Source organism: Cnephaeus nilssonii (assembly GCF_951640355.1).
Source record: "Cnephaeus nilssonii genome assembly, chromosome: 5".
Classification (NCBI taxonomy): domain Eukaryota; kingdom Metazoa; phylum Chordata; class Mammalia; order Chiroptera; family Vespertilionidae; genus Cnephaeus; species Cnephaeus nilssonii.
In genome coordinates this window covers 54,824,710-55,978,142 of record NC_137076.1, presented here as the reverse complement: position 1 = coordinate 55,978,142, position 1,153,433 = coordinate 54,824,710, and the positions used below count along the sequence as shown (strand labels likewise).

The following is a 1,153,433-nucleotide window of genomic DNA, read 5'->3' as shown; positions in this document are numbered from 1 at the left end:
TGTCTATATTATGGGATGCTTATTGTGTCACTTTTAAAGTGACCCCTGCATCATAATATTTCACAAAAGCAAATCTTCTTCCAGCTTTTCTTTGATTAAATGTTAAGGGAGTGGTCTTAGCAAACTCTAGTTTGTTCTAAACAATAGTGACTCTGGATTAAAATCAAATATTTAAACCTCTAAGAACAAACAACTTACACCATGATGGTTGTTAATCCTTGGCTCCATCATTCAAATGGTTTTGCTGCCCTGAGAATTTCACTCCATTTTAAGAGTGTGTTATATTGACTCTGATAGTTTTACTTAATCATTGTCATTTTGGAAAATTTTCTCCATCTGCTAGCCCAGATTCATTTAGAGGAACCCTGCTACTTCCATTCTAAAAGTCATCTTTCACCAAATTAAGGGGAAATATATTCAGTTTCCTGAAGCTTGCATTCTAAATATTCCACATTTTCTAGTGAAAGATGTCTTTAAATAAATGAAGTACTTAGTATTTTTAAAAATGACTTATGCCTATTTCCACATATAAAAATGGTATCAATATACTATGTTATTAAACAAAACTAGAAAAGAGGAAATCATGAAAACAGAAAGAGAGAAGTGTCTCATTACATACAAGTAATCCCAGTAAGAGTAATAGCCAATTTCTCATAAGAAACCATGGATTAGACAAGATCGGTCACGTTCAGGGTGGTATGGACACAGACACTGGGGTATGGGGGCTTTCCCGGAGTGGGAATGACTGGGGGGGGTGTCAATCAGGGGAAAAGGAGACATATGTAAAATTTTAGACAATAAATAAATTTTTTAAAAATCAATGGAAAAAATATCCTCGGTTGAGGTTTAATAAAAAATAAATAAAAAATAGAGTTCTCCAAGAAAGAAAGAAAGAAAGAAAGAAAGAAAGAAAGAAAGAAAGAAAGAAAGAGAAAGAAAGAGAGAAAGAAAGAAACCATGGAAATCAGAAGGCAGTTGGTATGACATAATAAAAGTGCTAAAAGAATGACTCAACCAAAATTCTTTACCCAGCAAAACTATCCTTCAAAAAATGAAGGAGAAATTAAGACATTTCTAGATTAACAAAACCTAAAAGAATTCATCACTTGCAAGCCTATTCTATAAGAAATACTTAAGAGAGTCCTTCAGGCTGAAATGAAAAGCCACTAGAGAGTAACTCAAATCCACATTAAGGAAAAAAGAACACTGGCAAAGGTAGTCACATAGTTAAATATAAAAGGCAGTATAAATCTGTGGTTTGTTTGTAACTATGTTTTTCTATGTGATTTAAAAGAAAACTGCATAAAACAATAATTATAAATCTGTGTTACAGGATACACAGTGTATAAAGATATAATTTGTGTAACAATAGCAGCACAAGTGAGGGGGAGGTATCATAACTGAAATAAAGTTGTTATATACTTTTATAATTTGGTTGGTATTAAACTAAACTCTATTGTTATAAGCTAAGATGTTAAATGCAATTCCCAGGACAATAGCTAAGGAACTAACTCAAAAAAATAGTAAAATAAATGACAACAAAATTTTAATGATACACCAGAATATATCTCTTTAACACAAAAGATAGTAATGGAGAAATAGAGGAACAAAGAAGGCATAATATATGTATAAAACACATAACAAAATAGCAAATGTAGACCCTACCTCATTAATCTATACAAGGGAATATTATTTTGCTACAAAAAGGACTAAAGTACTGATACTGATTACATGAATGAATCTTGAAAACATTATGCTAAGTAAAAGAAGCCAGACTCAAAAGGTCATATTTTTTTAAATTTCATTTATATGAAATGTCAAAAATAATCAAGTCCATAAGGACAAAAAGTTGAAGTGGTGCTATGGTCTAAATGTTTGTTCCACCCGCCACCCTCCAAATTCATATGTTGAAAGCCTAACCTCCAAGGTGATGGTATTAAAGTGGGACCTTGCCCTAGCCGGCTTGGCCTAGTGGATAGAGCATCAGCCTATGGGCTGAAGGGTCTGGGGTTCGATTCCAGTCAAGGGCACATGCCTGCGTTGTAGACTCGATCCCCAGTAGAGGGCAGGCAGAAGGCAGCCGATCAATGATTCCTTCTCATCATTGATGTTCCCCTCTCTCTCCCTCTCCCTTCCTCTCTGAAATCAATAAAAATACATTTAAAAAAATAATAAAATAAAGTGGCAACCTTTATAAAAACAAACAAACAAATAAATAAATAAATAAAGTGGGGCCTTTAAGGGGTGATTAAGTCATATGTTCAGGTCAGAGCCCTTCTGAATGGGATTAGTGCTCTAAATAAAAGACACTCCATAGAGCTCCCTAACTCCATTTGCCAGTGAAGATACAACGAGAAGTTTGAGAAGTCTGTGAACAAGAGGCCCTCATGCAACCATGCTGGCAACCTCATCTAGGGCTTCCAGCCTCCAAAACTATGAGAAATAAATGTTTGTTGTTTACAAGCCACCCAAGTCTATGATATTTTGCTATCTAATATTTAATACTCCTATCCAAGGGGGAAGACTGGTGCCATAAAAGAGACCTGGGATCAGAAAATATAAAGGGAGTCCCAAAAACATATATATTACACACTTTGAATAATTATAAAGGCAATGTTTATTAAATTACATTTTATTTTCAAAATTGAGCTATTACCTTGTTATACATTTTTTGGAATACCCTGTATATTTCTTTTTTTTTAAATTTCTTTATTGATTAAGGTATCACATATTTGTCCTCATCCCCCCATTCCCATCCCACACCCCTCCCCACACATGCCCCCACCCCCCTGTTGTCCTTAACCGCTGGTTAGGCTCATATGCTTGCACACAAGTCCTTTGGTTGATCTCCCCCTTTACCCCCACCCTTCCCTACCCTCCCCCTGAGGCTCGACAGTCTGATCCATGCCTCCTTGTTTCTGGGTCTGTTCTTGTTCATCAGTCTATGTTGTTCATTATTTCCCCTAGATGAGTGAGATCATGTGCTATTACAAATACAACAGAACTTCAAGGCAGAGGCAAGGACAAACTTTATAACCAAGAGTAGCAGATAGCACCAAGTGACCCAGCAACACGCTCGTGAGAAAGAGGCCAATGTCAAAGACAAGTGGGATACTATCTCTCAACAATAGGGGGAAAGTAACTTAGAGGACCACCCAAGGACCTGCAATATACCTAAGCCTTTTCTCTCTAGCCAACCTAACGTCTTATCTGTTCAGATAAACCTAGAGGCCATATCCAGGAAAAGGCAGATAGGTAAGAACTGTGAGAGGTTGAAGATTTGCCCAAGACTTTTAAAACAAAAGAGCCTCTTTTCACTAGAAGAGAATATATTATATTTAATTGGCCAACATAAATAAGATACGAACACACCCTACATTGAGCCCAGCTAACTGGGCTCAGGAGCAATATGAGAGTAGTTAGAGACCACGAAGAAGCTCTATTTTCTTTGTAAATTTCAGAAATGACACTAAATTATCAACTCTTCCACATAATATTGTTAAATTTAGGATCATAGTTACATATAATGTGTTAGACATATGTCAGAAATAATTTATGGACTGCCATGCTTAATATTTCTTCTAAAGAATGCTGTTTATCTCTGCCTTTTTATTTCTTGATAGCAAACAAAGACTTTATGGGAAGGAGGAACCCCTCAAACACACATGATTTAATTTCTTATTGAAGCTTATGAATATTTTTGAAGGATTAGATAAATTATACTTCCTGGAATCTCTTTATTCTCATGCTTATTTAGCCTCCTCAAAGAATTCTAATAGAAATTACTCTGCAGAAAAGTCTTAGTTTTTGTTTTAATCTCAGTTATAATGTGAAATGTTTTCATATGTATATGCTAATCAAATCTCTTGGGAGATTTTGATATGGGGTTGGTCATCTTAAATGTTCTTGAATTCATTATATGAAATGAAACCATCTGTAACCTTTTCAAAGAAAAAACTCAAGGTAACATAGTCATCTGGTAATAAAAGCAATAAAACTGGACATGAAAATATTGATGGTCAACATTCCCTAAGAGAATCCTAATCCAGGGAGATTCATTCATAAACCCAGTTAGTCTCTCTCCACTCCCACAAATCAAATTTGTCAAGTAAATACAATCAGATTTAAGTAGCACTAATAAAAAAAACCATAGGAAACTGGACCAGCTTCCCAAAAGCTTTCAACATTATTCACCAAATAGAAATGAAAAACACTAGATGTGATCAATCTAGGACAAGAAAGAAAAAACTAAGAAGTTATCATCAGTTACTTGAGCCATCTGACCAGGCTCTCCCTCCTGATCACAGTTTGACATCATTATTAGCATTAAACTTTGAATTATCTTTTTTTTAAAATTGATTTCAGAGAGGAAGGGAGAAGGAAAGATAGAAACATCAATAATAAGTGAGAATCATAGATTGGCTGCCTCCTGCATGCCCCCTACTGGGGATCGAGCCCACAACCAGGCATGTGCCCTGACGGGGAATCCAACTGTTACCTCCTGGTTCATAGGTCGACGCTCAACCACTGAGCCACACTGGTCAGGCTTGAGTTATCATTTTAAATGATGTGGAATATAGTATTTCTATCATAAACAAAATAAAATAAATAATAGCTAGAGATATAGACACCACTCTTATTACATGCTGTTACATGTTGGGATTAAGACATGATCAGGCATACATAAACTTTGTAACTAATCCCATTTTCAGATCTGCCAGCTGAAGAAGAGTTTCCTTCCTCACCCCAAAAAGTGCTACTTTCTGAAAATTTCTGCAATAATATTATAATACGGCAGCAATAACAATAAGTTTTCACACAGGTTTTCTGGTTTTCATAACTCTTTTGTTTACCAAACTTTAGCAGTTTGCAGCAATGATATAAAAGTTTTCTCCTTCAATATCTCTAGAGTCTTAATACTCAAAAGTTTGGTTCTTGCACCAGCAGTAATATGATCACCTGGAAGCTTGTTAGAAATGTAGAATCTCAGACTTACCCCACAACTGCCAAATAAGAATATGCATTTTCACATCCCTTGATGATTCCCATGCATATTAATTTTTTTTATATAACAGAATCATCTAGAGTATTTATTAAATCACAATTCTTGGATCTGACCCTGAGTTTTTTACTCACTAGGTCTAAAGTGGTAGTAGTGGCGTGGGGGGGGCGGGCACCCTGTATTTCTAACAAGTTCTCAATTATATTCATGCTGATGGTCTGGAAACCACACTTTAAGAGCCACTGCACTAGACTATAGGATACTATGTGTTGCCCCTAGTTTGTTAACAGACTTTTCATATTTCAAGCAAGCTAATGAGTGGCTAAAATCTAAGTTTAGGCACGTTCTGTTGAATAGCTCCTTAACATAATAAAAAAATATATTTGACCTTATGTCCACTGAAAAATCTACACATGGATGTGTATAGCAGCTTTATTTATAATTACCAAACCTTGGAAGTTACCAAAGTAGTTAGCTAACTATAGAGCTATATATCTAGGTTTTCTAACCACAAAATATATATTTGACCAATATATGTGCATATACCAGGGTGGGAGTAGGGCTGCCCAGCTCTTACAGGAATTCTCCCAATCAAAGCAGCTGTGCTCCCTGTCCTATCTCCTGGCAATATAGATGACTAGAACCAAGATAGAGATAGCAAACTGTCTGGCCCAGTCAAATTAAAAATAATAATTCTCTCATCCAACATTTAGAAAAACTCAATAAATATAAGGCCTCTATTTTCTTTCTTTCCCCAGGCTCAGTTATTTAGTTCTTCTATTGATCCTGTGAACTGCCAGTATTCTTCTAATAATTTATTTTTTTCCCAAGTTTACAGAACTATCAGAAATGGTTTTATTCATGAGCTTTTTAAAAGAACCATTTCCTTTGTGAATCCTTTTTTTGTTTTGCTCTATCAATGTCTGAATAAAGGATCCATAAGTGAGTGCCAAAAAGTATAAGTTATGAAAACAGGCACCTCCTGTGCAACGCCAGTGGCCATCCTCCTTGTTCCCTATTGTTTATTGTCTGTTGAATGAAGATTGCATACCCTCTGGGAAGAGCCCAGATAAAGACTCTGTTGGTGTTGGTACAATGCCTAGAACTGACAGTCACTGTGGAACCTAGCTTTCAAACACCTTTCCTTTTGTGGTAGAAAATGGTCATAAACATACTGATTTCCAGCTGTGAGGAAATCAGTAGTAAAGGGGAAGGGTAGGATCTGCCAGGAGCAGGAAAATAATGCCTTGCTCTAGCAGCTCAAATGAGGCCCTCTCCACTTTGTGGAATATGCCAACACCCCATGTTTGACATAAGTTTTGGTGCTTAAAAATGACTTTTCACCCTGAGCAGGAACTCAGTGAATGAAATGACATCAATAATTGAACTAAAAAAAGTGGTAACTATGTGAGGTGACAGATATATTAATTATCTAGGTTGCAGCAATCATTTCACAATGTATATGTTCATCAAAACATCAAGTTGTATACCTTAAATAAGTACAATTTTTATCAAATATACCTCAATAAAGTAAAAAAAGAAAAATAATAATTGAACTATTCCATGGGGGATCACTAACTAGATTGTACATATGCAGATTCTTGAAGGCAAGAATGGGCTGACTCACCATTACTATCACCATCACCACCATGATAGTTTTCAATGTTTAATCTCTTCCATTGTCACAACTTAGTGTTACCTGGATGAACAAGATGTTGAGAAACACTTTCTATATTTTAACTAGTACCACACTAAGGTCTACCATTAACTTCAAATGGAATCCTCTAACTGGCTGTTTCTTCTTCTGAACTAGGGCTGAACCAACAAATAAATTCCTAGAACAATGCATGTGCATGGAAACCTCACGAGTAACTGAGGAAGAGGGGGCAGGAAGCAGAGCTATTTGCCTCAAATCCCAAGGTAGTTGTTTCTTCCATTCCTTCCCTCATACACTCAGAGTTTTATGAATGAATAAGATATGAAGATGAATTATAGCATGGAGTGTGCCAAGCCCTACATCTCTGAACTTCCTCAGAACAGAAATACTGACAGAAAGTTGTAGGCATGATAGTCATAGGGCCCCACAACATCTCTCTTACTCCTCTCACCTGGGAGGAACTGTAAAAGTCCTGTCCTCTTGATGTTCCCTCCAACACAGCTCCCTTCCCTGAAGCTTGAGAATATCCAACGTTCATCTGGAGATGAGCTGTTATCTCCCTATGATACCCAATGAATTCAGGAGGAGAACATAAACAGAAGCCTCTTGGGGCTATGATTTGAAAAAGTTATTGCACTCTGCTTACCTGAAGGAAAGATTTCAGAATAAACACAAAGTAGATGAGAACCATAAGAGAAAAGTAACCTAGATATTGATGAGGCCCACTGGCCCCTGGAGAACTAGGTATGATTGATTCAAGGTCTCCATTTTCATGTCCCATGCAAGCCCAAACCCTTCTGCTCCGAGATGACTATAAATTCCAGCGAGGGGAAGGGTATGGTGTAGGGAACTAACGTGTTATGCATCAAACCTGAGTTTAGTTTGATGATCAGTTCAGCAGAGACACAGCACATATGAGATGGCAAAGTGACCAGGTAGAGAGGTCCTTGGAAATATTTAAAAATGCATCTACCAGGTATACTCTATAGCTGCCTTGAACTTTCTCTGACCCCTCAGCCTCAGGCTATTTTGCTCAGGCCACCTCTCTTCCTACTCCTCATTTCCTCTTACTCAAGAGCAAAAACATTATTTTTATTGTCTCATCAAAGCAGTTTGGCAATCTCCTTCACTGCCTTGGTTCCTATCTTCACATGTCCTCGTGATCTCCACCACTACCCCAGCATAGAACTTTAAGACACTGCTTCTTAACTGTGGTCCCCAGAACCCCGGGATCAGCATCATCTGAGAACTTGTTGGGAATGAAAACTCTCAGACCCCACTCCAGACTGACTGCATCAGAAATTCTGGAGGTGGGCCCAGAAATCTGTTTAACATATATCTGTGAGGTAATTCTGATGCATACTAAAGTTTGAGAACCGTCACTTAGGGGATCACACTTACAGGACTGGTGGAGAAAGAGCTGCCAACAAAAGAGATGGGGAAAGGTTACAAAAAAGTCATAGGGATGTAAAGTATAACAGGGAATTAGAGTCAATAATATTGTAATAACTACATATGGTGCCAGGTGGGTACTAGGCTGACTGGGGGATCACCTCATAAATTATATAAATGTGTAACCACCATGCTGTACACCTGACACTAATATAATACTGAATGTCAACTGAAATTGAAAAAAAATTAAAACTGATTTTTAAAAAAAGAGAGATGGAAAAAGAAAGTTTGCATATTGCTTTTAATGACAGTGCCAACAAGTGGCTTGAAGGGAGGAAAGTTTAGCCATCAACACCATACCCATAATCTCTTGTCACTTTACCAAGGTAGCTTTGAGACAAATGCCCCATCTCCATTCCCCCTAGATTGCCACACTCCTCTGACAAACACCTTTATTAAAAAAGTCTGAAGCCTCCTGTGATTGTTCTAGTGTTGCTTTGGCTATTACATAGGTTGATGATATTAGATGCAAAGATATCATATTTATAATCAGAAAATAATTGTTATAGATACAAAATAAGGATAGGGTAGTTGAGCACAAATACTTTAGAAACCAAACAGGATAGTCGACAATGAGTGATTAGACTCTCTTCTCTGCTGCTGTTGTTTTTTTCTAAAACTAAATTGGAGCACTGAGCAAATAATATAATCAAAAGACATGCCGATTTTGGCTTCAAATTCTAACAATAAATAATTAAAGACACTGATATTGAATGCTTATGGAATGCCTCCATACATGATCAAGGTCAATCATTGCAAACAAACCTCACAAATGGTATCATATAGCCAACAGCCTCAGGGAGAAAAAAAAAAGGCAAGGAAGTGTGTTCAAGGGGGACATGGAGAAACTTAAAAGATCCCATGACCTAGGTTTCTCCTCTTCCCCAATTAGAAACAGTAAAAACAAACCTCCTTCATAGTTTAGGCAATTCAGTGATCTGTCTCTTGGCCTGATGATAATTATTTTTGCCCATACCACTGTCATAATTATAAAGGCAAAGGTTATCTGTAGGATTTTTCGGTGATGTTAAAAATATTCTCAGGATTTTCTAATGCATTTTATATACCTTCCTACATATTGATATTTGGATTCGTTACATATTGACGCATAAAAATTTACTGCAAAACTTAGTGGGTTCAGGAGCCTGGGAGTAACTAAGTTGTGCAATTGTAGTTCAACTTGTCTCAGAGGGTACAGTCTAGATGTGAGCCAAAGCCATGTTAGAAAGCTTTACTGAGCCTGGAGGATTCAATTCTAAGATGGCTTACTCACATGGCTGTTTACAGGAAGCCTCAGTTCCTCATCATGTGGGCATCTCCATATGGCTGCTCACCAGACTGGGCTTAGGGCAGCCAACTTCCACCAGAATGAGTATTCCAAGACAGAGAGTGGAGCCCTATATGACCTAGTCTGTGAAGTTATAGCTCATCACTCCCACTTTATTCTTTTTGATAGAAGTGAGTCACTAAGTACAGTCCACACTGAATAGGATGGGAATTACAGCATTAAGTACAGCCCACACTGAATAGGACGGGAATTACAGTTACTAAGTACAGCCCACACTGAATAGGATGGGAATTAGACTTCACCTCTTGAAGGGAAGAGTATCAAAGAATTTGTGGACATATTAAAAGCCATCAAAATATTGATTGGGTTTTTCTCCATAGATATCTCATATTCTAAAATTTTTGAGAAAACTCAATAATCCATACTGAGTGGCGAAAGAAAACCAGCCGTAATGGTTGTACAACTCTACACATGTAATAAAATAGTATAGAAGTATGCATTTTGTATTGTAAAATGTGAATTTTGTAGTTTATGTTTAAGGAAAATGTGTATGTGACAATTCTGTACTATCTTTGTAACTTCTTGCAAAATTTATAACTACTATGCATAACATGCTTGATATAATAAAATTTTAGAAATAAAGAACTGATTAGTGGTTGCCAGGGATTAAATGTGGGACTGCGGGTGGGAGGGAGATGTGCGTGGTTAGAAAAAAGCAACATGAGGGATCCTTGTGGTAGTCTGTTTTTCATCCTCACTGTTGTATAGCAGTCGATACACAAACTTACATATATGATAATATTGCACAGAACTAAATATGCACACACACATACAAATGAGTACAAATAAAACTAAGGAAATATGAATAAAATTGGTGCATTTTATCAATGTCAATATCTTACTTGTAAAATTGCAAGATGTGAACATTGGGGGGATCTAGATAGAGTGTATTAGGTAATAGGATCTCTTTATATTGTATCTCATTCTGTGTAAATCTATAATTATCTTAACATTGAAAATTTTAATTTAAAAAATATCTTCATAAACCTGTCTTTATCACCAAATCTGAAGTCTGCAAGGACATTCCTACTGAACATTTAGCTAATATTACCATCCCTGCAGCATGTTTTGTTCTCACAATCATGTTAGTTGGAAGGTTTTAACAAAGATGCAAAGGTGGAACATTAGACTCCCTTTTTGTGAAAAGTGTGATTACAAATGCCTAAAGGAACAATATGATTACTAAAGATTTAGAACTTCCCAATTAATGAAAAGGGTTGCTCTAGCCTGGATCCCTGCCAGGAAATGCAAGATAAGCAAAAAATGGCATACTAGAAGATAGTCAAATTTATTGTCTTTTAAAGTGATATATTTTCTTAATCACTTTAAGCTAGTTTTGTCTTCAGTAGGTATAGGCATGTACTGTATATGTGGTTCTGCCTGTCATAAAGTCTGTCTGTTTGTCTGTCCTATGGTATAGCTGTGTTCCTATTTCTAGGTTTTACATCAACCAGCTGGACCACATTATTAATTCAGCTTTCATTCATTTGGTGTCCAACACTGACTCGTCAAGTTTCCTTTGGGAACTTTAAAATAATATATTTTCTTTCTGGTAAATGCCAGGTATTTGATCTCCTACTTGATAATGCCAATGTTAAGGAGTTATCAGACATAAGTTTTTCCCCCAAAATATGAGTATAATTATAATTATTTACTCTTACAACTTAATCTTTGTAAGTAAGGATAAAACAAATTAAATTTACTTTGCTAAATTATGGATAATTCCGATTTAATAAAAGCTATCTTGTAAAATTGTTGACATTTCCTATCCAGAGGATTATTAAAACTTTCAAGAAATGCTTATTTTTGAATAACATTTTGCATGTGAAAAACATGATAAAGAAATAAGCTAAATACTGAAAGTGACTATTTCAGATGACAGGATTCACAATAATTTTAATTTTCTTTTTTATTAAAAATGTCTTATTTTCCACATTTGCTATATAAAGCATGAATAACTTTTTAAATAAGAAAACATATTCTTAAAAACACTGATATATTTAATTTTGTGTGATAATAGGCATATAAAAATAATATGCTCAGCAAAATGATTAAAGGAAATAGGTCCAAAAACCAACAGCAAAGTGGTGATATTATCTTCTATTGGTGATATTATCTTCTACTATACCAATTTTTACATTTTGCATAATGAGCATTCATTAGCTCTGCAATGAGGAGATAATATAAAACATTTATACCACCCACCCCAAATATTTATTCTTCTCAAATATCAGACTAGCAGTGGCTGTACTTTATGAAATCTTGGCTCTAGCTGTGAACAGAAAAGCTGCCAGTAGACAGAGGTGTATACCAATATTAGTCATTAAGCAGAGAAAGAAGCAAGTAACTAAACTCAAATAAACTTTAGCAACCACAAAAGGAATCAAGTCAAACATACTCTAGTTTACAAGTGACAACATATGATTTTTCACCAAAATTATTCATAACATAAATATTTTTATGTAGCCTATACACCATTTATACACCATTTAGAGCATAAGATTTAGAAAGTAAAGCTTGATAAGAATTTCATATCTAATTTTATTCAAAAATAAGTTCTTATTTTTTACTAACTGAAACAACATCCACTATAAAATGTGAGAGTGCAAACAAACAAACAAAAATCTAGCAGCTACCTGGCTTTCATTCATTTCCATTCTCTGTACACATGTGAATATTTAAGAACACTTTCTTGAATTTCTCTTGCCATATATCTTGAATTTTAATCCAGAAGACTGTCTTGGATTTTTCTTTATATCTAGTTAATATCTGTTACATATTAAAGAGAAAACTGAGGTAGAGAGTTTTAGGATAAACCAACAGCAAAGTTTAGATCTCTGAGGACTACAAAATAAAAAAGTGACAACCAAGCCTAAAGCAGACGACCTCACTCTACTAATAGAAATATTTGTAGCTGCAGAAAAAAAATTAATGTACATTGCTTAGATAGTTGTGGTTTGACCCTGTTTTATTCGTTGATTCACCAGTCTGATTTTTAATATTTATGTTTGCTGAGGTGTATTTTTTTAAATCTGCTAAATAGACTTTTTTTTATCACTCAAAGAAGGTGAGAGCCAGCTCCTTCTATAAATATTTTCATTCTTTGGAATAGATTACATTAATTGTGCTTGAAAAGGTATGCATTTAGTACACACAGCTTTATTGCTGTGATTACATTTTGATAGGATAGACAGGAAAAAACACACAGAAAGATATAGAAAAACAATATTACCCAGAGCATAAAAGAGTTCTGCTTCATGTTCACTATTCTACCCAGAATGTTTATAGAATATGTGAAGCACACAGAATTAGATTTAATCATTATAAATAAAACATTTTATATTTCATGTCATTTTTACATATGACAATACTCCAAACAAAGAAATTTCTGACATCCAAAATCAAAATATATGTAGAACAAATGCTTCACAATTCTTTGTTTTTCAAAATCACTTAAAATTGCTTATGAATTTGCTTGTCAGATGATTCATAAATGTGGATTACCAAATAGGCCAAAAGCATAGAAGGCACCCAAGTAATTAGAACCATGGTGAATATTAAAATAAGGTTCTACATCTTTTATTTTTTCCAGAAAGGAAAGTGAAATTACAGGTGTGGGCAAAAGTTGGTTTACAGCTGTTCATATGGAAAATAATACAATAATCTATTATATATAAAAGTCTAAGCAACCGTTAGGACCAGAACGACCAGTCGATGAGTCGCTATGACGCGCACTGATCACCAGGGGGCAGACGCTCAACGCAGAAACTGCCCCCTGATGGTCAGTGTGCTTCCACAGCCAACTTCCCATGGCCAGCCAACCTCCCCCGGTCCCTCCCCCTGACCAACAAACCTCCTGTGGTCCCTCCCTCCACCACTCCCCCCATCCGTCAGCCTGCAGGCCGCCAGGCCCCCAGGCCCCGGCCCCAATCAGGACTAGGCAAGACGGCCCCAATAGCCCCTGATTGCCAGTCAGGCCTAGGGACCCCACCTGTGCATGAATTTCGTGCATCGGGCCTCTAGTTAATAAATAATAATATGAGAATATTACTCACAACTGTAAACCTACTTTTGCCCCACCCCATATTCATGTTCTCTCAAAGGAGAATACACAACTTCAACCATTTTCAAGTTGTGGAATTTAAGTTGTCATAAATAACTTTGAAATGAAAGGGAGTGTTCTCTCCTCGAGTATGTCTCTATATTGTCTGCATGAGCTGAGACAAAACAGGAGTTATTCATTGTGAATTTCCAACCCACCAGGGTATGGAAACTTGCCTTCCAACCATCCACAAATGAGAATCAATCAGGTAGCTGAGATGACTCCTCAGTTAATCATCATCTTTCAAGGATACAATGGGACCATATATAGCCAGCCTTCTCTCCACTCTTTGTGAGAAAATGGCTGCTATTAATAGCCCACCCTTTTTGAAGCATTAGGCAGTGAAGGACCCACAGTGGGATGATTTGAAGAGGGCAACTTTCATGGCCATCCTATATAATAAAGAGCTAATATGCTAATTAGACCAGAAGGCAGAACAACCTTCCAGAACAACTGCCAGAATGACCAGTGGACGGGGTTGGGGGGGGGGGTAGTTGCAAAGCAGCAGGGACCGTGAGGGCCACCTCTTGCACGAATTTCATGCATCGGGCCTCTAGTTAAGATATAAAAACACTTCCAAAGATATTCACTCCAGGCTAGAACATGAGTTTTTACCATTAGCATGAGGATTCATACTGCACACAAATAAATCTCTCTACGTGTTCATCATGACAATCTGCTCAGAAAAAAAATTCTAAGTTCTGATGAGAATCCTGCAGTGGTTTGAACAAGTCATGGATGAAAAACATGTCTCCTTTAAAAATAAGCTACTGAAAAATATCCAGTTCACAAGTATGAGATAGAAATGTTTAGAGGAGCAAAGAGAAAAGAACTAAGACCTGATGCAGTTCATCTTTGAGGTCCTTTCAGTGCTTCCCATGAAACTGAGATATTTATACACGGATATTTGTAATCAATGTTCATTGCAAGGTTTAGGTCTTCCAAGGATCACACTCTGTAATTACCTAGAGCAGTGGTCAGCAAACTCATTAGTCAACAGAGCCAAATATCAACAGTACAATGATTGAAATTTCTTTTGACAACCAAATTTTTTAAACTTAAACTTCTTCTAACGCCACTTCTTCAAAATAGACTCGCCCAGGCCGTGGTATTTTGTGGAAGAGCCACACTCAAGGGGCCAAAGAGCCGCATGTGGCTCGCGAGCCGCAGTTTGCTGACCACGGACCTAGAGGAACTTTCTGCATGACAGTGTCTTTTGTCAACAATTGCCCTGATTCCTAGATATTTTTATAAATAAGATGGTAAGACAGTGGCAGGTGTAGACTACAGGAAATTGGGAGGCAGAGTATATAAGTGCTATAGCTAGGACTTCCAGTACTATGCTAATATATAAAAAGCCAGGGGCCATCACAACCAAAACAACCAGACAGACAACTGAACAGCAGGCTGCCTGGGGTGACAAGGCTGGCAGGGGGGTTAGTGAGGGATGACCAAACGACTGAACAGCAGGCTATGTGGGGCGACCAGGGCGGCAGAGGGGGGCAGTTGGGGGCAACCAGGCCAGCAGAGGGGGGCAGTTAGTTGCGACCAGGCCAGCGGGGGCGGGGGGACAGTTGGGGGTGACCAGGCCGGCAGGGGGCGCAGTTAGGGGCAATCCGGCTGGCAGGTGGTTAGGGATGATCAGGCTGGTGGGGGGGGCAGTTAGGGGTGATCAGGCAGGCAGGTAGGTGAGCAGTTAGAAACAAGCTGTCCCGGATTGTGAGAGGGATGTCCAACTGCCAGTTTACATCCCCCGAGAGGTCCCGAATTGGAGAGGGTGCAAGCTGGGCTGAGGGAAAACCACCCCCCTGCCCTGCCCCATGCACGAATTTCATGCACCGTGCCTCTAGTATTGAATAAGACTGGTAAAAGCAGACAACCCTGTCTTGTTCCTGAGCTTAAGGGAAATGCTTTTAGTTTTGTCCATTGAGTATAATGTTGGCCGTAGATTTGTCATATATGATGTTTATTATCTTGAGGTATGAATTCTCTATTATGACTTTGCTGGGAGTTTTTATCATAAATGGTTGCTGGATATTATTTTTAAAAATTTCTGCATCTATTATTGTGGTCATGTGATTTTCATCTTTCATTTCATTTATGTGATATATCATATTTATTGATTTCTGAATATTGTATCAACCTTGCATACTGAAATAAATCCCAGTTAGTCATTGTGTATGATCTTTTTCATGTATTCTTGGGTCCCATTTGCTAATATTTTGTTGAGGATTATAGCATCTGTATTCATCAGGGATATTTACCCCTAATTTTTTTTCTTTGTAATTTCTTTATCTGGCTTTAGAATGAGGACAATGCTGGCCTCATAAAAGAGGATGGAAGTTTTCCCTCCACTTAAATTTTTTGAATACTCTGAGGAGGATAGAAGTAAGGTCTTTTTCAAATGTCTGGTAAAATTCACCTGTGAAGCCATCTGGTACAGGAATTTTGTTTGCTGGGAGTTTTTTTTTATTACTGCTTCGATTTCATTAGTTGTTATCAGTCTATTCAGGTATTCTGATTCTTCCTGATTCAGTTTTGGCAGATTGTATGTTTCTAGGAATTTGTCCATTTCACCCAGGTTGTCCAATTTGTTGACATATAGTTGGTCACAGTATTTTCTTACAGTCCTTTGTATTTCTGTGATGTCAGCTGTTACTTTGCCTCTTTCATTTTGATTTTATTTATTTGGGCCCTCTTTCTTTATTTCCTGATGAGTCTGGCTAAATTTTCATCAATTTTGTTTATCTTTTCAAAGAACCAGCTCTTATTTAATTGATCCTTTGTCTTATTTGTTTGTTTGTTTGGTAGGTTGGTTTGATTTGGGTTGTTTGTTTGTTTAGTCTTTATGTCACTCGTTTCTATTCTGATCTTTATTATTTCCTTCCTTCAACTTTGGGCTTTTCTTGTTCTTTTTATAGTTCTTTTGGGTGCAGGGTTAAGTTGTTTATTTGAGGTTTTTCTTTCTTCTTGAGATAGGCCTGTAATGCTATGAACTTCCCTCTCAGGACTGCTTTTCCTGTGTCCCATAGATTTTTGGGTTGTTGTGCATTCATTTTCATTTGTTTCCAGGTAATTTTTTACTTCTACCTTGATCTCATTGGTAACCCATTCATTGTTTAATAACATGCTATTTAACCTCCGGAAAAAAACACCTATTTTTTAGTCACATAGACATATTTTCTCACCTGTAAATAGAGATAATGATGCTTTTCTCATGAGATTGATGTGTGTGTTCAATGTAGGAAATACATTGAAGTACCCAGAACAAAGTAAGAAGCAATAAAATAATACAAACGTTTCTTGAACATCAGTGCATACATTTCAGAAGGAAAAGCTTGGGTCATTTCCCAAATTTCCTTTCATTTTTCCCCTCATACATAGTATGCATGAGCTTCTCAAGCAAGGAAAGGGAAGTCAGCATGTTCTGACCAGATTTTCAGTGACACACAGTTCTCAAGTACATTAAGCCATATTTCATTTTCTGGATTTCATTTTTATTCCCACATGTATGTGATTATGAAGTAATTTCATCTATTATAAGCAACAGCTTTTCATTTCACATGAATGATGATCAACTACAGTTTAAAACAGTTTCAATGTTTTTAAAAAGACACCAGAGGATAAACAGTTACATTTTTATTTTGAGAGACTAGAATCAAAGAAAGTCCCAAGTTGCTTTTGATACAAGCATGTTCTTTCATCTAGGCAAAAGTCTGTGTGTGTTTTTAGTACACGTTTTTCTCTCCTAGACCCAAAACTGTTGAGATGAATATTTTCTATGTTCCAATTTCATTTCTAACTGTGATAATTTTACCCTCATGTAATACTACTCAATTCTTAAATGTATTAATATTTTCCCACATTTTTAATAAACCCAATAATACTTTAAATATAGGTATATGCTGCTACTGAAATTATCATGACAGCCAATAGCCATTGGTTGAACATCTCTATGTGCCAGACATTATGCATGTGCCTTATATTCATTCTTTCATTTCTTTAAAAAAAAATTGAGAACATCTTTCCACAGTCATTAAGATTCAAAGGAATCAAACTAAAAGTCACCTCCTCACCAAAGCTGACTTGCACTAATTCTTTCTCACAGACAGATTATGTTCACAGGCCATAAATCACATTAGTTAAACCTACAGTTGTTATCAGCACCTGAGTCCACACCCAGAAGGTAATTATTGATAAACCTGGGCCTGCAGGCTCCCAGTTGCCCCTGTCACTCCACTCTACATCTATTCATGGCTACCTCAGAGCATGAGGCACAAAGGCAGCTTCATAAGAAAGTGATGACAGCAGTCTCCTATGGGCAGCCTTCCCTGCAGGAATGCATGAAAGTGAAAGGGCAAGGGCCTTTGGGCTTTTTGAATCTTCACTGGCTTCTCGCCTTTAGCCTATGAATATGCTCCTCTCTCTGTTTTCCTAAAAGAAACCCCTTTACTCCGTTTCCTTGTCTTTCTTCACTGAACTTCTTTCACTGTTTCTGCCTTAAGGTTTATAAGGGCACTCAGACAATGTATTGGCCTCCAAATACAAATGAGGTGTTTGCCATATATTTAACACTGACAATGAGGAAACTGAGGTTTGGAAAATGTCATTACTAGAGTTCAAACTTCACATCTGTCTGATGCCAAGGCTTATGTATTGCTCCCCATACCATAACCATGGCACTTCCCAATGAAGTCCACACCAGCTTAATCTCTTTTATCTCTCAACCAGAACACAAGCCAATCTTCCATTGCAAATTGACATTTGTAATTTTCACTATAAAATTGGGTTATCAAATGCAGTTCTCTTTTGTATATGGTTCTCATGTGGCTATAAGTGTCTTCATAAAAAGTTATAAGGTGTCAGACGCCTTTTGGAATGTTCCCTTGGGGGACAAGGCCATGGCTATTTAATTCTTAATCTTTATTCTCCTTGATGGGAGAGCTCTAAGAAAAAAACTTTAAACACGGGATAGTTCCACAAACAAGTCAGGGAGAGAGAAAGAAGGAAGAGTAGAGGGGGAGCAGGGGAAGATATGGAGAATTTTGAAGTTAGGAAGGGCCTCCATTTCCAAGCCTAGTAAATAAGCATTTTAAGGTTAATTAGGTTCACTTGGTTAATTCCAACCAGTGATAGATTCCACCTCACCCTAAAAATCCTAGTTCTTTATCTATGACTGGCTAGGCACTCTCTACCTCAGGACCATTGTACATACTCCTCTCTGCCTGGACTGCTCTTTCCAAATACCCACATAACTCTTGTCTCCTCTCTCACGACCTTACTCAATTGTCACTTTCTTAGTGAGGCCTTCTTGGATTTCTATTAATAAAATTTCAGTAACACTCTACCCCCAACATCTTCCCTTTCTCTTTTGCTGTTTATTTTTCTCTAATACACTTACCAACATCTTACATACTATTTAATTTACTTTCTTATTTTCTTTTTTGTCACCTTCTCGCACTACAATGTAATCTCTATGAGGACAGGAATTTTTGCTCACTGCTATATCCCCAAATACTCAAGCAGTACCTGGCATATAGTAAGTGACCTAAAATGTCTGTTGAATGAATGGATTAATGGATGCTTTGGAAGATAAGAGTCCCTCCACCTAAGTCCTCTCAGTGTAGAGCTATTTGGTAATTCAGTACATTCTGGACAAAGTTGGGTTTTTCTTATAGTGACTAATGTCCATCTCAGTTCAGTGAAGCAACTTTCCCTTGATCCTTGGCCCATGGGTCACCAGAAAGATTTTTATGAAGGTGGTTCTTACCAGGACATCTCTGCAGTGGCATTGAAAGTAATGTCCAAAACAAGAGTAACATTCACAACTCTCATATGATGAACAGTAAAGATGAGCACAGCTGCTTAAGTTACCAGTTCTCAGAATTAAGGATAAGGAGCTGGAATGGCTATTCTCAATCTGCCATCTCATTAACAGATTATAAAATCTTAGTTCCACAGGCCATAAATTATAAGGTTGGCTTCTGAAAAGGGGCCCATGATATCATCATATTGCCATGCTAATTAGCACACATCCTAACTCTTTAAAAAGCCAAATTATATTACCATATACTTGGTGCTGTTTAGTGAACATTTTACTCATTTTTCCCTAAAATCTAAGGCTTCTAATAATGTTTGTTTTCTTTATCTTTTCTTTTTTTATTTTGCTTTTTTGGATACTTAATAAACTTGGCTTGAAACGCAATAAAAAATGTTTTTAAAAGTCATACCCTGTTGGCCTTTCCCAAGAACAATTTATACTGGAGTCGACTGCAGGGGTTAAACAGAGTATGCTTACAGCTCAGATTTCACAAGAAGGGAAATGCATGGTGTGTCTCCAAGGAATGTCAAGCCCAAGAAGCTGAAAGGGGACTTGAGAAAAATAAAGCATGTGCAAATTTTAGTTGTATTTTATTACAAAGCAAACAGGAAGTCCAACATTAAATGTAAGAGTGTTACATGAGGCTCATCAGAAAAGCTTTCATTTAATGAAACCATAATAAAGTTAGAGAAATCTCAGTAGATGATTGAAGACCTAAATGATAATTATTGTGAAAGCTTATTTTTAAAATTTAATAGAATTATCTAAAACAATGGGCTGAACCCTGGGGGCAAATCTGTGATGTGAGCAGACCAGGTCTCTTGAAAACTTCCCAGGTGCATCTCCATGAGTCAACCTCTCACCTGGTAAATTAAAGCAGCTTTGCAGTTGTTCTCAAAAAGCCAACCCCAAAACTGTGAGGTGCTAATTTAACTTTTTGCCACACATCTAAAAGCAAACGGAAGTTCCTTATATGGTGACTTGGAAGAGACAGAATAATGTGTATTGTTGATGAGGTCTTTACTCTGGTTTAGAACCTTATAAATTCAAAATGGGATCACTAAATAGATTACTAGTCAACACTAATATTTCTGTATGTGTGGTCCTAAGACTACTCAGCTAGAATCACCAAGAGGAGGGGAATTTTAGGGGGTTCTTGTTAAAAATGAAAATCCCCAGGCTTTAACCTAGATGTACTGAATGTAGAATCTCTGAGGGTGGGACCCTGGAATCACCCTGGTGCTTGCTAAAGTGCAGGGCTAACGCTAGAACTACATATGGAAACCCTTGTGGAGTTCTAAAAGTAAAGCCTGATCCCACACCCTGAAATTCTGTTGAATTGTTTGCAGTGCAGCCTGGACATTGGGATTTTAAGGATCATCCCTGGATGATTTTAATGTGCTGGCAAAGTTACGAATTACTGTAGCTGAGTCTCTTCCCAATAATAGCCTCCTCCTAATCATGTAGAAGTAAGATATGATAATAAAATAGCTATGATCAAATGGGCAAATTTCTATAACTTAGTTTCAAACATTGCTAAGAAACCTTCTTGTTTTCTTCAATGTTGACAAAGGAATTGGGTAAAACAGCGAAATTTATGGCCACCAACAAGCATTATACAATACATTTTAAAACCTTAATTATTTTTATAAGTCAAGATTACCAGTGGTTAATAATAATTTCCAATATTAATTGACTTCTTACTATGTTATAGGCACTGCATGAAGCACTTTAAATGCATTCTCTCATCTATTGCTATATAGTAAGTAGAATTATTTGCCTATTTTACAGAAGAGAAAATTGAGACTTAGGTTAAATGTCCAAGGTTACACAACATTTTAAGAGCTTCAAAGCCCATTTTCCCAATCCTTTCTGATAATACCATAGGCTTAAATGAAAACCTAGTAGTCACCCTACAGAGGTAACACACGTAGAAAAATATATTTCTGTCCCAAAAATGATTATTCTACTATATCAGATTACACAAGCTCTGATAAATGAGTCCTTATTCCCTAAAGCCACAATGCTTTTGTAAGTACAGGAAACCTAAAATTGTCAGTGAATCCCACTTCCCTTGGGAGTCTGCCAAAGACCAATTTGTCATGGAAGCACAGTGTTCTATTTTTAAACTACAAATCATCTCTCAGACAAATCTCATAATTTGAAAGAATGAAAACTTTGATAAGAAATTAGAGAGGAAAACTAGAAAATCTATAGGAAAAATAAGGCAAAAAAGGGCATGGGTTAGAGGTCATTTGACTACTCAATGGAAGTTCCAGGTTCTTGAGTGCTCACATGTCTATATGTTCAATGATCTTCATATCAGATGCTCACATTGCTGAAATGGACCCTTATCCTCTTAAGTGCTTAAGAGATAGATTTCTTTTTTTAAAAAAATATATATTTTATTGATTTCAGAGAGGGAGAGAGATAGAAACATCAATGATGAGAGAGAATCATTGATCTGCTGCCTCCTGCATGCCCCACACAGGGGATCAAGCCTGCAACCCAGGCATATGCCCTGACAGGGAATCAAACCGTGACCTCCTGGTTTATAGGTCAACACTCAACCACTGAGGCACCACGGCCAGGCAATAGATTCATTTTTAATGTTAAATTTCACAAATGGATTTTCCTGTAGAATGTATTATCAGATCATTTTTTAAAGTTTTTAAATGTCATGAGAAGACTAGGCTTGCGATATATATTTAAATTTCTTTAAATGCTGGTAGCCAGTGAACCAATGACCCTCTTCAATCATCTTGGGGGAAGGAGAAATGTCCCATGGCTCTTTTATCAAATGAAAGTACTGCAGGTAAGAAGGAGATGGGTGGGAAAAAGTATTTGCTGATTTCTAGATTCAGTTCCTGACATCTTTTCATTAGCCCAAGAAGGAAAGCCAGGAATCCTGATTTTTTGTCCCCTTTCCACTTCTAACTCACCAGGGCCTGAGCAAGTTTGCTGCTTCTCTGGGCTAGTTCCTTTCTCTCAAAAATAGAGATAATGATACAGTGATTTAGCTACTTAATCCCAGTGATGGTACTAGGATTAATGAGAGTGTTTTGGAAAGAAAAAAAAAGTATTTGATCAAAGGTGTGGGGTAAGTACATTATTATACTATAAACAGTAATAATGGGCCTATGTTCCTGATGCCTGGGGAGTGAACCATTCCCCGCTTGGCCTGCATTAATACTTGGACCCCAGAGTGTTAATTAGTGAAAAAATGTATGAACTGAATGGCACCCTAAGGGCCTAAAGGAGTTACTCCATTGCCAAAAAGTGACTAATTTATCCTCCACCCCCCACCCTTCCCACACTAGGCTTCTGTCTATTGTTAATAGTGTAGAATAACTGCACCCTTTTTGCAGGTCTATTGATAGATAGATGTGCTTCCTCCAATTTACTTAATAGAATATAAAGGGTCTGAAAGTACTGTTGAAATAATTACCTTCTATTTGAATACTTGGTCTTAACTCATTGATGGAAGCAGCTTCAAAGTAATAATGATTAGCTGTGACAGTTTATAATTGGTGCTATTTTCTATCTCATAGTCAAGATGATTTTTTTCATAATGTATAGAATGTCTGTTCTCTAGACTTTTCAGTATCTTCCTCTTCCTCCCCAAACCCTTTCCAATACCTTTTGCATTTTGGTTGAGATGGCATACTTCCTGCTCCCTACACTGAGCCAAACCTTCTCACAGTTTAGCACAGAAGCCATCAATATCCTGGCTAAGTCAACTAGATCCTGGCCTCAACTTACCCATCTTTTTTTAACCAGGACAAGTCCAGAATCAAATAGGCATTTACTGCATGATGATGACATCATAAAAATCATTACAATTTTAACACGACATCACTCCAGTTGGAACAATTGTCCCCTTGACAGCCCTCCTGCTCCCTCTCTTTCATCATAAATGCCAATATCAATGTTACACATATGGTAGAGAATACCGAGGAACTTGAGCACAGTTAGTAAACCATTTGACCTTTACCCAACACTTATGTCTCAGAAATAATCCTCATTTATTTTAACATGTCACAGCTGATATATGGGATAAAGGGCAAAATCAACATACACATCGTGATGAAAAACCTAATAATGAATGGAAGTGTGGTGCTTACAGCGCACCTTATGATGACTTATGAAGCCCAGACAGCTGGCATCCCCTTGGCAATCATCTCATCCAAATTTGTACCTTACAGATAGAGTAACCATAACTCAGAAAGGTGAGGGGGCTTCTGCAAAGATCTATCTACCAGTGCTCTCTCCCCTGGTAAAGGTGAGGTGAGGGCGAGAAAAATATTATTTTAAGACAACTCCAGTCAATTAGGAAGATTTCTAGAGATTTAATAGAAAAATCACCTTAGGGTAACACCAATTTTATCCAAATCAAGTTGAAACATTACTCCAAACTATAATATCAGCCCTACTCCAACATTCAGTTGTGTTATTTTTCTTTAACACAAACCTATCTCATACAGAGACAATTAACCATTTGGATAATTAATATAGAAAAGAGAAAGGCTAGAGAGAATGAATTTAAGATGTGTATCCATGTATATGTCTATGTTAGCTTGACTTCCTCTATGACAACCGTACAAGCCTGACACCAGTAGAAAAAAAAAATTCTCATAGATCAATTTGATAACAAGGAATTCCCAAAGTCTCCCTAAAGTATTAATCTTGAGTTCCTGAGAAGCAGAGCTTGTCACAGAGGCTTGCAGGGGATCTTAATGACCTGGCAAGAAAGGAGCTGTTATAGGATGATAACTAGACAGAGAAATGCCTCCAGGTCATTGATAGCCGGATGTGCAATGGAGACTGGTTTCTTCTACCTTATACATAGCAAGGTTAAGCTGAGATTCATCCAACACTTGATCTCTATTTTCTCCTTGAGCACCTCTCCTTACCTTAAGTAAATGCAAAAGGAAAGAAATGTGAACAACTCTAAAGAAACACTCTTCAGGAAAGTTTCCCAAAATAATTTTACCTTTGCAAAAAGCAATGAATCAGATGCTTTTTTGACTAAAGCATAAGGCTTCAGAGAATACTTATGAGAGTTGACAAATAATCCTTTTAATATGCATGACTGAACAGTTAAATAAACTTTTTAGTTCCTTTTGTCTTTATTTCTTCTATTTTATTTATCCTTAACCTCCAAAGACTGTCTTTTTGTGTTAATAGTCTTTCAGTGAATTTTTTTGGAGGGAATAATTTTTCAGGAAATCTGAAATAAGCATTGAGGTATTGCCATCAACTGTGACTGACTGCAACTTTAATGAAGAATTTAAAACTAGAAGTGAACACATAAGCCTAATGACTTATATTTAAGGGAAAATAAACTTTAAAAAGTTTAAAATAAACTTTTTTAGAGTATTTTTCATTCATTTTATGCACAAAATTTTGGGGTGTTTCTATACCATTTGACATTATGTCTGCACTATTTTTCTATGAAATCAAATGTATTACCAGTTTTATCCCTAAGTGTATTACAGGTAAATTAAGATAAGTAAAGCATAACTTCAGGAAAAAAAAAAAGCTATATGAATTCAAGATGAAGCACTAAATTGGGCTACATATTTTAAAGCAATAGCTTAGAATATGGTCCCTAGCCCAGATACTAAAACAGTGTTTAAATTTTACCCCATGGAATTATTAATGATGTAATAAAAATAATAATAATTGTTATTATTATTGATGTTGGGTTGTAGTTGGTTACTTGATGTACCCTTCACAAATATTAACTAGAGGCCCAGTGCACAAAATTCACACACTGGTAGTGTCCCTAGCAGCTGGCGACGGGTACTCCCTCCCTTCCCCCGGCTGCAGCTGCCAGCTGGGGCCTCCCTCCCTTCCCCCAGTCGCCTGCCAGAGCCACTAGTTGGGGCCTCCCTCCCTTCCCCGACCCGGCCCCACCCCCTGGTTGAACTCCCAGAAGAATTCTCGGTTGAGGGGACAATTTGCATACTATGCTTTTATTATATAGGATTGATTTATAAAACATTTCTATTTGAAGGTCCAAGAGCTTTCACTGATGCTTTTCCATAGAAATTCTCTCTGAGAAGGATAATTATTTTGTCAACTCTGTACTTTTAAGAATGAGTTTTATTTTATGGTCAAATTCAAAACTGGTTGCATTTCTATACACTAATAATTAACTATCTGAAAAAGACTTAAGGAAAACAATTTCATTTACAATAGCATAAAAAATACTTAGTAGTAAATTTAACCAAGAAGTGCACTGAAAACTATAAGATATTGATTAAAGAAATTGAAGAAGACACAACTAAATGGAAAGATATCCTGTGTTTGTAGACAGAGTTAATATTGCTAAAATGTCCCATCTATAATTCAAATAAGTAGAAAGGAGGAAGTATTCCTCCTCAATATTCACAGATGACATAATATTGTACATAGAAAACATTAGAGACTCCATCAAAAAACTACTAAATTTAATAAATGACTTTGGATACGTAGCAGGAAATTCTAAAATTCACATGGAACCATAGAGCACCCTTAATAGCTAAAGTAATCTTGATAAATAACAAAGCTAGAGGAATCATGTGTCCTGATTTCAAACTGTATCACAAAGCTATAGTAATTAGAAGAGCATGGTACTGGAATAGAAACAAACACATAGACCAGAAATAAACTTACAATATAAGACCAATTGATATTTGACAAGAAATCTAAGAATACTCGGTAAGGAAAGAAAATTCTCTTCGATAAATGGTGCTGGGAAAACCAGATATCCCCATGTAAGAGAATGAAATTGGACCCTTATCTTAAACTAATCTCAAAATTAAAAGGACTTAAACTGTAGAATGAGAAGAAAACATTGGGGGAAATTGCTTTGACACTAGTCTTGGAAATGATTTTTTAGATATGAAACCAAAAGCACAAGTAACAAAAGCAAAAATCAGTAAGTGGGACGTATAAAAATAAAAAGCTTATACAAAGCAAAAGAAAACATCAGTAAAAAAGGCAACCTACATAACAGGAGAAGATATTTGCAAATTATACGTCTCATAAGGGATTAACATAAAAAATATATAAGGAACTCAAACAACTCAATAGCAAAAAAAAAAAAAAAAAAAAAAAAAAAAAAGATTTTAAAATGCAAAGAACAGACTTTTTTTTTTCAAAGAAGACATACAAATAGCCAACAAGTACATGAAAAGATGTTCAACATCACTAATCATCAGGAAAATGAAAATCAAAACCACATGCAATATCACCCCACATCTGTTAAAATGCCCATTATCAGAGACAAAGAGAGATACTGACAAGGATGTGGAGAAAAGGGGATTCAGAACACTGTTGGTAGGAATGTAAATTGTTATAGCTACTATGGAAAATAATATGAAAGTTCTTCAAAAAATTAAAAAATGGAACTGCCATATGATCCAGCAATCCTACTTCCGGGTAGATAGCAAAAGGAAATAAAATCAGGATCTCAAAGAGACATCTGTTCATTGTAGCATTATTCACAATAGCCAAACTATGAAAATAACCTAAATTTCCATCAACATATAAATGAATAAAGAAGACATGAGATATACATATATGGAATGATGGAATATTATTTAGCCAGTTGATAGAAGGAAATTTGCAAACCTTGCCATTTGCAACAACATGGTTGAACTATTAGGGCACTGTGCATGAAATAAATCATACAGAAAAAGACAAATATGGCATGATCTCACTTATTTGTGGAATCTAAACTTATAGAAATAGTAGAATGGTGGCTGTCAGGGGCTGAGGGGTGGGAGAAAGGGGAGATATTGGGCAAAGGATGCAACTTTCTCTTACAAGAAGCATAAGTCCTAGATATCTAACATACAGCATGGTGACTAGTTAACAATGCTGTATTGTGAACATGAAAATTGTAAGAGAGTACAGCTTTACTGTTCTCATCATAACAACAACATGGTAATTATGTGAAGTGAACTTTAATTGGGTTATTGTTAACTTTCCTTATCATATAGTAAACATTTCACAATATTTTTGTGTTTTGAATCATCATATTGTACATCTTAAACTTACACAATATTATATGTCAGTTATCCTATCTCAGTGATGGCGAACCTATGACACATGTGTCAGCACTGACACGCGTAGCCATTTCTGATGACACGTGGCCGCATGCCGAGGATGAAACATTTGCTGCTCCTGAGGATGAAACATTTTTGACTAGAGTCTTGGAGTTAGTTTTTTCTTCAAAGTGACACACTACCCAAGTTATGCTCAAATTTTTGGTGAAGTTTGACACACCAAGCTCAAAAGGTTGCCCATCACTGTCCTATCTAATAAAAGAGTAATATGCAAATTGACTGTCACTCCAACACACAAGATGGCTGCCCCCATGTGATCCAAAGATGGCTGCCCCCATGTGGACACAAGATGGCCACCACAAGATGGCCAGCAGGGGAGGGCAGTTGGGAGGGACCAGGCCTGCAAGGGAAGGCAGTTGGGGGTGATCAAGCCTGCAGGGGAGGGCAATTAGGGGTGACCAGGCTGGCAGAGGAAGGAAGTTGGGGGCAACCGGGCCTGCAGGGAAGAGCAGTTGGGGGTGACCAGGCCTGCAGGGGAGGGCAGTTAGGGACAATCAGGCTGGCAGGGGAGCATTTAGGCATCAATCAGGCTGGCAGGGGAGTAGTTAGGGGGTGATCAGGCTGGCAGGCAGAAGCAGTTAAGGGCAATCAGGAAGGCAGGCAGGCGAGCAGTTGGGAGCCAGCAGTCCTGGATTGTGAGAGAAATGTCCGACTGCCCGTTTAGGCCCGATCCCGGTAGGATCGGGCCTAAACGGGCAGTCGGACATCTCTCAAGGGGTCCCAGATTGGAGAGGGTGCAGGCTGGGCTGAGGGATAAACACACAACCTTCCCATGCACGAATTTCATGCACCGGGCCTCTAGTATCTCAATAAACCTGGAAAAATAAATTTTAAAAATTTACAAGCTTATCTTCATCAAAACCACAAGATGACTGCAGTACCAATTCATATGGAACTCTAAAAATAATAAAAATCGTAATAGTCACATGGCTCTTATTCAGTTTTCATATTAGCCATGAAATAGTCATGTAATCAAAAAGCTGAAATAAACTGGAAAACACCTCCAAAAGTCAAACTGTATATAAGTAACTCCTTGTACTGATTTGTGTGCACTTCATTTGTAAAAATGCACTTTTAAAGTGAGCCACTTTTCCTTATTTAGGGCACAGTTTAATTTGGCTCAGTAATCTATTTCTCTAAGACATAACATAAATAAAAGTAAAAAACTAGAAAGAAGGAGTGGACTTAAGAAGAGTCATTGAAAGCAATAAATATATTAGCTGATATAGCTTAACAGGGAGTAGTCGATTTTTTAAATGGAACTGTAAAAATCAGATCTTAGAACCCAAAATGCAGCATGGGGTAATCCAGCGAAAGGGCAGAGATCCTCCGCAGTCTCAGAGAACATTCTCATATTAGGCCACAATAACAGGATGCGGATATTAATGATCCTGTGTCATCAAGAGATGGTTCATTTATTATTATAAATTCTATTTTGTAAGGTGTAAAAGTACATAGTATATTATTTTAAGCATATATACTTATCAAGAGGAATGAAAACGTTAATGTTTTAGGACATTTTATGACTCCTTGAAAATGCTAAACATTGTTGTAAAGTGGATCACTGTGTCCACACAACAAAAAATTAGATGATTGTACCACTTAGTTTGTATTAAATGAGGTATTGTCTAAAATCTAGCAATCTGAGAATTGAACAAGTATTTTGGGTGAAGACCTGGAAAGGAGCATTCCAGACAGGGGAAAGCAAATGCAATGACCCACGACAGGAGCAAGCCCAGGTCAGCTGTCCGGTACCTTAAGGTGACAAATGGGAGAGTGGTATGAGGAAGTTCGTAGAATTAATCAGGGGTCACATCGCATATGGGGTGTGGATTTTGTTCTAATTACAAAAGGAAAATATTATGAAGTTCTAAGACAAGCAATAATGGGCTCTGGGGTATATTTTTTTGTTTTTTAAAGTTCTATGGCTGTATGAAGACTGGATTGCTAAAGAGTAAGAATAGAAAGTGGGAAATGAATTATTGGGTTTTTCCAAGGACAAGATAATGATGTCCAATGAAGACAGCAAGCTATGCTTTAAATAACAAAGCATTTGTTTAGTATCAATATTAACACAATTGCACACTCTTCACATAGTAACACTGGTGATCAAAAGAATATCTTTCATTTCCCTTAAAACTTGTTTATTGCATTAAACATTTCTAAATGCCGAAGCTGCCATTCATGAAGAAAACCTACAGAGGTGCTTGATATACTTACTGTTCCATGCAGAAAGTGACCAAGTTGGGTGCAGGGGGTATTTTCCAAAAGAGAAATGTCTACTTAATTTTTATCCTTCACTCCACTTACTCTTTCCAGAGTTTGATTTTAGAAATGTGATTGATCTAAAACATAATACTGACACCAACAACTTTATTATTTAGCAATTCTTGGGCCACTATGTTTTCAACCTGTGAACTATTTTCTAGCAGGTACCTGAGACCAGATTATTTAATAATGAAATATGAGCTTTGAAACCTCTTCAAGTCCTTTACCTTTAGGTGGAAGAACAACAATAAAAAAAAAATTCTAGCTAAATATTGCATGACTTAAAGCATGGTCTTTTTCACTGTACAGAGTTTTAATTCCCATTTGAATTTCCTGCCTTAGGCAATACTACCTTTCTAGAAGAGTGATTGTCTTGAGAAGGAGAAAATACTCAATTTTTTTTTTTCATGAAAGATAAAGAATCTTTCTACTCATTACTCTCTTTGTAGATTCCCTCAGGAAGAAATCTAGTGAAAGCTGAGCTGGAAAGAATGTGATCAGTTTGCCAAAAGAATATGACTAGCTTGCCAACTTGATGTAGATGGATATGTTCTGTTCCAGCTGTCATAAGTATGATTTTCACTTCAAGAGTCCTTTGAGTGCCTCCAAGCTCTTCAAGAAGGCTATGGAAGATTTTACAACTATCAAGTGTTCACCCACAAATGGGCACTAAGAATGGCCAAATAAGTGATAAGAATATTTATCCAAGTGTAATATGGTGGGGCACAGGAGAACTGGGGTGTTTTCCCATGCTGCTTCTAACACAGGAGGAAGATCTGGGGGAATCAATAATCTAATGACTGCATGTAGCTAGTACATGAATAGTTTATAGCTATTAATTTAAATTTAGAACTATGTTCATGTCTATGAAAATATAAGTAAACAAAAAGTGGGTGAAATCACTGCAAATCCCACCTAACAGATGATCCCTATCCATACCAGGGATTTTTATAACAATGAAATATTGTTTTTCTTTATTCAAATATTTCTGAAGTGCCTAACAGGAGACATAAGACCTCTGGCCACTAGTCCTAATACTCATTCTCCTCATACAGACTTTTTTTTCAATTACAGTTGACTTTCAATATTATTTTGAATTAGTTTCAGGTGTACAGCATAGTGGTTAGACAATCATATACTTTATAGTGTTCCCCCAACATATAGACTCTTAAAACGAAATTTTCACACTTCTCATAAATAGCTAATCATAACAGCTCTGGTCAACATCATCTGGTTCAAATCCTAGCTCTATCTTTACCAGCTATAAATCTTTGAGCAAGTTTACTCATCTGTAAAAGAGAGTAATAATAGTATCTGCTTCAAAGAGTTGTTAGGAAGATTATATGAGTTTACATTAGTAATGCATATAAAGAGTCTCTGGCATATAATAAGTCTAATAAGTGTTAATTAATATTATCTCTGCTTTCATCAGTCAACACCAAATGTGTATCCCCTTCTCCTTCCCCCAAATAAAAAATTGTGTTCTTTAATCCTTTGAGAAAGTAGTTGTCTGGGACCAAATCCATTGGCATCACCTAAAGCAAGCATGTCAAATTCAAAGGTTAGCACGGTCCAAATAAACAAGGCAAACAACTACTTTCCCATGGGCCACAAGTTTGACATGCTTGACTTAAAGTTTTTTTTAAAAAATGCAGAATCTCACCACTATGCTGTTCACCTGAAATTAATACAAAATAATATTGAATGTAAACGGTAATTGAAAAAATAAAATTTTAGAAAAGCAATGCAGAATTTCAATCCTCACCCCAGATTTACTGAATAACAATCTGCATTTGAGCAAGGCCATTTGGATACATATTATAGTTTGAGAAACACTGATCTCCCCCAGACTTTCATACAAAAATCTCACACATTTTTCTCATCTCACCAAAGGTAGTCTCATGTAAATAGAGTCAGAAGTCTCCACTACCTATTTAGAGGACACTCCTCAAATCCCTCCCACCCCAACCCCTCCACCTCCTTACCCACCTGGTTCCCAGATCCCCAAGCCCTCTTCTCATGAGTTTGTGGGTTGAGTTTCATCTCAGGCTCTGAGACCCATCCCATCAGTCCTTAAAACCCATATTTTAGTTCACTTTCACTACCACTTCCTAAAGCCAAGTCCTCATTTACCACAACCTCACTGATGCTTAATTATCTGCCTTGATCCTTTCCACCTATGGCTCAGTAGATGCTCCAGAGTCAGATCTTCTAGAACTAGAAATCTATCTTGCCTTTGCCAATCCTGCCCCCAGGCTGCGGGCCCTGTTCCAGTATGGCCTATCCTATTCCTCTGCTGCTAACCTTCCTAGGCTCATCATGTCACAGGAAGCTACACCTCCAAGCTAACTCATCTATTTTCATTAGGCACGAATTAAACCACTGCCAGAATACATACCAATCTTTTAGACAAAATGAAATTTCCTCCTACATCTACTTTGTCAATGGCAAAATTTTGTCCTACTATCTACTAAGTATGTGTTCAATGCAATACATTGGTGGTTGAGATAATGGCATAGAATATTTTGATTCTGGTTGCCTTTGTTAGGAGGAATAAAGACCAAGGGAGGGTTGACTTAATCTCTCCACATAGCTGGATATGAGCCATGGAGAAGCCATAAACCGCATGCCACATTCATGCAGTACAGAGAAAGTGAATCTACAAATACAAACAAGGAGCAGAGACAAGTCCCAAACTGTAGACCAAACCCTGCTTCCTTTGTCTTCTTATGTTTGTTTGCCTCCCCCTTCAGTTAACTGGTGAGCCCCGGATCTCTATAATAAATTTCCTTGAGTTGCTTTTTGTTCTAAAGTGCCATAAACAATTCATGTTACTTGTGACATACCTAAGGAGGGATGGGCATGTGAGTCTGGAGAGAGGTAGAGATGGGAGCACAGGGGCTCTTTCATTTTAAAAGTAAGTGAGGACACAGAAGATGGCGGCATAGGTAAATGCCTGTACTCACCGCCTCCCACAACCACATCAAAATTACAACTAAAATACAGAACAACCATCATCCAGAGCTGCCGGAAAGCTGGCTGAATGGAAGTCCTGCAACTAGAGAAGTAAAGAAGAAAGCACACTGAGACTGATAGAAGACGCAGAAAGGTCTGGTCTGGCACCCACGTGTGCCGCTTTTTTAATTGGGAGGGAGATTGTCTCTGCAGAGGTCACCTGGAGGAGCAAGGGGTCCAGCCCCACACCAGATCCTCAGCCCAAGGTCCCAGAGCTGGGAAAAGAAGTCCCTGTGGGCAGTAAGTTTTAAAAACCAGTGCAGATTGGGGCTCAGTGACACAGAGGCTGCTAGAGACCCAGCTGTTCCTCTTAAAAGGCTGGCACCACAAACTGAACTTACAAGGTCCTACTTTCTCTGAGCTCCAGCACCAGGGCGAGGCTCTGGGGAACACTGACACATAGCAGGAGGAACTAGATTGTCTGGCCTCAGGGCAGGAACTAGGGGGCATCTTTCTCCCAGATGAGGTGCTCTCAGGGATCATTGTTGCTATGCTGAGACCTCCCTGGTTGCAGGGCTAACTGGCAGCCATTTCTGTTTGCTCCGCCCTGGTGATTCCCTAAGACCCTGCCTCATCCAATTTAGAACTCCACCCAAGCTGTGTGCACCAGCTTTTGCTTATGAATAGCCTATCATTGCTTAGGCTAAAATCTCCCAAACATGCTACAGCTGGGTCAGAGAGCTCCAAACCTACCAATAAAAGGCCCAACACCTGGCACCAGTACAAGCCTGCCTTGCTTCATAGCTGGGTCTCATCTGAGCATTTCCAAACCTGATACAAAGAGGAGGAATCTGCAGATCTCTCTGTAGCTCCTGCTGGGTAGACCCAGGCAGTGGCTGACTTTGTACCTCCTTGAGACTCAAGAGCCAGTGCAGACAGTGGTCAGTGTCAGACCATACCAGATTAAAACTCTACACATCCATAAGTGACACACTCAAGGGGCACACTCAGTGACCACCAAAGCCCCACTGAAGCAAGGCCTGCTCCATAGGGGTGTCTCCTGCACAGCAACTCTCTCACTATAGTTGCAGCTGGTCCTCACAGCCAATTGGCCTACAATAAGACTGTGCACACAGTCCACACAGGGGTACACCTAGAGCTCCAAGCTCAGGAGATTCGGGAGGCTGAGCCACTGGGCCTTATAGGACACCTACTACAGAATGCCATTCTATCAACTCAAGGAGACATAGCAGCTCTACCCAATAAATGAAACAAACACAGGGAAATAGCCAAAATGCAGAGGCAAAGAAACATGTTACAAGTGAAAGAAATGAAAGAAAGCAAACTACTGGATATAGAGTTCAAAATCACAGTTATAAGGTTATTCAAGAATCTTCTAAAAACCTCCCAAAAAATGGAAAAGGACCAGTCAGAAATTAAGCATACACTGACTGAAATAAAGAATAATATATAGGGATTCAACAGTAGAGTAGAGGATTCTGAGAATCAAATCAATGATTTGAAATATGAGGAAGCAAAAAACACCCAACCAGAAGAGCAAAAAGAAATAAGAATCCAAAAATATGAGGATAGTGTAAGGAGCCTCTGTGACAGCTTCAAGTATACCAACATTCACATTATGGGGGTGCCAGAAGAATAGAGAGAGCAAGATACTGAAAACCTATTTAAAGAAATAATGACAGAAAACTTCCCCTACCTAGTGAAAGAAATAGTCTTATAAGTCCAGGAAGCACAGAGAACCCCAAACAAGAGGAAACCAAAGAGGACCACACCAAAACACATTATAATTAAAATACCAAGGGCTAAAGATAAAGAGAGAATCTTAAAAGCAGCAAGAGAAAAGCAGTTAGTTACCTACAAGGGAATGCCCATACATCTGTCAGCTGATTTCTCAACAAAAAAAAATGCTTTTGGCCAGAAGGGAGTGGCAAGAAATATTCAAAGTGATGAATAGCAAGGACCTACAACCAAGATTACTCTACCCAGGAAAGCTGTCATTTAGAATTGAAGGTCAGATAAAGAGCTTCACAGATAAGAAAAAGCTAAAGGAGTTCATCACCACCAAACCAGTATTATATGAAATGTTGAAGGGTATTCTTTAAGAAGAGGAAGAAGAAGAAAGAGAAAAAGATAAAAATATGAACAACAAAATGGCAACAAATACATACCTTACAATAATTGAATCTAAAAATGAAAATAAATGAATAAGAAATCGAATGAACAGAATAAACTGGTGAATAAAATAGATTCAGATTCATGGAAATGGAACAGACTTAGGATTCTCAGAGGGAATGGGGGTGGGGGTGGGAAGAGATTAAACAAAGATCTTATATGCCTATATTCATTACCTGTGGACTCAGACAATAGGGTGGCAAAGGCCTGGGGCAGGGCGGGAACTGGGTAGAAGGGTTAATGGGGGGGAGAGGGGGAAAGGACATCTGTAATAATCTCAACAATAAAGATAAAAAAATAATAACAAATAAAAATAAGTGACTGTTGAGCATGATGACCTTTTCATATTGTGTCAAATATCGCCAGATAGAGTTAGCCTCTCCCTTATTTAAATTCCAGTGTAATCTCTTCAAAAAGGTAGAGTATATTCTTTACTCCTTTTTTCTAAAACAATATGGGGTAGAGGTGGCTAATTTAAGTGCATATGTCTGTGACATTTTTTTCTCACTCATATAGGATTGCTGAGCCATCTTCCACAGTTGGCTTAGTTCCTGGTAGGCCTGCTATTCATAAAACTGCTACGCAGCTTCCCTCTTTGGAAATCCCAGGATTGTTCTCCCACCTGTAGATCATAAACATAGATCCATACCTGATTTCCATAAGCCTTTCTGAGAATCCTGTGTCAAGAAGTACATAGCTTCATAAAAGCAGATGGTTTCACTATGTGAGTGGCCAGCACCTGAAAAAAACAACATGGTTATAAAAATCCTAACATTGGGGCATCCACATTTCCCATAACATAAGATAGTATTATTTTACATGTAAATCACTTTGCTTCCATCTGCTTTTCATAAATGGCAATGACTAAGAAATGGGAAGAAGGGAAAAGCATTGAGATGGGAAATTGTATGGACAGTCTATCCCACTTACTCTCCAGAGGAATGTGCTTTTATTCCATTTTCTTTCCCATAACAAAGGAAACACCTCTCAATCCCTATGGCTCTGAGAAGCAATAAATGACAGTTGACTCTTGAACAACACAGGTTTGGACTACACAGATCCACTTATAATAGGATTATTTTCAATAAATACAGGTCAGTCCTTCCCTATCTGCAGTTTCGCATCCATGGATTCAAGCAACTGCAATGGAAAACAGTATTTTAGCATTCCCAACTACAGATTCCTAACTGCATATTCCCAATCTGAGATGGAAAATACTGTTTTAGATCTGAGCTGCATCTGAGATCCTCAGATGCAAAAGGCCAACTGTAGAGTCAAAATTATAGGCAGATTTTGACCAAACTCCTGCTTTGTTCAAGGGTCAATTGTACAGAACTACCAAAAATTGGAAATTTTTGCTATTTTTTATATTAATGTAAAAATAGTGAATACCATATGAAAATAATAATTTTAATACTTCATTTCTGAGTTATACAAAGTCAAAAAATTGTCACTTTATGTGGACTTAATGAAAGATTCCAGGTGTCTGGATAAACCTGGATGAAAGTTTTCTATTTTATAAAGTTGTTTCAATTTTTTTCCATATATAATTAGCATTATTTTCTTTTTTAAATCTGTGAAACCAATAAAAACATATCTATTTTGGAAAAAAAAAAGGCCTGAAAGTATCCTTTATAAAGCCAGTGATAAGATACAGAATAATATAAGTTATGGCAGGTAAAATTTCTTATTAAACATTTAATGTGAATAGTTATGCATCAAGAAATTACAGAGGACTTCTACCATATTGAATTGTTAGAATTTAATGTTATTTTTGCTATTGAGCAAAGATAAATGCAGTACTAAAAATGTCTCCAATGTAAAAATATACTTCATTAAGAAGATAAACAAAAGTTTATATAATAAAGAATTGCAAGGTCTTTAATGTTTAAATGTCCTTTGAAAACACTTCAAAGTTAACCTAATGATTCTTAAGAATGGCCAAATGGATGGTTGATGTTTTGAGCATCAAGTTTTAGAGTCCACACCAACAGCAAGAGAAATATTATAAATCTCAGAGAACCTCATTCCCAGATCTAATGGACATTAATCTAACATGCTGCCAAGAAAAACATTTCTCATTCACTGCCCTGAATAAGTGTCTTTCCTACATGGGAGGAAGTCATTTGCCAGATGTTGCTGCTTATTTTACAAGTCTCCCTTTGACTTGTGCTTATTTTCTCTTGACCTCCCCAACTTCTCCTATACACACCATGTGGATAGAACGCAGGAGAGAATGCAAGACTCGGTAAACTTTGCTAAAGAAGTCCCTTGCTCTTCTAGTCAATACATCAGTCTCAACATGTGTTCTTGTTTATGAATCCAGACTAATTGCTGATGGAAGTTGAATGATTAGGCCTCCCCTATTCAGTGCTATCTGGACATCTATCAGCAAAACAGACCATTTTGCAACTTGGCATCACGAATGACATTTCTGATTGCAACTTTCTCATTTATGATAACAAAAAACCTATCAATGATAAATCAAGATAAATAAAATTTTAAAAAGTAAAAATGAAAAGATGAGACTGTGCTATGTGCTGTTTTCTAAAGGCATCCTATGTCTTTGGAACTCCCAAAAGATCCTGCAGTGGGATGTCAGAGGTTACATCCCAAATGGGATTCTAGCAGGAATTTCACTATAGTCTTGCTTTCCCACTCCAGACAGAGAAATAAACAGGCTGATTCAGGATTAATGTCTGTCTGGAGTATTTGATTTCTATCTTACACATATATTGCTAAATTTATGCCAAAATGGTATTGGTATTTGTATAGTTCACTGTGTCCTCAGGGGTCTTGTACCTCCCATACCTGCTTGCCTACCTGCCAAAGCCAATTACTTTTGTGATGGAGGCTGCCTCTACAGCTGTCTCAGCTTTAACTTTTTCACTCTTTTTTTATCCCATTGCCTTGTTCCACTTGCTATCTTCTGGATCCATTCCAAAAGTAGGAGCTAAGAAAACTGGAGTGACAGATAAGGGGGTCAGAAAAAAATAGATAAAGCAGGATTAAAGTCCAGTCAGCTAAGAACATTCTGTAACTGCTCAGTGAGCCTGAGTTCTTCAAGTGTTATTCAAAGAACTCAAAGGGTTTAGATTTAAATCATCTCTAAGAATGTTTATATGTGTACACACAACCTCTTATATTATTCCTGAAGCATATCCTAATACACAGAGAACAGCCAAGCTCAATAGTTACTGAATGAATGAGTGAATGAATGAATGGTTATGCAGTAATTCTTTGTGTGAAAGACTGAGGAAAGATAACTGGGTGAAGATAATCAAATATTAGGCTAGTTAGTAGAGCTTGCCCTCTCTCAAATTTTTGACAAACTTTCTCACTTGGAATTAAGCAAAAATTATCTCCATGTGATTACAAATCTCCAGAATCTTTTGGATTCTATTCACCTAGTAGAGCAAGGATTGAAAAATATCTAATGCTGTAATTTACATATTTTAATCTTGTATTTTATACTCAATGTGTTTTAAAAGTACACTTTTTTCAATTCAATAACAAATTGGACTTAATTGTGGTTTAGCATAGTGTTCTCAAACTATCTGTAGTGAAAGACCCATTTGTTTTTTGTGGGTTTTTAAATTTTTCAATCCAAAAAAGACAAATATTTTTGTAAAATGAAATAAAGATAAATTACCAGAAAAAGAAAATTAAAACAACCATATTTATTATCCACAACAACCAAGATATGGAAACAACCTATGTTTCCAATTGATGAATAAATGGATTAAAAAATGTGGTAGATGATAGATAGATAGATAGATAGATAGATAGATAGATAGATAGATAGATAGATATGTGATGGGTAGATAGACAAATAGATGTTAGCCATGACAAAAAAGGAAATCCTGCCATTTGCAACAACATAGATTAAGCTAGAAGACATTATGCTAAGTGAAAGATCACTGTGAGAGAGAAACATCGATCAGTTGCCTCCCATAAACGAGGCTACTAGGGATCGAACTGCATCCTTTTGGTGTATAGGACAATGCTCCAACCAACTGAGCCACCTGTCCAGGGCTAATTGTCATTGTTTTATCATTATACTAGAGGCCTGATGCACGAAATTCGTGCACGGGGGGGAGGGGGGGGGAGAATCTCAGCCTGGCCAGCGCCTTCTTGCAATCAGGACCCCTTGCTCCTAACCGCCGGCCTGCTCACTCCTAACCGCCCACCTGCTTGCTCTTTGCTACTTGACTCGCTGCTCCTTAGCACTGCCGCGGAGGTGGGAGAGGCTCCTGCCACCACTGCTGCGCTCGCCAGCCATGAGCCCGGCTTATGGCTGAGTGGCACTCCCGCTGTGAGAGTGCACTGACCACCGGGGGCAGCTCCTGCATTAAGTGTCTGCCCCCTGGTGGTCAGTGCCCATCATAGCAACCGGTCATTCTGGTCATTCTGCCATAATGGTCATTGGATTTTTATATATATAGATTCAACAGACCTAAAATTACACTGTCAAGTTTCTTTCAGTTACACAAAAAGTTTTAAAACACTCAATCTTTGCATATAGCTGGGCACAATTGTTTACAATCAGTCTGGTTAGTACCAATCTGTGGATCCCACTAAGAGTCACACTAGTTTAGGTCCAATCTTCTTTCTTTTGTCCTGAATTGACCAGATTTAGGGCAAAAACTCAGAGTATGTTCACATTTCATATCACCTCATTTCCATAATGCTTAACACTAGGATCTTTACAGAAGGGAAAGATCACCTGTATTGTTGAAATTAGTTTCCCATATTTTTCAAGCAAAAATGAAATATTTTTCTTTGTATTATTTGATGTTTTTAAATACTAAAGAATAAAATATTTGTCCAAAGTCAGAAAATAAAGGTCACTAAGAAAATGTCTCTTTTTCAGGAAGAGTGATTATTCTCACTCTGGTCCTTAATGAAATGCTACCAAGCTATATTTTCTTAGCATTAGGGAATAATGAAGATATATGTCTAGTCATCACTGAGCTTATACAAAAGACTACATTACTCCCAATGTGTTGTCCTTTGAAAGGATGGCTGGCAGGGGGAACCATGTTTTATGTGTTCTTTTAATTCTCTCTCTCTCTCTGTCTCTCTGTCTCTCTGTCTCTCTCTCTCTCTCTCTCTCTCTCTCTCTCTCTCTCTCTCTCTCCTACACACACACACAGCATATATTATAGTGATTTAACAGTTAACTGTGGGGCTTTGTAACCAGTCTATATTCAGGTTTTATAATAGGTTCTCCATAAATATTTTTTAATGAGAAAATGCATTCAAAAATGGTGTTGAAGAGTGGGATAGTAGAAGGTGAATAAAACAGCATAATATTTTTCCATTTGTGACAGTTATAGAGCTGGGGTAAATGATATATATATATATATATATATATATATATATATATATATATATATATATCAAAACAGCCATTGATTACTAACTCATATCACAGCCTAAAGTACATTATCAAGAACAGAAACTATGGAATGCACTATGAAAACTACTCATGAAAGAGCACAGACCTTTCTTTCACTGCTAATGTTCTCCTTTCTGATGGCCAAAAAATTACCTAAACAGGCAAATTGAATACCTAAGTTAAAAATACTAATATTCTGTGTTAAGTCTGTGCTCACACATGCACTTTTTTTAAAAAATGAATCAAATAATAAATATTTCTAATAAAAATCATTATTTGAATCCAACTACCCCATATAATTTTTTCCAGCAAAATGAGCTGAATCTTTAAAAAAAATAAAATAAACACCACAGGAGAAATTTCTGAAGTTATTATTGCTCCATTCCTCCTGAGAAAGATGCAGATCATGAGAAAGATGCAGATCATGGGAACTCCCACAAGCAATAAAGTACAAATCCAGAAGAGCTTTGTTAAAGTACAAAAGTTTCAGTGAATTTTTATTCTGTAAATGGAATGGGGTCCCTGTAGCAGAGGGGCCATAAATCATAGGTGACAGGGGGGAAGGGCAGGAATTTGAGACCAGAGGCCACGGCAAAACCATGCTGCACTGCCAAATTTTAGTTGCAATTTAATTTTCCTTCATCTTTAAAATACAAATAACAGTCCATACTCCCAAAGGGATGTTATAAGAAATATTATGATACAACATAAATGGAAAGCATTTTTATAAGTTTGTGAGATTTCAAATGTACTTTAAAGATTATTTTAAAGATTATTTAAAAAAATACTTTATTTTCATTTTCAAAACTTCCGTGAGCATTGTTTAAGATGGTAACATAGAAATATACCCCTTTAGAGCCACTGACAGAGTCTTGACATCAGTTATACAAATCCCAGGCTGAATAGTCCACCAAGAAACTGCTAAACACAGAGCAATGTGAGGCATGTCACATCTCCCTCAATAAATACCCTTCTTATTCTCTATCTTCTAAAGAGACAAAATGCAAACTTCTTCCCAATTAGTCAAAATAATTGTTCTGTGGTGTGGAATTTTTTTGAAGCAGTAATAAACAGAGCAGCTCCCAAAGGAGTGTTGCAACACAAACAAAAATCAAAGCATTAATGCAAGCCCATCCCTCCTTAGCTCCAAGGAGGAGAAGCACTAAGGCTAGATGGAGAGTTATTCCCCACAAGGTCTTTTTATTAGCCCTGTGTGGATATTTTAGTTTTGGAAAAGCCCTTTCCCAAGTTCACTTCCCATTCCCTGATGCAAAAAGCGTGTGGTCATGCACTTTGTTCAAGTGATTCATATTGGAAAGAGGGTCTTGCCTAGCACTGAAGACTTCTTAATTGCTTTTGTGGTTCAGTTGCCAATGCATGTTAGTTTTGGCAGAGCAGACATAAAGAAAACTGTTCTCATATTCTTTGGCTCTTACACTTTACATGTCAGATGAAACAGCAATGCAAACTCAAGCTGTTCCAGACCAAAGAAAACTTTAAACTTAATTTAGCTCTTAGGAGAAAAAGTGACATGGCGGGAAGGGTACCCTAAGGACAGCCTGGAGTTGTGCATTCTAGACTCAGTGCTGTCACTCACTATGGCAAATCACGCTGCCCTCTGAGTCTCAATTTCTACATCTCTGAACTGAATAATTTTTCCTAGATTAAGTTTTAATGATCACCAGTAAAACAGAGCACCAACCAGGAGCCTTCTAACCACTAGGCAATTCTGCGGAATAAATGCAAAAGGGAAAGGTCTTGCATTCTGTCTCAAGAAGGACATGACAGTTAAGGAAAATGGGCCTCCTGGCAAGTAAATTATAAAAAAACCCACTTTTTCCCAGAAGTCCCACCCATTCTACAGCCAAGCAAATATGCTCATCAAGGAAAATCTAATTCTCTACGACAGCAGAAAATGACTTCCAAAGTACATGGCAAGTGGCAGGTGACAATTCTGCTGTAGAAAGTGCTGAAATGCAGTAAGGTGAGTGAGCCATCCCCTGCAGCATAGGAGCTGTAAGGAAAAGGAGATGTACAGTAGTTGGTTTTGGAACGCAATCTATCAACAAAGACATTTCTGTAATTGCTCGCCAGGGTCTGTAATATTCATTGATATTATTTAGAGGGGATGCATAAGCAAATCTCTTTTTAAAAGTGATCTTCTTTCCTTTAGGTGTCACTGGAATTGGGGAATCCACAGAGGATTCATCCTTTGTTTATAGGGCCATCTTAGCTGAGTTCCATGTTTAAACTTTTCATAACTACCCTAAAGATATATGAAAGACATCAAACAATTTTACTAGAAATTTATTTCTAATATTACTTTAAAATGTATCAATAATAATAGAAAAAGATATCTCTGTTAATGAGTTAGAGAACTACCATGGCTAAATTAACACACTACATGAAGTTTTAAGACAAAAGGCAGTGATTTTGCGGAGTTTTAGAATTAAAGATAACTTTGACCAATTTTTTTAAACACAGAAAAACAAACTATATAAATCCAAGATATAAAATGACTGAGTCTCTAAGTCCTAAGAAAATACAAATTGCAATCAGAGAAGTTAAAAATATATTTCAAAGACAATTATAATGATGATAAAGTTCACTAGACACTGGACTGATTAGTCAGAGAGTTTCTTAATTCCCTTTTTTAGTGTTTAAAAATATGGCAGAGAGTTTTGTCTCTGAAAATTTCAGGAGGAGTTCCATGAAAGAGAAATATTGCCTACAGTCTAGACGGTCTCTTAAGAGCCCTTCCTGTATACTAATCCTGAATTGTATTCATTACTCATCTCCTCAGAGGTAATCCAAAGAGATTAAGAAATAAAATGCTCTTTTCTTCCCTCTTCATTTTGGCTTTGGAAACTATTTTTAAATGAATACTTCCTGCTCCCTCCCCAAAATTTTGGAACCTTTGCAAGCAGTTATTAAATAGCTATAATTCCCTCTCATGTTCATTCAGCATCACTTCCAAGATAGAGCAGCACCCACTAAAAGCTTCATAGTGTTGAACACTGTAATAAAAGAAAAAAGTGAATTATAGCAACTTGTAAACATAGGCTTCTAATTCCAGAAATCTGCAAAAGAAAGAAAAGATATTTGCCTTAGACCAGGATTATGAGAACTCTAAATTCTGTTAGTACTTTAGAGTCTCATCCTGTTATATCATATACAACTCAACTCTTATAACTTCTTTTTCATTTTTCCTTGGGCTGTACTATACTTTAAACAATCATTAGACCTGCCACTTTTTAAATTGTATGCTCATTTTGTTGTGCAATTCCAGTTTGTTGGAGTCAAGCGTGGCAATGATTTATGGTTTACTCTGGTAAATTTCCACTGCTTTTTGTAAAGAAAAACTCGAAGAATTTTAGCAAAAGAGTAATGTGCTGCATACACTTTAAACATACACTTTAAACATACACTTTATACATAGAGTTCAGAATGTTGGGAGAAAACATCAAAGGAAAAATTGTTCCTACCATCATTCATAAAGAAATCTGCAAATGTGGCTAATCAAGGATTTATATAATCTAGTATTTTTTAAGGAATTTGTTTTTTAGTTTAAAAAATATATTAAATTGAGTAACACTCAAAGAAAACAAAACCCACAGGACTCTCTTTGTACTTAAGTCATAAAAGCCATTGGTTTCACCAAATGGCAGTAACAATCCCATTAACATAGTTCACATCTCCCAACTATTGATTTACTTGATTTCATATATTATGATATACATTTTAAATAAAAACTATTTTAAAGTTTAAAAATCCCTAGTTTAATAGTCAATTGTGCAAGGATCCAAACTCAGACCTTAATTGTGGTATTTGGATAAAAACAAATGAATATATTTTACAGTATTTCCCAATTAATCAAAGGAATGCTTAATCTAAGATTTGAACCACAATACCTATAGTCATATACAACCTTCTTAGTTAATATAATCTGCTAACAAGCAAATTTTTACAATGTTGTAAATATTGTGATTATTTTTATTTTTGTTGGTTATACAGGTTTTTAAAAATAAAAAGGTGTCCACTTCATGCACCACAGAAAGTTATTCCATCCAGTGACTGCAGAAATCTTTAAGAAACTACGTGTTGAGTTCATCACCAAGTGAATTTTAACATCTCCGTGAATGGTCCTCAAACTTCAGTATTGCCGTGTCAGACTTGCTCCAGTTAACATCTAACTTTAGTTTCACATGCGATTCAGGTGCTCACCCAAGCTTTAGAATCAATGATCTAGATTTCACATTCAATTGCTTCTATTTTGTCCCAGGAATTAATTTTTAATGTATCTTGCCTGATCAAATCTGGACTAAAATGTGGTTTGTTCTAAATTTCTAAGATTTTCTACAATCTTTGGCTTCTCTATATATGATTATTGTCTAGTCTTCAGCAACAGCTCAGTGTCTGGTAGAGTCTCCCCTATCCTAGAGAGAGGAAAGAGGGGTTGTCTCCACCATAGGGAACTCCTGTGGCTGAGACATGAGTTCAATTAGCTTAGCTCATTGCTATCTCAATTTCCTTAGAGAAAAAGAACATTTCTAGCCTTCGAATAAACTGCTGTGACAGCTGGGTCTGGATGAAATACATGACACTGCTTCCCCTTTGGAAGATCCTAGTGCTTCAGAAAACACCGTGGGAAATCTGTTGGCAATTTCCTGTAGCAGGCCCAACACTAATTCCCAATGATGTCAGCCATTTCCTTTCCAGGAGGTTTTGCAAAGCCCTTTACCATGGCAAAATCTGTTCTTGAAAAGAACATGCTAAGATATATTTTGTTCTTGCTGTATCTCATATGTCTAGAGAAGTGCCTGAAACATAGTAGGCATTCAATAAATATCTGAGGAATAAATGTTTTTTTGCCACATAAAGTATGTGATCTTGATCATTATGAAGCACATAATAAACTTAGTACAAGGTCCTTTATAAAATGTCCAGGGAATTATTGTTGCACTTTATTGATCTACCACAGAGTTGACTTCTATTTTGTAAATATATTCATCAATGATATGTGTTTCAAATATATCATTGTTCAGAGGTTTCTTACCTATACCATCATACAATTCTGATACAATTTCAGATTTTCAGTATTAGTTTATAAATTTAAACTATGTGATGTTACCAAATACAAGATCTAGACCTTACCTTAATATATTCCTAAGAACGATCTCATTCATAAAATACTCTCTTTTTTAAAATATACAAGCAGCATCCTGATGTAACCCTCAGTCATCTAAATGGTATTCAAAATGACTAGAAGATTTCCTAGGATGGGTACCTCCTGTTTCCTACTGACTCATCAGTACAGTGCTCCTTCAACATATATGGAATGGAAAAAGTCTTTTCCATTTAAGTAGAGCTTAGATTACATGAACTGAAACTATAAGTTTTACTTAAACAGGCAGGAGTAGAGTCTATCCAATATATGATCTCTAAAAGTTGTCTGTCAATCAAATTTTGTAAACTGACTTATAATCTAAACTAGAAGCCTGGTGCACGATATTTGTACTGGGGGGTGGGAGGCATCCCCTCAGCCCAGCCTGCACCCTTTAGCAGTCCAGGAGCCCTCAGGGGATGTCTGACTGATGGGGAGCAGGCCTAAACCACGGTTGGACATCCTTAGCGCTGTCGTGGAGGCAGGAGAGGCTCCTGCCACCACTGCTGCGCTCACCAGCCATCAGCCTGGCTTGTGGTTGAGCAGCGCTCCCCCTGTGGGAATGCACTGACCACCAGGGGGCAGCTCCTGTGTTGATCATCTGCCCCCTGGTGGTCAGTGCTCGTCATAGCAACTGGTCATTCTGCTGTTCGGTCAATTTGCATATTACCCTTTTATTATATAGGATAGGATTACTAGGGGAGCTTGTCAGTTGAGATGAGCCTATAATATTTCTTTTATAAAGTGGTGAAAAAGTAATTGTAAAAATAAATCCTTTTACTACCAACAAATTTGTTATTTGTGTTGTTAAAGTGATATGTTCCTTGTCTCAGCAGCTTGAAGAGGAAGGTCCTTTTGGATATGATTCACGGTTTAAAGAAACAGATTAAAGCATTAAAAAAAAAATAACACAGAAAATTGTCAGCCAAGTAGATTTTGTCAAGGTAAATTCTTTCTTTCATTCATTAAAATGTTCTCTAAGCCAAACATTAATCAATAGAGAACAAGATAATCACAGTTCCTACCCTCATAATTTACACTTGAGAAGAAAACGAGAACATTAAGAAAATACTTACTTTGGGCAATGAGTGCAGATGATGTTTTATTGAGTTGTATACTTGAAACTAGTATGGATTTATGAACTAATGTCAACCCAATAAATTCAATTTAAAAAAAGAAAATACTTTTAAGTAAAATAGGTGTTAAGAAAACATCGAAGCATGCAACAGACTGGTGTATTTCAGAGGGAGGGGGTAGGAAGAGATTAACTAAAAAACTTATATGCATATACAGATAACCAATGGACAGACAATAGTGTGGTAAAGGCCTGGGGAGGGAGCGAGAGTGGTGTGGAGAGGGTCAGTGGGGGGAGGGGGGGACATCTGTAATACTTTCAACAATAAAGATAAATCTTAAAAAGCAAGATAGCATATAAGGTAAAAATAATAATAATAATTGTGGCAAACAATTATGCTTTGCTTTTTTAAAATTAAGTAAATGTATAGCCAGGATATATTTTTTTTAAATCTATGTATGGAAATAAAACTGCAACTTGTGAAGTCTCGAAAGAGAGAAAGAAAGAGAGAGAGAGAGAGAGGAAGGAAGGAAGAAAGAAAAAGAAGGAAGGAAGGAAGGAAGGAAGGAAGGAAGGAAGGAAGGAAGGAAGGAAGGAAGGGAGGGAGGGAGGGAGGGAGGGAGGGAGGGAGGGAGGGAGGGAGGGAGGAAGAAATGGAAGAAAGAAAACAGACATTCAGGTTGATATAGGGATAAAGTGACATCTTCAAGGCCTTCTTGGGAATTTGTATTTAGGCTAGGACCTGAACAGTAACGATTGGTAAGAAGAAACAATATTCTCCTGGTTCAGAGGCAACAAAGAGGCTGTCATATAAAAGGAATTAAAGCCCAGTAAGGTCAAGGTAGGGAAGAATGGGCCAGCAAGTTGGGAGAAGATGCTAAAAGTGTAGGCAGGACTCAGTTTTTGGAGGCCCCTGCCACCACATGAGATGTTTGAGACTGTCTTCAGAATAGTGGGAAACTATTGAAGAGATTAAAGCAAGTATCGGTAATAGTTTCATGAACACACATCAAGGAAACAGTACTCAGCCAACACCTTATTAGAGCCATGTGTCTCAGCCTAAGGTTACTTCCAAGGAGCAGAGCCAGAGACATGCAGGGCTGGCAAGCCGGTGGTTTATTTTAGGTAGTGAGCCCAAGGAACAGGAGTGGGGAAATGGGAGGAGTGAGACAAAGGAGAGAGAGCCATGCCACAGGCGCACCGTTTAGCAGATCTCCATGTGAGCATCAGGCCTCCACCCCAGGACAACTCCTTAGAATCATTCAGTCAAATGATAGAAAAAGAGAGGATTTATGAACCATCTCCTGTTCCTAAAGGGTCCAAGTTTGCACAAGCATCCAGAAGGTTGAAAGGGTCCATGCGTGGGTGCCATGAGGCAGTTGCAGGGTGGAGCAGAAGGCACCTATGCAGCTGAGGCAGGTGTCACTGGTATACTGCTCTGCAGCTGGTTTCTACAGTGAGGCTGGAATTATAAAGTGGGGTAAGAGCTATGAGGCAGGACACAAGAAGTATCAGGTAGGTCACCCCATTAGCCATTCACTGAGGAGCCTGCTATAAAACTGGAGTTATTCATCAACTAAACGCGGAGCCCAGGTAAAGCATTTGGAGTACAGGTACTAGAGAAAATTGTCTTCTAGTATCAAGTTGCTCCCATAACTAATGATTTTATCTTTTGGAATTACGCTTACTACCTGACAGACTCTGTGGAAAGCCCTTCTATTGTCACATTTAATCCTCCCAACAATCCTATGAGGGAGTACTATCAACATAATGGTATCAGTTACCTATTGCTACATAGCAAAGTATCCCCAACTCAGGGCCTCGAAACAACAGTAAACATTTGTTATCTCCCTCAGTTCCTAGAGGTCAGGAATTTGTGAACAGCATGACTGGGTGTTTCTAGCTCAGGAGCTCTCATGAGGTTGCAGTCAAGACACCAGCCAGGGTTGAAGACATCTGAAGGCTTCCCTGAGGCTGGGAAATGGGCTTGCAGATAAGCCAGTCAGAGAAAGATAAATATCACATGATCTCACTCATGTGTGGAATATAATGAACAACATAAACTGATGAACAAAAATAGAGCCAGAGTCATAGAAGCATGGGACAGACTGTCCAACCTATGAGGGAAGGCGGGAGGGTGAGGGGGTAAGAGATCAACCAAAGGACTTGTATGCATGCATATGAGCAAAACCAATGGACACCAACAGTAGGGGAGGGGGGAGGGCTGGTGCTTTGGGGAGGGGGTGGCGGAGGAGAGATCAATGAGAGAGAAAAAGGAGACTCGTGTAATACTTTAAACAATAAAGATTTTTTTTTAAAATGGGCTTGCAGGATGGCTCACTCATATGGTGCTGGCTACTGGCAGGAAACCACAGTTCCTGCCATATGGGCTATTCTCGGGCAGCTTGACTATCCATACAACATGGCCCCTAGCTTCCACCAGACTGGGGAATCCAAGAGAGAGGGCAAGGCAGAAGTCATGATGTCTTTCTTTACCTAGACTTAGAAGCCATACACCACCATCTCCACAATATCATATTGGCTACAAAAGTCAAGCCTTTTCAACAGAGGAGGAGACCAGGGAATAAAAGCCAGGAGGCAGGGATCACTGGGGCCCTCTTGGAAGCTGGGTTCCACAATCACTGTTTTACAGCGAGGGCCAGAGAGGTGAAGAGACTTTCCTAAAGGCAGACAGGAAGTTGTGGACCTAATATTTGAACCTGGTTCTCTCTGAATCTAAATCCCATATTTTTTTTTTATCATGATACTATACTGTCTCTTTAAATAACCTGATACTTAAAGCCAAAGATATTTATTCACATAGGGAAACGTTTAATCCAAAATCATTTCAAGAAGAAGTAAAAAACCTGGGGCCTACCAATAGACATAATTTGGCACGAATTTCTGACTCCAGCTTCCTTCATCTACAGACCAAATTGTCAGATTTATAAACACAGGTGTTCTTGTGCCAAAATTAATCAAATATTGTGTAGCATGGTGTAAAGAAGAAGGACACAGTCTGAGAAAGCTTAATTTAGTAAAATAAACTGACTTCAAAGCAGCCCAGATGGTTTCAATACTACCTTTAAAAAAAAAGAAGGAAGATTAAGGGCATGATAATGAGACATGAATAACCATGCTGTCCTCTTATGGGACGGGAGGGAGGCAGGACGGTTTTCTTCTACTTTGTATTTATAAGACGTGAAAATCAAAGGCCTGGTGATTAAATCTTGCTATAAATCATCCAGGATGCCCAATTCCAGTACTTTGGCGGGAGGCTGGAGTTGCAGTTCTCAGCAGTGCAGTACTGTGCAATTAAAGCTAAATGTGGAAACTGAGGAGCAAAGAGTAGGTTACTGAAGGGTTTCCTTCCCTTGTGTTATTGAATGAACCATCGGCCTTGGGACAGAAAGATAAAAGAATGACCAACATTTACCATCCTTTAGTCCAGTCAGTATCAAACACATTGTTATTTAAATCACATACTGAGAATCCAGGGACAATATTCTAGGTGTAGAGTGAAACTGTATTCTCATGACTGGCTTATTCATCACACCAAGCTTTACTTGTCCCAGGGCATCTCCAGGCCGTCCTGCCAAGGGAGGAAGCCACTGACAGGGGTAATCCATCTGCATTCTCACTAATGAGCATGTCTTCTAACTCTCCATCCTCTCCGCAGTTCTGTCCCCCTCCTCTTCCACTCCGTCTGAACAATACCCTGTTTTTTAATGTAAATAACAATCTGAGAGCTTCAAGTACTGGTTCTTTTAAACTCCAGCCATCCTGAAAGCTTTTGCTCTCTGTATTTCATTTTCTTTTATATAAGTTAACAAAAAGCAGGCAGATCATGGGCTGACATCCACATAGTAAATTAAAGCCATTCCACATTCAACGGTTTCCAGCAGTTTTTCATATCTGCAGACCAGGCCTATAAACGCAATCATTTTCATTCATTTCAACTGTTGTTGCAAAGCATTAAGAATGGAATAAATTAGCCAGCTCATCTTTCCCTCTATTTCATAAAGAATAGAGTACTATTTCTGTAGAGAGAGCAGTTCATGGAATAGACACCATTTCTTATAGTAAAACAGTCTGACAAATAGGTAGGAGATAGACAACAGTGTTGAATAAGATTTCAAAGGAGATGGTAGGACCAAGGCAAGGGCTTCGCCGCAATAAAGCACCTGAACTTTCCAGCTCTTTGGTCTTTTGAAGCTTTGAAACAACAGTGCACTAGGCTCCTGGAAGATCGCCAGTATTTTTCTTCTAAGAAAATGGAATCTCTAAAATGTGATTATTAACATACATGAATCTCATTATTGTTTTTCCATTTCTCCTCCTGGGCTCCACGCCATTTCAGATACACCCAGGCTAACTTTCAGTTGTATGTTGTTACAAAGGATGTATGTACACTTATGTGGGAGAATGAAATAGTTCAACAGAAAAACTTCAAAACAGTTATAAGATCATCACAAAAACTAGAGTTTTTAACCTGAGCTGTTTGAGTCAGGGAGCATTGCACAGTGGGATACAAGAAGGGAAAAGAAAAAGGAGGAGGAGGAGGTAGGGGCAGGAGGAGGAGGACAGTGCTTCTGAAGAGTGTGGAAAGAGTGCTCCAAGCACTTTTCAAACCTGAAAATCAACTTTGGTTCCCATCTAAAGCCAGGAGTATCTATAAAGCCCTTTCCACAATACCAGGAGTAGATATATAGTGATTCAACGAAGCTTAAGCTTAGTGCCCCTCACTTGCATGGGGCTCTTCGAAGGGCAATTCTGTTCTGAATTTTTTATTTGTAATTTTGAGTCCTTTTCCTTAAGGAGGCCCTCCCAAATATGAAGGCCCTTAATATTTGGATTCATTTATGTACCCACATTTGCAGAAGTATCCCTTCATCATTTCTACAAATATAAGCAAAACAAAGAGATACAAACAACAAAATATATAATAATAAAGCATTTAGAAACACTTAGCGCTGGTTAACCAGGTACTTTCAAAGGTTTCCCATGGTACTTTGAAATCCAAACTCCTCATATGGTTTGCAAAACCCCCCATGATCTGGCTCCTTCATCTTCAGTTCTATTCCCCCCAACCCCACGCCCAACCTTTTGCATGACCTTCTCCAGTCTCTCTAGCTTCCTTATAGCTCCTGTGTGTTGCCAACTTCTTTCCTATCCAAAGTCCTTTTCCCATTGTTTCTGCTATTGAACCTCTCTTCCTCCCTCTACATGCACTACATAACAAGTTGTGGTCAACAACAGACCTCACATACTTCAGTGGTTCCATAAGATTATAATGGAGCTGCCTAGTGATATGATAGCCATCTTAACACCATTACGTGGAAACATCTGAACATCATTTCTCACGTGTTTGTGGTGATGCTGGTGTAAACAAACCCACTGCACTGTGGTCATTTACAATCGTGTACATCCCATAATACTTAATAATGATAATAAATAACTATATTACTGCTTTATGCATTTACTATGACATACTTTTGGTTGTTGTTTTAGAGTATACTCTTTCTACTTATAAAAAATTAAAAAGTTTGCATAAAGCAGTATGCCATGCCATGTTACACCAGCAGCAGCCTCATGATCTCATGTTGACTGCATCTCTTGGTTACATAATTTTATCTTATTCTTGATTTAGTTTTGTGTTATTTTATACAGTAACATGCTAAACAGGCTTGTAGCCTAGCGGCAATAGGCTAGACCAGTGGTCGGCAAACTCATTAGTCTTTTGAGAGCCAAATTTTTTAAACTTAAACTTCTTCTAACGCCACTTCTTCAAAATAGACTCACCCAAGCCGTGGTATTTTGTGGAAGCGCCACACTCAAGGGGCCAAAGAGCTGCATGTGGCTCACGAGCCGCAGTTTGCCGACCACGGGGCTAGACCATATACCTAGGTGTATAGCAGGCTATGCCATCTAGGTCTGTGGACCTGTGCTCTATGATGTTCGCATAGAAATACATTTCTCAGACAGTTCCCCATCATTCAGCAGTGCATCACTGTCACCATATTTTAAACCTCCTCACTCCCACCCTTGGGGGTCTTTATCACACTCCACATTCTGTTCTCTTGTAGGCTTTCACATAGTTGAATTATGTATTTCCTTATTTTTGCCTGTTTGGTAACTACCTATCTCCAGTGCAATCCTACAGTCTCCACCAGGACAGCAACAGTGTTTTTGTCCACCACTATGGGTCTAGCTCCTAGTTCAGTGCCTGGCTTGTAGTAGATGCTACATAAAAATGTGTGAGAAAGGATGGTGAATGAGTCATGCAACAAACTAATCTTCCCATTAACTGAACTTGGCCCCTTGAAGTACAAAAACCAATAATAATAATAATAATAATAATAATAATAATAATAGTAATAATCATGTCTCTTTAAATTGACTACTTGAATCTATATATATATAAAAGCCTAAGTGACTGGCCGACTAGCAGACCAGCCAGTAGCTCTGATGCACAATGAACACCAGGGGCAGACACTCAACGCAGGAGCTGCTGAATGACATCAACTTTGCAGAGTGCCCTCTTGCACTCCGGGACCCCTCAGGGGATGTTGGACTGCTGGTTTTGGCCTGATCCCCGCAGGCCAGGCCAAGGGACCCACCTGCTGGAGGGACCCTGCTCACTCCAGAGACACCCTTCAAGCCCCGGTGCTGCCCCAGGTGCGCCAGCCAGGGAGGGACTGCGGGAGGTTGGCTCCAGGGCGTATCCGGCCCCTCTTGCCCAGTCTCACCCCACCAGCCACCTTCTAATTAATTTACTTTCAGTGTGCATGAGTCCGTTCACCAGGCCTCTTGTGTAATATATTTCCCTGGCAACTCAGGACTATAATAAAGACTAGTAAATATTGTGCCTTATAGCAATGGAATGCTGTTCTCAGAGGTTAATACTGATAGGGTTATTTGTGATTATGCACAAGTGCCTGAGATTGCTATGCTTTTTGAATTTTTATGCCTCCTTTCCTTGATTTTTCTGCTTTTATAATTATCAGAATGTCCAAACAGTTTCTGAAATTTCTTGAACTCAATGAACCTTCCTTAAGCAACTCACAATCTCATTCTACTTTGCTTATTTAATCTGCTTATGGGCTTGGAAATTAGGTAATAACCATAGAGAGATGTTTTCAAAATAACAGTAGACAGGTTTCTCAAATGCATATTGGATAATCCAGTGAGTAGAATGGCACCTATTTTAGCCACTAGAGACCATCTTTGCTTACTGTACTATACTTTGCTTACTATACTATAATTTGGTAACCATACCAGTACTCTGGATAAAGTTTGCCAGGTTAACCATCCCTGAATAAGAGAAGTGTTCTTGAATTATTAAATAGCTAAAAGGTTGTAGTGCCCTGAAAAAAACCTCTTTTCAAACCCACTCTACTCTGGCCACCAAATGTGTGAAGGTTTTCCCCAGCAAGCAATTCTCTAATTCTCTGGGGACACCAACTGGGTATCCTAAAATTTAATTCAATGATAACACCATGTACCAGAAAATAGTGTCAGATCCCACAGTTTAAGGGCTCTTTCCAACAAGACTGCCCTCCACTTTAGATGCCAATTGCAAGTCCAGGTTGTCACCTGTGCTTCTGTCCAACCACTTATAAATCGGAGGTTCCCACAACCCTCTCTTCAAGTTCAATAATTTTCTAGAGTAGCTCACAGAACTCAGGAAAACAATTTACCTACTAGATTATATTAATGCTTTATTGTAAAAGGATACACCTCAGGAACAACCAAATGGAAGAGACACATAGGACAAGATTTGTGGGAAGAGGGCAACACTTCTATGTTCTCTCCACTCTCCCCAATCTCCACAGATTCACCAACCTGGAAGTTCTCCAACTCTAGTATTTTAGGGATTTTTATGGAAGCTTTATTACTTAAGCAATGTGAGTTTGTCATTTGCTTATCAAAAAGTGTAATATATTTATCCATCTCTTGAATCTGGGCTCGTTCTGAGACCAGCTTGACCAATAGAAGTGATGTTGTGTGACTTCCTAGCCTAGGATTCAAGAGACCTTGCCTCCGTCTGCTCTCATACTCTAGTAACAAGGCTGCTGCCACATGCAGAAACACAGGCTGGCCTTCTTGAGGATCAGAAATCAATCTGATGGACAGCACCAGATATGTGAGTGAGGCCCATTTAGACTATCCTACTCTAGTCAAGATGTCAGATAACTACGACTGCGTGAGTCATCCAAGAAGAGGCCAGAAGAATGGTTCAGCTGTGAGCAACCAAAATTTATCACTACCAGAATTGTGAGCTTAAAAAAATGGTGGTGTTAAGCCACTGAGCTTTGGGATAACAAAGGCTGATATAAGATTCAAGGTATATAATTTTCTCATTTAACACCAGGACAAAATGAAGAACTCAAGGGTACTATGATTGTTCACACTGAATTTCCCTAAGTCTTCCAGGTGTTCTGAGGAAAGGGAGATGAAGCCTTAACTTAGAACAGTTCTATTTTTACCTCTTTGGCAGAATAGGGCTTAAACATTCTTTCTCTAAAAGAAGTGCTCTTAGTCTGACTTTTAAAGGGAACGAGATTATAGTTCAAGGAGAGAGTTCCTGGCAACATCTCGGTGCACATGAATTTCCTGCTTATGATTGCAGGAAACATATTGGCCTAGATTGCCTAGAATTGTCCTGAATTCAAATTTTCTTATCAAACTACACACTACTAGGACAAGTATTCTGGGATTGGAACAATATGGATGCCATGTTTATATATTTTGGATACCATAATTGGCAAGTTAGACGTTTTGTTAAGACGTTTCCAAAGCCTGACCTATATTCTCACCAGATGGACAAACTTCTGACTTCATAAGGCATATTATTATTTTAATGCACATATAACTAAAAAGCATGCACATTAAAGTACATGGCTATCACTTTACAGAAGATAAGACACTTCTGGAGTATGCTAAGAGAAGAAATGGGGAGATTATAAACTAGGTCTATTCTAATAGTCCAAGTCAGACATGATGTGACTTGGACTAGATTGTTGGCCATAGAGTTGGGGAAAATTATTAATTTGAGATTTATTTTGGAAGTGGAAGTAAAAGGACTCACTCATATAATTTTTAAGGAAGAAAGAGGAAACAAGGGCAGCACAATATATCTGCTTTGAGCAATTAAGGGGGTAGAAAAGGGACAAGTTTAGAATGTGTATGTAGGGGTGAGCAAGTTAAGTTTGAGATGCTTATGAGACATCCAAATACACATGTCAAGTATATAGTTGATATATGGGTCTGAAATAGAGATGAAAAGTTTAAGACAGAAATATAAGTTAGAAAGTTGTCGGCAAATGGGCAGTTTTTAAACCCATGGGAAGGATGAGACTTTCTAAGTAGAGAACACAAATGAGGAAGAAAACAGGACCAAGACCTGAGCCCTAGGGAGTCCCTACATTTAAAGGTGTCAGGAAGAGAGAGAAGAACCTGTGAAGGAAATTAAGAAAAAGGTAGAGGAAAACCCAGAGTCACAGTAAAGTCACAGGCACCAAAGGATGAGAGTGCTCTAGGAAAACAAAAGTAGACAACTGGCTTATACACAGCTGAAGAATAGAATAAAATGAGGATATGCCAATTTCATTGGATTTGACAATATAGAGGTTACTGGTGATTTTGACCAAAGCAGTTCCAGTGGAGTTTTCTGAATTGGAACCAAATTGGAAAGGATTATGGTCCAAACAGAAGGTAAGAAGGTAGAGGCACCATGTATAAGTAACTCTTTATAAAAGGCTTGTTATAATAGGGGACAGAGAAATGAGATAATAACCAGAAGACAGAGGTATCAAAAGAGGACTTTGGGTTTGTTTGTTTTGCATGTTAGGTTGAGATATACCAAAGCTTATTTGTATGCTCCTGGGAGTGATGCAGTAGAGATGGGAATATTGACAATGCAGGAGAGAGAGAAAAATAAACAAAGGAGAAAAGTCCTTGATAGGAGATAGGGTCCAAAGCTCTTGGGCAAGTTTGGCCACTGATAGGACATCTAATCAGTTTCATTAGGAGGGATTAGAGAGGATATGGGTATTCATGGTGGTGGGTCTATAGATTTGTTGGTGAGAAGATTAGGATTTTCCTGGTTAATTGTTTTTCTTAAACAATATAAGTCTTGATCATCAGCTGAAAGTGTCATGTGGAGCTAAAAATAATATCATAGGTCTAAACAAGAAGAAGCAGTCTGAAATAGTCTTGTCTAAAGAATACAGTCTGCACCTAGTAGACAAAAGTGGTGAGATAATTTTGTAATTTAGCTGGTCTAAAACCATGACTTTGGCAGAGAATAAATCAGCCCAGTTGGGAATTTGTTAGCAGCAGACTCACTACAAAAAATGCTAAAATTGAATGTAAAAGTTTCTGGTCCAGCAGCTTTTCTCCAAAGAGTAACTCAAGGATCCAGACTCCTTCAATCTTGTGATGACACTATCATCAATATATGAGCTCCAAGGTTACTGAGAAAGAGGGAGAGAGTGAGCAGTTGGCATCCCTGATGTTTTACCACCTCTGCCTGGAAAGGACATATATCACTTGTGCTCACATTTCATTAGTCAGAACTAGTCAGGTGATCCCACCTGGATATAAGGGGGCTGAGAAATATGACCCTGGGCCAGTGGTGGGCAAACTCATTAGTCAACAGAGCCAAATATCAACAGTACAACGATTGAAATTTCTTTTGAGAGACAAATTTTTTAAACTTAAACTTCTTCTAACGCCACTTCTTCAAAATAGACTCGCCCAGGCCATGGTATTTTGTGGAAGAGCCACACTCAAGGGGCCAAAGAGCCGCATATGGCTCGCGAGCCACGGTTTGCCAACCACTGCCCTGGGCTAAGCAACTACTTCCAGAAACAATGCTACACTATGCAAAGAAGCATAAATCTTTGGTGGTTCACTAGCAGTCTTTTATCACATCTATGAACAAAGAGATACAAAATGTCAGGTGAATTTAAAGTAAGTCGGCATTAAAAAATAGACAGAGATAGGGACTGCTTTCTATATAGGATAATCAGTGATAGACTTTGTAGAGATGAAATTTAAATAGAGGCATAAAGTGAAAAGAGGGAGATATTTGAGTTTTCTGGGGAAATTGTTTTTGAATAGAGGAAACAGCAACTGCAAAGGTCCTGAGGCAGGCATGTGTGTATGTGTCCAAGGCAGGGATTGGTAAACTTTTTGTGTAAAGAGTCATATTTAGGCTTTCAAAACCATTATATCTTTGTTACAACTACTCAGCTCTACCATTGTATCACAAAAGTAGCCTTAAACAAAATATAAATGAATGTATGTGGCTATTACCCAATAAAGCTTTATTTATAGAACAGGCAGCAGACTGGATTTGGCTATGGGTTACTATTTGTCATCCTCTGGTTTAATGAAAAGCAAGGAGGGCAAATTTATTCTCATAAATTTGAATAGTGGGCAAGGGGGCTAGGGGAAAATAGTGAAGTCAGAGAGGAAACCCAGTGTTTGATCAGATAGAGCTTTGTAGGCTATATTGAAGGATTTTGGATTAATTCCAATGGCTGGGGAAAACTGTGGGAATATTTTTAAAGAGGGATGTAAAATGGTCTGATTTACATTGTAATAGGATGACTTGGACTATTGTAAGAAACAAACTCTAGGGAGGTGAGAGCAGAGGTAGGGTGACCAGTTGGTATAAACTCATGACGATGGTGGCTTCTACCCTTCAACCTATGTGTTAGCAGTAAAGACAGTGAGGAGCTGCCAGGTTGGAGACTTGGCTTGAAAGAAGAACCAACAAGATTTGCTGACAGATGTTCTATAGAGGGAGGTTTGAGCAAATGACCTTGGTAGATAAAAACAGGCAAATCTAAGAATTCCATGGTAATACAATTTCTAGGGTTGACAAGATCAGAGGAATCTTACACAGAAGTGGTAGCAGCACAAACCAAAAAAAAGAAAAAAGAAAGAAAAAGAAAATGAGGAGGGAGCCTGAGAAACCATGCTCAATGAGAAATGAAAAATAACATGATAATTGTGACCTCTGAGTCAGCAGTGACCATGATGATACAAAAGCCAGCTGTGTCCTGTACTGTCATTTGACATGATACTTTAATCAAAAAGCTTTCTCTCCACAGATCTGACTGGTAACCTCCACTAGTGCAACAACAAAAGCAAGCAAACCAAAAGAACCATAATTATGTAATGCGAAACAGGCAAATCTTGGTGTCTGGTTCCCCACAGTTCCCACAAAGCTCTCTTGCTTGGAAGCTGTCTTGATATGATCTCACAGTGAAATGCATATCCATCCACCACCCAAAAAGTAGAATTAAAAAACAATTGAAATCTTTATGGTGTACATTCACAAAAAGCCACAGGGATAGTTCATTCTTAATCTTCAAAACCCTTCCTGCTCTCAGTAATCCACAAAACCTACAACTATCCCACAGTCTTCCTTTTGTCTCCAAAACTTCCCAGAACTTCCTCTGAAACCTGGCCTAGGCTAGTTTCTTTCTATCTTGTCCCTAATTCTCTTAATCTTTTCCATTCTGAGTAATTCTTCTTCCCAACCTTGACCAATCAAAGGTCTCAGTTCTTTTCATTAACCCAGTTCATAGCAAAGTCCCAGAAAACTAGCAGTGTCAGCATTCTCCCAAGCAGGCAAGAAAGGGGAAGGTGGTGTGATAATTGAGTAGTGCTTCTCAAATTTCAGCATGCATCAGCCCACCTAAAGAGTACATTAAAATGCAGAATCCTGGGCCCCACCCCCAGATACTTTGATTTGATAGGTCTGGATGGGGCCTGATCATTTGCATGTCTATGGTGGATGCTGATACTGCTGGTCTACCAACTACTCTCAAAGAACAGAATTTAAGAGTTACTTGGGCAAGACCTACTGGAATTCACTTTGGGGTTTAATATTTAGTAACACACACACACACACACACACACACACACACACACACACACACACATTCTTTTCTTTCAGAATAGGTAAATAGATGAGAGAGAGAAAGAGAGTGCTTGATTTTATGACTGGGATAAGGGATGCCCAGAGAGCTGGTACAACATTATTTTGTGTGTGTCTGTGAAGGTGTTTCTGAAAGAAATTAGAATTTAAATCAGTAGACTGAGTAAAGATCACCCTCACCAATTCCGGTGGACATCATCTATTTGATTAAAGACCTGAATAGGACAGAAAGGTGAAGGAAGAGCTAATTTGCTCTTTTTGCTTAAAATGGGATATCCATTTCCTCCTGCCCTCAGACATCAATGCTTTTGGTTCTTGGACATGCGGACACAGGCTTATTTATATCATCAACACTGGATTGGCCATTGCAGGTTAGAAATCATTCTCCTGCCCTAGCCGGTTTGACTAAGTGGATAGAGTGTTGGCCTGCAGACTGTAGGGTCCTGGGTTTGATTCTGGTCACGGGCACATACCTGGGTTGCAGGCTCAATCCCTAGCCCTTGTTTGAGTGTCTCTCTCTCACATCCATGTTTCTCTCTCTCTCTCTGTTTCTCTCCCCTCCCTTCCACTCTCTATAGAAATAAATGGGAAAATATCCTTGGGTGAGGATTAAAACAAAACAGAAATCATTCTGAAAAATTTGAAGCACTTACCAGTGTCTTCTAGTTTCCCATCTTGCAGTTGAGGGGCTGGATGCCATTCTTAGTTCACATCCTTATATGTGATTTGTTTCTGGATTTGTTTTGTGTGGTGTTTTTTTGTTATTTGTTATTTTTCTCTCTGGAAATTTTTAGGTTGTCTATATTTCTGAAATTTGATAACCATATGCCCTTGAGTAGGTCTTTTTTTCTTAGAATCATCATATTAGTTACATAGTTGCCTTTTGCATCTAAAAACTCATGCCCTTCAATTTTGAAATTTTTTGTATAAATCTTTGATAATATTTCCCCTCCATTTCCTTGTTCTCTCTTTCTGGAATGCTTATTATTTAAATGTTAGATTTTCATTACTTTTGAATTTCTTTATTTTTCTCTTTTCATTCCTGACTTTTCTCCTACCTTTCAGAAGTCGTCAAACTTTTCCTCTAAATCTTCTCTTGAATTATTTTTATCTGCTATATTTTTATTTTTATGACCCTTAAGGTCTCTTAATAAATGTTTTTTAAAAGACTCAATTCTGTTCTATGTATATAAATTGTCTTACCTTTCTAAGGATCTCTCTCTCTCTCTCTCTCTCTCTCTCTCTCTCTCTCTCTCTTTCTCAACATTACTTTTATGATCCCTGTATTTAATTTTTTTCCTCTGACTTTTTGTTTTGTTTATTTGTTTTGGTTCCTGTCTTCAAATTAGAATCTCTCCTCTTGGTTAATCCTTTCTGGAAGCTCTAGGGTGCGGTCTGTCCAATTATGGGCTCTACTGTAGGATGCCTGGCACATGCCTCAGCCATTTAGTGCCCACGGCACTTCCCCCCACTCTCTGCCAGTGTGTGGGGGCAGACCAGGGAATGAAGTCAGGGGAGTCTCACTGTCAAAATTTAGATTATTTAATCCTCTTTCTGTCATGTCCTCAAGCCCATCTTTGGCTGCTAACAAGCACATTTTTATCTGTTATAATTTGTGTCCTGATTTTTCCTTAGAAAAACTTGGTCACCATCAATATGAGTCCTGTGGCATTAGAGTAGACCTGGAAGCCTTATCATGGGATGAAAGGGAAAACATGCCAGAGGGAAATCTGAGTTCATTACAACCCTATTGAGGGAAGCAGAAGAGGTGCCAAAACGAAGGGATAGCAGGAGATAAGGGTGGCTAGCAGATGAGAATGCGCCACTTTGCAACCTTCAGGCTTGTCCTCATTCACTCACTTCCAATAGGCAAAACAATTAACTGAATTCTCTCTACCCACTGCTCTCTTGCTCTGTCTTGGACTGTGAAGTGGCAGGAAAGGTAAGCCTAACTTTATGGCACAGGAATATGCCTGTCTGGTGGCCTACTATGACCAGACCATTTGCGGGATGCACTAACACATACATGCCCAGTTTAGCAGTCATTCTCCTTGTGATCGTCATGTTTCATTTACCCAGATAAGGTCATCAGAAAATATAATAGCTATCACTATTGTGCAAAGGGACTGCAATTTTAAAAAGCATAATAAACCTTCTGTATTGCAACCACAAAAAGAATTTTCCCACCCCTCCTCCTATTTCTCTTGGAACATCAGCAAATTCAATTGCAAGGGAAATATAATGAAAAGATTTTAAGTTATCCTGCAGACATTAAGACATGGGAAATTGGCTATAAAATTACATTTGGGTATTTTTGCTTATTCCCTATTCAAACTCTGTCCAAATTTTCTTTATTAAATAGAAAACTTTCTTTCCCTTTCTTGCCTCTGTACTGTGCAAGGCTATAGCTAGTTGGCCTTTTACTAACTCTCCTCTTCACTCCCCACCCCACCCTCCAAAATACTAGTAGCATTAGAGACTCATTCTTCATTGCCTGAATTTTTTAAAAAAACAACAACATTGAATCCATAACAAAGAACTCCCTACCATTGCCAAGATGCACTGTGAATAACCACAAAAAGTAGTATCTATTCCAAGAGAATAAGTATCAGCTATTTTTAAGAAAACTGAGATGTATGACCAAATATGAAAAGTGTATACCTGGGTCAGATGTGCTATATAGTAGAATGTGTGTTAGAAGCTACAGATTATACAAGAATTCATACAGTGCTTCAGTAGGAAACACCAGGAACTGTTTCCCTTGCTCTTCCTTTTATTTCACTTTTTTCTTTCCTCCTATTCTAAAGAGTGGGAAGCGGGAGAATGGTAATAATGATGTGGGTTATAATCAAAATCACATTCACTGTGAACATTGGGGTACAGTCCTTACCTAGAACATGTGGTATTTTTCCTCTTAGATTTTGAACATAGAAAATGTGGCATTTATGTCAATCTCTTTGTTCTTCATTTTGAGCGTAATTCATGGTCCTACAATCTGAAGGGTATGTTACATGTTCAATACTAAAGCACTCAAAGCAATTCTTATTTAAAAGATATGTGAGAGGGTCAAACTCCAAATTATCCAAAAGGGCTTGAGTACATGAACTAAGTTCATAAATAGTTTGAGTTTTCCCATAGGACAAGGGAAAGGGAAGGAGAAATCAAATAAATTCTAGCTAGATAAGCAGTCTGGGTGAAGGACAAGAGTAGTGGGAGAGGGAGGAGGTAGAGGAAAGGAGATCATAAAGCTAGGAAAGAAAAAAGTTCATTAAACTCGAGTTTGAAAGGAAACTGTACAAACAGTTAATAAAGGAAAATCAAAACAAGGGGGATATGTTCCCAGGACCCTGGGCGAGCCAGCATCTGGCAGCTGATTTGTATGTATGGTAATGTGAACCAAGTAGATACAGGAAACACAGCGGACTGAGCATTCGAGAGGGCTCAGGGCAGGCTCTGCTTTAGATCACTGAAATTGCAAGAGAGGTTACCTAGTAAGTCTTCCATTTAAAAGCAAAAGATTCTATCCTGGACAATGGTGGTCGGATTATAAACGTTGCTCATAAAAGAACTAAAACCTCTTTTAGGGAACTTAGTAATAAGATTAAAGAGCAATATATTCCAGATGGTGCTGTTTCTTGACCCATTCTGAACTTGTTCTTATTTTTTCTCTGCATTAAGCAGCACACTTGGCATTTATCAGTAAGATATGATCACGTGCAAACGTTCATGGCCAGAATCTGCAGAAAAACCCAAATGCCACATTAAAAAAAAAAATACTCCTTTGCAAAATTTATGAACAGGGAGCATTTTTGCAAATGTATGTAGGAAAGACGATTCACCACATAAACTGCTCTTGTCTCTGCAGGAAATGATAGTCCAGTATCAACAATGTTTTCTTAGTCACAGGAGTCCAGCTGCTCTTGTTAACAACAAAGGCATGATTTATCTCTCAAGGATGTAAAGTAATGAAAGCCATAAATGAGAAAGCTATGGCTTATACAGATGGGATTGATCCCATGGGACAATGACTTTCCTTCCACTTATATCTTCTCCTTTACTGGTACCAAGCCATATCTCAGGATCATTCTGGTGTTAAATGCCCCATCCCTATCCTGATAGTTTACTTTATTCAAGATTAGCTTCCTGTAGCTAGAAATTCATTCATTAAATTAATTTACAAAGTAGACATTTTTCACTCCAGCAAGATTCATTTTGTTTGATTGTGTAATCGTTTTCTGGATATATATTCATTTGCATGGGTTAAGCCATTATTTCTAAACACAGGAAATAATTTTTCTGAAGCACAATTCCCAGTCTGGCCTTCCCTTTCAAAAGAAAGAAGATATTCAAATTATATTGAGATATAATCTCCGCTTGAGGAGGCAGATGAATGCAGGAAACAGGAAATAGGACGCATCCAACTAAAAATCCACACCCAAGGATTCAGCTGATAGAAAGGTCAATATTCTTATCTCTTCTTTTACAAATCGTTGCCAGATGTCTTTTCCCTAACTTACTATAATGCTTCTTTCTAGAATTTAAACAACCAAAAAGTTCAGAGAACTATAATTTTTTTCTGTTTCACCTCAGACAAAACAACTAAATGGATATTAGACACTTGGTGGTTTTCTGTTGTTGTGTTGCCGTTTCTCCACCTTTCTGAGTAAGTAATGGGTACACCGTAAACTAATCACCTACCTCTTATATGCCTATGATACTCAACAATGGTATTCATGTTGAAGCATAATTATATTGAGGCTCTTCATAACATGAATCATCAAAGGAAAATCAGATCCATTTTAATGGTATGTACTATACTTGATTTGAATTTTTTGAAATTGGGATCAAAGTAACCGTAATCTTTTCTTAATCAGGACACTTCCATGTATATACATACTTTATAAGTGGCCAAAGTAGTCTAAATTCAATAATAAACACACACATGCAAAATAGTTTTAAGAGAAAAGTAAATTCTGTAGAGAAAATAGAATTTCAATGAACCTATCAGTGAAAGAATCCAGTCACAACATACCACATATTATACATTTCCATTTATATTAAATGTCCAGACTAGGCAAATCTACAGGAACAAAAAGTAGATTAGTGGTTGCCATGGGCTGAGGACTGGGGTTAGGAAAAGTGGGGGCAAGTGACTGCTTATGTGAGGCATGGTGTATAAGATTTCTTTTACAAGTAATGAGAATAGTCTAAACTTAGATTGTTGTGATGGTTGTACAACTCTGTGAAAATAATTTCAAAAGTCATTGAATTGTACACTTGAAATGGCTGAAATGTATAGCATGTGAATTATACATCATAAAACTTTTCTTTAAATACCCTCTCAGAGGCAGTTTCCCTGAGCTGCCCAACACCTAGGTAGGTTAATAAAATCCACCTGAGAGTGCAACCAAACCTTTGGATGAATCGCATTACTTTCCCTCTCCTCCTTGCTTTGTCAGTGTTATTTGACTAATCTCTGCTTTCATCCTGTTGCTTTGGAGTGGTACTTCCCCATCTGTTCACAAACTTGGCTTTGAATTTCTGGCCCTCTTTAAAATAACATAAAGTGCTCTTTTAGAGTGTCCACTGATCAAAAATTCTGCCTCCTGGGTCTCATGCAAAGTCTGACACCTGAGCATATTTTGCCATTCTGGACCACACACTCCCGGGCTCTGCCAAATTTCCATTGTTTTCTCATCCAAACCTCAGTCTTCTCCCAGAGATGTTAAGTTAGAACCAAGGCTGGGGTTCTGATTGATGCCAGGCCAGGCTCCTCAAGGAGACTGTGTTTAGTCTTGTGGCAGTCACCTATAGCTAAATGAGATGTCATGAAATATATGAAGACTCACACTAATGAGCACCCAACCTTTTCTTAGCCATGAAAGTGACCTAGAAACTAATGGGTTTTCCATTTGGACGAAGCCATCCACTCTATCCCCCATCAGGACGCAGGTTACAGAACAAAATGCCAGGGAGTTCACAGCAATACTATCTGGTCTCCAGCATCAAAGATGCCCCCATCTACCTATCCTATTCAAGTAGACCCTAGAAGCACCTCTCCAAAGAATAGTCATTTACTTAATGCCCATGTTTGGAATGGCTTAACAAAAGGAAAAGCCATAACAGTTTATCTGATCTCATGGAAAGTTATGAATCAGAGATGTGGTTTTCTTGGGTTGTTCAGCTTTTCCTAATTTTCTCCACCCCACATTCACAACTCTTTCCCCCTTCATCTGTAGATTCTCTTCAGAAAATGGTGCCTAAGTGCACAGTTGAATCACTGAGTTGTCCTGTGGTCTGACTCCCTGAAGCTTTAGGTTTTGTTCTGAAGAAATTACTTGAAAGCACTTTTTCTGATCACTGGCAAATAGCAAAGTTTTCACATCCTGAAAGCAATGCTTTTAAGTGAGAAATACAAGAACCAATTTATTCATCAAACCATTATTCTGCCCAAACCCTAAATAATTAAGGGACAGGCCAGAATACCTCAATTAAGTACCTGAAAGGTTTTTTGGTGTGTGATTTTTAAATTGATTTTGAAGTTGATGAGCTGTCAACAGTCTAAGAAAAATTATTTAGGCATTTACCTGTAAATTGTTGCAATTTGAATGAATGGCATATTCAAAATGAAATTGAAATTTCTTTACAGCAATTTTAGTTTCATGTAACTTTAAATCTTGGAAATACTTAATACAACTTCCTTACCTTACAGATAACAAAAATAAGACCCAGTGAAGACAAGTGACTTGCCCAAGTTCCTTAAGCCAGTGGTCGGCAAACTCATTAGTCAACAGAGCCAAATATCAACAGTACAACGATTGAAATTTCTTTTGAGAGCCAAATTTTTTAAACTTAAACTTCTTCTAATGCCACTTCTTCAAAATAGACTCGCCCAAGCCGTGGTATTTTGTGGAAGAGCCACACTCAAGGGGCCAAATAGCTGCACGTGGCTCGCGAGCCGCAATTTGCCAACCACGGCCTTAAGCTAAACATATGACAAAACTAGAACTGTAAAAAACAAATCCTCAGACTTCTGAAACAGGCCCTTCCATGATATGGCCATAAGTCATGATGCTGTGAGCCTTATAAAATTTACACTTGACTTAAAAACTTGGAGGAGGGTGGGGAAAGGCTTTGGAAGGGATAGGAAAGAAGAAGAGATCAAATAGCATCTTTTCTCAGGCTCCCTGCAATGACTGAAAGAAAGAATGTTTTGAGAACTATTGCCTATCTCTATAAAGCAAAAACAGCAAAACCTGGCAGCTAAAGAAGCTGGGAAACAGAAGGCCACCGCACTGCCCCACACGCAATTCCTGGACACTGAGAGCCCACAGCTCACTGTGTCAGGACACAGACAAGCTCAAAATGGATCATGACTCATGCCAGCCTTAAACAATTGCAATAAGCTCTTATAATTGTTTGACTATTACTCTCTTATGCCAAAATGATAATAGCAATTATGTGGACTTATGTTTTCTAAATAAATGCAAATTCATCCTTGGAGAGTCATGTAATATCAAGGAAATAAAGAACTACAAGGAAAAAATTAAAAACACTACATTTCATTAGCCCTACCTCTTGATTTTCCTTAGATTTACCCTAATTTCTCCTGAAGGCCTATTAGAAAATCACTTTCTTCCGTAGGTGGAAATTGTCTATAACTGTTTTTGTTTTTTTGTTTTTTTTGTAATGAGCTATTTCTGGCATTGGTGAGCTGTAATTCTGCAGAGCACTTTCATGGGGGCAACTGAGTAAGTCTCAGAGACTCTTAGGGGGAAGGTAGAGCTCTTTATCTGAACTTTGGGTTCAGGGCATAAAAGTTATTCTTCTTGGAGATGTTTTTATTGTTGTTGTTTTTAGTTAAACAAGAACCTTTTAGTGGAAGTTCATCCCAAGGTAGTGGGTTTGGACAGGAGACCAGCACCTTGCGGTGATAAGTATAGAGCCTGGCTTACATTTCAGTCTGCTGATTATTAACTTGATAATTATCAGGTGAGTTATTGAACTTCTCTAGGAAACTGGACCAGCTGTACTAATGCCATTGGGTTGTTGTGAACATTGAATGAAGTAAATACATGATTGTGCCTTCCTCAGAGCCTGTATGGATTATATCCTTCATAACAATTAGTTCCCTTCCCTTCACTAAGGGAATTAGAGTCTGACTACACTGTTATAGAGAAAAGATGTACTACAAACCAGGTCCATTGGGGCCATGGGGACTTTGGGAAGATTATGTCCAAACAGTAGCTTAAAAATCTGGTGAGGAAGCCCACACTAACATTAGAACCACAATTCTTAGTGTTCCAGACCAGTGCCATTCAGAGCATGGTCCTTGGTCCAATTGCATGAATATCATCCTAGACCTTTATTGCAAGTTGTCCCAAGACAAGAAGGGATAAGCAGTAAAATCCTTCAATAAAGAGAGCCTGAGTGCTTATTTGTGGTGACAACAAGAAAAGAAGGAGATGGGAAGATAGCATCTTACTCAGCAGCCAGTCCTTGGGAATAAACGAGCCAAGAAATAAAAGCAATCAAAATCTCTAGGGTTTTCAGAAAAAAAAGAAAGAAAAAAAAACATATAAGGCAGGGGACTGAAATCCAGGGGCTGAGGCAGAACTCGTAGAACTCATCAGCCACAACTGGCAGGAGGCCCGGCAGTGACACGCCTTAGGAGCTAAACATCTGCCTGCTTTTCCTTCTCCACAATATGCTAAACTGTAAGCAAAATGTTGTAGCGTTCCACAAAGATCAAGGACATACAACACTTAGAAAATTGAATTGCACATGTAAATATTTACCTAACTACTTCCTTGGGGTCTACAGACCTGTTTCATTTTATTGGCAGCTGAACTCCATCATTTTAGTAAGCATGATATTTTGCTATAAATATGTGGGAGGAAGACATAACTTAAAGTAACTGGGGAAAATATATCCCAGATATTAGTAGTAATCGCACCAATGCTTCTGAAACTGCAGGAGGGGAGGGCATTCTGAAGTGGCATGTCCATGTCAGAAAATTAACACTCTGAAGATCCACCAGGTTCCCATCTCCTGCAACTTCCTCTACTCAAAGTGAAGGCCACTTGAGCCCATTTCCAGGTTGAAACCTTCCCCAGAACCAGGGTCCCATATAATTATTCATCAGAAGACACTGAAGGAGCTCCAGTTGGGTATTTCAAGCTGACGTGCCTTCTATGTAATATTATTCCTAGGCCTGATCAAGCCTGTGGTTCCAGTTGTATTTACTTTGCCTTGGCCTTCCTCTTGTGGGCAACTCTCTCCCTGTGCTTTATCATGTACCTACTATGTGCCCACCTTAGAGCTAGATGCTGAAATCCAATACTTTGCCTCATCTCCTGCATCCCTCCTTTCCCAGTTTTAGGGAATAAAAACACCACCAGCCATCAGGAGATCTAATTACCACCTTTGGGCTTTGTGTTCATTTTTATTGCAAGTCAGTGTGGTCAGAACCAAGATCAAACCAGGACCCTCATAAACCACACCAAAGAAACTTTTCAGATGCTACACACAGTAAAATAAACCTGTAGCCATCCTTTGCATCTCAATGAACATGACTTCTGCAATTTGGCTAAATGGTTTTGTTATGTTCCACAAATCTTCTACATAACCTAATAAGTAGAAACATAGCTCCCACTCAGTAGGCTCTGTAATCCGGATTATCTGGAGAGCTCTCAATTGTATGATGGAATTTTCCAGTCTTCAGCAAAGTCCGGCAATCCTCATTTCTGCCAATAATAACAATAGCTAACATTTGTTGAGAACACCCTCTATATCTGGCATGTGCAATCACATTGAGTCCTCATAACAATTCTGTGAGGTAGGTGCCATCATTTTGTCCATCTATTAATGAAGTATCCAAGCCACAGAGAAGTAATTCACCAAGGATCATAGAACTAGAAAGTAAATGAATGAATGAACATCATTTCTTTCTTTCTTCTCACCCTGAGTTCATGGCCTCTGTCAGCAGCCCTCACCTGATTTTCCCCGCCTGCATAGAGTGCTGTCCTGGATCTGGGGGTGAAGTCCTCAGGTTATACCTCAGTTTCTTTCTCTGCAGGAACTAGATCTGTCTTCTGACTGGGGCACTTGCCAGATCATCTTGTCCTCTGCCGTGTTTAGAATCTTTCAGTTTAAAAAAAGGCCCAGACTTAACCTTACCCTTTATTCTGTTATCTTATCAGAACTTGTACTATTTTATCTTGAGGGTGCTTGTTTTCCACTGCATTTCATCATTTTCAAATGTCAGATTAATTTGTCACCATGAGTATCCCTCTAGAGACCTTAAAATCATGGTTCATCAAGACTATGCTGGAACCCGACAACCCAATCCAGACAAAAACTGAGAAGGAAAATGTATTACCAGAATGGGGGTGAGGGGCGGATCAGACTGTTCTCCAGCTGTATATACATCTGTGTATTTCTTTGGATGTTGACTTTGAAATGCTAAAACACTCCCACATGGAAAAGATCCATCATTTTGTTGTTTATGCATCTGAGTACACAAACATATGTTTGCAAATGTACAGAGAGCCTGGTGCACAATGCCAAGCTCATTCAAACAACGTGCTCAGAGGCCTTTGATTGATTTTATAGAAATATACAAAAACAAGTATATTGCCCTTGTACATAAATAAATTATAGCTGTAATTGGATCACTCATCTAAGAAAGGTTTGTCCAAATAACGTATATATGTAAAGAGTATTTTTTAATTGTACTCAATATTTTTTATAAAAAAAGAAACTAACAAACATCTTCCAATTTTTTTCACTGTACATACATAGTACATTTTTATGTCATTGTAACATACATGCATCCTGTTTTGTATTCTGCTTTTCCGTCACTTTTCTTAATAGTCCTCTGTACCTGAGCCAACCCCATATTGGCCTTTTCTGTGTCACAGAAGAGTTATGCGGTGCAACTTTGCGAGGCTATTGCTGTTGGCCATTTGGGGGGCTTTTGGAGTCGTGTTCTATTTTCTCCTATTTTCAACTGAGTTCTTTTTATATAATTGATACTTTTTATCGTTAGGGATACTTCATAGAGCACCTGCTTCAACTAAATTTTAGTTTCTTCTAAACCCTTTGTTTACCCAAATTTTAACTGAGAATCCAATTTAAAACACACACTCACACACAAAAGAAACAGAAACATCTGAGCAGTGGCAAAGGAAGACCTTAAACCCTAACCTACCCACCCTCTTTTCATCTAGGACTCTTCAGAGCTTGGTCTGAACATCACTGGCGTGGGTGAGGTCGCAGAATGAGCTACCACATCAAAATGGAGAAACATTATTAAAGTTTTGGGGTGTGTTTTTTTTATTCTTTTCAATGTTGTCTGACTACTCTCAAAAGGACTAAAGCAATTTACATGCCTTTATAATTGTGCCTTCCTCAAAGCCCACCAACCACCATTGTGTTTTGCTATATTATTGATTGATGATATTTAAATAGGTATAAAATAGCACTTTAATACTGCTTTGGAATTTATACCCTCACTTTAGCCATGTGCTGATTTTTTCTTACATTTTTTTGTGAGGGTATATACTGTTTTCTCATCTCCATATAGAATTGGCTTTTAGTACTTGTATGACACATTTATATAAATTTAAGTAGCATGTGTATTAATTCCTGTATTATTTTGTGTTACTTATTTTCTTATACATAGCATATATGTTTGAAATTGTATCTCTTATGTTGTCATTATGTTGTTTTCTTTGAAATTTTTTCCTATTATGAATTGCTTTACAGTTTTTTTAGTTTTATGTATTTAAATCCCCTTGTCTGAGGCCCAGACCCAGGGATGCAGGCAGAGGCTGGGAGAGGCCATCCCGCCCACAGAGCTGTCCCTGGAGCAGTTCACAGGCAGGCTTCCTGGGCAAGACAAAAGAGAGCTGGCAGGAAGCCACACAGAGCCCATGACAGAGAGTCGGAGAGAAGCTCTGCTCCCAGTGAGAAAGACTGAACTACTAAAGCCGGCCAATCAGGGTACACACTGGAAGGTCTGGGTCAACTGAGGTCAGAGAGGCATTGAGGATCAGAGGTGATCAAATTGAGAGCAGTCTGGGCTGGTCTCAGGTAAATTTCACTGTCACTAATTCCCACCTCTGTTGTGTGGTTTGTCAGGGGAAAAAAAAAAGGGTCAGAAAAAAAGGATCATATGAGAACCCCCCATCTTATCTATAATAATAAAAGCGTAATATGCTTATTAGACCGGAGGACCTTCCTGACGAAGCCGGGGCTGAGAGGGAAGCCCGGGTCCCAGGTGCCAGAGGAAAGCCGGTGCCGGCAGCCGGGGGAAGGAAGGCCTACTCTTGCATGAATTTCATGCATTGGGCCTCTAGTCTATAATAATATCTTTGGTTTCTTCAATAGCTAGGATTTTATTTTCCTATCTTGTTCCAAAAGATGCCAGAAAAGACTTGCAGAGGAATACACACAATATAGTATGTCAAAATAGAAATAGAATTAGAAAATTAGGCCACAAGAAAATATAAACAAGTTGAATGACAAGATCAGGTAAAAGAAGAACATCTAAAAGGATATAGGAAAAGTATCTGGTGTCCTTTCTGCTTTTTAGAGCTTTAGTTTTTGATAAATCTGGAGTTCCTTATTGTAATATGTGGTACATTTGTCAAAGATTCACTTCTTTATACCAATTGCCAGTTGACCCTGCTAGAGTTAGTGATTAGTAATGCCATTCTCTATTGTTCTAGTGTTTCTGAACTGTCATCCTTCATCCTTTTAAAATAGTTCATAAATTCTAAAATTTCAGTATAATTATGTTTTCTCTGTTTAATCCAATGACACTGTGTTTTTATAATAAGATTTATTTTTCAGAATAGTTTTAGATGCACTGAAAGTTATGCACATACACCTACTCATTTTCCCCTTTTATTAAAATATGACATGCATAGGGTATATTTGTTACAATTAATGAACCAATATTAATCCATTATTTAACTTTATAAAATCCATCATTTATTTAGATTTCGGTAATTTTTGCTAATGTCCTTTTTCCTTATCCAGAATCCCACTCAGGATACCAGATTACATTTAGTCATCATGTCTCCTTAGGCTCCTCTTTGATTGTAGCAGTTTCTCAGAACTAACCTTTTTGATAACTTTGATACTTTTTAGAAGCAATGGCTGGGTATTTTGTAGATTTTCCTTGTTATGCACTGGATTATACCCAAAATTCTTCTGTTGGAGCCCTAAACCTCAATGCTACTGTATCTGGAGATAGGGCCTTTGAGGAGGTTAGATTAAATGAGGTCATAGGGTAGAGTTCTAATCTAATAGGGCTGGCACCCTGTTAAGAAGAGGAGATAGCAGAGCTCTCTGTCCACTGTATGAGGACAGAGCAAGAAGGTATCATCTGCAAGCCAGGCAGAGAGCCCTTCCAGAACTCAACCATGCTGGCACCCTCATCTCAGAAAGCCTCCAGAACTGTGAGAAAATATTTCTGTTGTTTAAGCCACTCAGTCGATAGTATTTTGTTATGGCAACCCAAGCTGACTAATACATCCTCAATTGGGATGTGTCTAATGTTTCTTTTCGTGATTATACTAGTGTTTGGTGTTTGGGAGAGGAAGACCACAAAGGTAAATGTCATTTTCATAGCATCATATCAGGAGTACATATTATCAAGAGGACATACACTCTTGATATTAACCTTGATCACCTGGATGAGGTAGTGTTTGTCAGCTTTCTCCACAGTATAGCTATCTTTTTAACCTGTTTCCATACTTTACTTTTGGGAGGAAGTAACCACCATGCACAGCCCAGTGTGAAGTTATATTCCACCTTTTAGCAGACTATCTAGGTAAATTATTTGGAATTCTTGTACTTGGGAAATTTGTCTCTTCTCTCTTATTTATGTACTTAATCTCTTATCAATTACAACAAGTTTTTTAAAATAAATCCTGTCAACAGTTCACTTAGTTTACTCATTATTTTGAAGAACCAATTTCTCTCTTGAATGTTACTTTAGTCATCTGTCATTTTATTTATTTCTGCCCTTAGTTTTATTTCAGTATCTTCTTATGTAGTTACATGGAGTTTTTATAGATGGCCATATTTTAAGGATAGCTTATGCCATTTCCATAGTAAGAAAGCCAAATAACATCTAATTTGCTTAATACAGCTTGGTCTATATTCCTATAAGTCTTAGCAAATCCATCATATTATATGAAAATAAATTTACATAAGGTGGAGCTCAGACATGCACAAATCAATAAACAATTATTAAACTGGATATTTTATCAATAATCTTATTGTTCAAATTCTGGGACAGAAAAAAATGAAAAGTTTCAAATATACTGGGAAATGCCAAGGACATGTAAGAGATTTAAAAGGAATGGTTACATTGGGCCTCTACCTTTAACATAGTTATATTTTCAAGAGGTTTATAGTAAGAACCAGTAACTAGACTGCCTGTTGGTACTGACTCCTCTCTGTCTACACACCACCACCAGGGCAAGAACTTCCCTCAGATCCTTGCTTCCAGGTGTGACTCACTTCATTCAGGCTCAGCTAAATTGTCTTACTTTATAGAACTTCTTTTCCTCACAGTGGTTTCAAATTCTAATGAGATCAAATTCTAATGAGATGTCTCTTGCAAAATAACTGTTGCTCTTCACACACTTTCATCATTGGCTCATAAACAACTCTTCTTTTATCTTCAAACAGTTTCCATGAGTCTCAAAGTTCATTTCTAAAAAACAATTTCATTTGAGTACATAATTTTAAAGGATTTTGTGTTTTTGTGTAAAAACAAATGAACATCGGCTTTGAGAAATTTCTTTTTCTACCTGAAGACATCTTCAGTTTACATGTTTGGTGATCATAGAGCTGACAGGTCCTATCAAAAATAACAAATTGCCAACCTGACTAATCTTTGTCCTGAAAACACGAGACTAATCTCCACAGGGTCTATGAAGTCTCTCAACTTTACTAGTACCTGTTCAAGATCAGAAGTAGAATAAACAAAAACTCACACAAAATAACTTTTACAGGTAACTGCATACCGGCTGACTGGCTTCCATTTTTTTGTTCTCTCACCCCATTGCTTCAAGGTAGGTTTTACATAGCTTTTTTTGTTTGTTTTAAAGTAAAATCCTTGGAATTAAGCCACTGACACATAACAGAAAAAAACAAAGACAGGGAGTAGTGCTTTAGAATAAATCTTAGAACTGCAAAACAGCCAGCTCCAGACTGGGCTGGATGCACCAGAAGGGCAGAAGTCAAGCCTTGGTCATCTCTGTGATCTCTCTCCCTTAGGACTGTCTTCACCCTAATCAACAAGGGCTGCCTTCTACTCTTCCTCACAGGACCTCCGCACAAATCAGAAAAAGACACCTCTTCCTCATGTTAAAAGTTTTTAAGTCAGTAGAGAACACCTATTCTAGTAGGAGAAATAAGCAATATACAATTGACTGTATACTGCTAGAATATGACACATACTATGATATAGATATAGAGGAAGTGCTGTGGGAAAATAAAGGAGAAAGAGATCATTTTGACTATGAAGGATGGTAATAATGTCATTACTTGATTGACCAAATATTGAATGAGGGCCTACATACAATGTGCAGGAACTATTATTAGTACTAAAGCAAACAAAACAGCAAAAACCATGTGGAACTTACATTCTACTGAAAGAAGTAGACCATAACAAACAAAACCTAAAACATCTCTCATATAGTGCACTGCTATAGAGAATCAAAGTGGCAGAAGAGAGAAGTTGTACTGGAGAAGTACAATTTTATATAGGGGATTTAGGAGGGTCTCCTAGGAAGGCAATGTTTCAGCAAAGCCCTGAAGGAGGCAAGGGAATAGGCCATGTAAATATAGGACATGCCCATACTCGAATTTTCTTGGGCTCTTGTCCATGTCTTACTAGCCTCAAAGTTTAATGGCAGCACCATCGTGAGAATGTGAGTTGCACATAATGAAGTTACAGGCTCTCTAATATTCTTGAGCAAGACGTGCTAAGCCTCTGTTGCATTTGGCTCACGTAGACTTGGTTAAAGGGCACACCTAAAGTAGTGGAGCTAAAGAAGAGCTGCCTTCTAGCCTTATAGTTTCCTCATGGTGATACATTAGATTTTAAAGAACTTGTATTCTTTACTTTTTTTCTATGCTCTTCAGCATATGACAAACCCAAAGACTCTGCCTACCTGAAGCATAAATTATTGTTCTTTAAAAAGCAATTCAATCAGAGAAAAATAAATCCAACTGATTATTTCACATTTAATTGAATAAACCATCACGGGAGCAGATGTTTCTCTCAAAACTGTTTATATTGATGCTATATTGACAAAGCACAAAATGGACAATGTATCCTAAATAAAATAAAGTATGGCCTCCAACAGCTTATGTGATAAGGCCATGCCTTCCTTTTCTCCTTCCCTCCTAATACTCCTTTATATGATCACTTTTCTCCAACCACCCCAGCCTTTCTTCTGTTCCTCGAATAAACTGAGCTTGTTCCCATTGTGGCTACCACACTTTGTGCTCCCTCTGCCTAGAACACTGTGCTTCCAGACTAGACATGGTTTGCTCTACTTGTCATCTATGACTCAGCTTATCTGTCACCCCAGAGAAACTTCCCCAGGTCACTCTAAGTGCACTCTCCCTCCACAACTAGTCAATCCCTAGCTCTTTGCAGCCATATTTTCTTCATAGCACTTTTCACTAACTGAAATAGCTCATTCATTTCTTTGTTTAGTTGTCTTCTGTAATATAAGCACCCAAGAGCAGAGACCTATCTGTCTTGTTCACCAACACGTCTCCAGAGAATCAAACAGATGCCTAACAAAGACTTTTTAAAAATCTTCACCTTCATCAAGGACTGCCTTCCACTAAGTAATAAATATTGACCATATGTATGAACTAATAAATAAATATATATATAAATGAATGAATGGTTTCTATAAAAGTTGTAGCAAAGCTATTCACACTAAATATATCCAGGAGTTATGGCAAATTAGCAGTCTTCTACAGCAGAGGTGAACAACATTGGGAACAAAGTTCTAGTCTTAATATTCATCCTTATGTTTAGCCAAACTCCAACCAAAAATATTTGTTTTATTTTATACTACATATAGGTGGTTAATAATAAAAAATGCCATTCCATTTAAAGCTGATTGTCATTTTTGTTGAAAATCAGTGCCATTCAAATGAACATACTCATATATAATACATTTTACTACTTTATCAAGAGCAATATGTAAATATTTACCATTTATCTAAAATACCTGTTAACATGTATTAAAAATAAATAAAAATAATCATCTAAAACTTAAAATTTATCTTTATTTAGAATTTAAATTTAGGATTTAGTGACCAACATTTAGCAAATAGTAATAACAGTGATAAATAAAAGAGAGATAACTTCTAACAATGTAAATGTCTTCACATTTAGGGAACTCTGACAAAGGCTTCACAGAAAAAAAGTTTGGACAGTTCATGGATTAACAAAACATTACGGGCAAGGAGTCAACATTTTCCTTACCTAGCGTTTTGCTCTACAGAACAGATTTCTCCAGCTTCAACATGCCTTGTGCCTCCATTTATAAGCTAATGCCACAACCTGCCCCTAAGCTAACCTTCAGATAAATGAGGTAATTTGGTGACTCAAATTGATCTTCCTTTACCCTTAGCCTTTAGCAGGCAAAAGCCTAAGTGTGCTGACTGACCCCACTCAACCTTAATCTCGAGTGCACATGTCTGGGGTTTTGTTGCTTAAAAAGAATTATATTGCAAAATGATACAGTGGCCCTCCCCTCACCACGAAGAGCCTCTATGCCTATTTTCCCTCAAAGATTGAACCAACACAAACACACACACACACACACACACACACACACACACACTTTAAAATTGGGTCAGTCATTGTCATATTAATCTATCAATTATTTTTGCCAATAATGAGATTCCTACCCTATGTAAGACCATAATGTGTCTTTTCTTTTATGTAGACTAAAAAAGGATTCAGTTGATACATGCTTGTCTGGAAATTTATATAAAGTAAGAAATTAGAAAGGAAAACCAAGGAGTCAAACCTTTAGAACTGCTTTTGGCTCTAGTCTAGGGAGAATATCTAAGGTATTAACTCCTATTGTTACTAGCCTATAAAGAGAGAACAAAACACATTTCTGAAAGTAGAATCAACATTCTTGGAGAGTTTCAATTTCACCGAGGTTAACAAAAATGTGGAAGTTTCTGGTTATCACTTTAATAGAAACACATTAATAGAACATATTTCAAGTGTGTGATTTTTTTTTTTGGCCAATTAAGCAGTCCTTTTATTAATGTCAGAATTCAGTGTTTACTACAGGTTTACATTTACCCAGGCAAAAAGTTTTAATATTATATTTTTAAATTATTTTTTAAAGAGTGAGCTCAGGGTCTAAAGTTAAAACACATATAGCTTACAGGGTTGATGTACAACATGTTTTCAGTACTTCATAAAAGTTTGGTTTGGGGAATTTAATCCAAGTTCACTTAATTTAGTGCTAAGAAATGAAAAGAGTAACTGACAGCTGTTCTTCCTCACCCTCACTAACAGGCCAACTTCGCAACCAGTCAGCATGAAAATGCCCATTGATTTACATCACTACACATTGTGTTATGGTTTTAAATGGCACATTGGCATGAAAGGGATACATATGAATGAGTGTGTGTGTGTGTGTGTGTGTGTGTGTGTGTGTGTGTGTGGTGTTGTTGTTGGGGATTTGCTCTGTCTTGAATTCAGTTTGACTGAATTCAAGCAAGGTAAACGAGATAGAAATGTCTCATATTGTATTAGCTAAAGTTAAAACACGTATAGCTTACAGGGTTGATGTACAAAATGATAATGTTTTCAAAGTTCATCCATGTTGTAGCTCAGATAAGTGCCAAATTCCTTTCTGTGGCTGAATAATATTCCATAGTATGAATATACCACAATTTGTTTACCTATTCATCAATTGACAGACATTTGGATTATTTCCATCTTTTGGCTATTGTAAATAGTATTGCTATAAACACATATACAAGCATTTGTTTGAGTAGCTGTTTTCAATTCTTTTGATATAAAATTCATTTGGGAGTGGATTGCTGGGTTATATGGCAATTCTATGTTTAACTTATTGAGAAACTGCCAAACTATTTTCCACAACATTTGAACCATTTAACATTCCCACCAGCAATGTAAGAGGGTTCCAATTTCTTCAGATCCTTGGCAACACTTGTTAATTTCCATTTTGTTTTTTGTTTTTAATTAGAGCTATATGAGTGGATGTGAAGCGGTATTGGTATCTCACTGTGGACTTTCCATTCTTTTTACATAAAGCTGTACACAGAGAAAGGCATCAACTAATTTCCTTAACAATTTTTGTTGACATCTTGGTAAGGAGTCTCCCCCTCCCACCCACCCCCATCCCCCCCAAGCATATGCCATTTTGTAACATTTTAACAGCACAATAAAAATGATAATAGCTAACACTTACATGGCACTTATTGCTTTATATGTATTATTATCATTACTCATTTAACCCTCACAACAATTCTATGAGGTAGGTATTATTGCTAGCCCCGCTTTAAGATGAGGAACTGGGGCACTAATCTCAGGTGACTTGTCCAAGGTCTAAAATCAGTAAACACTGGAGATGTGATTCACACCCAGCCAGTCTGGCTGCAGAGTTCATTTCTTTTCTTTGGTTGCCAGACTGTACCCCAAAGTGATTGAAACCTCTGGGCCTTATAGTTATAAAGCTAGTTAGTGTAACTAAATTATAATGCAGAAGTTTGAATTTAGGTGCCCATGTTTCATTTAAAATATAAATGTGTGATTAGGCTTTTAGCCCTTTGTTTTAAAAGGACTGTTGCTAAGAACCTCCCTGAATGCACTCCCTTTCTCAGGAAGGTCAAGCACCCTTCATCCCTGCAGGGCACCTAAGAGGAGAGCCCAGGGGTCAGGCATCTGCTGCCTGGTCTACTGTTCCCTGGGAGACCTGTAGAAGGTGTCATTCTGCCCCAGCATCCAACAATGGTTTGGATCTGACACATATTTTAGGGTTTCAGATAAAAAGAACATTCCTTTCAAATACCTTCCCATTCCCCAAACCACAGCAATCTGTCTTCAACTGGTAAAGAAACACCAGTTTAAAAAAAAATTTTAAGAATTAGTTAATAACTAAAATCATGAACCATTGCTAAGGATGTGGGCAAGAAATAGCACAAAATGACACAGAATGACTCAGAAGGTTATATAATGTTCTCAAATCCCTGGGAGGGTCCAGAGAGCCCTGCAACCTTTGCCCTCCTCGTGCTTGTCATTCCAGCCCAGACTGACCAGGATCAGGGTGGTGTTCTTGGTCTGCGGCCATCCTATCGGACAAGAGACTACAGAGCTACCGTCACAGCCCACCATTACCCAGAAAACGTGAAAGAAAACATCTGGTGAGCCCCTACTACGTGCCAGACGATGAGAGAAGGGCCTTGGGGTCGGAGAGAAAAGGTGTGATGCTCAACTCCAACCCTCACCAGCTGAGTAATTCAGGCAAGTTATTTCAGCCTCTGCACCTCACTTCGCTCAATTGTAAAATCTAATGGTTTGTTATCTCCTCAAGATTGTGGTGAGGATTGCATTACATAACATTTGTCAAGTGTCTGATCCATAGCCTAAAACAGAGTAGCTGCTCAGTGACTATTAGCTATTAATAGCAGCCCTATTATTGTTGTTGTTCCATTATGTCACACGCTCTTAGGCAAAGTCTGAAGAAGCTCAGAATGTGAAGAACTCCCCTGTTCCTCTCAGATATAAGTCAGCCCTTCCCAGGTTAGTCCCAAGAGACACTGAAGAGTATAAGCCTTCCCTTCACTTAAAGGTGCCTCTGTCATTAGGGAGCATCTGAAAAGACACCAGGATCCAGTGCATCATCTTAACCTTGCTGATGTCTGCTTGGTGATGTTTGCTCCACCCTGATGATTCCCTAAGACCCCGCCTCATCCAATTTACAGCCCACCCAAGCTGTGTGCAGCAGCTTTTGCACAGGTCTCTGCAGTTCTTGCTAAATGGGCCTTTGAGAATAGGACTCAATGCCACAGGTAAACTTGGGCCCCTCCCTGAAACAAAAGTGTCATTTCAGTTGGGGTCACGGGTCAGGGTGGTACTAAAAGGAAGCACCACCAACTCATTACTGGAACACAGTAACTGATTACCTCCTGATAAGAGTTTACATTGCTACTTGAAGAGATGAAAATTCATCTTCAAAATGTTTCACCAATGATGGGTCAGTTTAAAACTTTTGCCCATTTTTAGAACAAAATTGGAATTGGCCTTTTATGGTGATCCAAAGCAGACAGATAGTATCTGCAATTATCTGCTACTTTGCGTTTATGGAATTGCTGCTCCCCCAAAGCAGGTGGCCTGAAGCAAACTATGCCAGCTGTTTCCAGAATAATCCATGTTTGTACATTCACTCCCCACACACACTCCAAAAAAAAAAAGAAGAAGAAAGAAAGAAAGAAAGAAAGAAAAAGCCAATAGGAACTAAACAGAAACAGGCAATGCAAAAACAGGTTTCTGACGCATGTACCTCAGCCCATAATAATCCAGATTGCTGTCCTCCCCTTCTGCACAATTAAATGGACAGTTTTTAGCCCTTGTCTTACTTGACTGTTTGACTACTTTCTGAAGCATTTCTACTGTTGTGCAATTGAAACTTTACAGCTTTATGAAAATTGCCTCATCCTAGCCCTGCTTCCTAGGATCTCCTGACTTCTTTCTGGCTTTTCTTGCTCCTTCATTTTTCCTTATGCTACATACTTACAGCATGGCAGTGCCTGGGATGCCCATCTCCATGCCCTTACCCTCTCACTATATGGCACATACAACCACCTGGCACACATAGCCTACCTACTCCTGGAGGAAATGAAAACTGAATTATGTATTTCAGTTAAAGAGCATTCTAAAAAGTTAAGTCTTACTTTTTAAACAATGTATAATCTCATATCATTACAAAGGTATTTAAATGCCTAAAATAAGACAACTTAAGGGAATGCCTCGAGATAATGTCCTATTCACAAGAAGGGAGAAAAACAGGCATGTTGGACACTTCTAGTGGGAAAAGTGCATTGATATAACTTTCCTGAGAGCAATTTAGCAGTAATTGTCAAAAAGTCTACACATTGTCCATACACTTTAGTGCAACAATTCTATTTCCTCATAATAATTAGGGATATATGCTAATATTCATCTTAAACAATGCTCAATTCAAATGTATTTAAAATAGCTAAAAATTGAAAGCAATCTCAATACTTCAATGACATTTTAAAAATCTCTAACATACATACTTACATATAACACATAAGAAAACAAGAGAGGGGAAAATGGAAAAAAAGTCACACCCAGTGTTGAAAATTATTATATCTTAGTGTAAGATATATAGAAAACTAGGAATTTTATTCTTTGGGCTTTTCTGTGTTTTCAAAATTTACTAAAATAGCATAGATTACTTTTATAATGAGGGAAAGTTAACTTTTTGAGGAGAAGCCTAGAAGAGGGGATCATATTAATAAAGATGCTACAGGAGGGACCAAAATGGCAGCGTAGGTAAACACCTGTGCTCGCTGCCTCCCACAACCACATCAAAATTACAACTAAAATACAGAACAGCCATCATCCAGAATCTCCAGAAAGCTGGCTGAATGAAGTCCTACAACTAGAAAAGTAAAGAAGAAAGTGCACTGAGACTGGTAGGAGGTGTGGAGGCGCCGAATGGGCTGGTCCATCACACACGTGTGCTGTTTTTTTTAATCAGGAGGGATATTCTGCGGGGGCCACCCAGAAGAGCAAGGGGTCCCAGCCCCACACCAGACCCCCAGCCCAGGGTCCCAGAGCTTAGAAAAGAAGTCCTCATAACTACAGGCTGTAAAAACCAGTGTGGATTGGGGCTCACTGACAAAGAGGCTGCTGAAGACCAAGCTGTTACTCTTAAAAGGCCAGCATCACAAACTGAACTTACAAGGCCCTGCTTCGTCTGAGCTCCAACACCAGGGTGAGGCTGGAACTGGATTGTCTGGCATCAGGGCAGGAACTCAGGGGCGGCTTTATCCTAGATGGAGGTGCTTACAGGAATCATTGTTCCTATGCTGAGACCTCCCTGGACGCAGGGCTGACTGCCTGCCATTTCTATTTGCTCCACCTGATGATTCCCTAAGACCCCGCCTTATCCAATTTACAATCCCACCCAAGCTGTGTGCAACAGCTTTTGCATATGAATGGCCTATCATTGCTTAGGCTAAAACCTCTCAAACAAGCTGCAGCTGGGTCAGGGAGCCCCAAACCTATCAATAAAAGGCCCAAGACCCAGCACCAGCACCAGCCTCAGCCTGCCTTGCTTCACAGCTGAGCCTCGTCTGGGTACTTCTAAACCCGATACAAAGGGGAGGAATCTGCAGATCTCTCTGTAGCTTCTGCTGGGTGGACCAGGCAGTGGCTGACTTTGTACCTCCCTGGAGACCCAAGAGCCAGTGCACCCAGTGGTCAGTATCAGATCATACCAAATTAAAACTCTACACATCCATAAGCAACACACTCAAGAGGCAGACTCAGACAGTACCAAAGCCCCAGTGAAGCAAGTCCTGCTCCATAGGGGTGTCTCCTGCAGAGCAGCTCTCCCACTATAGTTGCAACTGGTCCTCACAGCCAATTGTCCTGGGGGTCAATTTCTCCCAGTGACACCAGCAGCAATCAAGTCTCAGCTACAACAAGAATGTGCTCAAAGCCCACTAAGGGGGGTACCTACAGTTCCCAGCTCAGGTAGCTGGGGAGGATGAGCCACAGGGCCCTAGAGGACATTTACTACACAAGGTCACTCTAGCAACTCAAGGAGACATAGCAGCTCTACTTGATACTTAGAAACAAACACAGGGAAGCAGTAAAATGTGGAGACAAAGAAACATGTCACAAATGAAAGAAATGGAAGAAAGCAAACTACTGGATATAGAATTCAAAACCATGGTTATAAGATCAAAAGACACAGGTTAGCTGAATGGATAAGAAAACATGACTCATATATTTGCTGACTATAAGAGACACACCTCAGAACAAAGGACTCACACAGACTGACAGTGAAGTGATAGAAAAACCATGGTAATAAAGTTACTCAAGAATCTTCTAGAAACCTCCAAGAGATTTAGTGAGACTTTCAAGGATCTTAGTGAGAATGCCAAACACATGGAAATAGACCAGTCAGAAATTAAGCATACACTGACTGAAATAAAGAATAATATACAGAGATTCAACAGTAGAGTAGAGGATTCTGAGAATCAAATCAACAATTTGAAATATGAGGAAGCAAAAACCACCCAACCAGAAGAGCAAAAAGAATAAAAAATATGAAGATAGTGTAAGAAGCCTCTGGGACAACTTCAAGCATACCAACTTTCGCATTATGGGGGTGCCAGAAGAAGAGAGAGAGCAAGATATTGAAAATTATTTGAAGAAATAATGACAGAAAACTTCCCCCACCTGGTGAAAGAAATAGACTTACAAGTCCAGGAAGCACAGAGAACACCAAACAAAAGGAATCCAAAGAGGACCACAACAAGACAAATCATAATTAAAATGCCAAGGGCTAAAAACAGAGAGAATCTTAAAAACAGCAAAAGAAAAGCAGTTAGTTACCTACAAGGAAATACCCATATGACTGTCAGCTGATTTCTCAACAGAAACTATGCAGGCCAGAAGGGAGTGGCAAGAAATACTCAGTGATGAATAGCAAGGACCTACAACCAAGATTACTCTACCCAGCAAAACTATCATTTAGAATTGAAGGTCAGATAAACAGCTTCACAGACAAGAAAAGTTAAAGGAGTTCATCACCACCAAACTAGTATTATATGAAATGTTGAAGGGTATTCTTTGAGAAGAGGAAGAAGAAGAAAGAGAAAAAGATAAAAAAATATGAACAACAAAATGGCAACAAATACATAGCTATCAACAATGGAATCTAAAAATCAAAATAAATGAATAAGAAATTGAATGAACAGAATAAACTGGTGAATAAAATAGAATCAGAGGCATGGGAATGGAACAGACAATTCTCAGAGGGAAGGGTGGTGGAAGGGTGGGAAGAGATATTATACGCATATATACATTACCTATGGACACAAACAATAGGGTGGCTAAGGTCTGGTGTGGGGAGGGAACCGGGTGGAGGAGGGCAATGAGGGAAAAAAGAGGGACATCTGTGGTAATCTCAACAATAAGGATTAAATAATAAGAATAAGAATAACAACAACAACAACAATAATAAAAGAAAGAATAAAGAAAGAAAATAAAAATAAAGAGAGGGAGAACTATTCATAACTTTAATCTAACCAGGAGGAAACATCAGACAAATTTAAATTGATGAGCATTCTACAAAATACCAGTATTCTGGAAAAATTTCAAGGTCACAAAAGACAAGGAAAGACAGAGGAACTGTCACAGATTTGAGGGAACTAAGTATGAATGACAACCTAATATAATGTGCAGTCCGGGATGGATCCTAAAACAGAAAAAGGATACTGGTGGAAAGCTGAAGTAAATCAAATAAAGTCTGCAGTTTAGTTAAGCATATTATACCAACGCAATTTCTTAGTTTTGCAAATTGTATCTTGGTTATGTCTTGTGTTAAACATTACGGGAAAGCTGGCCAAAGACTATGGGAACTCTCTGTACTATCTTTGAAGCCTCTTCTCTGAGTTTAAAATTAAATTTTGAAAAGGACAGAGGGAGGGAAGGAGACAAAGAGGAAAGAGATAGCTTATCCTACATTCGAAGTATAAATATTGAATTGAAGCTAGGTTGTGGGGAGAGTTAGACAAATAGCTACTTTGGGTAGTTGGGCAAATTCTTTACAGCTCATAAGAGCCTATTATTTTCTTTGAAAATTGGCATGAAGTTGGTCTTTAACAGTATTCTATGGGAGGGCAACTCTCCTCAGAACCCTTAAATTTTTGTCTCCCAGAGGATTTCTCCAGTCAGCCTGAGTACTGAGCACACTTTCTAGAGTGAAATGGTCCACAGAAAAGAAGGACCTAGAGGGCCAGAGTTCTGCAAACACAGAGCCCATTTGGAAAACTGTATTTCACCTGAAAACTGAACCTGGCAGTGTCTTCTCTGGGCATGAACTCTACATCTATCTTCATTTTCCTTATGGGAAAACTTAGACCCTACAGCCCCAGTATTGCATCGTTACATGACCTTGACAATATTAGCTCATAATTATTACAGGCTACCATTTACCTCCAAGTTCCTCTGAAAGCCTGTTGCTGTTTAAAATCTTGTTTTTTCATAATTACTAGAAATTGCAATGGGCAGGATCCAACAGAGGGCTGGGAGCTATGTATTCCCTTCCTAAAAATACATCAAAACTGGGGTCTATTAATCTAAAGTATTAAGAAATTTATTTTAGTCTGCATAAGATTCTTGAGCCAGTCCTTCCGTGAGCCAGCTGGTGAGTGAGAGGCATTGAGACCTGACTAGAGAGATCTGACTGTCCTTTATAGCTTTATGACTTTGGAAAAGTCCACATGATCATAATCTACATCTACCCAGGAAATATGAGGACTCAGAGCTATCTAATAAGATCAGTCTATCAAATGCCAAAAGTACTAGCTTCAGAGTGTCACTGGGTCACACTTTCTAATACCACAAAAAGTCAAAGGCCCTAAATCTTGAGTTCTGCTTGGAAAAAGTACTCTAATCCTGGGACAGACAGAGACCGAGGTGACCCAAGTGTGCTGGCAATGATGATGGTACAGAGCAGTAACATAGTAGCAGTAACAATAGTAATGATAATAAGACACTAACATTTATTGAGCACTTATTATGTTCCAGGCACTGTATGAAGCACTTGCTGTGTGTTATCTTTTGTAATTCTCTCCACAACCTTCTGAGGTACATTATCCACCATAAAAGAACTAGGGCTTTGTGAGGTTAAGTAACCTGCCAGAGCTTACAGGGCTAGTAAATGCAGGAAATGAACAAAATTGCTCTGACTCCAGAGTGTACAAGCTTAACCACAACATTGTGTTCACTGAACACTGTATAACTTGACAAACATTAGGGTTCCCTGTTGCCCCAATTTCTGTAGCAACATGGCCTGTATGAGATGCTTTCTGGCAGACTAAAGTGCTCAGAAACCACTCGGGTCCTCTCCCACTCCCTCCTGCTTCCTTAAATATACAGCTTGTTCAGATCCCTAACACCAAAACATACAGGACACAGAAAGACGACCACAGGACACAGCCATCTGCTTGCCAAGGAAAGAGGCCTGAGGGGAGAACCAAATCTGCTAACACCTTGGTCTCAGACTTTTAGCCTCTGTATCTGTGAGAAATAAATGTCTGTAGTTTAAACCACCCAGTGTCTGATAGTTACTTATGGAAGCCCTAACAAACTAATACACCTCCCTTTCCAGAGGTGGCATTTAACCCCCATCCCTCACCTTGAATGTGGGTTGAACTTAATGATTTGCTTCCAAAGAAAAGGGTATGGAAAGTGAATAAATGACGACTTCACAGGAGAAACCTGGTAAATTCCAACAGAACAAAGTAATCAAGGTTAAGCTCACAGTGTTAAGTCATGTTGACAGCATGTACCACCTCTGTGGAAAGGCATTTCACCTCTGTGGTATGTGTCCCAAATACCATCATCCCAGTTGAATCATGAAAAAAAAATCAGACAAACCCAAAGTGAGAGATATCCCACAAAGTATCTGACCAGTACTCCTCAAAACTGTCAAGGTCATGATAAACAAAGATGGAAACCTGTCACATACCCCAGAGACTAAGGAAACATGAAGAGTATATGCAATGTAGTACCTTGGACTAGATCCTAGAACAGGAAAAGCACATGAGTGGAAAAACCAGTAAAATCTAAGTAAAGGCTGAACTTGTTAACAGTAATATCTGAATATGGGTTTCTTAGTACGGACAAATATCCCATGGTAATCCAAACACCTGAAATGTATAGGAACTTTCTATACTCTCTCTGCACCTTTTCTGTAAATCTAAACTTATTCCAAAATAAAAAAATATATATTTTCTCTTAAATGGACAAGGAAAATGAATGGGTCAATCACTAAAGAAATGCATGTGGTAAAAAATCTATGGAAATGATATACAAAGAAACACAAGTAATCAAAGAAACATAAATGATAACAATAAGTTATTTTATGCCCATCAGAGCAATGATGATTTTTCAAAAGTGGTAATACCCAATGTTTTTATAAAGGTATGTGAAAATACGTAATTTGCCAATGATATCTAAGTCTTTAGCAAGTACATACCTCAATTCATTTCCTAAATAAACAAGCAAGCAAGTCCTCAATATAATAACTAACACTTATTGAACACTTATAATGTTCCAGCCACTGTGAAAAATTGTACACATGCATTGGATCATATGATCTTGATGATAATTCTATGAGGTAGATATAATTATTATCATCTACATTTTAAGAACTAAAAACCTATTTTAACCATTATAATACAACAAGTGGCATAGTATTTATTGCAGTAATGACCTCCTCCAATGACTCATGCCTCCCTGTATCTATGGCCTTGTATAGTCCTCTCCTACAGTGACTCTGAGCTTAGCCATATCACTTGTTTTGCCCTATGAGATATAACAAATGTCACAAGTAGAGGATTTTCCTCTTTCTGCATCTGAAATCTTTGCCACAGTTTAAGAAACCCTAGCCTGCTAAGGACTCAAGGTCAGTCTATAGTCAGCACCAAGCACCAGACATGGGACAGGATAGCTCTGCTCTAAGTTGCTTTACATTACAGCACATAATCTATCGTAGTGTCAGAAAAGCTTAGTGGTTCATAATTGTTTTTAGAACCTAATGAATATGTGACCATGGATTGTGGGCTAAAAGATCTTGAGGGACACATCACAGTTGCTATCTGCCATTTCTATCATACTGGTTGTGGTTACTAATTACTACAGGGGCTAAATATTTGATTTAATATCAAGTAAATGTTAAATTTACCACCTCCCATCTCTATTATATGCTGCAATTTTTACTTCCAAAAATAATGATAGCACAGTGCTTGGTATGTGGTAGTCATAAACATATATAGTATTTAACATTCATTGTGTTTCTTGCTATTAATGACATTTATTTTATAATAAACAGAAAACTAATGCAGATGTCAATTTGTACATTGGAGAGTTATTTTATTAGTGAACTACATGGGATAAGGTATCACACAACACAACTAGATCCTTAGTCAAGAACAATACTTTTTCACTTTAAGAAAGCTCCCACTCCACGCCGAAACCGGTTTGGCTCAATGGATAGAGCGTCGGCCTGCGGACTGAAAGGTCCTAGGTTTGATTCCGGTCAAGGGCATGTACCTTGGTTGCGGGCACGTCCCCAGTGGGGGGTGTGCAGGAGGCAGCTGATCGATGTTTCTCTCTCATCGATGTTTCTAGCTCTCTATCACTCTAACTTCCTCTCTGTTAAAAAATCAATAAAATATATTTTTTTAAAAAATTTAAAAAATAAAAAGAAAGCTCCCACTCCAAGAGAGCAAGAAAAAAATCAGAAGTTTGTGAGCAGGTGTAGCATCTTAAAAAATCAAAAGCATGCATAGAGAGATTCTAATACTTTCCCTAAAAGGTCATGCAAGAACCAGGGTTGGAGGTTCTGAGCCCCAGAACTGAGACTAGAGGCATGTAGGGAAGGTACTCAGAAGTCACACAAGCATTTTGGATAAACTCCTCACTGCTTTCCCCCACCTCCAACTGTGAACTAAGACTCTATGGTTTATATCAGTAATTCTCGAACTTTAATGAGCACATAAACTGAGGATCTTGTTGAAATGATTCTGATTCAGCAATTCTAGGATGAGGCCTAAGATTCTACACATGTACAAAGCTCATAGATGACGCTGGTGCTGCTGGGTCAGGGACCTCAGTTACAAGTAGTAGGATTTTTATTATATTTGTTATCATTAAGTTGATTTATGAAGAGATCTGCTTTTACTTGTTATGATGGCTAATTTTGGTGTTAATTTGACTGGACTAAGGAATGTCCAGATTATTTCTGGGTGGGTCTGTGGAGATTTTTCTAGAAGACATTTTCATTTTGATTTATAGATTGAGTAAAGAAGACCACCCGCACCACTACAAGGTGGGCATCCAATTCATTAGAGGCCTGAATAGAACAAAAAGGTGGAAAGGGGGCAAATTTTCATTCTCTGCTTAAGTTGGGATATCCGTCTTCTGCTGCCCACAGACATCAGTTCTCCTGTTCTCAGGCTTTCAGCCTCAGACAGGGCCACACTGTCAGTCTCCCGATTCTCAAGCCACGCGACCCGGAATGAGTTACACCAGCTTTCCTGGTTCTCCAGCTTGCAGACACCAGCTCAGGAGACTTCTCAGCCTCCATAACCACATGAGCCAATTGCTGCAATAACTTTCATACACACACACACACACACACACACACACACACACACACACACACACATATCCTATTGGGTCTGTTTCTCTGGAGAACCCTAATTCATACACTTGAGTGAAAACAAACTGAACATTGATATTTGGAGACGCATTTGCATTTGTGCTATGCAATACAGTAACTTATAGCATCGCATGGCTATTTAGATTTAAATGACTTCAAATTAAATTAAAATTTCATTTTAATTCTTCAGCCACATTAGCCACACTTGGAGCGTTCAATAGCCACATGTGGAAGTACATTTCCATTATCATAGAAAGTTCTATTGAACAATGCTGAATGAACTGAAGAAGGCTCAGTTACCAAACAAAAATTAAAAGAATATAAGTTTTACTCTACTTTAAACAAATCAAAAAGTAAAATCTTGAACTGTCATCTATAAAATTCCAGTCATCTTTACTCAGAAAAAAACAAAGATAGGTCAAGACAACATGATACCCATTAATAAAGAAGCTTACATTCCTTCTTCTCAGCAAAGTTCAGTACAGCCCAGCCTCAAATGGAACATAACATTAATGGACTAAGAGGGAATGATGGGTAACACTGAACAGCTGAAGCTAAACAGAACAGACCCTCATGCTCTTCATGCTTCATTCCAGAGCTATGTTCATTACCCTTTACTTTGTTAGTCAATCTCTTGACCTGAAGAGGAAACTAATACCAGTGAGAAAAAGTATAGATAATATGGAGTATAAGTTATGTTCAGCTCTATCTGGAATACTCAACTCTGAGTATTCAATAAAAGTAACAACAAGCAAAAAAGGGGATGTATCAGGAAGTTAGGGTTCTCCAGAGAAAACAAATAGGACAGATGGATAGATAAATGATAGATAGATAGATAGATAGATAGATAGATAGATAGATAGATAGATAGAATTTAAGTGATCCTATATAATAAAGAGGTAATATGCAAATTGACCGCCATGCCCTAACAAGATGGCTGCCTATGACCAGCCCAGCAGGGGGGTTAGTGAAGGATGACCAAACAACTGAACAGCAGGCTGTGTGGGGTGACCAAGCTGGCAGGGGGGTTAGTGAGAGACGACCAAGTGACTGAACAGTAGGCTGCATGGGGTGACCAGGCCGGCAGGGAGGTTAGTGAGGGACAACCAAATGACTGAACAGCAGGCTGTGTGGAGCAACCAGGCCGGCGGGGGGGCCGTGAGGGGAGACCAGGCCAGTGGGGGGGTGGGTAATTGGGGGCAACCAGGCCAGCAGGGGGGGCAGTTAGGGGTGACCAGGCCAGCAGAGGGGGGTAGTTGGGGGCAGCCAGGCTGGCTGGGGGGGGCAATAAAAGGCAACCAGGCTGGCAGGGGGGGGGGGAGTTAGGGGCGACCAGGCCAGCAGGGGGGTGCAGTTGGAGGTGACCAGGCCAGCAGTGGAGGCAGTGGGGGGGACGATTAGGCTGGCAGGGGAGGCAGTGAGGGGCGACTAGGCAGTGGGGGGGGGGGGCAGTTGGGGTGATCAGGCCGGCAGGGAGAGGGCAGTAGGGGGCGACCTGGCCAGCAGCGGGGGGCAGTTAGCAACTGGGCTGGCGGGGGGGGGGGCAGTAAGGGGTGATCAGGCCGGCAGGGAGAGGGCAGTTGGGGGCGACCTGGCCAGCAGTGGGGGGCAGTTAGGGGTGATCAGGCCAGCACACAGAGGCAGTGAGGGGTGATCAGGCTGTTGGGGGGGAGGGAGGCTGTTAGGGGTGACCAGGCAGGCAGGCAGGTGAGCGATTAGGAGGCAGCAGTCCAGGATTGTGAGAGGGATGACCGACTTTCCCCAAGGGGTCCCAGATTGGAGAGGGTGCAGGCTGGGCTGAGATGACACCCCCCACCCCCGTGCACGAATTTTGTGCACCAGGCCTCTAATATATATATATATATATCTATACTAATAAAAGGGTAATATGCTAATTAGACTGGGAGACCTTCCGGACATCCTTCCAGACAAAGCCATGGTGATAGGGCTGAGGCAGAGGCGGTTAGGGGCGATCAGGCCAGGAGAGGAGGGCAGTTGGGGGTGATCAGGCCAGCAGGGGAGGCAGCTGGGGGCTATCAGGCAGGCAGGCAGAGAGGTTAGAGCCAATCAGGCCGGCAGGGGGGCAAAGTAGGGGCGATCAGGCCGGAAGGCAGAGGGGTTAAGGCTGATCAGGCAGGCAGGCAGGTGAGTGGTTAGGAGCCAGTCGTCTCAGATTGCGAGAGCAATGTCTGACTGCCGGTTTAAGCTCGATCCCTATGGGATCAGGCCTAAAACAGAAGTCGGAGATCCCCCGAGGGGTCCCAGATTGGAGGGTGCAGGCCTGGCTGAGGAACCCCCCTCCATGCACGAATTTCATGCACCAGGCCTCTAAGATAGATAGATAGATAGATAGATAGATAGATAGATAGATAGATAGATAAAAGAATTGGTTCATGTGATAGTGAGGGCTGGCAGGTTTGAATATGCAAGGCATGCCAGCAGGAAAACATATAAAGAGTTACATAAAAATGTATACACACACTTTGAATAATTATAAAGGCAGTGTTTATTAAAACACATTTCATTTTCAAAATTGAGCCATCAGCTATTAAAGTGTCTATACATTTTGGGGGAGACACCCTCTATATGTGTTTTTGTGTGTAATACATATACTATATATACTTTAGATATTATATATAATAAACAAAATAAAATTATATATGTATATGCATAATATGCATATTACATAATATGCATATTATGCATATACATATACTTTTCTTTAAGAACTGGAAAAGACCTAGAGATCTTAAGCAGGTGTGAACTTTGGGTTCACCAGGCTAAATAGAATAATAATTTAGCTAAAGAACCAAGTTGTTGAGAAGAATAAATAACTAGGCTGCTATGAGAATTTTCTCCTGGCTGGTCCCAAAACAACAGATATAAGAAAATATTAAAAGTGAGCTTGTCCTCACTCACTCTCACCCCCACCATCCCCAGATGTCAGCCACTAGGAAGTTAAGCAGGAAAGGCCGAGACCTTCAATTGAGAAGAGGGGCTGCGGAAAGCTGTAGGCCATAGCTAATCAAAAGAGCCAAACAGAAAATGTCAAACCACCTCCTTTCTGATAAAGAGGAAGAAATTAAAGACTTAGTTACAGCATTGCTGTATATAATGTATTTGTGTGTGTGTGTGTGTGCGTGCGTGCGTGTTAATGCAAAGGTAATCAGGTTCTAAATTACTGTCAGACATGTAGAATCTAGAAGCAAATTTTGACTCTGAAAAAGAAATTGTATTTTATCCAAAGAAGTAAATCCATTATTATTTATTTATTATTACTTCTTGCCTATTTAAGAGAGCGGGGTGTGGGAAATTTGATATAGCTTTTGGTTGAAGTAGAGCATAAATGCTGTTGAAATAGAAATTAAAACCAGAAAAGGGGAAACAAATATCCTAAGCACAAAGGATAATACAGTTACTATGATTGAGGTCTATGCTTGGCCCCAAGCTTCTTGGCAGTCAGACCAAAAGGAAAACACAGTGAGTTATATAATGCCAATGAAAGAAAGCATACAAATGCATCAAGGGTGAAAAGCTTTGTTTCTGGTAATACATTTTCCAAAAAAGCATTCATCAGTACTAGATTAAACAATAATTGATAACAGTTGAGGTCTTATGGAAGGATCTTGGAATTGTATTTCTTTAAAAGTACTATTTTTTATCTTGGCATAAATTAATTACATGCTCTTAATTATGACAGGTTAATTTGTATGCTAGTAATGCTGAAATTGTATTATTGTAGGAAAATGTGTAAGACCATGGACAATATGTTCAAGTATTACTTTCAGTTATTCATAAGGAAGCTTTACCATTTTAATCAAAGCCAGATGCCAAAAGGCTATAACTAGAACTCCAGGAAGATGGCGGCATAGGTAAACAACTGTACTAACTGCCTCCCACCACCACATCAAATTTACAACTAAAATACAGAATCACCATCATCCAGAACTGCCGGAAAGCTGGCTGAATGGAAGTCCTCAACTACAGAAGTAAAGAAGAAAGCACACTGAGACTGGTAGGAGGTGCAGAGGCTCAGAACGGGCTGGTCCGCAACCGCGTGTGCTGCTTTTTTAATTGGGAGGGAGATTGTCTCTGTGGAGGCCACCTGGAGAAGCAAGGGGTCCCAGCCCCACACAAGACCCCCAGCCCAGGGTCCCAGAGCTGGGAAAAAAAAGTTCCTACAGACAATAAAAACTACAGGCTGTAAAAACCAGTGAGAATTGGAGCCCAGTGACAAAAGAGACTGCTGGAGACGCACCTGCTTCTCTTAAAAGGCCAGCACCATGAACTGAACTTACAAGGTCCTGCTTCCTCTGAGCTCCAGCACAAGGGTGAGGCTCTGGGAGACACATTTGTCAGGCTTCAGGGCAGGAACTTGGGGGCAGCTTTTTCCCAGACAGAGGTAGTCGCAGGGATCATTGTTCCTGTGCTGGGACCTCCCTGATTGCAGGGCTGGTGGCAGCTATTTCTGTTTGCTCCACCCTGGTGATTCTCTAAGACCCTGCCTCATCCAATTTACAAACCCATCCAAGCTGCCTGCAGCAGCTTTTGCATATGAATGACCTGTCCTGGAAAATCTCAAACAAGCTGCAGCTTGATCAGGAAGGCCCAAACCTATCAATAAAAGACATAAGACCTAGCACCAGCACCAGCCTGCCTTGCTTCAGGCTGGGCCTCATCTGGGCACTTTGAAACCCAATACAAATAGGAGGAATCTGTAGATCTCTCTGTAGTTCCTGCTGGGTGGACCCAGGCAGTGGCTGACTTTGTACCTCCCTGGAGACCCAAGAGCCAGTGCACCCAGTGGTCAGTATCAGACCATACCAGATTATAACTCTTCACATCCATAAGCGACTCACTCAAGGGGCAGTCTCAGAGAGCACCAAAGCCCCACTGAAGCAAGTCCTGATCCATAAGGGTTTCTCCTGCAGAGCAGCTCTCCCACTATAGTTGCAGCTGGTCCTCACAGCCAATTGGCCTGGAGATCAATTCCTCCCAATGACACCAACAGCAATCAAGTCTCAACTACAACAAGACTGTGCACACAGCCCACAAAGGGGTGCACCTATAGCTCCCAGCTCAGATGATCCAGGAGGCTGAGCCACTGGGCCCTACAGGGCACCTACTACACAAGGCCATTCTATCAACTCAAAGAGACATACCAGCTCTACCCAATACATAGAAACAAATACAGGGAAGCAGCCAAAATGCAGAGACAAAGAAACATGTCACAAATGAAAGAAATGGAAGAAAGCAAACTACTAGATATTGAGTTCAAAACCACAGTTATAAGGTTACTCAAGAATCTTATAGAAACCTCCAAGGGACTTAGTAAGACTTTCAAGGATCTTAGTGAGAATGCCAAGCACATGGAAATGGACCAGTTAGAAACTAAGCATACACTGACTGAAATAAAGAATAACATACAGGGATTCAACAGTACATTAGAGGATTCTGAGAATCAAATCAATTTGAAATATGAGGAAGCAAAAACACCGAACCAGAAGAGCAAAAAGAATTTAAAAAATGAAGATAGTGTAAGGAGCCTCTGGGACAGCTTCAAGCATACCAACTTTTGCATTATGGGGGTGCCAGAAGAAGAGAGAGAGCAAGATATTGAAAACCTATTTGAAGAAATAATGAGAGAAAACTTCCCCTACCTAGTGAAAGAAATAGACTTACAAGTCCAGGAAGTACAAAGAGTCCAGAACAAGAGGAAATCAAACAGGACCACACCAAGACACATCATAATTAAAATGCCAAGGCTAAAGACAAAGAGAGAATCTTAAAAACAGCAAGAGAAAAGCAGTTAGTTACCTACAAGGGAATGCCCATACGACTGTCAACTGATTTCTCAACAGAAACTATGCAGGCCAGCCGAAACCGGTTTGGCTCAGTGGATAGAGCATCAGCCTTCGGACTGAAAGGTTCCAGGTTCAATTCCAGTCAAGGGCATGTGCCTTGGTTGCGGGAGCATCCCCAGACGGGGGTGTACAGGAGGCAGTTGATCGATGTTTCTCTCTCATCGGTGTTTCTAACTCTCTATCTCTCTCCCTTCCTCTCTGTAAAAAATCAATAAAATATATTTTTTTTAAAAAAAGAAGAAGAAGAAACTATGCAGGCCAGAAGGGTGTGGCAAGAAATACTCAGTGATGAATAGCAAGGACCTACAACCAAGATTACTCTACCCAGCAAAACTATCATTTAGAATTGAAGGTCAGATAAAGAGCTTCACAGACAAGAAAAGTTAAAGGAGTTCATCACCACCAAACCAGTATTATATGAAATGTTGAAGGGTATTCTTTGAGAAGAGGAAGAAAAAAAAGGAAAAGATAAAAAATATGAGCAACAAAATGGCAACAAATACATAGCTATCAACAATTGAATCTAAAAATCAAAATAAATGAATAAGAAAACTAATGAACAGAATAAACTGGTGAATAAAATAGAATCAGAGGCATGGGAATGGAATAGACTGCTGATTCTCAGAGAGAAGCGGGGGAGGGGCTGGAGTTGGGAAGAGATTAAACAAAGATCTTATATGCATATATGCATTACCTATGGACTCAGACAATAGGGTGTTCAAGGCCTGGGGCAGGCCAGGAACTGGATAGAGGGAGGCAATGGGGGGAAAAAAGAGGGACATCTGTAATAATATCAACAATAAAGATTTTAAAAACAAATAAACAAATAAAGGCTATAACTAGCAACCTCTCTTAAGGGCCCATTCAAAAAAAAAAAAAAAAGCCAGAAACCAGTCCATGGTGGCATCCAGTAGAATTGGTTTTCATCTTCTAATCTACTAAGGGATTTAATGAACTATCTCTATCTTCATAATTAAGTGAGCATTCTCCAAAGAGTTATAATGCCCATAGGAATTTAAGATAGCTTGGACATTTATATGAAGACTAGAGGCCTGCTGCACGAAATTTGTGCATGGATGCAGTCGCTAGGCCTGGCCAGCAATTGAAGCACAAGCAGCTGGCATGGAAGGACAGGTCCCAGCTGACCTCTAGGCCCTGGGCAGCACCTGGGCCCTCTGGCCCCCGCACCCACCCTTCGCCTGAGACATTGCGCCCCCCGCCCAGCTGTCTTAGTGCCTAGGAGTGGGTGGCAGCCCCACCCCCTGCTGCTGCCACCACTGGTCGCTGTCTGTGGGGCAATCAGTGGGGCAATCAGGCCCCACTCACACCCACCTTGGCCTGGTGCTGCCCACTCACCTGCTCCATCATCCTGCCATGGTCCCCCTTTTGTCAAGGCCCTTCAGGGCCAGCAGTGCCTCTACTGCTGCCCACTGCTAGCTCCACATCGCTGATGCCCTCCATGTTCTGCGTCGCCCCCTGGTGGTCAGCACACATCATAGCGAGCAGTCAAACTCCCAATCGAACTTCTGGTCAAGGGGACAATTTGCATATTAGGCTTTTATTATATAGGATATCTATCCTATATAATAAAGATGTAATATCCAAATGGTTGTTATGCTATGAAGCATAACAACCGACTGTGTAATGACCGGATCACGGATCAGCAGGAAGGTGGGGAAGCGAGCTATAAGTGGATGGTGGAGAGCTACAGGAGGGAGCAGGGCAGCAAGCTATAAGGGGGGGCCGGGGGGGCGGAGGGAGCTACAGGAGGGCGGGGCAGCGGACGGAGAGCTACAGGAGGGCGCCAGCAAGCTACTGGCTACAAGCGGGTGGCAGAGAGCTACAAAGGGGGCAGGACAGCAAGCTATGGGGGGGTGGGGAGGAGGGGGACACGGGGAGCTACAGGAGGGCAGAGCAGTGGGCGGAGAGCTACTGGAGAGCAGCAGCAAGCTACTGGCGAGCTACTGGTGCACGGATTCATGTGCAGGGCTACTAGTGTATATATAAAAGCCTAAGCAACTGAACAACCGAATGACCAAACAACCAGTTGCTATGATGCACACTGACCACCAGGGGACAGATGCTCAATGCAGGAGCTTCCCTCTGGTGGTCAGTGCACTCCCTCAGCAGGAGCGCTGCTCAGCTGACCAACCATCCTGGAGGCCCACCAGCCTGGCTGCAGCCACTCACTCCCTCAATAATCCTGCAGGTCCAATCTCCAGAGAACAGGCCAGGCATCGACGGGATGGCACCACTGGCATGATCCCGACAGCACTGCAGGCCTCCTGGAAGTCGGCCTTGGACACCATGGCCGCTTTCCCTCCCTAGACGTTCCACAAGGAAGAAACGATATAAAAGCTGCTGCCAGGTGGCTCCCGATAACTGGTGCGAATGTCAGCAGGATGGATCTGGATCCCAGGCCTGCAAGGACGTCCCACCACCCTCCTGGAGGGCTGATTGCATACCACCCCCTACCCCCCTCAGGATGGGCACCAGATGCAGAGCTCACAGCTTGCGAGCACTGCTGTGGCAGCGCCAGCCTCTCCTGATCGGGACTGACTGGGCGCAAGCCCGAGGCAGGCGCAGTGGGGCTGGGATGAGCGGGAGCAGCAGGCAGCGTTGGACTGCCATTTTCAGCCCGATCCCCACAGGTCACCCCAAGGGACCCTACCCATGCACAAATTCATGCACCAGGCCTCTAGTTTTACTATATAGTTCAAAGTGTTTTGTAGTGCAGTAAGTTTGTTTTCATTTGAATGTCAGAAGTAAGGGAACAGGTTATTCTTTTTCCTTGGAATGATGCAGAGAAGTAACTCTGTAAAAGTGCAATCCTGGAACATGGGAAAAGGTTACAAAAGATTAAGAAGTGAAGATAAAGGATTTTACCAAGAGACAAAAATATGGAATGCAGGACCAAGTGAAAGGGAGCTAATAGATACTTATGAAGAACATAAGAGATTCAAGTGGATATTCAAGGAAAAGGTGAATAAAGAAATTATCAAAAAATGCTAAAAATCATATTTTGAAAGCAGAACTCAAGAACAAATAAGAAAAACAACTACAGAGACTACAGAAATTATAGAGATCCAAGGGGTTACTCAGAGTCTAGGGTGCACAAATCTAGAATGTATAAGATATCATTTACTGTATGTTATATAAAAGCAGTAATAATTACATCCACATGAGGATTTAAAGCCTGTGATGATTGCTGCCATAGCCAAATAAGTGGATAGAAAAGGGATTGATACTATTGGTGGAGAAATGAGGGAGGGGGGAGAGAGATGATGAAAAGCAGCATCAATAGATAAAGCATGGATTTGGCATTGGACTTACTTGGATGTGGATCCCTTTTTACCACTAATTGGTTGTGTGGTATGGGATCAGTTACAAAACTTCTCTAAGCTTCAGTTTCTTTATTTGTAAAATAAAGATGATAACAGAATTATGAGGAAAGGTAAATGGAATAATATGGAAAACACCTAGCACAGTGCCTTCAACAAAGATTATTGATGCATTTATAGGGATGGGGTAGGGAAGATAAATAATGAAGAGGGGAAAAAGAAAGGAAGGATAGAAGGGAGGGAGGAGGGGTGGAGATAAAAAGAAGGAAGGAAGGGAGAACAAGGAAGAAAAGGAGGGAGAAATGGAGGGAGGGAAAAGGAGGGAAGGAAGGAAGGAAGGAAGGAAGGAAGGAAGGAAGGAAGGAAGGAAGGAAGGAAGGAAGGAAGGAAGGAATAAAGGAAAGGGAAGGGAAGGGAAGGAAGAAATCATACTTAGGGAACCTGTAAGAAATATAGATAGCCAAATAGAATAGTGGAGAAAGCCCATGCCCTTATATACTTCTAGAGGCCCGATGCACGAAATTCATGCAAGGGGCTCGGCCCTCACAGCAGCAGCAGCTGCCTCGGCCCTCACAGCCCCAGCTTCATCCAGAAGGTTGTCCGGAAGGACATCCGGAAGGTCGTTCAGCTGTCTGGTCTAATTAGCATATTACGCTTTTATTATTATAGACTAGAGGCCCAATGCACGAAATTCTTGCAAGAGTAAGCCTTCCTTCCCCCGGCTGCCGGCACCGGCTTCCCTCTGGCACCCAGGACCAGGCTTCTCTCCAGCACCTGGGGTCCCGGGCTTCCCTCGCAGCCCCAGCTTCATCCAGAAGGTCGTCCAGTCTAATTAGCATATTATGCTTTTATTATTATAGATTGGATGTCTTAGAGCAGAAATGCCCTTTAGAGATTATTGAACTCAACTTCAATTTTATAGATAAACTGAGGCCAGAAGTGTTACTAACTCAAGGTCACATTGCAAGTTTGCAATGGATCTCTTTCCTGAGGAAAAAATCTATTATGATTATTTTAGAAAAGAAAATTAATGTCAAGCAAGGTTGGATGTTTTATTTATGGGCATAACAAAGGGATGAGCATTAGATCTGGCTGGCTTAAATTTCGAAAATTTAATACCTGAACGTTTTACTTGCTTTTGGCCTAGTCAAATACTTTTTTCTAAATTTAATGAATAGTGTTTCATATTCTATTTAAATGTAAACCTAAAGAAGCCATTGAGCATTATAGTCATTATAAGACTGCCAAGACTGAGCATGTACCTTTTTGGAGTAAATAATTATTACCTCTTTGTTACTTTAACCACTGTCTCTGAAGACACTTTAGCCCAGACATGTCAATTAATGACAGAATCATTAGTTCTTGGCAGCCAGTGCTTCTTGATACCTTTTCCCTTATTCTAGCCAAATGCTAGCAGCTGCAATCACAGAGATCCTTTTTTATTCCCTATAACCTCATTGTTATTTTAAAATTGTAGCCAGAAAGAGTATTTCTCAAAGAATAAAAAGTTTTTCTCTGAGGAAAATAAATTATGTTTCAGCCAGTGAGGCCTATTGTTGAATATTTATAGAGAGTATAAGAATATATTTCAGCTCTTTCTTTCACTGTTTCAAAGTCCAAATCACTAAAAAATAGTTGGAATGAAATTTTTGTTTATTTTTTACATCAGCATATGCCACAAGATCTACTCAGGTTGAATTCATCTTAGGAAATGACAGAGGAACTTTTTAATCGGATACCTTGACTTCTGTTTTTCAAAGTATAAACCCAAAGGAGGCCCAAGGGAAGTAAGATTGGATCTGAGTCTTGAAGGATGAGTAAGAGTTCACTGAACGCACTGGTGGGGAAAAGTATGAGCAAGAGCAAAAAGATGAGAAAAGTCAGTTTGCCTAGCATGGTGAAAAGATTGCAAAGATTGGCTATTGGTAACAACAAAACCACTGAAACTTTTGAAGCAAGAAATAGACAAATCAAAATGACATTTTAGGAAGATGAATCTGACAATAATGAGCAAGATGGATTCAAATAGCTAGAGGACTAGTTAGTAGACCTTCATAAGTCAGATTTGCAGAAATAAAGACTTGAACAAGCAATAGTGGGAAGAGATGAATAAGAAACATTTCAAAAAGAAGTATCAGAACTCAGCCACTGAAGGAGCCTGAGGAGTCAGAAAAAATGAAGAGTCAAAGGTAGTGCTGAACTAAACCTGGACAAATAATAAAATGATATTGTTAGTGACAGAAATTGGAAAGTTGATTTTACAAAGACAATGATGAATTAAATTGATAATTTTCTTGAAGTCACTGGCTCTCCTATACGAATTATTCTTCACTGCATTACATCTATCTCTGACAATCCATGTTTGTATTTCCCATCCTTTACCCTACAAACAGTGCATCCATTGTCATAGTTTAAACAAATCTTCCAGGTGATTCTGGTACAGCTAACACAATAAAGCCCACACTACAATGGAAGCTCCAAAAATCATAGCAGTTATTTTTATCTCTGATTAACACAAGAGATCTTACTTATAATCATTATGATGGTTTATATGGGATTCCATAGGTGAAATTAATAACATATTAATATGGATTGCCTAAAATATTTTACTTCCACTTGCATTAAGATGATATGAAAGTCTGGTATGCCCTGTACCTGTATACTTCAGGATGGCACCCTAGCTAAAATTGCTCATTGGTCCCGTGGCTAGCTTTGAATACAGGGAATTTTAGTTGTCTGAATGGTGCCTCTAAAATATTATCATGTTCACTTTAATGACATTTTCAAACAAGCTGTGGTCAGAATACCTAAAAGGACAAAGATTTGAGTTTTCATTCCCTTTTTTGTGCCTGCTTGCTAATAAACATTGTACATGTGTCAGAATTTTCTTTGAAACTTGCTTATATTATAACTAGGTAGTGAGGTGATAGAAGAAGGGAAAACCCCTACTTGCCTCTCTTGGTGGCTACTACCATCACCAGCCAAAAAGAATCTAATTGTCATACATGACCAGTTAGTCTGGGCTAGTTCACATTCAGTGGATTTAAGAGAGAATTGGAAAAGGAAAATTAGAGAAAATGAATATAGACAATTCTTTTAAGACGTCTTATAAATCAGAACAGAGATTTAGGGGCATGACTGGTTTGGGAAGGAGTTGGGGTGGGCGGGGAATGAGGTCAAGAAGGATTATTGCATTCTTTCCAAGTAGCCAATAAAGAAATCCTCCCTATTTTTTTTTTAATTTTATCCAATATATCGAGAATATCACAAAGGGCAATATTGAGCACTTGTGATGCTCAAAAGTCATATTAAGGTGTTTTCAATAATTCACATTCTTAATCTGTCATAGTCTACATTTGAATGTGCACATATGCAAGCTATTTATCATTCCAAACAGTTTTGCAAATTAGGAAGTATATTTAGACCAATAAAGTCAGTTTTTAAACTCTTAACATTTAAAACAGGACAGTCTTGGACTTTCCATTTGGCACTTATTCTTCTCTTCCAGCTCTGTGGGATGCCATTCCCCTTCAACCACCACAAACTTTCAACAGCATTTGTTCTTTGGAGTATTTTGTTTCCATAACCAGAAGGTTGGGTAGGAGAAAGGGACTATTTGTTAATGAATCCTTCTCTTTTTCCAAATCTTAATCCTGACCCATTAGAATGCTAAATTTTCTTCTGTAATAAAGATGCCCCAAGGTTCTTTTCCCTGGTTAATTAGCTGGGCACAAATTAATCCTGAGTTTTTATGGCCTGACTTCAAAATTTTTTCTTTTACAATTCCCTACCTGTTAGAATTCTCAGATTGAAGACTGACTCACACAGACTTCCGGATTGGACATTCTGATTAAAAGAATGAGTCTCTTCAGCTGACACTAGTTAATGTACAGAACTAATCAAGGAAAGGTGAGTCCTAACATATGGTGACTGAAGATGATTTGACTTTGGGTGGTGGGCATACAATGAAATATACAGACTTTGTATCATAGCAATGTTTACTTGAAACCTACATGATGCCATTAATCAATGTCACCCCAATAAACTTAATAAAAAATAAAACAATAAATTTGGTTCTACATGAAAGATATATATATTTATATTTATATTTTCTAGTAAAAAGCTTTAGTCAGCCAAAATTAAGTAAGTATACTTAGACCAGGCACATTCTAAACATTTCTAATCCACTATCCAGATGTTTCTATAAAAACATCTCTAAGTTTATTCCTTTTGGGAAGCATAATTTTGAAACTGATGAAACAAACCTCTATTTTCTACCAGATCTAATGAACTGCTTTACTTTATTAAATAAATAACTTATTATTCTGCATTTGTCTTTTCCTCATACAAAATGTCTCATTTTAATAATAAATATTTAAATTCAAGTTGTCTTTGTTCTAAGGAAGTCACAAATTCTATTCATGTTTTAAATCTAATCTTTCTTTAAAGACAGTTATTGGTAAAGTATGAGAATTCTTAATATTAACGTACATTTCCCCAACTTTGGTTTCTTAAAGGACCTTCACATTCATTCTCTCAAAACTTGTAGGATAGGAGTGGGCAAGTGTTATCGCCATCTTGCAGATGGAGCAATTAAGGTTCTGAAATTTCAGTGACTTGCTCAAGGTCCCACAGCTAGTAAATGCTATAGGCAAAACCTAATTATATGACTCCAAACCCAACATTCTTTTCTCACATATGTCCCATTTGAGGAAGCAGAAAACAGTAGATCCACCAGCACTGTCCGTTTCCAAGGGGTTACATATCAATCCTTTCTTAGTTGATTTAGTGATTGAGGTCCAGACTGGTCTAACTGAATGGACTACCAAAAACACCACAGAATTTTTTTTCACTTTCAGCCCTTAAGTAAGTTCATGGTTCAAACATAATAAAGAGTCTAAAGTTTAGAAGTAATTAAAAGAAATATTTCTAGCCAAGACTGTATTCATACCATAATATTAAGCAATTAAAAAAAACTCTAATATAAACTCCTCAACAGTTAGAAAGGGAAAATATTGTACATTTGTTAGGAAAGAGACTGAGCAAGAGTCCAATAAAGTCATGCAATTGCTATACTAAGCCCATCAAGCTTTCAGTTCAAGGTCACAGACTAAACACACATGTTTAGTTTTGATTCCTTCCTAAACCCCATTTGAAAGAATTAAAAACATATGGATTTAAAGAATAAATCCCTCACAGCACTGGAAACAAGAGAAAGTATAATCAATAGACCAAAATTTTTGAAGAAATAAAAAGCCAATGCGATCAGACTGATGAAAAATCCAAAGCAGAGAAAACTGCAAACACACACTAGATACGGGAAGGGCCACCGTGAGAGAGGTTTGTCTCTAACAACTCTGTCCAGGAGAAACTGGAAGCCCTGAATTTACTTACAATTGTGGGGCAAAGTGGATGACAAGATTATCAAAATAATAAATTTAAAAAATACCTACAGAACAGCTGAGCTAGCTGTGCCCCACGTCCATGCAAACGTGGCCAGGGTTTTTGCTTTCAGAGGATCTAATTGGGCAGGGCTCCTAGCACAGGGCAAGAAATGGAAGCACAGCCAAGTCCTAGGTAACTCCAGACATTTACAATGCACACACACACACACGCACACACACACACACACACACACACATGCACACACGCACACACAGGAAAGGGAGCAACTTCCACATTCAAACAAATCTTGCATTTACAATCCTGGGGTTTCTCAGCCTGCACAGCTCCTCCCGGCTAATATACTCTAAAAGGAAGCATGTAGACTTGCTTGCTTATAATTCTAGAAGAAATGCTATGTTCTTAGAAAAGAAATATCCATATTTACAGAACAAGTTGTAAACCCAGATTAGAAAAATTGAACGATAGGATAAATTAAATATATGGGGGAAATGTATGTCCACAAAAAGGCACTGGGCCTAGACTGTTTTATGGGTGAATTTGTCTCAATAAAAGCAATGATATCTGTTTTATTTGCATTGTTCCTAGACATTAAAAAAAAGAAAAGCTTCCTTACTCATTCTGTGAGGCTAGCATAAACACCCACACACATACCAAATGCTACTCACTGGATTCTCAGGGCCACATCTGTCTTGTCAATGATTACATTCAGATAGCATTTTTTTAAGGCTGAATATAAATGTTATGAGACACAACATACATTATCCTAGTATCCCAGTCTCCACTTCTCTGTGAGCCTCATCTAACTCTACTAAATTTTAAAACAAATTTGGCTCCTCTAGGTATTTGAGTTTATAATTCTTACCACAGACCAACTTTACTTGTGAGTGTGAATTTTAATTAAATTCTTACTAAAATATTAGCAAATCAAATCTAACAGAGTAAAAGAATAAAGTCTTATAACTAAATAGAGTTTATACAAAGACAGGTTTATTATTAGAAAATTAATTCACAGAATTCACTATGCTATATCACTATATCATCATTTGATAGATGGATATGAATACACACACACACACACACACACACACACACACACACACACACGAAAATTTTATAGCCATTCCTGATATTTTTGCAACTATTACTAAGTTAAGAATAGAAGAAAACTTCCCTAATTTGATGAAGAGAATGTATCTGAAACATAAAGCCAATGACATTCTTGAGGGTAAAAGGTGAGAAAGAATTAAGACAAATTATAACTATTATTCAAAATTATTCTAGAGTTCCTAGATAATGCAATAAAAGAAGAAAGAAAATCAACCATAAATATTAGAAAGAAAACAGACAAAGCTTTGAATTAATATCTGTCAACAAAGTGTTTGGAGGTCCAATATCTTTGAAGGGTTGAAGAGTTCATCTATTTGGTATCAAGCATCCACATTTATAACTAATAAATTGAGGTTGTTGGAGAAAGTAAAACTGAAATTCACTGCGTTTTGTTTTTAAGAACAATGCCAGTAAAAAATAAAGTAAAAGCATTTTGTAAGATTTTTTTTTATCAAACACCTACTATACTGTTGTTTTGTTTGTTGGTTGGTTTTGTTTCTTGTGGGGGGTTTGGTTAATTGCGATGTTAGGAAGACACATCGATTGATTGCCTCCCGCATATGCCTCGACCGGGGCATGGGATCAACCTGCCTCCCAGGTATGCCCCTTGCCTGGGAATCGAACCAAACCTGACAATCTTCGAACCACTGAACCAGGCCAGCCAGGGAAACTACTATACTGTTTTTAGAACAACTGTAAGATAAATGGGAGTCTTTAGTAAGGTATTTAACCTCCAAAATGCCAGTGAGAGAAAAAAAAAAGTGAAAGCATTTTGTCAGGTTTTTTATTGAACACCTACTATACTGTTCTTAGAACAGCTCAAAGGAACGTGAGAGTCTTTAGTAAGGTTATGCAACCTCCAAATTTAACATTTTCCTCTTGGGGTAAATAGGATTTCCTTACAATGCAGTTTCCTTACAGGATATAGTTTCCAGAGAAAATTATATTTGCCTATACCTGCCCTACCTTTTTCATAATAACACTACGAGGTTTTTTTAATGTTCCCTCCTAAGGTGGGCAGTATGATTGCTATACATGCTCATCCTTTTAGCTTCTAAAATTTATGCAACCAAGGACTATATCTGTTATATGCTTTTCCATTATAAAGACCAAATAAGGAACACTTTTAAAAGGAATATAATTAAGTAAGCATTTAAGTAATTGAGAAGTCAGGAAATAAACGGATACATTCTAGCCCCTGGAGTGATAATGTAAGTGAGATCAGTTGGCCAGGTCTGGAAATATCTCACTGGTGAGGTGAGTCTGATAGTGTGATGAAAATATAAAGGTGCTTCTCAAAGGAAATTGGGAGGGCATTCTGGTTAGGGTGTCATATGTGAAGGCTTTGATGGCAGGCACTTGCTTGAAAGTTGTCAAATATATTTGACTAAACTCAAAGAGCACTAGGCTAAAAAATAGAGCCTTATGTATAAAAACTGACAAATACAGACCAGTAGGATTTTAATTTGTAATGCTGATAAAGAGATATGATAATGGGGAGTTTTAGGTTCATGCAGTTTGAGGAAGACAGGGAATATCCTTGCAGGTTTCTGGGCTGGGAGTGTATGTGCAAGCTAACTACACAATGGTTCTATTATGTAGAACTGGCTCTGCATAAAGATAGAAAGAGTGGGAAAATAAATTTTCTGGGGGAAACATGACCATAGCCCCCCAAAAAAGGGGAGAGGGGTACCTCCAAGGAATAAAGTAGGGAAGGGCTCAAACCAAAAGAGCTAAAAAATGTTGTTAAAAATAATATCTAAAACTTACTATCATTGAGGCATGATTTTTTTTGGTCTCACATGGACAGAAATCACAAAACTACAGCATCAACAAACTTTACCTGGGTGACTAACATCAACGTAGTATTACTAAAATGATGAATAATGATGCATAACCACATCCTTGAGACTAACCTAATCAGCATTTCCTAATGTTACTTAACCACAAAATGCTTTATTATAAAATGTTGATGAAATACCAACCTAGAGGATATCATTACGCACACTTGATTAAAAGGAGAGAGCAAAAATAAGTGCTTAAGGAAAATAATAAAATTGAATTCATGTTTGAGAATAAATATTTCATAAAATCACAAATAAATTCGGTAGGAAAATATTTATATTTTAGAGATAATCAAATATTTAGAAGTGAATGTTATAATGTTTATAACTTAGTTTAAAATACCTCCACAGAAATATATACATTTATGAAGCACATAAATCAAACTGTGAAACATGTTTGTTGAATCATTCAAATCCAAAAGGTAGTAAATGAAGCAGCAAGGTGGAGCAGAGCTATGGAGCCCACAGTGTAGCGGTGTGAGCTAAATCTGCCTGCAAAATTAGCTGCCATTTCAAGCCATAAAGTGCAATATTATGGACTGAATTGTGTCCCCTCCTAAAATTCATATGTACACCTCAGAATGTAACTGTATTTGGAGACAGGGCCTTTGCAGAGGTAATTAAGGCAAAATGTCCTATTTTGAGCCTTAATCCAATATGATCATAATCCAATATGCGCTCATAATCCAACATGCGAAGGGAAGATTAGGACATACACATACACAAGTGCACACTCACACAGAGGAAAGACAATGTGAAGACACAGCAAGAAGGCTGCCATCTACAAGGAAGGCTGGAGGCCTCTGAAGAAACAGAACCTGCCGACACCTTCATCTTGGACTTCTGGCTTCCAGATTATGAGAAATAAATTTCTGCTGTTTAAGCCACCCAGCCTGTGGTATTTTGTTATGGCAGCCCTAGCAAACAAATACAGATGTCTTCCCAAATATAATCAAATCAGAAAGCTATAAGCAAAGGTCCTTGAGATGCTGTCTAATTTATCCATCATCCTTTAGGCAAATCCACCTAAAAACCTTCCAGTATAAGGATAAAGAGAGTGCCTGGGAAGAATGTCTGCTATCCATGGGAGATGACAGTTGTTAGGGAGGGCACACTGAAAATAGAATTCTGAAATCTAAATTCTAAGTTCTTTACCATCAGCCAGTTTTGGACATCTATTTCAGAACAGTAGTCTTCAGTCCTTGGTTGACAAATGAAAAGGGGAAAAAAATGTAAGGCTTGGCTACAGAACACACTCTGTATTAATATTAGTTAACTTTAATCAGTAAATACACATGAAAAGCTAGAAGTCTCTATCATTGTCTCTTTAACTCAGAATTCAGATAAGGTAATGAAAAACATTTTTATATTTTAAAAAAAAGGCTTTCCTTCACACTTTACCTTACTTGCAAGCTTCCTTGTTCACCTCTATATAAAAATATAGGTAGAACTGTTTCCCAATAAAATTCCTTTTCCAAAGTTACCAAGAAGTCTTGAAAAAAAAAAAGCTTAATGTAGCACATGCTAACTGTAGGTGGTGTTGATTTCTCTTCCACAAATTACAAAAATAAATTTAGCAAAGGATTTATACTTACTACATAGCAATGTTTCTGCAGATCTTTTGGCACTGTTTCTAATTTCTTAGTTATTTTTCATGTAAAGCGGAAGAGTTTGCCTAAAGGCTCAGCTTGACATCCTTAGAACAATATCCCCCTTATGGGCCATCTCCATGGCTGTCCCCAATCTGCATTTCCTTTGACCTCTCTTGACCGCCCATTCATTCTTGAAACTCTCTTCTTTCTTCACATCACAGACACTGCCCTTCCCTGGTTCTTTCTTATAGATGCTTTACTCTGGCAAGCTTCTAGTGCAGCGATTTTCAACTGGTCAACTAGATTTTCAACTGCTGTGCCACGGGAGGCACATTTGTGTGCCGCAGAATGTGTAAAACATGCAATACCCGACTATTTAGTCAGGAGCACTGACCTCTTTTCCCTTAGATTATCAAATTTAAAAAAAAAAAAACAGCCAACATAACAATAGCTGTCCATTGTGAATGAATCAAAATTATACCTATCTTTTGTCAGGTGAGCAAAAAATATTTTTTTTGGTGTGCCAGAGTTTTGGTAATTAATTTATGTGTGCCATGAGATGGAAAAGGTTAAAAATTGCTGTTCTAGTTGATTATCCTAACTGAATGCTCAGTACAAGGATTATCCTGGTTTCTTTGACCTTTTCTTTTGCACATTTGGTCTCCCAATGAAATGTATCCAACTCATGGCTTCAGTACATATTTATATTTCAACCCCGAAGCCCTGACCCAAACCCAGGCTTACAGTTCCATATGCACATGGATTACAGTTACATCCAATTTGAATGTTTTCAAACTGTTTAACAATTGAATTCTTCTTCCCATATAAGCCTCTCTTGCCCCTCAAATCTGGCTTCCCTTTCCAGGTACTCTGATGGATTCACTGTCAATCTTCCTCACCTGGCCACTTTGCTTGCATATAGTGTATGGCTCTTTTGGTGCAATAACACTGGAGTTCAGTAGTTTTGACAGGGACTGTAGGATCCACAAAGTCAAAATATTTACTAGATAGCTCTGCACACACACACACAAAAATGTTTCCCAGCCCCCTATCTAGAAGATAGCTTTATCCTCACACTTAGTGGGTTGTTTTTAAGCTTTTTGCGCGCGCACACACACACACACACACACACACACACACACACACACACCATTAGACTCTAGGCTTCATTACAATACTAGTAGAGTCATGTCTTATTCCTTGTTGGTTTTTTTAATCTCTATTTCTAACACAGAACCTAGTACACAGTATTTACTCAATATATATTGGTGAACTATTTTGAACTCCCTCTAGGAAATTTTAGAGTCATTTTTTACCCTTCTTGCTTTATCCCCTAGATCAAATCTGCACATCCCACCCCCAAGGAAAAAACACAATGTTTGGTTGCATTGGATTGTTTGCAATAATTCCCTCTTTTTCTTTCCGTGCCCTTGGTTAGTCTCCTCCAATACTGACTCTGGGCTTGCTTTGGTCAATGGGATAATAGCAAATATAATGCAAGTGGACACACGAACAGTATTTGGTCGCTGAGGCTTGCCCCTCCTTGCTGCACGTGTAACCCTGATACCACCAGATGAATGAGCCAGGCTGGCCTGCTGGATGATGAAAGACACATGGCCCTGATAACCCCTTACTCCAGATATGTAAGTGAGGCCATCGAATACTAACTGACCACAGATACATGAGAAAAATTCTACTGCATGAATGAGCCCAGCCAAGACCAGCAAAAGAACCACCCAGATGAGCCTAGCCAAAATTTCTGACCCACAAAATCATGAGCTAATAAACCATCTTCTTTAAGCCAATATGTGTGTGTTGTTGTTTTTCCAGGGAGAGAGTAGCTGTATGCAGGATAAACTAGTTGTTACATTGGTCTTCTTCATTTTAAATGTTTCTGAGATTTGTGCCTTAAATTTTACCCCCAAAGTATCGAAGGAGTATCTGTCCCCACTTTATTCTCTACCCTCATGCTATATACTAAGATAACATACCAACCTGTCTTCTTTTCTTAGTTTCTATTCAAATATGTAAAACAATTCTGCCAAACTAATCTTCCTAAAACTTTTCTTTTCACCATATCCTGATAAATGATAGATAAGCACACCTTATTTCCTAAATATGAAGTCTACTTGATATCTTAAATATCTATTTTTATATCCAACATATCCATTTTTAGCCTAAAACCATTATAAGATAAGCTCCATGAGAAATGAACTGTAGAATCATAGGTAGTATAATCTTACAACTTTCCCTTACAGATGAAATCATCTATCCTGTGCCTATCCCACCATCGTATTTGGAAGCAGGGATTTCACCAGTTCACAGCTGGAGAGGATATTTGCCTCTGGATGAATCCTACCTCAAATTTCACCCATATCTGATTTAGATAATATTTAAGTGAGACTTTGGACTTCAGACTTTAGAGATGATGCTGGAATGAATTTAAGACTTTTGGGGCTGTTGGGAGGGCATGAATGCATTTTGCATGTGAGAAAGACATGAATTTAGGAGAGCCAGGGATGGAATGTTATAAACTAAATGTCTGTGTTCTCTCAGATTCAAGTGTTGAAGCCTTGTGATTTTGTGACTTATAATATATATATATATATATATATATATATATATATATATATATATGTCATTCAGATGACCAAAATAATATATCTCACATCACTCTCTCTCGCCCTCTGTCACTCTTTCCCTGTGCTTTATGAGGAAACAGCAAGAAGGCAGCCCTCTGAAGCCAGAAGAGAGCTCTCCCCAGCACCTGAGCATGCTGGTGCCCTAATCTGGGACTGCCAGCCTCCAGAACTGTGAGAAGATAAATTTCTATCTAAACCACCCAGTCTGTGGTATTTTATTATAGCAGCCTGATCTAAGACAACTTGTCAATACCCATAAGGCAAGAATCACTTCCATCTCTACCAATCAAAGTTGATCTTTAAGTCTATAGACAAGAGTGACTTGGCATTACTATCAGTTTTCTACAACTTACAGAGTTGCAAAATAGCCCAAAGATGATGAAAGAACATAGAAAATTGCACTAGACAGGATACCTAGTAATCCTTCCTGGCAATTTCAAGTTCTCTCATAAGTTTCCCTGACATATCTAAACAACCAACGATACGCTAATTGCCTTGAAGTTACTCCAGAGGAGACCTGCTGTCACCTCTTTTGATTAAATCTTTTTTATTCAAGCATAGGCAACTTTTGTTTGTCTTTATTACAAGTGCAATCCACAGTTCCCAAGTCCATACCAGCCAAAAGGAATACTTGGGAGTCAGAGCCACAAAGATGTCATCTTAGCACCCAACTTTGTCCTCACTAGCAAACTCTGGAACCCTCATGCCCTTCCTATTTTGTTAAGGGATCCAGGCTGCAGTGTTGTATAAGCTCTGCTATTAATGGTTGTTCTCATCATGGCTAATTCAAGGCATCAGATCCCCTTAAGCTTTTACCTTGTAGCTCCCTGGACACCACTGATCTCCTTGGCCTTAGCCACTACTATGTGACACCTTCCTGAGGTCACCCAGAATGTCATGGGAAGCTGCTTATTCTACTCTCCCAGTCACTCACTGACAAACAAAAAGGAACAAATGAAAGTGAAAAGAGCTGTCATTTATTGAGCTCCTATTATGTGCCAAGCCTTTAGGTACTATTCATTCTTTAAACTGATGACATTTTTGTTTCTGCTTGGGCAGTTAAAGTAAATGTACCTCCCCTAAAAGAATGTGCCCCAAATAAAATTAATTTCACATTTTTTTAAATTTCTTAGTATCTCATACCTCATCCAGATCTAAATTTCCCCAGTTGTCCCAAAAATGTCCTTTGCAGTTGGTCTATACAAACCAGGACAGTGCAACTAGTGGTCATCCTCCTTTAAGTCTTAATCTAGAAAAATATCCCTCTTCATTGACTTCTTGTTGAAGAGGCAGGACTAGTTCTCCTATAAAATGTCGTTCTTTCTGGATCTGTCTATTGCTTCTTCATGGTATTTATTTAACTTGTGTATCTGTCTCCTATCTTCCCTCAAAATGAGGATAGCTACAGATTTGATTCACATTCAATATTTTTGTCCAGATGAAATATATAATCAGAGGACACATAATATCTGCTTGCCCAATCATTAGTGATGCTTAGATTGACTGATTTTTCGGCCCTCCAATGAGGCCACCAGCAGTTTACAAAACTTGGAGCTACATTAAGCCTTAAGTTTATTTTGATGAAATAACCACCAACTAAATTCAGAATCCTCAACAACCCATCTACAAATTAATATTTTGGAATACTTCCTTTTGAAAACAAACTGCCTATAGTAAATTTTAATTAAAAAAATGGACCTTCAACTAACGGGCTTACTTTTTTCCCTCCAGGCCAGTGTTGGTTGCTGCCAACAGCGAGTGGGCCACGGCACAGCCCAATGTGAAGGCTGCAGTGACAGGGTCAGGCCTCTGATGTACATTTACCCAGTTTCTCCACTTTTCCTCTCACAGCCTTTCCTTATCTTTGTGGTTCTCCTCTGAACCCTTCGTGTTTCATTTCCCCCAGGGCTCCCTAAAGTGAACACAACATTCCTAGCACATACTCTGAGACTCAGATCCTTTACTGCATTTCAAGTTTAAGGATCTGTGGAATTAGCAATTGTGAAATGGACTTGAAAATTTGAATCAAGAAACTTAAATTCATAAGGAAATTCACTCCAAGGTTGGTTTTTAAGTGCCATCTTGAGTACTTTATTTTCAGTCATTATCATTCAGGAAATCAATAATAATAATATGATGCTGAGAAAAGTGATTCTAACTACCATTACAGTATGTTTAATGAGCTGCTTGAACCAGAAGTCAAAGAAAGTATCCCTGAAACCCAGAAGACCTGCAAATCTGTATCCAACCCACCTTCTAAGGAAGTCAAATTGAGAAATGTAGTCAAATTAATTCCTTATATGTTCATTAACTGTACAAAGCAGGGACCAGAGGTGGGGCAAGCACTGTGGGTGGAGAGAGGGCTTACAGGAAGTAGTTCATTTGCATGAAAACTGGTTTAAGTCCACTGAAGTCATTTTCCTAAAGTAAAGCAGAGAAGATGAGAATACAAATCTCCAACAACTAAGGAAAGTTTGTGTTGTTCTCACCTAAAATAAGGCAACCCTAACCCCTTACAAAGGCAGATATATACTGTTGACCCACATAAACATATTTATACTAAAAGATCTCTCTTAGAAGAGGCAATAAATTCATTTTATGAACTTATAGGCCAGATCAACAGGTAATATTATAGGAAGGCAGACTTAATCTTAATGTCAGGAAGAATTATCTTTATTGTGGCAAAATACCTATAATATAAATTTATCATTTTAATCATTTTCAAGTGTACAGTTGTGGTATTAGGTACATTCACAATGTTGTGCAACGATCACCACAATCCATCTCCAAAACTGTTTCATCATCCCAAACTGAAACTCGAACACATTAAACAATAAATCCTCATTCCTCCCTCTCCCTAGCCCCTGGTAACCACCATGCCCCTTTCTGTCTGCATGATTTTGACTACTACTCAAAGTATTGCTTATAAGCAGGATCATAAATATCTGTCCTTTTGCATCTGACTTATTTCACTTAATATAATGCAGGCGTCCTCAAACTACGGCCCGCGGGCCACATGCGGGTGTTTTTGCCGTTTTGTTTTTTTACTTCAAAATAAGATATGTGCAGTGTGCATAGGAATTTGTTCATAGTTTTTTTTAAACTATAGTCCGGCCCTCCAACGGTCTGAGGGACAGTGAACTGGCCCCCTGTTTAAAAAGTTTGAGGACCCCTGAGTTTCATCTATGTTGTAGCTTATGTCAGAATTTCATTCCTTTTTAGGGATAAATAAACATTTTGTTTATCGATTCATCCATACATGGACATTTGGGTTGTTTTCACCTTTTGGCTCTTGTGAACAATGCTGTGATGAACATGGGTGTACAAATATCTGTTTAAGCCCCTACTTTCAGTTATTTTGGTTATATATCCAGAAGTGGAATTGCTGGATCATAGAGTAATTTTTATGTTTAAATTTTGAACAATTGTTATACTGTTTTCCATGACTACTGCACTATCTTACATTTCCATCAGCAATGCACAAGGGTTCCAGTTTCTCCACATCCTTGTCAACACCTGTTCAGCTTTTTAATAATAGCCACCCTAATGGGTATGAAGGAAGAATTTTTAATAACTAGATCTGCACTACAGTGGACCGAGCTGTTCAGGAGACAGGGACTGATGGATATGCTCTACCAAAGCCTGGATAGACTGACATGTTCACTAGTGCAAGCTGTGCACTGTCCAAGTATATCTGATCACAAGGTGAGTAGGGGCTGAAATCCAGCACACGTTTCACATGCCAAGATGCAAACCCAGGTGTTGAGCTGCCCCTTCTTGGAGGAAGCAATAACTTGTCAGATTCAGAGAAGCATCAATCAGACCGTCAAACCTCAGAGGGAAGGTAGGGGAGGGTGGGGGTAAGAGGGAGAGATCAACCAAAGGACTTGTATGCATGCATATGAACCTAACCAATGGACACAGACATCAGGAGGGGTGAGGGCATGAGCAGGGGTGGGAGTGGGGGGGGGAGCAATGGGAGGATAAGGACACATATGTAATACCTTAATCAATAAAGAATAAATAAATAAATAAATAAATATTGTCAGCTGACCAGGTCATGTGCTCCAAAGGGCACCATTTTCATTTTTTAATGCAAATTAAGGCACTTATAAAAGCTACTGATTATCCTGGCTGACTGACTGACTCCTCATCATGGGGATGCTGTAATAGAACAGATTAGTAATAATGTGTCCAATTCGTAGATGACTATTAAGGCCCCTTTCAATGGTGACACTGTGGATCTCTTTGATGGTTGTACAAAATGCCCCCAAATTATTTGACACTGTGCACTGACAGTGGAATCGATAACCTCTCACCTTACACCTGGGATCTGTGGCTGTGGAATTCTGCAGAAGCGACCCTGTACCCGTTTCCAGGCCCAGACCTTAAGAAACTAGGAGCTCCCACTTCCTTCTCTTGGAACACTCCTTCCTGGAACCTAGCCACCATGCTCTGAGGAAGCCTAAACCACTTTGGAGAGAGACGCCCATCACCAAGTAAGTGAACTCTCTTGGAAGTGAAGCCTCCAGCCCCAGCAAAGATGAGCTGTCCTGGCCAAGACCCACCCAAATTGCAGACTGATGAGTAAAGTGGCCACTACCGGTTTAGGGTGATTTTCTTTAGCTACAGTAGATAACTAGAACAGTCTACATAATGTGACCATCCAGTCCTCCACATACACATTTCCACAATAAGCCTCACACCAACAGTGAACGAAAGAACTCCGAGGCAAGGCCTTCTCTAAGGAGCCCTCAATTTCTTCTCACATGTCACAGGCAATGGCCTTTGTCTCTCCTGTCCTCTCCTCTCCCACTGCCTAATTTAGGAGAAACGCACTATCATATAAAGATGCTGAGATCCATCTTCTGCAGCATCTGCACCCTCACTGTTTGGATTTCCAGAGGAATCATAGGTTTCTCTGAGCCACACACCGGACCCCTCCATAAACTTTCCAGGGCTCCTGTTTTGTTCTGGGCTAGTAGCCTTTGGGTGCTGGCTTCAAGGGACAAGACAGAAGCAAAAGGTACTTGATCCAGTAAAGTGCAGTCCACGTGGGACTCTTCAACCTGCTCTGAATTTTAAGAGGGAGCATATAAGCCAAGCAAAGGGGCAGGGAACGCAAAGGAGCAGCCGAGCTTGGACCCTAGCTGCCTCTGTCTGCCATGGCTCCATCACAGATAAAATCTGCCAGCATTTCCCAGGAAGGGACTGGGTTTCTCTGCATGCCTTCCTGGGTTCTCCGGCTTGTCTGATGAACTAACTATCCTCCTTCCTGGATTCTCTCCTCTTCTCTCTCTCTCTCTCTCTCTCTCTCTCTCTCTCTCTCTCTCTCTCTCACACACACACACACACACACACACACACACACACACGAACACACACACACACACACACACACACACACACACACACACACACACCCCTTCATTTCAGGAAAGAAATAGTTAAAACAAGACTCCTGCCCTGCAGGGCCTGGGAGGGGGCGGCTCTGTGCTTTACAGTGGCTGCCTCTAAGGAGGGCTGGAAGCTTAGGACACGTTCTTTCTATCCTAGAGCAGAGCAGAAGGTCGGGGAGATTTTGGAGAAGGCAAGGACAGACAGAAGGGGGGCGTGTGTTCCCCTGGAGTTTCCTTTTTCTTGCTAGTCCTTGCGCGCGCAGACATCCCTGCGGTCTGGCGATTGTGGACAGAGGAGGCGAGGCTCCATCCCAGCCGGTGGCCGGAGGCTGGGGGCTGGGGAGACCTCCGCACCGGAGCGGTGCCCAGGAAGTTCTCCGACGCAGAGGCAGCAGTGCAGCCCGATCGCTGCCGCGCGGGAGCCCAGGACCCACGCCACCCAATCTCTCCGGCTCTGCTTCCTCTCGCCCAGCCGCCCAGCCGCCCAGGTGCCGGGCGCGGACCGGGCAGCCGTCTGCCCCGCCTAGCTCCACGGTCGGTGCAACTCTTTCCTCTCGGGGACCCGGCCAGGGGTGGGGGAGATGCCGCCTGAGCCCCTCGGTCGGGAAGAGAGGGAGCAGGCATCAGTTTCGCCCGGCGCCCTGCACCTTGGGCCACCCTCCGTCTAGGGGTGCGTGGTGGGCGCCGGCGCCTTCCTAGGAGGGGCTCTCTGCGGGCACGTCTGGGGTTTGAGGAACTGATCGAAAGCCCGCTGCCTACCCAGGTGGGATTCGGATTTTTAGTGAAAGGAAAATATACAGTTCTCCCTGGGTCTCCCTTTTCCCCCCCGGGCACGCAAGAACTTTACGGAACATCACGCCCCTGTGGCAAGCTCCAAAGCCTACTTGTGAAAGGTGTCCCGCAGCCTTTTCTAACTCGCCTGCGTCTCCTCCCTGCACCCCCGGGGTTGTCAAGGGTAGCCAAGGGCGCTCGGTGTGCGGGACAGATGTTTTGGAAAACCCCCAGGGCAGCTGGTTTGGAAAGTTGCCTGTGGATGTCTGGGTGTTTGGTTCTATGCTGTCCTTTAAAGGGCACTTGTTGCCTTTCACGTGCAGAAAAGTAGGGCTGTTTCTAGATAATCAGCTCTGTTTACACCATCCTAATGGCGTTCCGGAGAGAGCTGGCGGCGGAGGGGGTTGGGTGGGAGGCAAATTAAAGTCAGACATTGTCAGTAAGGACAGTTGCTGAGATCTAACCCAGCGAGCAAAACCCACAGCAAACTTGTAAAAAGTACCTAGTTTTTTGTTTTTCTTCTTGTAGATACCCATGGCTTCCTCCGCTCCCCGCCTCCCCCTCCCCAATTACTTCTGTTTTAAGTGGTAACTAATTGGGAAACATCTTGACAATCATTTCATGTAACTACCTGCTCTGAACTCAGACCATTTAGGTAAGGTTGGAATTTCTAAATTACTAATTACAGTACAGGTCTACTTTGATCCTGAGAATCAGAGCTGTTAAATGGTTAAAGTGTAAGCATAAAGATCCAGTCCTCTTCCTTAATAATAACTTTTGAACTTCAGCGAATTCTTAGACCCCCAAACAGAAGAATGCTGAATGTATAAACCACGTCCCTGAGGTCTGAACTTCAGATGCTTCACTAGAGCTATGACTAGTTATGACTGACTATTTCAAGCACAGCATGACTTAGATCAATGGAAGTGAGCTACAGACTCATCCTTGGAAGAACATGTATTTGAAGGAGCTTCTTTTGTGTGGTTTTGTATTTTTCATGCAATATGTGGTATTCACATGCCTTTGCCAAGTATCCGGTAGCTCTGCAGCTTAACATGTAGAGAGCTGACGGAGACACCATCACAAATGATTTCTGTGGGGGTGTCATTGTTGCAGGGAGAAGGAAAGTGGTTTTAATAGTAGCTAGCTCACACTTTGATAAGAACCCACAGCCTTGGCCTCTTTAGCTCCTGCTATAATCAGCTGACCAAGCAGACCAGCAAGCTAGTGTTCAAACACTAGTGGCACCTTTTGTGGGTGGCAGAATACGATAGCCAGTTCAGTTTACTAAATATCCTCTAACAGACTCTAATGGGCAGGGAGTCATTCCATTACTGAGAAAAGCCTTCTCTCTCTTGGTTTTAATAAAACTATTACTGAAGGTTCCATTCTGATTGGGAAACTGGGAGGAGGCTTTAGTCATTAAACAGCACAAGATATTGAAGGATTTTTTTCCCCTCCCTTCTCTGATCTGAAGAGGATGACAGTATGCTTTGTTCTCAGAGTCCTGGTCCCCAATGCTGAATGGAAACAGGGTCTGTCAATATTCGATTAGATACTCACTCCACCATGTAAGAAGCAAGAAAAAAACTACTTGCTTTCCTGGAGAAGGTTAACATATGCAGTATTTGCACCTTATATTTACATTAGATCTTCTATATAACATGAATAAATCTCATTTCCTCCATATATTGACTAAGCTTTATTGATAACTGTCAAAGATAACTCAAAATCCCTAAAAGTGGTTAATTACAACCACAAATAAACTCAGAAAAAGGACACAATTTTTAAAAATTAAATTTTATGTCATAGACACACCCACCATTGCATAAATGAACTTAGGGCCGTGGTCAGCAAACTGCGGCTCGCGAGCCACATGCGGCTCTTTGGCCCCTTGAGTGTGGCTCTTCCACAAAATACCACGGCCTGGGCGAGTCTATTTTGAAGAAGTGGCGTTAGAAGAAATTTAAGTTTAAAAAAATTTGGCTCTCAAAAGAAATTTCAATCGTTGTACTGTTGATATTTGGCTCTGTTGACTAATGAGTTTGCTGACCACTGACTTAGGGCGTTCATTTAAAAAGATTGATAAAAAACTCACAAGAAAGAAAATATAAAACTATTTAAATGTGAGGAGCCATTTTTATTTACCTTTGCTTATTGTGTTACCACCAACCCCCTCAATTTCCCATCTTTTCTTTAAGGATTAAAGTAGAAAAACGTAGACTTCCTGGGCAAGAAAGACCACTTGCTCTACAAAAGTGACTGAAACAAGCAAGCAAACAAACAAATGGTCTTTTGAAAACATCTCACAAACCTCTAAGTCTACTGCTTCGCTGAAACTCTGGAGAATTCATTCAAACATTTCAGGTGCTAAGAAGGCATGAGAATGAGAGGCAGTGCAGGCTAGAGGTTAAGAGCTCAAAGTTGGATTAACTTCCCTTAGAATCACGGCATTGCCGTCCACCACCTGTGCTTTTGACAAGCATCTTGATGTTCCTGAGCCTCTGGTTACCTATTTTTAGAATGGAAGGTGTATCTGCTTCACAGGGTCAGGGAGGGTATAGATCAGATGGCATCATGCCTATGGAGTGCCCAGCACCGTGACTAGGCATGAGACAGAAATCCCTCGGAAAACCAATGGTGTGCCTGCCTGGGAAAGTCCATTACTCCCAGTTTCACTTGTTGGCAAATATCATGCCGATAATTTCTGAGGAATGGAAAAGCCAAAACTCCTGTCAGAAGATGTAGATTGTACACATTCATCATCAGGATTTTCAATAAAAATAAATATTTTGTCTTTATCAGTTATACCATATTTATTTCAAACTAAAATTGTTATATGTAGTGATGGTGTTAACCAGAGTTCTGATTTTAAATTAACATTGCATAATGCTTTAAATGGCTACCTATGCTGCATTTTATTACCATGTTCATTATTTACCACATGCAAACCAGCACACATATTGGAATATTGGATTCTTAATTATAGAATTGGTAATTTTATGCCTTAGCACTATGTAACTTTTACTCAGCATTTAATGCCTTTTCTTTTCCACTAGTAAAATGTATCTCACCTCTCCAAGATTTTTGTAATTCAGGTTCTTAGCAGAGGTGCAGTGAATGGAAAACAGCAACTTTTATGCTACTTCTTAAAGAAAAAACTGACATATCCTCATGCGTATTATAATCTAGATATAAGTATAGCTGTGGTCAGAGATGAGAGAGAGAGAGAGAGAGAGAGAGAGAAAAGTTGCCCTAATAGAGCTTTGCTCTTTTCTGATTTTGTTCTGCTTTGGGGTAAGCTGACATAGATATATCTTATCTAATTACCAAATATATCCTGCTTTTTAACTGAAGCAGTAAATAATCATTTACTGCAGTCTTACTGGCAGCTGGATTTTGTAACCAAAATTATTTTTCTTTTTTTTCTAGGTGAAAAAAAAAAAGTGAGGTTGTAAAAGCAACAGAATAAGAGACATTTCCTCAAATTTGCATCAAGATGGAAACATTTTGCTTCAGGGTGTCCTTTTGGGTGGCGTTGGTTGGATGTGTAATTAGTGATAATCCTGAGAGCTACAGCACAAATCTAAGCATTCATATGGACGATTTTACCACTTTTCGTGGGACAGAGCTCAGCTTCCTGGTTACCACTCATCGACCCACTAATTTGGCCCTACCCAGCAATGGCTCAATGCACAACTATTGTCCACAGCAGACTAAGATTACTTCAGCTTTCAAGTACATTAACACTGTGATATCTTGTACTATTTTCATCGTGGGAATGGTGGGGAACGCAACTCTGCTCAGAATCATTTACCAGAACAAGTGTATGAGGAATGGACCCAACGCGCTGATAGCCAGCCTTGCCCTTGGAGACCTTATCTATGTGATCATTGATCTCCCTATCAATGTATTTAAGGTAGGAAGTAACCACAAATGTATTTGCAAGTTTGAACATATGCTCTGATTCTGCAGTAAGAGAATTGCTGCAGATTTTTCTGACCTGGATTTTAGTCTGTTTTTACTGAGAGCAGTTTCTGCTATCTTACAACTAGTGGCATTTTAAATGTTTATTATTTGTTAAATGTTACACTTAATTTTCTAACTTAATTGTTAACCAAATAGTATTTCAGAAGTGACTCCTCAAAGTGAAGGTCTTTCATGCAGCATTGGAATCTTATTGCTGAGTGGATAGGCAATTTTGAGAGATCACTTAATTTTTCTGAGATTGAATTTTCAGGGTGAGACCTACTGAGCCCAAAAAGTGCTCTATATAAATATATTCAGTTGCAGTTACCCTTTTAATGTAATGCTGTGCAGAAGCCCGATGTCCACAGTATAGCTTAGAAGGAAAAGCACCTGTTTTATTTTGACTAGATTGATGGGTGGAGCCCAAGCACATGCTAGCTTCCTTGGTTATCTGAGTGACTTAGAGATAATAGGATTCACACGATAGCAGGCCCCTGGCGACCTCAGTGAGCAGTATTACTAAACTGTTTAAAATAGGCATCAGTTTACCATTGCCTCTTTCATTTCTTCAGTTTACATTTAAGGAGTGCCTACTGTGTGCCCGCCCCTGAGCTGGGCAATAGGCTCCAAAGACAAATTAGACAAAGTTAGTGGGAGAGGAGGATAACTCACCCACTGCTACCATGGTCACCTTGCTTTCAGGATGAGTTAGTACCAAAACCAACTAAAGCCAAAAGGAATTAGATATTCCATATTTGGTTTCTGGATGTAAGGGGGAAATTGCTGCAAGAATTCAAATGAACTAAAATTCAAATGAAATCACGATCTATGCCAGATATTCTGGAATGTCTTTATTCTAAGCCCAGGAAAAAACACTTTCTTCAGCCTTTATTTTTTCTTCTCTGTATTGGCCATAGAAATGAAACAATTCTGAGCAATCATATTCTGAAATAGGACTTTAAGTGGCAAGTTTTATCAATTGAAGACATAGCTTTTAAATAGACCGGTAGCTTTCGTTTTCCAATAGATACACTTAAACTGTGACAAAATTTTATTAGTGTACCAGGAAAATCATGGTCTAACAATAAAATTGTAAGCAATGATTACAATTTTCAACACTACAAATAAAAAACATTTCAAAATTCCTCCAATACACTGCAAAATTGGGGAAATTAGGCAACAAATAATATTTTTTTAAAAACCACATATCATCTCTTTCCACAGAATAGCATGAATACATGTGTTTTCTATTTGAAATTAAAATGGAATTTTAGAACCGAACAATGATGCAAATGAAAATGTGTAATTAACTTAAAAGATTTAACATACGTTACAGAACTTTAATCTTTTTCTTGACAAGGTGACAAGGTTACTTTCTCTTTATGAAGTATTATGTGTACTCAACACCCACTTTCTTGTGACATATTTATTTAATCATAGATTTGAAAATGTTGATATGGTTCATTCAAAATTTGACTCTTCAGCAGTCATGGTGTGGAGTAATAAACATTGATTACTCATATTTATATACCAGTTAACCAATCCACATGGCTCAGGAGAATAATTAACCATCTCTGAATTAGTCATTCCCATTTGGCCATGCACAAAGCAGCTTCTTGACAAGTCAATATCTGCAAGTGCTGGGAAGGGGACTTGCTTGTCGATTTAAGGTACTTCCTGCCAATCAACAGACAAAACTTCATTTCTATTCCATAGTAATATTTTAAGTCAGACCATCTGGACTATCTTCAAATTTGTTGAAAATCCAAAAATAAAAAGCCTTTGTTTTACATTCATATAATAATGGATAAAAATTAATACATTCTTATTTGACTATATGGTTCTTACCTCTTGGGAATCCAATATGGTCAGCCCTCTGTATCCATAGTTTCTGCTTAGGCAGACTCAACTGACTACAAATTGAAAATATTCAAAAGAAAAGGCTATACTGTTGCAGATATGACTGTGTAGTTAGGCGTACAATGGTTGCGTCAATGCTAAGCATATACAGACTTTTCTTCTTGTCATTATTCCCTATATAATCTATATAATAAAAGCCTAAGCGACTGTTACGGCGGAACAACCAGAACAACCGGTCGCTATGATGCGCACTGACCACCAGGGGGCAGACACTCAACACAGAAGCTGCCCCCTGGTGGTCAGTGTGCTCCCATGGGGGAGCACCGCTCAACCAGAAGCCAGCACAGCGGTGGTGGCGGGAGCCTCTCCCACCTCCATGGCAGGACTAAGGAGCAGCGAGCAGAGTGGTAAGGAGCAACGAGCAGGTGGGCGGTAAGGAGCAGAAGGGTCCGGACTGCAAGAGGGATGTCCGACTGCCGGCTGAGGCCTGCAGCAGGTGGACATCCCCCGAGGGCTCCCACACTGCAAGAGGGTGCAGGCCGGGCTGAGGGACCCCCCTTCCAGTGCACAAATTTTGTGTACCAGGCCTCTAGTACAGTATAACAGCTATTTACAAGGCACTTACATTGTATTAGGTATCATAAGTAACCTAGATATGATTTAAAATGTACAGGAGGATGTATGTAGATTATATGCAAATACTATGCCATTTTATATAAGGGACTTGAGCATCCAAGGATTTGGTTATTGGTGGTGTCCTAGAACCAAACGCTGCAGATACTGAGGGATGACTGTACAGTAATACCTACTGTAGTTTTAAATAATATGGATGGCGTGAATGTGGTACTTTTACATCACAGGAGTACATTTGTGTAATTCCTATTTTTCTAAAACTCATATAATGAGTTATTTAACCAACATTACTTTTAGAAAGTAAACCTTTTGGTTTCAACAAAAATACTCTTTAGTCATCTCAATCTTTTTTAGAGGAAAAGAGACAAACATTGGAGTGAGCTTAAAATATTGGTGGGGGGAGCTATTTCTACTTCCTTCTCTCACTCTTCTTCTCTAGGTTAGGAGGCCATAAGATATTGCTGCTTCTCTGACTTCTGTCCACAATAGTCAAGAGAAATCCTTCCAAGCAATGTGAGTGCCAGGTCCTCACGCCTTTGCTCCACAGCTGTCTCCTGTTGTAAGATTCTGATGATTTGGTATCTCACATAATGGGCCTGTGACTTCTCTTCAACTATGTTAAACTATCTCTTTACTTCAGGGCAAAGTAGCAGCTGTCCATCTCACTTTACTATTATGCTTAGGTATCCATGAGATAAAAATAATGTGTAGTCTTAGAGAACATTCTATTAAAAGGATGAATGAAGTTTTCCCCCTGCCCCCATTAGAAGAATTAGGTTGAAAGAAGAATGTGAAAGGATTTGTTATGCTCTTTAAAGAATGATGAGTTTTCAAATCGCACAGGTCATTGTGTGTAACAATTCTATCAGTTGCTTTTACTTAACCACTTCCCAACGTGCATGCTCAGCTCTGTCGGAATGTCTTCACTATCCCTAAGTAGCATGCTGTGCCCTAAATAACATTCGCAGAGAGGTGGGATAGAGTCACCAAATTGCTGCTGCAGAGACCTTTACAGATCCTAAATTGAAAAATGAGTTAGGTCTAGAGTTATGTTGCATTGAGAAAAAAATAAACCAAAAGCTGGAAAGAAACTCCTCTGACCCTTACACTCACACACATAGACACATTATATTAACTGGTGACAAAATCTGACATTCTGAGATAGTAAAATGTAAAGCAGAAGGAACCTAAAAAAGCAAATTAATGCCAGTTACTTTCTTAGATTTCAAGCATAAAAGGACCTTGCAAATGGCAATACTGAAGAAAACCTATTACTAAGTTAATCAAAGAATCATTCTATCTAGTTTTTAATTGTTCAAAAAACATAGTATCTCTAATTTCAAGAAAAGACTGAAAAGAACAGGAGGGAGGAAGGGAAATGAGTTAGCAGAACCTTTCAAATACCCACACTTACAACCTAAACTGATAATGGATTCAATTTGTCAATAAATCACATTATTTGATACACTGAATTTTCAAGAAATGCAAAAACTTAATCATGTAAATTAATCTATATATAAAATATATGCATTCATTACAAAACAATTAAAATACTGTATCTGGTTTTAGGGACCAAAAAAACCCCAATTACTTAATGGCAATATAGATAGAAGTATAGAAGTTAATCATTATATTCTTTAATGATTCATAAGATTTTGTATATGGAGTGTTGTCTATAGCAAGTTGGATTGTAATCCTATATAATAAAAGGGTAATATGCAAATTGACCCTAACGGCAGAACAACCAGAACGACCGGTCGCTATGACGTGCACTGACCCCCCCCAGGGGGCAGACGCTCAACACAGGAGCTGCCCCCTGGTGGTCAGTGTGCTCCCACAGGGGGAGCTCTCTGCTCAGCCCCAAGCCGGGCTGATGGCTGCCAGCTGCAAGCACAGCAGTGGTGGCAGGAGCCTCTCCTGCCTCTGTGGCAGTGCTAAGGATGTCCGACTGTGGCTTAGGATGTCTGACTGCGGGCTGCCAGAGGGATGTCTGACTGCCAGATTAGGCCCTATCCCCAGGGGAGCAAGCCTACGCTGGCAGGTGGACATCCCCTGAAGGGTCCTGGACTGTGAGAGGGTGCAGGCCAGGCTGAGGGACGCCCCCCCCCCCGCCCCCGCAAGTGCACAAATTTTCAGGCACTGGGTCTCTAGTTTTGAATAAAGTAGAAACCCTAAAAGTGATGGTTGTGCATGGGTGAGCCAGCGCTTATTGTGCCAAGCTCATCTATATGTGCACGCAGACACTCCCATAAACTACCTTGGCCTATTACATAAAAACAGGAATGTGGGGAAATACAAGTGAGAAAAGTAGAGTGAAGAAGATTAAAATGGTGGTCATGGGAAGAAGGAAGAACTTGAGTCTGATGACTCGGCATAGGAATCTCTGACATGCATAGTGGGGAGTTGGAACCAGAGATAATACTATAGGTGATTACTGTCTTCATTGAAACAGAGTACAGCAGATCTGGGAAAACAGGTTAAAGAGCCAGTGAGAACATCCAGTAACTGACTGTTGATTACTAATTGGGTCTAATCTAAGCAACCACCTCTTGCTGAGGGCAACAATGGAAAACAAACAAATATAACTTCTGTATGAAATGATCAGGAATGTTCTGCAATGGAAAGTCAAGGTTCCCAATATGTCACTCTGGCAGAGGATCTGAGAAATGTGGAAACCAGAGACGTTCACACCAAGCCAGTTATCTCCATATTCACACAGCCTTTGACATCTTGTACAACTGAGATCCATCCTGTCAGGGCATCCATACAAAAGTTGTTTCTCAACACATCAAATCATCAAGACCATTTCTATCTCAAAAGCAAATTGCCACAAGTTATAGATTTCATGCTTCAAACACAATAGCTATTCGATATATGCTTAGAATTTGATTTGATTAGAGCCTTTGCTGTTAAAATCAACTTCTAATCAGATTCCTCCGAGACCTTCAAACTAAAATAATGATAATGTTGATAATTTCTCAGGGGAATTCTTCATTTATGGACAAGGCACAGGATATTACCTGTGGTCTGCACATTGCTAGTCTCCCAAGTTGATCAAATTACCAGTGAACTGCATACGGGATAAGGGTATATTGTCTAACCCTTTTACTCATCATCAAGCAAATAAAAACAAACCTTTCTCTTATACTCCAGTAATAGTAATAGTGCTGTAATCATAAAATTAGGTATAGAAACTCTATCCCTGAATTTTAAGACAGAAAATGTGTCCCTTTACCAAGATTTCTGCCCCTTGATGCAATGCCTCCCAGCTAGTTTTCCTTGTACGTAGCTCTGGCTCTGACTCTGCCTCCTTCCAGTGCCTCTCTCTTCATGTTTTTCTTCTGCCTCTATCTACTCCTGCTAATCTGCTCCATGTGAGAATACCATGAACCTTCTACCTAAAATATTTCTCCCTTATGCCCCCTCTGGCTTACCCCACTTTGTTCTTCAGATCTCAGCTTAAACATGTCTTTGTCTGGCAAGTATCCATGATCAGCCTAGGTTAGTGCCTTTCTCCTGTGCTCCCAGGACACCCTCTGTTAACCCTGTAATAGCATTTAACACACACTCTATTGTTTTTGCCAATTCACTTGCCTGTCTGACCCACTAGACCGCAAGTTCCTTGAGGCAAGCTGCCATCATTCTCATTTATCACTGTGTCTCCTGCACCTAACACTGAGCCCAGCTTTAAAAATATTTGATGAATGAGTAAAATAAGAAAATGTACTATCATTGCCTCTATAAGAATGGTTTTCTCGCATGCAATTCCAGATCTAAAGGCAGACCTGCTGTTCGAATTTACTGAATTTCTACTTTTTTCCTTCAAACCAGGAATGTCTCAGGTTCCATAAATGCACCAGCAAAGCAGAGCAGCACATAACAACAGGATCGCTTTCCCCTCTTCCCTTTGTCTCTGGAGGTCAAGAGTTCTTTTCCTATGGTGCAGGCATTGTGTCGTATAATTTCCTCTCTCTGTGTAAAGATAACCAAGCCAAAGGTTCTTCCCAGGATTTCTGTGCAATATACATTCTTTGAGTGTAGTTGCAATTGTGGTTTGATTGAAATATTAAACCTGCAAGTGATGTGGAATATGAAAATGAATATTCATATCACAAAAGATTTTATTTGTTCTTTAGAGAATAGGAACGCAGTTGATTTTCTGCCATTGCTAAGACGTGCATTGCAAAACATTATGCTAACCAGGTGATTTAAGAATATATGTACATATCAAATACCAGAGTGATAAATTTATTACCCAATTTGCTGTTAGAAGGAAGTTGCTGTCTGGAAAGGCTTCAGAACCCTCTCCAACTCTACCTCCCCTTCTGACTTTTCGTTTCCTGTGTCTGGGAACCTCATTGCTTGCTCTCATGGTTATGTGAAGTAATTATTCTCATGTGAGGTTACTCTGCTAACCCTCAGCATTTGGCTCACAGCGCAGTTATACCATTTCTGGTGGGGGATGGAAACGGTCCATAACTGCAAGCTTGTTTCCCATGGCTGAGGAGGGAGAGATGGTTTTAGTCCTGTTCTCGTTGAGATGTACAAAAAAAAGCATCATTCCTGATGATATCCCTCCATCAAACAGTTCAGCTCATGAAAGAGTTTGTTGTACTCTACATTTAACATAAAACAGTGATGGGTAAAGCTTTACTGGGAGACAGGAATTTTTGCATGGTACACAGTGCGTGTGGGAGTGCTGCACTGATTCCAGCATTCTGATCAATTAAAGCAGATGTTCTGGCTCTTCTGTGCTGAAATATTTCTATAGTGTCTTCATCTTATGAGTTGCCAGGATGTGAGTGTTATTTGTTTATTATCATACAAAGTTTACACAGTTAGTCTGAAGAGTGTGTGAACTAAAATGAAAGAGGATGGGGAATCAAGTTTACGGTCTCTGGAAATGATTCTAAGACTATAAAGCAGTTAAATAAGGAATGTTCTAAGAAATTCTGTCAAAATAAATTGGATAAACTTCCAGAAATTCTACAACTGTCTTCTAGATCATATACTCCTGGGAGTTTTCTATAGCTACAATTTTATTTTTAACGAGATCTAGTTTTTCTTGGGAAAACTTTCCTATGTTATAAAATTAATAGTTGAAGTTAAATTCAATAATAGAACTGAACATAAGTATCATTCAGTGTTAATTTTTGGTATCCTTATTTTTTTAATTTAAACATTAAAATGTTATAACACCACGTACTATAAAATGCTTATTTAAATTTGGAAACTTTGAAGTCCCCAGTGTTCCTGGACTCTGGAAGGAAAAATCAAGAGTGCCCTCAGAAAGACTTAATATTATTTTTAATGTGTAATTTGGAGGTCACCTTTTAGAATTTAAACATCTTTAGGAGTTATACTGAAAATTTTTGCCATCACAACTTTGAAAACAACTTACTTGGAGACTAGTATCAATAATGAGAGCTAGTCAAATTACGCTTCTCATAACACTTCTTCTAAACATGCAAGTTCTATTGTTTTAGATCAAATTTTATACTGAAAGGTAATGGGGATGGCAACTAGTTGGCTATTTGGTTTCTCAGTCACATCAGGTCTTTCCTGTCTAAATGTTCTTCATTTATTCATTCAAAAAATATATACCAGTCATTGGAGAAATAGCAGTAAACAGAAACCAGACAAGTATCCTTGCCCTCACAGAAGAAAAAGATAATAAGCCAGTTAAATAAATATATATATATATAGTGCCCCAAAAAGTGTATATATACTTTGAATGATTATAAAGTCAGGGTTTATTAACATACAGTTCGTTTTCAAAACTTAAAAGAATCTACATAAATGAATAATTTTTTGGTCAAACCTATATTCAAACTAATGACCATTCTGGTCCAGGCATTACTGATAATGTGAAGCAATGGAATCACAAACATCAAGAATCATTTTGTTCGGTATTTGTGTGCCCTCAATTCGTTAACTGTTGCCAGTTTTGTACCATAAACTTTACCTTTTATGTATCCCCATTAAAAAAGTCTAATGGATAAATTTTCTTTGTTCAAAGCTTAGCCTGGCTTCACCCATTATTTCAAATCAGCTAAACCTGAAAAGAAGTGAAAATTAAGTGAGTTCTCAGCTATTAAAGGGTGCATACATTTTGGGAGGATACCCTGTGTCCCAAAAAATTGTATATACACTTTAAATAATTATAAAGGCAGTGTTTGTACCTCAATTGAGTTTTCAAACTTCCAGTAGCATTTTAGGATGAATTTTCTTTGTTCAAAGCTTAGTCTGCCTGAAAATTAAGAAACATCCTTTGTGTTATCAGCTGTTAAAGTGTGTATACATGTTTTTGGTACACCCTGCAGCATATGAGATAAGCGCTAAGGATAAAAGTAAATTGGAGGAGGGAGAGGATATTAATCTAAGAGTGAATGGCTGAAAAAGTGGCAATACAAAGTGGCAGTTGAATAAAAACAAAAGAGATGAAGGGCAAACCACATACCACTGTCTAAGTAAGAGCCCTCCAGCAGAGCAAACTGGGAAGGATCTGGGGCAGGGCTTGCCTGGAGGCTACAGGAACAGCAAAGAGGCCATGGCAACTGAATGGAAGGAGAGAGCAGAGGTCACAGGAATATGGGGTTGGGCAGGAGATGGGGAGAAGCAGATTACATAGGGCCCAATAATAGAGTGACTATGTAAGTTATTGTCCAATCCAGGATATTTATGAAAGTAAAAGGAGACACTATCAATAATTACATCTGGACAGTATGCATAAACAAAGACTGTCCTGAATAAACTAGGAAATACGATCAGCCTACCAATACATCTTCATAAAGCCTTTATCTATTTTCTCTGGAAGCTTTTATTTATTGTTTGATTGATTGATTGATTGATTGATTGATTGATTTGAGAAAGAGAGGAAGGGGGAGAAAGAGAAACATCGATGTGAGAGAGAAACATAAATTGGTTGCCTCCCCTACGTGCCCTGACTGGGGATTGAACTCCCAACCTAGGTACATGCCCTGACCAGAAATCAAACTCTCAACCTTTTGGTGTACAGGAGGATGCTCCAAACAACTGAGCCACACAGCCAAGGAGAGATAGGAAGCTTTTAGATGTTCTCATTTAAATTTAACAAGAACATTATGGCTACTATGTTGAAAAAACATTTTTAAGTTAATAAGGGAAAATATGCAATATTAAAATGTTATTTATACCCTACCCAGTTCAGCTCAGTGGATAAAGCATCAGCCTGCAAAATGAAGGGTCCCAGGTTTGATTCCGGTCAAGGGCACATGCCCGGGTTGCGGACTCGATCCCCAGTAGGGGGCATGCAGGAGGCAGCTAATCAATGATTCTCTCTCATCATTGATGTTTCTATCTCTCTCTCCCTCTCCCTTCCTCTCTGAAATCAATGAAAATGTATTTTTAAAATGTGATTTATACCAATATATAACATAAGAATAATATTACTTAAAGCTTAATTAATGTTTACTCTGTGCCAGGCTAACTCATTTGATCCTCAGAACAAACCTATGATTCACTAGTATTGCCTGAATTCCAAAAATAAAGAAACTGAGGACGGTGTTTAAGGATTTATTTAAGGTTACACAGCCAGCAAGTGCCAGAGCCAGAATTTGAATCCATTCTGATTTCAGAGGCCATGCTGTTAGCTAAGCTGCCACTCTGCTTCTCTCCCATATACCTACCTCATAACGCAAACTTCATAGTTATCAAAACTTCATAGTTATCAAAAACTTCATAGTTATCAATAGATAGAAACCAAATAGCATCTTTAGTACAGAAGTATATTTTCAGAATGATCAATGATGAACGTCATCCCCTTTTCTCTCCTTCATTAAACCTAACAGCTTCTTTAGTCACTTATTTAAAACAGAAGTAAGCTATTATAAGGGAAAATGTGTATGAAACAAAGATTGTCTTCGAAAATAGCTTGTATGTTGTAAGTCTTGCAGATTTGCATTGGAACATCTGGTAAACAGATTTTTGTATTCTATACTCATTGTCATGTTGGTGAGGCCAACTGACAGAAGGGAGTCAGAAAATAAAAAAATAAATAAACTGAAAGGAAAGGGTGAGTTCTTTGACAAACTAATTGCCTAGCCATATTATCTCTCATCCGCTCAGAAGAACATTTTTTATCAAACTGGCGTCCTCCCCTAGTCACTGGAAAGGACAGCGTGGACATGATCCAGAAAATGAGTGTCTATGGCTAGTCCATATTTTCAGTTGGGGTTGAAACATCAGAGTTTACTGAAAAAACTAGAGGTTACATTGTTAGACCTGCCTCCCTAGGTTTATAAGATGCACAGGAGTTAAAACAGGAATGCGAAAGCATAAACAGATGACATTTGGGAATATATCTCAACTGATTTTTTTAAAATATATTTTTATTGATTTTAGAGAGGAAGGGAGAGAGAGAGAGAGATAGAAACATCAATGATGAGAGAGAATCATTGATTGGCTGCCTCGTGCATAACCCCCCACTGGGGATCAAGACCACAACCCAAGTATGTACCCTTGACCGGAATCGAACCCAGGACCCTTCAGGCTGATGCTCTGTCCACTGAGAAAAACCAGCTGGGGCTCAACTGATATTTTAAAAGAAACTAGAAATTCTCAAATTTTAAAAATTTACATATCAAACATACTTTTTTGTGAAATGGTTTCATAAAATCCAAAACAATTTGAATAAGGAACTTTATTAATAGATCTAATTTTGAAAGCAAACAATAAAACAATTCTGCAGACTGTCTGTACAAAAGAAAACAAACAAAAAACTCTGACCACTGTGAACTTTTAGCTTAGTTTCACAAAATAAATATGTCTTGGTGTCATTTATGTCATAAATGTTCTGTTTCTCTGCGTATTTCCATTATTTACACTAATTTTATTTTCTTATATTCTCAAATCAATAAACATGATACATCAAATAAACAAATTGAAAGGCAAAAATCACATACTCATCAATAGACACAAGAAAAGCATTCAACAAAATCCAACACTCATTTTTGATAAAAACTCTCAGCAAAGTGGGAAAAAAGGGATCATACCTCAACATAATAAAGGCCATATATGACAAACCTACAGCCAACAATATACTCAATGGGCAAAAACTAAAACCATTTCCCCTAAGAACAGGAACAAGACAGGGATGCCCACTTTCACCACTCTTATTCAACCTAGCACTGGAAGTCTTAGCCAAGCGATCAGACAAGAAGAAAACATAAAAGGCATCCAAGTTGGAAAGAAGGAAGTAAAATTGTCATCATTTGCAGATGACATGATATTGTACATAGAAAACACTAAAGACTCCACCAAAAAACTACTAGATTCAATAATTGAATTCAGCAATGTAGCAGGATACAAAATTAACACCCAGAAATTGATGACATTTTTATACACCAATAATGAATTCTCAGAAAGAGAAAATAAAAATAAAAAATGCAAAAATAAAAAAATCCCATCCTAGCTGTTTTGGCTCAGTAGATAGAGCATTGGCCTGTGGACCAAAGAGTCCTGGGTTTGATTCCAGTCAAGGGCACGAAACTTGGTTGCAGGCTCCTTCCCGGCCTGGGCCCTAGTCAGGACTCGTGCAAGAGGCAACCAATAGATGTGTGTCTCTCACATCAATGTTTCTCTCTCTGTCTTTCCCTCTCTCTTCCCCTCTCCCTAAAAATCAATGGAAAAATATCCTAGGGCAAAGATTAACAAAATAAATAAGTAAATAAACAACCCCATTTACCATTGCAACAACAACAACAACATTAAGATACTTGGGAATAAACTTATCCAAGACCTGTACTCGGAAAACTATAGGACGTTGAAAAGAGATACAGAAGAAGAATATGAACAGTGGAAGAATATACTGTGTTCATGGATTGGTAGAATTAACATCATTAAAATATCCATACTATCCAAAGCAATCTATAGATTCAATGCAATCCCTATTAAAATATCATTGCGGTTTTCATTTGCATTCCCTTAATGATATTCCCCTATGCATTTTTAATTTCCATGTTCTTAGCTATTTGTGTATCTACTTTGGTTAACTGTCTATTTAAATGTTTTAGCCTTTATATTTCTCAATTGTGGGGGTTCTTTTTTTAATATATTTTTATTGATTTCAGAGAAGAAGGGAGAGGGAGAGAGAGATAGAAACATCAATAATGAGGGAGGATCATTGATTGGCTGCCTCCTGCATGCCCCACACTGGGGATCAAGCCACAACCTGGGCACGTGCTCTCACTGGGAATCAAACTGTGACCTCCTGTTTCACAGGTCTATGCTCAACCACTGAGCCACGCCTGCTGGGCTGTGGGGGTTCTTTAGGTATTTTGGACAAAAATTCTTCATCATATATATAATTGGCAAATATTTTTTCCACTCTGGCTTTTCCTTTTCTTAATGGTGTGTTTTTAAAGAGCAAAAGTTCTTAATTTTGATTAAATCCAATTTATCAAACTTTCCTTTTATGGATCATGTTGCTGGTATCATATTTATGAAATCTTTGCCAAATCAAGATTACACAAAAATTCTCCCATCTTTTCTTTAACAGTTTTTATTTTAGCTCTTACTTTTAGATCTATAATCAGTTTCAATTTGTGTAGGATGTGAGGCAAGCATCTAAGTCATTTTTTTGCATAGACATATCCAATTATTCCAATGTCATTTGTTAAAATGGTCATTCTTTCCTCATTGAATTACCTTGGCACTTTTGTCAAAACTCAACTAACAATAAATGTTTAAGGGTTTATTTCTGAACTTTCTTTTCTGTTCCACTGATCTCTTTGTTGTTTTGCCAACACAATCCTGTCTTGATTACTGGGGTTTTAGTAAGTTTTTAAACAGGTACTTGAAGCCATACTTTGTTCTCTATTTTCAAAGTGGTTTGGGATATTTTAAGTCTTTACATTTCTATGTAAAATTTAAGATCAACTTGTTAATTTCCTTGACTATAATAGGGAATGTATTGACCCTTTAGATAAATCTGGAGAAAATTTCCATTTGACAATATTGATTCTTCCAATCCATAAACATTTGTTGAGATCTTTACTTTCTCCAATATTTTGTATATTTCAGTGTACCTGTCTTACACTTCTTTTGCTAAACTTTTTTAGGTATTCTCTTTTTTTTTTTTTTTTTTTTTTTTTGCTATTTTGAATGGAATTATCTCTTAATTTCATTTTTGGATTTTTCATTGCTTGTATATAGAAATGCAATGGATGTTTGCATATTGCTCTTCCATCCTGTGACCTTGCTGAACTCCTCACCCTTACTCATAATCCCTCAATTTTTATTCATTTTTTTTTTTTACTGAGTGTGTGTGATGGTGAAGAATACAGTGACTAGTAGACTAGTTTGGTGCCATTGTCTTGATTCATGCTAAGGCACCAGCAGTTTTAGCCACCATTGCTTTTGCACCAACAGTACACATGTCAACCAGTAAAAAAGGCAATAATCTCTTAATGATATCTTGATCTTGCAGACCCCATGAAAGGTTCTCAGAGATCCCAGGGAGTCTACAGACAACACTTAGAGAGCTAGATTATGTCTAAGCACCTATGCAAGTCTGAAATGCTATAATTTTAAAAATCTAAGATAAATATTGTTTACCAGACTGATGTTAACATTTGCTTAAATGGTTGATGGTCATGGCAGTCAATATTACTTAGGCCAGTGGTCAGCAAACTGCGGCTCTGTTGACCAATGAGTTTGCCGACCACTGACCTAGACTCTCGATTCCAATAATTACAGGCTGTAGTTGTTCCTTGTGATTAAGCCCCTATCCCAATGGTTGGCAAACTCATTAAGTCAACAGAGCGGCAAACCGTGGCTCGCGAGCCGCCGTTTGCCGACCACTGATTTAGGCAATTGCTGCATGTGGAACAACATACCAGGCCCTTAAGAAAAAATGAAAATAAGATAAAACATTGGCTCTAATCTCAAGGAAATGGTACAAGTCTCTCGGAGTATTCAAGTTTCTAAGAAAGGAATACCAGCTCACTGTAGGCTAATTACATTAGACCCCAAATTTGTACGGTTTTATTTTTGTTCTACTAGCACTAAAAATAAACAAAATTCTTACAGTGGAGGTGCAGCAGGTATCAAATATCAAGACTAGAAGGAAAACTAGGTTAAAATTTATTGTTCTTTACTAGTACCGTTCATGTTATATCATTTCCAAATGACCATAAATAAGATATAAGGCAATATCAAACTAATTTTCAAAACTATTTTAAAAGCCTTAATTTTACATTATTATTTATAATAGACCCTTGACTGGAAGATAAACTAGCCACTTAGCTACTATTTTTTCCTGCATTTTACATATCGTTAAGATCATATTTAAAATATGATGCTTATGGCACACAGGGCAAATTTACTATATATTTTAGCTTTTTCCCTGAAGAGTACTAAAATATTATCCATACATTGCAAAGTAAATAAATAGTCTTAAGGCTTCATTCTGTGGGATTCCTCAGGTTCTGACATCCTTAATCCTTTGGGGTAAAAGAAAAAGGCAAAAGGGACTAAAACACTTAATAATGGGAAGAATAACAAAAAAATGGGAAAAGTAAAATTAACCATAAAAAATGAAGGGAAGGATTGTGGTTAGGTTAGGTTAGGTTAGGTTAGGGATAAATGGAGTTAATAACAGTTTCAGAGAAACCAGTTACATACTGGAATTCTGATGTGAAAAAAATCAGGCAATGTAAAAGCTAGCACAGAATTTAAAAATAATCTAGTTCTAGCCCAACATTTCTTATTTGGCAAAGCCCAAAGATTTTCAATAGGGTTAGAGCTGGAAGCCAGAATTTCTAACTTTCCCTTCAGTATGTCCCATCCTTCCCCCTTCACATTAAATAAAACTTTTGTAGTTTTCATAACTCTCTAGACCACACATAACATTTTTCTAGAAAACAACCAAGGCTTCTAAAACTTTAATGGGTGCATTGTTGAAATGCACCTCGTTATTATGTGACGCATCATAACATGACTGGTAACTCAGACATCTTGAGTATGTCTTGCCATTTCACTTTATGCCTCAGCTATTGGGAATTGTTTATTTTCTAATGAGTTTCTGTTATTAAACATTCAAAATCACCTCAACCTTATTTACTGTAATACATCAGCTTCAGCATCAATTGCATTCTTTTCTCCCCCAAGAAAGTCACATATGGTATCATTTTCTCATGCTGCATACCATATTTTTGTTCGGTCATTGTTTCCATCTACACACAGGATAATCATGACCACATGACATACTTTATAATGAAGAATTAACTCCAGATCTTAAGATGGTATACATTAAATAAGCTGCCTGCTTTCAAATATGCCATTGGTTTTCCCTTTTCCCTACTTATCACCACCTTCCTGGTAAGTTTTTGGGGCTACTACCTAAATCTCTATGTAGGGATTACTGCTAGTTTGTTTTGTTTAATTCTACTTTGTTTTTGCCTGCATGGTTCTCTCAGATGAGTACTAGCATGTACTACCATGAGACTGCTAATTAAAATAAACAATAAAACTTTTTCATTAGATGGCGGGCCTTCTTGTGTGTCCAGGTCAGAGCACTTATTTTCCATAATTATGCTTGCACACTCTTTCAAGAAAATGTTAGGCTCCAATCATGACATATGTGTGAAATCTTTTCTCAATTCAGGAAAAGCCAGATTCATTCTTTCCAACATAAATCTTCTCTCTGTTATGAATGAAATTTTAAAGCATTGAGATGTATATTTGGAACTAACCTTTATAATTTTGATGTTGAGTATTTCTAGTTTTTCTACTTTAGCAAAGTTGAATTCTTCTCCATCCAATGATCCTTTGTTTTTATGCATGTAAAATAAGTAGAAGTCTCAAGCCCTTGCATCCAGATCGGCATCCTTACACAGAGTGATCAAAATGAGAAATGTCCTTGTCTTCCCAGCCTTCAGATGACTGAGGCTGTTGGGGATAATAATCCCATAACTTGGGTGAATCATCTTTCCTCTAAGGTATAAAACCTTCATGACTTTGGAACTCTGACTTTAAAAAGTATTTTTCCTCTTTTTTTTCCACTCCTCTCCTCCTGGTTATTATTAACATCTATGTGTTTCAGATTCAAAAGTTAAGGCTTCAGCAAAAACTGAAGCACTGAATATACAACAGTGAACAATATGGGTAGCAAATAATAGTTTCATGTTTTCCAAACAAAGTGCGGAGTAACAGGAACCATCTCTTATAGGAACTAACCTTTATGATCTGATCTGTGAGGGCCAGGAGTGCTTTGAATGAATTAGTTCATTTCATACTCACATCACCCACATGACGTGGGTTCTCTTTTTATCTCCAGTTTTCACTGAGGCACAGTTAACTAGCCTAAGTCATGCCAGGGCACAAAGCAGCAGGCTCCAGAGCCTGGGCTCTTTGTCATTGTGCCACACCACCTTCTCCTTCTGTTGTGCCCCCACAGAATACTGTTATACAGCTTCCTTAGGAACTGTCATTGATGTTTATCTTCTAGGTAGCCATTTCGTTGAGAATGGGGGCTTTGCCCTGGCCAGCCTGGCTCAGTGGATGGAGCGTCAGCCTGCGGACTAAGGGGTCCCAGATTCAATTCTGGTCAAGGGCGCATGCCTGGGTTGTGGGCTCGATCCCCAGTGGGGGGTGGGGGTGCAGGAGGCAGCCGATCAATGATTCTCTCTCATCATTGATGTTTCTATCTCTCTCTCCTTCTCCCTTCCTCTCTGAAATCAATAAAGAAATATATATTTTTAAAAAAAGAGAGAGAGAATGGGGGCTTTTATTCTTCTGTGGTCTGTTTTCACCCTGCCCGATGACCTGGATGATCCCCCTTCACAACCTCATTGGAAAACAGGAGAAAAAGTAAAGACTGATAGCCTGGCCAGCATGGCTCAGTGGTTGAGCATTGACCTATGAAGCAGGAGGTCACAATTCGATTCCTAGTCAGGGCACATGCCTGGTTACCGGCTCAATCCCCGGGGGGGGGGGGGGGGGGGGGGCAGCTGATCAATGATTCTCTCTCATTATTGATGTTTCTCTCTCTTCTTCTCCCTTCCTTTTTGAAATCAATAAAAATAATTTTAAAAAGTAGAGACTGATAACTATGGGCCATGCAAATAGCTCACATTTCCAGATACTTACTTCACCTAAGCCCTTTCTATGGATTGTCTCTTCTGTTGCCCACAGTAATCCTCTGAGGTAGCTACCATCTCTGTTTCATTTTCTAGAGGAGGAAGCTGAGAAGCAGTGAGGTTCATCAACATGCCAAGGTCACAGGGTCAGGACATAGTAGAGCCTTCTGTCTGACCCAGGGAGTCAAACTTCATGGCCCGCACGTAACTAGTAAGCCAGGCCACTCGCATCTATGACAACGGAGTGCTCCTCTACCTCCCCAGGTCCCTGGGCACCTTGTGCCAGAGCTGGGAACACTTGTGGAGCTCCTGCTCTGCTCTGCGTTTGTCACCCACTCTAACTGCTTGGGCTGGTCAGGAGGCAAGAGGAGTCTATCGCAGGAAAAAGTGTGTGGATAGGGTAGCAGCCACAGGTTTTATTTATTTCTATGAATGTTCTAGTCCTCAATCCTGAAGCAATTAAAGCATAATGAAAAATCAAAATCTATTCTCAGTAACACCCGGTGATTTATTTATTTTATTGTATTTGATTTTAAATTTGCAACATCCATCGAGCATATTCTCATTATTAAGGCCTGTCCTGGGTGTCACAGGCTTATAATGATCTCATTCTGTGCTGTTGGAAGATGTTTTTATTTTGACGATGTACCAACTTCTATATCCCAGCCCTGACCCCAGCAAAAAGAAAACCTCGAACCCCACTTCTTTTAAGACTGGCATCTGGTCCATCATGTCCAATTCTAAGTGACCCTACAATAATTCATCTTGAGGGGAAGAGAACCTTTTATTTACTTTCAGGTTTTCAGCTATTACAGACTGTACTCATAAATCCCTCATTCCTGTCTAGGATGGGTGGAGTGAGACGGTGGGGAGGAGGAGAATCCCTCAGCCTCACCAGACAGGGTGGAGGGAAAATAAACACAAAGAAAAATGTGCCACTGGTTTCATTTATCCCATTATTAGGATGTCATGCCAATCTGAAAAATAATGTCCAAGTAACAACATTAAATGGCAAGGAATATTAACATCTGGAATGAATAAAGAGGGGGAAATTCATTTATATTATCTTTTTATTCATTAAGTCATGTATAAATGGTACATTTCAGTTTATGATTATAAATCATAGCAGTGCAAAATAACTAACATTTGTGTGGTGTGCATTCAGTTTGCAGAATTCTTTTATGAGCATTTTGCCATTTGAGCCTCCCAAATGCTCATCAATCATGTGGCAGATATGAGAACCATCCCAATAACAAATACGGGAATGAGACTTACAGTGGGAAAATGGCTTGTCCAAGGTCACACAATTAGTAACAGGTAAATCTGGTACTTGAACCTAAATCTTATGAGTTTACAATTTAAGTTGAATTTGGGAAAGAACAGCCTTATTTTGTAGTGTCACACTGGTGAGGCCTGGGACATTAGACTGCAACATTAGGGTTAGGTCACCTGTACCTTTTTTTTTTCTTTTTTTTTTTTTGTGTGTGTGTGAGAGAGAAATGCAAATTCTCAGGCTCCACCTCAGAACTCTGGGGTTAGGGCCTAGCAATCTGGTTTAATGAGTCTTCTAGATGATTCTCATGCTGCTAAAGCTTGAGAACCCCTGAGCTAAAGCTTGAGAACCACTGTGCTAAAGCAATGATTCTCAGCCTTGGCCACACACTGGAGTCACCTGGGAACTTTAAAAACTACTGAGGCTTTTGTCCCAACCCCAAAGATTGTGATTTAATTGATCTACAATATGGTTTTCAACCACATCACTACTGACATTTTGGGCTGGATTATTATTTGTTGGCAGACCTGTCCTGGGCATTACAAGATGTTTAACAGCATCACTGACCTCTACCCAATAGATGTTAGTAGCCTCCCTCTCCCCCACCACCAGTTGTAATAAATGTCTCCAGACATTACCAAATGTCTCCTGGGGACCAAAGATGAGAAGCACTGATCTAGGGCCATGGCTCAAGCACTGGGATTTTTAAATGCTCCCTAAATCATTCTAATGCACAGCCATGGCCAGGGACTGTCACTCTGGAAGGTTCCTTTCAACGAGCAGCTTTGGATGTCAATGGCCTAAAGAACAAGAAAAGCTAAACTTTATAGCATTGGGTGTAAAGTTAGAATAAATCAACGTGCAGTGAAGACTCTGGCACTTCGCCCAGGAGTCAAGTATACAGGCTTTAGGGTGTAAATTTCACATCAACCATGGGCTCCTTACATTTTTGCTTACTTCCTGGCTGTTGGGTGTGTTCCAGAAAACTGACATAAACAGGTACTCTCCTCTTATCTAAAAATTCCCAACCAAGTAGATATTGCTTTGTGCTAAATATAATAGTGGACATCCTGCTTTCGGGCCTAGTCCTTCTAAAAACAGGATGCTTATCAGTGTATCATGTGGTACAAGTCCTCCTGTAAACCTGTTTTGACAGGCTTAAAAAAATTCAGCCTGTCAATTTTATGATGTTGATTTTGACACAATCCAAATCAGCCATTTCTACATTATTGTGTGCCAGTTAGTAGTATTTTAGTTTTCAGATGATGATCGGGGACTTTATATTTCAACTATAGGAAATTTCCCTGTGTAAGAACCAAGGCAAGTGTCCTTCGGTAAATCTGTTCTCCGCAGGCGGCCCTCTGCTGCCTAAGTGAGTGCTCTGTGGTATTCCTCTGTGATCCCAAGAAGGGGAGGGCACGGTGTGCATTTTAGACCATAGGATGTGCATCATCTCCAAGTGCCTGCTCTGCACCTCTTGTAGGCTGAGCAGTCCCAGCCCAGCCCAAAGTGATAGGTCTCTAAGAAAAGAGTTTATGACATGCCCTCTACAACCTGGGTCTTAAGTAGTACAGTTTTCTCCCATTTTCTCAAGTAACTGTTTGTAGGTGATTGTTTCTTTCAACAATAAGAGTGGAAATGCTACTTTGAGAGACTGAGAAATAAGTTTAAAATAGAAAATAAATTACAAGATGAATGTGTTTTCAGGGCAAAATTGGTAATACTAAGTACTTTGTTATATGCTTGGAAATTGTAGACCCTTTTATAGCAAAAATAAGAACTGACTGCTCTAAGGTGCCAGATTAACTCTGTGAACCAATTGGTAGTAGCTTGTTCACATTAATGAAACCAACTAATTCTTTTGCCATAATCTAATTTATCCCAAGCAGTTGCTTATCTTTTTCTATCCTAGCCTAAATTGTTTCATCATTGTGCTTTTTAAAATTAAAACTTTTCAATTAGGCTTCCCTAAAAGACCGTTAATAGGTGTTATTTTCCATATAGTTCCACTTCTTTTTATGAGAGGCATATACTTGTATGTACAGAGGAAGATTTCTGGAAGAAAACACAATTAACAGTGGCTGCCTTTGGCAGGAAGTTTAGGGGCCTTGATTGGAAGGTAGACATGCTTTTCGTTATACTTTTATACAGCTTATTTTTACCATTTAAAATTTTTAATTTTACATACTGTTATATAAAAGAAAGTATACGCTCCCTGTAATCTTTCAGAAGTTCCAAAATGCTTCTTCTAATAAGAGAAAAATGGGTGAGCTGCACTCCATGCCTTTTTGATGCCTCTTCCTTTTGTATATGTTCTATTGCTAAAACAGAGTGAACAGAACGGAGACTTTAACCCTTTGCACTCACTTGCTTTTTTCTCGATTTCTTTATTCTACTCAGGATTTAATTTTTTAAATACCCCAGATTTTACAAAGCGCGGCAGTAGAATAAAAAACTGGAGTTTCTTTTCATACAAACTTATTTATTTGGATTTTTTTATATTTCAAATTATTGATACATTCAAAGAGTAATTTTAATCTCGATGCTAACCATGTCGAGTCACACTCGACATCCGAGTGCAAAAGGTTAAATGTAAAATTACTCCAACGTTGGTTCCATGAATCAGAATACCAAGCAGGTCCTACGTGACTTGAGATTGGGTAGTTAAGGAGAGCCTCTTTGAAGAAGCCACATTTAACCAGAAAGGGAAGAAGTTGCCTCCAGGCAGGGGCTTAATTTCCCCTGGCTGCATTGGAACAGTTACTATCCATACATCTTTCAGAATGGGGCAGATTTAGGTTAGGGAAGTCTACACTGTGATTGTATCTAACCTTTTTCTCCAATGGGTTCTTTCATTTCCCTTTGTCCATACTTCCCCAAAAGAATCAATGCTCACTCCTGGACAAAAGAAAAATAACAACAAACATAACAAATACCTATATGTGTCAAAGAAATACAATTCTATAATATTTTGGGGCTCACCAAAACCATATCTTTCCCTCAGTCCTTCCTTTACACCTAGCCCTAGTTAAAATTTTAAGCAAGCACGAAAAAGGAAAAAATTCAACTGAGATTGGAAGGGCCCAAAACAATACATGCTCAGTCGTGGATTTTTCTGGATCATTTTTCTTAGCACATGTCACTTAGACCTTCACAGGATTTCAGAGTCTCCCTTGATAAGCAAGAAACATCCTTTTTTTCCCCCTCTTATCATTGGATGTTTTTATTGGGAAATCCATCCAAGTGGATTTCAGGATCCTCTGCCTCTGGGAATGAACCAATAATAACATAACAGTTCAACTATTCCAAAGCATATCCTATGACAACCCCTACACATTTAAATTATATCTCTGTAGTCTTTAATGGAGAATTACATTTCTGGGATAAAATACCAAAGTCTATAAAAAGGAGCTTCCAGGTGTTTGGTTTTTTTTTTTCTTTATAGGGGTGATTCATCCCAGAAATGGCGTTTTGCCTTTACTTGCATCAAGCATTAATAACCAGCAATCAGCAATGGTATAATTGTTAGCTTCATGAAAAATGTCAGAGTTTAGGGAAGTGTTTTTGTGAAGAGCCCACCAGTTATCCTTGGACAAAAGTTTATGTAGAAATTCTGAGAAGACACAAACAAAGACTAGTTAGAGTAAGAGGAAGAAGAGACTAGAGGCAGGACTGGATTGAAGACAAAGGTCCTTTTAGAAAACTATTCAGAAGAAAGGAAATATATTAAAAGACTAAAGATAACTTCTGAAATTAAGTCAATATAGGGTCTTAGCCATAAAGAATAGAATTTTAGAGAGCCTTTGTTACTAAATTCTCAAAATGCATAGGTTCTGATTTTGTATCTATGGGATACTGGTTTCCCACCCTCTTTCAATGGACTCCCATTAATGACCACATTGACCATTAAATTAAACCTCACATAATGTTTTAGAAATAGTAGAACAGAAATTCGAAGCTCAACTTAGAGTTACTATAGCAATAGGTACTTTGGAAAGAAAAAAAAACAAATGTATCTAGTTAGTAGGATAGTGTTTCCTACTGAGTAAAGAAAGTTTAAATTCTGAGTCACTAAGCAAAATTTGGAAAAGAAATCAATACCATTTTTACTCTTGAAAATACATCATATATTCAGCAAAGACTTCCTTCCCCCTCTTAGGTAGCTGAACTAGTCTCCTTGTGCAATACCCCAATTCGATGAATATCAGCAACTCCGGGGACTTCATGTTCTTACTACTTGGCACAGCCACTAGAGGGGGTGCATCCTTTCATACCAACGAAGATTTTAAATTGTCAACATGAAAAAATAATCTTCCACAAATGCTACAAACAGATCACAGGACCCACACTTTTCTCTGTATGATAAAGGCAAGTTTGAGCCTAAATAAAGAAAGGCTGCTTATGACACATGTACTGAAGCAGTCAGCTCCTTAAGCACAGAGGGAAAAATTGTTTCCAAAGGGCTTTGGTGTTAACCAGCTGACAAAGTCAGTACATCCTAAACCACTTCATTTTCCCAGTATTCTTCATAACCTCACATTCAAAACTTTGGCTGCTTGTCAGGAGACAATATAATCTTCCAATGCCACTAGGTGAAAACCATTTGCTTTACTTATGGTTTAGCAAGAATTGATAAGAGATGACTGCCTTGCTTCCCTGTTAAGCTATCATCCAAGCCCCACACTTTTGCTCCTCTTTGAAAAGTAGTTGTTATGACTATTACATATAAGATCAAAGGCTTATCTGTTCTGTTATTATATTTATCATTTTCCAAACCTTTCCAGATTGCTGAGTCTTTAAAACATGAAAATAAGGAGAAGAAGTATACTCTGTGACTACCATGCTAACTGGAAAGCATAATGAATAATAAAATGTAGAAGTTTGGAAGATAATTAGAAGTACGTGTCCATGTATTCCATGCCAGCTCTGCCATTTCTTACTACTTTGTCTCCTTTTTTCAGCTGTTGGCTGGGCGCTGGCCTTTTGATCACAATGACTTCGGCATATTTCTATGCAAGCTGTTCCCCTTTTTGCAGAAGTCTTCAGTGGGGATCACCGTCCTCAATCTCTGTGCTCTCAGTGTTGACAGGTAATGTGGTTCTTTCCCTTTACTCTTTTGTTGGATTTAGAAAAGCATTTTTGTTATAAGAAGGGAAGTCAAGAAGCATTGGAGTTGGTGCCTGAATAGTTGTTATTTCAAGTGAATTAAAATATTAACAGTCTTACTCTACCATTTAGAATTGCTTTTCACATTTACTGATTATTAGCCATCTTTGGCTTAGGCAATTTGCATCTAGAGCATTTTGTCAATTATATTGATTTGGCAGCCTCATGGCAACAAAAATTCTAATTAAAAAGCATATTAAAAGGAGTAGAGATTGAACAGCCCTTCTAGAAAACATAATCCTACTGAAGGTTTGCCTTCTGATTCAGTAATAAGGCATAGATTCCTATTTCTGGTATTGGTTTGCCTTACCCATACCATCCCCACCACGCATGGAAAAAAAATTAACTAAACATTCAATTACAAATTATCAGTTCTGTATCAAGTGAAATGTTCTTGGTTTTTGTTTTGTTTTTAAAGACAGAAAAATAATTCAGCATCTACAGGATGTCCCCCCCAAAAAATGTATACGCATTTAATAGTTGATAACTCAATTGATGTTTCTTTCTTTTCAGATTTAACACATTGGAATTAATAATTATTCAAAGTGTGTACACATTTTTGGCGGACACCCTATATTTTACTAAGACTTGGTCTCAGTTTTAGGTCAAGAAGTTAAGCCATTTTAAAATTCCACTCCCACAAAAATCTGCTTTAATCCAGGAATTCTTTCCTGGGTAATAAACTCATCATTCTTTGTTTCATGGGTCCTTTTTTATTATTTTTACATTTTATTTGGTATTGACTCTAAGCTTTGGGACCTGCATGTAGGGAATCTATTTTGACATTTCTGTTTCAAAATGTTTCACATGAGAATGAATCATTCACAGTTAGTTCCTGAAGATAAGCTACCTTTGCTTTGAGTCTTGATTTGGTTGCATTGCATTCTACTAAAAATATGAAAATCTTTCTTTTTATTTCTTTTACTAAACCAAGGAGTAAAAAAAAGGAAATTGGAACCTGTTACAAAACAATTTGCAACTTGGGAATCCATGCTATTAGTGTATGAGCTGAGAGAAATTATGGCTCAGAAAGATTTTCATGATTTTTTTATATATTTTTTAAAAATATCAGTTATTTCTCATTTCAGAGTTGTTTGGGGGGGAGGATAATGAGAGTAACTGTACATCCAAGTTCTGTACAGTTTCTTTATCATTTCATTGATTGCTCAATTAATACAGAATGCGGTAGGATAAAAGAAAAGTTCTGTCAGCTTTTAAATGAATAAGGTAAACAAGAGATGTTTTTGACTTGTACAAAAGTTGATGAGTTTTCATTGTTCATTTTCATTCTAGACTTGTCTCAGTTTAACCTTTTCACTAATTCCTCCTCAAATCTAACTCTTATTTATTTGTATTTTACATCCATAGTCACAAGAAAAAGATAAAGTGGGAATTTCAGAAAAAGACTGAGGAAATTTAGAAACCTATTTTGATCCCTAATTCAGCTTTATCCGTGAAATAATTTTTAAATGCTAAGGTAGTATAATTCTAAAAGTATATTCCTATAAGTATATTTCTAAAATGAATAAATTTTCCCCAGCAAAATCTGAATAATCAACCATTACCAATAATTAAAAAATTAAAATAGATATTCTTACATGCCATAAGTGATGGATTTTTTAAACCTACTTTAAGAAAAGTTTATTGATTTTTAGAGAGAGAGAGAGAGAGAGAGAGAGACCTCGATTTGTTATTCCACTTATTTGTTATTCCAACATATTCATTGGCTGATTCTGACAGAGTATTCAACTCTAAACCTTGCTTCCTGTATTGGGACAAAGCTCAAACCAACTGAGCTACCTGGCCAAGGCAGGTGGGAACTTTGAGTTTGGGGAGGAGAATTCAGTGCTGTTCTTTGCAGTTAGCAGTTGTATTTAAAGTGGAAGATGATGGAGGTTAGAACAGTAAAAGGGTCTGGGTACAGATTCAACTTCCAGTTAAAAGTTGCCTGGAGAAGGAGGCTGTAAAAAGATAAAACTCCTTTAACAACTACTCCAGAATGATATATAATTAGGCACCTGGAAAAGTTGCAAATGATTAATAAGGCAACTTTGATAGGTCTCAAACTCAAAAGTTGATGTCAATTCTTCATCCCATAATCCTCCTATATAATAAAGCGGTAATATGCAAATTGACCATCACTCCAACACAAGATGGCCACCCCATGTGGTCAAAGATGGTCACCACAAGATGGCCAGCAGGGGAAGGAAGTTGGGAGGGACCAGGCCTGCAAGGGAGGGCAGTGTGGGGGACCAGGCCTGAAGGGGAGGGCAGTTAGGTGTGACCAGGCTGGCAGAGGAGGGCACTTGGGGGTGACCAGGCCTGCAGGGGAGGACAGTTGGGAGGGACCCAGGCCTGCAGGGGAGGGCAGTTGGGAGGGACCAGGCCTGCCAGGGAGGGCAGTTGGGAGGGATCAGGCCTGCCAGGAAGGCAGTTGGGGGCAATCAGGCCTGCAGGGGAGGACAGTTAAGGGTGACCAGGCCGGCAGGGGAGGGCAGTTAGGCATCAATCAGGCTGGCAGGGGAGTGGTTAGGGAGTGATCAAGCTGACAGTCAGAAGCGGTTAGGGGCAATCAGGCAGGCAGGCAGGCGAGCGGTTGGGAGCCAGCAGTCCGAGATTGTGAGAAGGATGTCCCAGACTGGAGAGAGTGCAGGCTGGGCTGAGGGACAACCCCCCCCCCCCCCGCCCCCCTGCACTCCATGCACGAATTTTGTGCACCAGGCCTCTAGTTTCAAATAACTGCTCAGTAGTCTCTGTGATATTATCAAAGGTTCATACTAATTTAAGAAGCACGAAGGGGAGTTTCTGAAAACCTTCATTTGTATTTAGACATGAACTTAGTTTCTCCTTACTATCCTGGTGCTATGGTTTTCCTTTGCTGGATGACAATAGTGAAGATGTGGAAGAAATGGCTGAGCCAGAAGAGAGAACGTAGGGACTGAACAAAGTCCAATGCTGGCTGTAGGGCAACTGGGGATCTCATTTGGGGTTCTGTTCCCTATTTCACATAGTTATTCATTCTTCATCTTAATTCTAATGTCAAAATCAGGCAACTGGTTAATTTTGCTAGCTCATTTTTCTTTGATAACCAACTACCCCAAGACAGTGGTTTAAAGGATCCACCATTTTATTATTATCTTACCACAGACAAGTTTTCTGATCCTTGTTACTTTGACTGGGGTCTCTTGGTGGATTTCAGCTGGCAGCTGAGCATCTCTTGGGTGCAAGACTCACATGTCTGGCCTGTTGGCAAGAAAAGCTGGAAGTCTGAGCTCAGCGAAGCCCATCTCCCTCTCCATTTAATCTAGGGCCCCTCAACACATTCTGCCCAGCAAGCTCAGGGCTCCAAGGGGAACCTGTTGCTCTACTTAGAGGCCAGACCTAAAAGTGGCAAAGCATCATTTCAGCTGCATCCAACTTAAAGGGCTCAGTTGAAGAAGTGTCACAGTATTTGCTGCTATAATTTTGTTTTTATGTTTTCTAAAATCATTTTTAAGTTTGTTTTTACTGTTGATATTATGACAGATGTCCCCATCTTCCTCCCCTTTGCCCACCTCTACCCAGCCCCCAACCTCCCCCTTCCCTCTGGCCATCACCACACTGCTGTCTGTGTCTATGGGCAGCTATCTTTTAATCCACCACACTGTGTTTCTCTTTAAAATTCTCAATGCTAGTATTTTGCCTCCAAACCTCTCTATGGCAATTGGGTTGTCTATCACATGAGACATAAATCATAAACAAACATTACAAATATATTCAGGTTTGCTTGTTAATAAAAAATGTGCAGAGGTTAAGACAGAAGTGCCACTTTACCTCATGAAAGTGGTAAAATTGAAAGAAAAATAATAAATTCTAATGTAGGCAAATTTTGATAGGCATTTGGTAGGAAGGTTTTTTAACATACTTCAGTTACCTTTCTATTTCTTTAATTCAATAATCCTACCCACTCAAAATAATTAATCCTGGAAAATCATTCAAAGGGAGAAAGAAAATATTTGTAGGTGTGTTATTCACAATGTTCAAAGACTAGAAATATGAACATTAAAGAAAGGTTTAAGTAAATTGCATCAGTATCTTATTATACAGGGTAGCCATTAAATTAATAAATGATATGCCTCTGTAGAAACATGAGATTTTTTTATAATCTAATGTAAATAAAGCTAAAATAAAATTATAACTGATTTTATATTCAAACTATGCTTATTAGAATAGAAATGGACAAAAATAGAAGAAATAAAAGATTTTGTTGAAGTGCTATCTTTTGAATTTATTTTTTATACTGTTTAAAATAGTAAACTTTTAAAAATTTAATGACCATACTAGACCATACTGTAAAGATTCAAAACATGAATTAAACATCTCTGGCCTTGATAAAAATCTATTTATAAAAATACAGGGTGGGGCAAATGTTTAAGTGTACAGTTGTAAGTACTGTAAACACAGAGTTTATTCTTGTATCATTATTTATTGACTAGAGGCCTGGTGCACAAAATTTGTGCATGGGGCAGGTCCCCTCAGCCCAGCCTGCATCCTCTCCAATCCAGGACCCCCCCAGGATCGGGCCTAAACCAGCAGTTGGACATCCCTCTCACAATCCTAGACTGCTGGCTCCTAATCGCTCACCTGCCTGCCTTCCTGGTCGCCCCTTACTGCCAACCCCCTGCTGGCCTGATCACCCCTCACTGCCTCTGTGTGCCAGCCTGATTGCCCCTAACTGCCCCCACTGCTGGCTAGGTCACACTAACTGCCCCCTCTCTGTTGGCCTAGTCGCCCCCAACTGCCCCCCTCTGCTGGCCTGGTCACCCCTCATGCCCCCCCCCTCCAGCCTGGTCACCCCACACAGCCTGCTGTTTAATCGTTTGGTCATCCCTCACTAACCCCCATGCTGTCCTGGTTGCCCCCAACTACACTGCCCCCCGCCAGCCTGGTTGCTCCCAACTGCCCCCCCTGCCAGCCTGGTCACCCCTCACGGCCCCCCTGCCAGCCTTGTCACCCCACGCAGCCTGCTTGTTCAGTCATTTGGTCATCCCTCACTAACCCCCCTGCTGGCCTGGTCACCCCACGCAGCCTGCTTGTTCAGTCATTTGGTTGTCCCTCACTAACTCCCCTGCCAATCTGGTTGTAGACAGCCATCTTGTGATGGTGTGATGGTCAATTTGCATTTTACCTCTTTATTATATGGGATTGTATTATTTTCTGTACAAATAGCTGTACACCTACTTTTGCCCCACCCTGTATACAGTAACCAACAACTTTACATAAAGAAAATGTAATTTATACTTTCGTTTTGGCATATCACATGATAGGGTACAAAATTCCCTGGAAACCAGGCAGAGGACATGGTAACTTGCCAGTTCTCAGGCTCCTAACTGGGACATAAAGGGGAGAAAGATCAGCCCAAAGGTCCCTCCTGGTTTTTTAATTATTTGATTCTAAAATTCTAAACATATTAGCTCTTTACCTGTTGTTTAATTCAGGGCTGGTTTGAAAAATAAGAAAGTGTTCACAATATAGTGTTCTCTTGACTTTAGCCAATAAAGACAAGTGCATGGTAAGGAAACAAAGACATTTAATTTAATAAATATTTATTCAGCATCTATTGTTCTAAGTATTGTGACCAACACACAAAATGTCTACCCTCTGGCGCTTATATTCTAAAGAGAAGGATGGGCACAGACAATAAAAAAATAGATAAGTAAAATATTTATAAAATATTTTGCAAAACTTTTCTCCAGAAAATTGGGCTGTATATATCCCATGTGGCATCATTGTGCATACCATAATATCATGGTAGTAAGCGTTATGTAGAAAATATATTAGGGTTAGCAGGACAGGGTAAGTTTGGAGGGGAAGCTGGCAATTTTAATAGAATGTTTGGGGAAGGCCTCTGTAAAAAGGCACAATTGAGTAAAGACCTAAGGGAAGTTAAAAAGCAGCTCTGAGGATAGTAGGAGGTATTCCCATCATAGTGGGAAACCATTGTGTCATTTGAGCACAGGAGTGACATGTTTGACTGATGTTTTAACCTGGTTTCTGTGTTCAGGGTAGACTGTAGTAGGGCAAAGTGGATGCAGGGAAACCAGTTAGGAAGCTATTGTAATAATCCAGGCAAGATGGTAACAGGGGAAATGGTGAGAAGTGATTGCATTGGATATATTGTGAAGGAAGAGTTTGCAAGGTTGACTAAATACTTGGCTGTTTGGTGGAAGAGAAAAAGAGGAATGAAGGCTGACTTCAGAGTTTTGGCCTGAGATGGTAAAGATTGAAAAGAAGGTAGGCTTGGGGACAAGGAAGAAGACTGGAATCAGGTTTGGGTGAGTTTAAATGCCTACTGGATATCTGAGTAGATATCTCAAGTCTAGAGTTAGAGGTGAGGTTCTAGGCTGGAGTTATAAATTTGAGAATTATTTATCAGCATATAGTTTAAATGATATTAAAGCCATGAGACTGGAGGGATCACAAAGAGAAATATGCAGGATCCAGCTAAGGAAGTAAGGAGTAGCCTGTGAAGCAGGAGAAAAACCAGGAGAATGTGGGGGAAGCCAAGAATATAAAGCATTTCAAAAAGGAGGGATGTTTTTCTCAAATATCAATTATTGGTGGTTGGATCTACACTTGCAGATTTTCTATGATGATTAGATTGAAGGCTATTTATAATCACACATAGTAAGAACCTATTTGAGTAGATAAGTGCTGTGTTATTATATTCCAAAAGAAATCACTTTGGGAACATCCAGTTTTTTTATTTTATTTATTTTTATTGAATTTATTGGGGTGACCTAAAATTATATAGGTTTCAGATATACAATTTTATAATACATCAACTATATATTGTATTGTGGGATCCATTGGCACAGTCTCCTTGCTCACCTAAACTGGGTGCTCTAGCAATGTCCCTTGTGTGAGTTATGTGGGCTCTCCCGTTGTAATTGAATCTTGATTGCTATTGACCCCATTCATGCGTGGGGTGGACCCTCAGGCTCACTGAGTGGGAGGGTCAATTCCTACCATGATGTGCAAGCTGCTCTGCAGGTACTGACCACAAAAAAGCAGAATTCACTTCAGCAGGGTCTGGTACCTGCCAAGATCTCCCTTTGAATATGCTGCTTGTGATGCTACCTGGGTCCTTCTCTGGTGTTCTCTGAAGCTGGCCACTGGATGTGTGGGGGGCCTTTGAGAGTCTAGAAGATGGGGCTAGTGGATCTCCCATGAAAGAGAGGTGCAGGTCGGGCTTGAGGGAAGGTGGGGGTGTATCCCCCGCCCCAGAGCCACTCAACTCAGTTACTGACACCCCTTAGTCTGCCCAGACCTCTACAACCCAGCCCAGGCAGCTGACTCCTCAGCAGGGCACAAGCTCCCAGGGTGGTGCAACAGGGAGTCCAGAGTGTGAGGCAATCGCATTCCCCCAGGCTAATGTATATGGAGGGGAGTGCTCCACCCTGAGGTGTGGGGAGAGGGACTCAGTATAGAGACCCTGGCAGCTGTCCCTTCAGCTCTCTCACAGAGCCACAAAGCCCAGTCTCTTCTCACGTGATTCTAGTCCAATCTGCCCTCCCTCTGCTGGAGCCCAAGGTGAGTGGCTGTGAATGAGATTTTGTGCATTGGCCCTTTAAGAGGGTGACTGTGTCCCTAGCAGACTCTCCTGGCCCCCTGACAGACAGAATCCCCACTATTTTCACAGCCATGTCTTCCTAGCTCTGGTACTCTGGTCTGGGAAGCCTGGCTTGGGATTGAGATCCCACACTTCTCAGGAGGAACCTTTTCAGCTGAGATATACCTCCAAAATCTTAGCTGCCACATGGTGGAGTGGGGCTAGCCCTTTCCCCAGTTCCACCCTTCTTCTGCAAATCCTTGGTTATAAGACTTCTCTTAAGCTAGCCTCCAATTGGTTATTCAGGTTGATTGCTCTACATTTTAGTTGTAATTCCAGTCTGGTCCTGGGAGGAGGTGAGTGTAGCATCCACCTACTCTGCTGCTATCTTGGATCCAAGCATTTCTTATTTTCCACAACTTTCCCCACCTCCATCATCACAATTGTTTCTAATTGCTCTTATGGTTGTTTTCTCATTTCATAGAGATTTTATCAAGACAACTATGATGACAAATGGAAAATATTCTAGTTCTCAGTCATGTGTGTTAATGAAGGAGCAGACTGATTATGAATAATTTACTAAGCTAGACACTAAAAATTACTTCTATTTGTTTTTAAATATTTAATTTACATTGGATTATAGACATGTCATATTCTGGGAACTCATGTCACATTATAAAATGAAGCTGGTCTTTGAATATATTCATTATAAGAACATGTTGACTACATTTAAACCACCTTCTATCTCCAATCCTGCCTAAGACATCTGGTTTTCTTACTCCCTTAAGAGATAAAGTATTTTATTTAAATCACCTTTCCTGATAACTGATCTGAGAAGAGGGGAGAAGAAATAGATATAACTCATTGAGAGCCTCGGGATATAGACATTCAGTCTCCATTCCTTTTTTACTGAACTTTAGGCTACCAGTCTAATAAGGCAACAAAGAAAAGTAAACAGAAATGGGTAGCAAAATAAATAGCAGTCTTTATCTTACTGGAAATAACCATAAATTTAAAAATGCAATCTTGGCCATATCGTAAAAGGATTTTCTTGATCTCTTTGCATAGCTGTATTTTATTCCATTCTGAACTCATCTGGACTTTTTTAGAGATTGTACTGCACCCCAAACTATTTACCCTAAAAATTTTTTGCAAAACATTTCTCCAGAAAATTGTGCTGTATCTATCCCATGTGGCAACATTGTGCATACCAAAACTATAGACTCTAATATACAGTGAAGAACAAAATAGCATAATTCCAAGAAGCTGTGTTTTCACAGATGTGCCTTAAAGATATACTGAGACAGAACACTGAATATAAGTGATGGGACTCATTTTGGTAGATATGGGTAGCCTGTAAGTTGCCTGGCTTTACTGACTAATCTTCCACATTAAGTCGCATATCCTGCAAACACATGTGTACCTGTCTCCAATGCCTTGATCTGTTTTATAGCCTTCTGGCTCTATCTCATGAAGCTATAAAAAGGAGAATGTTTCCTTTCCATTACAACAGCAACAAAAATGTCAAGAATGAAGCCACAAAAATACCACACTACATCACAGGTCATTTCTTAGTACTAAGCCTGAAAGTAGTTAACATCAGACCATCACATCAGATCAAAGACCATAGAGTTTCTGAAACCAATCTTTCTTTAAACTTAACATTTAAATGTGATTATTATCACAAAAATATTAAAGTAAAAAAAGGCAAACACAATTTATTAATGCCAACTTGTTTTTTAATTGACATAATTGTTCAGTTACATTTATATTCTATGCTTCTATAAAAAAACACTCTTTTCTATTAGGCTATAAATCCTAAATATTAGAAATCAATGAATCTTTAAGTCATTTTTATATATTCTAGTTCAGGACCATAATGGAAGTGATATAGTCATTCTCTGACATTTACCAGAAATACTCTCTATTTACTTAAACTGCCACCCGGTAGAGGTCCACTGTAATCATATTTTGAGGGTAGAAGAAAAGAAAAAATGATGGACTATCTATGGCCACTATTCACTTAAGGATATCTAGCTCCACTTCATAGATAAGATTTCAAATGTTGTTGTTATTTTGTAATATATAAAGAGGAGTAAGATATTACCATTACAAGTACCAGCAGCTTTCACTACCTCTTCTATCATCCAATTTCCCCCCTCTATTCCTCCCCACTTAAGAAATATAGACACGCTGCCCTGGCTGGTGTGGCTCAGTTGGTTGGAGTGTTGTCGTGTGCACTGAAAGGTTGAGGGTTGGATTTCCAGTAAAGGCACATACCCAAGTTGTGGGTTCGATCCCAGGTCAGATGGTGCAAATGGGAAGTAAATGATCGATGATTCCCTTATACATTAATGTTTCTCTCTCTCTCTCCCTCTCCCTCTCCCTTTCTCTCTCTCTAAAATCAATAAAAATATCCTTGGATGAGGAATTAAAAAACAACAACCATAGACACTCCTATCTGATGCTGCCACATTCTATATTCTCACAAGGTTATGCTAGATGCCAAATGAAGAGCTCAGACTCAGACCTGCCAGGCAATTGATTTCCAAATGGGTGGAACTTTTCATGGTCCCACTTGTTTTTCACACAAGAACTCCAAAGCAAGTTCCTAAAAAGCCAATGGTTGGTCACTGGCCAAGGGAAGGAGCCTGCCAGCATTTATAATTTTTTTAAATTGAAATAATTCAAAATTTCCTAACACCTTGGTTCCATCACCCCATTTTTATTTTCAGGTACAGAGCTGTTGCTTCCTGGAGTCGTGTTCAGGGAATTGGGATTCCCTTGGTCACTGCCATTGAGATTGTCTCCATCTGGATCCTTTCTTTTATCCTGGCCATCCCTGAAGCAATTGGCTTCGTCATGGTGCCCTTTGAATACAAGGGTGAACAGCATAAAACCTGTATGCTCAATGCCACATCACAGTTCATGAAGGTACAAATAGTTTAAAGGGAATTAACGGGGGAGAGGAGGAGGTCTTCACTTTTACTTTACCATCACCACGACTTGTTGATACCTCTGCAGTGCCCAGTGTGGTTTACTCTATTAGTTCAGTCAAATATTCTTTAGTTGCATAAAAAGTAGATGTTAAACCAGGGCTTAGTTTCTTGAATAGAACAATTATTTTGTTTTCACTTTTATAGCACAACTTTTGTTCTGTACCAAAAAACTCAGGATTCTGAAATGCATTTATTAGGAAAGAGAGATCATATGTATAAAATGCTACTTGTTTTTATAATAAGGAATAAAATACAGCACAACTTCCATCTGACAGACATGCTGATACTTATTTTTGGTTACTCAGGGAAATATATGTTGCTCACACATTTTTTAAAGATAGATTTACTAACTCAAAGTAGGTAGGAAGTTATACTTACATGTACAAATAATATAAATTTGCAGGACTTTTAAAAAAGTGTTCCGTTTAACAAATTCAGTTGTTGTTGTTTAGTACACCTGGTCACATTAATATTTCTCTGAAAAGCTTAATCACATGCATGCATCAGGAAACATACTTACAATGCATATTACCTTTGCAAAACTAGTCAAAGGTGGACTGAGGAGGAAAACCAAAAGGATAACTATTTCACTGAAATCAGCATAATTTAGTGCTTTGATGTAAGTTTCATGCAGCTCAGATTCCACATTTAATCACTTTCAGACATCTCAAGGTATGTTTTCCTAACTTGGAAAATTCACAAAATTAGTGGTTTTACAGTTGACCAGTTTTCCTGCTTGGACATTCTTGTTTCAAAATTAAAAGTATTCATTAAAGCTGCCAAACTGGCAACCTTAAAATTAAGGTTTGTTTATCTACTGACTTTTTTATTAAGTCAAATCTCCACAGTGGAAAACAAAGCAGTCTGTAGGAGGTTATCAGAATTTGGGCAGTGTAAATAGGCAATCTAAATTTTTCTGAATAAAATGTTAGAGAAAAGAGGCTTAACATAAGGAACTTACTAATCACTAGAACTGGACAAAATGAAAAGGGATACTTTGTAATGACTGAGTCTCCTTTATACAATGGTCAAGCAAGGTTTTTCCTTCAGGCAGGAAAAACCTAGAGGGTTGCAGTAAAGGGTATGAGTATGAACTGATAATTTTTTTAAATTTGAGATTCTCTTTCTCCTCCTGTTTTTTGTTTGTTTGTTTTTTCTCTCGAATTTTATTCTTATTCTTTGTTCCACACTTTCTTCCTACACTTTGCTCTAACAGACTGGAGGGAGCCCCCGCCACGCCCCCCATGCCCTTGCTGATGACATCAGTTCAAAAGGAATTTGTGACCCCTTTCTCTAAAGGCCTCTGCCATGGAGGGGGCAGGGTACTCCGTCCAGGCCCTCAGGGGGGTCATCTTTCAGGCCCTCTGTAGCTGCATTTGGGCATTCACACCAGCCAGCAGTGCACCTGAAAGAAGGGGATACAAATTGAAGAGGGTACTTAAAGGAGTGTTTGTATTGTACTTAAAGGAGAGTCCTGATTTTTTTCTGTTTGCTTTTTAAGCTCACTACAGAAATCTTTCTACAGTGTGATGTGGATAGGGAAAGATCTGCATAAAATGGGAGTTTGACTTAACCTGAAGTTAAAATCCAGAGGTCTGTTCACTTGAGAATGAGAAAGAAATGACATGTTTATTTTCACTAATAACTAAAATTTATCACTTCTTTCTATTATGAATATAGGCAACAAACTACAATAGTATTTAACAGTACCACATTTTTTCCACTAATAGAAATAATACATTTTCATACCATATAACATTTGTGTAATCTTACAATATCATTTACAGTCATCATTGCTTCAACATTCTGATAGTTATTAGAACCACCATTGGATTTGTCATTTAATTTGTTAATAAACACCTATATTACTATATCAAATTCTTATTTTTAATGTTTTGATACTGTTTCTGTGTAACTAGTTTCCATTATAATTGTACATATTTTATCTTATGCATGTGAAGATATTATTCCCAGAAAGGATTACAGTCTTCCCCAGACTTCCAAGAAGGTCTATGGCATAAAAATAGCTAGGAACCTCTGCCCAGAACGTTTTTTCCTCAGGAACCATTTATAGATTATTTTAATAAACATGCTATAAATGTATCCCACTGTGACTCTTTCTATATTCAGAAATTGTCTAGTTTTTCACAGAGCAACATGATTAGTTTTTACTGTGGGAACTGAGATATTATAGAAGGCGGCATTATCCATAGTAAATAAACAATCTGAGGAAACAGAATAAGGAAAAGAAAAGCATTTCTTCCCAAGTTGATAATTAATTTAGTGGGAAGAAGAATGTAGATATAATTTTCCAATTTCCATTTTTATAGGGTATTAAATTTTCTTCTTTAAAAAGACATAAAAGAGAATAATCCTGGTATTTACAACTCCTGACCACAGGGAGATCATGCTAAATATGCCTTCAGATAAGGTACTCTGTCTTGATAGTTTCCAGGTGGTAAGTATTAAAAAGAGTGAGAAGGGTCGTGATTATTTATGGCTCAAACTGGCTAGCTAAGAGGTCACATAGCAGGCATACCAGGCAAAGGGTTAACTCCTGGTAACCAAAGCTACACAGATAAGCCATTCATAACCTTCCCTGTTTCCAAACAAGATATTCACATTAAGTACACTTGGACCATAATAGCCAAAAGTAAACCAGACATTAGCAAAATTTTGAGGCTCACTAATAAAGATAAATATATATTCGCGTATGTCTCAGAATCGTTTTGTGAGCTTTGGAAAGGAATTCTTCTTATTGATTAGGGCTCTTCCATTGTACAATTAAAACCAACTTCAGTTTATAAAAAGTATCTTTTTTTAATGCAGTTTATTCATGTGCTATTTTATAAAGCCAGGATCATTTCCAGAGTTGCCAATTTAATTGGGTTTTGAGCACCACCCCCAAGCTCATTGCCACAACAAGAGAGCATGAATATACAAATGTATCTGCTAACATGAAGATTTTTAAGGTTTTTAAATATCTGTGTTTTAAGGACCCAGAGGTACTACACAGTTAATTCACGTTATAAAGTGCCCTCCCTCTCTTTCCCTTTTCTTCATTTACAGTTCTACCAAGATGTGAAGGACTGGTGGCTGTTTGGCTTCTACTTCTGCATGCCCTTGGTGTGCACCGCAATCTTCTATACCCTCATGACTTGTGAGATGTTAAACAGAAGGAATGGAAGCTTGAGAATTGCCCTCAGTGAACATCTTAAACAGGTAAATGTAATTATGAAAATCTGGCCAAGACTATATTGTCCTTGACAACAAAAGGCCTACGAATACTATATTTCAAGATTTAGCCTGCTTTCCTGAAAATAAAAATACTGTCTTATTTGTTTGTATGTCTTATTTCCTTTGTAGTTATAGTATTAGGTATTTCTTTTGTGAAATAGGGAACCTACCTGGTTACTGGGCCCAAATGGAGGAACTATTTATTGGTTTTGCCAAGAGTGTATTGACCATGTGTATTTGTGTGTGTATCCATTGAATTTGGCTTGGAACTGTGCCAAGACAAAAAAGGTGCATATAACTTTCTCCCCTAGCAGGCTTTGCAGTATTATTGTGGAAATAAAATACAAACCTGGAAAATAGAATCACAAGGTATGACAAAAGTAGCCTATGCTATAGAAATCCAGGGAAGACTAAGACATGGAAAAACTGTTTGTGGATGAGGGGGGTTGAATTGTTCATGGAAGTTAAATGGGTTTGATGGGAAAGAAGAGGCCAGCGGGTATTTCAGGTGGGAAGATAGTGGTCTAGTTATAACATGACACAGAAACCACCCATTTGGGGAGTGAGAAAGAAGATGAACCTCATTAGAGCAACATCAACAACATCAAAGATGAGACTCTTGACAAGAAATGTGATCCTATATATTTGAAGAGGTCAAATTTTGGAGCGACCAAAGTTCTAGAATGAATTTGAAAATATCAATAGGAGGCTGCTGTTAGTCCCTCCAGGGCAACAAGTAGAACAGAGCTTTAGAGGGGGGAAACTTGGGTCTTACACTTGCTGGCTCTGTGGCATTGGGGAAATTGCTTAATCTCTCTGAGCTTCTAGTTCCTCTTAAAAATATATAATAATACATCATATATATTTATTCAAAGAGTAAAACTAAGACTGTAAGTTCTAAGTCTCAGCAGAGAAGGACACTCCACCACAGCAAAATTTAATGTGAGTTTCAGATGGAGCCTATAAATCCACCCTATATAATTACAATACACAAGCATCATTCTTCAGCAGCAGCTCTTTTCAACTACTTTAGTAATTTTTCTGAACTTCAGCTCCTTGTCTATAAATTGGGCATAATAGCATATAAATCAATGTTATTATAGGAATCAAAGGAAATAATATGCATACACATACTTTGTAAAAATCTAACATGCCATACAAATGGTAGCTGTTACCTCCTATTGACATTTAATAGGAAAATTATATTGAGAAACTTTAGTATGATTGTTCAAGCATGAAAATTTCAAGTACTCCCAATGTGAAACATATTAAGCAATTATTACCTCTCACTCCTGCAATGGGAATAATTAATTAGAGTAGATTTGTGAAAAACAGTGTTTTAAATGTTGATTTTTGTATCAGCACCATGATTGAGCCTGTTTAAGCTGTAAGTGGTATTTGCTCTGAAAATAATTCAATAGGGATTGGAAACAATAATAATATGATGATGCGTCACATTTACATAGCATTTTTAAAATTTTGTAGAGCATTTCCATGTTATCTTCTTATTTGATTCATCCAAGCATGCTGTGGGATAGGCAAGGCAGGCATTATTATACAGGTGATTAAGAGAGTGGCTCATCCAAATGGAAATTAGAATCCAAGACTTGGTCCTCATGCAGTAGACCAGTGGTTCTCAACCTTTCTAATGCCGCGACCCTTTAATACAGTTCCTCATGTTGTGGTGACCCCCAACCATAAAATTATTTTCATTGCTACTTCATAACTGTAATTTTGCTACTGTGATGAATCGTAATGTAAATATCTGTGTTTTCCGATGGTCTTAGGCTCTACAGCAGCGGTTCTCAACCTGTGGGTCGCAACCCACAGGTTGAGAACTGCTAGCAGGGTCGCCTAAGACCATCGGAAAACACAGATATTTACATTACAATTTATTAACAGTAGCAAAATTACAGTTATGAAGTAGCAACGAAAATAATTTTATGGTTGGGGGGTCACCACAACATGAGGAACTGTATTAAAGGGTCGCGGCATTAGAAAGGTTGAGAACCATTGCAGTAGACATTCCTTTGTGTCCCACTCAAAGCTGTAGCAGGTTCTAAGAGCAGAAGAGCAAGCCTGGCTGGAAGGCCTTCAAGTGTGACTATGGGGGAGCTAGCTCAGAGTGAAAAGCCCTGCCAGCCTTCAACTGCTAGCCTATTGGGCTCTTGGTCTTGCTTCTTGTATGTTTCTCAAGTTTCTCTTCATTATGCTAACAATAATTTTATCAGTTAGGGATTGTGTTTGGATGCTGGTAGCAAAAACAAAACAAAACAAAACAAAATAACATTGAGTAGACCAAGGAGGGGTTTATCTTTTTCCCACCACAAAAAGTTCAGATGTCATTGATTCAGTGGTAAAGGGACTCATAGGCAGGTGTCTGCTGTTTTGCTGACCTTTCATTATCACAAGACAGAAACTATAGCTCTACCCTTATATCTGATTTCCAGGCAGAAAGAAGGGGAAGAACATAGATTGCATGAGTGTATGAGCATCACAGGAGTATCCCCCACTTTTAAGCAGCTTTACAGAAACCTCACACAATTTCTACTTAATCTAATTGGTCAGAACTGTCAGGTAGCCATGCAGATGGTTAGGCCAGGCTCCCACGCTGCTATAACAAAACCAAGAATCTGATTGATAGCAGGGAAAATAGGAGGATAAATATTGGGTAAGCAAATAGCAGACTGTAATGGCAATGTATTAATATTACCTTTTAAAAGGATTATCCTCTTTGATGATATGCTCAGAGGAGATAACCTCTCCCCTAATACTCTACTTTTTAATTTTTTGGGCACATTGTCTTTCTGTGTACACAAAATGATCCTTTAAAATAATCTCCCATTCCTGCAGATTGGAATCCTTTATTTCTCTCAATCATTGCTCGGTTTATGTGTTCTCTGAAGTATATCCCAGCTAGCCCAATAGCTCCAAAAAGATGAAAGAACTCTCAGTTCTTTGAGTTAGAGTAGCAATTTGTGATAACTGCCCCCAAATCTTTTTAAACAACTCTATTAATCATGTGGGTTTGCTCTAGGCTTTCTATACTTAATGCTATATGCTCTTGGTTGAACCAGCATTACCCTCCCAAACCCTGTTTTCAATCAGTTTTATTTTGACATTAACTGATCCCAGTTACAGACAAGTTACACTTTATGTTCCTAGTTAGCCTTCTAAATGCATGCACTATAATACTCAAGCATAATGCACACAAAGGACTGGTTGCTGATAATCTCTAACCTATGATTTTTCTGATCCTGAGCAGACTAGAAAGTATATAAACCTTCAACTAAAGTCACTCCAGGGTCAGCATGTCCCAGGTTTTCTCATCATCATTGCTGATAATCCTTTACCCTCACCCCTATGTTTGCAAACAATTTATCTTTGGGAAACATGTCAATAAAATATTTTAAAAGCAAAATATCCCAATGCTAGCTTTCTTAAAGATCAAGAAATGGAGAAAACATATTGCTGTGTTGATGATTTTTGTTGTTTTTTAAATATATTTTTATTGATTTTAGAGAGGAAGGGAGAAGAAGAGAGGGATAGAAACATCAATGATGATAGAATCACTGATCATCTGCCTCTTACACAATCCCTACTGGGGACTGAGTCTGCAACCCAGGCATGTGTCCTGACCAGGAATCAAACCATGACTTCCTGGTTCATAGGTTGACACTCAACCACTGAGCAACACCAGCCAGGCTGCTGTTGCTTTTTCTTTTCTAATTCCTATTCCTATTTTGTTTTCCAAACATCTTTGCAGATTTGTCCATTCTTTAACATGGTGAGTTCAGTCACTTTGACTGTTATGCTATAATTAATGCTAGTTAGTTACCTGTTATTAATGCTTTTAGATAATGCTTCCCCCCATATATTTGCCACATGTGCGTGCGTGCCTGCGCGGACACACACACACACACACACACACACACACACGCACACACACACTTACCCAGGCACACCCACAGTGTTGGCTCTACTCCAGCCAGTTCCCACCTCTCCCTGCCATAGAACCTCTGCCCTGGTCCTAATAACCAACTGAAGCCACCGTCCTTCCTGGCAGTTGCCCAAAAGAATCAGTAGCAAATCCTTAATGAAGTTGGACTCTAAATCTTAAAGAGGTGGAGGTACTGTGAGGCAGACTGTCCTGGCTCCTCTTCGAGCTATTCTTTCTCTGCTCTCAACTACTTCCTTGTTATGTAGTTCTTTTATCTAGCCGAAAAACAATGAATTTACTGTACTTTTTTTTCTTACTTTCCTTTAGCGTCGAGAAGTGGCAAAAACAGTTTTCTGCTTGGTTGTAATTTTTGCTCTTTGCTGGTTCCCTCTTCATTTAAGCCGTATTTTGAAGAAAACCGTGTATAATGAGATGGACAAGAACCGATGTGAATTACTTAGGTATGATCCTATTAGGAAATTGGAGTTTCTCTGATTTTCACATTTATGATACTTTTACAAAACCATCTAGTCTACATTCTCATTAGCCCTGAAAAATTAAAACTGCAAAGTTGATTATTTCTTCTTTAGCTGACATAACTCATAACTGATCCCAAAATTTGTGCAAGCCATGTCTATAATCTTGCTGCTCCCCTCCTGAGGCTGTGCATAATAGTCTGAGCTAACCAAGTGGCAAGTAAATGTTCTGCAGAACTAAGAGTGCCATTTAAACAAGGACTTTAAAAAAATTCTGACTGCTACCTGTGAGAAATGGCTTCTGGGCAAGAAAAATGCTTATTCTAGGGATAAATGCTAGTTTGCAGTTTTGAAAACATTATGTGCTAATTATTCTACTATTTTCTTTTGCTCTAGTTTCTTGCTGCTCATGGATTACATCGGCATTAACTTGGCAACTATGAATTCATGTATAAACCCAATAGCTCTATATTTTGTGAGCAAGAAATTTAAAAATTGTTTTCAGGTAAGACTGTTTTGCAAGTATTTTTAAGGAAAACCAAATAAGTATATTAAGTAGCCAACAGGCATGGCTAATTCCAATTATAAATATTACTTTCATCAGCTATACTTTTGAGTAGATAAGTGAAAATCATATTTTTAACCAGAAAGATGGTTACATTGTCAGCATAAAAATCAGTATCTATTCAGACAACGACATATTCAGAGGTTAAAATTAAAAATAACTAACTTAATAACATGTCACTTTAGTACCCTCCTTTAAGAAGAAAGGCTCAAATGTGAGCTGCAGGCCATATAGAATACATAAATCCTATTCCTTCCTTATATTTTTTTAGATTTTAACAACAGTCTCAGCAAAACATAAACTCTATTGTTAAGAAAGCTCTTTCTAAATGCTACTTAATAGTATATTTAATAATAGCCACTTCAAGACAAGTAAATACTTATTGCTCAGGAAATCTGAACTAATGTAATCGCATTTGAAATCAGTTTTCTTCTCTTCTTCAAACCTTCTTGTAGCTAAACCAGCCCATGTCCTCCAGAAGCTCCAAGCACAGTTCCTGGAATGATTTTAGCATAGAATTAATCCAAACTGGATTCTGTTATCTCTAGCCAGGATGTTAGTTCATGGTACATATTAGGAAGAGTAGCATAGAGGTCAAGGGTGCAGGCTCAGGAAGCAAACAATCTTGATTTGCATCACAGCTCTGCACTTACTGACAAACGCAGGTCTGGGTGGTGCCCTTCCTGCTTCCTTCATTTGCTGGTCTGTAAAATCAGACAATCACAATATCTATCTCATAAGTAGGATTCAGTGGGTTAATATACGTTAAGTGCTTGAAATAATAATAAGTGCTAAGTATAAGTTTATTATTATTTGGGATAGAGTGGACAGGAAAAAAACACAGTGACTGCCCTCATGGAACTTACAATCTAAAAGGAGAATTATACAAATAGATGAAACTTGGTAGTTTCATACAACTTGGTAGGAAAATAGCAACTACCATCTAGGGCTGTGAGCATAAGATGAGGTGCACAATGCAGAGAGCCACACCAGTGGTGCACACTGAAGAAATGCTAGGCTCCGAGCCCCCACTCATGCCCACCCCAAGTCATAGAGCACTCTTACTCTGGCCAAATCTGCTTCCCTCTTTGACTTAGAATTTAAACGAGAAGCAAGGGATATATTTCTCTGCACTAGGATGGACAATTTAGCTTCTACCTAGAGGTTACAGACTCCATACCCTAGATTACTGTTAAGGTTCACATTATATCCTCAAATGTATGTGGACATTTACCCCTTGTTGGTAGGAACACAACACATGTCATGCCATTTAGCATCTGTTTCTTTTCCCAGTCTTGCCTCTGCTGCTGCTGTTACCAGTCAAAAAGTCTGATGACCTCAGTGCCCATGAATGGAACCAGCATCCAGTGGAAGAACCACGAACAAAACAACCACAACACAGAGAGGAGCAGCCACAAGGATAGTATAAACTAAACATCATAAGAAACATTAATCAGTATTCCTTCAAACCTTATTGGAGAAAAAAAAATCACACAGCAACTATGTCTCCAGAAGTCTCTTCTCCCATGACTCAGACCCACGCCCGGAAAATGCTTTCCAAAACATCAGAGAGTGGACTGGTTCATGCCCACAAATTCAATGCATCTTACTTCTTTAATTTATCTAATTTACATATTCTGTATGTTATATTCAGCACTAAAAAATGGTAAGAGTTGGCAGGGGAAAGGGAGACTGTTAAATGAAACCAGAAAGATATTTACTACTTTTGCATGAAAATCGTTTTCACGAACATGACTAGCTTTCACGGCTGTTCTGTCAAATGTTTAATGAGAACTGGTCACCATGAGAGTTTGGAGGTTATAAAATAGAGATATTTTTAAATGGGGTTTTTTGTTTGTTTTGCAAACACGGTATGGGCATAAGTCACCTTTATTTTGAAATGTCATTCAGTGCCAGTATTTTTAACTGCATAGTAGCCTAAAAATAATTATTTGAGTTAATTTTGTAAAAAAAAAAAAAAAAAGGTAAAACAATTTAGTGAACAATTAGGTTAATGTTTCTCATGCCACTGTGGGGTTTTTTTTAAACATAAATTTTCAAGCTGAAACAAATACAGGACTAAAGCACAAACTAATAACCACACATGGCAGTTTAATAGCTGCTATTCAAAGAATTTTTAAGAACCTATTTTTTATGGTGTTTCATTACAGGAGATCCTGAACATTTTTTCATGTTAAATTTTAATAAAATAATGCTTGAATCAAATAGTTCTATTTTTCATAAGCCCAATCTATTTTAATGTCTTTTATGTACAATCAATATCATATACCAAAATATAAAGGTACATGTCATTTAACAATCCCAAGACTTTCAGTTCAATTCATAGAAGTCTAAAGCATACCTAGAATAGAATTGAATATTTTTAGAAGATTTGGAAATTTTCATTGAGGTTTTTTAGTAATAGTAACATGTATATGTATGTATATGCATATATATGTACATATATACATGTATGTGTGTGAATATATATATAGAGAGAGAGAGCATACATATCACCTCATACTCTCTTTATTTGTTTTAAATGTTAACTGGCAGAAAGACTTTTTTGATCATTCCCTTTTTCATATAGGAAAGATAATTTCAAAGTGGCCGGCTGAGTGTATCATGTCAGTGAAATATAATCACCCCAAAGGCCACCATGAACTATGCTTCCTCAATTCTCTGGGTTTCCAGTGTGAACTTAAACACCTCCCCCACTCCCACATCTCACATAGTCACCATTTAAAATGGCCCACAGTGACTTTTGCTGAGTATTTTCCAAGATGTTTACAGACTGTGAGTAGAGCAGAAAATCTTTTACCATGTGTATATAAATATATATATATATATATACAACTGTACATATCTTGTAGCCAATTTTTCTGTTATTATCTCTATGGAATATATTTGTGTGTGTGATACATGCATGTGTATGATGTTATGTATGGACGTATGTAACCTAATAATGATGCCCTGTAGCTGTGCCAAAGCACACACTTGGACTGGAATCTAGGTGGTTGTTTATCATGACAGTCGGCCTCAGTCAGTTTTAATCTGTGTTCATAAAGCATATGACTATGTCACCATTACAAGTGGAATATGGGAGGCAGCATAAAAGGGGACAAGTCATGGGCTAACAATAGGGTTTTATTTGGTTGGTTGGCTGGTTAGCTGGTTTGGTTAAACAGTATTTGGGGTTGTTGGAGCAAAAGTCATTAAACAATGAGTAATTAAATTGTCTTAATCCTCAACTAACCTCAGTGATAAGGTTGACAAGTAATCTAATGTATATATCAGACTTCACCAAACATATTCCTGATGATAAATTAGCTAATAATTTGTTGGGCTGTGTTTTAGCACCGTCACATATAAAATGATATCAGGTTCCAATGACCCCATTGCAGGGCTTCTTGATGTGTAAGCAGTCGAATTCCATTATTTCACTGGTACATACCATGCACTGATATATACCCATAATGTAAGCCATAAACTCACACCATTTTGTTTAAACAACTGTCTTTTTGTTTAAGATGCTTTCTCTCTTACATATGAATAATGCATTTTATAAGTTCAGAAAGTCATAGCTTTCCTAATAACCACACAGGCTCCAATGGACATTTTGTTTATGGACTGGTAAGTAACTGTGGTTTACTAGTAGGAATATTTCCAGTTTCTACTTTTACCACATCTTTCCAAGTAAAACTGTAGAAATGAGCCAAAAGCCAAGGCCCTGCATTGGCAGTGGCCTGTAAGTATAAAATAAAGTTTACAGAAGCCTTGCAAGTGTCTCTTCATTTTTACATAGTTTTCAGAGAAAATGTTTGCTAGACAATGCCTATTGTAAACCTCTTCCTAGTAACAGCCAGTCAAGCAATTTCACTTTCAAACACATACTTCCTAACTGTGCTGCATTCTCAACCTATACTGTTGTGCTGAACACATAACTCCTTCATTCATTTCTTCATTCACTTTTCCAGTAAATTTTGCTGAGCATCTGCTATGCCCCAGGAATTTTTCTAGGTACTGAAATATAGCAGTGAACAAAACAGGCAAAGTTCCTGCTCTAATGGAGCTTGAATTCTAGAGGAAGGAGTTGAACAATAATTACAGTCCATAAACAATACGTCAAGCAATACCTAGAGGAATAGACTCATATGTATCCAACTGCTTATTTAACATCTCCAATTGGATGACTAACAGACCTACATATCTAAAACTAAGCTCCTGATATCCCTCTAACCTGCGCCACTATAATATCCCTCTGCTCATGTATTAGTCAGGATCCAACAGAGAAACAGAGCCAATATGTATAAGAGAAGATTTATTATGGGAATTGGCTCATGTAATTATGGAGGCTGCGATATGCTATCATCTGCCGTCTGCAAGTTGGAGAACAAGGAAAGCCAGTGATGTAATTCAGTCCTAGTCCAAAGGCCTGAAAAATAGAGAAGCCAATAGTGTAACTCCCAGTCTGAGGCCAAAAGCCTGAGAACATTTGTAGCAGCCAGCTGATGGAAGTCCCAGAGCCCAAAGGCCCAAGAACCAGGAGCGCTGATGTCCAAGGACGGGAAAAAGTGGATGTCCCAGCTCAAGAAGAGAGAGAGAGAGATTTCATCCTTCCTCTACTGTTTTTTCTCTTCAGGCCATCTACAGATGGATAATGCTAGCCCATGCTAGTGAGAATACATCTGATTTCCTCTGTCTTCTGATTCAAATGCTAATCTCTTCAGGAAATGCCCTCACAGACACCCCCAGAAATAATGTCTTACCAGTTCACAGGGCATCCCTTAGCCCAGTCACGTTGACACATAAAATTAACCATCACAGCTCAGTTAAAGACAGCTCCAACCTTTGAGTTGTCAGGATAAAAACCTTGAAGTCATTCCCATTCCCTTCTCTCACACCTTATACCCAATGCCTCAATAAATCCTGTTGGCCTATCTGCAGACTAGATCCAGAACCTAACCACTTCTGTCTACCTCCACCATCTTTTTCTGAGCCACCAACATCTCTGGTCAGGATAACAGCAATGGGCTCCTATCATGCCTACTTGTTTCCAGCCATATGAACACCATGTGCTAACTGGGGCCTATATCTCAAATGCCATAAAGCACCATCTTTATGGTCTGAAGATGTTCACATTTCCAAGGTAGGCTGACCTTGAGGATTTTTTAAAAAGAGCTAAAGTAAGAAGAAGAGGAGGAGGAGGAGGAGGAGGAGGAGGAAGATGAGGAGGAGGAGAAAAAGGAGGAAGAGGATGAAGAAAAGAACAAAAGTAAGAAAGTGCCCCTTCCCAATGTGGCAAGTCTGGAAGGTTGTGGACCTGGGAGCTACAGGCCACCGTTGTTTGGGCATTATGAAGAAAGTCTATCTAGATTGTTATAAAAATGAAAGAGGGCATTTAAGTTCCTGGTTCCAGTTTCCTCTCATGCTTTCCCTTGGCTTGAGTAAACAAACCAACACATTAACACTTTTACCTCTTTGCCTATGCTAGTTACATTTGGTTTTCTGTTTTCTTACAATATACAACATGCTAAGGCCATCTTACTTAAGTTATTTATATTTTCTTATTATTGTTGTTTAGATTAATAGGCTTTATGTTTCTTAGAGTAGTTTTAGGTTTACAGAAAAATTGATTGGGACGTACAGAGTTCCCACATGCTCTTATTCCTCCTTCCCTGCACAGTCCCCCCAATTATTTACCTCCTGTATTAGTGTAATAATTATGATGAACCAATATTGATTCACTATTATTAACTAGAGCTTATAATTTACAGTAGGATTCACTCTTTGTGTTGTACATTCTATGGGTTCTGATAAAAATACAGTGACAATTATCCACCATTATATATCATTCAGAATAGTTTCACTGCCCTAAGAATCGCTTGTGCTCCACCTTTTCTTCCCTTCTTCTCTCTCCCTCTTCATTTACCTTTTCACTCAACACAGATCTAGTGAACACCCACCATATTAAACTGTTTTAGTTGCTGGGAACACAGCTATCTATAATAATAAAAGGGCACTATGCTAATTAGACTGGACGTCCTTCCTTCCAGACAAAGCTGCAGTGGGTGGGGGCCACGGTAGAGGCTGCAGAAGCCCCGGCCGCAGTGACAGTGGCGGTGTGGGGGGGGGGAGGCCAGGGCCAAGGCCCTTGCACGAATTTCATGCATCGGTCTTCTACTAACTAAATAAATGCAAGGAAGTGCGAGGTGGTGACTCAGTAGGCATCAGCTTAGGAGACAGTAAAGGCAAGAGTAGTCCAAATTCTTTCAACTTCAGCTGGTGACCTCAGTGAACACAGTGTGAGGGCTCTTGCTTCTACAATTTTTATTATAGTGAGCACAAATATGTCACTCCTGGGAGAATGGGAGAATAATAAGCAACACGGTATTGCCTCTACAGTATGAGCTATTGAAGTCAGTAAATACATGTTAATCTCTATGCAAAAATAAACCTATGCAGTAAATTTAAAATTAAGGGAATGAAACAAACTGGAGATTAAGTCCAGGATATAACTGAGACAAATGTGAATCTTTCACTAGTCTATTACCTCTATTGTTATTTTTAGTAGCATCACTACTAGTCCATGGTAGAGTGTTAGCATTATATATATAGGGTGAACCCCAAAAATGTATACACATACATTTTTGATAACTTAATAGATGTTTATTTCTTTTCAGATGTAACCCAATGCAATTAATATTTATTCACAGTGTGTATACATTTTGGGGGGACACCCTATATGTGAGGAGTGAAGAAAATGCACTCCAGGCTTAAAAGTCTGAGTCTGCAATTCCTTTACTTGCAACATAATCTAGTGCAGCTCTCCATACTTCAAGCAAGCAAGGTTAAATCAGGGCACTAGTCCACCACATGCTGTTGATTATTTCTGAACTTCCAAGTGGGGTCTTTGCATTTAAAAACCCCAGTGGCTTTTAAATAATCCTACATTTGGAGAATCTTCTGTCACACTTTCCTCTAAGTAGCAACAAAGACAAACCAGTGTCTATATTTGGTCAAGCCAATACTCTCTCTGGTCTTTTTGTTTCTAAAACTGAAAAGAGACAAGCCACAGTTCTTAGAATCGGCAATAATAAAGAACTGAACATAACATTGTAGCTGCAAAGCGAGGCTTTCCCCAAGAAGCTTGCTAGTGTAGTTCACTTTCCATTTGATGAAGTCAAAGTCCTACTATCTCCTGGTTTCCCCAGGTTTTAGCATCAATGTTACTCAGTAGATTGTGTTTCTTCCTGGGAGGTAATAAATTAGGAACAGCAATGCCAAATCTAGATATCATCAGAAGAGTCATGGAATCTTCCTAAGGAAATATAGAGAATTCCACAAATTTTTCCTTTTTGGTCCCAAACCACTATCCTCTTATCTAACATATCTATGGGGGGGTTGATCATCTTTTATTTGAATTTGATTTTATGATGGTAGATACAATTATATATTGGGTGTTGTGACAGATGCGTCCCAGGTGGGAGGAGTCAGGGACCCTGCCCAGACTATGCAGTTTTGCATGGTCAGCCTAATCCCAGGCCCCAGGCACCTATAGGGCACAGCCCTGACTCGCTCCATGTATTCCCTTTTTACAGTATAAAGCCATTTCTCCATGATCTATAGCTGTTTTTCCTCAAACTGTGGTAATGGGATTAAATGCAGTTAAATTCTTGTGTTTTTTAAATATCCTAGAATGAGAAAATCTACTAAGTGTGACCAGGTGAAGGGAACATGGTGCCCTTTTAGGCTTTTCGGGCACACACTTGTGCATAATGAAAAACTGACCACCTCAGACCAGTCTTTTCTCTGTGTTCTGAAACCTAATGGGGTTAGGCCTGGATCACTGCTCCTCAGTCTTAATCAGGACCCTGTTGGAAGGCAGGGAACTCAACTGACCAGCTTAGGCCAAGCAGGGCCAACTCCTAGAACTGGAGCACTGGAGTGGGGGAGTGGGGCAGGGATGGGAAGGGATTGACTTCTCAAAGGAAACCAGTGTGGCCCTAGAAAGGGGAAGGGAGAACAACTGCACCATTCTTTCTTTCTTTTTTAATGATTTCAGAGAGAGAGAGAGAGAGAGAGAGAGAGATATTAATGATGAGAAGCATTGATCAGCTGCCTCCTGACTGCCCCGCACTGGGGATCGAGCCTACAACCCCAGGCATATGCCCTGACCGGGAATTGAAACATGACCTGATTAATAGGTCGACACTCAACCACTGAGCCACGCCGTCCGGGCTGCACCATCCTTTCTTCATCGTTGAGGATATTACCCATATATCCTGCTACTCATTTCTGCTGCTCTTTTTAGCTCAGTTAATTCCTCAATTTTTATTATTTTCTTTAAAAATGTTTGCTCTTCAAATTACAAAAATGATATATGAAATAGATCGGTAATATATTTAAAGCCTTTGCATAATGAAAAAAATTATTAATGATCTATGTACGCAGGGAGAGAAAAAAATCCCTACATATGAGACTATATCTACATCTTTATTTTACATTTAACTTATCCAGTTCTTTGCTACTGCAAACAAGGCTATACCACACATCTTTGTACAAGGCTCCATGGAGACTTGTATGCCTTCTCTGGGGCAATTAAAAAGGAGTAGGATCACTACAAGATCACAGGGTTTTTGCACAGTTAACATCTCTAAGTACTTCCCAGATTATCTCCAGAATGGCCCCATTAGTCCTGGATTGATCCATCAGTAAAGATTTCAGGGTTCGGGTGCCTTGCAAATGTTCCACTTTGTACTGGCACTGTCACGCTGGAGGAACATACACCTTCAGGCATATGTGACAGACTCTTTTTGAAACCTGACCAGTTCCTCTTGGATTTCTTGTACTAGTTCTGCTCACCTATCCCCAGCTTCAGTGTTTTTAATACTACCTGTGCCTTGGACTTTCAGGGGCCTTCCCTTGGTCAGGGGAATCCCCTCGCTGATCAGAAGAGGAAGTGCCTGGGACGTCCATCCCACCCCCACTGTGACCCATCGCCAATGAGTTACTGGTGTGGAAGTGCCAAAGCCCAGCTCTTGTGCCTCAGGTGGGTAAACACTAAGTGCCTAGGACAGCGGTCGGCAAACTCATTAGTCAACAGAGCCAAATATCAACAGTACAATGATTGAAATTTCTTTTGAGAGCCAAATTTTTTAAACTTAAACTTCTTCTAACGCCACTTCTTCAAAATAGACTCGCCCAGGCCGTGGTATTTTGTGGAAGAGCCACACTCAAGGGGCCAAAGAGCTGCATGTGGCTCGCGAGCCGCAGTTTGCCGACCACAGGCCTAGGAGATCAGGCTGAGTCTGGGACTCCACCTGAAATTTCACCTTTCTTAGCTCCTTCCCTATCCCAGGTTTCTGCTTCTATTCCTTCACTGGTTTCTTCTGGGGGCTTAACAAATCACTTACACCCAAATCCTTGGTTTAAAGTCCACTTTGGGAGAACATAACAAAGAGAGCAACACATTTCTATTTCATTGATGAACATAAATAGCAAATTCCAGGCATTGAACATGTTAGATTCCTTTAGCATACTATATTTGGGCTCATATTTGAAATCACTCTTGCAATTTCTCTATCTGGGGCATCACTTTACCAGGAAAGTCAACTATTTTTAAGGTCCATTATTTTTTTCAGCCAAAGGTTGTATTCCATCTTTTTACAGAATAAAGCCATTTCTCCATGAACTATAGCTCTCTGTTTTTCTCAAACTGTGGTAATTGGGATTAAATGCAGCCACTTGAGAAGGACATGTTCTCCCAATTACAGCTGATTTCTGATATGAGGAATATTTGAATACACAGAAAAGCTTAATAGCCCTGCTCTAAAGAATGGCCCCATAGAATTTCTAGAGTGGTATATGTGCAGGCCTGACAGAAAAACCAAGCCCCTTCACACAGAGGGTGATGAAGTTTGAATTGTCAATTAAGAGAGAGATCTCATAAATACTGAGACGTAACTATGCCATATTTTTTTCAAAAATAATACAAATAGGTACACTGTTTTCGATGGACAGAGAACCCTGAATGCAATTTATACCTTTTGATCCAACACTTTAAATTCTGTGAATCTACCAAAAAATAATCTGAAAAGCAAGTTGTATGCTAAAAATGTTAATTTCCTTTTTTTTTTCATAATAGCAACAAGTAGTATATCCTAAGAAGTGTCTGAGTATGGCTTCCCTATAACAGAGCCTAAGAAATAGACTTGGGAAGGTCGTTTATTTGAAAGGTGACTCTAGGAAACAAATTGAAGGAGATGAAAGATTGAGAGAGAGAAGAAAGAAAAGACAACAAATGGTCATTTTGAGCTGGTTACTGAGGTTTGTAGGTAACTGGGTTCTGATCCTGCTGGGAATCCTCTGAAGAACCTGGTATTATGCATCTCAGAATTGGGGGGCAGTGCCCAAGCCCACAGGGTGTTGTCTCCAATGGGCCATTCCAACATTTTACTAAGCCAATGCTTCAAGTGATGTGATATATCATAGTACTCAGAGATCTTGTGTTCATGAGCCCATAATCACACACCCTTTGCCCCCCAAATCAGTCACTTGGTCCAAGGCAATGTCACAAAGGATCCATGTCAGTAAATCAGGTACAGTCGTTCCTAAGACACTAGCAGAGGCACTAGTGCAGGGAATTTAAATCCATATTCTGGTGTACAAGCTTAGGCTCAATAAACGAATGATGGGTCTGAGTCTGAACTGAAATAAAGGCCACACAGAGAAGCACTGAATCACTGAGGTGCCAGACATGTAAATAAAGACTTCTTGGACCTACAAAACAAGACCAGCCCCTAGCTGGATGCAGCTAAGCTGACCCCATATAGAGCAGAAGGACCACCCATCCCAGCCTGACCGAAATTCCTATAAAATGATAATAATATATCATTTTTGTTTCGAGCCATTAAGTTTTGAGATGACTTACTAGCAGCAATAAGCTTCTGTTTTCATGCTCTTGGAATGCTTCCTCTTGGAAACCAGACACCATGGGAAAAGTCTGACTATTCTAAGACGGTACTGCTATGAGGAAGCCCAATCTAGCTAAGTACAAGGGCTTTGTAGACAAGCTCCAATGCTCCCTTAGTCAATAGCCCTGGCTCAACCAGAATCAAGTGATGCAGAATAACCACCTGTGCAATCTACAGAATCATGAGAAATTAAAAAACAATCATTGTTTTAAGCCCCCAAGTTTTGGTGTGGTTTGTTACATCACAATAGATCACTGAAACATAGGTACTCTATTCATGGGCCCATTGCACAAGAATTGACAGAGGCTGGCTAACATCCACTGGGTGCATCATTTTGTCCACCTTATTGCCAACCAAAACCTCTGACATGGATGCTTCCTAGTGGGCACTCTATGAGCATAAAGCTGTTTGTGCCCATACTCATAGGTCCATCTATCTTCCTCTTTTTTAAAATCTTTACTTCAGTCTTCCAGTCTTGCTCTTTTCACATCCCTAGCCAATCAGCCAATGCTTAGAACACTTCTGTCATACAAAACTTTACTACTAAAAGCTCTACCCACTGGGACGATTTCACCTCATTACTGCCTATGGGGTACACTCCAAGCGGGGCTAATGAGCAACAGCAGTCCACTTTCAGATATCACCAACATAGTAAACCAACCCATCCATGAACTAGGCTGGATATTTTTCTCCTGTCTTGGTTAATCATGGGGAAATCCTCAAGAAACTATGGGGGTTAGCTAAGAGAAAGTTATGAGTACAAGAGAAGTATGTGGCATGGGGGTCAGGGCTACCTATCTCTTAACTTTGTGCCCTGTGACCAGTTCCCAGATGTACTATTTTATCATACAATATTGCAACTTCACCTTTCCAACATCGTGATTTGGGGGTCCAACTAAGGACAAAGTTTATGATAGGCAGTTCCAATCACATAGATATCTGATACCCCCATTATTAGGCATTCAAGTTCAATTACAATAGCATTCTAGAAACTGGTCTATTCCTGTCCCTCATGGGACTCCTCTAGTTAGGGCTAGTTAGGTATCTCTGTCCTCTGGGGCTCCCCATTGACCTAGCAGAGACTTTTCTAGAAACTTTTAAATATTGTGATGTTACTACCACCACCAATAAGGTTTTTGTTGTAATCTGGCTTTTAAGTGATCCAGTCCTACTAAACAATCCCAGCTTGATTGTCTACTTTCTAGAACCACCTTTACTACCCCTGTCTTACACACAGACTTGAGTACACAGACTTGAGTGCAAGTATAGGTAGTTTATTTGAGAAATGCTCTCAGAAAGCAGAGCAAAGGACTGGGAGAGAGAAGGGAAAAGGGGGGGGGGAGTCTATTAAAGGTAAAAATTTAACTGGTGGGCTATAGGGCTCAGTCCCATTGTTGAGTCTCAGAGGAATCATGTAAAAGCACCTAAGAATTCTTCTCCCTAAGAACAGGAAGCTGGAAGTTATCTGCCAGCTCCCATTCCTTTATTATTTAAGGAATGTTCCCAGGGTTATTAATTTTTCTTGCTCTTAATACTTGCATTGAACCTAAGAAATAACTAAAAACACAAGTTTTTCAAACTCAGTTCTCTGACTCCTTATTCAGGGATCTTCACTACCAGAACCTGCCTAATAAAGGGGTAGAGTCTACTTCTGGCAGACAATATTATAAAGGCACCAGAAAGTCTCACAACAGACAATGGCCCGTTCCACAGCTTGAGGATGTCGACATGACCTTCACTCAAGGGAAATGAGACATCAAACGCAAGACCCCTTAGAGAAGAAACTGACATATCTAAGCCAAAGGCTAAACAACCTAGAAAATAGCCTAATGCAGGGCAGGGAAGAGACTGCATAATATATTGGACTTAAGGAGAAAGTGGAAGTGTATCAGGAAGAGGAACAAGGGAGTAGGAGGGAATTGTTAATGGTTCTGTATTTGGCTCCTATGGCTGCCATTACAAAATACTACAAACTGGGTGGCTTAAAATTACAAATACTTATCTAAATGCTATCAGTCCAAAATCAATGTGCTGGCAATGTTGTTTTCCTTCTGGAGGTTCTAAAAGAGAAAGCATCTCCAAATCAAAATGACAATGAGGTACCATCTCACACCTGTCAGAATGGCTATCATCAACAAATCAACAAATGACAAGTGCTGGCGAGGATGCAGAGAAAAAGGAACCCTCGTGCACTGCTGGTGGGAATGCAGACTGGTGCAGCCACTATGGAGAACAGTATGGAGTTTCCTCAAAAAAACTAAAAATGGAACTCCCATTTGACCCAGTGATCCCACTTCTAGGAATATATCCCAAGAAACTAGAAACACCAATCAGAAAGGATATATGCACTCCTATGTTCATAGCAGCACAATTTACAATAGCTAAGATTTGGAAACAGCCTAAGTGCCCACCAGCAGATGAGTGGATTAAAAACCTGTGGTACATCTACACAATAGAATACTATGCTGCTGTAAAAAGGAAGGAACTCCTACCACTTGCAACAGCATGGATGGACTTGGAGAGCATTATGCTAAGCCAAATAAGTCACTTGGAGAAAGATAAATATCACATGATCTCACTCATTTGTGGAATATAATGAACAACATAAACTGATGAACAAAAACAGATCCAGAGACAGAGAAGCATCAATCAGATTGTCAAAACTCAGTGGGAAGGCAGGGGAGGGTTGGGGGAAGGGGGAGAGATCAACCAAAGGACTTGCATGCATGCATATAAGCAATGGACACAGACACCAGGAGGGTAAGGGCATGGGGGCGGGGTAAGAGGGCAATGTGGGGAAAATGACACATATGTAATACCTTAATCAATGTAGAAAATTTAAAAAGAGAGAGAGAAAGCTCCCTCCTAGCTTCTGGTGGTCGCAGGCAATCCTTGACAACCCGTGGCTTATAGATCTATCACTTCAGTCTCTGCCTCTATCTTCACATGATGTTGTCCTCTTTGCGCGAGCGCGCGCGCGCGCATGTGTGTGTGTGTGTGTGTGTGTGTGTGTGTGTGTGTGTGTGTGTGTCGGGTCCAAATTACCCTCTTCTTCTAAGGACACCAGCTACTGAATTAGGGCCCAATCTAATTCAGTATGGCCTCATCTTCACTTAATTACATCTGAAAAAAATCTATTTCCAAATAAGTAAAACTCTAAGGCTCCAGGTGGACAGGGATTTGGTGGGGACACAATTCAACCCAGTCCAGTCTTCCAAGACAAGTAACTTATCACATAGCTTTGTCTTTTTGACCATAGCAGCGTGTGGCTTCAGAGTAGTTACTACTACACACTTATCATGGTTCTCGTCATCGAATAACTAGACAATCAAAGTCTTCCCCTAGCATGTACCACAGCCAAAGTATAATGTTAAACCATGCCAAGAAAATCCTCCAGTTCAATGGTTTCTAAACGCAGAATGCTATTATAGGGGCTGGCCTGAGACTCAAGTGAAATTTTACTGGGAGTAGTCAGACAACTATAATAGATAAAAGCTGTTGTGGTAGAAGGGCAGCTGACAGGATCAGGGAATATCTCCCCCTCATATATCAGACTGTTCAGCTTCACAGAATATTACTGGCAATCTAGTTATCCACTTTGCTACTTAGTTCAGGAAGTAACTGATACATACCACTAACATAGAGCGAAATAGGTGCATAGGGGCTAAGAGAAGATGTAAAGAGAAAGAAGAAGAAAATGAATTTAGGAAGGGCTAGAGAACAAATAGCTATGGCCACCTTAAGTATTTTGGGTGCAAAAGGAAAAAGGAGAGTCACAGAACACCAATCGGTGGCCTCCTGGTAATACCAGAGGAGAGGGTAAAAGGAGGAAGGGAAAAAGAAGAAAGGACCTCTTTATACAATGATTTAGAGTGATAGCTAGTGTTTTTATAGCCCTATGATGGATGCATGGATGAAGCCCAAGCTTCCTGGGTAAAGTTTGAGGCAATTAGCTACATAGTGCAGGCAAGTTTACACGGAATGATTTAGAGATCTTCTGTTTCCCAAATAAGTATATAAACAGAAGATGTTAGTCTCCAGACTCATTAACCTAATACTTTCTGTGAGCACTCAACATGAATACAAGGCAAAATAAAAGCACTCAATATAAATAAATCAATAATAATTTATATCTTTTGATCTCTCCAAATAAAAATGTTTATATGTGGAGAAAAAATAAATAAAATGACATTTAAAGGAAAAACCATCCCTCCCCACAAATACACTGCACATTTAAAAAAGTGAGACATTAAGCCATTTGACATGTCTTTAGAGTCTTTACCAAAGGGGGAAAATAGCTGTCAAGACGCCAAGGCCTGTGAGTCAATGAGTCAGTTAAGTTTTTCTAAAGTCATGCTCCCAAGAAAGCACTTGAATTTGTTGTCTTAAATAATTTAATAGTTTAACCTATTAATTCTCATATCTTATTACTAGCTGAGTCTGATATGAGACAAAGAGCTAGTTGGGAACAATTCTGACATCAGATTGTTAAGCATTACTACAATATCATGAAAATCCTGAATAAATGGTATTTTGTTCAGTGAATGCAGTGTCACCAATTCCACCTTTGTGACTAGTTCAAACCATAGCAGGCACTCTTAACTATTTTTGGATCATGGACACCTCTGAAAGTCTAGTGAGTAATATTCTTAAATGCATTTTTAATGTTAGAATTTTAAGAACACCAATTACATTAAAGTATCAGACCTTTTTTTAAAACAAATTTATGATAAGGCAATATATGTCTCCTGTATTAACACATGAAATAACAAAATCTAGTGGCGGGTCAAATAACTATCATAATTTCAAAGTAGTGATGAGTATAGGTGATATTTTGAGAGATCTGCCAATAACTGTAATATGATGTGAAATATCTGTGACTTTGTCAATAGGTACTGCTAACACTACTATGATGTGTTACCTATATTCATAATTGAAGGAAATACTAATTTTCCCTTGGGAGTGAGTGAAAATAAAAATGCAATTTTTTCCGCTCACATGCTCATCCCCCAAATTCAGAACTCCTTCATGAGGCTCTTTGATTTCAAAAGTTCTCCTTTTCAGAGAGGCCGCGAATTCCGTTTGGAAGTATCTTTGAGCTCGCTTGGATACCATAAGCAAAGCTCACCCTCCCGAGTTAAAAAAAAAATTATGGACAAGAAGTTATCATTGAAATTCAATGGTGGCAGACATGTCCAAGGAATATTACGGGGATTTGATCCCTTTATGAATCTTGTGATAGATGAATGTGTGGAGATGGCAACTGGTGGGCAACAGAACAATATTGGAATGGTGGTGATACGAGGAAATAGTATCATCATGTTAGAAGCCTTGGAACGAGTATAAAGAACGGCTGTAGTTATCAGAGAAATCAACTGCTTCCACATGTCCCCTCTCCACAGCACCTGTTTTACTACAATATAAAAATAGAGTCCTGTCCATTTTCACATTGAACTTTTGTTAAGTAAACTTTTGTATTGATCAAAAAAAAAAAAAAAGTTCTCCTTTCCTCAGTACTCACAAGGGGCAACAGGCCTGGATGAAGACACACACCCTTAGGAACCCCTATTCATATAGTCCACGCTCGTGCCTGTTCTAACGGAGGTTATTCATGTCCCCCCTCTGCCACCTTGGCTGGAGCTCTGCACATCAGGGGCTACCATCCCTGGGGCCTAGGGGAGAAGACTGTTGTCACCAGTATCAGAGATTCAAAATAATAGGGATGGAAGGGAGAGTAGAAATTATCTGATCTCTGCTGTGAAGGCACAGGGTGGGCTTCACAGGCCGCTATGTAACTAAGTCAACCAGATCAGACACCTAGGTGGGTCAGGCACCCTAGGGTGTTTCATGTGCTGTGTCCAGGAGCCAAACATGTGGATTCATTCAATAGCTCAATAAGTCACACAACAAATATGTATAGGTGGCCTACTTAGTGCTAGGCACTGTGCGAGGCGCTGAGAGTGGATTCTCAACTCTCGTGCATCTGCAGTCCAGCTCTACAAGAGCATGCAAATGCCCACATACAATAAATAAGAAAGCATAGAGGGGCCAGGCAGTCTATAACCATGGGGTCCATTTCCTAAATGATGCTCTGAACCCAGGATCAGTTTGTAAAAAAGGGAAGAGCACTAATATTTATTGACAACCTACTGTGTGCCAGGCACTTTAATTTCATCATTTCAAGACACTATTAGGAAGGAGGAAGAAAATGGATAAATGGTTTATCTGAGTGGATAAATGGCTTGTTTGCCAGTTAGTACATTATGGTGTTGGTTTTGAAACCAAATCTGTCTGTTTCTAAAGTACACAATCTTTTTCCAGTATGTCATGTGGTGCTAACACTTGGTCAGTCTCTTGACCATTCAGAATCAGTTTCCTTATCCTATGTAATAAAAGGCTAATATGCAAATCGACCGAATGGCGGAATGACTGGTCGCTGTGATGCACACTGACCACCAGGGGGCAGACGCTCAATGCAGGAGCTGCCCCCTGGTGGTCAGTGCGCTCCCACAGGGGGAGCACCGCTCAGCCAGAAGCCGGGCTCACGGCTGGTAGCGCAGCAGTGGTGGCGGGAACCTTTCCCGCCTTAGCAGCAGCACTAAGAATGTCCAACTGCTGGCTTAGGAGATTGGGCCTAACTGTCAGTCGGACATCCCCTGAGGGCTCCTGGACTGCGAGAGGGTGCAGGTCGGGCTGAGGGACCCCCACCCCCAGTGCACGAATTTCGTGCACCAGGCCTCTAGTCTGGATATAATGATATTGTAGATCATTCAAGAATATGTATACAAGTGTTCTGTAAATTATAAAACACTAAGCACATGTTATTGTTGCTGTAATTATTGTTGTTATTGTCATCAGAAATTTGGTATGCAATAAAATTAATGAAATTATCAGAAATCCCATGCACCTAGACAATTCTATAATAAATGAGTCAAAGCAAGGAGGAGGATTATGTCACAGTAATGTAAGGAATAATATATCCTGATTTTTTCCTGGTAATTGCTTTATTTTTTTTAAGGAAATTGGGTCCTTCCTAATAAGGAAAATAATCTCCAAACTAAGCCCCACTTACTTAATACAATATTTAGTTTCTAAGAAGTTATATAAAGAAATAAAGTAATACAGTGAATAATATTCTAAATGTGATAAGGAAGTATCTAACACTGAGGTAAGATATAACTTTAGTTTAGCAATATAAATTGTTCACCATTCTTGGGCAGCAGCTCTGTGAAAATGGATGTGGGATAGCTATCTTCTCAAATACAAACCTGTTCTTGATTGTTTTCCCCAAAGGTTTCATTGTGCTGCTGTTCACTAAAGTAGATTTGCTTAAAATAAAATGGTTTATTTTGTAAAATTTTTAATACTGTTTTTTTCCTGTTTACAAAAATAGCACTTGCTCCTTACTAGGGGTAAAAAAGAGAGAGAGAGAGAGAGAGAGAGAGAGAGAGAGAGAGAGAGAGAGAGAGAGATTTATATAAAAATTAAAATGCCAGAGACAACCACATACTATTTTTGTTTTTTACTCTGACATTTTTTAGCAGTCTGCCTTTGGTGGATTTAGCTACACTGACTTTCAGTATACAGAGCAAAATTATCTTTCCTGGTAAAAGAAATATGTTTCAATGATCTTTTTCACACACACAAACACAAAAACACATGAGTACAAACCTCTTTGTGGGAACCAAAAGACTATAAAAAACTTGTAGTTATTATAGGATTACATGGAAGAAACAAGTAATTTCCACTCTGCTTTGCCCTTAATTCTTCCAAAGAAACTTCCTCAAAACAAAACAAACAATTGCTTCACTAAAAAATAAACTAGTTGAACAAACAAACCACTTTGATTGATCTCACTATTCAGTGTAACTCAGAGGTAGATAATAATAGCACAAGTAATGGGCTTTCTTTTTTCTTCTCCACCATTTCCCCTACCAGGCCACACTGAGTCGGGAGAACTCAGTTGAGTCAGGAGAACATATGTTCTGAGGATCACTTTGTAGCTTACATAGATGACTGCTCAGGCCTGTGAGTGGGACTCAGGAGTTCCTGATTCTTTCCCTGGGCTTCATGCAACAGAGCAAGAGTCCTCCAAGTCCATCACCCTCAAAAAAAAGTTCTTACCCAATGCTTTTGTGTATATTTTTCTACTGAGTTCAGTTAAGAGTTCAGATGCAATTTTTTTTTTATCTAAAGAAAAGACACAATAAGAAAGCCAAATCACATAGGCAGTAAAATCTCAGACATCTCTCTCAGCAATATTGCTGATATGTCTCCAAAGGCAAGGGAAACTCAGGAAAAGATAAACAAATGAGACTACATCAAGCTAAACTGCTTCTGCACAGCAAAAGAAGCCATCAACAAAATAAAAATAGAACCCACTGTATGGGAGAACATATTCACTAATGATACATCTGATAAGGGGTTAATTTCCAAAATATATAAAGAACTTTTACAACTCAACACTAGGGAGACAAACAATCCAATTAAAAAATGGGCAAAGGATCTGAATAGACACTTCTCCAAAGAATACATACAGATGGTCAATAGACATATGAAAAAAATGCTCAAGGTCACTAATTATCAGAGAAATGCAAATAAAAACTACAATGAGTTACCACCTCAGACCTGCCAGAATGACTACCATCAATAAATCAACAAACAATAAGTGTTGGCAAGGATGTGGAGAAAAGGGAACCCTTGTGTACTGCTGGTGGGAATACAGACTGGTGTAGCCACTGTAGAAAACAGTATGAAGTTTCCTCAAAAAATTAAAAATGGAATCACCTTTTGAATCAGTGATCCCACTTCTGGGAATATATCCTAAGAATCCTGAAACACCAATCAGAAAGAATATATGCATCTCTATGCTCATAGCAGCATTATTTACAAGAGTCAAGATCTGGAAACAGCCCATGTGCCCATCAGCAGGTGAGTCGATAAAAAAGCTGTGGTACATTCACACAATGGAATACTACGTGGCTGTAAAAAAGAAGGAACTCTTACCATTTGTAACAGCATAGATGGACCTGCAGTGTATTATGCTAAGTGAAATAAGCTAGTTAGAAAAAGACAAATACCATATGATCTCACTAATATGTGGAATCTAATTAACAAAATAAACTGATGAACAAAATGGAACCAGAAGCATGAATACAGGGAACAAACTGGCTAATGCCCAAGGGGAGGAGAGTAGGGTAACTGGATAAAGAAGGTAAAGGAAATAGCTAAAGAACATATATGATACCCCCATGGACACAGACAATAATTTAGTAAAGACCAAGGAAGAAGGAGGTTGGGGAGGATGGAGGTGGGCAAAGGGGGGGAGGGAGAATGGAGACTCCTGCAATAATGTCAACATTAAAAAAAATTTTAATTAAAAAAAAAGGAAGCATTATTAGATTCTCCCAAGAGTTGTTTTGAACATTAATTTCTGATCAATGTGATGTAATTTCTAAGTTTTCATATAGTTCATAAATTGTCATGGTGTGTTTGGAGGTTCAGGGAATTGTGCTGAATGAAGAATGCAACAGGAATTTACAGGCCAAGGAATTCATGTGCAAAGCATGCACTCTTCAAAGGTTCCCAGTGTTCTGGGAATGGAGAGGAAGTAGTTCAATGTGGCTGCAACAAAGGGGTTGTGTAGAGTGGGGAAGGGAGAGGGGAGAGGGAGAAGCGGAGAGGATTAGGAGGAGGTAAGCCTAGAAAGAGAAGTGAGAGCTAGACTGCAAGGGCCAAACTGTCCCTTGCACTGCCAATGAGCTCACAAAAGGAAGCCTCTGTCAAATCTGCTTTTTCTTCTCTCTTATTAAGTACTAGAGGCCTGATGCACGAAATTCATGCAAGAGTAGGCCTTTGTAGCTGCAGCGGCTGCCTGGATCCCTTGCAGCCTCGGCTTCCTCAATCCCGAGGCTGCAGCCCCAGCTCATCCGGAAGGATGTCTGGTCTAATTAGCATATTATGCTTTTATTATTATAGATAGTTGGTACATAATATTATATTAGTTTCAGGTGTACAATATAGTGACTCAATGTTTATATGCCTTACAATGTGATCACCTCACTTAGTCTAGTAATCATCTGTCACCATACAAACTTTTCATAGTATTACTGACTATATTCCCCTCCACTTTTTCCACCCAATCCCCCTCCCCACCTCCCCTCTGGCAACCATCAGTTTGATCTCATAGAAACAGATATGCTTCTTTGTAATTCTACACAATGTGGAGAGTGACTTCTGAACTTCCTTCTTTGAGGTACTCATTCAAACTAATTGCATCTCCCCACAGACAAATAAATACCAAAAAGGCCCTAGTATTTGCTGCAAAGTACAACTAGAGAAAATGAATGTGTAGTTGGGAGTATTTGCTTTTCTCCGTGCAATCATATGGGGGTGATAATGTTTCCCTCCCCACTGCAAAGATATTGATGAGAGCAAATTACTTAACAATTATTCTCCTCAATGCATTTAACCAGAATTTTACTTAAGGAAGAAAAACGTTTTTGTTGTGGTAAAATACATATAGTCTGAAATTTATCATTTTAATCATTTTTAAATGTACAATTCAGTGAGATTAAGTACCTTGCACAACCAGCACCACTATCTAGTTCCAGAACTTTTTCAGCGCCCCAAAAGGAAACTCCATACCCTTAGTCACTCCCTACACCCCTCCTCCACACCCAATCCAACTGCTAATCTGCTTTCTGTCTCTATGGATTTGCCTATTCTGGATAGTTCTTATAAGTAGAATCATACACTATGGGGCCTTTTGTGTCTGGTTTCCTTCACTTAGCTAAGGAAGAATATTAGCCTTCTTAGTTAAGGGAAGGTAAAAAAACAAAAACAAAAAAAAACAAAAACAGAAAGTAGAATACCTTTTATGATATAAACATTTTAAGGTATCTCTAAAACCACACCAGCCTTCTACTTAGTTGCTTTACTGAGCTTTGGGGAACTCATCTGTGATTCATCTGCCCCAGACATTCTGCTGTAAGTTATTATTTCTTTCCAGGGAGGTTTGAGGCAGCCAAATACAGCTGGCATCAGGCCAGGGTGAGAATGTGAGGACACTTGGTGGGGGGAGGGAGGAGGAGGGGCATTTCCCTCATTGGAGAGGCCTTCCTTTCCTAATAGTGACCTGGCAAGACCATGAGGGTCATAAGGTCATGCAGCCCTGAGGGGCACAAGGATGTCTGTCCCCTGACACTTGAGGTCTTGATGAAAATAAAAGCAAGTACATCTCTGACAGCAAAGTAAATTATTCATGGGCTTTACTTAAAAAGAAAGACAGCATTTATAGGGAAAGGAAATGGATACCACTTCAAGTTTAAAAAGCATTCCCAGAAGAAGAATATTTCCAAACAAATGTGAGTCAGAAATACTGCCTCAGTTCATACAGCATGGCCACTGAGTTCTCAAAGAGTCTTAGGTTTGCTGAGATACTGGTTCCTACAATATGGGCAACGTGAAAGAATACACAGCTTTATTGGGAACGCACCTCGCAGCTGGCCAGCCCAGACTCTGAGGCTGCTGAAGTTTTGTGGGAAATGAGCAGTTTGGCAGCCCCCCAATCTAAAGGGTCTAAGAATGTCATGCCAGGAGGACTCCAGACCTCAGGAGTCCCTTTAAATGCTGCAGGACTGAGGCCCCACTGGAGGGTCACAGATGTTATGTGCTGCCAGCTCCCACAGCATTATTTAGTCTAACATAAGACCCTAAGCAGGGGCTTTACTTTTCTTTTTCTTCCTTTTTTTCCAATCTCCCATTTTTTATCAATAATTAAACACAAATACCCTGCAAATATTTGTAGTCTTTATTTCTATATTGTTACTATTTGTATTTATGCTAAGATGAAAGTCTGAATTCATCCTCAAATGAGTTCATGTTGTTTCCCTGCTTCTGTTTCAAAATATGTACCGCATAGTCATTATAATTTTATTCCATGATGACTAGCATAGTTTTAATCATTTAATCAAGCTTCAGCAACTCCCTAAACAAAACCATGTGAGGGTAAAAGGAAGATCACAGGCCTGGTCTAAACACAAAGAAAGGTTTTTATATGTTTCTCCTTCTTTTCAGAAGTTTTTGGAATCTAAACACAGCAAACTCTGGTTAAAAATTCACAATAATTCTTTTTGAAATAACAGCATTTATCTTTTCATTAGCCCAGAAGGATTCCTGTTTGACAGCATAGATACTTACAGTCAAAAGACATGACTACAAGGTAAAGTCACTGGATTTTAACAAATACACCAAACTTATCCATGCAAATGAATGCTATCTCCTCAAATAGGTAGCAACATTCCAAGATGTTGCTACTATTGGACACCATTTTGGAACTCCAATTAGGAACTGCCTTTCTTCACACACTGAGAGAATTGCTTTGACTGTTCCCAATGGATTAAAAAAAAAATCTTTTTCTCATCAGTATGAGTTTTATTTTTAGAAACGACCAAGTAATTCCTTAAGGCAGCTGGTAATCAACTGGACAGAACTGCTTTAACCTAAATTGGAGGTGACTAAAATATAATAAGACTAGTTTTTTCTTTCATATTCCTTAAGTAGTTCCAAAGGTAATTCTAAAAGAAGCTCTTAAAATATTTAGAACAATAGCAGTATGGTTGAAAGAAGAGTCTAAACCTCCAAAGCAACTCATGAAAAGGATGACTTTCATTGGAATATATGGAATTTTTTAAGAAAAAGAGGCCATCCTGCCCTTGTTTGATTTTCACTGACATCCCAGGTTATTGGGTATTAAATAAGGGGAGTTGGCTATTTTTCAGCTTGCTATCAGATAAAATTTAATTTAACAATTTAGTTTTAGGAGTGAACAGAAGTGTAAAACTTGAAATTCCTTCATAAACTATGCTTTAGTGGTTCTCTTCCAAAACAAACTGAAAACATTCACATTTACATGTGATCTGGAATTCAATGAATGTACTAGGCACAATAGATAAATGTATATTAGATGTACAAATGAATATTAACATTTATATGTTAATGTCAAAATACTAACTCTGCCCACTAGAATTTATACTTTTGGTTTCATAGTCTTATTTCCAAAGCTAATTTCATTAAGCATATCTATGAGTGGTTTGCAAGACTGGCATATACTGGAATGTTAGACACTATATTAGCTTCAACAAGTTTTGTATTTAGCCCATGTAGAGAAATTTAATATAGGTAAATGTGTTTTGTTTTTTATATTCCTGTCAGTGACAAAAGGAAGAAGAAAATCATCACACATTGGTCACGTATTGTACACAATACCTGAACATACTGCTAATTTAATTCTCTCAATGTCTCTCTCTGAGCTAAATATTTTTATTCTCTTTTATAGATGAAGAAACCAAGGCTCAGGAAGTTTAAACAGGAGAACATTGGCACACCACTGGCCAATGGGAGAAATGATTTCAGAATTAGCTGACAATAGGTGGAGGAAAAAAACAAGGCCATGGCCATGTGTTTGGAAAATAAAATAAAAGTATCTTCCCATAGAGAACCTTTTTTATTTTTTCAAAAAAATTAATGTTATCATACTCCCTAATTATTTTTTTCATTAATCTCACTAATTATTTTGTTATACTTTTACTCAAAATGAAAGAGTGCAGTTACCTCCTAATCTGGGCAAATAAAATGTTTTATGAATTTTTAAAAAACCATTTAAGTGCTTGAATCAGTTAAGTGTCTGAGTAGGACATATAAAAATAATAAAAGATAAATAAAGAATTGCTGAGGTAAATAGAACAAAAGTTTTTAAATCGTGAACCTTAAAGTCACTAGGAACCTTAACCATCTATGGGGGGCGGGGTAATAAAGTAAAGATTTAAACTAGTAAAAGAATAAAGAGGAGATCCTTCAAATAAAATGCAAGAAGAAATTGTGAATAAATGTCAGGGCATTTCATTTGACCTCAAGACATATTTTACTGGTGACTTTTGTTTTTAAGAGTACTTCTGTTTTGTGTGTGTGTGTTTTCATTTGTTAATGACCCCGAATTTTCAGCTCATCTCCCAGTTTATTCTGCCTAGTAAAACTTGATCATTTTCAGCTTTTATTTTCTTTTTCAGCTCCTAATGACTGACAGTTTGAGAGGAAACAAGTTAAAAATTGCCACCTGGATTAAATAATAAATTTTTTATCATCTTGATGGATAACAATTCATTTTCAAAATAAATATAAGCTCCATAATTTACTAATGTTTTGTGGGATTCATACCTTATTTCTGTGAGGGTTTCATTCTCATTGGCTCTGTCTTACCATTGCGAAGAACTAATAAATCCCAAAACAGGTTAAACCTGAAGTAACTAATGTTTTGACAGTGATATGGCCAAAAAAATGGTCTTATCTTGAAATTTAGACTTGAGAATATGTTGTCTCAAAAGTCTCAAACTTACTGGCATAATTCTGACTTTTTTGTTTTGTTTTGTTTTCTGTAAATCCATATCTGTTTTTATGACAAAAGGATATACAGAAATGTGTGTATGTTGACATCTTATAAAGCAGAGCAGAGCGGAGAATTTTCTTTCACTTCAAAGGGCATACCACAGGGTGCAAAGAAAGAGGGTTTGGGTCCTTCCAGCCAAACACTGCCCTCTGGCACTCACACTGGACTCCCCAGGGACATAAGAGGGCAAACTCTGGCCCCTTGTAACTCTAGGTAACAGTTCCCACAACCCCTGGCTCATAAATATTGACATTTGGGGAAAACAAGAGCAGAAAAGAAAAAGGGCTTTATTCACAAAAAGAAAAAGTTGTTTTCAAGTTGAAATGTTCTTATATTTTCTAAAGCCTGATTTACATCAAAGATCCTGCTATAATTTTAAATAAAATATACCTTATCTTTTTAAAAATAGTTATATCCATGAATAACTAGAGAATATAAGAAAAAACTTCCAACGGAGTTTTTTTTATTTTTTGTTTTCTTGTTTGTTTTTTTTGTTTGTTGCCATCAGGAAAGTAGTTTTATCTAAGAAGACTGAGTTAAATGCAATCTTTCTAAAAGGAAGTAAATGTTCTCAGAGAAAAATCATTATTTGCTGAATAATAATTTTAAATCATAGTCAATTTGGAAGTCTTTATTTTCAGAAAAATCTCTTCTTTTTCTTTTTAAATGTTTATCTCCACCCCCTATTTGCTTCAAGAACAGAAATAATATGGTTAACTGAGACCTCAGAGAATTCTCTGCAGATACTGGCACTTTTGCTTCCATTGTGGAACTACAGCGCAACCTGGTGGAACTTACTGTTATATTCTGTTTATGCCTGTGAATGGCCAACATTACAACCAAAGTAAAAGAATGCCTTATATTTTGGCTTTTAGAAAATAAACTATCAGGAAAAAGAACAGTGGAGGGGCGCTGTTAAATTATAATTACAAATAGAGCTTTTCATAGTTTTTAATATAATTTACCTTTTTAAGAATAGTTTTGTAAGGTTTCTGATGAGTCATTGACATAAACTGATATAATTTTTAACATTCATATATTTTCACAATAATCCCTTTTTTATAATTTTCCAATGATCTGAACAATATCTCAAAAGCAATTAAGGTTCAAAAGTATCTTTAATAAGTGATAAAGTAAATTAAATAGTTTTATTTTCCCCCTTTGGCTTTGAGTATAATAAGCACTATCAAAAGATGAAAACCAAAGAAAGAAAAAGAGAAGAAGAGAAAGAAAAGATGCATATGTCATATGATTTTTCCCTAGCCATCAAATTTGGCTAACAAGAAGTTAATTAATTAAGTTCATTCCCATTCTTTAAAAGAAAATGTATGGCCATGGGGGCGGGGACCAAAAAAAAAAAAAAAAGAAAAGAAAATGTATGTTTTATATGCTTTACTTTTACAGCTAGCAATATCAGTGACGCAAGACTTTATGGAAAAATGGTCATTCATAGTACAGTCAGTTCTTCATATCCGTGGGTTCTGCCTGTGTGGATTCAACCACAAATCAAAAATATTTGAAAGAAAAATGTCATGTTGCTGCTGATGTAGTTAGGTCTATGATAGCTGCATCTGTACTGAATAAGTACAGATGTTTTCCTTATCATTATTCCCTAAACAATATAGTATAAGGACTATTTACACCGCATTTACATTGTATTGGGTATTACAAGTAATGGGAGGTGGACTGGAAAAGAGCCTGGTTAAGATGAGAAAAACAGAGTCCTAGCAAAATCATTTGATCCTCTGGATGCAGCCATACCTGAAGTTAGCTGAACTTTGAACTTTCCAACTACATCAAGAAATTCTTTTTTTTTTCTTTAATAAAATAGAATTAGATTTCAATCACTTGCTATAAAAATGATACAGTTAATTTTACTAGCTATTTATTAAATGTCAATAACCCTCATAATCTTAGAAATCATTTCATTAAAATTCCTTCCTTGGCCACTCTTCTCATCTTTGCTTCCCACACTCAGTTCATTTGCATTTACTTTTAGGAACTTTTAGAAGTTTGCTCTAGCAGCACACCCTCCTGCATGTGGCCACTGACAATGGAGGGTCTCTAAAAGGCCTTCCAAAAAGAGAAGAGCAGCAAATAGCTAAGCCCAGATGACAACTGCAGCCCTAGCCAACACCTTGATCTCAGCCCAGTGAATACCTGAGCAGAGAATCCGGCCATCTGACCTATCAGAATTGTGAGAAAATCAATTTGGGTTGTTGTAAAACAGTTTCCGGTAATATGTTGACCATCAATAGAAAATGGATATAGGTCAGGTACAATAATTTGTCCCTCATTTGGGAAGGGATATCTTGGCATGCCCTAAATGACTAGGACCTTAAAAATTGAAATGGAGGTTTAGGACCAGATCCCAATGAAGGTGGGTACCTAGAATGCCTAAAGTCTATTGAGCCTTCTTTGTCAAGAGAAACAGCTCTTCTAACTGTGCTTAAAGCGGTTGGTCCCCTTTGTCTGAAGAATTTTCCTGGTATACGGTAGAAAAAGGTGTCCAAAGGCTTAGGGAGATTAGACTTTGAGCTCCAGCCTCAAACACAAAGACAACAAACAGTCTTATGGAGACTATTTAATCAGCTCCCACAATTGTATAACGTAAAATCTCTGTAACAAATGTGTGTGTGTGTGTGTGTGTGTGTGTGTGTGTGTGTGTGTGTGTGTTCCAGTGTGTCTGCTTTTCTGGTTCAATGCATGGTGACGAAGAAGAGGTTATAATCACTAATACCACGTTCCAGGTATATCTTCTCTGCTCCAGACCCCAGTGTCTTCCTAACGTACCTTTCTCAAAGTGTTATTACCAAAAGTCATACATATTTTCCTCACTTTGGCTCAAGAGGTTCACAACATATTAGACAATTTCATGAAATGTCCATAAGTTATAATCAACCCATTCTTTATTTAAAAAGAATTATGTGAAAAAATCATCATTTTCCTGTTCCAAAAACATTATACTTTTTTAAAAAGTGTTGCCTTGATATTTCCCTTTGTGTCTTCGTTTAACAAATGCAAAAGATGTAGAAGAAAGTATCATATCATGTTGGTTTGCATGCAAGTGAGAGAAACACAAACTAGCTGTAGCAGTGAGGCTTCAATCAGAGAAGCAGAGCCACTAGAGCATTGTGGGAATCAGAGGTTTATTATATGAATTAGACCTCACACAATGTGGGAGCAACTGAGGAAGCGAAGGTCAGAGGACATGAGAAAATCATTAACTATATCCCCTAAACGCACTGGCATGAGTGGGTAAGTTGGAGCTTGCAGGGAAGTCTGAGAGGCAACTATACCCAGCTGCTTCAGTGGGAGTGTGAAGCAGGAGCTCACAGAGAGATGTGTGGGAAGATGTTCCCTCTGTGTAGCTTACCACCTCTGTGGGCCTGCAGTCAAGTGTCCAGGCAGAGGGGAGGAAGGAGTGAGTCTGCTTTGGGTGAGCAGGGCCGGCAGTTCAGTTGGAACGAAGAACAGGATTGTATGGAGGAGAGCAAGAACAAAGTGGGACCCACAGGTATTTCTGTGTCTATCTGACCAAGATTGCCCTTCCAAGAAAAATGGTCTTTGCTTCCCTTTAATCTCTTGGTAGTTCCTCTTTGGTCAACTCTAACCCAGAACTGTGAATGGAAGGAGATTTTGGAAAGCATAATTTCCAGTTTCACCGAGACATCACAGCATAATCCAGCATCCTCGCTAAGGAAAAGAGAAATTTATTATAAGATCTTGGGGTTTCTCACTGAACTGAGGACAAGAATCAAATTAGGTCTCAGGCACAATCAGAAATAGGAACTCAAGCACCAACAGGCTCCTCGCTGTCTTGTCTCTCCTGTTGCTCTCCACTTATCTGCTTTTTTATCTGCCTCTCCATAGACTGGCCTATTTCACTGCAGGAAATCTGTGCTAACTGCTGACAACTCCCAAGCTTTGTTTCTTACAGCTTCTTCAGAAGAAAGTAGAGTTTTGAGCAAGTAGCTCTTAAGTATACACCACATGGGGAAGCACTTATATATAACAGGCTCTATGCTAAGAGCTTCAACTGTATTATCTCATTTAATGCTTATGCCAATCCTCTGAGGTTATTACTATTCTTATTCCCATTTTATAGATAAGGAAATTGAGACTCAGAGATATATCTTACTGAAAGCCTAGAGCTCCTAAGCAGTAATATTGGTCTGGCTCCAGAGTGCTCTTTGTTCTACACCAGAGGTTTTCAGTGTTTCAAGGAACCCCAGTAGCTCCATTTCACTGTCAATACGTGGTGGGCTTTCCCTCAACATAACATTTCAATATAATTTACCATGTTGTTTTTAAGTCCTTAAAAACCACTATGCCATACTGTACTACCTCCTTTCTTGTTTCACAGGTAGCAGAGACACAAATTAACTACGTAATGTACACATCAAGAGAACAAAGCTCTGACTCCGGGTAGATAGCTTCTTTCTCTATTTCACACTGCCCCTGGATGGCCTTGATCATCCACTACAGTAAATATGATCAAAGCTACTTTTAATTTCCTACTTATAGCAAGAGAAAAATCTGTGTTCACTCAAAGACATTTAGTTGACCTTAATCCAAACAAAAATCCACACTTAATATAATCATGTAAATTGCTGTTGATGCCACTGAAGACTCAAGAATCTTCTACCAGAAAGAAAGTGGAACAATAGCTTGGAAGTTCATTGCTTCTTTTCCTCCCAGGATTCCATTATCAACAACTAACATATATTGAACATTCTATTATAAAGCACTATACCAAGCCTAATAGAAATATATATACAAAATATACAATAAAAAAGAGATTGCAAAGTTCCAATAAATTCTTCAAATAAAATATGAGAGAAATTTCTCCCTTGCTGTACCTTCAGAAGCTATCTCAGACCCCTGGGAAGCAGCCTCCACCCTTCTCTGCCATTAGGAATACTGTGATGGAAAAGCTTGAGAAGCATGAGTAGTGGGCTCCTGTTGGGCAAAAGTAAAAGAAAGTGATGAAAAAGCAGCCAAGAGAGGCTGTAACAGTCCTAACCTTTTCTTAAAGAGTTGCCAATTGAGACTAAAATATTTTTCTTTCTTTCTTTTTATTAAGATATGGAAGAGAATTTATATAGCTTTGTGAGGCTTTACTTTCACATTGATAATATACCCTTGACACAGGAAGACCCTTTTAAAGTTTATAAATTATTTTAACAAAGTAAATATTTAAGTTGACTTTTATGAAGCTTTCAGACACTAAGTTTGAGAAGGTTAATGATTACCATAATTTGCAATGTTATCACAATCAAACAGTAAAGTAAACCAAAGAACAAGACTTCCTTAACACCCCTAAAAACATAAGAAATTGCAATTTCTACTCAAACATTATACTATGCTATATTCATTTTGATCTCTGATTTTGTACTGACTTTTTTCTGAAAATAGGTTACAATCTTTTGTGTTAATTCCCCAGTCTTAATACCACAAAGTCACTGGATTTACCTCGGCTATATTTTTATCATTTAGAGTAGGATGTGCTTATTAACTCCAGTAACTTTGTGAATGAAAAAAATGTTAAGAGAATTAGGAACAAATAATAGAGTCACTATTTCACTTATCCTCATCCAATTTCAGGAAAATCACTTCCAAAAAGCAGCAATTCTGCCTAATAATTTCATGTCTAAACAGGAACTGAAAAAAAGTGAAATTATAAGAATCTATGATGGCCTAACCCCGTGGTCAGCAAACTGCGGCTTGCGAGCCACATGCGGCTCTTTGGCCCCTTGAGTGTGGCTCTTCCACAAAATACCACGGCCTGGGTGAGTCTATTTTGAAGAAGTGGTATTAGAAGAAGTTTAAGTTTAAAAAATTTGGCTCTCAAAAGAAATTTCAATCATTGTACTGTTGATATTTGGCTCTGTTGACTAATGAGTTTGCCAACCACTGGCCTAACCAATGGACACAGACAACAGGGGGGTGACGGAATGAGTGGGGGGGATGGGTGCATAATGGGGGAATAAGGACACATATATAACACCTTAATCAATAAAGAAATTTAAAATAAATAAATAAATAATAAAATAAAATAAAAAATCAGAATAAAAAGAATCTATGATGGTTTACTAGACATTGTGTGCTTTAAAATATTTTTCTTTAAATCAGCAGGAAACTTGATTATGTGGCCTCACTATTATAATTATAAATATGTAATACATAAGTACATTAAAAATAAATAATACAAATGTTATAAGTAGAAAGATCAGTTTATATCAGTAGGCTTCCATAATAAGAAAGTGTCTCGCTTTATAAACAATTTTTTGGGGAAAATAAACCAAAACAAAACCCTGCTAGATCTTAAAAATTTATAACTGTGCACACATACATACACACAAAACCTCACAAATTTAAACTAATATAATTAAGAAACCACAGATCCTTCTTAAAACTGAAATTCCTCAAAGCCTTGAATGAAGATGACAATGAGATAGCTAATGCAATATATGATAACTAGAGGCCCAGTGCACAAAATTCGTGCATGGGGTGGGGGGGGCCTCAGCCCGGCCTGCGCCCTCTCACAATCTGGAACCCTTCTGGGGATGTCTGACTGTCAGTTTAGGCCCAATCTCCACAGGGATCAGGCCTAAACCAGCAGTTGGACATCCCTCTCGCAATCCAGGACGCTGCATGCACCAGTGACCATACTTTTCATACAGGTGAAAGGCATCTTGCTGTTGTATGGGCAGCTACATTTTTTTGTCCTGATTATAAAAAATAGTACATAACATGATCCTTCTGAGGCAGTAGTACCATTCTCCCCATCTTATGGGTGGAAAAACTGAAGCAGAGAGAAGTTAAGTAATTGGCTTTGTCACACTGTTATAAGTGTCAGAATCAGGGCTGACAACAAAATATGCAATCCAGAGTCCATGCATGTCATTGCTGCATGTCATCCTGTTTTTTCAGTGTTAGAGTAGCCTTGCCAGGTTTTAATTTTTAACCCTTTGTACTCACTTGCTTTTTTCTCGATTCCTTTATTCTACTCAGGATTTAATTTGTTAAATACCCCAGATTTTACAAAGCGCGGCAGTAGAATAAAAAACTGGAGTTTCTTTTCATACAAACTTATTTATTTGGATTTTTTTATATTTCAAATTATTGATACATTCAAAGAGTAATTTTAATCTCGACATCTGAGTGCAAAAGGTTAAATCTAAGAGACTGTTCCCAATACATAGGGTAGTGTCCCTAGGCCTGGCCAGCAATCAAGGCTGATCTGCGGGGCGACCAGTGGGCATGGTGATCAGGGATGTTGGGGGGGGGGGGGGGGCTCCCGCTGGCACCTGCCTTGGCTGGCGGCCTGGTGCCGCCCACTGGCCGGCCCGCCCCGAATCACCACCACCGATCACCTCCCTCTTGCAGGGGGGGGGGAGGGGGGAGGGGGTGTGTGCAGACACTCAACACAGGAGCTGAAGGGGCAGTTCCGCATTGAGCGTTTGCCCCCTGGTGGTCAGTGTGTGTCATAGCAACCAGTAGTTCCACCGATCATTCCACCATTAGGTTAATTCACATATTAGGGTTTTATTATTTAGGATAGCTCATTATTAGAAATTTTAACGATTAACTCTAACTAGAAAGAAAACTGGACTACCAAGTTTCATTTTGGTATTATATATTTTTGAATAAAATTTTGCTACTCTTCAGTTTTAAAATTTGCTCTCACTTTGTCTTGCTTTGCCTCTTTCAGAAACTACGTCATGCAGTTTGGGGCTCCCTGAGGATAACTAGGATGGTCAGTTCACTGTTGCTGTGAACTTCAGATCTGGATATTATCATCCACTTGCTCTTTCCGAAGATGCTGGGCACTTATTTCAGGACACCTGTCCTAGTATATTACTTTTGAAAAATTCTGGTGACAGTGTAGTTGAAAATTCAAAAGGAAAATAAGGGTCAGCTTCTTCTCTTCTGCTGATTTTGAAAAACTGATTTTGAGAATGTTTCTGTGCAAGGTGACCAGGCTATGGCACTGCTAATCCTATCACTGCAAGCCCCTTCATAATTAGTGTAGATGGCCACACAGTTCATTCGACCCATAGTGATAAGAATCAAACGTGAAGATGGCTGAAATAATTGGGGCAAATCTGTAGCAAGCCAGTTCAGTGGTCACATAAAAATGAGGATATATTCAAAAATCATAATGGATCATATTCTCTGTGGATAAAACAGGAGTGATGATGATGAAAGATCAGCCAATTTGAGAAGGACACTAGTAAGAAAAATAATGTAAATCATTAATATTTATATAGGTGTGGAATAAAAATACACAATACTCTTTATAATATAAATTTAAGCAGATTTATGTCTCAAAAATCTAATTTCCAGCTCATAATAAAAAAGTTAGGCAGAAATGAAAACATTGGGGAGTCAGATTATTTTTAGCTAAAGTATTATTTTTAATACTCTCTGTTTTCTCATGCTAGGTTGGATTTCTTCCATTTGTTACCCCAAATCTATCCTCTGGCCCTCTCTGCTGTGTTCTGTGCCCTGGGAGGCTAAACTGTTTGGACTATACCAATAGGCTCCCTTGTCCTCTGACTTCCAGTTGGATCCGGCCAAAGGTAGCATGAATGGGAGATCAGAGAAAAGGAAATAAATGAGATAGAGCAGAAACCATTAATGGTGTCATTTCTCCACACAAAGACATAGCTCTTTTTAAATGACCCACTCCACACAACTTCTCTATCTTCATATTCTAGTGACTAATTCCTCTCTTTGCCCTGCTACTGTACCATTTCAAGTGGTTTCCATACTCCTTATCCAAACCCTTGTGAACAGTCCCTCTATGAGATGCTCCTCAAATCACCCCATTTGACAATGTGTAACTTTGGTTGAATCATATGTCCAGCTAAAACCCAATCTGAATCATATGACCAATAATCACTAAGAATTATTTGGCAATTAATGTTAATTAAAAACAGTTGTTTGATAATAACAAAAGATGTGGCCATTTTCCTTCACCTTGTGCAGGCTTGATAAGCCTCAGGCAAGATTCAGATCTGCTACATCATAAGGCCCAAGTGGCATGTCAGCTTGCATCCCAGCCTGGACCTGCTGCGGAGCTCATTCTTCTTCCAGGACCCACTTAAAACTGGCAGCTTGGAATGGTACAGTATGCCCAAATGTCATATGTATCATCGCTAAAATCCAAAAGGTCTCATCATACACTGTGCCTCTTCCTTTGTGGTGGCTGGTGCAAGGTACTACCATTTGTTTCTCTGCAAAAGGGGTTTCCTGCTGTGCCCAAAATGAATGAAGCCTTGAACCATCACTAAAGTGGCAGGACCTTGAACTATCACAGACTTTGTTTCCCACCTTCTGGTATATGTATTTTCTACTTTCTGCTCACTGGGTCCAATTAACAATGCAATAAGCAATATAAAGGACCAATTGATGTTTTATAAAATATGATAAAGATGTACCTTTGTCTCTGCTATATAAATGCAAACTGTTTCTGATTGTGCCTACTGATTGGGATGGAAAAGAATGCATTTCCCACGTCAACAGTTGCATATCAGGTGGTGGGGTGTTGACTTGTAAATATACTATATCTAAAACTATAGCTGCAACTATCATCAAATCCTTTTAGGTTTGCAATAATCTGTCATTTTTTAAGGTACTTCAGGTTTTTGCCCTGGTCAAACAGAAACAGTTTATGTAGGAATCACTATCCCTGCTTCTCTCCAGGTTATTATGGCAGTGATCATTTCCACAATCTTTCCGAAAGTATTGTTTACCACTTACCATTGATGTTTTGTGTGGGAAGAGTTACAGAACTCTAGATGGTTCTTCCTTTCATAATTTCTCTCAATCCACAGGACAGGGAACCAGAATGGTTACTCTAATAGTTACCAAGTATATGTGTATGTATTCCCACCATATATTCTGAAACTGGGATAATAAACACAGGATGGGTCTGAAGTCCCACTAGACCCACTGTTAGATGAATTTGGGCCAAGACTTCATCTAACTCCTGACATCCATAAGCTCCTACTTTGTTGGACTGTTATAGTCTTTGGGGTCTCTGAGTTGCAGTGTAAAATTAGAGGCAGTATGTAGTAAGAGCTCCCAAAGTTCTAGGTATTTCCCTTTCCGCTGCGTAAATAGCTCCAGGTTACTTGGTGGAAGCTGTGAAGAATGTTCACTGCATAACCCTCTGGCTGTATTGTAGGGTTCCTTTTCAGAGGCACCCAGCCTTCACCTCCATTGAGGGGCTTTAGGTCTACACACTGGCTTAGTTCTGGGAACTTGGTAAGAAACCATTAATCCTAACAATAGTATCTAGTTAGTTTCTGCCCAGCCCTCTATTGTGTAAAGCAGAACCTCTCTAGGCTGCCTATTTCTATTCCTTCTCTGTGACTCATTCTACCAACTGTATCTAAAGTTGTCTTTGTCAGTTAGGCTTGCCTGCCTAGCCTCTACCCTTCTGGAATTCCATTTTCCTACTATAATCAGAAAATACCATTTTTGTAGCATTTCCCACTGTCTTCCCTGGATATCTGAAGAGAGCCACAGCAGAGATGCCTTCTTGCTCCATTACCCAGTGCTTGATGAAGAGAGTGGCCGCCAGGCTATCCTAGAGGGTATGGTTAGGTGGTAGCACAGCTGACTGCTAATACCAGGATTTAGAGAGTCAACTAAAGAGACTGCCACTGACATCAGTTTCTTAACATTGAACCCTGAATGCTGCTAGAAGACCACAGTTATGCTGGGCAACTCATTCTGCCTTCCAAGTATGAAGAGAATGCATTACTAAAGGAACCTAACACTATTTGGAAACTTAGAGACAAGGGGCTTTGAGAAATGTAATTTCTAGTTGGCTGGCCATGCGCCTACCTAAAACTCTCTCACTATGGCAGAAAGAAGAGCTTCGGGAAGATTACTTCCAGTCTGCCACACTCCCCTCTCCTTCTCTGTTGATTCCTTCCATCATCATTTAAACATGCTCACAGGCAGTTGTTGTTTTCTTATACTTTGGAGGGAAAAATAAAACTTTCCCTCATCTCAATATCCCCTTTTAACTACCTCTTCTTATTCTATGTAGTTATATATTATGAGAGAATTGTTCTCAAAAACTTATTTATCAGTGCATGTAGGAAAGTCTGAATTAGCATAGGAAAGGGAGCTCTAGATATCAATATTCAATGTGCAAAATTGTCAGCAATGGAATGGTTAAAAGTTGAGGACTGTTTGTTCCTGTGTCAGATCATTTTTTACTTCACCAGGTGTGGTAGGCAGAATAATGACCCCTTGTCCTAATTCCAGAACTTTTTGCCAATCTTGCATGCAAAAGGGATTTTGCAGATGTGATTATGGTTAAGAACCTTGAAATGAGATTATTTGGGATTATCTGAGTGGTCCCAATCTAATCACTTGGGTCCTTAAAAGTGTATCCTATGCCGAAACCGGTTTGGCTCAGTGGATAGAGCGTCGGCCTGCAGACTCAAGGGTCCCGGGTTCGATTCCGGTCAAGGGCATGTACCTTGGTTGCGGGCACATCCCCAGTAGGGGGTGTGCAAGAGGCAGCTGATCGATGTTTCTCTCTCATCGATGTTTCTAACTCTCTATCCCTCTCTCTTCCTCTCTGTAAAAAATCAATAAAATATATATTATATAAAAAAAAAGTGTATCCTATATAATAAAAGGCTAATATGCAAATCAACCAAACAGCAGAACGACTGGTTGCTATGATGCACGCTGACCACCAGGGGGCAGATGCTCAATGCAGATGCTCTCCCACTCAGCCAGAAGCCCTGAGCTGGGCTCACGGCTGGCAAGTGCAGCAGCGGTGGCAGGAGCCTCTCCTGCCTCCGCTGCAGCACTAAGGATGTCTGACTGCCAGCTTAGGCCCACTCCCCCTGGGGGCTCCCGGACTGTGAAAGGGTGCAGGCCAGGCTGAGGGACCCTCCCACCAACTGCATGAATTTTGTGCACCAGGCCTCTAGTGATGAAATAAAAAGGGTACTCTTTTTATTTTCTTTTTTCTTTTATTGATTTCAGAGATGAAGTGCGAGGGAGAGAGAGATAGAAACATCAATGATGAGAGAAACTCATTGATCGGTTGCCTTACACACGCCCCACACTGGAGATCGAGCCTGCAACCCAGGCCCAGCATATGCCCTGACCAGGAATTGAACCGTGACCTCCTGGTTCATGGGTCGATGCTCAATTACTGAGCCACACCGGCCAGGCAAACAGGTACTCCTGAACATAACTTAAATCACTGTTGCTGGCTTTGAAGGTGAAGAAGACAAGATCATGAAGCAAGGAATGTGGAGTCCTCTAGAAGCTGTTGGCAACCCTCAACCAACAGACAGCAGGGATAGGGACTACAGTCCTACAACTTCAAGGAAGTGAATACTGCCAATGACTCGAATGAGCAAGGAAAGAGATTCTCCCTGGAGCCTTCAGAAAGGAATGTTGCCCTGCCAACTCCTGGGTTTTAGCTCTTTGAGGTCCATGTCAGACTCCTGACCTTCAGAGCTATTAAGATCATTAATATACATTATTTAAGCCACTAAGTTTGTGGTCATTTGTTATGGCAGCAACAGAAAATGCATCAAGTAAGGTACTTTGTCCACTTAAGTCTTCCTTTTTAGGGACTGATTACAAAAGCTGGGGTTCCTGAGATCAGGGGAAGATGAAAAAAACTTAATTATAAGACAACTACTTGACTCTTATACTCTTAGAAAAGGTTCTAGGGTGAGTGCAAGCAGGAAAGGAAAAAACAGACACCGCTCTCCTGTTTTCTTCTCCTTTCCCAAATGAGAAAACTGGAAGACACAAATCATAGGATTTCCATTACAGGAGAAAAAATGACTAGTTCTACGCCTACATAGTAAAGAAGATCCTATATAATAAAAGACTAATATGCTAAGTGTCCAGTTGTCCAGTCATCCGTTCAACCAATCAAAGCGTAATATGCTAATGATATGCTAAGGCCGCTCAACCACTGGCTATGATGTGCACTGACCACCAGGGGGCAGATAGTCAACCAGTCACTATGACGTGAACTGATCACCAGGGGACAGACGCTCAACACAAGAGCTGCCCCCTGCTGGTCAGAGCACTCCCACAGGGGGAGCACAGCTCAGCCAGAAGCCAGGCTCATGGCTGGCGAGCACAGTGGCAGTGGTGGGAGCCTCTCCCACCTCCGAAGCAGCGCTAAGCCAGCAGTCAAGACATCCCTCAAGGGCTCCTGGATTGTGAGAGGGTGCAGGCTGGCCTGAGGGACCCTCCCCCCGCCCTCCCCCCCCCCCCCCCCCCCGGTGCATGAATTTTGTGTACCAGGCCTCTAGTACATAAATAGAAACACTGGTTACATTGGCCCAAGCCTGACGGGTTCCATTCAGAACTATGCATGCACAGTGTACTCATGCCACAGTGCCAGAGAGCAATGACTTGTCACCCCACCTTCATACCCTACCTATATACAGCCATGTAAAACATGTGCTCCTTGTTTACAAAGAACTACTAACAGCCTGAGAAAAGAAAGAGGTAAAACTCAAGTACCACAGAGAGCTCTCCACACATTTGAAGAAAACTATTCTTCCACACTAAAATAAAATCCTCCCATGAATTCTAATCTCATGTAAGTCAGGCCTTCTTACCATGGGAATCATTATAGTCTAACATCTAATGTACCAATGACATATTGACCTCTATTAAATCCTAAAAGAATTTGTCTCAGCAAAAAAATATATATATATTTTTCCTTTCTCAAATTTTTTCTAATGCAGATTGTTCTTCCTAACCAGAAACACTTTCTCTCCTAAATGTTCTGGATTATCTAGTTTTGAATCTGTTATTTAAAGTTATTAAAGTTTTTTACATTCCATTTAGCCTGTAATTTGATATTCCAGAAGTGTCACTTAAATCAGACTGAAAATAAAACATCAATGGAGATAAGAGGGGAAAAAAGTTCCCCAGTGGATAGAGCTACTGGAAAGTTCATCTAGTGAGAAATAATTTATAGAAAAGGTAATTTATTATTTACTATGCAAGTTGTTTATGCTATTCACAGTGTCTTCTTCACTTGAGTGAGGAAGGATAACATATACTACTAAGGATTATCAGGTGGTTTAAGATACTTTACACCTTTCTTGTGAGGAAACTAGAGAGCCTATAGTCATTAATCTAGTAATTCTAGTAACATACTTTTAAAGATGAGGGCAAATGTCCTATTCATTTAAATATTTATTTTAGCAGTTTAAGCAAAGAGGCTTCCTCTCTGAAATCAATAAAAATATATTTTTTTTACAAAGACAAGGTTGAATGTATATAAAGACATAAAGATATGATAGTACCTATAAATATCTACCCCTTTATCTGCTATAAATGTAGGGAGGTGTAAGGATGGTAGAGATAAATAAACCCTGGTGTCTTCAATGAAGCTTAAATGTAGTCTGAAAGATGTAGGTAAAGCTGAAACTTAATGGGCAAAAATACTAAGTGTCAAAGTTCAGATTTTAAAGTTTGATATTACAGTGTGTACCAGTTTTATTTTCTTCCCCACTCATTTAGTGTATAGTAAACCATTTTCCTTCCCATTTGGGGGAGGAAAGAAAATAACACATTATAAAATCAAGCATAAAGACCTCATATCTCTTCCCTGCATTTGTCACCATTAAATCTAAATTCACTTAATATTTCTTTTGATTGGTTAGCACAAACTCAGACTCCAAAGGCAACATATTCCTTTAAAAGAAAAACCTGGAGCATGTGAGATCTTGCTCTGCAGCATGTTATCAATTTGGTTCCAAAAATTCTTATTAAAATTCTAAGGAAAAAAAAAACAAAAAACTGAGGCACTGTATCTAAGCTTAAATTCAGCTTTAGGGGGGGAAAAATCACTCTAAACAAGAGCCTCTTTCAGATTAGGTAGAGAGTTTATAAATAGTCAAAAAACATTGTTTCAGTTATCTATTCACTGGAAAAGATGCATAACAACCTTAAACTCAGTGAAGTAAAAAAAAAATATTTCATTATGCTCATGGATTCTTTTTTTTTAAGACTTTATTTTTTAGAGCAGTTTTAGGTTTACAACAAAAATGAAAGGTGTAGAGAATTCTCATATACCTAGTACCCCCATACATAATTAGTCTTTTCCAGAATATAGTTGAAATTATACAGTATATAGCCTTTTCAGATTGGCTTCTTTCACTTCATAATAGGCATTTAAAGTCCCTTTTGGTCTCTTCATAGCTTGATAGCTCACTTCTTTTTTAGCACTGAATCATATTTTATTGTCTGAAATGTACCACTGTTTATTAATCCATTTATCTACAGAAGGACATCTTCGTTGCTTTCAAGTTTTGGCAATTACCAATGAAGTTGCTATACATATCTGGTTATAGCTTTTTGTGTGAACAAAAGATTTCAGTTCTTTTGGGTAAATAGTAAGGACTGCAACTGCTGGACAGCATGATAAGAATGTGTTTTATTTTGTAAGAAACCACCAAACTGTCTTCCAAAGGGTGTACCATTCATTTTGTATTCCCACCAGCCATGTATGAGATTTCCTTTTGCTCCACATCCTCACCAGCATTTGGTGTCAGTGTTTTGAATTTTGGCCATCCTAATAGATGTTTACTTGTTTCGATTTGCATATTCCTGATGTGGAACATCTTTTCATATGCTTATTTGACATTTGTAAGTCTTCTTGGTGAGGTCTATTAAGGTATTTGGCCCATTCTTTTTGCGTTTTTGTCTTCTTACTATTGTTGAGTTTTAAGAATTCTTGGTATATACATTTTCTTTCTTTTTTTAATCCTCACCCGAAGATATGTTTTTTCAATTGATTTTAGGGAGAGAGAAAAAAAATCCATGTGAAAGTGAAACATCAACAGGTTGCCTCGGGGATTAAATCCAAAAGTTTTTTGGTATACAGGGTGATGTTCCAACCCACTGAGCAACCCTGCCAGGGCAAGAGTTATTTGCATATTTTGAATAACAGTCTTTATCAGATTTGTCTTTTGCAAATATTCTCTTTCAGTTTGTGTCTTGTCTTCTAACTTTGTTGAGTTCATGGATTCTTCGGTTCATGAATCAGGACAAGGCAGAGCAGGAATGGCTCACCTCACAAATCTATGGCCTCAGCTGGGAAGACTCAAAAAGCTAAAAGGTAATTCAAATAGCTGAGAGCTGGAATCTGCTTCTCCACTCACATAACTGGCACCGGGGCTGAGCAAACTGGAGGTCAGCTTTGATTGTCAGAGTACCTTCAAGGGGCCTCTCTGTATGTTGTGGGCTTTTCACAGCACACCAGACTCAGATAGTCAGATCTCTTACATGATGGCTGAGAGTTCCAAAACAAGTTCCAACAGACAAGGTGAAATTTCATGGCCTTTTATGACCTAGCCTCTTAAGTCACATGTAGTGTATCAGATGACTTTCACTATATTCTCCTGGTCAAATCAGTCAGAAGCCCACACAGATTTAAGGAAAGAGTCTATCTTTTTGTGGGTATTTTAAAAGCACCACAAACATAATTATATAGAGACTAGGTCAGGTGCACAAAATTCATGCACGGGGGTGGGAGGGGGGTCCCTTCAGCCCAGCTGAACCCTCTCCAATCCAGGACCCCTTGGGGGATGTCCGACTGCCGGTTTAGGGATCGGGCCTAAACCGGCAGTCGGACATCACTCTCACAATCCTGGACTGCTGGCTCCTAATCGCTCACCTGCCTGTCTGCCTGGTCGCCCCTAACTGCCCCCCTTGCCGGCCTGACCACCCCCAACTGCCCTCTCCATGCCGACCTGGTCGCTCCTAACTACGCCCCCCCCCCCCCCCCCCGCCAGCCTGGTCACCCCTTACTGCCCCCCCTGCCGGTCTGGTTGCCACCAACTGCCCCCCCGCCAGCCTGGTCACCCCCAACTGCACCCCCTCTGCCAGCCTAGTCGCCCCTAACTGCCCCCCCGCTGGCCTGGTCGCCTCCTACTGCCCCTCCTGCGGGCCTGGTTGCCCCCAACTGTCTTCCTCTGCTGGCCTGGTTGCCCCTAACTGCCCCCCCCCCACCGACCTGATCGCCCCCAATTGCCCCCCTGCCAGCCTGGTCGCCCCATGCAGCCTGCTGTTCAATCATTCGGTCATCCCTCACTAACCCCCCTGCCGACCTGGACATAGGCAGCCATCTTGTGAGAGCGTAAGGGTCAATTTGCATATTACCTCTTTATTATATAGGAGGATATGGAGATACATGCCAAAAGGTTAACAATGCCCACCTCCCAGGCACCCTCAAAGTGAATTTCATTCACTTCTCATTTTAAGTCAGACTAATTGTAACCTATCTTCTATGGATGGCAAAATTCCATCTACCTATTTTTATGTGATACAATGACAAATCAATATAAACTTCATTTTATCTACATAAATTGCATCAGGAATGTCTAATAGCTTGCTTTTAACCCCAGTACCATCTGCCAGTTACAACTGTTTCTTATTTTTAAAACACTATCAAGCTCTGATCCACCCTCAGGCTTAGGCTGTCATATCCAGAAAGTACAGAGACCACCTATAACAAGTAAAGCAGACAGATCAGGATCACACAAGCACTGTGGTTGCTGAATTCAGTGGCTATTCCCTACCTCAGTGATCACTAGACTTTAGGATTTCATAGGCCAAGACAAATTTCAGGAATAATAAAACAAATATGATCAAATAAAGTTACCAACTTTTTATTCTCCAAAGAAAGGACATTTAGAAAATGACTACTCTATAATTTTCATCATAGAAAAGAAATGGAATGGACAATTTCAAATTAAGCACACTCCTTAAGAGTGAATAAGTTTAACTGAATAAAAAACTCACTGTATATATTTTTCTCATTTATCTGTTGATCTGCAGAAACTTAACCATAGATGAACCCCAGTTCACAAACTGGTATGGGAACAACTTGTGCATCTGACATTCTGACACTTTCCTCTCTTACTTTACTCTAACAGTTCTAGAACTGTAGCTTGCTCATAGGAACTCAGTCTAAAAAGACAGATAAATAAGTAAAAAATTATAACAATTGACTGGTCAGATAAGAGTGCTATAGCCCAGCCATGGTGGCTCAGTGGTTGAGCATCCACCTAGCAACCAGGAGGTCACCGTTGATTGCTGGTCAGGGCATATGCCCAGGTTTCGGGCTTGACCCCCAGTGGAGGGCATGTGGGGCATGCAGGAGGCAGCCAATCAATGATTCTCTCTCATCCTTAATGTTTTTATCTCTCCTCCCTCTCCCTTCCTCTCTGAAATCAATAATATATATATATGTATTATTATATATATATGTAACATACACATACACACACACACACACACGCACACACACACACATATATGTATGTATATTTTAAAGAGTGCTATAGGATACAGGGAGGGGGGAATCAAAGAAGGTTTCACAAATTTGACAAAAAAAGTTTACCTATGAGAAAGAATATAGGTGGCAATGACTGTGGCTGAAAGCACAGAGATAGTCCACATGTGCAGTATATCCAAGAAAGACTATATTGTGTATAAAAAAAAAAGTAAATAGTAGTCATACTTAGTTATAGAGTAAGGGTTACTTTTCTATTCTTTACTCTTATATTTTCTGCAATTTAACAGAGGAGTATACATTAATGTGATGATCAGGAAATTTTTAAAAAACAATTCCAATTTCATAGAGGTTAGCTTAGGAAGAACAAACAAAAGGCCTATTTCTTAAACAGTCTGTATTACAATACACCAGATTGTAACATGCAGATGTTAGATCTAGAAGAGGGATGCAGAAACCAAGCAACAAATGGTGGCTAGGACAAAATGACACCAGGGAAGTTAGCATTCCCGCACTGCCTGTGAGAATCCTAGGTTGGGTGAACTCAATACAGGAGAGCTTCTTGTTCATAAGGTCATTAGTCAGAGATTCTCAGGTGGCAGGTGCTCTCTGACCAGTCAAATGTGAAACTCCCAGCTCTAACACTAACTAGCTCAGAGAGCTCAGGCCAAGTATTCAACCACTCGAATCTGTATGCCCACCTGTGACACAGACAACGGCCTACCTTTTGGAATTTTTGTGCAGGTTAACTGATAGAAAATAGATAAAGAACTTAGCACAGTGCTTGCCCCTCCGACAATGACAATTATACCATGGGACACGTTTGTGAGCAAGCAAATGGTAAATGGGCTCTTAGAGGCCTTTCTAAACGAATCGAGAAAGCTTGAAGAACATAAAATGTGTCCGTTTGGAATGTCAACCTTTTGAAACTTAAACGGGCGTGAGCTTTTAACACATGTTCCAAGTGCAGAAAGGATATTCAGTATTTGCAGTGCTTCTAAAAGCAAGCTACCTTTAGAATGATCTTTCTGCGGGGTCCCCAAACACCTGAGTGGCCCAACCCCCTATGTTCTGGCCACTGACAGAAAACGAGGCAGAAGTTTCCCCTTCTTTGTCTCTGACTTTTGCAGGGGGCTCCCCCATCCTCTCCCACCGAGAATCCGACATCTTTTGTGCAGAAGAAGGTTCCGGTCTAAGGTAACAACTGCCTCTTACCCAGGCTTTCTGAAAGCCGGAAGACAGCCAGCGGACGAATGGAGTAGCTGTCCCTCAAGTGATCTCAGAGCATTCTGGCAACTTCCACCCCGCTTCCCTTCTTCCAAGCGTCTGACCTTGACACGCCTCCTCACGGCCCCGCCCCTCCCCAGCAAATGGCCAATCGGAGAGTGCACAGGGAACCGGATAGGGCGGACCCAGCTTGGCACTTTTGACCAATCACCGATCTCAGGCCCCGGGGGCTGAAGCCAAGGTTTGGCCCTGGGTTCCGCCTTGGGAGGGTGGCCCCAAGGAGCAGGTGAGGCAATCGTGGGTCAGGAGAGTTTGAGCCTCCCCTTCTATTTATCAGAAGAAAAGGGCGCAGAGACCCCCGCGAGCCCCGGAGGTAGGAGGCTTGGCCACCCGAGGAAAAAGCGAGTGGGCCGGCAGCTGCGAGGCAGAAGCAAGCTGTGTGCAGGAACCTTCGCAGCCGGTCCTGTTCGGCGCAGCCCTCCAGGCCATGGTGCAGGCGGAGCTCGGGGCGATGCCCAGGTGAGGGCAGCGGCTCCGCCCGGGGTCCCCGCCGCGGAGGAACTGGGTAGATGCGGCGTGGGGAAGGAAGGATGCAGCCCGGCCGGCTCCCCGGTAGCACCCAGAGCGGCCGCCGTGGCCGCAGCTGCAGCAGGAAACACAGCGCAGGCCGAGGAGGCGGCTCCAGCGGCTGGTAACGTCGCCCAACAGCAGTTTCTCCGTAGCATGCGAGTTGGTAAAACAGCCAAAGCACAGGGCTCCCCATCGAAACCTCCTTCGAGCCCCGTTTCCTTGCTACTCGGAGCTCATTTATGCGGAGACATGCCTTGCACTTGTACCTGGACGAACTGGAGACAATGGATTCGGCCTTTAGTGGCCGTCATCTACCTGGTGGTCATAATGGTCGCGGTTCCCCTTTGCGTGTGGGAATTGCAGAAACTGCAGGTAAGGGGCCTGCACCCTCGGCTCTACCCTTTCTTCTACCTTCCTGCCCGTCTTAGGTTGCCCATTTTCAGCCTGAATGCCCCAGACTTGATATCCTGAAAACCGTATCATGTAAATGAGCCCAGTGTTAGGATATAAGCCTGTCTGTTTCCTTGTGCATAGTTTTTCGAAGCATGACACAGGTGGAGGTAGGACCTGGTCGAGAACGTAGTTAGGATGTATTAAGGTAGCTGTGTAAGAGAGCACGCTTTTGTTCTGCAAGTATTCATCAGTTCCTTGAAAGTAAGGGAGATTTATTCCTTAAATCTGATCTGTTAAGAGGTTGGACTTGATCATATAAACTACCTTGAAAACCATGTATTGACTTTTATTAGCATTTAATTAGCTTCCTGAATTAAAAGATTCTAGTTGGTTTAACTTTGTTGTTTGTTTTTACTTTAGAAATTAACTCTTAACCAACAAAGGTTTTGCAAAAAGTCCCTTGTATATTTTTTGATGTCATATTCTTATTATGACATCAGTAAAGTACTACAAGCTGGAAGAACCCAAGGTAAATACTTAACTAAGATATGTACTTTATAGAAATTGTATAAGGAACTTTAAATTCTAAGTTTAAAATAACCAGGAAGTACTTTTAGTTAGAAACACCTATTTAACAAGACCTATGACAAGACCATGGCTGTTTGAGGTCTTTTATTTATATGTTTTGGGTTGGTTGTTTTTTTCAACCACAGTTGACATTCAATATTATATTAGTTTCAGGTGTACAGCATAGTGGTTAGATGTTTATATTACTTACAAAGTGATCATCTCAATAAGCTTGCACCCATCTGACACCATACATAATTATTACACTATTATTGACTATATTCCATATGCTGTGCCTTATATCCCCATGACTGTTTTGTAATTGCCAACTTATACTTTTGTTTGTTGTTATTATTGTTGTTTTAATCCTTACCCGAGGATATTTTTCCATTGATCTTGAGAGAGTGGAAGGGAAGGGGAGAGACAGAGAAAGAGACACATCGATGTAAGAGAGACACATCCATTGGTTGCCTCCTGCACACTGGACCAGGGCCAGGGAGCAAGCCTGCAACCCAACTTGTATTTCTTCATACCTTCAATTTGAGGCCTGTAATTGTGGAAATGATTTCTGCATAAGTAAACAAAATGTATTTAATATACATTTGTTTTCTGCATGTTCACTAAATTATTTTTTGTTTCTTTTCCCATACTGGCATAGTCCATATAGTTATTTTTATTTATTATTTTTTAAATATATTTTTATTGATTTCAGAGAGGAAGGGAGAGGGAGAGAGAGAAACATCAATGATGAGAGAAAATCATTGATCGGCTGCCTCCTGCATGCCCCCCACTGGGGATCGAGCCCGCAACTCTGGCATATGCCCTTGACTGGAATCGAACCCAGGACCCTTCAGTCCGCAGGCTGACGCTCTGTCCACTGAGCCAAATCAGCCAGGGCCATATAGTTATTTTTAATGTTAATATCCCATTCAACGACATTAAATATGTCCTATTTGTTGGATATTTTGGTTTTTCCATATTAGTTTACCAAAGACATCTTAATACCAATGGGGATTTTTTACTTTGAAGTATTTGTTTGGAGTATGGTATAGGAAATACTTTTATGGTTAATGATATGCATAGTAGCAACCTATTTTAAGACTTCTCAGTTGTTAGTTTCAACTAGTTTTTTAAGTGCTAGCTTTTTAAGGAAAATTTTAATCTGCAGTCTCCACTGCTAACACCCTGAGTGGAATTCTTATCATGTTTTGCCTGGACTATCCTCAACACACCAGCAAAAGTCTTTAATTAAAACATTAAAATTAGCCCTAACCGGTTTGGCTCAGTGGATAGAGCGTCAGCCTACGGGTCCCAGGTTCAATTCTGGTCAAGGGCATGTACCTTGGTTGGGGGTACATCCCGAGTATGTGCAGGAGGCAGCTGATCGATGTTTTTCATCGATGTTTCTGACTCTCTATCCCTCTCCCTTCCTCTCTGTAAAAAATCAATAAAATATATTTTTAAAAAAACACATTAAAATTACACTATGTGTGTCCTCTTTTCAAAGTTTTCCAGTCACTCCTAGTCCCAGATTAAAAGTCAGTATCCCTAACTATGGCCATTAAGGCCCAACGTGACCTGACACCAACTTCACTCCATCCCCCTGTGACTTTTCTCAATACATGAGTTTTCACCTAAGCCTTGCTCAGTCATGAGGATGGGCACGCACCCTCCTTAAGGCCATTGCACTAATGGGAGTTGTTGGAACGTAGATGGTGTTTAAAGCCATAAAGATGAATGTCATTGTAAGGAAGAAGAAAAGGCCAAGGACCTAGCACCAAGAGTTAGAGGTCAGAAGAGTTAGAGGTTAGAAGAACAGGAACTTAAAAAAAAACGAGTAGCAGCCAGAGGGGAAGTGCAGTGCTAGGAAAGGTGTGTTTCTGTTGTTGAGCCATCCATTGACTTTCACAAGATAGAAATGTCATTTTATAGTGACCCTAATAATGGTTCAATGGAAATGTGATGGCTGAAACTAGAGAGAGTTGTTTGAAAAATGAATGTGGTGGGGTAAAGAAGTGGAATCAAGATATGAAGACAAGTTTTGTTCATTTTTGTTTTGAGTATTTTGACTCCCAAGGGGACCTAAGAAATGAATGGCATAGTAGATAGGGGTGTGGGATTAGGAGAGCAGGTTTTTTTTCCCCCCTTGTTGTGTTTTGGTTTTTAAGGTTCTAAACACTTAGCTATAGCATGTTCCCAATATTTGGGTATAATTTTATTTAACATTCCTAGTAACCTGGAAGCATAGGTATTATCTTCATTCTATAGAAACGAAAACTGAGATAAGTGGCTAAAGCAACATTGTGGTAAAGTGCTCTCTACAAATATTAATTACCTTTATCATTCTCGTCATCATTATTCACTAAATGAGTTTGTGTATCCAAAACGCTTAACACACTGCTCAGCACATAGTAGGTGCTCAGTAAGTCCTAATTACCACAGTTGTTTTTAAAATGGCATCACTGTTCTTGCATTGGAGCAGCAATTCTTTTTCTTCTAGAGTAACATCTCAGTTGGGATTAGGTTCTCAATTGAACACCTAAGGCAAAGTTGTAGCATCTGCCTGAGCCCTAGATAAAGTACTTGATATTTAGAGACAGTTTTGTATAAAAATACATGTCTTTAAACACTAGAATCACAGTACTCACACTGAAATCGATGGGAACTGAGATTGTAGAAAACAGGAGGTTCCTAAAGCTGGTCACATGGCCATGGTAGGGCGCACACATTTTTTGGAATGGCAAGATGACCATCTGCACTATTTAAGCTACTTCTTTCACTCTCTTACTTGGCCAAGTATGTATACTTGAAGTCAAGTAAATTAAATGCACAAATGTCACGATGCTCTGCAGTCATTTTACTCTGCGCCCTGGTCTTCATGCCCCAAGTAGCTACCTTCTATGTTAGTGCTTCTCTCTTCCCCTCAGGAGGATTGGGGAAAACGCTCTCCTATTCCTCTGTACTCTGCTTTGAAAGCATTCCACTGAGGGACAATTATCTCACTCCTGGATGCTCATCTTTAATGGTCTTTTCTTTCCTCTCTACTTTCTTCAAGTTACCTTAGGGGGGGGGGGGGGAGGAATCTCCGCTGCTTATCTCTCCCTTGTTTTGTGAGCCAGGAAACCCTACTCATGGCTGAGAAATGTAATAATGTTAATGGTATCCTTATGTCAGTGTGTCTCAAGTGTGCATAATTCAGAGATAAATGTAAATTAAATTAAAGTCAATGTAATAATTATATTAATTTCTACAGATACCTAGAGTTGACTTATTTTATTATGTTGCTTAAATATGCATCAAAGAATTTAAATTTCTTATACATATGGCTTTTCATATAGTTCAAAAATTAAAACAACTGTAAAACCAGTGATTCAAATTAATGGCATTAATGTGTACAGATGAAACTCAACTACCACTGGCAATGTAAAAATGGTACTAACTCCATGATGCAAGATATTTTAAATCTGTCATCACTATACTGAAATGACTCAATTATCTAGTCACCACTTTTCTGATCGTTTGAAAAAGAACTTTTTCCCTTACAGCACACTGAGGTCACTTTGCCTTTATTAGTCACAGACACATGATTTTTCTCATATCTACTACCAAGTTCTACTTTTTGGCACTAAGGCAATCATAAAGACAACTGTGGGCATTAAAATTATGTGGCAATACTGTTCCTAGTGATCACCTTATAATAGAAAAGACCTAAAATGTGCTTTTATTTTTATTATTACTTTAGGTCATCACTAAAATGAATACTCACTTTTAAATAGCATTTAGTCAAGCAGAAATCCCTGGAATAGGATTGCTCAGACATTCCTTTCAGAATCTTCAACTCCACATGTTTGCCTCTCACTTACTGCTTTGAGTAATCTCCAGCATTCAGCAAGGCTTTCATATTTGCTTTTCAAGTTCTCCATACAGTTTAATGTAGGAATTTATTGTTATAAAAATATATTTGTCTGTATTCTTTTGTTTTCTGCTTCTTTAATCTTTGACCGCCTTTTTCTGTTCAAAACTGTAAAACTAGAAGTTGTGGACTTCAGTTCTCTTTTAATTAACTGCTCAAATCCCTCAAGTACCAAAAATAAATGCCCACATTTTTTCCTTTAAAAAGTTAGCATTTGCTTTTTTTTTTTAATTAAAAGAATTCACACTCTTTAAAGCAAGAGTCCAAGTTAGTATAAAATTCATTCTCAAGTGCACCTCAGATAGAACAGAGGTTCAAATAAATTTGTTTTTATCAAAAAGTATGTGCCTTACTGCAACTCTACCTAGGATGAGATAATTCAAAGTATATTTTTAGAAATTAAGCTTTTATAGAATAGAATATTGATCAGATATTGACCTAAAAGAGAAATTAGAGCTTTTTTGAGTGTAATATCCTGAGTTGATATTGTTATGTATAAAAGGGATAGCATAGATTAATACAGTTTACTTGAACAGTAGTTGTTGCATTATTTATCAAACAGGAGGGTTAAAAGACTTAATGCATGTTAAAGTATCTGATATAGTCAGCATTCAGTAAATGTTCTACTAACGTGTAACAGAATTTGCAGAAAATGTAGGTAGGTTTTGAACTTTCTAGATATAAAAGCAAAGGAGTAAACCATATAAAGATTTTTAGATTTGAGTTGTGTAGAAAATTTGAAAATGCTGTATATCTCCAAACACAATAATCAACTCTAAAGGCCAAATCAGCTGAGGGAAAATGAAATGATGTTAACATTGTTAATGTACACAACACTATTACAAAAGGCCCCATGAGGAAAAATGCTCAATCCTATGAGGAAAATTCTGCCCCCTCCCTCTACAAAAGTAAGAATAGGCTGCTTATTAAAGAATAAATAAGAAATGGCTACTAGTCATTTGGAAAATATTAAGCCCCATTAATAATTAAATAAATGGAAATTTAAAAAATAAAAATATTTAGCTCTTTACTTTTAATATCAGAGAATTGATACCAGCGTGTTCTTCTGCTTCTTAAGGTTGGAATACACACCAAGGCTTGGTTTATTGCTGGAATATTTTTGTTGTTGACTATACCTATATCACTATGGGGGATATTGCAACATTTAGTGCATTATACACAACCTGAACTACAGAAACCAATAATAAGGTAAATCTTAACATATTTTGAATCTACTGTATTAGTGTTGTTGTTGGCTTACTTCATAAATATAATGTAAAATGTTTTTAATTTATGTTTTGCTCTTCAAATAGGATTCTTTGGATGGTACCCATATACAGTTTAGATAGTGTAAGTATGTTTCATTTTATCTCATTAACTAAGGACTTTTTTGAAGATACTAATATACTTGGAGAATGCTTAAAGTAATGAAAGTATTTGACAGTAAGAATCAAATTAAGAAGAAAAGTGAAAAGGTTCACTTGTTTTCAATGTTGATAAAGAAGGTAAAGTACGACAGTAGAAAAGGCAGATATTTAACATTTTTAAAAATCTATAGCTGTTAGCGATCTCCCCTGAGCATGCCCTCACCTTTCCCCTTCCTCTCTTCTTCCTCCTGCCCCCAGGTCCATTCTCTCCTGAGCCCATTTCTTCTACCACTCACTCCTACCTCTGTGATGATTTTCTAAATAAACGTTCTCTTATTTAAAAAAAAAAACACAACACACAACAAAAACTATACCTGTTTTCTTTGCTTGATCTTTTAAAATTTCAGATTAGTAGCTCTTAGCCCTAAAAGAATGCAATGTTTAAATTGATATCATCATCCTTTTTACTTACTAAATATTTTATTTCAACAACAAAAAAACCTTCCCAATGGATCCTAGCACAGTTTTTACAGGTGGCTGCTTTAATTTGATTCAATATAAAGGAAATGTTTTTCACAGCATTTTCTATGATCATGTCAAGAAAAATTTCAGGTTTTATTTAAAAACCCAAGTGAATGTAATTTAGCTTCTTTCTTCATATTCATTATTTACCCCCAAACATGGACGTTTTCATTTACCAATATCCAAAATGTTTACTGCTTTTAGAAATTCATCTCACAGATTGTCTGGTAGCCCTTATAATAATAAATTTTCAAAAGTTTGATGTCAATATGTGGCAAGTTCAAAAATTAGTTTATTTTGGATATCATGAATTGGAGTGGTAATTCATTTTATCTTAGCTGCAACTGTTTTTAACATCTGTGCTTTTTTTATAGTGGGTAGCTTTGAAATATCCCAGCATTGCAATATATGTGGATACCTGCAGAGAATGTTATGAAGCTTATGTCATTTACAACTTTATGGGATTCCTTACCAATTATCTAACTAACCGGTATCCGAATCTGGTATTAATCCTTGAAGCCAAAGATCAACAGAAACATTTCCCTCCTTTATGTTGCTGTCCACCATGGACTATGGGAGAGTAAGTATGCTTTGTTTTAGTTCTTTTATGTTTTAGTTTTATTTAAGCTGTCATTTCTCTGCAAAGCTGTGTTAAGTACTATGAGCAGGACAAAGTAATCTGAGTCCCTAACCTTGAGTAGTTCATAGTCAAGTTTGAAGACTAAAACAACACATTTTTATAATCCACACATAGTTTCTTTTACATTATTCATTCTAAATAGAAAACTTAAAATATTGTGGGTATAAACCTTAGAAATCATTTCATTAACACCTTTTTACAATTGGAAACCAGGGTCTGCAGAAATTAATTTACTCAAGATGATAAAACTAGTTAATGACAAAATCAAATGCTTTTTTTATATCTAGTGAAATGATCATGGTTTTTCGCCTTTAACCTAATAATGTAGTGAATTAGATTCATGAATTTTCTAAAATTAAAAACTTGCTTTCAAGGATAAATTTAAAGTGGTTATGATGTATCCTCTGGTTTTCTACAAGATCTGGTTTGCTAATATTTTGTTTAGAATTTTTACATGAGTAAAATTGGACTACTAGTTTTCTTTCTTATACCTTCCCTGTTTGGTTTTGATATCCAGGCTGTACTGCTTGAATAGCAATTACTGCCTTTTATTTGTCTATTAGAGGCCCGGTGCACGAAATTTGTGCCCTGGGTGGAGGGGAGGGTCCTCAGCCCAGCCTGCGCCCTCTCGCAATCCGGGATCCCTTGGGAGATGTCTGACTGATGGGGAGTGGGCCTAAGCTGTCAGTTGGACATCCTTAGCGCTGCGGCGGAGGTGGGAGGGCTTCTGGCTGAGCAGCGTTCCCCCTGTGGGAGTGCACTGACCACCAGGGGACAGCTCCTGCATTGAGCGTCTGCCCCCTGGTGGTCAGTGCACGTCATAGGGACAGTCATAGGAACAGATAGTTCCTCTGGTTGGTTGATTTGCATATTAGCCTTTTATTACATAGTATTACAAGAAGAGATTGTGACCTATACCTTGAAAGATTAGGCCTGGACTTTTCATTGTGGGGTGACACTATAGAACTAGTCAGGCTTCCTGTTGTTTCTGGAATCGTGTGTGTGTTTTTAATTATAGTTTTTAGGAATTGGGCAGAATAAAGTTTAAAATATATGGGCATACATTAGTTTATAACTTCATCTCTTTTGGATCTATTGTGATGACTCCTTTTCCATTTCTAATATTACTAGTATCTTTATCTTTTTCTTGAGAAATCTTGCCAGAAGTTCCCCTAGTTTTCTCAAGGATTGATTTTTTGTTTTGTTGAGTCTCTCTAGAGTGTATTTGTTTTCTATTCCATTATTTTTGCTCTGTTTTTTTCTTTTTCATTTCTTTTGGTTTACTTTGTTCTTTTCCTAACATATTAGAGCCTTAGCTTTTTAATTTACAGCCTTTCTTCCTTTTTTTAACATACATTTGAAACTATACACTTCACTTTTAAGTTCTACATTCTCTCCTTGCATCTCAGTTCTTCATCTGTCTAGAATCACTTCCTTAAAAGTATTTTAAAAATTTCTTTAGTTTTATACTTATCCAAAGTATCTTTATTTTGCCCTCATTCTTGAAAGATAGTTTTTCTGGATGTAATTCTTGAAGGATAGTTTTGCTGGATGTAATTCTTGAAGGATAGTTTTGCTGGATGTAGTTCTTAGGTTGACAGGAATTTTCTCCGAGCATTTTGAAGAGTTTATTCCACCTAATTCTGGCTTCGGTTTTTACTGTTAACCCTCTACTGTCAATCTAATTGTCTTTCCATTATAGGTGACCTGTCTCCCAACTGTATTTAAGACCTTATCTGTCTGTGATGTTTTGCAGTTTATGAAGTATCTAGGTTTTTTTTGTTTTGTTTTTAGTCCTGCTTAATTTACAGTGTGCCTCAATCTTACAAATTCATGTTTTTCATCAGTTCTGAAAAGTTCTCAGCGATAATCTCTTCTGATGTTGCCTTTCCTCTACTCAGTCTTTTGTAACTCTGATTATATGTTAGAATTGATTCTATTTCATTCTTTGTAACTCTCATTCACATTGTCTCTTTGTCTCAGCAATTTTTTCAGATAAATCTTGTAGTCCATTAATTCTCCACAGTTTTTAATGGTATCTAATTGGCTATTCAATCCATCTGTGTAGTCACCCTTAATGGTCTCAGGTTTGGTGTGGCACTCAACTCATAGAATACTATAGGTTTAACCAGCTCCAACTTAAGCTTTGTAAAGCTTATGGGACAGGAAGCACACCACATACAGCCAAAGGATGCTCATCAAGAGATCTTGCAACAAGCCCAAGTACAACTCCTAGACACCACCACAGGGAGCATGCTTGCTTGTAAGTGGGAGTGAACCACCCTTGCACAGGGAAGGCTCTCAGCACACAAAACCCCAAGAGTTATTCAGACCTAGTAACACAGCATCTGAGTGTCTGCATACCAGACTCACAATATTCTCATTCTAGATGTAATATTTAAGTTAGGGGATTCATAATACATGACAGTGATAACCAGTTTTCCTGATAGGAGTGCTAAATAAGCATTTGTTCTCAAATCTCAAAGCATTTGTTCTCAAATCCGGTCTTTTAAGACTTACACAAGGCTCCCAGGTGGAAAGCCTTTTTTTGGTAGTTGTATTTTGGGACTTTTTTGTTTTTGTTTGTTACTGCTTGTGAAATTTCCTCTGTATTTGAGTGAGCCCAGCAATAGAATAAAAACTGTTTATATAGGATTTTTATTTTGTCCTTTCAGAGTATCTAGTCAGTGATAGTCTCTGGAGTGCCACTTAACTACCAAACTTGACAGGAAACTGAACCCTAAAATGTAAATGATACTTCCTAACTTGCGTGTGTGCATGCTTTCACATACGCATGCACACACGCAATTCATTTGTTAGTCAGTTTTCTTTCCAGAAACATATGGACCCATGTTTTTTCTTTTGATCTGTGCAGCACGAATTTGACACTATACACAGAAAGGGGGTCCTGCAGAAGATGTAGTTGTCAAATAATTTTAAAAATAGTATCTCAATAATTTGTTTGCTACCACCCACATTCTTCCCCAGTCGCCATTTAGAATGACTAAGTTAAAAGAATTAAATATAAATAGGGCATCATTTGTCAAAGTGATTATAATTTGGGAGCTTTGGAGAAAATCTGGTACTATTTAAATGAGTAGTTGAAAATACTAAGTTCTTTTTCTTTGGCAGAGTATTGCTGTTTAGGTGCAAACTGGGTGTATTGCAGTATACAGTTGTCAGACCATTCACCACTATCATTGCTTTGTAAGTACATAGAGCTTATATTATCGTTTATTTTTTTTCAAATCCTCATGCTCTTATGTGGTACAACTGAGTAGAAAAACATATAAAGAATGTTAATTTACTTGTTTATAACACAGGTGTAGTCTTATTGAAAAAACACAATATATAGAAACTCAACTATATGAAATCAGGTGACCATTTATAGGCAAAGATTTGCCACAGAGTTCTTCTAAATAACATTCTCTCTAGAGCTTTCCGGAAATCATTTAAAAAATACTTTCTTTTTTAAATACTAGTTCACATAGCTTTACAGAAACATCTATTACATGAAGTTAAAGTGTGCTACTTTAGATTCATTGCATGGTTTTATTTTCTCAATAGTTAAGTTAGAATATGAACACTATATTCCAAAGAAGAAATCATATTTTTATTTTTTAATATTTCTGTCAAGGCTTAGCACTTGAGGTAAAATTAAGCTACCTGGTAACAATTACTCCTTAAAAATTTAAAAACATCAAATAATGTAAAGCAGGTAGATTACATGTTTTATCTACTAGTCATTAACATTCTGCATGGTTACAGAGGAAGAAAGGGAAGACAAAGGAGAGAAATATTCAATTCTTTATTTTACCTTTGAGCTAGCAATTTTTAGTGATATTTACCTTAGAGTTAAGACTAATTCAGTTATTTATGAAGGTATGCTTTATTTTCTGCAGTTTAGAAACTAGGTAATCATATAAGTTAATACTTAGATGTGGGTCTTCATAAAATTTACCTCCAAACCCTGGCCTGTGTGGCTCGGTTGGGCATCATCCCGTGCACGAAAAAGGTTGCTGGTTTGATTCCCGAACAGGGCAGATGCCCAGGTTGTGGGCTCAATCACCGGTAGGGCATGCAGGAGACAGCTCATCCACGTTACACTCTCATATTAATATTTCTCTCTTTTCCCTTCTCTAAAAATCAATAAACTATATTTTTTTAAAAAATTTACTTCCAAGACAATTTGGGTGAAAACATTAGAGTTGTACTTACAGACCTGCATTTTATAACAATCAAGCTTTTAAAAATAAGGCAGCATAATTTTTTTGAATCTATATATAACTAACCTTTCCAGTTCAATGTTTGTGTCTTACTTTGGATTTACTTCAAGTTGGAGGTACAATCATGTAACATTTATAGAAAAAATATTTTTATTTTTTGAACCACCTCTATGACAAAATCAAGTAATTATCTATAGGGTCTTTTAAATAAACTGACTTCTAAATGTAAGTATTGCTGTCCATGATGTATTTTTTAGTTAATCATAAAGTCTCATTTTTATCATATTTAGAATCTGTGAGCTGCTTGGTGTATATGATGAAGGCAACTTCAGTTTTTCAAATGCTTGGACTTACTTGGTTATTATAAACAATATGTCACAATTGGTAAGTACACATTCTAACTGTACTAAATTAGTATTTATAACTCTAGATTCTTGGGGAAAGTTTTTTTGGGAATAAAGCTTACTTTTTTATCTTGAAATTAGATTTATAGGAAGAATTTCAAGAAACTAACATATCTTTATACATATATAAAGGTGTAATATCTTTGTTAATTATTTGGTGACTTATATCTTAACCTGCTTATCGTGTTTGTTCATTTGGTTCTGGGTACTTATTGCACAATTTGTGGATATGTCATAAATAAAAGCACAATTCCCTCCCTTTAAAAAAAAACACGTATCCTAGGCATATTCAGTAAGATTCTTTCATATATTTGGAATTAAAGACAAATTGAGAATGCTAAGTTTAAAAAAAATATGTTCTAGATACTGAAATGCTCAAATATATAATTATCTGATACTTTCAACTTAATGTACACTTTATTTAAAATCTTTTAATACTTTCAGCAAAATAGTAATTTAGATTATGTGGCATGCATGTGTGGTTTTAGCCTTGGCTGTGTAGCTCAATTGGTTAGAAAGTCATCCCAACACACCTAGGTTGCAGGTTCAATCCCAAGTCAGGGCACATATGAGCATCAACTAATGGGTGCATGGATAGATTTGAAACAAGTCAATGTTTCTCTCTCTAAAAATAAATAAAATTTAAAAAAAAATTTTTTTTAACCAAATGCCTGTGTATTCAAAGCTTTCTCACATGTTTATATTCTTTGGGACCAGTAATTCCATTTCTGGGAATGCATCCTCAAGTAATGGTCAGAAGTACTTATGCTTTGATTGTCATTGTATGTAGAGGCCCAGTGCATGAAATTTGTGCACAGGGGGGTTGGGTGTCCCTCAGCTTAGCCTGTGCCCTCTCGCAATCCGGGATCCTACTCTTGTTTGTAATAGCGAAAGGTTGAAAACAATCCTAAATCCAGTGTTGGGGACTGGTGAAATATACTATGGTCCTTCCACTGGCCAAAATATTTGGCAGTTATTAAAAATAATTTTTATTAAACTTATGGAAAGTAAGGTTAAGGGGGGGTGGAATAATCAGGCAACAAAATTTTGTTTTTAGTTGATGATGCCTGTTAAAAACCATTTTAGTTGGATGATGGGCCTATGAGCAACTTAATATGTTACTGTTTTGATATTCTAAATATCTTAAGTTAGCATTTTATTATTTTAATGGAAAAAGTAAACTTTTAGAAGAATGTTTACTGCTATGCAACACTACACTAGGTCATTACAACTAATTTTTTTCAATAGTTAAGTCTTGAGCATTTATTATATAAAAGTAAATTCAGCTGGATTAATATACTGCCCCGAGAAAAATTGTTTCCCTGATTCCTTACTTTCAGATATCATGGTTACAGTTTTATTGAAAAGTACTTTTTTAATATGACTTATAATGAATAGCTCAACCCTTATAAAATTAGTGATAATTTATAAGCAGATAATGTTTTAATTTCTTCTATGCATGGCTATCATTTGTTCATTGTTTCTGGACCCCAATAAGTGAATGCTTAAAACCATTTTCAGGGGAAATGTTATACATCTCTTCTGAGAAATTTCATATCATGTATATTCATCCACAGTAAACTATAAAAGCTTGTTGTTAATCTAAAAATACCATAATAAACTTTAGAAAAATTTGCATGAAACATTACTCTGTACCAGGTCTCTGCTTTATAACTTTAATATTTCTAACACCATATTTAGTTATTCTTAATGAAGAAGTTTAATTTTTAATCTTGATTGTTTCTAGTTTGCCATGTACTGTCTACTGCTATTTTATAAAGTACTGAAGGAAGAACTTAGTCCAATCCAGCCTGTTGGCAAGTTTCTTTGTGTAAAGCTGGTAGTTTTTGTTTCTTTTTGGTAAGTATTACTTTATCTTAAACTAGAGGCCTGGTGCACAAAAATTTGTACACTGGGTCGGGAGGGTCCCTCAGCTCGGCCTGTGCCCTCTGGCAGCCCAGGAGCCCTCAGGGGATGTCCACCTACTGGCTTAGGCCCATTTTCCAGGGGATCGGGGCCCTAAGCTGGCAGACATCCCTCTGGCAGCCCAGGAGCCCTCAGGAGATGTCTGACTGCGGCTTAGGCCCGCTTCTTAGGGAGCGGACCTAAGCCATAGTCGGACATCCATAGCGCTGCCGAGGAGGCGGGAGAGGCTCCTGCCACTGCCGCTGCGCTCGCAGCAGTCAGCCTGGCTTGTGGCTGAGCCGAGCTCCCCTGGTGGTCAGTGCACATCATAGCGACCGGTCGTTCCTAGTTCCTAGTCGTTCTGCCTTAGGGTCAATTTGCATATTACCCTTTTATTATATAAGATGTTTTCATTTCCTAAGGACAATAAAACTGTTGACTAGGGAGGATTTTTAAAATAGTTTTAATATAGAAGATGAATTAAAATGTCTCTAATTACCTTTTAAAAAATTCATTCTTTTAGCCCGTCTTGGTTTTTCATAAGGAAACAATCAGATGGCCACTGTAACATTTATAAGAAGAAAATAATTTGAGCCCAGCCAGTGTGGGTTCAGTGGTTGAGCATCAACCCAGGAACCAAGAAGTCACTAGTTCTATTACCAGTCAGGGCACATGCCCGGGTTGCGGGCTCCCTCCCCAGTAGGGGTGGAGGGGTTGTGCAGGAAGCATCTGATCCATGTGTCTCTCTCATTGAAGTTATCGATGTTTCTATCTATCCCTCTCCCTTCCTCTCTCTCCAAAAATTAATAAAAAACATTTTAAAAATTAAAAAAAAGAAAATACTTTGAAACAACCTAAATGTCTCAACACTAGAGAAATCATTAAAATAAATCATGGTGTTTTCACATAAGAAAATACTTTGCAGTTTGCAGTAAAATAGAATATTTAATAATGTGAGAAAATATTCATTAGTAGGTGAGGGCATGAGTGGGGGTGGGGGGCAATTGGGGGGTAAAGACACATATGTAATACCTTAATCAATTAAGAAAAAAATAAAGTAATTAAAAAAATTTTTAAAGGCAGCCCTGGCCAGTGGGTTCAGTGGTTAGAGCAGTGGTTCCCACCATGGGGCACATGCCCCACAGGGGGGGCAATTTGATTTTTAAGGGGGGCAATTCGAGGATGAGTTATTAACTGAATTTTTTGCAGTTCTTATGGTTTGAGGGGCTTCAAATACAGTATTTAAATATAGTGACATGCATTTCAGTTCTCTATTATGTTTTGAAACTTTGCTATTTTTTCATATCACTTCATATTATTATGATTTTTTTTTAACAATTTCTTAGTGATTTCTTCCTCAGTACTTCAACTGTCCTTTTGTTCTTTTATTTTTCTCTTTCATGGATGCCATGCTCTTTGGAAGATTGTTTAGACCAAGTTAATGGCCTTTTAGGCTTCCTCCACATGAATAGGGGTTCACTTTTTGAATAATAAGAATTATATATCACAAGGGGGCATCAGGATTTTGGAGATGCTTAGGTGGGGCATGGCCAAAAAAAGGTTGGGAACTACTGGTTTAGAGCATCAGCCAGAGCACCAAAGGGTCACGGGTTGATTCCAGTCAAGGGCACTTACCTAGGTTGCAGGTTTGATACTTAACCCTGGTCAGCGCTCATGTGGAGGCAACCAGTCAATGTGTCTCTCACATAGATTTTTCTCTCTGCTTCTCTTCTTCCTCTCCCCCTTTCCCCCTCCCTCCCTCTCTTCCACTCTAAAAATCAATGGAAAAAATATCCCCGGGTGAGAATTAACAATAACAAAAAAAGTTAAAATTGTACATGGTCCCAATTTAGTTATAGGGTGGATGATAAGAGGCCTAGAAACACATCAAATTTAACAACATACAAATAATATAAAAAGTGGGGGGAAATTCTTAATCCCACCACGCAGAATGATAACATTGTGTTATTAAAACTCCATAGAAACAGTTCCATACTACAAAAACTTAAAGAACTTAACGATATGTTCAGTATATTGTGGATATAATTCTTTGCCAGTAAAATATAATTTTGTTTAGGTTTTTGGTTTTGCTTAGTATTCTGTTGTATGGATGTAACTTTTTAACGAATCTCCTATTGGCATTTAGGTTGTTCCTAATTTTTTCACCATTACAAGCAACATTGAAGTGAATATTCTTATCTGTACAACTATGAAAGTGTGTCTGTCTCATTATTAGCTGATTAAATTTAGCCTAGGGTCACATCCTGAGATTTGCTTGAAATGCTCACTATGACTCCCTGTGTTACAGTTAGACCCCTTTTAAGTTTGTCTCTAATTCCAGTACTTCAAACAAGACTGGTTTCAAATGTTTTTTAAAATAATTTGAATAATCAGTTAACACATGTATAAATAACATTTAAGTATCTACCCTTTGTTTCATTGTCTTTTTATTTTTTGTTAATCCTCACGAGGATATTTTTCCATTGCTTTTTAGAGAGAGTGGAAGGGAGGGAGAGAGAAACATCAGTGTGAGAGAGACACATCAACTGCTTGCCTCCCGCATGCACCCCGATGACAACGACCAAAGCTGGGGAATGAACCTGTGACCCTTTTTGGTGCGCAGGCTGATACTCTAACCACTGAGCACACCAGCCAGGGCTACCTTTTATTTCATTTTAAGTGCCTATTGTACAGTGTGTTAGGCATTATCTGTGTATAGAAAGAACTTAAATCTAATTTAAGTTCACACACTTTCAAAACAAAAAGACATAAACTAAGCAGTGAAGTTCCAAGAATACATAATTCAAATTCATGTGATGAAACTCTACTAGAAGAGTAAATTTGTAAAGCAAATAAGTATATTTAATATGGACACACAGTGTCTTCGAGAAGGCAGGGTGTGGTGGTGGTGGTGGTTGTCCACAGGTTGTGCTGGGGTTTAACTTTAAAATGGCGTATTTTTAAAACAATTGCTATTTTATGCTTGATATAGATTTGGCATTTACCTTTTCCTAACATATAGGCAAGCTGTAGTTATTGCTTTGTTGGTAAAAGTTGGCGTTATTTCTGAAAAGCACACATGGGAATGGCGAACTGTAGAAGCTGTGGCTACAGGCCTCCAGGTAAGTAGTGCTTTCTCTGAATTCAATAGAACTTGACTATTTGTTAAGCATGCTTATATAAAATATTTTATCTTTTAAACCTGACAATGTGCAGGCTATGGGACTGCTGTTATCCTCACTTTACAGGTGAAATGGAGGAACCCTAGAGAAATTGGTCATTAATTACTAATTTTAGGGCCAAGAATACAACCTAGATTTTGTTATTCCTAGTCAATTTATCTTTCTGCACTTCTCTTAGTCCTTGAACAGTGGATTGAGCATTCTATGTACTTTGCTAAGAAATACTTGACTAAGTTAATGCAAAATAGATTTAAATTTTTGGCGTGTTTTTTTTTTTTGAGGTAAAAAATAATTATTTTGGAAAATGATTATACTTATGAGGAAAACCCCAGCTATAAATACTTAAGTAGTTTTGAAAAGGAAGAAGTGTTTTTTGAAAAGGTAGTGTTTTCCCTTTACCTACAAAACTAGATTTAAACTAAAGATGACTGATTTCTTGTTGTAGGACTTTATTATTTGTATTGAGATGTTCCTGGCTGCTATTGCTCATCACTACACTTTCTCATATAAACCATATGTCCAAGAAGCAGAAGAGGGCTCATGCTTTGATTCCTTTCTCGCTATGTGGGATGTTTCAGACATTAGGGATGATATTTCTGAACAAGTAAGGCATGTTGGTAAGTACCAGTCATTGAATTTATCCAAATAAGTAACTTTTGTAAGGGCAATTTAACCATAAGAGATGAAAAGACTTTGTTTAAAGCAGTACCACAATAAGGCTCTTCAAATAGGGAGGGGGAAGGGGAGCTTATTTTTAGCATATAAGTTTATAAAGGTAAAATACGAATACTTACTTTTTGGCTAATTTGGAAACCTTTATATTACCTTAAAGGAAGGACAGTCATGGGACATCCTAGAAAAAAATTTTTTCCCGAGGATCAAGATCAAAATGAACATACAAGCTTGTTATCATCATCATCACAAGATGCAATTTCTATTGCCTCTTCTGTGCCGCCTTCCCCCGTGGGTCACTATCAAGGGTTTGGACGTACTTTGACTCCCCAGACTACCCCTACTATAGCTGATGTATCTGATGAAATATATAATGATACTACAGAAGAGAAAAGAGAACCTTCAGATAAACCCGTGGTCTCCTGAACAGTGTGTGAACACAAACTGCACTACTGTTACCATGTTACTTCAATACCTGGTATCACATTGCTCAGGATTTTGTGCTTGGGACAAGCCATAAATGATGGAACATTGCAACACAAAGATAGGCGGAAGCCAGGTACTACTGGTTTTATATAACTAAATTTTGTATGTCACAAATAACCAGTCTAAATATCCTAGACTTAGACTCTAAGATTTCTTCACATTAGAGTATCGCATACTCAAATGGTAGAAAATGACTATACTAAAAGTTCTTGATGTTACATGCTTTATCAAGAGGATGGTCATAAAAAAAATAATAATCAATGCTTCCTACCACTGCTGCATGAAAATAATGCTTTGGAATTAGCAGAAAGTATAATTCAGAAATAGGAATTAGTGGAACATAATCATAATCATGTGCCATATATTTCTCAACTGGATGTCTTTCAATAAATAATAATTTATCATTTATTTTCTGCAACTTTATGTCTCTCATTCTTTAAACAGAAATCATTAATGTTTTAACAAAAAGGTTAGAGAGGCATAGCATAAAAAAAAAGTCCAGAAAAATTAAGGGTTAAAAATTATATGCCTACAATGAAAGATACCTAGTTCTTACATTCCTATTAGGATAAGTATCTCAGACCTAATCTTATTAATCTTAAAACAACTATCTAAAAATCATTTCCATTAATGCTAATAGATTGTTATCTCTGACTTTGAGATGAAAAAAATAAACTGATTGAAGACTGGAAGAATAAATAAGAAACTTGTAGTAGAAAAAGGAGTCCATTTTTCCTCAGTGATATTAAAGGTGTCAGCTAATGTAAACCTATAAACCACAGTCAGAAGATACGGGGGTGCTATTTGAGAATCTTATTACTTAGGATGGAGTTTCTGGGTCATATTTAACATTTTATACCACAAATGAAATATAGAAAGTGCCATAGTAGTATGTTGCAAATAGCAACGGTAAGTATTATTTGTCAAAACCCTTACTTCACATACTTATACACACACATATTCACACACACACACATATATATATATACTGGTTCACAGTAATTACATACAAAGTCTTTATTGTGTCCACTATTATAAACTAAACATTTCTATTGAAAGTAAAGCTGGGTAGTGTAATATTAGAGATAATGAGAATAGGCAATGTGGAAAGAAGGTACATCTTATTTTCTTTGAGGCTTAGTTACAAATAGCACATAGTATAATACACAGGATGATCACCTTATTAATCTACTTCAAGTCTTTAAAAATTGGGTAAATTATTATATATTTCTTACTATGCATCCAAATCAAAACTTTGAAAAATACTGGTTTAGGTTTAATTCTTTCTTGAATTTATGGTGGTTTTTTTTTTTCCAAAGCATACCAGGAAAATGCTGTCTCCTTAAAATTTTCTTTTCTTTCCTAACTCTTTTAATTACATTTAGCGTAGAGTTTAAATTCTTTCTGCATTCCCAAAACACAAAACCTAAGAAGTTATTTCAGAAGTACACCCAGTATTTAAAAGAAGCAAGCTTGTGATTTACAAGTAACCATAGCCTTCAGTCTTCAGTGGAAGCCAACTTTTTGATGTTTCCAATTATAAGTTTGGACTTAAGGAAAAAAGCCAAGATACCTAAATATTAAAAGTTTTGCTTTACTTTCTAAAACATGAAAATAAAGCCCTGGCCTGTTTGGCTCAGTGGATAGAGTGTCAGCCTGCAGACTGAAGGGTTCCAGGTTCGATTCTGGCCAAGGGCACATGCCTGGATTACAGGCTCAATCCCAGGGGTGTGCAGGAGGCAGCCGGTCAATGATTCTCTCTCATCATTGATGTTTCTCTCCCTCTACCTCTCCCTTCCTCTATGAAATCAATAAAAAATAAAACATGACAATGAAGATAATTCAAAATCCTTTATAGCTTTAGCACATAAGTAAAAGTGTTTAGTAAAATTTTATCTATAGTAAAACTAAGCAATAAAGACCAAGTTTCCTAATGTAAAAACTAATGACAGCCTTTTTCAGAAAGGAAGTCTGCAGCAAATATTTTTGTAATAATGCTACTACATAATGTAATGTCTTTTAAATACATTTTATTAAAGGTCAATTTTAAAAAATATTTGATCAATACAAGGAATTAAGTCTTTACATCCCCCACTTTATGATTACAGTCCCACTATTCAGACCAGCAAAGTTGTGTATTTGCTCTACGTGAACAGGTTTTCACCAGAAAACTGCTCTTCAGTGCTTCACTGTGATGCTGACGTTGCTTTTGTGGTGCTGGACATCGAGCACGAGTTCCTCCCCCATTTCCACCCGGATGGGACTATCTAAAACAACTGCAGCTTGTTTCCAGTGGGAGACTTCACTGGACGTATCTAACCTAATCTCATCATCAAGGTGCATATGATACCAAAATGGAATGGCGGTCACTTGTCCAGATTTACAAATGTGTACCTAGGAAAATTAAGAAATCGTGAGAATTTCATCAAAACAAATAGACTTGAATAAGTAAGTCTTTGCCTTGTTAGTAAATTTTAGATCCAAATTTCATAGATATATTTAATTAGTAACCTATTTTATTCACTAATATTTTTCCAAGCCCATTTTTGGATATTGTTCAGAAAAGAAATAAATATTTAAGTCTTCAAAAGAAGTGGCTAAAACAATTTTATGTACATAAAGTGTTACCTAGTTTAAGGTAATTATTCTGTGTATGTCAAAAGTAATTATTTTAAGTTACCTTTACTTCTCTGTTAGAGGTGTTCAAATATGGAGTCATTAAATCCAGTCTTAGGAGTTCCACTGGCTTGCTTAAAGGTATACAAGGCAGTGAGGACAGGTCCAAAAATGCACGAATAGGTACCTAAAGAAAGTACAAGTTTTTCACTTTTAATTCTTTTTGTGGCCAACTGATTACTTTGTACTTGGCTCCGTACAATACAATGCTTTTTTCATTTAGCTCAATTCTTACATCAATCTTAAGATATAAGGAATTTCATGATTCCAGTTTTACAGTTTAGGCAGGTTAAATCATTTGTTTAAACCATGGTTTCAATTATCTATGGATTCTTTGCTTCGATGAAAACAGATTAAATTTTTACTTAAGCTCAAAATTTTTAAACCAAGGATCTCTTTTGTGTGAAAGATGAACAAATAAGCTAATAGTATAACATGAACTATTGAATTTGAGAAAATGTCTAATTCAATCAAACAACTTAATAGTGGATTTTGTTTGAAAATAAAATATATTTCTATAAGGCATTGATTCTCAACTTGGCTGCAAATTAAAATCACCTAGAGAGGCTTTAAAATCTGACCACACATCAGATTGATCTGGAGTTGGGTTCTAATTACCAGTAGCTCTGAAAGTAGTCATGCACTGCTTAACCAGGCGATACGTTCTGAGAAATTCATCATTGGGCGAGCATCACAGAGTGCACTTAGACAAACCCAGATGGTACAGCCCACGACTGTAATTGTGCCATGCTTCCATGTGACTGGTAGCGCAGGTCTGTTTACACCAGCATGACCACAAATACATGAGTAATGCGTTGCTCTATGACATTACCATGGCTATGATGCACTAAGCAACAGGAATTTTTGAGCTCCATGACAATCCTATGGGACCACTGTTGGATATGTGATCCTTAGGTGACTGAAACATCATTATGGGGTACATGACTGTAGAGTCAATGTTGACAACTAACTGCTATAAAGTGTCGCACCCATCACTTTAGCCTCCTCATTTAAAATAAAAAGGAAACAATTTTTAAAAAGTGCCTTCCTGCCTGGCCGGTGTGGCTCTGTGATTGTCAACCTATGAACCAGGAGGCACTGGTTCAATTCCCGGTCAGGTCAGGGCACATACCAGGGTTGTAGGCTCAATCCCAGGTAGGGGGCGTGCAGAAGGCAGCCAGTCAATGATTCACTCTCATCTTTCATGTTTCTATCTCTCTTCCCCCGTTCGCCTCCTCTCTAAAATCATATATATTTCTTTCTTTTTTTTTTAAGTGCCTTCCTGTCTGAATAAAATATTAGAGGCACAGATGCATCAACCTCTCCCTGGACATCCTTGAAGGCATCCATCCTTCCTTAGGTTGATTTTTATCCATAATAAGTTCCTTTGCTCTAGAAAACTGATAACCATCCTAATCCAGCGAAACATAATGACTATATAAAATGAGAGAAAGAGAGAAGGTAGGCTGTGGATAACAGCCACATGGTTGAATTTCTCTTCTAGGCACTTACCTGAAACTGGTTAATGAAAGGTGCTATATTTAATCCAAGAGTTCGTGCTGTTCCTTGAACTGCATTCTCTTCTACCAGTGTCTGTGATTCCACGAGCAACCCAAACATCAGCACATACTGAGGAAAGATCTTGCCTCCAGATTGTAGCAAACATCTAGAGAAAGAGAAGTGTTTTAAAAAAGCATCTTGATGCCCCACATTTTATCAATAGCAACAACTAAATCATGATGAATTAGTGAGCTACAAATTATAAATAGTCTAATGGACTTTTCCAAATAAAAAGCTGATGGAAAAGTTTACAATAGGCAAGCAGGCTGCTCTGTAATAGCTCTCCCTAAAGGCCAAATCATATACAGGTAATCTGATGAGCACAGTATCAGCAAGGAAAGTTAGAGATGATTCCTTAACACAATGGCACCAGAATAATGGAAACAAACAATGCTCCTAAACCAGGATAATCTCAGTAAATATGAGCACATGATCATTTAAATTGTATTAAGTCCTATATACACATTACCCTAAAAATGGACTCTATCCTGACCCCAATGCTTTACTCATATTTGTTATTCCTTTCCTATTAACTTTTTAGCATTTTTAGTAGTCGGGTAGAAATTGGTAAAATTATAGACCTCGTAACAAAATTATACAGGTTAAAAAAAATTATACAGCTCTTAACAAAATTCCTATCTATGCCTTTACTAAACCTGATAAAATTTTAATACCAAATAGCCACGAGAGGGTACCATTCTATGAAATTAGCAAGCTGAAATTTGATTTTTTCTTAGTTACCCTGAATATCTGTTTTTATAGATCTCTACTTATTTCCCATATCATACTAGTATATAGGCAGCCCAATCCCAAAGCAGGTTCACTCTTCTTCACATCTACGATGGAGGGGTACTTTGAGGGGAAAAATCAGTAATTACATGCACACAAAGAGAAAGGTATGAAGTCACAGGTCAATGCTTGAGGAAGATACAAAATCATAAATCATTTGTACAGTTATACCTTTAAAGAACTAAAAGAATTCACATGAATTTTAAGTTCAAAAAAACCCAACAGTATATTTTGTGTTTTACCTGGATATTGCAGCTTTTTCCATTATTTCCTGCTGTATGAGCCCAGATGGCTCAATGACATCCAATATAATTATACTCCACAACTTGTCTGATTTGGGCCTTTGCAACACAGCAGATTCGTCTTCCACATGTCTCAACCAAAACTCAAGTGTTTCTTTAGGAAAGTGATTGGCTTCAGATATGAGGTCCAGAGTGATGCGATGCTGGTCTTTCTCCACAGAACTGTAAGGTTTAACCTGCCCCAGTGTGCCAGCGATTATAGGCAGAACGGAGAAGCCTTCAGACACATCTAGCACATAGAAAGGCTCCGAGGCACTCTGTTCAGAATCACTCTGTCCACTTCCACAGCTCATCTCACAGTCCTGGCAGTGGGCATCCACGGCCTGGCACAGCTTCTCAGGGGTCAGTGAAGACAGCACTTTCCTCATTGCCATTTTAAAGGCTTCGTGATATGGAATGTTATTAAGCAAAGCAATTTCTGTGGATTCCAGTACACATGTCTGCTCCACAGCATCTGGTTTACTGGTCTGAAGGTTAGCCAGGGCACTACAGAGCTCAGCCTCATTTCCTAAAGAAAGCAAGTCTTTGTTCTTGGTAGGACTTTTTCCAACATCCATTTCATGTTCCGAACTGAAGACACTGATACTCTGGATTCTTAAGTAGCAATCCTGACAGGACACTTCCATCATCACATGGTCCCCAGGCTTTATCCAGTAGTCTTCATAAGAAAGAAAGAAAATAATTATAATTGATGAGTATGAGTGTTTATTAGCCTTATGATCACAAACACATCTGTCCTCCATTTCACCAACCCTCCCCATTTTTTAAATCACTACAGGGAGGATTATATATATTAATTTATTAGAATTAAGTGAATCAATCTATTCATTTCCTACCAAAAAATAAAAATAAAACCTAGGAAAATCTCTTAGGCTTTACAAAGGGAAACACTGAAGTTAAAGATTCAATTAACTCAGTCTAATACAGAGATTCCAGAGTTACATTATTGGACCTTAACTATCAGTATTTAGTGCTTTCCCTACAATCATTAGATATCCTTTCGTGTCCCCAAATTGGAGGTGGGAAGGGCTACAGGGAACTCTCAATTTTCTTTGGCAATGAAGCTGACAATAACAAAGAGATGAAATTAAGGGATTAACACGAAACCTTACATTAGCTTAAAGGGCCATTATTCTTTTCTCTAAAAGTAATTTCTAAAAGAACAAAAGCATTATTCACTAGAACCATATCAGTAATATCTCTTAACTATCTTGCATATTTGAAAATATAAACTGTCATGCTCTTTCTTTTTCATTACCTTTCACACTTAATAAAACTTGAAAATGTGAATGTACAATTGCAATCTCTTATCAGTACTAAAGCCAGTTGAAAATACAAATTATTATTCTTGTGTTTAAACATTTAAAACGTCCTTTCCCAAGAAAACATTTAAAAACAAAAAGACCATCTGTCTAAGTTACTGTAAGAGGCTTAAAATAAATAAACACAAATAGACGATATCACTTATTAAGTGCCAATCACTATGGTAAGCATTTTACATCCATCATCTCTATTAATCCCTACTACAATCCTGCAAGGGAGGCAGCAGCATACCATTTTTACACAACTCATAACAGCAGCTCTGAAAAGTAACCAGCAAGGACAGCCAGGGAGTCAGAAAGTTAGGAGCTGAGACCTGAATCCAAATCTACACGACTGACTCTAAAAACACCATACTAGCCATAACACTGTGCCGACTTCATGAGTTAATGACTGTGCCAAGTCAGATCCTTGATTAGGAGAAACAAGTAGCCACTTTAAAAAGTAGAATTTTTTCTAAACAAGTAGCCACTTTAAAAAGTAAAATTTCAACTGCTGTGAAATATACTGAAACCCATCAAATTGCTGGTCAAAAAAATTTTCTATACAAAAAATACCTTTAATATAGAATTTCCTTAGAGAAGTCCATGGATTCATGAACTCTCTAAAACTGCAAACTTGTGTACTTATTTGAGTGTGTGCATTTCTAGGACCTGGGGCTCCACAGATGCCATCAGGTTCTGTAAACGGTAAGAACTCCTGCATTAAAAGTAATACTTTTCTGTTTTATTAAAAATGGGCTACACTGCTCTTATCTACTGCTGGAAAAATGATTTAATGATTTTTTAAAATACATATTTTGTTGACTTCAGAGAGGAAGGTGAAGGAGAGAGAGAGAAACATCATTCATGAGAAAGAATCCCACTGACAGGCTACCTCCTGCACACCCCCTACTGGGGATCGAGCAACCTGGGCATGTGCCCTTGACCGGAATCAAACCCAGGATCCTTCAGTCTGCAGAATGATGCTCTATCCATTGAGCTAAACCAGGTAGGGCAATGACAGATATTTTTGAGTGATATGCAGGAAAGTTGTGTTTTAGTTTCTCTTATCAACCTACATATATTATTTAAAGCCGCTTTTAAAATAGAAAAAGAAAATTCTCAAAGCTGTCATCAGTCTCCCTTGACTAGAAACTTCATATTCAAAGTGATTTTCTTTTTACAATGCCTCAAATGCTTAGAGGATTAAAACAACAAGTGTAAGAACAGAAAAACACGAACAGAAAAAAAATTAGACAAGGTAATACCTGCAAGGTCATGTACGGGGTAGACAGCCTGTTCCCAACATGATTCCTCACTAGGACTTGTGCACAAACTATGTTCATCATCAAGCTGGAGTACAAACCAAACCACAATGGCATCCAGTATGCCTTCTTTAATAACAGGAACACCAATCTTATCAGGTTTTCTAGTTGCAAGACTTCTTAATTCCTACAAAAATATAAAAGGATTTTATACATTTAATATGTGCATGTCCCAATATCGTATCACTTTCCATTTCTGCAAGTTCTCAATCCGGCCATAGGCCCTGGGGAATTGGTATCTTGGGACGCCTAGAACCACTTAGGGCACTCTGACGTATCACAGTGGAATAGATGCAGCTATTAAAACCAGGGAAGCAGATACATATTACTGACATAGAAAGAAGTCCGTGATAAACAGGGTAGGGCAAAGTAGGTTTACAGGTGTGAGTACGTGAAACACTGGGTTCATTCTGATATTATTACTTACTAGAGGCCCAATGCACGAAAATTCGTGCAAGAGTAGGCCTTCCTTCCCCTGGCTGCCGGCACCAGCTTCCCTCTGGCACCTGGGACCCAGTCTGCTTCACTCTGGCCCTGGCTTCGTCCAGAAGGACATCCAGAATGAAGCCCGGAAGGACGTTCAGTCTAATTAGCATATTACCCTTTTATTATTATAGATTATTATTATTTTCCATATGAAGAACTACAAACCTACTTTTGCCCCTCCCTTATTGCTGAATGAAGGCAGTGTGAGTGGCAAAGCAATATTGTTTTGTTTTAAAAAAGTGTGTGAGTGGGTGAGAGAGAATGTGTATAGAATAGAAAAGCAAGTCTGAAAAGATGCGCTTGAAACCAGTAACCTGGGGAAAGAAGGACCTATATATATATTTTTAAAGACACCTTTTCTTTTTCCTTTATATTCTTCTGTGTTATTTGAAAGTATTAAACAGGCAGATATTACTTTCAAAATTAAAGACTTAATAAGATGTATTTTTTACTGTGACAAAGAAAAATTAAAAGCTTGAACTAAGAAAAGGATAGCTTTGGGGTACTTAGCAGCTGTAATCACGTTGTTCTCTATGTGATATCAGGAAAAAAATGTTCTTGAAGCTCAGCCTTAGTAAGCAATGACAAAATGTTAATTTAGCTCTAGACCACCTCAAGAAAAAGCTGGTAACAATTAATAGAAAGCTTTTATTAAATTATAAAAATCTTAGGTTAAAATGACCCTCACAAAGTCTTCTGTCCCCAGACAGGTTTCATCTAAAGAAATGTATATACTTGAACATTTAACTTGAATTAAAGGGCTTCAGAGAAAGATTTTATGTAACTTTTCTCGATTCCTTTGGACACTTTCTTTGTATATTCACTTCCTTCCACCACTCAGCAACACACACATAGACACTGGGGTGATCAACTTATCCTGGTTTACACAAGACTGTCCCAGTTTTAAAAGTAAAAGTCCCACATCTCAGGGACCTCTTCTGGGCAAACCGAGATGGCTACTCACGCTAAAAATCATACAATCCGGAGATGTGGATTACTATTCATTTCAAGGAGTTAAATGTTAATCTGAAGTGGCAGCAAACACTAAGAAAAGTCAGAAACATCTAGGACAGAACTCCTGCCCCTACATTCACATGCTGCGTAATTTGGGGGAAATTAACGTAAGCAACAATTCCTTCATCTGTATAGCACATAGATAAGTACAACCATATTACGAGATTCTTGCCTAAGCGACCTAAGAACACATGTGAAAACACCTGGCACATTATACATTCCCAACAAATGTTAGGGATTTCTTTTCTTTCTTTTTTAAGTGAATAATTTCAGGAGGGAATTCTGGTTACCGTTTAATCATTTTCTTTAAATGGAATCCCATGCAAACTCATAAAATAAGACTGTCCTATATATTAATTATTTTAAACAACAGATACAGTTTAATGCTCAAAAACAGTAATTGAACTTTTTTTTTTACCTGAATATTGTTGAAATCTACTGTCATAATTTCAAAGCACTCTGTCAAAGCCAAATATCCTCCAGGAATTCTACTCATCTTTTCAGTTGTATAAGGTTCAACTGTTTCTTCGGTATCTACAGAAGAATAAGTTGGACTCTGAAATTTCACATTTGTTGGCAAACAGATCCCAGCAATGTCCTTAATGCCCACCCTGGTGATAGAGGAAATAAGAGAGAGAAGGGAGAAAGATGGGGTTCTTTTTTAGAATCAAGTAGCATCATCTAGTATCGAATCCATCAAAAATAAACATAAAAATGAAATAAAACTTCAGAGACAAAGTTTTCCTAAACGTAATTATATACATAATCCCTAACTTTAAAGGAAAACAGATAATAGGTCTACATTACAATTAAGAACTTCTGCTCATCAAAAGATACCCAACCCTAGCTTCTCAGTGGTTAGAGCGTCGGCCTCTGGACTGAAGGGTCATGGGTTCAATTCCAGGTCAAGGGCACATACCTTGTTGTAGGTTCAATCCCTGACCACCGTCAGGGGACCCATGCAGGAAGCAACCAATAGATGTGTCTCTCTCACATCAATGTTTCTCTCTCTCTCTCTCTTTCTCTCTCTCTTTCCCTCTCTCAAAAGATACCCTCCCCTTCCATTCTCTCTAAAAAAAAAAAAAAATCAATGAAAAAACTCTCCAGGGATTGAGCCCCAACCCAGGCATGTGCCCTGACCAGAAATTGAACTGGCAACCTTTAGGTGCACAGAATGACACTCAACCAACTGAGCCACATGGGCCAAAAGCAGGATGATTATTATTTTACTCATCAGTATTTCCTAAAACATTTGTATGTTACATTTACTACTAATAAGTAATTGGAAGGGGGTCCTCCTTAAAAAGTCCTCACAAAATATGGATCAATATTTTAGCAAAATAAAACATTCACGATGCTCAAGAACATGTAACCAAGAAACTTCTTTAACTAAAAAAACCTTTATATCATATTTGGTAAATAAATCTTAGCATCTCATGGGTAGAAAGATCCTTAAATTTGATTCCCCTCAATCACAAAACATTTACTATTAATAAAGTTATTAAGAACGAATGAGAGAAATTAAAAGTAAATTATTTTCATGTTGGAAATTTTTACTTCACTTTCATCTAAAATCAGTGAACTTAATATTTTCCTACATTAATCTACTGCACATCAAAAGGATACTAAGTTGTATAAAAATTAATTTTCCACTAGGAAATTGAAGCTGGTTTTAATCCTAGAATCCTAAAGTTTTAAAAAATTCAAAAAGAAAATTAAGACCTGAGTAAACATGAATTTAAAGGTCAGAAAACTACAAATTCTCTTCCAAATAAACATTCATTAAATAACCTTTAAAGTATAGTCTATCCTTTAAATTATGATTTTTTAAGTAATTGCTATTTCAATAATCACTTACCTATGATGTCTTCTTATCTCTGCACATTCTACTGCCATGCCATATAAAACAGCACTTGCTGGTATAACTTTCCCATACTTTTCACAGTTACCATTTTCACCTTTGGTCTAAAAATATAACAATAAAGATTAGATTCAGTTACATGTATGCAAAAATATGTAATGACAAACTCTAAAAATTAATAAGAAAACTAAAGAACAATAGGTAAGAATAAGCAGGTTATGGTTTTTTTTCTTCAAAAGTTTATTTTATTTTCATTGCTCTACGTATGTATATATATATATATATATATATATATATATATATATATATAATATACATTTTTTAACAGTACAAACAGGAAGGGAAGGAGGGAGGGGTAGTTATAAGAGTACAAGTGTGCATACGGCAAAAAACTACTGGATATTGACTTGAGAAGCCAAAATCACCATTACCTATTTAAAAAACAAAATGCTCTTCTTTTTAACCTGTAATTAGCTATTTTAAATCCAAACCACTTTCTGTAAGAAGTGAATTCTTATTACATGTTAAAATCATTTCGTTCATAATATGTATTACATAAAACAAATCTACAATTTGTAGGCCACTGTAAAGAATTTTAATGCAAAATATAATTTGGTAATTATAAGAGTTAATTAGTAGCCTGGGTCAAACTAATACCTTAAAACCATACCAAGACAGTATTTCTAAACTCTCTCGATAATTTGCCAAAATTTCAAGCAGTGAGGGCTGTGAGACTGAAAGTTCTTCCTTTCGCAATCTCACTCAAGAATCCAATAGTCAGTCCCTTCACAATACAATCTCAATTCCTATGAATTCCTTTTTGCCTGTATACCCCATTTGGGCACACAAGTATACACTGCATTATGTTATTAAATGTTTGTGGGGTGTATTTTTTATAGATTTCTTTGTGATAGGGGCTCAATAAATATCTATTAAAATAATAAATTCTATATCAAATTTACCTATTTTCATGCTGCTTACCTTTGGCTGCAAAAGTAAATGCTCCCAGGCATGAATCAAACTCTCCACAATTCCTTCTCCAAATAAACCTGCATCGACAGTTTCTGTTACAACTAGGGACACTCTACAGAATGATTTTTTAAAAATATATGTAAGTAAAATATCATGATTTTATATAAAGATGTCAAAGCTGAGAGAAAAAAGGAAGAGTATATTATAGAAACAGTCCACAAGTAAAATTTCCTAACACATTTCATTTTTAATATTTACTGTTGAAACTTGAAGAACTTGACTCTAATGTTCCTCAGGCTCCTCTGTATTCCACTAACTTCTTGGGGGCGGGGGCGGGTGGCACAACCTTCACTTGACTCTGCTGCCCCTCAGACTATTTTCATTGCCTAAATCCTTAAGAGCGGCTCACACCCATTAACATTACCAGTCCCTCTCCTTAATGCTGACTACTTGGACTTCTATACACAACGCTATATAAAAATACTCTGCATCATCAATGACTCCCCTACTTATCCAAATAAATAATCTTTCTCAGTTTCATTTTCCTTGATCTACAAATAATAGTCAATGCAGGTGAAAAGCCCTGCCTCTCAAAATCCTTCTCTATCTTCATTATCCATGTTTACCGCTTACATGTTGATTGTGCCTCTCCTGTTATTTCTCTTGCTTTTTACCCACTACCTGTGAGTTTTCACAAAAATCTAATCCACAGAGCTCTGACCTTCATTCATTTTTTCTTTCTAGAAAATTTAATTCAAAGACACACCAAAATGATTTTTTCTCCCTTCTCTAAACTTCTTTAGCATTTATTGTATCATTCAGTGTAATAAAAAGATTTTTTTAAAAACCACGTTTCATGACTATTCCTTATCTTCCTATCTAGATTATAGGTGCCTTGCAGAAAAAAAACAACTTTAGAATCACCCACGGTGCCTAGACCCAATATTTTATATATACACAAATTTTCAGTACTTACAATTACATACATTTACAAAGTAGAAGGTATTGCAAACATTTAATCCAACATCTTAAATCTCTAGATTCGTTCAAGATCAAAATAAATTAATAATGGAATCTGTATTGGAATCCTTCTACAACACTATCTGTGAGAAAAATTTATTTATTTATTATTATTGTTATTATTATTATTATTATTTAGAGAGAGAGGAAGGGAGAGAGAAACATCGACTGGTTGCTTCCAATACATGCCCCAACAGGGGATGGAATCCTAAACCTGGGTATGTGCCCTGATGGAATCAAACCCACCACCTTTTGGTGTACGGAACGATGCTACAAACAACTAAGCCACACAGGCCAGAGGAGTAAAATGTAAATAACTCTTGATTCATGCTATGGACTGAATTGTGTACCACCAAAATTCATACAAGTCCTAACCCACAATGTGACTGTATTTGGAGAGAAAGTCTTTAGAAGGGAATTAAGGATAAATGAGATCATAAAAGTGGACAGAACTGGTATCCTTATAAAAGTGAAAGAAACACCAATGATCTCTCCCTCTCCTCACATGCACAGAAACAGGCCATTTGGGAACACAGCAGGAAAGCAGCCATCAGCCATCTGCAAGCTAGAAAAAGAACTCTCACTAGAAACCAAATTTGCCAGCACCCTTTGATCATGACTTCTAGCCTCCAGAACTATGAGAAAATAAATGTTTGTTGTTTAAGCCATATAGTCTGCAGTATTTTGTTTCAGTGGCCTGAGCAGACTAAGACAATTCAGGACACTGTTTCTATAAAATGGGTATAATTATCTGTTTCAACGATCTAAGAGTACTTCTTTGTAAGTACTATGAAAATATAAACATTATTATACACATATGAAAGAAGACTTTTTAAAATCATAGTTCAAATGATAAGAATCCTATATAATAAAAGGCTAACATGCAAATAGAATGGTGGAACAACCAGAACAACCGGTCACTATGACATGCACTGACCACCAGGGGGCATATATGAAACATGGCGGGAGTTGGCCATGGCTGGATGGTGGAGCAAGTGAGCAGGGGTGCCAGACCAAGGTGGGGCACTGGTCGCTGTCATTGGGGCGAGCCTCTGGTGGTTACTGAAAATTCTTTGCTCCTGCGTGCCGCGTTCCTGCTCAGCGCTCGCACCTGCTGCCGGTGCCAGCTTGGCTCGCACCTGCAGCTGGTGCCAGGCACCAGTCCCGATCACTTGGCACCACCAGCGGGTGTGAGTGGCAGCTGCCATCCCTCATCGCCCCTGAGGGCTTCTCCACCTCCCCCTGCTCCTGAGGGGCAATCGGGGCAGCAGCTGCCGCTCGCACCCACGGGCAGGGCCAGCACCATCAGCGCATGGGAGCGGCAGCGGCAGGAGCAGGGCTGCCAGCAGATGGGACAGGGTGCCGCGGTGGGAGGGTCCGGGCGGGTGCACAAAGGATGGGCTGAGAACCACCCCTGTGCCTACTGCAGCCTTGTGGCCCACAGTTCCTTCCAAGGTGCACGAATTTGTGCACTGGGCCCCTAGTATAAATATGAGTTGAAATAAGATGAGAAGATAAACTACCCAAGAGAGATAGTAAAGCAAACACTACACAGAGAAAGCTCTTTATCTAAATGACAGTGTTGGACCAGTTGATTTTAAATCTCTTCTAGCTCCAAAACCCCATCACCCCTGCAATACAATTTAAAGTGAGATAACACACACTAAAAAGCCAAGACTTTTTAATGAGATAATATTCAAAGCATTTGAAAGGGCCTAAGCCATTGAAAGCTGAAATTCCCAAAATGTTCAATTTAGCCAAACATTTTAACATAAAATGTAATAAGTCCACCAAGGTTGATCAACTCATACATCATTTTAGAGTAGATTTTTTAAGTTATTGACTACATAGGAGGTATTAATCCACTTTTACAACTAGAACACTAAAACTAACAAAGGTAAAGTAACTTGCTAAAGGTCAAATTCATTTATTAAGTCGCTAGCCACAAATTTTTTTCAAGATCCTTAAATTTTTATTATCAAGAATATGACCTGCCCCAACTGGTTTGGCTTAGTGGATGGAGCATTAGCCTGCAGACTGAAGGGTCCCAGGTTCGAGTCCGGTCAAGGACACATGCCCAGGTTGCGAGCTCGATCTCCAGTAGGGGGCTTGCAGGAGGCAGCCGATCAATGATTTTCTTCTCATTGATGTTTCTATCTATCCCTCCCTCTCCCTTCCTCTCTGAAATCAATAAAAATATATTTAAATATATATATATGACCTTATGGCCCTGCCCTGTGTTTCTCAGTGGTTAGAGCATTAGATGGCACAATGAAGGGTCGCAGATTCGATTCCCGGTTAAGAGCATGTACCTGGGTTGCGGGTTGGCTCCCCACCCCAGGTCAGGGTGTGCAGGAGGCAACCAATTAATGTGCCTCTCTCACATTAATGTTTCTCTCCCCCGCCCTCCTTCCGCTCCACTCTCTGAAAAGCAATGGAAAAAATATCCTTAGGTGAGGATTACAACATGAACAACAAAAGACTATGACCTTACTATGAAAACCCATCTTATGCTAAACTATCCTATATCCATAACTTTATAGTATAAGGGTTTTAGCATTTTTGTTTGGACTAGAAACCAGAAATGCAAATATCTTACTTTTTAAAAAGTAAAATAATGGATTATGAATACTAAAATTAGTTCACATTATAATACCTTTCGGGAATGTGTTTTGGAACTTCTATGTCAAGCGACTTCATATGTAAGAGTTTGATTCCTCCTTCCATCTTGTTCGCTGCCACTACATCACAGGCAAGTTCATACATGGTCTGGGATAACTCACAGGCATACACCGAGTGCGCTCCAGCTCTTTTAGCAAACATACTGCAAGGGGAAAGTGCTCCATCAAAAAAATAATAATAATAATCCACTGTCTTTTTTCAAGTTTAGTGGAATTGTGATATTTAAACATGGGCTTTCTTTTTATTCTGTAACACAATCATTATTCACTCTACATTAAAAAATGAACTAATATTCTTGTCAAGAAACAAATCATACAATAAATCATTATGCCCAGCAGATTAAGAAGACACAATAGGCATGAAGAACGCTAATAGACTTAAATAACTAGATTCAACCAGAATATTAATATGAAAATACTACTAAAATTCATTATTCAAAATTCCAATAATAACCCCAAATTTTTCTTAGTAGTTAGGTCCAATTCTTGATAAAGCAAAAGTTACAGTGAAAAATGTAATAGTTATATGAATAGTCACAACAAGATTATGAGAAATAAATTAAACTCTATTTTTAAATTCCACAGGTAAATATTCCATATTTGGTAAAATCTTTAATTTACATTAGTATACATGCATATGTAATTAAAACACAAGTACAACAAACCTTAGTATTCCAGTTCCTGCTCCAATATCCAAAACACTTTTGGATCCCGAACAAACTGCCTTTTGGATTGCTGCGTTATAAATCGTATTCCTTTTGGTGTCATTAAGCATGATAAAGTGCCAACGTTCCACCAACCAATTTGCAACACGATAAAAGTTCTCCTTTGCATCACTGAAATCAGGGTTTAGCTTCACTGCTTTATGAAAATACCCAGCTGCTTCATCTCTAAAGCCCATTCTAGAGTAAAAAAATGACAAAAAATTTAACTAAAGGCTATCAGTTACAGGGCCTTCATTCATGTCACTCATCTGGCCTGAGAATCCCTCACCAGCACATCAAATCCTACTCAACCCAACTGTCATCTCCTTTGGGAAGTCTTCAGTGAGAATTGCAATCCTTCATCACTTCTTTCTTTTCTGAAGCCCTATTATATTTATGCATTCCAGGACCCCAACAAGTAATTTAAGTATAAATTACTATTGTACCATAGTATGGTAGAAGCTCTCAAAGTCGTCCTTCATTTAACCAACCTAATAGAACAGCAGTGCTTTCTAAAAGCCATTCTCTCTGTAAAAGGTACTAATGCCTATGGCTAGCAGGCTCCTCTCTGGGCTGCCTACGTACTATTTCTCACAGGAACTGAGTTGAATGGTCATCAAGAGTCAGTTGAATTTGCTGCCAGACCAGTTTATACCAGTTGTACTTGTTACACCATCATTACATATTTTACTTAAATATTACAGAAATGAAATAAAATGACTGCAATAAAAAGAGCCACTGTTTCTAAGAACACTAAGCTAAATGCTTTGGAAAAAAATCAAAGGTGAATCACCCAAAAAATTACAACTGAATTCAATGTGATAAAATAAAAAATAGAAAAGGAAAAAACTATCAAACCATCCAAAACTATTATAGTTTCTTAAACTATCTATAATGAAGATAGAGAGTTCCACCCCTTTTGAAGTACCTAATCTTTTATAGACCAACTAGAGGCCCAGTGCTCGAATTCGTGCACCAGTGGAGTCCCTAGGCCTGGCCTGTGGGATCGGGCCAAAACCAGCTCTCTGACTTCCGCCGAGGGGTCCCGGATTGCGAGAGGGTGCAGGCCAGGCCGAAGGACCCCACTGGTGCACAATCAGGGCCGGGGAGGGACATGGGAGGGCTCCAGGGCGTGTCTGGCCCATCTCACTCAGTCCCGATGGCCAGACCCCAGCAGCAAGCTCACCTACCAGTCAGAACGTCTGCCCCCTGGTGGTCAGTACACATGTGAATTACAACTGAATTCAGTGAGCGGTTGAGTGGCCTTAGCATATCATTAGCATATCACACTTTGAATGGCCGACTGGATGACTGGACATTTAGCATATTAGGCTTTTATTATATAGGACAGTTGTAATGCACATGACTAGTATGTAATTCAGATTTCAGCAGCACCCAAACTAGTCCAAACGCTTTTCAACAAGCAAGTTCCCTGATTAAATCCTTGGATTTAAATTCCTAAAGGCTTACTCTCAATTTTTGTATTTATCTGTCATTGATTGGTAATTTGTGGACCAGTACCAGTGTGTGGTCCACACATTGAAGAGAACTGAATTAGTAGAACCCTTTTACACTCAGATTTCTTCACAAGCACCTTGAAGCATTCTATCAACTTGAAAGAAACGGAATCAGCCCTAGCTGGTTTGGCTCAGTAGATAGAGCATTGACCTGCAGACTAAAAGGTTCCAGGTTCAATTCCGGTCAAAGGCACATGCCCAGGATGCGGGCTCCATCCCCAGTGGGGAGCATGCAGCCCATCAATGATTCTCTCTCATCATTGATGTTTCTATATTTCTCTCCCTCTTCCTTCATCTCTGAAATTAATAAAAATATATTTTAAAAAAAGAAACGGAATCAGACTATTCATTGTGAGTATGATTTAAGCAAGAAAAGGGAACTCCAAGCAGGAAACTGCACTCTAACAAAAGGCAATCGCCCTGTAAAATGAAGTCACTCATATTATCTCTAAGTATCATGAAGACAGAGCTGTCTTATTCTTATTCTGCAACTGCCAAAGCATACAGTACAATGCAAAACACATCGTAAGTAACCATTATTTGTCGAGAGACCAACTTAGCAATGGATATTTTAAAATTTCAAAATGTGAAAGATCTGTTAAATCAATGCCAAGCCTGCATCTAATAACTTCCTGGGTTTACATTTCCCTTAGGCTTGATCCTTAATGTATAATTCAGTTTTCTTAAACTGCAATGCTAATCTAAAAAACAGATGATCCACTCAAAGTATATCTTTTACGGAAACACTCAAGTGTCTCAATAACACCAAGGAACTATAAAAATACCTTTTTTATTTTAACTAGAAAAAAAAACATTATTTTCCTGACTAGCAATTTAATGTATTGTAAATCTGATTGTCTAACACAAGGAGACACTCCAGACACCAATTTTATCTCACAAATAAATGTCAGGAAAGGAAGCTATCATTTACTTTGGAAATCTTTTTCTCCTGGAAAAGTGACTCCTTTGGTGGGGCGTAAGTTATACACTGTTTTGATGAGAAAAGTAGAATGGAACAAAAGCTAAGAACCACTGTCCTAAAGAACAAAAGTAAACGGTACAGCCAAAGCCACATTCACACTATCACAAATTCTGAACTGCCACTGTCTGAATTTGAAATGCTGCATAGTTTGACATCTCCCTGAAGCAAATTAACACCAAGTATTTATTTTTAATTTCAAAAATAATTCACCAACAGTTACAATCTGCCAAAAGTGTAGCGCTCAAATTTTCTGTTAAATTGCGTTTATTCTAAAACATAGGTCTTATTATGTTATGATCATTATATGTGTGTAAAATTGAGTCCTATAAAGTAATTCTACTTGCATAAACTAAAGAACTACAGAAAACTTTGAACTTAAAGTGTAGATTTCTAACTAATTTGAAGAGTTACTTAAAAATCTTTTAAAACTAAATTTCATTTAAATGGAGAGTGGCTGCTAATTTGTAGAGATGGAGTCTGTGTATCAGAATCAGTGTAAACAAACAAGCCACAGATGACAATCTTATTTTCCTAGTTACTATCATACTCTACAACTAGAAACTATCAAATATTTGTCTCTTAAAGGAGTACTCATCTCACTCCACCAGCCATTTCGACTAAGACTATAGTTACATTACCGAGGCTGACTAATAAAGTTTGACACAGGTATTTCTTATACAGAATTTTTCATAGAAAAATAAAACTTAATGTGACCAGATGAGCAGAGCAAGAAGTGAAACCAGATTTATTAAAACAAATCCAAAACAAAAATGTTTGGTATTTTTATCAGTCTTAATTATAAAGTTTCTAAGAAGAGTAGACAGAAATTCGAATGGCAAATTTTGGCAAATTCCAGAGAACAGATTTACAAGTTTCCTGGCAAAGCACCACAGGACTTCTCTGCCATCTGGGAACCATGATTACATCCTCTTCAGCAAGGTCTGGATCTCAGCCTACAGGGGGGACTCTTCCTTGATATCACCTCAGCCTTAGGGACAATGGCTATTATACATTATGTGATATTGTATTAAAACTGCTGTTATTACATATTATATCTGCTATTCCTATATTCTTCTGAGTTCTCTTTATAGCTTATTAGCTAATCCCTCTTTATCCTGTTACAGTTAATAATTCTTTATATTAAACTTTCCCTGTTCAAATTACTTTACAATTTATCCCTGATCCAGGTGATACAGAGTAATTCTTAACAAGTAATCTGAAATCACTACACACCTGAAGAGATGCTCCCCCATACTATTGCAAATCACTTCATCATCAGGAAACAGCTCCAGGGCTTGCTCATAGCAACCAAGTAAGTCTTGTGTTCTACTGAGAGCATCAAGCTCTTCAGCCCACCTGAAGAGTGTATACTGAAAAGTTTCCTTTACAAAAGAGAAAATAGCAAATTAGTCAATAACAAAAATGAAGAACGACAATACAACACATATTGAAGATTCCCCAGAGAGTAAAACTTAACTATAATTGAACCATCACCTTAAATTTTATCTTTAAAAGGCACTGTTTGCTAAACAAATGCATAAATGAATAAATTTTACCACCTTTGTGGTAGTAAATTAGACAGTTTGACCTCTCTCTAAATTCTCTCTACTCTTAGCCGCCATTTCACATTCTCCACCTACCTCTTTTTTGTGGGCTTCTGTGTTTTGGGAGTTTGTGTTTGGCCTTCTTCTCTTTTCTCATCCATCCCCAGTGCATTCACTATCACCTGTGTGTTGATAGATGCTACATCTGCGTCTCCAATCCTGATGCTCTTCTGAACCTCAGACTCATAACTTCCTACCAGTCATCTCAACTAGGGATTGCACCCTTAGTCATCTCAAATTCAGCTCAACTCAAATATTTCCTGAACAATCAGTGTGCAAAGAATAGCATGAATAATATAAATCCTGTTCCAATCCTCACAGAGGCCTTGTAGAGAGCATTTTACCATACAATTTTGAAAACATTCAAAATATTCTAAACGAAGCCATCATATTCCTCTCACACAGAATATATTTTTGGTACCACCTGACCAAAAGCCATTTAATCACCTTATAATGCTACCTTAACTCCAATACAATTAGTTTCAAACCCAGCCTATTCTCTCTCATTTTCTTTACATCGGTCACCTCCTCTCCAATCCCAGTGTTACAACATAATCTGGCCCTTTTAACCACTTGCTGGACTGTCACCCTCCCTCCAAATACATTTCCCTCCAGTCTCCACACGGCAACACAGTGGAAAGAGAGGCGGCTTTGGTCATGCTAGTTTTAACATGAACACATTTTACATCATCCTCACCTATTTTATACAGGAGAGTTAATACCTGAAACTGAATTCTGACGAAGTTTACTAGAGAGCCAAGAATATAAGGAAGAAGATTCTAGGGTGTGAGGGGGGGGAAAAAAGCACAGATTATATGAAATGGATCAGGGAATCAACAGGTTAAGGTTGGTGTGGCTGAAATGTGGATATGGGGAGTAGACGGAATAACAGGAAATAAGACTAAAGGCACTGGTATTTTGCAAAAGCCCAAAGAAATACAATTTTGTTCTGCAGAAAACAGAGCTAGTTACTGAATGCCAGGCATTGAATTATTAATTTTAGATGTACTTTTAATACACATTAAATATCTATTAAACAGATATTGTCCCAGTTTTACAAGAGGAAACTAAGGAACAAAGAATAGAGGAAATGCACTCGAAATGACCCATTATTCTACTGCTACCTAGAAAAGCAAACTGTATCTAAACATATCATCTTCCCCTCCTTTAAGCCAGCTGGTCCTAAAACTCACACTAAATTTATGTGAACTACAAACTGATATCTATTGGATGGAGGGCAGCGTTGTTGTTAAACATACTGCAGTCCACAGGACTGGCCTCCACAACAAAGAATTATCCCACCCAAAATGTCAGTAGTGATGAAGTTGAGAAACCCTGAGTGAAATAAAGGAAAGTAGTTTGAGGCTGGAAATTGAAGCAAAATTAAATCACTTTTGCAAATTTAAATTCGAAAATAACTTGGAAAAATGCACCGCATTTCAATAGAATAACTGCCACAAATAACCTGATAACTGAATCTAAAAGTATGCATCATCAAATGAATACTTTAGGCTGATTCCAAAATGCATTCAACCACAGAAACCCGTTAACATTCCTTCTGTCATCAGCAGGGACCAGTGCAAAGGCCCTGAGGCAGGAACATGCTAGAATTCAATATAGGAAATGGGAGATGATCACCAGAGGCCTCATTTGCAATATAGCCTTTGGAATCTGAGTGAGAAGGAAATTTGGAATTAGAAAAGTGATGTCATCCGACTTGTTTTTGAAAAGCTCACGCCGGTCGCTGGCTTCATAGGGGTGACCTGCAGGAGAGAGCCTAGTTGCAAGCCTATTCCAACAGTCTGCAGGTGACTGAGGCTTCAACCGGGGTCGCAAAGGAGAGGTGGTGACAAGTGGTCAGATTCTGGATATATTTTTAAGGTGGAGCAGACAGGATTTCCTGATGGATGGGCTGGCTGTGGGTGTGAACAAAGGAAGTCAAGGCTGAACAGTAAATAATAATAGCAACCAACTTAGCCCCCTTCTCCCCGTGTATTTGTGTCTGTATTTACTCTTCGGACCTGCCCGCCAGTGAGAGAAAGAAGGGCTCTCCTCACCTTCACGGCGTCTTTCAGCTCCGGCGCCAGGCTGAGCACCAGGAGGTAGTGGGCGTACGCGGTGCCGAAGTCCTGGGCGCGCATGCAGTACTCGGCGCTCTGCAAGGACCGCGACACCAGCTCGTCCCGCCCGGCTGCCCGGGCGCCACTCCCGGCGCCGCGGCGGGGCCTGGGCCGCGAGTTCGACATGGCAGAGTCACCTCCCTAAGCCAGAGCAGGTGTAACCAAAGGGAAGATGCTTTGGTAAACGGAACGAAACTGCCTCGGTGGCTACACGTCCATGTGCCTAACTAGAGAACGAGCACCCGGGAAAGAGTTAGCCTCCGCGGCGGGTGAGCGCGCACAGCCCCGCCAGGCGGAAGCCCCGCCCCGCTGTCTGAAGGGCTCCGCAGAGCTTGACGCACGGCCAACCAACGACGGACCCCGGCGGGCAGCGCACGCTACGCGAACGTCAGCGCGCCTGACGTGTGCACGTCGCCGTCTGCCCCCTCCCGTAGGCGGGGGAGGCGCGGGGCGCCCACTACGCGTGCGCGAGGGGCATGGTAATGGTCTCTTCCTGGCTTGCTCCCCCCACACTTTTTTTTTTGTCCCCCCTGGCTGAAACCAGAGCTTTCGGTCCCCCTTCCCGGGCCTTCAGGACTGTGTGACTTCAGCTGCAAGACCTCACTCTACAGAAGCTGCACCCACCCGTGAGGGATGTGGATGGTGTGAGCAAAGACCGTCTGGTGATGCTTTAGGCCTTTGGATTGTGATGCACCAAATCTCAAAATGGCAAGACTGGGAAGAACCCCGGAAATAACGAAAGCACCTTAGATGTGGTAGAGGAAATGCTTTCACTGGCATTATTTTAAGTCACCCTCACAACACCCTGTGAGGTGGGCCTTTTGGGTCATATTTATCTTAAAGACAGAAAGGGCGGCATCCTGAGAAGTAATTGCCCAAGATCACACAGCCAGTTAGTGGCATTGGTTGGCATGGCTCAAACCCCGAATCCCCTGATTGCCTGTTCAGTTGTTTTCAAATGAGCTTAGGGTTTATTTCACTGTTCAATGTACCACGGCTGTATAGCGGTTACATTACTTTTTATTAGAAAAAGTTTTTCTACCTTATAGTGGGGCCCCTAAGGGAAAGATTCTAAACTTTAAAGGGGGGCAGGCATAGGAAAAACAGTTTTAAAAAAGTCAGTTTTGTTCCCGGTTTCAAACACGTTAATGGTGAATATTTTACTTAATAAATAAACAAAAAAGTATTTTGTATATCAAACTAAAACTTTGGCGGCTCAAAAGACCATCATTTGCCTGCCTTTTTGCCTCCTCTTTTGATCTTATTACCTGAATCACCCTTCCTCTGAATACCTACCTATGAAAATCCTAATCAATTCTTCAGAGGCCAGATCACTAGATTTGTGACCTGTCCCCTAGTTAGAAGGTCCCTCAAAGACAGGATCTAATCTTAAACATTTTTTTTACTTTGCACCTAGCAGAGTCCGGATCAAAGTAGGGAGTCCGATGTTTTTTAATTTTAATGGAAAGTACACCCCTCACTCCCAGGTTTTACATGCAGACTTTCCCAACTATTTAACATCTTTATTTCTCTCCCATCCTCAAGTGCTACTTTCTGTACTAAACAATTGAAGATTTAACTGTAGTATATCCCAAACACAACTGAAAAACTAAAACCTCTAGTACCAATAGGATATGTATAGTACAACATGAAAAGGCCACTGGACTAAAAAAAAAAAAAAATGTGTTCTGGTCTGTGTTTGGTCCTTTTTGGCCCACTCAATAACCTTTCCATAAGAGTCATTTGTAAAAAAAGGCATAACACAGTTACCTCTCCGACTTTGGACACAAGATTGCTATAACTACTAAATGAGATAATATATGCAAAAGTATTTTATATGTAACATATATTTAATGCTACGCATTGTTACTATTATTATCTAAAGTCATTTAAAATCTACCTGGATTATTAAAATAAAAGGTCACTAATACCTTTAAGCATTTGATCAAAAGCATTTAGACTTCATCGTTCTAGTTATCTCTGTGAGTGCCTGCATCAGCTGACTTACTTCACAAATTACTTTATATTTCAGGGCATATTTTATATTTATTTTATACTTTCCCATTCCATGGGGACAAGGTTTCTTTTGTTTTGTTTTTCAATTTTTTGTTTGTTTGGTTTGTTGAAATAGCCCAAATATCTAAAACATCTAGACTGCATGAAACTTAAAGTACAGATATTATTATCAAGTCTATGTAGGCTAAGATGGAGGAAGGAGTTGGCAGGAAGTAGAGAGAGGGTAGAGAAGTAATGAACAAAGACAACTTCAGTTGTTCCATCATTACCTACAATATCAACCTTCGGGCAGTGCCTACTGCTAAAAAAGAGCAAGGGATGCTGTGTGCTCCTTGTGAAATACTTCAGATAACTTTGTGAGCTACTAGGTCTCACTAGTTAAAATGTGATTAATCCAGATAGAGAAATCACAGGTGTTTTGCATTTCTTTGTAGTTTTTCTATAGCTTAGATACTCTTTGAATTCATACAAATAATATGGAACATCTGGTCACCTTAAGAAACTGAAATAGAAAGTATATTTTAAGTACTATTTTCCTTTATTACTTCATTCCTAATTAAGACTTTGAATTACTCAAGATTATATTTATTGAAGGTTAACTATTTGCCAGTATTGTATTACCTTTTCTTTTGAAAGAGCCCTATAGTCCATTACAAAGAAACCTGAGGTATATAATGCAAAATAGATGTAGAATATAGATTTTACTTCTTAATTGTTAGTCAAAGGTTTATTTAAAAACTAGAGGCCTGGTCCATGAAATTCGTGCACGGGCAGGGTCCCTAGGCCTGACCGGCGATCAGGGCCGATCTGTGGGGCGATCAGGGGCCCCCACTGGCACCCGCCTTGGCTGGCCTGGAGCCTGAGGGCTGGGGGCAGCTCCTGCATTGAGCGTCTGCTCCCTGGTGGTCAGTGCTCGTCATAGCTACCGGTTGTTCTGCCGTTTGGTTGATTTGCATATTAAGCTTTTATTATATAGGATATTGAAGCCCTAGCTGGTTTGGTTCAGTGGATAGAATGTTGGCATGTGGACTTTAAGGGTCCCGGGTTTGATTCCAGTCAAGGGTACATGCCTGGAGTAGGGACTCAATCCCCAGTGGGGGTAGGGGGTGTGCAGGAGGCAGCTGATCAATGATTTTCTCTCATCGTTGATGTTTCTATCTCTCCCTCTCCCTTCCGCTCTGAAATCAATGAAAATATATTTTTTAAAAATATTGAAGGCATCACTCCTTTGTTTACAATAGCTTTACCTCCCTCCCTCGCAACCCAAACTGTGATCTTTACCTTTGAGAGTGTATTTGATTCTTTCATTTATATATTCTTTTTCACCCTCTTTTAGGGTTCTAAGGAAAACCTCACTGATGTAGAAAACCACTGCTGACTTGAGTCGGGTTTAATTGTGGTTGTCTTTCACCATGTTCTGGGCAGCTTGTCCACAAACCACACATGCCAAACAAGGAAGCAAAACCAACTGAAGGGTTCTCAGTCACTTTCCAGTGTGCTAAAGTTGAAGATTAACGAGAGGGAAAAAACTCACAGGAGTTCATTAATAAGGGATAAACAGTTTGCTGGAGGTAAGATTTCTTGTGTTTATACCTTCTTTGGAGATTCATATCTTTTTGTGTGATCCTACTTGTTGTACCTTGTGGTTTGGAGCCTTGTTCTCAACTCTCTGCATTTCGGGATAATTTGGAGAGATTTAAAATATCAGTGCCTGGGCCTCATATCCAAAGATGCTGATTTAGTTGGCCTGGGGGTGGGGAGTCTGGGCATGAGTATTTCTCTGGGTCAGTGGTCGGCAAGCTCATGAGTCAACAGAGCCACATATCAACAGTACAACGATTGAAATTTCTTTTTGAGAGCCAAATTTTTTAAACTTAAAATTCTTCTAACGCCACTTCTTCAAAATAGACTCGCCCAGGCCGTGGTATTTTGTGGAAGAGCCACACTCAAGGGGCCAAAGAGCCGCATGTGGCTTGCGAGCCGCAGTTTGCCGACCACGGGGCGAGGCATGTTCAGGCACCGTGGCCGCTTCCCCTCTCCAGACTCTCCACAAGGAAGAAACAATATAAAAGCGGTGGCCAGGTGGCTCCTGACAATTGGCACTAACGTCTGTGGGACGGATCCGGATCCTGGGCCAGCAAGGGAGTCCCACGGCCCACCCAGAGGGCCAATCACGTCCCGCCCCCCTCGGGATGGGTGCCAGACTCAGGGCTCACGGCTGGCGAGTGCTGCTGCTGTGAGGCTCTCTTGATTGGGACTGACTGGGCATGAGCCTATGGCAGGTGCAGCATGGCCAGGATGAGCGGGAGCGGCAAGTGGGAGCCGCAGGCAGCGTTGGACTGCAGGTTTCGGCCCAATCCCCACAGGCCACCCAGAGGTATCCACCCATGCATGAATTTGTGCACCGGGCCTCTAGTAGATTTAATAAATGATTTTGGCAATATAGAAAATTCAAAATTAACACTCAGAAATCGGCATTTTTATACACCAATAATGAACTCTCAGAGAAATGAAAAAAAATTTTCATTTATGATTGCAACAAAAGAATTAAGATACTTAGGATAATCTTAACCAGGGTGGTGAAAGTCCTGTACTCGGAAAACTACAGAACGTTGAAAAAAGAGACAAAGAAGATATAAACAAGTGGAAGAATATACTGTGTTCATGGATTGGTAGACTCAACATCATTAAAATGTCCCTACTACCCAAAGCAATCTATAGATTCAATGCAATCCCTATTAAAATACTAACAGCATATTTTACAGATCTAGAATAAACACACCAAAAATTTATATGGAACCAAAAAAGACCCCAAATAGCCACAGCAATCTTGAGAAAGTTGAAGGGGTCACAATATCAGATATCAAGCTATACTACAAAGCCATTGTAATTAAAACAGCCTGGTACGGACACAAGAACAGGCATATATATCAATGGAAAAGAACAGAGAACTCAGAAATCAACCCACATTATTACTATGTTAACTAATACTTGATAAACAAAGCAAGAGCATATAATGGGAATAAAGACAGTCTCTTCAATAAATGATGTTGGGATAATTGAACAGGTACATGTAAAAAAATGAAATAGCCCTAGCTGGTTTGGCTCAATGGATAGAGCGTTGGCCTGTGGACTGAAGGGTCCCAGGTTCGATTCCAGCCAAGGGCACATGCCTAGGTTGTGGGCTCGATCCCCAGTAGGGGCATGCAGGAGGCAGCCAATCAATGGTTCTCTCTCATCATTGATGTTTCTATCTCTATATCCCTCTCCCTTCCTCTCTAAAATCAATAAAAAATATATTTAAAAAAATGAAATAGATCATCAACTTACACCATACACAAGAATAAACTCAAAATGGATAAAAGATTTAAATGTAAGTCATGAAATCCTAAAAACCCTTAAAGAAAAATAGGCTGCAAAATATCAGACATCTCATGTAGCAAAATTTTCACTGATACAATGCCTAGGGCAAGAGAAACAAAGGAAAAAATAAACAAATGGGACTACATAAAAATAAAAAGCTTCTGCAGCAAAAGAAACCAGCATCAAAATGAAAAGGGGACCCACTGTATGGGATAACATATTTGCCAATGATATATCTGATAAGGGGTTAATTTCCAAAGTATATAAAGTACTTTTACAACTTAACAAAAGGAAGGCAAACAATCCAATAAAAAATGGGCAGAGGACCTCAATAGACACTTCTCCAAAGAGGACATACAAATGGCAGATGTATGAAAAAATGCTTAAAGCCACTAATCATCAGAGAGATACAAGTTAAAACAACAATGAAGTACCACCTCACAGCTGCCAGAATGGCTACCATCAATAAATCAACAAACAAGAAGTGCTGGTGAGGATTTGGAGAAAAAAGAACCCTAATACACTGCTGGTGGGAATGCAGACTGGTACAGCCACTGTGGAAAACAGTGTGGAGTTTCCTCAAAAAATTAAAATGGAACTGACATTTGACCCAGTGATCCCACTTCTAGGAATATATCGTAAGAAACTTGAAATACCAGTCAGAAAGAATATATGCACCCCTATGTTCATAGCAGTGTTATTTACAATAGCTAAGATCTGGAAACAACCTTAGTGCCCATCAATAGATGAATGGATAAAAAAGCTGTGGTACATTTACACAATGGAATACTATGCAACTGTAAAAAAGAAGGATCCATTACCCTTTTGGACAGCATGGAGGGACCTAGAGAGTATTATGCTAAGTGAAATAAGCCAGTCAGAGAAAGACAAGTATCACATGATCTCACTTATATGTGAAATCTAGTGAACAAAATAAACTGACAAATGAAATAGATCCAGAGACATGGAAACATGCAACAGACTGAGGATTCTCAGAAGGAAGGAGGGGTGGGGGGGGGGGGGGTAGAGATCAACCAAAGAACTTGTGTGTATACTAGAGGCCCAGTGCACAAAATTCATACACTCGGGAGGGGGGGTTGTTCCTCAGCCTGGATTGCGAGAGGGCACAGGCCAGGCTGAGGGACCCCACTAGTGCATGATCCAGGCTGGGGAGGGATGCGGGAGGTTGTCCAGCCAGGGAGGGGCTGCGTGAAGGCTCCAGGGAGTGTTTGGCCTGTCTCACTCAGTCCTGATTGGCTGGACCCCAGCAGCAAGCTAACCTACCCATGGGAGCATCTGCCCCCTAATGGTCAGTGCACATCATAGCAACTGGTCAACTATCTGCCCCCTGGTGGTCAGTGCATGGCATAGTGAGTGGTTGAGTGGCCTTAGCATATCATTAGCATATTTCACTTTGATTGGTTGAATGGCCGACCAGACGACCAGACCCTTAGCATATTAGGCTTTTATTATATAGGATTATATAGGATATGCAAAACCCACAGGCACAGACAATAGTGTGGTGAAGGCCTGAAGAGGGGACGGAAGTGGGGAGGAGGGGGCATACTGGGGGAGAAAGGAGGACATCTGTAATACTTTCAACAATAAAGATAAATTTAAAAAAATAAAGTAACAGGAAAGGAAAAAAAAATAAGATTAAGTCTTAGCTCCTAATAAGGTCCAGCTACCTATTTGGCTTCTACTTAACCTGTCTATCCTCAGTCTTCACCATTTCCTACTTCACTACCTTCATGCACACTTTTGCTAAAGCAGTTCTTTCCCTCTATTATATTTTCCATCTTTGTTTTCTCTGCTCACTCTTTGACATCCTTAATTCAAGATCCTCCAGTTCCAGAGAAGCTTCTCTGCATTGCTACTTAAGGCAAAGTGCTCTTGAAATCTGATTTCTCCTATCCATAACTCCATCTTAGCGTTTACCCTATTATGTAAATGAAATGATCTGTTTGTCTTCTTTACTGGAAAGTGAGTTTCTGGGCCCCAGGAAGTACATCTTATTCATTTTTCATCTCCAGCATTCAGAATAGCGAGTAGAATGAAAGAAGTCATGGCCCTGGCCCTGTAGCTCAGTTGGTTAGAGCATTGCTCCGATATGCCAAGGTTGCAGGTTCAATTCCTAGTGAGGGCACATATAAGAATCAACTAATGAATGTATAAATAAGTGGAACAACAAATTTCTCTGTCTCTCAAATCAATAGATAAAAATAAATAAAAGAAGTAATTAAATGCCTGATGAACTGATTACTTGTATAATTATACAAGTAGAACAATATACAATTGTCCCCCTGATAAAGGATGGGTAAAGATTTGTTTGATAACACATCATGCCCATTCCTTCCTGAAAATAATATCATAAAGCAGTGATGGCGAACCTATGACACACGTGTCAGCACTGACACACGTAGCCATTTCTGATGACACGCGGCCTCTGAGGCGGCCGCATGCCGAGGATGAAACATTTGCTGCTCCTGAGGATGAAACATTTGCGAAATAATGTTTTTTTCCTCAAAGTGACACACTACCTGAGTTATGCTCAGTTTTTTGGCGAAGTTTGACACACCAAGCTCAAAAGGTTGCCCATCACTGTCATAAAGTATAAAAATAATACACTCCACAATAACATCTCTCAATATAAAAGCCTAATATGCTAAGTGTCTGACTAATCGGTCGACCGCTCAACCAGTCACTATACGCACACTGGCCACCAGGGGGCAGATGCTCCCACTGGTAGGTTAGCTTGCTGCTGGGATCCAGCCGATCTGGACCGGGCGATACAGGCCAGACACACCCTGGAGCCCTCCCACGATCTCTCCCTGGCCGGCTGGCCCCCATGGCCCCGATCAGGACTGGGCGAGATGGCCCCAATTGGCCCTGATCACCGGCCAGGTTGAGGGACCCCACCCGTGCACAAATTTGTGCACCAGGCCTCTAGTTTTTAATAAAAGGGCTGATAGAAAGGAAATCAAATTACCTATCTTTGGATTCATTTGAAAATACTAAAATACTGTTAACAGAACATTGTCCTTAAGGATCATATTTATTAAGTATTGCTATTTATAATAACAGTAAGTGGGGAGGGCCTGATTCCAAGGGGAGGGCCCTAGAGCTGTACTGTATAGTAAACATGGATGGGGTCAGACTGGAGAAGCCCCAACAGAGAGGAATGTCTTTGGCATAGTTCAGCAGGGAGCAATTGGCCTTTTGTATGGAACTGTCCTGCACATTGCAGGATGTATACCATCCCTCACCTCTACCCCCCAGATGCCAGTAAATCACTAAGTCACTGTGACCACTAAAAATGTCCTACACATTCCCAAAGGCCCACTAGGGGGCTTGTGTCACCTCAATGCCCAATTATCACATATTTACTAATAAACACACTTCCTGATGAATGTGGTGGAATATAGTTTGGAGAAAATTATTGTTTCTCTTCTTCACGGGCTTTTGAGATCTCCTCCTCACCACTAATCCTCTCCCTTCCCCCACCGAGTCAGTAGAATTCATTGCTCCAGAACACAGCCAAGAACACACAAAAAGACACCTAAGTTTCTGAGTGGAATTTTAAAATTAAAGCTGAAAGAGTAGGCTTTTTATTATAAGGGCAGGTTTCTTGAAAGAGGAAACATGTTTGTTTGCGTTATAAATGAGTGAGAGCTTAGAGGACTCAGGGCAGAGCATTGCATACCATGAACCAAAGGGTAGGTATGAAATAATTTACCAGAAGGAAACAAAAGGAAGAGAGCCTGATGGTATGTGACTAGAATTCAAATGCTGATCAGTGGCTAAGAAGGCACTGTACTCTCTGTCACTCTCCTCTGTCAGTCGAGAGGACAATAAATTCCCTGGGAGGAAACAGGAAGGACTTCAGAGCAGAAAGGATCTGCACCTGGCTTCCAGAAGGCCACAATGAGAAAGCCCCTCTCACCACATAGCTGCGGCAGAGTGACTGAGTCCTTCCTCCCCACCCTCCAGGATACTGAGCATCCAACACTTCTCAGAAACCGCCCCACCCCACCCCACCCCAAAAGCAGCACAGAGGTGGTTGAGAGGGGGATGACAGATGGGAGAGGCCTTGTGGTCAGGGTGGAGCTAGCAGAGATGGATGCAGACATGGGGCAGGGAGTGAAAGGAGCTGAAACCAGACTAGAAGGAATTGCCTATCTCAGCATATGCTGGGCTTTCTGCCTCAGAGGTCAGTACAACATGTAAATCCCCAGAAAAGGGAAGGAAAAGGGAGAAAGGCAAAACTCTGGATTAACTGAGTTTAAATCTGTAAATTGCAGTTTATGTAGAAGGTCAAGTTTTAGACTCCTAAGTGGAAAGAGGGCTTAGCAACCAAGTGCACTAATCCTATATAATAAAAGCCCAGCGACCATAACAGCAGAACAACCAGAAGGACCACTCGGCCAGTCACTATGAAGTGCACTGACCACCTCTCGGTCCCGCCCCCCAGCCCGAAGGCTCCGATCGCCCGATGGTGAACAGGGAACCGGGTGGATGGCGGGGATACTAGTGGTGCCAGGCCAAGGCCCCCACCCTGCTGGTCTCCCCACACACACAGGGTGACCTGCGGTGGGGGCAGGGCTGGCAAGCAGGAGGAACCTGCCGACCTCTTGGTCCCTCCCCCCAGCCCGCAGGCTCTGATCACCCGATGGCTAACTGGGAACCTTGGTGGTGGCAGTGGGGAGCGGGCCGGCTGCCGGTAGCCAGGGATAATGGTCCTGATCGCAGGCAAGGCCTAGGGACCGTACACGTGCACGATTTCATGCGCTGGGCCTCTAGTAAGGATATAAAGAGCCCAGAAAATTCACCCTAAATACATTAATGAATATTTACCCCCTCTTTAGTGAAGCCCTTTAACTTTGCGGGAGGAATCTAAGTATCAAATGTCAGCTATTCAGCTTGTTCAGGGTTAATTATTTGTGAGGCTGAGGCTCTGATGGCTATGTATTGACAAACAAGTACTCCTTTTACCTCTCTGTGACGGTAAATACCACTGAAGTAGCCCCAACTAAATAGAGGCTGAAGATCTGTTGTCAATGGATGAGATACTTCAGCTGGAATCTGTCCATTTTTTTTAAAATATTTTATTGATTTTTTACAGAGAGGAAGAGAGAGGGATAGAGAGTTAGAAACATCGACGAGAGAGAGACATCGATCAGCTGACTCCTGCACAACCCCCACTGGGGATGTGCCCGCAACCAAGGTACATGCCCTTGACCGGAATCGAACCTGGGACCTTTCAGTCCGAAGGCCGACGCTCTATCCACTGAGCCAAACCGGTCTCGGCTGGAATCTGTCCATTTTTTAATCAATGATACATTTACTCTCTTTTTTGTGTAAAGTGTCACTAAGAAAACAACAAGTGCTTAGATCTTAGGATAGTTTACTTGAAATATCCTTCAAACATCACCATTCCTAAATTGAGAAACAAAGTGTAAATTAAGAGAAAGAAATTTCACCTTAGATTTTACTAAGTATCTAGGAGCAAAAGATGTTCTCTTTGTTCACAGTTCTGCAGAGGTTTTTTTAAATTTTGGTGTCATTTAATATTCAGATTTTAAATTCAATAGACATACCTGGTACACACACTCAGCCTGCCTACAGAGATGACCAAAATGGGCATTCCTATCCTATTGCCCACACTCACCCCAAATAAGCTTCGAGTTAGTTGATTTCCTTGTTTTGATACTGGTAAGAAGCTCATGTAGTACATTAGTAATTTCTACCTTTCTCTCCAGGAAAACAAGAGAATTTTAGTGTGTTCTCAAAATGCCAAGATAGTCTGAAAAACAAACAAGAAAGTGTTAAACTCTCATAAGCATATAATCAGATCTTCCCATCTTTCATGGAGACTGTTGTTTAGTAAATTATGTTTTCGAAAGGGCACAGTGGCAGTGTTCTAATGCACCTCTAGTTTTGCAGAAAAGCCCTGTAAAGTCTCATGGTCTCACTATTAAATATGTGGGTTTTTAAAAAGATCTATATTTATTGATTTCAGAGAGGTAGGGAGAGGGAGGGAAAGATAGAAACATAGAAACATCAATGGTGAGAGAGAATCATTGATTGGCTGACTCCTGCACACCCCCTACTGCGGATCAGGCCTGCAACCCAGGCATGTGCCCTTGAGGGGAATCGAACCCAGGACCCTTCAGTCCTCAGGCTGACGCTCTATCCACTGAGCCAAACCAGCTAGGGCAATACCAGTACGTGGGTTTTTAATGGCAGCCTCATTGCCTTATGTTGAAACAAAGTGCTAAACAATGTGCTGAAATCAGTCTATTTCATTACATACCTAACACCTTTTGTGGCTGAATTTTGTTGCTTGATTATGCGAGCTTAGCTTTCAGGTAATTTCTGATAGCTTCATGGTTCATTCTATTGCACAGGAGTTTTGCATTCTGCTTTTTATTTGTTTTTTTGTTTTACTTTTCAGTGAAAACGAGTCAGTGGCTTGAGTGGTATCTATGCTTTAGTTGATAAAGAATAAAGAGAGATGCCCTAGCCAGTTTTGCTCAGTGGATAGAGTGTCGGCCTGAAGACTGAAGGGTTCCAGGTTCGATTCCTGTTAAGGGCACATGCCCGGGTTGGGGGCTCAGTCCCCAGTGGGGCGTGCAGGAGGCATCTGATCAATGATTCTCTCTCATCATTGATATCTCTCTCTCTCTTCTCTCTCTCTCTCTCTCTCTCTCTCTCTCTCTCTCTCTCTCTCTCTCTGAAAACAATAAAAATATTTTTAAAAAGAATAAAGAGAAGAAGGCTCAAACTTCTTAATCATAGGTAAAGACTGCTGAGGCCTGAATAGGACAGAAAGGTGTTTGTGAATGCAGAATTTCTTTTTTTTTTTATGATCACTTCATTCTGTAAGTAACAAAAACGCATAAAACATAAAATTCTGAGACCTAACATTTAAACTCAATATTTAAAAATAAGAAAAAACATTAGCTGCAAGCTGGATATTAGACACTGAGCATGCCAAGCAACTTATTTCTTGCTCTAGTAACTACTTTTTTTAGACAGGTTAAAAACTGATAAGAAGCTCTTGGGAAACTGTTATCAGCCATTGCAAAAAATAGATTAATCCATCCTAACCTGGCAATGAGTTAAAAGGCTTAAATTCCTAAAAGCAGTAGGGGATTTTTTTTTTCTTTTCTACTTGCTAAGCATGCTGCATATGAACCATTTTTATTATAACACAGCAAGAGTTAAGATACCTTTCTATTCATGTAATATACTCTGAGTCATTTGCAGCCTGCAAAAGAGATGGTTGCTTAAGCTGACACTGCAGCGTTGCAGGAAGTGTTGATTAGAATTTGCACATATGCTCGGAGTGTGTGAATTCCAAGCAGGTTTACTTGGGGGGAAGTAGCAGTTCATCCACTGTTGTTCAGCTCTAGATCATGGCCTCCTGTGTGTATTTCCTATGTGAGGACTGCTGTTAATATTTTGGTATATATCCTTCCTATCTTTTCCTCTTTTCATATACATTTTTTTAATTTGCAAAGTTGATCTCACAGTGTACTTGCTATTTCTTAATCTTTTTTCATTAACAATGCATTATTAATTTTAAAAACATGTTTAACCATGTCAGATAATCCATCATGTAGCCATAGCATAATTTATTAAACTAGTTTCCTATTGTTAGACATTTAGGCTATTTCCAGTTTTCACCTATGGTAAATACTATTATGGCTAGCATTCTTGAACTTAAATCTTTGGGCACATCCTAATAATTTCCTATAAGTAAATTCCTACAAATAATATTACTAGGTCAAAAGGAAAATATTTTTAAATGATCACATGTAGTTTGCCACCCTAAAATAATCATGGCTAGCAATCTAATGCATATTATTAGTCTTATAAAATTAATATGTATGTACATGATTAATTTATATATTAAAGTTATTGTGTTATGTATAGGGATGTATTGTGTTATGTATAGGGATGTATTGAAGGATTAAAGTTATTTTGTTATGTATAGGGATGTATTGTGTTATGTATAGGGATGTATTGAAGGATTTTAGGCAGAGGAATGATGTGATCATTTTGGAAAGATCACTCTGGCTGCCCTGATGAAAATAAGACTATTGGGGGACAAGGGTAGAAGTAGGGAGTCTAGTTAGGAGTCCACTGCAGTAATCTAGGAGAGAGATCAGAGTGGCTTACAGCAGGGGGCAGCAGTGGAGGCAGTGAGTGATGGTCAGATGCTGGATATACTTTTGCAGGAAGACAGTCTGAATGTGGAGTATGAGAGAAATAAAGGAATGCAGATTAACTCTGAGTTTTGGAGACCTGAGCAGTTGGAAGGATAGCATTGACATCAAGCGACAGGGAAAAGGCTGTAGAAGGAGCAGTTTTGGCGAGACGGAAGAACAGGAGTTTAATTTGGCGAGGGTGAGTTTGAGATGTCTACTAGCTATTCAACTGGAGATGTCTTGTAGGCTGTTGAATATGAGTCTGGAGTTCTGGAGAGAGCAGGCATTGGAAATATAAATTGGAGAATCATTGGCATATAGATGATATTTTAAGCCAGGAGACTGGGTAAGATACCAAAGGAATGAGTACAAAGACAAGAGGGACCACTGGGGGAGGGGTCATTCTAACATGGAGAGCACATACTATGCACCGGGTACTGTTCTATGTGCTTTGCATAGATTATAGGCTGACTCATTTAATCTCCAAACCAGCTCCATGAAGGAATACTATTATTATCCCCATTTTACAGAGGAGGAATGTGAGACACAGATAAAGTCAGTAAATCAATAACTATTTCATGATAAGAATTAATGAAATAAGTTTTAACTCCCTTTTTGAATAATGCAAACTTATTTTAAAATAAATCATGTAAACTTTTTCTGCACAGGCTTTATCCATTATGTCTAAAAATCTTATTAGTTATACATTCCAGTTATGCTTTAAAGAATCAGCATGAGTCATCTGTTCAAAGGTGCTTTTGTTTCCAGCTGACAGCACATTCTAGGAAAGCATATTGAGGAGAGACCAAAAAAAAAAAAAAAAAAAAGACATAAAAGAAAAGCTTATGTTCAAATAGGAGAAAAGGAGAGCCATTTTTAGTGTTCACATTTCTTTTTCAATCCTCACCCAAGGATATTTTTTCTATTGATTTTTAGAGAGAGAGTGGAAAGGAGGGAGAGAGAGATGGGGAGAGCGTGAGAGAGAGAGATCCTTTGGTTGCCTCCTGCACACATCCCAACCAGGCAAGAGGTATATGCCCTTGACCAGGAATCAAACCCAAGACCCTTTGGTCCTAGGGCTGACGCTCTAACCACTGAACAAAACTGGCCAGGGCAATGTTCACTATTTTTCTTAAAGGCATTGTCTTTATTTGCTTTCACATGTCTCTTCCTCAAGAGCCATGCACTCTCTGGATGAGAAGAGATGGGCAAGGGTGGAATTGGGCACAGATTCCTGGGGTAAAGTGTTGGCTAGTGACCTTAGGCAGGAGCTTTGGAGGTGATGAAGGGGTGGGTTCCAGTCATGGAGAACATTTCCCAGCTAAAACTGTTATGCTCAGGTTTAAGTGGAGACAGGGCATTTTCAGTGTGATATGGGTGGGAAGTAGGACACATTTTTTTTTTTAACTTTCCTGCATGTATTTTTTTGGGGAAAAGAACCGTGCATCTCTAATTTAAGGGTGAAAAAGGCAAGTTAATACTAGTAAAAGGAAATTGTCATCACTCCTCCCATATTACCCTAAAATGTATTCAAAATATCTCAATGGGATATTTATTCTAAGACTAGACCTTGCCCTTAACAGAAATGTGCATAAGACAGGGAAAATAAAAAAGCACTATGGTGTGGGTTAATCATTACAGAAAGCTTCTAGAAAAAAAAATGTCTTAAGTTATATCTTCATTACACTGGATATTTTTACATCTTGGGACAAGCATCCGGGTGAATGAACTTGCTGTATGCTTTTCTACCTTCTCCTCTTCCTTGGCAAAAGGGTCATTATTAAAGGGAAGGTGGTAGGAGAACTCACAAAATGTTATTTTCAGACAGATCACTTTAAAAAATATATGTTTTTATTTCAGAGAGAGGAAAGGACAGGGAGAGAGAGATAAAAACATCAATGAAGAGAGAGAGAGAGAATCATCAATTGGCTGCCTCCTGCACAACCCCTGGGGATCAAGCCTAAAACCTGGGCATGTGCCCTGACCCGGAATTGAACCCAAACTGTGACCTCCTAGTTCATGGGTCAATGCTCAACCACTGAGCAACAGAGGCCAGGCCAGACAGATAACTTTTAAGAAAAAAAGACAATGGAAGCTGAGTATCTGAAAATAAAATTTTCCCTGCCCACAGTGCTCCTTGAAAAATCTTTACATACTTTTGAGGGTTCCTATAATTCAAGTTGCAGGCTATTGTATTAAATAATTTCAATAGGGAAGAAAAAGAGAGGGAGATCTTAAAAACAAAGAGTGATTGCAGAGGCATTTCTTTGTGGAGCCTTGGCAAAATATGAGACAATGGATAAATGCATACATTTACATTCATACCAGAGAGCAGCATGACCCTTGAATAATATTATCAAGAAAAGCAGAACCCAGAATGAACTTGAGATGTGAAAAGTAGTAAGAAACCCCAAAAAGGATCCTTTTAAGGTTCCTTTCATAGCAAGAAGAAAAACATAAAGACTCTGGGGAAAGATGATGTAACGTTAAAAAGATAACAGAGAAAGTAGAACTAACCAAAGTTGCTTTTTCTCCATTCTTCTTTCAGTAACTACCTTCAAATGGAAAGGGTAAAAGAGTAATGATAGGAGGGAACCTAAATGCAAAGAAGGTAAGAAATAATTTAGTTAATTGAATTATTTTAATGAGCTTGTTTTTATGCCCAGATAAACTGTAATCTGAGACATTTAGAGTTTATACTGTTAACCATATAATAATAGTTAATCTTAGAAAATAATTTGACGAACAGAAATTCAGCATAAATTAAGTATCAGTGTTATCACATTAACCTTACATCTAGGGACTTATTACTCAACTTAAGACCTTAGGCTTTGTATCTTTTTTTAACATCCCAGCTGACCCTTTGAACATGGTTGAGTTGTACGGTTTTTTCCAATACCTGTACTGCTTTCAGACTGTATTTGGAGTTCATGGATGTGGAGGCCAACTGTATGCATTGATCTGCACCCTTTTACATAGGGTATGTGAGCATCCTCAGATTTTGGCATCCATGGAGGTTGGAGGATCCTGGAATCAATCACCCTCAGATACTAAAGGGATAATGGTAGTACTTAAGTTTGGGGGGAGTTGAAAGTTATTCAGGGATTTTTGACTACAGGGAGTGTTGTTGTCCCTACACCAACCAACAGGTTGTTGAAGAGTCAACTGTATATCGGAGCAGTTCTCCAATATTTCTCATTAAATAGTCTTATGGACTATAATTTTAAATAGCTACATAGTACTCAATTATATGAATATATACTAAATTTCTTAATCCACCATGGTCCCATTTACACTGTTACACATTTTTGGCTTTTAAAAACCATACTGGAGCCCTGGCCGGTGTTGCTCAGTTGGTTGAGCATTGTCCCGTGCATCAAGAGGTCACTGGTTCGATTCCTGGTCATGGCATCAAAAAAGAAAAAACAAAACAACATATTGGAGTTATGATTATTTTGCATAAAACTTTGTAAATTATTACTTTTTTTAAATTTTAGGTCAGATTCCCAGAAGAGGAATAAATGAATCAAAGGCTTCATATTTCAAAGGCCTTTTAATAAGTATCACCAAAGTTACCTTCAGAAAGAACTACCTATTTATATTTTTAACAATAATAAATGAGTGCCTATTTTTCCAATCCTTATTATTCCTGGAAGATTTTGGTAGGAAAACCTTTCTTTGGTGATTTTTTTTATTGTGGTAAAATAGACATAACATACGATTTACCATTTTAATAGTTTTAAGTGTACAATTCAGTAGCATCAAGTACATTCAGAATGTTGTACAACCATCATCTCTATGTATTTCTAGAACTTTTTCATCAAACAAAGCAAAACTAAAAAATAATTTTTAAAAACTTTGCTCTATTTTATTTAATCTCATCAGCAATGCTCTTCCCTCCTCCCAAGACTTTGGAATTCTTTAGTCAGACTAGGGCAGGCTGTATTGTGGTAACAAACAACTCCAAAATATTTTGTCTTACACAAATGATTATTTCTCATTCAACGTACATATTCCTTACCAGTCAGTGAGGGTATCTCCTTCTCACAGTCTTTTAGAGGTTCAGGCTCATGGGGGCCCAATCATTTCATCACTTTACTGTTCGGAACATGAGGACTTCATGGTTACTAAGGCGGGCCAAGAAAGTGCTGTAGAGCCTTGCACCAGCTATTAAATGCTTCACCAGGAAATGACTCCAGTTACTTCCATGATAGCCAGAAGACGTTAGTGAGAACTGGTAACAGGTAATACAGCAGAGTGTGGCAAGTATATTCCTCCCGTGTTGCTGAAAAGGGAGAAGCCCTGGAAATCTCCATATGTTCATTCATTTATTTACTGATTCAAAATTTACAAAGTATTTTTTTTCTAATAACGGACCCCATGCATTAATATTTCACTTTATGTAATGCCATAAGAAATCTTGGAATAAAAAGTGAAAAATTTAATTCAGAAGAATAGTTATTTGATCTGAATTAAAAAGGCACGAATCACAGAGATATGTAAACACCCTGCTGTGGCTAACTGCCATCTTGGGCCGTGCTTCCCAGCAGCCTTGGGCCCTCTGACGTTCATGTGCTTCATTAGGCAATGGCCCATGGAGACTAATAAATGCCAACAAACACTTCACAAGTTCATTAGCAAGTTTTTTTAGAAATGGGAAATCAAAATTTATTTTTTCATTAAACATGCACTCTTTCTTTTAGCTCGTTCCTGCAAAAAGTTGTAGTGGTATTTTTGTTTGTTTGTTTTTGTACAAAAAACAAAACCGTGTTACCAAACAGTAAAGTATTTAAATAGCTGTAAATTTGTACAGTACAATAAGAGACAAACAACTATAGCAATGGAGTTAAGACTAGTCTATATGCACTATGGCAGCTTTACTAACCCTTCATTTTCTTGCACATCTTATACTCAACCTACAATGTCTATGCTTCCTTTTGACCTTAGTGACCAGCAGTGTGACAGCTTCACTCACCTTACAGGTTATTGCATGGGCATTTGCAAACTGGCTGGTATACCACATAGTCAGCAAGTATAAGCAGTATCAACTACTTCTCCTATGGCTACTGAAAGGAGTAGCTGTCTCTACCTGATCATATCCCAGAGAGCTTTATTTCACCAACAACTGCTCTTCATGCTGATTTTGAAAGTATGTGTTGGTTACATTGCTTCTGGACAGGTCATGAGAAATGAGATGTTATCCCTTAGTCATCTTTTAGATTATCTCCATGTCAAAGTGAGGATAATTCACTACCCATGTGTCTTAATACTTGATGAAACCATGGCAGGAGTTGGAAATACAGGGTTTTTGTTATTGTTGTTAATCCTCACCTCCTCATCTAAGAATATTTTTTCCATTGATTTTTTTTAGAGAGAGTGGAAGGGAGGGGAAAGAGATAGAGATAGAAATAATTAGAGAGACAGAGAGAGAGAGAGAGAGAGAGAGAGAGAGGGAGAGAGAGAGAAGTATTGATGTGAAAGAGACACATTGATTGGTTACCTCCCACACACACCCTGACTGGGGCTGAAGATGAAACATGCAACCCAGGCACATGCCCTTGACTGGTAATTGAACCCGAGGCCCTTCATTCCCTTGGCTGACACTCTAACCAGTGAGCCACACCAGCCAGGACTCATCCTAGATTATTTTTAAAAATATTTTTCATGCAAGAATTTACAGTAAAACTCCATTTAGAAATGAAAAATCCAGGGGATTGTTGTAAAAGGGAAAGGATTCCAGGACAATAGGTGTGAAGCAGGACAGTTCTAGACATAAGAAAATGTATTAGTCAGCCGAAACCGGTTTGGCTCAGTGGATAGAGCGTCGGTCTGCGGACTGAAAGGTCCCAGGTTTGATTCCGGTCAAGGGCATGTACATTGGTTGCGAGCACATCCCCGGTGGGGGGTGTGCAGGAGGCAGCTGGTCGATGTATCTCTCTCATCAATGTTTCTAGCTCTCTATCCCTCTCCCTTTCTCTCTGTGAAAAATCAATAAAAAAAAAAAAAAAAAGAAAATGTATTAGTCAGAGTTCTCCAGAGAAACAGAGCCAATAGGATAAATGTGTGTGTGTGTGTGGGGGGGGGGGGTGTATTTGTTTATTTATTAATTACAGGAATGGGCCCATGTGGTTATAGAGGCCAAGCTGGAGAACCAGTGAAGCCAATGATGTAATTTAGTCTGAGGCTGAAGGCCTGAGAACCATGAGCTCCAATATCCAGTGTCTGAGGACAGGTAAAGATGGGCATCTCAACTCAAGAGGAAAGAGGGAATTCACCCTTTATTTGCCTTTTTGTTCTATTTGTGCCCTCAATGGACTAGATTGGGAGATACTCACCCTTATTGGTGAGGGTGGATCTCTTCCATTAGTTTACTGAATCAAATGCTAAGCTCTTCCAGAAACACGCTCACAGACACAGTCAGCAATGATGCTTTACTAGTTCTCTGATAAATCCAGTCACGTTGGCACATAAAATGAACCATCACAGAGCACTTAAGGTCATGTGACTTAGAGCTCAGTGATCAACAATGCTAACTTAATGACTTGTTGCTTCAGTGTGTACCTGAAAGTCCATTGCCTTTGAGTACCAACCTAGGTATTTATTCTTCTTCCTTGGTTGCAAGGAAAAAAATCCTGATTCTGGCAATTTAAGCAAAAAGGTATTTCATTCAAAGTATGTGGGGTGCTAAAGGAAGCATGAAGAACCAGCCTGGGAAGAAGGTGAGTTGCCTGCCAGGCAGCGGGTCTCTTTCGACACTCTTGGCTGAAACAGATGAACTTTGTTTCTCTGTCAGTGCTTCACTGTGCTCAAGAGTCAAAGTCCTGGGAAAGAGAGGCTGGTTGGCTGAGTGTAGGTCCTGTGCCCAGCCCTTGGCAGTGGCAGCCCTGAGAGGCAGGATTGGCAGAAGCAGCCTCCAGCTATCTCTCTGGATTCCCTGGGCCAGTGGTCGGCAAACTCATTAGTCAACAGAGCCAAATATCAACAGTACAACTATTGAAATTTCTTTTGAGAGCCAAATTTTTTAAACTTAAACTTCTTCTAACGCCGCTTCTTCAAAATAGACTCGCCCAGGCCATGGTATTTTGTGGAAGAGCCACACTCAAGGGGCCCAAGAGCCGCATGTGGCTCGCAAGCCGCGGTTTGCCGACCACTGCCCTAGTGCAATACAGGCACATGAATTTTACCAAGACTTTGTGCTATGTGGGAAAATGATTATCCAGGGGGAAATCAGGGTGCTTTTGGGAAGTGGGACTGAAGGCTAAGCATTAAAAAATGCCAGTGTTCACCACTAAGAGTGAAAAAAGTGACTATCAAAGCCCATGAAGCCACAAGTCTGTTGAACTGATATGTGCTGACTTATTTTCCTATTTTCCAATTGTTAGATTGCTTCCTTCCCCCCCACCCCCTCCAACAAATAGGTCTAAGCCAGTGGTCAGCAAACTCATTAGTCAACAGAGCCAAATATCAACAGTACAACGATTGAAATTTCTTTTGAGAGCCAAGTTTTTTAAACTTAAACTTCTTCTGACGCCACTTCTTCAAAATAGACTCGCCCAGGCCGTGGTATTTTGTGGAAGAGCCACACTCAAGGGGCCAAAGAGCCGCATGTGGCTCGCGAGCCGCAGTTTGCCGACCACAGGTCTAAGCATATATATCTAAAAAATTATCTTCTTAGGACTGATATTGCCAGGTCTGGAGTTATTGTTTCAAAAGATAAGTCATGAGTATTTATACTTTCTTCATGTTCTATTTTACTCAAGTGCCCATGGTAAGACTATGCCTCTAATCACGGCAGATTGGTTTTTCAGTGGCTAGATAATTTCCTGGTACAGGTCACCCTGTGGACACCTTTCTGTGGGTTATACCAGGGGCATCTGTGATACTGGAAAGAACATACACCCCCCCCCTTTTTTTTTTAATCCTCACCTACAATATTTTTTCATTGCATTTTAGAGAAAGAGTGGAAGGGAGGGGGAGAGACACAGAGAGAAAAACATCAATATGAGAGAGACACATCAACTGTTTGCCTCCCACACATGCCCCAACTGAGGCCAGGGATCAATCCTGCAACCGAGGTACATGATCTTCACCAGAATCGAACCCATGACCCTTCAGTCCTTGGGCCAATGCTGTATTCACTGAGCCAAACCGGCTAAGGCAAGAACATACCCTTGAAAGCTCTTCTCTTTCCTTCTAACATATTTTATACCCATTGCAATCTGGATGAAATAAACTGCAAGGTCACTGCTTCAATTAGTTGGTAATAGGAAAGAAGGCAGCATTTGCCTGAGGGAACTGTGGGCAGTGGGAAGTGGGAGTGCCTGCTGATCTACATCAGTACATGTGGTATGATATACCCAACTCCGTCTCAGGTCTCCCCAAAAGCTGGACACAGGGGAAGCAGTGATTGCATTATGTCCTGGGAGAGCACTCCACCTGGCGAGGGTACTGGCTGTGTGCCTTGACCCACATCTCCTTGAGCCAGGTTCTTCTAACTCCAAACTTGAAAAGATGAGAGTCCCAGATTTCTTTAGAGGATTTTCATTTCAATGTGAGCGAATTATAAAATTCTGCCCCTCAAACCTCCGCCCACACACCCATTCTCCATTTCCCCACCCTAGCCTCACTGGGAACGTCCGCTTCTCAGGCAGACTGCCAGGTTGGCTGGACTAAGTAGCAGGGCGCTTTGTTTTATAATTATCCATATGTCAGCTTATTCCTCATGGCCAGAGTACACCAGATTGCAAAGCCTTGAAATTAGGGACTGCCTCACTTTAGTATTCCCTGCAGCATTTTGCACAGTGCCTTGCCCTCTCCAGCTACTCAACCAATATTTACCTACTGAATTTCCTTAGGTGACTGGAGTAGTTCTAGAACTTCTTTGGGTCTAAAATTCTTCTAAGTTATGATGTGTAGGGGTGATGGAAAAGGTGCACTTTCCCTGGAAACAATCAGGGGGCCCTGGAGGAGGTCTGGACTCCTGGGCGCAGTGTTCCGGAGAAAAGAAGCAAGCCTGGTGCAGGAGCAGATGGAACAGTCCTGCACTCTCTCTGCACGGGCTGTGTGTCAGCCCACGGTGCCCCAGCCACATGGCCTTTTTCAATTTCTCGTACTAGTTCTTCAACAAAGCTTCCTCTGGGTATGTTTCTTCCCTTTCCACATAACATCCACTTTACCCACTAACTCCTCATCCCACAGATCTCAGCTTAATTGCCAATTCCTCAGGGACAACTCAGGATAAGCCCAATTCTGATGTTATAGCACCATGCACACATAGCCCTTTCCTAGAATTTATGAGTGTTCTTTTTTCTTTTCTTTTGCGGAACCAGAAACAAGTTTTTTATTTGTTCACTAGAGGCCCGGTGCACGAAATTCGTGCACGGGGGTGGGGGGTATCCCTCAGCGCAGCCTGAACCCTCTCCAATCTGGGACCCCTCGAGGGATGTCTGACTGCCCGTGGGATTGGGCCTAAATGGGCAGTCGGACATCCCTCTCACAATCTAGGACTGCTGGCTCCCAACCACTCGCCTGCCTACCTTCCTGATTGCCCCTAACCGCTTCTGCCTGCCAGCCTGATCACCCCCTAACCGCCTCCCTACCAGCTTTATTGATGTCTAACTGCTTCCCTGCCAGCCTGTTTGCCCCCAACTTCCCTCCTTTGCCAACCTGGTCACCCCCAACTGCCCTCCTTTGCAGGCCTGGTCCCTCCCAACTGCCCTCCCCTGCTGGCCATCTTGTGGTGGCCATCTTGTGTCCACATGGGGGCAGGATCTTTGACCACATGTGGGCAGCCATCTTGTATGTTGGAGTGATGGTCAATCTGCATATTACTCTTTTATTAGATAGGATAGAGGCCTGGTGCTTGGGTGGGGGCTAGCTGGTTTGCCCTGAAGGGTGTCCTGGATTAGGGTTCCCTTGGGGCATGGGGCGGCCTGGGCGAGGGGCCTGTGGTGGTTTGCAGGCTGGCCACACCCCCCGATGACCCAAGCGGAGGCCCTGGTATCTGGAATTTATTTATCTTCTACAATTGAAACTTTGTAGCCTGGAGCGGAGCCAAGCCTTCTGCTCGCTCCGTGGCAGCAGCCATTTCTATTGGAATTTATTTATCTTCTATAATTGAAACTTTGTAGCCTGGAGCAAAGGCCTGGGCTGGCCAGGGCTGCAGAAGCTTGGCTTCCTCCATCACCGGGGGCAACCCTAGGCTCCTGCTCTCTCCAGCTGTGTGGCCGCAGCCATTTCTGTTGGGATTTATGTATCTTCTATAATTGAAACTTTGTAGCCTTAAGCAGAGGCCTGGGCCAGCCAGAGTGTACGGAAAACTTGGCTTCCTCCATCACCGGGGAAACCCAAGCCTCTCTCCTGCTCTCTTTGTGGCCGCAGCCATCTTGGTTGGTTTAATTTGCATACTCGCTCCTGATTGCCTGGTGGGCGTGGCTTGTGGGTGTAGCGGAGTGGTGGTTAATTTGCATATTACTCTTTTATTAGATAGGATTTCTTGCACTGCCGTACTCTTCAATGACATCCTTGGCCTGAGACTCTTTGCCATAGTCCTTAACTACCACACAACTGTAGCCAACCACTTTATGGGTTCTCCCTCTTTGTCTGTTTTACAGAGGCCTACCCATTCCTCTAGTTTCTTGCTGTCATCAACCTTAAGGAGGCTGTTTGATGTTCAGCACAAAGGGCCTCCACCAACCTGACAGGCTCATCACAGTTGGATGGAAGCACACAGGCATCAGCTTGGCACTTAAAGGCTTGGGCAGTTTCTCGAACTCTATGTGCTAGGCCCTCCTGTGTTAACATCCATTCACATCCAGCTGTAACGCCTTCCTTGGCCATGGCTGTCTGTGGGCTACACGGGGAGCCAGATCTTGAGTGCACTGACTGCGGCAGGGAAAGAGTCAGAGTTTTCTTTTAGTATTTGAATTTGTAATTATTTGATATGTGTGTGTGTTTTTTCTGTCTGACTGGAGACAGAATGTGTGTACGTGCGTGCGTGTGTGTGTGTGTGTGTGTGTGTGTGTGTGTGTGAGTGAGGAGAGAGAGAGAGAGCGATTGGCATTGATCTTTACTATAGGAATTGTCTCATGTAAGTATGGAGGCCAAGAAGTCACATAATCTGCCCTTTGCAAGCTGGAGAACCAGGAAAGCTGGTGGTGTAAGGCTGGGGAAGCAGAAGCACCAGTGTCTGAAGCCAGAAGAAGGTTGGTGTCCTAGCTCAAGAAGAGAGAGAATTCGCCTTTCCTCTGCCTTTTTGGCACTATCCAGGTCCTCAGTGATTCGATGATGGCTGCTTGCAATGGTGAGGGTGATCTTTATTCAGGCTACTGATTCATATACTAATGTGCTCCAGAAATACCTCAACAGATACAGCCAGAACGAATGTTTGCCAGTGCTTTGGGCATCCCTTAGCTCAACTTAAAGTGTAATTTTAAGTTGACAATTAAAATTAGCCATTATACAGAGATTCTACAGTAGAGCTTATCCAGTGTAGTGCATAGTATTTTCCAAAGTGCATTACCCAGATCACTAGTTCAGGAAGTCTCATTACGTGTTCTTTGAAGGAAAAAATTATTAAAAATTATATATGTAACAAAAATGTCAAACTTATTTGGATAGTTATTATCCTGTGATAATTTATCTTTAAGAAAAGTTGCTTCTCTCTCATCGATGTTTCTAACTCTCTATCCCTCGCTCTTCCTCACTGTAATAAATCAATAAAATATAAAAAAAAAAAGAAAAGAAAAGTTGCACTACAAACTGCTAATAGTGGTTATGGGGAGGGGGTCTTCTATTCTTCCTTCATTATATATATATATATATTTTTATTATGGTGAAATACACATGACATAAAATTTACCATTTCAGCTATTTTTAAGTTAGACTAAGTTCAGTGAGTTTAAGTATATTCGTATTGTTATGCAACTATCACCATTATATTTTACAGATTACTCATTCACCAGTTTCTTATACAGCTTCCTCATATCTTGGTGGATTAACCTACCCTCGCTCAAAGAGTGACTCAAAGAGGGTCTGATGTTCAGATTGAAGTAGCTGTGGTAAGGGAGCATCTTTTTAGCTCAGGAAGGGATATTGTTTTTCCTTTTAGTTTTTTTTTTTAAAAACGGGATCTTTTCCATCTTTATTTTTAATTTTTAACATATTTTATTCATTTCAGAGAGGAAGGGAGAAGGAGAGAGAGATAGAAACATCAATGATGAAACAGAGTCGTTGATTGGCTGCCTCATGCAAGCCCCACATTGGGGACTGAGTCTGAAACCTGGGCATGTGCTCTGACTGGGAATTGAACCGTGACCTCCTGGTTCAGAGGTCGATGCGCAACCACTGAGCCACACCGGCTGGGTATGATATTATTTATAGGTAAGTCTGGAAGCGTTGAAGCCATTTGGTTTTCATAAAGGAAGCATTCTGGAGGCGGAAGCCAATAGCAACAAGGGGGATAGAGTTGAGAGAACTGAAGCTGGAGTAGAAGAAGCCCTCAGAAGCCTGCCCTACCTCTCCAAGTGTCCAGTCATATGGTCCAATAATTTTTTTAAAACTGTTTGGCATCCTCCTTCCCCCACTAATATCTGTGCGAGAAAGTAGCCTAATGTACTTTGGAAGACACCCCACCCAAAGATTTTTCTTTCTTTCTTTCTTTTTTTACATTTTAAAAAAATATATTTTTATTGATTTTAGAGAGGAAGGAAGAGGGACAGAGAGATAGAAACATCCATGATGAGAGAGAATCATGGTGGATCGGCTGCCTCCTGCAAGTCCCCCACTGGGGATCGAGCCCACAACCGGGCATGTGTCCTTGACTGGAATCGAACCCAGGACCTTTCAGTCCGCAGGCCGATGCTCTATCCACTGAGCCAAACCGACCAGGGCCCAAAGATTTTTCTTACATTTCTTTTCTTTATATCATTTACGTTTTGCCACAGCTATAATTTATGCTCCTCCCTCACTCTGCCTGCAGCAGAGACTGTTAGGTTCCTGTTCAAAATCTGTTGTCCTTTTTCTCTTTGTAATAAAGTTCAGGTTTCCTTTAGGGTGGCAGTATACCTGGACAAAGAACCACATTTTCCATTTTTCCTTGCAGTGAAGTGTGACCATGACTTAAGTTCTGGCCAATGAGATAAAGACCAAAATTGTCTAAGACCTGCAGGAAAGGCTGAGGAAAGCGCTGACTCAGCTGAGAGGGGGGCCCTTTTATCATTTTCCTTCCTCCTTCACAGAAGGAGCTCTGCAGCCATCGTGTATCATGAGGTGACATCGAGGATGGAAGCTAGGGCTTCCTGGGGCCTGTGGAATCATACTAGATGATTTACTTCTGGACCTGGTTTACGTGAAAGAGGGAACCTTATGGGGTAAAGCACTATTATTTTGGATTTTCTGTTATCATGTGTCTGAATCTAATTCTAATTGATTCACAGCTTTGTAGTATACCCAGAGATTCAGGAGAACCCACATTTTTTACTTCATAGATAGCAACTATGTGACTCATCAGGGAAAGACAACATTACATGTAGCGGGACCTATAGAAAGGGAAGGTTTCATCTGAGTTAACCTCTATTTTATCTGGACTCGAAGCTGACCAACTTTCATTGATTTGTATCTTTAACATATTGAGGCACTGAGCAAAGCATAAACATGCCAACCCGACATACATAGTTGAATGTCTTCCAGGCACCCCAGACTTAATGGGTGAAACTGAAACTCATCTTGTCCATCTCTGTCACCTCTACCACCACATCGAATTCTTATCCCATATTTTCCTTTCAGTAAATATTCACTTAAGTTCATATCCATCTACCTAACTTATCATGCCACAAGCCTTGGGCCCATGTTTTCTTTTTTAAAATATATTTTTATTGATTTCAGAGAGGAAGGGGTAAGGAGAGAGAGAGAGAGAGAGAGAGAGAGAGAGAGAGAGAGAGAGGAGAGAGAGAGAAACATCAACGGTGAGATATAATCATTGATTGGCTGCCTCCCTCACACTCCCTACTGGGGATCGAGCCTGCAACCTGGGTGTGTGCCCTGACAAGGAATCAAACCATGACCTTCTGGTTCATAGGTCGACGCTCAACCAATGAGTCACACTGGTCAGGCTTGGACCCATCTTTGGTACCTTCTTCATTTCTATATCGAGGCCACTGTCAGGTCCCAGGATCTCCCTCTAAAATATATTGTGATCTGCTTATTTTTCTTTCTCCATTGTCACTTGGAAGGTAAAGCTATACCACTTTTTGCCCAGACAACTCCAAAGACTTCCTTCTGGATTCCCATTCTCCACACAGCAGTTAGAAAATGCAAACTAGATCACACTACCACCAAGCTAGAAACCCCTTAAAGCCTCCTCATAGCATATGATATGACCAAAATCCTAAATATGGCCTAGAGGCTTTGCAAGTTCTGACTCCTACCTTCTCTTTTAGTATCTTAAATATACCAGAACCTTTCCCATCCCAGGGGCTTCACAGGCTGGTTCCCTGCCTGGGTTACTCTGCTCACACCCCCTATTTAATGGTCAACTCCTGTTGATTCTTCTGGTCGCTGATGAAATGACTTCCTCATTAAGTCTTTCTTGACCTCACTCCCAATTTATATCTCCCAATTATAATCTCTTAAACACCCCTTACATTAACTGCACGGCATCTCTCTATATAAAAGGCTAATATGTTAGGTGTCCGTCCGGGTAATGACGTCATGTAGCAATGCCCGGCTTCCTCTCCCTAGCGACTAGCCTCCTTGGAGTTTCTTCAGCCCAGGAACATGGCTTGCTTTGTAGCCATGTGCAGACATTTTACACTGCAAACAAATGTCTGTGAAGCATTTTCCTGTGCCTCATATCATTTGATCCTCACAAAAGTCCTGGGGTAGGTAGATAGGAGACTCGGTGGAATCCTATTTTCTTTTCATTAGCCAGAAAATGGAGATTTAGAAAGCTTAGAAACTTGACCCAACTGAAAAGAAGTAAGATATGGTGGACCTTGAAAATGATTTCAGGTTTTTCACTGCGCAGAATATAGTCAAACACTGCTACAGTTAAATATTTTACCCTTTGTTCTCCCTGTGTGATCTACAATAATAATCTGCTTCGTGTTGATATTTACTGCTGTGTTGCTGACAATTACCTGAAAGAGAAGTTGGGGCGCTTCACTGGGCTGGAAAAAGTTTAGCTAAATCAGAAAGCAGGTCTAATTAAACAAGTTTATTCTATATCTATAAAAGGTTAAGTTGACTCGTGCATGCGCAATACATATAAAGCTCTCGTTGGTGCCAATTGCACACGTATGTTTCGATCTGTCGTCGATCGTGAATTTGGTTGACACTTCTATTATAGAGAAAGGGCAAATATTGATATTAAAATATTTCTTCTAATTAATTTCCTTTCAATGTGTACAAATTCTTCTAATTAATTTCCTTTCAATGTGCACCTGGCCACTAGTTTAAATATATATATATTAGAGGCCTGGTGCATGAAATTCCTGCACTCGGGGGTGGGGGTCCCTAAGCCGGGCCTGCACCCTCTCGCAGTCTGAGAGCCCTCAGGGGATGTCCAACTGATGGCTTAGGCCCACTACCGGGCCTAAACTGTCAGTTGGACATGCTTAGTGCTGCTGTGGAGGTGGAAGAGGCTCCCGCCACCGCTGCTGCGCTCACCAGTCATGAGCCTGGCTTCTGGCTGAGCGGCGCTCCCCCTGTTGGAGCACACTGACCACCAGGGGGTAGCTCCTGCATTGAGTGTCTGCCCCCTGGTGGTCAGAGTGTGTTATAGCGACCGGTCGTTCCGCTGTTGGGCGAAACCGGCTCTCTGACATCCCCCGAGGTGTCCTGAATTGCGAGAGGGTGCAGGCCAGGCCAAGGGACCCCCACCGGTGCACGATCGGGGCCAGGGAGGGAGGTGGGAAGTTGGCCAACCCGGGAGGGACTGTGGGCGGGCTCCAGGGCATGTCCAGGCCATCTCGCTCAGTCCCGATCGGCCCGACCCCAGCAGCAAGCTAACTTACTGGTCGGAGCGTCTGCTCTCTGGTGGTCAGTGCATGTCATAGCAACTGGTCAACCAGTCGACTGTCTGCCCCTGGTGGTCAGTGCACGTCATAAAGAGTGGTTGAGTGGCCTTAGCATATCATTAGCATATTATGCTTTGATTGGTTGAGCAGCTGACCAAACGACCTGACACTTAGCATATTAGGCTTTTATTATATAGGACAGTGGTCAGCAAACTGCAGCTCTGTTGACTAATGAGTTTGCCGACCACTGGTAGACTAAATGTTACCATGTAGTTGGAAGCTGTGAGGATTAGGCAATTGTGGCATATTGTTTGCCAAGAGGTAAAGGGTAGTATATGACAGTGGTCGGCAAACTCATTAGTCAACAGAGCGGCAAACCGCAGCTCGTGAGCCGCAGTTTGACGACCACTGATATAGGATATATATATATATGTATGTGTGTATAAATATATATATATATATATATATATATATATATATATATATAAATATATATATATGTATGTGTGTATATATATATGTGTGTGTGTGTGTGTATTTGTGTGGTTTTGGGGGATAGAATGTCAATCTCCCTCCAGAGACCAAAAGCACAGTGAGGACAGATACTCTTCTGTATACTGCTGTATCACCAGCACCCAGTATGGTGCTTAACATATATAGAAACTTACAGACATTTGTGGGAAGAATGAATGAATTAATGAACCAAAGATGAGACCTGGGCACTCAGTAGCATCTGCTTTTGTAATCACCTTCCTTGAATTCTGTCTTATATAGTTTAATGCTGTGATTTCAGGGGGAGGCTCCCCTGCCCCCAATCTTTTCCATATTGATAGTATGTAATCTCCATCTCTTTCTCCTTTCCCTCTCCCACAACCTTCTTCTTCTCATCTTCATCATCATAATTTACCACAGGTGCTTTATAAACAGTTTCATTAAATCTTCTCAAATAGCCTGCAGCTGCAATCTCCATTACATGGATGGCAAGCCTGAGATTGAGAGAAAATGGACTTTAGCCAAGGTCATACAACTATTGAATAGTGAAACTGACTTGGAGCTCTTAAATTTCTATCATTCCCTGTACCATAAGCTTTCTCTTCACTTGGTCATACTTCTCATTCATTCCAGTTACTGATAATCTCTACCAGGCACAGTACAAGGTGTAATTGAATAAAACAAAACTGATTAGGCCCTCCCACTCTTGTCAATTACAGTAGACTTATTTAGTATTAAATTAAGGTTCATATCGACCTGCTGTTTGGGGTGCATGTGTGTGTGTGCTTTGTGTGTGTAAAGGCACAATAACAATGTTTTTTGCAATGTTGTGAAATTGTTTTAAACAACCAGTTTGGTCCCATATCTAAAGAATCAACCACATTGAATGAACCAGAGTTTTTGTGGCTGGGAGTTGGAAAGTGGTAAGGAAGGAGAGGCAGTTCTGAAGCAGCCCCTCTTTTTAAATTGAGAGATTTCACATACCAAAAAGATTGACCCACTTAAAGTATAAAATTAATGGGTATATTTAGTATATTTACAGAGTTGTACAGCCATCACCAAGATCTAAGTTTAAATATTTTCATCATCCACAAAAGGTACCTCTTACTCTATCACTATGCCACCCTCCAGCCCCTGGCAACCACTAATCTACTTTCTATAGATTTCCCTGTTCTGGACATTTTATATTGAAAAATATATGTGGTCTTTTGTGACTGGTTTCTTTCACTTAGCAACATGTTTTTAAGGTTCATAGTGTTGTAACATGCAGCTGTACTTCATTCCTCTTTATAGTATATTAATATTCCATTGTATGGATACATACATTTTGTTCATCTACTCATAAGCTAATGGACATTTGGGTTGATTCCACTTTTTGGCTATTGTGAAGAATGCTACTATGAACAAGGATTGGTGTGGATGTATGTTTTCATCTCTCTTGGGTATCTCTACCTAGGGAGTGGAGTTGCTGTATCATATGTTAACCCTAAGTTTAACACTTTGAGGAAGTGTCAACAGCTTTTCCTTAGGAGGAAAAGTTTAGGTTTTTGCCCAGAAGATTGACTGCCTGTGTTTGACTGTTTTGCAAGGCCCTCACTGTTTGTTTACATCCCTTCTGTTCTTGAGTGTCCTTTTCCCCCTTTATTTACCTCCTTTATTTTCTTCTCCTCAGCCTCCAGCCACCCTGCTGATTTTAGGAGGGAACTGAAGTTTTCAACACCTAAAAGTTATTTGTAAAACATTTTGAGCTCTCTGGAGGATGGACATTCAAGTTATAATGTTTATCTGTTTATCTTTGGGTTAGGCACCATGATGTTTTGTAACAAAAGAGCTTATTGCGTAGGAGGCTTATTTAACTTGGTCCTGAGGGTCACACTCCTACAACATGTTGTCCAAACAGATTCTTACTTACCCAGCTCCCAGACTGAACGTTTTGAACAATCACTGAAGTTTCTTGTGGACGTTAACATCATTAGTAAACTGCATATGTAAACATATGTCGTGAGCTTGTAAAATCATGTATGTAGAGTTCCTAGTGTGTGCCTGGCACATAGTAAGTGGGTAATAAAATTGTTGTCATTTTCTTAAAAGTTACTATACTGTACAGTTGATTTGTTTTAGGCAAGGCTTTCAATGTAAAGCGGAGCTTTGACCTGCATTTTGCGTTAAGTGGAGGAGGAACGCGAATAAGGAAAAGAGCCCAGCGTTCATTTACAGCTGAAGCCCGGTCCAGGATAAATGAAATGAGTCAATCATTTCCCCCAGCATGCCAGACCTCTGAATTATGTCGTCCGGCTGCGGAGGATTAGAGACAGCTATTACGACTCCCCTTCCTTGACCCGGTCCAGTTCCCTGCTTCGGGGAGCCTACAGTGAGTCACCCTGAACAGGGGAGCCGAAGAAAAGGGGAGAGGCACGCGCCCCGGGGGTGGAGGAGACAAACTCTAGAGCGAGGGAGCCTCGGAAGGAAGAGGAGGGGCAACTGCGCGTGGGGAAGAGAAGGAAGAGGCGTCCGGGGAGAGGAAGGGAAGGGAGTGGAGGAGAGGAAGAAAGAAGGCGGGGGAGAAACCAGGGGGCGAGCGGGGCGGGCCGGGGAGGCGCCCGGGGCGGGGCAGCCTCTCGCCTCGGGGAGGGTGTTCGGCGCGGGGGCCGCGTGGGGCGGGGCCGCGGGCACTTGAGCTTCGGCGGGGCTGCCGGGAGTGGGGCGCCCAGTCCTCCTCGCGTCCAGACTTGGCTCCGAGGGACATGTCCGCGCCGCGCTCGCTACGCGCCCCAGGCTGCTAGCTTCTCCGGGACTTCCTGCCCGCACGGCCCCCCACCTGGCCGCGGCCCCAGGCCGGGCTCGGGCTGTAGCGCGCCGCGGGCGGGCGGGTGGCTCGTTGGCTGGCGGTTCGCGCGGACCGCTGCAGTCATGGGGCTGCAGCCCCTGGAATTCAGCGACTGCTACCTCGACAGTCCGTGGTTCAGGGAGAGGATCCGCGCCCACGAAGTGGAGCTCGAGAGGACCAACAAGTTCATCAAAGAGCTCATCAAGGACGGGAAGAACCTCATCGCGGCGACCAAAAGTAAGCGGGGATCTGGGCGCGGGTGGGCTGCGGCGCGGCGGGGCCGGGAAGAGCCTCTCCCCGGGGCAGACGGGCAGTCTCCTGCCCGAGGCCAGTGGCCAGGGGAACTGGAGGTTCAGTCGGACCGGGAGGGCCTGGGGTCTTTTCTCCCTGGCTCCCAGGCAGCTGGTCGCAAGTTCCCTTTTCCGCTCCTACTCCTCTTCGATAGCCAGGGCCAGGAGCCATGCGTGACAGACTCGTCTGGGAGCCCGCCTGCCCCAGACAGGCGTCCCTGGGTGCCTGCGTTCCCGCCGGACTGACTGCCCCAGAGCAAGTTTTAATGCACTCTAAAGCTGCTCACAGTCTCCTACAAAACAGAAACCATCAGTTTTACTAGTTTTGTCTTGTGATCTTTCAAAAGAACTTCTCTAAGGGTTCTTTCAAAACCTGGTGGGTGTTGAATTGCACCCTTCCTTTTGTCAATTTCTGATCTTCCCGGACAGTCTCCGGTCCTTCCCTGGCGTTGTGCTGCTTTCTGCGCATTCCTTCATTCCTTCCCTCCTGCGCCAGGAGAGGGGCACTGATGGGCTTGTAAGGGTGAGCAGCCAGCCTGCCTGCCCTCTGATCCCAGGCAGCGCTGCCTGCAAATAGGGAATTCTACCTACCTCTGTCAAGCTGGATGCTTTCCTATCTGGTTCCTCTCTATCATATATATATATATATATATATATATATATATATATATATATATATATATGTATATGTATGCATGCTAGTGACCCGGTGCACGAAATTTGTGCACATTACAAGGGGATTAATTAGAGGAAATAATTTAATATTGCTATTTGCCCTTTCTCTATAATAGAAGTGTCAGAGATGAAAGAAAATTAGTAAAATGTATATGAAAACCTTCCTCCTGTCAGAGTCTGGGGCTCACCACCAAACCCAGAGTCAAGTCCCCGCCCACCCACATGCACCTCAAAATCGTGTGAGACCCAGACCTGCTGCCCCCCCCCCCCCCCCGCCCCCATTGGGCTAGATCCAGACCCGGCCAGTCCCACCCTTGTCAAGCCCTGCTGGGCAGAGGGGTGTAGCCTCAGGTCCCCTGGCCTGGCGCCAGGATGGGGGGGGCGTGGCCTGAGGTCCCCCAGCCCAGACCCAGGCGGGGGGGGGGGGGGGCGGGTGTGACTTGAGGTCCTCCGTCAAGCTCCGCCAGGTGGGGGACACGGCCTGAGGTCCTCCTTCAAGCCCCACCAGGTGGGGGGCATGGCCTGAGGTCCCCCAACCCAGCACTGGGGGTGCACCTTGAGGTCCCCCATCAAGCCCCGCTGGGTGGGGGGTGCGGCCTGAGGTGGCGCGGCCTGAGGTCCCCCGGCCTGGCGCTGGAGTGGGGAAGCAGCCTGAGGTCCCCTAGCCCAGCACCAGGACGGGAAGTGCACCTTGAGGTCCCCTGTCAAGCCCTGCCAGGTGGGGGACATGGCCTCAGGTTCCCTGTCAAGCCACACAGGGGCGGGGGAGGGTGTAGCCTCAGGTCCCTGCTGATTGCTCGTTAAGGCTCCTTATGGGAACTTGGCCTCAGCTGTGGGTGCAGCCATCTTTGTGATGGAGTGATGTTCAATTAGCATATTCCCTCTTTATTAGATAGGAGTATTAGATAGGATGATTTCAGAGAGAGGAAGGGAGAGGGAGAGATAAAAACATCAATGATGAGAGAGAATCATTGATGGGCTGCCTCCTGCACACCTCCTACTGGGAATCGGACCTACAATCACCTCATGTGCCCTGACTGGGAATCCAACCATGACCTCCTGGTTCATGGGTCCACGCTCAACCACTGAACCACACTAGCAGGGCTTTTCTCTATCTTGGAAGACTTGTAAGTGAAGTGGCCACAGAAGAAATTGTGTGTATATGTATTTATACCTGTCTGAGTATCTGAGAAGAGTCTTTCTAGGAGGAAGGTGGGCCGAACTTCGTGCTGGAACACTGAGTTGGTGTTGCTGCTGTTAATGGGGAGGCATTAACTGCAGTGAGAAGCTGGGCAGACTGACCCCACCTGTAACCCGTAGCCTATTCTGTCTTAAAAAGACCAGCTCATACAGCAGACAGGGGTGGGGGCAGTTATCCAGTCTTGCAAATCTGTGTTAGGGTCTTTATCTCTTCCCTAATTTCTCATTTCAGTGATTTCCAGCCTTGGCAGTTTGACCCTTGTATGTTTGTAGCCATCACCTCTATGAAAAATACCCCATGCCACAGTCTCCTTGCATTAAGGAAGATTAAACATACTGAGCAAACTGTCTCAAGTCCCCAGCACAGTGCCTGGAACAGTAAATATCCATTTAATGAATAAGTTGGAATAAGGTCTAATGAGAAGAATTTAGTGAGCCATCCTTGTAATTTTGGAAGCTGCTTTGGATAATGTCCAAGGTCCCTTTTGGTTCTGTGACCTCTCTGATATTGCAAAGTAAGGATTGGGAGTCACTTTGTTTGGGAGATGTGACTAAGTGGGCTTATTTGGTCGATGGCTCTCCAGTATCCATGGCATTGGGTATGGGTGGGAAGTAGGGAGGGACTGAAAATATGTAGGAGTGAGTGGAGAAAGGCAGAGGCCAGGAGAAGGGCACACACACAGTGATCATGAAGCCTGGTGTTCCCAGTGTCCCTGGCTGGGGGCACGTACCTTCCCTTACTGGCTGTAGCAGCTCCCTCAGGAGCTAGGGAGCTGAGGAGAGAGGCTTTGGTGTGCAGAGAGACAGATGGCAAAGCCAGTTTGGCCACTGGTAGAAAGCTATTTATGTGACTGCATGTTAGCTCTTCTGCCAAGCAGGACACATGCCTGGTGTGTTCCAGCAGCGGCTAGTGCATCTGGGAAGTGGGGGGAGGGCAGCTCTCAGCCTTCCTCCCCAGAATGTAGACTTCGGTGAATTTGTGAATAGGTATTGTATTCTTTTTGATTCCTGTCCTTAACCATAAGAAATATAATTTATAATCATGCTTAAGAGAGCAACCAGAAAGTATCCTTTTTCTTATCATGTTTAATTAACTTCTTTCTCAGAAGATGATAAGAACACAGCTTTCCCTTACAAGCTTTTGTCAAGTTAGGAAGACACTGCCTTTATCCAGCTTGCTCCTGAAACTTTACTTCTAGTTCCTATAGAAGATTAAGAGCACTGGACTTAAGTCAGGACATCTGAGTTAATTCGCCTTCACTGTTAGGGCCTGGTTACATGACAGTTGGGCAGGTCACTTAATTCTTTTGTGTCCAGTTTCTCTTGTCCTACTTATAAGAGACATTAGTAAGGTTCTGCAGTGTTTGGAAATTGCTTGATTAGTTCATTTGAAATTGCAGCCTAGGTCAATCATTTGCCTAACTAGTTGGGCCTTTCCATAACATCTGAGAGTCAAGAAGTCCAGGAAGGACCTGAGGCAGAGGGAAGAGCTGCAGCAAGAATTTAACAATCAACTAGGGCAGACTGCTTATATTTTAAGGTGTTTACATTGTTTTTGCAAACATGGATTTTTTTGTGCATTTTCAGAATTGTGTGTTTAAGTGATTTCTGTTTTTAATTGCCCTGTAAGATGCCTCCTGCAGGCACTAAATACTTGTTAGGTTTATGTCATTGTGAGGTTTTGATGCTTTGAATATTTCACACATGTGTAAAGATATTGGAGGGGGTTCTGTGGGACCTGAAGACTTACTGCTGAGTTCAGTTATGTAGCAATCAGAAAATACTTAGCACCTACGACAAATATTGGGGTTGAGATAAAAAAGGAGGTAATTGAGTTCATTGTCCTTGAGTTGAATAAAGTTCAAACTAGGGGACATGTCCTCTCTGTATTGTGCTAAGTTCTTGAAGAAACAAAGGATACACAGACACACATGGTAAAAAGTTAACAATTCAGTGACAAGTCAGTATTCTGACTTTGCCAGGACCAAGAGTTGGTTGTAGGTTAAAGTAGAGAAGGTTTGCTGGAACTTTGGGAACTCATTGGTGTTTTAAGTAAGGAATAGCACCTTGTCAGATTGAAAACAGCTGAGAAGAAACCAGAATACCAACAGTGTCTGAGGACTATGAGGAGACCGGTTTGGTTGGAATAGATATTTCATTTTAGGTAGTAGAATGGGATGAATGGAAAGGTCAGTTTCAGATTATGGAGGTCCATAAAAGCGAGGTTGGGAATGGGGACTTTATCTCCTGTGGAGAATGGCTGAAGGTTTTTCAGCAGAAGCTGGACATAGTGGGAAAGAGATGGCTGAGAGATAGTATGTGACATCTGTGTGGGCTGGAGATAGCAGTGAGAGTAGGAAGGAGCTCCAGAGAGAAGAGTCTAGGATCCTTGACTTACGTTGTAGAGTGGAGATCATTCACTGGAATCTTTTTTAAACGGTTTTCAGTCCTTTATTTTTTCACTCTCCTTTCCTTTCCTTTCCTTTCCTTTCCTTTCCTTTCCTTTCCTTTCCTTTCCTTTCCTTTCCTTTCCTTTCCTGTCCTGTCCTGTCCTGTCCTGTGTCCTCTTTCAATGCAGTTTAAACTGTGTAGTTTAGATACTAGTGATCTGTAGAAATGTGTGGCATATTTGCCAGAAACAGACATAAGCCATATATGCTTTTTTCATAAATTTTATGTTAGGCATTCTTGAGAGGATATATTTTATGCTGGAGGGAAATACACATTTTTATTTTTTTATTCTTACCTGATGATATATTTATTGATGAGAGAGAGAGAGAAAGAGAAAGAAAGAGAAAAAGAAAGAGAAAGAGAAAGAAAGAGAGAGAAAGAGAAAATCTATGGGAGATAGAAAACATCGATGGATTTGTTGACTCTCGTACTCGCCTTGACTAGGATTGGAACCCGCATCCTGAGTATGTGCCCTAACCCGGAATCTAACTGCAACCTCTTCCGTGCATGGGATGACTTTCCAAACAACTGAGCCCACTGGCCAGGGCCCAAAATACATATTTTTAAAACAAATAATTCTTACAGTTATTAAGCACTTATATGGGTATATAAAATGCTCTTTAGTAAACTTAGGTTGTCTAGGTGTGTGTGTGTGTGTGTGTGTGTGTGTGTGTGTGAGAGAGAGAGAGAGAGAGAGAGAGAGAGAGAGAGAGAGAGAGAGGAGGGAGGGGAGGGAGAAAAGCTGGAGGGGCCCTCATATGTGAGTCTGCTCTTATCACAGATATGGGAAGAATGTTAGTGGCAGCCAGGACTAGAATTTAAGTCTTCCAAGTATTGGTTTTAGTACTTCTTTAGGCTTTACTATTTTAATAATTTTCGCCTTGTTTTCCTCAGGACAACATAAAAACTCTCTTTTGCTGTCTTTCTGTTTATTGTTTCCAAGAAATGGTTCATGTGGTAATTCCTTTTGGAGAAATTTCATTGCTGTTGCATCGAAACATAGGGAAATTTGGAAGACTTAAAAGAATTTCACTTCATAAACTCGGTTTCCTTATTTGTAAAATGGGACTGCTGCAGAAAGCCTTGAGGATTGACTAAAATGGGGTGAAAGTGCATTGAAAACACAGATGTTAAGCATATCCAATGGACGCAAGGCACTGGGGGGGAGGGGCGCGTGAGGGCATGTTCGGGGGAGGGGGGGGGAGGGGAGACAGTGGGAAGGTCAATGAGGAAAAAAAAGGAGACATATGTACTACTATTTGTAATAATTTAAACAATAAAATAAAATTAAAAAAAAGAAAGAAAACACAGATGTTAAGTGGTCTTGTAGATTCTGTTGTTTCCCAGCCAACATTTTTCTCTCTCTGACAAATTTTGTGCAGGGATCTATACCTTTCCCCAAATGACTCAGGGGAAAGTGATTAGGGCTAATTCTGATTAGTCTAACTCAGTGGTTCTCAATCATGGCTGATCTTTAGAATCACATGGGAAGCTGTAAAAAAGACGTGCAGTCAAGGTTGAGAATCACTGAACTCAGTTGTGTTAAACCTATTTTCTAGGCTAGTAACTGGTTTGCAAGTGAGGAGGTAGCTCAGTTCTGGCCAGTGAGACATGGTGGGAAGTCTGCTGGAGACCTCGGGAAAGATTTCCTTTTGTGTGAGGCGTCTCATAAAAAGGGTTCTTCACTTTTCTGTGGTGTCTGGTTGTGTTGTCTAGAGCCTCTGCCACCATCCTGGGACTGTGAGTGAAGCCAAAGCAAGGACTGTGGAGCAGAGAGGTAACTGAGTCTGATTTTTGATGCCACTGTGGGAGCCAAGAATTGTCTCAGATTATTATTAATTGTCTTCAGGGAAGCCCACCTAGTTTCAGTTGGGTTTTCTGTTACTTAGCACCCTATTTTTTTTATTATTTAAGTCAGGCGTCCTCAAACTATGGCCCGCGGGCCACATGCGGGTGTTTTTGCCGTTTTGTTTTTTTACTTCAAAATAAGATATGTGCAGTGTGCATAGGAATTTATTCGTAGTTTTTTTTTTAAAACTATAGTCCGGCCCTCCAACGGTCTGAGGGACAGTGAACTGGCCCCCTGTTTAAAAAGTTTGAGGACCCCTGGTTTAAGTATTTCATAAGTCTCCTTTTTTCCCCATTGACCTCTCCCCGGCCATTCCACCCCCCAGTACATGCCCTCACTCCCCTACTGTCTGTGTCCATGGGTTATGCTTATATGCATGCATACAAATCCTTTGGTTAATCTCTCACCCCCCTCCCTCCCCTGCCTTCCCTCTGAGGTTGGACAGTCTGTTTGATGCTTCCATGACTCTGGATCTATTTTTGTTCATCAGTTAATGTTGTTCATTATATTCCACAAATGAGTGAGATCATGTGATATTTATATTTCCCCAACTGGCTTTTTTTGCTTAGCATAATGTTCTTCAGGTCCATCCATGCTGTTGCAAATGATTAGAATTCCTTCTTTTTTACAGCAGCATAGTATTCAATTGTGTAGAGGTGCCACAGGTTTTTAATCCATTTATCTGCTGATGGGCACTTACTGTTTCCAAATCTTAGCTATTGTAAATTGTTTAGCACCCTAATTTTGATGGAGTGGTATAATTAGAAATTTTGCCCTGCTGCTCCTATTAAGTAGAATTTAGAGAGGTATAGAAATAAAATGCTATTTAAAGATGGAATTTTTCTCTAAATGGGAAAGGATATTCATATATATTCTTTGCCCCAAGAAATCACACGGACACCCCTCCCCCTGCCACCACCCTCACTTCAGGGCATCCATCACCTGGGATAAGTCTGAAACTCTCGCTTGGGGTTTTACTACAGGGGCTGGTCTCGTACATGAATGTAGACGTGCTGTAAAAATAATTGCTATCAAACTGAAGCTGGGCGGTGGACCCAGGCAGGCTTTACCTGATACATGCAGGTGGTCCCTGATTCCATTTAGAGTAGCTCTCATTTAGAGCCCTCCAGCAGCTGGGGCCGTGTTTACTTAGATTTTTTACTGGTCAGTTTACTGGTCAGTTAGCTGATGTCCTCTGGGTCTCTCTGACACATTGCCTTTTCCCTTTCCCCCCAATTGCTCAGGTTTCTTCGACCACCTCCTTTTTGCTTAGTTTTCTTTTGGGGCGTGTGTGTGTGGGGGGAGACTAGAGAGCATCATTGACTTTCAGAAGAGGAGGATATTTTTTTGCTTAATCTTTTTTTCCCTTTTAAAAAAATAAGTATTTTTATTGATTTTTAGAGAGAAAGGAAGGGAGAAAGAGAGAGAAACATTGATGTGAGAGTGAAACATTGATTGGCTGCCTCCTGCATATCCATACTGGGGATGGAGCCCGCAATCCCAGCATGAGCTCTGACTGGGAATTGAACCAGCAACCTTTCCATGCACAGGACAATGACCAACCAATGGAGCCAGTTAAAAAATATATATATATATATGTGTGTGTGTGTGTGTGTGTGTGTGTGTGTTGTTGTTTATTTCAGAGAGGAAGGGAGTGGGAGAGAGAGATAGAAACATCAATAATGAGAATCATTGATCGGCTGCCTCCTGTACACCCCCTACTGGGGATGGAGCCCAGAACCCAGGCATGTGCCCTTGACTGGAATCAAACCCAGGACCCTTCAGTCTGCAGGCTGACACTCTATCCACTGAGCCAAATCTGTTAAGGCCAATGGAGTAATTTTTTAAAGAGAGAATGGGAGGGAGGGAGAGGGGGGAGAGAGAGAGAGAGAGAGAGAGAGAGAGAGAGAGAGAGAGAAAGAAAGAAACAGAAACATTGATGTGAAAGAGACACATGGATTGGTTGCCTCCCACATGCTCCCTGACCAGGGCGGGGATGGAACCTGCAACCCACGTACGTGCCGTTGACTGGGAATGGAACCCGAGACCCTGTTGTCCAAGGGCCGACACTCCAACCACGTAGCCATATGCTGGCCAGGGCATGTTTAATCTTTAAAAGAGCTGATGAGACAGAACGATATAGAAGATTAAGATCATAGACTGAGGTATTAGTGTGTCTGGGTCCGAAGCATAGCTCAACCACTCACTACCAATGAAACTGTGGTCAGGGTGCTTAGCTTTTCAGTATCGATGTTGTCATCTGTAAAACAGAGATTATAATTCTTTCTACCATAGAGGGTTAAATGAGTTAATATGTGTAAAGTGTTTAGAATAAGTACTCAAATGTTAACCACTGTGATGCATTATCTTAATTGTGGTTTGTGTTTTAATATGAAGGCTCCTTTCTTGCTTGAGAAATCACTGCTGTGGCCCAGAGACTAATATTTAACCTTTTAGTGCTTATTTACCCTAAGAGTATATTTGTCCAAATCATCCTTACCAGTGACCAAGAAGATAGACAAACTTGTCAAACTGTGGAAAGGCTTCCAAGGTTTGAATGTAGTTCAGGATGCTGGAAAATCTTGAAGGTTAAGTTGATAGACCAAAGCTAAGTGGCATTTGGGAAAAATAGTTCCCAGAATTTATTCCTGATTCACAGAGATTTGAAGATGAAATAGAAGGTGTCACTAAGGCTGTTAATGGAGTGGAGACTCACCCAATTAGCAGCAGGAGCTTGATCATCTCCTCTCATTTAGGGGATGATGAGGAAGAGTGGAGATGACCAGGAGAGCTCTGCTCAAGGTCTTGAATGGCACCATCAATGCTGGAGCCTTCAGGGGCTTAACCATTACAGTGATACTTTGGGAGGATATTAACTTTAGTGTTTAACAAATTAGTGGACAGTGCTTGTGCTTGCTGTGAGAAATTCACAATGAGAAAAAGAAGGCAACCAGAGACATCTGTAAGAGGAGTGGTTATTCTGAAGAGCTATTAGGTAATCCTGTTCTCTACAAAAGAATCATTCAAGTCCCCGGGACAAATTTCCTAAGGGTTTGAAACCTCTGTGACTCTAATAGCCGCATATCACCTTATGATTTTGTTTTTTGGCATCATAAGAGAGGCAAGAATTACAAAAAATATAAAAATATTGTGTAGTCTGCAAGTTGCTATAAATCATGCTTTGAGAGATTGCTGACTGTATGTGGCAGGAATAGGTAAACTAGTTTACATTTGATCACAGGTAATAATATATGGTGTCTTTCGTTGCTGTTTCAGTTTGATGTTAGAAACATAACTTTGAAAATATTTGTTTGAGATTCTGTGTTGTCTTGAATTGCCTTTGACTTTATACATCTTGTTTAAAGAAAAGTTTGCTTTATCTCAGGATTTGTAGAAGAGTGTTTAGACATTTCTAGATTATAACTCTCATTAAGGGTGTCTTGGATGTTTTACTAGTTTCCTGTCAGTGAAATTCCATTCCAGAGACAAATAGGTGATTCCAAACTTCATCTGAAGAAGGTTTTATATTATTTAAGGTGTATTTAATTTAAATAATTTTAATAACAGTAGCTAACTTTTATTAAGCATTTACTATTTGTTTTACTTTGTGTTAAATTCAGGGCAGGCATTATATTATTTAGCATGAAGACTTAGTGAAGTATGTTATTATTAACCCCGTTTTGGAGATTAAGATACCAAATTTAGAAATGTTAATAGCTTGTCCAGATCACTAAATTTGTCAGTGGTGGAGCTGGAATGTGAACCCACATTTGTCTGACTCCAAAACCCTTAACCACAATTGTAAGCTGTCTCCATAAAGGGGTGTAACTGCGGTTTTCTGTTAGGGGGAGTTATGATGATAAATCCTGGTTATCAGGAATGTGTGTACATTTCATGATCTAGTTAGGAGACTGTTCTTATAATAAGCTCAGCACAATGACCATGATTTAAAATGTGAATTTTAAGGCTCTCTAAGATGATTATTGTAAATAAAACTGATGGCTAACTTGTATAGTATGGACATCAGAGACTGGGTTGGTTTAGGACCGCTCACTTAAAAAAAACACACAACAAAACACCAAACAACAACAACAACAAAAAACTTCCTTCCTCTCAGTCTCTCTCTTACATCCACCTTTGCCCTTCTTTAGACCCTCTTTTCCTCCTCAATATGCATCTTACTCTTTAGTAAATTTTAATTTTGTTCTCATACTTTAGTATTAGGCTTTTTTACTTTAAAAGTTTGTGAGATATTTGAGTAATATGAAAAGATATTAAGAACTCATTATAAACATCTCTGTATTTGCCTCTGAATTTAAGAAATGAAAGCTTCTCCAGTAATAACTACCTCAAATCTGGTGTTTACTGTTCTCAGGCATTTTAATTCATCTGAACACATTCCTAAAGAATAGTACGTTTTGCATGTTTTTAGACTTTATATAGCGGTTTCATGCTATGTGTTCTGCAACTTCTTTTTCCCCTCAACATCATAATTGTGAGACTTATCCATGTGGCTGCATGTGGCTCTGTTTAATTTAGATAAAACTCTCTGTTTTCCTACAACTGGCATTTAAAAAGATTTTGTTGATTGATGTTCTGTAAATAACATGAGTTCAATGATGTACATTGATTTCATGCATTTTTTGATTGTGAAACAATATATTTGGAGAATTTCCTCAGTATGAAAGCCTTCTTGTAATTAATTTCATAAAATTTCAAACACTAGCTTTGACAACAATCTGAATTTTGAAGACATTTAGGAAAATTCTTTTTTATACTTTTGAGTTATAAGCTTAGCATAGATCCGTGGTTGGCAAACTGCGGCTCGTGAGCCACATGCAGCTCTTTGGTCCCTTGAGTGTGGCTCTTCCACAAAATACCATGGCCTGGGCGAGTCTATTTTGAAGAAGTGGCGTTAGAAGAAGTTTAAGTTTAAAAAATTTGGCTCTCAAAAGAAATTTCAATCGTTGTACTGTTGATATTTGGCTCTGTTGACTAATGGGTTTGCCGACCACTGGCATAGATCATCAGAGCAAGCGAGGGTAAATTTCAGGACTGTAAGAAATAATTGGTCTGACTCAAGAACAAAAAAACCTTTACAAAGCCTTTTTGCTTTATTGAAACTAGTTTTCCAATAATAGTAGGTAGAGAAAAAATGATGTTTGTATTCATAAACAAACTGCGCATTAAGTACTGTCAGTCCAGTTAGGTCAGATGAACGTGATTTTTAGGCAGGGATTGGTCGGCATTTAGCGATAGGCCTCAAAGCAAACAGGAACCACAGCCTGCTTTACTTGATTATCCTAATATAGGAGCATAATTTATAGACTAGCCAAGGGGATGCTTTTGTAATGAGAGGGCCTTGACATCCTCCTCTTTAAACAAACAGACAGGCAAACACACTGAAAAAACCCCTGATGCTTTACATTCTTAGGGCAGGCATCTTTCTAAGCTTCCAGGTTCTCGGGAATGACACCTGCATTGCTACCACTGCTAGGCCTGCTTCCCAGGTTGAACTTGAATTTCCTCCCCATGTTTCCTGAGGAAGGTGTTAATTCTGTGCCACTTAATATTTCAATGCTGAGTGTGATTTCTCCTTCCTCGTTGACTTGTTCACCCACGGGCACTGTCTGCCTTCCAGCACCATCCAGCAGTGAGTTATGGTGAGGCGTGTGGCTGAGGAAGTCAGCTTGGCCAAAGTACTGTCACCTCAGGTCTGAATACAGGATGCTTCATACTCTAAAAAAACCCACAAAAAACGGATGCCTTTATCTCTGACTGTAAAGTTGGCTCTACTACTTAATAGCAGTAGTAGACTTGAGCAAGTTGCGTAAACCCTCAGTGCCTTTATTAGTAAAATGGAGATAGTAAGATACCGCATGGGGTGATGTTATTTATTCTTCATGTTACATATTAAAAGATCTTAGAACTCTGCTTGGCCCATGGGAGGAACAGGAGGCGGAGGGGGAGGAGCTGCTGCTTTCTTCTTTCTTTGAATGCTATTCTGACTTCCTTCGTTGAACTGGAACGCAGTTATAGCTTTATTACTAGTGACAGTAGAACTAGTCTGTGAACACATTCTTCTTCTCTTTTGAGCCAACAATAGTTTGAAGCACAGGGCTGAATATAGGCCTCTCATTTATTAAATAGGAGAAAACATCTGTAGTAGTGTGTTGTAGTCCAGCATATTACTGAAGGTCTTTGCTTGATGGGGACAAAGCCAAAAAAAGTACAAGGGGGTGGAGTGTTACTGACATGCCATTACTTTTATTTGAGAATCTGGCAGCTAGTACTTCTGCCATTCTGACACACAGTATTGTTTTTCTTTTGTGAAATGCAGGTCAAAGGGAACACAGGACTTTGAAGTCAAATGTACATACTGTGTGACCTTGGGTAACTTACTTAATTTCTCTGTGCCTTGATTTCCTCTTCTGTAAAATGTGGGTACTAATTTTATCTCCCTAAATGTTGGCTAGCATTAAATTGTTAATTATTTGGAGAGCACTTGGAAAATAGTTTGAACCATAGTGAACTCAATATGTGTTTGCTAAGTGTAGAAACAGTTAAAAATCTGTTCTATCATCAGTATAGTAATGTCATTTATAACAATGGGGGAGATGTGTCATTCCCAGGTCATTGAATTCCACCTATTATGGACTAGTTGCTAGCGGTTTAACAGTGCAATAAGATCCTGTGTCTTGGCAGAAGTTAGAATTTGAATGGGAGAGACAGAAGGTCAGTTAAACAAGTAAATGTCATTCACATTGTGGAGTTAAGAGTGGGATGTTGGCCATAGTTAACAGGACTAACTGCATTAGGGGTTCAAAGAAGACTTCAAGGAAGTAGTAACTTCTAACCTGAAACCAAAAGGAAGTCTTGGGAGCATTTCATGCTGAGGGTACAGAAGAATTCTCCAAGCACAGTGAAATGGGGCCAGGAGGCCAGAGGGAGCATGAGCTGTAGCTGGAAGAACAGCTCAGGTGGGCTGGGGAGTGGGGCAGGGAGCCGGTGCAGAGCAGGAAGGACCCTGCTACGGAGGGGGTGGGGGCAGCGCTGGGAAGGGCCTGGGGAAGCAGGTCAAAGATTTCAGACTTCACTCTGAGGACAGCAGGAAGTGATTGAAACATTTTAAGCAGGGGATTGGCATCATTTGAATTATATTTTAGAAAAGTTTCTTAGGCTGCAGTTGTGAGAATGGATTTGAGGAAAGTAGGACTGGAGGTCAGTCACCTAGGCCAGACTTTGGTGGCAAGAGAGGCAGGTACTTGAGGAGTCAGGATTTAGGGGCTGCAGGCTCTGGCAGGTGACTAGTTTCAATGAAAAACTGTCTCAGGCTGCTGAGTGGTGACTGAGGTAGTCCCGCCAGAAGAATAGGTTTTCTGGGAGAGAGGATACATTTTTGGTTTTGAATATATTGAGAATGAGGTGCTTTTGAGATATCCAGTGGACATATTCAGTAGTGTGTTTGTTTTATGAGTGTTTCAGGAACAGGGAACAGAGCTGGAGAAATGAGAAGATTCCCGGGACACAGCCTATAAGTAGGAATTGACACCATGTAACTGGATAGCAAACCTGCCCAGAGAGAGAATGTAGGAGAAGGCAGGGTGGCTCAGGGCAAGTCCTGAGGAACACCAGCTTTTAAGGAGGGTGTAGAAGAACTTGAGAAGGATGTTTGAGAGCGTAGCCATTGACAGAGAGGTGGAATCCCGGGAGAGGGTTGCACAAGCCAAGGAGAAAGAATGTTTGGAAGTAGGAGGAAGCAGACAAGGTCATGCTATAGAGGTCAAGTATGATGAGTCCAGGTGACATTGCATTAGCAAGACAGTGTCCTTGGTAATAGCTGGGAGAGTAGTTTCTGGCACAGCAGGGCGGGGAACCCAGTGGCAGAGGGTTGAGAAGACAGTGCAAGGAAAAGACATGAACCTCTGGTACAGATAGATCTCCCAAGTCATTGGTTAATGGGTGTGATTTGAACAAGCAGAAGCAAGTATCTAATAGAGAGGAGAGGGACGATTCAGGGAATATTCCAGAGTAGAAAGTGGTTCTGAATAGAGAAGAAGATGCAATTCAGTTTCCAGGGGATGGGGGAAAACCCCCTTCATCTATTTAAATAACAGAAAGGGTGGAAATGATGGGTGTATACCCAGGAAGATTTGCAGATTTGTTTCAGGACATTGAGCCAATGATTAACTGATGCTTCTTAGTGGCAGGATAGTTTTCAGTAATTAATTGTTTTAATTTCTCCCACAACACATTCTTTTTCTGGTTAGTGAATATGTGACTTGTAAGAGTTGTATCATAGTCAGTTTGAACTGGATGGGATGGAATATAGGTGTTAAACTATTAATAAGAAGAAGTAATGAGAGAAGGGAAAAATAGAGGAGTAAAATGTCTGGATAAACAGCCCTCAAAGCACCAAGAAATACTTTTATTTCAGACTTTATTTGTTTGTTTTTTAATATATTTTTATTGATTTCAGAGAGGAAGGAAGAGGGGGAGAGAGAGAGAAACATCCATGATGAGAGAGAATCATGGATCGGCTGCCTCCTGCAAGTCCCCCACTGGGGATTGAGCCCACAAACCGGGCATGTGCCCTTGACTGGAATCGAACCTGGGACCTTTCAGTTCGCAGGCCGACGCTCTATCCACTGAGCCAAACCGGCTAAGACTATTTCAGACTTTATTCTGCTGGCACTTAAAGTTGAGTACTTCATTCAAATATTCCTTATTCTTTGTTTTAAAAAATGTGTTAAATAAAAACATGTTGTTGTTTTTTCTTTTTCACTGAAAAACACTGCTGATTTTTGTGTTTTATCTCGGTGAAATAGTGCTGGTTCTCTTTGTATTCCATAGAGAAGAAAATGCTTCTGGCAACATCTGGGAAGATTCTAGGACTTCAAAATTTCGGCCTTTTCGTCTGAGAGAAGAGGAGGGAATGAAACCTGAAAGAGTTAAAAATGCAGTAATATTCTGGGACCTAGAAAGAGCTTTTCTTCCCCTTTTTAGCTAACTGAATAGGTTCTAACTAGTTTAAGAAGTGATTGCTAGAGGAAAGAAATTCTTAAGAAAGATGTAACTCTAGCCCTAACCGGTTTGACTCAGTGGATAGAGCATCAGCCTGCAAAGTCAAGGGTCCTGGGTTCGATTCTGGTCAAGGGCATGTACCTTGGTTGCGGGCACATACCCATAGGGAGTGCGCAGGAGGCGGCTGATCAATGTTTCTCTCTCATCGATGTTTCTAGCTCTCTATCCCTCTCCCTTCCTCTCTGTAAAAGATCAAAATATAAATAAAAGAAGAAAGATGTAACTCTACAAGTGCAGTGGTATGTAGATGGCCCTTTCCATCTGGATGCACTGACTGCAGGCACGCAGTGTGCCTTCCTGGAGGTGCAATGTGGAGGCTTCCAGGTTCTTCAAAGGGAGGGATTCTGGGACTTCATTGCTGGAGTTCATTGCTTTGACCCTGGAGCTAGAGTTGATGGCCCGTTTTTTTGTGAAAAGCATAGGACAGGGTTTAAAATTAACCCCAACCCACCCTTTTTTTTTGTCAAATTTTTGCCATAAAACAAACTATATATACTCATTCATTTCCTTCAGTTACAAGTGAGAGAAACCCAATGGAAACTAATTGAAGCAAAAAAGGGAATTTTTCACTCCAATGAGTGAAATATAAGAAAGGGCCTTGCTTTACATGCACCTGAACCCAAGGGTTCAGACAGTGTCAGTAGGTCTTTTTCGGCATTTCCCTCCATTGGTTTGACCCTCAGAATAGCACTCTTCCCATGATGATGATAGCTTAAGGTTTATGTTTTTTTTTTTGTTCTGAGAATTCTAGAGAAGAGTGCCTGCTTTTTCTTAGAGCTGTTGTTATCAAATAGATGATTTTGATACCTTGAAGACATTTTGGGTTGTCATAATTGGGAGGTGCTACTGGCATCTCGTGGGTAGAGGCCAACGATGCTGCTAAACATCCTACAGTGCTCAGGACAGCCTCCCTACAACAAAGAATGATCCAGCTCAATGTGTTAATTGTGTTGAAGTTGAGAAACCCTGCTTTAGAGATAGGGAGATCATATAGTCTAAATCAGGATACTTTTCAGAGTACAATTATGCCAGGACAATAGGCATAAGCTGGGATTGTCCCAAGTAAACCTGGACATTTGGTTGCCCTCCCTAAATGCTCGACCAGTCCCGGGTCACTTGCCAGCCTAGACCACTGAGACATGGCAGATGGTGTACGTCAGCCAGCCTGGTGATGCACCAACCACTGGGGTGAAGAAGCAGGCAGCAGGTGGTGATCAGCTTCAACAAAATATCAAGGCTCATAACAAAGAGATGTGGAGAACATAAAAAAAAGATGATGTCCACTATGCAAGAGAAGATAGCAAGTGGAAATAAATGTGCCTTCTGTTTTTCCCCAATGCTTAGTTGATTAATTTTAACCAGAATAGAGAAGGGTGGGAGAGATAGGAGGGTGGAAATGAAGACTGTAGTCTGTGTGACTTGCCTGGATACAAGGTCAAGGTTGCTGATACGTGTTGGCTAGTGTGTGTGCCTTATAGCATTTAACCTCTGAAGTATGGAGTGACTGTGACACTTTATTGATCATTGTGGAAAAGCTTAGATTAAAATAGTAAATATTTATAACATTCTAACTTGTTGTAGGCCAAGAAAATACTTAAGTAAATAAATAGTGATTTGCTGGCTTAATTTAAATTCCTACACTAACAGTGCTCCTGTTTAGTTTTGGAAAAATAAAGTTTTGCTGAGAAAAACTGATCTTTGTGAAAGTAATTCATCCAACAGAGTAGATTGAGTAATTTTACATTCTTTTTCCTTTTTGTTATTTAAAAAATGTTTTTATTGATATTACAGAGAAAGAAAGGGTGAGTGAGAGAGAGATAGAAACATGGATGAGAGAGAAATATCAGTTGGCTGCCTCCTGCACACCCACTACTGAGGACCCAGCCTGAAACCGGGCATGTGCCCTGACCGGGAATTGAACCAAATGCCTCTTGGGGCATGGGTTGATGCTGAACCACTGAACCATTCTGGCCGGGCTCTTTTTCCTTTAAAACAAAGAAGAGAGAGAGAGAGAGAGAGAGAGAGAGAGAGAGAGAGAGAGAGAGAGAGAGTGTGTGTGTGTGTGTGTGTGTGTTTCTTCTGATTATCATTGATTACAGTTTTTTTTCTTTTTGAAATAATAGTGCTTTCTTTTTGTAAGAGTGAGTTTGAAGACTTACTTGAAAGCTTTACACTATGTAAGATATGGAAGTCAGTATATTGGCTTTCCCAATCTATACTTATCCTCTGTTAGAAAACTTTATAGGCTTGACTTTCTCGATGCACAGTTAACTATATAACTTGAACTGGATAATATAGTAGAGGATTTGAAATTTTGTTATTTATTTTAAAATTTCATAGTGATAAACCTCAAGGAAATGGCAGAAGATTTACATGTGAGGAAAAATAGAGATAATTAATCTATGGAAAAATTTACAGCTTTGCTAAAACAAAAGTAATTTTGAAAGTACTATTTTATACAAATGTGTTTATTGAAGTGGTTAAAGAAAATTGAACTTAGAGCAGTTTTATTCTTTCTAATTTTATATATTCCTGGTTTAATTGTAAATTTGAAATCAATTGAGAAATCCTGTAAATATCCTGAAAAGTTGTCCAAAGAAGTTATATTCTTCTAAAATTGTGTGCTAATCTCTGGAAATATTTTTCTAGTACATTTTATTGGGCATGCTGGATACTATCTAAAGTAAGGATTTGAAAGTAGGTAAGTTACCTATTTGGAGTATTTTCATTGATTGTCTAGGCCGGGATTGAGATGGTTAAATAACATTTGGTGTGAATTCCAAAATCTTTTAGAATTGACTGCTATGTCTTCATTGATATCCTCTGAAGGCTTGCATGCCATGCAGAGCAACCTGTTGATGAACAGCCAGACACCCAGAAACAGGATATATCACGTAACCACAGTTAACAGTTTTTTGTTTTCTGTGAGATGGTTCAGTGCCTTTTGGCAGCGACTACCAGAGTGTCTGCAGGTCTGATTTATCTTGACAATCACAGCACAAAAAGGTTTTAAAAAGTGCTTCTTTGTCCAGAGAACAAAGAGGCAAGTTTGTAAAGACCTTCAAATTTTTGTGACTTTGAAGTTTTCAGTTTCCTAAAGCTTTATTTAAAGGTGAAAGTGTAGTTTTCAGTGAATGGACTTCCTCAGGTTAATGTATGACAGTGAGAACAGAATGGAGAGGCATGGAGAGGGAATTGGTTTCAAGGTGGAAGCTAGTGCATCAGTGTGCATTTGACCTTTGGAAGGTGTCAAAGGGCCACCTTTAGAATGAAGGGTGCTAGATTGTGGCATCTGTTTAATGAATGGATGCCCAAACTCAGAGTTTATATTAGGAAGAAAAGTTAGAATAGAATGGAATGGAATTAATAGCAATGAGCTCTCTGGCTTTCATTAGTGTGTGTGTGGGGTATGTGTGTGTCTAATCTAATCAAAGTTTAGATATAAGTAAACTCTGTTTATTATGTAACAGGGCTCAGTGTTGAATCCTTGAAAGTGAATTGTCATCTCACAACTATTTTTGTGTGCATGTTAATATCCATTTTTATATTATAAATTTGTTTAAATGAAGATGCATGTAAGATATCTTCAATTTAAAAGAGTAATGAGTAGATTACTCTTAAATTAGAAATCTTAGATTTTATTTTAATTGACCTGATAATCTACAAATAAGTTTAGGTATTGGTAAACACTTTCTGAGATGTATGAAAACAAATTCATAAGTTTACTAGAAGTAATAATAATAATGGTGTTGGTTGTAGTAGCAGTAGCAGGTAAAAGGTATTTTTTAAAAAATTTTTATACAATAGCCTATTTGATAGTTACTCTTATAATTACCTGGGGTAAGATAGGTTGTTACTTGCCCAAGGCCACTCACCTGGAAAGCTGTGTGGCCTCTACCAGTGACACATTCTCTCTGAAGTCTGTAGTGTTCTAGAAGCTCCTTCATTATCGCCATTGATAAAGTATTTCACAAACTTGATTTGCCACATTTTCTCGTGTAAAGGTGCAAAGGGAGGCTTATGTCTGTAAAGCTTACTTTAGAGAATTTTTAAATTTTCCAAGAAGTGATAGAAACTTCCTGTAAGCTATGAAAAGTCACAGGAAAGGAAGTCATTTTCAAATGATCTGGGTTATATTATTCTACAAAAAGTAAAGTATTGCTGGTTGCCAAAATCAAAGCAGAATTTTAAAAGTAACGGAATTGTTAATGATCCCGAGGGTGCATAGATTTTATCGGTACTGACAACCAATATTAATGCTATTTTCAGCGTACCTGGCTTATCACTGATAGGCAAACTCCCTGTAAAATTTCTCTCCTTAAAGGAAATCCTTTGTTTTGTGGAATGGATGCTTTATTGTTTTTTAAAATAATTTATTCCTGAATAGCCATAGCAATCCTGAGAAAGAAGAACAAAGTTGGAGGGATCACAATACCAGATGTCAAGCTATATTACAAGGCCACTGTTCTCAAAACTGCCTGGTGTTGGCACAAGAACAGACACATAGACCAATGGAACAGAACAGAGAACCCAGAAATTGACCCAAGCCATTATGCTCCATTAATATTGGACAGGAGGCAAGAGCATACAATGGAGTCAAGACAGTCTGTTCAGTAAATGGTGTTGGGAAAATTGGACAGATGCATGCAAAAGAATGAGACTAGACTACCAACTTTACATCATACACAAAAATAAACTCAAAATGGATAAAAGACTTAAACATAAAATGGAAACCATAAAAATCTTAGAATAATCCATAGGCAGCAAAATATCAGACATATCTCGTAACAATATCTTTACCGACACATCTCCTAAGACGATGGGAACTAAGGAGAAAATAAACAAATGGGACTACATCAAAATAAAAAGCTTCTGCACAGCAAAAGAAACCATCAACAAAACAAGAAAGCCCACTGCATGAGAGAACATATTTGCCAATGTTACATCCGAGAAGGGTTTAATCTCCAAAATTTATAGGGAACTCATACAACTTAACAAAAGGAAGATAAACAACCCAATCAAAAAATGGGCAAAGGACTAAATAGACACTTCTGATAAATGGGCATACAGAAGACCAAGAGACATATGAAAAAATGCTCAAAGTCACTAATCATCCGAGAGATGCAAATCAAAATGACAATGAGGTACTACCTCACACCTATCAGAATGGCTATTATCAACAAATCAATAAACAACAAGTGATGGCAAGGATGTGGAGAAAAAAGAACCCTTGTACACTGCTGGTGGGAACGCAGACTGGTGCAGCCACTGTGGAAAACAGTATGGAGTTTCCTCAAAAAATTAAAAATGGAACTTCCATTTGACTCAGTAATCCTACTTCTAGGACTATATCCCAAGAAATAAGAAACACCAATCAGAAATAATATATGCATCCCTATGTTCATAGTAGCACAATTTACAATAGCTAAGATTTGGAAACAGCCTAAGTGTCCATCAGCAGATGAGTGGATTAGAAAACTGTGGTACATCTACACAATGGAATACTCTGCTGCTGTAAAAAAGAAAGAACTCGTACCATTTGCAACAGCATGGATGGACCTGGAGAGAATTATGCTAAGCGAAATAAGCCAGTTGGAGAAAGATAAATATCATACGATCTTACTCATTTGTGGAATATAATGAACGACATAAATTGATGAACAAAAATAGATACAGAGACATAGAAGCATCAAACAGACTGACAAACCTCAGAGGGAAGGCAGGGGGAAGATGGGAGTGGGAGAAAGAGATCAACCAAAGGACTTGTATGCATGCATATAAGCATAACCAATGGACACAGACAGTAGGGGGGTGAGGGCATGGGCTGTGGGGTGGGCGTGGGCAGGGAGAGGTCAATGGAGGAAAAAAGGAAACATATGTAACACTTTCAACAATAAAGAATTTAAATAAAAAATCCTGAAAAAAATAATTTATTCATCAATTGATTTTTAAAGAGAGAGGAAGTGGGGGGAGAGAGAGACAGAAACATTGGTCTGTTGCTTCACTCATCTGTGTATTCATTGGTTGCTGTTTTGTATGTGCCCTGACCAAGGATCAAACCTGCAACCTTGGTGTACTGGGACAATGCTCTATCCAACCCAGCTACCTGGCCAGGGCTGGATGCTTTACTGTTAATGCCAGTTTGCACTTTGGCTGAATTTGCTGCTTATCACATGCCCCCAAACTGTATTGCCATCTTATTTTGTTCACAAATAATAGCTACTCCTTTTCTTTCTTGATGTATTTTCATTCTTTTTGGTGATGGTATTCTGAATATATTTACCCTGAAACAATATTTCTTCTGGTTCACCTCTGAGGAACTTGTAATTCACAAGTTAAGCATTTTGTCCAAAGCCATATGGCAAAGTCATAGACATTCTCAATGAAGATATTGTCAATGTCTATAATGACATTGTAGTTTATTTAAAAACATTTCAGAGTTTTTCTGATAATTACTAAATTTAGTAAACCCCGGTTTCCATGTAGAAAGCCAGAATTGAGAATCCTGGTATCCTGACTCCTGCCACGGAGCTGGAAGGAATGCCCAACCCTCTTACTCTACAGATAAGAAAACACGCCTCTAGCAGCCACTTAGGTATCTGCTTTGTTTTGCCTCTTGGTTCCATGAAGCTCATTTGTAGTGTTGCGCTTATATGGAAGTCATTTTTTTAAAAATACGTTTTTATTGATTTCAGAGAGAGGAAGGGAGAGGACGAGGAGATAGAACTATCAATTATGAGAGAGGATCATTCGATCGGTTGCCTCCTGCATGCCCCCTACTGGACATGTGCCCTGACTGGAATCCAACTGTGACCTTCTTGTTCATGGGTTGATGCTCAACCACTGAGCAACACCGGCTGGGCAGGGAGTCATTTTTCTTTCTGTCATTTTTCTTATTTGTAATATTAATGAACAAGTAAAGGAGGAAATATTTAAACGGTGATCATATTTTTCCTTGTGAGATTATTTTGATGACGCATTATATTCATGTATGTTGAAAATTTAAATCAGGATGACAGTGAGAAAATATTAAGACTCAACCACTTATTTAGAGTGAGTCTTCCCTCTTGATGCTTCATGTGAAGTTAAAGAAAAATTAATGACTTGAACAAAGGTGATGTGACATTATTTTGGAGGTCGGGGCTTCCATTCACCTGCTACTAGGTTTTAATAAAGAGCGAACATACATAAAAAGTTTGACACCCCTCACCTTGCTCACGTTCCAGCTTCCAGTAGACTCTCAGCCCCTCAAGAGCAGAGTTTGTAGACTAGTGTCTACAACAGTGCCTGGCTCTCTTGGATTGATGCTTGCTGAGCAATGTCCATCTGGCTGTTGGAATGTTGGAAGTTGGAAGTCCTTCAAATCTCCAGAGGTCGGGTGACACCAGTAAAGAAGCAGATAAGGATGTGAGAGTCCAGTGCCCTTGCTTCCTGTCCTGTTCCTGAGCCCCTGATGTTAGGCAGGCAGAAAGGGCCTTTTGTAACTTTGTACCACCTGCTGCTATCCCAGCTCCTCCTGTACATCCCTGCTGAGTACTTTGAATCTGATGAAAATAGTCAAGTCATAACACTCAGGAGGAGAAAGTGGCTACAGTCTGGTTAGAACGTTGTTTTGGCTCAGTTGAGTTGACAAATGTTGGGAGCATGAAGACAGGCCCAGGAGGAGTTAGGGCACCATTGGGATGGCATTCAGATCCTTCTGAGGACCCCAAACTGCTTCTGGATGGAACAAAAAACTCAGAGTGGTGCTTGTTAGTCAGTAGTCTATTTATTTTGGTTGGCTTTCTATTGCCATTCCTTAATGATTTAATATGCTGAAAGTTGTATACAAATTTAGCCTGTCTTCATATAGTGATAAATAGTATTAGTGAATTTTCACAGTTGTACATGCGTAAAGATAAGGTATTTGTATTTACTTTGTTTCACATAAAGAAAAGTAACAGGAAAGAGACAAATAAAAACAGTGATCTTGCTACACTATTAAGTATTAGATTTATAATAGAGCACGGTTCCTGAAGGAATACTAAAATCTTTTCAAAATGATAGCTTAAAAAAAAAATTCCTAGGCAGTAATGACAAAATGCAAGCAAACCTATTATTTAAGCACAAACAAAGCTGTGATGTTAGAAGTACTTGTTATTTTAAGAAGAACACAGTGTCATATTTTTCCTTATTAAACTTTTCTTACATAACCAGTTCTTGTGATAAACTCAGTCTGGACGTTCTGTGTTCATGGCATCGCTTCCCATTTCATTTCTCTTAGAAAATAACTGCAGGGCATTCCATTCCGTTCGACTGTAAACAGGAAGCGACGCTAGCTATAGGAATATCAGTACCATGCCATCCAGAAAAGAGGAGGGCTCTTTTTGAAAACACTACTGTCATTGGCCTTTTCTTTGGCAAGCTATGGTTTAAGTATATTTTAGGGAGTAGCTTTACCTTTGCTCTTATAAACACAGTAAGTAGATAACCACCCTCTTGTCCTTATATTGTGTAGGTGACACTTTTCTATTTGTCCCTTTTAGAAGCTGTGCCATCACTAAAGAAGGCAGGTGTGTGTGTGTGTGTGTGTGTGTGTGTGTGTGTGTGTGTGTGTGGGCGTGGGTGCGTAGGTAGTAAGTATATGGTGAGTCAGCGTCTGTGGCTGTTTTCTGTGTATGTTGTCCTTGAGTATATTGAGGTATTTATCCCACTTCTGTGTAGAGGAGCAATGCAGGAAGCAACTGCCTGCATATAAAAGCCAATTGGCAGACCTTGACCAAGTTGGTGATTTTATTCTCACATAACAAGTCACATAGGAGGTGGTTGCTAGCTGGTTGTCAAGGCTGAGGATTCTACCAATTTCTTGGCCTTTTCCTCATGGTTTACAAGACGGCCTAGCCATTACACCCCCTTGCGAGGGGAAAAGAAAGAGGAAGAAGAAGGAAGGAGGAAAAGTCTGTATCATAGGCATTGCCCCTTGTTTAGGGGAGAGTCTGTCTGGCCAAGCTCATGGGAGATCCCTGGCCAGCCCACCTATGGGGTGCTCTTGGTTCTGGTGCCTGTCCCAGTCCAGGATCTGTAACCTGTGGCATAAAACAGGCTGAGTGAGGGGCAGGCACAATACAAGTAGGAACCTCATACATGTGCCATAGCTTCCTTTGTGTTATATAATCATGTAATTCACCCACCAAACAACTCAAAGAGTATAATTCAATGAGTTTTAAGTATGTTTGCAGATATGTGCAGCCATCACTACAATCACTTTTAGAACATTTTCCTCACCCCCCCAAAAAAAAGAAATCTGTGTCCTTTGGGCTCATACTTTCTGGGGCTGAAAATGTGTAACACGCTTCAGTGCTTTGCACAGTGAGGTCTTTCTGATCACCATGATTCAATTTGCATCACTTCCCAATTTTTTCTCCCCCTTGCCTGCTTATTAGGCACACCAGAGCACTTATCACTTAATGTCCTCAGTATTTTTATGTATCTATTTGAATTATTGTCTGTGTTTCTCAGAATGTAAGCTTCATGGAGACAGAGTTTTTGTCTTACCATGTCTAGCACTCAAGTAGGTAGGTACTCAGATATTTGCTGAATGAGTGACTATTAATCAATCTGTGAAGCTTCCAGTTACTAGTACTGTATTGTGTTAAGAACTCTGTACGCTAACTCATATAAGAGCTGTTATCGCCATTTTACTCACATAGAAACTGAAGTCAGAGGTGGAATAACTTGCCCCAAGAAGATAACTGGTGGAGCAAATTTGCGATTCAAAATGTATATAGCTCATTGCTATCCACTAAACATGAATATATGTAATATATGTAGATATGTAAACCACATATATACATGATTTGAAAACTTGTAATAACCTCATTAAGAAAATAAGGAGAACCAGGTGAAATTATTTTTAATACATTTTATATAATTCAGTATATAAAAATATTATTTCAGCTTAAAAATTTATCTGTATAAAATTATTTGTGAGATATATTGCAGTTTTTTTTTCAAATGGGATCTTTGGTACCCAGTGTGCATTTTATGCTCACAGTACCTATCCATTTGGACAAGCCACATTTCAAGTGCTCTGTGGCCCCATGTGGCTACTCTATTGTCAGCCTGGGTCTAACTGACGAGCAGTCCTGTGGCCTTGCATCTTGCTGCCCAGTATTCAAGCTGCAACCCCCGCCCCTCCTGCTTGGGAGGATAGTAGTAATATCTCCATTTGTGGAGGCTGACTATTTACAAAGAGCTTAGTTTACATGCCTAGCTCCTTAGATTAATATAAGAGTTTCAGGAGGTAAGTATGTCAGGTCCCAGTGCCTATCCAGTTAGCGTAGAAATTCTCCAGATCAGCGGTCGCCAACCGGTGGTCGTGGACCACTGATGGTCCGTGAGGTCTGAAAGGTTGGTGACCGCTGGTTTAAGGAAACCTTTGGAGCGGCGGTCGCCAGTGGGTGGTCCGTGGACCCCTGGTGGTCCGTGAGGTCTGGAAGGTTGGCAACTGCTGCTCTAGATGACGATACTAGTATGTAGAGCTTACTAGTAAATAGTTGGTCCAGATTCACCAGGCTTCCACTTGGCGGGGCTGGGAGTTGAATCCAGCTCCCAGGAGGCATGGGCTAGCCCTTCAACATGAAGGTTTGTATGTTTGGTCCCCTAAGCCTGTGCTTGGCCTTCTCACAGACTAACTCTGTCAGAGATGCCCAGAGATTCGTTGTCACCGATTTCAGCCTTTAATCTTTTTGACCCCACCCATGTTCCCTCTTGTTTTGGACACTGTCCCTCCTTCCCTACTCAGATTCATTCTTCTTTCAGATTGGGTTCCTTTTAAGACTTTCTTATTTCCCCAATTTCTCCCCTGGAAGTTCCTGTCCTGTCGCTTGCATGAAAAATAACTTACAAAAAAAATTAATTTGTTGACTTGGTTGATTTGGTTATCTCAGAGCCAGTTAACTGGTTGGCACTACAGGACTAGGTGAAGAAAAGATTTTCTCACCTGTGGCTGGTTTCTTGCTGTCCCAATGGAAGGGAGCTATGTTAGTCTCTTCTGGGGGGTGATAGGAAAACCCTGCTGGCCCGTGGGTGGTGGGTGGGGCTCCCCCTGGCTGAGAGATGGGAGTTCCTGGGCGGCTGCTAGCATGCCAGGCTTGATGAAACTTTGTGGGTTGGAACCAAAGTCTGGTGTGAAGTTGACCCTGGAATGACAACTGGAAAAGAGTTTATGGTACAGTTTCTGACAGGCAGTTTGATAAGTTAAGGTTATCCTCTTTATAGTTCTCTGGCATTAAATTTGTTTGAAGTGGTTTAAGTCATCTCTAGGGTTCTCCCCGCCCGCCCCCCCCCCCTTTAATTGTAACGTCTTCACTGACTGCAGGTGTGTTCTGTGTGTTTTGTATTTGGATGCTAGTTCTTTGGGTGGGTGTGGCAATAGCACTCAATTCAAACCGCATGAGTCTGCAGAATTGCTAGTGCTCCTCTCTGATTGAAAACTTGGTATTTGCATTTGTTCCCCCTGCTCTTCATGGAAGAGGCAGCAGCCTTTCACGAATGAAGGGGTGCTTTTGTTAGGGAGGTAGCCTTTATATCTGGCTTTTACGTGTATCCATCATGAAATGTAATTGCATTGCCCTGGCCCAGGGGCTCAGTTTGCTGGAGCATCGTCCCATACACCAAAAGGTTGCGGGTTCGATTCCTGGTCAGGGCAGATACTCAGGTTGCAGGTTTGATCCTTGGTTGGAGCGCATGTGGGAGGCAACATATGGATGTTTCTTTGTCACATTGGTGTTTCCCTTCCTCCTTCCCTCCCTCCCTCCCTCTTTAAAATCAATGAAAAAAAAAAATCCTCCGAGGAGGATTAATTAAAAAAAGCAATTGCATGGAATTCTGTAAACAAATAAGGGCAAACCATATGAATTGGGAAATCTGTCCATTCAGAATACGTGGGCTAGTTTACCTTGTCTAGTACTGGGCTCTTAAGATTTTGTGCTGATTGGTGCTAAGCAACTTTTAAGGTGATTTTAAGAAGGCACAACTAGGACAAAGGAAGGAAAAAAGCTGAGTTGGATTAAATGAGTAGTCACTTGCTTTAGCCATTCTCCGCAGCGCATCTTTTCTTGTGTTCATTCTCTTGATTGAGTTTTCATGCTCACACCTAGGCCAGAAACCACCACGTTCTCCACCATTAGAAATTCATTCCTTTTGAAATATAAATTTGATACCAATTAATATGTTATCTTCTAATGGATTATACTCTTTAGCATTGGATTTTTTCTTTCAGCTATATTGAGGTATGATTGACAGAGTGGTAAGATATCTAAAGTGTGCAAATGATGATTCAATACATAAACATATATTTTTGCAGGATTCCTTATAGCACTGACATATTTTATAAGCACTAGTTGAAACAGATATGGGATGGTAACCTGGTAGGGGTGTAGGAAAAGGAAAAATGAGTATTGAAGTTGGTGCAACAGCCAAAAAGAGAAATGATTTCTATTTCTATTTTCTTGATTATATGGACTGGGGAAGGGAGTAGGGTTGACTGTTACTAATAAAAGAATATATAGCTGCTACTCACCTACTCTCTATCTCATTTGCTAAGGATTACGAAAGAGAACAACATATTTTAACAATTGAGACAAGACAGACTAAGATAGGACATAAACCTAAGGAAAGTAAAATCAGAATTAGTTAGCTAACTAATGGTACAATACAGATACAGGAGACCAATAATAAGGATGTATAAGACTTATTGCAAGGTGGATATTATAGAACAGTGATTCTCAATTCCCACTATGCATTATAATCAAACTAGAGGTCCAGTGCATGAAATTCGTGCACAGGTAGGGTCCCTAGCTTCTGCTGGCTGCTGGCTGCTGGCCGGGGCCTCCCTTCCCCAGCTGCCAGCTGCCGGCCAGGGCCTTTCTTTATTCTGCGCTGCCCCCCGTGGTCAGCACACGTCATAGCGAGCAATCGAACTGCTGGTCAGTCGAACTCCCAAGGGGACACTTTGCATATTAGGCATATATCTATATCTATATCTATATCCATATCTATATCTATATCTATATCTATATCTATATCTATATCTATATCTATATCTATATATCTATATGTGAAACTTTTAAAAAATGCTGATGCCTTTGCAAAATGACTGAGTGATTTTTATTCTACTTGTTTTGGGATGAAGGCTGGGCATTGGTATATTTGAGAGCGCCAAAGGATATTAATGTGCAGCCAGAGTTGAGAATGGTTGGTATAGACCATAAATTAAGCCTTACATAGGGAATAATTCTTGAACTTTAGTGGAAATCAGATTCACCTAGGGTGTTCATTGAACATACAGTTTCCCGGTCTCCACTCAAATTCTGGAGTCTGATGCAGTATCTTGGGCTATCCTTTCAGAAACACTATGGTAGGTATAGGATGATGGGTAATAAGATCAGTGGGCACTGAATGGGGTTGGACAGGTTTCATGGAAATGGGGATATGAGCAAGTGTTTTGAGTATAGTATAGGATTCAGAAAAAAATGGGTTGAGAAAGTAGAAGGTATATTTGGGGCACTGATATAGTTGGTTTTGGTGGGGGAGGTAGAGGGCCTTTATTGCCACTTCATGGAGCATAGGATTTGAATTGTTAGGCTTGGAGAGACTTGAGGCTCTGAGCAAGCCAAGTAAGTAAACACGTCCAGAGAATAAGAGCCCTTGACACTTTAGGAAGTGATTGCTATATGGGCGGTGACTTGGGTACTGTTGCTTATCTCATTCCACATCGGCTTCCGTGCAGTAATGAAATAGTGACACTTGAATCCAGATCCTCTAAATTTGGAATAAACTTAGCAAACATTTATTAAATATATTTTATAGTTATGCTGGGGATATAGGTCATTTTTTAATAACATGCTAGAATGCTTTGTTGGCAACACATTTATATAAAAGTTACAGACTCACCAGTCCCATCAGACCAGGGTGAGAAAAAGCAATCATGACTTTCATATGTGCACAGATTCTAATATCATGGTCAGGGTTCATTGGAAATTTTTTTTTTTAATCCTCACCTGAGGATATTTTTCCATTGATTTTTAGAGAGAGTGGAAGAGAGAGAGAGAAAGAAATATTGATGTGAGAGAAACACATTGATTGGTTGCCTCCTGCACGCACCCTGACCAGGGCCCAAGCCAAGGAGGAGCCTGCAACTGAGGTATGTGCCCTTGACTGGAATTGAACCTGGGACCCTTTGATCCACAGGCCAACACTATCCGCTGAGCCAACACTGCTAGGGCTGGAAATGTTTCAATCGGGACAATTTGCAATGGTTTGGATGATGTTGGGGATTTGGCAAATACAGTTGTTTTGTGTTGCACATATCAGGGTAATGCTGGGAGACTGGTTCATTGAGAGGCTTTAAAAAATATAGTTTGGGCCATGGAACCCTTTGAGTATCTAATGAAAGCAAGATCTGCCTTTCCACAAAAATATACAGATACATATAATCTTATAATTTTAGGCCTTTGGAAGTCAACTCATAACCCGTGTAGGTGTTTATGGACTCCAAGATAATCCTTAGAATAGACTGTGGAATAACTGTGATGCATGGCATTACATTTTAGGGGAGGAGAGAATACAGATCTTTTTCTGCTCTTTTAATTGTTAGCCACAGTTCATCATGACGTAGGAGTAATTCAGCATCTACTAGTATTTAGCAAATAGTTTTTGAATGAAGTTTGTGTAACCCATAACCAAATGTTTCCATTTCATCTTATATAATAGAAGTGTAGTGTGCAAATTGTCCCCTCGACCGGGAGTTCGTCCGGGAGTTCGACCAGGGGGCGGGGCCAGCCAGGGGAAGGGAGGGAAGCCCCTGCTGGTGTCAGCGGTGGTGGCAGGTGACCGGGGGAAGGGAGGGAGGCTCCAGCCGGAGGCAGCAGCGGCAGGGGGTGGGGGAAGGGAGGGAGTACCTGGCCAGCAGCTGGCAGCCGCTAGGGACCCTACCAGTGCACAGATTTCGTGCACTGGGCCTCTAGTAGTACTATAATTAAAGTACACATCAGAACAGGGTCGATGTGTGTGTGTCAGTGTGCCACAGCCATTTTCACTCTTGACAGACTGCAGAGAAATGGGCGTGTCTATTGTTAAGTCTTCTGAAGTCAAACACAAGATAGGATTTAATCCAACAATTCCCAGTGTGTTCTCTGGGAAATGCTAGTGCTGACAGAAAGAAGCTCCATGAAAGCAGTATCTGAAGTCAAATCTTTCTGTAACTCGCGACATGTTCTGTCCTGCCTGGAAGACACACTGCACTAAAGAAACCTGTTTAGCTTTGTTTAAACTCACCGCTTCCTTAGCTCTGTTTAACCAGGAGCTCTCTTCTCACAGTACTCTAACTTCTCAAAGGGAAATATTGGGAAACATGAATTTAGCTCACTGTAATAAAAGTTGGCTGAAGGTGAAATATAAACGAAGCCATGTTGTGGGTGAGCTGACGAATCCACATCCCCACCCCCCTTATTTAAAAAAAACCCATTTGGAAAGAATTATGTAGGCACTCTGTGCAAATCTATTGTCAGAATTTTGAAAACGATTGGGAGATGTGTGAAATCTGCCTGTACAGTACCTTTAAAAAAGAGCTATATTTGTTCCTATAAAAGAAGACTGAGAATATATCAAGAGGTTATTGAGAATCATGTTGAAAATACTATAAAAGAAAAAAAACTTTCCAGTTTTCTTTTTCTACCCTGTGACTTTGCTCAACTGGGGTAATTTCCTCAGTAAAAATTGCAAATTTGAAAACAGTCATGTGGGTGGAGAGCCAGGGAATATCATATTTGAATGATCAAGGGGATGGGTCTTAATGAATAGGACAGATAAATTAGAGCCAAAAGAAATTATATAAAGTCATGAAGGATATTATATATGAATATACTGAAGAATACCCTTTCCTCTCCAAAATGGTATGTCTTAAGATATGACAATTGTAGTGTAACTAATGGATTATTTCTTCTTAATAACTTGACTGATTCAGGATTATTTGAAAATATGTATTTTTAATTAGACCACATATCAAACACTGAATAAATATCTGTCATTGACTGCCCAGATCCCTAACTGCTGAATATTCAGTAAAAGATATAGGATATGACTCCTGCCCTTAAAAAGTTCATAAGTTTAGAGGATTTGCTTTCCTGATGCAGTTTTCCTCTGGGTTGCATTTTTCCCCCTGTCTGGGCCCTCTCTCCTCCTACCTCTCCTGCCCCCAACCCCAGCCACTATTGCTGTAGCCTAATTTCAGGTAGAATGGAGTACGGAGCTGAGCACAGCAATACTCACATTGCCTTATTACATTGTAAAGCACTTCTTGATAAGAATACGCATGCATTTCTGGGGTTTGGAAACATTGTGAACCTATTGCCAAATAACCCCAAAGAATCCACTAGTAGCATCAATTTGAAGACTTGTTAGTGACTTACTTGGCAACTCCTTATTGCTATGATAGCAGTCTCCCTAGGGAAGAAAAAGCCATGCAAGCTTTGAATTTAATGAAGTTTACTTAACTAAAGTTTTCTCAGGCACAAGAGACTTCAGCATATTTTCAAAACTGTCCATTCTGAAAATCTCTGCCAAGTTTTCCACTTTTTGTTGCTTGTTTCAAGTAGAAATGGATTTAAGTAAGCTGTAGAAACTGGATGTACTTAATGTCAAGCCTTTTGTTATTGAAAGTTTTGATTTAAATACGTAAGTACTGCCCTAGCCCGTTTGGCTCAGTGGATAGAGTGTCAGCCTGCGGACTGAAGGGTCCCAGGTTCGATTCTCGTTAAGGGCATGTGCCTTGGTTTTGGGCACATCCCCAGTAGGGGGTGTGCAGGAGGCAGCTGATTGATGTTTCTCATCAATGTTTCTAGCTCTCTATCCCTTTCCCTTCCTCTCTGGAAAAAAAAAATCAATAAAATATATTTAAATACGTAAGTACTTAAAAATGGGGAAATAAATTATGTAGTGGCAGTCATTAGTGCTCTCAAGAACTGGATTAATAGGCAAGGTCCTACTAATCTGTTTCAATGATGATGTATTTTCTCACCATGTAGAGTAGTTCTGGACTTTGGGGAAATAATTTTTCAGTAAATGTTCTTGAGGAAGAAAGGAAAAAATGAAAGTTATCTATCATGGTCCACGACTTCAAATTTAAGGTAAACCCCTAATTAGAAAATAAGTCTGTCTAAATTTTATAGGTATCTATGTTATTATATGTCCCTGTTAGTCATAGTACAAACATTGAAAGTAAACCATGCATCAAGACTGTTTCAAGTATGTGCCATAGTGTTTCTTTTTACATAGTAAATTCCCTATTACTTGACCTTCTGTTACCCATTATGTTAACAGGTTCTTTCTCCCTCAATGATTAATATTTAACGATTACCCGCCGGCTCCTCTGACATCATCACGATTAAATTATAGTCAGTATACCTTTTATGTTACATATTTATTGTCTTCTAATAGTTTGAGAATCTATGGTATATATATATATATTTTTTCTTTTTGGTTAAATGTCCCATTTCCTGATCATTTCAGATAAAAAACCCTATCACAGAACCTGTTTTCCTTTGTTACTTTTGTTTAAAAACCCCCGGCTGGAATTAAGAAATGTGTTGGGGGAGGAAAAAGCGAAGAGCCTGAAGTAACCACCACCTTTCCCTAAAATTTGGGGTGTTGACAAGTCATACTGCCTTGGCCCATGTGGCCCAGTTGGTTGGGACGTCGTCCTCTACACCAAAAGGTTGGGGGCTCGATTCCTGGTCAAGACACATACCTGGATTGTGGGTTGGATCCCGGGTTGGAGCGGGGACAGGAGGCAACCCATCGAGATTTCTCTCTCACATCGATGTTTCTCTCTCTCTCAAAAAACCAAAATACTAAAAAAGATCAATAAACATATCCTCAGGTGAGGATTACAGAAAAGTCATCCTGCTTTTGTGCAAATGCTGCAGTAACAACGTAAAAGCCTGAGGAAAGCAGGAAGAAAACTACTGTAAAGTTGTCATCTTTGATCACCTAAGAGATGGAATGTGTGTTTGTACATCAGCCCTTCCTCTGTCTTTGCTCCAACTTCCTTAGGTCAAGTCATTATCAGGTCTCACCTGCACCATCTCATTAACTATGTGAGCGGGGCATCTCCCTCAATTTTGACTTAACTGCAATCCATAGAATTGTTACTGGAGAAAAACATTCCTCGTCTCCCCTGGTTGCTGTTGGGGCTAGAGTCCTTGCGATATCCTGAGAAAAGGAATTTTAGGAGACTCTTCAGGGAGAATGAGTGATTTTTTATTTGCGTGCAATTACACCCTGGGTTTCCAAAGTCCCGTTTCCCTTAGTCTAGTCACAGAAGTGTAGCTGGGGTTGTAATAGAACTAAAATCAGAGCCATTGCCTAGACTTTCCTTTCCATGTTGGAGCCGGGGTCTAGTTCAGTATCAGGCTAGTTGCAGTCTTATCAATCCATTGCATGTGGGGTCTGCATGGCTCTGGGCCATGTGGGTGAATGGAAGGAAGCAGGAGTTACAAGAGCGAGAACTTATGGGGACTATATATTCCCAAATGTTCATACCCTTGCAGTGGCCACCCCCATTTGGCCAATGACCTTTGCTCCCAGGTGTGACTGACAGTAAGCACCTTCCCTATGTTAGTCCAGTTTTACTGAGCATGTGTCTATTTTCCCATTGTTGGATCCCTACCCCAGTGTTTTGCAGGGGACATGCCTATAATGTTTGGCCTTCCTTTTGCTCCTTTACTATTATTAATAACTAGCTAATTACAATGGTATCAGAATCACTGGTACAGTAGTACTTGTCTTCAAAGCACGTAGGAATTATAGTCCTATCACCTTGTATTATGGCTTTGTCTCGCTGTCTTGCATTCAGTTGATAGTCATGTGCAGTAATTAAAGAGTAGCCACTATTTATTGAGCACTTACTTTGTGTCAGGCTAAGTACTCAACTTGGAAAGAGTAGTTTGAATTTTGACCTGTATTCAAATTCCAGCTCTGCCACCTACTTGCTGTATGGCCTTGCTCAAATTACTTAACCTCTCTGAGCCTCAGTATCTTGTTCTCTATAGCAGTTCTACTACTTGGCTAGGGCTGCCATAGTAAAGTACCACAGACTGGGTGGCTGAAACAACCAAACTTATTTTCTCACAGTTCGGGAGACTAGAAGTTCAAGATGGAGGTGTTGGCAGAGTTTCCTCTGAGATCTCTCTTTTTGGCTTATAGATGGCTGCCCTATCCCTGTGTCCCCATATGGTCATCCTCTGGGCATGTATCTCTGTCCTAGTTTCTCCTTTTATAAGGACACCCGTCATGTTGGATTAGGGCCCACCCTAATGACCTCATTTTAACTTAATTACCTCTGTAAAGATCCTATCTCCCAATGTGGTCACATTCTGAAGTCCTGGGAGTTAAGACTTCAAGATGAAATTTTCAGGACAATTCAGCAGCTCATAACAGCTATGAAAACAATATGTAGTCAAATATTATTGTATTGTTGTGAGGATTAAATGAAATAAGATATGCAAGGGCCTGGCACAAGTTTAGTGCCTACTCAGTGTTAAACTTCTCCTTACCGGAGGTGGGATAGAATCGAGTTTTCTTTAGATTTCCCTCAAGTATAAACAGTGACCATTGGTAGAATTGTATTTTAAATATCTGGGTGTGATTTTTTTGTTGTTGTTAATCCTCACCAAAGGATATTTTTTTCTATTGATTTTTAGAGAGAGAGGAAGGGAAGGAGTGAGGAGGGTGGAGAAAGAGAGAGAGGGAGGAACATCAATGTGAGAGAGACACATTGATTGGTTGCCTCCCATGAGGTCAGGGATCGAACCTGCAACCCAGGTATGTATGTACCCTTGACTGGGAATCGAACCTAGACCCTTTGGTTTGGTCTGGTGCTCCATCCACTGAACACCGGCCAGGGCAATTGGGTGTTTTTTTTTGTTTTTTTTTCACATGATTCTCATTATCTTTTACCTTCATTCATGCAACAGAATGAGTGATTTGCTTCAAGGCTACTTGTGGTCTCTCCTAGGAAGTTCTCTCTGCTTCTGCTCCCTACCCCCTGGTATCATCATCTCCACTTTTAAACTAAGCTGGGCTTGTCTTTCCTTCCAGTTGCTAGGAATGTCAGAAATCTCCAGAGAATAGGCCTGGACCTTGACTCCCTCTCTGCCAGGGTTCTTTCTGTGTTTCTTTCAGCATTAGTGTGTATCTGTTAGATGACACTCTTCAAATGCCAGGGTTTGTGGTTTTTAGGCCTAGTCTACTCCCGCCCTCGGCTATATATTCTTTTCCTACCACATTTCCGAACATAGACTGGAGATGTAGGGCAGGGCAGGGCAGGGCAGGATAGGTGAATGAGGAATTAACACAAAAGAAAAATGAGCACAGGCTTGGAATGACTTTTCGTTTTAGTTCGGACCTGTACCACGTGGCCTGAGCTGTAATTCCTCTGAGAATGGTCTCTGGAAGGTTAATGTTGGACAGGCATTAGCAAGCGTTTGCCATCCAGGGAATTCCGAATGAGCACACGCACAGCTTAAAATCCTAGGGTGTGAATGGTCACAAAATCATTTCACTTGTTTACTTCTAGGAGAAAATATGTATTTTATGAGTGTCACTTCAAGAGCTTTCCCAGGCGTTTTCTTTTCTTCATTCTGAGCAGTTTCCTGCAGTGTTTTCTGGAGTTGAGAAGGGTGACTAAATGTAGTTTTCCCAACTGGACCTCGGTTTCCTGAAAGCTATTCTTGGTGTGGGGGATGAATGCAGCTGTTCATATCTCCCAGTAGTTCAGTTTGAGTCACTGGGTGGGCGGAACTGATTAGAATTCCAAAAGCAATACATACAGGCAGTTAGGTAGAACGACTGGAATTTACTAGGAGAGATTTTTTTGACAGAAATCCTACATTCTGGACTTACGTGGTAAAAAGAACACTTTGTGGACAAAGTATCTGAATATATGTCTTCTACATTTTGCTTTAGTTTCCCTTTTTGGGTGGGTTGCAGGGATACTTTTTTTTTTTTTAATATTAAGAAACTGTTAAAATATGTTGTCTAGACAGCCCTCTTTGAAAATAGTTAAAATAACATTTTCCTTCCAAAACTATGCTTATTTATTGTGGGTCTGACCTTATTTTCATGAAGGTTCATTTGTATGTACAACACAATTATCATTTTTTCTCTTTTAAATACTTTCCGAAACTTTATAGTAATTCCACCCAAGTTTGACACTTGCTGTGTCCCATATATCTGTGGGAAGAGGAGTTATATTTATTGAGTGGAAAGCGGCTTCTAGGTTGGCTGACATCAACATCTCTTGGAATGTTACCCAGCATAATAAGGGGGGCAGTGCCAGGCTTCATATTTTAAAATTCCAGCTGCCCAGTGACAGCTTGGGAAGCAGTGTTATGTTTTAGAGTTTGTCTTAGAGGTCAACTCAGATCCATATGTAGGCTTGAGTGTTTCATTCGGAGTTAAGACATGCACTGACATTGTAATGCTTTCCAGTGTGGTTTCCTGGGTTGCCGTGATGTCACAAGGAAGCCTTTAAAAATTCCCGTGGGGTACACAGGGCAAGAGGATTCTAGGTCCTCCACCTCAGGTCTTAAGAATGAGTCAACACGATAAGCACCTGGACAGCTCTGACACAGGCATAGAGTACCTGGAAGCCCCTTTGTAGGTGGTTTCCTTTTCTCAGCCGTGCAGGGGTTGGTGAATTGTAGAGCATAGCCTGCAGCAGGTCTCGAAGCCATTTGTGAAGCCAGTTGTGAAGCTGGAGAACCTGAGCGCCTGGGTGGTTCACACCTGGTTCTGCCATTCCAGCTATGCGATCGTGGGCAGTTACCTACCTCTCTGTGCCCCAGTTTCTCAGCTGTAAAGTGGGTATAATAGTATTCATAGGGTTATTGGGAGAATTGAGTGTGTTAATATATGGAAGGCATTTAGGATAGTCCCTGGCACATCACCATGTCCTGGTATAAGTGTTGAATGTCATTATCATCTTAGTACATATTAAATTCCCATGTTTGACCCTGGTCTGACCAGATTGATGTCCAGTTCCATTTGTTTTCCATTCCTGAGTCATTTTGTTACCAGAAAGGGCCCAGGGCCCAGGCCACTTGGTATGCAGGAAAGATTTCACAACAGGAGTCCAGGTGATTTTGAGAGTATGTTTCTTAAAAGCTGGGGACTGTGAAATAAGGAAGCGCTTAGGATAGAAGAAGCAACAGGAGAGAGCCTAGGCAGGCTGCAAAGTCAGAGACGAGGGGGCCTTGGAGACAGGTTCAGGGAGTTAGCCAGGGTTGAGCTGCCACTGCCCATTGCTCCCCTGGTTGCAAGCCCCGTGGGGCCCCTTAGAGTTTAGGAGATGCACTCCTGCGGGGGAAGAAGAGGAGGAAAGGAAAGGCTTGGGCATGCTCCTGGGAGGGAGAGTGCCTGCTGGCTCCTTATTCTCCAGGGCTTTAAAGGCTGGGAGTTTAGGGGAGGTCTTAGGGGAAAATCTCAATAGAATGGTCATCAGCTTTTCCAGGTGTACTTTTTCAGGGTCGTGGTCTCCACTGATTGGTCAGGGCCAAGGCAAGGGTCTAAATCACATGACCAGAGATATACCAGGGGAGGAAAAGCTACCCTGGGGTGGTCTGGCAACCCTTTAGCCCATTGCTTAGGCGTCGGGGGTTTTCCACCCTGGTGACCTTCTGTATCTGGCTGTAAATTGCTGGGCCAGTTTGTTCAGCTACCTCTCTCAGTTTCCCGATTCCACTTGCCAAGGAATTTTCCTAGCTTCTTGCTAACCTGCCTCAATTTTTCCTGGGTTGTCCAGCTGAAATCTGAGACCCCCGACTAGGTAAACATTAACCCTCATTCTCAGTGGAATCTTGGTGGCCGAATTTGTTTCTGTAGGCACCTGATGTTGTGTGACAAGTCTGGTTTGTATACGAGAGTGTGCGTCTGGAGAACTGACCTGGGTTTGAGTCTGTAGGGTTTAGGGTGAGGCTTATGAGGGTGACTTTGAGATAAAGTTTTTAAACATCTCTTTCTCCAGATTTTCTCCATTCTATGATAGGATTTTTAAAAATTACCTTTTAAGGCTCAGTCTCTTTGTTTCTTGTGACTTTATTGTGTGGGATGGGGACCCCAGGGAATCTGAGAGCTCGCTTTTGTGTGCTGTGGAAGGCTGTATAACATGCACTGATGCTCTTACCTAGCCACTGTGGGTGTTTTGTTTGTTTTCCCTCGGCCTTACCTGAAGAGGCAGCTATCAAAGAAACCTTTTGGCATTTACCAGGTCCCAGCAGGACTCTGAACTGATGTCAACAGCATTTGCTCTGTCTTCTCCATGCTAATACTTCACCATAGTCCATTGCCCCTTGATGGTGAGGGGGACCAAGTCTTGGTACCCCCAAACATGCCTTTAGGGATATTGATTTTAATCTGGTTATTAAGAAACAAAGACCCAGAAAGAATCTTTGACCCCCCCCCCCCCCCCCGACCCCTTACCTGCCTAAAGGAATTCACTTGGAAATCACCTTAGCATCAAAATATAAAATAAATGTGGCAGGCTAGGAGAAATCAAACAAAGCTTGTTTATTAACCTTTCCTCTTTTTTATTTTTTTAAATATGTTTTTGTTGATTTTAGAGAGAGAGAGGAAGAGAGAGAAAGAGAAACATCTGTATTTCTCTGTGTCCCATTGTTTCTGGGTGGCCCAGCAAGAATTTGTTACCATGTGTTTGTTCTCCCAACTACCTGTAAATTGCCTACTTTTCCTTTGGAATCCCAGGCTCTTGCCCCTCTTCTTCTCAACTGCCCTATGCTCCAGGGTTTCATATTTTTTGGCACCCCCAGATGTGCATCCATAATACACTATGGACATTTTCTCCTGTTTATCTGTCTCATGTTAATCTGACCGTTAGCCCAGCCAGAAGAACTTAGAAAGGTAGATGGAAAATTCTTTTTTTTGTGCCCCTGCAAATGGTCCTTAACTGCTCTTGACATCCTCATGAATGGAGTCCAGGTGAAACGCTTATGTCCCTCCCCCTGGCCTGTTGTTCCCTGCCATTTACTGCTTCACCTCTGTCTCAGGCGGATGGGGATGCCTCTGCAAGGGCCATACTGTGCAGCTGGGAGGTGGCTGGAGGACAGAAGCGCCTGTTGTTTGGGGGGTGGCCTCAGGGACAGCGAAGGCTGAGCCCTTTTCTCAGAGCCTCATCCACGTTGTAGTGGAAACATGTTCTCCTGGGTTCTGAAGTGGCTTATTGTGATGTGGCCTGGTGGAGAAGGGTGGTTATTCTCATTACCTTCGGATTTTGTCTCCTGGTTCACCCAGAAGGCAGTGTAGGAAGATGGAAGGATCCCAGTCTCTGCGGTCAGGCTGACCTGGGTTTGAGTACTGGCTCTGTTGCTCACTATATTACAACAAATGAATAACTCACACTGAGCCTTGGTTTCCTGCTCTGGGGCCCGGGGCTTCTAATTCCTCCTGCTTAGGGTAATTGTGGCGTAAAACATGTAAATGCAGCATACCTGGATAGTGGCAGATGAGGACGATGATAACATTAACCTTGGTGGGGCTCACTATGTACCAGGTTTTGTCCTATGATATAGTGCATGTGATCCTCACCACAACATCTTCATTTTATACACTAGGAAACCGAGGCACAGAGGTGGAGCGTGTTGAACACATGGGCACTGAAGCACAGATCTGGGTCCAGACACTCAAAAGTTTGCTTCTGCAGTTATCCAGATGTATAATTTTTAAAAATAATTTTCAAGACTTCTGATAATGTAAAATATATCTACTGCTAAATTCTTAGTCTCTGCATAAGAGTTCCCTGGCTGGTCCATTTACCTTCTGCAGACCTACCTACGGGGAAAGGAACAGCTTCAGCCTACGAATGAGAAAACTGTCCTTTTGCAGATGTTCCAGATGAAGTTTAATGGTTGCTGTGGTTCAGTGGGAAGCATATTTCTCCCCTCAGTGACCTCTGGTGCCTCCACAGATAGCAAGCAGGCTAAGAATCATTGTTTTATAACTTTTGATAAATGTGTGAAAAGGAATGTCTCCAAACCCTTTTGATTTCTTTCTTTCTTTTTTTTCTTTCTTTCTTTTTGGCTTAATCCAAGTTGACTTGGAGCTCTGCTGCTGCTGTTGAGGGAAGGTTGTGTACGGAGCAGCTGTTCTGGTCATGGGTGCCTTCGGGAGCTCAGCACTGGGGCTTCCAGCAGAACAGAGATAGTTTTCTTATCTGTTGTGAGGCTCAGGTGACATAATGTGGCTCAATCTTACCCCGCTAAGAGTTTGGGGACTTTTGCCAGGGCTTGGTGGAAGCTTCCGGGGAGGTTCTCTGCTCTGGGAGGGCATGCCTTCCCTCCCCAGCAGCCTGCAGTCACATGGAGGCTTGCGGGTAGGTGTCTGGCTGTATTCGTCACCAACCAGTCCAGGAAAACTCTGGCTGCGCTTGACTTGGCAGCAGAAAGTACTGTGTGTGACATGCTGTTGTCATGATCCGTTTTCTTCTTTTGGACCTAAGTACGTATTAATGTTAAACTGTTTTAAGATGGATGTGCCAGATTTGAGTTTCAACTCCATGTCTGTGTCCGTTCACCATTAGGAAATCGGGTTTTCTTTCTTTGCCAATGGAATGAAGGTCTGTGTGGCTGGATAGAATTGTCTAGCTGGGATGTGTTTGTCCAACTTGACCTCATGTTGAACCTAAGGCTTGGAGATGTAACCTTCCTGTCAGGCAGATCTATGAATCACACACTGAGTGGATGGACTTCAAGGGTGATTCATGTGCCTGTCTTTTCCAACTGTGTTTTCACTCTGCCTCTGGTAGGGACACTTTGCTTCTTGAAATAGTGATATGAATGTGGAGGCATTGGCGTGCACTCTGCGTGACACACATGAAGTTATACAGGGTGGGGCGAAAAAAGGTTTACAGTTGTTTCTATGGAAAATAAGACAATCCTCTCTAATAAAATGGTAATATGCAAATTAACCATCACTCCGCTACATAAGCTACACCCACCAGCCAAGCCACGCCCACCAGCCAATCAGGGCGAGTATTCAAATTAACCCCAATCCAAGATGGCTACAGCCACAGTGAGCAAGGTTTCCCAGGTAACAGAGCAAGCCAAGCTTTCCGTAGCCGTTGCAGGCCTAAGCCTCCACTCAAGCTACAAAGTTTCAATTATAGAAGGTAAACAAATTCAAACAAATGGCGGCAGAATGGAGCTTGAGAGAGCAGGCCAGGGTTGCCGGCGGCAACAGGGGAAGCAAAGCTTTCCACACACCCTGTCCGGGCTCACCTGCTTAAGGCTACAAAATTTCAATTGTAGAAGGTGAATTAACTGCCACAGAGATGGCTGCCACCCCGGAGGGAGCAGCAGGCTTGGCTCTGCTCCAGGCTACAAAGTTTCAATTGTAGAAGGAAAATAAATTCCAGATACCAGGGCCTCCCCTTGGGTTGCCAGGGGGCGTGGCCAGCCTGCAAACTACCACAGGCCCCTCACTCAGGCTGCCCCACGCCCCAAGGGAACCCCACCCTGATCCGGGACACCCTTCAGGGCAAACCAGCTGGCCCCCACCCGTGCACCAGGCCTCTATCCTATCTAAGAAAAGAGTAATATGCAGATCGATCATCACTGCAACACACAATATAGCTGCCCCCATGTGGTTAAAGATCCTGCCCCCATGTGGACACAAGATGGCCACCACAAGATGGCCAGCAGGAGAGGGCAGTTGGGAGGCACCCGGCCTGCACGGGAGGGCAGTGGAGAGGGACCAGGCTTGCAAGGGAGGGCAGTTGGGAGGCACCCGGCCTGCAAGGGAGGGCAGTTGGAGGTGATCAACCCTGCAGGAGAGGGCAGTTAGGGGTGACCAGGCCGGCAGAGGAGTGAAGTTGGGGGCAAACAGGCTGGCAGGGGAGCAGTTAAGCATCAACCAGGCTGGCAGCGGAGTGGTTAGGGGGTGATCAGGCTGGCAGGCAGAAGCGGTTAGGGGCAATCAGGAAGGAAGGCAGGCAGGCAAGCAGTTGGGAGCCAGCAGTCCTGGATTGTGAGAGGGATGTCCGACTGCCCGTTTAGGCCCGATCCAGGGATCGGGCCTAAACGGGCAGTCGGACATCCCTCCAGGAGTCCCAGATTGGAGAGGGTACAGCCTGGGCTGAGGGACAATCCCCCGCCGTGCACGAATTTCGTGCACCGGGCTTCTAGTTATTAATAAACTAGAGGCCCAGTGCACGAATTTGTGCACAGGTGGGGCCAGGCTGGCCTGGCCCCAATCGGTGGATTGGGGCCAGGAGGAGACAGCAGGAAGTTGGCCCGGCAGGCTCACCCTGATCAGGGCCTGATCAGGGCCAGGCTGGCTGGGGGGAGGGGCCACGGGAGGTTGACTGGCCGGCCCCACCCCCTGATCAGGCTGGTTTGCTGGCCGCAGTGCGCGTCATAGTGACCCATCGTTCCAGTGTTCTGGTCGTTGGCTTTTTACTAGGTGTACCGGTTAATAATAGTGGATTTTGTAATCAAAGAAAACACGATAATTTCAAGAGAAACATCAAAAGTGCTTTATTTAAAGTAATGTCCATCGCTAGCTACACATTTCCTCATCTTTCAGGTAATTTGTGGATACCGTCCCGATAGAACTTTTCTTGTTTTGAGGCAAACCATTCAGAGACCCAATTTTCCACTTCTTCGTATGTTTTGAAGTGCTGCTCAGAAAGTGCATGTGCCAACGATCAGAACAAGTGGTCATCTGAAGGAGCAAGGTCTGGTGAATATGGCGGGTGGGTTAATACTTCCCAGGCAAGATCTTTTAACGTGTCTTTAACTGGTTTTGAAGTGTGTGATGGTGTGTTATCATGAAGCAAAATTACTTTGCCGTGTCTTCTGGAACATTCTGGTCTTTTCACGATCAAAGCGTGGTTCAAATTGGTTATTTGTTGTCGCAAATAATGATCAGTATTAATGGTTTCACCTGGTTTTTAGAAGCTCATAATACACCACACCTTCCTGATCCCACTAAACGCAGAGCATTGTCTTCTTTCCGAAGCGATTTGGCCTTGCAGTTGATGTTGATGGTTTTCCTGGATCAACCCATGATTTTGTGTGTTTGGATTCTCAAAATAAATCCACTTTTCATCGCCAGTCACAATTCGATGCAAAAAAGACTTTCGTGCTGTTGAAGCAACATTTTACTGATGACTTTTCTGTTTTCCATTTGTCTTTCGTTCAGTTGATGTGGCACCCATTTTCTTTCTTTAAAATCTTTTCCATTGCTTGTAAATGATCAGAAATTGTTTACTGAGCAACATTTAATTTTTCTGCAAGTTGTTTTTGAGCTTGACACGCATCTTCATCCAATAATGCTTGTAATTGTTGTTCTTTAAACTTTTTCAGTTGACCTCGACGTCTTTGTCTTTCACATCGAAATCATCACTTTTAAAGCGTTTAAACCAGCATTCACAGGTATCTTGAGATGGAGCATGTTCACCATAAGCTTCCCGAAGTATACAATAACTTTCAACAGCACTTTCTTCAAAATAAAGTAATGGATTAAAACTTCCCGCAAATGCTCTTTTTTTTGGGCATGAAATTCAACATTTTTAAGCGTAAAAATATCTATGATGTTAACACCTTCAGCAAAGTTGACATGTAGTTTTGAAGCTTGTTGTCAATACAACAAAATAGCATACATATCAACTCGCATATATATCAACATATGTGTAACTCCATCTATTGAAAAAATATCTGCATTATTAACCAGTACACCTAATATATACACAGAGTAATACAAGAATGAACTCTGTGTTTTGTGTACTCTCACAACTGTAAACCTACTTTGCTCCATCCTGTACCTCAGGGCCCACCATCAGTGCTGTGCTTTTAATGATCTAAGTTTCTGAACTGGATTCTGTTTCCTATAGGGGGGAAGGCATCTTGAGAAATTGAAACTCTAAAACTAGAAAGGGAGTTTGCAGGTCCAGCCAGTGTGGGTTACCTTTCATCATAATCTATGCACGTCACTGAACTAGATAATGTGAAGTCAAAATAAGTCCTGCTTCCTGTCTTCAAGTTGCTTACAGCTCTGGGTGGAGATAAGCGAGGTGGAAACTATGTAGTTTTGTAACGCACAAGATCCTGTTAGAAATGTCAATGTTAATGTTAATGTTGGCACCGAGAGGAACAGAATGATTTGAAATAGATGGATCCATCTCCTCTGAGCCTGGCTTACATATATCATTTTAGTGTGATTTTTTTTTTTTTTTAACTTAGAGAAGTGGGTGTTGTCTGACATATGACAGGAAATGGTGTCTTTTTGTCCCTCACACCACCTGGTATCATGCAACTGGAATTGCGGAAAAAATTAGGTATGCGTTGTTTACAATGGGTCATAACATACTGAGATCTGCCGTGATCTGGGCTGCTTTCTCAGATGTGCTGGAAGGTGGAGCTGCCTGACTGGTGCACAGAGCAGCAAGATGGTCATCAAAAACCAGCTTACAGTAGTCTGTTTTGTCTCTGGACCTTCCTCAGCCCTTTCACCCTGTCTCAGTTGGGTTAAAACCCTGGAGCAAATAAGAGACATTTGTAGTAAGCATGCCATTGCTCTCCCCCACTCTCCCCAAGGAACCACTCCTAGGGACGTTTTCCTACCTCAGTGTAGCCTCAAAATCTTTCTTAACACATGGTTTCTGGCTGTCACTACTCTGCTTAAAATTGGCACATTTAATGAAATCCCTGCCGTGGAGCTTTGAAGCATTGCCATCTTTTTGTTCTGTTGTCGTATCAATGAGTGTTGAGGGAGTGGTACAGAGAATAAGTTCTGTTGGAGTTCAACTGACGACAAGAACACGTTAGTTAAGAGTGATCAGTAAAGGTTTTATGATGAAGGAAGGATTGGATCTGTGCTTTGAAGGTGGGTAGGATTTAGACAGGTGGGGGCAGGAAGCTGGCCTGTGAATAAAGGAACAGAAAAGGAAAGTACCAGCCGTAATCTGGGGATGGGGACTCTGGTTTGAAAGATTTGGAGGTTTCTGTGGGGCAGTGGTTTTCAATTTCAGTGTACCAGTCAGCTGCTGGGCCCCATTCCTAGAGTTTCTGTTCTAGAAGGTCTGCGTGGGGCCCTATCATTTGCATTTCTAACACCTTCCCAGTGGCATTGATGCTACTGGTCCAAGGGCTGCCCGTGGAAATTGCTGTAGGGGAACGTGTCAGATACTGCTGGAGTCACCTTAGGGTGGAGGTGGTGCCTGGGGCAGCTGTGCTCCCCAGCTCCAAGGGTCCCTGTTCCCACGGGTGCTCGGTTCAAGCAGCAGCCCCACTGTGGCCTGGAGTCCCAGCCTAAGGAGCTGGCATGTGATTCCAGTAGTGAGAAGCAACGGAAGAATTTAGCAGGATAATATTATTGGCATCTCCGTTCAGTTAATTTGGTAGCAGAGAGAAAGGTGGCCAGGTATGGGGAAATAAGTCCCATGTCTGGGTTATTTCAGGAGTGAATTTTGGAGAAAGATCTGGAAGGTATGAAAGAGGATAAATACAGAGATGACCCAGCATTCCCTTCAGCTTGGGAGCCTGGAAAATGGTGTTCACGCTGACAAAAAGGGGAAATCGGCAGGGGCTGCTTTTGGGGAAACTACTCAGTTATTTTTTTAAGCTGAATTTAAAGTGTTTATCTTCTCTTCCAAGGGTACTATTGTCTAGCCTGTTTTCTAACTGAAGGGTTTACATAATTTTCCATGCCGTCCAAATCGTTTATGTCTTTAACGTCTAAGCTTTTCATGAGTCTAAACATGCAGTCACTTGTCTCCCAGAATAATTTCCTCTTATCCTGAACTTTAAGTGGAAGAATATTGTTTAAAAATATCTCTTAGCCCTTTCACTGTAATTACCTCTAGACTTTTACACTCGTATAGTCTTGCCTAAGTCTAACTGAAATAGTGTTGTTAAAAACACAAGTGACTTACAACAATATAACCCTAACTATAGTGGGTTGTAATTTTTTTTTGTAAGTTACCGATTTCTAATCATTTTATCACAAATTGGCTTATAGTTCAATTTTTCCTCATTTTTCACAGTAATACATGCTCATTGCAGAAAATTTGGAATATAAATGGATAATAAAAGTAAGAATTAACTGGCAACTACCATAAATTATGACTCTAACATTTTCATTCATTTCACTCTCTTTCCGTGGCTGGGCTGAGGCTCCTTATGCCAGTGTGTGGACTTCGGTGACGGGTTTTCTCCCTCCTACCTCTCCTCTACCCCAGTATTTGGCTATAGTCCATATTTTGCATGGGGCCAGATTACTGGGAGTGACAGTAGCCACTCTCTGCTCCATGAGAATGAAATGAAATGTCAACATTGATAAGAAAGGAGTCTGGTAGACAGGGCCGGAAGTGAAGAGGGCAGCGTTTATAGTTGTGATGAGAGGCTGGGAGACAGACCAGCTCTGTTGTGGGGTTCTCCTTGCCTGACCCAGGGAGAGGGAGTGAGAAGGGGAAGTTTCTTGCCTGTCATGCGGAGAGAAGGAAACATTTGAGGTTAGTGACAGGTCAGCACGCCTCATCCTGTGGACGGCCCCAGCAGGGCAGCAGCCATGGGTGGGGCAGCCCAGAAGACAGTAAAGGCAGGTAGTGACAGAGCTGAAGGCCTGGCTGGTGAGCAGATGCCCAGAGGGGTGTTGCTAGAGTGGCATCCCACAGGACGGGAGGGCTAAGGAAAAAAGTAGCACCTGGAGCCTAGAGAGTCAGAGGCACAAAGAGCAGCCTGGCTGTTGTGTGAGGTAAAGACCTTTCCCCTCCACTGCTCACCTCAGGGAACTCCAGAGAAAGAAAAAAATAAAGAGGAAGGGCTCATACCTTGCGTTTGGCAGTAGAAGCCATTGACCCTACAGATTTAGGGAATAACTGTGAGTGACTGTACTTAGGACCCCAAAACTATTGGGGGAATAGGTGTGGTGACCATTTATTTATTCTATTGACCAAAATGGGGAACTTAATATTTACATTAGGACTCACCTGGCAAGCCAGGAGGTAGCATCACCCAGATATTGGGGCTATTCAGGTTACATATATACATGGAAAAACACCTAAAGAACTGTGTTTATTAGTATGTCTTAGGTACTGTACTGCCATCTCAAAGCCTTAAACTGTTTTCAAACTTTAACTTTGTTGTTCTACCTTAAGAGAAAGGATAATAGTCCTTATTATGTTAGGACTATTTTGCTATACTAAATGTTTTACCAAGAATATTGTTAATGGCTAATTGTGTTCCATCTCATAAATGTACCTTCCTATCTAATAAAAGAGTAATATGCAGATTGACCATCACTCCAACACACAAGATGGCTGCCCCCATGTGGTCAAAGATCCTGCCCCCATGTGGACACAAGATGGCCGCCACAAGATGGCCAGCAGGGGAGGGCAGTTGGGAGGGACCAGGCCTGAAAGGGAGGGCAGTTGTGGGTGATCAGGCCAGCAGGGGAGGGCTTTTGAGAGGAACCAGGACTGCAAGGGAGGGCAGTTGGGGGTGATCAAGCCTGCAGGGGAGGGCAGTTAAGGGTGACCAGGCCGGCAGAGGAGGGAAGTTGGGGGGACCAGGCCTGCAGGGGAGGACAGTTAAGGGTGACCAGGCCTGCAGGGGAGGGCAGTTAGGGGTGACCAGGCCTGCAGGGGAGGGCAGTTGGGGCAAACAGGCTGGCAGGGGAGCAGTTAGGCATCAATCAGGCTGGTAGGGGAGTGGTTAGGGGGTGATCAGGGTGGCAGGCAGAAGCGGTTAGGGGCAATCAGGAAGGCAGGCAGGCAAGCAGTTGGGAGCCAGCAGTCCTGGATTGTGAGAGGGATCCCAGATTGGAGAGGGTGCAAGCTGGGCTGAGGGGACCCCCCCCCCCGTGCATGAATTTTGTGCACTGGGCCTCTAGTCCTATATAATAAAAGCCTAGGAGAGTGATGGGCAACCTTTTGAGGTTGGTGTGTCAAACTTTGCCAAAAAACTGAGCATAACTCGGGTAGTGTGTCACTTTGAGGAAAAAACATTATTTAGCAAATGTTTCATCCTCAGGAGCAGCAAATGTTTCATCCTTGGCATGCGGCCGCCTCAGCGGCAGCGTGTCATCAGAAATGGCTACTCGTGTCAGTGTTGATATGCGTGTCATAGGTTCGCCATCACTGGCCTAGGTGGTGTCATGCCCTCGCACGACGTCGTTGCAAGATGGCCGCGCGCACAGTGTAGGCGGGGGCCCGGTGGCTGCTCTGTGCGGTGAGGCCTGGGGGTCCCGTGGCTCTGCAGTGTGGAGGAGACTGTGAGGTGGGTTGCAGCAGGGGAGGGCAGTTGTGGGTGATCAAGCTGGCAGGGGAGGGCAGTTGGGGGCGATCGGGCCAACAGGGTAGCAGTTAGGCGTCAATCAGGCTAGAAGGGGAGCCGTTAGGGGGCAGGCAGACAGAAGTGATTAGGTGTAATCAGGCAGGCAGGCAGGCGAGTGGTTAGGAGCCAGCTGTCCCGGATTGTGAGAGGGATGTCCAGATTGGAGAGGGTGCAGGCTGGGTTGAGGGAACCCCCCTACCCTCACCCCCACCGCACAAATTTCGTGCACTGGGCCTCTAGTACTTTTGTTAATTGCATAATGTTACCAATCGAAATTCCTTTCCGGTTATTTGCTACTGTGAATGGTAACAAAATAAACAGATCTTTGTGTATAGCTCAGTATTTCCAGAGAAGTCAAATTCTTAGAAATAGAATAACTGGGTCAGATTTTATACTTCTTGATATGTATTGCCAAATTCTAGGCATTTATTTTAAATGTGGACTCCTAAATTGAAAAAATGACACAGTTGAGCCGTTTTGATTTGGAAATACGGCAAAATAAATATTTTATGAAGGCACTAAATAGTTTTTATCACTTAGTATTTCTCTTGTGACTTTGGAGTACAAAGGAAGTAATATGAGGAAGGAACAACATGCACAAAGAAACCATTTTTACTGCTAATGCAGTACTTTTCACGTTGCCGTAGAGTGGCTGTCTTATAGAGACTGCATTACACTCAATTCAGCTGCGATGGGCGTGGGCATAGAAGTATTTGACTATGACAATCCTTATGTTTTTATTGCTAGTTTGCACAATAGGGTGGAAAGATCAACTATTGGGGCGTGTTTAGTGTGTGTAGTTTTCATGAGGAATGGGATTTCTTATGTCTGATGGCAGTTGAATATCAGAATGGAGTGCCAGTGGCATTTTTCACATGGCATCTGCATTTGATCATCAGCATGAAACTAGCACATTTTCAGGAGTGGGTTCTTCCAGGGTGAGTCAGCTACTACTTTGTGGAAATGGTTGTCAGCAGAAGGAAAAAAGGGGGGGCTGAGGAATTGGCTTTGAGAGAACCATATGTGTAGATCACTGGGTCAAGTGAAGGAAGGTGCTTTGCAAAGCCTGTGTGGTAATTGGCCCATTCGTCACTCACTAGTGTCTGAAGACTGCATGCCAGCCCCGCATCTGAGGTGCTGATTACTGACCGTGTTACAACTTGCTCTGAGGGGTCAGACCAGTTTGCAAACAGGAAAGAAGAAACTTCTGTGAAAAAGACTTCCTGGTTAGTTTGAAAGCATTCCTGAGTTGTTTCCAGCTCTACTGGTCTGTGAAGATCCAAAAGACCCAGAAAAGATTTCCTCCTGTTTTACATATGATAGACTACAGCTATTCCAAAAGAATGAAATGCACAGGTGATTAATTTCTAACAGGAAAACAATGTTCTTGTATGACTGCAGATACTAACACTTAAGCTAAAGGGAAGGGATACCTTTGACTATTGACTTGTTTAGCTCCCAGAGGCTTTCTGACCAAGACTGAAAATGAGGGTTTATGCCTTTGGAAGCATCATTAAGTCTAAAAATAAAAATCACAGGGCTGGAGTTCTGCTTTTTTAGTTTTCCCAGCTTTCTAATGTTGGCCTGTGGTGTTTCATTTTTTCTGCTGTGTCTGTAATTCAGTGCTCCCGTTTGCTGCTTGCTCTTCACTGGCCTCGGTTCAGCATTTATCGATACAGAGCCCCAGTTGTGTTTGAAAGGCGACTTAACAATGTTAGGCATAAGTAGCAGCTGTATTAAGCCCTTCAGATTACATGACATGTAGCTTTTAGAACATGAGCATTGCGGATATGTTTTTTGATATCTTAAGCACCTCCTCAGAGACCTTGGACAGCCCTGAAATGGATGTATGTGCCTGGTGTCCAGGACATAAGTGACATGAAGTTTATGCCTTAAAAAAAAAAAAGTCATCCAGACAACCTCCCCTCCCCCTGCAATGTTATCATAACTGAGCTCTTCACTCTCACAATGGAATATGAAGTCTGTTGAAGGTATGGAAGAGGAGGACACAATTTTGATTTTCCCTCTGTCATAGTTTAGCCATGACTTTGGCCAATTAGTGTGGGTTTTCAGCAATCATCCTATCTAATAAAGAGGGAATATGCACTTGGCACAGTAGGGGCTCAATATTTGAATGAATCTCAAGGCAGGGTTTAAACAGACAGATTGGATGAGGAAAGAGTATGTTCCCTTTAGGAAACAGCATGAACAAAACGTCAGCAGAAGGGAAGATGGAGGTGGTGAAGGTAAAAATGAAAATCATTCTCTTGGCGGGAGTGGAGTGATGGAAGGGGGTGAGGCAGGAGGGGAGCAAGTGTGTGTTCTTGCCAGACTGTGGAGGGCTGGGAATACTAGCCAGAGCATTTTGGGTTGTGTGTGTCAGGCAGGGGGTGGACTGGAAGGAGTCTGAGCTGGAGAGGTGGTTGGATTTGGGAAGACTAATTCCTCGGCAGTGGGTTGAAGGGGATCTGAATGAGAAAATCCTCACTTTGATCTCTGCTCTGGACTCCTCTGAGGCATTTTGTTCCCCAGGGTGCCCAAATCCTAGCCACTCACTGCCTTCCTGCTGCATTGTCTCAGTCCTCATGAGTGACTCCCTGGTGTCCTTTAGTCACTTAACCTGAGCCGTGGTCCCGTAAGCAGTGACCATCGAATTCCTATCACCTTGTGTGCACAGCATACGGAGTCATAGCCTTAACTCAGGTCTCCTGCTAGCACAAGTGCTAATCCTGGAACCGTAGGAGAGGTCCTCCTACCCAGGGGACACACAGCAGCATGGTGGTTGGAGTTAGTGGGAAGCACCAGGCCCGTGAGGGTGAAAGGGTTTGTGATTTAGAAAGTGAGTGAGGAAACTGTGAGGTGGGCACCTTGGATAGGATTAGGAATAAGAGGTTTAGGGCAAAATCAGGGCTAATTGTTTGTCAGACACCAAATAGTTCCCAGATAGAAAAAAAATTCCTGAGAATTTAGAGTTTATCAGCTCTTGCTCTCCAGGCCTCCTTTCCGCATATCCACAAAACAAACACACGCCCAGTACCCCATATTGACTCCATTTTTTTTTTACTAAGTGTAAGTACTTCAGAGGTCAAATGAAAGCATGAAGGAAACACTCTGACAGTACTTCTGTTTGTCCAAACCTTGGTGAGCTGGGGCAAGGACCAAGGGTGTGTGATGAGCACGTTAGGCTGGGAAGGGCAGTTCCTCCACTTGGTCTGGACCGGCTAACTCTAGTCCTTGACACGCATTTGGGACTGTTCTGTGCCAATGACTTGAGCAGTGGGTAAAAAACAATCAGCACTGTATCAGCATATGGTATCTGCCACATCTTTCTTGTTGATAAAAGTGAAAAAAAGGATCGTTATGAGATATTCTTAAATAACTATGATTTATAAGTGTTTTGGTAGATTCCTGTGACATCAGGAAAGCAATATAGTTTCGTAGGCTTGAGGAAATATTGGCGCTTCATTGTTATTTATAAACTATGAAACAACATCTGGAAAGTTACTGAAACTGGATCTATGTTAGAACGTCCATTAATATCGGTTAAATAATCATACACATGATGTTGGTGCCATAAATCCATTCAGCCCTTGCAGCAGCAGCTTTTCTCAGCTATGACATTCTCACTGATCTGGTGACATCAGTGTGAACTGCCAAGGTGGTGACTGCTTTTTTTGAGAGTGGTCTCCCCTCTTAGCAGCTCGAGTTTCCTCTTTGGGAATGAGCTCTGGGAAAAGGGGCTCTTTTTATAAGCATCATCTTGTTTTCCTTCAACTTGGTGGAAGTCAGTTTAACTATACTGTTAAAATCAGCCTGGTAGAATTGTCATGTAAGTCATATTTTGTCAAGGAATACTTCTGATACTTCTGTTTAAGTGGGTTATGGTCTCCACATATTTTAAGTGAGAGGTTTAGAAGTCCCTAATTAGTGTAATACCTAATTTTGAAATTGAAGAGACTTGGGTCACCTGGACCAATCTTATGTTTTCAGTAAGGTTGTCAGGTAAACAGAGATGAACTGTGTCGTATAGTTAGGTGGTATCAGAACTCGGACCTTTGGTATTTTCCCTTCCTATGGAGGGCTTCCCTCAATAAAGTTTTTCTCTATAAAACAGTGGTGAAGCTATTTATAATCAGAGCATTCCTGTTGCTCTAGGAGAAAGGGTTCAAACAATATAGTGGGTGTCTCATCAGCACTCCCTGATAGGGGATTAGAAGGGCTCCCATCAGGTGCTTTTCTATTAACAGTTACTATTAAGTTGTGTTCTTCTTCTTCTTCTTTTTTTAAATTTAGCATGCTGACTTTTTTTTCTTTTTAAAATATATTTTATTGATTTTTTTACAGAGAGGAAGAGAGAGGGCTAAAGAGTTAGAAACATCAATGAGAGAGAAACATCGATCAGCTGCCTCCTGCACACCCCTCACTGGGGATGTGCCCACAACCAAGGTACATGCCCTTGACCGGAATCGAACCTGGGACCTTTCAGTCCGCAGGCTGACACTCTATCCACTGAGCCAAACCGGTTAGGGCAAGTTGTGTTCTTAAAGAACAGAAAGTTGTTGTTTTTTAAAATATTAGCGTCAGTCATAGCTTGGGTTGCTATAACAAATATCATAGACTGAGTGGCTTAAACAACAGACATTTCTCACAGTTCTGGATGCTGGGAAGATCAAGGTCAACGTGCCAGCAGATTTTTCCTGGTCTCTTTCTCTTATAAGGACACTAATCCCATCATGGGGCCCCACCCTCATGACCTCATCTAAACATAAGTACCTCCCAAAGGCCCTATCTCCAAATAATATTTGGGTTAGGGCTTCAACATAGGAATTTTTGGGGACACAAACATTCAGTCCATAACAGCTAGTGATACTATGTTTTTAAGTGAGCTGTCTAACAGACAGTATGTTTTCAATTTAAAAGATGATCCAACATGTCAGGGATTATTATTCATACTTACAAACATTCAGAGATGTGGTTAGATGTATTTGAAAATATTCAGAGATGGCTAGGTTAATAATTCGAGTTATTTTTTTACATGTTTGTCCAGTGTGTTCAGCAAATATTTGAGCACATTTTATGAGTCAGGCCCTGTGCTGGGTCATAGGCCAAAGTAATAATGAGATAGAGCCATTCGTCTTACTTGAGCTGTACGGTAGCTAGTATTAGAGTTCTATATACCATTGTTTTCTTCCAGTCTTCTTTCAAATACATTTTAGCAAGTTGCAGTCTTGTCCTTTTTAAAATAAGGACCATTATAAACCTAATATATAGATAATATAATGAATACCTAAGTACTCACACTTGACTTTATCAGATTTTAATAAAAGTATTTGATTTGAAGAAAACACGTCAATATATCATTTTTTCCTTTCAAAATATTTTTTTTAAGTATGAGAAATAAACATCACTGGGAATTGAAGACCCCTGTGTGCGCCTCTCTTTCCCTTTTTATAAGTAGCCACTATCCTTGATTTGTGGAATATCATCACCATGCCTGTTTTTTATACTTTTATTATGTATGTGTGAGTTTATGAGCAATATAAAATATATCATTTTAAAAACTTCATAAAAAATATAGCAAACTGTATATATTCTTCTGTACCTTGAGAGAAAAGTAAACAGCCACATCATTTATTCCTCTTGATACTTAGCTCTAGCTCTTTTTTTAAAAAAACTAATGTATGTAGTATCTCATTGTCTGATTAGTCTACATTACATTCGCCTGTTTTTCTGTTGTCAGATATTTTTGGAATGCTCCCAGATTTTCATTATTGTAAATAGCACTGCTGTGGACATTCTTGTCCCCTGATGTGTGTTTTGAGTTTCCATGGGGAAGGATGTAAGTGCTGAATTGCAGGTGATAGGATGTGAGTATCTTCAACTCCAAGCTTATCTCCCAGTTTTCCTAGATTGTGCCCGGTGCTCTACACAGTCACTAGTTTACACCCCCCCTCCCCCACTGTATTAGTGATTTTGTTGATCTGAATCTTCTCTAATACTTGGTATTATAAAACTTGGGAATTTTTGCCCATTGGTTAGGTATAAAGTGATAACTTGTTATTTCTAGCATAATGCTGCATTTCCCTCATTGCGCTTGTCTGTTGGCCTTTTAGGTAGTTGGCATTTGTGAATTGCCTGTTCATAACATACCCCCACTTCTTTACTGGTGGTGGTGGTGGGACTCAGGTGCAGAGAAGCGGATTGATCGTAATCTTGATTCATGACATATTGCCATCACTGGGTTTTGCATGGCCTTCTTATTCATATTTTTAATATAATGAATACCTGTGAGCTCATCAACATCTGAAACTTTACCGACAACTTAACATCTGCCTGTGCTTTTCCCTATTCCATCCCTGTGCCTTCCCCCATAATACTATCCAGAACTGTGACATTCTTTATCATCTAGTTCCATATGTCGTCTATCCTCTGGGCCTTGCTTTTCTCATTCTCCATTATTATTAAGATTTATCCAAGTTGTTGCATTGGCTTTGGTCCACTCATTTTCATTGTCATATAACATTCTCTGGTGGTGTTATTATTTTTCTATCATTTCACTTTTGAATAGGTATTTGGTTTATTTCCAGTTGTCTGTTATTATGAGCTGTTCTTTTATGAGCATTCACACATGTGAACCTTGCAGACCACCATCGTGATGGTCCTTTGAATACTACCTGGGACTAGAAATGCTGGATTAGGTGTTCTGATGTTTAACTTTGTTAGCTCTTGCCACTTTTCTCTCTCTCAAAGTTGCATTCCATCTCTATCCTATAAACAGTGGATCAGGTTGCTCCAGAGCTTCTGCTCCATCATTTGTAGTTCTTTTCATGTTTACATTTCTCATTAGTAAACATTTGTTGGTTTGGTGGACTTGAGTAGCAAGGTTTGGTGTTCTTGTAATATGGTAGCTGATATGGAGAGGATGGTGGAGGAATACACAAGCCTATCCTGCTCACAGTTGGAGGCTATTAGTGTTTATGAAAAGAACTTGACATTTTCTGGATGGCCAAGGGGACTCAGGTCAGTGTGCAAAACTCCTCTTCATGTGTATTTGATTATTTTTATGTCTGTAATCATTTTAAATTTGCTGGTTTTATAGTCTTTCTCAAAGGTTTATCATCTAAAATTTATAGTGGATCCAATCTCTGCTCTTTTATAATGTCTGCTCTGTTTGGTTCATAGTGGATTTTTCCCTTGTGTCTGTTTTAGTTTTGGATTGTGCACTCTTACTGACTTGAGCTTTATTGGTGGGAATTCAGGAGACCTGGGTTAAAGGTGTATTAAAAATATAGAGTAGGGGTTTCAGTTTACAAAATACTTAGCCATGTTGGGTAAAATATAACACACATCCTTTTAAATGCACAGCTGTGATTATACAAAAAAAAAGTATGCAGAATCTCCAGAATTTGACAAAGATTGAAGGACATCATTCCAGAACAGTACACTAGAGTTGAATTTTCAGGAGGATCAGAAACAAGATGCTTGGAGTCTTAACACCAACCTGGGGGGAGAGGATGGAGCCTTGGGCAAGGAGTTGGACCTAGGATCTCCCTCCATATCTAGTTAGCCAGGACGCTCCAGTGGCTGCACTCTTGAGGAAGGAGTGGACCAGAAAAAGCCTGCCCTACTAGCACAGAAATACAAAGAAGTTTGTCTATCTTAGCCTGGGCTCTGGATAGGAGATAAAAGTGCTCTGACTTTGTCCTAAAATTCGAAAGCACAGGTGTTCCCTTGCTTTCTTAGGGTTCAAATGTCTGCCATCCAAGTTTCCCAGGAATTAGCCTAAAAACCAATGCAGAGTCAGTGATGCCCCTCCGTTGAGGTGCCTCCATGTCTCCCCCCCTTAGTGGTGAACTTCTTGGAATGTGGGGACCTGATTTTATGCACCTTTGTACACATTTTCCCAATGAATATGTAAGTCAAACATGTGCCTTTTTAACAGACCATCAGGTTCACTCACAAACATGTTAAAGTGTAAAGCTTAGAAAGGATATTATTTTGCAGTTAAAGTTTTCTGTACGTCATTCTTCCATTCTTAGAACGTTCTGCAACCCACAGAATCATCAGACATTTATTGAGAATCTCTGCTGTTCAGTGTGTTGTGAAGGATACAAAGACAGACTCGTGTTCTGCCCTTAGGGAGTTCTAAGTGGAGGGCAGCGACAAACTTGGACATAAATCTTTATAATGCAAAGTGTGACATAAGTGACATAGTAAAATTTCAAAGCAGTTTTGGGATTGCAGAGGTTGTGGTGTGTGTTCCTTCAGCGAATATTTAATAGAGCTTCTTATGTGGTCAGCACAGTGAGGGTTTTAAGAGTACCTAATATTTATTGTGTGCTTACCCATGTATTAGGCAGGCAAAATTTTATATATAGTTAATCTCTGCAACATAATTTTAATTCTCACAACATCCCTATGAAGATGATCCTATAATTATCCTCATTTGAGAAACTTATTTTATTGAAATTTACCATATATATATATATTACATTTTCATACATGTACAATTGGATGGACTTTCATGAATTGTACACACCTGTGGAACCAGTACCCAAAGCAAGAACAAACCGAATGCTCCAGACACTCTACAAGTCCCCCTAGTGCCCCCTTGACTTCCAGCAGCAAGTTTTCCCCCATTTTTGTATTTTCTGGAAATAGAATCATATTGTATATATTTTCTTGTTGTAACCTATTGTATGTAGTTGTGGATTATTCATTTCCATTGTTGTCTAGTATTCCATTATCCCCATTTTACAGCTGAGGAAAAGAGGCTGAGAGGTCAGTGTAGCCCAAGATCACGCAACTAATAATGGACATGCTGATATTGTAGTGCCCTTAAGTGTTTTTCCGAAACATGATTTTTAATGATCTTAAGCTGTTCTGTTATGTAAATACAGCACAATGAATTCAACCAATCCCCTTCTGATGGATATCTGGGTTGTTTCTAACATGACTCATTTATACTTTATCATAAAAGAAAAAGTCAGTTTAAATATTTAAAGTGTGCTTTTAAGTTTCCAGCTAATTTGCCATTGACGATAATCAGTTCCCTATAAATACAGCCGGTAATAAAATATTAATTTCCCCGTGGCTTTCATTGTAAGGTGGCAGCTGCTAGTCAAGGGTGGCATCTGTAGTTTTTGTCATCTGCTTGCCTTTTGAACATGCCTTATAAAAGGATGCACTGTCCTTTTTTCCTTTTATCCTAATTGTGTTTTTGTCTTCCTACTCCTGTCTTTCCTTGGAAGCTTTTTATTAGGTTATCTCAGTTCTGCTGGAGTCCACGATCATATCCTTTGCCCAAGAGATGGCTCTCCCTTTGGCCCCTGATGAGTCCGAGGCGGGTGGGTTCTCCATGAGTTGGTCCTTCAGAGGATATAGACTTATCTTCATGAAACATCCTCCCGTGCAGCGTCTCGCAAAGGGAACTCTGGAGTGTGTGCTCCTGGAAGGCAGGCGCTGTATATTGTTCACTGTGATGCCTGGCATGCTGTAGATCCTCAGTAAATGCACAGTTACAAATGAGGACCTACTGCAACCTCAGATTTGTCTTTTTTGATTGACCTTCATAATATTATGATTTATGCTTTTGGGGAACATGATTAATTTTCTTAGACTCTTCAGACTTAAATAGAATACATGGAGCTGTTTTGTTTTGTTTTTAGTCCTCACCTGAGGATATTGTTTTCCATTGATTTTTTTTTTTTTAGAATGGAAGGGAGGAGGAGAGACAGAGAGAAACATCGACATATCGAAAGACATATTGATTGGTTGCCTCCCACATGTCATACTACTCAATACCAAAAATAATTGAATTAAAAAATGAGCAAAGGACCTGAATAGACACTTCTTCATAGAGGACACACATGACCAATAGGCATATGAAAAAATGTTCAATGTCACTAATCATCAGAGAGACGCAAATTAAAACCACAATGAGATCACCTCATACCTGTCAGAATGGCTGTCATCAATAAAACAACAAACAATAGGTGTTGGGTAGGATGCTCTGTTGGTGGGAATGCAGATTAGTGCAGCCACTATGGGAAACACTATAGAGGGTCCTCAGAAAAATAAAAATGGAACTGCCTGATGACCCAGTGATTCTACTTCTGGGTATATATCTGAAGGAACCCAAACACTTATTCAAAAAAAGAATGTATGCATTCCCGTGTTCATTGCATTGTTATTTACAATAGCCAAAATATGGAAGCAAACCAAGAGCACATCAGTAGATAAAAGAGTAGTGGTACATATATACAATGGAATATTACTTGACCATTAAAAAGAATGAAATCTTATACCATTTACGACATTGTGGATGGACCTAGAGAGTATTATGCTAAGTGAAATAAATCAGCCAGAGAAAGACAAATACCATATGATTTCACTTATATGTGGAATCTAAATAACAAAATAATTGAACAAAATAGGAACACAGTCATAGACACAGAAAACAGATTGATGGTTGCCAAAGGGGAGGAGGATATGGGACTGGGTGAAAAAGTTGAAGGTGGGGTACAGGATAGGGAATATAGTCAATAATCTATACTAATAAAAGCCTAGGTGGTCCTTGTGCCCTTGTGTGTGATGTCATCACAAGATGGCTGCCACAAGATGGCTACATGCACAGCGGAGGCAGGGCTCAGTGGCCATTCTGTACGGTGAGGCCTGGGGGTCCAGCAGTTCCGTGTGGCATGGAGTAGGCGGGTCCCAGTGGAAGAAGCAGGTCACGGCAGGGGAGGGAAGTTGTGGGCAATCAGGCCAGCAGGGGAGGGCAGTTGTGGGTGATCAGGCAGGCAGGGGAGGGCAGTTGTGGGTGATCAGGCAGGCAGGGGAGGGCAGTTGTGGGCACTCAGGCCAGCAGGGAGGGCAGTTGGGGGCAATCAGGCAGCAAGGGAGGGCACTTGGGGGTGATCAGGTCAGCAGGGGAGCAGTTAGGCATCAATCAGGCTGGCAGGGGAGCGATTAGGGGGCGATCAGGCAGTCAGGTAGAGGCGGTTAGGGGTGAGCAGGCAGGCAGGCAGGCAGGCAGGCGAGTGGTTAGGAGCCAGTGGTCCCGGATTGTGAGAGGGATGTCCGACTGCCGAACATCCCCCAAGGGGTCCTAGATTGGAGAGGGTGCAGACCAGGCTGAGGGACACCCTCCTCCCTCCAGTGCATGAATTTTGTGCACCGGGCCTCTAGTATTATAATAACTTTGTATAGTGCCAGGTGGGTACTGTAAATCTTGGGGGCAACATCTTGTAAAGTATATGATTAACAACTATACTATACATTTGAAACTAATACAAAATAATATTGAATGTAAACTGTTTGAAAAAACTGCTGGTTTGACTTAATATACTGATTTTATCACCCATTAAGTCACTGCCCTAGAGCAGCATTTTTTAACATGTGGCCGGTAGACCAATCTTATCTGCAGACTGTTGGTTATGAGGACGTAAGGAATTTCCTTTCTTACCACCCCCACCACTTAGAAGATGGAGATATAATATCTTGGTGTGAAAAAAGGTCAGTCAAGCTGAACAATGTGCTTGGGACTTGGTTAGTTTACATTCTGTTCAAATTCCTTGTCTTGCAGGGACTTTGTGACAAATAGTTCAGGGACTGGCAATTTGAGTAGCACTGGCCACGTGAACCACAAAATGTCCCTTGCCCCTCAATTCTTAGCAGTGAGGCTATCAGGTTTCCAAGCCTCTAGTAGATTTAAAATCAGGTGAGGAGATGCTATATGAATTTGCTATGTCAAATAGTGCTATTTGGGGATGAAAAGATCATGAATTGGGAATCAGACCTAGGTTTAATTCTGGTTTTCCTGTATGACCTATTAACCCTTTGCACTCGCTTGCTTTTTTATCGATTCCTTTATTCTAATGCTAACCGTGTCGAGTCATACTCGACATCTGAGTGCAAAAGGTTAAGTATCCACCCTTCATTTTAAGAAGGGGATAGAATGAATATCTAGGATAATTCAAAGGATTTGGACAATCCTATCTAATAAAAGAGTAATATGCAAATTGACCATCACTCCAAGACACAAGATGGCTGCCCCCATGTGGATACAAGATGGCCACCACAATATGGCTGGCAGGGGAGGGCAGTTGTGGGCAGTTGGGGGTGATCAGGCTGTCAGAGGAGGGCAGTTGGGGGAGACCAGACTGGCAGAGGAGGGCAGTTGGGGGAGACCAGGCCTGCAGGGGAGGACAGTTGGGGGGGACCAGGCCTGTAGGGGAGGGCAGTTGGGGGCGACCAGGCCTGCAGGGGAGGGCAGTTTGGGGGGACCAGGACAGCAGGGGAGGGCAGTTGGGGGGGACCAGGCCTGTAGGGGAGGACAGTTGAGGGGGGACCCAGGTCTGCAGGGGAGGGCAGTTGGGGGCGACCAGGCCTGCAGGGGGGTCAGTTAGAGACTACCAGACTGGCAGGGGAGGCCAATTAGGGGTGATCAGGCCGGCAGGGGAGGGCAGTTAGGGGCAATCGGGCCGGCCAGGGAGCAGTTAGGTGTCTATCAGGCTGGCAGGCAGAAGCGGTTAGGGGCAATCAGGCAGAGGCAGGCAAGTGGTTGGGAGCCAGTAGTCCTGGATTGTGAGAGGGATGTCCGACCACACGTTTAGGCCCGATCGGGATTGGGCCTAAACGGGCAGTCGGACATCCCTCAAGGGGTCCCAGATTGGATAGGGTGCAGGCTGGGCTAAACGACACCCCCCCACCCCCCACCCCCACCCCCGTGCACGAATTTCGTTCACCGGGCCTCTAGTATTTATATAAAGTATTCACTATAACACTAGATGCTTATTGTTGTTAGGAAAGATTATGAAATGATAAAGTTCTGAAAAAGAAAAATAAGAGGGGTAATTGTTGACTGCATTAGGTAATGAAAAGTGTGACATGAGACCATGGTTCAAAATGTGGCACAAAAGATAGACAAAGGAACAGAATAATGCAGACATGCCAGCATTAAGTCTTTAAAAAAAAAATCAAATTTAGGATAGTTAAAAAGAAATTTGACCTGAATATTTGCAAAATGTTTAGGGATGCAAAAGAGTGGGTGCTTTTTAAGTATGCAAGTGACAGAAGAAACTTCTTCAAAATAATAGGAAAAATCTGACTCAAAATATACAGAATTCAAAATCATAATCCAAAATAGAGGCCACAAAAGTAAGAGGGAAAATACTTAAAACAAAATTATATATCAAACTTGGAGCTGATAGAGAAAATACAATACATTAATCGTGGTTTATGCCATAGAAATTCTTGTTGAAAAGGAAATTTAAAAATTAAGGATTAGAAAGTATAAAAAAAAATAATTTTGAAAAAAGTTGAACAATTACAGTATTGAATTTCCATGTACCCATTGCTTACATCCTTTGAAATGGAGTCTGGATGTTATTAGTGGGTAAGGGGAATCAATTATGTAATTAAACCTAGAATAACATATTAAAAACTTTAACTGGAAAATATGCCCCAGAAGCATGTAGATCTTTGACCAATATATAGGCGACTAATTCTTACACATCTTAGTGTGGCCTTTTCAGTTAGGTATTTGGAATAAAAACCAGTTGAGCCCTGGCTGGTGCGGCTCAGTGATTAGAGTACTGGCCCTTGCACAGAAGGGTCGCAGATTTGATTCCTGGTCAAGAGCACGTATCTGGGTTGCAGGTTCCATACTCAGCCAGTCAGGAGGCCACCAGTGTTTCCCCCTCCTTCCCTCCCTCCCTTCTTCTCTTCTACTCTCTCTAAAGATCAAGGGAAAAAATATTCTCAGGTGAGGATTAACCAAAACCAACAAACAAAAAAACCCCGTTGAAGTTAGGATGTAGTACAGCTACATGCATCCTGCTGTGTAGTATACGGCTAATGCCTGGAGCCCTCTTTCTAAAAGCCATCAGATGACCCCTCTGTAGCTTGAGCGGAATTTCTAATACAGGTTGAACTTGTTTCCGAGGAGGTGGGAGAAGAGCATTCCAGGTAGAAGGCAGGGCATGTACAAAGACATCAAGGAAGGAAAGCAATTTGGCCTTGTTCTTTTCTTCCAGGAATAGAAGGGAGACTGATAACAGCTGGAATTCAGTGAGTTTAGGGAGTGAATGAATGAGGCTGGAGAGCCACACAGAATCATGTAGGGGTTTTTAGAGATTTGGTGTGGAGTTTGGATTTTAGCCTAAATACAACAGAATGATGTTGAAGGATTTCAGCTGGGCAGTAAGGAGATCCAATTTATATTTTCAATTAATTTTTAAAAAATTGATTTGACAGAGAGGAAGAGAGGGAGGGAGGAAGAAAAAGAATCAATGACCCATTGCTCCACTCATTCACACACCCATTGTTTGACTCCTATATGTGCCTGACCTGGGATTGAACCCGCAACCTTGGCATATCAGGACAACGCTGTAACCAACTGAGCTACCCGGCCAGGGCTATTTTCAGTTAACTCTTGCTCCTGTATGGAAATTGGACCCATAGGGGGTGAGTGGAAGCAGAATGGCCAGTCAGGAGATGGTGGTGGGGCTAACAGTGGAGACAGAAAAGTGAGCAGGTCCACGGGATATTTTGGGTGGGGAGTGGATGTAGGGGGTTAAGTGAAAGGGAGGAATCAGGATGACTTGTCACAGGACTACGTCTTGCCAAAATCTGACGGCTTCACAAAGCATTTGGCACTTTTGAGCATTCTTGGTGTCTTCTCTGAAGCTGCACTCCTCCTATCCCCCATTTGCCTGCCTTTTCTGGGTCTTTTCTCCCTCTGGCCTTCCCTGCCCCTTTCTCCATTTGTGAATCACCTTTGTAGTTTACTTCACTTTTTTCATCTCTAGAATTTCTATACTTTTTTCTTCTAAAAAAAACACTCCTTATTTCTCTTTACTCACTTCTCTGCAGATAGACAGTTCAAGCCTGTGGTCTTGACTGCTATCTGCAGCGGCTTTTCAGAATTTCTATTTAGCTAATATGCTACTTTCTGGAATACCTAAAATGCAGTTGTTTCCTCGCCTTACATTGGCTTCCTCTCTTGACTTCCTTTTTTCTTTTTCATGGTTCTGCCATTTTCTGTCACCCAGACAGGAGAACTTAGTAATCTTTGATTCATTATTTTCCTTTACTGCAATTTGCTATATAAAATCCAATATTATTTCCCAAATTGTCAGGGAAGAAACCAGAGCTCAGACAGGTAGGTTGTCCCCTGCTCAGGGAGGGTCACCCAGCTGGTTGCTGGTGACACTACTGTGTGAGCCCAAGTCTGACACCAGAGCCCATACTCTCAGTCACTGTGCTGTGCTACAGGGGGAAATACTGTGAGACGTATCTAATGGCTGTGAAGTACACAAAGAATACGAATGGTGATGCTATTCAGTGATAGAACTTTCTTTTGCAAGATGGAACATTTTATAAGGTCATTCAAAAATTTCAGAATGAATACAGGAGCGCCCATTGTGTACGTCCTCATTCAAGGGCAGGAGAAGACCCAATCTCTAAGCTCAAACAGGCAGCAAGAAAGGAAGTTAAAATTTCTTGTCTTTTTGTTCTGTTCCGGTCTTCAGCGGGTTGGATGGTACCCACCCGTATTAGGGAAGGCCAACTGCTTTGGCCAGTCTACCAATTGAGATGTTAATCTCTCCTGGAAGCGCCTCACAGACACACCAGAAATCAAATTTAACCAGCTCAGGTTGCCACATAAAACAAACCTTTATACCCACATTATCTTACACCTATGCCTGTACTTATAATTGGGTATCATTAATTTGTTTGTTTGTTTTGGCTTTAATATTTTGATCATAATTTATGCTGAATGAAGACTTTAGAAAATACCGAAAAATTTAAAGAACAAAGAACCATTGGGGAACTTGCATTCTAAACGGTTTTATGTGCACTTAAATATCTTCCTCATGCTTTCAGTGATTTTTACAAATCGATCATGTGTCTTACTTGTGTAACACCTCCTCCCTCCTGGAATGTGAATAGTTTTCAGAAGGTCCAGAGTTTGTCAGTCTGCCCAAGATGCTTGGGTTGTGTTGATTGTGCTGTCTGGGGTCTTGATAAAAATTTCCCTTGCCCTTGAAGAAGCATGAAATCAAGAAGCAGACCTCAACACCCAGCCCACACACTATTTTTCTAACAGCCACTTTTCCAAGTTTGCTCTGTTTCCTTCTTCCTTTTGGCTGTGTGTTCCTCAGTGTAGCATTCTGGTATCCTGCCATTCTTCCTGGGAAACTTTCCTTCCCCAGGGACTGTCTACAACACTTTTTAAAAAATTTTTATTCCTGACCTTTTCTCTAACATTTCAACATGAGCAAGGCATTTTGATTATTTACATCCATTTTATTAGGGCATTGCAAGGAGAGAGTCTTTGTGTCCTGTGCAGTTTTTGTTTTGTATGGTGCGGCCTTCATAGTCTGATGGTTTAGACTGAAAGCTTGCTCCAGGTCAAGATCACATAATGTGACCTATCTGTATCTTCCTGTGTTTGTTTGTAACATGCTGTAAAAGATGCTTTCCTAATTGGGTTCGATGAAGCTTAAATGATCTAATACATGCAAAGTATTTCTAGGAGCAGTGACCAGCACATAAGAAGTGCTAAATGAATATCAGATGGTTGTTGCACACACCTAAACCATTTGGAAGCACTGGATTTGAAAGAATTTTTGTAGTCATTGATGAGTGTTTAAATTTTTTTATGAACTTTATACATAGTTCATTATGTGAAAATGGACTCAGGCCCTGTCTGCTGTAAGTATTTAGAAGGACTGGTTTCTGCCTTTAGGGTTTATGGAATTTTGTGTGTTAGCATAGTAAAGTCTTCAGAAATAATTTTGGCCTTGAAGGGATGTTTTTTTGTACTCGCTGGCCTTGTACCAGAGTTGTCACTCATGGCATCTGCTGACCTCATACTTCACAGCCCAAATCAGGGAAAGCGGCTCTGCTCCCAGCCACTGCTGAGGAGAAAGCACTCAGGAATCTCTGTCCTCTCCCCAGACTGGCTGATTTGATTGGGGTGGGACAACTATTTTTCTCATGGCCTTCTGTGGGAAAAAATGAGCTGAGCCAGTTTGATTCTCTAGAAAATTTTATTTTGGGAAATAAGGGAAAAGCAGCGGTTGACGTTGAAAGAACATCATAAACTAATGTAAAGATGATGAAAGGGCCCTACCAGGCAATGGCATAGCAGCAAACCCTCCAAGTGAGCAGCAGTTCCAACAGTAAGAGTTGATACGAAGTGGAAGAAAAAAAAAAAAGCAATCGCAAGAGAGAAAAGTAAACTCAGAGAGAACCAAATTGTGTTAATGGCAGAGGTCAGGAGAGAAGATCCTGGGGTTGGCTGTAAAGACAGTTCACGTTGTTTTCTAGGCTCTTTGCGATTGTATTCTCTTTGTTTGAGTCTTTGTTCCTTGCATTCTTTAGGCCCTAATGCATATAGGTCATATAGTGCAGTTGACCCTTGAATGTAGGGTTTGAACTGGGCGATCAATAAAATGTACAGTACTGTAAATGTATTTTCTCTTAGGATTTTCTTAATAACATTTTCTTTTCTCTTGTTTACTTTACTATAAAAATACATATAACATATAAAATATGTGTTAATTGACTCTGTTATTGGTAAGGCTTCTGCTCAACAGTAGGTTATTAGTAGTTAAGTTTTTGGGGAGTCAATAGTTACATGTGAGTTTTCGATTGCATGAAGGGAGGGGTTCGCATCCCTAACCCCCATGTTCAAGGATCAACTGTCCTTCTCATTCCCATCTAAAGGAGTCCCTCATTTTGTTCCTAGTACATTGACTGTCTCCTCTATAGTTTACGGTGACTTAAAACAAACAGACCTTTTAGATCCTGTTCAAGCCCGCCCCCCCCCCCCCCCATTCCATGCCATGCTTTCCTGATGATTTTAATGTTTGTGTGTGTGTTTTGTCTTCCATGAACTCCTATGTAGTTTGTAATCTGGACCCCTCAGTTCCTATGTAGTATGTGATAGTTGTCTCTCATGGGTGGAGGTCATGAACTCCTAGGGCAGCAGTCCCGTCCTGTTAGAATTTTATAGTGCACACTGGGCTCTGATGCATGATGGGTAAATGCAAGTCATTGGTCATTTCTGGTGGCATTTCTCTTAACTCTGTGACCCTGGTTTAACTTGGGCACAAAAGGGAAGGCTTTAGCCCCTCCTTTGAGTGAGTATTATATTACTTAAAAGAGAATAAATATTTTTGTTTTAAAGAGAATAAATATTGAAGCATTTGAGAGAAATGGGGTAGTTATATAGTGACTCTTGATTTTGTTGGTCAACTAAGTTTCTCATTATGCCATAACAATGGAAAAGCTCATGTGTAGTAAGCCAGAATAACACCTGACATCTAAAATCCGTACTAATATTTATTTTGGGCCTGAGGCATGCACTCTGGTTAATAAGGTAGCTTGTTTGGGCATTATCTCTGTATGTGGTTTTCTTTTTCTTTTTCTCTCCCTTTCTTGAAGACATTTTGGAAACCACTTTGTTTGTCAAGTTACTATATTCAGTAGCAAAATGTGTGAATAATATTATGTTTTGTCATTGAGCTTAAATCCCAGATCTGTAAAAACAATTGTTTAATATTGTGTGGCCTTTAAGTCATCTCTTTCTCTCTCTCTCTACATTGTGTCTGTGTCTCTGCTGGCCTGTGGGGGCTGTTCTTGGGTCAGCTGCCTATTCTTATTCATTCAGCCATAATGAACTTTGAGTAGGGTGTGTGCTACACCCCACCAGCTCAGAAAGTGGGGACTCTGGGTCAAGCAGTTTGCTTGAGAAGGGAATGTGAGAGGTCACATGTTAGACATGATATTCTTATTATTTTCAGTTTGTAGGTGGGAATTTCAGTGCAAACTGTGTGTATCTTGCCCAAAGCTACACACCTGAGATATGGCAGAGCCAGTATCAGAACCTAGGTCTGCAGGGTTATAGAGCCTTTTTCCTTGTGACAAACCACACTGCCTCTAGTTTATTGTCCCTTTGATTTCTCATCTGTAAAATGGGATCTATGACTAAATTGTCTCTATGATTACATTCCCTGCTACAGTTTCTTGAGGCCAGGACTTGATATCCAAATGCTTCCAGAGGTCAGGAAGATATTCTAAGTGAGGCCAGTGACAATAGGGAATAGTGGGACCAATGGTAACCAGAGGGTTTGAGAGATTGAAATTAAAATTTTAATGAAAAGGATGGCTAAATAAGTAAGTCTGTAGGACCACCAGTTTTTGACATTCAGATTTAGGCACTTCCCTGGACGTCAAGCCAGCCTAATTTTTAGCATGCAGTCTTGTCAACTAGAATGTTTGTCAGCCTATCAGCCATTCATGTTTTCTATGAAGTGTAATTAGAGAAGGTACAGGTTGGGAGTGTGTTGGCCTGGATATATACTTTTCCATACATAAGCACTTCCCTTTACGCCCCCGCCCCAACACACACACACACACACACACACACACACACACACACATACACACACACACACACACACACGTCCCCTTGTGTCCTATGCAGCCATTCTCTGGGACATGCTGTCCAACTGCTGGACCATGTGTTCCTCACTTACAGGTGCACCTGTTACTGTCCTCCTGTGCCTCCCAAGATTATACTAAAACTAGGATTCTATGCTAAAACCTGGATTCTAGTTAGAGCGCTCCTTGAACTGGGTGTGTGACATTGAGCTAGTTATCCAAAGTTGTGCTTTTATATCCCAGCTGTAAAGTGAAGGTGAGAGCCTCTATCACGGGTTTTCAGGTTGGGATCTGCAGGGGGCAGTCTCATTGCGGACCACTCTGTGGGAGGCAGGGACCAATTTGGTGGAGTTCTTCATCCTACCTCTACCTGAGCAGCTTTGATGATCTCTTGGTTGTACTACTAACTAGTTGTATGATCTTGGGAAAATTGCTTAACCGCTTTGTGTGTCTCCATTTTCTCCTCTGTAAAGTGGGCATAATAATAAGAGTTGTGATACTTAAATGAATCAATAAATGTAAATACACCTGACATTTTAAGGTTTGGTAGTTAGAATAATGGCCCTCCAGAGATGTCCCTTTCTAATTCCCTGAACCTGTGAATAGGTTATTTTGCATGGCAAAAGGGATTTTGCTGATGGGATTAAATTAAGGTCCTTGAGTTGCTGAGGTTCGCTAGGGTCATCATGCTGGGCCCATTGCAATACCAATGGTCCTTAAAGGAGTCAGAGAAAGAGAAGTGATGTCAGAAGCAGAGGTCAGAGTGATTCGATTGGTAGCTGAGGCTATGGGCCAAGGGATTGGGGCATCCTTTAGAACAGAGGTGGGGAACGTTCGGCCCATTTGGTCTGGCCCTGCCAAGGCATTAGGGGTGAGTTTGACCAAATATAGCAGGCTAATTTTTAAGTTGATCACTTTGTATGGCCTGTGAGTGATGTTATAAATATCCAAATGGCCCTGGGCAGAAGCTGGAAAAGGCCAGGACATGGATTCTCCCCTGGAGCCTCCAGAAGCAACACAGCCCTGTGAGACCCAGTGTCGACTTCTGACCTCCAGAACTGTAAGATAATAAATTTGTGTTGTTTTAAGCCACTAAGCTTATGGAAATTCGTCACAGCAATAATAGGAAATTAATATGTAAGAGTTAGCTGTATTTTCTGTTCTCACTGTAAATAAGATTTTCTTTGAACAAAGGGATCTGTGGCCAAAGACAGTTTGAAAGCCTCGGGGCCAGGTGATCGCCAGCATGCCTTTCTCGTCTGCCAGCCTGTTGTGGCAGGTTCTCTCTGTACACAGAATCTAGCCCGAGCAGATTCCTCCCTTGCTGAGTGTGTACAGTGCACTTGACGTCTACATAAGGTGGACTGAAGGTTGGGTGGTGTTCTCTAGAGTGGACCTGCCCGTGGGATTCCCTGCAGGGCACTCACTTCTGAAGGGGTCTTTTTAATTAATTGACTACTTTGGAAAACAGGATATGGGTGTTGGTTATGTGCCATATTGGGCCCGAAATCCATCCAGGTTTATGCATTTGCTTTGGGTGTGAGGGTCTTTGTGGATTGAACTTATATTCCTTTTACCCCATAAATTCATCCATTCAAATAGTTCTTGTGACATTAGACAGTGCTTATTCTGTGATTAAGAAGAACTCACTTCACAGGCACCTTGGTTGGGCTGTATTTGGAGAAGTAGGGCCAGGAATGCCTTAACCCAAGCTCAAAGGCTAACACAGGCCAAATAAATGAGGCATGCAGCCTATGGGCCGAAAGTTTGACCTGCTTGCCTTAACCTAACAGTTCCAGAGACCTTGAGGGCCATGAGCTGCTCCTAGAACAAACAGCCTGTGATTTGCCCTTCAGGCCTCGACTAGCCCAGCAGTGAGTGCATCTTAGGCTGGTGAGATGTTAGCACAGCTTTTAAAAATCTACAATGTAAGTTATTTACTTTCTTTTTTTTGTGTGTTCAGAGAGGCCACAATGCTGTTCTTGTGTAAAGCACAGCTGCCGGGTTTGTAAATCTGGAAAACATGAGGCCAAATATGAGCCAGTCTGCAGTCCCAGAGGAATTTTGTTTCCCTTCCAAGTTCCTTGGATTAACATCAGCATTATTTCCTTGGCACGAATCTGGCGTGAAGGATGTTAAGTTCTTAGAGTCCGTACCCTACCTTTCTCTAAATAAAGCATGGAAGAATTCTGGTGCATGTTTTGATGTGCAGAACGGTGGCAGAGGTTCCTTGGCAGAGCTTTTGCATAGCTGATAATCTAGTTATTTGGGTCTCTACATGCAAAGGAATGTACGCTTCCAGGTGCAATATGCCTGTTTGAGAAAAAGCTTTTAGAATCCAGTATGGTTTGTGAAGAATCCTGTATTTTAAATTTAAGGAGTGAGAAAGGCTTATTTATTTGCTGGTTTCATTTTTTCCTGTTTATGCCCAGAATGAAAGAACCTGCCGCATCCTCTTGTGTCCCCGTTAGTTAGTGCCATGGTTGATGGGGTGGGAAGTTGCAGGAGATGACAGGCCAGGCTTGTCACCTCAGAGGCCAACACCCCCAGGGGGCTGCCTAGAAGTTCAGCGCAAGTGGAGCAACCTGAGAGGAGAGGTATTCTGTTCACCCCCAAGTGCCTGTACGTGTGCGATAGTTCCTGGTCTTAACTGAAAACTCTTTTAATAGGTGGCTACGCTACCAGAAATGATTTCCATGGGTAAAAATCATCAAGGGTGATCCGAGGCGGCTCTGCTAGCGTCCGGAGGCTCTCCAAATCTGGCTGAAAGCTGTGCTTGAATCTTTTCATGTAGTGTCCTCCATCTCAAACTCGGCAGGTCTCCCATATAATTCCTCACCTCTCACACTGCTCCTGTCCCTGGGAAGGCCTTGCTTGTGTTTTTTTTTTTCCTCCTATTTGTTGACGGATCGAGGGCCTAAAAATTCCAGTGTGGGAGACTCCGAAGTGGCCAGTTCATTTGAATAGCGCAAATCACATTAAATCTTTTACGTTAGTTGAGCTTTTTGTGCTCAACTCAGGCTTGGCCTTGTCCACCGGCTGGCGTCATGTCCGCCTTGAAGGTGTTTCAAAGAGCAGGTTGCTTCGGAGAACTCGGGAATTAGAGGATGGGGGCATGGAGGCCCACGCATATGAGTTTTCCATTTGGTTAGAATTCTGCATTTGAGCCTTTCAGATAACTAGTTGAGATCTGGGCAAAGTATTTGGGGAAAATGTTAAATCTCTTGAAAGCTGGAATGATGTCGTAGAAAGGACGTTAGTGGAAGCTTGAGAAAACGAGTTGAGTCTGTGCCTTTAGAGCTTACTACCAGCAGTCTAAAGAAGTGTGTGACCTTGATGAAGTCACTAATCTACCTCTGAACCTACTTACGATAAGGTGGCACCAGCAATTACCCTGCAGGCTGATTATAAAGAGTAAATGATATTTAAGTCAATTAGCATAGAGTAAGCACTCAGTAAAGATAATTCTGTCTAGGGGGCCCCCTCACTATCTTTTCCAGTCTTTGTAACTAGTGAACTCTAACTGGTTGAGTTTCATGTGTAATTATAGTGGAAAGAAAAAACATTATCCTTTGTACTAAGCATCATTGTGCTTATTTCATAGAACTGTACTAAATCTAGTAAGCTGTCTTATGATTCTATATTATGTTTAGAAAGGCAGAAGATATCAACAAAAGTATAAACTGCATGGGAGGAGAAGTAAATTTAAAATGTACCAGGTAACAGAAAGGTAATAAATCTGTGATTTTTAAAAGGAATGGAGTTTGGTATGGTCAAATTTTTAAACAAAAATTTACACAATAAGTTCTAATAACACCAGAAGGAAGTCAACAAAGAGGAAAACTGAGTGAGGAAAATGCTATATTCTAAAATAAATTGATGTGATTATAATAATGCAGAGGTTAGACAAGAACATGCTATTTACATAAAAGAAATATAATAACTGTGCAGATGAACTCAAATTTAACCTGCTATCATAAACATTTCAACTTACAAAATTAGGAACTATGAAGTACATGTTGGAAAATTGATGTATTTAAGTTTTAACTTTCTGAAGGGCATCCTATCCTGATTATATGAAACATGGTATTTAAAGTATCCTGACTAGGTATTTTGGATAAAATAGTCAAAGGAAATAGCTCCAGAGGGAAAATATAATTTATACCAGCATTGATGATTATATATGTGTGTGTGTGTATTACTGCTAATATATACATGCATAAAATGTATATAAGTAAATATAAACATATAAGTACACATAGATATCTATATATATAAAAGCCTAAGTGACCCTTACGACCAGTCGACCAATCAACTGGTTGACCAGTCGCTATGACGTGCAATGACCACCGGGAGGCAGGTGTTCAACAAAGGAGCTGCCTCCTGTTGGTCAGTGCGCTCCCACAGCCAGCCAACATCCTGTGGTCCCTCCCCCCAGCAGGCCCCAATCAGCCCGATCGTCAGCTAGGTAGAGGGACCCCACCCATGCACGAATTTGTGCACTGGGCCTCTAGTATAAACATAAATGGAACCAGCTTCATACCCCTGTTGAGTACTGGCAGAGCACACATTAGCAAAATAGAATAATACAAAGTTATTTTAATGATAATAAGCCCACTTTATTAATATTTGGAAATAGGTGCCAGATATAAATTAAAACAGAAAAATCCTGTTGTGGTCCCTGTTTCAGGGACATAAGGAAGCAGAAGACTATCAGTTGCTACTTCAGGGACATGATATTCTAGAGTGGAAAATAGATGACCATGAGTATAAATATTGGCTAAATGAGGTAATTTTAGGTAATAAGTGCTATGAAGGAAATAAAAGGACAAAGGACTAGAGAGGGACCTTGGGCAGAGGGGGGACATTATTTTAGAGAGGATGGTGAGAGGAGGGGGATTCTTCGCTGAGCCATCCTTGTTGAGAGGACCTGCCAGGTGACAGTGGGGGTGGGGAAGGAGCACTTCAGGTGGAGGGAACCCACGTTTAAGGACTCTCAGAGTTCGGCAAGTGTGAGCCAAGAGCAGGCCAGAGTGGTTAGAGCTTAGAGAATAATTGTATGTTTGTCTAGATTACAATAGAAACTGAGTTATTTTTGAATGGCTTAAAATAGCGAGACTTTACTTTCTTATGGTTTTAAAAGTTTTATATTGTGATTGTGAAAATTATGGCAAAAATACAGAAGTATATGAAACAAATGTATGTTTTAAAGAAGAATGACAAAGCGCACATCCACAGACCCACCACCAGTTATGACCTAAAATACTGTAAGGCCCTCGTAGCTTTCGGACTGCGTTGTGCTCTCCCTGGCTCCCAGTGGTAAAATAAACATTGTGTGACTTTTGAGATCAGGATTCCCTTGCTAGTCTGTGATTTATTGACCTATATTTGCAACCCAAACATGTACTCTAGTGTAGCTTGTTTTGAATTTTACATAAAAGATCCATGGTATGTGTATTCTTCTGTGTCGTGCTTCTTTCTCTCCAAATTGAGGTTCCTTTGTGTTGATCTGTGTGTTTTTAGTTAGTTTTTACTCTATAGTATATGAATACACTGTAACTTAGTTATTTGTTCTGTTGATCAGTATTTGTTCTCTCTCCTCCCCCCCCCCCCCCCCGCCCAGTGTTTGGCTGTTATTGTAATTAGGTCTGTTGTAATTTACCTAGGAGAACAACTTCTGGGTTGTAAGATGTCACCAAATTTACTAGAAAATGCCCAACTCCTTCCAAAGTAAATACACCGATCTTTACTCTCACTAGCGGTGTGTGAGGCTTTCTATTGCTCCATGTACAGGATTACACCAACCCTGGAGGTTGCCAGACTTAGTAATTTTTGCCAGTCTGACGGGTGTGTCCAGGTATCTTGAGGTTTTAATTTTCACTTTTAATCTCACTAATGAGTTTGAGCACCTTTTCATGTAGTTATAGGCCATATGGATTTCTTTCACTTATTTTTCTGAAAGACTGATTCAAGTTTTTTTTCCCATTTTTTTTCTTGGGGTTCTGCCTTACCTCATTATGTAGCAGTTTTTTATACCTTCTCTGTGCTTATCTTCCCTTTTTTATGTTTTTCAAATATTTAAAACTTAAACAGAGACGAATTTTAATAATCTTTTTATATTAGTTATCCATTGCTTTGTGACAGATCACCCCAAGACCTAGTGGCTGAAACAACTTTATTTCAGTTGGGACTCAGCTGACCAGGCAGTGACTGCCTGCCTCCTGCCTGTGCAGGGAAGCTCTGCTTCTGCTGGTTGGCTGTCTGACTGCTGGGGTGATAACGGGGTGACTGAGCCACAAGTCTTTCATCAGCCGGCAGGTTAGCTTGGACTTGTTCACATGCAATCGGGCAAAGGCGTACAAAGCTTCTTGAGGTGGAGGCTCCAAAAGAGCAGATGTCACACTCACCACGTTCTGTTGGCCACAAGCCCTGCTGGTATTCAAGGGGTGGGGACATAGACCCTGCCACTTCCTTGAAAAGAGAAGTGCCTGCAGGCAGGGGTAAGAGCTGTGACCATGCTTGCAATCCATCGCGTTTTACGTTGTAGTTGTGCTTTTCTTTCCTACTCCAAGGGTAAGGAATTGCAATCCTATAGCCTCTTCTAAAAGTTGTAAAGTTTTTCCCTTTAACATCAAAGTCTTTTTCAATGTTGTTTTAAAAAAAAGTTTTTATTTTGAAGAGGAAAAAGAATTTGAGAATGGCAAGAGAAACATGAATTAGAGGAAGAATGAAGTTTCAAACATCATGACAGTGGGGGATGTTGATGATGAAGGAGGCTGTGTATCTGCAGGGGCCATGGGTCAAAGAAAAATCTGTACTTTCTGCCCAGTTTTGCTGGTAACCTAAAACTGCTCTAAGGCATAGTCTGTTAGGAAACATTAAAAAACAAAACAAAACAAAAACTATGACAACAGCTGAAAGAGCTGGTGAACATTCACTCCTTGTTTGTTAGGTATAGTACAATGAAGAACATTAAAAAGAACACTTGCTTTTACTGTCCTACCATCTTATTAAAAACTGCGCTTGGTGTTTTGCATTATTCGCTTTTCTTGTCTATATTTATTTGTTGCAAGAAGGCATTCCGACCAGCAGTAATGGATTGCATTTTATTTTTTCAACTTTTTAAATTTGCTTAACATGAAGTTTTATTTGAACACGGTCTGTCAGTACTCATTGTACTGAGACCAGAGGCATAAGGAGTGCAGGCGTCAGTGAGCAGCTTCTTAGAAAGTGCTTTAGACCAGAGGTAGGATTGTACCGTGGCCAGGGCCTGGGTTTTGGACACACGGCCCTGGAGTAGAATTCAGCCTTTGCTGTTGCAGTAGCTGTGCAACTTTGTGCAAATAACTTAACATCTCTGAGCTTTAACTCTGCATTGTAAAATGGAGATCATCTTTATTTATCTTTCAAGAGTATTGAATGAGATAGAAAAAAAAATATTACCTAGCATGGCATGTGGCCCATAAAATAAATATTAGCCTAGATTAGAAGTAGGTTTTCCACTATTTTCTGTTAATCTCCAGTAAGAAAAAATGAGGACCTCTAAGGTCTTTTGCAGAATGAATTCTTTCCAACATTTAAGCTTGGCCTTAGTTACCTCCCTGTTGCTGTTTTCTATGAAAACTCATCATCTTCTGGGTTCTCGGCCTGGAGTTTGACAATCAGTTAAGGGCATCTGGTTGGCTGACATTAAGCTTTTGAGACCCTTGTGTGTGTGTGTGTGTGTGTGTGTGTGTGTGTGTGTGTGTGTATTTCTAAATTTTTCAATTGCAATTTATATTCAATATTAGAGGCCTGGTGCACGAAATTCATGCACGGGGGAGGGGGTATCCACTCAGCCCAGCCTGCACCCTCTCTAATCCGGGACCCCTCGGGGGATGTCCAGGGTTCGGGCCTAAACCGGCAGTCAGACATCCCTCTCACAATCTGGGACCACTGGCTCTTAACTGCATGCCTGCCTGCCTGATTGCCCCTAACTGCCCCCCCCCTTGCTGGCCTGGTCACCCCCAACTGCCTCCCCTGCTGGCCTAGTCACCCCCAACTGCCCCCCCGCCAGCCTGGTCACCCCTAACTGCCCCACCCTGCCGACCTGGTCGCCTCTTACTGCCCCCCATGCTGGCCTGGTTGCTCCCAACTGCCCCGCCCCCCCCCCCCGCTGGCCTGGTCGCCCCTCACTGTCCCCCGCCCACACAGGCCTGGTTGCCCCCAACTGCCCCTCATTGGGCCTGGTTGCCCCATACAGCCTGCTGTTCAGTCCTTTGGTCGCCCCTCACTAACCCCCCTGCCAGCCTGGTCACCCGACGCAGCCTGCTGCTCGGTCATTTGGTCGCCCCTCACTAACCCCCCTGCCGGCCTAGTCGCCCCACGCAGCCTGCTGCTCGGTCATTTGGTCACCCCTCACTAACCCCCCTGCTGGCCTAGTCACCCCATGCAGCCTGTTCGGTCGTCCGTTCAGTTGTGATGGTTGCTTAGGCTTTTATATATATAGATTATTTTGTATTAGTTTCAGGTGTGCAGCATAGTGGTTAGACAACCATATACTTTACCAAGTGTTCACCCTGATATTCCCAGTACCCACCTGGCACCATACATAGTTATTATAATACTAGAGGCCTGGTGCACCAATTCGTGCACAGGTAGGGTCTGGCAGGCCTGCCCCAATGGGGGCCAATTGGGGCTGGGCCAGTGGGGGGGGGCTGTGGGATGTTGGCCGCTGGCCCCGCCCCCGATTGGGGTGGGGGAGGCGATCAGGGGCGAGGCCAACCAGGAGGAGGGGCCGCCTAACAGGGTAGGGGGTGCTGCGGGAGGTTGGGGGGGAAGATCGGGGCTCTGATTGGGCTGGTTGGCCGCCGCAGTGCGCGTCATGGTGACCAGTCCTTCCGGTTGTTCTGGTCATTCGCCGTTCCAGTTGCTTAGCTTTTATATATATAGATTATTGACTGTATTTCCTATTCTGTACTTTATATCCCCAACTATTTTGTAACTACCAATCTTTACTTCAGACACTTATGTTTGAAACCTTGGTAGCCAGCCGGATCTCTTGGAGCCCTGGGAGATACTATCAGGGCTGTGTGTTCACGGTCCTCACTTTTGAATCGGGCAAGCTCTGACCTGAGTAAGCAGAGAAAGGAAAAGTGTTTTAGGGAACTGGGTGAAGCAGTCGGATCTCTGAGGAAGAAGAGACTGGGAGGTGGAATAAACATTTCTCCAGCACCTGCTCTCTGCCAGAATGTAGAGTGGAAGACAGAAGCCGCAGGAGAGAGCACCAGGGATGATGGGCCCCTTGGCAAAGCAGTTGGGTTGTGCCTCTTCGCAGATTGATTGGAGGAGAGCTCTCTAGCTCTCTTGACCTTAGGAGGAATAAATATCTTCTAAGCCTTGACATAAAACGAGGACCCATGTCATGATTAAATCTTTCTTCCTAGGTCTTTCGGCAGCCCAGCGGAAGTTTGCTCACTCGCTCAGAGACTTTAAATTTGAGTTTATTGGCGATGCGGAGACTGATGATGAACGCTGCATAGGTACGTGAAGGGCAGGGTTTGGTTTGCTCTCCTTTGCTTTGTCCGCCAAATAACGATTCCTTTCTCTTGACAGATGCTTCCTTGCGTGAATTTTCTAACTTTTTGAAGAACCTGGAAGAACAGAGGGAAATCATGGTGAGTTGTGGGATGTAAATGAATAAATCCAACTTTGAGCAGGGAAAATCAGGTTTCTATTTCCTCAGTGGTGCTGACCGTGGCAAGATTTTAGATAAGTTCCTGGACTTCTGGACCTGTTTCTTGATCAGTAAAATAGTGAGTCAGACTATATCAGTGCCATCTAGATGTTCATCAGCACTTGCGTTTTACATTCAGGGGTGGGGAATGTCCGGTCCTCGGGCTGTCTAAGGTCTGGGAAATCACTTGGTCTGGCTCTGCCAAATTGTTAGGGGTGAGTTAATTAAATGTTTGACCAAATATAGCAGGCTAATTTTTAAGTTGGTAATTTTGTATGGCCTGTGAATGATGTTATAAATATCCAAATGGCCCTTGGCAGAAAAAAAGGTGCCCCACCCCTGATTGAAATTGGGTCTCACGCAGAACCTTAATGTATCAAAAAGATAAAAGCAGAAAAGCTTATGTAGAAGCACAGGGACAGCAGGGCAATGTTAGAGCTCTTTCTGTCCATTTCTAGGCTGTGTGGAGAGGGAGGGAACTCAGGCCTGGAAGTCTTTAAGATCCCACTTTGCCTTGAAAATCGTGATCCCAACAGTAATGATAATAGCTACACTTCATTGGGTGCTCTCCACGTGTGTGATGCTATGCTGAGTGCATTGAGTAGATCATGTTATTTATGCCCAGCAAGGCAGTTTGAGTGTATTGAATAAAACTTACCTTTCTTAAAAGCTTGCGTTTCCCACCAAGTGACCGATACTCACTCATTGCACAAAAATTTGCAGTAGAATTGGCACTGGATTGGGACACACTATTCTCACCATCTTTTCAGGCTTTCAGAGGGCTTGTGAAGGCACTGTGGTCCTTTAGGTTTTCCTGGCACAAACTGACATATTCAACCATTATTCATGTGATCCTGTAGTCACTGATTTTTTCAAGTTTAGGCAAGTTTAAATGTGATAGTGGATGAAAATAGTACCGTGACATCACTTTTCTGCTACATGAAGTGGGTGTGAGTGTGTGGCTGGTGGTGAAACTGCATGTTCTTAGTCTTTGTTAATAGCCATGGACTTTTGTCTCAACCCTCTGATACTTAGTTGTGCTTTCCTGGGATCCTGAGCCTTCAGCAAATATGTATCAGATCGCCTTTTGCCTTTTGTGTTCCAGTGACTGATTAAAATCTGAACACAGGCAAAGCCAAGTCCCTGCCCTCAGGGAGGTTACATTCTAGAAAGGGGAGGTGATAATAATAATTAAAAAAAACACATATAATACATTGTCAGGTAGTGATAAGTGCTACAGAATTTAATAAGGAAGGGTACGTAGCCAGAGAGTAGGACCCGGTACCGTTACACCTGGAGTGGGGTGGGAAGGCCTGTGCACAGAGAACTGTAGGAGGCAGCCAGGTATCTGGGGGAAGATAGTACTGGTCAGATTGGTGCTCAGTTTTAGCTCTGCAGAAACACTGTGTGACCACTGTCGGTCTTTTTTTTAATCCTCACCTGAGGATATGTTTTTTATTGATTTTAGAGAGAGAAGATAGGAGGGAAATATCGATATGAGAGAGAAACATTGATCAGTTGCCTCCTGTACATGCCCTGATGAGGGATTGAACCCTGGGATCCAACCCACAATGTAGGTACGTGCCCTGACTGGGAATTGATTCTGTGACCTTTTGGTGTATAGCAGGGATGGGGAACCTTTTTTCTGCCAAGGGCCATTTGGATATTTATAGCATACAAAATTCTCAGCTTAAAAATTAGCCTGCCAAATTTGGTCAAACATTTAATTAACTCACCCCTAATGCCTTGGCAGGGCCAGGCCAAATGATTTGGAGGGCCTTATATGGCCCGCGGGCTGGACATTCCCTACCCCTGATTGTACAGGGTGACACTCCAACCAGCTCAGCCACTCAGGGCACTACTCTCTGTCTTGATATTCTGTTTCCGTTTTATGTTCCCGAGGTGAAATGACTAGGTCAAAGAAACCAGAATGTGGTCTTCGCTCCAGGCTGTCCATGGTTCTCAGAGCTGAGTTAGGGGATTTATTGATTTAATCTTCAGTTGTGATGGGGGTTGATAGGGTATCTGTCTTAGATAGGAGGAGGATGGCTGGGCTAGGCTTTCACTTCAGGGTAGAAGTAAGACTAGGATGTTGTCCATATAAGGCCATGAACCTCAGAGAGGAATGGGACAGTCTCTCATAACCCTCTGTGGGAACAGTAACACCTGCTGGATAGCAGGAAACTATTCAAAGCCAGCAAGCAGTGGGGGCAGCTGTGACCAACCACAGAATTAACAGGACATCTGGATATCGAATGATCTTTTTTTCCCTCTAAAGTTTTAGTTTTGAAAATTTTGAGCGTGTACAAAAGGTAGAGAGAAAAATGTAACTAAACTACATGTACTCATCACCCAGCTTCAAAAACCATTGCCACATAACCGATCTTGTGTCTCCTCTACCTCTTACTGCCACCTCCATTATTTTGATAGAAAGCCCAGGATCATCCATAAATACCTTTGTGTGTAGCTCTTAAAGATAACTCTTTGAACCACAGTATCCCTGTCTTACCTAAAAGCAAATAACAATTCCTTAATATTATAAAGAATTAGGTTGTATTCACATTTTTCTGATATTCATTCTGTTACCCCTTCCCCAGTCCCACTCCCCTCCCCCCCAGTAACAGTGGGTTTGTTTGAATCTGGATCCAAACACAATATATTTGATTGATAAGTTTCTAAGTCTCTTTTAATCTATAGGTCCTTCCTCCTTTTTTTACCCTTGATAAGAATTCCTGATATTTTATTAGCTTTAAAGGACCTTTATGGCATTATTTTCTGAGTTAACAGTGATAATAATCTATAAAAGCAGGCACCCACAGCTGGGGGAAGGAAGGCCTACTCTTGCACGAATTTTGTGCATTGGGCCTCTAGTGAAGTTAATAAAAGATAAAAAGTTTGGCATTTAACCGATAATTGATGTTTTTTGGGTGTTTCTGCCTAATGTTAATAGTTAGTGATCACTTTTTTTTTTTAAAGCATGTAAATTTGTAAGGAATTATTATGGCTAACTTTGTTCCTTTAAGTTGCTTTGAATACTTAGGGAAAATTTTTTTTTCATGCTTTACTAGACACCAGCCTTAAACTTTTGCATAAGAAAAGATACCTCTCTCAAGAAGTTTCCAATGTGGTTGTGGAGACTAACTGGTAAAAAGCTAATCAAAATACATGACAGTAAGTGCAATAGCAGAGGTATAGAGCGTGGCTGCATGGAGTGGGGAGCCGCTAAGCCCGTGCTGCTCAGGAAAGACCGTCTGGAAGAAGTGGTATTTGAGCTGGACTGTAGGGGACAGAGATGCCAAGGAGAGCCTTTGTATCGTTTCACCAGCTCTCACCTCCCCAACACAGTGACAAGGAGATAAGGGCGGTCTTTAAACAGGTGGATGCCAGTTCATCCTGTGAACTTTTAAAAACTCTTATTTTACTTCAAACATTGCAAACCAGCAGCATGTTAAAACAGCCACATATTTAAAAAGGAATGGGAAATGACAGCTGTAAATCGAGGTAGAAATATTCTAAAATTGGAAACACCATTCCTGAGCTGCGTTTACAGGTGAATCAGAGTTAGTCAGGTAAGGAAAGATGGAAGTGAGGGTAGTTTCCTCCTTGGGGAAAACAAATCGATTTTGGAAAAGAGGGAGGTGTGTGTTTGCCTGTCCCCCACTGGTGTCCAGCTCTGTAGCTATTAACTGAAGTGTCGGGAAGGGAAGTGGAAAGAAGGCCCGTCTAGCCAGCCAGAGTTTTCCCTCCGTGCACAGAAGTCTGGTTTCTGTGAATGGTTGTGCCTCGCCCCATAAAAGGCCAATATTGTCTTTATTCAGGACAGTGTTTTCAAGTAAGTTGTTTGTGCTGAAAATATTGCCAACCATGACTGTGAAAGTGAGGAGCCGGGTGCCGTGAGTGGCCAGCATTGCTCTGCAGTCGTCCGTGCATGTTCTCGGAGGGAGCTGCTGCATGGTGTCTCCGCCAGCATTCCGGAGATGCTCTCTCTGGTGATGCAGGACAGGGTGTCCTTATCCCAGGCGGGCTGCTGGCCAGGAATTTAAGGACTTTTAAAATAGTGCTGTAGTGTTTAAAAGGGCTTCATCCTGTCTTTACTTCTCTGCATGTATCCTTTTATCGTAGGAGTTAGTTTTGTCCTCTGAACTATGACCGCTCAGTTTCTGGGGATTGTGCGAGGCCCAGAGGCCCAGGAAAGCTTTGGGGAAAGGGGATAACCGGAGAGAGAAGGTCTAACTTGCCTGACGATGCACAAAAGTGCCCCCCTCCCCATGCCACTGGGCTGGCAAGCAGGCGGGAGGGGGTGTCTCTTCCACCAGCTGCATCCCTTTCCCACCTGAGCAAGATGACCCTGTGCCTGCACAGACTCTGGAGGTGGTTGAGACCCTCTTCCATTTATTCCATGTTGTTTTTCCCACCACAGATTTTACCCTTGTGGAAACACTGGGTTGGGGAAAGCTTGCTGGGTGATTTGCCCTGAGCTTATGCCGGATAAGGAAGGCCCTACGCTTCTGAGAACCAAACACGTTTTGTTAATAGTTTAGATGGTTCCAGGCAAGACACCAGCATTCCCTCAATCCTTGTCTGATTTGCTTCACTCCTTTCTCATCATTTCTTTCATTGTCTCAGATATCTTACAGTCATGTAGTTAAGTGGTTTCTATATCTTTTGCGGGGTTTTGACACTGGTATTTGCCCCAAATTTTCTGTTTTTTTTTTTTAATTTCAAAAGTTTCATCATATTATTAGAAAAACGCATGTTGGTTAAAATGAACTAAATCATGTTTATCCTTTGGTAGACATTTTCATGATAATCTTTCCATAGTTCACCCTGGGGCAGTGGTCCTCCGTGGTTGGCCCCTCACCCATCAGCATCAGTATCACCTGGGAACATGCTAGAAATGCAAACTCTTGGGCCCCAACCCGGACCAACTGTGTCAGAAACTCTGGGATGGGATTCATCGGCCTCCAGGTTATTGTCACGCAGGCTGAGATCAGAACCACTGGCCTAGGGTGTCAGTGAAGACTTGGCTGGCATTCCTAGCTTTGGAGCTAAAGCTGTCTGCAAGTTGGATGCACTATAAATTGCCTTTTAATGACTGTAGGTCTACCACATGGTTCAAATAATCTTTAAAAATATAAGCTTTGACCTGTCATTTCCAAAGGATTTTGGACTATATCTAGGTCCGTGGTCGGCTAACTGCGGCTCAGGAGCCACATGCGGCTCTTTTTCCCCTTGAGTGTGGCTCTTCCACAAAATACCACGGCCTGGGCGAGTCTATTTTGAAGAAGTGGCGTTAGAAGAAGTTTAAGTTTAAAAAATTTGGCTCTCAAAAGAAATTTCAATCGTTGTACTGTTGATATTTGGCTCTGTTGACTAATGAGTTTGCCGACCACTGATCCTAGGTGGTTTGTTTAGTGGAACAGGTTTCTGCTGTTAGGAAGTTTAGTGTTACTTGGTTTGTGTTTAACATTGTGAGTTCCTGTAATGTGTTCAGTACCTGGGGCATCCCGTTGGAAAGACTGTGCCTTTAGTTTCATCTTACTTTAATTATAAATTTTATATGATATATCAGGCCTGTTTTAATCAGTTCTTTTATAGATAAAGTGTCACATTTTTGTGTGGAATTCTGTTGCCAGGCACATACAGATGGGGGGGAAAAATCCATCTTCAATTTATTTATGAAAACATTTCTCAGTTTTGTTTAAAAGTTTGTAGAGATCTAACTTTATGAAGAATTTTCCCATTTGACATATCATCAGTTTTTCAAATACTGTGATGTTGTTTTTTTCTTGTAAACCCATTATAATTCCATTAAATGTGGATGTCATTGTGAAACCTGTGTTGTTTTTTTGAGAATGTACCTTTTGAGAGTTGTGTTTTGACTGGCCCAGAATCCTATGGACATTATGGTCAGGACTAACTCAAATCAAAATTCTAAAGCGAGTGAGGATGTCTTCCGCAGGAGGCCTGGGCTCCTTCTTGGACCCCCGTTTGTGTGGGACCGTGCCTCTGACTCAGTGTTCTCGCTCGGTGACTCACTGTCATCTGTGGCCTCACAGCCTTGTCATCCCAGATCCTACTTCCCCACTGAAACTTATGTTTCCTATTTTAATATCCTGGGGCGTGTTCCCTGCTTCTGAGGAATCAGCTAGTTCTTCTGATTAACCAGTGAGTGCTGGCATGAAAGAGCAAAGAATAGACATGAACTCTTCTTCCTCTGCCCACATAACAAGGGACACCCGAATGTAACCAGCCTGCTTACTTCATTGTCTGATCCAGAGACATGGTTCCCTTAGTGGGAATCAGTTCAGCTGAATGTACAGTTTTCTGAGAAAACTACTGTGGGTTTAGCCAGGGCATCTCAAATCATTCTTAAGATCCTGTCATGAAGTACTCAGAGGTGTGTCCTTGGCTCTTAAAACAAAGGGCTGAGAGAGAACTTAGGATAATTCACACTTAACCACTTGATTTAAGCAAACAAACAAGCAGGCTAGTACTAGAACAAGTGAGGTGGAATGATTGGATCTACATCACAAAATACGTTGGTGACAGAGACTAACAATCAAATCTTCTTTTGTGGGATCCCAAAGACATTATTCCTTGCCTTTCGCTCCTTGTAGGAGTTAATGCCCTTTCCTCCACCTTTCAGCATGGGTGAAATGGAGATGTGTCTTTATAGCTGCTATCTACCAGGCAGTGGTCCTGAAGAAACATGAATTTGGTTCTGTTTTCTCCCGGCCTGTTTGGACAACTTGTAGGCTCTCGGTATTTCAGTCACCAAACCATGTGAGGACCAGTTAAAGAGGAAATATGAGTCCTGGTGGGTGTCTAAAGATCTTCCAGTGAGATCTGGTTAGGTCAAGGAAGTGCTAACGTCAGCCTCTAACGAGTGGGTGCCATTGTCTTGGAGGAAAATCCTGGAGACCACAGTGGAGCACTCCTTAAGGAAATACTGCATCACCAATATTTTTGACAACACAGAGGAAAAAAATAGGTGGGGAAAGCCAGGTATTAGTTGCTGAAAGGAAAAGGGATTCAGAGGAGTTGGACTCTGAAGTTGTTTTAGAAATATCTTAACAAATTGCTTGTTTTCTTCTTTGCTCATGCACAGGAGGGTTATATGGTAAAAATATACCTAACTCTCAATCAAAGAGCTTTTTCAGTACATATAAAAGCTCCAAATGTTAAGATACTAAATCAAGATTTTGTTAGCGTTTCTTCTTCATAGTCTATAAAATGATGGAGTGTTTTACTATTAATGGCATGTTAGATTTAAGGAAATGCAGTGCCAAAATAGTGCTGGGGTCCGGAGGAATACCAGTGGCCGTGATGGTGCAGTGGGAAGAATTGGACTTTGGCAGCCATGAGTCTGCTCTCAGATCTCCAACTACAGGGAGCGTAGTTGACCATCAGGCCCAGCTGCTCTGTGGCTCCATCACTGCATTCGTGCTAAGGCCAAGGCCATGGCCATGCGGCTTATGCCTGTCTGCAGCCAGTGAGCACAGCAGGGGTGGTAAACCAGGCTCACTCCTGGGGACTCTGGAATCCTGCGACAGGCAGCCTGGGCTCAGGGAGTCCCTGAGAGCCTTGCCAAACTTTCCCTGGAACTGCATTCAGTCTAACATGGTCCCCCCAGCCTTCTTCCCCTGTCTCCTTCCCCTGGGCTCAGCCCTGCATCACTGACAGCTCTTCCAGCCTTCCCTGGCTCCCTCCCTCTTTTCTCTCACAGAGGTTTCCTCTATTACATTTGTTGTATTTTAAATCCTGTCTTGGTGTCTGCTTTTTAGAGAGACCTGGATTAGTATAGACACAGACTGTTTTTGAGTCAGAGATAATGGATACAGGAGACTCAGTGTAGGTATTTATGGTTACGGTTATCTCCATCAGCAGGAAATGCTGCATGGTTACTGTTACCACTGTCACCAGGAAATGCTGCGTTTGTATGGAAACTCTGTTCTTTATGTTATTGAAATTTAAAGGAGATTCCCACTTCATTAATAAAACATATTTTTGAAGGCCTAGTATAAGGATATAGTGAGGAGTTAGGCTCTTGTCCAGTTTGAGTGGGAGAGAATGAGCAGGCAAGAGCCTTTCTGTCCCATGTCCTTCCTTTTCTCTCTTGGACACTCAAATAGCCCAGGCATCACAGAAGGGCTGGAGATCTCTCTTTGTCCTTGGTCAAAGGCCTAGATGTTCTTTTCTGAACAGTCCCCCACCCCCTCTCTCTCCCTCCCTCCCTCCCTCCCTCCCTCCTTCCCCCCTCTCCCCTCTCTCATATTTTCTTGATTCAACAGTTTATTGCCTTATATTATTCAGTAGGTTCCATTTGTCACTATGCCACTGAATTATACCATTCACTTTAGAAGTTAAAATGTTCTCTTATTTAAGCCTAAAAAACAAAATAGCAAATTCTCTCATGATACTTTCACAGCTGTCTTGTTAGGCTTATCTTTTATTTACTTCTGTGGGCTTTTATTCCTTCTCATAATGTTCTGCCCAAGTATTTATTTTGTTTTAAAAATAGAAGTTAGTTCTGTATTGTCTCTCATACACGGATGGAAAGAAGATCAAGGTTGAATCTCTGCACATCCTTATTAGGTTAGGTTAACTCATTCTTAATATAGCCAATAGTTTGTTTTGAAGGTTTTCATTTTTTCCTAAGCATAATAAAAATATCTTTATTGGTGGAGTCTATTTGATGTAAATAACCTAAATATAATGATTACTTTCTTTTTTTGATTAATGTTCTTCAAAATTGACGCAAACTCTTTTTTTCCCCCCTTCAAACCCAAAGATATTTGTTCCTTAAGGGAATCCTAAACTTTTGTGTAACACTTACCTAATTTTTCTTTTTCCCCAGAGATAGGTCATAGCCAGATATTCTGGGAATAAAGTCCGAGAGCAGAAGTGGTCAGAACTTTAGTTCAAATCCTCTAGTTTTGTTAGCTTTTAAGCTATTCAGAATTTAGGATTGAAAGTTGATATAAACTGTTTTTGGGGACATCTTATTCTTGGACTGTCTGAAGGAAAGCAGAAGTGTGGTAACTGAACTAGTGAATTTGGAATATATATTTTACAAGTTATAGTTCCTAGGCCTTAAGTGAGATGCCATGGTTTTGAAAGAATCAGACATTCAAGAAACCATTTCATATTAATTGGCTTCTAATTTTTAGGTTTAAACTTAGGTTAATTAATTTACAGCATCTCTGTACCCGTGTCCCAGTTAGCGCTTCGGGTATGGGTTCATTAAGATTCTCATTAATTCTTAGCTGGTGTGTTTGAGCTAATACCAAAAACTTAATTTCATTTTTACATTATTTTTCTCTACCAGGAGGATTAGGTTAGCTTGCTTAAAAATAAAATGTCATACAGGGGTTTCTTTATTTGGAAGTTAGAATTGTTTCTACTGTGACATCCCCTTCCTCTTTTTACTTAATTGTGTTAAGTAGGTAGAGTGCGAGTATTATTAGTCCATCTTCACACTCTTGTCATATCAGAATCTTTGACTCTGTTCTTTCTCATCTTATTTCAATCACTAAAAAAAGGTGGGAGGACTTTATTGTCCATTTAAATTTTCCTATTAAAACTGGAGTCCTGATGGATGGGGGAAGGCACAGGACAGGGAGAGGCCTGCTCGATGGACAAAGAGGTAGCAAAGGATGAGTGTGGATGGAGAGTAATCTAATTAAGTAAAAATGAGTTAGTTTAATCGGGAAAAAAAATCTTATGTAGGAATATTAAGAAGGATAGTACTGCACGAGGGTTCCTTTTTCTCCGCATCCTCGCCAACACTTGTCATTTGTTGATTTGTTGATGATAGCCATTCTGACAGGTGTGAGATGGTACCGCATTGTCATTTTGATTTGTATCTCTCCGATAATTAGTTTCGTTGAGCATGTTTTCATGTGTCTCTTGGCCTTCCTTCTGTCTTCTTTTGAAAAGATTCTATCTAGGTCCGTTGCCCATTTTTTTTATTGGATCATTTATCTTCCTTTTATTAAGTTGTATAAGCTGCCTGTAGATGTTGAAGACTGGTGCAGCCACTGTGGAGAACAGTATGGAGTTCCCTCAAAAAACTAAAAATGGAACTCCCATTTGACCCAGTAATCCCACTCCTAGGAATATATCCTAAGAAACTGGAAACACCAATCAGAAAGGATATATCCACCCCTATGTTCATAGCAGCACAATTTACAATAGCTAAGATCTGGAAACAGCTTAGGTGCCCATCAGCAGATGACTGGATCAGAAAACTATGGTACATCTACACAATGGAATACTATGCTGCCATAAAAAAGAAGGAATTCTTACCATTTGCAGCAACCTGGATGGAATTGGAGAACATTATGCTAAGTGAAATAAGCCAGTCAGTGAAAGAAAAATACCACATGATCTCACTCATTTATGGATAATAAAGAACATTATAAACTGTTGAACAAAAAGATAGATACAGAGACAGTAAAGCATCAAACAGAATGTCAAATTACAGCAGGAAGGTTAGGGAGAGGTGGGGAAGATAAGAGATCAACTGAAGGACTTGTATGCATGCATATAAGCATAACTAATGGACGCAAAACTCTGGGGGGTGAGGGCATGTATGGGAGTGGGGTGGGGGTGTGGCAATGGTAAGATATGTACACATATAATACCTTAATAAAAAAATGAGAAGAAAAAAAAAGGATAGTACGGGAATCATTTTGATCAGATTAGTTAAGGTTCTGAAAACGTTGAAATATCCTGTATTAGTCTAGATATTCATTTGCAAGGTCTGGCTGTCTTGTTCAGGAAGTTAATTTATTAAAGAATATTGGTTAGATTGCAGTGTCTTTATAAGGTTTTTTGGAACCAAGAATGATGTCCCAGGTCACACCGAAGACCTGGGCCTGGAGAAGACAATCTCCACTTTGCCACTGGGTATAAACACTACAGCCTGCATCAGCAACACCCCCGCAGTCCCTGGTGGCTGGCTGTTGGTACAGCTGCTGCCTCTAGAAACTGGCGTAGTGGCTACCGCCCACTAGACTCTTCGGTCACTTGTTTTTTGACACATCAGCTTCCAAATCAGAGTCTTGGGTGGGAGCATGTAATTAATGGAACTCTGCTCAGATGTCAACACTCACAGCAGGACTTCTGGGAAAGCCAAGTGTGTGGCTTTTTCACCTCTTGTAGTGGCTTCTGCCTCATTAGGAAGGAGAATCCCACAAACATAGGGAGGGATTTCAAGTGCCTGGTACCCCAAAAGGACAGATGTCCCCTACCTGTGTTGTTCATGCCTCATTACACGGCAATGCCATTTTCCCATGACAATATTAAACAAAACGATTTTTGGAGAGCTTCAATGTGCCTACTTTTAGGTATGCAAATGTATGTCTGCTGGATAATCACATGTCGACTTTCATTATTTAGTTGATTACATATGTGTTCGCATTTTAAAATGAAATCACCAGTGTATAATTTAGGAGTAGTTTCCCCACTTATTTCATGAAAACGTTATTCCAACTCCTGACACCTTAGACATATGTTTATCACAGACTGCATTCTGAACTTTTCAGCACCGCTTTACACAGTGCCTCCTGGCATATCTGTCTGGGTTCTTTGAGATCCAGCAGCACCTTTTGAAACCTCTTTCTGTGATGCTTTCATTGGAAATTTTATCTCAAGCCACAAATACTCATTTGCAGGAAATTTGGACAGTCTTTTAAAAAAATGTATCCCTGGGCTGTGTTTTCATGATTTGCTTAATGTAACCACTCACCTTTTAAAGCGATCTTCACGAAAACACGGAGCCCTGATCATTTTGGTGGCATCTTCAGAATGACAACTAAATCTTATGTTTCTTAGCTTTCCCTCGTTTTTCTGACCCAGAACTGTTCCTGATCTCTAAGCATCTGAAACCAGTTGCTTAGAGTTCTTTGTTGATCACAATAATGGGAAGTGCACTCCTTAAGGAAACTAAGAATTCTCATATAGAGCAGGTCCCTTTCTCCTGAGGGACAGTTTCGGGGACAATATTCCCTGTGTTTGGAGATGTGCTTTAATGATAGTCCCTTGGCACCCTTTTCAGGGTTCTGTTTCAAGGAAAATAAGAAATATGTCTCTGCCAAATGGTAATTTTGTTGCTTTTCTTGACATTGGGATCGGAAAGTAGAGTTTTCCCTTTAGTCTAATGAAATGGGAAGTGTCTGGAAGGTCATGGGAGAAAATAGTGGAATTCTCGTTTGCTCTCAGATAATGCATTCCTCTGGGGTCAAGAAGACTCGGAATTAGAATATTGAGGGCCATGTGGAACAGACATAAATCCTTCTGTCAGACTAGACTCAGTCTGGTCTCATTAGTACTGAGTGATTAGAAAGGCATGATTGGCCCTAGCCGGTTGGCCTCAATGGTTAGAGTGTCGGCCCCTGGACTGATGGGTCAAGAGTTTGATTCTGGTCAAGGGCACATACCTACACTGAGGCTCCATCCTGGCCCCAGTCAGGGCCTGTGCAGGAGGCAACCAGTTGATGTGTCTCTTCATATCCATGTTTCTCTCCCTCTCTCTCTTCCCTTTTCTTCCACTCTCTCTCTCAAAAAGAAAATCAATGGAAAAAATATCCTCGAGAGAGGATTAACAAAACAAACAAAAAAGAAAAAAAGAAAAAAGAAAGGCATGATTAGTATTTATACTGATTTACTCATGTCTTTAAAATATTGTTATTAAAAGATACCATTGGATGTAATTTTGCCTTTGTTGCCTTTTTACTGAATATGGATTTTGGCCCTAAGCCCCATTCTCTTTAGAATTTAAATCAGGGACTTGCCTGTGATTTCAGATGTGGGGGGAGTTTAAGGTAGTGGCAGTGGTTCCATCTCACAGTGGGGTCTGATCTCTGCTGGTCAGCCACATTGTCAGCAGAGTTCTCAGCTGTAGCTCAAACTATAGAGGTAGGAAAAGCTACTGCCCTACTATTCCTTTTCTTTTTTCTTAAATTTGTTTTTATTGTTGAAAGTATTACAGCCCTAGCCAGTTTGGCTCAGTGGATAGAGCATTGGCCCACGGACTGAAGGGTCCTAGGTTCTGTTCCGGCCAATGGCAGTGCCTCGTTGCAGGCTCGATCCTAGGCCCTGGTTGGGGCTCATGTGGGAGGCATCCAATCGATGTGTCTCTCTCACATTGACATTTCTCTCTCTCACATCACTATTTCTCTCTCCCTTCCACTCTCTCTGAAAATCAATGGAAAAATATACTCGGGTGATGATTAACAACAACAATAAAGGTATTACAGATACCTGCCTTTGACCCCCTCCACCCTGCTCCTGCTCCTTCTGCAGCCTTTTTGTTTGATACATGCAATTTCTTATATACAAATGTCTAATGAAATGGGATTTCAGACTTGACTAGTGGGGAAAAATTGAATCCCCCAGGCTGTTATATGATAATCCTGTTCTTTTATGTTGAGGTGTGAAATTCTAGTGGATTCTGTGGTTTGCTATCATACATGATAAGGCAACATTGATAGGTAGTTCCTACTTCCACTTCTCCCAGTGATATAGAATCCTGCAATCATAGAGAGGGACAGGACCTCGGAGGTCTCAGGCCAGCTTTCTCTCAGTGCAGCAATCTGTTGCAGAGTGTCCCTGGACATTGGTCATCTAGCTTCCACTTGTTTATGCAGAAGGAGCTGTAGGTCACCGCACTGCGTGGTCCCTGGTTGGTCTTAGTGAGTTCCTCTTGAGAGTAAACCCAAGTCCGTTCAATAGCTTCTCCCCATTGGACCCGGTGTGTCCTCTTCAAGCAAATCAAAATGATTTTCACTTCTCCCGCAGTACTCATTTAAATATCGAAAGACAGCTTTCATAGTCCCTCTAAAGTCTAAAGGTTCTTTTATCCCCAATCCCATTAAACACCTCTGGTTTTCCTACCTGTTCCTCCTACACCTTTTTAGCATTCTTGCTTTGCCCCATTTAGAAAATGTCCCTCTTAAATTGTGGTAGCCATACTATTGAGACAAGCTGTGATCTAATGGAACACAATTGAATGATTACCTTGTTTGGATTCAAATAGTATCTATGTAACCGATGTATGTATGTGTTCATTATCTTCTAGGCCAGTTTATGATGACTTTAGCACATGCTAAACCTCAGTTAACACTAATCTTTAGGGATTAAAGCCCCTATTAAGGCCCACTATTACATTCACGTAAACTGTTGTTAAGATACCTTTTACACTTGAGCCTTTCCGCATTGAAACGATAGATTGCTTGTCCCAGGCAAATTCTGTGGCACTATTTTGGCATCTCTCTCTTCAGCTTGAGAGCTAGTAGAACTGTGATTCTCTCTCATCCAGTATCTCAACCTTTTTTTTTTTTAAATATATTTTATTGATTTTTTACAGAGAGGAAGAGAGAGGGATAGAGAGTTAGAAACATCGATGAGAGAGAAACATCAATCAGCTGCCTCCTGCACACCCCCTACTGGGGATGTGCCCGCAACCAAGGTACATGCCCTTGACCGGAATCGAACCTGGGACCCTTGAGTCCGCAGGCCGACGCTCTACCCACTGAGCCAAACCGGTTTCGGCCAGTATCTCAACCTTTGCTCCCAACTTTTGTTCCCCTGTAAATTTGGTAAACGTATATTGAAAATATGCAATCAGGTAAGAGTAAGTAGGACATCTTATGCCTCTATACCCACGATGATTCTCTCAGGCAGGGCTCAGTCAACTGTGGCCCAAGGGCCAAACCCATTACCCCTCCTGTTTTTGTAAATGAAATTTTGTTGCGACACAGCTACACTCATTCACTTTTGTACTGTGCGTGACTGCTTTTGTGCTGTAACAGCAGGATTGGGTAGTTGTAGCTGAGGCCATGTGGTGGCCAAGTCTACAGTAATTACCACCTGGCCTTTTAGAAAAAGTTGGCTGACCCCTCCTCCAAGGTGAGAGCAGCTGATTAATTCACATGTTTTCTGTTTGTGTGGACACATTCTGTTTGTAAGCCAGACTATCCAGAACCCTCTCCAGAGCTCATTAGCAAAGGCTTTCCGTAGCTTCCTTTTTTGTGTGTGTGTGTGGCTGGTTCAAATATGTTATGAGAAAAAATATGGTTATGTAACCTTATATGTATATTTAAAAATCACATTCTATATTTGCTTTCTCTCACTTTAAATTATCAGATTGATTTATAATATGATGGTTTAGAAAGCTTTTCCCAACATTATTACTTCAGCTGTCTCTCAAATTGGGAAACTGTCATCAGCAGAAATTTGCCTTCAGAGTTTTAGGGGGTAGCTGTGTTTGGTATTCATTTGTTTCTGGGGACGAAGAATTCTGTCTTGGCATTAGAAAACTTCAGTGACACTTGTTACTAACAAATATTATACAATACTTCTATGAGATTATAAAAGGAAGTGAGAGATTCCAGAAAACAATCCTTATTGCTCAACCCACATTGCCTTACTGAAGCATTTAGTAGCTACATTATTTTGTTCTTGAATAGAATGCTTAAAGTTCAGTTCACAAGTTACACAATTAGACTTTCTTCAAGAAAAATGGTAATGAATTCTATGTTAAAATGGTTTTTTATGTTGTTGTTGTTGAAGAATTGGATATAGTGTTATCTGACATAGCTACAACTTTCCTATTTTGAAAATTTGCTTACTGACCCACAAACAATAAGACAGAAACCCCTTATATTCTTTTCCTACACTAGTGTTAGCCCTGGGAAGTTAGATATTGCATCACATTAATTTTCCAAGTGGAAAGAAAATATAATGACCTAAAAATTGCTCTTGTGTAATCTTTGTGGTATGGTCCTTTTTGAAGGACAGAGTATGGAGTTTTAGTATTCACATTTTAAAAAATTCTCACCTGAGGAGATGTTTTTATTGATTTTTTTTTTTTGAGAGAAGAAGGGGTGGGGGTGGGGGAGAGAGAGAGAGAGAGAGAGAGAGAGAGAGAGAGAGAGAGAGAGAGAGAGAGAAACATCGATGTGAGATAGAAACATTGATTGGCTGCCTCCCATATGTACCCCAAACAGGGATCCAACCCGCAGCCTAGGTATGTGCCTTGATGGGGAATCGAACCTGCCACCTTTTGGTGTACAGGGCGATGCTCCAAACAACGGAACCTCCCAGCCAGGGCTAGGATTCACATTTTAGAAAGCCCTTCATATACCATGTTATTGGTGCCTACATTAGCATTTTCTGAGCATTTCCCAGGTGCCCACCTGATCCTCACTCTGGACTTCTTCAGCTGCTTTAGTGACACTGAGCTGCTTGTAGTCTCATGCCCTGAAATTGCTGTTTTCCCCTCTCTTTGTACCCTTACCCTTTGCGTGGAGAACTGTGCCCTGTTTCGGCCCAGTTCTGCATTATCCCCTTCCGGAAGTCTTCTCTTACTCAGGTGCCTCCTCCATGCAGCTTGCCAGCAATGTGCATACAGTGTCATATTATGCTGGTGTGTTCACTCTCTTGGCAATACTCTCACCCAGGATGAACTAAATCACACACCTTCTCCCTGCATGGCTAAAGAAGGATCTCACGCCGAAACCGGTTTGGCTTAGTGGTAGAGCGTCGGCCTGTGGACTGAAGGGTTCCGGGTTCGATTCCGGTCAAGGGCATGTACTTTGGTTGCGGGCACATCCCCAGTAGGGGGTGTGCAAGAGGCAGCTGATTGGTGTTTTCTCTCATCGATGTTTCTAACTCTCTATCCCTCTCCCTTCCTCTCTGTAAAAAAATCAATAAAATATATTAAAAAAAAAAAAAAAAGAAGGATCTCACAACGAGGCAGATGAATGTCTTCAGAAGCTCTTGCTCCCCTGTCTCCAAGGGCCAGCCGTCCTGCTCAGGAATGTTCATGGTTCTGTGGGAAGTGCTCTGGCCACTGTTTGTAATGATCCTCCCTTCATTCTCCTCTCTTTTCAAACTTTGTCCCATGCTCAAACTCTCTGAGAGATACCCAAAAGATTAGTGAAACAGAGACAGGTCCCCAGCCTGAAAAAGAAGTGCAGATCAGAGATACAAAGTTGGAAGACATCTGCAGGGGATGCGTTTGAACTTATGGAAGGCCATAGGCCATAGGACGGGTAGAGGACAGAAGGAAAAGGTCCCAGCGCTCGGGTCAGGAAAGGGGAGCTTAGCTCCAGTCCACAGCAATGGAGATTGAAACAAGCCATCACAGCACTGGGTGAAAGAAGAAAGGAATGTAACTGTGAGCTGAGGATAAATTAAAGAAGGAATGAGACCTTAGCAATATCTAAGAAAGAACTAACATGCAGGTAGTTATGACCAAAAAGTGAGACCTTTGTGGCAATAACCCTTCTTCAGAATGCTGTCCATGAAGACAGAGCAGAGAGATGTCTGCTGAAAGGAAACACAAGGTCACGTGAGGGAATGTCTCTTCTTTTTTTAAAGATGGATTTAAGATGGATCAGCTTTTAATAGATGAGAGCACATCTAAAGGGCCATGTGAACCAAAAGTCATGGTTCAACATCTCTAACGTGGGGGGAGATGGGGTGCTGACCATGCACCAGTGTAGAACTGTCATAGGAGTACAGACCCTTCGCTCCCTGCAGTAGGACATAGGAGAAAACAAGCGTCAGTACAGTGGGTCTGCAGGTTTCATGAAGGGAAGCGAAGTGAAGGGAGATGCTCCCAGATGGTTATTTTGTCCATGACAAGGCAGGGGAAGAGAGTTCAAACTCTGGCATCATGAGGATTCCCTACCGCACAGTATGAATGGCCTCTTTGGGAGAAACCCTTACACAATGAAACACTACAAATGCACCTTTGCTTAAAGTTTCACTTGGTTGGAGCATCGTTCCCTATGCCGAAAGGTCATGGTTTCAGTTCCCAGTCAGGGCACATACTCAGGTTGCAGGTTTGATCCCTGGTTAGGGTATGCATATAGGAGGCAACTGATGGATATTTCTCTTTCTCTTTCCCTTCCTCTCTCTCTCTAAAATCAGTGAGGATTTAAAAAATATCCTTTCCTATTCTAAGCCATGTATTTTTTTTTCCCCCTGTGATTTTTAGTTTGAATTTTTAGGGGCCTTTGTTTGGGATAATAATAGGGGTGGCACATTATTGTAAAGTGTTTTGAGGTTCCCTTTTCTATTCTGGATATTTCTGATCTCCTGGAAAGAGAGGTTAAGAAAGTCATTGACTTTGATGTTAAATGCAGTCTCCTTAGGTAAATGTTTCCTTTTATTTGCGTTTCAGCGTTGTTTGTTATAGATTCTGTCTTCAAATGAAAAGCCCTCTCCAGCCAATGTAAGAGTGAGTGCGGTTGCGGTTGGAGTCTGTGTGTGGCTGCTGTCTTGTCAGTCTCCCCTTCTGTGCTGTGTGCCAACACGCCCAATATTTACTGACTCATGAGCTCCGGGGACACTGCTTCGCTGGCACCTGAAATCCTCAGGAGAAATTTTCAGCTGTGAAGGGCAGACTGAGTGTATTTAAACTTGCAGCCACAAACCTAGCCCTTAACATAATGTAGTCTGATAACTAATAAAGGAATGTAATTGACTTTTACATTTCTGAGGAGAGGGAGGGGGAAAACCCCCTTAAACAGAAGTGTTCTGTTAATGGACATGATAGACCCCTTTGTTATGTAAAGACAACCCTCCTGCTATTTCCCAGAGCTCTGTGGGGCTGTGTGGGACTGGGTGGTGCATTTCCCTGGCGTGGCGCCCCACCTCCTCTTCCCTGAAAATATTTGTGGAGAACCTAGTGTGTTCGTAAATTTAGAAGTGATTCAATGGCTGTATTGGCAGGGCTAGATAAAGCAGTTAAAGGTGCTGTTCATTTTATTTCTGGGTGGGATGGGAGAGGGAAATGCAGTGCTAACTTTTTCCTTTTGGGAAAACTAATCTGATGTTCTTTTGTTATCACTCTTGTTCTCTAGGCATTAAGTGTAACTGAAACCCTGATTAAACCCTTGGAAAAATTCAGGAAAGAGCAACTGGGAGCTGTAAAGGTTGGTGTCTAATTTGAGTACACTTGTAAGCAGAAAACGTCCATGCCTCTGTGCCTCAGTGTGCACTTTACTCACGCTTGGCAGCTTCGAAGGAGCTGTTGGGATAAACCATCTGCTGTTTTATGTTTTAAATATGCGTTTTCCCCTTGAGGTGTGTGTGGGGGCGGGGGGGATATGAAATGAAAAACAAAACAAAAAACCTGGACAGGACAATGAAGCCTCTAATAATCTTCTTGGGCTACACTATTCCATCTAGAGTTTTAAGACGGTCTTGAACCAAACAACACATTTATCCGGAGAGAGTGCCTAATCCTGTATGGAGGAGCGGAGCATTGCAGTGGGTTAGAGAGCGATTTAGAAACTCGGCTGCACCACGAGGCCATTGAAACTAGGAAGAGGCTGTTAGGCTATTGGGATGTGATTTCCTTCCGTTTATTGAGCTTCTGTTAGGTGCCAGTGTTGTTATAGGAGCTGGGTCGTCCAGGACGAGGGAACCACACTGCGCTCAGGGATGGAGGAGTGAGCCAGGATTTCTGGGATAATGGATGATGTTGCCACAGGGGGCCTGGGATATATTTAGCAACTACTAAAGTTTTCCTTAGAACCCTGCTTTGAGATTATCCCAGAGAAATAAATTCCACTAACCTTTCCTCTGAATTTTGTGCCATGTACTTGAGGGAGAAAAAGTAATATTCTGGGTGTGGTTAACCATTTTTGACCTGGCCCAAGGAGAAGAGAATAACATCAGTTTTAGGGAAGAGAGTTTTTATATTTGTATTTTGTGTCTCCCCCCCCCCCCCCCCCCCCATGGCTTGGGTATGTGAAGTGTTTTTCTTTATCTTCCTAAATATGCTATTAAATTAAAAAAAATACAAATTAACATTGAGGCCTCAATGGCTGTAGCTACGCAGGTGGGCCCAAAGAGCACCAAGTATTTAGTTGCTATTTATGGAATCAATTTTCTTTTAAGCCATTTGTTAAACTGTTAGACATTTCTTTTCGATATAGTATTTTACAGTTCTTAGGGTGTATATATTCTTTAATTCTCACCCAAGGATATGGTTATTGATTTTAGAGAGGAAGGGAGGGAGGAGGAAGGAGGAAGGGAAAGAGACAAACATTAATCAGTTGCCTCCCATACATACCCCTACTGGGGATTGAAACTGCAACCTAGGTATGTGCCCTGACCAGAAATCGAACCTGCAACCTTTTTGGTGTACAAGAGGATGCGCCAACCAACTGAGCCACCCGGCCGGGGCTACACTATGTTTTGAGGCGAGGTCAGGGAGGGTGCCCCCCAATTTCCCTTCCTGGGACCCTTAGCTGAGCTTCATGAAGCTGAATTGTGTTCTCTGGCTTTGTAGCAGGACACTCGAGGTCTGGTTTGCCACCTGAGACTTGGACAAGTACTGGGCTTTAGTTTCTGATCTGTAACATGAAGGACTTGGGGGCTCTGACTGCTCTGTTGTGTAGTTTTATTATCGGTTTTATGATCTTGTCTTCTTAGGGTATTTTAAAACTTGAACGTCTTAGTTATTTTCTCTTTCAACATTTCACTGGTAGGTATTGAATGCAAACAAATGTCCATTTATTACTTTTCTTGTTTTACTGGAATGATGGTAGTTGTATGGCAAGGATTATGTTCTGGAAATGAAACGTGATTGTGATTTAAATATATTTTCTTTTTATTTCCTATAATAACTGCTGGGTTTTCCTAAATACCTCACCTTGATTTTCTATTGACTCTTCTCCATCAAATGTCCCCAGCTTCTTGTTCAGAGTATAGCCTATAAAGCAATTGCAAAATAAACTGCCATATGAAAAGGAGAAATTATTTTAATAGTTTTGGTTTATGCCTGGAGCTGGTTAGTGGCCAAATTCTATCCCAAAGTCCCCCTTTTTTATTTCCTCATTGTTCTTCCAGCTTCAAGTTTATGAAGGATCCATCCTACCTTCTTGTGTACAGTATGTGTGTTGACTGTTATATCTATAGATGTTACCTTTGAGTAGGCCAGTCACTGTAGGTCATAGGCAGAAGCCTTTTTTGTCTTTGTTTTTTTTGTTTTACCAGCAGTCTTGTATATTATAATAAAGAGTAGGGAATGGTGATGTTCTTGTAATAGATAAACATCTGCCTCTTTTATTAGATTGCTAAATCTTGAAGAGAAAATACTATGCTTTGTTCTTTGTTTTCTAGTAGCCTCTATTCTGTCTTACTCTGTAAGGTGCCTAATGACTAACCAATTCTACTGAGAATTCTAGAAGGCTTTGTAATTGGGGCATTTTGTTATTTTCTACATCCCTGCTTCCTAAACATTCAGTCATATTTTAATAAACACATTGGTCTTGTTCCACTGGTTTATCTACTTACCTGGGATACTTAAGAAAACACACACAAACACACACAAAACTGATTCTCTTAAGTTAAGGATCTTCTTTGAAATAGCATAAGGCAGTTTTCATGTGGGGATTTTTTTTAAAAAGTCTTTAAAAGTTGACCACAGCAGAATTTTTTTGGATGTGAATGACAAAATGTTTATCTTCTCTTTTCTTTTCTCCTTTTTCCCATCTGGTACTGCCCTACCCTTCGCCTTCATATCCAAGCTCTTTCAGTTCTGTTTACTCTTTTCTCCAATTTCTACAATCCCAATTACGTGTTTAACTTGTGGTTTTACTGTCATCTAAACTGCTAGGTGGTTTTGTAAATTGGATTTTTTAAAAGCCCCAAGGTATCTTTTCTACTGTTTGCTTTTTCTCTGTGGCTGAATGCTCCTTCAGTCCTCTCTCTTTACTTGGGCTTGTCCCTTCATTCTGTAGATTCTGCTGCATTTTCTTATTTACCACATTCTCGTCTCTGTTGAAAAAGCCCCATTTTCCATTGCAGGACACAGGTGGGTCTCTGCTGTGTCACAGCAGGTTGCTGGACAGTGTCCCTCATGGCCTAGCTCAGCTCTTACCTCCTCTGAAGCAGTGTCACCTCCCTCGGGGTTTGTCACTTATTCCCAAGTGTCCACACTGCACTGTCAATAGTTGACTTAGGCGCCTGAAACAAATACAGGCACCAAACCACATAGAAGCCAAGTAGAGGTGTAAGGACACGGAGAAATACCCGATCTCGGTAAGAGTTGCAGTGGGAGAATTTAGAATCGCTCCTCCAGATTTTCAGGCAATCAGGTAATGAAAATGTGGCTTCCAGTAAGGAGGGGCGTGCAGAGATCACATGGGTACAGCAAAACTTACTATTATTTTAAATACATTTTTATTGATTTTAGAGAGGTAAGGAGAAGGAGAGAGAGAGAGAGAAACATTGATGTGAGAGAGGAACATCGATTGGTTGCCTCCTGTATGCACCCCAACCAGGAATTGAACCTACAAACTGGGTATGTGCCCTGACCAGGAATCCAACCGGTGAACTTTTGGTGCACGGCCAGAGCTAAACTTATATTGATAATAGAACCTATTTAAATGTTATTCTGCAAAGGCTGCTTCTGTTGCTTTTTGGTTTAGAAGGCCCTTCTGTTTTCTGATGTCTGTGAAAATAACTTTTTTTTTGGTATGACTTCATTTTTTACTGTGACTCGTTCAATCCATCTGGAATTAATTTTGATATGAGATGTGGTTCTCATTCTGTTTCCAGACAGCAGTTAACCAATTACTCCAGTGCCATTGGTTGAATAAAATTAAATACACACACACACACACACACACACACACACACACACACACACATATTTCTCCTCAGTGATTTGTAATGACACCTTTATATGTATACACACACACATATTTATAATTTCTAATGTATTCAGAAGATCTGGTTGTTTAAATTGTGGTTCTTAGCGTTATTAATTCCCTTTACCAGTTACACAGTGTGCATCTTATTTGACCAATTTTAAGTAATAGCTCTTCACTATTTTCTTTTGCATGTGAGATTTTATTAGTGATTACAAGCTGACTTCCCATTAATTATTAATTATATTTAACCTATGAACATAATTTTGTTTGGCTTACTCATGTCAAAAAACTTTTAAATTTGTTACCACTATTTAAAAATCACTGGGTTTTTCAGCTCTTCCAGAAAAAGTCAGAGGACGCCCTCTAGGCTGGGCCTACATTTCCATGAGGCAGAAATGTGCTGGAGCTGTGGTGGCTGCCTTCCCCTCCGGAGTAGATAGGCTTTCTGGTTTGCCACTGCCCCACCCGCCTTAATGACTTCCTCTTCCAGCTTGCTTTATTCATTATATTGCTACCCAACCTATATTACTATATTAGTACTTGAGTTTGTAATGCAGTTTTATAAAAAAGTTTTTATTTGTATTTAGTTTGATCCTTGATAGAGCCTTTTGTCTTATGTTGCTCAATTATCTATCATTTGTCTGTCTGTTTGTCTGTCTATCTATGCCTAATATGCAAATCGTCCCCTCGGGAGTTCTACTGGGAGACTGGGAGTTCGCTTGCTTGCTATGACATGTGCTGACCACCAGGGGGCAGCGCGGAATGAAGGAAGGCCCTGGGCAACAGCTGGAAGGCCCAGTTGGCCCTGATTGCCCAGCCAGGCCTAGGGACCCTACCTGTGCACGAATTTCGTGCACTGGGCCTCTAGTATATTATATATGTATAATCCATACATATATGTGTGTATATCCTATATGGCAGTGTTAAAGAAATATTCATATTATTTCAGCACAAAAAGTTATATGAGCACAAAGAAACAATAATACTTTAGAGGGCATTGAGAACAGATGCAGGAAGAAATAATTATGTAAGTCTTACGACTCAAAAACAAAAACACAGCAGCGTTTGTATAATACCATACTCTGTGTGAATGAATGTATTTGCATTCTCAGTGGAGGATGTAATGTTGTTTCTTGGCTAAATTCTTTCTTCACAAAGCCTTGATACCACCCTTTTCTTTCATTCCAAACTTGACCCACGTGTTAATTTCCATCCCCCATTGTTGCTGAGTGTGCTGGGTGTTTTGATGCTGATTTTAGCATCATTCCTTCTTTTGTCCCATGCTGTGATTCAGAAGAAATCATGAGTAGAAATGTTTTCCACATTCCTGGTCAGAAGTAATCTGCAAAGATAGTGGACCTTTTTTACTTGGTGACCTTGCATTGCAGTAATCTTGTTGTAAATGCAGCTGCATGACTTCCATTCCTGCTCTCTTTAAACTATGCAAACATGCTCGGAGAATGCTGGGCCTCCGGGCAGTTAGAGTCCTAAGTGGCCATGACTAGAACTTGAGTCTCCTGATATATAATCCAGTGTGCCCTGTACAATATCAGCTTTTCTGTTTTTTATTTATTTACTTTTAAAATTGATTTATTTAAGAGAGAGAGAGAGAGAGAGAGAGAGAGAGAGAGAGAGAGAGAAAGAAAGAGAGAGAGAGAGAGATTTGTTGTTCCAATTATTTATACATTCATTGGTTGCTTCTTGTATGTGTCCAGACCAGGAATCGCACCAGTAACCTTGGTGTACTGGAACCACGCTCTGACCAACTGAGCTACCTGGCCAGGGCTATATCAGCTTTTTTAAATAGTGTAGATTTTGAAGTAATGGCCACATGTTTGTTTTACTTTAATTTTCTGTTACTACAATAGTTGAGGAAGAGGTATAATCATGAAAAGCAGAAGACAGAGTAACCATATATTCATGCCTTAAACTTAAGAAAAAATGGTTGTACATTAACCCTAGGGCAAGAAGAAAAAGTGCTCCTATTTCAACAGAAGTTTATTTGTACACATGGGTACATCATAGGAGACGGAATGCTAGGATTGGATCTATGAGTGAGCTAGTGCAAGAAACACTTCCTGATGTTCTTGAGAAGAAAACCAAGGTTCTGTGGTGGAACTTGGTGTGTGAAGTTGTGTAGCTAGTTTGTAATGAAACTTGGAGGAGAAATAGGAAGAAACTTCAGTTCCTGAGTCTGTCTCTTATCCATCAGTGTAGGTTCTTCAGCTGAGCTGGCAGCTCCTGACCTAGGGTCCCACCGGAGCAGTTTATAGTCCCCACGTAGTGAAAAAAATAATGATCAATGCGAAAGGATAGACTGTGTGTGCTTTATTCAGGCTCCTTGCCTACTCCGAGAAAGACCATACCAGAAAGGGCTGGACTGGTTCATTATTTTGGCTTTAGAAAGGGGAAGTTGGAAAACAGGGAAGAGAATGTTCCTTTCCAGGAGGCATTGGAGAGTCAGGGGGAGCTTGCAGTTAATGGAAACATTTTGACAGCATGAGGACATAGCGTGCTCTCATTGGTGCTCAGAAATATTTATTTAAAAATCTGCTTAAGTTGGCAAGCAGTGTGAGGGGAGATAGTTTTTTTCTGCGATTGATTAAAATGTTGGTTACTTGTTTTCTTAAAGAGCTTCTATAGCAAGAGAAAGCAAATGCTAGTTCTAGGCAGTATCGGAGAGATGTTTGTAATGTTAACCACAGGCCCTTCAGATAGTGTTCTAAAAATCACTGCTGGGGTTGGGAAAGTCGATGGCATTTCTGGTCAGAGGATCTTATTGTTATATCCATACTGGAGACAATGAGGGAGAACTTTTCCCAAGATTCCCCTCCCCCATGTGATTATTATTATTATTAATATAGAGAAAAAACTCAGTTTTAAGTGAATTCCATTTCTGTGCCAAAATCTATGTCAAGTTTGCTTTAAAAAAATGTTTATATTGATTTCAGAGAGGAAGGAAGAGTGAGGGAGAGATAGAAACATCAATGATTATAGAGAATCATTGACTGGCTGCTTCCTGCACGCCCCCTACTGGGGATTGAGCCTGCAACCCTGGCATGTGCCCTGACCAGGAATGGAACTGTGACTACCTGGTTCATGGGTCGACGCTCAACCACTGAGCCACATTGGCTGGGTGCAAGTTAGCTTTTTTAACCTTTATATTCTTATCATATATTCTTCTTTTACATTTTTAAAAAATACGGGATAAGTGACATGGCATTAATTCTAAACACTGATAAGTATGAAGAGTTGGAAAATAACAGGGTTGGGATAAAGCCCATTCAAGAGAAAAAATAAAGAAAAAATAAGTGGTTCTTCAATTCTAATGCTGTCTTTTTGGTGAATAATCAGTGGCCTGAGTACAGATAGATTTTTCAGATAACTTCACTCTCAGTGGCACTTCTTTTACTTTCAGATTATTTTTCATATTTTGAACTTCCAGTGAATTTACTACGTGCATGCATTTTCTTTCCCGTTTAATCATAGTTGTCTGTGTTTTTCTGATTTGTAGGAAGAAAAAAAGAAGTTTGACAAAGAGACAGAGAAGAACTATAGCCTAATTGATAAACATTTGAATTTATCAGCAAAAAAGAAAGACTCACATTTACAAGAGGTATTGTTTTTACTTTTCTATTCATTCATCTCTAAATTTGAATAAGCAGTGCATGTCTTTTTAAAAGTTTTATTAAATTTATTGGGGGTAACATTGATTAATAAGATTATGTAGGTTTCAAGTGTACAATTCTATAATACATTACCTGTATATTGCATTGTGTGTGCAGTACCCAGTCAGGCCTCCTTCCGTCACTATATATTATTTGTATATCTTTTTTTTTTAAAAGGTGTTTTTATTTTAAAAACTTTAAAAAATATTTCTTACTGATTTTAGAGAGAGAAAGAAGGAGCAGGAGGGAGTGGAGCGAGAGTGAGAGCGCGCGTGCGCGCGAAAGGTAGATCAGCTGCCTCCTATACGCCCCCTACTGGGGAATCTATCAACCTTCTGGTGCATGTAACTTAAAAACTTTCCATGTAGAATATTAGAGATGTAAAAAAATGAACATGTACTTCCCTGAATGAAGGAAAAAGAGTTCTTGTGGAACAAGACACAGTAATTAATACATCTTACAGTGATCAATTCAGTGTGGATTCATAGTATTACAATCTTTGGTTCTCAGTATATATTCACAGGAATAGTTTTAAAGAGCATTACTGAAGAACAGTTATGTTATTTTCAGGAATTGAGTCATTGAATGGCTTTCAAGATTTCTTGAAGAAATGAATTAAATTTAACAAGCGCACAGGCCATTTTGCTCTTATGTGAAGGCAGCATTAATCTTATTTAATGCCGAAGATTCAGGAGGTTCCATTTCATTAGAAAGAGAACATCTGTTTTCCTTTTGTTAATAGACTCATTGTTTTTTTGTTTTTTGAGGGAGTTGTACGTAAGGAGAAAGGAATTTATATCTTATCTCTCATTTTCTCGTTCTCTTTTCTAAATTTCCTGCCACTTTTTTCTCTCTCACACACACTTGAGTGCAAACGCAATGGTTTTCAATTTGGAACATATGCTTTCCTTAAAAACAATCCTGTGTGCAGCTGTTAGGCTTTTGACTCATCCTACAAAAAGTGTGATTTTTTTCTTCATTTGTTCATTTTTAAACACATAAGGAATCTGACATAATTTACCACTACAATATACACGTATTGAAGTAGCATAAAAAAGACACCAGCAACATTAACTCTAGTACAAACCTGGGTTATTTTTAAACAGCAGAATGTAGTTGCAAATTGTGTGTATTCATTTTGACCTTACCCACATGTCACACTTCCTTTTGTCCCTGTAATACCTTTGACTGACTTTTGGATGGCATTTGACAGTTTGGAAAAGAGAAAGGAGCTTTTATGTCACTTAATCCGAACTACAATACTGTACTAGGCAGGTAGGGCTCCCCTCATTCTCTACTTGTTCCATATTACATAGAAAACCACACCCCCTGCCCTCTGTCCATTTTGAAGTGACAGCTGTTGTTTTTATAGGTTCTCTGTATGCTGCCTCTCTTCTCCCCTTACCTTTGTTTTCAGGTTTCCTGAAGGGATTTTCATGCCCCAAGTTAATTTCCATTTCCACTTCACTATTGAATTAGGAATATCATTCTAAACATCGCTTAGACAAAATCTTTAGAGTCATCCTTGGCCTTCTCCCTACATCCACACCCAGCCTGCCAGCCTCTGTCTTCTTTAGTTGCAGAATATACTTGGAATCACCCTCGTCCAGCTGCTGGCATCTCTCAGCAGATTTCTGCAGAAGCCTCTTAATTGGTCCTCCTGATCCCACAGTGTATTCCTACAGTCTGTTTTTCTATAGGACAAGCTCAGTGAACCTTCCTATGGTTCCTCTTCTCCAAAGCCTTCCCACCGCTCCCTCCCACCCCACCTGTGCTCACACCCACATGACTGCCTGGCTCTGGCTGGACTGGGACAGGTGGATTCTGTGCAAGGGCCTTTGCATCTGGTCTTCTTACTGCCTAGTATGTTTCTAACCCAGATCCACATGCCTCACTCCTTCGAATACTTTTTCAAACACTCTCCTTTCATTAAGAGTTTTCCTACAATTAATTTGCTGGAGTGGCTCACAGAACTCAGGGAATCATTTCCTCAAGTTTACCAGTTTATCATAAAGGATGATGTAAAGGGTGCAGATGAATCGCCAGATCAAGACATACTTAGGTGAGATCTGGAAGGGGGTCCCAGGTGCAGAAACTTCTGTCCCCATGGAACTGGGGTGTGCCACTCTCCGGGCACCTGGATGCTTTCACCAACATGGAAGCTCATCAGCTCTTATGTAAGAGTTTTATGGAGCTTAATCTGTAATGTCCCCCTCCCCATCCCCTTTCCTTTCCCAGAGGTGGTGGGCAGGTCTGAAAGTGTCAACCCTCTGATCACTGGGTCTTTCCATCACTGTCTAGAGGCCCCACCTCATTCCCTCATTAGCATAATCTCTGGTGTGCTCTCAAGGGGCTGCTATGTATGGTCAAAGACACTCCCGTCACTCAGGACATTTCATGGGTTTTAGGAGCTTTGTGCTAGGAATCTGAGACACAGACCAAATATAGTTATTATTGCACCACATATAGTGATTGCCTTTTAGACTTGAGTCAGGCTAAGGAGAGTGCTGCTAGGTATACATGGACGTCCATGGCATTGCTGTAAATTATGGGCTATTGACAATATCAGGGATACTGGTGATTAATCATGGGTTAATGTTCTGATTATTCATTAATTTGGTTAATTAATTTAATTAATGAATAATCAGAACATTAGAGGGGCATGGATAGCATTTGACTGGCAATGCTAGGATGATTCCAGTATCACGAACAGCCAGGAGAGAGAATCAGCAAAAACAAAAAAAACCAGCTTGGTAAATCTGACCCTGGTGTAATTTTTTGAAGGACGTTTTCCAGTAACAGTAACATGAAGAATCTATTCATGGCTTCTCATATCTTTATTTGGTTAAATACTCAACAAAATTACGTTGTTTTTGCTAGGAGTTGTGCCTGCTAACTGCTGGTGATGGATCTAGAAAGCTCTAGTTATTAGAGGTATAAAAATATGATGATTCTGATGAGTGTTAGGTAGAAATTCTCATTTGGGCTTAGTAACACTTTTTATATTTTAACATTGTTTTGCTTAAAAATCATTTGACAGAAAAAAAAATACGTTAATTTTTTTCTCCTCAAAATTAAAAAAAACATTGTTAGGGTAAAATAGACAAAACATAAAATTTATGGTTTCAACTATTTTCAAGTGTACAATTCAATTCAGTGGCATTAAGTTTATTCACATAGTTAGGCAACCATCACCATCCATGTTCAGAACTTTTTGATCTTCCCAAATTGAAATTCTGTACTCTTTCCATAACTCCCCATTCCCCCCATCCCTCACTCCCTGGCAAGCTCCATTCTATTTTCTCTATCTCTTTTTAAAAAAATATATTTTTATTGATTTTTTAGAGAGAGAGGAAGGGAGATGGATAGATAGAAACATCGATGAGAAAGAAACATCATTGATTGGCTGCCTCCTGCACGCCCCCCACTGGGGATCAAGCCTGCAACCAGGTCATGTGCCCTGACCAAATGGGGACCTGTTGGTTCCCTGGGTTGGTGCTCAACCACTGAGCCACACTGGCTGGGCTCTGTCTCTCTTAATTTGACTGTCTTAGGTACTCATGAGTACATGATTTGCATATCTTTTTGGAAAAATGTCTGGATGAATAATTTTAAAAGTATAATTAGCCAAATTCAGTATTACATGCTGGCTTGTAAGAATGGTTCCGGAATTCTTTCTCTGCCGTTCCTCCGTGGAACTGCGCTCCTCTCCCAATTCCTTTCTACTTAGACCGGATACCCTGGAGCCTTCCTTTTTAAGAGTAGTGTCCTGACCCTCTGGTGCCCGGTCACTCCCCGGGGACGAGGCATTGTGAGCATTCAGGAGCAGGACTTACTATGCCTGGGCTTCCAAGCCCTGACCCATTTGAGAGCCGGCTCTTGAGATGGTGGCATGGGTGCCACTTCCTCACCTGCTGCCTTCCCTCATGGGTGCTGAGGTGACTGGCGTTTCCCCAACCTCTTTCCCTGGCCGGGCTCAGACTTGGGGGATTTGTTCATGGAAATACCATTTATGAGACTTGATTCTGTGTGTGTGGTTCAGCCTTGGGTGTCAGTTGTTTGGGTTTTTCATGAAGACCCTTACTGTTTCATCTTCAGTCCTTTGGGGTCAACCTCAATACATAGACCAGGGTCGGAAACTGTTTCTGCAAAGAGTCAGCTAGTAAATATTTTAGACTTTTGCAGACCATATGGTCCCTGTTGCAACCCACTCAGTTCGGCTGTTGTAGCAGGAGAGTAGCCATCAATGGTACATAAAGGAACAGGCATAAAACCCTGTTCCAATATAGCTTCATTGAGAAAAAGCAGGCCGCGGGCCAGACTTGGCCTGTGGGCTATCGTTTTGCTGACTTGTGATCAAGAGTTTCACTCCTCGCTGCCTCTAATTTGACCAGCCTCCATTATTTTAACGTAGGCAGACGTCCAAGTGGAGCAAAATCGGCAGCACTTTTACGAACTGTCTCTTGAATATGTATGTAAGCTGCAGGAAATCCAAGAAAGAAAGAAGTTTGAATTCGTGGAACCTGTGAGTATTGTAGCTGGTTGTCCTGCTGGATTTTTGTGGTATGATGCAAATGTTTTTTTGTTTCAGCTTTCATTTATGGTTTCTAGAGGCTGTAGTGCACACATGTGAAGCAAGGCACCATAAATTGTACAGGGTGGACACCCAGCCGTGAAGTCAAGGAACGAGTCACCGACACATCAGTCAGTGGTTCTTAGCCTCATCTGCACAGCAGCATGTAATGGGTATCGTTTCTTTTGCTGCCTGGTCTCTAGGACTCCGCCATGAGGTGCAGTTTCACCTTTAATGAAAATCCCTGTGAAAGAAATGCTATTGGAATGTGAGGGTGAGGGATAATACTCTAGTCAAGTTGGTTTCTAAAGCAAGTACACCAGTCCAGACTTGGGTACTTTCAACAATTATCGATAAGAGATTATTTCTAATACAAGTCCCAATGCTAATGCCAATCTAAGTTAAGAACCAGTGTGTGGAACATTTGAAACTATTTTGTGAGTTATTCTGAGATTGCTTTATACTTATTTTAGAAACATATGATTTTTGTTTGTGCTTATGTAGATACTAGAGGCCCGATGCACAAAATTCGTGCAAGAGTAGGCCTTCCTTCCCCCGGCTGCTGGCACCAGCTTCCCTCTGGCACCTGGGACCCGGGCTTGCCTCGCAGCCCCGGCTTCATCCGGAAGGTTGTCACAGGACATCCGGTCTAATTAGCATATTATGCTTTTATTATTATAGATATTCTAATAGCTTCAGTTCTGTATATATTAAAGGTTATGCACATATATGAATATATTTATTTTCTGAGTAAAACGTAAACTGTATTTCATACTGTGGCTTTTAGCAAAAAAATTAAAAAAACACTAGAATTTGATTGTCAGTATTAATTTTAATATAGTGTCTGATTTCTTTTTAAAACAGCTTCATTGGTGCAGTATAATTTCACATGCCTTACAATTTATCTATTGTGTATATAATTTTGAGAAACAAAAAAAAAATGAAGTAATGATTGACGAAAAATTGGCATTCATGGGAGGTATGGTCTAGTTGGAGTAATAGAATTAACCTAAATTAGAGAAAAATTTTTCTTTCTTAGAGCTTTCTTTTCATCTGATATAACAATGCACGACATTTATTGAGCATTTACAGTGCTCAGTCATTGTTCAACTCGGTGTTCTAAGTCCTTTCCTGTGTTCATGCAGTTTTATTCCACAGAATGACTCAATAAGGAGATATGTTTATAATCTCACTTAGCAAATAAGCAGATTGAAGTAGAGTCGGTTTCAGTACTTTGGCCAAGGTCTCCTAACGGCGCTGAAGTTGGGAACTGACCCCTCGTGGCTCCTGGAGGTCAGAGCCCAAATTCCTAACTGTTCACCACGTGACATTCTGAGGAAAATGGATTTCAAGATTTTCTCAACTCTCACCCCAAATCACTTTTGCTCACTTAAGATTTACTCACATGTGGGGCGGAAGTGGCTGCCTTCTAACCAAGAGGGGCAGGTGGAGAGTTGGTAGGAAACCCAGGGCTTAATTACTGCCCCTCTCTGCCCCTCTCTGCCCCGTGACTGAAAGTCCTTATTGACAAAACAGGTTGCACTACCCTGGCTGCCATTTAGCGCTTTGATTCTGTGATTTCACTTTCTATATAGATTCTGTCGACCTACAATGATAGAGTTTCAGTGATAAACAAATACAGCAATTTTCTCTACTCAAAAGAACAAATGGATGTAGAATTCTTTTTCTCCGACACAGTGTACTATAGAAACTGTCTGTCTCATGGCTCCGATATTTAAGGGGGGAAAAAAATCACAAATCCTTTTTTTAAAGGGCAAATTAAATAAGATGCATTTGGATTTAATTGAATTTGAGTGATTTCCTTTTAATTATTTTACTTCATTAGAATCACAGTGAGATAAGGGGAAACACGTGGCTGTTTTTATTCTTCTTTTCCCCCTGAGTTTTTTGGTGCTAATGTCACTCTTTCTTTTTTGTCTTAGATGCTGTCATTTTTTCAGGGAATGTTTACTTTCTATCATCAGGGCCATGAACTTGCCAAAGACTTCAATCACTACAAAATGGAACTGCAGATCAACATTCAGAATGTAAGGAAATGAAAGCTTTCTGGTCTTAGAAGATGTTAGAGATGTGTGCTTTTGATGGGTATTTGTTACATGCAAAATCGTAAACCCAAGACCAGCCTGATCTGTTGGTATTGAGAAACTGAGGCTACATTGCCACCTTCTGGTCAATGAGCGTAACAAACTTCTCTCTTAACTGGGTGACGCTCAGGGAATTCTGCCACCTGGTGGCTCTTTTTAAAATTTCATGCAATTTATTTTTCTTCCTTTGTTTTCAGAAAAGTCACCAAGTATGTTTTAATTTTAATTTTTCCAGTTTTGAGATATAATTTCCAGACAACACTGTGTAAGTTTAAGGTGTACAAAATACTTGACTTACATATATGGCAAAATGATTACCACGATAAGTTTAGTTAGTATGTTACCTCATATAGTTACCAAAATATTTTTTTCCCTTGGGGTGAGAACTTTTAGGATCTCCTCTCCTACCACCGTTTACATATATCTGAGAGCAGTGTTAACTGTAGTCGCCTCACACTCTGTGGGGTAGTCCTAAGGATAACCTTTGTTATGCAGCCCTGAGCCCTCTGTGTACAATGCATAGAGCACTTCGCTGTAGAGTTAAGGCATTTCAGTTATAACGATTTAAGTTGCTCCTCTCTGACCTGTAAATGTTAGTTGGATTTTATTCCAAGGCAGACTTATGGCGCATGAGGAACTTCTTTCCTGTGTTGTAAGCCTATTCACTAACATTTTGGGTTCACAGTGGCTGTTTGCTTTGTTATTTTCCTGGAAAACATATACTTTCAGTAGGTCTTGGGTAGAGATTTAGGAGAACTTTATCTGTTAAACAGTACAATATGTGTGATTTGGATCAGGTGGTTGGATGTTGATTCTCTCAATTCTTTAGTCGATTTTGGACGTGTCCTCATGGACAAGCCATTCAGGTTCTATTTAGTGTAATTTGCGGCCTTGTTAACAACATGGCGAGTGAGCTTTGGGACACACTGCTAGCACATAATCAGAGGCATACATGTTGAAGGGTAGGAGTCTCTGTGATGTTTGCTGCCTGGCTTTCAATTTCTTAAAGTCTTATAAACTGAGAATGAATGGTCTTTGTATAGATTTGGTTTCTACTTTTTTCCTGGATAGTTCCCTACACTTAGGAATGTAGATAATGAAATATCTTGTGTTTTGTAATTTGTATCAATGTGTGTGTATAGATTGTTTACACATTCAGCTAAATTAAATGACTAAAAGAGTAAGTTCCCTTTCCCCTAGCATTCTTTTATGTAATAGAGTTTTTAAAAATATAAAATGTATATGTATAGGTTAGTCCTAACTTAATGATCTCTGTAGGTGCTAGAATGTTTAGACTAACGATACTGTAATTTTTCAGAATACTTTTCCAGACAGCAGAACACAGTGTTGTAAAAAGAACATCACATAGTTAGCTTAGAAGAATAGATTATAATCCTGATTTATTTTGTCTCCTCCACTAACTGGCTGTCTAACTTGTAGAAATTCATTTTTTTCTGTCTGGACCTCATTTGTCAGGTGCAGGGCTGGCCTGGATGAGACCCCTCAGGTAGAACTGGATCCATAATTGTGGGGCCAGTGTAAAATGGGAAGGCAGGGCCCCTTATCAAAATGGGGTGTTTCAGGACAGCAGGACATTTAAGCGGAGGGCATGACCTCCCCAGACAGGGCCCTGTGTGACAGGGTACTAGTTGGTGAAGTGTGGGGTGAGGTGTGGGGACAAATCGGTGTCTTCTGGGGCCTTCAGTGAAACTCTCCTTGCAACGCCTGCTTACGCGTGGAAGTACTTTTATAGCACACCTATGGGGACGGGATATAGTCGCCTTACATATGCCGAAATAACTTCTGAGAGATTAAGGATTTCATCGTGAATGTGCAGTACTCAGTCATAAAATATTATAAGACAAGCTGTCATTTCAAATGGTTCGCAAAATGACCCAGTTGATATCCTTAATATATTGAGAACTTTTAGCACACATTTGGTAACAGTATTCATTTCCTGTAGAGAAGTGGCCAAAGAACAATTTACTGAAAACAAACAAACAAAAACCCCCACCTTTTTCTGTATCCTTTGGCACTTAAGGATTGTCATCCGTAAACGAATGACCCTGCTTCTGTAATCAGTCTCTCTCTCGCCCCATTTTCGTTTTGTCCCAGCTATTTCCGAGGCCACTCCTGCAGCTGTTCCTAGGAGAGGCTCTGCTTTTCTTTTCTTTCTTTTTTTTTTTTTTTACTTGGGTTACTTTATTTTTTTTTAAATAAATCTTTATTGTTCAGATTATTACAATTGTTTCTCCTTTTTTCCCCCCATATCTCCCATCACCCGGTCCCCCCCCCCCCCCCCCCCGTTGTCCTTATCCATAGGTGTATGATTTTTGTCCAGTCTCTTCCCATACCCCCCACACAGACACCCCTTTCCCCCTGAGAATTATCAATCCACTCCCATTCTATGCCTCTGATTCTATTATGTTCACCAGTTTATTCTGTTCCTCAGATTTTGAATTCACTTGATTTTTAGAATCACTTGTTGATAGATATGTATTTGTTGTTCATAATTTTTATCTTTACTTTTTTCTTCTTTTTCCTCTTTTTAAAGAATACCTTTCAGCATTTCATATAATACTGGTTTGGTGGTGATGAACTCCTTTAGCTTTTTCTTATCTGTGAAGCTCTTTATCTGCCCTTCAATTCTGAATGATAACTTTGCTGGGTAGAGTAGTCTTGGTTGTAGGTTCTTGCTATTCATCACTTTGAATATTTCTTTCCATTCCCGTCTGGCCTGCATAGTTTCTGTTGAGAAATCAGCTGACAGTCATATGGGTGCTCCCTTGTAGGTAACTAACTGTTTTTCTCTTGCTGCTTGTAAGATTCTCTCTTTGTCTTTTGCCCTTGGCATTTTAATTATGATGTGTCTTAGTGTGGTCCTCTTTGGATTCCTCTTGTTTGGTTGGGGTTCTATGCGCTTCCTGAACTTGTAAGTCTATTTCTTTCACCAGGTGGGGGAAGTTTTCTGTCATTATTTCTTCAAATAGGTTTTCAGTATCTTGCTCTCTCTCTTCTGGCACCCCAAAAATTCGGATATTGGTACGCTTAAAGCCATCCCGGAGGCTCCTTATGCTATCCTCACACTTTTGGATTCTTCTTTCTTTCCACCTCTCTGGTTGGGTGTTTTTTTCTTCCTCATATTCCAGATCTTTGGTTTGACTCTTCGGGTGCGGTGGTCTACTCTGTATATTCTTTATTTCAGACAGTGTATGCATAATTTCTGACTGGTCCTTTTCCATTTTTTTGGTATTCTCATTTAGGTCCTTTGAAGGCCTCTTCAAGTTTCTCAGCGGTTTTTAGAAGATTCTAGAGTAACCTTATAAATATGGTTCTGAACACTGTGTCGTCCATTAGTTTGCTTTCATCTATTTCTCCTACTTGTGACATACTTCGATGTCTCCACATTTTGGCTGCCTCCCTGTGTTGATGGAGTAGCTTTGTGTGGTCGGTGACCTATAGGGGCTGGTAGCTCAGCTTCCCCAATCACCCTAGGTGGTCGCTCTTGGTACTTCCCTTTGTGGGCTGAGTGGAAAGTCTTGGTGTAGTTAAAAGCCCTGATTGCTGTTGGTACACTGGGAGGAATTGACCTACGGTCCAATTGGTTGTGAGGGCCTGCTGTGTCTATAACGGAAGAATTGCTGTGCTGGAGACACAGTAGGGCTTTGGTGCTCACTGAGTCTGCCTCTTGAATGTGTCCCTTATGAGAGTGGTTGAAATCTGGTGTCGTCCACACTGACAGAAAAGTCACTCTCACTCTCTGACCGATGGCCGAGAGTCCCGTAGGCATCTGGGTCCCCCACGTGTCCCCAGAAACTGGAGTTCAGAGTGGTTGGGATTGTTGGTATCACTGGCGGGAGTTGATCTCCAAGCCAGTTGGCTGTGAGGATCCGCAGTGTCTCCGCTGGGAGAGCTTCTGTGCTCAGCTTGGATGGGGCGGAATTTCAGGGTGGCGCAGACAAGCTTTGGTTTCCCATCTACTCCGCCCTAAGAGGGTTGGTTTCTCCGTGACCGAATTAATGGCTGCGCGCCTCTGAGAGAAGGCAGCTTTCGAGCCTCTCCCGCTGCCTAACAGACCAGTTTCTCCCCAGCTGGGGCTGGATTTCAGTGCAGACTGGAGGTTTTGTTTTTCTCCCGAACGAGAAATCCAGCCACTGGGAGGGCTGTGCTCAGCTTGGATGGGGCGGAGACTCAGAATGGTGCAGACAAACTTGGTTTCCGTCCGTGCTGTCCTAAGAGGGTCGGTTTCTCCGTGCCCTAATCTATGGCTGCGTGCCTCTGAGAGAAGACTGCCCTCAAGCCTCGCCTGCTGCCAAACAGACCAGTTTCTCCCTGACCGCAGCTGGATTTCAGTGCAGTCGGGAGGTTTTGTTTTTCTTCCAAACGAGAAAGCTAGCCACGCAGTGTCTGCTGCCCTTCCTCTCCGCGCGCACGCTGCGAGCAAGCCTGCCGCGTATTCAGCCGCCCGCCCTTTCCGCGCTCACGGATCTCCGCTCCTCCACAGCTCCTGAGGCTCAGCGTCCCCCTCTCTTTTTTTCTCTAGTTGTAGGTTTTTCACTCTGCCAGCTTTCCTGTGGTTCTGGACAGTGTGCACTCTGTTTTCCAGTTGTAGTTTCAAGATTGTTGTGGTAGGCAACAGTTAGGTGTTTACCTTATGCCGCCATCTTGGTTTCCGAGGCTCTGCTTTTCATCTCACCTTCAGTTTTGAGAACACCTGACCCAGGTGTCTTCTTGACTCTTCATTTTTGCTATTTGCCGAGGTGTTTCTCAGCATCTAAAAAGGGTTCAGGAATCTGGAGAAGGGCTGCGTGTAAATTAATAAAGAGACTAGAAATATAAATTTGGAAGGCATTTTGGGGAGCCAGAGGAGACCTAATTTCAGTAACCAAGTTCTCTGAACCTCTGGACCCCTAGATTTTTATTAGCACAAATCGCCCTAAAGCAAAGCAGATATACATATCCAAGGTTAAGGTTTGGTATACGGTAGGCATTGTCAGATTGGAGGAACTGCCTTTGGCTGTTCCAGTAGCAGGCAATAGTATATGCAGATCTTCAGGTTTGGGGAAATGCTTTCGGCTATTCCAGCAGGCAACAGTATGTATTCAGCCCTGCTGAATATAGAAGCCCTTCACCCTTTTGAGGACTTCTTGCATTTTATTATGCCCTGCTGGAATTAGCTTCTGGCAGCTATTAGCTAATTCTTTTTAATGGTTTTATTGATTTTTAGATGGAGAGGAAGGGAGAGGGATAGAGAGATAGAAACATCATACCAGCACCTTTGAAACACATCATTCATTTTATCTCACCTGCTATACCTCAGTACTGCTGTGACCTACTCATATCTTGGCCATTCATTTCATTTCCTAATCATATCAGCTTTTAGCATATTAAAGGGAAAACTACATATTGCTGAACAAAAAACCAGTTGTGTGTTATTTTCTTTGCTGTGTATATTTATGTATTTAAGGAAATATATGCACATGTTAAAACCAAATCTTAGACTTAGCTACCTGTGTGATATAGCATTATAGATAATTTCGGCCAACTTTTTAGTATTTTACTATAATAAAAATAGCAATACTATTTTATAATCAGGAAAAAGGTAAAAGTTATTTAAAAGGCAAAACAACCTATTTCCTCCAATTTGATTTCACCTTTTCTATAAAATGCTTAGATTGTTTTTTTTGGTTTTTTTTGAGAGAGATTGAGTCTTTATCTATTTTCCATGAGTAATAAATGGAAAGCAAAAAAGAGCCAGATGGCTATTAGAAAATAGATTATGTATCCCTGGCAGGTGTGCTCAGTGGTTAGAGTGTTGGCCCTCACACAAAAGGTTCTTGGGTTTGATTCCTGGTCTAGGACACATACCTGGGTTGCAGGTTCATCCCCCATTCAGGTCGGGGCGTGTTCAGGAGGCAACCAATCGATGTGTCTCTCTCACATCGATGTCTCTCTCTCTCTCTCTCTCTCTCACCTCTCTCTCTCTCTCTCTCTCTCTCTCTCTCTCTCTCTCTCTCCCTCTCTCCCTCCCTCCCTCCCTCCCTCCCTCTCTCCCCCTCTCTCCTGGTCCTCCCTCTCCCTCCCTCCCTTCCACTCTCTCTAAAAACCAGTGGAAAAAATATCCTTGGGTGAGGATTAATAACAACAATAAAAAAAGAAATAGATTATGCACAAGAATGTAAATTTCATCAAAATTTAAAGCATATTTTAAAAAATCAACTTTACATTTCTGTGATATCTTTCCCCAGGGAAATATGGGGAAGGAGAGTAGAATAGAATTCTTGGAGGAAGGTACAACTTGAGAAATTTTAGGATTCATGAAGAATCCCTAGAAGATAGGAAGAATGGTTAAAAAAAATTTAAGAATATGCAGAAATGTTTTTTGCTACAGTGTTGTGAGAATAGTAGACCATCAAAACAGACCATTAAAAAAAGAGATTGGACTGGTCATGTAAAAATACGAACGTGGTTATTTCTGAGGGGTGGGCTTACCGTCTTTTTATTTTGTTGTACCTTTTCCTTTTGTCCCTCTCTTTGTTTTATAATGTTGTGGACTCTGCCCAGATCTTGGTTTCTAAATACTACCCTCTACTAGTAGGAACAAGGGCTTCTTTGGGGAAATGGCTGATTTTAGGCCTGGGCCAGCATGAGGTGAACCCGGGGCTCCTTGGATCAGAAAGGATGGGATCACTCAGAGGATTAGGGGGCATGTCAAAAGACACAGGTCAAGTCTAGGACAATTTGAACATAAATAATGAGAGTATTGGGTAAATAGGAATGTGTGTGTATATGCCCACATCTGTACATATATGTGGTATGCACATACATATGTGTGTGTGTACATATATATGTATAAAACATAGAGATGGAAAGAAGTGAGTGTTGAAAGAAATCTGGGCAAGTGACCAAGGCGAATAAAGTCAGGGTGTGGTCAGGTTAAGATAAGAAACCCTGGATTCAGGAGAATGGGAAATGGCCATTATCACATGAGCCCCACCCGCTTTGCAGCCTTGTAAGTTCTTTTAACACATACACAGATCTTTTATTTTTTGTACTTTATTTTATTTGTTTTTCTTTTATTTATCTTTATTGTCGAGTGTATTACAGATGTCGTCCCCCCTCCCCCCATTGGTTCCTGCCCCACCCCACCCCGGGCCTTCACCACCCTATTGCATTTCTCTGCAGACCTGTTTTCCCTGTTACAACCACGTCTGTCAGACTCCCCATCCCCCTAAAAATGTCTACCATTCTTCCATTTTTCTGCTCTTAGGACCCTTGGTAACCCCTTTCATTATAGGGAGGAGAGAGGAGGAATTTCAATAGTAATTTTTCATCTCAGTGCCTCCGCAGCTTCACATCAGCAGTTTTTCGAATTAATACAGTTATTTTTGAGTGTGGACGAGAGCGAGGTCCAGACACGCGCTGGGGCTGACTCCTCACAGTCGCCTTGGAAATGCTTTGTTAGTGTAGCCGCTTGGCAGAGATATTGGGTTCAGAAATGAGATTTGTCCCCTCAGCTATAGGAGACATTATTTGTAGGTGAGATTCCCCCCTCCCCTCCCCCCTCCTCCCCATTTCTGAGAAGAAATGTCATTTTCAAGTGCAGTTGCCTTGACCTGGAAAAAACGATGCTCATATTTAACTTTAAAAGAAGGAAGATTTTCAGGTTCTGAGCACTTGGACATGTTGCTAGTATAGTAGTGATAAGGAGTCAGGTTGATTGTTGTGAAGGAAAGACTTCCAGGATCGATGCTTTATGACCTGCATTGTGACAAATGCTAAGATTTAGTAGAATTGTGAGAAGTGGATGCAGGGATTCTTACGTTGAGTAATAGAATTATTCTTGATGTTAGTAAGCTTCTCAAGTAAGTAATCTCTAGTTACTTTGACTCCTCTATTTGTTACTTTACCACCACCCCCTTCCCCTTTTCTTAACAAAGAGGCACACTGGAAAGGCTGGGTATATTATGAGAAATATATAGAAAAATGCTACAAATTTAATTATAGTTATCCAGAGACTTAAAAATATACATAAAAAAACCCCACAAAAAAACAACAACAAAAAACTCGTGTGAGAACTTAAAACATGCCTGTGCTTTTTATCCATTTCAGACTCGGAATCGTTTTGAAGGAACGAGGTCGGAAGTGGAAGAGCTTATGAACAAAATACGACAGAATCCCAAGGACCACAAGCGAGCCAGCCAGTTCACGGCCGAAGGCTACCTGTATGTGCAGGAGAAAAGTAAGAGGCCGCCAACAGGGAGGGATGACTCCTTAGGAATTATTTTAAAACTTCTTATTGTAATGATTGTATTTTTGGAATCATTGTTCCTACCACTTTGCCTCCTCCCATCTAGAAGTTGTATTTGCATTTTTTTGGGAAATGCATTCCTGCTCCAGGGAGGGTTCTGTGAGCACTGGGCTTTCGGGCACACCCCTGAATTCTGCACCAGACGCTGCTAAACTAGCTCCTGAGGGAGCCAGAACTCGGCATAGGCTGAAAGCGAGGTGGGGTGTTCTCCTTTCACCTACTCTCCTTAACACCAACTATCTCTCTCTCTCTCTCTCTCTCTCACCCCCCCCCCCCTTATATAGTTGTCCTTCAATATCTTCAGGGGGATTGATTCCAGGACCCCACAGATACCAAAATCCTCGGATGCTCAAGTCCATATTTAAAATGGGGTAAAACAATGCCTAGTACATATGCACACCCTCCCATCTCTCCCCTCCCACAACCGTACTTCTCCTTGTTGAAGTCATTTTTAAAAAAAAAAATGTTTTCATTTATTTCAGAGAAAGGAAGGGAGAGGGAGAGACAGATACAATGAAAAGTAACTAGAGCTAGCTGTTGATAACAACACACTTTGGTTCTCTAATTCTAATCTCTGTCCCTGTCTCTTTCTTCCTTCCTCCTCCCCCTTCCACTCTCTCTAAAAATCAATGGAAAAATATGCTCAGGTGAAGATTAACAAAAATAATAATAATCGCATTTATTAAATCGAATTCTTGAAACCCGCATGAACTCTTAATACCTAGACCCAAACAAATACAGCTTACAACTAAAAGACTTACAGGTCTGAGATAACAGCCCAGCAAACTGCTTGAAAAGCGTGTCTTTAACTCCTTCCGTGTTGCTCAGATGAGCTCTCTGGTTTCCCCCTTTCATTAGGATGAGCGGTTTTTGCCGATTTGTTTCCTTGAGCGGTCTTACCTGTGGCTTACTGGGTTTTTCCTCTTTAGTAATGAGGAGCTCTGCACATTTGCTTATTTCTGAGGAAACATAGAAAGTTCTATTTTCCTATTTCTTGTGTCAGGGCCTGCCCCATTCGGGTCCAGCTGGGTCAAACACTACTGCATGTATCGGAAGGCGGCCAAGAAGTTCAACATGATCCCATTTGAGCACAGATCTGGTGGGAAACTTGTAAGTATTTGATTTCACACTCTGTGTTCTGTGGGAGGGAGTCTTTGAGGGCGTCGCTTCAATGGCGTTCATCTTCACTGATGGTAAATACATTTTACTTCATTTTTTAGGATTAAAATGTGTTTTTTTGGTGTGTGCACGTGTGTTCCTAAATAAAATAGGCCAGGGAACAACACTTCATGGTTTTTTACTTGACTGCATGGGTGTCTGTGGTGAGATGTATTGTGTTTTTAAGAGAGAGTAGAAACCTCTCACATCACTGTTGTTGGAAGATAAACCTAGCACCTACCACAAGTTGTCATCACAGTGTCTGCACGCAGATCTGACCTGCGCACGTGTATCCGCACCCTGAAACATGATAGAGGGGATGATCTGTAATGAATTTCACTATGTTTCCCTTAGACCCGTGGTCGGCAAACTGCGGCTCGCGAGCCACGTGCGGCTCTTTGGCCCCTTGAGTGTGGCTCTTCCACAAAATACCACGGCCTGGGCGAGTCTATTTTGAAGAAGTGGCGTTAGAAGAAGTTTAAGTTTAAAAAATTTGGCTCTCAAAAGAAATTTCAATCGTTGTACTGTTGATATTTGGCTCTGTTGACTAATGAGTTTGCCGACCACTGCACTAGACTTTCCAGGTTCTTACTTAGGGAGGCCCCACTTAGTTTCCTCTTCCCGTAGGAAGGAACGGCAAAACCTCAGAATGGCAAGAGAAGAGCAGGAAGCCCTGGCGCTGGCTGTGTGGGGAAGGTGATCTGCATTTGTGTTTTCAGTAGAAGCTGCAGCTCAGAGCAGTATTCAGGGGCCTGGGGACAAAGGTCTTCCCACCAGCGTTGAACATCATTGGTGACACATTTTAAGAAAGAAGTGTTTGCTGGGTGGACAGGCATACTTTTGCTTATGTGACTGCAGAGCTAACCTATGAAAAAGAAGAGTTCAGGTGGCTTAGACTACGAACACATTTCTGTAGTCATGACACAGACATGGAAAATCAGGTTTATGGACAAGAGGAGGAAGTGAGTATGCCACTCTCCAAGGCTGATGGGGTTAGGACGGGGCCGGAGGTGAGTCTGAGTTTCCTTTCAGAACTAATTCAAGTCCTAGGTCCTGTCTGCTGAGTGATGTCTGTTTTAGCCACCAAATAACAAAAAATACATTGTATCAGTAGTGACTGTGACATTTTGAATATTTGTATATTTGAATGTTCATTGAATATTATCGGGAGATCCTTAGTCTAGAAAATGTTAAAATGTTCTAGGAGTAGCCCGACTTCTCACAGTTCTTCACCGAGGACCTGCGTTCCTGCATTGCCTCTTTTTAATGCTTTTAGAGAGGATGGTTTAGGGAGGTAAACAAGTACCATAAAAAAATTAAGAAAAGATAAAATTCAGGATGTTCACTTAGGAAACAGAAAAACCATGTAGATTGAGTGGTTCTAGCTTTAGATGACCCGGATTGCTAATCTAGGGCCCTTCGTGCACTTCTAGGTAAGTTCCAGACTGTTCTGAATTCTTTTGCGCTTTTTCTCATGTAATCCCTACCACACCTCTATCAGATAGATGCCATCCTTCCCCCTTTATGATGGGGAACTGGGACGTAGAGAACTTAAGTGACCTCCCAAGTTCACATAGTTAGAATCAAATTTTTATAGGTCAAAATGGTGACATACTGGCTATTTCACATGGTATACTATACTAGGCAATAAAAACACACTATTCTTCTTTTTAAAAGAATACAACAAGAGAGTAATAAATATTCTAGCATGCGGAAAATGTTTTGTTCGTGTAGCTCTTAAAATGAGCCCTTCTGAGGTCTTATTTAATGTTGTCGTCGCCGAAGCAGGATCTAGAAACCCCCAAGGAAAGGAGAAGGACAAAAGTGGTTAAGATTCTAAATGGAAACTAGTTTGGAAGATAATATGTAGGACAGAGGGGCTCAAAATCTTTTTCTCTCTCCTTGCTCCCAATACAGGGCGCCTCAGTGTGCATATGTTTATGCTGTGGTTTCTGAGAATGTTTAAAACGATTCTTTGCAGGGGGACGGAGAGGTGTTCTTTCTGAGAGAATGTACCAAGAGGCACACAGACTCCATTGACAGACGATTCTGTTTTGACGTAGAAGTTGCTGACCGGTAAGTGACTGGGATTATTAGACTTCTGAAAAGAACCATTTGAAAAAATGATTTAAAAAGATATAGACATAAATTGCAACTGAGCTTTCCAGGATCTGAAGAGAATGTTATCTTGTGACATGTCCCGCCTATGTGTTACTCACTGTGAGCTGTTAGTTGGTTCCCTGCGTTTAGCCACAGAGGGATAGCTCGATCGCGGCTGACATTTGGAGTCATTCTAAGCAGTGTCGTCACTTGAAAAATAACCTTGGGCCCTGGCTGGTTTGACTCAGTGGATAGAGTGACAGCCTATGGACTGAAGGGTCCCGGGTTCGATTCTGGTCAAGGGCACCTGCCCGGGTTGCAGGCTCGATCCCCAGTAGGGGACGTGCAGGAGACAGCCGATCAATGATTCTCTCTCATCATTGATGTTTCTCTGTTTCTCTCTCTCCCTCTCCCTTCTCTGAAATCAATAAAAATATATTTAAAAAAATAACCTTGGCATTTCATTGTTGATCCCGTGCCGAAGATGTGGCACTAAAGGAATAATGGGGGAAAGTAAGGAAGTGGGTGGCAAAGCTAAATAGAGGTGCTGGTGACTGTTCACACGGAACAGTATTCTTTGTTGTGTGTGGGAATTTTCAGTGTCTGTGCCCTATATGTGAGGGAGGGTCTCAGGATACTCTGTTAAAAGATTACTGTATTTTTCTTATGGTATGACTTTCTGTTGTTTGCTTATGAAAGAATCTTTGCCAGAGAGAAGGAAGGAAGAAAAAGGAAAAAGTCCGCCTGTTCCTATTACTTCGCGTCTGGCATTTATTTCTGTGTCCTCCGGGGGCACCGAGGGACATTGCAGTCCTGGGTTTTGCTTTGTTTTCTCTCCACGGCGGGCGGACAGCATGGTGGCTCCCTGCAAGCCCTGGTTTTGGGAACAGTGGTGTTCAGATAGGGCCGTTGCATATTTGTATCATAAAAGTTTTACATATGAGTGTTTGTTTTTTTTAAAGCAGAAGTTTATTTCAGGTCAGGACCTAAGAATACAAAAATAACTCATGCTTCTTCTTCCTTTAGAAGATACAACTAAGTCTGTGGGGTTGGTGCGGAGAGGGGAGATCTGTGCCTCACTTTCTAGTAAATGAACTGAGGCCAGGGAGATGAAGATGTGCCCTTAAGCACCAGGATGCAGTTGGCACTACCATGAGAAGGACAGGAGCTTAGTAAGTATTTTGCCAAGATTGATTAAAAAAGTGAAGGAGAATGAGCAAAAGAAGTTACATTTCAAAGCCAGTGAGGACTGGTTCAAAACTTCAAGAAGAGGTTCCAGCTGCGTAATACGACTCCTGTGTGCAAACACCCACAGTAACGCGTGCTGCGCCCTTTCTAAGTTCCAGACAGTGTTCTGAATTCTTCTGCGCCTTTTCTCATTGAATCGGGTAGATGTTATCCTCGCCCTTGATGATGGGGACCTTGTACATAGAGAACTCAGTTGACCTCCCAAGGTCACGGAGCTAGGAAGTAAATGAGTGGAGACACTCCTGTATTCTGCCTCCAAGCCCCAGCTCTTATCCATTGTGCCCCAGGCCCGAGTTTTACTTTGTAATCCTGACGTGTCCTACATAACTGAGAAAGTTGAGTCAGCAGTGACACCAACTAGAAAATGTGCTGCAGGAGGTTAATTTGGTTTGTTTTGAAAGCAGGCTCCTTCTAGTTCTTCATATATATTGCTCCAATACAATTTATATTATTTTTGCTTAACTCTATATCTTCTCTAAAACCGTGATCACACCAAGTGCTCTTCATCAGCCATGATCCTTATGATGATCGTGACCTCTTCACCCCCTCACAGAAATTGAGTTGGGCTCGCTATGGAGTTATTTTTATCTGGAGAAGATAATACCTTGTAAGGAGACTCTTGGAAGACCTTAGAGTTGATTTATCCTAGTGGTTCAAACTGGTTTAAAGGGAGTCCTCTTTTCAAATAAAATTTTGTGCGTATATAAAACAAGAAAAATCTGGAGAAGGCAGTGTCTGTGCTTGGAGGTCTCTACCCTAATTCTGGGGCTTCGAAGGCATATTTAATGAAAAGTTTGAACGAAGTAGGCTCTTATTTTTTGATTCTTTCCCTGCTTCCTGGCCGGTGGACTACTGGGAAGTATAGGTAATTTGTCCCTTGTCTATTAGATCATGAATTCCATGCGGGTGGGTACCCCATCTCAGTATCATTGGGTACTGGAGAACCAAAAGCAGTGCTTTTTGTATGGTGGGCATTCACCAGACTTGTTCTGGATTAAGTGACATTGAATTGTTGCTTAGCAGCGATAGAATTGGGATTAGATCCAGTCAGGCAACTGTCAGTCAACCATCCTTTTCTTCTGGACCACATGCAGCACTGAGCTCCAGTGTGTTCATTTTGCCTAAAGGAAGTGAGCGTAACCCATTTTCGAGCACGTGAGGCTTGTGAATGGGTTTCTGATGGGATTTGTACAGAGTTCTTATTGGGTACCTTCATATAGCAATTTCACAGTTGATTGCACATGTTTACTCTAAATATATTGTATCTTCTCTTCTGGTATTAATTTTTGCTGCTTTTTATTCCTTGAGTTGGAAAACAAGTCAGATAACATAGGCTTGGGTAGGGAATCTTTTTTCTGCCAAGGGCCATTTGAATATTTATAACATCATGAGGGCCATACAAAATGATCAGCTTAAAAATGAGCCTGATATATTTGGTCAAACGTTTACTTAACTCACCCCTAATGCCTCAGCAGGGCCAGACCAAATGATTTTGCGGACCGTATGCAGCTCGAGGGCCAGACGTTCCCCACCCCTGCAATAAGCGATACTTCATAAACGGCAAACATGGAGCCTGGGCTTGCTTTGGTCTGTGTGCACGTAAATACAGAGCTTTCACTTAATTGTTGCATGAGTTCAGATCAGATTTGATTCCATGTAACAGAAAAACTACAGCAAGGTGGCTTAAATCAGGTAAAAGTTTATTGTTTCCTCATGTTCAGGAAGCCTAGAGAGGTGGTCAGGGAATGGCTGATAAGCTGCTCCCTGTTGTGCATGGTTTGCCTTCCTAATCACTTTAGGCCCAAGGTGCCTGCTCCCATTTATCACATGGCATTGTCTTTTGTTGTAGGAACACTTTCTGGAGGTTACACGCCACTGTTGCTCACATACCATTGGGCTAAATGGAGTAGTATCGTTACACCTAGTTGCAAGGGAGGTTCAGAAATTGCGATCTTTTGTTTCTAGACATCTATATGCTGTTCTAATAGTTGGAGAATCTATTACTGAGAATGAAAGGAGGGTGTCTGGTGTATATGTATTTATGCGTGTGGGCGTGTGCGTGCATCTGTCTGTCTGTCTCTGTGTGTGTCCAATTAACCATTGCTGCTTTCATTATCAATGGTTTGATGAATGTGTGCTTCATTTTCCTCCCCTAAATTCACTAAAAGATTGACTATTTCAGCTAAAATAGTGTTTTTAACCACACCTGTGCTTAAAAAAATGAAAAGATAAACCCAAGGATTAGGAGAAAACACTTGCAAGTTATATATCTCATAAGGCACATAAGATAGCACTTCACCCCCACTCGGAGGGCTACAGTGAAAAAGTCAGATAATAAGTGTTGGTGAGTCTGTGGAGAAATTAGAACTCTTATACATTGATGGTGGGAATTTGAAATGATGTCACTGTTTAGGAAAACAGTTTGGCAATTCTTCAAAAAGTTAAGCATAAAGTCACCCTATGACCTAGAAATTCTACTTCTAGCTGTATATGCAAAAAACCCAATTTCTACATAAAAACTAGCACATGAATGTTCCTAGCAGCATTATTCATACCAGCCAAAAAAGTAGAAATGACTCAAGTGTCTACCAGCCGATGAATGGATAGATAAGATCCGTACAATCAAGTAAGACCTGTAATAAAAAAGGAATGAAGAACTGACATGTGCTGCAATGGGGATGATCCTTGAAAACAGTATGCCAAGTGAAATAAATGCATCACAGAGACCACATATGTATGATTTCATTTATATGAAACATCCAGAACAGGCAAATCCATGTAGACAGAAAGTAGATTAGTGGCTGCCTACGGCTCGGGGGTTTGGAGGGAAGTGGACAGTGACAGCTAATGAGTATGGTGTTGTTGTTTTTTAGGGGGGAGGGATGATGAAAACATTTCAACATTGATTTTGATGTTGGTTATACAACTGAGTGAATATTTTTAACAAGCCATTGAATTGTATACTCGAAGTAGCTAAAATGTGTGGTGTGAATTATATCTCTATAAAAGTCAAATGAAAGGGAACACAGCTTCAAATGAATACTTACCATAACTAAAACAAGATTCTTAAAAATGACTGTAAACATTGACTCAAGGCCAGCCACATTTCAAATACCATGGGCTGTGAAACGGCCATGTCACTCACTGGAGGCTGGAGAGGAGTGCTGCGTGGAGCTGGTTTCCCCGTGGCAAGCTGTAGTCTTTCAGGAGAGGCTGCTTTCTTCTCTGAAGGGGTGAAACCTACTCCCACCTCTAACAATTGTGTTATATAATGTGCTTTTAGCTTGATTGGCAAGCTTGCCACATGTCCCATTGTGCTGTGACCCCCACACATTTGCCTGATAAATAATTATCATTCTTTGAAATTCTCCCACACATCATATTCAGGCACTGCTGAAAGAAAATGTGCTTCTTCCCATTTCACTCTCATTAATCTGACATTTCAAATATTATATTTTGGTTTGATTTTGCCCTGTTCCTAGTATCTCGCTCTTGGAAGGATGGCAAGATACTTTTTACCTTTGTAATTTACCTCTTTATATTTTAACGAAAATGGTGGGAGGGTGAAGTCTCCTGTGTATTTGAAGCATTGTGCGTTTTGGAATGCTTTTATACCAGTGACTTTGTCATCTGTGTGCATGGAAGTGTACTATTTGTCACTTTGAAAGGGTGGGTTAAGAACGTGTTGCTTCCAGAAACCCATGCAAGTGGACTGAATAATAAGAATGTTATTGTAGCCCTGGCCGGCTTGGCTGGTTAGATAGAGCCTGTGGACTTGGGGGTCCCAAGTTGGATTCCAGTCAAGGGCACATGTCTGGGTTGTGGGCTCCATCCCCAGTGGGGGGCGTGCAGGAGGCAGCCAATCGATGATTCTCTCTCATCATTGATGTTTCTATCTCTTTCTCCCTCTCCCTTCCTGTCTGAAATCAAATTAAAAAAATATTACTGTAGCACATTAGCTGTAGTAGTATTTGTGTTTTATTGTGCATGGTGTTTAGACACCGAAACAGTCGTTCACTGTAATTGGCCCTGTGGATGCAAGACTAAACCAGACACTTAAAAGGTCTGATCTTGGAGAACTTACAGACCAGGAGAGTTTACAAACAAATAGTAGTTCAGAAATCTGTTTAAGGTACTTTGGGAGCTGAGAAGCAATTGGGAATGGGGTTGGCTGGGAAAGCTTTACTAGAAAAATTGATGGTTAAATTGAATTTTGAAGATTTAGTATGTGTTTGGAAGCTCAGAGGAAGTGAGGCCCAAGGTAAAAGGAATTATAGAAGTCTTGAGAAAATATATTGAGATAATTTTTTAAGTCAGAGGTTCTCAACTTGTGAGCGATTTTCTGTCTGGGAACCTTTCTTTGCCTTTTATTGCATTTATTGGGGTGACACTGGTTAACAAATTTTATGGATTGTCACAGCTGGGATGGGGAGGGACTGGGCAGGCCATTGGTGCTGACATCTCGTGGATGGAGGCTGCAGTGCTGCTAGATATTTAGCACAGGCCAGCCCCCTATAGCAAAGGTTTATGTGGTCCCAGATGTTAGTAGTGTTGCTGTTGGGAAGCCCTGCTTTTAAAGCATTAAAGACCAACATCTCCAATAAATGTGTGTGGAAGCAGATGGAACTGTACTGTTTTCTTTTACGTGAATATATTTATGAGGTGCATATTTTAATTAAAAAAAAGTGTAACAGTAGCTTAATTAGTTATAGTTCAGGGGATGATTTAAAGCCAGATGGGAAGGGCTGTGTGTGGCTTTGTCCTATCAGGAATGCTGCATCCTCCAAGAACTCTGAGATTTTAGGTGGAGAGAATAGGAAAGGAAATTATTTTTTAAGTAATTTAGATGGGATTAGTAGAACATGGAACAAATAGAATTAGAAACAGCATCTCATGTATATAGGCTTCTGTGTTTTTCAGAAGGGTAAGAATTTGCCCTATAGATGATGATGTTGGTAGTGGATACTGAAAGCCACATTTTATATTGCTTCCAATATTTAAATAGAAGTATAAATTGACATTAATATGAATTTGTTCTTAAAATGCATGCTGAAGGACATTGGAGTCTGGGTCATGGAAAAGTTTTTAGCTTTTGAATAAAGCTGTAATAATTGTGGACATGTGTTTTCATTTCTCTTGGATAAATATTGTGGAGTGGGATTTCTGGGTCTATGGTGTGTGTGTGTGTGTGTACAGATAAGTATGTATATATTTGTGTATTAGTATATATATGTATGTGTGTATATTTGTATCTATATGTTTGACTTTTTAGGAATTTGACAGTTTTCTAAAGTAGTTTTATCTTCTCACCAGCAATGTATGAGAGTTCCAGTTTTCCACCCTCATACCAACTTTTCATTATGTATTATTTCCCATTTTAGCAATTCATGGCTAGTGATGTTGACTACACCTTTCTTGTGCTTTCTGGACATTTCTATTTCTTCCATTGTGAGGTGTCTATTCAAATATTTTGCTCATTAAAAAAATTATGTTGTAGGTCTTTTTATTTTAAATAACCTGGATACAAATGTTTTATCAAATATATCAATTGTGAGCATTTTCTCAGATCTGTGGTTTGCCTGTTCATTTTCTTCATAGTGTCTTTTGATGAGCAGAATAGTCTAATTTGGCTGAAATGGAATTGATCAGTTTTTTAAAACTTTATTGGTAGAACTACTTGCTCTAAGAAGTCTTCCCCCCCGCCCCCCAGGGTTGCTAAGATATTTCTCCATATTTTCTTAGAAAAGCTTTTTCATTAGTCTATGACTCATGAAAATTTTGAGGAGGATGCATGTAATGATCTGTGGAGGTTGAGTGTTACTTTTTTTTTTCTTATACAGATATTCAGTATTTCTAATGCCATTTGTTGAAAAGGGCTTTCCTGTCATTGAATTATTTTGGCACTTTTGTCGCAAATTATCTGTGTATGTATAGGTCTGTTTCTGTTAATAGATTCTCTATTCTGTTCATTGATCTATTGGTCTGTCCTTTTGTCAATTCCACACTGTCATTATTACTGTAGTTTTATAATAGTAAGTCTTAGCCGGGTTGTGTGATTCCTCTGTTTTTTTTTTTTTTTTTTCAATATCATTTTGGCAGTTCTATGTTCTTTGTGTTTCCATCTAAATTTTATAATCAGTTTATTTTCACAAAATAGCTACAGGCCAATACTATCAATGGTGGAGTATTGATAATTCATGAGTATGACTTTTCATTTATATAGTCTTTAATTTCTCTCAGTAATTGTTTTCAATACAAGGTTCATGGATATCTTTTGTTAAATTTCCCTAAGTATTTTATGTTTCTGGATGTTATTTTGAAAGTCAGGTGTTTTAGATTTCATTTTTCAAAATACTGTTGATACATGGAAATGCAGTTGGTTTTTGTGTCCTATAATATTGCTAAGTTCATGTATTTTTTTTTCTTAGTAGTTTCTTCAGGATTATTTTATGTACACAATGGTATCATATGTGAATAAAGGCAGCTTTCTTTCTCTTCATTCTGTATGTCTTTTTATTTCTTTTTTTGGTCTAATTGCATTGCCAAGACCTCCAATAATATGTTGAATAGAAGTGGTGATTTGGGGCATCTTGCCTTATTCTTGAACTTTAGGGGAAAAGCATTTTTATTTTTTCACTTGTAAAGTACAATGTTAGCTGAAGATTGTAGATGCTTTTATGATGCTGAGGAAGTTTTTGTATATTCCCAGTTTTCATCATGAATAGATGTTGACTTTTGTCAAAGTATTTGTCAGTGTCAATTGAAAGGATCATTAAATAATTTTGTTGAATCTGTTAATAGGTGAATGGCAATGAATTTTCTAAGTGAAACTAACCTTGCATTCCTGAGACAAACTCTACTTAGTCATGCTGTATTAACCTTTATGTATATTGCTGTATTCATTTGGCTTATATTTGGTTAAGGATATTGGTATTTATGTTCATGAGGGCTATTGGGTGTTATATTCTTGTTTTGTAATGTCTTTGTCTGGATTTGACATCGGGGTTATGGTGGCTTCATAAGACATGGGGAGTTTTCATTCTTGCTCTGTTATTTGAAATTGTCTGTGTAATATTGGTATTACTTCTTTCTTAAATTTTCGTGAGAATTTACCAGTGAAGCCATGATGGGCTGAATGTGTGTGTGTGCGCGCGTGTGTGTGTGCGCGTGTGTGTGCGTAGTTTAAAAATTACAAGTTCAGTTTATATAGTGAGTAAAAGGATCATTCAAATTTTCTATTTTTCTTTTGTTAGTTTTGATAAACTGGTTTTTGAAGGGATTTGTTTATTTCTGCTAAGTTGTTGACCTACTGGCATACATTTCTTCATAATAGCCACGTATTTTAATATCTATACGACCTATAGTGATAACTCCTTTTTTCAAGCTTGATACTGGAGATTAAAAAAATTCTTGGTAAGTTTTGCTTAGTTTTTCAATGTTGATATTTATTTTAGATACATCATATTGTCCATTTTATATTTCATTGGTTTCTACTTTTTATTTAGTTTTACTAGCTTTGGATTTTGTTTTTCATTTAATCACTTCTTAAGATGGAAGGGTTGATTTTCCATGTTATTTTTGTTTATTTTGTGTGTTTTATTTTATTTTATTAAATCTTTATTGTTCAGATTATTACAGTTGTTCCTCTGTGGTTTTGAACTCTATATCCAGTAATTTGCTTTCCTCCATTTCTTTCATTTGTGACCTATTTCTTTGTGTCCACTTTTTGGCTGCATCCCTGAGTTGATAGAGTGGCTTTGTTTGCTAGGTGTCCTATAGGGCCCAGTGGCTCAGCCTCTCCTGTTACCTGAGGTGTACACTCTTGGTGCACCCCTTTGTGGGCTGTGTGCACAGTCTTGTTGTAGTTAAGCCTTGATTGTTGTTGGTATCACTGGGAGGAATTGACCTCCAGGCCAATTGGCTGTGAGGATCAGCTGTGTCTGTGATGGGAGAACTTCTGTGCTGGAGACACCCTTACGAGGCAAGACTTGCTTCAGTGGGACTTTGGTGCTCACTGAGTAAGCCCCCTGAGTGTGTCCTTTATGGATCTGAGGAGTTGTAATCTGGATGGTCCTACTCTGACCCCTGGGTACACTGGCTCTTGGATCTCCAAGGAGGTGCTAATTTAGCGTCTACCTGAGGCCACCCAGCAGGAGCTACAGAGAGATCTGCAGATTCCTCTTCTTTGTTTGGGTTTCGGAGGTGCCCAGATGAGGCCCAGCTGTGAAGCAATGCAAGCTGCTGTGGGGCCTTGGGCCTTCTTTTGGATGTTCTGGGTCTCTCTGACTCAGCTGAAGTTTGATAGGTAAGTTTAGATTTCAAAGGACCAGGCCATTCATATGCAAAAGCCTCTGCACACAGCTTGGATGGGGTGGAGTCACATTGTGGAGCAAACAGCAATGGCTTCCTGGGGGCCTCTTAGGTCAGGGCTGATGGGAGTTCTGCCCTAAGTGGCCCCCGGGTCTCAGTGTCCATTGGTAATTGCTGCAAGCACCTCTGAGAGAAAGCTGCCCTTGAGTTCTACCCGCTGCCAGACAGTCCAGTTTCTCTCCGTATGAGTCTGGGTCCTCAGTGTCTCACCCAGAACTGGAGTTCAGAGCAGTCGGGAGCTTGTGTCTCCCTCCGGATTGAAAAAGCCAGCCACGTACTCAGTTGCCAGCCCTCTCCATGCGCGCGTGCCTCTGTACCTCTGCACTTTACTTCCGCAGCTCCTCTGAGTCTCAGTGTGCTTTTCTCTTCCCTTCTAGTTGTAGAATTTCCACTTAGCCAGCCTTCCTGTGGTTCTTGATGATGTCCGTTTTGTCTTTTAGTTGTAGTTTTGAAGTTGTGCGAGGCAACAAGTTCAGGTGTTTACCTATGCCGCCATCTTGGTTTCTCCTTTGTGGTTTTCTATATATAGTATCATGTCATCTGTGAATAAGGACAGTTTTACTTCTTCTTTTCAAATTTGGATGCCTTTTATTTCTTCTTCTTGTCTGATCGCTATGGCTAGTACTTCTAGTACTATATCGTACAGGAGTGGGGAAAGTGGGCATCCTTGTGTTGTTCCTGTTCTTAGGGGAAATGAGTTTAGTTTTTGCCCATTGAGTATGATGTTGGCTGTAGGTTTGTCATATAGGGCTTTTATTATGTTGAGGTATGATCCCTCTATTCCCACTTTGCTGAGAGTTTTTATCAAGAAAGGGTGTTGGATTTGTCAAATGCTTTTTCTACATCAATTGATATGATTAAATGATTTTTGTCTCTCAGTTTGTTTATGTGATGTATCACAGTTATTGATTTGCGGATATTGTACCATCCTTGCATCCCCGGAATAAATCCCACTTGGTCATGGTGTATGATCTTTCTAATGTATTGCTGAATCCAATTTGTTAGAATTTTGTTGAGGATTTTAGCATCTGTGTTCATTAAGAATATTGTCCTATAGTTCTCTTTTTTTTTGTGGTGTCTTTATCTGGTTTTGGGATTAGGGTAATGTTGGCTTCATAGAAAGAGCTTGGAAGTGTGCCTTCCTCTTGAATATTTTGGAATAGTCTGAGGAGGATAGATTTTAGTTCTTCTTTGAATGCTTGGTAGAACTCTCCTGTAAAGCTGTCCGGACCAGAGCTTTTGTTTGCTGGAAGATTTTTGATTGCTGTTTCAATTTTTTTGGTAGTTATTGGCCTATTCAGGGTTTTTTATTCTTCTTGGTTGAGTGTTTGGAGCTTGTATTTTTCTAAGAATATGTCCCTTTCATCTAGGTTGTCCATTTTGTTGGGATAGAGTTGTTCATAGTATTTTTTCATAATCATTTGTATTTCTGTGGGATCAGTTGTTACTTCACCTCTTTCATTTCTGATTTTGTTTATTTGGGTCTTCTCTCTTTGCTTCTTGGTGAGCCTGGCTAGAGGTTCATCAATCTTGTTTATCCTTTCAAAGAACCAGCTCTTGGTTTTGTTGATCTCTTTTTTTTTGTCTCTATGTAGTTTATCTCCCCTCTGATCTTTATTATTTCCTTCCTTCTGCTTATGCTGGGCTTTTCTTCTTGCTCTCTTTCTAAGTCTTTGAGTTTTATGGTTAGATAATTTATTACCATTGTTTCTTGTTTTTTGAAGCAGGCATTAGAACTATGAACTTCCCTCTCAGGACTGCTTTCAGTGTGTCCCATAGATTTTGGATTGTTGTGTTTTCATTGTCATTTGTTGCCATGATGTTTTTTATTTCTTCTTTGATCTCTCTGGTAACCCATTCATTTTTTAATAGCATGCTATTTAGCCTCCAGATGTTTGATTTTTTAAATTGTTTTTATTGTAGTTGACTTCTAGTTTTATGACATTGTGATCTGTGAAGATGCTTGATATAATTTCTGTCTTCTTGAATTTGAAGAGACTTTGCATGTGTCCCAATATATGGTCTATCTTTTGAAAATGACCCATGTGCACTTGAGAAGAATGTACCATATTTTCCGGCATATAAGACGACTGGGAGTATAGAAGATTTTCCTGGGTTAAAAAGTCATCTTATACGCCAGAAAATACGGTATATTCTGTGGCTTTGGGGTGAAATGTTCTGAAGATGTCAATTAATTCCATCTGATCTAGTGTGTCATTTAGGATTGATGTTTCTTTGTTGATTTTTTGTTTAGAGGATTTGTCCAGTGGTGTTAGTGGGACCCCCTACTATGACTATATTGCTGTTAATCTCTCCCTTGATATCCTCCGAAGTTTTTTTTTAATGTATTTGGGTGCTCCTGTATTGGGTGTGTATATGTTTACCAGAGTTATATCTTCTTGTTGGATTGCTCCCTTTAGTATTATGAAGTGGCCTTCCTTATCTCTTGTTATGGCCTTCACTTTGAGATCTAATTTGTCAGATATAAGTATTGCTATCCCAGCTGTTTTTCCATTTCCACTCGCTTGAAAAAACCTTTCTCCATCCCTTCACCATCAGTCTGTGTAAGTCCTTTCTTCCGAGGTGGGTTTCATGTAGATAGCAGATATATGGGTCATGTTTCCTTATCCACTCAGCTACCCTATGTCTTTTGATTGGGGCATTTAATCCATTTACATTTAAAGTTATTATTGATAGGTACTTGTTTGTTGCCATTTTTGTTTTTTATGCCTGTGTTCCTTCTTCGCTTCCTATTTCTTCTTTTTACAGCAGACCCTTTAGCATCTGTTGCATTGATGGCTCGGTGGTGATAAACTCCCTTAGTCCTTTTTTTGTCTGTGAAGCTCCTGATTTCACCCTCAATTTTGATTGATAGCCTTGCTGGGTACAGTATTTTTAGATTCAGACCCTTCCTTTGCATGATTTTGTATATTTAATCCATTCCCTTTTGGCCTGATGTGTTTCTGTTGAGAAATCAGTCGCTAGTCTGATGGGGGATCCTTTGTAGATAACTTTCTGTCTCTCTCTGGTCGCTTTTAAGATTCTTACTTTGTCGTTGGTGTTTGCCAATTTAACCTTTTGCACTTGGATGTCGAGTGTGACTCGACACGGTTAGCATTAGAATAAAGGAATCGAGAAAAACGCAAGCGAGTGCAAAGGGTTAATTATAATGTGCCTTGGCGTCGGACTTTTGTGGTTCATCTTGTTTGGGACTCTGAGCTTCTTGGACTTGTGTGAGTTTTTTCTTCCCTATTTTCTGTCATTATTTCTTCAAACAGGTTTTCTATTCCTTGCCCAGTTTCCTCTCCTTCTGGCACCTTTATTATGTGGATGTTGTTTCATTTCGTGTTGTCCCAAAGTTCCCTTAGGCTCTCCTCCTGTTTTTTTTTTTTTCTAGATGCTGCTCTGCTTGGGTATTTTTTCCTACCTTGTCTTCTAGCTCACTGATGCGGTCCTCCACTTCTTCTAGTCTACTGTTGGTGCTTTCTATTGAGTTCTTTATTGCAATGATGTCGTTTTTCATTTCTTCTAGGTTCTTCTTCATTTTCTCTTGGTTCTTACACATATTGTTGAATTTGTCTTCCATTCTTTTCAGCGACCTTATGACCTTTCTCTGAATTCTTTCTCTGACATATTGCTTGCCTCTATTTCATTTACTTCCTTTTCTGGTGATGCCTCCTTTTCTTTCGTATGTGGGCTGTTTCTTTGTCTCCCCATGATCTCTCCTCTCCTGGTGTCTGGTTATGTAGCTCTGTCTCTCCTGCACTGAATTAAAGGCACAAAGTACAACACAATAAGGCACAACGCACAAGGCACTGAACACAAATGTATACTAATGTATTCACAATACTAATAAACCCAAATAAAGGTGACCATCAGAGAAAAGAGAATTAGGGGATTAAAAAAAAAGAGAGAGAGTGCAAAAATGATATTGAGGAAAGGAAAAAAGTAAGAAAGAAAGAGGATAAAAAAGAAGGGGGAAAAACTATATGGGGAGAAAATTTAATAGAACAACAACTAATCCAAAAAAATGCAAACAACTAACACCCAGAGATGAATGCAAACTACAAACGACAACTAATAACAAGCGAGGAGAGGAAATACAGAAGCAAAAAATAAAAAAATAAAAAAGAGAAACAATCACACAAACAAAAAATACAATCTAATCAACAATAGGACAGAGAGAAAGAAGGGCAAAACTAAACAAAATACAACCAAAAAAAGATAAAAGAAAACAAAACAAAAACAAAACAAAAAAACAAAAACTTACAAAAAAAGGAAGAGAGAAAAAATTGGATAGAGAAGAGAGAAGTGTATATGGACTTGGAGCAGGGGATCAGAAATTAGATATATAAGTAGGATGAATTTTTAACAGGGGGTAAAAAGAAGGAATAGGGAAAATCTAAAGCAGGAATAGTGTAGGAGATACAGGACAACAAAAGGGGAAAAGTGAGGAAGAGAGTATTGGCATAAAGTTAAAGTTGAGATAGAGTAAAATGATGCTAAAGGAAAAGTGAAAATAGAATGTAGAACATTAATCCCAAACTAAAATGAAATAAAAATAAAGAGAAAATAAAATGAAACTTTAAAAAAAAGGTAAAATAATAGTAGTAATAATACCGATTAAAAATAAAAATATAATAATTAAAGAGGTAAAATCAAGTGAGGAAGAAATAAAAAAAATATTTAGTTTCTTAAGTAAAAGATAAAAAATGAAAATGTTCAGTAGTGAAGGTCATTCACTCCCTCTGCTGTTCTGTTTGGCACGCCTGTTTCTTGTCAGGTATTCAGGACAGTATTGAAGTTCCTTGCGTTCCACTGCTCCTCTGTGTGGTACACCACAATCCTGTTTTTAAGCAAGCAGTATTTCTTTGTTTCTCAGCCTGCCTTTAGTTGTATTTACACAAGAGTCAATTTGTGATTCAACCTCTGGGGGGCAGTGTTTCTGTAGTGACATCAGGGCTATATATCCTCTCTACCCAGTATTTAGATTTTGTTTTCCCTGCCACAATTAATACTGGTTTGTGGAGTGGACTGCCCCAGAGCTGGTTTTCTGGTCATTTCTCCCTGCTCTGATCCCCAGGTTCCACAAAAACAACTTTCCCCTGCAGTCTCTGAGAGTGTTTTTAATTGAATGATCCTCTGTACTGGGCTTAGTAATCAAAAGCAAGGACTTAAAGAGTAAAAGGAGCCAGAGTAAGCACATGAACTTGTGACTTTTTTGCCCCGGTACTGCACGTGACTCTGCACAGGTCTGTGCGCACGTCTTTTCCCCCGGCACAGCGCAGCCGGTTTACTGGTAAAACTTCAGGCTGCCTTTCTGTGCCCAGCCCAGCTATGGGTTGATTTCTAGAGTTCCCTTCTGCCAGCAGCCCTGTGGACCCCCTTCCACATTTGTGGACTACGCTGGCCCCAGTGGCCGTGGATTTTGTGGGGCGCAGACTTCCTCTGAACCTCTAGATCCCTCTGCGCACATTTCTCCCTCCAGCCTGGCTCGCAGACCTCACCTTTCTCTGGGAGAAATCTGACCTTTCCTTGAGAAGGTGCAGAGCTTATCTGAGTCTGTGGATTTGCACTGCTTGAGACCCGGTGTTTGTGGGTTCGCAGCTGGCCCCTGGGTGTTGGGGTTGTAGGGTCCCGGTAGGTATCCGATTCTTCCCGGTTGAAGATAAGGCTAGGCTTCCGATCACAGCCACTCTCCCCTTCAATATGGCGTGGTCTCTGCAGAGCCGCTCGCTCCCGGAGAGATTTCAGCAGCAGTGGAGGCTGCCCGTCGGGATCCCCATCCAGCAGTCCCCAACAGTTCCTTGGAATATAGCTGTCCCTCACTCACAAATAGACACTCCCCGTATGTCCACACACTCTCCTTTCGTTCTCTCACTCACACACTATCTTGCAGCCTGCCTTCCTGTTGGCAGCCATCTTTGATCCTCTGCTAATAAACTTTATCTTGAAATCTGCCTTGTTCAATATTAATAGAGCCACATGAGCTTTCCTTTGCTTAGTGTTTACATGGCAAATCTTCATTCACCATTTTTTTTACCTGTCTGTCTTTGTTTAAACTTCGTTGTTTATAAACAGCACATAATTGAGTCCTGCTTTCAAAAAAAATCCAGTCTTTTGATTTTTTATCAGGGTTTTAGTTCATTTATGTATAATGTAATTAATAATTTGTATGTGTTTAAGCCTACCACTGTTTTTTTTCCCTGTTGGTCCTGTTTATTCTTTATTCTTCCTTTACTTTTCAGTGGTTTCAATCTTTTTAGTATTTCATTTAATCTCCTCTGTTTGATTTTTCATTATGCCTCTCTGTGTGTGCATTTTTACTAGTTATCCTAGAGAGTGTAACATCAACTTTGAAATTATCATTGTATCTACATTTTCGTAAACAATATAAGAACCTTATAACAGTATACTTCTAATTATCTATTTTGCTTCTGTGCTCTTGTTATATTTTAATTCTGCCTACACTATTTTAATTCTGCCTACACTATGAACCCAATAACACTCTACAACTTCTAACTTATGAAATCAATAATCAGTAATCTTTTAAAGAAATATAACATTTTACTTATATATACGTATTTCCACACATATATACTAGTATGAGGGGGTGTGTGTGTGTGTGTGTGTGTGTGTATGTGTTGTGTGATTTTTTTTGGGTCTTTTCTTTTTTATACCAACATGTTTATTATCCACTCTGATTGTCTTCATTCTTTTAAGCAGAACTGAATTTTTAACTTGTGCCATTTCCCTGAAGTTCTTTAAGCTAAATTAATTTGAGCATTTCTTGTAATGCAGGACTGCTGGAGAAGAATTCTTAATGTTCTGTCTGTCCGAAACTGTCTTTATTTTGCCTTCATTTTGGATGCATACATAATTCTACAATGAGAGTTTCTTTCCCCCCAGCACTTCAAAGAAGTTGTACCATGTTTCTCAGGCCTCCATTTTTCCCCCATGGCTAGTCATCCATCTTTCTTATTGTTCCCCTATATGCTGTCTTTTGCTTTTGCTGCTTTCAAGATTTTCTTTTTATAATGTGCCTAAGTGTGGTTTTCTTTGTTTTATCCTGCTTGGGGCTTATTGAAATTCTTGGTATGTGAATTGATATATCTTATCAGTTTTGGAAAATCTTAGCCATTATCTCTTCAAATCGTTCTTCTGCTCAATTTTCTCTTTGTTCACATTCTAGGATTCTGATTGCATCATGTTAGACTATTTGATACTTGTTTCAGACAGACCTGAAGGATTTTAATTGATGGAAGTGACTGAGTGACAAGATGGTGAGGCTGATGCCACTGGAAGAAAACTTTTATTACTTAGTTTCCGAGACAATAAGCCAGGTCACGCCATAAAGATCCATGTGGGCAAACATCAGGTTTGGGTCAGGAGTCAAGATTGGCTAGTTTGAATAATATTGGTGAGCACTGGGCTATAGGGGTGGTTTCTGGTTGTCTGGTACCTGGCCCTGGGGTGATATAGGGCAGGGGAAATTGGGTTGGTGGGAATTCAGTAAAGGGAATGGTTGTGGATATAGACTCAGGCTTGGTTGGTTTGCACATGAAAGGTGTCCTTCTGAAGTCTTCATCATTATTTTATTTTCCATTCTTGCATATCCATTTGTCTCTTTTTAATAGTTTCCAATTCTTTGCTGAAATTCCCTTCAGTTTATGCATGCTGGCCACCTTTTTTAGGTTTCTGTCCGATCTCCCCATATCTGGGTTATTTCTAGGTTTGGTTCTCTTGACTTAACTACTTCCTCTTTTGACATTGGGTTACATTTTCTTATTTTCTTGCTTGCCTTGTATTTTTTTTTTTTTTGGTTGAATGCCAGATATTGTGTGTAAGAGCTTAGAGACTAAAGTAATATTTATACCTGATAAAGAGCTTGTCCAGAAGTCTTCGCATCGTAAAAAAAAAAAAAAAAAAAAAGAGCTTGTCCATTTTCCCATCAGGCTACTAATGTGCAAGGCTGTCACTTCAGTTGGTATTGAGCTGATTAATAGCTTTTCTGCCTAGTATTCTTTTGTAATATTAAGAATTTTCTGGTAGAATCTCCTTATGTCTGAATAAAACTGAACAGAGAGAGATCGACCTTTGGTCCTGAGAATCAAATGTGAAGGAAACAGACCAAATAGTTAACTGTGCTGTCTTGGAAGTGGAATTAGGATGGGGTGAAAGTGACTTTCTGGTTTTGTAACAATAAATATGTATTTCTTTCATAAATGAAAATTTAATCATTGCTACCACCTCATGCCCATTAGGATGGCTTTTCCACACAACACAGTTCTCCAGTTCTTTGCAGAGACCAACTGAAGTGTCCTATAACTGAACTCATTCTGACAATAACCAGAGTCAGCATAGATCCCACCAATTAGGGGCTCAGTCCCACAAGCCTGCCCTCTCCCAATATGGTGCCATTTACAAGTCCAGGTCAACACCTGTGCTTTTGGCTGACTGTTTATAAATTGAGGGTTACCATGATCCTCTCGGGTTCAATAATAAGTTGGGCCCTGGCCAGTGTTGCTTCGTGGTTAGAGCATTGGCCAGTCTACCGAAGGGTCTTGGGTTCCATTCCTGGTCAAGGGCACCTGCCTGAGTTAAAGGTTTGCTCCCCAGCCCTGGTCAGGGCTCCGGCAGGAGGCAACCGATCGATGTGTCTATCTCACATGAATATTTCTCTCTCTCAAAATCAATGGAAAAAATATCCTCAGTGAGGATTAACAACAAACAAAAAAAATATATATAGGGATCTCACAGAACTCAGAAAAATAGTTCATTTGCTATTGTCAATTTATTACAGAAGAGGATATTTAAAAATCTATAAATTAACAGCCAGATAGAGAGATATATTGGACAAGGTATGGGAGGCGGGGCTTGGAGCTTCCATGCTCTTTCTGAGCATGCCACACGCCCAGCACCTCCGTGTGTTCGTCAGTTTAGAAGCTGTCCAAATCCTAGGGATTTTTGTAGAGGCTTCCTTGTGTAGCAGATGATTGATCAAATCATTGGCCATTAGTGATTGAGCTCATTTTCCAGCCCCTCTCCTTGCCTAAGAAGGGTAGGGGAGGATAGGGCTTAAAGTTCAAAATTTCCAATCTTGTGGTTGGTTCCCTAGGCAATCAGCCCCCATCATGGGCCTATCCAGGAGCCCCCAGCCTCATCATCTCAATAGTGTGCAAAAAGAGACAGAGATTGCAAAGGTTTTTTAGGAGCTGTGTGTTAGAAAATGGGATCAGAGACCATATATATATTTATTACTATGTCACACCCAGCACTTCTGCTGCTGGGTGTATGCCAAAAGAACTGAGAACAGGGTCTTGAGGAGATCTTTGTATGCCCATGTTAACAGCAGCCTTGTTTACAATAATCCAAAGGCAGAAGCATCCCAAGTGTCCATTGAGAGATGAATGGATGAGCACATGCATACAACAGAATATACAACAGAATATTTTTCAGCTTCACAAAAGAAGGAAATTCTGAAATATACTACTCTATCGATGATGAAAATGGAGGATATTATTCCAAGTGAAATGAGCAAGTCACAAAAAGACAAATACTGTGTGATTCCACTTATACGTGTTAACTAAAGTAGTCAGATTCATAGGCTCAGAAAGTAGAAGGATAGTTGTCTGGCGCTGGGAAGGAAGGGGAATGGGTAGTTCTTTATGGGTACCGAGTTTTAGTTTTAGAAGAGGAAGAGTTCTGGAGCTTAGCTGCTCAAAATGTATTCAACCCTGTTGAACTGTACAGGTTGTTATATTGTAAATCAGAAGACGCCTTAATCAATAAGCCACATTTATTTGGAGTCCTTTTCATTTCGCTAGCGCTAGGGGGCCCAGAGGAAATATTGCTTCTCAAATTCTGGGGCCCAGTATGGTGGAAATCTTTCCTATTTATATGTTTTTCATCTCTTTGTTTTCCAAATTTGGAATGAGACTTCCAGACCTTCTGAGAAAAGGTCCTGTGTGCTGGGACCGGGCCGTGAGACCATATCTCAAGACCTGGCCTGGCGCCAGCACTGACAACTCTGGCTGGGGCATAGTTTATGGCCTCTCTGGAATGGGGAGTAGTCTTATTTTTCCCTATTATTTAAGCAAGCAAACATTTACAGACGCCAGAATAGCAGGGTTAAATTTTAAACAGCAGTTTTTACCCAAGATGGAGGTTACTATGCTTCAAGGTAACATGGTTAAGATCGTAAATTTTACGATGTTTATTTTCTCCTAATTAAAAAATTAAAAAAAAAGAAAGAAACCAAGTTACCATCATAAAACAATAGAGAGTAGAAAAGGAGATTTGTTTTCAGCAGCCGAAGAATAACCTGATTGTTTCATGTCTTTCAGGCCCGGTGTTGCCCTGACCATGCAGGCATTTTCAGAAGAGGAGAGGAAGCAGTGGCTGGAAGCTCTGGGTGGAAAAGAAGCTGTAAGAATAATCAGTGGTTGAGTTTAATTTCAAATCCCGTAGAGTTGACTTGTGTTCATTTTCCTGTTATTTTTATTTTATAATATTTGAAAAAAGTTCCCTGCTGAAACTGGTGCTTGCATTAATCTCAGACCTGTTCAGAATTCGAGTAATTTGGCTTGAGACGGCAGCAGCACAGAGACTGGTGTATCATTAGTTTTTATTTTCGATTTTTCATGACTTGCCACTCTGATTTGCTCTGCTTGGGGAAGTCATCTGAATTCTCCGTTTCTTCTCTGCTACCTGACAGTACTTTGGGTGGTGAACACAATAAAGGCTTGCAATTTATTTTTATCTCAGTGGAGGTGAAATAGTAAATACGAGGCAGGGCAGGCAAGTCCTATAAGCGACTGCTGTAATTACGTTGCTTGCTTTAACAATTGGTGATTTAGCCTAATGGAATACTGTACACAATGTTATGCAGCCTTAGTGAATGGGCCTGTGTATTTGGATCGGTTTGAGGAATAAAGTCAGGAATATAGATCCAGAGGCACAGAAATCCAGTCTGTTTGCGCCACTACTTTCATTTCAGTGGCCTTTGGGAGTTGAGATTGGGCAGATCATGTGTTGAACTGGGGACTTAGGGTCATTATAGAAACAAATCTATATAGAAATAAATCTGTTGCCAAAGGCAGTCTCACCTTGAAGACATATATAACCCTTCTGTAGAGTAAAGAGCCAAGTAATCCATTCGAGATCCACAGATAAAGGCAAGTCTGCAGAAAGAAATACAGTCATGCACTGCAGATATGCACCACATATGCTACGGTGGTCACACAGGATATAATGGAGCTGAAAAATTCCCATTGTCTATCGAAGGCTTTGTGATGTATGACACACATGTTTGTGCAGAGATGCCTTTGTAAACAAACCTACTGTGCTGCCAGTAGTATTAAAGTAGAGTCCCATTTACAATTACTATAGTAGGCTACAGCATCTAGGTATATGCTCACACAATGATACTATCACCTAACAATGCATTCTCAGAACATAGCCCCTTTTGGTAAGCGGCACATAACTGTGTTCAGCTGTGTATTTACGTGGCAACAGTTAAGGTACTGTGTAGTTTTTTCAGGTGCTATATATGCCTTGCACATAATGGGGAGGCGTTAGAATTCTTAGAGGCATCCTGGAGTGATCACCTATCTATTTCAGATGTGGTTATTTACATTATGGGCCCGAGTCATCTCTGTATTAAGTAAAAACCAGGTTTTAGAAAAAATGAGCTTCACCTTACGGATCAAAATGCAGCAATGTCTTTGTCCTTCTAGAGTTGTCAGGCTCAGGCTGAGCATTTCATATTCGCATGGACTTTCAAGAAGTTCCCTAAGGATCGTGATCCCTTCACCTTGTTTTTGCTCCCTCAGTGAGAGACGGAGTAGGCTAGCTGTCTCTACATTAGAGCATATGATGGGAATTCCCCAATACTAGTGTACTTTTTGCAGGGTCCTAGGTGTGCCTACATTTTTATTGATTTGTTAAAAATACTGTTTCTCCTTTTTTCTCTCTTAGCTGCTCCATAGTTTTAATAGAGCCATCATCCCAAGACCAGAAGGAAGTAAGTGCTAATTTATAAAACGAACTGTTTGCCTCCTTTTTCCATGAATGTCTTTGTTTTCATTACCGATGCCAGACTGTTGCTGGGTGCTCACTCTCTGCACCCCTCTCCACGCTAGCCCTCCAGATACTATGTGTATTTTGCCTTATCCACTGGCGACCTGTTCAGATTTTCCTGGGCTTTTGTAACCCTCATTGATCCCATCTCTGAGCATTAAAATAAATTAATTCTCCACAATAAATTTCTCTAAAAACCCTAAATATATTCTGTCATTCACTTTGATATTTATTCTTGTAGCCATACACGAACACATAGGGGTGTCAGGGGTGCATCTTCGTAAGTTCCTGTTGGTAGGAGCTGCTTATCAGGTCTCTTATTGGCCACAGCTCCCTTACCCTTGATACCCTTTATCCTTAGAGTCTCTGCGTGTGGCTCCACAAATAACATATCATGGCCCCTTAGAAAAGAACAATGACCAAACATACTCAGATATTCTAGGACAGTGATTTTCACATGCATTGTACGTATGCACTAGAGGAAAATGAAATACTGCTTGGCTCTGTAGTCTGGATTTTACTGAGATAAACCAAACATGGTCAGATTTTCTAGATTCTTTATGAATTTACTTTTGATATCTTTGGAGAAATTAAGACTGCATTTATCACATGTCCACAGTTTGGAGATTATGTCACATAACGTACAATTTCAGAATTACCATGATGTGCATATCACTTGAGCCAGCATATGAATAAAATGACATCTTTTCTAGCCTGGCGCTGGAAAGGGACAGTGTGCACGCAAGGTTGTAAATGTACTGCAGCATCTTCTTAACTTCTTTCTGCCCTCCCTCCTCCTTCTCCTTTCCCTCTTGTCTTTCTCCCCTCCCTCATCCCTCCTTCCCTCCCTTCCTTCCTCTTTTCTTTCTTTCTCTCTCCCCTCTTTACCTACTTTCCCCTATCTCTCTCTTCTTTCTCCTTCTCTCTTTTCTTTCTTCTTTTTTTTAAAATAGAGAAATGGAAACATGCCTTTAAAAAAGTTTTGCCAAACAGAAAGAATCACTCGCATTTTCTCAGCAAACCACTGCCCGATTTTCCTCATTAAAATTATTTTCAAGCTTAGCATTAAACCTGCAAAATTTGTATTCATGGGTTGTTCATGCTATCCCTGCTGAGAGGCAAGAGTTAGCATTACTTATGTTCCCTAGTTATAAATGCAGAACTAAAGTATTTGCTTTCCCTGTTTTCATTTTGACACAAGAATTATCTTTTATTAGGTGCTGAAATATGCCAGCCTAATCCGTAGGCAAGAGTCTGTATTAGAAAAAAACTAATATTATATTTTCAAAATAATCTACTATACGAATCATCTGTTCTAAATTCATTGTGAAAACAATAAAATATTAAATGCTTAGAGCATGGAATGAAATATGAAATTCTTTTTGAAGCTCATGACCCAAATAATGTTTTCAAAAAGTGTTTCTTAAATATTTTCCCCTAGGTTTTAAGAAAATAGTGTATGTTATTTCTCCAACTGTCAAGTAATTTTAAAACCTTTCCTCATATATAACTTTTTAAAACCTCCACTCGTATATAATTAAAAAAAAGCTGTTGTTGGAATTTTGGCAAAATTAACTATTAACTATTTCCATATAGCTTCCCTTAAAGGTTTTGTATCACTTTCTTTTCCATTGTTTGATGTAAGTTGTATTTATTAATATAAATATTGTTTTAAACTGGAAATTTATTGATATTGATAGTAAATGGCCTAATAGTCCAGTAAGCACTCCTCTAAATATTTGAAATTGTCATTTACATTATTTAAACAGGGAATACATGGCTTTTGGCTTTCTTTTTCTTAATAGGAAAATAAAAATTAAATTGAGTTTAAATAAATTTTCTTGTTTTTGTAAGGAAGAGAAATGTAAGTAATTAATTGTGCCCTTCATGTTTTATCACTATTTCTTTCAGGTGCACAGTTGGATAAAATGGGATTCACAATTCTCAGAAAGTGCATCAGTGCAGTTGAAACACGAGGTAATGTGATTGTCTGAGTCATTTTATTCATGAAAGGTGACAGGTATGTGAAATCTGAGAGATGTTTGAAATGCTCATTGCATGGTTGAGTGTCGTAAAGGGAAATACATAGAAGAAAGGGCACATTCTCCGTGTCAGAAATTCCGTTGTTCATTTATGGTGTCAGGATGGGGCTTTCTTTTTCACTTACATACTCCTCCCTGCACTGAAAAGGAGAATTATGGAAGAATCATCAGTGTTGGACTGCCAATCTTAATCACCTTTTGTTCATGCACTATTGAGATATTCCCATCTTCCATGGTCATGTTGGCCTCCATCGAAAAAATAAGCCTCTTTGGTATCTCATTTACATATAATAAAGTTCATTGACTTTAGCGATACAGATGGATGAGCTTTGACAAATGTATACAGTTGTAGAACCACTACTGCAATCATAGATTGCTCTCTCTCCTCAAAATTCCTTTGTGCCTCTTTGCAATCAATCCCTATTCCTTCCTTGGCCCTTGGCAATCACTGAGCTGCTTTTTTGCACTCTAGTTCTTTTTAAAAATAGCATTTTATATAAATGGATTAATGCAGTATATATATAGTCTTTTGAGCCTAGCTTCTTTATTTGACTTAATGCTTTTGAAATCCATCTTGTTGGGTGTATCCTTAGCTCATCTTCTTTTTATTGCTAGGTAGACTTCCATGACATGGATGAACTGATTTTGTTTATCCTTTAACATGTTGATAAATATTTGGGTTGCTTCCATCCTAAATTGAAGGGAAGCTAATCCTTTCCCCAACCAAAAGTCCACGGGCATTTCTTTACAGTCCTTAAGGAAAAACAGGGCTGTGGCACTTTGCAACCCTTCCAGCCAACTTCAGAGAAACTAACCATTGAGCAATGCAAACGGGTGTTTTGTAGGTTAAATTTCTTTTTGTTAAGAGACCTGCTGAAGTACTGGAATGCTGAGAACTTAATTCACTTTCATGCATGTACATCTGAGATCAACTTTGGATGACTTAGTGAGATGAAGCATTGCATTCGTGTTTTCTGTCAAAACAAGGCCTTTGTCATATACAAGCCAGGACTGCTGCCTGTGAAATTAGCGTGGAGGATACGAGCTGTTCTATGATTTGGGGATTTGCCCACCAATTACAAAGACCTCAGCCACAGAGAGCCTTTTCTCCCAAACTCTGTTACAGTGGCCATTGAGGCTCTGACAGTTTTCCTTCATGTCCACCTGCGCCAAAGTTGAGCTGACAAATGTCTTCCTTCTCCTTGTGCTTCAAAAATTTCCAGACTTCAGAAAAATCCTGTGATTTTCATATCTCTCCTTATTCATGTTTCTGTTCTTCCCGAGCCTCTTAAGAACCTTAATTGTATGACTCGCATGTTTATTATTTTGGTAATTAAATTCTTTCCCTAAAAGTTATATTTTATACATTTTCTGAACAGATAAAAATCTGTGTAGAACTCTTTCTGGTTGATATGTGTAGCTTTTTGGAATCTTATGAACATTGAATAGAACATGCAGGATGGGGCAAGAGTAGGTTAGGTTTACCATTGTTTGTGTAGAAAATAATGCAATAATTAATGATAATACAAGAATAAACTCTGTTTTGTGTATTCACAACTGTAAACCTACTCTTGCCCCACCCTGTATATATTAGAACCTGTATATATGGAATGTATTTTTATTATAAATATATTAAGTTGTTGGATTCTTTATTTTTTAAACAACACCCGAGGATATTTTTTACATTGCTTGTTTTAGAGAGAGTAGAAGTGAGGTAGGGAAGGAGCGAGGGAGGAGAAAGAGAGGGAAACATCAATGTGAGAGAGACACATCGATTGGTTGCCTCCCAAATAAGCTCTGATAGGAGCCGGGGATTGAACCTGCAACCCAGGTACTTGCCCTTGGCTGGGAATCAAGCCCAAGACCCTTCAGTTTGCAGGACAATACTCTAACCACTGAGGAAGCCGGCCAGGGCTGGATGTTTTTAACAGAAGAATGAGTCTATACTTTTTAAATTAGGTTTTCTCATTTAAATATTAAAAAACATTTTTTTTCAAATCTTTTGTTCTCTAAGGGCTTCCATTACTAAAGCCTTTTGTTTTTAATGGATTAATAGACTAAAAATAGAGTTAAAGAATCAACTGTCAGATGATATTATTAAAAATAATGAGGAACATTAGAGAATCTCTGAGGCTTTTTATGCTAAATTTGGAAGCTCTTTCAAGGAATTTGGTCTTAAATTTGGATTTCCCCCCAGTCAGCTGTAATTGCTGCTATTGATATTTTTTTATGCTGCAGGTGTTGTTGTCTCACTGTTACAGAGAACTGGAGTAAATCAAGCCATGCTCGGAGAGTTTGGAGTCACACTTTATTCACCGGTGGGCTTAGAGAAAATGAATTCAAATTCTAAGCAAGGCTACAAGCAGAACTTCCCTTTTCATTAAAGAGCCAGCCCTATGTGCACTTAGTGGTTATCTCGCTGCTGGCCTTGAAAACAACACAGTTCTATCCAATTGAAAAATGCACCTGGCATGGCATTGAAATTATGAGCATATCTAGTCTCTGGCCTACAAGGTCAGACAGCTAAGTTTATCTTCCTCATTATTCAAGCAGGCTAAAGCAGGCTAGATAGCAAAGTTATTTTTTTAGACTAAGAGGCCGTCTAAGAAAAACAGAGAATTCCAAACAGTAGTTTTACAAAATAGGGGTTAGCCTTCTCATCACTTTATTTCATCAGTCAGAATAAAGCTAGTTTATGGTATTTCCTCTAACAAGAGACCCGCAAGTCTCTGTGGTTTAAAATAGCAGGACTTACTTTTCTCTCAGGTATGGGTAGGAGGGCTTTGCTTATCACTGATACCTGGCCTTAGAGGTGCCTGGTCCATTTTGCAATCCAAAGAAGTTAAAGGTTCCTGGTGCTGGAAGGTGGGGGGAGGGGAGGGCCTGCGGTGAGAGCAATGTCCCTGGGACCTAACTCAGATACAGAGAACAAACTGATGGTTGCTAGAGGGGAATGGGTTGCGGAGATGGGAGGAAAAGGGGAAGGAGATTAAAAAATGCAAACTTCCAGTTATAAAATAAGTCATGGGGATGCAATGGACAGCAGAGGGAATAGAGTCAGTAATTTGTAATAATTATGTGTGGTTACTAGAATTATCGGGGTGATTCCTTTGTAAGGTATATAAATGTTGAACCACTATGTGGTACACTTGAAACTCATACAATGTTGTACGTGAAGTATAATAATAAAAAAAAAACACCTTAAAAAACAATGGTCGAGACCAAAGAAAGGACAGGAGAGGATTGTGGGAGGAAGGGTGACACTGTTATTCTGAAGGAGGTTTACTTATTCATGAACTGATAAGCAGTTGTCAGGCTTAAGCTCCAAAGTGGTGAGATAAGATAGGCATCTTGGAAAGATTCTTAACCTCTGGGACTCTTGATTTCTAAAAGAATGTAACTCGGAATTTCATTCATGCTGTCTACCTCCATGCATGTTTGTGAGGATAAAGAGCTAATTTTTGTACATAGTAGATATTCATTAACTAATATTTGTCCTCTTTCCATCCTTCCCCTGAATTCTTTTAATTGTGAAATGTCCATGTTCTTCCTTTAACAACTATATTGCATGGTGTGTTCATTACATTTCATGTATTTATCTTGTTTCTGAAACTTGACGATTTCCTTTAAGTGGAGAAATGTCTTAGTGCTTGCCTGCCTCTTTTCATTTCTAAATTTGGTCCGTGTCTTACACATATAGTAAGCAATTGCTTTCTATTTGAAGTTTTCAGAGATTTGATTAAAATGGCACCTTAGCACTATTGTGTGTCCTAACAGTTTGTAAAATTATTGGAAGAATTTATTCTTCTATACGTGGTTGGAATTAGTACTTTCAAATAACACGAAGGATTGGTTTTTACTGCTTTGTCAGTTTGTCAGCATCTTTCTGCATTCTGGGTAATATTTTAGATATCAATAGAAAGATGTATCATATTACATGTGGAAGAGTCTTAATGGTTTCAGAACTTGGGAATTCACTACCTAATTTACTTAAGTAAATAACTCCCCTTCCTAAAAAGGAACCATCTCCCATACCCAGTACATTGTCTTGTTCTGGAATTGCAAGACACCTAGTTTTTCAGGTACTTGCATTATAAAATATGCAAAAACCAAGGAAGACGCTTTGTTCTTAAAAACTTCTTTTAGTTGCTATTTTTTAAACAGTCATCATGATTTAAAATTAAATCTGTATGCAATTTTTGTTTATGAAGTTTCCCTTAAAAAATCTTCCATATGGGAATAATTTGAATATTCACTTTAATTTCTAGAGTATGGTATTAAAATGTCGGTCTAGGCAAGCTGTCAGTTATCAGGTTCAGCCTTGTAACAAGCTGTGAATTCCTGGGCTAGAAGTAGGAAGCCACCTCTAAGATGTGACAGTCTTTGATTTGTCACATGTAAAAGTGAATTTCTCTTTCTTTGAAAAGTAGTTTTAGGTTTCTGGAAAATCTTTCTGAAGTTGGGTTGAGGATTTTCCTATTTCCAGAGCATTTCCGGAATTATATGGGGTCTCACAATGGGTCTGGAAGAAGATAATAATGTAGAGTTTTAGTATTAATCTTTGTGGGAGGGAAGATGCCCAAAGTGAACTCACAATATATTTTTCCATGATTGCACATTAATCTTAAATTGCCAAGGGCAAATTACGTGCAAAATGAAGAAAATAAAGAACAGCTGTCCTCGGGAAATTTTACAGCCAGTAAATGAAAGTTTTTTGCTCACTGTCTCTTTTTTAATCATAATATAATGGGTGTGAGATGAGTGTGGGTGGATACAGAGGACAGTCTTATGTGGGAGGAGGGAGCTGGGGAGTCTTGTGGTGTCTGCAAAAATGCATATGCAAAACCGAAATACTAAATCCAGGCTAGTCGGGACTGATTATTCATTTTCTCAATTAGTCATCTTATTTGCTTTAAGAACAGATAAGTTTCCAAAGCTGTTAGCTGCCAGATGAATGGTTGAATAAGATTAATAGGGACAAATCGTTCAACTGTCTTGCTACAGAGTAGGCATGCTAGATTTTGTGTGTTTGGTTCAAATTCTGATGAGGTCCCTGTAAGGCTCTGAAGCAGTGTTCGCATAGTGGTGAAGAGCGTGAGCTCAGAACTCAGCCTTGTTTGGAAGACTTATTAACTCTACAACCAAGTTAGTTACTTAACCTCTCCGTGTCTTGATTTTATCATGTGTAATAGGGGCTAAATGTAGTATCTCCTTCCCAGGGTTGTTGTAAGAATGCTTGAAGCATTGGCACATATTAAATGGTCAGTAAATGTGAGTTGCTTATTTAGAGATAACTCTATTAGGTGAGGCCAACTATAGTTTAAGTAGTCCCATTATTGTTTCAAGAGTTTGGGAGCACTGAGAAACTTTGCTTAGTTTTTAAAAACGAGTAAGTTACATAGGGAAATAAAGCACCTAAGTTTACTGTCTCTAGTAACTCTACGTGGCTCTTGTAACCAGCAGCAAAATTACCTGGTTTGGCATTCAACCTTCTGTTCCTCAGTGTCCTGTGGACACTGGAGCAGTCACATGGCCAGGGGACAGTGAAGAAAAGGGAAGAGGGTCAGCAAGTATGATCTCAAGTTGTCCAAAGAAAGCTATCCTCCAACGTTGCCTAAAATGGTTTAGTCCCTGATGCCACAGCTGCTGAGTGGAGGCAGGTGGCAGCAGGGAGACACGGTCCCACGGTCCGGCCTTTTATAATGTCCTGGTCTGTAGAGAGGGGATGACAGGAGCCTCCTTGACTTTGAGTCTCTTCATTGATTTATATAAGTAAAATTTTGTGACGACTTAAGCTACATGAATGATGAATTTGAAAATAAAACATGCCTTGATTTAACTGTCCCCTCCATCCCATCTTGCTTTAATTACTTACCTATTCCGGGACATGCACATGTTAAATGGGCTTTAGTCAACACTTTCTGGATGTTTCCTACAGAAAAGAGATTAGAGGAAAAAATAGTGGAGATATGGTTCCTTTTCTTAAAGGGTAGCTTCAATGTAGTTGCAAGACAGTAAAGGCTTTGAGATTTTATGCTGCTTTTATAGATTTTCTGCATCGTTTCATGAATACGGTCGAAGACACAAGACTCCTGGGCTATAGAGGAAGGTCAGCTTACTGCTCTCACATAGTAGGTTGCGTTATAGGAGAACTCTGAATTTAGGAAGCAGATTCTTCTATAAAGGTGGGCAAGCATGTTGGCTCTTTGCTCTAGTTGGAGACACCCATCTCTGTTTTCTAAAATTGCACGTGAATCTGCTCTTTGCTCCAGAGGGAGATGCTGGAGTAGATGGTGTCTGCCCGCTCTGAGTGCTGCTGGCCGAGGGGAGTGGGTGGGTGGTACGATATGAGCAGATGCTCTGTGAGCAGTGGAGGCCAGTGTGGCAGATCCCAGGTGCTGTGCTGTGTGTCTGTCTTGGTCCTGTGGGCAGTGGTAAGACACTGACAGGTTTGAGAAGCAGTGTGTTCAGATCTCTGACAGGAAGTGGAATGGATGGAAGTGGTGGGGCTGCAGGAGATGGAAGGTGGGATCACTGGTTGGGTTTTAGAAATGATGTAGGTCATTGGAGAGAAGAAGGGGGACATCTGTAAAGATTTAAAAAAGAGAAATAATGCAGATGAGAGATGATGGAGGTTTAAACTAAGGCATTGGCAATGGAAAGAAGAGATGGATAGGAACAGAGACTTGGCAGAAAAACAGAATCCGTGACCTATGGATTGTAGGGGGTAAGTAAAAGTAAAAGTAAAATTGGACTCGGAGCTTTCCAGCGAAGGTAATTGCCAGCATCTTGAGCCAAGACAGAATGCACGAGGAGAGATAGGTTTGGGAGGAATATACACTGGTTTTGTATATCCCGAATTCTAGGTACCTGTGACATTTCTTTTGGAAGTAGAATGAAGGCAACAGGAGAGATGGTGGGTATCATTTTCAGAGAGGTGAGGTTTTGAATGTCAGGAAGTCATTCAGGAGGATGGTGAGGTAAGAAGGCAATGGAACAAAAGGAAGAATATGGGGATCTTTGTGTTCAGGGAAAGAGAGGAAGAAGAAGAGTGGACACATAGGACACGAATGGTTTCGTGGTTGTGAAGGCGAGATGCTGGAGAATAGCCAGGTTGTACAGGTTGTACTTCTTATGTGTTGTTCCCACAAGAACCCTATGAGACAGTGGCATTTACGTGAGCAACTGAGGTGAGGAGACATGATTTGACTTGTATAAGACTCAGAGCTAGAAAGTCTCCTGACAGAAACGCAAATCTAAGACTGAGCTTTTCATGCCAGTGCTTTCAGCCACAAGGAAAGCGAGGAGATGGAGATGCAGCAGGCTGATCTTCTGAGGATGTTGACGATGGACAAAATAAAGAGAACACACATTTTCAAAGAACAGAGGAGGTTTGAAACTGTAGGCAATAGGAAAGGGAAGTGGGGAGGGAAGATTTAAGTATCTCTGAAGTGCTCCTCTAGCTTTGGGATGAAGCCATTCTGAAGTTACACCTACCTGTCTTCTTTCCATTCCAACTTAATCAAGGACCTCTGCAGGTGCATCATCCGCCCAGGAAAGAATTGCTTGCTTTGCTGGGAATCTCTGCAACACTGTGGGAGGTCTCTTAGTGGTAGACATAATGACGAGTGGAATCTGCATCTGACAGTATTTTAAATCCTAATATGCAGCATTTTCCGAGTGTTCTGTGTACTCTAGCTGCCAAATCTTACGCAGCTCAGGAGGTAGTTGAGCAGGTATATCTTATTTATTAGGCCTTCAGTGCAGATGAGGAGTCTACGATTCAGAGCAAGTTAAGGGTAACCAAACAGAGGCTGTGAGATCCTCCTTTCCCTAAGGTTCACACTGAGAGGAAGGCTGAAGGCCACATCGAATGCGTTGTGGCTACAGCCTCTGTTAAATCCTGGGACAGCAAGACATCTGACAACTGGAAGAAGTTTGGGACCCCAAGTGTTACAGAGAAAGAGGAAACTCCTTGTTATTCTGTAGCTTGCCTCCAGTCCCAGTCTAGGCAGCCTGCCCACGGGCTTGGGTGGTTATACAAGGAATGGCAACAAGTCTAGGGTTTTCTGATCTGAAGCAAAAATACCCTCACTTGTGTTGGTTAGAAACTGGAAATGAAGCCAGCCACACAGAGCATTGGGAATATATAGTCCATTCTGACCCATACAAAGGTAGAAGCTAATAAACCAAACACTATTTGTATTTGGACATGAATTTGAGATGAGACTTAGAGTTAGGTATAGATTGTGTTTACGGAGTCCTGAAATCACCAGTACTTCCAGAAATACTGGGTCGGACCTGGATGTGGATATTTGCTTTTTGCTTTTTCCATATTTATCACATAGCCTGGGATGGGCAGCAGTAACAGAAGTAGATGTGGCGCAGCCACCCTCATGTGCCATGGGGTTGGATTTCTGAGCTCAGTCTCTGGTTGGTCTGGATGTGGGAAGAGAGGTTGAATGAAATCATAAGCCCTTTCCTGACAGTGGGGAAACCATTCATCATCATGCAGATGTGGATTTATATGAAAAGAGTCTGAAGGCCAACCTGAGAGTGAAAGCAACACTTCGCAGGAAGGGAAAATGCAGATTGGTTCCTGGCAGATAGAAGCTCTCTGTAATGTTTTTCTCTCCGCAGCCCAAATAATTATGATCCAGGGGAGAAATTCCAAATGTTATTGGTGAGCAGTAATTTTATATTTTCCATGAGTCATTCATATTAAATGAACGTTGACTCTCTTCCCAACATGTGCTTTATTTTATGAAAGTGGGCTGTCGACTACATGCCTTGGTTAGGATAGGATGACTTTTATGTTTATTGTGCCTAGCTATTTTGATATTAATTTTGAATTTTATGCTCAGTTAAAGCTTAGAATGAGTGTATGGTATGTGGGGCTGATGCAAACGCTTTACAAACATTACCTCCTTTAATTTTCACAACAACCCCATTCCTCCATTCACCTCATTTATCAGGTAAAGAGACTGAGACACAGGGAGACCGAGTAACTTGCCAGGTCATACAGTTGGGAGTGGTCAAGTTGAAGTTTCCAGGCTATCAGTAACCTTAATCTGTAATAATTTATATCTTACGAACTTAACGAGTTTGTGTCTCCACGATGTATATAATATATCTACAAAGTTTAAAATATTACTCTCATTTTGGGCTTTTCATCTTTGTATAGCTATAATCTTCTAACATTCCCAGTGTGTAGAAATCATCTCCTACCTTGCTTTGTATAGTACTGAGTGCATTGTATGTGTTGAAAGCAATGCATTCTTCTTCCAAAGTTTCTATAATACAATACCTTAAATACATCATGCTGAATGGTATGTCCCTTTGATGGAATAGAGGAATCATTTTGGGGTCTGCATGCTTATATTGAAAAATAATTTAATATGAACACACATTTTTGGCAGAACCTTAAAATGGTATGAATTGCCCAGTGTCTTGGAAGGATGTATGCCTATGAACCTGTTTATTTTTATGTCACTCAGCACAGTGGGTAGCAGGGGAAGTGCTTACTGGACTCAAGTAGACATTTAAACATAGTGCCTGTTGAGGATTAGTTATTCACCTGTGTGAAGAACACATTGGGAAATTTTTTGTAATTCACCTGTGACCCGAAACAATATTCATGAGTCTCATCATTGCTTCCTTTTAGTCACCTTTATAGCTTATCATTCTGCACCTTTGTGTTTGGTATTTCCCCACAAATTTTTCCTGATCATTTTACCTATAGTGCATTTTTTTTCTTTTATTTTCAAGAATCTTTCAAGATTGGTTAATATTTATAACTATATAAATATATAATTCTAAAACACATTATAATGATATCATTTTATGCATATGTAAATATTAATCATGTTTGTTCATTCCATAGCCTGTAGGAGAATTTGTCTTTGCAGTGCTGGTAGGATATGTAACCTGTATTTGTATTTATGCATACACATGTATATATATGCACATGTGCCCCATTAGTAATGACATGCAGCAGACTTTTTTAAAAAAATAATTCTTTATTGTTGGAAGTATTACATATGTTCCCCTTTTTCTCCAATTGATCCCCTCCAGCCCGCCCCCGCCCCCAGACCTTCAGCACCCTATTGTCTGTGTCCATGGATATGCATACAAGGTCTTTGGTTGATTACTTTCTATCTACCCACCACCTCCTCCTTCCCTCTGAGATTCCTCACTCTGTTTCATGCTTCCATGTCTCTGGATCCACTCTCTTCGTTAGTTTATTTTGTTACTTAGATTCCACATATGAGTGTGGTCATGTCATACTTGCCTTTCTCTGACTGACTTACTTTACTTAGCATGATACTCTCCTGGTCCCTCCATGCTGTCTTAAAGGGTAAGAGATACTTCTTTTTTACTGCTACATAGTATTCCATGGTATAAATGTGCCTCAGCTTTTTTACCCACTCATCTACTGATGGGCACTTGGGCTGTTTCCAGATCTTAGCTATTGTAAATTGTGCTGCTATGAACATAGGGGTGCATACACTCTTTCTGATTGGTGCTTTGGGTTTCTTAGGATATATTCCCAGAAGTGAGATCACTGGGTCAAATGGCAGATCCATATTTAATTTTTTGAGGGAACTCCCATGCAGCAGACTTTTGCTGTAAATCCTGTGAATACGAGTAGGAACATTAATGACCTTTCACCCCTGTTGTCAACATGCACAAGTGCAAATATGATTTATCCCCTCCCCAAATATTGATCAATTACCTCATTCTGTGACATGCACTCTGCTTGTTACTAAATGAGAGTTGAATAAATGTTAGTTTATAGACCCAAAGAAATTGATCATTTATTTCTATAAAATCACACACCTGCAAAACTTTAAAAAACAATTGTGTGCCTGTTACCATAGCAAGTGTTTATGTTCCACTTTGAGCCTTACCCCTTCATATTGTTATATTTATATTTTCTAATTACAAATAACCTTTTCTGTCTCTCTTAATTTTCTTTCCTTATTTCTTTGCTAATCAGTCATCACCTTATTATTCATTTATTCAGTTCATTCACTAATTTATGCAGTCCATTTGTTAAGTCTATACCATGTGCTGAGGACTGTGCAAGGCATTAAGAATACTGAACTATCAGGTATAGAATCTATTTCTGAAGCCAAAAGGAAAGGAAAGACTTTGTGGCTCAGTTGGTTCCAAGCTGCTTTTTCTTTTCACTTTATATTTCTTTTTAATTTTACCCCAGTCTTCACTTTATTCCACCTCAGGGCCTAAAATACAGTCAGCACTCAATAATTCCTAAGAAGTTAACAGGAAGTTAAGGGTTATATAATTTTTAGCCTGTTATCTTCTCATTTATTTCCAGTTTTGCCTTCCTTTCATTTTGTGTTCTCCATTTGTCTTTCTGTGTGTGTGTGTGTGTGTGTGTGTGTGTGTGTGTGTGTGTGTGTGTGTATGTGTGTGTGTGTGTGTTTGTGTTTTAATGACCTGTTTTCTCTCTTCTGCTTCTTGGAATTGCCACTTTGTTTCCTTCTTACCACATTTACTTGCCAGACTTTGCCTCCACCTCTGTTATTGAACCAAATTTGTCAACCCTGTTAACTTTTATTTTCTTTTTGCCTCTAATTCGTTTGTTTCAGATCATCTTATTGTTTCAGATTATCTTACTTGCTTTTGTGCTTCTCCAGCTCACTCACAAGGGCCTCTGGGGACCCCTGGCAGTTCAGTAGCTCCACACAGGTGTTTTCTGGTGCTGAATAGACTGGTGCTGGTCCAGTCATTTGGGTTCTGAGAGGGAGGCAGTTGGGCAGAGATGATGATGAAACCTGACTCATTCCCGCTTCTAACCCTCTCCTCCAGGAAGATCTGGGTAGTGTCATGTGACAGCGCTGTGTGAGATTGGAGGAGACAGGTGGTGGGAAGTCAGACACAGTTGATTTCACCTTATTCACTTTGCCCAGGGACAGCTGTCATCACCCGCCCATCACTGTAATGGAGAGCGCTTCCCTTTTCTTTACTGCTGATCAGAACCAATCTTAGTTATCAGAAGAAAAAAAAATATTTTGGCCTGTAAACATGTTGAGCAGATGACACATTTTGGTTAAAAGTTAGAAAGTGTTGTAGTAATGATAGCAAATCAGTGGGCCTTGATATCCTGAAAAAGTTTTAATAACTTGGATATCTTAACTTTAACTTTTCATTTCCTAACTATAATGTCTGTTTTGGCCAAGTCCAATCTATATCAGTAGTTCTAAATTAATTTCAAATCAAATCAACCTAGCTATAGTCTATTCTGCACCCACTGTTTTATGCAGGGCACCATGAAAGGTACTAAAAACAACAATAACAAAGAACAAGGTTGACCTCATATCTTTCCAGGTGAAATATCTGTGCATTTAGGGAGAGAACGTAGAAGAACACAGGCCTGCAGTTTGTAATCTGAAAATTCTGAAGTTGGATGTATTTCAGAATTTAGATTTTCTTTTCAATTTAAAAAGGTAATAAGGGACATATACTGTACAGTCCTATAACATCTCCAGGTAGGTTTGTGTGGAATAACATTTAAAAGCACACACATTTTTTTTTAAAATATATTTTATTGATTTTTCACAGAGAGGAAGAGAGAGGGATAGAGAGTTAGAAACATCGATCAGCTGCCTTTTGCACACCCCCCACTGGGGATGTGCCCGCAACCAAGGTACATGCCCTTGACCGGAATCGAACCTGGGACCCTTGAGTCCGCAGGCCGACGCTCTATCCACTGAGCCAAACCGGTTTCGGCAGCACACACATTTTTATTGATTTCAGAGAGAGGAAGGGAGAGGAAAGAGAGAGAGAAACATCAATGATAAGAGAGACTCACCAGTTGACTGCCTCCTGCACACCTCCTACTGGGGATCCAGCCCACAACCCAGGCATGTGCCCTGAGTGGGAACCAACCGTGATCTCCTGATTCATAGGTTGAGGCTCACCACTGATCCACACCGGCCGGGCGGAAATTACTTTCAACATGGTGAAATACAAATATTCACACTGAGTGGGGAAAATAAAAGCTCAACCTGATGTCAGGTCAAGCATTCAGATTTTTTGATTTTGTGAATTGTGCATAAGAGATTGTCAGTTTTAAAATGTAATTAAGTGTTAAAAGGATTAATTATGAGCAATGCTCAGAATAAGGGAATATCACTGTGGTGTCAGAAGGATGGTATTTTATCTGGTTTTGAAGGTCTGATAGAACTTTATGTTTGCTCACTGTTGAATCTTTGGCAGCTAGACTGGCACCTGCCACATATTTGATAAATAATATTTGACAGATGAGTAGTTTATGAGGAGAAGGGAGGAGGCTTCCACCTGAACGTGGCTGTGAGGAGGGAATGCATTTGGTTATTGTGGGCCGGTCAGTGGTCTGCTCTGATTAAAGCGAATATTCCACACAGTACACGTGGGTAGGTGAGGTGGGGGCCATCATCGGTGTTTATGTGTTTATGCCTTACATACTTGTTCATCTGAAGAGTTTGGACTGGATTGATGGCTTACTCTTAAATGGGGATGGAAGAGAACTTAGATAATCAGAGGTTTGGAAAAAAAAAAAGATTATGTTCCGAATGGACTATGTGTTTCCTGTAAGGGTGCCTTAAAAAATGTGTGTATATCACATTTAAAACTGTTAAGAAACAGAGATTACTCTGAGTTTGAAGAAAATGCAGACACTGACCTGTTGAATTTGGAAAGTGACATGGAGGAAATCAAAGAAAATTTCAAAATCCTAATACTTGGTGATTAGAAATAGTGATCCCTTTAGCTGAGAAAGGAAAATTTGAGAGAAGCTGGAGAAAATAGGCTAAATCACTGACATGACTTGGCATATTGAGTGGTTTATATTCTTTAAAGTATTAATATCTTTTGTATGATGTGTTTATAGATATAAAGCATGCTCCAGTTTTCATAGTCCATAGCATCTAAGAACAATGCAACAGAAAATCTTGCACAACTTGAGTGTGTTTTACGTGCTACTTCTTAGCTTGCTTTTGTACAAAGTTTATTTAAATTTCATTAAAAAAAAATAAAAGCTGTGCTGAGTAGCATTAATTACCCCTTGCACCTTTTATTATGCATTAGCAATTAACTCTACTTCCCTTAGGATGATGAGTTTAAACTTGATCAATTATCTGATAGTAATTGCCAGTGCAAAGTGCTTGTTATTGCTGAAGTAACATTTTTATTTAATTTCTCCATGTATTTCAGGCACGTTTATTTGACTGTAGAATATGGCTTGCTCTTTTGGCTTCTGGCACCGAGGTCAGACTATTTCAGGTCTCTCAAATAGAGTAGTATTGGGGGGAGCGGGGAATCCTCTGGTATTTTAAACTGCCACGGCCTTCTGGCCTCCAGGAGGAGGAAGGAATGAAACTCAGTCTCTGAGTTTTGTGTTTCTTGACAAATTTTTTTCCTTCTTTTTTCCAATTCCTGGCAGAACTGACCTGCATTTTTCTCCTTTCTTGTAGTCAGTGAGCATTCCCCATCAGGAAGGTGCCTCTCTGCTACTTCGGTTCTTTAGCGTTCTGAATAGACTTGTCTGGAGTGAAGGGGTGGCCTTTGCTCTCTGGTTCTTGGCTCTGCTGAGTAATTGAGAGAACACGTGTGGGCATCACCTCTTTTCCCTCCCATCACGACACGGGGTGTAGGCTGCTGTCTGAGATCTCAGAGGCGGCATCTAGACTGAGAGCTTTCCCATCTTGCCCAAGCCTCAGCTCAGGAGTGACTGAGCTGTGATTTGAATCCAGTTCTTTAGACTCTGTCTAGTATTTCTTTTTCGTCACCCCAGGCAGGGAGACAAAAAGCAAGTATGGCCCTAGCTGGTTTGGCTCAGTGGATAGAGTGTTGGCCTGTGGACTGAAGGGCTCCGGGTTCGAGGGCACATACTTGGGTTGCAGGCTCGATCCCCAGTAGGGATGTGCAGGAGGCAGCCAATCAATGATTTTCTCTCATCATTGATGTTTATATCTCTCTCTCCCTCTCCCTTCCTCTCCTCTCTGAAATTAGTAAAAATATAATTAGAACCTCATACAACTTAACAAAAGGAAAATAAATAATCCCATCAAAAAATGGGCAGCGGACCTAAATAGATACTTTTTGAAAGAACAGAAGGCCAAGAGACATATGAAAACATGCTCAAAGTCACTAATCATCCGAGAGATGCAAATAAAAATGGCATTGAGGTATCATCTCACACCTGTCAGAATGGCTGTCATCAAGAAATCAATAAATGATAAATGCTGGCAAGGATGCAGAGAAAAAGGAACCCTCGTGCACTGCTGGAGGGAATGCAGACTGGTGCAGCCACTGTGGAGAACAGTATGGAGTTTCCTCAAAAAACTAAAAATGGAACTTCCATTTGACACAGTGATCCCACTTCTAGGAATATATCCCAAGAAACTAGAAACACCAATCAGAAAGGATATATGCCCCCCTATGTTCATAGCAGCACAATTTACAATAGCTAAGATTTGGAAACAGCCTAAGTGCCCATCAGCAGATGAGTGGATTAAAAAACTATGGTACATCTACACAATGGAATACTACACTGCTATACTAGTAAAAAGGAACTCCTACCATTCGCAACAGCATGGATGGAACTGGAGAGCATTATGCTAAGCGAAATAAGTCAGTCAGAGAAACATAAATATCACATGATCTCACTCATTTGTGGAATATAATGAACAACATAAACTGATGAACAAAAACAGATCCAGAGACAGAGAAGCATTGATCATACCGTCAAATCTCAGAGGGAAGGGAGGGGAGGGTGGGGGTAAGGGAGAGAGATCAACCAAAGGACTTGTATGCATGCATATAAGCATAACCAATGGACACAGACACCAGAGGGGTGAGGGCATGAGCGGGGGTGGGGGGTGGGAGGGGCAATGGGGGGATAAGGACACATGTAATAATTTAATACAGAATAAAAAAAAAGAAAAAAGTATACTCCCATGGGCAAATTTCATGGTCTGTTTGGTATTTTTTTCTTTGTTTTGAAAACTTTGGAGATTAGAGGCGTCATCTCCTCATCAGCCCAGTGTGTTCAACATGCATAGTGCAGAAAATAAACACACAGGCAGAAATCTACAACTCTTTGGAGAAATAAATAAGTCACATGTTCTGGAAGTCATTATTTTCTGATAAAAGTTTTTAAGCATAAAAAGAGTAGAGAACGTGGTGCAATGAACTCCCATTTTTGTTGTTGCTAAGACTCGATGACTTCCAGGATTTTGCTGCAATTGCTTCATCTATCCCTTTCCCCTTCTTAAAGTGAATCTAACACAGGTCACTCCTTTCAGTATATAACCTAAAAAATATAAACTATTTTTGACATAACCTTAGTGCCATTCACAGTTTCCTGATTGCCTCCAAAAATCCTTTTACAATTGGTTTATTCTAATGAGCCATCAAAACAAGGTCATGTGTTCAACATACTTAATGTTTGACAGTAACTTTTCTTGCCTTTCTTTCATGCCTGCTGTGCTCAGAAATACTTTGCTCGCAGGTCTCTACAGAGAGAAAATGCAGCGATTTGGTTTGTTTTGATGTAGAGTTTGAGAGATGCTTATTTAAAATTTCAGTTTCTCGTCAGACAGTGCATTTAACAGCTCTGAACAACAAAACCAGATCTGCTGCAGTTTTGAATGCATTTCTGTGGTCTTCAAGAATAATCCAAACAGTGGTTTTTTTTCTGAGTATTAATTGGCACTCTATTATTTTTATTTATTTATACATTTAAAAAATTTTATACGTTTTTATTGATTAATTTAGAGAGAGAGGAAGGGAGAGGGAAAGATGGAAACATCAGTGAGAGAGAACCATCAATTGGCTGCCTCCTGCTTGCTCCCTACTGGGGGTCAAGCCTGAAACTCCGTGCATGGGCCTGACCTGGATGGAGCCGGCCATCTTGTGCACAGGACAACGCTCAACCAACTGAGCCACAGTGGCTAAGGCAGCACCATATTATTTTTAAAAGGCTGAAGTTTTAAAGAAGAAAATGTCAAGAATAAGTACACATAATAAACATGAAAGTTGTGTATTTTACACACTATTTGGTATACATGAGTACTGCTTAACTAATTTCATTGGCATGAATTCATTACATTTTGTCCACATGAAACATTGTTTATGACATGATTTTCCAACCATAACTTATGAATACCAAGCTGCTAAACAAGGTAGTAAACACTTGCTTTTGTCAAACGTTATTTTTATACTCAACAGGAATGCTGTTAATGTGAGTTAGCAAAGATTTTGAAAGCAACTGTTTGTTGACAGATTTTAAAACATGACAGTCTCATATTTCATTAACATTCTGTCTCTTCCAATAGGTATAAATGACCAAGGATTGTACAGAGTTGTGGGGGTGAGTTCAAAGGTCCAGAGACTTCTCAGTATGTTGATGGGTATGCCTCTTTTCTAATCATTTTCCATGCATGATTTGTTTATGTTCATTGACGTCACGAATTAATGTTTCATAGTCACGTCCAGCATACTTGTGAATCCATTCTCTGCTGCTGCCTAGCTTAGTTTTCTCCCAGTTGACTCTGAGAAGTAGATTAGCGTTTGCATCAGCACAGATGACCCACTTCCCATTGACTTACTAAAAAATGCAAGAAAAGAAAAGCATGCAGCTCATGGGTGAATGTCTTCTGCTCCCATCAGCCAGGCCTCTGGGTGGCTTCCAAATGGGCTGTCGAGAGTCCCGACAGTCCACGTGATTGGACAAGACCACGGGGAGGTGCTTATTTTTATGGAGCTTCCCAAACTGTCATTTGACAGCAAGAGTCTGGTTCTCAGGGGCCCATTTGTATTCACAGGGACTTGTTTGTCGTTTGCACCAGGCTCACCTCCAGAACCATGCATGCCCCATCTGTGCAGGTAACACAGTGTTCTCTGGCATCACAGACCAAAGGAAGCCAGAAAGTGAATGCATTTCATCACCCCAGACATTACTGGGATGACAAAGCGCTTTTCCATTGCACACGGCTGCCAGTGCAGAGCCACCTGTAAGATGCCCACTTCTCCGCCCACCCCAGAGCAGACTGCCTCTGGAGGAGTGATGCTAGCTCATCGAGCTTGAGGGCCTGCGTGTCATTAGGACCTTGCTCAATATTAATTAATGTGATATCTCCCTTTACTTAATCAACATTCACAGTGCCCTCAGGTGTACCATCGATGCATTTAAACCTCTCTGCATCTTAAAGCATTGTAGCAAAGACTCATTTTTAGGAAGCAGAAACCAAGATGAATAAAATCATTAATTGAGATGTCACAGATAGGATTGCTTGTTTGGCTGTAGTGGAATTAAGGATTTAATAAGCAACAACCCTCCCTTTTTTTTTTTAAGCTATTAACCACAGGTAGAAGTTTCCCGTCATGAGTTGGAGACCTCATTAGAATGCATCCACTCCCATGAGCTGCTTTATTTTCTGCCTCTCTGGTTTAACTGGGGTTGCCGTTTTGGCAGTCAGATTTTCCCTTTTGCCATTAGCGGTCTCCAAATTAAATAGGCTCAGGTTGCCAGTGGTTCAGTAGCAGCTGGAAGAGTTTAATGGGACTATAGCATCTGCTTTTAGTTCATTTTAAAATTAGAAACACTTTTCTCATTTCCAAGATGGTGTTATGATGATTAGAACGGGAAGGCTGTTGCTATCAGAAGGGAGGGGGGCTTTTGGCCAACAGGCGCACACCGTGGCAGTCAGTTGGTCCTACGGATCCCGCCACTGTTGTTATTATCTTCTGTTCATGTTCAGGGTCAGTTCCAGCAGGGTGCCTCTGTGGCCACCCTGAAGTGTTAAATGGCCCCAAAATTTGTCCATTTGTTCTTAATCTCACAAAATCCCATGTGATTTGTATCCTTGAACTCGAAGGGTAGTTTCTTTGCTCCTGGGAAATGTCTCCTTGACAATCCTTAACTTGCAACTCATGACCTGGAAAACTGTTTTTGCTTTCTGAGAGACTCAGAATAGAGGAGTCCAGGACCCAAGTGTGACAGCCTCATTAATGTTGCTGGCAAAGGAAAGACTGTGTTTTCAGTGGTATTCTGCAAACAGAGGAAGTTAGAAAATTGATGTGAGGGAAAGATACTGGCTTGTTGGTTTTGTATTAAGTATCAATTCATTTAAAGGGGCTATGAGATATAAATTATTTTACTTAATCTATAATTCCTGGTATAAGTTTAAGATTGTCAATCACAAATTTCGGATTTTCATCAGCATTAATATTTTTTTATTACTTTCTCACCAACTCAAACTTTAGCTCTTAACAAAATAGATTTACCCACTTTCCTAATAAATTTACAATTTCTTTAAGATATGTCTTTCATTCTGATTAAGCAAGTGTTCAGATTCAAATAATTTATACTTCTTCTTCTTCAAAAAAAAGGATTTTAGAGTTTCTGAACAGCCGTGTATAGAACTATTTCATAGACATTCTTTATCACCAACTTCCCCATCTCTATACATTATTTTAAGATTATATATCTTAGTGAAAAAAAATTGGCTTAATCTGCCAGATGTTTAACTTTGCACTTTTAAACCAATCAATGTTTCCTCCCTCTAGATAATTAATTCTGATAAGTTTGTTCATTTGTAGTACTGTGCACTTATTTTTTTGAAATGACTATTCCTCCAGGTAATGTTTATTTCAAATTTGAATTTTTCAAAGCACCTTTTGTTTGTAATGCATTTTTCTTTGTACAAATGAAAATTGATATACTTTTTAAGTATCTGAGAAAAAGTTCCAAGTCATTTTATACTTTTTGAGAAGAAATTTGATTTACTTAGTTTTCTAGTTCTCGAAAGGTAATTCTTTACTTTGATATTATTTTTCTATTATTGCCATTTTTACATACATTTTTTGTACTTTTTAAAATATTTTGTATCATGTAAAAGTTTGGATGATTTTGAAAGAAAGGATGCCTGCTCAAATCTTGCAATTTTTTTCAGTATGTTTCCTCCCTTCACATTTAAGATTAAAAGAGGAAAAAAAATGTTTCTATTATTCTTTCTTCCCTTCCTCCTCTCCTCCTGCCCTCCTCCCTCCCCTTCCCCCTTCTCCCCACCCCATCTTCTCTCCTGTCTGACTGCCAATGTGAAATATGAATGGCAGTTGACAATAGAAAGTCAGTAGTACCCTTCCAGGCCGGGGCACAGAGGGTAGTGGTCTGCTGGATTCCCAGCGGCCCCCTAGTTTTCCCTGGACCAGCTTCTTAAGTTCCCAAGAGAAAATGTTCAGGTGAACAATTTGCCTTCCTTCCCTTTACAGATGATTTTTCCTTCCCTTCCCTTTGGCTCCAACAGAGGGCGCACTTGGTCTCAAAAAAGTTTTGGGTTTTTTGTTGTTGGTTTGCTTTTTAGAGAGAGCAGTTGGGAAAGGCGGGGAGAAGTATCAGATGAGGTGTCTTTGGGTGAGTCATTTTTTTAGTAAGTGGGGTGAGAATATAACAGATTAATTACAATAGTTATGGGTAGTTTAGAACTGAGAAGAGTTAGAATTTCACGTGTTCTGTCTTTTTCCCTACTTGGAATGAAAATACCAGAGCAGGGGGGAACTTGTGAGAAAATGTGATAGTAGCTTGTGTGTGCTGGTGAATGTGGTGGTTATTTCTACATAGATCTAATTTGCAAAAAAGATTGGATGATTTTAAGTTTAGACAGAGAAACATAGAAAACAAGTAAAACTAATTTAGAAGTGTTTTACTTAAAAAATATTAGCTTCTTTACTTTGTAGAACAACTTTTTCATATAGATTGGTGAAAAAGTAAACTAATAGCTGAAAAAAAATCATTTTCAAAATTCACTCAACCACTATGCTTCTTAAGTACTTTAAAATGAGACCCCAGTCAGTGCCAACACTTACATTTAGGTTGGGCTGGAAATTTCCTGTTTCAAAAAAATGACCACTGGTTAGTTATAAAATTATGAAACATAATCCAAATAAAAAGCCAACTGTTTGGATCTTTGCTTGTTAATTTAAATTTTTAAGTAGTCCACCAGGTGGTTCCCTTGGTCAGAAAGGAAGCAAAATGTTTACCTTATTTACAATAGGACATATATTCTCATGGAACAGTCCAATGCATTTTAAGTTTGAATCCCAAATAAGTTAACACATTTATCTAGTCCCAGTGCATCCACTGATTGTAAAAAAAAACTGCTATGGATGATTGAGTTATTTGAAAACAGTAACATTTAATGGAGGATCAGTACCGTAGACACAATGTAGTTATTAGCTCCTGAGGTAACAGCTACGTTTTATTCCATGAATCCAAGGATTTTTTTTTTATTATTGAAAAATATGATTCTCAAAATATAGAATGATAATTTGGTAGAAAGCTGAAAATAAAAGGTTTCATTTAGAAGCCTTTCCTTCAGAAGGTTTTAAAAATGGTGATTTTCTGGGAGCAAGTTGATTGAATATGTTATCTGACTTGTATGTTAAAATGAGATTTAAATAATTGATGTAATGAGAGAGAGAATATTCAGTTACTGAAGTAATTGGTTGGCAAAGCCTTTAGAACAGAATTATTTAGTCCCAGTTATAAAGGATTGCGTCTTTAATCAGGGTGCCTAATTTGATTTCTCGAATGTACCTGTGGCTTGTCTGACAAGCTCAGTAACAAATGAGTCCTGAATGGTAGGAACTGATCAAAATGTAATCAATGTCAGTTGCCATTGTTGTAGTTTATTGCATGCTGCTGTCAGTTGCTGTAATCAAGAACTGCTGAAGTGCTTTAAAAAGTCTCCAGACTTTTGAGTAATTGACTTCATATGTACGCTGTTATTGCTGTGAAATAACCATCACTTCCTGTTTTACTTGATTTTCAAAAAGTTCGAGAATAACATTGAGTTGTCATCCATCCTTCCTCATACCCAAGCCTCAAACTTTTTAAGTGGCATGGATGACATCATGTGGTGGTCCCATTTTGACAGGTTTTTTCTTTTTAGTGCTTTTAAAGAGGAAATACTAACATGATGTCACCTTCCCTGTATAGACAGGTGCAGTGTAAGGGAGGAAAAGAAAGGACGGGTTTTTTTGTTTGTTTTTGTCTTAGTGGAAACATCATTCTGGAGTGAGGGAGAAAGAAAGTCCCCTCCATGAATCTCCTCTTTTCTCCTTTGTGTGATGGGACTGCAGAAAGGCAGACATGCTTATACTGATTGTTTGAGATCGTGCATTATAACCCGTCTGCTCCTCCCTCCCTCGGAGGCCGGTACTGCCACTGACTGCTGATACTTGTAGTGATTCAGTGATGGTAATTACCTAGTCATTTAATAAGATGTGGAAATCCATACACATCCCTGATTTGCTCTGATGCTCTCTGAGAGCTTTTACATGACCTCCTTTCTGCAGGTGAGGGCCTCAAGTACAGATGGGTTTGGGACTGATGTGTGTGCAGTGGGGTTTCCGCAGAGCTTGCAGCCTGGGTTTGGGATCCCAAGTGCTGCACTCTGCCCGGCGGCCATGCCACACGAGCTATGGTAGCCCAGCCTTACCAGGATCAGAGATCCCACCCAGCTCAGAGGGCCGGCCTTCCCCACCATCCAGGACTGACTTTCTCCTTTTCAGAATGCACTGCCTCCCTTCCCCCCTCCCTCCTTCTTTCCTTCCTTTCCTCCCGCCCTTCTTCCCTCTCTCCCCCCTCCTTTTCTCCCTTTCTCTTTTCCCTTCTCCTCCTCCTCTTCCTTTTTTTTTAAGAAGCCTCATGTCTTCTTTGAGCTTATTAGCTATTTGAAAGGCCATTTGGAAGAACACATCATTAACACACTTGTAGGACAAAGAAAACTAGTTTAATTTTAGAATGAACGTCAGAAATGTCACACGGGGGGTTCCAATAAATATCTCCTGGATGAGTGTATCAATTCTAATATTAATGTGAAAGAGTACCCACAAATGACTGTTTAAGTTTGTCATCATATTTCTATTTTGACTGATCACGTATTAATTTTCAGAAATATGATATGATGAGTACAAATCTTAGACATGTGGACCAAACTCATCCTTTCCTCCCACTGACTTCGCTGTTCTAATAGTCACCTTGCCATTAGCAACACTGCCTGTTTCCTGTCCTAACGCAGTGTGACAGCAATAGTGCCACCTGAACAGCCGAAAGTATACAGACACTGCAAATGCCCCATTCTCTAAGCCATGGCTACTGAGTAACAGCTTGAATAATGATAATAATATTGATCATCATAATAATAGCTATCCATGCTTTGCAGTGGTCACCGTTGAAATGCTATACTATGACCAGTTCTTTCCTGCTCTCGGCCAATCCTGATCCTCTTATTTTGATTTCCAGGACAGATTTTCTGAAGTGTTAGAAATGTCTAATGATAGGTCATGGCTTACAATATTATAAGAAATGGTATATAATGTTTTTATAGGAAACCACAGAATTAATTACTTGTGGTTTGGCCACTTATAAATGAAAGCTTTGTGAGCCAGTCAAGAGGGCCTTTGAATGTTCAACGTTTTAATTATTTTTTCTTTTTTGCTTGCTCACTAGATGTAAAAACCTGCAATGAGTTGGACCTGGAGAATTCCAGCGACTGGGAAGTGAAGACAATAACGAGTGCCCTGAAGCAGTATTTGAGGTAAGCTCCTCCGAGGACCAGGAGGGAAGCAGGGAGGATGTGGACATCCGACCCAGCAGATGCCGACTCTGCACAGACATTTTCATAGTCACGTTAAACCTTATTAAAAGGAGAACGTGTGTGAGGTAGCTAATAATGTCCCAGGAAGTGAGTTAAGTAGGGGAACATCAGGTAGGTAAATTATAACAGAAGAGAATTGGAGGGAGCAAACTGAGGTGTAGAAATAGATGTCTATTGTAAATGTGAGTTTTAGGACATAAATGCTATGAAACAATGGGGGAAGAATGCTATTTATTGCATTCACTGAATTTTTTTTTTCCCGGATAAAATGAATTTTTTAAAGCTTAAATTTAAACCATTTGATCTTAAAGGTTGAAATGATAAAACAAATGCAGAGCTATTTGAAAAGAAGTTTACTTATTGAGGTTTTAAGATAAACTTGAATTTTTCCATTTATTATAGAAAATATTTAGGACTAGAATTAGAAAAAGGTTCATCATCTCTGTGAGTCATTAAACTTTCTCTAAAAAAGAAAGGAATTTAATGATTAAAAAGCTTGAGGTTAGATAAAAAGCAAATACCTTAAAAAGCTTGAGATTAAATAAAAAATAAATATCTAAGGAGTGAAAAAAGAAGTGAATAAGCCAATGGGGAAAAAATCCTGGCAGCTGCCCCGCTGGTGTGGCTCAGGGGTTGAGCTTCGATTGCATGAACCAGGAGATTGAGGTTTGAGTCCAGGTCATGCCTGGGTTGCGGGCTCGATCCCCAGTAGGAGGTTTGTAGGAGGCAGTGGACTGATGATCTTCTCTCATCATTGATATTTCTCTCTCTCTCCTCCTCCTCCCTTCCTCTCTGAAATCAATGAAAATATAATTCTGAAAACTCCTGGAGGCAGTTCTTAGCTGTGGTCCTGTTGAGGAGGTTGGTTTTTCTTTGGCAAACATGACAGCTCCCACAGGGTCAGTTCTTCTGTCCAACACCTAGGCTTGTTTTTCAGGTAAATATTGTTTGCATTCCAGTGAGCACATTAGAATCAACTTATTATTACATATTTCATATTTATATAAAATTTTACATATTTAAAAAATTTTAAATATATAAAAGCAGAGAGATTAGTGTAATGGATCCTCATGGCCCCATTATCTTGCCTTCTTCAGTTACCCACATGCTGCCTTCATATTTCATCAGCCTTCCTACCTGCCACGTTTTTGGTTAATACTTTAAAGATTTTGTAAAACGTCATGTTGTTGCACCCATAAATACTTGAACATATATGTCAAAAAGATACGGACTTTTAAAAAAGACCATGTCCTAGCTTGTTTGGCTCAGTGCATAGAGTGTCAGCCTGCAGACTGAAGGGTCCCGGGTTCGATTCTGGTCAAGGGCACATACCTGGGTTGCGGACTCAATCACCAGTAGAGGGCATGCAGGAGGCAGCAGATCAATGATTCTCTCTCATCATTGATATCTCTCTCTCCCCTCTCCCTTCCTCTCTGAAATCAATAAAAATATATTTAAAAAAATAAAAAAGACCATATAGAAAAGACAAGAGGAATATAATTATTATATCTAACAAAATTAATATCACCAAGTACTTAGTCTTTGTTCCATTTTTTCTGATTTATTTTCAAAAAAGTCTATATATATATATATATATATATATATATATATATATATATATATTTAATAAGTATAGGATTTAAACAGTGCCAACACATTTTACTTGGTTGATATCTGAGGTTTTTTTTATTAATTTTTTTTTAGAGAGAGAAGAAGGGGGGAGACAGGGAGAGAGAGAAAGAGAGAGAGAGAGAGAACATTGAAACATCAATTTGTTGTTTCATTCATTTATGCATTCATTGGTTGACTCTTGTACGTGTCCTGACCAGAAATCAAACCCCAACCTTGGTGTGTGGGGATGACACTAATCAACTGAGCTGCTTGGCCAGAGCTGGTTGATGTGTTATAAATTGCTTTTAATCTTCACATTCTCTTCCCTCTGCACCCTGCACCCTCACCCCGCCCCCTGCCCCAGCATTTTTTTGTTGGTGAGCCTGGGTCATATTTTTAAAGAGAGTTTTCTCTTTTTTTAGTTATGGCTGTATTTTGTGTCCTTATGGTGTCATTTAACATGTTTCCCTAGCCGTCATATTTCCTGTAAACTATTAGTTAAATCTATAGACTTCATTAGATTCAGGTTAAGGTTATTTATTGCAAGAACATTTACATATTGTAAGAATGCATCATAGTGGTGCTATATTCTTTATGTTGTTGTTTTTTTGCATGTGTTGTCTGGCTGTTCTACTTTTTGATGAAATTAAAATATATCAATAGGTTCCGGTGTGTGTTACATATTTTCGAGTATTTTATTTAAGCCAGATGTTTTTAGTCACTTTTACATTATTTTTTCTTCAACAATGAAATACATTATTATTATCCCTAGTCTATAGAAGGACATAAGTTATGTCTAATTTGCCATTAATGGTGCTTGACAGGTGTAGATGAGGATTACAGTAAAAATGAATCTTGTTAGCCACCCTGGGATTAGAATGTAAGCTTCCTGAAGACAGACATCTTATGTTTCATGCTCATTGCAGAATTCCCAGCATCTAGAGCTGTATCTGTCATTCAAATATGAGAGCAGTGGTTCTCAGCTGGGGATGATTTTGTCTCCCCCGCCCCAAGGGAATATTGGGCAATATCTGGAGACATTCTTGGTTGTCACCATTGCAGGAGAAGGGGAGGGGGTGTTACTGGCATGTGATGAGTCGAGGCCAGAGTTGGGCTGCTAAACATCCTACAATGCAGGAGACAGCCCATTCTTTCCCCCAGATGGCCAACATGCCAATAGTGCTGAGGTTGGGAGAGCCTGTGTTAGGTGCTTGACTGAAAGAAGGGGAGAGGGATATGAGCATAGAAGGAATTGCATGTTACTGACTAGCAAAGGGAGCTGCCACTCTAGGGGGAAGCTTTAAACTCATTTGACTATTTGGTAAACGCATGCCTAGTACAGGTAAGGGGTTGACCAAGGTGATTCAATTATTGGTGGGATAACTAAAGACAGAAATCCAGTTCTTTTGTAGTGAATGGCATGTGTTCCCACTGCTCCACATAGTTTTTTTTTTTAACCGCTTGTGTGAGGAATTAGTTTAAATAGTTCTTAACACTCTCTGTAGCTTGTTCTTATGGCCCTGGTCTTGTGCTGCATTCTCTGCCTTTTTCTCTCATCACGTTGCTGCATCCTGTCAAATCCCACTTTGAAGCAAACATCACTTACAGAAAAACATTCTGAGACGCTACATGTGTCCTACAACTTCCCTCCTAACAATCCCCACGTTCTGCGTGAACGTGATGAAGCAATGAACGTGAACTGCCAGGTGCCTTGGAAGGTTTGAAAGGTTGCCGATCTTTTCCCCTGTGTTATGTTTAGCAACTGAAAGTGCAGTCATTAGGATTTGACACTTTTCCTGGTGATGTGCCAAATGTACCTCCTTTTGACTACCCAGTTGTGGCCTAAGCAAATGTTTTTCTTTCAGCACAAGGAGTAACAAATACATTGTGATGGTCAAGAGCGTGGGCGCTGGAGCCAGCCTGCCTGGGCTGGAATCCCAGCTGGCACATGTGCATGGCACAGAGCTGCAGATAGCTTTTCTCACTGTTGCCCTTGAATTCTGCTCAAGTAACCCTGCCACCTTATGGGATGGGAGGTTGGAGGTTGTGGAAGGGAAGTAACCAAACCCCAAAATGGCAAACTAAAACAAGAAGTAAAACCACCTCCCAGGGTCTGGACAAAAAAAAAAAAAAAAAAAAAAAAGATGTACAGTGGACATGCATATGGTGTCTCCCTCTTTCTTCTACTGACTTGAGGCAACTTTTGCTTACCTTTTAGTGCTTAGAGAGGCTGAATACCAGCCCTCTGACTGATTTTCACTTTCAGCAATGTGTTCATTGCAACAGTTTCCCATGTGAGGCGACCAATGAGCTGTTTTGTGATGTTGTTAGTAAAATGATTTTACCTAGAGGAAACTTTTAAAGCCTGCAAATTGGAATGGGACTCTAGGGGAAGAATTTGCCAGCATCGGTCGATATTATGATTTATAGTCCCGGACAGATTGCAACGGGTTGCAAAGAGACTGTAGCTCAGAAACACGTTGGGTTGGAAAATTGAGCGTTGTTGTGACTCAGGATAATACATTTTTTATGGGGAACGTGTCATTTGTATTAACAGTATTTAATGTTTGCTTTAAAAAATCTTCACCTGAGGATTTTTAGAGAGAGAAAGGAGAGGGAGAGAGAGAGGGAGGGAAAGAAGGAGGGGGGGGGAGGGAGAGGGAGAGAGAAAGAGAAAGAGAGAGGGAGAGAGACATGGAAGTGAGAGAGTAACATTGATCTCTAATGCTTACTTTTTATGCTTCATTGCCTAGCAGACATATGGCAATGATGTAAGAAGCTTGTAGAAGCTGTTCAGATACAAATTCATTTTTATTGAAAATGAAATTCCCTTGATGGTTTTTCTAAGTGTTCTCATTTTTCCCACTTTTCTTTTCAGCAGCTTTTAACTTTCACTCTTGGCCCAGTAACAGTTTTCCTTCTTTGCTTCGTCTTACTTGTCCTCATTTTGATACAAAAACCACAGTAAGTTTACTTCTCTCCCTTTATCTAGGCTGTGGTATAATTGATTTTATTTTTCTTCTTTAAATGATAGTGTAGGGCAGCGGTAGCCAACCAGTGGTCCGAGGACCACTGGTGGTCCGTGGGGTCCGAAAGGTTGGCGACCGCTGGTGTAGGGGGTGAAGGGGAGGAAGAGAGTAAATAAGAGAACAGTTTTCTTCAGTACTTCAGTTTCAAAGTCTGTAGTTGTCAATGCGGGCATGCCTGTGTATGTGTGTGTGTGTGTGTGTGTGTGTGTCTGTCTGTCTCTATGCCATTATAAATAGTATGTAGGAAACATAACCTATAAATGTATGTTTGCATCTATTTTGTTTGTAAACAGTTTTATTAAAGTATAATTGGCATACAATAAACCACATATTTATAGTGTACATTTTGATAAGTTTGATGTGTATATATCTGTGAAGTCATCGCCATAATAAAAATAGGGACCCTCTCGTCATGCCTCAGTTTCCTCATGCCCCTTTGAAATCCCTTGCTCTCACACCACTCTCTTTGTTCCTTTATTCTAGAAAGCAACCTTGGTCTGCTTTCTGTCACTATATAAAAAATGTTTTATTTGCTATAATTTCACATACATGGAATATTATTATACAGTTCCATTTTTTTCTTTAAATCTTCTTTCACTCAGCAGAGATTTATTTATGTGAATTATGTTGTAGCATAATTCATTACTTTTTGTTGGTAATTAGTGTTCTATTGTATGGGTATCCACAATTTTTTTTAATCCATAGACCTGTTGATGGATATTAGGGTTGTAGCTTTTGGCTATTAAAAATGAAGCTAATAAAAACAGTAGAAATCTTTGAGGGAACATAGGTTTTCATTTCTCATGGGTAAGTCCGAATGTCTGTGTAACATTTAAGTTGTATGGTCGGTGTGCCTGTAACTTTTTGGTAAACTGACAAACTTTTTCCTAAAGTGGTTGTGCTTGTTTACATTTCCACCAACAACGTGGAAGAGTCTCATTTTCTCTACATACTTGCCAGCTCTTGAAATGGCCAGTCTTCTGAATTTTAGCCCTTCTACCAGGTGGCATCTCATTGTGCTTTTCAATTGATGCTTCCATAATGACTAATGGTATCAAACATTTTCATGTGCTTTTTTGCTATTTATATGTATTCTTGGGTGTCTGTGTCTTTCATACAATTAAAAAAAAATTGGGTTATTTATCCTTTTATTGTGTTTTGGTCATTGTTTATATTATTTTGGATATAAATCCTTTCTCACATAAAATGTCTTCTCCAGCCTATTTCTTTTTAAATGTCTTCTCCAGCCTGTGGCTTGTCTTTTTATTCTCTTTAAGAGCATATTTTAAATGGTTTTTAATTTTAATGAAGTCCAATTTACCCATTTTTCTTTTTTGTGATGTAACAACAAATCTGCCTAATTCATAGTAACAAAGGCTTTCTATTTTCTTCTAGAAGTTTTATAGTTTTAGGTTTTATACTTAGATCTGTGGTCTCTTTTGAGTTAGTTTTTGTGACGATATGGGGTGTGGATCTAAGTTCACTTTTGAATATGGATGTTCAGTTGTTCCAGTACCATTTGTGGGAATAATTATCTTTTTCTTCCCTGAATTGCCTATTGAGATGATCATAGAGTTTTTCTTTTTGTGGATAAACCATTTCTAATTCCATTTTTATTGTTTTTTTCTTTTTCTAGAATGGTTAGTTGCATTGATTTTGTTTTAATATTAAGGCAGTTAAATTTTTGTTATAAGCTCATGATGTATTATCCTTTTATTTATCTTTGTGAATTTGAGTTGCTAATATTTTATTTAGAATAGTTTCATCTATATTCATTATATTGATCTGTAGTCTTATTTGTATGTCTTTAATTTGGAACAAGGTAATTCTTATTTTAAAGAATGAGTTAAAAAGTATTCCCTCTTACATTTTATGGGAGAATTTGTATATAATTGGTGTTCTTTCTTTTTTTGTTTCCTAGAATTCACCAGTGAAGTTATCTGGGCCTAGAGTTTTCTTACTGGCAAATTTTAAAGTACAGATTGAGTTTCTCAAAGAGATGTGGGAATACTTAGGAACTTTGGGAGTTTGTGTCTTTCAAGACATTTGTCCATTTCCAAGTTGTTGAATTTGTGTAATTTAAAACTGTTCACAATATTATCTTATTTTCTTTCTAATACCTTTAAAGGCTATATCGATTCTGCAACTACCTCTATTATTCCTGACATTGATAATTTGTGATTTCATTTTGTTATTTCCTAGTCTTTCTGGCAAGATTTATCAGTTTCATTGATTATCTCAAAGAACTGTGTTCATTCATTTTCTCTCTTGTTTTTATTTTCTATTTTACTGATTTCTGTTGTCATTTTTGTTGTTCTTCTATTTATTTGGGGCTTACTTTATCTCTTTTTTTTCTGGCTGAGATGAAAAATGAAGTAATTGATATAAAACCTTCTTTTCTAATATAGTTATTTAGCAGTAAACATTTATCCACAAATACTGCTTTACTAACATTCCTCAAATTCTGATATGTGGTATAGTGCACTTAATTAAAAATATTTCCCAATTTTATTTTTTCAGATATATTTCTGTTACTGATTTCTAATTCCATTTTTATTGTAATCAGAGAAATACCCTCTATAAATAGAGCCCTTTTAAATTTATTGAGATTTGTTTCATGCCCCAGAATATGGTTTATTTTGATAAATGTTCCATGTGACCTGGGAAAAAATGCATTTGGGTGGAGTGTCATTTAGGTAAAGGATGTACCAACTAGACGAAGTTGGTTCATCGCTTTGTTCAAATCTTCTGTATTTTAACTCATTTTCTGTCTCCTTGTCCTATCAGTTATTGAGACAGAGAGGTATTTAAATCTTGGCTATGGTTGTGGATTTGTCTGTTTCTCCTTGTAGTTTCATCAGTTTGCTTCATGTATTTAGAAGCTCCTGTTATTAGATCCATTAACATTTAGAATTCTTATGTCTTATTGATTAATTGACCTCTTTATCAATATGAAATGATCTTTGTTCCTGGCATTTTTCTTGGCTTTTGAATATGTTTTCAATTTTTTTTGTGTGTGTGTGTATCTTTGATGTTTTCTTTAAACATTTGAAGAGGAATTTTTGGATTACATGATTTGAATATTTTAAAGATTCTTAACATCTTGCCAGATTGCCCTCCGGAAACTGTACAGATTTATACTTGTTCTCAAAGTGTGTATAGAGTTCAGAGATCTGGTCTCTTTAAAAATTTAGATTTGTATAATGGTAGAACTATAGCATTGTGTTGACCACAGGATAAAATATACCGCCATTTATGTAATCTTTTTTTTGTAGAAAATTAAAATGGTGTGGGTATATTTTACTATTTATAATTTATTTTAAAAAAATATGTTTTTATTGATTTTAGAGAGAGAAGAAGGGAGAAGAAGGACAGGGACATAGAAACATCGATGACAGAGAAACATTGCTTGGCTGCCTCCTGCACACCCCTACTGGGGATTGAGTCCACAGCCCGGGCATGGTCCCTGACCGATCCAGTGACCTCTTGGTTCATGGGTTGACACTCAGCCACTGAGCCACACTGGCCGGGCTGGCGTGGATATTTTTCAAGTTGTCCTCAGTTTCACTTCTTACCTATGTTTTATTGTTTCATAGGCATAAACCAAAAATGGATATCATATTTTTGTAATAGGGATATGTAAGAGGAAAGGATTGATTTCTTTGTTTAATCTTTTCTATATTTTTTGTGGCATTTTCAATTAATATATTAGAGATGATTTACAAAATTATGTGCCTATTTGATTGAATGGAAGGTTTGACTTTAAATAAGTTAATGAGTGGAAGGAAGTTTTATATATAAAATCTTATAAAGGTACTAACCAAGATTAAATATGAAATACCATGTGCTTCAGTCTGAGAGGAATTCATGGATGCTTAAGCTTTGATAGTGCCCCGTGCAGATAGCCTTTAATAAAGTAACCTATTTGATTTATGTATTTTTTTGATATGTAAAAGTGTTCCCTAGGGAAGTTCTATGCATTACTAAGAAATACACAACATATTTAATATCCTTTATTAAAGAATGAACACAAAGAGCAGTGACCAATGTGGATTTGTTTGGTAATCCTGCGCTGTCCTTTTCACACAGGAGTCTTCCGGAGCCTCTTATGACCTATGAGTTACATGGGGATTTCATTGTTCCAGCCAGTAAGTATTACGTAGAGGTGCAAAGATACAGTGTTGTGGTTGGTAGTGTGTATAAGCTGTAATTTCCACATGAACATTGAACTTCATTACTGTAATTAGTGTTTAAAAATAGAAATCAGCCAAAACTGGTTTGGCTCAGTGGATAGAGCGTCGGCCTGTGGACTGAGGGGTCCCGGGTTCGATTTCGGTCAAGGGCATGTGCCTTGGTTGCGGGTGCCTCCCCAGTGGGGGATGTGCAGGAGGCAGCTGATTGATGTTTCTCTCTCATTGATGTTTCTAACTCTCTATCCCTCTCTCTTCCTCTCTGTAAAAAATCAATAAAATATATAGATAAAAAAAAATAGAAATCACTTTTGAAGATCTTGGGTTTCTTTTCTCTTTTAAAAGGTGAAAAAAAGGAACAATTAGTAAATTCACTCATTCATTCATTCACATGTATTCGTTGTCTACTGTACCGTAGTCCCTGGTAGAGACTGGGTGTGTAGAGCCAGGAAAGAATTTCTGCCCCAGGAATTAATTCTCTAGCAAATATTGGTGCATACACACCTCCCGCTAGAGGTAAAATACATAATAATGGCATGAGCACAATGCTGTGGGAACATGGATGTATTTAATTTACAGAAGGTTAGGGACATGAGCAGATTTGGAGGGATTAGTAGTTTGGAAATGGCCTCACTTAGATATTTAGATGGAAATTAAAGGCAGAAAAAATACTTTGAGATAATGCCAGAAGCCCACACAACATATAACAGAGAATGAATTATATGTGATAAAATGTTAAATGAAAAAGGCCCATAGTTGGTAGAATTTTAATTTGTGATGCAATTTTGGGCGAGTTATACTTATTTGAAGTGTTCTTGTTTTCTGTTTTATTATCATACACCTCAGTTTTTAAATTCGACACATAGTGTTCAATCCTTACAGTCTCCTGAAATACGCTGGTGTTAGGTATTTAATAATTAAGGAAATGAAGGTGGAGAGATGTTAAGTAATTTGCCAGATTATAGGGATCTTTACATTCAAAGCCCAGGCTCCACTGGCTAAAACCTGCAGTTTGGTTTTCACAGGTGCACCGACAGTAGCTATAATTGTATTTTCATTTACTTTTTTTCCCCCCTTGGATGTATTCCATAGTTCAATCTGCGGTTGGAAAACTTCGAGCAGTCCCCTTGGGGCCTGTGTCACTGCTGCCCGAACATTGCATTAAATGTTGCCTTTTTCTGAGGTCTTTGCTCAGGCCCCCGTGAAGGTTCCTAGTATGTTGCAGGAAGAAGCCATGGATAGGCCTGCTTAGACTATCATGGAAAATAGGCTTTCAGAAAAGGAGGAAAGTATGGTTCTATTCACTTTTGTTTTCATGTGGGAAGAGGATTTTTTTTAAAGAGAATTTGTGTGATCAAGGAAGTGGGGGAAAGTTTTCTTGGCAGAAACTCAAGCAAATGCTTAGTTGTTTTGATTTCTTCCCTGTGGCATTTTTGGCACAGAAGGGAAAGAGAAATTAAACTCTACTTGGAGGACCATTGTTTCGTGTTGTGCGCCTTGGGGACTGGAAAAAGCAGAAGCGTGCCAGTTTTAATCTGGGATCCTTTGAGAATTGGAGAAAGATAAAGTGATTATGGAATAAGTTTTAAGTCACCACAAGGGAGTATCATTATTATTACTCTCAGGCCTTGTAACCGAAGCCAGTGTGTTTGAAACTCTAATGTCAGCGTATTTTATCAGATGAAGGCCTCCTAAGAGGAGGGATTTGCAATTGGTCGTGAAGTCATTGGTGGTGGGGATGAGTTGGAAGAGTTTGTTGAGGGTATCCTTGAACAATGTGGTAGAGGAGATTGTATAAATACAAAAGGTATCACCACCCACTGGGCCAGAACCTTGTGCTTTGCTTCCCGGACTTTGTGGGATGCTGTTACAGAGCCTTAACAATTTGAATAACAGGCCTGTTCCAAAGAAAAACTGTAGCTCCTGTAATTATTGGCACATATTTGCACCTAAGTGGAGTTGCGGTTGGAATGGACCTGTAGTTACCATATTTAATGAGAAAAAGTACATCTATGAACCAGGTGTATTTTAGAGGCCAAAATTCTAATTTTTTATTTGAGTTTTGTGAGTTCCGTTCTCTGTACTCACTTTTCCTCTCAGGAGCAGGTCCTCTAATCTTTTGCATATGTACTTTCAAGTATTGAATTAAACAGCTACAGAAGTCAGGTGGCCAAAATTAGTCTCCCTTTTTGAATATTGTTGGAAAATTAGGATTGCGGTTAGGGCTCTCGTTGTCCATTACCAATGTCAGAGATGACCCTGTTGAGCTGAAGTGTCTGTTAGCTGAGCTCACTGCTAAAATTACCAAGCATCACCAGACTTTGTTACCGCCTCTCACCCCAGCATGGAAACAGAGTTTTGATGCTTTTCATGTGTGGTAGTTTCCATCTGTTCATGGCGTTGAGATAGTCTCTTCTCCTACCCTCCCCGCTGAGAGCTCTGAAGGTTGCTCTTGGTTCTTTCATTTCCTGTTGTCCATTTCTTTCTTGTAGAGTTTCGTTGAGAACCTGTGAGTTAATTTCTGAAGTGCATGATACAAATATGAATTTTGTTGGTTGTCACCACAGGAGGCAAACATTTTTTTTAATTTTTCCATTCTTAAGAAATACTGACTTACTGTTCAGTGTTGAATGCATTGGGGAATTAAATATTTTTCTTTCTTAGAGATAATTAAGAACATTAACTAAACCCTCTCAGCTAAGAGAGTTAACTAAATTTGCTGAAAGGAACTAGAAACCATCTGTCTAGAAAAACCACTCCTGTGTTTCTCCTTTCATCTCTCTCTCACACACACATACACACACACACACACACACACACACACACACACACACACACACACAATACTTCACTTCTGACACTCCCGATCTCCAAATGTGTAGGCTCCCCCCACCAAGCAGTGCTGGGACACCAGCAGAGTGTCCCGCAGTTCAGTTTCGTTCTGATTTTTTCTACCTAGAATTAGCATCAGATCCCACAAGTTAAGGACTTAGCCCCACAAGACTGCCCCCGCTTCAGACACTAGTGAGAAGCCTCAGGTTGCCCCCAGTAATTCCGGGTTCTCATAACCCCCCTTTGATCTGTAATTTGCTGGAAAGGTTTATAGAACTCAAGGGAACACATCTTAGGTTAACAGCTTATAACATAATGAAACAATAAAGGATACGGGTGAACAGCTAGGTGAAATAGGAGGTTTGGAGGTACCCTGGTACAGGAGCTGTCCCTGTGTAGTGGGGTGTTCCACTGCCCCAGCATGCGGGAATGTCTATGCACTTGGACGCTCTTCAAATCCTGTACTTTGGGGATTTTTATGGAGGCGTTATCATGAAGGCAATATGGATTATTAACTCTACTTCCAGCCCCACTTGCCTCTCTGAAGAATGGCGGATGGGACTGAAATATCTGAGCTTCTAATCATGGCTAGATCTTTCTGGTGATCAGTCCCCATGAAAGGCCCACCCAAAGTCACCTCATTAGAACAAAAGATGTTCTTATCCAGGAAATTCCAAGGGTCTTAGGAGCTTGGTGTCAGACATCCTATCACTCAATAAATTATGGATGGAGGTCCTAGGAGCTCAGTGTCAGAATCCGGGGTCAAAGACTATTAATATTAGAACAAAAGATGATCTGAGCACCCCTGTTTACAAGGAACCTGAGGACAGATATATATATATATATATATATATATATATATATATATATATATATATATATATATATATATTTAACATCATCAATCTTTTGAGAGAATATAATGGACTTTTAGTGTAGAAATTTATAAGATGTAAACACAGTTTACTTGGTCTACATAGGAATACAAAAGATTGTACTGACCAGGGGAAGGCTGTTACTGCATGGTGATCGCTACCTTTGAGAATGTTGTAGTCCATAGCCTGTGTCTCAGCCTCTTAGACTTGGATTTCTTGATATGTTGTATTGGTAAGAGTTGGACCCATGCTTCCGGGTTGGACTCATGTTAGACTTAGTTTGAAGATGATAGCGGAAGCCTGGATGCCTGCTAAGGCATCACACAAGAAATCTCAGTCCCCCAAACCAGAATACTTGTGTTGTTAGGTTCACTAGTCAAGTTTCGTAGGAAGCAAAATTATATTCATGTGATGAAAAATATAACAATTATAGGCTCCAGGGCACTGGTGTTGGCCTACCCAGAATGTTCTGTTTTTGTTGGTAAACAGACAAAATCATATGGTCTTGGTGGGGAAGGAGTTGGAAATCTGGAAATTAAAGGAATCGGATGCTTATTGACATCAAGTTATCTTAGCCTGGTGTATTCATTTCTGAGTCAATAGGAGCTTCCACAGAAGAACTGGGATACTTGGTGTCTGTTGAGTGAAGATACCCCTTTGTCCCTTGGGAAGTGCTCATCCTTTCTTAAAATTATAGTACTATTGATTTATGGCATTTAAATATTAACATAACTGAACATTTATCTGCCCATGTATCTCTGATATGCTCCAGTAAGCTATGATCATATCTTTTCCAGTCTCCATTAGTTGGCACAGTTCGTATCATAAGCAGATAGATGTGAAGTGTTGAGGATGCTGATTTATAGTTACACAATTAAACATACTTTTGCTATTACAGTAAACTCCCAATTCCTTGGCATATGTTAGGAATTTGGTGTTATGGTTAATTCAGTATCTTAGATTTTAAAACAGTTATACCTTTTCTTTTGTTAATTTATATCAATGAAAACGTAAGATAATTTAGTTTAGAAAACTTTTGAGTACCTTAAGTTAGTATGTTGTATCTACATGGAAATGCCCATTGATAGATTAACATCAAAATAAAAAGAAATGGATAAAAAGGTAGAGTTACTTTAAAAGCATTATCTCAAAAATTCTATTTGGAAGAAGTAGGAAAAAACAGACTTAGAAAAAATGTGTGTGTGATTTCAACTAATATGGGATTGGAGAGTCCCCTTTTGAGGAAGAGGGACTCAACAAAGAAAATGGGAGGTTTTGATTATCTTTTAAAACTCACCCTATTTTTAGAAATGAAGACCCTTATCCTTCGAGGATGGAAAACTATTTCTCTGTCTTGTGTTTCTGAATAAGTAATAAATCCAAAAATATTAAATTAGGTTTTCCTTGGGGAAAGATGACAAAATAGACACATGAGTTAGAAGTAGCTTTTCAGTACAAAGTTTTAAAAAATTTTTAATTTTTTACAGAGTTCTTATTATAGGCAGTTATCTTTTTACTAGAGGCCCGATGCACGAAATTCATGTGTGTGGGGGGACCCTCAGCCCAGCCTGCACCATCTCCAATCTGGGACCCCTCAGGGGATGTCTGACTGCCAGTTTAGGCCCGACTGCTGGTCTCTCCTAACTGCCCCCCCGCCGGCCTGGTCGCCCCCAACTGCTCCCCACACTGGCCTAGTTGCCCCTCACTGCCCCCCCCCTGCCAGGCTTATTGCCCCCAACTGCCCCCCTGCCGACCTGGTCGCCCCCAACTGCACACCGCCCTGCTGGCCTGGTCGCCCCTAACTGCCCCCCACCAGCCTGGTCACCTCTTACTGCCCCGCCCTCTGCTGACCTGGTCGCCTCTCATGGCCCCCTGCTGGCTTGGTTGCCCCACACAGCCTGCTGTTCAGTTGTTTGGTCGTCCCTCACTAACCCCCCTGCTGGCCTGGTTGTAGGCAACCATTGTATGAGAGTGTGAGGGTTAATTTGCATATCACCTCTTTATTATATAGGATTCCTTCAGAATCTTAGACTATTTCAGAGTCCCTGCTTTAATTTTAAAATCAAAGCTGTGAATTGAAAATGTTTCTATATTTTTATTGCTTTCATTTTCCCCCAGCTTTGATTTCGTAAGATCTTGGTTTTAACTCCAGATTAAAAACTTGCCTATAATTTATCACCTAACTTTAGATAGTTGTGCTTTTGTTTTCGGTGTCCAGTGTAATCCATATCTAAGTCTTTTATTATGTAGTTTGATTGTTTGTGTTCTACTTTATCATGTGCCTTTTCATTTCTTAGCCTTTTTTACTTTTTTCTCTTTAGCCACAACTGTGTCCCGTGCTGTAAAACCTCATTCCCCACTTTTAAACACTACTACCAGAAGAGTAAACTGGAGCCCACTTAATTTTGAAAGCAACTTAGCTAATCATAAAGTTGATGGTATGGAGCTCCTTTGAATGACATGTAGAGATGTCCATGATATAGGAAATAAAATAGGCTGTGTGCACATTCATTGTTTAAAATGGGTGGAACAGCCGAAACCGGTTTGGCTCAGTGGATAGAGTGTCAGCCTGTGGACTCAAGGGTCCCAGGTTCGATTCCGGTCAAGGGCATGTACCTTGGTTGTGGGCACATCCCCAGTAGGGGGTATGCATGAGGCAGCTGATCGATGTTTCTCTCTCATCGATGTTTCTAACTCTTATCCCTTTCTCTTCCTCTCTATAAAAAATCAATAAAATATATTTTTTAAAAAATGGGTGGAACACACTAAAGGCACTAAACTAAAATTTCTAGCTTATCTTAGGGTGAGATTGATTATGGATAACTTTAATTTCAGTGAACTTTTTGTTTATACACAACAGAAATATGCACAGATCATAAGTGTACAGCCTAATGTATTTTTGCCAAGTGAAGATAGCCATGTAATCAGCCCCTACATCAAGAAATACAACATTATCAGAACCCCAGAAACCCCTCCTCATACCCACCATGGTCACCATCCCCCCACGACACATGAACACTTGCTTGGCTTCTGACGTCATAGGTTAGGGTTGCTGCATTTGAACCATATATAAATGGAATCTAACAAAATATAATCTTTTGCGTTTGGCTTCTTTGGTTCATCTTGTGAGATTCATCCTTGGTAGCTCATTCACTCTCGTAGTGCAGTATTCCATTGTATAAACATACCACAATCTATCTGTTCTGTTGATGGCTACTTGAGTTGGTTCAGTTTTGGACTATTACCAAGAGTGCTACTGCCGTGAACATTCTAATGTGTCTCCAGTATGATTTCATCTTAATGAATGACATCCGCAAGGGCCATATTCCCCACTGAGATCACTGTGTTAAGCCTGTCTTTTTTTATTGTGATGTTTTAACATCTGGGGCTTAACTGATCCTGAGAGACTAACCTCCGGGGGCTAACCAATTCCTAAAAATAGAAAACCTGAATGTGCTTTGCCTATGCCAGCTAACCAATCCAGAGCTCATTTTCCTTCCCCCACCCCTTCTTTTGGACTCTTACACTCCAGCCATATTCTGCCCTAGTCACCTGGGGCCAGGTGCCAGACAACTGAGGACAGCCCCTATGCCCCAGAGCCCCTGAAAGAATCCGAACCGATCCCCAGCCTGCTTACCTTGCCTCTCCTGTTCCTGTGCATGGAAACCACAGTGAAGCTTATGGCCTATGTTCTGACCTTGTTCCTTCTGCCTCTTGACTGACCCTGGTGCTTCCCTGTGCAGCGCTGCATGGTATGACATGCCTCCTTTTTCTCAGAATCTGTGAGGATAAACTTCCTTGATGACAGCCATTTCCATGCCTGCATGTCTCACCGTACCTGATTAAAACAAATCCAGGGTGTGTTTTAAAACAGTCAAGTTCTGAGACACCGGGCGGGGCGGGGGGCGGGGGAGGAGGAGGGGGGTTAAACGTCAACATACGTTGTGGGGGGATGAAATTCAACCCATAAGAGGGAAGAGTTTATTTGCTGATATTTTATTTGCATCTCATTGTGGGCAGGACACAGTGACTCGACCCCTTCAAGTGAGCGGTGAGCACCCTGTGAGTGCCCCGTGCCAGGGGACGGGCTGGGCTGGCTGTTCTTCATGTCAACCGGGGGAAAGGCAGGCACTGCAGCCTCCTGGAAAGCCCCACCAGGGAGGCGGAGACATTCAGAATAGGGAAGAGAGGTGGATTTTCTTTTCCTTTGAAAGGTGGCAAAACATGTTTAAATTCTCTGAAGGTGTTGAACCAATGAGATATTGCATGTGTTGACTTCTAGGAATATATTTGATTCCGAATACGCTACTAACTATTTTTTTTCCTTTTTAAAGAAAGTGGGAGTCCAGAATCTCGTGTTAATGCTATCCATTTCTTGGTGCATAAACTGCCAGAGAAAAATAAAGAGATGTTGGACATCTTGGTGAAACATTTAACAAAGTAAGCCTCCTTTCCTTCCTAACGTTTTGCTCGGGTGTTGGGGGGTGTTCTTGCATTTGTAACGGTCAGAATTGGGGCTGTATACACAATACCAGGGACCACACCTGGAAGGGCAGGCTGGACATCTGACTCCTTGTGTGTGTTTTGGACAAGACTGTTGAAACACGATGCTTTCATGAAGTCGTGTAATTATTTGCTTAACATCACTGCCAGCAACTTGGGGTTTGATTTGAAGTAAAAGAAGAGAATATTATACATTTCCCTGTACACCGATTCTGGAAATGTGATTATAAGTCTGTTAGCAAATTTAGCCTGGTTTTACACCTCCCTAACTCTGAGTTTGAACATGCCCTTTAAGATTGTTTAATCGAGGAATAGGTAGTTATTTCATAGGATCCATTCTATTCTTTTTATTCTTTTTTTAAAAAAGCAAACAAAATCTAATAACCCAGTAGAGAAGTTAGTCCTTTCTTGATCACTATATTTATTTTTGAGGGGAGAGGAAACTAAGGACATTATGTTTTAGAACCCTTGTTTTACATAGAAAGGAACTGAAGGCCAGAGAAGATTATGACCTGTGTAGAGTCCTAGTACTAGTATAGCCATTTATTTATTTGGCCAACAAATAGTTGTTAGTGAATGCCTTTTTTTTATTTTTTATTAATCCTCACCTGAAGATATTTTTCCATTGATTTTTAGAGAAAATGGAAGGGGGGCGGGGGAGGAGAAACAGAGAGCGAGAGAGCAACATCAATGTAATAGAGACACATTGATTAGTTGCCTCCTGCTGCTGCCCCTAGCATACAACCGAGGTATGTGCCCTTGACTGGAATTGAACGGAGGGGCCCTTCAATTCACAGGCTGACACTCTATCTATTGACTCAGACCGGCTAGGGTTGACCTTTTTTAGGTGCTAGTAGACACATAGTTGAACAGGATACTTTCTAAGGGGAAAAGACAACAAACAGAATACAAATAAAAATATAAAATAATTCCAGGTGATAAGTGGTCAAAAGGCAAAAAGGAGAGTGAGGAGATAGAGAATATATGTTGGGTGTGGGGCTACAAAGAGGGTTATTATGGAAAGTCTCTTTGAGGATGAGAACTTGGAGTTGCTGAGAACAGTTGTCCAGGTTGTTCCCAGGACCTGGGTGCTCTGACCAAGTCCTATGTGCTTGTGAAGGTAATTCTGCTAAGTCGCATAGTCCCTGGGAGCAAGAGTACAGTAACCTGGGGATGAGGAGGTGCTCTAAGTAGAGGGGAACAGTAAATGAAGGCCTCTGAGGGACACAAGCTTGGTGTATAGATGGAGTTATTAAGCCAGCCACTGTGGCTAGAGCAGAGAGCATCAGAGAGAAGCAGAGAGGTAGGCAGGGGCCTCATGATGTGTGGTCTCGTTGGAGGATCCTGTTATTCCAGAGGCAGACATTGAGGACAGTTGAGTCCTGGTATTTAGGGAAATAGTCTTGCAGAATACTGTACATTCCACAGTTTTCGCTCATCTTCTAACCAGAGACCTTTTTTTCCGCCCTCATCAACGTTAGTGTTTCAAACCACTCCAAGCAGAATCTGATGACCGTGGCAAATTTGGGAGTGGTGTTTGGACCAACTCTGATGAGGCCACAGGAAGAAACTGTTGCTGCCATCATGGACTTGAAGTTCCAGAACATTGTTGTGGAAATCTTAATTGAAAACCACGAAAAGGTAAAACCATATTAATATTTTTTTCCTTAAAGGAATTGCTGTATTTGGCTTGTCAATTTGTGATGTAAAAGTATTCCCTTTTCTCTCTTTTTAAATTTATCATGATGATGAGCTTGGTTCTGAGAAATTTGCACTGAGCTTCTCTCTTCTGATGGAGCTTCATAAATCGGGAGCCTGCTGGGTCTTCTGTTCTCTCACTGGTTTAAGGAAGAAATATTTAACCCAGTTGCAAATGAATATTGGCTCTGCAGTTGTGAACTGTTCAGGGTTTTTGTTTGTTTGTTTGTTTTTTTCCTTTTCTGCCTTCATTCCTAGGATTTCTCACTCAAATTCTAGTTCCATGACACAAGGAAAATATTTTTGTCAATCTGTGTCACACTCTCCCCAGAGATGCACACATAACTCCCCACTACCCTAAGCATGTTAACCATTTCAGGAGGTTTACATGTATCTCTGAATCTGGGGACCCCGAGTTAAGAATTTCTGATTTAAAAGGAATAATCTCGGAGGTGAATCAGCTTGTTACTTGTTCTATATAATCAAGGGGAGTACATGCTTTTTAAAAATACAACAGACTCTTTCCAGGACTTTTAGACTACTTTTTCTCATTCTGTCACTTACAGATCAGGACCTTGCTAATCCTTTTTCCTCCAAGACAACTGTTAAAATTCTTGGTTACTCACTTGTTCATTAAAAGCTTTTAAAAAATTTGAGATTACATTATATGCCAAGCGTGTATTAGGTACGGGGATGTGAAGAGGAACATCACAGCCCTTGATGGGAAGCAGGTCACAGTCTGGGGGTGGGAAGCCTGTGTAGGGGCTTGTATCCTATGGCATCCTCCCTGTCTAACATACTATAGGATTCACTTATCTGTTTCCTTAGTTGTTATCTATTTCTCCCTGCTCGATCCTGGAGGGCAGAGATCTTTTTTGGTACACTTAGAAATGGTACATATCTGAAGCTCAGTTCATGTTTATTGGATGAATTCATGAACTCAATAAATTTCGAGGGGGTCAGAAGTGTGGGAAAGGGGCAGTCAGACAGGTGTGGCCCCTTGGAGCAGAGCATTGAAGGAGCATTTCTTGGGCCCTTGTTGTATTTTCTCTTTGCTAGAACAAGTCTAGTTTGCGTGAGTATTGGTTCCCACTGAAAAGCTTGAAAGCTGGTCACCAGCACAGTAAAAGCAGCGTGTTTATGGGAAGTTTGTATGGCGTGTGTGTGTGTGTGTGTGTGTGTGTGTGTGTGTGTGTGTGTTTAGTAGCTAATGGTGAATTTATGTCTCCTTTTATGTTCCTGTCAAACTGTCCTTGAACCTCATTAGTGTGCACTCAGCTTTCCAGACAGCTTCATGGAATGGTGGCTACTGTTCAGTTTTTGAAAAAGAAGTAATTGGACTACAAGTTTTGCAGCAGTGTTCAGTAATGCGGCTGTCATTAGATTGACTCCCAATTAGGAAACTTTTATCCCATTTGTTTGAGAAAACACTGGCCCTGGGACTTGCTCGCAGATAGAATGATCTCCACTGAGTGCTGTGGCTTCCTATGTTCTGGTCTTCTTTGAAGCTGGGAAGATAACTGCATGATTCTTCTGCTGGGAAGTAGACAGTGCAGGTTCCACCTTGTTAACAAATCTGCGAGGAATTTCCAAGTGGCATTGCTGAGCCAATGATAATAGCTACAGCAGATGAAACCGGACCCATTCTCAGAGATGGAGCTTTGCAGAGCTAAGTAGAGAGAGGGTTTTCAGTTTCCCCCTCTCCCATTCTGTGGCCAGGCTAGATAATGCTATGGATACACAACCCGTATCAATTGAAGCACTGAGGTTTCCTACCAAGAAGGGAGGCAGGGAGACACTGAGTTTCAGATTATTCGCTGAGTGCCTGGGGTTAGGGTGGAAACACAGAGTTGCTTGGTATGCAGAGAGGCAAGAGCAGTTAGCTTGGATTCGTTACTATTTCTGAGAAAGTAGTTCCCCATAACGTCATCTTCTCCAGTTTCATCCTTGTCTCCTTCCATTCTCACTCCCAGCTCTTTATCCTGCTTGGCTGGGCTTCACTTGAGAGTCGAGGCTCTGCGAGGAGGGAGGGGTATTTCTGCTGACAAGGGTGGTCATGCCGGAGAACTTCATATGGATGTCTGTACCCATGTGAGCCACAGGTTGCCTTGACAACAGATGCACATATACCACCCAAAGCCTTGGACGTGGTGTGGGAGAGCTAGAGATTCTTTTAGTATACGATTGAGAATGAAAAGAAAGAGAGGAAGTAAGGATAGGGGAGGTGAAAAAGAATTGTTTAGTGAGGAAGGAAAAAGTTCTAATACAGAAAGGAAGGGAAACTAGAAAGGAAATGGAGAGACCCAGGTAGTGTCTATGAAGGAAAAATAATGGAAAGATGTATTCTTTTCCTCTGTTATGTTTACTCCCTTGGAATGTGAAAAATATTGACTGACTAGGAAAGTCACTCAAATAGAAGAAGAAACTTTCAACATGTAATTAAAGCAAGACAGATTTGGCTTGTTTTGGACTTAGAAAAGGACCCCTAGTGAATCTGCTTTGGAGATCACATTTTAGCCCAGCCTCTTTGCCGTTTTCATAAAATCCATATGGACTTTATAGGAAACTTAACCCATATGTTTTGACTTCATTTCCACATAATACATGAAGATGTTGTTTTAAAAGAAGTGTTTGTGGGCCAAAAATATTATCAAGGTCTTTTCTTCCCTTGCAAACGAGAAAATTGTATTTCCCAGGTGGAAAAGGGTATTGGGAAATTCACAAGGAATTTCAAACTAGGGTTGTACCTTAGAATTTGTGAACTCATTTGTGCATGCATTTTGTCCTCAAAGTGTACGTGTTATGGATTAGTTCAGTATAGCGCCTGCTTTGAGTCAGCTGTGGCATGAGATTTGGGGGAAGGAGGACCGTGAGTCCAGTAGGGGAAAGAAAAAATGTCCAACAGTAACTCCAAGAGATGGCAGAGAATAGAAGTAGAGAGAGAGGGGGAAGCTGATGAGACTTTAGATGGAGTCCATCCCGTTTTGGGGGATTGGAAAATGTCTTGAATAACGGTGTGTTGGTTTTGGAATGGAGTTTGAATAGGTGGGGGTGTTTTAAGAGGACATTTCAGGTACGGTGATCATGTACTCAGAAAAGCACAGAGTGGGTGTTTGTTCTGCGAAAGCGGCTCCTGTTGGAACCTGGGTGAGTGGTGTGGGGTGAGGCTGGAGAGTCAGGCCAGGTGCAGGGAGGTTGAGAATGCCACCCAAGGAAGTTTGGACTTAATTTTATAGGAACCAGGGCCTCTCGTGGTTTTCAGGTCACCTGCTTCAGGAAGCTTAGTTTGGCAGCAAGGTTTGCGGTAGGAAGTAGAGGAATAAAAGACCAGAAGGCCATCACGTGGTGCAGATTAAGGCCCAGTGTGAGAGCGGGAGTTACAGGCTGCAGAGCATCATTCTGTGAGGGGGACCAGACAGCGTCCAGGGCCTGGATTTGTGGGACTTCTAAGAGGACGGACTTATAAGTGATGCTGAGGACTCTATCTGGGGGGAGTGTTAGTGCCATTAATAATCGGAAAGAAAAAATGGGCAGGAGTGAGTTCACTTTATAAGAAGCTGAATTTTGCCGAAACTGGTTTGGCTCAATGGATAGAGCGTCGGCCTGCGGAATGAAGGGTCCCAGGTTCGATTCCGGTCAAGGGCATGTGCATTGGTTGCGGGCACATCCCCGGTGGGGGGTGTGCAGGAGGCAGCTGGTCGATGTTTCTAGCTCTCTATCCCTCTCCCTTCCTCTCTGTAAAAAATCAATAAAAATATATTTTAAAAAATAAATAAATAAATAAATAAATAAATAAATAAATAAATAAAAAAGAAGCTGAATTTTAGTTGTGGTCTGATGTCCAGCAGACAGTTGGAGGCGTGGGGCTCAGCCTTGTGAGAATTTAGTGGTGGAAAGTGTAATATAAAATAAAGAGGCATGAGATTGACATGTGAGAGTATTAATGGATGCTCATTGTATTATATACTTCGACCTACTATATAGAGTGTTTATCTCACATACATACAAACACACACTTAAAATACATATATTTAAAATATATGTATTAAAATATACACAATTCCCATGGCACATATATTTCACAGTATTTATATGTATGTACAAAATCCTTATTACATGTGATATCCTTTTATGCATATGAGACGACTGAAGGGTGAGAGATTAACTTGCTCACAGGCACATAGCTAGTAAGTGGCAATGCCTGCGTTGGAACTAAGAGTTGTCCCACCCCAAAGGCTTTGCTTTCCATCACTAGGAGAAGGTAAGAACAATATACTTTTAGAAACACTGAGATTTTACTATTAAAAGTGGAGCCAGAAGCAATGCAGGCAAGTTCAGTGTCAGGTTGTTGAGGGACATTGTCAGTGATGCCAGATGCTGTCATGGGGTGGGAGGATCTGAGTACTGGCAGATGGCATATGTTCTCTCCAAGAGTGAAATGTCTTTGGAGAGCAAGGGCTGAAATCAACTTGTAAGGGCTTCAGTGAGTGTTCAGGACTGGGCAGTAATGAGACCAGATGCTTTTCTCCCCCATATGACAGAAAAATATACAGGAAGAAGAGTCAGAATAGACACAATAGGGAAGGAAGAACAGAGTAGGACACGAGTTGTATATAGCTTGTTAATCTCATATTCGAATGACCGGTTAGCTCATATCTATAAAGTGTCACTTCCCCAGTCCATGAAGGCCCTTGCAAATTCCATGAATATTTGAGAATCATCAAGGAAGACATTAATATCAGGGTCATTTTCTTTTAATATCTGCCTTATGTTAATACTTAAATTGGCAGTTTATATAAAGTAAAGCATATAATGTTCTCAACCAAATCACTTTATGTAATACACATCCTATATAATAAAAGGGTAATATGCAAATAGACCGAACGGCAGAACAACCGAACAACCAATCAAAGCTCAATATGCTAATGATATGCTAAGGTTGCTCAACCACTAGCTATGACATGCACTGACCACCAGGGGGCAGACAGTCGACTGGCTGACCAGTTGCTGTGACGTTCACTGACCACCAGGGGGTAAATGCTCTGACTGGTAGGTTAGCTTGCTGCTGGGGTCTGGCCGATTGGGACTGAGTGAGATGGGCCAGACACGCCCTGGAGCCCTCCTGCGGTTCCTCCCCGGCCCACCGTGCACCATTGGGATCCCTCAGCTTGGCCTGCGCTCTCTCGCAATCTGGGACCCCTCGGGGGATATTGGAGAGCCGGTTTCAGCCTGATCCCACAGGCCACTCCCCTAGGGAGGGCGCCAGATGCAGGGCTCATGGCTGGCGAGTGCTGCTGCGGCAGTGCGAGCCTCTCCTGATCGGGACTGATTGGGTGCGAGCCCACAGCAGGCACAGTGGGGCCGGGATGAGCGGGAGCAGCAGGTAGGAGCTGCAGGCGATGTTGGACTGCGGGTTTCGGCCCAATCCCTGCAGGCCACCCAGAGGGATCCCACCTGTGCACGAATTCATGCACCAGGCCTCTAGTAATAATATAACAACAATCCAGATTATATTTATCTTGCGGATTTTTATAGGATTTTCAGTGCAATATGCAATATGTGAAGTTCTGGGCTGATCTTAGCTTTGCGTGGTCTTCAGTATGTTCTGATATCATTGATCATCTGATAGCCAGTGGGTCATATGTTTTCTAGCCTTTATTATAGTGTCTGTGGGCCACAAGGTGCCGAGGGACAATCATATTTTGTTTACATGAACCTTTTCCTCAATGAGGAGTCTAATAACTTTGTCAAAAGGAGCATTTTAGGCTTTGAGCTGGGCTCTCTGGTGGTCCGTCTCATTTTTCCTGGTGTGAAAATGGAGGCCATTTTGTGGAAAAGGCCGATGTCGTACTTGTGCTCCAGGGCTTCTTTTCTTTTTCAGAAAGAGTGGAATGGAGGGGGGAAGGGGAGAGAGAGAGAGAAACATCAATGTGAGAGAGACACATCGATTGGTTGCCTCCCACATGCACCCGGGGATAGAACCTGCAACCCAGGTATGTGCCCTTGACTGGGAATTAAACCTGAGACCCTTTGGTGCATGGGCCGGCACTCTAACCATTGAGCAGTGCTGGCCAGGGCCTCCACAGCTTCTTGTCACGTGTGGCAAAGTCCTTGTCCTTGAATAACCAGTGTCCCCTGGTCTTATAAGAGCCTAGAAAGAGTACAGGTGAGACGGGCATGTGTGTCCCAGTTGACACATCACCATAATATTAAATTACAGGCACATGAAGAAGAGTATCAGTGGTGCAGTGCATTACTCTTGTTAACCTTGGGACCACCTTTCTGATCTGTGACCACTTATCTTTGCCAAGAGCTAGAAGGGTGCATTCCTGCCCCCAGGTTCAATGGTGGAATGGATTCCTTGTTCAGTCCCAGCTTGTAGTCCAGCAGTGGCCACATGTGGACCGTGACTGACACTGGGCAGCCCACTTCTCCATTTCCATTGCTGCAAAAACAACACACATCCTTACCCTCTGTCTGCTGCTTGGTCTCTGTCGTCCTGTAATGAAAAGCTGGCCCAAGTGAGTAGTATGCAAAATTTTCCTTCTTCCGTTACCAGGAACCTCCCAGTCTTAGAAGGTGCTTGTCATTTTAATGGGAAATAGAAAACTCTTTTTTTAAAAAAACACCCAGCCTAAATGCTTCCTGATTTAGCTTTGCTGGCCCTGGGTTGCTAGGCAGCATCAGTTTTCAGAGAGAAAAATAAATGTCTTAAACACAAGCAACACAATAAAACTCCAAAGTTTCCTCAAAGCTTTATGTTTGCCTGAGTAGTGGCTGTTCAATGTAGAAGTCAAGACTAGAATATTTGACAGATTTTCAGAGGGTTTTTTTGTTTTCTTCTTCCAGTTTTCATGAATGTTGGCCTCCTTGGCATAGCCACGGAAATTTACTTTCTATTCGATTATTTTCTCTCTCTCAGCAGGGCCTTGCCTTTTCTAGAGTGTTTAAAAAGAAGGTTTAAAAGCACAGAAAACTTTGTATCATCCTCTCTGCATCTTTTTAGGAGAGTCAGAAAGTAACAATGACATTGTCTTCCGAATTCTGCTCTTTTCATGAGTGACAATATAGGAAGTCTCGGCTTTGTGCTGTTATGTAGCTCTGTAGAGGGTAGATAGTATTTTCCCCTGGGACAGGAGTGGTTTGATAAGAGAAAATTTGGGAGACAAGGATCTTTCACCCTGCAGTGTTTTAGTGTCCAGTATGGAGAAAGCATCGGGACTGTCTCAAGAAAATTGAGGAGCTGCAGTAGAGAAGATTGGAATAGATTTATTCTTTGTTATCTAAGGGCGCATACTCGGTACAAGTTAGCATAACTTGCCAGGAAATGTGTTTCTGATTCAGTAGAAGGAAGGACTTCATAATATTTCTTTTCATAATGAGAATGTGTTCATGCTAGCGTTGGGATTGAGGTGTTAGAGGAAAGCTAGCAGACCTCTGAGGTCTGATCCATGCTGAAATTCCCCGCCAAAGTCTCTGGGAATGCATAGCTGCAAAGACAGAGTAAAGCTCAGTGCTTGGAGCTTGGCATTCAGTGTTCACAGAAGTAAAAATGAGGAGAGGTCTGGTCCTTTTGTGCATACTAGTACACCTCACTTCTGAGATGCATCTCTTCTAGGGTCACCCAGCTGGTAAATGCAGTGCTGGGACACAAACCCAGGGCTGTCTGGCTTTGGAGGTGGGGCTGATAAGCGTTACACTGTAAGTGGCTGTAAGTGGAAGGCTTCTCTCTTCACAGCCACTGTCTAATAGCCCGGACTGCTATAGTGTCATCCTCAGAGATAGCAGATCTGGACTATATGTAGATTGCACTAAGTCACCCAAAATAGAATATTTTTTTTTCAGAAATCGAAAATTACACCAACTAGTATAAGTGGGACAATAGAAACAGGAAGTATCATCACTTCAATATTATGTAGAATGATTTTTCTGAACTGTAAGCCAGAGTATTAAAGATAAACTGCATGCTTTTAGCAAAAACCTTGGAATTAAAAATGATGAAAGTTTATATTAATATAATATGTATACCAGTTGAAGCCTACACATTGATAATTTGCATCAGCTAGGATTCTTGCAGAGAAAACATTTTTTTCTTTTCCTGGGAAGATGTCCTGCTACTTTGCAGATAGACAGGGCTGGGAGAAGGGTATTTGTCTAGACTCTGAACTCACAGCCCCTTCCCCTTTTCCCTCTCTCACACCCACTCTCCATCTGTAGCGTCCCATGTCATTTAATACAAACATGTTCTAGCAGACAGCCCAGCCCCTCTGAGAACTGCTCACTGGGGAGATGGACCCTCCGGCATGTCCACTCTCCTTAGATCTGCTGATCAGAGGCGCCTAAAACATAAGAATAGTCTCTTCTAGAGATCTGGAATCGGGATGTGGAGAAACACAGCCAATTACAGGCTAGTGGCTGAAGAACCCCCTGCAGTGGGTCAGGTGGGACAGAGCAGAGGGGCAGGGAGGCAGTGCTCAGGGAGGATTCAAAAATGCAGAAGTGAGAAATGGAGAGTTGCTGGTTAATTGTTGATGGCCTCGACCTACTAATTTGGAGCAGTCTTGACTCTTTTCACTTCCTGTTCATTTCCTTATAATAACTCCATTTTTACTCATGTCAACTTGGTAATGTTTTGGTTGCAACCAAATCATTATTGGACAGTCTGAGAATAATACCTGCAGATACAGATACAGTTTCCGCACTGAGTTAACTCCATTTAGTTTCTATTTCAGTGTATCCTGCATGTCCATATATGGCTGGCTGCTTCCTCGGCCCAGTTCTTAGGCAAATAGATCGAGTTTGTCTGAGCAACATAATTTTAGGTGAAACTGGGCTTTTAAGGTCACCCAAACCAAAACCTGTGGCTGTATTCCCATAGTTTTATGACTAGAATTTCTTTAACTTTCTTCTTCAGTTTTCTCTTCACAGACCAGAAATGGCTTTTTCTCTCAACTCTCACATAATTTCTTTTTTCTAGATAATTGTTTCCTATCTCTTGGTTTCCAGTCGGATATGTCCCTTATACCCCCCACTGCATTCTCCCACGTCTCCTGGCCGGGTGATCCTTTGGGCTGCCCTTCAGTTAGCAGTTAGCATTTTAGAGTCCACTCCTGCATCTGACATCCTCTTCCTCTATCCAGAGCCGTAACTTTGAAGCTTTATTTCATTAGGACTCACTTTGAAAATTTAATGGAAGGTTTGGGTCCTATTCCCAGAAAATAGCATATTATATATACAGTAAGTCCTCCCTTAACATCATCAGTAGGTTCTGTGACTTTTAGGCAAAACAACAGGTAATGAAACTGATTTACTATCGGCAAGTTGGTGTAAACAAGAGTTAAGTTCCTACTGCATCTCATCAACATTATGACGAAATGACATTGGATGAAATGACATTATTTGAGAACCTGCTGTATGCTCAAAAGAAATGCCTATACAATTTTAGGAATTTCTGGGATTCCCAGGCCAGGAACCTACCACCATGGGGAAAACCAAGAGCTGCAGTAAGATCCATGAGAAGTTAGGGTCCGGAACATGCCTTTCAGGCTCAGCCTTTCTCGTCTCTGGCTGTTGACTTATCTCCCATATTTCTGCCCAGGAACTGGGAGGGGAGAAGGTAAGGATGTTTAGATTCATGCATTATTCCATCAGTGAGTGACACTTTGTTGTTCCTATTCCCCACCTGGGCCAGCCACCAAGAGAACCTTTTGTTGAAAATATTGTTTTCTCAGTTTGGCCAAGGAAAGTATGAGCCCACAGTGAAAGACACTCTGCTTTAATAATGAAAGATGGCCACTGTCTATGACATTGAGATGTGCAAGTATCAGCGTGCCTGGAGAAGGGGGAGGACATCTACCTGGGGTAGTTGCAAGACGGTGTCTCTGTCCAGGCCAGGTCTTCACAGTACAACCACATGATCTCATCTGAATTCTACTGAATTTTCCTGAGTTTAGAACCATTCTGAAGCACCGTTGCAGAATTGAATGATAACTAACCGCCAACCATATGCTCGTATCACTGTGATTCATTCTCTTTGGCTTTGGGAGTGTCCATCTCCTTCTACCTGTGAAGTGCGGGTCATCAGCCTTATTAAGAAGGGCAGGATTAACTTGACTGAGAAGCATGGGAATCAAGAAGAATGTGGTCAGAGCAGGTTAAGTGAATTATAAGCCTTGCAGCCTTGTGTTGGATTAATTTGGCACAGGGTGGAAAGCCCCTCACATGCCCTCCTTGTTTTAACTTTCCAGTTGGTCCATTTCTCCTGCAGAGGGACCCCTACAGGCAGGTATCGGTGTATTAGCTTTATTTCTGTTTTCACCCTTAAGTTCTGTTGAGTGCTGCCATGCTTGTCCTGCCCTTTCTCCTCTGTGTCTGCTTCAACCCCCCTCCTTCCCTCAGCCTGGGCAGCGAGTGTCTGGGTGACACCGACCCTCCTCAGATCTGCTCCTCCCTCCATTTATCATCCAGATTCTTCTCTAAGAAGCCTTTTTATAAAAAAGGGTTTTAAACTATTCAATAGCATTTCTGTCAGTATTTCTTAGGTGAGCTTGCCATCCACTGCTAACACTGTCTTCCTCTTCCCTGTCTCAAGGTCTTTCATTCTTTTCATGTAGATATTTATAAATATAGAGACTTATATGTAGATATTTATAAATATAGATATTTATAGAATTACTAGAGGCCCAGTGCACTAGGGGCCGATCGGGGGCGGGAGGGGCCGTGGGAGGTTGGCCGGCCGGTCCTGCCCCCGATCTGGTTGTTTGGCCAGCTGCAGTGCGCGTCCTAGCAACCGGTTGTTCCAGTTGCTTGGCTTTTATATATATACTAGAGGCCCAGTGCACGAAATTCATGCATGGGTAGGTTCCCTAGTGGCTGCTGGCCACCAGCCAGGGCCTCCCTTCGTTCTACGCCACCCCCTAGTGGTCAGCACATATCATAGTGAGCGGTTGAGCTCCCAGTCGGTCGAACGCCCACCTGAGGGGACAATGTGCATATTAGGCTTATATATATATAGAGTAGTTCCTATTTTAGTTTAGTATCTTAGGTGGGCATACTAAAAGTATCCCCTAATACACTACTATGTAGCAATTTAGGGGAAGTGTTTGATTTTTAAAAAAAATATTTTTATTGATTTCAGAGAGGAAGGGAGAGGGAGGGAGAGATAGAAACATCAATAATGAGAGAGAATCATTGACTGGCTGCCTCCTACACCCTCCCTGTTGCTTACAACCTGGGCATGTGCCCTGACTGGGAATGGAACTGTGACCTCCTGGTTTATACGTCCACACTCAACCAATGAGCAACACCGGCCAGGCTGATTTTTTAATTTTTGTTTGTGTCCCGGGTCTTCTTTTGATTTGTCAATCTTTATGCAGTATTGTGTATTCTTGTTACCATAGAGATAGAATAAGTCCTTACTTAACTAAAAGTGCAATGACATAAGGAAACCAGTTTTAACATGGGCTAACTGATATAAACAGAGTTAAGTCCTTACAGCATCTCATCAATGTTATAATGAAACAATGTTGAATGAAACATTATTGGAAGACCTGCTGTACAACTGCCTAGAATTTTAGGGCAGAGTAAAACCGAATGACCCAAAGCTTCCTTAAAGCACTGCACTTGTCTGAAGTCTGCTTCAATATAATCTGGGAGTTGAGATGAACTCAGATTGATGTGTATGTAGGAGTTCATTATATTAGTTTTACCTCTGTGTTTCTCTCTCTTTCTTTATATATATCTGAAGTTATTCTTGATAAAAGTTAAGTGATCTGAAATTTTCATTGGCACCCTTTTTTAATGCAATGCTTAATTCAGTCAACAAACATTTGTTAAGCTGTTTCTCCATGCCTTGTGCTACATGGACAGGCACAAAGATTAAGAAAATAAAAGCAGATCTTGCTCTTGAGCAAGTCCGTGTTTAGTGAGAAAGACAACAGTACAAGTGTTGACAGTGGAAATCTCAGCACAGGGCCTGAAGATTGTGTATTAGAGTTTTGACCCCTGAGAAGCCATTGGCTTTCTTTGTCCAAAGCCAGGTTAAGTCCAGCTCTGCACTTTAAAGACTTAAATGCACTTACTGGGCATCCCTTTGTGAAACAACTGCATTGTTTCTTCAGACCATACTTATCTATTCCATTCACAGCAGTGAGGAAGGCCTGCAGGGGGCAGAATGGATATAATTATAAAATGGAAGATCCTTTGTCCTAAGCATTAAGTATTCCAGTCTGCTTAGGGAGGAGTTTCGGCAGGAGGCGCTTCCAGGCACTGGCCAGCTCTCGTTCACCAGAGCCAAGAATCAACCAGCCAATGCCGCGAGGGTGGGGAGTGTTGGTTCCTCTGCAGTTTATAGATGAGTGCAGCAGACCGCATCTTTGGAGGGTTGAAATGAACTTACCCAAGGTCACACAGCTTTCTTTATTCATTTACAGCCCGACTTGTTCCAAAAAGGATTTCGAGCAGTTAAGCCACACAGTGAGAAAGCTGCTTGTGGTCTTTCTACTGTCCCAAGAAAAACAAGACCGTCCATTTTTTTTTTTAAGCTTAAACGATGCATAGTGTTTCAGTCAATATTACTACATGAATAGTTCCAAGTTTAAATTGCACAAAAGTGCTTATGTATGGCTCTGTTGGAATGTGTGGGAGTAAGAAAGGAAATCTCTATTTGATTTCATCAAGTCGGGAGCTCCACGGAGTCGAGGGAGTCGCACACGCCAGGGCCTGGTTGTGTGCACAAGGAAGTTCTTATTAATCATTGCACAGCTGGTGTGGTGTTTGTCATCAGTGTTACTTATTCTTAATTACCAAAGTGCACATGGGCCACAGGCTGTCGATTGTGCCAAACCAGATCTCTAATGTGGCTGGACTCATAGATTCTGAGGAAGATTTATAATCCTCTGCAAACGGCAGTCACTCTAGACGTGTTCATATAAAGAAACGGTGCACATCAGGAACGCACACAGAATCCGGATCGTAGTCTCGAGTGTATTGTTCCCGGTGTCTACCTCCTGTTCTCTTCAATTTGTTGCCGAACCAACTTTGTTTTTCATGTATATTGAAAGTGGAATTTATTTACAGGCTCTGCCTTTCTCTTTTTAGGTAGTAGTTTTTCTTCTTTTACCTCAGCAGGAAGTAAAAGTGGAGACAGTGTATCCCCAGGGAAGGCTTCAAGCACTTGCTTTCTCTAGGTCATTTCTGTTTAGATGCAAACGGGGGGAAATGACCACTGAGGGGCGTAGTCGTCATTTTCAGAATTTAGTGAGGGAGTTAGGTCATTTGTGCTTAATGCCCTGAAGATCCCAGAGGAAGCTGCCCTCATTGAGATGGATGTGGACAGGTTCTTGGGGTGACCCTTGTTTCTTGTGTTTCGTCATTTTGTTCCCGTGATTCCTGCAGGACCGCCTTCCTCCCATGCCCAGGGCCACAAACACACCCACAGTGGAACTTTTTTGGAAGTCGGCTGTGGCTTTATCTAAATTCCATGTAACTCAAATTTTTTTTTTTTACTTGACTTTATTATTCGAGGGAATGCAAACTGCCGTAAATTGTTTCTGATTCTTTCTTGTTTCCTGTTCTTGGCAGCTTTCCTGTTCACTACTGTAGATCAGTGATTCTGAACCAGTGTTTGTGTTTCATACCCCTTTGAGAATTTAAAAGATAATATTTTCACTTTCTGAAGAAACATAAAGGCATAGGCACCATTTACAACGGACTCTTAGGCATATGCTAATTCTGAAGAGCTCAGTGGGGGACCTCTGCTTTGGTGGAATAAGCTTAGGTGATACTGAAATAACTTATAAAAATACTGTATGTGGCTCATTTACACATGTGGCAAATGAGGGAAGGAGTGAAATTTATCAAATTACAGGTTTCTGCATGTGATAGTATAGTACTTTCTACGTATATATTTATCAGTATTACTTATTGCCCTTTTCTTATCTAAAACAAATATCTCAAACACACGCTTTAAGATGGCAAAGACAGAGCTTAAAATCTTACAGTACAAACCCAAAATAGGTTAAAAGGAAAAAAAAAAAGAAAAGAAAGGTTGGTATCAGTCAATGGAGGGAAAGGCTAGAGATCAGCAAGGGATGTTTCTGAAAATGGGCACAGGCCATTTCTGGTTTACTCCTGACGGCACTCTCCACAGAGGCGGTATGGGACAGGCACGTGTGCCTTCCTCAAGAAGCTCCCCTGGAGGGAGGTGGAGGGGTGGTTGGGCAGCCTTGGGTCAAGATGAAGCTTCTACCAAGATAGAAGCTCCTCCTGACCACCCTGCTCTCCTGCCAGAGAAAGGAGACTAGCAGGAGTGTGACTCCCTCTCAGACACCCCATGGTCAGTGATCTCCAGCAAGAAAAGTGTCTGAAAGACCATCAAAACTGAAACTGAGTTAAGGGGAAGAGCTTCTGTAGGAGAGGAAGATGGGAAAAGGAGCCCTTACAGGGGGGAGTGTCATTTCCCACCTTTATAACTTCCAACTTGAGCATCTGGAAGTCGCCCTCTCTTTCCTGGTCCATCTACTGCCTGGAGAATGGAAGGAAGTGGTCACTAACTTGGCCGCCTAGGACAGAGACTCCTGGCAGGGGCTGGAATTGTGGACAGCCCACGCAGGAGGTATGAACACAGACACGGCATTTTGGCAAAAGCACAGAGATGAGGTCAGAGACCCGGCTGAAGACAGCCCTGGTAGCATCTTTGCCAGCCCCCCCCCAAACACTTTGGTTATGGATTGAATTGTGTTCCCTCAAAATCCAGAAGTTGAAGCCCTAGTCCCCAACGTGATTCTCTTTGGAGAGGGGTCTTTAAAAGGGTAATTAAGGATCCATGAGGTCATAAGGATGGGGGCCCTAATCCAATAGGACTGCTGTTCTTATAAGAAAAGAAAAAAGACACCAGGGATGTACACGCACAGAGGAAAGGCCATGTGCAGGCACAGCGAGAAGTGTGCCGTCTGCAGTCCAAGCAGAGAAGCTCAGGAGAAACCGACCCTGCCGCCACCTTGATCTAGGACTTTCACCCCCCAGAACTGTGAGAAAACAGGTATCTGTTGTTGAAGCACCTAGTCTATAGTGTTCCGCTGTGGCAGCCCTACCAGACGAAGACATTTTCTCAGAACACTGGGCAGGCACACTGGAGTGCATTGCAGAAAACAGACATCCAAAACCTGGGGAGAGATTCAGGATGTCACCCATACTCTAGTGGTGTGTACAGAAAGTGTTGACACAGCTGCCCATTGAAGACATTAGTATCATTGAAATCAGCCAACCCCAAATAATCCAGTGTGTTGTCTATGTGAATGTATTGCTACAGGAGGGGGAAAAATGTAAACTGGAGACGAAGAATCTATTTTGGAAGAAAAACTGATCTAAGGAAGAGAATAAATGAACTTATTAAAATCCATCTCCATAGAAGAACTAAATATTTATTCAGTAAAATGGGAGTTTAAAAATAAAGTGATTAAAGAGGATTTTTAAAAAAGGTGCTTGCTGAGCTAAGAAAACAGACTGGCACCTAAAACAACATCCAGACAAATGAACAGATTAAAAACCGAAATGAATAGAATCAAAAGTTGGAAAACAAATCACCATGATTGATGAAGCAGTCATTCAGTGGATGAAAAGGAGAGATGAAAGAAGTCAGAGAAAACTGTGGACGTGGATGGCAGAGATGACCCATCACAGGACATTATTGTCATGGGAACACCAAATCAAGTGCATTGAACCAATCATTTGTAACGATCACACAGAGACCTTTTTATCTGAATTACAGTGAGACCTTCATTTGATCAGCGTAATCACTAAATTTTAGGAAATACCAATTCTGAATTTTAAGTCACTCAGAATTATCCATGTAGAGACATACTGTGGTTCAGTTACTGTGTTGGAGTTTTGAGGAAAAAGAAAAACTGTACCAGGAGGATGCATCTGGTAGCCTCATGTTTCCTTATAGCAGCTCTGAAGACCACAAAGCAATGTTTATAAGTCTTGAGTATCTATTTTGGACCCAGAGAAAAATTCCAAACTTCAAACTGTAGAAATAATACAGACCACTTATTCTGGTCCATAATAATCTAGCTTTAGAAATTAACAACAGTAATAATAATAGAAGCCCCCCACCCCTCCTCAAAAAAAAAGTTCCTGGTTATCTGGAAATTTTGAAGCTCTTATGATTCGTAGATAAAATAAAAATTGCAGACTTCCTATAAAAATATGAAACATGCATATCAAAACTGAAAGAACAGAATAAAAATTATGTCTCCAGGAAATTTATAACCTTATACAACTGAATAAGCCAGAAAGAATGAAATTAGTTAAGCTTTTACCCATTTACTCCAAATTTGAAGAAAATAAATATGTAAGGTGAAATTAATTAATTAGAAAAGAAACAAAAGGTGTTTTTTGTTTGTTTTGTTTTGTTTTTAATAAATACCTCTTACATTTTTGGTGGATTGGGGCGCATAAAATAAACAGATTTCCTTGGCCAGGCTAGTTAAGGAAAAAAGGGATGGTGAGAAGGCTCACATAAAGAGGAACAAATATGGAAATAACCCATAAATACTCAGTGCACAGAATTTTGAAAATCTGAATGAAATTAGTGAACTAATGATAATGAAAGAAACGGACACAATTTTAATACAGCTGCCATCCATTTCCCAAAAAAGCACCAGGCTCAAATATTTTCACAGGTGAATTAAACTGGGAAATAGATCTGTTGGTGTTTACACTGGTCCATAGCAGAATAAAAAAAACCCTTCAAATTATTTTTATGACTCCAGTAGGGCACTAATGCCAAAGCCTGGCAGAAACAAACTTGTAGATCAATTTCATTTAAGAATTTTATGCAGAGATCTTAAATAATACATCAGCAAATAACAGCACTACTTTAACAGCATAATATTTCCATCTAAGTTGTGTTCATCCCTGACATATAAGGGTGACTCAATATTAGGAATTACAATATTAGGAAATGTACCATATTATGAAGTCAGAAGAGAAAATCAGGAGATGCCTAAAAGCAATTGACAAAATTTACATAATTCCCAATACAATATTTTCATAAAACAGAATTTATGGATAGTTCCTTAAAATGATTTAACAATATTTTAACCCTTAAGTTAGTATCCTGTTTAATTGTTGAAATGCTTAAAATGCTGAAATTGTGATTTAGTTCACTATTATTAATTATTGTCCTAGAATTACTGGTCAAGAAAGGAAGAAAAATAATAACTGATAGGAAAACTGGAAGGGGAAAATTGTGCATTATTTAGAGAAGTGATTGTATAATATAGATAACTCAAGAGAACAGAGTGACAAGCCAGTAGATACACTAGCAGGATTCATTGGGATGTAGGATTAAAAGTAATCACCAGAGTCAATAGCTTGCTCATATACAACCAGAAGCAGATAATACAGGGGGAGAATAGGCCCTATTATCAATGTCATCTGAAATATAAATTTCCTGAGTGTGAGTCTAAATCAAGAGAGGAAGAATACATGTTTGAAGAAAGCCATAATGTTCCACCATAATGAGACGTGAGAAGTCACTTTGAGAGGCGGAAATAAGTGGTCTGGGTAGGGTGTGATCGAGGTGGGGTGTGATCGAGTAGCCTTTTTGAGACAGTTTGGCAGTGTCAGCAAAACTTAAATGTATGGCCGAAACCGGTTTGGCTCAGTGGATAGAGCGTCGGCCTGCGGACTGAAAGGTCCCAGGTTCGATTCCGGTCAAGGGCATGTGCCTTGGTTGCGGGCACGTCCCCAGTGGGGGGTGTGCAAGAGGCAACTGATCGATGTTTCTCTCATCGATGTTTCTAGCTTTCTATCCCTCTCCCTTCCTCTCTGTAAAAAATCAATAAAATATATTTAAAAACAAAAACAAAAAAAAACACCCTTAAATGTATGTTTGCTTTGAAGGTAATCTCTCTGCTACTGAATACTCTATAGGTATTCACTCAAAACTTTGCAAAAAAAGGGAGAGGGGGTTCACCTCCACATGTGTCCCTCATTGGAAACAGCCTTCCAGTGAGGGTTAAATAAATTATGTCATGACCATAGAAGAATGAGGCAGGGTGGTAAATACTGATTCTAATTGTGGTGGACACACCCTATGGTGACCCAGTGACCCAGGCCCTGGAGTGCCAGTGGGACCTGTGACTTGATTCTAACCAGGATAATCAAAGGCGATGGCCTGTCTTTCATGATTGTTTTGTTGTATCAGATTCCATTGGAGCAGATTCCATTGGGGAGAGAGGGACTCTCCTACTGGCCAGAAAGAAGCAAATAGTCATGTTGTGAACTGCCTATGGAGAGGGCCACATGGCAGGGAACTCTGGGTTGCCTCCAGCTCTTAGCCAGCAAAACCCAAAACTCTCCTCAGTCCTGCAACTGTAAGGAAATGAATTTTGCCAACCACCCAAATGAGCTTGGAAGCAGATCCATCCCCAGTTGAATCCTCCAAAATGACACCTGATTATAGTCTTGTGAGCTGAGGACGGGAGCAGAGAACCCAGTTAAGATGTGCCTGGACTCCTGACACATGGAAACTTTGAGATAATTGACAGCTTTCTTACATAGAACAAAGAATCAGAAAACATAGAAACAGTAGATGTGCTGTTCTCAGCCTCTGAATATGTGTTAGTTTGATACACAGCTACTTTGCACTTGTTTATTTCCAATGTCCAGAACATCACTTGTCTCATAGTAGGCATTCAGTTAATATTTGAATGGATAATTAAAGATACAGATATGAAACTGTATCTTTATTATGATCCTTCAGGTGTTTATATATATACTAGAGGCCCGGTGCACGAAATTCGTGCACGGGGGCGGGGGGTGTCCCTCAGCCCAGCCTGCACCCTCTCCAATCTGGGACCCCTCGAGGGATGTCCGACTGCCCATTTAAACACAATCCCGGTGGGATCGGGCCTAAATGGGTAGTCGGACATCCCTCTCACAATCCAGGACTGCTGGCTCCCAACTGCTCGCCTGCCTGCCTTCCTGATTGCCCCTAACTGCTTCTGCCTGCCAGCCTGATCACCCCCTAACCACTCCCCTGCCAGCATGATTGATGCCTAACTTCTCCCCTGCCAGCCTGTTTGCTCCCAACTTCTCTCCTCTGCCAGCCTGGTCACCCCTAACTGCCCTCACCTGCAGGGTTGATCGCCTCCAACTGCCCTCCCTTGCAGGCCGGGTGCCTCCCAACTGCCCTCCTCTGCTGGCCATCTTGTGGTGGCCATCTTGTGTCCACATGGGGGCAGGATCTTTGACCACATGGGGGCAGCCATCTTGTGTGTTGGAGTGATGGTCAATCTGCATATTACTCTTTTATTAGATAGGATAGAGGCCTGGTGCACGGGTGGGGGCCAGCTGGTTTGCCCTGAAGGGTGTCCCGGATCAAGGTGGGGGTTCCCTTGGGGCATGGGGCAGCCTGGGCGAGGGGCCTGTGGTGGTTTGCAGGCCAGCCACGCCTCCTGGCGACGCAAGCGGAGGCCCTGGTATCTGGAATTTATTTACCTTCTACAATTGAAACTTTGTAGCCTGGAGCGGAGCCAAGCCTCCTGCTCGCTCTGTGGTCAGCAGCCATTTCTATTTGGATTTATGTATCTTCTATAATTGAAACTTTGTAGCCTTGAGTGGAGGCCTAGGCTGGCAAGGGCAGGCGGAAAGCTTGGCTTCCTCTGTCGCCTGGGAAACCCAAGCCGCCCTCCTGCTCTCTGTGGCTGTAGCCATCTTGGTTGGGTTCATTTGCATACTCGCTCTGATTGCCTGGTGGGCGTGGCTGGTGGGCGTGGCTTGTGGGTGTAGCAGAGGTATGGTCAATTTGCATATTACTCTTTTATTAGGTAGGGTGTGTGTGTGTGTGTGTGTGTGTGTGTGTGTGTGTGTGTGTAAATTGTACATATATGTAGACAAATGCTTAGGCAACTCTTAAAATTTCCTTAGAAGGAATCAAAGAAACTATTGACAATGATTATTTTGCTGGGGAAGAGACTTTGTATTTTTCCAATATTCTTTGTGTCAGTATCATCAACATTGTTTTCAGGATGAGGAGATTATGGCTCATATGTAGTTTTCTTCTTTGACTTAAAAAAAACTAAACCAACTACCATGTACTTAAATTTACTTTACAAAATAATCAAATACTCTAGTTCCGTATCTCAGAGGGTAGAAATATCTGTCAACTTGACTGATCTATTGTACAAAACTGGATATCGCTGGAGAGAGATCCTTGAAAAGTTTCAGTGTGAAGAAACTTTTAACAGTGAGTCTGATCGTTTTTGACTTTGAGCTCCGTGCGTTCTTCCATGCCCTTCCTTTCTGATGCATGAAGTCCTTGTGTGGCCATTTGTCCTTTGATGACAAAAACCTGAAGCAGTGGTGGGAGAAGTATTTGTGTGACCTATTTAGTACATTCTATTTCTTGTGAAGCACTGATATCTTGAAGTTATTTTAAATCAGGTTATTTTGCTCCTGTCCAAACTATCATCTGGTTATGCCAGTACACATGGTATCAGATGAAGAACTGAAATAAACAGGTCTCTTGGTGGCAGATTGAAGATTGCTAGGGATTATTTCACATTCCTCCCTTAGTGTCTCCTTTCTTTAAATCTTGGTGGACCCTGAGATCGCTTTGATCATTAGACCATGGCGTGAATGACTCTTCACTGTGGCTTGAAGAGACTGACAGCTTTCACTTCCTTCCTCTTGGGACACTCCTTCCAGGGGACTTCAGCTGCCTTGCAAGAAGTCCACTCACCCTGAGAGTGAGGAAGCCCACACTTGCCATGTAGAGAAGCTGGGCAGGGGAGAGGAGGCGCCGAGCCCAGCCAGTCCTGGCTGTCCAGCCTTCCCATCCCAGGCATCGGACGTATGGAAAAACAGCTTGGTCTTCCCAGACTCCAGCAGACAAAACTGAGGAACCCAACTGACAACCAAAACTGAGCTCAGGCCCATGGCTCCCTTCCCAGCCACCTCCAGCCATTTGGCAGGCCCTGCTGAGGCTGCTCATTCCTGCTATGCCCTGCCCACACTCCTGAGCCAGGAAATTACCAGCATAATAAAATGGTGGTGGTTTGATACCGCTAAGCTTTGGAGAGGTCGTTACGCAGCAGTGAACAGAAGGAATGTCCCACTATTTCACTGAAAATGAATTTTTGTTTAGTGAATTCTGTTTCCCTATTGACCTCCAGAGCAGTATTTTTTTTAGGTGGGAAAGGGAATGTTTTTAAAGGTTATGCATTTAAAGAGCAACAACATGTTATATGATTCCCCCCCCCCCCACACACAATAAAATTTTAAAAAATGAAAATACAGCCCGGCCAGTGTGCTCAATGGTTAGCATCAATCCAAGAACCAAGAGGTCGCCATTTCGAATCCAGGTCAGGGCACATGCCCAGGTTTCGGGTTCAGTCCCCAGTAGGGGGCATGCAGGAGGCAGCTGATAGATCAAGTTTCTCTCTCATTGATGTTTTTATCTCTCTATCCCTCTCCCTTCCTCTCTCTCTAAAAATCAATTTAAAAAACCCCCACTATTTAAAAACAAAGAAAATACAGTGTAGGGTGTGTAGGTGATTAATTATTCTCCCCACTCTGATAGCAGTTGTAGAGCTTCAGCCACCTGGCTCAGAGTTCCACCTTCCCTGTCCTCCTCTCTCTTCCCCCAACACACAGAGTTGATTTATCCAGGGGAATCTCTGACCTTTTTGGGAGCTGGCTCAGGACTGCTATAGTACCTGGATAGTTTTTTGTTTGTTTATATATATTTGCACAATAGGATATAGGAAAATGAGATTAAAATGCCTGTAGGTGCTGTGGCTCTTAGTAAACTTCAGGGAGCTAATTACCACGTTCTTCAACAAAAACTTCTGTGGAAGAATAAGGTTATAGTATTTTGGGAGCCAAAAAAGGATGGCTTTATTTTTTTTACGATTGTATTTATGAAATGGTAACAGTTGACAAAGCCTTTTCATGTACATGCTAATACCTGACACATTATTTTGTTTTTTCTTTGAAAGAGAAAACCAGGATAAAAGGAATGTTAAGATTCTGGTGATTACTCCCTAAACAGTCCGGGCATCCCTGTGGCATTGCCAATGTAATGGGAACCCACAGAACCCAGAGTATGGCTGACTTGAAGTCGGGAAAGGAGGAAGCTCAGGTATCAGCATGGTGCAGTGATCAGGAGGTGGGGAAAGGTTCTCTTGTCCTGCAGAAAAGGGGGCAGGTCAGCCTGACAGGTTTGCTTCTGTATTGAGAGGAGGGAGTCACTAGGCTCAAATAGTTTGGTGAAGGAGGCCATCTTTTGGGATTTCGTACATAGTTTCTCTCATAGGTTCCTGAGTCAACCTAGTCAAGCCCTTCACTCAGCGTTTGGATGTCTTTGGAATGACCCTGGTCTTACCTTGGAAAACTTTGAGGACACGGAGCTCATTATCTCCCAAATTAACCTGCCCAAGAGATGTGTAACTTCACCAGTTCAGATGGTCTTTTGCCCTCATATTCAGTTGACATATGCTTTCTTATATTCTCAACCCCTTAGCCCTGGTTTTAACCTCTGGGACCCATCCCAGGTGACTCCCTCTTCCACGTGATAGTGTGTTTAGAATCTGAGAATTGGTACTGTGACCTGCTGGATTTCTTCTGGCCCTTTAGTTATATGACTTTGTTTTGAACTTCTCACCTTCAGATCATACTCTGTGATGTGATTTGCAATAGGAAATATATATTTGGTTCTTCATCCACAGTTCCTGGCTCACAGCTCCCAAAACCCTTATAATTTCCTCAGCGATAAGAGCGAAGGGTGCATCTTCACTGTATTTTGTCTCTTGTCTTCCTTCAGTGCCGGAAAACACCGCAGATCCATAAAGGTGAACGAAATGGGCGTCTTATTATTCGTGATGAGCTCCTTTCCACCACAACTGGGTTTATGTTAATAAGATAACTTTGGAAGGCACCAAAGGATGGGGCTGGTTGCTAGGGAAACCAGCCCTGAATAGAAGATTGTAAATTTCAGTCCCATCCCTTAATTTGTGGGAGGAGGGATGGGCTGGAGGTAGAATCAGTCTCCAATGGGCAATAATGATTTAATCAGTCATTCCTGGGTAATGAAGCTCCATAAAAACCCAAGGACAGGGTTTGGAGAGCTTCCAGGTTGAGGAACCAGAGGCTTCTAAGTGCTGCTGTGCCAGTCCCCAAACTCCACCAGGACAGAAGCTCGCCCTGGGTGTCTCTCCATCGGGCCGTCCATTCACATTCTCTAATATCCTTCGGTAAACCAGTATCTCGTGAGGAACTGGCTGTCCTGAGGCCCATGAGCTGCTCTGGAAGGTTAATTGAACCCAAGGAGGGGGTTGTTAGAACCTCTGATTCACAGCCAGTTGATCAGAAGCATAGGTAACAACTTGGGCTTGTGACTGGCATCCGAGCGGGGGCAGTCTTGTGGGGACTGAGCACTTAACCTGTGGGATCTGATGCTATCTCCAGGTAGAGTGTTAGAGTTGTGTTGAACCTTGAGACACCCAGTTATGTTGGAGAATTACTTGTTGGTGTGGGGAATCACCCTCCTCGTTGGCGTTGGGGGTTAGAATTTTCACATTCCACTGCAGACACTTGTTTCTCTGTGACTTTTACCGCACAATAGAATGCAATGCCCCGTGTGGCCCAGTCAGTGAGGGGCCCAGTCGGGATTAGCATCACCATCCTTGCAGGTATACTCAGTTCATCCTGTCTAAGATGTCCTCAGTTCATCAGTTGTGACAGGCGGTGGTGGCCTTACCGTCCACGTTGACTTTTTTCATGGCTCTTGCCGAAGCACACATTTTACATGCCATCTTGCAGCTGCTTTTTAAACGTGTAGGTGCTGCACCATTCATCACGTTTGGAAATATGGGTCAGAGCTGGTCCCAGGGGCTGTGGGATCAGGTGAAGGAAGTTCTAACTTTGGCAGCTCAGATACAGCTACTCTACCTGCGAATCAGCGAGTTCCATGCTGACGTGTAAGTCCAAGAATCTAAACATTAACCTTTTTAGATTTTTATCTTCTTCAAAGGGCTTTGTTTGGTGTTTACCAGAATTTCTACAAGGAATATAAGTGTATTAGTTATCACTTTTGTAACATGAATAAATTATAATTGGGGGGAAAATTGTCAATAATAAATGTAAACCAACCAAATTTTAGGAGCAGTGATTAATCGTGAAGGCTGATAACTACCCTGTGGGGTCATCGCTTATTTTCCAAAAGGTCATCTTCCTTGAAAATTTCAAAAGATAATGAGTCCATTCTAAATATGTTTACTTAAATTCAGTTTAAAGTTTCATAGTTAACATTGAGGCAGGGTCCTTCTTTTTCTCTTGGCTCGAGTTAGCCCTGGGTGGGGGAAGCCTCTCCCTGTGGGTCCCCAGGCCTTTGGGGACTGTAAAAGGTAGGCTTCCTGTGTTATGATTCTCTGCGCTGGTATAGGACGGAGTGACTTCTAAGGAGGCCTGGTTCCTGGAGAGAAGAAATGTAAAAGGGGGAGAGGAAAAAGAACCTTGGAAGAAATTGTACACCCAAATTGAAGAATGAGGAGGAAAAGAAAAAACAAAGGAATATCATGCATGGAGTATGTCTTCTAGTTGACATAGAGTAGCTATATTTCTTTAATGGTTTACTAGACTTTAATTGCTGAAATGCAAGCTTTGTTTGTTAGCAAACGACATAGCAATGGAAAACAATTCTAGCTCGGCATCAGCTCTTTATTCAGGGAAGGATACTTGTGTAGACATTTGGGTTATGAAAGTCTAAGCTAAAGCTATGTTTGGGCAAGTGTTTTCTTCTGACTTTAGAAAGTGTATGCTGCATTTTCCAAACATTTGCAGGTGCAAATTGATAAAATTGCACCCGGAGTGTTTAAAGGTTTGCAGATCAGAAAACAACATTTTATAATTGGGGTTATATGTTCACCCCAAATGTAAGAGTGATGCAGCCTTAAGTTAATCAGGAGATGTTCACCTTATGTTGATTGGGGAGGATGTTATTTAGTGAGCAGTAGAAAACTTATTCAGTGCCATTGGGTTCCCATTATACTATTACAGTTATGTATTCTTCTGATTCCTCGCTGGTTGTTGTTTTTTAACATTGGAGAAACCAGAGCACTGAGAAACCAGTTATACCCACAGTTAATGCCATTGAGAATACTCATGGTTTGGGGTAGGTAGTTCTGGGGTCGTTTTAACCATTTGCACTCGGATGTCGAGTGTGACTCAACACGGTTAGCATTAGAATAAAGGAATCAAGAAAAAAGCAAGCGAGTGCAAAGGGTTAATTTTATAAAGTCTGGTTGATAAGTTGTCATTTATTGAAATCTTGAAGCCAGACACCAAAGTCTGGTATGTGTTACTCGATTGAATAGAGTGCTACAGAAATCAGTGTGGTCTAATCCATGGGCACTTAGAAAAGGGTCTGAAATGTCTCCTGAAATTAAAGCTCAAAGCTTTGAAAGAACGAGAAAACCAGAAAGCCTACCAGTTTTGTAAATTCCAACAAGTACACCTTTTGCCTTTCTTCTTCATCTCCTTTTATTTTATTTTATTTTATTATTAATTTAATTTTATTATTTTATTTTAAACCAAAATTGAAGTTGTTTTTAAAAAAAATCTCATTGTAAGTCAGGGCATAATCAAACCCGAACCTCTGGGATGAATGACCATTACCATGAGCCCCTGTCCATTCTCCTGGGACGCAATGGAACAAGATCCTATAACACGCTTCCGTGTCAGCTTCACAGGTCTCTGTGTCCAGGCTTGCATCAGATAATGCGTCTGAAAGCACTTTGAAGAATTTCAACTGTTGAGCAAAACTTCCCCTGATGAGAAAGTACATGCATAAAGGGTAGTCTGTTAGAAAGGGCCAGAGCCAGCAAGAGAGGAAATAGCAGTTGGCGTTGAGACCTTGGTCTGGGAGGAAAGCCACTAACTAGTGGTGTTAATATGAACAAATCTGTAATCATAGGGGCCTTGGTTTAGTCAACTGTGAAATAGAGGGGTTGGCTTAAGTGATAACTAGGCTAAGTTTCAGCTCTGAGGTTCTGAATTTTAATGAACCAGAACCAGAGTGAAAACTTAGTACATTTCCAGCATCAAGCCTAAACCCAACTGGTATTTTGCTGTCAGTCCCCATTACCAAATCTAGTTAACTTTTCCGTAAAAGACCCATATTTAGTCATGGGGTAGCGCCGATTCAGGAACGGACAGCTGGAGAGTTTTCAGAGCTCTCTGTGTGCTGTTCACATGGGGGCTAAACTCTGAGGTTACGTTGTGGATGGAGGTTGAAGCTGCCTTGGAGCTGAAAGTAATATTTGGCCATTTTGTAGTCACATGTTTTAGAAAGGAGATTGGAAATACTCTTTTTGTCCCTCCTTTCTATGTTAAAGGTTTACTAAGGCGAGTGTGTATTGATTTCCAGCTGTCTTCTGGTTAAACCTCTTGTCTGTTGTGTTAAATACAGCATCACCCAAGAGGATATACTGTGAATGGGGCTTAATATGACTGGGTAACATCAGAGGCAGGGGAGTGTGGTGTATAAGACATGCACACTGGAATCAGAAAATCTGGATTCAAATCTTCGTCTGTCAGACACTTGCCATAATGTCAGGCATATTGCAAGTACCCAGTGGTCGCAGCTGTCATTATTCAAGATGATAGAATATTCAAGCTTAGTGGTGGTCTTCTCACCATAATGAAGACCAGTGAACTCTTCAGTAAAACGTATTTTTAAAAAAAGAATGACCTCATCCTCTTTAGTTTCTTTTAACCATAGTATTTATTCATTCAGCTGAGTGAAATGTTGCAGGTTTGAGTTGAGTACAAAGCAACCTTTCCAGAGACTGTCCTTACTTCCTGTTGTCTGCAAAGTATTTCTGGCAGAAGTGGCCCAGTCATCTCCACACGTGGCCCCCGGGAGCAGAGCATGAGGGACCTGGGGAGGTATTTCTGTGTATGGCTGAGTCCCATGGGCATTGGCATCCAGTTTGTTGAGTCTGAGGAATCTGTGACTCCGAACAGTGGTGCCAGACTTGTGTTTGCGCTCACACCCTGAGGAGACCTGAGTCAGCGCCTACTTCCCTGACACACCTACTCGTGGAGTTTGTTTTTTGTCATTGGATTGTCTGGTTTGAGTTTTTCTTGTGTTATGAATACGTAGGTGCAGCGAGGGAACTTTCTACCTTGAAAAAGAATAAGTTTTGAGTAGACTTGATTTCTTGATTCTTTGTTTTGGTTGAGATGAGTTCATCTGGCCTAGAACAAAGGAAACACAACACAGGGTCCTAGGGGAGTTAGGGGAGTCAAAAGATTTTGGCAAGAGACCTGAGTGACAGAGACATTTGCATCCACACAGTGGTTCTAGAATTGGGAAATCAATGTTATATTTAAGGATGACACACTCTCTCCGCAAAGCGATGAAAAAGATATCCTAGGGTGAGGATTAACAACAACAACAAAAAATATGTCAGCATTGAAGTGCATAAATAAATACACAAAACAATTGTATGATTCTAGATGACTTGGGAAATTTGAAAGATGCTCTTTCATTGCTTCTCTTGGCCCAGTGCTTGATGAAGTTTTCCCCACAAATACTTTAGAACCATGGTCGGCAAACTGCGGCTCGCGAGCCACATGCGCCTCTTTGGCCCCTTGAGTGTGGCTCTTCCACAAAATACCATGGCCTGGGCGAGTCTATTTTGAAGAAGTGGCGTTAGAAGAAGTTTAAGTTTAAAAAATTTGGCTCTCAAAAGAAATTTCAATCGTTGTACTGTTGATATTTGGCTCTGTTGACTAATGAGTTTGCCGACCACTGCTTTAGAATAATAACCTATAGAATAACTAAACAATTAATTTGAGAAATATTTAAAACCTCAACAAATTAGTGCCTTCTCAAAACGGTGGCTGAATTGAGTAATGAAGGTCTGTGTCCATTTATATTATCACTAGAGGCCCGGTGCACGAAATTCGTGCAAGAGTAGGCCTTCCTTCCCCTGGCTGCCACAACCGGCTTTCCTCTGGCACCTGGGACCCGGGCTTCCCTCTGGAGGCTGGCAGACACCCGAGACCTGGGCTTCCCTCACAGCCCCAGCTTTGTCCGGAAGATTGTCTGGAAGGACATTCCGAAGGACATCCGGTCTAATTAGCATGTTATGCTTTTATTACTATAGATGATGTGAGCATTTTACAAATACCAGTAACTACCATTTATTTCTGATTACCAATTGCCAAGTGCTGTACTAAACACTTTATTAAATAATGTAAGATGTAGGTTTTTATGGTCCTCATTACATAAATGAGAAAATGAGGTGCTTCGTGTTTTAATATGCCTAAGCTTCCATAGCTAGGAAGACTTAAAAGCCAGGATAGTTCCTTCTCAAATTATCATCTTTGCTTTGCTACCACATAATCTGACTGATAGGTTGGCTCTTTGAAATGCAACATGACATAGAATTTCTTGGAGTAGTTGGTCTGTAGAATCTTTGAGACATTTTAAGCCTAATCAAGATTTGGGAAGGTCCAAGGAATTGGTTGCGTATGTCCAGTGCCAATTTTTCTGAAATAATTTTTCTGGTATTTTGATTTGGACTTTGATCCATCCAAGACAAGCATCGAATGCAGTGGAGTGACATCTAAATGGGCGGTTTTCACCAGTGGCTACACAAAAGAATCACCTGGGGAGTTTTAAAATGCAAACCCAAGGAAACAAAACAAAAAACTGGAAAGCCCAGTCCCCATTCCCAGATATTCTTGTGTGTGTTTTTCATCCCAGCTTTATTGAGATGTAATGGACAGAACATTGTACTTGTTTCAGGTGCACAACGCAAGTATTTGATGTATGTGTATATTGGGAAATGATCACCACATTGAGATTAGTTAACAGTCATTACCTCACATAGTTACACATTTTTTTATTAATCCTTATCCCAGGATATTTTTCCATTGACTCTTTTTTTTTTAGAGACAGAGAGAGAAATATTGATGTGAGAGAGACACATCGATTCGTTGCCTCCCGCACACGCCCTGACCAGGGCCCGGCATTGAGCCTGCAACCGAGGTATGTGCCCTTGACTGGAATCATAACCCAGGACCTCTCAGTCTGTGGGCCCATGCTCTATCCACTGAGTCAAACAGGCATTTTTTTCTTGTGATAAGAACTTTAAAATCTACTTTCTTAGCAACTTTCAAATATACAATAGGCTAGTATTATTAACTATAGTCACCATGCTGTAGCTTACCTTATAACTGGAAGAAATTTGTTCCTTTGACCACCTTCACCCATTTTCCCCTCTCCCCACAACCCCTGCCTCTGACAACCATCAGTCTAGTCTGTTCCCTATTTTTTGAGGGTTTTTGTTGTTGTTGTTGTTTTGTTTTTTAGATTCCACACGTAAGTGGACCATAAAGTCTTTGTCTTTCTTTGTGCGACTTATTTCACTTAACATAGTGCCCTCGAGGTGCCTCCAGGTTGTTGTATTTGGCAGGAGTCACAATCCTGGGTCCTGTTGTGCTTGTAGTCCGACTCTGCAAATTGGGACTACCCCCATGCCTCACTCCTCACTCTCTCATCCCACCCACCCCATCCCCTTGAAGTGGTGGTGGTGGTGGAAGAGAAGAAAGAGGAGGGGAGGAGAAGGACCAAGAGGAGGGGGAGTAGAAGGAGGAATTGGAGGAGGAAAACTGGAACTAGAGGAGGAGGAGTTGGAATTGGAAGAGGAGGAATTGGAATTGGAGGAGGAGGAATTGTCACCATTTGCACCATTCCAGTCTGGTGACCTTCAAGGAAGTTCTGCTTGGAAGGTTATCAGCTCTGCAGTGCCAGTTCTTGGGATACAACTTTTCCATGATTTATTTAGGCTTTGGCTCTTTGTTTTGTTTGGTTTCCTAGTCCAGTAACATCCGAGAGACTTTTGTTACATTTGTTAAGATCAAACATAAGTAAGTCAAGGGGCTATTTCAAATGTTGGTCACACACAAGTGCTGTTTTATGTCAGTAGAATTAAGTTTTCCCATCTTCTCGCCTTCAACCTATTCTATTCAACTTAACTTGTCACCTGTTCCCACCGCTCTACAAACTTTTTTCATATGAACAGTGACAGTGGGCCGTAAATCCAGCTGTGGCCAATAGTCTAGAATGCAGAGGATTTTTAAAGAAAGGTAAGTAGTGTGCTGTTTTCCAGAGTACCCAATTGGAGCACAGATTCTGTGGAAATAGGTGTTAGCAGGTTTCCAGTTGGAGCACTAAATTAAATTTTCACTAGCAAATATTTGTCCACAGTAGTTTAAATCATTTTTTATTCTGTTCACACATGAGAGGGCAGTATGGTACTATAAAGCACATGTTCTGGTGCAATGCTTGTTTATACTGACATATAATAGTTTTTAGGTGAGGACTTTTAGACCCTATGATTATAACTTTGATACGGTTGTCTGTTATTAAATATGATACCCATATGTGATACTCTCACTCATACACACAGGTCACATGGCTGTTTGTATTCAAATGCACAAATATAATAGTTTCCTTGCAACAGTGGCGCTTTCACACTGTGCCTTTTATTATTTTATATTTATGTTTTGTTGAATGCTAGCTGGCTTTCTTCCCTTTTCTTGCTTCCAGTTGAGGAACATCAGCCCTCTAAGGATGCCGTGTCTGTTAGCTTGTTGTCTTTAAATACTTTATTTTATGACTTGATTGAAGGCCGAAGGATCTCCAGTGTTTTGGGGGACAGGAGGCCTCTGAACTCAGGTTTTGGCAGCCATGAAAGCTCTATTATAAGTCACCTGTATGATATACTTCTCTTGATGGCACAGCTTGCTTTGTCTTGCTGATATATGATCATCACTGTGGATAATCAGGGTGCTAATATTCTAGGTTTCATAAGTGGAGAGGGAATTATTAAGAGGAGTTGGAGAGAATTCAAGTTAATTGGTAAGATCTATAAAACGGTTTATGAAAAATGTATGTGGGAATCTGAAAGGTAATTTCATAAGCACCAGCTATTTTTAAACATGTAAGAAATATTTGCAGTCATATGTTTTTGTTTGTGTAGTTTGAAAATTTTGAGACAAGATTTTTGGCATAAATATAACCAACCCTGTGTGAAATTTAAGGGGATATTTGTTTTTAATTTTTTTTCTGGCTACTTTCCTTATGGGTGAAGAGCTGTGGTATTGTCTACACCTGGTAAAGATAATTATAGTTGTTTAGTTTGGGGATTAATTTATTTTGAAATATAATAATTTGATGTTGCTTTGACTTAATTTTAATGAGAAATTTTATTTAGAAAGATGACTTATACCCAAAATTTGAAGGAATGGATTTTTGGCTCCATTCTGTTTTGGATGAGCTCCAAATCAAATGTTGTTTGATGCTGGTTTACTGTTGGAGTACACAGGTGAAACAATTAATGTCCTTTGCACTTTGATGGCAGATTTTTCGGACGCTGCCTGATGCCACACCCCCTGAGTCAGTCTCCCAGTCACCCCCAAATGCTCCACCAAGACAGTCGAAGAGACAAGGCCAGAGGACCAAGAGACCTGTGGCTGTGTATAATCTCTGTCTTCAGCTGGAAGATGGTAAGATGTTCATTATATTTTTCTGCTTGACAGCATGTTGAGAATATGGCATATCATATGTCCTCTGGGCAGGCCATGGGTTTTCATTCTGTGTATGGTTGTGTTATTTTTGTAAAATGATTTTTTAGAGAGAAAGAGAGAGGGAGGGGGTGGGGGAGAGAGAGAGAGAGAGAGAGAGAGAGAGAGAGAGAGAGACTGATTTGTTGGTCCACTTATTTATGCATTCATTGGTTGATTCTTGTATTTGCCCTGACTGGGGATTAAACCCGCAATATTGGTGTCTGGGGATGACGTTCTGACCACTGAACTACCCAGCCAGGGCCATCCTTTGTGTTTCAATTTCTTTTTCCCTGAAGATTTTTCTGACATTAACAGGGAGGGTAACGCTTTCCTGTCTGGGAGAGAAAGTAAGTTTCAGTTTTGTGTTTGTCTTTGTTATGCATGGTTCTTTTTATATTTTTAAAAGACAGCTTAAATTTCTTTTTTGGGAGACTTGTGTGACCTCCTGTGAGGTTATATAATCCTGAGACAAATGGAAGGGGAACTAAAATTAAAGCAGATCTTTCATGAGAAGAGTCTGATGTTAAATGCATTTAAACTAAAGGCACAGTTCACCGTAGCACTGGGATTATGGCTTATGCACCTTACTTGCTCCATGTTTCTGACTTTCTCATAAGGCAGGTATCTGATCATATGGCGGGGGTGGCAAATTGACCTGTTTTTAGGGGCTAGGCTGAGTGAACTGAGCTTTAGTCAGATTCTGGCAAATGTAAGTTCTCATGTCCCACTTAGGCTACCATGTTATGGATAGTTTTTTTTTTTTTAATTAATCCTTTTTCCCATTGATTTTTTTTTGAGAGGATGGAAAGAAGGGGAGGAGACAAAAAGAGAGAAGCACATTGATTGGTTGCCTCTTGCACACATCCCAATATGGGTGGGAGACTGAGCCTGCAATTGAGTTATGCGTCCTTGACAGGGAATCAAACCAGTAATCCTTCAGTCTGCAGGTTGACACTCTAACCACTGAGCAAACTGGCTAGGGCCAGGCTAATTCTTTTCATGTAATCATGTTGTCTCAGTGTTGCCAGATTGCCTAGTTGTTTTTTTAAGAGAGAGTGGAAGGGGGAGACAGAGAGAGAGAGAGAGAGAGAGAGAGAGAGAGAGAGAGAGAGAGAGAGAGAGAGAGAGAGAGAAGAAAGAAAGAAAGAAACATCCATGAGAAAGAGACACATTGATTAGTTACCTCCTGAACACACCCTGACCTGCAACCAAGGTACGTGCTTTTGACCAAGAATCAAACCCTCGACCCTTTGGTGCACAGGCTGACACTCTAACCGCCTGGTTTTTACAGAGAGTCTGGAAATTTAGGGAAAAAATTAATATATATTTCTTTATTGATTTCAGAGAGGAAGAGAAAAGGAGAGAGAGAGATAGAAACATCAGTGATGAGAGAGAATCATTGATTGGCTGCCTCCCGCACACACCCCCACTGGGGATCGAGCCGCAACCCAGGCACATGCCCTTGGCCAGAATCGAACCTGGGACCCTTCAGTCTGCAGGCTGATGCTCTATCCACTGAGCCAAGCCAGCTAGGGCAAGGAAATTTGAATTTTAAACATGAATTCCTGCAAAACAAGATGGTGAGCCAAGTAGAGAACACCAATTGCTGATTTGTAACCATATGGTTATTGACGTGGAGAAGGCAATGATTTTTTCAGTGTGCCTGTCTGCAACTGTGACTGTTGTAGGACTTCACCCCTGCTGAGGACGTTTTCTGATTTTGAAATTAGTCTTCATTTTTCTTCCTCTTCTCATCCTCTTTGTTTTTGGCATCTTTCATTTGTTATTCTTTAAAGCTACAGAGGTTATATTGGTTTGGAAGTGTGAGATTATTGTCAAAGGGAGGAAGGGAATGAAGATAGAAACCAATACAATATCTTCATCATAAGCAGCTGTGTAATCAAATGTCCAGGTTGTTAATATCCAAAGATCTGTGCAAGCAAATGACATTGTCTTCAACTCAGCTGACTTGGGGGTGTCTACAGAAGGACTCAGAATGCTTCCTATAATAACACGGCTATGATGTTTTAATTTTTTAAAAGATTTTTAATTATTTTTAAAATTTTAAAGATTTTTAATTTTTATGGGTGATTTTATTCTTAAAAGTTTTTAAAAATTAAATTTATTGGGGTGACATTGGTTAATAACATTAAAGGTTTCAAGTGTATCATTCTATACTACAACATCTGCATATTGCATTGTGTGCCTACCACCTTAAGTTAAATCTCCTTGTCATCATATATTTGATCCCCTTTACTACTCTCCCACCCCCCTTACTATCTGATAACCACCATACTGTTGTCTGTCTTACTTGTTCATTTGTTGCTTTCAGTTTTATATCTCACACATGAATGAAGTCATATGGTTGTTGACTTATTTCGCTTAGCATGATATTCTCCATATCCATCCATGTTGTCACAAATTGCAGTATTTCATCTTTTATTATGATTGAGTATTACATCTTCTTTATCCAGTTATCTATTGAAGTACAGACCCTTCAGTTGCTTCAATGTCTTGGCACCATGAATAATGCAGCTATGAACATAGAGGTGCACATATCTCTATGAATAATTGTTTTCAAATTTTTGGGATAGATACCCAGAAGAGGGGTTGCTGGGTCATATGCTAACTCTATTCTTAACTTTTTTGAGGAACCTCCATACTGTTTTCCTTGATGGCTGCACCAACTTACATTTCTACCAACAATGAATGAGAGTTCCTTTTTCTTCACAACCTCTCCAACACTTATTACTTGTTTTCTTGATAACAGCCATTCTCACAGGTATGAATTGGTGTCACTTTGTAGTTTTGATTTGCATTTCCCGAATAGCTAGTGAAGTTGAGCATTTTTTTCATAGTTTTTTGGCCATTTGTATGCCTTCTTGGGAAAAGTGTCTGTTCCGGTCCTCTGCCTATTTTTTAATTGGATTGTTTATTTTTGTTGTTGAATTGTATGAGTTCTTTATATATTTTGGATATTAGCCCCTTATCACAGGTGTTGTTTGCAATACCTCTCCCATTCAGTTGGTTGTCTTTATGTTGTTGAAGGGTTCTTTTTCTATGCAGAAGGTTTTTAGTTTGATATAGTCCCATTCATTAATTTTTGCTTTACTTACCTTGCCAAATTCATAAAATACTCTCTTAAAACCAAGGTCCATAAATTTAGTACCTATATTTTTTTCTGTGTGATTTATTGTTTCAGGTATTTGATCCATTTTGAGTTAATTTTTGTATATGGTGACAAAGAGCAGACTAGTTTCATTCTTTTGTGTGTGGCTTTCCAATTTTTCCAGCACCATTTATTGAAGCGGCTTTTCTTCTTTTTCATTGTATGTTTTTGGTTCCTTTGTAGAAAACATTTTTTTTTGCCCATAAATATTTAATGTTTATTGGGGGCTTGATTAAGACATATTTCATATGATACAAATATTAGTTTTACAATCAGATCCTTGTTTTCCAGAGGAGGGACATGAATCATTAATATGAATCTATAATTTCAGAGCTTTCTTTTAGACATTAGTTTCAACTTCTGAATCTACCTAACCTTTTTGTTCTCTCTCTTTTTCTCACTTTCATTCTCTCTCAATAGAGTTGCTAATAAGGAGTAAAACTGGTTGAAATTTCACCTCTTCTTATACCTCACTTGTTCTCAGGTGGAAGTGTTAATAAAGAGTGAAAGAGGCAAATGTTGAGAAGTAAAGGGGGGGAAAATCAAGAAGACATTGGCTCAAACTGAATAGACTGTATTTCATTAAGGAAATGACCAAAGAGGGGCCTTTTGTCTTAGAATTACATCTACTTTTTTGGCATTTTTAGGACTTTAATCATAATATTCAATCACAACTTCATAGCATATTAATCTTTTGGTCTTTGAGTTGCTAAGTGATTATTAAAGGGTAAGATTGTTGAAGTGGTATTCAGCACATCTTTTATGGGAATATTGAAGATGGTTTGCTACAATATTTAGGTTATATAATAATTAAACATTATTTGATTGTAAGGGAAAAGAGATTGTCAGATATTCAATTCTCTAGTCTGTTTTTATGTTCATCATTTATATGATGTTTCAGTCTACATTTTGTCATCTATAACTTTACATTAATTCTTCTTTTGAAAGATGTCAGAATAAGGAAAGCCCATGATTTTGGTCATGGAGTGATTTTATTTTACCTTAGAGGTCATAAGATCAAGCAATTAAAGCTATTGTTTACCCCCCACCCCATTATTTGTTAGTTAAACTTAAGTTGTGTGAAAAAGAATTATTTCAGAGAGACCAAAATAGGGTTATTTTGGCATATTCTATAAAAAGGGAAATAAATGAAGAGAATTGGTGTATATGCTTTTGAAAGGAAGCATGCAGGGAAAGGATGCTGAAAAACTATTATTGAATATGATTCAGCATACTGAAAACTCTACCCCTTCAAAAAAATCTATTCTTATCACTAGAACTTAAATGATGTTGTTTTTGTAGCCTGAGTCATCTAATGTCAACTCTACTTGAAGGTTTCAAAAAGTTTAATTTTTATTGTATTTTTAAAAATTGATCATAGTAGAGTTACTTTCCATGTATAGTTTGGTTGATTATTTTTCCAAATGTTTTAGTTTATATCAGTCTGATAGAAAATTTAAGTGAAAATATGTCCTTCTCCTCGCCTCCCCCCCCCCCCATACACACACACACATTTATTCACTGTAGTATAAGGTAAATTCAATTTAATAAAATCCAGGACAAATAATTTTTACTTAAAACTTTGGTAGATTATCTACCAGGATTCAGGGACCTAAAGTGGATAACTGGGGATTTTCTCAGCACTATGATTTAGTCACAGATTTGGTATTTGAGAAAAGTGGTTTGTGGTGTGTTATTTCATCTTCTGCTTTGGTAGGGTATGAAACTGTGGTGTACCAAATAGCCAACCCTGGACAACACTCATTTGGTTTCAGTTTAACATCAGACGGATCAAAAAGTCATTATTAGCAAAGATTCAGGAAGACTGTTAGCATGAGTCTGGAATCAGAGAATCCAAACTGGCGTGAAGTAGGAGAGAAACTCTGCTGTTAGACATGACTTTTATTAGTATGTCATATTTAACCCCACTGCACTCCCAATTGAGAGATGATCAGTTTAATTAACCATACTTAGTATCTTTACTTTGATAAAGACTTTAATTGGCTTTAGCACATTTAGCCATACCACATCTACAGTGCTCATTATTCTTCTTTGTAATATATGATTAAGACTTTAAAATTCTAGGTACTTGCCTATGGATCTTTGGTGATGATTATTATGGCCTTAAAAGGGTATAGTATCTAGCTAGATTTCTTTACATAGAGCAGCTGTTAAATATTTACTGAAATTCTTGTCTTTTATTATTTCGTAGAAGCTGTAGTGTTCATTTTTACGTAGCATTGAATTATCTCACAAACTTCAAAGCTGAGTTGATTTGGCTAAGTCAGTTGTGAAATATCAAAATATGATGTAGACCTCTCTCTGCTAAAAAGAAGATGAAAAGTCAAAGGTTGCTTTCATTTCATTCTCAAGTTACCTTGTGTTTTTATTTCTCTTGAGCTGGTAGTGAAGCAACTCTGAAAATGTTTAGTGTATGTTGTGTCTTTGTTCACTCCAAATTTGTCCTTACTGCTTCTATGCAAAGAGAGGCTTGTGTTCATTGTAATGCCCCCAATACGAGGAAAGTTCATGAGGCTCTATGAGATTTATTCTTTGTTATTTTTCATTCAAGGCAGAAACATTTTTTTAAAGAAGTTTTTGGAAGTGAAAGGGAATAAGACCATCTGAATTTTTACTAAGCTCTCCCTTTCTTCCTTTATGCTAGCTTTAATTTTAAACAGACCTAGACAGTCACAGGACTTGTTCTTATTTGTATCTGCTTGGGTAATTATGTACTCGGTGCCCATCTTTTTTAAATACATGATGGAGCAGTTTATTTATTTAGGCAACACCAAAATATGATTTATAGTGAGTCAAAAACAAACTCCTCTTGCAACTCAGCCGGCAGGATTTAAGCTATTTTAGAGTGGGTGTGATGGGTACCGTTGGGTTGGCACTTTCCCACCCTAATCTCGGATGTGCTAATTGCGGCACGTTCTGTTGAACATGTGTTACTGTGGTGCTGCAGTGATGGATGCAGAGCCTTCTAAGCAAAAACGTGAAAATGCACCTGTCGATGTGCAGTGAAGCATGATCATGCTCCTTCTGTCCCGAGGAGGAACGTGTCCTGATGGGGATCAGTCTCTAAAACCAGAGCAGGACACATGTTGTCTGTAGGAGTCAGGAAGGCCACGGTAACAGGCTGGGTACTCACTAATCTCAGTTCCCAGGAGAGTGTCTTTAGAAATTGCCTTCCTGAAAACATGCTTCTGTAAGTGAATTGCAACTACCCTGTCCTCCTCAGAATGTTACCAGGACACTTATGTGTGAGAATAACCGCTTTAAAACCATTGTTGACATGGATTTTTAGTGACACATGCTATAGTGATTGATGTTTCCTTTTAGACATATCTCATCCTTTTGACACAGAATTATAATCAACCCAAGTACCCAGACCCAAGCATATCTTTGTTTTAAGCTTGGTAATCTTCTTCTGATTCTTATCCTTTTATTTTATTTTATTTTTTTGCATGACACTTCAAAGGTGTGCCCTCGGTAATAATTTTCTGAGTGCCAAGACTTCTTGCAATGTTATGATTCCTTGACATGGAATTACTGTGTTGTGAAATGAAGTCTAAGACCAGGTTTGAATCAGTGACAGTATATGTAGACAGATTATTTCTTAACTCAATTTTACAATGTTGAGATCAATGGGTTGGAAAAGGCACTCAGAAATTTCAGGGCTGGAATTGAGTTGTGGTGTGCCCCCATACATCATGGGAGCCACCTCCCCTGCATCGCCCTTCCCCCAGAAACCTTCCAGAACACCAGCCCCCCCCCCCCCCCAACGTTAGTGACAAAGCACAAGGCAACTTGTTATATGACTTCCTGTATAATCTTCAGTCTGCTTCTGCGTGGGCTGAACATTTCCCCCTTTCTCTGGAGGGGGAAAAAGAAAGTGTATTTAACGCCTTTATAAAGTACATAGCTGCTTCTGTGGTGAAAATAAGTTCATGGCAGGTAACTGGGATTTATAGGAGAGAGAGAAATTCTTTAAAGCTTGTCTCCCTGCGGTGTGGGTTTTTTCTTCACTTCTAATAGCTTGTATTTTAATTTCTAGTTCTGAACGCAGGCAACTGTCACTCTCTTTATAGCCCTCTTTGAAACTCTTACAGCGTAGGAGGTAGCCAGGCTGTCTAAGAAACATCTTTTCAAACCAACCGAAGTATTGTTTATCCTGAACGAAATAGAAATTTTAAAGGCTGTCAAGAGTGACTGATTTGAAACGTTCTCTTTGGTAGCCAGGAAGATGAGCAGAAATCTTGAAGGAGAAGGTGTTTTATCTCAGCGTGGCCAATTCCAAGTGGAACGAATTAAAGCAGAGCCCTAGTAAGAAGGGTATGGAGTCCCTCTTGCATGAGTTGGCATGAAGAGACTTTATTGGCGCCACGTTGAGAAAGGGTAGCTCTTGCTGCTTAGCGATTTCCTGTTCGAGCTAGTATGTCTTTCACCTTCTACCTGGGCTGCTCTCTCAGAATCACATTGTCCTAGCATTTTGGGGAACCTATATCACTGGAAGCACTTAGGCAGCAAAGAATTTTATTGAATGGTAGAATTATTTGTGGTTAAGTTTGGATTCAGACTAACCTGGATTTAAATCTCTGTCACTTCTTGCTGTCTTTTATGATCTCGACAAATTCTCCTCTACGCCTCATGAGTTTGGGGCAATAAAATTTTATGTGTTTTTTTGCCAAGAACAAATGTGTTAATGGCTATACACCATCCAGGTAGTAAATCCTTCAGAATTTTAGCTTCTATTTTCCTGAGGGCCTGATGTATGAAGCAGAGGGCTTAAACATATACTTTCATAGAAAATGAAACTGAGTCTTTTGGTTTCTGTCCAGTGTAATAAATAGGTTCATTGGTCACTAGTGTCTTAATCTGCGAATTGATAGTAATTAACGTTCTTTTCTTAAAATGTATTTTTATTGCTTTCAGAGAGGAAGGGAAAGGGAGAGAGAGATAGAAACATCAATGATGAGAGAGAATCATTGATCGGCTGCCTCTTGCACGCCCCACACTGGGGATTGAGCCTGCAACCCGGGCTTGTGCCCTGACCAGGAATCATACCGTGATCTCCTGGTTCATAGGTCAATGTTCAACCACTGAGCCACACTGGCCGGGCAGTAATTAACATTCTTATGTGAGAAGAATAGTGGGGAGGAGGATAGGTAAGTGGCTAGGAGTCCAGTAGCCTTCATTGTCTCTCTGGGCTGGAGTCTGTTCCCAGCACTTGTTCTAAATTTCCCTGGGCTGTCACAGTGTCAGCCTCCCTCAGAAGTTTATGGAAGATGGTATCTGATTAACTTTTTGTTTCCTAAGAATAATAGTACATGGTAGTTATATTTTTTGTTTCTTTATGTGGGCAGAAGTCTCAGTCTGTAAATAATGCCTCTGGTCTGGGATTATGATATAAAAATGCTCTCTGCTTTCTAGAGGAGAGCAATTTGCTTTGACTTCTGTTAACATTGCAACCGAACCTGTCTTATTCATTTTATAATTGAACTAGAGGCCTGGTGCACGAAACTTCATGCACTCGGGAGGGTCCCTCAGCCTGGCCTGCACCCTCTCACAATCCTGGACCCCTCGGGGAAGGTCCCTAGGCCTGGCCTGAGATCAGGGCCTATCGGGCTTTCCTTCCCTGGGCTGCAGGCAGCTGGCCCCACCCCCGCCGCTGCCACTGCTTGCCATCTGTACAGCGCTGTCCCCCACCTTCCCTGCCACCGGTGGCCTCCATCTGCAGGCAACAGGCTGGGGTGCGATGGCTTGGCTGGCCTGGGCCTCCCTCTTTCTTTGCTGGGGGGTGGGGCCAGCCCTTCGAGGGGCCATCTGCCTACCTGATTGCCCCTAACCATTGGCCTGCCTACCTGATCACCACTAATCACTAGCCTGCCTACCTCATCACCATTAATTGCTTGCTGGGGGGCAGGGCCAGCCTTGGGAGGGGCCATCTGCTTACCTGATTGCCCCTAACCACTGGCCTGCCTGCCTGATTGCCCCTAACCACTTGCTTGGGGGCAGGGCCAGCCCAGTGAGGGGCTGTGGTGGTTCTGGTCTCTGGTCGTTCTGGTCATTATGCTTATGGTGGCTGGCCTTTTATTATATAGGATTGCTAACAACTTCAGTCAACCTCAAGAAGTAGAGGTGGTCCTTGGAGTTGTAACCTAAGGCCTGTTAGCTGCTGCTCTGAGGTTCTGACAGAATCTGTTTTTATGTCATCTATACTGATAAAAGAGTAATATGCTAATTAGACCAGGAGACCTTCCGGAGATCTTCCAGATGTCCTTCCAGACAAAACCGGGGGCTTGGCTGTCTGAAAACCACCCCCAAACGGCCCTCAGCCCCTCGCCCAGGCTGGCCACGCCCCCCAACAGGGACCCCCACCCCAATGGGGGCATGGCCGGCCTGCAAACTGCCCCAGGCCCCTTGCCCAGACCGGCCCCACCCCCCACCCTGATCTGGGACCCCCTTCAGGGCAGACCAGCCGGCCCCCACCCGGCCTCTGTCTATCTTCTATACTAATAAAAGGGTAATATGCTAATTAGACTGGGAGACGTTCTGATGTCCTTCTGGACAAAGCCATAGTGGCAGGGCCAAGGCAGAGACGGTTAGGGGCAATCAGGCCAGGAGGGGAGTGCAGTTGGGGTGATCAGGTCGGCAGGGGGGGAAGTTGGGGGTGAGCAGGCCGGCAGTGTGGAGCAGTTGGGGGCAATCAGGCTGGCGGGGGGGCAGTTGGGGGTGAGCAGGCTGGCAGGGGGGGCAGTTGGGGGCGAGAAGACTGGTAGGGAGGCAGTTGGGGGCAAGCAGGCCGGCAGACAGAGTAGTTAGGGGCGATCAGGCAGGCAGGCAGGTGAGTGGTTAGGAGCCAGCGGTCCCGAATTGTGAGAGGGATGTCCCAACTGCCAGTAGTCGGATATCCCCTGAGGGGTCCCAGATTGGAGAGGGTGCAGGCCGGGCTGAGGGACACCCCCTCGCCTGTGCACAAATTTTGTGCACCGGGCCACTAGTGTGATTATAATGCAGCTGATTCCCTCCTTAGCTCTTTCTAGCATACACTTTTGGCACATCTTAGCTATCTAATAGCTTTTTGGGGCTAGCATTATGCTTTATTTTTTAAACCTTTGGACAATAGAAAATAAAATCTGCAGTATCATTTTATGGCAATGTCATTTACATCTTTTCATGTCTTAATGAGACATGTTAATTTCTAGTTCAGGAGTTGCTTTTTCTCTTATTCAGTTTTATTTTTCGGGGAGGCGAATACATATCTATACCTAGTTTTGTTTTTGTGCTTTTGTGATTGAGGTGAGAGGTTCCATGGAGAGTCACATTTCCCTTTTGCAGTTGTGATTTCAGCTGGAGAAATTGTATTATCTGATTCAATTAGTCTCATCTAGCCACTGCCTGTCATGGATCTGCCTGTTACTTAGTTTCCTCATGATTGGTCTTGTGTTGACAAGGGCAAAATGGACTGAGAGGAACTGGGACATCTTGCCCCCCACCCAGCAGGACATAGCTTTAACTTGCAGTGGAACTGAGAATGGGGCTAAGTGGGACTTTAGGAACCTTTCCTTCCACTTGGCAATTATAACCTGTCTCTCGTGCACCTCCCTCTGCTGAGAAACACAATTAGCTTTCTTTCCTTAATGGGCATTTGGCAGAGATAATTTCTTGTACCCCCTGCCCCTTTCCCTAATGTAAAACTTAGGGATGATTTTCTGATCAAAGAATCTAGACTGTGTGTTTTTTTTTTTTAACAGTCATCATTTACCACCTACTGTTCTATGGAAGGAAAGAATTCCCTTTGAGTGGTAGTGTTGGGTTTGCCCTTTAAAGAGCGCTACCCAATTACATTAGCAATTCAAAAGTTCACTTTTAAAGTCAAACTTTGAGTTCCCTAACCTATCTTTATTATTCTAATTAGTTTAAGGAAGGAACTAACTTCTCTTCTCTCCCCTCCCTTCCCCCTCCCCCTCCCCCTCCCCCTCCGTTTTCCCCTTCCCCTCGCACTCCCCCTTCGCTGTATACTTCTTCATTTAAGGGAAACTAATGTACAATATACTATGATGTAAATCTTCTGGGCTATGTTTTGAGAAGGATAAGAATTGATTCTTGGCCTAAAAAATATATCAACTTTAATTTTTGTTTTAGGACTTTTTTCTTCTTCTATAGATCTTACCTGTTTAATACCATCACCTGTTTAATGCCACCATGAATAGTGCCTCTTTTTTGTTTGTTTGTTTTGTTAATCCTCACCTGAGGATATTTTTTCCATTGATTTTCCAGAGAGAGTGGAATGGAGGGAGGAAGGGCCAGGGAGAGATGGAGGGAGGGAGGGAGGGAGGGAGGGAGGGAGGGAGGGAGGGAGAGAGAGAGAGAGAGAGAGAGAGAGAGAGAGAGAGAGAGAGAGAGAGGTGAGAGAGCCATATCAATTGGTTGTGTCCCAGAGGTGCCCCGACCAGGGGTGGGATCAAACCTGAAACTCAGGTGCCCTTGACAGGGAATTGAAGCCTGGACCTTTTGGTGTGTGGGCCGATGCCCTAACCCAGTGATGGGCAACCTTTTGAGCTTGGTGTGTCAAACTTCGCCAAAAAACTGAGCATAACTCGGGTAGTGTGTCACTTTGAGGAAAAAACATTATTTTGCAAATGTTTCATCCTCAGGAGCAGCAAATGTTTCATCCTCGGCATGCGGCCGCCTCATCAGAAATGGCTACGCGTGTCAGTGCTGACATGCGTGTCATAGGTTCGCCATCACTGCCCTAACCATTGATCATACCTGCCAGGGTGATAGTGCCTCTTAAAGCAAGTTATTGCCATTACCTGGCCGTTTAAGTTCAAGTCGTCTGCATATAGAGAGATGTGAAGGGAGTGCTGGATTTCTTTGGCTGGTTGGGTGCCCCTTGGGGCTTTGGATCTGGCCACACCTTTTGTCAGGCCTGCTGCTCAGAAGCTGCTCTGCTGTGCACCAGCCATTCTGCGTGTACACCACAGCTTCCAGCCAGAGAAGGTCATGAACTCCACGAGGTTCTGGCCCAGCCAAGCATGAGAGTAGGTTGTGAAGAAACAAGTCTGTTCACCTTTCCTCCGTATCCAAGGAGTGGCCTACTTGGATGCATCCCTCGGAGATAATCCAGCTAGGCAAGACATGCTGTCTTCTGTGATGTTTGGGTGTGGCCATGCCCCATTTTCCTCAGCCTTGCAGGAAAGTTGGGCATCTGGCCACCCGTGTGTCTGTAAGTTAATAATTATGGGATGCCTGTGCCAAGGACAAGATGCAAAACAACATACCGGACGCAACTGTGACCCTCCCTTTGGAGCAGTAGTGAGTGGCAAGCTGCTCTGGAGGCCAAGCTCCTTTATCAGAGGTGGAACGCTTGGATGTTTCACTCTCCACAACAGTTTCACCCGTGATAGGAAAGCAAGCAGGCTTGGGTTGGAAGGGTGAGGCCATGTACAACTAGAGTGTCTTTGGGTGTCCTTGTTAAAAGTAGAATTCCTTGTTAAAAGATGAGTTGTTGTTCTGATCTAGTCTGACAGTTCTATGATGTCTTAGCTCTCTTGAGTCAGGCAATCCTGACCTATATTCACCATATTACAGGGAACAGCCTTGCTTCTTCCCAAGCACTGATCATTGAAGAATGAATAGCTATAGCCTTTGATCTCCATCAGCCATCAGGTTCCATTGTTGCCCCCATCCTATCTATCAGGTTGACTTTATGAAAATCAGCAGAGTCCTAGCTGATTTTGCTCATTGGAAAGAGCACAGGCCTGCAGACTAAAGGGTCCCGGGTTTGATTCTGGTCGGGGGGTGCAGGAAGCAACCAATCAATGTATCTCCCTCACATTGATGTGTCTCTCTCTGTCTATCCCCCTCCCTTCCACTCTCTCTAAAAAAACAAAAACAAAAAACAAACAAACAAAAACAATGGAAAAATATCCTCGGGTAAGGATTAACAAAAAACAAGAAAAAGAGGAAATGGGTGGAGACATGTTTTCTTGCTACTGTTTCATATATCTGGAGCTTCTCACCAGCTTCTAGATAGAGTTAGCTTTATTTTTACAGATCACTTCCATATTGGCTGTTCAGCACTTGGTTTTATTTACAATGTCAAGTTCAACAGCATTTTGAGCTGAGGGGAGGAGAAATGAGTGTTGGCTCATTCTAATTTACACTTGTCAGTGCAGCATCAGGAACCAGTTTTGACATGGTAAAATATAGCTACTCAGACTATATTATAGCAAAGTAAGTCAGAGTATCTATGACATGAATCTTGGAGTATTGTTCTGGATCCTAGACTCCCCTCTCCGTTTTAGTACCCCCTATGTCCTAGGTAACATTTGGAGGAAAGACCACTATGGTTTGAAGGAGATTTTATTGATGTCAGAACATCTGCCACATGGTAGTGGAAACTAGGGCAGCATGAATGTTTCCTGCTTAGTTCAGAGGTTATGCTTTGAATAGGCTTATATAAGCTAGCAAAACAAACAAATAAAACTCTGCTCCTATTGCAGCATTTCATAATTTTCTCCCAGTTTTAAAACTCTTCCTTTCCGCTTCGTTCCCAGATCTGTTAGTCTGTCTGCTACTTCGACTTTTACCCAGAGAATGCTTGTCTTTCAGGATATCCTTCCGTCCAGTGGAGAGAGCATCATCAGAGCAGGCACACCATTTGGGCAAAGGAGAAGCTGAACTACTCTAAGCAAGACATCATTGCTTATTATTGGTCAGCCCCATTTAAAAGATGGAAAACACAGAATGACAGGAGCATGAGTCCAGGCACAAGGGGAGAGGGGCATGGGGCGAAGTTAATCAGAGCAGCTTTGTTCACCCCCTGCTGCTAAGAGCTCATCTGATTCTTAAATCTTATTTATTTATCTATGGATTTATTTGTTTAATATATATTTTATTGATTTCAGAGAGGAAGGAAGAGGGAGAGAGAGAGAGATAGAAACATCAGTGATGAGAGAGAATCATGGATCAGCTGTCTCCTGCACGTCCCACACTGGGGATCAAACCCACAACCTAGGCATGTGCCCTGATCAGGAATCAAACCATGACCCCCTGGTTCATAGGTCAATGCTCAACCACTAAGCCATGCCAGCTGGGCAAAGCCCCCTGATTTTAGTTGAAGCTACTCTCAAAAGTAAAGTAGATTATGTTTAGTTTTGTGATTTATTACTCTGTATTTAGGGTGAATTTTTATACATTAAACCACATTTTCTCATCAATGTCCACTGTGATTTGGGAGAAAGTCTTACATACCAGCAGATAATCCTCTATAATGATGAGCTAATTTGCTAATTAGACCGAACAGCAGAACGACCGTCTGGACAACCTTCCGGATGAAGCCAGGGCTGCAAGGGCTGGCCAGGGCTGTGAGGGCTGAGCCCCTTGCAGAATTTCGTGCATCGGGCCTCTAATAAAAATAACAGTTAGGAGTATTAAATTTTTACTTTATGGAATAGCCTCTGTATAATTATTTATAGTATTCAAGTAATTCCTGTTGAGTAAATAAACTAAAATAAAAAAGACATCGAATATATTTTAGTAAATTTTAGTTTTATTGAGAGTTCACCCTGACTGAATTTAATTTCAGTATTTAAACAGTCATGGTGACTCTTCTTTGATTATTATTATGTAGGAAGTTTGCCTATTTAAATGCGGCATAAAAATATTCTGAACCATTTCTGTTTCCTTTTTGAGCCATAAAATTCTCTTTGGTATTATTTTGCTGTGTTTCACAAATTTTGATAGAAATATTTTTATTGTTCTGAGTTATAAATTTTTTCTTAATTTTTATTGTGATTCTCTTTTTAACCACACTTAGTTTATCAGCATATGGAAAATGTAACATCTAAGTATTTAGTTTTTAAATACTTTGCAATTTTGGCCTGAGAATGTTTTGTCTGGTATGCATGATATTTATTATTTGGAATTCTTTAAGACTTTAGTCTTCCTTCATAAATATTCGATGTGTTAGGTGTATGGTATGTGTGTAAAGTGGATCAGCTTTGTATTTTTTATTACGGAGACCTTGTCTTTTTTTTTTTTTTTTTTTCCTAGTGTCTTTTTTCCCTAGCTGATAGCAGTATCTGAGAGGAGTGTGTTAAAATCTCCAATTACAATTGTTGAATTTTCTGTTTCTCCTCATAGTTCTATTTGTTCCTTGAGGCTGTATCATTTAGGTATTTAGGTGCTTTTTTTCTTGTTTGATCATCTTGTCTTTTTATCAGTATAAAATGACTCTCTTTGTTTCTCATGCAGATTATTAAGATCATTATCTTTCTTTGGTTCACATTTGCCTGATATATCTATCTTTGTTTTTTTTTCTATCTTTATTTTGTTTTAAGCATGTTTCTTGTAGTTAACATATTGTTGGATTTAAAATATACGTTTGGAGACTCACTGCTTTTTTAATTGGTGAGTTAAATCCATTTATATATATTGTAATTACTATTATGTTAGGATTTCTGTCATTTTATGTTTATTTAGTGAATTTTGATACATGATTTTTTCTTTCCTGCCTTCTCTTCAAAAAAGCAAATGTGATTCTGCTATTTCCAATGACATATGGTCTGTTTTGTTTCTAAGGTTTCCCTTATTTGGGGATTTATAATCTCATTTATCTGTTGACTTCTTAAATGAAATTATTTATATTTCTCTCTCCACTGTCATCACTCTCTGGGCTGTCCATCCCATCATGTTGATATTTTCCAGAATTTGGGCTTTGGATAATTTTGGTTGTGTTTTTACCTTTTCTTTTGCCCTAGAGTTTAAAAAAAGACAACAATAGACATTATCAAGTTTGTTGAACATCTCATATTATTTTTCTTTGTGTGTTATCAATATAGTTCTTTGTGTGCAAACCTGGGTATTTATGTGTAATACTTTTTTTATGGCCATACCTGAATGTGAGATTGAATAATTCTATGTTCAAAATTCTTTGATACGTTAAATATATTATTTCAATATTGTTGTGCATTCATTGATGCTATTAAGAACTCTAATGTCAGTTTGTTGTTTTTTGTGTGACCTGCTCTTTCAGTTTTTTTTTTTTTTTTAAATATTAGAGGCCCAGTGCATGAAAATTTGTGCACTGGGGGGAGGGTGTCCCTCAGCCCTGGGAACCCCTTGGGGGACATCCTTAGCGCTGCCGTGGCGGTGGGAGAGGCTCCCGCCACCGCCCCTGCGCTGGCCAGCTATGAGCTGGCTTCTGGATGAGTGGCGCTCCCCCTGTGGAAGTGCACTGTCCACCAGGGGGACAGCTCCTGTGTTGAGCATCTGCCCCCTGGTGGTCAGTGCGTGTCATAGTGACCGGTAGTTCTGCTGTTAGGGTCAATTTGCATATTACCCTTTTATTATATAGGATTCTTAAATTTTGCAATAATGTATCTTAAAACAGGATTTTTTTTTTTTTTATTCCCGTTTGGCACTATGAATCCTTTGGATTGAGGTCTTTGAAGTTTCTTTAATTTTGATGAATTGGTCATTATGTCTTCAAATATTTCTTTCTTTCAATTTATTTCTTCTGGGCCCTGGATGTTGGCAGTTCCATTTCTGTTCTACATAGTACAAAGCTCTAAATCTCTGAGTAGTTTTGTTGTTGTTGCATTTGCTGACTGTGTTAGTTTTGTCTGTGCTCTTAGAATCGTGGCGCATCGTGAAGGAGGGTTTTGTGTGTGTAAACATGGGTCTGATGAGTTGGGGCCTTCTCCTCTCCTACCTTCTTTCTACCTTCCTTCCACCCCTTTGCCTCCTCCAGGTTCACCTAGGTGCTTTGGTTCAGAACCAAGTCTTTTTATTCCCTAAGTCAAGAATTTGAAGGTCATCTTAGGTTCTCCCTTTCCCCTTCATCTATTCAGAGAATTCTAATGACTGCAGTACCTGAATCCCTTTTGAATCCATTCTCTGGATCACATCACTTCTTCGCTTTATCTCAGCAATAACCTCCCAATGCCTGTAGAACAAATTCAAATACCTTGGTATATTCAAAACTTCACCCTCCTTCATATTCTGGCTATTGACCTTATTCTCTAGACAAATCCAACTACTTGTAGCTCTGAAAACTGCCACCTGCTTATTTCTGTGCTTCCAGTCTTGATATTTTCTCTATGAGTTTTTGTTTTTTTTTTAGCATTTATTTGTTTATGTCTTTAAATATTTCTTTCTTTCAATTTATTTCTTAAAGACATAATTAAAGAAACTTCAAAACAAAAAAGCCTTCTTTTTTTTCTCTTTCTTTATTGATTAAGGTATTACATATGTGTCCTTATCCCCCCATTTCTGCCCTCCCCCTGCTAATGTCCTCACCCCCCTGGTGTCTGTGTCCATTGGTTATGCTTATATGCATGCATACAAGTCCTTTGGTTGATCTCTCCCCCTTACCCCCACCCTCCCCTACCTTCCCTCTGAGGTTTGAGCATCTGATTGATGCTTCTCTGTCTCTAGATCTGTTTTTGTTCATCAGTTTATGTTCATTATATTCCACAAATGAGTGAGATCATGTGATATTTATCTTTCTCTGACGGACTTATTTCGCTTAGCATAATGCTCTCCAGGTCCATCCATGCTGTTGCAAATGGTAGGAGTTCCTTCCTTTTAACAGCAGCGTAGTATTCCATTGTGTAGATATACCACAGGTTTTTAATCCACTCATCTGCTGGTGGGCACTTAGGCTGTTTCCCAATCTTAGCTATGGTGAATTGTGCTGCTATGAACATAGGGGTGCATATATCCTTTCTGATAGGTGTTTCTAGTTTCTTGGGATATATTCCTAGAAGTGGGATCACTGGGTTAAATGGGAGTTCCATTTTTAGTTTTTTGAGGAAACTCCATACTGTTCTCCACAGTGGCTGCACCAGTCTGCATTCCCTCCAGCAGTGCATGAGGGTTCCTTTTTCTCCGCATCCTCGCCAGCACTTGTCATTTGTTGATTTGTGGATGACAGCCATTCTGACAGGTGTGAGATGGTACCTTATTGTCATTTTGATTTGCATCTCTTGGATGATTAGTGACCTTGAACATGTTTTCTTATGTCTCTTAGCCTTCCTTATGTCCTCTTTTGAAAAGTTTCTATTTAGGTTCATTGCCCACTTTTTGATTGGGTTGTTTATCTTTATGAGGGTTTTTTATTGTTTTTTTTTTTTTGCTCGAAAGGTTAGTGATAATTTTTTCCTATTCCCGTTGCCTGACTCCCACGTCTTTCATTCCCACCTTGGGCAGGTTTGGAAATTCCCTTCTTTGGATCTCAAAGCTGCTTGATACAATCATCTTACCACATGCACCACCTTCTGCTTGTTTGTCTTTATCTGATTGTCTTCCACACTAAGCTACGAGCATCTTCGGTTAGGGACTGATTCTTCACCTTTATAACTCAGCATCTGTGGTATGCCTTGTACATAAGCAGAAGCTCCGTAAATGCTTGTTGATTGAATATAGAAAGTTAGAGATGCGTGTGGCTTGAATGGGGAGAGGATGAAAATTGGCAGTTGGGTGCAGATTTTTTAACATTACTTTGAGATTTGTAGATTTTTTTCACTTCTTAATTCCTACGGGCATTGGCTTTCTGTGTTCATGATATTTCTCGTGGAAGTGAGTCCACTGTCGGTATTTTCTGAAGACTTGTGATTTGTTTGGCTCTGTATTGTGTTCTTCAAGGATTACCAAGATTGAGACATGGTCTACATCCTCAAAAAATGCATAATAGAAATGGGGATGTAAAACCAGGTCAGGAAACTATTAGATGACAGTGAAATGCGAACTTGACTTCTGCTTACAGTTGTGAGAAAGGAGAGAAGAGGCAGGAAGGGTGGGAATTAAGCCGGACGTTATGAGGGTCATTTTCTCTTCTGCACAGTGGTAGTTCCGCTTCTAGTGAGTTTCTTGTTTGGAGTCTGTTCATAAGGAAAGCCGGTCAGCACCATTTGCATTCACTTACTTGGAACAACTTCGCTGCTCACAGGTGATTATTCTGTCCGTAGAAGCCTGTTAGTGTGCAACACCTAAGAAGTTGTGTGACACTCAAATGAAATGTGAAAAGTGGTGAAAGTATCTGATTTTAATTCTCAAGTACACGTTAGTTTCATAGGAGTTAAAATCTTCATTCCAGAAATCATTGAACATAGAATTTGTTTTTTAAATCGTACTCTTTTCATACAAGGTAAAAAGTAGTGATTTGGTTTTGGGGAACTAAAGTTTCAGACATGTGCATGAGTATTTACTGTTGATGTGCTTGGTGTTGGTGTTCCCTGAGTTCCATGATTCTCAAGTAAAAAAGCTCATTCCTGAATAGTGAAGGCAAAAGGAATTATATGTGCCCTTTAAAAGTAGGGTGAGGTATCGCTTCGTTTGATCAGTTTGTGTAAACATATTCCCATCTACCAATATTGTTTTCACCTGAGGGTTCAGATCGCCACTGTATGGCGGGAAGGAAGAGAGAAATTCTAATAGAACGGGATGTAATCCGTTGAATGACAGTTTATGCTGTGTCAGTTGGCTTGGGGAGAGGGTTGGGGGCAGTGTGGATGAGCTGGGGTATCTGTTTGTAAACACAGTTCAGGTATCTTTTGAAAGTAACATTAGACCCTGGATCGCCAGTTCCCCACAGTTGCTTCTCATTGACAGGTTTCTCCCTGTGGGAGTGATTCAGGGAGTAAGCTGGTCCCAGGCCCTTGTTTGCTGCTTTTGCTCTGTCATGCCCTGCAGTCAGGGAATGGGGCCCAGAGAGCTGAGGGCTGGCATCCAGCCTCCGGAGCCAGCAAGCTGTGTGTGTGTCTGACTCATGTTAAGGTTATCCTGTCTGCTTCAGAGCTGAACCTATTTTGCTACTTCTAACCAGGCCCTGAAGTGGGAGCTGTTGTGCAGGTAAATGTTCAGGAGTTTCCTTTAGGCCCCATGCTGGGCTTCTGTTTTGAAATGTTCTTAATGTTGAAGACAGCCCTTACTCGTGATGAGGAACACTGGTGAGCGGCCTGACAGTCCTGGGCTCATTTGCAGAGAAGAGTGAGATGGACTTGAGCTGTCCAGGCACGAGGGAAGAAGTAGCAGGTGTTTCCAGGGGGGGGGGGAGGGGGGGGGAATGTGTCCCAGAACAAAAATAAGTCAAAAGGAAGTCATAGTGTCTTCATTGGGTTTCAGTTCTTTTGTCTTGAACTTGGCCCCTCTGTGTGGGGCTGAATGACTGATTATCTAAACACTTTTGTAGTGAAGGGCCATAGAAAAGTGACTTCACTGAACGAGGAATCATGCCGTAGACTCTTGCACATTTGTGAATGGGGACAGAGTGAGGCTTTACGGGGCGACTTAGACCAGGGAGAAGACCTGATCACAGACATCAGGTCATCTCATGCCCCACCACATCTCACGCCTTCCCTGACAGCACACTCATGAAAGAAAAGGCTCAGAAAACACTTCCTTCCCAGAGTCTTCTGTACGGGATCGTCCAGGTATCTTCCCATAACTGTCCCCATAAAGAATCCCTCCTTCCATCCTTCACCGTCATCTCTAACGCCCCCCACTGCAAACGTGCTTAGCAAATTAGAGTCATTAAGCCCCACGCAGAAGGGCCAAGTTTAAACCCAATGATAGACCACTATGACTTCCTTTTGATTTATTTTTGTTCTGGGATACAGCCCACTAGGAAACACAGGCTACTTCTTCCCTGGTGCCTGGATAGCTCAAGCCCATCTAGTTCTTTTCTGCAAATGAGCTCGATGTTCCTTCATCATCTACTTCCATGAATTCAGCTTTTCTAGATTTCCATGTCTAAGGTTCTCTCCCTTAGTTTTAGTTGCAAACTGGGTCAGAGTTAAATACCAGGTGTATCGGTTAATAATGCGGATTTTGTAATCAAAGAAAATACGATAATTTCAAGAAAAACATCAAAAGTGTTTTATTCAAAGTAGTGTCCATTGCTAGCTACACATTTCCCCCATTTTTCAGGTAATTTTTGGATACCATCCCAATAGAACTTTTCTTCTTTTGAGGCAAACCATTCAGAGACCCAATTTTCCACTTCTTCGTATGTTTTGAAGTGTTGCTCAGAAAGTGAGTGTGCCATCGATTGGAACAAGTAGTAATCTGAAGGAGCAAGGTCTGGTGAATACAGCGGGTGGGTTAATACTTCCCAGGCAAGGTCTTTTAATGTATCTTTAACTGGCTTTGAAGTGTGTGATGGTGTGTCATCATGAAGCAAAATTACTTTGCTGAGTCTTCTGGAACATTCTGGTCATTTCACGATCAAAGCATGGTTCAAATTGATTATTTATTGTTGGTAGTGATCAGAAGTAATGGTTTCACCTGGTTTTAGAAGCTCATAATACATCACACCTTCCTGATCCCATCAAATGCAGAGCATTGTCTTCTTTCTGAAGTGATTTGGCCTTGAAGTCGATGTTGATGGTTGACCTGGATCAACCCATGATTTTGTACATTTGGGATTGTCAAAATAAATCCACTTTTTATCGCCAGTCACAATTTGATGCAAAAAAGACTTTTTTTCGTGCCTTTGAAGCAACATTTTACTGGTGACTTTTCGGTTTTCCATTTGTCTTTTGTTCAGTTGATGTGGCACCCGTTTTCCTTCCTTTAAAATCTTTCCCATTACTTGTAAATGATCAGAAATTGTTTGCTGATCAACATTTAATCTTTCTGCAAAGTTGTTTTTGAAATTGACACTCATCTTCATCCAATAATGCTTGTAATTGTTGGTCTTCAAACTGTTTCGGTTGACCTGGATGTTCTTTGTCTTTCACATCGAAATCATCACTTTTAAAGTGTTTAAACCAGCATTCACAAGTATCTTGAGATGGAGCATGTTCACCATAAGCTTCCCAAAATATTCAGCAGCACTTTTCTTCAAAATAAAGTAATGAATTAAAACTTCCCGCAAATGCTCTTTTTTTTTGGCACGAAATTCAACATATTTAAGTGTAAAAATATCTATGATGTTAACACCTTCAGCAAATTTGACATATGAAGTTTTGAGGCTTGTTGTCAATATAACAAAATATCATACATATCAAATTGCATATTTATCAACACTAGAGGCCCAGTGCATGAAATTCGTGCAGGGGGTGTGGGTGTCCCTCAGCCTGACCTGCACCTTCTCCAATCCAGGAGCTCTCAGAGGATGTCCTACTGATGGCTTAGGCCCGCTCCCCGTGGTTCTCTGCTCTCTGCAGGGCCTGCCTGCTCCACACCGTGGCGACTGCCAAGCAGGTTGTGTTGGGTGTTGCCTGCAGGCCGCGCTTGCCTGCTCCTGGGTCACCGTGGCGACGGCCAAGTAGGCTGTGCTGGGAGCTGACTCCTCCCTGCTGTCAGTCTCCACAGAGGTGATGAGGTTAATTTGCATACTCACTCCTGATTGGCTGGTGGGCATCGTGAAGTGATGGTCAATTTGCATATTTCTAATTATTGTAGATACGTGTAATTTCATCTATTGAAAAAAAAATCCGCCTTATTAATGGTACACCTGTTAAGAATGATTTCATACAGTCAATTTTCAAGATTAGCATCTTGGGATCTAGCTTAATCAGATCCCAGCGTTTCTCATGTGCTTTCCTGTTCCTAGAAGTGAAAGCTGTCTGAGATGGCTTTCTGAGAGCACGTTCCTTGCTGCTCCTGGCATTTCTGCATGCTCTGTTTTGAGGATTTAGGGCTGAGGAGAAATGTAAGGTTTGATTGGCTAGAAGCTCTTTGTGCCTGATGGTGTGGACTCCCACCTTATGTATTATCTGCTTCCATGTTGCACTTTGTTGGCCAGCTATTGAGACCCATCACCTATAAAACAAATGCCAAATCAGGGCCATCTTAATAGAATGTTGCTACCTCTACAAGGCAGTAGAATAGTTAATATTTAGGGGAGTGTCAGTCTTGCTGAGGGGGGTTTCAAGCCCTGATGGGTGCTGTTCATGTGTGTCTGTAGCAGCTGCGATACTGTGACAGCAAGAAGACCAGTTGAGGGAAACCACTGCTCTTGGGGGCCTCTCTTTTCCATCTTCCGTATTTTCTACCATAATGTGTACAAATGATGCTAAACATATTCCATAAAGTGGTCCTCTGTGAATGAATGAATCATGCAACCCATTTTTGAAGTGCCTTTTAGTTTTGGTTTGATGTCATCTTCTGGAGTCACTGCCTGGGCTCGATTCTTGTATCACATCCTCCCTAATGTTCACAGGGAAATGGAATTTCTCTGTATCTGGGATTTTAATAAGTTGTGCTTTTAAATTGTAATCCAGCTCAGAAGACAAGGTCCCTTAGATTTTTTTAATTTATTAAGTGCTAAGTGGTGATTGGCACTTAAAAAACCATCAGGTGCCCTGGCCTGTGTGGCTCAGTTGAGAGATGTCCTGTGCACCCAAAGGTCACCGGTTCAATTCCCGGTCAGGGTACATGCCCAGGTTGCCGGTTCGGTTCCTGGTTGGGGTGTATACTGTAGACAATCAATTGCTGTTTCTCTCTCACATCTATGTTTCTTTTTCCCTATCTCTAAAAACATCAATAAAAACATATTTAAAAAAAGAACTATCAGGTGACTAGGAAGTGAGAGGTTGGACCTTGTGGGGCCGGTGTGCTGCTCTGACTTGTTCTTGTAATTCATAACAGTGCTCCTTAGAGATTAGGCAATCACTGTGGCCGCTAGTAAGGCTTTCATCTTCCATTTGATCTGATTTTGATCATTGTATTTTCTCCTGGGGAAAACACTCCTCACTGTGTATTATCTATGATGTATTTTAAGCATCTTTGATTGAAAACACACTAACAAAATCTTTAAAGTCAGGACACCCAGTACTCTCAAGCTGCTTTGTAAATGTAATTTTGGATATAATTTGATTGACTAATCAGGTGATATGGTATAATTATTAGTGGAGTTGGGTTTTTTCCCTCCCCCGAGTATTCGTTTGAAAGTTGATGCCTTATTTTTTTCTCCTCCACAGGTGACAGCCCTAACCCTTCGAAGGAGGACACCCCCACCAGCAGTCTGGACTCACTTTCCTCCCCGTCTCCCACGACTGCCACTGTCCAGGGGCTTCCTGGACCAGACAGAAACCACCTTGTCGCTGACGGGGACTGGGCATCCGCTGCGTAAGTTTCACTGTGTTTATTTGGTGTGGATTTTTTTTAAAATCTTTATTATTGAAAGTATTACATATGCCCCCTTTTTCCCCCTTTGACCTTTTGGTGCGATTTGTTTAGAAGCTTCCATGGCCAGTGGGTACTGAAGCTGTTAGATCTGAGAACCTTTGTTCTCTCGTCAGTGGGGCTGCCAAAGGGAGAAAGGTCCCTACAAAAGGCCTTTCCTGAGCAGCGTCTGTGTTCCGGGTATGGAAGGGGTGGGTATGGGAGGGGGGGTATGGAAGGAGGGGTATGGGAGGGGGGGTATGGGAGGGGGGGTATGGGAGTGGGGTATGGGAGGGGTGGGTATGGGAGTGGGGTATGGGAGGGGGGTATGGGAGGGAGGGGGTATGGGAGGGGTGGGTATGGGAGGGGTGGATGGGTGCTGTTTCCCATCTCTTTCAAGTTCAGCTCATGTCAGTTTTGGGTTGCACTAAGGAACTTTGTTATTGTCCTCCTCAGGATGCGTTCCCACGGGTTATGCAAACTTCTGCAGACATGAGAATGCGTGCATTGTGATCAATAGGCTGTGGAAGCTATTGGTAGAAGGATATTTTAGTTGTGTGGATTTTTGAGGGCTTTATAGCTAGCATTCTGCTCTATTTACTCCATCGTACCTATATAATTGACAGTTGATGGATGGAATATCTGATTTTATCTTCTCAGTTTGGTTTCATGCCAGACATGTACAGGTCAGCTCAGGGATATTAGGACAACCAGCACTAATACAAACACAATTCCTTGGACCTGGTTTGATTACATGAAGGTCTGTCTTTCTGTGCTTACCAGGCTGTGGAGTGAATGCGGATTGCTGGTGTGGAGGGTCATCAAAAGAGCATCAAATTTCAAACAAATGCTCAGAAAGATAAAAAGGAGCTCCACTAATAATTCCATGGCCTTACTTGAATATTCAACCAAATTGCACCCAAAATTCATTTTATAATTCAACCTGAGAGTATTTGGGTATCCTGTGTTTAAAGTTAAAAACAAACAAACAACTTTTAGCCGTGGCTGGGTGGTTCAGCTAATTGGAGCATCATCCCATACACCGGAAGGTTTTTGGTTGGATTCTTGGTCAGGGCATATACCTAGGTTCCAGGTTCAGTCCCCAGTTGGGAGGCAGCCATTCACTGTTTCTCTCTCACATCAATGTTTCTTTCTCACCCCCATCCTCCACCCCCCATCTCTCTCTTGAATCAGTGAACATGTCCTCAAGTAAGGATAAAAAATAAATTAATAAATAATAAAGGTTGCTTAAAATAACTCAGAGATAATGATGTCATTCAACCCTAGTCGGGCATTCTTGGGACTTTAAATGGAATTGGAAAGTGTGTGTCACATTACATGGCTTTTTATAGTTACTACTGGATTCACATGAAATCATTAGGAACTTATTATGTATTAAAAGGGGCTGGAGAAACTTGGTATGCTAAAATTTGGGGTGATCTGAAGACTTTGAAAATCTAACCGAAAAGCAAAGTGAAACTCAAAGTAGGAATCACAGTCTCCAGATGAACCCCCCCCCGCCCAAAATCAGCATCTATGCATGCTGAAGACTGCATGTTGCGGGTTTAAATTAGATGTTACTCAAACATGCTTGTCATTGTTACTATCATTTTTCCTGAATGAATATATTCTTTTCTCTTTAGTAATCTTAGCAACAGTGACAGTGGGTACATAGGAACCTGGAATCTGTAATCCTGGGCACTCCCGGGTGGAATTCGGTACACGTGTATATGTTTAAAGCAAACACCAGATCTCTTAATTTTTCCTTTCAGAGAGCATTTGTCATGGTCAGTGGAGTGCAGTTTAGACAGGCATCCTTCTTCCATCGTGGTTCTGTAGAAAAGGGACAGGAGCCACAGTATAGCCAGTGCTCAATTCACAGCACGTCCATCCTGAAACATGAAGAGCTTGATATTTTTGGTCATAAATCAAATGAGGAGTGAATTCCCCACCTTCCCATTCACACAAATTTTAAAATGTCATGAAAAGCACTCCAACACAGAGGCCAAAAAGGAAGAGGGGAAAATAGACATTGAAGGAAGTCTGGCATCAAGAACTTGAATTTTTCTGTGCATTAGATAAAATAGACCCATATTTCTCTTAAATTTGTATATCTCTATTTAAATTACAGTTGAAAGTCAATATTATTTTATAGTAGTTCCAGGTGTACAGCATAGTGCTTAGGCAATCATATATTTTACAAAGTGTTCCCCCTGATATTTCCAGTACCCACCTGGCACCATACATAGTTATTGCAATATTATTGACTATATTCCCCATGCTGGACTTTACATCCCTGTGACTATTCTGTAACTACCAATCTGTACTTCTCAATCCCTTCACCTTTCTCACCCAGTCCCCCAACCCAACCCCCTCCCCTCCTCTGACAACCACCAGTCTGTTTGTATATTTCTTAAAGGATTTACTTGAAAGCATATTGCGATCCAGATTTATCATGAAGTCATGGACGCGTCTTGAACTTGAGCTCATGTCAGGACCCCACTGAGGGCTTGTTAAGCCCCACCCCCGGGTGATGCTTAGGTCTGAGGGGGAGCCTGAAACTGTGCATTTCTAACCTAATCCTCCAGTGGCCCTTGTGTGCGTCACACATACTTTGATCCCCTCTGCCTGAAATGTCTCCCTTCCTTCTTTGCTCAAGACAAATCTGACCTATCTTCAGGGTCTAATTTTGTTTTCACCTCCAGGAAGCTTTCTCTAGTCCTCTTGTCTACAGGAAGATTCTAAATACTGCCTTTATCTATCTATACCCGATACTTGACAATAGGAAAATATTGCCTTCTAGTGTTAGTTAATATTTACCCTTTAGTGTTATTTGATAGTTACAAGTATGTGTACCTATATATCTATATCAAATCTCATTCTGCCTGCCTGCCTATCTATCTGTCTTAGTCAATTCGGGCTGCTATAGCAAAAATACTTTGATTGAGTGGCTTGTAAACAACAGAAGTTTATTTCCCGCAGCTGTGGAGGGTGAGTTGCCAGGTTCTGGTGAGAGCCCTCTTCCACAGACTGCTGGCCGAGCTACTCTTACAAGGACACTGATCCCACTCGTGAGAATTCCCCTCTCATGACCTCATCTAATCCTGATCACCTCCCAAAGGCCCTGTCTCCTCACCATCTCACGGTAGGGGGTAAGGTTTCAATCTAGAAGTTTTTTTGCAGGGCTGGGGGGAGGGGGGGACACAAACATTCAGTCCATAGCACTCTCTTAACCTTTTCCCTCATGCCAAGATAGATTATAAAGTTCTTAATGATTTTAAGAACTTTAATGGGGCTTAAACTCTGAACATTTTAGTGATTTGATGTAGTTAAATAAAGCTTTTCTTTTGGAAATCTCATTTCTTTCTGTATATCACTGAATGTCTCTTAGGCAACTATGTTTGGTTTCTGATCCATATTCCTTTTTTTGTAAACATCAAAAACTCCTCCTCCATTGCCCAGCATTAATCTCACCATTTTCTCTTTATAGCATTTTTCTTTGTTTCCTTAGCTTTTGTAAATTTAGTTTTCATTGAGTGTGTAGTGTTGTTGTTTTTTTAATCCATTATCTCTGCATACCAGCTGTACAGTATGAAATATAGTTGGATCTGAGTAAATGCTGATTAAGATCCCTTTTAATAAACCCAGTGTTGCCGTGGGGCCATTAAAACCCTGCTCAGGGCTTAAAAAGGAGGCAGTGCGTGGGCTGCCTGGTTTTGATCCAGGGTGGTGACGCTCTTTTCCAAAACTTACACTTGCCTTATCTCAGGTCATGAAAAGTGGAGTCCACATGTTTGTGATCACCTCTGGGACCTCGGTAGCTCTGTTGCACAGAAACGCCGTGACCCCAGCCACTGGAGAGCCAATCGGCAGCGGAAACCCACAGCAGCTGAGAAGCTGATGTATAGGCAGTGTGCAAATACAGCTGTGGCCTCTGACAGGTAGAAAACAATACAGCAGAATTGGATTTCTTGGGTTTCTGCTGATGTTTATGACTTGCGGGTATTATTCATTGCCGTCAATCAATCTGGAGCTATTACTTACTTGGACACTCAGCGAGGTGATAGGTGACTTCATGGCCAGTGAAGAATCGCTGGCTCAGTCTCCTTGGAGGACATTACATCATAGGTCAAGGTATTTCAAATGTTCCGGGGTCATTTTCCCCCCAATAAAGTAGTTCCGTCTAAACAGGTTTTCTTCCACTGTAAGCGAAGGGGCAGGTCCTTGACAAGTAATCCTGTTAAGTTCCTTGCCACAGAAGAAAATCTCTTTTAAGTAACACTGGGCATTGTTTTCAGCTTCCTCTACAGATTTCCCATGAGAAGGAAGACCGCCTTTTCTGCAGGCAGCTCCCATGCTTGGATGGCGGCATCTTGGGAAGCTCTTAGTGGCAGGAGATGTTGGTGCCCCGGGTGCTCTGGGAGGCCAGGAGGGTGGCGGACTCCTCTCTCACTGGATGAGAGGCTTGGCCTGGTTTATCCGGAATGTCCAGGTATTCCTGACGCCTCTCTCCCAGGGGGTGCCCTGATCTGCTTCGAGGCAGAGATGTCTGTCCACCCAGACTGGACGTTAGGGGCTTAAAAATCCCATTCCCCTGGACAGCCTGTGCCTGTCACCCCTAGGCTGTGTGTGCAAGGAAATAAATGACTTGCTTCCTTTAGACTGGGCAAACAAAGAGCTTTCCCATAGACAGTGACTTGGCATTTCACATCACTTGATGTTGCTTCCACGATTGCCTTTTAGGAAGTCGATGGATTTTCCCGGGAAATAGCAAAGTGCCCCTCACACTTGATTTGTGGCTTAGTATTCTACAAGCCACGAATGATTTGTTTCAAGTTCAGAAAAAAAATCATCTTACATATTTTTTAACACATCTGTGAAATCTGGCTCACAGCTAGAAATTATAAGGTGGCAGCAGTTACAGGCAAACGTTGTGTTCACCTCCTTGCTTTCGTTTCTTTCCCTTTTCCCTCCCCTCCCCCACTTCAGGGAGGGTGTCTCCGCCCATCCCTCCTCCACTTTGCTGCTCCAACCCTTTTGCCAAGGGCAGTCAGTTCACCCTGTAAGTTGGTGGCTTATATTTTTTTATCTCTTTTATTATGATTATTGTTTGAAGAGCAAATGGGGAATTTATATTTTAAAACTTTTTATTTTTTTTTGCACATCTGTTTTATTACTGGTTTGACTAAAATGAACCTATGTTGCTTTTGTAACAAGGGGATGAAAGCTATGCAGATTTGAAAAGAGATCAGAGGAGGGTGATCATTAACCCAAAGGAATGAACTGCTCTGTCCTAGGAATTTCCAGCATTTTTTTGGCCTTTAAGGAGGACACATCCTAGTAGGTTAGCACCTTTGCTCTGCTCGCCAGCTCACTGGCCCCTGGTTACAGAAGGTGTGCCCACACTGAGATCTCTAGTAGAGCTCGTGCCTTCATTGGAAGGGGCATGCTCTTGGGTGCTGGGTGCTGTGAAGAGCGACGTGGAAGCCGGTTCCTTCTCCCGTACCTCAGTGAGCTGTACGGTCCCTGGGTGGGTTCAGAAAGCTTGAAGTCTAAGATAGCCCAGTGTAAGAAGGAATGGGGCCAAACGAGCAGGAGAAGTGTATCACCTTGCGATTCGCCTATAGTAGCTTTGTAAATGCTACTCAGAGGTTAGCTCTTTTTGCACTTCCTGTTGGGGGGCTGGGGCCTTACAGGGGGAGAACTTGGGCTTCAGCAGTGGCTGCAGAGATGGCTTGATTCGATAGGTTGCCCTCTTGTGTTTCTCAAAAACCATGGAACTTTACTTATTGGTGGTCAGCAGATTTTGTTCTACCTGCTCTATGAATGACATTTCGTTTTAATCCCCATAGACATACCTTCATTTTCAGAGAGGGAAACAGAGGCACAAGGAAGGGTAGGAAAGTGGCCCCCCAGCCTCAGGACTTGTAAGGGACAGAGGTGGAGTTGGATGTCTCTGTCGCAGGGACCGTGGTTCCCGTAGACTTGTTTTACTGTTGAGTCTGAAATTGGTTGCTTATGGGAAGATTGTTCACATGACAGGTGTCCCCCAGTTTTGAGGCCCAGTGAGATAACTGGCCATCAGCTGGTCGTTGCCCATAGTTAGAAGAGGGCGCGTTGACCCTACATGGTCAGGTGGCTGTGGTTTATAGTTACGTCTGGGGAATAAACACTTGAAACTGGTTGTTGCACATTCATCATCCAGCACCGTTGGCTGAGATTTGGGGATGAGGGCATCTTCCCCTGAAACAGAGCTGGGAGACTTGGAAATTTGATATTTGGCTGCAGAGCAGCATCCATAAGCTTCTGTGAGTAACGCGATATCCAGTTGTCTCCCTTCGGCTTCAGTAAGCTCTTGAAGCTAATCACAGGGCCCACATACTTGGCCATGGACCACAAATGTCTGTTTACATTCATTTCTTTGGGGCACGATTTTTGTCCTGTGTATTTCTTTGAGTCTTCTCTCTAAATTTGTATAGAAATTATGCCTTGTATACTCTCATCTTTTTTTTTTTTTTTAATCCTCCTGTGGGATATGCTTAGAGGAAGGCAGAGGAGTGTGTGTGTGTGGGGGGGGGAGGCGGGGGGAGAGAGAGCCACGTGAGAGAGAAACATTGATCAGTTGCTTTCTGTAAAGGACCTGACTGGGCACTGAACCCAGGTATGACGGCAACCTTTTGGTGCCCAGGACAATGCTCAACCATCTGAGCCACTCTGGCCAGGCATCCTCACATCTTACGTATTCCCCTTGTGTCTTGCTAGGGTATTTTTGATATTTTTATTGTGTGCTTTGTCCTGATGTGTGGCCTCAGTCCTGTCTTCCTTTGCTGTGCTGTAAATAAATGTGGAGATTTTATTTTCAAGCTAGCATGTTTATTAAAGCCCCATAATGAAAAGTCGATTTTCCAAAAGAAAGAGACACGTCTGAATTTTATAGTAGCTTTTTTTTTCTTTCTGCTTCAGACTCACAAATTATCTCCCATTAGTCTTGTTTTGTTTTTCTTTTTTGTTTCATTGGCTGAGTCCGTCTCAGGGTTGAAATGCAGGCAGGGCCCTGGAGCTCCTTGCATGTCGGAAGACAGTCCAGACTTAGAAAAGCACTGGTTTTAGAGTCAGACAGGCCTGGCTTTGCAGCCTCATTCTGCTTCTCAAAACCTTGGGGGCCTTCTGTCAATTTTGTAAGCAAACCAAGGCTTAGCAAGGTTATTTGTAAAAGGGGAATAACAACCTCCGCCCCTCTGGGCTGTTGTGAGATTTCAAGGAACCACATGTGTAATAAAACCCAATCCCTGCTTCCCCCGGAGCTCTGGGCAGCCACCTGCTTGGCATTCCCTCCCCTCGGAGAACCTAACTTGATATTCTTATTTTCACTTTCCCCGACTTCCTGGTTTGTCCGTTATAGAATCTCCTCACTAACAGCTCAGGGAGGTAACCTCTCGAGACCTGCAGAAGCCTTAGATGACCAGAAGTTGTCTTGTTTCCAGAAGTTGCTGTAGGTATTCCAGGAGGATTCGGCCTGGGCTCCTCGCCAGGCTCTATGTGTCAGAATCTACTTTGTAGAAGCCTCTGCGAATAGGAGCTTTGGATATTGCGTGACCAAGGCCTGGGGTTCCCCCTGGGGCGCCACCAACTCTATATTCTGAACAGTGTGGGTGGCTCATCTTCTATCACCACAGGTAACCCATCAAACAGTTTGGTGTGAAACTGGAGGATTTTTCTCAGCTGAGGGATGCTGTAGCCCTTCTCAACTGCAACCCCTGTTCAGCCCTCAGGTCGGGTGGCAGCTCATTTTCACAGGGGAGCTGAGCTGGTAGAAACATTCCTGTGAGTTAACGCCGAGACCTCTAAAGCCCCGGCATTGGCTGTAATGAAGCCACAGTTCCTTATCCGTTCAGCCCTTGTACCCGATTCCACAGTGATCGTCTGGAAGGAGACGGATGGAATTCAGGGGATGCTCCGAGGGAAAGGTTGGGCCGGTGGGATTCTAAGGCAGTTCTTTTATAGCAAAACCCCAGGAAGCGATCACCCTAGGAGTGGCTTTTGTCAGTTACAAACTGACTGGCTGGTGGTGCCCACTCATGTTAAGGGGGGAAAATCACCCAGAAGCCTGAACGTCTCGCAGGGCGAGGACTGAGCGCTCAGTGTGGCCGTGTCCTTCTTCGAAAGGCTCTGTCTCATCTGTGTGGGACTTATTTCCTGTGGTGCCCTTTTCGCCCTGGCCACCTGCCTCCTGTAAAAGGCATTTTTTTCTTAAGGGTGAACAAGTTATTGCTTTTACATGCTGGCTTGATGCATCGGCTATCTCCCTCCTGCACGGATGGCGCGCAGTGGGGGCAGAGAGCTTCCCCACAGGGAAGCCCGGGTGTGTGCAGGTGGGCTCCGGGCACACAGGACTCCCTGCCACAAAGCCCTTGGAGATGGAGAGGGCTGGCAGGGGCCTCTCAAGCTCAGGGGCATTTGCTGTCATCCCTACCACCCCCACCAATGCATTCCCATCTGGCCCCTCTAACCCAGGGTGGGGGAGGTCAGCAAACGATGGCTCCCTGCCACCTGTTTTCATAACGGAGGTGTTATTGGGACACAGCCACCCAGCTGTTTGCATTTTGTCTGTGGCTGCTTTTTAGATGCAGTGATGGCGGAGCTGAGACCTGCCTTGTGTGGCCTTCAGACCCTAAAGTATTTATTGCCTTGCCCTTTACCTCAACCTACCCTGTCAACAGAACAAACCTAGTTGGAAGAGTCCCCGTTTCTTAGAAGTCAGTTTTGTGGTTAATTGCCATTTTTTTACATGGGCAGTGCAGGTGATTTTTTAAAGTAACCCTCAGGAATTCTTTCTTGTCATTGAACCAACCAAACATTTTTCTTATGCTTGTGATTGTCACTTCAAGAGGCCTTTAGTGTTTCAGTCATTAAAATGTTTATTTGGGGTCATTCTTTTTTACAACCTATTGATTAAAATTAAAAGTGTATTTTCAAATAGTTTTAGATTTACGGAAAAGTTACAAAAGTAGTATAAAAGGGCTCCCATAGCCCAGCCAATGTAGCTGAGTTGGCTGGGCATTGCCCCATGCACCAAGTCCCAGGTTCGATTCCCAGCCAGGGCACATGCCCGGGTTTCAGGCTTGATTCCCAGTAGGAGGTATGTAGGAGGCAGCCAGTCGATGTTTCTCTCTCATAGATGTTTCTATCTGTCTCTCTCTCCCTTTCCCTTCTTCTCTCTCAAAAAATTAAATGAAAACACATTTAAAAAACAAATAAATAAAAGTGTTTCCATAAACCCTTCCCCAGCTTTCCCTGCTGTTAACATCTTACACGGCACCACAGAACTTTTGTTTAAAGTAAGAAATTCATCTCGGTCCAACATTATTAACTTACAAACTTTATTTAGATTTCACTGGTTTTTTACTCATGTCCTTCTTTTATTCCAGCATCCAATCTAGAATCCCACTACATTGCATTTAGCAACTTTAAAATATTTTTTTATTTAAAGTGGTGATGGAAGAAGACTTGACTTGGGGTGGTAAACACACAATTAAAAAAAATGGTGACATCCACTTAATATCAGTACTTTTCCCCTTTGGCATAGATTATTTGTTTTTGGGGTTTTTTTTCGGGAAAGAAAATGATTTGTAAGTCACTCTCACCTTTCTCAGGCTGTGTTCTCACGTGTACTGTGGAATAGTAGTGTGTCTGGGAATACGTGGACTCATGTATGAGTTGTGTCCAGCTCAGTGCTGGACTGTGCAGCTGTGCCCAGCAGGAGCCTGGGTGATATTGGTGATGGCAGCATCAGCTCAGGGCAGACACCGCCTCCTCTAGGAAGCCTTCCTGGATGCCCTCTGGTAGCTAGATGCTTCCTCCTCTGTTCTCTGAGGGCCGTTGCATTATGAGGATCAGTTGTCAGTCTCCACCTACTTGCCTGGGTGCTCATGGAGAGCAGATGTCATAGTCCCCTGGCATCCCCAGGGCCCGGGATGGGCCTGACTGATAGTTCCCAGACCATGAATGATGAGCAAACAGGGTGTATTTGGAAGCCTCCTGGGGCAGTGAAGGCCGCCTTGCTCAGTCCCGTGGATGATGGTGACTCTCTTGTCACGACTATTTGCTTTTCTCCGCTGCTGTCCCCTCTGCCGGCTCAGTGGGAGCCAGTGGTGTGTGGCTGTGGGATTCTCCCCCTCCGGCACTTATGGAATAACTGTGGCACTTACTGGAACAGAGATTTCCCGTAATATACAGATCTACAATATTTCCTTCTGTCTTTATTAACATTTTCAAACACTTTTGCCCAGGACAGCTGTTCTAGACTTATGCTGTGTGTTTCTCAGGCTGAAATGAAAGATCATTCCACTAATGTGTTAGTTTCTGCTCAGAGACCTTGCAAATAAATGAGGTTTTAAAATCTTTCATTCCAGTGCAAACTTCTGATTGGATTCTGACATCATATAACCACCATCAGATATCTTGCTATTTGGGGGATTTAATCACTTCATATAAGCAGTCATTTCTTGACTTGCATTCTCCCTCTTCTGAATCCTTTGAATTTTAAATCACGCTCAGCACTCAAGGCTGCTGCCTAGAGCCTGACCTGGCTGTGCATTGCCAGAAAATGTTTGTGAGGTGCAGGAGCCCCCTGGTGACTCTGCAGCTGTTGTCCAATTTAAAAGTTAAGAACCCTAACCGCTGCCCCCATTTCTGAAACGTTTGCTTTGTTGCTGCCAAAAGTTTTTATTCTGCATAGAGTATATAGTCTGATATTGGAGACTATTGGGTCACAGAGTGAATGAGAAGCAGCATATAGCACTGATTTGTTACAGAGTGTATGCATATGCAGCTACTGTCCAAATTTCATGTGTTTGAGAGCTTTTTCATCCCCACTGCAAAAGCTGTAGGGTCTTGCCCTGAAATACAGACCTGTTTTTCCAAAGCAAGTGTGTTGATGCTTTTTATAGAAGAGCATTCTCTCCTCACTTTCACAAATGCCTATTCCGCTCCCTGCTGATCTTCCCGAACACCTCCGCCTGCCCTGCACAAACACAGGAGACTTTGTTGCCTTGGGAATAGCCTGGTGGACTTTCTTTTTATTTTATTTTTAAATATATATTTTTTATTGATTTCAGAGAGGGAGGGAGGGAGGGAGAGAGGGAGAGAGGGAGAGAGAGATCAATGATGAGAGAGAATCATTGATCGGCTGCCTCCTGCATGCCCCCGACTGGGGATCAAGCCCGCAGCCTGGGCATATGCTCTAACTGGGAATCGAACCGTGACCTCCTGGTTCATAGGTTGACGCTCATAGGTTGAGGCTCAACCACTGAGCCACGCCAGCCAGACCAGGTGGACTTTCAATGTAAGTGCTTTTAAGGCTGAATTTCTGAGTTAGTGGTATGAAAAGGAACCTCTATGTTTTTTTAGTGAGACCCTCTTGTCCATTTGTCCCCATCTTTCAGAAGGAAACACTTCTCCTTAAAGCAATGTGGTGACGTTGGCTTCCCCACATGGAATGGAGAGGCGTTCTTTTTTAGGAGAAGATTCTTTCCATTTAGTGTGTGAAATCAGGAAGATAGCAAATAAACAGATATTACTATTTCTCTGGAATCTATTTTTGTTTCGGTGACTGTGGTTTCTGAGCTTTTCAGGAAGAGTTGACTATTCTGTCTCCATTTTTGCAAACCACAAGTTGCCTTTCAGGAAACATGTAGCACTTAGGCATATTTTTTTGTAATTGGTCAGCAGCTCATCATTAAATAAAATTGGTGGTTTGTGATCACGCCAGTCTTACTCATCAAAAATCCTTCCTTAAAGTGGCAGCAGGAAGAAGGAAATAAGGAGATTTTAAACAAAATGTTTAAATTTGGGAGGTAGTAGGAGAGGACACTCAAAACATTTCATTTTGGCCCGGCTGGCGTGCCTCAGTGGTTGAGCGTTGACCTATGAACCAGGAGGTCAAGGTTTGATTCCTGGTTTGGACACATGCCAGGGTTGCTGTAGGGGTTGTGCAGGAGGCAGCCGATCAATGATTCTCTCTCATCATTGATGTTTCTACCTCCCTCTCCCTCTCCCTTCCTCTCTGAAATCAATAAAAAAATATATTTAAAAAACACACACTAACAATAAAACCATTTCATTATGTTCTAGCAGGTAAGGAGATTTTCATACTTATGTCATCCATCATTTTTGATCTTTAACCCAAAAACTTTCTTAGCCAGGATTCTCTCCTAAACCACAGAATAGGAAAATGGCCTGAGTATGCTCTCAGTTCTCCCAAGGGTATTCATGTAAGGAACTGTGAGGTCTGAAATCTTACTCTGCTAGCCAGCTTCCCTGTTTGCCTGTGGTGGGGTCACGGATGCTGGCAGTGGACGTGGGACTCCCGGTCAGAGCCAGAGGACTCCACTGACCACAGCAGTGGCCAGCAGGAGTGTCACTTCCCCTCCCGATTCCCCTTAGCTGGTGCCCTTGGGCCAGGCAACACCTCCATGGAGTGTGACAGGAGAGGAACCTGGAGTTAAGAAACCCAGATCTTTTAGGAAGGGCAGTAAACCTGCCCTTTGCTCCAGGGAAGTCACAATCTCCATCTGCCCTGGCTGTTTGCTCTACACACATCCACGAAAAGATAATCCCGAACAAAGGCAGCCAGTGCCTCTCTTTGTAACATATGCAGAAACACGAGAGACACACAGAGAATTGTCTCCCAGCACAGGTGACTAGAACCATTCTAGATGTACAGGAGAGATGCTCATTCGTTATGAATGACTTGGAGCTTAATTCGCTCCTAGCAACCAGGTTGAGAAGAACTGCTAGACCTTTGCTATGGGCCGCCATTTCCAAAATAACCTAGTATTTCTGTAAAATGTTTTAAAACAAGAGAAAGGAAGAGTATATCAGAACTGTCTTGTAAAAGTAATATTTTCCTCTACTGCTTTTTGAGAAAATATAAGTATTATATTTTAAAGAATTAAATGGTTAAAAAAAACTTTGATACTTATTATCATACACACATACACACACACACACACACACACACACACACACACACACACACTACCCAAATTCTGGAAGGTAGGAGATGGTTTACAAAAAGAAGCTCATGTTTATAATTGCTTGGCTTCAGAACAATATGGCCAGTTTGTTTAGGGAGACGCCTATGAAACACACCGTCACCCGACCTCTGCTGTCTGAGGGTAAGCTTTCATTTTTAGGTCTTGCGTGTATTTATTTAACCACTTCTTGCTCCTCCCATTCCTTCCCAGTGGAAAAGTCTGTGAAAAGTTTCTTGTATCCAAGCAGCTACTCTGTTCTGTTTCCAAACGTTGTTTTGTTCCACGTGGGTCTCCTCCTCCATAGGACTTCCGATTCTCCACGTGACTTCTTATGCCTCGTCTCCAGACCTGCGTTTTGCTCCCGCTTATGAATTTCCCAGCTTGCAATGTTTGTGCCCACTTGGGATTCTGGAATCAAGAGAAGCACTAGCTGAGGCTTCTGAGATATTGTGGAGAAGACAGAAACTCAAATACAGAAATTTAAGTCTAAGTGGGAAGTCTGACAGGCTGTCCTGGTGAGCTGGTTAGTGTTGGATCATGTAACACATCTATATTTTGAACAAGAAAAAGATCACAGAAAACAAAGAAACAGAAAAGGCTGGGGTTGAGAACTTGACCCAGGAAAAGGTTGCTGAGTCTGAGTTCTGCTTTGGGACAAGCAGGAGAAAGCCCAGCTACGGCCCTTACCTTCTGCATCCGCTGTTCCGGCAATTCCTCTGCTTTCCAAAAATGTTACGTTCCCTGTATTTAAAAAACAAACAACAGAACAAAAAGACTTTTTTTAAAAAAAAGAAAGATGTGAGGATTAAGTAGATAACTATAAAATTTATGATCTGTGTTTTTAAAGAGCCTTATAAATATAGTCACACTGTTACTTTATCTTTATCCCATCTCTGTCCTCCCTCTGAGCAGATAGATGGCCATCATTTAATCGCTTGGCTATTTATGACCAGAAAGAGTTGACGGGGGTGTGGTAAGACATCTCATCTTCCACCACCACCGCCACCACCCCTGTTCAAGCACCTTGAATAATTGCTGGGAGACAAAATGGCGATTGTTTGGCTAATGGCAGTCTTAAATTCTCTGTCAGAGCTCCACTCATCCCTCTCCCTTCCTGATTAGGAAGACATTTTCAGGTGAAGAATAGAGTGAATTTTGCTGCTGGTGACACAGATCACTTTGAGAGTTATGGGTGTCTTTGCTGTGTATGAGATGGGTTTTGTGACTTCCAAATGAACGGCTGGATAGGGGGGTTATAAATAAGTTGTTCAAAGAAGAATGTTTTTTAAAAGCACATCCCCTATCCCCTTTCCTGATCAAAGGATAGATAGGAAACCTTCTGTGAACTAAATATCAAGTCAGTAGTGTAATATTTCAGGTACCTGATTTATAAAATCCAACTTTAGCTATAGAACACCTAAATTGATTGTTCGATGTTGGTTGAAGACTTAGTGTGCTTAGCACTCTTCCTGGCCATGCGAGGTATACAGAAAGAGCTAAAGAGCCAAAGATGGTACCTGAAACCATCACCAAACAGCTCATGTCAACCTGCCCTCCTGTTTACTGGTGTGATAGGCCTTCAGGGAAGATCTGTGACTTAGGCCAAAGGAGAAGTACTGGGGCAGACCAGCCTGGAGCTGAGCTGCGTTAGGGACAGCTTTGACCAGGCAGAGGGACTGGGGAGGCTGAGAGATGAGGAGAAATGGGAGGCAGAGTGTGTGCAAAACGCAGGGAAGCAGAGCTGCAGGCAGACGGGCAGTGTGCGAGGGGGCACCTGGTTCTGAGGGAGGCAGGTTGGGTAGACTGGGCCTTAAGTGGCTGACTGTGTCTGAGCTGGCAGAGTCGGAGGAACGGGCTGGAGATGAGCCAGGAGACCACAGTGGTAACAGACACAGGCAGTGAGGATGGGGTGGGCTCCTGATAATGATGAGAAGGTGGGCAGAGGAACAGCCTGGGAAGAATTTGAAGTAAAACTGGACAGAGTGTGGTGTTAGTTTTTCTAGAGAAGGAAGACTCAAAGGCAATGCTCAGGAATGTGGAAGGACAGGAAGCAGCTGCTCATGGAAACTGGTTTTAGCTGAAGAGGGTGAGTTTGAGGTGAGGAGCACTGGGTTCGAGCAGCTGTGGAAGATGTGTGTGCTGAAAGTGAGATGGAATGACAGGAGGAGCTTTTAAAGTGAGCTTCATAGACCATTGCCACACGCCTCCCATTGGGATGCCTGGAGAATAATGTAATTCAGGTCAATACACATGTATCGACTCTCCCTTTGTGTTTAGAGACACCCCACCCCCACCCCCCGCTCAGGAGTCTGTTCACTGACCTTTCCCATTAATTTTTTTTGGAAATTTGCAAATATTAGGGAATGTTCAGGTCACAAAGATTTTTGCTCTTCGTTGTCTAGTCCTCTCCAGAGAGCTCTTGATTCCCACTGTGTTTTCTTCTGAGCTGCTACATGTTTATGACCAGATAAAAAAGCTTTAAACATTCGAAGGCCACGTGCTGAATTTTTGGAGCTCTAGGCTGCCAAGTCCACTGCACATCCATTTGACTTTCTGTATAAACAGAAAACCTCAAAAGTCCAAGCAGCTGTTCTGGGCACTTGGCTTCTGGTGCCCTAATGAGTGAGCTGGTATGTGGCCAGGTTGGACAAGACCTGACCTTCTCCACTACGCTGGAGAAGTACAAGGCGCCGCTAGTTTGGGGTGTGGCTTTTGGGGTTCAAGCAGCATGTGGAGAGGACTCCGTCCTTCTGTTCATCTGGAGAGACGAGGGAGCCATCATCCTTAGGATTGAGGTGTCATGTGTTTGGTGTTCTGTGGCCTTCATACTATTAAATCCGGTTCTTCGAACTTCCATCCTTAGCTCAAGCCAGACCCGACCACCGATGGTCCAGTGGCTTAACCCACAGTCTCCGACCACACTGAGCTGCAGCCCAGCTGTCACCCCTCCTTCACCCAAGTTGTCACCTTTCCTTTCCTGTCCTCCTGCCACCCCAGCGGACAAGCCACCTGAAAGGTACATGGTTGGGATGGGATGTAGAGTATGGTGACAGCACATGGAAGGGGCTTCTTAACCCGAGCAGGTCCTCGTGTCCTCGCTGGAAAAGGCTGGCTCGGGCTCCTCCGGCCTCCTGGGCAACACTTACAACCTTGTCTCAGGGCCGCACCCCTGTTCCTGAGCAAGGACGTTCTCGGGAGAAATTTACCTCCTGTGAGACCTGCTCCAACCTCCTCTTTTTGGTGCTGATGTTGCAGTTTTGAAACCATTCATTTTAGAAGAACTTTTTATACATGAATATAAAGCACGTACTATGTTTTAAAGGAAGGTACACAGGACACTGGGAACAGGGGTAAACAAGCCCCTGTCGGTCCAAACAGATCAGTGTCCGCAGAGCATCGTGGAAGCCATGTAGCCCGTGTGCGCCTCTGTCTGTCACTGCCGTGTCTTCTGTCTCAGGACACGGGAGCTTTTCCTAATAGATGGACCACAGTGCTTAGGAAATAAACATGCCCGGTGGTGCTGATGACACGGAAGGATCGGGAAGGGCGTCCCGCCAGGCGGAGAGGAGAACGAGGGGAGGCGGTTCAGTGGGAGCTGCTCAGAGAGGCTCCCTAAAGAAACATTTGAATTTGAAGCCCATCATTGACTTGAAAATCAAGTGCTGTGCTTGTGCCTGATGTTCCCTTCCCTAATTTCTTCGGTGGAAGTTGTTCCACCCGTGACACAGAAATGAGACCTGGGAAATGGGAGGTGGTGGGAAGGTGAGGTTTCTCTCTTCCCGTTTCTCCACGTGTTAATTTGTGTCTGTCTCGGTCCTTTCTCAGCGTCACCAGTCGGAAGGCTCGAGCGGTGTATCCGTGTGAAGCAGAGCACAGCTCCGAGTTATCGTTCGAAATAGGAGCCATTTTTGAGGATGGTGAGTGCTCTGGGAGCTTTGTGGTCGGATACATTCTGTCTCCAACCCAGAACGTCTGCCGCCTGGACCAGGTGGCCCCTGGTTGGGGCGTTGTCAGCGGCACAAGTCTCCCCGTTACGTTCTGGACAGGAGAGAGCTGGTCCCTCCCAGGAACGGGACGCCAGCCGCTGTCTGGAGGGCTGGCACCCACCCCTGCCTTCATCCTGGTTATTCTCCAACCCTTTTAACTCTTCGGGTCTTCATTGAGGACATCTTTCTCCTGATCTGATGCAGAGAAGCTAGTGCCACTGGAATTAAAATATATTTCTTTTGTTTTGTTTTGTTTTGTTTTGTTAATTCTCACCTGAGGGGATATGGATATATATATATATATATATATATATATATATATATATATATATTGAGAGAGAGAGAGAGAGAGAGAGAGAGAGACAGACAGAGACAGAGAGAGAGAGAGAGAGAGAGAGGTCAGAGAGATGTACTGATTGGTTGCCTCCTGCACATACCCCATTAGGGGCCAGGATCGAACCTGCAACCTTGGTATGTGCCCTTGACCAGGAATGGAACCAGAGACCTTTGGGTTTGTGCACTGGTGCTCTAACCACTTAGCAACACTGGCCAGGGTAAGAATATTTCCGATTTTGCATCCATTGTTTCTTCTCTGAGTCCCCAACCAAGCCTCCCAAATGCTTCAGGTTTGCCTGAGTTACTGAAAGAGAACTATTATAGAAAAATTTTGGTTTATAATTCCCTTACTATTCCTATGCTCTACATGATTTTTTGCTGATTTGAATAATGTGTGAATATTTAGATATGGGTATGGACTTTTCACATTGAAATAAGAGTGCACTTTTTATTTGTGTTTATTATTCATACACAATCATTTAGGAACTATGCCCGGATTAATATTTTACAAATTACCCCCTATGGTTGAGTGTATGTCTCCCCCTCTCCCGCTTTGATTTATTTCTTCTCCAGTCTAGCTCATGATGAAATTCATTGGTTGCTGTGGAAACAGTGATGTTGTGTGTGGGTGGAGCTGCCCAAAAGAGTTCTGGGGAAACAGAACCTTAGTTCTGGAATGGTTGATTAGCCAGAGTGTTTGGAATAAATGGAATATATCCACACAGGGCATGGCGGTATATTGTTAGCAATGCGTCATTTGCTGGTGATTGTGTTTTTAGGAAGCACGTTGCCTCTTTTAGAAGCGATTTCTATATATGTGTACTCTTGAGAGCCCGGGACTCCTGACAGTGACAGAAAACAAACCACCACAACAAAACTCCACATCTGACAGAATTATACTTTGTGGAGGAATTTTAATCTTAGAGTGTAAGCAAGATCATTCCTCTCCAACATCGCGTACATCACGCAGAGAGCATGGTGACATAGCCGCCCTGCCCCAGGCCTGCCACTGGTTGGCACCTCATATGGCAGAAGGGGAAGCTGGGATGTAGCATTGAACCCCACCATTAGAGAAAGGATGACGGATTTTTGCATTGTGTGATTAGGTTTGTTTGGGAGCCTCTGGAATCCCTTCCCGGTACTGCTGAGATATCTACCCTGGTAGAGGGTGTATCTACTAGGAGGCCTTGTGCTGCAGTAACAGAAACTGACACAGGAGGTCAATTAATCATGAAGATGGATTAGCTCACGCAGCAGGAAGTCTGGGCGTCAGGAGCCCTAGGGTTGGTTCCCGCACATTCTCCACCACCACAGTGTCTCCCCTCTGCTGAAGCATCCTCAGCCCAGGGCGGGGCGTCTGGCTGGCTTTCCCCGTGTAGCCAGGATGGCCGCACAGTTGCAGGCACCGTGGCCACACTCAACTCCAGCAGAAGGCACGGTGCCTCTTCCTGGCTTGTGTTCCATTTTTTTTTCTTAGAATGAGAAAAGTTTTCCCGAATTTTCCTAGTTGACTTGCCCTCATGTCTTGATAGCCAATGGAATCATATACTCACCTTGAACCTGTTAACTGGCAAAATCCAGAACCACACTAGGGACAGGGACGTCTCCTCTGGGCCCGCAGACACGGGGATGAGGGTCAGGCCCTCAATCAAATGCACTTCTGTCAGCAAGGGTGGTAGATGTCTGGCACTGGGGACTGAAGTTCTCCACCTCTGAAGTCCTTAGATGACTTGCCGGAGTCCTGAAAATGTGTGTGTGCGTGACACTGTTTATGTGGTGTGTGTGTGTGTGTGTGTGTGTGCGTGTTTCTTTCTCTCCACACACACACATGCACACGCACACACAGACACCAGTACCTCAGTGTGTTTGAGGGGAGGACAGGTTGACAGCAGGTAGCTACGGATGGTCAACTGTGGAGTTAGTGAGTCTGAGATCAGATCCTGGCTTTTCCACTCTCTGTGTGACTCTGTATCTGGTCCGTAAATTCTCTGTGCAAGCTATTTTCATCCTGATCTTCAAGGATGTCCACAGATCGATGTGTGTCAAGACAGCGTTTTGGGTCATGGAAGGTGGGGCTTGGAATGTGTGGATGGAGGATGTTGCTGACGTTGGAGCACTGAGGCCACATGCACTATTGGTTGAGCCTTCAAGATACACAGCAGCCCTAGCCGGTTTGGCTCAATGCATAGAGCGTGGGCCTGCGGACTGAAGGGTCCTGAGTTCGATTCTGGTCAAGGTTACATGCCTGGGTTGCAGGCTTGATCCCCAGTAGGGGGCATGCAGGAGACAACGGATCAATGATTCTCTCATCATTGATGTTTCTATCTTTCTCCCTCTCCCTCTTAGAAATCAATAAAAAATATATTTAAAAAAAAAGATACACAGCAGTACAGTGAATTCACAGGGAGCAAGTACTTGGGGCATTTTGATAAAAAGTGATTTCTCTTCCCTTTCAGTACAAACCTCGAGGGAACCTGGCTGGCTAGAAGGGACTCTGAATGGCAAGAGGGGGCTGATTCCACAGAATTACGTCAAGCTGCTCTAGCGCCCGTCCTGTGAGGGCCCCCACGGACCCGGGCGCCCAAGGCCCTGCCTGGGGCAGCGAAGCCACAGCCACCCGGACACACGGGAATTCCAGATCACGATGGGCACTCCAGGGGTGTGGAGGGGGACACACTGCAGGAGGTGGGGAGAGGGACACACCGCGGAGAACTGTGTAGGTCTGTGGAGCAGGAGAGCAGTGTCGGGATGGACTTTCTATCTGTCACGCCTCAGACACGTGATTGTTAATTATCCAGAGAGCAGGAGGGAGGGTGGCGGCCGCCTGCCAGCCCCACCTCCCCCACTGGCCACCACCCCGCGGGACACCCCCCCACCCTGCTGCTGAGGTTTTAAAGGGAACTGTCCTCGTAGTGGCGTTTGCGGGAGGCCTCCTGGCTCCGGTGGACATGCGGAGGGGCTGCTGCCGGTGGTCAGGGCAGTGACTTGGTCTAAACCCAGCGGGCAGGTGCTCCTCCCTGGACGGCCCCCCTCGGGCCCCTCGGGCCCTACACTCATGCTACACTGAGAGCACCCACATATTTATAACAGGCTTCTCCTTGGTGGTGCTCACCCGTGTGCTGTTTCCCAAACACCACCTTTTTGCTCCAAGGTCTCTGTAAATGAAATAAAATGTAATTTACTATTTGGTGTGTGTCGTATTGCGGGAAGGATGCTGAAGTGTGTTCCCTCTGTAATGTTTTATGATTTGCCAGCCGATGGATGGAAATTCACTTCCTGCCGACCGGGCACTCGCTCCCAGGAAGGAGTCATTAACGAGGAGCCTTGTCTGCCGGGAGCGGTGTTCCTGGGGACAGCCGCCTCTCTGATGTGTGAGGCCCCAGAGGGCTTTCTCCAGCCTCCAGAACAGCCTTGCCCCGGGGCCTGCGTGACCCTTGACCCGGAGCAGGGCTGGGGCGATGCCCCCAGTGGCTTGTGTGTGAGCCGCAGCAGCGCTGGGGGCCAGCCCTCCCACTCTCTGGGCGGTACAGCTCTGCTTTCTGTTTTCTAGGCACTAACTCTCTCTGGATTAAGCTGGGCTTCCAGCAGCAGGTCAGGCATTCAGACGTTTTCTGGAGGAGCCTCGTGGCGACCCTGCACATGGTGGCCCCCCACCTGTGGGCAAGCCCTGCTGTGACGCTCCCTCGTTCTTAGCCTCAGACTCCCAGGCACAGGCGAACGCAGCCTCTCCGGGCGAAGCACACTCCTTTGTCCCGGGGTCTCGGGCCGGAGCGCTCCGGGCGCCGTGTGTTTCTGTCCCCGCAGGAGGTGCTGGCAGGCCTCTCTCCAGAGAACGTCACGGGAAGAACGCGTCGGCCGCCTCTGCCTAGATGCCTTGATTCAAGAGCTTGCTGGTCATCAGGTTTGAGGTGCCTCCCCTGGACCAGGTAGGGTGTCAAGTTTGGGGTCAGGTGTGTGCGCGGCAGTGGGCCTGTTGAAAAATGTCCATGTTACACTTAAAAATAAGCAGCGTTATAGCGTAACTTAAAACACGGAACTGGGGGCTCAGTGGAGACTATTGGGACTGCCGAGGCGCCCAGGCCACAGGGCAGCAGCCAGCCCTGGGCGTGGGCCAGCTTGGCCAGGGGGTGCGGGTGCCACAGTCCCTAGTGTCCTGTTTACTGAGTGGTCATTTCCTGTGCTTACGGGTGTAGAAGGGACACTTGGCTTATGAAAAGGGATTATGATGTGCCCCGCTTTAAGACAGTGATCGCCAACCGGTGGTCCGCAAGGTCCGAAAGGTTGGCGACCGCTGCTTTAAGAGGCCTCTCTGTGGACAAATGGAACCCTATGGGCCGGTGTGTGGGCTCAGGTGGGCACGGGGGGTGATTTCCAGGCAGTATTCCTGATTGATGTGTCCCCATGGGGCACTGAAAAATAAGACCCATCATACTTGGACTTGATTTATGTGTTTGCTTGAGAGATTTCCATCACCCACACTGAGGTGTACCCAACATGCTGTTACCCCAAAAATGCTGTTATCCCCCCAAAGGGTATATCCTACCACTTACCTGGTCAAGGAAATTGCCACTAAGTCTGGCTACTTGCGTGGTTTGGGTCAAATTAAATCAACTCTGTGGTTCTGTTCCTACTTCCTAAAAATATGATACCTGGGGTTGAAATACCGAAGACAGCATGCCCAGGACACAGTCCGTGCTCAGCTGATGGGACTGCTGGCCCTCTGGTTGTCACTGCATCTTGGTCAGGACCACTCGTGCTCTGTAGGGTGGCAGTGAGGCCCCGCGGGGCTGGCTGCAAGGGTCCCACAGCCCCACGCCCTGCAGACCCTTCTGGAGTACCTGGTGAAGAGCAGGGGTGTTTTTCTCTGCGAACAGGCCCTGAGGCCAGACTTGCCGGGGTCTCCAGAAGGGCAGCCTCCCCCGGCCAGCCCCAGAGTAGATTTACTAACAGGATCATGAGGTGTTCTCTGACATTTGGCAAATCACCTTCATTTCGCCAGAAGAGAAATGGGGTGCATTGTTTTCTGTGTGTTTGCTGCCTGGGTGTGGCTGATCCCAAGCATCTGCTGAAGGCTGTCTGGGCAACGGCCGCGCCTGTGAAGGAGATGCCACGTGAGAACAGGCCTGTGGGGGCTGCACCCCCTTCCTTGTCACGGCAGAAACGTCTGCCGTTGAGGCTGGAGGTGGGGAAAGCAGCGGGTCCTCTGCGCCAGTGACGGATGTTTAACTCATTCTTTCCTCACAGTGACTGGAGCCGGGGGAAGGATCCCGTCTCATTGATGAGAAAAGGGAGGCACTCCAGGGCGAAGAGCTGTGGGCTTCAGTGGGCTGCTCACCTGTTCCTTCTGCTGCACCATTTTGCTTGGGGAGCCCAGTAGGGGATAATGGTGGTTATGGGCTGAATTGTAACCCTACCCCATCCAAAATTCATATATGGGAGTCCTGACCCCAGTACCTCAGAATGTGACCTTATTCGGAGATGGGGTTATTGCAGATGTAATTAGTTAAGATGAGGTCAGTGGGGCTGGGCGCTAACCCAATATGACTGGTGTCCTTAAGTGTCTCAGTATCACTTAGCTGCTGAGAGACACGCCGAGGGAAGACCATGTGAGGAGACACAGGAGAAGATGGCACCTGCAAGCCACGGAGAGAGGCCTGGGGCAGGCCCTTCCCCACGACCCTCCTGCTGGCGTCTGGAGCTCGGACTTCCCGCCTCCAGAACTGTGAACTGTGAGACAACACATTTCCGTTGTTTAAGTCAACCCAGCTTGTGGTGCTTGTTACAGCAGCCCTGGGGAACTAACACCGTGGCTCAAAGTATGTTTTGAGTTTAAAAACAGCTGGGTTTGAAGTCCTTTTTTCACTATGCCTTGCTGACCTTGGGCATGTTACCTCGGGCTCTTTAAGCTTCAGTTCCCTGTGTGAAATGGAGAGAGTAGCACCTGCCTCGTTGAGATGCTGTGATAAATGGTGACCGTGCAAGTGCCTGAAGGGTGCATGGCGGGAAGCACGGTTAGTGAATGGAGAAGATGGGAGGAGGCGGGGTACAGTGCTGGTGCGGGTTAGCCTGTCCTCTTCCTTCTCCCCTCCCCGCTTCTCTCCAGTGTACCTTCTCCAAAGGCCATTCCCTGCTCTCTCCCTCTGCCCAGCATAGTTTGGCCTTTCCTGGGCCTTGTCTTCGCTCCCCATTCACCTCAGTGCTGGGCCCCTTCTCATCTTCCGGCTCTCCTCTCAAGTCCAAAGGCAACCATGGTCACCCCTTCCTCAGCCAGATGTTTCCCATGACTTTCTGAACCTTCCTGAGCCACGTGACTTTCTCTCCCCGACACCCCTGCCCCCGTAGGAGGATGCTATTCCAGGAGAGCATCCTCTAGCGGCTGTCCTGTTCCTACCTCTGCATATGTCTTCCCAGAGGCTTGTCACTCTTGTCCCCTTTACCGGCCTGGGCAGTCATTTGTTGCTACCCCATGAGGGTAAGCTGGCCCATGAGGGTAAGCTTTCGTGCCTGGCTAAAAATATCTCAGTCTCCTGCTTGGAAAATTACCTTGGAGATTCTTTCCTATCAGAAGATCAACTCGATTGGCGGGCAGATTTCTGCTTTTGCCCCAAACAGGACACCTGTCCTTTGGACTCGGGCAGTAGAGACATGGGGGCAGCTCAGTGCCATGAGTCAGTGTCTGGATTTCTCCTTCCTCAGAGGGTTTAGCCTCGGAGGAAACACTGTAGGCCAGTGGTCGGCAAACTCATTAGTCAACAGAGCGGCAAACTGCGACTCGAGAGCCGCATGTGGCTCGTGAGCCGCAGTTTGCCGACCACTGCTGTAGGCGAAGCAAGCAGGGTGGGAGGAACGTGGCCTGATCCATTCACGCGTTTTCAGTCATGAGGGAGCCATGATCTCTCTGGACAGGCGGGCCCAGGGCATAGAGATCCAAAGAAATGGGTTTGTTAGACCATGAAAACTTGGAAACCACTGTCTTGGCAACATAAATTCAATGAAGAAAACTAGTAGCTCGTTTGCACGAAGATTCATGCAATAGACCTTCATTCACCTGGCTGCCTGCACCAGTTTTCTACCGGCACCGGGGACCCGGGCCTTGGCTGTGGCCACCGCCTTCTGCCTTCTTTCAGGGTCGGGGCTTGGCCCTGGGTGGTGGCCTTGGGCTCGGCCGCACCCAGCGTCCCTGCTAGGGATCACAGGAGCCAACCCCCAGTGGTTTCCTACGATTCGTGCAGGCTCCCCGCTGGTGCCCAAGGCCGGGAAAGCCTCCGCCCGAGGCTTTCCTGGCCTTGGGCTCCGCCACACCCCAACGTCCCTGCAATGGTTTCCTGGTGGGCGTGGTTGGTGGGCGTTGCTTGGTTGGTGGGCATGGCTTGGGCGTAGTGAAGGTGCGGTCAATTTGCATATTTGTCTATTATAAGGTAAGATATCTGAGTAATTGCTAGTGGTAGATGGATTTAATGACCCCCCATTTCACTCCTCCCTTCCCCATGCCCTTTTTGTGGGGCCCTCCCATGCAGACTATAAGCTTGGCCTTGTCACTTGCTTTGGCCAGTGAAACAGGAGCAAACTTAATGCAATCCAAGGCTTGAAAATGGTTAGACCTTCCCACTGTCTTTCTTAGAGCCTTTCTTCCACCGTGAAAATATGCACAGGCTAGCCCGCTGGAGGACGAGGCCGGCGCCTGGAGCAAAACCGTCCTAGAGCCACAGGAGAGGCTGGCTGCCCACGGTCCATGAACGAGCCTGACTCAGCCCTGCCTGGCCCACATCAGCAGAACCCTCCTCGCTGACTCAAAGTCATGAGAAATCATACATGGTGATTGATGTAAACCACTAATTATTTGTGTTGGGGGATGGGGGAGGAGTTGCAGCTACTCTGCCCCATGGTTCACTTTGCTTCCAGTACAGTCTTGGTCCATGCTGATCATTCAGATCATATCTTAATCTCCTCTCCTTCCCAGTTTAGGAAGCCACTGTTTTATTTCCAAGAAAAATGCAGCATTGGCAATTGGGTGACTTGAAATTAAAGTGTCAGAGATACTTATAATGAAGTCATTTTGGTCTGTGTACACTTGTGGTTTATCAAGAAGTATGTTAGAGCTGACTTTAACATAAAAGGACACTGTTGTCTAATTGCATTTAATGTAGGAGAGAAAAACCAGCCCCTAACTACATATGATCATGATGCAGGTTCCCACTGCTCCGGCCCACAGTGGTGGCTATCGCAGGGGCGGTCTTAGTTCTTAACTGATTCCTAGATGTGCAGCTGGATTCCTAGGGCCTGAGAGCGCTCTTAGAAATTCTTAGAAAGATGGTCATACTTGACCTAAGACTGAGCCTGCTTTATTCAGAAAAGGCACCCACTTGAATCAAGGGTGCCAACGGGGGTGGCCTCTTGCTAACCTTGGTGGGCTCACGGCCTAAGATGGCTTTTGTTTAAAGTTATGGGTTCTATGTGAAAAGCCCTGCTCCTTAGTATGTCAAGTTCCATAAATTTTAAGATATAAAATTACCTTCAATTATAGATGTTTTACAAGTTGGTACATACTTTAGTCTTTTAAATGAATTTTTTCCAGTGTTGTGTTTAATAATTGTGAGGTGTTCCAGAAAAATATCTACTGTGTTTAAGTGAAGTTGAATTTGTTTAACTCTCAAATAGTCTTGTCTTTCTCACAGCAAATGGTTTGAATGATGACCAGTTAAATGACCTCTCGGTCAATGGCAGACCACATAAATGACCGTGGTCTCTACAATTATAATGGAGCTGAAAAATTCCTACCACCAGCGACATCGTAGCCATGGTAACATTATTGTGTAATGCATTATTCACTTGTTTGTGGTGATGCTGGTGTACACAAACCTATCAGTAGTGTAACAGAGCAGCACTGGCGGTTATGTACAGTACATAACACTTGATAATAAATGCCTTTCTTACCGGTTGATGTATTTTCTATAGTTTAATTTTTATCATTATTGTAGAGTGTATTTTTTCTACTTATAAATTGTTTGCTGTAAAACAGCATGGCTACATATCTCGTGTTTACTGTTCTCTCTTGATTGACCATTTTCTCTTATGCTTGATTTAACTTCATGTTGTTTTATAAAGTTAGTGTAACTTCAGTATACAGTGTTTATAAAATCTACAGCATATACAGTAATGTCATAGACCTTCCCATTCCCTCACCACCCACTCACTGACTCACCCAGAGCAACATCCAGTCCTGCAAGCTCCATTCATGGTAAGTGGCCTGTATGAATGTAATATTTTCTTCAACTTTTTGACAGTATTTTTACTGCACCTTTTCTATGTTTAGATACACAAATACTTAACATTGTGTTGCAGTTATCTACAGTATTCAGTACAGTAACATGCTCTGCAGGTTTGTAGTCCAGGAGCGATAGGCTTGGGTGTGTAGCAGGCTACCGCGTCTGTGTCTGTGTGAGTGCTGTTATGTCCCCACAATAACGACACTGCATGACAATGCAGTTCTCAGACGTATCCCCATCATTAAGCTGTGCACGGCTATGCTTGAATTTACCTTGTGGGGAAAAATGTTTTTCTAGTTTTAAAAGGAGCTGATAATTGCTTACTGCTCTCTTGTGTTTCATATTAATGAGCAGAATTGAGGGAAGTCTGTAAGGAGTGTGAGAAACATCATGGCCGGTGGGGACCTGAGTCTCCTGACAGCTCAGGACGACTGGAGGAAGACCTCTGAAGTCAGACTGGGCATCTGGTCTACTCACGTGAGTCTCTAGAATGAACAGGCTTTCATGTAGTTGTCAAGATAAACGAGGCAATTGTAGATACAGTGGTTAGCAGTAATCATACTTTTATAGGGTATTTTAGTGGGCCAAATATTAATAGTAAGAAACAAGGCATCTAATCAGTCCCAAAGAGTATAATTAACACGTGGCTAACGCAGGTCTCTAACATGTTGGGGAAAAAACCAAAAACCTGATACTCCATCTTGGATGTAGGCAGAAGCACATGTAATCAAAGTTTAGGAGGACACAAAATCCAGGTGTTCCTATAGACATTCAAATGAACTGTTTCCCAAACAACAGGTGATTAAGTAAAGGATTTATTGTAATCTGCTTACAGTCCTTTGCAAAGACAGACATATGTTTTTGCATAAAGATATAAATTGCTTCATTTTAAACTAATTTAGTGTGTTTTCTTTTTAATTATATGAAGAAGTTCTGGTGAATTATGAATTGTACCAAACCGAGATTCTTAAGAGCAATATGGTACAAAAATAAGAGCAGACAGACAATTTGGATTGGGACAGGCATTCAGCAGTGAATTTAGAATATGGCTTTGCTGTTGAACCAAGCAAAGTTACCCGGAGACACACAAACAGCCAGGACCATCATTCATACGAGAAGCCAATGCAGACCATCTCCATCCCAAACCTGGTTACGTCGAAATTCTGACTGCGTAAAAAGTAAGTCTGAGCTGAAAGCTGCTCTTGTAAGCAGTTTCTGTTCTAGAAACTCCCAGTCTGCATGTTGTGCATCTATCCTCTTCCAAGTGTGGCTTTCATATTGCTGTGCATGTAAGTTGGCTGTATTTAAAGATCTGCCTATAAATTAAATTCCCGAAATTGCAAATTATGTAAGAAAAACTCCCTCCGAGTGCAACTTTCTCAGGCTTCCCCTTGCGTAAGGCAGGTGTCTTTGGAAAGACCAGGTAATGTTGCCTGCACAGTGAGCCCTGGAGAAAAGCGTGGATCCGCCGCCGCCGCCTCCTGGCCGTGGGCTTCTCCAGCCACCGCTTGTCGGTTTTGGAAAAGAATGCGATTTCACTGAGTACCCGGTGATTATCATCACTTCTAAAGATTGATTTGGCCTCTATTCAAAGTAGTTTATTTAGTGCAATCATATTGCTAAGTGTCCCCAAAGAGAGATGTTTGTGATTTGGGGGCAAGAGAAAAGCCGTAAACTGCATCAGTGCCAAACAGATTAGTGAATTACAAATTTTAGTGCCACTGTCTTGCTTATATGATCTGTAGTTTCCCCCCAAAAAACTGTTTATGTATAAAATTTATTGTTAAAACCCACCTTTTAAAAATCTAAAAACCCTCTAATGATGCTGCGGTCTCCACGCCGCTCTGACCGTGCCAGCGTGCGTCTTCTCAGTGTGTCCTGCAAACCTGCGTGCTCCCATGACCGGTGCCAGGAGTGCAAACCCCCTTCCCAAGACCAGACGTGAACATGTCACCTTTCACAGGTGTAGCGAGAGCATGGAATTTTTGTCCCCACGGGAGAAGACGCATGTCTCTAAAATGGGATGAGACTATGCTCGCCGAGCCCTTGCGTTTCTCGGGCTCTCCTCACCTGCGGCTGGTTCTGCTTCTTGAGGACCAAGGAACAGGGGCGGCGGTGCTAAACCCGCGCTCCCGGCCCGGCTCCCACGTGTGTCCTCAGGTGACGGCTTCAAGGCCCTCCGGACACCACAGCCCGTTGCCGGAGAACATGCTCACGTTCCACGAGCACCCCCGCGGGAGACCAAAGACATAACAAAGGTACAGACAAAGTAGAAAGGCTTAAAGACAACCGAAGAGGTTTCAGTGTGGTTATTTACAACAGAGACTGGAAAATGGTAAATCAGATGTGAAGCTAAAAAAGGCACAGCTCTCCCTTTCTTAAATACACTGTAAACGGTTCATTAGGCATGCAGAGCATCTCACTTTACAAAAAGAAATTTTTACCTTGTTTAGACAAAGATAGTACTTAAATAGTCTCCAGCAAAATAGAATTCTTTCAAAAATACTTTCCCATTCTTCCTATTAACCATTGAAGTTTTTTTTGTGTCTTTTTTTCTCATTTACAAAAGTTCCTTATACCATATATAACTCAGGTCCTTCACAATTTATACATACAGTAATGTACAGCACAGCAAAAGACTGCAAAAAATTATCTGTAAAGCCAACACAATAGATACTAGAAATTGAAACCGAGGCATTTGTTTTAACATCTTATCCATTCTAATTAACCAATGGACGCCGAAGGGGGAGGAACGCCGGTGATGCGGAGGACCGTGGGCGAGTGCGAGCCAGAGGGGGGCGCTCTCCCACGCGCGTGCTCTGTTATTACACAACGGGAATCTGTATAGGTTTTTTTTTTTTTTTTTAAATAACAAAAGAATATTAATGCCCCATATAGCCTATACGTTGTATGTGCAAACCAAGGGTAAGCTTTAAAAAGTTCATTAGTCCTTGAACCCTTTTAAAACAAGCGGCTGATACCAGAAACTACATGGCATAGTTAAAACTTCCATCTGTTAAAGTATCAAAATCAGAGAGTTATTGACTAGATATGGCTTTTCATCCAGAGGAACATGTTTCTAAGCGCTGGGGACTGGAGAGGGGAGAGTCCTTTAGAGTTTAGACTGTTCGGGTCTTGCCAAATCCATGTCTAACTTCTAACCTGGCCCCAAACCCTTAACATGACCTTAAACTCCAGAGACTGCTGAACGAGTGTGACTCAACCATCACCTGTTAGAAATACGATTTCTCGGGTCCTGCGTGGGTGTGGAACAACACAGGGGAACTTAAGGCAAAGTTCTTCTGCTACGACGAGTCCGTCACTTCCTGTGAAAGTAAAGCGGCTTGGCGTTCCCGGATTCCACCTTCGGCAACTGGTCGCTGATGATCTCCACCAGCATCGCGGGGAACTCCACCTTCAGGGCCTGGGACTCTCGGAAGGTATAGAAGCAAAATTCCAACAAGTCACTCACCAGCTGCAACACAGAGAGGGGACGTGACACAGGTCAGATTTCCATCCCTGTCCCTGCAGCGTTCTGCTTTAGAACTTGTGTAAATTCTCAGAGCAACGTTCAGAAATCCAGCCAGGAAATCTTAGTCCCCTGTCCTGGGGGAGGAAGGAGGGTGCTCATGTCACCGGGCACGCTATATGCCTTCACGCAAAACCAATTCAGCCAAGAGCCGTGTAACTGCTCAGGATTGAATGTATTGGTGGTAACAGGTACAGTAGCCAAGTTCATAGTGGCTGGATCACTGAATTGCTGTCCTCAGATTCTTACGTGTGATTGGGTGGGGCGAGCATGAGCCTGTGTCTTTGGGTGATGGGCCTTCCCAAGACTGTAAGGTGGGCTGGGGCTGGTGAGGGACAAGGCAGAGCTCCTTAGCTGGCAGGGGCCATGCCCCCTTTAGACCTGGCTTAGCCCCTCATCCTTTCTCTACTCCCCCTCCCCTAGTCCTCCCTCTTTCAGGTTTTCTGCCCTTAGCTGGTGGCAGACTTAGATTTCTCAGTTACTTTTTTCATTTGCCCCCAGCTTTTGAGCTATGCAATGTTATACTTGGCATAGAACATTATATAAGTTTAAGCTGTACCATAGGTTGATGCGATACACTTATATATTGCAAAATGATTAGCCAAAACCTGCATCATGTCACATAATTACCATTTCTTTTTTGTGGTGTTAGTACTTAAGATATACTGTGTGATTAGCTATAATCACCATGCTGTACATTAGATCCCCAGAACGTACTCCTCTGATACCTAGAAATTTGTCCGCTTTGACCAACATTTCCCCTAGCCCCTGGTAACCACTGTCCTACTCTGTTTCTATGAGTTTGGCTTTTTTAGATTCTGCAGGAAAGTGAGATTATACAGTATTTGTCTTTCTCCTTCTGGATTATCTCACTTAGTATAATGCCTGCCCTCAAGGTCCATCCATATTGTCACAAATGGCAGGATTTCTCTTTCTCACAGCTGTGCAATATTCAATGTGAGGGCATCTACTGCATCTCCATGCATCTGTCATCCATGCTCCGCTGCAGGCGGATTTTAAGTAAAAGCATCAAGGACAACTCTGACGTCCCCTCGCCCATCCAGCCATTTTCCTTCCTCTGTCACCCAAGGACCTTCTCAGCCTCCTGGGTCTGCACCACTTCTGTGAGGTAAAGAAACGGTAACCACAAGTGCAGTACCGCATTCTTGGTGCTCTTCTATTTACTAGGAATATCATTTCCCATCACAGTGTACACATTCTGATTTTTTTTTAGTTTAGACTTTTGGTCATTTCCCTCTGTGGTAAAGCAGACAATACTAATCCATGTCAGAAAAGCGATTCTTATGAAAACATAGCTGTCATTTTCCCTCAGGTTTTTTTAAAACTCGAACAGCGAGCTTTAATTGCATGGGACAGTAAATGACTGTGTGGTAAAGGCCTTCGCTGCAAACCAGAAATCAAGAAAATGTCACTGGGAAAGATTCCGGCTCTGCTCGTGGCTGCAGGGTGCTGTTCCCAGGCGGGTTCCAGAGCCTGGGACGTGCAGTAAGTGTTCTGTAGCCACTGGGCGTGGGGGCCAGAGAAGCTGGGAAATAGCACAAGCCTCCACCCCCATCCGCTCTGGGCAAGTTCACTCACATGCTTGCCTTGTGAATGTGGTGCCTCAGTTTCCAGATCTGAAAACTGAGGGTGAGGAGAGCACCTGCTTTTTAGGGTGCCTACTCTTCAATCACAAGGCCAAGATGCTCTGCTAGGTTGGAGCCTCTTTAATGCTGCCCTCCTCCTGGTCCCAAACTCCTTCCATCGTTTATCTCTATGGACAGTTTACCAAACCTGCTCAGTCATCTTATTGGAACTTGGTCCCCCTTCTATAAAGTGAAGGGCAGGAGGGCTTTATTTTCTGCTTTTCCAGAAAAAAAGATTCTTAAAATAGAATCAGGATGGCAAGTTTCTTAATTTAGGCGGCGGGCCAGTGGCTGTGAAAGCTAAAGCCACCCATGCCTCCCTGTCCCCACATGGTGCCACACCTTTCAGTGGGGGAGAGCAGGGACTCCTACAGCTTGGGGTGAGCAAGGGTGGGGAAGCTCTGCGCAGACCTACTGACATCTGAGACAGGCGAGAGCAGTGCTGATTCGCATACACTCAGATGCAGGCAGAATAAATCAGTTCTCACCACGAGGCAGTGTGCACGGAGCGCCCCTGTGACTGCTAATGGGGACAGGGCCCGGCCTTCTCAGCGCCTCTGTCCCTGACTGTGACACCTGCATTCCCAGCACCGAGCATCACCTAGGAGGAGCTGAGAAACCCAGAAGGGACAGGCCTGGAGCTCGGCTGTTTTCCTCGCCGGTTGGCTGGGAACAAGGGTCCCGGTCACTACTCCCTCACCATGCATCTGACCCGGGGCTGCCAGTTCTACCCACCTCTGTTCTTTGTTTCCAGCCAGGAGCGGATACCCAGGGCTTCTGTTTACAGTGAGTGCAGAGGGAGGGGTGGCCTGGGCAGCTCCAGGCGAGGCATTAGACCCTGTGCACACCCGGGGCGAGGGCCCTGTCCCCACCACACACTCAGGAAAGAGCTCACCCTCAGGGCGGCTGCTTTGGGCGACCACCGGGCCCTGGGACAAGGCTGAAGACCTTTGCAGGCCAGGAACCACCTGTGACAATCGAAGGCATGCGCTCCCACTCACTGGGTGAGAACATTCCTGAGCCCTGCAGATGCTGGGGGCGGGGGGTGGTGGTGCTGCGGTACCAGGTCTCCTGGAAGGTGTGGCTGCAGGTGGTCAGAGCGTGAGGTGGGGGACTAGGCCCTGAGAACTGGGTGGCAGGGACACTGACCAGCCAGAATGGACGCTGTTTGTGCACCAAACTGCTGTGTGACGGCAGGCACAGTGTCTAACCTTCATGCTGTCTCCTAGGTGTGACCCTGGAGCAATGAGCGGCGTGCAGAGGAACACAGCAGGTGGGCCCCTGCCCGGAGGAGCCAGAAAACCATGGCACAAACAGGTCCAATGCACACGTCGTCACTGGACACTCGCCCAAGATCAGAGAGTTGGCAGAGTGAGGCCAGGCTGTAGTCAGACCCTGCAAGGTGGCTGTGCATCACTAAACCACCACAGATAGTTCCTACTGACACCCCAAACCACGGTTTCCCTGCAATGTCAGAAACCACCAGGGCAGGGAGCCTCAGGCCCCGCCTCGCCCCCCCCTCCCCCCGGGTCCTGGTGTGTGTTGTGGGGGGGAAGCCAGACTTCTCACAGGCCACCTTTAAAATTGAATCACTCCATGTCCACAGCATGCACAGCCCTGCAGGGGTAGTCCAGGAGTTTTCTTGGACACTCAATTAGCATGGAATGATTTCTCCAAAATGTCTCTTCAAATGATAGGAGTTTTGGCTTTTTCTGCAGGTTTCCCAGGGTCTTCCTTTCACAGAACCCCACTCCCTGCAGTCACCTCCCGCCCCCAGGAGACCTGGAACCTTGGCCTGAGGACCCTTGCTCTCCTCTGAACTCACAGATGCCATTTTTTGTCTTTCTGATTTACTTGACAGTTAGAGCCCGGTGACACCCCTCCTCTTCCATCCTGTGGTTTCCACCTCCCACTGGTGTCACTTTGCACATCTGCAGCTCAAGTGGCCTGCAAGCTCCCTGAAGACAGGAAGTACCGATGCAGCCACACAGCCCCTGGGAGAGGCCCTCCTGCGAGCTCTGGGCAGCCCTGGCTCCTGCCTTTCTCTGACTGTAAGTGCCCAGTGTTTTTTTTTCAGAGCAGCCTGTTGCCAATGGACAAAACCTGGCTGATGTACGTGGGCACCTGCATTTCAGCGGCCTGAGTAAATAACGCAGACCTCAATCTGTGAAGCTACCCGCTTCCATCTTTTCCCGTCAGTCCGATGCCCTTCGACTTGTTTACGTTGTGCTTTAATGCGAGGTCGTATGCACCCCACCCCTGCAGTCAGAGGGGCTGGGGTCCAAGGGACGTCACGGCTACAAGGACAAAAGCTCTGCCCTGCGGCCTGTCAGCACGAATGCCTTAGTTGCAGTGAGACAAACAGGCAGGCCAGCCGTCTCGTCGGTGATTCCCACTGGCTTTCCTGGTGACACCAGCCTCGATGGAGAGGTAAGAATCCGACATTATGAGGAATAAGAGACAGTCTTGTGCAGTGATTTTTCATTCTGTACAAAATGCATCTGCTGGGCTCACAGAAGTTTAGCTCGGTGCTCAGCATTTCTCTGCTGGGCAACAGCTGCCAGAGGCAGAGGAGCCGGCAAGGTCAGAGCGAGACCGGGGGCCCTTGGCGGCCTCTCTGTGCCTTTCTCCCCGGCTCTCCCCTGAGCGGTCGCCCACGCGTGGCCTCTTGGTGCCCGTCAGGTGGGCCTGGCGCTGGGGCTCGAAGGTTACAGAACCACCTGGTGGGGACGAGCACCTGGCGGATAACTGCCTCCGTGAAGCAGGTCCCACCTGTTTTCAACAGTGTGCTCCCGTCTCCCAAGTTACTGCTGACTCCAGAGCTTTCACCTGAGTAGGATCAAGCTTTATTTGCTTGAAATAAGCCTTGGGGGGAGGTTTGAAGCTTTGTTTTCAAAGATCAGAATTCTAGGCAGCTATATGATGGGGTTAGGGGCAGATACAGAACTCCGACTCCATACTGTCACAGGAAGAGAAATGGTCGGTAGTTACATATTCCAGGTGTTCCCATGATAGGTGTGAACACTGGAGAGTGTCCTGCAGTGATTATAAAGGAGCCAGGGCTTCATTCAAAACCCCTGACCCCCACGCGGCACAGGCCAGTGAGGAAGGTGCACACTCGGTGGGTTTAGCCTGCTTCTTCTGGCTGGTGCTCTCAATAAGACACGATAGTTACATGGAGATGCCACCCTTCACTTGTGGATCCCTTTGCAAACCCAGCTCACCCTGCTCTGTGCTCCTGGAGGCTGTGCTCAGGAGCTGAAGGCCTTCCAGATGTGACCACGTAAAAAAGGATCAAAAGACACCATCAGGAGTGACGGTGGCATAAGATGGTTCACCCCGTTTGTCCCCAATTCAACCAACAGCTGTGGGATCCAGCACTATGCCCAGGACAGGGAACCGTCCTGCCACCTGTGCACCCGGCAGAGCAGCGAACCTGGAGAGTGCTGGCTTGGGCAGATACTCAAGAGAGAAACTGCAGAGGTCTATCTAGCCTTCCCAAGGGGAAATTCCAGCGTGCCATCGGAGCAAAAGCCAAATGAATTGAAATGCAGCAGAGACAGCAAGAACTTGACTAGCAAACCCCCAGCCACAAGGCACTGGATGAACTAATGAACTCCCGGTGGTGGCGGCACCTCGCACAGCTGCCCAGTGGAGCGCTGGAGAAGCCCCTTTCTCTGCAGTGGCACCCAGAGGACTGAGGCGGGAACTCCATGACTAGGAGGAGGAAGGAGACTGGGAAAGAAGCATCCAAAGGCATTACAGGGACAAGGCTGCTGCTGACTGCTCAGCAGGAAGTCTACTGAGGAACCGCTGGGAGCACCACACCGGGGGATCCCTTTGTTTCCGCAGGCACACCTGATGCTCCAAGTCTGCACTTCCCCCCACTCGGTGTCCACTTCCCAGTGTGGAGGCAAGAACAAGACCCAGTAGGGAGGGCCCTCAGAGAACTGGCCAGGGTCTGTGGGCAAGCGAGAAACCACAAACTTGAGCTATAGCACCACCTATAGAAACAAAGAGGTTTCTTGCCAGCAGTCTGGTCAGTGGTAAGAACCAGAGGCATAAAAGCTTAAGAATTATACCACAAGAGGGAGTAAGACCAGAGTAACATACGAAGGCAGAACGCCCCCCCACCCCCCCCAAACCAGCATCAATGAACAGAATATTCAAGGAGGTGTCTGCTACTTCAAATGAGAAAGCAGCAATGCAAAACTACAAACATCACTCAAAATCAGGAAATCTCTCCACTGAAAGATAATCCTCTACCATCTGTGTTCAAAGGCACAGCATTTTGTGATCTTGCTGATAAAGAATTCAAAATCCCTGTTTTGAAGGAACTACAAGAAAGCTCAAAGACAATTCAATGAAATAATGAAAAAGAACCAAGTAGAAGTTATGTAGCCGAGGAACTCAGTGAATGAAATGAGAAAATGCAATAGCATATATAGAAGGGTAGAGCACAGAATAAGTGAGTTAGAAGACAGGAATTGTGAAATAACCTAGTTAGAGAGGAGAACAAAGAAAATATAATAAAGAAAGCCTACATGGCCTGTGGGATTTCATCAAAACAACAAGGAATAGAATATATCCCCTTGTCTTCTTCTGGAAAGAACTAACCCAACTTGGGAAATGAATTGAGCACCCTATTATATCAATGCACAGAGAGCTTGTCCAAAACATATTGTAATGAAACTGCCAAAATTTAAGATGAAAGAATCCTGGGGAAAAAATATTATAACCTACAAAGGAATCCCAGTTGAGCTATCATTGGAACTCGGCAGAAACCCTGCAGACCAGGAGAGAGTGGAGTTAGATATTCCAATGTTGAAAGAAAAAATGCCAGCAAGTATACTGTATCTGGAAAAATTATCCTTCAGCTATCAAAGAGAAATCACTTTCCTAGAAAAACAAAAACTGAGACAATTCATCACCACTAGACCTGCCTTTCAAGAAATTCAAGCTGAAATGCACAGATGGTAATCAGTGACATGGAAACATATTAAAGTATGCAACACACTGGTAAAGGTAAATAAACAGATTTAGAAATCCCAAATTCTGTAATAGGATGTGTGTTACCCACTTAACTACAATACAAATTTCAAAGGAAACAAGTATTAAAAATAGCCACAGCTACCATAATTTGCTAAGCACATAATACAAAGAGGTAAATAATGACATCAAAGATATAAAAGGGTGACGCTTTTATAGATGATTGAACTTAAATTGCTGTCAGCTTAAGTTTAATCCAGGAGATGTCTTCTGTAACCACAAAGCCAAAACCTAGAGTAGGTGCACAAAAGATAAAGAAAACGGAAACAGAGCATAGCACCACGGAAAGACAACAACTTACGAAGACAGGCTTACATGGAGGGAAAAGAAATAATGCAAATGCAAAACAACCAAAGCACAATAAGATGGCATTTGTAAATCCTCACATATCACTAACAACTCTAAATCTAAATGGATTGAATAATAATAAAAAAGCAAGAACCAACACTACAGGTATATATTGCCTACAAGAGACTCACTTTGGCTTTAAGGACATCCACAGGCTCCAAGTGAAGGAATGGAACAAGACATTCCATGGAAGGTGAGGTAAATATACTTAGACAAACTTTAACCCAAAACTGGTAATAAGAGACAAAGAAGGACAATATATAATAGTAAAGGGGACAATTCATCAAGAAAATGAATTCAAAGCAATCATATGTAACATCTGGGAGAAATAGACGATACTGTAATAGTTGGGGACTTTAATACCTCACTTTCATCCAGACAGCACATCAACAAGGAGACATTGGACTTGAACCATACATTAGTCCAAATGGACCTAACAGATATGTATAGAATATTCCAATCCAAAAGGAGCAGAATACAGTTTCTTTTCAAGTACATCAGAACACTCTCCATGACAGAACATATAATAGGAACTAAAACAAATCTTAGTAAAAATTAAAAAAGATGTAAACTACAGAAAACATCTTTTCCGGCCACAATGGTATGAAACTAGAAACCAACAAGAGGAAATCTGGAAAATCTACATACATGTGGAAATTAAACATACTTCTGAACAATCAGCTGGTCAAAGAAGACATCTAAAGGAAAATAAACCATCTCAAAACAAATGAAAGCACAACATACCAAAACCTATGGGATGCTGCAAAAGCAGTTCTGAGGGAATTTTATAGTGATAAGTGCATATATTAAGAAATAGAAAGGTCTCAAATAAACAACCTAACTTTACACCTTCAGAACTAAAAAAGAACAACAATTAAGCCTGAAGTTAGTAGATGGAAGGAAATAACAAAGATCAGAGTGGGAACAAAATAAATAGATACCAGAAAAAAACAAATCTTTGGCTAGACCATGGGGAAAAAAAAAAGACATAAAATCAGAAATGAAATAGGAGACATTACACCCGATACTATAGAAATGCAAAGGATCGTAAGAGACTAGTATGAATAGTGAGAAGCTAACAAATTGGATAACTTCTAAGAAATGGAAAAATTCTTAATGAACAACATAAACTGATGAGCAAAAATAGAACCACAGTCATTGAAGCATCGAACAGACTGTCCAACCTACGAAGGAAGGTGGGGGCTGAGAGGGTAAGAGATTAACCAAAGGACTTGTATGCATGCATATGAGCATAACCAATGGACACAGGCGGCTGGGGAGAGGTCAATGGGAGAAAAAGGAGACTTATGTAATACTTTAAAAAATAAAGAAATGGATAAATTTCTAAAAATATACCTATATGCCAAGACCTAATTAGAAAAAAAATAGAAAATCTGAACAGACCAATAATGAATAAGAAGATTCAATCAATATTCACAACCCTAGGACCAGGTGGCTCCACTGGTGAATTCTACTAAACATTTAAAGAATAATTAACATCAGTCCTTTTCAAACTCTTCCAAAAAACCAAAGAAAAGGGAACACGTCAAAACTCATTATATGAGGCCAGCATTACCCTGATACCAAAGCCAAGGAAGGCACAAAAGCAAATTCAGCTAGTAGGACTACATTAAAATGAAAGCTTCTATGCAGCAAAAGAAACAATAAAATAATGAAAAGGCAATGTACAGAATGGGAGAAAATATTTGCAAACTATATATTGGTGAAGGGGTTAATATTCAAAATGTATAATGAACTCGTATCTCACTAACAATCCAATTAAAAAACAGAGGACTTGAATATTTTCCCAAAGAAGATATACAGATGGCCAACAGGTACATGAACAGATGCTTAACTTTTCTAATCATCCGGGAAATGCAAGTCAAAACCACAATGTGGTATCACCTCATACCTGTTAGAATGGCTGCCATCAAGATAAGAAATAAGTGTTGGTAAGGATGTGGAGAAATAGAATCCTTGTGCACTGTTGGTAAGAATGTATATTGTTTCAGCCATTATGAAAAATAGAGATTCCTAACAATATTAAAAATTGACTGAAGCACTATATGATCCAGCAACTCCACTCTTGGGTCTGTACCCAAAGGAAATGAACACAGGATATTGAAGAGATATCTGCACTACCATGTTCATTACGTTATTCACAGTAGCCAAGGCATAGAAACAACCTAAGTATCCATCAGTAGAATACTATTCAGCCAAGAGAAAGAACATTTGCAACAACATGGATGGACTGGAAGGCTATTATGGTAAGTGAGAGAAGTCAGACAGAAAAAGACAAATATATGATATCACTTATATGTGGAACTGGAAAAGCCAAACTCATAAAAACAGCAGAATGGTAGTTACCAGGGGCTAGGGGGGTGGGGGGATGTTGAAGGTATAACCTTGCAAACAAGTCCTAGGTTTACAGACAACAGTACTGTATTATCATCTTTAGAGATGCTAAGAGACTAGATCTTACTTGTTCCACCACCAAAAAGAAAAGATAATTATGTGATGTGATAGAGATGCTATAGTGGTAATCATATTGCAATATATAATTGTATCAAAGCAAGATGTTGTACACCTTAAATGTACATGCTTTATATGTCAACTATATCTCAATAAAGGAAGTTACCATCAGAAAAATATCTAAGAAGACTAGTTTTCAAACATTCACCAAAAGACATTTCATAGCACAGTGGTCGGCAAACTGCGGCTCGCGAGCCACATGCGGCTCTTTGGCCCCTTGAGTGTGGTTCTTCCAAAAAATACCACGGCCTGGGCGAGTCTATTTTGAAGAAGTGGTGTTAGAAGTTTAAAAAAATTGGCTCTCAAAAGAAATGTCGATTGTTGTACGGTTGATATTTGGCTCTGTTGACTAATGAGTTTGCCAACCACTGTCATAGCCCAAAGCTTAACAGGTGAGCTATGCTACTGTGTCAGCGAAATTCGAGGCCTTTAAAAGCCTGTGGGAAGCTTAGCAGGATGCTTGGGAGCTCTGGGATAGCACAGTCACCATCGAGAAAAGGGGGCATCTTTTGTTGATTCCCCATTTTAAAAAGGCCGCCCTCCTCTGCCAAGGACCAGTCTGCATGGGCAGGGGCCATCTGGAGTCAACAGGGCGGGGCTGTGAGCTCTGCCTGCAAATTCTAGGTAAGGGGAACCTCAGTGAGTGTGGCCAAAGCCACGGCTCCAGGCCAGAAGCGCACCTCTGTTTCACAGAGACTGCCTGAGGGAGTGGTTTTGGGTTGAGAGGAGGGCTCTACTCAACATCTCATGAAAAACCAAGGGCATTTCCACCCATTAGCATCTAATTATCTGAGATGTCACATTTTAATTTCTTCTTCACCATTTTTATAATACATTAAAAAAACGTATCTGGTCAGTGATGAATATTTAATCTTCAAAGTATGTTGTTTGGATGCTGTGCTAAGCAAGATGGGTTCATTTCCCTTCTGATTTTTTTTTGTACTCAAATTTATTTAATTCCTACTCTGTGTAAGTTTCCTTGTATTACAAGCCTCGTTCTAGATTGCAGCTCCGCCTTCTTGTGAATAAGGTCTATTGTATGTGTGAAAACACAAAGAAAAATGACACAATGGAGAAGAAGAAAGTAGAGCTTCAAGATAAAGGGATAATTAGAACATGGCTGCACAAAGGAATTCTAATGAAAGGGTTGTGTTTGAAATGCATTGGCATGTTACTGTATATAGAAGTACGAACTTTTCCCAATTTTGTTTTCAATATTTCCTAGATCCTTCTTGCAAATGCACACCACACCAAGCAACGTAAAAATCTAAACCAATTCATGTTCCTAAGTTACCAACTTTAATATCAGGTTTAGTCAAGATTGAGCAGTTAAATCCTTATTTCAGTCGCAAACAGAAGAGGAACACGCAGCAACCAGGGGGCAGCCACACTGGCCAAGGCCCTGACACCAAGGTGATCTAGTTTCCTCCCGTGATTCGATGATGCCATTGAATGAATTGGTTGGCAGTCTGTGGCCTGCAGGCCAAATCTGGCCCAAGAATAGTTTTTGTACACTTTTAAATGGTTGGGGGGGAAAAAAATCAAAGGAATATTTTGTGACGTGGAAATTGTATGAAATAGTTTTACTGGGACGCAGCCATGCTCACTCATTTAGAGATTATCAGTGGTTGCTTTCAGACTGCAAGGGCAGGGCCACGTTGTTACAAGGATCACAGGACCCACAGAACCTACAGTACTTAATGTGGCCTTTTAGGGAAAAACATCTGCTGGCTCCTGGATTGGAAGGCATGCCATGGACTTAGTGACAATTTAAGGGAGAATAGGTTTTGGTTGTTTATTAAAATATATAAATCAAGTACAAGATGTCTCCTGATTTCAGAAATATTAAATGTGAAAAATAAGTCTGTGAGTCAGGAGATACGGCACCAGCTACATCGGGCTTTCCAAATATTATACAGATTCTCTGAGCTTTTAGGAACTGCTTTCGGGAGAACCTTGTACAGGGGCTGAGCTAGGTAAGGGGGCTGTCTAGCTTACAGGCTCTAGGATCTGTCACTCAAAGGGACAGTTGCCATCACTTACGCCTTCCATTTCTGACTGTGCCCCCAGGAGCCATTTCCCTTTGTTCCTATAGCCCCTGTGATTGTACCCATTTACAGCTGACTCTCATTGTCCACAGTCATTGGGAACAGTGAATTCCAAACACAGAACCTTCACTCCTAGGGAAAATATGGAGTTAGGTTCCCATGACATTTTCATAAAATGATCTCTACTTAACCTTGTTTTATGTGTGTTTCTCTTTAAAGACTCCTTATTTAATGTACATTGCTGATTCCTTAACATTGAACTCACATTCTACAGCACTATACTTCATGCCTGAACGAAGCTTACTGAACACTTATTTTCTCCATGAAGCACATCACAGCCTCCTGCCCTTAAGAACACAAGACAGTGTATAAGCACTGCATTTGGGGACAATTTTAAACAGCAAAATCACTAACAAAAATGCAAGAAGTGTGTTATCAAATAGATCATGAGCTGAAACAAGAAGGGAGAATTTCACCTTGTTTGACCTTCATTGGGAACATGCACTTTGGGTGACTCAATTTATTACTCTGCTCATGCCTGTGAAAGTGCTGATAGTATTGATTTGGGGGTTACAAGTATTTTAAATGTTTTTATTAATCCTCACCTGAAGACATTTTTCCATTGTTTTTTGGGAGAGAGAGAGAGACACATAGATTGGATTGGTTGCCTCCCGCATGCACAGGTGCCTGGGATCAAGCCTGCAACCCAAGTACATGCCCTTGACTGGGAATTGAACCTGTGACCCTCTCGTGTGTGTTGGCTCATGCTCTAACTCTTGAGCATCACTGGCCAAGGCTGAAGGATACAATTTTAACTACTAGGCAAACTCAAAAATACAGAATCTGCAAATAATGACTGACTGTGTGAACCTACATACACTTTCTAGTCCCTTTAACCATGACCTTGATCAACTGGCATCTTCAATGTCAGTCATTTCATATGACCTGCCCTAGTCCAAAATGGCGCAGATAATAACGTTCCTCTTTCCTGTAGCTTAACGATGTCTCTGTCCCTTAAGAAATTTTTTCACCATTTCTTTTTGTATTAAATTATACCTGAGGTTTAAGGCTCCTTTCGAGTGTGTGGACGAGTCTCCGGTTTCCTTCGATTGGACACCCTGCTCGACTGAGGCTTCTGCATTCCATCCCTGCAACTTCCATGGGCACATCTGCACGGGCCGCCACAGGTGCTGCTCTCCCACTCGTCATCCCCCCGAGCTACACGACTTTACTTAGTGGAACCCCTTGTTCAAAGTGTATGAAGGACCTCAAGATGGAGACAGCGGGACAGGAAGCTCAGAGTGAGACCTCACCGACCAGCAGCCTAGGAGCTAACCAGGTGCAGAACTGGCTGTGCACAGATGCCCCTCACAGGTGCTGCGTCCTCTCCATTCCTGCCTTCTGAGGAACCAGGGAAAATGCACTTAATCACTCCCTGCCTTAATTCTTTTCTCCATGAAAGGGTAAAAAAGGGAGTAAATATTATTATTCCTCTTTTATAGAGAAAGGAATTAAGATGAGGTGATGAAGTGTAAATAGTAATATTTACTCATCCTTACCACATGGAGATATTAGAAGGATTTAATGATGGGACTTAGGAAGAAAGGCACTAGGTAAACCCAAGGCATTACATGGTTATTTTCTATTGTAAGAAGAGGGATTTAGGCAGCATAAGAGGGAGGGATTTATTGACACAGGTGTTAGACAATGAGATAGTTTTCCAAAATCTTCCCTAGATATATTTCAGATTAGAGAGAGATTCCTGTGTGTCAGGTTAGATTTAGATGTGATTCTCAATGAGCGAGCTTCCAGGACCCTCAGTGCTTATTTCTATGGGATAATTATTTTTCCCCCACAAAGCTCACCCTGTGGCATCATAAATCCCAAAGATTCAGGTGGGAATGGAATGCACAATACCTTTATACCTCCCCAGACAAGGCCAGGCCCTAGTTCCCCCCCCCCCCCCCCCCCCCCAGCATTCTCATAGAAAGTTACTCTGACAGATTTGAAAAACTGGCTATGAACAATGAATGGCACATGTTCTGTAGATGTGCAGCATACGAAACATTCATTAATAATGAAGTCAAAGAAGTTATAAGAAAAACGCTTTTTTACACTCTAAATAAATTGGAATCAGAGACAACTGGAATCTATAACTGGCAAAATTTAAAGAAATAAAATACTGACTTGTAAGTTCAGAAGAGAAGACTTTGACACCAAAACAAACAACAGTCACAAAATGGGAGAAAATGTTTGAAATCATATATTAGATAAGGAGTTAATATCCAGAACACATATAAAAACAAAAAATATGGACCAAGAACTTGAGTAGACAATTCTCCAAAGATGACATAAACACATGAGAAGATATTGAACACCACAAATCATTAGGGAAATGCAAACCAAACCGCAGTGTGATGCCATCTTACTACCCAGGAGGAGGGCCACTATCAAACAGCAGTTAACACTTGCAATGCAAAAATACATCCACCCCTAGAAGCCTGACCACAGCTGCTTTCTTTGAAACTGTTTTTTTTGGGGGGGAGAAATAGATGCTCAGAGGGCTTATGATTCATTAAAGTTGCTGACCAATTCAGATACTCAACTGCCAGCCTGTTCTTTCGGAGAATGCTGTTTTCACTCCCCTTGGCACAGTTCTGCCAACACGTGTGTGCACCGAGTAGGACAAGTCCACTTCTCTGGGGCACCGTGCACGCGAGATCTACGGACATGTGCCCTGAAGGGTGGCCTAGTATGCTGCTTTCTAAAGCAGCACTTAGATTCACGTCCACAAGGTTCCTATTTGTGGTCCTCCCGGGAACAAACACTCTCCTTCCAGAAGGTGAGCAGGACTCACTCTACACACAGAGCCGGTCCTCCTGCAGCTCTTTGTTCCCTGGAAGGGAATCCACAAATGCTGACTCACTGATTTCCTCTAATGAAAAGCCAGAGGCAGTCTCAGGTCTGGGTAAGCGCGAATGTTAGAAAGGTCCCTCTAGGCTTACAATGCATTTTTCAATGTTCTGTCTGGAATAGGAATATAAATAGAACTTTCAAGATGCTCCTGTTAGGTTACTTCTAAGAGCAAACATTTTTTATAATTTAAAATAAAGGTTTTAGAATTAAAATGATTCCCCAAAGAGGATTCTCTTTCCAGACAAATGGAGTAGGAAGGACTGGCTTTACCTGCCACCAGAAACAACCAAAACTCAGAAAAAATGCTTTTCAAGCTACATATCAGTCAATAGAGGACAACAATCTCTAGGAGAAAATCCAGGATAAAAGCTTTGTAATGCTGGCTTAGACAAGGATTCCTTAGATACAACACCAAAACATGGCTCATAAAAGAAAAAATAATCAATTGGGCTTCATTCAGATGGAAAACTTCTCTTTCAATGACATTGCTAAAAGAATGAAAAGAGAAGCACAGACTGCAAATCATATATCTTATAAAGGGATTCTACCTAGAATGTAGGAAGAACTCTCAAAACTCAACATTCTTATTAAAAACAAGCAATTTTTTTCCTCCGAATGAGCCAAAGGGCTGAACAGACACTATACCAAAGACATAAAGACGGTAAATAAGCACATGATAAGATCATTCATCACCAAGGAAATGCAAATTAAAACCACCACCGCACAGTTATTTTGATGGCTACAACTAGGAAGACTAATCTTACCGAGTGTTAGCAAGGATGTGGAGCAATACGAACTCACTTGTCAAAGGAATGTACAATTAATTGTACAACGACTCTGGGAAAGAGTTTGGAAGTCTCCAAAAAATGGGAACACACTGCCTATATGACCCAGGCATTCCACTACTAGCGATTCACCAAGAAAAAGAGAGTGATGTCCATTTCAGGACTTGCACACACATGTTCAGTGCAGCTTTCTCTGTAATAGGACCCAATCTGGGAACAACCCATACCCTTGGGTGACTGGACTTCCAAAATGTGGACTATCTGTGCCATGGATGCTACACAACAATGAGTGAGAACTAAAGACTGATGTATGCAATAGGATGGATGAATCTCAAAATATCATGCTAAGTGAAAGAAGCCAGACAGAAACGACTACATACTGCATGATTCCATGTGTATGAAAGTCTAGAATATATGAACGAGTACACTGTATAAACTCGAGAATATATAGACTAATTTATATTGCCAGAAAGCAAGTAGGGAGCAGTAGGTAGGAAGAAAAGGTTAAAAAGGTACACAAGGAAAGTTTTGGGGTAATAGACATGTTTGTTGTCTTGGTGAATATATGGGTCAAACTTCTCATACAGTACGCTTTAAATATGTTCACTTTATGGTGTATCAATTATACCTTGATTAAAAAATACTAGAAGGACAATGATTTGTCCTGGAGGGTTTTGCAGAAGAGCATCCCTTAGAATATAGCCACTTGGCAACCTGAGTTCCTATCTGGTGGCCAGCACTGTGCTGGCTCACACAAGCAGCTGGCAGAGGATGGATTGACACATGGAGCCCTGGGCTGGCCCCTAAGTGTTTCCACTGTGCGGCTCTGCTGAAGGCATCAAGATTCTGAAAGGCTGTTGGAAAAAAGTTGTAACTTCTGTTATATTACATGCAAGTTGCTTCAAAACACTTGATCTATTGTCATATGTGATGATGACAACTGCACACTCATTTTGATACTGCACTTGTGCCTGCCCATACATTAGAACAAACAAGAGAATGCTTCTAGAAAGAACCACAAAGCCCCATTCAAAGCCCCATTCAGAAGGATTCTGACACAACCACCAGGAGGAAGTAACTGTGCCCTTGTTCTCAGGTAGATGGCCTGTATCCATGCTCTGCTCTCCTCATGCCCTTTCGTGTGAGTCGTGGGGCATGTCCTTTGCTGTGTCCCCCAAAGACCTGTTTGCCATCCTCTCTTATTCTTCATTTCCCAGTAAAGCACACATTTTAGGACACTGATAACCAGCAGAACTATCCAGCCCTGAATTCACTTGCTGGCCATCTGACTGAGACCATACAAAAAGTTCAGAGAAGGCAAAGGTCAATCTGATAGGCAATGGGTCTTCCATGCAAAATACTGCAAAGTGACATTCTTTTATCAAAGAACCTGCAGAGAGATAACGTTCCACTGGCATAAACAGATTTCTAAAGGATGAACCATTAATTCAAAAGAAATACTAATACTGCTCATTAAGCCTGCAACATTTTCCTCAACAGAGAAATATTTGAAGATGAATTTCTTATGCAAATCCATGGGTTGTGCTTGGGTGATACAGTTTACCCCCCAAAAAAGTATGAAAACCTCATAAATGTGAAAAACTAAATTAGCATGACTGCATACAACTTTCCTTTTTTTTTTTTTTTAGCCAAAAATGGGAGAAGACGCTTACAAAGTGAAACAAGAAGCACATTTTAAATGACATAAAGCAAGTGATTCAAATCAATATTTTGTAGAAACCTCTAACCAATACCTCAGCTGCATATATAATTGGTTAAGTTAGAAGAAACAATCTCAGAATTTGCTTTCTGTATTTACATTAAGACAAGAAAGGTGACTCCTATGAAGAACAGTGAATATAGGATTCAAAATTTGGCAAAGGTTGAGATGATCCACGCTGGCCCTGGACCACTAATAATGTTTTTAAAAGGTTGGGTTATTAGATTAACAGTTGTAGAAGATTGCCCTGTGCAATGTGAAAGCAAACAGGTCTACTAACCAAACATTTCCTAAATTGCACGCAGAAACGTGAAACTTGACCCGACCCCGGGCCGGCACATGGGTTCTGCCCTGGTGGCACACGTTCCTCTGGTCCTACTCCCAGGGAAAGCCACACCCTTGGCTTGAAAGGAGGTTTGTTACAAACGTGATCTGGAGGAAAATTTCCTTCCTGGTCAGCTCTCACCTCCTGCTGCCTCCCACTAGATAACAGACCTTCCTCTTCCCAAGTCCCGAGAACTTTCTCAACTCTCCTACTTCATTTGGCGAACAGTGTGTGGTTGTTGACCCTTCACTGAAGAGGCATCACAGGACAATACTCACATCATGCATGGAGTCCAGAAGCTTGGTCAGTTGATAGAACCTCTGCCAACTCTGCCCAGAATTGTTGGGACACTTAGTTACCATCTTCCTCAGCTCTTTGATGTAATTTGTCCTCATTTCTTCAAATGCAGCTTGGCTTTTGAGGCCATCCTTTGGAACTGTGTTTAAGGAGAACAGATACGTAAAATCCCAGGATGGAAAACAGCTTTCACATCTTAGCAGTTAAATGGCCTAGGATATTTTGAGATTGTTAGGTTCCCACTTTTAGATTGATACTCAATCTCAATTAATTGCATTTATTAGTAAATATGGCAGTTATCTTGGTAACTCTTGTACACATACATACACAAAAGAATAATAACTGCTATTTATCAGGAGCATGTTATTATACATTTTGCATATAGCAGCTCACTTATTCTTGACATCAGTCTTATGACAACCATCATATTACTCTTATTTTACAGATGAGGAAACTAAGGGCCGGAGGTTTAAACCCGTGTCCAAGGACACAGTGAATGGGAGAGAAGAGATAGAAACCCAGCGTGGTCTGTGTCCAAAGCCTGACTCTTGACCACAGTGCTTCATGGCCGTGTGGCTTGTCATCAAAGTGTTTTATGAATCCGGACTTGCCAACACCTCTGAGGAAGGAAAACATACTTTGATTTTCCAGAACAACTGGAAGAGCCACAGACAATCTAAGCTGGAGCTAGAATTAGAAAGCAATGTTTTCATATTCAAGTTCAAATATCAAAGACACTTGGGGAAACTGGCCATCTACCCATGGGAGAATGTGCATACAAAGAAGCACTTTCCATTCTCTTTGCTCCAGATCACATGACAATGAGGCACTGTCATGTGACCTCCCAGATAACCTGACAGGGGGTTGGGGAGTGTGTAGTGGCAGTCTACAGCCAAGGGAAAATCTAAAACTTACAAAGAGAAAATACCGTGTTCATCTTTAACTTTGGTAAGGTAGAAAATGAAGGATTATGTTTTCTTCTTTTATGTAGGGACTAGCTGATATTAACATTCTGAGTTGGAAACTGCTCTTACTTAATTACACAGCACATTTGTTACTTTATTGTAACTGGTATACATGATAATTGACAGGGTCATGAGCACTTCAGAATGGCTGAGTACGTTTCTGAATAGCATGTGCAACCCTGGAAGCCAGGAATGCCACTGTTTGCAATTAAACCTGTGCTTTTCTATAAAGATACGGATTATCTTGCAAAATTAACTTCACATATTAATAATCTTCTCCTTGAGTTGAATTGGTGAGGCTTTTGATTTGTCTATTTTTGTGGGGGGAAGTAAGTCCCTAATAGCAACTGCACAAATTCCTGAGGCTTTCACAGTATTAGTTATGGTTTCAAATATTTGACATTCACATTAAGAATTAAAACCATCCATTATATAACTGCTTTTTTCTTTAAAATTAAAAACTTGTTTTAAAAGTATAAAAATACTAAAAAAGGATGGTAATAACCAGGATGTTAATATTAAAGCTATATATCTGTTTCAACCAAAATTTTAGTGTTCACCTAAAACTTTCTAAAAGAAACTGAAAGTTTGCAAGTAACAGCCTATACTTCCCATCACGTATTAACTTTTGAAGTTATGACATTTTATGGAGTAAAACTTTTGTTTTTCAATCTAGAAATATTTATGGGTGTCATCCTATACATTAAAATTTTACCTAAAATTAGAATAAGTGAATACATTTCACAACTATATTTCAATACTATTTGGCACATAATAGAAGATTAAGCAAAGACCTTCATATTTCTGATAGCTGTGTTATCAGAAGTTCTCAAAATATGAACAACCTGTGTCAAATTTTACTTATACATTACTGAAGTGGTTGAAATATATTGTACCAATTTTACGGATAGATATTTTAGAAGCTGAAACAAACCCACAAATAAAGAGAACTTGAGCAAAACCTCAGGTTTTGGAGGTCTGCCCAGATTTTGTGAATTTACTTATTAAGCAGCATGGCTGCTGGAAATCATCCAGAACCTACGGGCTGCAGAAGAGCAGAGACTACGGGCGGAAGGAAGTCCGTCTGCTCTCCTCTGCGAGAAGGAGCACAAAACTCTTGCTGTCATTGCTAAACAGTCTCCTGATTCGCTGGGCATCAGGGGTGCAACCTCCCATCCTAAGAGGAAGGATGCTCAGGCATTCCACAGATTTGCAAATGAGCAAACTAAAGCCCACAGTTCCTGTGGTTCATAAAATTCTTGTTCTACTACCTTTTCATTTTGCTTTTCCTGCATCTATAAAAAATCAGAAATGGAAGTACTGAGCTCCTGGGAAGCTAATACATCAACCTGGACAGCTTCACAATCATATCAGAGTTGATGACAGGCTGGCTGATTAAATGTGCAGAGGTGGGCAAATAGGTTACAGTTGTTCATATGGAAAAATACCAATTAATAAATCATAATACAAGGATAAACTTTTGTGTATTCACAACTTACTTTTGCCCACTCCTGTATATAAAAGGGTCAGACACCAATTAAGGTTGAGTAGTCAAAATTTATAAATAGAATCACATGAATTTTTAGAAAAAAAAATATTTCATTTAAATTTTCTATTATGTGGTGTGTGTGTGTATTTAAAACACGTTTCTAACCAGGGATGGTTAATGACAGACATTGGAAAGAGGAATGAGATCACTGATTTGAGTCTCAATTTCCAAGGTTACGTTCCAGAGAGAAGTCCAGGAGTACGGACAGAGAGCCTGGGTCCTGCCCGGCAGGCAGATGAGGGTGTGAATGTAAACAGTGAGGGGCCTGTGGCAAAGGAGAGAACATGCCCAGCCCCTGGCGATCAAATTCTATGAAAGTAAGACAAAAGGCCGAAAGCAACCTAAAAATCCTGTCCCGGCCAAACAAAACACAGCTGTGAGGCGCGGCACGCCCCTGCCAGGCTGCCCACGGCCCCCTCTGCGGAGTCCACTCAGCCCACTGTCCCTGAGGCTGTCAGGCGCCACGAGCTGCCTCTGCAGCCCTCGCTCCCTGCTCCTGGGACAGTGGGGGCAGCCCTGGGCTTGACGTCCACAGTCCTGGGTGAGTCCTAACTCACAGAGGGTCCTGAACAAATAACACTGTGTGCCTGTTCTGTGAACTCCAGAACTGGGCTATCAGTCTCATTAGATAATAGAACACTGCAAGGTGCTAAACGTGTGAAGTGGATTCTGAGGCGTGGTCACCACTGCATCCCTGCTCCTGCTGGACCTGTCTGAGGCTCACTCTTCCGCAGGCCCCGTCGCTCTTGGCTGGAAATACATCTCTTCTCGTCCACTGTGTCCTCGTTACCTTGGCTGCTGATGCCCCTTTCTTCCAAATGACTCTGCTGCAAACAGCCCTTCTCCCCAGCCCGATTCACTGGCCATGGAAGGGCTGGGCACACGCGGGGTGCCACAGCTGGTCGGTCACTCAACAACTACAACTCCTCTGAGGCCCACGCCACTCGCCCTGGCAGCGTTGGCATCCAGAACATGTCTTGAGTTACCTCGGTGGCCATGGCACGTGGCGGAGGGATTACCTCTCCAGACGGTCGGTCGCCTGCCGCCATTCTTAGTCTGCCCCTCATCTGACTGAGTTTCCTCAGATTCCTTCCCCCGTTTGAACATGCCTATGCCCTTGTCCAAGGAAGAGGTGCTCCCTGCCTTTGCCAAGGCTAATCCTGACCTGTCTCTTCTGGCGTCTTATGCCATCAACTCCTACTTGGTTCCAGACGCTGAATGAAGCTTCCCGTCCCTCTGAAAGCCGCTGGCCATCTGGCATCTGCCTGACGCCTAATGGTCAACGCCGGCAGGCGTCTCTGTGCGAGCCAGGCGGTTCTTCTCGCCCCTGTTGGAAACCAAGTCTTGGCTTCCACGCTGTACACCTCCCCTCTGACAGCTGTGTCTCTGTCCCTTCCGCCTGTGCCACCCCCTTTCGCGTGGCCAACTGGACCTGGTCTCATCTTTCTGGCGCCTGGCAACCCCGCTCACCAGTTGAGTCCAGACTACAACGTTCTGTAAAGACATTTTCAAGTGTATATCTCAGTACCCAAACCAGTCTTCTGAGTGGCAGGCCCAAATTTTCTCCTTCTTTTGGCCTCTCTATTAAGATATGTTTAAAAATGAATTTATCCAAAGATAAAATGCATTTTTTACTCCATAAAACTTATTCCAAGGACCAGTGTTAACACACTTCTCTTAATGGTGTCTCTGCCATCCTGGTCATCCCTCTGTGCTCACTTCTGACCCAGGCCATGTTCGTTTCCTCTTCCTCTTCCCGTCCATCGGCAACCATCCACCATTAGCCAGTCCATTATTTCATCAGCCTCACAGGTCTCTGTGCTTCCAGACAGGATAGATCCTGTCTTTGCCTCCCCCACCCCCTTTCCTCTCAAATCCAGTCTACCACCAGGCACCTCTTCCTAAAGCCATAAATACAGCTCTGCTCACGGCGCCCCGCTGCTCAGAGCCGTCAGGGTTGTCCTCTCTGCGCACCCAGCAGAGGCCAGGTGTCTTCCACAGGCACTGAATATCCGGGTCCAGGCCACATCCCGACCCCGCTCCCCGCTCCTCCCCCGTCCAATATAACCAGATGCACCTTGGAAAGTTAAATACTTAAATACAATAAAAATTAACAATTAACAGGCAACACAACTCCCCAGAAGTGAGTGCTATTGCCTGAAGTGCTCTGCCACATTTCCACACTCGCTCTTCCAGTTCCTTGCTGGGAATGCCATCTCATTCCTCATATCCAGCCCGGGAACCCTTCCAAAGCTCCCCAAGATCCGCTCCCCCTGCATCCCTCCCTGACCCCCCCGAGCTGACCATGCCCTTCCCGTCCATGAGCCGCCATGACACTCTATCATAGTAGGCAGTCCCTCCCACATGTATTGCAATGATGTCTAAACTTACAGCAAAACTCCCCGAGGGCAGAGCCCCTGCCTCAGTTACCCCATCATTCCGGACCTGCCCAATCCTACCACACACATCACAGACACCTAGTGAGCAGTTAGAGGCCAGACGAAGGAAGGACTGGAGGCACGTGCTCTTTCATATGTCCCAAGCTTTATCCTCTGCAAGTAACCTAGCTCATCAAAGACCAAAGCCCTCCCCGCAGCTCCTCAAAATGTTCCTTTGTATACCAACTACCTGATACCCTCCATGGGCTACTCCCCAAGGGGGAAATGACCTGACACGGTAGAAAAGTGCCTGGGCGGGCATCAGCTTACCTGTGCTTAACAGCAGCAACACTTTCATGATGGTGTATTCTTCAAAGGTGAGCTGCAGTCGGACGAACTGCAGGCTGACTTGGTGCATGCCCTGGCACAGCTCATACATGGCAGACTGGTGCATCTTCTCTCTGCCGAGGAAAAGGAAAAAAGGGTCTGAAAAAACAAGGTTCCTTGTCAGACCCAGTCCGGCAGCTCCAGGCAGCCTAACGAGAGGTTTAAGTTAGAGTCTTCCTATCGGTGTCAACACAGAGCAGATGTGCATTTTAAAGACAAACCGGGTGCCTTGCCCAGTGACGGGGAATGGCGTCTACACCAACGCTGCCCGTGAGCATGTGCCTGAAGCCCTGCTGCAAACCCTCAGCGTGCCATGCTTTCATTGTGTGGTGTGCACCGTTGGAGTGAGGGCGTCCGGACAGCAGAGAAGCCGCTGTGATGTGGCTTCCGGTCCGTGTCAGCAGAGACCAAGCACTCACTGTTCGGAAGGACTGTGCTGGGTGCTATGAACACAGGATAGTGATGGCCAAATCCAGTTTCCACGTGGACACCCCGCCCCCTCCCTCCGCCCCACCCCCCACAACACACAGAGGTCTTGAAATAAGTTTGTTAACTGTTTGAAGAAGCACCTTTAAAAAGGGAAATTAGACACAATTTGAAAAGGTGAGAACTTTGACTGGAATTTTTCTGGTAAAGGGAGAAAGCGATGTGGGAGTTTGCCAAATGTTTCCATTCATTCGAACAACCAACCGATCCTCTTCCTCCACTAAAGGCAATGTTGTCATAAAAATCCACATTATGTTATGACAGAAGGCATGTTCTCTTTCCATCAGAAGTATGGCATCACTTATAGGTTTTTAGATGTATTGGCTCATAGTAATTTGGGGAGACCCTGGGTAACTACTACTTTATATTGAGCAGAATATAATTAGTGAAAAAGAGAAACAGTAAAAAAATGGGAAAGGACTTGACAGAGGCCGAAGAAATGAACAAAAAAGGTCATGGTGGGTGATAGAAATCTATGAATAACTGACAGCAGGGCATCTGTGGGAAAGCAACACTGTGATGCCTCTTCCAGGAAGCACTCTTGGGTTCAACTGGCAGAAATCTCTCTCATCTCAACTCTGAAAGCCATTTGTAAAGAACTCACAATGCAACACAGAACATTCTGCTCTGCATATGATGATGTCATTCCTCTCTAATTATAAGCTGGAAGCTATTTTCAAAGAAGGGAATATTTTAAATACATACACTCACACAAACACGCACACAGGCAATAATAGCAGGAGCCTATGCATCTACAATCCAGAATTAACAATGCAAATAAACGCTAATATGTTTACTATATTTGATTCACATCATTATAAATGGAACACGACAGAGCTCAGGTCTGCTGTGTCTTCCTCCCTGATCCCATTCATCTTCCTCATTCAAGGGAACCATTCACTTGGGATGATTATCATTGCCCCTCAGATGTGTCTATTTTCCTGCACATGTATGTATCAATAAACAGCACATAGTACTGCTTTGTTTTAGTAAATTTGAAACTAGATATGCACGTCTGCCACTTATTTTATTCAATGTTATAATTCTGAGATGTATCCATCTTAGCACACTTAACTCTTAAGCTCACTCATTTTCACTGCTACAAGTTTCACTTGTGTGACTATATCACAATTCACTAATCCATTCCACTAGGGATGGACACTTGGTGTTCACTGCTATTACCAGTGATGCTCAAGGAACATCCCTGAGCACTCCTCTAGGACAGAACGAAGACGGTGAGCTGCACATCGCTTTCCTTCTAACCAGTAGGAGATGAGAATGTCCTTTTATCCCAAGAGCCACCAATACTTGTCATTATCCAATTTAATTTTTTTTTTTTTGCCATCTGATGGGGGTTTAAAGGAGAGCACACCGCTGATTCTATTTGCATTTCCATTATCAACAGTAGGATGAATATTTTTCAAATGTTTTCTGACCATGTGGTTTTTTTCTTTGGTGATTTGTCTAATATCTTTACTCAATTTATTGTAAGCTTTTTTCTCTTGCTGTTACTAATAACATCTTTATTTTATTTTTAATCCTCATCCAAGGAGATTTCATATATATATATATATATATATATATATATAGAGAGAGAGAGAGAGAGAGAGAGAGAGAGAGAGAAGCATTGATGTGAGAGAGAAACATTGATCAGCTGCCTTCCTTTCGCACCCTGACAGGGGACTAAACCCACAAAATTGGTATGTGCCCTGACGGGGAATCGAATCTGCAACCTTTTGGTGTATGGGACATGATGCTCTAACCAACTGAGCCACCCACCCAGGACACTAATACCATCTTTAGTCCAAATATTTTTTGCCTTAAAAATTTTTAGTGATATTCATATTATTCCTTCATTATTCCCTCCCTTCTTTCATATCTCTTTTGCTCTGTCTTTAGAATTTGCCTGGTAAACCCTTTTTTTAAAAGTTCCTTATTTCTAAACTTCCCATATAATTATATTTCACATATGTCTCTTAAAAACAGCAAAAGGCTAGAGTTAAAAAAAAAAACTTAAAGTCTTTGAATTTGAACAGCTCAGTTTTAACCTGTTTTCATCTATAATGATTACTGATATATGTGGATTTTTTTTCTACCATTTTAACGTTATCCCCTCCTTTGCTTCTTTCTTTCTGCTTTTCTCCCTTTTATTGGATTGATGCAGTTTGTTGTTTTTTAAAATCCCCCTCTTTGCTCCTGGACTGGGTGTAGAAGGTATACATTTTATTTTTACTCTTTAAATAATTAAGTTACGAACTTGCATACTTAGACATCCAAAGCTAATCAGTAGCCTTCCCATTAGCAACAGAAATGTAGTATACTTTATCTTTGGTCTACTGCTTCCCATCCCCCATGTTACTGCTCTTTAGTATTTAAATTCCTGCTTGTTTTCAAATCGGCCCTGAATTTTGTCTCTCCTACACATCCACACCCCATGTCTGTTTAGAGTTACCACTGTGTTTCTTTAGCCACCACTGTTTCCGGCATTTCCCTCCTTACTTCTGGGTTCAATTTCTATTCTGAAGACCATTTTTGGGGGGGAATTCTTTCAGTCGTTGAATGTTTATCATTCAATCTTACTAGTAAGTTGTGTGAAAATTTTCTTTATATCACCTTCATTCTTGAATGATAGTTTAAAAGTTCCAGATTTCTAACTTGACAGGTAAGGAAGCTCAGTACTGTGAAGACGGCATTCCACTACACCTGGGCCTTCAGTGCTGCCCCTGGGAAATTTCTTCTTAGTCTAATCATCATTCTTTTGTAGGTGACCTGCATTTTTCTCTTTGGTAGCTTAAAAAAATTTTCCTGTGTTAATTTGATGTTTGCAGTTTCATGTACTGAGGTGCAGACTGATTCTTATTTCTTCTGTTGGGGTTCAATATCTGCATTTGATTTGGAGAATGCAGGTATTTCTTCAGTTCTGAAAAGTTCTTAACCATCGTTTCTTTAAGTATCATCCCCATCCCATTCGTGCTATTTTTTCTTGTTGAACTCCTATTAGCAGTGTGTTGGACCTTCTCATTTTGTCTTCCACAGTAACTTCCCTTTCATATTATTATCTTCTTATCATTGCGCTGGCATTTTAGGTGATTTTCTCAGATCTAGTTCCTAACAAATATTTTCTTCTTTTTCCGTGTCTCATTTAATTTCTACAGTGTTTTAATTATAATGGTAATATTTTTCATGTCTAGGTGCCTAGAAATGCTATATTTAGTTCTTTCTCAAACATTTATGTTGCATAATATACTTACTTGATAGTGATTATATCTCCTTTCTCTAAGTTATATCTTTACCTATTGTAATTCTAAATACATTTAATGCATTTATTTTATAGTTTCTCTGATTTTTTTGTTGTTCAGTTTTTTTTTTGGATGCTAATATGCAGCTCTACCATGTATTGTTTTGGCATATATTTGTCTTCTGGGTGTATCCCAGGGGCACTGTCTGTGGGAGGGACTCTGTAGGAAGTTTTAGCATTTGTAACTGTCAGGGTATAGGCCTTTTACTTGTTCTGGACCAGTTTTTATGCTAATTTCTCGGCTTGAATGCTTTCTTGCGATACTTGTGTAGTTTAAATTTAGACCCCACACTTGATGTGGTGCAGGCTTGTGTTTCTTATTTCTTTCAGCTTCCTTGCCATGTCCCTGGGCTGCTGGCTGGCTGGCTTGTTGAGTTTTTCCTTCCTTGTTAGGAGACAGAAAATCTTTACAGAGCCTTGGCTCTATGCAGGGGCTCTATTTCAGGCCCCAGCCCTGCTGGAGTTCTAGTTCTTGTCTGCTGTTCCAGTTGGTGTTCTAATACCCACCCGAAGGCATTTATCACATCCAGTAGTTTGTGGGCCAACTGTAGCTTTAGCTCCAAGTTAAACCACTCTGGCTCTGAATTCCCTATTCTTGCTTTTTTTTTTTCTTTCTTTTGAGCTTGGCTATATATTTAAGGCTTTTTTTTATTTTTATTTTTTAAAAAGGGCAGAATATCTATGTGTTTAGGGAAAAAAAAGGCTCAGTTCAGTTCCACCATTCTGATTGCGAACTGCAAGCTTCTTAAAGGCAAGCTCCAGGTCTGGCTAACCTTTTTGAATGCCAAAGAGAAGATGATGGACAAGCGCCGTAAGTAAAATCTTTGTTCGATCAATATTGCATGAACGGATGAGAGAGAGAAGGAAAGGAAAAGGAGAGAGAACAAGTGAAGATAACAAAAAGAATTGAAGACACAAATTTGCATATGATGATGATGATTAGACAAAGATAATCCTGAAAATTTACAGAAAGGTTAAATGGCTAATAGGGTAGATGTGGAATCTGTGAAGTTCTCAAAAAAGGAAGAGATTTAGGTTGTAAAATGGGGGGAGGCAGATTGTGAATCAGGATGTCATGGAATATAATGCAACGTGTACTGACACCACGCATTTCAAAGTGCACTCAGGTGCCTTTGATCCCTTCAGCCACCTGTGCTGGAGACAGAACAGCACAATAGGCCCCAGAGATGTGCAACCCAGAAGCCCTTCCGCGTGCTGTGCTGTGAGCCTGTGATTGTGTGGCTCCTGAACCCATGCTGTCCTGTGTAACACAGGGATACTAACAGTAAAACCACCTTTGCAGGGATGTAGGAACCCACGTATAGAGGTTCTTAAATTACAGAGTACTGTAGATATGTTAGCTATTTAATATATATATATATATAATGGATAGAATAAAATGCTTCTTGAAATTCAACCAATGATCATTTTGATAAAATAAACCAAGAAAGAATCAAATTCTTTTAAAAAATATATTTTTATTGATTTCAGAGAAGAAGGGAGAGAGAGATAGAAACATCAATGATGAGCGAGAATCACTGATTGACTGCCTCCTGCATGCCCCCTAGTGGGGATGAGCCCGCAACCTGGAATCAAACCTGGGACCCTTCAGTCTGCAGGCCGACGCTCTATCCACTGAGCCAAACCAGCTGGGGTAGAATCAAATTCTTAAAATGACTTTCCAGGAAAATAATATTGTGTTATTATTGTTGTTAATATTTCCATGTGCGGGATGGGGGATTGAGAGAACCAGAGAGAATGCTGATTTTTGGGAAGGCGGGAGGGACTGGCTTAGTGGAGAGCATGAGAATTAAACCCCTCTGTGTCCCTGTTTCTGTAATCAGATGTGGTAACTAAACATCACACGTAGATGAAAGGCTAATTAAAGAGAGGCCTCAGATGCTCCCTGAAGGCAGATGTGAATGCTAATGTGACAGCACACCTGAAGAATGCATGCTCTGCCGCTTCAGTGTGAACAGCATCTCCGTGTCTTGAGGAAGTATCCAAGGAACTCCCGTGGCCTCCAGCGCTGCCCCTCAGGAACGCCTACCACACACTAAATCTCACTTTCTTCTTGCTAATTTTCACAATGCCTTGTGAAGGTTATCATCAAGGTCACGATAAGAAAATTTAAGTCCATGATGCAGCCAGGATCCAAACCCAGGTTTTGTATCTGTGAGTTTGTTTCTGTCTCATTTTGTTGGTTCGTTTTGTTTTTTTTTTAGATTGCACATATAAGTGAAATCATACAAGAACAAAGTAGTGGCCCCCAGAGGGGTGAAGAAACAGGAAGAAAGGGGGAGAGAATTAAGAAGTACAAACTTCAGTTATAAAATAAGTCATGGGGAGGCCATGAACAGCACAGGGAACGTAGTAAATAATATCATAATAACTATGGAGGGTGACAGATGGTTACTACACTTATTGTGGTGATCACATCGTAAGACATATGAATGCTGAATCACTTTGTTGTATACCTGACACTCATATTGTATGTCCACAATGAAAGAATTAAAACCTTATACCTTTTCTTCTCTCCATGCCACCAGCACAACAGTTTGAGCTCTTTTCTCCACAGTCTCTCTTTATAAAGATATTGCCACCGCGTATGTTTTGTTGTTATATCCACTCAATTGTTTATCCTTTGGTCCCCATTATGTGGTAAAATTTTGTGTTTTCAAATTCCATTGCTGTTTGAACGGCATGAAATTGAGTTCTCTAAATGAAGGGTACTGTGTACTCAATATAGCTTGAAATTTCAAGAAAATAGGCCATCTCAAAAACACATTTTGCATCACATCATTTCTGTATAATTAGATTAAATGCACAGAAATGTACATCCAAAGAAGTTGAATCAAGGACAATCTTTTTGGCATGATACTGATATTAATTTTGCAATATTAGCTCACAGAAATCTTTTTGCTACATGCTTTTATTCATTTAATAATCTTACCTCATTTCGAGTAGAGTAATATGAAAAAAATATGGATTACTTTGGGAAAGAGATGAATTTTGTATAATGCTTCTAAAAGATTAAAGTAAATGCAAACGTCACCCTTGGACAGTGGACTAATATAAAGGCTGTAGGAGATTACTGAGTTAGGAAATATCCCTACATCAAAGTGAACATCAGACCTGAATAACTGTGAACCGTGGGCACATCATCCATTTCTAAACATCATTTCATTTGCAGGATCAGAATAACCTCTGCTTTTGGATAAATAAGTAAATAAATACAACCCGGGACCCTTCAGTCTGCAGTCCCATTCCAAAGACCTTGGTTAAAACCTTGGAGAAAAATAGTTCTAAAAATATTTTTTAGAGAAACCCATCAGAAAAAGAAATGTTTCCGTAGTTTTGTAAACTTATCATTTTCTCCAATTAGGACACCAATTTTATTCATAGCTATAACTTCATCCTGTCCTCTCTTAGAACATCCATTACACTAAACTACAATCATATGATCATTTAAAAAGTTTTAAAATAATCTCATGTCTCCAAACCCTATTCATTTGGGACCAAAGTGAATAATTGAAGAGTTAGAAAACATTCCCCCCGCCCTCACTTTTGAAGGAATGTAGAGTTGGAAATGGAGTTTATTCACATAAGATAGGGAATTAGAAAAAAGCCCCCATTAAAATCAGAGTGGGAAGGACAGTCACAGTTTAAATGATTTGCATGCTAGTTGCCGTTCTTTAACTTAGTAGTTAAACAATCTGAACAACTTTTGTATGTGCCATCATTCCATGTTAGCAGTGTTGCCAGGTTTCACATTAGGAGAACAGCCTTGTGGACCTACTGGCCAACAGCTGTCTGCAGGAACACTCTTTAGTATGTTAGTGTTCAAGTACTAGATTAGCAAGACACGAGCAAAAAGGACATTTGAAAAGGTTAGTCCTCTAGTTATCTGGAGGACCATGTGGAGGCAGCTGATTGGGAAATTACTGCCCCAGACTATATGCAATCCTGGAACCACATCATCTTCTACTCTGATAGGCAGATACTGATACGTAGATACTATATCTGATAAGCCCACAAAGCATCCAGGCTAGCCTGACCGCCTCCCGGAACTCCTCAAGCTGTGGGCCTAGGCAGGAAGAATGCAAGCTGACTTCTAAGTAAAGGATCTCTAGGACTGGTCTCTAAGACGTTTACACTCATGTCACAACAGCACTACTCACAACGTCCAAAAGGTAAAAGCAACGCAAGTATCCATCAACAAATAAATGGAGAAACAAAATGTGCTAAGAGCCTTCAATGGGATATTATTTAACAGCTATTCTGATACATGCTACATATAACCCTTCATGACATGCTGCTAAGTGAAATAAGCCAGTTGCAAAAAGAAAAATACTGTATGATACCACTCACATGAGGTACCTAGAGTAGTCAAACTCAGAGAAACAAAGTAGAATGCTGGTTGCTGGGGGCTGGGAAGAGGGGGTGGAGGGGACTTGTGTATGAACAATGTGGATGTACTTAACATTATAGGACTGTATAGTTAAAATGGTTAAGAGGGTAAATTTTATTGATATTTTAAGTACAATTAAATTTTTTAAATTAAAAAAAAAAAATTCTGCAACCCATGATCCTACCTACTATACTTCGTTTGATAGAGATTAAAAAACTAAGATTTGTGTTTAATTACATAACTTCTCTTAGGGCCCAGGCTTTTCATTCTCCTTCTTCTATAATATACAGAGTATCTCTTTTACCCTCTATTTGGATGGCTTGTCTTTTTCGCCTTTTTGTGTCTTGATGGATATTTAGACTTGCTGTATCCATGCTTTTATGGCAAGTGGTGCTAAATGCTTTTCGAAAACAGGAAGAGTAAAAATCCTTTAATGAACCATAATTCCAAAAACTTAGTCGGAAACAGTGCCCCAAAGGCCTGTCTGTTGGTTTTGGTACCCGAAGGGGGAAGGAGAAACAGAACTCTCTCTATCACTCCTTTCTCTTTCAGGGAATTCGCATTTCCCAGATGCCACCATCTCACACTGGCTGAGTTTAGAGATGATGCCAGAGCACAGAGGGTCCTGACATTCACTTCCGGACATGCATGATGGAACAATGACATCTTTGAACTGAAGATCCTTCAGCAGTATTGTACCAAACACCTTTTGTCTTAGGTGTGTAAGACATCACTTTATTTAGTAGGAACTACAAAAATAAACCTGTGCAGTGCTTCACTTTAGCCCTTGGATTAAACAATAGGCAGCTCTCGTCCCTTGGAAGGGCTGTGTCCTTCCAGATAATAAGGTGCATATCTCTCTATGATTGATTTTTTTATGATGCACAGGTCCAAAATTATGTGAGTGCTTAATAAATACCTGGTTGCTACTGAGAACAGGCAAATTCAGGGACTGCACAGACTCTGAGTTGCTCTTCAAATATAGATATAACCAACACACAGCGATGCTCACTCTTGAAGTCCCTGCAATCTCAAGAGGCCTCTTTATGAACAGGTTTGCTAATATGCTATTACTTCCACAAATTGTCCCTAGGTGTGTGTGTGTGTGTGTGTGTGTGTGTGTGTGTGTGTGTGACTGCTAGAGTGTATGCAGCGATAGTGCCAATGAGAGTTAAATAGGTGAGTGGTGTGGTGCACACACATAATCACAGCAGGTCTGAAAGACCAGCCCTTCCTCACATCTGATACTGCAAACCACATCGTTATGTCTGAGTAAATCTAACATCTTGTGATATGGTCAGTGTAACAGATGGTCCCTGTCTCAGGCTTATTATTTTCCTAAAAAACAGATGCAGAAACAGGTTTTTCCCCCCCAAAACCTTAATTAGAATAAAAATGACCTCAATTTGAGCATTCAAATTATTCCAGTTTACGGTTTTTAATTTTTTCATATTCTTACTAGATTTATCCTCAACAAACAAGATATCTCCGTAGGAGGACCGTTTTCCTAGTTGTGGCTGATGTCTGTTCATTTTTATAGTATTTACGTCATTTATTTTCAGCCCCGGCAGAACTCAGCAGCTTCGATCTCCGCATCAGTGGCGAATGTTGTTTGTGGTCACCGCTTCACTGGACTCCTGTGCCAGAGAGAGTGGTGTCCCATGGTCTCCATGACACCCATCTATTCTCATCCATTTTACATGGCCAAGCCTAGTCATAGTTAACAGCCAATTCAGGGTTTTGTTTGTCACCTTAATTGATGTTCCAGAAGGGACATGTTTTCATAGAACCGCCCTTGGACTAAAGCATCACAATTTCCACTGGCTTTAATGGATGTTACACAGATCAAAATAACACCTGACGATCTAAAAATCTAGAAGGGGCCTGGTTACATGGCAACCATATCTGACTAAGGATAGCCGTAGAACTCAGGAAATACATTTTTTTACCATAAAGTTTTTGGTAAAACATTGCTTTGTACCTTAGATTTTTAAATACTTACATGCTTAGCACAGTTTCTTTTGGGCACAAGGATGCATGTTTTTGGTAGAGGAAAGAAAACAGGCAGCCAGGACCCACTGGGAAACTCCGATTTGAGAGAGAGGGTCTCTCTGGTGAATCACAATACAAGGATGTGCTGGCCTTCCTAAAGGGTCAATCCTAGCAGTCACTGAATTGTGACTTTCACAGACTAATGACAATGTGATTCATTAAAAAACTGACTTCTAAATACACTTTCATGACTCACCTATGCTATCATGCAAGGAACACCTATCCCTAAGATATGTGATGAAATATCTCACTCTGGGATAAGGTAAGAAACACAGCAACCTGCAGAAAATTTAAAAAAGAATATTAGCTCACTGTCTATCTCCTCCGATAGTGGGGGGGGTCTCTGGCAAAGGGAGATACGTGAACACCACTGCACCCCGTTCCTGCTGGAGGGCCCTGCACCAGCAGCCCTTCTACCCGGGCTCAGAGGCGGGCCTGTTTGTTCCCTGGACGTGCTAAGACCTAGCGAACCTCATGTTTTGATTCTGGGCTTCGGTGAGGAAGTTTGTATGAGTCCTTGACAGACGAGCGGGTGTAGTTCTTAACTCGATAAAGTGACTTTTGAGTATGGCCTCAGAGCCTGTACTCTTCACTGTCCAGCTGCAGTCAAAACACCCAACAGCGTACAAGCACTTAACGACTGTTAAGACTTATGGCCAAAATTGCCCTGCACATAGAAAGGAGACAAAAGAAGATGGATTTTTTAAAATATCTTCACGCCTCATTTTTGTAGACTGTAGACTTAAATACTAAGTTTTGGAAATTTCACGGTATGCAGACTACAGGGGTAGAAGACAGAAAACCTTCGGTGGCTTTAAATAGGGACATTTGGGATATATACTTAAAGACATTGCTTAATTTTAACAAACGACCACCGTTTCCTCACTTGTAAAAAGGAGCCATAAAAGGTAAGATTCCTGCCTGATAACTAGTGAGTTTCAAGAATGTGAAGAAAGGTAACTGCTGAAATTAGACGTGTTGATAGACTCTTGTTTGGGTGAAGGGTGAGAGCAAATCACTTCTCCCTAGTGCCATACAAGACTGGTATCGGCTGCACCTTGTGGAGTCAGACTCCTCCTGATGCAAAAGTGACGTTGTTCTAGCAGTCATAGCCTGGCATAGGCATAAAGAAGGACGTTCACTCTGATGAAGGTGCAGCTGTGCTTCCATAGCAACGGCTCACACCCGCGGAGGTGACTGGAGCAGGGGGTGAATGTGCCGGGGTGGGGATGTGCAAGGTGCACAGCAAATGTGCTCACTTTGCAAGAGAACAGATTCCTTCTTCTACCTTGAAAGTCTTGCTTCAGAAGAAGAAATAGTTAAACCTCTAGAGACTGTTATCGCAGATGCTGTTCATTAATCAACTGGGGTCCTAGAAAACATCTTGGGGCACCATACTCTGGGTGAAAGGTACTTTCTTTTGTTTGAATCATTCTGAAAGCTGATAAATCATCTGCCTTAAAAAAATTACGATGTTCAACTCGATTAATTTATTAGAGATTGGCCACGTGTCCTTTCTTATTACTGATTCTGAACATCTGTCACAGAGCAGATTTTGTTCAGGACATTCTGAACATCTACATCATTCATGACTGCGTGGAATGAGTACCACACCACCAGGCCACTCCACCAGCAGTGACACCTGTTTCCCGTAAAGCGTCAGCACAGAAACACACTACACACGCACATGAAATGACATGAGCACAATGCGTATTCAAAGGGTAGCCTGAGCACCCTTCTTTTCTCCACCCGCTGTACAAGGTTACTAGTCACGGCAGCAAGGGGTACGGCTGACATTTTGTAAACGTCTACTTTTCATTCTGTGAACTTCTGAACTTCCTGTAAGCAGATGGCACTGGCCATGTAGTCTCTCTTTAACAAGTAAATGAGTCTTTGGGGTTTTGTGTCCATCACCCAGAAGCAATGTGTTAAGGCCAACAGTTCAAAAGTGTTAGATCCCTGAGATTGCTTGAGCAGACAGGACCCCCAGTCCCTGGCCAGACACTGGCTCTGGGAGGGAGGGAGGGAGGGAGGGAGGGAGGGAGGGAGGGAGGGAGGGAAAGGGAGAGAGAAGACGGGAAGGGAGAGTGGAAGGGAGAAAGGGAGGGAGGGAGAGAGAGAAAGGGAGAGAGAAGAGAGGAAGGGAGAGTGGAAGGGAGAAAGGGAACGAAAGGTCATATTGAAGTACAAGAGAAACTTTGGGTTGTCACTTTTCTTCCTCTTGGAAAAGCGTATAAAAAGCCTTAACACTTAATTTCAATGCTAAAACAATGGGAGGTAACACTTTAAATCAATAAATGCAATGTCTGATGATATCGCCTCACTCGACAAGAAAGAGATGATTACTGTTATTTTAAAACAAATCAAGGAATCAGTATTTTAAAAATTCTGTTTTAATTTCTGATATAAATAAATACCAATAACATATAAACAAAAACTCTTCGGGGTCCTCAATGATTTTAAGAGCACAGAGAGGTCTTGAGAACAAAACCGCTGATATGACCCTCATTCTAAACAAGGAAAATGAAGGCTTAGTGACTCTCACTCACTGACTTGACAACATCAAGCTCGTGAGCAGCAAAGTTAGGAACTGAGCCCTAGGTCTTCAACAATTAAGCTCTTAAATATTGTCATATAGGAAAGGAAGGAAAACAAATTTAGAGAAATAATTCAAACTTTGAACCAAAGTTTCCATTTTTCTAACAACGTTTTACTTCCCAATTGTGCTCTTTACACATTGGACACACGGTCACCATTTTAAAGAATAACTCTCACAGATGAAAGATGATGTAGGATTGGTCAGTGAAGGGTCTAACTTAATGAAACTCACCAATGGCTCCAAGGTCCACTCTGAGTGTGATTGTCTGAAAACCAAGTCCCACAGTCCATGTACGAGCCTTGATGTTGTTGAAAAATTCTGAGTCTTAGACTGAGCGACATCTGGGTTCAAAACTTGGAGCCACTGTCTCCTCATGTTTAAAAGAGGAATAATAAATTCCTGCCTCACAGAGCTGGGAGGAGTAAGTAGGAGAACGTATTGGAGACGGCGCAGAGCACGGCACCTTTCCCAAGCTTTCCGCATCAGCTCGCATCACTCAAATCCGCCCCCCCCCCGCCAAACCACTTGACTATCAACTAGTCTTCAACTCTAGGATCATGTAAATGGAGAACAGTATGAACTGAATGTATGCATCCCCCCCAAATCTATATGTCAAAACCCCAACTCTCACTGTGATGGTATCAGGAGGTGAAGTCTCTGGGAGGTCGCCTGGTGGGGGTGGAGCCCATGATGGGATTAGTGTGTTAGGAGGAGGAGAAGAGACCCACAGCCTTTCCTCTCTGCCCCTGAGCACACCGAGGAGGCACTGTCTGCAGGCTGGGAAGAGGCCCTCACCAGAACCGCCCGTGCCGGCCCCTCACCTGTGGTGTTCTGTTACGGTGGCCTGAGATGACTAAGACAGAGAGGGATATCATACCTGCACCAAAAGGGAATTTGGAGTTTATAAGCCACCAATTGCATGGATTCTATTGAGGCACTGTCGATGTGAAGGGGGGCACAGATGTGGGAAGACAGACGGAGGTTGCCATAAGGTAAATTTGTACATTGGCTGGGGCAACACTCCAACTGCAGCGCGAAGGAACCAGACACAGAGTGAGCTTGTAAACAAGGAAGTGGAGCGTCTCCCAATAGGGCATCCTTTTAGTTTGGTTCCTGCCCTTTTCCACTGTTGCTTTCAGGAAAGTATCAATCCGAGAACCCCCCAAAATTAAATGACCTCTTCAGAGCCCCCCAAACACACACTCCTATTAAAGTAGCTTAGGGTTCATGGTTGGAAGTGAGGGGTATAAAACCCAAATCATCATTCTGCTGTGATACAATGGAAATGGAAAAGCATGTGGCTCGGTTCTGGTTCTACAAGTGTCTAAAGACACCGGTTCAGAACACACTTTATACATCAAGACACAGGCGAGCGTGTTCCCCTGCTTCAATCCGGAGGGCACCATCCACGCCTCCGTCCTTCTGTCTTGTGACAAGTGTCAATGGGGGAAGCTGGAGCCTCCTTGGTCCTGTAATTAATCAATCAATCCATTCCTCACCTGCCCACTTGGGCAACACAACCACTGCACCAAAATTAAATTTTCTCTATCAATTTTTCAATAAAGAAATTCACTCCTGTGGTTTTATCTTGTATTGAAGAGAAGAGTATTTTTAGCTGGAGACCAAAGTTCTTGAGCATGCTAACTGAAATTAAAAATATGCTAATATTAGCCACCCTAAGCCTTTAAAGATAATATATGATCTAAATGAAAAATAGCCCTAACCAGTTTGGCTCAGTGGATAGAGCGTCAGCCTGCGGACTGAAAGGTCCCAGGTTCGATTCCGGTCAAGAGCATGTACCTTGGTTGCAGGCACATCCCCAGTAGGAGGTGTGCAGGAGGCAGCTGATCAATGTTTCTCTCTCATCGATGTTTCTAACTCTCTATCCCTCTCCCTTCCTCTCTTTAAAAAATCAATAAAATATATTAAAAAAACAACAAAACAAAATGAAAAATAGCTCCCTTGTGATTCCAATATAATTATATATAGTTTAGACTGCTCCTTCCTATTTGCTTTGCTTTAATTTCATACTCTACTGGCAATTAACTAGCTTCATTAAATACTTAGGATATTTCTCAAGTACACTACAATGCAAGAAATATTACCATACAGCAGCTTTCCTGAAGTGAAACTTGAAAAAAAACCTCCACAAAGAATGAATCCTTTTCATTAAGTTCACATGCTAAGCCCTAAAAACATTGTAGGGTAAACCCACACCAGGGACTTTGCTTCTGACCCTCATGCTAGGAAAAGTACTCATTAACAAACCAAAAGTAGTCTCTGAGTGCCAATTACATAGAAAGCGTTTGCTGGCTATTCTGAAAAAATTTAAATGCATACTTTCTGTGCTCTTAGAGTTTATGGTCTATCTAGAGTGAAATGTACACAAAACACACAAAGCACCAAACAACTGATATTAAAAAAAAGTTTGGGAGGAAAAGTCCCTCCTGACTTTGAATGGAGAATCAGCATCCTTTGAGAGGCAAAGGAAGTGTGAGGAGAGAATCCACAGTAGGGGAGGACAGGACCAGGGAAGAAAAATGCTAATTTGTCCGGCACAGAGTTTATGCAGAGAGCAGCAGGAAATAATGTTGAAAACAGCATTTTGAAATTAATTAGTTCATCAAGCACTTACTAATGTCAGTTAGTATCCTAGATGTTGGTGATGCAAAGGTGAGCCAGACAGGCCAGGTTCTGCCCCTGCCCCTGCCCCCAGTGGGCATTACAGGCGTGGGGCAAAAGACCGACTACAAAGAAAATAAGCACTTGATACCATGGGGAGGAACCGGGCAGAGGGGCCTGCTCTAGGTCTGTGGTTAGGCAAAAGCTGTATGGATACGGAATATCTGGGGCTGAGACAAGATGGTGAGAAAAACCATCTTCCTGCACAGAGCAGACACCGAATGTCAGAGCTGAGCCAAGAATGAGCTTGGATGCTTAGAGCACCAGGAGGCTGGTGTGGCTAGCCCAGGGCCCGTGCTCGCCCTCTGAGAGGATACGTCCACACCCCACCTTTCCATGTTAAATACCACTTTCCTGCAGGAATACACAACCATCACAGGATGAAGGCGTGCTGCCTAAAGCCGTCGTCCTTGGGGACAGGGGACACAGCCTGTGCATTTCTTCAGTTGCCTTCACTTTCCCACTGTCCGGGCCACCCACCCTCCCTGGGGTGTGAGCTCCACAGTGTGGTCACTGTTGTATTCCCAGTGCCTGGACCAGTGCTTAGTATTCTGAAGTTAGCTGAACGAACAACTGAACGAATAACATGTGTCTCCATCTCCCCCGAGTGTTCCTGCATGAGAGGCAGGGGTTGGCAAAAAAGAAAGTGGGTCAGCAAATGAGTTAGAGAGTGGTTCTACACTGAGTGGCCAGATTATTATGATCTCTGAATGCATAATAATCTGGCCACTCAGTGTGTGTGTGTGTGTGTGTGTGTGTGTGTGTGTGTGTGTGTGTGTGTGTTTTAGAGGCCCGGTGCATGAATTTGTGCATGGGTGGGGTCCGGCCAGCCTGGCCAGGGGAAGGGGACATGGGCGGTTGGCTGGCCTGCCTGCTGGTCTAACTCCTGGTTGAGGGGACAATTTGCATATTAACCTTTTATTATATAGGATATACACTGAGTAGCCAGATTATTATGCGTTCAGAGATCATAACAATCTGGCCACTCAGTGTAGTGTTAAACTAACCCTACTCTCCTCAGGTTATCTTCCCCAGTAAGGATAGTCCATGCTCATTTCAGGACCGTTCCTTAAAGTGTGTCCAATTCATGGTGAATTTCCCTGCCCTCAATTCCTCTGCTGGAAACGTCTGGAAGTATCTTCTTACTACAACTCTACTTCTTACCGTTATGCTGGGTTCATTAAAGAATAAAATACTATTGGGGAAAAAAGGGGATTACAAAACAGTCATGGGGATGTAAAGGACAGCATAGGGACTGGAGGCAATAACAACACTGTAATAACTGTGTGTGATGTCAGGTGGGTACTAGACTTATTGGGGGAATCACTTCGTATGCTATGTAAATGTCTAACCGCTATGCTGTACACCTGAAACTAACATAATATTGAATGTCAATTACAATTGAAAAATTTTTAAAAAGAAAAAAGCTCTTGTTTTGGGGGGACTCTACCTACCTCTCCTCTGCCCCCATACACACTGAGCGAATGACTGTTTCTAGTTTGTAGCCTATCAGACAGGCCCCCTGAAGCCCCCTTCAGGTGACAGGTGTCCTCTGCACCCCACCTCCGTGTAAGAGAATTCCACTCTGCAATGCTTCTGTCCTTTGCAGGTAAGAACGGGCCATTTACTGCTAGTGACACTGCTTCTGTTTATTCCGGACTCTCACACTCAACCATCCGCGCGGCCAGGCAGAGCAGCGGGCGGCAGTGGGAGCCACGGAGGGTCGGTCTGCACAGGCGGCCTTTGGGGGAGCCGCTCCTCCCGTCCAACAAGCACAATGCTCACACTTCCTGCTGCAGACCCGGGCCCGCCCGCTGCTGGTACCAGGCCTGGGTTTTCATGGGTCCAAGGCAGAGATAAGGTGCGGAGGAGACTTGTTTTCTTTTTAAGTTTATCCCCTCATAGTAAACCAGAAGTAAAAAAAAAATCCAACAAGGGGCATCTCAGTGATGGGAGAAGAGGTGTGTGTGACAGAGCGGGAAGAGGGAGGAAGGAGGAGGGAAGTTGAAGGAGGAGGGAGGGGAAGGGAAAGGGAGTAGGCCAGAGACTAGAAACAACACAGAGCAGGGTCCCAGGGAGCCGAGGGGAAGTAAGAAATCCTATTGGAAAGAAGCAGAAAGGGAATAGAGGAGGGAAAGAGAGGCTGGGGGCTGTGAAGGGAAAGCTGGCCCAGGCTCCATCCCTCCTCCTGGCCCCCTCATCAGAACTCCTGTCACTGGCCTTGACCCTGGCCCTGGCTCTGCTGGAGGAAGAGTCCAGGTACAGAGGTCGCCCCTATGGCTCAGGAATACCAATGCCCAGCCTCGGGAAGGAGTGCAGAGCATGCCACATTTGACCTCCAAGCACGCTTAGCCCCCCACGAGGACACCCAGATCCCCCCTGAACCATGCGACACAGCCTGGGAACATGTAGCCTGCATAGGAGCCAGGCCACCAGGAGCTGGGGGACCCTAGACACAGAGGGGCCTTCCGGGCACCGTCCTGTGGGCAGAGCTGGGTGCAGGGGAGCTCTGAGGACGACTGGGCTCTGACAGCACCGTGAGCCCTTGCTGGGCACCCACCAGGGATGGACCGCACTCCAGGAAACGTGACCTGAGATGACTGACTGCGCCTCACGTGGCTCTACAGCTGCTGCCATCGCACAGTCAGCACCTGATCCCGAGGACAGGACGGTGTGGGCTGACTTCCCCTTCCCACTGGCAGCCCCGTCAGAGCGCTCGCAGGGAGGGTCAGAAAGGGACACCAAGACTTAAACCTTCTCTATTTTACCAACAACCCGTGAGGCAGAACCAGGAAAGGTTCAGAACCACGGAACACTGAAAGGTCACCCAAAACCCATTTCTCATTGGGCTACAACTCGAGACAATAAAAATCTGCTCTTAGCTATACTTTAATTCCCACGTACTGGCTGAGTCTCCAAAGAGAGTGAAAACTGAACCTCCATTTCAGAAGTTAATAAAAAACATTCTGAAGAAATTTCATTACAGGCTTAAATGGGAGTTTTAATATGTGCATTGAATTGGTAAGAAATGTGAATACTTGCAGCGATCTGGTGCAATACATGATAAGCTGTTTCAAGGTAAAAATGGAATAATTAATCATTTAATATATATTTGAAAAGTTTTGAGTTTATAAGAAAAGTTCTATGCTAATTTAAAGGACTAACTCATATCTTCACCCCAATGTTTAATAAAAAGTTAGAAAGAATGTTTTCCTTAATCATTCCCTACTCCCCGCCTTTCCTCCAGGGCCAACATTGCTGGTGCACAGCCGAAGACAAACACAAATGACTACCTTTTGAAGTTCGGTCCACTGTTTTAAACACAGCAGTGCCTCCATTCATGGCACCCCATGTCACAATTCTTTACCGTAAACTTCATCCTCATCGTGAGAAAGGATAGCTTAGAAATCCCCTTCTAGACGGATTAACAGACTGTGTGGTTCATGTGTTCAATAATTCATTTATTCCGCAAATATTTACAGCTTACCTACTGTGCCTTGGACACAGTGTAGGTGCTGGAAGTGAAAAATGATGAGACAGAGTCTGTGACTTCAATGAGAAGGTGCCACCTAGACAAGGGTGGGCGGGGGATGCAGACACCTAAAGAAGAGCCATCAATGCAGGTGAGAGGTGGTCTCAACGGTAGAGGGTTGGTGGAGAGCAGGAGAGGACCACATCCGAGTGTCCTACCCTCAGCAGAATGGCACGCGTTACGCCCCTGCCCACAATGCCAGGTTGCTTCCTGCACTTTGGAAGGGTGTAGAGGTGCAGGTACTGGCCAGGGGAAAGTTGAGGGGCATATTCAGCAGAGATGAATGTGCAAGGTGCTGGCAGGCAATGGGTGGGCATGCGTCCAGATTTCCAGTTCACATCTCACTGGGGTTACAATGGCATTTAATCCCAGGGAGATGTGGGATTCCTTCTGTAACCTCTACTGCAAAATGTGTTCAAAATTTGTACCTTTAGCCTGGATCTCTCTTTAACTTTCTGATCGGTATACATAACTGCCTCTTTAATATTTCCTCTTGGATACTGTTTCAAGGATAATTCAACCCTCGCATATCCAAAACTGGCCTCCCTTACTCTTCCCTTCTAAACCCTGGTCCTCTATCTTTGTTCCCCATTCCAGGGAGTCACACCAACCAAATCCTACCTGGCACGTAAGGCACAGACCTGGAAGTCATCCTAGACAATGACTTCTTCCTTCCCTCCAAACCCCATCAGAATCCAACCACTGGCAACTACTGGTGATTTTGGCTTTCCACACCTGTTCACATCTCTTCATGTCCATCATTACAATGTCTTTCACTCAGGCCCTTCCTGCCATAGGGCCTTTGCACATGCTGGTGCCTCAGCCTAAATCAGCTCTCCTCTTCCTGTACTTCCTGCACCTGACTGACACTCACTTAGTCCAGGGAAGCCTTTCCTGACTAGATCAACACCTCCCATGAACTGCTTACCCTCAAAGCAATTTTCCTTTCGATACTTATCACAATAATAACTCTGGGATTCTTTAAATAATTTCTTTTTTCCTACTAGACTTTTATGTTCCATGAGATAGGAATTATATTTTTTTTTTCAGTATTCTAAAACCACTGCTTAGAACACTAAATAAATGCAGGATGAAGCATGCATCCACATTCAGACTTTGGTTGCAGGACATTCTCTGTAACTTAGTAGTTTCCCTAAAAAATACAGGGTCTGTGATAGCACCCTATAATAGAGCTACCGCATCGAGCTCAATTTGCCTAAAAGGCTTTATGCCATTCCCAAATGTTTCCTGGGAGTAGCCTTCCCCCTTCCCAGTCCTTTGAAAAAGACACAGCTCCACCCTATTCTTTCTAGTTGAGAGAAAACTTACAGAAGTCTAGGTTCAAGTTGAGGTCAATGGTTTTAAGAATAAGAAACAAACTTTTCATTCAGATATTATGTAATTTCCTAACATTTAAACTACTTATAACATTAGAATGCAATTTTTGTAGTTGGTTCCATTTTATATCTATTACTATTTTCTAGAACAGATAAATGCATAAAAAGCTTATATGACCTTTTCTTTTTCTTTTTCTGGTTTATTATTCCTTATTTCCAAAACTCTTTATTGACATGAATTCTCCCAGGCTTCAAATATAAGGTGCTTGACCCTAAGTTTCATTTGTTAAGAATGATTCTTACAATTTTGCACTTTGTTTGGAACCTGTAAAGTTGAATGTTTGCACACAATTAAAAATTAATAGATGACAATAAAAACATAGGCAACAAAAGAAAAAAAATGGACTTCATTAAAATTAAAAACTTCAATTTTAAAAGTGCATCAAAAGATATTATATCAAGAAGTGAAAAGACAACCCACAGAATGGGAAAAATTTACAAATCATGTATCTGATAAGGGTTTAATATCCAGAATATGTAAAGAGCTCCTACAACTCAAGAACAAAAGACAAGCAACCTGATTAAAAATGGGCAAAAGAATTTTAATGACATTTCTCTAAAGAAGGCATACAAATGGCTAATAAGCACATGAAAGATTTCCAACATTAGAGAAATGCAAATCAAAACCACAAGGAGATGCCACTTCATACCTACTAAGAGACATGTCAGACTGATATAGCAAATACACTAAGGTATCACTTATTTGTGGAACCTAAAAAGCTAAACTTGAAAAAATAGAGTAGAATGGTGGTCTGGTCAGGGGTTGGGGGTAGGAGAAGAGAGATGCCGTTTAAATACACAAACTTTCAACTAGTAGGCAAGTAAGTTCTAGAGATCTGATGCATAGTATAGTGAATACAGACAATGGTATTATAACCATTAAACTTGCTAAGAAACGAGATTTAATTTGTTCCCACCACAAATAAGGAAATGATTATTATGTGACACGATAAAGGTGTTAGAGCCACAATGGCAATCATATTACAACTAGAAGTCTGGTGCACAAATTCGTGCACCAGTGTGGTCCCTTAGCCTGGCCTGCGGGATTGGGCTGAAACCAGCACTCTGACATCCCCCGAGGGGTCCCAGATTGCAAGAGGGCGCAGGCCAGGCCAATGGACCCCACTGGTGCATGATTGGGGCCGGGGAGGGACACAGGAGGTTAGCCAGCCACAGAGGGACCGCGGGAGGGCTCCAGGGCATGTCTGGCCTGTTTTGCTCAGTCTCGATCAGCCGGACCCCAGCAGCAAGCTAACCTACTGGTCGGAGCATCTTCCCCCCCTGGTGGTCAGTGCACGTCATAGCAACTGGTAGACTGGTTGACTGTCTGCCCCCTGGTGGTCAGTGCATATTATAGTGAGCGGTTGATCAGCCTTAGCATATCATTAGCATATTACACTTTTGATTGGTTGAGCGGCTGACTGGTCGACTGGACACTTAGCATATTAGGCTTTTATTATATAGGATACGTAAATGTATCAAATCAACATGCTATACACTTTAAATCTACATGATGTTATATATGGAGTATATTTCAAACTCTCTCCAACACTTCTCACCTACTAATATAGCTATTTAAAAACAAAACAAAACAGAAAATAAGATGTGGTGAATTTGGAACTCTTGTTTACTCTCGTTACATTGCCAGGATTGGGAAAAGGTACAACTGCTGTGAAAAACAGTTGTGTGGTTCCTCGAAAGTTAAATATAGAATTGCCATGTGACCCAGCAGTTCCACTCATGGGTACATACCCAGAAGAAATGACAGCAGGGATTCAAACACATACTTATATGCTGACGTGGATAGCAGCAATATTCACAGTAGTCAGAGGGGAAAACAACCCAAATGTCCATCAACAGATGAAAGAATAAACAAAATGTGGGCAAGTCTCTCTATCTGGTGAAAATAAATAAGGTCTTATGTTCTAGGAGGTGGCAGCAAAGACTGAATTAGCGAGCGCTAAACTGCTCCTCCTACGGGAACGTGAGGCTCTCAAGAGCCACCGGCTCTAACATTTTCATCAACTGACCTACACCTACTCCCGTTTTATGTGTACTTCTGTTAGCGACACCTTAGTAACACATACTGTTGTTTCATTAACTTGAACTCACCGCCAACAGCACTAACTCATGCCTGACAGAAGCTTACCTAGCGCCTGCATTTTTCCCTAAGGCGCGTCACAGCCTCTTGCCCTCGGAACCCTCGACTTCAGCACATGCTTGGGAGTTACCTTCCACCGGGAAATCACCAACAAAAAGCCCAGCAATGCAAACCTATGGTACTAAGTAGACCGTGAGAAGGACACTTGTTTACAACGTGAGGGCTGACACGGGACGGCAGTCTCAGCTGAAGTGCGCAGGCTGCGCCGCGGAAACGCACTGCCTCTGTGCAGGCCTGCAAACGGCCCCGAGAGTGCTGCAAGGGTTGACTTTGGGTTACAAATAAATGTAGACGGAGGCCGATTCCTAAGTACAAAACCTGCCATCAATGAGGACCCACTGTAGATACATACGATGGAATAACATTCAGCCACTAAATGAAATCCTGGTACGTACTCCAATAAGGGTGAACGCTGAAGACGCACTAAGTGGAATAAGCCGGAAGCAAAAGGACACACGTTGTCTGACCCCACTTACATGCAGTATCTGGAACAGGCCAATTCACAGACTAGCGGTTGTCAGGGTTTTGGGGTGGGGGGGAATGTGGAGTTACTGCTCCATGGGATCGGAGTTTCTGTTAAGGACGATGCAAAAGGCCTGGAGACGGACAGTGGGGAGGGTTGTACAGCAATGTGAATGCAATTAGCACCCCTGCACTGTACACTTAAAATGATTACAATGGAAAATTCTGTTACACATGTTTTATGACAAACATGTATGCGCTAAATGAAATTAAATGGATCACTTTAATCTCCTGTTAAAAAGAAATGGAGACACACTGGACGACACCAACAGCCTCTTGCCCTCACTTCTTTGTAAAGAAAATACCCTCCTTACTATGTTTTTCTTTTGGTTTATAAGCCATATTTTAAAACAGGCTTATTATTTAGCAATATCAACTAATTACTGAGGACAACAAGTAAATTAAAATGTGCACATCAGTTGTTTGGCCGCACTTCATGCTTTTGGTGAAAATTTATGCAGTAATAGGATTATTCTTTGTAATTGCCAAGAGAAGGGTCACCTTGAGAGCCAACAACTGACGCTCCTGATTTATCTTGGAATACAGCTGCCGGCAGGTCACCCTGTTTGGGTGAACCAGTCCTCCCAGGTAAATTAGCACTGGTGCTATTTCAGTATCTTGGCACTCTGTGTCCACTTTTAGTCTCCTCCATTGCTTTTGTTTCTTTGATCATCAATCTATTTCTCATCTGCTTCCTTCCCCACTGAACACCCCTATTTTCATATCTCCGGGGAGAGCCATCTGTTGGAATATGGCTGTGGTTCACTTCATCATTCAAACGTCCCAGTTTATTTTCTGTATCTCTTGACCCAACAAATACAAAGCAGCACTGCTGGATAGACACAGAGGAAATGTGCTCATGTGGAATACAAACAGCATTAACATGTAAACTTAAAACATAGGAAGGAATTCATGGCCAAAGGAAAACCAACCGCGATTCTTTCAATCTTTGAAAACGCATCACAAAACTAACACTTTGGCTTCTCACCAAGCAGCCGTACCGCGGTCACAAAAGAACCACTACATGACTGTACACAGAGGTAGGTGCTTCTACAGTCACACTTCCTAGAAATTAGACAGCCTGAGTGTAGATCCCAAAAGCGGCCGTTTTCTATGAATCGTGGCTTTGTACCAGTCAAGCTTTTGGAGCCAACTGGATCATCTTTCTTTTGGGACAATTCCCACATGCTATTATGTGAAATTTATATATACTGATTTATACATATGCAGGCGTGTGCATGATGGTTTGGTAAAGAGTAATTTTTAAATTCTCAAATGACAGCTTTTTTTTACTCTTAAAAAATGCAAGAAGCAGTGGATTCCTTCACAAACATACATCTGTTTAGAAATCATAAAGACATTAAAAAAATAACACTGCAGTCTGCTTTATGAAGGCTAATTAACAGGTACTCACTCATTAAAGACCAGGTCTGGTGCAAAATAGAGAAATTGGCTGTTCGTGTGTTTGTACGACCTCCAGCTCAAGGCGAAGGACGATAGACACATCCAAGAATACTGGATGAGGGTAATTTGGTCCTCAAGAGGCAAGTTTTTAAATCCTGAAGGACAGAACAATTAAACACAGAGAAACACTTAGCATCTGAGTACATTCCAGGAAGAAGCTTCTTAAGTTAACCTCCCAACAGCCACCTTCCTCTAAGACCCCAATCCACGTCACAGGCCTTTACAGAGCACCCACCCTGGGCTTGGCCCTGTTTAAGGCTTCATTTCAATTCACTCTTAGTTCTCAATGAGGGCGAATAGCCAGGGCCACTAAAACTGGGGAATTCAGGGCGTTTCGCTGGATGATGGTCTAAAACCCGTGGTTAGACGGAAAGAATCTGTATTAACCTGTGAAACATCTTTATCGTACTCCCAGTTAATAATATTAACAGATAGGGTAATTTAATAACCATCAGCTACTGCGTTATCTGCAATTAATGTAGCTTTTACTCTTCATGAGTTTGCGGTGGTTGAACAAGCATTATTCCTTGCTTCCCATAGTCTGGGATAACACTGGACTAAGCACTCTTGGCACCTGCCCCCCCCCTCCCCCCGTCCCACAGGCCTCCTTTCTGGGTCTCAAGCTCTTCTTTTGCTCCTTTTCCCAGGCCCCGTATTCCCAGTGACATTAGGCTCCTCTTCAAAAAACCCATCACCGAGCTTTCCCCAGTCTGCATTCCTATGGCTGTTGGTTGGCCAGAGGTCCCTTACGAAACTGCTTTGGGTAAATGTACTGGGATATTATGACAGCAATTCTAAGTGATGTTTCTGTAGATTAATGGGGACCTTATTAATGAAATCCTATGGCATAAAAAATGACTGAAGTAGGAATTTCAAGGACAATTTAAAGGGTGCTGGAGGTAAGATGTTACTTTTTTGAAAGAACAGGTTTTCAGGGGCTCCTACAACTTCATGGACAGGTCTTGCTGTACTTGGTCTCTGGTTAGATCAGCCTTGGTTACAAGCTGCTAGCAACAGGCTGTTACGCTTTCATGATCATCTCTCTGGGATGGCTTTGCCATCGCAATCATCCACAGGAAATGTGCGACATACTAACAACGGAACCTTTAACTCTAACTGCTCAGGAGAAGTGAGCAGAATTCCGCGAGGCACTTGTTCATCGGGTAATTTTAAAATCCGCTCCCAGGATTTAAGAGAAAGCCAGCTCTGATGACTCTGTGGGATGTGGTGAAGGAGGCTGCCCTGACCTGTCCAGTTCAGGACAAAGACCGTGGAAGGAGAGGCAAGCCTACCTGGAATTACCTTTGCCCACTTCACGACTTGAATCATCTGCTTGCCCGCCAGGCGGTTCAGCGTGGAGAGCAGGCTCTCGGCCGTGTCTGGTTTGGAGCTGTCGTAGCCTGCATACACAATTTCGGGCTCGATGTTTCCTAGGACCAGCCCAGGGGAGGGGGTGAGTGCGCGTGAGATTGCGGAGAGCTGAGGGACCAGGGCCGTGTTGACAGAGGGCTCCTTTGCAGGGGCGATGTAGGTCGTCCCTTCCTCGGGGCTCTGGGGCGGCGGGGGTGGGGGCGGGGGCTGCTGCTGCTGGGACTGCTCCTCGTGAATCCCTTTTAACTTTCCCAACTTCTTTGACTTCCGGGCTGTATAAAAATCATAAGTGATAAGAGCAAATTAAAATTACGAGGAGGGATATACACCATATGAGGTAACTTACAATCAAACATTGGTTTATATAGAGTGGGGCAAAAGAAAGTTTACAATTGTTCGTGTGGAAAATAAAATGATAATTAATAAATAACAATACAAGAATAAACTCTGCTTTGCGTACTGGCAACTGTAACCTACATTTGCCCCACCCCTTATTGGTTAAAACATGCCTTTCCTCTAAAGATGACTTACGATACTAACAGAAAGAATATCTTTTTAAATATTTTGGGAATACCATGTCCTAATGCTTTATATAAATGAAACAATTTAATGACTTTATGAGTAGGTACTATTCTTAGTCTCATTTTATAATGAAGAAACTGAGACCAAAAGGGTTATGAGATTTGCCTAAGATCGCACAGCAAGTACATGTAAAACAGAGACACAAGCTCAGAGGGAAGGGAAGGCATTTCATAGGTTAATAAATGACATATGCCTCAACTAAGCCTTCCGTAAGTCCGTGATTCCCACTTCCTATCCACTGAAGAGTTGCCAGCAAGCACTAGGATGGCCCGACTGCGCTTGTGATTCTCGTGCTGTCCCTGCTCCCTCGGGTCAGGAGTTTCTTTGGTGCTGCTTCCGCTCCCTGCTGTGGTCGCTGCACAATCACCTGCTTATGCAGAGTGGTTATTTTGTGCAAACGCTGCCAGCCCTGCATCCCCAGCTCTATGGTGGGCGCAGAAGCACAAATACTGGATGTTCCTCCTCTGTTACAGCCCCCTTGGCACCCAGGGAAATGCTGTACCTAATGCAAGTGATTTATATATTTCCACAGGATGAATGGGAGAGCAATCAACCCCAAGTCGACGTAACAAAGGGGAAGAAATGAAATATCTGGATGATTTCAAACTGGACAGCTAAGTAATGCACAGGAACTGATGCCACACAAAAAATCAGGTGCAAGTTACAGCAATACACACAAAATACAATCTTTAAAAGTCTGTTCCACTCTTTGTTTTTAATATAAGTAAGGAATTCACATAACATACAGCCGAGAACTAAAACATACCATAATCCTACATAAGAATCCTACTTTAGATTTTTAGGACAAGTGACCATATATATGCTCTGATGTACTCAGAAGAGCCCTGGTTTATGCCTGTTTCCCCAGCATGACTGATTATCAATAGTGCCCTGCTTACTCCTAAAAGTGACAGATTTTGGTCAATCGATCAATACTGTGCTCATCTTCATTAAAACCAAAGAAATAGTGCTAGCTCTAATAGCAACTGTCTTTCTCTCACACTCCTTTCAAGGTCATTATTGTTAAAATAGATAACGGAAATGAAGGCGTGAGAAGGTGGAAGGGGATACTGGCAGGCAGATGGGAGTGTTATGGGTAGATGGCAGGTGGGTGGGGTGGGTGAGTAGATAGGGAAGATTAATGAATAGATAAAGAGAAGAGAAAGCCCAGAACTTAGAGATGTGGTAATAACTCAATTTCCAATTGGAAGGTTTTCCATTTTTTAAAAGAATTTATTTTAAAATCCTTGAAGACCCAGACAACTTCTACTTAGTTTAACATATGTGAGGAATTTACAGGATATAAATGTAACACAGTATAGAACTATGCCACACCAATGAACTTGATTTTAATAGTAACTATTCATGTTTACAATTACAGCCATTAACATTTACCACATTCACCACAGAAACACTTACCAATTCAGATAAAGGCCACTATCCAACAATAGAAGCATTGGCCACACATTCATTAAATAATGGAATGGGCTTAAAAGATGAACAAGCTATAATTCCTATTTTTAAGGAGTTTAAAATCAGCAAAGTAACTTTAAAATTCCAATAACTTCAAATTACTTCATTTCTTATAGACTGTCCCCTTGGATAAAAAGTTGAGGCAGAAAAATCTGATTTTTTTTTAATGAAAAGCAGATGTGTCAATCTCATGCATACTAATGAGAGCTGCGACAAAGTATTGTCCAATAGCACTGAGCATACAGTAGGTAACTAAGGTGCGTCTGAAGAAAGAACAAAAGAAAAAAATAGCAGCTAAATGTTCACCCTCTCCCCCCCCCCCTAAAAAAAAAAGGCAAAACAAAGGAGAAGAAAATCACCAAATATGTAGATAATCCAAAATGCTGGCCAACTGATGACTCTGGAAGAGCTTGGGAAAATCCTTAAAAGCATATCCTGGTCATTGGGAATCAGATACCTGGAACTGCCCTGTGTCACATAAACCTGCCGTAAGCCTCGACTGATGCTCACGTGAGAAATGGGGCCAGCAGGGCTTCCCTCCCCTGTCTCACAGCGAGCCAAATGGATGAGAAAAATAAGAACCTGTTGAAACTCATTACAAACATCTGAAATACTATTTCAATGTTACTTCCATTCTTTCCCATAATTTCGCAAATATTAAGAATGTCCCCATTCATGAAAATGTCCCCACCTTGTATAAAACTACATCTGATAATAACCACAATTTGACTGACTAGAAATAGCTCTGGGTGATATTCTCAAATTTTATTAAGAGTGATATTTGCTTGCAAAGTAATGATAAAATTCACATTTGTTTAAGGCCTTAGGTCTATAATGCTGTGTTTATTCTCATGGCCTATTTAAGGTCAGTGCAATGAAATACTACGAAAAAAAAGACCCTTAACATTTCCTCTAATGTTATAAACTGTGGCCTGGAGCATAACCTACTGAGCAGATTATCAACATTCTGTTTAGCATGTCAGTCATATTTAGTTTCATGCTGTGGTTTTATGAATATATATGGGGCACTTGGAATTGAATAATAATATGTATTTACTTAAATACTTCAAGGCAATACGTACTCTCAGTGTGCAGACTCTTCATCTAGTATCTTTTCTCAGAGCATGGAGGTAAGGTTACATATTAATTATACTTATATTGCTCCAGGCAGCCTTCCTAGAATGCTTGACAGTCCTATACAGTTCTTCTAACACCTGCTGTATTCTAGAATTAAAGCTCCTGGAAGTTGATAAGGTCTTACGTATCCCTACAACATTCTCCATGATGCTTATGGGTACTCAATAAATGTTAGTTGACAAAATTTATTCCATTTTCAAATTTTAATAAACTGTTACATATATTAAGTATTCGTTTACTTCCATATAGGAAACCTAGGCAAGTTTCTGAGATTTTGAGATTCAATTTCTGAATTATTAATTATTCTCCCCTTTCAAAGGGTCTACTGAGCAATGATCCATTTGTAGAGTTGTTACTCATAAAATGCCATCACTAAAATAACATTAAACTAAATGTACTGGGCACTTAGAGGCTCAGCACACTTCAAAACTGTGATTAAGTATATTATTTCCATTTTACAGGTAAGAAAACTGAAGCACAGAGAGGTAAGTCCTCCTAGGCGACAGCCTGGGCTCAGAGCCTACAGTCTTAACCTCTATGCCATGCTCTCTCTTTTAATCCTTTCTCTTTATTTAATTTGTATTTATTTACACTTTAACGTTAGCAGGGGCTTCAAATCCAACTGTATAATTAAGAAGTTTGCTAATTACACAGGAAAATCTTTGGCCAAAGATACTCGACGAGCAGGTTTCCATTATCCAAAGCAGGAGTGAATGCAGGTTTTGGGCCTTATCCCTACCTGCCACCTTCCTTAAGTGTGGAGTTAATCGGCTTGGGCACTCATGCTCCCAGGTGGCCAGAGCCACACTTCATTTCTCCATTGCCAGCCACAGTTGTGCGAGGGTGCGTGTATGGTGTGCATTAATATTTATATGACTAAATGTCTCCCAGTCCCACTTACGCCTGGAGGAGTCGGACTTTTTCTGCCTGGATGCTATAGTCACTACTACATGGGTAGTGGCTGCCCTCTGTGGCTAAATCCTTAATTACTGGCAGCATCTTGACAGCCAGTTTCTCCTGGCCTTGCTGGGTGGCAGAACTGCACTGACTTCTCATGAATTGTTCCTCTGGAGCTGTGGGGTGGGGAGGCCCTACTTCCTATCCTGCCGACATGCAGAACAACCAGCTGCGAGCATCTGGTGGGACCCTATAAAAATTGTGGCAAGCTCCCAGTGGGATCTCCAGATGCACAAAGGCCATGAACGTGGCATGACAACCCTTCCCTTTCACTTTGCTCCACCTCCTGAGGCTGATATGACCCAGTACATACCCTTCTGACAAATTACTGGTGTGGTAGGAAGGCGGCTGACTAGAAACTATATCATTCTTGCTTCCCTAGGAAAATGACGAGACCAACAGGGTTCTCGTGGTACTTCCATCATAACTTTCTCAAGTGTGTGCAATTAAAGATCCTTTAGATTCAGCAGCAGGGAATCAGCACAGATTTTTTTTTTTCTTCTGGAGTAGAATAAAACACTGATATGGAATGTTTTCAATCACAACATTTCACTGGAAAAAGTTAAAGTGAGAGAGAACTCTTGTCATTTTAGACATACTTCCTGCCATGTCTTGACATTTTAGGTCTTGGCAGTAATTATAATGAAGAAGATATATGGATGTTATATGAAAACACGCATATTCCTGTTTATGGGCCAAATGTAATCACTGGCTGAAACCCACAGGCCAATATCTGCATCCACCCCTTTCTTCTATCTTCCACAGCCCTTCACCCAGATCCTGAGTTCCTACTTTCCATGTCCTCTTCACTTGAGGACTTCTCTTTGCCTTTCTACTGCCAGAGGCAAAATACTCCGCGAGTTCAGGAGACAACCAAGTATTTTTGTCATGAAACCAAAGGAAGGAATGTCATTTTTCTACAAATTTACTTGGCTTTGCAGCAAAACTTCTCTCATTTGTACTAATAGCAAAAGGGCATCTATGGTTCTCCAGGTAACACACACCACAGAACTGGGGTGGGAGTCCAGGGGCACACTGATTCAGGAATAATTAATGTCTCGATTGATAATACTGAAGAGGCACTGCCATTGTTTAGAAATACTCTTTGAGAGGTTAAGAAACTTGAAAAGAGGGCGTTTTAAAAAGAACCTCTAAATATTCTTAATCTACATTATGTAACGAATTAACAGGCATTATTGATTTTATTAGCATAGAAAACATGCGCAGGCAACTCAAACCCAACCTTTGACTTCTTTAAAAGACATTGCACACCACACATACACAAAATGGTAAACTATATGAGGTGATGAAGATGTTACAAATCCGCTTGATTGTGGTAATTATTACACAGGCATACTTATGTCATAATATGTTATACTAGTACACCTGAAATATATCCATTTTTATTTGTCAACCATTACCTCCATAAACTGGGGGGGGGGGATGGGGGGGGGGAAAAGACATTCTAAATTAATGGATCTCCATATATTAAATTTTAATGTGTATATAAAGATATTCATAGGTACCTTTATATCTTTAATAAAAATACTTTTGTTGCTATTATGGTAGGATACATCTGTCCATTACTTAGCACATAACTAATGTCTACCCACTGTGTAGACAGTGCCCGGTTTTGTAAGCGGTGCAATGTTGAGTAACAAGGTCTGTACCAGAGATCCCAGCCTCAGAGATGTTGGATCAATACAGAAGAAAGTCATTGGGTTTATAAAGGTATAATATGTTGTAAGTCAGTGGAACTAACAATATATCAGAGTCAGACAATGGCAGGGAGAAGAAGTTTTATCTTCCTGGGAGCTCACACTTCCCTATATACCTCATATTAATTCTCACCATGCCCTGGTTTGCTTTTGCTGTGATTCAGATCACACTGAGGGCCCATGTGGAGACTGGGCCAGTCTCCTGAGTAGGAATCCACCCAAAGTAATGACACCCCCAAGGGGAGAATCTGTAAGACCTGCAGCCAATCTGAGCAGAGAGGCCAAAGGAAATCTTAGCGAGTTGCAATAGGTCCACTGGTTTTGCAGAGAAAGTAACGGTTCTGGAAGACAATCCTCAGTGACGGATCCTGATACCTTCCCTGCTGGAGACAGGGAGTCAGAAAGGGGCAAAGGCAGCATGCATCTGCGAGGTACTTCTGGGGCTAGACAGGTAATTACCGTGATTGCTTTTATGGTATTCATATTTTCTGTAATTATATTCTTTTTTTCCCCTCCTCTAATACTTAGCAACCTTTTTTCCTCCATTTTTTTTCCTTTTAATGCCAATCAGACTCAGGAATGTGTGCACACATTAGAACGTGTGTGGGGAGGGTTCCTTTGGGCCAGGGTTTTAATTATTTTTTTTAAAAAATTTAAAATATCTTTTTATTGATTTTTAGAGAGAGAGGAAGGGAGAGGGCAAGAGAGATAGAAACATCAATAAGAGAGAAACATCACTGATTGGATGTCTCCTGCATGCTCCCACTGGGGATCAAGCCTGCAACCCAGGCATGTGCCCTTGACTGGGAATTGAATCGGTGATCTCTTGGTTCATGGGTTGATGCTCAACCTGAGCCACTCCGGCCAGGCAAGGGTTTTAAAGGTGAGACAACCTGATTCTGAGTTCTGGAAAGGCTGGGATGGCATTAAACCAAGAAAGAATCTCAGAAGAAGAGGAAGCAGGATGCCGAGAAATGGCCTCTTGGTGACAGCTTCTGGGTGACGGAGAAACCTGCCCGAGGTTTCTTCCACCGCAGCCTTAGCTCAGTTTGTATTAAATCAAGAGACGGCCACTGGGCTGAGCAGGAATTCCAAAGCTCCGCCTGGCAGCGCTTCTGCAGAACTGCAGGCCGAGGCGAAGCAGAGGCCGCTGAGGCCTCCTGCGTGGGCAGCAGGTTTGTGACGCGGCCACCGCCCACGTGGGCCTCGCCGTTGCTGTGCCCATTTCCACCTCCAGGAAACCTCGGAAGGGGGCAACAAAATGACAACCCCCCACTCACAAAGCTCTGGACAAAATGATGCTTATGGAAGAGAATCGTGAAAAAAGATGGACTGACTTATCCTAGTGCAGAAGGGGAGGGATATGAGAAACCAACCAGCAATTTCAAAAATGTCAGGCATTTGCCAAATCATGGTGAGCATCTCTTTTCTATCTCCACTGAAGTCAAGATAAGATATAACGTGTTCAAAGGGCAGAAGATGGGATTTAGATCAGACACTGGGATAATTTCCTCCAAGTGTTCTGGAACAAGTTAGAGAGAGCCTGCAATGCATTACTGGCAAGAACATGTAATATCCTCTTCTAAAAACGCTAAAGTAGTAGGGGGACAGGTATCCTGCCTGCCTGAGTGCGGTCCTGCCCTAAGGCAGGAGACTGGGATGAAATGAGCTACTGGGATCCAGTGGCCTACCATGGGAGTAAGACCTCCAAGGTACAGCCCCGCCTTTCGTTGTTTGAAAGGAACTTCTGTAGTTCAGGAATACATTCCTTACACTTCTAAGTCTGGTAGGAGACAATTTTAGAATATTTTTCCAAAATGTGTTCAAAGAGCAAATACTGGGCTCTCAGATTGCATGCCAGGAAGAATGTCCAGCACCATGGAAAAAACACCCCCACCCCTCACCCAGTCACTCTGCCTTTTTAAATAAATAGTTTCACCACTATAAGTTACAGGATTATTTTCTCAGTTCTGTATTTAAAATGGTTTCTCCTAATCCTGAGATTATATAATTTTATTAGTGGGAACAACAGCAATAATAAAGAGCTATTATTAACACAATTTGTATATCATGGGCTATGACAACATCTTTTAAAAATACCTTCCCCTTTAATCCTCCTAAGTGCCCTAGGAAGTAGGTACCACTGTTATCACCGCTGCACAGGGTCCAAAGAATATACTCACAGTTACTGTGGTTGAGTTAAAAGAAGGTGATTTATTGTAATGATATGGAAAAAATAGAGAAACCCCATTACATTTAAAGATGACACCTAATCAGAAGGTCCAAGGGGGTGTGAACAGGACCTAGAGCTCAAATGACTTCTAAATGATCAGCAAGGTTACCACTGGATCACCTCTACTGAAGAGCTTAGTCTTTTTAATAGGTGCATAACAACCTGTACCAATGGATGTTTTCTCTCTAATTCCCTGGCACAACAGTCAACTTCTGTGTACTCGGGGGCTACTGCTGTATAAGATCACCTAGGCTTTTTGCTTTTGCTCCTGTTATGACACCTTAATTCTGATGGGAAGAGAAACCAAAGGAGGCAGAAACCAAACCAGTCAATCTGTATAAATAACAGAATATATTTGGGGAAGAACTTGCTACTTATGATTAAAAATAAAGTTTGTAAGCTCCACTGCAAATATTAGTTGAGTTCTTCAGACAAATATATAAATAATAGAGGCCCGGTACACAAAATTCGTGCATGGGGGTGGGGTGTCCCTCAGCCCAGCCTGCACCCTCTCCAATCTGGGACCCCTCAGTCGGACATCCCTCTCACAATCCGGGACCACTGGCTCCTAACTGTTTACCTGCCTGCCAGCCTGATCGCCCCTAACTGCCCTCCCCTTCTGGCCTGTTTGCCCCCAACTGCCCTCCCCTGCCAGCCTGATTGCCCATAACCGCCCTTCCCTGCTGGCCATCTTGTGGTGGCCATCTTGTGATGATGTGGCGCGAGGGCATGATGCCTCCTAGGCTTTTATTTATTTTTTGTTAATCGTCACCTGAGACTATTTTTTTCATTGATTTCTAGAAAGAGTGAAGGGAAGGGGGTTGAAGAAGGGAGACAGAGAGAGAGTGAAGGGAGGGAGGGAGGGAGGGAGAGAGAGAGAGAGAAACACTGATGTGAGAGAGACACATCAATTGGTTGTCTCCAGCACACACTCCCGCACAAGTTTGATACCCAGGACTGGGTATTGAACTTGCAACCCAGGCATGTGCCCTTGACAGGGAATTGAATTCAGTGTGCAGGTGGATACTCTAACCACTGACACTGGCCAGGGCAGACATATTTTTAAAACTCAATGATAATTCTTTAGAAAATAGAGTTGACCCTTGAACAACATGAGTCTGAATCACACAGATCCACTTACAAGCAATTTTTTTTCAATAAATATATACAGTACTGTAAATGTAATTTTCTCTTCCTTATGATTTTAATAGCATTTTCATTTCTCTAGCTTACTATATTCTAAGAATACAGTATATAATACATATAACTTACAGAATATGTGTTAACTGACTGTTATTGGTAAGGCTTCTGGTCAATGTTAGGCTATTAGTAATTAAGTATTTGAATAGTCAAAAGTTATATGTGGATTTTCAACCTTGCAGGGGGTCAGCACCCCTAACTCCTTCATTGTTCAAGAGTCAACTATACAAATTACCTGCTTTGTAAATGCCTATTCTTTGGGATTACCTATACTATGAGTATATGTAAAACAAGACACAAACAAGTAAGCCAAAAAAAGAGAGAGAAAAAACCTTAATTTAGTTTTATAATATGTTTAAAATAAGGAAAATACACACTATGAAAATAGTTGTGGCCGCCCAGCAAAAGGTCCCTCCCTCAGTTAAAAAGTTAATTCTTTAACAGCTGCAAGAGCTGCTTGCCCTCCTGGCATATGTTTGAGCAGAGAATTTATTACATGGAGCACGATCTTATTGGCCATGCAAGGTAAATAGTCTCATTAAGAATGTTTTATGAAGAAACATTACTGTTCTAACAAGGTCAAGGGGTGAACAAGGCATGAGAAAGAGTCAAAAGGCAGTGACCCGGAACTAGACCAAAGCACCCAGCTTAATTTACTGTGCCTTCCCAAGTCCAAGTGTGATCCTCCATGGGCTCAGGCCGAAATGAACTCCTCAGATGCTGGAGCACAAGCTGGGCAGGAAATCTCCCCCAACTGGCAAGTGGGCTAAGCAGGACCTCCCCGTAAGCAGCACTACATCCATAATGTATTTTATGTCAGAGTTTACATATTACGAGGTTATTTACACTAGGTAATGACATTTTTCTTTATAAAGTTTCAGCAGAAGACTCCTTAAATAAGCTCTTAAAGAACGCCTAACATATAATGCCTGACCATCTGTGCGAACATCACTTTTTAGGCCTGTTTCAATTATTCTGTTTTTCCCTCTCAGCATTTGCTGCTACTTTACTGCAATGGTTTCCTCGTCTTGGTCCATTTAATTCTGTCCAGTGACCTTAGAACTTGGACGTGTCTGATAATTCTAACGCAATGAAGGAAACTGCCTAAATTCAATTTCATGGTTTTTTTTTCTGCTTAGTATTTGTGTACATAAGAAATAAAAACTATGGCATGGAATGAAAAAATATACAGACTAGTTTTATCTCCAATACCAATTTTCTTCAAAATATTTCATACCCCTTATCTTGATATTCTTTTGTAAAATAATTACTTAGAGCTTCATCATTATAGTTTTAATTTTTTAAAAACTTATTTAAGAATATATTTGATATAAAATCAAATCAAATTATAAGTCATGATATTTATATGAAAATTAAATTGACTAGGTTTTAGTTGAGATTACCAATGTTGAGATTATAACTGAATGTTAAAAGTTATTCAAATTTTTGCTTAGGAACGAAGAAGAACTGGTGAGCCAGGAAACCACACATAAAGTAATAATCCCAAAACGTATTTCTCACAATTTGTATGATACAGAAGATATTCTGTATTTCTGTGTACTATTACTCTAGTATTCAGAACAGTTTCCAAAAGCAAGACAAAAGAAGCCAAGCAGAATTTAAAAAAATCTTCATGTTAGAAGCTAACATTAACATCAAAAAGGACGTGTATAATAAGCACATGATGCCACTCAAGTTGGGGCGGGGGGGGGGCAAGCGGGGAGGATGGTAATTAAGTAGGCATGGGGAAAAAGAAAGGTCAATGTTTATAGTTTTTATGCATTTTAAATAAATATTACTGCTTTTTATTTTACTTTATTTAAAAACTTTTTATCCACATTTTATTTCACTGACATTATTAGAACGAGTCTAAATTAAGAATTAATAGCCCTAACCGGTTTGGCTCAGTGGATAGAGCGTCAGCCTGCAGACTGAAGGGTCCCAGGTTCGATTCCTGTCAAGCGCATGTACCTTGGTTGCGGGCACATCCCCAGTAGGGGGTTGGCAGCTGATCGATGTTTCTAACTTTCTACCCCTTTCCCTTCCTCTCCGTAAAAAAAAAAATCAATAAAATATATTTTTTTAAAAATTAAGAATTAATAGTAGCCAATGATGCATGTACTTTGAAAGGTTATTTTTCTAGGCTGGGATCTCTTTGGGATACAGGTTGACCTGCTCTGGAAACTCCTCGAGAAAGCTGAGCCAAACCAAATGGCTTTTTTTCTGAATCATGGCTTTTTCTCCTGCATTTGCTTCTCGTGTTTTCATTCTAGCTTTTCTCTGTACACAGGGCTGGTACTGAGACATCTTGAGGCACTCTGGTGATGTCCGGTGTTGGCAGGTCCCAGGTCACTGCCCAGGAGGAGCCTTCCCCGTGGCCTGGCGGTGAGGAGAGCCACGCCCGCGGACTCCCTGCCTGACCCCTCAGCTCTGGTGAGAGGGGACTGCCGCGCCTCATGCGGCCTTCGGCCTCCCTCCAACTGCCAGAGCTTCGGGGACTCCCACAAAGCCTAGTTCGGCGCAGCAGGCTGAATATCATGCTTAGAAGAATATGCTTTCCATTTAAGTTTCAAAAGTATTCTTCAAATTTATATTATTTAGTTACATGAAAAAAAAAGGTCCAAGAGAGAATTGAGTTCTTAATAAATCGGATGCTAACTCATTAAAAAGAGACTTTTAGGAGACGTAACCATGAAGTCCTTTTTACTTTCAGTGTCTGCGTTTTTCTTTCCCGTATGGGATGGAAACAGGTTTAGATGGAAACAAGTCAGCCCTCCGTCAATGCTGGGATGAGCCGCCCCGGGGAGGGCTCCTGGAGACGACTCAGTAGTTCAGGAAGGGTAACTGGGCCATTTCTGAAAGTCTTTCTTTGGGGAGAAACTCCACAATTCACATTGAAGACACCGTTAATAACTTTCAAGTAACATCACATTTACAATAAGAAGATTAAACAATAACAGTTACTTGTTTCTTCTCACAAATTGCTATTAGTATTCTGCTTCTGTCCCAAAGATAGGTTTCCCTTCCTTTAAAACCAGTCTGCTAGCATGCTGTGATTTTAATACTTGCATACATAGCTCTGAAGAATGAGTGTTGCCTTTTTAAAATTTTTTTTTGGTTTCTGAGAGGAAGGGAGAAAGAGAGAGAGATAGAATATCACTGATTCAAGAGAATCATTGGTCAGCTGCCTCTGACACGCCCCCTGGGGATCAAGCCCGCAACCAGGGCACGTGCCTTGACTGGGAATTGAACCATTACCTCCTGATTCATAGGTCCATGCTCAACCACTGAGGCACGCCAGCCATGCCCCATAATCATTCTTAACCTCCATAAATGAATGGGGATGAAATCCCTGTATAGAATTTTTTTTCTTTAATGGTATTTTGTTTGGGCCCATAGTTAGGATTAGAGATTCCCTTTTAGAATCAAATATTCTCCCTTTACAGATATGATAATAGAGAACAAAGATCATAAGACCCTGCACAACATAATGATATACTCTGTATTTGTTTGTTTTCTAGATCATCAGGCTTAGAACTTGTCTAAGCATTTTGTTGCATAGCACACAGTAGGTGTTAAATAGGTGCCTATTGAATGAATGGAAAGAAAAGTGCAAATAGACAAATACTATATGAATGCTTTGCTGACCTTGCATAACTGGTTGGATTACTGTGATGACCATTCTCTAACAAAGCTTTTAAGAGTAAGAGAGAGAGAGAGAGAGCATATTAGGTTTCACTCCAAATGCCAGTGAGCCAGGCTAATCTACCTGCAAAACAAGGCTCAACCCAGCCTCAGTTTGATAGCGGGCATTCTCCAAGCAGCAGCAAGCCAAGTCCAGTCCTAGAAGGCAGGCAGCCCTATCACTTCTGACTCTGAGAGAGTCTAACGAGAGATGGAAAAGGGAAAGGCTAAAAAGCAAGCAGCTTTTTACCCCTTTGACTTCATAGAAGAAGCATACTTTAGAGAGAGAATCCAGGGAAGAGGCACTCTGCTGCCTCCTTAATCTTAGGATCCAGTTAGTGTCACAGAATTGGACACGTCAGCATGGGACACTTTGTGGGTGGAATGACAGGAAACATACTTGCCCTTGACCCTGGCCCATCCTTGGGGAATGGGTGGGGATGCAAAGAAAAGCTGTGATCTTCTCCTGGCCCAAATCAGTGTCATCAACTCAACATTTTGATAGCAACAGTGTGAGCAGCCTTCTAGAACCAGAAGGGACACACACCTCTCTCTCTCTCTCTCTCTCTCTCTCTCTCTCTCTCTCTCTCTCTCTCTCTCCCCCCCTCTCTGCCTCCCTCTCTCTCTCTCTCTCTCTCTCTCTCTCTCTCTCTCTCTCTCTCTCTCTCTCTCTCACACACACACACACACACACACACACACACACACACACACACACACACACAGTTTAATGTCCTCATTTTAATTCACAGGAAATAAAGTTCCCAAAAGATAAACTGGCTTGCCCAGGATTCTCACTGGTCGAGATGGTATATGCACTCAGCCTCATCATTTCGAGTTTAATGGCCTGTTAGTAGTGCCAGGATCAGAATTTTTATAGACGATGGGCTTAGGCAAACCTGTGAAAACACATTTGGTCAATGAAACATTTGTTTCTATTTATTTACAGCAGGCTGGAAGGCATTAGATGGAAATTATGAGGGAGAAGCTAAAGACCTCTCTCTAGGCTATCTGACAACCACTTTAGTATCTGTTTAATTTGGTGTAAACACAATGCCATCCAAATGGAATTCCAGCTTTCTCAAAATAGTTTCTTTAGGAATACCATGAGAAGTGATCAAAGTTGGATAACAAAGTTATCATGACTCTTGGTGGCAAGCTGGTTAGCCGACTGCTGGTGTCTGTATGACTGTTAGTTGTCTTACCTGTGTAGAAGGTCATCTACATTTTTGTAATTACAGCAGAAATGATACACCTTAATAAATGACCCAATAACTGCCATGTATTATTCTAATTTTAAATTTCAAGAACACGAGCTGCAGACCTGACTACCAAAGCCCCGTGATTTCAAGTCGTTACAGTATAACACATGGAATGTCAGATGTGAGCTGAAGCCCCTGAAGGCAGGTGCCTGCATCAACATTCAGTAACAGGCGGCATGTGTAGGAAAGGCTCCTGTGTACCTAGCACTGCCCTCATCAGTTTGCCTTCATGATACAAGTACACGGCATTCACTACTATCTCCAAGGAGTTTTATGGTTCAGATGTTCAAAAATCAAATTTTTAATCTGTTATTTTCAGGGACCCACTATCAACCAGCTTCTTATGGGGAAGACATATAGTTTATTATAAAAAAGTAGGGAAAAGAGACTAGAAAATTTGGGGAAGAAACACTTATCAGATATACCATGAAGTTAACTGGAATACTTACAAGATCCAAATATGGTTATATATAACTTCAAAGCTTTATCCCTAAATACATGTTACTTTATTATTTCTCCAAGTATGAATAATTACTAAAAGCTATGCATATTTTAAAGGCTTAATAAAAGTAATGCTTAATAGAGAAGTTCAACTAATAAAAGACTTAAAAAGTGAAGACAAGTACAGTGCCAGAGATTATGAAACAAAGACTCTCCTGCCAATTCTCTGTGCTCCATGCCTGGTCTTCCTTAGAATTATCTGGGGGCCACCCCAAATCTAGATGTCAGAATATCTACAAATGGAGCCTGCAGGTCGTCATTTTCAACCAAGTCCCATGTGATGTCCCTCTCTGCATTCTGAAATAGAGAACCAACCTGAAGATTCTGAATGAGATTACAATAAGGGGGAGAGACAGAGAGACCCTGGAAAAAGGTTATGTTAAAAAAGGATAAGGAGGTAGGAAGGGAAGGAAGGAAGGAGTTATAGACAGGGATAAAAATATCTTCTACACCAGGGTTTCTCAAACGCATCATTATTGACATTTGGGGCCAGATAACATTTGCTGGGTCGGTCCTCCACAATGTAGACTATTTAGCAGTGTCCCTGGTTCTCTATTCCCTAGATGCTAGTAGCATTTCCCACTCCAAGTTGTGACAACCAGAAATATTTCCAGACTTTGCCAAATGACCCCCTGGAGGTATAATGGCCCCTGACTGAGGACCACTGGTATCTGCTAAGGAAGTTGATAAAAAGAAGAAGCCTAAGCTAGACAGATAATTAGATCCCTAGACTTACATTAAAAAGAATAAAATGAGAACTGAAATAAGAAGCATAATCATTATGCTCCTAAAGTGAGTTTCCTTGATAGCAGAAGTCATAAACTGGAAAGTGAGCTAAGGATAATTTAAAAACTTCATTTTCATCTTTCAGAATTTGGCATATTTCATGCAAAAATTTGTATTTCTCATAGCTCAAAAAGAAATCTTAAAATCTGGCAATATTCGCCTGTTTTCCCCAATGACAACATATGGCTGGAGCTGAGAGGAGCCCCTCCCTATAGATGCAGCCCTGAACTTTCCCCCTATGCTTAACAGACAGGTGAATTCTATCTAAAATTCCTTATATACGTCATCAGTGTTGTAAAGGATGAGAACCTATCCATATATTTGAAATTTACCTTTAGTTTCCTAGAAATCCAAATCTCATGATCAGTGCCACACTTTTTAACTACAAACATAATTTACAGGCAACACAGGCATACACATAGAGCACACTAGAGAAGGTCCCGAAGTGTGGTGTAATTGTAACTTCAGGTTTACAATTCACTAGTCACAGCCAAGGACTGATGCTACCACACCCAAAGGGTGTATGTACTGACCGACAAGTGCATATCCTGTATGTTATTACACTCATAAAAAAAATGAGTCATGACTGCCTGATTTCAACATTCCCATTTTAAAATTCAAGCTGGGCTTCATATAATAGGCTTCCTTACTAAGCACCCATTAAAAGGAATATGTGTTCCTGTGATGAAACAGGGCCTTCCCAAAGCTTAATCTTTCTTCGCCTGTGTTGCTGGCACTGTTCCCCAGGGTCGACTTCCTGCTGACACCACCTGGAGGGAAAGAGGTCCACACCCCTAGGTTTACAGCCCATTTCTTGTCTTTGGAAGTTGCTCCCTTTTCCCTGTCTCAGGAATGGTAGCCCTGCACCTAGCAAATTTCAGTGTTCAATTAAACATGATGACAATCTGAAGAAATTTCCAGGTGTAAACTGCACAAAGTTAATTCAATCATGAATGTAGTCTGACCTGCGAGGAATGCCTGAGTGTGGAGGTGATGAGGGTTCAGTGATGTAGGCACCTATTCTTTTTTCACACGGTGAAGGTCCTAAAGAGCCTCCTGATGAACATTCTCCTTTTTCAGCTGGTGGGATTCTCTATTTCGCAGAAATAGGGCTGGATTACCGTCTTTGTGTGGATGGTCATGAACTCAGCAATGTTTATTTCCACTTTACTCAATGGGCCACCCAAACATGGGCTGAGCTTTTCTGTCAATCTTGATGAAGTTCTTGGAGAGACAGGTTCTTCTCTCACCTGATCTGCATATGTCCTTTGGCTGTGACTTTGGGTTACAACTCTTCTGGAGACCATGGATTCCACTGATTTTGTTAATAATCCTGTTAAAAGTGTGGCACTCCACTAAGCTCTTCAACCAAATATTATTTTAATCCTTACTCCTTTCATTTCTCTTCTTTCCATTACCTCCTATTTATTTTGGAGGCTCATTCCTCCAGCCCTTTAGAAGGTCAACTCATCCTAACTTCCCTTGACCTTGAACTTGATGCTTCACCACAAACCATCAGACCAGGGCTAGAATTCCCACCTTAACAGCAGCAAGAGCTATCCCAAAATGCCATTCTCCCATTCTGGTGACAAAAAATGCAGTTACATAAGCATAATCCAGAAGTCCAAATGTTACTTTAAATTACTCATCAATTAATGAAGAGATATACAAAACGTTGTCTGCAATATATTATCATTTAAGAAGTTACCAAATTTTACTATATTAAGTCAATATTAAGATCAAGACTCTCTTATATGTTTTGGAAACTGCACCTTCCTGAAGATGGAAAAATAGTATTTATACATGAACGTTAAAAAATATCACCCTTGGACTCTCTTATGGAACTACTTTTGAAATGAAGTCCATTATGCTTTTAGTAACTATATAACTAAACTTAAAAATTTTAGGTAAATTCAGCTTAGTAATACATGAGCATGGTTTAACTTCATGTTCATTCTTTCATTCAATAAACATTAAGCATCTACTTTCTAAGTGCTCTAAATATAAATACAAAAGAATATCTCTGTTCCTGAGAAATTCAAAGACTACTTGGTAAGGAATACCTATAAACGAATAATTATAATAAAACATGGTAAGTGATACAATAGAGGCTTTGGAAGCACAGAAGAGGTACTAATTAACTTCCTCTAAGGAAGTTATAAAAAGCTTTATAGGAGAAGTCTTAATAAATTATATGCATGCGGAACACCTTAGGGACGGAAAGCTCTTCCCACTGTGTAAGTCTCATCTGTGAGGAGTGCCTGACTGTGGAGGTGATGAGGGTTTTGAGGCAGGTCTGGAAGAGCTGATAGAAACTCAGCCCAGGGGAGGGATATGTGGTCCAGGTAAGAACTGTGAGGACAAAGGCACAGCTGGAAGCTTGTGAACAAGACACCACAGTGGCTTTAGGAACAGGAGGGGTGGGGCAGGGATCAGGAGAGAGGGGGGTGAGGTGACTGAGCATACCACGGTCCCAAATCAGAAAGGCATCCCAAATGCCAGCTTGGCAATATGTTTTCTTGAACATAGGTCATAGTGTGATGGGCAAAATAATGGTCCCCCAAAGACATTCCTAATCTCCAGAACCTGTGAATGTCTTGCCTTACAAGGCAAAAGGGACTCTGCAGATTTAATTAAGAATTTTTCACGTAAGGCAATCATTCTGAATGTATAATCACAAAGGTCCTTGTAAGTGAAAGATGGTGCAGGATAGGCAGACGTGGAGAAGAGACAAGAGAAGCAGTGATAGGAGCGATGCATTTAATCTGGCTATGAAGATGGACGGAGAGGAGCCAAGCAATGTGGGCAGGCTCCAGAAGACAGAAAGGCAAGGAAATGCATCCTCTCCTTGAGACTCTACCAAAACAAAAAAACAAAAACAACAAACAAACAATCGAAAAAACACAGCCTACTGACACAATGGTTAGAGCTCATTTTGACTTCTGACCTCCAGAACTCTAAGATAATAAATTTGTGTTGTTTTAAGCTTGTGGTACTGTGTTATAGCAGCAATAGGAGGCTCATACCCATAGGAACATGGTTGGCTCCCTCTCAGCCTTCCTATGTCTGGTGCAGATGAGAGGCCTTTGCTGTGCCTGACGAAGTGGGCCCTGCCACTCAACCAGCAAGCTGACTTGACAGAAGCTGCCCACATCACTGGGCCAGAGAAAGCTGTGGGCGGGAGAAGCTGCTGACTGTGCAGAGGGCACAGCGGAGCCGGTGGCCTAACTAGTCAGTCTCACAGGATGATCCCATAAGGAGCTCAGACCCTTTTAAGGGGAAGGGAGCAGGTAGAGCTGGAAAGGGAGAGGTGTGGGAGTTGAAATCAAACCAGCATTGTATTCACTGCTTTATGTTCGGTCATAGGGTCCCACTTATTTTCAAATAACCTAAGGGGAGGCTTCTGATTTTATTAAAAAAATAAATCAAATATTTTTAGAAAAATCAATATAGTAGATATAAAAGCCTGTTTGGGAACAGGGCAGCCAGTGAGCCTTAGAGTAAATAAATAAAGTTAAAGCAAGCTCTTTTCAGTTTTATTTTGAATCTGTTTTTAACTCCAGAGTATTTTAATCAAATGTCTTACATAACATTGTAAGCCTGATAAGGACTTTGCTTTAACCATAAAACAACTAGAAAGCCAACGACAGTGTCACCATTAACATTCACTGAAAAAGTGACCCACGCCATCTCTACTGGGTCCATTTCTCATCCTGCTCTGAAGAACAAACAGTGTGGAGGAGAAGAGACCCATCCTGACGACTTGGGAGACACAGACTTTTCTCTTTTCCTTCTAACCCACTGACTGCAGGCATGAGAGAGGACACCCAAGGCGAGGGTGAGGCCCGGGGCCCGGGGCCCTGTGTGTGTGTGTATGTGTGTGTGGGGGGAGGAGGTGGCAAGGTGTAGCCCTGGCACCCTTTGCTCTGCTCTCCCCTCTCCCCAGTGGATACAAATGTCCACACGCGTCCAGGGTATGAGGTAGGGAGAGCAAGCAGAAGTGGGTACACTTAGGGTGGCATTTCTAAAATTGCTTCCTCTTTTATAACAGATCACAAACCTCTCCAGGGCCCCCTTCTTTTCCTGCTCAGTCTTCTTTCAAGATTGTTCCCCAACCTTGGCTCCCACCCAGAAATGGAGGGTCATGGTCTGGTACTTGTCCTCTCTGAGGATAAGGAACCACCTTCCTCTCTCAGCTTTGAACACTCTGCTCCAAACATCTGGGGCATTTACATGTACAGCTTATCAAAGATACCTAACGGTATTGCATCATCACTAGTATTGTCAGTAGGCTAAAAGCTAACCTGGCCCTTTGTAAAGCTATGTTAGACTTGGTAAAAAAACACACAAATATATTAACTTAAAATATCATTTTCAGGAGACTTCTCCTGAGGAAGAAACATCAGATGCTGATTATCGATCTCCTTGAGGGAAATAGAAATAACATTAAATAGGAAAAAATTAAAACTAAAGGGTTTTTAAAAAATAAATGAAAATGCTTTCTTATCCTAAGAAAACTGCTGCTGATGCTATAGCAACCACTGGGTCAGGGGTTCTCAGCTCTAGTGAACTCAAGACAACAGGCCGAACTTGGTGAAAGTCAAGGTGCCCACCTTCCATTCCCATTTCCTGCAGGAGAGTCTCAGGGAGGAAGGCATGCTGAGTGTGCTGAAAACAAAGCCCTGACAGATGAATCTGATCCCCAGTGAGAACTCAGAACAGTCCTACAGGGTCCCTCAACTGCACAGTCCTCCCAGGCTTCCCGTCACTCTCAGGTGTAGTCTTTTGAACATGGCTTAAACTTTCTAATCTGACTCCATTTGTCTAAACCAGTGGTCGGCAAACTGCGGCTCGCGAGCCACATGCGGCTCTTTGGCCCCTTGAGTGTGGCTCTTCCACAAAATACCACGTGCAGACACGCACGTACAGTGCGATTGAAACTTCGTGGCCCATGCACAGAAGTCGGTTTTCGACTCTCAAAAGAAATTTCAATCATTGCACTGTTGATATTTGACTCTGTTGACTAATGAGTTTGCCGACCACTGGTCTAAACATATGAGTACATACTAGTACAGAATGGAAGAGCGTTTTTGCTCTATGGGATTTAAGTTTTTGCTTTAAAATACATTTAAAAAGTGATCCAATTAACATATCAAATGTTTCTAAGTAATTAACATGGAATTCCTTTCATTTATATAGCAGATAAAGAGGAAACAGAATTTTCACTGATGAATCAGTATAATTTTAGACTTAAGAATGGCTTGGTTTGAAGATTGCTAGATTAAGAAAACTATGCTAAAAGAAATCTTCAGTTACTAATATTAAAAACAATTATTCATAAGAGTTTCTACTGGTTTCTCTGGTGGTTGAAGATGAGTTCTGAAGTTTCTAGGGAAACAGTAACGTGCTGGGTGGGTTAAAAATGGAAGGAGGTGCTAGAAAGCCGGCTGCTACAAAGTCACCCCCGAGTCCCAAGTCCTCCTTCACAGGGCTTTCCTAGTATCTGTTACAAAAGCGGCACGAGGGATGGACAGGGCATGCATTCCAAGGAGGTCAACCGGAGCTGCCTCAGTCTGCCTCAGACTACAGTGACTTTAAAAACTCTAAGGTGGTCAGAAGTCTTTACAGGAAAGTTGCATTCAATTTTGGGGTGAGAATGTGAAGAGCTGGTTTTCAGAGTCCAGGTTCGGGGAGAGAATTCTGTCTATGGACAGATGCTGCAGCTGGAACGGAGGTGAGCAATTAGGAAGGAGCCATGGCCTCTGCAGGAATTCACGGCACAGAGCTGCTCCTTCCCAGACAACGTCCTACCTAAGTACAGGCAGATGCCACAGGCCGTCTGATGGGATCAGTACAAAGGGAGCAACCAGGATGAACCAACCAAATATCAGGGGACAGGGGCACAAAGGCATCCTGAGGTGCCACCGCCCTGTTTCAACAGACACAAGTCAAGAAGTTTCTAAAGCAAAGAGGAAGGACTCCGGGGATTTGGGCCATTGTTAACACTAAGGGTGAGCTTAAGCACCCATTGCTAAATGTCCAGTGCCTACGTGGCTCTTAACACATTTCTTCATTCATAAAGATTAGATCTTTGAAAGCAAGGCCAGTGCCTGCTTCATCCTCACTACACTGGCAACATCACAAGGAACACCTGGAATTGCAGAGGCATGCCGTGACAGTTGTGGAATTGATGAGTGAACTTTTTAAACACTGTGAGACCCTCTTATACAAATAAAATTAATCTCAGTATAAAAATTATATAGTAACAGAATGCTTATTTTCATCACTATTTAAACACATTTCACATTATTATGCTTTCAAAATAAATACGGCATAAAACACTGACTGAAGGAGGGATATAGAACAATTACATTTTGGAGTTTTTTATTTTTATGATGTAACTCAGCAACTGCCATTATATTGTTGTTGACAGATTAAAATAATGAAGCATCACATTCTGAAGAAGCTACTTATATTAGCTCTGCCAGTTTAGCTTTTAAGAGTCTCTTTGTCAAAATGTAAATTATTTTTGTATCAGTAAATAAAGGGCTCAGCAAATATCTTGACTCTTCTTCCATCTTTATTCTCCCAATTTATTACAGAGAACTTTTACATTCCTTTTTTAATCAATGTGATGAGATGTCTTTTATAATTTGATAAATCAATAAAAAATTTTTAAATAATTTTCTTTATTGATGTTAGAGAGAGGAAGGAAGGGAGGAGAGGGGGGGAGAGAGAAAGAGAGAAAGAGAGAAAGAAAGAGAGAGAGAGAGAAAGAGAGAGAGAGAGAGAGAGAGAGAGAGAGAGAGAGAGAGAGAATCATTGATTTGTTGTTCTACTTATTTATGCATTCATTGGTTGATTTTTGTATGTGCCCTGACTGGGATCAAACCCAGAACCTTGGCCTAATGGAATGACACTAACCAACTGAGCTACCTGGCCAGGGCTGATAAAAATATGTTTAAAATCTAGTAAAACTGGGTTAGTCTTTAAAAGGTATGCTATCTATCCCCCCAAAATCATCACTTTAAAAGATCCTAGTTGTGTTAAGTATCATACATATTTACTATCAGAGACTGAAGGACTGTTAGAAAGTTAGCTGAATGGTTTTCTGTACTTGCTAGAGGTGAGAACAGAGGATTTATTGTAACATAAATAGCTGCCTCTCCCCATCTTCACAATCACAGTATTTTACTGAGAAAATGGAGAGAAGAGGATATTTATTCAGAAAACCAACACACAGCAGATCATTAGTCTCTAGATTTTTGAATGGAGAAAGCCTGAGCTGTACACTCCTCAGTGCACAGGTCTGTTAACTGAAAGTAAATGAATTCAGGGATTATAACTTTGGGACATCAGAGTCTGAAGTAGCCAGGTCAACTGAATCCTATAGGACAGGCAGGGAGATTTCCCCTAGAATGTTCTAAGATGACTGAGGGTGGTAAACCTAGGCAGCTTGGTTATAAGTGGTTCCTTCTCCTTCCCTAATATCTCCATATTCCTCATCCCTCATCTCCGATCTTATCTTAGGGAAAGTGAACAACTCAAGTATAGAGAGATGCTCTATAAGAGAATGTCCACCTACACATTAATTGGTGGTTATAAAAAAACAAACTTAAGGTTTGCTTTTTGAGTTTGGTTTGGTTTGTGTGTTTTCAAAGTACTAGCCATTATCAAAAAGCCTTGAACTCTAAGATAAAGCCTTAGTCGTTCTGATCCAGGAAGTATGAAAGCCTATTATTTTGCTCTGTCAATCTGCTTACTAAAAACTGACACATTTTTCTTCTAAATATAGGGATAACTTATAACATGTGAATAAAAATCAGGGCTTGAAACAACTGCTGTGATTTAAGAATGCTCCACAGTGAACACATGACTACTGTTATGAGTTCATCCTGGAGGTGCCTCTCTTCTCTCTCTGACTGCTACCTATACTTAGAGCTCCTTTCTGAGAAATGGGGTCACCGTGTGTCTTGGCACAGGTCATGGTTGGTACCACCAGGACCTACAACCTGGGCACAGGGGCCCGGAGGGCAAGGGCAGCAGAGGCAAAGGCAGGTGTTTGTCGGTATCCGCTGGAGGGCTCAACCCGATAAGAAGCTCTATTCTGCAGTGGCCCACCCACTGGCCTGACCCTCTCTCCGGAAGTCTGAATGGAGGACACTCACTGACATTGAGGCTGACAGACAGAGAGAAGACAGTAAGTAGAAACAGGGAGTGAAAACCTGGTGTACGCAAAAGAAACCAGGTAAGGAGGAGAGAGCTCGGTGCAAAGAAGTAGGTAAAAAGAGAAAAAATATATCTGAAAAGTCCTAGAAATTGAAAACCTGTTGTGTTCTAAATTATATCTCAGTATGTCACAAAACCTGCGAAATTCACACTATCCTTATACCCAAAAAACTCCATCATCTGAAGTGACCTGAAAGAATGTAACGATGATGTGAAATGCCATGAACAAAACAAAAACAAAACCAAACAGCCCCATTATTTCACCCGAGAATTAGAAAATAATTGTGTGTTGCAGAGAACATCAGGGCCGGTGTGGAGGTAAAAGGCTGCTGATGGACCAGCGACAAGAAAACTGAGAAAGTACAGCTCTGACTCTAGGTGTCCTGAGACCATCAAGGCCAAATAACAGGATATCCCGGACCCATAAGGTTGGGAAGTAAGACTGGGATGACAACCTGTCAGGACAGATGACAAACGAAAAAGTTAAAGGAAAAATGGAACACCAAAGGACATCTGAGGCCCAAGAAGGACGTTGCAGCATCCCTGCGTTATGTAGTTTAAAAGCCCCGAAAATGGCAGCCTGCTTGAGTCAGCTCGCTGAGGAGTGTGCCCACAGATGCACGCTTTCTAGGGAGGGTGGCCCTCGGCACAGAAGGCCTGAATTGCTTCTGTTCTGAGATGTCACGGTCTTAAGATAAGAAACCAAATCAATTAGAGTTTCAAAGAAAACAAATAAAAACCAAATGTATATATTGACTGCAAATTATAATCTTAACAGTTAAAATTTGAAAGAAAGAAAATGACTTGGAATTGAAGAAATATAGAACATCTTTAAATTCTATCTGCTTTGGCACCCATTCTGAACTTTCCTCCATAAAATTTGTAGGGTAAAAATACCAGTTGCTTAATCCAATCACATCACTATGACAATTAATATGGCATAACTTATATATGGAGATTCTAAAAAAAACATAATTTCATCAGTTTATACAAATATGCTATTTCCCCCTCCTCTTTACTGCTCAAAAGTCCCACTGAAATTCTTACTGTCTAGAAGCAAGAGGAATGAAAGGAAGAAAAAATATCTGGGGAATGGTATTTCTTCATAAAAGTCATTACACTTGGGCTTTCTAAACTTCTACAGACTACTGTATATCCTGCCTCAGGAGATCCTTAGAGATACAAAAATTGTTTTTATTTGATTTCTGATATTAAACCTACGTTCTCACCGGAGTTGATCTTGTAATTTCTCTCACCAGACCTACACTGCCTGAGCTTTGCAGGTGACCAAGCCAACCAGTTGCAGCAAGATGCTGGCAGATAAAGCCAATTTCAAGTAAAAAGATCTTTCTCTCTGGGCTTGGTGTGTCAGTCATGATTCTGTCACTCTTTGGTCTCTGGGTCATCTGTTTTTCACTTACTTCTTCATTTCAGTTTTTAAAGTACTTCACAGCAGGGGACTTACTGATGTCTTGGTCATTTTATTCCCTCTTCTCCCCCCGACTCCTTCCTGTTCAGGAAAAACTACTCCTTTGGCTATTGGGATGTCTAATTCTTTACTTTTTCTAATTTCTTTAAGTTTCAGCAGCACTATTAGTTATCTTCTGTTTCCCTTCCCTTTTGTCCAAAATTACAAACTCTCTTTTCTTTAAATTTTGTTATAAAACATGTTCATATTATTCACAAACTAGAAAAAAGAGAAGAAAAGCCTTGTCCATAATCCTCACAAACACAATCATTTTGTGTATTTTAACATTTCTTTCTCGTCTTTTGACTCACAGGAATCTCTTCACATATAGTTGTAATCACAGAATAACCAAAATAATTTTGCATACTAATTTTTCATTACTAGTTTTCCAGAAAGTATTCTATGTTGTTATGAATTTTCATTGCTGTGATTTTATTGGCTGATTAATATTGCATTATGTTGATGACCTTTAATCTAAATATTTTCCTCTTTGGTTCCGTTCTTGTTAGTAATGCCCAAGAGTATCTTTCTTTGAGTGACTCCCAGCATTTTAATTTTGTGTCCCTTCAATTTTTAACCTAGTTGCCTTTTTCTCTGCCTCCCAAAAAGCAACCATGATGTCCGCTGTTGCTACTCCTTCCTGCATCCGAGATCTTTTTCTCTTTCCATATGACATGTTCCATTCCAAGAGGAAACGGTGGACCTGATCTGGCTACCCAATAAATCGAGTGGGGAACGTTTGGCCCGCAGGCTGTGTAAGGCCCGAGAAATCATTTGCCCTGGCCCTGCCAAGGCATTAGGGGTGAGTTAATTAAACGCTCGACCAACTACAGCAGGCTAATTTTTTAAGTTGAAAATTTTGTATGGCCCGGGAGTGATATTATAAATATCCAGATGGCCCTGGGCAGGAAAAAGGTTCCCCACCCCTGCTGAAAGGCTCCAGGTAAACTGAGTAAAAGTGGTTGCTGGGATTAAGGAAAACTGCAGGTATGTGATGGAAGTACACTGGAACCAGAATTAGGATTATCTTGTGGTTTTGAAGTCTACATTTTTTAAAGCTACAGGAAGCAAGATTTTAATATTTTAGAATCTTCATTAAAGGAATGTAAAATTGGACTTCTTAGAATATCTAGTGAAAAATGAGACATGGGGAGGTGCTTTGAAAAAAATGGAAAGGTGACTGAATTAAAGTCCTTTATAAAATTTTTAAAAAATTAAATATAGTTAGTATACAATATTACATTAGTTTCAGGCGTACGATATTGTGATTCCACATTTATATACTTAACAGTCTAATCACTGCAGTAAGTCTAGCAATCACCCTGTCACCATGACTACAATGCATTTTTCAGGTCTCTAGTGATAGGATCTTGAATTCCAAGTTTCTTATCTGTAAAATGGGAGGCTTGGAGTAGAAAAAACACCTTTAAGACCCCCTCTAAATTCTATGGGCAAAGTGCAGAAACACACCAAAGGCCTCATTTTTGATCCGAGGGCCACTTAGCTTTCAGGCTGTGCTTGATATTTTTTAGGAGAATCTTTGAAAGACATGACTAGATCATGCTCCTCAGGCCACTGGCATGTAACAGTAAAGTGGCTCCTTCCTTTGGAGAAGGGGGTAAATGCTCCTGCCTATAGAACCAGGACTTTTTTTAGATCTCCTAACAGGGGCTGTGGTAAGAATGGCAGGCCCAGCTTGGGGCCAGAAAGGCTGTTATTTTCCTTTCCATTTCTCTGTTGACATGCTCACATCTCCTGCTGTATTTTCCTTTGTATGCGGCCTAAAGCGCAGCAGGATTTTTAAAGAAAAAGAAGAGTACGTGTGGTGGGAGGGAGGGAGTGGATCTAGACAAAAGGGAAGAGGCCCATTTATGGCTTTATTTTTCTGAGGAATACAAACCTATCGCTCTTTCCCCTGCCTCCACTTCCTAAAGGAGAGCCTGCCCTGGAAGCATGGGCAGGGTTCCATTCTAACCAGCTGACAGGATAGGGCAAATAGCATTGTAAAGTGTTGGGCACCCGTGAAGTCTTTAGAAGGGTGTGGCTAATCCTGCTCTGGGAGTCGTGATCACGCACTAACAGAAAAGGCCTCCCCAGTGTTACAGCGGGTGGTCATCCGCCTTCCCCCCGGCGGTGGCAGGGAAGAGGGCTGGATGAGAAGGGACTGGCCAGCTCTGCTTTGCGGGGAAAGCAGGGGTGATAGTGTAACATGTCTGAGGCGGTTTTAATTTAATTCACATTTTTTAACTTTAAAAATCACTTTGCATTAAAAGGTTAAACTTTGCATTACCTTTTAAAAAAAAAGTCTAATAAAATGGCTAGCATTTCTTTTGGCCTCACTGGAAACTAAAAGAGAGGCTTCAGAATAAGTGATAAAGGAAAAAGAAAATTACAATGTATGTTATTGCAACTGGATAATTAGTAAAAGTTAATTATTTAATCCATGAACCAGAAGTGGTTAAATTATAACTTGACCGTAAAGAAAATACTACTTTCATAACTATTAATTTCCACTCTGTCCGTTTTGACTCACTAATTTAAATGACCTCAAGATTCAAAGCGAGCTTTCTCTCTATTAAAATGGTTTACTAAAACCCACCAAACATACCCCACATGTACGGAAACCAACAACAGGTCATGTGAATACTGTATCACATCCCATCAGACCTCTCTTACAATCAGTGTGGACACCAGTACCGAATCCGAGGGCCAGGACTGCAGTTCGTAGACAACCTGGGCTATTTGTAAAAGGCTGATCTGCAAACAGTGGGCCTATGGTGTGCAGCAGCAGGGATGTGGGGTGTGCGCTTTGGCGTGGGAGCAGAGATTTTGGTTCTGGCTCTGACACTCCTTGGTTTGTGGCCTTGGGCCCACTCTTGAACCTCTTGGTGCCTCCATGAACCCCCCTCTAACATGGACAGATGAATGGGATGTATGGCACAGTGTTGCTGTGAAGCTTAAGAGGAATGACACACATAAAGGGCTTAGCAGTGCGCTCAGAACATGGAAGCCCTCAAAAATACCAGCTACTCATTCGTTTATTCAACAGTTAGCTACTGAACACCCACTTTATGCCAGGCACTCTCCCAGTCACTGGAGATAAAGCAATGAACAAAACAGACAAAAAGTCCTCTCCTGGTGGAATGTATATTCTAGAGAAAAATAATATCCAAGAATAAAATGCTTATACTTATCCTATCTAATAAAAGGGTAATATGCAAATAGTCCCCTCAATGAGGAGTTCCACCAGGAGTTCAACTGCTTGCTATGATGTGCGCTGACCACCAGGGGGCGATCCAGAACATGGCAGGCTTCAGCGAAATGGCAGCAGTGAAGGTGCTGCTGGCCCCAATGGGCCCTGATGAGAGCGGGACCTCGGTGGGATGGTGGAGCAGGTGAGCGGCCAAGGCGAGTGTGAGCCGTGGCCTGATTGTCCCGCCCATCGCCCTGCAGATAGCGACCAGTGGTCGGCAGGTCCTGATCACCCGATCAGGGCCAGGCCCTGGGCTGGGACGGGGAACTGGGGGTGGGTGGCGGCAACCAGCCTCCCAGGGCACCTGGGCAGGGAACTACGACCTCTCACCCGCTATCTAGGGGTGGGGGTGATGGGAACGGAGGTGTGGTGAGAATGCAGGTGTCTGCAGAACTCATTCTCACTCCCCCTGCTCCCCTCCCCCGGGATGCCAGGGCTCACGTGGCTTCTTCTGGGTGAGCCAGGCTGTGGCCACCGGGACCACAGGGGCCGGTCGGGCTCCTCGCGGGTTTTCCGCAGGAGCTGGTCAGCGAGGCTGGCTGAGAGAGAGCCCACTGTCCGCCCGGCTTCTTTGCAGTGCCGCTGGGCGGCCCAGAGGCCCACACTGCACCCTGGCCCATGGTATCCGGCCGTGCTCACCGCATCTCCACGTGGGGATTCGGGTGCCATGACTCAGGTGGAGGGGGGCATGCTAGGGCCTGGGGACCCAGGTGCTTCCCAGGGCCCAGAGGTCAGGTAGGACCTGCCCTTCTACGCCATATGCTTGTGCTTCGATCGTCGGCCAGGCCTAGGGACCGCACCCGTGCATGAATTTCATGCACTGAGCCTCTTGTTTACAAGGATTGTTAAACCTGTGGGTCTCAATGCCACCAAGGGGACAGTCAGCCAAGTTTGGAGACATTTTTTATTGTTACCACTGGCATCAAGTATGTAGAGACCAGGGGTGCTGACCAACACCTGTACTGCACAGGACAGTTCCCCACAACAAACACTACCTGGCCCAAAACGTCAGCAGCGTAGAGGCTGAGAAACCCTGTTCTCAAGGTTATGTATTGACTTAGTTCATCCTTAAGACAACCATATGAGACAGGAATTATAAGTATTTTTTTAGAGTAACCAATAGTAACTTCATTTTATAGAGTATAATTAATGGTAGTATATACCTTTCATGTCAATAGGTTATATAATATTTGTAGAGTTATATAAAATTATATGCAGATATTTTAAAAAACCTTCCTAGTGTATATGTGTGTGTTTAAATACAGATGTTGGACTTGACAAACTTGATTTAGAGTTCCTTTTGCAACCAGTGGATGTACAATTGTGCCATTCAGATAGTCAAGTATTAGTCTCTCCTGATCCCCACTCACCTGCTCCAGAAGGCGATCTTTTGTGCCATACCTGCGATGATTTGGGTATTACCAGAAGGGAGCTGTGTGGTATACCAGAAACACCAGACCAGGAGCCCACAGATCCACCATCCAGCTACATCACCTTACTGGCTGGGCATGTTTGGGCAAGTCACTTAACTTCCCTAAACACATGAGGTTTACTATCACCAAAACATGGGGCAATACTGTCTTCCACATACTGTGTGAAAGTGCTATAGAAATTGCAATGAGCATTACCATCACCCCTCACACCACTGATATGATCGATGCAAGTGGTAGATGAGGAAACACAGAAACTTGGTAACTTGCCTGAGGTTACATGGTTAGAAAGTGGTCGAACAAGGGTTCCCAAGCAGGCATTCTGCCTCTTAGCTGGCCTGGGCCTCTCTGGACCAGCCACTATTTGCAGTAATATTTGACTTGCAATTACTGGTGATTTCTTCGATTCTTTTCTTTTATAGCTTCTGCATTTATTAAATACTTATAAAGGTCTTCTCTACTTGGAGAATATATATTTTTAAAATCCATGTTTTCTTTTAGTAATTCTACAGTTATATTTCAAAGTTTAAATCTTTGAAATACCCAGAATTTATTTTGGTGGATAGTAAGAGTTTAGATTCAACTTTGTTTTCCAGATGGCTTCCCAGTTGTCACGATAACTTCTGTTGAATAATCTACCCTTTCCCCACTGATCTGAAATGCTACTTTATTATACACAAAATTCTCATTTAATTTGGATCTATTTCTTGACTTTCTGTTGATTTGACCATCAGTAAACAAATACACAGCCTATTTTAATTACTGTAGCAGTATTAAATGTTTAACAATTTGAGAGAGCTAGTTGCCCTCATTATTTTTCTTTTCCAGAATTTTTCTGGCTGTCCTTTAGAAACTTAGAATCATCAATTAATATTTCTGCTAAGATTGTGTTATATTTATAAATTAATTTAGGGAAAACTGATACCATTAGGAGGTTGAGTCCTCTGCTGAGTAACATCCATGAATGTGTGTACTTTTGTGTTTGGTTCAAGTCTTTTACCTCCTCCCCACCTTTGTTTGGTGAGCTCCTATAACATTTTAAAGTTTTGCTCACATAAGTCTTCCTTTATTATATTTCCTCCAGGAGTTAGGAATGTATTCCTATCTGGTTAATGTTATCACATGTATGTATTATTTAAAGCAGATGTGGTAACAAAAACTGTTAGCTACAATGCTATATAAAGTGTCATTCATTTTTGTTTTGGTTATGCGCCCTGTTCTTGAAACCTTGGCAAACTCAGGTTTGAAAACATCACCAGAATCAAGGCCACATGACATACTTCTTTTTAACTCCTGTTAAGACATGCTTTTCTCCAAAAATGTTTTCGCATGAATATAGAACTTGTGAGAGTTTTGGAAATCTTTGCTCTATGTCAGTTCATCTTAAATTTTGGGAGTATATAGAGTCTAATGGTATTATATTACAAACTAACAATTTTTACTGAACTAAAAACACAAAACTCACCTCCCAAATTCATTCCGGCTTGAAGACATTTCTGAAGTCTGCAGGCAGGACAATTCTTCCGTCGAATCTTATCAATGATGCAATCATTTCTTCCGGCACATAAATAGTTATGTTGCCCTGCATAAAATGAAATTTTAAAAGCAATTGTTAAAATAAAGATTATCATACTGATATAAATTACTAACATGCATACTCAGAATATAAAATTTCCTCTTTACTTCCTTGAAATCTCCTTTTCAAAGAAGCAGAAGGGCAACAGGATGTATGGGTAATACAGGCACAGGGATGGTCAGCTGAACACAGCTGAGGCTTTGGATTACAGATGATCAGATTAACGCTACGTTTGTTCATTTCCAGCAGGTCCTCACTCGTATAAGGAGAGCTGCTCTCCCCCACTGTTTAAATATTTTGATAGCTACATGCAGCTTTCAGGAGATGTGCAAATTACATGCAGGGATCACAACAGCACTGATCTGAATGAAGGTCCTGCCACAGCTGTTTAATCTGCCATGCCTACAAACTGTTTACAAATGTGATTTCAACCAGAAGACTTTCAAATTATACAGTAATTATTGCACACGTTTAACTTTCATTCTGCAGACAAAACTGGAACCAAAACATTCACATGTGGGAATATGTTTAGAGAGTGGCATCTACTGGCAACAGGTAAACTTGTAGCTTAGCTCTATCACTCATTTATTTATTAAAAAAATATCTACAAAACATCCAGTAGGTACCAGGCACTATTAGAAACACTAGGGATACAATAATTAATAAGACAGATATCCCTGATCTCATTAACTTTCACTCAACTGTGGGGCGAGAGACAACAGATGAGGTAATTAGGTAAAATGTACAAATGTACAGTAATACACTCTAGGGAATAAAAGAAGGGAACGGGCATATAACACAATGCAGGTATGGGAGGACACGGGAGGATGCTGACATTTTAGAAACAGTGCATGCCGGTGCCGGGGGGGGGGGGGGGGGAGGCCTCACTAGAAGGTGATTTTAAATGAAAGGTCTGAAGGAAATGAAGGTGCTGTGTGGATACACCTGGCAGTGGGAAAAGCAAATGAGGTGGGGGCAGGGGTGGGGAGGCCGCTTGGCATGTTTAAGCAACAGCCAAGTGGGAAAGAGGAGAAAGAATGAGTGGAAACAAAGACAAGACGAGGAGAAAGAGCTAAGTGAGTCAGCTCATGTAGGGCCTTATAGGTCACATTTGACTTTGACTTTTACCCTGAGTGAGATGGGAAGCCACTAGTGTAGAGGGCTCTGAGCAGGGAAATGACCTGATGCGGTTTGAATCTGACAGGATCCTCTGGCTGCTGTGCTGAGCACTGACTGCAGTGGGCTAGGGACGGGAGCAGGGAAGGAGGCTGCAATCCAAGGACAGGTCAGTGCGGCAGCAGTGACCATGGTGAGAAGTGGTCAGGGTCTAGATGCATTTGAAACTCAAAAGCTACTAGGATTTGCTGATGGACTAGAGAAAAAGCGTAGTTACAGAGGCATTAAGATGCTTGGGCTGAACAATTAAAAAAGTGGAAATGCCACAAGTCAAAATGCAGAAGACAGGAGGAGCGTGAGTTTTACAGGTAACTGACAAGTTTGAGAGGCCCGAGAGGTATCTACATACAGGTGTCACACGGGCAGTGAGATACTCAGGCCTGGAGTTAGGGAGAGGTCTGGGCTGGAGATGGAATCAGCTTGTGGCCATTATTTTAAGCCGGGGTGGGGAACCTCTTTTCTGTCAAAGGCCATGTGGACATGTATCACATCATTTTCGGACCATGCCAAATTATCAGCTTAAAAATCAGCCTGCTATATTTGGTCAAACATTTAACTAACTCACTCTTAATGCCTTTGCAGGGCCAGACCAAATGATTATTTTGCGGGCTTCATATGGCCCGAGGGCTGGTGGTTCCCCACCCCTGAATAAGCCGTGAGATTGGGTGAGATCATATGGAGAGTGGGCAAGACTGGGAAGAGGAGGGTCTGAGGACTGAGGCCAGGGTCCCTGCAAACACGGGGACAGGAGTCCAGGGAGTGAACAGGCTCGAAAGCACTCCCTTCAGCCTAGTGCCATCACGCTCCCTTGGTTGAGAATTCTACTCAATAAAAATAATGTGCATTCCTTAATGCAATTAGAATAATTTAATCCAGAGCACATTCTCAGTAACACATTGGAAAATATTAGTAGTAATAATAAAATGCTATCAACAGCATAGGGAAGTCTATCAAAGTGAAGAAATGAAACCCCACCATTATAATAATCTAATGACTTATTTAAAAAACGAAGGCTCTAAGTGAATGCAGTGAGGTGCAGATAATTACACAAAGGAAATCAAGAGGTAATAACTGTGGAACAGCATTAAGTAATTTAATATATGTGTGGTTGGAGTCTCAAAAGGAAATGAGAGAATAGGTGAGAAAAAATATGTGAAGATTTCCAAATTTGAATAAAACCATCACTCGAAAATCCAGAAAGCTTAGCAAATGCCCCAAAAGATTAATGCCAAAAGAAAACAAACAAAAAATATAAAATAACCCACTATGGCAGAAAATAGTGAAATTGCTAAAAAACAAATATTAAAAGACTTAACAGCAGCCAAAGCAAAAACAAAAACATTACATAAAAGGGAACAAGAATAAGAGTAATAACTGATTTAAACAAATAAAGCTAGAAGGCAACATATAATATCTTTAAAGACCATCAAATCAGAATAACCAATGAAAACGTTTATCAAAATGAAGGTGGAATAAAGACATTTTAGGATAAGTAAAGCTAAGAAAACTTGTTGCTAGCAGAATCACATTATAAGAAATGAAAAAGGAAGTTCATGCAGAAGGAAAATACCAGCTAGAAACTGAGATGTACAGAGGGTCCTGCTTGGCATTCTGACCCTGGTTTAAGCTGTCCCTGCCTTTCCCAGAACCCTCTGCTGCTTCTCTGCAAATCCTCAGAGCTCTTTTCCTTGATGTGTATGTGGAGAAGGGACTGAAAGGTATGCTACTGGAGATGAGGCAGAAATGATTTGTACACATGGATCTTTTGTGAGCCTCTTAGGAGCCAGAAGGCCTTGGGTGGGTTTGTGTCTATATGCAACACACCGCGTGAACGTGTAAATTCTGTATGTCATACATGTATTTGACTTATCGGTAACCATATGTTCCTTCTTTCAGCATCGTGCACTAGCAACTATCTGCCAGGCAGTATGCTGCTTGTACCACCTCTACTTCCTCCATTGGCTCACAGACAGATTCTTCATGGTGTCCAGCAGTGTCAGAGTGCCTATCGATGGGTACTCAGCACTTCTGTACAAAAGTTTTGTTTTAAATGGATATTTTGGAATCTTCACATCATATCCCATTTACTTTAAGCTTTGATTTCTCTCCATGTTGTGGACAGGTGCACTTTTTTCCATTGGAGAATCCATTACTGTGCTTGCTATCAGCTAGTTAGAATGTCCTCTAAATTTTTATGAGAGAAACTAATTATAATCAATTTGAAAATTGTAGGACATTTGCATTTTCCCTATAAGTTTTTGATTTATTTACTTTCCAACTTTTTGTACAGATTCTTGAGTATTGGTGTTATTTACACTGATAAAACAGGTGGTGAGTTTTTGGACTTAGGGGTGGGGGAGTCACTGGATCGCATTCTTAGCCAATCGCATGGACAGTGCAGAAAACGTAAGCAAAGCTCGGATCAGAGGCATTGGATACAGTAATGTTGCACCATTATTTTTACTGGTGCTTTTATTACCGATATTTTATCTTTATTATTATTGGTGCGAAAGATAATGAATTATGTGGCTTATTTTTAAAAAATATATTTTTTATTGATTTCAGAGAGAGGAAAGGAGTGGGAGAGACAGAAACATTGATGAGAGAGAATCATTGATGGGTTGTCTCCTGAAACCCCGCCCCCCACCACACACACACACACACACACACACACACACACACACACTGGGGATTGAACCCGCAACCCAGGCATGTGCCCTGACTGGGAATCAAACTGTGACCTCTAGGTTCATGGGTGGATGCTCAACCACTGAGCCAGGCCTTATTTTTCACAGAATGGAAAAACTCCAAAGATCGGTCACTTTGCATAGTTGTATCTCTATTCACATATACAGACATATAGGTCAGTCCTGCATCCCCCGCACCATACTCAGAGACATCCTATAGCTGAGGCCGGGCAGTGCTGATGGTCAGCCCGAGGTTGAGGCAGCACTGAGCACATCTTCCCAATACCTCTTGGTTTGTTTGACTTTAGGAAGGAGTCCTATCCCTGCCTTTCTCCGGCTCCACTAATTTCATATTCAGTGACATATACAGATATGCACACGTCCTTCAACTCCACAGCAATGTTCTCCTAACTCTATCTGGGAAAATCTGCCCTCCTCTTTTATTTCACCTGGGAGCTAAGTCATAAGCATGGCTGATAATGAGAGTTTCCCCCTTTCATCAAGTAAAATACTGAAGTTTTCAGGTAAAATTATATATGGAAAGAAACAGGTTCTAGAAGCCCTAAAACTATGAAGAATACATACGAACAACTTTTAGAATCTTTAAAGAAAGGATCATGCATTAACCAGGCAGGACATTAAAGTGATTCTAGACTAATTGGACTGCCTCAAATTCTATGTTTTGATTTACCAAGACACTTTGGGAGCACAGCCCTTTATATATCAGGGGGGAACGGTAGGCTAACTGGAGAGAATAAGAATTGACGTTGGCCCCTGTCCAGCACCCCAGGTCCTTTCCTGTCTCCCCAAAGAAACTGTGCCTGGGGCCTCAGACTGGGCTTCTAGAGGGGACCACTTCTGTCCCCCACCCCACTGATGTTTCCTCCACAGATGGACACCATATTTCAGGCATCTCCCCCCCACAACTGCCCCCGCTCCCACCACTGCCTTTCCTCACAGGGCCTTGCTGAGCAGGTCCGAGAAGAATAAATCTGACCCGATTGCCTCCTTGGTCCCCTCTTCCTGGCAGAGGAGGACTCCCTTGGGGGCAGATGCAGCCTCCAGTCTTGAGGAGCCTCTACCTGCATCTAATTCTAGAGCTTAGTAGCAGGCCCTCACCCATTTTGCTCTTACCACTCAGACATGTCCTTTAACTTAGTTACCCACCCAAAAGTTGATATTTTATCGTCCACCAGCCACTGCTATGCTTTATTTCTCAGCGTGTTCAGAACCTGGTGGGGAGGTGTGGTGATATTTCACAGGTGCCTTAGAGATGAAGAGAGAGCCAGCCCACAGCACCAGAGTCCCTGCCACTCTACAACGGGGACAAATACCAAGCGAGTTCCCAAGACTGGATCCAGAAACAAGGAACCTGTGGTCCCCTCCGCCCCCCTCCTGGAACGTCTCTCCCCGGTTCCTGATGCCCCAGGTCTGCAGCTGTGGGAGGGCAGGGAACCCAGAGGAGGTGGTCACTGTGGGAACAGAGCTGTGAGAGTTAAGACTTATTTCAAACTCTGTTCTGTTGTTGTTTTCCTTTTAAAAACACAAGCTGTCAAGTAATTTCAGAATCTTTTTTCCTTTAAAACCTTATTTTCATGCTTACCATGTTATGTGACATGTAATTTTATTTTTCGCTTTTTTTCTATTTAACCCAAAATCTTTATTTTAATTGCCTTCTTCAGGCCATAAAGATGCATGAATATCCTTCTAGCACTTTTTGTCTGTATCCCATGTTTGAACTCTGACATTGTTTTCTGATTTTTCATGTTGAGGATCCTCCTTTCCCATGGGATAAAGAGCACCTTAGAATATAGGGCAAGAATTTGTGCTAGATTCTTGGTAAGTTCATTTGAACTGACCCATGATTGAAATGCATAGGAAGGAATAAGCCTGGTGAGACCAAGCCATTCTCCTGAATCAGATCTAACCTAGTGGCCTTTCTGTTCTTTAATTACTCAGCTTGTACGTTTCCCCAAACATACGCAAGGATACTCACATCCAGGGACAAACAAAAAATAGACTCTAGGGTAAAAACAGAAAACAAACCACAAACTGTACTCTTTGTGCACTGATATTCATTTCTGTTTTCCATCATTAGCAGTATGGAGAGTCCTATATGTAGAACGAGGGGACACACTGCCTGAGCTCTAAGATGCTGTCCAGTTCTAACATAAATCACAACCCCCTATTATTGGTGGCTATTATTTATCATGTCCACCCACTATCGCCTATTTTTGTAGTAGTTGAGCATGTATAAGAGAATTTAACTAAAAGAAACCATAACTTGTAAAATATTTGAATGTGTATGATATAGTGCTCAAGAATGTGTTATATGCCCAAAGCCATTAGCAAGCCTGATGGTTCTGTTTTTACTTTTCATGAAAACATGGGGATTCTGCACGTTAGCAGGAAACCAAACTTTTGAAGAGTCCTCTTCACTTACCTTCCCCTGATGGACACTCAAGAATAACCAGACTTTATGCACAATGTAAGTTTCCCTTCTTCAAAAAATGCACTCATTTTCAGAAAGGCAATTTACCAAATTGCTCTCCAAATTAACTTGTTTAAATCTCTCATTTTTAAAGATCCATTTGTTGTCCTGCTAGAGGATTTTTTTTTTCTTCAAGCAGTTGACAACTGCCCAGCAACAGCAGCCTGTGTTTGCAGTCACTATTTTGGGCTACATCACATGTCACTTACATAACCTTGTTTAACTGCTCTTGAACCAGTTTGAACAACCTGGGAAACAGATTAGGGCAGTCCCAGCAAATTCCTGCACTGCAGATTCTGATGGGTGATTTTCCCTCCCCCCTCCCCATCTTATAATGTTGCAGGGTGAGTAAGAGGGTGTCCAACAAGAACTGGTTATTCATTGTCAGAGCAAGCTAAAATAATTAACTTCCTTTGCTCGGTTTGAACCAGTCCAGTCTGCCCATAATAAACCCATATGAACAGGGCTCCCCTGCTGCTGGGGTTTATGAGTGAGCCTGGATTAACATGCTTTCAAGTGCCAGGGGGGGAAACTCACTGGAGGAGTAAGTATAGGTTGCCTTTGCCACCTTGACACACAGATCTTTTGTAGTTCCGTTTTCAGGATTCTAAGATTTTAATTTTTCCCGTGTGGTATTTCAAGAGTTCTTCCCATGTGGGTAAGCACAAAGTTCCCAGATAAACATTCTTCTCACTGGGAAAGGTGCTCGTCTTTTATTTAAGAAAATATGTAACTTCTAATTATCATGACTTAAGCTTTAGGTGCTCTGCATATTTTAGTGAAAGGTAATAAAAGAAAATATTATATGACAAAAGCCAAGTGCTTGCTGTGAGGCTTTTAACCTTGAGAAACATTGATTAGGATGTGAATAAGAAAAGACAAGCAAGTTATCAGCAAGGAACAAGGAACATTTTTTCAGGAGGAGTGACTGGCGTCCCACACACATTCAATAGTAGGAATTTAACAGAGTTGCACTTCACTATGCAAAAACATCTGTTATCTAGATAAACTAATAAGTTATTCAGGGCAGTGGGTAGGGAAGTAACATTTGTTGAATTCCTGTTATGTGACAGGTGTTTTACCAATCACAGAATTTAATCTTTAATTTAAAAAATCCTATGGGGGTGGACCACGTAAGATAGGTCATATTATCCCCATTTTGTCAATGAAGGCACATGCGGGTTCCATTATGTGGCCAGCATGGTTGGGATGCGTACTTGGAGTGGTTTCATTACAGCACCTACTCTTTCTATGGCTCCACACACATTTAAGAACCTTTGCAGTAAAACATTTAGGCTACTGAGTAACTTCGACACTGAAATATCACTAACCACTGTGACACATGGAAGAGGAAACTGCATGAAATGAGGCAAACCTACAAGCTCAGCCGCAGCTGAAATATGCACGGATGGCAGACTCATATACCCCCTCAGCCACCACTTTCTGCCCGATCCAAAATGTACTTACTTCCAAACCCCAGACCTCGAAGCAGACCTGTGTGCACAGCCCTGCGGAATTGAAAATGTCTGTGTGTTGGGTCCTGAATGATCACATTTCATTCATTTTTGCCCAACCAGAAAATCCAGCAAGATCTCAAAAGAGGAAATCAGGCACAGACAGACACGGGGACTCTTGTTCAGCCACTGGCCTCCCACTGTTTATTACGATTTGAAGGTCTCCACACAGCTCAGTGGGCCTATGCGCCACCTCAGGCACAGCCTGGTGTCCAAGCACCCAGCAGCTCTCAGCCTAGATAAGAGCTGCACCGCTGCCAGAGGATGGCTGCATCATACACGTCTAGCGATAATCTGCATTTCTGCTAGAAAAATACTGTGAAACCATTTGATACTAGAGGCCCAGCGCACAAAATTAGTGCGCGGGTACAGTCCCTAGGCCTGGCCTGCGATCAGGGCCATCTTCCCCAGCTGCCCACAGCCGGTCCTGCCCCTCCCCCCCGCCACCACCCACCCCCTGCTCCCATTTGCCATCGGGTGATCGGTGCCTGACGGCCAGGGGAAGCGACTGAGAGGTCGGCTGTTCCCGCCCGCTCGCCAGCCCTGGCCCCGCAGCAGGTGGCCATCAGGCAATTGGAGCCTGCTGGCCGGGGAAAGGAATCTAGAGGGGGTCAGTGCGCCTCACAGTGACTGGTCCAGCGGTCATTCTGGTCGTTCTGCCCTTAGGGTCAATTTGCATATTACCCTTTTATTATATAGGATGAGGACTTTTGCTCACACACACATATGAAATCAGACTAGTTTGGGTACTATTAAAAAAGATTCTCTCTCCCTCCCTAATCCTCTAGCCACCCCTCCCCAAAGGCAACCACTGTTGTCAGTGTCCCTGTATCTGGGACACTTGTTTTTCTTTAACTACAGTAAATATATTCTGTTTGTTAAGTTCGGCCCTATCAATGCAATCTGTCTGTTCTTTTACTAATTAATTCAACAAATAATCATGAAGTGGCTATTACATGCCAGTTACTATGATCAGCACAAGAGCTGAGACATGAATGAGACCGATTCCTATCCTTCATGGCCCTGCGTGGTCTAGTGTGGGAGACAGGGGTCTATGCAGCTCGAACCCCGGGGCAAGAACAGCACAAGGGGCAGCCTGCGGTAGGCACACGGGAGAGGACCGGATCGCCTCGGCAATCAGAAAAATCTTCCTGGAAGAAACAACGTCCGGCCAGCTTCTTGAGGAGTGGTTGTTGATGGAAAGGGAGTCAGAGGAGTTTTCTTACTAGAGAAAGAACAAACTACAGAAGGAATGTTGTCAAAGGGAATCATCTATTTAGAGATGCGTGAGCTCGGCGCGTGCGCCTGGAGCACAGGGAGTGTATGTGGAGGCAGCACAAGTAAGACCGTGAGGGCCTGCTACGCCATGCTCCGTAGTCTGGACATGAGTGTTAGGCAAAGGGGAAGCCAGTCCAGGGCTGATTGGTGTTCCAGGAAGTTCACTCTGGCAGCTCAGCGAAAGGTATCCTGGAATCAGGCTCAGAACTCAGAAGACTCTTTTGGAAGCAGGTGGTTAGGAGGGACAATTTCCCATCAATCAACCTCCTTTCTGCTACTCCCTAGCCCCAAATGTGTTTTTTCCATATCTTAATTGCTTCATCATCCACTCATTATCCAAGTGACAACGGCTGAAACCACTCATTTCTTTCTGGTCCTCCTTGGTCATATTTCACACCTTTTCGATTTTATAACCAAGTTGTTGACTTCTGCCTCTTGGGCCCCATCAGTGCCTCAAAGAAGCAGATAATGGGCATGCTTGAGATAAAAATGGCAGCCTTGGAGTTACCTACTGAGCTTGCCAAAGCAGAGCAAATATTTTCTTTTTTAACACTCTAAATAGGCCAGTCCCCTTTGTCCAATTATTCCCAATAGAAATGACTCACAATATTAGAATGTTTGAACCAAAATTCTTGTACTCATGAGGGAAAAGTGGTACAAGATGTAAGTCTGTGTACACTAGAACTTGGAGTTGAAGATTGGAATCAGATGAGAGAGGGAGGAGGAGAGAGGAACTGTGGGAAATCATTGTATGAAGTAAGACAAGCTGTCAGCTGAGAATGAGAAGGGAGGGGTGGATGAGGGACCAGATCATAAGTTGTCCAGAGCAGCCCTGGGAATGTGACACAGCATGACACGGAAGTGAAGAGGACTGATGTGTGTTAAGTATAGACTATGCGATAAGCTACTAGGCCGGGAAAGTTATATTATGATCATACTTAACGTTTATGACGACCTTTTTGAGAGGTACTATTACCATCCTGGTCTGGCCAAGGAAATGAGCAGCTGTCCATGGTGCTTCCCACAGCCAGTGGTGACGCAAAAATTTGAACCCAGGTCTCACAAAAGCCCACGCTCACTTGGCAAGTCACTCCGAAGCCATCCTGCAATCCTAACATGCACATAAAGATCTCATTCCAGCTTTCTAAGCAAGCTTTGTAATTACACATTTCAACCTTGTACATTTGACCATTTGACTACTAGCAAATTGCTTAAAATCAAAGCATTTCCCATTTAGAAAATAGTTTAGCCCTTATTTACAGCTGAAACTCAGTACAAGAAAAGTTCCAATGTAGTTCACAATGTCCTAATGGGCTTTGGGCAGGACACATGTGGGTTCCACCCAGACTCGGTCACTTATCAGCTATGTAAAGCTGAGCAAGCCTTTTAACCTTGTATCTTCTCATCCATAAAGTTAGGGTAAAAAAATGTATCTCACAGGGGATTCGGAAGAATAAAAGCAATCGTCTGTTTAAAAAGCCTAGCACGGTGCCTGGAACACAACAGGTGTTCCACCAACCTTCTGCTCTTCCCCAGAAACAGAGCCATGTGCCTGGAGCAGCCCACCTGGTCCCACCTGGTCTCACCACTCCCCCGCTGCGCCAGCTGGGCTTAGCCAGCCTCAGGAAGCTTTAGTGCCCCCATCTGTACACGGGGGCAGTGATGGCACCTCTCCCGTAGGGCAGTGTTTGGCCCTGCCCAGCCCAATCTTGACTACGAACAGGAAGGATCTTGTCCCTGTTCCAAATCTTGGATCCCTGTGTAACTCACTTTTCAGCTAACAGAGCTTTTATTTCAGGTTTGCTTTCTCTTAACTGGGCTTATGCCTCATTCCTATGTCCCATTGCCTGTATTGTAGCTTGCATAGTATGCCCCATTCTTATACGACCAAATTCCCCACACCCTGGCTCCCAAAACTGGGGATCTGACACCTGCCTTTCTCAAGAGCCCACGTGTCTCCTCCTGCACCAAACACCCTCATGATGTCCTGCCCAGATCGCATGGGCTTCTCACTCTGCCTTCTGGATTGTGCCTTCTGCTGGCACCTGTGTCCATGGCCCAGTTCTTGATCCACCTTGGGGACCAGGGCTGGTTTCCTATCCGGCCTTTCCAGTTGGTCCCATCATTGCATTCATTAATTTCCAAAGACATATTTTCTTTCTCCGATTCCTGTCACTATTTCTCTTACACAGAAGAGCTAAGAGCTAAGACACATATAGAAATAAATAATAACATTGAGTTTATTTGCAACTATATTATGCTTTTTTTTCTCTCTCAAAACCAAGAGCTGGTCATGAGAAACATACACAAACTGCTTTATCTGATCACTAAGAAAATAGATAGATTTACAAACGGATTGCCTATCATTGCAGTCATCTGTAAAGGAGAGAGACACACACATTCTTCCCAGTGTCTTAGGTAACTGGAACGTGCCAGCTGACTTCTAGCTCATTCGGAGAATCTAAGCAGGCCTGCGGTGGGTGCTCCCAGCCCTCATCTGTCTGGGCCCTTCCCTGCTCCTCCAGGTCTCCCACCTTCAGGTCTCATCTTAAGGCTAGAAGGTCCTAGAACGTTCCAGCCCTTCCCTATTCCTACTCCACAACCCATGATGCCTCCTGATTTTGCTCAAAGCTGCACAATGTTATCCTCTTGGACAAGAGTTTCCCTACTGGGCCCCAGATCACGAAGTCAGCAAAGCCAGGTCCTCTGTTCGGCACCCTCCTCTCCGTGGAGGAGAGTCTGGAGGCTCAACTTCAAGGGGATGGTCCCTTTTTGCTAACAGAAAATGAAGGTGGGCAGACGGAAGTCTGCCTTGGTGTGATGCCTGGCTAACTCTGAAATTTTAATATCCTCTCCAGTGGGGTATGACCCAAGCCCCGAGCATTACAGCCAGGTACTCAGCTTCCTCATTTGCCAGTGTTTCTATGCAAACTCCTAACGGGGAAAAGGAACTGCAGCTTGAGGCAGGGCTGGCCTTGGCTTTGGTCCCCCATCTCGGTTGCTTTCCCAGGCACCTGTCTGACATTGCTGGTGTGTCCTTACTGGTCCCTATCCTTTACCCCTGTAATCTACGGTTTAAGCTCTACAAACCATGGGCATAGCTCCAACATGCCAACTGTTTACCTGGATTCTCATTTTTATGCCCTGGTCCATCTGTTACATGGTCTCTGAGGCCTCATGCCAACTACGTGCCTGGACTGAGGTTGGGGATTACTACTATGCCCCTTTGACTCTTGACCTTATTCTAATTTTTCCTAAGATATGTCATAAGTACGGTACTGTACCATGAAAATGAAGAAACCCTGAGATATAACAGTGCAAAGCAATCACAATGTGGATTTTAAGCCTTTTCTATCCACAAGTGCTGATAAATTATTACTTTCATATGTTGAGCTTTTTCATATATAGGTTCCTCCGTAAATCACTAACTTGTTGGTCATCCTGGTGAAGTTACAGCTTTTCCAAATCCCTTTTCTTAACTATAAAATGCAGAGATGGGGTTGGATGATCTCTAGTGTGCCTATCTCTCTATCTCTTTGTTTCTATGGTCTTGAGAAGAACAGTGAAGGAAAAGATATAAAGTCACCACGAGAAAGACTAGGCAGTAAATAGGGCAATGTAGACTTGCCCTGTCTCCTGTGTAAGTACACGGTGCAACTGGCAAAGCCATACTAAGAGCAAACTGCTAAAGACAGGAAAGCAAGCTGTAATCACTGTCCTTACCCGACAAAGAGTCTTGGAATTGCAAATCAGTTAAGAGAATTAAAAAGCAGTCACTATGGCCTTTGATGAGAAAAGTAGTCAAAGATAAGGAAAATTACTTTTTTGAAAATACTTCTAAGCAAAGTACCCTAGGAGATAAAAACCTAAGAAAAGAAAGATTGTGTACATATGTATATAGATATGTATTCATACACATATTTTAAATAACTGCAACAGTGTTGAAAGTTAGCAAGCGATCACATTACTATCAAAGTCATGTTCGCAAAACAAATCTAGAATTGTTCCTTAGGTGTTTCAAGATTGAAAAAAAAAAAAGGCAGAATTGCAAGTTTCACTCCCCTTTTTCCCTGCTCACTGCAGGCCTACAAGTTTTTAAGGAGGTCATCTGTGTATTTATCTTTATGCTGCAATTATAAAATTGACTAAATGTGGTGGGCAAAATCTAGAAGCAACGTTTTAAGCCCCAAAACCCCGAGATTATTACACTTGATAAGCTGTGGCTTCACTGGGAGAATATTAAAGAGGTGCTCGGTGGTTAACACCTCAGATCAAGTTACATGAGATAATGTGCCTGTAGGAAGCAGGAGGATGATAAACAAACTGCAGCTTGTAGGCCAAAAATAGCCTAGTTTTTCCCAGCTCTGAATTCCATCTGTCAAAATGAGGTGGATGGCATTCACCAGATAGCAGCAGTGCACAGATAACTGAACGGATTCAATCTTCTGGGGGACTTCGTTTTGTTATTCATAATAACAACTAACCATCAATTAATGAAACTGTTTATATTATGAAGGCTTGGCCATTATCGTCAGCCTATGCTTCCTCCCTTCTAGAGACTAAAGTCAGAGCACTTTCACACCCTCTCTACATGTCTGAGCCCCCTCTCTAAGACCCTGACTACATATCAACTTTCCTGAAACTTTCACTGACCTTGAACGATAGATCTCCTGTGTCTCTGAAACATCCAACCTACATTGGCTGAGAACTGTTACGAGCTGGGCCCCATAGCACTATTATCTCAATTAAGATGTGCAAGGATACCATATGCTATTAAAATGACTCCCACTCTATTGCTCTGGCAAATTCTTACCAGCAATCATCACTTCCTTCCCTTTGTAAGGCAGGGTGTCTGGGTGTCAATTCTTCCTATCTATATCAGAACACCTGCAAGGCAGGGAGCAGGTCTTATGCATCCACAGAGCCCCATGGTGCGTAGGACATGGCAAGTGTTAAACATCAGACGGTAGGGCAGTTACACCCTTCCTCTCAGGAGTAAGAATTACAGTGTCCCAGTTAGCAACAGCCTAGGGCCTGGGGCAGGAACGCCTTTGTCTCAGAGGATGCACCAGCCTGTGCTGTGAGCTGCCACTTCCTCCCACGGCTCTCAGGGCCCAGGCTGGCAGAGCAGTAGGAGTTAATGTTTAAAACCTTCCCTCCAGAGAGTCATCAGTCATCCTATCACTATAGAGTAATGCAAATAGATGCAGGGGGCCAAGAAAAGACCTAACAATGAGTGAGTTCATTTGAATAAAATGAACATTTAAATAAAAAATACATTTTGACTATTTTTAGTCGTGTGCAACAAGAGAAACAATTAATTTCATTGAATCACAGTTTAATCCTATGATACAAAATGATTTGTGATAAAAACAAACATATTTTCTAACTGCCTAGTTTCAGACTCTGTCCCTTTATAAAACCTGCTGTGTGACGGTATGTGTTGATTGAGCCTACAATGGGGTGTAAGAAAAGTATTTGCTCATAGGAGTTCACAGAACTATACACAATGGTGATAAAAAGTGCTAAGTGCATTTTAAGGTATAAAATGCTAGGATGGCTATTTTTAAAAAGGTAAGAGATAAATGTTGACCAGAATGTGAAGAATGTTGACCTACTATAGAAAACAGTATAGTGGTTCCTCAAGAAATTAAAAACATTACTACTAAGTGATCCAGAAATCCTGCTTCTAGGCATATATCCAAAGGAAATGAAATCATTATCTCCAAGAGATATCTGTACTCCCATGTTCATTGCAGCAATATTTACAAGCCAATGTGTGGCAACACCCTAAGTATCTGTCAACAGATGAATGGATAAGCAAATGTGATACATGTGTGTATATATCAGCTACCTTGTCACATACACAGAGTGATATTATTCAGTCTCACAATTCCTGCCATTTGTGATAATTTGGATGAACCCAGAGGGCATTATGCTAAGTAAAATAAGCCAGACAGGGAAAGACAAATACTACATGGAATCACTTATATATGAAATGACAACATCAAAAAAAGTTGAATCACAGAAACAGAGAGAAGGATGGTGGTTTTCAGGGGCTGGGCGGTGAGGCGAACAGGGCGAAGCTGGGGCAAGGGTACAAACTTGCAGTTACAATAGGAATAAGGCCCGAGGACCTAATGGTGGCTATAGCTGACACTACTGTACTGTACAATGCTAAGAGAGCAGAACTAAAGAAAAACAAAAACAAAAAGGGGTGATGATAGATGTGTTAATTTGATTGTGGGGATCCTTTCACAATGTATACATATATCAAATCATCATGTTATATATTTTAAATATACTAGAATTTTTGTCAATTATATTTCATTAATACTGAAAAATGTTATGAGGAGAAAATTAATGGGGGAAGGAGGGGAGACAGCAAGTGATCAGGGAGGCTTGAGGAAGAGGTCATCTTTCACCTGGGCCTTAAAGGAGAAATGCAATTTCTACAAGCTGAGAAGGAAGAGGGAAGGACATTGATGGTTTCTGTCAGCCAAGAGTGTCCCTCCCTAGGTCACAGCTGCCTCAACAATGCTCCACAGCACACGCAGTGCCTTCTGCATAAGACTCATGACAAATCACTGAAGTAAGTGTCCAGTAAACTCCAATGAAGTCATGGAATTAATCTGAAAATCAATATAATAAAGATATCGAAAATATTAATAAAGACAATTATTGCCCAAAGCAAGGAAAAGTAGAAATCATTAGACTTGATTCTAATGCCCAAGGAATGCCGAACACAAGGTGAGAGAAACTGACCCCTAAAACTTATGGAACTCTTCTGTAGGTTTGGATTTACATGATAACTTACTAAAGAGAACCAGCTTTCCATTTTAATATTTAATATTTATAGTACTCTGAACTCAATAAATTTATCCCATATGAAATTAAAGCTGAGCATTTTTATGCAACAAAGGATATGGTCTTTCACACGTACTCAACCTTTAAGTCAATACGATCTAATAGCTTAAGGAAAAAAGACATTAGATTTCAGAGAGCCATTCTGCCTAAAAACACTCTAAATTATTTAAATTGAATTCTGATTAAAGCTAAAATAAAATCTTATTCAATAGGGCATGCAAGGTTCTTAGAACTTTTGCAAATGAGATCTTTGTAATCTGATTCTGTTTCATCCAGTAAAGCCATATAATGAATATGTCATGACGCTGCAGTCCCGATGGCTGTCTGTGGAATACTTTGCAACTTGCCCTTGAACTCTAGAAAGGCATGGGAAATGGTGCAAACCATTCTCCTTGATGTCTGACTACTAGGTACTACCTGGAATCACTGAATTGAAATTTCTATTTCTTACAGAGGAAAATAGAGGGTTTCTTGTGTATTTACTTTAGAAAATTATATAATTTTAGAACTGGAGGGAAATAGTTCCTTCCTACCTAGGATTTAACCCAAGGTCACAGAGATAACAGAGAGATGCTAGACTAAAAAATCAGGAGACATGGATTTGAAATCAAACTTGTCCACAATGCTCCTCAACTTAACAAAGGGGTTACATTCCAATAAACCCACTATAAGTTGAAAATATCATATAGGTACAGCATAAGGGATATAATAAAAATAACATTATAATGCCAATGTATGGTGCCAGGTGGGTACTGGAAATATTGGGGGAAACACTTTGTAAAGTATATGATTGTCTAGCTAGTATGCTATATACCTGAAACTAATAAAAATGATATTGAATATAAACTGTAATTAAACAAAAATAAATGTAAAAATATCATTAAGTTGAAAATGCATTTACTACATTTAACCTACTGAACATCATAGCTTAGCCAAGGCTACCTAAAACATGATCACAACATGTACATTAGCCCATAGCTGGGCAAAATCATCTTGGTGCTGTTACCCATTATCACAAGAGGTAAATATGTTAGCCTGGGGAAAAGATCTAAATTCAAAATTTGAAGTATGGTTTCTACTGAATACACATCACTTTTGCACCATCATAAAATCAGCCACTAGCTGAAGTCACTAGCTGTGTGAACTGGAGCAAGTTACTTTACTGCTTCTGGGTAAGTTTCTTTATCTGTACAATTGTAAAAATATAAACTACCTTGCTAAATTACTGTAAAGAACAGAAAAAAATACATATTTAAGGTGCCAAGTACAATGCTTAGCAGAATGGGTATGCAAGCAGCTCAGCTTTACTATGGATAGTAAAGCTGAGTGTTGAGTCAAGCAAGATCTTATGCACGTCAACACATCTTATTGTCTTGGTTGTTTTTATTTGCTCTGTTGTAAAAAGTATACAGAAAAATTATTCTACAATAATTTGGGTAGTTGTTTTCAACCCTAGAAACAAATAAAACAAAACAGAAAGATTTCCCAAATCATAGTCTAGGTCTAAAAAGGAATGCCTTGGGCTCTGTGAGCATAATTTAGCATTTCAGGTGGACAACTGAAGGTGACCATAATGAAGGAACCAGGGAAGAGAAGACTCTACTGAAGAGCTACGTGGGCCCCATCTAGAAAAGGTGAGGCCCATTGAACTGCAGGAGGCTGGGGTTGGAGATAATGGAGTGAAGCCATGGGAGACAGCAAGCAGGCCCTGGCTCTGGCTCTGGGAGAGAGCAGCTGCTCCAGCTGCTGGTTGGGGCTTGCCAACTGCTGGCATCAGGCATGTGGGGCGGAGGCGCTGCCAGATCCTCCGCTGCTGAGGGAGAGGCTGGGCGTCCATGTTTTACAGGAAATTTGATTTTTGAATGCTGGCAACGAATTCACCCTCCCCCCAGACAAAACACCTCAACAAGCTGGACTGCAATCGGGAAAATCAGTCTAAGACCCTTCAAAGGACAAGGGCACCCCGGTGTGGGGGCTGCAGCCACATCCAGCCTTCAACATCTCATGGGGGACTGGAGTGAGGAGCGAACTCCTCACCAAGCATGGCTGGGCAGGAACTTGGCCTTCTATATTGGGACTTTTTATTTTTATGCCTACAAATTCACAACAAATCATGGAAACTGGCGCCAGGGTAGATAATATGAACCTGGTTCAGGGTATCAGAGTGCAAAACTGGGCGCTAGAATCCAGGCATGTCCCTGAATTTTGTTACCCTCATGTCCTTGGGATTCAGTGCTATGCGCCTCCGGTGTTTCATAGAGTATCGGGAAAAACATTCAAATCGACTGAGTTCTCTGGAAAACCATTCCAGTTCACTAAGCTGCAAATGTTATTAAATGCCCTTGAGGCGTTTAGCCGAGAACTGCTGTGTGCTGGTGGTGACTGTGCCCTGCAAGCTGACGGACGCTGACCCGGGCCTTCCTTCTGCGAAGCAAAGGCTACGGATAAACAATACAAAAAGGTGGAGTAATTTATTAACTCCAGTCCCAGCAATGCCACACGTGACTAAAGATGTGCATTTGTAGCATCGGGATTAAAACAGCTACTGGATTTGTGCTTCCTTTGACATATCCTGGAAAATAACACTGGGCATCAGAAAAACTTCTAAGAATGTCAAGGCGAAAAGGCTTCCTCATTCTTGGGCCCATTTGAGAAAGGGTATGATTAACCTGCTGGGCTCTGAGCTCTGTACGGACGTAGCGCAGAGCTAGATCAACTTTCTGTAAAGGGACCAAATTATAAATACTTCAGGTTTTACAGGACAGTTTCTGTTACAACTAGTACTCAACTGTTTCATTGCAGTGTGAGAGCAACCACAGAAGATACGTAAGCGAATGTGCATGGCTGTGTTCCAATAAAACTTGACATACTCTCCTAGGCCAGGTAGCTCAGTAGGTTAGAGCATTGTTTTGATATATCGAGGTTGCAGGTTCAATCCCTGGTCAGGGCACATATAGAAATCAATCAATGGATACATAAATAAGTGCAACAAGAAATCAATGTATCTCTCTCTTTCTCTCTCCCCCTTCCTCTTTCTCTCTAAAAATCAATAAAAACTTTATAGACTCTGAACTGTGAATTTTGTATATTTTTTTAAGTATCACAAAATATTATTTATCTGGTGATCCACCCTACCTTCTCCCCCTCTCCTCCCTCCCATTTCATTCTTGGCTCACAGACCATATAAAAACATCCAGTAGGCTGGGTCCATATAGAAATAGTCAAATAAGAGGAAATAGGATTTATTTTCTGGTCAATTACCATAAACCAAGACTGCTAAGAATTTTACTGGATCACTTCATTTAACTATGACAACGACTCTGAGGAATATTCTTATGTCCATTTTACAAATAAGAACACTGAGACTTGGAACAGTCAAGTAACTTGTTGCCTAAGTGTGTACAGACAGAAAGTGATTAGCCAGGATTAGAACCCAATCACACTGGCCGTGGACTCCATGCTACAAACTGGGGGCCACATATGCACATAGTGGTTCTCGACCCTGGCTGGGCATCAGAACCTTATGATAGAGTTTTAAAAAATACAGGAACCCGAATCCTCCAATTTACTAAATCAGAATCATTGGGCATTGGGACCCAAGCATCTTCATGTTAAAAGAATCCCCCTCCCCACCCCGCCATAGATATTTCTGGAGTATGATAAGGGCCTATGCCTAGACCCCTGCTTTGTGGGGCTGAGTACTACCGAACATGGTCCTACCGATAAAGGGCTTGTACAGCTTGAAGGTAGATCCTCCTGCTATTTGGACCTGTTACTTAGTTCATGTTCACAATCATAGGCAAGTTCTTTAAAGGAATCAGGCTCACCAGAAGCTAAGTCTTAGATGGTGCCTAGAATCTTATTACCAAAGCCATATTTGCTGAAAACTATACCACAGAACTGGAAACGAGTCAGAGCTGAACTAAAACTGGGTGCCTAAATCATATCAAGAGCAAAAAGTGATACGATGGCTAGAAAAGACAATATAAATCACATAAGCACTTTAAATAATACATTTAAACAGAATAAGCCCAGATAAACCAATCTGATTGGGGGCAAAGCATTTATTTGCATGACTGCGGTGGGTTCCCTTGGTCGGAATTCCCTTGGATAGCTCTGGGAAGTATTTAAGTTTCTAGCTCAGGAAAAAAACCTCACCATATGAAACTTTGAGATCTCCCTGGTTAGATCTAATTCAATGGAAACCGCACAGGAAGGCAATCTGCCCAGGAAATGTGCTTCTACTTCAGAACAAAAATACAGAAAGCTCCTAGGACATGCATAGGAAACAGCTCGCAGGGCCCACAGAGTCCAACCTGGTACTTCACACCTGAGATGTTCAACTCAGGGACAGGGCTAGTCATGTCTTCCTGAACTTGCCCTTGTCAAAGGCCATTCATGCAACAGGTTATTTGGAGCCTGCTTGAATGATGCGACGGTCCCCTGAAGTCCTCTCAGTGCAGATCCACTCTCCTACGATAATGTTACTCTTCCGGTGGAGTTTCTGCCTCCGTCCATCTTTTCTTTCGGATGACCCATGTTGATATGCTTGCTACTATCTCTGCTGACACTTCATTTTGTTCACTTACATGTCTCAGACACCACATGTGGACCCAGGGGCCTGGCCTAAAGTTTTTTACCTTCTCACCGGAATTGGGTACTTGCTGCCTGTTGAGTACTCAAGAAGCTTAGAGCTATACAGAGAGAAGTCAGACATGGAACAGAACCATACACCTAAAGGGGCAGACAGAGACAGAGTCCACCGTAATGGACTGCGGCCCTAGAAATGAACATTGGTTGCCACTAGCACAGAACTGCAATAATAGCACCTTTGCATACAAAAGACAAAAAAAACCCAAACTCTTAAAACCAGGAAAATTCCCCTGCAGCTACATGTCTTTATGTGCTGGGGGCTTTACTCATTCAGATAAAGTTTTTTTGTGTGTGTGTCTTGTTTTAATTTTCTAAGGAGTAGAATGTAACCTCAACAGAATGGTACAAAAGAAAGTTACCAACATTTGATCTTAACTTCTTCAGACACTAAAAGCTCAGTGTCTGGAGTATAAGGCTGCGGATTTGAAAAAAGCTTAAGTACACAAACAAGGGTAAAAATCAAAGTTACCATTACTGGGTGCTTTGTTAGTGAGAAAAATGGAAATAAGAGAATATTTTAGTAATAGTGCATGGGCATCATTATATATAGATACTAGAGGCTGTGTGCACGAAATTCATGCACGGGTGGGGTCCCTTGGCCTGGCTGATGATCAGGGCCTATCGGGGCCAGGTCAGATGGGGCCTGCCTGCTGCCAGATGGGGCCTGAGGACAGGGGATGGACTGGGGGGGGGGATTGGCTGGCCACAGGAGGTTGAGCATCTTCCTCCTGGTAGTCAGTGCACGTCATAGCGACTGGTCAACCGGTCATTCCAGTGGTTCTGGTCATTCTGTCATAATGGTTGCTTAGGCTTTTATGTACATAAATGAACATATATAAATTATTATATATAAATATAAATGTTATATAATATAGACAAATTATATATACATTTCACACATATAAAATTAATATGTATAAATATAAACTACATATATTAATTATATATGTAAACAGAATAGCAAAAACAAAACAATACTTTGGAAACATGGTCCAAGGGAATCCTCAAGCACAAAAAGGATTCTAGTTGAATAGCCCATCACACAAATGGTGCGCGATTCTGCAGAATCATAGGAAATGCTGTTTTAAGGGCATTAAAAGGCTACAGAATTAACCACAGATTTTCTCACAGGTAACAAGGGTTCAGTATTAGGGTAGTGGTTTCATTGATTTGTTTTGGTTAATATTTTAGTGTATTTCCCTTGTCCTATTTTTCAAGCACATACTTTGACAACACAAAAATATGTTTTTCTCACCCATTTTAATTCTACAATTTAATGATGATTAGTTAATTTATAGACTTGTGCAACCATTAGCACAATCCAGTGTTACGACATTCTTATCCCCGAAAAGGTTCACAATATGGGTCAATAATGGAGGGTCTCTGGGGTAATGTTTCCCTTATGCCATGCTATGCTCTTCATCTACCCCGGGACACTGTCGTCAGAAGATAGTGGCTTAGGGGTTTGAAAGGTAAAATGTAAGACTTTACTATTGTGTAAACCTACCAATCCTTTTCTTTTTTCAAATACACCTGTGAAATCTCAACAAGATTTTCAGACAGAGGAGTAGTGCTATAATACGGGCCACAGAGTAGTTCTTTCTCAATCTATACTTTATTTGCAGACATCTGGACTGTAAAGGGGCCTTCTATTTATTTTTAAGTCACAATATGCCATAAAATATTACAAATGAAAAAGAAAGTTGATGATAAACCTCTAATAACTACATGACTTAATGGTAAAATATATCTCTATTATATTGTAAAGTCAGTTTTAGAAAAAGGACTACAATCTTCATACTCTAATATGGACTAGTCATAGTAACCTAACTTATAGATGTGTGTTGTGTATTAAGTAAGTTATTATGTAAAGAGCTGGAACTATGCCTAGCAATCACTAAGCTTACTTACTCAGTCACTAATAAGTGTTAGCTATTATGATTGTTATTTATATGAAAGAAAACTCAATAATACTAAATAGAAATGTTGTTTGTTGGTTTAGTCTATGCAACACCATCATTATATTTTCTTCAAATTAAATGAAACATCATTGGAATTAGAATATATCTTATAAAGAGCCATAAAATACCATCTAAAATGATTAATTTTTGGTTATTTGCAATTAAGGAAAATGGGGAAAACATGAATAATTAAAATTCCCCAATAGATTCTTATTTCTTAGGAGGGGGCCATGTGCTAAGTGCACAAAAGCCTGTTGATTTAACTGTGGAGCCCAAAGTCCACTTTGGCACACAATGTCTGCCAGAGAGAAATTCACCCTGGTCACCCAATGCTATTAAGAAGCTGGACAAATTCATATTTTCTTCAACAGCAACTCTGCTCTCTGGTGAGTGGCAATAATTCTTGGAAATTTAAAAAGATAATAGTTGAAAGAGAAGCAATGCACCTTGTAGTATATGTACACAGATTTATTAACTACTGAATGCTTAAAATTTTTCAGTATGCTTTTTTTTTTCATTACAAATGGTAGCATTCAAAAAATTAACCAAATATACTAAAGCGACATAATTTTAAATGCAGGTTATACATTCTGTTTGATTGAGATCCCTTATTTACGTAATTCAGATAACTTTATAGCTGGGCATTTGAATGTTCACTAGGAAGGAGCAGGGAAGGTAGACGTTTGCCATTTATTTTATAGATCATGTACTGTGTGCCTACCAGCTTCTGGGATGCTATGGGAATACAAAGATAAAGCTTTCAGATAACGCTTTTTGTGGTCCAGAGCTCATGAAGTACACTGGGTGTGACAAGATCTATATATCCAGAAATGTGTGGGAGGGGAAGACAGCGAAGGGGAGGGAAAGGAGAAAGATACCAGGGTAAAAACGTGTGGTAAGGATAATACGGGTGGTTGGGTAAAAGGGCACAAATAATGTGAACTACAATTCTTTAGAAATGCTTTAGAAATAGTATTTAAAAGGTGACAGAAATTGAGTAGCTAAAGAAATAAAAAGTATTCTGGTTCCAGTCCCACTTTTCAAACTTATCATCCACTCTGCCCTACAATGACCCTGCTCTTCAGCAACAGGGAGCTATGCATTAAGCTCCCAGTATTACTTAGGTCCCCTTCAAACCTCTGGATGCACTCCTCCTTCCCTGCTTCTGGCATCCTTTTTATTCTTCCAGACTCAGTTTAAGATCCATAGGGAAGCACCCATTTGGTCCTCAGTAAGTTCCATGTATTGTTAATCTTGTTTTCACACATGTTCTAATTCTCCAACTAGACCATAAACTGCTTGAGCACATGGACTGTGTATTATACAAATCTGTGTACCCCCACAGTGCCTATTAAGACTTTCAATGAATATTTGGTAGTTCATTAAGGTAGAATCCTATTTAAGAGCAGACAAAGTCAGACTGTTATTGAGCTATGATAAGCTCTTACTAAAGAAAGGCACAAAGAAACAAGCATGGGAGAAACACCAGCTGCACAATAGTAGTATGGGAAGTTCAGGGACTCTGCCAAGAGATAGAGAATAAACGCCCGAATAGACAGGAGAAGGGAGAGCAAATATATTTTGAAGGAAGAGTTACTAAGGCTTGGAGACTGATTTTGCATAAAGAACAAAGGCAAGAGATCAATCCAAATGACTGTAAGGTTATAAACCTCAGTGCTTGAAATAATAATGGAGTTCACATTAATAGTAATGCAGAAGTTTGAGAGAACTGCCAAATCTGTAGTTAAATTTTCATCTTCTGTTTTTTGGCATCTTCAAAATATAAACATAGAAAAAAAATCTATAGGCAAACGAACATATAGAACACATCTTAGAACTGAAGCTGGAGAGAGGAAGATACTGATCTGGGAGATATTAATTCAGCCTATGTTTGTGAACATACAAAAGGGATTACGTGATAAAAGGAAAAGACCAGAGTTAAGAACCTTAAGTTAGGTGGAGAGAATATCCATCAGAGAAAAAATGGGGGACCGGGGATGGGGATAGTGGGGAAAAAGAAGTGAACTAGCACAGACAACATGGGATGCCTAATCTCAGGAAGAAGCAGGTTACCTTACAATAAATTTAATGAGTTGAATAGTCAAGAATTTTATGGTTAAGATACAAACTGAATGTTAAAGATTTTATAAAAAGCTATAATATATACACCAGTCAAAATTGAATGTATTATATTATTTTATGATGTGACATTCAAAGCACAATGATTTTATATGTTTCACCTGTTGAGCCCTAATACAGAGTAAAGTTCAAAGCAAACAATGAATAAATGTTTGTCATACAGACAAAATATTTCTCTGTATTTAGAAACAGCAATGTAGATTCCAGGGTGGATTCAAGAGACAATGGAAAATGAGGCTCTCCTGCAACTATGCAGTGAGACCCACATTTACATTCCATAGCTGGAAATCATTTGAAATCTTTACACTTTATGGATTTCAATAGATTCTAAACCTCAAGAGATAGGGTGGCATGTGGGAAACGTTTGGGCTTTGGCGTTGAAAAAACGTGGCTTAGAATCCCAGCTCTCCCATCTATATATATAAAAGTCTAATATGCAAAGTGTCCCCTCAGAGTTAGACCATGAGACCGGGAGTTCGATCACTCACTATGATGTGTGCTGACACCAGGGGGCAGTGTGGAGCATGGCAGGCAAGCAGCAGCAGCAGCAACGGCAGGGTGCTGAGGGAGCGAGGGAAGGAGGAGGTGAGGAGGCGGGGAGGCAAGGAACCTGATCGGCTCTGATCGCCTCTGATCACCAGCCAGGCCTAGGGACCCTACCCGTGCACAAATTTTGTGCACCGGACCTATAGTTTATTTAAAAACTCTGAAGATTCTTCAATAATGATAAGAAAAAAATCAGTTTATTTTTCCTCTTATTTCAGGAGTTAACCTTAAAAAGCAAAATAAAACAAAACCCAAAAATTCTTAGAGTTGAAATTCTAGCATCTTATTTCCATTTTAATCAAGTATTTCTTCTTTCTGCTGAATCAGGACAAAAGTGATGAACACAGAGGGACTTATTACTAGGTTATGTGTAAAACTGGAACCTTAAGTCTTCCTTGGGTAGAGGAGAAATCACGAAGAGATTGATGAAACATCAATTATCTTCTCTGTCCTGAAGGCCTCTTCCTCTAACGAATCCAATTTCCTCAACCTTCTATCCAAGCTGACAGAAGATTCTAGAGAATCCTGATACCAAGTCCACAGAAATCAGCTGGACTACAGGAAACATGAGGCTTGACAAGATAAACTTTCTGCTGAATTACTGTTAACACAGAAGTCTATAAAATGCTGTGTGAGTTTCTAGAAAAGTTTATCCACCTACACATTAGTAAATTTGACTTAACGTTTGCCAATATAATTCATTATGAAACAACATAAAATAATGCCTCAAAAGATAGATATAAAAATATAAATTCCCTCATCTCTGGAACACTATTTTCAAAAGTTTATACATAATAATTGTATGAATTCTGTAGGAGTTTAATTTTTTTCTCTGCTGAAACTGACACAAATATTCATTTAGAAAATATGCACTCCCATCATCTCTTAATGAAGTACATATAATTTGTGGATATTAAAACTTGACTAATTTTGAAATAGAGTTCCTTTGAAAAGAAAATTTTAATATCACTTCTATACTAACAGATTTACTCAGTTCCAGAAAAATGTCATTTTAAAAACACATAAAAAACATTTTTATTAACAAAAAACAACTTCCCGAGGAAATGAAATGAACATGAGGTATTTAACAGAAGACTCATCTGAAAGATTATAACCCTAATATTTTTGCACCCTTACTTAAGCTTAACTCAAACATCTGGCATTCTACTCCATTATTGCTGGGTCATTTTCTCCTTTCAAAAAGGATGTTTATGACTAACTAATTAATGTCCTCCCTTTATACAGAAATTTACTGAAGAGTAGATATTTTCAACCTGCAACCCAGAGTATAAAATAAAATTTAGATAAAAATGTAAGCCTTTATGTTTTCCTAAGACATGTCCAATCAGAAAAAATAGTAAAATTTCTTTAAGGCACCAACCACAGAAAGTTAATGAAAGCTTTTCATACACAAATATTAATTTAAGGTTCCAATTTAATACATGACATTTTTGCTTAAATTATAATTCCTTCAAAATTTTAGTAACAGTCGATTCAATAGCAGGTATTGCACTCCATTCTAGGCCTTGTGCTTAACTGAGATGACATTTCTTTTATAATTCAGTAAGTCTGGATACATATATATACTCACCAAATCAAGACACAGAATATTTCCATTTTCCCAGAAAGTTCCCCTAACCCTAATCCTTCCAGCCAATCCCTACCTACCAGTGAGCAATCACTGTTATGATTTCAATCATCATAGTTTGGTTTTTGCCTTTTTTGAACGTTAGATAAATGGAACCACACAGTAAGCCTTCTTTTTGTGTGACTTCTTTCACTCGACATAAATTTTTAAGATTCATCTATGCTGTTTTATGTATGGTTCATTCTTTTTTTACTGCTGAGAATCATTCCATTAGATGAATATAAATATACTAGAGGCCTGGTGCACGAAATTTGTGCATGGGGGGCGGGTGTCCCTCAGCCCAGCCTGCACCCTCTCCAATCTGGGACATCCCTTTCACAATCCAGGACTGCTGGCTCCCAACCGCTCGCCTGCCTGCCTGCCTGCCTGCCTGATTGCCTCTAACTGCTTCTGCCTGCCAGACTGATCACCCCTAACCATTCCCCTGCCAGCCTGATCAATGCCTAACTGCTCCCCTGCCAGCCTGATTGCCCCTAACTGTCCTCCCCTGCTGGCCCGATTGCCCCTAACTGTCCTTCCCTGCAGGCCTGATCACCCCCAACTGCCCTCCCCTGCTGGCCCAGTCAACCCTAACTTCCCTCCCTTGCCAGCCTGGTCATCCCTAAATGCCCCCCCCCCCTGCTGGCCCGATTGACCCTAACTGCCCTCCCCTGCAGCCTTAGTTGCCCCCAACTGCTCTCCCCTGCAGGCCTGGTTCCCCCCAACTTCCCTCCCCTGCAGGCCTGGTTGCTCCCAACTGCCCTTCCCTGCAGGCCTGGTTGCTCCCAACTACGCTCCCCTGCAGGCCTGGTCCCTCCCAACTGCCCTCCCCTGCAGGCCTAGTCCCTCCCAACTGCCCTTCCCTGCAGGCCTGGTCCCTCCCAACTGCCCTCCCCTGCAGGCCTGGTCCCTCCCAATTGTCCTCCCCTGTAGGCCTGGTTGCCCCCAACTGCCCTCCCTTGCAGGCCTGGTCCCTCCCAATTGCCCTCCCCTGCTGGCCAGATCGCCAACAACTGCCCTCCCCTGCCGGCCATCTTGTGGTGGCCATCTTGTGTACACATGGGGGCAGCCATCTTTGACCACATGGGGGCGGCCATCTTGTGTGTTGGAGTGATGGTCAATTTGTGTATTACTCTTTTATTAGATAGGATAATATATATAGTTTATCATTATGGATATGTGTTTTCAGCTTTTTGGATAAATACCTGGAAAGAGAACTCCTGGGTCATAGGGTAAGTATACATTAGGTTGGCATAGGGTGTACATATACTTTATAGGAAACTGACAAACTGCTTTCCAAATTGGCTGGTTGAACCATTTTATGCTCCCACCAGCCAATTATGAGAGTTCCAGCTACTACACATCCTTGCTGCTATTTGTTGGTATCCCTTTTCATCATCAATTTTTGAATGTGTAAAATAGTATCTCAATGAGGATTGAACTTGCAGTTGACATTAAATTGTATTTCTCTACTAGTGAGGTTAATATCTTTCCACATGCTTACTGGCCAGCATCTTTGATGGAGTGCATGTTCAAGTCTTTTTGCTAATATTTAAATTTTTTAATTTTAAAATAATTTCAGTCTTATGAGTGGAAGAAAGCTGAGAGTTTCTGTTCACCCTTCACTCAGGTTATCCAAATGTTGACATCTTATATAACCAGAGCATAATTACCATTGAGTTATGATTCAATTCTCAACTAATCCACAGCCCTTATTTATATCTCGCCAATTGTCCAACTAATGTCCTTTTCCTGGTTCCAGATCCAGCCTAGGATTCCACACTGCACTTAGTTTCCTTTCTCTAAGCTGAGACAGTCAATTTTTATTTCTCATGACCTTGACACTTTAGAAGAGTACCGGCCAGTTAATTTGTAGAATGTTTCTTAGTTTGCATTGTCTGATACTGCCTCAGTTTAAATTCAGGTTAGGCATGTTTTTGGCAAGAATATCCTAAGAGTGATTGTGTCCTTCTCAGTGCATCACACCAGGTGGTACATGATGCAGTTTTTCATTACCGGGGATATTAAACGTGGTCACTTGGTTTCAGTCTACCAGGTTTCTTCTCTATAATGTTATCATTTTCCCCTTTGTTATTAATAAGTATTAGATTAAATATTTCAATACTAGGCATACATACTGCTTATAATTTCACCCAGAAATTTAACATCCATTAACCATTCTTATTTGCAGCAATTATTACTGTAATATTGGTTAAGTGGTGGCTTTCTCTTTTCCCTCATTTCTGCTATATTTATTAATGGAATTTTACTTCAAGAAAGAATTATTCCTTTCTCCTCATATATTTATTATGTATGGAATTATGAATATTTAATTCATGATATAACTTATAATCCATTACCATCACTCATTTATTGGCAACTGGTTACTCCTTCAAATTGGCTCTTAGGTGCCTTCAATAGCACCTATTATTTTTTTAAGACTTTCTTACCCTTTTTTTCTTATTTTTTTAAATTAAAAATATAAAAGAATTTTTAATTACAGTTGACATTAAATGATGTATTAATGTCTGTGTACAGTATAGTGGTTAGACATTTATATAATTTACAGAATGAGTTCATTTCTGTTGTGTGTGTTTTTGTTGTTCATTTGCTTTAGTTTTTGGATTCCACATAAAAGTGAAATCATATGGTATTTGTCTTTCTGTGACAAAACTGTAGCATTAATATACAATGGAATATTACTCAGGAAAAAAAGAATGAAATCTTGCCATTTCGACAATATGGGTAAACCTAGAGGGTATTGTGCTAAGTAAAATAACCCCTTTAAAAAAATCAGGGAATTCTTTCTCTCTTCTTATATATACACTAGTTGCCCAGTGCATAAAATTCGTGAACATTAAAAGGGAATTAATTAGAGGAAATATTTTAATATTGCTATTAGCCCTTTCTTTATAATAGAAGTATCAGAGATGAAAGAAAATTAGTAAAATGTATACGAAAATCTTCCTCCTGTCAGTGTCTGGAGAGTGCTGTGGGACCCAGAGTCAAGTCCCTGCCCACCTGTGTGCGCCTCAAAATCACACGAGACCCAGCCCCGGCTGGCCTCACCCCCATTGGACAAGATCCAGACCTGGCCGGCCCCATTACTGTCAAGCCTCGCTGGGTGGGGGAGTGGGGCCTCAGGTCCCCCAGCCCAGGATGAAGGGCATGGCCTAAGGTCTCCTGGCCCAGCACCGGGGTGGGGGGAGCGACTTGAGGTCCCCCATCAAGCCCTGCCAGGCAGGGGGAGTGGCCTGAGGTCCCCCGTCAATCCCTGCTGGGTGGGGGGCGCAGCCTCAGGTCCTCCGGCCCGGCTCCATGCCACCTTAGGTCCCTGCTGATCACTCGTTATGGGAACCCCGCTTCCGCTGTGGGCGCAGCCATCTTGTGTTACGGGAACCCTGCCTCCGCTGTGGGCCCAGCCATCGTGTGTTACGGGATCCCCACCTCCGTTGTGGGTGCAGCCATCTTGTGACAGCGTGACAGTTAATTTGCATATTACCTCTTTATTATATAGGATGAGAAAGCATGTAACTCCAGTTGTTACAGGAAGTCAGTGTTGGGTTAAAACAAGCATTTAGAGGGGAGAACAGAGAGATAAGAAAACCTGGATACTGATATTGTTACTCTCCTTTATTAGCCAATTCTGATACCTGCCCTCCCTCTGGATTTTCAATCATGTGAGCCAGTAATATTTTATATTACTGATGTCCATTTGTGTTGAATTTATGAAAATTAATTGCAACCAAAAGCATCCTAAATGATAGAATACCCTACTTAACACCCAATACCTCTGCCTTAGTTAACTAATTTCTTTCTGAGTTTCATTTAAGCTTGTATGTTCAGTTCTAACCATGTGCTCAAATGAAGTAAGAGCAAATGAAAGTTCCACATAAAAATAGGGGAATGTAATTATGCTTTAAGTCCTAAATTCAAAAGACCATGTGGTTTCCTAGTGTCACATTAAAGTTTAGCAACAGTTAAAGAATGAGAAAGATGTGCTCAGCAAATTTTCAATATCAGTTACTGAAAATAAGTTCTTGTAATATAAATTCAAGATGAATTCTAAGATGTGAAATTCATAAATTTGCGTGGTGGTCATACAGCCTGACAAATAAGATGACTTTTTTACTCTTAGTACACTCTGAAGCAGTGGTTCTCAACCCTTCTAATGCCGTGACCCTTTAATACAGTTCCTCATGTTGTGGTGACCCCCAACCATAAAATTATTTTCGTTGCTACTTCCTAACTGTAATTTTGTTATGAATCGTAATGTAAATATCTGTGTTTTCCGATGGTCTTAGGTGACCCTGCTAGTGGTTCTCAACCTGTGGGTCCCGACCCACAGGTTGAGAACCACTGCTGTAGAGCCTAAGACCATCGGAAAACACAGATATTTACATTGCAATTCATTAACAGTAGCAAAATTACAGTTATGAAGTAGCAACGAAAATAATTTTATGGTTGGGGGTCACCACAACATGAGGAACTGTATTAAAGGGCCGCGGCTTTAGAAAGGTTGAGAATCACTGCTCTAAAGGATGTCTGAGATCCTATCTGTCAAGGTAACTTTCACCCCTTGGTGAACATTTCAATTCCTATGGCAAATTAATTATCTCAAATAGTCTGCTGTTGAAAGTGCAGGGTTCTAAAGTGATGAATGAAAGTACCACGTTCTAAGACACAGTTCTATACTGCAACTAAAGACCTAGATTCTCAGTCCAGATAAACAATTAATAATGAATCTGCACAATTAAGTAAGACTTCTAAAATTCAGTTCTTTTGCCCTTAAAAACAAAAAGCAAACAAGACTTGCCACAACTACTAACAAATACTTGTATGTATATTCATTGTGAGGATAAAAAACCTACCTATAATTCACTTTAAATAAATAGTCCATATTTACTAAACTAGAGGCCTGGTGCATGGATTCGAGCACCGGTGGGGTCCCTCGGCCTGGCTTGCACCCTCTTGCAATCTTGGACCCCTCAGGGGATGTTGGAGAGCCGGCTTTGGCCTGATCCCTGCAGGCCAGGCTGAGGGACTCCACCAGTGCATCAATCTGTGCACTGGGCCTCTAGTATGCATATAAGATCTTTGGTTAATCTCTTCCCGCCCTCCCCGCTTCCCCCTTCCTTCTGAGATTCATCAGTCTGTTCCATGTTTCCATGACTGTGCATTGAGTGTCTGCCCCCTGGTGGTAAGTGCACATCATAGCTACCGGTTGAACAGTCTACTGGTCACTTAGGCTTTTATATATAGAGATAATTATGAGGTTGACCATCTCCCAAGTAATGCCCCAAAGGCAATCTCCACATGCAAGTCTGGTTCCATTATATGTAGTCAAGAGTAGAAGTATTCTGTCTACTGAAAACGTGTACCAATATGTGCAATTTTCCCATGATGAGATTTCATGAAGGTGGCATACTAAGCAATGGCTTTTAAAACAAACTAGAGAGATCAGCTGTACATGAAAATATTTTCACAGGATATTTGGGTTAAACTACATGTACTATTTTATGGTATCTTGAAAACACTTACAAGACCTTTGGGATGGTTAATAAATCACATTTAAAGTTACAACTCCTAGCCTTTATGTGATATGCTATTTAGGACATTAAGGTTTGTGGAGCTTGCTTGGTTCCTGACTTAACAAGACATTGATTATATGATACTAAGGACATTTTAAATGATTATTCTTTTAGTGTAATAATAGTTCATATTTTAAGGGACATTTATATTTCAGTTAATATTTTTAAAGGCCTCCCATCTCTTAAAGATATGTATTGAAGAATTTATGGATCCCAGGACATGCTTAAAAATAATCCAGTGAGGCAGAAAAAGGGATATACTCATAATTGTTAAACATGGGCAATGGATATATGAGGGTTCATTATACTATTTTATCTACATTTGTGCATTTAAAAAATTCTCCATAATAAAGCTTTAAAAGCCCTTTTTTAAGTTAAAGGAATTAAAAGCAGATGTTTCAGAATTCTTAAAAAAAATAAAACAAAACCACTCAAATCTGATTTTACTTTTTTCACTTTTAACTGCTTCATTGATATTATGATTTAGTTGTAATTTTTACTCATTCATACCAAATGGCTATTGTATTGGCTGATGTCATGTTTTTATTTGACACTCTAAGGAAAAAGAGGTCAGTGCCCCTAACTAACTAGTCAGGTATTCCATGTTTTAAAAATTCTTGCAGCACATCGGTTAAAAATCACTGCTTTAAAACCATGTCTATTTTTCTCTTCCTGAAATAACAGTAATCCTAAAAATAAAAAAGACAATATTTATCAGGAACTAGATTTTGCAACTAGAGCTATCTTTTTGCACTCCCCCTTCCCCATCTTCATTGACATGTTTCTTCCTTGCCAAGTTATGGGGGAGAAATATACATCCCCCCCTTTTCCATATAACTCTCTCTTGGCAGTCTGTCACCGCCAGCAGCAATGGGCAAACTTGAGATCTTCTGTGTTTCTAAGGCTTGACCAGGGCAGCTCTGGGGAGTTCCCCCACCCCATCCCAGACCCTAGGGGGAGGAGCAGAATATAATTTATCTTCCCCACTTCTAGACTGGAAAAACCGACGACCCTAAAGCAATCCTGAACACGACTGTACTATCAGGTAAACCAATTTTGTTGCTGTTCCACTATCGTTTCTACCCAGGCTTTCTTTAGAAGGTTGAGGTGAGTTGTCCCCCAGCTAAAATGGCTTCTGATATTTGTTTCTATATAAATCCTTCTGTTACCCTCAGTGTCACCTCTAGGAATCAGCATTTGTGCTGTTGTTTTAAAATTTCTGTTAACATATAACAACTAGCAATGGATATGCCTTGCATTTAAATAAAAGGCTTGGAAAACTTTTCTTTGAAGATTTACAGATACCATAAATATTTGTGATTTTACCATCAGTAATAATGTTAATATTCCATTGTTTTGGGCATTAAAAAATGCTTTTGGGGAAGTGCTGAACAGAGCCGGACACTCCTGGTAATAATTAATAATGCATCATACATAGAGTAGCCATGCAATTTATTGTCCCAACACTGCTGAAGGTGAAAGGAGGCGCTATTAAATGAAAATTACGCCAGGACAGTTGGTGTAAGTCAAAACTATGCCAGGCAAACTGGAACACAAGATCACTCTAGTTATAAGCAAGTCAATACAAAAACATTTACAATTAATTAGCGAAAGTTCCCACTCCTTGGGGGCTGTGATAAAATCTCCAATAATTATTCTCAAACTCCTACCTTTGGCAAGTTTTGGCCATCAGTATGGGAGAAACGAAAAACAATCTCTTTATAATCCCATCCCTTGACTCTGATAGTTTACCTTTGTACCCATAACGTCTTTATCTTTATATTTATAATATATACCACTGAACTATGAACTTCAATAAATACTGAACATAGTAAAATAGATTACAATTTATCAAATGAGAATCATGACAGTCACCCAATGGTAAAATTTTGAAAATAACATCCAATTCGAGGGAAGACACTTTCATTTTCCAATTGGATTAATTCTCTAAGAAATATTGCCAAAACCACTAGCACTATAAAATATTGACAACGATTTTGAGACTCGGAGTGTATACTTATATTGGAAGTGAAAAAAGAGTGAACCTAAATGTGCTCCCCACAACTATTTATATCATTTGAAGTACTAGAATTTGAGTAACATTTCAATTTCTTTTAAGGTTTCCTCACACTAAAAATGTCATAATTAAAATTCTCAGCAGCACTTATGCCTATGAATGTTAAAATCCAAATCAAACTAAAAAATTAAAAACAGCTGGAATTTATAAACCGAAAGGATTTTCTACTTTGGTAAAGAGATGATAATGAAGTGCAGCACAATTTTATGAACTCATTAGCCCCACTAAATGAATTTACATTCTGTAGCACGTCTGTAACTTTAAAAATTGGAGCACTGCCCAAAAATGAAGTGGGAAAATTTTTCTTGTTGCTTTTTATACAGAAGTCAAAATGATTTAAATTTCAAAATTAAATTACCGAATACAAAACATGGCATTAAAAGTCAGGTTAAGAATACTATATAAAGTTGGTGCATTTTATAGAGTTGAACAGTGCTATATATTTCTTTGGGGAAGCTAAAATGGTTTATAATAGGTGATTAATACCAATGTGAATTTCCCTGTCAAGAAACAAGCAATATACATGTTAAACAGATTTTTGAATGAACTTCCAAAAATATTAGCATCATCCATTTAAATACTTTGATATTAAAATTCTAGCAGCTTAAATATGGGTTCTGACAGTTTATTCCATTTATAGAAGATACGACAAGGAAAAATTTAGACACATCTGGGGTCCCAAATAAGAAAACTCAATATAAGTTTTCAACTAATGTTTAAAATCAACCAACCTTCTGAGGTTTCCACCAAATACATTTCCCTTTCCTTAACTGATCACTACAATTACTGCTAGTATTATTTTATATTTTTGTATTTAAAATTACAAAAAATATCTACTTTCAGGCCTCCTCACTTGGTACAGTTTAGCTACCTAAGAAGCCCCTCAGCAGGAACGAACTCTGCAGCCACAGGTGGAAATGACACTCACATTTAACTCTGACATCTGTTTAACTAAGATGTGCCAAAGCCAAAGCCATGTTTTCCCTCCGCTGAATTTTACTGTCAGATTGGTCCTGTGAGTAAAAAAATGACTATAGTTTTCTTTAAGTCATCTGCAAGAATATGAGAATTCTGAGCAAATCACTATGATAAACGCTGGGAACTAAAAAAGTCATTTTTCCTGGCAAGGGAGAGGTCAGAGAAACCAACGTAGAACTGACACTGAAGGAAGCTATCAAATGTGTGAGAACAATTTAAAAAGAGTAATAGCTATAAATTGCATCAAAAGACCATCATTAAGTGTTGAATTACAGTGCACCGCAGGAACCCAATTCAAAAGATAATAAGCTTGCACTTTTCTCCCATAGTTAAACTTTTAAATATTGTATTTTCCCAAGATTTGATACAAGAAGAACATTCAACAACTCCATATGACTTTGAGGAGACGATGGATCTGTGTTCATAGCTCATTCATCCCTTCACCTACAGTGCGCTACGTCCTGTGTTACTTGTAGGAATAAATGACTAAAGAGGCACAGTCCCTGCTCTTAGCAGTCTAGTGGGAAGACATAACAGGCACTTCAACAGGGCATGCTAACACCTGTGATAGGGCGAGCTCAGGTGTCACAGGACACACAGGAGTCAAGGAAGCTTTCCAGAGGCAGCCAGCTCTCCACTGAGAACTAGCCCTCCAGAACTAGCTGGGGCAGAGCAGAGAGAGGAGGACACAAGAGTGATCAAACACAGGGAACTGTGTGTGTAAAGGCCATGGGGCGCGGGGGGGTGGGGGGGGAGCCAGCCACTCAGGAGGGATTGACACATTTATGAACTACGTGTGGCTGAAGAATGGATTCTGAGGCATGAGTGATGAAGCCAGAGACATGTGCAGGGTCCAAAGCTCTACAATGCCGAGGAATCCTGAGGAATCTTGAAGAGCAAAGCCAAGTAGAGGGGAATGCTAGGTAGGCCCATTTGTTCTCTACTCCCAATGCCCCCCTCACCACTCAGTGATTCAAAGTGGTGCTTCTGGAACACTGCTCAGTGCAATGCACCTTCTAATTAAGGCCAGGCGCTCACACCAGCAAGATGACTTTGTTCAACAAGACTCATGACTTTTGGTTCCTGCAGGACTTATACAAGGCATAGAGTCTTTGAGTCAGCATGGGGCCCCATCTTCCCCTTTACCTAGCTGCTTACTTACACTCCACTTCCCTGCCCACCCTCTGAGGACATGTGAGTCTGCCTCTGGGTTAGACTAGTGAGAGTAAGGCCACAAGCATACTGGGGATGTGAGAGTCTTTTGCCCTCTCTAACTTTCTAACATGTGAAAAGTAATGACAACTACACAGTCTCGGGACGGGCAACTGGTCAGTGGTCATGAAGTGCCACCAGAAGGCTCAGTTCTTAAAACTGGCTAGTAATTCTAATAAGACTGTTAGGAGCTGCATGAGATCTGTAGTTTCTAATGATATTTTATCAGTGTGTTGGTATATTGGGGAGATGAAGAAAGCACTATGTGAATAATGAAGTGTGAGGAGAGAGACTCTCCATTGTTTGGGAGAACATATGTGGGGACTTTCAAAGTTTTATGGACAGTATTTCAAATTTTTTCCACAGTAGTCAAATCTTAGCAGCTCTAGAGAGGATACCATAATGGGATCTTAGCAGCTCTAGAGAGGATACCATGATGGGATCTGCTGCCACCCCCCCTTCTCCCATTAGGATGGTGTTCAGTTAGTACACATAGGGCGATCTGGTGGAATGACCCTGCACAGGTCCTCTGTGTGTACACATGTGTGCATGTGTGCACTATGTGTAAACATGTGTATGCACATGTGGACATGTGCACAAGCATGTGTGTGTGCGCACATTGTGCATGCACATGTGTGTGCCTGTGTGAGGGAGAAGGAAGCCAATAAGAGTTAAAAGAGAAGGGCACTGAGGTAAATATGTTAAATTTCCCGGTAGCCACATTACAAAAAGAAAAAAATAAACAAATAGGTGAAATTAATTTCAGTGTCTTTTATTTAATCCAATTTAGCCAAAATATTGCCACTCAACCTATAAACAGTATAAAAATTATGAGAAAGTTCTCATTCTCTTTCTCATACCACGCCTTCAAAATCCAGGGTGCATTTTACTTTTCCGACACATCTCACCTAGGACTGGCCCCACTGGCAGGGTTTGAGAGCCAGGTGTGGCCAGGGCCCAGAATACTGGACAGTGCAGGTTGAGAGCACTAAATGTGCCATGTGCCGCATGTATAAAGCAGTCACAATTCGCAGATATTTTTCTCCTGACAGAAGTAACTGGCCAAGGATTAGGGAGAGGATCCCACTGCCAGGAGATGCTAGTTTCATCAGGCTCATGCCAGACACCCAGGGGCAGGGGAACAAAGGTATAGTGGCAGGGGCTGGGCGAGGGTGTGTGAGGAGGCTCAGTGGGTGCTAGACTTGAATATCCTAAAACCTACAACTCCCCATTATAGCAATAACGCTAATCTGGATGTAAAATCTGTTACACCATTTTCCAAAACACCATCCCATGGACAGTTATTATTTAAGACTAAGGCTTTTGACATGGTAATCATACCTCAATAAAGTGGTTTAAAAAAAAGACAAAAGGTCTGGGAGGAATATATCTGGCTTTTTTTTTTTTTTTTCTGCAGGGAGACAGAGGGAAACAATTCTTAGGCTAAGATGTTATGCCTGGCTAAGTGGCTAAGTGGGTCTCACTTTCTCCTGGATTTACTATTAGGTTGAAATAATGTACTTCTCTGGAACTATAAAGAGTGAAAACCATTTCATGGGTTGCCTCCAAGTGTCTCTAGCAAAAATCACAACGTCTACAATGGTTTTTGAGGTCCGACATGATCTGGTCTCACTTATCTCTGTCCCTAACTCTTCCACCTTTGTTGCTTCTCCCTCTTGTGCATTCTCCAGCCCCATGAGCTGCCGCCTATTCCTCCATCCTTTCAGTCTCCCTCCTGCCCCAGGGCCTTTGTACTGTCCCAGGGCACACTTAGGGCTCCTATTTCCAACTCAAACTTCGAGTCTCAGTTACTTTTCCACGGAGCCCTTCCAGACAACACTAACATAACCACTCCCCTGCTCCACTTTAGCACTCTTTTTCTCACCCCCACCTTTTATTTGACCTATTGGCTTATTTATAAATTGCCTGTCTTCCTCATGAGAAAGTGTGAGGGTGCAGTGCCACTCTGTCCCCAGTGCCTACAACAGCATGGGCACACGGGACATCCTCCATACATATTTCAGGATTATAGGGATGAATCAATGCTGTTCAGATACAGATTTTTATTATTAACCATTAGGGAAAATCATGTCTTGAGGAGATAAAATATATTTTTATTGATATTATGCTAAGTGAAATAAGCCAGTCACAGGACAAAAACTGCATGATTGCACATCTCTGGGGTACCTACAGCAGGCAAATTCAGAGACAGAACATGGAGGGGTGTTGGTCAGGGGCTGGGGGTGGGGGAAGGGGTGCAACCTGGAATGGAGAGTTCCTGTGTAAAGGATACAGCATTTCAGTTGAGGAAGATGAAAAAGTTCTGTTTTCTTCATTTTTTTTTCTTAAAATTTACAAAAAAGTATTTTCTTATACAGCAGGGGAAACGACTATTTATTAAAATTAAAATGCTAGTTAGGCAATACAATGTTGTCATCTAATCAACTATCTTTTAGGATTGTAAGTGTAAAAATCTACAATAAAGAAAAACATCCTGCTTGCATATAAGAAACTGAGGAATGTAAGTAAATCACGTTAACATTTACCTTCCTTAAACACTGTGCCAAAAAAAAGTATAGCTATTCAATGAGACTAATAAGGCAAAAGGAAATAATATTAAAATGATTCTAGGACTCAGCAAGATGGTGGCGTAGGTAAACACCTAAACTGCCACCTCGCACAACAATTTCAAAACTACAACTAACAGATAAAACGTCCATCACCCAGAACCACGGGAAAGCTGCTGAGTGGAAGTTCTACAACTAGAAGGAAAGAGGAAAGAGCATCGAGATGTGCACAGCGCTGAAAAGCTGAGGTACAGAGGCGCGATCCGGGCTGGCGGTGGGAGTTGTTTTGTTCAACCCGAAGGGAGACAAGCTCCTGATTACTCTGAAATCCAGTTTCTGGGGAGATGCGGGGGACCCAAACTCCTATGGGGAGAAGCTGGACTGTCTGCCATCGGGTCGGAAAGTGAGGGTGGCTTGCTTGCAGAGCTGTGCGCAGGAATAATTGGTTACTGCGCTGGGATGTGGGGACGCGGTCCGGGACATGGTCTGAGACGTAGAGACAGCTGACGGGCAGCCATTGCTGTTTGCCATGCCCTAGCCTAGTGACACCCTGAGACCCCGCCCCGCACAACCTACAAACCCACCTAAGCTCCAAGCAGTGGCTTTTGTATATGAATGGCCTGCCTGATCGCAGCTTAACCTAGCAAACTTGCAGCCCGGGTCAGACAGCTCCAAAACCTCCAAACCCCAAGCAAAGAGGAGAAAACTGTAGTTCTCGCTGTATCTCCTGCTGCGTGGCCTCAGACAGTAGCTGACCTGCACCCCATTGGAGATCCAGAAGCCAGTGTACCTAGGGGTCAGTGTGAGACACCAGATTTCAACTCCTCACATCCATAAGTGACACATTCAAGAGGCAGACTCAGTGAGCACCAAAGCCCCACTGAAGCAAGTCCTGCCCCATAAGCATGTCTCCCGCGCAGCAGTTCTTCCATTATAGACACAGCGAGTCCTCACAGCCAATTGGTCTGGAGGTCAATTCCTCCCAGTGTACCAACAGCAATCAAGGCTTAACTACACCAAGACTTTGCACTCAGCCCACAAAGTGGTGTACAAAGAGCGTCCACCTCAGGTGATTGGGGAGGCTGAACTACTGGACCCCATATGTCACCTACCACACAAAGCCACTGCATCAACACAGAGAAGCAGCCAAAATGCAGAGACAAAGAAACATGTCATGAATGATAGAAACAGAGGAAAGCAAACTACTGGATGACATAGAGTTCAGAACCACATTTATAAGGTTACTCAAGAAGCTTCTAAAAACTGCTGAGAAACTTGATGAGACCTCCGAGGAACTTAGTGAGACCTTCAAGGAACTTAATGAGAATACCAAAAAAATGGAAAAGGACCAGTCAGAAATTAAGCATACACTGTCTGAAATAAAGAATACACAGAAACTCAACTGTAGATCAATGTACCTCAAGAATCACACCAAAGATCTGAAATATGAGGAAACAAAAAACACCCAACCAGAAAAACAAAAAAGAAAAAAGAATCCAAAAATATGAAGATAGTGTAAGGAGCCTCTGGGACAACTTTAAGCGTACCAACATCCGAATTTTTGGGGTTCCAGAAGAAGAGAGAGAGCAAAATATTGAAAACCTATTAGAAGAAATAATGACAGAAAACTTTCCCCACCTGGTGAAAGAAATAGACTTACAAGTCCAGGAAGCACACAGAACCCCAAACAAGAGGAATCCAAAGAGGACAACACCAAGACACATCATAATTAAAATGCCAAGGGCAAAAGACAAAGAGAGAATCTTGAAAGCAGCAAGAGAAAAACAGTTAGTTACCTACAAGGGAGTACCCATACAACTGTCAGCTGATTTCTCAACAGAAACTATGCAGGCCAGATGGGAGTGGCAAGAAATATTCCAAGTGATGAATAGCAAGAACCTACAACCAACATTACTCTACCCAGCAAAGCTATCATTCAGAATTGAAGGTCAGATAAAGAGCTTCACAGATAAGAAAAAGCTAAAGGAGTTCATCACCACCAAACCAGGATTACATGAAATGCTGAAGGGTATTCTTTAAGAAGTGGAAGAAGAAGAAAAAGGTAAAGATAAAAATTATGAACAACAAAATGACATCAAATACATACCTACCAACAAGTGAATCTAAAAATAAAATGAATAAAAAATCTGATGAACAGAATGGACTGATGAATATAATAGAATCAGGGACATAGAAAGGGAGTGGACTGAAAATTCTCAGGGGGAAGGGGGTTCGAGGGGTACGGGAAGAGATTGGACAAAAATCTTACACCTATTGATGAAGACAGTGACGGGGGGTAAGGGCATGGGGTGGGGTGGGGAATCAGTTGGAGGGGAGCTATGGGGGGCGGGAAGAGGAACACCTGTAATAATCTGAACAATAAAGATTTATTTAATAAAATAATAAAATGATTCTAATAAAAGTAGGAAAATTAATTTGTTGCAAGAAGGTTAGCATGTTAGGTAGCATGATTTCTCCAGATTTTGTTCTTTTTCATTTTAAACAAGATAGATAGTTGGCTATAAAGGCATCTCTTTAACACTGGGAAGGATAGTCCCATGATCAATAGGATTTCCTCAACTACTACTACTAAGCTGATTATTATTATGAAAAACATCTCAAAGCAAAGTCAATTTTACTTTATGTAACTGCCTCAATGAATAGTTTTAAGAAGGTTTTTCAGTATCCACTTATCATCCTTTCTGATTTCTATATGAATCCAAACCAACTTCTCTGGATTTCAAAGGGCTCCACAGCACCTCTTAACACACCGAGGAATAAAATACACCCCTCAAAATCTCATCATTTTCTCTTCAACAAACACACACTGCCACTTAGTGAGCTTTCGATAAATGGGATCCATTGGGCTAGCTCGGAACGGTGCTGATGACTACAATGACATAGTCACAGATCAAAAACGCAAGGCCATTCCGACTTCTCACAATGGCATCGAGCGTTTAAAAGTCTTGGAAAGCAAATCATCTGTTGAATTTAACAGTGTGCCAAGTATGACCTCGGTGCCAGTTTATTGCAGACAAGTGCTGTATGATTACCACTGTAATTCTGCAACAGAAGAGTTTCCTGTGATTAGATCATTTACAACTGGCGCTATGTACAGAGTTATTAAGAGGGGTTGCTTTGAGGCACAGACAGTCATTTACGTAAGAGAATGAGTTTATATCATAGTAAATTCTGGCTAATATGTACCAACATGTCCGCCTCATATACAGGTGGAGCTGGTGGTAAACTGCTGACAAACCATCTCCTGGACAGATGGGGCCCAGAGTCCTATCCTGAGACATATATTGACTTCCCTTGGTTTAAAAGGCCAATGACTCAACAGCCATCACCAGTGAACAGTACCCTCTTAATCATATTTTACATATTTGCTATACGTTTACTTATCAGCTATAAATTTTGGGACGAGAGCAGTGAGCATCCTAGCTATTTCTGGGAAAAACCAGTAGAAGCTTTAAAAAATATCTTTGGACAATGTAAATCAACTCTAATGTAAATCTCAAACCAAGGGGCACTCTCTCCACTTTTCTCCAATGTGCCGCACTCAAAGTGTTAGCTACTTTGTCAGGGAACTGTACTGGCTTTGGAGTCAGATTCAGGTTTGAGTGGAGGCTGTGGGAGCTTGCTAAGACCTAACTGCCTGCACCTGTTTACTGCTGTGAACACATATACAAATAGAAGCTGTTGTCACAATGGCATATGAAGTAAGGGAGGTGAGCTTCGCTGTGTACTACTTCTCAGGAGCAAGCCCACAGGATCTTAGCTGGGGCTGCCAGTGTATTCTGGTTTCTGTAGAGCTGATCTTGAAGGGAGAGAAACTGCCAAGTATCTCTTTTTTTTTTTTTTTACATCAATTATTGCATTCCTTTCTCTTTGAAAAGTTTTTTTTTAAAGGATACTTCTGCATTAGGGTTTTGTGGGAAGACACTTAGTAAAATTTTGTTTCAATTTAGAATTAAAATGACTCCTTTTAGAAAAATTACAGCTTGGGACTTGTGATCTGTGCCCACAGCTAACTGCAGTGAATCACCTTCTGCAAAATAGTATCAAATAGTCTTATAGCTTTTAATGTCACCCATCGCCCTATTTGATAATAAAACAGAACTATTTTAACAACTGGAAAATCTGCTTGCCCCTAGGTCTACATCCAATTTCAATGGTATTTATTCTCACCAGGATTCAAAGAGCCTCTTACTGATTTCAAATACACATTTTATATTTAGTGCCTGGGGGTGGAATCTGACATAAAACTATGGTTCCCCTGACATTTTCTATACTATTTCATCAAGTAACCACTTAGAGCTTTGCATACTCTGTGACATATGTCCAGTCTGACAAATGGTAAGAACACCTCGAACAGCTATCATTTATTTAATGTTCACAATGTACTATGTAATTGGCAGATACAGCATCCTATCTTCACTGCACAGCTAGGAATCAGGGAGAGCCTGGAATCTTGCCCCAGATCCTAGGGCAACATTGTGAAATCAAACGAAGGGGTGTGTGGAGTCAGAAAGACCTGCATGCAATCCCAAACTCTGTCCTTCACTGTGTGACTATGGATAGATTGCTTAATTCTTCTAATGAACTTCCTCATTAAAAAATAAGGATACTAAACTCCTATAGAAACTGTACAGAAAAAAACCCCACACAGAATGTCCATTCAGTGTCTAGCTCACAGTGGGATTTAATAAATATTAACTATGATGAACAGTATATACAGTGGCACTAGAATTTGAACACAGACCCCTAAGGTTATGATTCTGACAATAACATGGAACATCTAAACGTCATCTGGAAAATGAGATACTATCATCTACTTTAACTTACAATTAAAATTAGGAAAAGACATATGTTGAAGAAAAGAAAACATACAAAGGCAGAAAGTATACTGATAATTGTCAGGGGCTAGGGGAGGTGCGGGCAGGGAGTTCCTGTTTAGTGGGTGTCAAGTTTCAGTTTTATAAGATGAAAAGTGTTGTGGGATGGATCTTGGTGATGGTTGCACACCAATGTAAATGTACTTAATTCCATTGAACTGTATATTTAATAATGGTAAGATATAAATATTATGTTATGTGCATTATACCACAATAAAAACAAGCATTAATATTTATTAGACTGAATCTGGAAATACTGTGTTTAATAAAGATTTTGTATAAGAAATGGAATTATGTCATATCAATTGATGCAGAAAAAGCATTTGACAAAATCCAACACCCTTTCTTGATAAAAACTCTCAGCAAAGTGGGAATAGAGGGATCATACCTCAACATAATAAAAGTCCTATATGACAAACCTACAGCCAACATCATACTCAATGGGCAAAACCTAAACTCATTTCCCCTAAGAACAGGAACAAGACAAGGATGGCCACTTTCACTACTCCAGTTCGACATAATAGTACTAGAAGTACTAGCTATAGCAATCAGACAAGAAGAAGAAATAAAAGGCATCCAAATTTGGAAAAAAGAAGTGAAATTGTCCTTATTTGCAGATCACATGATACTATACATAGAAAACCACAAAGACTCCATCAAAAAACTACTAGACCTAATAAATGATTTTGGCAATGTAGCAGGATACAAAATTAACACCCAGAAATCTATGGCCTTTTTATACACCAATAATGAACTCACAGAAAGAGAAATGAAAAAAAAAATCCCATTTACCATTGCACCAAAAAAAATTAAGATACCTAGGAATAAACTTAACTAAGGACGTAAAAGACCTGTACTCGGAAAACTACAGGACATTGAAAAAAGAGATAGAGGAAGACATAAACAAATGGAGGAACTTACCATGTTCATGGATTGGTAGAATCAACATCATTAAATATCCATACTACCTAAAGCAATCTATAGATTCAATGCAATCCCTATTAAAATACCAATGGCATATTTCAAAGATCTAGAACAAACTCTCCAAAAATTCATCTGGAATAAAAAAAGACCCCGAATAGCCACAGCTATCCTGAGAAAGAAGAACAAAGTTGGAGGGATCACAATACCAGATATCAAGCTATATTACCAAGCCATGGTTCTCAAAACTGCCTGGTACTAGCACAAGAACAGACATATAGACTAATGGAACAGAAAAGAAAACCCAGAAATTGGCCCAAGCCATTATACTCAATTAATATTTGACAAAGAAGGCAAGAGCATACAATGGAGTCAAAGCAGTCTCTTTAATAAATGGTGCTGGGAAATTTGGTCAGATACATGCAAAAAAATGCAACTAGATCACCAACTTACACCATACACAAAACAAACTCAAAATGGCTAAAGGACGTGAATGTAATATGGGGAACCATAAAAATCCTATAAGACTCCATAGGCAGCAAAATTACAGACATATGTCACAGCAATATCTTTAGAGAAACAGATCCTAGGGCAAGAGAGACTAAGGAGAAAATAAACAAATGGGACTACATCAAAATAAAAAGCTTCAGCACAGCGAAAGAAACCATCAACAAAACAACAAAAAAGCCCACTGCATGGGAGAACATATTTGCCAATGATATTTCCGATAAGGGTTTAATCGCCAAAATTTACAGAGAACTCATACAACGTACCAAAAGGAAGATAAACAATCCAATCAAAAAATGGGCAAAGGATCTAAATAGACACTTTTCGAAAGAAGCCATACAGAAGGCCCAGAGACATAAAAACATGCTCAAAGTCACTAATCATCCAAGAGATGCAAATCAAAACGACAATGAGGTACCATCTCACACCTGTCAGAATGGCTATCATAAATAAACAAATGACAAGTGCTGGCGAGGATGTGGAGAAAAAGGAACCCTCCTGCACTGCTGGTGGGAATGCAGACTGGTGCAGCCACTGTGGAAGACAGTATGGAGTTTCCTCAAAAAGTTGAGAATGGAACTCCCATTTGACCCAGTAACCCCACTTCTGGGACTATATCCTAAGAAACCAGAAACACCAATCAGAAAAGATATATGCACCTCTATGTTCATAGCAGCACAATTTACAATAGCTAAGATTTGGAAACAGCCTAAGTGCCCATCAGCAGATGAGTGAATTAAAAAACTGTGGTATACACAGAGTGACCAGATTATTATGATCTCTGAACGCATAATAATCTGGCCACTCAGTATATGTGTGTGTGTGTGTATGTGTGTATGTGTGTGTATATATATTAGAGGCCCTGTGCATGAATTCGTGCATGGGTGGGGTCCGGCTGGCCTGGCCAGGGGGAGGGGACATGGGCGGTTGGCAGGCCTGCCTGCTGGTCGAACTCCTGGTCGAGGGGACAATTTGCACATTAGCCTTTTATTATATAGGATATACATTGAGTGGCCAGATTATTATGCGTTCAGAGATCATAATAATCCGGCCACTCAGTGTATCTACACAATGGGATACTATGCCACTATAAAAAATAAGGACCTTTTACCATTTGCAACAGCATGGATGGAACTGGAGAGCATTGTGCTAAGCGAAATAAGCCAGTCGGAGAAAGATAAATATCACATGATCTCACTCATATGTGGGATATAATGATCAAGGTAATCTGATGATCAAAAATAGATCCAGAGACAAATGGTGGGGGGGAGGGGGTTAGAGAGCAACCAAAGGACTTGTATGCATGCATATTAGCATAACCAATGGACACAGACACTGGGGTGGTGGGGGCTTGCCCAGAGTGGGAATGACTGGGGGGGGGCGTGTCGGGGGAAAAAGGAGACACATGTAAAAGTGTAGACAATAAAAAATAAATAAAAAAGAAATGGAATTATGATCTATTTCACATATGATAATAAATTTTGTTATGTGATCAATAGGATCAAACAGTAGGAACGCTATCTTGTGTTTTACTTGTGTAATAAGTCATTGCCCGGGATTGATTTCATAATTAGTCATTCAATAAGAATGAGTAGGTATATGCAACATGTTCTAGAAACCTGAATGTAAGAAAATAGCTGGTGTCCTTATTTCAAATGATGATGTGAAAGAAAGCAGAAGGCCCTTTCCATAATTCTGTATGCAGCAATTTCTATTTTAAAAGAGACTGGTCTACAGTAGGCAACACGATTATTCACAGGCACAACCTCTCTGCACAATAACATTCCCTTTAAGTAACTGCTTTTCCCAAAACAAATTATCTGTAACTTATAGTAGAATGATGTCCTAATGCAATAACTAAAGGAAAACTATTTTATTTTCATGTTGTTACATATTAAAAAATGTTCATTAATGTCTCAGCTTAAATCTTAAACATATCTAAGTAACTGTAAAAAGATTTAATATAGGGTTGATTTTTAAAAATATGTTATTGAAAGTACCACAGAGACAAGTATCTGAAACAATATAGTTCTGTAGTACAGTTAGCAAGTGAGAATCTTCAAAAAAATCGTAATCATGTACGTGGAGGATAGTTAATTAAAAAAATTTAAAGGGAAAGTTGTTTTAAGGAATTTCATATCTAAAACATTTAATATTTCTATAATTATTTCTCCATAGTGTTTTTTATTAATGCCAATTAATGCTATTTAAAAATTACTAATTATTTTTAAATTGTAATTTCCAGTCATATTGGATGGAAGGAAGGAAAGGAGAGAGGGAGGGAGGGAGGGAGGGAGGGAGGGAGGGAGGGAGGGAGGGAGGGAGGGAGGGAGGGAAGATGGGACAAGCGAGAAAATTAGTATTTATGCAATAATATTTGGTAAAGATAAAACAGAAAGCGTCCTCTGCTTTGCTACATAAATGAAGAAACAGACATTTCTGTTACATTTATGATGGGCTTCCCTCACTACTGGAAGGACAATTTGCTTGATTTTTCAAGTAATTTAAAAATTACTTTAATTTTCTGATTTGTTTTACAAATGGTGAGTTAATGGCTCAATAGAGGTCAATTTTTGCTGCTAAAATAATTTCTTTTTCCTTCCCATCCCTTCCCTGTGAGTCACAACTATAAATTACAACTCAGTCTAATACAGAAAATAGCTACCAGTACTTGAAAACTCCAATTTTCTGCATAGTAAACTGAGTTCAGCAGTGAGACTCTGTAAAAAGGGAAATTTTTCCTGGTTCCATTTCATTTTTCCGCAACTTGTACTGCTTCACTGAAAAAGTTGAAGTTAATTCCTAAGGCTCAATGTGATTATTTCTGCTTTACAGCTAATTTTCAAGATGCAGTATATGATTTAAAAAAAACACACACACAAAACTTACACTGCTTGAAATGAAGTAAAGGGTGGTCTGTGGAATCCCCGTGCCTTCTCGTTGGACTGAAGCACACACCCCCAGTGTCTCCTACGTAGCAAGCACTCAACACATGTTTGTAGAATTGAATGAAGGTGCCTGGTTTCTGTCTGATTCTACCCTATGGGCACCTGTGGGCATTTTCCTCCCGTTTTCAATGAATACTTCATACCTAATCGGTTCTGGCCCTGCCGGTTCCTTGCCTCTTCATTTGTCTTCTCAGCACCTTTTCCTGGCTTGATTCTCCAAGTTCTGGACCTGGATTTTTAGGTGTCAGTGACATCTTGTCTATTATGCTTTGTTTTGTGAAACGATGGTCAAATTAGGCAAAAGTCAGTTATCTCAATATTTGGGAGATGTAACATAAATATTTTTTTTATTTTAAGTATCACCAATTATAGTGTCTAAAGCTCTTCAAATACATCTAAATCCTCATCAGAAAAGTCCCAAGTACATTTAATTTTAAAAATGGAAAGGGAAAGTTGCTTGAAGAAATTTTTTACCCAATTCTATTTAATAGTGGTGTTTAATAATTTCTCCATCTCTTCTTCTTTAAAAACAGTGCTTTTTAAGGTTTCTAATTAATGGCTATTAATACTCTTCATTCTTTTTCTCTTTTGGAATGCAACTTCAGTTCATATTGGTTAGTAAAAAACAAAACAATTATTACTTATGTAATGTGAGCAATATCAAATTGCTGAGTCTGGTTCAACTGGGAAAATGCTATGATGCAGGCTAGATGAAAAACAATCAACATAGACTCATTCTGCACTGGTTTTCCAATTAAGTCCTTCACCAAGAGTGGGAGGGTAGGAGAATATAGCGTGTTTGAAAAATCTTGGTACAGTTAATTAAAAAAAAGAAGAAAGTAAAAAGTAGTTGTGACCTTCCAAATTGTTTAAGATGCAGGAAAAGTGTGAAAACTGTCTTTGTTCTTTGTCTGGTTATGTTTTCAGGCAGATTAAACTTGAAGGTTTCCCCATCGCAGCCCTTTGGTATAGTACTCATGCACGACATAGACCTGCCTAAACCAGGGAGGAGGTGGTCAAAATTCCAAGCCTGGCCTAAAATAATATAAGCTCTCCTTTAATATTTACTGTTGGTTTTTTTCAAATCAAATATTTAACATGTACATAAGGTAGCTACAGTTTAAAATTTCCACATTTTCTTGAGAATAAAGGCATATTGATCACATTACTTCCTAAAATGGGGGAAATTCTTTTAAAAATATAATGTTTGTAAAGTAATCCCTTATCATTTATAAAGCAGTTCAACATATGGGTACAACTTTTTGGCCTCTTAACTCTGAGAGATGGATTGTGCTGATACTTTTAAGATTTCTTTTTGTGTATCGAAGTGGAAACAGACATTCAATTATTTGCTTGAAGTCTTGGAGTGAGCAGAGTCATTCTGGACTGAAGTCCAGGCTGTCTGACCCCCAAGGCCAATTCTCTCTCTACTCACACTATACATAAAATGACTTTAGAACCTATGTTGGTAATGCCTTTTATACGGTTTCTTACTAGAAAATTCTTACAGTAAATGTTAAATTGTTGGGAAAATGTCCATGAAGCCTTTCACTAAAATGTTAGCAGGTAGTCAGTATGGCTTCTAAGATGGTGGAACGACTCTCCCAACTCAAGTTCTGGTTCTTCCTTCCAAATTGAAGAAGAAAATGAAAATATAAGAAGGGATTAGGAGGGAGGAAGAAGTATTTATTTGTTTTTCACCAAACTATATAGTTTTAATTCTACTAAAGTGAATACAATCTAATGGGCCTGTACTTTATTTATGGTGCTATATGTAAGTATGAATTTATATTAAACTTCATAAGAAAAAGCTCACTCCATTGACTCCTCAGCTGAGTTGCTATAAGTGACTTTAATTCTTATTGACAGTTATGATATCCTTCCAGATTTATATTATTTAACCTTTTTTTTTAAAATTTCATTTGATTTACTTCATGTTTTTACCATTAGAAAAACAAACAAAATATTTCTGCAAAGATGCCTTGGGTTGTCAAATGCCAGTGATATAATGGAGCCTTAGCCTTCTATCTGTTTGGAGAAAACGCATTTTTCACTTTCTTGGGGATAGCTTCTTGCTCTGTGGGGTATAAGAGCTCACTATTAATTAGCAGCACAGCTCACACAGGAAGGTGATGATGCTTTTGTAAACGCAACATTATCCCTTTTGGAGAACCTATCTCCACAGTCTCGACACTCCTGAACTCTGTTCCTCGTCTGCATCCTGAAAGTTCTCTGTCAGAGCCCCCTCATTCTCCAGAACTACCCCACCTCCAGGCCTGCTAATTCTTGCTCCTCTCAATCAGGCCTCCCACTGGATTGTAACCAGGCCAGCCCTTTCTCCCATCTCTCATCCAGCATCCCACTCCAACTGTCTCCTCCCCGTCTAGGGGGCCCCTGCTGTGAGCCCCTGCATAGCACCAAGGGATAGAAATACCACCTAAGGAGAGAAACCAAGATGGCGGCATAGGTAAACACCTAAACTGCTGCCTCGCACAACAATATCAAAACTACAACTAAAAGACAGAATGGACATCATCCAGAACCACAGGAAAGCTGGCGGAGTGGAAATTCTACAACTAGAAGGAAAGAGGAAAGCACATTGAGACTCAGAGGAGCTGCAAAAGGCTGAGGTACGGAGACGTGCGCGCCGAGAGGAAGGGTGGCTGAGTACACGGGTGGCTGAGTGCGCAGCTGGCTTTCTAAAGTGGGAGGGAGACAGAAGCTCCCAACTGCGCTGAACTCCAGTCCCATGCGAGACTCTGGGAAACCAGACTCATTCGGGGGAATCTGGACTGTCTGGAAAAGAGAAAGCACACTGAGACTCAGGGGAGCTGCGGAAGGCAGAGGTCCAGAGGTGTGCACGCAGAGAAGACTGACTGCTGAGTGCACGGGAGGCTGAGTGCACACAGCTGGCTTTCTAAAGCGGGAGGGAGACCAAAGCTCCCGACTGCACTGAACTCCAGTTCCGGGCGAGTTTCTGGGAACCCACACTCATTCAGGGAGAAACTGGACTGTCTGGCAGCAGGCGAAACTCGAGGGCGGCTTTCTCTCAGAGGTGCTTACAGCGATTACCGAGGGACACTGAGACTCAGGGGCCTCATAGGGCAGGGCTGACGGGAAGCCAACGCTGTCTGCTCCACTCTGAGACTCTGCCCCATCCAAGCTGAGCACAGAGGCTTTTGCAATTTTGCAAGTCTTGTCTCATAAGGCTGTCTCCAGCACAGAAGTTCTCCCAGCGTAGACACAGCTGATCCTCACAGCCAATTGGCCTGGAGATCAATTCCTCCCAGTGATACCAACAACAATCAAGACTTAACTACAATAAGGCTGTGCACACAGTCCACAAAGGGGTGCACCAAGAGTGTCTACCTCAGGTAAATGGGGAGGCTGAGCCACTGGGCCCTATAAGACACCTACCACACAAAGCTACTCTACCAACTCAGGGAAGCAGCGAAAATGCGGAGACAAAGAAACAGATCACAAATGAAAGAAATGGAGGAAAGCAAATGACTGGATATAGAGTTCAAAACCACGGTTATAAGGTTTTTCAATAATTTCCTAGAAAAGGCCAATAAATTTAGCGAGACCCTCGAGGATATGAAAAAGGACCATCTAGAAATTAAACATACACTGACTGAAATAAAAAAATATTATACAGAGGCCTAACAGCAGACTAGAGGACCACAAGAATCAAGTCAAAGATTTGAAATACAAAGAAGCAAAAAACACTCAACCGGAAAAGCAAAAAGAAAAAAGAATCCAAAAATTTGAAGACAGTGTAAAAAGCCTCTGGGACAACTTCAAGCGTACCAACATCTGAATTATGGGGGTGCCAGAAGAGAGAGAGCAAGATACTGAAAACCTATTTGAAGAAATAATGACTGAAAATTTCCCCCACCTGGTGAAAGAAATAGACTTACAAGTCCAGGAAGCACACAGAACCCCAAACAAAAGGAATCCAAAGAGGACCACACCAAGACACATCATAATTAAAATGCTAAGAGCAAAAGACAAAGAGAGAATATTAAAAGTAGCAAGAGAAAAACAGTTAGTTACCTACAAGGGAGCACCCATATGACTGTCAGCTGATTTCTCAACAGAAACTATGCAGGCCAGACTGGAGTGGCAAGAAATATTCCAAGTGATGAATAGCAAGAACCTACAACCAACATTACTCTACCCAGCAAAGCTATCATTCAGAATTGAAGGTCAGATAAAGAGCTTCACAGATAAGAAAAAGTTAAAGGAGTTCATCACCACCAAACCAGTATTATATGAAATGCTGAAAGGTATTCTTTAAGAAGAGGAAGAAGAAGAAAAAGGTAAAGATAAAAATTATGAACAACAAATACATGCCTATCAACAAGAGAATCTAAAAATCAAGTGAATAAAAAATCTGATGAACAGAATAAACTGGTGAATATAATAGAATCAGGGGCATAGAAAGGGAATGGACTGACAATCCTTGGGGGGAAAAGGGTGTGGGGGGTGCGGGAAGAGACTGGACAAAAATCATACATCTATGGATGAGGACAGTGTGGGGGAGGTAAGGGCAGAGGGTGGGGTGGGAACCGGGTGGAGGGGAGCTATGGGGGGAAAAAAGAGGAACAATTGTAATAATCTGAACAATAAAGATTTATTAAATTAAAAAAAAAGAAATACCACCTAAGCCACTGTGTCCAATCTTTCCACTGTAAAGAACCTTATAAAAAGATTTGTTGTGTTTAAGAGAAGGGCTGAGATTTCTCATTCCAATATGAGGACCTTACACACTCTGCCCCCAGTGTCTTTGTTCAGACACCTCCTCTGCCTCTGGGTACAGGCCAGCTCTAGCCAGGCCAGGCTTTCACTGAACTGGGCCTGCTTTAGCCTGTGGACTCAGGTTCAAGCCTCCCCTTCCCATTCCTCCTACGTGCCTCCTCCTCCTCAACCTTCCAGGGCTCTATCTTGGCATTTGATTGCAGTCAGTTTAGTGATTTTCATTTTTGGTGTCAACTCACTCTCAAGAGGATCAAATCCTATAAATTGCATGATCTCATCCTAATTACACTAGAAGAACAAAAGCCACGAGAGCAACATTTGGCATGAGGCAGACAGCAAAAGCTGAAGAGTTAGTAGCTTTCAGGTTTGTTTGAGGCAGGCCATTCTTGCAATGGTCCTCTGAGCCTGATAGGCTATATCTAATTTTTATCACACACAGGAAATGAAACACGGGAAGATAAAAGTCTTAAATACAGCTTAAATTAATATCAAGATGTTAAAGATGGTAATGGTAGTATTTAAAAAATATGGAGTTCATCCCTTAAGAAAAAATAGAGACTAGCCAATTTCTTTCCCATTAGGGCCACAGAAATTTGAATTAGAGTTTTAGGTTGGAATGGCTAGAAGTTAATTATTTAGAGTATAGGGGGATAACTGTTAAATTATAATGTGCTCTTCATAAGTGTTAAAAAGGTAGAGCTGTTGCCCTACTTTTTGATGGGTAAAAATAGTTGGGATTTGATATGAGTCTGTGAGAGGCAGTGTGGCTTATGTGTTAAGTACACAGAGTCAGAATTCCTGGGCTTCCTGTGTTCAAATCCCAGCTCTGCCACTTCCTTCGACCCAGGTGACCTTGGACTAGTTTTATACGTCTCAGATGACTGATCTCTAACATAAGGATAGATAATAATCCTAGTTATTCCATAGAATTATTATGAGGAATAAAATGAGAATATACAAAGTTCTTAGTATAATGAGCCCCAAAATAAGTACTCAGATAGTTACAAATATTTCTATTAATTGTAAGTGGTAAAGAGTCATAGCATTAAGCCTTGTTTAAAATAGCCCATGTTTCCCTTGTCACAACAACTGCTTAGAGAGTTCAGATAGAAAGATATTACCTTCTAAAATTCATAAAACATTGTTTTATGAAGGCTGTTATGAGGAATAAATGACAAAGCATGGAATACTTGGCCCAGTGTCTGGCATCTAGTAACTGCTCAATAAACAGCAGCTATTAGTAGAGGAGCAGGTGAGTCACAGAATAAAACGTTTGTTCAGCTCTGCTCCTTAAGATAAACAAACGATTCCATTAGTACCAGAGAGACTTACTTTTTAAATTTCAGGTTATAGTTCCCATGAAAGAACAGGCACATTAAAAAAACAGTAGCTCATGAACATTTTCTTATCAACAGACAATCCCCTAAACTAGTTTGTAAGAACACTGTAGGTCAGGTGACTTGTCGTTGTCTTGGGTTTGGCTGCTAGAAAGCTAACAGCCAAATCAGTGGCCGGTCTCTATAAAGGTCTCGGATCATTTATTCTCTGTCATCCCTGTTCCTGGCTCTCTATTTCTTTCTTCCTCTCATCATCCCTTTGCTTGTTTTTCATATCACTTATTTTAAATTTCATTTTGACTCATGTAAAGCTGTTGACTGCTTTTGGATTTTTTTTATGGGTTGTAAATAAACGCATATACATAAGGAGGAACTCTGAAAAGTATGTACCGTGCTTCTAATTTATATTTTTCAAGTTTGCTATGTGAAGTGTACCTTAAGTTAAAAATTTAAGCTACAAGAAGCTCTCTTTGGGTAATGTCTACTTATTTTTGGCCCAAATGTCCCTACTTCAAAACATTTTCTAATCAATTATGTCAAGATATTTTCTACTTCAGAGAAACAGTGACAGAAATGAGGGTGAATCCCATCCATATATGTAAATAGTTATCAAACAATCATTCAATCAATGTTGTATGAGCATCCGTTACATGCTTCCATCAGTTTGGTTGTGGGCATCGGACTGGCTAAGATTCAATAACAATCAAAGCTTAATGAAGAATAAAGACCAAAAGCTGGGATTGGAAATTCCACAGATGCAATACTGTCTGAACTTCAGCTAAACTAGGAATAACCGGAGCAACCAACTAAGACTTTTCTGTGTGCAACTTGGAGAAGGAAAGAAAGATTATTCACACATGCAATGTGCGCGCGCGCGCGCGCGCGCGCACACACACACACACACACACACACACACACACACACACACACAGTGTTCTAGATATATGTCCTCTAAGCTTCTAACCTTGTCTCTTAAATACCCATTTCTTGGGCAAACACATCTACTCTCATGGATGATGATTCCAAAACCTTCCTTTTCAATCTTGCCTTGCTCCCCCTGCTTCAGAATCACACATCCAACTTCCTGTTAGACACACTTGACTGTCCTATAGACATTTCAAATGCATTGTCCTAAACCAAACCTCATTTGAATCTCCTTGATCTTGGCAATGCTTTTTCCTCCTGTAGAACTTATCAACTTTTCATAGGCAACATGAGTAACTCTTTTCTTATGCTTAATTATTTCCACCACCCCTCACTACAATGTAAGGCTCCACCAGAGCAGAAATCTTAGTCTATTTTTTTCACTTGATCTTCACGCAAGATGTCCCTAAGTCTGCCTAGAATGGTGTCTGGAATTTATTCAGGAGACACGGAATAAATGTTTGCTGAATAAAAGAACCTTTGCTCCCAGAGTTGCTCCCATTCCGGTCTTCCTAATCTTAGCAAAGACCTCAGCAGCCAAGCCTGGGGAATCTTCCTAGATTTTTGCTTCTTCATTTTCAATCCAGAACTGCAAATGATACTTCCCAGATAGTCTTATTCACTGTCTCCCCTCTTTTCTATACCTGGACATCTCTTCCCCAAATGCTTTAAAGCAGCCCCTATAGATGAGCATACCTCCGTGCAGTCAGATATTAAATGCAAAGTGGAGTTTACCATTCTGCGGCATGAAAACATTCAGAGGTTATGTTTTGCCAAGAGTCTGGGACCTGGACCCCAGATGTACCTTTGGCCTCATCTTCTGTCACCTCACACTGCGAATTTTCACAGTGGAAACATGAAGTTGCTTCCAGGGCCCTGTGCAGACAGCCTGTCCTTATTCCTCTCAGCACTGCCAATTCTAATCTCTCAGGATTCAGTTTGGGGGTCAATTCTTTAAGAAGCCTTCCTTGACCTTCCAGGTTGGCCTAAATGTCATGGCTCTGCATGTTCCCATAGTAACCAAATGAAGGGTTATAAAAATTCTGGGCAATAATTTAAAATGAACACTATAGCCTTATGCCTATGTAGGGAGGAAAGGAGTGTTCGTAAAAATGATAGTTTTAATCTACTGGGTAGGTATTTGTTTAGGCTCTGATGGTAAGTAATTAGAAAGAATCAGGTTACCTGGTTCCTACATTCTGGTAAAGGAAAAAATACTTAATCTTTAAAGTGTTTTGTGAGAAAAAGGTAACCCAGAACAGCCTTTGGTTTCCATCTCTGACTCAGCAGCTCTGCAGCAGTGACAATGGACTTCGATGTCCATTAGCTTCTGATACATGGTTCATGGGAACACTGAGGGCTGGATCATATCATAAAGCAAAGACATCTATTAATATACATTAAGTTATTTCCTTGCTTTATCATTTCCTGAATTTTACATTGCCAATTAGACAGGGTTGGCTACATTTCAATTATTATACATCCCCATCCGACTTAGCCTGTGTCCACTGAATTTAAGTTCTCCTATTTGCAGCACAATTGTTCTATCAGTCCCCCACTCCTCCCATGTGCTCATGCTCCTTTTATCATGGGCACACACAGCATTGATAGGATAACTTGGGTGTATGACATGGTGAGATGCATTTCTCTGGGCCTTTTCAGTTGACTCATTAACTTTAGAAAAGCAAAGAAAACTATTCATTTACCATTACATTTTCTTAAAAACATTTTCCCCATGGAATAATCAATCTATAATGTAAATATTTTTTTAGCTATATGCTATGAACTACATGCAAAAGGAAGGAGGTACAGGATCACAGACTGGTTGTCTTAAACTACCACCTCTATGTGAGGAATCCTGAGAGTCATCTATAATTATATGTTTTAAAGCAATTTCATTTCAGGAAGATTTATAAGTCTCTTACTTAAAGGGAAATGTCACAGTTGGAAACTTACATGCTACAATTTGGCTGACCTTAACAAGCTCTGGCCTCTTTAGTCTAACAGGTCTGCTTACAAACATACACATACAGTTGACTTTACATAATAATGAACTCTTTTCTTTTACAGCCTTATAACTCTTCAATGATTTGTGGTGGCTGTGTCCTGCAGATACAGCTTATATACTTACTATCCCAAAAGGAAATTAGGTTATAAAATAGTGTGCTGAATGTTGTCAGCTCTGTTCATTGAGGGATCACAAAGTAAAATACACATGAGATGAAACACATGGCAATTTACAGTTGGAGAAAGACTGAGACAGTAAAAACTCGACTAGAATTACACGTTACAGATTAGAAGTCAAAGGGCTTGCATAAATTGTAGGGGCAGCTTCATTGCTTATTTACTGATTTTTTTTGGGGGGGGCGAAGTCATTTAGCCTTGTTTTATGCCACAACCTCAAAGGGTGGCTGTATGGACAAAATAACATATTACAGGAAAAATGAAAATCTAATGAAGAAAAAATGAAGGGCTTACAAGTGAAGATCCAACAGTGTAAAATCACTGTGTCATTTACAGGATCTCTCTGCACAGACATGACCAGAAAACTTTAGCATTTTGTTCTTAGAAAATAATAAATATCTAGTACTTCAAATTCACAACTATAAAATCTGCCCATTTTTTCATGTAATTTTTCATAGCAATATTAAGATAGGAAAATACTACTTTTCCCATTTATATATAAAGAAACAGAGACCAAGATAAATTAAATAACTTGCTTTAATTTCACACCTAGTGAGTGGCAGAACCAGAAATTAAAACCAAGTCTTCTGATCCTAAAGCCAGTTCAGTTTCCACCACAAAGGAGAACTCTAATAATAATAATGTGCGCACACACACACACACACACACACACACACACACACTTTTTTGCAGATATAAAAAGGTCCTGACAAAACTTTAAGGCAAATAAGCAGGTAAAAATTTAAAAGAAATTACAAACTTCCATTTGTAAGGTACAATAACATGGCTTTTAACTGACACTATTGGCAAATGTATTCTAATGAGACTTCTGAGTGTTTTTATATTAAATGCTTAAGAAGAAAAAACTAAGTACACATATACACTGAGTGGCCAGATTATTATGATCTCTGAATGCATGATAATCTGGCCACTCAGTGTATTTGCATTTCAAATGGGTACCAAAAGTATTCTAGATTTTTGCTGGAGATCAACCACCTATTTGCCCTGAACTTTCTATCAGCCAGTGCAAAAGGGAAAACTAATCAGGTGCACGATTTATAGTATCTTTGATATCAAATAAATGAGGTACTCAAGAGAAGTACACTGAGTGGCCAGATTATTATGCGTTGAGAGATCATAATAATCTGGCCACTCAGTGTATACCCCATTAAACAGAACATATAACATAATTTACACTAAAAAAATGATTTGTCGTCTCCCTACACAGTCACCACTATGCTATTACCCAGCTTCACAGTGCTGCGTTTGGGCATAAGGCCTAAAGCCAATAAACTCAGAGCTCCGACTATGATGTGCTCCCTCCTGTCTCCTCCCCAGTGGTTATTTCTGGTTCTGCCCTTGGTGGTGTTAGTGCCTTTCGGCTTCATTGGGCTCCCCTCATCTCAGCTCCCTGTACCTGCTGCTCCTTAGAATTCTCTGCTTTTGTAATCAGAGGAGCTTCAGGTTATCAAGGGAAAGCAGAAAAAAACCTTAGTAAATATTCAAACATTAAACATACATATACACATTTGTCTATGTTATGTACACACAGGCACACACACCCATGTGTGCACAGAAAGTGTACCAAATTGTGTCTTCTCAAATGCTTATATCACTTCCTTCATTACCATTAAGTAGGCATGAACAAATGATACATAGGTAGAATTTTCATGAACTTGAGAATTATAGAAAATAGAAATAACAGATTATGAGATTTGGAGTTGTGAAACTTTAGGTTGAGTCTAGGTTAGGAGTCATAACACTAAGACAGCTTTAAGTTTGGCCTTATGATTCTGAATAGATTAGTTGATTGCGTCTTATCCCAAATGTGTTCATATGTAAAAGGGGAATAAACATAATATTCATAGATCATACTTTTGTGAAATTAGTGCCTCAAACTATATAAAGTATTAAAAATGATTTGTTATTATTAAATCACAAAGATAGCCTAATTTTTCACATATTTATTCTCTCTCTCTCACAAACACAGAGACATACAAAATAAAACAGTAAGTTTATATTTAAAATATACAGCCTTGTTTCATGCATGTCAACCCAAAAATTCCAACTGCCAAATAAATAGTAAATAAGCTATATTAGTTAAAGTCTTAAGAGGTACTCATCAAGTTTCATTATCCATTACTAATAAGCTTCCCAATGCAGGAAAATGATGGACAATTAAGTTTTTCTATATTCATGTATACCTCAGTTCCAAAAATACTCTCTCCTCAGCTACTTCCATAGAAACTACTCAAAACAACAAAAAAACTAAGCCAAAAACTTCTAGAAAACCTTTGGCTTCAGAAGCAGACAAGGGCATATTCTGTAAATAATGGAAACTTGGGTTCTGATATGAAGGCCAACCTGTAGGCAGTACAACACCGAGCTTCCCAATGAATATCTCCAAATGCCCTTCTTATATCACTTTATTTTTTACATTTCACATTATTCTGTTCATAACTAGTGAGCCTAGGAGGGTGGTTCTTAAACTTGAAGGGATGGGAGGAATTAGAAAGGTACCAGAGGTAAATTTCACCTGTTTATCTGCTACTGAGCTAATCATACAGTTAAGAGAGAGGTGTGTGTGTGTGTGTGTGTGTGTGTGTGTGTGTGTGTAAGCCTTAAAAAATAAACTGATTTCAGTATTGTACAAATTAACTTTTCCCATTTTCTTTAAATCAGCCTCTGGTAACAGCACCCACCTTTTCCTAAGAGAAATGCCCTTCCCACACTCAGTCTAGGAAGGAAGTTCAAGTTGGCTGACTCCAGCCAGAACTAGCTTATTGGATCACTGCATTCCCTGGCCGCAGTGATTACTTTGGAGTGGAGCATGTGAGTCAAGTTCAATTCAATAGCGGGTTTTATAAGAACTGCTGGGAACAGAAAACCTCTTTTTGATGGTGATCTGATGACAGTCTCATCACAATGACAGAACTTGCATGAGAACACAGCAAGAGCAAAGTCCAGCAACAGAGAGAATGGGACTGAGTTTAAGGACCTGGCTTAAGACCATGGCTTGCCTGAAGCCACGCCTATATTAGGAAAAGTTGTATGGGACAATGAATTTACACTGGTGCTTGAGCCAGTTTGTGTTGAATTTTCTGTCCCTTGTTACCCAGAGACCATATATGGAGAAAGAAATATGGAACTCATATTACCGATTCAGTGCTGGTTTTAGGGACTTTTAAATACTTAATAAAGAAAAAATGTAAAATCATGTAATATCAATTCAATAATGCAAAAGCAATCCAAGAAGCAAAGAAGTAATTAATCAGTCAGTGTTTTCATCCTAGAATTAAGGATATTACCTTGTGGTCTCTAGCAAAACAAAGGTGAAACATTTGAGTCATTTATGCTTACATCTCCAAAGCATCCATTTATCTCTCAGAGAACTGCCCTGAGAAATAAACCTGCCAGAGTCTTCATGTTGAAACTCGTTAGTGAAAATAAGTGTCAATTATACAATAATATTTTTACTAATAGCAAAAATTCTACACTTCAACCAGCCATAGCAGTCAACATTAATAAAACCATCTGGCCTAAGTCTGATGTTAATCAATTGCTTATAAGTGAGGGTGATGAAGGCAAAAATAAACTAAAAGACTGTTTCTCTTTAGGAAGTATAATTACTTGGATAGAAGAAAAACTCATTTTCAAATTTTTTAATTTAAGTAGCCATTTGGAAACCTCCAGTAGGAATAAAGGTAGGACTGAAACGGGGCCCTGGCATCTGAAGTAGCTGTGAAATGAAATCATTCTGCATCAAACACAACCTAAATTACAGAAGTGATCCTCATATTTATGTTTTAATATGCTATAAACATATATATATATATATATACATATATATATATACATACATACACATATATATACACACACACACATACAGTTGACCCTTGAACAACATGGTTTGAACTACACAGGTCCACTTATTTGTGGACTTTTTTCCCAATAAATATTATAAATGTATTTTTTCTTCTTGACATTTTCTTTTGTCTAGCTTACTACACTGTAAAAATGTAGTATATAACATAAAAAAGATGTGTTAATTGACACATTTTTATATTATTGGTAAGGTCAACAGTAGGCTATTAGTAATTATCTTTTGGGGAGTCAAAAGTTACACTGATTTTCAACTACAAAGGGGTCAGTGCCTTAACCCCCACATTGTTCAAGAGTCAACTGTACAGAAATGCGGAAAAGGCAAAAAGGATGTATTTTGTGTGTTCTTACTAAAAATGCTCTTTCAGATTATACAAATGAAATTTATGGCAGAATTATTTTTCTATGTCTCACTGAAAAACAGACCGAGACAAACAACCAACCACACAAAAAAATTCACAATTTCAAATCATTCCCATTAAATATTGCTTGTTGGAAAATCTTCAGGTGGATTTTAGAGAAGGCATTATTACTATGTATTACTGACAGATCACATCAAAATACTGTTTGCATTATTTCCCCATGATGCTATAGAGTAAACTGTGCAAGTCTACACACCAGAGAAAAATGTGTAAAAGGAACACCCACATGAACATTTACCTTCCACTGCTCTTTTGAAGAACACTTTGCAGCTGCCACAGGTCACTACCCCATAGTGGCAGCCTGAAGCCTCATCCCCACACACCAAACATATCTTGGAAGGTCTTGAGGATCCAGTAGAAACACTTCGTAAAGTAGAGCTGGGGGAAGAAAGAAAGATTTAAATAACTATACTGTCATGGCACCTTTGATATGCTGTACAGCTTAGGTCAAACGTTATCATAAATCATGGTTCCATAAAAGAATTCAGTATGTACTGGTCACATACGAGGACTTAACACAATGAAGGTAAACTCTATCAGTGGAGTCATGCTATCAACCATTCTGTAGAGCAAAGCCTCTTCTCAGTATCAAGAAATAATAAATAACCACCATTTAAGTTGCTTTCTTCCTGTCTCTGTTTTCGAAAAAGTTTACCAAAAATTTGTATTCAAGGTGGGCAGGGAGAAGAAGAGTCTTGAGCTGAGTCATCATGAAAAGTATTTTTTTGGCATCAAAGAACAATTATAATATTTCTCAACTCTCTTCACCCAGACGCACATTATATATCTCAATTATGCCAGGTTAAAAAAATAAACACACAAAAAAACCAACTCCTCTTTCCAAAACAATCCACTAATTAAAATTTAAAAAAAAAAATCTTGCTTCTACCGCCAGCAATTTGACCCCTCCCTTGAAGCTTCTGCATTTTTTTCCATATTACCTTACTTAGGTATATTCTAATTACCTCATTTTTCTTACTAGTTCAAAGGGACACAGTCAATATATTTTTAAAGCCATACATGGTAAATATCTCAGGTATCTTTCAAGTAAGAAACTGATGGATTCTGGGCAATAGTTTTTAGGGGCAAATTTAACCCTTTAAGCAGCAATCTGTATGAATATATTTTAAAAAGAAATCCTTTCTATATATATATTATTGTGTTAGTTAATAGCACAGTCTGAACAAAACATTTTCAATTCTAATAAGGAATCAATTCTGTGACTGTTTAGATGTGCATTGAGTAGGCAGAGAAGCTAATTTTGTTTTCATGCACAGCCTGCAAACATTTTTTTGAAAATCTAGCTACCCATAGGTGCTGAGCAAAGTACTGAAAAAATAAATATATTTTAAAAAACACCCAGGCTGTCCTCCAAGACAGTGGGGATGTAGACCAATAGAGTCAGTGCCATGGTCTGGGGTAGTATGGTGGCACGTGTGGGCTCAGCCTCCACGCCGGAAAGGGTGGGAACAGACTAGTCAGAGAGCATTTCCGGAAAGGTGACAGCAGCCTTGAGTTTCAAAGCAGCCCCAGATGACAGCCAGACCCGGAAAGAGGGCAGAGGAAGCAGTAAGTGCGATGGCGCAGAGAAATTCTAGCTGGACATGCCCAGAAAACTCTGGGCGGATTGTTATGTCACCGCCTCCACCTTCCTGTAGGGCATTCGTGTCCGTGTGAACCAGCAGGCATGTGGTTAAAACAAAAAAACAAAAACCAAAGAAAATATACCAAAAGGATTGAATAGTTGTGATACGTTATTTCTGGTTTTCAAATTAGTGGAAAATGTGATAATATTGCCGTGATAATTTAAAAAAACAACAACAACACAATTTTAAATGTTTAAACTCCAATCTCACTAGAAAAAGATGAAGGAACAAACTACTCAGCTGCTCAGAGCACTGTAGCATGACCGGCTTTCTAGAAAATGACTTCTTAAATCAAGGGCTGAAACAATGTTCTCCAAAGTTGTTTCTCCTTCTGAGAAAAGAGCTCTTTATTATTTTTATTACTGTCCTTTGACTTCTTTATGGCATTCAAAACATTCCATTTCAGCACCACTGACTTCTTTAGCATGTCAGCCAGTAAAACTCAATCCATACTCTGACTGACTCTCTTACGTTTCACAGGAAAACACGACTTTGTAAACATTCAAAATATAAGTTAAAATCATCATTAAAGTGTAATTGTGTGGTTTTTTTTTTCACAACTACAAGCATACATGGGATTTGTATTTAACATTCTTGTGAGCCTTGGTTTTGGTCCTGATACTTAATCGCCTTCCCTTTAGTCTTTGGCACGCCCTCTTCTATTCAAACTCACTTGCTTGGTGATCTCATTCGTCTCAGCTCTAAATATCATCAATATACCTTGGACTTCCAAATGTTGATCACCAGCCCAGACTCCTCCCTGGAATTTCAGACTCATTCATGCAACTGCCTGTTCGATGTTTCCGATATGCACCTCAAACTTAATACGTGCACAACTTTGCTGACCTTTCTCTGCCTCCAAACCTGATCTTCCCACAGACTTGCTCAACTCAGTTAATGACAACTGTTATGGGATGAATTATGTCCTCTCTCAAATTCCTATCTCGAAGTCCTAGATCCTAGGAACTCAGAATGTGACCTTATTTGGGAATAGGGTCATAGCAGATACAATTGGTTAGTGACAATTAATTAATTAATGAGGTCATTCTGGAGAAGGGTGGATCCCTAATTCAATGTGACCGGCGTCCTTATTAAAAAGGGGCAATTGGGACACAGGCACACACGCAGGGAGAATGCTATGTGAAGATGATGAAGGCAGAGATGAAGCCAGGGATGCTTTCACCAGCCAAGGATTGCCAGAAAACACCAGAAGCTAGGAGAGAGGCACAGAACAGATTTTCCATCACAGCCTTTCAGAAGGAACCAATTCAGCTGACACATTAACCTTGGACTTCTAGCCTCCAGAACTACAGAATAATGAATCTCCCTTGCTTAAGGCATCCAGTTTAGATTGTGGTATTTTGTTATGCAGCCCTAGAAAACGAATACAGCAACTTGGACTCATCCCTGACTCTCCTTTCCCTCACACTGCACATTCAATCTGTTATATTTAATCCATTTTACTCTCAAAATACATTCAGATTCATTTCACTTCCCACAATTTCCCCTGCTATTACTCTAGTCCAAACTGTCAACACCTCCTAGCAGATTTTGTTTCTCATTGCCCCCTTTTCCCCCTGTAATAGAATGAACCTTATTCACTCATTTGCTCAAAACCACCCAAGGACTTTCCCTCACACTCAAAGCAGAAGTCAAAGTCATCCCTATGACCACAGAGCCACAATCTGGCCCCTGAGATGTCTCTGATCTCTTGCTTGCATATTGCACAGTGGCCTCCTTACTAGCCTTCCAAACACAACACCTCAGTGCCTTTGCACTAGCAGACCCTGCCCCCCTCACTAGATATCCACACAACCCCCTCTCTCATCTCCTTCTGGGCTTCATCGAACAACACTTTCTCCATCAGGACTCCTTCACTGACCACTCTACTGACAGACCCCTTCCTTCCTCAGCTCTCCCTCTTACACGTCCTGCTTTAGTTTCCTTCCTGGTGCATATCACCATCTCACATGTGGTACAGTTCACTTCTTCCGGTTTTTTATTGTTGACGTCATCACACAAGAAAGGAAACCCAACAGGGGCCAGGGTTTTCTTTGGTGTTACCACTGTGCATGGAACTGTACCTGATACCCAACAGGCACCAAATAGATACTTGACTGAACGGGTGATTTCCACTCAGTGGCATTTTCACAGCAATCATCATAAAGCCCACCACGTCATCAATTCTGAAGGCGCACTGCATTCCTTACATAAAGAAATGTGACTTGTTTTTAACTGTCTGGAGTATGACAAGTATGTAGCAGAAACAAATTAAGAGCAATCGAAGAGAAAGCCTAAGTATAAAAAAGGTGAGAAATCCAAATGAAAGCAATACATTTGCTTAATTATAAAATTAAAACAAACATGAATTATTTTTCCTTCTTGTTCACCAACATCTTTCAATGACAAAAGGGCAAATTTGCTTCTAACTGCCTTTCAGCAGTGCCTCCTTCTTCAATTTCTGGAACATTCTCCTAATGCCTCCTTTATTTTATAGTCTCTAATTTTCTTGATCACCAATACAGATTTTCTTAGGAGTTCTCCCTTTGGCCGTCTTTCTTCTTGTTTCTACACTCTATCTCTTAATGTAGTGGTCGGCAAACCGCGGCTCGTGAGCCGTGGTTTTGCCGCTCTGTTGACTAATGAGTTTGCCGAACACTGGACTAGACTAAATGTTACTGTGTAGTTGGAAGCTATGAGGATTAGGCAATTGTGGCATATTGTGTGCAAAGAGGTGAAGGGTAGTATATGACAGGGGTCGGCAAACTCATTAGTCAACAGAGCGACAAACCGCGGCTCGTGAGTCGCATGTGGCTCGTGAGCCGCGGTTTGCTGACCACTGTCTTAATGACCTCGTTCACCACCCAGCTCAAACAGCTCTCTTGGTGACTGACTTTCCAAATCTTCACACCCAGCTCTGGCCTCTTCCCCATGTTCCAATGTCATGTTTTCATGACCTTTCCATAACCTCTCTGATCTACGTTTTATCAACTTCTGGAAGGTTACTGCCATCTGCTAGTCACCAGGTTCAAGCCTTAGACCCCTCCTTAGCTATCACATTTAATCAGTCACCAAGTCCTGAGCGCTCCAGCCTTGCACACCCTGGCACTGCTTTCACCACACAGGTGGTACCACTGCTTCAGGCTCAACACCTCCAAAGGGCTCTTCCTTAACCCCAGCCTCTCCTCACTCCATTCTATAGTGGCTGACAAATGAGTGTCCTGTTACAGAGTCCTGACTCTATTGCTTCCCAGCTCAGAAATCGTCAATCGTCCTTACCAAATTCCATCGTAGGATAGCCTTGGTAGCACCTTTAAGTACCTCCTCCTAATCAACGTTCTCCTGCAGGTCCTCTCCTACTGCCTGACCTTGTGCTCGCCACACTCCAACATCCCTGTCAAGGTGTGGATGCCACCATACATATACAACCCAGCACCACCTCTCTCCTACTCCCTCCTGGAAACCCCGTCCATCCTTCACGGATCTGTAACGTTCTCCAGCAGGGAGCACCACTGTCTTGTCCCCTGATTCATTTGAGCATCTGGCTAAAGCCTCCCCTCCAGCAGTCATCACTTTTCCCCTTTACATTCGTGACCTGGGCACTTATCCTAATCCCTTGAGGGCAGAAACCACGTCCTCTGCATCTCTGGGCGCTCTGCTGCCATTAGGGCAGCACCGATACTATTTATTGAATGAATGAAGCTGCACTCCTAATCTCATTACAGTAGAACATAAATTTCTAAAAGGCGATTTTATAGAAGGTCAGTTAATCGGGCCAAGGTTACAGGTTCAATTCCCATATGGTTCATTTTACTTTGCACAGAGGAATGAAAAAAAAAAATCCAGGGACACAGACTATTCTCAAAAGCTCAGCCAGCTGTCTCACGGACATACACATTATTATCACCCAAGATAGTCCACAGACTGTGGGTGGGTCGGGAAAATTCCAGTTTCTACTGACATCCTCTCATGTAGTTACCTTTGAAACTGATTGACACTGTAAGAATTTCACGGTGGCTGTTGTGTGGAGAAGGGGCTGTAGGAGTGGGTGTGTTGCCAGTGGAGGGATGAGCCCAGGGGTTCCTGCAGTTATCCAGGCAGGAGACGAGAATGGCCTGGGTTACACATCCGGTAGTAACAACAGTGAGAAGTGGCTACATTAGGAATAGGTGTTTTTTTTTCTATTTTTTCCAAGTAGATAGCATTGAGAGGGCTTGCAGAAAATTTGCACAGTAGTGCTATTAATTAACATGTAAAATGGAGGAAGAGCAGGTTGAGAGTTAGGGGGAGTTTGTTTTGAACTTGATAAGTGTTAGAACACTATTGCAAAATAGGTTCCTATTTTTGTAAATAAAATAACCGTAAGGTTAAGTTACAATCTACCCAAAGGAAGCACTTGGAGCAATATATATCAGTTTTACTTAAGCTTTCTAGGCCAGCTTCCTCATCAGTAGTGATAACAAAGGTGCTACCATATAGGGTTGTTACAGATTAAATTACTCACTATATGTAAGAGCACTGAGAACAGTGTCTAACATAGTAAATATTCTTTACACTATGGCAATTATTAGTATTACTGTTGTATCTGTAATTCTTAACAGTGACTGCCATCATAGTGAAACTACAGGTAATTCTACCTTTCCATATTATATTTTATATATTGCTTTTAATTTATATAAGCATATATAACATTGGAAAGCACCAGAAGAAAAGGTTTTTAAAAATGTACTATGACATAGTGGTACTTCAACAGCCATAGTGTTCAATTACTGTACAGGCAATCTTTTGTGTGCATATGATTTGAGCATTTCTGGTAAGAATTCTGGCTCCCCTGGTATCTGCAGTGTGTAGGTTTGGAACAGCCACTTTGAATCACTAGGATAAACAATTATTGAGATTCAAATACATACTCTTTTATATAAAGAACACTAAATCTAAGAAACATGAGAATTTGGAGAATACTCAATATTTAAAAAATCACAAATATAAATCAATGTTTAACAAAAAAATTTCTTATTTTTACCCACACATAAAATAAAAAAAAAACACACAAAAAACGTTTTGGTGTTATGTTTGATGATAAGTGAATCATTAATGTTTTAGGGGATAATTCCTTACTCAATAAGGACCACCATCTCAAACCCAATTAATAATGCACCACAGAGAGGAATTAAAGAGCTGGTACTTATTTTATAATCTTAGCTGTATGAGTAAAGTTATAACTAAAGTTAGCAGATACAGAAAATTCAAGGACATAACTGGCTTGGAAAATATAATTTAAAGCACAGCAATGGCTGATTAGTCTTTTCCAATTTACTTTCTTTGTTTGCTTTCACAACAGTTTATACCATTAATAATATTTATTAAAGTGGCTCTGTTTAATGAGGTATGTACTTTCTACACTAAATTTCACTTAAATGAATGCAATTTGACCATCAAGGACTCAAAGTTATAATTAAGAAAGCAAAGCTGCAGCCCAGCAGAGAAGTAGCCTGACACAGAGCTAAAAGAAAACAAAAAGGGGGGGGATATTTTCTATCACAAGAAAATGAAGCCCACACTAGTATGTGTAGAATTTTTCTTAAAAATAAGGATCTATGTTAGGAGGTCATTCTAGTAACTTTTTCTCCATAAACATAAGCTATGGCTAGAGAGGTTATCATTTGATAAAATATGTAAAATCTATTTTTTTTGAAAATATGCAAAAACATTTAAATCTAAATGTCTTTTTAAGAAATATTTTTATTGATTTCAGAGAGGAAGGGAGAGACAGAGAGAGATAGAAACAACAATGATAAGAGGGAATCACTGATCAGCTGCCTCCTGCAAGCCCCCTACTGGGGATCAAGCCTGCAACCTCGGCATGTGCCCTGACTGGGAATCAAACCATGACCTCCTGATTCATGGGTTGACTCTCATCCACTGAGCCACGGTTAAATGAATTTTCTAACAAAACAAGGGAAATAAACAATTTAACTACTAAGTACTTTGTTACTAATGAATTGTTTTAATCAATTTATTTTTATTAAACACAAGCTATGTGAGATTCCTTCTGAGACTACAAGGATAACAAATGGCCTTTACGTTCAATGAGTTTACAGTCCAGGAGGGAAGCTAAAACCTGGAGATTGGTAAATATTAAAGTCACTAAGTGCTAATCACCCATAGTTTAAAATAAATCAGAATTCCAAGAAAGTCTGATAATTTGAAATTGAGTTTGAAGGAAAGTTTCGTGGAGGAACAGAGCAATGGAATTAGTCCAGACCATGGCAAATGCACTGGGATCCATCACTGGACCAGCTGCCCTCCACAGGCATGAAAAATGGTCCAAATCACAGAAGGTCTCTAACACCAGCTGAAGTAGTTTGAGATAATTCTAGGATAATCTGGTGAGCAACTGAAAATGTGGCAAGGAAAATGAAGAGAGATAGGTAGAAAATTTAACATGTCAAAGGACATAATTAAAGTTATTGATCACAATTTTAAATACATACAATACAGACAAATGAAAGCAAAAAGGTCTGATGAACTGCAAGACAACTAACTAACTTGACTGAATAGGGCAAGCGCAAAAAAACATGTACTACAAGAGAGAGGTTGGGACTTACCTTATATGATAGATTATTCTTAGAGAACAAGGAGTCTAGATTTTATGCATGGAAAAATGAATGGATGAGCTCACTGAGGGAAAAGTTTAAATAAGGAGAAAACAAGGTAATATATAGAAATATACACAAAACTAGCATTTCTGCTGAGGTGGGGTAGGAGCGGGGGGGAGGGATGAACTCACTAGTCAGTCTAAGGAAGAAAAACCAAAGATGCAGGAAGGCAAGATAATGCAGAATCTTGGAATCAAAGGGATGGGTGAGAGATTAACAGTGTCAAATGCCACCAAGAGGACAAGACTTAATGCCATTGGCACACCTGACCTTAGCTATGGTCATTTTTATGCATATATAAGATTCATATGTAAGCCATATTAAAGTGGAAAGCACTCGCCATCTTTTTATTAAGGAATTTCCATATTCAGGGAAGTTGTCCTCATAAAACTATATCTAGCATTACCATTTAAGCATATGCAGAGTCTCCAAAAAAAAATCTAACATCAAATCATCTCCAGAAACCTTTATGGAGCACAATATGCCAATCAGTGGTTGCTAAGACAATGGCCAAATATGCGTGCTAAAAAAAAAATGCCTCCACGTTCTAATTTGCCTGTGCAATCATTAGCATGTGTGAGTGTATTTATATACATTAGTTGGTTAGAATCCTCTGAGAAGGAATCATGAACTTACTACATCATCTGTGGGTTAGTACTTTATAAAGTATATTTTAATGACAGTGACTTTTGAAATGTCCTATATATACTAAACATGATTTAACTTTCCTGGTGAACAGTAACTATCCTTATGTTAAGATGCAGACATAGATGCTAATACAGATGGCATGAGATACTGAGTGCTGATGGGTTCTAGTTCTAACTGTGAACCTTGAACCTGAGTAATTGAGAAGTTACTGATTTCAGCATGCTTTTTGTTGACCACATTTTCAAAAAGTTGATCTAAAATATGCTGCACCATGGCCTTTCTGAGCTACAGAATATGGCTTCTCTCTATCAATTTAATTAATGAGTCAAGCTCCAAACAGCTTTTTCCCTGATGGTTTTCCTGCATTCCAGAAAGAATGCCTTCACTGCCTCTGGTACTGCCCTCTGATTCCCAAACTCGACTCTCGCTGCTGCTGGCTGACTCCTACGTAAAGTCACAGGGGCTTTCCTATCAACTCGTACCCTCCTCTCTTCCTGCCTTATACTAAGTTTGTTCCTGTAGGATAAAGGGATAGAGTTCATTATTTCAAGAATTTACATGTGAGAGGTTTAGAGAAGCCTATTCCAAAATTTATAAATTAAGGACATCAAGGGCAATGTCATAGTACTTTTGCCAACATGACACCTACCACATTTACTTCAGATTTACTTCAACTCTGACTCTGAGTAGAGTTACTACCCTTCAAAATATTAAACACGGCATCTTAATATGACAAAGTCCTAAAGAATGCTTATATTAAAGGGGTTAAGTAAATCTGTTCATTAATACTCAGATTTTGAATAATCAATGAGCTGCCACTTGAGAGAAAAATTGTGGAGGGAAAATCCCAAGTTATAAACTTATTTTCTTAGGGTTAATTCCATAACTGTGAAATAATACCAGAGTTTTCCGGTCAGTTGAAAACTCTAAAATGATCTTTCAGTGAAGGTATAAAAATATCTTTCCCATTCACACATTAGCTTACAACAGGTAAAAAAAAGCATGGCCCTTTTCAAAACATTAATGAATTTTTCAAGTCACCCACAGGGTATTCTCGATGGGAGCCTCCCGTACAACTGCGCACACAAAACAGCAATGGATCCTCATCCTGCTTACAGGCAGCCTCGCTTGCACTGGGCTCTGGCTGCAGGCATCACCGCACAGAATGGCTTTGTCAGAGCTGCCAACGGCCGCGCAGGGGCAAGGCCAGCCTCACTGGGAATCTGGGGAAATAAGGTCTGCTTGCACACACACCGAAGGGGAAACACGTATGCTCACACACGCAAAAATCTGCAGGGTCAAGAGCTGCTCTTCAGGTATTTTTCATCAAGAATCCCCTCTGAAGAAAAGGGCAGCGGCTTTTAGCCGGAGCAACCAGAGGGCACTGGAGTCAGCAGAGTTTAGATGACTTGGTTAAATTCAGAGGCACCTCTTCCACCTCACCCCTGATATCCTCCAGCACCGATGAAGCAAGGCTGTATGTTCCATCAACGGCTGCCTATGCTTACCCGTGGAGTTCCCTACAGAGCTCCCTTTTCAAATTCTTCTGCTAAAGCACAGGTTGGAGGATTAAGCCACATATGAAATTGCTTCCTGTTTTCCTTCTGCTTTGGACCTGCAAAATCAGGACTTGCAAAGGTTCCTTTTAACCTGGCCTCTGGCTTGAATGATAAAACCAGGGTCTGCCAAAGAATAGCATTTCCAATTCAACTCAACGCAATGACCATTGATATTCTGTGGGCAGAAGCATGCTATACTGAGGACGGGGTCTCAGGCCTTCAACGCAACTCAGCGGGCGGAGGTGCTGTTATCCTCACCCCCCGAGCGCTGAGTTCCTTCCACCACCACATTCTCCACCAGATGTGGCTATTGTTTTTAAAATTGTGGTTGCTGTCATATACTATCTTCATTTTTTTCTCATCAATTTCATTATTCATATTTGATTTTAAAGAATGATTTAATAATCCAAACTGTATATTTATTTTCTGAGTTGGTGTGAACGGAACAATGAGAGAATCCTGAGTACTTTCTCGGAGGTCTTTATTTTTCTTAGGGTTTGAGGTTTGGGGATGTTTCTTTGATTTCCTCCCACTAAAAATATTTGAAACCTAAGGTTTTAGAAAGGGTGTTCGTTGGCTACCAAACATTGTACACACACGTGTGCTAAAACACGACCACTGACGAAGTGCTGTTCCATGTGGCCAGCCCAAAGGTACATAAAAATCCAGTCCTTAATTATTTCATTAGTTACCATCTTTGTCAGATATCTTGAACTCTATCTTACTTTCAAGAAAAAAAAATCAAGAAAAAGAAATATCTACTGAATACTCTTTCTCTTCTTCATTCCATCTACCTCTTTCTCATCTCTGTCCCCCTACCTCCTGCTCCACACTCATCCATATTTTGGCTTTGAGAAAAAAAGCTACCACTATTATCAGAGGCGTGGGTATTCTTTATTAGAGCAAACATTAAAACTTAAATATTTCATTTAAATTAAAAGGACCGGTTAGGTCAGTGATGGGCAACCTTTTGAGCTTGGTGTGTCAAACCTCGCCAAAAAACTGAGCATAACTCGGGTAGTGTGTCACTTTGAGGAAAAAACATTATTTCGCAAATGTTTCATCCTCAGGAGCAGCAAATGTTTCATCCTCGGCATGCGGCCGCCTCAGCGGCCGCGTGTCATCAGAAATGGCTACGCGTGTCAGTGCTGACACGCGTGTCATAGGTTCGCCATCACTGGGTTAGGTATTTGCTGGCAGTCAAGAGTGGAAGAACAAAGAACTAATCAGGACCCACGTTTTTCTAGTTAGTTCATTTTGCCTCCTTCCTCATCCTGTCTCTGTAGCTATCTGGATACTAAGGGTCAGGGACAATTCCCTCCAAATCTCTCTCCCAGTCGTTAGGTTGTGTGCTATGAGCAATAAGCAGGTACTGAAACACGTGTTTTGCCCCTCTTTTACTGAATACCATTCCTGAGCACCTACCACTATTCTAGGTCTTGACACACATAAGCTAACAAATACACTAAAGTCCCATACAATGGGAGGTCATATTCTAGTGCCAGGATGGGGTGAGGATAGGAGTACAGACAAATCCCTACAGGAAAGTAAAAGAATATTAATATTTTAACTTCTGAAACAATTTTTCTCACTCTTACAAAAAGATACCAAGCCTAACTTAAAACAGCTCTTAAAAGCAAGAAAAACTAAAATGAAAGTTCTAGATTCAGATAATGTGACTTCTGTTTCTTATCAATGAGATGAGAATCACAGAGATCAATTAAAGAAAGTGCTCCCTAGAGTGCTGAACTTGGGATTTAAATGCCGACTGTTACTGCTTAGTCCTGTGTAGTGTGTTTGTGTGTGTGTTTGTACTTATAAAAGACAACTGTTGACTTACACCAAAACAATTCTTATCATTTCCCTGACATTCTAAAACCAATGACAGAAGCTTTGCTCAAAAGTTTAAAAATTAAGTTAGGCTTTTGCCTTCGGAATAGATCTGAGAAAGATGAAAAAAACATTTTTTTTAAAAAAGCAAATGGCACAGATATCAAAGCAAACATGACATTGTTTAGTGGTCAGAAATAGTTCCACTGGAGTTTGTAAAAAAAAAAAAGCTTTCAGTGTACTTATAAATAGTGATGAAAGATGGTGAAGAAGTTGAGGAAGGGCGTTCCTCGGCTTTAATTGCAACAAGGCAAGAAGCGGTGTAAAAGTTACTTAGATCTAGCTTGCTTCCTGCCACGCACTGTTGCCAGAGGAGAAACAGGACGGCCGTCTGATACTACCCTGACACCCCACCACCAAATATATGAGAGCCAGGCCTTTCCGGTTCTATTTTATTAGAACCTCAAAATAAGCTTTACTAAACATCTTATGTTCAATGTCAGTGTCATGAAACTAGGACGGCTACAGGTCCCGACCTGACATCAAGGACACTGCATATGTCCTCAATGAAACTTGTACCATCAACACCTATTTGCAATAAAACTTTTGAAATGTATGTTAATATTCTCTTTATAGAGTTTGAAACAATGTATATACTATATGCACCCTTAGAGAGAAATAAATACAAAATATTTTCCAATACAAGGAACGTAACACAAATATATATATATTCTTTATATATGCAAATTTTACCATGCTTTAAAGAAATATGGTCAATAATGTAATTTTTAATACAGTAAAATTATGTTTAGGAATCAGGATGTCATCTTGGCCTCCCCCCTTAATTTAGTAAAACTTATCCAAACTGACAATTTTTAAAGAGCCAGAAGAGAAAGAGTCAGCCCCTGGGGTGCTGTGCCGTGACCCCAGCACAGTGGGTCCGAGAGACAGGAGGCAGCTGACAAGAGCTGGGACAAGAAAGTGGTCAGGAAGCAGAAGAACGAGGAACAGAGAGGCAAGAAAAGGCTAAGCAACCAGCTAGAGCCAGTGACACCCAAAGTTATGAAGAAGGTCTGCGTCAGCAAGGCTATGGGAAACCAGGCAACAGAATCATAGCCATCTGTGAAGCAGACACAGGGTCAAGCCCCAGAACAAGAGTCACGATGGCTGGCCTAGGTTGGTGTGAGCTGGGGGACAGACATAGATAACAGAGTTGGGGTACCTCACCCCAGGAGCCTCCCTGGCTTGCCCAAGGGCACTGGAGCCCTACCCTGGCCGATGGGTGTATTCAGCCCAGACCAGGACACACACAGCAAAAAATGTTCAATAGGTAACAGAAAGCCAGTTCATGGGAAAAGGAACGCTAATGCAGCTGAGAAAGGAAAGGGAGAAAAATAAACCTTTGAAAAAAAGACAAGTAGCTGGAAACAGCATAAACTTTCTGAATATGGAAAGTGTTTTAAGGGTCCACTCTTAAGAGACAAATGGCAAATAATTTATTGGGAGTCCTAGAGAAGTGGATATACACAAATTCAATAAAAAATTCACCTAAAAATGGCATGTATTTCCAAGAAAGAAACAGGAAAATAATGATTAGAAATAAATTTGAGACAGAGGGAACATAATTCTGAAGTATGTATCTAAGTTCACTGTTTATCTTCTGGGCAAAATAGACTACTCACTAATAGAAATAATTATAGCCACACTGAATAGAAAGATCAGTAAGTGACAAGTGTTGGAAATTAAAGGTAGGAAAAATGATGTGTTCGGATGGAAGAAAGACGTTTCTACTGTACATCCGTAGGGTAAAAAGAAAAAAATTATTTTTTTTCATAGGCTTAATTAAGCATGACATCCTACAAAATGGAATACTATCATAAATAAAAACTTAAATTTCAGCTCTAAAAATTCAAGTCTGTTATTTTGTAATATTAAGCAAGATAATGAGTACCTAAAGAGGACATTTAAAGATTATTAAAATGATATGAGTCATCACTGCATGGAAAATAATATGCCCTGGAAACCTCACGGAAAAGGGTTGTCCTCATAGGCATATGAAGTTCCACATGATTTTAAATACATAATAAGCTGTCCAAATTTCTAAAAAAACTAACTTCAAATTATGTGTGTTTTTTTTATTTGTGCTGTAAAGTTCAAGAGAATAACAGGAAATAAAAGTTTTGCAAATGGCGCCCGGACTGAAAATAATCCACACCTCAGGAAGCCTGTTCCCCTTCTCCCTACCCCACCCAAGCACTCAGGCCAGAACTCCCGCGAGCTCTGTGGAGGTAGCGCTAGTCACTGGCACCCAAAGTCAACTGCAAAGGCCAAGACCTGGGAAGGCAGGAGGCAGCTCTACACCTGTAGGACCCCAGGAAAGGAAAGCCCACAACTCAGTCATGGGACAGACTGCCTTCCTGGCAGCCAAAGCGTATTCTCCGAGGAAATGAAAACAGGTTCTCAGCATTGCACGATGAAACTCTATGCTAGGAATAGCATTACTTAGTTAAGAAACTATCCTTATAGACACGTTTCAAAGGACTTACAGAATCAAGTTTTTATATGCAACTGATGTTGACCCTGGCTGGGTAGCTCAGTTGCTTAGAGCGTCCTCCTGATATGCCAAGGCTGTGGGTTTGATCCCCAGTCAGGCCATATACAAGTAGCAACAAATGAATGCATAAATAAGTGGAACAACAAATTGATGTTTCTCTCTCACACAAACACATCTTCCTCTCTCTCTAAAATCAATAAAAAAATACAAAATTAGAAATACAACTGGTTTTGTAAGTTGAAGACAGCATGTAGTAGGCTTTTCTAAGCGATAAGTGCAACTTTCTGAGGACCCTGGTCTGTTATAAATGATAACCTGGGAAGACTAAATTTGAACCCATGACCATTAAGTAAAACATATTTTTAAGTTTTGGATAACACCTGGTTTTTATCCCCTACCACACCGAAAATGCTTCACCCTTCAAGAAAGCTTAGTGTTTCTTATGACTTTGTCCAGAAATACCTCCCTAAGAAAGTTTATCTGGGGATAAAGACACTGAATTTTTAAAGTTAAAATACATGTATATACACATTTATAACATATGCAGACTAGTATATTTCATACTACCATGTAAAGAGACAAAGTGAGTATTCTTTAAAATGAGAACTACTCAATTATTATTTTTTTTTTTTACCCTCTGGCTCCCAAATCAATTTTGGATTTTGAACCCAAGTACAGTCAAAGGGGAAAAAAAATCAAGACTGATTTCTTGGCTTGTGAAATAGCCAAATTTCACCCTAGGATGTTAGTGGAAAATTTTCAGAAATTGTTAGCCTAAAGCAAAATAGTAAGTGATTACATTAGCCCAAAACTTGGTGGGGAGCGGTTTTAAATGGGCGCAATCTTTCATTCCTTTTCTTCCTGTTATTGGAAGTGCTGTAATGATCAAGAATATGCATTTCTGCCAGGCTTATGGAAAGGGGAAACAACAATTTTCATGACCAGTAATTCAAACTTAAAATCTGAGCAAAGCCAAGCCCTAAGTCTTCCAGCTCAGATTATCAACCAGAAGGGTTCAGAGTCTTTACAAAAGAGTAATGTATATAGTGACAAATTTATATGTAAACATAAAATACACCTATCATCCTCGATGTAGGACAAAGAATGAATTTAACTTGAATCAAATCAAGCATTGCATTCACTCTTTACCACACTTTGTAGAATAGTAATTTTATCTTACTTTTACCTTAAAATAATCTGTTTACATCAGGAAACATAAAAACTTAATAATAGTAGATACACTATCCTTTAACAGAATTTCACTGAGCTCCTGTGGGAGACTAAATCTAGTTTTCCACAACTGTTCAAAGAAATTTTAAAGCATTATGTATCCTCACAATTTTTCTGAAATGCATTTTCTGCTAACTACTATCAGCATGAATATGATTCTATTTCCCTGTAGAAAAAAACTGACTGCAGTTTTTCAGCTTATAAATGCAAGTTATCTGTTCACCTGGAGGATTAACTAGGAAGAAAGGTCTGAACAGTACCAAAAAGAATGTCAATGGTAAAAAAAGAAAAATCCAGGGTGCTCAGAAACAACAAGACAGGGCTTTCACCTTGTGCAGTGTATCAAGTAACAGAATTAACAGTTTCACAGTATACACGGGTACGTATTTTCTCCGGTGAATCCATGTTACGGCAAGAGAAACAGACTCATATGTGCACTAATTTATCTAATGCTCATGTTTTATTGTTAAAAGATGTTTGAGAGATGAGGTGGAGACCCGTTGGGAAGAGCAAGCGAGAGGAGCAATCTGAGTCCAGGCACCTGTGCTCCCTGGGCCAGTGCTGTGGGCACCTCCGAAGCCACTTCCTTGAGAACAGGACTCAGTGTCTGTGACTACCTTCACCTCCCATTGACGCTTCATTATTTTTTGCTCCCTACGGCTCTATGTTCAGGCTGTCATGGCCTTAACCTCCCCTCTGCTTTTTCTTATATCCACTTGTTTTTAATTACAATCCTTAAAGAAGAGAAGAGAGACCGTGGCACTAGCCAGTTAGCCCCATGGGGAATAAGTGGGGAAAAGAGAACAGAAGGCATTTTTTAAGTTTTCCTCCATCAAGCTAGTACGTATAGTTATATACAAATGCAAGAATAACTGGTTGAACTGTAGTTAATTATCCTTAATTGAAACAAAAGTTATAATTCATTCAAACATTATCAAGCACTTCTATAGTTCTATATTACTTCTGTGTCCTTTCCTAATTTTTTAAAAAATGAGCACTTTATATATACTTACACACTTTCAGTCATTACAGTATATTTTACTTATTATTTTACGTTTTCCTTCACAATTAAGAAAATTCAATCACAAAGCATTCAAATACTCATGTATTTAAAGTTTCAAAAAATCAGTGTTTTCTGAGATATGTCCTATACTTTGTGCTTTCTCAACTTAAGTTTCTATTTTACCCTCAGTTCCACTCCTTCTTCTGTCTTCTGCCTAATGAACAGATCTGGTTCAATGTCAGCATTCTCTGAATTTTCATTTTCTACTCTTCACAACTCTCATTCTAACAAATATTCAATAGGTATCTACTAGTATTCTAATTAGGACATCATCATGCTAAATGCTTAAGGAGATGCAAAGATGATTTAAAAAAGGAATAGGGAGGCACAAATACATATAAAGATAACCATATATAACATTAATGCCATGAAATGTATAGAAATTGTACCATGGAAGCAAATAGGAAGAGATTCACTCATTTTAGAAGCAGTAATACTTGTGGTGGATCTTGAAGTACAGATAACATTTTAACACCTGAGAGTTTTCATAAACTTCTATGAATATCTCTTTTTGATAATTTGTTTACTACATGGTAGGCTTGGACAACAATGAAAAAATAGAATCATTTTATGATAGGAAAATCAAAAGGAAATGTGTTCAGTATAAATACTGCATATAAGCCTAACATATCTTACAGTGTAAGTGCAGTTGGGGATAAAAGTAGAAGTCACATAGGTTATTTCTCCAACAAACATTTACTGAGCTAGTAGAATATAGAGAAGACAGTGACAAAGACCCTGCTGAGAAGCAGCAAAGAAACAAAGAACTGGTGTGTGTGTGTGTGTGTGTGTGTGTGTGTGTGTGTGTGTACCCAAAAGGACAGAGATACCAGGAAATTGCCTAAAAACCATTTGGAAAGATTAACCTAAAGAATTAATAAAGAGTATTTCTAAAGAATTATATAATGTGATGGCATCATATAAATAACAGACATTATTTCTTTATCCTCTGTAGACTCAAGTTTTTAAAAATAATTCATCTTATTCAATCCTTAGCTCTGTCTTCTGAGAAGGTTTAAAGACAGGGGTAGATTAAAGACAGAATAGCAAGAAAGAGATAGATGGGAGACAAATATAAGTATACATGCCATTAATGGGAAGAGCAGGATTTAAAAGCTGGTAAGTGAAACAAAAGAGAATGAAAGTGAAGAACCATGTAGGGAATATAAGGGAGAGAAAGCAATGAAGTGAGAGGTTTTGAAGCAAAAGAAAGAAAACATACAGTTGTGAAAACAATCATACCTAGCAAATTATAAGGAAAATTATTTTAAGTATTCTATGTGCTACAAGAGCAAACATACAGCACCAGAAGAAGGAAAGGATCAGAATAATTGCGTCATTTTGAACCTAAGAAGAAGCACGTGAAGAAAGAAGATAACTTTAAAGTAAATAAAAATTAAAATAGCCTTGTTTAAGAGTATGGTCAGGTAAACCAATTTTAGCCATTACACATGACTGCAAAGATCAGAAAATTGTGATTTCTATAGAAATGACAACATTGCAAAAAAAAAAGATGAGGTTTTCCAAATACTAAACTTTTAAATAACCAATACCAAGTTCGTAACCCTTAGAATTTATAAGTATTGCTTCCTTCATGTCAAGGAATATTTTGTAGAACAACCCACTGATAAGGGAAACAAAAGTGACAAAGACTCCAAGAGTCCCCAGTGTTTTCCCACTGTGCCTGCTGCTGACAAGTGTTTTAGGAAGCTTGAAAGCCTATCAAGAAATATCAAAAGCATTAACTTCAAATTCAGATGATTTAAGTTGAGCTGCATTTGTAGTCATATATGCAGTTCCTTATCTGACTCTTTTTTGCAGCTCAATTGGCAAAAGGTGCTTAAAGTTTTTCTCCCCATTTTCAGAATATAACAAAAAATGCTAATTATGCAATCTATACAGTAAAAAAAACAGCAGCTTGTAATTCAATTCTTGGTTAATTCCTAACTGCTGCCTAGACAACAAATAACTTAGTTCATTAATTCATATTTGATTGCATCAGTTTCTGGTAAATCATTATTCAATTTTTAATCGTAGGAACCATTGAAATTCAAAAGGACACAGATCCCTTCATGTCACAAGACAACTGAGGCCCAGGTTGCTTACCAGCCCATCTCTGCCCAGGTCGGGAATGACTACTTTGAAGATGTTCCTATGACAACTAAATTCACTGAGGAAATACTTTATTGACCTTCTACCATGTACTTAAAGCACTTGAGAGGGAGGGCTGGAAAGACTAGGCTGATGTAAAGGTGAAGGGATGGGGCAGGGCTCAGTGTGGAAAACTCCTCCTGATATTTATTCCTTTGGATTATTCTTGCAGACATGTGTCCCCTGGAAGCATTTTCACTCCTTTAGAGGACGGGGCTGACCCACTAATTGTTGGATCCCCAAGAAAAAGTCAGACGTACATCAACACTCAATACATGTTTGCTGATGTAAATGCATGAATGAGTAAACCAGAGGACCGATGGACATGTCCATGTTTTCACAGACAGCTCATGGCAGAACCAAGTCTGGACACTGGCCAGTGATCTTTACTTAGAGTAGTGATTTTCAACAGGTGTGTTGCAGGAATTTTTAAAACATGCAATACCTGGCTATTTAGTCAGAGGCACTGACCTCCTGATCCTTAGATTGTCAAATAAAAAAAATGACAGCAGCCAACACAACATTACTGTCTCATGTGAATGAATCAAAATTATACCTATATTTTTGTCAGATTGGCAAAAATATATATGTTTTGGTGTGCTACAGAATCTTAGCAATTAGTGTATGAGTGCCATGAGGTGAAAAGGGTTGAAAATAGCTGGTTTAGAGAAAAAATGATTTCTTTCTTTCTGTAACAAATCAGGTGAGTGAATAAATACGTTCAGATTATTTACTCTAAGGATTCCTGCTAGTTCATCTCGCTGTAAGGAATCTTACTGTTCCAGCCTTCTGACCAGCAACGAAGGTGAAAAGACCCATGACTTTCTATCCTGTGAGCCAAACTTTATTTTATACTGACGAGCACAGCTCCAATTAGTGCTGTCTGCCATCAGATGGCACACTGGCCCACAGCACAGTCATCCCAGGCCACTGTCCAAACCTTTTGACCTTCAAAGGGAAGAGGAAGGAAATTAGCATGTGCTGAACCTAACAGACAGCTAGAGGCTTTACATGCACTCTTCTATTTAATCCTACAAACAAGTCTTCCTGCTATAGATCATTGTTCTCATTTTACAGATGAGAAACTCGGGCCCAGATAAAGCAAAACATAACTACCTCTGGGCACAGAAAGGGTACCTGGCAGAAGCAGACTTGAACCCAGGCTAGTCAGATGCAGAGGCCAACTGTCTCTCTGGATCACACAACATATGGGTCATTTACAGAGCCCAGATCTCCGGTGGGAGGTGTAGCAGCTCTGAGAGTCCTACTCCAGGGTTGTCATGGGCACATATCACACCAAAAAAGGGAACCCAGGAGGTCAGGACACCAGAGCCCAGCATGTCTTCTGCCCCAGGAACACAGTGATTTTCCCCTGGTGGCAGCCTCTGTCATGGAATGGATGTATTCAAACTTGCTCTGGGCTTTCTAATTCCTGGCTGGTATTACTGAAGACAAAGAAAAACAGACCCTTCTGAAGAATGAGGCTGAGGTTGTGCAGATTCTACTGGTGCCAATAAGTTCTAGAAGCAACAAGCCTGATTCACTGAAGAGGCAACAGAGGAAGCGTACTTCAATTTTTCAAATCAAAAGACTCCTTCCATGCACACACACTACAGCTGCCTTGCTGTCCTTTCCACTGGGGATGTGACAAGGTAACATCAGTCACAGTCAAATATACCGTCACGTAACTTAAGAAGTCTGATGCTTCCTTGTAAAATTTCTGAGAATCTATTAAACACTAATGGCATGCTATAAAATACATTTATCTTCCATGGAATTTATTGTAGAGGAAAAATAATAACGTTAGTTTAATTCAAAGAATGGTCTTACCATGTGTTTTTTAAAAGATTAAAAACAAGTGAAATGTCATATATCATTTGCTTTATAAATAACACAGGATCAGGGGAGTTGGAATGCAATATGTTAAATAGGTGTAACTGGAATTTTTTTGTTGCTTTATTAAAGTGACATTGCAGGACCAGCCTGGGTGTGTAGCACAAATAATTCTGTTATTTAAATTTCTGCCAGCAGTTTAAATTTTATAAACGACCTCAGTGAACAGGAATACATTTTCTTAGAATAGGCTGAATTGCTAAGATATTAGAACATTATATAAAGCCAGTTGACAGTCATAACAGAGCAAACTAGGAAATACCTTTAGAAACCTCAGCTATGCCCTGGGGGTCAGAGGTTAGCATCAGCCTATATACCAAAGGCCTGCAGGTTTGATCCCTGGCCCTGGTCAGGGTGCATGTGGGAGGCAATCAATTGATGTGTCTCTCTCACATCAATGTTTCTCTCTCTCTCTCCCTTTCTCTCTCTCCCCCGCTTCCTCCCACTCTTTATAAAAAGCAATGGGAAAATATTCTCAGGTGAGGGTTAACAACAAAAAATCCCAGCTACTGTGAAAGGCTTTTAAATCTGTCTCTGGTATCTTCTGGGGTATTTTCATTCAAGTGCTCATGAATGTATAGGTGAGTAAAAATCAGATTGTACAACGGTGAGGAAAGTAATCTGATTATACAAAGCAATTGTTTAGAGGCCACAGCAACAGAAATTCTCTGTGACTCACTTCTACAATTAACAACGTGGATCTTCACAATGGCCAGATGGTCACTGAAAGAAAGTTCAGTCAAATCTGTAATTTCATGAAATAAAATAGCCTGGATAGTCACTCTTGGCTCATCCAACGGAATCTGGATGAAGGAGAGATGTGCCCTTCTCCTGAATAAATCCAAGAGACAACCACCGATCACTCAGTCAAGATGAGGAAATCACACAATTGTCAAGCACAAGGATGTTTTTTCAAGGTTGCACACAACCTCTCCTTGGCATCAGATGGGCTAGAGCAGTGGTTCTCAACCTTTCTAATGCCGCGACCCTTTAATACAGTTCCTCATGTTGTGGTGACCCCCAATGATGAAATTATTTTCGTTGCTACTTCATAACTGTAATTTTGCTACTGTTATGAGTCGTAATGTAAATATCTGTGTTTTCCAATGGTCTTAGGCGACCCTGCTAGCAGTTCTCAACCTGTGGGTCGCTAGCAGGGTTCTCAACTCAGTTACAGCCAAAGTGCATAGCATAACTTGTGCCCATTATTACTTTACAATCCTGTATAAAGGGAGTCATGTTTCTTTTCTGAATGTGAAAGCCCTTAGAGAGTCAAGGGCTCCAGACTCTCCTGCCTGCACCACATTCTTATTCTGCATCTGTATTTCCTGCTCACTGGTGGCAGAATGCTAATTTCAAGTAATTTAAATGAGAGCTCCACATAATGTAGCACCCTCATTTTATAAAACAAAAACTAGAGATAAGGAGCATGTAAGGGATGGCTAGGAGGCTGCTCACCCAGCTTTCCATTATTGAACAGAGAATTACTAGCTATGCATGGTAACCATTTTCTCCCTCTGATGTTTTTGAATTCCGATCAGAGACATTACTACTGTTTCTAACTTTGTACCCTCTTTCACAAGCTTTCACAAGCCCCTCATTAAGTGCTGGGAAGGCTTCCTATCTGAGGCCCTGCCAGGCACTGTCCTTTTGGACACAATGCACTCAGGTTATTAGCCTGATAGGCACCATTCAGCAGGCTGTCTTACAATTTCACTGATCGTCATCTAGTAAAACTGGATAGCTGCCTTGCCCATGGCTTTTTCAGATTTATATAATTAACCAAAATTAGCTTGATGTTTAAAACACAATGCCAGCCTACTCATTTATTTTTGGAAGAACACTTTAGTGAACACAATGAGAAGGCCGATTTGGAATTGCCAACTTAAATTGTCAAAGTTTCCCTATAAAATTACTATACTTAAAAAAAAATTCAAACTCCATTAAGGCAGACACCATTAAAAAGAAAACTATATGGTAAAATAATCAGGTACCACATTTTTTCACTTTAGTTCACTAGTATAGTCAACTAAGTTCTGGTATAAAATATTGCACACAGTTCCCTGGGTGTGTATTATTAATACTATATAATGGTTTTGGTTACATAGCCCTACAAAAACATAGCATACACAAAATAGCATGTATAAACTCTATCATTCAGAAGTTATTAATGTCAGACAAGAAGCTTTTAAAAAGTGCCACCTACATGCTAAACATTATAGTAGGTAGTAGATAATACTTTGGGATAGACATTCAGTTTTTTCTTACAACAGTTTTACTTACTTTTATCAAAATTACCTTCATAATTGATCCATGAAAACATAATTAACTAACTACATTTTTCGGAAAGAGATTAAAAAACAGAAAACAAAAATTATTTCCATAAAATGAAACAATCTGTAAGTAGCATGTAGAAAAGCTAAAATTAAAATCTGGGTCTCCTGGCTATTTCCAGTTGCACAAAAACCAGTGGTATGAATTTTAGAGTTTCCCAGACCTTGGTTTGAATAATTTTAGGCAAATACAAACTTCTCTGTTTGTCTATAAATAAGATGGTGATAGTAATACCTACCTCCGAAGGACCTAGTAATACATGAACATCTTATTAACTATGTGAGCATCACAAAGCCTGACATAACATCTGTGCTCTGTAACAATTAGTTCACTCATAATTCACTCATACATTTATTCAGCCAACATTAATTGAGCATGCTTAATGCCAGGCATTGTTCTAGACACTGCCCATGTGGAGCTGTCATGCTACTAGGGATAATCAGGAAGAGGTTTACTTGTGGCATAAATGCCAGTAAGTGGCCCCTCAGTCAACTTGTCCTCATGCTTCCATTCAGCACAGGGTTCCTGGGCACTAGCTAATTGCTCTGGAAAGCAGAAAAGGTTGTTAGGATTTGAATCCTGCCTAGCTACTTTACTTTTCTCTCTTGTTCACTCTGCTCCTTTCTTTGCTTCTCTGGTTTACAACTGGGTACTTCAAATTGTGCCAAATCCCAGGGTTCTATCAGGAAGATGGCTGGGACTAGAAATGGGGTGTCTTGGGGAGACAGGTGTGTCAGCCCTGCCTAAATCAGAGCAGATGCCTTTCTTTTACCTGTTTCATGCCTTCTACTTAATATACTAGGCTTCTGGTGTCAGATTCTAGTGTGTATAAATAACTTTATTGCTAACAGAATGCTTGGGGAAGAGAAAAAAATCACTGATTTAAAATATGTCCCATTCTTTACAAAAAAAAATGTATTTTTATTGATTTCAGAGAAGAAGGGAGAAGGAGAGATAGAAACATCAATGATGAGAGAGAATCATTGATTGGCTTCCTCCTGCATGCCCCCTTCTGTGGATTGAGCCTGCAACCCAGGCATATTCCCTTGCCCAGAATTAAACCTGGGACGCTTCAGTCCGCAGGCCTATGCTCTATCCACTGAGCCAAACCACCTAGGGCTGTCCCACTCTTTAACAAATCAATGTACATGAAAAGAAATGAAGGTGGGGTAGGGAAACAAGTATACTAACAGAAACTTACAAGACATAAAAACCAAATAGAATATATGGATCCTGGGGTGAACAAGTCTTCTATAAAAAGGCATTTTTCAGACAACCATGGGAAATTTAAATGTGAACTGGGTATGCAATAATTGATAATTTTATTATGTATTATTATAATAGTACTAGAGGCCCGGTGCATGAAATATGTGCATTCGAGGGGGGGGGAGGTCCCTCAGCCCTGCTTGAGCCCTCTTGCAGTCCAGGAGCACCTGCGGGATGTCCGACTGCTGCAGAGGCCGGAGAGGCTCCCACCACTGCTCCTGCACTCACCAGCTGTGAGCCTGACTTCCGGCTGAGCAGTGCTCCCCCAGTGGGAGCGCACTGACCACCAGGGGGGCAGCTCCTATGTCGAGCATCTGCCCCTGGTGGTCAGTGTGCATCATAGCGACTGGTCATTTCGCTGTTCTGTCTATTTGCATACTAGTCTTTTATTACATAAGATATTATGTAGAAAAACATGCTTCTTAAAAGATGAGTACTGAAATATTTAGAGATTAAAAACTATGATGTTAGTAATGGCACCTTTAATTCTTGTAGCTAGGAAAAAATATGATATAAATACAACAGTCAACAACAGTTAAATCTTGGTAATGGGTGTGCATTACAGACTTCTGTTGACTTCCTGTGCATTTGATATATTTCATAAACATTTTTTAAAAATATATTTTATTGATTTTTTACAGAGAGGAAGAGAGAGGGATAGAGAGTTAGAAACATCGACGAGAGAGAAACATCGATCAGCTGCCTCTTGCACACCCCCCACCGGGGATGTGCCTGCAACCAAGGTACATGTCCTTGACTAGAATCGAACCTGGGACCCTTGAGTCCGCAGGCCGACGCTCTATCCACTGAGCCAAACCAGTTTCGGCCATAAACATTTTTTTTTAAATGAGGTATGCTCAATGCCTATTGAGCAATAAAATGATTTTTCATCTCTATGCTATTTCCTTTCCTACAACTTTGTATACTTACCTGCCTTTAACACTTGTCTACTTAAAAATCAAGTCAGTCAGCATTTTTATTGCAAGATGATACGTATAACAAATCAGTTTTCTAGGTTGACATCTACTCTTATGCCATTTGCTAATTAAAATGAAGAATCCACATTATCTAAAGGCAAAAACATGCTCTCTTTGATTTTGATTTTATTTCCAAAAAGTTATTTCCCCAGCAAATTATAAACCTATAACTAGATTATGGCTTAGAACTTTTTTCTAATAATTCTAAAACAGTTTTTACAACTTGAGTCTTTGTCAAGAATTTCAAGTTTGCTTTACTATAAGGAAAAGAATATGGACAATATCCCAAATTCAACCTTTTGATGTATTATTTTCCAAAGATGTATCTGTGCTTATGTTTTAGGAGATGAAATCTTAGAGGACTGCTCTTTATACTCTTTTTATATGTATTATTTTACTATAATACTTTTTATATGTTTTATATGTATTAATCTTACTTTTGAGGTTTGACAAAACATATCTTTTCCTGTTACTATCGATATTTCACTATGCGACTGCATATTAGTTGATAACCAATTTTTATCTGCAAGCATTATGTTTTATTCAGTTCTCACCTGTATTTATACATAGTGAAGTGATTCTACTTGACTTCTTTTTTCTTTGACTTTTTCACACTATTATCAGTGATGTTTAGTTTTTCTTTAATTTCTTAAAATTTTTCAAAACATTGACTTTTCCATTGAACAAATACTACAGTAGCATTGCAATTCTCAACTTTACTTTGCAGTAATTCCTACAAAGTATTACTACATTCTTAGTAATGCATTTCTTTTCTTTATTTGAAGTAACCTTAATTTTCTTGAGTATACTTTCTTATTACATTCCTGTTTTTCTAAGTTGTCTTCTTTTGGTCTTTATTATATTCTATTAGCATTATTTCTGGCATTATACGCTATTACCACTATTTCATTTAGCACAGAGAGGATGAACTACTTTATTCATGCAAATCAGCTGCCATTCTGATAGTGTCTGTAAGAAATTATTCCTGTTCTAGATTTACCTCTCATGGTTTCTTAACTGAAATGCTGTCTGGAATGTGTTAATGCCCACTAAACATCTGTTGCTTTATGTAATCATATTTTAAGAAGTATAAAGTGTCATGTGTATATTGCTAAACCCTTACTATCATACATAACACATTTTAAAAAGGGATCTAAAAGAGAAAATTCTAGTATTTTAGACAACATTTTCTGTACTAATTTATAAAGTTGGAAAGTAAGGACCTACATAGAAAATACTAGTAGTCCCTTCAATTCTTGTGCAAGAATCTTTACAGTCCAAAAGTAATCCATTCCATGTTGGTGGCCAGGGTATGAGGTTTCTCTCAGACTATGGTTTGAATGAGGGTAAGGGATCAGAATAGAGAGAATTTTAATATGGTCCTTTAAAAAGTCAAACAGCTGAGTTCCTAAGTGTAGCCCAGCTCACAAAGATCTGTGGGCTACTCAGGACTATTGTCAGACACTGGGCAATGGAACTGGCTGTAACTTTGATAGGCTAGGTCAGTGGTCGGCAAACTCATTAGTCAACAGAGCCAAATATCAACAGTACAATGATTGAAATTTCTTTTGAGAGCCAAATTTTTTAAACTTAAACTTCTTCTAACGCCACTTCTTCAAAATAGACTCGCCCAGGCTGTGGTATTTTGTGGAAGAGCCACACTCAAGGGGCCAAAGAGCCACATGTGGCTCGCGAGCCGCAGTTTGCCGACCACGGGGCTAGGTTAATATCTATAGAAAAACTGTATTTGATGGATAACCTTTTAGAAGGAATCCATCTCTCTATATAAAAAGCCAGCGACCGTAATGCCATAACGAACACAATGACTGGTCGCTATGACACCCACTGTGGCTAGCAAACTGGCCAGATCAGGTACATATGTCTCTTTGGTTCCCCATTGACCCAAGAGGTCTCTATGTGGTTGCTGAGTCTGATCCCTGGCCAGCATTGCAGCTTTACTTATTCCTCTGCTCAAAGCTGCTCTTTTCCCATTCTTCTCAGTTACTGTTCTCAAAAGTATCCTTTAATAAGTACTGCCTACTACCGGACTCTCCCACCCCGATCAAGGGCTGGGCCAGCAAGCCAAATGCCCCACCCCCTTACCCCAGCCAGCCCCCACCCCAATCTGCCTGCCCCACCATGATAGGCCCGCAACCCCGCCCCCCAGCCAGCCCGCTCCTGATCGCCCCCCCCCCCCACACACCCTAATAGGGTCTGGGGCTGGCCAGCCCACCTCCTGCAGCCCCTTCCCCCTGCCATCCTGCCCCTGATCGCACCCCCGCAACACAATAGGGGGTGGGGCTGGACAGCCAACCTCCTGCAGCCCCTCGCCCTGCCTGGCCCCACCCTAGATTGGCGCCCCCACCCTGGTCAGGGGCAGGGCCAGCCAGCCAACCACCCATGGCCCCTCCCCCAAGTTGCTGGCCCCTGACTGGCACCCCCCACCCCATTCAGGGGAGGGGCCAGCCAGCCCACCGCCCACAGCCTCTCCTCATGGCCAGCCATGCCCCCAATTGGCCCCCCCAACCCCAATCGGGGGCAGGGCCTACTGGCCAATCACCTGTGGCCCCTCCACCCAGCCAGCCTGGCCCTGATCAGCTCCAATCAGGGTGGGCTGGCTGGCCAACCTCCCGCCATCTCCTCCTCCCAAAAGGCCCAGACCCGATCCGTCCCAATTGGGGCCGGGCCGGCCGGACCCCACCCATGCACAAATTTGTGCACTGGGCCTCTAGTTTTATAATACTCTCTTAAACAAGAAATTCAAAGGTACTCACTGACTTCTAGATACCAGGGCTATGATAGGTAAAGGGAATACAGAGATGATACTGAGTAACAGTTGAACGGATACTAAAATATATATTGATTTAGAGCTTTTGAAAGAATGCAGGACATAAAACAGAATAACAATTAACTTCATGATTAAAAAACCTTGAAAAATTTTAAAGTAAGAACACTGAGCCCTGGCCAGGTGGTGGAGCATTGTCCTGTACAACAACGGGGTTTAGGTTCTATTTCCAGTCAGGGCACAGATCTAGGTTGCAGGTTCCATCCCTAGTCAAGGTGCATATGGGAGACAACCAATCAATTTTTCTCTCATCTCTCTCTCTCTCTCTCTCTTTTCACATCTGTCTAAAAATCAATGAACATGTCTTCGGGTGAGAATTAAAAAATAAACAAAAAGAACATTGGAACTCATGGCAAGCATTTCTCCATTTTTTTTACTTAACGTATAATTTTAATGAAAAAAAGTTTATAGCCTTCTCTGGCAAATACAGAAAAAAATATACGTACAAATATTATGTCATCTATAGTATATTATGTATATGGATATGTGTAATATATATTATATGGATAATATGTAATATGGGTAATATCAGAACAGTGATTATAGGAATATCAAACTAACTATAAACCCTTCTCAAAAAAAACACACACACACAAAACCACCCAACCAGTTAATTTATAACCATTCATTTATTAGATCAAATTCCTCCCTTGGGCATGTGCAGGAAAATGATTTTGTTATGGCTGTCCTCAGACCAAACTCAGCATCAGCATCCACTGGATAAAGGGGCAGCTCCTCAGAGCTGCTGTGAACATTTGGGGCATCTACAAAAGATTGCTTGGGAACTTCCAGACACTGACTGTTATCCCATAGGTGGGGCTTACCTATGTTAAGGTCCCTCCAGTGCTTGTATGTGTTCTCTCCTCCAACCCACTACCGATAGAGTGCCTTAACGATGTATGTTCACCTAGCATGCTGACATTTTAAGTTTCTTTCTTACAATCACAACTGGATCTTGTTCCATGTGAGGGCTTCCTATGCCTGTCGTAAACCACAGAGTCTGGGCTACACACTCAGCATGTCTCAGAGGCAAGGAGAGGAGGAAGAGCCACACCCCTGACCCAGGACCCACTCACTGCGGCTAAGGAAGGAAGAGGTCACTCTGGTCACCTACTTGTTAGATACTGTCATTTCAGATTTTCCAGAAGTAATGGTTACAAAAGTCCTCGACCAACACATGACCCTGGCTTGTTGGCTGCCCCGACCTGTGTCAGAACAAAGTCCTCTCTATGTGGGCCCACCTTTAGCGTCATTAGGGATGCCTTTGGTACTCAAAACCGCTCTTCTCCATGTACCTTCCCCCAGATGCAGGATCTGGCCCTACTGGGTGTCCTCCTAGGTACCTGCACACTGACTCAAAAACGGATCCAGTGAAATCACTGATGGTTACGAGCCCCATCTCTTCAGGCAAACAGAACGAGATTCAAATGGAAGTGTCCCAGTTAGCAGTGTGCGAACTCGAATTAGACAAGTACTGGCTCAAGGCAGTTTCCTCACCTGTAAAACAGGAGAGTACCTGCTTTATAATTTTGATGATTCACTGAGATAAATGCTGGCAGAATACTAGGGGCATGTTCAGCACTCAGTATTAATCTCCAATTACATCTCATACACTGGATCAGTCCTGCGTGGTAGTTCCATCCTATATTTTAAATGAATTTCTGGTAATTTAATGTATATCATACATATAACTATGTGGGTTTTTTCCCACTATACAGACAACCAGTGCATTGCTATTTTTTACAGTACAGGATTTAAATGATCTGGAAAGAGTTCAGACTTATCATTAATTACTCCCTCACCAAACAGCCCTGGATCCTGTGTTCTAGTGTAATGTAATGCAGCACCTAAACTGTGGATAATCTAAATTTCAAATTTAATATTATAGTATCTGTACCTTCATTCTAGTTCAAGACTTCCTCTTAGAGCTCTTCAATTACATTTAAAAATGTTGCTTTGTAACACCATTAATCAAATGACAATACAATAAGAAGTTTCATATGATTTAAATACTGACAAAATTATGAAATAGCTAAAAATCTATTTAAACATATCCACAAAAATGAAAACTATGAAAGATAAAAGAGAGAGAGAGGAAGGATCATGGACTTCTACCTGATTTTAGACCTTCCACAAAATGGAAGTTTATCTTTAAAACTAGAAACCCAGGATGCGAAATCGCGTGGCCCTGCCCACCCGCGCCAGCACCAAGTCCCCGCCAGCGCCCGCGCCCTCGGCCTCCTGGTGACCAGTCTTTGGTCGTTCCACCGTGACAGTGTCAGGACCACGGGGTTTTTATGATAGGGATAAGATATACTGTAAGATCATCTTTTCTGGAAAGCAATTAATGTTTAAGATATGCTGATAGAAGAGAAGATAATCTGTAGAAAATAGAGAAGACTGAATGAGTTGAGGACATTTAAACATGAAAATAAGCACTGTCCTGAGAAATGCCCAAAAGCCGTGGCCCTGACTGAAGGTTGTCAGAATCAGGCTCCAGTGGTGGTACCTAATTTCCTCTGACCTCATGCCAATTCCCTGTATGTGCCCTCTACTCCAGAAACTAAGCACCCAGACCTTTCTGGTATTTCTGGCCGGGGCCATGGTCCCTGTCAACCGTTCCATTTAGAATGCCTGCTCCTGCCATCTGTGGCTGTCAAAGACACTGCCTATCTTGTAAGGGCTCGCCCTACTGCCAGCAAACACCAAGACGGTCAGGCTCTCTCTCGCTTACACCCGCACCCTGACTAAGCCTAACATGTGCCTACCCTCCTCTTAGATCCTAAGCTCAACAAGGACAAGAAAGGGTCCTACTGACTAATTCATCTTCACTTCACCGCACCCCCAGCAGAGGTGCCAGCACAGAGCAGCAGCAGGCGGGCTGGAGGCTGTTCTGCTTCCCCATGCCTCTTCCCACCCCCGTAGGCTCAGGACACACAGGCACTGCAGCCTGAGAGGAGCCAGAAAAGGTGTATGCTTTATTTCAGAATCAACCCATCTTCACCCAGAAATGCAGCAAGCACACAAAACATAGCTCAATTTTGTTCAAGTGAATACTTTGCTTAAAGCAGAGGGATTCTTAATACGAGCTGATTTAAAAACAAAAAATGAAGTTGGTTCACCAAAACAGGGCTCGGCAGACCTTAGGATGGGCTGAAGAAGGTCACAAAATATCATAATGGACTCACTTTCTCCTTAAACCATTTATCTAAAACAAACATCTATTATTTTAAAGTATTGTTTTGAAGGATGAAAGTAATATTTTTATTGTCAATTTACTTATCTGTGCTTCAGCATCACTTAAGATGTTACATTTCTGGGAATTAACTCAAAAAGCCATCTTCACAGTTATTCTCTAAGATCTATAAAAGATTCTAGATTGGATAAAACAAACAAGTAATATTTTACTTTATCCCATTATATTTAATAGTAGAAGAGAACACTGTCTAATTAGGATCTTTTATTTGTTTTCTTCCTTCACAGTGAGAACATTATACCTTTCATAATCACAAAATCATTGAAACCAAATGACTTCATTCTTAAGAAAACAGGATTGTTTTTAATGATGCACTGTCTTTATGACTTCAATCTGCTCAGTGACGATCCAACCAATTACAAAAACCACATGTGCCTATAACATAAATGGAACAACATATGACAGTTTCTAACGTCACAAACAGAAGGGGGTCTGAACCAGCTGCCCACTACATTGTATGCACAGAAACAACTGACCAGTAGGGTGAATATTTTTATAGGTGGCTATTACTCTAAATAACCTAAAGCACTAGATCAAGTACACACTAAATGAAACTTCACAATACGGGGAGTTAGGGGTTTCATTGTACCTATATTGATCTTACAGTTGTGATACTGTACTATAATTCTACATAATGTTACAACTGGGGGGAAGTGGATATAGAACATTCAGGATCTTTATGTGAACCAATGATCGCAATACAACCTTAAATTAAAAATAATTTAAAAAATAAAATTGCTAATATTGAAAATTTAAGTGAAATTAAAGGCAATGATTACAGGCAGATTTACACTTCCTCATACATAAATGCAAAGGACATTTTCTTTATTTTACTATATAATACAAGACCAGATACCACCTGAATATATTTATTTAGACACACACTATTCAATACAGTAGCCACTAGCCATCATTAAACCAAAATAAATTTTCAAAGCTGTTATTTAGTAGCACTAGCCACATTTTACATGCTTAACAGCCACAGATGGCTAGTGACTGCTATAGTGAGTAGCATGAAATGACCGTTTTATACTATGGCGTAAGTAAAACAAATTTTTCTGCTTCACCTTCCTTTACACTAGTACATTATACTTTAATATTGAGACTAAATACAGAAAGAATACTGACCAAAAAAGAAAACTGAGTGTCTGTTAAATGAACACTTCTGGGACACAAGATTCTTGATTCTAGTGAACTGGAGAAAATATGATTTTACTTTAAGATGTACACTGAGGATTTGCTGACCTGGATGTATTTTGTCATCACTTTCTATGCAGCATGTCCACACATTATTTCACTTATAAAACCTTAAACATGAATTGGAAATATGTGCCAAAACGGATTTTGAGCCAGCGGTGCTCAGTGTCTGTCCGTCCTTCCTCTGTTGGTGGCTTGAGGGCGATGGTGAAGGCAGCACCCACAGCTCTTGTACCAGAAGGGCTTCCCTCCCGATTCCTGCCTAACCTCTTAGAGTAAGTGATTTTCAACATGTTTTATCTCATGGCACATAAATTGCTAAAATTCTAGGCACACCAGTACATAATTATTTTTTTGCCAATCAGACAAAAAAAAAAAAAAAAAAAAAAAAGAAGAGGTATAATTTGGATTCATTCACACCAGACAGCAGCTATTGCTGTGTTGGCTGTTGTCTTTCTTTCTTTCTTTCTTTCTTTTTTTTTTTTTTTGACAATGTAAGGGAAAAGTGGCCAGTTACCCTGACTAAAGAGTCAGGTATTTCATGTTTTAAAAATTATTGTGGCACACCCTTTGAAAATCGCTCAAGTCAATGAAATATTTGTACTTGTAATTCTTGAAGGAGGATATTACAGTATTAAAAGTTATCTATAAATGTTTTCACAATTGAGAAAGGGGAATTCATATACTTTTTTAAAGAGGTAAATTTTCCTAGATAATATGAAACACAATTTGAGGAAAGAAAACAAATTTGATAATACTGATTCAGTTCTAAAGGGATAAAAGTCCGGGAGAATAAATAGAATACGTTTCCTACAGCAATTACCTATAAATTGACTGACTACACCAAAACAAACTGTGATCAATTTGTACAAAATTCTGTACCCCTATTTTCAGACTCATCATGTCCCTTGGTAATGAATGATTATGCATATTTACAGCTCTACAAAACTTCCTTGAAATCAGGTCCTCTGCTGAATTCATTTCTGAATCCACCCCTACTTCCCTTCTCCAACTGGCTGAGTAAATTTTCAAATAAATAGATTATTCCTATATCTGAGAAAAAGTCTATCATGAATATTCCTCTAACATATCCTCACATTTAAAAACTTACTATTAACTGGACAAAATTTTTTGCTGCCTTGGTAAATCACAAATATTTATTTTTATAGCACAATTCTGAAATATGACAAAATAAAAGCAGTAGCGTTTGAATCCCCCAGTGGGAAAGTAATAGGTCTCATTTTCAATGTTTCTCATTCTTTCAGTCATGGATTAGGAAGGATTACATTAAATGTTTAAATCCCCCAAATAAGGAAACACATTAAAGAAGGAAGTTTCTATTTTCCAATAAGTTCTAACAGATGGCTTCCAAACACATACCATAGATTTAAATGTATAATTTCACCCTATAAATATGCTACAAAACATTAAAAATAGATTATAGCACGAATATGCCTTATGGGGCAAATGAAAAGATAAAAGGAATTTTGAGCTCCTAGTTAAGAGATAATACTTGTTTACAACTGTGTGTCCCTTTTAATAGAATTAATGGATTAAATACAACAGCTTTATAAATAACATTTAAGACTATTTCCTTAGTTTACATCTTAATATCCTAACAGTATAAAAGGTTTTTCACTTTAATAAAAAATATTTTTGTGACAGTTTATAGTTTTTTTAATTTAATTTTTTTTCTCTTTCTACCTCATTATAAGGAATCAAGTTATATTCAGACATTAGGAAAGTTAATAGTTGTAACACTGTAGGTAAGAAATGCAAAAAGATAAAACTTGGCAAAGAGAAATGACAACTACTTTGAAGGAATTTTCCTACATAAGATGGCTTTGTGGAATAATCTCTAGGAGCAGTCATTTTTTATGATTTCAGACCTTACTTATTGCAGTATAAACGTATTGTCTACTAGAAAGTGAGCTAGAAATCAATCGCTATTCTGTATATTTCTATTGTACTTTATAATTTCCAACATAATTGCCTGAAGTATTAACTTACTGATTCGTATGAGGATGAAATGAGATTGGTGGGTGACATCTGACAATGGAGACTCAGAACATGAGAGATGTGTGCTTGACACTGAGGATCTACTAAAATATCTTTTATTCCAAAATCACTAAGAAATTTTACTTTACGAATGCCCTTAGATACAAAGCACCAAGCCAAACATGGCTAGAATTTTGCTTTAGGAGCTCATGTTTATATTTATTTAATATGCAAAACTGTCTATAAACTTGCAATTAATTAATTATCTTAAATAGGTAATAGATACTAAAAATGCATTGTTTCCCAATTGTTTTACTACATTTTACTCTATCAAGTATGGTGAGAATACTATGTAACTGTACAGTAAGTATTTAGTGCCTTTTCCCAAGTTCACATTCAATAACATCACATCTGTCACTTGAAATTGGTCTTGGTGGGAATACTCACACCACAGACATCAGCAAACACTAGAAGTCGGGCCCTTCTTCACCTCCCTGCCCCACCCCAGAAAGCCAGTTAACATTTACCAGCACAGTGCTAACTGTCTGTCTGACTATATTATGCTGTAAGCTCAGCACCTAACACAGTGCCTGGCACACAGTAGGCACTACAATACTGTAAGAAAATGAATTTCTCTGAAAGTCAGTTGCAAAAGTATACTAAGAAGACAGAAACTGCAGAACTATAATGTATCCTTACTTGACAAGTCACATACAGTTTTATATGGTACTCTGCTAAATAATGTCACATTAATTCAAATAAATGTCTCATAAAATGATGATTCAACTTAGCTACAGCTGGCAATTTTCCAAACAAATAATCATACTTTTAAAATTAACATATTACTCCCTCAAAATTCCATTTAGTATTGCATTCAGCAAATTTATAAAAAGGCTTTAAAATTTTTTAAAGCACATGATTTTAGTCAAAGATCTGTAACACAATGAAATATTAGAGAAAACCATTTTAAATGTTGGAATGGTCGGCTTTAAAGTACTGGAATCTGTGAGCATAGACAATAAACGCATCATTAATCCACAACAAATAAGATGAACACTTTTCAACAGCAATAAATACTAAATTGTCCTCTTAATTGCTTGTTTAAATGACCCTGGACTCTTTTCTTACCAACTGCAAAGAATAAGCCATACCAAAATAAGATAAGACAGGTTGGATAAACTTACCAGAGTAAGGAAATGTGTCAGTCCTTAGAAAGTCTTTGGGCTACAGTCCAATAATCTTTATCTTGTGAGTAGTAAGCAGATTTACGACAATGCATTAAAAAAAAAATAACTATAGCCCTAGCCGGTTTGGCTCAGTGGCTAGAGCACTGGCCTTTGGACTAAAAAGTCCTAGGTTCGATTCCGGTCAAGGGCACAATCCCAGTAGAGGGCGTGTAGGAGGCAGCCAATCAATGATTCTCTCGCATTAATGTTTCTATCTCTTCCCCTCTCTCCCTTTCTCTCTGAAATCAGTGTGTGTGTGTGTGTGTGTGTGTGTGTGTGTGTGTGTGTGTATAAGGCTAATATGCTGTGTCCAACTATCCGACTGGTTATTAACTATTTCCCACCGTTAAACTATTTAGAATATAGTCAAACACTGCTGCAATTAAATATTTTAACCTTTGTTCTCCCTGCGAGATCTACAATAACCTGTTTCGTGTTGATATTTACTGCTCTGTTGCTGACAATTACCTGAAAGAGAAGTTGGGGTGCTTCATTGGGCTGGAAAAGGTTTAGCTAAATCAGAAAGCAGGCCTAATTAAGCAAGTTTATTCTGTATCTATAAAAGGCTAAGTTGACTCATGCATGTGCAATACATATAAAGCTCTGGCTGGCGCCAATCGCACACACATGTTTCGATCTGTCATTGTCGATCGTGAATTTGGTTGACACTTTATTATAGGGAAAGGGCGAATAGCGATATTAAAATATTTCTTCTAATTAATTTCCTTTCAAAGTGCATGAATCCGTGCACTGGGCCACTAGTATATATATATAACTATAAAACATGATCACTTTTAACATACTTAGTCCTGAAAAACTTCAAATTTGTAACAAGTCCATCTCACTCAGTGTAAGCTTTAATATATAAAATATTTTTAAACTGGTGGACAACAATAATACACTTTGGTATGCTTCCTACTAGGCCTTGCATTGGTTGAAATTTTTTCAATCTGCATTTTGTAAACTAAGAAGAACTAGTAAAGTATTGTTACTGTAAATAAAGCAAAATGCTAAAATCCTTTTAAATCCAAGGACAAACCTGCAAGATAGATATAGTTGACCCCATTTTAAAAATGAAAGAAAACTGAACTTCAGTGGCTTTTCCAAGATGACACAGGAAGGTGGGAAACTCAGTACTCGGTTTGGGCTCTGAATTCTCTGCTCTTTCCATTATACTCCGCTGAGTTTTCAAATGTACTTCATATGCCAGTTTTAAAATTTCATTTGCTTTGACCTTACCTACTGCAGCCTGGCTTTCCCTCTCCTGTATGCATCCTGTCTTGCAACGATGGCAAGCACACCTCCAGAAAAAGCAATTTTCTTGCAAAGCTCAACAGAAAAAAAAAAAATGCCCCAAATCCTACGGCGAGCCTTCCTTGCTCGCACACACTTGCATGTTTTATGAAAAAAGGCTAACATAACCTGCCTCACATCATTTCTATCAGGAAAGCAATTGATGGGTCTCATTGACAGCAGCTGCAAGTATTCCAGCTTCTACTTGAAAGACGTGTATTTAATTGTAAGAGCAAGTGCATGATATTGCCATTCCAATACTGACTAAGGAGTCAAACGCTCATGAGCACAACAAAAAATGGGTTTAGTTAAAAGGCACGACCAAAGGACTACATGGAGAAAGCGATCTTCAAAAGTAATGACTGCGTAGGTTGAGGAGGAAATGAAAAAGAGCAAGTGTGACATGAGATGATGATGCAGCAACCCGACCACATGTCCCCAGAAACCACGGCAGCATCAGATCAAGAACACTAATTTTAGCACAATATTAAAGTTTGGTCTTTTTTTTTTTTTTTTTTTAGTTCTGTGGACAATACCATCATCCTTTCAGATACATAACCATGCTTAAAATATGACACCTTTTGTAGGAATCCCTTTCCAAGTCCCGCGTGGTTCAGGGTTCCGGTTCAGAGTTCGAGTTCTGGAGAAGGGCCGCACACAAATGAAAGGAGACTTGAAGAAATTCAATTTGGCGAAATGGGGGGCCAGGCAGTAGTCCAACTCTAGTGGGAGAACTACCCCCTGCTCTGGCCCTGCCATCCCTTTTATTGAGGCTTTGGGGAAAACATCTTAGCCAGGATAAACAGAAATTTACATGGGAAAAACAAAGGTGGAGGCTGCTTCAGCTAACAATGTCTCAACTAAAGGGTGAGTGGTTAGAGCAATTAAGGTTGTTGACCAGCCTTCCTGGCTTCCTGTCAACATCTCTCTTTTAGTGAAACTGATTTGTTTCCGGCAACCTTTCTATAGTTAAGAGCTTTATTCAGTCTCTATGAAAAAAGTGTTGTGAGTTTCTATGCACATAGCTTTAGAGGTGTTTTCCCATGAGTGGTCTGATTGGTATATGGTATTTTACGTTTATAGATACAAAGTACATAGTAATAAGAAGTGAGTACCTAAAGACCTTCATTCAGTACAGTACTTTAATAAAATACCATAAAACTACTTCTGTGCCCATATAGTATACATAATCGATGTTATTAATCACTTGCAAATAGTTTTGTAATTTCCTAGAATGAACTCATTTTGAAAGTATCTAATGTCTACATTGGTTCTGAGGTGAAAACTAACTGTCTGACTTCCTAATAATCCAGAAGATTTTCAAAGAAAAATTAAAATCCAAAAGCCTTCCATTATATCTCATATAAATTGCAAATTCTACACCTATTTCTGTTATCAAAGTTAATTACCATAAAATTCTTATAACTAAAAAACATGCAGGCAGTTACACAGAATCTTTAACATGGTAAGCAATTTGAGTGTTTCCATCTAAATGATGTAAAATCTCTGTTATACAAAATCTAACAGTGAAAACAGTGTTCTGCAAACTTCATACAATAAAAGATGATTATTTTTAATGTAGAAAACCCTGATTACCCATAATTCAGGCAAACGGGAGTTTTAAATAACCAATGTGTTGACAGTACCGAAGTTACTATGAGTATTTTTACAAAGCGGTTTTGCAGTGTCATAGTTAGGGCCAGCGTTCTATGTCCTCCAGCATCATGGCTCACTATGAAGTCACTCTGATCTGCCAATTACTCCCAAAGCTCCACAGGGTCTTCCCAGGGCTGGCCATCCCAGCTCTTAGCGACTCAGTCACCCAGTCCATAGCTAACCACAATCACGCTGGGTGGTTTGAAGTTGTCCCTGTGCCTGAGCCCACCTGTCATGCAAAATTATCTTCGGTGTCACCTCAGAACTACCATGCTCAGTTGTTAGTGTTCCGATTAGCCAACACCTAAACAAAACCTGAGCAAGATAAAAATAAACTCTTCTGGAAAACCCTAAACTCTTTACTTTCTATCTAACCAATAAGTAATGCTGCTTCACAACGGTGCTCCCAGGTTGTATGATTCTATAACACCTTCAGAATACTTTTTCTTTCTTTTTTTTTAATTAAAAATTTTAATGTTGACGCTATTGCTGATGTACCCCATTCTCCCACCCCCCACTCCGTCCGCCCTTTGTTCACTTTCAACCATCCTCACCTCCCTCTTCCTTGGCCTTCACCACACTATTGTCTGTGTCCATAGGCTATGCATATATGATCTTTAGCTAATCCCATCACCTTCTTTAGCCAGTCACAACACCCCACCCCGCTCTGGCACTCGCCAGTCTGTTCCCTGTATCCATGCTCTGGTTCCACTTTGTTCACCAGTTTATTTTGTTCATTAGATTCCACATACTAGTGAGATCACATGGTATTTGTCTGTCTCTGACTGGCTTATTTCGCTTAGCATAGTACTCTCCAGGTCCATCCATGTTATCACAAAGGGTAGGAGTTCCTTTTTTTTTTTTTTCCTTTACAGCCATGTAGTATTCCATTATGTAAATGTACCAAAGCTTTTTTATCCACTCACCTGCTGATGAGTGCTTGGGCTGTTTCCAGATCTTGTAAATAAAATAACGCTGCTATGTACACAGAGGTGAATATATTCTTTCTAATTGGTGTTTTGGGATTCTTAGGATATATTCCCAGAAATGGGATTGCTGGGTCAAAAAGCAGTTCCATTTTTAATTTTTTGAAGAAATTCCATACTGTTTCCCACAGTGACTGCACCAGTCTGCATTCCCACCAACAGTTCACTTGGGTTTCCTTTTCTCCAGTCCCATTTGTTTATCTTTTCCTGTGTTTCTCTTGCCCTCAATACAAGAGATCAAGGAACCTAAAAGCTGCTTCTTTGAAAGGATAAACAAGGTTATTAAACGTTTTTCTTCATGAAGCTTATAGGATGTTTTGCTTTTATATAACTGAAAATCAATGCTTAGAGTAATGTAAGTTGTATTACATTTATACAAAAGTTTTATAATATACCTGCAAAAATTCTTACTCTTTGACTTTACAATCACCTTATTTTAACTTTGGAATTCATCTTTAAGTGTCAGAATTCAATGAAGATTGAAGTAATAATATGCACATTGTAGAAGTTGTATGAGAAGGAAAAAAATATGAACCTGAATAGTCAATAAAAGAAAACTTAAAAATAATACTATAGGCCAGCAGTTGCCAACCTTCCTACTCACGGACCACCGGTTGGCGACTGCTGGGGCTATAATCAAACACTAAAAATATTTTCCATATTAAAAGTGCTTACAATATGGAATCTGAAAAAAGCAGAAGAGAATCTATATATATATAAAAGCCTAATATGCAAAGTGTCCCCTTGGTAGTTCTACCCACCTGGAGTTCGATCACTCACGATGACGTGTGCTGACCACCAGGAGGCAGTGTGAAATGAAGGAAGGCCCCGGCCAGAAGCTACTAGGGACCCTACCCGTGCACAAATTTCATGCACTGGGCCTCTAGTTATAATATAAAACATGATCACAAAACAAAAACAAAAACATGATCACACTTATATTCAACTAGAGGCCTGGTGCACAAAATTCCTGCATGGTAGGGGGCTCCCCTCAGCCCAGTCTCTCCAATCCAGGACCCCTCAGGGGATGTAAGACTGCCAGTTTAGGCCCTATCCCGGGGATTGGGCCTAAACTGGCAGTCGGACCTCCCTCTCACAATCCAGGACTGCTGGCTCCTAACTGCTCACCTGCCTGCCTGCCTGATCTCCCCTAACTGCCCCTGCCTGGCAGCCTGATCACCACCAACTGCCCCCCTCTGCCGGCCTGGTCACCCCTAACTGCCCCCCCCCCCACTGGCCTGGTCACCCCTTACTACCCCCCCCTCCCCGCCGGCCTGGTTGTACCCAACTGCCCCCCTGTGGGCCTAGCCACCCCACCTGCCCCCCAAGGCTGGCCTGGTCACCCCCAACTCCCCCCACCCCGCCAGCATGGTCGCCCCACGCAGTCTGCTGTTCAGTCGTTTGGTCGTCCCTCACTAACCCCCCTGCTGGCCTTGTTGCCCCACACAGCCTGCTGTTTGGTCGATACTGTTACCGTGATGGTGTCCCAGACAATTTGCATATTCCTCTATTATTAGTATAGATACTGCATTGTGAGTTAGTACACACACACACACACACACACACACACACTCACAGAAACGTTTGGAAGGAAATATATAAAATATTCATAGTGGTTGTATCTGGTGTGGTTGAATAATACTGGTTTGCTTAATTTTTAATTATATAGTTATTGTGTATAATTATTGAAAATAAAATACATTTATATATTTATAGTGAGAATTTATTTTTATCCCCTCTTTAAGGGGGGAAATTAGAATATTTAGTTTTGGGGAAGCCATGACCCATGTAAATGTAGTATTAATTTTCTGTACACAAATTTCTGTAAGATGCTGACTTAAAACCAGTGCCAATTTTAATGGAACCTAAGGGAAAATGTTATCTTATACATTTTTACAAAAAAGACAAGATGGAGAAATTGATGTAATTTGACATATAAAGTATCACTCAGAATTTAGAGAAATACAAATCAGTAAGTTTTTATGAAATTCACTCTTTTCAAATTGTTTTATGAAGTAAATTTTTTTAATTAGGTAAACGTATGCTTAGAGTTACATAGGTTTCTGATTTATGGATGTGACCCCAATTTCATACTATACATTTATACTATTTTAGGATAGCATGTGTTTATGGTTGCAACATTCATTCCACTTCCAACATTCCAATGAAATGTTCTTTATTAATATTTTTAAAGAAAAATCATAGATTTATTAAGGCGTAAGAATTTATTGACCTAAGACACTAAAAATTTAATCTACATAATTATTAGAAAGATTATCATAAAACATAGTTATTTGAGTGGGGAAAATGTACTTTAAAATGTTCTAGTATAAAAATTAAGACAATACCAGCTTATTAGCTTCTTTATAACTGCAATAGTTCAACTAAATATAATTGAACCATGTTGCTTTGAACCTATTTTGAGCAACTTACAAAAAGGTAAGAAGCTACAGGAAAAAAATACAATAGCATAGCTGTAATACAATAGCAGAGAGGGAGTGTAGAGATTGAGGATGATAAACACAAACAAGGTAAATAATGACCTCAAAGGGAAATGTATTTATATTTGTCCTTGAAAGATGCATCATAAATCATTTAGGCATTATTCTGAATAGATGGACAAATGGAGAAGTGTTATGATAAAAATGAAAACCTGATGAATCTTTAGAAAAGCAAAAAAAGTAAAATTACATCTCATTTTGCCAAAGTCTTCCATCTCATGTTTTTTTCTACACATTTTATCACTTAAAATGTCTGCATTTGTTTCCATTTCACTTCCAGTCACTACACAGCTCTAACAAGAACAAATCTAAATCTCAGTGCAGAATGACACCAGCTGGGAGACCAGCATTGCCCACCGTCCCATTATCATCCCACAGGATGCTCCATTATCAACCAGAGAAAAATACTGCAACCCTGAGAGATTAGCTATCTTTAATTGGATGGAGAATAATCCTACCTGCCATAATAACTATTGTAGAACTCTTTTTTTTTTCTTTTTAATTGCCACAAGCCAGCAAATTAAAGACATGGCAAAATACCTGTGCCCAAGGCAAATGTTATTTCAAAATGCACATGGGTATGAGAGAGGAAACAGTATCATATTTCTGGGACATCTACAGATTAGGAATCATCTGAATAAGCTAATTTCCTCAATTCTAATTCATGATCATTAGTAAGATACAGCTCCATTTCTGAAAGTTCAAAAAGCGGACAGGAGAAAAAGTACTTTTTAAAATTTAGGCTTGGTAGTTAATTTTGTTTAGGATATATGAATCTTCAAGATCAACTGACCAAGATAATTCTCTAACACAAGCACCACGAGGTGTGCCCCTGTGACCAAGCAAGGAGGGAGGCACATGTGTGCCAGCAGGAAGTCATGACATGTGAAGTATAGGAACTGCATGAAATCGGGTGTCCTCTCATGACAGTAGAGGTGGAGGTTTCACACGTGTGGCTGTCATTTATCAAGTGTACTACAGCACAGAAAGGATAAGATCAAAACAGACCGAAACCAAACAATAGGTCATTTATGCATCTGGGAGAGAACGCAGACTTTTACTATTGCTGTTAAGCAAGAAAGCTTATAGCAAGCGGAACAGAGGTTTTCCACAACGAAAGTGTCAACAAAATCAAATACTTCCCCTACCTATGTAATAATCAGAGCAAATGATTACGTTTTCACATATGCAAAGGTGAAGCCTTACAGTAGTAGATGCTACTACCTAAGCTCTTGTTTTGTTTTGCCTGCTAAGTAGGAGATACACATAATACACACGCATTAGTTTGGCTGCATTTATCAAGATTCTGTAAATTTTAGTTTTATTTTGTTCAGTGAATCATACCACTATTAACAAGTCTGTGGACAAATAATCCTCAAAAACACACTTGATTTTTAACTTGTAATTCAGTTTAGATATGGACACTAACCAGCAAGACCATGGGACTCAGGTGGTCATAAGAACTATAGACGTTGTGTTTTTTAAATATTTTGCCCCCCAAAGTATCTGATAAGCTTTATGTGAAGCTTCAAGTTTGCCAGTGTTAGTATTTCATGTTGAGAGAGTTATTTATAGAAAACACAGCTAGGAATTGGTGCAGGTAAGGGTTGTATTATCCATTATTTTTGTTGCTTTAGTATGCAAGCTGTCAATCTTTGAAAGACTTGTGCTTCTCAGGTGTTGCTTTTTTTCTTCAGAGATGGAAGGATTTGCACGCCAACTGTTTATATAACATAGCGATTTAAACAATACATTTAGAATACGGACTGACAACGTTAAACTGTGTGATGGGGATTCTTCACCACTCCTGACAACGTTTACCTTTCCTGGAGGGAGCTTGCGCCACAGCGTTGAGAAATCCCACTGCCTAATGCTTACCACCGTCTACAGTTAAATTTCTTCTAAAAGAATGTCTGCCTTGTAAATTAATGCAACAGCAGAAACAATCAGGAAAAGTAAGAGCTCATTAATACATTACAAGCTTTAGTAATACCACAAAAATACATGAAATTTATAAAACATAATGGATCTAAAATACCACCTTAAATATTTCTTTTCAGATATACAGAAGGTCCTCGAGTAACTTCATTTCATTATGACACTGATGAGATGCCACAGGAACTTAACTCTTATTTATGTCAATTAGCCGGTGGTAACATCGGTTTTGTTATGCATGATTTCACTTAAAGTCACAGAACCCATGGATGATGGGGCCTTGCTATACCATCTAAGACAAGTCCACAGCTGAGTAAGAATTAATTTTTGTCTGATAATTCAGTTCTAGATTTTTATGTCTATATAAAGAGAAGCTACATAATGGGAATAAATTTAAATTAAACTGAAAAAGATGTCAGTGGGGTTAGGGTAATAAACTTCAACATCAGTGTAGCTCAATTAGGAATATATTTTTAAAAAGCTAATTTCCTCAATTCTAATTCATGATCATTAGTAAGATACAGCTCCATTTCTGAAAGTTCAAAAAGGGGACAGGAGACAAAGTACTTTTTAAAATTTAGGCTGTGTAATTAATTTTGTTTAGGATATATGAATCTTCAAAATTCAAGTTTGACTTTGTGTAGCCCCAATCTAAAAAACATCCTAATCATGCACTCTTCAAATTGACCAGAGTGGTTCCTTAGACTACTGTGGGATCCTGGGTGCTATTACTCTGGCAAAAATGTGTCCACAATCAGGAGCATACTATGGAGCATACTGATGGATTCTGGAAGGCTGTTCTTCCCCACAGTCAACAATCAGCTGACAACTTCCGGGCAGTGGAGCTCCCCATGTCCCTTCTGTGGTGCCCTTCTGATGATTTTACCAAAGAGCCATGGGACAGGAGTGGATGGATGCCTGGATAAGGGGCAAGGTGAATGGGTTCTGCCACAGAAGTCAAATAAAACGTGTACTTGCTACTGTCTGTCACATTAGTATCACCAAACTGAGATGGAATAGTTTGGTCTTGTCGCTCAGCACAGGTGTAACCTGCTAGACTTCACTTTGCCTCTCCATTTCCTTACTGTTTGCCTTCTCACAAACATACTCTTACCCCCATGCAGAGCTGCACAGCTTAGCCACATGGTTAAAGGCATCCTGTTTCGCACCCCCAACCCCTAAAGCCTCTTTCTTCTTGTGGGGGGATTTTGTTCCTTGCAGTTGTCTTTTCTTGCCTTGATACCATGCCCCAGCTTGTCCTTTTCCAGAGGCAACAGTGGGGGCCCCAGAGCGATCGGTTTTTATTTCAACACTGGCTTCCTGCCAGGGCTCTGCCACTCGGAGCCAGGGCTGCATTTGCTACAGAAATGACTGAGGTGAAGAGGAAAGAGGTGGCAGCAGCTGGGAGAGGAATGAATTGTTCTACTTCCGTTTCTGCCTGTAGAAACGAACCCTGCACGGAACAGTGGCATTAAGGGGTGCAGATGGGAAGATTCTATTTCCAATCACAGCAGGGGAGAAGTCAAAGGAAGAAGAATCAGCTTCGGGGAAAGAGAAACATTCCTGTGGCACGAAACAGACCTGCTCCTCACCTGACACTCCACACTTTCTCTTGCTTGCAAAGTGGACACATCATATGTGTCAAAGGGAAGAAAGACACACAGCCTTTGAAGTTGATCCTTCCATCTTCCCTTATCTTCCTCTACCAAAGAAACAGAAGTGATGACCAAGTTGGGAGAGTGAGAGTAGATCTCCTCATCCCCCCAAAATATAAGAAAAACAGAAAAATGGCTTCTTTCCCAAGTAAAGGCAACAAAGCTACTTGTCCCCAATTTGTAGGAGTTATCGACACAGCCAATCCAGATTCATAAATTTGTATCCTGTAGCCTGAATGGTAAAGAGGGCATCATTGAATCAGAACTATATTCCATTCTCAATTCACAAAGGAAGAAACTTACAACAGTTTAACATGCCACCAGTGAACCAGGGGCTGTGCTGGATCAAGGAATTTATCTAAGGCCTCACAGTCACTACATGGTGAAATGCAAATTCTAACTCTGGGCTTTCTGATTCCAGATGCATTCTCAGTTATTTCAAAATCTCACTTTAGCCGGGCTGGTGTTGCTCAGTGGTTGAGCATCGACCTATGAAACAGGAAGTCACAGTTCGGTTCCTAGTCAGAGCACATGCCAGGGTTGAGGGCTGAATTCCTAATAGGGGGTATGCAGGAGGCAGCCAATCAATGATTCACTTTCATCACTGATGTTTCTCTCTCTCCCTCTGCCTTCCTCACTGAAATTAATACAAATATATTTTTTAAAAAATTTCAAGTCTTACTTTACTACATAATCACAAATAGTCTCCAACCTTACTTCTGCCAGATTTCTTGATGGTATAATTAGTTTTTATGTTATCCCCTTTCATTCACAGTATTGTAGAAATTTTAAACCCCTGAATTTATAAAAGACTAGACGATAACATGATGGGATGAAGGTCTATCAGAGGCCAAAATTGCGAACACCTTCAGGGACCTGGTCACATAAAAGGAAACCGGGCCTGGGTGAACGAGGAGCACCCGACCTATGTCCCATCCAATTTCCAATCCTGAGAACGTCAGGATTTCCTCCCTTACACTGCCTCCAGAGTTCATACTTTTTGGTTCTAAAACTTTCATGTCCCTTTCTGCCACAATACCAATTTAGTAACACAAGAGATTTCTCAGGTAAATGGTAATATTTTAAATAAAATAGAAAGGAGGTAGTAAGACAACTTCCATTTGCTGAACACCTACCATGCACCCAGCAGCACACTCATAGATTTAAGCAAACCAGGCTCAGTCAAGTCTTGGAAAACTATAAAAACTTCTACACCTACAGGTGAGGAAACTGAGATTGAGAAAGTTTAAGTAACTTGCCCAACGTAGTGAAGACTGGATTTGAAGTCTGAACAATTCTAAAGTCAGTTATTAATTCAATTAACAAAAGGGATTATTAAAATTAAATCTACAGATTAAAATTCAATGAAAAATACTGAGTGATTCTTAAATGGATTTTAATCTGTTAACTGGAAGAAGTTTTACTTAACTCTTTACCGTAACCAGATACCTAAGCCACAAATTGGTGCTCAGTAGCTTTTTACTGTGTGATCACCTGCCACCTTTACATGCTTGGCTACAGATCGTCTCTTATCTGTTTGACTAGCCAGGGAGACCCTGTTCCCACAATGTCAAGATTTCTGCAATTCTAATTCGAGGGAAGGTTTTTAAAATGGATAATTTGGTTGAAAATTCAATGGTGAGCTTCCAAAGTTAATCTCTCATTATCTAAAATATATTACGGTATTAATGTAAGTGGAAAAATGACGATGCCTCTTAGCACCTACAGGTGCTTTTCATCTTCATAAAATTTGGCAAATAGTAGCTAATTAATCCTAGTGAAATCCCCACAATACGCATGAGGTCAGATTCCTTCTCAAAAGGCATTTATAAACTAGACAAGTTGTGGTTTCAAAATTTATGAGGTCTTCGGCTCAAAAAACATGATGAAATGCAGCTTCAAATTCACAACTGGCCCATTTAAAGTCCTGGTGAAATAATGAGCTCCAGCTCATCAGTTTATAGGCCAGTGTTTCACCGAGGTTCCACTGGGCTATCCCCCTGCCTCCAATCTCACAGCATCCAAGAAAACAATTCCTTTGGTGCCACAGCAGAGGCTACCCAAATTAGACACCAAACTATTAATTTTTATTGCATATAATACTTTGTATCTTGCTAATAATTTTTTTCTCTGGTTTTGGCACATGCGTTTGTGTTTTATTTCCTAAACGCCAAGCTTCAGTCATAGGTGCACACACAAAATACCCAGACGCTCCTATTCTACTATTTGACTTTACACTCAAAGGTTCACTCATAGTACATAAATGAGATACATATATTCTCCAAAATTGGGTCAAAGAAAGTAGATCTGATCCTAATCTTTGGCATTCATAACATTTCTCTATAGATGTGTGTGTGTGTGTGTGTGTGTGGGGGGGGGGGGGTGATGGGGTGGGTGGAGGGAATAGATCATTCTCCTAGTAGCATAAAGTCTTTGTAATTTTATTACAAGAAAAAAAGATTGGTTTTAAAAAAAAGCCACAAAATAATTGTGAAAAATATTGCCCCAAACAAAAAGAATCAGTTGAATAAGGGTCTAGAAGAAAGCCCCCTACCGGATTACACATATCAACATAAGGGGGCACCAGAGAGGTGACAGCATCTTTTAAGTGGAAATATACATGTAAGGACCGAGGCAACTCTCCTCATTCAAAAGTATGACACTTAGAAAACTTTACGTATAAAGGTATTTCCAGGATGAAAGTTATATAAATTGCACCATCTACAAGGCCTCTAAGAAACCATTTAAACTTAAGTTTTTTTTCCACACTTAACACAAATCTTCTATGAACCCTGGGAAAAAAACTGCCCTGTTCATCAATATATGGAGATACACTCTGATTTTTGGAAACAAAAGAAGATAGGTAGCTTCCTAGTAAAAGAGGAGTAGTAACACTAAAAAGAGAAATAACAGTATCACTATAATCTGATATGCTGATCCAGGTGAGCGAAGGGCATGAGACAATGAAACGACGTTTTTCAGAGGACAGCTGACCTTGTCACCAGTAAAACACCAGCTTTTATTACTAAGTAATAAGTACAACTGCCAGCTCTCACCTTGGGGCTCATCCATTTTCCTCAATGCTCCATTTCATGAGGCTGGAGAGCTGGGGTAAACATGTGGGCTTTGTACATTTGTTGTTAAAAAAAATGCGAAATTTTGATGGTTTGTAAAAGTCTCAGGAGAAAATTTAGGAGAATTGTCCTATGAACCTTGGGTTGGGAAGAACTTTCCAAGTCTATCACTATGAACACAAATCATAAAAGTTGATAGCTATTATTATTATTTTTAAAAAGCACTTTAAAAATACTGACAACTTATAAACTTGAAAATAGTATAAATGCAACATATTGTGCTAATTAAAGTCCAAATTCTTTCAAAAATTATTAAACAAGAAATCCATAGGGTTAAAAAATCTGTTTAAAAATGTCTGAGAACTTACTAAAAACCATTAAATTATACACTTTAAGTTGGTAAATTGTATGATATGTGAATTATACTTCAATCAAGCTCTGCAAAGAAAAATAAAAAAGGAACGTAAGATAATCTATGCAAGTAGATAGTCATGGCAAGAAATGAGCTGCAAATAAAAGCAATGACCTTTTGCCTAAGATTATAATATACGTAATGCCTACTGCCACTGATAAACTGAATTACTCTTTCAGGAGGCCATTTTAAAATATGCTTTAATATTTTAACCATTATAACCTTTGAGGCAGAATTGCATTGGGAATGTATTTTTTTCTTAATACTTATGTGAAAACTATCAAAATATATATCCTCCCATTTATCAAGTTTGGAAGAATGTACATAAGCATTGTTAGTTGTAGTTATTTCCAAGAGGTTCCTTTGCTTATTTGGTTTGTGTCAAAATTCCTGTTTTAAAATGGCTATCAGACTGTCCTCAGTATGCCAACGTCTGTGGCAAAATATTTATTTCTTAAAGAGTTGTTTTTCTTTTTCATCGATTATCCAGCTTTTTTTGTTGTTGTTTTGTTAATCCTCACTTGAGGATATTTTTCCATTGATTTTTAGAGAGAGTGAAAGAGAGGGGCAGAGATAGAGAGAGAAACATTAATGTGAGAGAAACACAACAATTGGTTGCTTCCTGCACCCACCCTGACCAGGGCCGGGGATATAGCCTGCAACCTACATATGTGCCCTTGACCAGCATTAAACCCACGACCCTTCAGTCCATGGGCCAATGCTCTAGCCACTCAGCCAAACTAGCCAGGGCTGTGGCAAATACCTTAGTTAAAACATCACATTACAGCCAGCAAGTAGGATAATGTTGACACCTGACCTTAAAGCCTTGCTTCTCACACTGGGATCCTAGTCTCCCAAAGGGCACGTTGTGAATATGGTGGCATGTCTTCATGGAATGTCAATTTTAGAGAAGGTTTTAATTCTGTTCCAAATGGTTGTTTGGGATTCTTTTTTGTATATTTTTTTTTTACATAAAAGTACAAGCAAAATCTATAGAAACTTCCTTTTCCATATAAACTAATTTTGTATATCTTTCATTTAAAAATACCTCTCAGGGTTAAAAAAATTACATATTGTGAAAACCAGAAAAGTTGGAGTTTTTCTATTAGAGGAAAGCCAATATCTAGTCTTCCATTTTAGTAAAATAATGCTAATTTTAAACTGGGCACACTGCTGTCTACCCAAAGAACTACATTTCCAAGTCTCCTTTGCAGTTAAATGTCACCATGTGACCAAGTTGTAGCCAATTAGATACGAGCTGAACTTTTTCATGAACCTTCTAAAAAATCTTCTTAAAATTTCCCTAGGGATAGGAGAAATAAAACCTGAGAGGACCGTGAGTCTCTCTGTGAGTCTCTGCCAACCATGTAGAGTCACCATAATGGCCCCAGAAAGCCACCCTCTAGGCTCTGTTACATGAAGGAGAAATCTTATTCAAGCCACTGTGTGTGTGTGTGTGTGTGTGTGTGTGTGTGTGTGTGTGTAAGTAAACTTAAACCCAGCTGATATAAAATGAGGAAAAGGAAGATAGTTATTAGTGTGAAAGTTGTGTCAAAATGAAACAGGTTAAGTTTTTGCTGCAAGAAAATACTGTGCCCAGGTCCTTGCCCACGGGACCCGTACAGTGCAAGGAATCAAAAAGCTAGAATTCATGACTTCAGCTCTGGTCCTATGATGCCCACACAGATAAACTGCTTTGAAAGTAGCTTTGAAAAACTGGATAAAAACCAGTGTTTTGCTTCTATTTCTTATTTTATACTTTAAAAAATCAAAATTATTTTAAATTTAGGGCTTGATAACTAGAAAACAAATCTGTGAAGTTGGAAAAAGGGAGAATACACAAAATGATAAAGTGGACCTCCAACAGCCAGACATCGTGGAATGCCATAGCCGAACTGAGCACAAAGGTCAGACAAGCCTTCAGGAATATTATAAAGAACATGAGAAACTTCCATGGTTAAAATAAGAGGGCTTCTTTATTTAGAGTAAGCACAAAGCACATAAAAGTTTGCTTAAATCATCCTTTAAGACAGTAACAGAATGGATGTAGGTAGGAAATAGCACATAACAGAAACTTTGTGACATTAATGTGACCATACTTTGCTATGGATGACAAAGACAAAAAGCAACCCAACCTCAAAGGGGAAAAAAAGTACCTCTGGTGATCAAATTGATGTTGTGAGACATTCCTGAACACCGTTAGGCTGCCATAAAATGTACCACGAGCTGGGTGGCTTGAACAACAGAAATTTACTGTTTAATAGTCTAAATGACAGAAGTCCCAGACCAAGGTGTCATCAGCATTGGCTCCTTCTGAGCACTGAGGAGGAGAATGTGTTCCAGGCCTCTGCCCTACTTCTGGTGTTTACTGGCAACCTTTCGCTTTTCCTGGCTTTTGCTGCATCACTGTGATGTCTGCCTTCATCTCTTCACATGGCCTTCTCAGTGTGTGTGTGTGTATGTGTCCCAATTTCCCCATTTCATAAGGGCACCAGTCATATTGGGTTAGGGGCCCCACCCCCATCATGTATGAATTTGTCTTAACTAATTATATCTGTGCGGACTATTCCCACATAAGGTCACATTCTGAAAAAAACTGGGGGGGTTAAGACTTCAACATATGAATTTCAGTGGGACACAAGTCCAACCATAACAACTGGTAAGAGAGAGACGAAGGTGAATCAAATTCTTCCCCCATTACACATGGATGAAAGCATGTGGATATTAACACCTGCACCATTTAGCATTGCTTTTGATATGCATTTATTTATACGTGTCTGTGAAACATGTTAATTTACAAAGTATCTGATCACAAAATTAACTAAAATAAATAAAAAATAAAATAAAAAAATGCACTAATTTTTATCGAAATAAATGCTCTTAGTAGTAGTGACTAGAGAAAGATGTGTGGAGATGTGCACAATGGGCCCACATCTAAAACAGGCGAAGTGACAGGAGTATCACCCACAAAGGAGCGACCACTCAGCCCCTCCGTTGCCTCAGGTGCTGGGGTCACAGACAGTCTCACTCCTTCCCACCTTCTGGAAGCCCATGCTCCGAAAAGGGATTAGACCAAGTCTTCTTGTGGGTGGGGATGGAAGAGAGAGGCAAGCCTTTGAGAGCTGCAAGAGGATGGCAGCATGAGAGACCCTATTCAAGACAAGAACAGGGCAGGCCTATGGGAGTGTGTGGCCTCCTAGGAGAAAAGGTTACTGGGTGGGTCTACACAGGTTACAGGCAGAGCCCCAGGATCCAGAGGTTGCAGATCTGATGGGATTCCCACGCCCAACAAGGCAAAGAAGATGTAGATGCAGCAAATGTTGAAGGATCACGGTGGCTTGGATAATGGGCATGTTGGTGAAGCACATGAAGAACCATAACCTCCGCAGTGCTAGCCTCCCCCATACACACACCATAGGATCTTGCCAGGCTCTGGGAGGAGAGAGCTACAGATGAGACACTGTGTCCCTGTCCTTACCTGGCAAAGCAGTCTCAGATTGAGAAGAAAAAACTCAACACACCCCAGGTTGAGGGTTAAGAATCTTGTGTATTACTTAGCCATTAAAAGAGTATGAAAACATTATAATTATGCCAAGAAGTGTTTGTAATATGTTACGGAAAAAAGACAGAATATAAAAATATGAAAGTCCGATAACACATATATAAATTGTTTTAAAGCAAATAGGGGAAAAAACCTGTACAGAAATATACCAAAATGTCAATAGCTACTGTTTCCTCTTTTTCAGTGGCATGGGAAGAGGGGATATTGCTTTTCTTTTTTCTGTAATATGGCTATATTACTTTTAAATTGGAAAAACAATTCAAAATAATCACATGTAACTAGAATATTCTTTCCTTTCAAACCTGAACTAAGTTCATTTTTGGTTCACGTATAGCCTTCTACTAGTTATTTTATGATTGCTGACTTTCATGATATCTCCTGTTATAACATAGAAATTATAGTTTAGTGGTTGGTTTACTGGATTTTGAGCAGCTACAGTGCAATGTAGAAACGTTAGGAAGAAAATCTTATATTAAGGTTTTACTTAAACTTTCAAATATATTTAAGAATTAGGATTTGCTACTGATAAACCCAAACATAATTTATCTGTTTTTATACAGGATTTAATTGAGCCTAAAATGCTTTGGTTTCAGTTTGAGTAAAATTCAGTTTGACTACCATTTCTTTTAACAACTGAAAGGAAAATTAATGTTAAAAATGCACATTCGAACATGCAGAAAGAAATATATTTCCAAAAGTAAGTACATTTCCAAAAGTAAGTAAACCCTTCAAGAAAAGATAATCAGTATTTTCATTAATATACTTTTAATACAATGATTTTAGTATACAAAGTGAAAATGCAGATTTTTTTTTTGTTTCAGTTTTATGAGGAAGAAGAGTTTAGGGAAGGCTGTTTTGCCTTTTGGAAAACTGCATGGTGGTTAAGTGTTTATAAAAACCTGAATCTGTATCTTGGGTCTCTCAGCAACTTTGTGACTAATTATACTTTTTCTGAACTTTATATAACTCATTTCCCTACTTGTAGCATGGGGGTAATAAAAAAACTGTTGTTACTGAGACTGTGAGTCTTAAATACTATATGTAAAGTACATGGGCACTGAGTGAGCACCAATATATGACTCTACTTTTACTGTTATTATTAGGAATCGGACTTGCTCTCAAAAGGAAGACTTTCCTTCACTATGGGAAACAGCAAAACTACAATGTAATTCGCAGAGTCACTTTCCCTTTGGAAAACCCGGGTATTTTTTATAGTAACAACCTTGGAAGAAAAGCTCAGTTATACGCTTGTTCCTCGTTACTGGTATACATTATTTAATATCCAATTAATTGAGAAAGCAATGTTAACTGACAAATTAAGCAGATCCAGGGCTCCCCGCATGTATAGACTAATTATTAAAAGTAAAACATCTAAGAACTAAATGTAATGTGATTTTTAAAATAGTGTTATTTTTTAAGATACAAAATTATAATGTTTTTATTTTTAAAGAGTGGAGATGAAGGAATTGTATCTATATATTTTACTTTGCTCGTGGTATAAAAGTGTTATGATTTATGTACAATTGGTTTATTCTTATAAAAGTCATGGGTCAAAACTAAAGTGGAATAGAGGCGTTAGGCAGATAAGATAAAGAAGGAGCGTGTCAGGGTGGGACAGGGTCAGCCTGATGTTGAAAGGCAACCAAACCTTGGGCTTAGCATGAGGGAGGGGGCAACGGGGGACAGTGGCAAGCGTGGTCACCTATCCCATCCACAGAAGGCAGCTGCTCTGGACAAAGCAGAATTCAAATCCAATAATGCCAGACAGACTGGTCCCCCTGGCCCCTCCATAAAGAAGCAGAAACAACTCAATTTAAGAGTCAGGGACTAATTTAATTTAAAAAATATATAGGGGCCAAAGAAAACACAACGCAGGGCCAAACTTGGCACGGGTGCCAGTCTGTGACCTATGATGTCAGTGTTCCCAATCAACTAAAACATTTTCAGTGACATCCCTTTTGGAGCGTTTAACTAGAAAAAAATATACAATTTAATTAATAAATTGCATTATAGATTCACACCCATTTTAATATATCCACTTATTTTTTTCAGTCAAGAAAAAGTACCTGAAAACTAGAATAACTCCTCACATATCTGAAACAGGGATACCCCTAACCACTGCCTATTCACAATATAGTCAAAAGCTAACCAACAAGCAAATGGGCTTCTGAGTGGAAAACATTGTCACAAATTCACACACTGTATTTATATGGAAACCTCTGGTGCCCCCTCTAACTCTTCCTATTCTGGTTGTACATGTTTTACTTAATCAGTCTGAGGGAGAGCTGGGGTTGCTGATGCCAGTCCCACTCATAACAATAGATCTCAAGGTATGAAATGAATGACAGGAAAACTCAGAAAGTGACAGCTACAAGTGGTCAAGGGTCAGAGCCTGAGATCCTTGGGGAAGGGTCATGTTGCCCAATCTGACCACAGAACTCAGAGTGCTGCAAGGTACTTTACCAATGGGTCCTGGTGGCTTTTGTATATAGCACAACAGTTCAAACTGGAACTATAAATAATACAACACACACACACACACACACACACACACACACAAAATCATGGCTCTGGGTTCTTCAAACAAAGGTACGTGATGGTCGGCGTTACATTTCAGAAAGATATCTGTTTAACTCAACAAACATTTATAGGAAGACTATCATGCACAAGGCATTGGCCCATTATAAATACTTGGTAAGAATTATTTTAAGAGCTGATGCATCCTTACAGGTTAGACAACATCTCTGAATGTATTACAACTCTGAATCAGTCTGCTTTACTCCTAAGCGGCTAACCACTGGAGCTACCCAGAAAATCAAATTTGAATATTTATGAATTCCTAATGGGAGAGTTAAGGATTTTTTAAAAAAATAAGAATAATAACTATAGATAACAAGTCACTTAAGAAAACCCATAAACTCTGTGATGTTTAAGGATTTTAGCTATCAAGGAATTGAACAAAACAACTTTACTCAAATACAGTTGGCCGAGAACTTTCCCATAGATGGATTAGACTTTATCAGCGCCTTTGCCATGACTGATATCTGCGGCCTTCCCTCTCAGCTAACAGTGTCAAGGAAGTGAGGGGCACAATTACCCTTCAGCTCAGTGTGCCCACAGCTCTGCAGCATCCCGCATTCCTGGCCCTGCTCTGCTGAACCTCCAGGGAGTTAGCATTCAGGAACTGATGGCTGCACAGTTTTGCTGATAGGAGGCTGTGGCTATTTATTTCTTGAAGATACACAATTTCTAATCCTAGAGAAAACAAGAGCTAGTGACTTCTTAAGCAAGTACATAACAGCTGTAGCTGCCTTTTAAAATAAACTATTCCTAAGTCTTCACTACTCACTATTATATAGAGTTGTTTCATTTCAAAATTTTTGTTCTCTGTATTATTTTACTCTCAAGATCTAGATTTCAAATAAATTAGATATTACAGTGAGGAAAGCCTGTATTTCCCATAATGCTTAGAACAACTCCAAGTTTGGCTTTTAGAAGCATCAAAACAAAGATGGCAGTGCTTGCCAGAGAAAGCTTCTCTGAGTCAAGCTTTGCGACATATGCAAGGGGCCATCTAGAGCAATACGAGGAGTGCGATTCAAGTTCAGAAAGAGGAATTTTCAATGAAACAGAGAACACAGCTGAGAAAGGGAGAGAAGGGAAAAGCTTAGGAGGAAATCTACTACATATGACCATTTCGTGAATGTCATGGCTACCTAAAAGCACCCACTAGCAAGAGATTGAACATTTAAAAGCACAATAGAAAGAAACATCTCCATTAGGGTGCTCTGTGCATGCATTGTGATAGGTATCAAGGTGCACAAAGTGAAATAATTCCAAGAATACACCTGTATTTCATATCTGACGAGGCCCTGGTTCCCTGATCCGTCATAAGCCCCTTACAGCTAAGCCGCGCTTTCACTGGAAACCTTTCCCACGTATCTGAACCTGCTGTGGGATTTTTTAAAACTGCTATTAGCAATGACTAAAACTTCTAATCCCCTGCTATGCCTTTATTATTAACACATATAATTATCCTGCTGTAGCATTAAAGAACGGTGAAAAACCTTACTTTATTTCTAAATCTCACCATTTTAAAAAGAATTAACAGTAAGATTTGCACAGAAATACCATTTCAGTCGTTTTGTCTGTATTTTTTTACTGCAAATTGCTTCAGCTGTAAGGTTAATTGATTTCTCTTGCAGGTGACTTCAAAGTACCTGGAACTCACCCATGACTAATGCGACTACTTCAGATTAAGTAATCTTTAGTTTACTAAAGATGAGGGCATATTTTTTTCAGCCCATTCCTGGAAAGAAAAATAGAACCCATTTTGGAGATTAATTCAGTAGGTGGATACAGAATGGAATTCATCTGCAACCATGCTAATTGTTAAACTACATATCACAGCTCTTTCCCTAATCAAAGTTAGGAAAGAATACTAAGAGCCCAAACTCTGGGAACTGCAAAGACACATCCCACCACCCCACATCCTGCAGGACTGAGAGGCAAATGGATAGTACCTACCCCTTCATGTCATGGGTAACTTCTTCAACCCCACCACCTCCTTTCCATTCCCTCAGCCCATGTTAGTTAATCTTCATCCCATATTATTTCATCTTAAATTCAATTATTTTGCCTTCTTCGGTTTCAGTGCCATTGAATGAACAACAGAAATGTTTAAACCCCTTCACTATAGCCCAAACTCAGTGTTTCTTGATGTCACTGATTCAACACCAAGGCTGTAGGGGACAGCCCTCTTTCAGACCTACCAGGACTTCAAGGCGACCAGGATTAGACTGGTTGCCTTCCCTGCTACCTTTCCATGACACCCACCCGACTGGTCACCAGGATTTTACTAGGTTCATTTTTTTTTTTAATCCTTAAGATTTAGGAAGGAGTTGGATGGTATGAATTCCAAATTTCTCATTGTGTTTGTAGGCAATGCCAACCTAAGCTTTTAGAAACTAGGACTAGAATGTCCTATAAAAGAGAAATACCGCCCCCCCCCCAAAAGGAGCACTTTCAATGTATATGAGAAAACCTAAAGTCAGATTAAGCAGCAAAAGGCAGTGAGTGATTTAAACCTATGCATGCACAAACACACCCTGCAAAAAAACAGCAAAGGAAAAAAAGTAAATGTAATAATTAAGTGCCAGTCTTCTCCCTTCAGAATTTGGGGGTAAGTTACTGCTTCTCCACAGAAAGACAGGTGCAGAGTGGCACCTGGTTCAGCTGTAAGAATTCCAAGGCAGGGTGCATTCCTGTTTGCTGAGCCTCAGGAATGACAAGCAGGACTACAGTTGCTGACCCCTCCTGAGATAGACTTAAACGTACTGCCAGATGCCAACTAAGACATAAGCTATACCTAGGGAAAGGACGATACACCAACCTTTTGTTTAAAATTTCACAAAGAGTAGTTCTGAGGCCCTCATTCTTTTTTCTAGGATGGAATTTACTCCATCAAGGAACAGAAACTTCCATCCAGTTTCTCTCTGCAAGTAACATAAATGGCTACTTGCAGGTTGATATTTTCAGAAATATTAAACTAGAGTTTTTTAAACTTCTTGAAAATACGCTAATGCATTCCTGATATTCAGTTCCATTAAAATATTATTATAATTATATCATATACAGCAATATTGGAATTATAGGTAATGACAAAGCCAATAACTCAAGAAATCTGAGCAACACAGAGACAACATGGTTGGAAAAGGCCTGGGTGTTAAAGCCCAGGAGATCAAACTCCTCTGGGAGCTACGTAAACTTGGCAAAATAACTCAAGCTCTGTAATTTATACAATGGAGAGAGCACTATGTCCTCGAGGAGATAACATACCTGCAGGACCCAGCAGAGCAGTGCTTGGCACTCGTCAACACCTAATACATGTTAGCTGCTCTTAGCAGGAGCGAACGGGAGACCAGAAGGGCCAGCCTGGATCTGAGTCTACAGCTGTCTACTTCCAAAGCCCAAGTTTTTCCACTGCTTCTCTGTGATTAGTCTGAGGTCAACGTTGCTACTATTGCTCAACATGCTTAACATTATTAAGAGGGTTAGACATTTTAAAACCAGATGATCGAATCTGAATTATCTGGTGGAAGAACTTGGATAATACGCACGGATCAAGATTTGCTTTTCTGCTGGACTTGCATCTGACTCCAAGAGTGGAAAGAAGAATGATCAACACATTAAACTATCTGGTTCTTTTCAACATTATTCCAAGGCCATATAAGATTAGCAATTCTGCCAGTTTACTTTCCACTGAATAGCAAAGGATTAAAGACAAACAAATTCAAGTTGGTTTTCAGATGCACAGAATTGAAGATTGAGAAAATGTGGTATTTTCAAAGCATGCACCAATGAAGGATTTCTTTTTCAATTTAATTGTTCTTTCCAAAACGTTAAGACAGTCAGTGAAATAATCTCAATTTGCTTTGCTTTGTTCTTTGCTTTCAAATACTGTAAATGGCTGGATTCCAGATAGAGCAGTTATCCTCAAATGCCTTCCAATGAGGCCTGCCAGATTCTGTGGTTCAGAAGTAATTTAAAAGCAGAAATGTGTAACAAATGAGACCTAATGGAAAACACTGGATACTTTATAGTTGGAAAGATCACTTTTTCCCCAGCAAGAAACAGACAGTAGATATACACATGTGTATATGAATGCATAGGCAAACACACCCACATAAACAAGACAGAAAACTAATTGACGTGTGTTTTATTTCTCTTCATTGGAGACACTATTTGGCAAGAGTAAAAAATATACACATTGCTCTGTTTTTTTTTCAATGGAAAATGAAATGCATGATTCAACTATTAAACAAACTCAAACAATAACGCCTAAGTCAAAACAGTATATTTAGGACAATACAACCTTTATCATTTTTTTTTTGGGGGGGGAGAGATATATTGCTTGAAAGTTTACAAGTCATTTTCTTACATAGAACAAGTTGTTCCTTTATATAGTGAAGCAGTTTTTTAACAATGACTTGTTCAAAGGAAAAAATGCCCATCTAGTTAGTAAGATTTCCATCACTAGTCTTCAGGCAGATGCTGGGATGTTCCAAAGGTAATTGTTAAACCTGGGAACCACCACACCGTGTTTCTTCTTGGAAATGTTCATTCATTCATCTTTTCAAGTATTCATAAAGGTCAGGCACCTTACTGCACACTACATTATAGTAGATCAAAGGAGACACCTAGTCCTTCTTTCCTGGAGCTTAGAGTCCAATAGGGAAGATGAAATACAAGAATTTACTTAACAAATACTTATTGAGGGCTTACTGTGTGCCCCAATGGAGATACATCAGTGTGCATAACAAAGATCCCGCCCTCACTGAGCTTAGGATCTAGTGGCACAGAAATGAATAACACTGTTTCATAGCAATCCTAATATATAAAAACCCAGGGTCCATAATGACTGACCGAACACTGGAAGTCAGTCCTGCAGGCGCAGCGACCCACTGGTGCAGGCGCAGCGACCCAGCACTTACTGCCGAGGGGGCTGTGGATCAGGCCCGGAGAGAGGCCTGAAGAGAGAGGCAGGGTCTGATCTGCAGCCTTCGTGGCAACTACTGCTCAGCCATTGCCTCTCCCTTTCTCTCGGGCTTCACCAGCAGCCACACCTCTGTTTCCCTCCAGGCCTTTGAGGGGGCTGCTGATCAGCCCTGCCTCTCTGATCAGGCCCAGAGATAGGCCTGGAGATGCTGACTGGCATAGAAACTGACCAATCAGAACCAAATTGGCCGGCAGGGGAGGGCAGTTGGGGAAGAGATCAGACCTGCAGGGGAGGGCAGTTGGGGGCAAGATCAGGCCTGCAGGGGAGGGCAGTTAGGTGAGATCAGGAAGACAGAGGCAGTTAGGGGCAATCAGGCTGGCAGGGGAGAGCAGTTAAGGGCTAGATCAGGCCAGCAGGGGAGGGCTGTTGGGGGTGAGATGAGGCAGGCAGGGGAGGGAAGTTGGGGCAACTAGGCCAGGAGGGGAGGGCAGTTGGGGGTGAAATCAGGCCAGAAGGGAGGCAGTTGGGGGTGAGATCAGGCCAGAAGGGAGGCAGTTGGGGGTGAGATCAGGCCAGAAGGGAGGCAGTTGGGGGTGAGATCAGGCCGGCAGGGGAGGGCAGTTAGAGGTGATCAGGCAGGCAGGCAGAGGCAGTTAGGGGCAATCAGACAGGCAGGCAGGTGAGCGGTTAGAAGCCAGTGGTCCCAGATTGCAAGACGGATGTCTGACTGCCGGTTTAGGCCTGATCCCTGTGGCCTAAACCGGCAGTCAGACATCCCCCAAGGGGTCCCCGATTGGAGTGGGTACAGGCTGGGCTGAGGGAACCCCCCCTCCATGCATGAATTTCGTGCACCGGGCCACTAGTAAAAACAATAAATAACAACCATTTTAGCAGCAGTGGTATATAAGGCTTACAACTGCCACTAACTGTGTCATTACACCCTTCAAACCTAATATGTATTTGATGCTCATAATTAACTCTCGAGTTACGTCATTCTTTAGAGAGAACAGCCAGTCCTCAAGCCACACTCTGTCTGGGTAAACCTAATTTCTTGGTTGGGGATCTAAGTGACGTATGGACATTAAACCAGCTGTATGGACCTTAAACCTGATGTTACGACACTCTGTTCTCCCACAGCAGCGCCTACCATGGTGGTAACTCAAACCATGTGATTTACAGCTGATTCACCCATTGATCTGTCCACTCCATGAAGGCAAGGACTGTCTCTGGGCGTAATGACACAGTTCTTATACCCTTTGCACCTAGAAAATACCTGGGACACAGGAGGTGCTCAGAAAATATTAGGTCAATGAATAAAAAGTAAACTGTGCAGATTCAGGCCCAAACTTTTATTTTCAACAAAGAAAAATCCCTCATCCTCGTCTGTCTTCTGGTTTAATGCAGAATAAATGTAACTGTAGCTTCCCAGGGTCATCATTATGAACTCCAATTTCGGTTTTTGCTTGTAAATGCAGGGATGCCATCGGGGAGCTAATGAGGTTGATAGGGTCGTTTGCCTGGATGACAGATAACTCCCTAATTGCTGGCCTAAGTGCTTATAAGGGTTTTAATGTCCTATCCCACCACTTACAATATGTTTGTTCTCCCCTAATTTTCTGCATCTAATATACAATAATCTAAGAAACCTGATATTTATTGGCCTTATCAAAAGAGCATGAGATTTAGTGCAGAGACTTTGTTATATCTATTCTAACTACTACAATAACTTTTCTCCTTTCTTCCTCCTGCTTTTCAACCATTTCCAAGCCTTCAGTTTAACTTGTTACTCCATTTTTTTTCTGCATTCAAAACAGTATTACCAAGCACAAATAAAATAACAAGAAAGAGATTGGAATAGCTGAATGTGTACTAAATTAATTTTCCCATTTGTTACACAGAAGTGTTAACAACTCGAAAGGCCTTACTTACTATTAACCTAGAACCTGATGCGGATAAAAATAATGGTTTCAGAACCTGTCACCTTCTGGTATAGAAAGTTCCATTATATTCTATGCAAAATCAGCCTTCATATTTCTGGTTTTCAAAGTGTTTTCTCTCACAGGAGTCCTTCCTTTACAGTGATCATTTTATTTGTCTCTACATTTCCCCCCCTGGTTTCATTATGTCTCTCTTGTACTATAATCGGAGTCTGAGATACATCAACTTTACAGGGACAGCTCATAATTTTGCCTGTTGGAAATGTTGTTAAGGCCAGCTGGAAAGCAAGCCTAAAATAACAGAAATCATACGCAGAGAAGGAAGAGCACATGACAAATGTCTATCATCTTCTCTAGGGCAACTCTATAAGGGTTCCTACAAAAAGGGATTACCAATACTGACACAGAGCCCAGCAAACCTTTCAAACGATAACCATGGCCCTTCTCTGAAGGCTCTGTGGGTAGCTTGGGGGAAAAGTTCATAATGACCATTTCCCTTAATGTTTACAACACGTTTGATTTTTGTTGTTAATGGTAATGAATGACACACAATTTCCAAGTTAATTTCAATACTTCCATTTCCCATTAGGCAATTTTTCATTATTTGCTAAATTTGAGTCCCCAGAAAAGTGTAAAAGAAAGGTTTATGGTGTATATTGCTGGCATCAAAGAACACTACTGCATACTATTCTCAAGTTAATGTTATGAGGCTGAGGGAAAACATTTGGAGGAAGAATAAAAGATATATAAACATAAAATTGAGGAAATATGCAAACCAGGGCCCTATTATACAAGTGGCAAAGTAAACCAAACAGCCCCAAATTACAATATTTTTTTTTTCCTGGAAGAAAAGTACCTTACTATAAAAAAAAATAAATTTACTTATTACTTAGAATCTGAGCTAGCACTGTGCTAGATCCTTTATATTCATTATCTCCATGATCCTGACTCTATTGTCCATGAAATCAGGCCCATTTAATAGATGAAAATACTAAGGCTGAGGAAGATTAAATTGCCCAAGAAACACAATTATAAAGTAGAGAAGAAGGCCTGTTTGACTTCAAAGTCAGTGTCCTTGCATGCTGACCCTGCTGAAATCATCTGTACACTGACCTTCAATTGCTGAATATGGGAATTTCCATGAAATTTCAAGAGGGGGATTAGAATCCCATGTTCATATTTGTAACATATGAATAAGACTTTTAATATGCTATATATTTGAGTAAAAAAGACCGACTATATACCCTTTACTTAACTTTTCCAATAACTAGTACTAATACATTGAGGGAAAAAGCTCAAAGATTTGGAAATACTTCTAAAATATTTTTCTTAATTTTTAAAATTCTTAAACTCAGTTTCTAAATTATACCTTCATTCAGGCCATGCTATTTTCTCAAACTACTGGATTAGTCTCCTAACAGATGCCTTCAAATAGTCTTCACATAGCCACCAAAGTAAAATATCAAAAACGCAAATTTAAAACTACCTGTCCATCATCTGCAGAACAAACTCCAATCTCCTTGGCATGAAATATAGAGCCCTTAGTGGCTGGCATCCATCACTCCTCTTAAATGGCTGTGAGCTCAAGGGCAAGAAACTAACAAGTTTTATTAGTTCAATAAATGTTTATTGAGATGAATTAAATTAATAGCTTTACACTTGGCACAAAATATTCTTCTACTCTCCTATTGTTCTTTTTCATGTTTTATTTCTTTTTTCCTATCCTGAAAGAAGCTATACATATCTGAGTGCCAAGTTATCTGGTGTGCTATAGTAGGTGTTCACTTAAAAAAAAGTTATAAAAATAAAATCCCTACCAGGCACACTGTTTTTATGTTTCAACTAGAGGCCCAGTGCATGAAGATTCATGCACTCGGGGGCATCCCTCAGCCCAACCACCCTCTCACAATCCGGGACCCCTCGGGTAAGGTCCCTAGGCCTGGCCTGAGATCAGGGCCTATCGGGTCTTTCCTTCCCTGGTCTGCAGGCAGCTGGCCCCACCCCCGCCGCTGCCACTGCTTGCCATCTGTGCAGCACTGCCTCCCCTCCCCTGCCACCGGTGGCCCCCCTCTGCAGGCGACAGGCTGGGGTGCAATGGCTTGGCTGGCCTGGGCCTCCCTCTTTCTTTGCTGGGGGGTAGGTCCAGCCATGCAAGGGACTGTCTGCCTACCTGATTGCCCCTAACCGCTCGCCTACCTGCCTGATCACCCCTAACCACTGGTCTGCCTACCTGATCACCCCTATCCACTCTGCCTGCCTGCCTGCCTGATTGCCCCTAACAGCTTGCTTGGGGGTGGGGCCATCCCAGTGAGGGTTTGTGTGCCTACCTGATCACCCCTACCAGGTCTGCCTGCCTGATCACCCCTAACCCTTCTGCCTGCCTGCCTGATTGCCCCTAACCGCTTGCTTGGGGGCGGGGCCAGCACTGACTTCCAGTTGGTCAGCCTCTGGTTGTCGCAGGAGCCGACCGCCAGTTGCCTGCCTTCCATCGCAGGCTCCCCGCTGGTGCCCAAGACTGGCAAAGGCTTTCCCGGCCTTGGGCTCGGCCGCACCCCAGCATCCTGGTGACGGATCTCCTGGTGCCCAAGGCTGGAAAAGCCTCCGGCAGGATGGTTTCCTGGTGGGCGTGGCTTGTGGGTGTAGCGAAGGTATGGTCAATTTGCATATTATTCTATTATTAGGTAGGATGTTTTCAGTTAATACTTAAAAAGGTCTTGCATATGAAATCCAAGGCTTGTGTTTGAACACCGGTTTCATGTTCTAGGCTAACTTGTCTTTTCTAGTAAGTAACGCTTGCCTCTTTCTTCTTCCTGGTTGGGAGCATCTACTACTACACCTGTCGGTGGGCCCCCTAACTCGTTATCTTTCTCAGCAGTGGCACAGAGGCAGGAGTCCTGCAGGGGTCCCTGGTCCCGCTGCTTAATGACAACCTTGGGGAAGCTATCAGCCCTCCGGAACAAGGACAGCTTCTCCTGGGGCAGCTGGCAGGTGAGCAGCAAAGGCTTGTTGAGTAAATGAGTGAATAAAAGAGCAAATAAATTGACTCATGGTGTCCAAATCTGAGTCTAGGTTTCCCCAGTCAGAAAAGGATGATAAGTGTCTACCTAAAAGGTGACATTAGATATTGAAGGTGATGCTCCTGCCTCATGGGAGACATTCTCAAGGTTCAGTCTTTATTGTTTTTTAAAAATATATTCTTACTAATTTCAGAGAGGAAGGGAGAGGGAGAGAGAGATAGAAACATCAATTATGAGAGAGAATCATTGATCGTCTGCCTCCTGCACACCCCACATTGGGAATCGAGCCCGCAACCCGGGTATGTGCCCTGACTGGGAATCAAGCCCATGACTCCTGGTTCATAGGTCCATGCTCAACCTCTGAGCCATGCTGGCGAGGATTTCTTTGTTTTTTAATTGAGATATAATTAACATGCAACATTGCATTAGTTTTAGGTATACAACATAATGATCTGATATATGTACATATTTTGAAATAATGACCAGAATAAGAATCGTTACGTCCATCAGCACACACAGTTTCGATTTTTTTTTCTTGTGCTGAGAACTTCTGAGATCTCTCACAATTTTCAAATATACAATACAGTGTTGTTAACGATAGCCACCGTGGTATACATTACAGCCCCAGGAGTTACTTCTCTCATAACTGGAAGCTTGTACCTTTGGACCTCCTTTATCCATTATGTCCACCCCTACCTCTGGTAAACGCCACGCTGCTCTCTGTATCGATGCCTGTCTCTGTTCTGTTTGGAAAGCCATGGCTGATCAAATACCACATACGATGTTTTTCCTCAGTGTCTGAAACTCAGGATACTGAAAGGGTGGAAGATCTCTAGCTAAAAAAGAAAGGAACTTGGGAATCTTATTCTTAACTAACCGAGGGAAATATAGGTTATTTCATCTTCCTGACTTGCTGGAGTGAGGAGGGTTGATGAAGAATCAGATCTGCTCCTTTGGAGACCTCCTGGAAGAATAGTGTTCTACCCATTTTCCAGGAATGAAACATTTGAAAATATTTTTCTGGATTCCTCTCTGAGTTTTTGAAAGTCATGCTGAGAAAGGGTGATTTGTGGTGTGAAACTGATGGGATGTTACTTTATACTTAATTTTTGAGGTCACTCAAGAGTATCCGCTTTCCCTTTTCCGTGTTAATTAAAACAATAAATCTTTTCTCTACATAGAAGTTGACAATATATGTCCTTGTTCATCTAGCAAAAATGCTGCTTGGCATCGCTGAGCGTGTGACTCGCTGCAGGCTGCTGCTCGGAGGGAAGTGAAAGGCCCCTATCCCGGTATCACACTGAGCATTTTTCCCTACTGGCTTCTTCAGCCATTAGAGAGATGAGGCTGTGTGGTCATGGATCTCTACCTAATTTCTAAAATTAATCAGCAACAAGCTTCCTCCACAATGAAATCTGGTAGAGAGCAAACTATAGATTCCTATTATTTTTAAAATCACATCTTACTAAATGTTTTTGGAAATGCCAACCAACCAGGTTATTTTGACTTTTTCAAAAGTATAGATGTAAATAATGTGAATGCAAAACCACAAATCAAACTCCTGAAAAATAAAGATCCTTATAGCATGTGGTTTAAAAATGTAGTGTCACTAACAAGTTTTTAACACATTTTCTTACATAAGGTAAGATATTAAGTCAAACAATGAATCAACACTAATGAGAACACGAGAGGTGATGATACAGGTCTTAACATATTTAAAAAAACAAAACCTCCTCAGAAATGATTTGCATGGATTACAAATAGCAAAAGATCTTATTTTTCTGCCTAAATAAGTAAACTCAATCTCAAAATGCTCCTACAATATAATTAATCAAGATAATATATTTTAATATTTACCTTTATTCTGCTTTATTTTCTAAAATGTAAGGAGGCTTACACTAAAAACACTAGTTAAGTTAATTCCAAACTGCTGATAAAATATATAATTGAAGTACAATATATTTTCATTAATACTAACTTATTTTCATTTTTAAATTATGGAAATTCAAGAGTCAAAGCTAAATTCATACTTTGTCAAAACCACAACAAGAAGCAACATATCCAGCCCAGACCAGTTGCTCAGTGGTTAGAGTGCTGGCCAGTGGACCAGGGTTGCGGGTTCAATTACCAGTCATGGTTATGTCCCTGGGTTGCAAGTTTGATCCCTGCTCAGGTGGGGGTGAGAGCAGGAGGCAACCAATCAATGTTTCTCTCTCTCTTTCTTTTTCTTTCTTTCTCTCTCTCTCCCTTCCTCCCTCCCTCCCCCTTTCCACTTCCTTCCACTCTCTCTTAAAATCAATGGAAAAAAATATTCTCACTCCTTGGGTTGGGTGAGGATTAAAAAAAAATCCCGCCAAACAAGCAGCAACATGTCTAATAATAGAGGATTGTTTAAATTCACCAACATGAGATATTTATATGTACACCTTCCACATATATAAATATATATTCACTATATAATAGCACTGGAAACCTTTTCATGAGATATGATAAATGCAAGTGGTTACAAAAAAAAGAAAACAGGTTGCAAAAAAATACTATTTTTACTTTTAAAGAAAAGAAGACTGAAAGTAAAAATTGGAAATCTAAGTTTTCTATAATGAATGTGTTTTACTTCCATAAAGTCAAAACATACTTTTAAGCCTAGTTCATATTTTTCCCATGATTATATCACTATATGAAAAGACCATTACTACTCAAAACAACAGACTCTCTGCAGATGAGTAATAGTAGAGGATCTATTATCACTCTTTTTACTGACTTAACATGTCTTATCAATATTTTATTGTTTTATTGGGCAGTTTCATCCTACGTCACCCATGTACTGTAAATAAGAAACCATATTATAGAGACATTTCATCGCATATAAAATGGGTTGTACTTAATGACATCTTTCATTTAGGGATAAAAACTTTTCACCATTTCTTAAAAACTAGTATTATAAGCATTATACAGCTTGAATACTATTAGACAAATCAAAAGTCCTAAGTTATACGTATGGGCTATGTGAAAATTACTTTAAATCTTCACAAATTTTCAAATATCCACTCACCCAATAAAGAGAAATAATTGGAAAAAGAAATGAAATATATTTTCTCAATGACTGTATTATAAAATCCATTACATTATCCAATAGGATAAGTAACTGTAAAGGCATATCTATTTTTTCAAGCCTGTGGTTATTTATTTATTTATTGTTAATCCTCACCTGAGGATATTTTTCCATTGATTTTTAGGGCGAGTGGAAGAAAGAGGGAAAGACAGAGAGAAACATCGATGTGAGAGAAAGACATCGATGGGTTGCTTCCTGCACAGGATGGGCTCGGGCCCGAGAGGAGCCTGCAACTGAGGTATGTGCGTGCCCATGACCAGAATTGAACCTGGGACCCTCAGGCCCACTCTCCATCCACTGAGCAAAACCAGCTAGGGCTGTGGGAAGTGTTTTAAAATAAAAACATCCTGGTACAAATAATGGTAGAAAGCTAATAATTATAATAAAATACAGATTTCTCCCCCCCCAAATGCTATTGGTATACCAAGTATCTCCAAAAGAAACACAGTTCATGAATTTTTTATGAAAAATATCATAAAACAGCACTATGCCTAACTATGAATGACACAGATTCATCTTAATTAAGAATAGTTTCATTTTAGAAGTATAAAATTAAACAAATCTCTTGTCGCTAGGAGAAACTAGCATGAGAGCAAAAACATTATACTCCAAATTAGCAATGGAAATTAAGAAGTAATTTGATGATTTTATGCAATTAAAAAATGAATACCTCTATCACATAATTAATATCACTAGATTATTTCAATGAGGGGAGGGCAGTAAAATGACTTTTTTTTTTTGGAATTGAGCAAAATAAAACTACCGGTTACTTAAATAATCAAAGGTTTGAAATGAGCTTTTGTCACAGTTTTCTAGATATAAAGGCTCTACACCAAGTAAGGATTTTTCTCACTGCTCCCACACCTTCCACAATATATCAGTTGGCTATCTAATACCAAACTTCTCACGGCGAAGTCAACATACTGCTTGGGGAGTGCCAGAGATTAGAAGTCCCAAGAAAAACTATATAACATGTCACACCTTAAGTTGTTTGCTTTATGAGTAGAATGCTTCAAAGAAAAGTATTCCAGACAAAAGCACCATCATGCCTATAGCCTGCACTTATCACCATGTTTCTTCTCTCAGTCTTTGCTTTTTCTATTTTTTGCCCAGAACATCCAACCCTACACCCACCCCAGACTCTTTTCCAGATCCATGACTGTTTAACTTCAATCCTGGTTCAAGAGCCAGAAGAAAGTGTTCCTGAATTTCCCAGGCAGTGTCCCCTCTGGGGCAGGACTCCCGAGGCACCTGGAGACAACACCTCCAACACACACCTGCCACAGGGCAGCATGGCAAGCGTCTCTCCCACCCCCCCACAGGGGAAGGGCAGGGATGCTCTGTTAGTTGGCCATCATTGGCATAACACTGGCAAAACAAAAAACTTTGTACAGCTGATGTAAAGCTTAGAGGTCTGACATGATCACTGGGAGGCCCCCTAATAAAGCTCAATTTTTAAGTACAACACTTTGAATACAGGGGTTTTGTGTCAGAAATCTTAAGAGGAAAAGTAAAGTTTAGGCTTTGGAGATCAAATCTTGGTCCTGCTATCCGACCCTTGCCAAATTCCTTAACCTTTCTGAGCCTATTTCTCCTTATTTTTAAAAACAGAAACAGCGCTAATACCCGCAACATTTGGTTAGTGTAGTAACTGAGTCATGAGCCTGAAGGTCTTAGCATAGTACCCACCAAGTAGCTGGTGTTCATGGAGTGCCATGATCAATCAAGACCTTGAATGTGAAAATCACGTAACAGTCACATGCAAACTTCAGATATTTAGAAAAATAGTATGAAAAGAAACAAATTCAAAAGTATTTTATATCTTATATTTATCAAACAAAGGAAGCCACTGTTGCTAAATAATGAAAGTATGCTCTCTGTATATTTAATAAAATTTCAAAGTACTCAAAATACTCGTGGAAACAAAAATCTGTTATAAATGTACAAATTATTTTGCAAATTCCATTCAATTATTTGTCCCATGTAGCTTACATGTGTATGTGTGTGTGTAAAATTATGAATATTACATAATTTTGAAGAAAACAGTATGAATGGAAAAACAGTGAATTCTCATTTGATAATAAACAGCAGTGAAACAGACACCCTGGGGGGGGGGAGAGTGGAGAGAAGGAAGAAAGAATACTTTTTCAGAAGTGTCAGTCATAAAGGTTGTTGATCTATGCTGTAGTTTATTGAGTCACAGTTTCCACAAGTAAGTCTATTGGAAGCTTAATGTGAAAATATCCACTATAACTTGGAATTTGCTAAAGGATACTTAGGACCATGTATAACTATCACATTATTTCACAAACAAAAAGACCACTTCTTAAAGTAGCCTTATGCATATGGCACATATCCCAAGAACAGACTCATTTACAAAAATGCTGACACAGTAGCATATGTGTGTGTATGTAAAAATAAAGTATTGTTGCCAAAATAAAAATTTCACTTTCCCACAGCTCGCTGGTCATAACTTTATAACTCTGGTCAAATCTTCATTTGTAAATTTTAAAAATAAGGATCCCTTCACTTTTATAGTGAAACCATTAGTATAATACAAAACAAGCTTTTCAATGTTGTCCTCATCCTCCTCTGTAGTGAGATGACTGAATTCCAGGGTATATTTCCCAATACACATTCACGTGATTTTAAACAACTATCTCTTCTTATATAGTAGATGTAGTTTACACATGGAAGTCTCCCCAAGTCATAATTTTACCAAAGATAAACAAATATAATATACACACATATTGCTCCAAATATAAAACATTTTTGTGCTATCTAAAAAATTTTAATTTCTTCCAAGAAGAATCTAGGAAAATGCTAACATGACAAGCTTTTATGTTAAATACAACAAAACTTCCATTGAGGACTTTTTAAATAATTTAACATTAATTACTAATCTCCATTATATATTTTCTTTTTAAATTATCATTTAAAACTACATTGTAATAGAAGTGTAAGCCACTTCAGTTCTTGGCATATTAAAATTAAAAGTGAGGCAAAGACTATGAGGTGAAGAAGAAGTCAAAAAAGGAATAAACACAGTGAGATCAGAAATTTTTACTTCTGCATTTATAGAGTCTGATAAGAGGAAAACACAAACAAATATCTTTAAATTATAAAAATGCACCGAAAGTACCCTCTTTTAAAAGGACTATATTTATTCAACTATGTGCTCCCAATACAAAGTAAACCCCTTATTAAAATGCCATGCATCAACTCTTTGTTTGCTAAATTTAAATTACATGAAACTGCTTAATCACTGGGATTCTAAAAGTAGCAGGTCCTAGAATCTCAAGGAAAAAAAAAAGGTTCTATTTTCAAGACACTCATAGCTGGTAAGTTAATATTTAACTGGAAATTTCCTTAAAACATGATAACAGCATCCCAATAATAGTATATCCATAAACCACATTTGCTCTTGAAAAAGGGAAAGCACTTACAAAAACAGTAAGTAGATAATATAAAATAAGGTAAATCACCACAATTCACAAAACAGACAGAATTTTAAAAAAAATACTACACATGTGATTCAGTTGCTGGGTCATAAAAGATACCTATTTTTCAAGCATCATTCCTTTAAACCATTATGCCAAAGAGAGCTGTGTAAATGGCTAATTCCTTCTAGAAAAAAAACTGATAAATAGATTGTCTTTGGTAATCTGTAATTTGGGTCCAACTTCCTTATGCAGTTCTGTCTATTAATTTTCTTTTCTGGACCATTCAACTTGAATACATTCCAAAAATATCATATGTCAGTCCTCCTATAACTGCAACCAACATCTGACCAAATGTGTTTGGTTTCTCTGCCTTGCCCTCATCACAGGTATTTTTTTGAAAACTAATAATTTAACTACCTCATAACCTAGATAAAACTTTTAGAATTTATTGGATCATATGCTTCTTACATGTTCCTGATAGAAGTTGAGGTTTTTATCACTTACTAGAGGCCTGGTGCACGAAATTCCTGCATGGGTAGGGTCCCTAGGCCTAGCCAGCGATCAGGGCCAATCTGTGTGGCAACCAGCGGGAGAGTGATCAGGGGGCTCCCACTGGCACCCGCTTTGGCCAGCCTGGGGCCTGGGGGCTGGGGGAAGCTCCAGCATTGAGTGTCTGCCCCCCTGGTGGTCAGTGCATGTCATAGTGACCAGTCGTTCCGCCAGTCGTTCGCCTTTTGGTCTATTTGCAGATTAGGCTTTTATTATATAGCATAATTCTACCTCCCCCACAACAAAAGGATTCTTGTAACCTTGGTTTTCCAACTCACAATGGGCAGATATAACTATAAAACTATTATAAGAGAAATAATTGAGTACCAATACATTTTGCATGTGCCAAAATAAATTAGTCATCGCTACACCTTTCTGCTGTTTTAAGAATCAGTTTTTGTTTGTTTGTGTGTGTGTGTGGTATTGGTGGGAATCTAAGACTTAACTCCCTTCCATTTTATTCTTTTCCATATTTTTTGTCCCAAATTCCTTTGAGAAACAGCTGTGCACCTAATTCCTCTCCCACATGCACATATATACAAAATGAAACTTTAAAAATGGCAATGCCATGTATAGAGGGAGCCATATCTTGACATCCAAACAACCTCTGTGACTGAATATCCTATCTGATTATGCAGGATGGGGAGAGGTGAGCATTTGGGATGAGAGAATAAGGCAGGTAGGGATGAATGAGGAACTGATGACCAGGGCCACTGGTTCGCTCTGTTCACTTCTAAGCAGGAAGCAAAGAGAGCAAAAGGAAGTGAAAGGAAGTTCTGGGTGATAGTGGCTAGAAAGACAATGCATTTTCAAGACTGCCTGTTCAAGCACAAAAATATAGAAGGGATATATCATAAGTCATTTAGTACAATCTTGGCATCACAAAAGTGTTTTATACATCCCCCTGTGTCATGCTTCATTATCATTTTGCTAAGTGTGCATCAAATACTGTAGAGAATTTATAAAAATAAAAAAGTTATTATTTTTTAAAATATATTTTTATTGATTTCAGAGAGGAAGTCAGAGGGAGAGAGAGATAGAAACATCAATGATGAGAGAGAATCATCGATCGGCTGCCCCCTGCATGCCCCCTACTGGGGATCGAGCCCACAACTCCTGGCATGTGCCCTTGACTGAAATCGAACTTGGGACCCTTCAGTCCGCAGGCCGATGCTCTATCCACTGAGCCAAACCAGCTAGGGCTAAAACACTAAAGTTATGTACACATGCATATAAGTATGCTGTACATATATTCCTTCTCCACATAGCAGTGTGTGATTTCTTCTTTAAGCAAAACCAAAAATAAGCTTCAATTAAAACCGGATCACAGTAATGTAGGCCAGGATCCATACACTGTGCCACCACAGTGAGCATGCCCATTAGTTCCTTACTCTGTGCTATGGGTAGTAAAGTATCTTACTATGAAGCTAGGGTACTCATCAGAAAGCCGAATAACTTAGCCAAAAGCATGACAAAAACAGTATTATCATAGAAATTACAGTTTCTTCAGTAACAAAGCCTACTTTTTCATAAAAAACTTTAAAAAATTTATAAGCCTCTGACATATTAACTACAGATTAATCACCCCTGTTTAGATTTAGGATGTGTTTTGGTTTTAAACAGAATCATGCTTTTGAATCACTGTTAGAAACATGATTGCTCAGATTCTGGAAGATTCCAATTCACATAGTAACTGACTGGGTTATAAAAGAGAATTAAAAAAAAAAATCTTTAAGTTGGTGTGCCAGGAATTTAAAAAGAGCTTTCATTTAAGTTTTCACCTTAATATAGTTATATTATGCAAACATCTTTTATAACACAATATTAAATGTGGACTGGCAAGTAAGAGTAGTGGTAAAGTCTATTTTAAACCCACGAAGTCTGGGGCTCCATGGCATTGGAGTGTACGGCTCCGGCCACAGCTCTCACCCTTGCAAACAGCCTCCTCAGGAAGGCACTTGAGCTCTCTGCAGTGTGGGTGGGTACCCTGGACTGTAATTGTCCATGTCCAGGACTTTCTCCCTCACTGATCTGTAAGCTCCCAGAAGGATAAGCCATCTACACTAATAAAAGAGAAACATGCAAATTAACCATCACTCTGCTACACCCACAAGCCAGGCCCACCAGCCAATCAGGAGCAAGTATGCAAATTAACCCAACCAAGATGGTGGCCGGCCACAGAGTGAGCAGGTGGCTTGGGTTTCCCCGGCGATGGAGGAAGCCAAGCTTTTTGCCCGCTCTGGCCAGCCCTGGGCTCTGCTCAAGGCTAAAAAGTTTCAATTATAGAAGATAAATAAATCCCAACAAAAAATGGCTGTAGCCACGGAGCAAGCAGGAGGCTTGGGTTTCCCCAGCGATGGAGGAAGCCAAACTTCCTGGCCTGCCCTGGCCTCCTCTCAAGGCTACAAAGTTTAAATTGTAGAAGATAAATAAATCCCAGATACCAGGGCCTCCGCTTGGGTCACCGGGGGGCGTGGCCGGCCTGCAAACCACCACAGGCCCCTCGCCCAGGCCACCACATGCCCCAAGGGAACCCCCACCCTGATCTGGGACACCCTTCAGGGCAAACCAGCCAGCCCCCACCCATGCACCAGGCCTCTATTCTATCTAATAAAAGAGTAATATGCAAATTGACCATCACTCCAACATACAAGATGGATGCCCCTATGTGGTCAAAGATCCTGCCCCCATGTGGACACAAGATGGCCACCACAAGATGGCCAGCAGGGGAGGGCAGTTGGGAGGGACCAGGCCTGCAAGGGAGGACAGTTGTGGGTGATAAGGCTAGCAGGGGAGGGCAGTTGGGAGGGACCAGGCCTGCAAGGGAGGGCAGTGGGGGTGATCAAGCCTGCAGGGGAGGGCAGTTAGGGGTGACCAGGCCTGCAGGGAAGGGCAGTTGGGGGGGACCAGACCTGCAGGAGATGGCAGTTAGGGGGGACCAGGCCGGCAGTTAGGGGTGACCAGGCCTACAGCGGAGGGCAGTTAGGGGCAATCAGGCTGGCAGGGGAGCAGTCAGGCATCAATCAGGCTGGCAGGGGAGTGGTTAGGGGGTGATCAGGCTGGCAGGCAGAAGTGGTTAGGGGCAATCAGGAAGGAAGGGAGGCGAGCAGTTGGGAGCCAGCAGTCCTGGATCGTGAGAGGGATGTCCCGATTGCCCGTTTAGGCCTGATTCTACCGGAATCAGGCCTAAACGGTCAGTCGGACAGCCCTCGAGGTGTCCCAGATTGGAGAGAGTGCAGGCTGGGCTGAGGTACACACCCCACCATGCACGAATTTCATGCACCGGGCCTCTAGTCCTATATAATAAAAGCCTAGCAACCAAATGGCAGAATGACCTGTCAACCAGTTGCTATGACATGCACTGACCACCAGGGGGCAGACCCTCAACACAGGAGCTGCCCCTGATGGTCAGTGCACTACCACAGTGGGAGTGCTGCTCAGCTGACTGGGATGAGCAGCTGCTCCCGCTGCAAACCCCGGGCTGACGGGCAGGAACCCGGCTGTGATTGTCACCTTCTCGCCCCAGGCTCCTCCTCCTCGCTCCCTGCTGCCTCGTCCAGATGCCCAGAGGCCACACAGCACCAGGCTCGCAGACCTGACCCCGAAGCCTGGGAGGCGGGTTCATGGCCGCTGGGGAACTGAGGCCTACTCCACCGCCTCTCAGTGCTATTTTCCCTGGGCCCTGCGCCCTGACCAGGTCCCCTGGAGAGGCGAGTGCTCCAGCTCCACGGAAGATGCAAAACCAGGGAGCAGCCACTCAGAGCGCGGGTCCACAGCCGCTCAGCTGACAGGGATGAGCGGTGCTCCCACAGCAGCCAATCCCCACAGGCCATGTCCCCCACCAGTGCATGAATCCCATGCACCGGGCCTCTAGTATATTAAAAATGGTGTATTTTGGCACCTGATAATAAATCTCTGTTGAATAAAAAAATGAAGTGTTTGTTTACAAACGGTTTTCTAACAGAAGTTGAGGATTTAAAGAATGCAAAGAGAATGCAAATCAAGAGTACATTTTAAATGAAAATAAAGACCCTCTAAATTGACAGCCCACAATAGTTACACAGCATTGATTTAGACATGAGAATGCTCAATAACAGAATTAAAGTGGTAAACCTTTAATCACTTTGAATAAAAACCTTTGGACTACGATTGCTTTTCTTTCTTAAATAGAATACAATTCATTCCGTCGACAGCTCAGTAATTACTGCGAGCCAGTTTCTATACAGGACTTAGAAGCCGCTGTAAGTATAGATGGCACAAGGCAAAGAAGTAAAGAACCAGTGAAACCTGCCCCAGCAACCAGTCTGCACACTGATGCCTTCAGCGGCCTCAGACTCTGTCCTTTTCCATCTTCCTCAAACACAATGTCACTAACGGACAACGATGAACTCAGGTTTTAATCTCAGCTCTGACACCTACCCCATCATCTGAATCTTGGACCAGTTGAGTTTCTCTGGTTCACCACCTAACTGTTAGGTTTACATTAGAACCATCCACCACAGGACTATTAGAGAGGTAGAGTGTGTGCACACTACCCTCAGGGCCCTTCGGCTTTTACCTAACCTTAGTGGTTACTAAGGTATACGTGACCGTATTTTCTGAACGAAAAATTGAGGGGCATAACCGCATACACAGACTAATATTTACAATACAGATTTCCTGGAAAATTCAGGACACAGGGCATACCACAAGGTTGTAAGCCATTTGCACTATTTCTGTCTGAGTCTTTATCTCTGCATTGGCCACTCTGTTATTTCCATTTATAAAATCAAATACATTTGAACCTTGAACAACATGGGTTTGAACTGTGTGGATCCATTTATATGCAGATTTTTTCAATAAATACTGTAAACGTAGTTTATCTCCCTTATGCTTTTATTAACATTTTCTTTTCTCTAGCTTACTTTATTATAAAAATTCAGTATCTAATACTTATACAAAATATGTGTTAACTGACTAAGTCAGGCGTCCTCAAAACTACGGCCCGCGGGCCACATGCGGGTGTTTCTGCCGTTTTGTTTTTTTACTTCAAAATAAGATAAGTGCAGTGTGCATAGGAATTTGTTCATAGTTTTTTTTTTTTAAACTATAGTCCGGCCCTCCAACGGTCTGAGGGACAGTGAACTGGCCCCCTGTTTAAAAAGTTTGAGGACCCCTGGACTAAGTTATCAGTAAAGCATTTGGTCAATAGTAGGCTTTCAGTTAAGATTTTGAGGAGTCAAAAGTTATACACAAATTTTCAACTATGCAGGGGGGTACAGTGCCCCAACCCTCATGTTGTTCAAGGGTCAACTGTGTATTCAATCCTGCTTTCATTGCTCAAAAGTCACGGAGTACCAGGCATTATACTCTGAGACTAAAGCAGGGGAGAAATGTGCACAGCAAGTTAAACCACGTTTGGCAAAGGGGTGAGTGGAGGAGCAAGGGAGGTCGGAAGGGTCTGTGAGGAATGCACACCTCAGCAGGGAACAGAAGGACATCAGCCCCTGCACCTGGGATGGCACAGTGCTGCTGTTCACTAGATCTTTCCACATTTCTTCTTACAGCTTTTTATTCTCCCCATGCTCTCGCCCTTCCCACACCGCAACAAGGAGTGTGGCTAGAAGGTGGCCAGATTTTGAATCAGGTGAGAGTTGCTTTATCTTCCTGGGCTCAATCTGTAAATTGGGGGGGGGGGGAGAGAGACACCTATCCTGCGCACCTTGGCATCCTGTGAATGAGGACTATGTGTGAAATGACAGACGTCAAAGCTCTCGGTGATGACAGGGCTACTGAACAGTGTAGACTTATTTTTTCTTATTACATTTTTCCTTTTCTTACCTTTCCTGTTATCTTTAGTGGACTCTTCAGGTTAGCGTTCTCTGAAGAGCACAGATACTTTAGCTATCCTGAGTCAATGCTCTGTTTTCCTTCCAGTCAGAATTTTGGTCACTCACAACACAGCACACCTTCCTCCTGGTTTTCTGTCACTCATTCACTTACCAGACCTTTGAAATACATTTGCTATGTATCCAAGTCACAGGCACTAGGGAATAGGATTTAAAAAATATATATGGCACTCCTCATAACTATTGTTGACTACGCATATATCTATATATCAAGTGTCACCTTCACCTTCAATGGGGTAAAAATACTCTCCTCTCAGACAGTATGTTCTAATCTCAAGCACCTATGAAAAAAAGAATGGTGCTTCAGAGATAGAAAATTATTTTCTCAAATTCTCACATTTCAACATTAATGCCTAGTTAACTTTACTCAGTAATTATGCTTTAATTTAATCACATGCCTTTACAATTAGTCTTGAATATAAATCTAAGTTTAGTAACTTCTGAATAATGTGACCATTTAATAAGGTGATACCTATTTCGGTTTACTCACCTATAAAAAAGGCTAATAGTTAGGAACTACATAAGGCTGTCTACATGAAAACAAAACTTTTGTAGAACATCCAATTCAATGCTCAGTACCTTTGTTCTTCCCTTTTCCCACTTATATTCCTGGACAAGTATCACAGTAAGTACCGGAGCTTCACCGGGCTGCCACGCTTCGGTAGAATCAGAACCCGCCGTTGCCCCCAGGCTTTGTCTGACCGACGTGAAGCCCCAGTGTGGACCAGAGGGTTGCAGTGCCCAGAACTCCATTTTAGAAGAAACACTTAGGGAAACGTAATCCTCTTTGCTTCCATGAATGGTAATGTTTTTGCAGCTAATTTGAAATTAGCATGTTTCTGTAGCAGTTCACTGTAAAGTGTAATGACACTGAGCCATACTTGGAAATTGCAGAGCAAGAGCAGAATTTATATGAGATGCCTTACGTATGTCCTTAACAATTATTAATATATGCCATGTTCTTAGAAAAGCAAAAAATTCATTTAATAGCATTTTCTGTATGTATAATACCCTTTGCATAATTTTTCAAAACTATTTCCCTTGTTTTATCTTTATAACTAGAAGCCTGTTGCACGAAGTTTCGTGCAATAGACTTTCCTTCACCTGGCTGCCAGCACCAGTTTTCCTCTGGCCACCCGCTGATCGGAGCGCCTCCCGAAGGCTGAGGGCAGGACTCGGGAGGCGCTCCGATCTGGGGGTGGCCAGAGGAAAACTGGTGCTGGCGGAAAACTGGTGCCCACAGCCACGCAATCGGCCACCCCGAGTTCCGCCACCAGCGTCTTCCGCCGGCCCCATGGGTCCTCCTGCCAGCCAATCGGCCACCCTGAGTCCCGCCCCCCGCGCCTACAGCCGGCCCAATCGTGGGCGTAGCGGAGTGATGCAATTTGCATATTACCTTTTTATTATGTAGGATAATTTACTAAGTCAATGGATGTCATCATATGGCCTCACTGCCCAAGTGAGGTACTGGTAAAACCAGCTCTAGAATACCCATCTGCCATGTGCCATGATGCTCCGGGCAGACTGGCAAAGTCTATGGACTCTTTCTCAGTATGACATTTTCCAGTGTGTATAACTAGATTGCATAGCAAATATGTAGCTTGACAGTTATCAAAATATTTTAAAATGTGATACGGCAATGGACTACTTTATTAATGTATTAAATAACAAATAGCTGTGGGTGTAATAACTAATCTAAAGTGAAGAGCTTCAATATATTTAGTTGTCTACAACTATTATGTGATATGAGAATATTGGTGATTTACTTCTGTCAGTGGCAAAGTCACAGACTGCCAATAATATTATGGCTAATTGCCTACATTCAGAATTAAAGGAAATGCTAATTTTTCAGCTAGATATTAGAGAAAATAGAAATGTAATATTTTACCCCAAGCTCACAAACTCCTGGAAATCCTAGCCACTGACTCCATTGTGACCCCTGCCAATGTTCACAACGAAGTTCACCAATTTACAAGACAGCCACAGGAATTTTAACGTGTTTCAATATATAAAAAAGTTGTCCTTATAATATCAATATAAATCTAAAAATAAAATTAAAAAGCCAGAAATTGTGTTTCATAAAATCAAAGCTTTATTGCCCAACCTTCACCAATCTTAATATTCCAAATCTTAACATAAATCTCTAAAATGATTTCAGGAAATAAGGAATTCTTTAAAAACTAGTCTGCTAAAAATATATACAGGGGTGGGCGAAGGTAGTTTTACAGTTGTGAGTACATGAAATAGAGTTTATTCTTATATTATTGCTAGTGGCCCTGCACACGAATCTGTGCGTGAGTAGTTTACTGCTGCTTGCCTCAGCCGGCTGCCCTGCCCACCACCTCCGCTCCTAGCTCTCCACCACTCCTAGCTTGCTGCCCCGCCCTCCTGCTTATCGGTCGTTACGCATCACGGCATAACAACCATTTGCACATTACCTCTTTATTATATAGGATTTCTTGTATTATTGTATTACTTTTCATACAAACAACTGTAAACCTACTTTTGTTCCACCCTGTAAGTTGGATAAATTTACTTTGGTTTCCAAGTAAAAGAAAATGATAAGGTAGCAGGTATATCAACATGCAGGATCTTAAAAATTATGAAGCAGGACACGTTTCCACACCTTTTCCTGATCTACCCCTGTGTTTGCACCTTTCCCCAAAAACTGTGTACTCACTGCTTGCTCCCTGACTTCAGTATCATCCTGTACATCTCTAGCTGGTACCAAGTACCCCATGCAGGGAGAACTCAAACAGCCCCAAATTCATTTTCTGTGGATACAGAGTTTTGTGGGTTTTTATTGAATTTATTGGGGCAACACTGGTTAATAAGATTATATGTTTTTGACCCTGACTGGGCTGCTCAGTTGGTTGGAGCATTGTCCTGTACACCAAAAAGGTGTGGATTTGATTCCCGGTTAGGGCACATATGGGAGGAGCCCATCGATGTTTCTCTCTCTCTCCCTTCCTCTCTCTCTAAAATCAATAAACATATCCTTGGGTGAAGCTAAAAGAATTATACTAGTACAGGTTTCAAGTGTACAATTCTATAACACACATCTGCATATTGTACTGTGTGTTCACCACCCAAAGTCAAACCTCCTTCTAGCACCATTTATCCCCCTTTATCCTCTCTTACCTCTCCGCCCCATCCCTTTTCCTCTAGCAATCATCATTCTGTTATCTGTGTCTACAAGGTTTTTTAGAGACCACAATTTCTGAGCCCAAAATAAGAAAGTAAATCTTTATGAGAACTGTAATAGAAATGAATTTTCTAGAACATCAAGTCTTCAGTGAAATATCTTTGGATTTGATTAAGGAAACAAGAGCTAGATGTACCATTATACTAGCAGTGTTATTTCAATAGTCCCAACCTACAAAAAAATTTTTCCTATGGGGCTGTGCTAACATTGTATAATCGATTAATAAGTAAGAAGCAGCCTCTATAACATTTAGAACGAAGTATGATACATTATATCACCCCCCATGGTTACCCCTTTAAAAAAATAAAGTTCACATCACTTGAAAAATGAAGAAAGGTTCCAGTACTTCTACAGAGTCGCTGTCCAAAAAAAGGAATATGATAAAATAGATTTGACAAAAGACTTTGCTACATTTCAAAGCTACCTAAAAATTAAGAGATGGTTTCAATGAGTACACTTATTTGATTGAGCTAATATAGCAACCCAAATATTAGACATAAACTTTCAATACCCTATAATTATTCTGTTGGTCTACACATCTTATTCCATAAATACTATCATCATGTTAAATCAACAATGTCAGCATTTAAGTGGAAATTATAAAATATTTAAAAGTTTAAAGGTACTGTCAAATAAAGTGAAAAAAATGTCTGTCTATTAAAATTCAGCTTGGGTTTAATATGAAAAATGTTAACGTACCAAAAGAATTCCAGCGAAGCAATCATGTATAAACATAGATATTAGCCTGAAATTTAAGACAAGCTGCTGGATTGAATGATGAGACCATCAGGTTGAGTTTTTCAGCTCATTAGCTTAACCACAATCCCAACCTAAAATCCATAAAGTCACAAAGGCAAGTGTAATATACCTCCTAAGTTTAGAGAACTACACAAATTTTTCATTATTCACATCGCGAAGGATTTATGCTCAGCATTACTCTAGTGACAGTGAAGAGAGAACTAGGAACAGTCTTTGAGGAAGAAATTAACTTTTTAAAAACATTAAAAACCTGTTTTTGTTATTTTCAATGCCAACATATTAAAAAAAACAGAAATGCATCCCTCTTCAGAACAACAACAAAAAAGCAAAAACCAAACCCTGCAAATGACACAGCATGCGCCCACCCAGAGATGTACCAAGGCAACACTCAGTCTTCCTCCACAAACCTGCCTGCCCACTGCAGCATCTCTGCCATCCACACAGGTGCCCAAAGCAGGTCCCAGGTATCACCCTGAACTCTTCCTCTTCCTGAATCCCTACCATCAATCATTCACCAAGCCCTCCGGTTTCTGCCAAAGGCTCCGGATCCATCACTTTGCTTGATGGCCTTGCTGGGGTGGTGGACCCTCCTCTCCCACCCAGTGGCAGTCACCTGTCCCTCCCCGGACATCACTGCCTGCTCCGACTCTAGCGGAGTCTCTGACCTCGGAGCCTCTGCACACTTCCTGTTTCACTACGGTCACTGCGGGAGGAGGAAGAGGTGTCACAATTGGTACTCACTTCTTTGGTGGGATGTGTGTTAATATGAAGAAAGTGTTCCAACCAAATTATTTCCTCGAAGAACAGAATCAGGGAGAGGGATTGGAATAATGAGCTATGCAGTTGTTTTAAATATCAGGGCTGATATTTATCTCTCCTTACCCCTCACCCCAGTCTCTGCTGCTGTTATTACATTGTTTTATTACATCATCGTTATTATTAACTAGAGGCCCAATGCACGAATTCATGCGTGGATGGGGTCCCTCAGCCCAGCCTGCGATCGGGGCCGATCGGGGCCAATCGGGGCCCTCTCGCCCAGTCTGGGGGGAGGGACCGTGGGAGGTTGGCCAGCCGCGGGAGGCTGGCTGTGGGAGCAAACTGACCACCAGGGGGTAGCTCCTGCATTGAGCGTCTGCCCCCTGGTGGTCAGGGTGTGTCATAGCTACTGGCCGGTCATCCGGCCGTAATGGTCGCTTAGGCATATATATATATATATATATATATATATATATATATATATATATATAAAAAACAATAACCAACAGTGGTATATTTTTATTATTAATAAAGTGAATATGGTGCTTTAACATACATAATCACAAATTTATTCCTGGTCCTAGTTATATGGAGCACAACAGAGTCCTATTCATTCAGTATATCAAGGCTCACTAAGCCTAGATGAGAAGAAGCAGCAGAAAGAGAGCTGAAGACAGGACTGGTGTATAAACTGGCCCTAGCAAGGAGACTAAAATAAATGATAGGGCAATATATAAGGCACAAACGACTACTTCGGAGATATCCACAGGGAGACCCCAGAAAGTGGTAACCTCTGTTAGAGAGACTCCTGTTCCACTTTGTCCAGCATGATTTCCCAAAAGACAGTGCCCTGTGGAGATGGAGCTTCTTTACACGACACTGGGGACCTTGACCTGGCGCTCACTGACTCTCCCAGGCCTTTCCTACATGCAGCTCCTTTCTGGATCTATCCTTCCTATAGCTCAACTACAAGCTGCAAAAATGGAGTCTGCACTTTAGAATTCTTTGCAAGTGGTGGATCTGGTCACGCCTGGCAATTACCTGTTAGCAGGGGAAAAATTATTTTCCTTAATAGTGTTTATGCAAAAATGATCCAGAATGGATTATGAGGGCAAGTATCTAAATTGTGACTCCATACGTGGCACTGCATTAATGATTTAACGTGGTTTTAAAATGTTTGCTATGGTGGACAAAATGAAAGCTATTTTGAAATTTTGATTAAGGTGCCCCAAACAAAATTAAAAATAAATTAGAATACAATTTCACACTGACATATATCAGCCACCTCGCATTGCTCCTAATATGCCTCTACCCACCCCCCATTTCATGACTCTTGTGTTGGCCCATAGAAATTTCAATGCCTAAAATGGCAGCATTATCAGTAACATACATACCCTTCACTTGAAGCATTAAAAAATTAGAGTTGGACTAAAAATGTAAACTGACAGCACTTAACTGATCACAGATCTTAAAATGGATATTTAAACGGGTCTTTATCACACTGAGTGCAATCGTCACGCTCAGCATTTCCCCTAAATCCTTTGCCGTTTCTCTACATTGTAAACCATTTCTCCACCGCAGATGAACTGTGCCCACTCTGATGTCACTATATAAACCTTATCCAGACACACCTATCTAACCTCTTGGCAGGAGGTTAATGAAGAGAACAAGCCCAAAGTAGTACAATAGTTTTGTAGATAGCAAGGTGGCAGAGGTGAGCTACACTGCAAAAAGCAGCAAGCCTGGCCTCTGAGCTCAGGGTTAGCTACGCTGGCTGTCACAGTCTCTCCGTGCGCCACACAGAACTGAACACAATGGTTGGGCACTGAGGTGCTGGAACCCAGCACCACCTTTCAGAAGCAGTAACTTTTAAGTCCGTAACAATGAGCTTTCTGGCAAACCGACATGATGTGGCCAGCCCACCCTCAGGAAGACACGTGCTATGCTTTTAAGTGGTGATGACGGTAAGATCTGTCCCATGGGGATGGATGTCCAGTGACAGGTGCAAGACAACTGGCCACAGCCAGCCATGCAACCTGAGCACAGAAGAAAACCGAGTTCCTGCTCCCTACGGAAGGAAACCTGCACCTTGGGCCCCATGAACCCGATGGTTGACCTGTTGGAACAGGCTAAAACAGACACCAAAACCATCACAAGGGTTCAGAGGGCAATTCTGCTGTTTCAATACTAAATACTCATTTTCCTGTGGGTCTACATTTGGAGCAACCTCACTGCAAACCAATTAAAATAAATCAACAGTTTTTTAAAAAAAAAAACTTTCTAAGCAATGGAAAGGTTGCTATTTACTGAAGGTTTTCTTGTGAATGTGTTCATGAAAGTGGTATGGTTAGAAGCATCATATAATTAGCCTTCCTACGTAACTTTTTTCAATACTCTGTATGTCTACACGTGAAAGAAACAGATGTGCATTATTTTGGGTAAAATTACATGGAATGCTGTCAAAACCAAGAGGTTTAGGTAAGAAATTCCCTAACTATGCAGTTTATATGTAATTGAAATGGATGAATGTGAGGGAGTGCTGGAATTTAGATATTTGGAAATAGCTGAAGACACACCCACAATCTGATTTAGTTTAAAATAAAGTAGGAGAATCAATCTTATTCATAAGTATTTAGGAAGAAATTATAAATGTCAAATTCCCTTTATATTTTTAATTCCCATAATCATGTGGTAGAAAGAATAGCCGGTAAAAATGCTTCTGGACCAGTCTGCAGAGGGAACTGGATAAATGCCCAAGACCACGTGGTTTGATGCCTTTAGAAATTCTACAATTTTATAAATATACAGAGACAAGAGAGGCACCCAAGGACACCACAGAATCAAAGAGGCATGTCCAGTTTTACAGAATGTTAAACATTTTATACCTAGTAACCTTATAGGTAAGCGGTCCCTTTAAATGTGATCTCTAATTCCCCAGAGGAGGGGGGAAATAGAGGAAAAGACATTCAAAAGTACCAATACTTTAGGACAAATTCCAAACACATTTACACTGAACATTTTCCTTAAATGAAAATATTACCTAACTTAATCTTCACTAACCCAAGAGAAAGGTATTATAATGGAGATTATACAGACGGATCAACTGCAGGTAAGATATATTAAATAAGGTCATTGCATATGGTCATAAATTAATGAGTGATTGCACCCAAATAGTATAAGATTAAATGGAGAAGGTAGAGAAACTCAACTTTTCTCCTTAAATTTTCACTCATTCACTCATTCATTCATTCATTCTGCATACATTTAATATTGTCATATGCCAACTACTATTGGCCCCCTAGTCAGGAAAGAAATAACAAGGCATGAATATTGCTCAAGTACAAAAACTCAGCCACAATTTTAGTAGACTATATCTAAAGCAAATAAAGACTAGTGTTCCAACAATATTTAAATTAAGATCTATTTCTCTAGTAAAACATAATAACATCAAATATCATCCTCCATCTTTAAAAACTGTTCTATGGATATATAATCCAAAACAAAAATATGCCTCACTTTATAGAAATCTCCTAGGCAGAAACAGAATTCTAGATTCTGTAACCGTGACTTCCTGTTTTTAAAATATGCTTTATCCCCTCTCATTTATATGTCCTGTTAATATTTTCTTCCAACAAAAGCCCTGGCATTGACCACTACTTCTCAGAAATTTTATTCATATCCTGAAAAATGATGTGACTGGTAATCTCAGCATCCCCAAAAGCTAAAAGGATATGATCAAATACTAAAGAAGTATTCTTTATATGAACAATTTATATGTAAAAAAAACATTTGACTCAAGGTTTTAGAAAAATATTTACTATTGGCAATGAGAAACACAATGTGCCTATCAGCAATCTAATTCATCATACTTTAAATAATATATTGTAAAATTTTATTGAGACTGATTTGTTACCAAATGGAAGGTATATAAAAGAAAAAAGCTGGTAAATTTTATTTGTCGAAGTCATTAACACTTAAACTCAGCTATTCACTGGATCAATTCCAGAGGGAAGTTATTAAGTTATAGGATGATTTTTAAGGGATAATAACCAAGATTAAGTATGTCAATCCTTCCACTGATTTCTGAGTATGCTTCAGCTAGTTTAATCCCTTTAAAGAACTTTTCCATCTTAATGAGTTCAAATCAGGAGTACAACACTCTCCTACTACCAGAGGAATTTATATACCACTTGTAATTAAAAGATTTTTCTGTAATATCTGATTATATAGATATACTTATTATGTAACTTAGGAAAAAATCAGTAGATGTCTTTCATAAGACAGTAGGATAAACTATCACTTTATATAAATTTCCAACTTCTAATGGGATTAAACATTATATTTTACTACATAAAGCAAGGCTATATTTTGATTCCTTCCTGAAGTAACTTCTATTTGTCTGTCTTTCCTTCCAAAGCAAACCAAGTTCCATCCACACACTAAGCCTTCTAACACTGATGGCTTTTTTCCTCCTGTCGGGAAGCCCGCCCTGGCTCACGCTGCCTTCTCCTCCCACTGGTAAAATCCTACCTGCCCTTCAAGCCCAGCTCCAATCCACTCACTCATTGAAATCCACCATTCCAACTGCATTATTACACTCTTCTTCACTTGTTTTACAACTACCTTTTCCATAAAAGCGTTTCCTTCTCATTATCCAGATAATGAGAGCACAGTGCCTTAGCTACCCAGCAAAGTTTGCTGACTTGAGCTGAAAGATGACATTTTTAACTGTTCAAACTGAAGTTAAGGGAAGTCACACACACAATCTAATCTAAACTCAGTTAAGACTCACAATCTATCTGTGAAACAGTCATCACTATCCTCATTTTAGAGCTATGGAAACTCAGAATCAGAACATTTTAATAAACTACCCCAGAGATCAAAACTTTTGGGTGACAGAACCAGAATTCAAACCTAGGGTCTGGGCTCAGCCTTGCAGCTGCCTTTCAAGACACGAGATGTATTCCTCACCTTGAAGGCTTTATCTGCACTAGAAGTCTTTAAAATTACCCCATACCTAATCTGTAAGCCATTCTACTCACATTCTCTCTATGAATGACATCAAATTACAATCGTTTATTATAAATAAAAGACAAAGGAATCCAAAGTCAGTGAAAACGAAAGATAAAAATCCCTGCAAATCATTTAACATTACAAAATAATACCTATATTCTATGATTGTAAAGTAAATATACCCTACATTAGAATATCATATCATCATTATTTACAAATTTCAGTCTGTAAAAAAAGGAAAATGATGACAGAATTCTGTTTAGAATTTTCACATTGGAAGGAACATCTAATTCTACTTATTATTTTACAGATGAGGAAACTGGGCCCAGAATGATTCAATATCCTCAAGGTCATAATATTATTAAATGAAGGCCAAGAGAAGAACCTGGCCTCTTAACTCTCGGCCTAATTGCTTTCTCCATTCTACTGGTAGAGTTATATAGCATATTTCTAAAGGAACAATGAAAATAAGAATCATTTGTGGCATATGTCAATGCCTAAAAGAACCTCACAGATCTACAGACTTTAGTCTGCAACCTAAATTTTCCTATCAGAAAACTGAGGCACAAATAGCCAATATATTTTGCCCACATTTAAAAATTACTTTAAATCCAATGAAAATTCCCCCCTCAAAAATTTACAAATGCTTAAATATAAGACATGAAACCATAAAAAATCTTAGAAGTCTCCATAGGCAACAAAATATCAGACATATGTTGTAGCAATACCTTTACCAATACAGCTCCTAGGGCAATGGAAACTAAGGAGAAAATAAACAAATGAGACTACATCAAAATAAAAAGCTTCTGCACAGTAAAAGAAACCATCAACAAAACAACAAGAAAGCCCACTGCATGGGAGAACATATTTGCCAATGCTATTTCAGATAAGGGCTTAATCTGGAAAATTTATAGCGAACTCATATAACTTAACAAAAGGAAGATAAGCAATCCAATCAAAAAATAGGCAATGGACCTAAATAGATACTTTTCGAAAGAAGACATACAGAAGGCCGAGAGACATATGAAAACATGCTAAAGTCACTAACCATCTGAGAGATACAAATCAAAACAACAATGAGGTACCATCTCACACCTGTCAGAATGGCTGTCATCAACAAATCAACAAATGACATGTGTTGGCGAGGATGTGGAGAAAAAGGAACCCTCGTGCACTGCTGGTGGGAATGCAGACTGGTGCAGCCACTGTGGAGAACAGTATGGCATTTCCTCAAAAAGTTAAAAATGGAACTCCCATCTGACCCAGCAATCCCACTCCTAGGAATATATCCCAAGAAACCAGAAACACTAATCAGAAAGGATATATGCACCCCTATGTTCATAGCAGCACAATTTACAATAGCTAAGATTTGGAAACAGCCTAAGAGCCCATTAGCAGATGAGTGGATTAAAAAACTGTGGTACATGTACACAATGGAATACTATGCTGATGTAAAAAGGAACTTTCACCATTTGCAACAGCATGGATGCAACTGGAGAGCATTATGTTAAGTGAAATAAGCCAGTTGGAGAAAGATAAATATCACATGATCTCACTCATATGTGGGATATAATGATCAACATAAAATGATGAACAAAAATAGATCCAGAGACAAGGTAGGACTGAATAGACTGTCCAACCTCAGAGATAAGGCAGGGGAGGGGAGGGTTAGAGATCAACCAAAGGACTTGTATGTATGTATGTTAGCATAACCAATGGACACAGACACTGGGGCAGTGGGGGCTTGCCCTTAGGGGTGGGAGTGGCCGGGGGGGGGGAGGTCAATTAGGGAAAAAGGAGACATATGTAATACGTTAAACAATAAAAAAATTACAAATATATTAAGAGATAAAAGAAGGTTCATCACAGTAATTAACTGGTAAAGCATCTTTGTGAAAGCAGACTCCCTATCTTTTGTTAATCACCTAGGCCAGTGGTCGGCAAACTCATTAGTCAACAGAGCCAAATATCAACAGTACAACGATTGAAATTTCTTTTGAGAGCCAAATTTTTAAACTTAAACTTCTTCTAACGCCACTTCTTCAAAATAGACTTGCCCAGGCCGTGGTATTTTGTGGAAGAGCCACACTCAAGGGGCCAAAGAGCCGCATGTGGCTCACGAGCCGCAGTTTGACGACCACAGACCTAGGCTTTCTTAGATTCTCCACATATCCTAAAAAAGACTGTCATAAAAGTTATCTGATTAAAAGTATGATTATAAGTATAACATCCTCTACTTTTAATTTGATTTGAAAATAAGAAAAATATCCTCTAATTTCAGCCTAGTGATGTTTCCTTTTTATAAGAAAAAAATTAATGAGGGGGGGGAATAAATATGTTGACATGTCTATCACATAAAAGAACTTTAGTGTCAATAAAGTAGGCAAGTACAGGATATTCAATCTTAGCTTGATGTTTTTGAAAAATAATCACAATATATGTTTAACATCTACTTGGGTCTAGAAAAACTTCCTAGGTGCAAAATTAATCTATCAAGAAAACCGCAAAATTTAAACATTTTGACAAGATGTTATTGATGGCAAGAAAGTACCTATTTCTCTCTGGCATCTTTATTTTAACATAAGAACAAATACTTCTTGCAAAAACACCAAACATCCAAGCTTTTTCTTATATTAGAAAAGAGTTTCAAAAGGGGCACACCCTGCAGTTGAAAGCAGAATTCCACACCCTTCATTTCCCTCCACCTCTTTTCAATTCAGCTGCAGCCACACAAATTCCAGCACCAGGGAAAGGCAACTGAGGGCTGTCAGAAATAAAGCAGGCAGATGAAAACTAGAGCCTAAGACCAAAAATATCCCAGGACAACAAGAAGCAAAACCACGGTATCACAGAGAAGTCGGAAAACACCAATCCATCTTTAACGTGGCATGGAACTAAAAAGTGTTCTGAACGCAACCGTGTTCCTACTCGGGTTTTCCTTTGTCAGGAGAGGACGGGATGCTCTTGCACTTAAGAGCAGGGAAGTTATTCTGCTTATTTCATCAGAAATTGGCCCAAGGTGAAGAGTAAGGCAGAAGAAGAAAAACAAATGAACTGTTTGGGCATTTCTTCCCCCTGACCACAACAACTGTTTTTCTATTTTATGATAGATGAAACTCTTCGTTGGAGAGGGAGAAAGCAAATAAAAAGAAGAACTGTAATCCCTGAGCCCGAGCCAGTTTACAGTATTGGAGAAAAGGATCTGCGCCACAGCTTGGCAGGCGGCCATATTTACAGTAAGCTATCTAGTGTTTTGCCCAACAGGAAGAACAAAGGGCGCAGTGTAGTGCTGCTGGGCTTGTGTGTTCCAAATGTTGTAGGGAGAAGGAATGTAGCCCCACATGCAACAGACCCCTTCCTTTCACAGCTCTCTCTCCTCAATGACTCCCAAAACATGGTCAACAAGTCTATAAAAGGGAGGCAGGCAGCTTACCGCTCCCCGAGTTTTCGCTTAAACTTTAAACAACCATGTATGTTACTTACAAAAACTGCAACAACTCGAGTCGTTTAGTTTGAATTTTTAAATTTCAAACGCTTAAAAGCCCGTGTTTCATGATATACAGGTAATCCTGCCTTCCAAGAATAGTTAAACCTGAAACAAGAGCCCTGACCACAATTCTCTTAGTGAGACTTAATGGATACTCCCTCCGTTGCATTACTACAAAATTTTAGCTCATAAATGGACTGAATACCAGAAAAATTATATTAGGCACTCAATTAGTATTGTAACATAGTACATTCCTAGTTTATTTCCAGAAGTAAATAAAATTTAAAGTTATAGTTTATGACCAACATATTGAAATCAACAAGAACTCTTTTCCCTCAGTTATATTTCTTTTGAAACTATGCTCAAATATAATGTAACTCATAATTAAGTATACTGAAATTTCTATTTTCAGTATATATTTTTCTTGAGGCAAAAAAAATAATTCTCATTTTAATATCAACGTGATGGACCTCACATCCCTAATTTAACTATTAGTGGGAAAGGAGAACAAAATAAAGGCAAATGAGTATTAGATGGTGAAAATTTTAAAGAGAAAAAAAAAACAAGGAAGGAATGAGGCAATAGGACTCAGTGAGGCAGAAAGAAGAGGTTAAAATTTTTAATGTATATTTTTATTGATTTCAGAGAGGAAGGGAGAGGGAGAGAGAGAGAGAAACATCAAAGATGAGAATCACTGATCGGCTGCCTCCTGCAGGCCCCCGACTGGGGATTGAATCCACAACCCGGGCATGTGCCCTGACTGGGAAGTGAACTGTGCCCTCCTGGTTCATAGGTCAATGCTCAACCACTGAGCCACACCAGCTGGGCAACTTCTGTATAAGGAGTCAGCAAAGGTGTCCAGGAAGGTGAACCTGGAGCCTACACCTGCAAGGTGGGAGGGGACCAGCCCGTGGATATCAGTGAGAAGAGCACTTTAGCTGTGTTTACCAGCAAATGACGGGGTTTCCTGAGGAATAACTACGTATTCTTCACTATTGTGAAGCTCTTCCCCAAGGTGGGGTGGGGAGACAGCAAGAGAGTGCTATGGAAACACAGATGCTGTCGTAGGGGCTGGCTCAGGGACCGAGGCAGCGCCAGCAGCTGGCCAGAATGCACCAAGGAGAGATGGTGAGGAAAAAGCAGAAGCGTAGAGAAGCAGAGCAGGGGAAAATTGGGGATGGTGTGAAAGGTTTTGAGGCAGTGCCCCGAACATTAATATTATTACAATAGCTGGGTAGTAATCATTTAGAAAGGGAGTGTATAAACTCTTACAGCCTGGAAGAGGTTTCTCCTGAGAACCTGATTAGCTTCGTAGAGGAACCACCAAGACAATGTCAGATAGGGCTACAGCAGGCTAGTTTACTGAGCTTTTATTTTTGTTCCGTTTCCATTGTTTTGTTTTGTTTCCTTCCTTGTGGGGACAGACGGGGGAGGGGACTTCGTTGGGAGACAGGCCACAGGGCCTGCCAGTGCCCAGGGGACAGCAGGACCTGAGGAAAAAGATGGGTGTGTGGCACAAACACAGACCCTGCAGGCAGGACATGAGGCTCAGTGCTACGTAAGGGGGTTCCATGGAGTTGGGCGAAAGATACACCAGATAGTGGGATGCGGACTGACAACCAGAGGGCCCTCCTCCAATATTCTACTGGTTCCTTCACCTCAGCCCTGGAGGTAATTAGAGGAATAATAATAAATAGGAGCTAGGAAGATTCCGTTCCCCTCCATTCTGGGTGCTTAAAGGCTCTTTTAGAAAGAAAAAAAAGTGAAAGACAACAATAAGAAAACATTCATACCCATCAGATAGCAAGAACTTCAAAGTTATTAATAACAGTGTTCTCAAAAATGTGAAACAAGGAGAACTCTCCCATACTGCAGTGTAAAAACTGTAAGAAGTTGGCAACAACTAGAAAAAAGTGAAGATATTTATACTCCCTGCCCTGTCAATTGCATTTACAAGAATATACCTAGAAAAAAATTGTAGTGTTTTTTTAAAAGGAAACGCATAAAAGTATTCACTGCATTATGGTTTGGAAGAAAAAAAAATTACAAAGGATTTTCATCAAAAGTAAAGAAACAGCCCTGGCCAGCACATTCAGTGTTTAGAGCGTCAGCTCACACACAGAAGGGTCACAGGTCACAGTCAAGGTCACGTACTTGGGTTGCAGGTTTGATCCCTGGCCTTGTTGGGGCTCTTGTGGGAGGCAAACCAATTGATATGTCTCTCTCACACTGATGTTTCTCTCTCTCTCTCTCTCTCTCTCTCTCTCTCTCTCTCTCTCTCTCCACCTCCCCTCCCCTCCCCTCCCCTCCCCTCCACTCTCTCTAAAAATCAATGGAAAAAAATCCTCAGGTGAAGATTAATAACAACAAAAAAAGTAAAGGGATAAATTGTATTCATACAATAGAATATTATGTAGCAATGAAAATAGATTTGCTGAATCAACCTGTACCAGCAAAAATCCCAAAAAAGATGAATTAAACAAAAAAGATGAATTAAACAAAGCAAGTCACAAAAGAATTCACAGTACAATATAGTTTATGGAGATTAAAAGCTGGAAAACAATACTAGAGAGTGATTAAGCATTTAATGATAAAGGATTGGGATCTAAATTTTATCCCTGATTGGGATCTAAATTTTATCTCCCATTTTAATCATATGTCTGATGCTTCTTTCAGAGCATGCATATTATTATTTTAAAATAGCTTTTATTTAAAAAGTCAATTTAGGAATGTAAACAAGCATTCTTTATGCCAGAAATTATCAAATGGAGGTGGTTCAGAATTTATCAGTGAATCTGGGCAGGGATATACCTCCTGCCCACCTCCCAACAAGGAAGAGAGGAAAGGATTCCAACTAAGGTGTGCGAATAGGCAGAGTGGAACTGCGCGATGGGACAGCAACCTGTGCAGCCTGCTCAGCAAACCTCCCCGAGGCCCACTGCTGACCAGCCAGGCAATCTCTGCTTTCAGAACCGAGGTCCTGAAGAAGCATCAGCAATGCTCCAGAAGGGTCTCTATGCGGGACTTTCAAAGGGGTCCAGAGACCATCACTTTGTAACAACTATTTAAGCTTCTGTTCAGAAGAAGAGTGGAGAAGAAATGATGGGCCAATTTTGAAATTAAAAACAAAAACAAAATTTTATAGTATTCCCCCATATTATCAACTAAATAAGCAACTTGATTTTCTAATGATGCCAGTGATAAAGAGAAAGATGAGATGCAGAGAAGGGTCAAAGAATTAAGAATAACTCCCGTGTTTCCAGTTGGGTTGACTGAGTAGAAGGCCACACCCCCTTCCACATAAACCTCTGTGAAGTCAAAGAGAACACTCTCCCAATTAGAAGGCACAAAACTAGAACGCTTTTCTAAGAACTTTTAATGAGCCAGTTTTATTCATCTGTTTACTCAAGATTTATTCCACCTTCCCTAAGTGGACCCTTAACTATGTGCTAAGGATAAAAATAAGGAGCTGATTGATCCAAGCACTGAATAAACATATCATATTACTTAAGCACTTACTATGTAACAGTTGGTCTACATCTGCAATATTACTTATAATCTTCACAAAAGACCCTACTATTGTACCCACTGCATAGACAAAACAGATTGTCCAAGCTCTCAAAACAAACCAGCACGGAAGCCAAGTTCAAACAACAGACCTGCCCAACTCCTAGCCAGCCAACCTCACTGCCTCAAGCAGCTCAATCAATGAGGAGTGTTTGAAAGGCATAAAGTACATATTATAGAGATGCAATCATTTGGTATGTATACCACATAAAATTAATGTCTATAATTTCCATGACATTATACATTAAATAGGCTAGTCTAGGAATTTTATTCGAGTTTATAACATAATTTCTTTTTAAAATATGCAATTAATGACAGTAATCAATTTAGCAGAGATTTTACAACATTATTCATAGGTTACCAACTTCTGACTGTAAAAGGCTAAAGTCTCAATTTTCTCAGAGACAATATTTTCAAATCCACTTTATAAGTGTAAGATAAAGATAATTTACCCAAAGTGCAACTAAAACCTATAAGTTAGACAATAAGTAAACACATTCAATATCGTCTCAAAATTAAACTGTGTAAAGAGTTAAGTATTTGTACCTCGATTATTGTAATGTATGATAACGTGTAGGGTAGCATGAAAAATGATCATGTTGCAGTTTTTGTTACATTATATAAAATGTGATGATAATAATAGGAACTAAAGCAGCGATTCTGAATGATTTTCTAGCATTTTCCTTTCTGAGCTGAGAAAACCAAGCCCTAGGCAATGAGGATGGAGGTAACTCTACTGTATGAGGCATTTTTACCTTCACATAAATCAAAACAACATAGTTATATTTTTCTTATGCACCAATCTATAGTAGCCTAGAAATCTATCATAGTTTCCTTTTAGAATGATTTCACAACTGTTGCCCTTGGTTAACAATTATGGGTTTTCTATATTTTGAATGGATATGAAATTAAACACAACAGCTTTGCCACAATTTTATGAAGTTTTATAAATGTTAAACAACAGCTGTTCGACTAGGAATTTTCCATATCAAAATGTAAACGAACATCACCAGTGCAAAGGGCCCAAGTTTACAAGTTTAACACCACAATCCAAGGACATGGTTTGATTTCACCAGGTCTATAAATAAGCACCTTTTACAGTCAAATGACAGTAATAAGGAACTACATGCTTAGTAAAATGAAGCATTTTGTTGTTTTTTAGAACCGAGATTCACTGGGAATTTCCGGGAGGGAAAAACAATAAATTTTACAGAGAACACACCTGGCATCTATTATTCTACATATTCAACATAGAATTCAAATGATCATGCATAATAAATAATTCATGTATTCTCTATTACTAAGAATATTAAAAATGTAAAAACAAATATTTTCTACATGTAATAGCAGAAGCTAAAATTTTTCACATCAATGTGTGAATACTTGGAAGTAATTTTATTTCTTAAATATATGTTGATATGTAGTATAAATCTTTGTGTTTATTTAAAAGCAAACCATATTTTCTGTTAGTAAGAATTATGAGAATTGTATTAGTAATTTATTTTTTTCTGTTACTGACAAGGAAATAAAGACATTCCATATTGCCTAACCAAATGAATGGAAAATTTTAAATTCAAATTGTATGCATAAATCCTACTAATATTGTGCACATCAATACCACATGGTTTTGAACTTATTACTCAAGTCTAAAATTCAGTACACATTTGCCCTGGCCAAGTGGCTCAGTTGGTTGAAGCATCATTTCGTACTCCAAAAGGTTGTGGGTTCAAGTCCCGATCAGAGCACATACCTAGTTGTCCATTTCCATCCTGGTTCGGGGCCTGTATGGGAGGCAATCAATCAATGTTTCTCTCCCTTTCTCTTCTCTCTCTAAAAATCAATAAAAATATTTATTCCAGTGAGGATTAAAAAAACACACTAAAATTCAGTACACATTCTAAACAAATAAGAAACTTTATTTGCCACACCTTTATTCCCCCTATAAATACCAAAGTTTTTTCTTGTTCTGTTTGGTGAAAACTATATTTTTCCTATGCTCACATCAATACAGCCAAAATGTTCCATTATCTGTTCTTTTTAAAATACAAGGTAAACGGAGAATTGTGAACTTAATAAAATGTTTAATTGCATTCTATTGCTCCTTTTCAAAATCCATTGTAAAAATGCTGGTAAGGAGACATACTGGTAACCTCTCTGTAATTAGAGTCCTATAATAACTGCAAAGAAAGACTAAAAAGTCACCACAGCCATCAGGGCAAACGTACCACTCTATTCATGGAGGAATGAACTCCCAGGATGCCTTATTCCTTAAGCGTAGAAAGGAGAGCCTAGATCCTCCCACGCCCATTTGATCAAAATGGAAGAACACTCCTCTGGTGCTCCCTGGCCCTCTGGATGTTAGCGAGCACCTAAGTACAAATATGCCATGGATTCAGGGACCTGCATTGTGACCATGGAGATCCTCCATGCAGGAGAGCAGCACAGAGCGCCAAAGCCAGGACCTGAGAAATAAGCTGCAACACAAATGAAAGAACAAATTCCCAGCAAAACAGATTTATCACATCACCATTATATAATAGGAAGCAACCCTAAGCACCATGCGGCTTGTGCTAAAAGGCTTAGTGATCTCATTCTTACCATAACAAATTAACTGCCAGAAAAGACCGTCAAGGTCAACCCTGGCAACAATTAAAAAAAAAATAATAATGAAAAGCATTCATCCCTGAGGCAGAATTAGAATGTTTTAGTTTGAAGCAATGTGCTGTATATTTTATTAGCTATAACTTGTTTAATTATTCATTGCAACTCTTCTTATATTCCATACAGAAACCTCAGGTTGCTCAAATTTCTATCTGAATTTTTTTTTTTCCTTACTCAAGGGCAAATGCCTTAAGAGACCGAAATTTCTATCTACTATTCTCAACTGAATACAGAGTTAGTTGTTTAGATTAAAATACTAAATGAAAGCCAAAAAGAGACAGAGGGAAACAGAGGGAGAAGAAAGAATGAGATAATACAGTGTTTTTCCATCATCCTAAAATCACATACACCTCTGACCAGACTTTCCACAGGGATCCTCCTTCTGCACCCTAATTGCCTGCACACCCTCCACCCCCATTCCACCTGCATTCCTGTAAGTAACAGAATCAGGTAATCAAGCGTTTTACCTTGGAGGGATCAAACAGATTAGTTCTACTCCCTCATTCTTGAGACGAAGGGAGGAAACCCTATGCCAGGAAGAACTAAGCAGTCTGTTGAGTGTAACAAAGTCAAACATGGGCAGATCCAGGGCCAGACCCTGTGGTCCCCTAACGCTGGGTCTGTACCATTTCTATCCTACCTAATAAAATAGCAATATGCAAATTGACCGCACCTTCGCTATGCCCAAGCCACGCCCACCAGCCAAAGCCATATCCACCGGCCAATCAGGGCGAGTATACAAATTACCCAACCAAGATGGCGGTTAATTTGCATACGCGGAGGGAGGGAGGAGTGAAGACTGAAGACCACTTAGAAGGAAGAGGAAGGAAAAGCGGAAAGCAAGGTGGCTGCCAGAGGGAAAGCCTGGGCAGGGCGGGGCAGGGCGGAGTGGGGCGGGGCGGAGTGGAGCGGGGTGGGCGGCAGCGGCCCACGGGTGCAGGCACAGCAGCCGCAGTGGCGGCTTGCAGGATTCTTCCTGCAAATGGGCTACTAGTTACTCTATAAATTGCTGTAATTCAAGAACTCTCTTGCTCTAAATTGCAAAAGAAATTGTGGTCAATTTCAAAAGAAAGGACTATAGAATGCCAACTTCTCTTTAGTCTATTGTTTCTTAGAGCTTTGTCTTATTCCTATATCAATGATTTTAAAAAAAGCAGTTCTCTCATATACGACTTGATCTCTCTATCATGGCAACCTTTGCACATAAGTGTGGTGGATCCTTCTAACTGTCTGGTCTAGCTTCTCCTCCCCTTTTCTTAGTGACACAACCCTACTGTGCACAGAACAGCAGTTTCCAGCTGAGAAACTACATATCTAACCCCTGGTACAGCTATGGACGACAGAGACCTAGGTCTGGTCAACGAGATATAAGCAGAAGCCATCAGTTGGAGCTCCCAGGAAAGCTCTTTAAAGGGGAGCAGATTTGACTGGTTTGTGCCCTTTCCTCTTTGGCTTTCTCCTTCTCTAAGAGAATCCTGGAGGTGTGGCAGCCACTTTGTCACCATGAGGCAACAAGCACGAGGATGAAAGCTGGACAACCCAAAAGGAGAACTGAACAGGAGGTCAGAAAGATCTTCAGATCGGATGATGTGATGCTACCTGCACCCTGCCCGGGGCTGCCTTCCTCTAGACTGGAGAAAGAGAGACCCCTATGTGACTAAGCAATTGTGGCTTGAGTTTTCTGTTATAGACAGCTGCAGTTATCGCTGACTTATATATCAGGTGTCAATGAGTATCACCATGAACAAAACAAAAAAGAAAATATCATTTATATATTTTCAATTGCATATTTCATTTTTTATAGTAGCATGTTTAAACCAAGCACCAAATGAACGCTATCTGTGACAACATTGGTCTGTGGAGGAGAGGCGGGTGGCACTTGGAAGAGACAGCAGTATGTCCCATTGTAAAAAAACAAAAAACAGTTATCTGAATTCATAAAGTGCTAAAAATGGTTGTATCTTGAGAAAAGTAGAAATTATGTCAGTCACTTGTGGTATTCCCTAAGAATTTAACAGTAACAGCAACATGTCCTATATGAACAGGGGATGTTGCTTTCTCAGAGGATGTGTTTTTGTGCTAAACAGATGATATCTCAACGCCTTAGTTCTGAAATATAGAGCAAGCAGTATTTTCCCAGGGCTACAGGCAACATCTAGGCAACCGGTTACCTATCTCCTTTCAAATACTTTGCAGCCAGAAACATAGCCAGAATATGAACACACCACTGAAAATACTGCTATCCACACAGCGTTTCTGATAAGCCATTTCTCTGTCCAGATTCATTCTGGGACTACATAAGAAATATGAACTGCCACTACCTCCGCCTCTGCCAGACACATTCAATTTTATTCTTGTCTCATTTGCAAATTCTAATAAGCTGAAATGAGAAAATGGCTTCACAAAATAATTATATGTTACAGTAGTTTTCTTTCCTTTTCCCCCTGAATATTAGACAAGCAAATAAAAGTCCAATATGTTAGGAAGAAACAATAAAGTTTTGAGAGATACTTCAGCCTCTGATAGCCACTCTTATAAATTATAAAATTACACAAATAATACTCTTCAAAAGGTATATTTATATCACATCATAACTTCACATGAAATATATCAACTATCAACAACAATTTCAACATATAAAAGGACAAAATGCTTAGATGTAAGTAGGAGAACATTAAAGAGTCATTTATTTGGAACTAAACAAACTTATTTTTTTAAAATGCTTATCATTTCATCACTTTATTGCCAAATAGGTGGAAGAACGGTAGGGATAGCTACCAACTGAAACGCATTCGTTAGACACGGGGCTTACTGAAGACCCAGATGAGAAAGTGTAGTTTCTCTGGCCCCCTAGAGGAAGCTCAGCCAACCTCAGTCAGGGAACTTGGGTGGCATATAACCATAGCAAGCAGGTAGAAAGGGACATGTGCAATCATATATACTTCCTTTGCAGGCCACCCTATAGAGTATAAGAGAAAGTTTTGCTTGACTAATAGATCATAATTAAGTTGTGCTACATATCAATATTTTATTTTGAAGACGCATGTTATAACCTCAACTGATTCAATGGTCAATTTCGAGGTCCATTTTTCAACTCAGATTTCCACGTTCATCTACCAAAGCATTCCACGTGGCTCTTCCCAAGACAAGGAAAGCCTCCTTCAGCCACACACCAGGTCTTTGAAGCAATCTGACTTGCAACTAGCAGCAGTGAGAGGCCTGGCCATTTCCTTCAGAAAGCGCAGAGCCCCAGGTAAAAAAGGGCTCACTGCCGAGAACGTGGCCTCCCTGCTTTGCCAGGATTCTAAGTGCTTGGATACAAGGTGCTTCAGTGGCAGGACTCAGCAGACAAGAGATTCAAATGTAAAGGCACTATTTTCAGGACACTGATTTGGGACATTTAGCTGTCCCTCATCTCCCCAGTTTATTTTTAAAATATACTGTGTTGTTAGTTTTAAAGTCTTCTTGTCCTTTGCTCTTTTCTTTCCTCACTTATCTCCTAGCTTCACTTTTGTGAAATATGAGGCTTTCTTTTCTCTTCATAATTAGAGGAAAAAGCCCTCATTAGAGAGGGTGCCAGTTTACCTTTTAATGAGACAGTCCATGCAGATAATAATTAAGAAACTAAACTATACAAAAACATAGTTTCTTTGGACTGATAGAGACATGTCTTGCATCTTCTATGCATTTCATAATGACTAAACAAAGCTAATCAAGGGTTACATGTTTATTAATTCATTTAAATATAACAGAGCATTAATAACAAAAACACTAAAAGGATAAATGATATTGTTGAGGCTAAGAACCTATATTTCAAAACTATTTTTCATATTAAATGTGAATTAAGAAAATTAAATTCTGGACAATATAATTATTTCACCTGCAAATCATATGTCATCAGGGAAATGCAAATTAAAACAATGAGATACCACTACATACCTATTAGAATGGCTGAAACCAGAACACTAAGTGTTAGAAAAGAAGTGGGACAACAGGAACTCTCATTCATCGCTGGTGGGAATGCAAAATGGTCCAGTCACTTTGGAAGACACTTTGGTAGTTTCTTACATAGCTAAACTACTCTTAGTATACAAGCCAGCAATCGTGCTTTTTGGTATTTATCCAAATGAGTTGAAAGCTTATATCCACACAAAAAAACTGCACAAGAATATTTAAAGCAGATTTATTCATAATGGCCAAAACTTGGAAACAACCTATCCTTCAGTAGGTGAATAGTAAACTATGGTATATTCAGACAATGGAATGTTATTCAGCACTCAAAACAAAGTAAATTACAAAGTCATGAAAAGACATGCAGGAACCTTAAATACATGTAACTACACGAAAGAAGCTAATCTGAAAGGGCTACAGACTATATGCTTCCACCTTTACGGCATTCTGGAAAAGGCAAAGCGATGGAGAAAGTAGGAAGACCGGCAGTTGGCAGGGGTTCATGGGCAGTGGGGAGAGGGTGACTACGCAGAGCAGAGGATTTTTAAGGCTATAAATACTGTGTACGGTACTATAAAGATAGATACGTGCCGTTATGTATTTGTCCAGACCCACAGAATACAACACTGAGAGTGAACCCTAATGTAAACCATGGACTTTGAGTGATAATGATGTGTCAGTATAGGTTCATATTTGGCAAAAAAAATGTGCCACTCTGGAGAATGATTTTGATAATGGATAAGACCATGTCTGTACATGGACAAGGGATGTATGGGAAATCTCTGTAGCTGCCTTTAATTTTGCTGTGAACTTAAAACTGATCTAAAAAAAAATCTAAAGAAATTCACCGTAACACTATTCCTCCATTTTTATAATTACTACCTTTTACATACACAAATTTAAGAACATGTAATATAATAGTTCACATTGTTTGTGGATATATAGGAATATGGTAAAAGTATACTGGTAAAACGTGCCAGGAGAGTGGTAACATCTGAGAAAGATGCAAAATGTTGATAATTGAATCAGAGATACAAATGCATGAATGTTAATTTGTTCTATTATTTTCTAGTCTTTCCATATGGGAAAATACACACACACACACACACACACACACACACACACACACACACACAAAACCTTGGGATGGAATTATAACATTCTCAGGTGAAAACATGACCAAATTAGATCTGGGTTTAGGTAAGAAGTGGCAGACTGTAGTGAGAATTCAAATGATTTGGTGAGAGTGGCCGGAAGGGTATTCAGAAGGGTCAAAAAGTGGGGCCAGGGTCACCTGAAAGGAGGACAGGTAGAACTGACTGTCTGGGGAGACAGCACACTACAGGCACTGTGTGAACGGGAGACACAACAAGGTCCTATTCAGGGAGACGCTGTTTACTCGGCGATGTGTGACCCCAGAATTCAGTACTGTATATATCAGCTTACTGTGAACCAAATAGGAAGACGCTTGATTTGTTGCATAAAATGAAACCTTAAATACAGAAGAAACCACTAAAATAATGTAGGAACAACAATCCTGAACAAAGATCTTGATGGCACACACACACAAAAATTGGTATGAAATACATACTTACCTATAAAAGTAAAAATTTATAACTGCTCATAATATAACTTTTAGGAGTGAAGTAAGGAATGTATGTTATCTGGTACACCACAGTAATTTGCTATAAAGCTTTATGAAACAGCTAACATAATGTTGCAGCCAGAAACCAATTGTTGCTAAAATACATTCAGTTAAAATGGAAAATATAGGGAAATAAAACACTGTAATTGTCTCTCAACCCACATTGTATAATATGTCACTAAATGACATACTATTATATTTTCTGTTTTAATATGCTTTCCCATAGAGGAATTGATAACATAAGGAAATGATTCCTGCTTTTATTTCTGAAGACCTAAATAATATCCCACACATATTTATAAACCAAACAGTGCCTTAGCCTCTTATTAGATCCCAAAGCTGATAAAATCTATTTCACAAAACCACCACATGCAGCTAGGCATGAAATAGCTAACATAAATGGTTTTCTGTTCTTCTTACTTTGATTCACAATTGGGGAGTTATATATTTCAAGTGAGCTATAATAATACATAAGAAAAAAAACCCCACGGTTTTCTTAATTTTAGAAAATCTTTTAATAGAGTATTATATAACTCCTACAAATATTGTCTTTGGCCTTCATGATATTTTATTTAACCTTGCCCATCCAGTGGATAACTAGTGTAAGTACAGCAGAGACTTCTGCCCAAAGAGATGAGAGAATTCCATGGCCCTGATCCAGATGTGGCAGGATGTTGACAAATCACATACTAATAAGTAATATGTTTAGTACTTACATAAAAGGTCAAATGTCCCTTTGCAGGAGGCTATATGAGAATTTCTTATACAATAAACTACCATAATTAATAAAATACTATAAAACACTATAAAACCTTTGGAGAAGAAGAAATTTACATACCTCAAGAGAGTGAGTAACTTTCTAAATAAAAAAAAATCAATAATAAGGCCAGGTGCTTGGTTTAAACAGGGAGTACTGTACTTGAAATTTAGAGCAATATTTCTAAGGCCTGAAAAGAATCTGGTCATCCAAATATGCTGAATGCTTGAGTTTCAACCATCTGACAGGATAAATAAGATGCACTTATCAAACATTAACAGAGAAACCTGAATCAAAAGAGATAGACCTGGGTAGAAATTTTAAAGAAACTCTTTTCGGTTTTATGATTAATTCAGATTTTCTCTGAATACCTTAAAGTATGAAATAAGAAAGATAATAACAGGTTTAGCCCCTTTTAAGGTTCAGACTTCATTGAAAAACTACTGTGTTTCTGAAATGGTTGCTATAAGCAAGTTTTCAATTGTGTTTCTCCCACTGACTTCTGGAACAGCTACCGGGAATGCTCTCTTCATGAAGTCGGTGTGCTCACTGAGGACTGGTGTCCCCAGAACCCAGCCCAGCACTTGCTTAGGATTCTATGAATCTGTGCTCCACACAAAGAAGACCGGGCTAACAACCCCGAGAAGGCAGGTCAATGAAAACAAAGGCTGACCTTGAAAAACTCTCAAACAAGCACTGACCATATCTAAAAAAACTATAAATGTTATTATTGTAAAGTAAAAGTAGTTAACTACAATAAAAGATTACAAATGAAGCTGCTGTTTGAGGCGCATAGAAGGAAGACACCATCTGTGTGCTTCCTCGTCCCTCTAGTAATTTAAGGCTCGACCTTAACTTCCAGGTAAGTGGTCCTATCTCCCTAGTTATCTTCTACAGGTAATCAGAAGCTATTAACGCTGGCAAGTTCTCCCATCTTTATAAAGGTATCTTTCAATAGGTAGCGATTCAGGTGCTAGTAAAAGGATCACTACTAAAAATTATTGTTTCTATGGGCATTTCCTGTAAGTGGAATATCCCTGGAGCTGTAATAAATGATGAAGTTGTTGTTTTTAAAATATGGAGAAGGTAGAGTTTATAAGCTTACATTTCCCAGCAATTCACAAATTAATTCCCCTTGGTTTCATCACCTACCCTTTCCACTGAGAAGTTATGAGGAAAAGTGAAATAAATGTGATACCACACTTTTTTTTTTTTAGTAGAGAAATAAGAAAATTCAAAGTACAGCCATTTCTCCATTATTCAGTATTATTCAAATATGCAGGAGCCTTATCTTGAGTCAGTGGCTCTTATGATGGGTGTAGCTTAGAATCACTTGAGAAGCTGTGTAAAAACACATCCACCCAGCCTATGCTTCCAGCAAATGTAGCGCAAAGGGCCATGGGTGGTGCCTGGAAGTGCCAGCTCTAAGCGCCTCCCAGGTGATTGTGACACAGCCCTGGTTGAGGATGAGCTGGCACAGGCTCCGATGCCGTGGAAGCTGAGTGGGTACTTTGAACTAGTGAATGGACAGTGATGGGGACTGTGACAAACTGGAAAAGACACCCCCTTGCCGAAGGGGCACGGTCTGCTTAGCTCTACCTCCTTGGAGATGTGCAGAGGCAAGCCTGGTTCAACCAGGGCTCCCGTTTTGTCAGAGAGAGAATCGAAGATTCCGTTTAATGGGAAATCTCTTGAGTTTTTAAGTGTTGAAAGGCGCTGGCAGTCAATCTGTGATCGTTGGTTTAGAAGATCAATGGTATTGGTAATTTTGGCTTCTCAACTGGAGTATTCTCAAGGTATGCAACAGAGGGGGCAGTGTGAGGAATGCGGCCATGCAGTTTGCAGCTCTTCCACTTGACTATGGCTGGCGTGGACTTATTCTGACCAGAGGAACACAGCAAGAGTGACAGTGTGTGTTCCAGAGCTGGGGCCCAAAGGCCCTTGAGGCTTTCACCCTCCACCCTTTGTACAAACCTGCTGCCTGGGATGGATTACTGAATGATGAAACACCACGTGGAGAGAAGAGACTGCACAATACCCAGCACCACGGTCCCAGACAGGAGCGAGGCCATTTATATGGAAACAAAGTGTCTTTGGCTTAGATGAATGGATCAAGAAGATGTGGTGCATATATACAATGGAACACTACTCAGCCATAAGAAAAGATAAAATCCCGCCATTTGCAGCAACATGGTTGGATCATGAGAATATCATGCTAAGCAACATAAGTCAGACAGAAAGAGTTAAGAACCATAGGATTATGGGATATGAAACTGAAAGCAACGAATGAACAAACAATAAAAACAAACAAAAACTCAGAGACAAAGGGAACAGTATGGAGGTTACCACAGGGAAGAGGGGTATGGGTTAGTACATGGTAAAGAGATCAAATACAGGGTGATGGAAGAAAATGTGACTTTGGGTGGTAGACACACAATGCAATCAATATACAGATGACATATCATAGATGATGCATCATGATGTACGCTTGAAATCGATAAAATCTTGTTAACCATTGTCACCCCAATAAATTTAACTTAAAAATGAAAGTAAATAAAAGTAAAACTCTCCAGCCATCATCAGGCAAGTGACAGATGACCACAGCTGCCTGTGTGGGCCCTGCTAGACCAGTAAAGTACCCAGCCAAACCCACCCAAAATGCAGACGAATGAGCAAACAGCTACCACGTCAGCCAGTGAGCTTCGGGAGGTTGATTCAGCAGAAACAGAAAACTGCCACGGAAACCGTACTGAAGATAGGATGCTGCCATAATAGAACTCAACACTAAACACTGATAATAAAAACTTGAAACATGTGGCATCAGTTTTGGGGCAGGTGGTAGACAGAAACAGGCAAAATAATAAAGAGATAATTAAAGGTCGGAGAAACAGCAGTCTGTTGTGGTGAAATAATTGACAACGTATTTGCCTGTGATAACCTGGAAGATAAAAATGTACCCAATGAACTTGTTGGTCTGGCTAAGAGTTCTAGAAAGAATGCTGAAAATATAATTTAATTTCCTTAAGCTACCTATGGCAAAAGCACAAAGGGGAGGGGGGCGGAGAGAAACTGAGAAACTGCTCAGTTTGCAAGCAGAATTTAAAGGGAAACTAGAGAGCCCAGGAATTGGTGGGTTGGAAATAGATCTGTCTCTCATCCTCAAACTTTTCAAAGTGATAGACAACCAACGTGACTGTGTATGTGGTGGTGGTTGTGGGAGAATAATATTTATAAAAAACAGAATACATAAGTACGTGTGTGTGTGTGTGTGTGTGTGTACAATATCTTCCTATCAGTTATTTAAAATATTATTTTACAAAAGAATAGACTATGTATAGATTCAAAGTTGGCATTAATTTTTAAGATAAAATATAAGACTTTAAAGAAATTTTATTCTTGTGGCTCGTGGCTTAGCATATACCCCTAATTCCTCTGGGACAGGCATTTACTCTCTTATTATGTTAATGCAGTTAATGTAATCACAGTGTCCTATATTACATTAGGGGCACTTGGTGGAAAAGGGGGAGCAGCAGTGATAAGCCAGCCAGGTGAGTCCCCACGTCACACGATTTGGAAACGTGGCATCAGTTAAAGGTCTCGGCAAGGTGGCAGTATGACCACAAGGAGTTGTGGAATTCAACTGTGCCACAAGGATCATCCACCCTTCACAGATCCGGTCTCCTCCCCTTCTACCCCCCCACCTCCCCACCCCCCCCCCAAAAAAAAGACTAAAGGACTGAGGGAAATATGGAGGGGGAAAAATAAGAAGCACAGACCTCCATGATTAAAACAGACGATCCCGAATCTATGCGGCAAAAGCGCTCCTGTACAGTCAGAGCCGGCCAGCCAGCCAGGCTCTTACTCTTGCTTGTTTGCTTTCACTGTACGTAATATCGAACCAGCCCCAATTACATTGTCCAGACTCATGACAAAGGGAGGAAGGTATTTAGATGAGCTCTATAAGCCTGACAAGATGACAAGCCCCAATCAAGAAGCAGCGACAGCAGTCTGAAGTCCTTAATTTAATGGCAAAGTGCACTCAAAATCTATCAGCTGGTACTAAGGACATCATAATTTGGTATAATAGTTTCATTCATTCAACTAAATGATTGACCGAGTGTCCTGTTGGGGATTAATAATGTTAGTCTTGTCCTTGGAGAACTTACGCGCAGGTAGAAGTGGTAGTCATACTAGGGACAAAGCATTCTACACTTACAGAAGCAGCTAAGCTCTCCAGGAGCTTAAGATAATCCACAATTTGATCATTCATAAAGTAAAGGTTTTTGCTCAATACGATCTATTTAAGAAGACAGGAAAACAGGCAATTTATTTTAGACAGACTTCCATTCCAAATGTCTAAAACAAAACAGTCTTGAATTTTAAGCAAATTCTCAGCTCCCTGGAACAATCCCAACGCCTAAGTTGTACAGAACATATCACATGCAATATTTCACGATACATCATATAAATATAAAGCAGCACATAAAATAAATTACATATATAAACAGAGACTAGGAATTCATATGTTAATACTTATGCATAATAAAACTTGAAATGGTTATGTTTTCCCTGGAGCAAAGTTTCTTCGTTTTCTCCATTAAAAGTTCAAGGCAATTTGAGAAAAATGTATATCCAACCATTCCATGTACATCTAAATTACCCTCAACACTGTATCACTAAGCACCTCTCACCAACAAAGACTTGAGAAAAATAACTGAAGCCTAACTTGAATTTAATTGCATAAAAAAGAGAGATTATTTCCCTCTATAGTTAACTGAGTACTTTTCTGGAAACAGTTACATTAAATCATAAAAAACAAGTACAATTTTCATACCAAGAATTTTATATTTTTCAACCATAATGATAATATAGGGACAAAAATGTGTAAGTTCCTGGAAGCAGGTTCCCATAAAACTACTTCCTTAGAGAACACTGTAGGAACTCAAAGATATTTTTAATTCATTTAGAAATCACACAATGGCTCATTGGAATGTGTTCCATAACGTAAAATTTACTCTTGATTAGATGAAAACTTAATATACTCTAATAAACTTTGAATAATTTTAAAGCAATTTTTAATCTTTTCGTTAACTTTCTAAACGTTTCCTTACAAATGCAAGTACATCACAAAAGGCAAGGTTGATTCTAATCTGAACTTCAATTTATAGAAGTTGATGTTCGCCCTTTCAGAAATCTAAGAATGTTTTCTTTTTTTAAAATTACAGTTTACATTCAATAGTATTTTGTATTAGTTTCAGGTGTACCCTTACTGTGAGACAATCATATACTTTACATAGTGTTCCCCCCAATATTTCCAGTACTCACCTGGTACCATACATAGTTATTACAATAGAGGCCCAGTGCACAAATTTGTGCCCGGGTGGGGTCCCTCGGTGGGGTCCCTCAGCCTGGCAGGCAATGGGAGCTGATTGGGGCCATCTCGCCTAGTCCCGATTGGGGCCTATCTGGGCCGGTATGGGGAGAGGGGGAAGGGACCTCAGAGGTTGGCCAGCCATGGGAGGTTGGCTGTGGGAGCACACTGACCACCAGGGGGCAGCTCCTGCGTTGAGCGTCTGCCCCCTGTTGGTCTTTCGTTCGTTCAGTTGCTTAGGCTTTTATATATATAGATTGATGACTATATTTCCTATGCTGTACTTTCCATCCCCATGACTATTCTGTAACTACCAATTTGTACTTCTCAATCCCTTCACCTTTTTCACTCAGTCCCCCCAACCCATCCTCCCCTCAGCAACCTTCATTCTGTAAGAACTCTTCTTTTGGAAGGATTCATAGGTGTTAAGTATTAAATGTAGACAACCATTTACAAAAGTTCTCTAGAAGAATCAAAATGTCCTTCATGAACCCTATTGAGATTTACAGCTTGAACAGCTACTTGTCATTTCACCTTATGGTTTATCTGTCATGTTAAAAGCAGCTGCTCTCCCTGAACATCCCCTCCCAGGCCCAGTGGGGAGAAAATGCCAGTGGGGACCAGCCTGTTCCCTTTTCCCTCAGTCTCTGCCTGGCTGTCCTGACCACCAGGCCAGGTCCTGCATCCAGAGGGGCAGGGCAGCCCCACTCCTGACCCTAGGGAGCCTGACCGTACACTTTGACCCCTTTCTGGTGGCCCTGTGCAATGAAAAGAGGAATGCTTTTGGAGTCAGAGAATCCTGGGTTGTAATCCCGGTTCTACCATCTAAGAGCAATGTGGCCTGAGCCAGTCCCATTGCCTCTGTACAGTGGATACACATAGAAACCAATCTCATGTGCTACCAAAACGTACTGCTACATTGTTAGCCACATCATGTAATCTGTTTTACATTATGTAATCTGAGACAAGAATCTCAAGTATAAGTATTCCAAATTCATATTGAGAAAGACTCAAAAAGTTAAAGAATGTGCTCATGGCCACAGAGCAAGATATCATGTTAGGGAGAGAGTTTAAACTCCTGATTCATTTCTTCAAAAACAGTTAATGAATGGTCCATATATAGCAGCCATAAATTTGTAAATGTAACAGGTAGTTTCTGCCCTCATGGAGTTTACATTCTACTATGGAGACAAAAAAGTTAAAAAAATATTCACAATGATTACCAATTGTGGTTAAGATATGACAGAAATACACATGGTGGGGAGGGGCGAGTGGGATGGAGGGAGAGATGGAGAAGGGGAAGGAGAGGGAAAGGGAGAAAGAGCAAGACGTTCAGATAGTGTGTTTGAGCGGAAGGACCTTTGTGAAGGGGTTAAGCTTTGAATCACAGTCTGAGCGGAGGTGAAGCAGTGATAGGAAAAGACGGGGAAGAACATTCTAGGAAAAGAGAACAAACGCTTATTTAGAATGGCACAGACAAGACTCTACGCTGTCTCCTGCTCTCTCTTCAGGGTCCTTTCTCACCACTCTGCTCAGCTAACACCCTACGCTCCAGTCAACCCTCAGAACCACGTTCAGTCCCTCAAACAGCCTGCCCTCTCCTGGCCCTGGCCTCCTGTGTAATGGCCTGCCTACATTTAGGATACATATGGGATTATTCCGCTCTTATATATAGTGAATGTTCTCCACACTTGTATGAACTTCACACTTACATTAAAATGGCAACATAAAACCCCGCTGAATGCCATTATTATTCACACACTCTTTAATGCCTAACGCTGTATTTTTTCAAGTATGGAAGTGTCCAGGCTGTAGGTTCCAAAATGGGGCACGGGTTTCAGGCTATGAGCAGGTTTTTCATCTGAGCCTGGCAGGATGGTTAGTGTTCTATGTATGGTAATAAGCCTCATGGACAATAGACAGACACAACAATTACCTTCTGGGCTTTGAATTCTTAATAATAAACGCCAGACTAAATTATGTTTCAGTAATTATCCTGATCTAGAAATAACTTAAAATGGGAGAGACAGGAGGAGTTAATCAAGGTGAAGGTCTTAATAACAAAGCCATCTAATATTTAATAAAGGAAAAATAATCAGTAACTATATCTGCATTGTAGCTGATGACATATGAACATGATATATCTGGCCAGGATGCTGTATATTACACTTAAATCAATAAGCCAGAATTTGCTGAGCTTTAGGTTTTGCGGTAGACATAAAATTCACATGGAGTATCTGGGAGTGAGCCACCTCAGAGAATGAGGCAGAGACCCTAGAGTCACTGGACGGACTTCTCCTTATTAAGATCTGCTATATTTTCAGTTAGAAGACATCTTTAATATTTATATACTTTTTTGTGAGAGGACTAAACAAATCGGCATATAAGCCCTTGAGGTCAGAGAGCTATATATTAATTTCAATATTCCTCGTACGTATGTGGCAAATGATAGGCATTCAATAGTTATTTTATGAAGTAATAAATGCTCAAATTTATCTCATTAAGTTTTAAGAATAAAACATATACATACTATGGAAAGCAAAGCAGGCTTAAAAGGCTTTCCTGACGGACACAGAAATAAGTCCAAACTTTATTCTTAAATTAAAAATGGCAAAAATGACAAACAACAAGTAAATACATAAAAAAAAAATCTCTGAAAGGATATACACCAACTACTGGCTCCTTTGGTCCCAGGAAGTCCGGTGTTTTGGTTTTTGGGGTGTGTTTTTTTTTTTTTTTTTTGGTAATTGGGAACAATAGACAACTTTTTGCTCTATATAATTCTGTATCATTTATATAGGCATATATATTTGTACATTCATGCATATACATACACATATTTTTAAACATGTATTGTATCATAAGGCACTTAGAATTATTTTTAGAATTACTTGTGAAATCTAAGTGAAAAAATTAGTATTACCCAAATAGTGTAATCCACAAATATAAAAAAGGTGTGTAGTATGAAATCCTTACATGTTCCCTCTCCCATTACTATAAAGATTTAATTGTATGTTTCAATAAATTACTATTTGTGATCCAAATCGTATACTGGATGCTGGGGTGGGGGGGGGAGAGTTCTCTCTATTCTACCAGCCCTTAAGTTTTTATACTTTGTTATGATCTGCTTCTCATCTACTGGGCAATAATATCTCTATTATAGCCCAAATCCCTGCTGGCTTCAAAAGGAAATCTTCCCTTAGAAAGTAGTCAAGTGTTGAAAGGAAGGTGATCAGAGAAATAGAAATTTAGGGAAATGTTCTATTTTCTAAGAACTGAGAGAATACTGACTTCTAGCAGTTTTCAATACCTGTCTTTTCAGAGGTACTCAATTTCATTTCAGAAAATTCTTTACAAATTACTCTCATGTTTTAGAAAGACCATTTTTACAGAGAAACCAGATACTGATTGCCAAATGAGGCCATAGAATTCAGATGAACTTTTTACTATACTAGATTTGATCACAGTAATTTGCAAATTTAAATGTTCTAAGTAACACAGAGTGGAAAATAAGTACCTGTGTAGAAGTTCCGAGTCTAAAAATGAGGAGCACTTTTTATACTTCCCCTGATAACAAGTATGTTTTAAATGAAGATATATTTTCTTAAGTCTTTTAAAATGTCCCAAAATTTCAAGTTTTCTTTTATATAAATGTACCAGGGGGACTATTTATGGAGAGGAGAAGAGGTCAGTAATAAGTTGTTAAATACATAAAGTTTCATATTCCACTATGAACTTTACGACTTATTTGTCTAAAGTGTCATCTCCATTTCTTGGAAGAGAATTTTAAGAGTAAGAGTATTTGCCCAAGCTCAGAGAGCTTAGTCTCACACTCAGAGAGTATATGATTTTATACTCAGGTATATAAAAATCTGCGCTTCTGATGCTTTCTACTTGGAACTATTTTGTAAAGTATAAGTTCATCTCCAATTTATCTTCATTTCATTTTCTAAATCAGACTTTTAAAGCCTGAGTAGACCTGCATAAAAATAGCTAAAAACTCTATAGAAATGGATATTACAAAAGCAGTAAACTATTCACTGATTATTTAGATTAGGTAATGTTTTTCTTTAGAATAAAATTGGTTTAAAATTAAAGTTCTGAATCAACTTCAAATGTCACATACGGAACTTACGTCCATAAAGGAGGAATAAGACACATATTAAATGAGGTACATTCATTTTTATGAGTCAAAACTCTGTTACTGGCACAGGACCATTTCCAGCTCCCAGAGCCTGTGTTTTGTTTTTGTTTTTGTTTGAGGTGGGGGTGGGAGACAAGTATCTGTGCACCATGCACAAACTTCAAACAGAAAATATTTCATGTCCCTGCCATAAGCATAAGTATGATGCTGTTATAATGCTCTGTTAATTTCGAGGAATTGTTTTCTAACACTTATGATCTACCATCTCATCTAGAAATTCAAATTCAAACTAATATACATGGATCTTGATGAATTTTTTAGAAGGAAAATGATTAAATGACTTTAAAACATAGTAGCAAAGCAAAATAAAATATAATAAAAAAAGGAGGAAATATACTTAGGGGCATACTTTCAGTAACAATGAAAGTCAATGTAATGTTTTTCATTTACATTCACAATTTATTTGTAATATTTGCTTCTCAGAATATTACCTGAAGGAAAAAAATTATAATCAAATGCAACTGACTTAACCAGATATAAAAGCATATATTTAGCAGAATCTTCTAAGCTTATCAGCTAAAATGCATGTGAGGAATTAAATGATTCCAAATTCTTGTATTGGATTTTTTTTTAGCAAATTATATCAGCATATAAAGTCAGTGGACTGTTACATTTCAAATACTTTATATTATTGAAGATTAATTTCTAGTAAGATAGTAACGTTTTAGAAATTGTCTTCTCACATAATGTCAAAATCCAAACTAGACTTATTCAGCTTAAAGAAAATGCAGTAGATGGAAATAACAAATCATGTTATGTAGCAATTTATCATGCAATACGTCTCTGTACAGAAAGACACACTATTCCCACCAAAAGCTGTATGGAGAGCCATTACCCTTCTCTCTCCAACGGTCAAGAGTGAAAATACATACCGTGCAAATATTTTACCAACTACACACATGCATGGTGTGAATGCACACACACCGTCCTCACACATTCCCCAACTGGGACTAGGAATGAGAGAGGTCCGTGGCATGCCTGTCAACCACCAAGACCACATCATCTCTTCTTACACACTCACAAGCAGAGGCAAAATATATCATTCACTGCTCCCTGGTGAAGGAATTTACTCCTGAAGCTACCAAATTTAACAAAATACCAAGTTGGTCTAGAATGAGTCTTAGCTAGGTTTTACCTGCACTAAGAAGAATTGGCATATTTCCAGCAAAGCTTACTCTGTACCAGTAAAAAATGAGAGACCTTTGGATTCACAAAGCACTTCACATATGCAAGGTCTCTACTGGGAAGTTAGAGGTCTCTAAAGCGAAGCCCCTGCTTGATACACAAAGGGCAGGCTGAGAGAGGCACCTGGTTGCATACCTGCAGACACAACAGCTGTCCCACAGGCACAACCCCCCCCCCCCCCCCCCAGCAGCTCTCCCTGGCCTTGTCACTATTTGCTGACCTCTGTAAGAATAGTGAGCAGGAGAGACCCAGCACTGTCCTCACGGGGCATGTATTCCAGAAGGGAGGACAGTTAAATAGGTAACAGAAAATGATAAAACTGTAGTAGTACTAATAATCACTATACTAATAATGTAGACATTTGATAGAAAAGTTGAAGAGTGATAAGAATATATAGAAGGAGAATTTAAGGTCACAGAGAATGCCTTCTTGATGGAGAAATGTTTAAGCTGAGTTCTTAAGTACTAATGGTAGGACTCGCATACGGGGCAAGGCAGTTGTGGTGATTGGAAGGCATGTAAAGAGAATTGCCCTGTGAAGAGAAACATTCCCCCAGAGGAGGGTACATACTGTTAGAAAACATGGACAAAATTCAGCACTGCAAGGGCTAAGTTGTGAGAGAGAAGGTAAGAGCTGAGAAAATCGGCTCGTCAGGGTCCTAGTAGGGTCTTGTAGGCCATATTAAAGAGTTTGGAATGTTTATTGTAAGGACCATGAGAAGTCATTGACATTCAGGGTTTTTCAAATACTAAACTCTCAGAATTTTAAAATAAGATTTTTCATTATTCTACAAAATAATTGTTAAGAAAACTTTTTTCCAACTTTATGAACTAGTCAAGAATAGGTACGTATCTCAATTCTGAACTCTGACCATTGACGGTTACAGAGCAATGTAAATTCAAGGTTCATAATTATTGGGCTAATATGTTTTAGTCTAAGACAATGTAATATGAAGTAATTAAAAATGTGTATTTTTATTTAATAATGGTAACCACTTGCATAGGGTTAAGAGCTCCATAAGTGCCAAGCATTATGCTAAGGGTACTGTGTACTTTTTTTAGTCTTCAAAACCACCCAATTCATTAAGTAGATGATCAGAAATAGAGAAACGGAGGCTTACAGAAATTACAGTAGTAACAACCATTCAGAACCAGAATTCAAATACAAACCAGTGTGATTTCAATTCCTGCCACTACACAGTGATCAGTTATAAATGCCTGTGAAGAAGATGACATCCTATATAATAGTCCTATATAATAATCCTATATAATAAAGAGGTAATATGCAAATTGACCATCACTCCAACACACAAGATGGCCACCCCCATGTGGACACAAGATGGCTGCCACAATATGGCTGGCATGGGAGGGCAGTTGTGGGCAATCAGGCCAGCAGGGGAGGGCAGTTGGGGGGGACCCAGGCCTGCAAGGGAGGGCAGTTGGGGGCAATCAGGCCAGCAGGGAAGGGTAGTTAGGGGTGACCAGGCCGGCAGAGGAGGGCAGTTGAGGGCGACCAGACCTGCAGGGGAGGACAGTTGGGGAGGACCCAGGCCTGCAGGGGAGGGCAGTTAGGGGAGACCAAGCTGACAAGGGAGGGAAGTTAGGGGTGACTGGGCCTGCAGGGGAGGACAGTTGGGGGAAACTGGGCCAGCAGGGGAACAGTTAGGCGTCGACCAGGATGGCAGGGGAGTGGTTAGGGGGTGATCAGGTTGGCAGGCAGAAGCGGTTAGGGGCAATCAGGCAGCAGGCAGGCGAGCGGTTGGGAGCCAGCCGTCCTGGATTGTGAGAGGGATGTCCGACTAGGATCGGGCCTAAACAAGCAGTCGGACATCCCTTGAGGGGTCCCAGATTAGAGAGGATGCAGGCTGGGCTAAGGGACACACATACCCCTGTGCACAAATTTCATGCACCGGGCCTCTAGTCTATAATATAAGAGAAATATGGCCCATTAACAACCACAAAAACCCGGTTACACATACTGGTAGAGTTCAGGTGATTATATTTTATTTAACTAAAGAAAGTCTTAAAATCAGAGTCTATGGCCATAAACTGCATACAAGGTCATGCAATTTTCTATATTAAATGATTTTATCATGTCCCCCCCAACCCCCCGCGACAAACATATAATTAGTTTTGATTGAATGGCTTACTTTTGTGAAACTGTATTGATCCATTCATTAAGCAGCTTATTCTTCATAGAAAACAGTGTTAAAGCCTGCATAAATTACCACTGATAGACAGGATTTCACTAGACTTCCAAATATGCCAACTATCTTTTTTCATAATTCTAGAATATGATTTGCAAGCATATGCACATAATGAATCTAAATGAATGTAAATCACTCAAATCTATCAGAGGTCCCACTTCATTAGGATTACATCCTTCTAAAGAAATTAGTTCACATCCTGTTTTCACATTAGTTAGCGCTTTTAACTATTTAAGCATTATCACATTAGTATGAAATACTAATACCACACGTATTTCCATAAAAGATCAATACCCTTGCCCCATCACTATTTACTACTGGAATAGTGTTCAATCTAGAACATGAATACTAATATTAGAGTATTTTATTCTAAACAATTTATGTTTGCAAACTGATGTAAAAAGAATCCCAGCAACCTGGTTGACAGTTCCTCAGTAATACCCTCCTAGAAATTAAAAAGCAACACTTTTTAGATTTAAAAAAACAACACACACCTTAAGAGAATCCTCCCTCCTCCCACTATTGTGCTGTACGTACCAGGAGGCAACCCAATGTGTAGCTAAATTAATGTCCTTAGCTGAAAAAATGAAGAGATTCCTTTATTAGCTGTCACCTATGAACTAGCAGGGACCCAGTACCTGCAGGTGGGGTGCAGCAGTCACAGATACTCCAAAACAGGCCTCAATGAATTAGAATAAATGATCACAATTATTAATTGTATTGATTACTGCCAGTTATCAGGTAGTTATGAGAACATAAACCAGATTTCTGTCCTCAATTTTAATGTAACTACAGAGTAAGTTCTGAAAGCGCAGTAGAGTTTTATCTTGCCTCTTCCATCCTGGAAGGCAGAAATCATTCCATATGTCATTATGCTTCATACTATCAAACTCAGTCTTTCATACTCAATGGAAAAGCTTACAATCCAAAGAATATTTTCTTTAAAATAATAAGATAGTATTCTTTGCTTAAAAAAACAGGCAGCTGTTGAAACTACTTAATTTTCTGTTTATAAAAGCACTGGACTAACTGTAGAAAATATAGAGAATTTAAAAGAAAATGTTAATCTCTTCCTGCCCTCCTTCCCAACTTCCCTCTGAGATCTGCCAGTCTGTTTCATGCTTCCATGTCTGTGGTCCTATCTTATTTATTAATTTATTTTGTGCCTTAGATTCCACATATGAGTGAGATCATGTGATACTTGTCTTTCTCTGATAGGATAATTTCACTTAACATAATATTCTCCAGGTCTATCCATGCTGTCTCAAAGGGCAAGACATCTTCCTTTTTAATAGCTGCATGCATAGTGTTCCATTATAAGCATACTGTATATGCACAGCCCATGGATACAGTCAATAGACAGGTGAAGGCCTCGGGGTGGGCAGGAGATGGGTGAAGAGAGAAAATGGGGGACATCTGTAATACTCTCAATAACATAAATTTTTAAAAATGTTAAGACAAATTAAATCATTCATAATATCACCACCCAGAGAAATAAATTAACATTGTATATTTCATCCATGAATCTATTTCATCCATGAATACATCTAAGAATGTATATTTTTACATATATATAAATATATGGAAAGGTCATGTTATATATTGCCTATACCCTATTTTTTTTCACTCAATGTATGTATGTATTTCACTCATTTTTTATGTATTGGAAGATATTAGGAGATATTTAAAATACTTATGGCTATAAAGTTCCAAATATAAAAGGAATGTCCCAAATTTTGTTGCATAAGTACCCTATCAGTTGTTGTTTTCTAGGTCTTACTAACACTGTAATGAATCTTTGTCAATGTTTGTCCACATTTCCCTTAGGATGGCTTCCTAGAAGTGGGGATACTGGGTCAAAGGGTAGAGAAACAGGCTGCTAACATATTGCCAAACTGCTTTCCAGAAAATAAATCCCAGTTTCTGCTCTCATTACAAGCATATGTGTGCATTTCTCATTTAAGAAAAACAAAACCTATTTTTAATATTGTATCAATATGGAAAGCAAGCAGTACATTCTTATTATTGTCTCAATTTATATATTTTTGATATTGAGATAAAACATTCATATTTTCATTAGCCATTTATACTGTGTAAGAAAATAAAACTTTAAAGAACCACCTACGTTTATTCATTTCTCAATTGAATGACCGTCAAATTAAAAACTATGTCTGAAGTTTTAGATAACATGCTAATAATCTTATATGTGTAAATTTTCCATTATGATGAAATATGAGTATTAACCAAACTGCTTTCTGAACTAAGTTCACCTCTAACCAGCTGGCTGCTTCTCACCCATACTATTCCAAATCAGGTCACCTATGCTTCCAATAAATTAAACAGCACTTAAATGATCTCTTAATGAAGTTTTAAATAAAAGTCTATTCTTAAAATGAGGCAATGGACAGAGAAGGCTCCAAGAAATCAGACCATCCTCCAAAAGATAACAAATTAAGTCTCTCAACTCCTCAGTTAATAGCATATTCCCTTTTAATTGAGCAATAACCGGAATTTATGAACTTCAAATTTAGAGAGACTTGATTCAGGAAACTTTTAACCACATTTTAGTTTAACTACAGAAGTTTAAGTCAAAGTTTAAGATACAGAAATTAAATTAATATACAAGCTAATGTCTTATGACCTACCTATCTGGTTGGGGACCTTTCACTAGAGCTCAAAGGGGCAGGGTCACCTGGAGAAATTATTTTCCCTACCTATTACCTATCTGTGAGTTAACTTGAACATCTTAAACTGTGTGAGAGAAAAAGAAAGTAACTCCAAGCAATAAGTACTTGTAGACTGGCCAGCCAGATTTCTTTCTTACCTAAAGCAATTGAGGTACTTCCAGCACTTATGTGCCCACAGAGGACACTAGTGTCATACACCATTTGATCAGCTGCAGTGACAAGATGTGCTTTTACAGATCACTACCAGATTCACAGACATACAGGATATATCCAGCACCAAAGATAAATCAAAACAAGTCATACCAAGAAACCTCAGATAATCTTCAGTATTACAATTCTCAATTCAATCTCACTGTACACAATTGAGAGTTCTAACCTGTGGTCCTAACTGCATATGTTTCATTTTGGCAAGAAGAGCTTAAGGCCTGGCCTAGTGACATGGTTGTTTGGAGCATCGCCCCATATACCCACAGGGGAGGCAACCAATTGATGTTTCTCTCTCATATCAATGTCGATATGTCTGTCTGTCTCTGTCTCTCTCTATCTCCCTCCCTTCCTCTCTCTCTCTCTAGAAAAAAATCAATAAAAAGATATCTCTGGTGAGGATTAAAAAATAAAAAAGAAGAGCTTAATGCCTCTCATTTTGGCTGTTAGCATTAGTCTTCTTCTCTTTCCAATAACCCAAATAAAGAAACTATTTAGTTGTAGGTTCCAAAATATTTTTATTTGGGGGCATAGTAATTAGTAGCAAATCATCCCAGCTTATGGCCACTTTTTGTTGAGGTGGTTATTTGGAGTGGGGGTGGAGGGGATACAAACACAGAGAAGTATAAGAAACAATATAAGCATAAAACAAATACTCAGATACCTACCACTTAGACTTAAAGGATGTTAACGTTTTATGAAATCTATCTCAGATTTTTTTCAAATATAAAATGAAGATATTAGAGAGAAGGATGATGTCTCTGTCCATCCTTCCTTTCCCAGGGGCAAGCCATAAATTTTGTATGATAACTTTGTTCCATATTTTATATTCCCTTTACATACGCAAACATATAAACAGTAACTATATGTGCTTTTAAATTTTTAAACAAATGGTATCAACTATGTTGAGAGTACTGAGCACATATTGATATCATTTGAGCTTTTCCAGTCTGTGTGGCATTAGATTTATTTTCAAAATTTAAGATAATCTAAATCTACACTGAATAACTGATCATCAAAATTAGAAGTCTCTTTATTTCATCTTCCCATATCAGCATATTATTTTCACAAATATCTGAACCTCAAAACCAAATAAAAAAGAAACAACCCTGACTTATGTGTTTTATCTTGTGTTAAATGAAAGCTTCTAAATAGCTATGCAGCAGTCACCCTTTCCTCTCTTAGCTCCTTAACCATCACAGGAAATCATTCTTATTGCTGTGGTGATTATTTTAGCAGATGGTAGTGGCAACCCATCATTTCCTAAAGTAACCCTGTTTCTGAAAAATAAATTATTTTATCAACTACTATATGAAAAGTGTTGAGGCTTAAAGAACAACAGAAATGATACAGAAAGTCCAGAGTGGAAATCTTTATGGATGTAAGGTGGGGAAGGATTTCTGGGGGAAGGCATATGAAGCACAAACCTTAAGAAAAATGGAAATTCTGCATCAAAGTTAAAGCATCCCTATGAAAAAGAATGCCAGAACAAGGTGGAAGGACAGGACATAGAGTAGGAAATCATATTTTCAACTAGCATAACCAAAGGTTTAATGTAGGATTAGTTGCTTTTGAAAGGTATTCAACAGAAGAAAAGCCAGAAGATATCTCAGTAAATAGGACATGAATAGCAATATACAGAAGAGGAAACCAAGTCTGATAAACCTGAAAATAGGCCCAACCTCACTACTATAAGGAGATTCATATTTCAATTACAAATGAAACACTAGTTCCTACTCACAACACAAAGTGTCAATAAGGATGTGAGGAAGCCAGTACCTTCCACGTGCCGTGAAAATGGAAATCCATAGGGGTTTCATGTAAAATTTGTAAAATTCAAGATATACACATTCTCCCTTACTCAGTGCCCAAAAATTCTACTTCTAATTCTATATCCTAGATAAATTTTCACTAGTGTGTAGAAGCGGACATTTACAAAATTGATCTTTGCAACACTATTTTTATTAGCAATAAAACTGGAAGCAACCTCAATGCCCACTAATAGGGAGTCAGATAAGCGACAGAATACTATCAAGCAATTAAAGTGCAATGAACCAAGTCTAAATGCATCACCACACTTAGAGTTCAAAACTGTCAGATGTTTCCCGATGGTAAGATTTCATTCCAAAATGTGAAGTACATGCATATATTTTTATATGTAGGATTAAAATATGTCAGGGAGTACACATGACATTCTTGCCTCAGACTGCCTCTGCAAAGACAGGGAAGGGATCCAAATAGGACTTAAACTTCATCTGCAATAGTGGGTTCTCTGAGAGAAAGATCTGAAACAAACGACTAGCTAACTTGTGTTAGCTCTGGGTGGCAAAACAGGGATATTATTATTGTCTTTGGTCATTTAGTATAAATAATAATAAACAAAGGGACAAATAAGGCATCACGTGGAAGAGCCTCACTCCAGTGTAGATGATTTGGCTTCTGGTTCAACTGACTCAGCTTCCCGGGAGGTAACTGTAATCTACCTTGATAGTCATTCTACTCTCAACTTCGTGCCTTTTTTGAAAGATACACCCAAATTTGGTAACTTTTAAAACTTAAATACATTAAGGTCAGAGGATAATCTGTCATATACACTGACGTTAAAAATATAACTTCTGAAAGGAAACTTACATATAAATTATTTTTCCTTTAATTTGCCTAATGGAAATTTAGTTTTTACTGTATAGAAATACTACTTAGCAATAACAGCTGAGTAATTATAGATCTAGACAAGTCACTATTTCCATGGTTATCAGAGCCTCAATGAATAGAATATCTAGTCAGCAGACCAATTTCAAACCATGACATTATTACAATAGTAGGTGTTTTTAAACAGTAAGAATTATATAGTATATATAAAAGCCAATCTTTAAAATATTTTGCAACTGATTAGCCTGCAAAGTTTTCAATCATTCACCTGATACCAATTAATAAAGAAAACTTTTCCTAACTATTCGAATTTAACTTTTCTATATTATTAAGTTAAAAGATCATTATATGAGAACAGCATAGCTTTACACAAATGGAAAGGAAAAGAAAAATCAAAAGACTGTCTACCTAATGTAAGTACCGTATTTTCCAGCATATAAGACGACTTTTTAACCCAGGAATATCTCAAAAGTCAGGGGTCTTATACGCAGGAAAGTACGGTATTTGGGTTTTAAGCAATCTGATATACATTGTCAGAGATTTTTCTAACCTACCGTATTTTCCGGCGTATAAGACCCCCGACTTTTGAGAAGATTTTCCTGGGTTAAAAAGTCGTCTTATACGCCGGAAAGTACGGTACCTGAAAGAACCCTTCTTACATAAGTACAGGAACCCAAGGAGCCAGGTCTCTGGCCCGATAACACTGGACCCCATGGTGGAACAAGGGAAATGACCGTTAAAGTAGAGGAGAAATACATGGGAGGATAATGGATTTTTAATGCAGTATTTTATTCAGTCCTAATAGCTCTTAAGTTCCTTTATTAGCTATGGAAATAAACTATATTATGAAAAACCTGCTTTATTCATCATGCTTGCTTATTCAGATAATTATAAACATAACAATTTAATTTACTCTCAAGTAGTTTTAATGGATGTTACAACAAATGGTTCTACAATCTTAAAGAATCCAGAAGCAGGCAAAACCTGAAGGAAACAGACCAACATTCCGAAGGGCGGGTGTGTGCAGGGCCTCCCTCCTCTCTTCCTCCACAATCTTCTTCCTGCACCCACCCAGGTGTTTCAGGGCTGGTCTGGAAAGCAAGGCAAGCATACTCCTCAAACACAGATCATAAGGAAACAAAATGCCCATGAGCCCAGAATTCTCTACTTCTCTGTGAAAATGGCAGTGCCACCTGGAGGCAAAGATGATCTTGTTCTTACATGTGAGAGATTTATCATACTCTCAAATGAAATCATTACTGGTGCTGTTTTAATAATGTCTTGTCACAGAATTAGTACATTCTCAGTGTGGAAAATTTGATAAATACAAGAAAGAAACATTAACCAAGCAATAATTCAAAATTAGTATTCAGAGATCACCTCTACTGACTTGAGGCATTTCCTTCCATGGAAATACACACATTTTTTCCCTCTGAGAATGAAATACACATACATAAATATGCATACACAAATTCTGTAAATACAGTCACTATATATATATAAAAAAGCCTAAGCGACCATTATGACCGAACGACTGAATGACAGGAACAACCGGTCAACCAGTCACTATGACATGCACTGACCACCAGGGGGGAGATGCTCAACGCTCAACGCAGGAGCTGCCCTGTCATGGTCAGTACGCTCCCACAGCCAACCTCCCGTGGCTGGCCGGCGGCATCGACATCTGGCGTCTGTTCCTTCTGCGCCCAGCCCGGCGACCGTTGGCTCCTCTCCCGACCCTGCTGGAGTCTTCGGGCCCCCAGCTGGGACAGGAAACCAAGGATGGGTAGCAGCGGACACAGCCCCTTTCCCAGGGGAGCCGAGGACCAGCTCCCTCCTCGGGGCCGGTGGCCAACCTCCCACGCCCTGTTTCTCTCCCCTGGCCAGCAGGCCCTGATCAGCCCACTGCCCACCTGCCACGGTGGCGGTGAGGGAAAGAGGAGGGGGTGAGGCGGGGAACTGCACGGTTGTGGGGTGTCGGCGTACCGTGCCCATTTCTTTGGTGCCCAGCCCAGTGACCATCGTCTCCTCTCCCGACCCCACTGGGGCCTTCAGGCCCTAGGCTGGGAGGGGGTGGGTGGCGGTGAACATAGCCCCTTTCCTAAGGGGTCCAAGGGCCGGCTTCCTCCTTGGGGTCTGCGGCCAACTCCTGACCCTGTCTCTCCCCCTGGCCGGCAGGCCCCAAATCAACCCACAGTCCCGCCCCCTGGCTGGCAGGACCTGATCAGCCCAGCCCTGATTGACCCTGATCACCAACCAAGCCAGGGACCCCAACCGTGCACAAATTCATGCACTGGGCCTCTAGTCCTATATAATAACGAGCTAATATGTTAATTGTCATGATGCCCTCATACCATAACAACCGTTTATCAGGAGGCTGTGTGCGCAGTGGGGCGGAGCTGCCACGTTGCTCCAGAGACCGGGCAGAAGTGGAGCCACCACATTGCTCCGGAAGCGGGGAGGCGCCTGGAGGAGGCGGGACCATATGTGGCGGGGAGGGCGGGGGTGAGAGCCCATAGCGTCCCCCTCACCAGTCCTTCACCACCCACCACTCGCACTCAGAGCGCCCTGCTGCCCACCTGCCAGGGGAAGGAGCGCAGCGAGCACACTTCCAGGAAGTGGCACTCGAAACTGCAGCAGGTGCAGGCTTCCACACTCTCCTCTGACGCCATAATGGGGCGGAGCCTCTACATTGCTCTGGAGATGGGGTGGAAGTGGGGAGGCGCCCAGAGGAGGCAGGACTAGCCTGAGGCGACTCGTGGGACCGAGGGTGGGGCTTGAAGCGGCTAGAGAAGGCCGAAGGGGTTGGGGGCGGGGCCAGACACACTCAAGCTCTGGGGGGAGAGGTTACGGTGTCAAAGCAGGGCAGAGGGCAGGTGGGCGGGGCATGCACAGGTGGGCGGGGCTGTGCAATTTCGCATACTGTGCATCTAGTTCTACCTAATAAAAGGGTAATATGCAAATAACCATCACTCCGCTACGCCCACGATTGGGCCGGCGGGAGGCTGGGGGGTGGGAATGGGAGTGGCCTCTCAACGGCCAGATCGGCGGCTGCTGAGGGGGGAACGATGGGGCCGAGGGGGGACCAATGGGGCTGGCGGGAGGCATGGGCGGCGGGACTCAGGTGGCCGATTGTGCGGCAAGAGTTGAGGTGGAAGCGGCGGCAGTGCCCGGTCCCGCCCCTCAGTGATCGAGGTCAGAGCAGTGGCGGTGCCCGGGTCCCTCCTATCACTGAGGGCCCTGGGCGGTGGCGGCGCCCCAATCGCGGATGGCGGCGTGGGGCCTGGCAGCTCCCGCCCCACGCTGCCGCCGCCACTGGGGTCCAAGCCCCCACCCTGAAAGAAGGCGGAAGGAAAACTGGTGCCAGTGGCCAGGTGAAGGAAGGTCTATTGCACGATTCTTCATGCAAAGGGCCTCTAGTATATATACATAATGTTAAACGAAAAAATTAGATTTTAATAATTTCCCATGTTATTAAATTTTCTCCATAAAAATGCATAAATAACACATTAATGGTAAATTTACCAGGATTTGGCTTATCCCCAATTCACTGGAAAAATTATTTAATTTTTTGTGTTATGCCAAAATAAACACCATTATACACAAATTTTTGTCCACATGTAAAATAATTTCCTGATGATATAGTCCTAGAAACTGGACCTTTTGAGTCTCATAAAGGCAATGATAATTAATAATAACAATAATAAAGCAAGCATACTTATGTAGGGCTACTACACGCCAAATACTCTTATAAGCACTTTATATATCTTTACTCAATGAGTCCTCATAACAATTCTATTTAGTAAATACTATTGTCGTCTCCATTTCACCTGTGCAAAAACTGTGGCACAGAGAGGTTAAGTAACTTGCCCAAAGTCACACAGCTAAAGAGTGGTAAAGCTGAGATTCATATAAGACCATCTCACTGTAGAGTTCATGCACTGGAATTATAGTACACTACTTCTGATGGCACATGCTGACAAACTGTCTCTCTTTTACTAGTATAATCCCCCTCTGACATCTTTCAGCAGTATCCATCTACCTATCTTTTGTTCTCTTCTCTGAAAAATGGACAGGTGAAAAATGCTATCAAATTGTTGCTTTAATTTCTAGCACGCTATGTACTAGTGTGGCTAAACAGCTCAGAAGTTCTCACACCCCATCTGTATTTGCTTTTCTATGTTCATGTTATTTGCCTGGTTCCCCCCACCCCCACCCCTATTGGAAGTCTTTGTGGTTTTCTCGTTGATTTGTATTAGCTGTTTATATTATGGAGAGATAATCAACCTAATCACCATTTCCCCTATTTTGCCTTAAGTTTATTTGGCATACAGGCTTTTTGAATTTTTGTATAATTATAATCAAAACTTTGCGTTTATGTATGTGTGCTTTCTTTCCACTGCTCTAGTCTTATAAACTACTTCTCTATTCAGGAGTCAGATTATGTGTTCAACTAAATGTTTTTCTAGATTGAGTTTCTCTTGAAGCCATCTGGAAATTATCTGGTGTACGGTGTTGGCATTAAATCTTAAACATAGTGGAACTGTAAGGACTTGATATTATAGATAGTTACATAATATGTTTTTATCCTCATGTAGTTTTTAGACGAGAGGGCAACATATGCTGACTTATTACAACAGAATTACTCAATCCGAGGAGAAGTAATAATCTAAGACTTCTATTCTGGAAACAGCCACATCAAAACATCTCAAACATGAAAATTATTCTTACCTTTAAAAACTCTCAGACTGAAAGCTGCCGCGGGCCTTCCCCGAACAGTAATTCTAGCCCAGCGTGGAACAATAATAGAAAGTCATTGGATTGTTCATAGCCAAACTAAATCCCTAACAGGGTTCCTTTTGGGTTGTTTTTCCTGCTGTCCAAAGAAGACAGTGACTCTATATTTGGTATCATCAGCTTAAGAGTGCTCACATTTGAATAGTATTATTTCAGTTAGCGATTTTAACTGTATGGAGGAGGAGAGATTTAGATATTTTTACTCACTGCTTAGGCTTTCAGTAACTAGAGTACCATACAATACCATACAACAGGGCGTGATCCTGTGTGCCAAGTAATTTATTCATAAAAATAATGACAGAGATGTTGTGAATTATTTTAAACCAGAAACACAGAACAGGTTCATGGTTTCCGTAATACAACCATTCACTCATTTACATTCTAATGTTTTCTCAAGTGGGAGAAGAAGTGGGAGTTAAAAACCATCACAGTATATCACTGTGCAGCCTACTTTACCTATGCTACAGCCCATAATAAATAAACAGCTCTTAGTGAATAGTATTTTTATGCCAAGTATTAAATTTTATGAATACTACCAAAACAAAAAGCTGTGCTATTTGCTTTACTGCCCCCCCCCCCACCACATACCCACACAATGCTTTTAAATCAAATTTGCCATGGAGTATGTGATATATGCAAATATTAAGTTTCATTTGTATTGCTCTAAAAGAAATGAGAATCACTAAACTGTCTTCACTATAATATCTCTGTTTTAGAAATTTTGAGAATAGTTTTCCCAATTAAGCATCTCATGAGGGCACAAAGAATTGCAAGGATTTCCTCTCTCTAAAATAATGTTAGTTTTGTGGTTGAATTTATTAAATCTGCATTGCTAATTCTTGTCACAATGGAATCTCTTAGATCATATTTTCATATGGTTAATAATTTACCCAGGTAGCTCCTACTCCTCTATGTTAATTCTAGGTGAAAGTAATCTATATATAAAAGGCTAAGTGACCAATTGTCTATCCGTCTGACCATCCATCCAACCAACCAGCCAGTACATGTGACACGCACTGGCAATTTAAAAATAAATGTTGATTCGCACATGCGTGATACATATAAAGCTCTCACTGGTGCCAATTGCACGCCGTGTGCACAAATCTGTGCACCGGGCCACTAGTAATAAATATCAACAATAATAAGAATTAAGATTTTTATTGAACACTCACTATATGCCAGCATTTTACAATAGCCATAGAAGGTAAGGATGATAATTGTCACTATTATAAAGATGTGGAAACTCTCAGAGAGGTCAGGCAACTTGCCCAGGGTCATACAATAAGCAAGTGGAAGTGTGACCCCAAAGCTGATCTTCCTCTCAATCACCATTCTCCTTTATATTTATTATATTATCTCCAATTTACCAACATTACTCTAACTTTCAATTATATCCTTCCTATAAGATGCTATCTCTGTCAATATCTTGAAGCTTACTGATCCTCATCTTTTTCAACTTATCAGATATCAACTAATCAGATCAACTGAAATATCTGGACTGTTTCTATAAGACACAGAGCATCATCCCCTATTTCATGGGATTCTTTTTGCCCAGAAAGCCATCTTGAATAAATATTTACCACACCGCAAGATGATGTGACCAAATGTATAACCTAGCACTACTATTGAACAAACTATTCAAATTGCACTTTCAAATGTTCTATTGCAATTGATTACTATGATCCTCTTTATGCAGTTATGTAGTTATCCTATAAAATAAAAGCCTAATATGCAAATGGATCAAAAGGTGGAACAACCGGTCGCTATGACATGCACTGACCACCAGGGGGCAGACACTCAACGCAGGAGCTGCTCCCAGCTCGCAGGCCCCGACTGCCAGTGGCAGCAGGGGGCGGGGTTGGAAAACAGGCAGTGCCAGGCTAGCCAAGGTGGGTGCCAGCGGGGGCCCCCCTGATCGCCCTGCCAATTTCCCCACAAGTCAGCTCTGATCACGGGCCAGGCCTAGGGACCCTCCCCGTGCATAAATTTCGTGCACCAGGGCTCTAGTATTTCAATAATGATGAAGAGGAATGGTTCTTAACCTGGAGTCCATGGGTTCATGAAAAGGTCCATCAATTTTCTGAAGTCATATGCAAAAAAATCTTGTGTAAGTATGTATGTATCTTGTACTGGTAAGCAGTTATATAAGTTCATTTTGTTAGTAATCCTCCTACAGTAAGAAAATATCTTTGTAACAAGAATGGCAGAAGCTCTCAAAAAATAGGCCAGAGAAAATACTTTATCAGACACTTCTTAGGTGCTCCTAGGTGGACAAGAAAAACATGTGGTCTAGGGACATATTTATTAATTGGGTCAATTCAATGTGCCTTTTAGAGTTATATTAATGCCAGTTTCCCTACGTATCATAGAATGAGACTGAATCTGCAGTGTACTGTTCTTGGAACACATTCTGTCTACTACTAAAGTTTCTCATCATTACAGCATCTGTAAATTCACTCCACAAAATAGACTAGCAGATCTTCCTTCCCTCTGGAAAAAAAAAAAAAAAAAGGCTACATTAACCTTTTCCAACTATCAATTTTCCATCCTCCTCAAATTGTCAATATTACTAGGTAGAGTTTACTTCAATTACAGTAAAGTTCTTATTAAGGACAATGCTTAGAAAACCAAGCATTGTGGTTAATTTTTCTGGTTATATAAAGGACTAGAGGCCTAGTGCATGAAAATTCATGCACTGGGCGGGGGGAGGGGGTCCCTCAGCCCAGCCTGCCCCCTCTCACAGTCTGGGAGCCCTCACTCTGTGGGAGGGAACCTGGCTGATCAGGGGAAGGCTGCCAAGGTGTTTTCATCAACACAGACTCCAGTCCCTTCACCACGAAAAAATGACAACTTTCTGTAGGCATTTTCAAGATGTTTCTTTCATAGGATATGACCTCCCTCCCTCCCTCCCTCCCTCCCTCCCTCCCTCCCTCCCTCCCTGAGGATATTTTTCCATTGATTTTTAGAGAGCTTAGAAGAGAGAGAGAAAGACAGAGAGAAACATCAATGTGAGAGGGACACTTCGATTGGTTGTCTCCTGCATGAGCCCTGACCTAGGCCCCAGCCAGGGAGCAGCCTGCAACCTAGGTACATGCCCTTGACCAGAATCGAACCCGGACCCTGCAGTCCGCAGGCCGAGGCTCTATCCACTGAAACAAACCAGCTAGGGCAGGATATGACATTTCTTAGCCCCTCCAGCAACGGACCTTCGTTTTTTTTCCCCAGGAGTGAGGTGGAAAAACCCTAGATCACCTTCTTGGATTTTCATTACCCAAGTTACCAAGAACACGGTGAGTGGCGTACCAGGAGCTTAGCCAATGAGCGGTGAGAAAAGGTGTTTCCTCTGCAGCTCACACACAGAGGCGGGACTGCTGGGGCGCTGTGGCAGGCAGGCCCTCTTCTCTCTGGGTCACAGCCTGCACCATCGGTAGCTTGCCTCACCGTGCACGCAGTCCCCTCCCACCCACCTGCGCGTGCAGCCTACTCCTGAGTGGTCGTGACGTTACAGCATCCTGGACAATTTGCATATTACTATATATATATATATATATATATATATATATATATATATATATCATAACTACATGATCAGTTTTTGAAACTACTAGTAGAGTACAGTGTTCTTAGTCCACAGGGTTGGGTGAGGCCAAACAGCCCCCACCCCACATGCATACATGTACACACACACGCATCATCTCTACTCAAGTGAACATGAGACCCAAGTCAGACCAATCAGAATCTATGAAGAGGCTATGTTTCTTTCATGGGGATCAATAACTAATGAAAATGCAAGCCCAAAGTAATACTGGCTATAGCTCCAGGAACCAAAGTTGAACAGAAAGAGAAAAGCTCCAACAGACAGAGACAAAGAAATTTATGACGCTATCATTGGAAACCTAGGATCTAGCCAAGCCTGAGGTTTACCCCTTGAACTTCTCCCATTTTGTGAGCCAAGAGATTCTGTTTTGTTTAAGCTGGTAAGATGTGGTTTTCTGTGCTGTTTACAAACCAAGAGTTCTGACTAATCACACTCAATTCACTTATGGCCATCATGTTATCTTATTAATGAAAGTAATAATTAATTTCTAAGTATTCCCTCCCCATGTTCTCAAAACCTTATTTGGTACATCCAGAAAAACAATGTGATCTTGGCTGTATCTAGATTGGGTATCCTAAATGATGAGAAATTTCTCATCCTTGCTCTGACCACATATTCAGGATTGTGCTTTGACAGAATCAAGAGCTTAATAAATGCTTGTTGAATAAACGCCAGTATTGAACATAGTGTGTATATGAGATTGTACTTATTAGAAGTGTCCAAGTTAAGTATGCCATGGTCTCTGCTTAGAAGGGCTCACACACTGGACTTTCAGCATAACTGGGTATATTTTATTTTGTGCCAAGTTCCATCAATGCAAGGCACTCCCATTTTTATTAGGATTAAGTGCTATTTTTATTGTGATTATAATATTTACTGTTTTAACCATTTTTAAGTGTACAATTAAGTGGCATTAAGTGCAGTCACGCTGATGTTCAACCATCACCACCATCCATCTCTAGAACTTTCTCAGATTAAGTGTTTTAATGCGCAATGTTTTTTGTGATAGATTCCAAAGAGTTGAGTAAATAGAATTGGTATTTCATTTAGTTATTTATAGGTAGCAGTGCATTCCTCTTATAGCTCTCCATATTTTCTGTCTTATAATAGTGCATCTCTGTCCTCTCTTGAACCAAGGCCCAGGGAAGTACACCCCTTTTTTAAAATCAAGCAATGGAATCATCATAGTCTGACAAGCAAACTTTCATCATTCTCCATTGATTAGGGACCTTGAATAACTCAGAGTAGCATGCTCACCGTGCTACAAGAGACCAACTGTGCACAGATTCTGCCATATTCGTGAAAACTTAATCATTTTCCCCATTAAGTAAAACACTGTTTTTTTAAAAAATAAAAATAAACTTGTTATAATATCTACCATCCTTAAAACCCTCATAATACTCTATTTGATTATTTCTACTAGGGTAGTATTGGCAAGAATTAAAATTTTTAAAGCACATTTCATCAGTGTTATGAAATCACTCAGGCTAGGCCATATTCACAGATTTCTATTCTTTACTTCTTACATTCTATGGCATTGGTAACAAATCCATCCTTTAAAAATGGCACAGTTCATGTAAGTATACTCTATTATAAAGTAGCTTTGGCTTTTAAAATGAACATTAGCTCAAAAACAGGGGGATACCTGCTAACGGACATCGAAGAGCCCCATGGAGCTAAATGTTTCAGAAGTCATACAAATATAAGAGCTATCAGCTTTAGATTTTCCTGATGAAAGGTTGCTGTGTTTATAATTCCTCCTTCCCCTACTCTAAGCATCTGTCAATTTCTTCATTTTTTTTTAAACACAGTACTCAAGAGGGGGGGAAAGTGCTGTTTTCACCTGAATCATAGCAACCAAGGCCAGAATACAGGGTCCATGGCCAAAAAATTATTGTATTTCTACCACATATAGAAAACTCAAAATGCTTCTAGAAGTCCCAAAAGAATATCATTGTACACTTAACCTCAACTGGGTCTGAAAATAAGGGAGAAATTAAGTACAAAACACTTTGAATTGTATGACCATAAATCTTCTCTCATATCTTCACGTTTCTAAGAATGAAGGCCTCTCTGAACATAATCTCCATTTAAAAAATACAGTGAGAATCAAAATGGAGTAAATTAAAGAGTGTCTGCTCCCATTGCATCTCAAAACTCCCAATTTTACACTTGGAATCTCTTCTCAAACTTATCAGAAAAAGTACGTTTTAGGTAACTACAAACTGTACATGTGATGGAAGAACATTAGCCCCATCCCACTTTTGGGAAGAGCATGGTGAAGTGAAACACCATTTACTGGAAGACAATAAATGGGCTTCAAACCAGCCGAGATTCTATCCCCTTCTCTTTGGGGATGCATATCAGAATTCCATATGCCGTTATCTGTAATTCATTTCCATAATCTTTCACCAGTTTGCTTTCCAACTTTGTCAAACCAGGACTTGATTCTTCCTGTTTTCATTTCCCCAGGGGGTATTTTTTTTCCCAAAGTCTAATAAAAAGTTCTATTTTGGTATCAAAATTACCAGGCTTTAACTTAACCCAAATAACAAAATGATCTCACTTCTCTTAGAGTCATAATTATATTTTCTCCTTATTACTACGAAACTGCATTTTTCTTCCCTCCAACTCCTTGGCAATCTACTTTTTGTGGGCTGTTAACACACATGGCTTAGTGGAATAGTGGGAAAGGAACAGGCTTTGGGTCAGATAATCTGGCATTCAATTATTTACTTCTTAAAAATGTCTATAATATCTACCCCTTGCCCACCACTCCAACCACTCTAGCCCTCACCCTCCCCATCTGAATTACCCATATGATAGCCCCTCAGCTGCTTTTTTTTGTTGGTCACTATTTCCAATCTCCCTCACCAGGCTGACCTTTCTAGCCTTTTATGTTATTCCTTGGTTTTAAAAATACATAGTTAATACATATGTGTGTGTGTGTGTGTGTGTGTGTGTGTGTGTGTGTGTGTTTTGGGGAAGCTGCACACAAAGCATTTATTTGGAGAAGGACAGGGAGGTTGCCCAAGCTACAGACTACTTCAGTTTAAGGCTGAAAGACCCTCTCCATTTCTAGGAAGCTTTTCAGCTCAATGGAACATAGCAGGGAATCCAGCTCGGGAAGGGTCGGGGATGGGAGGCTGTTTGGGGTAGCCAAACACTTATTAGCATTCACAGATTTCTATAATGTAGTTTTCCCCGACTACCAATAAACCCCTCCACCCTGGCTTAGTTTGTCCTCTGTCCAGACACTTGGCCTGTGTTATTACTTATTCCTATATTACCTCTCTACTGCTGACTAAACACCACCAATCCTCAAATGTCAGTGGAAATCTCACCTCCTACATGAAACTCTCCTTGACTATTCTAGCCCACATAGAACTCTTCCTTTCCTAATCTTTGGAAACAGTTCTTACTGTATCACATGACCAAACACATAATTAGGGAACAATGACAAACAATGCTGTACATACTCATGTGAGTCATCTCCCCCCTCGATGGAAATACAGGGGAGCCATTTGGATTGTTTCACATTCATTTGTGTGTGTGTTTTTTTTAACCCACATTGAGATGACAGTAGGTACTAAATGATTTGAAAATTGCCTATTAGTTTTCCCTCTGTAAAATATTGAATATTAAGTAGTTATTTTTCAAAAAGAGGAAAGCCAAAAAAAAAGGCAGAAGTTAAAAAACATGAAAAGAAGGCATATAGATGGCAAGTAAGCACATAAAAAGATATTTAGTATCAATTAGGCATTACAGAAATGTCTATTTAAACCATAATGAGATAGCATTGTACAGCTACTGTAATGTCTAAAATTAAAAAGACCGATTATCTCAAGTATCGGCAAGGATATAGAGAGAGAACTCTCACAGACTGCTGGTGGAAATGAAAAATGGTATATTTTGGAAAACAGTTTGATAGTTTCTTAAAAATTAAACCTATATCTATCATATGATCTAGCTATTCCACTTGTAGGAATTTACTGAAGAAAAACAAAGCATTGTCCATACAGATATTTGTATGTGAATATTTACAAAGCTTTCATTTGTCATAGCCAAAACTGGAAAAAAACAAAAAAACAAATGTCCATCGACGGGAAGAGATGAGCAAACTGTGGTATATGATACCGCTCAGCACTAAAAAAAAACTAATTACTGTTATGTTCAACAACCTAAATGGATCTCAAATGCATTCTATTAAACTAGAGGCCTGGTGCGTAAAAATTCATGCACTGAAGGGGGGTGGGTCCCTCAGCCAGGCCTGCCCTCTCTCACAGTCCGGGAGCCTTCAGGGGCAGGATGCAACCCAGCAATCAGGGGAAGGTGATGCCCCCATCACACCTCTGCTGCTGCCACTGCCGGCAGCACAAGCCTCGGCCAGCGCTAGTTACCTGTGCCTTGGGCTGGCCCTGGGCGGCTGTGGGGCTGAAGGAACTGGGGGACTCCAGAGGCAGGTGCACAGAGCAACCTGACCTGCCTGAGGGCGGGCCCAGCTGTGCTACGCACCTGCCACCCCAGCGGGGCTGAGGGGACTGGGCGCCACCATCTTGTGGCTGTGGGCGCCGCCATCTTTGTGAGGGCATGGTGGTCAATTAGCATATTTCTTCTTTATCAGATAGGATAAAGGAGCCAAAATCAAAAGGTTACATAAAGTAGGATTCCATTTGTAGGACAATCCAGAAAAACAGAACAATAGGGATGGGAAATACATAAATGGTCCCTAGGACTTGGGAGTGAGGTAAGGGGGTGACTATGATGGGCCAACACAAGGGAATTTTGGTGGGTGATAGAACTATTTTGTATCTTGAATGGGTGGTGATTACATGACTATGCATTTGACAAAGTTCATAGAACTATACACCTAAAAATTAATTTTACAGCTTGTAAATTAAAGAAAATAAATGACCTCATAATAAAGACTATGTCACCATTTAGCTTTGCATGCACCATTACGAACTATTATGTTGAGATTAGAAAAAGCAAGAATAGCACCTGTTGATTATTTTATGACAATCCTAAAATATGCTGAGGTCACAATTTTTTACTAAACTCAGAATTCTCACTGTTACTAGTCTTTAAAAACAAGTGTATTAATCGTACACAATCACCTACACCTACCTAGTCACCCCTGATACATACCCACTCCCATGTCCCTCTGCTAACTCATTCATTCATTCATTCGTTCATTCATTCATTCAGAATTTATTGAACATCAACAGTGTACCTGGCCCTGTTTTAGGGATGGCAAATGTATACTGGCAAACAGGACAGATAAGGTCCCTACTCTGAGGAAGTTTACATTCTAATTAGGAGAGGTGAGTAAACCCATGTGATTTCGGATAGGCATGTGCTATGAAGACAACGAAAGTGTTAGAAGGTTGGAGTGTAGTCACCTGAAATATCATGGCTAAGGAAGACCTCTTTGAGAGAGTGCCATGTGAGTTAATCACAAGGGACAACAAGGGGCAAGAAACCAAAATCTGGAGGCAGACATCTTGGCAGGGGGAAGAGTATGTACAGAGGCCCCCAGAAGAAAGGGGGGCAGGGTTCACCTGAGCCACAGAAAGGTCAGTGTGGGGAATGAGCAAGGAGGAAACATACTAAATCAGGTGGGCAGGGGCCTGGTGAGTGAGTGCTTTACAAGGTACTCCACTTGATGCTGCTTGCAGTGAGAAGCAGCCAGAGGGCTTTCTATCAGCCTCATAATCTGATGTGTGCTGTTCAAGGGTCCATGTGGCTGTCTGTTTCTTTAGGGCATTCAGTTTTCTTCTCTAACTTGAGTATTTGTTCCTTCACTTACATGAGCTACATGGCCTTAGGCAAATCACGTATGTCCTTTCTGATCTTCGATTCCCATATCTGATACTTGGACACTAGCTGCCATCAACTGCTTACACGTATTGGCTCAATCTGGCAGTAAATACCTAACTCTAAGGCTAGCTGCAGTCTCATTTCTATTCTCACCTTCCCAGAACACTGTCCCCATCAAATACCTTCCCACGCTCTGACGTTTTCCTCTGACATTGCCCTCTTCACATCTTCCCTGTCCAACAGAACCCCGACTCAGATCCTGCTGTCTCCCTGTGCTACCACCTGTTCCCTCAACCCCTTTCTCTTTACCACCAAATACACGCCTCCTGAGAGCAAACACTGCACCCACAGCTCCAAGTCTCACCTCTTCATTGCTAACTGACTCCTTAGCCAAGCACAGTCTGATGCCTGTTCCCACCACTGGGCAGAATTCCTTCTTGAAAACCATCAGCACCCATCTGTCACCAATGATTCCGTCTCACTCCTGGTCTTTCCAGCTCTATCATCAGGTTTGGAATCACCATCTCTTCCTGGAAGGAAAGGTTAACAGAATAGACAAAAGGGAAGGATTTTACTCCCAGGACTGTTACTGACTTCTTTGTAGAGTACTGGAAAAGACAAGTCATCTCTCTGGGCCTTAGTTTCAGTATCTGTACCCACAGAGTGCTGCACTTAGAGCATTAGAGCTCTTCTAATATGGAAGTTATTCTCCCCTATGGCATCCATGACCGGGCACTATCTTGATTCATTAAACAACTCACTCTCTCCTCTATTAGGATGTATGGCTCATCTTCCAAAGTCTTAGAAAAATGCACTTTAAACTGTACTTCGGTTACTATACACATTCTCTGCCTGGGCAATAGTACCCACATCGACCCCCTAAAAAGAGGCCTCTCATGCCTCCAGACCAACATTCCTACCGATACGGAGAATCCTTCCAATCAGAGACAGTCTGGAACTTAGAATTCATGCAACCAAGGGAAATCCTCACTTCTTCTCCAAGCCTCCTCTTCTTGATCTCTTCATAGCTCTTAATTGCTCACCATTATCTATGACAAGCAAGCTCATAATATGTGAGTTTTCCACTAATTTTCCATATACTTCACTCTCCACTTCTACTCAAATACCAACTCCTCTCCTTTCTCAACAATTTAGTCCTAAAGCCATTAAGGCAAGACACAGCAAAATGGATATCCACAGTGGGAGGTATCCAGCTGTGGTGGCCCATAGTGGGGCATGAAGCCCGAGGGTGGCTCTGATGCCAGATGTGGAGAGTGCAAATCAGAGCAGAGGCAGCGTCATCCATGTGTTCGCGTTGTCTAGTGTAAGGTATCACCCCAAGTAGGGAGAGGACAGTCTAGCAGGGACAGTGAGCGCCTGAGTAGGGTACGAAGGGCATCCTTTGGGGAAGTGTGGCCCTGTGACCCAGAATGTGGAGTTAGACCCCAATCACAGACAGGAGAGCATCTGGTAGATGGTGGATGGGGGGCCTCCCTGGAGAAATGGCTGATTCTAGGACTGGCGTGGGAAATGTACAAGATGGGCCTTACGCAAGGAAGTGTTCAGGCAAGGACGGGAACATGGCAAAAGGATACAGAAAGCAGCCTGAATGGGTTCCCACTGGCTAAATCAGAACAATGTGAACATCGAAAATGAGGACAGTGACTAACTATAACCAACCTATAAAAAGATAAGAAACAATGATGCCATGCAGACGTAAGTTATTAAATCAATCAACCAAGTTTGATGAAGAATGGGATGGATGTTTATACAGTTTTAAAGTACCTCTTCCCCAAATATCTCCTTAATTGCAAAGGGGAAAGAGGAACTTCACTGTGGAGAAGGCTGGCAGGCAGCATCTGAATCAGGTGACCCAAGTGGACAGGTAATGGTGCAAAGGGGAATCGCTTATTACCTAGCAGGAAGCAATGAGAAGAACGCAGCATCACTGCTGTAACATGCCTGCCAAAACTGCATCACCTGAATTTAATCACGAGGAAACATGCGATAAACCCGAATGAAGGGACTTCCTAGTAAATAACCAGCCTTTAATCTTTGAAAGTGTTGTCAAGTCATGCAATTGTCCCAGACTGAAGGACACTAAAGAGACATGAAAAGTAAGCACAAGATGCAATTCTGAACTAGATCCTTCAGCTAGCAAAGACTTTATTGGGACAACTGGCACAACCAGAATGGTGACTATGAAGTAGATGTTAATTTCTTGACTTTGACGGTTTTATTGTGATTATGTGGGAGAATGTCCTTGTTTCTTTTTAATAGACTCTCAACTTTTCTGTGTGTGATTATTAAAGTTTTTATACAAAATTCACTCCTACAAAGGCTTCTTCTGTACTGTCTCACGTCTGTCTCCTTTTTCCATTACCCCCAACATCCTGCTCCAGAGAAGCAGGTTCCTATCCTCTTGGGCTGTTGCCATAACTTCTTAACAAGGCTCTTTCTGCTCACATCCATCCCACCACCACTGCCTAATTAAGGTTTTTCCAAAGTGCACTTCAGCTCATGCCACTTCCCGTTCCAACATTCCAATAGCTCCTCATTATCTACCAAAACAAGTACAAATTTCTTAGTGTGACTTTCAAGTTCCACTCTCTTTTAATTCCCACTAACCTCTTCCAGGCTTTCTTCCCCCAACCTCCTCCATCACAGCCAATCACACAACACAGCTGGACCACGCAGTGTTTTCTGCCCATCTCCAGGGTTCTGCTCAAATAACTCTCTCCACCGGGAAGTGCCCACCCCCAGCTCCTGTCAATTGCTCAAGACTAAGCATAACACCAAGTCTGACCACCACTGCTCCCCATGCCCCATTTTCTAAGACTTGCCTAGATAATCTTTGCCTGTCAGAATACCCAAAGTTGATTTTGCCTATTACACACATGTCATTCTGTTTTAGGTGGCAATTTTTGTGTATTTGTTTCAACAACTCCTAATATGCAGGGTGGGGCAAAAGGAGGCTTACAGTTGTGAGTATGTAAAACAAAGAGTTTATTCTTGTATTATTATTTATTAATTATTATATTATTTTCCATAGGAACAACTGTAAACCCACTTTTGCTCCACCCTGTATAAGGTGAGGTTTCATACCAATGAAGTATTCATCATTAATAAACTTAAGTTATAGTCACCACGGTTATGAATTCACACTTCCAGTTATTATCTCACACTCTCTCGCTAGGTATTAACTTTTTAAATATTCAAATTATCTTTTGTTTGTCACCTTTCCTTCCTGAGACTAGAGTTTTCTATTTCTTGCATAAAGTACAAGCAATTTCTACCTCTTTTCTACATAAAATTTTGGTCTTGGCCATGCCACTAATTATCATAAATCTAGAGGTTTACAGATCAATTAAGTACATCTTGGCCATATCAATATTTATTATAAATCCAGAGTTTTACTTATATGCAATTACATTTTAGCTTCATCATTACCTTATAAAATAAAACTCTTAAAACTGAAAACAAAGCCTATGCTTGACAAGTTTAAAACTAGAAATTCTAAAGTTTAAGATGAAGACATTACCCACTTAACATGCTTATATCTCCTGGATTTCATTAATAAATATTGGAAAGTAGTCCACAAAAATATACAATTTAATGGCTATATTTAAACAATCCAAGAGCCAATATTTTCATCTTGATTTGAATTTAGTAAATAAAATGATTCATTATTTAGCCACTGCGCTGAAATTTTATCAGTAGATGAGTGATATAAACCTAAAGCAATAGTTGAAAGCCTGGGGGAAGGGGAGTATTATTTCAGAGAAGAAAATTAATGCCATCAAAGCATTAGGGGAAGTGAAGTGTTACTCCTAAATTTCGGTGATCAATATGACATCTGCTATTACTCTAAACATAACAAAAATAGAAAAGGTCAGACACACCCAGAACTTCAATATTGCAAAAGGCATCAAATCAATAAAAAGTAAATCTCCAGGTCCTCTTTTCAGTGTGTGACCAGGATGAAAACTGCCTGAAGTTGAATACTTTTGAGTTGATTTAACTGAAACCATTACTTTTATCAACTTTTTAAGGTACGGAGTAAACACTTCAAAATGTTTAGATCACAAAAGGTGGACATACTAACATATAAACCTATGATACTTGTGATGTTAAAAGCAAAATGCATAAAAGCACATTATACATAGTGGTTTATGAATTAAAAAAACACTAAAATTTGTTGTTTTTTAAATAAAAGTATCACCACTCTTACCAGAAATACCACAGATGAATGAAAGTAAATGAATCATCAGGAGAAGCAAGTCTCATTTAAAGATCATTTCTAATAATATTTAGAATACTAACGTGGAGGAATTCTAGGTACACTAGCAACTACAAAATCAAAATATTATGAGACAAATAATAAGAAAAGGAAAATTCCATCTTTTCATTTCCAAATGACCTAAGTAATCCTTAATAGATATATTTGTTATAGTAAGCACCAATAATCAATCAATCTCTCCCTCTACCCCAAACCCATCAACCTTTCATCCTTTTCATTACAAAGAGATAGTTACAGCTCAAGGGTTTACTCAGAACGTTTACTAAGAGACAGGGCTATCTCTGTAACAAGCTTCTTGAATTCTGCAGGTTTGGGTTTATTATAGAAAGGGAATTTCAAAAAACTCTAGGGACATTTGAAAAATAAACAATAATTGTAGGTTATTTACTAAATTGCTTCATTCTATCATGAAAAAATGAAGCATATATTAAGATAAATACCTGACTGCTTGTCTTGAAACCTACCGAAATATGCCCTTTGAAATAGTGAACTTTATATTCAAAAGTCTAAGTCTATGTTAGCACTGTTTTATGATGCTATCAAAGTGACTACCCCATCACCATAAACACCCAATGTTATGTCAACAGGAAAACCTGTTTCCAAAAGGAATGGTGTAAATTCAAAGGGTAAGAAATTCATAGTAAGTGTCAAATTTTGCAAAAAAGGAAGATCTGATTTTAAAAATCCTGCTTTTCAAAGTAAAATGATAGGTCACGCCTACTGGCTTTTAGTTTTAAATGGTAAGTGGTTTTTCTATCCGGGCTACCCTGGAAACTGCAGAGCTAGACTTGTGATTAAAACATACTTGAAACTACATTAGCAAATGTGTTAAGGGGTGCGGACCCTTAGGGAGCATCTAGTTCAAGTCATTCTCTTTAAAATAAAGAAACTGAGGCTGGGAGACCTCATGACTCACTCAAGGTTAGTTTTGTTGTGTCCAAGCTGGCTGGGGAACGCCAATCTGCATGACACAGCGAGGTCCAGTGTCCACCCTGAGCTTTACATTCAGCTTTTGCCATAATTTACTTTACAGTGTGGCACTCAGACATCCATTCGCTGGAAATTATTAACAGACAGATGACTTTTGTCACCACTCTTACAGAATGCCCAGAGCCTGCAAAGTGCAACACACACTTCTCAGCCATTACTCATTTTTGTCAGCTTGAAAATTTAATCTGGATTAGAATCATTTTTCTTATTTGAATAGGGCACTCCTTCCTTGGCATAACAGCCAAGAAGGCTAACACAAATAAAGTAATATCTTTCTTTTTTGTTAACTACCGCTGGGTGTCCACAACAGCAGAGACCAGTGATTTTCAACTTTTGGAACTCAAGACGCATGTCCCCTCCTAAAATGTATTGAGGATACCAAAGAGCGTTGGTTCCTATGAATTATGTCCATTTATCATGATTAGAAATTATAGCTAATGTTTATTTTAAATCATCTGAAAATAAGTCATTACATGTTAACAAATACATTGTATGTGGTGATGTGATGTTTTGGCTCAAATATATAAAGAAACTCTGGCCCAACACAGATATGTTGTTGGAAAAAGAAGGTCTTTTTTAATGGTCTTTTCAGATGAGTGCAGATATGATTCTTTGACACTACATTGAAAATTGACAGTAAGTAGTTTCTTAAAAGTGAGTTGCAATGTGGAATCTGAAAGCATGGATATCCCTGAACTTTTCTTACACTATTCCATTAAAGTTCATTGGTCTATCTTCCATTTTCAATGGGTCATTAACTGATGCATAACTTTTGACCTCATGAAACTCCTGAGGTTTCAGGAACCTCAAACTGTATTTTGAGATCTACTAGAAAACAGTTTAATAGAGTTCAACTAAAAGATAAAGAACGCTATAAAACCTACAGCAGTTACACACTGCCTTGATCCTTTATAACCTTTAATTCATTAATTTATTCAACATTCTCTAGAATGGGGTATCATCATTATATATTAAGAAATGGGCAAAAATATTGGATTTTGGTCCAAAAGACACAAAATAATGAAGCTTGGATGAGGTTAAATTAAATATTATAACATAGACTAAATTCTAGAAAAAGATCTAAATTTCCTCTGATCTTTGAGCCTTTATGCTAAGAATGATCAAAACAAATAGATTTGGATAATATTCACCAGGAAAAAAACCCTAGAAAGAATTAGTCATCTCTAAGAGACTTCAAATAACATTAGAGCTTTGATATTAATATTTTTGGAAAACATTAACTAGCACACAATACCAGCATATATGTAAATGAATACCCTCTGACTATACTAACACATAGAGAGAGAATTTTAGAATACTCAATCCGACACCAGATAACACCTCCAGCGCCCACAAATGCAAGGTAAGTTCAAGGTCAATGATTCACAGTAATATGTTTCAGGCTAGGTCATCAGGAGGTTCTTCATGAGTCAACTAAAAAAGCATAAATAGAAATGCAGTAGCAAATGTCTGGTGCCCAATCCTAAGTTTTGTAATCAGAGTAGAACTTACTCATAAGAATTATCAATATATACTCTTTAACTATGTACACAATACTCTTTAAAAATTTTGTCAAATTTCACATCATGAAGAAAACTAAAAAAAAAAAAGGAAACTAAAGATTGTGAAAACACTTAAGATTTAATTAAATTAACAGTCATAGCTAAAATGTATAGAAGGTATGCTACAAACCAGGCGATATTCAAAGGGCTTCTCATAAATTAAATCTATTTAATTCCCTTTTTTCAGGTAAGAAAACTACAGTCCAGAGAGGTAAAGGGAGGTGCACAGGAACATGAAGCAATTAAGTTGCACAGCTGGGATTTCAACCAGGGCAGCCCTGCTCTTAACTACCAGGCTGCATTCCCTCAGACTAACTCACTGAAAATAACATCGCTTACCTAAATATCTACATTATGTACCAAATTTCCTTAAGTAATCAGAGCACTAGCAGAACACAGGCTGAGTTTGGTTCTGATGAAAGCTAGGCTATCTACGGTCCCCTGTTAAAATTTGAATTTAAGAGAGAGAGGCAGCACTAAAATGTCAGAATGTATCTTTTATGGAATGTTTGCTTCCATAAAAGCAAGAAGAGCCAGGTTTTAGACAATGATGAGAAAAAAGAATGCACAAATTAAAGTTTTTGCTCTTGGTTTGGAAAAACACAAAAGCAAAATAGAAGGATAGAGACATAGGAACACACATATAACCTATAGCCTGGTCATATTACCCACAAAATTAATTATTTAGGAAAATATCCATATATTCCTAGACGCCAAAGGAACGAACTATATCTAATAACTCTGTTCTTTATATGTCCAATAAAGGAATCATTTATTACGACCATGTAATAAAAATAGTACTGAAGCAAAGTCCAATGCGAGCATTCATTATATAACTTAGAGCCACCCTGTATTTAGTCATATCTACAACCTCTTCTTTGTTTTTCTAAATACATACAGTATGCTATCTGCAATGAGGAAAGCCAAGAGATATTTCACTGTAAGTTATGTATGTCTTCTTGCAGATCTTAAGTTATAAATATACCAATTCAAAACTGCAGTAACATCGTTCTCTCCCAATATGAGTAAGAAAGCAAGACTGTCCGCTTAGTAATTTTAGCTGTGCTGAGTCTTTAAAAGCCCTCAAATGTTAAGGAAATAGTTTATTTATATTGAAAAACCACAACTTACATACAATTAACCTAACCAGAAAAGGACAAGGTGAGTGGGGAGCTTGAGGGTAACAGATTTGAGGTTCAATTTCATTTTTCACAGCCAATGAAGTGATTAATAAAGAAAACTAAAAAAAAAAAAGAAAGAAAGAAAAGAAGACTAAAACCACAAAGAAACTAATTTAGAGCAATTTTAGTGAACCAGTATACAGCTAAAGAAAAAAAAAATCTGGCACTAGTTTGCTAAAGTAAACCTAGTAACAGGCAGCAGAAAACAAACTTTTCCCAAAGACCTACAACAGGCAACGTGGCAGCAGTGGGTCGGGGGAAACACCTATACACACTCATTCAAAATCAACACATCTGTTTTCTCAGAGATTTTAAGAACTTTTTGTTTCTCCATTTTTAAAAAGCAGTAACATTCTACCAACAAGCAGCGGGTGGGGGTGGGGCGACACTAAATGACCATCCTAAAAATATAAATAAAACAGTAAACTGAAACGTGCTTCATTTGTCAACTGTAAATGAAATGCTAGCCTTCCACATTTTATAAAGCCATGATTTTCAAAAAGGAAGAAAAAGCCAACTTACTTGGATACATTTTCTGGAATGTACTCTAGGACCGGATAGCCATCGCTTCTCCGAGATGCCAGGTCACTGTGGGATTTCCACGACTCCACTAAGGTATTGACAGGAGGAAAGGAACTCAGGTGTTGGAAAGATTGGTCTCTAGCCGCTCGTGATAAAGATATTGTACCTTGAGCACCAATCCTGTAGTGAAAGGACTGTCCACCTGAATTCACACCAACAATGGCCGAGGACGGGATGCTGGCCTCTGGGTAGTAGCTCCCGTCATCTGGTTCCTGTTTAATCCCCACGGGGAAGCCGCTGCCTTCGCAGCTACCATCGAAGCCGGGCACAGGCGGTCCTAAAATTCCTGATAGAGAATAATAGTCTTTATCATCCATAAAGGAAAAATAGGAGCTATCCATGAATGGAAATGGGTTCAGGGTTGGATTCCCTTTGAAAGAGGTGCCTGAACACGAATGCTTGGTTGGTTCTTGTTTTATTGGTACTGAGAATGGGGAAGCGGGGTTTATCTTGCTATTTCCTCTTAGACACGAGCTGCTAAAAACTCCATCGGGCTCTGGTTTTATGTACGGGACGATGTTAAGCTGGCCAGTCACCCCGTTGGAGGCGGCATTCTCTACCTCCTCGGTCTTGGGAAAGGAGACCTCATGAGCACCTTTCTCTTGTGGGTCTGGACTGGAAACCACATCCCGGGCCGCACTGGATCCCAGAGGAGTGCCTGAAGCCGTGTAGCTGAAGGCATTGCTCACTGGGCTGCAGATGGACCCCACGGTACTAGCAGTGGGGCTGGAAAGCGTGGATCTGTTATTGGTGTTGGAAGGGCTGGAGACGGAGCACCTTGAGTTGTTGATATTGGCCGGGCTGGACACTGCAGATCGCAAAGTGACATTCGGACTGGAGACGGGAGATTTCACGCTGCAGTGACTTGGAGGGCTGGGAACTGGGGATTTCATGCTACTTAACGGACTTGAGAGAGGAGAGCCCACATTGCTAGCGTGCGCTGGGCTGTGCGACCTGGAACCCCGCGTCTCGATGTTCGGGGAGCAGGTCAAGGGAGTCCCCTGGGTGAGAGGGCTGTGCACTGTGAAACTGCCAAAGCTGGCCGAGGTGGAGGACACAGAGCTGAGTCCAGCAGGGCTGCACGCTGAAGACGTCACGTTCAGAGGGCTGCACACAGACGCGCTCTTCTCATGACACAGGAGAGGGCTTTTCACAATGGTGCGCATGACCCCGCCATTGACCGAGCTCCCCGAGTCAGCCAGAAACGGTCTCAAGGGCCTGCTCATCCCTACAGTGGAAGGACAATGGCCATTTTCTTTGTAAAATTTCACCAACTGTTCAACGTTCTGATAAATCTTTGCTGGACTCACGCTTCCTTGCTGGTTCTGCGGATCATAGGTGTACTCAGCATCTCTAATGGAATCCATGTATAAACCCATGGACTCAGCTACAGTTACTGAGAGTTCCTTAGATTCCAGCTCGGTTTTAATATCAGATGTTAAAATCCCAGACCGATGACTGTCTTGCTGAAGGCAAGGGAGCAGTTCAGGCTTCTCGCTGCTGCTTCCTTGAGCACTGTTGTTTGGAATAGCACCGGGAACACAGCTGACATTGACAATCTCCATGTAGTTGTTCTCACCGGTCCTCTCTGTGGGTCCCAGGGATGAACGATCCACTGCCGGAGAAACTTGACCCCACCGTCTTTCCATATCTAGACCTTCAGGGAGACTGTGGTAGCCTTTGGTCTCCATAGCTAACAAATAAATTTATATTAAAAAATCGAATTAGAGTCATTTATAACATTACTCTAACATTATTCTTAAATTCCATTTACTAAGCCAGCAATTTTCAACTGGTGTGCTGCAAGATTTTAAAATGTGCAATGCCTGACTATTTTGTCAGGGGCACTGACTTCTTTCTGTTCGATTGTCAAGTAAAAATATGACAACAGCGAACACAACAACAGCCGTCCAGTATGAATGAATCAAAATTATATCTTTTTTTTAACAGACAAAAATATATAACATATTTTTGGGTGTGCCACAGAATTTTAGTAATTAGTATGTGTGCCAGGAGATTAAAAAGGTTGGAAATCACTGTCCTAAGCTATAAGTGCATATTCTACTTATTATAAGCAACACTTGCATTAAAATTGTTACCTGTCTAGGTGCTGATACAACAGAGCACTGACTGTAACTTGTCCAGAAGCCAGACTATAAGAAGCAATCATATGAAACTATTTTTTATCCAATAAAAGTAATGTATTTCTATAACACAACCCTTAGAGCTTGCAAAGAATATTTACAAATGTTAACTTATTTAATATTCACAGTAATCCTGGGGACCATGAAGTAAACAAAGAGGAAACTGAGGACTCAGTGAGGTAGGTGGCTTGCCCAAGGTCAAAGACATAAGTGACAAAGGCAGGTTTAAAACTAGATATTCTAACTCCAAAGCCTTTTGAATCTTTGGGGTATATGGAAGATACTTCCCATATCTAAAACATGGCTTTATTAAAAATAATAAGAAAAAGCAATCAATGCTACCATTTCCCAATATAAAGTTATTATCACAGGAAAAAACAGTAAGATTTAAAAAAAAATTGATTGCAATCAAGATAATTTAATGTCAAGTCTAAAAAGTAAAGATTCGTCTATCCTGATTAATTAAGATGGTCCAAAGCTCAGAGAGGCTATGTTGGGAATGACAGGGCTCTTCTCTGTATTTCAGTACTGGGGAGGCCTTTGATGTGCACCCTGACCTAATGGTGTTCCTCCTGCTAAAAAGACTCCCAACAGACAGACAGTTTCAGTCTCCACTCTAAATGGAGAAAGTTCAAGATGGGTCCTGACAACTTAGTGTTCATTCATTCAACAAACACCAAGTGTGGCTACATCCTGGGCCTAGAACCAGTCACTGAATCTATGGTGATAAAGAACAGGCACAGTCCCCATCCTCAGGGAGCCCAGAGAGTTATTGTAGATATACAATCATATCCATTGGCTCTCTCTCTATATATATTTCACTGACATAATAACTGTAATAGGCTATATGTATATAATTCTCATGCATCATATAATTCAATGCAATATTATAAGCCTTTCACAAACATTAACTTATTTACCCTTATAAATATGAACAATCCTTTAAGATTGGTAAAAGTATTATCCAAATGATACAAGTGGGGAAACCGAGGCACGGGACACACAGCTAAGTGGCAGAATTGGAATTTGATCCCACGTCCCTCTCTCCATGAAGGTTATCTCAACTTGGCACCACTGACGTTTTGGGCCTGATAATTCTTTGTTGTGGAGGTCTGTCCCATGCACTATAAGATGTTTAACACATCCCTGACCCTTCCCACTAGATGCCAGTAGCAGCCCCTATTGTCCCCAGTTGTGACAACCAAAAATGTCTCTACATTGCCAAATGTTCCCGGAATGGGGGCGGAAGGGGAGGGGGAGAATACCTCCCACATTCACCATTGAGAACTACCACAATAAAGAAAACTAACTTATTAAGAGTAAAAATTTCATTTGTACATTATAATATATAAACCTCCTAAAATTATTATGCATTCATTTTTCAAATCCTTTTGGTTGTGTAAACAAACTATGACCCAAATTATGTTCCTGATCTTAAACGTGCTGTTTCTGCAGATCTGTGCACAAACATTACTTTCAGCCTCTCATCCTTTCTCCCGCTTTGCCACTCATACCTTCATCCTTCCTACCTTCCTCTCGTTTAAAAGAGACTAGGAAGCCCTTTTGTTACAGAACTTGTATTAACTGACACGCAAAAATAATGATGACTCTACCAAATAAATTGGCAAAAGCTATGAGAAGGCTCTACAATGACATTTAATGCCCAAATTGTCTGTATATTGTAACTACCTCTAACTTTTCTGTATTCTACAGTAGAATGTAAGGTCCCAGAAGGCAGAAGATTTATAAATTTCACCACTGCATCCCAAGCTAATAGTATAGTGGAAAAAAAAAAGTGAACCATTATAATCAATACTCACTAATTTATGACCATAAATTAAAACCTACCTATTATGTAGCCTCCTTTTACTTAAAGAACATTATTCTATAAATTCCTAATCACAAAACACTGGAAAATAAATCAAATTACAGAGGCTGAGGTGGTTATCTGGTAACTCTGGCCAAAAAACAAAAAAATTTAGTAAGGATAAAAGCCAAGTAAATGTTGAGAAAAACCACACCTCACAACAACTACCCAGTGTAATGGGATAGAAATGGCTACCACTGGCATTTTCTCCTTTTCTAAAAAACCATTTAGTCATAGTCATAGGTTGAAAAAGACCAGTAAACATTATGTGCTTTTCCAACTTCTACCTAAGAAAATTCTGCCCTCCCCATACCAAACTTGAAGGGATGTACATCTAAGATATAGATGTTTTGGCTCCAAATTCATTAAACACCACAAGTAACATGGCTGTCTATTCTGTGTATCACCACTACTCGCCCCCTCAAACCAGTCCCTAAACCCATGACGCCTGTCCGGTAAACTGCACCACCCTCTACCCAAATGCCTGGAATTCACCCTTGCCTAAGCACCTTCACTAAAGGCCTCCACCGACTCACCCCTTCCCCCTTCCACACTGACAGCCTCTTCCCTCTCCCCAGGTCCTGGGAAACAGGCCTATCTTCCCTGCGTCTGAAGGGAAATCTCCATGCAGATCCCTCTCCAAAATTCCATAGTCTAAATTCTCTGTTGGGAAGGATGATCACTTAGTGCATTTTTAAAGGTTCGCTGTGGAAATCTGCATGCTAAAACTCCCGGGCAGCTCCACAGTGCAGAGACCTGTTTCCCTTTGGATCCAGCATTCCCTACGGGCCACTGCGCCCTTTTTGCACAGAACACCTACTGATATTCCAAGGGACGTTTCTCATCACTTTGCCCGAAAGTAGGAATCACAGCTCAGATTTATGAATCTAGATGAAGATTTGAAGAGAATCTATATGGGAGATGGCGGGCAAGCACCTTATCAACTAACATCTTGCAGCTGACCACAACTTCTCAAGTCCTGTTTAGCCATCCTTAAACTCCCTTAACAATAACATAATATAGCCCACATTTCACTACATTATTGACAGGGCTATCGTTATAGAATTTGCAACAGGCTTTGCTGAAATCCAAGTTAGCTTTGTAGGTATTCTCATCTATCAACCTAATGCACCTCTCCACGAAGAAAACAGAGTAAAGGTTGGCAACAGGCAAACAGAAAAACAGAGGACATCAAGCATCTGCAGGGCTTCCACTGGAAACACTTTCAAAGATCAGATGTTTTAAAAAAAAAATAGATTTATTGAAATATTTTACTCAGAGTTCTCCCTATTATTTTAATTCAACTCCTCTGTAAAGAAATGTATCCGGTTAGAAATTTATTTCCTATGTTGTCCAGGAAACCCAAGTTGTTGTCCTTTTGGAATTGGCATAATGACCATGATGGTTTCAAGAGAATTTCGGTCAACTGCAACTTAGTAGTGAATACTAAAAATGCTAGTTGGTGAATATGATTCTCATAGAACTTACTATCCACAAGGTAAAGGGAGAGTTTTTTTATTACTAGCCTATAGGATACTGGTATAGAAACCTAGCTTATATAAAATGAAGTTTGTCTCCCTTACAAAGAGGATTACAACAGAGACCTTCTCTGGACAAAGTAAAAAAACAACAACGATTAGAACTCTTGAATTTTCATGCAAATGGCTTCCCCACAAAACATAATGGAAATTTCATATAAGAAAAGTAAGGGCAAGCTCTGCTAGAAGTTCTACCTTAAGACATATGTGTGCTCTTAAATACTATTTTTGCAAAGGAAAAATCTGACTTTAAAATTTTATGTTTTATACCCTGTATTAAATTGTCCCTTTCCATGAGGAAGTAGTTTTTTTTCGGAAATATTAACAAAGACTCCTGCAAATGTGTACTTTATCTGAAAACATTTTCACTTTTAATATCCCCCAATAGTTCCATTTTAAATGCATCATTTTCTATAGTTATTTCACTATAACATGGCATCTAAAAGACCAGAATCTTAAGAATTTCACAATTTTCACTGGTTGCATAGTTGTAAGTTTGTTGTATGTAACTCTTTTTCTGTCATCCCCACTACAGAACCATGATTATGTTCCCCTCCTTCACAGATGAGGTAAATGATAGAAACCTGCCCAAGGTCACCTAAGAGAGCAGGAGAACCAGTTAGAACTGCGCACACCTGATTTCTATTCGCTCGCCTAATTCCCTGAGCCACCTGATCTTTCCAAAATCCCCAAAACAAAACTATTTCTTCTCCCTTAAAGGAAAAAGCTCCCCTTTAGATTTTTAAAAAACTTCTCTCCTCGACCATTTCCATGATGGCATGCCATGAAGTCAAACATAAAATTAAAACTCCGCAGCAGAACTTCACAGATGGAGAAGGCTGTTATCATTATTATGTACATATCATCAATAACAGCACCTAGAGAAATGGAAATAGTGCATTTGGAATTCAGCACTTTCCTACATTTGCCTGCTATCAAGTAAAAGTTTTCCTAACTTCTATGAAATAACAGTTAAAAGCGAGGGTGCCGTAAACCATTATGACTTAAACCTGATTTTTTAAAAATTCAGTAGGAAAAGGCATGCCCCTAAATCCAGGAGAAGGGTATGGGTGCCACCCAAAGAAGCTTCATCCCTCTTCCCCTGCCTTTAGAATTCCAACTGATGCCACAGAAAGAAGACCTCTCTCAAGAGTTTCATGAATACCAAGGAATGGGGAATTCACCAATTTCCAGAGCCTCCTTCAGGCAGGAGATCTATCAGGATTGCTATCTCCTTCAACTGCCCTTAATAAGCTACACCTCCTGCTATGATTTTGGTGTTTCTGCCATTGATAGAGGAGAGAAATATTATTCAGAGGTCCTTTAAAAAGTGTACAAGGCGAAGGACCCGAAATTCATCCCGGGGAAAAGGAGAAGGGTGATGATAGACCTCCCACTGCCAAAAGCGGCTGAAAGCCGCTCGTTAGAGGGCATTTATCCAAAGTGGCCAAACTTTCCCAAAATAGTCCTCTGGCGGCCAAAGGGGGGAAAAAGTGGAAAACCAAAACAAAACAACAAGCACACAGCCCCAGACCGGCTGTGCCTCCGAATTACGCAGCCACTTCTCCCAGCAAAGTGCACGCTCCCGCGCCACGGCCGCACGCCCAGGCCGGCAAGCGGCGCCCCGCCGCGCACCCCCACACACCTGCCTCGGCCGGGGTCCGTCTCGACGTCTACCTGTTGCAGCTCTCGCCGACGCTACGACACTCCAGCTGCGGAGCCCCCCCAAATCCAACCACATCCAGGCCAGCGACTGCCGCTCCCCTGTAGCGGGAGCGCCCGAGGCAGCAACGCTCTTGCACCCAGGTGACTGCACGGGCTTCCTCCAGCAGCCTGAAGTTGGCTAGCGTCTCCCCGGTCCAATGACACCCCGGGCGCGGAGGGGCGGAGAGGACCCGGCGGGGCCAGGGGTAGGAGCTGGGCTAGGGCGGGCGAAATGGGGAGGGAGAGAGGAGAGAGGGCGGGTGCAAGCCCGGAGGGGGAGTGGGCCAGCTCCAGGGCCCCTTTTAAAAGCGGGTCACATGTCCAGATAAAGTTCAGGTTGCTATCCCGCCCCCTGAGCCCTCGCTATTGGCCCAGGGGGAAGCAAGGCTCCACGCTGCTTGGGCGAGGATGGCTTCTCATTGGGCGATCGTGGCTGTCAGTCACCGGGAGGACGACATGACTGATACAAAGTTGCTGCGACACAGCCTGGACTCAGCAGCTCCCTTAAAGCCGCAGCTGCGGCGGGCTTTTGGGGGGCCGAGCGGCGGCTGCGACACTAGGCAGCAGGCCCCCTCCGCACGCCGACCCCCGCCCCCTCGCTCCGCAGCCCTCAGCTTCCTCGCGCCACCGGGCTCTCCTGCCGACCCTAAGATATCCGAAAAGACATATGCAAAGTGTGGTGACGCGGAAAAGTCGGATTTTCCGAGAGCCAGTCCAGGTGTAATCCCCTCACGCTCTCCACCTGCAGCGCCAGGTGAAGGGCAGCCCTGGCCCAGACTCCACCCTCGGCGCCCGCGCGCAGGGGAGGACTCCCGCGGGGGCTTCACCGACCCCCGAGGTCCTCTCCACGCCCCTTTCCTGGGTTTCCCGAGTTACCTCTCAGCGGAGCGGCGGCAGCGTCTGCTGCCAGCATGCAAGAGGATCACGTTCCCACTTGATTTGAATTTCCTTGTTTTAACCGTGCAGGAAAAGTGGGTGATTTCAGCGTAGCCGAGCCTTTTAAACACAGCCTCCCACCCACTTCCTCAACACCCCCCCCCCCACCAAAAAAAAAAAAAGTACCAGGGTCAAGAGCTGCTGCTCTCTCTCCTTATAATTTTGTTACTGTACTAACTACTTTAGTGGTGGATTTTTCCACTAGTTCAATTAGAAAGAAAAGCCTTCGATCGAGGATATTCTCTTCTTTATAATGGGTGGGAGTGGTGCATATAATTGGGGGGGAAACATACAGAAGAGGGGGAAGGAACCGAACTATTTTCTAAGGATACAGCATCTGCAAGAAGAAATGTCCAATTCGCTCCAATCGCCCCTACCTCAACTCTCCTCCCGCCCACTCAAACTCTGGGCTTCTTAACTTCGATACCTAAGGACTTTGAGAGTCCGCGTCTGAGGCTCGGTTTTTAGGCTCCCAGCTGGCTCCAAATCAGCACCAGTGACGTACACACCTAAATCTGGTACCCTGGCCCTCGGCGACCTGCCTGCAGCCCGGCGCCAGCAGCTGCTCAGCCTCCCGCCTCACCCTTGCCCCGCGCCCGCGTAAGTCGTGGGGAAGGCGTTCACCCTGTGCCCAAAGGCCCCTCCTCGCCTTACAGTTCATTAATCTTCGGGATTTCGGACCCTGAAAGCAAGAAGACTCAAACTTCCAGCCCTTCCAGGCAGGGAACTCCCTGCTAGCGGAGGCGACCGAGACGGCGCGGGAGAGCTGGTCCCGACGCCTACTCCGAGGTTCAGCCTTCCCCTGCGCAGCGCGACCCCCGGTGTCCCAGTTGCCGGGAGTCCCGGCCAAGTGTCCCGACTTTCCCGAGGGGCCCGCTGTCACTCGCGCTCTCCCAGCCCAGCAGCAGCTGGGCGTCGATCGCACTCGGGCGGAGCACAGGCGGCAGGCAGGAGCGAGGGGAGTCCCGGAGCTGGCGCCCGGGCACACGAGGAAGCGGCAGCTCAGCCTGCGCTGCCCAATTATTCATTATTAAAGGAATGGACGTGCCTGTTTTACTAAGTTTTTTTTTTTTACCTCCTTTACGGGGAGAGCCCATTTTGCTCTGGATCTCGGCTTCTTGCAAAATCTAGGTTAGAACCGTGCAGGGACAGCCGCCGCGATCGCTTGCTTGCCCGCGCCCAGCCACCCTGCCCAGAGGCGGCCCAGCGGGCACCTAGTCTCCTGCCCGCAGCCCACCTCTGCGTGGACCCAGCCTTCACCAGGGTCGCCCCTGAGCTCCCCGGCTCCCCTCCCGCTGCTGTCAGTGCAGTGACTCGCTGCACTCACCTTTTCTAGGACATGGTAGGGAGGCTGGGACGCGGGTGGGGGGGCAGCGAGACTCCCGCCGCCGCCGCCGCCGCTGCTGCCGCCACCAGCAAGTCCAATATTGGCAGATCGGCAATAACGATGGAGAGGATGGTAATCCCGGCGGTCGCCCTTCGGACGGTGGGTAGAGCAATAGAGCAGTAGTGTTGTCACCCCGCAGGAGCAGGCGAGACGCCGGTGCCAAATCGCTCAGAGGGGGACGCGGGCGCCCGCGCGCCCCCAGCAGCGGCGGCTGGCCTCGGGCGGGCCTCTCTCTGGGGCTTCTGGTCTCCCGGGCGTTGGCGGCGGCCCTGGGAGCCTGGAAATTCCGCGGGGCGATCCCGAGTCGACTGCCCCGCAGCGCGGCTCTCCGCGCCCCCTCCCCAGGCCTGGGGTGGCCAGTGACAGCTCGGACGTCGGAGTGTGTGTGTGTGTGTGTGTGTGTGTGTGTGTGTGTGTGTGTGTGTGATGGGGAGGCCGCGAGGGGAGCTCTCGGCGCCGCGGCCCCCTCCGCGGGTCAAGCCCTCACCAGCGGGAGAAGGTAGCAGCAAAGCGTACAGCCACCGACTGGTGGGAAACGGGCTAGGGGTGCCAGGGGCCGCCCTCCCACCCCGGCTTCAGGCTGGGAGGAGGCCAAGAAAAAACGGAACCCCAGTGCACGTAGCACCCTACCCCTCACTCGAGGTCCCCTCCAAAGTCCGGCCCGGACCTCAAGCCCCAGCCTCAGGTGCAGTTCCCACCTGCGGGGGACCGCGCGGACTCAGGACTACTCTTTGGGGGCGGGAGGGAAAAGTTTCTTTTCCTGCTCCCTCGCTGCCCACCCGGGGAGGCAGCAACTCTCCTCCTCCTCTGGGGTTCTCTGCGCCTCTGTCCCACCCCCACCATGGAGGGGCGCCGAGGACCCACTGCGTTTCTGCGCGCGGGGGCGCTTTGGGGGAGGGCGGAGTAGCCGCGGCCGCCCTGGTCCCCCAGCTCTGACAGCCGCTGAAACGCGCACGGCCGCGGGTCCCGGGAGCTAGCGGAGGAAGGAGCCGCGCGCCAGGACCCCTTCCCCCCGCGGCTCTCGGAGCGCCGCGCGCCCCCGCGCCGCCCCGCGCGCCCTCGCGCCTGCCGGGGCAAACACCTACGCAGACGCGAAAGTGAAAGGGGGGCGACCGAGCCGGGAAGGCGGCGGGTGGCGCGCGCCTGCGGGAGCGCGCGGTTGGGGGCTGGGGTGGGCGGAGGATGTAGTGATCCAGGGATTCTCCTGCTCCCACTGCCCTGCGGAGCTGCCTCCTTGCTCCGAAGCTTCTTTGAAATCTCAGGTCACCTACACCCCGCTACACGGATCTGGGGATGTATGTGTGTGCGCGCGATATGCGTCAGCCCCAGACTGTTCCTCCGCACTGGTGCACTTACCCTTGGTGGAAGATTGGGATGGGGGTAGGGGATGCATTATGAATGTCACTACCACTTACAGTCTCCTCTGCTTGTTGTCTTTTATGACTCAGGTAAACCCAGAGTACTGACTGCATACACCCCTTTTCAGGTTTAATATTTCTTTTTCCACAGGCTCTATTGGAACCCTCCCCCCGCCCCCACCCCGCCTAATTCTGGGTTCTTTCACGTTTTCTTTCTAAATAGCTGTGAAAATTGCTAATCCCTTCCCACACTAAGCCCTGTTAAATACCGAGCTGCCCTGTTAAAACAATCACTACCTTTCTTTGACCACATTCCCACTGTGGACTATCAACCTTCCCATTTCATCCCTCACCCACCCAGTCAGTGTTGGCAGTACTTAATTCTTAGATGGCTTAGAGTGGCATTTTGGCCTCTAGCAAAATGACCTTTTGCCTCAGTTTCCTTATTTGTAGGGAATGTGGAATCCTTAAAATATTTTAGGTGAACTCAAAAAAAAATAATAATAATGTATTTTAAAATTATACCATATTAAAATATATTCAATGAAGTTTTAAAAGAACCACTATTTAAAAGTTTACTGACTACAAAAACTGATTTTTGAAATGCATCAAATATTAGATGGATTGAGATTGATGGGTTGATAAAGTAGACAGAGGGATAATAGATATCTGATAAAGCATACAATATTAATGGTAGACTCTAAGTGGTGGGTATACAGGTATACACTGTAAAATTCCTTCAACTTTTTTGTATGTTTGAAATTTTTCATAATGAAATGATAGAGAAAACCCTTATTTGTGGTAAACAACTATTGTAAATTTTCTGTTTACAAAATTGGTCAATTAGTCATTCTTCCCTCTTTACAAAATGATTTACCATACACATTCTATACCTAGGTACCCCACTGCTACTTAGTCAATAATTCCATTACAGACTGCTTGGTGGGGATCAGACTATTGTGTTATAACTAGAACATTTTAGAATTTGGAAGCTTTTTCTTGTGTTTTTTATTTTCGTGTCCATTCTCAATTTTTTATCTTCCCTGCCTTTACAAGTTTGTTATTATAAAACTGAGATTGAATTCTTCAGGATCTATGGATATTCTTTTGATACTTTTTCACACCAAAATAGCTTCAGGAAATGGTCCATATGTCCATACATATCAGCTTCTACTATCCTTTTGAGAGATGTCAAGGGATCTTGCAATAAATAATGGGTAAAACTTTGCTTTCGGATATCTGAGTATCTAGATATTTGCCCAAACGTTTGAACAATTAAATTTCCATCTTCTCTTCATTTTCTTTTGCTGGCTATAAGACAAGAGGTGGCCCTGTGCCACTCTTGAAGGGAGAACAGCTCTAGGATAAGATGTGTGGTTCCCTCATTGGAGGAGAAGGTAACATTGATTTTGCTAAGAATCAAAGATAGGGATGCAGGGGTTTCAGGTTATTTGGATTGCTTTCCATTCCAATGCTCATTAATAAAGAATCCAATCAACTTTAAAAAGTATACACCCAGAAATGTCATTATGTGTTCTTAAGGCTGTCCTTAAACCAAGTTTGTTCTTTTCATCCTTTTAGATATGTATATTTTTCTTTGCAAAAGAAAGGAAATGTTTGTGTGTTTTTTTAAAAGAGAAATAAGAATTAAAGGAAAAGCACAGAAAAGGACATTAACTTCATCTGCAAATGGTCGGAGACTACTTACAGCTGCCAAATAGTCTTAAATCTTGAAGGGACATCAGATATGTCCCTTTTGACAATTGTTCACCCTTAGTTCCAGTTTCGGTACCACTGGACACCTCCTTTCCTCAACCCATTAGTGTCAAACTCCCTGAGGTTTGCCACATTAAAGTGCAGGATTCAGCGTTTGCAATTGATATGTGACATCACATCCTCTATTATATAACTTCAGATACAAAGCCTAATATAATCTAAATCTGTGTTGGAAAAAAATCCTCCCTTCCTCTTTAAGTTTTAGCAGAGTCAACCCTTGGTTCTGTGATCCTAATCCCACTTCTTCAAACAGCTGACTCGGGGGGACAGGGGAGAGGGGTTTTGGGTGGGTGGATAGGCACTGAGTGGTTTGAGCCATGAAATCATAACCTCCCCCCCAAAAAATTGAATATATTTCTTAATGTATTAAATACCTCTCCTTTATATCTTTACTATGGACCAGAAAGTAAAGACCATTAAGTATCATATAATTTACTTCAATTTTTAAAAGCTAAAAGCTAAGCATTTGGTCATAGTTAACTTCATTAATAAGTCTAGCCACGATGGCTTGCTTCTTTCTTTCTTTCTTTCTTTCTTTCTTTCTTTCTTTCTTTCTTTCTTTCTTTCTTTCTAGGCTTACCCCCACCCCCACCTCCTGTCTCTTACCAGCTGTTGGGAAGAGTTGAGAAAGACAGAGAGTCAGAGAGAGAAAGGAGGGGGTTGTTAGAGAAGATGAATCCGGGAATAATATAAGATAGAACTTCTTCTTTGTTTATTGCAAAACACACATGTTACAGTTTATAAACACTGCAAGCAAATAAGAAATTGTGGACCAGAAGATAAATACAAAACATATCAGGATTTTCGTTACTATCCAAAATAGACCAAACTCAATATTCTAAACAAGTTGGAATATTTTTATTAGCTCTGGTTACTCATTAATTTGTGAATTTGTTTATCTAACTATTTATTCATCTGTCTACCTTAATTTCACTATAGTCATTTTAAATAGAAAATACACAAACCTACTACATTTCTATGGCCAGATTTTGAGATGACAGAGCACCGAACAGCCTATGCATCATAATTAGCATGCCATATTATTAGGAGCAAATCAGATTTCACTGTGCCTACACTGATGTTCTAAGTTTAGAAATAATGTACAGTGGTTGAAAATGGGGGGGGGGTATTTAGAGCAATTTATTTTTAATAAAGATAAATATATTTCCTATTTTTTTTCCTTTTTTCTCTGTTCTTTTTCTTGGTTTAGTACTGGAAATTCACCACTTTTAAATAACTGTGCTAGTCTTAACTACATAACTGCATGGTTTGAATGCTCATTGGGATTATGGATCGAGACTGTTTTCTCACGTTATGTGCAATAACAATCACAGAAAAGTGAAACAATCCAGTGGGTCAGGTGTGGGAAACAAGAGTCTCTGTTGAACTTGGTGAAAAACTCATTTAGAATTTCTCATTAGGACTTCACAGGAGCTTTTCAGTAGTTGGCACTATATTTTTAGCAGCATTTTAACAGCTGTCAGTAACAACCAAGACAACATTTTGATCAACACTATTTTTTTTTATTCTAACAGAGATGATTGCAAAGAAATAAAATGCTTCAGGATTTAAATGTTGAGCTATGAAAGAAAAAAAAAGAGGTATTTTCTTATGATATAAAATGTTAACACATCAAGGGCAGACAATAAGGTATTTATATAAAAAGAGGCCAAATGAATTTTTAAATTTTAATTTTCTGATGCCTATGTAACAGCATAAAGATGATTTTATTCTTAAAAGGTGTGTTCAATGTCAGAAATAGAAATGTCAGAATAAGAGAATGTGCAGTGTATCTTGTCATATAATTTGCAAGTAGGTCAAGAATAGCCATGTGGGTATCTGAAATGAATAAAATCTTTTCCTTAACATTAGCGTTTATAAAGGGAGGTTATCACATGTCAGATATATGACACTGGAAATAGCAGACAGAAAAATGTAAGAAGCTTCATGACAGATGTCATCTTTATTCCTAAAGATAGAGGTAAATTTGCTATGGATAACGCATTACAAAGCAAACTAAAACTAAATCTCTGCAAGTGTCAAATTTCTCTCTCACCTATAGTCTCCCCAAATTGAATGATTTGGGTTTCAAGGGAAGTAGAGTGATGGTATATTATTAAAGAAGCTACTGAATCATCTTATCCGGAGGTCATCGGCTCATTTCAAGGTCCTAATCCAATTTTTGAGTTTGTCCCAACAAAGGCAGCTGAGTATTTCCCACTTCATCTAGCTGGCACAGTGGGGAATTAATGCATTCTTATATCAAATGATATTTTTATTATATTGCATTTGTCTCTTCTAATCCTTTTGGGGGCACCAATTATTAGCTCTTTTAATATGAAGCATTTTCAATTGCTTGGTAGGACTTTTTTAAACAGACATGAAATTTAGAAAAAAATTGAAGTTAGATCTCCTTTCCTCGTTCCCAGCACAAACCCCTGCTAGATGCAAATCTTTTGGTGTTGGCAGTTTTTCACAGAGCATTATATGGTTTTCTTAGTGCATAAATTTTTGACATTAAATATCTACATGTAAAAATGAAACATGTATAAAACACTTCCTATGTGGAAAGTATATCCACATCAGTTATTAATACTTAAACCACAATCTATTTTGAAGTGCTTAGTGCTAATTATTGCTAGACTTTAATATTTTATAAAACAAATAGACATGTTTCCATTTAAATTAGCTCATTACTTTAAAAAAATGCTTTTTAATGGCCTTGACCATGAATGTAGTGGCACCTTGTCCTCTAAATAGAGGCTGAGTAGAGTTAGTCTGCTGCTGGATGATGACAGTAGAGATTACTTGCTTGTATAAAGGACCAAATAATACCTCAAGTCTTGGGATTTTCCTTATACATTCATAAATGTAACTTACACTTAGTTGTTGTAAGTTCATACAAAAGCACATACTTTTTTTTTTTTTTACAATTAATGATCTTTTAAATCTAGAAGAAACATCAATATATATAAAAGCATAATCGACTGTTACGACTGGTCAACTAGCAGTAGCTATGATGTGCACTGACCACCAGGGGGCAGATGCTCAATGCAGGAGCTGCCCCCTGGTGGTCAGTGGGCTCCCACAGCCAACCTCCTACGGCTGGCCAACCTCCCAGAGCCCCTCCCCCACTCTGGATGCGGTCCCTCACCGCTGGCCAGCCGGCCCCGATCAGCCCTGATCGCCAGCCAGGCCAAGGAATCCCACACATGCACAAATTCGCGCACTGTGCCTCTAGTATTGGATATAAAACAATCTCAAAAAATGTTAAATATAACAAGAATTTTATTCATGTGAGATAAATCAACAGATTTTGAAATACAAGTAATAACATTCCATAGAAAGCCAATAAAGCTCAGCACTTAACCTATTACTAATACAGAGAGAGAGCTAGTATGTGGCCATTGGTATGTGTTAGCACAGGGGAATGTGCAGAACACACTCTCTTCCTTAAGGGCAGGACTGACAGCCCTGTCCCTTCTGATTGGCTAATACCCATGCCTGATTGGTCAATGCTGCCAAACAGATCATTAAACTTTATCAGCATTATCTCTGCTTTCAGGGGCTATTCAAAATTTGCTTAAGACATGTTCAGACCACAAAGAGGCAAGAAAGAAGGATTCCTACAATAAAAGTAGTAGTTTCTTTTCCTCCAATTTTCAAAAATTCTGTATGTTGGATGGATTAAATGAAGAAAGAGACAATGCCCAGGTTGATTTGTCAACTTCTATATGAGATAAATGGAGAGGGTCTGCAGAAGGCATTCATTTTGCCATTTGGGGTTCATATGCTATTTAGAATTTATTGGCCTTCCTGGAATTTTGATGAAGAATTCCAGATTTTCCATACATTTCAGATGCCATATATCTATCTACCCTACTTACAGATTGTAAAATGTTGAGATAGATTACAAAGCAAGTTGTGAACTTCTTACTCTGGAGGAATTTATAAGTAGGGTTTCCTCTGATCAGGAATAGCAAGGGCAGGGGTCTGTAAGCCGGGCAATGTAGTAAAGTATCTATCAGTTTTGTTTGGCCTTTTAAATAATTGTTTTACAAGGAGGAAATGAGATCAGGAAGAAAGGCCCAATATAGCCTGATGAATTAATGGGTGATAAAGTACATTGGAACTTTGACACCTAGCTTTTTACATTTTCTTTTGAATAGTTGCCTCTATGTCATGAACCAGGTATCACACAAAAGAGGAAATTCAGCAGTTTGTCGGTTAGAGTGGCAGTAAAATATAAAGGTTAAAAGCAGAGTCTGGAGCCAGGCTTAGCCTGGGTTTGGACCCCAGCCCTGCTTTGGAGTAGCTGTGTGACTATGGGTAAATTACATAAACTCTGAGCCTCAGTTTCATCTTCTACAAAATGAGATATAACAACTTACCTCATAGGGTTTAACAACCTGCATGATGACTGGTTTATCTTATATAATAAAAGCCTAATATGCAAATCGTCCTCTTGGGCGGGCAGTCGACCGGGAGTTCGACCGCTTGCTATGTGTGCGCTGACCACCAGGGGGCGGTGAGGAACATGGCGGGCATCAGCGATGCAGCGCTGGCAGCGGGTGGCAGTGGAGGCGCTGCCGGCCCCGATGGGCCCCTGGACTGCAGCGGGATGGTGGAGCAGGTGAGCGGGTGGTGCCAGGCCAAGGTGGGTGAGAGTGGGGGCCTAATCCCCTGCTGATCACCCTGCAGATGGCAACCAGCCGCAGCTCTGACACTTCCATTACAGAGAAAGGACAATAGCAATATTACAATATTTCTTCTAATTATTTTCCTTTCAATGTGCACAAATGCGTGCACTGGGCCACTAGTAGTAAATAATAAATATCAGCTGTGTTATTTTTACATACTCTTAATTCTAAACCATTTCCTCCTACCCATGTCTCTACCTATATTCTTCCCTGCTCTCCATGCACTTGGCATCTGACCTTATTGGATCACCTCTCCCTTTTTTTGTGTTTTTCTTACTGGGCTATTTGATATTCAGGGCTATCTGCCTGGCTTCCTTCCACTAATATTCAGGCACAATTTCTCCTTCTATCTCAAGCCTCCCATCACAAAACATGCCACCCTTGTGGCACAGTTCCATTCCCCCTACTGTAACCTAGTGCTCGTGGCTTAAACCTGACCTGGACCTTTACATACTATATATAAGGTCTTTTTGCTACTTGAAGAAGTAAATTCCCTTAAGTGAAATTTAAGAGATAAGGCTATGGGTTCCCCAAATCTGATTTTATTTTCCTCTTTCCCAGGACACAGGAAAGCTACATATCTCAGCCTCCCTTTCGTTTAGGCTGAGTCCACATGACTGGATCAGGATCCCAGTGCAGTGGAGGTGATGTGCTCCACTGTTGTAACCCCCCTCAGTGATTGTCCAAGCTCTCCCTTCCCTTGAAAGCCTCGGGGGCCTGAAGTTTAGAAAGGAGACTGGATCCCAGAGTCACCTCTTGGAGGAAAGCTACTGAGGAAAGTTACATGAACTACATTGGACTATAACGTGAGAAATAAATCTTAATTGTGTACATTTCATGATATTTGGGTGTATTGCCTCAATTAATTTAGATTATACAGAATAGAAGTATTTGGACAGGAAGTAAATATACTGTGAATAGTATTATAGTAGAGTTTGAATGTAGAGTTTTACTGAATTCATTACGGAATTTACTAATAGGTAGCTGAGCAGAATGTTGTAGAGAAAAGGATAGGAACTGTAGAATGCCATAGAACCAATTCAATCTCTGTCTCAAGCATTTATAACTTTGACTTTAATATATTCCACTCTCTGGAATCCAAATAATACTTTTTCTCATAGTGTTATTGTGTAAGTTAACTAAAACATATTAAGTAACTCTCTTCTATCCCTATACCCTTTCCAAAATTCCAATATTTCCAATCCAGTATTTAATTTCTGTGATTCTTCATTCTAGACTACTTTTCATAAAGTTGACTTTATAGGAGTGCTGGACTAAAGTCTTGACAATAAAGGGTAGCAATTTGGTCCAGAGAAAATATCCATATCCTTAATTTGTGTCCAAATAAAAGAAAATCATTATAAAATTTTATGTGTTGAAAGTAGTACTTAGTAGAGAACAATTTTGCCTTTATTTAGTGCATTATTCAGAATGTCCCCAAGTTAGAAAGCTATGCCAGGCACCATGGCACAATTGTGAAAATACTGTATTTAATTAAAATGGGAATTTCTGAAATGATTACTATATAATTTATATTTCAAAATCTTACATAAAATCTTGACCCATGCAATATTGATGAGTTAATTTTCCTTTTCCCCATCCCATATTAACAACTAGAAGAACAGTCTCTATTTGAAATTATTCAGGGTGGGCCATTGGCAGAATGAACACCAGTAAAGATAGAAATACCGAGTAGCACCTATTTTTCACCCTCTCTGTTTGCACACACACAATGCTACTGGAACACTCAATATAAACGCACACTTCAAAGGCACACCTGTGAGAGTTGCCATTGTTACCTGCTATTTAATATTTAAACAAATTGTTAAGAGTTTATGCCATATAAACTGGTGACTTTTTAAATTAAAAAACATGAACTAACACATAACTTATTCAATTAACGGGCAAATGTGGTAAAATTTTACATTAGGCACACAAGAAAGGAAAATTAAAAATTCAACAGATATTACGTTGTAAGTTTATAGATCTTGGTCCTACATTGCATAGTAACGTATATTAAAGCTCAATATTGCAACAGCCTAAGCTCTCTATAACACAGCTTTCCTGTTATAAAATTAGTACACTCTTCTCATCAATTATCAAATAGATGTCCCTGAAAATGGACAGAGAGACTACATGCGCTCTTGGTCTTCATTGCTTTCTGACCTTCACTCACCATTTCTTCTTTTCTTTTCTCTTTCTTCTCACCATCCAACCTTTAATTTCCATCCAAGTTATATTCCAACACCTTTACTCCCCCCCTCCCAATGTGGCGTTGCATTTTACATAGAGTTTGGTTCTGAAGTCAATGAACAAAGTGAAAAGTCGTATAAAGTCAGAAATTTCCCCAGGGGAAAAAAAATCCCTTAATTCCCACTTAAAGTACAATATGCATGACCATTTGCATGCACATTTGAGGCTGATATATGGTCCAACTCAGCTAGTTTTTCCTCCAGCCTAGGAACAGATTGCTGTTTTCTCAGTTAAACACCTGATGAAGTAGTTGGCTTGCATTTAGGGGCCATGTTGTAAAAAAAAAAATGTATCTTTAAACACTTGAATCACACTCTGCATGGTGAGATGCTCATACTATGAGAGCGATTCAGGAATCGAGACCAACTGAGGGAACATGAGATTCACATCTCTCTTCCTGCGCTCCCTGGGGCATATGCTCAGTGGAACGCGGGACAGAATCTCCCACACTATTTACATTCTCCTCTTTCCCTCTCTCTCCTTCTGGCAAAGTAAGTAGAGTTGAGTATGGACGAGAACTTTATATGTATTAAGGAAAAATCCTACTCAGAACCACAACTTTTTCTAAGAAGCTCCTGTTAAAGGGAATTCTAGGGCCTCTGTTGCTCCCATGGGCTGTAACAGCAATTGGTAGCCCCTTCAATATAACAGAAGGAACTGCCTTACAGGTTATGGACATACAAAAACGAATGTCCACTTGGATCAAGAAGTATGGAAGCTCAGGAGAGCTGACTTGCTGTATATCATGGTTTCTCAACCTTTGCTCTATTGGCATTTTGGATCATATAGTTCTTTGTTGGGGTGGGCTCTCCCGTGCATTTAGGATAGTTAGCAGCATCTCCAGCCTCAAGTCACTTGGTGCCTGTGATAACCACACTCCCCTGCGACAAGCTGTGAAAACCAAAAATGTCTCCAGACTTGCCAAATCACCCTTGAGGAGCAAAATCATCCCTGACTGAGAAACATTGTTCTATGTGATAGAGTGGAAAGCCTTTAAAAACCTTGGGAGGAAATTCTAGATGGATGAAGTGAAAGAGGCAGTATGGGATGGTGGTGGGAGGAGCTTTCTACATAGTGCAAGGCTAGGCACTATGTGAGGCAAAGTAACCTCTGAAAAATCCTTAGTAAGGCGATGGTTGAAGGTTTTTAAAAGATGATATGTCTAAACTCCCATCTGAATCTGTTTTCTGTTATATGAACTCCCTTTCATTTCCCCAAACCTTCAGTAAATTCTATTGTAAACTTCAACACCATGTGAGAGCAGTTAGGGAATAAGTTCCCTACCTGAGCTGACATTATGTGCAACAGGGTCCGTCCACATGGCAATGTTACTAAATGACATCTTGGAACCAAAGTAAGCCTTCCAAACATCTTTGGATTTGCACAAAAAGTGGACTATGGGTTTAAAAAACTCTTATCTGTATCTTAAGGGGGAAGGGCTTCTCAAAGGTTTTGTGACTTGTGGGTTTCCTGAGCCACACAGAGGCACCACCAACCCTGACAAGGGTTAGTGTGGGAGGAGAAGATGCTCATCTCTTTTCCCAAGTCTTTCAGGGAACTAGGATTAGGATCTGGGGCCTCTGGAAATGGGAGGTGATCACTTCTCAGTGTGAGGATGATCTTTACTATCCTATTTAATAAAGAGCTAATATGCTAAGTAGACTGGACAACCTTCCAGAACGACCAGTGGGTGGGGGGCAGGGCCATGGGGCCACAAGGCAGCCAGGGCTGCGAGGGCTGGGGCAGTTGGGGCTGCAAAGGCCTACCCTTGCACAAATTTCATGCAGTGGGCCTCTAGTATCATATAAATCTTTCCCAGGCACTGCTCATTCCCCTTCTCCCTCACCCTCAAAAATCTCTGTCTCTTTTGCTTCTCCATCTTAGATGCTCCTCTACTACCCTGTCACAATGTCCCATATATCCTATATAATAAAAGGCTAATATGCAAATAGACCGAATGAAAGAACAACTGAACAACCAGTTGCTATGACGTGTGCTGACCACCAGGGGGCGTGCGTAGAACATGTCGGATGTCGGGAGTCAGCCATGGTGAGATGGTGGAGCAGGTGAGCAGGGGCGCCAGACCAAAGTGGGGCATTGGTCACTGTCATCAAGGCGAGCCTCTGGTGGTTACTGAAAATTCTTTGCTCCCGCACGCCGCGGTCCCACCCAGCGTTCGCACCCACTGCTGGCACCGGAGCTGCTGCTTACACCCACTGCTGGCGCCAGCCGTGCCCTCACCCACAGCCGGCGCCAGAGTCTCCGCTTGCACCCACTGCAGGTGCACAGTGCCGGTCCTGATCACTTGGCACCATCAGCAGTTTCGAGTGGCCGCTGCTAGCCCTGAGGGCCAAGGCAGGAGGGGCTGGGCAGGGGTGCAGAGGATGGGCTGAGACCCGCCCGTGTATCTACTGCAGCCTCGTGTCCCACAGTTCTTTTCAAAGTGCACGAATTCGTGCACTGGGCCCCTAGTTTTTTTAATAAAAACTTCAGCTGTATCCCTTTGCCACCTTCCCAAGGCTACCTCACTAGCTGGGTACAGATTTGGAAGGCTTCCTCTTCTCTCAGCCCACTCCCCTTTTAGGGTCAGGTTTAAATTATTTCCTTAACACATTCTGCTCTGTATTACTCCCTTGCTAATCTGGTCGAAATCTGCTCCTTCCTACAGAGAATAGAGAGTCTTTCATTACCATATCTTCAGGTCTTAGTTTAATCTATTCTATTCTACTTCAATATATAGGTTCAATAATACTAGTTCTTACAGTAAGATAAACTCTGAACTCAATACAGTTTATTTATACCTCTTTGGGGGCAGTTATTATATTCTATTCACTGTAATAGCAATTAGTGTACATAGTATATTTACCCCTAAATGAAGAGCTCTTTGAAAGCAGGAACTATATCTTAACATAATAATTGGCCCATAACAGTTGTTAAGTAGTTAATTTAATTTTTTTCCTATTTTTTCCTAAAAGAATTTAAAGTGGCTTAGGACACTAAATACTGGCTAATGACTTAAATTAGAATAAAGTGAGAAAAAGAGAGAGAGATAATAGAAACCTAAAAATAGTAGGTTATTAATAAGTGCTTGCTAAAAAGTAAATCAATTTTCAATAAGAATTGCCAGTGAGTTAGTTCAATTTTAGAACAAACTGTATTTGCTTTCTCACTCACAACTCTGTCCCAGTGGTGATGTCTATACCCCATCCCCTTCTTTACTCCCTATCTTCTCCATTTCCCAAATCTGGCCATGCTTTATTATGTGGTCCATTAGAAACGTCCATCTTCTTCCACAACCGTACCTTCCAGACCACAGAGCTGGTTCTAGGCATGGGCACTGGACTCCAGCCAACCCACATCTTTCTCTGGGATATTTGGAGCTGGAGCAAAAGGTAAGAGCCTTTTCTCCATGGATGGTAAGCTAGAAATCTGCTGAATCACCACAGTCCCTGGGTAGAGAAAGCTGAATTTTCTGGAGAAGAAGCCAATCTATAGAAAGAAGCAGAGATCAGAAACACAGAGATAATTCTGATGGTATTTGAACCACTGGTTCTTATTTCTGAGAAATCACCCTTAAAGCTTCCCTCATCCCCTGCCTTTTCAAAGCATATTTGTTAGAGCTCCTTTTGATTTTTATTGAATTAAGTCCAAACCCTTGAGTCTGACAATATAGCATTTCCAGCACCCAGTCAGCCTTATCTTGCTTCTAAATTCTCTGTGGAGAGCTGCCTTCTCCCAGACACCAGACTCATTCTTTCCTCTGTGGTTTTCTTAGTTATTTCCTTACCTTGAATGACCTCCTGCCTCCTCTCCCTGCAATACTAATTCTAGCCTTTCTCCAGGGTCCAATTCAAGATCTATCTCCTCTATTAAAACCTTCTTGATTGATCTTTTTCTTCTCCGAACTATTGTAGCTCTTATATCCCCAGCTTTTACCATGCTGTTTGAAGCATATTTATTTTTCTGCTTTGGTTTGTTCTCTTATGTGTTTTGTGTTAGAGAATTTTTTTGGTTTGTTTATTACTTACAAACTTAACTATCTTTATTTAAGAAACAGCATCTTCCCATTTGTTTGTTAGCACCTTGATTTGTTTGAGTATGGACAGTTTGGGGTGAGGATTGAAGGGGAATTAAATTGGTCCACATTAAGAAGAGAGCATAATATGAGGCTCTTGCCAGCAATTTGAAAAAGGAGAAGTGAGAAGGAGAGAGAGTGGACAGCATAGCAGTGAAGCAAAAGAAGGTTGTGTATAAGCCAATGTTATCATTCTCCAGGATCCTCAATTACTCAGGGAATTAAAATAAAGTCATAGAATCCATGGAGAGCATATATATTTCCTGGAAATTGGTGAAGTGATAGAGATTTGGTTATAGATTATCAAGGGGAAAAACAGAAACAACCCAATATATGCATGTGCCATAGAGAGTAACCATGAAAGATATAGCTCCTGGGTATTTGCAGAAAGCATGAGAAGAGTTTTCAAATTCAGCCAGGTCTGCACCTGGGGATTCAAGCCAGGGGGCAGGAGGTCCCAGCAGACAAGTGATCATTAGTTTAGTATTATACACATTAGTCTTGCTTTTCCACCTTGATGATAAGTTTAATGACATAGGGATTATGCTGTCTTCTACCTCAAAGATGCTTATGCTGTGTCAGGCTCAAAGTAACTGTTTCCATCCCGTCTTTTCACTTCCAGTGCTTCCTCTTTATCAATTCTCTGCTGTATGGTAAAAGTAGGAGAAGGAAGAGGAGGACAGGAGAGGAGAACAATAGTCTTCTGCTAGTGAACAACCTCTTCCATTATCTGGTCTCATCTGATTTATCGGATCTCACCTCCTCTTACCCAACATGATTCACTTTTCCAGAGTTCCTCTCTGTCGACCCACAGAGCATGGAGTCTCATCTCACTTTTTTGTTATGTTGTTGTCCTTACCTAAAACACTCTCCATTCTCTTCTTTACCTACCAAATCCTACTTGTCCTCAAATTCTAGCATAAGACACAGTTCCTCCAGGAAAACTGTTAGAGCTATCAATAACTCTCCAATTATCTTTCTTCTATCTTTTGTGCCATGTCACATAACACCAATTATTGCTCTAGTGATTTTTATGATGGTTAATCTTCTCATAAGCACCTTGAGGACTGAAGGAGTGATTTCATAGATCTGATACACTGGGTGCTCAGTACTTAGCAAGTGTTTAAGAAGTTCCTCCCCCAAGTGGATTCACAAAGGGCAGGACTTTGGTTTCCTACACGTCCCTCAATGCTAGAACATTGCCTGGAAAATAGTGGGTACAGAAGAATATTTGTTTTATAATGAATGAATGAATGAATGAATGAATGAATGAATATTAGTCTATCAAACTTTATGACTTCCAGTAGCAAAGACCAGTCTTTTTACTTTTTCTTCCCCACCTAATGTTTAAGGCATTTTTCTCAATCTCTTGAATCTAATCTGTTTTTCTGTTGTTAGATTTCCCAGTCTTTTTGATAATTTCAGATGCTGCTACCTAGCTCCTTTAGTGTGGCATCAGTCATTCTTAAAGCACTTCACTTATTTCAAATCACAGTTGTGCTGAATTTAATCTATTTATACTTAAAGAGAAAACTTAAAGAGAAAACATGAGTAGCCTGCTCCTTCACTTTCATGATCCCTTGAGTGTATTGTAATATTGAAAAAGTGGAATTTGGGCATGTATATGGTAAAAATGAATCTCTCTAGAGATATACTATTCTCATAAATGAAAATATTCATATCATAAAGGTGTTAATTATCCCCAAAATAATATATAAAAATCTGATGCAATTCCAACTAAAATCCCTATAGAGAATTTTATTTGATGAAAGTTAGTTTGAGAATAGGCAAAGTCAAAGGATGAGAATAGCCAAGATGATTATAAAGAGGAATAAAGGAAAGGAACTTGACTTTTCAGATATCAAGATTTATTATAAGGCCATAGTAATTAAATCAAAATGATAGTGCAGATTAAGACAAACAGACTAATTAACAGAATTAAAACACACACACAGACACAGAGAGAGAAAGAGACACCATGAGACAAACAAGCAGAGAGAAATAACATTATAAATTAGTGTTGGAAAAAAATGGTGCTGGGACAACTGACCACATGAAAAAGAAGTATATGCATTATATCATATACAAAATAAAATAAATTTCACGTCAATTAACAGATCAAATGTAAAAAGCAAAAACCATAATATTTTCAATGAAATACAGAATATTTTCAAGACTTGGGGCAGGAAAATTTTTTCCAAATAACAGAGAATGCATAGGCAATAAAGGAAAAAAAGATGAGTAAATTTGACTGCATTAAAATTTGAGGCTTATAAGGCAAGTCACAAACTTGGAGAAAATATTTCTAACCATATATCTGACAAAGAATGGTATCAAGAATATACATTTTTAGCCGAAACCGGTTTGGCTCAGTGGATAGAGCGTCAGCCTGCGGACTGAAAGGCCCCAGGTTCGATTCCGGTCAAGGGCATGTACCTTGGTTGCGGGCACATCCCCAGTGGGGAGTGTGCAGGAGGCAGCTGATCGATGTTTCTAACTCTCTATCCTTCTCCCTTCCTTTCTGTAAAAAATCAATAAAATATATTTAAAAAAAAAAAAAGAATATACATTTTTAAAGCTCAATTAGAAAAAGTTTAATGAAAACAAACAAACAAACAAAAAAACCTGAGCAAGGAGATGAATAGGCAATTCACAGAAAAAGTAAAATAAATGGCCATTTATATTTAACTCTATCAGTATTCAGGGATACACATCTAATAACATTGAGAATGTAAAGAGTATACATGTGCTATTTTTATTTCAAGTTTTTAGGTGTGTGTATATCCTAATATATAAAGAGCCAGGGTCCGTAACATCCAAAATGACCAAACAGACGACCGAACGCCAGGCTGCACACACAGCAGGCTTGGGTGGGTGGGGACTGGTGAGTGGGCTGAACTGCTGACCTCTTGGTCCCTCCTGGGTTGGAGGTACCGTGGCAAACCAGCACTGACTGCCACCTGCAGCTAGCTACCCAGCACTGACTGCCGCCGCCAAGGCGTGTGCAATGTTATTGGTCGGGGGGCCCCACCATAGCCCCATGATCGCCCTGCAGAGAGATGTCCAGGCTACCTGACTGGTGGTGGTGGTGGGGCCTCCCTCTGCGGGGCGATCAATCGTGGGGCTCCCGAACTGTGAGAGGGTGCAGGCTGGGCTGAAGGACCCTCTCCCCCGAGTGCATGAATTTCGTGCATCAGGCCTCTAGTGTATGTGTGTGTGTGTGTGTGTGTGTGTGTATGTATATACACACATATATACATACTATGTATTTTATATATATATATATGTGTGTGTGTGTGTGTGTGTGTGTGTGTGTGTGTACATATATTAGGGAAACTCTTATATATGTGAACAGGTAGATATGTACAAAAAATCTCAGCAAAATTATAAGTGTAAAAAATTGGGAAAAACCCAAATTCTCATTAATAGGGTAATATATAAGTAAATTGTGGTATTTTCCAAAATTCAGTTAAAATAAACAAAGTAGAACTACATACATAAATACAAATAAACCATAAAATATAATTTGAAGGCAAGAAAGCAAATTGTACAATTCCTTTTACATAAAGTTTAAACCACACAAAACAATATTTCATATTATGCAAGGACATATGTTGTATAGTATAACACCCTGGGTTCCCCATAAAGCAGCTTCTGAGACAGAGATTACCAAGCAGGAGGTTCTTGAGAAAGTGCTTTTGGGAACATCTTGCAGAAAGGAAGTGAAGACAGCAGGACTGGATGGAGGGAGAGTTTGGGCCATCATATAATTTTAATAAAGGCCTCAGTCAACCCCTCTGAAAGCCTGTGAAACTAGGATTGCCCCTCAGAATTATCCTGAGTTGGGGTGAGGGCCCTGGCCTGCAATGATGAGTCACTGGATGTGGGAAGGCACATGACCTTGGGGGAGGCAGCTCTCCTCAGCCTCTGTGTAGTCATTAGGAACATCCACACGGATACTTGGGTTTTCTTCTCTTAGATACATGATAGCATTATACTTCCCATGTCCTTTGAGTTAGGTATGGCCATGTAACATGCTTTGACCAATGGAATGTGAGCAAAAGTTGCATAGGTCACTTCTGAGCAGGTACTTTTAATAGTGTGCATGTGACTTTCCACTGCCATGGTGACCTGTGATATTCTAGTTCTGTGGAGGCTCTTCTAGCTGCCCGTCTGAAGGAAGGCAATGTGGAGCCGTGCACACAGCCATCCTCGGACCAACGTGAGGCATGATCACTGGTTTAAATCACTAATATATTGGGGGTTTTGTCACTGTAGCATAAGAACCTAGATATCCCTACTGATACCAGCTCTGGGCTCCAAATATCACTTTTGCCATCTTTGAGCTCTCTTCTTCTTGCTGTATACTAGTATATTTACTTAATAGCCTTTCTTGTCTTGTTTCCTAGATCAGGTTTTCAGTAAATGTGTTCTGCAGAAAAGTAGCCATATGAGCCGCTCTTCAAAATCATGATTTTTATGGTTAACTAGGTAGGAAACCACATACTTTATCACTCTCTCAAGGATTTATAAATGCTCATTAGTATATTAAATTTCCAGAGCAGTCTTTCTATAAAGAAACCTGTTTTAACTAATTTCAATATTCCATTTCACAAATGCATTTGACTGTGGAACCCTAAAAATAACATCTACTAACTTCTGACAGAGGAACGCATTATGCCCTAAGCAATCTTCCTCTTTCCATTCCAAATTAAACATATCCAGAGGTTCTACTTGAAAGTGAAAAGAATGGACCTGGGACTTATTTACAATGAGTTCAAGAACTAAAAGCCTTTCTATAAGTATAACATTTCAATAGAACTGATTTGTAAAAATAAAGCAAAACATTCTATTGGCTTCAAAACCAATCAACATACACATAGGATATACAGAGTAAGAAACACAAATATGTATTAGATATGTGGTCCTTAGTCACCTAAGGCTAGCAATATGTTTGCAAAGGTAATATGTAGACTCATAGAATCCAAACCAACAAATGTATATAACCACTGTCAAATGAGTGGGTGTAGACAGAACCCCGAGGATGTCAAACATTAGACAATGAGAGAAGGCCACAGCTGGCAGTCTACATTCGACGTAGTGAATCTAAGAAACAAGGATTCACTGAGTCACAGAACCCTTACTCTTCAATAATATTCTGAATCTCTTCTTACTCAAGTGTGATATATAAGAACTTAAATGTTAGGTATAAATAAGGGTGGCTAGCATTTCTGTATATTTCTATCACAGCATCAGAAAACAAAAGGATATTTGCCTGTTTCCCAATCTAGCAAAGTCCAAAAAGAATGCCTGCCTGCCTTCATTGCAGCAAATTATAGCAAAACATGCTGGCTGAGAAAATGGCCCAGTCAGAATGAGGAGACAGGGCAGATGTCTCCCATGGCCTTTATAATTTTTTTTCTTATACAATTTAGTTGAGCTAAGGAATTACTTCTTTTGAATGAAAATTCCATATTTTAATAAATCAGAGTGGTGGACAACCTGGATTGGATGGAGTACAATGTTGTATAATTTCTAACCTCCTCTTCTCCACGTTTATGTGTTCTAAATGAAGAGGAATCTATTTTAGCTGACAGGAAGAAAAGACAAAAATTTAAAAGAAACAAAATACTACAAAAGTCTTGCTATTGAGATAGGAATAAAATTCATAGTATAATGTATTAAAGACTCAGAATCCAGATATTTTGGGAGTAGATGGCTCAGCAAAAACACAAATTACTTTTAGACCCAATCTATTATTTATTATTTCAATTTATAAAACATGCACCCAATGCATCTTTGAGATGAAGAGTTCAAAGTCATTGTGATTGTTTAGTTGACTTATCTCTGGGATTTAGAAATCTGCATATTTTATGTTGACCTGAAGTTGTGTTCTATAAGAGATTTTTATGCCATAAAAACAAAAAGTAAATTTCAAAGAATAAAATTCACAGAGTCATCACAAATATATTAAGTACTTTTAAGTCACATACTAAATAATATCCTGTCAATAAGAGGTTTCAACTGTGAGGAACAGTTACTCAGATTTGGAGTGGAGCATGATTTTTATCACTGTACTTAATCATTCCTATTGTCTTCAAGCCAGAATATGAATTCTTCCTCATAAATAAAAGTCTGGATCCCATAATTTGTAAATTGAAGGAATTCATTTCTTTAGTTGGATTACCTGTGCTTACAGTACATTACCACTTCTAACACCTTCTTTCTTCCCCACTCCAACATTTCCCCTCCAACCCCCCAATTTCCAGAAGTGTTTTGGTCTGCTGAATAGACCCAGCTTTTTAATTTAAAAAAGGAGGAAATCGTTATACTGAGCTCAAGTTCCCCATATCATCTTAATTTTTTATTAGTAACAATTCTTAGAAAGTTCTAATTTTATTCTGAGACTTTTCTTTCTAAAAGAACTTATAATGATGAAAAACAATGCTTCCTATATTAAAAGTTAACTTTGCTCCACTGGTGTGGTTCAGTGGTTGAGTGACGACCTATGAACCAGGAGGTCATGGTTCCATTCCCAGTCAGGGCACATGCCCAGGTTGCTGGCTCCATCCTCAATAGGGGGCATGCCGATCAATGATTCTCTCTCATCATTGATGTTTCTCTCTCTCTCTCCCTCTCTGAAATCAATAAAAAATATTTTTAAAAAAGTAACTTTAAGGATTACATTTGAGACAATATTGCTTTCAAATAAATTCCTTGCTTTTTTCTTAAAATATACTATATGTAAACAGATAAGAAAAAATAAACTGCCTTTTAAAAGCTGTATTGTAGAGACCTGCATACATAAATGTTTAAATCTTGAGTCATAGTTTTGTTTTATAGTTGATTTGCTATTGTTTCTTTCTTGTGTACCTTTACAGATCTGATGGGGTGCAACTATTTCCAAATACAGTAAAAGTAATTCAAGTTTAGTTATAACATAAATACAATTTATTATACTATTATTATTAAAGGTTAAATAGTTCAGGACATTCATAAATCAGCAGCTAGTTTGCCAACTTCTTGTATTAAATTAGATGGCATTTAATTATTAAGCCAACTAGGCAATAACTGAGATGCTAATTAAAGCCCAAGCAAACAGCTACTCTCCATTCCTAATTTATAATCCAGTGTCTATCTAAAAAGTCAAACAAAGGTCATTATATCTCTTCATACCTGAATATCTTGGTAAGAAATCTGGATGTTGAATTCAACATCATTAGATCTAAATCTGAATATAAAATATAAGCATATAAGACAACCGAACAAACAAACTAAAAAACAAAAAACAAAACAAAAAAAACAAAACTCCATAGAGTGAGATTTCAAAAATGTCAAGAATATAAGACAAGCTACTTAGAAAAGTACATTTCATATTTTTGTACAAAAAGTGAAAGGAATACAGAATTTTCAAATAGCAGATAAATAGACATTTGTATTATTATATCACCGGTTTGACATTTCTATGGGCAAAAATAGGATGCATAAAGTTATATGATACAGAAATAGATTCTTAAAAATTGAGTTCAAATTTTATCTTTCTCATCATATGAATGTGAATAAAAGTAACTCAAAAGCCAATCCTGAATAAACTGCTTATTATAGAGCACTTAATGAAATAGTCATTTCAAACAGCATTTAGGATGTAAACTACAGAATGAAGAATCAGAGGTTCCATTATTACAGGGATAATAAAGTTTTTTTTTGAAGCTACTTTAATTCTTTCAACCTCTAGTTGATAAAGATGATTGGACCACCATCTAGGAAGAAGCTGGGTGGTTCTTATGAGGCTGTCTACCTAGACATTTCTAGTGCCAAATTCATATAATATCAAACACTTCTGCTGTTCTCTCTGAACTACCTCCAGGAAATCATAAAACAACCCCACAGGCTATCCTATATAATAAAAGCCTAATATGCAAATTGTCCCCTCTGGCAGTCCTTCGAACTGGGAGTTTGACTGCTTGCTATCATGTGCGCTGACCACCAGGGGGTAGCACAGAACATGGCGGGCATTGGGTGGCAGTGGAGGCGCTGCTGGCCCTGATGGGCTCCGATGAGAGAGCAGGACCACAGCGGGATGGTGGAGCAGCTGAGTGGGCAGCACCAGGCCAAGGCGGGTGCAAGCGGGAGCCCAATCGCCCTACCGATCACCCTGCAGAAGGTGACCAGTGGCAGTGGCAGGGGGGCGCAGCCCCGATTGATCACCCCACAGGCGGAATGATGGAGCAGGTGAGGGGTGGTGCCAGGCCAAGGCGGGGTGCCAGGCAGGGTTGCGGGGCTGCGGGGCTGCAAGGCTGGGGGCGCGAGTTGGGGCCTGATCCCTGCAGGCCACCCTGAGGGACACCACCCATGTAAGAACTCATGCACCGGGCCTCTAGTGTTGAAATAAATGCCCAGCTGCCCAAAGTCTAAGAAAATGGGATTTAAATGACTATACATTTTCTCTAAGATTTCAACTCTGTATTGTGTTTGTAAAGTAGGAGTAAAGAATATCAGAGTATATAAATTTATATGTATATATATTTATAAATTTCAGAATATATAAAATCAGTGTGAAGAATTAAACAATTCACTTTAATAGGAGTGAAGAATTTACTTAGTCCGGATCACCTAGTTAATTAGGTAATCCTAGGGTAGTAGGGTTATTTACATTTATTGAATGAACAATCCAGGACTGCTGGTTCCCAACTGCTCACCTGCCTGCCTTCATGATTGGCCCTAACCGCTTCTGCCTGCCAGCCTCATCACCCCCTAACCACTCCCCTGCCAGCCTGATTGCCCCTAACTGCCCTCCCCTGCAGGCCTAGTCCCCCCTAACTTCCTTCCCCTGCAGGCCTGGTTCCCCCCCCCCCAACTGCTCTCCCCTGTAGGCCTGGGTCCCCCCCAACTGCCCTTCTCTGAAGGCCCGGTCAGCCCCAACTTCCTTCCTCTGCCAGCCTGGTCACCCTAACTGCCCTCCCCTGCAGACTTGATCGCCCTCAACTGCCCTCCCTTGCTGGCCTGATTGCCCACAACTGCCCTTCCTTGCAGGCCTGGTCCCCCCCCAACTGCCTTCCCCTGCTGGCCATCTTGTGGCGGCCATCTTGTGTCCACATGGAGCAGCCATCTTTGACCACATGGGGGTAGCCATCTTGTGTGTTGGAGTGACGATCAATTTGCATATTGCTCTTTTATTAGATGGGATTAGCTAGTCAAACACCTTTTCGCTGAAGCCAAGCACTACACTGAGCCTGATTGTATCCTTGTCATTCTCCCCTGTACCCATTCTCTTAGCAGTGTGATCTTGCAGATCTGTTCATCAAGAGGTAGAGTCCATATCCCCACCCCTTTAATTAGCACTCACCTTGTCGCTTGACCAGTGTAATGAGGCAGAAATTATGGTGTGCCAGTGCTGAGCCTAGGCCTAAGAAACTTTGCAGGCTTTTCTTTCTTGGGGCCCTTTCCTCTATCAGGTAAACAAGGGTTGAGAGACCAGAAGCATAGAACTAAGTTGGCCCATTTACCCCAATAGTGATCCCAGATATGAGAGAGCCCTGCCAAGGTCAAGACCTGCCCTGAAGCTTCAGATATAACTTGAAGCTGATCTAGAGCTGACCACAGACTCAGGATGGACCCCACTGAGATCAGAACAATTGCCCAGCTGAGCTCAGACCAAATTACAATGAGCTAAATAAATAGCTGGTGGATTCAACTATACTGTCATTTGCTAATACCCCATTGTTCTCAATTAGTAGGATAGCAACTAAGAATTGAGCCAATAAATTCAGGACCTAAAGACAAACACATTAAGCCACATCTCTATATGAATTATCATCTTTAAGCTGTTGACATATTGCATTTTTCAAAGCTGTACAGAAATCAGGTAGTCACTGCCTTTCAGCAACTTTAAAAAAATGTATTTACCATAAAAAACACATTTACATTTCTTACATTGTGTGGAACTATATAAAAAGTATGTTTGTGTTTAATTAATTTTAACTTTAAATTTAAAAACCCAAAAGAGATAAACCTAACAAGACCCACATACCTACTAAAAAGCAAACAATAAAGCTGCTTTGTGTATAATTAGATACGTATATGTACATGATATGAGGCAGGGTCATTAATTCTTCTTTGTATCTGGGCATTTTACAATCAGTCAAGAACCATTCTATCAAAGTAGAGACATGAAGTGCCCCTTTTCCATCCCAAACCCTTCACATTATTATAATTTTATTTATGCCATTATATATCAATGCCCAAATTCATCACGATCCACAGAACAGGCAAATGATAAAATTTTAAAGTTAGAAGGAACTTTAGAGAGTCCTGAATGGGGTGGTGAACAGAGTAATAGCATATGAGGAACCCTATTCTATTCCTAGCTGTGCTACATGGACCTTCTTTAGTAGTAAAATGATGCTTTGGGAATATATAATTTCTTTGTGTGAGAGGGCAATTAAAAATGTATTCCTCTCTGCATTCTAAAGGGTGGTTAAGAAGAACTGAATTGCAAAGGACAACAGAGAAAGTCTTTGAGAGGCCACTTAAGGAGAGAGAGGGGTGATGTCACTAGACAAAGGAAGTCTACTGGAGGAATTGGGTAAGTTTCTTTGGTATGGCTTGGGTTTCCTCATAAAACTTGGCAATGCTTTTGGACCTATTGGGGAGGGGGAGGGGACAGATTGAGGAGTACACCTAAGTGCACCTAGGGGCTCTGACATGGGCTAGAAGTAAGAAAAGAAGCCCCCCACAAGCCAAGTCATATTGCGTTACGTAAGATTCTTTGCAGGTCTAAAAATCTCTGGCTGTGAAAGTTGATGCTGCTTCATAGCATTTATACTAAATAACACTTCTCTTTATTCCAAATTCTCTAATTCAGAATTTTTGATGAGCCATTTGAGACCTGGCTAATGTATATCTCTGTGCTATATATAAAGAAAGGATTTGTCAAGGAAATAGATGGCATTAACCAGGTTGTTAAAATAACACTCCAAATGCTTGAAAGAGCTGTTTTCAAACACCTTAAATACTTTAGGAACATGATTTAAGAGTTGTCCCCCATAAAATGTATTAAAATTATGACTGATGCTCTAAAAGAATGTTTTTATCTCTAATTCTGCAGAAAGACAATGGGAAGACATTGCCTTTTTAATGTGTAAATTATAACAAGATTTAGGGAAATTGGCTAATAATGTGGCAGGCTGATAAGATGAATTAGTAAATTAACCCAAGCTGTTAAATGTACATGTTAAGTTCTCTGAGATGGTAGTTTTAATTGATTCCTCAAGGGTGCTGGTTAAAGTGACAAGATGACTGCTTGACTGTTCATGTAAATTAAAAAAAAGAAAAAGAAAAAAAAAAGCAGTCAGTTAACTTCCATGGTGGGAAATAACTTTATACAGACCCCACAACCGCTGAACATGTCTCAGTTGAAACATAAGGCTGGTTAGTTTCATTAGCTCTCCTCCTGCCCACCTCCCAACTTCCTATGCCCCAATGTCATCCATCAGTAATTGCAGCTCCTTTTGTTAGCTACCTTGGTCCAGCTCATTTTTCCTCGTCTATGGCCTCTGTCCTCTGCTAGTTCTTTATCATTCTAATGTTCTATATTCTCATTTCCCCTATAAAGCACTGAATGCATCAATGTTTGATGTAATGTAGTTGATTAGAAAAAGAATGAGATTTGATTTGTCTAAGCTGGGTTCAAATTCTGACCACTCTGTTTGTATCAACTGTGCAGCCTGGAGAAAGTTACTTAACCACCGTTCCTGGATCTTCATTTGTCATCAGAAGGTAATAATATCCACCTTGCATGGCTGCTGTGAGGAGCTCAAGATGATGTAGTTAAAGCTCCCAGAACATAACACAAAATTAGCATCTAAACTCATTTTCTCTGCCCGTTTCCTTTTACCAAATCCCAGATTTATTTCTAGTGACACTGCTTCTCCAACAACGCTCTAGGTGCTTCTGTATTTTGGCTTTTTGAAGAGGACTTGGGATTATTTTGGCTCCCACAACTTCTCCCTGACAATTTTATATCATTTTCACTTAGCCTCTCCTCTTTTGAAGGACATGCTGCCTACTTGTATATCTTCCTTCCCAACAGGAACATTTACTAGTAAACAAATATTCTTGTAGTTGATTCTCACAGTACTTCTGGGTGGTTGGGAGGGCCAATATCATCTAGATGATAGGGGTTCATGTTACTGTTCCCTCCAGGTCATTTTTCTATTAATCTGTAAGGATTTTGGAACCTGGCTCAGTCTCTCTTTACTCCAGCATCGGCTGTCATCTTAAGTGACTTCCTGATACAGCGAACAGTACTAATGAGCCCTCTAACAGCCTGCCCTAAACTGAAATTTACCTCCATTCCACTTTACCAATCCCATTTACAGAAGCACATTGGAGACTTTTGAATCACTTGAAACTGCTCCTCAGCGAATCTGAGTTTTGAACTGACTCTCTCTGACCACAACCTTGGATTCTTTTTTTCTTTAACTCTTTCCTTGCCACAAAACCTGTTCTGGTGCCTCATCACACACGCTTGCTTCTCAAATCCTTCCTACTCTTTTCGTAATGTTCTCCCACTTCATTTCCCTCATAACTAGCCTGAATTTCAAGTATGTGCTCACTCGTTCATTCGTTCCACATTTATTTAATGCTCTGTATGTGTCGGGCACTGGGGTAGAAATTGTGTTAGGCCATTACCTTAGCCCTGAAGCAACGCAGGGTGGATTGATCAGTCCTGTTCATAACATACTCATCAACACCTTTGGAATGCTCATCTCATTTTCTTTTCTTTGTTTCCACCAGGAAAAATATCTGTTTTATTTATTGTTTCTCCCTGATTTTAGATCTCTGGTTCTAATCACTGCTAGACAATGTCCTATCTCCTTATGACTCCCTGCCTGAGCTGGGTCTTCAGTGCAAATCTAGTTTCTCACACTCCCCAGACATCCCTCCATCTCTGCAGCCGCCATTGCAAAACTCCACTCTCGCCCCACGGTTTTCCCTGCTCCCTCACTGGATGACCCAGCCTTGCTTCACTAAGAAAATAGAGGCTACCACTTATAAACTAACTCAATATTCCTCACCATTCATCTGTACTTTATTCATATTTTTCTATTTTTTAAAAAGGCATGATAAAGCAAGATATGACATAATTTGTGTAGCTAATTTCTCCATAGATACTTTGGTCTCATCTCCTGTGACTTCCACTTTGAATCTTTAAATTTTACTCTCTTTTGTCCAGCTGGAATGGCTCAGTGGTTGAGCAAAGATCTATAAACCAGGAGGTCATGGTTCAGTTCTCAGTTAGGGCACATCTCCAGTAGGGGGCTTGCAGGAGGCAGCCGATCAATGATTCTCTCTGATCACTGATGTTTCTTTAAAAAAAAATTTTTTTAATTGATTTCAGAGAGAGGAAGGGAAAGGGAGAGAGATAGAAACATCAGTGTTGAGAGAGAATCATTGATTGGCTGCCTCCTGCATGCCCCACACTGGGGATTGAACCCACAACCCAGGCATGTGCCCTGACTGGGAATTGAACCTGTGACCACCTGGTTCATAGGTCAACACTCAACCTTTGAGCCATGGTGGCTAGGCTGATCATTGATGTTTCTATCTCTCTCTCCATTTCCTTTCCACTCTGAAATCAATTTAAAAATTATATTTAGAAAAAAATTACACTCTTTTTTAGTCTTTCATTTCTCCTTCTCCAATAGACTCTTGCCTTCAGCCTAGCAATATCCTATATAGGCTTTCTATTAATTCTGTCTCTTCCTTAAGCTTCCAACACAGAATCCCATTAATGTCCAGCAATTCTGAGAAAACATCTTCACTCATAACCTCTCCTTCACTCCACTGCAATGTGGCATCTGCCTCCAAAACCAACAAAATTGCTTGAACAGCTAACTGCCAGCCCTCCATGGCCCTTCAGGCCTCTTGTTACTGAAAACGACCGACCACCACTTGTGTTTATTCTGACCCAGACTACCATCTGGCCAGAACCTGATAAGAAGCAGCTCTAACAAAAATTCTGGACCTTTTTTTGCCTTTTTCCAGTTTTGATCCTCCACCTCCCTGGTTCTGCATTTACTTGATATTTGACCTTTTGCTGAATCTCTGATTTCCAGCCAGAACTTTTCACTTGAATCTGATGACAGATTTGCATTCTCTGGCAAATCTTTGGAACATGCCCACGGTATCTGACATAGTTCCAGGCTCTATAATCCTACTCTATGGCTGGTTAGCATATCTTGTTTCCCTGCTGGTCTGGTCTGAACTCTTCTGCGTGGGTGGGAGTCTCCTCCCTGATTTGCGTGATATTCTCCTCTCCGGATGCTTTTTATACTCCTCTCACTGCTTTTTCAAGTATCCAGTGTTATTCTCTCCCTTCTCTCTTCACTCTATACACTTGGCAGATTTCATCCACTCCAATGGCTTAGCCATTATCTCTATGTTGCCAACTCCCAAATTTATAATTCCAATTTTGAATTTTTTTCTGAGTTCTATATATGTAAATGCAGACTGCACACTAGATGGCTTCTTTAATTTGGATTTTGAATTCAACATATTTAAAAGCAAATTCATCATCTTTTTTTTTTTCTAGCTTGTATCTTCTCTTGTGTTCCCTACTTCAGGTAATGTTATTTTAATTTCTGATATCTAACATCTAACAGGTACTTGAACTCTATGCCTCTGAAATGCCTGCTTGTGAAATGCCTCCTCTACTAGTAAATGGTCTCGTCCTGCTTTTGTATAAATTTCTTCCGATGCAGCCTAGATCAGCCCTTGCATTGTTTCTTGCCTAGACTTTTCCAATAGTCTGGCAACTGGTCTCCCTCTCACGTTTGCTTCCCCTTCCCAGTCATTTTCCACCTTCATCGATTTGCCTTCAAATGGCACGAGGCAACTTTAAAATCTTTTCTGGATTCTACTGCCTATATGGTAAAGTCTGCTCTCTAGCTTGGCACACAAACCTCTTCATAATCTGACACCACTTCCATTTTGTCTTGACGTTTAAAGGCTTGCCTGTGTTCTGCTATGTGCTCCAGCTGCATTGGACAACTTACTGTTCCTGCAACTTAACCCCAATGTTTTCACATCTGACTTTGCTCTATGTTCACAGGAAGACTTTCTTTTATTTTCTTCCAATTTAAACCTTAAATCAATGTCCATCTCTGATACACCTACATCTCTGATACAAGCTTTTCCTAAGACTTCCTGCTGTGTTCCCACAGCACTTATTTCTCTCCTCCAAATGGTGACTCAGGGATCCAGGCTCCTTCTATTTTGTAGCTCTTCCATCTTCTGGAGCTCTGAATGTTCCATTAGATCCTCTGCATCTGGTTGGAAGATGAAGGAAGTAAATGGAGGATCACCTGTGGGAGGGTTTTATGGCATACATCTCTGTCAGAACTCAGTCAGATGGCTGCAGCTAACTGCAATGGAGGCTGAGAACAGTAGTCTTGCTGTGCCCAGGAGGAACTGAGAAATGGTTTCGTGAATAGCAAGTGCATTGGAGATGATTAGTATATATTTTAAATTAAATTAATGAATTATTGTAAAATGGACATTAGCTGAGGCAATTCTGTATCAATGTACATCCCTTTCAGATTTGTTATTGTAATTCCTGAAAAATAAACATTATACTATACAGTCATATCATAAGACCTATTGATTAGGAAATTGATTTTATTGTTTAATCAAATATTTGCAATATAATTGCAAAATGTAGGGTATCCTCCCAAAATGTATACACACTTAACAGCTGATAGGTCAATTGATTTTTCTTTCTTTTTAGATTTGACCCATTGGAGTTAATAATTATTCAAAGTATGTATACGTTTTTGGGAAACCCTGTATTTATAATATATAACCCTTATTGACATTATAATTTTCAGAGATAGACCACTATCCAAAGAACATGAAAAGTGTAATGAAAATAATTTCATCTATATTTCCCACAATGATTTATAAATCATTTGGTTACTTCCCAATGTTGCCATGCTTCAAGGCCATTCATTTCAGAATCCTTTAACAGACTGGAAATGGCAAACCTTGTACAAAATGCGATCCAATTGTGTGTTGTGGAGAGAACATTAGGGATTCAAGTTCTGACTGTATCACTTCCTGGCTGGGTAAGACTGATAAGACAATTTAGCCTACATTTCTTCACTTTCAAAATGATGGGCTTTTAATGGTTGATACTTCAGGCCACTTGCAATTATAACATTCACTTTTAGGATCTGTTAGAAAGTGCTAGTTAATATGGGACAGGGTGGTTAATAGACCAATGGAATGGCAGTCAATAAAAAGTTTACTATTTCTTAGTTAAGTTAAACAAAATTGTGTTTAGTATTAAAAGTGTATCAATCATCCTGAAAAGCCATGGGAAAGTACTATCTAAAATTATGTAAACTCTTCTTTATTGCTATATTATAATCAGACTGAAACACTGCAATTAATGGGCCCATTGGCAAAGGCTGTTCCCCTCTCCAGTGCTCATGTGATGTCACCTACCCATCATACTGCTAAATGGTCTGCCACGGAGTAGCCAATGGCTTTTGCTACCTTTTCAGCTATTACTGTAGCTGAAATAACTGTTTGCTTATTGACAAAGAGCACTCTGGAAGGATTTCCAAAGCTCTTGTTCCAGGCCCAGGTAAGTCAGATGAGCACCCAATAAATGTGCAACAGTTTTCAGGGTGGCATAGACTGCTCTACCTATATCACAGCTTAGATGTTTTCCTACCATCCTATGCAGTAACAGCAAATGTGACCCACTTTAATTTTGTTTGTTGCTTCAGATAACACTCATAAAATGGTCAAAGAAGGTTCCAGATCTCACATTCTTCCAGAACTTATGCTTTGAAGTCAATTGTGTAGGTCAAGTTAGCACAATATCTCGGTAATGGGTCCTGAGAATACAGAGTGACTTGTTAGCACCTGCCATTCAGAACTTAACCTGCCACTCCTTAGATGTGCTGTGTTGGTCACATCTCTTACGCCTCCTGTTCCTTGTTTATGAAATGTGCATAATGCACTCAGTTGTTTATTTACTGAGCGTCTACTATGTGCTAGGTACTTTTTTGGGGACTTGGGAAATACAGCAAACAAAATAAATTCCCACCTGCAAGGAGTTTATATCCAAGTGCAGAAAGACAATAAAAAAAATCACATTTTGTCAAATGGTGAAAGTGCTCTTGGGAATCAAGACACTATTTTATTTGGGTAATCAAGGAAGGGATCTGAGTAGGTGAGGGTGAAACTTGAAAGAAATGGAGGAAAAAGCCATGTGTGTATCAGAGCAAAGTGTGTTTCGTGAAGAAGGGAGGGCACATGTAAAAAGCTTGAGAATAATAATAAGTTCTTTTTCATGTTCATTGTAGGGTTACAATGAGAATCAAATAAAATAGTATATGTGATCTATATATTGTTCAGTATTATATTCATTTTCACTACTATGGTAGTTAGTATTTCTATAGGTTATTGTTGCAAAATGAGCTATTTTATGTTTCATTCAAAGAGAGAAATTCTGACAAAAATATAAAGCACATGAAGCAACTGCCATAATCTTGAGCTCCACTAGTAAAAATATATGTTACCTCTACCTTCAAAGCATTTATAAATGACCAGAAGAAGTCTTTGGGGTGAAAGCAGCATATAAAAGAAAATAATGCAAGGCAGGTGTCAGGCTGATGCTGCAGTCCAGTGGATCATCTCTAAATTGCCAGTTGAGAATCCAATCACTCTCACAACATTGGAGAGAGAGAGTTCTCTCACTAGGAACCCTTCCCTCTACTCCAGGTTTCCCCCTCCCTCTCGCTTTCTATTTTCTTTATTTCTTGTTTTTCCTGCTTCCTACATATAGATTTTGAGGTGGCTTATGAGAAGAATACAAATGACCAACAGTGGTTAAGAAAGAGGAACTTGTAATATTCATATGACTATAGCTAAGAACACACTTCTTAATGTTAAATTCAAACACTATTAGATATTTTCATGACATGCTGAGCAGTAGGCAAATTTTATAATTATCACAGATAAACAGGACTGGAAAGAAGATGGCTCCTTGCTCCTCTTCCAAATATTGGCTTGAGAATGGAAACACTCTTGACAACTGTTTGTATTTGTTTCAATATAGAATAAAATTTCAAAATCCTTTGTGAAGTGAGGCAGGGTATATACAAACACCTAAACAACTAACTGGAAACAGAGAGATAGAATTGAAAGAATATTTGTAAGGGTACACAATGAGAAAGAAATTCCATAGGGGGACTATTTCGCATTAATTGAGATACCCATTCTTAGGGTAAGTAATGTGATAATTAGTCATGTATGCTTATAGTGTAACCATTATGCTTATAGTGTAACCATTGAAAATTACAAGCATATTCCCTAGTCTTAACACTAACCCCTACCATGATCTGAAAATCAGCATCATTTTTACAATGATTCATAGACAGTAAATTCTATGTCCTCTCATTTATTCTTTGATTTAGTCATCTTAAGTTCAAGATTTACTATGCTTTCTGAGCATCTACTGTATAACTTGGGGTCATAGTTTTACAGTGCTGGGAAAGAGAAGCAGGTTTTAGAGGTATAGAACACTGGGGTTTAATTGCTTTAGTTGGCAAAGAGAAAAGGATTTCTCTTTTCTCAAGTTTACACCAAGTGCTACCCCCCACCCAAACTGGTCCCAGAAGACTCATGATTGTGAAACTTGAATGTGCTTAAGGCACACCTGGCGTGCTTGCTACAAATATACAGATCCTGGATCAGTGTGTCTGGGGTGCTGCCCAAAATCTGTATTTTCAATAAAGACCCAGGTGCTTCTGATGCAGATGGTCTGTGGACCACACTGTGAGGAACACTGTTTAGACAAATTTACTCAAAGGTAAAGAGGTCTTTCAAGAAGTTGAGTGTTGTAATAAGAGGCAAATGGTTGACAGGTGGTTCTGCTTGAGCAGGAGACTGGGAGTCTTGTGAAATTGGTGGGGACACAGAATTTTAACGGACACTTTTTATAACATTTTGATAAATAATTATGAATTGATCTGGTTAGAAGAAGCTACCGTGGGTATTTAAAAAAAAAAAAAAGGACAATGGTTGATCTGAGTTAGAAGAGCCTTAAAGACAAGGAGAGGATTTCCCCCCCCAGGCAAATATGGGGCCCAGAGGAGGGGCAATTACTAAAGAGCTTGTTAAGATTACTATAGCTATACAACAAACTACCCCACAACTTAGCTGTTCAAAACATCCACCTTATTGTGTTCATGGATTAAGAACTTGGATAGGGCACATGGGAACTACCTAGTCTCTGCTTCAGAATGAGGTCTGGGTCACCTGCCAAGACTCAAAGGCGAGAGGTAACTCAATAGATGGGTCAGCACCACCAGCAGGCCCCTTCACTCATGTTTCTGGCACCTGGACTGTGCTGATCTAAGATGCAGAACTGCCAGCTCTAGTTCCTACAAGTGGACTTTCCGTGTAACTTGGGTTCCTCACAATATGGCAACTTGAGGGCATTTGGACTTGTTACACGATGGCCTTGAGCTTTGAGCTTTGAGCATGAGTGTTCTCAATGAGGGAGCTGCATCTTCATGAGAATATGGCCCAGCCTCAGAAGTCACAGTGTCACCTCTGTGGTACTCTATTGGTTGAAGCAGTCACAAGCCTACCCAGAGGAGAGGATAATTAAACTTGACTTCCTCATGAGGTAGTGGCAAAGTCATAAAGTAAAAGAGCACGTGGTATGAAAAATATTGATGTACCATCTTTGGAAAATAAAAACTGCCAGAATCTAGGGAGTTGAGGGGCTGGATGGATGTGAATAAAATGAATAAATCAATAGTAGTAAGTTTATTCAATGCAATATTACATTATAGTGAAAACAAGTTAACTACAACTGTATACATTCACAAGGATGAAGCTTAGAAATACTATGTTGGTGTTGTTAAAAGTACAACTTGAAGAATATATTTTTTATTTTTATAAAGTATGCTACTATTTTTATAAAGTTGAAAATACTTAAAAATAAGCACACATTTTTTATGGTTCAGGCTTACCTACATATGTGGCATGACTCTAAAGAAAAATCAAGCCAATGAGAGAAAGGAAAACAAGCTTTGGGGTAGTGGTGCTTTACTTCTAAGATAGGGGATGGATTCATGGATGTTAGTTATCCCATCCTCTATTCATTTTCTGCTCTTCTGTTCATGCTGAATGACTGATTAATTTACTTATTCATTTAGCAGAGTGCCCAACATGTGTTAGGCAGTGAAAACAGAATGATGACTTAGATAGTTATGGTTCCCCCTTTTCAAAGGGGTTTGTGATGAAGAGACACACAGTAGAGGAAACTAAGCAGAAAATGACACATCTGATCATTGATAGAAATTTCCCATAGACTTGCTTTTGGGTCCACACACTTTAAAACATATCTCTTTTCTACCACCCACACCTTTGGGGCCTAAGAGATGCAGGGTATCCTATGTTGCAATACAACTGTGTCCCTGTACCTTCATGTCTAGGCTCCAGGTAAGGCTGCATTGGGGCATAGGAGTATCTCTGAAACCATTCCCTCTAGTCTATTTTCCAAAATGCCCATAGCCTCTCCAGAACACAAGGGAACTACGGTCCTTTCTGAGGCCTTGGATGAGGCCCATGCAAATAAGGGACCTAAAATTAAGTTTCATTAGCTTTATGGTAAATTCATCTTTGGCCACAACCCTAATTCTAGTCTTTATTACATTGTGTTCAGATCATTGTATTGACCTCCTAATGAATTTCTCTGGATCAAGTCTCCCTTCTCAACCAGGTTACATAAGAGCTGCAATAAATTTTCCCCAAATACTACTTTCACCCTGACATGTTTGTTTAAAGCCATTGAATACCTATAGATAAAGACTCAGTCCCTTAGTTCGATACTCAAGTTCTCTACAAAAATTACTCTATAATTTTTGTTTATACATTTGTATCCTGTGGCTTCCTCAAGAATAAAAAGCAATTTGGGGGTCCCTAATTACTTATAGGCATATTTCCAAATGCCAATATTTTAAAATTCTATAACAAGCTGCCACAAATTACAAATGAGAGAAGAGAGTTCAGAGGTAACAGCTGGAATTGGAGGTAGATCTGTCTGGCTCCAATTCTTGGCTCTTTCTACCCATAGATGTGCCTCTAGCTCAGTCCTTGATTCTCTGTGAATTTGGATATGGTTAAAGCCACTGTTAAAATCCTATCTATACTAATAAAAGGGTAATATGCTAATTAGACTGGATAGACCAGACGTCTTCCACGCCATGCCTGACATCCTTCCTGACAAAGCGGGTGCCTGGGCAAAGCTGCCCGGGGTCCTGGGTGTCTGTGGCCGGCCCAGGTGAAACTTCCTGGGGTACTGGGTTTCTGCCACAGGCCAGAGGGAGAGAAGCCTGGTCCCGGATACCTACGGCCGGCCAGAGGGAGGGAAGTCCAGTTGCCTGCGGCCAGCCAGAGGGAGGGAAGCCTGGGTCCTGGGTGCGGGGGCCGAGGCAGAGGCGGTTAGGGGAAATCAGGCAGATAGGTGGGCAGTTAGGGGCAATCAGGCAGGCAGGCAGGCGAGCGGTTAGGAGCCAGTGGTCCTGGATTGCGAGAGGGATGTCCGACTGCCAGTTTAGGCCCGATCCCTCTGGCCTGTGGCAGGCACCCAGTACCCCAGGAAGCTTCACCTAGGCCGGCTGCAGGCACCTGAGACCCTGGGCAGCAATAAGCTTTTTCTCCCTCAGCTCTGGGCCCGTCTCTATTCTGAACTGCTACAGTATTGGTACCTGTATTATTTAGTGGGCTTATATCCTATACTGCCTTGAATTTTTAACTTATTTCACCCTTATGTGTTTAAACTCTAACTCATTTGTAAGCCCTTTAGAGGAAGAGAATGGTCGATGCTTTGTGTATGCCTTGTGACACCTACACCATTCAATAGATAATTCTACAATCAGTATGTATGTCCATCAGTGGGGCTCATAAGATTAACAGGTCAAAGGACGGGAATAGCCAGCCATGCTTCCTCTCCCTATTTCTCTACCCCATCATTAGATTATTAGGGCAAGAAGAGCTGCCACTAGGGTTTGGCTTTAAATTCTTCTCAAAAGGACAGCTGTTGATTGACAAGACCTCAGAGAATATTAAAACAGCATGAGCACCAGTTGACACACGATGCTTTCCCGAAAGCACCACTCTCTGGGGTGACCGACACACCCATCAGCTTTCACAGTAATGACAGAAGACCAAAGATGTTGGTTCCCTGGAAGTTATTAACACTTTAACTGGAAAAGAAGCTCAAGTTTTCTGAATCACCCTGACATGTGTCCAGTGTTCTCCACTAAAGCTATGTTTATCTTTCTATCATATTTATTGTTGGCCTTTATCTTTCATGAGAAGTATTAAATGCTGGCTTGAGATTTTGCTTCCTATTTTCAGCTCTTTATCCCAGAATATTTGAAATACATGTAAAAGTAGAGAGAAGCTTCTAAGTTAACATCCCAGCCCAGCCAGTGTGGCTCAGTGGTTGAGCATCGACCTATGAACCTGGAGGTTATGGTTTGATTTCCCCTTCAGGGCACATGCCTAGGTTGTGGGCTTGATCCTCAGTGCGGGGTGTGAGGGAGGCAGCTGATCAATGATTCTCTTTCATCATTGGTGTTTCTATCTCTCCCTCCCTCTCTCTTCCTCTCTGAAATCAATAAAAAAATATATTTAAAGTTAACATCCCATGGTCAATCTTGTTTCATTGCTCCTCCAGCTCTGGATTATTTTGAGACAAACCTCAGAACTCATAGTATTTCAGACTTTACTTCTTTCTAAAATATGACAAAGTAGCCGAAACCGGTTTGGTTCAGTGGATAGAGCGTCTGCCTGAGGACTGAAGGGTCCCAGGTTCGATTCTGGTCAAGGGCATGTACCTTGGTTGGGGGCACATCCCCAGTAGGGGGTGTGCAGGAGGCAGCTGATCGGTGTTTCTCTCTCATTGATGTTTCTAACTCTCTATCCCTCTCCCTTCGTCTCTATAAAAAATCAATAAAATATATTAAAAAAATAATAAAATATGACAAAGTAAATCTTTGACAAAAGAAAATTAATAAGGGGACATTTAGTAATAGCTTTTTTCACATGACAATTTAAAAAAATATGACATTTGGTTTGTATTTTACAAAACATAATTATGGAGAAGTTCTCTTAATTATAAAAATTCTGAATATAGAAATCCTGAGTAATATCAAAGAAGACAACATTTAATTGTATCCAACCTATTCAAATATTGGAGGCTAGCTAGCAGAAATAAGTAAAATATCCAACTAGTACAAATGTTCATCTGGTGTCTTAGCTGGAACACATTTTCAAGTTTGTTTACATAGCTCTTGTATTTACACTCTGCCAATATAAGTCCTTAGCAGTACATCTGCAGAATTTATCTGACTCCAGAATGGTCACTGGGTTATTGTGTTTCCCCAAGTGAGTAAGTGCTGCAGAGCTTTGGATCTAATGAGAACAACAGAGTCATATGTGATGAGGAAGAATATGTTGGTGGCTAGAGTCACAGCTCTTCCCCCATCAACTCTTCCTCCATGTCAGGTTTCCTCCTGCCACAAGAGAACAGAGGCTCATTTGACACTCCTAAGGAACTTAGAATGCAGGGCAGGTGAAGAAAGTACAACATAGGCAATTTAAAGCCATTTCAAGAACCTGTAATGAAATGCATTCAATTTCTTTATCTTTTCCATTTATTAATCTTTTCTGTTTATTAATCTCTTATTGTCTCTTAGAAAGGATTCATGCTCTCCTCCCGGTTGCTATGATGAGACAAATGTGGAACTTTTATTTTCCTGGATTGTGTAGACTTCAGCTGTCATCTCTACTAAATAAGTCAGCCCACAAGACAGCTTAGTTCAGGCCTTTTGCTATTTTTATTTCTGTAATAGTAAGAACAAAAAGGACTAACGTAAAGAGAAGACTGCATTTCTAAACCCCACTGAAGGGAGATTCTCCCAGAGAGGTAAATGAGGAGGAAAATAGAAGTGCTAGGTGTCAGAAGAGGGGAAAAGCAGGTGTTTTGGGGTTGAAGAGTAGTCATACTCTCTGCACTCTTTCCTCCATCACTGACCCTAGGGTAGTGGAACCTTGGTGATAGGTTTCCAGTCTCAGCAAAACCCCACTGCACATCTGTGGCCACCGTGTGGTTTGGACAAAGTGCAATCTACTAATGACAATGACCCGTATGGGCTGAAAAACACTGGGTTTCTCCAAATGTTCTCAGCCAAGTAAAACTTTCAGGATCTACACTGGATCTGGATGAAGGAGAGGTATATAGCCCCCAAAATAACATATATGAACCATATACCCAGCATGGTACATGACACATAATTAATTGCTGATTTGCTAAGTGACTTTCCCAGTTTATAGAGCAAGATAGAAAGCCTGAATTGAAATTCTATACCTAAATTCCCATCTCGGATATTTCAAAATATTTTGACCCTGGGGGAAAGGAGATCCTTTTGCAATAATCCTGAAGGCAACCAATATTTGAGAGTACATATAGTTTTCAGAGTGCTCTCACAGACTTGGAATAACCTTGAGGAATTGCAATGGTCAATGCTTTCACCACCCACAGCATACAAATGAGGCAGCCACAGTCAAAGGAGGTAAGATAGCCAAGGCCTATTGCCTTTGCATGACAGGTCTTAGAGTCTGTCCCTAATTATTGCGTTTCATTGCTCTGAGTGTTTCACTGCTGGAGTATGCAGTTGACCCGGATGAATATGCTGATGGCTCTATCCCTAACCACACACAGTGGGTCAGGAGGCCAGTAATTAGGGAAACAAGACATGCAGGGAGGGTGGAGGAGGCTGGTGTGATGGAGACATGGTGGAAGCAGACAAAGGAGGAAACTGCAGTGCTGGGAGCTAAGAGGTGGATGAGCTGAAGGCTTCTCCAGATGTTCACAAGCCATTCAGGGTAATTTTAATTCGCTAAAAAGAGTAACGTGACTTGAGGCCTCTGTAAAGTGGCAGGATGCTACCTAACAGTATCACATCTTGCCTCAGGCACAAAGTTTTTCTAGTGCTTTGGTAAGATGAGGGAGTATTTCACCAAATATATTTAGCTCTTAATTAAACTCTAAAAATTTAAAGTGATACATTAAAAAAAAAAAAGGTTGAAATGATCCAGTTCAACCAATGTTTGTGACTGTCTAAATAGATATATGCTACACTCATTTGGAGAATTGATTCATCATGAAGGCTTTCTAAGTTACCTTGTTACAAACACAGAGGAGATATATAAAAGTATAAGGGGCTAAAATTAGTGTTAAGAGAGATTACAGTAACTAATCCACATCGCTTTAGCTTTGTAGAGACTAAGATAGCAGATGCTGAATTGTACCAAAAACAGAGGTGCAATTAAAAATAGAAGACTGATCCAGTGAAATCTGTCCTTAAATCCTCCAGCAAGAATTGGTACAGACCCCACCCCCCTGGAGAGCACTAATACTGGACTCTTCAGCAAATCACTTGTTCTTTCTAGACTCATTTGCCTTATTTATGAGACACTACCCTTTAGCCTAGCATTTCACTTAAAACTTGCTTTAAGAGAGCAATCTAGGTACTAAATGGTAAAAATAATTTCACTTATTGGATATGTAACATATCTGAGTGTATATATGTATGTATTAGTGGACATATATATCAGATATCAGACATAAAATATTATCATAATAAAAGGCTAATATGCAAATGGTCATCACGCCGTGATGCCATAATGACCAATCAGCAGGGACTTGAAGCTGTGTGGCTCCTGGCCGAGGCAGGGGACCTCAGGCCACACCCTCTGCCCTGGCACTGGGCTGGGGGACCTCAGTCTGTGCTCCCTGCCTGGGCGCCGGGCCGGGGGACCTGAGGCCGCGTCCCCCGCCCCAGCACCGGGTGAGGGGACCTGAGGCTGTGCCCCAAACCCCAGCACGATGCCGGGGGACCTGAGGCCACACCCCCCGCCTGCACCTCCTGCCCGGCGGGGCTTGATGGGGGTGGGGCTGGCCGGGTCTGAGTCTGGTGCGATTTCAAGGCACACGTGGGTGGACAGGGACTTGACTCTGGGTCCTGTGGTGCACCCCAGACTCTGACAGGAGGGAGATTTTCATATACATTTTACTAATTTTCTTTCATCTCTGACACTTCTATTATACAGAAAGGGCAAATAGCAATATTAAAATATTTCCTCTAATTCCCTTTTAATGTGCATGAATTTCGTGTATCGGGCCACGAGTATATATATAATACAAGCGGTCCTCAGGTTATGTCAGACTCGACATATGCTGTTTTGTGGTTACATCTCCATCTCCCATCCTATCTAATAAAGAGGGAATATGCTAATTGACCCTCACCCTGTCACAAAGGTGGCGACACCCACAGCCAATAAAGAGGGAATATGCTAATTGACTGCCCCCGCTATCAAAGATGGCGGCACCCACAGCCAATAAGGAGGGAATATGCTAATTGACTGTCATGCCCTCAAAGATGGTGGCACTCACAGCCACAAGATGGTGACGCCAAGTCTCCTCAGCCCCACTGGGGTGGCAGGTGCGCAGAAAGGCCAGGCCCGCCCCTAGGCAGGCCTGGCTGCTTCGTGCACCTGCCTCCAGAGTCCCTCATCCCCTCAGCCCCCCAGCCACCCAGGGCTGGCCCGAGGCACAGGCAAACCTTGGATGGCAGCTGCCCAGCCGCCCAGGGCTGCCCGAGGCTCAGGTAACTAGGGCTGGCTGAGGCTTGCGCTGCCAGCAGTGGCCACAGCAGAGGTGTGAAGGGGCATTGCCTTACCCGATTGCCGGGTAGCCTCCTGCCCCTGAGGGCTCCCAGACTGTGAGAGGGGGCAGGCTGGGCTGAAGGACTCCCCCCCACCTCCAGTGCATGAATTTTCATGCACCGGGCCTCTAGTTTATTTATAAAAACAAAAAAAAGTTCCATCATTTCGACGTATGTACATATGTGCTTTATGTTTTTTATTATTTATTTATCACAAGTAAATGTCAGGAATTATTATTTTTCTTTAATTTTTTTTTTACTGTTTCACTTCATTACTGCTGTGTATGTGCTCCATGTGAGTGACGTAGGTGCTTATGTAGGTGGGTTCTGACTTATGGCGAAAATCGTGTTACATCGCACCGGAGGAATGGATCTCCGACATAACCCGAGGTCCTAGTGTATATTGGACTGTGTGTGTATGCACACGTGTATTACTGTAATCTACAGTACAGGCAGGCAGAGTATTGTGAGGCTCAGTTCATTTGGTGATTGGCCTAGATTAGAATCCAGCCTTGTCTACCTGGAAAGTCTGTGCTCCTTCTTCACCATACACATGCTAAAGGTGTGTAGAGATGTTTCATATTTAAGAAGCCAGTTTTAATATATAGTATTATTCACTCATTTATTCTACAAATATTTACTGAATTTTTATTATGTTCTAAGTGCTGTGATAATAGCTCAGTCTACACAGATGAACAAAACCAAGGGGCTCCTATCCACAGGGAGTTTTACTATGTTGTGGAGGAGTTTGTTAGTAACTGTTCTAGTAAGGAGGAAAACATAAACAGTTGGTATTAATAAGTTCTGTTTCAAGTCCCCAAATGCTTACTATAAGAACAGAAAAAGTAAAAATTATGAAAAATAAGAATATAATGCAGCCATTTTGATTCTTGCATTTTGTCTCTAAAGGTTGCAAAGATATTTCTTATGGAGATATTTTTTGATCCGTTTTTCAGATAAAGTCATTCCTCCCCACATATACACTGAGGACTCCTTCTGAAGACTCCCCATACTAGTAGGTAGTCGCCCTAACCCCCTCCCTGAGAGTTAGGGTCTCTGACTACATCTAGAACTTAAAGTAATTAAGAATATTTCTGTTTTTGCAAGGAAGCCACTTAAAAAATACTGCTACCATGAGAGTGACAGAGATACTATTTTCAGGAATAGACTATTTTTTTTTTTTTACTAAACATTTCCTGCATTGTTATTAGTTGGTAAAGAATTAAACATCACCTCTGAGTGTTTATTTACTTTGAGAAATATGAACTAAATGAAGAGTAGCATTTATATATCTAACTGATAAAGTTTATAGTCCTTCCCCAATATGTTTTCTTTCATTTCAAAATACAATGTAACAGACTCTACTATTCATTGTCCTAGGTATCAACTAATGAGATTTAATCTATTCTTGAGCTCATCTCTCTATCAAGCTCTCTGCCTTACTCATGCTAAATTTGGTCACATCTTAAATCCAACAGTCCTGCAGTTTCATTCATTACTAACCCCAACCAGGCTTTGATGCACCTGTTCCTATTACAAGTGAATCTCAAAGTGAAAGATAATCATAGTCAATTTTCATTCTTCCAGAGAATGAATTTTTTTTGGTCAAGTGGAGAACTTCACTGTAAAAATTTCAGCTTCCTTTAAATGGGGCTCAGTGTAACTAGAGTTGCCCAGGTGTGCCTGACAAAGAGTGTCAAAGGGAGATCAAAATAAAGGTACTAATGAAGCCAAGAATAGTTGCCTAATGTTCTTAACTCTTAGATCCTTTTTTAAAAATTAAAATGCTTGACTGAGAAGGATTCAAGGATTTCTTAACAAGGGCTAACTCAATGTGTGGACATAATTGTGAAAAAGTGTCTTACTGAAGTGCCAAATAAAACAATCAGATATAAGCCCCAATGGATGTTACACAAATACAATTCCATATTTCTTTAAAAAACTTTTTAAAATATATTTTTATTGATTTCAGAGAAAAAGGGAGAGATAGAAACATCAATGATGAGAGAGAATCAGTGATCAGCTACCTCCTGCACACTCCCCACTGGGGACTGAACCCACAATTAGGCATATCCCTTGGCCCGGGCCAGAATCCAACTGTGACCTCCCAGTTCATAGGTCGATGCTCAACCCCTGAGCAACACCAGCCAGGCTCCATATTTCTTAAGATTTTGCAGCTAATAAAAAATTATTCCTAAGACATTTAGAAATTCAAATTACTGGAGATAAATCTTGGCTTCACTTCTCTTGACATGTTCATGCTTGAACTTTCTTTTGATGTCATCTATTGTGGTATGATCACCAACATTTCCATTACTTAATTCTTTTTTTAAAAAAATATATATTTTTATTGATTTCAGAGAGGAAGGGAGAGGGGAGAGAGAGATAGGAACATCAATGATGAAAGAGAATCATTGATTGGCTGCCTTTTGCACACCCCCTACTGTGGATGGAGCTGGCAAGCCCGGGCATGTGCCCTTGGCCGGAATTGAACCTGGGACCCTTCAGTCCACACGCTGATGCTCTTGAGCCAAACCAGCTAGGGCTCTCAATTCTTATTGACATTTTTATTCCTCTATTTACTCTGTTTTACATTATAGCCTGAGGTCTGTAGGAGTGGAAGGCAGCCTCATATTCAGACTTTGCTAAAGAGAAGGTTCATTTAAATAAAACTTTCAATAGTCCAAGTTCTGGAATTTTAGGTTGGAGGTTATTCCGCCAACTTTCTCCAAGTGTAAGAAATGACTTCAGAGTGTAGAGACCTTTGTCATAACACTAAAATGATGAGTCATGTGGATTTCCAGGATGGAAAGCTAGTTCCTCTTGCATTACTCCCCCTATGGGCAGAGCAGAGGGTCCTTCTCCCACTCCTTCCAGACTTGAAAGAAAAGGCTATATTCTTGTTTCTTCCTACTGTCAGGATGGGGTAAAATTAGGGAATTTAGACAGACAATGTCCCTCTTTCTAGAACCTTACCTAAATTTCTATATATAGTTTGCTATATAAATCTTATTTATGTGTCTCAACATAGAAATATATAAGAAATTTATATAGAGAAACTTATCTAACACGTATGTAATTTTTTGAAATTTTGAAAAAATATGTCAGTAATCCAATTTACATTGTAGAGGAAAGAACGCTGAAATCTGAGTTAGAAAACCTGGATACTCAATAGTCGTGGTAAGCAATGTATGAAATATCTCTAAGACCATATTAGTTGACTCATCGGTATAGTAATGACAATAACTTCTGTCCAAATTGCTAGGTTATTATTATGAGCATGAAACAAAGTAACATATGTAAAAGTGATTTAAAACCTGTGATGCCCTATACAACAGCAAAGTATTATTATTATTAGGTATGACACCTTCTTTCACTTGCCTGCAGTAGTCACCTGCTTAGCCTGTGTGTTTTGAGAACTTCATCTACGAAATTTATATTGTGAGCCAAAGGAAAGTGTGATTTGATCTAAAAAAAATATTTGTCTTGTCTATATAACAGTTATAGCTCAAGGAGCAAACAAATGCATGTGTGTGAATAATAATGTATAGAAGATTATTTATAAATGAAGTAGTTAAAAAAAGGTTATCATTATGCCCCAGTCAAGGGAGTAATTATACATTTAAGGGTGAAAAGTGCAAGTCTCTGGAGATGCCTATTCATTGGGGCCAAGACAGGTGTGTGTTTAGTCTCCCTAGCCCAGCCAAGTGGTATCGACTCTGCTACTTATTAATCACAGCTGGCTCCTCCCTCTGCTGTCTGTGAATGTCATTGAGAGACTCTACCTACAATGAACTGTATTTTGGATCTTAAAGTAATGAGACAGGCTAGTAACCAGGACAAGAGGAATAGCAAAACTGAGACAGAGAGTTAAACAGCTAAGCAGTTTACAGCCATCTAGTAAATTGCAAAATCCTGTTTTCCCTAACCAAGGACACTTAGGAGTAAATAGTTTACATTTCTCACCAACCAGAGGGTAAATCACTTAAATCACCCTACTCAGGGAGACAGATAACAGAAATCCAATTAGTGCCCTTTACCAACCACACCCAAGGACAGATGAAGTTAAGGGAATAAATCTTATTTTGGCGCATGAATATTCTATTGAGATCCTCCCCTAAGACCTCCCCTACCAAAAGCCCCGACTTTAAAAATCCCCCAAACAGAAGGACCCAGTACATGCCCTCCTGGGAGCACACCCAACCCTTTCAATTTTCCCTCTTCTTCCCTCTCAGGCATGCATCTCTTAAACTCTAAGGGACTCCATGAGACTTGCAACCAGCACAAGACTTGCAACCAGGGGAGCGATGGGCAGTGGCGGCTCGTCCCCAGCTAATCCCCTGAACCTGTCACCAAGGTCCCATTTTCTCTGACTTCCCAGTGAGCCAAAGCAGCCCTGCCTCGGCTCTCTCCTGTTGCTCCTTCTATCCTCAGCCCGTTCTTGTTTCACTGTCCCCAGCTTTCATAAACATGCTCTCAAAATCACCTGCACTCGTCTTGTAAAATCTTTCCTGCATGAAGTTGAGAACCCACACACTACCGGCGGCCCAAGGCAGACCTGCTCTGGGCCTGGCCCTGTCTGGTAACACTATCAATATGTTGACAATCTGAAATGACATCAATTAAACTGAACACTGAGGCAGAGTAATTTATTTGCACTAATTTGGGCTCACCATCAGAATTAGCACCCTTTTCCATGCCACACTTGATTCACTAGTAAACATGCAAAGGCTAGATCCCCTGAAATAATCAGCACCATCAGAATTAGCACCCTTTTCCATGCCACACTTGATTCACTAGTAAACATGCAAAGGCTAGATCCCCTGAAATAATCAGCACCTTTCAGTGCCTTCAGCTTTGCTCTAGGCCACTCACCTTAGCGCGCTTGCTTTCCTTCTTTGACCAAAGACTCCCACGCGTGGTTTGCGGGCACTTTCATATTTCTGTAATCAGCCTGTACAAGTGTGCACAGCCTGTAGGCTATACTCTCCCTCCTGATGTTTTCCAGATACACCCAGACACCATCCACAAAGGTACGTGGCAAACTATTCAAGGCCCAGTTCAGAATGGCCAAGGGTCACTGTACCTCTTACTGTCTCCTGTGCAAACATGGCTGCTGCTTGGCGATGTTTATATGCTGGTGTGAGTTTGCTAACACTCTCCTCAATCTCTGGAGGTTGTGTTTATTCAACCATGACTTGTGGGTCTTATACTATGTGTATGTTTAGAGCTTAGAGTAGAGAATAATTACTGGTATTTCTTTAGTTCTGAACTACTTCTTCCAAAATCCAATTGCATATTAGTATTACTCAGTCACTATGTATTCTTGTCTGTGGCATGCTGTTTAAACATTTTGATATCTCTGTTTTTTAAAGAACGTATTTAAAATACCTTTGCAATGGTAAGTGTGCAGAGCCCACCAGAATAAATCTTTGACAGTTTCCTGCCAAACGAGTACCACGATATAGCATATTAAAAATTTAATTGAGATTGAATGAAGTCCTTTTAAAATTAGCAGAACAGCAACAAATAACAAAATTATGGTAGTGTTTGGCACATGTTCACATAGTCACAAGTCTAACTTTCACTTGCTGAAATGGCAAATGTGATGTATCTATGATCTATTGATCATGTTTATGTTTCCTAGAACTACAAGTTCAGGTCTAATTATGCTTGGTTAAGTCTTAAATTTTTGGGAGGAATATTTATATTTTCAAAAATTCCCAAGTCAGAAATTTTACATAACATTTAAAAAATAAATCTCTATTTCATCTGTCATTAAAATGCAGTGGAAATTTTCAGAAAGGTTACATTCTATCTTACTGTTCATGGGTAGCATTTCTGGAATGCTGCTACACACCTTACAAAGTATTTCTTACAAACATGTTTAACATGTATGTGTTTAGAAGAAAATAGGCTAGTGGCAGTAGTAGATATCAAGAGGAAAATATCCATAGCTGTGAAAAAAAATCTACCTTTTTACAATATTTGCATTCTTGACATTTTCAATGTCCATAGTTATAGAAATGCAATGCTTTTTCATTGAATTAATAGTAATTTCAGGAATGTGTCTCATACAGACTTACATTTCAAACATTATATGAGTCATTTTCTAGAATGTGGTAAGTTTCTTCTTTGTGTATTTTCCTTCAAAAAGTGTATGGTGAATATGAATTGCATTTTTTATGAGAAAATATATTTAATTATCTTATCAATTTTATAAATACCAAGCAATATCCAACACAACATTAGCTAAAAACTATTACATCTTCATACAATGAAAAATATTCAGTCATTAAAACTCTTGTTATTAAAACTCTTGTTATAAATAATATTAGTGACATGAGAAAAAACAAATCATATATTACATGATAAAAGCTGGCTGCAAAATAGTAAAAATTAAATTTTGGAAAGAAAATTATATGTGTATACACAGATAGATAAAAATACACAATGAAATATTAACTGTAATTGGCTCTGACTGGTAGGAATGTGAATGCTTTTGTGTGTGTGTTTTTTTTTAAACTCTTTTACATTTCCTAAATTTTTATGAGAATTATATATTATTTCAAAAGCAGGAAATATATATACTTTAACATAATAAAGTATATAGTGCTTACATATAACATTTAAAATTATATATTAGAGGCATGACAGAGTACAGGAAATTTAGGCATAGGGATCAGAAGAAGTAAATTCACAAAAGTATAAAACAGTACATTGTGTTTGGGGAAGGGCAAATAGGTCTATAGACTCGAAGAGATGGACAGGGCCAGATCACTTAAGAGCTCATCAACTAAGCTAAGAAATTCAAAATCTTTGCAGGGTGACCATACATACTGATTTACTGGAGAAGGCCCCATTTTAGTCCTATTGTAGCAGCATAATTATTAAAAGCATCCCCTTTTATTATCAAAACTATCTGGATTTAGGTGATAAATTATGTGGTTATCTATATAGCTACTGGGAAACCAATGAAAACTTACTACTAGGAGATCAACACAACCGGATTTACATTTTGGAAAGAGACTCTTGGCTGCATTGTGAAAAATGAATTTTGGGAGGGTGGAGGGAGTGTACAGGAATGTGGACAGGGTGGTTGTTAGGATACTATTGCAAAGTTTATGGGCACTAAGTTGGTAGCACTAGCTTTAGAGATGAAGAAGACAGGAGAGAAAATTCATATGGAAGAACAGGTTTAGACATTCAGCTAAGAGAAATTTGAGATGTAATTTGTAGAAAATTCTAGAGCAGTACTGTGCAATAGGACTTTCTGCATTGATGAACATGTTTTCTATATTTGTGCTGTGCAATGTGGTAGTTTTCACTAACCTCACGTGGCTAGTGAAAACTAGTGAAATTGAATTTTAAATTATATTAAATTTTACTTAATTTAGATTTGAATTTCAATAGCTCCATGGACCAGGGCTTCTTTACTAGACACAGTAACTCTAGCTCTTTATCTGGAAGGTATGAGAGAGAGAGATCTGGCCTGGAGATGTAGCTTTGTGAAGGATCAGTTGAGTATTGGTTGAGTAAATGCATTTGGCCAGCAGAGCTTGTATATTGAGAAGAGAGGAGGGTGCCATATTTAAGAGATTGGCAGGCAGAGGAAGAGGAACCTGCAAAGAAGAGACTAAGTGTTAGTAAAATGGTTGAGGGAGTCTCAGGAGAGGGAGTTGATTTGGTAGTCAAAGAAATTGAGAGTGTCAAGAAAGGAGTGATTAACAGTAATCAAAATTCTTATGCTGTTGGCCATTTAAGGAAAATGGAGATATTTTGCAAGGACTGAAGTTGGGAGAATACAGAGGCAGGGAGACATTTTGAAGTCAGTAGAGGAGTCTGGGTCTCAAAGAGTTTATTAGCATCTGAATTAGGATAAGGCAGTTGAAACTTTATTCTCAAAGGTGGCCCTAAGGGAGAGAGTTCAGAAGTAAAAATCAGTGGGATGTGACACTTAATTTAATCTTCTGAGAGTAAAGGGATGGGATTCAGAGTTGATTAAGAGGAAAAGTTAGTGAAAGACAAGTTATCCTCTTCCTATGAGGGTGAACTTATACAGTTGAAAAGGTTGAAACACATAAACTCAGCCTCATTTCACCCACTACTACTATGCCCCAATCCTTAAGGATTTGTACAGATATCTTGATACAACTACTTTCTTTTCTTTTCTTTTTTTTTAATATATATTTTTATTGATTTCAGAGAGGAAGGGCGAGGGAGACAGAGATAGAAACATCAATGATGAGAGAGAAACATTGATTGGCTGCCTCTTGCATGTCCCACACTGGGGATCAAGCCAGAAACCTGGTCATGTGCCCTGAATGGGAATCAAACCATGACCTCCTGGTTCAGAGGTTGACACTCAACCACTGAGCCATGGCAGCCAAGCTACAGCTACTTTCAAAAGAACTGATGGCTTATGCCAACCAGGAAGGAAAACTGTTTCATAAGTGCAAGGAACTGCATTTTTTTTTCTTTCTTCTTTTATGATATCAGAAAAGAACCTGGAGGTTTGTTTACCATCTCAATAGGGCAATTGGTGCAAAGGCCCACAAATGAAAGAAAGGTGGAACCCAAGAAAGGAAGACAGAATCAAAACATTCTCCCTTCTCCCCATCCCCAAATAAAAAGAATTATTATAGAAAAAAACCCTTCAAAGAACAAAGTTTATTTTAGGACTGGAAAGAAGCACATAGGTATGTATTAATGTATAAACTGCATTTGGAGGGACAACATGCTGTGGTGGATTAAACAATTGAACTGGTTGTCCACCCAGTAGACTTAGGTTCTAGTGTTGATTCCATTGTTAATTATCAATATGACCTTGGCATATGTGCCATTGAACTTTTCTGGGTACCAGCTACTCATAAAACTAGACTAGTGTTCAAGTTTATGTTTTCAATTTCAAAATTCTATTAGTATAAAGGCAAGTTAAAATTATATCTCACATGTTAAAATAAGTCTGGGTGCATGAAACTGTGCTAAATTTTGTTAACTGTGTCACAAAATTTCACTCACTGCTTCAATGAATACATTTTAAATGAATTGATTAGCTGTGTTAGCCATCCATCTATAGCAAATCAATGTTGAAATAGATAGTACAGAGAAAACCTGAGTTTTGTGAAGTTAAAAAATGTAAAATATATAAGGAATTATTTTCAAGTTATAAAAATATAAATCATGAGGTTGTACCTAGGCGGAGAACCTGAATGACAAGTTTTAGTTTAAAGAAACTGTTGAAGCTTCTTAATGGTGCCTGAGGGACTAGACAGGTTGGTGGTTAAGGAATGCAATACTTTTAATCTTCGGTTTCAATTTTTATTCAATTCAAAAAAGAAAGGAAGGAAGGAAGGAAATAGAGAGAAAAAAAGAAAGACAAAAAGAGAAAGAAAAGGAAATCAGTTGTTTATTGTTGCAAGAAAAGTTGAGTGCGGTATGTATGGGGAGATCACTTTGTAAAGTACTAGTATATGATTGTCTAATCACTATGGTGTACAACTGAAACTAATACAAAATAATACTAAATGTAAACTGTAATTGAAAAAAAAATTAATTCTCCCCAGAAAATATCTCTCCAACAGAATAAATAAGTGCTCAATATGGTGGTGGGGGGGAGGAGTTTGGTGTGGTAGGGCATAACTAGCATTTCAGTCCTTAATCTTCCAGTAACTGTATGACCTTGGGCAAGAAATACCACAACTCTGGGCCTCCATTTCCTCATCAATAAAATGAGGGGTTTGGGCCTGAACCTTTTAAAAGTCCCTTCCAACTATAGTGTTTCACTTTAGTGCATATATTCAGTTGTAGGAAACTATTTTCAGCAGTCTGAGAAAAATAAATCAGTCTTAACAGTTAATGTTTCCCAATCTTCCAGCTGAAATGGATAGAGGTGCCAGGAATCACTAAATCTGCCCAAGGAGGGAGTCTTGAGGATTCACCTCTTCTACGCTCCCTGCCACCCTCTCCCTAACAACATCAGTCCAAGAAGAAAGACGTGCTCATCTCTACTGCAGAAAGCAAAGCAAAACGTCTGTTCTAGACAAGGAATGTGGGAGAGAGCTAAAAAATATCCTGAAACACTGGACCTGTCGAAATACTCGTATTTTCTGCAATTAGTAAATGTTTAACAAAGATTTATTATAAATAATTAGCCTCTCCACACTCATGCAGTTTGATTAGTCCTTTGAAGCACCGAGGTTACTCTGCAATGACATGAGAAATATCCTTGTCAAAGAGAATGCTTGCCCTGGTGCTCATGTGCCAAGCTCCTTCCTTATACCAAAATGAAAAATTATTTTCTTTGAAGATATTGCAAGTTTCCAAGAAACACATTTTTTTTTTTAAGTAAGGGGTGTTCTCTCAAAATTTTTTCTTTCTGGGGCAGGGTTGGGCAATAATTTTACTGTAGGAACTATGCTCATCCACATGCTATGCGAGATTCTGGAATTGCAATGGTCTGCATGTGTGAGATTTCCAGATGTCACTTGAGTTTGGACTGTCATTAAAGGCAGAGTGAGGGTCACGGAAGTTCATTCTGTTTAGTTTCCCAGGGTGCATATTACTTCTTTGTTTCATGTAAACATAACTAAAATGATAACATGTGATGACTCTTTACAGAATTGTTGTATTTTCTAACCTTTATTATAGTGATAGATAAAACACGTTAAGTGATACAAGAGGCAGTGCTTTCTTTAAGTATTAAAACTTGTGGGACTTAAAATATCTGATTTGAGTTTAATGTTCTTGACCATTGGGTGTTAGGCATAGCTCACTTATAACTGCTTTTTACACTTGCATCTTGATTGGTTGAGGCTATAGTATAGAACTTTCCCTTTTTTTGCACAGAAACATTACAAAATCCCTTGACTACCTGGCACCACAGACATTGACTATGGGCATTCCTTTGAAATCAGTCCATTATCCACTTTATTAAAGCAACTTCCTTAAGTATCACTCAAAAGCCAATGATCTTAATCAATCTTAATTTTCCAGGACCACTATTCAAACAGGACTTGGTGATGAACTCTTCCAAGTTCTTCCCTCTGAAACTCTCCTTCTTTCATATGTCAGACGTCATTACTCTGGTTCCTCCCCTTACATTTCAACTTTCCTATTTTATTTTTGTTGGAAATTTTTTCCACTTTCCTCCCTCTCCAAACTTGACACTTTTCTCCACATATTTCTGGAATGTGACCTCTTTCTTATGGGTTCATCTACCATTCCTAGTATGATCATTCTAAATTGAAATCTCTGGCTCTGATTTGATATCAGACTTACACTCCTGAGTCTCCAGTTGCTTCTGATATGTCTATAACTTTTGTAATCTGTGTTTGTAGGGGTTAAGTGTATTTCTAATGAGTAAACTGCATTGAAAAGTCACTAGTAGTTTTTAGCTGTGGAGGCAGAACTTTGAAGAAGATCTTTGCTATCTTAAATTATACAACTACTAGAGGCCCGATGCATGAGATTCCTGCAAGGGGCTTGGCCCTCGCAGCCCTGGCTGCCTCTGCCCTCACAGCCCTGGCTTCCTCCGGAAGGTTGTCCGAACAGTCGTTCCGCTGTTCAGTCTAATTAGCATAGTAGCTCTTTATTATATAGGATAAGGCTAATATTTAATCTTGGGGTGGCTCTGAATGATAGTGAAATTGTCTATCTTAGAGATGTCAAGTGTTCTGTTTAAGAAGATAAAATATTTTCTTATGTCAATATACATACTACTGATAAAATTTTATGACAATAAATTAGAGAATTCAGATGGAGTAAATAAGTACTTTTAGAACCACAACTTAAAAGTGATGCAAGAGCCCTAACCAGTTTGGCTCCGTGGATAGAGCGTTGGCCTGTGGACTGAAAGGTCCCAGGTTCGATTCCGGTCAAGGGCATGTACCTTGGTTGTGGGCACATCCCCAGTAGGAGATGTGCAGGAGGCAGCTGATCAATGTTTCTCTCCCATCGATATTTCTGACTCTCTATCCCTCTCCCTTCCTCTCTGTAAAAAATCAATAAAATATATTTTTTAAAAAAGTAATGCAAGAAAACAAAGTCTAGATAGTTCTATTTAAGAAATGGAATCCCTCTTATAAAATTTTCTCAGAAAGAAATATCCAGGCCCAGTGAATGCTCCACTTATTTAAGGAAGTGATATTACCCACAGCCACTTACCAGGCCATTACAAAAACCATCAACAGCCATTCTCACTCATGAGCATAAAAGTAAAAATCCCAGGCACAATATTAGGGAAGTGAATCTACAGTGTGTTAAAAGAATGATTTTTTCACCAGTGTTACAGATGTGGCCAGTGGGAGGGTCAACTTGCCCCTTTGAGTATATGCATTTTTGCCTGAGGGCATTCTCTGGAGCTGCAGAAGACCCTCTCCCTCAATGCGTGGAGGCTACAGATATGAGAGGATTAATACTTGCCAGGAACAGTCCTCAACACCTGATTATTTGGTGGGGTGGTATAGGTTTTAAAATTTTTCAGTCCTCTCAACTGAGGTGGCATAAATCTGAGACATGGGCTACACCATTTCCCAGAATTTCTTGGTGGATTTAAGCTCTACTCACTCCACCATGGTCACTGGCTTGATAATTCACCCTTTGCTGGCTTCCTTCCCTTCCCTGTCTCACTCTCTCCACTATCGGAAGTTTTTCAACTCCCTAATAAACTACTGACAACCAAATCCTTGACTTGGGGTCTGCTACTGGGGGAACTTAAGCTAAGATAATAATGAAGTTGGATTATTCCAACAACACAAGGTAGTCTTAACAATAAAAAAATCAATGTTTAACCCATCACATTTACAGAATGAAGGAGAAAAAAAATCATCATACGATTATCTTAATAGGTGCAATAAAAGTATTTTCAACATAACCATACTTGTTTATGGTAAAAAAAAAAATCTTAACAAACTAGGAAGAGAAGGGGGTTTATCAATCTGACAAATAATATATACAGAAAAATCCTATAGTAAACATAATTTCTTTGTAATGAAATACTTAATTCCTTAAGATAGGAGACAAAAATATTGCTCTTACCATTTTTATTCAACATTGCACTAGAGGTCCTATAATGCAAGGGAAAAAAAAAATCAAGGTTGGCACAAAGGAAACAAACTCTTATTATTCACAGACAAAATGATTGTTGAAATAGGAAATCCAAAAGAATGTACATATACTGTAAATTATTTGAATTAATAAGTGAATTTCACAAAATCACAATATAGGGTTAATATAAAAACAAATTTCATTATCAGCTACGAAAAATCAAACCCCTAGAAAATAAGATTTAAAACATAATACTATGGAAAATAGCATCAAAAGCAACAGATACCTAGGAATAAATCTAACCAAAAATGAGAAAAATTTCCACACAAAACAATAAAATGCTACCAATATAAGCTAAAGAATAACTAAATAGATAATTTTCCATGTTTAGTAATTGTAAGTCTCAATATTGTAAAGCTATCAATTTTTCTCAAATTTGTCCGTAGATATAAGTAAAATGCAATTTCAATAACAAATTTAAAAAATGATCTTTGTTCATTTGCCCTGGAAAACTTGACAAGCTGCTTTTCTATTCATGTGTCAATGTAAAGACTCAAGAGTAGCTGAAACCGGTTTGGCTCAGTGGATAGAGCATCAGTCAGCCTGCGGACTCAAGGGTCCCAGGTTCGATTCCGGTCAAGGGCATGTACCTTGATTGCGGGCACATCCCCAGTAGGGGGTGTGCAAGAGGCAGCTGATTGATGTTTCTCTCTCATCGATGTTTCTAACTCTCTATCCCTCTCTCTTCCTCTCTGTAAAAAATCAATAAAATATATTTAAAAAAAAAAGACTCAAGAATAGCCAGGGTAATCTAAAAAAAAGGAAAAAAGACTTACATGATCAGGTGTGAAGACCTATTATAAAGCTACAGTAATTAAAATAGTGAGGTATTGATGTGAGGATATTTTAAAAGGTGAAGAAGATAATGGAACCCAAAACCTACCAAAAATACATGGTAACTGATTTATGTTAAAGGTGCTCCTGCTGGGGGTAGGGATGGGGAAGGCAGAGATGGGAAGAAAAGCCTTTTAAATGGTACACGATTGATTGCATATCTAAATGGAGAAAAAGGAAACATTTATCCTTATATACTAACTAATGAAACAAGAAAAGATAGTATGAATAGTTTTATTCAAGAGATGGCATCTCTGATTTAAGACATTCCCAGAAATAAATATCCAAGCCCAGTGAATGCTCCAGATACTTAAGGAAGAAATATTACCAATAGCCAATTACCAAGCCATTACAAAAAATATATATAAATAAGGATCAACTGTCTAATAATATCACTCATAAACATAAAGGCAAAATCCCAAATACAATAATAGCCACTAGAATGCTATATTATGTTAACCATAGAAAACATAACACCACACACACAGAAATAGATTATATATCTAAAGGAGATAAGTAACCTGATAAAATCTCTAGAAAATAATATGGAGAATATTTTAATGACTAATATATTCTTAAATAGGGCAATATTTCTTTTTTCTTCCAGATTTATTGAATTATAATTGGCATGAAACATTGCTTAAGTGTAAGGTGATGATTTGATATATTTACATATTGCAATATGATTACCATAATAGTGTTAGCTAACAGCTCAATCAATTTACATACCACTATATATTTTTTGTGGCAAAAAGTTAAGATTTACTCTCCTAGCAACTTTCAAGTATATAATACAGTATTATTAACTACTAGATGCCCAGTGCACAAACTCATGCACCAGTAGGGTCACTCAGCCTGGCCTGAGGCATCAGGCCAAAACGGGCTCTCCGACATGCCTTGAGGGGTCCTAGATTGCAAGAGGGCGCAGGCCAGGCCAAGGGACCCCACCAGTGCATGATCAGGGCCAGGAGGAATGCAGGAAGTTGGCCAGCTGGGGAGGGACCATGGGAGGGCTCCAGGGCATGTCCGGTCTGTCTTGCTCAGTCCAATTGGCCGGACCCCAGCAGCAAGCTAACTTACTGGTTGGAGTATCTGTCCCCTGGTGGTCAGTGCATGTCATATTGAGTTGTCTTAGCATATCATTAGCATATTATGCTTTGATTGGTTGAACAGTCAACCAGCCGAGAAGCCACTTAGCTTATTAGGCTTTTTTATATAGGATAATCACCATGCTATACATTAGATCCCCAGAACTTATTCATCTTTTAACTGAAGGTTTGCACCCTTTGCCAACATCTCCCCATTTCCTCCACCCGCCAACCCTGGTAACCACCATTCTACTCTCTGTTCCTGTGAGTTTTTGCTTATGGGTAGCTGTGGAATTTTTTTTTTCTGTGTGAGAGGACAGAGTTTGGCATCTCCTATGTCACCATTTTGGTTAGCAAAGATTTCTAAAATAGTATTTAAAAAGCTCTAACTATAAAAGAAAAGCTTGATAAATTAAACTATATTAAAATTAAGACTTTCACTCACTAAAAGATATCCTTAAGAAAGTGAAAAAATTGTTGTTAAATTATGGACTTTGTCATAAAAATAAAAAATAATGCTATAGAAGTCATTATTGTTCCCATGACCGAGCTCAAGAATATACCTTTATATGATATTTATTACACATACTAGAGGCCCACTGCATGAAAATTCATGCACTGTAGGGGGGTTCCCTCAGCCCGGCCTGCCCCTTCTCACAGTCCAGGAGCCCTCAGGGGTGGGAGACGATCCGGTGATCAGGGGAAGGCAACACCCCATCACACCCCTGCTGCTGCCACTGCCAGCAGCACAAGCCTCAGCCAGCCCTGGTTACCTGAGCCTTGGGCGGCCCTGGGCGGCTGGGGGTTGAGGGGACTGGGGGACTCCGGAGGCAGGCACCCCGGCGGGGCTGAGTGGACTGGGTGATGCCATCTTTGAGGGTGTGGCAGTCAATTAGCATATTCCCTCCTTATTGGCTTTGGGCGCCACCATCTTTGCAATGGCATGAGGGTCAATTAGCATATTCCCTCTTTATTAGATAGGATAGTTGCTCTCTCCATGTCTCCTGTTTACTAGGGTTACCACTCTGTTGAATGTGTTCATCTTCTCCCCATAGATTTTTCCAGTTTTATAAGACACGTACCCTGACACAATACACAGTACTTTATTAGCCAGGAACATGATGGTACATTCAATGGAATAATTGGAGATTTATAAAGGAACTATTTTCAAAGAAGCTAGAAAAGAAATTTTCTAGATTCTACATTGAGGAGGCACAAATTCTTCAACATAGGAAGGGCATTCAAAAGTTCGTGGATGGTGTGACAAATGTCCAAACATTCCCTACCAGCCATCACTTTAATGTTAATTCCTGCCTCAATGCTTCACATTATTGCATATAACCAAAGGGGCGCACACCTCAGGTGCACTGTATAAAGAGATCCCTCGCCCTAGCTGGTTTGGCTCAGTGGATGGAGTTGGCCTGTAGACTAAAGGGTCCTGGGTTCAATTCCAGCCAAGGGCACATGCCCGGGTTGCTGGCTCGATCCCCAGTAGGGGGCATGCAGGAGGCAGCCGATCAATGATTCCCTCTCATCATTGATGTTTCTATCTCTCTCTCCCTCTCCCTTCCTCTCTGAAATCAATATCTATCTATCTATCTATCTATCTATCTATCTATATATATATCTATATCTATATCTATATATATATATATATATTTTTTTTTTTTTTTTTAAAAAGAGATTCCTCTTCTGAGAGTACTTGCTTTATGTGAAGCACCTGGACAAGAAGTACCTTCTTGTCTCTGTAATCCTGAGTGCTAATTAGTAGGGCCATTCAGCAGGCCATTAATTTTGTCTTTTTAATGATCTTTGTGATTTTGCTAAAATAGTATAAAATGCCATTTTGTTATTTGCCATTTATTTTATTGTTTGGTCTTTTCTCTTCATTAAAATTTCAGGGATCCTTAGGGGAGAACGATAATCTTTTCCTTCACAAAGGAATTAGCATATTGCTATAAAGGTAGGAGGTACAAAAGAAATATTTGCTTTTGATTGCTCATTACAATTCCTAGTTCTCTAGGAGTATATTTACTATTTACTAATACATTTTAACATTTTCTTTCCCACACTCCAACTGTGCCTTAGATTATATAGAGGGTAAAAGCTAGGAAATACATGGTATTTATAAACATCCAATGGGAAATGAAACTTGGGTAATAAAATGTTTAACCCCTTTGAATCCAAATTTTAAAATATAACCAATAAGATTTTTTTAGAGGGAGAATTTATACTAAGAAATACGAAGTTGGGTAAGCAGGGTTTCAGTAGGAATATATCTTTGGATTCCAAAACTCTAGTCTTGGGAATAAAGAACCAGCTGACCAACAAACCTCTAAGATTCTTGAGGCTATAGGGCATAGAAAATAGGTAAGTGAGTGATAGCATGCTGTGAAGCCATACCTGCACAACAAAAATACTAGTATAGTTGGTATACTCAAGATGAATGGTAATAAAACATGAAAAGCTTGGCAAAAAAAAAAAAAAAAGAATCATTGGCTTGTTTTAATTCTAGGAACAATAAAATCATATCCTATCTTGTAAAGAGGAACTAATGTAGTCAATAAATTATTTTGATAGGGAAAAGTGATCTAAAAAGCCATCATGGTCCTGGCTGGGTGGCTCAGTTTATTGGAACATCATTCCATACACCAGGTTGTGGGATTAATTCTCCATCAGGTGCATATAGAAGGCAGCCAAGAGGTCTCTCTCTCTCTCTCTCTCTCTCTCTCTCTCTCTCTCTCTCCCCCTCCCTCCCTCCCTCCCTCCCTCCCCACTTCCTCTTTCTCTAAAATCAATCCACATATCATCAGGTGAGGATAAAAAATAATAAAAAATAAAAAGCCATCATGATTTTTGTTACTTAGGCTGTAACAAAAATCTCCAGGAGATCCAGTAAGTAGAAGTAGAAAGTAGAATTAATCAGAAGCCCAGTGTTCTCCAGGGTTCAGTGGCAGATAAGATATGTGTGTATGTCTGTGTTTGTGCACGCATATGTTTATATATATACATACACTATATAGTATACACATATACATATATGAGTAGACATATATATTCAGACTGCAGCATAACCTGAGGCTTTCAAGAATTCTGACCTGTCTTAGCAACATTTATTAAGCACTTACTAAATGCAAAACCATTGTCTAAGTGATGTTGAAGAAGAGATGCTCTCTTTGCTCCAAAGTGTGAGAAAATGTGAATTGCCATAGTGAAAGCTACACTGTGGCAGTGACTCTGTTTACTACTATATTTCTGGCACCTAAAATAGTGTGCGGTGCTTCAATAAATAAGAAGTAAGTAAATGAATAAATTATTTCTTGAACAGGTTCATCAGTTCCTCTTGTGAGTGATATTTAACTTTAAATAAGCAAGTCAGACAGGGCTTACCTAAACTTAGCTAGTGTATATATATTCTTACAGAAGCATGAGGCATTGAGATGGGGCAGGTGTGAGGAATGTATGACAATAGGAGACTCACATAGATGCAGTTTGCTAAACTGAAGGATGACAAGCAAAAACTGAGTGAGCAGAAGAAAACTATAAAACCCCCACAAACTAAAACTTCATGATTCAGTGTAATTCTGGAATTCCAAGTGCTAATAGGCAGAACACCTTTACTTGGGTATAGCTATTTATGAATAATGGTAATGGGTAGGGTATGATTTTAAAAGATGAAGTCACAAATAGCTGTGGTTTCTGCAAATAGGACTACAGCTGCCAACCATGGAATAGTCTTTATGTGTGTACAGTGTGGAAAGAACAGTTGGTCATGGAAAGGTTTTCTCAGCCACACCTGTTCACTCAGATAACAATCACCACCATTAGTATTATCTCTAAATATAAAGGTAAATATATATATTTGATAATATCTATGTCTACATCTATACACACAACTTATAAATGAGATAGAAGTTAGATTGGCTGATTTCATTCTTTTTAAAGAAGACTACAATCCATTATAGACACGGTCAAATCTCACTTATGTAGTGGGATCTCTTAGTTGAGCTGATTCTTTCAGTCATCGGCACGGTCTCATTTATGAGTACAATACTGGTAGAACCTTGTTATGAAATGACTCATTAATTATATCGAGTCAGTTATATCATGGATCAGATCACATCTCCTGAAGTACAACAACCACATATCGTAAATCCTGAAACAATGCAATTGGCTCATTAATCATTCACTCACTCAATAATTCATTCACTTGCTCATTCAACAAATGCATATCAAGTACCTCCTAAACTAGAGGGATTATGAGCAACATGAAGATGAATAATTCATAACCTTTGTCCATAATTATCATAAGAAAACTAGTTTTATATTGTGAGATTGGTACTCCAGAACTCTGTTAAATTTTTTGTGTAAATGTTAATATCTATTATGAAATATTTTCATCCTATTTTTTTTAGAAATATCTATGGAATCCTTCTCAAAACAGGTTTTAGAACATCTATTAGAATTTAAATAAAATAAAACAAAAGACCAGCAATAAGTATCAGTGTGCTATTTGTATTTAAAAAACTGATTGTATGTCTTTATTACAATTATGAAGTTGAAAAATGTGTAGCTACAGGGTGAAAACTGGTTAGAACTTCTTGTTTCTCAAGTCAGACTTAATCCAAGCTATTAATTATGATTACAACTCAAGATACTTAATTCTCATGATTTAAGATATATCTATGCACTCTAAAAGATGCTTAAGTGGGGTATTTTTTTCTGGTTAAAGTTATAGAAATGGTAAAGTTTGCCTGCTGTAAGGTTCTCTTCCTCTATCAAAGGTTATAATTTAGGAGTTATTTAAAACAAATAAAATGATTTTTTTATTCAACTGTAGAAGCTGGTAATATCAGTTACCTATTGATGCTTAACAAATCATCCCTAAACTTTGTGACAAAATATGATTTTATTTGCTCAGTTTTCCTGATCATCTGGGTGGCTCTTATATTCTGAGACAACTTTCTTAATCTCTGCAGAGCTGGCAGTTCAACTGAGGCTGGATGGTCTAAGACAGTGGTCGGCAAACCGCGGCTCGCGAGCCACATGCGGCTCTTTGGCCCCTTGAGTGTTCTAACACCACTTCTTCAAAATAGACTCACCCAGGCCAAAAACCGACATCTGTGCATGGGTCACGAAGTTTCAGTCGCACTGTATGTGCGCGCCAGCACGTGGTATTTTGTGGAAGAGCTACACTCAAGGGGCCAAAGAGCCGCATATGGCTCGCGAGCCGCAGTTTGCCGACCACTGGTCTAAGATGATTCCTTTGCATAGCTCCTTTTTGTGCCAGATGGTCTCTCATTCTCCAGTAGGATAACCGGGACTTCTTCACAGGGTGGTGGAAGGTTTCCCAGAAGCAAAAGAGGGCAAGCATCAAAGTACAAGCCCTATTCTAGTCTCTGCCTGTTGTCATGTTGGCTGATGGCCTTTTGACCAGACCAAGTAAAAACAAAAGAAAACCCCAAGATTCAAGAAAAATTCTCCCTTTTGTGGGGAGGACAGCAAAGCCACATTGCACAGAACTATTCTTACAGAAATAGGAGGGACTTATAGACATTTATTTGTAATCTGTCATACAATAATCAACTTCCCTCTCTTCTGCCAAGGAATGTCAATGAACATATTTAAGTACTAAATAAATCTGTAGATTAATTCCAGTTCTTAAAATTTAAAAAGTAGGCAAATATATTTATCTAGGAGCTGCTTTTAAAAAATAGTATTTATTAAGAAAAATTATCAAGAAAAACAATAAAAATTTAAAAACTATTTTGACTGTAATACTCATGGTGAGTTGATTGGGATAAAGAAAGGTTGAACTCTAACTTAATATTAGCCTGTTCAGCCCCATCAATTAGGACACTCACTATCTTTTAGTTTGTATAATATATGTAGGTCTCTGTTTTTTTTTTTTCTTTTCTCTGCTTATTCTCTTTGTTCCACTTTCTGTGGGCCATACCTTCATTCACACTCACCCATATTATGATGATTCCCAATCTAAATGTCCAACTTTGACCTGTCTCCTGAGTGACAGATCTACTTAATTCATTGACTCCTTGATTATCTCTAGAATACTATCCCCATAGGCATTCAGAACTCAGCCTGTCCAAATCTGAACTCATTGCCTCTGCCCAAAACCTTTTCTCCTAATACAATGTCTACGGTGGTAATCCCAAAGCTCATTCCATGTCCAAATTGGAAACTAGAGAATTATCTTAGGCTCTTCTTTCTCTCCAATCATTGCCTCCTTCTCATTAATCACCAAGTCAGTGGTTTTGACCATTTAATATTTCTTGATTTCATTTCCTACAGTTCTACTCCATTTGTCTCCATCAGACTCCTCAGCTCATCCCCTTGCTTTCAAGTTTTACCCAAACTCCGCAATCCATCTAGAGCATTTGTTCTAAAACATAAATTTCATCTTATATAATAAAAGGCTAATATGCAAATCAACTGAACAGTAGAATGACCAGTCACTATGATGTGCACTGACCACCAGGGGGCAGACGCTCAATGCAGGAGCTGCCCCCTAGTGGTCAGTACACTCCCATAGGGGGAGTGCCACTCAGCCAGAAGTCAGGCTCACTGGTGAGTGCAGCGGCAGTGGTGGGAGCCTCTCCTGCCTCCATGGCAGCGCTAAGGATATTGGACTGACAGCTTAAGTGGGCCTAAGCTGTCAGTTGGACATCCCCTGAAGGCTCCAAGACTGCAAGAGGATGCAGGCCAGGCTGAGGGAACCCCCCCCCAAGTGCACGGATTTCATGCACCAGGCCTCTAGTCATATAATACTAGGTGTACCGATTAATAATAGCGGATTTTGTAATCAAAGAAAACACAATAATTTCAAGAGAAACATCAAAAGTGCTTTATTCAAAGTAATGTCCATTGCTAGCTACACATTTCCCCATCTTTCAGTTAATTTGTGGCTACTGTGCCAATAGAACTTGTCTTGTTTTGAGGCAAACCATTCAGAGACCCATTTTTCCACTTCTTCGTATGTTTTGAAGTGCTGCTTAGAAAGTGCTTGTGCCATGTATTGGAACAAGTGGTAATCTGAAGGAGCAAGGTCTGGTGAATACAGCGGGTGGGTTAATACTTCCCAGGCAAGATCTTTTAACATGTCTTTAACTAGTTTTGAAGTGTGCGATCATGCATGATCAAAATTACTTTGCCATGTCTTCTGGAACATTCTGGTTGTTTCACGATCAAAGCGTGATTCAAATTGATTATTTGTTGTCTATAGTGATTAGTATTAATGGTTTCACCTGGTTTCAGAAGCTCATAATACACCACACCTTCCTGATCCCACCAAATGCAGAGCATTGTCTTCTTTCCAAAGCGATTTGGCCTTGCAGTGGATGTTGATGGTTGACCTGGATCAACCCATGATTTTGTGCATTTGGGATTCTCAAAACAAATCCACTGTTCATTGCCAGTTACAATTCGATGCAAAAAAGATTTTCTTTCATGCCATTGAAGCAACATTTTACTGATGACTTTTCGGTTTTCCATTTGTCTTTCGCTCAGTTGATGTGGCACCCATTTTCCTTCCTTCCTTTAAAATCTTTCCTATTGCTTATAAATGAACGGAAATTGTTTGCTGAGCAATGTTTAATCTTTCTGCAAGTTGTTTTTGAGTCTGACATGTATCTTCATCTAATAATGCTTATAATTTTTGGTCTTCAAACTTTTTCATTTGACCTGGATCAATGGTTCTCAACCTTTCTAATGCCGTGACCCTTTAATACAGTTCCTTATGTTGGGCTGACCCCCAACCATAAAATTATTTTCATTGCTACTTCATAACTGTAATTTTGCTACTGTTAATGAATCATAATGTAAATATCTTAGGCGACCCTGCTAGTGGTTCTCAACCTGTGGGTCGCAACCCACAGGTTGAGAACCACTGCTGTAGAGCCTAAGATCATTGGAAAACACAGATATTTATATTACAATTCATTAACAGTAGCAAAATTACAGTTATGAAGTAGCAACGAAAATAATTTTATGGTTGGGGGTCACCACAACAGGAGGAACTGTATTAAAGGGTCGCAGCATTAGAAAGGTTGAGAACCACTGACCTGGATGTTTTTTGTCTTTCACATCAAAATCATCACTTTTAAAGTGTTTAAACCAGCGTTCACAAGTATCTTCAGATGGAGCATGTTCATAGGCTTCCGGAAGTATTCAGCAGTGTTTTTCTTCAAAATAAAGTAATGAATTAAAACTTCCCGCAAATGCTCTTCTTTTTTTGGCACGAAATTCGACATTTTTAAGTGTAAAAATATCTATGATGTTAACACCTTCAGCAAATTTGACATGAAGTTTTGAAGTTTGTTGTCAATACAACAAAATAGCATACTTATCAAATCGCATATATATCAACATATGTGTAATGCCATCTATTGAAAAAAATCCGCATTATTAACCGGTGCACCTACTGTTTATCAATAAATCCCTATAACCTTCAGGATATAATCTACTTTCTTACCTTGGCATACAATCTCTTCAAGACGTGCCCCCTCGCCGAAACCGGTTTGGCTCAGTGGATAGAGCGTCAGTCAGCCTGCGGACTCAAGGGTCCCAGGTTCGATTCCGGTCAAGGGCATGTACCTTGGTTGTGGGCATATCCCCAGTAGGGGGTGTGCAAGAGGCAGCTGATCGATGTTTCTAGCTCTCTATCCCTCTCTCTTCCTCTCTGTAAAAAATCAATAAAATAAATTAAAAAAAAAAAGAAGACGGGCCCCCTGTGCTCCATCAGAGGAAACCACTTTCTTGAATGCACTGTGACATTTCTCATCTCTTTGCCCAAACTGATTCCATCCTTATCCTTTTTGATCCCTTTCTTTTTTCACCTGGTTAACTCTTACTTATTCTTTAAGAACTCAAAGGCCATCTTCCTTGGGAAATACAGTATTCAGAGGTTAATACAGGACAGGTGGGTAACCCACTACTTTCCTTACAGTACACAATTATCACATATCATATCTCATATAACCAGTTATTAATTGGCATTTACTTAGGTCATCTCTGTTGTTTATCTGTTTGATGTTAGCAATTAACCCAGTCCCTGACACAAAGTAAGTTCTCAGTACTTGAATGATTACTGTGATTGAATGAACTGCTTGAATGAATGAGTAGATGACAGATATGAGGGGGGTATAATTAGATTAGAGTCAGCCACTTTTCTTGGTTACATCCTCATCCAACACACACACACACATACGGTGGAGCTATTTATTATTAAGAAATAATTTATGTAAGCCTGGATATTGGAAGGGATGCATTTAGAGTTTAAGTCAAGATTAAGCTCAGAGTGAGAGTGAGATCAGTTTGAGATGGGAATAACTCTGCTTCTAAAAATTTGGGGGACATTTATTTATCAATTATTTCATAATTGAAAAAAAGAACTCTGTTAGAAATTTGTCTCAATATATTTGAGATAATTTGTTTTCTTTATTATTTGCTACAAACTGTCCATCTCTGTTTGGATTCTTTCTAAACAATAATCATCTCTCCCTGGTAATAGTGAGTATTTTCCTAGAAAATTCAAACTAGTTTTAATACTTTTCTAAGAAGGCATATTAGGAATGTAAATTTAATGTAAATAATTATGCTTTTTCAAAACCCAAGTTAAGTCCTTTTGGAATATCTGCTGTTTCAGATTATTCAGATCAATGCTTCTAGCATCTAACCATACTAGTAGATAATGTATTTGTAGGTGAATAGCAAATTGAACTGAATTTTCTATATTTATAAGCATTTGGTAGTAGCAATTGATGTTTCTAGATTCTCATTTTGGACAATTCTACTTTGAAGGAGAGATTATTATTCTATTGATGGAGTTCTCTTGATTTGCATCTTCATAATACATTAAAAGGTTGTTAAGAGGCTATTTCTATCATTTGTATGCGTGTGTATAAAAGTCATCTTATATTACTTTAAGAATACCTACTCAGTGAAAGAAGAGCTCTGTAACTAACTTTCTGTCCTACTGTCTTTCTTTTCCAGACATAGTAGGCTCCAAGTCAACTTCCTCCTTATTCCCAGCCCATTTCTCCACCATTCATCTTGGACCACCAACTGCTCCATTTTTTTCCCTTTATGCTCAGGCAATTATTTTTTCTTCTGTTTCATAAGAAAGTGAAACTATTAGACCAAACACTTTTAACGTTCTGCTATTAAATGGATAAATTTGTCAGTGACTATACTCTTCCTTGTCTTCCTTCTTCCTTTCACAAAGCAGTAGGAGTTCATCCCCTCTAAGGCCTGACCTAGAACCTTTGTCTAGAATCCTTCTATCAGTATTTAAATACACTCAAGACTGTCCCATCTTATAACCTCACATTCTAGTCCAGCCTTTGCACTAACTCTCACTTTTGCTCCGGATCTAAATTTCTTGATAGGGTTAGGTATATTCATTGTCTCCATTTCCTTCCTCCTGACCCAAATTTCTAAAAAGAAAACATTTTAATTTCAACATATGAGTGAATTCATGCTTTATAAATATACACTGAGTGGCCAGATTATTATGATCTCTGAACGCATAATAATCTGGCCACTCAGTGTATATTCTATATAATAAAAGGCTAATATGCAAATTGTCCCCTCGACCAGGAGTTCAACCAGCAGGCAGACCGGCCAACTGCCCATGTCTCCTCCCCTGGCCAGGCTGGCCGGACCCCACCCATGCACGAATTCATGCACCGGGCCTCTAATATATACTGAGTGGCCAGATTATTATGCATTCAGAGATCATAATAATCTGGCCACTCAGTGTATATATAAACATATAATTTAATTTTAATATTCATATATATAAAAGTATATGTAAGTTGCACTTCCTTATGGGAGAGAAAAATACCACAATCCTATCTAATAAAAGAGTAATATGTAGATTAATCATCACTGCAACACACAATATAGCTGCCCCCATGTGGTCAAAGATCCTGCCCCCATGTGGACACAAGATGGCCACCACAAGATGGCCAGCAGGCGAGGGCAGTTGGGAGGGACCAGGTCTGCAAGGGAGGGCAGTTGGAGGTGATCAACACTGCAGGAGAGGGCAGTTAGGGGTGACCAGGCCAGCAGAGGAGGGAAGTTGGGGGCAAACAGGCTGGCAGCGGAGTGGTTAGGGGGTGATCAGGCTGGCAGGCAGAAGCGGTTAGGGGCAATCAGGAAGGCAGGCAGGCAAGCAGTTGGGAGCCAGCAGTCCTGGATTGTGAGAGGGATGTCCGACTGTCTGTTTAGGCCCGATCCTGGTGGGATTGGGCCTAAACGGGCAGTCGGACATCCCTCAAGGGGTCCCAGATTGGAAAGGGTGCAGGCTGGGCTGAGGGACAACCCCCCCCTCCATGCACAAATTTTGTGCACCGGGCCTCTAGTCTTTTAATATTTCTAAAATGTTTCTGGAACTCTTTTCTAGTGCTTTGTAATTCCACCAACTTCTAGTTTCTCATTTACATCCCTGACTGCTGTCACTTACGCTGCAGGGACTTTAAATGTTGGTGTTCACTGGGGTTCTAGCACCTCTTCTCTTCTAACTCTGACCACACTCTCTGGATGAGCCCATCCACATCTAAGCTTCAGTTTTTGTTTCTGTGATATGTTTCCCAAATCTTCATCTGGGAGTAGACCTCTTTCCTGAATTCTTCATCAGAATTCTCAACTATCTACTGGAAGTTACTGCTCTGATAGATACTAGGAGATAATTCAAGTCAGTGTGCCCCCAAATGGCCTCAGTATATTTCTCCACAACTCTTTCCTCCCTCCTCGGTTCTCACTATTTTAGTAAATGACACTATAGTCCAAACCGGAAACTTGGAATTCTGATATACCTCTTTCCCACTACTTCATTGTCACACCAATAACCAAGTCCCAGGAATCTGCTTCCTTTTATGCCCTGATTTATGCTCATTTCCCTTCACACACTAATACGCTGTTTGAGGCCACCATAATTTATCTTCCAATTTACTACAATAATTTAATAGGTATCCCTGCAGTCTATTTTCCAATTTAGCACCAGAGTGATTTTTTTAAAGCAATGTGATCCTGTTTCTCCCCTGTTTAAAATACTGAAGTCAATACTTTTTACCATGATTTCAAAACTCTACATATTACTAAATAAAAGAAGCCAATCTCAAGACTCTACACTATCTGATTCTAACTATACAACATTCTGAAAAAGGCAAAACCATGGAGGCAGTAAAAAGATCAGTGGTTACCAGGAGTTGGGGAGAGAGAGGAATAAACAGGCAGAATATAGAGGACATTTTAAGGTAGTGAAATTATTCCATATGATGGTATAATAGGGGATACGGATCATTATACATTTGTTAAAACCCATCCTAATATATAAAAACCCAGGGTCTGTAATCACCGAAGGCTCAACCAACTGGAAGTCAGTCAGGCAGTCAGGGCTGGGTTGCTGTGGTGACCCAGCACTGACTGCCAAGGGGGCTGCAGATCAGGCCCAGAGACAGGCCTGGAGAGAGAAGCAGGGTTTGATCCCTAGCCTCCATGGCAGCTGTTGATCTGACCTTGCCTCTCTCTTTCTCTCTGGGCCTGGCCAGCAGCCACGCCTCTCTTTCTCTCTGGGCCTCCGCGGGGGCTGCTGATCAGCCCTACCTCTGTGATCAGGCCTAGAGATAGGCACGGGGATGCTGACTGACACAGAAACCAACCAATCAGAACCAAATCTGGGTGAACTGTGAGGAGACAATGGCTGCCTAGGAGGCGAAGCTTTTGACACTGACTGGCATAGAAACTGACCAATCAGAACCTAATCTGGGTGAAGTGTGAAGGCAGAACCTAAGGTGGGGGCTGAGAAGGGGTTTTAAGGGCAACAGCTATTTGGTGTAAGGTGTAAGAAAGCGGTTCAATTTTTTAATGACCAGTTTGGCAGTATAGTGCATATGGCTGGCTATCAGTCCAGATATAGGGATTATGTATTTTTGTCTGCCAAGAGCATCTCATCCAGCTGAAAAAGGCTTTTGCCCCACCCCATTTAAGCAATCCTATCCTATATAATCTATCTATACTAATAAAAGGGTAATATGCTAATTAGACTGGGCCGACCGGCCATCTTCTGGATGTCCGACTTCCTTCTGGTCAAAGCCATGGTGGTGAGGGCTGAGGCAGAGAGGGCAGTTGGGGGCAAAATCAGGCTGGCAGGGGAGGGCAGTTAGAGGTGATCAGGCAGGCAGAGGCAGTTAGGGGTGAGCAGGCAGGCAGGCAGAGAGGTTAGGGGCAATCAGGAGGCAGGCAGAGGTGTTAGGGGCGATCAGGCAGGCAGGCAGGTGAGCGGTTAGGGGCCAGGTGTCCCAGATTGCGAGAGTGATGTCTGACTGCCGGTTTAAACCGGCAGTCAGACATCCCCCAAGGGGTCCCTGATTAGAGAGGGTGCAGGCTGGCTGTGGGAACTCCCCCTCCCCCCGCATGCATGAATTTTGTGCACCAGGCCACTAGTAGAATATATGACACTAAAAGGGAAACATTGCAAACTATGGACTTTGGGTGATAATAATGTGTCCCTGTAGATTCAATGACTGTAACAAGTATACTACTCTGGTGTGGGATGGTGATCATGAGGGAGGCTCTGTCCATGTAAGGACATGGTATATGGGAACTCTGTACTTTCTGCTCAATTTTGTTATGAACCTAAAACTGCTTTAAAAAATAAAATTTATTAAAAGATACACACATAATCCACCATGGTCTGGCTTTTGATATTTCTTTAAAAAATCTCTGCTTCATTCTGCCCTTGCTATATTTTTTTCATGTGAAGTTTCTTTGTTTTTTTGAACTAGCCATGTTCTTGTTCATCTCTGAGCCTTTGCCCCTCTCATCTGACTTTTCCTCTCCACTTGCTATCTTCTTGTCATCCTCTATTATTTATCATACTGATTGTTAATGCATTTTCACTTGTGTCTTTCTTGACAGACTCCAGTACTGGACATATAAAAACTGAACAGATGAATGGGTGACATAGGGCTTGAAAAAAATTTTCCTCATTCTTATCAAGATCTAACCTGGTTTTATTTTCAACTTCTCTGAGCTCTTTAAGAAAACATTCTAAAAATAATAATAATAATCACCAAAGTTACCAGATTTAATAAGATCAACAAAAAGTACCGGACCCAGATAAATTTGAATTTCAGGCAGATAATGAATGGCGTTTTAGTATAATTATGTCCCCAGTTATGTAATATTTTTATAACATTTAATTCAATATTTTATAAATATTTGGGGACATTTGTATTAAAACTCTATTCATTGTCTGGAATTCAAATTTAACTGAGCTTCCTGTATTTTATCTGACAATCCTACGCAGGCCCCAACAACTCTTTCCTGGTTACTGGAGTCATTTGTTTAAACACAGATGACAGACCTGGGTAACTGCCTCCATAGTGAGTTCTCTTCAGCCAATTTCTGCTAAGTACTCCCCTTTTTCCTTACAAACATTCATTTTTCAGTGCTTGCAGCAGACTATTTTGTCTTTGCCCATGGAGAAAGATCCTGTCAGTTTCCAGGGGAAAAAAGTGTTGCCTTTAAACTATTGCCTTGTTTTTTGAAATGGCATTATTGACATATAATTCACATACCATACAATTTACCCATTTAAAGTGAGAGATACAAATCAAAACAACAATGCGGTACCATCTCACACCTGTCAGAATGGCTATCATCAACATATCAACAAACGACAAGTGCTGGCAAGGATATGGAGAAAAAGGAACCCTTGTGCACTGCTGGTGGGAATGCAGACTGGTGCAGCCACTTTGGAAAACAGTATGGAGTTTCCTCAAAAAATTAAAAATGGAACTCCCATTTAACCCAGTAATCCCACCTCTAGGAATACATCCCAAGAAACCAGAAACATCAATCAGAAAGGATATATGCACCCCTATGTTCATAGTAGCACAATTTACAATAGCTAAGATTTGGAAACAGCCTAAGTGCCCATCAGCAGATGAGTGGATTAGAAAACTGTGGTACATCTACACAATGGAATACTACACTGTTGTAAAAAAGAAGGAACTCTTACCATTTGCAACAGCATGGATGGAAATGGAAAGCATTGTGCTAAGCAAAATAAACCAGTTGGAGAAAGATTAATATCACATGATTTCACTCATTTGTGGAATATAATGAACAACATAAATTGATGAACAAAAATAGATCCAGAGACAGAGAAGCATCGAACAGACCGTCCAACCTCAGAGGGAAGGCCGGGAAGAGGGGGTGGTAGGAGAGCAACCAAAGGACTTATATGCATGCATATAAGCATAACCCAAGGACACAGAAAGTAGAGGGGTGAGGGCATGTGCTGTGGGTGGAAACGGCCTGAGAGAGGTCAATGGGGGGAAAAGAAGACATATGTAATTCTTTAAACAATAAAGAATTAAAAAAATAAAGTGCACAACTTAGTATATTCACAGAGTTGTGCAACTGTCACCACAATCTGACTTAAAAATATTTTCATCACCCTAAAAAGAAACCTTTTACCTGTTAGCAGGCACTCTCCATCCGTCACAGGTCCTCAACCCTACCAGTGATGGGCAACCTTTTGAGCTTGGTGTGTCAAACTTCGCCAAAAAACTGAGCATAACTCGGGTAGTGTGTCACTTTGAGGAAAAAACATTATTTCGCAAATGTTTCATCCTCAGGAGCAGCAAATGTTTCATCCTCGGCATGCGGCCGCCTCAGCGGCTGCGTGTCATCAGAAATGGCTACGCATGTCAGTGCTGACACGCGTGTCATAGGTTCGCCATCACTGCTCTAGGCAATCACTAATCTACTTTCTATCTTTCTGGATTTGGACATTTCATTTAAATGGTCTTTTGTGACTGACTTACTTCCCTTAGCAAAGATTTACAAGGTTTATCCATGTTGTAACATGTATCACACGGCATTATTTTTTTGTTACCAAATATTATTCCACTGTGGCCTGGATATACCAATTTTTTTACCCATTCATCAGTTGATGGACATTTGAGTTGTTTCCACTGACTTTTGCAACAGCAACATTCTAAAATTGATTTTCATAAATTTTGTGTTTATGGTCTATGGTCAAGCTTTATGGAAAAAGCAGAGAAAATGCTCTGCTTGTTTTAATAGTTGTAGAATTTTAAAAGTAATTCTTTTGAAATTTCAGTGGATTCCCTCATCTATCCTTGTTTTCTTTTTATTTTATTTTATTCTTTATTGATTAAGGTATTCCATATGTGTCCTTATCCCCCCATTCCCCCATTGCCCCCCCACCGCCCACTCATGCCCTCACCACCCTGGTGTCTGTGTCCATTGATTAGGTTTTTATGCATGCATACAAGTCCTTTGGTTGATCTCTCTCCCTTCCTCCCGCCCTCGCCTACCTTCCCTTTGGGCAGTTTGACGGTCTGACATCTAAATGTTTTCTTTCACGTGGGAATGGTTTAAGTAAATATAGAGGTATATTGGGTATTGTGGTAAGCAACTGCAGATTTTATCAAGCTGTACCATTTTGAGATGTCTCAGAAACTTTAAACTTGAAAATACTTGGTACAACAGGTTTGTTCAATAATATTTTCCATGACTACAGAGGATATTATAGACTAGGCCACCTGGAATTGATTATAGTCTTTGGCACAGATATGTTAAATTGTGTTGTATGGCTGGAGTTTTTTATGGCATATATATATATATATATATATATATATATATATATATCTTTAATATAACATATTCTGATATAATCTGTGGATGACTGCACCCAGGATGGTAAATCAAAATATAAAACCAAAACATAGAAAGACAGGAAAGAATGTTTGAGTCTTCACACACACAGAAATGCCATGTTAAAAACAAATAATTTCCTGGAGAAGGTGAGTTCATGAAATTTACAATGATCACGGTGCTACCCTCCTCCCAGCATATTAATTATGCTGTGGGAGTCACATGGCTGTGTCTACATTAACCCTCCAAAATTAAGTATACATTTGCTGTGCTGATGTTATTAATGCATGGCTTTCCTTCTTCACTTTTTCCTTCTCTCTCTCACTGTCTCTTTCATTCATAATTTTCCTAAAATCATTTGGATAGAATCAACAATTGGAAATTGCTTAAAGAAAGCACAATACTTTGGGCAGTTTTTACATAAATATTGATAAATAGGTGTTGTGATTACCTAGAAATATAATTAATTAAATCAAGGGGCATGAGCAAATCTCAAATAAGATGACTGTATATATTCACTTCAATTTTTAAAAGTACCCGCCCTAATTGTTGTTTAAAAATTACAAGATGTGAAACAAAAACTGCCGGAATCTCCACTCTTTATGATGCTTGAACGACGTCTTAATCTATTGCAAGCTGTGCATCAAGCAGTTTGGAGCACACTCCTTTTTACACATGTACCTTGTTCATACCTGTCTTAAAGTTGACACTCAGAGATTAAACAATTAAGAAGCAAATAGATCGATCTGGCCTACAAAAAAAGTGTATTGGACTTTGGACTTTCAATCAGGAATTACCGAATATTCATTATCTGGAATTCCATATGTTAACATTTTAGTGAGTCTAAGATTCCATTGATTATGTACCACCAAGAAAAAGGAAAGAGATTAATTCATTGCAATAAGTTGTAAGTTGTATTCTGATTTCAGGTTTGTAAAAGTGAGGAAAAATATGCATTCAAGAATTAATGAAAAGTAGTAGCACTGTTGGAAGTATACGAATATACACAAAAGGCAACCGCACACTAAAACATATAATGCAGTGATCAGTTTCATTTAGTTAGAAATTAATTAAGCACTTAAAATATGCTTAGCTCCGGGCTAAATCCTGGTCTAATAATTGAGCTGGAACCTTTTAATTAGCTAGAAGTTTCTTTCTGGCAATCACCTTCTGAGTGCACCTCATTAGACCCGTTGGAATAGGTGGAGTATGTAGCTGCCTATCATGTGTGGGTTAAAATGCTCCAGTAAAGTCTATGTCCTTACTATTCTCTTACTGATCATGTCTGAAAATCTCAGGTAAGAAAATCTCAAATTTCTTCCTTTGGCCTGATGTCTTTTGCACATGTGGATATTTTTGGAGGGATGCATTGAATGTTTTAACCATTCACTCTCCAGTATGGAATCACTGATTACATTTCCCAATGAAGTAGCAAATAAGGCATTTTTTTTTTACAGCACACTTTTGCAACTGAAGAGGAATCAGAGCTTCCGAGAGCTTATGAAACTGTCCAGTATTGCACAGCACGTAGATGGTTTAAACGAGCTTTCATGCCTGTGCTAGCTACTAGTTCTGAATGTCTTTCATGAGTACCTTAAATATAGAGAAATGAAGTCTCTAATGTAGCTGGGGTTTTGAAAAATAAGAGGATAAAGAGACAAGTTGAGTGCACGAGGTATTGCCTGAAAGGATCAACCGTAGGTAGCCATGGAATGAGGCATTGGCTTGGGCAGGAAGGCAAAGGTTTCTGAAAAGGAAAGTGGAAAGATGCCAGAAATAAACTTGTTGATTTATGTTTCCCCCGTGATTATATGTATATGAATTACTGATTCCTAGAACTGAGCTCATCTACCTTTCACATTTGTTAGGTTTACTTCAGTTCAATATTTTACTGTGATTCCTCAGAAAGACTAGGGCTCACTTAGAAATACTAGCAAAATTTTAAACTAGAGCTGAAATGATAGCATTTTAAACCCAAGATTGAATGCAAACTTATTTTTTTTACCAGTATTTAAGACTTTGGGAGTTCCTCTTATTCACTTTTTTTTTATGATTGGGATCAAAGGACAATTGAGAAACTGTACGAAATACTAGTGTGCAAACATTTGAACACACCCACACCCATGTCTGTATAGCTAAATCTTAATGGCGGTTCATAAAGTTTATGGAGAGATAAGAATAGTAATATCATTTTTCCCTTGAAGTGGATAATATTCGTTGTCTCTGTCTGCTAATAACTCTGAAGAGTAAGCCGCAGCATCTGATATGAACACAGGGGTGACATGTACTATTCTATAAGCAATGGATTCTTGATATGCATCAATGGTACCAATGCAAACCCACAACTTTAATCAACTGAGTTCCTGGTTGGAAGCCATCAGTGGAAAATAACAGAGCTGAGTTGAAATTTATTGGTTCATTCCACAAATGTTTATAGGGCTCTTACTGTATATCACTGTACATGTGCTTTTCTAGGAGTTAGACATATAGTAGTGCGCGAACCAGACAAATCTCTGCCCTTATTCTACCAGAGGGACAGTGAGAACCATTATGCTTTTTGAGGACTACTGTAAATACAGTAGTCTTCATGTATGCTATTCCTTTTGCTTCAGAAACATCTGACGCAGACTTTTACTATTCTTACTCTTCATGTCTTCATTTAGGCATAGCTCTTCTCTGGCAGCCTCCCCTGAACCCCAAGTTCAGTAGACCTGCTTTTCTCATGTACTTTCATAAAATTTGCATTATTCACTTTTTAGATCTTATGCTACATTGTTCTATTTATTAGATTTTAAACTCTGAGATAACAAGAACTACAATTGTTTTGTTCATCTTTGCATCCTTGCTTGGCACGGGATAGAAACTATTATTTTCTCAGTGAACGAATAATTGAATGAAATGTCTTATTCTCACACATCTGTCACTTAGACAGTATCATTCCATGTTCTATTTCCTCAGGTTACAGATTATTAGATATTTTTTGGGAAGAATTCACCAAGGATGTAAGATCCCATTTTATCAAGAGTCGAATGCACTGAGTTCCTAACCAGTGTTTCAGTGTGGTGAAGTGAGTGGCTGGCAAGATTTTAAAACCTTCTTGCCTAGTGTGTGCACATCTGCGTGTGAGTGCACACACATGTGTTTGAAGATGATAACTTTGATTTGCCACATCTTGACACGTGAAATTTCAACATATATTTCATAGTTTAACACCTGAAAATATCTATATACTGTATATAAAACCCTAATATGCAAATAACCCTAATATGCAAATAGACCGAACAGTGGAACAACCGAACAACCAATCACTATGATGTGCGCTGACAACCATGGGGTGCACGCAGAACATGGCAGGTGGAACATGGTGGGCGTTGGTCATAGCCGTGGCGGGATGGTGGAGCAGGTGAGCGGGGGCGCCAAACCAAGGCAAGGTGCCGGTCGCTGTCATCGGGGCAAGCCTCTGGTGGTTACTGAAAATTCTTTGCTCTCGCACGCCGCAGTCCCTCCTGGTGCTTGCACCCACTGTCAGCGCCAGCCCCACTTACACCTGCTGTTGCCACCAGCCCAATCGCTTCGCGCCATCAGCAGGTACAAGTGGGACCAGTACCGTCAGCACGTGGGGCTGTCGGCAGAGAGGGGACGGGGGGCCAGGGGCAGGAGGGGTTCGGGGAGGCGTGGAGGATGGGCCAAGACCCGCCCCTGTGCCCACCACAGCCTTGCGGCCCACAGTTCCTTTCAAGGTGCATGAATTTGTGCACTGGGACCCTAGTATAGTATAAGGACATTGAGGAATGACATGGCGTTAAAGCAATGACATAAGATAACAGTCATAGTGATAGCAACATACACCTACTTATTCTTACTAGGTTCCAGGAAATGTAAAAGCACATCATACACACTTACTTATTTTTATATACGCACAACTCTATGGGGAAACTGAGGACCAAGGCACTTGACTGCATAGTGAGTAAACAGTGGAAGAGAATGTAAACTTCAAAGTTTGGTCTACAGTTTACATTTTACATTCCACGCCTTCAATTTGAAAAAAAATCTATTGATTTGAAAACAAAAGAAAATAAAAAGAATAAAACAACTAAAGGAGTACCACTTGACTTGGACTAAGGCATTCTCTTGACATATTAAAAACCAATATATTAAAAATTACCACTGATGCCTATTTTTTGTCAATGGAATTAATTGCTTCCTAGACAGATGGAAGAGTTCAGTTGAAAGAGAAAGTATTAAAATATGTAGCCCATGTGAGAGAAAGGGCAAACTTGGCATACAGTGATATGCCAAAAATACTTGCAAAAATATGTCAGAAAGATAGCAGACAGGTGACTAGCATCCCAAAGTCCACATGACTGAGGCCAACATGGGAAACAAAGAGAAGGCAATGAAAAGAAAGATGACAGGTGAACAAAAGCCTTTTATCTTTAAAAAGAAGTCTTGTGCAATGAAATAAAAGAGATGAGTCACAGTACTGTAATTAGACAGGTAGAACATTGTAAATCACAGATTATTAGTAGAGTAAAATATTTTAATGACTTAACCAATTAATATCAAATACTATTTTAAAAATAATTTTATGATCACCCTTTGATGAGCACTCTATAGAAGCAAAGTAGATTTATTAATAACTTGCAAATGTTGAAGGTTTTCCCCACAATCTAGAATTAGATTGGGTTATGAGAAGAAGATATATTTGTAAATGCCTTCAGGGGATCTTAGCCACAAATACGTATGATAAATTAAAACTTGAACATAAGCAACATAGTTTTTAGGCTATATAAACTTGCACATAGGCAATAAATATTTCATCTATAAGGATTAAATATTTTATTGAAACATTTAAAAACAGAATATAGACATTTCTTCTGCTATAGTATGATATACGCTTTTCTGAAAAACCTCATGTTTGGCAGAATCATCTCTAAAAAATAACAAAGCTTAATGAAACAATAGAATTGGGGAAGGCCATTCAAAAGCTGTACAACTTCATAAGCAGTGCATAACAAAATATAGCAGTTCTAATTACTAACACTAATGCAGTTAAAAAGACATTAAATACTTTTTAAAAATGCTACAGTAAACGTTGGATTTTACCCGTGGTAAATAAGAAAGGTAAATGTAGCTGGATGGAAATGAATGCCAGAGAGGGATGAAGCTTCTGAATTATGGAAGAGAGATAACTTGCAGGTTCGGGAAGAGTTTTAGGCTTTGCACAAAATGCACAAAAGAAGAAAAACCTACCACCAAGCGCTTCCAAGATAGTGCTTCTTTCATTGGGGACAGTACTGTGTCCGTTTGCAGCTTCCTGCAATGAGCTGTTGCTGTATGGTATTTAGCTGCTGTTACTAAGTGACACAAAATAATAAGAGTCTGGGAAAATTCATGTATGAAGCAAAGTTACTTTTGTGTACTATAAGCTGCCATATTGTAGAGAATCTATTAATTGTAACTTTGAACCCATCCATTCAGCCTATAAATAAAAGGCTAATATGCAAATAGACTAAACAGTGGAACAACTGAACAACCGGTCGCTATTACGTGCGCTGACCACCATGGGGCATGCACAGAACATGGCAGGCGGCAGAGCACGGAGTATGGCAGGCGTCGGCCATGGCGGGATGGTGGAGCAGGTCAGCGGGGGCGCCAGACCAAGGCGGGGTGCCAGTCGCTGTGGTTACTGAAAATTCTTTGCTCTTGTGCGCCGTGGTACCACCGGCACTCACACCCGCTGCCAGCGCTGTTAGTGGGTGCGAGTGGTGGCTGCCGGCCCCGATCACCCCTGAGGGCTTCTCCCCCTGCTCCTGAAGGGCGATTGGGACAGCAGCCGCCTCTTGCACCCGCTGACGATGCAGGCCCCACTCGTACCTGTTGCTGGTGCCAGCCTCAATCATTCTGCATTGTCAGCGGGTGCAAGTGGGGCCAGTGCCATCAGTGCGTGGGAGCAGTGGCAGCAGGAGTGGGTCTGCCAGCAGTCAGGGTACCAGGGCTGCAGTGGGAGCGGCCCATCAGGGGCACGGAGGATGGGCTGAGACCCACCCCTGTGCCCACCGCAGCCTCGTGGCCCACAGTTCCTTTCAAGGTGCACAAATTCGTGCACTGTGCACGTAGTCCATTGATATTTCATCTCTTATCTATCTATCTATCTATCTATCTATCTATCTATCTATCTATCTATCATCTATCTATCTATCTATCTATCTATCTATCTATCTACCTACCTACCTACCTACCTAACTACCTAGGTAACATGAGAGACTGAGAATGTTTTTAGAATGTCTTTCTCAGTGCCCAGAAAATGATGACCCCTCCTCTCTCGCTGTATCATATTAGAAAATTCCCATTTGGATCTTTTATTGCTCAAAGCTGTTCCTCATGTCTATGATGCTTTGCCTTAATTGCTGACTTTGGAGGTCAAAAATCATGTTGATATTTTTTAATTCAAGTATATTCAAAATTAATATTTTTCTCTTCAAAACTTAAAGCATCTTCAAATACTCCTGATTATAATAAAATTAGTCTCCAAAATGTCAACAAAAGCCCTTAAGAATATGGAAAATCTGAAATATATATTTATCCTATGAAATTAAAGTAAACACAGGCAATTTTCTCCTTTGTTTTGAACTAAATTGATGTTAATGCATTTTCAGTTCTATTTTTGTACTAAATGACTAGGCTATATGAATTTTTCTTGCATTTTACTTCCTTTGCATTGGTAAAAATAATTTTGAGTGAATAATTACTTCTCTTAATATAGGTTAATTATTTCTGAGGAGTTGGCAGATGAAAAAAAACACAGGAATATTATTGTGTTTAGCTTTTAGCATATTTAACAAGTGTAGCTGAGATAATTAGAATGAAAAGAATGCTCTTTTTATTTAATGAATTAATGGAATGGGCATCTAGAAGTTGCACTGCACAAGTTCAACCAAAGCTGCTTAATCCTTCTTCCATAAATCAACTAGGTTGGTTCAGTAATTTCATAGCCAATAAGATAAGAATATTTTCCTTTGCTTTGCATTCGAGTTACATGTGTGCACTCATTTTATATACAACTTCTTTTTAAAGTTTATATGAAAGATGCAACATAATTTTATTCTAAACATGGACTTGACAATATGGATTCAAATTTGATTCACTGATGTGCAACCTTGCATGTGATATCTGCAACCAGAAATTGTCAAATGGTTTATCAAAAAGGTAAATTAGCATTTGTTCAGTGAAACCTGATATGACAGATGGGTAGGAGGAGGGCTGTTATCCTCAAGAAGAGACTAAATATATTATAATTTGGATGTATACACAAACTGGATAAAAATTTTCATAAAAGAATTTTCTATGCAAAATCTATTTTTTACACTCATAATAATTAGCTAAGCCCTTGCCATCACTCACTTCTTTCTATGCTTTTATGAATTTCTCTGCAAAGCATCCATGCATAAATATTGCTTTACAGAATTTGTGTTTATCGAGCACATACTAATTTCAAGACACTATGCTGGGCTCTATATAATACATTAGTATATCATTTCCATGATAATAATGATAGTAATAGTAACCATAAGAATACTCATACTGATAATTGCTAATAGCTCTTGAGCACTTCTTATGGGCCAGGAACCATTCTAACTGCTTTACACATATTCTGACTTTCACACACAGATACACACAAACACACAAACACACACCACACAGTCACCTAACAACAAATGACAAGTGTGTGATGTGGGCAACACTTGTTTTTGAAGATCAGAAGAGGATTAACATCTGAAGGGTCACATGGAAAAGATAGACTGAGCTAGGACGAGAAAGAAGTTCGAGTTTGAGAAACAGCATGGAGAGGAGAAGGCATTTGGGAGCAGGTGTTGGAGAGAAGCTCTGTGAGCCAGAACTTAGAAGTGGGAAACTAGTCTGGATGCAGGAACACAATTTGTATTAGGAAGTAAGTAATGGTAAAAAAGGTGGGATTTGTGTCAAGATTAAGGGTCTTGAGCTCAATGCTAAGGGGTGTAGATTTGCTACTACGTAAGTCTTTGGGATCCATTGAAGGTTTTTGATAAGGAAGTGATTTGAAAGTAATAATTTTGGAAGATTTACATGGTGACAGTACACGTTGGGTTGAATAGAGAAAAAGTAAAGTTAGAGAGTCTAACGAGGAGACTGAATTTGTCTAGAACTGACATAAAGAAGGGATGATAGGAAACTCCCTTTGCCAGCAGAGGTGAGGAAAGAGGAATCAGTGATGACTCTGATTTCTTGGTCTAGATGACTGTTGGGAGAGGACCTGTTTATTTTACACTGTATATTTTAAAAAAACATATTTTTATTGATTTCAGAGAGGATGGGGAGAGGGAGAGAGAGACAGAAACATCAATTATGAGAGAGAATCATTGATAGGCTGCCTCCTGCACACCCCCTACTGGGGATTGAGCCTGCAATCTTGAGCTTGCATTCCCTGGCCAGGAATTGAACCCTGACCTCCTGGTTCATAGGTTGACACTCAACAGCTGAGCCACTACAATTGGGCTATATTTTTATTAATCACAAATTACTTGATGTTGTCAGTTGCCAGCATTTTGATAGTTTCTAATAAGACTAGATTGTCTAGAAAAAAAATGTATGTGTTCAGGGTTTCAACAATGATGTGGACAATAGATAAAGGAACAGGACAGGGCACTACTGGAGATTCTTTATAGCACCACATTAGATTCTTTATATTACCACAAAATAATGTGAGATGCTTAGATTTATTTAATAATCTGCTTAAAACTATTCTTCCTAAGGCAGCCAGAGAGCATATATAGGCTAGTGTCTAATCTTATAGTATTTAGGTTTTGAGGAAAATCCTCCTACTTAAGAGGCCTTTAGCATTTATTTATGTTCTTTAAAATATATATATATATATATATATATATATATATATATATATATATATATGTTGCTTTCAGAGAGGAAGGGAGAGGGAGAAACATCAATGATGAGAGATAAATCATTGATCAGCTGCCCCTTGCACAACCCCCACTGGGGATCGAGCCCCTGACAGGAACTGAACCCGGGATCTTCCAGTGCGCAGGCCAATGCTCTAGCCAGTGAGCCAAACCAGCTAGGGCTATTCTGGAAACTATTTAAAACAAAATATGTCTTGTTTATGACTCTTGGGATGTTGACAAACTTAAAAGCATGAAAGTATTTCAATATACTAATAATTTCACTTGAAGAGATTAAAATTCAAGTACCAGCATTTCTCTCAAATATCCAATTCTGCCAATCGGAACCAAATAACAAAACAAAACAAAACCAAAAAAAAAACCAACACAAAATTAGAAAAAGAATTTTTTTAGGTGATACAGGTTGACTTTCTAATGCTAACTGGTGATGAAACTACAGGCCTGTTCAGTAGAAGTTTAGAGGGTGGCCAAATATGACTATTTAAATTTAAGTTAATTAAAATTAAAGCTAAAAGTTCAGTTCATCAGTTGCACTCGCCACATTTTAAGTGCTCAGTGGCCAGAGCAGATAAGTAACATTTCCATCACCACAGCAAGTTTTATTAGATAGCACTGGTATAAGCTGTAAAACCATAAAAAACCCAGCCTGGTATCATAACCAGATGCGGAGTGCCATATATAGATAATAATTTCATTTTAAAGGCTATAACAATATTTCAACACTGCTTTTGTATTTGTTAAATCTTATTGCAAGGGGGCTTATTTCTCACACTGTCTTGGGCTAAATTTTCTTTTACAGTATAAGTAGTTTTTGCAAATAACAAGAACTGTTTTCCAAACAACTATAGTGGGAGTGAGGGTGGGGCATTGGATAGAGGAAACAGCAAAGGAAGATGTTTGATAAAAGAAGGGGAAGGGATTGGCCAAAAAACATACACATAACATACAGACACAGATAACAGTGTGGTGATAGACAGAGGGAAAGGGCACTGGGGGTAAGTGTAGGTGGGCAAAGGGGTAAAAATGGGGACAGAATGAGACTTTGCTTGGGGTGATGGGCACACAATGTCGTGTGCAGCTGGTATTTTGTTGAGTTGTACAGCTGAAACCTGTATGGTTTTGAAAACCAATGGCACCCCAATAAATTCAATTTTTTTGAAAAAAGAAGATGTTTGAAGAACCTTAAAGCATGAATTTCTTGGGATGGGGCAGGATGTTACTGTCTGGGTTTATCCTGTCAGTCATTTTACCTGAGTTCTAATGAGTCCCAAAATCTAGCTCTCTCATAAATTTCAAAAGATTTTCTTCAATCCCCTGTGCATAGACATCTCACTGCTATATCCATCTAACATCTCTAGAACTTGATTTGTCACCAGCCTTCCATAAACAGGCCCTCTCCTGATATTTGATGAAGAAATCTGAGTCATCAATTCCTCTTTCCTCAAGTCTGATGGCAAAGGAAGTTTCCTATCATCACCTCTTTATGTCAGCTCCTCATTAGTCTCCCTGACTTTACTATTTCTCCATTTAATCCAGTTTTCACTGTTACCATATTTCCAAAAGCATTACTTTTAAATCCCTCCCTCCTCTTACCCAAAACCTTCAATGGATCCGAATGACTTACTTAGTAACACATTTACAGCCCTCAGTTTTGTGCTCAAGAGTCTTTTCCTTGATGAGAACTTCACCTTTTCTTATCCTTCAGGTGTTAAGCCTCTTATGACCTTCAGAAACAAGTATTGCCCACGTCATTGTTGGTTAACTGTGTGGTGTGTGTATGAATGTGTTTGTATGTATCTGTGTGTCAAAGTCAGGATACTCACAAAGCACTTAGAATGGTTCCTGCCCCATAATAAGTGCTCAAGAGCTATTAGCAATTATCATTACGATTATTATTACTACTACTACTATTATTATTATCATTATCATGGAAATGATCTACCAATGCATTCCATAGAGACTACCATAGTGTCTTGAAATTAGTATGTGCTCAATAAATAAATGCTATAAAGCAATTTTTATGCATGGGTGCTTTGCAAGGCAATCCATAAAAGCACAGAAAAAGTTGAGTGATGGCAAGGGCTTAACTAATTATTATGAGTGTGAAAAATAGAATATTTTATGGAGAGTGAAAGCTTCCTGTGAGCACTGAAGTTAAGTCTGTGCCATAGGAGCCCATGGGCTTGACACAGCCTGTTTTATAGAGTGTTTCAGTAATGAAATAGTACTTTTTAAAATCCTCATTGGATGATGTTTTTATTGAATTTTTCAGAGAGAGGGAGAAACATCAATTGGTTGCCTCCTGTATGCACCCCAACTGGGGATTGAACGTGCAACCTAGGTATGTGTCCTGATCAGGAATTGACCTTGCATCCTTTTGGTGTACAAGCTGAGCCACCTGGCCAGGGCTGAAATAGTATTGTGAATAGGGCATAATTGGGCATGTGTTGGAAAGAAGTGGGCTTGGAGATGTAAGAACAGGGGTTCCACCCATTCTAAAGCAGAAATTTTCTGTTGGGTAGCAAAGGGTGGAAAAGCCCAAGATGAAACAGGATTGTGATACAAAGCCACAAATTCTGTTCTCCACAGCCACATGAGATTGTATGATAATACAGATACATGTATGTAGCAAGATACAAATCACAACATACAGTATATAGCATTGGCTGAAGAGGAGCCTACTAGTATATGGTTGGGGGCATGAGGAATGGACATTTCATGGAGTCATTGCATCTGATTTAAAAGGGCAGTTTTCTGGTATTGGTTATGGTCATGGTTTGGGTTATCTTGAAAGCAGAACCTCCTATGGGCATTGAGGCAGACAGTTTACTTGAGCAGTGATCACAGAAAGCTGGAGAGAGAGAATAAGATTATGAGATGGAAATGAGGAAGATAATACGAAGGTCCGTTATTATGGCCACTGGTATGAGCAAGGGGCTTCTATTCTGCTGGAACCTCCACAATTCTCCTTCTGCCAGACATTGCTGCTTGCTATCCATTATTTACTGAGGTTTTTTTTTCAGGGGTCTTAACTCCCCTACATTCCTGGGTTGCATGTTCAGCTGGCCCAGCAGTGCTCCCAGGATCTGGAGCAGAATGCAGAGAGGTACTGAGATGGGGTGCTGTTTGTGCATCAGGAGGCTGACACACATAAACCTGTCCCTCTCATCTGTGCCTGAAATCAGTGAGCCTGGGGGATGGGACACGGGGCATTGCAGGCATCTGCTACAGCTACCATTACTCAGAATAATCATTATGTGTCAAACTCTGAGCTCAGACAAAGCATATACATTTTATTAGTTAGCTATACAGCTCCCCATGGGGTGAGTGTTACATGTCTGCATTTCACAGGAGATGTGTAGACTTTGAGAGGTGAAATAACTTGCTCAGGAACTCAAATGCATCAAATGCCTAAGATCATACCCACATCCCCAGCTCCACAATACTTTACCCTTTGGTAAAAGGGTTGGCTCTAATCTTTGCCCTCTGTCTTCTTACTAATTTTGGTAATTCCTTCTCCCACAGCTTTCTCTCCCATTTACTCTTTATAGTACAGCATTCTGCAAGTTTTGGCAAACATATAGCCAAATAACCACCATCACCTTCATAATCTATATGCAGTTAACTCTTGCACAACACAGGTTTGAACTGAGTGGGTCCACACATACACGGATTTTTAAAAATAAATGCCTATAAAATGTTTCTGAACCACGGTCTGGAGCCCATATAATGCTGATTATATGCATTGATCTACTAGTATATCATTTTATAGAGGGGACCTGAGCATCTTCAGATTTTGGTATCCAAAGGGGTCCTAAAACCAATACCCCGTGGATACTGAGGGACAACAAAGCTTTGGGGGAAACAAATTGACATCTTAACAATATTCCCCTCATTTTATTATTTTATTACTAATTAGTTGTCACATAGAGGGACTAAACATAAGCAGTATAATGAAAGGAAGACATGCTTATTAATGTGTGACTCCTAACTAGTTAGGAAATTGCAAACTTCTGTTTCAAGTGTACACATATATATATTAAGAAAATAATACAACCTTGTGTTGTCTAGGAGGAGGAAATAATGTGTGTTAATCCGGAGGGAACAGTGATATTTGAGAGTTGCAATAGCCCCTCCAACTTTGCCAGTGTCCCCTCCTGTGTCACTGAAATATCTCTATCTGCCAAATATAAGTTATATATCATTTGTAAGTCTTTAGGGAATCTAGTATGTTGTTAAAAAATAATTACTTCTTAAAATATGTTTTGAAAATGAAACATTCCCTACTCCTAAAACCAAAAAGTGTCTTATAGGAAACAAATTTAGTTTATTATTATGTTTTGAATGTTTATGATTAGTTTTTAATTGATAACATTTTGAATGTCTATGTTTAGTTTTTAATTGATAACTGAAAAGAAGTATACATCTTTCTGAGATAGAGGGAGTGGCTTTCTTCCACATTGGTAACTTAGAATTTTGTCACCTTTACGTCTGGGCACCAGGCCTCCTTTCTGTTGTTTGTGCCCCAAATTCAACTTTCAGAACTCTGCTACTTGCCAGTTCGGCGTTTCAACCTTCCCCAGCCCATTGCTGGCTTCCTGGCAGAATGTCAAATCTGCCCAGGCAGGACGTCAGACCCATCCAGATTGAACTAGCTTGATCGGAGAAACAAGCCAGTGCAAAACAGCAAGATCCTCGTTAGTTTTAATTAACAGTTCCAAGCAGAGTTGCACAACAAGGTCATTTTCCCTAAATGAATTATTAGATATAATATAAGAGGGAGACTTCTCCAAGCAGTATTTTTAAACCCCAGGAGTTGGCAAAAACTGTCCAAGAGAATATCTGTCCTTCCAAGTGAGTCCACTCTCTGAAGGTTGAAGTAAATATTCCCTGAAAACACTGAAATCGTGGTCTATGTCTGTTCCCCCCCACCCTTTCCCTTAAGATTCCAATTACAAAGCTCAAAGCTTTTCAGAGAATGCTATGCAGTAATACTTCCACACAATGACGAGAAAAATGTAAACAGATTGGAAAATAAATTTTTCTTATAAATTGAGAATAGCCAATATCTTTCAGAGAACTCCAAACTATGCCCTTTCTAGATGGTTACTTCCTTACCCACTTACTGGCATTTTGCTTATTAAAAATCAATTGGGCACATTTTTTAAATAAATTAGAGCCTTTGTTTTTTTTTTTTCTTCACTTTTTCCCTTCACTTACTTGTGTATGATATCTTAATCTTCCCCAAAAGCAAACAATACTGTTCCTATGAATGGGCTTTAATTTATAATGAAATGCACAGAGTATATATAGTATTTTTCTATGCATTTGAGATCAAACCTTAAATTATCAGTAAAGAAATGCTAAAAATTTAAATTGGACATATAAATATAAATGTCATAATAAAGTGACAGTTTTGCAAACTTCTCCATAAACTGTCAGAAAGTTATTTATAAACCCTAATCATTTATCTGAATAAATATAAATATGCATGACCATTGTTGGCTTTCTTGGCAGTCTGATATCCTAGTGAAGAGATAAAAGCACTTAGCTTAAAAGTTTATCTAAGAAACTCAGTTAGATTCTGAGTTACTGTAACAATTCTTGTGAAAAATCAAAACACTGCCAAAAGCAGCTGAAGCCGCTGACCTAGCAGCCTGCGTCTGAAAGAGGCACGCACTAAAAGCTGCAGGGGCTGAACTGAACATACGGTATCGGATTACTATTAACCTGGAGAAACAGACCATCAGCAAATTGAGAAAACAATCTCTTATTGCAAGCCTTTGAATTTTCATCTTCACTCTTCCTATCTGATTTGTCTTCTGCTGTTTGCCTTATTGTCATGTAGGCATAATGGTTTTAATAATGAATGGACTCCCCATGCAAATGCTTATACACATGTTCCCACCAATAAACTGTCAAATTTCAAACTGAAACTGACATATATGTGTATCTATATCTATATCTAAATCTAATATTTAAAAAAATTTAATCCTCTCCTGAAGATAATGTTTTTACTGACTTTTAGAGAGAGAGGAAGGGAGGGAGAGATAAACATCCATTTGAGAGAGAAAAAAAAATTGGTGACCTCCTGTAGGCACCCTGACAGATTGAACCTGCAACCTAGGAATGTACACCAAACCCACGACTTTTGACGTATGGGACGATGTTCCAATCAACTGAGCCACCTGGTCAGGGTTATAATATTTTATATATAACACTAGAGGCCCATTGCACGGATTCCTGCACCAGTGGGGTTCCTCGGCCTGGCCTGCAGTAACGGGCCAAAACTGTCTCTCTGACATTCCCTGAGGAGTCCCGGATTGCGAGAGGGCAGTTCTTGGGTGATGCACCCTGGAATTGGGCTCCCTCCTCTCTGGTTCTGGGCGCATCAACTGAGAACCACAGCTGCCAAATCTCCACACCTCAGCAGCTCCTGCATTAAGTGACTGCCCCCTTGTGGTCATTGCATGTTGTAGCTACCGGTTGGATGGTTGGACAGTCACTTAGGCTTTTAAATATAGATATATAGATATATGTATATTTCTATGTATTATATATTGACTATATTATATATATTTAAAATCAGGCAATGCTTTTTAAAAATATATTAAAACCAGGCAATGCTTTTTAAAAATATATTTTTTTATTGATTTCAGAGGGGAAGGGAGAGGGAAAGAGAGATAGAAATATCAATGATGAGAGAGAATCATGATCAGCTGCCTCCTGTACACCCCACACTGGGCATTGAGCCTGCAACCCAGGCATGTGCCCTGACCAGGAATCTAATTGTGACCTCCTGGTTAATAGGTCAACACCGAACCACTGAGCCACCCAATCTGGGCAATACTTTTATTTTTTAAAATTCATAATTAGTTTAACTTTTTAAAGAATTTGTTCAAGGTGAATTTGCTCAGTGTGCATAATAATCTCTGCATAATAGTGTCTGCACATGGTGAGGAGATGGTCTATAGGCTGAGATACATTTGGTGATCATGGTGTTTCACTGTGTAAATTGTTTTATCTGTGCATGAGTAGAACAAGTTGATTGTTTTGCCTCTGGCCTTCTGACTTTACTGAATGTAATGTTTTGGGTGAGCTTTTGAGATACGTGGATACATGAAGATGGAATGAGAAAAGAACAGTTAGTCTGATTTTGGCATAAAATGATTTAAAAGAGGCTACATTTCAGTAAGAGCAAAATAACCCGATGGTTGGCTAATTTATATATATAAAACCCTAATATGCAAATAGACCGAAAGGCGGAACAATTGAACAACCAATCACTATGATGTGTGCTGACCACCAGGGGGCGCATGGAACATGGTGGGCATCGGCCACAGCAGGATGGTGGAGCAGGTGAGTGGGGGTGCCAGACCAAGGCGGGGTGCTGGTCACTGTCATTGGGGTGAGCCTCTGGTGGTTACTGAAAATTCTTTGCTCCCATGTGCCACAGTCCCGCCCAGCGCTCACACCCGCTGCCAGCGCCAGGCACCAGTCCCAATCGCTCGGTGCCAACAGCGGATGCGAGAGGTGGCTGCCAGCCCCAATCACCTCTCAGGGCTTCTCTACCTCCCCCTGCTCCTGAGGGGTCATTGGGGCTGGCAGCTGCCTCTTGCACCTGCTGCTGGCGTCGGCCCCAATCGCTCTGTGTCGTCAGCGGGTGCAAGTAGGGCCAGTACCGTCAGGGCATGGCAGCAGTGGCCGTGGGAGCAGGGCCACCAGCAGACAGGAGACCGGGGGCCATGGCGGGAGGGGCGAAGAGGGCCTGGAGGATGAGCCGAGGCCTGCCCCTGTGCCCACTGCAGCCTCCCAGCCCACAGTTCCTTTCAAGGTGCACAAATTTGTGCACTGGGCAACTAGTGATAGAATAAAATCAAATCAATACAAACTAACAAAGAGATTTGTCTCAACACATGCAAAGATCAATTCAAAGTGAGCTCCATTAGTAGCTCTACAGAAATAATTTCATTTACTTGTGATATATTACAACCTGATAATTTGTCCATTTCCTAAATATACCATCAAAGTATCCTATATTTACATATTATATCCCATATCATTTTATGTCAAGACACACCATTTTAATGGTTGTATCCACCATCAGACCCTTGAGAATAGGAAAAGTCTGTTCCCTCTCATGTTTCCAGGGTTAGCTCAGTGCTCACTCAGCACATTGCAGGAAGGTTGGTGAGCAGAGTGTCAAGTACAGTAAGCAATAAGTTGTTGGAAGTGGCTGGAACAGGACAGAAGCTGCAACTCCTGAGAGATCTAGGTCATACCAAGTCAGGACCTTCATTCAGAAACTGAAATGGAGTTCTTTGCTGTGATTACATATGGCTCTAATTCCCTATCCAAGGCCTCTAGACTTAAGAACCTCTGAACCTATAATGAAAATTTGCCCTGAATGTAACCTCCCCCTTGTTTTTAATTTATTTATTTTTCCTTAAACTATGGTCTTTAAAAATGTGAAAGCTTTAAGCAGAGACCCATATAAATTCTATCAGTCTTTTATTTGATTATAAGCCACTATTAAGAGAGCATCCTTCTCTGTAGGATGAGTAAGTAGAAAAAGCATCAGACTTATGGAAAATCACTGAAACCCAGAGAGCAAAAAGAAGGGAAGGGAGGAATGAAAAGGTGGGAAATAGAGAATATGTATGAGAATGAGGATATAAGAGTCATTATGGAAAAAGAAAATAATCTATGATTATCTGGAAATATTGCATGTAATTTATAGAAAACTTAATTGTTTAACTTACAGATAAAATGTAATCAGTAGAAGCAACCTAATGAAAATTGAGTTGATGTAGTAAAAGAAAATCTATTCACCCACACTTCAGAGATTAAGAAGAGAAAAATGTGGGAGACATGGATGATCCATCCAAGAGATTAAGCTATATAAAATGAAACTTCTACCAATCTATACTAATAAAAGGGTAATATGCAAATTGGTCAGGACGCCCTCACAGTAACGACTGAACAGCAGGCTGTGTGGGGCGACCAGGCCAGCAGGGGCGTTAGTGAGGAACAACCAAACAACTGAACAGCAGGCTGCATGGGGCGACCAGGCTGGCAGAGGGGAACAGTGAGGGGTGACCAGGCCAGCAGAGGAGGGAAGTGAGGGGGACCAGGCCAGCAGGGGGGCCAGTTGGGGGCAACCAGGCCAGCACGGGGGGCTGTGAGGGGTGACCAGACTGGTGGGGGGGGGCAGTTGGGGATGACCAGTTCAGTGGGGGGGGGGGGGCAGTTGAGGCGACCAGGTCAGCAGAGGGGGGCAGTGAGGGGCGACCGGGGGGGGCAGTTGGGGGCAACCAGGCCAGCAGGCAGAGGCAGTTTGCGGTGATCAGGCTGGCAGAGGGGGGAGTTAGGGGTGATCAGGCAGGAAGGCAGGTGAGCAGTTAGGAGCCAGTGGTCCTGGATTGTGAGAGGGATGTCCCGGATTGGAGAGGGTGCAGGCTGGGCTGAGGGGACCCTCCCCCATGCATGAATTTCGTGCACTGGGCCTGTAGTAGGAAAATAAAAGGAATGAATCAAGAGCAATGGTCACTAGAGAAAGGAAAACTCCAGTACAGCCAAAAGGATGACCTCAGCACCAAAGCTAGAATGTACAGGGAAGTTCATTATAGGTCAACTTTATAAAAAAGAACCACAGTTAGACATTCTTATTCAAGTCTTAAAAATCCAAGATCACATAAATATAAGGACAAGACAAAGAATCAAAAAAATATGTTAACTTGGTTGCCCAAGTTCCCTGGAGAGGATATTGGTTGTCTTTTAATTCCTTTGCTATTAAATGTTACAATATAAAGGGATAGAGGTTAATGATCAAGGTCATGGAGGATGACGCCACACTGCCTGACTTCAAAACCTACTTTGCTGAATATTAGTTATTGGAACTTGAGTATAATCCCTATCCTCTTTTGTGCTTCATTTACATCAACAGTACATGCAGATAGTAAATGTACTTTTTATGGTCATTGTTAAGAATAAATAAATTAATGTATTTAAAATATTTAGAAGAGTACCTGAACCATAGTAAGCAAAATATATGTTATTTTTCTTCTTCTTCCCCCCCCCTCCACCTTTTCTTTTTCTCCTCTGTCCCTACCCTCCTTCTCCTTCTCCTCCTCCTCCTCCTTTTTCTCCTTCCTCCTCCTCCTCCTCCTCTTCTTCTCCTTCCTCTCCTTCCTCTTCTTCTCCTTCCTCCTGTTCTTCTTCCTCTTCTCCTCCTTCTCCTTCTCCTTCTCCTTCTCCTTCTCCTTCTCCTTCTTCTTCTCCTTCTTCCTATTTTTATTACAGGGCTTTGTCAACTTACCAATGTGTGAAAGCAACATAAAGGCATTCTTTGATGAGTATGGATTAATAATAAGCTATCCAGGCAATGTAAATAAATAATTCAAAAACCTGAGTTATAAAACAAAGAGTGTCAAAGACTGGAATTCTTGACAAGGGAAAGCGTGGCTGAAAAGGCCACTAGTCTACATCATTATTAGTCTAATAACTTTTAAAGTAACATATGAGTTACAAAATTTGGTTTCCATTTAAAATACATAGCTTCTATTATATATGATATTAAAAAGGGAAAATAAGGGGTTAATATTCTTAATTAAGTTAAAATCTAGAAATTGGAGAGTACTTGAAATCAAAGGCACGAAGCATTTTACTCTTCATCAGTGGTAGTCAACAAATGATTAGTTTGCCCTGAACTCATGGTTACTTTACTATAATTTTATGCTGTCTTTGAAAGCTTTAAGATATTTAGTTAAGGAATAAGTGTAGGTTTTCTTTTTCCCAATTAAAGATAATAAACAACAGAAAAAAAGAAAACCTAAACCTCAAAACTAAACTCAATTCAGGAAAAATAAATAGGGAAAATTAGCAAGCAAATGTTTTAAAATGACAAAAAGAAAATATGCATTGATAGAAACATGACCAAGTATTAGTTAGATTAATAAAGGTCTATTAGCTAAATATCTCAATGAAAGAGCAAATCCAGAGATATGCTATTTATAATTTCCTCACCTAAAGCACATGTCTTTGAAATATTGGCAAATATATGCAAGGCAAATACTAATTTTAAAAAAAGCACTATTAGTATTACATATGGTAGAATTTAAAGCAAAAATATGAAATGCTCTAAGAGGGCATTTTAATCAAAAGGTGGTGGTATTCATAACAAAAATAAAAACATTTAAAAATCCTTATGCATGGATTAATATAGTAATACTAATAGAGAAGTAAATGCTTTTGGAAATTCCAAGTAGTTTTAGCAAATTTAGTTATTGTGAGAGATTTTAACTACCATGATAGATCAATTAGTCAAATTATTAAGCACATAAATACTTAATATCATTATAAATAAAAAAGATTTTAAATAAGGTAGCTTTTTCTAGCTTTCAATTAAGCAAATGTTTTTTGAAAATATAATAACCAATGTTAACAAGTATTGTTGAGATGGACCCTCTTATGGCTGTTGCATGTGTAAATGGATACAATTTATGAGAAAAACAACTTGGTCAGATCTTTCAGGAGCCTTAGAAAAACTCATGTTCTTTGTCAGAGTATTTTCAATTCTTGGACAGGTTGGACAAAGATTTGTATTTGTGCACATTAACTGCAGAATTCTTTGAATAGAGAAACAATGTAAATAAAATACCCATTAGTAGAGGAATAATAAGTTATTTCTGTCATATTTAAAATATACTATAATAACATTATTGAATAATACTGATTGACACAAAGAAAAAAATTGCAATAACATTTGTAACTATTATAAAAGAAAAATTATTACACAGGATTCAATAAATAGCACAATCCTATTATTTGGTTAAAATATCCAATATAATAAAAGCCTAATATGCAAATTGTCCCCTCGACTGGGAGTTTGACTGCTCGCTATGATGTGCGCCGACCACCAGGGGGCGGCGCAGAACATGGTGGGCATCGGCAATGCGCTGGGACCTCTTGCTGGCTACCTGGGGGCGGGGGTGATGTGGACGGAGGTGCAGTGAGAATGCAGGGAGTCCACCGAGCTTGTTCTCACTCCCCCTGCTACCCTCTCCTGGGATACCAGGGCTCGCACACTGGGGAAGCCCCCGTGCTCAGTTGCCAGGTGCCTGCAAGAAGCCTGCCCCACACCTGCACGGCCTCTTTTGGGTAAGCCAGGCCACAGCCGCTAGAACCACAGGCTGGGCTCCCCATGGGTTTGCGCAGGAGCTGGTCTGTGAGGCTGGCCGGGAGAGAGCACGCTGCCTGCCTGGCTTCTGTGTGGTGATGCTAGGTGGCCCAGAGGCCCACGCTGTGCCCCAGCCTGTGGCATCTGACCACACTCACCGCATCTCCACGTAGAGACTTGGGCGCCGTAACTCAGGTGGAGGGGGGCGCATGGGGGCCTGGGGGCCCAGGTGCTGCCCAGGGACCAGAGGTCAGCTGGGACCTGCCCTTCCACGCAAGATGCTTGCGCTTCGATCGTTGGTCAGGCCTAGGGACCACACCGTGTACGAATTTTGTGCACCGGGCCCCTAGTAGAATTATATGGAAAATATCCAAAAATAAATATGACTAAATATTAACAATGTTTTTATCTGAGAGGTGCTACAGGTAATTTTTCATACTCCTTTTGTATACTTTCTGCATTAAGGATATAGCTCTCATAATAAAAAAAAAACAACCCACATTTTGAATAGAAAGAGCAAGGAGAGAATTGTCAAACAAATGTACAAAATAGAATGCTTTGAAAAGTACTTTCTGAAATGTGTTCATGTTTTTTGCTATTAAAGAAATAGTACATATAAACAAACACAGTACTCTAATGTCTTCCTTTCCCGAGACCTATAAAACTGAAAAATTAGAACATCAGCCAAATAATCACGTTTCTCTATCATATTACTAAATATTAGCATTTATATAGAACTCTATATTAGGAAACACTTTCACAATCATTATCTTATTTATTTAAGTTTCACAACTCCTCTCTGGAAAAAAAAAAAGGTGGTACTATTATCTCTAATCAACAGGTAAAGAAACTGAGACTGGGAGAGATAAAAGTTACAAGTCTAAGTAAAGATAGGCACACAGATAGAATCTCCAGCTCTTTCTGCCACTCCACCTGCACTGTTTATGCGGATATTCAAACATGCAGTCTGGTACTCTCAGTATCTCCTCCCCTTGTGCTTTTATTAGGATCTTAGTATAACATGGTATTGAAATTGCATATACAAAGATGGAGAAACTTATTCCTAAGAGTAACATAAAAAAATAAATTAGTGATACAAAATTGTGGTTGGTTACCTTTCTAAGAAAAATCCATACTCCTTTTGTTTTACTTTTCATTGACCTACTGATTTTTTGGCATATAGAATTAAAGTATGCTTATAAATTTACACCTATTATCTGTTTTTTAAAAAAGTGTTTTATTTTTTTTTATTTTTTATTTATTTTTTTCTTTATTGATTAAGGTATTACATATGTGTCCTTATCCCCCCATTGCCCCCACCACCACCCCACTCATGCCCTCACCTCCCTGGTGTCTGTGTCCATTGGTTAGGCTTATTGCATGCCTACATGTTTTATTTTTTAAAACAGTTTTAGATGCACAGCAAAATGGAGAGGAAGGTACTACACAGATAATCTTGATGTCTCTCTACAGGCTGCAAGTCACAATGGCTAGTTTGCACTTTTGTGACTGAATTTAACATTAAATTTATTAGGGACTTTGGTCTACATGGAAACCTCAGCTGGGTAGTAATGGGAGAGCCATTGGGTACTAAAGTGAGTATATTCAGCATTTTGTCTGGGCTAGAAGTCAATCAGAATGCAATCATTCATTAAGACTCCTGCAAGCAATAGCCACTGGACTGTGCCAACATTCATCAAGTTAAGGGCCAGGAAAGGTGAGTGCCAGGGCAGATCTCAGGCAGACAGCACAAAGTCAGCCCGTCTCAGTTACAACAGCAATGGCCGTCTTCCTTGGAACTACAGTATACTCTCAGGAGGGAACCTGAGAGGCAATTCGGATCTTTCTCATCGGGTTCATTCCTAGCAGAAATACCTTATCAGGAACAAACCAGAATACTTACTTTCCTATTCTCCATTTTCACAAAAATTGTTGGAATAGCATGTGTACATCTTGCTGACTCAAGAAATCAAAGCAGCAAGAATGAAGAGTAGTGACTCTTTTGTGTCATGTTGAGGCAGAATATTGAAGTAGGACAACTCAACAGCTTTTTAGGAAGACAGTTAAAAATCTTAGCTCTACATCTTGCTAACTATGCACTCAGCAAGTTCTTCAACTTTTCTGATTGTTAGTATACTTACCTGTAAGCTATCTACTCCATAAAATCATTCTAAGAAATATATAAAATGATGTAAATTAAGAACCTGAAAAAAAGTATACAATACGCGGCAGCTATTATGATCAGGCTAAAGATGTCACGGAAATCAGAATATTGTCTTTAGATTGAAATTTGGGTGTGGATAGCTATTATTTTAACAAAGAGTTCAAAACTCAGCAAGCAAATGGTAGTGATCAAGAACGTAAAGAAGTCCAAAGAACTCCGTAGGGAATGGAATCCTCAAGTCCCGTTTGTCTCATTATAAAATACAAATGATGTATGCTTCTCTCATAAGCCTATGAAAATGTTTGAAACTCACCTGTCAGGATGGAGACACCCAGAATAATTACTGAAAACAAATGGGGCTTTTATGAGTCCAAGATGTTTTGACAGCAGAGGAAATGACTAGGAGCAGGATTGACTTTTTGTAACCCTCACTCATCTTCATAGTTTTTGTGCATGTAAACATATATGTGTGTTATGGGGCTGTTAAATTAAGAAACCTCAACTGTTTATTCTGCTTTCCCCAGAATTAAATGTAAATGGGATTTAGTTTGCTATAAATTAAAAAGATATAAATATAAAAATGGTGTGAATGCTATTCTCAACATTGGTAACATACTTTATCTCTATTCTCACAGTGATTTACTGCTATTGTTAAGTGGCCCTGCATCATTCCTGGAACAGTCACGTAGCAATGAAAATTCTAGTTGAACTCATGGTCTGTTTCTCCCACTGGCATGATGAGGAAAGCCGTGGTACAATTCACAATCAGAGTTTCCCCTTTCACACAGAAGCCTATAGCATGCGAGCCTATAATTCTGGTATGTATGACTCCATGGATGAGGAATTGGAGTCTTGCTTCAAGGGTTGGGCTTGATGTTACTGTACGGCACATGGCCACAGAGTTGCTAGGCAACAGGGTTTGTTTTCTGCTGCTGGGATTCCCACTTCTGCTTCCATTGACACATGTTACATAGTTGATCTGTGTGGTGTGTTCTAATTCTGTTTATGGAGGGCGGCTGCCAGCAACCCAGGCTTGGCAAGGGGTGGGGTTGGAAGGCTTTGGTTATATAACATCTGCCTCTTTTCTTATTAGGTTAAGGAATAATATTTATCTTCCATTATAAAGATGAACTTTACTGATGCTACTGTCACACTCTTGCTTGCCATCACCTGTTTAAAAATCTCTGACCACTGGCCCCTGACCCACCCTTCTGTGGGTGCACTACGTTTTAATCTCTGAGGAGTTCATCATGTAAAAGTAGCTGAGAGGATAAAGGAATGATGTGTGTGCCAGCAAGGATGGTGTTTCCTAGAAACGTATCTCAAACTAGTCTGACAGAAAGTTGCTTACTGGTTCGACATAGATGTGACAACGTTCTTTAGGGCATTGGTCATCTCAGCCCAAAATACACAAATCTAAAACTACTTTCATGTGCTGTCCTGTGGGGAATCAGAGCTATTTCCATATGATGGGATTAGCAATAGTTATGGTTTGGAGGGGAAAAAAACAATCAGAACTTTATATTACCTAAGAAAAGCAAAATTTTACAATTGTCTCTTTCTGCTGCTTTGAAAATACTACAAACGTTTTGTTCTGCTCTCAGATTTCTACAATGTACAGCAACATTGCAGGAGTACTTTCCAACTTCTTATACTCTGTCAACTTCTACTCTTTCCCCACCTTCTTTTAGTGATTTAAAAATAATTACAAACAAATTTTAGTATTCCAGGAGTAATAAAATTTTTATTTATTTATGGATTACAAATGAAGAATATAAAAAAAATTAAAATTAAGGACAACCAGATTCTAGGCAAAGGAAGACAGGTGATAAGCACAACTTCCCCATTTCCTATGAAACATTGAATCTGTTAGACTATAGTGTTCAGAAGAATGTTTAACATGTAGCTTTGGTGGTAGGTAGAGTGTTGATTTGTTTGCTGATTTCGATGATGTAAATGCCTCCACTATGGCTGATTCCAAACTACCCACCTAATGTCATTCTTCTTCTTCTTTTTTTTTTTGCACTGAGTAATATTCCATTATCTGAACATATTACAGTTTATATATCCATGCACATACTAAAGAACATCTTGTTTACCTTCCAAGTTTTTCACTTTTGAAAGATAACATCACTGGCTACAGACTTTTAGGTTGGTGTTTGTTTTTTTCTCTCTCAATACTTTTAAATATTCCACTTCACTCTCATTTTGCTTGTATGGTTTTTGAGGAGGTTTCATGTAATTCTTATTTTTGCTCTTCTGCAACTAAAGTATTTTTCCTCTGATTTCTTTCAAGATTTTTTTTCTTTATCATTGATTTACTGTAGTGTAAATATGATATGCCTAACTAATTTTTTTGGATTTTACCCTACTTGGTATTTTATTATACTTTACACATATAAGAGTTTCATAGTAAAACTAATATTACTAATTATGATTACTAATAATACTTTAAACTTTTCAAAATGTTACCTTAAGCTTTGCTGTGAATATTTTGTTTTAGCTCTCTAGCTTCTTTTACTATTTTTATGTGAGGACTCAGAAAGATCCAAATACTGTACTACTGGCATCATCTTTCTAGAATGATGAAATATTTTTCCTTCTTAAAGGAAATTTTCCAGGTCAATGCACATAGATCCAATACATTATTTTTAAATAATTGAGTAACATTGAGTTTTAAAATGTAATTTATTCAGCCATTATTTAGATCATAAGCTTTGTCAAATATATTGCAAATATTTTCTCCCAGTGTATTTTTGAATTTTGACAGAAAGTTTATATATTTATGTACTTAAATCCATTGATAATTTTCTTTAGGTTTCTGAGCTCTACAATTTTTTAAACTTATTTTATTAAATTTATTGGGATGACAATGGTTAATGAGATTATATGGATGTCAAGTGTACATTTCTATGATACATGATCTCTATATAGCTTTGTGTTCCCACCACCCAAAACCAAATCATCTTCTGTCACCATATATTTGACCCCCTTTACACTTTACTATACTCCCACCCCCCTTCCCTTTGATAACCATCATACTGTTGGTTGTGTCTGTGAATTTCAAGGTTATATCTCACATGAGATGAAATCATATGGTTCTTAGCTTTTTGTGACTGACTTATTTAGCTTAGCATAATATTCTCTATGTCCATCCATATTGTTGCAAATGGCAATATTTCATCTTTTCTAATTGTATTGAATTGTAAATATGTACCACATCTTTATCCAATCATCTATAGAAGAACATTTTGTTTGTTTCCATTTCTTGATCACCATAAACAATGATACAATAAATATAGGGGTACATATATTTTTGCAAATAAATGTTTTCAAATTTTTCAGATACCCAGAAAAGGGTTTGCTGACTCATATGGTAACTCTATGTTTAGTTTTTTGAGGAACCTCCAGTATGTTTTCCATACTGGCCATACTAGTTTATATTTCCACTTATGTTTAAAACACTCAACAATATGGGTATAGAAGAAAGTATCTCAACGTAATAAAGGCCATATATGACAAACCCTCAGCTAATATCATACTCAATGGTGAAAAACTGAAAGCTTTTTTTTTTCTACGATCAGGAACCAAGACAAGGATGTCTATTCTTACCTCTCTTATTCAACATAGTTCTGGAAATCCTATCCACAATGTTCTTAAGTCATTCTCAAAGTTACACAAGTATTTTAAAAAAATATTTTAATACTATATTTATTTTTTTAACATTTAATTTTTAAATTCATGTGTGATTTATTTTTTAATGTGGTATCATATAGGGTATAATTGCATTTTTCTGGATGGCTAGTTAGAGAATAAAGTGCATATTATTCAATATACTGTAAAATCACTTATTATACATAAAATTCATATGTAGTTGATAAATTTCTAGACTCTATATTCTCCTCTTTGACTATTCCCGTGCCAACATATTCTAAGTTTTATAGTGACTTGATGGTAATGCAATGTATTTAATTGAAAAATAATCCCTTTACTATTTTATTTTCAGGTTTAGTTATTGTCAATTTTTTTATAATTGCCTTTGTGCATAAAATTTAATATAATTTTTATATTAAAATTATTTATTTTAACTTAAATGCAATACATTTGATAAATATATTAATTTGGGGAAGACAGGCATTGTATGATATTGCCTTTGGAATACGTTACACCTCCATAGTTACTCAGGTCCTACTTTTGTGATTGTGTGTATATATAAGCATAGAATTTGCAATTTTTATTTTATTTCCATGGAATATTTTAAATATTTGTTCATGTACTTGGTCACCAAAAACTTTTACCTTCCAAAAAATAGGTGCTTTTTTTTTTTTTCAGAGAATTGCCTCTGAATACTACCAAATAAAGGTAGAAAACAACAATAAAAAGTTTCCTAGAATAATTTTCATAGACTGCTGGTGAAGGTACACATTGATTTAACTAACAACTCTGAAAACTGACATATTAAAGCTAAATACTGAATATACACATACCCAACAATCTACACAAATAAAAGAGAAACATGCAAATTGACCGTACCTCCACTATGCCCACCAGCCACGGCCACCAGTAAATCAGGAGCAAATATGCAAATTAATCCAACCAAGATGGCAGCGGCCATGGAGCTGGAGATAGCAGGAGGCTTGGGTTGCCCCAGCGATGGAGGAAGCCAAGCTTCCCACCTGCCCTGGCCGGCCATGGCCTCAGCTCAAGGCAAAAAAGTTTCAATTATAGAAGATAAACAAATCCCAGATACTTGCTTCCAGCCCTGGCCTCTGCTCAAGGAGGCACTGAAAAAAAAAAAAAAAAAAAAAAAAAGGAGGGGCTGGGAGCTTGGGTCACCAGTGGGTGATCAGGCCAGGATGGGATGGCAGTTGTGGGTGATCAGGCTGGTGGGGGGTTGGACCGTTGGGGGTGAGCAGGCCATCAGTGGGGTCAGTTGGAGGTGATCAGGACAGTGGGGGGCAGTTTGGAGTGAGCAGGCCATCAGGGGGACAGTTGGGGGCAAGCAGACCAGTGGGGAGGGAAGGTGAGGGTGAGCAGGCCAGCAGGGGGTCATTTGGGGGTGAGCAGGCTGGCACGGGGGGCAGTTGGGGGTGATCAGGCTGGCTGGGGGGGGCATTTTGTGGTGAGCAGGCCAGCGGCAGGGTCAGTTGGGGGCAAGCAGGCTGGCAGGCAGAGTGGTTAGGGGCAATCAGGCAGGCAGGTAGGCAGGTGAGTGGCTGGAGCCAGCAGTCCTGGATTGTGAGAGGGATGTCTGACTGCTGGTTTAGGCCCGATCCCTGTAAACTGGCAGTAGGACATCCTTCGAGGGGTCCCAGATTTGAGAGGGTGCAGGCCGGGCTGAGGAACAGCCCCTCTTCCCCCCTCCTCCCCATGCACGAATTTCGTGCACTGGGCCACTAGTTTAAGTATAAGCCCTGTGTATAGCTGTGTACCAAAACACAATATAAGAGTATACACAGCAGTATTGTTTATACATGCTCCAAGCTGGAAACAACCCCAATATCCATCAATAGTAGACTATATAAATAAGTTTTGATATCTTCAAACAATAGAATACTACATAGCAATGAGAAAAAATAATCCATTGTTACATGGTAAAACCACCATGACTCTTATAAAGATAATGCTAAATAAAAGAAACCAGATAGGAAAGAGTGCATACTGCATGATAGCATTTATATAAAGTTCAAAAACAGGCAAAACTAATTTATAGAAGTTGAGATAGTGGAGCCCTTGGAGGAAATAGCTCTCTGGGAGAGAATCTGAATACTACTGCTGTACCAAGATTCTCTGTTGATCACTTTGTGAAAAGCTATTAAGCTGTACATTTATGATTTATGCACTCTTTTGTGTGTATGCTATGCTCTCATAAAAATACATTTAAGAATATGTCCAGGAAATATTGTTAGTTGCACTTATTTCTTAAGCAAACAAGCAGAAAGCCACTCCCCAATTCACACAACCAAATAAACAGATCTATCAATTTCAGTACACAAATAAACATTTTTCTTCAGATAGAACAGATGGTTTTTGTTGTTGTTCATCAGTTGTTTTTTGTACCTCATTTTTTATCAAAAGAAGTTTTGACAAATGGCTCTGGCAGAATTATTGAGAAAAGATGAATATTAATACAGAGGAAGGAAATATCTGGTCCTGCCTGCTTCTTGCAAAGGTGTCAGGCTGACCCAACGCCATGGAAGCAGTGTGCATCCTTAAAAGCAGCATTTCCAATTACCTCGCATTGTTTAAGTGCTGGCTCTAATTTATCCCATACCATGCTTTCCAATATTTTACAAATCCGAGTGGCTTATGATCCCATGATTTTTTTTTTCATGTTTAGAGCTCCTAATGTGAGGTACACACCTCTTGTACCTCTTCTCTTTTGACATGGTTATACCCTCTTAATTATGTGGCTCATGCCACCCCAAGTAAATCGATGCCTGCCCAGCAACATTCTACATCTTTTCCCAGTATCTCTAGATTGTTCTTGGGACTGAAAAAAGGGTCCTGCTTCAAGAGTGCAGATTTTTTTTTTCACTTTAAAATTCAGACATATAGGAAAGCTATAGAAATAGTAGAAAGAATTCCTGTATATTCTTCTTCCAGATTCACCCAACTAACATTGTACTACATTTGCTTTCTTATTCTCTCCCTGTCTCTCTGTATCCTTTTCATTCATAGTATTTTGGTTCAATGAATTGGCACAAACACTGAATTAGCAAATACTGAGTTCCTAGGGAAATACAAGGTTGGGTTCCCATAAGCCTCTGCTCACAACATTTCCTTCAACCCATCAATGCAAAGCCTTTTTAATGTGTGTTTCTGTTTAAAGACACTTTTAAAGCATATTGTGGATTCGTTAACCTTGACCTCAGGACCAAGAGCACTCTAACAGTCCCGGATGGAGCTTATTTAACACACGTCTTTTCCCTGTAAGGCACATCACAGCCTTGTTGTCCTAGGGACACCGGACAGCACTTCAGTACTATGTTGGGGGCAATTTTAAACAGCGAAATCACCAACAAAAAACCCACAAAAATGCAAAACATGTGGCACTAATTTGACCACAAAAAGGACACTAATTTACAGTATGACGGTAAAAACGAGAAGGCAGAGCAACGTTTATTGGACTTCAACTGGAAGTGTGTGTTTGGTGACAACTTTTCACCACTCTGCATGTGTCCATGAATGACTGAACAAGCACTACAAATATTGATTTTGTGGTTACAAATAAATTTTAGTGAGGAATTAAAAAATGGAACATATCAATGATAAGGATTAACTATATGTATATTAAATACACTAAAATACTTAGACTAAAGGAGTATTATATGTGCAACTATAAACAAAGATATTATCTTATATAACCACATTACAATGATCACCAAAGATCAAGAAATTAACCTTGATAAAGTACTGCTATTGCAGCTAGACATTTTATTTATATTTCTTTTTTTAAAAAATATATTTTATTGATTTTTTTTACAGAGAGGAAGGGAGAGGGATAGAGAGTTAGAAACATCGATGAGAGAGAAACATCGATCAGCTGCCTCCTACACACCCCCTACTAGGTATGTGCCCGCAACCAAGGTACATGCCCTCAACTGGAATCGAACCTGGGACCCTTGAGTCTTCAGGCCGACGCTCTGTCCACTGAGCCAAACCGGCCAGGGCCATTTTATTTATATTTCACCAATTATTTGGCTAAAGTCCATTATATATCAGGATGCCATCCAGAATCACAGGTTACATTTAGTTGCCATGTCTCTTTAGTTTCCTTTCATCTATAGCAACTCCTTAGTCTTTATTTACCTTTAATTGATGCTACCATTTTGGTAGTGTCAGGGTATGAAAGTAAAAAGGAGAAACTTGTAAAATATATATATGGATGGAGATGGTAGGCTATTCTTTATTAAATATGATTCAATTCTCATGATGATAATGCAGAGGAAATATAGCAATGGGGAGTAAGAACTAATGTTTTGCGACCTACACAAGTTTAATATCACTATGTCTGAACTAATTCAGTCTTTATGCAAATGAGGACACTGAGGGTCAGAGTAGTTAAGCATTTGTGGAAGGTCACATACTGGTAGCTAGCAGTGGTGGGATTAGAATTAAAACCAGGTAAACAAGGCACTAAAAAGTAATGCTCTTTTAAGCATACATCCTATTACTATTATGATGGCATCCAGTGAAACATAAAGTATTCTCAGGGGCTACATCATTGCTAAATTACCATTATTTTTTAAATCCCCTACCTTAAAAAATACCAGAAAAACAATATTAAGAAACACAGAATACACTTGGACAAAACAATTGTAAATTCAAACAGAACCATTAAAAACTTTCAACAGGAGTGAACTAGAAGAAACTTCATTTTCCCCATCAGTATCTCCCATGAGTATACATTGAAGGTCATTATTAAATATGTCTTTTAAAAATTGTAAAAAGCAGTATTTACGTTGTTTGCAGGGACTCCTTTAAGGTAGGAGATATATGGACTGTATCAGTGTTCTCAGGCATGTTGGGAATGGATATATTCTGAGAATTAAGTTTGAATTTAGATCCAGTAATTCCAATCAAGGAAAAGTCTGTCTGCTTAACTAGAGTATTTATTTTTTGTCCCAGAGCTTTAGTGAATATTCTAGATGGTATTGCAGTATATGAGCTGAAACCAATAGTATGTGAGCACGCCATGCTATAGATGGGTTGTTTGGTGGCATCTGAACCTCCACATAAGAGCCAAGTATAAATTGCTTCCCTGATTCTTCTGTCTTCATTTGGAATTATACAATCAGAAAGGCAGAACTGGAGGGAATTTAACTAACCCTCTAATTTTGGGGGATTTATTTTTCTATTAAAATAGATTTTTTAAAGCTAATATTAAGTGAGCCCTTATTGTGTGCTAGATATGTTTCATTACTTACTTTTCATAATTCTCTGAGGTATCTATTCCAGGCGTCCTCAAACTATGGCCCGCGGGCCACATGCGGGTGTTTTTGCCATTTTGTTTTTTTACTTCAAAATAAGATATGTGCAGTGTGCATAGGAATTTGTTCATAGTTTTTTTTTTAAACTATAGTCCGGCCCTCCAACGGTCTGAGGGACAGTGAACTGGCCCCCTGATTAAAAAGTTTGAGGACCCCTGGACACAGTTTACAGATGGTGAAACAGAGGCTCAGTAACTTGTCCTAAGTCACAGAGTTAATGAATTATGGACTTATGCCTGGCATCAGAGCTAACCAAAAAGTTTGTGTTCATTTCATCATATCACTGATTTTCTGGGTATAATGTTTCCATCCTCTCTGAGGAACTATACTGATAGTTATTCATAACTACTACTGGTCTAAGAAAAATTGTGAATTAGCTCTTGGTATCTTCCTAGTTATCATCTTAGGCAATCTCTTTACAGGTATGGTTCATATGTCTTGGCCCAGTACCTTTGAAGATTTATTTCCATTATCTACTACTCTGATTCTCTCAGATCCAAAGGTGTCACCTAGATGTGCCAGGTAAATTAATACCTGTAAAGGTGAAAATGGGAAACAATTAGATGAGCACCTTTTGGAGAACATATGCACTAATTCCCTCTCTAAGACAGAGTTAATATTGGTGCCTAATTCATTGAGGTGAGATTTTTCAGGACAGTCTACAGAAAGTTGTATGGGATCAACTTTGCAAATGAAGTAGAGAAAAGCATACCTTTAAAAATGAATAATTAATACTCAGCTGATCATCTCTTCTATGTTATCTGTTTCATAACTCCTAATAGGTTAACAAAATAGGCACGGGAATTAAAAATGGATATCGGGGAAGGTAAAGGAAATCTGAGTTCTGAGTTCAAACCAATAGGTTATTGTTATAAAATTAGGCATGGAGAAATTTAAGAGTGCCTTTCTAACAGGTTTTCAGTATCTTTTAGCATTGATATTGGAAAAATGTAAAAAGTAATAGCAGATATATCAGAGTCTGAATATAGTAGTCATAACTTCAACTGTGTGGTGAAATCAACTAGTAATATCTAAACCTACAGAATTTCACAATTTCATTATGCAGATCTTGAAATGGGTAAAGAATTTATAATGCCTTTATTTTATGATACAGAAACATGGAAAAGTTTTGTTCCAAACATAATGTCTGGCGGTTACTATATATCAAAGGAAAATGCACATCAAGACTCCATGTGTTTAACATCTACAGAAGATGAAAATAAAATATTTGACCTATTTATTACAGAGCTTTAGTACAATTAATCAACCCATGTACAGGAATGTGGAAACAGAAAATGAAATGGAAAATTATTGTTATCAAATACATTTTATGCTTAGTAGTTTCAAAGGAAAAAAACCATACACATATACATGTAAATATACATGAATATAAATTTTCTATTATCTAGTCCCAAACTGAGTGATAAAATATGGTAGAGAGCAGGAGAGTTAACTAGCTTCAAGGTATCATCACATTGGTGGAGAAATAGATGGGTTACTTAATAAAGAACAATGGCTATCATCTGAGGAAAAAAGGAATTGGATCTCCCTCTTCAACTTATATAGGACTAAATCTCCAATTTAAAGAATAAAAAGTAAACAGCAAAATAGTAATCACACTAAAAAATATTGAATGCAAACATGCATGAAAATGAGGCCTAACAGAGAATACAATGCAGAGATAATTCAAATACTGCAGTTACCAGATAAGAACTTAAAAAAATACTATTTTGAGTATGATACAGAATATAGAAGGAAAGATGAAAAGATAGAAATTTCAACAGAGAACTCAATATTATAAAAATAATTACATGGTCATTCTAGAACTGATATACACAACATTTAAATTTAAGAATGCATTTGTTTGGATTAACCATAGGCTGGGCACAGTAATTCAAACACATGCCAAAATGATATATGGAGAAATAACAAAAAGAAACAGAAAAGAGTGCAAGAAACAGGGGGGTCATGCAAATTATCTAATATTCATGTAATTATAGTCTCAGGGAAAGAAGAAAGAGATCAGGACAGAGTAATACGTGAGAACTAATGGTAAACATTTTCCCCACATTGATGAAAGATATCAACCTATAGACTAAAGCACTTTTGTGAACCCTAAACAGAATAAATACAAAGAAACAATAACTAGGTACATCATATTCAAACTGGTAAAAACAAAGATAAATATAGATCCCTTATTTGTTCTGTTTTTCTGGAGAGCCCAGACTAAAATAAGCTGAATCTTTGAATACGTCAATAAAATTTATCAACACCTAGCAAGACTGATCAAGACATAAAAGAGACAGAAAACAATAATTACTATGAGGGATGAAATGCTTTTAACTGTGCAAATTTAGGATGTATGAAATTAAATTAAAATTATAATAAAGCATATTTTGCACAACTTTTCAACAATAATTTAACACCTAAAATAGAATGGGAAAATATATTGACAAACACAGTTTATCAAGACTGACACAAGAAGTAATTGAAAAATCTTAATAGGCTGTATCTGTTAAAGAAATTAAATCCTCAATTAAAAATATTACCACAAAGAAAACCCCAGGAAGAGATGGCTTACTGGCAAATTCTCCCAAATATTTAAAGAAAAAAATGTCAATTTAACATAAACTTCAGAGATTCTAGAAAGAGATACCACCTCCTGTTTTATGAGACCAACATAATCCTAATTCTAAAACCTGAAAATGAAACATCAAGAGAATGGAAAATTAGAGAAATTCTTTTTAAAAATATATATATTTTATTGATTTTTTTACAGAGAGGAAGGGAGAGGAATAGAGACTTAGAAACATCAATGAGAGAGAAACATCTATCAGCTGCCTCCTACACACTCCCTACTGGGTATGTGCCCGCAACCAAGCTACATGCCCTTGACCAGAATCGAACCTGGGACCCTTGAGTCTGCAGGTCGACGCTCTATCCACTGAGCCAAACCAGTCAGGGCAAAATTAGAGAAATTCTTAAACATAAGATTAGCAAACTGAATCTGGGAAAATTGGAAAAGGCTAATATTTCATGACTAAGTAAAGTTTATCCAAGAAATACAAGGTTAGCTTAACATTAAAAAGTTAACCAATAAAAAAATAAATCTAATTCTTCACATTAACAGAATGACAAAAAGATACATGATAATCTCAATCTATACTAATAAAAAGGTAATACCCTAATTAGACCGGATGTCTTCCGGACATCCTTCCTGGCAAAGCCGGGGTGTGGCCGGCCTGCAAACTGCCCGCGGCCCCTCGCCCAGGCCAGCACCATCCCCCAGCAGGGACCTCCCACCCCGATCCAGGGCCCCCTTCAGGGCAGGCCAGCCAGCCCCCACCCATGCACCAAGCCTCTATTCCTATATAATAAAAGGGTAATATGCAAATTGACTCTAATGGAAAAACGACCAGAATGACCACTGGACCAGTCATTACAGTCATTATGAGGCGCACTGAACACCTCTTGATCCCTTTCCCTGGCTGGCAGGCTCTGATTGCCTGATGGCTAACCGCTTTGGGGGGGCGGGACCTGTGAGCGGATGGGAACAGCCAACCTCTCAGTCCCTTTCCCCGTGCATCAGGTACCAATCACCCGATGACAAACGGGGAACCTGGGGTAGGTGGCAGTAGGGGGCGGGGCTGGCTGCGGGCAGCTGGGGAAGATGACGCTGATCGCAGGTCAGGCCTAGGGACCATACCCATGCATGAATTTCATGTGCTGGGCCTCTAGTAAATATATAAAAAGCAATTGATAAAACTCAACCCACATTCATGATAAGAACTCAAAGGAAACTGTGACCACAAAGGAGTAATTTAAATTGATAAAAGCATATATAAAAAATGTCAAACTACCCTCACAATTAGTTTAAATATTGAATGCTTCCCCCCAACCTTATTTTGGGAAGAAGAGAGGATGCTCCCTATCACCATTTCTATTCAACATTATTTTGGAGGTCATATCCAGGGCAAAAAAGCAAGAGAAATAAATGGAAGTGTAAATACCAAAAAGAAAGAAGTAAAACTAATATTTTTTTAGATCACCTGATTATGTACATAGAAAACCCAAAGGAATCTACAAAATGGTCTATTTAATATACAAATTTAGCAAGACTTTTGGATGCAATGTCAATTTAAAATTATTGGTATTTCTAATGTATTTCTGATAATAATTAATACTTACAATAGTACCAAAAATCATAAACATTTCTAGAAATAAGTTAGCAGTGTGAAATACATATAGGAATTCTATATTAGAAAGTACAAAATGCTGTTACAAGTAATTAAGGAAGGTATGTAGAATGACATACCATTTTCATGGAGTGGAAGAATCCTTACAAAAAATTGTATTCAAGGAGGATCAAAGGTCTAAATATAAAAGGCAATCCAAAGACATAGAAGCATGGAACAGACTGATGAATCTCAGAGGGAAGGGGGATGGAGGGAAGAGATCAACCAAAGTATTTGTATGCATATATGTATAATCCATGGACACAGACAATAGTTCAGTGAAGGCCTGGATGGGTGAACTATGGGGTTAGGGGGATGTCAGTGCGGGGTTGAGGGTGTTAATGGGGGAAAGAAGGGAAATCTGTATACTTTCAAAAATAAAAATAAATTAAAAAAATAAATATAAAAGGCAAAATAATAAAGCTTCTAGAAGAATATCTCCATTACCTTCAGGCATGTAGTTTAATTAAATAAAATACAAGAGCACTAACTATAAAATGAAAGGTTGATAAATTGAGCTTCATTAAAATGAAGAACTTTTGTTTTTCAAAAGAGACCATTGAAAGAGTGAATAGAGAAGACACATGCTGGGAAAAAATATTCATAATACATACTTCCAACAAAGGCTTGAGATCAGGATATAAAAAGAGCCTTACAAATAATTAATTAAGAGATAAGTAACCTCATTACTAAATGGCCAAAGGATTTAAATAGACACTTCATAAAATTGTCTTCAATAAAACCAACAAGGGCATGAGAAAAAGCTCAACATCATTACTCATTTAAAAATGCAAAGTAAAACCAATGAGATCCTATTACACACACATCAGAAAGACTAAATGAATAAGATTGCAAATTGGTACCACATATGGTATAGGACAGTGGTCGGCAAACTCATTAGTCAACAGAGCCGCAGTACAACGATTGAAATTTCTTTTGAGAGCCAAATTTTTTAAACTTAAACTTCTTCTAACGCCACTTCTTCAAAATAGACTCACCCAGGCCGTGGTATTTTGTGGAAGAGCCACACTCAAGGGGCCAAAGAGCCGCATGTGGCTCGGGAGCCGCAGTTTGCTGACCATGGGTATAGGATATTGGGCAACTGAAACTCGTATGTATACTTTGTGAGAGTGTAAATTAGGACAAGCTCTTTAGAAAACTATTTTGCAATATCTAGCAGCTTATCTACCCAGTAGTTATTGTCATAGTATAAACCCAAGAGAAATGGTTGCATATACCTACCAAAAGACACATAAAATAATAATTTTAGCATATTCATAATCATCTCAAAGTTAACAGATCCAAAGTTAAAAATAAATAGAACATCTACAGTAATAAAAGAGAAAGATGCAAATTGACCGTACCTTTGCAACACCCACCAACCAATCAGGAGCAAGTATGCAAATTAACTCAACAAAGATGGTGGGTTAATTTGCATACACAGGCGCCAAGTGGCCAGGGTCGGGACACTTGTGTCATTGCCATGGCGACAACGCAGGTGTTCCGCACGGCCCCAGCCGCTCCAGGACTCTGGGCACCATGGGAAGGCAGAAAGGCGGCTCTGGGCTGGAGCAAAAGCGGTGCCAGTAGCCAGGGGAAGGAAGGCCCATTCTTGCACGAATCTTCGTGCATCGGGCCTCTAGTTTATATATAAAAAGCAATTAAAGGACTGAAGAATTTCCATCCTCTACAATATAATTAAAATTAATATATGTAACATTTAGTGAAAAAAGTAGACAATAATGAGCTTGTTATATGAACTATTTGCATAATTTCAAGAACAATCAAAGTTAATCTGAGATGCTAGAAGTCAGAGCATTGATTCCCTTTGGGGATGGAGTGAGGGAGCAGTGTGTATTATTTGCAAAGGGGCACATGGATGCCTTCTGGGATGTTAATATTTTGTATCTTGGTAGTGAAGGTATGTTTATGCAAAAATTCATCCAGCTGTACAAACAATATTTGTGCACTCTACCACATGTATGTAATGACTTGATTTAAATGTTTAAAAAATGTAAACAGAAAAGTCTCAGAAAAACAAATCCAAGTGGCCAACAAAGTATAATGTGCTCAAATTTACAAATAAGGAAATTCATGTTAAAGTAACAATGAAACATCACTTTACACATATGAAACTGCCAAAAAATTAAAAAGCAGGTAAACACATCCCTGGTAGAAATGTGAATTATTACAATAGCTTGGAATGCAAACTGGCAAGGTCTAGTAAAACCAAAGCCATATATACTTTAGACCAAAAATATCACATCTGAGAATTTCTCTCATGGGCAGAATAAAAGTTCTAGTACTTGATTGGTAGTTATAAAAGTTTATAGAGAGTAAAAATAGAAACAAAGTTGATGTACAAATAGAGTAATTGATTTTAAAATTTTTGATACATATACATCATGCCATAACAAAGAAAAATTAAATAGGGTAAATTAAAGTTATGTAAGCTGACTTAAAGTTTTATAAGTGAGAAATGGAAGATATAGACATGGACACATTTTATTATATTTTGGTAGCAAATGAGAAAAATTCAGTATTCATGTGTATTTGTATAAATTGTATGTCAGAATACGATTTAGTTTTTTAAATTGAGTAAAGTTTACTGTAAAATGAATGCATGATATGATGCTATAATAGTGGATACTTGACATGTATTTGACTAAACTCACAGAACGTACAACACTAAGAGAGAAGCCTAATGTAATCTACAGACTTTGGTTGTACCACCCTGGTGGGGGATGCTAATCATGGGGGAGGCTATGCATGTATGGGGAGAGGGGTTAAATTGGAACTCTGTACTTTCCACATAATTGTTCTTGCCTATGTTATAAGAATATAAGAAAAAAATAAACAATGTAGTATTTTATTTTAATTATTATCATTTTTAATCTTTACCCAAGGATATATTTTTATTGATTTTTAGAGAAAGAAGAAGGAGGAGAGAAAAACATCAATGTGAGAGAGAAACATCTTGTACTTATACCATCTGGGGCGGGGATGGAACCTGCAACCTTTTGGTATACGGGAATGTAATATTTTAAATATGAATCAAATATTGGGATGAGTGATGGAAATTGGAGATGTTGACTAAGATATTAATAAAAGAGGAAAATATAAGAATACAGAAAAATTTCCATTATAAAAGGATAGAAATACATTTAGGAATCTATGTCAAATTATGTCTATATGTATATATGTAAATTCAAAATTGGCATTTATTTTTTAAAATTATCAAAAGTTAAGCACATTATTATTTCACTTTATATATCATAAGTATTTTTACTTACTTAGTAAATCTATTACTATCATTGTTAGGTTATGCAATTGTACATTTTTCTCTTAATTTAATTTTTTCTTTTAATCCTTTTTTTTTGTTTTTTGTTTTTAAATAAATTTTATTGATTTTTTACAGAGAGGAAGGGAGAAGGATGAGAGTTAGAAACATCGATGAGAGAGAAACATTGATCAGCTGCCTCCTGCACATAATGGGGATGTGTCTGCAACCAAGGTACATGCCCTTGACCAGAATCGAACCTGGGACCCTTCAGTCCGTAGGCCGACGCTCTATCCACTGAGCCAAACCGGTTAGGGCCTTTTAATCCTTTTGTATATTGACCTATATGGTCCTATTTTAAAAATTACATTTTTGTAAAAAGTGAGAAAAATTCCATATATATATTTGTATGAAATTATATATTTATGTATGATGTACATGGCTGTGTATTATAGAATATGGGAAAATATACTTCATATTTACTACTAGATAACATTTTAATTTCCTTTTTCTGGGTGCTGAATCATTTATTTTTTAAAAATCAGGATTATACTAACATTCTTGCCAGAACCATTTTTGGCCATATAGCATTCTTCCCTTTTTAAAAAAATCATTTTATTAGCTTAAATTCCTGGGAATATGGTTATTGAGTCAAAGGTTATAAACATCTTTATGACTCTTAGAATGTATTGCCAGATTTGCCAGAGTTTATCCCCTAAGAAAGTAACAATATGTACTAATACCTGAAATGTGTGTCTTTGATTTTTCAAATTTTACCTCTTTTTATTTTTGCTAATTCAATAGATGTGATAGGCATACTTTGTTGCTTAGAGATAAATATTAATTTTTTTCAACATTGAGATAATATTGTCATTCCATTTTTATGCCTTTGAACTACATTTTAATGAGGCTTTGGCATTGCTCTTTGTAAACTGACATTTAAAATGTATTTTAGATTTTTACTACTCTGAGAGCCTATGGGGATTTTGTGAGGAATAAAGAGATTTGACTTGTACAAATGGAGTCTTACGAGGGTACATAATGAGGACAGTGGACAACTAAGGGGAGAAGGTAAATCACAAGATTGCTGTGCAATGCATTACCCTTTGCCACTATCATTTCACAAGAGAAAGTGCATTTTATTGAAAAATTTAGCAGAAAAAATATATAACTTCAGAATAAGGTTTCGTTTTTAAATTTTAGCTTTAAAAAAATCACAACATTGTGTGTATATGTGTGTGTGTATTTTTGGTCTACTTGTTTGGTTTTCTATAAACTATAAAAGTAACCCTTGATATAATGGTGGATACATGACATGTATTTGACCAAACTCATAGAATGTGCAACACCAAGAGAGGCCCCGATGTAATTTACAAACTTTGGGCTTACCACCCTGGTGAAGGATGTTAATAATGGGGGAGGATGCATGTGTAGGGGCAGGGGTTATATGGGAACTCTGTACTTTCCACTCAATTTTGCTGTTACCCTAAAGTTACACTAGAAAGTCTTAAAATACAAAACAAAACAAACACAAAACTCTAAAGCATGGACCGGTATGTGCTAACCCCGATTGACGCTATTATGTTGCTTCTCTATCAAAAGGTAGAAACTTTAGCAGCTGTTCAGAAAACTGAAGCAGAAGATGAGTGAGGTTCCAGAAGAAATGTTAATTTGACACCCTGAAATACAATGTAAAGAATTGCCACATAGTTAAGATATTCTGGGTATAGCAACAGCCAAAAGGCCCACTTGGCAGTGAGTTAAATCCATGAAGCTCTTTTGGAACTAAGACATTAGTAACCTATTGAGTATAGAGACAGAGTCATGAGAAATGATTTGTTCTAAAATGGTCCCTAGAATTACAAAAATAGGACAGTCCTCCCATGCATCTGCCCTTGTGGCAAGACTGTTAGTCTGCCTCTGAGATTCTTAACCTTATCCATATAAATGGCAAACAACTCCGTTAGTAGTGTTATCTGTGAAGGCAAACTACAACAATACATTATATATGTGCACTAACATATTTGCTGAATTTTAAAGTATGCAGCATGTGAGAATTGGAGTGAGGCTCTTGTTTATAAAGTATATCATGAAATGAAGAACAGATGATCTAAGAATGAACATTTGTGGGAAAGATCTCTCTGGGCTTAAATATTTATTTTACTTCCTCTACCCCCCTCCCTTCTTTACAAAGTACTATGTTTTCAAAAATCTACAATATGGAATCATGGAAAGTTGATGACAAAATCACCTCAAATTGCTACTATAAATTACCTCACAGTCTTTTTTTTCTGAAATGTGAAATTAATCAAGAAAACAACATATTCTTTCTAATTAAAGAACTGGTTTGAAGAGTTTCAGGTGTGAGAAGTAAGGTTGACTTCTGAGGAAAAATTACATCATTGCCCTGTAAATGTACTGTGCTTTCATTTCTATCTTCAAGGTTTAACATATGATACCAAAGAAGGTACATCCCTTGTCCTATTCCTCAGGTAAATGGGAACTCATTGCTGTAAAAGTTTAAAGTTTTGAAGAGTCTTCAAGGAAACAATGTCTCAATAGGCAGTTTACATGGTAGATTTCTCAGAGACACACTTAAAAGAGTTGTTGAACTCCAAAAGGTAGAGCTCATTAGAGAGGATAAATATTTATTTTTTTCTTTTAACTCCTGCAGGGTATGGTTAGGGTTTCGTTGCCTATTTTATAGGTTCCTGGGTTTTTTGTTTTGGTAAATTATTTCACTATAAATGCATTCATTCTTGTGCAATCATTCACCTATTTATTCATCCATCTATCCAGTCATCCTTCCATCTATCTCTACATCCAACCATCTTTTAACCAACCAATAAATAAATATTTATTGAGCACCTGCCAAATGAATACAGTGTAAGGTCCTTAAAATCTAAATATGAATGAGAAATGATCTCTGGTTTTGAAAAGCTCATAGGTTAATATAATTGTGCAAAATAACATTTGCTTAACTCCTAAATTATTTTTAAAAACGTGTCCATAACTCTTCAAGGGGTCTCCATTGCTATCAGAATAAAACTAGTCAGTGTGGGATTTGAAGTTATCTCTGTTTTTTTTTAAAGAAATGTTTTTTATTGATTTTAGAGAGGAAGGAAGAGGGATAGACAGATAGAAACATCAATGAGAGAGAAACAGAGTGGCTGCTTCTAGCATGTCCCCCAGTGGGGATCAAGTTTGCATGTGCCCTGACTGGGAATTGAACCGTGATCTCCTTGTTCATAGGTTGATACTCAACCACTGAGCCACACTGGGGCTTGAAATCATCTCTGAATTCATCTTCAATTACTCAATTACTCTTGTAGCCTCACTATGGCCCACATTCCTTCCCAATGCCTACAATTTGGCCCAGTTTTTTTCACTTTGTGCTTCTCATACATTTGGTCTTTGCATTTTCCTGTCTCCTTAACCTTATTCATGTTCCATCAATCCTGAACAGCATTTTTCCAACTCCAGGACACAGCTCAAATTCTTCCTTCTTCAGGGAATTACTCCATTCTTTACAATCCAACATTATATTCTGAGGTGTGAATGCCACATCCATTTGCGGCTAGGGTTCAAGGTCTGGTGAAGGGGCTGCACACAAATGAATATACTAGACAAGAAATATAAATTTAGAAGGCATGGGGGAGCCAGGCCTTTCTCTCTAGCAGAGGCTCTCTGAAACCCCGGACCCATTAGCTTTTATTTACTAGAATACACATTTGCCCTTTAGCAAAGCAAACAGGCATATCAATGGAAAAGTTTGGTAAACAATAAAAGGGTTATCAGGTTAGGGGATTGCCATCAGTCATTTGGCCAAAAGCAGGGCAAAATTATGCTGATTTTCAGCCCTTGCTGAATATCAAAGTCCATTAGCCTTCCACCGGACTTCTTGCATAATTATGCTAACTACTTGTTGGTCTTAGCCTCCAGCATGAGGGACTCCATTCTCACTATTCTACAACCAATTATCAGAATGATCTTCTGAAGCACAAACTTGATCTTGCCCTTCTTCTGTTAATGACTTGTTGTGGTCCCTTTAGATAAAGTTCCAGTCTTCAGCATGGCATCCCAGATCCTTAATGCCCGGGCTCCTGCCTCCCTCTCCAGTGGTATCTCACTGCTCTCCTGCCCCAGCTGTACAGAATCAGGTAACATTTCTTGAGCACATGATGTCCTGCATATGTAGCTCTTAGCACAAGCTGTTTATCTTTCCTGAAATGCACCCATTTCCCTTTTCTAACTGATAAACTCCTTGTCTTTTTTTATAATTCAATTTTGATGTTACTTCCTAATCCTTGAAGATTACACCATATGTCTCCTATGGGTTTCCATAGTATCTTGTAATTTTCTTAACAAAGCACAGCAGGTACCTTGTCATGTTCACATGAAATAGGTACTAGCAATAGGTGTTCAATGAATGTCAACTAAGAATATTAAGTTGAGCCACCATAATTTCCTTTAGGAAACATAAAAGCTGGATATTGACAGTAATGGTTTAACATGTGGGAAAGGGCATGTGGGAACTGGAAGAAAGCAGGTGAGCCTTGAGGCTAAATATTCCTGCCCCAATATGCACAGGCTAAAGTTTCTTATACAATTTGATTTTTTAAATATTTGCTCTTTAAAGTGTTTCTTTTTTATTATTTTCAGTCTTATGTGGCTTCTTTATAAACTTCACTAGAGTCCTGGTGCATGAAAATTCATGCACTGGAGGGGTCCCTCAGCCCGGCCTGCCCCTCTCACAGTCCAGGAGCCCTCAGGGGTGGGAGGCGACCCGGCAATCTGGGGAAGGTGACACCCCCATCACATCTCTGCTGCTGCCACTGCTGGCAGTGCAAGCCTTGGCCAGCCCTGGTTACCTGAGCCTTGGGCAGCCCTGGGCAGCTGGGTAGCCGCCATCTGAGGCTTGCCTGTGCCTTGGGCTGGCCCTGGGCAGCTGGGGGGCTGAGGGGACTGGGGGACTCCAGAGGCAGGTGTGCGGCAAGGCCAGGCCCACCCCCCGGCGGGCCCGGCCTTGCTGTGCGCCTGCCGCCCTGACAGGACTGAGGGATGTGGGTGCTGCCATCTTTGAAGGCATGGCAGTCAATTAGCATATTTCCTCCTTATTGGCTGTGGGTGCCACCATCTTCGCAACAGCGTGAGGGTCAATTGGCATATTCCCTCTTTATTAGATAGGATTATAGGACATCTGTTCAGCTAGTCTTCAGATGACTAGCTGAACAGATGTCCTATAATCCTTCTCCAGGATGACTGTTCTATAATTTAGTTGTAATTTTGATGTGGTCAAGGAAGGAGGATATCACAATGTCTACTAGTACCTTGTGGATAAACAGGGGCCACATGCTAGCCTGACTAGCTCAGGGAAGGCCTACATGGCAGGCTTGCAAACTCTAGAGACCTAAAGTTACCACAACAAAGGATGGTCTGAAATTAAAACTTTTTAACTAAAAGCAGTTTGTGGTAGATAGTTAAGTCCTAGGCTAGATTCTTCCCTGAGGAATGTAAATCTTTACCTTAACTAAGCCTGTCTGTTGTCTTTTGCATCTATGATAACATATAATTGGAATGTTAGGGTAACTTGTAATTTCCCTTTTTCAGGACCCCTCAGGGCACAATCAATGCGCCAGGGAGGCAGGGCAAGACCAAAAATCCCCTCATTGGTATTTTTATTGTGTTAATTGTTGAATGTTAACTATCCTGTACCCACTTATGTAAAAGAAGCATGTGTCTGTCATTTTACTTTTTATCCAATCCTAGAGGTTCTCCTTCACCCTTTGCTTTCTCCTACCTCCCTAATCTATCACCAGTGGATTTCATATAACCCACTTATATCTCCTCCTTTGATTGTAACGTATAAAACAAGGTGAAAAACGGCCATTCTTGGAAGCATTATCCCCATAAGTTGAGATTCTGCTTCCCAGCAATTGTCGACAGTTTGACTCAAATAAACTCACAAAAATTCTTTATAGGTTTGAATGTTTTCTTAAGTTAACAACCTACTTTGCCATCTTGACAAGAACCCCCTTATACAACTTAATTTGAAGCATAGTTTTCATGGGGTAGGAAAAATACTGTTCTGTCTAGAAATGCAATGTGTAGGAATTCAAACAGCCAAATCACTGAGAGCTCCTAAACCAATTAATAGGTGGGGCTCAAGCAGTTCTTTTTTTATTTTGTTTATTCTTAGGGAAGGGGGTATCTTTCTTTATATCTCAATAAACCACTAAACTCTATGTTAATCAACAGAATTTTCCCTTAGTAGCTGTGCAAACAGTGAGCATGACATTGGGGACAGGGCCATTTCTGCAGGTATTCAGATTCTAGAAGTTACTATGAAAGAAACACAAGGGAGACAGCTGGGTGGAGGCTAGGTGGGGGTGATGCAGGGATTGAGCAAAAAAAAAAAAAAAAAAAAAAAAGAGAAAGAACTTATGGACAGGGAAGACAGTGCAGTGATTGCCAGGGGAGCAGGGGGAGGAGAGTAGGTGGAGGAGGGTAAAGAGGGGATAAATGGTGATGGACGGAGACTTGACTTGAGGTGGTGAACACACAATACAGTGTACAGATGATGTGTTGTAGAAATGTGCACCTGAAACCTGTGTAATTTTGTTAACAAGTGTCACTCCAATAAATTCAATTAAAAAAAAAAAAAGGGAACACAGGGAGCCAGGCTCTCTGGAAGACACCAGTTGTGGAGATCTGCACACAATGTGTCTGATTCACAAACCAGAATAAACCAGCCTGGGATCCCTCATAATGTGTGTATGTGTATGGGGGAAGGGGCACTATAGCTTGGACTTTTAAGGTAATGCAATCAAATGTTATAATAACACTTTGGGGAAGGGAAGGTAATATAAAATTATAGAGCATAGAACCTTAACAAATTACAGATTGATTTCTTTGCCTCTAAGAAAGTCCTCATTGAAGGAGTTATTTGCTTGACTCTTAATGGGGAAGATTTCCCAACTTCCTTAGGTAACTAGTTCTTCTGTTTTATGAAGTAATTTAAGTTTACTTCTGTAATAGTCCTTCCTGCAGCAATTTAAGATCCTAGTTTCTTTTTGTGGCCTTGACTTAAAATGACAACCATGCTTAGTGTACTATGATAAAGTCAACTTTCAATTATCTGTGCCTATGGGCTGGGCAAGTGAGGAAGAACACGCAGAAATGAAATCTAACATATTATCCAAACCTCATTTTAGCTATTAGTTTTGACTTTTTCTCCAGCAAACCTTTCAAAGAGTCTACTAAAAAGCAACATGCTGATTTGAATTTCGTGCCTTTTCTTTTTCACTTGTTTATTCTCTGATGGAGTTGATAAAGATCATTGAGACCCTCAAAGGAGAGAGGAGATGGAGAAGTCAGGAATATGGTAAATTGGAGGCTACATTCATGCATTTATAAAAGCTTTAGGTTTCTGGTTTGCCAATCTCTACTCTCCAATTATTCTATAACATCATTTAGCATTGTTTAAGTCCTGAAATCATTGTACATGCATGTTATTTTGAATATGCAGAATGTACACTGTTTTAAACAGTATTTTTGCATTGAACTTTGGTAATGTAGCCAGTCTGAGCTCAAAATTCATGAACTACATAACAGTCAGGTGCTACAAAAAAAACCTGAATTTACTATTTTGTAAAAATGAGACAATAAAATAATAATGGTTCCTTATTAATTAAAAATACTGCCAATTAGTAAAATAAGCCAATCAGAGAAAGGTAAGTACCATATGGTTTCAGTCATATGTGGAATCTAATGAATAAAATAAACAAACAGAACAGAAACAGATTCATAGACAGTCGGACAGCTGTCAGAGGGGAAGAGGGTTGGGGAGCTGGGTGAAAAAGGTGAAGGGATTAAGCAAAAACCAAAACAAACTCATAGACAAGAATATGGTGATTACCAGAAGGAAAGGAGAGTGGGCAGATAGAAGAGGGTAAAAGGGAGTATAAATGGAGATGGAAGGAGACTTAACTTGGGGTGGTGAGTACACAATACAATGATGAATTATAGAACTGCAAACCTGAAACCTAGATTAACTAATGTTGCCCCAATAAATTAAATAAAAATATAAAAAATGCAGCCAATTAAGGCATGCTAATTTACATAAATGGAAGAACCTTAAATTTTGCATTTCCTGACTGATAGGATTAAGCTTCCCAAGAAAGTGTGAATTAATGCAAATTTTAACATGGCATCTCCTAAATCCCTTTCTACTTTTACCACCAAGAACAGAATATAGAAAAGTAAAAATATATAACGAGAGGCCAATCTTTGTTTGTTCTGTCATTTACTCAAGGAATACCAAGCACCGTGGAAAACAGCAACATTTCAGGTAGCCAACATCTCACCTCTCTCTCTCTCTCTCTCTCTCTCTCTCCCTCCAACTCCAACTCCATCTCCATCTCCATCTCCATCTCATCTAACTTGATATATTGATCTATATAATAGAGACCTGAGTTCATGTAACAGGACAATGCATTTGAGACACTGAGAAGAAATTTCTGACTGGCTTTCCCTTTTCAGAGACTGTCATATTTGGTGGGCCAATTCCTTTAATGAGACCTTCCTCTTTATTATCTACTAGAGGCCCGGTGCACAAAATTTGTGCATGGGGGCGGGAGTGTCCCTCAGCCTGGCCTGCACCCTTTCACTATCTGGTACCACTTGGGTAGGGTTGCTAGGCCAGGCAGGTGATCAGGGCCTATCGGGGCTTTCCTTCCCCCAGGTGCTGGCAGCTGGCCCCCCCCCCCCCACCGCTGTCATTGCTTGCCATCTGTGTGGCACTGTCCCTCCTCCCCCACCACCCATCACCTTCCTCTGTGTGCAGCAGGCATGAGGTGTGATCAATTGGCTGGCCTGGGCCTCCCTCTGTGGGGCAATCAATCACGGGGCTCCAAGATCAATCACCTCACAGAGGGAGGCCCCGCCCACCTGTCGCAGCACTGCCAGCCAAGTGGCCTCGGCCTCCCTCTGTGGGGCAATTGCGGAGCCACCCCCCTCCCCGTCATCCATCACCCTGCTGCTGGCTGGTGGTCTGGGCCTCCCTTTGCGGGATGATCATGGGACAATGGCAGGGCTGCCCCTACCAATCGCATCAAACCTGCCTTGGCTGTCCTGGCACCAGTGCATGTCATAGCATGGTCATCCGGAAGGTCATCTGGATGGCCGTTCTTCTGTTTGGTCATTTGGTCAATTTGCATATTATGCTTTTATTATTATAGACTAGAAGCCCGGTGCACGAAATTCGTGCATGGGGGGTATGTTCCCTCAGCCTGGCCTGCACCTTCTCACAATTTGAGACCCCTAAGGGGAAGTCCGACTGATGCTTTAGGCCCACAGGGATAGGGCCTAACCCATCAGTCAGACATCCCTCTCGCAATCTGGGACTGCTGGCTCCTAACCACACACCTGGTTACCTGCCTGCCTGATTGCTCCTAACCACTCTGCCTGCCTGCCTGATCACCCCTAAGTGCTCACCTGCCTGCCTGATCACCCCTAACCACTCGCCTGCCTGCCTGATTGCTCCTAACCACCTCTGCCTTAGCCCCCAACACTGGCTTTGTCAGGAAGGTTGTCTGGAAGGATGCTCAGAAGGTCATTCGGCTGTCCAGTCTAATTAGCATATTATGCTTTTATTATTATAGATAGGATGGGAGCTTGCCTCCCCTCTGACCCTAGCAAAAAGTTTGTTTCCTTCTTTGTTTTTCTGCTTGTTGTCTCTAGGATCTAGTCCTGTGATGGCAGTCCATCTTCTTCAAACTAGTTTGTTTTCTACCTGGACTCCCACACTCATTTCCCTGGCCCTGGGGAAGCTCAGGTCTCCTTAGGGCTATTGGGCTGCCTTTGTGTACTGGTGACCCTGTAACTTAGGAATATTGACAAAAAGAAAAAAAAAATCATCCCAATTGGAGCTTGAGCCCCACAATGCTAGGTTTATGGTTATAACTATGGCTATGTTGACTGTAAACTGTGTAGGGTATTTGGACATTTGGATTCTAGATTGATGCTTATTTAGTAGATTGTCTTTGGAGATTGGTATAAGGGGCTATACTGTAGAAGGTCTCTACTTTTCTCTGCTTTGCATGTTTGACACTGCTTAATAAATATTCATGTGTATGTCTTCTCATCTTTACCTGCTCATTTATTGAAAATCTCACTGACATTGAATATTTTTTAACCAATAAATGCAAATACTTATGCTTATTTTCATGAAGATTCATTTAAGATACAATTATCAGAAGGGGTTTGCATTGTAAAGACTGAAGCATCTGTCAAAAATGAATGCATAACTGCTAAACCAAAGATATAGAAGAATAAATACAGTGTTTGAAAAATGAGTTTCCATAAGAACACAAATTATAATGACCCATAAAACATAGTTCTTTGTACACTATCATGTGCAAACTCTTTATTGTGTTTCAAATATCTTTTAAATAGTTTCGTGCCCACTCTCTTCCTACAGTAAATGCATTTAAGTTTTTAGTTATCAGAGATGAAAATCACTTGTGAAATACAAAGTTTCATGGTTCAGCTATTTTGGGATGTGCTTGTGTTGCGTTCCATTGAGTCACTCTGATTCTTGGCGACTCTATGAAAGATGGCCACATGTCCTGTCCTTAATAGCCTTGCTCAGCTCCTGCAGAATCATACCAACAATTTCTTTTACTGAGTCAACCCATCTCACATTTGGTCTTCTTTTCTTCCTTTGGCCTTCTATTTTTCCCAGCATCACGGTCTTTTCCAGAAACTCTGCCTTCTCATGATGTGCCACAGAGCATACCTTCAATCTTGTCATTTTTGTCTCCAGCAATGTTTCAGGCCTAATTTGCTTTAGGACCCACTTGTTCATTTTTTGGTGGCCCAGGGTATCTGTAGAGCTCTCCTCCAATACCATGTTGGGATGACTCACTGCTAAAAATAGCCATGGTTCATGGCCTATTGGTTCAGGATCTCACTCTCTTGTAAAGCACCCAGGGGTATATCTGCCCCCTTCCTGTGATCCAAATTAACTTAGTCCCCACAGAGTTTTTGAGCCAACATTCAATCACAGCCTGGACTTGTGGTTAAGCTCCCCTGTTATGATGTAAATGTGTGGTCAGAGATGACTCAGTCTGGCTGGTGAGAGGTGAGGAAGGGCGGCCTGGAAACGCAGGGTGCTGGGGTTCTCAGCTTCCTTGGATTGTTCAACTCCTGCCTTTTGTTTCTCACAGACAAAGTATTGCACTCTTTTTTGGTTTGTTTTTAAATCTCACAATTTACTTCCCAGGAAGCCTTTTATCAGTCCTGATTTTTTTTTTTTTTTTTTTTAGTTTTAAAAATAATATTGTTTTTATTTCTCAATTTGAATAAGTAATTTTCAGTGTTTTAGGAGCATTTTTAATTTACTATGCAGCACAGCCCTCCATGCTTTAAGAGAGAGCTGACATTCATTGATTTCCTCTGTCAGCACTCTTCCCAAGGGGTCTATGGGCTCCACAAGCCCCTTCTAGTTATGTCCTGTGTGGAGTGTTAGAACCTATTTAACTCCACCAAATCCTTTTTCTCATCTGCTTTCTACCCAAAGGGGCCCTTTTCCAAGTTGGGTTCTCCAGCAGCAGGTGTTGAGTCAGAGACTGAAGTAAAGGGTGTATATTATGGGTGAACACCTGTGAAAGGAAGCAGGATTTGGCAGAAAGAGAAGTTGAATTGCAGTGATGGCCAGAGTTGCTCTGGAGTTTACATATTCCGTCGGGTCCATCTGTGGGCTGAAATGGCTTGGCCTTTATATACTTGCTGCAATCAGTCATTGGCTGTGGATCACTCCTGGGAGCACATGGCTTGGCTGAGGAGGGTCTCTGAAGCTGAAGCAAACCTTGAAGCTGGCGACCAAAGGCCATTTGCTGAAGTATTCCCAGCAGTTGTGACAACAGTTTCTTCCCTAGAAGGGGATTTGGGCATCATGTCTCCATGTCCCTGAAAGTCTTTTAGCTAAGCTGGTACTCATGGTATGCTACAAGAATCCCATGCTTTCTCTAGGTAGATATATGGACAGAAATAATTCTTTTTTGAGTGGAAGGGGCGGGAGGAGGCTGTCTTGCACACTGTAGGATATTTAACAGCATCCTTGGCCAACACCTATTAGATGCCAGCAGCAGTCCCCTGTTCCTCAAGTTGTGACAACCAAAAATGTCTCCAGACATTGGGAAATGTCCCTTGGGGACACAATTGTCCCTGATTAAGAACCACTGTGTTCCATGGACAAAAAGTCAAAGTATATTTTTGCTTTTGTAATTTAAATTAGCTGATATACTTGAGCAAAAAGAAGAAAAAACATCTTTTCATAATATGAAGAAACATTCATTCATACCAATTGTGCCACACAAATGGTTGTTAAATTAGTTAGGAGAAAAACAATTCTGTGCTTCAGGGTGGAGATGACTAGGCATTAGATAACTTTGCATGTGAATAGAATGTAATATTTCCCTTTTTTTCTTGAGTATTCTATAAATTTGCTAAATTTTTTCTTCTCTTGTATCTCCAATTTGGCTTTGGTGTATCTTGTCACAGGGGAAAATTCTATGCTGGGTGAGATATTTGGTGAAAGTGATGTCTAACTAAACAGTTGTCACTGAAGTAAAAAGAATAAAATAAAAAACCCTCATGAAATTGCAATAAGACATTTTTCTTTCTTGCTTTTTCCTCATTGCCTGACGTGGATGACTTCAACTTATATCTAGGCATCATTTTAACAATTGATCTAAAACTGATGCTGACTTAGTATATATTTTTCCAAGCTTGCTCTGGAGAGCAGTTGATATTTTCTCCTTTTCAAGTATAAAAGAAGGAGGCACAAGAAAACAGAAACTTTGATACATCTATATGCTGGACATAAAGTTTCCGTGAATGTTTTCTTCATGATTGCTGAGGAGGTGATGATTAACCCACGGGGATGTTTTAGATATGTTTCCTTTAATAGCATGAGCTAGATGCAGAGATATTCTCCCAAAGAGAAGTAACAAGATTGCTCTGAATGGTATGTTCATATTTGATAGGTCTGTGTGAAATATATAAGCTACAATATTTCATTTTGGAGCAGGAGAAAGATTAAGGTAAAGAAAAGTGAGTTAAATATTTTATATTTGGGAGAGGAAAATATATTTTAATTTTAGAAAACATACAAATTAATGGGTAAATTTTGAAACCTTATGTATTTACAAATATTAAAAGTTGCTTTTCAGTACGTGTCCATTTTCAGTACCTGTCACTTGCAGATACTTCTCTTTGTTAGTGATTTATGATTCTTCCTTGAAATTATCAAGTTCCATTAAATTGACAGGTATTATGAAGTGTGTTCAGTGCCAGGGATGTAAGACTAATACAAAACACCTGCTCAAATTCTTCAGCTTAAAGTACTACCAGAATAGTGATTGTTCAAGAGATTTAAAGTTTATAACAAATCTTTTTGAAGAATTCTCTGAGAATACACAATAAGATCACTCTGATCAAAATATCAACACATTTTTTCATTGCTTCAATATAACCCTGCTGACTATAGCTGACACACAGTAGCAGTCACATTTCTTATTCAAGGATAAAGCAAGCACTTGCCTACACAGTCTGACTGAATCTGCACAGAGAAAGGGATCCAAAGTACACATATCCCCACTGGGAGAGCATGTCCCAGGGCTGGGTGACTCTGCTAGAGGTGCATTTGTGGGGGACTTAGTTTGTGGGGTGATTGGTTTGTGGATCACAATCCCTTGGGAAGTTACTGCAAACCCTGTTTGCACAGTTATTATTATGTGAGAGTTTAATAAACCCTTTTAGATTAGAAAAGGTCTTCATACTGAAAAAGTGTTGGAACTCCACAGAGGTTTATGCAAAATTCAAACATTATTTAGAGCAATAAACATAAGTTCTGTTCTCCCTATGAGTGGCTTGCTAAAATGGGAATCTGACAAAGAGAAATTGGTTGAATAATTCAATCAACTAGTGACCTCCACTATGCTGGGCAGATTCAGCGTGCTTGCCCTCATCTCAGGTCAGTGCTGAACACACTCTTTAGCTCCTTTCCTTAATGAAAGCCCATTTGGTTCTGGTGAAAACCTTTTAAAAAAAATTCTTCTCAGCCCTGGCCAGATGGCTCAGCTGGTTGGGGCATCCTGCCATTCACCAAAAGGTTGTGTATTTGATTCCCAGTGAGGACGTATACCTAGGTTTAGGGTTCAATCTCCATCAATGTACATAGTAAAGGCAACTAATCAATCTTTCTCTCTCACATTGATGTTTCTCTCTCCCCAACCCCCTCTTAAATCAATCTAAAAAAAACACAATACTTCCCAGGAAGGGAAAAATATTTGTAAAAATATTTATGAGGGATCTGTATTAATAACATTGTCAGTCTTTTCACTTTTTCTTTGTAATAACTTTCTTAAAAATCCATGTTATGTTGATTACATTTTGAGTTTTTCTAAACCTCTTCAATCTCCTAAGGCCATTATATTTTAACATTTTCTGATGTATTATCTGCATAGCAAAGTGTACATATTGTAAGTAGGCTTTCACAAACTAAACTCACCCATGGAACCAGCCCCGGATTAAGAAACAGAAAATTTCCAGTACTGAGAGGCCCACCATGCCCACTTCCACTCTCTACTGTAATCGCTCACCTAAGGGTCAACTCTATTCTGACTCCTGTGGTATAGAAGAGTTCTGTTGAGGCCAGGATGGTGCTTCATCAGAATTTTGTTTCTAGACAGCTGTGTTGATTTCAACCTTGTGGTTGCCCATGTCCTGCACGTAGGTAGGACACTGCCTAAGGAAGGTCTACCAAAATGAACTGCTTCAATGGTGCATGTGCTCTGGGTAATCAAGACACAGGTAGAAGGATGCAGCTTAGGAAGAAGTAATTATTATGGAAGAAGGACTTAGAAAAAGTGAGATGGGCAGAGGCCAAACAAACAAACAAACAAAAACTTCCCTGTCTTCACTCCTCTGCTTAGAAAAAGCTCCAGAGAACAAAGTTATCTTTAAAAACAACAACAAATCAACAACTGTTGGTTTGTTTTTATTTTAAAGAGGGAGAGAGAGGTATTAGCAACATAATTGAGAGAGAAGCATCTATTGGCTGCCTCCAGCATGCCCCCTACTGGGGATCCAGCCCGAAACCCAGGCATGTGCGAGGAATTGGACTGGTGACCTCTTGGTTCATGGGTTAATGTTCAGTCATTGAGCAACAATGGCCAGGCCTTTTTTTTTTTTTTTTTTTTTTTGCACCTTTCCTCTTGATGCTTCTATGTGGTGCTTGTGGAGAAAGATCAAGTGTTGCTTTCAGTACAGAATAACTTGGTGAGTATTAAAGATATAAATACTGAGACTTATAAGAATATTGTGCTTCCATGAGTATTTTATTTTCATCCATTTCCAAGGAATGTCTTTTTCAGGGCTGAATAGAACCCATATTTTCAATTCACCAAACAAATCATTAGTCACTAACAAGAGGTACAAAGATCAGTCAAAGCATACGATTGTGTCATTAATGAGAGGGTGGAGGGTGAGTTGAAACTGATGTACAGGTTTGAACTCCTATTGAATAGTAAGAACTGCTGAGAAAAAAACAACAACACTGAGTAACTTACAGGAATACCTTCCAGTTCTCACTTGCTAAGGGCTGAGGTAATTCATTATTTTTTTCTTTCTCTTTAAGGAACATCAGTCTAGAAACCCCTTACTAAAGATGGGAGCAGTCAATAGCAGTGTGATTTATCCAACATATTCATAGTCTGAGGGCTGCACCTATTTTCTTGTCCTCAGCATAATTCTCAGAAAGCACACTTCCCAGAAGAGCATGACTCAAGGAAACTCCTCTATAGTTGCAAATGCTTCCACTTTCATTTATTGGAGACAGACTCCATCCTTCCAAATGTGATAATGGTCTCAGGTATTAGAACATGTGCCTAAAGGCAAATTAAAGGAGTGCTTATCTGTTCTGTGTGATCTACTCTCACAAGTTTCCCTATGTTCTCCACTGCAGAGCCAGGGGAGATGGAGAGCTACAGGAAGCGAGAAGCTAGAGACTCACTGAGCCAATGTCCATATCTGCCAGGTAGAAGTGTGTCTGTGTATCCAGTGAAGCCTTGGGAATCCCTAGGCTGGGAAGAAAAGACCCCTAAAATGTTAGGTCTGGCATTTTCTCTTCAGGTTCATCCTGAGTCATAGGAATTTCACTAAAACCACACACACACACACACAAGCATGTTCATAGTTACAGCTTATTTTCTTGAGACTCAGTTCTCTTCGCCATCTCATTTTTTATTGCTATGTATTCCCCCACCACCATTTTCGTCATTGCTCAAATTTCTCTCTTATGCCCACTAGGTTTCTTGTGACTTCTGATTTTACTCTTCATCTGGTATTCAATTTAGCTCCCACTCTGTGAAGCTGAGTCTCCCAAGGCAAAACTGACAAATCCTGGTCTCTGTCTTACTTATTCCCAAGGCTCAAGCTGTCTCTTAATGCTGGGCTCTTGCTCTTCTTTCTCCACCCCATTAATAAAATGTGCCAATTTATTAATTTATAATGAGAAATATAAACGTCAAGTTTAATTTAGCTCTTATTTTGTTAGACTGGTTAATTTTTCTCCCTGTAGGCAAATGGAAAACTTGCTTAGTGAACATGAAATCAAACACAGGGTAGTCAATTATTATATGACTAGAGGCCCGGTGCACAAAATCTGTGCACTTGGGGTGGGGGTGGGGGGGTCCTCAGCCCAGCCTGTGCCCTCTCGCAGTCTGGGAGCCCTCAGGGGATGTCCTAATGACAGCTCCTGCATAGAGCATTTGCCCCTTGGTGGTCAGTGCGCATCATAGCAACCGGTCATTTCGCTGTTCGGTCTATTTGCATATTAGCCTTTTATTATATAGGATTCTTTATGTCATGTGTCTCCAAAATAGGAAAGCACTTTCCACTTGTGTCATATGCTGATACTGGGGGACTCCTTGTATCATGCTGGATCGTACATGTTCTGTGTGTTCTGTGGAGCTTGGCGTCCCACCTTGTCCAGGCCACATGCAGGAAATATATATGGCTAAAATTATGGCTTTGAAAGTTCTTCCACCTTTTCTAAGTCTCCTTGATTCTCATTCCTTTTTTGATGCTTTCATGATGCATTTCTGTCCATCTCTCCTTTTTCTTCATCTTCCTATCTCTTATTCCTTCCCTTGGACACTGTCTTGCTAAACATCATATGCTTCCCTGTAGACTCCTGGCACTGCACCTCCACTCCATCCTCTGCTTCTGTTTTCTTAGGCAGGAGGGACTATTAGTTTCCACAGGAAACCATATGATCATTGGTGAATAAAGGCAGGTATACTGCAGAATCTATGTTTCTTTAGCATATCCTTGATATAGAAAGGTGTGATCACCACTACATCTTAATATCCCTAGCTGCAGCAATGTGGCAGGGATCAAGGCACAGCAAAGGCTTTTAGACAAACTCAGCTAATTGTCAGTCATGCTAGTGACAGAAAGAATGCTACTTTCAAGCTTTATATGCAACTAGGGGCCCGGTGCATGAAATTCGTGCACTGGGGGTGGGGGGGTCCCTCAGCCCAACATGCCCCCTTTCACATACTGGGAGCCCTCAGGGGATGTCCTACTGATGGCTTAGGCCCGATCCCCACGGGAAGCGGGCCTAAGCCTCAGTCTGGCCTCCCTTTGTGGGAGGCAACCGGGCTGGTCAGGGGAAGGCACCAGCCCCATCACCCTGCTGCTGCAGCCACTGCCAGTCACCACAGCCACCAAGGTGTTTTAATCAACACGACCCCAGTCCCTTCACCAAGAAAAAATGACAACTTTCTTTAGGCATTTTCAAGATGTGTCTTTCATAGGATATGCATTTCTTTCTCTTTTTTAGAGAATGTGGAAGAGAAATGGAAAGACAGAGAGAAACATCAAAGTGAGAGGAACACTTTGATTGGTTGCCTCCTGCATGAGCCCTGATCTGGGCCCCAGCTAGGGAGGAGCCTGCAACCTAGGTACATGCCCTTGATCAGAATCAACCCAGACCCTGCTGTCGGCAGGCCGAGGCTCTCTCCACTGAGTCAAACCGGCTAGGGCAGGATATGACATTTCTTAGCCCTCCAGCAGCAGACCTTCATTTTTTTCTCCAGAAGTGTGGTGGAAAAACCCTAGATCACCTTTTTGGATTCTTATTACCCAAGTTACTGAGAACATTACCAGTGGCATACAGGAAGCTTAGCCAATGTGCAGTCATAAAAGGTGTTTCCTCTATAGTTCACACCAATCACCAGCTGTGCCCTGCCCAGGCCTAAAGTCTCTGCCCAAAAGCTTTAGGCCTGGGAAGGGGACCGCCAGCTCCCTGTGATTGCAGACACCACCCATTGGGCAGGGGACCCCAGCTCCCTGCAATCCACCACAGGAGCAGATGCCCTCGCAGGAGTGGACCCCCAGTTGCCTGCCATCCGTCGCAGGCTCCCCGCTGGTGCCCAAGGCTGGAAAAGCCTCCGGCAGGATGGTTTCCTGGTGGGCGTGGCTGGTGGGCATGGCTTGTGGGTGTAACGAAGGTATGGTCAATTTGCACATTACTCTATTATTAGGTAGGATACTACTTATAGTGAGTGCTATACAATGACATTTACTTTTATGAAAATCTTATCTGCTTATTTACCTTACCAAGGATGGAGGGAGAGGGGAAGGCACATCTTAGGACTTGCTCTCAGCAAGTGTTTGTGTGTGTGTGTGTGTGTGTGTGTGTGTGTGTGTGTGTGTGTTTCTGAATAACCAAGCAAGTAAGTAAATGGGGGTGATCTCAAACCTGATGGGAAAATGAATTAAAAAAGAATTAAAGATCGATAATGTAATCATTCTTTTTTGTTTTAGTTGTCCATTTCCCACATGTTCATTAACTAAAATGAAGGTGCTATAAATGAATAAAACTGGAATGAAAATTGGGCAAGGTACAGTATTTTTAAAGAAAAGCTTTATTTTTTTTTCGCCATGTGAATTAACTCCAATTAGCTGTTTACAACATGATGCCAAGTAGAACTCCTACCACAACTGTTTGGATGAATATGAAAGACTCATTTGTAGGTAGTCATTTCCACCCCGAGAATATGGTAAAAGTGTGTTTTTGGGTTGGTTTATCATTCCCCCGCAACCAGGCTTATGCCGATCTGCTCAGACCCTTGCTACTCAAAGTTATACTTGCACCCTGGTAACATAAATATCAACAAGGAGCAATGCAGACTAGCAGGGCCCCATCCTGGAGCTATTGAATCAGCATCTGCATTTAACAAGACCCCCAGGCGATTCCTATGAAGATTAAAGTGTGAAAACATTGACTTAGATCCTAAATTACCAGAAAGGTAAACTTTCTTCTACATAAAATTATCTTGGATTCTGAATTAGTGAAGTAAAAAAATAATCAATTTCTATTAAATTTTATCCCTATTTATAGATTTAATTTTAGTGTTTTGATTTTATTTTTATTATCTAATAAGTAAAATTATTTTCCCAAATATTCTATTTCACAGGCTGATCTACCTTAGATAAAATATCTATTAAAGCTGGAGTCATACTAAACTACTCTTTTAATCCATTAAGCATAGCTGGGCTTTATCCATAGGGTTGTATTGTAGAGAGATTTTGACATCTTGGCATTTTCTTTTCTCTGGCGTATTGTATCTTTCCTCTAATTATGTGTAAAATAATTTCTTCAAGCCCTCAGGAGGAACCTTCGTATTATGTTTTTATTTCCTGAAATAAGAACCCTCAACAGACTTAGAGAAGTCTCCTGATATATGTTAAATGGACAATATGTGGAACCTATTTGATGAGGTAGAAAGTACTTGCATACTATAAAATACATTCAAAGACAAGTTTCACCTCTTTGTTCAAATAGGAATAAATGTGTATAGTAGTAGGCAAAACTGTGGATAACATTTCTTATATCCACTTTGTCTTTTATCTTTGTACTTCAAAGAATACCTTTAAATGGTTCAAACATGTGTAAGCCAAAAAACTATGAGGCAAAATAAAAATAGTATAAATCACATCAGCCTGGCATCCCTTTAAAAGGACAACTTATTGAACAATTGTGAATCCATATTTTTCTCTTTAAAGATACATAATATTGTAGCTATGTAGATGGCATCCTTAATCCTACTTATTTATAAATGCTCCCTGAGGTAAAAAGAGTTCAGGATTGACACTTTCTGAAAAGGAAACACTTTTTTGACATTAATTTATTTGCATCTGAATCTCATATTATTGTAGAACTAGAATATAAACTCTGATGGCAGATATTTTTGTCTATTTCACTGTTGTATCCTCCAGCACCTAGGACAGTGCCCCACACGGTGTATGGTAAATACAGAATAAGTAAATGAATGAGCTTAAAAATGTCTCTTCCGAATTAAACTTTTGGAATTCATTCCTTACTAGTAGCATTTTTTTTGTATGTGTGAAAACTGTCTTTGAGTAATAAGATTCTCAATGGACACAAGATCTTATTTAAACAACTAAATAATCGAAGCCAAAGATAATTGTGATTCTAAAAATATTATGCAGGAACGGCCCCAACAATATGTCCAGTTTACCTATAGTTCATCCATTTTATGGCTTTTATCTATGATGGTATCACAGCTGAATGGCTTTTTTCTTAAAGCTTCATCTCTTCCCATTTCTTGATCTGACCCCATCACACAGACTTCTAATAACAAAGTTGTTCAAAGGGATGCCTTTTTACCTCTCATCTGTCACTTTCCTGGCCATGACATGGAGCCTATTTTTCCTTTTAACCTTGACTCTGATGCCCTTCTTTCTACTTGCTTGGCTGATGGCATGGCTCTCTGCTAAATGTATCTGATAGACTCATGACCTCCAATTTATTTTCCTTTTCCCAAAGGAAGAACACACTTTATGTTGATGGTGGGGTGTGTAGACAAGTATTAGGAAATGATGAAGTGACATTTTCCCTTTTGGAGGAACTTCTGGCATATAAATAGGATTTTAACAATGAGCCTGAAACATAAAAGAGTATGATATGTCCAGCCATGCTAGATAGTTCATATGGCTAGAAAGTTGGCTGAATTAGGTGAAAGGCTAAGGAAAAGACAGAAAAGGAAAGTCAGAACCACATTGCAAAGGATTTTGAATTTAACTAAGTGGAATATCCACGAGAATCCAAGCACATGGCTATGTTCTGGATGGACAAAAAATGCATAAAAGTCAGTATCTAAGATGCTCAGTTATGTGTAAGAGTCAGATATGAAGTGATGTAGAGATGCATTGCAGGCAGAGAGAACTACCTGGACAAAAACACAGAGGCTTGACAATGCCTGTGATTTCAAGGAACAATAATAATCCAGTGCTGCTAGATGTGTGATAGGGATGGCGGAGATACATCTTAAAGAGTAGGTTGAGATGAGATTGGAAGAGCATTATATGTCATATGTAGAAGTTTGGATTTTCTGCCATAATTAACAAGGGGCTATATGGTTTTTAAAGTGAGGACTAACATGGTTCATAACTGATTTATAACTGGTAGCTTTGGTGGTATTATATAAGTTGTGACTTGACAGAAAGGTGGAAAGAGATACTAGAGATGAAGAGTAGGTTAAATCTATAAAAATGGTCCAGATGATAAGTTTTCTGATCTAAGGCAATATGTTTTGTCATTAATTGGAATTGTATTTTATGGAGCTTGAGAGGACAGGGAAGGATAATTTTTTCCTTTGCTTGATTTTTGGTGAGAGAATAGACACCTTGAGTTTGAGACATCTGGGTCATTCAGGTAGAGCGGTGAAGTGGTCAGTTGAAAATATGCACCTAGAAAGAGATTAGTCTAGTTTGGAAATGCCTATTTGGTGTCAGCAACTCATAGGAAGTAAATGAAGCCAAGTAAGCAGCCAGAGATGAGCTGAGGAAAATCAATGTTTGAAGATGAACAAAAGAAAGGAGCCAAAGGAGACAAGAAAAAATAGGCGGAAATCAGGAGCAAAGAATATTTTAGAGAAATTAGATTCTCTTCTCTGTGGACTTTAGAGAGAAGACATAATTCCAGAGGAGTAGATTGGTCAACAGTGCTAAGTACTGCAAAGATGTCAAAAATGATAAAACAAACAAACAAACAAATGAGGAGAAACACTTCTAGGCTAAGTTCCATTAGGGCAAGGACCATTGTACTTGACAGATATTATGTGTTCAATACATATTTGTAAAAAGAATAAATAGATTTAAATTCTGGATTCACCTTGAAGAAAATGGCATCTGTTCTTCAGTTTATTCTTGCTTACCTATGGTATTACTTATTATTCAAAATGTAACCCATATTAGATATAAATATTTCTCTGGTTTTCAAAAAATTAAGAAAAAAATAGTTTAAAAACAACATGATCACATTTTTTAGTTAAAAATTAAGCATTATTCTGCATGATAAAGGTTTTTCCCCATTATCATTTTAAAATAAATGATACATTATGCATTAAACAATGGATGCTGAATTAGCACATACTTGATTTACTATGTCATCAGAAGTATGTTTCTTTTGACCTTTACAAGTTAAATTCAGAAGTTAATTCAATTTTCCCTTAAAGGCTTTTAAGGCTCTGAGGCAAGGATTTAGGTTGCATTCAGAAAGATTTTAATGAGTTGGAAGAGGGTCAAAAAACATTTACTACTGATTTTAAAATTGCTCCTGATTTATCATGACTTTCTCTCTAATATTTTCATAGTTTGTCTTCTATCAAAATTAAATCCTATGAGCTGATAAACTGCTATATTAATTTGAAAGTAGCCAAATCTCTTTCAATGGTTCTAAGAAATAGTTCACAAATCATTTAAAAAATATATCACTTGAAAGAAATTTGACATATTTTTTCATTAGAGAATCTTCAAAACTGTTACAAACCTAAATATGATTTTTAAATCTCCACTAGTTTATAGTCTTCCAATTTTATTTTCATATGTAATAGGATGATGTTTAGTTTTATATTCTCTTTGAAGGAGAGGTTTATGAAGGTAATTAATAGAATTTTAATTGGTTAATATAAACTTATTCAGGGAAAATTCTGTTTTTGAACATTACATTCAGATACTCCTCTACTTATGATGGGGTTATGTTCTGGTAAATTCATCGTGAGTTGAAAATATCATAAGCATTTAATACACCTAACATACTGAACATCCTTCCTTAGCCTAGCCTACCTTAAGTGTGCTCAGAACACTTACATTAGCCTACACTGAGGCAAATCATTTCATTGCCACTGACCAGCACCACAAGAGAGTATCACACTACATACTGCCAGCCCAGGAGAAAATAAAAATTCAAAATTTAAGTATGGTTTTTATTGAACGCATGTTGCATTCTGCACCATTATCAAGTTAAAAAATTGTAAGTCAAACCATTGTAAACAGTATACACATATGCATCTAACTATACATTAGTAGGGGATTTAGATAGTGTTGTTTTATTATTGGTTTGAGCTACTTATATTAGTTTCTCCAGAATCAGGCTCAGAGAAGAGGCATTGTGGCCAAGTGACTTATTACTTGGGAGAAGCTGGCAAGGGAGTGGGAAGCTGGGTAGGGAAGGGCCAGGTCAAACAAAGAGGGGATTTTAGGCAACGTCTTTCTTAGCCTAAGCTTGAACCCAAAGAGAAGCTCTGGAGTGTTACTTCACCTCTGAGTGTCATACCCTAGGCAAACAACTGGGCTGTCTAGACCCATATCAATTGCTAAGAAAGCTTGTGGTGATGGTGGGGAAGAAGGACAGGCAAGGGGGATGCATTCTCAGAACTTCCTTCTCCTGCATGTAGGCAAGGCAGAGCTCCCCATAGCCCAAAGGCAAGGCTCTGAGGAGAGTGTAGGGCTTTGGCCATTGAAATCACAAGGGCTGGGTGTGGGGGTGAAAGTAGAGTGGATCAGAAATGGTAGAAATTATCTTAGTGCAACAACAATATGCTTTATATAGTCAAAACCAAATTTCCTCAAAAATATTACAATTTCCAAATTTCTCTAATTTCAGTTTCATTTGTGATTTGAAAGTCCTCACAAATGAGGTTTTATTAACTACCAATAGTACATTTGTTGCTTGGTTGCTAAGTTAAAAATGTCTTGTTTTCTCTATAGACAAAAACCAAGTAGAAATGCATTTAGAGACACACCAGCTAGCTAGAAGGAAATGCTCTTTATTGCTCCATTTTTATATAGAGAGGCCTCCTTCCTGTTCTAGCACAAACTATTCTACATGTAGTAGAAATAGGTATGTGATTCACCAAAAGAACATCCGTATCATATTTGACCAATGACCTTTTTTTTCATTCAAAAGAGTTTTTCCAGATTCACACAAAGTTTGTTTTGCTTTTGTTAAGGTCGGCCACTTCTCTTATCTTTGCCTTGCTAAGATATTTGTTAGTGCAAAGATAAAGAAACCATATAATTGCATAGTGTGATGTATTAATTCAAAAGTACTTTACAGCAATCTCTACTAGTAAGCTATTAGTTTCTCTTTATTAAGAGTATGAGAAGGAAATTGGTACAAAAAGTTTCTTCATGGTTTGGAGTAACTGCTGGGAATATTAAGAGAATTAGTTTAAAGGATGTGATTGTTGGCTTTGCTTTTGTGACAAGAGGGACATTCTGAGCTCCAGCATGGTCTGAAAATGTTCATATTTTGATGAATGTCATAACAGTTATCTATATATATAAAACCCTGATATGCAAATAGACCCAAAGGCGGAACAACCAAACAACCAGTCGCTATGACATGCGCTGACCACCAGAGGGCACATGCAGAACATGGCGGGTGTCGGCTGCAGCGGGATGGTGGAGCAGGTGAGCGGGGGCGCCAGACCAAGACGGGGCACCAGTCGCTGTCATTGGGGTGAGCCTCTGGTGGTTATAGAAATTCTTTGCTCCCACGCACTGTGGTCCCGCCCAACGCTCACACCTGCTGCCGGCGCCGCCCTATCACTCACCACCATCAGTGCATGTGAGAGGCAGCTGCCGCCCCGATTGCTCCTCAGGGATTCTCCACCTCCCCCTGCTCCTGAGGGGTGATTGAGGCTGGCAGTCACCTCTCACATGCGCTGCTGGTGCCAGAGCCGCCACTCACACCCACTGCTGGCACCAACCTCAATCACTCCGTGCCGTCAGCGGGTGCAAGTGGGGCCAGCACCATCAGCATGTGGGAGCAGCTGTGGTGGGAGTGGGGCTGCCAGCAGACAGGGGATCAGGGGCTGTGGTGGGAGGGGCCGGGCAGGGGTGAGGAGGATGGGCTGAGACCATGATTGATTGGTGCCCACCACAGCCTCACAGCCCACAGTTCCTTTCAAGGTGCACAAATTCATGCACTGGGCCCCTAGTCTTAATATAATAGCCACTATTTGTTGCTTCAAATGAATATTTCACTAACTCATTGACAAGCCATGCTCAACAGGCAAACCATATTGGAGAATGGCAGTCATTTCCAGTACAGAAAGGCAGTGTTAGCTTCTCCTGTCTTTCATTACACAAAACAAACCTAAAATCAGGGCAGGTTTCCCTTTCAGGACAATTGCTCTGTCCCTCTGGCATTCTTCCCTTCCCTCATCTTCATTCCTTTCTATATTTATCCAGCAGGAGGAGAAGAGAGAAGAAGGAGGCAAAATGGACTCATTTCTCCAGGACACATGACCTTGACTTACTTCCAGGAGGATTTTACTAGTTTGTTTTGTGAAGGTAGTTTAATCACTTACTTGAAACAATAAGGTTTGGTTTTGTTTATAACTGTTTTCCCTCACCCCCCAAAAAGTCATTACTGAAATGACTCTAAAAGACACTAAAACTCATATCTTTCTATTGCCCAGAATGTAGGCGAAGTAGAGGATGTAGAGAGAAAATGCCCCCATTCATTTAACTTCAACCCTCTGGTCATTTAAGGTAAAAGAAAAACATTTTAGGTTCTTATTTGCCCTTGATATCAGATCACTTTAACCTAGAAAAATGGGCCACACACTGAAAGGAACTTGGCCGTGTTTGTCCTCACCAATTTTGTCCTTTTCTTTCCAAATTCCAGTCCAAAGTCACAAATTTCAGATGAAGATTTTACATGTGAAATATACATAATCTAAACACTGAAAAAATGAGACTCAGAAGTAATGTGACTGCTAAAGAATGTGCAAGGCCATGGAAATGGACTGAGACAGCCCCCACCTCCAGACCTTGGACTGTTATCTTCATCAACATTTTGGTTTTGTAGTGGAGTGAAAGCTATGTTAGAAACTGGGGGGTCAGGGGGAACTCTGCTTGGAGAGCAGGTGAGCAGCCAGGTGAGATCACCAGCTCTTTTCTCACCTGATCCCTCTCACTCTTCATTCTTCTTTATCTAAGCATCTTACTTCTCATTTCCTGTGGTGACTTTCAGGGAACATAGTTTGGGTACCACCATATCTACTATGGCCAAACTATAATTTGACAGCAGACAAACTATTGTTCTTTTGTGCATCCATTTCCATTACTGTAAAGCAAGGAGGCTAGTCTTTGTCTTCTTGCTGCCTCATAAGAATTTAAGGAGGAGGAAGGAGAAAGTGCATGGAATGTTCTAGTCATCTGGAGTAAAGGTGCTGCATACCAAAGGTTATCTACCTATCTCATGAGGATGTCATGAACTAAGGAAGATAATATGTGAAATATTTGAGTTTTATGAAACACAAGTAGCATATATATTTGAGCTGCAATGATTTATGTTCTATGTAGTTATACTAGCATTTACTTAACATGTTCATTCACTCCTTCATTAATTCTATAGCAGACTACACATGGGCACTGATTCAATAGTGGAAGAAAGAGACTGCATTAAAAAATTCCTGTGGAAATACACAGTCATACAATAAATATTGCACCCTCTGTCTACATACCACCACCAGGCTGTCTATTGTGATATATATTTTCCTTCCAAGGAGGAGGAGGTTGGGAGAGGAGAGGTGGTAGTGAAGGAGGGAGTGAAGAAAGGACAGTGTGGCAAGGTTTATATTCACCTGATTCCAGGTCTCCTCACACCCAGCATGCTGAATGTGCCTCCAAACATTAAGATACTGATATGTCCCTTTTGGAATGATTGATTGGTGAAATGAATTTGAATTTCTCTGTTTTCTACAGAATGAGGAGCCCCTCCCCCCTTTTAGAAAATTATAATTTCATTAAATTCTACTTTAAGAAACATGGGCCATCGAGAGCAACCTCCCCCTGGCCCATTCATGTACCAAAGTGCCACAAAAATGTCTGTTTAGCAAATGTTTGAAATTTATTGTAATTAGAACATTACTTTTTGACAGGCTAACATAAAACAAAACAGACTAATTTAATCAACAAAAACTATTTTGGGGGAAAGCTGGGTAACCCACATAATCCAAGAAAGAGCTGAACCAGCAGACCTTGAGAAAAACAGGAACACCTGCTTCCCTCTGTACAGCTAGAATTCAGGGCTCTCTTCTTTGGTTGGGGCTATTACCCACATTCCTTTCTGTGTTTTTTTTCCCTCAAGATTCATTTCCTTAGGTGAGGGTATAATTAGATTAGTTTGGATTGGGTGATCATCTTGCTGCTGGTGGTGGTTGTGAAGAGGTTCCTGGAATTGGCAGTCTTACCAAAGACATAGTAAAGTTGACTTAAAATGTGGTAAGTACATTTTATAGCATATAGGACTCCCTGGAAGTGTTTCTGCTATATTTATACTAGTGTATGCATTGCTGAAAGCTTATGTAAAGGATGCAGTGGGGTAAAGTAGTCAGTATATCTGGGTTTGCCTTGCTATGGCCACAATTAAGCTGTATGACTTGGATAGGGACCTTCATCTCTCACGGTCTCTGTTTCCAAAGTTGAAAAATGAGGGGATTTATAGGTCTTTTAATTTCATTTTTTTGTTGTTGTTGTTGATCAAAGTTACATAATTAAATTAATTATGCACCTCAGTACATGGTATACCATCACATTCTTCTAAGCAAGAATCCTTTCTTGTTTTACTTTATTTTTCTACTTATATCTAATCTCCATTTTTATTACCACTTTGACAACCATTCTAGTACTTTCAACATGTATACATGCACATATTTACATTTTGTGAATGTGTAATATATAGATTTTTCTGGCGTGTGTGTACATACATGTACATGTTCATAATATATACAGTTTTCCACCACTACCCGAAATAGAGCATTCCTATGAAACCATTCATAAGCCAAAATGGCATAAAGTAAAGAAGCAATTACAATTAATTTATGTGGAAAATTTTTTTCAATGCTCCTAGGCCCCCTAAATAACCTACTAAATCATACCAAATAACACACAAAACGTATGACAGCACTAACATATAGTAAAAGCAGGAATGATATGATACATATACAGTGGATATAAATAGAAACCATGTATGAAGAAGCAATTTCACTTACCCGCGTGCGCTGCCTCTGTAATGGCTTGCTGCAAAACAAACCCTGAGCACCATTTTCACTTTTGTCTTTCTTTGTGAATGTGAAAATCCTCTTAGGATTTCCTTTGGCTAGTAAAAATAGGAACCTTTGTAAAAGCAAAGTTGTTTAACCTTTTGCACTCGGATGTCGAGTGTGACTCGACACGGTTAGCATCGGTAGCAGGAATTGAGAAAAAAAGCGAGCGAGTGCAAAGGGTTAAAGTGAAATTTCAAAATGCAGGAGATACCTGTAAATACATATACTTTTAAACCGTTTTTAATATTACTGGTGTAATATTATTGATCTCATACTGGTTTTTTTTCTTAAATTGTTTTCATGCAACTTCATGCTTTTAAGGGCTATCTCCATTGGCCCTTGTATGTCTAGTACATTTTTCTTAACTGCTTTATAGCATTTTACTATATGTACCACTATTATTGTATTCATCTATTCCTCTAGTGATAAATACATAAAGCAGTTTCAAATTCTACTAACACTAGCAAATTGCTTGCTTGTACATGTTTTTGTAGGTCTTTCAAGAGTTTCTCTGGGATATTCCTATGATAGTGAGATTAAGATATGAAAATTCATAATTTCACTAAGTACAGTCAAATTGCCTTCCAGAAGTATCTTACCACTTACCACTCCATCAGTTTTACATAAAAGCTTTTGTCTATATTTTCTTCAAAACTTGGTATTCTCTGACTTTCTATAAATATGCACACACACATATATGTGTGTGTGTATATATATATATATATATATATATATACATGCACATATATATTAATTTTTCTCAATGATCACTAAGATATTTCCCTATAATTTCTTCTATTTGCATTATCATTTTAACTTGTATATTCAGGTTTTTAATCCATTTGAAACAAAAACCTTTGTTTTTCACTTTGCCTCCCTCCAGGTAAATTAATTTTTTCAAGACCATCTATTGAATAAGTCACCTTGCATCTTTTTCAGTTATTTTTGCTGTCAATTTTAAAATATAGTAAGTCACACAAATATTAGCCTATTTCAAACACTCTGTTCTGTTCCACTGAACTGTTTTTTTGTATCTATACATACTATTTGTATCTATACATACTATACATACTATCAAATTATTGTAGCTGTGTCATGCCTTAATATCTAAAAGTAAAGTCCCTGCCCCCTTTTTTTTAAATTGAACTAATGGCCTACTAGCTATTCATAAGAAAAATATGCTCTATTATAAAAAATTCCAGATAAATGAAGTCTTAGAAATAATAAAAAATAAAACTTTTTTGAAGATCTGTGAGAATAAAACACAACAGATAGATCACTGAGATCTCCAAGCAAATGGAAATCCAGAAGCTATAAAATGGGTGATGTAAATAACTGACTATATAAAACTTAAGCTGTTCATATGGCAAACATACTATAAAAAAAATCAATAAACAATGATTAAACAAGAAAAACACATCAGTAACTCAAAGTATTAATTTCTATATTATTCAAAGATGAACAACAATTAAAAATGGACATAGATGTGAAAAGACAATTCAGAAAAAGAACAAATTTAAATAGCTAGCAAATGTAAAAAGGTGCACAAATTTAAAAAAAGGAGAAATCCACATTAAAGAACAAATGAAATATAATTTCATACTCATTGAACAAGGCTAAAGAGAAGAGTATGATATATAATGATTTTGGGAATGTTAAGCTATATAGCATTTTGGGAAAGGAATATAGCAACATCTGTGGAAAATAAGTATACATATTCTTTCTACTCAGAACTTCTATTCCCAGAGATCTATCTATCTAATAATAGAGTAGTATGCAAATCATCACTCCGCTACACTCACAAGCCACGCCCACCAGCCACGCCCCAGCCACGCCCACCATTCATTCTGAGTGAGTATGCAGTTAAACTGAAAACATGGCGGCAGCCCCGCCCCCCAGCCTCTCCAGGTCTCTGGGAGTTGGAGAAGTCAGGCGCCAGCGCCTGAGGCTGGCTGCAGCCACGGAGACCAAGAAGCTGCCCGTCCCATGATCCCAGGCTGCAGCCAGCCTCAGAAGCCTCAGGTCCGCCCGCCCCATGTCCTGGGGAGACGGAGAAACCGGGCCCCAGCACCTGAGGCTGGCTGCAGCCACGGAGACCAAGAAGCTGCCTGCCCCGTGATCTCAGGCCTCAGCCAGCTGGAGAAGCGGTTCACCCCACGTCCTGGGGGAGACAAGAAACCAGGTGCCAGTGCCTGAGGCTGGCTGCAGCCTGGGAGATGCAGAAGCTGCCTGCCCTGTGATCCCAGGCTGCAGCCAGCAGCAGAAACCTCAGGTCCGCCTGCCCCACCTCCTGGGGGAGACTGAGAAACCCGGCCTCAGCGCCTGAGGCTGGCTGCGACCTGGGAGATGAAGAAGCCGCCTGCCCCGTGATCCCAAGCTGCAGCCAGCTGGAGAAGCCGCCCTCCCCACGTCCTGGGGGAGACAAGAAACCGGGTGCCAGTACCTGAGGGTGGATGCGATCTGGGAGATGAAGAAGCCACTTGCCCTATGATCCCAGGCTACAGCCAGCTGGAGAAGCTGCCCACCCCATGTCCACCCGCCCCACGTCCTGGGAGAGATGGAGAAACCGGCACCAGTACCTGAGGCTGGCTGCAGCCCGGGAGATGGAGAAGCCGCCCACCCTGCGGTCCTGGGCACCAGTACCTGTGGCTGGCTGCAGCCCGGGAGATGGAGAAGCCACCCACCCTCCGGTCCTGGGCCCCAGTACCTGTGGCTGGCTGTGGCCTGGGAGACAGAGAAGCCGCCCACCCTGCGGTCCTGGGCATCAGTAACTGCGGCTGGCTGTGGCCTGGGAGACAGAGAAGCCACCCACCCTGCGGACCTGGGCACCAGTAACTGTGGCTGGCTGTGGCCTGGGAGACAGAGAAGCCGCTCACCCTGCGGTCCAGGTGCCAGCGCCTGCAGCTGGCTACAGCATGGTAGATGGAGAATCCACCCACCCTGCAGTCCCGGGCACCAGCACCTGTGGCTGGCTGTGGCCTGGGAGACAAAGAAGCCACCCACCCTGCAGTCCTGGGCGCCAGCACTTGCAGCTGCAGCACAGGCGAAGCCCCCTGTCCACCATCCCCTAAGGCTGCAGCCAGCCTGGGTGCCTATGGCTGACCAGAGGGAGAGAAGCCCGGATCCTGGGTGCCTGTGGTCAGCTGGAGGAGGGAATCCTGGGTACCAGGTGTGGGCCGAGGCAGAGGTAGTTAGGGGCAATCAAGCCAGCAGGGGAGCAGTTAGGGACAATCAGGCTGGTAGGCAGAAGCAGTTAGGGGCAATCAGGCAGGCAGGTGAGCGGTTAGGAGCCAGCAGTTCTGAATTGTGAGAGGGATGTTCAACAGCTGGTTATCCCATGAGGGGTCCCAGATTGGAGAGGGTGCAGGCCAGGCTGAGGGACACACTCCCCGCTGCCCCCCCCATGCACGAATTTCGTGCACCGGGCCTCTAGTTATAAAAATAAAAGTGGAGGGAGTTATGTTTAATGGTATAGAGTTTCAGTTTTGCAAGATGAAAAGAGTTCTGAAGATGGTTGCACAATATAAATGTATTTAATACCACTGTGCTGTGCACTTAAAAATGGTTAAATTTTAAACTATATATATTTTAGCACAATAAAAAAGTTTTAATTAAAAAAGCAAATAAAAATACCACAAGAACTAATAAATAATTCAGTACAATTACAAAATAAAGATCAACTTATAAAAATGAAAACTTCTTTATCTCAAAAATAACTACAAAATAAAATAGAAAATAAGAAAACATTCATAATAGCAAGAAAAACAATAATGTATTTAGAAATTATCCCAAGAGATGAAAATGACCTTTATAAAGAAAAAGTTTAAACTCTCTTAAGTATAAGAAATGAGCAAAACTAGATAAATATGAAATACAATGTAATATTATAAATATATTGAATCTAAAAATAATTTTCTTGAATTTATTAATGCAGTGAGATTTACTGAAGGTTTTGGCATATTACCTTTTTCAAGTGGTGAAAACTCTTCTATTCATGGTTTATGAGATTAAAATATGTGGTGTCAAACTTTTTTTTTCTTTATTGATTAAGGTATTACATATGTGTCCTTATCCCCTCATTGATCCCGCACCCCCCCCCCACTCATGACCTCACCCCCCCCCCCGGTGTCTGTGTCCATTGGTTAGGCATATGCTAGTATGCATGCATGCAAGTCCTTTGGTTGATATCCACCCCTTACCCCCATCCTCCCCTACCTTCCTTCTGAGGTTTGATGGTCTGATCGATGCTTCTCTGTCTCTGGATCTGTTTTTGTTCATCAGTTTATAATGTTCTTTATATTACACAAATGAGTGAGATCATGTGATATTTATCTTTCTCTGACTGGCTTATTTCGCTTAGCATAATGCTCTCCAGTTCCATCCATGCTGTTGCAAATGGTAAGAATTCCTTCTTTTTTATAGCGGCATATTATTCCATTGTACAGATGTACCACAGTTTTCTAATCCACTCATCTACTGATGGGCATTTAGGCTGTTTCCAAATCTTAGCTATTGTAAATCATGCTGCTATGAACATAGGGGTGCATATATACTTATCAAATGCTTTCTTGACATCTATTGAGTTATATTTTGTCTTAGTCCACCATTTAGTTTAAACTAAAATTCTAAATATTTATTTATAATTATTAATTTTATTATTCATTAATATGCTATTCCATGATTCTGTTTACTTTTTTCTTGCTGCATATAAGAGTTTCTGAGAAGGTTGTGGTAAAATATCCAGCTATAGTTATTGATTGATCCTCTTTTCTAGATAGCAGTTCTATTAATTTATGCTTTATATAATATGAAGCTATGTTCCTTGTTTCTTTATATCAGCATATAATATTCCCCTTAGTCTCTTGTTTGTTTTGGTACTGAGTTCAATTTTGTATGATATTAAAATTGACATCATATACATTTTTAATAAACTTTTAATTTTATAATAGCTTTAGATTTATAAAATTATTGTGAAGATAGAATTCCTATTGATAATATTCAAGCTCACTGATTCTTCCCTTGGCAGTGTCCAGTCTACTCATGGGTCCATCAAAGGCATTCTTTATTTCTGTTACAGTGTTTTTAATTTTCCGTATTTACTTTTGATTTTTTTTCTGAGTTTTCATCTCTCTGCTTGCATTATCCATCTGTTTTTACATGTTGTCTAATTTTTCCTTTAGAAGCCTTTATATTTTAATCATAGACATTTTAAACTTTCTGTCATATAATTCTAAAATCTATCATATTTCATTCTTGTTTGTTTGTCTCTTCTGACTGTATTTTTTCTTGCTTTGTGGTATGCCTTGTAATTTTTTGTTGAATGCTGGACATCTACACTAATAAAATAGAAATATGCAAATTGCCCGTACCTTCGCGATGCCCACCAGCCAATTAGGAGTGAGTATGCAAATTAACCCAACAAAGATGGTGGGTTAATTTGCATACACAGGCGCTGAGCGGCCGGGGGCAGGGCAGGACACCTGCATCATTGCCCGCACTGCCCCAGCCTCTCCAGACCTCTGGGCAGCATGGGAAGGCAGAAAGGCGGCTCTGGGCTGGAGCAGAAAGGCTGCTCCGACCAGAGCGAAGGTGGTGCCAATAGCCAGAGGAAAGAAAGCCCATTTTTGCATGAATCTTTGTGCATCGGGCCTCTAGTTTTATAATAAGTTACAGAAACCTAAGTTTAATGATTTATGTTCATCTGTCTAGGAGTTGAACTTTGTTTAATGTTTTCTGTAGCCATAGATGTCAGAAGCTTTTAACCCCTCTGGTATCTTGATTTTTGTCACCTTTCTTGACTTTTGGCTTCTCTAAGTATTCCTCCTCAGAAAGAGTCTGTTTCTTGCAGTTTGTTCAGCTATACTCTACTATTACTACACTGGGACTCCATTGGTATGGTCATAAGTTGTGAGAGTGGGAAAGTCTTCAATAATATTCCAATTATATTTCAGTCTTTTGGTGAGCCAATGTCTTTGGTTTGTGACCTTCACAAGAATTTCTTCTTGTGTAGCCTCCCCATCACTTACCCTTGGGTGAGACAAGAAGATTAGAGGAGGCTTGAGTGAGAGGAACATTCTTCCTCCCACAACTATTGCACAGGCATTCTAAGGGATTTCCTTCTGGAGATTAGACCTTCATTTTAATTAGAGAAGGCTCCTCCCCTCATCCTAGTAGAGCCACCAGGTGGTCTTTCTTTGATCTTTACCTTAAGAATCTGGTGGAGTTTCTGGAGATAAAGACCATGTGGCTCTAGGATTTTTTTTTTTTTATTCTCAAACTAGTACACACTCAATCTACAGAAATTCATCAAAATTACCACTTAAGTGTTCCTATCAGTTTGTGGCTTCAGCAGCTTCCGTTCCAGGTAAGCAAATCTTAGTGGTGACTCTCTGGGTTTTCCTATCTGTCCAGATTTCAAGGTAGCCATTTGCACTGGAAACTCGGTTCTCTGATTTGTTTAAGAAAAGTAATTGATTTTCTGTTTGTTCAGTATTGTGTTATTGTGAGGACAGGACTTTACAAGTTAGAGCTGAAACAAAGCTTATCTTACATCTTTATTTGATACATCTTCCCCTCCCCTTCTATCACTTTCAGCCTTTCTATATTCTCCTGCTCTTAGTGTTCCTCCTATGTTGGATGTACTGTCGAAGGTTGTTCCTTTGAGTTCAATCTAAAAGTTTTCCTTTTAATTCATGAATTTAAATAATTATATTTATCATATTGCTACTAAAATGTAAGTTCTTTTGTGTTATTTTGTATTGCTGTTTGCTTCTTTTTCATTTCCTTTCTTGTCTTACATCTATTGCATTTTCTTGGCTTTAAAGCTATACTTTTATTTTTATTCTTTGGGATATTATTCCTATTAGGGCCATTCTTAAATTTATATTCCTTATTGATTTTTAATTTTTTCTGTATCCTGTCTTCTCCCTGAATTAATGAATACTTTTACACACATACAACTACTTATAGTTTATTATTACCAACCCTCAATGATGTGCCACCCCTTCATGTGGTATGTTGGTATTTTTTTTTCAAATATATTTTATTGATTTGAGAAAGAGGGAGAGAGAGATAGAAACATCGATGAGAGAAATACATCAAGTGGCTACCTTCTGCATACCCCCTACTGGGGATTGAGCCCACAACTCAGGCATGTGCCCTGACCAGGAATCAAACCCTGGACCTCCTGGTTCATGGGTCAATGCGCAACCACTGAGCTAACCAGCTGGGCGTGTTGGTATTTTTCTAGTCAAGTTCAAATGAAGGAGCCACCAATCAGGCTACATGCCATTTTATTAGATACTAAAAGATCTTTGCTCAGCATTTAGTGGGTCAAAATTCTCATTTATACTCCATGTATCACTTGATAGGAGCAGTATGATGCCCTTTGTCTATTTGGAATTAAAAATCATAGAGTTTTTGTGCAGAAAGTTACCTTAGAGATAATTTAGTATAGTAATCCCCATTCAGTAGATAAAGAATCATTATCCTGTGGCTTTCCAAGCAGGTTGCTCCCACCAAGCCCATGTTGTAAAAAAGAAATGCAGGTCATTACAAAGTTTAGCTACTCTACACAGTATATTTAATGTTACTCCCATCTATAAATGAGCTTCTGGAAATTTTCATGTAAAAGGCAAACATCAATGTAATAAGGGACACCTGATTTAGTCAATGTTTTTAATTCAATGTTTTTCAGATAAATAGGTATAGAACTAGGGAGATTAGTGACTATGGTCCAAGTCATGTAGTGTGTTAGAAGCAGAGGTATAGCTGGATCCTGGATTCTAATTCCTGTTCCAGGGTTCAGTCCTTAGAACCATAATGGCTTCTATTTAGATTCTATGTAGTGCAGAAGCATAAGAGGAAGTAGCTACATGGGAGTATGTAAGAATTCCACATTACAATACAATGCTGTGTTAGAAGGAGAAAGTAATTTTCATTATAAGCCATTCCTTTCAGCTGTTCAAAGCCTTCTGTAATAATCTGTTTTAGATTTAAATTATCCATGCTTGAAAAATGCATGGTTGAAACCCAGAGGTAATTTTATTTTAAGAAATTGAAAATACCAATAAGCATCATGGCCCCTATTCTTGTTTCAGCCAGCACCATTTTTTTCTTTTAAAACCATCACAAAAAAATATACACAAACTTATAATAGGTAGATCCTTTGAACACTGTACTGTCAGTAGTTTTCAAAAGTAAGGCTCTTTCTGAAATAAAACACAAATCAATATTTCTTGCTATTTTCTCCTTTTTTTCTGAATATTTAGTTAGGCATTTTGCTTTGACTGAAAGAGAACTGCTCTAACAACCCAAGCGATGGGGGCTTATTGGGAGGATATATGTGGTCTGGAACCAGAGGGGGAAACACACCGAGAAGGAAGAGCTCTAGACTGCTCTTTCTCGATCTTGCTCATGGAGTCTTAGCTTCTTTCTGGGTGTCTGTTTTGACTCCTTTACACCTTCTAGCAGATTCTTATATTTAAAGCTTTCCCTTACTTCAATGTTACAAGGTCACTGCAGTCTCTCTGCATATCATGACTCTTCATCTCACCCTTATCCTTGGGAAATAGAACATACCCGCCCACAGGTCACAAGTGATGCACTTAGTTTCAGGTAGGTGCCAGTGAGGTCATATAGTGCCAGCTATGACTGCCTTGGTTTCAAGAGCTGATGGAGGGTACATAGAGTCCTTTATGTCTCTACAATAAATATGTACTTATGTACATATTTAACAAGGAATGACAAATGGATACATAGACATTGCCATGCCTATATGATCATCATAAATTACAGTTATTGGAGACCACACTGGATTATTCCATGGCATCAAAAGTGATAGTACATGTAGGGTACAACTATCTAAGATATGGGTACTCATTATAAATTTCTTACTAAGTATTATCACAGTATTTTATGTACTCTAGAAACATTGCACGGATCTCAACATACACAGTTGCTACACATCACCACATCTAAGGAGTTTCTAGTTACAATTTCATGATGGGTGGGGTGAGGGAGAGAATACATAGTTTTTTTTTTTTAAATAAAAAGGAGGAACAAGGAACTCAGCGTCAAAAGCTTGTTCAGTTTGATCAATGTGTGTACACAAAGGTAGAAATATTAGATGGGTCTTATCAGATGATCTTTGAAGCCTGGGATTCCTCCATGGATTATTCTTAGCATATTTTCCTCTGAGACCTTCTCCTCCTAACTATTTTCAGTTGCCTCCATTTGAATCCCCGGAAGGGACAGCTTGAACAGCTAGCCTGTCCCTGGTGCCATTGCAATCTTTCACCGGAACCCAAGGACCATGTTGTTCCAAATAAGCTTAGAAAATAATGAAGGAGATAAAAAGAAAAAGGCTCTGCACCTGTCACTCTGTGCTTTCACAGGCCCAGAGCCTCAGGGGTAGTAGAGCCAGGGGGCATATACAGCAAGAGGCCAACCTCCTTCCAGAGCAGGGGGCTTCAAGGATGGAGCAGTGAGGTCAGGGACCCAAAGTGGGAAGTCTTGGTCTACATGCTTTGGAGTTCCTGCAGCCTGCTGGATTAACGCCAAATTAACCAAGTGGTTCACGTGAAAAACATAATGCTATGGTCTGAAAAAGCTCAATTGAGGTGCTAATTTTATATTTATGTAAATAACCTAGGATTTGTAAATCTTCTGCAATAGCAAAGGTTCTGGCCGGAGTGCATTTCTATAGCAGGAAGATTTACTGTGTTGTAATGAAAAAACCCTGGGACAGGCGTCAGTGACAGAACCCTGATGTGTCTCCATGAGCTGTTTGACCTTGGACTTTTATGGGACTGGGTTCTTCATCTGAAAAATGCAGGTAATTTTGTTTTAAACACCCTACTTTTCCTCCACATGAAATTGCAAATTGAAACCTAATACGTATAAGATTTAAAGCTCAGATGGGATACTCATTACGCTTTCTCCTACAGCAATCTCTGAACCACCCCTGCAGAACCCTAGGACTCAGAAAACCTTTTGGAAATGACTAGGTTATCACAGTGGTTCCTGGGCTCTGATCCCACAAATTCTGATTCAGAAGTTGAGAGCGCTGCCTAGGAATATGAACTTTAAACATTTCTTCTCCCATCAAATGATCCTAATGTAGACCTTGATGATTTAGTCACTTAGGCTGTTACTGTAGCTTTGTAAAATTCCAGTTTGCTCATCTGAAAATATGAAGATTAAAATATCACTCTACTTCAAAGGTTTTTTTGGTGAGGATCAGATGAGATAACAGATACAAAATTATGACTTTTAAAATGGCATCTGCTGAAAGATGATTTAAATACCTGACAGACTATAGAATACTACACTATTTCAAAAATAGCTCTATGTAAAAATGCAATCCAAAGAGTGTAAAAAAGAGCTTTAATTCCAAAATTTCTATAGCAAGATTTTCTAGAACAAAACAACTCTATTGGGCATTTTTCTTCTGTTTTAAAAAAAAGTGATAGCATGCAATCTAATTGATTAAAGTAATACTGGTACTAGTACAGTTTTTAAAAGAATACTACTTATTTTACATGTTGTTCTAGAATTTTTCTATGTAGTGAGGGAAGAGATAAAAAGGTCCCGGGAGTCTAACCTGTGCCCTCTTGGTGCCTGGGTCTGTGTTCAACCACTGAGCCACACTGGCCGGGCAGAACATTCCTTCTTTTGGATAAAAACATATTTGTGCATATTTGAAGAAGTTCAGCTCTAGGATATATTATGTTCAGTTTGATACTCAAAACACTTTTTCATTTAAAAAGTCTCTGAACCCTTTAATCCCTCATCTATAAAATGAGTGTCCAGATGATCTCTGGGTCTCTCATGCTAAGCATAAGCTTTTGTAGTTTGTAAACAGCACTTGAGAGGGGAGAAGTCACCTCAAAACACCTGTGTAGTCAGGAAGAGGTGGAGGCTATTGTTTGACTCACGGTCATGTTAAGCTTTATTTTTTGCAATAGCCAATATTCTGATGATTTTGTAGAATTGCCTGATTAAATATGGTTATTAATCAGCCTATAACTGGAAGAAACATTAAGCCGTTAGTCCCAAACCAGGCTCCTCCCAGACCTATTGAGTAGAATTCTGTTGATTAGCCAGGTTTGGAAACCACTGTACAAGAGAAACATTTGTTGAAAACATAACTTCTGCTGATGTAACTCAATTAATTCTAGTCAGTCCATCACTCTTAAACATAGCTATAGACAGCGAGTTTTTCTATATAAGTGCTGCATCCAGTGTGGTGTGTGTGTGTGGTTTGTCAATGGTGCATTCACTGTTTCTAATAGTTCTCATAACTGTTCTCATGTGGGTGTTAATAGCTAAATACATACAACATATCTTGCTGCAATATATACATATACCACTTGCTGCAACAGAAATCTGAACTTTCATCACATAATCACACCAACTTTCTCTTCCTAATGGTATTTTCCTTTTGATTTAATATATACAACAATAACTTTATTGGGAAGTAAAGACCTTTTTATAATTTTACAGCTATGCAGAATAGAAGTATACAAATAAGTTAGGTCATATTCTATTTCAAAACAGAACCATATGAAAATTCTTCCAGGAATTTAGTCAATATGCCTACAGTTTCTGAGCCTACACTGCTTTATGCATAGGCTAAGGTCTATTTCTGAACAATTCCCTATTTTAAAAATTTTATTGTTGAAAGTATTACAGATGTCCCCCTTTTAGTCCCATATTGACCCCATCCCCCTAGCCCTCCCCCTTCAGGCCTTCATGGCACTATTGTCTGTGCCCATGGGTAATGCCTATAAGTTCTTTGGTTAACCTCTTCCTCCCTGCTTCCCCCGACCCCCCGCCACTCCTTTCCCTCTGAGATTCATCAGTCTGTTCCATGCTTCCATGTCTCTGGATCTATCTTGTTCTGCCCTACGGACACCACATGATAGGTGCTGAGGGCTCAGTTATTCCACTTCACTCTATAATTCCTTTGTAAATGAAGAAGACTAAGATTTTAAGGGAAGTAAAATAGAAAAACTTGGAGAATAAAAAGCTGCTGTTGAAATAATTTATTATATATCAAGGTTGTAAATATTTATTTAAAAACCTATAAAATATATAGCCCTATTCAAGCCCTGGCATCTTGGAAAAAGACTGATTTAGGACGTTTTAGTAGAATTTTAAAATGCCTTTGGCTATCTTCTATGATTCCTCCTACAGCCTGGACATCTTCCTTGCACCTATGTTTTTGAATGTCTCTTACAACTGGCTTTGAAATGTTTTTGTTGGTTGTGAGACAGCTGGTAACCTTAAAACTCTTACCTCATTTTGTTCTTCTGAGCTCATTGTTTTGATGGCAACCACTGCCTAAGCTCTGTTATTTGGAATCCAGTACAAATATGTATCATGGGCACTCTTAGAACTTCCTTGGGTCTAATCAATACTAAGTCATAAAAAATGTCCTTTTAATGTATCACATATTGTTATCACAAGAATCAGAAAGGAAAAGCTTCAATCAGAAATTTTGAAATATTAATTTTTATAGCCCACTTTCTCAAGGATGATGTTAGCAAAAATAAAAACCCACTCAAGCTGGCGTCAATGCAGGGCCTGTATCTCACGATCTCTCACTGGGGGCTAGAAAGTCAGAATTTTCCTCTTTCCTTGTCACTATAGATCTAATACCTTCAGCTAGTTTCTCTGGCTGCTAATTCCCAGGAGGGAGAGGATGATTGGCTCAGGTGTCATAAAATCAAGTCACCCTTCCTGGGGCTGGGGTTGCTGGGAGCAGATAGTACAAGAAATAGAGTGGGGACTGAGCAGAAGTGATGGTATTTCTGGTCAGTGGTTATTGCTGCTTTTTGAATTTTGGTCTTAATATTTATAACTTTTTTCCTAATGTACTTCCAAGATTAAAGCATTTTTAAAAACCAGATTAAGTCACCTCACTAGCATCCTTGTTTTATTACAATTATTTTATGTTTTCCTTTCTAATAATAGGTTGGGCTTACACCAGACTGCTCCAGACCTTGACTGTCCTTTACCCGGCTCTGGTCTGCATCACAGGGGTAGCTGATCACACTGTCCCATTGCTTAGCCTCACATGAAAACTTTGTTAGGTAATAAAAGGCATCCACCAGAGTTTGGAGGATGTGTGAAAGGGAGAAGCATGGGTTTTTCTTCTCCTTTTGCATCCATGGGTATCATTTATGGTGCAATAAGTGCCTTTGCTTCAGCTCCAGTGCCCACAATCCACTGTGGGTCCTGCTTCTCTATGTCTCTGCCCCTGACCATTATACCATGTCTTCCTCCCTTTGTCTTTTCAGTTTAGGAGGGAAACTGCTTCCTGTTATAGGAAATCACTGTTCCCCCTTCCATGTCTCATCTCCCACCTCACCTATGTAATGAATCCTTGGTATTAAATTCCCTCTGGTTTAAATATTTATAATGGTTTGTTTTCCTGTTTGGACTAAGATTGAAACAGATTGAGATCTGGATGTGCCATCAGTTTATCTTTGGATAAAATGTGATATGATAGTATAGAATTAATTATGCTTGTCTCTTGTATTTTTTTATATTAATGGACTTATTTTTAGAGCAGTTTTAGGCTTACAGGAAAATTAAGCTAAAAATACAGGGTTCCTCATATATCCTCTTCTCGCCCCCACATACAATTTCCTCTATTATTATTTTGCATTGATGTGTACATTCTAAAAGACTGATGAGCAAATAGTGATATGTTACTATTAACTAAAGTCCATAGTTTACATTAGAGTTCACTGTTTGAACTGTACATTCTATATGTTTTAACAAACATATAATGACATGTATCTGCCATGATAGCATCTTAGAAGAGAGTTTCACTGCTTTAAAAATCCATTGTGTTCCTATTTATCTTCCCTTTCCCCTCCCAGCACTCTTGATCTTTTGCTGTCACCATAGATGGCCTTTTCAGAATGACATATAGTTGCCATTCTAGAGCTTTTCAGATTGGCTTCTTTCACTTAGTAATATGCATTTAAATTTCCTTCATATACTTTTGTGGCTTGATAGCTAATTTCCTTTTATTGATGAATAATATTCCATTGTATGGGTGTACCACAGTTTGTTATCCATTCACCTACTGAAGGACATCCTGACTGTTTTCAAGTTTTGGCATTTATAAAGAAAGCTGCTATAAACATTTCTGTACAGGCTTTGTGTAGGCAAATTTTCAACTCATTCAGATAAATACCAAGGAATGCAATTGCTGGATGATGCACAAATGCTGGATGATTCTTAGTTTTGTAAGAAACCACCATACTGTCTTCCAAAGTAGCTGCACCAATTTGCATTATTACCACCAGAAATGAATGAGAGTTCCCGTTGCTTCACATCCTTGCCAGCCTTTCTTGTCAGTGTTTTAGATTTTAATCATTCTAATAGCATTTTAAAATATTTTTTGCTTATTTTATTGCATGATAAGTATAGTTGGTATACAATATTATATTAGTTTTAGGTATACAATATGATGATTTGACATTTTTATACCTTACAATGTGATGATAACTTGATCTTAGTTTTTTCTGGTGGTGACATGATTAAATTGGAGGTTGTGTCCTGGCTGTAAGCATGTTTTGTTAATCATCACTATAAGTTGTTTTGAAAAACTTGATATCCATTTGCTTCTTATGGTTCCTATTGCTTTTTTGGTCACTGTTATTCCTGCATTTTATTTCTTAACTAGAGGCCTGGTGCATGAAATTCGTGCATGGGTGCGGTCCCTAGGCCTGGCTGGCAATTGAAGCACGAGCGTCTGGTTTGGAAGGACAGGTCCCAGCTGACCTCTGGGCCCTGGGCAGCACCTGGGCCCCTGGACCCCCACGCGCCCCCCTCCACCTGAGTCATGGCGCCCAAGTCCCCATGCAAAGATGCGGTGAGCATGGCCAGATGCCATGGGCCAGGGCGCAGTGTGGGGCTCTGGGCTGCCCACTGGCACTGCACAGAAGCTGGGTGGGCAGCGTGCTCTCTCCGGCTGGCCTCGCAGACCAGGTCCTGTGCGAACCCACGGGGAGCCCGACTGGTCCTGTGGTCCCAGTGGCTGCGGCCTGGCTCACCCAGAGGAGGCCATGCGGGTGTGGGGTGGGCTCCTTGCAGGCACCCAACGCATGAGCCCTGGTGTCCCAGGGGAGGGTAGCAGGTGGAGTGAGAGCGAGCTTGGCAGACAGTCCATATTCTCACCGCACCTCTGTCCCTGAAACCCCCGCCCCAGGTAGCTGGCGAGAGGTCGCAGCCCCCTCCCAGGAGCCATGGGAGGTTGGTCGCCACCACCCACCCACAGTTCCTGGGGCCGGTCCTATCAAGCAACCAGGGCCTGCCAGCCGCTGGTCATCATCTGTGGGGCAATCGGTGGGGCAATCGGGCCCTGCTCACACCTTCCCTGGCCTGGTGCTGCCCGCTCACCTGCTCTGCCATCCCTCCGCGGTCCTGCTCTCATTGGGACCCATTGTGGCCAGCAGTGCCTCCACTGCCACCTGCTGGCAGCACCGAGTTGCTGATGTCTGCCACATTCCACACTGCCTCCTAGTGGTCAGTGCATGTCATAACAAGCAGTCAAACTCTGGTCAAACAACCGCCCGAGGGGATAATTTGCATATTAGGCTTTTATTATACGTATAGGATTGGTAGTAAAAGTAGGAGTCAAGGGTGGTATGTGTGTGTGTAAGCACATGTGTATACCTAAGTATGCATTCAAAGAGAAAATAAAATATATTTCCTATATTTCTATTAGCAGTTTCCAATATAAAAAGAGAGAATAAAATATATTTCCTATAAGCAGTATTCCTATTCCTGTTTTCTTTGGTGGATATGTAGACCAATAAGCCTAATCATTATTTACTATGGTGACCTATAAATCATGAAAGAGAAATAAGATTGTATTTTTTCACTAGCATTTTTGAAAATTTTTGAGGACTTAACCTTTTGCACTCGGATGTCAAGTGTGACTCGACACGGTTAGCATCGGTAACAGCTCTTTTTATACTCTTTGAATGTATCAATAATTTGAAATATAAAAAAATCCAAATAAATAAGTTTGTATGAAAAGAAACTCCAGTTTTTTATTCTACTGCCGTGCTTTGTAAAATCTGGGGTATTTAAAAAATTAAATCCCGAGTAGAATAAAGGAATCGAGAAAAAAGCAAGCGAGTGCAAAGGGTTAACCTATTTTTGTAGTGTCTTTGGATGTCCATTCCCAATGTGGCAACCTCAACTCAAGCCTTCACATCTCACTTGGTTCACTCCAATAATCTGCTGAGTAGTATTCTTGCCTGCATGCTTTTATTCATTCACTCCATAAACAAATGTTATGAAGAACCTATTATGTGTCAACAATGTGCTAATTGGCAGGGATACACTGACCAGTGAGCTACAGTCTCAGCCATCACAATATTATATTGTAACTAGAGGCCCGATGCACAAAAATCATGCAAGAGTAGGCATTCCTTCCCCCAGCCGCCAGCACCAGCTTCCCTCTGGCAACCGAGACCCGGGCTTCCCTCGCAGACCCGGCTTCGTCTGGAAGGACGTCTGGTCTAATTAGCATATTATTATAGATATTATAGTGCAATATAGCATTATATTACAATATATTAGGAGATAAAATTAGGTAATGATGTGATCAGAACAGAATTTGGTATGTTAGACAATAGAGGTATTACATAATAACCATATACTTATTCATGAACACCCCCAGGCAATTAGTTTTTGATAGGAGCCCAGTTACTATGCCAGCATTTTCAACATAAAAAGGTGAGGATCTTAGCCAAGTCGTAGGCAAAGTCTACAATCATCTCAAAGTTTAGCTTAATAAGACACAGTGCAGACCACAGATGTTCAAAATCCTTCAGTGGATTTGCATTTACTATTAACCTAAAACCAAATGCCTTAGCTTGGAAATTAGGGCCATTCAAGCAGTGATCTTTGCCTCTCTATTCAAATTTATCTTATTTTATTCCTGCAAACATATTGTACCTCCTAATAGATTGGGCTATTCACTCCTCCCCACTTCCCCTCCCATAAGCCCCTGTATCCTTTGCTCATGCTATTCTGATTATAAAACTTCCTTCTGATCTCTACATGTCAACAACCTTATCTTTCCTGTTCAAATAACAGTACACCCATGAAGATACTTAGATCTTTCCAAACACATGCACTCTCTGGTTTACTCAGTCCTTTTAGCACCATATACTTTTCACTTTATATTTTGTAGGAAGGTAATTATTAGTGTAATTTGCATACTGGCCTAGTCTTCTTTATAGAGATTCTTAAAGGCTTTTCCCTATAAAAGATCTAGCACAGGGCGGTGGCCATAGCATAATCTAGATAATATTTGTTGAATCAGTGAAAGGACCAGTTTTTCCTCTCTAAATGCCAGCTAGGTCTTGATATTTGCAGTTTAAGAAGGTGCAATTCTTTGGGAAGCATAAATCTCACTGCCCTGCCAACTCAAACGCCCAGCTTTAACTGGGCAATAAAAAGCCTATTCTCTATGTACTACAAAAAGAAGAAAGTTGCTGTTTAGAATATCGCTTGTTTTTCTCACAGGTTTCAAGTCATGTAGTATATAGTGCTCTATAAATATCCTGCATCCTGACCTACGATTCAACTACAGTTGTTTTCCCCTCTGGCTCTTAGGGTTCTATCCTGTGTCTAAAGATTCTTGGGATTGTGGAGAGGCAAGTCAGAAGTCTTCCCTGTTACAGGGAAAACAAAGAAGGTTCCATCTCTGGGGGCCCCTGTGGGAAGGAAGCAAGGAACACGCAGAGTCACCACATGGAAATGGCAAAAACAGACCCACACATGTGCTGGATCATGCAACCAAAAACTGTTCCCTGTGGTTTCTAAAAATCAAGCTGGACACTTTTTCAGGTATTCATACTTTGAAACAAACAGGCTACCAAATTTGCTAGCAAGGAGATGGCTTGATTAGAGTAGCTTTGGGGAGAGATGGTTAATGTGTGGAAGAGTACACAGAAAGGTCCCTGTGGAGGAGCTATATTCAAGGCAGAAGGGAATAGGGAGACCCTGGCATGGGGGAGAAAATGAATAGAAGCAGTGCTTTGGGAGGATTTCCACAGCAGTCTTTTCCCTAGCCTGGGAGTTGATGTGAGAGACAGACCTTAGTAAAGAGGGCCTGCACTTGAGCCGAGCTGCGAAATTCTCCTTTGATACCCATGTTCTCTGGTGCATTTTATCACCCTTGCTGTGTCTGGCTTTGTGTGGTCTGCCCTTGCAGTGTTGAGAGCTCTACTCAGCTCTGAAGATAGAGATGAAGGAGCCAGAAGCACAGATGGTCAAGACAAGAGTTTCAGGACTCAAGGACTAGAACTTGAAGGGGGTCTTGAAGATGCAAGAGAGAAAGGAATCAACAAAGAACCAGAGGGGTTTGTGACAAGATCAAGAGTTAACACTAAATCAGTGAGTTTTTAAGAAGAAAGGAATGTTCTTTGGAATCAAGGGCAGTGAACTCTGTTAAGAATCTAGGAAGTTGATTACCACAACTCCCTCATCTCTGTTCACCCTCTATAGTACTACCATTTTTTTTGGAGGATCAAATATATAATAGGTACCATGACTTTTTTCACATACTATATTATCTATTTAAGTCACCATAGCAGTTTTATGAAGTAGATATCATCAACATCATCATTTATTAATTGCAGACGAGTAAACTAAACTCGGAGACGTCAAATAACTTGCCCAAGTTTACATAGCTATTAGATTTGGGATTAAAACCCATGTCTGTTTGTTTCCATAGTCTGAGTTTTTAGTATTGGTCTTATCTTATGACAAATGAATTTTATATCATCTCTCCATTCCCTTCACCCTCAAAAAAGTTAAGTCCCTTTTCCTATTGCTTCTTTGTTCTTTACCACCTTATGCACATTGTGGTAGTACAATGCATATTTACCAAAAGACTGAGAAAAGTGGAATGACAAATAACAGGCCATTGGGATGGATGACAGAGAAGAAATTGTTATCTTATGAAATCAGATTGCAAAGACTTTACATCTGACCTAAGCTTGGTTTACTATTCCCTCTCCCAGGTGATCCGTAGGCATCTCCAGATTCCCATTTCCATCTATCTGACTGGCCTAAGAATTATTGTGTAGCTACCCCTGACCTTATTGCTAAGTGTAACATTTGAAGTCTAGAATAATTTTTGACTCCCATTTCCTGAATAGGCTATTTGCATAGAATTTCCCACATTTTTTCTAAATGCTTTGTAGGCTGATTTTGGTAAAAGTAAGCTCAAGGAGTGTTGAGTGAAATGTAAGTATTTTGCACACTCTGAATATAATATTTGATCAGCCCCTCTCTGATATCTGAAAAAGATACTACCTACACACTAAAGGTTAATAGAGTGGAGGACTGCAGATCCCTGGATAAACATGATCTGCAAAATATCTGAATAGTCAACTCCATATACAGAAACTCCTGTGCAAATTGGACAGTTAGATTCCCCCCCAGGTAAGTGAATGTTGGAGGATATTTAAAATTAGAGTTGTGAATGGTCTTTTTATTAAAATAAGGAGTGTGTACAACAGAAGTTTGCATTTGCATGAACCACAGGGATCTTTGGATTCACATTGCTTCTCACGGATGAGGAAATTGAGATTAGCTAACTGGCTTTAAAATCACAAAACTAAGAAGAGGGGGAGTCCATCTTGTTCTATCCTGTTCTCTGGTTACCATAGCAAACTGTCATCCATAACTCTGCAGTCCCTCCTCTCAACAACCCTGGAACAAAATACTGAACTTTTCAAATGTTTCTAATCTTGGGTTATAATTTTATTTTGGGATATTAATACCAATGTCCACTTTTAGATGCATATATAGTAGAATAATTGGAATGATAAAGAACATGGTTTTAGAGCTAGATTGATTGACAGACTGAATTAATGCTTACTGAACTCCTGCTATGTGCCAGGCACTGTGCTGCATGTGTTAGACCCAAGGAACTTGATGGTAAACAAGACACGACCCCTAAACACCAGGAATGTCAAGGATAGTGAAGTTGGTGTTTTGTTGTGCTACTTAGAAGTTTGACATTGGGTTACTTAGCTAACCTTTTGGAGTCTCCTCTATAAAATTGGATAATAATATATCATAGAATTACTGTATACAGGAACACATAAAAGTTGTAGTACACAGGAGCTCAGTAAGTGGTAACTATTATTAGCAGCTTCATTTCATAGGCAAAACCACCATAGTGCAGAAAGTCCAAGATATGAGCTAAATTTCACACAGTTGTTAGCAATCTGATTTATTCATATCCTGATTTAGGTGGCTGGGACTCTCTGAGCATGCTCAAAGATGCACCCTTCACTTAAATTTTATGGAGTAACATCTTGTGCAATAGCTGCTTTCTGTAGTATTTTTACATTGCAATTTCTTGGAATGTGGAAGCAGATGACTGAATGCCAAAGATGATTTACCAGGTGTTAAGGGGAAAAAACTGGTATGCTAAAATTGAATCTTTCATCTCTTATAATAAAAGTAACTTTACAGGCCATTTAATGTCTCTTCCCCATTTGGTCATTTGAATAACGTCTTTGTATTAGTTTTTTAAAAAGCTATCTGGAGGTTAATTTTAAAGGATGCTTATTAAGTATCAGATAATCATCACATCCAGGGACACTCATGGTTACAGAGCTTTTCATTTTACAAAATCATGCATTATGGAACCTATTCAAATAGTGTGTCCTCTTCACACTAGCCTGGTGGGTTTGCTGTTGGGTAAAAAGTAAAGAAAGGTGAAGAGGTAACTGGTGCCTCCTGAGTAATATTCAAAAACTTCCAGAAACATTTAAATGTAAGAGCAAATGAAATTTTAATAAGTACTCCTATTTTCTGTTAGCCCATACCAAACTTCATTCTAGGAAAAAAATGTTACCTCTTTCAGGACTGAGTTTTAGTGCCCTCACTCTGGACCAAGGCAAGGAGGGTGATCCTCAGCATTGCATTTCCACCTCTCTTCTTCTTCATCGTCCTCATCAGTCATCTTCTCCCCAGGGTTTCTCCTGCCTCTGGATCGCAGGGGAGCTTGTTATGATTGTAGATTCCTAGGGCTCCTTCAGATCAACTGAATCTGATCTTCTGGGGGTGGTGTGGGGTGGGTTTGGAAGAATCCATAACTTCAACAAGCTCTCTGGGTGACTTTTCCACCTAATAAAGTTTGAGAACAACTGCAGGTGTGTCTGTTTATTGTCTCACTCTGGTCCTTGTCTTAAACCAGTGGTTCTCAAACCTGGTTGCATGTAAGAACCACCTGGGAAGCTTTGAAAAACTGCTGCCAGGGCCCCACCCCACAGTGATCCTGAAATAATTGGTCTAGGATGGAGCCCAGCCATCAGGATTTTTGCCAAATGGTTTTCATTTGAAGCCAGAGTTGAGAACTATGACAATCCTTTTGGGACCTCCACCTGATGTTCTCATGTATCCTTCTGCTCTCCCTGTATTCTGTCCTCTTTCTAGCACTTTCTTTCCAGTTTGCTGCTTCCTTTACTTGCCTTCTACCTCCCTAGTTCCTGACAGATAGGATTCACAGACAGTTTGGCATATGAAAAGGGACACTGTAAAGCACAAAAAGCAGGAAGTCACTCAGTATGTAACGTCTCTAGTGCTTGCTTCTAACATCCAGGAAGGCTGTATTGTGGTCACCGTCCTGTAATTCAAATGATACACTTTGCACCTGTCTCTACGATTCTGATTATGGAATTGACACACCTTAAAAATAAAATAACAGAGAAGGAGGGATTGGTTCTACTGCTGCTGCTGTTTCCACTTACTATTACAACATGGGGGAGGGCCATGGGTCACACGTTATCAGACCATCTCTTATATCTACTGTAATCTTAGGGGACTCAGTTTGAAGACTGGGGTTGGTCCATTTCCTTCATTCCATGATAGGTATAGACTTACGGCCTCTTTTGGATTTTAGTGACCATTGTTTCATTTATTGTATTCGTTTAACAAATATTTATTGGGTACTACTGCAATGTGAATAAATGATCTATAACCACATGCAATATTATGAATAAATCTTACTAACATAATGTTGAACAAAAGAATCCAGACATAAAAGCAAATGTACTATATGTAAAGTAAAAGCAAATACAAATTTTTAATATATATATTTTATTGTTGATAGTATTACAGATGTCTCCCATTTCTCCCCTATACCTCGCTCCTCCCACTCCCTACCCATCCCCCCCACCAGGTCTTCACCACCCTATTGCCTGTTTCCATGGGCTATGTATATAAGTATCTAAGTTCTTTGGTTTAACTCTTCTCATCCCCCAACCCCCACATTGAGGTATGTCAGTCTGTTCCATGCCTCCATGCTTTGGGTCTTGCAAATACAAAATTAATCTATGCTGTTCTAAACCAGGATTATTACTCAGGGAGGATGTAATTATTGGAAGGAGTACAATTGGGGACTTCCTGGTGTGAGCAATGTTCTATTTCTTAATCTGGGTGCTGGATACAGAGTGTATTTGATTTTTGAAAATTTATTGAGCTTTTTACTTATGATCTCAACATGTTTTGCAGCAATCTTATATTGCATTAAAAGTTAAAAAAAAAACTATACAAAGAAATACTATTTCATGGATTCTGCAAGACACTAGGGATTCAGTAGTGACTAAGTCACACCTGTACTCTGTTCTCATTGTATATGCAGTTGAGTGGGGAATACAGGATGTTAGAGCAAATACATTACAAGGTTTCCTGGAGAAAGTGGCTGCTAAGAGATCTGAAGTGTGAATAGGAGTTGGCTAGTATAAGGGATGAGGAAAGAGAGTGTTCATGGTAGCAGGAGCAGCATAAATGTGGCTCAGAAAAATGAAAGAGGAACTGAAATAATTTTTCATGGTAGAATATTGTAAGAGGGCAAGTGATGAAACATGAGACTGAATAGATAAACAGGGACCAGAACCAAAAGATCTTTATAAGGTATTTCAGAAATTGGACTATATATTATACTGAGGTTATGAAAAACATTTGAAGGGGACATGACAGGGTACAATACTGATCAGATGTGGTTTTAGAAAAATTATTGTCACTGAAAGGCAAGAAATAGATTGCAGTGGGCAAATCTACAGGCTGGAATGCCTGCAATCCAGGCAAGGGATAATGGAGGTCTAGCTATGCTGTTGGTGGGGGTGAGGAGGAGTACTGAGAGGCATTTAGGAGGTAGACTTGCCAAGATTTGGTGCATTTCATTGGAAATGAGGGAGATGAAGGGGTCAAGGGTGGGCAGTTGGACATGTGGTGAACACTGGTAGGAAGATGGTGAGTAGAGTTCTGGGCACAGAGAGATTGAGACTAACCCCAGCTGAGAACTCTCTTGCAATGGTGGTTTCTCCTGCTCTGCCTCCAGTCCTCTCTAAGAGCAAAGGCCACTTCAAAACAGCCTCATTAATGGTGAAATGAGAAGAAGCAATTAGGCCCATTCATTGGGCAACTCGAGGCAAGTCTCTTAACCACTAGGTTTCTCATCTTCCTTCCCTATAAACTGGTGACAATTAGCAAGCCTGCCCTACCCACCCACAGGGAAGTAGAGATGATAAAATGGAATCCTAATTGTAACCATGCTACCTACATGCAAGGAGTTATTATTCTTGTTACTATTTCATCATATTAAGTTTTGAAGAGTATTTCCCAGTAATTTCTTTTACAGTTGATGCTAGATGATATAAAATGTCTCTTCTCCCTAGCATCACATTTAGATGAAAGGCGTTTCTGATATCCATGGGAAAAGGACTGGAATCAGACCCTCCTTTATTTTCACCTTTGTGATGGGGTCTTTCCATTCCTATCTTTGCCATTTTGGTTCCTCCCTAGGATTTTTCCCAAAAAATTGTACCGGAAGTTCATGCTCTTCTTGGAGCTGCTCTTAGTATGTTTTGTTTATACAACTGGCACCACCCATCCCATGGGTTGTATATGCAGCCCTGGCCTGCAACCTCATAGATTTGCAGAAATGGCTGCCCATACACTGTCTCTCTCCCACCTGCTAATGAAGAAAATCATAGATGTTACTTTATGATTACTTCCAAATTTTATTAGTTGTGTATCTAAGAAGATAAATGAATTTTTTTATCATGTATGTTTTAAAATTGCTCCAGCATGAAAGGTCAGATTTATGTTTAATCATGTTTTATTTACAATTTAAACTCTAAATCATAAAGTCAGAGATTGCTTGGATGGCGGCCTAGAGTGTCTAAGTTATGTGTATGGCATTTGTGGGGGGACTGTCTGACTCAGCTATGTAGCCTCCAAGAATTTGGAAATAATTTTGTAATCATTATATACCACTATGGATGTTCATTACTTTTAATATTAGGCAAAATATAATTAACTATTTCATAGAAATATTAGTCATTAGAATCATTTCATATAGTTCTGTCCAAGAAATAATAAATTACTTGGTAGCTATTGAATATATAGCATTACATAATGCTAGAAAAGAGTTCATTTGACTGAAGAATTTATTACATATTTAATTTACTTTCTATATCTCTGTGTATCTAAGTGCCTTCCTAAGGTACTGAATTTGTGCCATGCTCAGAATTCCAGATATATTTTAGGCCATTCTTTTCCTCACATCTATCCTCCAATGCACAAAATCTTTTCCTTACCTATGTCCACACTGTTCTTTTATCTGTCCACTAAGATTTTCATTGCAATGATTACATTTTTCATTTTTATTACTTACTAGAGGCCCGGTGCACGAAATTCGTGCACGGAGGGGGGTTGTCCCTCAGCCCAGCCTGTACCCTCTCCAATCTGGGACCCCTTAAGGGATGTCCGACTGCCTTCAAGGCATCCCTCTCACAATCCAGGACTGCTGGCTCCCAACTGCTTGCCTGCCTGCCTTCCTGATTGCCCCTAACCGCTTCTGCCTGCCAGCCTGATCACCCCCTAACCACTCTGCTGCCAGCCTGTTTGCCCCCAACTTCCCTCCTCTGCCAGCCTGGTTACCCCTAACTGCCCTCTCCTGCAGGGTTGATCACCTCCAACTGCCCTCCCTTGCAGGCCTGGTCCTTCTCAACTGCCCTCTCTTGCAGGCCGGGTGCCTCCCAACTGCCCTCTCCTGCTGGCCATCTTGTGGTGGCCATCTTGTGTCCACATGGGGGCAGGATCTTTGACCACATGGGGGCAGCTATATTGTGTGTTGCAGTGATGATCAATCTGCATAGTACTCTTTTATTAGATAGGATGACATTTCTTTTTTTTTTTTTTTTATCCTCACCTGAGTATATGTTTCCATTGACTTTTAGAGAATGTGAAAGAGAAAGGGAAAGACAGAGAGAAACATCAAAGTGAGAGGAATACTTAGATTGCTTGCCTCCTTCCTGAGCCCTGACCTGGGCCCCAGCCAGGGAGGAGCCTGCAACTTAGGTACATGCCCTTGATCAGAATCTAACCTGGACTCTGCGGTTGGCAAACCTAGACATTATCCACTGAGCCAAACCGTGTAGGGCAGGTTATGACATTTCTTAGCCCTCCAGCAGTGGACCTTCATTTTTTTCTCCAGGAGTGTGGTGGAAAAGCCCTAGATCACTTTTTTGGATTCTTATACCCAAGTTACTAAGAATATTACCAGTGGCATACAGGGAGCTTAGCCAATGAGTGGTCAGAAAAGGTATTTCCTCTGTAGTTCACACCTATCTCCTGTGATCTCCGGCTCCACCCCTGCCAAGGCCTAAAGCCTCCAGCCCTGGGCAGGGACCCCCAGCTGGCTCTGATTGCCCTGCTCTACCCCCAGCCAAGGCCGCAAGCCTCTGTTTGAGGCTCGGGCCCTGGGCAGGGACCCCCAGCTGGTTCCAATTGCCCACAGACACCCACAGCTGGCTCTATCGCCCGGCTCCACCCACGGCCAAGGCTGCAAGCCTCTAGGCTTGGGCTCTGGGCAGGGACCCCCAGCTGGCTCCGATCGTCCACAGGGGACCCCAACTTGCTCTGATTGCCAGGCTCCACCCCAGCGGCCAAGGCCGCAAGCCTCTGGCAGAGGCTTGGGCTCTGGGCAGGGACCCCCAGCTGGCTCGGATCACCTGCAAAGGACCCCAGCTGGCTCCGCTGGAGGGCTCCACCCCAAGCCAAGGCCTAAAGCCTCTGGCTGAGGCTTGGGCCCTGGGCAGGGACCCCCAGCTGGCTCCAATCACCTGCAGGGACCCCCAGCTGGCTCCACTCGTGGGCTCCACCCCCAGCCAAGGCCTAAAGCCTCTGGCAGAGGCTTGGGCTCTGGGCAGGGACCCCCAGCTGGCTCCGATCGCCCTCAGGGGACCCCAGCTGGCTCTGATCGCCAGGCTCCCATCACCAGGCTCCGCCCCAACGGCCAAGGCTGCAAGCCTCTGGCCAAGGCTTGGGCTCTGGGCAGGACCCCCAGCTGGCTCTGATCTCCCCGCTCCGCCCCCATCCAATGCCGCAAGCCTCTGTTTGAGGCTCGGCCCCTGGGCAGGGACCCCCAGATGGCTCTATCCCCCGCTCCATCCAAGGCCAAGGCCTCAAGCTTCTGTTTGAGGCTTGGGCCCTGGTCAGGGACCCCCAGATGGCTCTGATCACCTGTGGGGGACCCCTGCTGGCTCTGATATTCCCCTCTGATCTTCAGCTCCAATATCCCAGTTCCAACAACTGCCGCTCTCCGAGGCTGCAGCCATCTTGGTTAGGTGTATTTGCATATTCCCTTTCTGATTGGCCGGTGGGCATGGCCGGTGGGCGTGGCTTGTGAGTGTAGCGGAGTGATGATTTGCATATTACTGTTTTATAGATAGGATGTTTAGTTGCTTTTTAAATATGCTTGTAAATTATGTAATTTCCTTTGTTTCTTTTAACATTAAAAAGCACTTCAGGGTGCTTTTTATCTGTAAGTCTTAGATTGTGAATTATGCTGTTTGTTGCATCAGTAGATTCTTCGCCGTGTTGGTTTGCTCCCTCCTCTTTATAGTTTTGATTACCTCCTCTTCCATGTAAATTCTACCACATGCCCTGGCTGAGGGACTCAACACTCAGTGGGACCCCGCTTCCTCGAGACAGACTCTCTTGTACCTTCCCTTCTACCTTCTTTTTTGTACTTTCCTATTTTCAGACCTGCCTTCATTTCTACTTTGGGAGTAACTGGTGCCACTGATTTTTGAACCACTGTACTATGGAACTACCGTATACTCTTCTACTTCCATTTCATCCATATAGCTGTGGATAAGAAAGAGACATAGTTGAAAACTTCAAGTAAGAATATTTTAAAACACAATTATAAAGAGCATTAAATATGACCATTGGATGATTGCCTCATTGTTCATACATTAATTAAACATACATATGTTGATCACATATTATGTGCTGGGCCTCTTCTGGTCAGTGGAGACAAAAACCTGAGCAGGGCTTATCTAGTTGAGGAGATTGACAAGTGAATAATTCTTATATATGATAAACACTATTATAGCACTATGACAATATGTTCTCAGAGAACAGGTGATAATTAGAGTAGTCATTTATGGATACTTACTTTGTGCCAGGCACTGTGTTAAAGACTGAATTTTAGTAATAACCCTGAGTGGCAGCTGACAGTGATAGACACATGTTAATATTCTCATTTTACGGATGAGAAAACACGGCTCATCCTGTGAACAGAAATTACACCCCAAGTAAGTGGCAGAACTGTTTTTTTCAAGCGTGTATCTTCTGACTCTAAACCACTCCTTATGAGAAACTGTGGGGACTTCTTAGAGGAGATGGCACCTGAGCTGGGTCTAGGATGAGGGATCTCAGCAAGTCAGTGATGTGCTTGGAAGGAGAAGTCATAAAAACATGTGGAGGATCTAGAAATGAGAAGCAGCTAGCCCAATGGGGACACAGAGAATATGAAGGCCGGGAAAATGAGTCTGGAAAGGCAGATCCTGAAGACCTCTCAGCCACCGTTGTCTCCAGTACAGGGCAGCGGGGGCTGAAAAGTTAAAGACTGGGGGGTGGAATTGAGGTTAGAAATAAAATATACTATTGATGTGTATGTAAATAAGGAAAATGTAAAGTTAAGATATTGGCATTGTGTCTGATTTCTCTGCTCCTGATGGTCTCATGTATACATTAGCACCAGAGACCTGTGGTCAAAGGGGCAGGCTGCACCCAGGATCCTGATGCGATGTTTGCCCTGTAAACACTGCCTTACAGCACCGTCCTTCCATCTCTGCACAGCATCTGTTCCAATTTATTACTGCCCTCCACCTCAAGGGTTTCAACCAGCAACTTTTTAAAAAATAATTTGCATAGATGAAGTTTGCAAGGAAGGCATGCCCCCCCACGCCCACACACATACCACCATTGCTATCAAAACCGTACTCTGGAGAGGATATGCTCTGTTTAATGACTTCAGGCAACCAAGCTAAACACACAGTAACATGCTTTGTGCTAATATTTAGAGAAGTGCCAGTGATCTAGGTATTACACCCTCTGCTGCATCTTCCATGCTTGGCTCTCACATAGGTAGAAACATCTCCCTGTACTGCACATCACTCAAATACTCTGCTACATTTGGGGGCTTTTTCAATGCAGTACTGACAATTTCCCCAAATTCTCTGACAAACAATGTTTTGAGGCATTTTTGTATATGTGTTCACAAAGAGATTCCTCTCCTCTAACGGTGTATATTTTTTGAGAAAGTGAAGACATAAAGAGTTGTTGCTTCCTGTGGCCCTTTGTTGATAAAGATGCTTCCCTCTCAGGTAGCTGTGCACAGTGACTAAACAGTGGGTATCTGAGCACATTATTTCACTTGAAATCCCAATTAAAGTGTCTTGCAACAATCACAGGTTTAGTTGAACTTGTGTGCTTGGATTGTGCTCAGTGTCAGCGGTTGTTTTTTATTGCAGTGCTGGATAATCACTAAATTCTTGTATTTATTTCCATTTTGCCAATTAGCTTAAGTTGTTAGTGCAAATTTATATGTCCTGGTTCTTCCAAGTTCTTGCCAATTACTTTGGAACATTGAACACTTAACTGTGCTTGCTCTGGGGCACTAGCAATGAAACAGTAATTAACTGAGATAGCTGCCTCTTTTCCTTAAAAGCTAGAGAATGGGATTGTATTCCAATAAACAGGCTTAAAGCAACATGATGGTAACTCCTTTGATAGTAAGTTTTTAATCAGAGCTTACATGTATAATTTGATTTTTACATTAGTTAAACACTACAGAAATGAAAACAAACCGAATTGTGGTTTGTCAGATACAATAAAATGCTAACAGATCAAATCTGGCTTGGCTCAGCGATGCTCTACAATCTACATGATGTTTTAAATGAAACATAAAATGTTAATCAGGCAGAAATCTTGACCAGAAATCCAAGTAATCTGATTCAGGGCTGCTATAGATATAAATCAAATAGAATTTTCTTTCCTAATTATATTCATCTTTTAAAAAAATCATTTGTAGTTATTGAAGAACAGACATAGAAATAACTTTTAAAATACTTTAATCTCTTCCATCACGTTAAACATTTTGGTCATTTTCCTATAGAGAAAAGTGAAATGGGGATAAATTATCCCCAATGTTGCCTCAATAGTTAAGTTAAATTTCAAACACTCTTAGGGACAATCAACAGAGTAGCAACATTTGCTGAGTCTCCACTAATGTACCTAGATAAGGATGTTAAGGAACTGGAAAGATAGGGATATATGTATGTGTATATATATACACAATATATGGATATATATAGTGTATCTATGCATATATTGCATACATGTGTGTAAATATAATATTGTTTGTATATTATATACATATATATGTGTATATATGTGTGTGTATACTTTCCAACCCATCATGATTTTACAAATACTTAATATCTGTGGGGCACTTTAAAATATAAATTGCTCTAAATCCAGAGATGATGTGAGATAATTTTTTTGTATTGTGTGACCTTCAGACACTTGATTATGGCAAAGCCTGAGGGCAGTCTGAGTTGGGAAGTTCTGAGTGTCACAGAAGATGAGATCCTCTCACTATACAAGGGGCAGTGTAGTCAGTGGGAGCAGAACTGATTCTTTCCCTTCTAAAGGTATTCAAGCAGTTTACTGGAAGATTATTTTTTTTCTTGCCAATATATAGTCAATTTTATTATGTAAATTAAAAACATTGATATGGATAACTAATTTATGACAAAGGATCCAAGAACATACAATGAAGATTATTATGCTAAGCAAAATAAGCCAGTCAGAGAAAGACAAATATCACATGATCCCACTTATCTATGGAATCTAATAAACAAAATAAACTGATGAATAAAATAGAACCTGAGGCATAGAAACAGGGAACAGACTGACAAATCTCAGAGGGAAAGGGTGGGGAGGGGAGTCAAGGAGAGATTAACCAAAGAATTTATATGTATACTAGAGGCCCATTGCATGATATTCATGCAAGAATAGGACTTCCTTCCCCTGGTTTCCTTCTCGGCCACCGGGAGCCTGCAAGTCCTCGCTCCGGGCCAGAGCACCGCTCCTGTAGCTCCCTCCACCACCGACCCTCCCCCTCATAGCAGGCAACCCACCCCTCCCAGCTGCTTCGTGCCTGCATATGCAAATTAACCCACCATCTTTGTTGGGTTAATTTGCATACTCACTCCTGATTGGCTGTGGGTGTAGAGGAGGTATGGTCAATTTACATGTTTGTCTATTATTAGGTAAGATATGCACTGTCCATTGACACAGACAATTGGGTAGTGAAGGCCTAGGGCAGGAGGGAGGACTAGGTGGAGGGGGACAATAGGGGATAAAGGGGATAATATCTATAATACTCTAAACAATAAAGAACATATAGTGGAGAAAAATGTATCTTCAGTAAATGGTGCTGGGTAAACTGGATAGCACATGCAAAAGAAGGAAACTAGGTTATTGACTTAAGCCTTTTACAAAAATTAACTCAAAATGAATAAAAGACTTGAACATAAGACCTGACACCATAAAATACATAGAAGAAAACATAAGTGATAAGCTCCTTGACATCTGTTTTAGTGATGCTTTGTGGAATCAACTCCAGTGGCAAGGGAAACAAACACAAAAATAAATTAGTGGGACAACATCAAACTAAAAAGCTTCTATGCAGCAAAGGAAACTCAATAAAATGAAAGGCAACCTACCAAACAGTAAAAAAAAAAAAAAAAAAATGCAAATCATACACCCAAAAAGGAGTTAATATCTAAAACAGATAGAGAACTCATACATCTCAACAACAATAACAAAACCTGATTAAAATATGGGCAGATCTGAATAAACATTTTTCTAAAACAGATATACAGATGGCCTAAGGAACATGAAAAGATGCTCAACATCACTAATTGTTAGGGAAATGCAAATCAAAACCACAATGAGATATCACTTCACACCTGTTGGAATGGCTATCATCAAAAGACAAGAAACAAGAGTTGGAGAGGATGCAGAAAAAAGGGACCTACCTCAGTTTTACAATCTTCCAACAACCATTAGAACCTGGAAGAAATCTCTGATCCTCAGAGGAGATCTCAGCTGCAGCCCACACTTTGGTTACAGCACATGAAACCCTGAGCAGAGGACCCAGCTAAGTTATACCCAAACTCACAGAGGACACAGACCCATGCAAATCACGAAAAATAAATTTATGTTGTTTTAAGATGCTCAATTTGTAGTAATTTGTTACACACACACACAAAAAAAAAAATTAAAAAAGATCTAAGACATTTATACATGCTTTTCATTAGAAAATGGTGCATTAGGACATCTTTGTTTTTCTTTAATGATTTCCCATTTTCCCCTCAATCTCTGAATGAGTATGACAGAAATCACTCTCCTGCTTCAATACAATGTACAGTGAAATGTATCATCAGATGCTTATTGCTAATAGCTATCTCAACCTTGGCATATCCAAAATTGAGCTAATCTCCAAACTCCAGCCCACATACCCATGACCCTCCCCTCTGCAACCTGCTCTCCCCTCCCCCGCCTTCCTAATATCTTTTAAAGGCAACACCATGCTTCTAGTTATGTAGTACAAAAACTTTGGTTCAACCATCCCCCCTTCAAACCATCCTATCCTTGTCTACCCTATCCCTCTTATGCTCTATTTTTTCTTTTTCCCCACAGCACTTATCTTTCAATATACTATCTGATTCACTCCTTTATAATGTGTGTCATCTATTATCTGTTTCTCCACATTAGAATATAAGATTCTCTAAGACACCAGGACAAGGACATAAACTAGTGCCTCCACAGAGGACACTCAAGAAATATTCGGGAATAAATGATGAAATAAGCTATAAAGACATTCCATAACAAATTCTTGAGTTAGCTTATTTTATTGCCTAGAAGTCACTAAAAGCATACAATATCAAAAAATCTCTTGCTGACCATCACATTTAGAATACTCCCAGAATTGCAATGATTGGGCTTTCAAAGTAAGAGTGAGCTGGGTTAGGCTGGTTTCTAGAGACATCCTGCATGTGAAATTAATAATGAGGACTAGAAGAATGCTCTCTAATTTTATTGGTATATCTTTGATAAATCTCTTATATGTAACATTTTGTTGAGTGTAGAGAAATAAATTTTCTACAGTCTTGAGAAAAATCCAGTTTATATTTTGCTGTTGTTCCTGTAATTCAGCATAATCACTTAATTCAAAGACCCTAGCTTCAACCTGATAACACTCTCAGGAAAATTTAGTCTGAATGACTGAATTATTTCTGTTTATACTTACTCAACTGAGCTATAGGAGCTAGGATTAGATGGTTTGTACTTATTTCTGCCACCAAGCAAGAAAATAAATTTAGTCAGTTTTCTTTAAAAAATTCTTAGAACATGGGAAAACAGTTATTCGTGAGACATTTAATTTTATTTCAAGATAATTAAGAAAAAGGGCTACTGTTTGTAAGGTAAATTGTACAGATTATTTGTGAGATGTAAAAATTTATTTAAAAAATTATCTTTATTGTTCAAAGTATTACATATGTCCTTTTTCCCCCCATTGACCCTTTCCACCCCACACATGCCCTCCCATCACCCAGGCCTTCACCACACTATTGTCTGTGTCCATGGGTTATGCATATATGCATATAAGTTCTTTGGTTAATCTCTCCCCACCCACCAAATTGGATTTTTATAATTAAAAGTTTTATTACTATTTTATTTTTTCCAGAAAAGCTGGCTTCTATTTAATCTGCTTGATTAAAATATCTGAATCTCAGATACATAATTTTGAGTAATACCAGTTAATTTATTTTTACTTTACTTTATAGGACCAGTATTTCAATTTACATGATGCTTTAAATTGATATAACAGAAATGGTTGGTGTTTTAGAAACAAAGGGGCATGGGTAAAGTAATTTAACAATTTATAAATAACCTACAGTTTTCTAATCTGAGGCATAGAACTGGAAATTCATACAACTTCAGAACTAGAAGAAACTTGGAGATCTCCAAAACACTCATTTGATATATGATGGAACTTTAAGAGACATCTAGGATTTGCCCAAAGGGTCCCCATCACACAACTAGTTCATGGCAGAGCCAGCACTAGAATCCAGGAGTGATGGCTGCCAGGGCAGACATTTTCCCAATATATTATGTAGTTTTCCTTGTATATTTTTTCCTTCTTAATTTCAGTGTAATTTTATTACTGCTATTATCATCTATATTATAAAAGGGCCATGGCCGTAACGTCGTAATGTCCAAACGACCAGTCACCAGGAGATGCATTGATGGGTCTTGCGGCGGCATGGCAGGTCTGGATCTCGCACGATTTTGTGCGCTGGGCCTCTAGTTATAATATCATTTCTGTGGTGTTTAAGACCAAAAGTAACTGTGGAATGACAAAAATTCTGCCCTAGGGCATACACTTTCACTTTGGGCAATCAAGCAATAATCTTATATATGTAATCTGTAATATATGATTTTCTGCATCTTTTGTATTTTCTATAATGAGCATGTGCTATTTTACAATGAAAACTTAATTTTAGAAAACATTATTAAAATTAAAACTATTCATCATGCATATTAAAAATAAGCATAATATATAAAACAAATATAATAAGATAGACTAAAGTAGATTCTATATTTTTCCCTTAAAAGAATAAATTCTGTCTTATTTAATGTCATTTGTTACTTTTGATGTTTAGAAAGAAAGCATACTAAAATAAGCTTTGTGAATAATTGTCCTTCTATTTTCTGACTTCTTCTGTAAAATAGTTCTTGTCTAAATATATCTGCCTGTTCATCATATATTCAAAAACCAAACCTATCAAAAATGAGACATAGGTAACAGTCTACTGTAATTTTTTTTTTCATTTGTGAGATTTTCTTTTCTGGTAAATTTCTCTGTTCACCCATGGTAGTTGCACTAGCCTTGGGCTCCATGCTCCTTGATGGTGACTGCACAAAGGGCAGTGGGAGTTAGAACTCTATTTAGGTACTCTGCTTTATCATTTTATTTTAACTTTCCAGAACCTGAATTTTGGGCTAAATTAGCTAGCTACCTTGGAGTCTGACCTTCTATTTTAACTTGGCTGAGAAAAACTTTCTTATTATAGAGAAATAATTCCTACCAGGAACAATTTGTATCTAAGAGCTATCATGTTTCAAACATCATTAGGAGAAGCATTGAGCAGTGTTAATCAATTTGGATAAATATCGAAGAGAAAACAGAAGTTTGTGAATTACAATGGGGAATAGAGTCTACAGATTGGTTGGAGGAAAGAAAAAAAGACCAATAGAGGAAGAAAACAATATTCTGGATAAGACAGAATATGGAATATACTGGAGGCACATGGGGGAGATAAAATACTCTAAATTGTTAAAGTGTCCTGCTCCCTCTGGAAAGGAGTGTGAAATAGCCTGGCGATGGTGAAATTCCAGCACATCAGCCCAGGAGCACCTGGTTGAGGAGTCCGCAGGAATGGAGAGGAGAGAGGGCAGTTTGTCTGGAATCAAACTGACCTTGGCCCCAGAACTTGGTGGGTGCTAACTACAAGAACATAGCACAAAGAGAGAATTTCTGCATCCACAATTCATCTTGAGGAGCTGGCAAGATATAATAAAAAGTACAAGGAGGAGCCAACATACATTAAGGTCTCATAGGTCAGCCCAGGGGGGACATAACCTTTGGGGGAAGTAAACTAGGTGTTTATCTGTTAGGTCATTCTGGACCTTTTCTGTCTAGACATAGTCTATATGGTTGGATTAAATATGTTCATTATATTATTTGTTAATATCCTATTGCCAGTCCTTCCTGCTGCGTTCCTCTTTCCCTCACTAGATTTTGCTAGATTCTTGAGACTGTGCACCATGCTTTGTTCTATACCCTGGCCATCCACCTCCCATTGCACCCCCACCCCATGCACACTGCAGTATTCCTCAACTCCCTGCCCTGCCCTATTTTTAACCCATCGGAGTCATCATGACATACTATTCTATAAAATTCACTGTATGTTACATTTATAAGTAAAATACCTTGGTTAGTGACATTTATCTTATGGTTATGTCATTCTCTTTTCCTTATAAGTAGAGCTGTAAAGGCAGATGTTTAAATTAACACAGCCTCTCTTGTTTTTCTATGAGTTGGGAGCAAGTACAATAGGCATTGCCAGAAAGGAAAGGAAGAATATAAATTCAGATGGAAAGGATTGAAGCACAATGAACAGGACTTTCAGCTGGAGTATATCCTAATTTGAGGAAGTCCAGAATTTTCCGTAGTGTCCTGAGCTTAGAGAGGAGACCTTGGTTCTAGTTCTGTTCTGTCACTACTGTGTGACATTAAACAAATCCCTGTTTTAGTTTCACTGCCTATAACATGGGGATAATAATAGTTTTCCTGTTCTGTCTCACAGTTTTTCAAGATAACTCTATATAAGACATACTAAAATAGTTTTAAAAATTTAAGATACTAAACTTTTGTAAACACATTATAATTATTATCAAAGATTTTATTTTTGTGTTTTCTCTAAGATATATTTCTATGTGCAGAATAAGATGTTAAGGCCTAATATACTATTAGGTGATACTGTGTTTAATATTCATGTAAAATATTTACTGGTTTAAAATATCAATCATTTTTTATAAAGTATGAATTTTTTTTATCTTCTCTATACCTGTGTATACTCTGTTGGCAATTAGAAAATGAAGTTTGGCTATTCGTGATCACTGCTTCTGGCTGGGAAAATACTAGATTTGAAGCGAGGAGCAGAGCGCATGTTGAATGGAGGGCCTGTGGGGAAGGTTCGGGCGGGTAGTGAGCACTGGCGAGGAATGAGTTTGTCAGGAACTGGCCCATCAGGTGCAAGGGCCATAAAATGAGGCCATGAGGGACACAATGTTCTTGATGCCAGTAGTAAATCTGTTGCAAATAAAGTGAACTGTTTGCTTAAACTTTCCTATGTTCTGACAGACCTTTCGCGCTGAGAATTGACTCAATATAGAAAGTAGCTTACCTAGAAGCTGTAGGGCAAAAGACTCAAGAGTACAGGTTGTTGCATCAAAATTGTGTTCAGAAGACAAAGCTCTGGTGAACTATTTGGTATCTTGCTTGTTAGAACTTTCTAGTTTGAACATAATTGCCCTTTTTGATGATACTGCTCTTTTAACATCCCATTTGGAATAAAGTACTCATTTGATGAATTATGTACAGGGTGTCCCACCAAAAAAATATACATACACTCTAACATCTGATAGTTCAATTTTGAAAAGGAAATGTATTTTAATAAACGCTGCATTTATAATTATTCAAAGTTTGTGTATACATTTTATGTCACACTCTGACCAATCTATGATCTTTTAATTTCAACTTTACATTAATATTATATAAGTGAAATTGTCAAGCATTCATTGTACTTTTCCTTGTGGATACTTCATGTTTTATTTTTATGTGGACTTTTTTCTATTCTCTTTTCCCCAGTGAAGAGTGTTTCACAGAAAGCTGTCTGCTGGTGAGACGTGGTTGCTACGGAGCCAGAGATGCCACGGCCGAGTTTACTAGGGAGGATACCAAGGTGAGTCTCTGATGATGGAAGAGAACACTTTTCATTCTCCTGTGAGTCTTTTTTAGGTCCAGATGACAAGTTCAGTAACTTGGTAAGACTAAGACTTCAGAAAGAAATATGAAATTTTAACATGTTTCCTCAGAGTAATATAAAATTGAAGATACTTCTTCAAGGATGAATGAATTTGGTTTATGCCCACCTGATCTTAATCTACGGTGAAAATGACTTGAAAAATCCCACATGGTACAGATACTTTGGTTATAAAACTAGGCAGGCTCTCCAAGGCCTTTGTCTCATCACCTGCGTGGGATGACAAATCTCAAATATTTCTTCCATCTTCACATTTGGTTAAGTAAAGGTTAATAAAAATTTATTGAGATCTACTATATGCTGGTATTTTACTAGGGACTTTTCATACTTTTTCTCATTTAATCCTGTCATCCTGATGCACGGTATTATCATTTCAATAAACACTAGGAAATATTACTCAGTGGAGAAGGTAGGATTTGAATAGTGTTCAGTATCACTAAGTTCTTTCTGTTAAAACATTTCCAGCTAATGAAGAATAGAATATATACATAAATATATTGATTTCATATATGCCTCACAACCAGTACTTTTTCTGTAAGTTTTATAAGTACTTTGAAAAATTTATAAATTATACAGTTTAATAAGATGCTTTGAGGAGATTATTCTGGCTTTTGAAAACAAAATATGTGAAACACTGCTCAGTTTTACCTTTAGCACATTTAATCAGTACCTTATTGTTTGGGCTCTCTGTAGGTTGTTGTTGATGCCTACACACTTTAACTTAATTTAAAAAAACTTACTGAATCTATATCTTGTGTACAACATTGTGCTAGGATAGGTAAAACTGTCATTCTAAAGCTTTCTATATAAGGCAGTGGGCATATTACCAAATTGTAAAGGGAAAGCATCTTGAGTAGAAATCTTAAATGCCCCTTCAATATTTGAAATTGGCAGTTAATCCTATCAACAATATGTTACACTTTAACTTTAGATACCTTCAATTTCTAGTACCCTAAAATCCTTTTGTGGAGTCACAAGGCCAAGCCAAAGAAAATCTGCATCTTCTGGGATTATGAGTTTTTCACTGTCACTAGTATTCATTTATTGAATCTAAACAAGGGTATGTGGAACAGACTGATGCCCTTTAAGAAAGGGTTGTGCCCAAGCTGCCGTGGCATCGACTTATGAACCAGGAGGTCATGGTTCGATTCCCAGTGAGGGCACATACCTAGGTTGCGGGCTCCATCCCCGGTGTGGGGTGTGCAGGAGGCAGCCGATCAGAGATTCTCATCACTGATGTTTCTATTTCTCTCTCTCTCCCTTCCTCTCTAAAATTAATAAAAATATATTAAAAAAAGAGAAAACATTGTGAATGTTTGGGTTCACATGTAAAAAAAGAATGAATTGACACCCTATTAGCCTGGAAAGCCACATCTTTTGACTCAGAATATCTTTTAGAAAGCAAAAGTGGATTGAAAAAGAGAAAGAAATGTTCTTGGAGATCAAGTTGTATGACCTGAGTGAGATTTATTGAGGCAGTTTTTGTGTCTGGGTTTTCAAAAGTGCTAGAAAATTTTATGATCACCACTAGGTACTTGTAACTTGGTCAGTGGGGATATAAGAGAAAGGTTATTTAATGCTTTTAAATATGGATTTATTGTCCATGGGAATTAGGATTGAGAGTTCTTTCCACGTAGTGCTTTTTTTTCCCTATGCTATTTTTTTTTTTAAGGAGTTAAAAAAAAGAATGTTAGGTCTCTTCCTCTGAAATACCTGTTTGTTGGTTACTCTTAGGGACAGGACATTTGATTAGGTGGACTAGGTCACATATAGCAAATGCCACCCTACTTTAATACAGGTTGCTTAGAAACAGTGTTTTGGAATTACTACCTTAATGGTTATCTGTGAATTGAACACTGCCAATGTCTTATCTCACAGAGGGCGTGGACAAGCCTTTAAATGACTCCAGTTTTAGAGGTTGTGACACTGTGCATTAGACATCAGCCTTTGCAGGAGACCTGGGCCTTGAACACATACCGAGATAAGAGATTTATGTGAAAGACAAGACTTGTTCCTCAAACCAATGGGTGCTCATAAAACAGAACTATCAGATAGAGCTGTATGAGTTTTAGACATAGGGGGAGAGATGAGGTGGATTAGGTATGTGGAAAAACAATACCTTGTGATTTTATCTATAAGCCAACTTTCTAGAAAAAGCCTTATAAAGAGTTGCAGTAAGATGCCCTATCTATGTAAGTAGTTACGGGAAATAGCAATATTAAAACCACTTATAAGACTGCATTGTATAAATTACCTATGTCTATATAGTATAGGGAGTGTATGTATATGTACAATTCATGAAGCATCTAGAAATTGGAAGGAAGTCTTGGATATGGTTTAATATGGACTTCCCTATAGTGTAGATGAGGAAACATTCAATTCATCCCTAACATATCTAGAGTCCTTATTTCATGTCAGGCATTGAAGATGTGACGATGGATTAGGTATGTGGAAAAATAATCCTACTATTTAAAAAAGAATATTTAGTAAACACAACATTGAGACAGATTGTTCAAAACAAAATAGGATTATTTGTCCTTGGTTGCCACCTTAGCCATCATTGTCTATTCTAAAAGATATTGGTCCATCAAAGCAAAGACCCAAGAGACTTGCATATTTTAGGTTATAATCACAAGAAATTTTTAAAAAAAACTGTTTCATAAATATTTTAAATATTCTTGGCTCTTCAGATGTGCATAAATTATTGCTGCTACATTTTTTTTCCTTTTCTTTCGTTCTCTGTTAGCAGGCAGTGGCTACAATTGATTCAGCACTACTTTATCAGAATAAGCAAAGATTGATTTGTCTTGCATGATATTAAATGAAATCTGAGAGATAAAAAACTTAAATTTTAATGCTCCATATTCAAAAGTGCATCTATGGTAATATTTAAATAACATAATACAGGGTGAAGCAAAAGTAGGTTGATAGTTGTTTATATAAAAATAATAATTAATAAATAATAATTCAAGAATAATCTCTGTATTTTATGTACTCACAGCTGTAAACCACTCTGTATATCTATCTTTCAGACTCTGATTCTGTGCTTTGGTCTTTGGTTTTAGACTTTTGCTGAAAGCTCTACATAAAGAAATATAGAAAGGTGAGAGTATTGCTCTAAGCCTTACTCAGCTAGAAAAAAAATTGTGCAAACCTTACTTGAGATTTATTCATTGACTTATTTATTTTACTAGTGTAGATCAAGACTTAGTCATAAAGGCAAATAATATAAAGCAATGTTACCTGTAGTATTCTTTTAGTATATTTCATAGAAGTTTAGGATGACCACATCATCAAATATGTACCTATAAAGAAATGAGTTTCATGTCTTTCTTCACCAATTTGATCTACTTCCCAGATCACTGAAAGTGAAGCAATGCTGTTAGGGTATCTATGTGAATATAGATATTTTTTTCAGTTTTCATATATAAGATGGACCAGTGGAGTATCAATATATTTTCCTTTTCAATTTTCTCCCTCCCTTATATTGGTATATATTGTTGTTGAACTTTCTCCTTTAAGGAAACTTTGCTTTATATGTATGTGTGTGTGTGTATAGTATATGCATACACTATATGTATCTGTATGTGGAGAAAGTCAGAGTGTATATATATATATATATATATATATATATATATATATACATATATATATATATATATATACACACACACACATACACACACATATATACATATATACATATGTGTGTATAGTATACACATACTATACATGTGCATACTATACACACACACGTATATATGTATATATGTGTGTGTGTATGTATATATATATATATATACTCTGACTTTCTCCACATACATATACACACACACATATATATACATTATGTATATACTAGAGGCCTAGTGCATGATTGAATCATGCATATGTAGGGTCCCCTACACGCTTTCGCTTTTGATCACGGGGGAGCTGGGTGCCTGTCCGCTGGTGCACCAGGCCTTTCAGAAGCCTCCACCTCGGCAGAGGCTTCCGAAAGGCCTGGTGCCGGAGCAGACAGGCACCCAGCTCCCCCGCTTTTGATGGTCCGCGGTGGGATGTGAGCTCACTGCCTCAGAGGCCCCTTGTGTGCCGCAGCACAGCCATGGGGCAAACACTGAGCTCGAGCCGCCGCTGGCGACGCGAGCTCAGTGTCCCGCCTGCCCAATCGGCCACCCCGGCCACCCCGAGTCCCGCCCCCCCCGCGCCTCCTAGCCAATCGCGGGCATAGCGAAGGTACGGTCAATTTGCATATTTGTCTATTATTAGGCAGGATTATATATTATACAAAATATGTATATTATAATACTAGAGGCTTGGTGCACAAAATTCGTGCACGGAGGGGGGTTGTCCCTCAGCCCAGCCTGTACCCTATCCAATCTGGGACCCCTGGAGGGATGTCCGACTGTCCGTGTAGGCCCGATCCCACCGGGATTTCTGTTGGGGTTATAATTGAAACTTTGTAGCCTTAAGCGGAGGCCTGGGCCCGGCCAGGGTGTACGGAAAGCTTTGCTTCCCCTGTTGCCAGGGGAAACCCTGGCCTGCTCTCTCAAGCTCCATTCTGCTGCCATTTCTGTTTGAATTTGTTTACCCACCGGGATCGGGCCTAAACGGGCAGTCGGACATCCCTCTCACAATCCAGGACTGCTGGCTCCCAACTGCTTGCCTGCCTGCCTTCCTGATTACCCCTAACCGCTTCTGCCTGCCAGCCTCATCACCCCCTAACCACTCTGCTGCCAGCCTGTTTGCCCCCAACTTCCGTCCTCTGCCGGCCTGGTCACCCCTAACTGCCCTCTCCTGCAGGGTTGATCACCTCCGACTGCCCTCCCTTGCAGGTCTGGTCCCTCCCAACTGCCCTCTCCTGCTGGCCATCTTGTGGTGGCCATCTTATGTCCACAAGGGGGCAGGATCTTTGACCACATGGGGGCAGCTATATTGTGTGTTGCAGTGATGATCAATCTGCATATTACTCTTTTATTAGATAGGATAGAGGCCTGGTGCATGGGTGGGGGCCAGCTGGTTTGCCCTGAAGGGTGTCCCTGATCAGGGTGGGGTTCCCTTGGGATGTGGGGCGGCCTGGGCGAGGGGCCTGTGGTGGTTTGCAGGCCAGCCACGCCCCCTGGCAACCCAAGCAGAGGCCCTGGTATCTGGAATTTATTTTCCTTCTACAATGGAAACTTTGTAGCCTGGAGTGGAGCCAAGCCTGGGGCTCCCTCCGCGGCCGGCAGCCATTTCTGTTGGGGTTATAATTGAAACTTTGTAGCCTTAAGCGGAGGCCTGGGCCCGGCCAGGGTGTGTGGAAAGCTTTTCTTCCCCTGTTGCCAGGGGCAACCCTGGCCTGCTCTCTCAAGCTCCATTCTGCCGCCATTTCTGTTTGAATTTGTTTACCTTCTATAATTGAAACTTTGTAGCTTGAGTGGAGGCTTAGGCCTGGCAAGGGCAGGTGGAAAGCTTGGCTTCCTCTGTTACCTAGGAAACCTTGCTCTCTGTGGCTGTAGCCATCTTGGTTGGGTTAATTTGCATACTCGCTCTGATTGGATGGTGGGTGTGGCTTGTGGGCGTGGTTTGTGGGTGTGTCGGAGGTATGGTCAATTTGCATATTTATCTATTATTAGGTAGGATGTATAGTATATATGCATCACACACACACATACATACACTCACTTTGCCTTATAAGACAAGCTATTGTAAGAAAAAAAATACAGATCCTAACTTGGGTAAGTGTCTAAACCTCAAAGAACTTCAGTTTCTTATTTGCAAAATGGAGTTAATCATATCTACCTTTTTTGGATTTTATGAAGACTAAATTAATATGCAAAACAAATAGGTCCTGACAAATTGTGGGCAATAAAATGTGGCATTTTCTCCTAATTGTTAATTGCTGAATACCTTAACAAAGCAAAACAAGCCATTCTTTACGTTTCCCACTAAGATCTAGGAGAAGTGGGAGGACTATATTTTACTTTTAATAAGGTGTAAGTTGTCAATCAGAATAAATATGTGGTTGCCAGTATGGTTCAGTTGGTTGAGTCGTTGTCCTGTGCACAGTTGGTTGACTAGTCATCTTGTGCACCGAAAGGTAGCTGGTTAGATTCTTAGTCAGGGCACTTGCACAGGTTTCTTCTAGATCCCAGGTAGGGTGTGTGTGGAGTCCCCTAATGAATGTTTCTCCCTTTTCCCTCTCCTCTCTCTAAAATCAATAAGCATACACACACACACACACACACACACACACACACACACACACACATCCTATATAATAAAAGGCTAATATGCAAATCGACCAAACAGCAGAACGACTAGTCACTATGACATGCACTGACCACCAGCGGGCAGATGCTCAACGCAGGAGCTGCCCCCTGGTGGTCAGTGTGCTCCCACAGGGGGAGTGCCAGAAGCCAGGCTCATAGCTGGCGAGCTCAGCAGCAGTGGCAGTGGCAGGAGCCTCTCCTTCCTCCGGGGCAGTGCTAAGGCCCGGTGTAGACATTCTCCAAGGGTTCCCTGACTGCAAGAGGGCACAGGCTGGGCTGAGGGAACCCCCCGAGTGCACAATTTCATGCACCGGGCCTCTAGTGTGTGTGTGTGTGTGTGTGTGTGTGTGTGTGTGTGTATACTGAGTGGTCAGATTATTATGCGTTCAGAGATCATAATAATCTGGCCATTCAGTGTGTGTGTGTGTGTGTGTGTGTGTGTGTGTGTGTGTGTGTATACATATATATGTATATGTTCTTTTTAAAGAACTAGGATCTTTTGTGATGTTTCCTCTCAGAATCCATCTGCCTTGCTATGTGAAATCTGAGCCACATGGAGCAGCGTGTGTAGGATCTCCAGCTAACAGCCCCAGGTGAGCCCAGTTGGTAGCCATCATCAATGGCCAGCCATGAAAATGAGCCATCTTGGATGTCCAGCCCTGTCAAGATTTCATATTAATCTAGCCTCAGTGGCCAATGCAACCACATAAGAAACCCCATGTTACAACCCGTCAACCTCCAGAATCGGAACAGAAAACAATAAAATGTTTTTTTAAGCCACAAAGTTCTGGATAGTTTGCTATAGATACCTGAAACAGCATTATAAGCAAAATCATGGTGACTCAAGCAAACACACTCACCTAAAGAGATGTATTTGATATATTACACCTCAAAATATTAAGCAATTTATGCTCTATAAGCCCAAATCCCATTTTTTAAATTCAATGTGATCAAGTTTCAAAAAATATAGTTAGTGTATGGTGTTAGATTAGAGGGGGAGAATTGAAATACAGCATTTTGGAACTCTTGAGCTTCATATGCTTCCCTCCATTCATTTAAATATTGATTATGTACATATGCAAAACAATACACCAGGTGCTGTGGGGGATAAAGGGATGAGTCACAAAGCTGCACCAATATTAGCATTTTGGAAGACCCTCCCTTTTCCCTTTGAAGACAATAAAACACAGTGTACAAGTTTCCTGCTGAGTTTTCATTTGGTATTTTCTTCCTTTCTTTTGACCATTCTCCCACTTCCCCCCCATTGTTAGTTTGAGTGTTTGAAAAGTGCAAAAAGATAAAACCCTTGATCTGAAGGAAAATAGTTACATACATAATGACATAGTAATCTTTAAAAAAAACCCACTAGTAATATTAATAAACAATTTAGAATTTTGCTGAAGATCTTTATTTTTATTAGCTCCTATCTTTTTTTAATCCTCACCCAAGGATATTTTTCCATTGATTTTTAGAGTGGAAGAGAGAGGGAAAGACAGAAATATCGATGTGAGAGAAACATATCTATTGGCTACCTCCTGCATGAGCCCTGACTAAGGCCGGGGCTGGGGAGGAGCCTGCAATGAGGTATGTGCCCTTGACCAGAATTGAATCCGAGACCCTTTGGCTCGCAGGCCAACACTCTATCTATCCACTGAGCCAAACCAGCTAGGAAGGCTCCTATATTTTTACCCCATAATTTTGCTATTTTTCAGTGAGATTTATGTTCATGATCTGGTATAAATGAAAGAATGAATTATAGAATTATGTAGCCTGGAAGCTTTAAATGTGATAAACCAACTATTAATAGCTTTTAAATATTGTGACTTTGTTAAATACGTGGGCTTTGAAAGGGCAGAGACTTGACTCTATTTCTGATACTGACAATTACTTTTTTTTTTTTTTTTACTTTAGGTAATTTTGAAAACACTCTCAGCCTAAGTTTCATTACCTATAAAGTGAGTAAAAAAAGGTATTGATACCCACAGCTATTGTGAGTGCTGGCTGCAATTATGCATGCAAAGTACTTCTCAGGGCCCTAGCACATTGTAAGAGACTCAACCTTTTCTGAGATCAAGGTTATGGGGGATTACATTTTCCAGGATATAAAAAAAAAATGGTGATGTTGACGGTTCAGTGCAATTTTATTAAGGTTCCACAGTCAGTGGGGCAATTTAAAAGTTATCTATCCTATGTACATTTTACAGATGTTTTGAAAGTTTAAAATAATCACTTCAAACAACAGTACAAGTTTTGTTAAATGAAATCCCATGTAGACAGACCATCTCTCTGGTCGAAATGAGGGTGGGGACCAGACTCATTTGCTAGAGTGGTTCTCTTATAACCGAATGGCTTAGCAAAGTCCAGTTTATAATCTATTGCACTAGGCTATTATTTCCATGTTCTTAGCTCTATTTCTTTCCAGCCACGCTTTGCCATGTGTTGTAAGCACTTGAAAGTATATATTATCCTAAATGTTCCATGTCACTTTTTGCCCCTCTACTGGAGTTCCTACTCCTCACTCTGACTCCATGGTCCTAAACTTGCTTTGGCTTTTCAGACATCAGTCTCTTTGCTCAAGCTTGGAAATGAAAGGATATAAGGATGCCTTAAGAAAAAAAAATCACACTTAATATGCATTAATTTACTATTGCAAGCATTGTATCCCAATTGCAAGCATATTTCACCTTAATTGCTCAAGCAGACTGAGCTTCATTTTCATTCCATAGTTTTAAATTTTGTAATTTGGGATATCTCCAAATACATTCTAGGGAAGTTGGTGATGGCACTACCAGCTGGTGAGCACAGATGTCAACTCATTTACATATTTAGCCAAATCTTGATGAATCCTAATATGCATTCGCTTAAACCAGAAGTTTATTTTCCTTGAGTTTCTTTTCTCAAAAATTCCAGAAATTTCCAGGGATGTTGACAAGATTTGAGATTTGCCTGTTTTAAGTCTTACTTAAGTAAGTCCCATCCAAACTCTATAGACCTGAGTTGTTCTCCAATTCTTATGCCCCTCAAGATTTGCCACTGCCATCACTGATGGTGCTGGCTAGCCTTTATATTTGGCATAGAGGATCTTAGCACCTCCTCCTGAACTTATAAAGTATGAATGAAAACATTTCTGATGTGCTCGATACAGGGAGGAGCTGAAAGTTTGCTGGAACAAACAGGTTCTAGAGTAGTTGCTGACAACTTTTTTTGTTTGTTATTTGTTTGTTTGTTTTTGTTAATCCTCACCCAAGTATATTTTTTCCATTGATTGTTAGAGAGAGTGGAAGGGAGGGGGAAAGACAGAGAGAGAAACATATATTAGTTCCCTCCCATATGCGCTGGACCAGGGCTGGGGATCGAGACTGCAACCAAGGTATGTGCTCTTGATCAGAATTGAACCCAGGACCCTTCTGTCTGCAGGCTGACACTATCTACTAAGCCAAACTGGCCAGGGCAATGGCAGCTCTTTTAATTAAACAAATATGATATTTTAAGAATAAAATATGCTAATTTTAAAATTTGAAACAACACAGATACTACTGGGTCAGAAGGAGAAATCCTCCAATTTTTTGTCCATTTTATTAAAATCTTCTACATATTTCTACTTTTTTGTTTGTATAGCATATGTTCACTTTTTAAAAGTCAGAGATCACACGAGGAAAGAAGAGATAACAAACTTTGTTTTGGTGTTTTATGATGTATCTTTACTTATGCTTTCATTTTCAACCTTTCTGATTTTTCTGTTATGTTGTATCTCATAATAAATGTATAGTTGAAATTTTTAAAATGTAGTGTAAAATTGTTTTGACCTTTAACTGGAACATGTAGTACATTTAGATTTAATGGAATTACTAACATTTCAAATTGTTCTTTTCTCTCCATTCTTTAAATTTTAGGGTTTTTTTTTTTTAAATTCTAGTATTCCCTTCTACTAATTTGGAAGTTGTATATTATGTTTCCTTTCTTTTAGTTTTTTCTCTAGAAATTACATCCAAGTCTAATGTCAACATAGCTTTACCCATCTCCTAGACAATGCAAATCTGAAAAATCTTTCATTCCATTTGCTCTCCTTTTAATTTATGCTATTTTGCTAGACATTTAATTCTATTTTTATGCTGCAAAATACATTAATACAATTATTGGTCTTATAGAGTCAAAGTTTATTTAGATTTACTCAAAAACTAATTTCTTTGTTGTTTATTCAACTTCTTATCTTGGACTTGCCATTTGGGATCACTTTCCTTCTGCCTGAAGAATATCCTCTAAAATGTTACTAGTGAGGTTCTGCTAGTGGCAAACATTCACAGCTTATGTTTATATAAAAAAGTGCCATTATTCCTCCCTTTAAAAATATATTTTCTATGGATATAGAACTCTAGATTGACAGTCACTTGTTTTCAGCCCACTGAAAGTATCATTACACTGTCTTTTAGTTTAATTAAAGATGTTATAAAATCAAATGTAAGTCTGTTGCTCCATTGAAAGAAATCTCTCTTAAAAATGTTTTTATTGATTTTAGAGAGTGGAAAGGAGGAGACAGAAACATTGATGAGAAAGAAACATTGATCAGCTGCCTCCTGCATGCCTCCTATTGGGGATTGAGGAGGCAACCCAGGCATGTGCCCTGCCTGGGAATTGAACTGGTGATTTCTGGTGCATAGGATGACACTCATTAACTGAGCCACATGGGCCAGGCAAGAAATCTCTCTTTTTTTCCGTTAGCTTTTTTAACACCATCTCTTTGTCTTTGGTGTTGCACTGCTTTATTATAATCAGAGTTTCTTCTGATAGGGATGTATTAGGCTTCTTAAATCTGTGGATTGATGTCTCTAATTATTTCAGGAATATTTTCAGCCATTATCTTCCCAAATACTGTCATTACTTCATTCTCTCTCTCCTTTCTTTCTGGGGCTTTAATAGAAAATATGTTAGAAATGCTAACTCTATCCTCAGTCTCTCTTGACTTTCCTTTTGCTTTCCCCCTATTTCTTTATTTCTTCATATTGCATTGTAGATATTTTCTTCTGACCCATCTTCCAGTTCTTCATTTTCTCTCCAGATGTGTTCAATCTACTCACAAACACATCACTTGTATTCTTAAACTTAAATAAATGTGTTGTGTTGTTTGTTTTTTTAATTTCTAGAACATCTAATTCTTTTTCAGATCTGCTGGGTCACTTTTAACAGGCATGTTATAATTTAGAGCTAATTATTCAAATATCTAAAATCTTAGTCTGTTTGTTTTGTACATTAGAAAGTTTTAATTCTTTCTTTCTAATTTAGAGTTATTTCCTTCTACAAATTCTTTCTTGTTTTCAGCTGTTCCTGCATCTTGTTATATCTATTTGTAAATCATACAGCAGTCCATGTAGCCATTTTAAGAAAAGTCTGATTAATCATTAGAAATTAAGTATACATGTGAAATAGTTTTTTCAGGAGTAAAAGCAGCATAAAATTTTAGCTATTGTTACAAGTGTGTATGTACAATATGCAAACAGTGGTTTTACTGAGATATACCGGTTCTAACAATGCCATTTGTTTAGATATAAATACCATTCATAGATAGTGAAGATTGGGGTAAGATAGTACATTTCTATTTATTTCTTTTGAGATAATTTCAAAGAGCTTGAAAATTAAAGAAAAAAATTAAGTGATGAAGATTAGTACAGGAGCTATTTTAAGAATGTTTCATATCCTGCTAGCTGTAAAAAATCCTCCTAAAAGAACAAATACCCTTCTCTTATTATCTGTGATGTTTTTATTGGATTAGGGATGAGAGACTTCAATGAGCTCTGCACAAGGAATCCTGCAACTTATTTGTTGGCATATGGAATTCTTATCACATTTTTACTACTTGGTGGAAGGAGGTATTTGGCACATGATTAAGAATGATAACTCATTTTTTGACATCATTAATGTCCCATAAAGTCAAGGTTTAACCTGTGGAAAAGTACAAATTTAATTTGGGCAATAATAATGCCCAGAGAAACTATTGAGACCTTTATAATTTACACTATAAAAGAGGTAAAGAACTTTACAAAAAAGGTAATGTGGTATTCTCTAACGGGAAATATTTTAGGTCATATGATGTTCAAGAAAGGCAAAACATTTCTTATTTTATGGAGAAAACAAACTGATGAAATGTGTACCAATTATATTCACTAGCAACTTTATATTGATTCCATTTATGAAACCTGAACTGATATTCCCTTTTCTGACTCAATTAAGAGCTCTTCCAGTGTGCGGTGGGTCTACAACACGTTGGGGAACAGATTAGTATGTGAAATGCAGAGTGAGACCACACGTGAAAAGGCTGTTGATTCAGGAAGATCTAAATATTCAGCCCACTGTTGAAATGTCAGCATTTGTGGAAACTGCAGCCAGAAAGGCAGCACTGATTTCTACTGTAAAATCCTAAGGTAGAAGGAGGTCCACCATGGAACGATGTCAATGAAATGGAGGAAACCATAAGCTTAGCAAAAAGAAATGCACGTCTGGGTAAATTTATTAATGTTTCATTTCTGGTACATCAATGGCAACTTCCTGGCTCTCAGTCCACAGCTGTTTCTACTACATTTGGTAGTTCCTTTCTCTTAAAGAGAAAGCCTTCTCAGGAGCCGCAGGTCAACGAGAGACTCTCTATGGATGGAAACATGAGGGGAGGTAAGGAGTATGGCAATTAAATATATTGATCAACATAAGAATAGTAAAAGTAAAATTTTGAGGTAGAATATGGTTAGAAAGCTCCTCTTATGGAACTGGGTGAAATACAATTTGAAAAGCCAAATCAGCCAATATCAGAATAAAATCAGAAAATTAAATAAATTGAGATACAAATATTTATAATGCAAAAACTATCTTTGCAAAAATTATTTTTCTTATTAAGAATGATGGCTCTTTAAATAATTATCAATGCTTCTATATAGGTAGTTTGATTGTTAAAAAGTGCTAAGAAATATCCTTGGCCTGTGTTCACTATACCACTTAGGTTCAGATTATATTTGTCATCCTTTTTTGACAATCTCTTCTTTTCATTAATGGGCACAGAGAGATGTTACTGGTAGCATGGGAGAAAAGCACTTCTTCCACTTTAATTTTAATGTAGGTGTTTGAACTTAATTACACAATTCATTAATTAATTCAGTATGTATTTATTGAAATCCCATTTTGTACCAGATATTGTTCTAGAAATACAATGGTGAGTAAGATAATAATGATCCTTATCATTAGAAGATTTCTGCCTAGTGGGCTTTAGTAGAACAGTAAAATGTCTCCTCAGAATTTTTTAGGTAACTCCCTATACCTAATACATAGTATTAATGCAAAATATAGGAAAAAAAGATAAATTATATCAATTTCATCTCTTGGAAATAACCATTATTTAACTTTTGATATGTTGCTTTCTAATTACTTTTTTGAGTGTGTGGAGATCTGTATGTCAACACTAATATACCTTTATCTGTCTTTCTATGTATTCATCATCAACCATATATCTATTCCTCTACACACACACACACACACACACACACACACACACACACACACTTTAACGTCTGCTCTACAATGTTTCCTCATGCGACATCTCTGTGACTTCTTAAGATGTCCTTTTTTAATTGAACCAAAAGCTCCTAACCAGAACACTTAACTGCCTCCTATTGTCCCTCTTGAGTGGGTCACATCCATCACACCACTTAGCCCTCAGGAGACATTTGCATCCTTGCCTTGCAAAATGGTTGAATTACAAACTGTTCTTTATAACTGTCCTGTGTCCTTACTAGTATCTTGCTAACTCAACTCGGTGACCAGCCTGCCTGCTTTGAGATTGAAAAGCAGGTTCTAGTCTCCCCAGATCCCAAGACACACCCATCCGTCTCTGCTAAGAACTCTCACTGTATTTCAGTCCCACGCAGCAGTGAGAACTGCCATTCAACAGGGTTGGGACACATGGGTGACTGTGTCTCTATCTTATAGTTGCCCTATCCTTAATATGGGTGTTTCTTTTGGAGCATTTGAGGGAGGGCTTGGAAAGGAAGGGAAAGGGAAGTGGAAAATACCACTTTACTCCCTGTGAGTTTGACAACTCTTCTCTATTAAAGGTGCTCTTTATTCAAGTTTTGAACTTTAGACTTCTCTTAAGTAGGTTAGAAGCCATGGTGGGGGTTGATAGTTGCTGGACCAGCTCTGTTCCCTTCACTAAATCCTCCCTGGATAGGTCCAGCATCTCTCTTTAGAATGTACCGTTATTTATAACTCATTGTTCTCAGCTTTGGGGCTTCAGCCAAAATTCGAAGGTCTAAGACAACAGGAAGAGTCCTATTCAAATTCCTGTATATTTATATATATATGTGTTTGATTTCACATTGTTTATGCAGTACTTTTTAACTCTTTTTACTTATATCATAAGCATTTAATCATGTCATTAAATTTCTTTGGAAAGGAAATATTAAGTTACATGTTATTTCATTTCATGAAAGAATCATAACATTTCCCTTTTTAACTATTTAAAATAATGGGGATTTTATTTGATTATAAAATTAACTAGAGGCCCAGTGCATGAAATTTGTGCACTCGAAGGGGGTCTCCTCAGCCTTGCCTGTGCCCTGTCACAGTGCAGGAGCCCCGCGATCAATTGCCCCAAAGAGGTAGGCCCTGCCCACCCATCTGGGGCTCCTCGATGGATTGCCCCAAAGAGTTAGGCCAGAGCCGGTGATCCCTCCTCCATGCTGTGGGAGGCGGGACCCCCAGTGCCCCAGGCAGGCCTCGCCACGTAGAGCTGGGAGGAGGCAGGACTCCCAGGAAGACTCTGTGCCTTGCACGCAGCATCAAGCCCCGCCCCGCCCACCTGTGCATGCCCCCTGTGCATGCAGCCATCTTGTGATGGCATGAGGGCATCACAGTGTGATGACCACTTAGGCTTTTATTAGTAAGGATAAGTACTCATTATAGAAATTTGGCAAATACAGAAAAGTGCAAAGGAGATAAAAACATAATTTGAAGTCCCACAGAAAAACATCTACCTACATTTTACTATGTTTCCTTCTAGGTTTTCTCTGCCTAAATAGATACAGATAGATGTAGATACAAGAAAATAGTTATGCCTATTATGTATATGTGTATTTAATTTCATTAATACTTTGTCTTAAAATACATCTGCATTGAACAATGAATGGGGTTTCTACTGTATATAGTTTTATATACTAGTTTCACTTTCTATTATGTTTGAATCTTTTTAATATTTGCAGAAGTATTGAAAAACTGGATTTATTAATATAAAATATATATTAATTACAAAAATTTAGAAGATATCAATTATCAAAAATAAAGTCACAATAATATTAACTTTTTGTTACCTATCCAATCTGAATCTTTCAAACAGACTTTAGATAGAAACGAGGTAAATAGTATGAATACAAAATGTGTACTAGCTCTAGACCACCCTCTCTTCTGTGAAGCTTTCTCCTGTCCCCACCCTCTTCATTATGGTCACTCCTCACATAGAATGCAAATCAACTTCACTTTTGCTGCTCATTAATATATTGGTAGAAAGTATATTGAGATGAGGGGACCTGGGAGGACACATTGCTCCGAGAACCTGGTGGGTGGGTGCAGTGCTAGCTGCTATGCTCTACTACCCAACCCACTTTTTTCTCCCATCACCTGGGACCTCAATTCTATTTGTTTTACTGAGTTCCTTCTCTCCTTAGGATCCGTTTAAGGAACACAATAGTAACTCCCTGAAATCTGGCCTTTGTGCTATTATTCCTACACCTCCCAGAGTCTGAGAATTATGTCTGTATATGTGTGCAATTCAACTGTAGACACAATAAATCTATTAGAGGCGTGCTTCAGCCCTGTTTTAATTCATTAGAAGTTGTTAGGAGGAGAGTTGACACAGGCAGTATTTGGTTACGCACACACATGCACACACATGAATAATTATGGCATAAATTTTACAATATAAATGATATTTTATATACCATGTAATTTTGATGCATTTATTATGAAATATTTTATATATACTTAAACATTTTTATCTGTATGTGTTATGTGTACATGGTGGTTTTAAAGATGTGTCTACAGAACCTCCATTCAAGAGGTGGAGCTTAATTACCCTCTCCTTGAATGTGGGCTGGACTTGGTGACTTTCTTCTAGTGTTACGAGGTTACTCCTAATATTAGATTTAAAATGCATCTTAAGTGTGCATGCTTTCTTTTTCTCTCCCTCCCTGCCTCTCTCTCACTCTCTCTGGAGGAAGAAAGGTTGTGAACAGTCCTATGGACAGGTCCATATGGTCAGGAAATAAAGCTTCTCCTGAGCTTAGAAGAGGATCCTTTGATCCCAGTCAAGTCTTTAGAGACTGAGGCCCTGGACAACAGCTTGACTGCAACCTCATGAGCGACACTGAACTAGAACCACCCAGCTAAGCTACTCCCAGATTCCTGACTCAAAGAAACTTGGAGAGAATAAAGATGATAGTTGTTTTAAACTGCTGAGTTTTGGTGTTATTTATTTATTTATTTATTTATTTTTGTTAATCCTCACCCAAGGATATATTTTCCATTGATTTTTAGAGAGCGTGGAAGGGAGGGGGAGAGACAGAGAGAAACTTCAATGTGAGAGAGACACATCAATTGGTGGCCTCTCACATGCACCCCAACTGGGGCCAGGGATTGAGCCTGCAACTGAGGTACATGCCCTTGACCGGAATTGAACCCAAGTCCATGGGTTGATGCTCTAACCACTGAGCAAAACCAGCTAGAGCAGTTTTGGGGTAATTTGTTACATAATAATGGATAAGTAACATGAATAGACAGATCATAGATATCTATATATATGGATAGAAAGATAGATGATAGACAGATAAATAGATAGATAAAAATAGATGATAATATGTTATAAAGAATGTATAAAAACAAATTTGTGACCCAGCACTCAGCTTGCAGCATGGTTTGCCACTCCATCATGAACACTTTTGTATGTCGTTAAATTTATGGGGGTTGGGGGTGACAAGATGGCTGTGTAGGTAAACAAGGTACTCGCATTCTCTCACAACAAAAATTAAAACTAAGCCTCAGGACAACCATCTGCAAACTAAGATAATGGAAAGGCTCCTTAAGTTTTTACCTACCACCTTTATAAATGTTCTAAATGGTATGTGTGTGGTGGGGGGAGCGAAAAATAATAGAGGGCCTTTTTGTCCACTTCTTAATGACAAAAAAGGGGACAGTTCCAATGTGATCATTCTTTTGGTCTGTGTAGTGGTGAGGAAATAGTACTGGACTTGTCTTGTTCATCCTTTATTAAAAATTCCCTGCCAACATTTTCCTGTTCATTCAACAAATCCGCCATCTCTTTTCTTGTTTGCTCAACATAGTCATCTGGAGTTTCTTTGTCTCTCTTCATACACATTTCCCTGAAGTCTTTCCCAGGGTATTTATATAAACATAGTTTTTCACGATTAACAAATAATACTCAGCGGATGTCACATTTAAAACATTTTAAATTCCAAATAAGAGCAAATATTACTACAAGATACAGATAATTCAAATTATGAAGACTATCTGATAGGTTAGTGTTAGATGAATCTTATACTATACTTATAAATACTTACCTGCACATATCTATAATTAGTATAAATCTTATAAGTAAAATTACTGGGTTAAAGGGGGAACATTTTCACAAGGGACTGGAGAAAACTTGTTCCAAGAAAATATGAATTTATAACACTACCAATAGTGTACAGAGACTTTATTTCATTACACCTTTGCTAACCTTAGATATTACAAATAAAACAATCTTTGATGAATTTGTTAGGTAACAGATATTACTTCCTTATTTTTTTAATGTACAAATCACATATGTTTATAAGTTTCAGATATAATTTTTCCCATATTTTTAAATTGATTGTTTGTTTCATAGATTTCCAAGGATTATTTATGTTGAAAATATTAACTATTTACTTGTCATTTATATTTAAAATATTTTGTCTAGTTTTTAACATGGCTCTAGTTAGAAAACATGTTTTAAGCATATCTGTGACAAAGGTATCAATATATATATCCTCTCTAATAAAATGCTAATATGCAAATTAACCATCACTCCGCTACATAAGCCACGCCCACCAGCCAAGCCACACCCACCAGCCAATCAGGGCGAGTATGCAAATTAACCCCAATCCAAGATGGCTACAGCCACACAGAGCAAGGTTTCCCAGGTAACAGAGCAAGCCAAGCTTTCCATAGCCGTTGCAGGCCTAAGCCTCCACTCAAGCTACAAAGTTTCAATTATAGAAGGTAAACAAATTCAAACAAATGGCGGCAGAATGGAGCTTGAGAGAGCAGGCCAGGGTTGCCGGCGGCAACAGGGGAAGCAAAGCTTTCCGCACACCCTGGCCGGGCTCACCCGCTTAAGGCTACAAAGTTTCAATTGTAGAAGGTGAATTAACTGCCACAGAAATGGCTGCTGGAGCCCCAGGCTTGGCTCCACTCCAGGCTACAAAGTTTCAATTGTAGAAGGAAAATAAATTCCAGATACCAGGGCCTCCCCTTGGGCTGCCAGGGGGCGTGGCCGGCCTGCAAACCACCACAGGCCCCTCGCTCAGGCCGCCCCACACCCCAAGGGAACCCCCACCCTTATCTGTGACACCCTTCAGGGCAAACCAGCTGGCCCCCACCCATGCACCAGGCCTCTATCCTATCTAATAAAAGAGTAATATGCAGATTGATCATCACTGCAACACACAATATAGCTGCCCCCATGTGATCAAAGATCCTGCCCCCTTGTGGACATAAGATGGCCACCACAAGATGGCCAGCAGGAGAGGGCAGTTGGGAGGGACCATACCTGCAAGGGAGGGCAGTTGTGAGGGACCAGGCCTGCAAGGGAGGGCAGTTGAGAGGGACCAGGCTTGCAAGGGAGGGCAGTTGGAGGTGATCAACCCTGCAGGAGAGGGCAGTTAGGGGTGACCAGGCTGGCAGAGGAGGAAAGTTGGGGGCAAACAGGCTGGCAGGGGAGCAGTTAAGCATCAACCAGGCTGGCAGCAGAGTGGTTAGGGGGTGATCATGCTGGCAGGCAGAAGCGGTTAGGGGCAATCAGGAAGGCAGGCAAGCAAGCAGTTGGGAGCCAGCAGTCCTGGATTGTGAGAGGGATGTCTGACTGCCCGTTTAGGCCCGATCCCACCAGGATCGGGCCTAAACCGGCAGTCGGCCATCCCTCCAGGAATCCCAGATTGGAGAGGGTACATGCTGGGCTGAGGGACAACCCCCCGCCGTGCACGAATTTCGTGCACCGGGCTTCTAGTATATATATATATATATTGATGCATAGATGGCATGCGTATAGAGTCAGTCTTTCCTAGTATCTATGCTAAATAAATTTGTATAAATGTTCCCCTATTAAATTTGTATAAATGTTCCCCTATAATTCTTGTAATACATTTTTGTTTCAGTATTTCAATATCACCCAATCTGTAATGTGCCCTGTGGTGTATATTTTGTGGGTAGTGATCCAAATTCCTCACCAGCCCAAATGATAAATTGATTTTTCTAAACTCCATTTATTAAATAAATTGTCCTTTATCCCCTGATTTAAAGCACTATTTTATTGCACACTGAATTCTTGACTATGTTAGTACTTGGCCAGTTTGTGGATATACAATCCTGATGCCATTGTTTGGTTTGACTCTATGCTTCTACAGTGTTTTTATTATACCAGCTTTTAAAACATTTTATATATTACTAGAGGCCCCGTGCATAAGATTTGTGCACTCAAGGGGGTCCCTCAGCCTGGCCTGTGCCCTCTCACAGTCCAAGAGCTCTTGGGGGATATCCTACTGATGGCAGAGTGGGCCAAAGTCATCAGTTGGACATCCTTAGTTCTACTGCGGAGGCAGGAGAGGCTCCCGCCACCACGGCGGCCAGCCATGAGCCCGGCTTCTGGCTGAGCGGTGCTCCCTGTGTGGGAGCACACTGACCACCAGGGAGAAGCTCCTGCGTTGAGTGTCTGCCCCCTGGTGGTCAGTGCCCGTCATAGCAACTGGTTGTTCTGCTCTTTAGTCAATTTGCATATTAGCCTTTTATTATATAGGATATTCAATTCTTTTTTTTTATTTAATAAATCTTTATTGTTCAGATTACAATTGTTTCTCCTTTTTCCCCCCCATATCTCCCCACCACCCGGTTCCTACCCCCCTTCTTCCCCTACCTCCCCCCTGCTGTACTCATCCATAGGTGTATGATTTTTGTCCAATCTCTTCCCGTACCCCCCACACAGACACCCCTTTCCCCCTGAGAATTATCAATCCACTCCCATTCTATGCCTCTGATTCTATTATGTTCACCAGTTTATTCTGTTCCTCAGATTTTTAATTCACTTGACTTTTAGATTCACTTGTTGATAGATATGTATTTGTTGTTCATAATTTTTATCTTTCTTCTTCTTTTTCCTCCTCTTAAAGAATACCTTTCAGCATTTCATATAATACTGGTTTGGTGGTGATGAACTCCTTTAGCTTTTTCTTATCTGTGAAGCTCTTTATCTGCCCTTCATTTCTGAATGATAACTTTGCTGGGTAGAGTAGTCTTGGTTGTAGGTTCTTGCTATTCATCACTTTGAATATTTCTTGCCACTCACGTCTGGCCTGCATAGTTTCTGTTGAGAAATTAGCTGATAATCGTATGGGTGCTCCCTTGTAGGTAACTAACTGTTTTTCTCTTGCTGCTTGTAAAATTCTCTCTTTGTCTTTTGCCCTTGGCATTTTAATTATGATGTGTCTTGGTGTGGTCCACTTTGGATTCCTTTTGTTTGGGGTTCTGTGTGCTTCCTGGACTTGTAAGTCTATTTCTTTCATCAGGTGGAGGAAGTTTTTGTTCATTATTTCTTCAAATAGGTTTTCAGCATCTTGCTGTCTCTCTTCTTCTGGTACCCCCATAATTCTGATGTTGGTACGCTTGAAGTTGTCCCAGAGGCTTCTTACACTATCTTCAACTTTCTGAATTCTCTTCTCTTCTTGCTTCTCTGGAGGAGTGTCCTTTGCCTCTTTGTAATTCCAAATCTTTGAGTTGATTCTTGCGATCCTCTAGTCTGCTGTTGGGTCTCTGTATAATATTTTTTATTTCAGTCAGTGTATGTTTAATTTCTAGTTGGTCCTTTTTCATATCCTTGAGGGTCTCATTAAATTTATCGGCCTTTTACATGAAATTCTTGAAAAACCTTGTAACTGTGGTTTTGAACTCTATGTCCATTCATTTGTTCTCCTCCATTTATTTCATTTGGGATCCATTTCCTTGCCTCTACATTTTCACTGCTTCCCTGAGTTGGTAGGGTAGCTTTGTGTACTAGGTGTCCTATTGGTTCAACGGGTCAGCCTCCCAGTTACCTGAGGTGGACACTCTTGGTGTACCCTTGTGTACTGTGTGTCCCCCAGCAGGAGCTACAGCAAGAACTAGTTTTCTCCTCCTTTGCTTGGGCGGTTTTGGAGCAGTCTGACTGGAGCTGCAGTTAATTTGGTTGAGCTGCCACAGAACAGGCCATTTATATGCAAAAGCCGCTGTGTGGAGCCTGGGCGGGTTTGTAGAATGTGCGGGGCGGGGTCTCAGGGCTTCACTAGGCTAGGGCGTGGCAAAGGGCGATGGCTGCCATGAGCCCTCTCTGCCTTTCTGCATTTCCAAGTCCCTGCGTCCCGTGCTCCAGCACAGTAAACACTGATTGCTGGGCGCACCTCTGCAAAAAAGTCACTCTCACTTTCTGACCCGATGGCCGAGAGTCCAGCTTCTCCCCATAGGCGTCTGGGTCCCCTGCGTGTCCCCAGAAACTGGATTTCAGAGTGATGGGGAGCTTGTCTCCCCGCGGGTTGAAGAAAAGCCGCGCACCCAGTCGCCCGCCAACAACCCGCTTCGCGCGCCTCCATACCTCAGCTTTTCAGCGTTTGTGCTCCTTTCTCTCCTTAGTTATAAATCTGCCACTCAGCCAGCTTTCCCATGGTTCTGGGTGGTAGACGTTTTGTCTTTTTGTTGTATTTTTGTAATTGTTGTGCGAGGCAGCAGTTCAGTTGTTTAACTTTGCCGCCATCTTGGTTCAGGATATTCAATTCTTAATTTGACTTTGTTTTTTTGTTGGAGAGAACATTCTGTTTTCAAACAATATTATTTTCTAAAATGACTCAATTTGTCAAAACTATTTAATCTGGAGTTTTATTTCTAGGATATTGCTATAAAGTTTGAATTGGCATTATACAACTATTTTAAATAATTATTCATGTCATTTGTATTCATCTCCATAACTATATTAGCAACAGTTATTTAGCTTTAAAAGTGTGTAATTGGTTTCAAGGTACTATCTTTCCCTAATAGATAACATATTCTATGTTCTAGAGGTCTTTGTTTTGATTCTCTTCTTAGTGTGTTAAAATATTTTGTTTTCAAAAGGGTTCATCAGTAATATACACAGGGACACACATGAGCATAAACTAACATAGGTATAAGTATCTAAAGCTCTCTCTTTGTTGCTAGTACACAAGTCTATATTTTAGCTGGGTATGGATTTGGGGAGAGATATAAAATTTTTTCTTTAAAAGTATCTGCTGATGTCACTCACTTTTTAGTATAATTTATAATTTTGATTCATTATTCAGATGGCTCTAGAATACTGTTTTATTTTATCCTGAGGGACTGTGTTTTGGTATTTACTCTATTGCATATCTTAGATTATCATTTTGTTATTCTCATGTAAAATGACAATTCTATTACATAATAAATTATTAGTTACTCCATTGTTTTTGACATCTCATGTTTTGGAGTATACAGCTGAGAGTTTCCTACATTTGTTTTTATATGTAGCATACACCTTTTTTTTTTGCCTGTATGCTTATACTTTGTCTTTGCAATTCAAAAATTTTTTCAAGAGAGTTTAGGTAGTTGGCATACTGTATTTTCAGTAAAATTTTCTGCAGCATGTAGAGCAACAATAGTGTGTGCACACTGCAGTTTCAAAAGGTTTTCTACAATTATGTCCTTGATTTTTTCCTTCTGTTTCAATGTTTTATTTTTTCTTGTAATATATAATTTGGTTATCCCTTAGATTAATACACATTATCACTGTATTCTTCATTATACTGTACTGATTTTAATACAGATTTTAATTCTACTGAAATGCACATTTTATTCCATTGTTTCCTAATTTCATTCAACCCAAGGCATATCCTTGGACCTTCTCTCTATTCTGCATTGAATCATGCTCAGTTTTACTTCAGTTTGATGTCATATTATTTCATTTGTTTGTCTAATAGAGAGCATGCTTTCAGAAAATTTCTGATAATATTGAGTGATGTGTTGTCATAACAGCAAGTCTTCTGTACCAATCTCTTCAAATTTCCTATTTTTATTAATTTATAGCTACTAATCTATACTAATAAAAGGGTAATATGGTAATTAGACCAGACATCTTCTGGACATCCTTCCAGAAAAAGCCATGGTGGCGGGGGCCAAGGCAGAGGCAGTTAGGGGTGACCAGGCCGGCCAGGGAAGGCAGTTAGGGGCGACCAGGCCGGCAGGAGAGAGCAGTTAGGAGTGACCAGGCCTGCAGGGGAGGGCAGTTGGGGGCGACCAGGCCAGCAGGGGAGGGCAGTTAGGGGCGATCAGGCAGGCAGATAAGTGAGCAGTTAGGAGCCAGCGGTCCCAGATTATGAGAGGGATGTCCGACTGCCGGTTTAGGCCCGATCCCATAGGACCATAGGGATCGGGCCTAAACCGGCAGTCAGACATTTCCTGAGGGTTCCCGGAATGGAGAGGTTGCAGGCTGGGCTAAGGGACCCCCCCACCACCACCCGTGCACAAATTTCATGCACTGGGCCTCTAGTTTTTTAATAAAAGCCCAGTGTGTGTCATTAACTTATTGAACTAGATTTGTTTAGATATCTTTTATTAGATCTTAAACTGATATTCAAGTGATGTGTACAACCATAAGCCTGATTTTGGAGGACTGTGGTAATTCAAGTAGCATCAACTCCTACTCCTTGTGCCAAGCTTTGGAAGGTAATCTTTTCCTCCTGAATAACTTGAAGCATTATGTATTTCCTCCTCTGTTAGAAACAGTGCATTTAAAACTTCAATCCCTGCATAGCCCTGAAGTTGTCATTGTCTCTGTCCCGTTTAGGTCTGATCCTATATCCCAATGCCACCACTGCCCCTTCACCGTAACTCTGACAGCTGTTGCACATTATTGAAGTTGTTTATGAATAAAAGAAAAGCAGGAAGGATGAGTGTAAAAGAGAAGTGAGAAGAAGGGTGGGGTATTCTCCTTTAGTGTTAGTAAAGAAATTTGATGTGAACATTGATTAATATTCAAACTATTACTATTGCAAGGTTGCATCTCTTTCTGTGGCAGGGGGGTGAAGATGGCATTCTCAGAAGAGAGAACATGCATCTAGGCCAATAGGTGGGACATACCATCATGGGCCTGGGGATTGCAAGCACATTGTGTGAATGGACTGTATATAGAAAAGAATGGGAGGCAATGTGGCTGAGAAGAAGGTCAGGGGATTCATCACTGTGAACTGTGAACCTGCTTGTGGAGTTTAGCTTTATTTTAAAGGAAGCATTAAAATGTTTAAAGCAGGTGTGTGACACAGTGCGATAGAAAGATCTCTTTGGCAATAATTTGATTGGAGCAGGAGACCCGTGATGAAAAGAGCACATAGGAAGTCAGTGTAATCATCCAAGCAAGAAAAAGGTAACAGCCTGGGGCAGAAATGCAAAAGACTTGTTTGTGATTAGAATAGAGGGCAAGGGAAAGAGGAGCAATCTAGGATGATTCCTATGCACTTGGTTTATGTTACAGGGTCAATGGGTGTGACATTCACTAAAATAAACTGGTTTGTTGGGGCTGCAGTATGGAGTGAAAATGAGTTCAATTTTGGAATCTCATTAGTGCTTTAATATAGACAATTTTCTACACAAACAGTGATCACTTTAACTTTAGTAGAACAACAACAACAACCAAATGTTTCCAAGAATAAAATAAGATAAAAATTTAGAATGCATATACTGCCTATTTTAACAGTTTGTATTGTGGTATCTTGTTATTAAAACCAATGAAAGGGGAGAAATTAACCATCATGATCAGTATTTAAAGTCAGGCTTGAGTTGGTTGCATGAGGGAGTGAGAAGGAGCTTAGCTTTGGAAGACAGGAAATTAATATCCTTGTACGAATTTTACCATTAACAGTAGGATTTGGGGCAAGACACTTAGTCATTTGGCTCCTCAGGTCCCTGTTTGTAACAGATAATATCATCTTTCAAATTATTTCACAGAGTCTTAAGATCTGAACTAGATAGTTGATATGAAATTGCTTTCATATGCTGGTTTCATATCTGATGAGAAACAAAATATTAGATGTTTGTTGGAAATAGCATTGGGGCAAAAATTTTCTGGTACACAACCCTAGTATGTAAATAAGACTAGCCTTTGGGACATTTTAATTCCACTGTTAACAAGAGAATCTATTTAATTCAGTTTTTAAAAACATAGTAGTTTGGAGACTAGAACATTATAAATGCAAATTCTAACACATTACAAATAAAATAAAGCTAAATGACAGTACTTAGTGCCAGAGAGGATTTTTTTTTGCCATCAATTTTTTAAATTAGCATTTTTTTTATTAAAAATATAAGAAGGGAGAAAAGAAAATAGTTTTGCATTCAATGTTAATATAATTTTCATCTCCTGGCTATGACTACATCATAAATATCGTAGCCAAACATCTTACAGAACTAAATACAGAGCATTTCATATTCTTCCAAACAAGTTCACATAATTAAGAAAGTGTTTTTCAAATGAAATAGAATTATCTCATTTACTCTGCTGTGTTTACATATGTCTTTCATGAAGAGCTATTTGGCAGTAAATCTAACTGTTCTTTAAATAAGCACACCAAAATACTTCTTCAGAGTCTAGAGTTCTGCTACACGGGAAAAAATCCACACCAATTTTGCCTCTGAAAAGATATTATCAGTGCTCTTTTTGCTGGTCTAGAGAAAAAAATGTTGGAGAAAATGGAATTTTACCAAAAGCAACTTATGAATTCACTTCCATAGAATCTTATCCCACAGTTTTTTATAAGCAAGTAAAAATTAATGGATTAGAAGAAAAAGCCTGCCTATTTGCCTCAAAGTATTTTGGCATAGAGAAACTGATATTGGTTTAACCCAGTGGCAATCTTGGGTAAGCTCCCCTGGGATAGAAGTCCAAAAGAAAGACTTAAACATTATAAATTGTGTTTGTCACTCAAAGCCCTACAGATTCAAAACTCAAAACAAGCCAGCTCCACAACTGATTGGTAGGTGTTGTTAGCTACTGTCCATTCAGCACCTTAGTTTGAGTAGATTTCATTACCAAGTTTTACTTTTGGGGTGTTCACATCTTACACAGAATCTATTTTAACTCTGTCGTTAAAAAATGGAAGGTATTTTAACAGTTGAATGGTTTTGAGAATAACAACTTTCCAGCTTGTGCCTGAGGGTCAACTGCATTCCAGCTGATACCAAGGGATTAGTCTAGTGGTTCAGAGCTGGTCTCTGCAGCAAGGCTGCTTGGGTTTGAATCCTGGGTTTGGCCACTATTCACAGCTATGTGATTTAAAACATATTACCTTAATTCTGTTTCCTTAATGATAAAGTGGGGACAATCATATTACCCATCTCATAGTTATTGAGAGCATTATATGAGTAAATATACCCAGTGCTTAGAACACTTCCAGACACATAGGAAGTACTCAGTCGTTATAAGCTCTAGTTACTAGTATCAGCTCAAAGAATTGTGAATACAACATGAAGTTGATAAGCCATGAGAAGGAAAAGGTTTGGCTCTTTGGCTGGGCCCTTGGCATTGCAGGGGTTTGGGGAAGGAACGAACCATTGATGGGGGCTCTACCAAAGAATGCCTCTCTTTCTGATGCTTGGGGTCAATCTTGGAAAACCAAGAGGAGGAGGAGTGTATCACCATATCCCTAAATGTTGGTGACTTAACCAAAAACATCAGTTATTTTCTTATTGGTAACATTCATTCTTAAGTGACTCCCTCCTCTTCCCTTCCTCAAACCCCCACCCCAAACATGCAAAACCTACATGCCTCACTGAAGAAATGCATGTGCCAAGTTTGAAATTTTAAAATTCAAATTCTTTTAGTTTTTTTTTTCTTCTTGCATACACATAAATTCTGGCAAATTTCAATGCTGGTTAAAAAAAAACATTTTGCTTGTTGGAATGCTATAATTGCTCTAAAAGATTGAACAGATTTCTGCAGCCTTTCTAAATGTAATTCATTTCTGAGAAGACAATAAGGATGAAGAATTTCTTCCTCTAGGGTCATGCTGGGGGAGGTTTAGAAAGTACTGAGTTTGTGCACAGAACATACAGAAAAAGTTTCCCCTCATAACTGGTTATTATGTATACTCCTCTCTTCAAAACTCCCACTGAGAAAACATAAACTTGACAAAATGAAGAATGAGTTTCGACTGCAACTGATACACTCCATTGTGATAGTTTTATGTGTTCATTTGGGTAGACTGTATTACCTATGTTTGCAATCACATACTGATCTAAGTATGGCTGTCAAGTTCTTTTGGAGAAGTGGTTAACATCTACATTCAGTTAACTTTAAATGGAGGAGACAATACTAGATAATGTGGGTAGGCCTCATCCAACTGGTTGAAAGACCAGAGTGCAAAAGTGAGTTTTCCCTGAAGAAGTTGTGTGTGCAGTCCGATGCACCAGCTCCTGCCCAATTGTTTCCTGCCTGTAGTCCTGCTCTATCAATTCTGAACTTTTCCCAACCAGACCCCATAATCCCATGACAATTCCTTGAAATAAATTAAATTGCACGTGAGTGCGCGCATGTGTGCGCGCACACACACATACACATACACAGACACAGACACACACACACATTTTCAATCACTGGTTCTGTCTCTCTGGTAGAAGATCCCTGACTGATATGTACTTCATCTCAACTGTGATATAAAATGCAAATTACAAATTTCACTGGTGTAAGATTTTTTACACAAACTGCAACAACATTACTTATTTTTCAGAAGAATTTAAGCATTTCACATAGTTGGGTTTTAACTCATTGAAGTATTACACATACACACACACACACACACACACACACACACACACACACACACACACGAAGAGCACATTTCAAATTGAACACACCTGGTTAACCAACACCTAGATCAAGAAACAACATAATCTGCACACCAGAAGTCTCTTGATGCTCTCTCTGATCAGCATGCCCCATGCCACCTCTTTCTATTTTAATCTGTGTCCTGGCTTCTAAATGCACAGTTTAGCTATCAGGCATAAGAGTAAAGTAAGGTGTCTTGAAGGAAAGAGGCAATCTCTATTCAGAGGTTGCTATCTGTTAAGACTCACTGAAATGTAGAGCAAATGATGAGGTTTTCTTACTATTTTAAAGTCTTAGTCACTAGAAAGTTTTTTTTAAAATGTTTATTATAAATTCTACTCCAGTTAATAGTTAAGAAAAGCTAAGTCTGTAGAGCGTTTAGTAGGCAGATTTCCAGCCTCCCATTATTTAATAATTAATTCCAAATATAATTTCAAAAATTAATTCTGTAAAATGAAATTTTATGTTTTATTTCAAACTTCAAACCAGTGGTAATGTTGTGGTTTTATTATGGGAATATTCCAGCTTCCCCATGGAGACACATAGATCAGTTTCTTTGAAGAAAGGGAGCTTTCTATGATATACACCATAAGAAAATGTCCCAATTGTTGACATTTACAAGATCTATTATTGGTAGCACTTGACGACTTTGTGAAACTCCCTTAGGTTTCTGCAGCTGTTTCCCAGTATCACATGTGCAATCAATCCACAAAAATTCCTTACTGGCAAATTCACTCACAGTAATTTCATTTTAAAATTCAATATCAGAAGATTACTGGTGTAACTAACGTTACTTCAGAGCTTGCAAAATAGCTACCTCGGTAGTAGAAATAGTACTGCTTCCCATGCCCAAAATAGTTTGTGGAAAGGTGGATCCTTAGGAAATGATGACAGGAAAGGACTCCAATGCTTCTGTGTCCAGTTCCTTAAGTACTATCTCCTCTGGTTAGAAGTCTCGTGGGCACCTGTTAGAGCATCCCTTCTCTCCCAATTGAGCACCCAATCCTATCCCTCAGATATATCCCATTACTCAGATATAAATATACACCATTCCCCAGTCCCTTATGTTATTAAAAAATTCCATCGTATTTGATTTATTGACATGAAAAAAGAGAAAAGCAGTTCAGGGGAGTGGAAAGCCCTTGTTAAATAGCTTGGCCTTTCTAGCTCTCAGTGTGATGATGAGAACAAAATCTGAGAAACCTGGCTGTTGAGGATTTCCATGTTGATAAAATGTTTGTATTTATATCACAATTATATAGGTACACATCTTCTCTTCTCTAATACACCACAGGCTTCTCAAGGAAAAGGTATCTTCCCAATAAAGCTGTGTGTTGCCCCTTGCAGAGCATAGGGCAGGTGCTCAATCAGTATTTGTTAAATGGATTTAAGATAATAACCATCATTTAGTTTTTAGTATTAACATGTTAAAATTAGAGCAAATTATGCAGTTTGGGGGATGAACACTGTTTATCCTCCAAAGAGATTTAGATTTCCTAATCATTGCTTAATCTTTTAGAGAATAAATAAACAGAACAAATCTAAATAAAGCCTTGATATGTCAGCACCTGGAATACTGCACATAATTCTGGTTATTTCATCTCCAGAAACAGATGATCAACAGAAATAATCAGGGAGACTGGTTTCCTTATAGAAAAAGGAGGAGGAGGTCATGAAAGAACTGTGACAAGGACATGAGCAATTCCTACAAATTCTTGATCTCATTTCTTCCTTTAGTTATAAACCTTCACAGCAAAAGTCCTTGAAAAGGTTATCCTTTCCACTTGAATCTCATTTCCACATTCTCCCTCAAACCTTCCCCCATCTACCTTTGCCTGCACCAAATCGGTTATACCAATACTGACCCCTGGGGGCCACACATCTCAGGGTTCTTATGTCTTGTCTTACCTACCATTGGACAAAACTGACTCCTCCCTCTTTTTTGACGTTGTTGAGAGCCTCAGGGCTCACCTCTTGCCTCTTCTCTCTGATTGTCTTCTTTCTCTTGATCTTCTCCTCAGTCTCATTGTCTGAGTAACCTTCTGTATATTGATGACTCTCAAATCTGTAATTCCAGGCTCACCTCTTCTAAGACCTCCAGTTCCACCTGCCTCTTCAAACTTTTACATGGATATCTCATAGGTATAAGCAATATTAATGTGTCCAAAATGACCCGTGACTTCTCCTAAACTTCCCCTGATCTTTCACTGCAAACTTCTCATGTATTCCTCCTTATCTCAGACTCAGACTCAAATCTCATCTTTAGCTGCTCTCTCTCACACACTCTACATCCAATTTATCAGCAAATCCTAGTGGCTTTATCTTAAAAATGTTTTGAGAGCTTAACCATCTCTCACCAGTTCCACTGCACCCATAATCTCTCACTTAGATTATTGCAGTTGTCTCCTAACAATAGCCTCTCTGCTTCACTCTTACCTTCCTATAGTCTTTTCTCAATACAGCACCCAGGGTGATCCTATTAGAGTAATCAGATCATGTTACTCCTCTGATAAAAACCCTGCATTATCTTGATAACACATTCAGAGCAAAACCCAAAGTCCTAAGATTGGCCTCCAATAGGATATGCCTTTCTCTTCCCTTATCTGTCTTTTCTTCTCTACCTAGATTTATTCTTGTGATGATCCCTCCAGCTACATGGCTTCAGTTACCACAAGAAGTATAATCACAACTTGTTTAATAATTATTGCAATGTAAAATATATTTAGAGCCATCTGCTCCTATTCAGAAAAGGAGCTAGGCAACATAGAAATAAAATGTATTTTTTTAAATAATTGATAATTACCATATGGAACTTATTCTTACTATGGACAACTTCATTCAGTCTGTCACCATTTTTGCTTGGATTATTAGAATAACCTCCTACTTGTTATCTGTAACTTATGTGTGAATATCTCCAACCTTTCCTTCACATAGTTGACAATGAAATCATATCACATACCTTTAAATATATTCCATCGGTTTCCTATAGAGGAAAGTGACAATGATGATAAATGTGTGGAATCAAGTATTTTGAAACTGAAATGAGCCTTGTTCTTTCTCTCAAAATCAAATATATTTTCTATATGAGTTTACTATATCAAGACATTCTGACGAATGCCTATATGATATGTGTACATAATATTTCCATTGCTTGAAAGATACTTTTTAGTTGAATCAAACAGCCTATATTGCTATTAGAATGTCAACATTTCATTCTTTTAAAGTAGAACTAAAACTGAGACCTATCCTGAAAGTCGTGATGCATTCCTATAACTCTGAGGACTTGCTCGTCAATATGCTTCAGTTTTAGTTTGGTCAGCATCTTCTTCACTGAGAAAGTTATCCATGAAACCCATTTTAGATTGATTCATTTTTTTGTTTTTTTGTTAAGTTGCACAGTATTTTACTGGTGCAGAACAGGGATAAGTTTTCTTAAAGAAAACACAGAAATAGAAGTGTTTTCCAGATCTTTCTCTACTTGAGTGGCATTCTTCACTGGCCCAAACTTCTTTGGCTAATTAATTCTCTAAGCAAGACCTCAGCCAACCTTCAGAGCAGCTGTTTCTGGAATAACGGAGACTGGCAAGTGAGGGAATAACTGTGGCTTTAACAGGCATGCATTTGCTTTCCACCACATTCTAAATTGCTTCTCTGAAAGGGTTGCTTTTGATGACCAAATGCATCTTGTTTTCTCTTGGTTAAAAAAAAAAAAAGAAAGAAAGAAAATACAGCCCTATTTTTCAGACCATGATAACACAAAGCAGTCACTGGAAAAATTGGCAAGAGTGAGTAGAGTTCCTAATAGGCTGGCCACTGTGACTTGGGACATTTTTCTGAGAAACCCAGTAATGCCTGTTTCATTTTGGAATAGATTCCTTTCCCCCAGTGGCACTCCAGAAGCCTTGCTGTCTGTTTCAATTACAAATCCCCAGTCTTCTCATCACAGACTCAGGGCTATAACTGACTTCTGGCAATTTATGATCAAACCTAAAGCATTTAGCTAGTGAATTGTACCATTTGTTGAGCATGTAAAAATCTCTGACACTTGGGGCTGAAATTAAAATGTCATTTAGTAAATGAGTGTGTTAATAGCCAGGGAATCTCATAAGAGAGATAACCAGTGTCTCATTCAAAATCCTAGAATTTTAGAGCTGGAAGGGAACTCAGTGATCATTTACATTAACCTTAATTTTACATATGAGGAAACTGAGGCCAAGGGGGATTAAGTACTTGGCTCAAGGTCACAGTAAGCTTAAACAGAAAATCAGTTGCCTGATTCTCTCAAGTGCCTATTTCATGACCCATAATTCTCTTCACTCTAATTAGCTTTTGTAAAAGAGCAAAACTGGGAGCCAAACCAAAGATTTGAGGTGATTATTTTCCTTCCTTAATGATTCTCTTTTTATAAGGTGGGCTTAGGGTAGGAGACATCTATTCCAGTTGAAGGGCACCTGAGACAATATTATTTAATTTCACTTAGGGATGTTACTGTTGCAGGCAGAGTGAAATGAGGGTGATAAAATTATCTTTTATGGAAATACAAACAGATAAGAACTTTTTGAAGTCTATCAAATAGTAGAAGACATAGGGGTGTTTTGAATGGCTGTTTTTAGTCAGTGTGTCTGAACACATTGGATCATTATCAGTTATTTTTTATTATAAGACAACTACTTTTAGGAAAACATGAGCCTGAAAAAAAAAAAAAAAACTTAGAAGAGCCTTTCCATGTCGACAGAATTTTTGAAATTCAGCCATTTATTATTTATGGCTGAGACACTAGAGTTTTATAGACAAATTTAATAGGAAGTGAGAAGAATATTTTTGCAGTGTTATACCTATAGTGTTGTTACATGCAGAATCAATCTATTAAAATGGGTGCATTCTTTCTGCACCAGGACATCTGCTGTATGCTATCTAGCGTCTTGGGTACCCTAGAAATGTATAAGGATTTGAGTTTCCTAATAGTTGGCAGTGAGGCTGGCTCTGCTATAGTACTGCTATAGGACTATAGGTTGCCTCTCTGATAAACATGCCCCCCCACCCCCGCAACTAATCCTGAACATTTACATTTAATTGTATTATCTTCATGTCTTAATTATCAGGGCATCAGAGTATCTGCCACATGGTAGGTACTTAAATGTTTTTCAAATGAGAGCAAAATAATTGTGAATTTTGATTTAATTCCGAGAGGGTCAGGGAACAAATGAAAGGTTTTAATATTGGATTTGGGCATGTCAAGGCTGGATAATCTTTCCCAGAACACTGGATCACATCACACAGAGGTCCATAGGGATCCTTATTTCTCTATTTCTTTCCATCCAATTTGGAAATAAAAGAACAGGTTGTTCTTTTATTCCATCAAGCCATCAAATAATAACCAACAATATTCTATAGTGGCAAGAGACTAATGTTTTGATGTATGTAAATTAAGGAATAGAAAAAAAAGTGAAATAGTCAAGGGTCACCAAATCCTCCCATTTCTAGTAATTCATCTATTATGTTAATAGATTCAATTGTTCTCAACAAACATTTGTTGATATCCTGCTATTTGTGAAATATTTGACTTCTCTAGAGAAGACCCCATACGTTCCATCTAAGAAAGTTCAAATTAGAATCTCTGTTAATTTTTATTTTAATCTGAAGGTTTACTTGAAAGAAGACATGAAAACCTAACTTCTTGCTACACACACTGTACCAGTATGTAAAACAATAAATTGATTCCCCTTTTATTACTTTGAGCAATTCTTCCCCATTGACTGATTCTACTAGTATGATTATTAGAAAAGTTCCTGGCTCCAGGATGTTAGTTTTGGTAATTACACAGAATTTCATACACCATACAAATGCAGAAGACAATGTTCATCATTTATATCAGATAATGAAAGAGAATTCAGCATTTAAAGAGCTGATTTCTTGGACCAGCTGAGCTCCCTGGAAGGAAATGCTGATAAAGGTAAAAAGGTTTTCAAAGCAGAAAGGTATCAAGTCAGTAACACCTCATTAGGTGTAAGTGCTTTGTCTGCAGAGAAGACAAATGAATGATATCCCCACATCTTGCAACATTTGTCTGTATAGTTCAGAAGCACAGAGACCCTGATTCTGTACTAAAAGTTTCTGAAAAAAGTATCTTTTACCTTCTGGGAGTGGGCTTCATTTCAAAAGTTCCAAATCGGTGAGAAGTCACACTGAAATGTTGCCAGTTCTATATAGTACAACATACAGAACTGGTTGCTGCGTATTGAGGAGTATAGACAGGGGGACTGAGTGAGCAGAGTTACTTGGGCCAGGTAAGGAGTGGGAGTGGTCACAAGGAATACAAGGGGTCTCTTTTCTCCTTCGAAAGCCAAGTCTGGTGCTGAAATATTCTAACCCTTGGAAAACTTCCCAAATAGCTAAGACTGTAAAAACAATTCATAGGTAGGAAGTTTTTTTGAAATAACTGGATTTTTTTTTTAACCAAACATGTATTATACGATTAGGAAAGAAGATGAACTAGTATAGGTTCTTGGATCCTTTCCCAACCCCAAAGCCAGAGAAAATAGAGGGAGATTGATGGATCTCAGGGCTATTGTAAGACACCACAAGAAAAACTTTGAGAAACCTGTGGGAGGCAGAAGATAGTTGGGTCTTGATGCAGAGATAGCTAATGTAAAGCTGGTGGGAGAAACAATCAGGGCTCAAAAAGGTAGTGGCAGAGGAAGAATTCTCTGGTCATGCCCTTTCCTGTTCCTCAGGTTGCGCTGGGCAAGTCATGGTCCTGCCCTGTTGTAACTGGGATAGGAGAGCTGCTGTGCCAGCCAGACACAGGGGTATACACATGGCAGTGCAGGCTGGGTGAAGACCAGCCATGCAGGCTGTGCTGAGCTGGGCTGCTGATCTGCATTTCCTCTTTGCCCCACAGCCTATCTATCCTGGATGCAGCTTATCCTATGGTCAAACTGTTTATTTCACTGTTTCAACCTCTCTAGCTTTGATGCTCAGAACGAGTTCTGTGTGACTTTCTGCTGATGTCAGTAACTTGGATCGACTGCAACTGCAGAGGGATTCAGTCTCTCTGGTGGGAGAATTCATAATTTTCTGAGTACTTTTTTACATTCCAGAGATCTGAAGGAATATTTTAGACCAGAGTAAAATGGTAACATTCCTGAAAAAAACTGGATTGTAATACGTCTCAAAATAATTGGGACCCATAGATAGAATTCCTAAAGGAGGAAAAAGGCATTTGTTCTCTTCAAAAGCACAAGTGAAAATACCCATGCTTTATTCAATAAGCTGTTTGCCTAGATAGCACCATTATTTTACTTTCAGATAATATGCCCAGTAGAGTAAACCTCTGGCACATTTATAAAGTTAACCACCAAATTAGAATAATAATAGGACCATTTGTATCTGAATATTCAAAAGTAGACACAGATAATAAAATAAGTTCTAAGGATAACTGGTCTTGTTAGCTGACTGGTTTCGGCTACAAAATAGCAAATTATTTCAAAGAGATTATTTTATTAATTTACTTCTGACCTGGTTTTCTTCTAGGTTGATTCTGGTCTGGTTCAGCACTTTTGAGATCAGCTATGAGTATCACCCTCAGTGGCTTCATGCTTGGATCCATGGCTGTTTAGAGAAAAATCAGATGACCTATTAGTCCAGGGAATGAATAGTCAGTTATCTGTAACTCATAAAGTATACCTGGTAAATCCTGACTTGTACACAAAGAATGAAGTAGAGTTCATTTATTTGACACATCCTAAACTTGATCTTCCATAACAGATGACTTGGAATTTGGAGGCTAAAGAATTTGTTTCTTTTTCTTCTAAAACCTGGTACCTTTATTTCATATTTTACTATAATGGAACATCTGAGGATAGTCGCTTTGCTTTAGATTAATGAACTTGGCTGATAGATTGATGGCGATACAGAGTACTTCTTTGTTAGATAAAGACATTTGTTTCTCACCTCCATATAGAGAATGAATGTTGTCTTTTTATGGTGCAGGAAGGTAATTAAACAACAACTTTTTAAAAAAGGAGGGTTGGGGATGAAGAAAATATCTAGAAATTATTAAGGCTTCAAAATAATCATCCCAAACAGCAATAGTTTGCATAGACAGTGCTTTAAAGTTAACAGTGATACTCATATATTATCTCTCTTTCTCATTCAACATTTATTTATTCACTCATTTATTTAGTACTTATAGAGCACCAACTATATAGGAAACACTGAGCTGCCTTTTGATCACAAACCATTCTCTTTGGGTGCCGTCCACATGTAAGAAGTACAGTATATGTTTCTATGTGAGTTGCATGAGTTGTTTTATGATGGGATTGTCTTATAGATATTTTTTTTTTTATTCAGGCTTTCTTAGGGCTTCAGATTTATGGGGCACATGAAGCCAAGTGCTTTAACCATGGTGTGCCTTGAATGAATAGCTAGCTGCACACTCTCCAAGTACCCACTATGTACAAAGCAAATAGATGTTTCATTAGATTTAGCAGACATAAGATTGAACAAAATATACTCCGTACAGCAGACAACTATGAATATCATGTACACTAGTAGTTATGTGAAGAAAATAGAACGGGTACCTAGAAAAGATCACTTTAAAATAGTTAAGAATAATGTTTTCTCTGTGCTCCATTTAAAATTAAATGCCTATGCCAGGCACTTTAATATAATTTCCAGTTGGAGCAAATACCATTTGATAGATAACTTAGATTTTTATCATAGCCACAGACACACTGGTTTATTTAACCATCTCTTTCTCTAAACAGTGTTCCTTAGAACATTTTGTATCTTTCCACTTGCACTTTCCCTGCATTAAGAATAGTATTTGGGCCTGACCACCGTGGCTCAGTATTTGAGCATCAACCTATGAACCAGGAGGTCATGGTTTGAGTCCTGGTTGGGGCACATGCCCGGGTTGTAGACTTGATCCCCAGTGTGGGATGTGCAGGAGGCAGCCAATCAATGATTCTCATCATTGATGTTTCTATCTCTCTCTCCCCCTCTTTTCCTCTCTGAAATCAATAAAAATAGTATTTGGAACCTCACAAGCATTCAATTTAAGGTTGGTTTTAAAATTGATGAGTGGCTATATCATAGATCCATCAACCTAAATTTTCAAAGATTATTTTTCTACCTATGAGCAGTCCCATTCAGAAATGATTATCTTAAAGGGTATTTTTTCTCTATATATGTAAAACAACAAAAAAATGAACTCTACTCATCTCATTGAACTTCAGTGGCAAAAATAGGTTGGCTGCTTTTAATGTTCATATTGTATTAAATTCAGAGAACTCCCAATTTCACAAACAAGTTCCTTATCACACAAAAACTCAGTAAACAACATTCAACTACAAACAAAATAAGGCTATTATAAGTGCATCATTTGACCACCAGGTTGGTGCTCACCATCTTCTTCCCTCCCTCCCTCCCTTCTTTCCTTCCTTCCTTCCTTCCTTCCTTCCTTCCTTCCTTCCTTCCTTCCTTCCTTCCTTCCTTCCTTCCTTCCTTCCTTCCTTCTCCTACCACCACCCCTCCCCATACCTCTTTCTGAGAACATTTAAGATCTACTTTTAGAAAATTTCAATTATATAAGGTACTTACAGTATATTTCAAATTTCAAAACCTCCTTTTTATGTTAATTTGTGAAATATATCCAAAATGACTAAATCTGGACAGCCTATCACGTTTCATCTGAAATAATTTGGTACATGAAAACCTGTCTTGGTTTGATTGAGTGGAGTAAGAGCAAAGTGGCCAGATATAGAAATACTTCTTACAAAGCACCATTCTTTCCTCCTACCCAAAAAGCTCAATGTCATAAATTCATTGGTACTTCTTACCTTGAGAGAATACAAGAGAAATATAATTTTCACTTTCATAAGACAGAGCCAAGAAATAATCTAAAATGATGTAACCATTTGTATTCTCTCTTTTCCTATTCAGTTAGACCAGTACAACTGCAAGGGCAAGAAAGGTTACCTACTAGGGCTAAATGCAATATGCTCCTAAAAAAGGCCTTAAACCTGGTATTAATCACAACCGTTTTATTGATGCCCATGTTGAGGTTGAAGACTTGTAATATAAAGAGTGGGTCAGTTGTGAATCTTGTCATCATTGTGCTGGTGACAGACTTTGTTACACGTAAAAAGAAAAATCAGCTTCAGAACATTTCAAATGTGTTGGCTGAACAGAGATAAACAAAAAGAGATTGGCATCCTTGTAGCTATGTCTTATGTATTCAAAAGCCCCTTTTTGTTCATGGGTGAAAAAAAAAAGAGTTCATTATGTATTTATGAAAAACAAAATTACTTTTTCATAAAAAATCAAAAGCAATATGCTTTGCTTGTATCAACAGGCAAAATTAATACTTTTCCTATAATAGTTCATTTACTCTGACATAATTTTGAATATTAGAACATAATGTCAAGAAGAGTTATAAATCGAAATAAGAGATAAAATTCTTCAAGTAAATTGTTTTCTCTATAGAGTCATAGGAATCAATTATTTATTATTCATGGAAATGTTAGCACTTCTAATTTATACAATGGCTTTCATCTTTACTTATGATTCACCTACAGGGCATGGCCCAGCTGTAAACATCAAGGTACATTATTATTATTATTGCTGGCACTGCCTATTAATAACTGGGTATCAGAGCTGTGTTTTCAGTGACATGCTTAATCTGCTTTTGATTAAACCAAGCCTTCAATTATTCTTGGATATTATTCCCTTGAATCATACTTTTTTTGAATATTAGGAGCAACAACCCTACTCTTCTTTTTCTCTTTTATATTTTATTTCTTTATTATATCTGTCCCTGTCTTGTAAACATGACTGCAGATGGATTGAAATTTCGTGCTGGCCACTCTTCCAGATCAGTGCACCTCTCCCAGAACATGTAGGGATGGGAAAAGCAACTTCCTACCAACCAGACAGTGCTGGGTAGGATTATTCAATTTCTGAAATTGCTGCTGCTACCAAGGTTGGTAATTAATACCAACCATGACAGCTTGTGGTGTGATTGGGCTCTTGTTCAACACAAATAATCGTTAGCTGCTAATGACTTTAAATCACTGTGAACAAGGCAGAGACTGACCTTGTGACCTAAGTGTTCCAGGGAATGCTTAGAAGTTACATGGTCTCCAGGAACAGATGAGTCTGGGTGTCTGGATTGAGAACTGGGATTTTTTTTTCTTAGCTACAGAAATAATTTTTTGAACAAATAATATATAATATTGAGGTCTCAATTTACTTAATTTAAACAATGAATATTTTATATGATGTCATATAGTGTGAGTATAAAATTAGTGGCATACAAAATAATCATGTAGGAAATGCATGAAGCACTTTCTACAGATTTAAGTTTACACCTTTATTAAGTAATAGGAGATGCCCCTTTTATTTTTCTTTCCAAAGTGATTAGGATGGCTAATTTCTCCCCATAACCTCTACTTAATGGATTACTTGATTGTCTTGGCTAAAAATAGAATAAATAAAGAGAAAATGAAAAATGACTCCTTCAAACATTTTGGAAGATAAAAAAATGATGAGTTGGTAATGTAGTTATTCACATATTTTGTGAATATTTAATATTTTGTGTAACAGTTATTGAATGGTATATATACAACTGTATCTAGAGACAGACCTATAAAAATGACCTTAAAATACCAGAATTAAATAGAACAGCAATTTGATTTAACAAGAAGAAAGTTTCTAATATATAACATAAAAATATAAGAAATAATAATGAAAGAACTATAAAAATATAATAACTAAAATTCTGAGACCTCCCAATGGCACTGCTAAATAACCTTATCATAGCATTTCTACATGCTTTAACTGTTAAATTGGTAGAGCATATAAATTGGCATGGGCTGGGAATAAGAGTCTTGGGTTCCACTTTTATTTTATTTGTTGCATAACAATGTCCAAAACAGTCACTGTGCAGAATCCCTCCAAGATGGGTGATTATTGCCACTCTATCAATGGTGACACCGGAGACAGAGGATTGTTGCCACACTTATCAGTAGCCAATGAATGGTATATATAAACATCTAACATTATACATGTACTTTCCAAAATGGAATTTTACTTTCAGACAAGCATAATTGCTACTTTCCTTTGCTAAGATTCCCTATAAATATGTATACATTAAGAGATTATCTTATATGGGATGGTCTTAAGGATTATTCATCTCCACTGAAAGATAACATGGAACCAACGAAAATGAAATAACTTGGAAATTTGCCTGGTTTTTTTTTGGAATGAAAACTCAGGGAGACTTAGCGACAGGAAATAGGAATTCTTAGGTTTTTCAGAATTGAATTAGATGATTTTGATATTCTTGGATGAAGGTGAGGCTTAGAATTTTTATGGTAATAGTGTGTGTTCTCAGTTTGAAGTATTTTATTCTAACTAGCTCAACTAAGTTGTAACTTCCTTTACCAACTGGTTAAATCCTGCTTATGATAAGAAGATGCTTCATATAGTAGTAAAAACTTATATTTATTGGGGATCTGCCACATTCCAAGAATTTAGCAAGGTACTTTCACATATATTATCTAATTTTCACAAAAACATAGTCCAAATTGATGGAGGAATTAAAAGCCAAATGTAAATGTATCTCAATTCTCATGAGGCATGGAGCTGGTTCTTGGCAAAGTTGTCACTGTTTACCTCTGTTCTTTCTAGCCTTCTTTTTTCTGCATTATTTCCTAAATTCTTGCTCCATGAATACCTGATCTAAAGAAAGTGTATGATATTGGCTTTTTGCAACTTATGAATATTTAAGCAATATCAAAGAGAAAAATCCAAGGTGTTTTAATTCTAATCCTATATAATAAAACCCTAATATGCAAATCGACTGACCAGCAGAATGACCAGTTGCTATGATGTGTACTTACCACCAGGGGGCAGATGCTCAATGAAGGAGCTTCCCCCTGGTGGTCAGTGCGCTCCCACAACGGGGAGCACTGTTCAGCCAGAAGCTGGGCTCACGGCTGGCGAGTGCAGTGGCGATGGCGGGAGCCTCTCCCACCTTCGAGGCAATGCTAAGGACCCCCGAGGGGTGCCGGACTGCGAGAGGGCACAGACTGGGCTGAGGGACCCCCCTGTCCCTACCAGTGCATGAATGTCATGTAGTGGGCCTCTAGTACATAAATAATAGTAAGAACTTATTTTAGGCTAAAGCCCTGGGTGCTCCCTAATGCATTATAATCTTGAATTCTCTGAGATACAGAGACAGAGAATCACAGGTGCAAAAGCAGAAGGTTAGTAGTGGACCTGGAAAAATAAAACAGTGTCCTTGGTTAAGGGTGAAATGATGGAATCATAATGCCAGAAATGCTCTACAGAGGTACTTTATTGTTATTAAAAGCCCCAGGATCAAAACTATAAAAGTGAATGTCTAAATTAGTGCCAAATCAAAGAGCAAAAATACTGTCAGCATTTGTCCTCCTTTCAAGAAGGAACCATAAATACATGGAATGTTCATGTGTGTGTCCATGTCTATATGCCCACATCTGTGAGCCCCTGCATGTGAATGATTTGTCAGAAAGAAAAAGCACTAACAGTGCAGAAGCCCATAGTAACTGTCAGTGAGTGATTATATCCCAATCAAACAGAATCAGAAATTTTATTAAGCTTTACTCTGTCTATGAATAAGTCCTATCAAGTTAGATTCATATAAGAAAAACAAAGCAAACATTCAAATGAAATAATGGGTGTGAAAGACAGGGAAGGAAAAAAGAAAAAAATCATCCTAAAATTGTCAGTTTCAAGCCAGGAAAATATGATCAGAGCCACAAAAAGTCTAAGATTTAAGGAAACTCTGAGTCTAACTAGACAAGGGGACCCTCGATACATCTAGCTGGATCCTGTTTCTATGTCTGAATTGAGGATAATATTTGAAGAGAAATGTGGGCCTTCTGACTGCCTAGATTCTTCTCCTAGGATCAGCACTGTAATCCAGATCAATTAAAGGAAATTGGTAGAGAGTCTGTGGAAAACAAACGCAGGTTTTTACGCAACATGTGCTATAGGTTAAGCAATGGACAATGGGCTTCTAGGGACAGAATGCACAACTGGGTATGTGCTAAGCTCATTACAGAGAGAGAGCTTGCAGCCTCCACCAGGGTTACAGTCAACAGTTATTAAATCTATTCCCTATTTAAGTCCCCAAAGGTCCATCACAGACCTCCTTCCAGAAGTGACCCGATTCTTCCACTGTGAAAGTATGGTGAGACTTGCAAAGCTGCTCTCAGTATAATAACAGTACACTCTTTTCATTGCTATCCTTTTCTCAAGGCCTTGGCATTTTCTCAGCTGGTACTTACTTAGCTCTTAAGAAATCAAATCCTGTCCTGGCTCTGTGTATATCACCCTACTGCTTTAGTGTTTTATTATTATTATTTAATATTTATAGCTGTGACATCATAATCATTGTGTGCCCATTGCAGACTTCCTTGCCCTCATTTTGGCAGTCTGTACCCTCAGGGCTACAAATGCCCTGTGAAAAAAAGAAGGTGCAGCTTGCAGAGACCTTCACTGAGATACGTTAGCTAGTTTCTAATGAGCATGTTTTCTCTTCACTATCTTCGATGGTCTCAGTCTTGCTTTCCCATTCTTTGCAGCATGCATTCTTATTGTTGTTGTTATTATTATTTTGCCTCTCTTAAGAACACAACATCAAATTTCACTTCATGAAATTACATCTGAAAATAAATAATCATTTTTCAGTAATTAAGTGTGGCTATTTCATTGCTGTTTTACTATCTGGTACAATCTCAGAATTTCCTTAAACATTATACCAGAATGTAATCTAGGAGAAGTATTATCACATATATTTAAAAGTTTGGGGTAAACTTAATGAGTGCTCATGATAATTTGGGTGATGCCTTATTAGAATTAGTAGTAAAATTAAGCCCTACCATCCTGCTTTTAATTGAGGGGAGGGAATTCTGAACTATAACCACTTTTTGAAAATTTTAAGACAGCAAGTCTCAAATAGATAGAGATTACTATTATGTATATTATAAATTCACACACACACCTCCATGTGCACACACATATGCAGACATACACACATCTGCGGCAGATGGGACTTTGCCTCGAAATCAATATACAGATACCTTATCATCAAGTCTTGCATGTAATCAACACCTTCTCCACCCACCCCTCCCTATTTATTTCATCTGCTACATAAATCCATAGAAATCCAACCCACTATCAGTATTCTCAACTCTAATTGGTTTGTTCTTCCACCTAGTATTTCCTTTGATGATGGAATTCCTGGCCTGTCCCCAACATAACACCTAGGACTATTTTTGCCTACATTTGAATCCAAAGGATGTATGACCTGCCACAGAGAGTGCTGGGCAGCAGTAGCCCCACCAATCTTTAAGCCCAGGCATGAAATCAGCTCTGAAAGCTGGTTCCCTCTCCATCCTTGCATGAGAAATATATGCTTGAAAACAGCTACAGATGTGTCCTATCTTGCATTTACTGGGTCTCCAGTGCCTACCAATGTATTATGTATAGAATTCATCTGTTGATTAAATAAGTAAAATGTTAAAAAATTTCTCAATATAATTTAATTTTTATTGAGATAAATATGATTTTATGAAGTAATATACAGAGCTCTTTCCTGGTAATTGTATCTGTACATTCTTTTCATTGAAATGTTTGCTCATGTATTTTGCCATTTTCTAACTGGGTTGTTTGTTTCTAGATTGTATCCTTTGTCAGATATGTTGCTTGTATTTATTTTCTCCTAAATAAATACACGTTATTTGCATGTCATCCTCTTTGCATATGTCCTTTCACAGAGCAACAATTTTTAATTTCTTGACATCATGTTAACAATACCTCAGTGAAGAAAGAGGGAAAACATTGGGGTTTGTTATTTAAAGACCATTATCAAGACGTAAGTTAAACTTCAAAGTCTACAGAAATGGTACTCCCATATCTAGTTCAGTATATGGATAACAATAGCTGGTGGCAAAATGAGGCCATGTTGTAATACATGGTTCACTTATTCATTTAATAAACAATGACTGAGTGAGTCTTATGTGTTAGGCCCTGTGCTGATGATGTAATGGTGATAAAAGTCACAAGAATGTGTAACTAATCCTATATAATAAAGAGGCAATATGAAAATTGACCCTCATGCCCTCACAAGATGGCTGCCTACGACCAGGCTAGCAGGGGGGTTAGTAAGGGACGAGCAAATGACTGAACAAGGAGGCTGCATGGGGCAACCAGGCCGGCAGGGGGGTTAGTGAAGGACGACCAGACGACTCAATAGCAGGCTGCATGGGGCGACCAGGAGAGCAGGGGGGTTCAGTTGGGGGCGACCAGGCTGGCTGGGGGCGGGGGGGGACAGTTAGGGGCAACCAGGCCAGTGGGGGGGTGCAGTTGGGGGTGACCAGACTGGTGGGGGGGCAGTTGGGGGTGATTAGGCTGGCAGGGGGGCAGTTAGGGGCGAACAGGTCAGCAGAGGGGGGCAGTTAGGAGTGACCAGCTGGCAGGGAGGGGGCAGTTAGGGGCTACCTGGCTGGCAGGGGTGGCAGTTAGGGGCAATCAGGTCAGCACACAGAGGCAATGAGGGGTGATCAGGCCGGCGGGGGGGGGGGGGGGGGGCGGGGGGGAGGCAGTTAGGGGCGACCAAGCAGGCAGGCAGGTGAGCGATTAGGAGCCAGAGTTCCAGGATTGTGAGAGGGATGTCCGACTGATGCTTTAGGACCGCTCCCCAGGATCGGGCCTAAACCAGCAGTCAGACATCCCCCAAGGGGTCCCAGATTGGAAAGGGTGCAGGCTGGGCTAAGGGGAGCTCCACCCCACTCGTCCACCCCCCTGCCGTGCACAAATTTTGTGCACAGGGCCTCTAGTACTAACATAAGAACTTTGAAGTAATAGAATTTGTACAATAAGACCATTTAACAGTGAAACTAAAATTCCTCTTAGGAAATAATGCCTCAGTTGAGAGCTGAGGAATGAGTAGGAGTTAACAGTGTAAGAAGGAGTGGAGCAGAGGTGAGGCAGTGAGGGTGGGAGTTGGGGGGTATATTGTACTCAAAGGAGGTGCTGCAAGTGTAGTGACCCCACAATGGGAGGGAGCATGGAGGGCTGAGGAATAAAGAGAAGGGCAGCTGGAGGGTGTGGAGAGTGAGGAGTGATGCAACATGGGCTGGACTTTGGTCTCTATTCCAAGAACAAGTCAAAGGCTTGATAAGTTTTATGAGGGAGAAGTGAGCAATGACATAAAACTTGCCTTCTGAAAAATATACCCCAAATGCTGTGTAGAATGAAGAACAGAAGGAGCAAGGAGTGGTTGTGGGCCCACAGTGCACGCAGAGGCTCTGTGGTTGTCTAGATGAATGCTAAGGGTGGTTTGAACTGAGATGCTTTTGATATGCTCTCAGTATTTTCAGAGAATTCATAGTCAATCTCAGACAGAGAGATTCAAGATGAAATTTTGGCTGCATTTTGTAGAATTAGGTATTCAGAGAAATGATGGAACACCTATCCAACACCTGGTGAAAGGACCACTGCAGGAGCGTTTTCGTCTTAGGGAAGGGCCAGGACAACTATTTACCTGCCTTTGGGGCTGACTCTAGAGGCCTCAATGCTTTGCCCTGCCACTCATTGCTGAGGGGACACTCTATTCCAGTCAATTTTGTGACACTCCTCTTCAACCATACCTAAACCATTCTGTAGAACTACAGCCCCAAACCCACATGCCGTCATTAGCTTTCTTAAGTCCTATAAAAGTCAGTATGTTAGAAAAAAGGAGAAAAGGTCAGGAAAGCTAAGGGAGAAAGAGAAATGGAAGGGAGGGTGGGTCATATAAACAGAATCTGTGATAAGTAAGAATGAGGAATAAGGGTGCACATAGCGAGGGATGCCATCCATTATCTGTTGGCATTTCCTCACAGACAGAGACTCACACGTGTATAACTTCCTTTCTCCAGCCACATTGATGGCAGAACTGGTAATTTTGTGGAAGAAGAGTGTGGTAACCCAAGAGCCACACTGGAGCCCCCTAAGAAGGAGTTTTGGGAGCTGGAAAGGTTCCATGATGAAAAGTAGCAATTACATTTCTGAAGCCACTGGAGGGCTCAAGCAGGAGGGGATTTAGGCTTAACATGAACCAAAGTTGAGATTTTATTCTAAATTCACCGAGTCAGGTTTCCAAGTCTTATTTATACTTTAAAAATCACAGTTTGCTTTATTTGAATTTTTAATAAAGAGCTTAAAGAGAAAAAATACTTTTAAGGCTTTTGAATGGCAAATTAATTTAATAAAACGTATTTTAATAATCTAAGTATAAATGACTCAAGAGCATCTAGACTAAATTTCTCAAAATACAAAGCACAATAAAAAAACAAATGTGCAATGAACAGAAATATATTGTTCTTATCAAATATTTTAAGATTTCTCTGATTAATATGCAAAAGATCCCTAGCCCCAGTTGTGTTTACCTGCATCAAAGATTCAAAGATCTAAGGGACAAATGAAATCTAACTTACTTTGGATATATATGAATAAATATGTATTCAAGAGGCCAATTCCATTCCAGTGATTTTGGCTGCTATATGTACTTCTGTGGGGAACGGGCTGTAAGTTGACAAGGTCCTTGCACCTGTAGGGGCTAGCAAGGCTGGCACCTACCCCCACAGATTTCCCAGGCCTGTTTGGATGGCAACTAATCAGTATAACGAGAGCAACCCCTGCCTACAGAGCTTTCCCAGGGTTTGTTTATATGACTGCTATCAGTAGGATAAGAGCTACTTTCATGGCTTACCAAGAAATATGTATCCAACTAGTGAGATTTATTGTAACAAGAAACCTGTCCTTCAACTTATCCCTCCAGTAGTGATTTTAGAGAAACAAAGAATGTTTTCCTTGTGAGTGATTCCCTGCTTAGTGTCTTATGTATAAAAAGCACTGTATTACTAATAAAAGTTGCCAGAGCTTCTCGAGAGTTCTGGACCTCCTGACCCCGCTGTTGTTTCTCTTGCTTTTATTTCTCTTATTCTTTCTATTTCTTAATTCCCACCTCCCTACCTCAGCCCGGTTCAATCGTCAGGCTGGACCTGACAATTGGCGCCTGAACAGGTCACTGAGGACTTGGGACACAGAAGGTGAGGAACTCCTCCGGAAAAAAGAGTGCACTCGTAAAGGTAAGGGAGGAGCATCTTTTTGAGAATCGGGAGTAAAATGGGGCAGTTAGAATCTAGAGACAATGCCCTTTATGGGCAAATGTTAAAGTCTATGCTCAACAGTAAAGGAACTAAAGTTACTGACAAGCAAGTAGAAAATTTTTTAAAATTCATTCAAGAAGTCTGCCCTTGGTTTCCTGAGGAAGGAACCGTTAACTTACAAACGTGGCAGAAAGTTGGAGAACAAATGCGCAATCATTATAAAGCCTTTGGGCCAAATAAGACCCCGATTGATGCATTTTCTTTATGGAGTTCAATACGGGACTGTTTAGATCCCAGGTATGATCATAATCAACCATCTCTTAAGCCAGGAAAAAAGGAGAAGCAGTGTACTGGCACAAAAAAGGGGTCTGAAAAAGACAGCATATTAAAAAAGAGTAATGTAAATTTTAAAGACAAATTAAATCCTCAAAATGAGGAGGATTTTGAGGAAGCTACTGCTCTTTGTCATGATGATGATACAGGTGTTGTTCAGGCAAAAGAGGAGGAAGATTATTTTTCTGCTGGAACTGAAGAGGGTAGTGATATGGAAGATATATTAGAACAATTTTTAGAAGGATTAAAGCGTCTTGGCAAGAAAAAGAGAAGCCGCGGGGGCAGTCCCCGCCGCTCTCCGCTGCCCTGTGCAGCGCCAGTTCCACTCTCCCCTCTCCAGATGGCTTTGCAGGAGGCACGAAAGGCTGGTGAGGACTTAGGCATTCACGCCTTCCCCGTTATGGAACGGGTGAACCCTAACTCGGGACAGCGTGAGCGTACTTATGACCCACTTCCTTTTAAAACCCTGAAGGAGTTAAAAACAGCCTGTGCTCAGTATGGGCCCACTTCTCCTTATACTTTAACCATCTTGGAAACTATAGCCTCAGAGGCTCTCCCACCTAATGATTGGAGAGCTATTGCCAAGGCCTGTTTATCAGGAGGAGATTATCTCTTGTGGAAATCAGAATATAATGAAAAGGCTAAGGAGCAAGCTGCTCGTAATCGAGCTGCCCAGATTAATATTTCTTATGAAATGCTAGTAGGAGAAGGAGACTATGCTGATACCCATAATCAAATTCAATACCCCCTGGAAGCTTATGGACAAATTAATGGGGCTGGGATCAGAGCCTGGAAAAAGCTTCCCACCTCTGGTCAAAAAACAGAGGAGCTCTCAAAGATTATTCAAGGGCCAGATGAAAAGTATCAGGATTTTGTCTCTCGGCTGTTACAGGCTGTTGGCCGAGTAGTGGTGGATGGAGAGGCTGGCATGTTAATAGTCAAGCAGTTGGCGTATGAAAATGCTAACGGTGCCTGTCAAGCTGCATTGCGGCCCTATCAAAGAAAGGGGGATCTCTCAGATTATATCCGCATTTGTGCAGATATTGGTCCCTCGTATATACAAGGAGTTGCCATCGCGGCCGCATTAAAGGGAACCACCATTGAGGGAGTTCTTCAGCAACAGTTCAGCACAGGGAGAGGTCAGACATACAAGTGTTTCACTTGTGGAGGAGCAGGACACATGGCAAAGCAGTGTCCCTCCAATAAAGGAGTTAATAAAAAAAAATGGCAGAGGTCTTAAACAACCTGGACGATGCCCAAAATGTAAAAAAGGAAAACATTGGGCAAATGAGTGTAGATTTAGGGCAGATGCCCATGGAAATTTCTTGTCTCAGCAGCAGTCGGGAAACTCCGGAAGGGGGCCAGCCCAGCCCCGACAAATAATGGGGGCATTATCTGTTTACCCTCCTGCCCCTGTGCCGCCTCAAGGCCAGCTGGCTGTGCAGCATCCAGCCTGCCCCAGGAGAAAAACAGATACAGGAGTTATTCTGAGCAACCCCCGGAAGTGCCGGGTTGGACCTTGGACCCATAAAGCGATATGTATTAACTCCAGAATTGGGACCACAAGCCATCCCTACAGGGGTATATAGACCTACTCCTAAAGGGATGTTTAGCCTTTTACTAGGTAGAAACAGTTTAACTATAAAAGGATTACACCAGGAGTGGCAGAAGAGGGCAGGGCTATCTGCTCTCCCGCAATAAGATTACTTACAATAAGATTACTTAAAGTTACATTTAAGAATTATAAAAGAACTTAAAGGGAAATGCGAATCTTGGCTAAATTAGGTATAAGTTATTACTTCAGAAAGCATAAAAGAAAGAAAAAATTTGAGATCTGTCTTTCTTTTAAGCATAAACAGAAATTTGGCCAGATCCGTTATTAATATTTCCCCTGAAGTAAGCAGGATATGGGGGAAGGAAGAGACACGTGACGATCCAATATGGATGCCCACTCTCCCAGTATACAAATTTAAAGTTTCCTTTCTCGCCATAAAAAAGCCTTAAAAATTTAGAAATGTATCTGGAATTTCTATGCTAGTGGGGAGAGAACTTAGCTGTAAGACAGAATGCGCGCATAGTCTGATTTCAGACATTTAGATTGTCTTCAGCTGGAATCTCTCTGCAAAAGCTATAGAAAATTAAAAACCCAGAACTGGTTATTTTTCCTAAGAGAAATGGCGAAAAAGTCTTCTTAAAAGAAATTCAAGCTAATTCCAGCAACAAGATTCGCATTTCCATAATAAAGAGCTGTTTTTAAAATACTAATAAAGTGTGTTAAAAGGTTGACTTTTAAAGCCTTCAAGAATATAAGTAAATTTATCTCTGTCATAGAATTTATTCAAAATAAATGCTTTAAAATAATAAGAATTCGATTTGAATCTCAGAAATTATTAAAATATAAATAATATATTAATTATAAAGATCTAAGTAGCCCAGATAACTAACTACACCCTTTGTTAATAGAGGAAGGGGTAGATGCCCTTCCCCCAGCAGAGTTACTAGCAAATAAAAAGTAAAATATAAATTTACCTCATAAGAAAAATCTAGAGGACAGAATTAAAGCCATTAATTGATTATATCTTGTATTTCTCTTAGAAATATAAAAGTATCATCAATCTAAGAACTACTAAAAATATTTAATTTACAAGCTCTAAAAGTTCAAAGTACAGATTAAATTAGGAGAAATTATAAATATAGTAATTATATTACCTAATATATAAAAATATGTTTTTGAGAAAATAAAATGTAATGTTTTCTGTAATAATTAAGAATTCAAATATATTAGTTATTGGTCTGATTTTAAAAGAGGATTAATTCTATAATCCAGTTTAAATATAATTGATATTCTTTAAGATAATTTAGGTATATAATTTTTAAAGCATATATATAAATATATACATATATATATGTTTAATCTTTCCAAGTTATTTCAAGACTGAGAGTGACTTTTGAGCATCTCAAAGGGCCCCGATATGTTCAAAAGTCTGTTCTCTCTTAAAAGAAATATATTTTTTTAATTAAACCAATTGATACTTGAAATCACATGGAAAGCTTTATCAAATAAAAATTAAGATTTTTTACTTATACATATATATTAAATGTTACAAAGGTTTTTGCCTATAAGAAGGGCAAAACAATATATTGCTTAAATATAGCCAAACTTTTCAACAGCAGTAGAATTTCTAAAAAGACAAAAGCCATACTTTTAGATCAGACCAATAAAATATCAAACCTATAAGTTTTACTAAATAAGTTTCTTTACTTTTTAATTAAAGACACCTACTTAAGTTACTTTATAAATTAGCCTTTTAAAATATAATCAAGATCTCATATAAATTAAGTTACATAAGAAACTAATGTTTAAATAATTAAATACAAGTAAAATCTAGGAACAGATCAGAAGCCACCATTTACTACCTTACTTTATGTAGCCTCTTACATTAAGCTAGAGGTGGGGCACAGAACCTCACCCCCCCAACATTGCAGGGGCCTGAACTCTAGCCCCTTCTGAGGGAGGTCTCCTGCCCCATGGCTGCTTCGTGCTTCCCACGCCCAGCCCAGATTGGGACCCAGGTAACAGACAGAGAATTGGCCTAGCTCAGATCGGGACCCAGATAACAGAGACATGGCTAACAGCAGCTGCCCTATATCTAAATCCAGCCTAACACCAGGAATGCTCAGGACTTTCTCAGGGATACAAATAATCCTTTCCATTAATATTTACAGGGTAAACTAAGATTGTTATTAAAATATTAAATTTAAAAGTAAATTAATAGTCAGCTTTACTATAAAAGTACTTATAATATAGCTAACTAGTCACCTATAGGCTCAACCTTCAAACTACAGCAGAAAACACAGAGCAAAAAACAAAGGTCCTTCAAACCCCTTATATTTCAGTAGAAATACAAGCTCTTATTTATACCTTAACAGATTTCACTAAGAAGCCCATCAACATATAGTAATAGTACTTATATAGTAAGTATAGCAAAAATTATTAAAACAGCTACTATAAGGCACACTAATTCAAAGGAATTTTTCATTCAATTTTCAGTCTTTAAAATATTATTTAACAATAACAATTTCCATATTTTATTAGAAGCAATGTTCTCAGTATATTATCCACCTTCTTATACCAACTTTAGGGTTAAATCCCCAAGAACTTAAACCTAATCATATCTAGCAGAAGAATGTCACTCAATTGTAGAAAGAACCATTCATACTCTTACAATCATTTACTAAAAAACAAAAAAGGGGAAGAGGTTGTGTTTTATATCTTTCCAGAAGGAGCAATGCAGCCAATTCGGGTGCCAGAGTGTTACGTGTGTCACCGCAATGGACTCAGACAAGCTCCTGTGTCCCTTCACTCGAAAGGACTAAGTACAGCAAAGCAGAGGAAGAAGAAAAACTGAAAGCTACGCAAGGGACTGAGGTGCCAACATAGAGTCATCTGAAGAAGTTAACAACTGAAGTGCAGCAGATTATGGAAAAGCAAGAAGTTGAAGCTACTTCTTCAACCATGTTCCTGCTCATGCTAGCATCTATTAGCTGCCAGTCTTCTGCAAAGTTTTACGCAGGCAAACAAAAGACTCTAAGTAAATATACAACAGGAACACCAGCAGCAAAAGAGACTTTCTTTCATTTAGTAGCTAAAAATATTAATATGTCCATAGTTTTGATTTCTCTCTTATTATTTTATTATTATTTAATAGCCATAGTTTTGCTCTTAACATTCAAGTTCTAAAAATGATAACATGTATATAATTTAATTTTGCATTGGTATTGTTTTAATATTAGAGCTTTGTTATTGATATTTAAATTTTACTTTTATTATTAGTAGCCTAAAAAACAGATATCAGTAGATTACATGGAGAGATTCAAGCTATTAATGATGCAGGTTCTACTCTGTTGCCTCCTAGCGAAGTGGCACAGAATATTTTTGATAAAATTCTAAGCCTTATGTCTTTTCATAGATTACAATCATTTATCTGGTCTCTGTCAATTATTGTTATCCTTGCTCTCATTATTCTCTGTTTAATTCCAGTCTGCTTCCAAACCATTGGATCCAGCATCCGGTCCCTGCAAATAGAACTACATGAACTTCTCTTAAAAGACAGAGAAGGGGGATCTGTGGGGAACGGGCTGTAAGTTGACAAGGTCCTTGCACCTGTAGGGGCTAGCAAGGCTGGCACCTACCCCCACAGATTTCCCAGGCCTGTTTGGATGGCAACTAATCAGTATAACGAGAGCAACCCCTGCCTACAGAGCTTTCCCAGGGTTTGTTTATATGACTGCTATCAGTAGGATAAGAGCTACTTTCATGGCTTACCAAGAAATATGTATCCAACTAGTGAGATTTATTGTAACAAGAAACCTGTCCTTCAACTTATCCCTCCAGTAGTGATTTTAGAGAAACAAAGAATGTTTTCCTTGTGAGTGATTCCCTGCTTAGTGTCTTATGTATAAAAAGCACTGTATTACTAATAAAAGTTGCCAGAGCTTCTCGAGAGTTCTGGACCTCCTGACCCCGCTGTTGTTTCTCTTGCTTTTATTTCTCTTATTCTTTCTATTTCTTAATTCCCACCTCCCTACCTCAGCCCGGTTCAATCGTCAGGCTGGACCTGACATACTTCCTTTCAGGTTCAGAGGGACTCTTTTTCGATACTGTTGACCTTTAGAAAACTGGCCTTTTTTTTTTTTCTCCCATTGGCCTCCATATTCATATTCTAATTCTAGCATATGGGAAAGATTGGCAGAGCTGGTAGTCTGGGCTTTGGGGCAGAAAGGGCAGCTGGCATCAAGAGAAAAAAGCTGCAATGCTCCGAAGGCATTTTAGAAGTTATTGCGACTGTGAATGGCTATCTCAGGCAGTGTCGATGCAGACTTGCCTTGATGAATATAACTCCCTTTTCATGCCTGAAAAATTCAGGAAGATGCTTACTTTCTACCTTAGATAATCTCCACACATTTCCTTTTCTATTCTACTGAAGGCAGCTCCTATTGGAAACTGTGTCCTGAAAGGCATCCACAGACCAGTGTTGGGCCCTGAAAGGCATCCACAGACCAGTGCTGGTCAAGTGGTTATATTATTAGCTAGTCCATGTGTAAACTATAGTGGGACAAGGTTCTCTCTCTCATGTTATTAAAGGAAAGAAAGAGAAAAATACCTGAAGATAGGAGAATCACAGCAAAAAGTATGAACCAATTATATTTCTATCCATTGCACTCATTTCCTTGACATAGTATTAGATTTATAAATGACTAGAAATTCGTGCATGGAGGGGGGGGCGTGTCCCTCAGCCCAGCCTGCACCCTCTCCAATCTGGGACCCCTCGAGGGATGTCCTGAATCGGGCCTAAACGGTCAGTCGGACATCCCTCTCACAATCCAGGACTGCTGGCTCCCCACTGATCACCTGCCTGCCTTCCTGATTGCCCCTAACCGCTTCTGCCTGCCAGCCTGATCACCCCCTAACCACTCCGCTGCCAGCCTGATTGATGCCTAACTGCTCCCCAGCCAGCCTGTGTGCCCCCAACTTCCCTCCTCTGCCGGCCTGGTCACCCCTAACTTCCCTCCTCTGCAGGGTTGATCACCTCCAACTGCCCTCCCTTGCAGGCCTGGTGCCTCCCAACTGCCCTCCCATGCTGGCCATCTTGTGGTGGCCATCTTGTGTCCACATGGGGGGCAGGATCTTATATTGTGTGTTGCAGTGATGGTCAATCTGCATATTACTCTTTTATTAGATAGGATAAAGGCCTGGTGCATGGGTGGGGGCTGACTGGTTTGCCCTGAAGGGTGGGGGTTCCCTTGGGGCATGGGGCAGCCTGAGCAAGGGGCCTGTCGTGGTTTGCAGGCCGGCCACACCCCCTGGCGACCCAAGCGGAGGCCCTGGTATCTGGAATTTATTTACCTTCTACAATTGAAACTTTGTAGCCTGGAGCAAAGCCAAGCCTGCTGCTCGCTCAGCGGCCAGCAGCGATTTCTGTTGGAGTTAATTCACCTTCTATAATTGAAACTTTGTAGCCTTGAGTGGAGGCTTAGGCCAGCAACAGGATGGCTTCTTTTGTTACCTTGGAAACCCAAGCCTCCCTCCTGCTCTCAGTGGCTGTAGCCATCTTGGTTGGGTTTATTTGCATATTTGTTCCTTATTGGCTGGTGGGCGTGGCTTGGCTGGTGGGTGTGGCTTAGGTGTAGCGAAGGTGCGGTCAATTTGCATATTACTCTATTATTAGGTAGGATTTTATTGTTTGAACTCAGAATGTTTTTCTCACAATACTGTTTTACCTTAGGAATCCTAGTCCATTTTGTATAAAGTCATCTAATTTGGGGGAATCTTTTGATAGTACAGGATCCTCTGTTTCTTGGTTGTTCCCAAATTTTCTAAAATGTAGTTGTGTTGTGTTGTGTTACCTAAAGAGAGAGAAGAAAATTTCCTGACGGAGAATTTACTAATATGGGAGAACTCTCCTATGATCAAGGATCCAGAGAGTTGATGCAGTCATACAGTTGGAAACCACTCTTAAGAGCTTGAGAAAAATCATGGCCCAGATAAAGTGAAGTTGAATGCCAATGCTATGGTACAGACAGTAATCAAGGGATCAAGAGGCCCAGGGAAGTAGATATGCTAAGGAAGCCTGGAAAACCTGCCTAATGACTATGTTATAAGGGAAGTCCCAGAGGACACTCCATTTATCAAAACAGTAAAGAACACTTTGGCAAGAGACATCAACATCATAGAGGAGCTCTGTGGTGGCGATTCTTCATAAGCCAAGAGTTCCCTAGACAGAACTGGGCTCCCCAAAGCAGAAGGTAATAACAGGATCCTGAAATAATATAAGCTAATTATTAAATACTAGAGGCCTGGTGTATGAAATTCATGCACCGGGGTGGGGGGGTGTCCCTCAGCCCAGCCTGCACCCTTTCACAATCCAGGACTGCTGGCTCCCAACCACTCGCCTGCCTGCCTGCCTAATTGCCCCTAACCACTGCCCTGCCAGCCTGATCGATGCCTAACTGCTCCCCTGCTGGCCCCATTGCCCCTAACTGCCCTCCCCTGCAGGCATGGCCACCCCATAAAATGCCCTCCCCTGCAGGCCGGGTCACCCCTAACTGCCCTCCCCTACAGGCCGGGTCACCCCTAACTGCCCTCCCCTGCAGGCCTGGTCACCCCTAACTGTCCTCCCCTGCTGGCCTGGTTGCCCCCAACTGCCCTCCCCTGCAGGCCTGGTCACCCCAAACTGCCCTCCCCTGCAGGCCTGGTTGCCCCCAACTGCCCTCTCCTGCAGGCCTGGTTGCCCCCAACTGCCCTCCCCTGCAGGCCTGGTCCCTCAACTGCCCTCCCTTGCAGGCCTGGTCACCCTCAACTGCCCTCCTCTGCAGGCCTGGTTGCCCCCAACTGCCCTCCCCTGAAGGCCTGATCACCCCTAACTGCCCTCCCCTGCTGGCCTGGTCACCCCCAACTGTCCTCCCCTGCAGGCCTGGTTGCCCCCAACTGCCCTCCTCTGCCAGCCTGGTCACTCCTAACTGCCCTCTCCTACAGGCCCGATCACCCCCAACTGCCCTCCTTTGTAGGCCTGGTCCCTCCCACTGCCCTCGCCTGCTGGCCTGATCGCCCACAACTGCCCTCCCCTGCCAGCATCTTGTGGTGGCCATCTTGTGTCCACAGGGGGGCGGCCATCTTTGACCACATGGGGGCAGCCATCTTGTGTGTTGGAGTGATGGTCAATTTGCATATTACCTCTTTATTATATAGGATGAAAATACAGTTGGGTACACTTACTCTAATGAGATGTGAGGCTGCACTGGTAGCTGATATGCAGAAAGCTCAGGAGATGGTTAATGGAATATGGCATGTCTCAGGGCAAGATAAATGGGAAGTCAACAAAGGTATTGCTCAATCTACACAATTAAAATAAATCAAGAATGGATCATCAATAGGCTAGCCTATTTTGACCCCAATAAAAGGTCAAAATCCCTTACCCTTTTTCTTGATCGGAGCCAGTTTACCAATACACAACTCATCACAGGACAGACTAGATCTCCAGAAGGAAGGATACAGCAAGATCATGACAAGTGTATATGGAAATAATTCCCCTAAGACTTCCACAAAGAAATTTATGGGCATTTACTTAACTATATACTGAGAACAGGGGAATATCCAAACATTTTGAGGGATGTTGGATACAGAGTACATAGGAAATAATAAATAAAGTCCTAGCTCAGATTTGACTTAACCCTTTGCACTCACTTGCTTTTTTCTCGATTCCTTTATTCTACTCGGGATTTAATTTTTTAAATACCCCAGATTTTACAAAGCGCAGCAGTAGAATAAAAAACTGGAGTTTCTTTTCATACAAACTTATTTATTTGGATTTTTTTTATATTTCAAATTATTGATACATTCAAAGAGTAGAAAAAGAGCTGCTACCAATGCTAACCGTGTCGAGTCACACTCGACATCCGAGTGCAAAAGGTTAAGGAGTCTAAAGATCCACACACTGCTTATTTCCCCAGTCCCTAAAATCTATACTAATAAAAAGGTAATATGCTAATTAGACCGAACATCTTCCTTACATCCATCTGGATGTCCTTCTGGACAAAGCCATGGTGGCGGGGACTGAGACAGAGGCAGTTAGGGGCGACAAGGTCAGCAGGGCTGAGCAGTTAGGGGCGACCAGGCTGGCAGGGGAGGGCAGTTAGGGGCGACCAGGCCAGCAGGAGAGGGTGGTTAGGGGCAACCAGGCAGGCAGACAGTCAGAGTGGTTAGGGGCGATCAGGCAGGCAGGCAGGCAGGTGAGCAGTTCAGAGCCAGTGGTCCCGGATTATGAGAGAGATGTCCGACTGCTGATTTAGGCCCAATCCCTGGACATCCCCAGCAGTTGGACATCCCCCAAGGGGTCCTGGAATGGAGAGGTTGCCTCTAGTATAAGTAATAGGAAGAAACCCCACATTGGTGACTAAGCCTAAGCCTGTGGGGTAAGAGTAACCATAATGAGGAACACCAAGTACAAGCTTCAGAAACAGTCTCTGGTCCCCATCTTTCCTTCCTGGGACTGAATTTCTCACTCCCTCAGCTTCTGGGAGTGCTGAAGGTCAACAATGCAAAGCTAAGTTCCCATCTCCTCAATAAGTGGGCCATTCCTTCCCAGGGGAGCCTGAATCAAATGGTTGATGAGAAGAATATAAAGGTAGACTTCTTTGCCCAATTTTTGACAACTCTGCTATCAACACTCCTAGCTACAGAGCACCCATAGATTGGCTGAGGTGTTTGTGGTGCTCACCTTCTCTCTCTATCCAGTCTTGCTTCTTTTACCATCCCACAGCGGGTAATCCCAGGGTACTCCCCAATAAACTTTCAAATGAAAATCTCAGTCCTTCAGAGTCCACCTCCCAGTGACCTGTCCAACAACATTATCCTTTCTCTTTTTAATAAAAGAATTGTGAAACTTGCTCAGCAAAATAAACTCATTGGTTTACTCTGGTCAACTCATCCAAAGTGTTAGGTATATTAAGTGAACTTTTGTGGCTTTCTTAATGTGCAAATAACCTTGATTTGGTGAAATGTAAATTAGGAAAAAAAGTTGATTATTTTGTTTGGGATTAGCCTAGCAGTCCTATCAGAAGTTAACATCAAAGGATTCAAGGTATAGAGGTGGTTATTTCTTTGAGGAGTTGTCTACCTGCCTTCCATTGTTAGGAATTCAAACTTGCCTTGAGCCACACCACTGAGTAGAAAGGAGCCTCTTTTTCTCTTGGCTCATTACATGAAAAATGGTGAGAAGCTTTGTTGAAAGCCTCTGGACATGAAATGAAGAGGTTTTTTTCTCTCTCTTCTATACAGTAATTAAATTATTGTTTTTAATAATAGTAAACCAGGAACAATTTCACCTCTCATTTTGATATTTTAAAATTAACTTCAATTAAAAATTTTTGGGTTCAGACTGGCTTCTATCCATTGCTTTCAGAAGACTTTATAGCCATTACAACCTAAGGATAGGTTGTAATAAAACCCTAAATAACTGAGAAAGGTACTAATGTTTACCAAGTATCTAATATGTGCCTGCCATTATGCTTGGCATATTCATATGCATTATTTAATTTAATCTTCATAACCATCATATATTTTAACCATTCTCCCTGTTATATAACAAGTAGAGGGGAAAAATGACTTGGCTAAAGTCAGACAGCTCATCAACTGAATAATCAAGGTTGGAACCCAGGTCTTAAATCCAATGTCAAAGGTCTTTCCACAGTTAATTTGATTGTGTGTTTTGTGACTAAAACTCATTTCCTATTCATGGCATTTTTTAAGGTCTTAAAAATTGTATTATGCTTACCAGAAATATTGTGATTTTATGGAGTTAGGCTCTATTGACATTTTTATTTCATTTGTCCAAAAATCATAGAGAAATTTGTGGAATGTTTGACAAGAAAAATTTCATTGTTTGCCTCTGAAAGCAGTAGACTATATCATTATCCTTTTTAATTGTTTGGTCTGAACTTTTGGAACATCTTTTCAATTGTGCAAAATAAGAATTTTGTATTTAAAATATAATTAGCTGTTTATATATGTGTGAGTCTGTGCTTGTTTATGTATTTAATTTACATGACATATTATATTGCCTCCTGGAAGAGAATTAATAGGCTATTAGAATGGTTTAGAAATATTCAATGTATTTGAGGAATGACTCTCTGCCTATTTCACCAGTGGTTTTAAAAGACACCAGGATGATGGGGCAAAGCCATGGTTTTCCTAAATGAGTATGAAACCAATGACAATGACTCTCAGACAATGACTGTGCAGGAGAAAGGGTAGCACTCTTCCTCTTGTGGTTGTTCTCTAAATGTTCGATACAATTGACCCCAGCGCTGACTGAATGGTAATCAAAGGAATAACTTCAGTAAGTAAATCCTTCGACTTGACCAGTTTAGTTAAAAGACACCTTTCTGAGAGAGCTAGGAGAGTATTATAGTAATAGCCTTTAGGGGCTCTAATTTTAGTAAAGTAAATAGCTGGGAGAAGAAAATGTATTTATCTTGATTCCAGAAAGTGTTTATGAGTAATTGTATGTGTAGCCTTAAATCAAAAACAGAATTTAGTCAGCAACAAACATCTCAGTTTTCTTCCCCCTCTGGAGGAGAAAACCAGGGACCACAACATATCATTCATGTCAGTATATCCAGAGCAACTTTCCTTGGTTCTAGGTCTGGAGCAATGACTCAGGTTGCATTAGATTGTCATTCATTAAGGTGCATTTTCTGCTTGTTGTTACGAATACTTCATTTTAATATTTTTGGTCAGTGTATTACTATGTGTTAAAACTCCAGGCTACCCAATGTAGTCTATTTTGACACTGACTCAAGAGGGTGACACAAGAACCCGATTCAGTCCTCTAACAAATGGCTAATTTTATGTAACACTGCAGTTATTCTGTAAGTGCAAAAGCTTTGTTTATTTACTAAAGCAAACACTGCATATTCTGTCCAATGAAAGCTCTGATGTCCTGTAGTTAAACTATTAGAGTGATAAGAATTAATTGTTGTGTGTTTACATTACAACTTTCTAAACTGCTCTGTTTTATTCAATATCTTGAACATTTAATATAACTAATCACTTCTTGCTCTGGAAATGAGCATGTTCTTTGATAAATTGTTTGAGTGTTCAGGCATATAAATTGAAAATATTTATATTCTTGACACTGTGTAGAGCATACAAGTTGATAAAGAGAACCTCATTATCACATGCCATACAGGTTCTTCAACATTATGTACATCCAGAAAGATTGTTGAAAATTAACATAGGCTTTGGAAAGTTAACCTCCTCTCATTGCAAGATTAAAAAACAACAACAACAACTATAAATATTTGAGCCATCACTGAACAGGTGAAAAAAAATCATGAAGGTCTACTTTACATACACACACACACACACACACACACACACACACAAAGACATTAAATAATTTGTATTTTCTGAAGTATTTGTGAAGGCTAAAGGAAGATGTTGAAATAACTATAGATGGTGGTAGTGATGGGGGAGATAAAGCAACAGTGCCACCACTTATCTTTATCAGCAATGTCACCCCATTATTTAAGTCATAGAGATATGTAGATATGTCTTTATAGATTGGCTTTGGTTTATTTGTAGACAGATGTTATCATTTATGTTGAACCCAGCACATCGCACATTCATAATGCCAGATGGATGACACTGCTTACAGGGAATTTAGTGCCTGTCCATAAAGGCCAGATGGGTGCCGCTCACAAAAAGGTTTATGTTGGCCAGCTATGGCTGCACTCCAAAGAGTAATGAAATGTTCTCAATTCTCCAAATAATTTCTGTACTCTTTTTCACCTATTGTAATTGTCTGCAGAACTTTTCAGGACTGAGACTTACCACTGATATAATCATATACATTCTGTGTCTAAAGACAGTTGCTCTTTTGATTGTATATTAAAAAAAGGTAAGGCACTCAGTAACCACTGGAGCCAGAGAAAACAAACCAGTCAGATGGTAAGCAGATTTTATGCTGGAGTTTTCTTTCATTTATATATGGTTTTTTGAGTCTATAGATATAGGTAAAATTATGTCCAAATGTACAAGAGATCTTTTTTATGGAAAACACCCCAAATCTATTCATTTCACCTGTGTTAACACACAAGATTCCAAAACCTTGCGGTGAGTGAAAATCAAGCCAAAGCTGAATGGAGACTGAATTGATATTCCATCTCTATGTGGTTTCCTCATAAAACATTTATGTTTGCGACTTGTTCTCTTTGATGACGTGGTGACAAAATTTGTTATGTTGGTTTCTTAAAATTTCAGTCTCATAGTTTGCTGTGGTATAATATTATGATTAGTTAAAATTCCTACTTTCACAACAGATTCCTTAAATTAAAAAGAGAACCATCTCAAGGCTTTGTAAATATTCAGATTTCTGAATATGACAATAACCAATTATTTTCCCCATGAAACTTTTTATATTCTAAGACCCATAACTTTCTTAGGTTGTTTCACATTCTCTTTCACTTCTGCCTCTAGAAGTAGCAATTCTCTCTCATTTGAGGACTATTTTTTCACAGGGAAACACAATGTGTATAACCTCATGATTTTTACTGTGTACATGGTGACAAGTAGAAGATAATAGATCTTAGCTGTACAAATAAGGTCAGTAAGCTTCCAGCTTGCATTACGTCCAACTCAAATTCTTAATAGTTACAAACTAATGCTGAAAATATGGATGTTAAGTCTGCAAGCTAAGACCTTACCATGTTGCTTAACCCAGTGGTCGGCAAACCGCGGCTCGCCAGCCACATGCGGCTATTTGGTCCCTTAAGTGTGGCTCGGCGTTAGAACCACTTCTTCAAAATAAGACTTGCCCAGGCCGAAAACCGACTTCTGCGCATGGGCCACGAAGTTTCAATCACACTGTACATGTGCGCCCGCACGTGTTATTTTGTGGAAGAGCCACACTCAAGGGGCCAAAGAGCCGCATGTGGCTCGCGAGCCATGGTTTGCCAAACACTGGCCTAACCCAATACACTTGTACACAATAAAGCTTTTAAGGCTTTGGAGATATATGGATATTTAATGTGACTGAGCAGAGGAAAGAAGCATCTCAATTTAGGAGAGGGGAAGCACAAATCTCTCCTCATGATTGAAGTCGTTCTTTATTGCCTTCAAATTTCTCCAGATATTTCTTTTTCTATTTTTAGTATATGTACTATTATATTAGTGTGAACATTTAAAAATGTAAAAAAAAATGGAGAGAAATTACAATTGAACAGGAGAGAAGAATAATGGATGATTAAAAGATCTGAGGCTGTCTAATAGTCAAACCGAGTTATCAATGTTCCTTTTAAAAAATAATGATATATTGGGGTGATAATGGTTAATAAAATTATATAGGTGTCAAGTGTACAACTTTATGATATATCATCTATATATTATATTGTGTTCACCACCCAAAGTCAAGTCTTCTGTCACCATTTATACCCATTTACCCTCTTTTGCCTTCCCCTCTTCTACCTTTCTTTCTTTCTACCTTCCCCTCTTCTACAGATCACCATACTGTTATCTGTATCTATGAGGTTGTTGTTGTTGTTTGCTTAATCCCTTCACCTTTTCGCCCAGCCCCCAAATCCTCCCCTCTGACAACTGTTAGTCTGTTCTCTGTATCTATGAGTCTGTTTCTATTTGTTTGTTAGTTTGTTTTGTTCTTCGATTCCACATATCAGTGAAATCATATGGTATTTCTCTGACTGGCTTATTTCACTTAGCATAATTCTCTTCAGGTCCATCTATGCTGTTGCAAAAAGTAAGATTTCTGTATTTTTTATGGCTAAGTAGTATTTCACAGCTTTTTTATTTCATTTCATTTCATTTCATTTCATTTATTTATTTATTTATTTATTTATTTATTTATTTATTTATATATTTTTGCTTAATAACTTCACCCTTTTTACCTAGCCCCACGACCCCACTCCCCTCTGACAGCTGTCAATATGTTCTCTATCTATGAACCTGTTTCTATTTTGTTTATAAGTTTATTTTTTTCATTAGATTCCACATATGACTGAAATCATATGATACTTTTCTTTCTCTGACTGGCTTATTACATTTAGCATAATACTCTCCAAGTCCATACTTGCTATAGCAAAGGGTAAGATTTTCTTTTTTATGATTGAGTAGTATTCTATTGTGTAAATGCACCACAACTTTTTTTATCCACTCATCTACTGATGGACACTAGGGCTGTTTCCAAATCTTGGCTTTTGTAAATAATGCTGCAATGAACATAGAGGTGCATATATTCTTTTGAATCCAGATATTTCAATATAGCTTCTCTTCACACAAAGTTTGAGAAACAATGAACTAAACAAAAAATTAAAAATTCCTTCAAGTTTCAGGTGTTGGGGCCAAGGGTTCAGCATGGATACCACTTAGATTGTTCATTGAGAAAGCTCAGAGCAAAAAGAGCAGTACTGTAAAATCCATCCACACAGCTTAGGGGCCAGCAAGCCAAAGAGATGGATAGACGACTATGTTACCACATCTGGCTCTTCTAGTTTTCAAAGTAGTAGGATTTCTTTGCAGTTTAAAATACAACATTATGGTTTTGTCGAAGAGTGAACATGGTTCCATTGCCACCCCACCCCCAATCATGAAGCAGCATCTATGGCTCTAGCAGTAGTTGCCTCAGTAGTCTAGGCACACTGAGAGAGGGTCTAAAGAGTGAAGAGCTTGGGTGGGCATTGCCATGTGGGCAAGACAGTTTATCTTAGTGCACTTAGGATAATGTAAGAAAGTGGGACAAGATCTCTGAGATTCTGCAAATCTGATCTCCTTAAAGATCTGTTACAATTATAAATAAAGCATTGTACAATATTAGAAATTTCCATGGCCCACTATTATGGCCTTTCCCCCCAAAAATAAAAAGAGTTAGCTTTATAGGTAAAACAATGTTTTTTAAAAGTTTATAAAGAATTATTATTAATTTCATACATATATGTAGTTACTACAACTCAGTTGCTTTAGGAAATTTTACAATGAATAGTATGTTCTTAATTGTACTGATAACATTTTCCATGCCACATTTAATACTAACTTTAGTGACTGCACTATTTCTAAAACTTACAACAGATTTGGATGCAGTGGAAAGGGTTCAGGAGCATATAAATATGGGGGTTAGAAATGAAGTTCAGGAGGAATTGTAATTAGTTTTTTGGTTTGTTTTTTAGCTAGAAGAAGATAAGCTGTAATTATATTGATATTTATTATTCAAATATCTGAATAAAATGATAATATTTGGAAACAATAAGAATATTTTGTCTGTAATAATCTGAATATTTAGACCCTAAAATAGGCTTCTAAAAATGATACTAAAGTCCAAGAACTATAGAGATAATTATTGCAAAAGCAAAATTAAAATTGGCACTTGATTTTTCTTGCTTAATTTGTATGGGTTTCTATTTCTTTAGACTGTACATAAACAAGGAAAAGCCAATATTATAATTTTTTGTTAATTATTATTTGATCTTTACTAGATTTTAATCACACAGAACAAAAGTGACCAAATTTTAAAGACTTAGAATTGGTTCCAAACGCATTACACATTTACAAATTTTTCTAATATCCTAAGTAATTAGAAATAATTGTTAGTTTGATTTTGTGACTGAAGCAGATGTATAGCATTGATAGTAACAACAAAAGAATGTTTTAATTTATTAGAATGCTATGGCATCTTCAAGGTTGGTACCTAAATGTAAGCTAAAGCACTGATCTGTGAATTAGTTTCTATATTCAAAGGTAGAGTTGCTATGGATATTTAAATAGGATTTGACTGAAAAAGAAAGTTCTCTGGCTAAATCAAAGCATTACAACAATTTAGTGAAGTTTAGATTTTGTTTTACTTTCCAACCTTGAAAATGAATTTCCCCAAGCATGAAAGGCAGAAGATGAGAAGGCTGGGAAGAATGTAGTTTCTGTACAGTGAAGCACTGATTTCTATGTAATTGCCACCATTCCACTTCAGTCTTTATTTCCGAAGTCTAATCAGGATTTCTTTTGTGGTCATCTACAACTAAAAATGTCGAACTGATAACAAAGAACCATTAAGTTGTTCTAATAATTGGATGGCAGACAATTCATTTTGGCTCAAGAGACTGGAGGTGAACCTGACAAAGAAACCGAGGCAATTCCTTTTCAATTCCAAGATCTCTTGAGACTGAAATTGATTGAGAAGTCCTGGACGTAGAAATGATCCCTCATTCTCTGACCAAATCTGGTCTAGATCATCTTAACCAGAGATACAGAGTGGGGATGAGAAAATATCTAGGATAAATAACTACAGCACTTATCTCTTTAATCTTTGGTTCTACTTAGACTGACAGCTCTGATCAAATTAAAGTTGGTGTTATCTTTTGTACAACTCCTTCTTCAAGGGAAGCTCCTTAGTAAGCAGGGTGTGGGGAAAGACAATACAAGCTATGACATGCATTTTTGGAGGCTCCCTGGCCATATACCCACTTTCCATCATGTGTGCGCCATTTCTTATCAGTTTCAGTGTCTAATGCTTTTCTTTAGGCTGAAAATGAGTACTTTGCTGGTGATTGAATAGAACGTGTAAATTAAATCTTTACAATTGATAGGAAAAAAATGTAACAGATAAGAACAGAGAAAATTAGAGGAGTGGGTAGTGTTAGTTATTGGGGAATCAAAATATAAAGAAGAGATGACTTTGAGTCATGACAGATGCAGGTTCCCCTCTATAATACTCATTATATACTACAGGCACAGTGCACAAAATTCGTGCGGGGGCAGGGAAGAGGTTCCTCAGCCTGGCCTGTGCCCTCTCGCAATCCGGGATCCCTCTCTCCTAACAGCCCGCCTGCTTGCTCCTTACCGCTTAGCTCACTGCTCCTTAGCTCTGCTGAGGAGTTGGGAGAGGCTCCCACCACCACCACTGCACTTGCCAGCATGAGCCTGGCTTCTGGCTGAGCGGTGCTCTCCCTGTGGAAGCACACTGACCACCAGGAGACAGCTCCTGCATTGAGCGTCTGCCCCCTGGTGGTCAGTGCGTGTCATAGTGACTGATCGTTCTGCAGTTCGGTTGATTTGCATATTAGGGTTTTCTTATATAGGATGACCTTAGAAAACATTAGTGACTCCCAGTTGTATGCTACCAAGTGAAATGAGACTATAGTCAAGAGGAATCTTGGACTGCAAAACCACCCCCAAAGATACACAATATGAGTAAAATTAATCTACATTTTTAATACATTCTCACCAGAGATCCTCTTAAAGGGATGATAGTTTTATAAAGCTAGTTCAAATTCCCATGGAAGAACTAGAAATGATCACATTTTCTTTGATAGACTTATGCAAATTACGAGTAAATCAATACATCTAGGAAGAATAAAATTCATAAAGCTTGGGTCTTAGATCTGTAGCTTTCTTTATCTCTGGTTCTCTAAAAGATAGAGTCTGTGATAAAGTTTACATGCTCAGGCTTTATTAATAAGTGCAATCCTAGAGCAGAAGGTCTGAGGCAAAAAGGAAAGTGAGGCAGGGAATGAGGATCTGTAGACACAAAAAATATATAACCAAGCTGGCCATAACTACATAAGAAACACAGCTGATGACTTGGTTCACAGTGTTTTCCAAACAGGTCTGCCTCAGAGCAAACCTTTAGGGGAAGGTCCTGCAGACATTTTCTGTAAAGGGCCAAATAGAAAATACTTTAGACTTTGCAGGGCATAAGGTCTCTGTCACAATTACTCAACTCTGGTGTAGCATGAAAGTTGTCATAGACATAAGTAAATGAATGGGCATAGCTATGTCCTAATAAAACTTTATTTACAAGATTAGGAAGCAGACCAAATTGTCTCTTTGGCTGTAGTTTGACAACCCCTGTTTCAGAAAGAAAGGAGAGAGGAATTTACTTGCTCATTCTTCCCTGTTTTCCTTCTCTTATTGGTTAAAGTTCTCACCATGAAGCATTAATACTTCTAGTTTTTTTGTTACCTGCCCCTCCAGATAATTCCTGAGGAATCAGATTCTACACGTACCAGTGTGGTGTATCATTTGAGCTTGCAAATGTTGGAGGAATTATTGCTTTCATAGGTCCATTCTGTTTGTACCTGGTTCCAAGAACCACTGTGGCTGCTGCCATAGTAGCAGAGGCTAAGATGTTGGGGATAAGGGATAATGCTGAAATCTCAAGCTGTCTATTTGGTCAAGCAGCCATGGACTGGGGACTTGTACCCTGGTAGGGTTGTTTCAATCTGGGAAACTACCTAAACTGAGTCTAGTAATGTATCCTATTTAAGGAAGAAATAAAACTCTCCATAAAGTATATGTAAGTGAGAAGTTCTGATTGAAACATATCACAGTTACGTGCTTTGTTTTAAAGTTTATTAAATTCCACTCTAAAATGGAAAGATTTTCCTTATTTCTTAATGTCTGAGCCTTAAACAGCTACTGAGAAAATTGGGATACAACCAACATTTCAAAATAATAACCAAGATGGGGATGCTATAATCAGCAGAAGAGTTAACTGATGTGTCCACATCAGTGGGCCAAACCCAGGTATTGGTGTCAAAGAACCTAGGTTCAAATCCTGGTTTTGTGTCATAGATAAGTATGACCCAAGCCTGTTTCTTTGTTTATAGAATATAAAATTAATAGCCATGGCTGTGAGGATTAAATAGCATGGTAAGTAAACTGACAAACACAATGCCTGGCACACATAGCCATATAATAAATGGAAACTATTAGTTACTTCGTGTTTATGCTTGATAAGGTTACTCTCATGCTCAACTTGAACCTCTTGAGAAGAAGCTTCCTGTGGTTGACTTAGTAGGTCAGCATGCCCACTGCTATCATGAATGACTGACTGTAAATATGCATCAGGGCTGACTGCTCTGTGAGCTTCGCTTTTTCCATTTGTCAAATGAGCATAATTTATACCTCCCTATAAGCTTTTATAGGGACTATAAATGACTTAATAATGTTTGTGAAGTACCCTGTTCAGTGTTTCATATATAGTAGAATTAACTCAATGGTAGTTACTATTATTACAGTTATAATTTATAATTCATCTCATATAACAAAATCATTCACTGTTTAGTATCTGTCTTTTCTCAATAGCTTCTCCTATGTAGATATAATGAGTCAGGAACAAAATAGCTAAATCTGGGAATTTATTAGTTTTCTGTTTCAATCCTTATTAGAGTTGTCTGATAACATCAGTACCATCATGAGCATTGTACTGTGTAGTGAGCTAAGCAGCATTTTGAGATGATACAGTCTCTGACTTCTAGGAGCTTTCACAGGATGATGCTGTGATGAAGAGTAAAAGCCCCCCTGATTTTGAACACCAATTGCCTTCCAAACATTCTACTGGCTTGCTTTACATATAGTTAATCACCAAAACAAATCCTATAGGTAGGCACTATTACTAGTATTTCCAGTTTACTGATGTTCAGCGAGTTTATATAATTTCCCCAAATCTACACAGCTATTTTATGACAAAGTTGAAACCCCAAGTTGTCCAGCACCAAAGCCCTTGCCTTTTAATTAATCCACACTAAGCTTCTGCATGAGAATAGAAGTCACAAAAATTTCCTGTTCTGCCTGGGCAGTAAACGTGGTTTATGACCTTCGCAAATCCTATACATTTTTAAGCTTCAGCCACCCCTAAAATTGGGTGGTTGTATTATCTGAACTTTAAATTCACTCCAGATCTACAATTCTGTGCATATTTATTAGAAGAAATGAATATAATGATGATGAGAAGTGCATCTGTGGCTGGGAAGGGGTGGGGGTTAGGAATTATTGGAGAGAGGGGATAGACAAGGTGTGCCCCCTACCTTCCCATCCCTGCCCCTGTAGCTGGGAGTACACATGGCCTCAGTAAGCTGACAAGCTTATGCTGTTCAAACAAACTAGATCACATCACTCCAATATCTTTCCATCTCACTCTATGCAAAAGGTCCTTGGAATGGCTTATCACAATTCCTGTCACCCCACCATCTCTCCGCCTCACCTCCAGCTCTGGCCCTTGCTCACTCTATTTCACCATGTTGGCCTCTTGGCTGGTCCTGGAACACACAGGTATGATCTTGGCTCAGACCATGCAACTTGCTGTTCCCCTGTTTGGATATCCTCAAGACGAGGCCACTCAGCTCTTTGGGAATCTTTGAGGAAATGACACCTGTTCCATTGGGGCCTTCTTGGACCACTTGTTTAAAATAAAAAATCCACCCCTCCTCCTTCAGCAATCCCTATACTGCTGCCTGTTTAATTCTCTCTATAGTACTTATATCATCTAATACATGGCATCTATAACTTTTTTTATTTTTATCAAATGCTTATCTCCCCTTCTATAGAGAGGGGAACGATTTCACCTTTATTGGTCACATGACTTCAACAATCCTAGCACATTTTTTAATCAGTGAAAAATCAGCATTTGAAGAGTACTGTATAGAATAAAACCATATATATAAATCTCAAATAAACTAGTTAATTTTGCAAAATAATGTAACATTTACCTTAATTATTAAAAATCTCTAATGAGTCCAAATAAATATTAGGTGAAGAATGAAGACTTTGTAGAAGGATGCCAAAGCCAGTGTGGCTTAGTGGCTGGGCTTCTACCCATGAACCAGGTCACAGTTCAATTCCAGGACAGGGCACATGCCTGGCTTGTGGGCTCAATACCCAGTAGGGGTCATGCAAGAGGCAGCTGATCAATGATTCTCACTCATCGTTTATGTTTCTTTTCTCCTTCTACTTCTCCTTCTCCTTCTTTTTGGTTAATCCTCACCAGAGGATATTTTTCCATTGATTTTTAGAGAGAGTGGAAGGGAGAGGGAGAGACAGATAGAAACATTGATGTGAGAGAGACACATGGATTGGTTGCCTCCTGCAAGCACCCCAACCAGGGCTGGGGAACCTGCAACCAAGGTACGTGCCCTTGACCGGAATCAAACTCAGGACCCTTCAGTCCTTAGGGGCTGATGCTCTATCCACTGAGCCAAACTGGCTAGGGCCACTGATGTTTCTATTCCTTCCTCTCTGAAATCAATAAAAACATATTTTAAAAAAAGAATTATCTGCAGGTTTCAGTTTTTCTATCAACAACACTCAAAACTAATTATAATTTATGTGCAAGCAAATGCTTCAAATCCTAAGTTTACATATTCAGTGGAAGTTGTATATCATGGCTGTCAAAATCATTAAAACATCTTTAAACTAATTAACATATATTATAGATTAACTTCATATTGCAAAAAAAAGAGAAAGTCATCAAAATTTTTTTGAGTTAAATTGCATGAAAATTATCTTGGTTTGTTGCCAAAACCAGTATTGGGAAACAGACTTGTTATGATTCCTGGTAGAACTTCTATTTTAATCATTGGTCCCCAAACTTTAATATATACATAGTTTGAGCCTAATAAAAGCAAATCACCTCCTATCTTATTAAAATGCAAATTCTGATTCAGAAGGCCTGGGGCAGGACCTGAGATTCTCCATACCTTGAAAGCATAAAGGTGAAACTGATGCTGGTCTTTAGACGTCTTAAGTGGAGCCAAGTTCCTAGTGCATCTGCCTTCTCCTAATATTTCCATTATGAGGTCTAATGAACTTGAAATAGACAGTCTCTCCAGAAGCTTCACTGATGCATTGACCAACTGGTGTCATTAGTGCAGGAATGAAACAGATGCTTACGGTTATGGATGCCACTTCAGCTGGAGAAACAAGTGGGAGAGGACTGGGTCACAAGTATTAGGCACTTCTGATGTCTAAAGAGATATCGTGAGGCAGCCTAACTCTTCTCCATGTGAAGAATTTATTTCATTGTTGTAGCCTAGCCTCAAACAGACTTAAAACAAAACAAATACAAAAACAACTGTAATATTTTAAAGCTGTGTTTTTCTTATTTTCTAACAACACAGCAGAGAAAGGAAAAGAACTGAACATGTTAGTCCCTAAAATATGCAGTGAAATTGAATAAAGGGTCGGGGGTGGGAAGAACTACCACAGATATATTTTTTACTAGTAAAATGACAAGCGTAGGAATTGCACAGAAAATAACCCAGGCTTGCTTCTTGCCTCTTTTGCCATTGCTGTCATTCAGCATGGCTCTTAGAACTCTGGGCAGAGGGTATATTCAAGTGGCTTCACACACATAGGGCTCAGTTTTGCAGGTGGTGTGCAGCTCAGGGTGGAGTGACCCATATCCGGGCAGTAATTCTGTTGGATAAACATCTACCACTGGTCACCTCCCTGGAAGGAGTTCTGTTTCAAGTGGGCTTACCAAAGCTTTGCTAGTGGTTAGTGACAGAAACCTATTCTCATCCTGACCCTGCATTGACAGAAAAATACGAGAGGATAGCAGGGTAAGATTTGTCTTTTTGTGCCCAGAGGTCTCCTTTGCTGGCATTCAAAGGGGATAATTAATTCAAATATATCTTCAGGCTACCATGAAACTGAAAGTGGTTAAGAAAAGAAGAGGGTGCTTTTTTATTTGTTTGGTTTTTGTTTTTGAAGTCATCAGGGAACACTTTAATAAAATTAGCCTGTCTTGTCTTCCTCCTGACTTCTGGTACATGGTTTGAGTCTAACAAAAGCAAGTCCCAGAACAAACCATTATGGTAAAGAGAGTGGTTAAGATAAAATCTTCCTATCCCCTTCTAGGTTGGGTGGCACCAAATTCATCCTGAATTCACTGCATTGTGCAGTCTCAGATTCCTTTCTCCAGGCCCAGGGAAGAGAGTGTAATGGTCTCCATTCTCCAAAGTAACTAGGGTAACATTCAAACCCTTGGGAGCATCCTCTGAGAGTAGAATAACCTCAGCCTTTCTCATCTCCCCAGTTATGAAACCAGCTCCTCTGTTCCAAGGATACCTAAGATCTTAGTTTTATTTGATCCTTTAAACAACATTGGAAGTTAAGACAACTTATTTTCTCCTTATTTTCACTAGCAAAACTCATCCAGTGATTATTGTGATATTATATTTTTCCCCAGTAGAGCCAATCGTGGGTCAGTGTTAAACACTGCACAATTTGGTATATTTCTTCAAGTAGTCTTATTTTATTCTCATAACAATATTGCCTTTGTTCTTAACCATTTTCTCCTAAGTATATAGGTTTTGTCTTTGTTAAAATTTCTAAATGTAAAGAACCAGAATTGGAGGATGAGATATGATTTTGATACAATAAAAGATGTTGCCATTTTAAAAAAATATATTTTATTGATTTTTTTACAGAGAAGAAGGGAGAGAGATAGAGAGTCAGAAACATTGATGTGAGAGAAACATCAATCAGCTGCCTCCTGCACAGATGTGCCCGCAACCAAGGTACATGCCCTTGACCGGAATCGAACCTGGGACCTTTCAGTCCGCAGGCCGACGCTCTATCCACTGAGCCAAACCGGTTTCGGCAAGATGTTGCCATTTTTCTACAAAATTTTTCTCCTGAGTTTGGCCAAATAATAATAATAACAATACTTATGATGTATCAGGGAAAGGATACTGTTTCTCCACATTCCAGATGGGGAAGCTGAGGCAGAAAGAGTGAATAACTAGTCTAAGGCCATGCAGCCAAAACAAGTGCTAAAGCTAGGATCTGAACCAAGCAACCTACTAGCAGCTTAGTCAATGCTCTTAACCTCCTTGCCATATCTTTTGTCAACAATAAAACAGATTCATGCAGTACAACGGCTAGTCTCTATTAAATTACTTTATTCTTTCTTGAGTCCTATTTGGATGTGTAAGTTCTATGATGAAGTGATAATTAAATGATTTTTCAGACAACTATCTTATCTTTTAAATAAGATTGGACTCTGGTTCTCCTATTTCTTAATACTTTTATTATGTATCAGTGACAATACTTCTGTTTCTTACTTGCTAACAGATTTCATGACCACGTATAGAAAATCAATAGTAACTGTAAGGAGAACCATGTAAAATTATTCTGGTATGTTTTAGGATTTGAAAATAGTGAAACAATACAAATATGGGTAAAATGTAATTTGAAGGCTATAGTTTTACATGTCTTAGTTAGAAATTTCAGTATCAGAAATCCTATTTCCCTTTTATAGGCAGGGAGTGGGCATGCAAGCCTCCTATGACATACGAATATGTTTGCTTAATGACTTACCAGCTCTAGCGCCAGCTCTGGTTTATGAGCATGGCCGTGCCTGTTGCTATGTAGATGATGAACTGCAATAAATGTGTTCAAGGACATTAGATCACATCTGCAAAGAGATTCAGAGAATAACTACTGTGTAGTGTGGAAGGGAGTTGGAAACATTTCTGCCTAACAAAAAGCTATAGTTTTGTGGCTGTATTACTTCATCTTTCTGTCCTTTAATCTTTAACTAGTATTTGAAAATTCTCCAATTCCTTTGTCATTAAATTAGCCTTTTGAATTTACTAAAATATATCTTAGTATATAACTGGCTACCACTAGATGACAACTATGTTTGACTTATCTTCATAGACTTGCCTTTCTTTCATTTAATTTTCATCAAGGCATATATTGAATGAATGCATTTACGAAGCAGTAGTTGCTGAATTCTGATGTGTGCGTGTATGTGTTATATCTAGGAGCATACTTGTGTTTCAGGGTGAAAACTTGGCATTTTGAGTTTCAGTCAGAATCATTTTTTATGACTTAAGTTATAAACCCACAAAAACATGGCCTTATAATGTAAATGCTGACATTACCTTTACATATCCTCAGCTATAAATCAAGGTGCTATAAAACACCATATTTGAAAAGTCAAGCTAGGTAAAATACTAAGTTAATATTTGTTGGGAGAAAGAGAAAAGCCAACTGGTTAAACATTTTCCATTTCAGTTCTCAATGGAATACACACCTTTTGGTTATCTTCAGTAACAAAACAAAATGTAAAATGACCATCACATATCAGTGAAATTGATGCGAAAATACTCTTTAAGGAAAAAAGGATACTTCAGTTAGGGGGCTCTTATTTTCCAAAATCAAATCTCTGCATGCCATTGAGTGCTACTTCCCTAAGGAATTAAATTTCCGTCTAGTATGTTTTGTTGGAGATTGAAAAGGTACTCAGTTCTCACTGAGGGCTGTGAACGGCAAAGAGCATGTGGAGTCCAGTGAAATATTATGCCAGCAGAATTCTTATTGAACACTTGATGTCATATGTCATCTGACACTGGCTTTTCCATCAGGTCATTTCAGGATAAGGTACTACTGAAAAAGCAGAACCAACTTAGTGGGTGAACTGCTGACAAGTTTCAGGGGGTTGGCTGGCATTCCAAAGTTTATTTGAGTTAATCTTCATTCTCATTGGCCTGCAGAGCTCAGTGAACACTGGCTTTTCTGCGAACACTTTGACTGCTTCCTGATTGTACTGGTATCAGAAACACCACAAGAAAAGTACTTGAGGGACAGATTCTTATGGGAATAATTTTATTCAGGTAAGGAAAAATTTTCTGTTAAAAGGTACAGAGTGTCTGTTTATAGTTAATTTGTAACACATGGCAACTGCAGGTAGTGGTATGTAATTGAAGTGTTGATGACTTGTTCCTGGGTATTATTTGGAATTTATACTTTCTACAGTAAGGTTCCAAAGAATTCCCATTGATTGATTAAAGTACCAACAGATACAATCAATTCCACAACAGCAACCTGAATCTGTAGAAATTTTAGTTGTATTTTTAAATCTAATAGATGATGACTGAACTGAGAAAGTATTAGGCTAAATAGAAAATACCAAATTTATTGAATCTTAGGGGCTTAGGCTTAAAGGACATGATAAATTATATGATGATTCTCACATTCTCATATATTCTATGTCACCATTTACATTGAAAAAACCTGGATTCTTTTATGAGGGTAACGTGTATAAAGTTATAAAATTCTGCTTATGCTTTAGTAATGGTTATGTAAAACTCATGTTGTCTTTAGACCACCCTGCCTACATGTGTCACCCTGCCTATGAGTTTGGTCAAATTATTATTTGTGGTTTTGATAATAGCTGAGTGGTTAACGGCTGACAAATAGAAACACACCTATTATCAGGCTTTCTTAGACAGAGTTGAGAACATAGTTTAATACTGGAAGCCCAGATGCAGCCTTTAGCTTCCTCTTAAGGAAATTTCAAACCCGAAAGATCTCATTTCTCCTGTGGAAAACAGGCAAGTCTGTGATACCCCTTTTTGCCAGGGGAAAAGGGGAAAGGCAGCCAGGAGAGTCCCCTTTCCACTGATGGCTTGTTGCCAGCTGACCTAGGCTACTTGCCCCACTGCTAGACCTGACTTCCTTCTGTCTCAAGAGAGGAAATGGAGCAAGGCCCTGGCCCTGTGATATGTGAAGAAAAATTTAAAGAGTAAGTAGGAAAGACCTGCTATGAGTGGATACAGGAAGCAAAAGAAGGAAGCAGGACACACCCATTTCTTCTCAAGATACAATAACACCCTCTGTTCAAATATGATGCCAAAGATGCCAGCTTTTGTCAATCAGACTGGAGCATGGTGGGAGGGGCTAAAGCTCGAGCAGACATTTCCTTCTCTATGAGCAGAGACAGGAATGGCAGGAGAGAAGTGAGAAATGTTCCTGTCCCCAACACCACACTCCCTTCTGACAACAGAACCCTTTGTATAATTTCCACACCCAGTGACTGTCCAGAACTTCTCTGAATACCTCCAGAGCAGGACATCATATGGAACCCGACCTGCCTTATGTCTTCCACCATGCACTTTGGTGTTGTCCAGGAAAGAGCAAGTCTAATCACTTAACTGATTTCCATATATTTGTGACATTATTTCTCTCCACACACTCCTCCTCCCCCAAACACCACATTTATCCATGAAATCCAAGTACGCTCTTAAGATAGAACTAGGAAGTATCTTCTGAAAATGTAAGAAGACAAAATCAGTTTCCTCTGAGAAGTACTTGCCCCATCATCATGTTGTGGAGGGGAAGTTCAGGTTAGCGACTGTGGGAAAAATGGTATTGATTGGCAGCATATCCAGTAGCACTGTGGGATTGTGTGGTGCCTCTCCTCCCCTCTCTGCATGTCTCCTTTTGCCTGTTTTCAAAAGTGAAATTCTGCACAGTCGGGAGGACTGGTGCAGAGTGAAGGCACTTAGAGCAAAGAAAATAAAGAGTCAGATGTCCCAGCAGCTTTCATTGCGTCCTGATTCTCACCACCCCCAGATCAGCCATGAAAGTAGGAGGGACCAGATGAAGACATTTAAAAATTGGTCCTGCTCCACAGTGATCCGGATCAAGCTGTGGCTCGGCTGCTCCGAGGTGGTTTGAGAGGCTGCTCCTGGGGTCGGGACACTAATGTGGCAGCTCTGCTCCCCTTGGAGACCTCTCTGACTCACCATAAACATGAGGTAGAAAGAACAAAACTTAATTTTTTTCATTATATATAACTTAACATAAATCTAATGAAACTGAATTCCATGGAAATCCAACAGAAGTATGTATTCAGCATAGCCATGGCCAACTTCTAGTCTTTCACATGGATCTGTAACTGAGGGAAGTGTGTGGGTGTTTGTGTGGGATCCATGCCATTCATTGGGTCTACAGTGAGATCTGTGTGAATTAAGAATTCCATTTATCCCATACGTTACTAGGGGAGAAAGGAAGTGTACTTATGTGCAGTGTTAAAAAACAAACACAATAAAACCCCCTACAATGTAAAGGCCCACACTTTTCAAAGCTGTGTGCCAGCTGCTGGAGAGTGGATTTTATAAACCTGGAACCTTTATCTGAGGTGGATCAGAAATGACATATCTATTGCTGCATGGTCACTTATGTAACAATCATTTTGGTGGGGAATTACCTATTGAGTGCTTTGCATGACTACTAAAGAAACATTCATAAAAAAGAACAAGTGTAACATGAAATGTAGATAAAGTAAACTTACTCTTTAGCCTCCTGCATATGACTTGGCAAAAGGTGAACTTCTCTAATCTCCTCGTAAGGATCTAAGGTCTTTCAAGTTCTTTAGTAACCTTGGGAATTCATTAAGAGCGTCAGGGTCTGTCACGAGGTAAGTGTTGAGTGGATAAGGTTGAAAGAGCAGTAGATTAAACTTCCTTTATTTCTTTTTCATTACATCACACAAATGTCTGTGTCCCCAGCCAAATACATTAAGAAAAAATAAAAGAGGAAACTCTAAATAATGATTGATAAAATGCCAAGCAACTTCAGACCTTTGTTGACGTTTGCTCTCTTAAATTGAATTCTAATGATTATATAACATGTAACTCTACAGTAAAGTAAATAAACCCACCAAAACCCTCAAAACATACCAGAAAATGTATATAAAAGTAAAGCATTATTTCCTTTGGATCAGTCATCTCAGAATTCTAGCTTTTAACAACCCAATAATTCTGAAAATTTTGAGAACCATTTTTATACTACCTTTCTGCAAGTATATACAGTTCCATGTACATTTATGTAAATCTCTTAGCATGCCTGGACCTTACAGTCTGGCACATGCTTCTTATCTAACAAACCCATTTTATGGAGACACTTGATCTAGAAAGTTCAATTAATTTGTCCAAAGTCACAGAAAGCTGGGACAAGAACCAAGATCTGTTTTCCAGGATATCATTTTTTGCCACAACATCCTTCTGCCTTTTTTTCTGTTGTGTGTGGACTTAATTTGGGGGAAGAAAAAAAAATTGTAAGTTATTCAAAGCAAAATCTAGTGAATATGATGGATGATCAACTCAGTGTAATGGAGTAAACATTTACTGGGTGCCAACGGTATACAAGGCATCCTGATAAGTGCTGCACAGAATAAAAGAGGTTTTAAAGCATAGGCATGACCTTAAACTAATTCCAATAGATGAATTAAAAAACTGAGCCATAATCTAAACTAATAAAAGAGTAAGATGCAAATTGACTGTACCTTCAAGACACCCACAATCCAATCAGGAGTGAGTATACAAATTAACCCAACAAAGATGGCGGATTAATTTGCATACACAGACACCGAGCAGCTGGGGGTGGGGCAGGACACTTGCGTCGTCGCCATGGCGATGATGCAGGCGTTCTGTACCGTCCCAGCCGCTCCGGGCTCTGGGCAGTGTGGGAAGGCAGAAAGGCGGCTCCAACCAGAGTGAAGGCAGTACGGAAGGAAGGCCCATTCTTGCACGAATCTTCATGCATCAGGCCTCTAGTTATAGTATAATTGAGAGTAGTTTCCTTGAGTTCCTGATTCTGTATTATATCCCTTCAATCAAAAGGTTTGGATTTATAAAACCACCAGAGAAAGCACCCATTTTAGTTAATCCCTATCTGTTGTGCTCTTCTTTCAAATTCACAATGACAGGATTGGAATGAACAAAATTGTTAGCTTATGAAAAGAACTGTGAATCTTTCAAGTGAAAATAGGACCTAACATTTTAGGTAAGGGAACAACTATTATTTTCTGTAAAGACCGTTAGAATTTTGAGAATATTTGTGTACTGCCAAGTTGCTATGTGAATACCTTTGGGAAACAAATCAACACATGCAATCTGTGGTGACAGACCTTTAATCAGTCCTGTGCTATTCTAGTCTTTCAAATCTGGTCAGCTCTTCAACCTGCTGCTTTTCAAAAGCCTGTGATAAAGATAATAAATACCTTATTTATCTACTCTTTCTGTTTCAACTAGTTTATATTATGGTGACATCACTATCCTAGAAATATAAGCTCATCATCTACATTTTTCCTATAGTTTATGCAATAAATGTCTTTTTATAAGAACATCTTACTATTGACCTATTACCAGAGTTCTGAGTTAGTTTTTTTAGTAGTAGAAAACACACATTAGATATTTGGAACATTTTATCAACTTTTAATTGCTTCACTTTTATGTTTAATCCTCATAATAATTTCCTGAGATAAGTGTCACTAACTCAGTAAGAAAACTGGGCCTCAGAGGTAAAAATAAATGACCTAAGTTCAGGAAGCTATGCTGAGATTCAAACCCAGATCTGTGGGTCCCTATTATAATTAAGGGCATACATTGAAAGATGCCTGGACTTGCGGGAGGGGAGACTTAGGAATAAATGGTTGAAAAAGGAGTAGTCATTCATTAGAACTCCTAAATCTAGTGCTTGGCCTATCATGCTTTCCTAATTATAATCTGAAGGATATATATGGACAGAACATCATGTCTGGTAAAGATGAGTACCTTATTAATATTTGACCACACAGTTTTGTGCATTTCTTTGGAGATCTAAGCTGAACTTTGTGGAAAACCTCTAAAGTCTGTTCTTTGGTCAAAAGCTGTCTAAGTTGCATCCTTTTTCCTTTGCCTCTCTCTGGTTCCCACGTGGCTTCTAGGTAGGAACAGAGTAGAAAGGAAGACACTAATTCTTGAATGATAACAGGGCCTGATTCTATTTTGTCATGCAGGGAGGAAGCAAATCCAGTGAGATAGGTGTTTGTATTCTTTCCAAGAGAGAACACGTCCTAGAGCCCTGTGTGCCCCAATCCTTCCCTTCTGGTACCCTTAAATTTTAACTCTTATCAAACCTTGTGAAAATCATTAGTCCAGGGACCAAAAAAAATGTTATCAGTGATTATTCTATAATGAATGGATTAAGAATAGTAGAAATGGAGATAGGCTAGTGCAGAGGTGGGTAGGGTAGATGTCAGCTTCACGCAGGGAGTATTCAACTCAAGATGTTTTTTTCATTCATCTGGTGTAATTATCTAAGGTTAGGAGAATTCATTTCAATAGAGACAAGGATAAAATAAATGCACAAGAATTACCTCTGACCATACCCTTTATGCATTGTAGTGTAAATGACTTGACATGCAATTTGAGATTAAATATCTTCAGAAGAGAGTCACTCATAAAACACCTGAAACAAATATTTTCCAAATCTGTGGCTAATGGATTAAATGATTATGGCAGTTTCAACTCTTTCCAAAGCTTTCACTAATGTTATGCCAAACTTCTAAACACATATATCAAATCAAACTGATCAGCCCCAAAAGAGTTTCCAATCTATATTGTAGAAACAAGGCTTAATATGCATGTGCTTCCATGAAGCTAGGCTCATCTTTTCATGTATAAGTATGGAACTTCATTTATTGTCCTAGTTGGAATAAATGGCTAAGCATGGGTAAAGAGTTTTGAAGTTGTCTTGATGATTTGAAATAATTCTAGAATAAAACACCTATTTGAGGCCCCAGCAAATAAATATAACTATTTTATCACCACCTATATAATTTTTCTTGCTTTTTATAGTTCTCTTGATGTAAAATTCAAGAGTGTGTTTAGTACTTTTATTTTGTAAATCTATGTGTGACAGATACTATTATATGACTGCCCAAAAGCTATAGCCTCTTCCTGGCTAACAAAATCCCAAGTGCATTTAGGTAGGCCATGTACCAGCTCCAGGACATGAACCATGAGTGAACTATGTGGGACAATCCTTTTTGCTTTATCAGACACTTGCTTTCCCAGCCTTCCTTGCAGTGAGGGATGCTTTATAAAAAGTTCTGGTCAATGAAACATAAGAGGAATTATGATGGGCTTTCCCCCCTCCTTTCCAATTAAAAAATAGTAGCCCTCTTCCACCTGCTGCCATGTTCCTCCCTGCTTGAGACACTGAAATGAGTCTGTGATTCCTTGAAGTGGTCATTATCTTGCAATCATATGGTAATAAACCTTAGGACTCAAGCCTATACATTGTGGATGGCAGAACAGAAGGATGGCTGAACTGCTGCACTCAATATGAACCACAACCCTCCAGAATAAGAGATGGTCTCTGTTAGTGAGATTGGGGATGTAGACAACGGCAACACACTTGCATATGGCATGTAAAGGAGCCCAAGGGCTATAGTAGCAGGAATGAGGGACACCAATCTCATATTCCAAAAGATGGTGGAAGGCAGATGAGAAGTTATCCAGAACAAAGTAGGTAGAAACATCCTGTAAGGAAAAGACTAGCACATGCAAAGGCAGGGCAATGAGAGAGAACATGGCCTGATCGCTGAATGCCAAGGCATCAATGGTGAAAGATGAGGGTAGAGATGGGGCAGTATCCTGATTCTAAAAAGACTTTTCTGTCAGACTGAGGTTTTTGAACTTTCTTCCAATGATAGAGTGCTACTGAGGGACTTGTATATATTATATGTTATATTTTATACTCTAGAAGTTCGAGAGCTTGGAGACAAAGAAATGTATTCGGATGGGGAAAAACATAAAGAATGCAGTGAATTTTTAACCCTCTAAAAAGTGTGCAGACTTCATTGACTATGTGCTTTTTGGGGCTAGTGATGTCCCAGAAAAAGGCCCTGCTAGTATCAATGGGAAGTTTTCATACGGGATCATGTCTCTGGATATGAAACCCTTAAGGCCAGTTCTTAAGCTAAAGCATCTATACAAGCTGGGATCAGGGCTCTCTCTCGGGAATAGCAGCTTCCTTCTAAATCCAGGCAAGTTCCACATTGCATGGCAGGCATCTGACAGGGGGGCCCTTGGGGCTCATTTGGGTGCTGACTCTGTATTCTCAAGAGCCACTGATAAGCAGGAATAGTGTAACAACAGGAATGCCTCCTGATAACAGTCAAGTGGGTTGTACATTCCTGGGCTCTGGTTGATGTCTCCCCATCTGCTGCCAAGCTGAAGAAAAAGAGTCAAATTGGTCAAATCTGAAGTCTTGCCTATTTGGGTTGGCAGCTCTTAGGGAATGAGTAGTGGTGTACACACACACACACACACACACACACACACACACATACGTGTGTGTGTGTGTGTGTGTGTGTGTGAAAGAAAGAGTGAGAGACTCAACAAAGGGAAGCATATGGCAGAATTTCCTTCCTTTCAAGGATCAGTAATATCTCACTGTATGTACTAGGTGTACCAGTTAATAATGCGGATTTTTTCAATAGATGGAGTTACACATATGTTGATATATATGCGATTTGGTATGTATGCTATTTGTTGTATTGACAACAAGCTTCAAAACTTTATATGTCAAATTTGCTGAAGGTGTTAACATCATAGATATTTTTACACTTAAAATGTCAAATTTCGTGCCAAAAAAAGAGCATTTGCGGAAAGTTATAATTCATTACTTCATTTTGAAGAAAAGTGCTGCTGAAAGTTATCATATAATTCTGGAAGCTTATGGTGAACATGCTCCATCTCAAGATACTTGTGAACGCTGGTTTAAATGCTTTAAAAGTGATGATTTCAATGTGAAAGACAAAGAATGTCCAGGTCAACCGAAAAAGTTTGAAGACCAACAATTACAATCATAATTGGATGAAGATGCGTGTCAAACTCAAAAACAACTTGCAGAAAGATTAAATGTTGCTCAGCAAACAATTTCCGATCGTTTACAAGCAATGGGAAAGATTTTAAAGGAAGGAAATTGGTGCCACATCAACTGAACGAAAGACAAATGGAAAACCAAAAAGTCATCAGTAAAATGTTGCTTCAACGGCATGAAAGAAAGTCTTTTTTGCATCAAATTGTGACTGATGATGAAAAGTGGATTTATTTTGAGAATCCCAAAATCATGGGTTGATCTAGGTCAACCAACAACATCGACTGAAAGGCCAAATTGCTTCAGAAAGAAGACAATGCTCTGCGTTTGGTGGGATCAGGAAGATGTGGTGTATTATGAGCTTCGAAAACCAGGTGAAACCATTAATACTGATCACTACCCACAACAAAGAATCAATTTGAACCACACTTTGATCGTGAAACGACCAGAATGTGCCAGAAGACACGGCAAAGTAATTTTGCTTCATGATGACGCACCATCACACACTTCAAAACCAGTTAAAGACACGAGAAAAGATCTTGCCTGGAAAGTATTAACCCACCCGCTGTATTCACCAGACCTTCAGATTACCACTTGTTCTGATCCATGGCACACGCACTTTCTGAGCAGCACTTCAAAACATACGAAGAAGTGGAAAATTGGGTCTCTAAATGGTTTGCCTCAAAACAAGAAAAGTTCTATTGGGAGAGTATCCACAAATTACCTGAAAGATGGGAAAATACGTAGCTATCGATGGACATTACTTTGAATAAAGCATTTTTGGTGTTTCTCTTGAAATTATTGTGTTTTCTTTGATTACAAAATCCGCATTATTAACTGGTACATCTAGTATATACCATATTTTGTTTATTTATTCACTCATCAATAAATATTTGGGTTGCTTCTGCTTCTTGGCTATTGTGAATAATGCTACTATGAATATGAGTACACAAATATCTCTTTGAAACCCTACTTTTAATTATTTTAGATACTAGAGGCCCGGTGCACGAATTCGTGCATGGGTGGGGTCCCTCTAGGTGGCCTGCAGGGATCAGGCCAAAACCCGCAGTCCAATGCTGCCTGCAGTTCCTACCTGCCACTCCTGCTCATCCTGGCCCCACTGTGCCTACCGTGGGCTCACACCCAATCAGTCCCAATCAGGAGAGGCTCGCGCTGCCACAGCAGCGCTCGCCAGCCCTGAGACCTGCATCTGGCGCTCTTCCAAGGGGAGTGGCCTGTGGGATCGGGCTGAAACTGGTTCTCTGACATTCCCTGAGAGGTCCTGTATTGCGAGAGGGCACAGGCCAGGCTGAGGGACCTCACTGGAGCACGACTGGGCTGAGGAGGGTCCGAGGAAGGGCTCCAGGGCGCATCCAGCCCATCTCTCTCAGTCCTGATTGGCCAGACCCCAGCAGCAAGCTAACCTACCGGTTGGAGCATCTGCCCCCTAGTGATCAGTGCATGTCATAGCAAGCAGTTGAGCAGCCTTAACATATCATTAGCATATTACACTTGATTTATTGTTTGGTTGTTCTGCCATTTGGTCTATTTGCATATTACCCTTTTATTATATAGACCTAGTAGCCCTGCGCATGAATTCGTGTGCCAGTAGCTCACCAGTAGCTCGCTGCTGCCCTCCAGTAGCTCTCCGCCTGCTTCCCCGCCCTCCTGTAGCTCCCCCCGCCCCCCCATAGCTTTCTGCTCTGCCACCTCCTGTAGCTCTCCACCGCCCACTTGTAGCTCGCTGCCCCACCCTCCTGCTGATCCATGATCTGGTCGTTACACGGTTGGTCATTACACTTCATGACGTAATGACCATTTGCATATTACATCTTTATAATATAGGATATCCGGTATAACCAGAAATGGGATTGCTTAATCATATGGTAATTCTATTTTAATTTATTGAGGAATCATTTTTCACAGAGGCTACATCATTTTGCATTCCCATCAATACTGAAAAAGAGTTCCTCTTTCTCCACATTCTCACCAACACTTATTTTCTGATTTTGTTAGATTGTAGTCTTCCAAAGAGTGCAAGTGATATCATCTATTAGTTGTTTTGATTTGCATTTCTCTGATGCTTATGGTAAGCATCTTTTAATAGCTTGTTGGCCATTTTTATGTCATCTTTGTAGAAATGTCTATCCAAGTCTTTTGCCTATTTTTGAGTTGGGTTGTTTTTATTGTTGTTGACTTTTAGAAGTTGTTTGTATATTCTGAACATTAATACATCATTAGATACAGGATTTGCAAATATTTTCTTCCATTACATAGACTGCCTATTCTCTTTGTTGATTGTATCCTTTGATGCACAGAAGTTTTCATTTTGATGTCTCATTTGTTTATTTTTTATTTTGCTGTCTATGCTTTTGGTGTTTTGGCTATTTGGGATCCATTAAGAGTCTACATAAATTTTGAGATGGATTTTTCTATATCTGAAAAAAAATGTCATTGGGATTTAGATAGGGATTGCATCAAATACATAGAATCACTTTGGGTAGTGGAATAGACTGAATTGTGTCTCCTCAAAATTTACATGTTGACCCTAACTCCCATTGTAACTGGATTTGGAGATAGGCACTTTAAAGAGATGATTAAGTTTAAATGAAATTGTAAGGGTCAAGCCCTAATCCAATACAACTAATTATAAGAAGAGGAAGAGATCCCAGGAATGCATGCACACAGAGAAAAAGACAATTTGAGGACACCGTAAGAAGACAGTCATCTATGAACCTAGGAGAGAGGCCTCAAGAGTAACCAAACTTGCTGATACCTTGATCTTGGACTTCTAATCTCCAAACTGTGAGGGAAAATCTTTTGTTTCCCAGTCTGTGGTATTTTTTTATGGCAGCCCTACCAAACGAATTCAGGTAGTACTGTCATCTGAACAATATTAAGTTAACTTATCTATGAACAAGAGATACCTTTCCATTATTTGTGTCTTCTTTAATTTTCTTCAGTAATGCTTTATACTTTTCAATGTACAAGTCTTTTACCTCTTTGGTTAAGTTTATTCCAAAGTATTTTATTATTTTTGAGACAGTATTAAATAAATTATTTTGATTAATATCTTTTGAATGATTATAGGAATACAAATACAATGGTAAAAATTTCTATAAAATAAAAAGGGTTCACAGACTTCAACCAGGTGATCTAAGTTAACATCAATGGTGATGTCGCATTGAGAGTATGTACCCTTGATATAATGTGATGAAGATAACACTTGTTACCTTGGCCATGTACCCTGCTGTTTCTACAGAGGGCATCACAAATAGGCTATGCCAAGGGGCATGGAGGGGTGGAGCAGGCACACAGCAACATCAGCAGACATATTCCTGAACTCTTGGGATAAACCATTATGAGATGCCTAGAAATAACTTGTAGATAGGTTGGGGAAAGCAGAGGTCCTATGATCATGAACTTGGGGACAAGAGCTGCTATAGTTTGGATAGTAATGTTATTAAGACTCCACATAGGAAGGAGGCCTGGAAGTATTCAGGTTATAGGGATAGCTACCAAACCATGGTTATTACATACAAACTTGGATATTTAAGTAATTACCACCAGGAAAGGCTTAAGTAGAAACAATACAGGCTTCTTTGACACAAGGAGAAACTCCTGTGGAGTAATAAGTGAGTCATAGTCCTGCCTGGCTGGGGTTCACTACAAGGTAAAGGAATTGGTATGAATGCTGTTATTTAACTGTCTTGAGAAGTAGGCGATAACTAGCATTAACAAGAACGTTTTGCAATAGTACATTTCAGTTCTAAGGAAACAGTGGCCAGTCTTCTACACTCCACTACTTAAAAATAGTCATGGGCTTTTATTGTTACTCTAAAATTTATTGCTTCCTTTCAGGTGGTCATATGGCAAAGTTATCTTCAATTTGTTTATTCCAAAACCTTAAAAGTTAGGTGGCTGGTACTGACTGGTAGTCACTTAGAGCCTGGGCCAAGGAGTTTGAGAAAAGAAGTTTCAGTGGGAAGCACAGGGCCAAAAGAAAATTAAACATAATGCACACACACACACTTTCTTGATACACTGAAAGAAAATATTTCTCATCATTTATAAATCCTCTCTGAATTAAAAGTATTACAGGTAAACAAATGAACAAATAAAGAAAAGAAATAAGAACTCACAGTCACAGACAACGGTATACTGGTTACCAGAGGGAAGAGGGGTGGGGTGGGTAGTAAAGGGTAAAGAGGGCCAAATATATGGTGACAAAAGATAATTTGACTTTGGGTGAAGGCCATACAATGCAATATACAGATCATGTATTATAGAAATATACACTTGAAACCTGTATAATCTTATTAACCAATATCACCCCAATAAATGTAATTTTAAAAGTATTGCTTATGGGCTGCTCTTTAGGAAAATGAATTAGTCTTCTAATTATAGCTTTATGAAACCTCAAATTCTGCAATGAGTATTTTTAGACATTTAGAATCAAATTGATTCAATTACCACTACACTAAAAGTAACAACTTTTATAATTTTCAGATGAAATGGATTATTTCTAAAACCTTGTTTTGATAAAATACTTCCTTTGTGGTTCCCACTGACTTTTCCACTCCTAGGCTGAAGTGTTTTGAAATAAAGACCTTTGTTTCATCTTGACATATTTCCCATTGCTGTACACTTAGTAGGAACTTTGATATGTCTCTGCCCCATCTCATATTGCTTGCACTTGGTAGGAACTCCATTACTAACTGAATCACTGAGAAAGTGGCAGTGCTTGCTTCTAGATAGTGAAATTCTGTTGTAGTTTTCTCTCTTCTTCCCAGTGTTTAATATTTATGTAACTTTGAAATACATTGAGTTTTATCTGTGGAAATATCAGGATTAAGTTTACAAATGTTGGAACTGCTGAAGTTTAGTTAATACATTGACATTGCTCTTTGGTCCTTAACTGCCTGTCTGAGCACTCTTGCACATAGTTGTGAACATGTTTTTCAAAAAAAAATTTTTTTCACTTTCAAGATAATCCTAGAAACAAGTTCATCATTATTTCTGGAAGAAATGAAAACTAATAGAATTAATATTATTCTTCCCCAGAATATGTAATGGTATTCATAGGCTGGAAATCCAATACCAAACCAATCATGTTTTGGCATCTGAAATTAACTCTATTGTTCCTATTTATAATAGTATTTTCTCTCCTATACTGCCTCTGTACCTTGAATAAATGAGGGTGCTCACAACTGAACCAATTGCCATGGTTACAGGCAATCTGTGTTATATCTCCTCAAAGTAAAACAACAACAAAAAACACACACACAAAAAAAAACCAAAACAAAAAAAAACAGAGTAACTTAAGGTAAATATTACCCTTCTTTTAGGATGAACAATTCTCTCATGACTGTACCCCATTGAAAACAGGAATGCATTAAGGTCCAGGTTATCTCCCACCCTCCCACCTCACGCACAAATGCATACCCTTGATGCCTAATGCTATTTTCATCTCTAAAGGACTAGTTGGTTTCTGGTATATGGGGTTGGGAGCAGGTTCAGAGTTGCAGACACAAAGAAATCTGTGAGACCTGTAAAGTTATATTTATTATTAATACATAGTTGGTAAGCACTGGTATTGTCATTGTGCCGAGAACCAATTCCAGCATGTAATAATTACAAGAGTTCCGTCAAAAGGTTGATGGGACTTGGGGGGCTCAACAAGGGTGAGCCACATATGTAATTTACCTGTTGGAAATGGCTAAACGGCACTTCCCCCAAACCTGAATAGGATAATCATTTGCTGCCAGACAGCTCAGGGCATTTTATTGCCTCCTGTTGGCCAAACACCTGAACAGCTGTAGGCTATTTCCCAAACTGACAATGTTTCTGTACCCTTTGATACCTTACCCTTTGAAGTGTATAGTTCCACCTTGCCTTGGGACAAATTGTGTTTAATAAAAGTACGGGGTCCTGAGACAAGGGGAGTCTTCAGTACCTTTTAGCTGAACCTCCTCTGACCCCCAATGCCTTTCAAATATATATTTCGTCTTTGGACTCCTTCTTGAATCTACGCACAGCCCCTTTCTCCAGAATGCTGAACCCTTTGTAAGGCTGGGAAAAGAACCCCGGCATTATGGTGCCCTAATGAGGGACACCAACATCACTGGCACCAGATAACTGAGCCCTAATGCTTTCAATGTTGCAATAGTTCACACGAATAGTGTTGATACTACTAGCTCACAGGAACAGTGTTGGTACTAATAGTGGTGCCTGCTTTTCCTCAACCATGCCTCTCTCCTCAGGGCCTGATGGGGAGTTGGGTGTTTAAGCTCTGTGAGTAATGGGCTGGTCTACACTCAATCTTACTGAGTTCATCTAGAAAGCATGTATTGAGAGCTTGTTGTGGGCCAGGTGGTCGCCTAGATTCTGGAATTATAGAGATGAAAAAATGAACAAATCTCTTCCCTCTTGGAGAGTTGAGCCAGATAGTCAGTATTCCTTCCAAGGACAAAAGAGTGAGTTCTGAAACAAGACTTCTTATATTTAGGTTTTACATAATAAAATATGGCTGAGAGGAGCTTATTTGTGTATAAAGAGAAAGGTTGCAGGTGTGAGAGACCATAATCAACTAAATGTTTCAGTAATCCTACAGGCTGAAGGTAGACTCCTAGTTCTTACTCTATAAAATTTTCCATATATTTTAGCCCATATTTCATGTTTCCTTATGTCTCCTTTTGGTTTATTTTTTCCTATATTCTTTTTTTGTCCTCCTGGTAATATATTTATAGATGATTTTTAGACACCCCCCCCCCCTTTTCTCTCTCTCTTATTTTAGATAATCCCTTGGTAATTGCAGCTCTGTTGAAATTGGAATTGAAATAGGGAAGTTAATGTTGTAATTCATTACTAAGGAGTTCATACTTTTCTTTGCATAAGAAAGATATTAATGGCATGAACTAAGCTGGCTGGTTTGCTCTCTGGAAGAAAGAGGTTTTACTTCTTGATTACAAATCCAGCTTTTGGGCAAGGGTTGCTGTTTTGTACAAAGCACATTTTAAGCCGGATTCTGTTGTTGTGCAGGAAGCAATCCAAGGTTTTAGGTAAACTGGTCAGTACCAGATCTTGGTGGAGATGTATTTATTCTATTTCTGTTAGTTTAGAGTGGACTGGTCAGACCTTTCAAAAAATGTCAATCTTCAGATTTTAACTTGGGCAGAGAATCTTGCTGTCCTGGAAGTGAAGGAAGAGAAGCCACTGAGAACTGGACATGTAGTCCAACAACTTAGCTTCCATTCCACAAGTCAGAGATTTTTAAGAGCTATCTAGGAGAATTTTTATACTGATGTAAACATTTTCAGTGCAATCAATATTAATGCCAATTGCTTTCCTTTGTCAAAGTGTGACAAGTTTTATTTTGTCCAAAATAACACACTGTTGACTTTTTAGGCTGCTCAGACGTTTTAGGCTGGCCATTTTGATTTCAGAAGGCCTTCTGTCTCTTTAGTTCATGCCAACATTATTGAGATTATTTTACTTTCTTCAAGGATTTAAAAAGGGAAAGTACAGTGTAAAAGTGGGCCTACCTTTTTGCCCTTTTAGGCCATAGTGACTATAGTTACAGGGTTTGCTTGTGACAGTAGTTCACCTACCAACTTGGAACTGGACATGAGCCAAGTATGAAGGAGGTGTACCCATTCATGGAATAAAGAAAAATTATGAATAGCCAGAGTTTGGGCTGAATTGTTAGAAGTACATTATTTTTTGCAAAACTACGGTGGATCACAATTTTTAGAGCCCTAACATTTCACTATGTTAGTCTCCTTGTTTATTGAGGGTAATTACTGTGAAAGGTGTTAATCAGTTTCAGGAAGGGGAGTGTTGGAAGCCTAGTAGGTAGGTCTCTCAGGGTTTTACAGAGAAGTTAGTTGTACTTTAGAGGTCCCACCTCAACCTAACATGAAATTTACTCCTGGCAGACCACACTAACAGGAAGTAATTGGCAGGATTCACTTCCAATCACTTCTAAGGAAGCTTTACAGCAGCGATATTCAACCTTTTTAATCTTAGGGCACACATAAACTAATTACTAATATTCTGTGGAACACCAAAAAATGTATTTTTGCCAATCTGACAAAAAAAGGTATAATTTTGATTGATTTATGAAAATAATAAAAACAATAGTAATTACCTTTTTTTCTCCAAAGTGACTTTTAAAAAAATAAAGCAGGTGCCTATTCTTGTATATAAGGATTTCTGGTAGCAAGAATTAACTAATCAGATGCAACTTTATTATGTGATGTGACCAATAAGATGCAACTCTATTATGTATCCTATATACAGTGTCCCCAAAAATGTATATATACTTGAACAACTGATAACTTATTTAATTTTCACTCCTTTTTGGGTTTAACTTATTTGAAAAATAATGAGTGAAGCCAGACTAAGCTTTGAACAAATAAAATTTATTCTAAAGTGCCACTGGAATTTTTTATGGGGATACTTAAAAGATAAAGTTTACGGTACAAAACCAGCAACAGTCTACGAATTGAGGGTGCAGAAAAACCGAATGAAATGATTCTTGATGTTTGCAATTCCAGTGCTTCAAATTATCAGCAGTTCCTGGACCAGAACTGTCATCGGTTTGAAAACATGCATTGACCAAAAGAATTAATCATTTCTATAGATTATTTTAAATTTTGAAAATGAACTGTATGTATAAACACTAACTTTATAATCATTAAAAGTGTGTATACATTTTTGGAACACCATGTATGTTTATGGTTTAAGACAGGACATTCACAGCAGATGGCTATTGTTGTGTTGGTTGTTGACATTTTTTTATTTGACAATCTAAGGGAAAAGAGTTCAGTGCCCCTGACTAAATAGTCAATTATTGCATGTTTTAAAAATTATTATGGCATACCAGTTGAAAATTGCTATTTTACAGAGATGTTTGGCTGTTTAGGAAAAAATTTCAGGGAGGTTTATGGAAACAACTGATGATTAGGCATGATGACTTGGAAATAACTATGAAGAGACATTTTATGTAAAATGAATAATGATGTAGCATTTTAATAGGCACCAAACATCAACACAAGAGCAATCTATATTAGGGCCTTGAGTTATATATTACAGCTGCCCAAAATGAGCTCTTAAGTTATGTCCTAACTATATTTTGAAGTTAAAACAGAAATAGTGCATCTCTTCTTTGTTATTTCATTGCTTAAGCCGAGAGGACTTAGATGCCTTCCCTGAATATGGAATTCTTTCCAACACTCTGACAAACAAATTGAGGGAGATTATGGGTTTGGTATGCATGCTGGTCAACCAACTGCATCCTCTACAGGTCCTTTTAAATATTTTGTTTTTCTTCAGATTTTATTTCTGACTCTCAATTTGTGATGTGGACATTGGCTAGGTATCCTAAGATTCAGAGTAGGTAGCTGAAATATTCCAAAACAGGCAAACATGAAAAGAAGTCTAAGCTGTTTTGTTTGTTAGTTAGAAAGGGGGTTGTTTTATGTTTTCCACCAAACATTTCTCCACCCCCGCTTCCCAATTTCCTCATCCCCAGAGTAAATATGATACGTGACTTTTTTATAAATTAAAATTTCGTTCTTAAAACTTAATAAAATGTCCATGTAAACTAGGCTTCATGTTCCTGGTGCTGTGTATTTACTGTTTCTTTACTCTTTGCTTTTTTATTTCACTAGCCACTGTGATCAGTTAGAAAACAGGATTCCCAATTAATTATTAATGATACCATTTTGACAAAAGGACAGAGCCCTACTTTTCATGTAGCTGTTCTTAAACTATTTGTAAGGGCTAAGTCTTCAAGTAACTACATTCATAGGAGAACAAGGTGCCATTAAAATGACACTTAAAGATTAGTCAATAAATATAAATTCTAGAAATAAAACTTCCATTAGATGTCTGACAAGATGGTAGACTTTTCTAGGCCTCCATTTTCTCATTCTGACAAATGAGAATTCTGTGCTAAATGTTTTCCTACTTTTTAACCCTAATATTCTATGGTTTGGAAATTATAATCCACAGATGCTGATTATAGTAATTAAAATGCTCTATCTTTGACCAAAGTGCTATCTTTATATTAACTAAAATGTTAGAAATATACCTCTATGAAAGAAATATTCTTAGTTCAGTTAAACCAAAGCTTTCAAGAATTCCACTTTTAATAATTCAAAATTGAAAAATCTCTTCACTTTCAACTAAAAGGAAGACATTTCTAGATGGGCTGTGTTGGGCAGTATTTAGAAATCTGTGGACATCTGGAATGAATCCTTTTCCACCTTTTCATTGCTCTTCTTCCCTCACAGGAATCCCAAAGCCAGCATGCTCTGAAACTTCACATTTTTGCACTATAAATATGTAGGTAATGGAGTTTGAGTATGCATTTTTAAATCCCCCATGGTTACAAGCATCTAGAAGTAGTGTTCATAACAACAACAAAAAAACCCTCTATATTAAAAAATAATATTTTAATAGAGCAGTATACAATTTAAAAAAAGAGATATATAAGGGAATATTGTTAAAGGAACTCTTAAAAGGAGATAGCAAAATAAACTTTCTATATTTACTAGAATAAAATTCCTTCAGTGATTAAAAATTTAGGAAAAAAGTCTGACTTAGTTAAAAGTGTACAGTCAGATTCAAAAGGGGTTGATTTGGAACCTACCATGTCCCAGGCACTCCGGCAGATGCTTACTTTTTCATCCAGCTTAATCCTCAGAGTGATACTGTAAAACAAATAAGTATTATTTCTTTTTCAGATGATGAAAGTGAGCATTGGTAAATGTAAATGGCCAAGCATTTAAAAATTGCATCTCTTGACTCTAAGTATTAAGGTCAAACATCATCTGACTTTTTTTCCTCCAAAAAAATTAAGTTCTTCAAGTCCTCACAATTACAGATGGAATGCTAAGTGTGGTCCAAGGGAAAATTTACACTAAAAAGACAAATCATTTGGAAATAATATACCAAAACAGCCACATCATGTGTGCCATTTACATAATTTGTATATAAATGGATTCACTTAGGTAAGTATTCCCTTTCTGGATTTGCCCATGCCATAGTAATTTGCTTAGCTATACCTTTTTCAAGAGATAGTGCAAAGGTAAAAATCAACCAATGATGTCTCAATAATTACCAGATTCATGAAATCCATATCAATTCGGATTTATCTTCATGCCACTATGGGACTATACTAAAATTATTATAGCTTTACTCTAAGAGATCAATTTGTCTTGGCTGGTGAAGGTTGTGTAATATTAAATATATGTCTTGGAAAGTGGTAAAGTTTTTATAGGAAACCTGTTTGCCCACTTTTTAAAGTATTAAATAAAGAAGCATTTTTGAGGTTAAAACTGATTTACATCAAAAAGTTAATAAAGCTTTGCAATTTTTAAATATCTTTTAACACTCAGAGAAAAGAACTAAGCAATCAGTGCCAAAGGTCCTGTAAACATGCCCAAAAGAATGGTATGAAAATCCAGTTATACTTTTTGCTTCTCTTTCAGTCATTAGATTGATTAATTAAACATTTTCAAAGAGAGAAATATCTTGCTGTGTGATTTTTCTGGGCTGTGCCAGGAAGACATAAACCTTGCAGGGAGGGGTTTATCAGGAAGAAGGATGAATTTTTCACCATTACTGCGCCTGCTATTCAGCACCTTCTTGACTGTTGGAACCCAAGTGCTGGGAAGGCCCATGCTCTGGTAAGGACTGCGGTGTCACAGGCTCAGTGCCTAGTCAAAGGGGAATGGTCTTTCCCCCTGTGTCTCCATGCAGAAAGGCATGGACCAAAGGTGTTGGGAAAAACAAAGTTACAACATAAAAGGTTTGCTTAAAAAGCACAACAGAAACAGATACCTTAATTAAGTGTGATTTAATAACAACACATTCATATTCATCTACACACCATAATTGTTGCTTTTTTCCCTGCCTGTGGGAACACTGATTTCAAGCAAAGTCTTCCCCCTGAAGAGGACCAGGTCTTCTCCTATCCTAGACTGACTGAAACCTGGATTGAGGTGAAGTGTATTCATTAAAAACAAAAGCCAAGAGATTTATCTTTCCATGTTCTCAAATATCTATCTGATGCTTCATGCAGTGTCCTTCATAAATGTTTGAATCTCTATATACACATTTCTCTGTCCCCAAAAGACTGGAAAACAAGAATGAATCATGATATCTTACTTTCATTATAAACTGTACGGGGAAAGCTATAACAGAATACCACTCTTTCAGATTCTCTGCAAGGGAATAAAGGAAAGAAAGTTTTAAAAAACGAAAACACAAATCTCTAGATAAAGACGTCCTCCTGTTTAAATCTCTGAGAACGGCCTCCCTGATCCATCCTATTCCCCAGGAAACACCTGCCTCTCCAGTTGGCCCTTTGTTGGTAATGACAGTGCGTCAAGGGGAAATAGCATTTCCTCTGTTAGATGTTTCTTTGTTAGAGCTGTATCGTATTCAGGCATTTTTCTTTCCTTTCTTTGATGGAGGAAAAATGCAGGATGATGAGAAAGCCCTGATTGACATCACTAGATTACTTTTGAATTATAAGGCCATTCCAGGAGAATCACTGGAGCTTGAATATGCCTGAGGCTCAGAGTACATAATTGGAGTTTTCTCTTGTAGTCCATTTTCTTCTGAAGAATTACTGAATGAGAGCTAATAGATAGAGAAAGGGTAGTCCAGAACATTACATTTAATTTGGCTGGATTATTCATAAATGTCTCAGCCCCTTCACATACACAGTTTCTGTTGATGCTTCCATTGCCTTTTTGGAGGCACATGATTCCATTATCAAATAGACTTTCTTGCCCCTGAAATGTCTTTTCCATTTTGGAGTTGTAGGGAATTGTGCTTATTTTTGTTTTTGATCTACATAATCATTAGCTTTTTTGTAATAAAACTTGCAACTTTTCTCTTCAATACAGTGAAACTTTGACAGTGTTGCCCCCAAATTTGTTAGGACTCTAAGAAAAATGACAAACAATAGATTCCCTTTCATGCCTTTGTTTCCCCCACTTCCAGTCACATTTGAAGTCCCCATACTTATATTTGGTAATCAGATTGCTTGGCCTTTCCACTGTTCTCCCTCTACCATGGATATTTTAGTCATCTTTATTCTATACCCAAGAATCAGGAATATTTGTGATGCAAAGCAGTAACTTGAAGACGTGCCCAGGGAATGGAAAACACAGGGGAGAATTAAAGTATCTATGTTAACACAGTGTAACTAACAGTTGTTTTTTTTTTTTTTTAAATGAGGCAAAAATAATTTTTCTCTAAAACAAATTGGGACAAAATGGCAAAGGGATAAAAATACAGAATTCATAAATAGGCCTGGAAAACATAAAGACATATATATATATATTTGATTGAGTCTTATTTTGATATTTTATTTCTCATTTATCAGATGCAACTTATAGTATAGTCACTCTTATCTGTGGATGATACATTCCAAGACCCTCAGGGGATGCCTGAAACCATGAATAGTACTGAACCCTATATATACTATATAATATATATGTATGTGTGTGTATATATATATATATATATATATATATATATATACATATATATATGCATATATATATATATGTATATATATATATACACATACACACACATACATGTATACCTATAATAAGGTTTAATTTATAAATTAGGCACAATAATAGGTTAAGAATAACTAATAATAATGGAATGATTACAACAATATATAATAAAAGTTGCATGAAGTTCTCTCTCTCCCTCTGATAACTGAGATGGCTACTGAGTGACTAGCCAGAGAGTAGTGTATACAGCATGGATATGCCGGACAAAGGGATGGTTTATGTCCTGGATGGGATGGAGCAGGATGGTTTAAGATTTCATCACACTACTCAGAATGGTTCACAATTTAAAACTTATAATTTCTGAAATTTTCCATTTAATATTTTTGTACAATGGTTGACTATAGGTAAGTGGAACTGAGGAAGTAAAACCATAAAAAAAGGAAACTACTGTAAATAAAATTGTTTGGCAACTGATAGATATCACCAGTCTCCCAGAAGCATTATTGTATTAAATTATGATTGTGTTTATAGTGTGTATTGGTTTAAATTTAATAAAAGGAAACAATAAGAAGTGGGAGAAAACTATACAGAAGTGGGAAATAAAAATGAAGACTGATTTTGGTGTCATGGATTTACGTAACCTCAAGCAAGTTACTTAACCTCTTTTAGGTTTAGTTCCTTACCTTTAAAACCAGTACCTCTTTCACAGTTATGAATGTTAGATAATACAGTTGGCCCTCCTTATCTGTATATTCAACCAAGCTCAAATAAAAAATATTTGAAAAAATGTTATGTTGTACTATGTAGATAGGCCTATAGTAGTTGCATCTGTACTGAATATGTATAGACTTTTGTTTCTTGTTATTACTTCCTAAACAATATGGTATCATGACTATTTATATAGAATTTACATTGTATTACACATTAGAAGGAAACTAGAGATGATTTAAAATATAAGGGAGGATGTGCATAGGTTATATGCAAACACTATGCCATTTTATAAAAGGGACTTGAGCATGCAATGATTTTGGAATTCTTGGTGGATGCTACATTCAATCCCTTGCAGATATTGAGTGATAACTGTACATCCAAAACCTTTGGCACAGTACCTAGTACATAGACATGCACCTTAAATGTGTTCTTTTTATTACCATTATTGTCATCTTTACTCTAAGATCCTTGAAGGAGGAAACATATCTAATATATCTTTACATTTCCATTGTGTTTCATAGTAGGTGATTAAATTTGTTTGATAAATGAATAAAATTATATAACTCACATTTCAAAACTTCTATAAATTTTTTCATTTGATAATATTAATATTTGAATTCTAAAGAACAAAAGTATTTTAGTCAGTTCATAGCAACATCTGCAAAGAAATAATACATTAGAGAGGTCATTAAAATGTGTAACTGAATTAAAATTTACACTGGAGTCAAGTAAATGCAGAATTGATGCTTAGAAATATCAAATCAATGCAGCAAAGGAAATTGTGAGAAGTCCTGCCTAATGTATATATTTTTTATGCAACAAAGAAAAAGATGAAATTAAGATAATAAATAAGAAAGCCAGTCTCATCTAGTGAATAATCTCTGAACAAATGGGAAAACACCAAAGATATACTAAAGAAAAAATTACTGAGCTAAAGAAATAGCCATGTAGCTTCCTTCTTTCTTTTTTTAGTTATTGCTGTTAAAATTGTATCTTACTATCCTCACATATCTCACTTGTATAATTATATAAAAGTTTGTGATACTTTATGTGGATTATTGGTTATGCAAGAAGAGTATAGCTTTTTATAATTTTGGAATAATCAGGATGCTTTTTAATCTATTTATATAAAAGCCAAGCAAAGTTAAACAGAGATGACTAAAATATCATCTAGCTTGATTTATAAATTTGAGCTAAATTTGAATTAAAGCACTAGATAAAGCTTTGAGTTATTACACATGGGAAGTAATGATAAAATTATGTGTCCTATACAGGAATCTAAAATACTGGCCATGGAGTTCCATTGTTTGAGCTTAACAACACATATAAGTTTAATAACATACATGTTTAACAATACTCTTCCTGGTTTGTGACAATGTAGGCTGTAAAGGTGAAAAACACAAAATCCTTGCCATAAAGAAACCTATAACATGGTTGGAGAGACAATCTGTGCACAAAAAATAAAGAAATGAACCAAAAAAATGGTCAATAAAGTTGCAAAACATAGTTTAAATACAAAATTGAGCTTTAAAACTTCATATTAGACCACTAGTTGTATGAAAGGGACCATTTCAAAGCATATGTCAGAATTATCATTAATTTGAAAAAATTATTCAGGTTCTGAAGACTGGGAATTCTTGTGATGGACAAAACTGTTTTAAATATTGTCAAGGTGGCACAGGTGTTTCGGATTATTCTAGTGCTTTTGGAATGGAGCCATTTATTCTGTTTTTCCTCTCACATTCTATCTCTTCTAGGCTTCCTGTTCATCATAATAATACATGTCATTTATTAGACTTCTTAAACAGCTAATATTTTCATGTTATATAGTCTATGCTGGGTACTGTCACAAGTGCATTATCTAATAATCAACATGTGTTATTCAACAATCTTCATAACAACCTTATGAGGGAGATATTATCTTTATTCCTATTTTATAGATGGGGAAGCTGAAGCAAAGAGAATTTAAGTAACTTTCCCAAGGATACAACTCCCAAGTGGCAGGGCTGGGAGTTGAACCCAGGCAGTCGGGCTCTAGATTTTATGTTCTTAATTGCTATGCTGCACTGCCTATGACCAAACCTTGTAATTGGTGTTATAGCAATCTTCATCAGATCTTCATGAGAACCTGCCAAGATAGAGAATATTATCTTCATTTTCATATGATAAAACTGAAGATCAAATAAATCTCCCAAAGTCAGAGCATGAGCAAGTGATAATGCCAGGACACAGACCCAGGTTTTTATGAGCCTGTTTTCATTACCAAATACTCTCATTAAATTTTACGTAAGATATCCTCTAAGCAGAACTTTCAACCTAAACAAATAAATTCATATACTCTGAGTGTGTAATATAGTTTAGACAGGTGTTTTATTCTTTTAGGAGATATTTTCAAAAACAGATTTTTTTTTTTTAAATACGAACACAGTTAATGCTTGGTAACAAAGCCATCCTATATAATAAAGAGCTAATATGCTAATTAGACAGAACAGAAGAACGACCATCTGGACAACCTTCTGGACGAAGCCGGGGCTGCAAGGGCCAAGGCAGCTGGGGCTGTGGGGGCCGAGCCCCTTGAATGAATTTCCTGCATCGGGCCTCCAGTTTATTTATAAATACAGGCCTGGAAAAGGTACATGTTTCTTAGTTTGCTTACAAAGGGGAATCTTGAAACAAAAGTCATCTCAATATGTTAGCCCACACTCAAGCTGCAGTAAGGTTAGAGCTAATTAACTAAGGCTTATTAGGATTTTACTCTATTATCTGATATGAGAAAACTCTTTTGTGTATGAGACATATACAAATAAAGGGAATTAGCATTTAAATCACCACATCAAGTCTAACAAAGCAGGTATTTATTACTAGGAGTGGTATTTATTACTAAGAGTGGTTTCCAATGAAGAGTAAGGTGTTGGATCAAAAAGATAATAGGACCAATGTCCTTGAATTTCATGTTGATGTTCAGTAAACATGTTGAACCTTCATGTAAACTTGAAGCTAATGACCAAGTAAGTTGTGTGCCTCTGAGTTTTCCCAGAGACAATGAAGGATTTTTTAAAATTAAATTTATTGGGGTAATTTTGGTTAATAAAATTATATAGGTTTTAAGTGTATAATTCTGTAACACATCATTGTATGTTGCATTGTGTGTTTACCACACAAAGTCAAATCTCCTTCCATCGCCAAATATTTGACCCCTTTTACTACCTCCCCCTTACCCCTTTTCCCTCTGGTAACCACCGTACTGTTGTCTTTGTCCATGAGTTTTTGTTTATTTGTCTTGTTTATTAATTTGTTGCTTAGTTTTATATCTCACATATGAGTGAAATCATATGGTTCTTGACATTTTCTGATAGCTTTGCATGATATTCTCAAGATCCGTCATGTTGTCCTCTATGGCATTATTTCATCTTTTCTTATGGACAATGAAGGTTGTTTTGGGGTGTTTTTTTTTTTTTGAAGCCATCCTCATTCTTGCTTTAAGGCTCCTGGTGTCATGGACTACCCATTGTATGACAGCTGGCTAACACCAAGTTATCTGTGGCAAACTGGATGAAACTGACTGTTCTGCCATATAAAACGATACTCTTGTTCCACATTTCTTGTCACTATTGTTTTTGTTTTATTTTTAATCCTTCCCTAAGGATATTTTTTTCAATTGATTTTTAGAGAGAGTGGAAGGGAGGGAGGCAGAGAGAGAAACATCAATGTGAGAGATACATCAATTGGTTGCCTCCCACACTTACCCTGAACTGGGTGGGATTGAACCTATAATCAAGGTAAGTGCCCATAACCAGAAATTGAACCTGAGACCCTTAGTGCACAGGCCAATGCTCTAACTGCTGAGCCATTCTGGCCAGGGCTTGTCACTATTTTTTAAACTGATCTATTTAATCCAGACTGTTTTCTAATTTGGTTTATTCACCTTGGCTACTTGTGTGATTCTAAATAAAATTTTCATTCTAAGCCCTGCTCTATGTATAAGGTTAAGAAAGCAATATACTACATTTACTTATTTTATACCTTGAATAGTAATATGATTAATACTATTTTTTGAGTTGTCAGATAAAAGTGCTATAAAAAGTTTTTTGTTTTTTTTTAAACTACAGTTTGCCTGTTTAAGTGTGAGCCAACTTCAGTTCTCTTTGGGTAAAAGCCAAGTCAAAATATGTCTCAAGTTCCTGACATGAAAGAAGCATTAAAGACAGGAAATTTAAGACCACCTAGTGATTTTTAATATCACAGGGAAAAGTTTTGTTGATTTTTAGTATCTTTTTACCTTTAGAAAAATAGATTTAAAATGCTAATAAAGCCATTCCTTTGAACATGTAAAAGAAAATGGGGGCATATATCCATTTATTTAATGATGGATATATGAAAATGACAGCATCCTAGGGAGAAGAGCAATGATATAAATCTTTTAAAATAAGGATATGAATGACTTGTTCTTGATATGCTAAAAGCAATGCATACAGGGAATAATTACAATGCCCACAAGAGGGTCAAAAGCTGACCTGGTTTGTTGGAATAGGTATTATTGGGATGTATCTTTTTTTCTGATGGGGCTCAAATAAATGACTCATTAAATATACATCGAATGTTTATTTTTGAAAAAAGTTATATACATTTTAATTTATTAGATGGTCATTTTTTGATGGAATTATGTGTGCCCCCCTTCTCTGGAAGATTTTATCTTCTAGCTTTTCTTCCTAGTGTCACAACTACGTCATATGTCTTATTCTTTCACTCTTCAGGCATCCCATAGGTTCCTGGTGCACAGGGTCCTGTGATGCCCCTTATTAAATGCAACACACAGGTATCTAGATTGGAGCTTCTGCTGTCCCTAGCTCCTGTCCTAAAGCATTATATGGACATTGCTGAATAGTCTCTTAGGTAGATCTATGCTTATCTGAGTTTATGGGCAATCTCTCAGGATGATAAAGAGGTTAAAAGAAATCAAGAAAAAATTGAATTAATTATATTTCATCCCTATTCATGAATAAATACCTTATTAACTTCTATCTGAAAAGTTTTCTTTTTGAAACTTGTCCCTTAATTTCACAGTACTTAAAAATTTCCTTAAGACCAACGGATAATTATAAAGTTCAATTAAAAAACAGAAACAACCAATAAGATGATGACATAATCAATCTTTTGGAGAAAACAAACAAACAGATCAGTGGTATTTTTTAAAATATTTGGTGTAATCTCTATGCAAAATTTGTCTCACCTGTCCTATAATATGTGCCACATCTATCATTGAGTAGGTATATTCAGTTAAATTGACACATGAGGTGCTAAAATTAATGAATGAAGTTGAAATCATAATCCAGAATTGGATGATGGGCTTGTATAAAATCCACTTATGCTGGAGGAAACAGGAAATGGAGAAGAAACACTACCAGTAGGAACAGTGCGCTACATGTTCCTGTGAACATTCACAGTTGTGATTGGTAGACTGGCCAGATCAGGAGAGGGCTGTCAATGGCTCTCCCATCCCTTCCTTTAACAGATTATTTTGTAAGCTTAAACTTGCATTATATCAAAGCTGCATTAATGGCTAATTCTAGCTGAATAGTGCTTTACTTGATCAAGGGGTACACACTGGAGGAGAAACGTTGCAGAGGGTGAAAAGAAGAGCATAATCAGTCTCCTAATTTACATGGGTGTAATAACTACACACTTTGAGGGGAGAATTCAACAGAATATTAACATGCTCCTTTGTATGTTCATTTCTATTTTCTTACCTTTATAATAAGTATACTCTTTCACCTTTAGTATGCAATCATTAGCAGTTGAGAAAACTTTCATATCAGTTTACAAAATGAAGGAGTCATTTAAATAAGCTTAACCTATGTAAGTACTCACCTTCACAAAGTATTTTTTTAAAAAAAGCAATGATCACAATACAAAACACTGTTTAAAATATGATCAATGAAAGTTCATACATTAGCCAGAGAGATTCTCCCTGGCATGAGTCCAGGCTTGTCTTCATGAGTGAAAAGAGAACATTCTGTATTCTACCTGGCAGGTGAGAATCTGAGTCATACCTTCCAGACTGGTGTTTTTGGAGGCAGAGAGCCAATGATAAATTTAAACTGTAACAGTTCTTCCTTCTTAATATAATGCATAAAATATTGACAGTGTGTGCAACATGGATGATTTTTAAGATCTGGTTATAAAATTCTAATAAACAATCTATAAGAACACTAGCTAATTTAGGACATAATTCTTGGAGGAGTGTGTTATGCCCCAGAGCTTTGGCTTTGGAGAGACCTTTGATAATATTTAGCATTTCTCCATTGAGACTTTTGAGTAGCATAATCTGGGTAGCTTTGTGTGAGGATGTTTCATTTCAATAAAACATTCCTTCGCTTATTAGCATTCTCAAGTTTTTCTAATGGGTATAGTATGTGATTGGATTGATAAAAGGTTTTCTAGAAGACTACTCAATTCATTAATAGGATTTTTATTATCAAAATCAACATTTAAAAATATTTAAATGCCACAAACAATGTCTGATTCATAGAAGGCACTCAATGTTTGCTGGGAAAAAATGGGAGGAAGGAAAGAAGGAAATGAGGAAAAGAAGGAAGAGTAAAAAGAAAGAGAGGAAAAGTGAGTGAGATAAAGGGAAAGAGAATAATTGATTTATCTCTTGTCTCAACAGGAATTTAAGTTTTTGAAAGATAAGGATTATCGGTCTTTGTGCAAAAAGAAACCACAAATGTACATTGCAGAATTGTAGGTGCTTAAATATTCATTCATTTAATAAGTATATGTTAAGTTACTGCTTTTCTGTATGTCTGAGGCATTTTTGCTCTCTAATTATAGAAAGTACATCCCTGCTATAAGTCTAATGATCTCAACAGTAGCAAAAATTAGTTTCTTCTTACCAAGTTTTTGGTGAATACCTGTCAGCTATGCTGTCCCTCTCTATATTGATACAAAAAGTGAATGTTTTCTCATATCTAATATTTTCACCATGAAATATATTGTAATTAAGACTTCCAGATAGAATATCCAAATCATCTCCTAAAAATTAAATTTAGATAGATAGGACAAATGATTATGATGGGTCATTGTTATAATAAGAACATGGAGAAGGAAAGCCTCAAGTAACCTTCATTTTTCTATGGGTATAAATATGGATTCTTTCAGTGCCAGACAACAATCTAGACCTTATTGAAGTATATGTACACAGGATGCATATTCTGATCTTAGTGGGTTGGTTATCTATCTGTGTGTCTTTATTCTACTTTTTTTTTCTTTCTCCATGGCCTTTGTAAAGTAAAATGGGGCATATTTTCACCTCTTTGTTTAATGTCATCTGTCACCAAGGCAATAATGACTTTCCAAGTCTACTCTGCCTGTAAAAAATGGTCAGAGATCAGGTAGATTGCTCACAAATGGTTTCTACTAAACTTGTATACTATAGCAGTAGGATATGCTCAATAGGATGTAACAGAAAACTCAAGTACAATGGCTTAAGCACTATGGTGGCCAGGATAATTAGCTTAGCAGTTCAATGATGGTTCTTTCCAACTCTTTGCACTTCTGTCCTAGGCAGGTTGACTAGCTCCTCTGCATGTTGCTGAAGCTCCAAAATCACATCCTAGTCATCAATGTCAGAGAAAGAGACAAAAGAATTTCTTCTTTTGGCATTTAAAAAATATTAAAAATGAACAATCTTTTCCCCAAATCTTTTAATACTCCATGTTTTCTATTATCTTTATTTTTTCTCCAATTAGAATCTGGGGCCCATGTGGGTAGAGACAATTCTGTTTTGTGCACTGTTGTTTTCCCAGCACCATGTAGCTGCTCAGTAAATATTTGTGGAATGAAAGGATAAAGACTAGACTACATATGCCCTTTCCCCAAACCAATTGTAGACAAGGAAGATGGACTGTGGACCTTCAGGGTTTATCTCAGTTCAATGGGGAAAAGGATACTCCAGAACAAATTGAGGCCCTGGCAGCATGGAAAGGTGGCAAATGGCTGTTAGGATTACAATACACATGGTTTTCAGTGCAGTAGGAGTAATAAAGAGAGAAGCAAGTATGAGTTAACCTAGGAAAGAAATGGAAACAATGTTCGATGCAGTAAGGAGACTGAGTTATGCAACCTGAGGTTGTCAAACTGTTTTAATATCTTTATGTCCTCTTTCAACTTAAGGCTTTATCATGCTCAATGTAGAGCTACTTGAACTTCATGTAAAATTTTGCTTTGCTTGTCCCATTTTTCAGATATTATTAGGATTACTCAATCATATTATTAGGAAGTATTATCTCAAGTTACTTGGGGAAATCAACTGCACCAGATAGTTTACTTCTATTTATCCACATTATATGTTATCTTTCTACATTTAGGCCTGAACATCCTATGGTGAACTGTTTAAATTCTGATTCTACTACCTATTCTATTTGCTACAACTTGCTATGAGACTCTTACTTTGGACACATTTGAACAATTAACCAATTGGCTTAGGTTTAATGGTTGAAATAATCAGTTCTTCATCAAAGTGCATGTCATTGACCTTGTTTTTTTTGTTTGTTTGTTTGATTTTGTTTTTTGTTTTTTGTCTTGTATGCCTTCCCCATAAAAGTTTTTGCTAAGTACTTTTCCAAAAATTGGTAGTCAGCAACTTCAGCAATGTTCATATACATTGATCCATCAATAACAACAACAAAAAGAAACAGATTTTCTCTTTGAAATCTAGTTCTGTCTAGTTTTTTTGTTTTAAAATGAGAAATGCTTTTAATAATCTCCCCTGGAATCTTGCTCATGTTTGCTAAATGCACCTAGATATACATTTTCAGAATCTTTCTCCTCCTTCAATGTCAAATCTCTGACTGTTTATTATAAACATGTTTACTTGATTCTCCATGATTCCCTCAAAGGTTCCAAGTGAGGTTCCACAGTCTAATTTGGTATTCTTCCAGGATTTTGGAGAGATCTCAAACACATTTTGAAGGGCTAAATTTTCTTCCTTGCTTTGGGCTTTAGAGTTTCTTCATGAATATTGTGCCTCCAACAACCTGAGAAATACATTCCCTGGCTATAAGACAGAAGCCAATGGAAGGTGAGTAGTTCTAGTCTCATTACCATGTATTAATAGGGTGCTATCACACTGATCTGAAGGTTTCTTCCTTTAACATTCTGAATAAAATAAATGATGTACTGTTAGCATGCCTGCCTGGATTTGAGCCCTGGTTTTGCCACTTATTGGCACTGGGATCTCTTTGAATCTGCATAATGGAAGTAATAATAGCATTGATTTCATAGCACTGTTGTGAATGTTACATGAGACAATGCTCAAAAGGTACTCAGCATAGTACTGGACACATTGTATTTGCTCAAAGATTGTAGCTGACCTAATCATGCTAAATAATCAATATGGTACTAGAGCAAGGAGAAATAAAATTTGGAGGGAGGTTCCCTACATATGATAGAAATGCAGTGTTGCTCAGAGATTGAGCATTCTGCCAGTGATCAAGGTGTTACATGTGCCAGTGCACGTTAGCTACTTTCACATATAGCACTTGCTATTATATTCTACTGTTGTTGTTTAACACTCGTGACAAAGGATGACTATAGCAATTTAGAAGGTGTATAACCCCTAGAGATCCAGTAAACTTATCTGTGCTTTGACCTTTGCTTCCTTCAAGAACTTGGAAAGTGTCAGAGTTTTTCATTTTCCTGAATCTGACCTTAGATGCCCTTGGTGTGTCTGATGTTTCAGGCACTCACCTTTGAGACATTCGTTTTCTCCTCCCACTTATCCCCTCCCTTTATAAACATGAACTGTGAATCCTAGCCTGTATCTAAATGAGCCCTCTCCTTGTTGACAAGTATATTAAGAGCCACTGATCTTCAGAATCTCAAGTTCAGCTGTAGCCCACTATACTGAAGTCCATGGTGTAGGTTTTGTTCTATAGCAGGCGTCCTCAAACTACGACCTGCAGGCCACATGCGGGTGTTTTTGCCGTTTTGTTTTTTTTACTTCAAAATAAGATATGTGCAGTGTGCATAGGAATTTGTTCATAGTTTTTTTTAAACTATAGTCCGGCCCTCCAACAGTCTGAGGGACAGTGAACTGGCCCCCTGTTTAAAAAGTTTGAGGACCCCTGTTAGGATCTTGCCCAGCTGTGAGCTCTGCAGCTTAACGTTGGAAGAATAGTGAGGTGCTTGTCTGATTCTAGATTGTGGATTTGTCAGGCTTTTTAGAGTAAATCGTAAAAATAAATATATCATAATAATGTATGGGCAAGAATATTTATTGCAGCATTATTTGTAATGGTGAAAAATTGAAAACAGACTAAATGTTTATCAACCAGGGAATGATTAAATAAATATGACAAATCAATAAGATGGAATACTAGAGAGACATTAAAATAAATAAGGCAGATTTGTATGAAGTTGTATAAATATCTTTCTATAATGTTGGGTGAATAAAAGTTAATTGAAGAATACCATGTACAGTATGACTTTGTTCTTTTGTATACAAACATATATGTATATGAAAAATCAAAAGGGTCTATAAATCTAGCAATTAAACTGTTAACAATGGTTACCCTGGAGCACTGGGGATTGGGGGCATATGAAGAGTAAAATTTTCACTTTTATTTAATACCTTTCGTAATGTTTGAATGATTCCAAGTGAGCATAAAATATTATGATAATTTAAAAAATAAAGCTTGTCAAGTAAAAGCAGATATTTTACTCTATATCCTTTAATTATCAGTTACTTATTGATTATTTTTTAAAATAAAATAACGAACTGTAATTGCTATTCTTTCCCACTGAAGAGAGATGGGGATGGTGGGCACTGAGAACTGCATGTGAACCTCATAGTCCAGAGTCACATTGCATTAAAAGACTAATCATACAAGAACAGGCATACATTGGAGATAGTGTGGGTTTGATTTCAGACCACAGCAATAAAGCGAGTCATAATCTTTTTGCTGGTGGGGGGTCCTGGCTTAAATTTGTAAAAATCGCAACACCTGTGAAGTGCAATAAAATGAGGTATGCCTGTATATTTTTTTTAAAGAAACTCTCCTTTTCTCTTTGAAAGAGATAAGGCAGGAAGAAATAAGCCAGATGGGTAGAAATATAGTTCTTTAGTGAAAATTCAGTTGCCAAGAAAGAATCAATAAATGATTCATTTTGGGGTTCTTCTTCAGTTCCCCTGAATGGAATGCATAAAATCTGTAGAGAATATCATTGGCTGAAGTTTTACTTAGCAATTTTGTTAAAGTCTAAATATAAATTACACTTTATTTAGTGACTGCTTTAATATTCAGAATTTTATTCTGAGGCCCAGAAGAGCTACAACTTCTACCCAGTACAGTCTGGATCTGCCAGCCATGGGGCAGCCTCCTTTAATGAACTGTCAATTTCTGTTTTCTCTTACCCCTTTAATTGGGTCGTGTGGGGATGGCTTAGAATTCCCTTTGGTCATGTCTCCTAGACATTAACCCTCAGAGAAGCTAATCCAGCAACCCTCCTAAGAGTTATGACAGCAGTTTTAAATATTAGGAATTTTCTTTAAATATTAGGAAATATTGGTATATATCAGATAGCCTAGGTTTTAGAAAAAAAAAAATTAAGAAAAAAATCCTGAAAGAAACAAGGGAGAAAAAAACACCGTACTTATAGAGGAACAAATAATTACATTTGACTTTTCCTTAAAAATCACGCAAGCAAGAAGAAAGTGGAGTGAAATATTTAATGGTGAGAGTTAAAAACAACACCAACCTAGAATTATGTACCCTGTGAAATTATCCTTCAAAAGTAAATGAGAAATAAATACTTTCTCAGTAGACCTAATTTGAAAAAAAATATTCAAAGAGATTTTTTAAAGAGAAGGGAAATTATATCAGAAATTCAGATGTACATACGGAAAGGAAGATTATCAGAGAAGGAATAAGTGGGGATAAAATAAAAATAAAAAACTTTTATTTTTTGTATCAAACCAATAATAGTTTGTTCAAAATAATAATAACATTGAATTCAATTATGCGTATACTAGAGTGCACGAATTCGTGCACAGGTGGGGTCCGGCCAGCCCAGCCGCAATTGGGGTGGATTGGGGGTAGGCCTGTCAGGAGGAGGAGATGGCGGGAGATTGGCTGGCTGGCCCAACCCAATCGGGGCCCAATCAGGGTCGAGCCTGCTGGGGGAAGGGGCAGCAGGCGATTGGCCAGTGAGCCCTGCCCCCGAATGGGGTGGGAGGGCCAATTGGGCATCAGTGGCCGGGGGAGGGGCCATGGGAGGTTGGCCAGCCAGCCCTACCCCCTGATTGGTGGGGGGAGGGTAATCGAGGCCGAGCTGGCTAGGGAGAGGGGCTGCAGGCAGTTTGTTGGCCAGCCCTGTCCCTGATTGGGGTGGGGGGGCTGATTTGGGGTGGGGCCTCCTGGGGGGGAGGGGCTGCAGGAGGTTGGCTGGCCAGCCCCACCCCCTATTGGGGTGGGGGGGTGATCAGAGGTGGGGCCGGTCACAGGTAGGGGCTTCAGGAGGTTGGCCAGCTGGCCCCACCCCCCCATCAGGCGAGTTCGCTGGCCACAGTGGGCGTCATAGCGACTGGTCGATCCAGTCATTCGGCATTCCGGTTGCTGGCTTCTTATATATATATAGATATATATGAGAAATGAATGAATAACAACAATAATAAAAGAGACAAGAGAAATTATTTTATTATTATAAGGTTCTTACACTACCAGTAAAATGGTATAGTGTTATTTGATAACTAACTTGGATTAGTTGTAAATGTATATTGAAAACTCTAGGGCAACTACTAAAAATTTTTTTTAAAAGAAGTACAATTGATATGCTAAGAAAAGAAGAGAAAATGGAGCCCTATAAAATGCTCAGTTAAAACCACAAAAGGCACATAAGAATGGAAAGTAAAAATAGAAACAAAGGACAAAGACAAAAACTATAAAACAGTAACAAGTATGGTAGATATTGTTTCAACTATATCGATCATCACTTTGAACAGCAGTGGTCTCAATGCACCATTAAAAGACAGAGTAGATCAAAAAATAAGACCCAATTCTATACTGTCTATAAGATATCCACTTTAAATATAAGGACACATGTAAACTAAAAGTAAATGGATAGAGAAATATACACCATGTCAACACTAACCAAAAGGAAGTAGCTATATTAATTTTAATCAAGTAGACTTCAGGGTAAGGAAAATTTATTAGAGATAAAGAGGGACATTAAATAATGCTAATGGGTTCAAATCTCCAAGAATATATAATGATCTTTAACATGTATGTTCCTAACAACAGGTTTTCAAACTACAGGAGGCAAAAACTGATTGAAGTGCAAGATAAAATACATGAATATATTATTATAGTTGGATACTTCAACACCCCTCTATCAGAAATGGACCAATCCAGCAGGCATAAAATCAGTAATGAGAGTTGAACTCACAGCACCATTAATCAACTGGCTACCAATGACATCTATAGACTATTTCATCCAAAACCAGTGGAATACATATTCTCCTCAAGCTCACATGGAATATTCACCTAGATAGAACACATTTTAGGCCATAAAATATTCCTTACCAAATTTAATAGCAATAATAGAATCTCTGAACTCAAACCACAATGAAATTAAGCTAGAAATCAATAACTGAAAAATCCAAAACTATGTGAAGATTAAGTAACATGCTTCTTAATAGCACATGGGTTAAAGAAAAAAATCTCAAGAGTAATTTAAAAAAATCTTTAAATGAAAATGAAAACACAACATCAAAATTTGTGGGATGCAGTAAAAGAAGTGCTTAAAGGGGAAATTTATAGCAGTGAAAGCATGTACTAGAAAAGAAGAAAAATCTAAAATAAATAATCAAATCTTCTACCTTATGAAACTAGAAAAAGGAGAGCAAATTAAATCCAAAGGAAGAAAAAGAAAAGAATTGGAGCTAAAAATCAATGAAACTGATAACAGGAAATCAATAGAGAAAATCAAAAGTAAAGGCTTTGAAAAGAACAACAAAATAGATAAGCCTTCTTAGCCAGGATAACTAAGAAAAAAAGAGGACACAATTTTCTAATGTCAAATGAAAGAGGGACATCATTATAGATACCATGGACATTAAAGGGATCCTACCTAATAAAACAGTAATATGCAAATTGGCCGCACCTTTGCTACGCCGAAGCCACGCCCACCAGCCACGCCCACTATTCAAACCACACCCACCATCCAATCAGAGTGAGTATGCAAATAAACCCAACCAAGATGGCGGTTAATTTGCATACATAGGTGCCCTGAGCTGACCCCCTGCGATGAATTGCAGGGAGCTGGGGTCCGCTCTGGCACCAGACCAAAAGCCTCCGCCGGAGGCTTTTGGCCTGGAGCCAGAGCATACACCCAGCTCTCCGTTTTCAATGGATGGTGGGCGTGGCGGACACCCAGCTCCTCGCTCTGATTGGATGGTGGGCGTGGCGAGCGGACCCCCTGCTATCGAAAGCGGGGAGCTGGGTGTCCGCTCCAGCTCCAGCCCAAAAGCTTCCGCCATCGATTGCAGGGAGCTGGAGGTTTCTTCGGCCTGGTACACCAGCGGACCCCTTGCGATTGATCACCTGGGCAGGGAGCTGGGGGTCTGCTTTCGGCCTGGGTAGGAGCAGACCCCCTGTGATTGATTGTAGGGAACTGCGGGTCTGCTCCTGCCCAAGAGGCTTTCGGTCTGGGCAGGCCTGGGCAGGGGCTGAGCCAGTGATCAGAGGGAACTGGAGAGGCCTGCCCAGGCCTAATGCTTCGGCCAGAGGCTTTAGGCCTGGGCAGGGCCCAGCCCTCCATTGGTGTGAACTATAGAGGAAACACCTTTTCTGACTGCACATTGGCTAAGCTTCCTGTATGCCACTGGTAATATTCTTAGTAACTTGGGTAATAAGAATCCAAAAAGATGATCTAGGGTTTTTCCACCACACTTCTGGAGAAAAAAATGAAGGTCTGCTGCTGGACGGCTAAGAAATGTCATATCCTGCCCTAGCCAGTTTGACTCAGTGGATAATGCCTCAGCCTGCAGACAGCAGGGTCTGGGTTTGATTCTGATCAAAGGCATGTAACTAGGTTGCAGACTCCTCCCTGGCCGGGGCCCAGATCAGGGCTCATGCAGGAGGCAACCAATCAAAGTGTTTCTCTCTGTCTTTCCCTTTCTCTTCCATATTCTCTAAAAGTCAATGGAAACATACCCTCAGGTGAGGATAAAAAATAAATAAAGAAATCCATATCCTATGAAAGACACATCTTGAAAATGCCTAAAGAAAGTTGTCATTTTTTCTTGGTGAAGGGACTGGAGTCCATGTTGATAAAACACCTTGGTGGCTGCGGTGACTGACAGTGGCTGCAGCAGTGGGGTGATGGGGCTGGTGCCTTCCCCTGACCAGCCTGGTTGCCTCCCACAAAGGGAGGCCAGACTGAGGCTTAGGTACGCTCTCTGTGGGGCATGGGCCTAAGCCGTCAGTAGGACATCCCCTGAGGGCTCCCAGTATATGAGAGGGGGCAGGTTGGGTTGAGGGACCCCTGACCCCCAGTGCACGAATTTCATGCATCAGGCCCCTAGTAATAAAATAATACTATAAAACTCTCTGCCCACAAATTTGGTAACCTAGGTGACATGAAGCAATGTCTTGAAAGATACAAATCAACCATGCGATCAATTTTAACAAATGTATTACTCTAATGTAGGATGTTGATGATGAAGAGGTTATGCATATGTGAGGACAGAAGATATATGGGAAATCTCTTCATCTTCTGCTAAAGTGTGCTGGGAATCTAAAACTGTTCTAAAAAATAACATCTACTCAAAAGTATAAGCCTTTAGGAAAACTATTCAATCATTTATTTTTTATTGAAGAGAAGATAATGAAAATGTATGTTCAATTATCCTCAAAGAATTAGAGAGATGGAAGGGAGTTTTTAGGTCTTCAAATTCAAACTTCTATCCGTTAAAAAGGAATTCTATAATATGTTTTGATCATCATATTTCTGTTTAAGCATCTCTAGCAGCAAGGAGTTCAGCCTTTTATTTTATTTTTTAAAAATATATTTTATTGATTTTTTACAGAGAGGAAGGGAGAAGGATAGAGAGTTAGAAACATTGATGAGAGAGAAACATCAATCAGCTGCCTCCTGCACACCTCCTACTGGGGATGTGCCCACAACCAAGATACATGCCCTTGACCTGAATCGAACCTAGGACCTTTCAGTCCACAGGCCGATGCTCTATCCACTGAGTCAAACCAGTTAGGGCTCAGCCTTTCATTTTCAGACAGAATGTTCCAGAGCATGGACTTGTCCTAGAGAAACAAATGATGCCTATTCCAATCTCTGACATTAACTGGCAGAATGAATTCTGGTGAGTCATTTAAACTCTGCAGGCCTGATATTCTTCATCTCTAGGGTGAGGCAGTTTGGGTCAGAGGCCACCTATTTATGTTTAAAGAGCTATCTGAACTCCCTCCCATTCAGTGCTTTTTGTTTGGGGTATGGATCTGATGTAGCAGAGTTAGGATGGGATTGGAGTGAGTGAACCTGGGTGTGAATATTGACTAATATTTTCTGATTGGATGACCTTGGAAAGATCACTTGATCTCTCAGTCTAACTTCCCATATGCTTACATTACAGATAACAATACCTACCTTGGAAAACTGTTCTGGGTGTTTACTGAAAGAAGGTTTTTATTTACTTATTTACTAGAGGCCCGGTGCACAAATTTTGTGTACTGGTAGGGCCCCTAGGGCTGGCCAGCAATCAGGGCCCATCGGGGACTTCCAGTTGCTGGCCAGAGCCTTCCTTCATCCCTCACTGCCCCCTGGCAGTCAGCATATGTCATAGCGAGCGATCGAACTCCCGGTCTCCCAGTCGAACTCCCCAGGGGACACTTTGCATATTAGCCTTTTATATATGTAGATTTTATTAAGCCTCACCTGAGAATATTTCTCCACTGATTTTTAGAGAGAGTGGAAGGGAGGGGGAGAGACACAGAGAGAGAAACATTGATTGGTTGCCTCCTGCACATGCCCGGACCAGGGCTGGGGATTGAGCCTGCAACTGAGGTATGTGCCCTTGACCTGAATCAAACCCAGGACCCTTCAGTCTGCAGGCTGATGCTCTATCCACTGAGTCAAACCGGCTAAGATTAAAATAATACTTTTAAAGCACTTAGCAACATAGTGGACACGTCCAATAAATGTTAATTTCTTCTTCCCTTTTCTCCATTTAAAACAGTAAATAATGTGAATAGAAATGAAATAAAAGTCAATACTTACTAGATATAGGACAATTTTTTAAAATATAGATTTATGATTGGTTTTGACTGGGTAAAATTTGTTCAAAGTTGTATAGATAATCCTGCTTGAACCCAGAAAGACTAGATTATTTTGGAAATTTATTTCTCTTCTCTAACTTTTTATTTCAATATGAAGTATTAAAAATAATATAGTGGTGCAAAAACATATTTAACATATACTAGTAAAAGAGTTGAATACTAGTAAGGTAAATCCTTTACCATGATCTATTGAGACTATCCTTCTATATGAACCTGTCTCTCAAAACAGACCTTAAGGAAAGGAATCTCCAAACTCATCTTTGTGCCCTCAGCACATAGCACAGTGCCAAGCATGTACTAGGGATCATTAAATATTCTAAGTGTGTAGTAAATACAATATACACCTTCAAAAACTTAAGAAGGCCTATCTAATTATTTCATACTGAATTCATTGACAGAACATATAAATTATTATTTCAGATCAGGAGTCTGGGGTTTAAAATGATTCCTGGACTGGCTGAAGGTTAAAAAATATATTCATATCAAAATGAAGCATGGTGATTCAGCAACCAATCAAACTAGTCAGCTTTTCCTCCCCCAAATTCAACATAGAGCAATAAACCAACAGAAAGAAAATAAAGGAACTCAAATGTAGGCCATATAGGGAAATAATACAGCTTCAGGTATACTATTAATAAAGAGAGAACACAAACAAACAAAAATGCCCAGACATAACAAGCAAGGAGTAGAAGAAAGAAAAATACCTGAGATGAATTAACATTTTGCCAACTAAGTTACAAAATACAGAGTGAGTTGAATCCTATATCATAAAACCCTAATATGCAAATTGACTGAATGGCACAATGACCATTTGCTATGACGCATACTGACCACCAAGGGGCAGACGCTCAATGCAGGAGCTGCCCCCTGGTGGTCAGTGCACTCCCACAGGGGGAGCACCGCTCAGCCAGAAGCCGGGCTCCACGGCAGTGCTAAAGACCCTTCAGGATGTCCACCTGCCGGCTTAGACCCACTCCCTAAGATGGCAGGCGGACATCCCCCAAGGGGTCCTGGGCGGTAAGAAGGCACAGGCCGGGCTGAGGGACCTCCCCCACCCCCCACCCCCAGTGCACAAATATCATGCACCAGGCCTCTAGTATAAGAATAAAGAACTAATACTCAAGAACAACATAAAAGGAAAAGGGAATATAGGGGAAAAGTGAAAGAGGAAAAGACTCACATTGCTTTCTGGGAAGCAAAAAGCATTACAGAGTAAAATGTCAAAGCTAGATTCATATCGCATGTAACTTACTAGAGAGTCTCCTCCAGTTATGCAGCACTATACTGAGCATGTCATTTGCCCAGAGATTCCAGACCTCTGAGATATGGTTTAGTACCCATGTCACATTGGTAGATTTCTTGTCAAAAGTCTTCCACAGGCTAGTGATGAATGAGAGCTAAATATAAATAACTATGTAATACTGCTCATCACATTAAAAAGGCATTTCTGTTCCACATTCAAAACCAAAGAAAACTATGTTGTCAAATTAAAAAAAAATGAACATCTGTAAAATTAGGAAATCTGACTGCCTTGAAGAGAAATGGTAAAAATTAACTCTCTGTGAATTTCTATGGGGCCAGGCTAAGAATTGTGTCATTTGTGGACACATCACAAAAATTAGTTCCTTCATAAGCCATCTTTAAATCCTCATTGAGAAATAAATTCCTAATCACTGTAAAAGAGGAAATTAATGTGGAAAGTAAGTTTGGGGGTAATTACCACATTTTCATATTAGAAGATTTCAAGATTATCCAGATGTTTGTATAGTTCCCCAGAGAAAAATGAAGGCCATTTCCTGCCAGAATGGAATGAATTATGTAGTGTATATGTAACATCTATTCTGTCATTAAAAATTACCCCACAAGTTTATTCAATAACAATGAAACATTGTTACCAGTAATTCTTGGAAGATAAAAAAACACAAAAAACCACCTGGGACTATTTGTAGTTAATTTCATTCATTCTTCTTCTTTTTTAAAAATTCCCATTTACTAATTTTAGAGATCACACAGAAGACTCCACAGTTTACCTGACTTCTTTGTAATGTCTTTTTATTCCCCTCCCAGCAACTTGATCTCAGTGGAACCTCAGTTCACCTACCCAACCAGTCAAATGGGGTGAGGAGAGAAAAGGACCACATTACAGGTTGGAGCTGGACATTATGGTAGTATACTTTGGGAAAATCAGAAGGAAAATAGAATGACATACAAAGATTGAAAACAGAGTGACATCCAAGAAGCCTATTCTTTTAACAATTTTAGAAAATAACTTTACTGGTTTTAACACGCTTCCAATAAGGTACATGGAATAGATCTAAGGCCAACACATGACCCCCTTTTCCCTCCTCACCACATTAGACTTCAATGATGTGATAATAGAAGGGGGAAAAATCTTTCCACATTTTCAGGCAGGGTCAGTTCTCCAAAAGCCCTACATTAGTGAAAATTGTAATTTAAATAAGAAGAATTCAATTAAAGAAGCATGAGCCACATATTTCTATAGAGAGGGTGAAATTCTCCCAGATTTATAACAATTGTGATATTTATTTACATTTACAGTAAACATTTTATATTTATTAGCTATAGTTTTGAAATCCAGTCTCATAATTTATATAGTCTGATTTATGGAATATAGTAAAACAGTCAGAAAAGATAATATTATAACAGAGACTGTTAAAATCAGTGTAAATAAGTGGAATCAGCCTTAGCAAAGTGACTTGCCTGAGCTCAGCCAGCACCTGGTCCGAGACCTCACATGCAGGTGTGTTTACTCTCTTGATTATTTAAAGGCTCCCGTACATAGTGGCATTTTCTGAAATTCTCTGTATGGTGCCTTGCACATAATAGTGTTTGACAACTTTTTGTTGAAAGAGTGATGTAACTGGAGAGGCCTGGCTGATGTAAGGGGCGTGGACTTCTGTGAGGGGAGAGCATGTGGGTCAGAGTGAGGATAACAGTTATGGACCATTTAACAACTGCACTGTTTGTGAAGTTCTTACTATGAGGACTGTTTTTGTTTTGTTTTTTCTCCTGCCTAAATAATTATAATACTTAGTGCATTTAGTGCTTGTAAGAGTGCTGTGAAATAAGCATATCATCTTCACTTTAAAGATGAGGAAAGAACGTGAATAGGTAGCCCTGAAACATTAGGGCAGGTCTCCCCAACATGAAGACCCAGGCTCTTTCTCCTTGGACCTAGGGTTCCCTCAAAGAGATCTGCTTAAGCAGAATAAAAGGAAATACTGTAAATGGGATAATAGAGAGAGAAAGCTACGGTAATGCCAATGTGCCCAACATAGTCACTCTGCATTGAGTGTAATTTATGCCTCAGACTACAGTATTAGCATG

General features: G+C 40.1%; 7 protein-coding genes and 1 long non-coding RNA gene across 14 annotated transcripts; 6 read left to right on the top strand and 2 right to left on the bottom strand.

Moving 5' to 3' along the window:
- Positions 1-117,276: 117,276 nt before the first annotated feature.
- EDNRA (endothelin receptor type A) lies at positions 117,277-168,614 on the top strand. The gene is made up of 8 exons (XM_079772623.1): positions 117,277-117,778; positions 121,448-121,934; positions 145,831-145,958; positions 156,362-156,560; positions 159,695-159,847; positions 164,130-164,263; positions 164,675-164,783; positions 166,137-168,614. Exons 2-8 carry the CDS (start codon positions 121,515-121,517, stop codon positions 166,275-166,277), a joined length of 1,284 nt encoding a protein of 427 aa, XP_079628749.1. The 5' UTR covers positions 117,277-117,778; positions 121,448-121,514; the 3' UTR covers positions 166,278-168,614.
- A 12,327-nt stretch (positions 168,615-180,941) lies between these two features.
- Positions 180,942-181,262, top strand: LOC307100786 (small nuclear ribonucleoprotein G-like). The gene has a single exon (XM_079773371.1). It carries the CDS (start codon positions 180,971-180,973, stop codon positions 181,163-181,165), a length of 195 nt encoding a protein of 64 aa, XP_079629497.1. The 5' UTR covers positions 180,942-180,970; the 3' UTR covers positions 181,166-181,262.
- A 28,793-nt stretch (positions 181,263-210,055) lies between these two features.
- On the top strand, positions 210,056-229,075 carry TMEM184C (transmembrane protein 184C). The gene is made up of 10 exons (XM_079771301.1): positions 210,056-210,762; positions 216,342-216,472; positions 216,577-216,613; positions 217,527-217,732; positions 220,925-220,999; positions 222,309-222,402; positions 224,170-224,282; positions 227,350-227,449; positions 227,955-228,126; positions 228,342-229,075. The coding sequence occupies exons 1-10, from the start codon at positions 210,544-210,546 to the stop codon at positions 228,605-228,607; spliced, it is 1,413 nt and encodes a 470-aa protein (XP_079627427.1). The 5' UTR covers positions 210,056-210,543; the 3' UTR covers positions 228,608-229,075.
- Positions 229,076-229,193: 118 nt separating this feature from the next.
- PRMT9 (protein arginine methyltransferase 9) lies at positions 229,194-251,879 on the bottom strand. 4 transcript variants are annotated; one of them, XM_079771299.1, is made up of 13 exons: positions 251,519-251,602; positions 249,498-251,377; positions 249,091-249,239; positions 245,320-245,556; positions 244,630-244,797; positions 240,963-241,065; positions 239,979-240,085; positions 238,539-238,731; positions 236,564-236,747; positions 233,935-234,652; positions 232,856-233,009; positions 231,348-231,470; positions 229,194-231,061 (listed from the first exon to the last, which is right to left on the bottom strand). In XM_079771299.1, exons 3-13 carry the CDS (start codon positions 249,108-249,110, stop codon positions 230,846-230,848), a joined length of 2,223 nt encoding a protein of 740 aa, XP_079627425.1. In that variant the 5' UTR covers positions 249,111-249,239; positions 249,498-251,377; positions 251,519-251,602; the 3' UTR covers positions 229,194-230,845. The 4 variants fall into 4 exon arrangements, with proteins under 4 accessions (XP_079627425.1, XP_079627423.1, XP_079627424.1 ...); XM_079771297.1 differs by lacking the exon at positions 249,498-251,377 and having other exon boundaries at positions 251,519-251,879; XM_079771298.1 differs by having other exon boundaries at positions 249,498-251,656.
- A 32,429-nt stretch (positions 251,880-284,308) lies between these two features.
- Positions 284,309-549,839, top strand: ARHGAP10 (Rho GTPase activating protein 10). The gene is made up of 23 exons (XM_079771261.1): positions 284,309-284,745; positions 362,327-362,422; positions 362,496-362,557; positions 381,498-381,569; positions 388,816-388,917; positions 393,384-393,494; positions 395,486-395,590; positions 403,760-403,889; positions 404,962-405,068; positions 407,098-407,192; positions 427,181-427,262; positions 428,814-428,859; positions 430,827-430,892; positions 448,303-448,377; positions 454,482-454,569; positions 463,359-463,417; positions 471,501-471,606; positions 473,151-473,310; positions 504,816-504,960; positions 529,132-529,279; positions 545,216-545,368; positions 546,178-546,269; positions 549,131-549,839. Exons 1-23 carry the CDS (start codon positions 284,592-284,594, stop codon positions 549,217-549,219), a joined length of 2,343 nt encoding a protein of 780 aa, XP_079627387.1. The 5' UTR covers positions 284,309-284,591; the 3' UTR covers positions 549,220-549,839.
- Positions 549,840-556,736: 6,897 nt separating this feature from the next.
- NR3C2 (nuclear receptor subfamily 3 group C member 2) lies at positions 556,737-858,290 on the bottom strand. 4 transcript variants are annotated; one of them, XM_079771260.1, is made up of 9 exons: positions 857,533-858,290; positions 847,957-849,709; positions 702,256-702,407; positions 639,768-639,884; positions 608,311-608,661; positions 606,969-607,113; positions 582,358-582,488; positions 577,117-577,274; positions 556,737-559,415 (listed from the first exon to the last, which is right to left on the bottom strand). In XM_079771260.1, exons 2-9 carry the CDS (start codon positions 849,705-849,707, stop codon positions 559,260-559,262), a joined length of 2,961 nt encoding a protein of 986 aa, XP_079627386.1. In that variant the 5' UTR covers positions 849,708-849,709; positions 857,533-858,290; the 3' UTR covers positions 556,737-559,259. The 4 variants fall into 4 exon arrangements, with proteins under 4 accessions (XP_079627386.1, XP_079627383.1, XP_079627385.1 ...); XM_079771257.1 differs by lacking the exon at positions 857,533-858,290 and adding an exon at positions 856,146-856,255; XM_079771259.1 differs by lacking the exon at positions 857,533-858,290 and adding an exon at positions 855,211-855,490 and having other exon boundaries at positions 556,739-559,415.
- Positions 560,716-582,311, top strand: LOC307099561. Its single transcript, XR_013813529.1, has 3 exons — positions 560,716-560,975; positions 562,977-572,466; positions 577,581-582,311. It is a non-coding gene; the product is annotated as an uncharacterized lncRNA (long non-coding RNA).
- A 225,083-nt stretch (positions 858,291-1,083,373) lies between the features above and the next one.
- On the top strand, positions 1,083,374-1,088,835 carry LOC307099050 (endogenous retrovirus group K member 6 Gag polyprotein-like; the record flags this gene model as incomplete). Its single annotated transcript, XM_079770259.1, has 2 exons — positions 1,083,374-1,084,829; positions 1,088,732-1,088,835. The coding sequence occupies 2 exons, from the start codon at positions 1,083,374-1,083,376 to the stop codon at positions 1,088,833-1,088,835; spliced, it is 1,560 nt and encodes a 519-aa protein (XP_079626385.1).
- Between the last annotated feature and the right edge of the window lie 64,598 nt (positions 1,088,836-1,153,433).

What these genes read in the sequence shown, in the direction of transcription:
- PRMT9 (XM_079771297.1), bottom strand. Translation starts at nt 251,707, where the DNA reads ATGTCGAACTCGCGGCCCAGGCCCCGCCGCGGCGCCGGGAGTGGCGCC. An exon ending in ATGGGGGAGCATCTCTTCAG is followed by an intron (nt 245,557 to 249,090) that starts GTGTGTAGTGAT and finishes TTTTTACTCTAG; the next exon opens with AATGGGCTTTAGAGATGAAG. An exon ending in GCAGGAACTGGAATACTAAG is followed by an intron (nt 244,798 to 245,319) that starts GTTTGTTGTACT and finishes TTCCCCTTGCAG; the next exon opens with TATGTTTGCTAAAAGAGCTG.
- NR3C2 (XM_079771257.1), bottom strand. Translation starts at nt 856,182, where the DNA reads ATGCTGGCAGCAGACGCTGCCGCCGCTCCGCTGAGAG. An exon ending in TGCCGCCGCTCCGCTGAGAG is followed by an intron (nt 849,710 to 856,145) that starts GTAACTCGGGAA and finishes TTTATTTGTTAG; the next exon opens with CTATGGAGACCAAAGGCTAC. An exon ending in GTGGGCAAAGGTAATTCCAG is followed by an intron (nt 607,114 to 608,310) that starts GTAGGCTTGCCT and finishes TCTGTCCTTCAG; the next exon opens with GATTTAAAAACTTGCCTCTT.
- LOC307100786 (XM_079773371.1), top strand. Translation starts at nt 180,971, where the DNA reads ATGGACAAGAAGTTATCATTGAAATTCAATGGTGGCAGACATGTCCAA.
- TMEM184C (XM_079771301.1), top strand. Translation starts at nt 210,544, where the DNA reads ATGCGAGTTGGTAAAACAGCCAAAGCACAGGGCTCCCCATCGAAACCT. An exon ending in GGGAATTGCAGAAACTGCAG is followed by an intron (nt 210,763 to 216,341) that starts GTAAGGGGCCTG and finishes CTGCTTCTTAAG; the next exon opens with GTTGGAATACACACCAAGGC. An exon ending in TAAACAATATGTCACAATTG is followed by an intron (nt 222,403 to 224,169) that starts GTAAGTACACAT and finishes GATTGTTTCTAG; the next exon opens with TTTGCCATGTACTGTCTACT.
- ARHGAP10 (XM_079771261.1), top strand. Translation starts at nt 284,592, where the DNA reads ATGGGGCTGCAGCCCCTGGAATTCAGCGACTGCTACCTCGACAGTCCG. An exon ending in CCTGTATGTGCAGGAGAAAA is followed by an intron (nt 403,890 to 404,961) that starts GTAAGAGGCCGC and finishes TTCTTGTGTCAG; the next exon opens with GGCCTGCCCCATTCGGGTCC. An exon ending in TAATTGAAAACCACGAAAAG is followed by an intron (nt 473,311 to 504,815) that starts GTAAAACCATAT and finishes CTTTGATGGCAG; the next exon opens with ATTTTTCGGACGCTGCCTGA.
- EDNRA (XM_079772623.1), top strand. Translation starts at nt 121,515, where the DNA reads ATGGAAACATTTTGCTTCAGGGTGTCCTTTTGGGTGGCGTTGGTTGGA. An exon ending in TGTGCTCTCAGTGTTGACAG is followed by an intron (nt 145,959 to 156,361) that starts GTAATGTGGTTC and finishes TTTTATTTTCAG; the next exon opens with GTACAGAGCTGTTGCTTCCT. An exon ending in TCAGTGAACATCTTAAACAG is followed by an intron (nt 159,848 to 164,129) that starts GTAAATGTAATT and finishes ACTTTCCTTTAG; the next exon opens with CGTCGAGAAGTGGCAAAAAC.